Here is a 989,082-nt window from a genome sequence, read left to right on the forward strand (position 1 = left end):
TATTCCTGGATGCCATGCCAAGAAATTCTGACTTAATGATACTGGGGTGGGCTTATGTATCCAAATTTTTAGCAACCCTCACCCCCAGATGATATTTTAATGCATTTCTTTTTTTCTAAATCCATGGCATGGTGGTAAGTTAAAACATTTAATACTAGATCAAGTAATTTATTGTCTAATGATTTCAGTCACGTAAGGCTGGTCTGCTTTGACCAGTATGAAAACGGCATAACAGCCAACACTTTATGTTTTTTACTTTTACAAAAATTATCCTGCAGTGGAGATTGGGAGGGGGCATGAGGAAACTTTCTGGAGTGACAGAAATATTAGGTGTGTAAGTTTACACTGGTGTATGCATTTGTCAAAATGCATTGAATTATAACACTAAGATCGGTGCATTTCATAGTATCTAAATTATACCTTAATTGAATTAAATTTGAGAAGAAAAACAGCAAAAACGCCAACTCAAAATTCCCCTACATACAGATAACACAAAGGGATTCAGCCTGAATAAGAAATGCTTCATTTGAGGGACGCTGTCAGCGACATTAGAAAAGGCTCTGTCACTAACAACTTGTTTCTGAAGTCTTTCCCACCCTTCCTGCCAAGGGGGAAGGCAAAGCCAATTGTAGATTCAGCAAGTGGAGTGGGACAGGCGGAGATGCTGGAAAGTGTTGGGGCAGCTGGCCTGGAGAAGCTGTGTCTGCCCTGTTTGAGTGCAGCCTGTGCTAGAAAAGCCTGAGGCTTAAACTTGTGGTCCGTAAACAAGCTGCCCATAGCACCTTTCCCCTCCGCCCTTCCCTCCACTCTCACTGGGAAGAAGCTGTGAAGACTGCTTGTCTTCATTCCAGACATTTCCCTAAGCCTGCTTCCATAAATTAAAATGTGCACTCATTCATTCCACATTAATTAAGCATCTCTGTAGCAGGCACTGGAATGGCTGAGATGAGTGACCTGCCATGTCTGTCCTCAGACCCTCACAGTCCAATGAGGGGCCAGCTAAATCAATGTACAATCTCAGGACAGAATGTGAACCATCTCTCCCAGGTCCAGTGAGTCTGTGACCCCGGAGGAGGGACACATCTCTCACTGCAGAGTGTGGGAGTATCTGAGATACCAAGAAGAGGCAGTTGATGGGAAAGGGGAGCGTTCTAGAATAGAAGAGGGAGTGGCATTGTTTTATTTGGGGAAGTGGTGAAAAGAGAGGCTTAGAAAAGGGCTAGACCAGGAATTATATTACATATTGAGGAGTTTGGACTTTATCCTGGAATAAAAAGTCCTGTTTTATTTATTTGTTTATTTAATACAGGAGTGACAAGCTTTGTATTTTGTTTTCCTCTCTTTTTCTTGACCTAAGGAAGGGCATGGCAATTTCTGCCATCCCTGTTCCCACCCTACAATGGTCCCAAGTCTAGGGCTGGACATTCCTGGGTGCTACCTCCTTCTCCACTCCTTCTCCAGCAATGGGGAAGCTGGAAGCTCTGCCTATGGACCCCAGGTTCTTCAGGTATCGGCTGAGTATCCGAGTCCTTATCTTCCCAAATATACCTGGAACTCTTAAACTTCTCACCACTTCTAATGACTTCCATGCAGCCTTGTAAAATAATAGGTTCCGCCTATTACCAGCTGCAATGCACAGTAGCTTCACACCCATCCTGAGGTGGTTTGTCTGGCAACCTCAACTGTACCAAAGAGAGCTGAGAATAAGAACATTCCCAGATGCATAGAGCCAATGTTGTTAAATCCGCACACTAAACAGTTGTGAGATATTCAGTTACTCAACCCTTTACTTGAAGGCTCAGTAAAACTCATGTGAAACACAATTTGAACAAGCCTGGTATTTTCCATTTTCAGCCCATTCAGGCAGATTAGAAGTGACAGCTGAAAGTGAGGGAAAGACCCACTCCAAGTGAGCAGGCAAGGGAATTCAGAAGGCACATCACCTGCAGCCGCTGAGGGCAGAGACAAAGGTCCCAGTACATCCCTTTTGCCCTGGGGGCATTTCTCCCCAGTGGAGCAAAAGTTGTCTTGTTCCAATGAAATAATCATTTTAATAGTCATCATGTAAAGACTACACATATTTGGTTCTCCAGTTAATAAGGGAGGAAACTGCAATACTGCTTAGAAAAGCAGATATCAAAATGATAAAATATCAAAACGATTATAGTGCTTTGGGGAGTATGTGGCAGTTGTCTGGAAATTTTATTTTCAATGAACAAAACGTATTTGTTTGTAGATTATGCTGTCTGAAGTGACGTAGCCAAAATGGCCCTTCCAGCTAGCTACTTAGGATAACCAAAGGCAATTCTAAACCTTTCCATTCCTAGAATATCAGCCGCCCTCCATGGATAGCAAAGTGTTTAGAGACAGCTCCTTTTTAAACCCTTTGGACACTAAGGGTGAGTGACACTCAGTGAGGTTGAGACTCACAGGTCTCTCCCAAGATCTGGAAGAAGACACTCATTTCCTCTCTGCCCCTTGGGACTGCATTAGGAATGGTTGTGCCTCTGGATTAGATGTCCAGCAACTACTCTTAAACCAAGGGGATATGACAGATGAATCCTATGTGCATTTGCATCCAGGGAAGTGAGACAGCCAGCTATTTCTGATGGAAATTCCTGTGCAGATTGTTGCAATCAGTCCCGTTATGTAAAAGATGTACGGTTGGTCACAGTTCTCGCTGGTGTGCAAATTTGTAGGGCTAACACATTTCCAGGGGAAGAGAACAAGACCGCGGGAATGTCTGTGATATGAATGCAATGTTCCTGGCATGCACAGCCGCAGCGGTCTGCGAACTGGGGTGGATGCTTTGCTTTGCCCTATTTGCCGTTCACCTGCTTTGCTAACCTCCCAGCCAGCTGGCATTTCCACAGCCTCCCCGTTGTCAACTGGAACTAGGGATGTGTTTGGCTTATTGCTGATTGTAGCTAATCATTAACTCTGCAGGGTAGATTATGGTTTTATGTTAATAGCATTGCAGGGGGGCTTTGAGATACCACAGCTTGGTCGGAACTTTTGAGGCTCCCAGGAATGCAAGACCTGCACAGTGGCCCCAGACTGGGACTGTCCTGATTTCCTGAGCAAAGGCCTTTGCCATGGAGGGGAGGGAGGGCACCCTGCCCTCAGTCTGGCTTCCTGATCTAACACCAGGAACCTCAAGCAGCCAAAATCCTTTAGGTGACAAAGGTCAGGTTTCACGTAGCTGTCCCGTTTAGTGCAAATAAACAGCCCTTTCCTGCCTATTTTGGAGCACGCCTCTGGAATGCCTGGGGGCAACTGCTACCTGTTGCACAACCTGCTTGTTGTGGAGAATTAGGAAAGAACAATTCTAGAAAGTTGTCCAAAGCCAGTTAGTTGAGACTGGATATTGAGAGTCCCTTTGGGATGCACTCCACATAGTCTCTGGGAGGTAGGGAGAAGGTCGGGAGAGGTGTAGGGGAGGGTCTAAAGTGAGACAGCTGCTTGCTCTTTGCCCTTGAACAGCAAGTATTCCAGCAAAAGGGGACAGTATCCAGGCCCATGACACCTCTCTAGAGGTCTAAGGGACGTGCTTCATCCTGAGCTGTTGCTATCAGAAACAGCCTGAGTGAGGGAAGCAGGATTGAACTCTTTCCTAGGAAGCTTGATGCCCTTGAGTGCACATGCCACTTGAGGCATGCAGCAAAGATCACTGTCTAGGAATTCTCTACGTGTTCAAAATTTCTATGCATCCCATGTTAATTAATATGAAAGGCACCAGACTGGCGGTAAGCATCACTGTGAAACTGGTGCACCTTTCAACAGCCTCAGCCCCACGTTTTATCCAGCCATCTACCCTCCTGGCCACCTCTCCATCCCCTCTCTCTGTTGCTCAGGGTTGCTTCTTTATCTCTTCCGCAATCTCCCATCCCCAATCAGAGCAAAGCCTGCCCATGAGAAAAAGCCTAAGCTAAATCCACTTGTACTAATAAAGCCAGTATGTTATACCTTCCAATAACATGGGCATGATGATTACATTCATCAAGGGGAAAAATGTGTTTTGTTGTTTGAAACAGGGTCTCACTCTATTACCCAAACTGGAGTGCAGTGGCGCCATCCCAGCTCCTGAAGCTTCAGCCTCTCAAGCCCAAGTGATCCTCCTGCCTCAGTCTCCAGAGTAGCTGGGACCATGCCCAGCTAATTTTTAAATTTATTGTATAGAGACCAGATCCCATTATGTTGGCCAGGCTGATCTCCAACTCCTGGATTCAAGCAATCCTTCTGCCTCGGCTTCCCAAAGTGCTGGGATCACATGAGTGAGTCACCACTCCCAGCTGGAAAGAAGTTTTAAGTCAATGTTATGAGGGAAGTGAAACACTGATTGAGCACCTATTATGTCCCAGGTATCATGCTGAGCACATAATCCAATTTAATCTTCAAAACAACTCTACAAGGAAGCAGTTTTATATTCATCTTACCAAGGAGGAAAATGAGAGTAACTTCTCTTGAGGTACGTGATGGCTTCAGCCTGAAATGGCTTCTGGACTAGACGGGAGGCCCTATGGGTCACCAGAATCCAGAATTATATGGAGGTATCTCAGAGCTAGTACCAGGAAACCGGGCATGCTGAGCAAGTGAGATTTGATAAAGAATCCAGGCATTTTCCCCCAGCTTTGGCCAGAGCAGGGCTGCTTGTATACATTTTCAACATTGGATTCCAGGAAAGCTTCTGTATTAAGAGTTCAACTTGGCTGGGCATGGTGGTGCATGACTATAATCCCAGCCCTTTGAGAGGCTGAGGCAGGGGGATCACTTTAGCCCAGGAGTTTGAGACCAGCCTGGGCAACATAGGGAAACTCCCCCTCTCTAATATTATTATTATTATTATTATTATTATTATTATTATTATTTTCAAGTCCAGCTTAAACAAATAAAAATATCTTGTTTCAAAATAGTTTCCTTGGCAAACAGGATCTTTGGAAGGGAGTTAAGCAGTGCGTAACATGTCATATTCACTTTTTGAAATATCGCCCACAGACTGCATAGAAAATAGATTGAGCTTGAAAATGATTCTCCAGAGGAGAGTCGTAGAGGACCTGAAGTAGGCAGTAGCAGAGGTATGGAGACAAGAGGACAGCTGTGAGATATGCCAAAGAGGATGGCCTTCTAGACCCCAGTGACTCCAAGCATGGTCTCTGGGCCAACAGCCTCAGTATCACTTGGGAGATTGTGAGAAATGCAAATTTTCAGGCCCCAACCCAGATATACCAAATAAAAATCTGTGTTTGGACAAGATCCCCAAGGGATCCATATGCCCCTTAAACTTTAGAAACATTGCTTTCAGACCACTTGGCTGGGAGAGGGATAGAGGAAGGAATGTAGGATGACTCTGAGCCTGTGTTCAAGCATCATAAATGGATGAGCCCTTCTAGAACAACACGCATGAGACGTTTCTTTGAGAAGAGTGCTTTCCCTTCAGCAGCTCAGTGAGTATGGCGAGGGCATTCTGGTGCCATGACTTCTCCCTAAACAGCTGGCAATCATGGCATAGTTTGTTGGTAAAGTGCCATTTGCTTTCTCTCATTATACAGCAGGTCCTCAAATAATGTTACAATGTTGATGAGTAAAAATAAAATATATATATATATTGATTCCTGGCCAAGGCCACTATCTGTGTGGAGTTTGCAAGCTCTCTCCACATCGGGTGGGTTTTCTCCAGGTGTTCCAGCTTCCTTCCACTTTCCAAAGCTGTGCCTGTTAGGTGAATTGGCATGTCCACACTGCCCCAGTGTGAGTGAGTGTGGGGGCGTGTGTGAGCTGTGAGTGTGCCCTGTGATGGGATGGTATCTTATCAGGGGCTGGTTCCTGCCTTTTGCCATGAGCTCATAGGGCAGGCTCAGCCACCTACAACCCTGAACTGGAAGAAGCAGGTAAATAATTGTCTTACTTAATTTTATTAATCTTTCATTATTGTATGTGTAGCCCACACTTATTTTCATGTTTAATATAAAAAGTGTGTTGTTCTAAACATAACTCTCTTTTACATCAATTATCCTAAGTCCACATTGGTTTCATTGCACTTTCTATGTCATTTCACTTAGTCACAGTTTCTGAGAACCTATCAGTAGGGAGGACTTACCGTAGTCTTCTTTTCTCTGTTGGGGTGAATTTCTTCAATGATCCAGGACTACCTTCCCCACTTTTGACTGTCCTACTGAACTGGCCCGTTGTAAACATTTTACGCCTGGACTATTCTTGACTTTCTTTTTCTCTCCCCTAACACTTTCTTGTCTAATGTTTTATTCTTTTTGGGTTTGCTAATTTAAGCTGAAATACTGGTGGCTAATAAGGCTCATATATTTTATCTCTTCAAAGAAAGATTTTAGTATTAAAAAAGACTGTTCCTAGGCCAGGTGCAGTGGCTCATGCCTGTAATCCCAGCACTTTGGGAGGCCAAGGTGGGGGGATCATTTGAGGTCAGGAGTTCAAGACCAGCCTGGCCAACATGGTAAAACCCCATCTCGACTAAAAATACAAAAATTAGCTGGACGTGGTGGTATGTGCCTGTAACCCCAGCTACTCAGGAAGCTAAGGCAGGAGAATGCTTGAACCTGAGAGGCAGAGGTTGCAGTGAGCCAAGATTACACCACTGTACTCCAGCCTGGGCAACAGAAAAAGGCTCCATCTCAAAAAAAAGAAAAAGAAAAAAAAAAGACTGTTTCTTATCTCAAGGAGGACATCAGAGATGGGATTATTTTAAGCATCCAGTCAATGAAGAAACATTCAAAGGCACAGGGTCTTTAAGATCCCCTCAACAAGATGACATTTTCTCTTGTTGTTGTTCTGCATATAACTGTTTTGATTTCAAGAAATGATGTTCACTCCTATCTGCCTTGCCTTGCCTTTCCCTTCCCTTCCTTTCCTTTGTTTTCCTTTCCTTTCCCCTTTCCTTTCCCTGTTAGGGCCTCACTTTGTTGCCCAGGCTGGAGTGCAATGGTGCAATCTAAGCTCACTGCAACCTCTGCTTCCATGGGCTCAAGTGATCCTCCTGCCTTAGTCTCCTGAGTAGCTCAGACTACAGACATGTGACACCAAGCTCAGCTAATTTGTTTTCGTTGTTGTTGTAGAGAAAGGTTCTCACTGTGTTGCTCAGGCTGGTCTAGAACTCCCGGGCTCAGGCGATCAGCCGGGCTTGGCTCCCCAACATGTTGGCATTATAGGTGTGACCCACAGCCCTGCTTGTGTTTTTGCCTCTGGTGCTCTCTCTCTGCCCGGAATGCAATTTCCCAGTTCCCCTGCCACCTCAGGCTGAGTTAGGTACCCCACCTTTGTGGTTTCCTTGGGCATCCCCCACTCATAGCCTGTTATCATGCTTCACTCTAATTGTTGGTTTACATGCCCCTCCTACACTTGGTTCTTTTCATCTTTATACCTTCAAAGCATATCAGAGTGCCTTGCTCATACCAAAGGCACAATAAATATTTGTTACATGAGTCAATGAAAGATTGTGTGGCTGTGGATGAGGCTGGCTTTGAGCATAGGCTGGCATGGGGGAGTTAGAATACTAGTGTCTGTAGCAGTAAGAGGGGAATTAGAACTCACGATCATCTAGACACATAATGAGGTTAGACACATAACTCTGCATTCTGCATGGGTTTTTGCATATCTCTGAATTACTTATAATACACTACTGGGCCCTTCTGATGAAGTGTAAACTAAAGAATTCCTCCACACCTTAACTTTATGGGCAAGCATTGAAACCCGTCCAGTGTTATTCTCACTGCAAAGCTCATACAGCAGTGATCGTAAAGTGGGTTTGGTCACTTATTTTTACTTTTATGAGTGTTTTATTTTCAGTTGTAAAGGTAGTCTTAGTAAGCTTTTACTTTGTACACTAAGAGCCCAAGGAACAATAGACTTGCCGTTAGCCTAAGTCCACTCCCCGACCTCTGTTTGCTGAGGGATTCCCAGCCTTAAGAAAGGATGCACTCCTACGCAGTCTACCTACCCCGCAACAAATGCCAAGACAATATGAGAGATGTCAAAAATACCCATGTGAGAAAATGCTGCTATTGTAGCTTCAAGTTTAGAGGGTACATTCCTCCCTACCTTAATTAAATACTCTTTCTACAGAAGCGAGAAACAAGGACAGATCCCTGCAAACCAAGAGAAGAGAGAATGTGTGTACATGAATGGACACAAGGGCACGTTTTGTTGTTTCTCAGCGATGCTTTGTTGTTGCAAAGAGAGACTATATATGATCCTGATTGGCAAGAGGGTCTCGTGATTTATCTTTTCATTCTCTTCCACTAACAATCCTCTGAACCTAGTGTGCTCATCACATTTCCTTGCCCTTCGCTCTTTGTAAAAAGACCTTTGAAATTTAGTTCATTTTAGTTCATGTATAGAAAGGTCATTTCTATATATTTTTCTGAGAAGCCTATACTTGTATCTGATAGTTATGAAGTTGTACATAATTATACATTTACCTTTTCTGGTCATTACCACATATATACCATATAAGAACATTGAGAGTAGCCACTCTGAAAATGAACCCCAAATTTATTTCTATGCCATGGAAACCAATGCTTCCAGAAATCATAAGTCAGTCTCCCATATGGATCAAGATCATGTTTCTTGCTCCCCAGCAGAAGGACCATAGCTGGCCCCAATTTCATGCTATAATCATCAGAATTTGATAGGATGCACATGGCTAACACAGACAGTCTGAAGATGCATGGAGATCTTGGAAATGATGCTTGCTAAAAGAAGGGAGGCATCTAGACATGCTTTGCCTTGTTCACAACATTTCTTTTCTAAAAATTAATATTTTAACTTTTAGGTTCAGAGGTAGGTACATGTGCACGTTTGTTATACGGGTAAACTTGTGACTCGGAGATTTTGTATACAGATTATTTGGTCACCTGGGTACTAAGCATAGTACCTAGGAGTTTTTTTTCCCCCCTGAACCTCTCCTTCCTCTCAACCTCCTCCCACGAGCAGGCCCCAGTGTCTGTTGTTCACCTCATTCTGTCCATGTGTATTCGTTCATTCTCACATTGCTATAAAAAAAAACTACCTGAAACTCGGCAATTTATAAAGAAAAGAGGTTTATTTGGCTCATGGTTCAGCAGGCTGTACAGGAAGCATGGCTGTGGGGGTCTCAGGAAACTTACAATCATGGTGGAAGGTGAAGGGGAAGCAGGTACATCTTACATGGCTGGAGCAGGAGGAAGAGAGTGAAGGGGGAGGTGCCACACACTTTCAAACAACAAGATCTCGTGAGAACTCACTCACTATCATGAAAACATCAAGGGGGACATCTTCTCCCATGATTCAGTTACCTCCCACCAGGCCCCTCCTCCAACACTGGGGAATACACTTTGACATGAGATTTGGGGGGAGACAAAAATCCAGAGCATATCATTCTGCCACTGGCCCCTCCCATATCTCCTTTTCTTCTCACATTGCAAAATACAACTATCCCTTCTCAACAGTCCTCCAAGTCTTAACTCATTCTAGCATTAACTCCAAAGTCCATAGTCCAAGGTCTCATCTGAAATGAGGCAAGTTTCTTCTGCCCATGAACCTGTACAATCAAAAGAAAGTTACTATCAAGAGACAATGATGGTAAATATACTAATTCCAAGAGGGAGAAATCAGGTAAAACAAAAGGGCTACAGTCCCTATGTAATTCTGAAACCCAGCAGGGCAGTCATGGCAGTCATTAATCTTAAAACTCCAAGATAATCTCCTTTGAGTCCATGTCTCACATCCAGGCAACTCTGATGTAAGGGGAGGGCTCTCAAGGCCTTGGGCATCTTTGCTCCTGTGGCTCTGAAGGTTACCGCCTCCTTGGCTGCTTTCACAGGCTGGTGTTGTGTGGCTGTGGCTTTTCCAGGTACACAGTGCAAGACTGATGGTGGATGTTCCATTTCAGGGTCTGGAGGATGGTGACTTTCTTGTCACAGTTCCACTAGTCAGTGCACTGAGGGCATTCTGTGTGGGGGCTCCAACCCACATTTCCCCTCCACAGCACTCTAGAAGAGGTTCTCCATGAGAATTATTCCCCTGCAGCAGATGTCTGCCTGGATATCCAGGCATTTTCATACATCCTTTGAAATCTAGGCAGAGGCTGCAGGCTTAACACCATGTGGAAGCTGCCAAGGCTTATGGCTTACATCCTCTGGAGCAGCAGCGTGAGACATCTGGGGCTTTTTAAGCCATGGTTGGAGCTAGAGTGGCTGGGACACAGGAAACAGTGTTGAGGTTATGCAGGGCATTAGGGCCCTGGACCCAGCCTGCAAAACCATTCTTTCCTCCTAGGCCTCCAGGCCTGTGATAGGAGGAACTGCTGGGAAGGTTTTTGAAATGCCTTCAAGGCATTTTCCCCATTGTCTTGGCTATTAACATTTGGCTTCTCTTTACTTATGTAAATTTCTGCAGTTGGCTTGAATTCCTCCCCAGAAAATGGGTTTTTCTTTTCTACCACATGGATGGGCTGCAAATTTATCAAACTTCCCTTTTAAATGTAAGTTCCAGTTTCAGATCATCTCTTTTTTGCTCACAAATATAAGCATATGCTGTTAGAATCAGCCAGGCCATATCTTGAGGGCCACATCTTGAATGCTTTGCTACTGAGAAATTTCTTCTATCAGATACCCTAAATCATCATTCTGAAGTTCAAAGTCCTACAGATCTCTAGGGCAGAGGCACAATGCCTCTGGTCTCTGTTAATGAATAGCAAGAGTGACACTTACTCCAGTTCCCAATAAGATCCTCATCTCCACCTGAGAACATCTCAGCCTGGATTTCATGGCCCTTATCACTATCAGCATTTTGGTCACAATAATTTATTGAGTGTCTAGGAATTCCAAACTTTCCCTCATCTTCTTGTCTTTTTCTGAGCCCCTCAAACTGTTCCAACCTCTGCTCACTACCCAGTTCTGCAGCTGCTTCTACGTTTTCAGGTATCTTTATGGCAATGTCCTACTCCCAGTACCAATTTTCTGCACTAGTCAATTTTCTCATTGCTATAAAGAACTACAAGAGACTGCATAATTTATAAAGAAAATAGGTTTAATTGGCTCATGTTTCTGCAGACTTTACAGGAAGGATGGCTAGGGAGGCCTCAGGAAACTTACAATCATGGTATATGGTGAAGGGGAAGCCAGCATGTTCTACATGCCTAGAGCAGGAGTAAGAGAGTAAAGGAGGAGGTGCTACACACTTTTAAATGACCAGATCTTGTTAGAACTCACTGACTGTCATGAAAACAGCAAGGGAGAAATTCACCCCCACAGTCTAATCACCTCTCATCAGGCCCCTCCTCCAATACTGGGAATTAAAATTCAACATTAGATTTGGGTGGGGACACAAATCCAAAGCATAGCACCATGTGTTCTCATTATTTAGCTCCCATTTATAAGCGAGAATAGTCAGTATTTGGTTTTCAAGTCCTGTGTTAGATTGCTAAGGATAATGGCCTCCAGCTCCATCAATGTTCCTGCAAAGGACACAATTTTGTTCTTTTTTGTGGTTGCATAGTATTTCATGGTGTATATGTACCACACTTTTGTTATCCAGTCTACAATTGATAGTTAGGTTGACTCCCTGTCTTTGCTATTGTAAATAGTACTGAGATGAACACAAGCATGCATGTGTCTTTATGGTAGAAAGATCTATATTCCTTTGGGTATATACCCAGTAAGGGGATTGCTAGTTTGAAGGGTAGTTTTTTGTTTCTTTGTTTGTTTTTTTTAATGGTTTTTGAGGAATTGACACACTGTTTTCCATAACATTGAACTAATTTACACTCCCACCAGCAGTGTATAAATGTTCCCTTTTCTCTGCAACCTTGCCAGTTATCTGTTATTTTTTGACTTTTTAGTATTAGCCATTCTGATTGGTGTTAGATGGCATTTCATTGTGGTTTTCTATTTCCATTTTTCTAATTATTAGTGATATTGAACATTTTTCCATATGCTTGTTGGCTGCATGTATGTCTTCTTTTGAAAAGTGTCTGTTCACATCCTTTGTCCACTTTTTTGTTGGTTTGTTTTTGTTGTTGTTGTTTTGGTCTCACTGTGATGCCCAGGTTGGAGTACAATGGTGCTATCTTAGCTCACTGTAACGTCTGCCTCTCAGGTTGAAGCAATTCTCCTGCCTCAGCCTCTGGAGTAGCTGGGATTACAGGCGTGCACCACATGCCTGGCTAATATTTTGTATTTTTAGCAGAGATGGGGTTTTACCATGTTGGCCAGGCTGGTCTCAAATTCCTGGCCTAATGTGATCCACCTACCTTGGCCTCCCAAGGTACTGGGAGTACAGGTGTGAGCCATCGTGCCTGGCCCTTTGCCCACTTTTTAGTGTGGTTATGTAACATTTCTTAGGGCTGGTTCCAACTTCAGTTATGCAGCCATTGACTTAAGAACCTTCACAGGATTTCCTTTGGTGTTTGCTATATTTTTGCCAATTCTCACAATATTGTTTGAACTGTAACAGTTTTTTGCTTTCTCTCTTTTTTTTTAATCAACTGAAATCTAAGATGGTCTTACAGAAGCAAAGTATGTCTGAAACCATCAATATTTCCCTAAGTCTCTGTGCATCAAGATTTGTAACCTATTGTGAACTTGTGTAACTACCATTTAATCAGTGTAATTGATTAAAGCATCTTTCCACACAGAAGTGGGTGCCTGACTATAATGTAATCATGAAAAAGCAACAACTCTGAATTTCATTATATTATGTTTATGTGCTCCATTTATTATGGTGTTGCCCTCCAAAATTAAATGCCATACCCGAATTAAAAATGCACTAATCATATTTTAGTGATAAGAAAATATTTTTCTTTTTTAATATCTGCAGAATGGGCACAAATATATTACATTGGAAATATTTCATTTCATTTTTTAAAAAATCATAGAGGTAACACTATGCATTTAGTCCTATTGCAAAGAACATTATTACTTGCTCTATTTTGATGACTTTTTATTTTCCTTTCCTGTTAAAAGAATATGTGTGTGTATGTGTTGCTTTACTGTCTGGAAGATGACAAATTGCAAACTTTCATGACATAAATTACCTGAACAATTTATTGCAAATGCTTCTGGCAGAAAAGGCCACATCACTCCTGTATTTCCTTCTTTGCTGCTGTGAGAACACTATGTTCCCTGGAGACCCTGGTTAGTCCTGGCTGGGCTGAATTATTTTCACATGCATTGTCCACTGCTTGAATCTGGCCCAGGGATCACTCCAGATTTTACTTTTGTTTTTTTACATGCTGCTCACCCAAGAACTCATTCACTCTCATGATTTCAACTGTCCTCTCTTAGGGGAATGACTTTCAAGACTGCTTCTAGTCCTGGCAGCCCTTCCCAAGAGCTAATCTTCCTTCTTTAATCATCTTTTAAATAACATTATTCAAAGGATCCTCTGCTTCCTACCAGAATTCACAAACTCCTGCCTCATATACTAGCTCCTCAAAATCTTCATTTTGGCAAATGGTGCTATCTTTCTTCCAGGCAGCCAGGCTCAAAACCCTTGAGGCATCTTGCTCTCTTGTCTTGGTTGACTTCTGTGACAAATTAATGGCCTGTCAATTATTAATTTCTCTAAAACCTTGCTCTCATTTTCCTTTTATTTCAACTTTCACTGTGTGACCAAATTCTGACCCTTATCACATCTGGTCAGTACTATTGTAGTGACCTCTTTGCTGATCCTACTGTCTACAGCTCTTTTTAGACAACACTGCTGAACTGCTCTTGAACGTTGTCATACTGTCCCTTCAGCTGAATTGTGAACACAGTAAAGCTTTAAACCAAATGGACACATTTTAGATATTCAACAAATATTTGTTCATCCACTTATTCATTCATCCAAGCAATATTTATAGAGCTGCCCACTGTTTGACAAGCTCTGTTAGGTGCTGGAGTATATGTGTGAATAAAATGTGGTCCATGAGCGTAAATGTTCTTATGTCTTCCTTGCTGAATAAATGAACATAAGGAGAAGGTAAAACAAGTATTCAGGGATATGGTACTATTTGAGCAGTGTTGGGAAAGCATGAGTTTTGCATGCTTTCCCAACACCATGAGATGTTAGTTTGAATCTAAGAATCATATTGTACCATTTCCATGACTGCAATCTATCAACCAAGAATGTTTATTAGTTGGAGTTCTTTAAGAAGCAGAAGCCAAAATAAAACATACAGACTTATTGGAAGAAACACCCATGAAGGCTAAAGGAAGAAGGAGGAGTAGGTAGGGAACCTCTTAGGCCATGATGTCAGTCTGATCCCTATGAAGGAGAGACAAGTAAGAAGGGTTGGCTAGGGGCACTCTTAGATTCCAGAGCAGTTGCAGGAAAGTTTTGGCCAGGTGGATGGGAGTCCTCCAGCCAAAGTGGCAAGAAGACCTGCATCTCACAGGAATGACATCTGTGCTCAGCCACGGGGTAAGAGCAGTTTGCAGGAAGTATGGTTCTGAGAAAGAGGTTGGAGATCCAGAGGTTAGCACCTGGGCCAGCATTCAGGGAATCTCCCTGCAGCAGGACACCTGAGCAGCACATCATACTTTTGACTGATACCAACAGAGAATTCAGCTGTCACTTGCCACAGAGTTAACAAACTTTCTCTGGAAAGGGGCAGATAGTAAATCTTTTAAGCTTTGTGGGCCATATGACTGTTGCATCACAGGAGCTGCCATTGACATTATGTAAGTGAATGAATCTTGGCCTGACTGTATTCCAATAAAACTTTATTTACAAAACCAGGCAGCAGACCAGAGTTTGCCTGTGGGCATAGTTTGCTGATACCTAGTTTAAGCAAATAAGGTGCATTTTCCTTACACAGTGGGATATCTGGAGGTAAGAGAGCATGGGTGAAACTTCAGTGGCTCAATATGACATAAGACTTCCTTCTATCCTTTTGCTCATTTATTCTCAGCCTTTTTAAAGACAGGAATGACTCCTCTGATGACTGTCCCTTATTTAAGAAACCAAATGATTTCCCTCAAATCCCCTAGCATTAAAGAACTAATTAATCAATTAGTGAAATATTTATTGAGAAGTTATTACAGGCCAGGTATTGTTCTAAGTGCTCTGGCAGTTAACAAAACAAAGTCTTGGTTGAAATGAAGATGACACTCTAGTGGAAAGGGGGAGAAAGACAGTAAACAAGATAAATTGTGAAATATGTAGCAGTAGATGATGATAGATGCCATAGACAAAATAAATCCAGGAAGAAGGGAGGCTGTTCTAGGTGGTGGTGGTGAGGAGAGGTTGCATTTTTAATGGAATGGGTTTGAAAAGCTGTTACTGAGAAGGCGGCATTGGAATAAGGACAAGAAGGTATTAAGAGTAAGCCATGCAAGCAAATTGGGCAAATATTTTTCTGGCAGGAGATTAGTGTATCAGATGTAAGGGTCTGATGCGAGGAGATTAGCCTAGCTGAAGCAGAGGGAGCAGGGGGCATTGGGGAGGAGAAGGTGAGAGCATGAGGCGGGCAGGTCCTATAGAGCGTTCTAAACTTCTGAATGACTTTGGCTCCTACTTTGAGTGAGATGAGAAGCCATGAGACCATTGTGAGCAGAAGCGGAACACCACCTGATTTACATTTAACAGATTCATACTGCATACAGTGTTGAGACCATGTGGAAGGGAATGGCAGGATGGAAGCATGGAGACCCATTAGGAGGCTTCTAAGCTGGAGATGCTGGTGACTTGGCCCAGGATGGCAGCCATAGAGCTAGCAGAGTGCAAGAATTGATTGATGATGTAGAACAAGCTTGTCTAACAGCAGCCCATAGGCTGCATGTGGCCCAGGATGGCTTTGAATGCAGCCCAACACAAATTCATTAACTTTCTTAAAATACTAAGAGATGTTCTTGTAATCTGTAAAATCTCATCAGCCGTTGTTAGTGTATGTTATGAGTGGCCGGAGACAATGCTTCTTCCAATGTGGCTCAGGGAAACCAAAAGATTGGATACTCTTGATATAGAGTGTGAGAGAAAGAAGGGCAAGGGAGGCTGAGTTTGCAGTCCTGTGCACCTGGAACAATGAGTTGTCCTTTACTTGCATGACAAGGACCAACAGAGGCAGTTATAGCCAGGAAGTACAGGAGAACAGAGGTGGATATGTTAGGCTGAGATTCTTAGTAGCTACCCAAATAGGGATGTTGAGTAGGCAATTGGGTAGTTAAGTCCTGATATAGACTAGCAGTCCAGGCTGTAGATGTAAATGTGGGAGTCTTCTGCATACGTGTATATGTCGTTAGCTAGAACTTTGTCATGTAGCCAGGCCATCTCTAGCTGCAAAGAAGGCAGAGAAGGTGGATATGTGCCATCTCCAACTTCCATGGAGAAAGGCAGCAGAGAGAAAAGGATGGGAATGTCTGTTGGGTTATTCAACCAACAATGTCTGAATCACCTAACTTCTTACCTCTTCTTGCACAAAATAAGGATAATGAAGTCTACTTTACATGATTATGGTGAAAATTACATGAGATAAGCTATAGAAATAGTCTGGGTGCCATGGCTCATCCCTGTAATCCCAGAAGGCAGATCACCTAAGGTCAGGAGTTCGAGACTTGACCAATATGGTGAAACTCCTTCTGGGGATGGTGGCACATGCGTGTTATTTCAGCTACTGCAGAGGCTGAGGCAGGAGAATTGCTTGAACCCAGGAGGTAGAGGTTGTGAACCGAGATCACGCATTGCACTCCAGCCTGGGCAATAAGAGCGAAAGTACATATCAAAAAAGAAAGAAAGAAGGAAAGAATGAAAGAAAGAAAGAAAAAGAAAAGAAAGGAAGAAAGGAGAAAAGATCCTGGCATACTAGGTCCTTTAAATACAGAAGTTCTCCTTGCTTTCCTTTCTGACCTGAGATGTCATGGCAAGTCCCTCGTAGCTCACCCCCAGTACTTATTTTTGGAATTCCTCATTGAATAAAATGGTGACAATATTATTTTTACAATCACTACTCTGGCAAAAACCAGAAACTTTTTCTTGTCCCCCAAAACCACATCTTTTCCAGAGCCTCGCTGGTCAAACTGGGCTCTTGTCTCTCAGTGCCACTTTCTTCTTATCTCAGGGGTTTTGTTTTTAATTTGACATTTCAGTTTCTGTGCATAATCGTGGTAGAAGGATTTCCAGATTTTGGTAATCATTAACCAACCCAAGACAGGTGTAGCCCTGCTCCGCCTCCCGCTCAGCCGAAACCTCACTGGAGAATGTCTGGGAAGGGCATTCGCAGAGCCCACAGACGTCCAAAGCCACGTGGAGGGTGCCTGGTGAAAGGCCAAGTGGGGGCCGAGTGTGGCCACCCCATGGGACAGGGTTGAAGAGAGCCTAATGCCATCTGAGGAGAAAGAACTCTGAAAATGCTGTTCTCGGGAAAACAGAACGCTCTGCATCCAGCCGAGCACTGTGTGGCAGCCTCCTTAGGCTCTTTCCCACCCTCATCAGTTGGCCTGATATTTACTTTACCATCCTTTCTCCCTCTGCAAGGAGAAGGCCAAGACGTTTCTAGACGTTTATGCCCATAGAGGTGGCCATAAAATCTTGACTCTTAGATAATACTGTTTTATCATTCTTTGTAGTGGGGAAACAATAAGTATTTTAAATGTGTTTGTGTTTCCAGACTTAGTGGCCAACTGTGTGTGTGAAAGAGAGAGAGAGAGAGAGTCTGCTAGGCTTACCATAACAAAATACCAGACTGTGTGTCCTAAATAACAGAAATTTATCTTACAGTTCTGGAGGCTGGAAGTTCAAGATCAAGGTGTTGGCAGGTCTGGTTTCTCCTGGGGCCTCCTTGGCTTGTAGATGCCATCTTCTCCTGTGTCCTTCTCTCAGACACACACAGGGTCTTCTCTCTGTGTGTGTCTGTGTCTTAATCTCCTGTTCTTATAAGGAGACCAGTTGTGGATTTGGGCCCACACATACAGCCTCATTTTACCTTAACTACCTCTTTACAGGTTTTCTCTCCAAATACAGTCACATCTGAGGTACTGAGCACTAGGACTTCAATATATGAATTTTAGAGGGACATAGTTTAGCCCACAACAGAGTGTGTGTGTGTGTGTGTGTGTGTGTGTGTGTGTGTATAACAGTATATATGCACACACATATATATACACATATATGACATATATACAGACACATGTATACAGACACACAGTTATGTGTGTATATATATACTCTTACATATAGTATGTAAAAATATATGTAATAAACATATATCATATATATATAATACTATATGTAACAGTATATATAATATACTGTATATATATAACACATTATATACATTATATAATATGTATACTTCTTATACACACACATCCACACAATTCTGAGATTGTGTGCTTGAAACCTCCTGTCTGTAGAAATACTAAGCCCCTTCCTGCCTTGGATAGCTTCCTCCGTAAAGTAGACCTCACTTTCTCTGCTCTGCCAGAGGCTTGTTGTCTGCATTAATTAATCTTTGCAAAATTCTCTGAAGGGCAGGCTCCCTCCGCCTTCTAACCTCGCCATACCTGTTAAGTAGGAAGGGAATGGAGGTGCTCTGCTCCGGGAAACTTCACCTGTGGAGCCTATAGGTGGAATCTCAAAGCAAAAATGCCTCCTGGGTCGGCGGCTGGGAGGGGTGAGTGAGCTCCCTGCTTTTGTTTCCCTGGAATTCCTTTAGCAGCAAGCAGGAAAAGTGCCCGCAGCAGGGGACTCTCACAGGGTAGACTTCTGCTTAAGCGGAGGAAGTGGGGATCCAGCCAAAGACCAGGAAAACACTATGCTTCTGGATTAAAGATAAACCAAGAAGGTATTTTAAGAGCTAGCTGCTGGTCCAGTGGGAACAATAGATAAGTTAAAGGCCTGGGGAATTACGCCAATTTCATCTCTGACTACTTTTGTTAGAAACTACAAATGACATGAAAATTGGCAACAGTTGTTCACTTGAAAAGTTTTTCCAGACAATTTTAACTTTTCCCATGGTTTATGGTCAAAATGGACAGAGACAGCCTATCTTTCTCAACAATCCACACTTCACTTATTTGAGGTGACTTTTCTACTTGCCATTCACAACTTGGTCAACAAGTGTGCGCGCGTGCGTGCGTGTGTGTGTGTGTGTGTGTGTGTCTTGAGATGGAGTCTCATTCTTGTCACCCAGGCTAAAGTGCAGTGGCAAGATCTTGACTCACTGCAACCTCTATCTTCCAGGCTTGAGAGATCCTCCTGCCCCAGCCTCTCAAGTAGCTGGGACCACAGCCACGTGACACCACACCCTGCTATTTTTGTATTTTTGGTAAAGACAGGGTTTCACCATGTTGCCCAGGTTGGCCTTAAACTCCTGAGCTCAAATGATCCATCCGCCTTGGCCTCCCCAAGTGCTGGGATTACAGGCATGAGCCACTCACTGTACCCGTCCTATTTTTTTAATCAGATGTGGGTACTAATTTGTCTGAGTCCTTGCTACTCAAGATAGCAAGCATGAACCTCTGGCAGAAGCATCTCCTGAGAGTTTCTGACAAATGCAGAATCTCAGGTCCCACCCAGACCTAATCTGCATTTTACCAAGATCCTTAGTTGACCCTTATTTTTATTAAACATTGAGAATCAGTGATGTAAAGCCCTAATACCGCAATAGCAACTCTTCTGGAAAGAGGAGACCACCTCCAAAAGTGCAATACTCTTACTATATGGGATTGTTTTCATATAGTACTCAATGTTGAGTGCATGATAAACAAATAAATGCATTTGATAATTGATAGGTCCGCTTTCTTCCTGCTTTTTAGTCTCTACATTTGCAGTTTTAGTATTTATCTAATTACATTATTTTTATGCTGTGTTATGGTGGGTCACTTACTTGAGCTTCTGTGGTTCAATTTTGTCTTCTGTCAAATGGAATTTAAAATAGTATTTGACTCGGCCGGGCGCGGTGGCTCAAGCCTGTAATCCCAGCACTTTGGGAGGCCGAGGCGGGTGGATCACGAGGTCAAGAGATCGAGACCAGCCTGGTCAACATGGTGAAACCCCGTCTCTACTAAAAATACAAAAAATTAGCTGGGCATGGTGGCGTGTGCCTGTAATCCCAGCTATTCAGGAGGCTGAGGCAGGAGAATTGCCTGAACCCAGGAGGCGGAGGTTGCGGTGAGCCAAGATCGTGCCATTGCACTCCAGCCTGGGTTAACAAGAGCGAAACTCTGTCTCAAAAAAAAAAAAAAAAAAAATAGTATTTGACTCATAATATTCTCAGAGGCGGTGAATGAGTTAATACCTGTGAGCGCGTTGTGTCCTGTCTGGCATACTATAAGAGCTCCATAAATGTTAGCTAAAAGCACACAACAGGACCTCCATAAATGCTTATGCTATAACACGCTTTTCAGCCGCGGATTGCTATGTTTTCCTTGAATGTGTTATCTTGTTCGTCCCCACCCATTTGCATGCTACCTTCCTTATTGCTGTTTAGTTTTCTTGAAGAAAGAGTGAAAGGCAACCACTGTTTCCCCATTATATTGCATAACACAATGCTTAACATGGAGCAGAGTCTTAGTCAGTATTGTGGAATTATCTTTGTTCATGCACACATCTGCTTTGATAGTGAAGACTGATTTTCCTTGTTGGATATTTTTCCACTGCTGCAATGACTAAATTGGCTATACTCCTTCATTCACTCATTGGACAAATTTTGAGGCGTGTTCTACATGACCAATTCTGTTCTAGGTGCTATAAATATGGGAAGAACAAGCCAAAACCTCTGCTCTGAAAGAGATAATATTCTAATGAAGGGAGGCAGGTAGTAAGGAAGTACGTATGATATATAACATGATCACATGTGCTACAGGTATAAACTCAAGCATGATAAAGGGGAAAGGAGATGCTGGGTGGAAACTGGTATTTTACAAAGGAAGATTTTGCTGATCAGGAAACACTTGAGAAGACACCACCAGGCAAAAGGTAGCAAACTGCTTAGCTAACAACAGGGTAAAGGGGAGAGTTTTTAGACCGGCAGACAAACAAGCAAGTGCAAATGCCCTGAGTTAGGAGCTTGCTTGGCATGTCTAGGAGTCGCCAGGAGGCCACTGTGGCTGGAGCAGAGTGAGAAAGTAGATGCATGATGGGCAGAGGGTGGGCTGCACAGGTGCGTGGTGGGGCATGGCTGGTAAGGCTGTGTGGGAACTTGTTGGTCATTAAAAGGCTCTGGCCACTAGAAGATTTTAAGCAGAGGAGGGACATATACTTTAAAATGATTACTCTAACAATCCTATGGAGAAATAAGGGGGCAAATATTGAAGCAGGTAGGTCACATTGGATGTGACTAAAATAATCAAGGAGAGAGATACTGATAACTTGACATAGGACAGCAGAGCTAAAGTACCAATAAATCATCAGATTTGTTCAGAATATATTTTAAAGATAGAGCCCATGAAATTTACCGCATAATTAAATGTTATGAGATTGGAGAATAAGGGAAAGAGAGGAGCCAAAGACGATTCTGAGGTCTTTGGCCCAAGCCAGTGAAAAATTGAGTTGTTGTTTAAGGAGACTGGGGGAAAGAGCAGATTTGATAAGGAAATTGAGGCATCTGGACTTGGATACAGTAAGTTCAATTGGCTCAGTTGACATCTAATTAGATATGTCAAGTAAGGAGAAGGATGTACAGGGTAAAGTTCAGAGAAGATGGTTAAAGCCATGAAATTGGATGAGGTCACCTACTGGGTGAGGGTAGGTGGAGAGAGAAGAGTTAGGGGTACTTCAAAATTGAAAGTTAGAGCTGATGAAGAAGCAGCAAAGCTACTGCGAAGTTCTTTAGAAGCTAAGAGAAGACCTAAGAGCCCAATAAACCAAATAGGTTTTGATGCTTTTACTAGTTTATATAAGATGAAAATCAAGAATTGATCATTAGATTTAATGATGAAGAAGTCTCTTGTAACCTTGATAAAAATTATTAATATAGAGTGGTGGGGACAAACACCAAATTAGATTTGGGTCACAAAAGAATAAGGAAGAAAAGTAGAGATAAGGAGAATAGACACATCTTTTGAAAGTCCTCTGAAAAGTTCTGCTCTCAAGAGAAGCAGGGAAGTTAGTTGGTCACGGAGAGAGATGGGGAGGACAAAGGAGGATTAAAAAGATGGGGGGGCTTTATAACATGTTGACATATTGACGGGAATCCTCTAATAGGGAGGGGAGATGATGATGACGCAGGAGAGTGGGCTCACTCCTCGAGATGATAGGAGGGGGTGGGATCTAACGCCTAAGTATCATTGTTGCTGTTGGTTAGCAGTAATGACAGCGTGCCTGTGGCAAAACAGAGACAAAGCAGAATGTATGGATTGGCACAGATACCAGGTAGCGGTGATGGTGGCAGAATGGGGGGTTTCTCTTTAATTTCTACTTTAAAAAATGAAATAGGAAGTTGAGGAAGAGAGAGGAATTTTAGAAGAAAGAAGGTGGAAAATAAACATCAAAGATGGTGGGAGAGAGTGGGGTTTGGACACACGGAATCTCTGGTGGGCAGTATTCAGTGGTCATGAGTTTAATGTGGAACCAGGCAGCATCTTAGTGTGTTTTTCTTTGGTCTCTTGCCGCAGTCCAGGTGCAGGTGTGGAACTGATCAAGAGTTGTACCTTACATAGCTGTACTCACAGATGGGCACCACGGGCACACAGCCATTGCAGGGACTACATTGCCAGCTCTTTAGGAAATCTGCAGAAGAAGTACACTAAATACAAGTTACTGAGGAAAATCATTTACTCCCAAAGAATATGCTGTTTCCTTGATATTCAATTATTCAGTTCACATTGAATTCTGACAGTCTCATTTTTAAAGACATGTGAGAAAGTGATATACATTTATGTACTCTTCAGCCCATGTAATTCTTCAATTCCGCTTAGGCACATTTAGCCAAGCTATCTTCATGACCCTTAAGACATGGTAACTTTATTTAGTGCCTGTGCCTTAGAATGGGCAGCTTCCAGCTAGAAAGCTGTTCATTCTGCTAAGTCAGTAGTGTGTTGAAAAGCCAGAAAGGATAGATGCAGCTAATTTGGGAGTTCATAGTATCTCCCCCATACCAGGATATTGTTTATTTTATTATTAAAAATCAAAATCTTTGGTTTCTCCCACAAGGTTGGGGAACCCCTTAGACACTGATTTGTGTCCTCCAAATTTCCCTTCTTGCCCCTTCCTCCAGTCTCAATTTACATTATTACCCAACTTGCATGACTCTTCCTTACCTAGTATAGCCGTATTTGGAAGAGGTCTTAAAAGCTGAGGGCCTTAGCAAGGAGGAAATGAATGAGCCTTATTCTCCTAAAAATCTTTTGCAACCTCCTGTGGTGAGTGCAGGGGTTGCTCTGAGTTTCTCAGTTCTCCTCAGGCCACTCTTGGGCAATGGGAAGCTGACTGTGCCCGTGGTCACTTAATGGTCCTTGACACGGGGTTTGCGTTGCACTCTCCAATGTATGCACGCACTGTTGGCTATTACTGCTTGCAACGCACAGGTGCAGGAAATACCCAGGGGGCTTCCCCACAGATCTGTGCTATGCACATCTTCCACTCCATCACACCCTGTACTCTTCCACACCGCCCCTCCCTCAAGTCTTCCTCGATAATACCAGGGCAGGGACATTCTGTTCTGAGCTCATTAGTCAAGAATGTTACCAGACTGTCCTGAAGAGGGTTTTTTTTTTTTTTTTTTTTTTTTTTTTTTTTTTTTTTTTTTTTGGTGTGGGCTCTCTGTCATTGAGAAAGAAAATCTGAAAATTATGCTGTCTTTCCATGAGTCCAGCTCAGGGTTGCATTTTCTCACCTGTGTCTAGCCACTAGCCAGATTCCCTTACAACTCCACGGAATTCACAAAAATGCCCAAATTAGTGGCTCCCTGACAGACAGAAGAGTTTAATTGGTCCCTGGAATAGTGATCCTTGAATTCGTTTCTCTGAATGGTTCATGATTTCGCTTTATTTTTCTAGGAAACGTAGCCCTTTCAGGGCATTCGTTGGGAGGAGGGTAACATTTGTGCCTGCTTACAGCCTGTTTGCGAAAATCTCTGGGAAAGCTATAGAGTCAAGCGTTTGATTCACAAATTTCCAGTAAGCGATTCTCAAATTTTGCTGCATTTTAGAATCCCTTGGGAGCTTAACAAAAATCCCGATGTCCAAGTTACAGTCCATACCAAATAAGCTTCTGGGGATGGGACCCAGGCATCAGGATTTCTTGATGCTCTCCGGGTGATTTCAATGTGCTCTCATGGTTGGAACCTATGCTTTTTGACAGTGCGCCTCAACTTCAATATGAAAACAGGTTACCTGGGATCTGTGGGGCTTAGGATTCTGCACTTCTCTAAAGCTGCTGCTGCTGCTGCTGCTGTGCAGACTGTATTTTGATTAACAAGCAATAAATTTCCTACATTCCCAACTTTCCTGTCTCAGAGCCTCCGCACATGCTGTTCCTTTTTCCCTGGAACGACCTCCCTGGAACTCCCAGCCAAGATGCTCCTCCATCCTTTGACACTCCAGGTTTACCTCTCCACCCAATATAATCTCCACCTTCTTTCTCTGTAATTCTGTATCACTGCACTCTGTTTGCTTACTTGCTAGAATTATCACAGCTCATAATTATTTATTCATTTTCTTGTTCTTACTTTCTCTATGACCTCTCTCACTAGTGCATGTGCCAAGAAGCTAGGAACCGTGTTTACTTTCTTCTTTACAAGTTCAGCTCAGTACCTAATTCAGTGTCTAATACAGAGCAGGAATTTGACAGATGCCTGTTGAAGGAATGACAATAGGGGATTTAGGACAGTTGGATTAATTTTTCCATTTCAAGTAGGAAAGTAATAAAAGTGACAGAAGAGAGAATCTTTGAGCATGTCTTACTTGGCCCTTTTTCTGAAATGAATGTTAACAGAAGTATGGTATAGCTCAAGAAACTCAGACCCCTTTCTAAAAACAGAGCTTCAAGAAGAACACTAGTAAAATCTACTGCATTGCCTAGGGAAGGTGCCCTATTCTTACGAAAGTTCGAATCATCAGTTTCCCAGTGTTATCTTTTCAGGTCATTGCAGCTTGCTAAAATAGCACCCAAGGTCAATAATCAACCGAGAAGTACCATAAATGTTTCAGCAATTGAGTTAACCTTGGAGCTGCGTCTTTACTAACCTGATACCATATCTGAGGCCTTAACTCCCAAGGGCAGCATCTTATCCTTTGCCAAATCTGGGACTTAGATGGCAAGCACACCAAGAATCTCATTTAGCACCTCATTTTAAATTTAATTGGTGAAAATACACATGCACAAAAAGTCATATTGATTTTCCATGGTTGGTATAGAGGTCAGATATGATAGTCTAAGGCTTTGTGTGTTATTGGCCAGGGACCACGACAAATCTAATGGAAGTAATCTAGAGGGATTAATAGAAGAGATACAACATTTGTCGTCTCACAAAAGCCCAGAATGGGGGCCAAGGTGCTATTAATGTGTGTCTTACTCTCAAAAAAGCACAGGCACAGAAGGACTGACTCATTGCCTAGAGTCACCCAGTGAGTTCAGGCTTGGAAGGTGGGAAGAAGAATGGCACCAGAGCATCTCTGTCCCCATCAGAGGCTTCAAGTCAGTCAGCATACAGTTTCCCTCTTCCTAAATTCAGCAAGGGATTTATGTACTATATTGTTTTTAATTTTTCTAAATGAGGTGTGACAGAATTACAGGTCTGTTTCAAGCATGGACATTCTGAAGATAATGTTTGTGTTTGCCTTGTATATTTATTTAGTTTTCATTTAGAAAAATACGTTGTTACCATTGACCTTCTCCTTGGTGCTGAGATGCCCACGGGCTGTGTGTGTGTGTTAGTCACGTCTCCCATTGCACCTCATGGAACAGTAAACAGAAAAATGGCCAGAAGGCATTGGGGTGGTATTTAGGGACAGGACACATGTTATCTATGTGTTTGGTGATGCCATTCATATCAGTGCTACAGCATTACTTAATCTGATTCACACACGTACAAGGAAACTTTTGGTGAGATTATCCCTCTCTCGCTCACATTTCCAGGGTCTGGAAGTCTCTATAATGTCTAGGGCGTAGACATTCTGTGTGGTTAGAAATCTCTAAGCAAAAATATAAATTAGTAAGAGTAGATGACTTCTGGGGAAAGTTTCACTTTGGCCAATCAGTTCTAACCCTAAGAAATGGGGATAAAATCCATTCTGTTGTGGAATGGATTCCAGAAGAATCTATGAGGAACAGGAGTTTGATCAGGGTATAATATCCCACAGTGCTGGCAAAACTGAAGAAGCTGCCCTGAGACATCACGGAAGTCATAGGATCTCAGCTTTGGGTACTACCTGGGGTTCTTCTCACCTAATGTAGGTATTTTTGGAGAGCAATTCCTAGAGCACTGTGATTGAGGGAGAGGTCAGATCTCTGGGAAGACTTGTCCTTTGTTGGCTCTAATTTTAAAATAGGTCTTCCTTAATTTGAGCCTATGTCAAGATCACTGTAACTTCTGCACATTTGCCTTAGTTCTCACCTCTAAAGCACTGTAATATATTATGTATATGTGTGTTAGACCAACTCTTCTGGCCATTGCATGTCCCTTACAGCATTAGACTTGAATTAATAAGTATCAAAAGAAAAGGTTCCCTCTTCTCAATAACAGTCCTCTGGAAGCTTGGACATAGATATTAAGGATGAATTTTTTTAGCGTTCACTCCTACACTTGGAATATGAACATGATTGCTTGTTTCCTGTATGACGCGGTTCTAGATCCCTCATGCTAGCTGCCCTTCATTCATTCACTTATTCAACAAGCATTCACTGATTCACACAAAGCTCTGTGGATTTTCTGAAATATACAGAACACAGGAAGACTGATACCTCCCTTGTGCCATCAACAAAGCAGGCTTATTGTGTGTTAGCTTCTTTTTTAATAGAGTCATCACACAGTCCTGATCTGCTTCTTGCTGAGCCCACCTTTTGCTGGCTGTGAGCAGGAAGACATCTGCCAAAAGGTTCATCATAGATATCTCTAAATATAGTTTAAGACTGTCTTGAAAGAGAGTGGCAGTAGATCCAAGAGTAGCTGCTGTAAAGAAGCAGATTAACTCCGAGGAAACAGGCAAGGTGCTAGAGTTTGGAACAGGCAGGGGATTGTGCTGTGGGCTAGCAGGTTTCCCATCACTGGAATGTTTTAGATGTAGTTGAGGGTCTTTCCCTCACTGGCAGCATGAACTACAAGATTTGATTCAATTCTTAAGCTTTTGTGATTTTAGTGGTCCTTCTGTCTTTAGACATGTACATTTTTTTTCCCCTGATAATTTAGTCTTGTTTTCATGAGGTGTAGGGAATAAACTCTTCTATCTGCTGCACTTCTAGGTAAAGTAAGCAGCCCATCCTTTGCCCCATGAAGCCATCCATGTATGACTGAGGCAGGGATTTTGCTTAGTTCCAGGCTCGAAGAGCTTCACATGCCTTTAGTCTTGCTGTTCTTCTAAGAGTTTTAGAGCTTTGTGTCTTCCATTTATTTATTTGTTTAGAGATAAGATCTCACTCTTTCGCCCAGACTGGAGTGCAGTGGCATGATGGTGGCTCTCTGCAGCATCAACTTCCTGAGCTCAAGAAATCTTCTCACCTCAGCCTCCTGAGTAGCTGGGACTATAGATGCACTACACCTGACTAATTTTTGTATGTTTTGTGGAGATGGGGTCCCATTGTGTTGCCTAGGCTGGTCTCAAACTCCTAGGCTCAAGGGATCCTCTCACCTTGACCTTCCAAAGTGCTGGGATTACAGGCATGAATCACTATATGCAGCCTATCTCTTGCATTTAGGGCTTTGATGCATTTGAGTTAATTTTTGCATGTGGTATAAGGTAAGGGTCCTACTTCATTCTTTTGCATGTGAATATCCAGTTTTTCTGATATTAATTGCTAAAGAGACTATCCTTTACTGCATGGTCTTGGCATCCTTGTCAAAAATCATTCAACCCAATCTGCAAAGGTTTATTTCTGGGCCCTCTATTCTATTCCATTGGTCTATACCTCTAGCTTTATGCCAGTAACACACTGTTTTCATTACTGTAGCTTGGTGGTAAAATTCGAAATCAGGAAGTATGAGATTGCCAATATTGTTTTTTTTTAACATTGTTTTGGCTACTCAAATTCCCTTGAGATTCCATAAGAATGTTAGAATGATTTTTTTCTAATTTTGCAAAAAAAAAAAAAAAAAAAGCTATTGGGATTTTGTTAGGGTTTACACTGAATCTATAGATTGCTTTGGGTGGTATGGAGACTGTAACAATGTTAAATCTTCCAATCCATGAATACCAATATCTTTCCAACCCATTTGTATCTTTAATTTCAGCTTTAAAAAATTATTTTTATGTTTTGTAAAGATGGGGTCTCACTATGTTGCCTAGGCTGGTCTTGAATTCCTGACCTCAATCTTCCCACCTTGGCCTCCCAAAGTGCTAGGATCACAGGCATGAGCTACTGTGCCCAGACATCAGCAATATTTTGAAGAGTTCAGTGTACCGGTCTTTCATCTCCCTGGTTAAGTTTATTCCCACTTTATTTATTTATTGTAATTAATTAATTAATTTTATTTTTGAGATGGAGTTTTGCTCTTGTTCTCAGGGTGGACTGCAATGGTGGGATCTTGGCTCACCGCAACCTCCACCTCCCAGGTTCAAGCGATTCTTCTGCCTCAGCCTCCCGAGTAGCTGGGATTACAGGCATGTGCCACCGGGCCTGGCTAATATTTTTTTGTATTTTTAGTAGAGATGGGGTTTCTCCATGTTGGTCAGGTTGATCTCGAACTTCTGACCTCGGGTGATCCACCCGTCTCAGACTCCCAAAGTGCTGGGAATATAGGTATGAGCCACTGTGCCCAGCCCTATTTTATTATTTTTGATGCTATTGTAATTAGAATTTTTTTTTCTAATATTGCTATTAATCTTTTACTTTATGGATGAGCATACTAAGGCACAGAGACATTAAGTAACTGCCCTCATTAGTAGTGACAATGATGTTGCCACCAAACTGTAAAGCCAGGATTTGAACTCAGGCATGTGACCCCACAGTTGTGTTGAGTGCTCCAGTGCAACATCACTACGGGAAGTGGACCAGATTCTCATGGCCCTTCATGATGATGAAGAATTCTATATGATTTACAGTGGGAAATCAGGATTACTGTGGTTACTGTCTGCTCTTCCCTGTTCTTCCTTCACCTTTCCAAACCACCTTTTTTCCAACAGTTCATTACAAAAGGGAGACAAATTGTAAATGACAGACCTTCAGTTCTCAAATGCTAGGACCTTGACAAAGATTTATAGCCCATTCTCTTTAGAGTGCCCCTTTTCCTTCCTTCCTTAACTGGACTATGAATGGCTCTTATCTACTTTTGCTCTTTTATTTATTTTTTTTTCACATTTTACTCCAATTTCCTAGAATAATTTCATAAATAATTGGAAACTGGTTTGGAGACACAGCAATAAATTTTTTTAAGTGATGCTTTGTAGTAGCGACTTAGGCATTTTCCTTATTATGGATATGTCTGGACTGTACAAGGATCCCTTTGTATAACCAACCTCAATAAACTGATGGATGGAACAGAGGCTTCACTTGTTTCTGACACAGTGGCACTAACCTGCTTCAGAATTTTGACATGAATGTTTAGACATTAAGTAACTTGCTTTTTTCTCATGAACCCAGTCATCAAAGACTTGAAAAGGGACATGAAAATACCCTAATGTTTCCGCTGTTTTATTACAGGGTATTAAGAACTTAGAGATCCCCCAAATGGGAGTACTGAAAAAAATATCTATAGTGTCACACCCTCTGTGCAACCAGAAGAAGAAATAATGGAGGAAAAAAACCAATGTTGTTTCATTTCCCTCTCTTTCTCCATTCATCCACCCATCATCTGAATAATGACTAAACTCCACTTGTAATTATTCCCACATGTCCCTACAATACATTCACTTTTCATCTCCACTGCACTGCCTCCCTTCATACGTCATTATCATTTGTCTACTTTGCTACTGCAGTCTCCCAACTGGACCATCTTCCTCCAGTCTTTCCCTTTCTATACCATTCAGCACACTGCTGCTAGAGTCATCCTCCTGAAAACATTCTCATCAATGGATGTCATCACCTGAAAACACTTGATTTTGAATCATTCTGCTTCCCCTTTCTCTTACCTCCTTCTGCCGCATTTCCTCTAGGTAGACTTACTTTTAGGACATGCTATTTCCCCTTCTTGGGGTACTAGTCCTTTTTGTCTGGTGTATTAGTCTGCTCAAGTTTACTCTAGCAAATGGAAACGACTGTAGTTTCAGACAGAAAAAAGTTAATACAGGGGAACTGATCACATAGATGATAGAAAAGCTGAGAAAGCAAGCAAGGGAACTGATGTGACTCAAAGACTGCCAAGAACAATAAATCATTGCTACCCTTAGTCCTGGAGGGATGTAGGGAGGAGATGATGTTATGTGATCCCAGGAACCAGATAGATGCTAATATCAGAGCAGGAGCCATGGACCAGGGAGAAAGGGGCTATCTTGTGAGTTCTGGAGCCATGGGGAAGATTCAACCATTGCTTGGGATCCTTCTGAGACAAAAAGGAGTGAGGTGAAATACTCAGCTTTTCTCCACCCCTTACTAGCCACTCTCCCACAGTGATTTCCTTTGGCTGAATTGCATTGAAACTGGAGGACAATGGGCCGGTGAAATGCAGTCCCCTCTGATACATAGCAGGACAGAGAAAGGTAGGAAAGTGATCTGCATAACCAGCTAATTCCCTTTTTTCAGGATTCAGCTTAAAAGATAGTTCTGGAAAGTTTTTCCTGATGTTGCCATAGTATCCAGTAACAGCATTCACTTTAAATGTGTCACCTTTTATCATAGATGCTCATTGAATTTCTGTATTCTCAGCTCGCCTGTAAGGTTTCACAGAACATCATGGCCTCTATCATATAGTGACATGATAATAAATATTTGTTGAATGGGAAACTGATCTTGGTAATTGTTCCTTATAGAAGTTGTATCAGTTTACACTTGCTGAAGCAATACAAGTTCTTATTTCCCAACATTGTCATCGCTGTTTATAAGTAAACTGCTTAATCCTTGTGAATCTGATAGTTCCAATTGGCATCTCAGGGAAATTTTAATTTGCATTTCTTTTATTGTGAGTGAGGATATATGTCTTCTCATATGTTTAAGAATCTGCAGTGACTAATTATATCTTTTGTCCATTTTTTTCCATTTGGTTGTTGATCTTGGTCATATTGATTTATAGGAATTTGTTGTATATCAAGAAAATAAACTCTTTGCCAGGCATGAGTTCTACATATTTTTCTTAATTTGCTGTTCATTTTGAGACTTAGATTGTCATGCTTTACCATGAAAAATTTGTCAGATTTGTCAATATTTTCTTTTATGATGTCTAATTCAGTATGGGCTTTGATTTATAGTTTGCACTTGTCACTCTAGTGATTGTATATATAAAAATTTTTCTGGTTTCTTTTGGGTATTTTGTGGTTTTCTTTTTCTTGTTTAGATCTGTATCAATCAAGAATTTATTTTGGGCCGGGCGCGGTGGCTCACGCCTATAATCCCAGCACTTTGGGAGGCCGAGGCGGGTGGATCACGAGGTCAAGAGATCGAGACCATCTTGGTCAGCAAGGTGAAACCCCGTCTCTACTAAAAATATAAAAATTAGCCGGGCATGGTGGTGCACGCCTGTAGTCCCAGCTACTCGGGAGGCTGAGGCAGGAGAATTGCTTGAACCCAGGAGGCGGAGGTTGCGGTGAGCCGAGATTGTGCCATTGCACTCCAGCCTGGGTAACAAGAGCGAAACTCTGTCTCAAAAAAAAAAAAAAAAAAAAAAAAAAAAAAAAAAAGAATTTATTTTGGTAACAAGGAAAAAGGCATGGACAATCCTTTTTTTTTTTTTTTTTTTTGAGACCAGTTTTGTTCTTGTCACCCAGGCTAGAATGCAATGGCATGATCTTGGCTCACTGCAACATTCACCTCCCAGGTTCAAGTGATTCTCCTGCCCCTGCCTCCTAAGTAGCTGGGATTACAGGTTCCCACTACCATGCCCAGCTAATTTTTGTATTTTTTAATAGAGATGGGGTTTTACCATGTTGTCCAGGCTGGTCTTGAACTCCTGACCACAGGTGATCCATCCCCTCTTGGCCTCCTAAAGTGCTGGGATTACAGGTGTGAGCCACTGTGCCCTGCTGGGCAATACTTTTTTGCTTCCTCAAAGAGCTCCTCAGTTCTCCTAGTATAACTTATTTAATATGCATATTTTTTCCTACAAATTAAAAATGCTAATTTTATTATGTACTAAATGTGAATATCTCTTTGAGTTTATTTCTGGAATTCTATTATGTTCCACTGATTTGCTACTTGATGCAGCAGTTCCTTAATGATTTAATGCTTATAATGATAAATTTTGATTGCAGTGTTCAGATTTTTGGTTTAATGCCTATTGAAAATAGATGACAAATGATAAATTAGAAATAATAGCAGTAACAAAGTTTCATATTAGTGACTTCAAACTAAACCATGAAAACATCTATAAAATTAAGTAAGATTGCTGCTTCCAGGCTGCATATGGTAGGTTGCTATAGGTTGATACTTTCACCAAAACAAAAATCTGGGTAAATCATAAAAACCGTGGTTTTTAAAGTACCAGGGATTGTGTAAGCTAGAATTGAAAGTACTACTTTCCAGTGAAGAGAGGGGAAATGTTTCTGAGAGCCACTTATAATGTCCAGCCAATTTTCTGTTTTATCCTAGGGACATTTTGTTAATTCTGGGCATAGATTGAAGATTGAGCTTAGATAGGCAGAGAGACTCTACTGAGAGAAAGAAAACCAGCAGAACTGTAGCAACCATGCAGAGCTGGTGTGACAGGCTGGAAATCACAAGGACATGGATGCACCACTAGATTTCTCCCATGGAGCTTTAGCTGGGTTCTGCTGCTACATGGAAGACTGATGAACTAAGATGAAAGATTCTGAAAGGCAGAGTAAAATCTCTCACAGGCTTGTGCTTGGGAAACAAAGCGAGCAACTGACCTTACTACAAAGCCACTTTTCTCAAGATCTCTGTCAGATTTTGAAGACATGGGATGGAAAGCTAGAGATCTAGGATGGAATCTGTATGGGGCAGAGCTAGTCTCAAAAGTTTTGGTGCCAAGGACATGGAGACTCTTCAGGCTTTCAGTCAAAAAGCCAGAGGTCAATATTCTAGGGGCACAGGCAAACCAGAGAGGAACTGGTTCTCACTACACCACAACTCATCAGCAATCCAGCTCAATTTCTGACTAAACTGAATTGATCAAAACCTTGCTTTGTCTTCCTAATAGAACAGGAGGAAGCCTCTGTTGGAAGGTAACATCTTCTAGAGTGACTACTTAGTACACACTACCTGGAAAACATTTTTTAAATTATTGGTTATGTAAGGAAGCAATAATGACTAATAACAGAAAAATCATACAGTAGATGCTGACCCACAGACGATCAATAGGGTGGTGTTACCAAACCAGGGCTTTAGTAAAACTATGATTATTCTGCTCATGTAAATATAACAAGAAGGACAAAGTAGATGAAAGCATGGATAACTTTAATAGACAATTCAGATATATAAAAAGAAATTAGGTGGCTATTTTGAAATGGAAAAATATAGCAAATCTCAAACAGAATAAACACAAAGAGGCAAATTATAGTCAAATTGCTTAAAATCAAAACCTCAAAATCTTTAAAGCAGCTGGTGGCTGGGGGAACATCTATTACTTTAAAAAAAAAAACAGTGGTCACACTGAGAGGTATATCTCATCTGAAGTGGCAAAAGCTAAAAGGCAATTGAATAATATTTTTCAATGGTTAAAAGAAAACAACCAATCTGATATTGTATATCCAGTAAAATATCCTTTAAAAATGGAGAAACATGCATGTTTTTAAACAAAGGCAGAGTGAAAGAATTAATCAAAAACAAACTACACAAAGGAAAAGCTAAAGAACATTAAGTCCAATCCTTCAGACCTAAGGAAAATGATTCCAGATGGAAACATGGAAATGTTGAAGGAAAAAAGAATAGTTTAATAAGAAAATATATGGAAATTTTAACAAATGCTAACTGGACAAAACAATAATTTTAATGTGTGGTAGAGTTTAAATTGTATGCAGAACTGAAAATATATGACAATAATAATGCAGCTGTGACTGTGAGTAAATGGAATGCAAAGATTCCCGGCAGTGTAAGTAAAGTGGTAAAAACAATCATTTATATTAGTCCTGTGGGAAGTCAAGAATGCTGATTATAATTACTAATGGAACAATAAAACAATGAAAACTAACAGTAGAAGAAAAAATTAAATTAAATATTGATTACTTCCAAAAAAGATAAGAAAAAAGGAGAACCATAGCAGATCAAATGGAAAACAAACAAAAAGGTAGTCAATATTAATTCAAACTTATCCATAATTATATAAAATATAAATGAACTAAATACTCTTAGTTTATTTTCTGCTTCTATAACAAAATACCACTGATTGGCTAATTTATGAAGAAAAAAAAATTACCTCTCACAGTTCTAGAGGCTGGGAATTCCAAGAGCATGGCTCTGGCACCTGGCAGGGGCTTTAATGCTCCATCATGACATGGTAGAAGGGTAAGCCAGCACATGCCAGATAGAGAGAGGAAATCAGGCCAAACTCTCATTTTGTTTATGTAATCAGAAACCCACTCCCATGGCAATGGCTTTCATCCATTCATAAATACAGAGTTCTCATGATCTAATCATCTCTTAAAAATCCAGCTCTCATTACCATTACATTGGTAGTTAAATTTCAACATCAGTTTTGGTGGGAACATTCAAACCATATCATACTTGCAATAAATCAATACTGTTGTCAGACTGAATAAGAAAATCAAAGTATATGATACTTACTTACAAGAGCATAAATTTTCAACATAAAAGGATAGGAAAACATATACGGTGCAAACATCAATCAAAAGGAAGCTGCGGGCTAGTTCCAGTGGCTCACATCTGTAATCCCAGTACTTTAGGAGGCTGAGGCAGGTGGGTCACTTGAGGTCAGGAGTTCAAGACCAGCCTGCCCAACATGGAGAAACCCTGTCTCTATTAAAAATACAACAACAACAAAAATTAGCCAGATGTGGTGGCACATGCCTGTAATCCCAGCTACTAGGGAGGCTGAGGCAGGAGAATTGCTTGAACCAAGGAGAAAAAGGCTGCAGTGAGCCGAGATTGCACCACTGCACTCCAGCTTGGGAAACACAGCGAGACTTCATTTCAAACAAACAAAAAACAGAAGCTGGAGAGTCTGTACTAATATCAGAAAAATTATTAACTAGAAAAACATTTCGCCATGACAAAGTAGTAAATCTAGCAAGAAGAATTACAACTCTGAATATTTATGTGTACCAAAAATGTAACTTAAAGAAAAAAGTAAATGGTGAAATAGACAAATCCAAAATTATCATAAAGACACTAACACTTCTTAATACTTTTGGTATCATTATGCTAATTAGGCCTCTTGGGCAGGAAGTAGCAAGAGCAGGAAGTTTATGAGGCAGGTTTATGGCACATATTGCAAGCTGTCCTGACATTTGGGTCTTATGTCCTGCCAGATCCAATAGTATTCGGAATATCTGTGGTTCTTAAAAGTTTCTGGAAAACCATAAGAGGATATTCACAGACAAGTTCTAGATTTTAGAATAAAGATATGTCCTTGTTAGCCAACAATTCCTTATTTTAAAAGTAGATTATGTCTGACTGTGGGATGCTAAATGACTCTACATCCCCAACTTCTCTTTAACGGGGTATTGTCTGATCCACTGAATCATAGCATTTCATTGTAAAACAAAAATGAATATAAAAAACTAGACCTGAGGAGGTAAAGAGGCACAAGTATACTGCAAAAGCCAGTATCTCAGACTCCCAGGGTACCTGCTCCTACGGCTTTGTAACTTCTGCCTGGACCCATACCCATGACTATGTGGCAGTTCCTTAAAACCGTACAACGGATGGGGAAACCATGTGAGCTAGGTTTATAGATGAAGCTGCCTGTTGTCTGCATAGAATTTGCCTCATGGTCCCATGTGGGGTGATCCCTGAATGATAATAATGAAGGAAAAATCTCCCAGAGGGTCTAACTTCATACACTGTATGTAGTTGCCCATGTCATGTGGAAAGAGTGATGATTACAATTATGGATCTACATTAACTCATGGGAGGTAGCTGATGAGTTGGCCTGCTAGATAAGGACTTGGAAAGTTGCAAGAAGTTCTGGAGGAAATAGTAGATAGGCAACTTTTGGAATGAGCAAAGAATATATAGATATTTGTATCCCCTATAAATGCCCGGACAGTATTGACATCAGAGAATCTGCTTAATAATCCAGTCATTAGGATAAGTCACTCTGTGGATCAGTCAGCCTCCTTCTTTCACCACCCTGTATTACTACACAATGGGGCATGAAGGACCGTGCTTAGAACTTAGCATATCCCTAGAATATCTCTGAGTACTTCTCTTTTGCCCAACAATTCCGGTAAAAGAACTGTGGCAACCCAATAATCACAGGATGACTAAGCCCTCAAATCCCACAAAAACGAAGGTTTAGTTACACCCTCAGAGAAAACACAGGCCAAGCTGAATGTCAGGGAACATGGGATGAGCAAAAGAAGGCAGGTATGATGATCAACTTGACCAGCTATGAAGGTGGAGCTGTTTTATATTAGTTGTTTCTTTCTCCCCTGCTACCTTATGGCTTATAGGAAGAACACTGACAATAATGTTTTAAGTTTTCAATGGGAATATAACTGAATTATCCTGAGTAGATACAACTGAAAGGGTTTTGTGTGTCTCTTGTGTGGAAATCACAATAGTTTTATCTAAACAACTGTAGATGCAGAGAGGCAATAGAGGAGGACTGAATCTTTTATTTTGCTCATTGAATCCACTCTCCATGTTTTCCCATCTCATTCTGTGCCTGAAGTGGCTTATATTTATGGACTGTATTAAGGTGTCACTCTCCTTCTGTCTTCTCATTGGGTTGGACTAATGGGAGGCCCAGGTGGGAGTCAGGAAGGCATGAAGAGTGATGTTAGGGTATTTATCCCCCTAAACACCCCACTAGAGGTTGGCGGTGTTATTCTTCCAGTGAGGACTCGATCTCCTTCAGGCCCAAAAATGGTAACGGCCCCGTGCTGTTGCCCTGGAGTAATGAACTATGCCTTGCTGGTTTCCCTCAACTCTGCACCACCTTTTTAATGACGCTCTCCACTAAATCCCCCTTAATTACTCATTCCAGTGCTCAACTAAGAGATGGGTCTCAAATTAAGAGTTCTTAATACAATAAAATAATTGGAGGTGATCATTGTTCAGAAAGAGGAATGTAAGACTCAACTTTGCCGCTAACATGCTGGAAAAGTCACTACTTTGCAAAGCAGGTTGCTAGCATTCAGCACAGCAGCGTGGTCACCCTGACCAAATGAATGAGGTGACATTGTAAGCCTGTGATCAGTGATTTCTGTCCTCACATTTTCAGTTGCCGCTTCTCAGGCAGGCTTTTGCATAGGACACATAAACTACTTGCTGAGTTACATTTCCAAAATGGGAAGCTGATGTCATTGTTCTCCTCTTGCCATATCAGCTAATCTCGCTGTTCTTCCCCCTGCCCAACCAAAAGCAACTTGACATCTCTTTCATCAGTATTTCCCCTCTGTATTTACCATGGAATCCTGTAAAAGAGGTGGGTCTGGCACCATGGACTCCGTTCTCTTCTCAGATACTTGTCTTCTCTAGGACTAACATACAGAGTATTTTCAGTTTCTCTTTAATTTGCTATAGTACCTAAAAACAGACTTTAAAGGAACTGTTCGGATCGTTTATAAGCTGCCACAATGTGGTATCTGCACAGGACATGAAGAATTTAAGTGTTGAAACGTGCAAACCTTCCTCGCTCTCTGAGGGGTCTTCATGAGTGTTTTTACTCCGTCCAGTGAGAAGACACAAAGAAGTCTATGTGTAAAGCGTGCCCAGCCTTCCACACATCTGGACTGCCTCGATGATCTGTTTGCACAGGCAGCTGGAGGAGATCCGATGTACCCTGGCTCTGCACGCTCCCATCACGGCATGTTGCAGGGACTTCCCCAGCAGAAGTGCTGCGCTAACCAGGCCTGTGGCTGCAGCTACAGGACTGAGGCATCCTTCTCCTCGGGCTGCTCACCAGGCTGTGAACTGTGCAGGTGGCACCTGGGTCATCCTGGGAGTTAAGGCTCTAGTTAGAGCAGTGGCTATCCACGCAGTCTCCAGTTACCTTTCTATCCCCAGTTTCCATGTCCAGATTTAGCAGCCAAATGGCCAGTCTGAATTATGTCATCTTCCTGGTCATCAGTGTCGCCCTCCTGCCTGACAGTTGCCTTGCGGGCTCCTTTTACCAGTTTATTCGTATCAGAGTCATTTCTCAGGTGTTGAGCTAAAATAAGCAGCCTAATTAGGAAATCTCTGCACTTTCACAAAAGGCCTTCAATCAATCATACCTTCTCCTGAAGAAGAGTGGTGCCTGGGATAAGACTTGTAATGCTGTTCATTATAAGGTATCTTCAGCAGATACACAGCAGTTTTGGTTTGGATGGTCTAGGCTATTTCTCTTGGGGGTGTTATCACATGTGATCTGTACCGCTACAAACCACTCTTTACTTAACCAGATAGCATGCTGCATGGCATGACCATTTCTAGTGTAGCAGCGCGTTCAACTTCCCAGAAGGTTGAGGATGGGTTGAGTGTTTTCTATTTTTCTTTTCTTTTTTTTTTTTTTGAGATGGAGTTTTGCTCTTGTTACCCAGGCTGGAGTGCAATGGCGCGATCTCGGCTCACCGCAACCTCCGCCTCCTGGGTTCAGGCAATTCTCCTGCCTCAGCCTCCTGAGTAGCTGGGATTACAGGCACGCACCACCATGCCCAGCTAATGTTTTGTATTTTTAGTAGAGATGGGGTTTCACCATGTTGACCAGGATGGTCTCGATCTCTTGACCTCGTGATCCACCCGCCTCGGCCTCCCAAAGTGCTGGGATTACAGGCTTGAGCCACCGCGCCCAGCTTGTTTTCTATTTTTCTTATCTGTTTGTTCTTTATAGGATCACCTTATGCATTTATTACTTTCATAAGATTAATGGCAACCTCAAAAAAAAAAAATTAACCCAATGGAGGCTTGTTGTCTCCAATTCCCATGGATTATTTGGTCATTACACCAAGACCCACAACTTATTTGGGCTTTTGTAATTAAGTAGCCTCTGTCTTCATCAATCAGCACTTGGTCTTGGTGGAGGTTGTTCATGAGCACTACATGTAAGAGCACTGCTTTTAGGGAATGGCCTTACCTGGACACTCGAGCACTAATCACCCATTCACCCATTCACCCCTACATAAAGTGTTTTTATCATTACGGATGTCTCTCTATTTTTAGCAAAATTCAAGTTTAACAAAAACAAGTCATGTTTATGCTATAATTTCAGCTAAAACCTTCATTAGTATTTTTTTTTAAATGTTATAATTTCTTAGGAAAATGTCTGCTAATCTTCTCTTGGATGTTCTTTTCTGATCAAGAGATTACATCAGCATCTATATTAAGTGAACATGCACCCCAACTTTTTTTTTTTCCATGACTGGAATTTTCATTTCTGACAACTACAGGATTTGTTTTCCTAGCCCATATTTGTGCTTTACTTCAAAAACTCTGAGCCATTTCTTCTTTCTGCCAAAACATCAGTAGCTACCATTGTTAAGGGTGATAAACCAATACCATTATAAACAGAGCTGATATGATTTACTAATAAGTATTAACTGTTGATCTTCAGACTTCTGAAATATTTTTCAGTGGCTTTACATTATTAATATGAGTATGAATTAAGAATTCTTTAGAAAGGCCAGTGTGAAAGCACTATGATATATTATTTTACTGAATATCAGAAAAACAAGATTTAAGAGGCATGTGGGTTAAAAATACGCAATGACTATTTCTTCTTGAAGTTTTCTTCGGTGAGTTAATTTTCTGTGTAACAAAAACTTTTCTGCTTTCTAGATGTCCATTTTCCTCTTGGACATAGTTGTTTTTCATGGGCAGAATTTAGTTGTCCAAAATGATGACATATATTGAATTTTTTGGTTGTTCTTTTCTTTCTTCTCTGATATGGTAAATTTAATAGTATAGCAGCCACAAGGCAAATTTATGCAATTTCCTATTCCTTAAAATACTTTCTTTTAATTATTAAGACATTTATCTTGGATGTCTACGTAGAATAGTATTAGAACAAGTTGTATATTATATTGTAACCTATAATATAATAGCTAGTATTTATATAGCATTGTGGTAGATAAAACAATCATTTCTCAAAAGATGTCCATGTCCTAATCCCTGAAACTTGTAAGTATGTTACCTTATATGGTGAAAAGAACTTTGCGTATGTGACTAAGCAAAGGGTCTTGATGGGAAGATTATCCTGGATTACCCTACTGGGCTCACAAGAGTCCTTACTCCTCTAAGAGTGACTACCATTAAAAAGCCAAAAAACAATAGGAGTTGGTGTGGATGTGGTGAAAATCACTTTTATACTGCTGGTCCTTTTAAAAAACAATAGAAGTTGGTGTGGATGTGGTGAAAAGGGAACACTTTTATACTGCTGGTCCTTTTAAAGAGCCAACTGAATGTTTCAGTTACAGGGCTTAAAAGAGGAGTGGTATTTTAGAGGTCTGCCTTGACAATTAGGATAGACAGTTTAGTAAGCACAGTAGAAGATCTTGTGTGTGCTCAGCAGACACAGTCTTAGACTTCCAAAGTTCCTAACTCATTTTGTCTGCTTCATTCACTCTCTAGGGCTGCCCTTACTTAGCTTTGAATAGAATCTGATTTGCCATATTTGGAAATTTGCTCCTTATCTTGGCTGCTCCCTTTTATTTTTTAATGTTTTATTTTTTTGAGATAAGGTCTTGTTCTGTCACCTAGGCTGGAGTGCAGTGGAATGCTCCTGGCTCACTGTAGCCTCGACCTCCTGGGTTCAAGTGATCCTCCCACCTCAGCCTCCCAAGTAGCTGGACCCCAGGTGCATGCCACCAAGCCTAGCTAATTTGTGCATTTTTTTTTTTTTTTAGCAGAAGGGCTTTTGCCATGTTGCCCAGGCTGGCCTCAAACTATTAGGCTCAAGTGATCCATCCACCTTGGCCTCTCAAAGTGCTGGCGTTTATAGGTGCAAGCTGCAGCCCCAGGCCTGGGTTGCTCCCGTTTAATTACCAGCTCTCTGTATGCCCCAAAGGGTTAATATGGTACATACACTGGAAGCACATTATCCTCTATTACTCTTAATTATTCTAAGAGGTATATACTGTTATGATTTCCTTTCTACTGTTGAGGAAATTAAGGATTAGAGAGGTTAGCTTGGCAGCAGTCTCAGGGTTAGTGAATAGGTTTGATTTTATGTCCATTGGACCTAGGGGTCATTCTTCCAATCACTAATCTACGTGCTGAAAACCCAAAGTGGACTGTAGGGGCTATCTGTCCTCATAAAATTTAAATTCGTAAAGGAAAGAAGAGCCACTTACCTGTTTATTAAGTTTGTCCACTAGCCTATCTTCCAGAATAAGCACAGCAACCTCCCTAACAGAATATCTTTATTCTAGAAGTTTCCTGAAGCACAATAGCCTGAGGTGCAATGGGATCATGATAAATAACAGCAGTAAATCCCAAGATCCCAGTGAACCTTCCTTGTGGAGGGGTTTCCATGTCTTTCCACCTCTCAAGATGGTACTCTTCTTCTTCCACTTCCAGGAGGGGTCTGGATCTTCTGCTTTGCCCAGCACTCCCCGCCAACTTCCACCCCCTAAGTGGGCATTCCTGCTCACTTTCCATACTTGTGATGACGTCACTGTGGTCCTAGCTGTCTTTCTGTTCTGCTTACCAAAGGGGATGGATAATACCCTCATGCTTTTGTTCCTAGGTCATTGAGCTAAGTTCAGTTCTTGGTTTCTCTGCATTTTATTTTCCAATTCTTTATGGTATCCTAGTTCCCATTCACCAGGTTTATTCTTCTTAGGACATTCTTAAAGATAACTCCATGCCCTGCCTCACAATGAACGTAGAGCCCCAAGGAAGCTCACTCATCCTTGCCTCTCTCCCCATTAGGAGGCAGCTGCCTATCTTTCATAATGTTTCTTCCTGTGTTTTCCCTTCAACAATCATCTGTCAGATCTTCTTAATGCTCTGAAAAATCTTGCCTTCACCCATCCAGCTCTCAACAAACATGGTACCCTTATTTTTCTCTCTTTCATGATTGAAGAACAGAGTTTAATTGGTAGAAGATAAAGAACTTTTGCAGAATTCCAATCAGAGTCATCACCAAACATTACAGAAATTTCTCACACTGAAGGGAATTGATGGCACAGGTCTTTTCCTCTCTTATGAATCTAACTAATTCTGACCTAAAGTTCATGGGGGAAATAAAAACTCATGAAGACGATGGTGGCTCTAAGTTATTTTATCTATTCCATTAGTAACACCCTGTTACCAGCAGGGCAGGGCCTTCAGAAAAGGGGTCATGCACCAATTATCATCTGCTGCACACATGACTCGAATGACATTCCTGATGTTCCACATTTCCAGGATACAACCGAGATACTGAAAAAATAAACGGGTTACTTTCCCTCTGCCATAAGAAGACCCCTGCACAGCATCTTACTCTTCAGTAGCTCCTATAGAAAATCAAGTTATTAACTAAATAGTTGAAGCACTTTTTATGGTTTCTGCTTTTCTCAGGTATAGAGAATAGTTATAGGATATACAATCTTTATTTTGATAGCATTGTTGGACTGACAGAAATTCAGCTGTTATGATATGCATGTATTTAATTATTTTATAAAAAATTCTTAAATGTAATGATACCTTCATAATTCTGATGTAAGAGTCCTTTAAATTTTGTGTTAATGGAGAAGTATGACTGCCTTTGATGGTAATCAATCCATAATCAGTTGTTGTATATTGAAATTCGTTATGTGAAAAGCGTTTTCTTGCTAATTTTAAGATCCTAAGGTAAGAACTATGTGTAATTTCTCTTTCTTCTTTTACAATTTTATGTTTCTACATGATAGATATTCAGTAAATGTTTCTTGAATGATAGAATCAATTATAAATGAAAGATTGAATTAGAAATTAACATTAGTAGGAATTCAGTAACTGGAAAAGATGCTAGGATATTACTCACAGGTACTCCTAGCAATAGAAGAAAAAAACCTAGAGACGAGGAACATTAGCTGTGTTTTTGGGATAGCAAGAGATCAGTTTAGCAGAAGAAGAAAAATAAAGAACATGGATGAGAAATAAGAGTGGAAGAATAGACTGGAATCAGACTGAGAAGTTTGCAATGCCAAAGGAGTCTGGACTTTACCCTATAGGCAAGGTTGAACTGTATACAATGACAGAATTCATTCCATCATCAATAGATACTTGTGAATTCCGGCAAGATGCTAGAGACACAAGTTAAGGACATACATAGACACAGTCCGTGACATGGAAGAGACAGGTGCAGTGAATGTGTGATGAGGGCGTGGTGGTTGAATCTATCTATGTTGACTTAGCACACAGGGCTGCTGGGACCAAGCCCTACCTTTTGCTTTGGACATTTTCCACTGTGCCCAGATAAAGAAAATGATGGCAGCATGTAGAAAAATCCCACATGCTCAGTTCCAGGGGCCACCTCCAGGCAATTATCTCACTTTAACTACCCACATTTTCCCCATTGCAGCTGAACTTCTACCAGAAAAGCTTAGTAATGATAATTATTAGTGTTTATGAAGGCTTCTAAATCTATCATAAAACATGTAGGAAATTTTAAAATAATTTTCAAGTTCCTTAAAAATCACAGGGAAAAGTTACCATACTCCTTAATACTTGACACATAGGATGTGAATATTGTCTCTCTTTCAATCAAAACCTATGATAGAAAATAATTAAGATTTCTTCATATTTTAGGACTGTTAAAATGAAAATGAAAGTTTAACTGTTAAAATGAAAACACATATAGAATTTCATTATTTTAGCCCATTTACGGCATAACAAGAGCCAAAAAGTAACTAATTTCATTTTTGGCATCGTAGAGAATTGTCACGGTATTTTAGTGTACGTGCTGCTGAGACTAGCACTATTAGAATATTTTAAATACACATAAAGACATAGGCTTCTTCATAAGTATATGACCACAGTCTTTTAAGTAAGAGGAGACTCAATTCTGCCATGTTTGCAGAGGAGGTACCTTGGCCCTCACTAGAAATTTAACTTGCTTGAACCATGAACTTTAAGAAAATGAATCTATTCAGAATTTTAATTTGGGTATGGGGAGCTTTGCTGTTGTAAGAGAGTTTGATAGTCTTTCCCTGTTGAGCTCCTCAGTCTCCCAGGCTCTGTGGAGCTGGTGGATGTCAAGTACTTGGACAGAAGCCACCGTGGAAAAATCTAAGCAGGCATAACTTGGTGTGAATGACTTTGGTAGCTTAGAGAAATAAAAACCGAGGAGCCGGTCCTCACGGGAGGCCTCCGGGGGCGAGGTGGTTTTCCTCTTTGCAGTCAGATTTGCTGTTTGTAAGTATGCTCAAAGTTAGATTCTTGGCCCTGCTCCAACTGGTTCAGGCTGAAAATTCTGAAATGCCTCCCTTCCTGTCCTAATCAAAGGCCCACAACCTCTGTTTGTGATAGGTTGTCTAAGGATCAGGTTTCCATCATCATTTTCTGCTTGCAGGTAGTTTTAACCTGACTTTTTTTCTTAGCTTTCCAGCATTTCCCCTGCCTGGACCTCAGACACCTATAACTGACCTCCTTGAATCCCTGGTTTCTCCCTTACTCTGACCTCTGCTAAATCCATATGCTGCAGCTCTTTTACCTGGACCACCTGATGGCTGGTTGGTTCGGTTCATGCTTGCCTCAGCCAGGAATGCAGACTCATACAGTCGCAGATTTGCTAGTCGTGACCTAGACTTTGATTTCCTTGCTGAGCTGCTATCCACAGACACCATGCAGCTGTAAGACTTTATTCAGAAGGTTATGGAGTCACTTCCTTGGGAAGTTTTCATAGGAAAGGCTGAACAAACTTGCTTAGATAGTATGAGTCTAGCCTTAAACGTAACAGCAGCCTTATACTTTTATGACCCTTACTAACATTCTTACTACAAACCATAACCTGACACTCTACAAACAATTTCTGTGATTTGCAGAAATTTCTGACAACCTTATCTCAGGTTCAATTTCAGGTCTCCCTCACATGAGGTGTGTCATGTATGGATGGATATAGGTCTCATAAACACTAAAAGAAATGTCAATTTAGGCTAATATATAGAAGCAAAGCAAAAGCCACAAAAGAAATGAAGGACTTTTATTCATCTCTGTCAAATATTTCGAGTAAGAAATCCCAATTGACAACCCTTATCATTCACTTTACCTTTGGAGAGATTTCTGAGTACTTCCAGTCACTTTCATTTAGATTATTTGGGCTTGCTTTTTGTTTAAGTGATAGAAAAGAAAGTCTGGATGTTCTGAATTAAGCTTTCCCACACACCTCTGTGTGAAGGAGGTGGGTATCAAACCTTCCATAGGTGACCCTGTGGCAAGAAAGCTTCAAGAGGGGAGCAGGCCTTGAAAACACAGACAAGATGAATCAGTATCAGACATCAGAGACCAGGAGGCTCCTGCTCTTGAGCCCCAAGGCACCCCATGGTGGTATATGCAGAAGCCCTCCCAGGTGAGGTGAGGCAGGTAGTAAAATTTGGCTGAAGGAAGCCTTTCTCTGTCTCCTGGTATGCTGACTCAGGGTACAGGGTTGCTGGGCCCAAGCCCTACCTTTCATACTGGACATTTTCCATTGTGCCCAGATAGAGAAAACAAAACAATGACAGCATGAAGAGGGGCCATCTCCAGGTAATTCATCTCACTTCCAACTGTTCAGGGTTCTCCTATCAGAGCTGAAATCCTACCCAGCAGACTGACCACCAGACAGCCGGAGCTGGGCATTTCCTTCAGCAGTGCTAATTCCTAGTGTCTTTACAGGAATCCTGACCCGGAAAGTCACCTCAATAGGTAAGAGGTTAAAAAAGCACAAACAAACAGGGGAAATAAACTGGGTGATAAAAATTCTTGAGCCCTGGGGAACTCAGAAAGGGTATTTGGAACACAATTCACGCTTGGGCCAGCCAGCTCTGTTCATGCTGATAAGTCGTTTTTTGAGAAAAACAAATGAATTCATATCTGATAAACCAGCACATTGATAATACCGAATTCCTTTTGCCTTTCTAAGCCTCTGTCAGGGAGGAGGGATAGATTAGTTTTTGCTGTGCAGGGGCAGAGGGCGGTAAGATTTACTGTAGATGCTACACAATGAAATATTTTTTGGTTTAATCAGTGTTTCGGGGATTGTACTGATGAATGCCCCTTGTTACCACATATCTTCATGTCCCCATATGACTATTAGAATGACAGTTGATAAAATCTGTTTTAAAGTATTCATTGTTCCTGTCACAAGTAAGAGCAGCTTAGTTGACCCCAGAGAGTTTTGATTGATACATTTTTATGTTTTTGAGGGAGTAGACCAGGTGCTGTTCCTCTTAAATGGTCTTTTCTTTTGTATACACATGAATGTAAAAGTTATTCTCCACGTCACCATCCTCAGACACCTAGCAGTCAGTGACCTTCTCTCAAAGAAAAATGGAGCAAATAAATTAGCCTTAGGCTGCCTTCTGAATGGTAGCTCTCTAGGTTCTAGAACAACTTCTTCTGAAATCTGCATCTAGACTTAGCACCCACTTACACCCATCACTACTTTGCTACATTTGTTGAAAGGTAGAACACAAGTCAAAAACTCCTGAATAATTTAGTGGCCGTAAGCAGGACAGATGGAGTAGAAAGAGAGCCCAGTAATGTTTTATTCTTTCAAGGTAATTTGAAAATTAGTTTCTACAAAAGGTGATGTTTAAACTGGGTCTTAAAAAGTGGATATAAGGCCAGGCGCAGTGGCTCATGCCTGTAATCCCAGCACTTTGGGAAGCCGAGGTGGTAGGATCACGAGGTCAGAAGATTGAGACCATCCTGGCCGACATGGTGAAACCCCATCTCTACTAAAAATACAATAATTCACTGGGCATGGGTAGCACGTGCCTGTAATCGCAGCTACTCAGGAGGATGAGGTAGTGGAATACCTGGAACCAGGGAGTTGGAGCTTGCAGTGAGCTGATATCGTGCCACCGCACTCCAGCTGGGTGACAGAGCGAGATTTCTCAAAGTGGATAGGAAATAGGTAAGTGGAAGTACCTTTCCAAATATACCTAGCACAATATAGGCATTCTCAATTATTTAATCCGGCATTTATTCAGTTACTCATTCATTCACCAGAAAAGTTTACTACACACTGAAGATAGAATTCTTAGGCAGGTAGACTTGATTGTTTTCAGCACACAAGATGAGGTAGTCACTTGAGGGCTACAGAGAGGTAAACAGACAATTCTAATACAGCAATCAATATGATAGAAGACAAGGAAAGAGGGGCAGGTGCTTCAGCAGCAGAGAGGAGGAGGACAAAGAAAAGGTAGGCTATGTCTTCCACTCTGCCCCTCTTTCAGCCCTTCCTCTCCAAAACACAGATTAGTGTTCTCTTGTCATTGTTTTTACAGCCACATATTAACTTATTCCTTGGAGACCCTTAGGAGAGTATCTGATAAAATTTTGGCCAAAATATTCAGAGTCAAGCGTATATTAATCTACCTATTTTGTTTCCTTGAGTCTAATCTAAAGGGTCTTTCTTAAAATATGAATTCGATTTTGTTTCTACCACGGAATCCAGGCCCCAGCATAGGCCCTGCTCAGTCCTCATTGCTCTGAGCTGTGGGTTAATGACAGTTTTCAAAGTCCTACATAGAGGCCTGCTGGTTTGTCTTGGGATGTAGATGTCACCCCTCTCTCACCTGCTGCCAGTCCACAAAGAACTGAGGGGTCAGATGCCTCTCCGTGCTTCAGTTTCCATTAATTTTAAATAAGACACTCAGATTAAAGGAACTCTAAGGTCCCTTTCAATTCTTTACATTCAAAATTTTCCCTTTTGTTCATTTATTAAGAGATTAATCTTTGAAATCAATGGTGCTTTTGCATCATTAGAGGGCAGACTTCCCTTGGAGTAGGAAATAAAGGAGAGTTTTGAGAAATTAAAATATTTGATATGAAGCATTGGCTTCCTCTCCTGATGGACGAGCACCAGAGCAGGGAGGATTAGAGGAGTGAATGAAGATGATGAAGGAATTACTTGCTGACCCTAGAGCAAATGTCCTCTACTAATCCAATTCTTATAGTATAATGTGTTGAGCTACAAGTACCATTGGAAAGTCATGAAATCAGCATTTAAAAATGAAAGAAATTAAACAGAATACAAACTAGGCTACATTCTATATAAGAAGAAGAGATATTGTTTCATGAAATTCTGTTTCTTATCCACTATATGTGTGTGGGGGGGTGTTTACTCAATCACGCTATAAAATTTATTTTTAACTGTATGTAGAGGTAATACGCTTTAAAAATCTTGAGGTAAGAAATCAAATTTACTTGGCTGGGCGCGGTGGCTCAAGCCTGTAATCCCAGCACTTTGGGAGGCCGAGGCGGGTGGATCACAAGGTCGAGAGATCGAGACCAACCTGGTCAACATGGTGAAACCCCGTCTCTACTAAAAATACAAAAAAATTAGCTGGGCATGGTGGCGCGTGCCTGTAATCCCAGCTACTCAGGAGGCTGAGGCAGGAGAATTGCCTGAACCCAGGAGGCGGAGGTTGCGGTGAGCCGAGATCGCGCCATTGCACTCCAGCCTGGGTAACAAGAGTGAAACTCCGTCTCAAAAAAAAAAAAAAAAAAAGAAATCAAATTTACTTTTAGGGTTAAATGTTCCAAATATTTATATGTTAATAGGGAAATGGGAATTTTTGGTCTTCTTGAAGCAAGGCAAGAATGCATAGATAAACCAGAGTTATAAGTATTGAAAACCTAGCAATCTTGGATGAATAAAACACATTCTGTTTCATTTCAGACACCAACATCTACCAGGGAACTCCTAGTGCTTTTCTTTAAAGTCCTTTCTTTAAAAAAATAATAATCTCATTAAACTGAATATTGGCTTTGAAGTCAGACAAGCCTACATTGCAATCCCAATTTCACCATTCCCTAAACTTTTGACTTTGGGAAAATTACTTCACCTCTTTCTACACCTATCAGTTGCTTTATCGTTAAAATTATGGTAATCAGATTGGGCGCAGTGGCGCACACCTGTAATCCCAGCACTTTGGGAGGCTGAGGCAGGTGGATCAAGAGGTCAGTTGTTCAAGATCAGCCTGGCCAACATGGTGAAACCCTGTCTCTACTAAAAATACAAAAATTAGCCAGGTGTGGTGGGTGCATGCCTGTAGTCCCACCTACTCAGGAGGCTGAGGCAGGAGAATCACTTGAACCTGGGAGGCGGAGGTTGCATTGAGCTGAGATCGTGCCATTGCACTTCAGCCTGGGCAATAGAGTGAGACTCCATCTCAAAAAAAAAAAAAAAAAAAAAAAATTATGGTAATCATACTTTGCACACAGAGTTTTTTGGTTTTGTTTTTGTTTTTTTTTTTTTTTAAAAATGCTTCATGACATTGGTCTGACCAAGGATTTTTTTTTGGATAAGAACTGAAGAGCTCAGACAACAAAAGCAAAAACAGACAAACAGGTTTATGTCAAACTAAAAAGCTGCGCAGCAAAGAAAATAATCAACGAAGTAAAGAGACAACCTATAGAATGGGAGAAAATATTTGCAAATTATGCATCTGACAAAGGTTAACATCCAGAATATATAACAAACTCAACTCAATAGAAAAAATATTCAGTTTAAAAATTGGCAATAGATCTGAACAGACATTTCTTGAAAGAAGACGTATGAATTACTTACAGGTATATATGAAAAAAATCTTAAACACCTCTAATCCTCAGGGAAATGTCAATCAAAACCTCAATGAGATATTGCCTTACCCCAATCAGAATAGTTGTCCCAAAAAGACAAAAATAAATTCTGGTGAAGATGCAGAGAAAATGGAACTCTTAAACACTGTTGTAGGGATGCAAATTAGTACAGCAAATATGGACAACAGTATGGAAGTTCCTCAAAAAATTAAACATAGAGCTACCATGTGAGCCAACAATCTCACTGTTGAGTATATAGCCAGAGGAAATAAAATCAGTAGGTTGAAGAGACATCTACACTCCCATGTTTATTGCAGCTATATACACAATAGCCAAGATATGGAATCAATCCAAGTGTCCATCTATAGATGAATGAATTTATAAATGTAGTACATACACACAATGAAATATTATTCACCATCAAGAACACTGAAATCCTATCATTTTCAACAACATGGATGAACCTAGAGGGATGTTATGTTAAGTGAAATAAGCCAAGCACAGAAGGATAGGTATCTAAAAAAGTTGATCTCAAAAAACTGGAGAGTAGAATACTGGTTACCAGAGGCTGGGGAAGGGTAAGAAAGAGGGAGAAATGAAGAGAGGTTGGTCGATGGATTCAAAGTTACAGTTAGAAGGAAGAATAAGTTCTGGCGTTGTGTATCACAGGAGAGTCACTGTAGTTAACAACAATGTATTGTATATTTCAAAATAGCTAGAGGAGAAGATTTTGAATGTCCTCACCACAAAGAAATGGCAAGTGTTTTGAGGTGGTGGATATACTAATTAAACAGCTTTTTCCTCTCCTAACTTAGGAAACCCAAGTGCAAGACATGCCATGTGACAGCAGACAAAACAATGCAGAGCTCACCTCTGAGCAGGCTGCATCTCTGCGTTCACCTGCCCCTGAGAAATGATGATGTATCAGGAGAGAATAATAAATTAGCACAGTTAGCAGACAATAAAACTCTGTATAGATTGTATATTCCTTCAAACTGCCTCTTCAATCTCTTTTAAGAGACTATAACATTTATGGACTACGTTCTAGTTGAAAAACCAAAGAACGGGCTGTCTCTGTTCAGGGTGGGTAAGTGAACTGCTGACTTGGGACAGTTTACTGCCCTGAATGGGATCCTGCTTTTCTCCTCTGTTTCAGGTAATGATGCTGAGACTAGCATAAAATATCATGTTTACATGCAGTAGCTTTTAGAGGGTCCCATGACAGAGGAGCAACACATAGGTTATGCAGTTGTTTTTAAAATGATGAGTGTCCAATAGTGACAAAGCTGAGAATCAAATAACTCAACACCTTTTATAATAGCTGCAAAAACAAACCAACCAACAAAAAAACCTTAGGAATACCTAACCAAGGAGGTGAAAGAACTCTACATGTAAAACTACAAAACACTGCTGAAAGAAATCACAGATGTCACAAACAAATGGAAACACTTCCCATGCTCATGGATGAGCAGACTCACTACTGAGAAAATGACCATAGTGCTAAAAGCAATCTACAAATGCAATGCAATTTCCATCAAAATACCGCCATCATTATTCACAGAACTAGAAAAAAAAATCCTAAAATTCACATGGAACCAGAAAAGGGCCCGTATAGCCAAAGCAAGACTAAAAAAAAAAAAAAAATCTGGAGGCATCACATTACTTTATTTCAAGCTATACTATAAGGCCATAGTCACCAAAACAGCATTGTACTGACATAAAAATAGGCACACAGACCGATGGAACAGAGTAGAGAACCCAGAGGTAAACCCAAATACTTACAGCCAATTGATCTTCAACAAAGCAAACAAAAACATAAAGTGGAGAAAGGACACCCTATTCAACAAATGGTGCTGGGATAATTAGCAAGCCACATGTAGGAGAATGAAACAGAATCCTCATCTCTCACCTTATAGAAAAATCAACTCAAGATGGATCAAGGACTTAAATTTAAGATCTGGAAACTATAAAAATTCTAGAAGATAACATTGGAAAACCATTCTAGACATTGGCTTAGGCAAGGATTTCATGACCAAGAACCCAAAAACAAATGCAATAAAAACAAAGAATAAATAGCTGGGACTTAATTAAACTGAAAAGAGCTTTTGCATGGCAAAAGGAACAGTCAGCAAAGTAAATAGACAACCCACAGAGAGTGGGAGAAAATCTTCACAATCTATGCATCTGACAAGGGACTAATATCCAGAATCTACAACAAACATGAATGACAGTTCTCGAAAGATATACAAATGTCCAACAAACATATGAAAAAATGTTCAACATCACTAATGATCAGGGAAATGCAAATCACAGCCACAATGTGAAACCTCCTTACTCCTGCAAGAATGGCCATAATCAAAAAATAAAAAAAATAATAGATGTTGGCATGGATATGGTGACCAGGGAACACTTTTGCCCTTCTGGTGGAAATGCAAACTAGTACAACCACTATGGAGAACAGTGTGGAGATTCCTTAAATAACTAAAAGTGGAACTACCATTTGATCCAGTAATCCGACTACTGGTTATCTACGCAAAAGAAAAGAAGTCATTATACAAAAAAGATACTTGCACATGCATGTTTATAGTAGCCCAATTAAAAATAGCAAAAATCTGGAACCAACCCAAATGCCCATCAGTCAATGAGTGGATAAAGAAACTGTGGTAGATATATGATAGAATACTACTCTGCCATAAAAAGGAATGAATTAATGGCATTCACAGCAACGCACATGAGATTGGAGACTATTCTAAGTGAAGTAACTCAGGAATGGAAAACCAAACATCATATGTTCTCACTCGTAAATGGGAGCTAAGCGATGAGGATGCAAAGGCGTAAGAATGACACGATGGACTTTGGGGACTCAGGAGAAAGCATGGGAAGGGGGTGAGGGATAAAAGACTACAAACTGAGTAGAGTGTATACTGCTTAGGTGATGGGTGTACCAAAATCTCACAAATCACCACTAAAGAACTTACATAACCAAACACCATCACCAGTTGCCCAATTACTATGGAAATAAAAAATAAACATAAAATGGGCATCTAAAAGTCTTTGATTGTTTGTGAATACTGCCAATTCGAAGTGATTAAATTCATGTGACATCATGAAACATAGAACACCTCTTTACTGGAAGTTCATTTTGAGCCTTATGGCCAACAAATCTCAGAGGACCTAGACTTGAAACTTTGCAGAGATCAACCATCCAGTCTATAAATTTACATGTGCAGATGGGTAGATCAATGGCTTATCTGAAACACAAAAAAATCAAATAATTTTGTTAGTTCTAAGATGTTATAGGGATCATCTATAACAAATCCTTCATTTACAGACGAGGAAATAAATCCAGAGGTATTAGGCTGCCCAGTTTTGTCACATGGATAGTATGTGGCTCAGGACTTGAACTCAGACATTCTGTCTCCAAGCCCAGTACTCTTCCCCTGTATTTTAGATTCTCAACAATGGGTATGAAGTAAAGGCAGTTCGTATAGTTCAAGGTCATGGCAGGACTATTTGGAGTCGCCTTCACATAAAAAGCCAGCCAATTCTCACTTAGCCTGGACATAGGACAGACTTTCCAAGAGAGGCAGGAAACTGGGCTTTCTGCCACCTAACATCCCATTTTTCTCTTGAAAATGCAAAAAGAGATTGATTTCATTTCTGAAGGGCATTTGATTATATGATTCAAAAGCCCAGTAAATATTTTTGACCTTCAACCCAAATGATTCCACTCCTAGAAATTAATCATTTAAAAAAGAGAATCTGGATGAGAGGAAAGATTTAGCTTCAAGAATGGCATAAAGTTGTTTTTATAATGACAAGAGCCTGTACCCAAGAGAATTGTTTAAATAAGCTCTGGTATATTTATTTCATAGTTTATTTTATTTTACAGCTACAATATGATATTTCAAGAAAATAACATCCAATAACCTGGGGAAATGTTCCTGATATGTTGCACAGGAAAGCGTCTTATAAAACAACATGTGCAAAATGATTCTAATTTTGTGATAAAAATCTATATTTATGCCTATATTTGTTTAAAAGAAGGACTCAGATAAAATATCCCAATGTATCAAGAGTCAGCAATAAAATGATTGGTCATTAATATTTTTGCCATTAGGGTCTTGTTGTATTTTCCAAAGTTTTGAACATGAACATGCATTATTTTTATAATGATACTAAAAATATTATTTAAAGCTAAAATCTTATTTCTTCCCTCAGTAGGCCTCTGGAGCAGTCCACTAAGCTGAGAATGTCGGGTAGCACTTCAGGCCTTTGGCGGTGGTGACAATGATGGAGACAGAGACAGGGCTATAGTCTGAAGATTTATCACATGTAGTATTTTGAATCCCTTGGGCTACTGTATCATTGAGCACAATATTTTTTCTTAATGATAACTTCTATAGTACTTTAATATTATAGGTCTCAAATGTTTTTTAGACAAAGGCCAAGTTAAGCAGGAAAAACAGTCCACGACCTACTCAGTCTGTCTATTCACACTTTCCACTAGGAAAATGAACACCTTGGGCCTATGAAATTGGAAAGAAACAAGATGAAACACATTGCAGTGAATTTATTGGCAACACATAAGAATCACTAATCAATTTATGTGAAAAGCATCTGAGTTTATACACATGATTTCAGGTTATGATGCTGTGTCATGTAAACTAGAAACTAACCCAGTAGTGTTTTTATATTTATCTTGTTAGTTTGCTGAAGATTACTTAAATGCAACACATACCTAGATGGCAGACATCACCTGGATGTGCTATAAGTACACGTTGAGAGCTTATACCTGTGTTAGCACAAGAGTGTGGGTGATTCATATTTGAACCATAACACACACATATCTTACTTTAGTGGTTGGGAAATTATAGGCCAAAAGTAAACTTCATGGAAAAATGCATCACTACATACTATGGGGCCAACTAAATTGCTAATAAATAAAACTACGCTAAGAATAATTTGTCATTGAAATGCAAGAATAACAGCCATCGAAAACTGCCCAATCAAGACAAAAGTGCTGAAGCACTAATCTGAAAGTCACTTTCTCAAAAATTTCAGTATTCCAAGTATTGATGCCTCTGTCTGTGACATAGGTGCTGGGCAGTGCCTCCAAGAAGCTCAAGATTTTGCTGAGCATGGAATTAGAATCCTCAGTAAAACTCAACACGAGGCTATTCTCGGTTCATGAGTAGAACGTTTGTGTAACTCATAATACTTTACTTAGCAGGTTAGTACTAAGTGGTCCTGTGTAAAATCAATAGTTGCACCATCATCTATCTGTAAGAATTTAGGAAGGAACTCTCATTTTAGTATCAGTGCTCTCTGGGGGCCACCAGTATCCCAGGTTCACCCTTTAAATCACTGTGAGTTCAGGGGATTCTTGATCAACGTGAAGTCAGGACGTGAGCAAGAGCCTAATTCATTGGCGCACCCCACACCTCTGAACTTGGGCTGCAGGGTCAGAGGGCAGGTTAAGAAGGGGCTGTTTCAGAAGAAATATGCAAAACTCAAGGACATTTTCCCCCGTTTCCTTTTGCTCTTTCATCTTTTTCCTTCTCCCACTTCCTGCTCAAAGTCCAAGTCATGACAGAAATAGAAGATTGGTGGCGGATGGCACGGTCCAGTGCTTGTTTTTTTTTTTTTTTTTTTGCTGCTGATTTTTCATTTTCTTGTTGCTTTAACAAGCCATCTCTCATCTCTGAGAAGTAACTTTCCTTTCAGCTCCCTACACGTCTGTATTTCACAGAAATAAAAGGGAAGCTTTAGGATTTTGCCAATAAAGAGATCATGTTGGAACCTCTTTAATAGCCTCCATCTTCAGCGGATTCGTGACTGTGGAAAAATTCCTAACTAGGCCCAAGGAGAAAACCTAGGAATTCTAACCACCAGACAGACACCGTGATGCCCAAGTCTTTGGAGTGTTTAAGAATTAGCTAGGATTTATGTAATGGGGCAGAGGATACAAATTCCAGCATCTGAAAGGGCTTTGTATAACCTCCTCCCTTTAAAAATGGTTTGGCATGTCAGATGTCATCTGGCCCTGACAATTTACATGTCACATGTCTCCTTCCAGAGACAGAGAAAATGACAGTAGTAGCAGTAGTCTGGGGGCCTCATGGTCTTAGGGACACTGAGAGGACAATGGGCCAATGGGCCAAGGTGCCAGCTGTGTGGTGGCTGGGCCAGGCTCTGAGGCTAATTAGGGCTGCCAGACTTGAGGGCGCCCCTGTTGCTCTTGCCCTCTGCAGGGCCCCTGCGGCTGCTGAAACTGCCTGTAGAGTGAGTCAGGCCTTGGCACCCTTCGACATTTGTTGAGTTTGGTCTTCTGGCCCCCTCCCTCCTTCTGTCTTCTCCAGATTTTTTTGATGCTCCTCCTGGCCAAACTTGCTCTCAGTAAAGGTATTGATCTTCACCTGACATTTGAGGATAAACTTAGGTTGACTACTATCTTTCGAAATGGGAGGACCATTCATGTTTTCCTCAAATGATGCAGAGATAGTCATGTCCCCTAGAGGGGTTAGAGTGAATACTTTGGGGATCAGAAAGATTTCTCAGATTCCCTGAAATCACAGGATTGCTCCTTCCTTAAAGATGATTGACTCCAGGGGGAATTGCTGCAAGGTGTCAATTCAAACCAGAAACCATCACCACCTACCTCCAGCTGTCAGTAAAAGAGCTTCCTACAAGTAACTCTGATTTTTCTTTTTCCAGGGAAGAAGCTGGGCCAATCCAGAAGTGCTTCTATCATGCCTTTATCTACATTCTCCTAGAAAAGTACCTAGGCACGTTACCTAAACCCACTGTGCCTCAGTTTTCCTCATTCATAAAATAGGTATGATCATAATAGTACCATCTTATAGTAGGGTTAAATCTCATAGTATATGTATAAAATCTTTGATGAGGGCTGAATACACAGAAATCACTGTTGGGCCTAGTTACTGCTTACTTCTGAGGCTTGAGGAATAATGAATTGGGACCTAACTTTAGAATAGTGCTATAGGATGAGGCTTTTTGTTTTTTATTGTTTTAAAATCAAAAGGACAAAAATTAAGCAGCCAGCCATGTTTTCTCACTTTGGACATTTTGGGGCCCACATTGTGGGAACCTATCTCTAGGAACCCCTTTGGCCTTGAAGAGGTTCTCCTACTCTGGCAGAGTACATGGGGACATAGTCACATTTAATTTTCTGGATTGATTTGTCATGTACGTTTGTATCTTAATTCTAGTTTGTATCATTTCAACCACTGTTCCAAAACAAGAAGGAAATTTTCTCTCAGCATACAATACTTATAAAGATAAAAGAAGAAAGGTAAAGGAAAAGGAAGAAAGAGAAAGGATGAATTTTGAAGACATGTAAAAATGCTATTGCTATGTTAATCCACAAAATCCTAACAAATCCTAATAAATCCCATGTTTTAGCCACTGCTGCTTCTGCTAAAGGATGTCTGCTTTAGTCCATTGCGTGTTGCTATAAAGGAATCCTACAGACTGGGTAATTGATTTTTTAAGAAGGTTTATTTGGCTCATGTTGGCGATGACTGAGAGGTTCAGGATTGGGCATATGCATTTGGTGAGGGTTCAAGCTGCTTCCACTCATGGTAAAAGGCAAAGGGGAGCCTGTGTGTGCAGAAATCACATGGTGAGAGAGGAAGCAAGAAGTAGCGGGGAAATGTCAGGCTCTTTTTAACAACAGCTCTTTTGGTAACTAATAGAATGAGAACTCACTGAACATCAATGGAGAGCCTTAATCTACCTGTAAGGGATTTGCCCCCATGACCTAAACATCTCCCATTAGAAGATGAAATTTCATTATGAGGATTCAGAGGGGAAAAGCATCCAAACTATAGCAGTGTCCTAGTGCAGATACCACTTTAATATTGCAATGACATGTTTATGTGTCTGTCAATCCTGCTAGACTTAGCTTTCTGAAATCTCCTGTATCCTCTCTGTATCCTTTAAAGCCAGCACAGAAGGTATAACAGGTATGTGTGAACATCTCAGCTAGTTATTGACTTACCTTTCAGTTAATGAGAATAGTTGGAAGGGCTGAGGTGAGGGTTTATTCTAGGGATATACAGTCTAATAGGAGAGAGAGGATAACATGGTATTCAAGAAGAGAGGCCAGGTATGTCGGTGCCTTCTGGAGCCCAGGATGGTGTTGCTACCAGATTGATGGATATTCACTCTGATTTGTCCCTGATGCAGCTCATTACTCTAATGTTCCTCTCTCTCTCTCTCTCTCTCTCTCTCTCTCAAAGCAGAGACTGACAAATGCAACACTTCATTTTGGATGTGGAGTCCTGGAGGCTTGACTGCTCTATATTCTCCTACAAACGAACCCTATTTGGAAGTTCTAGCAGAGTCTACTTGTACACCTGTGAACAAAGAACGGTACTCCTCTATCAGGGAAGATCATCTTCTTTGACCAAGCACACAGCTTCAGGAAGAATGAACATGGAGCTGTGTAGAAGGAAGGGGCCACCTAGCCAGCCAGATCAGCCACAACAGCACTCACTGACAGAGTCCCAATGGAACCTTTTTTCTGCTTGCCTATGCCACTGGATTAAACATCATCAGAGTCAGAATTTGAGACAAGGTTGTTTTTATATTCACTCCAGTGGCAAACTTTCAACAGATATAACAATGCCTGGAAACCATGCCTGGGACATGAAAGTCACATCTCAAAAGAGCCAGCCAATATTCCAAATTCTAAGGGCTGTCCCACTCCATCTACAGCCATAATCATGTCTCTTATCCCCAGTAAATCTCCAAGCAACCACACTATTACTAGCAAGAAAAGGAAAGAAATGTACACTTCAGGAGAAAGGGTATCTTTAAGGCACTAACCAGAGCTGGTTTGAGTCACCTGGATAGAGTGTTTTGTGTATTTTTGTGGTTTTATTTTTTTCTCAACCTTTTAAATTCAGGGTTATTTCGAGATGGGGAGTTAAGAAAGCAACAAGTAACCACAAGGAAGGAGATCTAAAAGGAAGGAGAAAAGTTGTGAGCAAAGGACAGTGAACAACTGATTCTAAGGATGATGAGGATCAAGAGTGGAAATGCTGTTTTAATAAAACATTTGCCATGTATCCTATTAGAATCGTTGTCCTCCTTGCCCTTAACCCTGCCTCTTAGGGATGGAGAAAGGGAGGCGCCATCAGCACAGGAAGTCAACCCCTCTGTGCGGCTCTCCTGCCCAGAGCTTGGCCACTCCCCTCGCCCCCAGGGAAATCTGTTATCACAGTACTTGCCACACTGCATTGAAACTGATTTTCTCATGCAAACACATCAGTCCTCTCAAGCACAGGACCAACTTATTCATCTTGATACCTTCAGAGCCCAGGATGTTAAAGAAACATTGTTTGAAAAGAGTTGTAAAATTTCCTCCATAAAACACAGTAAAAAGGTAATTTCCATTTGCCTAACTGCTTAAAATTTTTAAATTGGAAGCCATGTATAACTTCCTTTCTTCCTAATCCTGTGACCGCTAAGAGTAAGTGGCAGTTCTTAATGCAGATACAGCAAGAAAGGTTGAAGTGCACGCCAGTACCTGTGGTGGCAATAAGGTACACCAAAGTGCATGATGATTGTGGCTTGGCATGTTTCTCCCTTGCTAGGATGAAGTTTGGAGTTGGCTGACAGGTCAATGCTTCCTGAAAACCCCCAGCAAAGCCAAGCCCAGCATTAGGAGCACAAATGAGCCACTAGGGACCCAATCACTCAGCGTCAGAACAAAAGGAGAAGATGGGTCCTCTGATATCAAAACCAAAATTCATCCTGATGTGAGAATTCTTTATTCTTTCTGGGCTCCTTTCTTCCCCTTCTATATTTTTCCACAAGTTGTCACAAATCAGTTGTGGTTGTTACAAGTGTTCCTGGAAGCTGATTGTTAGCCATAATATTAACAGCAACAATAGAATCTCTCAGGGTGGGCCATTGTCTTTAGCACTACATATCTAAAGTAGATCTTATTTGAAATGGTTTAAAATGGATAGAGGACATGAGATGGGCACAAACTGCCTAACATCTTTATCACTGTCTGTGCATTTTGTCCTGACGCCCACACCTCTGCATCACCTTCCTCCTGGGTACCCTCCCATTGTGCATTCCTGTATGCTTCTTCCTAGTATTTGGTCGTCTCTGTTCTGCTGAGAATGGCATGCGAAACAACTGCTCGTGGAACTGCTCTCCATTGTTACGGAGACAATAAAAGGATGTCTGATAAGTATCTTACGACAGATTTTTCTACAGCTGAAGCATATTGGCGGCATAATTTTCCAAATTTGCATTCTACCTGTGGCTCCAAGGAGCTAACCTAGACTCCTTGCCAAGGGAGAACATTGTTCCTCCATTTCTAGAGGCTGCAGGCACTTACTGGATTATTATTGATATTGTCTTAGAGCTGGTTCATTCTCACACTACTAACTGGTAGCTATAAATCTCTGGCTGCTCAAAAGACTCTTGCACTGTCTCAATGTTTCAGGAAAACCTCTTTGAAAGGCACATGAGCAGGTATAATGTAGTCTGTGTTTTCAAATATATATATTTATATTTAAATAAACATGTAGAAAATCCAGATAATTTTTCGAAAGGTAGGTTGAAAACAGTGGCTTGCTCTGTAGAAGAGTCACAAAAAGACAACAGAAAATTTTCAGAGTCTGATGTAATAGCTATGTTTACTCTGCTGGAGGTTTTCAACAGAGGCTCAACTCTCGTTTTCAAGAACGTTCTAGAAGGGTATGTTTATGTGAGTTGGAAACTACACTGGAAATTTTTTTTAATGCTTGTTCTATGATGCAATTTTTCTCCAACTCCTTTAAATAAAGGCATCCCTATATATTTAAAATATAATTAAATTAAAGAAATTTCAACATAGATGCTATTCTGTAGGAATGCCTGTTGGCTGAAACAAAACTGTTATTTATAACCCTTTGACCAACTCTATTTATTATGTGTGTGCAATGTGTAAGGCATGATACAAGTATTTTGGATATCAAGAAGGTAAAGACACCTCACTTCAATCTGAAATAGCTATTGAGGAGACAAGTCATAGGTCGATAGATAATTACTTTTTAAAAACCAAATGGTTGCTTAAAACTCTTTGCAGGTGATTTGTGAGTTCTGATTAAGGAGAGAACATTCCAGGATACAATATTAAAAGCTTTCATTGAAGAAGTGGAATTTAAACTGTCCTCTCTGAAGAATTTTTTTACTTATGTATTTCTGCTGCATCTGTTTAATCATATATTCCTGGTTAATAAATTAGCCTAGAATAATAATTTATTTTATCACTTTCTGTGTCTCTCAGAAAATCACAAAAGTAAACAGAAAAATAAAAGTAGGTTTTCAGGACAGTTAGAATTTCAGAAGGTAAACACATGGGGAGAGGTTATTATTTATTGACAACCCATGTTTTTAAGAGTCTTCGTAATTATTTAGCATCTTGATTTCATTCCTTCAGTTTAACCTTGTTTTCAGCATAATCATGGTCAAAATAAGAACAAACAGCAGGAGGCAAATTAATGCCTCCGAAACCCTAGGTCAGGATCATCAAAGGGACAATGATTGCAAGATTTTAAAATTGTTAAAAATAGCCAGTGTGGTTCCTTCTAATACAATGTGAATAATGAGGAAGAATTTCAGGGATTAGACTGAATTTCTGCATTTTATAACATTTGGTAAACATAAAGTTCTTCCATTTTCTGTTCACCATATGTGCCATATTTTCTATTAGCATAAAATTCCTGTGTAAATAATTCAGATTCAGTGACATAATTATTATTCTGTTAAAGTTAAATAGATGAACAAAGCTATAGTCTTTTTACTCGGAAAGTAAAACAGCTTCTCTGGGCCACTCATATATAGAGATGTCCCTTTCTTGCAAATATTTTTAATAATAGTAAATCTTGTTTAGAAATCAAATGTCTGTTATGAACTGGCTTCATGATAGAATAATAGTTCCCTTGACCTGCTAATTATTTTAAACTTTTAAATAGAATTGATAAGATGTGCTTCCCACTTACTTCATCTGTTCCCCAATCAACTGGGTTTCGGTCACTTTTTTCGTCTTGATTTTTTCGGTGAAGCAGAAGAAAGCAAAATCAATATACAAGAAGCACCCAACTTCATCCACCTGGGAAGAATGAAACTGTTTACAGGCCTTTGTAGGACATGTACTCAGCCTGATGCTAATGACTCCTTTGTATATAAAGAAGTGAGCCTTGGTTCAGACCCTCAAAGAGCTTCCCTTCTTGCTAGGAAAACAAGGCTCCTTGAAGTGATCTAATTAGCCAGTAAGATTGTACTTGAGTGAGTCAGACTAACAATATTAGGAGTAAGAGACACACAATTGGGAATCAGAGAAATTGGGGAGATGCTCAGGAGAAAGTAGGACCAGAACCGATCTTTGAAATAAACCTCATTCTGGACAACCATGAAATCAGTAAGCACTAGACAGAGGCCATTATGTTCACAGGCTGGTATAAAACAGTCAAACAAACAGAAACAACATTAAAAACAAATAAACAAAAGAATCCTTCCTGACTGGAGCAGTGGCGCCCTTGGGGAATAGTGGATGTAGGTCAGTCAGTAGCTAAAGGTGGTCAGGTAATGGTCGGCTCTGAAATTTAAGCAGAAGAGCCACACGACATGGTGGTCCCTGAACTCCCATAAACTCTTGTAGGGAAACCTAGAGAACCCAAGGCTGGAGAAAGTATCACACAACAGTATCAAATAATCTGTGTGTTTTCTCAATTTATCATAGAAGTAGTTAGGAGGTAAGTTAGGAATAAGTTATCTCATTGTAAGTGGTGTTAGGATTTTTGTTTTTAATCAATACTATTTCTTGAACTTTTGATAACTGTTGCTGATTGGCTTCTAGCTTAATTCTGAAAGACATTAGGCGTGAAAGAGGCAAACAATCATTTGGAATTTGACAGCTTGATTTTTGCTTTGTTTTTAAGGAAGACTGGAGCTTGAGGCTCTAGTATTGTATTACATCTATCACATATTTATTACAGTCAGACATGGTGGCTGTTCAGGGTAATGACTAACAACACAGACCTTAGAGTCAGAGGCAGATTGGGATTGAATCCCAGTCTACTTCCCAAAGGCATATGATAGGAGATTGGTTAGGGCAGTGGGAAAAATTATAGGAAAGACAAACCTTCTTGGAAGGTTGGGAAATTTTGCAAAACCTTCGGGAAAGGGTTATGGCTAAAGGCATACAAAAAATACAGAATTTATTACGATAGTCAGTTGATAGAAAGTACTGATAAATTTCATAATGAGTTCAAACAGATATTTAAACAATGGCAAAGAAAATTCATGGTTTCTAATGTTAGACAATATATAATGTTTCTTTTAAAATATAATCAGATAAGCAAGCATCACTAGACATTTAATGAAAACCAACACCGCGAAAATAAATATTTATAAAAACAAATAGTACAAATGATATGCTGTACAGATAATAGAAAAAAGAAATAATAGCAAATGGTTTTGCTTTTTGCACTTTACTTTCAAAGTAACGGGGATGATACTACATTCTTAAAATACAAACATAGTGCTGTGACCAAAAGGGGCACTCAGAAAACAAAAGTATTGAAAAATAAAATACAATGATCAAATTTTTTAAAATCAAGAGAAGGACTGGAAAAAATAGGAACATAGAGACATACAAAATTTTTAAAATGATGAGAATTGAAAGATGAATTCAGTAAATCCAACATCTATTTAGTAAACATTTCAAAAGTGAGGAGAGAGAAACTGAGGGGGATAAATAATCTAAGAAGTAGAAGTTGTAATATTATCAGAGTCTTCCGAGTAAATGCTGAGTTGGATAAATGAAAAAGAAAAGCTGAATGCTGACAAATCAACTTTACTTAGAAGTATGTCAATAAATAACAGATCTAAACACAAAAGGTCAAAAATAGTTATCCCTTGGGAGTGGGACTGGGGATCAGAGAAACTGATGGAAGACTTCCTTTTTCCTTAGAGACACTCTAAAATGTTTGACATTTTAAAAAATGAAGAAGAATTCTGGAGAAAAGTTTTACAGAGATGTAATACTTAAGTTGCAGTTTAATGGATAGTTAGGCTTTTTCCCCCTTGGGCATAAAAAAAAGGGTAGTTATTCTAAGCAGAAGGATTGGGAAGAGACATGGGCATAGGGCATGGCCTGTTTTAGAAATGACAAAGCATTCTGTAGATTGTAGCATCCACATAAAGGAGTAGGAAAGAAATGAGACATCTGAGTGAAGTAGGAGCCTGAGCGTAAAGGGTCTTGGAAGCTCTGGAGTTTTCGTTTTTGTTTTTTTTCTGAGATAGAGTCTCATTCTGTCGCCCAGGCTGGAGTGCAGTGGCACAATCTTAGCTCACGGCAACCTCCGCCTCCCAGGTTCACGCAATTCTTCTGCCTCAGCCTCCTGAGTAGCTGGGATTATGGGTGCCCACTACCACGCCTGGCTAATTTTTTGTATTTTTAGTAGAGGCCCTGGCTTAACTATATTGGCCAGACTGGTCTCGAACTCCTGACCTCATGATCCATCTGCCTTGGCCTCCCAAAGTGCTGGGATCACAGGCATGAGCCACCAAGACTGGCCCCAGCTCTGAAGTTTTTGTACAAGGTTTTTCATTTTAGAGCTTGGGAGATGCATCTGTATGACCTGAAACAGGGGATACTGGAGGCAAAGTAATGCCAAGAGGACACAATGAAAAAGCAATTCTTCAAATATTTAGCAAGCAGAGTCTATAAAGTGCATGAAGAAGTTCCTGACTTCTTCAGTATGCAGCATACTGAATATATGACTATTACATGTGGTAGAGGAACTCAGGAAATATTTGTCGATTACTTTGGCACACCAGTACCTTGAAAAGATTCAGTAAGATGATTTGCCTGAAAACCCCCACTTGTACCATGCCTTCTAAAGAAAAGAGCTCATACAAATTTCAGGTCTCAGTGTGTATTATAAAACATTGCCCTCATTCTCATTCAGCCCGGACCATCATTCTTGGCATTCTCAAAAATATATACAGGTCATTTTAACCTTGTATGTGATGGATAAACATTCACATCACAGCAGCCAAAAATAATATCCATTTTAATCATTGTAAATTCTGGGCCAGCTGATGAGCCCTTCAGACTACAAACAACTTTAGATCTTCTCTCTTCTCTGGAAGGGGAACAAGAGGTGGGCTTGTGTATTTAACCACTCCCTCACCTTTAAGTAAGATCTGAGTTTACAGAATGGTTTCCTTTATATGAAAGCGACTAGGTTTGCTGAGTTCTGCAGTGTGGAAGGAAAGGTCACAATATAAAAAGATATTAGCAATATGTGCTAATTTTTTATGTTTTAAAAGGATAAGAGGCAGAAATATGAATCATTTTCTTGCTTTGTAATGAAAGTAGATTCATGGTTCTACTTTCTCATCTAAATAACTGAGGGGTGAAAGGCTAATAAGCAGAGATGCCCAGTATTCCAAGTAAGGCAAAATGCTGGCCTAGTTCCACTACAACTGCTAATACCACACTCTTACCAAGGGAACTAGAAGTCTTTTGATAGCTGGGCTAGCTGCCACTCAGATTCACACAGAATGAGAGGCATCTGAGGACATCTCTGGACACACGTCTATTATCACACCTTTTCAACGACTCAAGATCTACAAGCATATCTTGTATCATATATCTTTTCTTTCCTTATGGGTTGAATTATATACTCTCACTGCTCCCCGCTACCCCGAATAAAGATATGTTGAAGTCTTAAGCCCTAGTACCTCAGAATGTGACCTTCTATTAGGGTCATTGCTGATGTAATTAGTTAAAAAAGTCAAACTGGAGTAGGTTGGGCTCTTGATTCAGTATGACTGGTGCTCTTTTAAGACAGCCATATGAAGACACAGAACCGTGGGGAGAAGGCCACGTGAAGACGGAGGCAGAGCCTGGATGACGCTGTGAGAAGCCAAGGAATGCCAGAGGCTTAAAGGAGCTGGAAGAGACAAAGAAGGATCTTCCCCTCGAGGCTTCAGAGAGAGGATATCTGAGCACGCAAATTGATTTCAGACTTCTAGCCTCTGGAACTGTGAGAGAACAGGTTTCTATGGTTTTAAACCACCCAGTTTATGGTACTTTGTTACAACAACCCTAGGAAGCTAATACACCTTTCTTAATCCCTAAATATAGATAAATGGGAATATAGAATTAACCTTTTGGTTAAATTCAGCAATCTCATTATAGATTATAATAATTCTCAATATTTTCAATATTTTTATCAATTTTTTGTAGATGTTATACTTAAAGGTTACATAACTCTTGCTTTATGGACACAGTAATTTATTTTAGAATCCCCTGTTCGATATTTAACTTGCTCACATTTCATTCTTTTTTCTTTTTCTGTTCTTGAATTCTAAATACAATTACACTGAATATCTTGATATGTTAATATTTGTCTACTTCCTTGACTAGTATTTTAGAATAAGTAAATAGAAATGGAGTTACTGGCTCAAAGGACATGATATTTAAAAAGGTTCCTAGTATATGTTATCAAATTGCTTCCCATGGATGTTGTAGCAATTTGTCACTTGAGCTGACATATTAAAAAGGGTCTTTTCGAGAACTGTATCCTAGCAATAGGGTAGATCTTAAGTATTCTCACACCACACACACAAATGGTGACTGAGATGAAAAAATATGTTAATTTGCTTGATTGTAATGGTAGTCATCTCACAATGCATATGCATATAGAAACATCACATCTTATACCTTAAGTATACACCATTTTTATTTGTTAATTATGCTTCAGTAAAGCTGGGAAGGAGAAAGCATTTTCTGCTAATTTGACTAGTATGAGATTTATTGCTTTAATTCCTTGAATACTAATGTGAAACCTTTTTCCCCCAAAACGTTTATTAATGCTTAGAATATATTCTATGGCACTTCTGCCATTGTCCTTCATTATTATTTCTTAAATAGAGTCTTTGCATGAAATCTATTTTTTCTTTTCATACACAGTATATTAACATTTTTTGGTGTCCTCGTTTGTAATATGAAGGTAGTAAGAATAAGCATTTTCTGAGATTGCAGTAAGAACTACATGTGCTGAATATACTGTGTACCAGGCACCAAATAGGTTCTTAATAGTGGGACCAATTCATTATAATTTTCATATGGGGCTAAAATCAAATGGCCTGCATATACTGTCACTTGCCTGCTTTCAGGTTAGGTAGCACAGCTGCTTTGACTTTTCAAATGAATCTCATTTTCATTTGTGTAGTCATCTTAGCCTTTTTCATTTTCACTCTGTATACTTTGTTCAGGTTGAACTGTGATGGAGGAGTTAGCTGGGCTGGAGGCTCAGCATATAGAAATGCACAGAGACATAGGAGCAAGTGTATTTTGGGGTAAAGGTTCAAATATTAACTCCATGTACTGCTAAGTGGGTGTCTTAGACAAGTCAACTCATTTTTATGCCTCAGTTTCCTCTTTTATAAAAGAGGAAATTAATAATGTTAAGTATCTCTTAGGTTGTTGTGAGGAATGAAATAAACTCTATTCATGATCTATTGCTGCATACCACATTATCTAAAATCTGCCAGCTGCTTAAAATAATAATAATCACATATTACCTCACATAGTGTCTGTGGGTAAGAGATTCTGGAGAGGTTTAGCTAGGTGGTTCTAGTCTGAGGTTTCAGGAGGTTATGGTAAAGTGGTCATCTGTGGCTACAGTGATCTAAGGTTTGGCTGAGATAGAAAGAGCCACTTCCAAAATGAGGGCTCATGTTACTGGTACGTGAGCACTAGCTCCTGGCAGAAGGTTTAAGTTCTTTGCCATGTGAATCTGTTTCTAGAGCTACTTGAGCATCCTACCAACATGGCAGCTGGTCTTAGCGTGACCTAAGACAGAAAGCAAGGAGGAAGTTGAAATGCCTTTTTGAAATTTCAAAAGTCTCATACCATCACTTCTGCCACTTTGTAATCATTAGAAGCAAGTCACTATTGTGACCTAGACTCAAGGGAAAGAGAATTAGGCCCCACCTTTTGAGAGAGGAGTGTCAAATCATTTGTGGACTGATTTTCAAACAACCACATGACCTAATGCATGTTATACACTTGTCTACTTTTTTGACTAGCATTTTAGAATAAATATATAGAAATGGAGTTACTGGTTCAAAGAACATGCCATTTAAAACATACATCTTGTATATGAGATAGCTTTTAGGAAGAATTCAAAAGATGCTATCTATTGTGTCCTCATACTTCATAGCACTATCATTATCCATAGCACCATCATTTTAAGGCACTGTAAGTTGTGCTGTAGTGGTGGCTTTGGATACATTTGAGGTATGATAGAAAAAGAGTCTTTAAGATAAACAGGAGCTAAATTAAAAAGGGCCCAGCACGTCATGACACGATGCTTGCCTTTTTTTTTTTTTTTTTTTTCAGTAAGTCCTTACTTTTCGAACTGGGTTACTCCCAAGGCACATAGGTACACAAAACAAGTGCTGCTTGAAGCAAAAGAATAAACATACATCATCTCTAGTAAAGTGCTCTTTGGAAAAAAAAAAAGTAGATGTATTAAAAAATAGATTATAAAGTTGCTTGTTTTATAAAGAGGAAACATTAGGTATTATCTTGGTCTTCAGGTGGCCTGCTTTGGACTGTATCTCTTGATCCTGGGTAAATAATTTACTTTTCTTTACATTTGGGGTACCTTAGTAGAGAAGTTAAGTGACTCAGTTAGTTGATGAGGAGATACTGAAGGATTTCAGGCAGGTTTAGAATCTGATATTTTTAAAAGGTATCTCCATCAAGAATATTGACAACACTTCTGGAAAAAAAAGAATGATAAATATTTGAAGTTACACAGCAGATATCAAAACTCTCATAATTAAGCATTTAAAAAAACACTAAGAGAAAGATAAAGAAGCAATGAAAGTAGTTACACCAGAAGTAGATGACAGGATATGCCTACAAATCTAATATATAACTAAGAAGTCCTAACTAATCAATGAGGGAAGGAATGGATTCAATACATGTCGGGGGTAAAATTGGCTCTCTGGGGAAAAAGGGATCCATCTCTAGTCCTACCTTACATTACTTAGTAAGATAAACTCCAGATAAACGTGATGAGTGTAGAAACAAAATCGTAAAAAACTCGAAGACAATTAGATGTGTACTTACTTGCTCTCTGGGTAGGAAAAAATTTCTAAATAGAAAAGAAGGATTCTCTAGTGAAAGCAAATCAATAGCTGCATCTGAGTAAGTATTATATTTTTGTATAATACATTTAACATTTAAAATAAACCACAAATACTGATGGATGGCATTCATCGTGTACCAACTATGTGCCAAACACCACACTTGGAGCTTCGCCTTTATGACTTACCCTTAATCCTTACACACACAAAAACCCACCACAGGCTCAGTCATTACTGCCTCCACTTAACAAATGAGAAAACTGAGACAGCGAGAGATTACATCAGTAATTTGCAATGCTGGCTGCACACTGAATCATGTAGAGAGCTTTACAAAGGCCCATGCCTAGGCCTCATCCCAGAGCAGTTTAATCAGACTTGCTGGGAATGGCACCTGGGTATAAAATGCTTTGTCCAAAGTCACACAGCTGGTGACTGCAGAGAGAGAGGCTTTTCTGTGTCCTCAACACCTGGACTTTTCCTATACCACGTGGAAATTTTCTTGAGGATATAAACAGCCACTTGGTTTTCAAAGGTGGTAAAAACCTGAACGTAGGCTTAACTTAAAGCAGAAGTGATGTGAGATATGAGAATCTATTTGTTGACCCATCTATAGCAGAGACTCCATAGTCTGTGTTTCTGGAGTATCAGTGAAAAAAGCCACAGGGCTGAAATAGAAGGATAGCATTTTGATGGTCTAATAATTTTGAAACAATTGGTGATGCTTAGACGACTTGAAAGGTATTTGCATGAATCTAATTTCTTAGGCTTATTATCACCATTATAACATCTTCTCCACCAATTGAGACATAACAATATAGACAAGTGACTTTATTGCATAGTTTTTAGGAGCACAGACTTTGGAGACAAACTATCTGATTTTGATTCCAAGTGTATTCTTTATAGCTGTGTAACCTTCATTTACTTAACTCTCCATGGCTTAGTTTAAGAAGCTTAAAGACAATACTGATGACCCTTGCCCTCATGTCCCAGAGATTCTGATAGAGTTGAAAAATAGGAATAATAATAGGAATAGGAATAATAATAGTATTGTATTAATGTAACAAATCACTGGTAAAAAATCACCTGAAACCCTAGTGGCTTAAGATCACTCCTGGTTTCTCTGGGTAGGAATTCAGGAACATCTCAGCCAGGCAGTTTCAGCTCAGGGTTGCTCTGAGCTGGGGCTACTGTCATCTGATGGCTTACCTAGGGGCTGGAGGATCCACTTCCAAGGTTCACTCACATAAATGACACAGCATTGCTTATTGTTGGCAGAAGGCTTAAGTTTCTCCCTGCAAAGGCCTATAGAGATAGGTCTGCTTGAGAGTCCACCTTGCATGCCATCTGGCTTCCCCCAGAACAAGTGACCCAAGAGAGGTGGCAACTGTAACGCATTTTGTGGCTTAACCTTGAGGTCACACATCATCACTTCTGCAGTATTTCATTGGTCTGACTGATCAACTCTGATGCAGCGTGGGAGCTGAATATACCCTCGCACCAGAAAGCAAGGATCATTGGCAGCCATTTCGGAAGTGGTTATCACAAGTACCTAGTTTATCAGCTTGTTGCAAAGATACGTACAGTTGACCCTTGAACAACACAAGCTTGACCTGCATGGGTCCACTTTTATATTTTTTTCAGCCAAGTGTGTATTGAAAATATAATATTCGAGGGATGTGAAACTTTTATATACAGAGGGCAGTCTTCTTGTATACTAGGATTCCTCAGGACTGATGTGGGGAAGCTCAGCATACATGGATCTTGGTATATGCAGGGGTCCTGGAAGCAGTCTTCTCCATATACCAGGCATGACTGCATTAATACATATCTCTCTGTATGTGGATATATATGAAGCTATATATACATACATCTCACACTTAGAATACTGGAACAGAGCTTACACCATAATTAATAATGATGTAACTAAATCAAAAATTCTGGGAGTGGGAACTGAGCATTGGTATTAATATTTTAAAAATCACTGTATGTGATTAATATGCGGCCAATTTTGAATATCCTATTTCTATCTCATTACTTAGCTTCATTGTGATCATAAGCCCTGGAACCCTGGCTGAGAGGTTTCCAGCCTTGGTTGCATAGTAGAATCATCTGGATAGCTTTTAAAAAGCCAGCTGTTCAGGATACACTCCAGACCAACTCTGTCAGAATCTCTGGGGCATGAGGGCAAGGGTCATCAGTATTGTCTCTAAGCTTCTTAGACAATCCCACTGCAGTCAAGTTTGAGACCCACTACTCTAGTTATTTAACATAGATGACTGTATTACAATCCCCTCATTTCCTCAGTGAGCTGAATTCTACTCAGCATTTAGATCCTAGGGACTTAACGTCACTTGTTGAAAACAAAAGGAAGACCTTTGACTCGTCTTAATGTTCGAGGAAGGCTGAAGATGGGTAGGAATGTGCAGCATGGCGCCAGTTGCTCTCTGTCTGTGCTGTGTGTCTGGAGGATTCAAGCCTCCAGCATGTCAGCCAGGCTCCTTTGGCCAGAATGCGCCTTCGTGCAAGAGTAGAAACCTCCTAGGCATGTGATTGCTGGGCCAGGAAAATGTCACCCATTGCCAGAGAAAAACCAGCTTTCCACGCAACTAGTGAGTGGCACATGAAACCAATTTAGCCAGCGTGGTTGGAGAGGCATCAGAAGCATCACAAGATGGCCGTTCTGGAAGCAATGTCTGAAGGGTGCACCTGGTAATGCCCACAGGTGCTGTGCAGGCACAGAACATGCCTCAAATTTAAGGACATGGAGCTGTCTGTCTGCTGCTCTGAGTCTGCTTTCGTAAAGGAATGTTAGCTTGCTGCAGAGAACAATTGGCTATATTTCGGGAAAGACAAGCAAAAATGGCAGCTGTATTTAAACCAGAAAAATAGTGGATGAACAATTTCTGGTGACTTATACCATCAAATTAGACTTAGAAAACTTGTGTTGGGGAAAAAAATCTCAATCCCTTTTGCAAATATTTGGGATTGAGGGAAGCTCTTAACAGACTTTTCCCATCGCTTTCTGTCCACAATTTTAAACCTATGTTTGTTTTAAGTAAAGCTTAATCCATGTGTTTCTGATTCCTTTAAGCATAACTCATCGAAGCCTTTATTTTGGAAAAAAAAATCCATTTAACATCTAAGATGCCTTTGATTTTTAGCCTTTTAAAGCATTTTCCCCTGTTTGAAAAGGGGCTCAAAATAGCACATTTGCCAAGTTTAGAGCCCATTCAGTTGTGAATGCAGAATTTCGACCACTGCACAGGATTTAAACTTCTTCGCACTAGCCAAAAATGTGACTTCTTGTTTGTCTTTAATACCTAAATCCTTTTTACAATTGAATTTGGAACTCTCAATGAACCCTGAATGCAGCAGGTCTGTCCATCCTTCGACTTGTTTTCTCGCCACTATGGAGTTTGTTAATGCATTTATAGTATAAGTCTATCTAGCTCTTTGGAACAATTTCTATTTGTGTTGCTTAGTAACAAAGAAAAATATTTTGAGCATGTGATAGCACCTTTTATCAAAGTCCTAGAAGCTGGCTTCCAAACATGAGCAGAGAACCATGACAACATGAGTCTTAGATGCCCCATGATGAACACGGAACTTAATTTGGAGGAATTAGAAAATGAGAAGAATGTAAAAGGAGAATGTCTGAACTGAAAGCAGGCCAAATGGGTCTTTAGGACCCCAATAACTGTTTTCTCATAAATTTCTTAAGAAAACTAGTTAGATATCTCTGTTTCCTCTGTATTTGAACAAGAAGAAAAGGGAACTGGACATGTTAATGGGCTGAGTTAAGGTTGTATTGAAGTAATGCAAGATCCCCTAATAAAAACTTAAGAAATATTAGTCATACATGTCTGTCTGCCTAATGCCATATTAACTGATATTTGGAATACCTTTCTTGATTTTTATTAAATTTTTAATTCTAGATACACCATTCATATAATCACAAAGGGGAAAACTTAAGCTCAAGAAGTTTTCATCAATCATCTTCAACAAGCTGAAATGAATAATATTTTCATGGATGCTGAAAACAGATATAGAATTTGACCCCTGGATGAGTAATTTGGTCAACACTATCTTTTGTTGTTGATTGCTATTTGATGATGTGGGGCATTTACACAGGAAATGAAAGTCATTGTTCTTGACCTTGAAGAACTTACAATTAGGAGAGCGTGTAAAGTTCCACTACCAAATATAAAACAGAAACGAGATATTCATCCATAAAAAATGACGGATGTTCAAAGAATTCAGTATTTGTGGGGTTAAGGAGGAAGAATATTAGCAGAGAAATTGAGAGGCCAGAGCCGGGACAACCTAATAAACAGTAGGTATGCTTTTTCACACAATAAAGATTCGCTTTTAGAAAAACAAGATAGAATCTAAATCCTTTAATTTTGTGCAAATAGTCCCACATTTGACATTTAAAGAAAAAACCTAATTGAATATTGCAGTGGAGAAAGACACACTAAAAAAATTACTATTGGTAGCTTGAGTCTATTTTCTTTTTTTTTTTAAGACGGAGTTTCACTCTTGTTACCCAGGCTGGAGTGCAATGGCGCAATCTCGGCTCACCGCAACCTCCGCCTCCTGGGTTCAAACAATTCTCCTGCCTCAGCCTCCTGAGTAGCTGGGATTACAGGCACCCGCCACCATGCCCAACTAATTTTTTGTATTTTTAGTAGAGACGGGGTTTCACCATGTTGACCAGGATGGTCTCGATCTCTTGACCTCGTGATTCACCCACCTTGGCCTCCCAAAGTGCTGGGATTACAGGCATGAGCCACAGCGCCTGGCCCTGAGTCTGTTTTCTGTAATAAGATTCAACATCAACTATATTTACTTAAATGGGACCAAAACATTTGTGTTATACTGATCAATTTTTAAGTGAATGTTACAGAAGGCCATTTCTTAGAATGGTCTTTTATTTGATACAATGTATAAGTACATTTCCTTATTTTATTTTATTCTGTTTTATTTGAACAGACAATTTATCTCATGGCTGGGCCCTTAAAATGTCAATGATTAATACAAACCACAATTACCTCTTAAAGCATATGCAGCCACTTTATTAATGAGGAAGAAAATCAAGTATTTTTAAGGGCAGATTCTGAATATTCTTCTCCAGTGGCTAATCTTAATTCAGTTTGCCTTTCAGTTTCCTTTTCTACATACTAGGACAGTCACTTACCAGAAAAGACATGTGGGAAGGATGAATGCTTGAAAAAGAGATTTGAACTCCGTAGTTATCAGAATCATTATTCCAAGGAATTGGTTGTCATTTAAATTCTGCATTGCCTGGCACTACCAGGCAAGCGGATGCATCTGGCTTAACACAATGAGTGGTAACCAACATCATAGAAGAGGCACATAGCTTTCCTAGGCCATTATGCATGTTCCTACCACAGTCGTTTATGGCACCAGCCACATCTTAAATGAGAGCCACTATGTAATTACAGCATGACCAGGGTCTATGTGTTGAGATGGGGCACTGTGTTCTTACACCCACCATCTTAGATACAGAGGGATTCCAGCCTGAATGTACATATTCCAGAAGAAAAAAAAACGTTCAGCTGATGACTATAAAGTAATACCACAAGTAAAAACCCAGCATTGGTGAGTTAGAAATAGATTCTACATATAATGAAACTTGTCAATTCAATTTAGACATAGAGTAAAGAAATAACTTGACTTAGAATCTATCCTATGAACTCTGTCTGCTTCAAGTGTGGTCTCTGGACCAGCAGTATCAATATTACCTTGGAGTTCAGCAAGAAAAGAAAGGTAGCGTGTTACATTTGGGTTTTGCTTTGCGTCTATTCAAGTGATTAACAAATTTGTATTCCGCACTTACCACATACCAAGCACCAACCTAGGTGGAGCAAGTACATTGGAGGGCAAAGTTTCAGACTAGATAAAACGAAATGATTTACTTAGGATTTCTTTAATGAAATATATGTTGGAGGAATATTGAACCATGCCGAAGTCTTAAAAATAATGGCTAAACCCAGTATATTTCTATTACTCTATTTCTTGCAGATATTTAAACACAATAATAAAGACATGTGTTACAAAGCACTCTCATAAATTACAAGTTAAAAGTAAAGCCATATTTTGACCCAGGCCATGTAGTATCAACTTGCTGTAGTCAAAAAAGACCAAGTTCTATTTCTAGCTCTATTCAGTGCATTTAGGTGAGTCACTCAACATCATGGAGTCTTCATTCAGAGTAAAATGCAAATAATTGCTGCCCATCAGCAGCAGACAGTGTTGATTTATCACTTGCTCTCACTCCCTTTTTCTCATAGCCCCAAGCCTGGCTGGGAAATGCATGGTTAGCTTTGAAAGACACTATAATAGAGATAGGCCAGGCTTGCAGCTAGAGGTGACAATGCCATGTAGCAAATAGACATAAATAGCGAGTAGGTACCCACTGAGATATCAGATATAAGTAGGTGTCTGCTTATATCCTGAAGGGTGGAGAATTCCAGAAAACACTTACTTTCCTGATAAAAGGTGACACACACACACCTTGTGCTCATCCCCATTTTCTCCTTCTCTCTTCCTTGAATGCAGCTATTATATGGAAAATGTGACAACCATGTTGTGACCATGAGATGACAAGCAGAGGACGAAATCCATGTGCTAAAGACAGCCAAATGAATCTGGGAAGACATTACTGAGCAACTGAGTTGACCCCAGCAATGACTAATTCTCCCCTCCCGATTTCCTGGTATGTGAGAAAAACACCACCCACTCATTTAGGTGCCTGTTAGTCTGGGACTCTCTTTATTACAGCCAAACGGACTGCTATGGGGTGACTCTCCCTGAGCTTGTTTTAAGGACTGCGCACAGAAATGACATCAAGTGTGTATTTCACATTATTGATTTCATATTCTCATTTTGCATATGAAGAAGCTTGGGCTCAAAGAGGATTAAGTGACAGAGTAGTGTATTCCAGGTCAACCTGGGATATGTCTCACAATCATGCTTTATGACTTGCTCTCTTTTGAAGCATCCATAATATGTCAACGCTCTTAGAATAATTCTAAACATCTACCCAGTCCTTTAAAGTGTTCAATACATTTTCAAAAATATCATCAAGTTTGATTTTCAGAGCAACCCAGTGAGGTAGATATTATTAATAAATATTCCTGTTACATACGATCATTTCCTTTCACTTCTTTCTCAGCCACTGCAGCCACTTGGTGTAGCAATCCTGCCATAACAATTGATCAGTTCCCACTTACTCTTCTTTTTTGATGAGCTCAAGCTCTTTCTTTGCTTCATGTTTCTGCCTCAGCCCGTCTCTACTCACCCCTTATAAAATTCTGTTTTAATTCAGTTGGGTGCATAACCACAACATCAGAGCACATTTTGGCTGGCTGAAGCCAAGGAGCTCTGGAAATCTCAATAGAGAGGCTGTCTACATTGCCAAAGAAACTTAAGAAAGAAAAAAATGCTTATAGTATTAGGCATGAAATGTGATTAGAGTGGTCTTGGCCAGAAACAACCTTCACAAAGGCAGTGCCACAGATTCTGGAAGAACTGCAGCTGGCCTTTTTTTTTTTTTCTATCAAACATGCTTACTTAGAGTAAATCTCTTTGCCTCATTTGAGCTAACTCAGTTAAATCTTCCACTTGCACACGGAAACATACATTCACTCAAGCTGATGACTGTAAAGTAATGCCACATGTTAAAAACCAGCACCGGTTAGTTAGAAATAGATTCTCCATATAGTGAGACTTGTCAATTCACTTTAGATACAGAGCAAAGAAGTAACTTGACTTAGAATCTATTCTACGAATTCTTACTACTTCAAGTGTGGTCTCTGGACCAGCAGCATCGCTGTTACCTTGGAGTTTGTTGGAAATGCAGAATCTCAGGCCCCACTCCAGAACTACAGAAGAAAAATGTGAATTTCAACAAGAGTCCTGGGGATGTGTATGCATGTAGAAATTTGAGAAGAGTCACGTATCACATAGTTGCATTTGTTATGAGTGCCTCACAACCCAGTCTTTGCTAGAGCGTGTATCCTTGCCATCTTTTCTATACCTTGTCTGTGGCATCTGAGGAATTCCTATCACAAAAATGCCCTCCTTTCATCCTACATTATTATTCATAAGTGTTAATTGGTATGCCATTACTTGCTTGACAGTCAATAAGTTTGAATGCATCCACTTGAAACCCTGGTGGATGATTCACTGTATTATTTGTCTTCCACTCTTAGATTTGGATTGAAATTTGTAACAGAATTTCTGAGATCATTGATTTCAAGCACCACTCCCAACTCGTACAGTCAATTTACAACATCATGTGAAAGTGTGCAGTATGGTGCTTACAACATAGCAATATGTGGCGTTGCAAGTATTTTTGTCTGTCAAATTTATTGATGTTATTGTTTGCACTATTAAATCTATATTTAAGGAATGGTGGTGGGTGGGGAGGGAGAAAGATGGACTATGGCAAATTTGCCTAATAATTTCTTATTAAATTAATTAATTAATTTTTTTGAGACAGAGTCTTGCTCTGTCACCCAGGCTGGAGTGCAGTGGCTCTATCTTGGCTCACTGTAATCTCTGCCTCCCAGGTTCAAGTGATTTTCCTGCCTCAGCCTCCTGAGTAGCTGGGATTAGAGGTGCCTGCCACTATGCCTGGCTAATTTTTTTTTTTTTTTTTTGGTATTTTTAGGAGAGATGGGGTTTCACCATGTTGGCCAGGCTGGTCTCAAACTCCTGACCCCAAGTGATCCTCCTACCTTGGCCTCCCTAAGTTCTGGGATTACAGGTGTGAGCCAGCACACCTGGCCATAATTTCTTTCTTATTTTAACAGCTATATACAGGTTATCTACTAAGTTCCCGAAGTGACTACAGGATGAGCATATAAGGAGACACAGTACTTGGAGTTCTGGTAGCACAGTGAAAGGACACCTAATTTGTATTGAGTGAAGTACGAGTGTGTGTATGTATAAAGTGTGTTTGTGCATGTGTGCATGAAGTGTGTGGGTATGGTATGGGATATATGTATGTATGATACATGAGGCATGTGCATACACTTTGGGTGTGTGTGTGTGTGTGTGTGTATGAAGAGGGGGCGTATGATACGGTATATAACATATGTGTGTCTGGATTTATGGGTTATGTTTACATTCTTTTGTATGTATGTATGTGCATAAAGTGTGGTATGGCATAAAATATGGTATGTGCATATGTATGTGGTATGTGCATAAAATATGGTATGGCAAATATGTGTGCCTGAATCTATGAAGTACATGCACACCCTTCTGTGTGCCTGTGTGTGTGTGTGTGTGTGTGTGTGTATGTGTGTATGCATGAAGTGTGTGGCTATGGTATGGTAAATATGTGTGTCTGAATATGTAAAATGTGTGCACACCCTTGTGTGTGTGTGCATGTGTGTGTGTTGGAGAGAGGATTGGAGCTTTTGGCTACAGGCAAAGTTTCTGGAAGTAGTGATGCCTGAGCTCTTTTTATTGTGTTCCAGTCAGACGTTCGTCCCTGTGTCCTAAAACAATTACACTTGCCAAGTTCCCAGAGTCCTTGCCATTGTCACACCGGATGGCTGATACTTAGTCTTCACCAGATTCACTCACTGAGTTCCCGTCTCGGGAAATAGTAGCTGCTTCACTCATTTGCTCAGACTGCTAACCTAGGACTTACTCTCGATGTTCTTTCTCTCCCACTCCCCAGCCAAATCCATCCACAGGTCCTGCCAGTTCCCTCTTCAGTGCATGTCCAGACCTGACCACCTCTCACAGCCTAAACTTCTACCACTGCCAGCAGTTGTCTGTTGTCTGCCTTGACACAATCACAACAATCTCGCAGCTATTCTCCTGCTCTGTCCTTGCCTTCCTTGAATGTATTTTACACTTATGCCCCAGTGCGGCCCCTTTAAAATATAAATTTAATCATGTAATTCATCTCATCAGTATATTCCAGTGGCTTCCTTTTATTGAATAAAATTCAAATTCCTTGCCTGTTTTCATCTAGGAGAAATCATTGTGTGAAACACAGCCTTACCTTTGATTTTTCCTTTCTCTCTGTTGTTTAGCCAACAGGCCACTCAACTCCATAGATTCTTCTTTTGTAATGCTGCTTGCATCCATATTCATTTTTCTGTGTTCACTGCTATTACTTTGACCCAGGCCTTTAATACCTCATCCCTGGTTTGTATCACATTGAGGTTGAGAACCCAGGTTCTGAAGCTGGACCACCTGCAACATTGAATCCAAACTTTAGTCTTTATTATGTGATAGTGAACATGTTATATAATCTCTCAGAGCCTCAGTTTTCTCATCTGTCAAATGGATATAATAATGACCTCTATCTCATGGAGTTGTTGGAGGATTAAATGAATTAATGTATGTAAAACACTTGGAATAGTCTTGCCATACTGTAAGCACTATTATTGGCAATGGGTATTATTTGTCTTTGCATAGCTTGCTATTGGTTCTGTCTGTCACCCAACTATTCCTTACAGCCTTTGACTTATGTCTCCACCATCTTCCTAAAAATACTCTCATCACCTTATCGTCTTGCCAAAGGTCGATATGCATGCCATTTCCTATCGTTTATACGAAAACTGCTCTACCTGCCTTTAGGGCCATCTGTAACTTGGTGCCATCCTGGGTGGTCACTCATTTCTCACCACTCACAAATGTCATCAATGCTTTAGTTTCTATTCCAAGCACAGTATAATGGAAAGAATTGTAAAAATAAAAAGAAACAATGAAAAAGGAAGCATATCTTAACTGTCACAGATCCAGTTAACTTCAGATAGATCTGGATTTCAATTCCAGTTCTGTGGGGACTGGAGCAAGTGACTTGAAAATCTTTTCAAGCCTCAATTTCTTCATCTGTAGAAACTTGAGAATAATAATTCTGTACAGTGTTGTGATGAGTATGAAATAAACTAATATATGTTAGCTGCTTCTAATCCTTTTTGCAATGAGTCAGAATGTAAATAAAATACATTAAGTAGGTAAAGTATGAATGGAATGTCAAAAATGAGTTTGACAAGTGTGCAAATAAATGGAATGTATACACAGGTACCTGGGATGTATGCGAATACCTGGGATGTATGCAAAGCACCTGAAAGGCATGCAAGTTTATGAAATGTGCGTAAAGAGTTGACATAAACTAGGCTAGCTCATTCCCAACACTTTGCCTTAGTGAAAATGCTCCTTGCTTCTGGACATTCCTCTCAACACTGCCTTCACATCTTAACGGTCCAACTCTGGTTTTGACATTTGAGGGTTGCTTTTTTCAACTGAGAGTTCTTTTTTTTTTTTTTTTTTTTGTAATATCTACAACACGTATTGTCTAGACTGCTAGTTTGGGATTTATGATGAACTGCCCTGCATTGTCAGTTACATTTTTTGTTTGCATGCTTAGTTTACTTAACTGAACTTGTGTGCTTCATGAGCACAGTAACTATGCCTTCATGTTCCCTCAGCATAGACACCAGAACTGTGCAAATAGCAACCCCCAGGTTTATGTTTCAAATTTAATGTGCTATAGAAAAAAAGAACCTTTACCATGCTGAATTGTTCCGTTAAGTGAATGACATGAACTCTTGGGCATCTCTGCTCCTCTTTATAAGAAGTGTTACGCAACTCTGGACTGGACTTCGGGGCCTCTTGAAGCCATACTGCAAGTTCACCACCCAAGCCACTCCCAGCACTGGGCTCCTCTGAGTAAGACTGGTGTACAATGTGGAGCATGTAAAGCCTGATTGTTCTAGGCACAAATTATAACTGCTTCCTCTTCAATGAGAGAAATTGGAGTGGGCTTACAAGAAAATAAGATCCAGCAAGAGTACGTCTCTCTATGAATAATAGATAAAACATTTTTTCAATAATCCCCAGAAACTGCCTGCTTTTTCCTCACCTGGCAACTTCGATTTAGGTTTATATAGATTTTATTAGTTTAAAATGAGACGCATACATAGAGCCCTAACTTGCCTTGTTATTTATTTCAAAGTGCCAACCACATAGATTTTGATACATCATAAGTAATCCTATTATAATGTTTAGGTGGCCTGAGCTAACTTGGGCGTTCTGTCCAAACACATTACACAAACAGCCCCTTCCTCAACAAATCCTTAAATGCAGACAACAATGCCCAGGGCCAGACTCTCTGCCTAGCCCTTTGGGAGTAACAGAAGCTATTCTTGACATGCCTTGGAAATTTATTCTATAACAATATTCAATAGTTATTTCAAAAAGTCCAGAGCCATGTGAGGGAATTTTGATATACAGACTAAGGAACTTGAGCAAAAGGAGTTTTTAAATGCAGGAAATGCATTTGATTATGTTCCGTTTCCCTGGTGCTTTGCTATAACTTCTTATATAAGTTATTACTACGTAGGTGACATGAAAATTCATGTGTGTGTGTTTGCCTTTAAGGGTGTCTGCTAGGGTGCCTTTAAGAGTGCCCACATGTTATTTCATTAGAAAATACCAGTTCATTCTACTTTTCCATATCATGATGAAATGACCAGATAACTTTTATCTGGATGTTTGCCACGTCAAAACACTTTGAATCATTCAGCATAACATGCAAATTCTGATATTTTATCCCCAGTGACCTTAACACTTCATAAAATAGATATGGTGCTTCCTATTTCTGTAAATGAAGGTGAGAGATAACAAAACAGAAGGAAGTTTGGATTTGCAAATGACTTGGAACCACGACCACATTCTGAATACTATTTTTCACCACGTGTTCTTTTCAAAACAGCCATAAAAATGTGATATTTTCCTTTCTTTAATTGCCAGATATAGGAATATGATGGCATTTCATTTCTGACAAAACATCCCAGTATTACTTATTCCCTTCCCTGTTGCAAAATAGTGCCTTTGCCTTCGTTAAATCCAGCCAATGTTTTCTTAAAGTTTGCCCCTTAATTTAAATTCTATAAATGTATCTCTATGTATATGTATTTATTCACATGCAACATATAAACTATACTCTTTATTCATTTATCTCTAAGTTATATATGCCTTGAATAGATGTTTCTGTGTTGTATCCTAAGGTGCCCAAGTGTCTTGTCAAGATACCTTGGTAAGTGCTGACCTTTGAACCCAGGAATTATGTTTTACCAGCATTCAGCTGCGGAAGGGCCAAAGTTCAGCTTTAAACTTTTGCAAGTGCTGCTTGATTTAAATTTGAAACTTGGAACCCTGTGTCCTCCCGTGCCTGGTTATTATTCTTGGAATGCAAAAAGGTACATGTTTTTGTAATTCTCTGAGGAGCTCCTCTATAGCTTTTCCAGAACCTAACTCGTATTTGGTTCCAAGGGTGAAAATTCATTTTTTTTTAGCAGTTTTCAGACAGATGGGTGCTATTTTTGAAATCCATACAGTCTTTCCTGCTTGCTAGGGGCTATTGAATGGTCTGTGTTATGACCACAGAAATAAGCTTACTGCCTTTGTCCTTCCCTTGCAGCTTAGAGGTTTCTAATTTCCATCCAAAACACTGAAGCAGCCCCAAAGAGGAAAGAGAGAGCTAATTCATTTGCAGGTAAACCGTAGTCAACGGTTCTGAATATCCACAGATTCCATGTCGACATTTGTTTGGAATATCGGGCATGATGAATAGTGGGAGTATGACACTTGCAACTACCTATGCAACCTAGGAAAAAGAAATAAAAGTTGAAATATATGCATATGCTATGATATTTACAGCTGTTATGTTCTTGAAAGAGTATGGATAGGTTAAGGTTTGGGAAATTAAATTATACTTTAAGTGCTACCAGAAAGCATCTCAGAAATACACCCCTGTGAAGTAAGAAACACCTTCTTTATTTAAAGGACCACTTGGTCTATATTTTGGAATTCATTGTTTTTAGAACTATAACTTTAGCTATCTGAAACTCAGCTATTCTATAACTCTTAGAACATAACCTAGAGACACAAAATAAGCAAAAGGTATTGCTGCAGGCTAAAAGCAATATCACAATGTTTGAGCACTAAAGCCCAGGAACTTGCCTTCGAGGCCAGCCCGTATCAAAATCTATTCATTAGTAGTTCACACACATTTCCAAAAACTAGCTGTCTTCATCTGTGGTTTGTATTAGTTTTCTCAGGGTGTTCTAACAAATACTATAGATTGGGTGAATTAAACAATATAAATTAATTTCTTCCCAGTTGTGGAGGCTAGAGACCCAAGATCGGGGTGTCTGCAGGGTTGGTTCCATGCTGAGGCCATTTTTCTTGACAACAGCCTTCTTCCTGTGCATTCATATGTTATTTCTTCTATGCATGTGCATGTCTGTGTGTACATTTCCTCTTCTTATTAAGGACACAAGTCATGTTGGATGAGGGCCCGCTCTAAAGATCTCATTAAAGACCTCATTTTAATTTAATCATCTCTTTAATGACCTTGTTTCCAAATATGTCCATGTGCTGATGAACTAGGGGTAGAACGTCAACATATAAGTTTAGGAGGAAGGATACAATTCAGACCCTGATATTGTTCATAGCAGCTTTGAAGAAGAAAACAGAAACAGTGACTGAAGAAAGATAGGGTATTAGTCAGGTATGCTAGTAACAGCAATAAGCAATTGTCCAAAGGAAAAAAAAGAGGTAGTAAATTTATTTTAAAAGCTCATAGGAATATATTGAAAAGCACAAAAGCTGGTGTTAAATGTTCTTGCACCTCTCCAGCAGGTCCTAAGCTCATCTCTCTATAACTGCAGAATCAAAACTAAGGCATTAAGTAAAAGAAAACTGTTCAGCATATAGAAATAGCAAGTTCTCATAGAATGACAGATAAGAGCTTAAGCCCCAACACTCTCACTTGGATGTCACATAAATTGTTTCCTCATTCCACCTTGAGAATAAAAATATCTGTGCAAATACCAGAGATAAAGAAGTCACATATGGGTACATCATAAACATAAGCATTCTACAGAGAATAAAGTCTTAGATCCAAGAAGGCATGAAAATATATATATTATGATTAAATAAAATTTAGATTTGCATATCAAATTATCAAAAAGAAGAAGTTTTCATTTTTAATGACTCATATTCTCAATTATTTGGAAAACTGATTTTTTAAAATAAGCTGAGTCAATATCTAAGATTTTCCTAAACTAAGAACTTATTGCAAAAAATTTTTTTAAGGCAAAGCATAATTGCTTGTTACCATAATCAAATTAGGTCCTTCTGACTATATCATCCTGTCCACATCCAGTAAATAGAAGATGCAGGAAGTAATATATAGTTAAAAGAGTTATTTTCTGTAAATCAATGGAATTGGATTCTGATTGGAACATTGCAACTACTGTTCATTTTGTTTTTCTGGGTCTGTTTTCATGCCTTTAAAATAAAGCTATAGAACTAGATGGTTTCATGGCATCTTCTAATAGTAAAATTTTATGAAAAGTCATTTGTAGTTTCTTTGTTCTCACTTTATAGAATTAGGGAAGATCTAAAAAAGACATCACCTCTGTTCACTTATCACTTCCAGTTACCCTTCAGCAGTTTGTGGAGAATGTGGAATACAAGGAAGCCTGTTCTCCACTTATTCAGCCACCTGTCATGTTATGGCAACCTTGACTCTATGAATTGAGTCTTAGGTATCTATCTGGTCCTTGGGTAGGGACTTCCAGGAAAACACATGATTGTCATATCTAAATCCGATAATGAGTAGGTTGCCATCTTAAGTTGTTAAGTCCTCCTGAGCAAGGCATCAGAAGTTACCTTCTGTCAGAGGCCTGTTAATCTCTGATATTCAGAAACAACCAGATGATCTGACAAGTCACTGCATGCATATGGATTATGTCAAGAAAACCATGTCTTTAAATGCTGTCTGCAGTTTAGTAACCACAGAAGCCCAGTATCCTCAGTCATTTTCTTTGTGTGAAGTCCTGGGAAGAAAGTCCTTGTCCTAGATGGAGGCACACCTACAAGTTTCTCTTTGCTTGAAGACAATAAGTCTTTTTTGTTAGAAAATAAGTTGTTCAATCCCTCGGCCTAATGTATGTATAGATTTGAGGGTGGTGACTGAAATGGTTAGCAAGTATTTTCTCAGGATCTAAAGGACACCAGATCTCAACTTTCACAGAGGTTTCAACCTAAGAGCGAAAGAATAGCTTTAATTGATTTAAGCTGATACTGGGGATTCAGGAAATAGGGCCAATAGTACAGACTGTTAAGTTTTTACTTGGCACATTGTAATTAATGTATATATTGATGGGGTACAATATGATGTTTTGATACATATCTAGGTTTTAAATTAATCAACTCAGGGTAGTGTATTCATCACCTCATGTATTTATCATTTCTTTGTGGTAGAACATCCAAATGCCTCTCTTCTATTTTGTAAAATACCATGCCTGACTGTTAACCATAGTCACCCTGCTATGCAATAGAGCACCAGAACTTATTCCTCGGAGATAATCCCAACCTCCGGAGTACAAATTGAACTCCCAAAGGCAATTCAAATTTAACATATCAGCAAACAAACTCATTATTCACAACCTCCTGAAAAGAGTTTCTCTTGTTAATCACCCATGGCAAAATGTAAACCTCTTCCATGCAATCAGTAACTAGGATGGACCCACTGATTTCATCTCCTACGCATTTCTGAAGTCCACGCCTTTCTCCTGTTTTCATTATTGTCATTCCTAGTTAACAGCTTCGGTTTGCCTCTAGTCTTACCAACCTCTAAATTATTCTTTACACAATCAACAGAGCATCTAAATAAAATGCAAATTTAACCATATCACTCCTCTGCCTAAAACTCCTCAATAGCCCCACATTTTCTGCAATAAAAACTCAAGCACCACAGAAGGGCATAGAAAGCTGCCCATTACCTGACCCCTTACATATGGCCACTCCACCTACTTCCTTCCCATTTTCCATTTCCAATCTCCCATTCTGGCTTTTTGACATATCGATACCAGTCCATTTGTTTTTCTTTACACATTACTTTAACATGCTTCATCTTAGAAGTGCAACATAATTTTTATAGCTTAAGTTTCTTACAGTAATTCCATTTATTTTTAGGAACAAATAAGTTCTGATGAGCTTAAATGGTAAAAGTCATTTTTTTCACTGGATCATTATTTATAAAGCTAAATATTTAGGTTTTAGGATTGTACAAAGAAGATAGAACCCTAGATTAAAGAAAGGTAACCATAATCTTTATAAGCCAGCAAACTGTTTTTTACTACTATAATCTTTTTTCACCATACCAAGCAAAGTGACATTGAGTAAGATGAATTGATTTATAGAGCACATGTTTAGAAAAAGGAGATGAACAATGTAACAGTCTTTAATAAGCCTACTTTAGTGTCGTGCATTTTTCTCCATAGGCATAAGCATCACCAATATTGGGGTGAAATGGGGGAGGTGGTGGAAGGAATGTGAGCCACTGTCCGTGGTCCTGATAAAAAATACCCACAATGACATAGCTGTTCTCTGTGAGCCATGTGCCTCCTTCCCTGTTTCTGTCATCCTTCAGCACCCAAGAGCTATATCAATACTGCCAGCTGTAGTTTGTTGAGTGAGTCAGTGGTTTAAATGAGTTGTGTTATGGATTGAATCATGTCTCCCAAAAAGATACTATGAAGTTCTGAACTCTAGAACCTATAAAGATGACCTTCTATGGAAACAGACTTTGCAGATGTAATCAGAAATACAGTGAGATCATCTTGGATGATGTTGGCCCTGATTCAGTGACTGGCATTATTATGGGAGGAGGAGAATTTGGACACAGATATGCAGGGAAGGCCATGAGAATTAGAAGAGATCAGAGTAATGCATCTACAAGCCAAGGAGCACCAAGGATTGCTGGCAGGACCAGAAACTAGAGGAGAGAAGGGATTCCTTCCCTAGAGCTGCCAGAGAAAAGATGTCTTTGCCAACACCTTGATTTGAGATTTTTCTCCTCCAGAACTATAAGAAACTAGGCTGCTAGCATTCTAAGCAACCCAGCCTGTGGTAGTTTATTAGGGCAGCCCTAAGAAACTAACAGAAGAACACTATAAATACCCCTTTGAATTTTTTATTTTGGTGTCATTTTATAGCCCCAAATCTTAGCTAATTATCTTTCATCAAAATTTATGTTTTAGTGTATTTATTATTATGTATAAAGGAAAAAACTGCTCAGAACTGAAATATGAAAATGCCTACCAGCAAAGGACCTAAGTCAGCCTTCGGGTTTGACTTGCATGAGACTTCTCTATATCTGCTTTGGTTTAGGCATAACATCACATACATCTTTAGTTTAATGCAATAAAATAGGCAGCCCTGAATGATTCAAAATTAGTAGAGATTTATGGGCCATTTACAGGATTTTGCTTTTCTGCTTTTCTTTCTGGAATCCTCACTGCTTAAGCATTTCTGTAACAATTAGCAGCGGTTAATATGTCTACTTACTATTGTGTAACATTGTTAGATAAATAAATAATAAGAATTACCTCTCAGTTATCTTTCAGGTCCCTCTTGTGCTAGGGGAGAGACTGGTAAAATAGTTGCCAGAGAGAAAGGATGGGATGGTGGATGCACCCTACTTTGCAAATTGTTAAGGTCTCTAATGACTTGGTTCCTTCTGATTGCGGTGATAACAGACTAGTATCTCCCTCATGCACGCATTCAGAGACCAAGAAAGCTAGCTTTCTTATTCATCTGCATGTGTGTGCATTTTGTTACTGATGAGAACCTAGAAGAACTTTGGTCTTCTCATCTGGGGTGTGTATGTGACCAAGAGGCGTGTGCCCAACGCCCTGCTTACTGATGTTATCATGACATCCTATAGAGGATACTGTTGAAGAGTTTCCTGTTCATTTAGAATAGAATAGCCAGATTGAGTTTTCAGACAATGTACTTGTGGGAGGTGACGCTGACAGGCAGCACGTTAACTCAGAAAGAGTCATTTGCATGATTGACTACAGGGTATTTAATTCTTAGATGGTTTTTATTCCTTTTTATTTTTTTAAGGGAGTGGTCTTTTTTCCCCTTGCAATTTTCCCATGCATTTTAAAAAGCATTGTCTTACCCAGTGTAAATACAGAAGATGACTCCAGGGAACAACTTCCCGAGATGAATTTTCTATGTGAATTGTGGAACTGTCATCTATGTCCATTATGTAGATGAATTGACTTCAGAGGAGCTGCTGACAGGTTGGGGGGCTAGCTTACTAGAATTTGAACTCCCATAAGAATTACATATTTTATGTCCATCATTTGCAAACATACACAGTGAAATCATGATATTTATTCAAGATTATTTTCGCTGAGGCTCATTGGAATAGGTAGTGTTTAAAGATGATTGGCTCTGACGTATGAGATGTCACTCCAGAATCTTGCTCTTTTCCTTAAGTTTCAGTGGATAAGTAAAATAATTATAATAATAATATGTTTTTTTTTTGCCAAAAATGTTTGCTGGGTGAACAAATGACTTGTTTAATAGACGTGTTTCTGTTTCTCTTGTGTGAGTATGGTGTACTCTTTCGATGTTTGTAGGATTGAGGCTTTTAGATCAAGGCAAAAGATCATAATACATAAGAGCAATAAATTCTGTTTCTATTGGTCATTTTTCTATGTTAAAGAACTCACCATAGTATTCTTTTGCTCAAAAGCCTTTGAATTATTGACTTGGCTACTGAAATGCTCTGCCACTGTACATCTGCCTTTGTTTGATCTTTCTCATCTATTTAATCAGCAGCAGGATGTATGCTGTCCCTTACATTAGAAAGTGACTCTCCACAAGGAGAAAATGATTTGTGTATAATGACACAGCACATGCTCTGGGATAAGACAAGTAAGAAAATCAGTCTTGCCTGATTGCTAGTAAGGGATATTTTGAAAAACATTTATATGCTGTTTAATCATGATAGAGCTAATAAGCTTAGTGTGGGGTGAATACCTAGAAGATTCTAAAATGACTTGACTATTGAGTTTCAGCAAGGCATGTTGACAAACTTGTATAATATGCTTGTAGACAAGATAGAGTGACTATCATACATACTGATTTACATGTAGTCTGTATTAAAAGAAGTATAATCCTCATAACAAGGTACATATTTGTCATTTCCAGATCTGCCTTCATCAGAACATTTTTGGGGTTGTGGTGGTGCCATGCTTTACAAAGAAACTGAGTACTTGGAATGTGTCCAGAGAAGAGAAACTAGAATGATAAGAACATTCAAACTTGAGTCATTGAAAGAAATGCTAAGTAAATTCAGAATATTTTTCATGGGTGAGAGTAGACATGGTAAGAAGGTAAAATGCTGAACAGTATGGTGAGCCAATATATTGAAGAAAGGTTAATAGTCTATGTGGCTTTTTTTGATTTAAAAAGGCAGCCGGGGGCTGGGCACAGTGGCTAACGCCTGCAATCCCAGCACTTTGGGAGGCCGAGGCAGACAGATCATGAGGTCAGGAGATCAAGACCATCCTGGCTAACATGGTGAAACCCCATCTCTACTAAAAATACAAAAAATTAGCCTGGCATGGTGGCACATGCCTATAATTCTAGCTACTCAGGAGGCTGAGGCAGGAGAATAGTTTGAACCTGGGAGACAGAGGTTGCAGTGAGCCAAGATAGTGCCACTGCACTTCAGCTAGGGTGACAGAGTGAGACTCTGTCTCAAAAAAAATAAAAATAAAAATAAAAATAAAAAGGCAGAAGGGGACAGAAGGAAAAAATAAAAGCCTAGAAGTCAGAACTGGGTTTAGTGTTATACCACCACTTTCTAGCCATGTGGGGCTGAACAAATTATTTAACCTGTCTGAATTTTAATTTCATGATCTATAAAGGGAGAATAATTATGTCTACCTTGAGAAGATTAAAAGACAGATACTAAAACGTGTAGTAGGTACTATTATTTCAAAGAATTAGAATTAATATCTAGAAGGTCCTGGGAAGTAATTTTGCTCCACTATAAAGAAGAGCTTTCCTATTTTCAAGCGATTCCAACAATAGTAGGGGAGTGTTCAGAGTCTGGTGAGTAATCTGGCTGCTCTGTGTAATTTTTCTGCCCACCTTTCTGTATTGTGTCCACCTTTACTGTCTCCTAGAGAATAGAGGTACAAATAAGAGAGAAGCATTTAGTTTAAAGAAAAGCATCCCTAATTCTGACCTTCTTTAATGGTTTCCAATTCAATCTTGTCGAAAGAACTTTTTCATTTATTCATAATTTGGATTTGTTAGTTTAGTTTAGCTGGTTATGCCTGCAAATATATTTCTTTTAATACAACATCAGTTCTTCTCATGCAATCAAATGACTATAGACTAAGAAGAGTGTTCTTTTCTTCTAAACTTAGAACTCAGAAATCAACTTAATTGCTCCAAACCAAATGTACACTGTTTTCTTGATGGGAAATTATTGTCTCTTAAGAAAATAAAACTAACTGTAGGAATACATCATTTTTTATTTTCAGAGACAAAATGAAAATTCAACTCTATATTACCTTAAAAGAAGTGTATAAATGATTCTCTCTGAAGTACAGAGAGTCCCAGCAGAACACTGAATCTAAGTTATTACACCATCAAGACATGCAAGTGTAATTTATGTGCCACTAAGGATAGTTATATGAATTTCATTAATATTAAAAAGTAAATTGTTGCTGACTCTATGAGGATAAACTATCTTTCTTTAGTGACTTTAAAAAACCATCTTGGGTGCATAATGAGAACTATTGAGAGAATCGAGAGTCTACGTATACAAATTAATGTATGTAGTCATCCACCATTGGCTGCTCATATTATTGTCCAAGCAAACAGATATTAATAAATTAAGGTAGTATGTATATAACTAATACACTGCAGAGAGGCAACATAGTGGGTTTTTTAAAAGATTCTAAGGATTTTGTTAAATATGATACAAAGGGTAATTCTAAAACATGGTCAAAGTTAGAAATCATTCAACTCTAAAGGATTGGACATTTAAAATTTCTTTCTTCACAGTGAATTCATTCTCCCAAAATTATGTGCATTTTAAAAGCTTTAGGAAAAATACCCAGAAATCAAAACAATTTCATCAGTGCGTTTTCCTTTAAATAATGTAAGATGAAACAAATTAGATGAATTTTCCCTGTAGCAGGAAAAGTCATCATATTTTCTCCCCTCAAACAGAAATTGACTGAAAAATTGTTTAAGACGTCCCCTTGGCCGACAAGCTGGTCTTTCCAAAGAAATACTTGAAATTCTTCGAGATTAGGTGAGCCCCATTTCTCAAGTGCCTCAGGTAAGGAGAATCACTCTTAAGTATGAACAGATAAATCAATCTCTGCATTAACCTGTTCTGTGTATTGTGCAAATGTGTCAATCATTCCCTTAGAAAGCAAACATTTGAAAATAGGAACAAAATTCTTGTGAGCATTACATAACATCTATAGAGATAGGTAGATAGATAGATAGATAGACAGACAGACAGACAGATGGCTCATCAGTTTCCTTACACATTAAGAAATGTTATTTTAATCAAAGCAAAAGAGAAATTTGTTCTCACTTTTCATAGATTCTTCAGGGAGCTGTAAAGGACTCATTTTGAGGTTTGTGAATATGTGTGCAATACTTCTTCAAATTCAAATATGATTTTGAGTTTAGAGAAGTTAAATAATGTTCCCAAGCATACAACAAAGGTGCTAGGTGGTAGAGCTAGAGTTCAAACCCAAGTGGGATCATCTAGACACCCTCTCTTTAGTTTTTCTCAGGAAAGCATGCTCTCTCCTCTAAAAACTTTTCCAGCCCCTTTTATGGCCGCATTTCCTCTGTTTCACTTCTAAATATCAAGTTCCTTGGGGCTCTGGACTGGACCTAAGAAGGTCCAGTCTAGGTCTTGTCTAGATATGCTCCTTACCTGGGCAACCTCATCTCCTCCCACATGAGTAAATACCACCATTCCCAATTTTCATCTCTACTTCACACACCTCTTTTGAGTTACAGACTTACACATTCAAATGTCTTCCAGTCACCTCATACTTAAAATTTCATAAGTTTGACTTCTCCACACACCAAAATGCACCATCTCCAATTTTTTCATCTCAATACATGGCACTGCCACCCACACAATGCTCATGACATGAGCCAAGAAGCTATCACTGATTTGTTTGTGTTGCCACATTCAACCCACCGCTATGTTCTGTTTAAATATTTCGTAAAGAGCTCCTTGAGTCCATCCACTTCTCTCCATCTGCAGGTGAGGAGTACCAGAAAAGTAGCTGCTGAATCAGAAAGATGCAATGGTTCTACTGTTTATTTCTATCAAGAATTTGCCTTCCCTGCTTTGAAAAATTTAGAACTGTCTTCAGTTTTATGAAGGAAATAATAATGTAAGATTTTTTTCTTCCTCCTAATGCCTCTTATTCCTTTCCCTCTGCAGGATTTTCTGTGCCTTCTAGAAGCCCTTTCAAATTCTTGCTGGGGCTTTTCTTCTCAAGGGCTTCTCTGTCTAGGCAGTTCTCAAATTCGGGTTCCCTGGGGACTGCATTTTTAAATTATCGTTGTTTAGATATGAATGAATTATATATAATCAGCATGTGAAAACATTTTATTTAATAGGGGTTTTAGTTTCAAAATATCATAAAGCGATATTCTTCCACTAGGGAAAGGAGAGGGCAAAAAAGCTATATTAGCATCTTTAAGTCTCAAGGTTTTGCCTCAGGAGAAAAACACTATAATCAAGTTTTTTAAAATATCAGACAAGCTTTCTTGATTCCCCAGTAATATTCACCTCCTCAGTTGGCCTTTCATACATGGAGATGGCAGTACATTTGGCAAATGAATATTACACACTCCCGATAGTAGCTAGGTTTTCTCTCTGAAAGGCATGGCCTGTAGAGAGGAGAACCAAAATAGATGTTGGTCTAGATGCTGATCTGAGCCTTGACAGAAAGAGCTAGTGCTTTTTGTTTCCATCAAACACCAGTCTTCATTCTGCTTTAGCTGGGCTGATTTCCTGAGCAGTCTTGCAATACCTGTGACACTTGATTTTATTGATTGATTGATTGATTGATTGATTTTTGAGATGGAGTCTCACTCTGTAGCCCAGGCTAGAGTGCAGTGATGCGATCTCAACTCACTGCTGCCTCCACCTCCCAGGTTCAAACTATTCTCCTGCCTAAGCCTCCTGAGTAGCTGGGGTTACAGGCATGTGCCAACATGCCTGGCTAATATTTTTGGTATTTTTAGTAGAGACATGATTTTGCCATGTTGCCAGGCTGGTTTCAAACTCCTAACCTCAGATGATCTGCCTGCCTCAGCTTCCCAAAGTCTTGAGATTACAGGCATGAGCCACTGCTCCTGGTCCCTGTGACACTTTAGAAAAATATATTTTTTTTAATTATTACAATCCCATTTTAAGGATGATGAGGTTTTTTAGCTTCAAAAAATAAACATCAATGGGCGAGGTTCTGAGAATGAAATTTGAAGCTTAACATGGATTTGTATCAAGGTCTTCAGGCATCCTCTTGCAGCCCTGGAAATTGACAGGAATCGCAAAGTGAAAAGTACGTTTTTGTAGATGTTTTATATGCAACAGTATCTCTAACAGAGCTCTCATTAAGCCTACCTCTTATTTTCTCATTAAATAGTGTCCTACATTATTACATGACAATGTTTGTGCTCAGTATAAGGCAGGAGGAATTTTTTTTTCTTTTAAAGGAAAAGTTATGACATTTGAGAATCAAAATTTTAGAACCAGACCAAGGAAGGCAAACAGAGCTCATGGGTTTGGAACGTAAGGTCACATTTTGCCACTTAACTAGTTGTAGGCACTTGAGCAAATCACTTGAACCTCATCTTTTAAATGAGGACTTATTTGTCATTCAAAAATTTCACTGAGTATCTATTATGTGCCAGAAATTGTGGTGGATTGGGGTGAGAGTGGTGATGGAGGTATGGCACTAAACGCAACAGACAGGAAGACAAATGTGTTTCCTGTGTTTAGAAACTTAGTGTAGTGACGGAAGATACTGAACAAATAAACAAGAAATTACATACTACAGTCATGCTTAGAACTATAAATGAACAGAACAGACTATTTTAAGCACCTGTTACAAGGGTTAACCTGATACAATCAATAGAATCTCTGCTAGGATCAATAATGACCCCCCCCACCATACACACACACTAAAGGTGTCTATGCTCTAATCATTGGGACAAATGAGGGTTATTTTATATGGCAAAGACTTTGCAGACATGACTGAGTTAAATATCTTCAGACGGGCCTAAATGCAATCACAAACATTCTTATCAAACAGAGGCAGAAGATGACAGGCAGAAGAGGAGGAGACAATGTAATTGTGGAGGCGGAGATTGGAGTGATGGGATCACAGCCAAGGAACGCTGGAGCCACCAGATATGCGAGGAGGCAGAGAATGCATTCTCCCCCAGAACCTCTGCAGATGCTTGATTTGAGCCTAGTAAAACTAGTGCTGTCCTCCTAGCCTCCAGAACTGAGATGGTGAGTCTCTGTTTCAAGCACCAAGTTTGTGATCATCTGTTCCAGCAGCCCTAGGAAACTCACGCAGTCTCCATGCAAGAATGAAAGTTGAGGATTAACATGGATTTGTATCAAGGCCTCCAGGCATCTTCTTGCACCCCTGGGGATTGACAGGAATCACTAAGGGAAAAATGAGTTTTTATAGATGTTTTGTAGGTAACAGTATCTGTAACAGAGTTCTCATTCAGCCTATCTCTTATCATTACATGGTTAAATGATTCCCTGCATTATTACTTGACAATATTTGGGTTCAGTATAAGGCAGGAGGAAATTTGTGGGTTTTTTTCTTTTAAAGGAAAAGTTATGAGAGTTGAGAATTAAATATTGGGGCATGCCAAGAATAGGCACAGGGCCCAAGACACAGAAAGTACTCAATTTTTATTTGTTGCCATTTTAATCTAAATCATCCAAATCAATGGAAATCTATCTACTGATAATGATCTCCACAGACAGAAGAGTTTCTTCAGAAGAAAAGGAGGAGAGTTTGACAAGCCCTTCTACTTACTAGTCATAACAGTCATCTAGATATTTTTGTGTGCAAAATGTTATGGATAGATTTAGTTCAGCATCCTCACATGGAGGAAATACTCTTTTATTGCATCATTTTTGCTCTTGCAGCATTTAACTGTAGCCTTCACTACATCACTTATTTTATATTGATAGTTACTGAAGTTTACCTGTCTGAACTCCTAAGGGTATGAGCCCTCAGTGATTTAGCTTTATATTCTCAGCACAGAGCAGAGCATTTAGTGCATAGGAGGCACTGCATTTAAATGATTAATTGATGAACTCACTGAATGAACAGATTCAGACTTTCCACTTCCAGACAGATATAACAAGTCTTGGAGGGAGCACTGAATTGCAAAGGGAAAGGCCGAAACATCACTGCACAGCCTGGGAAAGGCATTGAACTCACCATTTATATTTTCTCATCTTTTAAAAAACATGAAGGGGAACTGCAGTGGATTAGTTTATTCATACAAAGGCTACTTACTGAGTACTCTTGGCCAGGCAGTATTGTAGGATCTAGGAATATAGCAAGGAACAAGACAACAGGAGATTTTATCTCATGCAACTTAAAATACGTTAAAAGAAGACAGAAGATAAATAAGAACTTCTTAGCTGGTTCTAGTGATTCGACAATGATTAAAGCAGGCTGACACAACTGAGAGACTGTTAAGTGAAATCAGAATAATAAGGAGACAGCCATGCAATAATCTGGGGAAAATCATGCTGGGTAGAGGGTAAGTCAGTGCACAGGACTTAGAATAGGAAAAGCTTTGAGTTTTGCTGAATAGAAATGGGGCAAGTATGGCTGGAGAGAACAGGGCAGAGCGGAATGTGGCACAAGATGACAACAGTTTCTAAGGAGCTAGGTAGACTCTTAAAGCACAGTGTAGAGAGGTTGAACTGGAGGCTTTCAGCAGGGATGGGATCACACCTGGACTATTTATTTTTCAGAATCACCTTCTGTAAGGGCAGGTTGCAGTGAAAGCAGAAACACCAGTTGGTTCACAGTGGCAGGAGTCCAGATAGGAGATGATACTGACCGTTCCCCATAAGGTGGAAGCAGTCAGGATGGAAGGAGATGGACACATCTGGAATCTCTTTGGGAAGTGAAGTTGATAAGAGTTGCTTATGTGTTTATTGGATACAGAATAAAAGAAAGAGAGAATCAAGAATGACTCTTAAGTTATCATCAGTATGGGGTATTTACTAATAAGAGAAAATCAGAAAGAAATCTGGTTGCGGAATGGAAATCATGATTTCTGCTTTGAGATTCCAAATAGAAATTTAAAGATATACCAAGTGGATAATCAGATATGCAATATAGAGTTAAGACTTGGTCGGGGCTGGATATAACATCTTAGAATTAATAGTATATAGATTGTGTACTGGTTTTTAGGTCTACAATAATGAAGTACCCCAAACAACAGAAACTTATTATCTCACAGTTCTGGAATCTGGAAGTCTAAAATCAAGATGTTAGCAGGACAATGCTTTCTCAAGGCTCTAAAAGGGAATCTGTTCTGTGCTTTTCTCTTAGCTTCCTTGGCATTTTTTTGACCAATTTTTACCTCCAGTTTCCAACTGGCATTTTGTGACCAATTTCCACCTCTATTTTCTCCCTTCCTATGTCTGTGTTCAAATTCCCTCTTCTTGTAAAAAAAGACCAGGTTTTGAATAAGGGTTCACTCTAATGACCTTATCTTAACTTGATTACATCGACAAATACCCTATTTCCAAATAAGGTCACATTCACAGGTATTACAGTTTACAACATCAAAATGCTTAGAGGAAACGCAATTTAATCTATAGCTAATGGTATTTAAAGCCATGAAACTGAATGTGGTCCCCTGGGAGATTAGGTAAAGAAAAGGCTAAAAGACCTGGCCCTGGGGTCCTCCCACTTTTAGAGGTTCAACAAGAGGGAGGCTGAAAAGGAGCCAGAGGCAAAACAGGAGAGTCTGGTCTCCTAGAAGACAAGAGAAGAGTGTTTTGATGAGTAGTGGTTAAAGCCTATTTTTAAAAATAAAGAATGCTAGCTCATGGGTTTCTTTGTTGGAAGAAGTTGATTTTACAGCAGAAAAATTTCAAGTGCAGGAACTACTCCCTCAAGAAGGTTGGAAGGGATGGGGTCTAGGGAAGCTGCCCGTTGACTGGAGCAGGAGCCTACATCCTCTGCAGCACACCCCTTCACACATCTCTCTCTTGGATGGGGGGTGAAGGTAGACTTGCTGGAGGCACAGGCAGAGAGTTTGAGATGCGATGATGAGAGGGAGTGACAGCTCTCTTCTGAGTCCTTCAGTGTGCTCCGTAATGTGTGAGGCAAAGTTGTTCATTGAGTGTGAGGCAGGAAGAGGGGAGGTGGGTGGTATGAAGAGAGAGGTGAAGGTGTGAGAGGCATTTGGAAGACTGGGAAAGGAAAAACACCAAGGACATAGGTTAGGATTAATCACTGAGATTGCTTCCAGTCCGGAGTCCATGATTCCAGCTAATAATATGTTCTTATATGATAGATAGATAGATAGATAGATAGATAGATAGATAGATACACACATACATACATACATACATACATACATACATACATACAGAGGTAGGTACAGAGATACAGAGATAGGTACATAGATACATAGATGGATAGATACATAGGTACATAGAAAGATACACAGATATATAGATACTTAGATGATAGATACATATCTACATAGATGCATAGATGATAGATAGATGATAGGGAGAAAGAGAGACAGAGAGAGAGAGAGAGAGCGAGCGAGCGCTAGGATCTGAGTGTTTGTATCTTCCCAATTTCCAAATTCATATGTCAAAATATCAGCCTTCAAGCTGATGGTATTAGGAGGCGAGCACTTTGTCAGATGATGAGGACAGGATTAGTGCCTTTATAAAAGAGAACCTGGAGAACTTGTTTACCCCTTTTACCATGAGGACACGGTGAAAAGATACCGTCCATGAGGAGGTGGGCCCTCACCAGACACTGAATCGGCTGAAACCAAGATCTTGGATCAGTATCTTGAATTTTCCAGCCTCCAGAACTGTGGAAAATAAATTTGTTTTTTATAAGCCACCCAGTTTATGGTATTTTGTTATAGCATCCCAAATGGCCTAGGACAGGTAGGTAGGTAGGTAGATAGATAGATAGATCGATCGATCTAAGATTAATCTGTCTCTCCATCTATCCATGTACTTTCACAGTTACTTATTAAAAACTGATTTGTAAGTGTCCTTTATGTGTTAAGGGTATTGCTATTGGCTAATTTTCATGTTGCTACACTTTTTTAAGTCTACTCTTTGCTTATTAATTTTCTTATGATACATTCTGGGTTAATTTTTTCATGTAGTCAAATCTCACACTTTCTTGTGACTTTTGTCAGTAGTTTTATACATAGAAAATCCTTCCTTTAGAAGACCATTATAGTTTTCTTTTCAGGTTTACCTGCCACCAATTCTAGGACTCTTGGTTTATAATTCTCTCATCTACAATTACGTTCTTCTTGGTCCTAACCCTTGTCCCCATCTGCACCTGAGTGTGGAGCAGCTGATGCTGGCACAGCCCTGGCTTCTACACCTAAAGAGTGTGGAAAAGACACACACTTGCCAGATCCAAATTAATAGCCAAGTTATTTCATGCTTCTTATTTTCCTATAATTGAATATTCAGCTTTCTCATATGAATTGCTCAATTTTTCAACTTAGAGTCAGGAGTTGGAAAAAAAAGTAAAACAAGTAGAAAGAAGGAACATCTGGTGAACAAGTAGACAAATAGAGCTTTGTCTGTTTTCACCACAGGAGCTGACTGTCAGATGCCTAGAGCACAGAGAGAAACTCTTGGAGAAGCTTCGAGGTCAAGAGGAAAGCTCTCCCTCGTGGTGTCAGTGGATGAACCAGGGATGGGAAAGGTTTTTGCCTTCAAGATTTGAGGGGCTCTCTTTCAGGGTCTTTTCTGAGACTTGAATAAGTAACATTTCACTTCATCTAACATGAGCTCTGTCACTTTTTTTTTTTTTTTTGAGAGAAAGTCTTGCTCTGTCACCAGGCTAGAGTGCAGTGGTTCAATCTCAGTTCACTCCAACCTCCACATCGTGGGTTCAAACAATTCTCCTGCCTTAGCCTCCCAAGCAGCTGAGATTGCAGGCATGCACCATCATGCCTGGCTTATTTTTTTATTTTTAAAAGACAGGGATTTACCATGTTGGTCAGGCTGGTCTCGAACTCCTGCCCTTGTGATCTGCCTGCCTGGGCCTCCCAAAGTGCCAGGATTACAGATGTGAGCCACTGCGCCTGCACAGCTCTGTCACTCTTACTTGAGAAGAGCAAGTCCGCCCTTGGGCTGAGTTCAAGTTTGCTTCTAAAGAAAGAGTGTGGAAGCGATTAAGCTGGAAGCACGTTGCCTGAGCATGGGCATTTTTGTCTGGTCACAGCAACTTAGGCTGACACCTCCCTCCAGTGCAGGAATCATGGAATACCAAATATTTATTGAGCATTTACTCCTTACCAGGCATTGTTTCAGAAATGGGAAACCTTACTCATGTATTGAGTTTGCCAGAATTAGACACTCCATTCAAAAGAAGAATTAACTGCCCTGTAGTTTGCAGACTAAGGATACCCTAATTCCTTCAGCATTTCACTTGCCTCATCTGATATAATGACACTTAGTGTCTCACAATTATATTTCTTCAATGTCCAGCCATTAATCTCTGTTTGGATATTAATAACAATTATTACAATGTTATTACTATTATTAGAATTAACTCCTGAAATAGCAAGATGATATAAAGATCATTCGTGACAATACATCATCTACAATGTCACCAGAATTGTTTCTACTTCTGGGTCGGTGTCTTTGCTCTATCTTCTCTCTCCCTGCCATCTCTCCACCCTCCTCTTTCTGTTCCTGTCCCTCCTCTGTCTCCCTCCTCCTCCTCCTCTCCCTCCTCCCTCCTCTCATCCTCCTCCCTCATCCTCATCCTTCTCCCTCCTCTTCTCCCTCCTCCTCCCTCCTCCTCTTCCTCCTCTTCCTCCTCCCTCATCCTCCTCTTCCTCCTCCTCCTCCTCCTGCTCCCTCCTCTTCCTCCTTCTTCTTCCTTCTCTTCCTCTTTCTCTTCTTTTTCTTCCTTCTATTCTCTCTCTCTCACACACACAGCAACACACAGCACCCTTGGATTTCAAACAGTGGGGTGAACTTTCCCACATTACCCATACAGCACACAACTCCAGCCCTCTCTTTTCACAGATTTAGCTGCTGTATAGTGTTCATGTATACTGTCACGTACAGTTTTCTTTCTTTTGTGGAGTAATTGAAATAGAGTCATGACTCAACCCTTACTGAAACACCACATTGTGAGGCTGACAGATTTGGAAAATACTGCAACTCCTACCCTAACTAAAGCTGTCTTTCTGGTCCCTATTCTATTATTCCTCCCATCAGTTTCTGTCCATGCTTGGAGACTCTTTTCCCTACTTAATTTAGTTGCATGACTAGAAGTAATGAGGAGTCTAAGTGAATTGTAGATTGGGACTGAAAAAAGAGTGCCCTATCTTCAGAATAAATTAGTTAAAAAGTAAGGCCATGCTTACATCAGGATCTGTCCACATGAAACACTGGAAGAAGTCAGAGTTCCAGGGAATGAAACGACTTTGGACTCCTTGAATCATAACTGATCAGTGTATGTGTGATCCATTTTAAGTGGTTCCAGCTAAGTTCAATCCTGCTTATAGAGGTTGTACATTTAAATTTTTCCCTTGATTAAATCCCATTGCCATGCAAACCTCATTATTTCCCTGGACCATCCTTCCATTGCTCATTTGCTGTAAAGAAGAAATTGAGATCCTTGAGAAGGTAAGCATTTAGTGTGGCTTTATGCCAGAGTGAGATATGGACTTTGATTTGAGAGCGTCTCATCTGTAGAACTGAAAATTTCAGCACAAAGGTAGAACCTGCTCAGTCTCTAATGCCATCAGCTGCCTAGCCAGGTGGAATTGCTATAGCAGTCTCTCAGTGGGCATCATGCTTTGTCTGCCCAATTGTCAATGAGGTCCTTGATTCAAGTATTTTTGGTCCTTACAATGCAGAATTTCTATCCATTTATTGACGTAGATAATGCCAGATAATTACTTGTGACATATATCCACGTGTTCTTCCTTGTTACTCCTCTCTTCCTCCACCCCATTTGCTTCCTACTTCCCTGCTCATCTCTCCTCACTAAGGAATGGCATCATTCTTGCCATGGCACTAAGATATGAAGCCCCTGGCCTGCTTCTTTGATGCCATTGCCTTGACTGTGCCTTGCCCTCTTCTCAGGTACTTCTCCAGTTCTTATTACGTTGATGTTGAGCCCTCTGGCCCCTTCAAATATGCTCACAATCTGATATTTTCAACATAATTGTGTGTCTCCCAACTTTAAAAGTGCTGGGCTAAGGCCTACATTGAGTGGCGGCTTTTTCAGGCCCTGTGTTGCCCTGTGCCAGTCCTGAGTCTACCGGGCACCACCCTTCTCTTGGATGGAAGACTGCTCCTTTGCTTTGCTACTTTTGGCCTCTAAGGGATTCAGCCCTGAGCTATAGAGCCAAAGACCCTACTTGTCACATTCCTAATTCTCTCCGGGTCCATCCCGATTGTTTTCAGGTTTTCTTCTGACTCCTGGCCCTGTGGAGAAGCCCCTGGCTCTGCAGTCTGTGTGCCCAGAGTCCATACAGAGCAGCATGGCCTCAGGACCACGGCAGCCACACAACTCTCAGATTTCTGTGGTCTTTGAGCAGCTCCATTGACTCCTCTCAATGGATGGGAACTGAAGGGAAATTAGGTTTATCTTGGACCATTCATCTTGTCCTGTGGTGCTGAGCAGAAAGAAATAGTTTCATGGTAATCAGGCAGCATGGAGACTAGCTCTCCAGTGTAGCACTGATTCTTGTTTCGTAGACATTTCCTGCTCCTAATTTCAAATGCTCCTTCCACGACAGACATTCAGTCTCCACTATGGAACCCAGTCTGTAGCTGGGACTGGAGCAGAAAACATTAGCTCTGTCTCACCTGCCACATGGGCAACATTCACACATAGATGCTAATTTTGATAAGTTTTAATTCAGTCTAACTTGAAAGGCCATTATAATGGGAACAAACAACATCTTCTCATAGGATAAAACATGTCCCAGATCCTAGAGCAAGCATATATATGATCTTAACTTTTAAGTACATAAATATTCTAATGAACATGTACAGTAACACAACACACACGCAGAGTATGTACCACCATCTAGATCGACCACACACTTCACAACACTCATCAATGCCTACACCAATGTGACTAGAGCAGGCAATATTAGAATTATTCCAAAAACAGCCATTTTGAAATCAACCAAGTTTCTTCATTGAAAACTGAGCATTAAGTTGTAATACTGCCCTGTCACGCTTTCTCCAAACCCCTGCACAGACCAGTTCGTCTTGGGTGTCCCTAAGGTATATGTGATTCTCAGTAATTTACTCTGTGAATACACTGACCCCTTTCTTTTGCCATGCAATTTCAGCCCACACTTGTTCACCAGAGAAACCTCAATTACAAGTTCAGGCCCACTGAGCTATTCAATTTCCCTTAAGTTCCCATCCAAAACTTGTGGTTCTGCTCCTCTTGTCCCATGATCATGCAGCACTTTGTGTATTGTCTTCTGTGGTACTTTGATACAGGATGGTGGCTATTTGTGTACACAACTGTCTTTACGTTATTCTGTGAGCTTCCTAAGAGAAGGGGCTCTTCTTAGCCATCTCTGCAGTCCTGACACTGTAGCATAGTGCCTGAAATGTGGTAGCTCCTCCCTTAATCCATTTCCACTGAATGACTGCTAGATGAATGATTGATTGCCAGTTGATTTGTCACTTCAGTCATGCATTCATACATGAAACTGTGTGGATCAAAACCCCAAGTTATCCAGAGTAGCGTAATACAAACCCAGCCTAAGAATTTCCTTGGTAACATCCTAGCGGGAGGATTGGTCGCATTCCTCAATGTGTAATTGTGCTCTTCCCAACACTGCTGCTTGATCATGCTGATGTATTCCTGGGTGCCTGTAGATTTGATCGATTGGTCTCTGTTCTCTTCAGTTTCCCATTAAGTTGCATGTGAGTGTGCTTAGTGGACTAGTACTTATTTTTCTTTCCTTCAGCAGTTGGTGGGGAATTTTTCTTTGAATAGGGAAATCTAAGGCCTTGTCTGTCAGTGTGGCAGTTCTGGTGAGGTGACTGTTTTGTGAGACAAGGATTAAGAATATTTAGTCATTGGCACCTAAACTACATTCTCTTCTGTCATGTCAGGGTGGAAGTCAGTGAAGACATCTTAGTCTTCTTAATAAGTTACAGATAAGCTGTCTCTGAGTGCATGCTTTCTGCTTCTAGCTTGGAGCCAAATGTTGCTCACACTGAAAAGAATAATGTCTGTTTGTTTGTTTGGATATTAACTCTATTTTGATCTATAGCACAATTTTGTAATTCAGCTTGTCACCCTGCACTTTATACCACATGTGCACATTCTTTCCTCCCAGTCATTGCTGCAATTATCTTGTCTGTTCTTTGTGCGATATGTTCTATGTGGGCCTCTGCATTGAATTCCATTTCTTGGACAATTATATAAATTCCAGTTTGGCTGCCGTTTAACTTTGCATTCTCTATGTCTTCATACAAATGTCATCTCTCAGTGACATTTAATAGACCATTCTGTTTAATACCTCACACGCTTCCCAGCCCATGCTCGGCACTCCGATTCCTCCCTAAAATGATCTGCTTCTTCCTTTCCCCATAGCACCTTTGACAAATTCAATGTACTTTACTTATTAATTATGCTTATTGTATATTGTTTGCCTCCACCTATTAGAATATAGGCTTCTTAAGGGCAGGAATGTTGTCTGTGTTGCTCAGTAATTACTGCAAATGCCTGGAACAGTACCTACGCATAGTAGGCACTTAATAGCTCTTTTCTGAATACATGAATGAATGAATGAACTGGAAACTAATGGAATCTGATTCAAGAACAGGTTAGAGTTCTTCAACCTCTTCTGTGAAGAAATGACAGAATCTATCACCAACCAATCTCTTATGCTATTCCAAGGGACAAGCGTGAGCTTTCCAAACAAAAGTTTAACTTATCAATTGTAATAGAAAATGTATGTTATAAATCAAAACAAGCATTATCCCTAGAAATTGACTTTTTAAAAAAAGCTGGACAACTGTGTATGCATAATATTTACATAGAAAATGAATCAACATTTGAATTAAAATCTTGTTTATAAAAAGTAGTAAACTGAGGGTCAGAATCTTGTTAAAAATTCCTTGTTTTCCAGGCCAGGTGCAGTGGCTCATGCCTGTAATCCCAGCAGTTTGGGAGGCCGATGAGGACGGATCATGAGTTCAGGAGTTCAAGACCAGCTTGGCCAATGTGGTGAAACCCCATTTCTACTAAAAACATAAAAAAATTAGCCAGCTGTGGGTGGTGCGTGCCTGTAGTTCCAGCTGCTCAGGAGGCTAAGGCAGGAGAATTGCTTGAACCCAGGAGGTGGAGGTTGCAGTGAGCTGAGCTTGCATCCCCGACTCCAGCCTGGGTGGCAGAGCAAGACTCTGTCTCAAAAAAAAAAAAAAAAATTCTTGTTTCCAAAGTATGTTTTATAGAATTCCAAGCCTAGTGAAATAAGTGTGCTTAGGTAGAATAAAATGCTAAATTGACTCTGTGGGCTGCTAGAGTTGGTTCCCACTGGCTCACCAGAACAAATCTACTGTGTTACAAGTATTTACACCATGGAAATAGGCACACGGCAACCAGCAAACGCTATGAGTCAGGGGTTGTTATTTCTGATATATTCAAATAAGATTTAAATAAGACAGTCAGTTGCTTAACATTTATTAGCACACAGAAGCTGCATGTGCATATTGAAATCTTAGAGATGGCGGGTCGCAGAGATTTCACTTTGTCTTTACTAAATGTGCGTAACTGTGCAAACTTTTTTTAAGGTATACAGTGGAACACATGTTAATAGCCTAATAAAATATACTACTTTATAAAACGCTATGATAGTGGAAATTGCATAAACCTTTTGAGTCTAAAAATTGTAGGCTATCAAGTGTGTCATCTTAGGAGAAATATTCCTTCCTGTGAAATGAGAAAAATATCTTGCAAAATTTTTGAGAGGCTTAAAATGAAACAAAGTATGTGGCAGTTCCTGACACAATTAGTCACTTAGTAAATGTCCATCTTTCTCTTTATGTTTTATGGAAAACATAGAATGAATCAGAGACTTTCTATTGCCAGAGTGGGAACTGTCATTTGAAATCTTGTTTCTCATCACACAATCTGATATACAAATACATGATCAAGAATAAGAAATTTTTGACCAATATTTTATTTGTCTTAACACCTTAAAAGATACTTATTCTAAGCTTAGATTTACATTTTGATTTATCATAAAATAATTTGAATAATTATTTTAAAAACTAAATCAAGCCATGAAATTTCAGAGGTTTTTTTTTTTTTTTTTGGCATATTCTCAAGTGTAATTTTTTTTTTCCCCTGGTGATTTTCCTTATACCCAAGCATAAAAACATCTTTGAATTCTATTTCCTCGAAACACTCTAGTTTATCCAACTTACAAATTAGGGCTTTGGATCTGAAAAGCTCCTGTTATGTGTGAATTATTGTTAAGTCTGGATACTATCTCTTCCTAGTAAAGTAGCTGTTCTCCATGCACTGAGTGTGTATTTCATAAGGAACTGTAAAATCTTACTAGGTAAAATAAGTTGGTCACTCTTATTTATTATGAAAACCATGTGGTCAATTGTAGAAGTTTCTAGGAAACACTTCCCAAACAGCCCCAATTCTAACTCAAGAAGCTGTTGTTTGCCAAAGTCAACTTGCCTTGTGGTAAATAGGATTGATCAAAACATCTCTCATCAGAATAATAAAGATATTCCAAGTGATGTTTCAAAACCACTGTAAAAAAATCCTTTGCATGTGTGATTTGGAGGCACAGCAGTTTATGCAAGGAAAGGTATTTTTTTCTGAAACGGTATTTCCTGTGGGATTCTTGGTCAGGACGGCCTCATTTGGGACATGCCATGTGATTTTTCTATCAGTATCACTCTCCAGACTCAGGGGAGCCTAAGTGAGCAGGGGAGTAGAAAAAACCCTTGGTGCTATTCACAGAGACATGAGATTGGGATACAGATGTGTAGACAGTCCTAACCATCCACAGCAATCTAAAGGAATATCCTTATTTGGTCTCCCTGATTGCAATAGGAAATAATCATCTTCGGAAATGCAGAGTTGTCAGCTCTTAGCCATTTTGTGGGTTGCAAAGACTTTTCTTTCCTGTTATCTCCGGGAATGTTATCTCCAGGAAAGAAGGAATAAGCACAGAGATGAGGAGTCATCAGCAAAAGGCCTTCTAGAGCTCCAGGTGTACTTTATTACATTGTGCTGATTTTGCTACAGCCAGCATTCTTGTGGACTAAAACCGTCACTTTGAATTCCATTTAATCTAAAAGCCAAAGCCTCTGCCAAGAAGAGATTTTGCTGGAACACAGGCATTAATAAGGCACATAACTGCAATAGCAACAGAAGTTAAACTGTTCTTACTTCTAGGCATCCTTGCTAGTATTTGTCAAATATTAACATTTAAACACTCCTAATTTTGTAGGAGAAAAAAATATATTTTAATTCCTTCTTTGGTTGTGAGTGAGATTGAATGGTTTTCTACGTTTCTAATCTAGTTATTATGTTCATGATCAAGTTATATGTCACAAACCAAATGCGTGCCCCATTCCCTTTAAATTTTTGTTAATACCCTTTGCATATTTTTAGTTGAATGTTCATTTATATTTCCTTTTTCTGCATATTTGTTCAATGTACATTTATTTTTTTATATTTTAAAATTGACAAGTAAGTATCATATATATTTATAGTATACAATATGATGTTTTGATATTTGTATACATTGTGGAATGCCTAAATCATATGCATTGCATCACATACCTTAGCATGTTTTTGTAGTATGAACATTTAAACTCTACTCTTAACAATTTTCAACTACACAAGATACTCTTATTAACTATACTCACCACGATATATTATAGATCTCTTGATGTTACTCCTCATAACTTAAATTTTGTGTTCTTTGACCAATATCTTCCCATGCCCCTGTTCTCCAACCTTTAGTGAACACCATTTTACTCTCTGTTTTTATGACTTTGACTTGTTTAGATTCCACATATAAGTGAGATCATGCAGTATCTGTCTTTATGTGTCTGGCTTATTTCACTTAATGTCCTCCAGGGTCATCCATGTTGTCACTGATGGCAGTATTTCCTTATTTTCATGACTAAACGTTATCCCATTGTGTATATATATACCACATTTTCTTTTCTTTCTTTTTTTTTTATTGTACTTTAGGTTCTAGGGTACATGTGCAGATCATGCAGGATTGTTGCATAGGTACATACCTGGCAAGGTGGTTTGCTGCCTCCATCCCCCCATCACTTATATCTGGCATTTCTCCCCATGTTATCCCTCTCTACCCTTCACTGTCCCCCCTCTAGATCCCCCCCAACAGACCCGTGTGTGATGCTGCCCTCCCTGTGTCTATGTGTTCTCATTGTTCAACACCCATCTATGAGTGAGAACATGTGGTGTTTGATTTTCTGTTCTTGTGTTAGTTTGCTGAGAATGATGGTTTCCAGATTCATCCATGTCCCTATAAAGGACACGAATTCATCATTTTTTACGGCTGCATAGTATTCCATGGTGTATATGTGCCACCTTTTCATTGTTCAGTCTATCATTGATGGGCATTTGGGTTGGTTCTATGTCTTTGCTATTGTAAACAGTGCCACAATGAACATATGAGTGCATGTGTCTTTATAATAGAATGATTTATAATCCTTTGGGTATATACCCAGTAATGGGATTGCTGGGTCAAATGGAATTTCCATTTCTAGACCCTTGAGGAATCACCACACTGTCTTCCACAACAGTTGAATTTATACCACATTTTCTTTATCCATTTATCTATTAATTGATACTTAGGTTGATTCTATCTCTTGGCTATTGTAAATAGTGCTGCAAAAAACATCAAAGTACAGATGTCTCTTTGAGACACTAATTTTCTTTCCTTTGGATAAATGTCCGCTAGTAGGATTGCTGGATCATATAGTAGTTGTATTTTTAATTCTTTGAGAAACTCCATAATGTTTTTCATAATTTCTGTGTTAATCTAAATTCCTACCAACAACGTACATTTCTCTCTTTTCTCCATTTCTCAATCCTCAACAATATTGGTATCTTTGGTCTTTTTGATGATAGCTATTCTAACAGATATGAGGTCATATCTCTTTGTGGTTTTAATTTGCATTTCCCTGATGATTAGTGACATGATCATTTTTTCCCTTTCTTACATATTTTCCTTATAAACGTATGCATGTTCCTTATAAAATAAACTGTAGTGGGTGCGGTGGCTCATGCCTGTAATCCCAGCACTTTGGGAGGCCACGGCAGATGGATCACCTGAGGTCAGGAGTTTGAGACCAGCCTGGCCAACATGGTGAAACCCTGTCTCTAGTAAAAATACAAAAAAAAAAAAATCAGGCATGGTCGTGGCTGGCACCTGTAATCCCAGCTGCTTAGGAGGCTGAGGCATGTGAATCACTTGAACCCGGGTGGCAGAGGTTGCAGTGAGCCGAGATGGTGCCACTGCACTCCAGCCTGGGACACAGAGTGAAACTCCAGCTCAAAAAATAATAATTAAAAATAAATAAACTGATCCTCTAATAGGTATCTGAATTTGTACAAAGAGAAGTTTAGAATTTTAGCATAGCCATCCCTTGGTTTCCAAAGAGGATTGATTCTAAGACCCGCTGGATACCAAAATTCAAGATGCTCAGGTCCCTGATATAACATGAAGTAGTATTTACATACAATCTATGCCTCTCCTCTCATATGCTTTCAATAATCTCTAGCTTATTTGTAATACCTAATACAATGTAAATGTTACGTAAGTAGTTGTTAAAGTATATTTCTTATTTATATTATTTTTATGTTTACATTTTATTTTAAATTTTTTTGAATATTTTCAGTTGTTGGTTGGTTGAAGCCATGAATGTAAACCCATGGGTCCAGAGTGTGAAATGTACTTAGGTTGATCACACTCTTTCTTTCTAATTATTTTCTATCACATCTATTCTTAGTGCATTTCCTGCCTTACAATTTGCTAATCATACACTCCTATTTTCTCCTAGCTTATATTTAATTTCTTTTCTTTTCTTTTTCTTTTTTCTTTTTTTTTGAGATGGAGTTTCGCTCTTGTTGCCCAGGCTGGAGTGCAATGATCTCAGCTCACCAAAACCTCTGCCTCCCAGATTCAAGCCATTCTCCTGCCTCAGCCTCCCGAGCAGCTAGAATTAACAGGCGTGTGCCACCATGCCTGGCTAATTTTGTATTTTTAGTAGAGATGGGGTTTCTCCATGTTGGTCAGGCTGGTCTCGAACTCCTGACCTCAGGTGATCCACCTGACTTGGCCTCTCAACGTGCTGGGATTATAGATGTGAGCCACCATGCCCGGCCTTATATTTAATTTCTTAATACATGTGGAATTCATTCTAGTTCCCTGTGTGAGTTAAGTTCTAAATTGAATTAAATTGTCTCAGTTATTTACCAAATATGCCTTTTTTCCTCATTTATCTATGATCTTAGCAAGATGAATTTCATAAGACAAGAGCATGCCTGAGAACTACACAGGCCTACCTCCTGCTGTCAGCTCCTTATGATCCGAGTGATCCTGAGCAAACTCCTTTAACCTGGAGGCTCTCAGTTTACCCCTTTGTGAAGTAGAGGTAATGACAGCCAATAGCTATGGTCACTGTGAGAATGAAGTGAGAAAATGCAGGCAGATCCATGTTCCCGGTAGGTCATTAGCGCATTTGGTGGTGTTATTAGTAATAGTAATCAGCCTCCCTTGCTGTAGGAGATAGTAATGAACGCTCTGACACTGGTGTGCAGGTCCTGGCCTTCACTGTCTCTCGCTGTTTCTTCCCAGCCCATTCCATCTCTGACCTCATCCCCTACTGTCAGCCTACCCCATTCCCTCCTCTCCAGTTTCCAGTCTGCCTCTGCACCAGCCAGGCTCCTCCTGCCACAGGCCTTCACTCTTCTCTTCCCAGTCCCTGGATGTTTCCCCAGTTCACAACTGGCTTGCTCCCTCACCTCCAGAGAATCTCTGCCCAGCTGAAACCTTTGGACTGTAGCCTTTCCTGAGCCCCCCACTTAAATATGGACCTCCCTCAGTGTCTTCTCTCATCCTTCCTTGTTCGTTTTTCTCTACAGCAGTTACCACCTCCATATATTTTGCTTCTTTGCTTATTATCTGTCTTCCCCCACAATAGAAATCTCCCCAAGGTCAGGGCTTTTATCTGTGTTGTTCATTAGTGTATTCCAAGGCCTGTAATAGAGCCTGAAATGCAGCACGTGTTCCATGCATTACTGTTGAATGAATGAATTGTTGAACGTTTTACATTGTATTGTTGTCACCTAACAATCTATGGGTGTGGGGGTATTATCAAACCAGAGAGTAGAGGGATTGAGATAAGAGATGTGACAGAAGGGAAGGCAGCTTCATTGGAAGGGAAGGCTTCATTGGAAGCAACCTTCTGGAAGCCCCAGCTATAGAAAGTGTCTGTGCAGACTTGCTTATGTGCCTGCCCTCTGGGAAGGGGACTGGTGAGAATCAAATGGCTAGCCTTGGTTTGATGAGAGGCAGGAAAGGAGAAGCAATGGTCCTTCAGTGTGTGGGCATTGCATCCAAGTGGGGCCTGTTGCCTATTAGAGCCGTTAAATAACCTGCATGCTGAGTTATGGACTTTAGAGATAAAACATTCGTCCTAGTTTGTCAAATGCCTTAAACCAGAAAAGTCTGTAACTTAATACCCAGCAATTCTACGTAGCATGATTCTTAATGATTTCTATAAGCAAACCTGATTCTTAGGTATTACCTATTTTTCTGCACATTGTGGAACTCCGAAGTGTTTGAAAACTGCAGGTTGCACTAAATCTTTTGGCATCATCTTCATTCTGTGACATTCTTCTCTAAGTGACTACTGGGAAACTTAGATTTGCTCTTAGCTTCCTGTTTACACACTCTCCTGGGGGCTTAAGAGATGTCTTCATGCTTTGTTTTAAGATTCTTTTTGTTTTACTGTGTTTACTTAACAAAAGTGAAGTGCTCTCCTGCAGGAACTATATTACTAAAAACCTTTCAAAGGAATTCTTATCACTCCCATGAATGCATGGACATGGGTTCCCAAAGACTCAGAGCTAGGGGAGTACTCTATGTCTTTGTTCTATCTCTTTCCAAATCTATGCAACCTTCAGTATGTCTTGTTTTTACTTCTCCCGTTTCCAGACGATTCAAAGCAGAACTCTGAAACATTTTCCCTCAGATTTCTATCTTCTTGGATAACTAGAAAAGTTTTAACAGTGAAAAAATAAAAATAAAAGAAAGAGGGAGAGGAATGACCTCACTCTCTAAGCTGCAGGTCTTTCATAAGCCCTCTTCGACTTGAGGCAGAGCAGATGAGCCAGAGAGACCATTGGCTGTTGCCTTAGCAACTTCCTGACTCACTAACTACTCACCCTGCCCAGAAGCCCTAAAGTAGCTGAAACCATGTAACCTCCATCGGAATGGCCTCTTTGGCTCATGTTTGCTGTTGAGCACCCAAGGAAGATGTGGTTTTGAGGAATGAGAGACAGCCAGTGATTGCCTGCCTATACATGAAGAGGCAGGTATTTCAAAACCAGGATGCCTTGCCTGATACAAGCACAGATGAGTCACATGAGTTGTGTTTGGGGACCAAAACTTGTTGAGATCATACAAGCCAGTTGGCAGCACAGTCCCCAAGTCACTGACTAAGCAGGTTCTCTGTGTCATATTGACTAATTCAGGTTCGTTGTGTTCTCTAGAAATGGTCAAACAACCCAAAGAAGTTCTTGTTCGCTCAGCATGTGGGCACTTACATTTCTGTTAAGTTAGGTCTTGCCTTGAGGTTCAATTCCTGATTGTTCACAGCAGGAGAGGCAGTGGTTAGTATAGATAACCAGATAACAGGCATTTACTTACTAGGTCTCATGTTGTTTGACTTCTATTCTCAGTTCTGTGATTATTGTGAAAAATACAAAAGAATTATAAAATACAGTCTCAGGTTTGAGGGAGGCTGAACTTAGATTAACATCAGAATAATAAACAGGTGGTGGAGAAACAGCCCCAAGATTTATTTGCATATCAATTTGCATGGCAGAGAAGGGCCTTTGAGGAAGAGGTTTGCATAAAGAGGTGTGGAGTTAAAGGGCAGGAAAAGGTAGACTTGGAGAAGCTGTGCCTGTCTCCCAGTGTGGCCCATGGACTGGGTAAGAGCGTTCTCAAAAGAGAACGTGAACAAAAATAGGAAGAGGAGACTTTAAGATCTAGAGAGGCTGGTGCAGAGCTGCTTGGAGACCTCAATAACAAAGAACAGGACATACAGGGACAGGGAGGGAATAAGGAAAGGGACATTCCCTCATGTACACTTGGGGCACAAATAGCACAGTTTGGGTGCCCCCAGGTCTGCAGCTGGGAAATCCTATAAGCTCAGAGCTCTGACAGCGGATCCAGGTGCTGACGGGTACAGGTGGGCAACAGTGGGCATCACATGCTCCACTGTGGAGGCGCAGGGAGGCTGCTGGTGAGCACATGGGAGAACCACCAAGGGAATCCCACAAATACCTGGGAGAGATTTGGGGTGGCGGGCAAGGTCCTCGTTGTGTAAGTAGGCGTGGTGAGCCAGTAAATTTTACCTTATTACTCAGTGTTACCTTATTTGCACCCACATGTTGGAGCTGATATGTCTGACCTGATTTTTGGAGTTTCTCCAACATTATGAATAAAATAGTGGTGAGGCAGTTCTTTCCAGGACACGGCTAGTCAGAGAAGGGGCATGCTGGGTAGAGAGAGAGGAGAGGCTTGGAGTCTGCGTCAGTCCTGAACAAGTGAAGTGAATAAACTGAACATCATTTTTCATTTCTATGCTCTTTGCCCTCCTTAGAAGAGTTTGGTTACTAAAACGACTTAAGATGGTTATAAATTCCCAGACTGAAAGAGGATAGGAACAGAAGGAAATATTCTGATGGAGGTTAGATAACATTGGTTAAATGGACTATTGCTCTCACATGAAGTACCATATTTATTTAAAAGAGAACTCGGCCAGGTATGGTGGGTCACACCTGTGATCCCAGTGCTTTGGGAAGCCAAGATGGGTGATCACTTGAGTCCAGGAGTTCAAGACCAACCTGCTCAACATAGCAAGACCCCATCTCTACAAAAGAATTTTAAAAATTAGCCAGACATGATGGCATACACCTGTAATCCCAAATGCTTGAGAAGCTGAGGCAGAAGCATGGCTTGAGCCCAGAAGTTGAAGGCTGCATTGAGCTGTGATTTCACCATTGCATTCCAGCCTGGGTGAGACCAGCCTCTAAAAAAAATTAAAAATAAAGGGGAACTTTCCAAGTGATCTCATACACTATGCTGATTATGGCCACCCTCTCGCTGGCCGAGTAAGGCAGAAGTTAAGAGGTTGATTGCAGTGTGAGCAAGGCAGGTTATAAAGTAGAGATTCCGTTAATACAGGCCACTCTTAATCATTAACAGCTGCACATAAAAGTATGCATCTTCTAATCAAAAGATCAGGCAGCTCACACCTGTAATCCCAGCATTTTGGGAGACCGAGGCCAGCCGATCACCTGAGGTCAGGAATTTGAGACCATTCTGGCCAATATAGTGAAACCCCGTCTTGACTAAAAATACAAAATATTGTCCAGGCATGGTGGTGTGTGCCTGTAGTTCCAGCTACTCAGGAGGCTAAGGCAGGAGAATTGCTTGAACCTGGGAGGCAGAGTTGCAGTGAGCTGAGATTGTGCCTTTGCACTCCAGCCTGGGCAACAAGAGTGAAACTCTATCTCAAAAAAAAAAAATTAAAAAGTCACCATATGAGGAAAGATTTCACCTGTTTAAATAAGTCCCTCAAACTCCACCTTTGTTTTTCTCTTTCATCATCTGACATTTGATCGTAATCATACTTACGTTAATACATAGGCCAGAAACCTGGAAAAAGATGGGCAGCTAGGCTTCTCCTGTTTCTTGCAACTTCCAGAAACTTAAAGGTGTCTGGAATTATCTATGGCTGATAGGTCACTTGCTTTTGGAAAGTCTACTATAAGAATATTAAAGCCAATATGTATGAAAGAACTATTGTAAGTTATCCTCTGCTTTTGTCTGGTACCTCCAGAAATAACTGTGTTTTCAGGGATATTACACCACTAAGCTTTTGGGATGAAAAGTCAGTGCTAAATTGACATTCATTCTTCTCTGAAATATGATTTGAGATCAAATAGTAGATTGCATCTATAAATAAGATCTCAGAGAAAACATTTTATGTTTGGTTCATTATTAAGAGCACCCATTCAAAATGTTATTATTTTATGTCTTCCATGTGTCAAAAACTGTGAAGTAGAGTGTAAAGTTTCACCCGTCAGACTAACAAGCCTGCTACAGTTTCATAGATGCTGTCTGTGTTAGTCCATTTTGTGTTGCTATAAATACCTGAAGCTGGGTAATTTACAAAGAGAAAAGGTTTATTTGGCTCACAATTCTTACAGTTGGAAAGTTCAAGATTGGGCATCTGCACCTGGTGAGAGCTCAGGCTGCTTCCACTCATGGTGGAAGATGAAGCAGGGCCAGCATGTGCAGAAATCACTTGTTGAAAGAGGAAGCAAAGGGTGGGGAGGTATCAGGTTGTTTTTAACAATCAGCTCTCAAGGAAACAAAAAGATGAGAATTCATTCAGCTTCTCTCTCCCAGGGTCCTTCCTGTTTATTTGTCAATTCATCTAGGACCCACCACCATGACTGAAACGCCTCCCATTAGGTCCCACCTCCAATGTTGGGTATTAAATTTCAACATGAGGTTTGGAGGGGACAAACATCTAAATCATAGACTGGCAGAAGACACAAGACACCTGGTTCAGAGACAAAGAACTTTCTGACTAACAGCAAAAACAGTAGGCAGAGTATCAGAATTCTCCCGTACCAGATCCAAAAGTCCTAATTGCCACAGTGCAATGCAAAGAGAGCTAACTGACAACTGTACACACAGTGGGTCGCATTACAAGAAAGTAAACCAGAATAGATAACCAGAATCTTCTATAATGAGCAGTAGACATGTCTGCTCTTTGCTCTGGAAAGAGGCACTATCTCTGTCTTCAAGGACCATTTGTTATAAAACACTGATGAAAAAATTGTCCCAAAGGCAGTCAATACCTCTGTTCAAAAAATGTGCAGAACATGAGATCTGCATTATGAGTAGTTCTCATTCACACATATTTTTATTAGGCAAATATCCGTGTCTTGTCAAATTATGTAAGTTAAATTCAATAGGTCCCTACAAAGTAACATTAGAATATGAATTTGACTTTCAAATACATAATCTTAATTCACATGATTAAGAGTCCTGTCCCAGTTAATATTTTTATAAATGTAATCAGACAATGATAATAATAGTATAAATAAAATACACTATTATATAAATAATATAAAGAAATGTTCCTTTTTTCTAAAGTGACCAATTAATATTTGAATTGAGGTTATTAGTTCATTAGAAATCAAGCAGAAAACCAGCTGGAGGCCATTGCAAAATGCATTCAATTACAAGGTTTAGAAGAAAAATAGATAACATTTCTCTTTTTAAAGTGTTGATTTAAAAGGAGAGATACCAGAATAAGTGAATAATCAAGAAGGAAGGTTTTTTTGTTCTCCTTTGTTGAGAAAGAAGGTCTTGAGCTGAGCAGTAGCCAATTGTGAGACACAGCTGGTTGGTAGGAGGTTGTCTGTGAAGCCAACTGATATTAATACCCCAGAAATGTGGGATGCAAAGAAAAGGAATTGGTTCAATGAAGGTTTTTTTCAGTGATAGACAAATACCAATTGACTAGTATCTTGTCACTGTTGTTTTCCTCTTTTTACAGCTAGAAACATTTGGTTACTAAAATGCATGTTCTTATCTCTTTCATTTTTCTTATTCATGATTTCCAAATCCCATGCTAGGAAAGATACTAATCCTATAAATCTCAGATACCCAAAATTTATTCAGACAGCAAAAGCTTCAGTGGGTTATGATTCAACCTATATAGCATTAATAGAACTTTAAAACCTAGCCTGTTGAAAGTAAACTGAGTTTATTCTGTTCTACTTATTTACTGAGATCAGTATGTATCTATTTGGCTTTTGAAACTTTTTAGATGCTAAAACAATATGTTTTCATAATCCATCCTTATGCTAATATTGACCTGTGTATTCTTATATGCTATAACTTGAATGTACTAGAAAGCCACGCCTTATACTTTTCTCCCAACCTAGTGACCACATATAAATAAGTGAATAAACGAATCAATAAAATTACATTTTGGCATCAAAGTGCATGAAGGTTTGTAAACAGGATGTTTTTCCTGGCAATGGATAAAAGCATTGATTCTGCAGACAAACTGTTAGGTCCAAATCATCCTTTTAACTTATCAGCAGTGTGATCATGGGCAGCTTACTTCACTTGCCTATGCCTCAGTTTCCCCAACCATAAAGTGGAGTTAATAATAATTTTTATCCTAGAGGGCTGCTATGTGGACTACATGAGTTCATATGTATAACAGATTTGAAAACAGTACCTGCTACATAGGAAGCACTCTGCAAGTGTTTGCTATTTCTGTCTCAAAAATGGCATTTTTTCCCTTTTTGTTTCAGATCAGAGTGAAGACTAGGCCTTGGTAAACATAAAAATGTTTACATCATGACCGAACATGGTGGCTCACACCTGTAATCCCAACACTTTGGGAGGCCAAGGGGGGCAGGTCATTTGATGTTGGGAGTTCAAAATCAGCCTGGCCAACATGGTGAAACCCTGGCTCTACTAAAAATACAAAAATTAGCCAGGTGTGGTGGTGGGCACCTATAATCCCAGCTACTTGGGAGGCTGAGGCAAGACAATTGCCTGAGCCCTGGAGGCAAAGGTTGCAGTAAGCAGAGATCACACCGTTGCACTCCAGCCTGGGCAACAGTGCAAGACTTCATCTCAAAAAACTAAAAATAATAATAATAAATAAAAACATTTGCATTAACACAAATTCTGTGAGCACAGGTTAGGCACATGGTAAATATTCCATAATTATATATTTGTTGAATGAATAGCGAGATTAAATGAATATATAGATGGATGATGTCCATACTTTCATCTTTTATTATCACTTTACCAGAAATTCAATATTTTGCTTGAAAATTAAGTGAAAGGACTTGGAGAATAAGCCTGAGGGTGAGCCAGTGCCCATGGGATTCTGTCACGCCCCTGTGGTTTACTTTTTTGTCAGCCCCAATTTCCTTCCTCTTTTAGACAACCTGATGTACAGCTCCCTCTGTTTCTATCTTTTGATACTTAGCTGTCACACAGTCCAACTGGATAGAGAAAGACAGATCCATGCCCTTAGTTGTAACGGATAATTAAGGTGAAAAGGGAAGTATATCAGTCATACATGTCTTTTGAGATTTGAGATTATATGGGATGAAAAATAAAAGTATATGCAGTCCCACTGCCTGTTATTCAAACTCAGAGAGCCGTGGCATTTCATCCAGGTCTTGGAGCAGAGAGCTCACCCCCATCACCTGTGGGTGAAGCCTATTTGTAGTGCAATTTGGTTGGAAAGCTCTTGAGTTGGAAAGACTGTCTCTGGGGTGGGGTGCGTTTCCATTTAATTGCTCAAGATGTTCTGTTTCCCTGCCTGATTGAGTGGAGACTGAAGTAACCCAACAGACATTTTCTGACATGTCTTTGCAATTGCCAGACATCCCACCAAAGGTTTAGCCCTGAACAATACCCCATGTGACTTCGTTCCATTTTGGGGTCCACTCTGTGCTGAGAATTGTAGCAGCACAGCTCCTAGGCATCAAAGATTATATAAAAAGAGTGGGTGGAATCTCAGTAGACATTAAAATGTCAGTGAACATTTCAAAGCTATAACAGTACTGCTATTTCTAATAGGATCTGAAGAATCCGTTATTGTCTTAAGAAAACCTAACCCATTGGGGAAAGTTGGCTTTTGACATTGAATTGACTTGGGGCACAATATGTGTAGTTTACATTTATTTTAATAGCTCCAGAACACCTCCACCATAGAGTAAAGGGAAGAAAAATAAATTTAAAGGAGACTGTTATGGGTGGAATTGCCACCCCACCACCACCAAAGTCCTATGTCGAGGCTCTAATGTGACCATATTTGGTGACAGGATCTTTATGGAAGTAATTAAGTTACATGAGGTCATGAGGGTGGGCCCTAGTCCAGGACGAATGTTGTCCTTATAAGAAGAGGAGATTAGGACACAGACACACACAAAGAAAAGACCTTGTGAGGACACAGGGAGAAGGCGGCATCCACAAGAGACCCCAGAGACCTCAGAAGAAAACAGCCCCACTCACACCTGAATCTCAAAACTCGAGCCAGAAATGTGAGGAAATAAAGTTTTGTTGTGTAAGTCACCCAATCTGTGGTACTTTGTCCCAGCAGCCATAACAACTAATACAGAGACAGAAGAACAAAGATATTTCGAGGCGGAAAAGCAGTGGCTCAGAGTTCCAAGGTTAAAATTGTTGCAAGGGTCATAAGGAAGGCAGAAAGTTTTAATAAAAACACATAGTGCCACATTTTCACGCTCAGGTCTCTCCCACGGAGAGAATGGATATGAAAACAAGATGGCAGCAGACGTGTTCCAGATTAAAGCAAAGGTTAAGAGGTAGACAATGCAGTATGTGTTTTAAGGACAATCAGAGAAGCAGCTTGCAAATGTGAATCCCTTTGCACATAGCAGAGAACACCTTTTGGTGTCAGGGCTGTAGATTAATTCTTTATAGGTAATTTCACTGGTTGTTGGAGGCAGAAGAAACTTGTCCAGCCATTAAAATCAATCTGGGCTATTATGAATTTGAAAATGGCAACCAGTAGAAAACACTTGTTTGTCCTCTTTCTGACCTGGATAATGAAACCTTACTATTCTACTCCACCCCACTGACACTTGTGATTATTTAGAAAGTGGTTGTCTTTGCAATTACCTTTGCTCCATCTAGGAAGAAAAGATTTGCCAAAGAAGTGAACAGAATAAACAAGCTATCAAAATAAATACTTCCAGAGCTTTAAAATGCCAAGGTTCATTCTAACTAATATTCCAATCGTGAATCCCTTTCATCTTTTAAAATATTTATTTATTTATTTAAGACAGAGTCTCACTCCGTCACCCAGGCTGAAGTACAATAGCATGATCATGGATCACGCAGCCTTGAACTCCTGGGCTCAGGTGATCTTCCTATCTCAACCTCCCAAGTACCTTTTGATATTTTCACCAAAATAGAAATCCTAAGGATTGCCATTTGACATTGTCCCGTAGGCCTATGTAATCCATTTTATATGTCCTTGAAAGCAGTGGCAGTATTTTACAATTTAAGCTTCTAATTCAGATTGACCTTTAACCTCATTATCCAAATGATGAGATACTGCACTTTCAATTTTCTATGAATTATGTCAAAAGATAGTTATTTAGCTTCTATCAGGCATAGAATTAGCTTTAGGGAAGAAATAATCATAAAATAATTGATGATGATGTACATATTTCCTATTAAAGCCATGGAGGTTTCAAAACCCTGGCAGCTGGGAAAAAATAAAAAGGTCACTCAAATTGTGAGAAGGAGTGAACAGGGTGGGATTTTGAAGATGGTTAAAGAGAACAAGTCATAGATTTATTGAGGATGATGTGACATGCAGAAAGCTGACAGCTGCATCTTACCAGTGAGGGGTGGAGAGAGAGAGTGAGGCAAACAAAGCTCTAATTAGTGACCTTTTTTTATTTCTTACTAGCAACTTGGACCAGAGCTTCATGAGTGAGGCTGTTGAAGAAAGCTTTATTGGAAAAAAAAAAAAAAGCACAGGGACAGCAAGGAAAACAAGTACTGAGAAGAAGGAAGAGACCAGCTCATAATCTAAAACTTAGCTTTCATCTTAAGTGTGATGGAGGGTTATTGGGATCCTTGCAGCTGGCATCTAATAAAATGTGAATTATATTTGATGAAAATTATTTTAGCAGCTTTCTAGAGAATGCATTTCCAAGAGGGAAGCAGAAAGTCAGGCTAGGTGAGATTGTGATCATCTGAGTGTGAGCTGATTATATACTGCTGTTTGGAACGACAGTGGGGATGGGGAAGAAAACAAGAATCCTGAAGACGTTGGCATGAAGACTGAACAGAACAACAAAACATGAGGGAAAGTGAAATGAAGAGACACAGATGATTCTGAATGCCCAGGCTCAGAGGGGCCTACTTTATGACAAGCTGTTTCAAAGGTTTCTTAGGATAACTTCTAAGAAGAGGGAATAGGAAACAGTATCAGCCACTGTCTTATAATTTATTCTCTCCTGTCTTACAATGGTGGCAGAAGGTTAAATGTTCGTATGGCAAGTGGATAAATTACTCAGCACCCGAAGTACCTGATTTCTTGCCCACCTATGAGAAGAGATGTTAATGAGCTACTGAAGTTTTAATTTGCTAATGAAATACTATTCGGCATAGTTATTGCTTTAGCTTTCATGGTGTTTAAAATCTGGATCTCCTTACATGTCTCACCTTCACATGTGTAAAATGGGGCACTTCCTTGGTATTCATGAGAGCTCACACTACTCACAGTGCATTGTTTACCTTCATTGCACCAGAGTATGGACCAAATGAAGAGCTGTTTTTAAAAGTAATAATAATAAAGAAAAATCAATACATGCTCAAAGGAGAATATACTAACTTGGGAGTCTGTTCTCTCAACCTTTTGTAGACAGACAAGAATTATGAAAATTTCTCTTCTCTGAAAGTGTTAGGTTCCACTAGCTAACAATCTATGCAGTAAAAAGAGGAACAAATTAGCTACAGATGACCTGGTTTACTCTCTAAGTTTTGCCATTTTTCAAGATCCAAGGCCTTAGGAGAGCCACACAAATATCTGAACAACACTTTCCACTGCTGTAAAATAAGATTTTGCTTGTAAAGTTTGTAGGAAATTTCTTCCTCTGGTCTAAGTACCAAGTGGCAGCTATTATTACTGTTACTGTTTTTATTGTTATTCTTCTTGTGTCATTGGGCTATGCGACATTTTTTGGAAGGGGCCAGAGTCTGAGGTCTCAAGTCTCGCCTATCCCCTACTCTAACTTCATGTCACTTCATTTTTATGGAAGGTTAAGAAAGGAACAGATTTATTTTGGTGAAAGTGCTTTATAAACTATAAAATGCTTCAAATGACAGCAGTCTTTTAATGGGACATTTTTGTTAGATGTGAAGAATTTCAGATACAAAAGCAATAGATGGGATTGCATAGCAGTTAGGACTACAGTTGATGATCGATAATGACAGAATGGGATAAGATCATATTCAAGAATCTTATTTGTTTTATGGCTTTGGACTGAAATCAAGAAGCTTCTTCCTCTGAAAAGAGCATCCCATGTGGGTTCTTGGTCTCTTTTTTTTTTTTTTTTTGAGATGCAGTCTTACTCTGTCACCCAGGGTATAGTGCAGTGGCACAATCTCGGCTCATTGCAACCTCTGCTGCCCAGGTTCAAGCAATTCTCCTGTATCAGCCTCCCGAGTAGCTGGGATTACAGGCTCCTGCCACCATGCTGGCTAATTTTTGTAGTTTCAGTAGAGACGAGAAACAAGGTTTCACCTGGCCAGGCTGGTCTTGAACTCCTGATCTCTTGATCCACACTCCTCGGCTTCCCAAAGTGCTGGGATTATATGTGTAAGCCACTACGCCTGACCCTTTTTCTTAAAGTAGCAGTTCCGCTTTCTAGTTTGGTCCTCAAGCCATATGTCACCTATGGGCAGCAGGTTTCATTTCAGATAAGCAGCCTACAAGCTGATGTTTTTGGCAGAAAACCACCTTCTGGGTAATAGGTTTGGAATCTGAGGGATTCCTGTATCTGCTGTCATTCACTGACCTCATCTGTCTTCTGTGACTAAGTCTACATTCACCGCTGAAGTGCATGCTTCTTGAGAAGAAGTTGTGGGTATACTTCCGGTTCCCTCTGTGACTTTGTGACTTAAGCAGCAGAAGCATTTTGTACCTCGGGTACATGTTCCTTCCCATTACCTCCCTACTGACAGGTGCTGTCACAGTTAGAAAGTTCTGGAAGCTCCTCAAAACATAGACTTAAAATAATAATTATAATTAATAATAGTAATTAACTTCCATCACAGGTGAGTCATCTATAAGAGATTCCATGGTAAGTTTCTTTTAGTTACCTCTTAACATTTCCTTACTTACTCAGCCTCACTCATCTTAAAAACCCAAGTTGCACTTAAAAGAAAATATTCTTAACTTTTGATAAGAGCAGAGAGTTTTCCTGTCTTATATTTAATGCAGGTAGATGGTTGTTATCACAAAGTTAATTTTTTTTTTAAGCCACAAAGAAAAAAAGTGGTACAGTGTTTTCTAAAGTAGACGGGTATCTGTAATTGTGTCAATACTGATATTTTTGCTTTTAAATTCCTTCAATATTCAAACAGTAGCTTATCTCTATGAAATGTTTCCTTTTTCCCTGTCCAATAACACATGGGTGGGAAGTTCAAACCTTTGTACTTTTTCTTTGAAGCAATTACCCTAAGCCGGGAAAAGCTGTTTCATTAGCAAGAATTTTGAGCATTTTCTCTTTTCCTCTGATCAAATAAGATGTATACTCATAAACAAGACATACAACTGTCAATAATCATCTTTTCAGCAAACAGAGCCAAAGTTAATTTATTAACACAGCCAGCTGCTCTCCTAGTTTTTCCCCTGTGACATACTGCCCAATTATTTCGCATTCTTGTAATGTAAAATAAACACATTAAGTCTGTTGAGATACTGCTGTGGTTACTTATTTTTCAAAATTTAATAAGAAGGAGGAAGATGACCTTCCCTCTTAGGACAGGAAAGAAAATCAGACCTGACAGTGATACATGATCAATTTTCACAACCATGAAAATATTCCAGGAAACAAGCAGTTTTCCGTGCACTCAGGCGACTGCAAGCTGGCCAGTGAAACCCTTTTAGATGTGAATTAGCTGCCCACTTACTTGAAAGGTCTTGTTTGCTGTAATTTTGAAAACCATGCATAATTATATCAACTTTCTTTCCTCATCGAATTCCACTACGAATCCCAGGCCTAAAGGGTCACATGAGTCTGTTCTTGAAGCAGAAAAAAAAGAACTTGAGGAGTCTGAAAACAGGTTTAGCTGAGGGATGTGCCATGGTAAATTTGCTCTGTGAAACTGAGCCAAATCAGTTTCTTTTTCTACATCTGCATTTCTCATAAAGTCGCAGGCAACGTAAACAGGTTCTCTCACCCAACATTGTAATAACGATGGACACGCATGATAAAGTTAAAGATGACATTGGCATATATATACCAAACAAACAGACAAAAAATCGATCAGCAATCCTGGGGGAAACACAAGGCTTTCGGTTTCTTCTTTCCTATTTCTCTGCTTGCATTCTTGGCTTTGGCGTAAGAAGAGCTCTCATAGCCAGAGGCAGAACTCTGTTGTGTCCACTGGTGTGGGTCAGTCAAGGGCAGCAATGTTTGAAGATTCAGATGCGTAACAATATTTATAATTGAAAATTCTAGATTTCATACAGACATTGCAACTTCTGTGGCAAAAGGGAGAAAGTAGTTAAACAAGCAGAGAGACAACCTACAGCTCTCCTCTGAGAGGTGAAAGAAAAAAATATTTTTTTAGTATCAATCCTCAATAACCTCCAGTTTTCATCTTTACACATTGCTAGCTTGAATCATAGGTGTTGTTTAAGGAAGATGGATGTGGGGAGAGGAACAGTTAGATTTCCAGATTTTTAAAAATGCAATGCAGGGAGAATTCTGACGAGGGAAGCATGATGTGTGGATTCACTATTTTCTCCTCTCTGGGTGGTCGCTTGATGATGAGAAGATACCGCTTTGTCATTGTCACTTTCTTTTTTTTTTTTTTGAGACGGAGTTTCGCTCTTGTTACCCAGGCTGGAGTGCAATGGCGTGATCTCGGCTCACCGCAACCTCCGCCTCCTGGGTTCAAGCAATTCTCCTGCCTCAGCCTCCTGAGTAGCTGGGATTACAGGCACGTGCCACCATGCCCAGCTAATTTTTTGTATTTTTAGTAGAGACAGGGTTTCACCTTGTTGACCAGGATGGTCTCGATCTCTCGACCTCGTGATCCACCCACCTCGGCCTCCCAAAGGGCTGGGATTACAGGCTTGAGCCACCGCGCCCGGCCCATTGTCACTTTCTTTTTTTAGGAGCTGCAGCAGAAAGCAATCTTCTCATTGGAAGCAAGCTTCATGAAAATTAGTGGGGAAGAAAGACGATTGGCAAGATATTGGCTATACTGTTGAAATTGAACCCTGGGAAACAAAGATATGTACATACGAAAGTCAAACTATGATTAGGAAGGTTTGGTTTGTCAAGGCTCATGTGTGAGATTTCAATCTTGGTCCTATTTACTTAGGATGCAATTCAGGTTAAAGTTAGACCTGGGAGATCCAATGAAAAATATACCTGAGCCCAATTAATCCAGATCTAAAATTATTAATTCATTACTATTATGGATGTATATGTTAGTAATTATTAGCAGCAGAGTCAGTATGATGTTTTAAGAAGTATGCTTTCATGCTTTTAAATTCTAGATAATGTATATCCTAATATTCATTTAAAACACTCTTTGCAATACTGTTAACAATTCTACTTTTTTTTTTTTTCATTTTTATCTTTCTAACCTCTCCTTATCATGACATTGTTGGCCAGATCCTAAATAATTTTAGATATAAGCAAAAGTTTCCTTTTATGAACAAATAGAATGCTAGGTCTCTTTGGAAGTATATGTATACATTTCACTGTAAAGTTTATTTTTGGTTGTGTGCTTGTGTTTGTGCTTTAGATTTCAGGATTATGGGTGCTTTCTTACCCAAGCAAAGATTTTTCCCTTTGCTGTAACAGCCAATACCCTTCTTTAAAAAATTTCAGTAAATAGATTTTTACACATAGCTAACATGAATAAACAACTTTCCTTCTACCTCGAAGTTTGTCACTTCATCTGTCAGTCACTGAAAATTACCATATGTTGGGGGTTGACACCAAGATAAAATATTCAAACTGTTAAGCTCTATGGTTCACCTTTTCCTATGGGGTATTTTTTGTTTGTTTCTCTCCTTATTGTCTTTTTTTTTTTTTTTAATCTTGGACAAAGCATTCAAGAAATCCTTGATGTGGGAATAAATTTTATTGTGGTTAAGACCTACTCTTTCCAAGGATGAAACAGCCAGTAAAGATCCACCAGAACGCTTTCAGGCAGGCAGCAACAATGGCTTCCAGCTCCCAAGCAGGCAGATCATCTGTGGTCTATGCCCTCCTCTCTGTTTACTGAGACTACAGTCAGTGGGAAAAGCACTGCTCCAGATTTCAATTCTGTTAGAACAGGGTCTTTTCTCCCATGATGGCTTCTTGGCCTTCTGAGAGAAATGTCCAATAAGCTGGTTTGGCACATTTCGGTGGAGGATTTGGTACTTTGAGAGAAGAGAATAGCTCAGCTGTCAGTTCTTAGTGAAATATAAATAATTCCAGAGAGGAGAAGAAGAAAAAATTAGCAGTCCATTCTCAGTCTTTGTCATGAAGGTTCCACAGGCCAACTTTTTAACATATCCTCTGAGATACTGGCCTAGCAAGGCCCTCCTTCCTAGTTAAACCAGATGCCAGCAGAGATGGAAAGGGTCCCTGGAAAGAGAGCTGTTTTCTTTCCACTTCATTTCTCACTCTCTTTCCTGATGGAATTTCAAGGAGGTTAGTATGCTGAAGATGCAGACAGAAGCAAGCTGGTCAAGAATGCTCCAGGAGATCCCAGGAATCTCAGACTGACCGTCCTAAGGCAAGAAGGCCCTCAAAGGGAAGGCTCTCATATCAAATACTGTACATTTCTGGAGACTTCGGTTGCAAATGACAGAAACCTAAACCAACCCAGATTAAGCCAAAACTACACAAGCAAACAGAGAAAGAATGTTTTGTGACGTCCACATGTGATTGGATCCTGGGATTTGGAGGCTGTCTTTGGCAGTGTATGCCCTTACTCTCCTGTATTCACAGGCAGACCCTCAGCAGCCCTGAGCCGACATAGATCTCTGAACCTGTGATCTCAAAGAAAGAAGGACCATCTCTTTCAGTAGCTCTGTCAAGGGTCAAGAGAGGACCCTGATTAGGCTGGTTTGAATCATATGCCCATATCTAAATCATTCTTAGTGGCCAGCAAGCTAGGTGGCCGGAATTGAGTCAAATGTCTATTCCTAAGGCTAGTGGGGTACTGGACGAAGATGGGGACTTAGGGATCACTTGAATCACTTGGAATGAAAAGTATCATTGAAGATTCAGGGAGGGAGTTTGTTTTCTGAGGCAATATCTATCAGACACAGGAAAAAAAACATATGTCCTCTGCATATGTGGAAACACCTTGATGGGATATTCGTTGGAAGATACCCAAAGTGTCTTGGTGCTCCAGGAAGTAGAACATCCCACAGGAAACTTGCATAAATCTTAATGTCAATTGGAAAGCAGAGCTGTGGATTGGATTTTGAACACACTGTATATGAAGAAATTTCATTGTACTTTTACTAGGTGATCTGGTCCTGAGTGAGACTGTAGACTCAGTTATATATGGGTTTGGGGTTTTCATCTCTTGTTACTTTGGCCCTGCTTTCTTTCCCTTTCTAATATTATCCATCAGAGCACTTACACTTCCCAAGCCATTTGACCCCAATGTCCCACATCTAGGCAATGACATGAATATTTTACCGCTCATTCTCTCTCAAAATGACCTGCCTTATGCTTTAAGTGTTAAAGGCCTTCAGGGAAATTGATGACAAATATCAACTAAAATGCACATTATTTGTAACCAGGTAAGATACTATGGACATTTTAAGAAGAATCAGACCTTAATCTTGTGGCTTCTGAACTTTGGGAGAGAGAAAGAAAGGGCTGGGGGCAGGAAGAGAGAGAGAGAGAGAGTGTGAAAGAAGAGAGAAAGAAGAAAAGAGAAGGAGAAGGAGGAGGAGGAAGAAGAAAAGGAGGAGGAGGAGGATCAGGGAAGCAGCACAGGCTTCAGAGATGTTGAGGAAGAAAATAGGAGAGGAGGAAGAAGAAAGGAGGGAGGAGAAAGGAAAAAAAATTAAGGACTAGTTTGGGGTTTTTAACAGTTTTATTTTGCCAAGCTAAGGACCTTAAAAAGCTACAACAAAGCTACTATTAATACCATGAACATGTTATAAAAGAGAAGATATTTTAACACCAAAATATTTGGAAAGAGTTTAGTTTCATATTACAAGAAACTCTCTTAAATTAAAAAAATTACATTGTTTTTGAAAACTCACTGAAATGTCATGTATTAGCCAGAGATCATTTAATGCTTTATCCAAAGCAGCCCTTGCTAAAGTGAGTATTTGAGTATCACAGCCTTACCCCAAAGAGTCTAATGGTGGAAGTTGTGGGGCCGTGGCTCATCAGTGGGATAATTTTATGCCACTGTGCCCTTGTACCTGAAGATACAGATTCCTCTATCTATAAAGGCCTGACCTGGGTACTAGGCCACAGATTCTGGTAGAATTTACACACATCATCATCATCCCTAATGGAGACCTTTCAGCACTCAGCACAGCCTGCATTTTACATAGAAAGGAAAACCAAGACTCAAGAGGTGAAGAAATTTAGCTAATGTCACATTCTGCATGTAAATAGCATAGCCAAGACAGAACTTTCACAAATTAGGACCCGGTTGGCACTCAGAGTGCACTCAGAGAGTCTGCCTCTGAAGACTGAACAGGCCCCTGGGTAAGCCCAAGTGGCAGGTGGGCAGAGACGGCTATAGGTGATGGAAAGGAGTCCCAACTGGCTAGCAGTACACTTCTGCAAAAGGAAACGATGTTGTGGGAGAGCCTTCCTGCCTGGCCATTAGGGTGTTGTGCTTGAGACGTGCGTCCGTGAAAAGGACCCAGACCCATATTGCAGACTTCGCAGTGCTGAGGCAGTTTTAATGAGCTCAAGAGAAGACCCTTTTCCCAGAAACACTGTGTTACTGAGCCAGTTATCAAGACAGGGCTTCCCTGGAAGAAAGTCAGGCCCCAAGATTCTAGAAATGAGGGGTAAGATAAGCAAGAGCAAGAGGGACTTTACTTCAGAACGTCAGCACCAGTGGACAGGACAAGCTAATTGTACTATGAAAATTAGAATGTTAGCAGTGGAAGGAATGTTCCACATTGTAAACACGAGAACTGAAGGGAAGAAAAGTGTAGGGTTTTTTTCCCCCAGTGAAATGGCTGTTGTCTTTCATGTTTTCTCCTTCCTTGAGCTGCATTGCTGACACATATTAACCACGGTGTTAGGAAAGTCACGGTTGGAAGCAAACGTGTCCATGGAAGCAATGTAAAAAGTAAAAGAAATGTTGGTGAAGTCATGGAGAAAGACAGAGACTGGCTCTCAGGAGAACTGGAAATTAGTTGAATGGAGAGGAGCAGGGCTTTGTTGAAACACTCATCAAAGAAATCTCAGCATTAAGCCTGGGCAGAGGAAGAAGAGTAATTGGAACTGAGGAAGCTCGAAATCCAGACTGTGTCAGTCAGGATGGAGGTTTAACCTTTGCAGCTACTCGACAGATTTGAAATCTAGTAGAACCATGAAACCCTGCCAAGTCAACTAAGAGACACTAAGAACAAATTAGGCCTAAAACATTACACGGGGCCTGAGGCTTGGATCAGGATTAAGAGGACTCTTAGAGACTCAAGAGACTGAAAGAGAAACTCAGACTGAGTCCCAAGGAAATCACAGAATGACCCAGAGGGCATAATCCCCACTAAGATGAAAAACAGCAGGAAAGACTACAAGTCCTCAGTGTTTAAGACTGTCAGAAGTTTATACCTCAGGATTAACTTCCCATTGCAATAAAATTTAGTTATGTCATTTCTAAACTGATTAATTTCAGCTTGGAGTGAGTGGGATCAGAAACTGTGGCTCTGCCCACCTACTTCCCCTGTAACATAGCAGCCCCCTGGATATGGGAAATCTTCGGTGAAAGTCTCAGCAATTGAAACAAATGAAATATCTCTGTGACATTAATCACTAAACGTTCGTATCTGTTATGACAAAAACAATACTGAGCATGGGCATTACTGGAAATTCATGAAATGAACCCTCTTTTTTGGGTCAGTGTTTACTACAGTCCTGATTGTTTCAGAAAGAAAACTTTATGATAGGAAATCAAGAGCGTTTCTCCAACTCCACGAGCACTGCAATAACAGGAAACAAAACTTCTATTTCTGTAGTTTTCCTGATAAGAACTGAATAGTGGATTTTTTTTGAAGGCGTGTGGCAAATACTGTTTAAGACATATAAATTAATGTCTATTGCACAGGCTTGGCTGGGTGACTCACATTGCAGCTTCTATTTCTGGTGGAGGAGACTCAGATACATTTGTCATGCCTCCAGTAAATGGTAAAAAATGACAAATTGACAGAAAAGACGTGGTTGCTAACAATGTGGCCATTTCAGGCTTGGTCACTCACTGGGGCCACTCTGTTCCAGGAACATTTTAGGCTGAATGTGAGGCACAGCGAAGCCTAACTTACTAAGCAGTTGGACCCAATTTCTAGTGGCCTCCTAAGACTATTGCAGTTCAGATGGTCTCCAAGAGCAGACAAAACGATAGAAAGATGTGCCAGAGTGTGCAAAGAATGAGTAAATGTGGTCTGGTCTGCACTTCCTTGTTCATGCTTTCTGTTCGCTGGAAGCACAAGATGGAAGCAGAGATATTGGTGAAGAATGATGGGGCATTCCAATATCGAGACAATGCTGTGAATGAATGTTCATAATAAAGGTCAGATGCTTGGAAGTCAAAGCAAAATCAGTTGAAGAGTTGCCAGTGACTGTTTACAGTCTTGAGAACTTCATACCTCCAGCGTGAGAGCTCATGAGATCTCCAGGCTCCCCTCAACCAGATGATCCATGGAAATTAACACCCCATGGCCTTAAATGGGATCTTTCTTTGAACATGTAAAGAAGTGGTTTACTCAGTTAGTTCAGAACATATTTGCTAATTACAAATTATACAATTCATGTACAATAGCTAGCTGGTCTGTTACAATATACTTCCCCAATTTTTCACAAGTCATGTTGTAATAGCAAACATAATTAGGGAGGTATGTGTGTGTCATTTTAAAGTTTATCCTCTTCAGCAGCTTTGAAAAGAACAGGAAAGTGAGGTCAGAAAGCCAGCAGGCCATTTAAGACACAAATCTCTCAAAACACACCATCTGAGCATATGTTGATATGGAAATAAGGACATTGAGAGATTCTTTAGCTTATAATGCAAAAGTCCTTTTTTGATCATGATTTTCAGCTTTTTAATCACAACTGATTACTGGCTTCCTTGTTTGCTAAGATAATATTGATGTCATTCCTTGTTGACATGGCTCAGAGAAAAGAATTTTTAATATTTGGTTAGGTCAATAATTGTGAAATATTACTGAGACTATCCAAGTAGAAGAGAACAAGATGAGTACCTTTGCTGAATGTCTTATTGCTACAATCAGTAAATAACTGTAAAGATGCAAAAATCACGTATCTCCACACTCAGCTTCAGTCACTGCTAACATTTTGCTATATTTTGTTATGTATTTTATTTTTGCCTGTTCTAGACCACATTTATCCACATTTTTGCATTCTGCTTTTATTACACTTAATACCATAAGCAGGTTACTAGGTTATTAAAATTCTATGTAAAGATCACTTTTATAAAGGAAAGATACTCTCATACTGTGTAGATATACCTGATTGACACATAAAGATTGTTTGCAGTGATTTCTTTCTTTCTTTCTTTCTTTCTTTCTTTCTTTCTTTCTTTCTTTCTTTTTTCTTTCTGAGTAGGAGTTTTGCTCTTGTTTGCCAGGTAGGAGTGCAATGGCTGCAACCTCTGCCTCCTGGGTTAAAGCGATTCTCTTGCTTCAGCCTCCCGAGTAGCTGGGATTACAGGTGCTTGCCACCACACCCAGGTAATTTTTTTTTTTTATTTTTAGTAGAGATGAGGTTTCACCATGTTGGCTGGGCTGGTCTCAAACTCCTGACCTCAGGTGATCCACCTGCCTCGGCCTCCCTAGTGTTTCTTCTTATAAATAATTTCGTGTAAAACATCATTGCAAATAAACCTCTTTTCTTATTACTTACAATTTCATTGAGATTCTTAGGAGTGATATCATTAGGTCAAATGTGTAACTCTTTGGAGCTATTGATACTTATTGCCAAATTGCTAAATAGAAAGGTTTTTACCAGTCTATGCCCCAACAAAAATTGATGAAGTTGCAAAAGGGAATACCTTTAGGCTTCGTTAATTTAGTCATGGTCCTGTGAGAATTTACGCTTATAGTAAACAGAGCATTGGTTAAAGATAAATGATTAAAATATTTTTGTTTAAGATAAAACGAAGGCAGAAGACATCTTTAAAATGCTAATAAATGCTGGGAATTTAAAAAGATCTGCTAGGAGTGTGCCAGTCTTCCTGATGTCCCAGTCCCTCAGTGGGGGATGTTCCTCCCACATAGAAGCAGCCAGGAGGAACATCTCTCATTAAGAGACGGGACATCGGTGAGACTGGCACAATCCTAGCAGAGCTTCAGAGGGAAGGCTTTGAGAATGGTTGGAGGGAAGACACAGAAGCTGAGCTGGAGAGGGAGGAAGCTGAGAACTCCACATGGAGCTAATATACCCTGGCACTGTTCCTAACCACCAACAACTCCTGCAGAGGGGGTGAGTTCACTGGCAAGGGGCAACCAGCTTTCACCATGGGCCTCTGGACTGGAGGAGACCCCTTGACCACCACAGATTCTTGAGTTGTCAGGGAAAGCTGCTTAGAGAAGTAGGGGCAAAACTCCAGCCAGGGTGGAGCCCACAGTATTTGGTAGTGGAGGACGTCCACAGATGCCCTCCTCTATAGGCTTGACTTGCTCCTATAGGAGACTTTAGCCCTAGGGAAACTGTCTAGTCTGTGTGCTGCAGGACGAGCTTGCCCATGAGAAGGAGCCAGTCTGATCTGAGCACCCCCGAGTCTGCTGTTCTCACCTAGAGCCCCAGCCTGGCCATGTCTGCTTGCAATGCAGCCCCCAGATACCTCCTGGAAGCCTGCATCATAGTTCCTGTGCTGGTGGACTGTGTGCCTGACTAGCAGAGTGATCCAGTAGAGTGGCCCCTGTGGACAGGCACTAGCCGCTTGCACCCTGCCCCCATTGCAGCCTCCTGCATACCACCTTGCCTGTAGACACTAACTCAAGGCCACCCCCTACATTACTTTGCCAGCACGTGTGTGTGGGTGCATGTGCACCATGCCAAGCCACTGCTGTGAGTGTGAATGCACCCTGCCCTCCTTCCTCCTACCACACTGCCATTGTCATGGGCGCATTCACAGGCATGGAGCCTGCCAGCCCCACTGCTGCCAGCACCTCACTCTGGTGAGGGGCTCCTGGTCGGAAGCAAGGCATGGAGAACAGTGGACCTGCCCCAAGCCTAGAATGGCCACTATGAGCCATGTGAATGAGCACAAAGGGTACATACAGTCCTGCACCCACCAGCACGCTGTCCCTATGTTAACATCACCACTGCACTGATGTGAATGTGTGCAGAGTTGCCGGTGGGGTCCCTGCTCCCCATGAGACCTACTGCCACCACCACCATTGGGAAGGCCCACATGGAAGCCAGCACCCTGGCACCGGGTAGCCCTCAGCTGCAGCCAACAAGCATGCACCCTGGGACACTGCCACAGCCACAGCTGCTGGCACATATAAACAAGAATGGATCCTGCTGCCTTGCCCTACAAAGTGCTTTAGCTGCCACCACTCATCAGAATGTTGTGACCAGCAGTCCAAGAACACCTTGGACCCTCCAGCACAGCAGGTTCCTAAACTTGAGGAGGCAGAGATCAAATCCAGGGCCTAATACCAGGCTCCCAGAGGTAGAGCATGCAGTACAGGAGTCCTGAGCTGAGCCTTGGTCCTCTAATATCTCCCAGTAAGGAAGTCAGTCAACTGAACCCACCTTATACCAGAGTTATACCCACAAGGTCATCAAATAAGATTGATTAAAAAAAAAAAAAAAAGGAAAACCCATCCAGGGTACAGCAGCTTTAAAGACTAAACAAATATCAGCCCATAAAGATGAGAAAGAACCAGTGCTAGAACTCTGACAACTTAAAAAGGCACCATATCTTTTTTTCCTCCAAACAACTGCACTAGTTCTTCAGCAAGTGTTTTTAACTGGGCCGAGATGGCTGAAATGACAGGAACAGAACTCAGATTATAGACAGGAATAAAGATCATTGAGATTCAGGAGAATGTTAAAAGTCAATCCAAGGATGTTAAGAATCACAGTAAACCGGCCGGGCGCAGTGGCTCAAGCCTGTAATCCCAGCACTTTGGGAGGCCGAGGCGGGTGGATCACGAGGTCAAGAGATCAAGACCATCCTGGTCAACATGGTGAAACCCCGTCTCTACTAAAAATACAAAAAATCAGCTGGGCATGGTGGCGCGTGCCTGTAATCCCAGCTACTCAGGAGGCTGAGGCAGGAGAATTGCCTGAACCCAGGAGGCGGAGGTTGCGGTGAGCCGAGATCGCGCCATTGCACTCCAGCCTGGGTAACAAGAGCGAAACTCCGTCTCAAAAAAAGAATCACAGTAAACCATACAAGAGCTAACAGACAAAATAGCCAGTATAGACAAAGTAGAACTGACCTTAAAGAGCTGAAAAACACTCTATAAAAATTTCATAATGAAGTTGCAAATACGAACAGCAGAATAGACCAAGCTGAGGAAAGAATCTCAGAGCTTAAAGATTGGCTTTCTGAAATAAGACAGTGAGACAAGAATTTTCAAATAAAGAATGAAAAAGAATGAACAATATCTTCAAGGATTTCAAGAATTGTGGAATTATGTAAAGAGACTGAATCTATGCCTACTGATGTCTCTGAAAGAGATGAGGAGAATCATCTTGATGAGGAGAAGCAACTTGGAAAACATATTTCAGGATATCTTCCAGGAGAACTTCTGCAACCTAGCTACAGAGACCAAAATCCAAATTCAAGAAATGCAGACAAACCAAGCAAAGTACTTCACAAGAAGATCACCCCCAAGACACATAATCATAAGATTCTCCAAGGTCTAAATGAAAGAAATAAAATGTTAAAAGCAGCTAGAGAGAAAGAACAGGTCACCTAAAAAGGGAAGCTCACTAGTCGAATAGCAGACCTCTCAGCAGAAACTCTGCAGGCCAAGAGAGATTAGGGGCCTATATCTAACATTCTTTAAAAACAGAAATTCCAACCAAGCATTTTGTATCCAGACAAACTAAGCTTCATAAGCAATTAATAATAAGAAGAAGAAGAAGAAGAAGAAGAAGAGGAAGGAAGATCCTTTTCAGAAAAGCAAATGCTGAGGGAATCTGTTACCACCAGACTTGCCTGACAAGAACTCCTGAAAGAAGCACAACATATAGAAAGGAAAGACCATTACCAGCCACTACAAAAACACACTTAAGTCCACAGACTAGTGACACTATAGAGCAACCACACAAGCAAGTCAGCATAATAAACAGTGAAAGTCACAATGACAGAAATATCAATACTAACCTTGAATGTAAATATGTTAAATGCCCCAATTAAAAGGCGCAGTGTAGCGAGCTGGATAAAGAATAAAAACCCAATGGCATACTGTCTTCAAGGGATCCATCTCACACACAATGAGGCCTATAGACTCAAAATGAAGGGATGGAGAAAAATCCAAATGGAAAACTGAAAAAGCAGGTGTTTCAATGCTAATTTCAGACAAACAGACTTAAATCAACAAATAACAAAACAGATAAAGAAGGGCATTACACATGGTAAAGAGTTCATTTCAACAAGAAGACCTAGTTATCCTAAATATATATGCATCCAACACAGGAGCACCCATATTCATAAAGTAAGTTCCTAGAGACCTTCAAAGAGACCTAAACTCCCACACAATAACAGTGTGTACCTTCAACACTCCACTGATAGTATTAGATAGATTACTGAGGCAGAAGATTAACAAAGATTTTCAGAACAGGAACTCAACACTGGACCAGAGGGATCTGCTATCTGGAGAGATCTACAGAACTCTCTACCCCAAAACAACAGAATATACATTATGCCATCTACACGCTTGGACTACAGCACAGTAAAAATAGAACTCCATATGAAGAACATTGTTAAAAACCATGCATTTACATGGAAATTAAATATCCTGATCCTGTATGTAAACAACATACCAGAATCTCTGGAACACAGCTAAGGCAGTGTTGGGAGGAAAATTTACAGCACTAAATGTCCATATTAAAAAGTAAGATATAAAATTAATAATCAAACATCACAACTAAAAACTAGAGAAAACAGAGCAAATCACCCAAAGGTAGAGGAATACAAGAAATAATCAAAATGAGAGCTGAACTGAAGGAGATTGAGACATAAAATACCATTCAAAAGATCAACGAAGCCAGTAGCTGGCCTTTTGAAAAAACTTAATAAGATAAATAGGCTGCTAGCTGGATTAATACAGAAGAAAAGAGAAATTAAAAAAAAAAAAAAAAGCCGGGCGCGGTGGCTCAAGCCTGTAATCCCAGCACTTTGGGAGGCCGAGGCGGGTGGATCACGAGGTCGAGAGATCAAGACCATCCTGGTCAAAATGGTGAAACCCCATCTCTACTAAAAACACAAAAAATTAGCTGGGCATGGTGGTGCGTGCCTGTAATCCCAGCTACTCAGGAGGCTGAGGCAGGAGAACTGCCTGAACCCAGGAGGCGGAGGTTGCGGTGAGCCGAGATCGCGCCATTGCACTCCAGCCTGGGTAACAAGAGCGAAACTCCGTCTCAAAAAAAAAAAAAAAAAAAAAATTAGAAACAGCAAAGAAGATATTAACACTGACCTCACAGAAACACAAACAACACAACAGAGGCTATTATGAACACCTATATGCACATAAACTACAAAATCTAGAAGAAGTGGATAAATTCCTGGACACATACACCCCTTCCCAAGATTAAACAAAGAAGAAATTGAACACCCTGAACAGACCAATAATGAGCTCTGAAATTGAATTTATAAATAAATAGCCTTATCAACCAAAAGAAGCCTTGGACCAGAGAGAGTCACAGCTGAATTCTACCAGATGAATGAAGAAGAGCTAGTTCTGAAAAGTTTCCTACTGAAACTATTAAAACAAAATAATGAGGAAGGACTCTTCCCCAACTCGTTATGTGAGGCTAGCATCATACTGATATCAAAACCTGGCAGGGACACAACAACAAAAACTTCAGGCCAATATCCTTGATTAATATAGTTGCAAAAACAAAAACAAAAACAAAAACAAAAAAACCTAGCAAACTGAATGCAATGGCACATTAAAAATCTAATCCACCACAATCAAGTGGAATTTATCCCTGGGATGCAAGTTTGGTTCAACATATGCAAATCAATAATGTGATTCATCATATATACAGAACTAAAGAAAAAAACCACATGATCACCTCACTAGACGTAGAATAGGTTTTTGGCAAAATTTATCATTCTTTCATGTTAAAAACCCTCAACCAACTAGGCATTGAAGGAACATAGCTCAAAATAATATGAGGCATCTATGACAAATCCACAGCCAACATCATACTGAATGGCAAAAACTGGAAGCATTCCCCTTGAAAACCAGTACAAGAGGAGGTTGCCCTCTCTCACCACTCTCACTCAACATAGTATTGGAAGTCCTGGCCAGAGCAATCAGATAAGAGAAGAAATAAAGGGCATTCAAGTAGGATGAAAGGAAGTCAAACTATTCCTGTTTGCAGATGACCTGGTTCTATATTGAGAAAATCCCATTGTCTCTTCTCAAAAGATCCTGCATCTGATAACAACTTTAACAAAGTTTCAGGATACAAAATTAACGTACAAAAATTACTAGCATTCCTATACATCAACAACAGCTAAGGGGAGAGCCAAATCAGGAAGGCAATCTCATTCACAATAGCCACAAAAAGTATAAAATACTTAGGAATATGGCTAACTAGGGAGGTAAAAGATTTCTACAATGAGAATTATAAGACACTGCTCAAGGAAATCAGATGTGACACAAACAAATGGAAAAACATGCTATGCTCATGAATAGGAAGAATCAATATTGCTGAAATAACCATACTGCTCAAAGCAATTTATAAATTCAGTGCTATTACTATCAAAGTACAAATGACATCTCTCACAGAACTAGAAAAAACTATTCTAAAATTCATATGGAACCAAAACAAAACAAAAAAAAGCATGAATAGCCAAGGGAATCCTAAGCAAAAACAACAAAGCAGGAGGCATCACACTACCTGACTTCAAACTATACTACAGGGCTACAGTAACCAAAACAGCATGGTACTGGTATAAAAAGGGACACATAGACCAATGGAACAGAATGTTCCAGAAATAAGTCCATTGATAAAAAAGAAATGGGGAAAGGACTTGCTATTCAATACATGGTGTGAGGATAACTGACAAGCTATATGCAGAAGATTGAAACTGAGCCCTTCCCTGCACCACACAGAAAAATCAAGTCAATATGGATTAAAAACTTAAATATAAAACTATAAAAAACCCTGGAAGACAACCTAGGCAATACAATTTTGGACATAGGAACTGGCAAAGATTTCATGATGAAGATATCAAAAGCAATTGCAACAAAAGCAAAATTGACAAATGGGATCAAATTAAACTAAAGAGCTTCCATAGAGAAAGAGAAACTATCAACAGAGTAACAGACAACCTACAGAATGGGAGAAAAGTGTCACAAGCTATGCATATGACAAAGGTCTAGTAACCAGAATCTATAAAGAACTTCAACAATGCAACAAGCAAAAAACAATCCCATTAAAAAGTAGGCAAAGGACGTGAACAAACACGTCTTAAAAGAACATAACAAGCAGCCAACAAACATATGAATAAATGCTCAGTATCACTAATCATCAGAGAAATGCAAATTAAAACTATGATGAGATACCATCTTACACCAGTCAGAATACCTATTATTAAAAAGCCCCAACGCAACAGATGCTTGTTAGGCTATGGAGAAAAGAGAATGTTTATACACTCTGGTGGGAATGTAAATTAATTCAGCCAGAGTGGAAAGTGGTTTGGAAATTTCCCAAGGAACTTAAAACAGTTTCACCATTCAACCTAGAAATCCCATTACTGGGGATACACTCAAAGGAAAATAGATTTTTTTTTTTTTTTTTTTTTTTTGAGACGGAGTTTCGCTCTTGTTACCCAGGCTGGAGTGCAATGGCGCGATCTCCGCTCACTGCAACCTCCGCCTCCTGGGCGCAGGCAATTCTCCTGCCTCAGCCTCCTGAGTAGCTGGGATTACAGGCACGTGCCACCACGCCCAGCTAGTTTTTTGTATTTTTAGTAGAGACGGGGTTTCACCATGTTGACCAGGATGGTCTCGATCTCTCGACCTCGTGATCCACCCGCCTCGGCCTCCCAAAGTGCTGGGATTACAGGCTTGAGCCACCGCGCCCGGCCGGAAAATAGATTATTATAACAAAAAGACAGATGCACATGTATGCTCATTGCCATATTATTCACAATATCAAAGACATGGAATTGACTTAGGTGCCCATTAAAGGTGGATTGCACAAAGAAAATATGGTACATACACACCATGGAAAAATATGCAGCCATAAAAAAAGAATGAAATTGTGTCCTTTACAGAAACACGGATGAAGCTGGAGGCCAGAATCCTAAGCAAATTAACATAGGAACAGAAAACCAAATATATCATGTATTCTCATTTATAAGTAGGAGCTTAACATCGGTTACTCACGGACATAAAGATGGGAACAATAAATACTAGGACAAATAGATGGAGGCCAGAGAGGAGGGCATGGGATGAGAAACTACCTATTGGGTACTATGTTGACTACCTGGGTGCAATGTACCCATGTAACAAATCTTCACATGTATTCACTGCATCAAAAATAGAAGTTGAATTAAAAAAAAAAAAAAAGGAAAAAAAGAGAGCCTGATGCAGTTCCCTGAAGACACCAGGCACATCCCTACCTTGGGATTTTTCCACTTGCTGTTTCTTTAGCCTTGAACATTTTGCCCAGATGCCATCCTGGATCCATCATTTACTCTCTTCCTCCAGGTCTTTGCTCAGAGGGCACCATCTCAGCCAGGCATCCTGGCATAACCTTATGTAGAAGTGCAGCCACCAACCTCTTCCCACTACCAAAGTCACTCTCTTTCCCTTTTCCTGCTTTATTTTTCTGCATTGCACTTATTACCAGGACTTTTGTTTGTTTGTTTTACTTAGTTACTTTTCTCTGTTTTCTCACAGGAGAGCATGTGCTCCATGAGAGCAAGGGTTTTTGTCTGCTTTATTCACTGTCTTATTTCAGTTACTTAGAACAGTGACTGGTACACAATAAGGTTTTACTTACTATGTCTTTGTTGAAGGGAAGAATGACACATTCTTCTCAGCACCACATCACACCTACTTTAAAATTGACCACATAATAGGAAGTAAATCACTCTTCAGCAAATGCAAAAGAATGGAAATCATAACAGTCTCTCAGACCACAGTGCAATCAAGTTAGAACTCAGAATTCCAAAACTAACTCAGAACAACACAACTTCATGGAAACTGAACTGGCTCTTGAACGTTGACTGGATAAACAATGAAATGAAGGCAGAAATAAAAATGTTCTTCGAAATCAGGAAGAATGAAGACAACATACCAGAATCTCTGGGACACATTCAAAGCAGTGTCTAGAGGAAAATATATAGCAATAAATGCCCACATGAGAAGCAAGGAAAGATCTAAAATTGACACCCTGTCATCAAAATTGAAAGAGCTAGAGGAGCAAGATAAAAAAAAAACCCAAAACCTAGCAGAAGACAAGAAATAACTAAGATGAGAGCAGAACTGAAGGAGATAGAGACACAAAAAACCCTTCAAAAAAGTCAATAAATCCAGAAGCTGATTTTTTTAAAAGATCAACAAAATAGACAGACCACTAGCCAGATTAATAAAAAAGAAAAGAGAGAATAATCAAATAGATGCAATAAAAAACGATAAAGGGGATATCACCACAGATTCCACAGAAATACAAACCACCATCAGAGATTATTACAAACAACTCTATGCACATAAACTAGCAAACCTGGAAGAAATGGATAAATTCCTGGACACTTGCATCCTCTCAAGCCTAAACCAGGAAGAAGTCGAAACCCTGAATAGACCAATAACAAGGGCTGAAGTTGAGGCAGCAAATAAGAGCCTACCACCCAAAAAAAACCCAGGTCCAGATGGGTTCATAGCCAAATTCTACCAGACCTAAAAAGAAGAGCTGGTATCATTCCTTCTGAAACTATTCCAAACAATCCAAAAGGAGGGAATCCTCCCCAAATCATTTTATGAGACCAACATCATCCTGATACCAAAACCTGGCAGAGACTCAACAAGAAAAGAAAAGAAAACTTCAGGCCAATATCTGTGATGAACATAGATGCAAAAATCTTCAATAAAATACTGGCAAACCGATTGCAACAGCACATCAAAAAGCTTATCCACCGTAATCAAGTAGGATTCATCCTGGGGATGCAAGGCTGGTTCAACATACGCAAGTCTATAAACATAATTCACCACATAAACAGAACCAGAGACAAAAACCACACGATTATCTCAACAGATGCAGAGAAGGCCTGCCTTGTTTCAGGGCTGCCCTGCCCAGCGAGGAGGCAGCCTGGTCACTGTCCGCCTGCAGAGGCTTTGCTGAGCTGCTGTGGACTCCGCGGTCTGAACTTCCCTGCAGGCCTGTTTATGGGGGTATAGTTAGAACTGCCTCGGCACTGGTGGCCCACCTCTGTCATGGCGGACTCTCTCTTGGCAATGGCTGGCTGCCTCGGCAATGGCGGACTACCTCAGTAGTGGTGGGCTGCCTCGGTAATGGCGGACGCCCCTCCCCCACAGAGCTGGACCCAGGGTTCAGCTGTGCTTGCCGTGAAACTCTCAATCCAGAGCGTTTCAGGTTTTTGTGGAGGTGGGATTGGCTGAGCCTGATCACCTGGCTCCCTGCCTCAGACCTGTTTTTTTTTGGTTGGTTGGTTGGTTGGTTGGTTTTCAGTTGAATGGGCAGCTGTGTCTCCCAGGCGTCCCGTCACCAGTTGAAACGGTGCCCGGATTTGTGTGATTTCTCGTGTGTAGTCCCGCTGCACCAGCTGACACAGCCGCTAGAGACCCGTGGCGCTTTTTCACCGGGGAATCTCCTGGCCTAGCTCCCTGTTTCAGCCCCCTTTTTTTCAGGGGAATGGGTTACTCTGTCTCCCAGGCGTTCCAGCGGCCAGTTGAAAAGGCACCGGGATTTGTGTGAGATTTTGTGCAGAGACCCGCTGCACCGGCTGTTGGGGGCTCCTGGCGCTTTTTTACCTGGGAATCTCCTGGCCTGGCTCCTTGTTCCAGTCAGTTTTTTTTTTTTTTTTTTTTTTTTTTTTTTGAGACGGAGTTTCGCTCTTGTTACCCAGGCTGGAGTGCAATGGCGCGATCTCGGCTCACCGCAACCTCCGCCTCCTGGGTTCAGGCAATTCTCCTGCCTCAGCCTCCTGAGTAGCTGGGATTACAGGCATGTGCCACCATGCCCAGCTAATTTATTTTATTTTATTTTTTTTTGTATTTTTAGTAGAGACGGGGTTTCACCATTTCGACCAGGATGGTCTCAATCTCTTGACCTCGTGATCCACCCGCCTCGGCCTCCCAAAGTGCTGGGACTACAGGCGGGAGCCGTCGCGCCCGGCCCTCCAGTCAGCTTTTTATCAGCTGAATGGGCGACTCGTCTCCCAGGCGTTCCAGTCGCCTCTGGAAAAGGCGCCCAAAGCTGTGCGATTTCCTGAGCGGCGACCCACCGCTCCCGCTGAAACAGCTGCTCAGAGATTCCTGGCGCTTTTTTACCCGAGAATCTCCTGGCCTAGCTCCCTGTTCCAGTCAGCTTTTTATCAGCTGAATGGGAGACTCTGCCTCCCAGGCGTTTCAGTCACCTGTTGAAAAGGCGATTTCCCCTGTGGCAACCCACTGCGCCAGCAGCCCCCCAGAGGGTCGGGATGCTTTTTTGCCCGGGAATCTCCTGGCCTGGCTCCCTGTTTCAAGTCAGCTTTTTATCAGTTGAACAGGTGACCCTGTCTCCCAGGAGCGCCAATTGCCGGCTAACATGGCACCTGGACCCGTGTATTTTGTGTGGAGAGCCTCTGCCCCGGCCAAAAAAAGCCACCCTGGCGACCCGTGGGGCCCCTCCGCCCGGGAATCTCCTGGTCTGTGGGCAATGAAAATCCGTCTGGAAATGCGGCGTCCACTCACCCTCAGCGCTCTTGCTGGGAGCTGCAATCCTCAGCTGCTCCTTATCGGCCATCTTGGATCAAGACTCCAATCTCTGTTACTTCTTTCTAAGGTAAGATCAGGTGAAGCAGTGGCAGAAGCGGAAATGGGTTTTTATGCCTATTATCACTATGCATATTCATACGTATGGAAAATTCTTATTGGCCATTGCCAAAAGGCTTTTCTAAAACACTTTGTAGTGCATGGTTGCTTGGAAACATTGAGATCTCAAAATAAATAGTTCTGCCTTGTCCAAATGTGTACAAATTGCACTAAACATAGATACACAGACTCCTCCAAACCTGTAAGGTTGACATCGTAAGGCCTGCCTCAAATGCATTTTTAGCAAAACCAAAGTCTTTAATTATCTTAAAAAGAGTAACATGTTAGAAATGTGCATGCGATTATCCCTTCAAAACCCCGTAAGAATATAAAGACGGCCTTCCTCCTGTCAGTACTCGGGAACCGCTCATCTGAGTATTAGGAAGTCTACAAGAATTTGCTGTTAGTAACAGGTATAAATCACTCTCCAAGCACTTGTGTCTCATTCTTTCCATCCTTGGATTTGACCAACAGTATAGAGCAAAATGTTATGTTCTTTCTAGTAATCTGTGTCCGTGTTGCCACTGATAATAACCTGAATGGTAATTTGGCCATTGTACCATTGCACAAAGGCACGCTCAGGATGCCCTGCTTAGATCTATCATGTCCGCTGTCTTAAGAAGCAGATGAAATAATCAAGTACACATGGAAGGTCTCAAGAGATGTCCGTGTGGATCAGTCCGGGGCTGACAGAAGAACCTGGGTATGCTTATCATGGTTCAGACAAAAGAAAATGACAGTTTGAGTATTTCTACCAAGACTTCTTTTGGTACCGTTTTTAAGGAACACTGACATAGTATTGTAAAACAAACTGAGCTAGATCAATACATGGTATGATTTTTAAGACACCCTTTCTAGTCTTACTTATCTCATATAGTATGCTAGATAAAAGGCAGATAAACTGTTTCCCACTTACCTAAATTGAGATGATTTGTCTTGGCACCAAATACAATTTGCAATTGGGATGTTGCTGTGGCATCTCGTCTCATCTGGGTTGTCTGTCACTTTTGTCCATCCCTACTTGGAAATACTTGGAAATTCTTAATGGAAGTTGAAAATAAAGGGCTCTTTCTTTCCTTTGCTTCCAATCGAACTTCTGAGTTTCTCTCTATCTGTGAATCTCATGGCCTCAGACTTTAAAAATGGACGTAATTTGAATTTAGGGCTGACTCAGAAACCAAGTAAGCATTGTCTCCAAACATAAAGCCATGTTTCTTTGCAAGCAAAGCTGGCTGTTTAGCTGGAATCTCTTTCTATGAAGATCACCCCTGGGTAACTAACGACTGAGACCTATCACATTTTTGAAGAACAATTTTTATTTTCTCATTCCATGTATTGACATTTTCAGATGTTCTCTTTCAAAAATAGCTTCAGGACTGGACAAGGAAAATGTGGCACATACACACTGTAGAATACTATGCAGCCATAAAAAATGATGTGTTCATGTCCTTTGTAGGGACATGGATGAATCTGGAAACCATCATTCTCAGTAAACTGCCATAAGAACAGAATATCAGACACTGCATGTTCTCACTCATAGGAGGGTGTTGAACAATGAGAACACATGGACGCAGGGAGGGGAGCATCCCACACAGGGGTCTTTGTGTGGGGGGGTTAGGGAAGGGACAGTGGGGAGTGGGGAGCTGGGGAGAGATAACATGGGGAGAAATGCCAGATATAGGTGATGGGGAGGAAGGCAGCAAACGACACTGCCATGTGTGTACCTATGCAACAATCTTACATGTTCTTCTCATGTACCCCCAAACCTGAAACGCAATTAAAAAAAAAAAAGAAAGAAGTAACAGAGATTGAGCTGCATGTGAAGGCTTGTTGCAGATAGTATCTTAAGAGAGCCAACTATTTTTTTCTTTTTTGACATGTGAAGTGATTACACATGATATAAACTGCAAAGGCAATGCTGTAGTTTGTCTCAAGGAGGTATATTTGGAAGTTTATTTTTATCAGGCAGTTAACCTTCTGGGGAAAGTGCCCTGTAGGCTAAACATTTTCTGCTCTTTCTCTAATTCTTTAAGCAAATAAAATTGCCTATTTGAGAATATCTATCAAATTCCATAATGGTAGGGATAGGTGGGGAAAGAGGCCATAGGGTGTGAAATCGATGATTATTATTTATTAGTATATGTACTTGGTACTTGAAGGTGGTATTTCTAGAACTTGCCCATCTGGCTGTCAGAGAAATTCAGTTGGACAATATTGTTTCTCCATTACAGGACTCATGACACTTGATGCTCTAATATTTGTTGTTAGGGCAACTTCCAGTGAACTGGCAGGACCTCCCATTTGGGGTTAACTTCTGGTTTGTCAGTACTTCATAGAATTGGTTATATTAGAACTTTTTCCCCTGTCTGATCATGAACATTTTGAAAACTTTTATTTGCACAGGGATCATCATTAAGTTGGAATCACGTGTTGTCGACATTCTATGTGTTATACTAACCAGAAAACAATTGCTCAGTTAACTATAATTCAAGTTTTACGCCTCAGCAAGTCTTCCAGGGAGGCTTACGAATAAATACAGTATATCATTTAATGCTGAAATCCTTGCAAAGTTCGGATACTCCCTAGAGAGAGCTTGATGTATTTTAACACTCTGTTCATCTGACTTCTTGTGTTCTGAGTCTAAACAGATTCTGATTGTCATTAGTCACTAATGATGCCAGCATGAGTAATTGTTTTATGGCAGTTCTATTTCTCACTGCAGCATAGTACTTTGGATGCATATGAATGATATTCTACATTGGTTAGTGCCAGTCTGCCTGGTGGTCTCTTTGAATTAACAAGATCTGGTTTCGGAGTCCACAAAGCTGAAAGCCAGACTCTGGTGCATGGTAGGTAATTTCTCCATGGCCTTTGTGGGTGGTCAGATCGCTGGTCTTCTCCACAGGGGAAATTCTTAGGCATCACCATGTGGAGACCACTCTAATTCCTACAATGTTCTTTGTATTTCTATTGTAAGGAGGTTTGTATTCTTTTGCTGTATGAGCAAAAGAATTGTGAAATTGGGGATGAAGGTTGGGGAAATTGAGGGGATAATGGTGTTGGGGGATCACTGGCTTTGAAGGGTGGGAGCACTAAGTCAGGCAAAGAGAGATCCCGCATCCTTCTATAGGGAGTCTGCCACATTGCTGGCATACCAGAGTGAGGGGAAAAAGAAGCCTTCCACAGAAGGGAATGTTTATCCAATGATAACCAACTTTTGGAGGATGAGGAAAATAACAGTTCCCTATCTATATTAACTTGAATTTGTCTCTATGTGCTATTATTACGGCTCAATTTCTGTGCGTTAGGGAAGCTTATCAAAGGGCCTGGCACTTCCTAGCTACCTGTGGAATTTATCTGTGTTAAATGAGTCCACTCAGGGATGTCACACACATTATAGTTTCTGCCCCAACAGGATAATGAAATATTAGAAAATATTCACATAAATTTAGAAGGAAAAAAGAGAAAGCTTCTAAAATTCAATTTCTTCCTTTGAGTCTGTCCTGATCTTCTACCCCAGAAGACTTAAATGGACACAAATTACACATAGTAATAAACATCAGCAGAGCTTGGTTATATTTTAAACTTGAAGAGTTCACAAGATAGTTTTCAATATACAGGTTGTGATTATGCAGGGATATCTCTTTTTAAGAAAGAGTAACATGAAAGGTCATAAATGATAAGTTGGAAACATCAGGAAAAGCTGCTTCCTTGGGGGAAAATCTGCCTAAATGGCTTGTAGTCTAAGGAAAACATTCACATATGGTCATACAGATACAAAAAGCCATTTTATTATGTTATTTAAATAGCAAATTATTGCTGCCTATGGACACTTGATTGCTATAGCCAAGGAAGAAGGCCACCTCAAGAACACTGTAACTGAGTTATAAAAGACTGTAAAATTCAGAAAACTTGTTATAGAACTAATTGTTCCAGTTAAGGATCATCCACTAAGTTCATTGAACTACACTGTATTTTAATTAAATTATGTTTTGAGTAACAGAGGTGATGTGGTTAGGCTCTGTGTCCCCACCCAAATCTTATCCTCAATTGTAATCCCCATAATACCCAGGTGTCAAGGAAGAGATTAGGTGGAGGTAACTGACTCATGGGGATAGTTTCCTCCATGTTGTTCTCACAATAGTGATTTCTCACACATCTGATGGCTTCCCCCTGCGCTCACCACTTCTCCTTCCTGCTCCCATGCCAAGAAGGACATATTTGCTTCCCCTTTGCCTTCCACCATTATTGTAAGTTTCCTGAGACCTCCTCAGCCATGCTGAACTGTGAGTCAAGTAAACCTCTTTCCTTTATAAATTACCCAGTCCGTCCGGGGAGAAATAGGGGAGGAACAGCAGGGGGTGTGGAGTTGGGGAGAGATAGCATGGGGAGAAATGCCAGATATAGGTGATGGTGAGGAAGGCAGCAAATCACACTGCCATGTTTGTACCTATGCAACAATCTTGCATGTTCTTCACATGTACCCCAAAACCTAAAATGCAATTAAAAAGAAAAAGAAAAAGAGAGAAAAAAACTCAAAACTCCTGTATGTGTATCTCTCTCTCTCTCTCTCTTTCTCTCTCTCTCTCTCTCTCTCTGTGTGTATGTGTGTGTGTGTGTGTCTGTGTGTGTAAAATAAATAAATAAATAAATTACCCAGTGTTGGGCAGTTCTTTATAGTGTAAACAGGGACTGATATAAAGAGTGAAAATCAAATGGTTTACAAATAGTAGCAGCATTACTTAAAGAATATCCAAGAACCCTGTTACTTGTCTTTGCTAAACTCTGTCCTATTTACATTAACATCTATGGCATTCAGAGCCTAGACAGTTTTAGTCACTTTCCATTGTTACTGTGGGAGGGCAGGTGGAAGGATTAGGTAACAGCACATCTTGCTAAAGAATAACACACCCAGTCTTCCTTTATAGCCTATAGAAGAGTTCCACATGTTAAATCACCACTATACAACTTTCAGATTTAGTTTCTCAAATATGCTAAGATAAGACTTTCTGGAGGTAATGTGGGATACAAAGTAACTAAATTAATGGAGGTAGCTAAATCTTACAAATTTTTAGGGGCTACAGTGATTTAATCAGTGTTTCTGGACAGATCTTCTTCCTACCTCCTCCTCACCTCAAGCCTTCATTTCTAAACTTTTCACAAAAAGCACACGTGTGTGTGTGTGTGTGTGTGTGTGTGTGTGTATTAAAATCGACTTGATCAGAATTAGAAGTTCCCTTAATAAATGTTCTCCTGATAACTAAGATGCTAAAATATTCTTTGGTATAAGATATATTGCGAACAACTTTGCTAGGATGCTAAAAAGGATGACTTTTGTGTCATTTTCTTTTTTCTTTTTAAGCTTTTGTTTTAGGTTCAGAGGTCCATGTGCAGGTTTTTTATATAGGTAAATTCATGTCATGGAGGTTTGTTGTAAAGATTATTTCATTACCTAGGTATTAAGCCTAGTACACAATAGTTGTTTTCCTGATCCTCTCCCTCCTACCAATCTCCACCCTCACACTAGGCCCCATAGTCTGATGTTCCCCTCTTTGTCTCCAAGTGTTCTCATCATTTAGTTTCCACTTATAAGTGAGAACATGCAGTATTTTGTTTTCTGTTCCTGTGTTAGTTTGCTAAGGATAATGGCCTCTGGCTCCATCTGTGTTGCTGCAAAGGGCATGATCTTGTTCTTTTTTATGGGTGCATAGTATTCCATGGTGCATATGTACCACACTTTCTTTATGCAGTCTACAATTGATAAGCATTTAGGCTAATTCCATGTCTTTGCTGTTGTGCACAGTGCTGCAATGAACATATATGTGCATGTGTCTTTATAATAGAATGATTTATATTCCTCTGGGTATATACCCAGTTATGGGATTGCTGGGTTGAATAGCAGTTCTGCTTTTAGCTCTTTGAAGAATCATGGAAGTGTAAATTAGTCAAACTATTGTTCTCATTTTCAAGTTCTGCAGACCTAGGACTGAATAAAAGCTCTTCTACTCATAGCTAGGTAACCTTGAAGATGTTATTTCCATTCTCTGAGTTTTTGTTTCTTCATATATACAAATGAAGTTGTTGATTCCTAGTATCCAAGGTTGTCATGAGGATTTAACTGGATAAATTATACAAATTCTTTGGTGCCTGGATTATAATAGGGGCCCCTAGGCCGGGCGCGGTGGCTCACGCCTGTAATCCCAGCACTTTGGGAGGCCGAGGCAGGTGGATCACGAGGTCAAGAGATCGAGACCATCCTGGTCAACATGGTGAAACCCCGTCTCTACTAAAAATACAAAAAATTAGCTGGGCATGGTGGCCCGTGCCTGTAATCCCAGCTACTCAAGAGGCTGAGGCAGGAGAATTGCCTGAACCCAGGAGGCGGAGGTTGCGGTGAGTGGAGATCACGCCATTGCACTCCAGCCTGGGTAACAAAAGCGAAACTCCATCTCAAAAAAAAAAAAATAGGGGCCCCTAAAATCCATTCAATCCCAACTATATATCCTGCTTCCTTGCTACTGTGTTAACAAGGTTTATTCATTCTTAGTGGATTTAATCAGCAAAAGATGGTGTGCAAATTGTCTATGATAGTGTTATAGCCATTATCAAAGGCAATAGGTGAAATATACTTTAATATTATTTTTCCAACCAGAGAGCACTCAATTAACCCTTCCTCAAATCCTAATATACATAAAACAGCATGGCACTGGCATAAAAACAACATATCAACCAATAGAACAGAATAGAAAGTTCATAAATGAACCCACACAGTATGGCCAATTGATTGTTGACGAAGATGCCAAAAATGCACAGTGGAGGCCGGGCGCTGTGGCTCAAGCCTGTAATCCCAGCACTTTGGGAGGCCGAGGTGGGTGGATCACAAGGTCGAGAGATCGAGACCAACCTGGTCAACATGGTGAAACCCTGTCTCTACTAAAAATACAAAAAATTAGCTGGGCGTGGTGGCACGTGCCTGTAATCCCAGCTCCTCAGGAGGCTGAGGCAGGAGAATTGCCTGAACCCAGGAGGCGGAGGTTGTGGTGAGCTGAGATCGTGCCATTGCACTCCAGCCTGGGTAACAAGAGCGAAACTCCTTCTCAAAAAAAAAAAAAAAAAATGCACAGTGGAAAAAAAAAAAAAACAGCCTCTTCAATAAACAATGTTGGGAAATCTGCGTATCTACATGCAGAAGAATAAAATTGGATACATCTCATAGCATATTAAAAAAAACCCAAAATGGATTAAAAGATTTAAATGTAAAATTTGAAACTGTTAGAAGAAAACATAGGGCAAAGATGACCCAGTATTTTTCTGTACAATAATTTTTTTGAACTTGACCACAAAAACACATGCAACAAAAGCAAAAATAGACAAATAGGATTACATCAAACTAAAAAGCTTCTGCACAGCAAAAGGAACGATTAACAAACCAAAAACATGACCTACAGATTAGGGAAAAGATATTTTTAAGCCATATGTTTAATTAGGGACTAATATCCAAAATATATAAGGAACTCAAGAACTCAATAACAAGAAGCTCTATATGAAATAACTTAATTTAAAAGGCCAGGCACGGTGGCTCACGCCTGTAATCCCAGCACTTTGGGAGGCCAAGGCGGGAGGATCACAAGGTCAAGAGATGGAGACCATACTGGTCAACATGGTGAAACCCCGTCTCTACTAAAAATACAAAAAATTAGCTGGGCATGGTGGTGCGTGCCTGTAATCCCAGCTACTCAGGAGGCTGAGGCAGGAGAATTGCTTGAACCAGGAGGCGGAGGTTGCGGTCAGCCGAGATCGTGCCATTGCACTCCAGCCTGGGTAACAAGAGTGTAACTCCATCTCAAAAAAAAAAAAAAAAAAAAAATATGGGAAAGGAACCTGAAAAGAGACATCTGAAAATAAAACATATAAATGGATAACAGATTTGTGAAAAAACACTCATCATCACTGGTCACTTAGGGAAATGCAAATTAAAACCACAATGAGATATCACCTCACGATAGGCAAAATGGCTATTTTCAAAAAAACTAAAGATAACAAGTATTGGTAAAGATACAGAGAAAAGGAAACGTTTGAACACTATTGATAGGAATGTCAGTATAGCCATTATGGAAAATTATACGGAAGTTCCTCAAAAAACTAAAAATAGAATTATCACACAATGCAGCAGTTTCACTTTTGGGTATTTACCCAGAACATTTGAGATCAGTTTGTGGAAGAACGTTTTTACACTCTCAAGTTCATTGCAACATTATTCACAATAGCCAAGTAATGGAATTAACCTAAAGCTTCATCAGCACATAAATGGATAGAGAAAATGTGGTATATATACACATTGAAATATTATTCAGCCTTTAAAAAGAAGAAAATTCTGTCATTTGTGACAACACAGATTAAATTGAACAACATTATGCAAGTGAAATAAGCCAGGCACAGAAAGGCAAATGCCTCTTACTGTTGCTTACATGTGGAATCTGAAACAATCCCTCTTAAACGCAGAGAGGAGTATGGTGATTACAGAGACTGAGGTGAGGAGAATACAAAGATGATGGTCAAAGGGTACAAAGTCTCAGTTAGATGGGGGTATAAATTTGTTTTAGATTTATTGCACAGCATCGCTTCTCGGCCTTTTGGCTAAGATCAAGTGTAGATATATTGCACAGCATGGTCAATATAGCTGATAATAGCATATTGTACATTTCAAAATATCTTAGAGAATAAAGTTAAAATGTTCTCACAAAAATAGGCAAGTATTTGAGGTGATGAATATGTTAAGTTGCTTGACTTAATGGCTCCACATGTATTTATGAGTCCTAACGTCACTTGGTGTTCCATAAATATATACAATTCTAATTTACCAATTTACAGTGAAATAAAAAACTCTAATATGCACATTAATTCCACTGGCAGGAAGATTTTATAACAGAACATGACATGTCAGGAGAATAATATATCTTAGCCACAGCTCATATGGCTACTTTACCTCTCAATCAGCATGCTTTTATTTTTTACCCCTTACATGATACATAGGCACTTTTTCTCAATTTACCTGTGTCATGGTGGTGGCATCAGGTTGTAGCTTCTCAGGGTTTCAGAATTTTGTATTGTGCCACTTATTCAAACTTAAATTCCATGTTCTAACTGTTCATTTCTTTCTTTTTTCCTCTCTCTCACATATCCACATAAATTCCTCACATACATCTCTTTACTCTTGCTGATATTCCTTCTCTTCCCCAGAATTTTGCCTAAATCCTACCAATGGCTCAAGACTCAGATCAAGTACTGTTTCCTCTGACCATTCTTCAGCTGCTGTCTTATTAAGCAAGTAAAGGGGCCCGTAGATGCAGGGCACCATGTTATGGAGACAAAGAAGACAACATGTGAATCCTTCCACAAGTCTAAATTCAAGAGCCAGGAATATGAAAAAGCAGATGTAGTAAACTATCACAGAATCTAGACTAAAGGGATTAGGAAACCGTAGACTGGACCAAATGGTCAATTCAGCTTGGTCAAGGTGATATGGTGCAGAAAACACTTCATGGATATGGGACCATGAAACTGACTCTGTATACACAAGTATCCCTTATACTCAAGCTGATGTCCATCAAGTGGAATGGATATAAATGACAGTGGATAGGGATTTTCCTCAAAGAGGAATGTCACATGTGAAAACACATGAGCTTGAAGCATCCTGTCTTGTTTGGACCTGCAAGAAGTTGCATGAGATAGACACAGAGGGGTGAGGCAAGAGATAATTTAGGGAAAGTTAAGAGATGCTAAATCCTGATGATTTTCTGTTCATCTAACAGAAGTTAGACATTGTCCTCAAGAAACTACAGAGCCCCTGAAAGTTTTTAAACAACAAGAGCAAATGAGAAGATATATGTTTTAGAAAAATCTTTGGAAGAAGCATGGAGGGTAGAGGAAGGTGAGGTTGGAGACAAACTACAGGTTGAAGATTGTATCAGCTCTCAGCATAGAACACAGTTCCCATTTTCTACTTAAAAGTTTCATTGTGCTGATAGTCAGAACTTTTATTTTGCCACTTAGTTTTTCTCTTTTTATCACATTCATCAGATTGTCCTCTCTACAACAATATTGAAAACTATTCCTGCCCTGACACATCTTATGGTGTTTTTGGTACCTCTATCTGCTAAGCTTCTGCAACAGCCACACACACGCGCGTGCACACACACACACACACACACACACGCCAACACACATCTCCTAGGAAAAAGATACAACTAAAGAAGATGGGCAGAAAATGCTTTCAATTGACAAATTCTACAGGCCTCAAGAGGGATTAATAGTACATACCAGTATGAGTGAGTTCAGCAGCAGTGAATGTCACATACACGTATAAGCTCTTAAAAGATATTTGAAGGCTAAAGAAACAAACTAGAGAGTTGTAGTGTGTCTGCTTTGTGATTTTTTCATCCTTTGGCTATTTAGTCTTTATAACCTAATTTAATTTGAACACTGCATATAAAAATGTCTGGCCACCATCAACTAATATTCTATCTTTGACTTTACTAAGTTCATGATATAACTTTTACCCTGAACACGTTACCCTCCGTTTTTCCAAGAGAGTGTTTTTTGGAAACGAATCAAACAGAATTTACCATAAAAGGTATCTATTTTCTAACTTGCAAAGCTGACTTTTTCATCAGACTTCTTATCTGCAAGCACAAATTGGCCTTTGCTGAACACATCATCTTAATTGAGAAAAGATTGTAATATAGGTGTCTAAAAAAAGATACATGCTGTTAAGGTATAATAAAATTTTGTGGATAAATGGGAGGTTAAAGTAAGGGAAAACTCCCTGTAAGGTGTCCTATTCTTGATTTTAAAATTCACGGGGCTGGGCACAGTGGCTCATGCCTATAATCCCAGCACTTTGGGAGGCCAAAGAAGGTGGATCACTTGAACCCAAGAGTTCGAGACCAGACTGCACAATAGAATGAAAGTCTGACTCTACAAAATACAAAAATTAGTTGGGCATGATGGTGTATACCTGTGGTCCCAGAACCTTGGGAGGCGAAGGAAGGAGGATCGCTTGAGCCTTGGAGGTCAAGGCTACAGTGAGCCGTGATCATGCCACTGCACTCCAGCCTGGATGACAGAGTAAGACCCTGTCTCAAAAAGTAAAATTAAATAAAATTTACATAACTAAATAACTGTGTGTACTAAGACAAGGCTATGGGCTTCTGCTTTGAAATCAGTATTTCCTTAAAGCCAACAACATTTTTTTCCATTGGCCTTCAAGACACGTTGCAAAACGCTTAAAAAAGTGTCTGTGTTGTGGTAGTAATAAGCGGAGATCTAAACATTTAAGGTCTTTAAATTTACTTGGATATATATGTCTAGATGCTAGAAATTTTAGATGATTCTGTAATAAACCAGCCATTCTATAAGGCTATCTGAATTCTCTGGAAAAGGTGCATGTCTTTTTTCATGAATCTTTGACAGTCTGCCAAACTATAGTTGGAAGAGTGTATGAGTCAGTGTAGGAGAGAAAGGAACAAGGTGGAACAGGTGAAGAAGAAGACAGGGAAGAAAAGAAAGAAATGAAATAAATGATTTTCTAAAGTGGAAGAGGTGGACAGTAGCCCCAGTGCCGCAGAAAGGTAAATATCAGAGGCAGAGGCAGCAACAGAAAATACAAACTGCAGCCTGCCTGGGAATCCACCAAATGGCCAATTCCCTTCATCTCTGTCCCTGCCCTCTTCTGCTGTGACCTCTTGTACTGCAAAGTTAGAAAATGAAAACTACCTCTCCCAAACTCCCTTGCAGCTGGGGTTTATGGACATGGTCTAGGTTCTATTGATCAGCATCACTCTTCAAAGACTTGAATTTAGAACCAGACCAAGTGGAGGGCCATGCAGAGGCAGGTCAGGCATGCATTTTTCAGGTAAAAATATCACAGGGGATACCTGGTTCTGGAGCCAGTCAGTCTAATGGTGTCTCCCTTGTCCCCAGATAGCAGCTCAGGCTAAGTGATCCTGGAGTCAAACATAGCAATGACAATCTGAGCCTTGGACTACAGGGAAGTTTAGGAGAATGACTTCCTGATTCCAATGCCTTTTCAGTGTGATAGAGATAAGGCTTGCTTCCTAGGATCTGATTCTCTGTTTTGAATCTCTTACTGCTTCTGTTATCCCTTACTTACAGGTGATTGATACATGCCATTGTTACCTAATGGCCCTAAAGAATCCATGGTGGGGGCGAGGTGGTGGGGGGAAATCTGGGCAGTAACTACCTTACAGAATAAAACTTTACCTTGTGATTATCAGTGTACAGTAAGCATGAAGATTATACATGCTACATCAGTACTGGTAAATATAGTCAACTCCACTATTCAAAGGTCAACCCCTCTTTATCATTAACTTTCCTGTCTAGAGCTTGTAATAGGGGATTAAGAAAAAGCAAAACTTTTGAACCAAGCAACTGATAATGTTCAAAGGTCCTCATCTGATGAGCATTCAGGGTATCGCTGACTGCTAGTGAACATAAATTTGAGCAAATTTACTTTTATAATTTTTTATTATATTGATCAGAAACTGGATGATCCAGCATATGGTACGTACGGAAAGACTGACAAACACAAGTGCAAAAGAAGTAGAAAACTAATATATCACAAAAGAGACAGGGAAACAATCCCAAAAGTATAATTGAAAAATAATACAGACATAAAAATAGATCATACACAAACACAAAATATAAATATTGATATTATTTTGGAGTTTAAAGGCTTACAGTGCAAAGGCTTACAATGCAATGGATGAAAACAACTTATTCCATAAATAATGTCAGATAAATTAAGTGTAGTCATTTCCTCAAAATAGATAAAGGAAATATATAAGAAATGCAAACAACTCCACGGACAAAGAAATCTAATAATCCAATCAAAAAAAGGGCAAAAGATTTAAATAGACATCTCTCAAAAGAAAACATACAACTGGCAAACAGCCATATGAAGAGGTGGTCAACATTATTGATTATCAGAGAAATGCAAGTCAAACCTACAATGATATGTCATCTCACCCCAATTAAAATGGCTTATGGCCAAAAGCCAGGTAATAACAAACGCTAGCAAGGATGTGGAGAAAAGGGAACCGTCACACACTGTTGGTGTGATGTAAATGGGTACAACTACTGTGGATAACAGTTTGGAGGTTCCTCAAAAAGCTAAAAATTGAGCTACCATATGATCCAGCATTCCCACTGCTGGATATATACCGAAAAGAAAGGAAATAAGTATATCACGGAGATGTCTGCACTCCTGTGTTTGCTGCAGCAGTGTTCACAGTAGATAAGATTTGGAAGCAACTTGTGTTCCTCAACAGATGAACAGATAAGGAAAATGTGGTACATATATACAATGGAGTATCATTCAGTCATAAATATGAACGAGATCCAGTCACTTGCAACAACATGGATGGAACTGGAAATCATTAAGTGAAACAAGCCAGACACAGAAAAACAAACATCACATGTGCTCACCTATTTGTGGAATCTAAAAACCAAAACAATTGAACTTATGGACATAGAGAGTGGAAGGATTGATACCAGAGGCTGGGAAGGGCAGTGAGGGGCTAGGGTGTCGGGGAGGTGAAGATGGTTAATCAGAAGGAATGAATAAGTCTTATTTGATAGTGCAGCAGGGTGACTGTAGTCAACACTAACTTAATTGTACATTTTAAAATAAAGAGTGTAATTGCATTGTTTGTAACTCAAAGAATAAATGCTTGAGGGAATAGATACCCCATTCTCCATAATGTGCTTATTTTACATTACATGCCTGTATTGAAACATATCATGTACCCCATAAATATATATACCTACTATGTACCCACAAAAATGACAAAAAGTAAAATGTAAGCAAATAAACACTTGTAGATAGAATCAAATGTGAGTTCTCCCACCATGTGTAACTCATCAAGAGAAGTTGGACTAACACAAAAAGACCTTGAGAAATAATTCTCTAATTGAGTAAATAGGAAATAATGAAAATCCTTCTGGAGTTAGCTTAGAAGATTGTGTGTCATAGGCACATATTTGTTGAGTGTACTTTTTCTGGTCATGTGGCAATAAATTATAAGCCACATTAAAATGTTCCCACCACTTTTTCACATAGGCTACTCAACATACTTACTAAATCAAATTTGTGAGGTTTAACCACTTTGCCTTTCCTGGCTTTATGGCAGGGTCCGAGAACACAGCCCTTGCATGAATCCATGATATCAATTATTGAATAGGTTGTCTTTTTTTATGCTCTTTTCTCTGAATTCAAAGAGAAGCATATGTCAGGCATGATGGCTCAGGCATGTAATCCGAGCACTTTGGGCATCGGAGGCAGGGGGATCACTTGAGCCCAGGAGTTCAAGACCAGCCTGGGCAAGATGGCAATATCTCCCTTTCAATAAAAAAATTAACAATTAGCCAGGTGTGGTGGCATGAGCCTGTAGTCTCTGCCATTCAGGAGTCTGAGGCAGGAGGATCCCTTGAGCCCAGGAGTTCAAGGATGCAGTGAGCTATGGTCAGCCCACTCCACTCCAGCCTGGGTAGCAAAGCAAGACCTGTTTCTAAAAGAAAGAGAAAGACAGACAGAGAGAGAAAGAGAAGCACAGATAGATAGATAGATGGATAGATAGATAGATAGATAGATAGACAGAAGAAAAAAGAAACAAAGGAAGGGAAAGAAAGAAAGAGTTCTCCGAGGCATCTTATTAAATGAAAAATCAGTTTGCAAAATAATTCATAGGGTATAATCCCCATGTGTTAAAATGCATCAAAAGTAGAGTGAAAGACTACAAGGATGCATAATGAATGTTTAATAGCAGTGCTCCTGGGAAGCAAATTTAGGATGGAGAGTGTATGAAACGAGGCGATGAAGCAGCGAGGAAGTGCCAGAAAGCTGGAATCATTTTTGACTTCCAGTCCACCCAGTTCTAAACCAATCACTGAGTCCTTTCAGTATCGCCTTCCTCCTAACTTTTGAATTTGTCTATTTTGAGAAGTGATCATCCTCACGTAACTTTCCCTAGTCTGGGCAACGGAAGATTATGCAGCAGCATTTCACAGAATTGGAGAAATGACAAACTATGCAATAAAAGAGCTTTGACCATTGCCTATGAATTTGATATAAAAAAGGAACCTCCGACTTCACATCATAAACAGCATACACATCTGTGACTTCAGCTTCTAAGTGATCTCATTGCTTCTACTTCTGTTCACCTGCACATCCCAGTGCGACCTCAAATCCATGCTAATGCCTGAGCCATAATTCTTTTTCAATTTTTAACTTCTACAATTATGTATTATTCAATTATATATTATGCATAACCCAATCTTCAGTGTAGAATATTCAGAAGATGTTGAATTATTCAACTATTTCCTTTATGGACCTCCCACATCACATCCTCACACATTCTCCCTCCTAAATTCCATTCTCCTCCCTAAGGGTTCTGTAAATGTTTTATTGTGCAACTCTCATCTCTTTTCTGTGCTTCTGCTGCTTTTTTTTTCCTTCAAGATGGAGTCTTGCTCTGTCGTCAGACTGGAGAGCAATGGCGAGATCTTAGCTCACTGCAACCACCGCCTCCCGGGTTCCAGCAATTCTCCTGCCTCGGCATCTCGAGTAGCTGGGATTACAGGCTTGTGTCAGCACACATGGCTAATTTTTGTATTTTTAGTAGAGACCAGGTTTCACCATGTTGGTCAGGCTGGTCTCAAACATCTGACCTCAAGTGATCTGCTCATCTCGGCCTCCAAAAGTGCTGGGATTACAAGTGTTAGCCACTGCTCCCAGGAAGCTTTTCATTTCTTAGTAGTGTCTTTCAAAGAGCAGCCTTTAAAATTTTGATTCAGTTCAATTTAGTACTTTGTTCATGTATGATTAATGCTTTTTCTCATACTAATTTTTGAGGACACTGATCTATATTCTCTCTTCTTCTCAAAGCTCCTAGCTGAACCATACTGTGAACTAGCACACCTCTCCCATTTTCATTCCTACTCATTCTGTGACATCATTGTTCTCAAAGCTCTCTGAAAGATAACTTCCAAAAAAGTGAACTCAATAGGCACTTTTAAATTAAAAAGCCCCTGTGCACTCTGCCAGTGTTTGGTAATTATCGTGTTTAGAGAACAGCACAGTCTGTCTTTGTTTCCTGTTGTTCATATTCTTCAGAGACACACACTTCTTGCTACCTTAAAAAAATTCCCAACAGTGCCAAGCTCAAAGCCATGATTTAATGTCTTCATAATTATGAAATTCCTGTGAAGAGGGAAGGGAAAGATTGGGATGATCCTCTTGAACTCCTTAGGTTTTCTCTCTTTTTTTCCCCAATGGTCTGCATTTAGGAACAAACATCTGCAGATCTTACAACATTTGACAGAAAGGCATGAAGGCCATTATCTTCCATGAGAAAATGCAGACACAAGACTAAGGCACCTTGCCTAAGGCCACTGAGGAGAGCTTGGAACAGAAGCCAATCCCCTATCAGGAGATCCCAGTTGCCTCTGAAATTCCACGATCAGAACAGGCAGAACACAAAGAGAAACCCACTGAGGAGAGGAAATGTTTTCCCACAAAAGCAATTTCCTCCAATTTGTATTTCAGCAACAAATTTGTTTCCAGTTTCAGATGCCACTATTCAAAAGTGACCTGTTGCCTTTGACTATAATAGAACCTCTCTCATTCTTCAATGATTTGCTTGTAAATATTTATCAATACGGCTTGGCCCTTCGCCCCCTTTCTCTGACTTTATTATGGTGAGCCCCCAGCACTGCCAACATTTCTCAAGCCTTTGTTACTGTTATGTCTTTCACGTGGCTCTGTGTGTTTTCTCCTCTGGTCGATGAGGTGCTATAAACATTTACAACTGAACTGTCAACATGTATAAATAAAGAACTGTAAATTTTTACAGTTCAGTGCCCTTTATTACGCTTTTATGCTCTTGCATGGATTCAGAAGATTTGCTTTATCTCCAGAAACTGAAGCAATAGATTAGATTACTTTAAATGTGTTACTTAGTGCCAGTTGCACAAACGTCCTGAAATGGACCCATTCCTATAGTTAGATGTGTTTTTCTCTTCAGTTAGAATCTGGTTTATTACTGACAGAAACAAAGAGTTTCTTAAAATTTCAGTCATCTTGTCATTGCCAACTCTAGTTGTCTAAGGCGGTAGTTCCAAAACTTATAGTAGGTTTCAGAATTTCCACCACCAGTGTTTCTGGCTTACAAAGTATGCGGTCCAGCTGGAAATCTGCATTTCTAACAACATTCCTGGCGATGCTGACTTTGCTCATCCAGGAACCTAAAGCATTGATTTGGTGCTTCTCCTTGAAGAATGAAGGATATTTCTTTTTAGTTTGGATTTCCAGCAAATGATCACCTTATTCCTCTATGCTGAGCTATGCAGAATCTTCAGGTTTTGTCTTCACGGCATGCAGGGTTTGCCTCCACGGCAGGCAGGGCTTGCCTCAGGCAAAATTTGGAGAATAAGCAACCTCACACATGGACAAAGACACGCCTCAAGGCAGCAGGGGTCCCAGTAGGCAGCTTGCCCAGTCTCAGTGGCTCCCAGTAGTGTTGGGCCTCTGCTCTTTGGAGGAGGCCTCAGGAGAACATTCTCATTTGTTCTTTGCTTCATCCACATCACCACCTCTTCCTAGCCAGCTACTTTTGTAACTTTCCCTGCAGGGATATATGAATCAAGAAGAATGACTTCTCACTCTCGTTCACCCTCCTCAGCCTCACCTGTTAAACAGACCTCCAGATTTACCCACACTGCAAGACTCGGCTCAGATCTTGCCCTTTCACCCCCCTTACACCCTGGAATTTTCAGCTGTTCTTTATGGTCTGGGCACATCTGATGACATATCTCACTTAGCACGTTGTCCTGTGATTTTCTGGCTAAAGATTCATCTCTTTAAAATGCAGGGCTCTTCTAAACAGACCAGCACCCTATTTAAGTCTATCACTCTGGGAGGTTACAGTCAATTGATTAAGGAAAGAGGGCAAGATGGAAAGGAGGAGGAAGAGGAAAGAAAGTTGTGCTTTCAGAAAATGTTATGCATTCTTTGAGGAGGGGGATAATATGGTCTTCGGGTGTAAAGGTAATGGGGGTACTGTGACAATCTAAAAGGTTGACCCTCACAGCATCGGCAATGGAATAAGCCCTGGGAGCACTGTTGCCTTAGGTCAAGGACCTGGATCCTGCCCAACCAGAGAGGAAGATTGATAGAGTAAGAATGCAGAAGTGTCCTTGTGCCTCTTATGGCTCTCTGGCACAGATGATGTTAGACCATGACAGTGGCTAGGGACTCTTTAGGGGACTTTTATTGGAGGCTGAAGGGCTTTGAGACTCAGGAAGGACGTGGGATAAGATAAAAACCAAGGCAGAAACAAAATTAGCAAATAAAGTTAAAAAAATACTCATGATTGGCTCATGCTGTGCCAGGCACTGTTCCAGGAGTTAGGTGTACAATGGTATTGCTTGGTTAAATTGAGGGTTATATAATAAAATAATATTTATTTATCTCTTCATCATATATGAATAGTATTAGGCTTTTCCTCAACATGAGCACAAAAATTAGAGGTTATTACCTCATTTATCTTTAATAGTATGCAATACATAAATACTGAATTCATAAAGTGCAATATATGTTTTTTTACTGCTTCCAAAAATATTTAAAAATATTTCTCTCATACAAGCACTTAAGAAGACAGTTTGGCAGTTATTCTAAAACTAAACATAGTCTTTCCATACAACCCAACAATCATACGCTTAAGTATTTACCAAAATGAGTTGAAAATATATGTCCCCATAAAAACCTGCACACAAATGTTCATAGAAGATTTATTCGCAATTGCTAAATTGGTAAATGAACAAAATGACATCCATACAACGAAATGTTATTCAGTGCTTTTTAAAAATGAGCTATCAAGCCACAAAAAGACGTGGACGAATCTTAAATGAAAATTGGGAAGTGAGAGAAGACAGCTTGAAAGGCTGCCTATGGTAATGATTCTAATTATGTGACATACTGGAAGAGGCAAAACTATTGAGACAGTAAAAAGATCAGTGTTGTCAGGAGTACAGGGGAGAGAGGAATGAATAGGTGTGGTAGAGAAGATTTTTGGAATAGTGAAACTATTCTGTCTGATAACGTAATTGTGGACACCTGTCATTATGCGATTGACAAACCCCATGGTATATAAACACGAAGAGTGAACCCTAATGTAAATTGCAGACTTCAGTTAATAATGGCTTATCAATATTGGCTTGTTAACTTGGCAAACGTACTATAATAATCCAAACTGTTAATAATAGAGGAGCTGTATGGGAACTTTCTGTACTTTGTGTTCAATTTTTCTTAAAATTTCTCTAAAAAATAAAATATAAAATATGTCTCAGGACAAAAAATATCCCTAATTTTGTGCCATTACATTGTCAAAACATCTAGAGACCCATATTTTTCCCAGTTGCCAATGCCTTGTTTTTTTTAAAAAAAAACTGCCTTTTTATTGTGTAACTATCTATTGGCAGAATATATTTCATTTCCCTTCCCCTAAGTGAAAGGAGATAATATTTAATGCTGATTTCATGAAGACTTATGAAGAAGTCAATTCTATGAAATAAAACTCATTCTGAATGAATTTATTACAAACTGAGAGGAGAATGGGTTGGAAATTCACACTGGATAACATTCTTAGAGAATTTGGTCTATATAAATTCAGTCTTGGCTGGTAGCCATTAGGGGCTTTTGAACTAGCATATATTGAGAAATGTTCTAACTTCTTTGGTGGCATAAAGATGGAAGAAAAACATAATAGAATGAATTTTTCTTTAACAAATTTTCATGTAAAAGGGTTTAGAAAGTCTAGTTTCAAGATGATTGAGGAGATACACTTGTAAGACTGCTACTTAGCTTTTTGTTTTGTAGTAAAGGTTTTGTAAAATGTCAAATTGACAGTCAGTTACAAGAAAGCCTCTATTTATAATAATAAAGCCCATTTTTATAGCACTTTTAACTTGCAAAGGTACTTTTCATATATAATTTAATGTGACATTCACAATCACCTCAGGAAAATTGTAGATTTTTTATTTTTATTTTTTGAGACAGAGTTTTGCTGTATCACCCAGACTGGAGTGCAGTGGCATGATCTCAGCTCACTGTAACCTCCACCTCCCAGGTTCAAGCGATCCTCCCACTTCAGCCTCCCAAGTAGCTGGGATAACACGCATGCACCACCAAAACCAGCTAATTTTTTTTGTATTTTTAGTACAGACAGGGTTTTACTATGTTACCCAGACTGGTCTCGAACTCCTGGCCTCAAGTGATCCACCCTCCTTGGCTTCCCAAATTGCTGAGATTACAAACATGAGCCACCATGTTTTGCCAAGTTTTTTTTTTTTTAGACAGGGACTTGCTTTGATGCCCAGGACCACAGGTGTACACCACCATGCTCAGCTAATTTTTTAAAACATGTTTTTGTAGAGATAGGGTCGCTCTCTGTTGGGCAGGCTGGACTGAAATTCCTGGCCTCAAGGGATCCTCCCACCTCGGCCTCCCAAAGCATTGGGATTACAAGTGTGCAGCCCTGCACCCAGCCTCTTCTAGCTTCTTTCTCATAATCCTGATTTCGGTAGATGGTTCTGCTACCCTCCAAAACCAAACTTAGGTAGATGGTCATGTCTTTTCCTAAAGCCACCAAAAATGAACCCTCTGCTAACTCTCAGTCCAAGATTATTACGAAGATTTCTTACAATAAATGCATACTATTTTTTCCCTTACTTTCTGTCTCTGGCAAAAAATCATATCTGCATATCAAATGCTTGAATAAAAAAAGAAAAAACCTTGTTTCTCATATTTTATAACCAGAGATGAACATAATGTTCAGTGAAAGTAAATATAATCAATCAGAAACATGCATCTCTCAAAACAAAACGTAAACTCTTTGGTCAGACACTGTTTCTCCCATTGCGCTGTTATGTGTTTTGAAAGTGAGTATAAATGTGTGTACTCCTGTGTGTTTCCATATGTACACATGTTCTCCACTTTAGGGGTGTCTCTCCTTGAGTCAGTGGCTCAGGAAAAGATACAAACGCAACATTGGTCAAACTGATAGGATGTTGAAGAGTCCACACATTGAGCTCATTTCTGGGAGCTTTATTGGACAATATATTTTCTGCACTGGTTACAACGTGGAGTTCCCATCAAATTCTATGGACACAATTGATACCTTTTAGAGGCCAGAAGTCCAAATCCATGAGATTCGTTTTTAAAGTGATGGCAAATCCTCTCATCCTTTTGGATTTGGTCATTCTCCAGGGGATGAAATTTAACCTATCTCTTTCAGTATGAAACTTTCTCAGCTTACAATTGTTAGGCCTTAGACTACCTGGAAATGGAGCAGAATCACTCTGATTCCAATCTTGCAGACCTGTCTGAGCTTTCTCTTTTTCACTCAATGTTAGGGAGGGTGTTTATCCTTAAAGTTTCTACCTTTTAGTTCATAGTTGTACATACACATTAGAAATCCACATGTTTTTTTAATACAAAAATATTTGCAATTAAGAATGTCATGTTATATAAAGATCAGTTTTACATTTTTTCCTCCGACTTATTTCACATGGAGGGAAAACAAAATGTTGACTCATTCCTGTCTCTTTCTAGGCATGTCACATTCCATATAATCATTCATGAGTAAAAATATTAAAATACCACCAAGTCCATTACAGCTTAATTTTTTTGATAATAAAGCAAAATTATCTGTGGTGTACTAAAATCATGAAAATGCTTTGTATTAGCCTGATCAGTTCCATTACTTCAATGAGCATCTCTCTTTAAAACCTCAGGGGCATTCTGTCCCTCCTCCCTTCCAGAAAAGCTGATCTGGAAGGCCATTCCAGGCCTGCAGCGCTGGGTGGGTGCCTTCTGTCATTGAGGTTCCTGGAATTCACTACCCTAGAGGTTCCTGGAATCCACTACCAGTTTTAGAGAAAGTTGGTCTTTGAAAGAAAATTCTTCTAAGCTAGCAACTGAGCCCGAGTGTATGAGAGGCTGGGAAATTGCTGGGGGATGCAAACAAGCAATTAACACAGAGTTTTACTCTTAAGATACTGACAGGCCAGTGAAAGAGAAACACACACTTCCCACTAACTCCAGTACAAGAGGGGGAATCACCACTTCTAAAAATGATGTCAACATACACAGAAGAGATGATTATTTTTGACCCAGGTGGGATGGAGTGGAGGTGACATTTTTGTCTGGCAAGATTTGCATTTTCCCTTCTTGGCAAGTGAGATTGGTGCTAGAGGTATCAGCACATTCTTGCAGTCAAAAAGAAGCAAGAACACAGATCTCCACTTATAATTCCCTAATGACTAATACTGAGAAGCTTTTCTTCGACAAGGGAAAAAAACACTCTCCAAAATAAAGAAAGAAAATCTCATGCTACATGGTTGTATAGATTCCAATCACCCTTTTTAAAAAAAATTATGTCTGCAGCAGCATTTACATCCAGTGGAAAAGTCTTCTTTCTCGAGGACTTCCTGAAGGTGATGGAAGCCTTGCACCTGTCTCTTGGTGCCATGGGGAGCTTCTGTCTAGAGCCTGTGTATTTCCAGAGGCCCTTCTGACAGCTCTCCCTGGATCCTTCTCACAGGCCTTACCCAGGATTGAGTTGCCACTGCGGAAAATCACAAGAGTAAATTCTTGTTACTGTTGTTGCTGTTACATTTAGTCTTAACTGATACCAGTACTGATTATTCTCTTGCATCAGCGTGGTATTGAATTGCAGTTTGGGAGTCTACCACTCTCTGAGGTTATTCAGCCCAATTTCTGAAAAGACTGAGCAGGCCTCATTCCAGGGTGATTCCTCCCAAACTGCAGGAAGCAGCATGCAGACCTTTGGGACATGGGGTGGTGGTTGTCTCTTTACATCATTATAAAACAAAGAATAATTTAGCTTGTCTCCATTGTCCTAATCTGAGGGACAGAATTGGCTCCAATAACACTAGCTATCATTTCTAAAAATTGAGGCAAGTATATATTTATACCAACTTCTTCTAGAATTAGCCCTGTCTAGTCTTTATTAAAAACTGCTATAAAAATTATAATACAAAGGGAAGAGAAGGAGTAAAATTCACAATATCTGTCTTTAAATTAAAAATCTTCACTGAAAGAGAGAGCAGTTATTCTGCACAACTCTTCAGACAGCCAAACTTCAATGCAAGGAAGACCCTCTAAAAATTAAAGCTGCTAAAAATGGAAGTGGACTCCCTACCACTGCAGGCATCATGCTGCAAATTACATGTCTATCCAGAATAATGGATGGTAGAGGGCATGCATACTTTAGTTAAATAAGAATATTTGAGAAGACAGTACCTAAGGTTGCTTTCAATTTTGGTATTCTGTGATGCAATAGAAAAGTAACCACAGGTATAATGTAGATTAAATAGAATAAATTAAAATCAACATGATAAATTCCTCTCTAAACCCAAGACTAGGGGTTAGAGAAGGCAAGCAGAGCATATTGAACAAGTGTGATTTTAAGTAGTGGTCTTTGCCCGATAAGGAGCAGATTGAGTAGGAAGAATTAAGGAGTGGTGTTTTATTGACATTTATTCCTTCTCTAGAAATTGTATTACATAGGTGAAAGTAAGACACTGAACACTGCAGAATCTTCCCTCCCATCAGTTTTTTTAAAAGTACGATCTACATATAAATGCCTCTGTGCATACATATATAGAAAATGACTAATGGCAGGAGTCGTACTAATGGGTTGGCCCATTTAATGGTTAATTTGTTTTTGGAAACTTCCATAAGAACCCTCTAAAAACACTCTAGAAATAGTAGAACAACAACACTTGGGATAAGGGCATTTAAACTGTGTAATTATTTCTTCCATGTCTAGAAAATATTATAAATCTCTTTCTCCCCGTTAGAGGGAAGCTGCAGGAAGATTTTGCAACCATACCCGGATAAAATCCCCTCTATAGTCACTTATGTGCACTTCTCTATAACATTGGAGGGAATTCAGTTTTATGTCTGCAGAGCTGCTGTTGCCAGGGAAACAGAGGTCCTCATCGGAATGCAACTGATTTAAGTCCCAGTGTGCCAGTTACTGGGTCTTTTCACTTGTCTACAACATACATGAATCTCTTTATAGTTAAGCAATTTATTTTCCTCATCTGCATCCATTGCACACACAGCTTTGTCAGCAAGGTCCAGACAGAAGACGGAGCCTACTTACCTAGTTAGGACTGTGGGTGACAAGAGAGAAAGCAAAGAGAGAGAGCAGACCATCCCACTGTCGCCAAGAGCAGATGGTTTGAATGGGCCATTTCCACTGAGTGCCTTCTGATAAGGAGTTTTCCAGAGGCAAAGGAGCTTCACTGTTGTTCCTCATAGGTATGCATTTCATCTTCTAGGAAGGCATTACCCTTTCTCATGACTCAGGTGAATTCAACATGGGCCACTTTGCAACTAGAATTGATACAAGCTGCGGCCATTCGTCTGAACTCTCCCAGAAGCAACCTAAATTCTTATTGTAATTTCAGGTTTGTTCCAACTCCAACAAGTTACCTGAGTGATTTCTAGAGAGTATGTGAGCTGTTGCAGAGTGGATTTAAGCTGTTTTAAGTTTGACCAAAGTCCTAGTGAGATAAGTGCCCCATTTGTACAATCCTGAGTTCGTATATATCAATAACCCAGCAGACCAATATTTGTGTGTAGATTAGTGCCTTTCAAGGAGCCAGTTCTATCCAATTTTTGTTTTATTGGTTGTAAGCCTACCCGACATTTTTAGTCCCAATAAACAGGATGATGCAGAAAATATGCTAATGTAGTCACTCAAGAAAAATCGGGAACGTGGTAATTTCCAAAGTGTTTTATTTAGTAAGACAGAAAAGAATGTGGTGAGTGCATATTTATGGAGGCTCATTTATGCACTATTTAGTTTTTGAGTAAAGATCTTAAAGCTTAACTCTCCAGAAAGCTTCATGCCCTTTCTCTTCTCTATTATTATATCTCTACTCTGCATGATATTAATATTTCCAGATTTTTAACTCTGCTTAGCCTTTATCTAAGATATATCTTCTGCCTTATATAATACTTGTGAACTAGTCTCTTGAGGGTTCTTCTTTTCACTCATTATTCTGATTACCTTTACATTGCATTTGCAAAAGATATTTCAGGACACATTTTCGGCATTTCCTTGCTAATGTCTTGCTTGAAAATAGCATATTCTCAAATGAAACCTGTTCTACTTCATGAAGAGTAGAGGAGTTATTTACCTATTCTGATAGGCTAATTCAGGTTTGGTTGTGTTAAAGTGGCTCATGCCATCAAGGATTTACATATGCTGATTTACTCTGAGTGCTGATCCCTTATTCTTAAAGCTAAGGCTGTTTGCCCAAGTGATTTAAGAACTCCAAAATGATTGTTTAAAGCTAGACTATGTGCTTATGTGATGGTGTGTGCAAAGTCCTAACCTAGAAGATTGACACTTAAGACTTGACAGAAACATTCCTTTTACAGCAAAACAGTTTTTTCTTCTCCTGGATAAGGTAGAGCCCCCCCTTTTTTTTTTTTTAATTAATCCATATCATTTGTTTTCTTGCATAGGAAACCACTAAAGACAACAATTTTCCAGATATCTTTCTCCAAGTTTTCATTATCAATAAATGCTTGTAATATCAGCTGAGATTTTTTAGCCCACACATCCGGCTTGTATCTTAATTGCAATAACTTCTTGTCACAAACAGCCAATGTAGTGATGTATGGAAAAACTGGATTTTTTCCTCCTCACTGGAGTCTGCCCCTGCCCCCACCTCCAGCCCCCTCTGCCTTTCCCCCATTCCCAACCTCACTGAGCCAGGAAAGTCTTTCAGCATTCCTGGAAAGTTACATAAGACACCAGAAGTAGATAACATTGTATGTTTCCAGTTTAAAATGCAGAATGTTTATGCCTGTAAGGAGAGAAGAATGAAAGAATGTCCCTTTCGGAAATCATATCTGAAATGACTGGGGGGCTGACAAGTGCTTCCCTTACAGTAAAAATAATGTTTAAGGACTTGAAGTGTTCTTTACTACCTGGTAAACAGCAAGTTCTTTGTTCCTTAAGTATAAATTCTAAGCACCTAAAAGCCCATAGTACAGCCGGTTAGGCTGAGCATTCCAAGTTCTTATTTGAGGCAAGGCAATAGAAGTGAAATTTTATTTTTTATTTTATTCTATGAATTTATTTATTTATTCATTTATTTATTTAGAGATGGGGATCTCACTCTGTTGCCCAGGGTGGTCTTCAGTGGTGAGATCATAGCTCACTGTAACTTTGAACTCCTGGCCTCAATTGATCCTACCACCTCAGCCTCCTGAGTGGCTGGGACTACAGGCATATGCCAAAACACCTGGCTAATTTTTTTTTTTTTGAGACGGAGTCCTGCTCTGTTGCCTGGGCTGGAGTGCAATGGCACGATCTCAGCTCACTGCAACCTCCTGGGTTCAAGCAATTCTCCTGCCTCAGCCTCCTGAGTAGCTGGGATTACTGGCATGAGCCACCATGCCCATCTAATTTTTGTATTTTTTACTAGAGGTGGGGTTTCACCATGTTGGCCAAGCTGGTCTCGAACTCTTGACTTCTAGTCTTGAACTCTTGATCCACCTGCCTCAGCCTCCTAAAGTGCTGGAATTACAGGCGTGAGCCACTGCACCCAGGCCCCCCACTTTTTTTTTTTTTTTGTGAGACAGGGTCTCACTGTTGCCCAGGTTGGTCTCAAACTCCTGGCATCAAGTGATTCTCCCACTTTGGCCTCACACAGGATTACAGGTGTGAGCCACCGCCCCAGACCCAGTCTTCTTTTAAGGTATGGAGGGGCAAATTTGAGGGGTCTTGACATGGCATGAAAGAAAGGCAAGCCAGGTTCCACTGCTAGCTTCTGATTACCCCGAAGTGCCCAACTCATTGCTATGGAGTTTGGTCTCCCCAAATCCAGTCTCAATCACATGGACCTCTTCTGCTTGGTGTGGGACAAGCCTTCTGAGAACAGAAGCAACTGTATTTCAATTTGGAAGAGGAGAGCATTTACTTAGAAAATGGAAGCACTAAAAACAGAAGTTTGATGGATAAACATATTTGCCCAAATCAACATACCACACAGAATTGGCTCTTCCGTGGCCTCCTGACCTTGCCCTTCCCTTCGGTGAGGTCAGCAGCAGAGACACGCAGCCCCGTGGCTGGTTCCAACACACTGTAGCAGTCTCCAAGGCAACACTGGCTGAAGGTCATTTCAGTGCTGCCCAATTTCCAGGAAGCTGCTTTTCTCTGTGGTCTGGCATCAGGGTGGAAAGTTTAACATGAGCACAGGGGAAGAAGCTGGTTGGTTTCTGCAGACTCTGCATTCTTTTCTCTGGTGGGTCAGGTTTATGAGCAAGGATTGGCTCCCACCTAGAAAGTAAATATTTTTGAAAGGTTTGTAGAGTGTAGACATGACCTTTGCCCAATGGACTTACCACCCATCTAGAAAAGTAGCAACCAAAGGAAGATGTTCAACCATCTCTGCTCCTTTCTTCAGAAGGGGAAGCAACTTAAGAAATGGAATGAACTAAGTAGGAATGAAAAAAACAAAAGGGTTTAGGGCAGTTTCTTCCCCCTGTCCCTATTAGCTCCTTATCATTTCTTTGTGGTATTGTTGATTCTATTTTACTTTTTGAAACGGAATTATGCTACATGAGGGGTCCAGGTCTGCTGACTACAACTGAAATAAAATGCAGCATTTAATAATGATTCTCCTCACAGCAATGACTCCTTTTTAAATATTGTCCCGGCTAGTTCTTTCTTGTACAAGTCCTTTTACTTAATGTCATTGATGATATTTATTCTAATGGGCATTCATCAAAAGTTGATGGAATCCCTACTAAGCACCAGGCACTGTGCTAAGACCTGAAACAAGAAAACAAGCAATTACACTACAGCATGTAAGTGCTATGGGGGTCAGGAGGAAGTAAAGTGACCCAGTCTGAGGGACAGCCCAGTGTGATAGCCTTCAAGGGATGATCTTGAGCACCAGGTAACCTGGAAGGATCCTTAATCTGGCACAACCCTTCATCTCTCTCCCTCTCTCTCTCTCATTTTTTCTTTCCAAGCACTTTATGAATTGCTTCCTGGCTAAAAGTGACTGCATAAGTCACTTTTATGTGTTTTATGTCTAGATAAACCCAAGGGTAAAAAGGGCAAAATATAGCATCACTTTACAAACAAGACCCTGTGTCCTATGGCTTCCATGCCTCAACACAGTGGCATACACGAAGGAAGATTCCCACATGAGGACTTCAGTTGTAGTTGTTTATTGTCCTAATGAACCAAATAACCAAAGCCATTTAAACTCTTCTTAAGAAATAATCACTCACTGTAAGAAACTTCCACAGGAAACCCAAACATTTTTATTATACCCAGAAGATCAAGGTAGAGTAGACCTGGGGAGTGGAAAGCTAGTGGTGATGTCTCTCATCCTAGTAATTTACAACAATCCCCACATATGTGGCATCCAAATGACAGAAGCTAGAAAGACTCTCTGGAGACTATGTCACACTTAACATTGACAGTGAAGAGCCCCAAATCCAAGGAAACCAGCTGACCTACATAAAATCAGCCCTCAACAAACAATAGCTCATAGCCCTTCACAACCACTTTTGGATAGGTGTTATCCCGTTTTATGGATAAGAAAATTAAGGTTTAAAGAGATAAAGCTGCTTGAACAAGGTCATCCCAAATCACATTTTACTGGTTGTAAAGCCTGACAACAGACACTGCCATACTTTTTCATATCTGGAGTTTATTTATGTCAGATGCACAGCTTCGAAAATGGAATGACACCTAAGGCTACCCAAGGCTCTAACCCTTAACCATAATGTAATATTGTATAAAATTAAGGAATTTCTTGACATAAATTATCTTCTATAGAAGTGTTTGGCAAACTACTGCTCACAGTCCAAATCCAGTCCTCTGCCTGTGTTTTCAAATAAAATTTCATTGAACATGCTCATTTATTTATGTATTATCTGTGGTTACTTTCAAGCTGCAATGGCAAGGTTAAATAGCTGCAGCAGAGAGCACAGGTCTTGAAAAGCTGAAATTATCCACTACCTGGCCCTTTACAGAATAGTATAAAAGTATTACTATAAAATGAATTTATCAGTCTATATATTATACTCACTCAATAATTTCCAATGCTTCACACATTAACCCTGAGGCTACTTGAAACTTCCAAATGTATCATCTAAATGATAAAAGACTCAAGTCTACTTCATGCGCTTTTAGGGATAAGTATATTTTATATCATTCAAATCTACTTTAGGTGAACTTAGCACAATTCTCTTAGCTAAAACATTCTGTTCTCTAAACATCCTGGATAATAAAAATCTTAATGTGACGGTACTCTTCAATCTTTAGTATTTAACTCAAATTGTTACAGTTAAAAGCTCCATACTGGTTATGAAATTTACAATTTGCTCGAATTTAAACATGGTTTAGGTTTTAATTTTGTTTTCTAATCTCCCACCTATGCAATTTCATTTTTTTTGCTTGCTGTGGTTCTACAGTAAGTACTGTATCTCTTCTTCTTTTTGTTCTTTTTTAGTTTTTTTGATACGGAGTCTCACTCTGTCACCCAGGCTAGAGTGCAGTGGAGTGATCTCGGCTCACTGCAACCTCTACCTCCCAGGTTCAAGCGATTCTCCTGCCTCAGGCTCCTAAGTAGCTGGGATTATAGGTGCCCACCACTACACCCAGCTAATTTTTGTATTTTTAGTAGAGATGGGGTTGCACCATGTTGGCTAGGCTGGTCTTGAACTCCTGACCTCATAATCCACCTGCCTCAGCCTCCCAAAGTGCTGGGATTACGGCCACCACACCCAGCTGTAGTACTTTCAGCACAGTAGCCATCTTTTATCAATATATTATCTACCTACTATCCTTATTTAAGATATGTAAGAAGCCATAGTCCATCTTTATTTCTCCTAAAAAACAAACCAAAACAAAAACAGGATACATGTGTAGAATGTGCAGGTTTGTCACATAAGGTACACGTGTGCCATGGTGGTTTGCTGCACCTATTGACCCATCCTCTAAGTTCCCTCCACTCAACCCACGCCCCCCAACAGGTCCTGGTGTATGTTGTTCTGCTCTCTATTTCATGTTTTCTCAATGCTCGACTCCCACTTACGAGTGAGAACATGCAGTGTTTGGTTTTCTGTTCTTGCATTAGTTTGCTATGATGACTTCCAGCCTCCCCCATGTCCCAGCAAAGGACATGATCACATACTTTTTATAGCTGCATAGTATTCCATGGTGTATATATACCAAATTTTCTTTATCCAGTCTATCATTGATGGTCATTTGGGTTATCTCCATGTCTTTGCTATCATAAATAGTGCTGCAGTAAACATAAGTGTGTATGTGTCCTTATAGTAGAATGATTTAGATTGTTTCGGGTATAACCCAGTAATGTGATTGCTGGGCCAAATGTTATTTCTGTTTCTAGATCCTTGAGGAATCGCCATACTGTCTTCCACAATGATTGAACTCATTTATGTTCCCACCAACAGTGTAAAAGCATTCCTGTTTCTCCACAGCCCCACCAGCATCTATTGTTCCCTGACTTTTTAATAATTGCCAGTATGACTGGTGTGAGATGGTATCTCATTGTGGTTTTGATTTGCATTTCTCTGATTTTCAGTGCTGTTAAATTTTTTTCACGTTTGCTGGCTACATCAATGTCTTCTTTCAGGATGTGTCTGTTCATATCCTTTGCCCACTTTTTGATGGGGTTGTTTGTCTTTTTCTTATAAATATGTTTAAGTTCCTTGTAAATTCTGGGTATTAGACCTTTGCCAGATGGGTAGATTGCAAAAATTTTTTCCCCTTCTGTAGGTTGCCTCTTCACTCTGATGATAGTTTCTTTTGCTGTGCAGAAACTTTTTAATTTAATTATAACCCATTTGTCAATTTTGGCTTTTGTTGCAATTACTTTTTGGCATTTTTGTTATGAAGTCTTTGCCTATGCCTATGTCCTGAATAGTATTGCTTAAGTGTTCTTTTAGGGGTTTTATGGTTTTGGATTTTACATATAAGTCTTTAATCCATCTTGAGTTAATTTTTGTATAAGGTATAAGGAAGGGATCCAGTTTCAGTTTTTTGCCTATGGCTCACTATTCTACTGAAAATGCTATCCATCCATGTTTGAGAAAGTTACAAATTTGGGTAAGTCACTTATTTGAAACCATGACCTGACATTTTCCTTCTTTACTTAATGTTAGAAGTTTTGAGAAGACCTTGAGAATGTATCAGTCATGGATTTGGTGATAGATATAGTCATATTACTAAAGCCCTCTCAGAAGAAAGTCAAGGATTAGAATGACATGTTAACTAGAGAGGCATTCCTTTTGGCCAGATAACATGTAGCATATTTGTTAGATAGTCCTTCTGAACCACTTTGAACCCTTTTAAACAGAGGATGCACTCCTTGTGTGTACCCAACAATACTTTGGAATTGAATTGAGTTGAATAGAAAACCAACAAAGAAACAAAAGGCCTGCTAAATTTTAACTGAGCTGCATTTGATTTAAGAAGCATTTTTGGGCCGGACACGGGGGCTCACGCCTGTAATCCCAGCACTTTGGGAGGCCGAGGAGGGTGGATCATGAGGTCAAGAGATGGAGACCATCTTGGCCAACATGGTGAAACCCCGTCTCTACTAAAAATGCAAAAAAATTAGCCGGGCATGGTGGCACATGCCTGTAATCCCAGCTACTTGGGAGGCTGAGACAGGAGAATTGCTTGAGCCCAAGAGGCGGAGATTGCAGTGAGCCTAGAATGCGCCATTGCACTCCAGCCTGGGTAACAAGAGCGAAACTCCATCTAAAAAAAAAAGAAGCATTTTTACTTGGCGTATTCTTCCCAAATCAAAACACTGTCTTTGGCAAGTAGAAATTAAGAATCTAGACCAGGTGTCCCCACATTTTTTACACAGGGGGCCAGTTCCCTGTCCCTCAGACCGTTGGAGGGCCACCACATACGGTGCTCCTGTCACTGACCACCAATGAAAGAGGTGTCCCTTCCTGAAGTGCGGCGGAGGGCCGGATAAATGGCCTCAGGGGGCTGCATGCGGCCGCGGGCCGTAGTTTGGGGATGCCTGATCTAGACTCTCAAGGTTATTCGGGACAATCCTGGTGAAAACCGAAAGTGATTGATCTTACTCAACATCTGCACGTTTTATGAGGAGAAAGGCACGTACCACGAGAGGCCTGTGAACATTGTGTGAGAGCTCTGGGAGCGTGATGTGCAGGGCTTCCTCTGGGTGCATGACATGCCACCGAGACAAATGTCATCTGAGCCACTCACTTGGCTGAAGTCTAAGATTATTAATGAATTTCCGTCCTGTTCTTTCTTTATGGGCTTTAATGACCCAGTGAGATTTCACTGTTTAATATTTAAACAAATGTTTTTATCCTGAGACAATGAGCCTCTGTTGAGATGGATAGAACTGTTAATATTCTCCAGCATGGCTGACTGCTATCCCTGCTGGAGAAAAATGGCATAACCTGATTTCTAGAAATGTTTGAAAATAAAAGCTCACCTTTTGGTTATGTGTGAATGGAATGCTTTAGTGGCACACACAGCAGAAGAGGTGTGTGTGGTCTGCTCCTCAGGGTAAGTTCCTCTATTGTTCCAGCTCTTCTAGCAGAACACAATGATTTGGTTGGCACAGCTGGTGTTGGCCAATCAGACAGGCTTGATTCCATGTGCTACTGCTTCTTGGCATTGACCCATATCAATTTATCGACAGTGGCTTTTAACAAACCCCTTCTTAAGTATCCATGATCAAAGGCAGTTGGGTAATGCGCTTACCATTTGAGGTCCAGTGTAACTCACTGGTAAAGTGGGCTTTGGTGAACTCTAGAGGCAAACTTATTTAGAATGAGAGCATGTTTTCAGATGAGATAGGACATTTCTCAAAGTTCACTTGGACCTAGTTAAGTAGTAGTTACACATTCATTTCCCTCAAACTTGGGTATTCTGTTTAGATTAGTCACTAATCGAAAAGACTAACTTTATGGGATATTCATGGTTTTTTATGTGCCTAAAAAGTTTGTGATGAACTCCTTTGAAAGAGATCTTTGACTCCACCTCTATGGAAATATTATCCTATATGGGATAGTGTGTGGATAGGCCGTGCTGCACATTGGCATCACTAGCCAGGTAGATTCTTAGGCTCCCCACCCTGAAAAACATGGAGGTATTAAATTCTTCTTGTCCTCAACACGTTTTGACTAGTTTCTTTCCTGAGAGATAGTGTCCAGCATAGAGGTCAGCAATTGGAAAGGACAAGGTAAAACATCAAAAGGTGGATGACAGCAACAACGAAGGGACCAATATAAATTTTAAGGAAAGCATTTTATTGATTTTTATTGTTTTAGTTTCCTTTTTTTTTTTTTTTTGATGGAGTCTCACTCTGTCACCCAGACTGGAGTGCAGTGGTGTAATCTCAGCTCATTGCAACCTCCATCTGCTGGGTTCAAGCGATTCTCCTGCCTCAGCCTCCCGAGTAGCTGGGATTACATGCTAATCTTCTTTAATAATGATTTATATGCATATGAAATGCAAAAAGTAAAACTCTTTGTAAGATTATCATGTATAAATTCTAAAGCTTTCATAACACACTGTCCAATAAGTAAAAAAGATGATTCCTCCTCCCCTAAAACTGTAGGATATACATTAGAGAACATATTTTCTGGGAAAGGTGTGAACTGGTATGGATTCATCCATGTTCTCTCACCCAGCTCCCTGAGAATTAAGATTTCAGTATGGCTGCCTGGGAGGATATATTTCTTCTTAAAGCTGTCAGATCAGAAGGACTACTGTGGGCCTCAGTGAAAAACATAACTTCCAAGCATTCTCACCCTCCTACCTTCACCAATGAGATTGACTCATTCGATACAAGTTGGAACACAGAAACCCAGAACTATAAATTATTAATAAAATGATTATATCAGGATATAGTGTGAAATACTTCTCTGGGATATAGAATTCTAAAATCATGACCTCATCAACTGAAAAAGATATACCAGTTTTATGGCTTAATTCATTTACAAGAAATGAATAAGCGAAATAGAGAAAAGCTAAGATGTTAAAAGCATCTATAAAGGATAATATGTAGTAGAAGAAAAGATAGAGACAGTTAAGTTTGGCAGTATAATGTCAGCAGTAAGTGGTAACTGGAAACTTAACATATGTGAAGAGAGAGAGAGAGAGAGAGGAGAGACCCAGAAACCTTGGTTTGCATTCTTGTATCTGCTTTGAAGAAGTTCGGGGCTTATGACCAAGATCAAGGTCTCCCATACTTATTACAGTGCCTTACCAGATAGCTCCTATGTCTTTTATATATGTAGTATTAGCTCTCTAGAAGCTAATTAGCAATGCTTGGGGTTTCATTTTTACGTATTTGTTTAAAAGCGGAAATCATTAAGAAAAATAAGTAGTAGGAGGAAATGTGTTAATGTAGTAGCTACCATTCATTGAGCATTCAGCTATGCACCTCTCATTGTCCACGTATTATTTCTTTATTGATGTTCACAACAACTCTCTGTGATAGGTTTTATTATTATACTTTTATTGATAAGAAAACAGAAACTCAGAGAAGTGGCTTATCTAAGTTCCAATTGCCTACAGGTGACAGCTGCAATTTAACTCCAGCTGTGTCTCTTTCTAGTACACTCTGTGTAAGTGAGATGTTGAGCCATGGCTCATGAAGTGTGCAGCTGAATTCTCTTCCTCAGTTGTCTGATGACTCATTGTGTGGCATTAGACCAGTGTTTAGATTTCTTCATGCCTTTGTTGCCGTATCTTCCAGTCTGCAGACAACCTGTCTGTTAACTGGTTTTGACCACCCCCCAATATAACATCAGTTGAGGTAAATATGGGACTTCTATTTGAGTTCTACATCTGGTGTGAAAATGAGAGGAACGTTTCAGGAATCTTTTAGTTGCTGTCAAATGGCAGCAGTCATTTACAGGTTAGGAAGCCCATTAAAATAGTCAAGAGAACCATCTGCCTAACTGGGAACTGTCTGATAAGTTACTACTGCTTTGTGACTCTGTCTTATGCTTGTCAGCTTGCTAAACACTGACAAAAGCGGCAGAGTGGACCTACCATCTAAAACAAAACATTCTGTTCCAACTGGCAAAAGTGTCTCCTAGACACTTGCCTAGAAGTAACCAGCTCTTTAATGAGTTGCTGTTTTTATTAAATATTTTGTGGAGTTGATTCATCCTCTTGGATTTAAGAGACACAAACATAACACAATGTGCTTTTCCTATGCAGAAGCTGTCTGCATGCTATGTAATAAGTCCCCAGTGAGTCTCAGCAAATCAGTGATATTTGTACAGATTTGAAGAGGTTTCACAAATCTTTGAAAGAATTAAAAATAAGCACATTCAGCCAGGCTCTCTGGTGTCAAGGCGTGTCCTCTGCAAGAGGGAGCTGGGGAATATGAAAAAGAACATGAAATTAATGTTAAGAAAACAGATGTCCATAGCCGAAGAGACTAGCAATGTAATTCCTGAGCAAGAAAGCTATGAAGTGCAAATAAGTCCAGAAAGAAATGTGATAACATTGGGAAGTGATATCTTTGGGTAGGTCCTAGGTCTGTAGGGGTTTCATTTTTTCAGCAGCAAGTCAGTGATGGCACCAAGACCGTATATGAGTTCATTATGTTAATGGATGACCCCAGGTTGACACAGAGAAAATTAAAATTCAGAATGATTTTATTCAGTGTGGGGAGAAACTTAGTGAAGATTTTAAGGACATGTTCCAGGCAGCACACACAAAAAGTAACATGGCAGGAGAAAATCATTTGGAATTTACAACAAAATTCACGCTCCCCTAGGTCACCCATGCTTAGCTATGTTACTGTTTCCAGACAGTGCACATGTGTGATGTACAGTGTTTAACTGGAGAGAAGCGTATGGTGGGCTCCTTTTTCTTTAGTCAGTAAAACAAATGGAAGAAAGAGAAAATCAAAGGGAATTACAGAACTAGAGACTGGGTCAAGCAAGAGGATGAGATTTATGATATTAAGAATGTGGGCTGGGCATGGTAGCTCACGCCTGTAATCCTAGCACTTTGGGAAGCCAAGGTGGGTGGATTGCCTGAGCTCAGGAGTTCAAGACCAGCTTGGGAAACACAGTGAAACTCTGTCTCTACTAAAAAAAAATAACTACGAAAAATTAGCTGAGTGTGGTGGCATGTGCCTGTAGTCCCAGCTGTTTGGGAGGCTGAGGCAGGAGAATTGCTAGAACCTGAGAGGAGGTGGTTGCAGTGAGTCTAGCTGGCACCATTGCATTCCAGCCTGGGCAACAAGAGTAAAACACTGCCTCAAAAAAAAAATTGTTGAACATCAAAAATGTATGGTTAGAAATGTAATGATTATTTCTGAAGGTCTTCGAAATTCAGAAATGTTTTGTCCTCGTAGAGTAGCTAGGATGCCATTGTAGCTTCCAAGTTTAGATAATTCTTAAGGGTACCTGTAGCCTAAGGTTTCTGTGCGCTCTGGGAGAGGAGAGACGGTGCCGTGTTTGAAAGCTCCTTAGGCCTTCTGCTCTCCTCCTGGACCCAGGCAACAATCAGGATGACACAGGTTCAGGTTGCACTGGCTTTTCATCTCTCTATGGTAACTGACTCTGAAGCTGGGAGAGGCCACTGTTTCTTCTCTTTCTAGCCCCCAAAGAGGAACTCAGTGAGTTTATTTTTCTCCTTCTCTGAACTAATTCTAGCTTACCAGACTGAGATGAAGACACAAAGAAAAGAAGAAAGAGAGAAGCAAAAGCAGAGGCAATGCCGAGGAGGTGGCTGGAGACTTGAGCCTCAGTCTGCTCTCTGCTGCCACACCCTCTTAAGTGGCGCTCAACCTCAACTGAACACTATCTCAGCTGTGGAAATATAGAGTTAAGACAAATTCTGCAGAGCCCAAACCTGTTTCAATCAGTTTGCTACCCTAAAACTCTAGAAACTCTGGACCTGTCATTTCTTTCACACCATCAAAGAAGTACTCATTCCCTGATTACAGAATTGAAAGCAGCCTGAGCTGGAAGAGATTTTAGAGTTAGTGCATTCAGTCTAACAACTTTATTTTACAAATGGGCAACCAAGGTCAGGTGTGGTGGCTCACATCTGTAATCCCAACATTTTGGGAGGCCAAGGCAGGTGAGTCACTTGAGGATAGGAGTTCAAGACCAGCCTGGCCAACAGAGTGAAACCCCATCTCTACTAAAAATGCAAAAATCAGCCAGGGGTTGTGTGCACCTGTAGTTCTAGCTATTTGGGAGGATGAGGCGGAGAATATCTTGAACCTGGGAGCCAAGATCACGCTATTAAACTCCAACCTGGGTGACAACGTGAGACTCCATCTCAATAAATAAAAAAATAAAAAAAAAAAAAAGGCAATGGAGGGCCAGAGCAGATCAATGACTAGACCAAAACTTCTGTGCTCCATGACAACAGAGCAAAGTTTACCATTAAGAATACTGAGTTTATTGGACAAGCCATGTGCCCATTTTTTTCCTATCATGTCTCCAGGATTTAGCATGATGCCAGGCACATAGTAGGTACTCAGTAAATATTTGTTGAATGAACAAATAATCCATGGTTCCTGACATCTGTTCCACTGCTCCTCCTGCTCCAGTACATGTTTTAGCTCTCCAAAAACAACAGCAACAGTAATCGGAGGACGAATTTAGCTCACTTCACTCAACCTCAAGCCCTGAAGTGACCTAATATTTTATCTTGGAATGTTCCACTGTGTTTCCAAAAATTCCTAATATGCAGCGGTGTGGTTTGACTTAACTCTGTTTTCACAAAATGGGCTTGGCTGCAAGAGTCCTTCACAAAAGAATATTGACCCCCTGACTCAACTTTTGCCAATGAAGAAGCATCATCTTGTATTCCTAATTTTGAGGTTTTTCATTCCCAGGTTTTCCTTCTAATCCATCTTAAAAATTTCCCCCATCTCAGTAAGGGAACTCTTTTACCTTGGTTGATAGTATAAGTAGGTTATGAATACTGTGGGCCATATGTGGGTAAATTGTACTGTGTATAAATTCTCATATCAGGGAATATGATTTCAAAACATAAATTGCAAATGAGGCCAATTCCTTGTAGTACTAAAGAATTCATCATAAGATTCCTTTAAATATTGGCCTAGGATATACATGTGGTTCACTTTACATGCAACTTTTTAGGAACATAACTATTGTGCAATTGGGATAACACTTCCGAGACAGCCATGAAGTATGCACAAAAGCCAACTGGTAAGGCATGCTTTAGGAGTTTCTCAGGGGTCCAGAGCCTGATTTCCAAAGCCTTCTCAAGTATGTAGGCTCTTTCAAGCCCTGGAGGTCAGGGAAAACCTAAAAATTATTCCTGCTTATAATTTCTTTACTTCATGTTCCATAGCCAGTTAAATCCAGAGATGGGAATGAACTGGAAATTCATGGTGTAAAAATAGGGGAAAAAAACCATTTTATTTCATACTGGAATGTCAAATGCCCTCATCCTAGGCAGATTTGCAGACACATAACAAACAATAACATTTTGATACTAAGATAATCATATTCTTTATATTTTTAATTGAATAACATAACAATACACATAAAAACAATGAGAAAACATATAGAGATATAACACCAAAAAGAGGGGCTAATAGAACAAGGTATATCATAATATATGCTGTTATAGGAGACATTGAGGTGGCCCCTAGCTTTCTGGCAGTCAATGAGAAAAAGGAAAATCTGACTAGTTACCTGATATACTGCCTTCCTCAGGCTTTTTATTTGTTTATTTTTTTAATGCTCAAGAAAATGTACCGGAAAGAAATGTGTCTCCTAAGTCCTCATAAAGATGGTACCAGGAAAGTAATAAGTAATGACCCTAAGACATCCTTACTATAGACCAGTGATATCATTTGGCTATATGTCCCTGCCAAATCTCATGTTGAATTATAATCTCCAGTGTTGGAGGTGGGGCTTGGTAGAAGGTGATTGGCTCATGAGGGCCAATTTATCATGAATGGTTTAGCACCATTCCCTTGGTGCGGTCTTTGAGATTGTTAGTGAGTTTTCGTGAGATCTGGTTGCTTGAAGGTATGTAGCACCTCCCCCCATTTCTCTCTCTTGCTCCTCCCTTCACCATGTGATGTGCTTTCTCCCTCTTCACCTTCCACCATGATTGTAGGTTTCCTGAGGCCTCCCTAGAAGCCGAGCAGATACCTGTACCACGCTTCCTGTAAAGCCTGCAGAACTGTAAGCCAATGGAATCTATTTTCTTTATGAATTACTCAGTCCCAGGTATTTCTTTACAGCAATGCAAGAATGGCCTGATACAATCAGTGTTTCTCAAACTTTAGCATGCATTGGGATCAACTAGAATCTTACTAAAACACAGATTGCCAATGCCACCCCAAAAGTTTCTGGTGCAGTAAGTTTGGGGTGGAGCCTTAGTATTTGTATTTTTAACATGCTCCCAGGACCAATATGGTCCCTGCTCCGCTCCAGGGACCACACTTCAACAACCGTAGCTGTAGAGCCAGGGTCCACTTTCTCAGGCCCTCTTCTTAGAGCATCCTTTCATATTGACCGATAACAATGTAGCAATGGCAACAGAAGAGTTCCATGGAATTAGATTCAGCTCACAGTGGGAGGTACCCTGTGGAGAGGTATGGCCCACCATTTCTCATTCAGTATATTCACTATATCGTTCCTAAATGCAGTCCAGCCCCATTGGCTTATTCATTGTGTTTCCCAACACACTTACAGATTTCTTCCTCATGCATCCAATTCCTCTGTGGCCCAGTCCAGAAGGAACTCTACCTATTAAAGCCCAACTATCCCTCATCAGCAATGGCAAAAACAACCTTTTCTCATTAATGACTGTCTTTTAAATGTCAACAGAATTCTGCACCTATATTACTTGTTACTTAAATGTTCTCCTTTTATTATTCACCTATTATTTACCTCTTTAAAAGTAGAATATTTTATATTTCCAGCCACAGTTCAAAGTCCATATGCCATGCATAATATATTCTCGTGTCTCCAAAGCACACAATATAGTGCTTTGAATAAAATGAACACTCAATTATTTGGGAGCTAAACAAACACTTAAGAAAAAAGCTGTAAAAAATTAATGAAATGGCAACTCATATCAACAGAAGAGATTAGCTTATCATCATCATAAAATGTCTGCTTTCCCATAAAGATTGGCTGTTTTAAAATAACTGCTATGCCATAAAGTTGGGCTGTTTTAGGTTAACTCCATGTTATTGAGGGAAAAGCTGTATACAAAAAAATGTGGTTTTATTAGCTATCTAAATGTCTTATATAGTTATTCTCTTTGAATTCAATTTTTTCCATATTTTAAAGCTGAATTCATTCAGATTCAATGAATATTTACTGAGAATTTACTATATGTAAAGTAATTGTAAAGCAAAGAGTACATTCTTAAGGAGCTCACACCACAGTTGAGAGGACAGACACATAAACCCACATAAATGCAACCCATGCAAGACTAAAGATACGTGAAAGCCATGCTGGGAAAACATAGAAAAGAGTGGTCAGGTTAGAGGTGGCAGGAGAGGGGCTTAGAGGCTTATCTATTTAAGGTGGCAGAACACATATTAGCGGTGGTGGTGTTTGAAAAACAGGTCTCATACTGCTAGGAATTGGTATGCCTTGTACTGTAACAGGTGAAAACAAGCAAACTAATTCATTAATCATCAGCCTGCTGTGAGCAAGGGAAGCATGAAGAATTGGAGGACTGAGCTGACACACACAGTGATATGTTTTAAAAAGAGCCAGAAAGGATTTCTGGCTGGAGATCCCACCACCAATTGCTATGGTCCTGACATTTCACCATTAATAAGTCATTCCTAGACATCTTAAAGGCTTTCTGGTATTCAAAGGACCAGGTAAAATGCCTTTTCTCCTTAGACAGAGTCTCTTAACCTTGCCAGCATGATTGATTTTTTGTATTGGATAACTTTTGGTCGTGGGAACTGTCTCATGTGTTCCAGGATTTAGCAGCATCCCTGGCCTCTACCAACTAGATGCCAGTAGCAGCCCACCCCAAAGTCATGATAACCAAAAATGTCTCCAGACATTTTCAAATGTCTTCTGGGAGGCAAAATTGCCCCCTGCTGACAACATTTTCCTAGGAGATACTACACCTTAGACATGTCAGCTGTGTTTCTGTTTGTGATCAAAGAATAGCTCAACTCTCTCTAGAGAGACAGTCCCTCCCTTACCCCCTGTGCAGCTAAAGGAAGAGTGACATGGCACTGAAGAATCAGGGTGACGATTGCCCAGCCAGTCTTATTTGCTATACCAGGTCGGGCTCTCAGTGAAGTGACATGTGTCATGGAAAGGTGACTAGCACCTCCAACTGAAATTTAGGAATCAATCTATCTGAGCACAGGGGAGATTTGGGAGGGGGCATGGAGGTGAATAAGAGTATTTCAAATAAAAACTACCCAATTTTACACAAACATGGGGAAGAGGAGCTAAATTAAATCTTTTTACTTTAGGTATGTCATGCAGTAGAAAGGGACTTAATTCATGATTTACTGATTGACTAAGCATCTACAAAGCACATAGATACTTTGATATGTTCTTATAAAAATAACAATGTCCTTTACTCATATATAATACTTAGTAGCTCTTAAAATCCTTTCACATAGTGCCTTTTAAAAAATTGGCAATATATTCCCATATTTCAAAAATCAAAACAATCCCAAAAGTGAAATAGTGAAGGGTCTTATTCTCACTCTCACTGCAATCTTCCCCTCCCCATTACGGATGAATATTTTAGTTTCTTCAGCATCCTTTCAGAATTTATTTATGAAAATATAAGAATATACAAATACGCATTCACGTTTTCTTATTTCTTACACAAGAGATATTATGTTGCCCTTGCATTGTTTCCAGTCATTTACTATCACAAGAAAGGCTGCAATAATTAGCATTGGCCATGTATCATGTCATATGTGTACTCACTATCTTATGTATGTATGTATGTGTGTATGTATGTATGTATTTATTTATTTTTAGAGACAAGGTTTCACTTTGTCACCCAGGCTGGAGTGTAGTAGCACAATCATGGCTCACAGTAGCAGGGTCATGGCCCACAGCTGCAGCCTCAGATTCCTGGGCTCAAAAGACCCTCTTCCCTTAGCCTCATGAATAACTGAGATAACTGTCATGTGCTACCATGCCCAGACTCACTACCTTATCTAATCCTCACATCACATCAATACTATGAGATAAGCAGGAAAAAGGATCATTCCTGCTTTTACAATTATTTTGTTTCTGTGTGTCAACAAAAGCACATATATACCATATTAACCATTTCTAAGTGTACAGTTCAGTACTGTTAAGTATACTTTCACTGGAGAGATACCAGGGAAAATGGCAGATAGGAGGCAGCACTAACTTGTAGCTCTCACTCAGATGGACAGAACAGTACATGGAGGCTCACTTCGTGAACTTTTGCTCCAAGAACTGCTGCAGGAACATATCAAAGAGGAAAACCAAAAGAGTTCACAGACTCTGTGAAAGAAGCAGAAACAAATTCTGTGAGACAGCCAAGAAACTGTGAGTGCCCAGAGTGTGTGGGCGATACTCACCTTCAAACAAACATCCTCACTGGGGAACCTGAAAATCCAGATCATGAGAGAAGGACTTAACCTTACCTAGAGTTGAATATACCTAACCAAGGAGGTGAAAGACCTCTATGATGAAAACTATGAAATGCTGCTGAAAGAAATCACAGATAACACAAACAAGTGGAAATATATTTCATGTTCATGAATGGGTAGAATCCATATCATAAAAATAACCATACTGCCAAAAGCAATCTACAAATTCAGTGCAATTTTCATTATACCATCATCATTCTTCATGGAAGTAGAAAATACAATTCTAAAACTTACATGGAACCAAAAAATAGCCCACATACCTAAAGCAAGACTAAGCAAAAAGAACAAATCTGGTGGTATTACATTACCCGACTTCAAATTATACTACAAGACTATAGTCGCCAAAACAGCATAGTATTTGTATAAAAAATAGGCATATAGACCAATGGAACAGAATAAAGAACCCAGAACAAAGCCAAATACTTACAGCCAACTGATATTTAACAAAGCAAACAAAAGCATAAAGTGGGAATAGGACATCCTATTCAACAAATGATGCTGGAATAATGGGCAAGCCGCATATAGAAGAATGAAACTGGATTTTCATCTCTCACGTTACACAAAAACCAACTTAAGATGGAACAAATAATTAAATCTAAGACCTGAAACTATAAACATTCTAGAAGATGACATTGGAAAACCTCTTCTAAATTGGCTTAGGCAAAGAGTTGATGACAAAGAACCCAAAAGCAAATGCAACAGAAACAAAGATAAATAGATGGGACTTAATTAAATGAAAAAGCTTCTGCATAGCAAAAGAAATAATCAGCAGAGTAAACAGACAACCCATAGAGAGGAAGAAAATTTTCACAAACCATGCATCTAACAAAGGACTAGTATCCAGAATCTACAAGAAATTCAAACAGATCAGCAAGAAAAAAAAACAAATAATCCCATCAGAAAGTGCGATAAGGACATGAATAGAAAATACTCAAAAGAAGATATGCAAATGTCCAACAAACATATTTTTTAAAAGTTCAACATCACTATCATGGAAATGCAAATTAAAACCTCAGTGTAATGCTGCCTTACTCCTGCAAGAGTGACCATAATTTAAAAATAAAAAAATTATAGATGTTGGCAAGGATGTAGTGAAAAGGGAACACTTTTACACTGCTGGTAGGAATGTAAACTAGGACAACCACTGTGAAAAACACTACAGAGATTCCTTAAAGAACTAAAAGTACATCTACCATTTGATCCAGCAATCCCATTAGCGGGTATCTACTGAGAGGAAAAGAAGTCATTGTATAAAAAGGACACTTGCACACATACGTTTATAGCAGCACAATTCAAAAATATGGAACCAGCCCAAATGCCCATAAATCAGGAAGTGGACATATATATGCCATGGAATACTACTCAGCCATAAAAAAAAAAGAAGATATAATGGCATTTGCAGCAACCTGGATGGAGTTGGAGACCATTATTCTAAGTGAAGTAACTCAGATATGGAAAACCAAACATTATGTTCTCACTTATGAGTGGGAATCAAACTATGAGAATACAAAGGCATAAGAATAATACAGTGAGCTTTGGGGACTCAGAGGGAACAGTGGGAGAGGAGTGAGAGATAAAATCTACACATTGGGTGCAGTGTACAATGCTTAGGTGATGGGTGCACCGAAATCTCAGAAATAACAAGTGGAGAACTTATCAGTATAACCAAACACCACCTATTCCCCCAAAACTAGTGAAATGTTTAAATATTTCCATCATTGTAAAACAGATTTTTGAAACTTTTTCCTCTTGCAGAACTGAAACTTTACACCAGTTGAACAGCAAACTCCCATTTCTCCCTCTAGCAACCTCTGGTAACCTTCTATTTTCTATTTGTTTGAATTTCATGACTTTACCTCACGTAAGTGGGATCCGAGAGAAATTTTCTTTTTGTGTCTGTCTTATTTCACCTAGCATAATGTCCTGAAGATTCTTCTATATTATAGCATGTGACAGGATTTTCTTCTTTTTAAGGCTGAATAGTATTGCACTGTACATATGCACCATATTTTGTTTATTCTTTCATTTGTCCATAAACATTTGGCTTCCTTCTGCCTCTTCCTGGCTATTGTGAATAATGCTGCTATGAACATAGATGTGTAAATATATCTTTGTTGCTCTGCTTTCAATTCTTTTGGTTATAGTATACCCAGAAGTGGAATTGCCAGATCATATAATAATAATTCTATCTTTAATTTTTGAAGGACCTGCCATACTATTTTCCATAGCACTTGTACCATTTTACCTTTGCATCAACATTGTGTAAAGGGTCAAACTTGATTCTTAAACACCATGAAGTTGGCAATATTATATATGCAGATATTAAGACGTATGCTGCAGCCTTACAGATAATACAAGATAGAATTGAAATGTGCCCCAGGTCTTAACACAATTTAGTGCTTTGAATTTTTCTACTTACTGCAGCAAAATACTCAGTGGTGTAAATGATACAAATGCTATTTTCTGTCATGATGAAGTGTGATTATCTCTGTCAGAGTCTCTGTGAGAAGTTCAGTGAATGGATTTGTCTACATTTTGAGAGTTTAAATCCTTCCCCTTCTTTCTCAATTCTGCTACTGTTCACTTCCAGCACCACCACCCTGTCTTACATTCTAAAAATATAGATGATTGGTACACTAGCTGATTGGTTGTTACCCATGCCAAGTTACAGTCCCCCTCCACTATTCATAAATTAACAGCAGTCTTGAACTGGAAACAGAATGATGCCCCATTGGCTTAGCACTGGAGAGAGTCCTGAGTGGCTAACACAGTAACTTGGCTACATGTGTTTGCTAACCCTACAAGCTGTTATCTCTGGGCCAGGTGCATGGAGCCAGAGGAATAACTAACTCTTGGCTGTATTGCTGGATTTTTCCACCAAAGAATTATTGCAGGAAGACAGGTCACAAAGTCAAGGCATATATTACCAAGCAGGGAATACCATCTGAGGCAAAAACAAATACCAGCAGGAAAAAAGGAAAGCCTGACCCACTCTCCCTCACGCATCTCATCTCAAAGATGTTAGTACTTAGAACCTGTTTCAATAATGATACTCAAACTGATGACAATGCTCTCCAAAACCATCCATGCAATCCTGTTATTTTACATTTCCTTGGACAGGCAGCCAACGAAGAAAAGGAAGGTCATCACCATGGGGAAGGATGTGACTGAATGTTGTCCTGCAGAGCTAATACCTTCCTCATCTACACACGGCTCGGATCAGCTTTCTAAGGTTTTTGTGTTCTAAATTGTCAAGGGACCTACTGTTAAATGTAAAATAATATCTCTGACACTGGTGTGCACATTTCAACATTTAAAGAAATGATGCTTTTTAAACATGGATGAAATAGCTAATAATCTGCTAAAAAGTACTTGAAACTGACATATCAAGACAAACTAGAAATGCACTCACCTATAGAAGACGACATTGAGGAAGTTTGCCTGTCTTGAACATGGCATTGGATGGAAGGGAGAAAACATCTCCCTGAAGAATTTATAATTGCATTCTGGCACCTATGTGGGTTCGCTTCCCAATTTTGCACTTCCACTTTGGTACAAAGAAAACTGAATTCAACCCAAGGCCTTGGGAAATAACTCTTGACCCCTCTAAGTCATTCTTCTTTACGTTGATCAAAGCCTGAATCTTATAATAAATTATTGAATCCTTTATCTTAACATTACACTTTCTTATAGATTATAAAAACTTACGGAAATTAATAACACATGAAGATATTGTTAGCCAGGTATCTACTGTGACTCCATTTATAACTATTAATATAGCTAAAGCAATGAATTCTTCTGAGTCTCAGAATTCATCAGTTCCCCAAAACTGAAACACATTAACGAATGGAAGGTAATTGGAATGACATTTTGAATCAAGTGTCTATTAAAATGATTTCTTACTTAATTTAATAAAATTCCTAATGTGCATGTTATCATTATTATTACCATTGCCAACTGAAGCATAGTAATGAAGTAACTCATCTAAAGTCAGAATAAGTAAACCCAAACTATGTTTCTAGTATGTTATACACATTGCCTCGCTAAGCTTCTTTCTACACATTCTGTTGTTACGGCAAAATTTAAAAATCAGAACTTGTTTGCTGCCCTAAAGTTAATAATCTGTCCTTTATTATATATTATAATACATATTATAGTAACTACATTTGTTGTATTTAATCTCCTCCCCAATAAAAGGAAGTTTGATGTAATAATTTATCCTCATTTAAAGATTAATGTCTCAATGTGAATAAAGCATCTGAATGAGACCAGGCACCATGGCTCATGCCTGTAATTCCAGCAATTTGGGAGGTGGAGGCAGGCAGTTCACCTGAGGTCAGCAGTTTGAGACCAGCCAGGCCAACATAGTGAAACCCCATCTCTACTAAAACTACAAAAATTAGCTAGGTATGGCGGTGGGTCCCTGTAATCCCAGCTACTCAGCAGGCTGAGGTAAGAGAATCACTTGAAGCCAGGAGGCAGAAGTTGCAGTGAGCCAAGATCCCACCATTGCACTCCAGCTTGGGTGACAAAAGTGAAACTCCATCTGAAAAAAAAAAAAAAAAAATCATCTGAAAGTAATTGTGACTGGCTCATGAAGGAAAGGAGAACAATTGTTCATCATTCCTGTATACCTTAGAGGACGTCCTGGGTTCTGCAGCTTATGCATGTATCCGTGAGCAAGGCAGATGAGAAAACTACTCTTAAGCAGCTCACATTTTAATAGAGAAAGACATAAACTAAACAAATAAAAGGATTAATAATAGCATTTAAGAAAATGGTAATGGCTACAAAAAAAATAGAATGTGAGTACTCAAAAGAATGATTCTATATCAAAAACGTATCATTACATGAGATGCTGAAAAATCAGTGCTTAGAGGGATAGAGCTGAAATCTTTACATTAGAAAATTTTTAAAGCTAAAATTAAATAGCAACCAAATTAGGAAGTTAAAAAAGAACACCAAGAAAAAAATGGAGAAGAATAAAATGATAATGCTGAATTTGAAATTACTAAAATAGAAGGCAAAAATGAATTAGGGAAATTATCAGAGCCATTATTAATCTCTATAAATGCTAATAAAATTGACAGCATCATGGCAGAACTCATCAAAACAAAAAGACACATTTTTAAAAAACCATATTATCAAAATTGACTCCAGAAAACATGTAATAGAAAACTAGCCTTTTAAGACAGTAAATCATTAATTTAAAATTTTTTTAAAAAAGGGAAAAATATACTAGGCACATCAGTGTAGCTACTGTAAATCAGTCTAATTTACAAGCAGAAGGATTTGGTGTAGGGTATTCATCTTTATGAAATTTCTGCTAGGGTTGAAGAGCAGACTCAAGGCCAGGAGTTGGCAAACATTTTCTGTGAAGGAAAAAATGATAAATTTTTTAAGCTTTATGGGTCATATACAATCCCTGTCCTGTATTATTCTACTTTTGTTTGTTTTTATTTTTGTTTTTGATTTTAACAACCCCTTAAAAATATAAAAATCGTTTTTAACTCAAGGGTTATATAAAAACATGGCGTGAATTAGTGCTGCAAGCTGCAGTTTGCCAAGTCTTGCTCTAGGCTGAACATTCTGGAAGGATTCCCAGAAATTCATTAAAGGATCTTTCAAAGGAGTACAGCAGGAAAGAGGAAAATGCGGGATCCAGGTAATGGGCAATCTAACACATGAGAGAATTGAAAGACATTCTCTAGTGGAAGAGAAGAAATGCTTGCTCCAAGAGGACATCGTGCAGCAGGACTGGAGGGCAATCAATTCATGTGAGAGCAGGAGGAGGAAGGTTCTGGAATAACTGACTTCAGGAAAAAGATGAAACTGATAGGTTCAACTGATATATTTGACTACATGAAAGAGAGTTTTACTGATTATTGGTGAGTCTGAGGATGAATTTGTGTTCGCTGCATAGAAAACCAAGCAAACTAAAAAGCAGAGCAATAATTGACTCCAGGAAAAATGATCAGCTATACAAAAAGGGAAATGAAATCATAGTACCCTACATGGTTCAATGATTAATAATTAGGGTAAAAATGAAGAAGCATATAAGAATGTTAAACACTCATTTTTTAAGCAAAATGTCAATAAATAATTAGCAACTTTAAAATTGACAAATGCTGGGCATGGTGGCACATGCCTGTAATTCCAGCACTTTCGGAGGTCAAGATGGAAGAATCATTTAAGGCCAGGAGTTAGAGACTAGCCTGGGCAACACAGTAAGAGCACTCTCTTTAAAAAAAAAAAAAAAAAAAAAATTAGCCTAGAATGGTGGCATGTGCCTGTAATCCCAGCTACTCCAGTGGCTGAGGTGGGAGGATGGCTTGAGCCCAGGAGGTCAAGGCTGCAATGAGCTCAGATTACACCACTGCACCCTAGCCTGGGCAACGGAGAGAGAGCCTTATAATAAAACAAAATATAAAAAAATAAAAATTAAATTAAAAATAAATGAACTTCTAGAAATTGTCATATAAGCACATACTTATTTAAAACATGATACTAAATATGAGAAGGTAGCCAATATTTTAATTAAAAGTTCCTACCTTCCAGTCCTATATCATCTGCCTCTTAATAATGGCAAAACAGATCTGATTTTCAAGGAGGTAATAATTCTGAGGCTCTCAAAGATCTATTATTAGTTCTCTGCCCATGATGTATAAAACTGATTTATATTATTGGATACGTACATTTTTAGCTTTATGTAAATGCTATTACTCTCTTAGTATTATAATATTTAAATGCTCCAAATGTCTCTTCATGAGCAGTACTATGTTCCAGAGGCTATGCTTAGTGCTAAGCTATCATCTGTCATTCCCGATAAGGGATTCCCTTTCAAAACTCAGTAGCCTGACGTATACATGAAACATAATAGCAATAATAGCAACCCACACATTTTTGTCTCCTGTTCATTCAGGACCTAGCCCTGTCAATATCTTCTGAAATGTCTTTTAATTTCCTAAAACAAACAAACAAAAAACATAATTATTAAAACCTGAGAAGAATGGAAGAGAGTGGTTTTGTTACCCACAATTACGTGGGTCACTGCTAAATCTTCGCTTTACTTCTTGTTCTTTACAATTAAAAGCACTTTATTTTCTACCCTCAGGAAAAGCTAATTAGGGAAATAAAATGTCCTCAAAATTCTTATGGCTTTTGTGCTACTGTGTTCAACAGGAACTAAAGTTAAATGATTCGTTCCTTTCCTATAGTTCAAATAATTTTTATGTCCTTCTTTTCCCCAAATGTGTGTGTTTGTTTATTTTGTGTATTAATATACATGTTTAAAACAGACTATAAAAGCTATGTCTGTGCATCTATGTAGACAATATATGTCTCAACCACTGTATATTATCATGATATATTTTTTGCAATTATAAAAATATATAAAATATTATTGATTTATGTCACTCTATTTTCCCATAGCTGTCCATTTCATTTGAGCTTTCTATGGCCGTTGGTTTCTGATAATTGCATGTATTTATTTATTTATTTATTTATTTATTTGAGGCGGAGTTTCACTCTTGTTACCCAGGCTGGAGTGCAATGGCGCGATCTCGGCTCACCGCAACCTCCGCCTCCTGGGTTCAGGCAATTCTCCTGCCTCAGCCTCCTGAGTAGCTGGGATTACAGGCACGCGCCACCATGCCCAGCTAATTTTTTGTATTTTTAGTAGAGACGGGGTTTCACCATGTTGACCAGGCTGGTCTCGATCTCTTGACCTCGTGATCCACCCGCCTCGGCCTCCCAAAGTGCTGGGATTACAGGCTTGAGCCACCGCGCCCGGCCAATTGCATGTGTTTATTGATATACTTATCACTTCCTTATTGTACTACCTACAGTGTCATTTGTAGTAACAACTACAAATACATTTTGAAAACAATGAGGTACAAATAAATTCAATAAATAAAATATGAATCATAAAACAGTGTCGAAAAGATATTTAAGGCATATAGTTAGGAGGCTTTACTGTGTTCAGGAGTTGATACAGACTACTGAAACCACAGTTGATAATATTTAATTGAAATGAGATACTTGGATTATGATCAGTGAACCGTATGCTTACATACACCAATGGCTTTTAGTTTAATCACTTTTGTCTAGACCTGTCATGTCTTAAATATGTGTTGATGCCATGGTAGTTCTTGGATATCTATAATTTTCAGCCCAATGAGAAAAAATGCCATTTAATATTTTTATACATTTTTATAAATGTTAAAAATGTGCATGAAGAGCTATCAAAATGGAGTTGCTAGTCAAAGTCTACAATCTTTCAGTGCCCCCTAGCCCATCTCTTTAGTACACATTCTTACTGGCGTATTTCCAAAGAGTTGCAAGTTTGTGTTGAAAGCCTACGGCACATCCCTGTGACTGCAAAGCCATGGCACAGTGGACAAAGTCCCTGAGGTAGAAAAGACATTAAACGGCTTTCTTTCCTTGAGTTCTTAGCTGGAGAGCAAACAAAACAATCCGTTCATTGCCCTCTGCAGAAATTTGAATCTAATCAAGGGCAAAAAATTAATCATGTTTTTACAGGAAGAACGACACCAGGAAGTTTTTCTAGCTAGGGGGGAAAAATGAGGGTGGAAATAAAGCAGTGCACTTCAGAAATGTGAGAGTTCTGAAAATGACTCATCAAGCAATCACGTCAGGAATGCCTGGCTGTTAGCAGATGGCTGGTTGGGGTGTCAGACTGGCTTCTTGAGATCCAAGTTGAGGGACAGTGTCTCTCCTTTAGACCAGAGGTTGGTGTAAACTTGCTGAGATCTAGTCCAATCTGAGGATGGAGACTTGATCTTCCAAGGGTGCTTGGAGGGTGTCTTGCTCTCAGCTGTTAGTTGAATTTGGAAGAAGCAGATTTGTCGCAACACTCCTGTCTGTATCCTGAAACAATAGAAGCAGCCCTGCCTACTGTGTTGGTGGGGCTCCAAGTTGATGTAGCACATTTCTGGAAGTGCATATTTCTGAGAGTGTGGGTAGTAATTTATTCATACAAATATATTCACTTAGATATGACAAATACCACCTTGTCTATTACCTTTTAATCTCAGTTAATCATGCATCATGATTAATTACGATGCTTCATATTTACTTTGTAATACAATGTTGCTTTTCTATCATTTAATTTTTCATTTAATTCTCTTACCTACCTAAGCCAACTGTTAAGCTCATTAAGATCAGGAATTGTGTTTTTTACTCTTTTGTGATCCCCCATCGCATCTTATTGTCATCTTTTCAATCAAAACATTGTCATTAAGAGTCTCTTAAGTCCATGGACTCTTACTCAGAAGTGATAATTGTTAAAAAATAAACAACAGACTGTCACAACATAACACCAAACTTGGGTATCACTGTGGCGTGAGAATATGGTTTGTAGTATACTTATTTGGAAATAAGCCTTAAGATTGAGTTATTTAAGTAGGGTACCTACTAATTTAACTATTCACAAGACACAAGAATCACGGCAGTAAAAACCAGGGAGGCATTATTGAGTTTAACAAAGCATTGTTTGCCAAACTGCCCCCTTGGTGCGCCAGTTACAGCCTAAATCAGTAAATGTTGAATGCATACAGTGTTTGAATGATTAAGTTTGGGAAATGGTGCCTATTATATCACTCATAAGAAAAAATTCTCAATCCATGTAATTATAGTAATGATTCTGTCAAGTCCTGTTAGGAAATCTGCTTAGGCCGGGCGCGGTGGTTCACACCTGTAATCTCAGCACTTTGGGAGGCTGAGGCAGGTGGATGACGAGGTCAAGAGATCAAGACCATCCTGGTCAACATGGTGAAACCCCATCTCTACTAAAAATACAAAAAAATTAGCTAGGCATGGTGGCGCATGCCTGTAGTCCCAGCTACTAGGGAGGCTGAGGCAGGAGAATTGCTTGAACCCAGGAGGCGAAGGTTGCAGTGAGCTGAGATCGCGCCATTGCACTCTAGCCTGGGTAATAAGAGCGAAACTTCGTCTCAAAAAAAAAAAAAAAAAAAAGAAAGAAATCTGCTTAACTTTGTTTCACTCCGTGTTTTCTTGCAGACCACCCCCATTTAATTTTTGATAACTTATGACTATTTCAAAGGGTACTTGTGTTCCAAGGAGCACAATTTGGAAAAGGTTCCCCAAGGAGTTTATTGTTTAAATCAGTTCTTTTTGATGACAACAAAGGGATTTATTGAGGAAAACCACAGCTGTTCTCTGTAACGAGATCGACATGCAGTTTACTCTGCCTGTGGTACATTGCCTCTCCTTCCTGAGAAGCAGACACAAAACTATAACCAGCAGTATAAGGGAATAGTTTCTAAGCTGCCTAATTTTTATCTTTTCTCCTTCTCACCCACACTTACTGGTCTTGCCTATCCTTTTTTGTAGTGGATTACTTATTTTCAGCTTCTCATCCCATATTACTAAATGTCAAAAAAATTATTAATATTTCCTTTAGTAACCACAGGAATGACTTATTGTTTATTGCTGAATTTCTTAATCTTCTCAACTTGTCTATGTTCTTTCTGCAAGATCAATATTCTGTGATGTTGGAGAACGAGAGAAATATAATACCTGCTCTCTTGAAAGTATTTTTTTCTTTATCCCCTAGAATATTTTATGATGATTAATAACCCATGTCTTCAATTTCTTCCCACAACTAGCTTCATTGCCTTTCCCCATAAACATGTTCAAGTCTCCTTTGTGCTAAATCAAACTCTCTTGACTCTGCTTGGTTATAGCATTGTTTTTCTCATTCTATTTTCAGCCAAATTTCTAGGAAAAGGTTATTTTTACTCTTTCTTCTGAAATCTTCAATTAACTCTTCAGTCCCCTACAATCTAGTGTATACCACATGCTTCCCCAGTCCACTCTACTGGTATTGTTCGACAAACACCAATAACCATGTCACTGTCATCATCCTGCTTGATTTTCCTGCCACTGCCAACCTATTAGCCGAGTCTTTGTGAATTCTATACTCTCGTGGTTTTGTTTATACCACAGTTTCTCGGTTATTCTCATTCTTGGTCACTTCATGGGATTCTCTCTGTCCATCCAACCCTAACTTTGGTGCTTCCTGGTGTCTGTTCTTGTTCACACTTATTGCTCACCTTGTTTTTCCTGGAGAACTTATACCATTCTAAGATATTTAGCCTCCTTTTGTTTGCTGACGACCAGCAATTGTCAGTCTTTAGCATGGGCACCTCCCTTGTATCTCAGACTCATGGAATCAAATGTCTTCCCAACACCTTTATCCGGGTGCATCACATGAACTCACACTCAACATACTCAAAATAGAATTCTTTATTCCTTCTTTATATCTCACAAAGATTTACTCTTCCAAAGGGTAATCCTTACCACAGTTGATGTCAACATCATAGTCTTTGTCATCCTCTACAGGAACATGAGTTCTACTTCCACTCTGTCAGCTTTTTTTTTTTTTCTGTCAACTTCAACATTAACGGGTCACTTAACTCTTTCGATTCCACTACCTCGACATACAGAATATCCTCTGAATGGTGGTCTTGCTCATGCAAATTAATTGACCTGTTAGAATAATCTACCGACAATATAAATCTTGCCAGAAACTGGTGCAAGATTCTGGTAGGCTACTGTCTACAACAGCAGTGCCCCTTCAGGTAGTCTACAGATTCTTCATTTTTTCAACTACTTATCTCTGTGAGACTGGATTTTTTGCAGACATTTCAAGGAAATCAACATAACACAGCAGATTAAATGCAGAAACAGATTTGAGAACCCAGCTGTCTTCTGTTAAGCCAGACATTAAAGAGACTTGCAAAAATATAAAGTGATGCCACTCTTCTCACTAAATTTGTTTCTTGTTTTGAAAAATATAGTTTTTTAAAAATAAAATATGTTACTTATGTTAACATATAATGGAATTGCTTATTGTTATTTTTAAATGAATGATTAAATATATTTAATGTCTCAGTTGTCATGTCTAACACAGTAAATATAGATTGATGCAACTCATGTCATCCAAAATTCTTTGGGATCTCAATAGTTTTTAACAGTGCAAAATGGCCTTGAAACCAAAAAGTGAAAACTTTGTATCTAAAAGATACAGTGCAAGCTCCCTAGCATGTAGGTGTTCATTCACCTGTTTAATGCATTTATTCATTTATGATTTATTAAACAAGTAATAACGTTACACTTGATCTATACCTGACCCAATTAATTCTGGAGTCACCTCCTTGAGAAAGGAATTCTCAAACTACCTACACTAGGTTGTTGTTTATTGTGCTTCAATTGTACTGCATAACATGTTTTTGTATATCTCTACTAAAGGAATATCAACATCTGAATAAAGTACTGTATTAAAAAATATATTTAATTATCAGTCCCTAGCTCAGTGCTTCAAGATAACCAATAACTTACAAAAATTAGCCTACTGTGGTGGCATGTTCCTTTAGTCCCAGCTACTTGGGAGTCTTGAGACAGGATCATTGCTTGAAACACAAAGGTGGGAGGATGTTGGTCAAAGTGTACAGAGTTGCAGTTACCTAGAATGAAGATCTAGAGATCTAATATAGAGCATGATGACTATAGTTAATAATAATTATATTGTATACTGAAAGTTAACTAAGAAAGTAGATCTTGGGTCTTAACAAAAAAGGTAACTGCATGAGGACATGGACTTATTATTTATATATTTATTCACCCATTTATTCAACAAACATTTATTGAGGACTATGTCTCAGGCACTGAGCTAGGCACGACATTTACAGTGGGGAAACAAAATGGACATGTTCTCTTCACATATGGAGCCAATTGTCTGTTAGAAAAACTCTGCATTGCATCAATAAATACACAAATACATGTATATTTCATATGGGTTGCTAGAAAAATGAACACAGTAGTAATCATTTTACTACTGTGTAAAAATATATCAAAACATCATGTTGTAGACCTTAAATATTTAAAAAAATATTTAAAATAATACTTATAAAACTCAAATGAAATAAAATGAAATGTATCCTAGTGCCCCTTTTCCATTTATATAATCTGACATAATCTTCATCCCCTGTCTCCCATAAAAAACAGCTTATATTTTTGATACAAAAAGAGGTTAGAAATTGACTTTTAACTTTAAATTTTGGAAATCTTGCTATCTCTTGTTCTTGGGCAACGTCAATGAATGACTATATTGAATTCTTTAAAAGACTGAATTTTTAGCTTTTTCTGGGTAGAACTTGTACTAAACAGTTATTGTATTCTTTAGAGATCACTTCTGGAAAAATTAAATTACTTTGCAAGTCTAAGAGTGAGGTCAGTTATTCTTTACATTAACCTCATGGGGAAAGTGTTTATAAGGTTAGGAATCTATTTGGTTTGTGAAACATCATGCCCTGATATTTTCTTTGTGAAGTTTGGATTTGGTATACCAAGTTTACTGGAACAGACAAGACCTAAATTTTGTTTTTAAAGCTGATATAGTTATTCTCTTTATGGCAAAAAGCCTGCCAGCCTATATAAGTCAAAGTCACTTTATTAATTATGGGTGGGTCCCTTTTCACATTTAGACTTCAAGCTAAAACTGAAATGCTTAGGTCATTAATCTTTGTACTGCAATGTTCATGTAAGAACTCATGCCTGTGGAATTCTCTAATGAATTAGCAATTTCAAGAATTTTGGAGAATATTCTACTAAATCTCCCAAAGGCTTTACCTTTCCAATTGGTACTTGCAACACATAAATAAAAAAAAATCAGCATGATTTGCTAACAAGGACATTATACTGATAAACTTTTACTACTAAATGAGAATGGAAGGCATGTGTGCTCCGAAAAACATGTCTGGTTACGTAGTTTATAGTTTACAGAGTTATTAGCTTCCAGTTACGATGCATAGGGATCTGAAAATAATGACATATTACAAAACTTTTCCTCTACCCCTTGAAGATTTTGATAAGAAGAACAATATCATGATTCTGGTTAATATGCATGTATGTACATAGCTATGCATGTGTACAGGTATGTACTGGTATGTGTATATGTATGGGTATGAGTGTGTATGTGTGTACATGTATGGCTGTGTATCTCTGTATGTGTACATGGATGGGTATGCATATGCATTTATGTATGTCTGTGGCTATATGTGTATGTGTATGGCTGTAAGTATATGTATATGTATGGGTATGGGTATGTGTGTGTCTGTATATGTGTACGTGTGCAGCTACAGTTATGTGTATATGTACAGGTTTGGCTATGTGTCTGTGTATGTGTATCGCTATAGGTATGCAGTGATATCTGGGTGAACAAATCTCATGGGATTGGCATGGAAATGGGTTTTATTCCTGACAAAAAAATGTTCTGTTATCCCTTCGTCTCTTTCTGCTCATTACCCTAGTTCCTTCTTTCTCTTTTCCCTCTCCTGCTTTTCTGTCTTATTCTTCCTCTAGGTCCAGCAGCTCCCAGTCTTCGCTTTCAGAGGCTGTCTGCCCCAGGGCATGTGTGGTTTTTGGGAAAAGGAGCTTACTGACACCCTTCATGGTCAGCGGGCCTGCCTTCCAGGCACTGCTGCTCAGAATGACGCAGAACCCTAGTGGTGGGGGATGGCCTGCGGCTCCCAGGGATGCGCTAGAACAATCAGATTCAATCTGACAGGCAGCTTCAGTGATTAGAAGGAATTCACAAAGAGCATTTTGCCCCTCCTGGGTGATTTGAGTTGTCTTTGAAAATGCCATTCTCCTAACTACTCCTCAACCAAGGGCAAGTTGCAGACCCTAACCCACGCTCTTTTTCTATTTTTTTTTGAGACCAAATCTCGCTCTGTCCCCCAGGCTGGAGTGCAGTGGTGTGATGTCAACTCACTGCAACCTCCGCTTCCCAGGTCCAAGTGATTCTCCTTGCCTCAGCCTCCGGAGTAGCTGGGACTACAGGCAAACGCCACCACCCCTGGCTAATTTTTGTAATTTTAGTAGGGATAAGGGTTTCACCCTGTTGACCAGGCTGGTCTTCAACTCCTGACCTTAAGTGATCCACTCCCCCTCAGCCTCCCAAAGTGCTGGGATACAGGCGTGAGCCACTGCACACGGCCCAGCCCACACTCTTTAGACAAAAGTAGGGCTGTTTATTTGCCTGAGACACAGGCCTTGAAATGCCTTAAAATTGTCCCTGACCATGTGGCATTCAGTTAACCTTCTCCCAAGTCCCACATTCCCATCCCCAGAAAAAGGAAAGAAGAGGAGAAAGAGGAAGGGGAGGGGAAGCAGATAGCACTGTAATGTCTTTAAGGTAACAACATATTATCCATTTCATAGTGATAATAGGCACTGAATGATATTGGCTGTTGAGTCTTCTTGCATTTCGGGAGTTGGTTTTTATTGCTTCTGTGGAGGAAATTGATTAGAGAAACAAATGAAATCCTACTCCTTTCTATTTTAGTGTACAATGTGCCCAGAATATTGGGTTGATAAACCACTGAGATGTACCATTTCTTTAAGGCAAACCTCCTGTAGAACACTTGTAAAGTGAATCATTCTCTGAGTTTACTTGCCTCATATGAGTAATTTCATCCTAAGTTGCTGACGAGTATGAAATTGACTTTTTGGAATTAAATTTTGTATTTCATATGTTTCATGTTAAGGACTGGCTGCTAAAAAAAAATGACATTTGACTCATTAAAATTTCCTAAATGTGCATGTGCAAGATTCCAAAGGTATAGATCAGGTATTTCAAGTATAACTTAAGCCATATACCACAAACGTCTAAGACTTCCATTGAACAAAGATGACAAAATTATTACAAATAAATAAATGAAGTCAAGAAAATTTACATTTATTATCTTAACTATACTTTGGATTTCGAGCCCAATACTTTATCCTAGGGCAATTATCTCTCTCTCTAACAAAGAGCCAGAGAATCACTTGTCAGCTTGAGAAAACCCACCCAGAAATATTCACCCATTTGCATTTCCCAATAGGAGAACTGGCACTGTTCAGGAACACAAAGACCCCTCCTATCTTTAGGTGCATGTCTGGGCATTTAGCAATTTGCTCATCCCCTGGGCAACCCAGAGCATAATATTTTCTTGCACTATGTCCTTTAATGGCTTTGGGTTTGCACTACACCAGCATAGCATAGCACCCTAGCACTGCCGATTTTCAATGACTCAACAGGTTCAGACTCATAGACAAGAATTTTAGAGCCATCGCCCAGGCCTGAATCAGCCAGGACTAAATCCAATTCATCACTTTGCAGTGATATTTGTTTATTCTTGTTCCAAATGTGGTTCAAAGAAAAACAAAACCCAAGGAATCTGGGTACAATTTGTCAGCTTGCAAATAGCAATTATTTTAATGACACTGTATAGAATAGACTTGATCACCCTGCCATTACTAGGATTCTTTTGACTTCTTTTACTTGAAATGACCAAGAGAGTCAGAAACAAGTCACCAATATTATTTATTGTTCTTAAAGAAAAAAAAATGAATAATATACCTTTCAGAAAAAAAGGTGGCACACCATAATATTCATAATCTTTTCTTTGTCCCCAGTTTTAGTTACTTAATTCCTATTTTGTTTATGGGTACTCTTTGGAGCCCCATTTGTTTTTATTGACAGGAATTATCTCAGGGAACATCTATTTCATATAAATCTCCATTGAGTGTTTTGGACTTTGGTTGAAATGGCACTAATCATATTGATAAATTACCACATATATCATTCAACTGCAACTCTCTTCTGGGAGCAGTAAATCCTGAAACTCTGGAAGTGGTCCCATTGACAAATTGGGTTTTGGGGTCTCACCAGTAACTCCTCGCAATTTTTTTTTTTGAGATAGGATCTCGCTCTGTCACTGAGGCTGGAGTGCAGTGGTGCAATCACTGCTCACTGCAGCCTTAACCTCCCAGGCTCAAGCAATCTTCCCATCTCCGCCTCCAGAATAGCTGGGATCACAGGCACCACCATGGTTGGCTAATTTTTTAAAATTTTTTATTAAAGTGGGGTCTCCTTATATGGCCCAGCTAGTCTCAAACTCCTGGCCTCAAGCAATCCTCCAGTCTTGGCCTCCCAAAGTGCTTGGAATATAGGGATGAGCCACAGGGCCTGGTCAGTCTTTCCAAATTCTAACATCTTTTAGTTAATGCCATTTTATTCATTGACTTTATAAGATGATTCTTCCCACCATGGATGGAATAAAATCCCTAAAAAGGGTAGATGGGTGTGGGGGGGTGGGAGACGGTGAGGAGACAGACTCTTCCCCAACCACAACCAAAACTCTTACTTCCCTTGACTATTTCGCAGTATAACAAGGACAACCTAAACAACCTGTGATTTTCAAAGGGTGCTGTATCTTTGCTTTAAAGACAAATTTAAAAATAATCTTTTCAATCTCTTGGAAAGAATTAATGATAGGCAGAAAAATCTGTTAGAAAGCGCCACAGCTTGGAAACAGTGGAAAGTTTCGGTTTTTGTGTGATTTGAGTTGGTCAATGTTGTGGAGAAACCTGATAATTCTTCTCCCCTACCTGTATTAGGAGAAATATCCCTGAGCTTCTTTCAAGAGGGCAGGGTCTGCCTCTGAGCTTAAATCAACTACCTTAAGACACTGGGTGATGCTCTCACTTTTTATAGAGACAGTTGGAAACAAGTCTTGCAAGGTATTTGAATAGAATTGATGGTTGTGGGTTGAGACCACAGCTATACAAATTGTCCTTTAAAAACTATGACATCGATGTGGTATTTCTGAGTGTTAGAGTGAGATATTTTGTCTTATGACCTTTTGTGGGACAATGTATTTGCCAGCCATGAAAACTCTCACACAGCTTGTCCAAACACACTTTGCCTGTGACATGCAATCCATCTTCCTTCATCTGAGGTAAACATTTCTCAGAAGTCTTTAAGAAATTCCAAATAAGGCCGGACGTGGTGGCTCAGGCCTGTAATCCCAGCACTTTGGAAGGCCAAGGCAGGTAGATGGCTTGAGATCAGGAATTGGAGATCAACCTGGCCAAAAGGGTGAAACCTTCATCCTTACTAAAAATACAAAAATCAGCCAACTGTGGTGGCATGTTCCTGTAGTCCCAGCTACTTGGGAGTCTGAGACAGGAGCATTGCTTGAACCACAAAGATGGAGGATGCGGTGAGCAGAGATCACGCCACTGCACTTCAGCCTGAGGGACAGAGCAAGATTCTGCCTCAAAAAAAAAAAAAAAGCTCCAAATGCCAGTCATGAATAAAGAGATAAACTATGCTTAAACTGAAGTTTGGTTGTTTCCATTAGCAGGTAGGTTACCAAAGTGAGCACCTCAGAGATCCATACAAAGCATGGATCAACAAACAGAGCCGCTTATAAATTAAACATTCTGGTACCTGACCATACAATGTTCTGTTCTACGTGTGATGGCATGAGTTAACTTTCAAGTCTATTAATATTCAAATAAGGACTCCCTTAGCCATTTATCCATATCTGCCTTTGGGGATTTATCTTTCTCCGTCTGTGTCCCAGTCATATATGGGTTCCTACTCTAACTCTAACCAGACAATCTCTAATATGGATATGACTCGTTGGAGACAGTAATACCCATGTTGGCTGGATACAGGTCTGAATTACTTTTCTTTACTCAATATTACTCTAGTGAGCAGCAGTGTATATGTTTGGTAAATGAATTGTTAATGAGTATAAGTAGATTCTGTCTGAAGAATATTTCCTTTCTTTAAACAGAAAGACATATTTATGCAGAGAGACATATATTGATGACAACATTCTTAGGACTGAGAAAGTTTTTGTTCCTATTCCCCGGTAAATGATAATATTTATTTTGGAGAAAAATTTATATTATTGGTTTTCAAAACTTTCGAGAAGCAGGAGAGACACAGAGTCAGACTGGTTGATTTTTGGAAGCAGTTTGATGTTTCTCTGATATTGGCCTTAACTTCCAATTGGTGTTTAAGCTTATTTTCTTTTAAAAGAGAAGCTAGCCAGGCACAATGGCTCATGCCTGTAATCCCAGCACTTTGGGAGGCTGAGGTGGGAGGATCACCTGAGGTTGGGAGTTTGAGACCAGCCTGACCAACATGGAGAAACCCTATCTTTACTAAAAATACAAAATTAGCTGGGCATGGTGGCGCAGGCCTGTAATCCCAGCTACACAGGAGGCTGAGGCAGGAGAATTGCTTGAACCTGTTAGGCAGAGGGTGCGGTGAGCTGAGATTGTGCCATTGCACTCCAGCCTAGGAAACAAGAGCAAAACTCCCTCTCAAAAAAAAAAGAGAGAGAGAGAAGTCAGTTATTGCCTCGCTTAGAAAAGAAAAACAAAACTCTTAAGAAACCTATCAAAATATAGAAATACTATATATAATTAATTATGAGTTAATAGTTAATTATAGTTAATAATTAACATTGTAAATCTTAGATATATTCAGTGATCCTCAGAAAACTTAAGCTTAAATTTTACTTCTTTATTGGATTGCTCTCTATTATACCAGGCTCAGTCTAATTGTCAAAAGAAAAGTAAAATAAACTATAATTGATTAAACATTATGGACAGAATTAAAACCAATAATAATTTTTTTTTTTACCCTGCAACACCTAAAGAAAAATGCCTTCAAAATGCTGCAAGCACAATTTATTTAAATCGCCTGACTTCCAGGTCTATTGAATCCAACAGATGGACAAGGCTTTTTGCCCTATCCAGACAGCCAACAAGTTTAAAAACATTTTAAAAAGCTCAAGCACCTTTTTGATCTAACTTTAAAAAGCATTGTCAATGTCAAGAACAGGGTGACTGTGGGTTGTTTATTATGCTAGGAGGAGTCTTCTATGTTTTATTGTTTGTGTAGTATGAAGCGACATTGTATGCCTGCTGTCCCTCTGGGACCCTCTTGAAAAGGAGGTATTTTATGTCCCTGCCCGTGCCAGTAAATGAATTGCCCCCTAAAGTAAATACAACATATAAAGCCAAGTCTGGCTCCAAAGTCATGCTCTGTGTCCCCCTCTGGCTATGGAGGAAGTTACTCATGCTTATCAGAAGGTCAAATTTGGTCTAGCATTATTAGGTTGCAGGCATTATGGTAATGGGACCCAGAGAAGTGTTTTTTTTTGTTGTTGTTGTTTGTTTGTTTGTTTGTTTTTGTAATCAGAGTAACAGAGTTTTGCTCTTGTGCCCAGGCTGGACTGCAATGGCACAATCTCGGCTCACTGCAACCTCCATCTCCCAGGTTCAAGCAATTCTCCTGCCTTAGCCCGCAGAGCAGCTGGGATTACAGGCATGCACCACCACGCCTGGCTAATTTGTATATTTAGTAGAGACAGGGTTTCTCCATGTTGGTCAGGCAGGTCTTCAACTCCTGACCTCAGGTGATTCACCTGCCTCGGCCTCCCAAAGTACTGAGGTTACAGGCGTAAGCCACCACACCCGGCCAAGAAATGGTTTCAACCAATGGAGTGTGCCTCTGAATTGGCTGGCTGCCAGGGAAGTGTATCTTACCCTACACTTGAGCTTGGGGAACTTATATAAATGAAAAGAGAAGTCAGATCCTTTGAGAATTGGTATCGTATCACTAGTTCATGCAGGGGAAGTGGCTAAATACATCAATGTGAAAATACATTTTCACTTCTATGGAAATGGAAAAAAATACTTTTTCACTTCTATGGAAGTTGGAAAAACTAGAATTTATTTTATTGCTCTGGATCAACCAGGAATTACTAAGCTCCCATGAGGAAACCAAAGATGCAGGAAGTTAGCCACTTCACATGACTGCAGCCACATTACAAGCTAGACAATGAGACAGGACAGCAGAGGAGTCAGGTTCAAATTATATGGCTTCATAGTTGAACCATGCCATTTATTTCCTCTTCTTGATGCCAGCTTCTGCTCATAGGCCATCAGCTCTATCCAGTTCTTTTCTATTTCTCCAGATTCTTCAGAATATTCGTGTCTGATGACAGTTGTTAGTACAATTGCCTTGTTAGAGTTAAATAACTTTGCTTTGAAGCCATGAACATCTGGATTAAAATGCAGACTCTGCTGCTTGTGGGCTGTGTGGCTTTACGCGGCCTTTCTGAGCCCTGCTTCCTTTATGAAAACATCATACAATCTATATTAAAAAGTTAGATGGGCCCAGCATGGTGGCTCACACATGTAATTCCAACACTTTGGGGGGGCCGAGGCGGGAAGATCACGAGGTCAGGAATTCAAGACTGTCCTGGCCAACATGATGAAATCCCATCTCTATAAAAATACAAAAATTAGCCAGGTGTGGTGGTGCATGCCTATAGTCCCAGCTACTTGGGAGGTTGAGGCAGCAAAATCGCTTGAACCTGGGAGGCAGAGGTTGCATTGAGCCTAGATCACGCCACTGCATTCCAGCCTGTGGTGACAGAATAGAGCAAGACAATGTCTCAAACAAACAAACAAACAAAAAACCTTAGATGACATCTGAATTACAGAGTAGTAGTTTCATGGAAGGTGAAGATTTGAAAGCAGATCATCATTCTAAGATATGTCATGAGAAAAGCAACTCATCGTAAATACTTTTGCTAATTGTTGTAAGAGAAAGGATTAAACTGAGATGTATTTTGTTAATTACTATCCCAAACTTTTAGTGCTTACCATGTGTAATGTGTTAGCATAATAGAAGACATAATTTTTCCCAAAGGTGTCAAACTGGTCCTTGATACTCATGTGAAAATATTGGTCAGATGCTACTATTTTAATTTAAAATTCAGGAAATATGCCAATCACTGTGGCTAACAGCTATAATCTCAGCACTTTGGGAGGCAAGGCAGGAAGGTCACTTAAGCTTGGAAGATTGAGGCTGAAGTGATCCATGCTTGCACCACTGCACTCCAGTCCGAGATAGAGAGACCACATCTCAAAAAATTAAACACAAGTCCATATAAAAACATAAATAATAATGTCTTTTTCTATTTCTTTTATTATGATTATTTTAAAAGATGATGTTTTACCATGTTGGCCAGGATGGTCTTGATCTCCTGACCTCAGGATCTGCCCACCTCGGCCTCCCAAAGTGCTGGGATTACAGGCATGAGCCACCACACCCAGCCTAAAAACATAAACAATAGTCTCATACACTCTTCTTTTCTTTCTCTCCCAAGGATGTCTTTCTCAGCTTAAAACACTTTTGTTGACACTTTGCCCAATATCCACCACATTTTACATCTGCTAAGAATTTTGACTTATATCATCAGTTCAACCAACATTTCAATCATATACAAGGTGAAAGAATCAGGATTAATTCAGTCAGTTCAAACTTCATATACTGAGGCATTTGCATCAAATTTAGTAAATATCTTTGGATTTTCCAGAAACTTAAAGCAGTCTATTTGTATGTGTCTCACTCTTTTTTTTTTTTTTTTTTTTTGAGTTGGGGTCTCACTCTGTTGCCCAGGCTGGAGTGCAGTGGTGCAATCATAGTTCACAGCAGCCTCCACCTCCTGAAATCAGGTGATCCTCCCGCCTCAGCCTCCTGAGTAGCTGGGACCACATGTTTCACTGTGTCATCTCAAAGCTGAATAAGAACCTGTCAAGCCCCAAATAAAGTTGGAATAGGATGAGTGGTGTCAAACTTCTGAAGAGTAAGTTCAAACAGAATATTCTGATAAATAACTGGTGTTTTCTCTTCCTCTTGCTGATTGGAGAAACTGAAGGACAGAGCAATTAAAATTTCCCAATGCCATTCAGTGGAAGAGGAAACATGCTGTGGAAAGAATTGCTAGCAATTGTAGTCAGTGTCCATCTCTATGGATTTGGTGTGGAAATTTACATTACAACAAATGAAAAACAACTCACAGTACCCTCAGCACAATGGGCATCAATTCTCCTTCCTTTGGTGATTTAAAAACAAATCTGGATCTGGATATATGTGCTTTAGAAACTGCAATTTGTCAACTTGGTTGTTGCTATATGGCATTTGCAGAGCTTGACTTGAGCTTGTCTTAAAAAAAAAAAAAGCTGCTTAAAACTGTATGCCTTTATCAGAAGTCGCCCCTTGGCTATTTACAAGTGCCATGGTTACAGACCTGCTAGACTGATGATATTCACATGCAGGAAACAATGCAAGGAAAACAGGATTTGCACGGCTCCGACTGCACTGGCCCAAGAATTCCAGGAAGTGATTGTACTTTATGAAACCGTCTGTGCTCCGTTAGATTGTCTATAGCTTTTAAGGTCAAGTCCTATCACAGCGAGTTTGCAATGCCCTTTGTAACAAGGCAGAGTGTTTATGAAGCTGAGTACATGCTGTATTGTTTATTAGCCCAGGCAGTTGAAAGGTGCGATAGTATTCCAATCTTGTGGTTCAGGATGGCACTGGGAATCGATCACAGGCTCTTCTGACACAGGCTTGGGATGAATTCAAAGAGTCCCTGGCAACAGTGACCATGCAACAATCCAGCACATGGAGAAAGTCACGAAGCCCACAGTCCCTGACAGGAGAGATGGGTTCGTGTGGAAAATCAACGTGGGGAGCACTGTGAGTTTATGTTTTAAGATCCCCGTGCTTCCTGCTGTGGCTGAGCAGTCTCCTTGGAGAGTGAAAGGTGCTAGTGTACAGTAACTGCTGATTCTGAGAGTACAGAGAGTGAGACAACAATGGAATTTATTTCTTTGTAAGACAGCTGGGAGGCAGCCAGGCATTCCAGGGCCTTGCTCTCGAATTCTTTGATTTCTTTACAGTGCTTAATGACTAGAGACTCCTGGTGCCTCTGGACTCGGGGATACTGGAGCCGGACCATGGACGCCCAAACTGCTCACATTACTCCACAGCCCTGCCTAATCTCTTTGGAGGCGCCAGACTAGACGTGACTGGCCAGACCCCTGCTTGCTGCCTCTCCATGAATGATGTCGGTCCCTGAAGCTAGGTTAAACAAGCAATAGTCCATAGTTATTGTTAAGGACGCTGTCGTGATGGAATCAGCTGGGCATGCCTCCTTTCCACTAGGAGTGATGGCTGCTAGCCAGGCATCTGTGAACTTTCTGGAGACACTTAGGTGTTGTGGACCAAAGTCATGGCACCTGAGAGGCAAGCATGACAGCCCCTGTGTTTTCAGATGCATGGACTGAATGAACCTCAGTGTGTGATTGCTGATGTCAAGTCAATCAATATAGATTTAATGAAGTCTGTTAGTTTTTAAGTCAAGTGACTTGCAATTAGGGACTGTTTCCTCAAGGGTGCCAAAAGGACAACAATGAAATACTTTTTATCCAGGTGCCGCATTGTGTGCTCCATACTGGCTTTTGAAGGTCTGGTTTTGCAATGTAGGGTTGTATTTTATTGACTGAATTTCATTTTATTTCTAAATTCAGAGGAATCTTGAGGTTTATCATTTAATAGTTACTCTGTGGACTAACATCACATAGTTATCATCAAACCTTATAATAAAACTGTTATATTTTTCTATGAGACTCATAGAGGACTATTGTTGGATGTCTTATGGGCATAACTACCTCATAAATGTCTGCTAAATGCTGACCAAAACACTTAACTAAATGAAAATTAAAAGTGCCACTCATCAGGTAAGAAGAGTCCTGAGACCCCTGTTCTGGTCTTGACTCTACCATTAACTCCTAGGAAATTTTACCTCTACCAGTGACAGACATTGGGATAATCATTCCCTGGAACTTTTTTCTCCTCTGCAAAAGGAGGTGCTTTAAATATGTAATTGATTTCTAGGGGCTTTTCCATCTATAAAGATTAAATCTCTAACACTTGGCCTCTAAATCAGAAGACTCAGAGTTGTTTGAACCAGAGCAACTCCATCTTGAATAGGTGCTGGGTTAAAAAAAAAGGCTGAGACTTGCTGGGCTGCATTTCCAGTAAGTTAGGCATTCTAAGTCATAGGATGAGAGAGGAGGTCAGCATAAGAAACAGATCATAAAGACATTGCTGAGAAAACAGGTGGCAGTAAAAAAAAAAAGGCCAAAACCCACCCAATCAAGAGGGTGACAAGAGTGAGCTCTGGTTGTCCGCACTGCTACACTCCCACCAGCACCATGATAGTTTACAAATGCCATGGCAACATCGGGAAGTTACCCTATCTGGTCTAAAAAGGGGAGGAGGCATGAATAATCCACCCCTTGTTTAGCATATCATCAAGCTAGAGCCATAGAAGACAACCAGCAGCTCTCAGAGCTGTTCTGCTTATGGACTCGCCATTCTTTCATTCCTTTACTTTCTTAATAAATTTGCTTTCATTTTACTCTATGGACTTGCCTTAAATTCTTTCTTGTGGGAGGTCCAAGAACTCTCCCTTGGATCTGGATCAGGACCCCTTTCCAGCAACATTTAGAGAGGGAAAGTGAAAGCTTCCTAGAGAAAGTAGGAAAGTAGAAAAACAAATGAGAAAAAAAAAAAAAACAAGGCTTAAAAATTTGAGGAGAAATGCCACCATAGGGAGAAAAATAATAATTATTTACTTTGTAAAGTATTATTTTTAATGATTTTTCATATTTACTAAATCCTTAGAAAAATTCTAGGAATTTGATGTTATGATTTTTAATGAACAAATAAGGAAACTGAAGTTTGTAAAGTCCTTAAATAACTTGCCAAAGATACATGTTGATTAAGAGGTTGAGTCTAAAACAAACCAAGATCTTGGGATCAAAAACTAGACCCCCTAAAAGGATCCACCTGCAAGGGAGGAAGTGTCTAATTGGAAAGAGGATGAACCAAAAGCACATTCAGCCTTGGTTTTTCTAGCTATTTATATGATGTTCAGTCTTCTCTATGTTTTAGGTAGCATAAATACAAAAGACCATGGGCCCTGCATAAGAACATTTTCTGATTTTAAATGTACTAATTTTATTTTTTATCCTGTTAAGGCATGTACACATGAAAGGGAAAGGAAATTGTGGAGTTATTTATTTGAGGTATATCTAAGTTTGTTTTTTTTTAAGTACATTCAAAATTATGAAAACTGAATTCTGTGCCCCAGTGCTCTCAACACATTATCAAATTATGTAAATAAATACCTGGGTAAATTGCTTTATTTATTCGATGTTTATGCAGTTAGAGTTTTTTTAAAATGCTATTTTTAGGCTTGGCATGGTGGTGCATGCCTGCGATACCAGCTACTCAGCTGGCTACGATGGGAAGATCGCTTGAGCCCACAGGTTCATGACCAGCCTGGGCAAAATAGCAAGACCCTATCTGTCTCACTTTTTTTAAAAAAAGCTATATTTTAAAATTATAGAAGGCAACAAAAGCAGTTATCAGAGAGAAAAAACTATTGTTTATAATTCTTACGTTGGAAAAGAGTAAAGGCTTAAAATCGAGTGAACTAGGTACCCAACCTAAAAAAATCTGAAGAAGAACAGCACAATAAACGCAAAGAAAAAAGATAATAGAAATAAGTACAAAATCAAATTAAACCAAAAGTAAAATTTCAAAAAGCTAAAAGTTGTTCCTTAAAGAGATAAATGTCTGGTGCTATTTATGCCCCAAAAAGGAAAGAATATGAAAACAAATAGCATTAGGCATAAAAGAGAGAAGGTATTTATTCTTTCCATAGATATCAAAAAGGAAAAAAAGGATATTATGAACAATTTTAGACCAACAAGTTATGAACAGATGAAATATATGTGTTTGTAGAAAATATTACACAAAAATAACTTACGAAGAAATAGAAATCCCCTATATAGTAAAATCTAATTCAATGTGTAGTTAAAAATCTTGTTACACAGGAAATATTGTGCCAGAAGAGTTTACTCATGCTACCACACAATTCTTACATAAATTCAAGAACAGAAAAAAGGAACACTTCCCAGCATATTTTATGAGAGTTGCATAACCTTGATATAAACACTAGCCAAGGACAGAACAAAACAGGAAAACTACGGATCAGAATTATTGTAATTCACTACTTTGACAAGTTAAAAGAGATTAAACCATATAATTACATCCATATTGCAAAAAAGATGTTCAATAAAATCAACAAACATTCATGATAAAACCTTCATAAAAGTAGAAAGAGAATGAGGAAAAAGACTTAGAAAGGAAATGTCTTTAACTTTATAAAGAAGACCTACAAAACTCTAGGGCAAATATGACATATAATAGTAAAAGTTTCAAGTATTCTTTTTAAGATCATGAACAAGACAAGGATGACCACTCTTACAACTTCTTTTGCACACTGCAGTAGAAGTCTTAACTATCAAGACAAAATAAGAAAAAGGCAAGGAAAGAAATCAACTTCTTCTTCTTCCTCCTCCTCCTCTTCCTCTTCCTCTTTCTCTTCTTCTTCCTCCTCCTCCTCCTCCTCCTCTTCTTCTTCTTCTTCTTCTTCTTCTTATTCTTATTCTTATTCTTATTCTTATTCTTATTCTTATTCTTATACTTGTTCTTGTTCTTAGAGACAAGATCTCACTCTGGGGCCCAGGCTGTAGTGGAGTGGTGTCATCGTAGCTCACTGCAGCCTTGCTCCTGGGCTCAAGCAATTCTCCTGCTTTAGTCTCCCAAGTAGCTGGGACCACAGGCATACACCACCACACATGGCTACTGTTTCCTCATTTTTGTAAGGAAGGGGATCTCCCTATGTTACCCAGGCTGGTCTCTAACTCCCAGACTCAAGCAATTCTTCCACTTTGGCCTCTCAAAGTGCTGGGGTTACACGCATGAGCCACCACACCCAACTGGATGTCTCATTATTAACAGGTGATACTGTCTAAACAGATAAACATTAGCAAATAAATTATTAAAATTAAGAAGATTGACAAATTCATGAATAAACAAAGGCAATTTATATATATATATATAAAAATTCAGATACAAAATGTAATTTAAAATATATTTTACAGAAGTAATAAATTATATAAAGTACATAAACACATAGGAATAACTCTAAGAAAAACATGCAAGACATCTATAGAGAAGGAGAGAGTTTTTGAAGTTCAGTAAAGAACTCAATTATGGAAAAATATGCCATGTTCTTGGATAAAACAATTCATATCATAAAGCTATCAATTCTCTTCTAATGGACATAAATGTAAATGTAATTATGATAACAACTCAACAGTTTTTTTTCATAGAACATGGCAAGTTGATTTTGAAATTTCTATGAAAGGGTAAAAGATGGCCAACGTGTTCCTAAGAAAGAAAATACAAAGAGTTTGTCCCATTACATATTGAAACATTGCAAAACTGTAGTGATTAGCTTATTAACAATGTGATGTGCATTAGAAAAGAATTGACAATTTTATGATATGAATAGCTTTATCCAAGAACATGCCATATTTTTCCATAATTGAGTTATTTACTGAATTTCAAAAGCTCGCTCCGTCTCTATAGGTGCCTTGCATGTTTTCTCTTAGGTTTATTTTTGTGTGGTTATATATTTTATATTATTTATTACTTTGTGAAAGATATTTTAAATTACATTTTCTATCTGAATTTACATTAATAAACATTAGTAAATATTAATAAGCAAATAGACCAAAGCAACAGAATGGGACATTTAGAAACAAATTCACAGATATATGAAAATTTGATTTATGGCAGAGGTAGTATTTGAGATTAATGAGAAAATAAACTGTTCAACAAATACACAAACACCAAATTCAAAGAGGATTAAGACATAAGTATAAAAGCCAAAACCATATCCTCCCCAAAAAAGAATGTAGAATGTATCTATAAACAAAATTTAAAATGCACAACTCTATAGAAGAAAATTAAAGAATTCAATGACTTTAAAAACTCTTCTTTGTTAAAAGAATGAAATAATTAACTATGGAGGAGCAAATATAAGCAAATTGAATATATAAAAGTAAATAAAATTTAGTTAATATTTTTGCCTATCCCTATTCCTAATTTGACTATTTAAACAGCTCCAACCAACCAATTATTAAGAAAAAGAGAAACAACCCTGTAGAAAAATGGGCAAAAAGCCCAAAAAAGGAGTTCTAAAGAAAAGGAAACAAATATGGCCCATAAACACATGCAAAGAAACTCAGCTTCATCATTCATCAGAGAAGTACAAATACAAATCACAATGAGGTTTTATGATATTGCAATTCACAGCCACCAGATTGGGAGTAAAACCAGACAATAGCACATGTGAAGAGGATGTTGAGCAATGAAAATACTCATCTCCATCTGGTGAGAATTTAAATATGCACTACAACTGGCCAAGTGCAGTGGCTCATGCCTGTAATCCTAGCATTTTCGGAGGCCGAGCCCACTGGAGCATTTGAGGCCAAGAGTTCAAGACCAGCCTGGTCAACATGGTGAAAACTCATCTCTACTAAAAATTAGTTGGGCATGGTGGTACGCATCTATAATCCCAACTACCCAGGAGGCTGAGGCAGGAGAATCTCTTGAACCTGGGAGGTGGAGGTTACAGTGAGCTGAGATCACGTCATTGCATCCACCCTAAGTGACACAGCTAGATGCCATCTCAAAAAATAAAAGTACTACAACTTTGGAAAACATTTTGGCATTACCTAGAAACTTAATTGTTATACTTTCTGTCTCAGCAATTTCACTTTTAGGTTTATACTCTAAGAATCTCATATATATGCACCAGAAGAAAAATACCTGAAAATTCATAACCAGGCCGTCTGCAGTAGTCCCAATGCAGAAAAACATCAAATGTTTATTCAAAGCAGAGTGGGCAAATTCAGATGTCTATCAAAAGCAGAATAAAAGTTCATACAGAGCAATATAATAAACTGTAGAGACGGCGTGGTGGAGGTTGGGAGAGGAATGAGGGATAAAAGACAATCAATATGTTGGGTACAGTGTCCAGTGCTTGGGTAATGGATGCACTAAAATCTCAGGAATCACCACTAAAGAACTCATCCATGTAATCCGAAACCACCTATACCCCAATAACTATTGAAATTTAAAAAAACAAAAACAAAAAACAGGCTGGGTAGGGTGGCTCATGCCTGTAGTCCCAACAAGAGTGTGGGAAGCTGTGGAAGGCAGATCCCTAGAGCCCAGGAGTTTGAGACCAGCCTGGGCAACATGGCAAAAACCCATACCTACAAAAAATACAAAAATTAGCCAGGTGTGATAAGGTGCACCTGTAATCCCAGCTACTGGGGAGGCCTAGGTGGGAGGATGGCTTGAGCCCACAAAGTCAAGGCTGCAGTGAGCCATGAGAGCACTGCTGCCCTCTAGCCCAGTGACAAGCGAGACCCTGTCTCAAAGACAAAAAATGAGAATAAATGAATTCATGTGAAGGAATGCTGTGCAACAGTGAAAATTTAGTGAGCTACAGGCACAGGCATCAACAGGACGACTTCCCAAAACATAATTTTGAGCAAGAGGAACAAGTCCCAGGAAAACATAAATACAAAATTTCAATTTATATAAATTCCCCCCAAAGAAAAAAACTAAATTATATTTTGTTTCAGGTTATATACCTGTGTGTCAAAACCATAAAGAAAAGCAGGGATTGATGAACTCAAAATTAAGGACAGCGGTTAGTTCTGCTGAGGGGCGGGAGAAACAATCTTTGAGGTTTACTGGGAAGATTTAAGCTGTGGCATATATTCCATTTCTAAAGCTGGGTGCTGGGCATATTCATTCCATCACTATTCTTTAGAGTACATATGTATTTTAGATTCTTCTGTGTGTGTGATATACTCCACAACAAAATTAAATCTGTGCTTACCATGGCCTACTCATGTCCAGAAATCCCTCAAAATACTCTCATCTGTTGCCATTGGACCATTTGGGTGGAAAATGTTTAGAAATCCCTGTCTTAAGCTTCATCAGTGTGAAGGATTTGTTTTAAGATTTGAATTAACAAGATGACAGAAAATGAGAGAGCCCACTGGCTGCCCAGGTGGGCGCATAGGCTCAGAGGAGAGGAATTTAGTGAACACCACTGTCAACATGCTTCACATAGTTGGCAGTTTTGCCTAACGTGGTCTCTGCCTGCAGAATTGCCACAAGTTGGAAATCCCACATCAGTCACCACTTCCTCAGGGACATTAGTTGTTCATGCAAATTCCGAACAACGGAAAGCTGGCTTTTACTCCGTTCGGAAATGGAGCACAAAGACAGAGCCCTAGAAGTGGAGTGTGAGTGCTGAGGTTTTTCCCCAAGTCTATTCTCTTCCACATGTGCTGATGTTCTCCTTGGCTAAGTGTTTGGAAAGCACATCAGGTTATTTGTTTTTCCCTGAAAAGAACAATTTGCTCCTAGAAAAATGACAGTATTTTTCCCTTATTACATGAAAGCACCCTCTGAACCCCTAAAAAGCAGAGATCTTTTGTAGGGATACACACAAGAATGAAAAACTGAAAATCAGAGCTGGTAATAAATGGACAGAAAATTAAAAAGAGCTATCACTGCTGGCAAGGGGAAGGAGGAGGACATGATCATGGAGACTGACCAGAAGAGGAAGGTGATTCTGAAATACTGGCAATATTCTAGGGCCTAAGTGTTTATTCTTTAAATGGCACATAACAGTTTTATCGTCTCCTTTGTATGTATTATTTATTTCACAATACATTTTTATTTGTTTTATTTTACCTGAAGTTCTATCTAGTTGCCAAAAAAAAAAAAAAAAAAAAAAAAGCAGAAGTAAACAAAGCGTTTCCAAAGAACCAGGATCAGAACGAAGTAGACCAGTTGGAGAGAGATTTTTTTCTTTTTATAATTTTTAATTGCTATTTTTTTGTGGTTACATAGTAGCTGTCTATATTTATAGGTTCCATGAGATGTTTTGATACAGGCATGCAATGTGACATAAGCACATCGTGGAGAATGGGGTATCGTCTCCTCAAGCATTTATCCGGAGAGAGATTTTTCATATACACCTGTACTCTTTTCAGGTTTCAGCCTTTTCAATACATAACTGTCACAAGAGATGTTTTGTATGTTCTCCCTTGACCTTGAGAAAGAAAAGCATTTGCTGGGATGCTACATATTGAGGAGGGGGAGGGGAATCCTAGAGGAGAAGCCACTGAGTTTGCAACCCAGCTGACACACAAGAAGCCACTTGAGAAGGACTCCAAAAGCAGCAAGTCAGTAAGTGGAAACCAGCATTGAATCAGCTGAATGGGTACCTGGAAGTGGGGTAAATGTAAGTTACCAGTTTGCCTGCGATCACCCCCGACTATGTATTCCTGTCCCAGAGTAGTTATTAACACACTCCTGTTAGTGGCAGCAAATTGGTTCGAGTCTGCAGCAACCTCAATTCTTGCCTCCTCAGAAGAAAGCATTCGACTGAGGGGCATCAGGCAGAGTGAGAGACCGAGGCAAGTTTGAGAGCAGGAGTGAAAGTTTCTTAAACAGCTTCAGAACAGGAACAAAAGGAAGCAAAATACACTTGGAAGAGGGCCAGGTGGGCAACTTGAGAGATGAAGTGCACTGTTTGACTTTTGACTTGGGGTTTTATACGTTGGCACGTTTCCCAGGGGTTGTATCTCTCCTCCCTGATTCTTTCCCTAGGGCAGGCTGTCTGCATGTGCAGTGGCCTGCCAGTTCTTGAGAGGGGTCACATGTGCAGGGTGTTCGCTGGATTTGTGTGCGTGCTCACTTGAAGCATTCTTCCCTTATCAGTCGAGTGTTTCTGTAAGGTCATATCCAGTTAAACTCTTCCATTGCTTCCTAGTTTGCAGGTGCGAACTTACTCGCCTGAGATCTTCCTGGGCAGCTGCTGATCACAAGTTTCAGGTGTTTCCATTGGGAGACTGCCTTTCCCTGGCATGGGTTGCAATCAATTATTGCTTTAGAGAGACAATTAACAACTACCTGACCATCATCTGATAGTCATCTTACTTTCTCATGTGGGGCAGTGGGGAAGCCTCTCTTGCTCTGCTCATGTGTGCCTGACTACCTACTGTGACACTTCCTTTCACTTTCCAAAGTGTCCCAATCTGACCATAAATGATGTGGTCAACCTCTACATGAAGGAAGAAATGTAATGTGCTATGGGAGGAGAACAGCTTATCCAGGAAGACCTCTTGAAAACGGACCGGCTAGGGCTTAGATGCTGTGGCTCTAATTAGCAAAAAAGCGTGGTAAAACTTTAAAAAGAAAAAACTCAGCTAGAGAGAGAGAGCAAAGAAGAAGGGGAGAAGGAGGAGGACTATTATTTTTGTGTTTGTTTAGATCTATCCAAAAAGAAAAACACAATGGAAGTAGTTATTTCTTTGACCAACTTTCCTTCTGCTTTGAGCTTCTGAAGAGCATGCCTGGGCTTGCTTTCCCCTCAATTTTGTTTTCATCTGAGATGAGTGAAATATCTATGGGAACTGGCATTCTCTAAATTAATTTAGATATCAGTGAGTTTTTTCCATCTTGCCTGTGGAGGAAAGGTTGGAAGCTTCCTACTCTTTCACATCACAGAGGTTGTGACCTGTAATTTTTGCTATTTCTCCATCTGCATTCTTGTGGCTTTGTTCATTAATAGAATGCTGTAATTTATGAGCATTCCTCTTTCAACTCCTCCAGAGAACTTTATCAGCATTCTCTAATTTTATTACAAAAGAAACTATTTTTAGGGACGATGATCAAATAAGGTTGAACCCGGATCATCTCGAGCAGATGTTGTGGTTCTGCAAAGTGGTCCCATTAGGCAGTTGCTCCAACACGTGGTCTCAGCTCAGAAGTCATTGTTTTTGCAAACCCTGTCCTTAAAGGAGGAACAAGGTACAGAACTTTTGTTTCTCTTTTCCTTTCTTTTGAAATACCAATTTGCATGTAACCATATGGTAAATAATAGCCTATAGGAAAAAGGGGGAAGGGATGGAGACTTAAACAGAGGAAGCAGTAAACAGAAAAAGTAACAGGTCACACAGAAACCAAGTTGTAATGGTGGTGATTCCCTTTTCTCCCTGTGTCTGCTCTTTCGAAACAGTGGCTATATTGGGATGGGTAAGACCTAATTGGGATTCCTCCAGATGCAACTCTTTGTGAATTTGTGGATGGGACCAGATAAGAACCTCATGGAGGAAGGAGGTTCAAAATAGCAGATTTCAGTATCCTTCAGGCAAACCCAGCCTTGAATATTTCTCAGCCTTCAGATATCCCAGGAAAAACATAAATGATGGAGATAAACAATGTAATTTGACTCAAGAGAGTAGGTAGAAAATCAGACACCCCTAGGAGAAAAAACCAACCTGCTAATTGTGAATTTATTCATGGTGGTCAAGATAAATAACAACAATCAAATTACAGTTTAGTTACATGGAAGAAAATTTTATTTACTACTCCCAGACATGCTAACCTCTGCATACCAATTTCCTGGGTGCAGGAGGATCACCTAGAATGATTAAGTTCCCTCACATCCAAGAGAGATATTTGTCAGCAAAAAGACTCACACAACAAGTTTAAACTGATGAATGCCAAGTGTGATGACTCAGTAAATATGATCAATGATACCTTAATTTTTCTTCGTTTTAAGGGTGACTTTCTTCTATATGGGCGCTTCAATTCTCCCTTTTAGCTGCTTTATACAAGAGTAATCAATTCATATGTTAGACTTTCACAGGACATTCCATGGCAAAAGGAATATTGAGCCAGTATTGACACTAATAATATGCATAAAGGAGAACAGCAAGGAAACCTGCAAAAATGTCTCCATATCAACACAGACTCCAGTAAAAGTTATAGTAAAGTGAAACATTTACAGATACGTGAAAGGTATTGACAGAGTTTAGCATGGAGCAGGGAAGAGAGACATACATACAATTTGTGTTTTAGAGCATAGCTGTTCCTCATATACATGCATGTTAATTTTTATTAAGGCAGTGTACCAAGTGTTTACTTTTTCCCACTCCTCCAAATAATGAGCAAAGCCATCTCTTTCCAAGAATGGAAAAGGTGGTAATGGCAGCTTCCTCCTTGAGAAACTAGTTGAGCCTAATATCAGGGAAACCACCCAGAGGGAAGGCTTCCACATGTCAGGATGGACTCTTTCTCTTTAATATTTGAGCTCATTTGCTTCCCTGGACAAATCATAATATGTCTCTTTTTTAAAACGAATACACTTCGGAGGAGTCTTATTTTAAGTGTTGTTGACTTTTGGATTAATTGCTGAAGTGGTGTTTAAGACGAATTAGAATATAGTCAGCTGAGAGCAAAGATGACTCGAGGGGTAGGCAACTATTGGTGGGTATGGGAGGTAGAGCTGAAGAGAGATGGCAGAGACATCAAGAGAAAGAAAATGATGGAAGAGAAGAAAAGTGGAAAGAAGATGAAGATAAATTTTATGGATTTAAAATTTTCATCTAAATTAATTCTGGCCATTCTTCTGGGAATGAGCTCATGCTCTTCCATGCAATGCATGTTCCCGCGGCAGACATTTATTGACCACCTGCAATGTTCCCGGCACTTGACAGAAACATAGCGATTCAAAAGTGAGTAAGTTATAGGGATGGCTTCTATCGCAGATAGCATGCTAGAGGAAATGACACCTAACTCTAGCTGAGAAGGGTTAAATAAGCATTCAAAAAGGAGGCAGTAGCATGGAGCAGGACAGGGCCATTTGCGATTCCCAACTCAAATGGACACTCAAACATTGCTTGCAGTTTTTTCAACTCTTCTTCAGAGTCACTGACTCTACACTTTGTATTGTTGAGGCTTCAGTACTGCCCTATGTCTATTTACTGTCAGGATATGAACTAATTTTCTGTTTCTCAAAAAAAGAGGGACCATTGTTCATGAAAATCTTCCATTTCTTTTTGTCATCACCTATCTGTCCATATCTCCCCTCACCCCATCACCTGGTCTAGTAGGAAAATGTATTCCCTCTTCCTCCTTGACAAAACCAAGCCTTTCTTCAAGTTACTGAGACGTAGACCTTTCATATCTCCCCTGGAAACTATGAAATCATCATCTCCATTATCTTTGCATCTTTATTATCTTCCTAGGTTCAGCATGAACAAAAGCTCAGCTCCTCTCCATTTCAAAAAGCAAACATATGTGCACACATGCACACACACAGAGAACCTCTTATTAAAATAATTCCAATATGTTTTTCCCCTACCTGTACTTAGTTTTATTAATTTCCTCATTGAAAAATCAATGAACTCATCTTAATTCTCATTTCCAGTGGACCTTTCTGCACTATTAGATATTGCTGATCTTTTCTGCCTTCTTAGAATGCTCTCCTTTCTAAGGAAGGTACTCATGGAATGCTATCTTTTCTGAAATGTTGAATCATTCCCAGTTCCTTTCCTTTTAGCTATCTTCTCTTGACTTATTTTTTATCCCTTAAATGTTTGTTGTCTCCAGGATTTAGATCTTGACCCAATTCTCACTCTATTACCTTTCCCAAGCACTTTTATTCACTTTTAGGGCTTACTCTCTCTGACTTCTCACACTAAGCCGACAGCAATCTTTGTTAGATCTTCCTTCCTAACATTCATCAATTCTAACCTCCTATCTATATCCCATCTACTGTCATTACTCAGCTTTGCCCATGTTCATCTCCCAACTGGTGTAGAATAAAAGCTTCATAATGCATCCCTCTGCCTCTTCTGGCTACCTTTCAATTTTTTCAAGCTGTGCAAGAATGATGTTTCTAAGTGATAAATCTTATCTCTCTGCTATCTTTCTTAAAACACTTGAGAGGTTCCTCATTGCTTTCAGAATAAAGTGCATATCTTTATCAAAATTCTCATTGTGATGCAGCAAATCATTTAAGCTTTTCACGCTATGCTTTTCTAATGTCTCTTCCCCTTCTCTACCAACCAAGCATACACTTGAAAAGGTTTTTCATCATCTTTCAATCATGCCATGATTTTCAAACCTCATGCTTTTACTTCTGCTTAAAGTTGAGCCTGAAATACCTTAAATTTACATATTTGAAGAAATTGCATTTATTCTTCAAAATACAAATAAAAAACTGCCTCTCTGAAGCATTTCTTGATATTACTTCTTACTCTTTCCACTGTGCAAATATATTATCTCCCAACCAAAGTTAGTTATGGTTTCCTTTAACCCCCTATCATATTTAATTCCTTCCGCTATTTATCACCCATACCAGATAGTTTTGTGGCTCTGTGATAGCTGTGTTCCTCCTGGGAAATTAAAGACTTAATTCAGCATGGCATGGACAGTTAATGTCACAACCAGCACAACCATGATCTAGAGTGCATAAGCCAGTTAGCCATCTCTTAGGCCATGCTGTGTGGTTGATATCATCTTGCCGGAAGGGAAAGACGTAGATCTGATAACCTCTGTAAGTCTCTGTCTGCTACCACCGTGATTCCGTGAATAACCTCCTTAAACGTTGCTTCACCGCAGAATCTACATAGCCGATGCCTTCATTTCCTAAAGGCTGCCCTGGGAACAGCAGCAGGAAAAACAGCATCTCTCTCACCACATCATTGTCATCATTAGTGAAGGTGATATCTTGGTGGCGTTCAGACTTGCCATCATTCCCAGAAGCCTGGATAAACAGAATGGCATTTTTAGGACTGCCCCATAAACTGAATCATTTTGAAAAGTGCCCCAGTGACCCAAGTGGTTGGGCTTTCTGAGTGGTGACTTACTGTGTCTTACGGGGTAGTTGAAATGAATTGTGTTTAATTGAGTTATTAGTTCAAATGATCTTTCGGAAGATCAGTCCAGTATGAAAGTCCTTCTGAAGTCTAAAGAACTTTTTATTTTCTAAAATGGGAATTGGGATGAAGATGTGGTTACAAATCTAGTGAGCTTGTATGTTTTAATCTAATTGCAGATACTCGAAAACCCAGTTGTAGGTAAACCATAAAAAGACACATTTACCTGTGCAAATAGAACTGTTTGTAAAGAATTTAAGTCTCTTGGATAAATACTTATTTTAAGCAAGTCTTATAATATGGAATGGAAGTTCTAGGCATCGGGAAAAAGATATGGGCCGGGCACGGTGGCTCAAGCCTGTAATCCCAGCACTTTGGGAGGCCGAGGCGGGTGGATCACGAGGTCAAGAGATCGAGACCATCCTGGTCAACATGGTGAAACCCCGTCTCTACTAAAGGTGCAAAAAATTAGCTGGGCATGGCGGCGTGTGCCTGTAATCCCAGCTACTCAGGAGGCTGAGGCAGGAGAATTGCCTGAACCCAGGAGGCGGAGGTTGCGGTGAGCTGAGATAGCGCCATTGCACTCCAGCCTGGGTAACAAGAGCGAAACTCCGTCTCAAAAAAAAAAAAAAAAAAAAAAAAGAATAAAAATAAAAATAAAAAAAAGATATGATCCACAAAACATGATAGCACTTCAGCTTTGCAAATTTACTCTGCTCTTATGAGGAGCTGAGGGAGTGAAGGATGTGAAAATTGGGGTCCAAAAGCTGGAAGGAGCTTAGGTTGATCGTGAAGTTCCTCTTTGACTGCTTTTATTACTTAAAGGAAGACAGCCACCTGGCACGTCGTTTTGCCCCAGTAAAATGTGGGTTAAAAACACCTACCTTACAAAAAGACTATGAATTAAGTACACTAAGTGAAATGGAAGTTTCCTGGGTTCTTAGGAGAAGCCACACATTCTAAGGCTGAGGTATCTAGGTCTCTACTGTATCACTTACTCATTCAGCAAACAGTCGAGCACCTCCTATATGTCAATCACTATTCTAAGCTCTGGAGATGAACAGACAACAAAAGAGACAAAAATTCTTGGGACTCTCAGAGGAAAGAGAAGAGGAGGGAGGCAAAAGTTGAGAAACTACCTACTAGGTACTATACTCACTACCTTGGAGACAAGATCATTCATATCCCAAACCTGAGCATCGTGCAATGTACCCACATAACAAATGTACCTTTGAATCTAAAATAAAAGTGGCAATTATAATTTTAAAAAGAGTTATTTAATGGGGGAAGAGAAAAGCAACCAACAAACAAAGAACTAAGTAAAGTATGCGTTAGAAGATGGGAAGATGGGAGATGGTGTGGAGAACAATACAACAGGAAGTGGGGCAGCCAATCCTGCGCATTGTGGTGGATTTCAATTTTAAACGTAATGCTGAGAAAGGACCTCACTGACAGAGTGACTTTTCAGAAGCACATGAGCAGGTGAGTGAGAGGTGGTGAGAACATTAAGATATTGGAGGAAGAGCATCCCAGGCAGAGAGAACAGAGGCATGGGAGACTTGAGATGCGACTGTGACTGCGTGGTTCAGGAATCAATCAAAGGCCAGCATGGCTGCATGGGGAAAAGAGTGAGTTAACAGGGGATGAGACATATAAGCCTTGTGGTCTGTTGAAGAGATTTGCTTCTCTGAGAAAGATGAGAGCCATCGGAGCATTTGAAGCAGAGGAGGAGCGTGGTCTAACTTGCATCTTGAAGGTATCCCTCTGGTTGCTGTTTTGAGAATAGATTCGTGGGGAGATGTCCAGGTGGAAGCCGTTACGAGGCGGTTGCAGCAGTGCAGTTAATACCCAGGACCAGGGAGGTAGCAATGGAAACCATTGTGGTCAGACTCTGGATATAGGTATGTCACAAACAGAAAACACACAGGACTTCCTATTGGAATGAATTGGGAGCATAAGAGAAAGAAAGAAGTCAAGATTGACAGCAAGGCGTTTGTCCTGGCAAGTGACCATTACAACTCCATTGGTGCCACTAGTCCAATTTGGGTGGAACTTAAAGCAAATCATTTAGCATCACCTCTTTATCTGCCTTTGTATGTACCTTTCTAAATCATAAAATGGGAATACTCAACTGAGAAATTTTTAAGTCTTTAATTGAAAGATGCTATCTAATAAATTTTTTTCTTACATCTATTAAAAGGCTTATTTGGTTCTAATAAAATATCTATGTTGTAAAATGTGTTTATAAGAAAGAAACGATAGAATATTATTACTCAGGTTTTATAAGTGAGGAAACTGAGGTCCTGAGAAATTGGCAGGCACTAAGATGCAGTTCTTTTGATGTCTTCTTCAGAGAACTTTCCAGCATAACCATTACCTCTCTGACAACAGTAAGCCCCATCCCTGGTACTTTTTATAATGTAATGATTTTTCTTCAGAAAAGCTCTTGGTTTTAACAGCTAATGAACCCGTCAACTAGAGAATATTGATTATTATGTAGGACACAATATATTACCAAGTTTTCTCTTTCTTTTCCTTTAAATTCTGTTTTCCTACCTTTCAAGTGGAAAAGAATCTTTAACATATGACTTTTATTGTTCTTTATATATAAGGTAAAATGTGAAAATTGACTTGAAATCCAAATGCTATTTTAACATCTTTCCGGCAAATACTATTTCTTGTACTAATGCTAGAGAGTGTGAGATAAATAAATTGGAGTTTGATATTTCCTCCTTCTCAACTCTGTCTGTTTGCCATTTTAGAATATCGTGAAAGGCAGCAAGCTATGCTAGAAGATAAAACTTATAACAATTTTTATTTCCTCTGTTGTGCCCACCCCCCGCCCCAAAAAAATCTTAACTGTTGGTTTTATAGACTTCTCTGCTCTCAAGGGATTTGAGGTATGCAAAGCTTTGGCTGAGATTAGAAAGAAACAGCTCAGAGGTGGGGACTGCTGCTTAAAATGTTCCTTTGTTTCATTTTTTTCCTGTTATTGTATATGAAGCTTTGAAACTATCCTGACTTTCCATTCCAAAGGCACAGGCCAGGACAGGTGCCAATGGCAGTGGCCGTTTGGTGGAGGAGCATATACATGATGATTGGTTTGGATGGGGGTTCAGAGTGAAAGCAGAGGGGATTCTCCAAAGGTTTCATTATGAGATTAAGACGTTGGCCTTGTTAGGGTAAACAGTAATCCTCTGTCACCTTTTGGTGAGGGGGATCCTGTGAGAACATTTTACAAGGGAGATCTTCAGGTTTAATACCAATTAGCACAGTGCTGAGTCCTAGCAGAATTGAGTGGAAACTCCAGGACCAGGGATTCTAAACTCCATCTGTGTTGACTTGCTTTGTAACCTGAGGCTAGTGTCTTTAAATTCCCTCAGCCTCCACTTCTTCATCTAAGTCAGGCTTGCCAGAGGCACAGGTATTATGTAAATACATAGATACCATCATTCCTTGGTGGATGGGGGTGGTGGGGGGGAATACTTTGTTTAACCTGCAGGTCTCTCTACTGCTAAAAGCAGGGTATGAATCAGAGCTCCTGGGTCTCTAACCAAATTGTTGAAGATATTTTGAGATGCTGTAGAAAAGGTGCTTTCATGGCTTTAGACAGTGCACAACCGCTGCTTAGATTCAGTACACAACAGCGTATCTGTTTAATGGCAGGGTTGGGAAGGTGTGTTTTATTTTTCTTTTGGATAAGTCACTTGGAAGTGATGGACTTATGGGTCTGCTGGCCTGGCTATTTGACTATGTTGAACAGTAATCTGCCTTTAACTTGTTCAACTCATTTTCCATACTCCCTTCTATTCTCTCTCCCCTCCCAAATACACACACACACACACACAGACACACACACACTCATCTCTGCATTTGCCTAACCTGTAGAGTATGATTTGAGGGATGCCAAAGTGCTTCTTGTTGCCACATATATGCATCCCTAAACTTTTCTCCTGTTGCATCATTTAAATATGTTGTTTAAATAGAAGATAAGTCAAACAGATCCCATTGTTGTTAATAGAATCCGATTTGTGTTTACAAGTGTGTGCTCTGCGTTTGAATCTCAGCCCTGTCACTCAGCTCTGTGAATTCTCTGAGCCTCAATTTTATCTTCTGTAAAATGGTAGCAGTAGTGGTACAGCCATCATAGGATTGCTGTATAAAGTGAAAATGGTAATGATGCAAAATCCTTAGAATATTGCCTGATGCATAATAAACACAAAGTAGACACAGCTGCTGAGGTTATTACTGAAACGGTACAGAGGAAAGAATTGGTATAGAGGAGGGTAAATCAGGACAGTGAAAGGGGACAGAGCAAACCATAGACTTGTACTGACCATGTATGAACATGTAAGTTAACTTTTATTCTGCTTCTGCTGATGGCGAATTGGGAGGGCTTGCAAGAGCTGCCTTGTCCTATAAGACAAAGACTAGGCTAACCAGTCTGTTGCTAATAACTGGAGTGACCTCTAGTGGTTCTGATTTTTTTCATAGTTGAAAACACAAAATGAACCAGACTCACCCAAACTATACACTATTTTGCTTGTACAACCAAAATTCAGAAGCTGATTAAATGGAAACGAGTCCAGTGTTTAATTGATTGACTGATTTATTAATAGAAACCTTGTTTCTACTGGATAGTTTCAAGAATCCCTTCTGAGTATGACCACACTCTCACTTCCATTTGGCCTTCTGTCCATTATTACCAAGTTGGGGGAGTAATTTATTAGCATTCAATTAAAATATATAGATGTATTTACAATGTACATGATGCTTCCCATGGGCAAGACACTGTACTAGGCAGAAAAGGACACATCAAGATGAAATATGGACAGATCCTTTGAAAATACTAAAAAAGTATCTATTTTTAAAATGTACTAAAATAGATGTCGATACGAAGAATTACTACCATCTTATGCCTTATGACTTTGTGGGCATCTTTGCTTTTTGTGCTATAGGAAGAAACAGATCCCCTCAGAATTAAGCAAAATAAAGCTATATCCATTGATACACAAAAGAATTCATATTCATGGGCTGGAGTTTGGCCAAGAGTAGAGTCAGGTAGCAAAAGAAAAATGTACCCTGCTATGGTTTAAAAATAATTAACATTAAATAAAGCAAAATTAAAAATTCAAAAATTATTTAAAGAAGTCATTTTTAATTTGTTTATTCAGCAACCATACCTCATTTATGTTCTAGGTAACTCTACTTTCAAATAAATATAGTCCTTTTTACAAGAGTAATGCATTAAATATGCAAGTGATAATGGAAACTTTTTATGCCTTTATATGATTTTTATATAAGTAAGTCCACAAGTTATTTGTATTGCCAAATTATATTATACCTTGTAGAATATTAGTAATGTACATATGGTCTTTGTATAAAAGTAAGAGTCCCAAAGAGAATATCAATGTCCTGATATAAGGCCCATACTCTGATTTTTTTTTTTGTACTTGATGGGTATTTAAGACTGAAAAATACTTTTAGCTATTCATGCAAAGTGCAATTGTCTCTTATTTTTCCACTTGTACTTCATGAAGACCTTTGGTGATATCTAGTTGACAGGCTAATAGCCTTACTACAAAGAGCTATTTAGACTTGGCAGAAATTTAGAAATTCCTGAAGCCTAAATCAATTTAAAAGCCTAAAAACAAATTCACAAATCTTCAAATTCTGCCCTGGCACAACTTTATTTGGTAATAGTGTGTAGGGGGATTCATTCCAAACACAATGTCTTCTAACACTGGAATTTTCCTGAAGCACCAGGTTTCGTCATTGGGAATTCTGTTCCATTTCTTTTTAGGGTTTCTATTTAGTGTCATTTATGTTCCTCTTACACCCTGGGAGTACAGAAATAGCCAGTTGAGAGTATATAAAATGTTCTGTTTTTAAAACTTATTTTTAAAATTTGTTTTTATTCTTTTAAAATTATTTATTTGCTTTCTTATTCTTCTTTATTTTTATTATTTATGATTTATCTTATTTATTTTTAGCTGGTCATCACTTTAAATAAACCTTAAAATGTTCCACTCCTAAAGATGTTGACTTCTCCAAGGTGGGGCTAGGTCTGATTAGGAGTTAAAACTGAGTGGAAAAAACGATTCACACAGAAATATCACAGGAAGCATTTATAGGAAAAACTTGAAAGTTAGAATGTCATCTGTATCAATACAGTAGGATGGTCTTTGAATTCTCACTGTCAAATCTTATTTGGTTCTATTTTTAATATTTAAAACTATATTGACAATCTATTAGTCTTTCATAAGAAATTAATACTCTTAGCAAACATTGAGTGGTACATTGTACACAGTTAAACATCTTATACTTTTTTCAGCATTTTTACTTAACTGTTGGGCTGATTGTATTAATAAATATGGGTTTTAGTTATTTGAACTTAACTATTACCCCTTAAAACAACTATAAACACGTTTAAAACAACAAAAAAGAGAGATTGTTTGACAATACAGATTTGGAGTTAACCCTTCACGATAAATGAGAGACGCTATGATATCTGGTGTCCACCTTTGACTCCAGAGAACTAACAAAATTGGATATGATGTTAGGGCCACTGGGTGATAACTGCTCCCGAGACGTATTAAAGAAAGTAAAATTAGTTTCAAGCAGCTTCACACCATTTTGGGGGATGCACTAGTTATTCATGCCTTTGAAATTTTGCAAATGCGTGTTTTGTTTCATTCCATTCAGTTTTATCCGCCGGTCGTTTTCATCTCCCTTTTGAGTATTGGAGAACAGGTTTGAGCCCCTTGGTCCCTTGGCTCATGGTTTATCTCAGCAGTCTGCTGCCACCTAGTGTCTAGGAGAGAGTGTCATCTACTAACTCACGGTGACTGAAGGAAGAACTCCACCTGCTCACAAGAAAGTACATGCTACAGAGGCAAGCACACATGGGTGATATGATCATGGTTCCCAGATTGATCCAATGATGTCATCACATAATAGTCAGTTCTCATTCACACATGTGTTACAATAGGAATGGCAGGACATGGATGGGTAGGAGGGGGTGGGGGCAACAGTTTCAGATTCACATTAAATTAACAAGCCACCTTATAGATTTTTCAAGCATCCGAGTCTCAAACCCCATTAAGTTAATGACGAGCATCCTCATAGCTCCAGCCTTACCTGATGAGTTTCACTAATGCAACCATGAAAGCTTTGGTAGAATTTCACAGGGATTTACATTGAATTAGGTCTACCATTTTCAGAGGTACTTTTGGCTACTTGGTCTTAGCATAAGAGAAATTTATCTTTATTTTGCCAACAAAATTATGGATCCCTTTCACTTAAATCTTCCATTTATATCCAGCTACAGTGGGATCATATGTTACTTATGAAAGTCTACTTGTTACTAGACTATGACAAACAGTATCTGACATCCAGTCTTCTTTCCGAGCCTGTTCCACTTATAGCTGTTCTGAAGAATGTATTTCATTTCGGGAGCCAAACACAGTGCTGTTACATAAAGTCTGATTGATAGGAGTTAAGGTGGGCAGAAGTTATCAAATCTGAAAATCAAGTGTTCCAAGGAGAAGGAATGCATTATCATTAGAGCAGTGGGAAGACAGAATTGCCTGTGCTAACTAGATGATTGGTGGGGAGCATCAGCCTCCACTGTGGATCCCGAGAACTGAGCCAGCCTAGATTCCTGAGAACGGCTGACCTCAGAATGCAGGAACAATGTTGCCAGACGAGGTCCCCTTCAGCATTCGATGGGCTCACACTGAAGTCTAAGTCTTGTTTGCTCATCTCCCTGTATGTCTCACTAGACTAGAATACTAGAACTCATGCAGGAATGGCCTCAGCAACTTGCAGCCAAAATGAGCACAGAGAATAAGAAAGAGAAATTAAAAATACCAGCCTCACTGTGACAGTCACTCTAACATCTCCCTCCCTGCTCCTGTCTCCCTTCCATCCCTACTGATTATCTCAAAATTCTTACACTTCCCTTTTCTCTCTCCCTGTCATACACAGACACATGCACTCACATACTTATCTCTCCTCTTTCTTTTCTGCCAGAAAGACATTCCACAGAATCACTCTTCTGGTAGTAAACAACCATTGAGTTTGGTTAAAGTCCACAGTGTAAAGTTTACCCATCCTCATTCAGTTTCCCAGTTGACTGCCAATCTTCCTCATCATTTCCTACATGGATATGGGCTTTAAATGCTACAGCATCATACACAGGATCAGTAAATAGAGCAAACATAACATTTATCTTTACTTTTACAATTCTGAATATTTTCATTTAAACAGTCTCATTGATTAAGTTTAACCTCTAGCAAAGGCAAAACTCTTTTTCTCTTCTGATCATTAAATACTTGGCTACCAGAAGGAAAACTGGATTTTGGATGAAGAATTTATTCTGAGTGTGTTAGCTCTGCTGTGTCCCTTTATGTTCAATGATATACTTAATGAAGATGGCCCACTAAACCTATGTCATTGATGAGAAAAAGTTTCTAGATGATAAATAGCAATGCAAATTGCATTCAGGTAGGAGTATATATGTGTATATGCATATGTATACACACTCACAGAGAGAGAGAGAAAAAATATGTTAACATACTACACAGATACTGAAGCCAGGAACAAGAATCTTGACTTAAATATTAGACAAAGAAAAGCTTCTTTTGTGAGAAAGCCATCCTAAAATATAAATTTTCAGTAGAGTAGTACCAATCACTAGTGTTCATAGTAAGTCTGATGATAAAATGTTTTTGTTTTTTTTTTGGAGACGGAGTTTCGCTCTTGTTACCCAGGATGGAGTGCAATGGCGCGATCTCGGCTCACCGCAACCTCCGCCTCCTGGGTTCAGGCAATTCTCCTGCCTCAGCGTCCTGAGTAGCTGGGATTACAGGCACACGCCACCATGCCCAGCTAATTTTTTATGTTTTTAGTAGAGACAAGGTTTCACCATGTTGACCAGGATGGTCTCGATCTCTTGACCTCGTGATCCACCCGCCTCGGCCTCCCAAAGTGCTAGGATTACAGGCGTGAGCCACGGCGCCCGACCTGTTTTTTGTTTTTTTTTTTTTTCAAACAGTGTCTTGCTCTGCCACCGAGGCTGGAGTGCAGTGACACATCATAGCTCACAGTAACCTCAAACTCGTGGGCTCAAGCTTTCTGCCTCAGCCTCTCAAGCAGCGTGGATCACAGGCTTGCGACACACACCAGCTGATTTTTTACTTTTTACTTTTTTTTTTTTTCCATAGAGACAAGTTTCATTATGTTGCTCAGGCTGTTCTTGAACTCCTGGCATCAAACTATCCTGCTTTGGCCTCCTAAAACACTTGGATTACAGGCGTGAGTCACCGCACCTGGCCAATAAAATGTCTATTCTTGTTTTAAAAAAAAAAAAAAAAAAAAAACAAAAAAAAAAACTCTGTCTGTTGACACTTCTTGTATTATGTAAAGAAGGCTGAGAATCCTTTTGCACATTGTTTTATGAATATAATAGATGATACCCATCAGTTGTGATGGTGACTATACTGATGTGCTCTTGGGTAAGGTGCTAAGAACAATCCTTTCTGTAAAAGGATGAAAAACCAAAACACTTGAGCCATGGAAGATGGCACATTCCACAAATGTTAGCTAATTTCCTGCCATAGAGCATAATGAAAGTGCATGTGGACAGGGTGTGCATTATCTACAAAAAGAGAAACAAAAGGAAACAAAGGCATCATCATATCTTTTGGTATCCAGAAATAAAGTCCTCTTAGTTAAATGGTAATTATGAGCAACTTTGAAAAGATTGTCAAAACAGAATGCTATTTTTAAACAACAAAAGTTTCTCTTCATACCTCCAGCAGTCTTAGGTTTTAATGAAACAGGCTCAAAATAGCACATATTTCTAGGTTTTGATCATGAAAATTCTTCATCTGTGGACTGCTAGCCATAAATAATCAACTGGAGAAAATAAACCAGACTTGATGGCTTTCTTGTATCTTCTTACCATTTCTAGATCTTTGAATCTTCCCTTCCACTTTCTCAACCAGAGATAGCCTAAACAAAGAAAGCCAGCTGTTTGCCCAATCTTTCCAATTGACCTGCATAAACCAAACTAGAGGTGACCTTATTCCTTGTTTCACTGAAAGGGGACTTAGTGACATAGCTAAACCTTTTACTGGAGAAGAGAAATGGGGTTGGCCAGAAAGACAAATTATAAACCTGTCAGTCAAGGTTTACCATAAAGAAACAACAGTAAATTGTCTATGAAGCTGTTTACAGATAGTCAAGATGACCAATGGAAGACCACATGTATGACTTCTTGACAGTAGCTTAAATTCTGGAATTTTCTTCCACTGTAGTAAGTTTTATGATGCCCTAGAACCAGGGAAGCAGTGTGCTGTGTGTGGTGGGCAGTTGAGGGACAGTGGTGGAGGACAGGCTTTGCCGATAGATAAACCTAGGTTTGAATCCTCCAAAGTCTACTTACCAGCTGGATAGCTTCTACAATTTTTTAATGAGTCTGAACGTCTTCATTGTCAAATGAGTATAAAGTCTAGACCTAATTGTATTGTGTGAGGAACTAGAGATAATATGCAGAAAAGTACCTAGAGCACATCTTTAAACACTGTAAAGGGCATTCTGGGAGTGGAGCTTTGCTAAGTCTTTGTGAAGATAGAGTTGTCCTAAATTGAAGTCACTCTACCACAGTATGTCTCATCTCAGATATGTTTTTGAATGGCCCTTTCAAAGAGGCTCTGTAAAAAGTAGTGCTAATGGGGAAAGTCTTATTCTGAAATCACCCTGCTTGAAATCAACTTTCTGAACTGCCATGCAGTCTTGGCAAAGACTAATTTCCATCACCCCTTTGCTATGTGCCAAGTTGGAATATTGAGAATGTTGTCTATTATTCAATCTAAGTAAGTACATTACTTTTAATTGGACGTTGTTTCACTACCATTTGAATTAGGAGACTAATCATTCATCAGAAATGCAATTAAGGTCTTTCGTGTTAATTTCGAATTATTGCCATTGATCCAAAAGTGTTATCTTTTAAGCAAGAGCTGAAGTGAATTCCTCCCATATGCTTTGGCAGAATCGGTGCGACTGTAGGATTCAGCACTAGGCCTTCCATGCCTTGGCATAGCAGCTTCACAGATCAGTGCTCCGGGGCTTGTTCCAAGCACAGCACCACACAGATTTGCAGCAATAAATCAGAAATTTCAAATCTACTGAACAAACTTTGCTACCGGATCTGTAAGTTGATTTACTTTCACAAACATCTATTAAGTATCTTTTCACATAGGTCACTGTATCAATACTATGTAACTTTTCAGAGATCTTGCCCAGAGCCCAAAAAGGCTGCAGAAAATGTCTTATTTTACCTCAAAAAGCATTTTGTGCTGGAAAAACAGAACACATACAAAATTTCCAAGCTTCAAAGAAGGAAAAAATATTTCAGAAACCTACCGATATTTACTATGGTTTGATTAGAAGTAAATCTTAAATAGGCAAAGATTTCTTCAACCACACAGTAAAAACACTCCCAAAAAGAAAAAAAAAATTAGACTTTATTAAAACTAAAAACGTCTGATTATCAGAAGACTCCGTTAAGAAAATAAATAGACATATCACAGAATCAGAGAAAATGTTTGCAAGACATATTTGAAGATGGACACATATCCAAACATATTTAAAAATTGCTACAAGTCACTAATTTTAAAGGTGCATACATATTAGCATAAGTTTTGAATAGACGCATTCCACAAGGAGATATACAAGTAGCCAATAAACACATGAAAGAGTTTTCAACATCACTAGTCACCCACAGAATACAACTTATTTATTTATTGAGACAGGGCCTTGCTCTGTCTCCTAGGCTGGGCACTGAAACCTTGACCTCCCTGGCTCAAGCCATCTTCCCACCTCAGCCTCCTGAGTACCTGGGACTGCAGGTGCACACCACCATGCCCAGTTAATTTTTGTATTTTTTGCAGAGACTGGATTTTGCCATGTTACCCAGGCTGGTCTCAAACTCCTTGGCTCAAGCAATTCACCCACCTCAGCCTCCCAAAGTGCTGGGATTACAGGCATGAGCCAGTGTGGCTGGCCAGTAAAATGCAATTTAAAACAAATAAAATACCATTTATACTCACTAAGATGGCTAAAATTTAAAGCAATGACAACACCAAGTGTCAGCAAGGACATGGAGCATCTGGAGCTCTCTGACCTTGCTGGTGGTAATGTCACATAGTAAACCACTTTGGAGAACTATTTGACTTCTGGTAATTCCTCTCCTACCTATTTATGAAAGAGGAATGATAATCCATGTCCACAAAAGAAACTGACTTGTATAAGTATATTCATAGCAGTTTTATTTATAATAGACCCAAACTGAAAATAGCTCCAGTGTCCTTTAACAGGAAAATAGTACACACATTGTGGTATTTTCCTGTAAGGGAACACTCTTTAGTAATAAAAAGAAAAGCACTGCGGACACACATGACCACCTGGATGCATCTCAAAAGCATCATGCTGAATGGGAGAAGCTGGGTTCAAAAGGCTGTAGAGAGTACAACTCCACTTCTGTGAAATCCAAATTCAGATGAAACGAATTTATTGTTCTAAAAATCAGCTAGTGGTGAAAGGAGAACGTGGCTGAAAAGAAGCACAGAGACATTTTTAGTTGGATTGGAGAGGCTCTCATCTTGCTTTGGATGTAGGTTACAAGGGTGTATCCAAATGTCAAGTCTCAATGACTGAAAGGGCTCCACTTCTGCTCATAGTCAAGTAGCTCCTACAGATCATTCTATCCTCTAATAATAACTATAAACTCTGGGGAAAATGTTTAAAAAACAAACTATCTGAAGCTCCAGGAGAGTGACGAAATCAGACAAATACTGGAAGGCGAGTATTGTTTGGATAGAGAGAACAAGTGAGAGAATTTGGTATTCGTATGGCTTTAGCCTAAGGGCTTACCACAGTCTATACCATGCAGAGCAGCTAAAACTCAGAAATGTCTTATTAGCTTGTAAACACAATATCAGAAGTTGGGTTGACTTCTACATCTAGAAATGAGGAAATCATCCACCAAAAAGGAGAAAAAGAGGGAGCCTCAAGTACTGTGTGTACATTCTACCCAAACCATCTCTTGGCCGCCAGACCACACGGGGCAGACTTCCAGCCATCCACAGCTGAGCCCAAAGAAAACAGCTGAACGTTTAGCTGCCTGTAACTGCAGTGCACATAGTTTACAGTTTGAGTCTAGATATCTGCCTGCTAGCATGTCTCTACAACATATCATTTGTCCAGAATGTAATACAAAATTATTTAACAAAGAAAGAGGAAAGCATTACCCACACTCAAGAGAAAAGGCAATCAATGGAGACCGACCCTGAGGTGTTCCAAATGTTGGAATTAGCAGGCAAGAAATTTAAAACAGCCATTACAACTATGCTATAGGATGTAAAGGAAAGTGGTCAGAATGAAGAAAAAGATAATAAATGCAGTCAAGAAATCAACACTAGATTAAAACAACTAAGTGGAAATTCTGTATCTAAAAAATCAAATACCTGAAATAAAAATTCAATGGATGAGCTTAACAGTAAATTGGAAATTTTGAAAGAAAAGTGTTATTGACCTTTAAAACAGAAAAACAGTAATTATTTTATATGTAAAAAAAAAAAGAGTGGAAAAAATTTTGCAAATAATGAATAAAATCTCAGAGACCAGCAGGGCAATATTAAAAGGTCTAACATACACAGGATCTTTAGAGTCCAAGAACAAGAGGAAAGAGGGAATGAGAATCCCAACAATGAGAAAAATACTTGAAGAAATAATGGCTGAAAGTTTTCAAATTTGGTGAAACACAAAATTTGTAGATTCAAGAATCTCACCCAACCCTGAATCTAGGTGATCAGATATGAATGCTCACTGTACAAATCTTTCCAATTTTTTTCTGTCAAAAACTTTTCATAATAAAAATGTTTACAAATCATAAAAACTCACCAAAACAAACACCTAAGATCTGCGTATTTTGTATGTTAATTATATCTCAGTTTTTTTAAGTAACTAATCTAATTATGGAATGCATTAGGTGGATATTCAAGCATCAGGAATTAACTGGAAGGTAGAATATTTATCACCTTTTTGATTCCTGCTTAATGTAGGTAAAGTATTACCCATGGGAGTGGGGTGGGTGATTGGCATTGTCTGAGATGAGTTTGCTCCCAAATCCTCTGCCCACTCATCAATTCTCCTGTCATTCAGTAAAAGCTCTTGATTTTGTCTCATGGATAAATATACACATCTAACCAAGAGGTTTTAAAAAACCAAGGAAAGAAAGATGAGTGACAACACGATGGCATGCACAACTTCCTCCCACTGGGCTGTTGGTGACCTGCATGTGCGTAAAAACGATAAATTGGAAAGCCCACCCTTTCAACTCTGTATGTAGGTATATGATGACAAAGAATACAATTCAGAGGGTTAGTGTCCTACCTTTGTAATTAACTACTTACGTGACTATTACGTGACTGCAAGTAAACCCCTAGATTTACTCGGAACTCCATTTCTTCTCTACAATATGTATAGAAGAAAAGAATTGCTCCCTCATTCCCCTTTCATGTCTAATACTTGTCATCACTGGGCTCTTGAGAAAAGGGTAAGAATAATTCTGCAATTCTGGGAAATCAACTGTGATGCAGGGTGAACCAAGTTAGTTTGAGACAATCACTGGCCAAAGTCAAGAATGCAGTTTCAGTTGACCCCATTTGAACGCAGCAGATTTGAACATTTTCAGATAAGCATCCCAAACTATTAACAATTGTTCTTTTTACAAAAAGGGGAATTGACAATAACAATCAGGTGGGTTTTTAAAGATACAAAAATCCCCAAGAAAAAGTCATGTGCTAGGATTCAGTTCGTACAGAACTGACATCATGTAGGGGGAGAGGGAAAAAAACCACCTACAATAAAATGTTATGCCTGTCCCTGTTTTCAACGTCCTCCCACGCATCTACTGCTTCTGTTGAAACTTGTTATTGCTAAAGTACTTTTTTTTATTATAAAAAGAGCTACAGTTCCAAGAGAGATTATTGGCACCCAAATTCAGCTGCAGTCTTAGGGGCAATTACAGTGTGTTTGGTCATTTCTTTCCTGGGCATTCCATATTACTGTTGCCAAGGTGCCCAGAAAAGGGCTGCTTTCTATTACTCATAAATACAGAAATATTATTACAAGTCTTATCATTAGAAATATTGAAAATCAGAATTATTGCACTAATCTTTGACTATTTCTTTTTGAAGGCAAAAGATTATATCAGGCAATATTGGAAAAAGTAAAAACAAAGACCTAGCTACTGATAAAAATAGATATATGTTCAATTGCTAATCAAAACATACAAGTAATTCCAAAGGGCTCATCCATTAATTCAGGGTGCTTTATATTCAGAAGATTATTTCCAGAGTAAATCTAAAACATAATCAAAATTTGTTTAAACAATAAGCCCTCAACTCTGCAAGACCACAACATGGTGAGACCATGAGGTTACAGTTCTGGGGCGCATCCACAGCCCGTGAGCCCGTGAGACTGAAGACCATGCAAAAGTGGGACAAGGCAGTAATGAGATACTGAGACCACAAGACGGCAACACAGCAAGTCTCACGATTGCAAAATGTCCATGTGAGATTGTGAGACCTCCGAGTTTGTGATGGAATGCACAGTTTCCATTCCTTTTCTGCGACATCTAACTTACTGTTCTACCAAGCAGTTAAGTTAGCAAAAAGAACTTAAAGGCTAGGCATAGTGGCTCCCGCCTGCAATTCCAACACTTTGGGAGGCTAAGGCAGGTGGATCACTTGAGGTCAGGAGTTTGAGACCAGCCTGGGCAACATGGTGAAACCCTGTCTCTACTAAAAATATAAAAATTACCCTGGCATGGTGGTGCATGCCTGTAGTCCCAGCTATTCGGGAGGCTGAGGCATGAGAATCACTTGAACCCGGGCAGTGGAGGCTGCAGTGAGCCAAGATCATGCCATTGCACTCCAACCTGTCTCAAAAAATACAATAAAATGAAATAAAATAAAATAAAGTAAAACTTAAAGAATTCTCTTAATTTATTTGGAAATAACTCACCTTGGATCTCTTTGTCTTTTTAAAGTAATTCTTTGGGTAGTTAGTTTAGATTCATTGAAATTATAGGAGACTTCTGGCTTTAGGATAGTCAAGCAGAGACATTTCTTCATGTGTTTCCTCTTGACAACCACCCCATACCATATTAACCAGAACAAGAAACACAAACTCCTGTTCTGATGAAATTTTCAACCCCCAACCACAAAGTAGGAAGAGAGAAAACAGTTGGTGGGTTAGTATAACTTCGCAGGACAGTGAAAGGTCAAACTAAATTTTTCAGAAGTGATGCCGACAAGCAGCAAGCCGATTTGCTTTGCAGACCCAGGGAAAGGCTGAGGAATTGGAGGCATTGGATACCTTGACAGGCGAAGGTCAGGGAGAGGAGCTAAACACAGTGGTTTTATTGGATATCTGTTTCAAAAGCAGTTAGATACCAGTGTTTCATCCTTTCTAGAAAAGCAGGCCACTTTTATTCCACTTCTGCTACTGTGTGTAAGAGGTAATTTATTTAGAATAAGAAAATCAAAGAGGCTCGATATTCAGAAACACCAAGCACAGAGAAAGGCAGCAGTAAATCACTACACTGCGATCAGAAGAAAACTCTGTATACTACATTCCTACCTCTGTCAATTCCCAACAAACAGAATGCCAGTAGTCAGGCTTATACATCCTTCCAGACAAGAGATGAGAGTATACATCTCTGGAGAAAGTGAATCAAGCCAGAAAATAAACCCAGATACTGACATTTTGAGGCTCACTCAGCATATCAGAGATGGTTAACTGCAATAACAAATAGGCCCCCCAAAAGCCGGATGGTACAAACACATCCATATTTAATTCTTGCTGTGTAAGAGCCATGCCATCATCCAGGCACCTAAGCTGACAGAATCTCTGCCATCTTCGACATAATGATTTTTTTTTTTCGTGGAGACAGAGTCTGACTCTGTTGCCCAGGCTGGAGTGCAGTGGCATGATCTTGGCTCACTGCAACCTCCACCTCCCAGCCTCCAGAGTAGCTGGAATTACAGGCATATGCCACCACTCTCAGTTATTTATTTATTTATTTATTTATTTTGTATTTTTAGTAGAGACTAGGTTTTGCCATGTTGGCAGGCTAGTCTCGAACTCCTGACTTCAGGTCATCCACCCGCCTCAGCCTCCCAAAGTGCTGGGATTAGAGATGTGACCCACCATGCCAGGCCCATAAAGGCATTCTTAACTATAAGGCGGCTGGGAACGGGTTTTAATGAGCAGATAGAAGTTTTTGCCACACTCATCCAAACAGCATCAGATCTGTGACTGATGACTTGACACAGCCGTTCACTCAGGAAGCCCTGTCTCTGCAGAGAGGCTTTTAGTGTTCATGCCTGGTCAACTGTAAGCAAGCATCCATGAAACAAGAGTAGGACACAATACAAACAGCATAACTAGAAACGATTTGGGGAAAGTAAAAGTGTTAGAGCCAAAATAAAACAATCCATTGAAATGTTGAAAAATAAAACTAAAGAAATCTCCCAGAAGTGGTAACAAACAGAGATGAGAGGAATAAAAAGAAAGGAAAGGAAAATTTATATGAAGAGATGTAAAGACCATTTCAACACGAAGTTGGAAGCAAGAGATCAGTATTCTCAGAACTCTGAGTCAAACTATCCACCCAGCCAAATGATTAACTGAGGGTGAGGACAAAATAAAGAAAAGGTCAGACATGCAAAGCTTCGAAACATCGATCTTCTATCAGTCCTTACTCAGGAAGCCAATAACAAAGAGAAGAAACAAAAACAAGCAAAACAAGAGGAGAAGCTAAGAAGGAGGTAAACACAGGATTCAAGAAATGGGGCACCCAAACAGGAAGAAGGAGGTGCAGAAAAGTCATAGAAGAGTGGCAAAGAGATGACTCAATATGAGTGTTATGTAGCAGGCCCGTGGAAAAACAAATACACATTGAGAAATTGAACGGAAGTTAACAGGAAAGGTTGTCTTGAGAGAAAAGGAAAGTGGAACTGATTAGCAAAATAGATTTTACCATATGAAAAAATTTTATTGAGAAGTGTTTAACATAGTGGGTAATAGGGCAAAAAGTGGCAAATATGACAAGGTCATAGAAAACTAAGCAGGGAGGTGAAGGATAACAGAGTACACTGCTCAGGGGATGGGTGCACTGAAATCTCAGAACTCACTATTAAGGAACTCATCCATGTGACGAAAAACCACCTGTTCTCCAAAAATCATTGAAATTAAAAAGGAAAACTAAGCAAGTGAAAAAATAAAATTATTAATTCCAGAAAGAAAAGTTATACAAGAAGAAATGTAATCACAGCATACAAAAAGATAGAGTAAACAATATTTACACAGTTTATTAGTTACTCTAATTTGGTTCCTAATGAAACTGGAGCATGATTTAATGGGATCTTAAGCTTCACAGTTTCTCATAGGCTGCAGTCAAGATGGCCAGTAGCCCAGATACTATAGTTTCATCTAAAGAATTGATCAGAGTTGGAAACGCTTCCACATTCACTCAATAGCTGTTGGCAGCATTTGGTTTCTCAGAGGCATTACAAAGGGCCCCTAGTCCCTCAATGGATGTTGGTCAGAGGCCACCTTCAAATCCTAGCCACGAGGGCCTCTCCAATACGGCAGTGTGATTCACCAAAGCCAAGAAAGCAATATAGCGAGTCAGCTAGAAAGCCAGAAGATACAATCTTATGTAACATAATCACAGGTGCATTCTTTCAAATGTTGCCATCTTTTATTTTTTTTATTTTTATTGCATTTTAGGTTTTGGGGTACATGTGATGAACATGCAAGATTGTTGCATAGGTACACACATGGCAGTGTGGTTTGCTGCCTTCCATCCCCTCACCTGTATCTGTCATTTCTCCCCATGCTATCTCTTCCCACATCCCCAACCCCCCGCCCCTCCCCCATTTCCCCCCAACGGACCCCAGTGTGTAGTGCTCCCCTCCCTGTGTCCGTGTGTTCTCATTGTTCAACACCCGCCTATGAGTGAGAATATACGGTGTTTGATTTTCTGCTCTTGTGTCAGTTTGCTGAGAATGATGGTTTCCAGGTTCATCCATGTCCCCACGAAGGACGTGAACTCATGGTTTTTGATGGCTGCGTAATATTCCATGGTGTATATGTACCACATTTTCCCTATCCAGTCTATCATCGTTGGGCATTTGGGTTGGTTCCAGGTCTTTGCTATTGTAAACAGTGCTGCAATGAACATTCGTGTGCACGTGTCCTTGTAGTAGAATGATTTATAATCCTTTGGATATATACCCAGTAATGGGATTGCTGGGTCAAATGGGATTTCTATTTTTAGGTCCTTGAGGAATGGCCACACTGTCTTCCACAATGGTTGAATTAATTTACATTCCCACCAACAGTGTAAAAGTGTTCCTATTTCTCCACATCCTCTCCAGCATCTGTTGTTTCCCGATTTTTTAATGATCGCCATTCTAACTGGTGTGAGATGGTATCTCAATGTGGTTTTGATTTGCATTTCTCTGATGACCAGTGATGATGAGCATTTTTTCATATGTTTGTTGGCCTCCTGTATGTCTTCTTTTGTAAAGTATCTGTTCATATCCTTCGCCCATTTTTGAATGGGTTTGTTTGTTTTTTTCTTGTAGATCTGCTTTAGTTCTTTGTAAATTCTGGATATCAGCCCCTTGTCAGATGGGTAGGCTGCAAAAATTATTTCCCATTCTGTTGGTTGCCGATTCACTCTACTGACTGTTTCTTTTGCCGTGCAGAAGCTGTGGAGTTTGATTAGGCCCCATTTGTCTATTTTGGCTTTTGTTGCCATTGCTTTTGGCATTTTGGTCATGAAGTCCTTGCCTACACCTATGTCCTGAATGGTTTTGCCTAGATTTTCTTCTAAGGTTTTTATGGTATTAGGTCTGATGTTTAAGTCTTTAATCCATCTGGAGTTAATTTTGGTGTAAGGTGTCAGGAAGGGGTCCTGTTTCTGCTTTCTGCACATGGCTAGCCAGTTTTCCCAACACCATTTATTAAACAGGGAGTCCTTTCCCCATTGCTTGTTTTTGTCAGGTTTGTCGAAGATCAGATGGTTGTGGGTATGTTGTATTTCCTCTGAGGCCTCTGTTCTGTTCCATTGGTCTATATCCCTGTTTTGGTACCAGTACCATGCTGTTTTGATTACTGTAGCCTTGTAGTATAGTTTGAAGTCCGGTAGTGTGATGCCTCCTGCTTTGTTCTTTTTGCTTAGAATTGACTTGGCTATGCGAGCTCTCTTTTGGTTCCATATGAAGTTTAAGGTGTTTTTTTCCAGTTCTGTGAAGCTTGGTAGCTTGATGGGAATAGCGTTGAATCTGTAAATTACTTTGGGCAGTATGGCCATTTTCACGATGTTGATTCTTCCTAACCATGAACATGGAATGTTTCTCCATCTGTTTGTATCCTCTCTTATTTCGTTGAGCATTGGCTTGTAGTTCTCCTTGAAGAGGTCCTTTACGTTCCTTGTTAGTTGTATTCCTAGGTACTTTATTCTCTTTGTAGCAATTGTGAATGGCAGTTCGTTCTTGATTTGGCTCTCTTGAAGTCTATTACTGGTGTATAGGAATGCTTGTGATTTTTGCAAGTTGATTTTGTATCCTGAGACTTTGCTGAAGTTGTTTATCAGTTTCAGGAGATTTTGGGCTGAGATGATGGGGTCTTCCAGATATACAATCATGTCATCTACAAATAGAGACAATTTGATTTCCTCCTTTCCAATTTGGATACCCTTTATTTCTTTTTCTTGCCTGATTGCTCTGGCTAGAACTTCCAGTACTATATTGAATAGGAGTGGTGAGAGAGGGCATCCTTGTCTAGTGCCAGATTTCAAAGGGAATGCTTCCAGTTTTTGCCCATTCAGTATGATATTGGCTGTTGGTTTGTCGTAAATAGCTTTTATTGTTTTGAGATACGTTCCGTCAATACCTAGTTTATTGAGGGTTTTTAGCATAAAGGGATGTTGAATTTTGTCAAAAGCCTTCTCTGCATCAATTGAGATAATCATGTGGTTTTTGTCTTTGGTTCTGTTTATGTGGTGAATTACGTTTATGGACTTGCGTATGTTGAACCAGCCTTGCATCCCCGGGATGAATCCTACTTGATCATGGTGGATGAGCTTTTTGATATGCTGTTGCAATCGGTTTGCCAGTATTTTATTGAAGATTTTTGCATCTATGTTCATCATGGATATTGGCCTGAAATTTTCTTTTCTTGTTGAGTCTCTGCCGGGTTTTGGTATCAGGATGATGTTTGTCTCGTAAAATGATTTGGGAAGGATTCCCTCTTTTTGGATTGTCTGGAATAGTTTCAGAAGGAATGGTATCAGCTCCTCTTTGTATGTCTGGTAGAATTCAGCTGTGAACCCATCTGGACCTGGGCTTTTTTTGTGTGGTAGGCTCTTTATTGCTGCCTCGACTTTAGACCATGTTATTGGTCTATTCAGGGTTTCGGCTTCTTCCAGGTTTAGGCTTGGGAGGATGCAGGTGTCCAGGAATTTATCCATTTCTTCCAGGTTTACTAGTTTATGTGCATATAGTGGTTTGTAATAATCTCTGATGATGGTTTGGATTTCTGTGGAATCTGTGGTGATATCCCCTTTATTGTTTTTTATTGCATCAATTTGGTTATTCTCTCTTTTCTTTTTTATTAATCTGGCTAGTGGTCTATTTTGTTGATCTTTTAAAAAAAACCAGCTCCTGGATTTATTGACTTTTTGAAGAGTTTTTTGTGTCTCTATTTCCTTCAGTTCTGCTCTGATCTTAGTTATTTCCTGTCTTCTGCTAGGTTTTGAGTTTTTTTGATCTTGCTCCTCTAGCTCTTTCAATTTTGATGATAGGGTGTCAATTTTAGATCTCTCCTTTCTTCTCATTGCTATATATTTTCCTCTAGAGACTGCTTTAAATGTGTCCCAGAGATTCTGGTATGTTGTGTCTTCGTTCTCATTGGTTTCGAAGAACATCTTTATTTCTGCCTTCATTTCATTGTTTATCCAGTCAACATTCAAGAGCAAGTTGTTCAGTTTCCATGAAGCTGTGTGGTTCTGAGTTAGTTTCTGCATTCTGAGTTCTAACTCGATTACACTGTGGTTCTGAGAGACTGTTTGTTATGATTTCTGTTCTTTTGCATTTGCTGAGGAGTGATTCATTGCCAATTATGTGGTCAATTTTAGAGTAGGTGTGATGTGGTGCTGAGAAGAATGTATATTCTGTGGATTTGGGGTGGAGAGTTCTGTAAATGTCTATTAGGTTTGCTTGTTCCAGGTCTGTATTCAGGTCCTGGATATACTTGTTGATTTTCTGTCTGGATGATCTGTCTAATATTGACAATGGGGTGTTAAAGTCTCCCACTATTATTGTGTGGGAGTCTAAGTCTCTTTGTAGGTCATTAAGAACTTGCCTTATGTATCTGGGTGCTCCTGTATTGGGTGCATATATATTTAGGATCGTTAGCTCTTCTTGTTGCAGTGATCCTTTTACCATTATGTAATGTCCTTCTTTGTCTCTTTTGATCTTTGTTGCTTTAAAGTCTATTTTATCAGAGATGAGAATTGCAACTCCTGCCTTTTTTTGCTCTCCATTTGCTTGGTAGATCTTCCTCCATCCCTTTATTTTGAGCCTTTGTGTATCCTTGCATCTAAGATGGGTTTCCTGGATACAGCACACTGATGGGTTTTGGCTTTTTATCCAATTTGCCAGTCTGTCTTTTGATTGGGGCATTTAGTCCATTGACATTTAGGGATAGTATTGTTATGTGTGAATTTGATACTGTCATTTTGATGCTACCTGGCTGTTTTGTTGGTTAGTTGATGCAGCTTCTTGATTGTGTTGATGCTCTTTTACCATTTGGTGTGTTTTTGGAGTGGCTGGTACTGGTTGTTCCTTTATATGTGTAGAGCCTCTTTCAGGAGTTCTTGTAGAGCAGGTTTGGTGGTGATGAAATCTCTGAGTGCTTGCTTGTTCACAAAGGATTTTATTTTTCCTTCACTTATGAAGCTGAGTTTGGCTGGATGGGAGATTCTGGGTTGAAAGTTCTTTTTTTTAAGGATGTTGAATATTGGCCCCCAATCTCTTCTGGCTTGTAGGGTTTCTGCTGAGAGATCTGCTGTGAGTCTAATGGGCTTCCCTTTGTGGGTAACCCGACCTTTCTCTCTGGCTGCCCTTAGCATTTTCTCTTTCATTTCAACCCTGGCGCATCTGACGATTATGTGCCTTGGGGTTGTTCTTCTTGAGGAATATCTTTGTGGTGTTCTCTGTATTTCCTGGATTTGAATATTGGTCTGCCTTGCTAGGTTGGGGAAGTTTTCCTGGATAATATCCTGAAGAGTATTTTCCAGCTTGGATTCATTCTCTTCATCACATTCAGGTACACCTATCAGACGTAGATTAGGTCTTTTCATATAGTCCCACATTTCTTGAAGATTTTGTTCATTCCTTTTTGCGTTTTTTTCTCTGTTCTTGCCTTCTCTTTTTATTTCATTGAGTTGATCTTCGACCTCTGATATCCTTTCTTCTGCTTGGTCAATTTGGCTGTTGAAGCTTGTGCATGCTTCACGAAGTTCTCGTGTTGCGTTTTTCAGCTCCATCAATTCACTTATACTCCTCTCTGTGCTGTCCATTCTCGTCAGCAGTTCGTCCAATCTTTTTTCAAGGTTCCTATTTTCTTTGTATTCGGTTAGAACATGTTCTTTTAGCTCACTGTAGTTTCTTACTACCCACCTTCTGAAGTCTGATTCTGTCATTTCATCACCCTCCTTCTCCATCCAGTCTAGTTCCCTTGCTGGTGAGGAGTTGTGATCCCTTTTAGGAGGAGAGGTGTTCTGGTTTTGGGAGTTTTCATCCTTTTTGCGCTGGTTTCTTCCCATTTTTGTGGGTTTATCCACCTGTTGTCTGTCTCTGTCCCAGGGAGTTGGAGCTTTATGAGTTTCCGTTGCACTACTGCCTTTTTTGATTTTTCTTTCAGGTCTGACCCGCCCAGCTAGCAGCACACCTAGCCACTGCCTGCCCGCAGGGGCTTTGCTGAGCTGCTGTGGGCTCCGCCCAGCTGCCCTGAGCTCTTCCCTGTAGTCCTTTTTATATGGGCGTAGTTAGAACTGTCTCGGCAATGGTGGCCCCGCCTCTGTTATGGCGGACTCTCTCTGTTGTGGCAGGTTGCCTCGGCAACGGCGGGTTGCCTCGGCAACAGCAGCCTGCCTCCTTAGTGGTGGAGAGTCTCAGTAATGGTGGAAGCCCCTCCCCCACGGAGCCGGACTGTCCGGGTTCAGCTGTGCTTGGTTTGAAGGGCTCAACCCAGAGGGTTTCCAATTATTGTTTTTGTTTTCGTTGTTGTTGGGGGTGGAGGGGTGGGACCAACCGAACCTGATCACCTGGCTCCCTGACTCAGAGTCTTTTCTTTTAAGTTGAAGGACCCCGCATTCCGTTCCGGTCGCTTGTTGAAAAGGCGCCGGAATCTCCCGTGCTGCGTGCGACTCACGGAGTCGGCTCGAACTGCGGCACCGGCTCCTGGCGGATTTCTTGCCTAGGAATCTCCTGGCCTGACTCACTATTTCAGATGAATGGGCAACTCTGCCATCTCAGGGCTCTGATCGCCAGCTAAGAGGGCTCCCAGACCAGTGGCTTTTGTATGGAGAACCGCAGCAACAGAGAGTGGTCACAGCAGCCGCGCGGGCGGAATCAGCCCCGCGGGGGCCAAAACAGCCGCACCCGCACCGGCTGGGACTGCGACGCTGGCGACCCCTCTGCCTGGGTATCTCCTGGTCTGTGGGCAATAAGAGTTCGTCTGGAAATGCGGTGTCCACTCACCCTCTGCACTTTCACTGGGAGCTGAAGTCCTGAGCTGTTCTTAGGTGGCCATCTTCCCAGCATTCTCCCCAAATGTTGCCATCTTTTATTGATTAGAAGCAAATCTTTCCAGGAGATGAGATTACACAAGGCCATGAATACCAGGAGGTGAAACATAATTGGGGCCATCCTAGAAGCTGCCTAACATACACAGTTAAAATAATTTTTCAATTTTTGTGGGTTGAATTCAATGTTACAGATTAAACTAAAAATCAGAGAAGATGCTATTGAGAGGATGGAGGGAGAGGAAAGGAAAGACAAGAAAGTTAAAAGTTCTCATCTACCATGCAGGAAATCCATAGGCAGTGTCTTACAGAGCTTAACCAAATGATAGCATAAAAAGAGCATTTAGGAATATGAAGGTAAATGCCAAAACAAATCTCAAAGAAATTGACAATTATCATCTCTGAGGAGAGGATAGCGTAGATGACTGCTTTTCTGTTACTTTGCACTGTTTTAGCATGTATTATCTAAGAAAATAATCATTATACCTTCTAGTAGTTAGATTAAGAAAACCATAATAAATATGCAACTTTCCCAGCCGGGCATGCTGGCAGGTGCCTATAATCCCAGCTTCTCTGGAAACTGAGGCAGGAGAATCACTTGAACTTGGGAGGCAGAGGTTGCAATGAGCTGAGATCACACCATTGCACTCAAGCCTGGGTGGAAGAGTGGGATTCTGTCTCAAATATATATATATATATATATATATATATATATACATATATATATATATGTATATATATATGTATATATACACACACATATATATACACACACATATATATATACACACACATATATATATACACATATATATATACACACATACATATATATATATATATATATATATATATATATATATACACACACATATATATATGCAACTTTCCTTTGAGCACCGGCTAATAAAATCATGAGGAAATATAAATTAATACCAGGAATCCAGGGAAGGACTTTTTTTTTTTTTCCTAAATAACATTAACTAAGGAAAGAGTTGACATTTCTCAACTGAATCTCAATGAACTGGATTTTGATTGTTAAAGGAAAATCTTTCACGTTGATCACATTAATTGGATTTTAGAATTTTTTAAAGCCTTTTATTACTTTATGTTATGATTTTTTAATGTCATTCGCATTGATTTTTACCTCTTAACATGTAAAAAAATACTGCCAGATAGTCATTGTTATTTTTATTTTTTTATTTAGTAGATGCAACAGGCTTTGCTAAATTCTCCGTGTGTGTGTGTGTGTGTGTGTGTGTGTGTGTGTGTGTGTGTGTGTTTACAAATACAAAAGATAAATTGCAAAGGACATTTAAAATTTTTTACATTTTCTCATGAAAATATGAGAACTTTCTTGAATAGATTTCCCTTTTAGAAATAGTACTGCGTCGTTAACTATTTTCATAAAATATTCCTTTTCTTCATAGAAATTAATAAAAGCTTTTCCTGAGATTATGAAAAGGTAGGTTTGCAACTCCAATTTCTCTTTGCATTTCTTAGAAAGTATAAAAGAGTCTACCTAATAAGCCTGTGTTCTTTTTTATGCATAGACGTTGATGTAAGGATGACAAAAATACACATTTTATTTCTGGTACAACTTTTAATTATTCCTAAAGGCAACTGAGTATTATTTTTATTTGTTATTGTAATCTTCAGTATTTTTTTTAAACTGGATTTTGTGTCAGTTTCCTTGACCTAATGGATATGCTACTTTTGGATTTTGGCTTACATTTTAACTAAAACTAACTCTGACTCACTATATTATATCAAATTCTTAGAATGCTGTTGCATGCTGACCTTTGAGTGAGGGGTCAAACTCACTATGTACAAGAAGGCAGAGGTGAAGCCCCTTGCTCAAGGCGACATGTTTTGTTAGTACCAGAATTGAGAGGATGCCCTGTGCCCGGGTGTTCCTACAGACTCATATTCAATGTTTTTTCCACTAAGTTTAAAATTCTCCCACCATTTCTTCTGGTAAGCAAAGGTATTTGAGGGATATGTATTTATTTAAAAATAGGCACCACTAGTCCTAGGTGAGAAATTAAACATCAATCCACACAAAACGTATACACAGATCTTTAAAGCACCACTATTCATAAAAGCCAAAAAGTGGAAACAACTCAAATGTTCATGCATTGATGGATAAATAGCATGTGTATCTATATACAATGGATTATTATTCAGCAATAAAAAGGAACAAAGTATTGATACATGCTACCACATGAATAAATCTTGAAAATGTGTGTTAAGTGAAAGAAGCTAGGCACACAAGTCCATAGATTGTATGATTTCATTTATATGAGATGTCCAGAATAGGCAATGCTAAGAGGCAGAAAGCAGATTCATAGATGCCTATGGCTGGGGGAAATGGGCAGGATGGAGGGAGGAGGTGCTGGGGAAATGATGGCTAAAAGGTGTATGATTTCTTTTTGGGCGGAGGAAAATATTTTACAATTCATTATGGCAATATATACAAATGCTATAAATATACTAAAAGCCATTGTAAGTGGGTGAACTTTATGGTGTATTACATTTATCTCAATAAAACTGTTAAAACATCCCTTTGTTGGTACTCAGTGTAAAGAAAATTTAGAGTTAATTCATCAATTACTATGATGAGATGAAACAACTATCAGTAGTCTAGATAAATGGCCAAAAAAATAGCAAGGTGGCTCAGAAGTAGAATAAATTGAATCTATTTTTTATTTCCTGCTCTTTATCTTATTTACTAGATCATCGTTGTAAACTGTGCTAGGAAATAATTTGAACGTCAGTTTAGCACTGGGATAGGCTCACTCCATCTGCAAACATTATGGACCACCTACTTGATGATGAAAATTGCACTGGCCACTAGAGGTAAAATGATAAACCAAAACATAAAGTTCACTCAGGGAGTTTATGGCAAAAATTTCCAGTTTTTAGAAGACAATTGCATTCGTTAATTTTCACATTGCTATAAAGAAATACCTGAGACTAATTTATAAATGAAAGAAGTTTAATTGACTCAGAGTTCCAAATGGGTGGGAGGCCTCAGGAAACTTACAATCATGGCAGAAGGCAAAAGGGAAGCAAGCACCTTCTTCACAAGGCAACAGGAGAGAGAAGAGAAAAGGAGGAACTTCCAAACACTTATAGAACCATCAGATCTCATGAGAACTCACTCACTATCATGAGAAAAGCATAGAGGAAAATCCCTCTCATGACCCAATCACCTCCCACCCTCAACACATGGGGATTGCAGGTCTCTCCCTTGACACATGGGGATTATGAGAGATGAGATTTGGGTGGGGATACAAAGACAAACCATATCAAAAATGAAGGAGATAACATATGTTGAACACATTTTTTGTGCCAGACACTGTGCCAGGTATTGTGTGTAGCTTTTAAGTTGTAACAATAGTCAACTGAAAAACTTTTCATCACACTGCATTTAACATTAGTTGGCTACAAGAAAATCGAAATCATTAAATGGTTCAGTTAACTTTCATGTATTTCACAAATAAACTCATTCATTTCTTTTTCATTACTGCAATTCAAGAACCTCCTCCACTAAAAATGATCAAAATATAGTAGACATGATAAACATCTGTTGAACTCTCAAAGGCAATTAATGATTTAGCAATATGATTACCTGGTGACTGTATAGTTCATTAAAATCCAAAGTGCCACCAAACAGTTGTCTTATTGATTCTTTTAATCTCCAGTTCAAGAAAGCAGAAAAAGAAAAAGATTTGCAAAGGCAGCATATGGAAAGTTCTGAGCATTGTTTGTAAGCCTGAGTAAGGCCAATGCCAGGGTCTGGGCTATCATGGATATTGTGGTCTGATGATTTTTCCATTGATTTACAAGACCAACCACTGCTTTCTGCTTTAGTTCACCTAGCTTCCAAGACTCCCTCAAGCACAGGATTGCTTTATTCTTTTGTACTCAAGCTTGAAAAGCGAATTTCTTTTTATTACAAATGCATTTTGTATACAACATCTGAAGGCAGAAGCTTAGCTAGGGATAACATTTGCCTCTTGTGCAGTCAGGTGGATGATACCAACCCTTCTAAGTCCAACATTTCTTCTGAGAACAAAGTGCTTTACAAATATTACCTGACTGATCTCAGAACTCCAGCAGAGAAGCTTGGAGATAGAGACCAGTATTAAATTATTTCACACCTGGGTGAATCAAATAAAGAGAAACTTTTCAACAAAGATTTGAGAACATTTTAACCTCTTAATCACTAGAGGCAAATTGTCCAAGAAATAATTTGAGGATGAGTTTGCCTCCTACATACAGACAATGGCTAACATAGCCCACAGTGCTTGAGTGTATTTTGCTGAAATGGTAACCATCTAATCCTGGAAATTGCCTGACAGTGCCTTAAACTTAGTGGGCTCTTGATAAATGAGTGTTAAATTGATTTTGGAAACTGTGATAGTGATTCTTGGCATAAAAAGTAGAACAACTGCTGCTATAAGCATGATACATAGGACAGTGTCTACAATAATTGCCACTGTGAACTTAACAAGGAGATATAGACACACACCATGAAGTCACTTGCTATGAATTTAGATTGCATCCTCCCATAGCAGAACTTGGGAGGTATGTATATACAGGTGTTATATACACCTATATATGTATGTTAACATATACATGTGTGCATGTATGTGCACATGTGTATATGTAAACTAGCACTTATATACATAGTATATGTGTATATATGCTTAAGTAAATATATATATAATGAATGAAAAGTACAACCAACCTATTAGAGTTTGAATTAAAAGAATTCTTTGTCCATTGATCTCTGTGACTGAACATTTTTACTAAGCTATTCATTGGAATGGTAACAAATTAGTAAGCAACCCACCCTCTAACTCTGTGAACTTGGCCAAGTTACTGGATCTCCCTATGCCTCAGTTTCCTCATCCAAAAAATGAGGTTAATATTAGCATTTACGTCATTAGGTTATGTAAGAATTAAATGAGTTAATAATGACAAGTACATATTCCAGTGCCCAGTAAAGCCTGTGATGGAAGTGCTGGTTATCTCTGTTATTGTTGTTGTGGTTGTTGCTAGGTGTTCATCATAAGAGAGTGGAAATGAAAACATGGCTTGTATATATAAACATACAAACACACACACATATATACACACACACATATACACACACATATATACACACATACACACATATATGCACATATATACACACACATATATATACACACACACACATACACACACACACAAATATATACACACACACATACACACACACACAATGGGATATTATTCAGCCTTTAAAAAAGAAGGAAATCCTCCATTTGTGACAACATGGATGAACCTGGAGGACATTGTGCTGAGTGAAATAAGCCAGGCACAGAAAGAAAATACTGCATGATCTTACTTATATATGGAATTGAAAAACACTGAACTCAGTAAATCAGAGAGTAGAAGAGTGATTACCAGGGACTGGGGGGTTGGGGAAAAGAGGAGATGTTGGTCAAAGGGCACAAGCTTTCAGCTATAAGAGAAATCAGTTCTGGAGACTTAATGTACAGCATGGTGACTATAGTAATAATAATGTATTGCATACTTAAAATTTGCTAAGAGAGTAGATTTTAAGTATTCACACACAAAAAAACAGTAACAATGCGAGGCGATGGGTATGCTAATTAGCTTGACTGATTAACATATGGAAATCATTTTGCAGTGAATATGTATATCAAAACGTCTGTTATGTAGAAGCAAAGAGTAGAACAGTGGTTACCAAAGTCTGGGGTGTAGGGGCAGGAAGAGAAGACAGAGTTTGGTCAATGGGTACAAAATTAAAATTACCCCAAAGGAATAAATTCTGGTGTTCTAATGCACAGGAGGATGACTATGGTTAATGGTAAAGTATTGTATATTACAAAATAGCTAAAAGAGAGACTTTTGTTTATTCTCACCACAAAGAAATGATAAATGGATAAAGTAATAGATAACACTACCCTGATTTGATCAATATACAACATAGATATGTATCAAAACATCAAACTACATCCCATATATATGTTCAATTGCAATGTGTCAGTTAAAGATCATATTGTACACCTGGCATATATACCATTCTTATTTGTCAATTTCACCTCAATAAAACTTAAAAAAGAAGGAAAGATAATGTTGTGTTATTCTAATCCTGGAGTACCAACAAGTGAAATAAAACCCCCAAATTCATTGTAACAAAGTTTTCTCTAGGCTTCTAAGTGATACTGAGATTGTAATTTTAAAAACAGCTTTTACTGTTATTTAAAAGACAAAGATAAGAGATGTTGGTGAGGTTGCGGAGAAAAGGGGACGCTTATATGTTGTTGGTGGGAGCGTCAATTAGTCCAGCTACTGTGGAAAGCAGTCTGGAGAGTTCTCAAAGAACTTAACCACCATTCAACCCAGCCATCCTGTTACTGGGTATATACCCAAAGGAAAATAAGTTGTTCTACCAAAAAGAGATGCCCATCAACAGTGGTTGGAATAAAACAAATGTGGTACATATACACTATGGAAACCATACACACAGTCGTAACAAAGAATGAAATCATGTCCTTTGGAGGGTCATGGATGGAGCTGGAGGCCATTATCCTAAGCAAACTAATGCAAGAACAGAAAATCAAATACCCCATGTTCTCACTTGTAAGTAGGAGCTAAACACTGAGTACACATGGACATAAAGACGGGAATAACAGATACTGGGGACTGCTGGAAGAGTAAGACAAGGGGACAGGGTTGATAAACTACCTGTTGGGTATTCTACTCATTACCTGGGCGACAGGATCATTCATGCCCCAAACCTCAGCATCACAGAAATATTTATGTAACCAACCTGCACATGTACCCCTTGAATCTAAAAGTTGAAATTTCAACAATAAAAAACAAAGTAGCCTTTTATATGGTAGAATTATAAATAGCCTGATGTTTTATTTGTTTGTTTTTGCTATAATGATTATTTCAAACAGGTAACCAATGACCAGTCCAAGTCGGGAATATTTACAGTATAAATAATGAAATGCTTGCAAGTCTGGCCTCACATATCTGTAACTACAGCTAGTACAGCACATTGTTTCTATATGTCTTGAATTAGAAGAATTAATTCAAGTTTCTAATTCAAGACATATAGAAACAACGTACTGTAATAGCTGTAGTATATATTTTTTAATGCTTGAGGATATGATTTTATTTTTTCATTTTTATAAACTTACCAATCAAACAATTTTTACCTTAGTCAAGGTGTTTTAAGTATCTGTTTCTTGAGTCATGCTTACCAAGGACAGAGACTCAGGATTGGCTTTAGATAAAATTGTAAAAAGGCAGCATTTGGTTTTATGCCCCCCGTTTACCCAATCTGTTTAGTTTCCCACTTGTTGTCCAGGCTGGAGTGCAATGGCGCGATCTCGGTTCACCGCAACCTCTGCCTTCCAGATTCAAGTGATTTTCCTGCCTCAGCCTCCCCAGTAGATGGTATTACAGGCATGTGCCACTGTACAGGGCTAATTTTGTATTTTCAGTAGAGACAGGGTTTCTCCATGTTGGCCAGGCTGGTCTCGAACTCCTAACCTCAGGTAATCTGCCCACCTCAGCCTCCCAAAGTGCTGGGATTACAGGTGTGAGCCACCGCACCTGGCCAAACCCATGTAACTCTTCTAACAGGTTTTCCCCCTTGCTGTATCTTTATTTCAGTCTTTTGCCAGAAAGACTATTTTTTTTCTCCCTCTCATCTTTTCCTCTTTCTACAGCCTTTTTGTGTTTCATTATTAATCACATTTTCTTCTTCTTCTTCTTGCCTTTTTTTTTGAGATGGAAACTCACTCTGTCTCCCAAGTGGAGTGTGGCAGTGCAATCATGGGTCACTGCAGCCGCAACCTCCTGGGCTCAAGCCATCCTCCCACCTCAGCCTCCCAAGTAGCTGGGATTATAGGCTTGTGCCACTATACCAGGCTAATTTTCTATTTTTATTTTTTGTAGAGACGGGGATCTCACTATATTGCTCAGACTGGGCTCAAACTCCTGGACTCAAGCAATCCTCCTGCCTTGGCCTCTCAAAGAGCTGGGATTACAGGCATGAGTCCTCACAACTGGCCCACATTTTCCTTTATACTTAAACTTTTTTCTCTACTTTTTAATGTCAACTGAAAAGAATTATCTTTCAATTCCTCTTGCATAAGATGAAAAATGTAGCATTACCTTTTATTCTTTTCTCAGCTTGATCTAACCTGGAATTTTAGATCAGAATTACGATTGTGTGATTATTATTTAATTAGCTAATTATTTGTGTTTTAATATTATATAAAGCTTCTCTGTCAAGACCTTCTGATATTTTTATCATGTTGTAGGTGCATATTTATGCAAATTGGGTGCCTGTCTCATATTAAATTAGTTTCAATGCTCCTGTTCTTTGCTGTTTCTTTTGTTACTAACCCACACATTTTCCAGTTGTCTATTTTGATTTCTTGTTCAGTTACATGGCCCAACTGGTGGAGACCCAAGTTTATGTTCTATCATCTCTGTGCATGACATACAGGTATGTGGCATCACTCTCTTTTTCTCAGCACCTGGGGTGCCCTTTTCATCTAGAATCTGGTGTTTAGGAAAACATTCTTCCTTTCATCATGGCCCTGAGTCCATCAGAAACACTCTTCTGGAAGTCATAAACAAGAACTCTTCATTATGTTCTGTGTGGCTCAGGATTCTTTTCTTCCTTCATTTTTATCCTATGTTTTCTGCCTTAATCTCAAAAATTTCATTTTTTTGGTGTTAGATCTACTATGCATACATCATGATTTTTTTATTTGAATACTTGTGTCTTTAATCTCTTTATATACAACTCTGATTTTAGAACTTCATGGCTCCTTATTTTGGATTCATGTATGCAAGTTCTTTTAAGCCATATTGATAACATAGTCAAAGCCATTAAACTTTTTTCCTACTGTTTCTCGAGGTAAATCTGTTTCAGAGGGAAGCTCTTGCTTTAATTCTTCACAGCAGTTCTTACATTAGATTGAACCATACAAAGTTGCCAGAATCTCAACAAGTTTTTACTTACAAGTGTGGCAATTTTACAAGATTTAATCTAAAAGTAATGCTTTATCTTTCCTAAGATGTGTGACTTACTCATCCTTTTAGAAAAAGTCTCTGCTGCCCAGGTTGGCTTATAGGCAAATTGAAGTTAAGATGAGTTTGTGGGACTTGTTTGTGGTTTTGTTGTTAATTCTTCAAGTCCAGGTGCATAAAGAGAAGTGCTTTTCTTTTCCTTTTTGTAATTCTTTCCAAAAAAAAAAAAAAAGGATACATGTGCAGTACATGCAGGTTTGTAGCATAGGTACACATGAGCCATGGTGGTTTGCTGCACCTGTTGATCCGTCCTCTAAGTTCCCTCCTCTCACCCACCATCCCCCAACAGGCTCTGATGTATGTTGTTCCCCTCTCTGTGTCCATGTGTTCTCATTGTTCAACTCCCACTTTTGAGTGAGAACATACAGTATTTGGTTGTCTGTTCTTATGTTAGCTTGCTAAGGATGATGACTTCCAGCTTCATCCATGACCTTGCAAAAGACATGATCTCATTCCTCTTTATGGCTGGATAGTATTCCATGGTGCACGTGTACCACATTTTCTTTATCCAGTTTACCATTGTTGGGCATTTGGGTTGGTTCCAAGTCTTTGCTATTGTAAGTAGTGCTGCAATAAACCTATGTGTGCATGTGTCTTTATAGCAGAATGATTTATATTGCTTTGAGTTTTTTATATATAATGGAATATAAGTATTCCATTATATATAAAATAATAATGGAATTGCTAGGTCAAATGGTATTTCCAGTTCTAGATCCTTGAGGAATCGCCATTCTCTCTTTCACAGTGGTTGAACTAATTTACATTCCCACCAACAGTGTAAAAGCATTCCTATTTCTTGACAGCCTCACCAGCATCTATTGTTTCCTGACTTTTTAATAATTGCCATTCTGATTGTGTGAGATGGTATCTCACTGTAGTTTTGATTTGCCTTTCTCTAATGACCAGTGATGATGAGCTTTTTTTCATATACTTTTTGGCCACATAAATGCCTTCTTTTGAGAAGTGTCTGTTCATATCATTTGCCCACTTTTTGATGGGGCTCTTTTTTTCTTGTAAATTTGTTTGAGTTCCTTGCAAATTCTGGATATTAGACCTTTGTCAAATGGATAGATTGCAAAATTTTTCCCCATTCTCTAGGTTTCCTGTTCACTCTGATGATAGTTTCTTTTTGCTGTGCGGAAGCTCTTTAGTTTAATTAGATCCCATTTGTCAATTTTGGCTTTTGCTGCACTTGCTTTTGGCATTTTTGTCATGAAGTCTTTGCCCATGCTTATGCCCTGAATGGTATTGCCTAGATTTTCTTCTAGGGTTTTTATGATTTTGGGTTTGACATTTAAGTCTTTAATCCATCTTGAGTTAATTTTTGTATATGGTGTAAGGAAGGGGCCCAGTTTTAGTTTTCTGCATATAGCTAGCCAGTTTTCCCAGCATCATTGAATGACTAGGAGATCCTTTCCCCATTGCTTGTTTTTGTCCGGTTTGTTGAAGATCAGGTATTTGTAGATGTGTTATTTATGAGGCCTCTGTTTTAGTCCATTGCTGTATATGTCTGCCTTGGTACCAGTGCCAAGCATGTAGTATAGCCTTGTAGTATAGTTTGAAGTCAGGTAGCATGATGCCTCTGGCTTTGTTCTTTTTACTTAGGATTATCTTGGCTATGCAGGGTCTTTAATTGTATGTGAAATTTATTTTTTTTCTAATTCTGTGAATTTCACATGCAATTGTGGATGCTGGACAGTAGAATTGACTCCATGTCTCCTTGGGACTGTGGAGTTGGCATTTCTCTTTTCAGTAATCATGGCAGACAAAGTCAATAGTCAGCATGTTTTTCACTGCTACACATGATTGCCAAATTTGATAAATAAAAATACAAGATACCAAGTTAAACTTGAATAATCAACAAATAGGTTTTAGCATGTCCTGTGTAATTCTCGGGACATAACATGTACTTTAAAAAGTATGTGTTGTTTATCTGAAATTGAAATTTGTCTGGGCATTCTGTATTTTATCTGGCAACCCTACTGCTCAGCTCAGTCACAGTATTAAATTCTTCTCAACATAAGCATGCAGTCAGTATAAATCAACTGCTGTTGACATGTGAGTTGATGTCTATTTGACATTCCACATTCCATAATAGAGCTTAGCTGGTGGGGTCCAAATCTTACAACACAGGCCTTGCTTATCTCTAACTCTTGCTTGATTAGTTTTGGATGTTAGCCTGGGTCTGGCAGAATCTTCTCCCCTCCTCTCCAGGAGCACGGCTTTTGTACAGGAAGGGTGGTGTGAGTCACTCCAGAACTTTCACCAATCTGGGTTTATCTCACCACCTCTCTAATAAATTCTCCAAATGTAGTGCAAATTCAATAGTGCCCTTCCTACCTTCCAATAGCCATGTGGGTTTTCTCTTTCTTAGGAATTTGGGGGAAAAGAGCATTAGATGACTGTGTTGTAGTCATCTTGCCATCTAATCTGAAAAATCAAGGTAATTTTCTTGATCTGAAACAAAATAAATCTTTGCACATGGTCAAATGTACATGTTCCACCATGAACCCTAATACTCATATAAGCCCAACAGTGAAACTTATACATAGGTTGGTCAATATTTTTATGACTGAATTGTTCTGGGTTTAACAACACAAAGATTTTAGAAAGTGCCATTCTGAAAAAAATTGCCCCCTTCTATCTATTTTGAGTATGGGCAATATGCAGACACTAAGATTTGCAAACAAGAATCATGAAATAGAGCCTGTAGAGAAACTCAAATGGAACTTCGGAAATGTCACATTAAGGTAATTTCTTATATCAGTATACATTGACATCAAACTTCAAATAAGAATCAATTAAAAATAAAAATTAGATAATTTAGGTAGCACCTCAAAAACTGTCATATATGGTTTCATTCCTTCTCTTCCTTTATCTTTTCCTCTACATGGGTGATATATGACAAAAGAGGAGTATTCTGTAGCATTAAATCAGATCTCATACTCATTACTACGATTATATGCACATCAATAGTGCATGCCCTACTTTTGCTTAAATCATGGAGATTATGAGAAAAGCATTCCTTTGGAGAATTCAGTTTGTTTTCCAGCTTTTATAGATATTTCATGAGAGAAAAATTGGAGCTCTATCTGTATATTCAGGTTTCATGCTTTCATCTGTAAATTTCAGTAACTACTAACATCACCTGGTCAAACAGATCATGAAGCTATAATGTTATCTGAAATTTCAAATTCCATTCATTTTCAGTTCAAAAAGTATGTTGTTAATGATGCCCTACTGTTCCTGCAGTAAGAAGACTACTTTTCTTTTTTTTTTTTTGTATAGGAAATAGCTTTGATTATTTTAAGTTTTATATGTCCTGAATATTTAAAGTATAAATTCAAATATATAAAATGGTATAAAGAAAATATTTAAAAATTAACTTTAGTTACAACACTGTGAGATAAATAGCCTCATTGTGTTGATATATTCTTTACTTTTGTTCCTGGACAGAAATGTAAGTGGGAATATATTATATGGGCACAAAAATACCATTAAAAGAATTGACTTTTTTTAGGTGTAGTGAGCTTTAGCCCTTTATTTGCATTCTTTTTCATATTTAAAGCCACCTCATAAAGTAGATGCTATTATCATTTCCTATTTAGAGATTTAAAAAATTAAGGACAGAAAAGGTCAGCTTACTCAAAGTCATGTGCTAGCAAGTGAAGAAGCCAGAATTTGAAACAGATTGACTCCAGAGCTCATGATACACTAAATGCTGTTTAATGACATGTATTTTTTCACCTAATGATATACCATGATTACCTTGCTATATTGATATATATCAAAATACATACATCCTTTTTATGACTACATAGTATTCCATTAGGTGGTCATACCATAGTTTACATAAACAATCTCTTCGTAATGGGAAGTGCTTTTTTTTTGCCACTATAATAACACTTTGGGGGAAAAAAAAGACTCCTTGCAGTTATCTTCGCTATTTTTTTTACTACTTGTTTAGGATAAATTCCTAAAAGTGGGATTTGGGAGTTCAATTTAATTTTTTGATACACATTGCCAGAATACACTTCTTGATGTTAAACCAACCTATGCTCCTACAAACAGTACATGAGAATAACTTTTCCACACTCGCTCTCTTTAGAAAGATAATTCTTAAAGTTTCACATTCCAAGACACTTTGAAAGCAAAAAATCTCTTTCCCTAGTGAGTCATCACTGTAATTTCCATATAGCCAAACTTCTTTAAAGACTATGGTACCCTGTCTAGGCACCAATGCTTCTCTGTAAAACAGCTTCCCAGGGTCATTTTTTCCTATGGTAGCCAGCAGGCGGTGCTCACACACAGATTAGAAAGATGTCTGTGGTCACTTTGATTCTCTAATGCAAAAGGCTTCTTTCATATTACTTCAAACCTTAGACAACACAACGTGGCCTGTGAAAACCACCCGATTGCTCAAACCTTATATTATGGTTTATTCAATAATCTCTGAAATTCAGGTTCTTATTCTTATACCAATATCTTAGGAAGAGTCATGAGAGCAATGTCCAAATATTCTTGACTATGAGTGAGGTCCATGTATACATACTACCAATAGCTCCCTAGGATCCAGACAAGTTTTTAATATACTTAAAATACTTAAGTTTTTAAGTATTCAATTTCAAATATGTATCACAACCTTAACCACCAACTCCATATCTATACTCCTTGCCTGTAAGAAGTGGCATATGCCAAAACGCCACCTAATGATCTCTTTTCCGTATTTTATTTTTCTTTAACTATTACATATTTCTTATTTTAAAAGTAGATAATTTATTTGTTATTTATGCAGTCTATTTTTCTTTTCTGGTTTCATATATGGAGTAATCATACTGCCTTGTGCTTAACACAGAAAACTTTTGGATTCCTGTTATAGTTTGGTTGCTAATACCTTTAAAAGTAGAATTCAAATTAAAAATTGACTACGCAAAAATAGAAGTTTTGAGTATTTTAATTTTTAAATTCGGTCTGAACAACCAAAATACCAGGAAAAAAACTGAGAAAAATGTTTAAAACCAATATGACCCACAAAAAGTCATGTCCTTAAAAGATAAGGGAGCTCATATATCTATTAAAAATACAATACTGGATCAGGCCTGGTGGTTCATGCCTGTAATCCCAGCACTTTGGGAGGCAAAAATGGGAGGATCTCTTGAACCCAGAAGGTCAAGGCACAGTGTGTCATGATTGTGCCATTGCACTCCAGCTTGGGTGACAGAGCCAGACCCTGTCTCAAAATAAGTAAAATATTCTAATGGAAAAAAAAAAATGGACATGGTGCCTGAATAGAATTTACAGAAACATGGGTAACTATAAACATATTTTAAGAAAAAAATGTAATTTAACTATTTATAGAAGAAATTAAAATGACCTTTGTTCAAATTAGCAAAGACTAATTCAGTAATTAGCAATTATGCTTAGGGTATGGCAAAGATCAAAGTCGCACTTTACACATACTTAGTGAAAACAGATCATCATTCTAGGAATTTCTTAGCAAGGCGATTAAAAATTTTAATACTCTTTGACTAGCAATATGCCTTTGGAAATTATCGGAAATTTAGTCAAAGAATATATACGAAGGGCCGGGCGCGGTGGCTCAAGCCTGTAATCCCAGCACTTTGGGAGGCCGAGGCGGGTGGATCACGAGGTCAAGAGATCGAGACCATCCTGGTCAACATGGTGAAACCCCGTCTCTACTAAAAATACAAAAAATTAGCTGGGCATAGTGGTGCGTGCCTGTAATCCCAGCTACTCAGGAGGCTGAGGCAGGAGAATTGCCTGAACCCAGGAGGCAGAGGTTGCGGTGAGCCGAGATCGGGCCATTGCACTCCAGCCTGGGTAACAAGAGCGAAACTCCGTCTCAAAAAAAAAAAAAAAAAAAAAAAAGAATATATACGAAAAGTTTATTCTGGTATTCTTTATTCTAACAATAAATTATACACCATAAACTATCCAATAATGCAGCATAATCTTTAACGTACATATATATCAAAATGAAAATGTATCCTCTCTTTCATACTTGTTTTTCTCTGGGTATTGTGTCACAGTTTTTGTTTTTAATTTTACATGCTGTTTCTCATACTTTGTAAAAAAAAATTGTATTGCTTTTACAATCAGAAAAAAAACAGACTTCAGAAATCAACTTGAGTCATAATTACCATACAACAAAATGTATACATTCTAAGTATAGAATTCAGCGACTTTTGACAAACGATATCCCAATGTAACAATCGTGTGACATCCCCCATAATTGAGACATAGAATAATTGCAGTCAAATCTCACCACTTCAATTCCCATCAACACATGGGCAACATTCTGTCACTATAGACCAGTTTAGATTTTCCTAAAATTTAATGTACATGAAATTATACAATATATAATCGTTTTTTGCTTATCTTCTTTCCCTCAGCATAATGGTTTTGAGATTTAAACAGGATGATGCATAAGTTAATAGTTTGTTCCTTTTTATTGTTGAGAATTGTTGATTTTTAACATAAGTAACAATCTGTTTATCTAATTAACTGATGATGGACATTTGGGTTGTTTCCTGTATAAATAAAGCTTCTAATTACATTTGTGTAAAATTCTTCCTGTGAACTTATGCTTTAGTTTGTCTTAGGCATATACAGTGGACTAAAATTTCTGGGTACCACTGTAAGACAATATTTAAATTTATAACAAAGCATCAAATTGTGTTCCAATGGAATTATGCCAATCTACCTTACCAACAGCAATGCCTGAGAGATTTAGAAGTTCCACATTCTCATCAACACTTGGTATCATCAGTCTTTTTAATTTTAGCTACCCTAGTGGTGAGAAATGGGATCTTTTAATTTTTATTTCCCTGATGACTAATGATATTGAGCATCTTTTCATGTGCTTATTGACCATTTGTATATACTTTTTTTTGGCCCAAAGTCTGCCCAAATCTTTTCTCTGTGTGTACCTGGTATGTTCAAAAACTTATTATTAAGTTGTAAAAGTACAGCATAAGTTCTAAAGTCCTTTCTCAGATATGCATATTGTAAATTTTTCCTAGTCTATGACTTGACTTCTCATTTTCTTAACAGTATCTTTTGAAGAGCATTTTTAGGTTTTAATGTCATGTAATTTGTGAATTTTTTTCTTTTATAATTTATGTTTTTGGTGTCATATTTAAGAAATGTCTTTCTCCTACAATGAAAGAAAATATACTCCTATGTTTTTTAAAAAGATATCAGACTTTTAGCTTTTATGTTTATGTGAATGTCTATTTCTGTTTATTTTTATTTATGTTGTGAGGTAATTTGAAGATTCATTTTTTTCATGTGGCTATTCAACTGTTCTGGCACCATTTGTTGAAAAGACAAGTTTTTCACCAGTTAATTATCCTGAAATGGTTTGATAAAAAATCACCCACCCCTAAATGTAACAGTCCACTTCTTGACTGGCCATTTCATTGCATCGACCTATATGTCTATCCTTACACCAGGAATCATCGACTTTAATGAACTTCAATTTTGGACTATCATATTGGAAAAGTGTACACATTACTTACTCCAGATGAAACTATTAGAATCAAGCAGACAATATCATTGAGGGAAGAGACAGATTGTTGTAATGCACATTCATCCGTTGACTGTATGTATGGAGTAGTCCTCTCCTTATAGCAGTGAGCTCCCATCACTGGAAGTGTTCAAGCCAATCTCAATGATGTTCCATAAAAGAGTCATTGTCTCTGTTTGCAGAGGACATGTCTCAGCCCAAAATCTCCTTAAGCTGATAAGCAAATTCAGCAAAGTCTCAGGATACAAAATCAATGTGCAGAAATCACAAGCATGTCTATACACCAGTAATAGACAAACAGAGAGCCAAATCATGAGTGAACTTCCATTTACAATTGCTACAAAGAGAATAAAATACATGTCTTTTTACTCTAGGGATACAAGTTACAAGGGATGTAAAGGACCTCTTCAAGGAGAACTACACACTACTGCTCAGGAAATAAGAGGGGAAACAAACAAATGATAAAACATTCCATGCTCATGGATAGGAAGAATCAATATCATGAATATGGCTATACTGCTCAAAGTTATTTATAGATTCCATGCTACTCCCATCAAGTTACCATTTACTTTCTTTGCAGAATTACAAAAAAAAAAAAAAAAAAAAACTACTTTAAATTTAATATGGAAACACAAGGATCCTGTATGGCCAAGACAATTCTAAGTAAAAAGAGCAAAGTTGGAGGCATCACGCTACCTGACTTCAAACTATCCTACAAGGCTACAGTAACCAAAACAGCATGGTACTGATTCCAAAACAGATATAGACCGATGGAACAGAACAGAGGCATCATAATAACACCACACAATTACAACCATCTGATCTTTGACAAACCTGACAAAAACAAGCAATGGGAAAAGGATTCCCTACTTAATAAATGGTGTTGGGAAAACTGGCTAGCCATGTGCAGAAAACTAAAACTGGACCCCTTCCTTACACTTTATACAAAAATTAACTTAAGATGGATTAAAGATGTAAAAGTAAGACCTAAAACCATAAAAACCCTAGAAGAAAACCAAGGCAATAACATTCAGGACATAGGCATGGGCAAAGACTTCATGACTAAAACACCAAAAGCAATGGCAACAAAGGCCAAAATTGACAAATGGGATCTAATTAAACTAAAAAGCTTCTGCACAGAAAAAGAAACTATCATCAGAGTGAACAGGCAACGTACAGAATCGGAGAAAAATTTCGCAATCTATTCATCTGACAAATGGCTAATATCCAGAATCTGCAAGGAACTTAAACAAATTTACAAGAAAAAAAATCCCCATCAAAAAGTGAGCAAAAGATGTGAATGGACGTTTCTCAAAAGAAGACATTTATGCACCTAACAAACATGAAAAAAAGCTAATCATCACCGGTCATGAGAGAAATGCAAATCAAAACCACATTGAAATACCGTCTCATGCCAATTAGAACGGCAATCATTAAAAAGTCAGAAAACAACAGATGTTGGAGAGAATGTGGAGAAATAGGAATGGTTTTACACTGTTGGTGGGAGTGTAAATTAGTTCAACCATTGTGGAAGATGGTGTGGCAATTCCTCATGGATCTAGAACCAGAAATACCATTTGACCCACAATTCCATTATTTGAGTATATACTCAAAGCAATATAAATCATTCTACTACAAAAACACATGCACACATATGTTTATTGCAGCACTATTCATAATAGCAAAGACTTGAAACCAACCCAAATGCCCATCAATGATAGACTGGATAAAGAAAACCTAGGCAATACCATTCAGGACATATGTATGGGCAAAGACTTCACATACACCACAGAATACTATGCAGTCATAAAAAAGGATGAGTTCATGGCCTTTGCAGGGACATGGATCAAGCTGAAAACAATCATTCTCAGCAAACTAACACAGGAACAGAAAACCAAAACACCACATGTTCTCACTAACAAGTGGGAGGTTAACAATGAGAACAGATGGACACAGGGAGAGGAACATCACAAACCAGGGCCTGTCAGGGGGTGTGGACTAAGTGAGTCATAGCATTAGGAGAAATACCTATCGTAGATGATGGGTTGATGGGTGCAGCAACCCACCATGGCACGTACATATCTATGTAATAAACCTGCACATTCTGCACATGTTTCCTAGAATTAAAGTATCATTTTAAAAAAAGATTCCTGCAATGGGTAATTTATCTAGAGGGGCTGCAAAATCCCTTCTAGCTCTGCAAGTTCGTGATTCTGTAGAAAGCTTAGAAGAACTCAGTAGAACACTTGAAAATTTACATCACAAAAAATTTCACAGCTTCTTTAGCCAAAATAGCCTATGAATAGATCACGAATTCAAATACCAAAATAAAAGGAAAATCAAAGTTTATTTTTTTTTGTCATCTCTGTAAGTGAAAAAAAAAAGCAGTCTTCCAACTCCAGTGGCACTAAGTGCCTTGCTCCAGAATAATACAAATAAAAAGATAAAATAGCTTGAAGAAAACACATGCATGTTTTGTCCTGCAAACAAAATTAACTAGATCCCACAGGTCCAAGGCTGGAGGGAGATTAGGCCATGATATAGAAATCAGACTACAAATAGAAACTTTAAAATACAGAGAAACTATAGCATCACTGTATTTGTTACTTTCTAGCCTGATGCATATTAATTAGCATCAAATTCATGCATTATACACACACTCCTCACAGTGAAGCTCCTCATATCATGTTTTCTCACTGTATTTTGAAATACAATATCAATACAACACAAAATATTAAATAATAATTTATTATACCATGTTGTATGCATCAAGGAGCTTTATAAGTGATTATCAGAGTTTCTAATTGGCTTGAGAAGTTAAATTGATAGAATTCCTCCTAGTTCATATCTTACTTTATAACTAAGAACAATACAATTAATTGCACTATGACCCCAATTCTTTACCTCTCCTTGAATCCACACATTCTGTCAAGTGACTTTGGAGCTGCTCCTGTAAAGATAGAGTATTTTTCCATCCTATGTGCCTTGCTTTGACCTTTGGAATAAGGGGGCATGGCAGTGGACTGGTTCTATGCCTGGTACTGCAAGGGCTTTGCAAGTGGCTGCTTCCTGTCTCTTGTGTCGCTGTCATCACCATAAGAACATGCCCCCCAATATGGTTTAGCTTTGTGTCCACAGCAAATTTCATGTAGAATTGTGATTCCCTAGTGGTGGAGGTGGGGCCAGGTGGGAGGTGATCAGATCTTAGGGGTAGTTTCTGATTGTTTAACAGCATCCTCCAGTGCTATCTCCTACTATCTCACAAGATCTGTTTTCTTGAAAGTGTGGAGCACCTCTCACTTAGCTTTCTCTCTTTCTCCAGCTCCTGCCACATAAGGTGTCCTTGCTTCCCTTTTGCTTTCAGCCATGATTGTAAGTTTCCTGAGGCCTCCCAAGCCATGCTACCAGTAGACATGACAGCCTGCAGAACTGCCAGTCAGTTAAACCTCTTGTCTTTATAAATTACTCATCTCAGATAGTTCTTTATAGCAATACAATAATGGACTAATACACCCATGCTAGTCCCCTGAAAGATAAAGAGACCTATCTACCACACCTGAGTTGCCCTTTATCTCAGTCATCGCCAGCCTAGACCAACCAACTCCCAATGCATGAGTGAGCTCAGACAAGATGAGGGAGACTCCTGGTTAACCCTAAGGCTGACGCCATATTTCTACGAAATAACAGAGCTAGAATGGTTGTTTGTTGTGATGTGTCTGTTTGACAATAAGTAACTGATTCAATTTTCTTGTGAGCTTTCCTGAAGATGATGTAATATACCCATCACACTTTTTAAATACACTGAAAATACTCCCTGAACTACTTTTGTTTCCCTGCATATCATTAGAATCTTGGGCACCCTAGCTTGCAAACAGACTTCTTCTGTATGTGTGATCACAACCATTGTTACAAATAGACTGCACAATCTGTCACGTGTGTGTCTATAAAACACAAAACAGACGTGACTGCCTTCAAATGCTGTCAGGTTTATTTTTAGAGTCTCCAAAATCAATTTCTAAGTGAAATCCATTCATCCAATAAACCTGGATTCACTAACATAGATGTGTGTAGGTACATGTACATATGTGTGTGTACATGCTCTTGAAATATTTTTTAAAAGGAAAATGCATCAGTCTGCAAAGAAAATGGATCAATAAATTCTAAGAAATTAAATTTCACAGGCTATTTTCTCCAATCTTATACATTAACTTCAGAAATACGTAAAACAGTTAAACCAAAACATCAAATTACTTTAAAACTCTCTTTTAAAATATTTTTATGTCAAACAGAAAATAATTCTCAACAACTCTTAGTTAACTAGTCCTAATGGTATATTTCATAAATGAAGCATTTTTAGTCTGAAACCAGAAGCCACATCATACTTAATGAGGAAATACTTGTTCTGTCACACTTAGATCAGAAATAAGCAAAATGTATAATGATAGCACCGTTATTTATCAATATTATAGAAGTGAGAAATCATGTGGTAAACAAAAGAAGAAAGATATCAGACAAATATGTTTATCACTATTTGAAAATAATAAATTTTTCAATGTAAGGTATTCAAGAATATCAAGAAAATCATTCAAAGTTGTAAAAAGTTATGTAAGTTAGCTGATTAAAGCACAGACAAAAATCACTTGACATTGAACATCCAGCACAACATTCCTGTAATTAGGAATTGATTCAAATGATCTGGAAAAAACATACATTTTCCCAGCTGATACTTTGGTATTCAAAATATGAAGAAATAATATTTAGGAGATAAATATGTAAGGACTTGAAAATAAGGCAATACCGTTTTTATTGGGTGATAATTTGGGAGAATTGCTACTTAATATTTGAAGATATATAATATATATAAATTTATATATATAATACATATAATAAAAACATATATTTATTTTACATATTTATATATACCAGATTATAGATATTTATACAACTTAAAGCAACCATATTCCTATACATGTAATATAAAAAAGACTGTTTATCTGTTTATCAGAATGAATAATGAATGACTGACAGATGGACAGATATATAAATATGGATGTGAATATAGATTGTTTTAATAACTAGAATTAATTTTTTATAACAGGGAACCACTGTTGAGAGAATGTTGAAAATAAGTTTGGAGAAAACCTTGGAATAAATTAAGACTTGATTGAAGGCTGTTTTTTTATTTTTATTTTTATTTTTTTAGACAGTCTCACTCTGTCTCCCAGGCTGGAGTGCAGTGGTGCTATCACGGCTCAGTGCAGTCTCAACCTCCTCAGCTCAAGTGATCCTCCCACCTCAGCCTCCCAAGTAACTGGGAGTACAGGTGCATGTCACTACACCCTGCTAGGTTTTTTTTTTTTTTTTTTCCCAGTAGAGACAAGATCTCACTGTTTCCCAGGATGCTCTCAAATTGCTGAGTTCAAACGATCCCTCTGCTTTAACCTCCCAAAATGCTGGGATTACAGACGTGAGCCACTGTGCCCAGCCCGAAGGCTGGTCTTACTGTTGGTTAGTGCTAAGAAGACTAGCAGAATTTAGGCAGGGCACAGAACAAGCACTATGAAGTAAAAAGTTGGATTTTACATTGTAACTTAGTATTATGCATAATATGTCATGCATATCGTCAACTAATTGACAAAAACCAAAAAACTGTAAATATATAACAGTTATCAACATTACAATTTATACTGATTGCAAAGTAAGTTGTCTCAGTGATAATTGTACAAATCTTATATAACTATTTCAAATAGTTAGTGATACTAGAAAATACCACAATAAAACACTAAAGTGATTTTAAACATGCCTGTAGGTATGGCAAACACACTTGTACGCACTCTTTGTTTACTTTGCAGAGGAATGTTATTTTACTTGTGGTCTGTATTCTCTTCCCATAAGATTTATTCTTGGGTTGCATAAAAATGATTTCTCAGTGAAAAACAATTCTACTTTACACTATGAAATCAACAATGCTCTAGCAATATATACGAGGGAGGTAAGATTCGTGCGTCAAAACCACAGATGGATGGCTAGGAGTTCATCTTCTCTTCCTTCTTCAACCTACTGTCTGGTAGAGGTGTTAATGAACAGTGAAATGACCATATGCTTAGTGCAGTCAGAAATACAAAAAGAGAAAAGAAACCAAGATTGGCTCTTTCTAAAAACTCAGTTGTTTGCTAGACCCTAAAGGCAAGCAGGTAGAAAGTAAATAACAGAATCAATTATTAAATCACAAACAAAAATAGCATAAGTATATGAGAAGCAGATCAACCTCACCTATGACGAAAAATGAAAAATAAAGCAGGATATGTATAATATTTATTTCCACTAGATTGGAAAAATTGAAAAGAAAAAGAATGATAACATTCAATTATCAAAGAGTTATTGCTGATAACTTTTTTATTCAGTGTCAGCAATAGTGTGGGAAAATGAGAATTTTTTTTTTTGGTGGGGGACAGAGTTTCGCTCTTCTTGCCCAGTCTAGAGTTCAATGGCATGATTGGCTCACTGCAACCTCTGCCTCCCAAGTTCATGCAATTTTCCTGCCTCAGCCTCCCAAATATCTGGGATTAACAGGCACCTGCCACCATGCCCAGCTAATTTTTTGTATTTTTATTAGAGACGAGGTTTCACCATGTTGGCCAGGATAATCGCCAACTCCTGACCTCAAGTGATCCTCTTGCCTCAGTCTCCCAGAGTGTTGGGATTACAGGCGTGAACCACTGAACCCGGTGGAACATTCTCTTAACATTCTGGTAGGTCGGTTAATTGGCACAACCTTGTAGAAGATAGCTTCGTCTGCATGTAACAGAAATACCCAACTAATAACGAATTAAAGAAATGATGTGGGTTTTTTTTTTAAACACATAAAGTCTGGGAGGATGGAAGCTGTTGGCCTTGGATCAGCTTCCCAATTTGACAGCACTAACACCTTGGAGTTTAGGCTTTTTGTTTCCATGTTTATCATCCCATGCTGGAGCTATAGACTGCTACATCAAAATACTAAGCAGGAAGAAAAGGCCGGGAGACAACAGACCCTGGTTTCTGAGGTTCTGTCTTGTCATCTAGGAGAAAGGCCATTCAGTAGACTTCCCTGGGAGTCTCATTGAGTAGAACTGAGACTCCTGTTCACTTCCAGATTAAAAACAATTGAAGAACCGATAAAGATACACATGGCCTATCTTTTTGATGGAAAATAACTCTTGATTAGGATGTAAATTTGGGTTAGTCACAGATTTTAATGTGATATTTTGGTAGTATCTGCCAAAACTTAAATGTAAAAGTCTAACACAGCATAATATTTCCTCTAAGAATTTAGGCCATAAAATACTTCGGGAAATATCATGCAAAGATATTCCTGTCTATGTAAGTACTGATGAAAGTATTTCTATGTGTGCACATGTAAGTGCATTTGTATATCTTGGCACACTACTCTGGAAATACAGATATTCATACCAGTATTATTAATAAAAACTTAGAAGTAACTTTTAACTTAAATAACTATAGATACTTGCTGAAGTGAATAGTGCTAAGTATAGTAAATGTTAAATTAATATGTAGTGTTGTTTTGTTATTGGTGCAATTTTTTTTTGTTCTTATTTATTTTATCTCCCTCAATAGAAGAATTGTTCAATCAACTGTGAACACTGATACACTGAAACACGCTGCAGCAATCAAAAAGAACAACCTAGGTTTGCATTTGCTGACATTGAAAGATATTTTTCCAAAAAGAAATTGCAAGTTTCTTAATGGTATGTGTAGTATCATCTTAATTTTCTTTTAAAGATCAAGGAAAAATAAAGATGAGGAACATACTTGGAAAAGAGATTTTGCATTTCAATATTGCCACCTTTTTTAAACAAGTAAGAATTACTTTTTTGTTCTCTGATTGATTTTACATTTCCTGTTTGTTTTCCATAGCTTTACTATGAAAGGCCTAGGTATGATGTGCTTTGTGTTTCATCTACTCAGAGGTATTAGCACTTCTTGAATATATGTCTTGACGTCTTTCTTCAATTATGGAAAATTCTCAATGACTACCTCTTCAACTATCATCCCTGTCTCTTTCTTTCTCCTCTGTCACAGTGATTACACATGTTTTAGACCTTTTCACCATATCCCATATGTCTTACTCTTTTCTGTGTTTTCTATTCTTTTGGTTTTTTGTGCTTTGGTCTGGATATTTTCTTCTGACTAATCTTCAAGTTTACTAATTCCATCTGTAGCTATTTTTAATCTTTAAACCAACCATTGAGTTTGTAGTTTCAGATGTTGTATTTTCAGTCCTAGCATCTTCATTTGACTCTTTTTTAATAGTTTTCTTTCAGAATCCTCATTTATTAATTTTAATGCCTTGAACATATATTACATATTTTGAAGTCCCTGATAACCCTTTTATCTGTATCTGAATAACTATTTTCTGGCTTTTCTTATTTTTTACATGCCCGATTGTTTTTCATTGAGAGTTATATATTCTATATGAAAACCCGCAGAGGTATTTTGAGATTCTATTTAATATTATCTTTCTCCAGTGAAGTTTAATTTTGTTTCTCAATTCACTTTTCCAATGAGGAATTGGGATTATCTGAAACTGGGCTTGATTCTTTATAAGGAATTGTCTTTTTTTAGTCCCTTTTTCTTTTACCTTTGAGGGTCCCAAGCAAATAGCTGGGATGTTTGTGAGATCCTTGCCACATTGGTGGACCTTGAACTCCAATCTTTTCACCTTCATACCCATGACAGCCTTGTGAGTCTGTTGAAGAACCTTACTCAGCTTCTAAATTTTTCAGCATTGCTTTGGAAATTAGCAAATGCTTTGAAGGATCAGCTCTCTGGGCTTGGCTTGTTTTTATGGTCTTAGGCACACAAATCCTTACTCTCCAGCTTTCTTGTTTTTAGGTCAAGGATTCATGAAAAACAAACTAATATACCATCAACCAAGTATAAATCATAAGTGATAGGATTTTTAATTAAAAAAGAAACATAAAATTTTATTAGAGTCAATCATGTTTTGAGTTAATATCTGCAATTTATACCAAAACAAGAATGAGAAAAAAATTTTCAGGGAAATCTAGACTTAGAGATTATGTTCAAGGGATTGGCAACTCTATAAGATGTGAGGGGAGCTGTTAAGTGCATAAGATGATAAAATTAGAAATCTGGTTGTTGTCAGGCTAGTTTTTATTTTAATATTAATTCATCGGAGACTCAGAACTATTAAAAAGTATCAAAATGACAAAGCAGTAGGAAAGAGAATGAAATTTGTAGGTTAAAATGTCAACATGAAGCCAGATCATAATCTCTTTTTATTACCACTGTTAATACATGATATTGAATAAATTGCATTATTTTTTCTTAACAATATAGCTTAAAAATATCTATCAATGTTAGCAAATATAAGCAATCCTAAAAATTAAGGCAAAATAATGATCAACAGCAACCAAGCAAAGAAAAGGCAAATAAACTTCCCAAAAATCTGGCAACCAAGAAGCTGAAAATTCTTTTGTGACTTCACATCTCCTGATCTCACATACTAGTGAATAAAATGTTACCAAATCCTGAAATTCTCACTAATATTCACTTCCCAATTTAGGTAAGCCCAGACTCACAGTAAATAAGCAAGTGAAAAATATTCAAGGAAAAAAATCATAAATGAAACTATCTAAGATAACAGGATCTCTACAAAGACAAGGAAAATTATCATCACTTACTTGTTGGTGCTAAATGCTTACTGAAGTATCCCAGAGAACCTACAAAGATAACTGAGTACATCTCCCACATTGAAGGAGTAAACTCTGAAATAGGACACTTGAGACAATCTTAGAAGTGAGAAGAGAGTCACCGGGCGCGGTGGCTCAAGCCTGTAATCCCAGCACTCTGGGAGGCCAAGGCGGGTAGATCACCAGGTCGAGAGATCAAGACCATCTTGGTCAACATGGTGAAACCCTGTCTCTACTAAAAATACAAAAAATTAGCTGGGCATGGTGGCACGTGCCTGTAATCTCAGCTACTCAGGAGGCTGAGGCAGGAGAATTGCTTGAACCCAGGAGGCGGAGGTTGCAGTGAGCCGAGATTGCACTATTGCGCTCCAGCCTGGGTAATAAGAGTGAAACTCTGTCTCAAAAAAAAAAAAAAAAAAAGAAGTGAAAAGAGAGTCTTTGCCCTTTAATAAAGTCTGTAGTAGAAGTCTCTCCATCACTTCCAATGTTTGTCCCCCATCTAGTGTCCACAAACTTAGAAAAGCAAATCAAACCAAAATCCTACTACTCCAAAGTGCAAATCAAGGGGAAGACACATTCTTACATCACTGTCAGACAAATTGGAAGTATTATTAGTGAGTGTTAATTCATAGTGTATTAGAAAAATTCAGTTCTACACAGAATGACCCACCTTAACATGAACAACAGAAAAGAAAAGATACAACAATAAAAGAAGGCATAAACCAAAGAACAGACAAAAATTCCCAGTGGATGCCTCATGTCATAGAAAAGTTTCAGAAGAATATGAATTTAGTATGTTAAGTACTCAGAGTTAAAATAATAACACCATATAATTAGAGGAAATGTGAATGCCATTTCCAGCCTGTGTGAATTCACTCAGGGTCGTGGCAAAAATATTAAGGGAAAAATATTAGAGAAAGTTATAGAATACAGTCTTAAACCCTTTTGGAAGGCCTAAGGGTTTTTTTCTATAGTTCTTGGCTGAAGGCAGTCAGAGTCTCTTTGCAGGAACCAGAGAGATTAGGGCACAAATACAAAGGAATGTGAGTAAATTAGCTAGCTAGCTTGTTTACTCATGTGACCTTGAAACTAACATTTGAGCTGGATGGCCCTCTTGGGGGAAGGTCAACCAGGGAGATCACCCTCTAATGGTGTTTGCTTTGGGCATCAAAATCTGGCCTTTAATCTTTCTCTACAAGTGTGTTGACTTAAAGCCTCTGTTATTAAATCTATACTGAATAAATGTAGAGAGGGCAAACTAGTCAGTGTTCTATAGCTGCAATCTGTCTCTGTGAGCGGCTCATGATCCCTTGGCCAACTCAATCACTGGAAATTTGTGTCTGAGAGCATTTATTCATTCTTCATGAATGGGATTTGTGGAACAGACTCTGGTGATGGACCCTGTCACCAGCTAATAAAACAAACTAAGAGCCAAAAAGTTCACCCTTAACTTAACTTAATAAATAAGTTAGAAATCTTAAGGAATAGATTAAGCATGACTGCAGATTAAATTATTGACAAAGGGGAAAGCCTTTGTACATAATCAATGCTAAGGAAACAGGCAAACAGATAAGGCAATTAGAAAAATGATAAGATATAAGATAGGCAAACACAATCCATCGTCAAGATAGTTCCTATCCCTAGGTAGAAAACAATAAAATAAAACAAAAATATATTCAAAGGTATTATAGGTTAGAATCATGCTCTGAATAATGTAATTTTTAATCCTATTGTCCCACTATAATCACAGAATCATAACAACTATTATTATTATTCAGTAATAATAATACTATGCCAGAGAAATCAAAGATGAGAAAACTGAAACAAAATTTCAGAAGCTGAAAAGCAAATGGATCAATGGTAACTAATTTTGCAAGTACCAGAAATACAGACCTCAAGGCTGCAGTGGGGAGAGTTGAATTTCAACACGGTTTACCTCACAGAATTCCCACAAGGTACATGAACTGGCAGCCTCACAGCCCTCTAGAATTGCAGGCAAAACATAAGAGATGCCAAAATCAAGAGGGCGACTGACAGAGTTATTTGCAAAGAAGATATACAAATGGTCAACAATCACAAGAAAAGAGACTCAACATTAGCAGCTGTCAGGGAAATGCAAATCAAAACCGCAATTAGATACCACTTCACACCACTTAGATGTATATAGTCAAAAAGACAGACAATACCAGGCATTCAAGAGGATATAAAGAAATTGGAACCCTTATACATTGTTGACGGTAATGTAAAATAGTACAGCTGCTTTGGAAAACAGTCTGGCAGTTCATCAAAAGTTAAACATAGTCATCTTGTGACCCAGCAATTCTACTCCTAGGTATACACCCAATAAAATTGAAAGTATATGTCCACATAAAACTTGTATACAAATAATACATTATTTACAACACTAAAAATGCGGAAACCCAATGTCCATCAACTGATAAATGGATAAGCAAAATATGTTAAGGGCAATAAAAAGGAATAAAGCATCGGTACATGCTATAACATGGATAAATCTTGAAGGTGTCATGCTTGTGAATGAAGCCAGTCACAAAAGGTTACATATTGTATGATCCCATTTATATAAAGTGGCCAGGAGAGACAAATCCATAGGAGCAGAAAGTAAATTAGTGGGATTTTAGGGTTGGAGGTGGTGGGGGTTGGGGTTGGGAAAATAAGAACATAGTGCTAATAGGTATGAGTTTTCTTTTTGTGGTCACAAAAATATTCCAAATTTCATAGTGGCGACAGTTTCACAACTGTTTGAATGTACTGAAAATTATTTCATTGTACTTTAAGTAAGTTGTATAGCATGTGAATTATATTTCATTTAAGTTGTTCGTTTTTAAAAAATGACTTGAGTTTCCAGCATGACAGATGATTTCCCCATTTCAAAATACCAAAGGCAAAGACAAGATTTTGTAGACTTCCAAAAGGAGAAAATTAGGTTCAACACCTGTTTTGAATCAGAAATCTGAATGGCATCAGAATTCCCAACAGCAATTATAAGCATGAAGAAAATACTGCAATTTCCTCAATAACCTGAAGAAAAATATCCTTAATCTAGAGTTCTATTATTAGCCAAACTGTAAATCCAGTATGAGAGTAAGATGAAGACATTTCAGGCATGTTTAATGTCTCAAAAAATTAACTTTCTGCACCCTTCGACAAGAAGCTGCTGTAGGATGTGCTCCTTGAAATGAGTGCATAAACTAAGAAAGAGGAAGACACAGGGATATGGAAAATAGATCATCTAATGCAGGAGAGAGACAAAGAGAATTCCCAGGGAATTCCAAGGAAGAGGGAAAATCTCAGAATGATATTATGCTCTAGATTAGAAAGCAACAGTCTAGTCCAAAGTAGTATGTCTCAAAAAACAAATACAAAGAAAGTTTTCTTCACCAAGAGCTCTACAACCATCAACCCAGAATGCCTGGGTGAGCCCGCTCTGCTTCTGTGCCTCGGATTGTTTCCCCACATGCTGCATAAATTCCTGCTCTCTCCTCCATGCTCAATGCTGGGTCATGTTTTGACACATCTCAAGACATTCAAACCACAAAAGGGAACTTCATTCACCTTTACCTGGGAGCTAAAAGTAGGCCATGATGAGATGTTTTCATCAGAGTATCCGTGGTTGTGCTGTGTAACAAATTAACTCCAAACCTCATTGACGTTTCACACTTATATCCCACATCCAGAGTCTCTGAGGCACCCAGGCTGATGAGCATGCTAATATTAATTCTCCTTCTCCTTCTCTTTCTTCTTCTTTGCAACATGGCAAAGCAACGGGTTCTTGCTCTGTCGCCCAGGTTGGAGTGCATGGCTGGCTAATTTATTGTATCTTTTTGTAGAGACAGGGTCTTGCCATGTTGCCCAGGCTGGTCTCAAACTCCTGAACTCAAGCAATCTGCCAGCCTCAGCCTCTCAAAGTGCTGGGAATACAGAAGTCAGCTACCACACCAGGCCAAAATTGCTTATTCTTGATGTATTATTTCCACAATTGCTGTGGCAGTTTAGGAGAGTTAGCTGGCAGGCTGGTCATGGTGCCTCAGGCCTGTAATCCCAGCACTTTGGAGGCTGAGGCAGGTGGATTGCCTGTGATGAGGACTGCAAGACCAACCTGGGCAACATGGCAAAGCAACATGGCAAAACACCATCTCTATTAAAAATAATAATATGAAAAATAGCTGGGCATGATGGTGTAGCTGCAGTTCCAGCTACTTGTAGTGGGGCTGAGGTGGGAGGATTGCTTGAGCCCAGAAGGTTGAGGTTGCAGTGAGCCATGATCACGCAACTGCACTCCAACCTGGGAGACAGAGCAAGACCTTGTCCCCCCACAAAGACAGAGAGAGAGAGAGAGAGAGAGAGAGAGAGAGAGAGAGAGAGAGAGAGTTAGACTAGCCTAGCAGCAGCTTGTGATCTCTTACTCAGAAGTGACAATCCATCTCTTGCACTCCCAGCACATCAGCAAGAACCAGAAACATGGCCCCAACTAACTGCAAGGGCTCTAGGAAATGTGGCAGACCACATGAACAGATGGTGAGCAATCTATATCTTGGCTGCAGAAACTGAGAAGCAGAAAATACCGAGCAGTCCAATCTCTCATATTTTTGTCAGATACCCAGAATGTGGCCCACAGTTCATCTCTGCCAGACGCCCCACCTTGGCAAGCCCTGTGTTTCTCAGGACTCAGTCATGATCTCGCCCACTTACTTCCTCAGAGGAGGCTGCTGTTAATTCCAAGGGAAGCTGAAGCCAGAATATGACCCAGAGAATCTTCAGCTTATGTTTCCTTCATGCAATGTGGCTTGCCCTTTCCTAATATAACTGGGTTTGTACTTGCTACTTAGATTTTTTTAAACTAAGGGCAGATAGATAGGAGACAGAGAAAAAAAAAGGAGAGAGAGAAACTGGAAATTCATACGTGGATTTTAAAAATCTGTTTTTAAAGACAAAGAAAGGCTAACACAAAAGTCAGAGCAGTTGTTACCTCTGGTGGAGAGGGGAAATGATACAAACGGGAAAAGTACTGGTAATAGATTCTTTTTCCTAACCTGGGTGGTAGGAAATGGATTAGCGGTGTTTGTTCTACTATCATTCTGAAATCTATCTGTCTGTGATCTATACCTATCTACTTACCTTTCTCTCTACCTACCTACCTGTCTATCCACTTATCTATCATCTATCTATCTACCTACCTCTCAATCATTTGTCTATCTACTTATTTACCTACCTATCATCTATCTACTTATGATCTGCCTTTCTATTTGTCTACCTACCTACCTATTATCTACCTATCTACCTATCATCTAGCTAGCTAGCTACCTACCTATCCACCAATTTATCTAATCTACATGTGTTTTTTATGCAGTTTCCTGTTGTGCTTTTTACTAACCTTGCCCCTAAAATGGCCTGGCCCTGGGTCAGCTCCTGAGAGGTAATCTTTAATCCCTTAAAACATACTCTAATCCTGCCTGGTTAAGAGTATGTTTCTTTTCCCACACCTAGGGCCACACCAGGCAGTCCATGGTAACAATGTGATTTATGGTGGGAGCCCAGGGCTAGAGATGGCAGTTTGACCTCTGGAGGAGCCGGAGCAGAAGGTCAGCCATGTGGACAGTTGGCCGTGCCTGTGTATGTGTCTGGACACAAGCACATAAATCCTGGGCAGCAGAGCCTGGTTCAACTGCCTGTTTAGCAATACCCATGCACGTTGATACAAGTTATTGTTGGGATGGGTAAGCCCTGTCTGCACAGCTCCCATGGAGGAAGACAACTGGAAGCTCACCCCTGATGTTTGGAATGCTACCTCACATGCCCCTTTCTTTTGCTGAATTTAGTCTGTATCCTTTTGCCATAATAAACTGTAATTGTGAGTTTAACAGCTTTATTGAGTTCTGTGAGTCCTTCCAGTGAATCACTGAACCTGAGGGTGGCCTTTGGAGACCCCCAAATGGCAGCTGTATATATCTTTCATAATTAATTTTTGAAAAGATCCAACAGAAGAAAATGTAGCTAAATATAGGTAGCACTAAATCTACAGAACACAAGGACATTTTGTATTCTGTGGAAGATTTCTTTTAATAGAATATCTACATGAAGACGTGTCACAAAGAGGTTACTGAGCATTAAATGTAATGAGAGAAAAGAAATCTTTACTTATCCAAGGGATATGCAGTTCACTTACAAAAAGGAAAAATAACTGCCATGAAATTCCAGGAAATAACACAAAAACATTTATAAACAATCTGTGGAAAAGTATTACTGAAGAATATTATACTCAGCTTAAATTATTGCTCAAGTACTAAACTAACGAACATTGTTGGTCAGCAAACAATCAGAGGAGAGTGTACTCATGAGCCTTTGATGAATGCAGTGACTCCAAAGTGAAATCCATGTGAAATCAATCAAAAGATGAATCAAAATAAAGGTCTCAGAAAGATGGACACTGAACTCCAGCAGTGAATACTGAGTATTGCATTCATTTAAATGTAAAATCATGATGAAACGACTATCAGAATTATAGGCAGAGAGCAGAATGCAGATGTTAATATTCTTAGTTAAGTAAAAATAATAAAATAGAAGTCAGGATGTGGTTGGGAAGGAAGTAGGAGGGAGGGACAGAAAGCATGATAAATTTCTCCACCTTTCATAGCAGAAAACCAAATAAAACTAAATTTTTTTCAGAAATGGACTCAACTCAAAAACATGATTCCTACCTTTGTTGTTTTCATAATTCATTTTCTTTAAAATGAATCTATATAATTGAACTAATATAAAAATAAATAGCATTCATGAATCATTATATTCCAGATGCTATTCTCAATGTTCTACATTACATCTTTGCACTCCTTACAACATCCCATGATTTAGGTGCATTAAATCCCGTTTTACAGATCAGAATTCCAAAGCACAGAAATGTAAAGTAATTTGCTCAAGTTCTCACAGAAAGTTTAAGTGATGGATCCTGGAGGCAGTACTTTTTCTTGTACAGAAACAATTCTACAAAATTTGACTTTATTTCCCCCCATTATGTTCAATTATAATTAAATTGGAACATTTTACTTAATGCATATGGCCAAATTTTGTTTTCATAAAAATGATTTCTTTTATCTAGTTACTTTTCTAACTGTATATATGCATAGGAAAATGTCGGGAATGTGGCTCAGCTAACATTAAAATGTACTTCTGAGTGTTAAAATTGGGGTGACGTTTTTCTCTCTGCTCTGCAATTATCTATGCTGCTTTAACTTTTATAATTGTATAGTATATAAAATTAATAAAATATTAAAGGCATATCTTCAAATTTTTAGGAATAAAAAGTGGTGCTCTTGCACCAATGCCATGAAATTTTAAGCAGTTATTTAAAGTAATATCGTTGGTAAGATTTATTGATGGGTACACTTATTTTTGTAAGAACAGCCACTATGATACAATATAAGTAGTGCATTTTAATTATGTAAAATTAAATATGTTTTATGTGTGTGTATGTTTAGAGACAGGCAGATATTGAAGTATGCTTTCTATAAACATTGGCAGTGGTTATATCGGCATGCTGGGATTTTAGATAATTTTTACTCTAAGGCTTTTAGTGCTGATGCAATTATTAACAATAAGCCCTTTATTAACTTAATTAGAATTGTTATATTCAGTTGGGGAATAGTAAAAGTAAAAGATGCATGTTTACTTGTCCCTCGGAGAGACACCCTGATTACTCCACTCGTGATGTTAGGCAGATGCGTGGGTGTTTGGGTTTTTTCCACTATATTTTTTTCTTTGCTGATGATTGCTAAAACCTGGCTTTGATTACTCACTTTGAGATTTAAGACAGCAGGAGCCTTACAGCATTGAGTCATTTTGCCTGAGAGGGAAAAATAATGCTCTAGGGCAAGTTAAACCACAAGAAAGGAATTGATTATATTTTGACCTGTTGTTGCTCAATTAGATGAATTTGACCAGCTGTGGCAAGATTGTCTTCACGGGCTAGTCTGTTTAGGGAACACGTCATTCTTGATCTTTCTCTAAAGATCTTGCTACTCAAAGTGGATTTGGAGAACAGCAGCGTCAGTCTCACCAGAAAGCTTATTAGAAATGTAGAAGCTTGAATCCCACATCAGCCTTACTTTCCTCAGCATCCTAGGTGATTCTCAGGTGCATGAAAGCATGAGAATCACTGACTTGAGAACATCATAAGCCTATTTCTCTATGCTCTGCTGGTTAGTCAAATGGGAACCGCATCAAGATTAGAGAATCACGCATGTTCCATGGAAAAGACCCCAGCTGCCACAGAGGAGTGCCCTGGGCTGAGAAGTAAAGAGACTCAAAGGAAGAACTCACCCACGCTCTTCGCCACAAACCATACTATGGACAAATAAATGCTCCAGAACCTACAACACCAAAATTCAGAGATGGAAACTGACTTCTCTAAAGTCACATCTAAAGGCAGTAACATTTACACACCAAATTTGGAAACCAAACACCATGTGATTTAAATGTTCTGTATTGCCGCTTCAGGGTACTGATTTCCAACCTCATTTTCAAACCGACTTTTATCCGAAATGTTTCGTGTGCTTTAGACTTAGAGTAATTTAGCTGGGTTGAAATTTCTTTGGTTCACAATAATAAGCTGTCCTTTTTTTTTTTTTTTTTTTTTTTTTGCAGTGGTTTAGGAACGAATTTTAAAATGGCCTGCCATGAGTATGTGAAGAAAAGGCCTCAATGTTCTTTTATTTTATTCTTAAATGCTTATTTAATAAATAACAAAGATGAAATAAATAAAATGTATTTGAATTAGGGTGGACAGAAAATAAGCGTATTATTATTTAAATATCACTATTGTAAAGAATGTTTTGACATGCTTTGTTAGAACAAGAATTTAAATGTCCTTAATGAGAAAGGTGGAACTATAGCACACTGAGCCAATTACGTAATTACACCAAATTTTCCAGGAAATAAAGCTCATAATGTTTATTTAGAAAAACATGTGATTGCCAAGGCTGCACCTTCAATGTGCCATTAATAATTCAATTTGCCTAATCGCTACTTCTGAGGAAAATATTTTACTTTGGTAGAAGCTTTAACTTCTTCTTTTTCTCACCTACAACATGCTGGAGATGAGTCCAAGTTTGGTATCTCCATTTTACAGATGAAGAACTGAGCCCTGCAGATCAACTCTCACTCAAAGTGGTGCTGTATTTGAGGACTGATGATTCTTCATGAACTGTGGGCTCTGATTTGTTTGACCAGAAAGCAAAATACCCATTAGATAGATTACTTAAAAAATTAAAAGGATTATGTAAATTTCCAACTATTTCAAAATCATATAAGCATTCGGGAGGTTATTAGTAGTGTTTAAATTTGAGTTTTAGATCTACGGTGGATGACAATCTAAACTCTTTGTCTTTGAGAGGAAGGGATGGGGATTGGCTGAGAAAGGCATGAGGGGGGCTTGTACAAGAATAGTAATTTCTACATGGTTAGGGGGTGGATACCTAGGTAATAAAGTGAGTATAGGAAAATGTTAGTGGTAGAATCTTGGTGTGTATTCAGTGTTTGCTCTAAAATTCTTTCAACTTTTCTGTATGTTATAATATCGAATATGCTATACTAAATAATAATGTTGTAAAAAAATACATTCTTTGAGATGTTTTTACCCAGCATATTAGAAAACCCTTAACTAAGCACATAAATCATCTGTATCTGCCTAATAAACACAATGTGAATGCATGCACATAAAAATTATACTCAGGAGAAGCACTTAGAACCTCATTGTATTTTTCTTAGAAAATTTTTTTATTTATCCAAATGGTACTCTAATTTTACTAAAATGAAAACTGAGAGTATTTGCTCTTTTGTTTGGATATTCGAGAAGCATATTTCTGTTCAGAGCAACGGATAGTTAATGAATTTCCTTACCATCCTTAATATCATAATTAAATACACGTTTCTAAATAATTTTATTTTCAAAAAATTATAGATATTTATTCTTTCGTTTTCTTTTCAAAAGATCTCACTATTCTTATGACAATCTTAAAGCAAGGCAAACACATTTCTTTTTTTTTCTTTTTTTTTTTTTTCTTTTTTTTTTGAGACACTCTAGCTCTGTCACCCAGGCTGAAGTGCAATGGCACAATCTTGGCTCACTGCAACCTCTGCCTCCCTGGCTCCAGAGATTTTCCTGCCTCAGTCTCCAGAATGGCTAGGATTACAGGCACCCACCACCATGCCAAGCTAATTTTCTGTATTTTTAGTAGTGATGGGGTTTTATCATGTTGCCCTGACTGGTCTCAAACTCCTGACTTCAGGCAATCTGCCCAACTTGGCCTTTCAAAGTGCTGGGATTACAGGCACCCACCATTATGCTAGACTAGTTTTTGTATTTTTGTAGCGACAGGGTTTCACCATGTTGACCAGGATGGTCTTGAACTCCTGACCTCAGGTGATCTGCCTGCCTTGGCCTCCTGAAGTGATGGGATTACAGGCGTGAGCTACCACACCTGAGCAACATTTCCTTTTATAGTAATGTAGCAGAATCTTGCCATCTAGCTTGCTTACATTGCTTTTTTTTCTGGTGCAGTGGAAAACAAGTGCTTCCTCTTTCAAGAGCTCCAGTAACTGACAGCTGTCTTGGATTTCTCCATTCCACTTGTCTGTTGATTTCAGAGCTCAAGGAGAGAATGTAAACACACAAAAAAAAACAGCCTTAAATAAGCCAAGAGTAATTCTCAAAGAAGACCATTTGGGACAACCTTTTTAAAACAATAGGTAACGGGCCGGGCACAGTGGCTTGTGCCTGTAATCTCAACACTTTGGGAGTTCAAGACCAGCTTGGCCAACATAGTGAAACCCCTCTCCACTAAAAATACAAAAATTAGCCAGGCATGATGATGTGCACCTGTAGTCCCAGCAACTCGGGAGGCTGAGGCAGGAGAATTGCTTGAACCCAGGAGGTGAAGATTGCAGTTAGCCAAGATGGCACCACTGCATTCCAGCCTGGAAGACAGAGCAAGACTCCATCTCAAAAACAAAAAACAAAAAACAGAAAACAAAAAAACGGAATAGGCAATAATCTTTTTCAAATTACCTTATTACCTTGGTAATGCAACAGTTTCATTTTTCTAAAAGTGGATTGAGGAAAGACATATGTTTTCTCTCTTTGACTGGCATGAACACACATATACAAGCTTCATTAAGGCATATAGACCTGTACTTCATTCTTCCTGAAACTCTGGGCTGCCAGAAAATTTGCCTTTGTTGTGTTTTTCCTGCTACAGATGATGTGAGGTTGGCTTGCTTGTGTGCTAGAGATATTAAAGCTCACTAGCAATACTTTATTAACATTTATGTTCCACTTGAGGATTTTTCTGACGTTTTAAAGGCTTCACCAGGTTATCTGCCTTCATGTCACTTCATGGTGGGATCTAACCCCTGTTTTAAGGACCCCTTTATATATCAATTCTCTTCAGATGGTTTTATTGAAGTTTTAAGCAACCCAACCTTATTTGTGAGATCCTTTACTCAACCACTGAATAGCAACTGTGGTTGCATGCATTGTGACAGAGCTGATTTTTCCTGGGGGGATGTCCAGGATATTGGCATCTTTAAATCATACAAATATTAAAGGCAAGAGCTAATAAAAGCTGCTGGCTCCTTCCCATGTGCCCAAAGATGTAGATGCCACAGGACAGCAGAAGCTGATAGATCCTAGCACCTAACAAAGAACCAATGGAAATCCCCACAGAGAGAGAAGTTGTTGAGTCTTTGTTGTGGTGCATGTGTTGGAGATGGCAGTGAGGACTCAGGAGAGGAAGGAGAATGAGAGCGAGGTGAGTAGCATATGTTAGCCATGTTCTTTTCTCTCCTTTTTTGCGGGGGGATGCAGCTGTATCACTCCAGTTCCTCCCTCCATCTTCACAAGGCCTCATTCCCCCTGTGTTTATGGGCCTCCAAATCTCCCCTGCCTGATAAGGACAATAGGCACTGGATTTATCACCCACCCTAATCCAGCGAGACTTCTTAACTTGAATGCATTTGCAAAAACCTGGTTTCCAATGAAGGTCATATTCACAGGTAGTGGGGTTTAGGACTTCACCATATGCAACCTACGATAGTGATGTACGCTAAAATGTTTTTTTTTAAAATATAGTGGAAGTATACGTCTAAAAGAATGGAGACCTCTACTGTGAATCTCTAGAATGAATACAATAGCAGACACAAGTGTACATCAGATATGGTGTTAATGTGCCAGCAGCCCATGAGAGATATCACAGGTTTATTAACTACCACAATATACTCTGAAGAGAAATGTCCCAAGAGGAGTTTTGACAATGGTGTAAAGCAGATCAAAGCAAAGCAAAGGGTTTCATAACCAAGTGTGAGGATCGCGAAAGGTTTAGCTAAGGTGTTGATGTCTGTATTGAGCACTAAGTATGGCTTTTTTTTTTTTTTAAGACAGGACTCTTGCTCTGACACCCAGGCTGGAGTACAGTGGCATGATTTCAGCTTGCTGCAACCTCTGCCTCCCAGGTTCAAGCAATTCTCCTGCCTCAGCTTCTCAAGTAGCTGGGATTAGAGGCGTGCACCACCATGTCCAGCTAATTTTCTTGTATTTTTAGTAGAGACAGGGGTTTCACCATATTGGCTAGGCTGGTCTCAAACTCCAGACCTTGTGAACCACCTGCCTTGGCCTCCTAAAGTGCTGGGATTACAGGCATGAGCCACTGCAATTGGCCTGAGTTTTATCAGGAGAAATGAATAATCTATAAAGCTCATTCTCAGCACAGATACTGTGCCCAGGGGAAGGGCAGGAATACTGAATACATTTTGCTTTAGTAGAGTAATGGGTTGAAAAATAAGATTGAGATCATGTTGCAGAATCCCTTTGGAAACAAAGGAAGATCTTTTTCCTTCTTCTGTACTTGGTGGCAATTGAGAGGACTGAATGGGTTTGAGGAGAATATTATTCTAGCAGCAGTGTGCGTACAATGGCTGGGAAGATGAGTAGACAAGAGGTGCAGTAGAAGCCTGTTTTAATATGTGAGCCAAGGAAAACTAAGAGCTAAAGCAACACAACGTGTGTGGGAATAGAAAGCAGGGATATTATGAAAGTAGAATAAAATAACCTGGCATGGGATTGCCTGGAGGGACAAGTTGGAAGAATTCAGAGGGCAGTTAGGTCTTGAGACTGGGCAATCAAGGGACCAATGAAATCAGCCAGGAAAGTAGAGGCCTCAAGAGGAAAATGGAAGCTGTTCTGGTGGGAGTTTGAGGTTGGGATTTCAGCATACTGAGATTTAAGAACACCAAATGAGGAGGTCAGACAAACGGGTAGAGAAGGTGTGGAGTGCACCTGTGACTCCAGGGTCAGGAGTCATTGGGCCAGACAGAGGTGACATTGGAGGCTCTGGGGATTTATTTGCCTTTAAGGAAAAAAGAAAAGAAAAAGATGAGGTGGTACGGTGCCAGGAGTCTTTGTTTATTAATAACTAGTTCCTCTTTGACCATATACTTATTTTTTTATTCTTTGACTATTAGTTTAGCTCATTTCAAGCTCATTGAAGTGGATGTCCACAGAGAATTCTGGAGTAGGTCTGAATTTGAATAAATCTTTTGAGGGAACATACACACGTGCGCGCGCACGCACACACACACACACACACACACACACACACACACACACACATTCTAGGCTGGGATACATGGGGAACCTGAGCTTGAAGGATCCTCCAGTTTAGTGAAGGAGTTTTCAATCCCGTAGGGGACAAAGGGTAAAAGCAAAATTGAAGGTGTGTGAGGGATGAATGAGCAGCAAGGCCTTTCTATTTAGACAACTGGAAATTTTTCTTTTAATGAGCTTGGTGGTGATGCCCAGTGGGGAAATGTAGTAGCTTACAGGTTTAGCAGGAGCAGACACAAATCTATTGTTTTTGATGATGGAGAGGATGCAGGCATGATTATTCAGAGGAAAGGCGCCCATAAGAAGCCAAGGCAGGTCAGGTGAGAGAGAGGATGATGGAAAGCTCAGCCCAAGAACAGGCGCAAGTGATGGGGCCGGAGCACCGGTCCCAGGCTGTCCTTCACTCTTCTTCCTGGAGAGGAGAAGAAAACAGGAAGTTAACTTGAGGATGGAGAAATAAAATTGAAACAGCAGACATTAGGTAGTATGTTAGTTAATACAACTGGACTTCAAAGATAAATCATTGAACTTGCAAGTAAAAATATCAAGGGAAAAAGATCCAGACTGGCCCCAGACTCTGCATAATGTTAGAACCAGGTGGAGTTCTGCAGAACAGAGGCCTCAGAGGAAATACAACATACCCACAACCATCTGATCTTCGACAAACCTGACAAAAACAAGCAATGGGGAAAGGACTCCCTGTTTAATAAATGATGTTGGGAAAACTGGCTAGCCATGTGCAAAAAGCAGAAACAGGACCCCTTCCTGACACCTTACACCAAAATTAACTCCAGATGGATTAAAGACTTAAACATCAGATCTAACACCATAAAAACCCTAGAAGAAAATCTAGGCAAAACCATTCAGGACATAGGCGTAGGTAAGGACTTCATGACCAAAACGCCAAAAGCAACGGCAACAAAAGCCAAAATAGACAAATGGGACCTAATCAAACTCCACAGCTTCTGCACGGCAAAAGAAACAGTCAGTAGAGTGAATCGGCAACCAATAGAATGGGAAAAAATTTTTGCAGCCTACCCATCTGACAAGGGGCTGATATCCAGAATTTACAAAGAACTAAAACAGATCTACAAGAAAAAAACAAACAAGCCCATTAAAAAATGGGCGAAGGATATGAACAGATACTTTACAAAAGAAGACATACAGGAGGCCAACAAACATATGAAAAAATGCTCATTATCACTGGTCATTAGAGAAATGCAAATCAAAACCACATTGAGATACCATCTCACTCCAGTTAGAATGGCAATCATTAAAAAATCGGGAAACAACAGATGCTGGAGAGGATGTGGAGAAATAGGAACACTTTTACACTGTTGGTGGGAATGTAAATTAATTCAACCATTGTGGAAGACAGTGTGGCCATTCCTCAAGGACCTAAAAATAGAAATCCCATTTGACCCAGCAATCCCATTACTGGGTATATATCCAAAGGATTATAAATCATTCTACTATAAGGACACGTGCACACGAATGTTCATTGCAGCACTGTTTACAATAGCAAAGACCTGGAACCAACCCAAATGCCCAACGATGATAGACTGGATAGGGAAAATGTGGTACATATACACCATGGAATATTACGCAGCCATCAAAAACGATGAGTTCACGTCCTTTGTAGGGACATGGATGAACCTGGAAACCATCATTCTCAGCAAACTGACACAAGAGCAGAAAATCAAACACCGCATATTCTCACTCATAGGAGGGTGTTGAACAATGAGAACACATGGACACAGGGAGGGGAACACTACACACTGGGGTCCGTTGGGGGGAAATAGGGGAGGGACGGGGGGTGGGGAGGTGGGAAGAGATAGCATGGGGAGAAATGACAGATATAGGCGAGAGAACAGAAGGCAGCAAACCACACTGCCATGTGTGTACCTATGCAACAATCTTGCATGTTCTTCACATGTACCCCAAAACCTAAAATGCAATAAAAAAAAAGAACCAGGTGGAGTTCTGTTCCAAAGTCCTCAAAGAAAGAGCATGACCTATGAATGACATACATATCCATTCAAACTGTCTGTCATGTATAACGGCAGCAGGCAGATATTTTGGAACATGCAAAAAGACCCAGTGACTATAGCCCCTGCTATACTGCATAAAAAAGAATTAAGAAGCAATTGCAAAACAGAAGAGAGATGAAACTGTGTTTGAAAGCAATTAATACATATGTAAATATCCCTTCCTTTTTCTCTTATACTTCAAATAACATTTGGAGTTAAATAAAGTGTCATGGCCAAGAAAACAAACTACATGTGAAATATTTCATTCATTTGAAAAAAACCAGTTTCAAACCAATGTTTAAGGAGGATTTGTGAAACAAATTTATTCAAAGGTTGAAAATTACCTTTTACTGTAAAAATCAAAAAGAGTCTTTACTGAGTTATTATGTAATTGATAACAGTGTGTTACTTCAATTTCGAACATTATTCTTAGGATAGAATAATGTTTGGAATGAATGATTGATCACAACTTTAATAGTCTGACTTAAATGACTATATTCAGGAATTTGTCCTTTTTAAAATTTTTTATTTTATTTTAATTTTAGCTGTCTTGTACCTTCTATGTTTGGAAAAATTTCCAACCGACGAGTTTTGCTGAGAGACAGTCACTAACCAAATGCTTATTTGCCAGGCTGCCTTGAAGACAGCTTGGGGACCTAACTGAGGTTTGGCACTTCAATTGTACCAAGTCAAGACTGATTTAGGAGTTCATAGTGAAAAGAAGAAATCTACAGGGAAGCTTTGGTGGTTGTGGGCAACCTCAATAGCAGCAGGTGCATTGAATTTCCAGGGACCACAGTGGCAAAAGGACAGAGGAGGCCCCACAGCCGGTGCTGGGCAGTGGTGACCCAACCTGTGGCATCGATTATTTAGTGGTGACATTTTCAGCGTCCTCTCCTAACAATTGCAGTGTGATTGCAGCAGTGATTCTCATGCTGGCTTCCAGCCCAGCCACTCCTTTATCTACTACTGTGGTCTCTGGAAATTCACAGACAAGTCTGCAGAATATATGCATATATACGTATTCACATAGCACAGAAGGAAACGTCTAGAACTCAAACATCATGCCATTTCATTTAATGTAGTTTTTCAGTTGTATCTTGCAATTTTACTATACTCTACATCTTAGATAACTTGAATCTTGCATTTTTTCACTTTCGAGTTCCTGATATTCCTGTTACTCTTGCCTGGGATAAAATCTCCCTTTCTCTCCATTGACTTCTGCTTTTCAGAAACTTACCCTCATTTGACAAATAAGCCAAAGGTGCTGGTTGCCCCCAAGTCCTTGGACCCTAAAAGGACTGCACAGGTGGGTCTGGAGAGAAATGTATTTGTGTTGTTGATGAGTGACAGCTCCCTGCTGATTCCTAGGTAGCAGAGCACTGATCGTCTACCCAGAGAGCAAGGTAGGCTGGCTCATGGCTTGAACTGAGTGAATTTCCTCTCTACCTAACAATGAAAGGGAGAAGGCATCTTGCCATTCAATAGTGCCAGTCTCCTCCTAGATACTTTCTTACCACTTTTCTCTTTCTCCTCATGGCGATTGTCTCTCCCAAGTGCTATCCCTAAATAAGAGGCTTGTACTTTATTGGCTGATGCACCATCCCTGCTGGAATGGGAAAAGGAGTTAGATTTTCCCCCCAGTATATTTGTTACTGCTGTTTCTTTTGTTACACCTAAAAAGGATCCCTAATTAGATGGTGCTCCAGAGCCCATTTTTACTAGCCAGACCTCTTGCTGTACCCCTCAACCTCCCATTTACCCCCTCAGTGTATTTTCTGATCCTTGTCCTGCTCATTTCTCATCCCCTACTGCATGCGATCTCTTCTTTTCTTTCCAATTCCACATCCATCAGTGTTTCTCTTAAAGTATTTGCATTTAAAATTAGGTGTAACAATTACAAACGATGTGTATTCCTTTCATAGAGACCTTATACTTTACCCCTTCTTGTACTTTAATTTACCAAAGAAAACAAAGAACCAGACATGTTCACAGACTCAGCCAGTCATTCAACAATCACTAGCTGAGTGCTCACTTGGTCAAGAATTGTGCTTGGATTTGAACACATAATGATGAGGGGGTCAGTCTTTGACTTCAAGGAATTCAAAGCCTAGTGGGAGAGAAAGGCATTAACATTGCAATGCATTATTATAAGTTCAGGCAAGGATAAATGTTCAAGTTACGGGATTACAGGAGATCCCATAATCCACCAGGGTAGGTTTGGGGAGTGAGTAGGATGGAACTGTAAAGACTTCCTTAAAGTCATTTTTAAAAGATGCACAGAAAAAAAGTCAAAGTGTATGGATGGTGGAAGAGGCCTTCCCAGTAGAGAAATGTCATGAGCAAAGGCAGGGAGGTAAACAATGGTCTATGCTCAGTGTTTAGTGTTGTTAGAGTATAGAATACAAAAGATGAAATTTGAGGGAAGGCGGAGGCCAGGTCAGAGTCAGAGATATATACACTAGGTCAAAGAGCTCGGGATTTGTTCTGCAGGTCCTGGAAAGCCAGTGAAGGATGTTAAGCCATTTTTCACAATTTGCTTTGTGAAAAACGGGTGTGATAGGAAAAAGATCAAAGGAAGGTAAAATAATTAGGGACTGATAATATCCTAGAAGCAGGGATATCTGTTCTAGAATAGCAGAAGGTGAGAGAGGCAGTGATGGCTTGAATAAATAATTATCAAGATAATTATAAAGTAAACATTGATTGCTTTTGGAGATGTATTTTTGTGAGTCAGTAAGAAGGAGTAAACGTTCACAGATGCTTTCACATTTTGTTGACTGGGCTATAGAATCAACCTAGAGTAAATACAGAGCCAATGATGATACCATCAGCATGGATCTGCTGAGTTTAGCTGAAGTGGAGTTTGTGCCTAGATGGAGATTGAGTCATTAGGTTTAGCAGGAATTAGGTAAACAATTTGAATTTCAGGAGAGAATTCTGTGATGGACATATGTGAGACTCATCAGTATCTAGGATGTGGTTGTGCACATGAGAATGGGCATGTGGTGCAGAGATTATGAGATGAGGGAAAACCACTGGGCTGAAGGTAACACAGGGATACCAGTGGCAATGGGGCAAACAAAGGGACCACACAGGACATGGAGCTAAAATGCTCAGAGATGTATGAGGAGAACCAAAAAAGTAGAGATGTCAAGTAAGGAAGTGAACTGTCATGTCAAATCTGATAAGAACTGAGGAGCATCTGCTAAATATGGCCACACGTCCATGTGGTGAGGGCTAAAACCAAACCCTAGGGTGCTGAGTAGTCTGTGTGAAGTGAGGCAGTGAGAAACCATGTGAAATCAATTCTTTCGAGAAGCTTAGTTGATGAGGGATCGAGGGCAAATGGATGGTGGAAGATGACTGGGGGTTCGTATGAATCAGCTCTGCATAGTTTGAACTGCCATGTGTGCCAATCGCCCATAGCAGCACCTGACCACAATGCTCAGAGCCATACATTGACCCTGGACATCCGACTGTCACTCACATAATGGGATGCAGCCCGTAGCAGGTTCTCTGAAGGTGGATCAAACAGGCGAATAGATGTGGATGGTTAGGCAACTGTCTAGCAAAGATGATTAAAATGGATAGGCAAGCCATGTGTGCATTTGCAGTTTTCTCCAGTCAGCATTGCTGTCAAGCTGAATCGTTAGGCCTTGGTTCTGTAGTCAGGCATTTCCCACAGACACATTTTGCCATAAAAACCAGGCAAAAAGAGGCAATTAAAGAAAAGACCAGCCCTATAAAAAGGCTTTTTGATTCATATCCTAGCCTGTGCCATTTTTGCTGCCTTCTAACTCCCTCCCCGTCCTGGACTCACATTGCTGTCATCACCATGGTCCTATTTCAAGATACATTTACAGGTGCTCTCACACCAGCTGATGTCCAATGGTAAAAGTCATCTTCTCTGTTTTCTTCCAGCTTTTTCTGATAAGCATTTATAATGAACTTTGGGATCTCTTTCAATATTGAAAAGACAGAGAGAAATTCTAAATGTTAGCCTGAAGAAATCAGTCCTAGGGAACTGATACCTTTTTGCTTTTAATTGCCAGATTTGAAACACTTTTGGGTCACTAGGACTATATTTCATCAACTTTGTGATATGGTTTGGCCGTGTCCCCACCCAAATCTCACCTTGAATTGTAACTCCCACAATTCCCATGTGTCGTGGAAGGAACCTGGTGGGAGGTGATTGAATCATGGGGGCAGGTCTTTCCCGTGTTGTTCTCGTGATCATGAATTAGTCTCATGGGATCTGATGGCTTTTATCAGGGGTTTCCGTTTTTGGTTCTTCCTCATTCTCTCTTTGTCTGATGCCGTCCAGGTAAGACGGGACTTGATCTGCCTTGCCTTCCACCATGATTGTGAGGCTTCCCCAAGCACATGGAACTTTAAGTCCAATTAAATCTTTTTCTTTTGTAAATTGCCCAGCTCAGGTATATCTTTATCAGCAGCATGAAAACGGACTAATACACTTTAAAATGCAGAACTTCAAAGCCCTGAAAAGAAGGCTGAGATTCTTTTTAATTCTTTCCTCCCTTCCCTGCCTCCCTCCTTCCCTCCCTCCCTCCCTCCCTCCCTTTCTTCCTTCCTACAGGGTCTCACTGTCAACCAGGCTGGAGTGCAGTGGCATAATCATGGCTCACTGCAGCCTTAACATCCTGGGCTCAAGTGATCCTCCCTCCTAAGCCTCCCGAGTAGCTAGGACTATAGATGTGTACCACCACACATGACTATGTTTTACTTTTTATTTTTTGTAGAGATGAGGTCTCACTATGTTGCCCAGGCTGGTCCTGGTCTTGAACTCCTAGCCTCAAGCGATCCTCCTGCCTTGGCCTCACGTCTTCTGGGATTACAGGCATAAGACTCTGTACTCAGCCTAGGTTGAGATTCTACATGAGGAACTAGGTGGGACTAAAAGTCCACTCTAACTTAAGCAAGAACAGTCTCTTCTCTTTCACTACTCTGAATGCTGGCCTGCCTAGATGTGAATTCTGAGGACTCCATTGTACTGTCCAGCATAGATACCACTTGGTTGCTCCCAGGGGGCCTGCAAAAGAACCAGTATGAGGCATAATGGGAGGGGGAAGGCTGTTCTCTTCTGGAAGCCTGGTCATTTCCTCAGAGTCCTTTGCGTCTGTCTCTTAAGTTACCTTCTCCATGCTCAACCTACCCTCCTATTTCAGGAATGCAGTCTCCATGTATCCATTTGGTTTGTAGGCTCACCTTTCTCACCTGTCAGGAATTGGCAGATATTCACTGACTTCTCAGTTGCCTACCTCACATCACTGCAGGGATCTCCGACTGGGCAAGTGGTAACTGTAGATGATCATGATGTGTTACCTGATTGGGACATACAGAAAATGTTACCTGTAAAACTCACAGACCTTGTGCACCGAGAGAGGACACTTTGAAATTTGTTGATTTCTTTTTTCCTCCCTTGGATCAGGTCCTTGCATGTTTAAGAAGAAATGTCAACCCCTCTGGTTTTCTTTGCTGGAGCAGCAAAGAGCAGCAAGGTGCCCAGCAGGAGCTCCAGGCACAACAAGCTCTTGCTGTGGAGAGACTCCTCACCAGGCAATCAACAGAGTCAATCCTGCACTGACTGATGTGTTCAAGACAGAGACTAAATTGTGACTGTTCCCCCGCAACACACAAACACCCCTTACACAGCAAACCCAAGCTGTCTTCCAACAACTGGCAGCCCAGGTTGGATTGTGTGTGCAAAGAGTTAGTTTCAACCCACGATACCAGCAGTAACAGATTCCTGGCCCCCAGAGTCCAGTTTAGGAAAGGCGGAAAGTTCTCCTGCTCAACAATGAATTCTGGTATAGCTCCAAAAGACCAGAACTGGCTTAAGAAAGATTGTAAACATACTGTTCAGAAGGAAGTCCATTAAGGAAAGTCTAATGGCATATAATTCTACATACGCTTAAGAGGATGAGTATAATTTCTTCTTTCTTTGCAAAACTGGAAAAAGCAGCCCTACTTTGAAGACCGTTTTCCTTACCTGGCACACAAGCATGAGAGGGCAGCAGGAATGCTGAAGAGTAAGGGTCAGGCATAATGAGGCCTTCATGTCAGTATCCATAGAGGAAACAATACAGCCACCATAGTAATAAACGATGCAGCCGCCATAGGAAATGCACCCAGAGCCCAGCCAGGTACAGTGGCTCACTCCTGTAATCCCAGCACATTGGGAAGCTGATGTCGGCGGATCACCTGAGGCCAGGAGTTTGAGACCAGCCTGGCCAACATGGTGAGACCCTGCCTCTACCAAAAATGCAAAAATTAGCCAGGCCTGTTACTTGCCTATAATTTCAGCTACTCAGGAGGCTGAGTCAGGAGAATCACTTGAACCATGGAGGTAGTGACTCTATCATGCCACTGCACTCCAGCCTGGGCAACAGAGAGAGACTCTGTCTTAAAAAAAGAAAAGAAAAGAAAAAAACGAAGAAAAGAAAAAGAAAATGATGCATCCAGAAATGGAGTGAAAAGATGAGAGTGAAAACTGACCAGACAGTGGTCAAGTGACAAATACGACTTCCACCGAGAAGCCATTGAGGATGGCTTCAAAGGAATACCACAGAAAGGAGAGGATACAAACTGGGATTGGGAAGGGATTGGAGATGGCAAGAAGAAAGGGACAGCCAGGTGCAATGAAAACAAGGACAGGAAAAAAGAGGGAGCAAAAGACAAGAAAGGTGTGTGTGGAAGGGCAGGCATGGAGAAAGTGCAAAGCTTGGAAGGAAACAGTTTCGGTTCTGCTTGCCTGTAATCCCGGCTATTTGGGAGGCTGAGGCAGGGGGATTGGATCGCTTGAGCCCAAGAGTTCAAGAATAGCCAGGGCCACATAGTGTGACCCAGTCTCCGTAGAAAGGAGTTGGAAAGAAACGCATGAGACATATGATAGTCAAATCACATAACTTGGTTAATAAGTTTCTGATGGGTAATAGTTAACTCATTGTAATACTATCTTTTAAAAAAAATGTAAAGCAGAGTGACTGGCAGAAAAAAATGTGAATTGCAATCACTGAAAGTGATCAGATAAAAGTCAGTCGTGGTAAATATACTACTATCTTATCTTGCTCCAAGCTCTTGTTCCTCAAATGTCAACCAGCTCCTCAGGTAAACTGCCATTGCTCTATTTCTATCAGTCATCAGTTTAAGACTTGAACAGATTTAATTCTATGTCATAAGAAGCAACTAGGCCATTATATAACAGAGCCAATTTGTATTTTTTTCTCCTCCACAGTTTCTGAACACAGAATTTTTTTTCTTTTCTTTTTTTTTTTTGAGAAAGGTTCTCCTCTGTTACCCAGGCTAGAATGCAGTGACACATCACAGTTTGCTGCAGCCTCAACCTACTGGGCTCTGTCAATCTTCCTGCCTCAGCCTCCTGTTTGCCAGGACTACAGGGGCACACTGTCATGTCCAGCTAATTCATTCATTCATTCATTCATTTACATATGTATTTATTTTTGTAGAGATGGTGTCTTTCTCTGTTGCTCAGGCTAGTCTAAACTGCTGGCCTCCAGAGATCCTCCCACCTCAGCCTCGCAAAGTGCTGGAATGACAGGCATGAGGGACCGCACCCAGACTGAGATTTTTTGAGCTGGACCGATTTGTCTAATTCAGCCTAGATGTGGCACGTGGGTGACATCATCCCACAGGACCCCAGATCCACCTGCTTGCTGCACATCTTTCAACCTTCCATCTTGTCCTGGATCCCAGAAGGCAAGAGTAAGAGGGAGAAAGTGGGGAAACAGGAGGGAATGCTTTTATATTACCCATCGCAATTCCAATGCATGTTGCTAGGAGGCAGTTCTGGAACCCAGAATATCACCTGGGAAAATATTGTGGTATTCCAGGATGGAACAGAGACAAAGTGACAAATCTGGAAACTACTTAGAAGGTAACAATGAGTTCTGAATTTCCCTTGTCAGTATGCAGAGAATGAGCTTTTGGGCTCTTTTTAAACTAAGGCATAAAATTTGTTTTACCTGCAAATTGTTTGTAAAATCGTTTGCCTTAGTCATTGCTCAAATTTAAAACCTATTTGTGGAAAGATGAAATCCTACAACAAACGGTGAAATATTCAGGTTATAAACCTGGTCTCTGTAAGTGCATAACAGCAGTACTTTCATGGCTTTCTATCACAGTGCCCCAAAGAGACCAATAGCCAAGATAGATACAATGCACTTTAGTTGAAAAGTGGACTTGTCTTCCTTCTGATCGCTCAAAATTTTCACCATTACCTCTTTTCAGCTTGTTATAGCAATGATTTGATCAACTGCAAGATGCGCTATAAAGACTTAAAAATAAATACAAATATGACCACCAGAGACATCTTTATCCTTATAAGGGCAAGACTGTTCAAATACAAAGTTCAAATATACTGTTGTTCTCTATACATGGGAAAAGATAATGTCATCAGATATTAAAAAAAAAGACAGTGTCTACCCATTTAAATAAATCAAAAACCTATTCCTTTAATGTTAGAAGTTTGAAAATTTATTAACTGGATATTTCTAGATCCTGTTCCTTAAAAAATTTTACTGAAACAGATGGGTAGATCACCTCAGATACTATAAGAGAACAAGGTTTTTGGCCAGGCACAGTGGCTCACGCCTGTAATCCCAGCATTTTCTGAGGCAGAGGCAGGTGGATCATGAGGTCAAGAGATTGAGACCAGCCTGACCACCACGGTGAAACCCCGTCTCTACTAAAAATACAAAAATTAGCTGAGTGTGGTGGCACACACCTGTAGTCCCAGCTACTCTGGAGGTTGAGGCAGGAGAATCACTTGAACCCGGTAGGCAGAGGTTACAGTAAGCCGAGATTGCATCACAGCACTCCAATTAGCGACAGTGTGAGACAAAAAAAAAAAAAAAAAAGAGGTTCGTACAAGTTCTTTCCAGGCTAGGGTCAAGACTAACATTTTCAAAATCACTTATTTGGTGGGTCTTTCTGAGGAGAAACAAAATAATCATCACCCTATTGTTCAAAGAATTACTATGACATATGTCTTTGAAATAATCCTTTTGGGAGAAATAAATTTATGGAGAAGAACTATGTGTGTGTCCTCTCTCAGCCATGAACTAAACAATTAGATAATATAGAGAAGCTATCAATTTGCAAAGCACAGTTTTGTAAGGTTACTCCTAGAATTTACAAGTAAAAAACTCACAGCAGCTTATGCTAATTTTTCAGACAAAAAGACATCATTTATTCACTAGTTACCCAAAATAATTTTTTTACTGTTTACCTGACATCTAAGGTAAAATACAGAATAAAATACTTCTCACCAATAGTTCATTTGTTTTCTCCTGTTGTCTCTGAGTACTCTTTAAAAGATTTTTAATAACTTGATTTTATGGCTTAAAATATCTTAAGATGTATTGGACCAGAATGGCTAACTCTCTCATTACCTCGCCCTTCAAGGAGAGCTTTTTAAAGCTCACGATGAGGAGATGAACACGAGAGGAGGCTTAGTGAACCCCAGAAAGGGGTGGGCTACATCCATCCATTGGACGTTCATTATGTGATGCTATACCTGCAAATACTAAGGCTGGGTGCAGTGGCTCATGCCTGTAATCCCAGCACTTTGGGAGGCTGAGGCGGCAAATCATGAGGTCAGGAGTTTGAGACCAACCTGGCCAACATGGTGAAACCCCGTCTCTAATAAAAATACAGAAAATTAGCTGGGGGTGGTGGCGGGAGACTGTAATTCCAGCTACTCAGGAGGCTGAGGCAGGAGAATTGCTTGAATCCGGGAGGTGGAGGTTGCAGTGAGCCCAGATCATGCTACTATACTCCAGCCTGGTGACAGAGCTAGATTTTATCTCAAAAATAAAATTCTTTTTGTGAGTCACATGGAGAATGAGACTCCATCTCAAAAATATATATATATATTGCTTTACAGTAAACTATATATAAATAACATGTAACTCTGTCACTGCAGCATGGCTGTTTTCCTTTATGTATATATTCTTCTTCATGCAAATATATTTTTCATATGGTCATCATAACAGCACATGCATCATATTTTTCAATAACTTTTCTGTTCGTGTAAGTCATATTAGGACAGAGGAATCTAGAAATCCTGGCTTGGGAGGCCATCCATGAGTCCCTCTTATTTTCAGTACTTTGACGAGATTACTCAGAAAGTTGGACACGTGACATTGACTGCTAGAAGGAGCACTGGCCCAAATAGCTGGACCTTGGGCTCTCCAAAGACGGTGCAGGCACCAGGCTGAGGAGGGAAAGCTGTGTATGCATTGTTGCGTACAATGCTGGTGGAGAGATGGGGAAGGAAACACAAAGCACAGGAAAATCTGCATCAAGATCTAGGACAAACGAATTTATATTTGATATAGGGCTGAATGGAAATGGGTTTATGAATGGCTGTGGAAACTATTAAGACAGTCACTGGAAAAAGAGAAAGAGAAGCATAGAATAGAGATTTCCATTTATTAAAGTCACTTCTATTAGCCACTTATGTTTCTCATATAGTTATAATAACATTCTATGCCCTGATATTTTTCCATTTTTTTCTGCTTGTATAAGTTGTATTAAGACAAAGGAATCTAGGAATCCTGGCTTGGGTGGCATTCCTTGAGTCCCATTCTGTTAGTCACTTAGTAGCCACTTACTAATTGGATTCTAATTTTAAATGTTTCTACGTGTTAATGAGTCATTTGTATTTCTACTGGTTTCATGCCCTTTGCCAATTCTTCTATTGAATTACAATTGTTCTTATATAGAAGGGATGTTGATCCTTACTGGCCCACTCTGATTTTTTCTAATACAGAAGTTTTTGTTTTTTTATGTAGACCCAAACATTCTAGCATTGTTATTAGTTATTACTCGTTGTTTTGATGTATCAAAACTTTTCCCCACCTACAGATTTATTGTCTCATAAAATTTTCTGCTGTTTTTGGTGGTTTCGTTGTTTTTATGTTCATTTTTCTTTTTTTAATTTTTAATTTTGTTTTTTTTTTTAAACTGTGCTTTAAGTTCTGGGATACATGTGGAGAATGCACAGATTTGCTAAGTCCATGCAGAGTTTTTATAAAATAAAGATGTAGCCAGGCACAGTGGCTCACCCCTGTAATCCCAACACTTTGAGGCAGATCATAAGGTCAGGAGATTGAGACCATCCTGGCCAACATGGTGAAACCCTGTCTTTATTGAAAATACAAAAATTAGCCAGGCATGGTGTCACACGCCTGCAGTTCCAGCTACTCGGGAGGCTGAGGCAGGGGAATCCCTTGAAATTGGGAGGTGAAGGTTGCAGTGAGCTGAGATTACGCCACTGCATTCCAGCCTGGGTGACAGAATGAGACTCCATCTCAAAAAAAAAAAAAAAAAGTGGGGGAGGGGAGGTAGAGAAAGGGTACATCATCGGCCTCTTATTATAAATAATAAAAGACCATGAGCATATTTTTGCTACTGCTGATAGGTTACTTCTGATAAATTATTTTTTCTTTTTTTTTTTCAATAGCAACATTTTATTAACGTTGTATAAGAAGTGATAACATGATGAAAGATAGAGGTTACAATTTGGGTGAATAGGCAGATAATGAACTTGTAAAAATTCTTTTTGTGAGTAGCCTTTGTACTTCATCATTGTCTCAATTTGAGAAATATTTAACTGGTGCAAATTCCACCACAACTTGTATAGTTCTTGACCTCTTGAGCAAATTTCTCCTTTTTCCAGTATGATCCTCTGTAAACTGACAGCTTTCTGTGAGATAATAAAATAATAGTTTTATTTATAAAATAAAAAATGTGACAAGTCATATTTAGCTGCTATATTTTTTGCATACTGTATACAGCTTCAGAGACAGTTACTTCCAAAGCACCTTGAATCAGGTGTTAATACTGCTGCTTGTTTATGCTGCTTGTTAAATGTTGGCATTTTGGACCACCTGAAATCAGTGAAAGGGGAATGAGTACTTAAGATTTGTCTGTGAAGGTGCTTAAAGTTAGTAACACAAATATTTTAAAAAAGAAAAAAACTATGTAAAAGTTAATAAAGGCAAGCACTGACAACAAGAAAAATGTTTTGTTTATTTAAAATGTAAATTTCTCTGGGTAAAAATGAAGAATGCTTTTTATTTAAAGCTCATAAGATGAGCATTATGAGGTAATATTTATATCTTAAGGTAATTAAAAAACAAAATTTTTATTCATCAGAAGTGTATCCTGTTCTAAAGTTTCGTTTAATATATTAACAATTTTTTTTTTTTTTACTGTAGTTGTGTATAACAAACTGTAAGTTTGGCAAATATATAGGAAAACCTTGCAGGAGTGTATTCACATAAAACCTAAAGTTCATGTTAATTCAGAGTCTTTTTCTTATGTAAAATGATACAGTCATTCAGCCAGCTCTCACAATGACGCACAAAACAGTAGTTTCAATTAAATTAGAAATGGAGTAAACTTGGAGCTAAATGAATCATAAACCAATAAATACCTCAGCCTGCTGTCTCATGGTTTATTGATTCACAAGCTGTTTATCCCACACTCACTGTGCTTGAGTGCAATTATAATTTAATTACATTTTCTGTATGTAACAAATTGTATTTTACATGTCTTCCTAGACCAAATGATTTCAAGCTTATATCTACTCACTAGCCATAAAGTTTTGTTTATCATTTCTTGTTCAGTATGCTCATCTTGATTTCTGCTTGTACACAAGACACATCTCAGAATAGGACCTCATTAAAGCATATTTAACAAACTGTCCCTACTTATAATCATGTTTATTATTCTAATTTTTTAAATGATACTTTAAGTTCTGGGATACATGTGCAGAACGTGCAGGTTTGTTACATAGGTATGTGCATGCCATGGTGGTTTGCTGCACCCATCAACCCTTCATCTACATTAGGTATTTCTCCTAATGTTATCCCTCCCCTACCCTCCTACCCCACAACAGGCATTGATATGTGATGTTCCCCTCCCTGTGTCCATGTGTTCTCCTTGTTCAACCCCATTTATGAATAAGAACATGTGGTGTTTGGTTTTCTGTTCCTATGTCAGTTTGCTGAGAATGATGGTTTCCCACTCCATCCATGTCCCTGCAAAGGACATGAACTCATCCTTTTTTATGGCTACATATTATTCTACGGTGTATATGTGCCACATTTTCTTTATCCAGTCTATCACTGATAGGCATTTGGGTTGGTTCCAAGTCTTTGCTATTGTGAATAGTGCTGCAATAAACATACATGGGAATGTGCCTTTTTAGTAGAATGATTTATATTGTTTTGAGTATATACCCAGTAATGGGATTGTTGGGTCAAATGGTATTTCTGGTTCTGGGTCCTTAAGAAATCACCACACTGTCTTCCACAATGGTTTAACTAATTTACACTCCCACAAACAGTGTAAAAGCATTCCTATTTCTCCCCTTCCTCTCCAGCATCTATTGTTTCCTCACTTTTTTATGATCACCATTCTAACTAGTGTGAAATGGTATCTCATTGTGGTTTTGATTTGCATTTCTGTAATGACCAGTGATGATGATCTTTTTTTCATATGTCTGTAGCCTGCATAAATGTCTTTGTTTGAGAAATGTCTGTTCATATCCTTTGCCCACTTTTTGGTGGGGTTGTTTCTTTCTTGTAAATTTGTTTAAATTTCTTGTAGATTCTTGATATTAGCCCTTTGTTAGATGGATAGATTGCAAAAATTTTCTCCCATTCTGTAGGTTGCCTGTTCACTCTGATGATAGTTTCTTTTTCTGCGCAGAAGCTCTTTAGTTTAATTAGATGCCATTTATCAATTTTGGTTTTTGTTGCCATTGCTTTTGGTGTTTTAGTCATGAAATCTTTGCCCACGCCCATGTCCTGAATGGTATTGCCTAGGTTTTATTCTAGGGTTTTTATGGTTTTAGGTCTTGCAGAAAAGCCTTTAATCCATCTTGAATTAATTTTGTATAAGGTGTAAGGGAGGGGTCCAATTTCAGTTTTCTGTATATGGTTAGCCAGTTTTCCTGTGACCATTTATTAAATAGGGAATCCTTCCCCCATTGTTTGTTTTTGTCAGGTTTATCAAAGATCAGATGGTTGTAGATGTTTGGTGTTATTTCTGAGGCCTCTGTTCTGTTCCATTGGTCTATATATCTGTTTTGGTACCAGTACTATGCTGTTTTGATTACTGTAGCTTGCAATATAAAGTCAGGTAGTGTGATGCCTCCAGCTTTGCTTTTTTTTTTTTTTTTTTTGCTTAAGATTGTCTTGGCTATATGGGCTCTTTTTTGTTCCATATGAAACTTAAAGTAGTTTTTTTTGTAATTCTGCAAAGAAGGTCAAAGGTAGTTTGATTGGGATAGCATGGAATCTATAAATAACTTTGGGCAGTATGGCCATTTTCATGATATTGATTCTTTCTATCCATAAGCACAAAATGTTTTTCCATTTGTTTGTGTCCTCCTCTATTTCCTTGATCAGTGGTTTGTAGTTCTTCTTTAAGAGGTTCTTTATATCCCTTGTAAGTTGTATTCCTAGGTATTTCATTCTCTTTGTAGCAATTGTGAATGGGAGTTGACTCATGATTTGGCTCTCTGATTGTCTATTATTGGTGTGTAGGAATGCTTGCGATTTTTCAACATTGACTTTTGTATCCTGCGACTTTGCTGAAGTTGCATATCAGCTTAAGGAGACTTTCGGCTGAGATGATGGGGTTTTCTAAATATACAATCATGTCATCTGCAAACAGAGATGATTTGACTTCCTATTTGGATACCCTTTATTTCTTTCTCTTGCCTGATTGCCTTGGCCAGAACTTCCAATACTATGTTTAATAGGAGTGGTGAAAGAGGGCATCCTTGTGTTGTGCCGGTTTTCAAAGGGAGATAAATTCTTAGTATCACTAGTCTTTGGCTCTTAACTGTATTTTCCAAAAGAATTATATTAACTGAAATGTAGTTAGTAATGAATGTTGTTGGCAGGTAGTTCTGTAAGGCTTTGCTTTGTATACCTTTTCACTCCCTATTCTGAGATATGTTATGAGAGATGGATATAATTTTATTCATGGGAACAAAGACTGTTTTCATAGGGTCATAATGTTATATGAAATAAAAGCCAAGTTCCTAATGGGAGCCACCCAAAACTAACAGAAAACTTAAAAACTCACTTCTCTGGGAACTCTACAAATGCTACATGTCTAAATTTTGTGATCAGAACAATGGTAAGTTAAATAAAACTGTAACTAGTAAAATGAACTTAATAATACAGAAAATACTAATAGAAACTAGAAAAGAAGAATGCTATGTTCACTGAGCTATATACATATATATACATATATAAAAGTAGCAAGGTAATGAGGGCTACTGGGTAGGACAGCTCTAGTGGACACAATTCACATTGAGTTCTATTTAAATGGTGCACCCTGGTGATTTACAAAACTGTGGATTTGCAGGTAATATATTCATCACTGAAATTCAAAACATTGCTTTTGGATGATAGAACTGTCTTTTTTTTTTAACTTTCAATCTTTTGTATTTAAACTACATTTGAAAATAAAGTTCTGGTGCTTTAAAAACATATTTGAATGTAATTTTATAATCTCAGATAATGTGTGAACAGAGAACATTTGAATTGGAAAAGAAATCTAAGCTACCTATTGTGTTTGATAATTAAGTCTGGATTTAAACCAGTGAATAGATAACCAAATTTAGCCGTTGGATTATGAATTTTTCAATTTAATTATTCACCTAACATTTATTGAATGCCTGTATGTCAGGAACTGTCCCAGAGGGGCAAAGGCAAAAACACTTACAAATAACTATAATATAATATCATATAAGAAGGTGTCATACAACATGTAATCAGAACACAATTGATTTTAGAATTGGTCCTGTCACATAGTAAGTGCCCAATAAATATGTATGAGTGAATGATGGATGATGAATAAATGGATATTATACCAACTCAGATGTCAAAGCAAAAGTGACATTTGGAGTTCATATACAGTTCATTTTATCCACAGGGCTCGATGAAAGGTGGAGGAGAGAAGGTTTACTCAAATGCTGAAATCAAGCACAAATTGCACACGACAGACACAAAATAATGTGTCAGACATGGGTAGATTTATGACAATTATAACCGGACCATCTTAAAGCCAGCCATACATTTAGACAGTTCTTAGTAGGAGCCATCTGACTAAATGTCAAATACCTGGCAGGTACGGTGATGCTTTACTCATTCATTCTATAGATAGAATTGTTCACTTACTATGAACCACCTAAAAGTCAACCATCAAACACTATGATGCTTTATTCATTCTATCTATAGACAGTATTATGTTGAAGGCCCTGTGTTACAAACTGGGGATAAGGAAAAGAAGCTCATAGCCTAGAAGGAAATGCTGATTATCATCATCATGATTACAACACAGTGGATACATACAGTGGAAGCATGGACCGGGCATTATGGGAGTGCTAGGGAAAGAAGCATAACAAAGCTATCAACTCAGTCTTTAGGTGTTGGTGTGAGAATATTGAAGGACAAAAGAGACTTAACACAGGGAAAGAAGAACACACTGGGCAGAAAGAAGAGCATGCATAAGGATGAGGAGGTGACAGAAAGCAAAATGCCATTAGAAGCCAGCAAGTGTGTGACTAGAGGGGGTAATACTTGTGGAAATGGGATGATGGAGGGCAATTGCCAAATGGGAAAAATGTGGGGCCCCTGAATGTCATGCTAAGGAAACTGAACTGCATCAAAGAGAAATAAGAAATCACCGAAGACCACTGTTGCTAGGCAGAGCAAGCATTTGCCTGTTTTGAAGGTTTTAGACTGATTTTTAAAAATTTAGGACTGTTTGAAATAGAAGATTCTAAAAGGAAATACATTTTAAATGACCTAAGTTTTTACATTGACAAGTTTTATGTAAAAGACAGTCAGCTTGACCCAGGAAAATGACTTGCAGAATTTTAGTGTGCAAAATATTTATCTCAACCACTTGCTGAAAAGCTTCCTCTCTTCCTTGAAATTGTTGGCATAATTATCCCTTTCCAGATTACTAAACAATTTATCTTTTTTCTGTTGATGTATTAACTGCCATTTTTCTGTAATAGTCCCTTTCAAGATCAAATCCAAGTTGTCCATCCCTCTTCAGGTACCAGGGGATAAGTTCCCAGGTAAGGTGGTGCACAGAGGCTCTTGCAGTTTGAAACAATGCCAGTAAGCAGTGCGAAAACTGATACCTCTCCCTGTAAGACACCTAAGCCATAGAAAGAGACTGATCCATTTCAGTTATATATGAATCTCTCTCCTTCTCCATTGTGGTAGCACCAACAATGTTTGAAGTTTGGTTTTGTCTTTGGTTTGCAATTCCAGATTACATCTTCCTCAGCAACCAAAAAATTATACTAGTATATATACAGGAAACTGTTAGTAATAACAGTTTCTACCCTAACAATTTTGCAAAGCTTCTCTTCTGGGCGTTCTGTGTATTCACTAATTGGCAATTCTTTAGCTCCCCAAAAGAATCATTCTACCCAATTTAATTTCATATACTTGACATTTTTAAGTGTATCAAATAATCATTGCATTTCTCAGTTTTTCAGATGAAAATGCTTCTTTACAGAGATGGGAAAAACCATTCTAGTCTGAAAAAGAGTGTAAGCTATGACTCTCAGAAATGAGAGTGTACGGAATATTCCAGAAAGCCACCATGGCCACAATGTCCAGTACGTCCGAAAGGTATGCCTCCTGCAGGAGGTGGTCTGGTACACCACAGAAAGACGGGAGAGAGGGGTGGACTTCCTGGAGGCAGATGGGTGTGAGTGAAGGACTTCAGGGTAAGTCAATGACGTGCTCAATTTGAACCTTAAGGATTCATTCTTGTATTATTGAAGAGGATGGATTGAAGAGAGCATGACTTGGATCCCAGAGACCATGATAAGCCTATTCAAATATCTGGAACAAAAAAATAATGAGGCTGTGGGAATCGACGCTATAGACGAAACTTAAGGGGAGGAAATATTGGCTAGACTTAATTATTGGTTGGATCTTGCAGAATGGAGAAAATTTAGAAATTTGGGATGACTCCAAGCTTCCGTCATTGTATCCTCTGGATAATGAAGTGTCATCTACAAAAAAGAATACAGGAGTAATAACAGTTTTGAAATCTATAGTGATAACAGCTAAAATTTATTGAGTGCTTATTGATCTTTCACTGTGCTAAACACTTGGTATTCTCTTATGCCCAAAACGAGTTCAATTTGGGGCATGATGAGTTTGGGAGGTTTACAACTATCCAGGTCAACATCCTCACCATCAGCACGTGGGATGTATGAGCCTGCAGCTTAGAAGAACTGGTTGGTTTAGCATCAAACTTTAAGAGTCCTGAAGATAAGAATAGCTAACATGTATTGAGTGCTTACCACATGCCTGGCACTGTTCTAAGCACTTATGTAATTTACCCATTTAATTCTCACAACACCCATAGGAGGTAGGAATGAACTCATTATGAATCATGCATTTTTTAAATAAAATAAGAAAAAGAGGTTCAATAATGAATGTTAGCTGGCTTGCCAAGGTCACAGAGCTAATACACAGCTGAGCCAAAATCGGAATTAGGGACCATATTCTTAATTCCTCAGCCTTGAGGTTGAAGACTCAAAGAAAGTAGCCAAAGTAAGAACCCTGGACCACACTGGGCTCCTTTAAGAGTACATTCACTCTATGGCATTTTCAATTGTGTTCTGATATTCTACAACCCAGGGAGCAAATGCCATGTCCTGCAGGGAATTTAGTTTTAAAAACTGGTTTTGAGATTTTCCTTTGTGTGATTTTAGACAAGTAAATTTATCTTTGTGAGCTTCCATTTTTCCCCGTCATCTGTCGAAGTTGCATAGTATCACCCAAAAGAACTTTTCAAGAATGAAATAAAATAAATTTATTTGAAAGTGCAGCACATAGTGAGCACTTTCCAAAAGAATATCATAAATTCAACTATCCTCAGTCTCCAAGAGCCTATTCACTTCTGAAAGTAACCACCATCACAAAATACAGAGAAGAGAAAGTGGGGGAAAGATGGGATTGCAAACTACTCTCCCTTTATGTCTTTTTTTTTTTTTTTTCAAAATTAACATGTTAAGACAGCAAGGCAAGATTATTTTTATTCACCCTATGTCAAGCACTGGAGTGAGGAGTTGATTATGTCTCTATCTTAGAGAAAAGAGAATTACGAAGTGTTACTTCTCTGTGTACTACAGCTACATAATATAGTCATCCCTCAGTATCTACCAGGATTTGTCCCAGGACCTCTGCAGTTACCAAAATCCAGGATGCTCCAGTCCTTAACACAAAATGGTATAGTATTTGTGTATAACCTACATACATTCTCCCTTATATTTTGAATCATCTCTAGATTGCTTATAATACCTATTGCAATGCTATGGAAGTAGCTGTTATACTGTATTGACATTTTATTTGTATCATTTTTTATTGTTGTATTATTACTTTTTTGTTTTCTTTTCAAATATTTTTGATCTTCAGTCAGTTGAATCTACTAATTCAGAACCCCTGGATATGGAGAGCTAAGTATAATTTCCTTTAAAATGTTGTATATTAAAACATCTGCAGCTATTTTGCATTCTCATATCATCAAGAGCATTATTGCTGTCATTTAATTTTTAAAACCTCGAGCTTTAAAATCTTGAGTTTTTCTCAATTTAAGTGCAGTTTTATTGTATCTTGAAAATAAAATATTTTCCCTAAATACACAATTCTCTAATTGTTTTTACTGAGCAAATGTTTAAGTCTCTCAAGTACAGAGAGAATATCTTGCAATTATTTAATAACATCCTTAGCTATCCAGGACAGTTTGGAAAACTTACCAAGTAGTTAATTGAATACAAAAATACATTCTATACACATTTTATAAAGAATCATTATGCTAGAAGGTCACTTTTGGGATCACTGCAGTAGTTTAATTGCAGCATGATTTGGACATTTGAGAAAACTTGCCAGTGAATAAGCTTTATACTTGAGAAATTTTGCAGAACTACTTTTAAATGCATGATTTCAGTCTTTCTCCATTCTTGAAACTGGTATTATTCACCCATTTAAACTATAATAAGTAGTATATATGTTGATTCTTGAACAAGAGTTTAAATTTCTAGGGTCCATTTATGTATGGAGTTTCTTCTGCATCTGTCACTCTTGAGACAGCAAGATCAATCCCTCCTCTTTCCCCTCCTCGTCAGCCACTCAGTGTGAAGATGATGAGGATGAAGACCTATATAATGATCCATTTCCACTTAATGAAGAGTAAATATGTTTTCTCTTCCTTAAGATTTTTAAAATCACATTTTATTTCTCCAGCTTACTTTATTGTAAGAATACAGTACATAATACATATAAATTAGAAAATATGTATTAACTGATTGTTTATGTTATTGGTAAGGCTTCTGGTCAACAGTAGGCTATTAGCAATTATGTTTGGGGGGATTCAAAGTTATACACAGATTTTCAATGTCTCAGGGGGTTGGCACCCCTAACCCCCACATTCCTCAAGGGTCAACTGTCCTTCAGAATCAGTCAATATTTCCTTCTTTCCCACTTTCCAAGTCAGAGGCATACAATTCCCCTTTCATACTCTGTAATTTAGGTATTAATCTTTGACACATCCCTGACATTCTGTGCACACCTACACAAAGACTTTCAGTCTTGCAAAATGCTGCGGTTTCAGGGTTTAGCAAATTTAGGCATACAGATCTTTCCCGCGAGGAGAAAAGTATCTCTTCCTCTCCCAGCTGCTGGCTCCCTCCACTCCCTCAAACTACTTTAACATAAGACAAGTTTTTATTCTGGTACTGTCTCTACTAATTTTTAAAAATTGTTGTTTTAAGTGTTTTCAGCTAATTCTCATAAGCGCTAAGAACTTGAATGTAAAGAATATGCCATCGTTCATGTCATCATTGAGATCTTCAGAAATTGCCTTCACACCATCCTGCTGCACAGTAACTGAGGCTCCAATCATGAATACACTGCTATCACTATGCTCTCATTATATTAAAACATTTCTATGACATTTGAATTAAATTTAGATTTCTGCTTCTCTTTAGGACTTCTTCGTATAATGAATTCTTTTTTTCCCTAGCTATATAATAGAATCATTTGGGGGAGCTTTAAAAATACTAATGCCCATTCCTTACCTCTGAACAAATAAATCAGAATCTCTAGGGTAAACTCAGAATTTCAGTATATTGTTAAAGGTCTGAAGGTCCGTTAGTGGTGCAGCTAGGGTTTAAACTACTGTTTTAGCAATTTACAGGGTACTTAAGTTGAGTCTAGCTAGGTCTGCCCAATTATCTTCGGGGCAGTACAAAGGCAAGACTTTGGTCAACTATAACATATAATGCACAACTTTCAACTTTGTTTAAATCTCACACCAGCCTAGGTAACATAGGCAGACATCAACTTTACAAAAAATGTTTTTAAAAAATTAGCCAAGAATAGTGGCACACAACTGTAGTCCCAGCTACTCCAGAGGCTGAGGCAGGAGGACTGCCTGAACCCATGAATTTGAGGCTCCGGTGAGCCATGATTGCTCCATTGCACTCCAGGCTGGGCAACAGAACAAGACCCTGTTCCTTAAAAAAAAAAAAAAAAAAAAAAAAAGTTAATAATTATAAGAGAAAAATTTTAATTTCATTAAAATGCAGATTCAGATTTGGTAGGTCTGGGTGGTACCTGGGATTCTGCATATCTAACAAGCTGCAAGTGGATGGTACAAATTATGCTCTGTGGATCACTTTGAGTACCAAGGATATAAGGCATTCGAATATTTCACTTAGTGGTTCGTAACTCCTTCTGTATTCTGAGATCCTAAAAAATAATGATGATTGCGCCTAACCCCTGTGCAAATTTAACTGGACTGATTAGTCAGAATCAGAATCTCTGGGGCAGGGCATATAGGCTCAAAAGTCTCCTTAGCTGAGTCCAAAAGACAGTGACTGAAACCAGAATGTTCTAGCCTACTTTATGTAACCCATCTTGGGTAAACTAATTGCCTTTTCTACTACAAAATACTCAATTGCTAGAATTTAAAGGCTTAGACTGTGGCATTGAGGCTAATTGAGTGAGTTCCCCTAAGATTTCATTTCAGATCAAAAAAATGGGAGAAATTCAGGGAAAAGACATTGAAGAATGCTTCACTACCGGCATTAAAAAAATAATCATCATCAAAGTATTTTTACACAGTGGCATAAACCTAGCTACTAATGCAGTCATACCAAAACCAGAACCCTGTCAAGAGATTTTGAATTTGGCAGGCAGAGACGGACCAAGTTGATTTGTCTCTGGCTCCTCTGATCATCTGTGAACCTTTAATTGCCCAATGCAATAAAAAATTCTCAGTAGATCTGTGACATCTTCCATTCTCCTCTTTCACTCCTCCTTGGTTTCTGGAGCAACCCACCTCCTTCTCCTTGTTCCTCTCAATTGATGTTAAAGTCTCATCTTTCCTCCTTTAGTGTTTGGTTCCTTCATGGGTCATTTGGTAAACTATTACAGAAGAGATCATACTCATTCTCAGGTCTTCAACTTCCAAATATCCTGATTGAGAATCCAGATCTCTAGGTGTGACCTCTCCCTTTACACCCACATTTCCTACTGTCTTTAAAACATCTACTCTAGAATGTTTCTGAGACACTTGAAATTCAAAGTGATTCAAATTGGATTTCACTGTCTTAAGTCAAATCCTCATATTATGCCTGGACTCTGTCAATTACCTCTTAACAAGATTACATGCCTCAGTCTTGACACTAGAGAAGGAGGCCAGACTATATCCTTCACAACGTGGTTCCTGCTTACCTTTTCTTCCTCCTCTGCCAATATCTAAACCTCTCATATACAAGAATCTGTACAACTTCTTATTCCTCCTGAGATAAGCTGGACTCTCCCTAGCTTCCACAACTGTTCTCAGGATGCCCCACTTGTCAAAGATTCTCTTTCCCACTTTATCTTCCTGTTAAACTCAGTTCCTCAAAATTTAAGTCAAACTCTCTGAAGCCCAAGATGGGTGGGTCAAATTCCCTCTTCCTGGCCTCTGTTAAAAATAGCACTTTAAACTTTGAATTGCAAGTATTTGTTTTACAAGTCCCTCCTTTGACAAACCTAAAGCCCTTCTCTCCACCTCCCATAGAAGAGAAACTCTGTTATTTCTTATTTTGTTTTGATTGTTAGCACAATTAGAGGAACTGCAGAATGAATGGCTTCCACCAAATGGTTCCTAATGTTACCATCTTTGACTCTCTATAAGAATTCAGCTTGTTCAATAAACATTTATTTGTTTAAGCTCAAATTGATTCCTTAGCTGCCCTAGAGAGCAACAGAATTAAGAGATGTCAATTTAGCAAATCAAAAAAACAAATAGTCATTTATTAGAATGAATTCAAATGTATAAGTGGTAGTTTTTATTAGGTAATGTGGTAGCTGCTTCATTCCACAATTTAGCCCCAGAAAAATAGCATCGTGTTCACCATTACAAAACCAACTCAAGATTTGTCTTAAAAAGGTGAGGCAGTTTCAGGGGTATTTTTATTGTATCGTGTTTTGCATGGCTTTGCAGCCATTGAAGTTTGAACAATGCCAAATTTCCAAGCTAAATGCTGTAAGTGGAAATTGGAGGCTATAGTTAAGTGAACAGAAATAGAACTGACAACCTAAATGCGTCAACATCCATGGAAAGTGACATCAGAAGTTTTGGTGTGCTATTACATTTTTTTTTTAAAGGTGAGTGGGTGTTTTAAAACTTTTAAATGTTTAGAAAGTGGTTCAGCTTGGTTTTTTTTAATATAATGTTTTTAACATGAAAGAAGTTCTCTACAAGGATTAAAAGCCATGTGTGTGCCAATGAATTTAAAATGTGTTTATGGCTAAAAGCAGGGATATCAAGAAAGATGGTAGCTATTTCCCAAAAGATCTTATAATTTGGGGATTATTATAATAATGCCAAGTATATAGAAGAGGCCCCTGGAGTGTTGATCTCTTCATGACTATCAACAAAATGGACTGCCAAGGAACTGAACCACTACTCAGTTCTGCATGAATCATTTGACGACAGTCTCCTTGCTGATATCCAAAAAACCTCCAAATGGATTTGTTAAGAGGACAGAAGAACAGATCAATTTAAATTTTTTTGAGCACAAAAGCTGAAAACATTCCCAGACAATTATCCTCTATCATTCTACATATGGTTGTTGATGTTATTATGTTCAGAATGAATTTGTGAGTCCAGAAAAGAACATGTAGATTATTCTACTGAAATACTTTAACACTACTAGTGAGTACTAGTAAAATTTCTGCTGTAGCAAAGTTAGTTCTTTCACTTTCCCTGCTTCGATACACACACCTCTCTTATAGAATACTAATGTTTATCAGATTTTGAGTCTGTTTGCTTAAGTAGACTGAGTTCTTTGAATTCAGGACTTTTATTTTTTAATTATATTTTAACGTTTTAGCACTTCACTAGTGCCTGGTGCTTTTGTAGGCCCAAAGTGATTTAATATGAGGGATTTCATATTGTTTAATCTGATAACTATTCAATATTTAATAAACAATGCTCAATCAAAACTTCATTTCATTCATCAGAGTTGAACTTTTCGAGATGAAAGCCAGCATTTATTCCATGATTTTCATGTTTTATGATGTTTGTGAATTGATAACAAATGTCAATTAGTCAATTACTGGCTTGATACTATAGCAACTGGCCAGTTTTTATGGCATAAACAATTCAGTTCTCATAGACATCAAATAAGAACTCTGTGCTTCATTTTGTCTGATAAAAAAATTAAATTTGTATCTCTCTTTTGAATATGAAAATATTTGCTCCTAAGAACAGTTTTTCATTGTGTGTTCATGTTTGTGAGTTAGATATACATACATAGCTGTTGGCTTTTCTCAATAGTTCTTAAAGATAAACAAGAAACTGAAGTGGAAAGACATGTCATTCTGCTGACCTCTAGGAGATGTGAGATTTTCTTCTATGCTTGAGTGAGCTTTGGGGAAGATGCCTCCTTCTGAAGAGTTCAGAGAAGTTCAGACCAGCCAGTAAGATAAAGGATACTGGAGTCAAAATCAAATTGGACAGAGTTTTATTTTGTAATTGTATTGCTCAGGTGATCACATGAGAAATTCTCACTGCCATTCAACATCTTGTTTCAACAATAGCTCATTCTGTGACACAAGATAACCCTATTGCCATTCCAAAGACCCATTTTTCCTTTTTGATGTATACTGCTATATCATTCCAATAACATTTGGCTTTGAAACCACTATAATTTAGTCTAAAATCTCAAAAATATACTTTCCTTGTTATAGTTTCCTCTCTCTGAGAAATACCTTATTTCAGTTTGCTTAATGCTAAGCCACTCAGAGAGGTACTATTTGACTTCCACTGCTACACTAAAACCAGTTTACGTCTAGCATAAGTGGTCAAGATGGCTTGCAGCTATGAAAAAAAAAATAACTACAGCAAGAATTGTTGCATGTCTAATGCAGAAGCTTTACAATCTTTTGTACATGTTTAAAAATAAATATATGGTATAAAACCACTTTCTGAATGGAGAAAATACTTTAAGACTTAATTAAATCTTCAGAAATCACCTTTTCAATCTTTCAGAACACCAACTAAAGCAAATAAAATCGAAAAATGGACATTAAGATCAATTATGGGGCAGTTCCAGCAGAGCAATCAAGCAAAAGAAAGAAATAAAAGGCATCCAAATAGGAAAAGAAGAAGTCTAATTTTCTTTGCAAACAACATGATTCTATACTTAGAGGACTCTAAAGACTTTGCCAAAAAGCCTCCTGGAATTGATAAATGACTTCAGAGAATTTTCAGGATACAATATCAATGTATCTATTTCTATACACTAATAATATTCAAGCTGAGAGTCAAATCAAGAATGCAATCCCATTTACAATAACTGCAAAAAATAAAATAAAATACTTGGGAATACATTTAACCAAAGCAGTAAAATCTCTACAAGGAAAACAACAAAGCGCTGCTGAAAGAAATCATAGGTGACCCAAACAATGAACCCATGCACACAGGTTGAAAAAATCAGTATCATTAAAATGGCCATACTGCCCAAAGAAATCTAGTTTCAATGCTATTCTTATCAAACTTCCAATGTCATTTTTCACAGAACTAGAAAAAGCTATTCTAAAATTCATAAGGAATCAAAAAGGAGCCCAAATAGCCAAAGCAATCATAAGCAAAAAGCGCAAAAATGGAGACATCTCATTACTAGACTTAAAACTATACTACAAGGCTGCAATAACCAAAAGGGCATGGTACCAGTACAAAAACAGACACATAGACCAATAAAACAGAACAGAGAACCCAGAAATAAAGCCACACATCTACAGCCATCGTATCCCCGATAAAGCTGACAAAAATAAGCAACAGGGAATGTACTCCATATTCAATAAATGGTGCTGGAATAGATGGCTAGTCATATGCAGAAGAATGAAACTGGATTCCTCCCTTTCACTATATACAAAAATTAACTCCAGATGGATTAAAGATTTAAATGTAAGACTTCAAACTATAAGAATCATTGAAGGAAACCTAGGAAACATCATTCTGGATATCAGCCTTGGGAAATAATTTAGGACCAAGTCCTCAAAAGCAATTGCAACAAAAACAAAAATTGACAAACTGGACACATGTACTCATGTGTTCATTGCAGCACTACTCACAATAGCAAAGACATGGAATCAACCAAGCTGGTCATCAGTGGTGGACTGGATAAAGAAAATGTGATACATGTATACCATGGAATACTATGCAGCCATAAACTGTGGCTGCATCTAACATGGATGCTGCTGGAGGCCATTATCCTGAACCAACTAACACAAAGGAACAAAACCAAATACTATATGTTCTTACTTATGAGTGGGAGCTAAACGTTGGAAACATATGGACAAAAAGATAGCAACAATAGACACTGGGGACACATAGGTGGAGGAAGCAGAAAACTAACTATTGGATACTACGCTCAGTACCTGGGCAACAGGGTCAATCATACCCTAAACCTCAACATCATGCAATATATCCTTGTAACAAACCTGCACATGTACCTCCTGAATCTAAAATAAAAGTTGAAATAATAAAAAAGAAAATATCAATTATGGTATTACAGTTTCCTTCCATTCTTAAAAATAACTTTATGTAAGCAAAACTGACATACAACAAATGCTATATGTTTAAAGTGTGCAAGATGGTTAATTCACTCTTGAACAACATACACTGCTGAGATCATCACCACAATCAAGATCATGAACACACCCATTATCCCCACAAATTTTCTTATGCCCTTTATAATCTCATGTTCTATCCAACTTCATTCTCAGGCAGCCACTAATCTTCTATCAGTATGTGTTAGTTTGCATTTTCTAAATTTTATATAAATTAAATCACATAGTATACACTCTTTTTTGGTTTTTTGGTCTGGCTTCTTTCAATAAGCAAAATGTTTCTGAGATTCATCCGTGTTGTTGCAGGTATCAGTGGTCCATTTTCTATTATTGTTGAGTAGTATCTCATTGTATGAATATACCACAATTATTTTATCATTCACCTGTTGGGGGACATTTGGCTTATTTACAGCTTGGAACTGTTAAAAATAAAGCTGTTATGAACAATCTTTTACAGACTTGTGCCTTCATTTCTCTTGGGTACTCTCTAGGAGAGAATGTCTAAAGCAAAAAAGGGTGATCATAATAGGTGCTGGTAAGGATGTGGAGCAACTGGAATTCTTACATTGCTTTTGGCAAGGTAAAATGTTTACAAGTATGTTGGAAACGTTTTGATAGTTTCTTGAATAGATGTTCACCTACCATGTGATCGAGCCTAAATCCACCTTGGCCCCAACATCTAATAGCCTATTGTGTGACTATAGGCAAGTTACCTAATCTCTATGAGTTTAGGTTTTCTCGGCTGTTAGATGGGGAAAATGATCACTATTAACCTCACCAGGGATAGGGGGAAAGCAAGTCAAGGTGCTTGAAACAATTGACCTAGCTGCCAACAAATTTAGAGAAATATAGCCTCTGTAAGAACTCGCTGTTAGTGGTTTTAATATTTTAATATGCCTAAGCATTTCCTGAAGATCTTACTAAAATGCAGATTCTGGACTGGGTGCAGTGGCTCATCCCTGTAATCCCCAGCACTCTGGAAGGAGGATGTGGGTGGATCACAAGGTCAGGAGTTTGAGACCAGCCTGGCCAAAATGGTGAAACCTCATCTCTACTAAAAATACAAAAATTAGCTGAGCATGGTGGCGGGCACCTGTAGTCCCAGCCATTTGGGAGGCTGAGGCAGGAGAATTGCTTGAACCCTGGAGATGGAGGTTGCAGTGAGCTGAGATGGCACCACTGCAGTCCAGCCTGGGTGACAGAGACTCTGTAAAAAAAAAAAATGCAGATTCTGAAACAGGAGGTCTGGACTAGGGCTCAAGTTTCTGTAGTTCCCACGTTCCCAAGTCCCCAGGTCCTAGTGATGCTCCAGGAGAGCATAAAGTCACTGGAGTCCTCCTTGAAGTGCAGGCAGTAATGGTGGCAGCCAACCCCCACCACCCACGAGACAGTGGCTCAGAGAGGGTATTTCTCCATAAGCATGAGTAACCACTCCAGCTTCCTGGGAATGTGTGATAAATGTTCCCATGGCTGTGCTGCGACCCAGTGGGTGCTGTTGGCTCTGTCTCACTACATATGTTATCTTCATGGTAGCTGCTCCCAAAAAGGGTTGTAACTCAAGGGAATCTCTTCACAGATTTGTGTCTGGCTTTAAAACAAGGAGCTCTCAAACATGTCAAATCAGGGAAGCAGACGGTGTCTCTATTTTGGGGTGCTTTTTCCCTTTGGGTTTGTAAAGGTTTCCTCTGGGAGGACTCTTCCCTTTTAACATTCATGGGCTTGATTGCTTGCATGTTGCAAACCAATTCTGCATTAGAACCTTTTCCCAGGTATACAGTTTAGTGAGGTTCAGGTTGATCCAGAGGGAGGGAGGCAGCAGAAAGTGGGGGAGGAACACAGCGCTTAATGGACACAGCATGTAACATTAGTTGAATACTTCTTTGGTTGCCATAGGAATGAGAAGACTTTTGATTTTAAATCATAGCTCCTCCAGAGCTATGTTAAAAATGTGATGGTAGATTCTTGCTATTTACCACTACCAGCTTTTTAAATCAAGGGCTCTTTTAAAAAATGCAGCCCAAATGTTTACCCTGCCAGAGGAGGTTATACTCACCTGAAAAATGTTACTCCCAAGGCTCTAAGGGCAAAAGAACAAGAACTTCTCCCAAATACCTTGGGTCCCACAATTACCAGGTTAGTGAAATAAAATGCAGTTTTGTTATTTTTTCCTCCCAGGAGAGATCTGTGAAATACACAAAAGAGCCTGTGATGGATGGTAACTCACTCAAGGCAATTATCATTATAGTGCTGTGAAAGCACATTTAAAAATCAATTGGTTTAAAACCAATAGGTCTTGAAACCATTTTTAAAGATTACTTGTTTAAAACATGGTGGTACACATTTTGTTTTGTTTTCATCAGTCAGCCCTCCAATCCTTTTTGTTGCTATTCAAAGTTTGAACATGAGAGTGCCACTCCACAATTTCAGCATTAAACACGGTACCAGCTTCGAGTGTCTACTCCTTCCTCCCCGACCACCAACTAAGTACTGTATTCTCATCTACTCTGAAAAGCCAAGGAGAAATTAAACACATTAAATGTTGAACACTGTACGCAAAGCTTCCCAGCCAGCATACCTGGCTGCTCTCGGTTGTTGGTGGCTGAGACCCTAGAGTTGACTGCTTCTAGACACTTCTGCTCATTTACAGATAAGTTTGTTTTCATTATATGCCTTCAACATGAAAAAAAAAGAAGTTAAAAATATCAAAGTTCGGGGCAAATTGTAATCTCCCAAAGAAGGAATCAAACTAGCTTATTATTGCATTCCCAGCAACCACTTACAGTGTCTGGCACATATTGAGTGATAAACTATCATCTGCCAATGAAACAATGATAAATAAATGAATAATAGCTAAACATTTACAGTGGGCAAGATCTGTGGACCAAACCCTGGAAGAATAGAAACTTCAGTTGTTTTGTTTGCTTGTTTGTTCGTTTTGAGACATGGTCTTACTCTGTCGCCCGGGCTAAGGAGTACAGTGTGGCGATCACAGCTCACTATAACTACAACCTCCTGGGATCAATCAATCCTCTTACCTCAGCCTCCCAAAGTGCTGGGAATATATATATGAGCCACCACACCCCGCCAGAACGTCAGTGGTTAAGCAATTACCCAATGTATAAAGTTCCCACTCTGTGCCAAGCAGCTACATATATCGTGTCATTTAATTTGGCTGAAGGAAGAGAAGATGAACTCATGAAAATTATGCTCTAGTTTGTCATTCACTGTTGCAAACTTCTCTCAGGAAAACAGGGTAGTATAAAGAATAACAGATGTCCTTTTGGTGAAGATGTCTTGGCATCAATCCTCAATGCTTCTGAACTTTACATGGCCCACCAGAAAAAAAAAGGTGGGGGGTACTTGAAGCACTCTCTGTGAAGAAAAATAATGATAATATCTAACACTCCTTGGGCGTGTACTATGAGCCAGGCAGTTCTCCAGATGCTTCACACATATTAACTCATTTAATCTTCATGTATACATACATACTTAACTATAACATACGGTAGATATATAGACAAAATACTACCAAATTTCAGAGGTCTAAGAGTTTATTTGCAATTGGAGTGATGGAGGCCATGTTTCAACATATTAGGTGGATATAGTTGGGGTGTCTAGGAAGGGGTGCCCTATTCCCTCAACTCCTTGCATACATGTAAGCTGTTCAAAAAATATTTTTAAATAATACCTAACCTATATGTTTCCTGTGTTCAGGCTCGGTATTGTCTCATGTGGCCCTGATTTGTATTCCTCTGCTAGATATGGAAACTGAGACCCAAGAAGGTTAGCTTTCTCAGTTCCGCAACAGAAGTAGGATCCCCTAGATGATATTTTTAACCACTTCACTGCATTGTCTCCTGAATGATTAGCTAACATTTCTTTGGTGCTCATTATACCTCAATTGAGGCTAAATATGACAGATTATTTTTCTTTCATTTACTACTAATGTTTATGATATATTAGAATGCCTTGAATGCCAACAAGGTTCTCTTTATTTTAGAAAAGACAAATAAAGGCATTCCTTTTATGAGGGAGGAGTTGAGTCTTCTGCTACCTTTAATCAACTAGGAGCAGAGAATTATTATTTGGAAACTTAATGCCTGTGATACGATACTTTTCAATGCCTTCAGGTGACAGATCCTAAAAGCATTTACTTCTGAACAACAAATTAAACTATGGACTCTGTCATGAATAATAATAACTGTTTGTTATACAAACATATGCATTAAATGTTCTTGCACATACACCTACATAAGAAAAACATTAAGTATTAATATGTAAGCATACAGACTTTGCTGTAGAATGTGTCCATGTATTTTAAAGCTAAAAGGGATGAGTCATCTAAGTTCTTTACTATTTAGATACAACCCACACTCCCTCCCTCCCTGTGGGCTCTCACGACTATATTCAGTCCTATTTGTTCAATGTACTTGGGAGGCTCAAGGGCCATATCATCTATGTAGGGTCCATTTAACTTGTGGCTCTTAGAGATTATTGTTCTTTCTTGAATATGTCTTTGGATATTTTCAGGTTGCTATCTGGATTTTTAGGGGGACTAGGAAAGGGCTACTTCTCCCACCAGCAAACTTGTGATTAATTTGTCAGCCTTCTCCAGGAGAGTCAAAAATAAATCTCAATCTCTCTCTCTCTCTCTCTCTCTCTCTCTCTCTCACACACACACACACACACACATACACACACACACACACACAGAGAGAGAGAGAGAGAGAGAGAGAGAGAGAGAGAGGAAAGGGAGAATGAAAGAATTGAGGGCAATGTGATTTTGTTGCCAGAAGGAATAAGTCAAATATCATAATTATGCATCCTAAAATTCATGTTAAAAAAGTTACTATTGTCCAGGTCTTTGCTATTGTAAGCAGTGCTGCAATGAACATTCGTGTACACGTGTCCTTGTAGTAGAATGATTTATAATCCTTTGGATATATACCCAGTAATGGGATTGCTGGGTCAAATGGGATTTGATAGACTGGATAGGGAAAATGTGGTACATATACACCATGGAATATTACACAGCCATCAAAAACGATGAGTTCACATCCTTTGTAGGGACATGGATGAACCTGGAAACCATCATTCTCAGCAATCTGACACAAGAGCAGAAAATCAAACACCGTATATTCTCACTCATAGGCAGGTGTTGAACAATGAGAACACATGGACACAGGGAGGGGAGCACTACACACTGGGGTCCGTTGGGGGGAAATGGGGGAGGGACGGGGGGGTGGGGAGGTGGGAAGAGATAGCATGGGGAGAAATGACAGATACAGGTGAGGGGACGGAAGACAGCAAACCACACTGCCTTGTGTGTACCTATGCAACAATCTTGCATGTTCTTCACATGTACCCCAAAACCTAAAATGCAATAAAAAAATAATTTAAAAAAAGTTACTATTGTCAACATACTTCTCCATCATTGGGTGGTAGTTCTAGTGTCTTCCTATTTAGGTATTTGAAAGTTGCTTGACTCTCTACTTACTCTAGTAAGTTCTCTAGTAAGTAGAGAGTTACTAGAGAACTTTTTGTCTCTTTACTCAACTTTCCCCCATTCCCCTATCTCCAGATGAATGACCTGGGCACTGCGATGGAGACTGAGTCTGACTATTCTTTCTTCCAAACTAAAAAATTTCCATATTATAAGCAAGATCAACTTACTAGAATCCAGTTGGCAGAAAGGTAAGATGACATTTGGACTCTTGTTCTTTACTCTTTCAATTGACTTATCTACTAAGTACTAACAGAGGGGAAAGGATATTTTCAGAAGTGGACAGTGAGTAGAGCCAAATGATGTCCTCTGTCTGACTCTGGCCCCTCTGTATTGTCCAGTGCGTGCCACGTCCAGTGTGGTTCTCTCCAGGGCAGTTTCAAGAGCAGAGGGCTTTGTGGTTTTGGTGTGAAGATTTTTCCTGCTAACTGAGGATGGCCCAAGGGGAAACTCCTTTGGCATAATGTTATTGAGCAGAATTAATGAATCCACCTCTGTATGTGTAAGGCAGCTTCAGGCCCTTGTTCAAATGGAGATGCTAACAAATGTAATGCTCTTTTCTGCCAGTAGAATACCAGGTATGTTAAACTTAAGGAAGCCCTCAAAATATGACTGTAGGCTTACATGGAATGGAATTAAGCTCCTCTTCCCTGAGACTTCTTTCTCCACACACCTCCCCAATCCTCCCAGAATTCTTTAGCTTTCTAACTATCATCAAAACTTATTTACAAGAAAGAATTGGAAGTTCAATTACCCTCAAGTAAAAAGTGATGGCTTAACATGTTTTCTCTACCAGCAAGATTTCAATATGAATAAAACCTTAGATAAAATGTTTGCAGTACCTTTATCAATTAATGACAAGCCTTTTAAAAAAAGGAAAGGAGGACATGCCTGTAATCCCAGCACTCTGGGAGGCTGAGATAGGAGGATCAATTGAGGCCAGGAGTTCTAGACCAGCCTGGGCAACATAGCAAGACGCCATCACTGTAAATTTTTTTTAACAAAAGAAAAAAAAGGAAAGAAATTTTTTTGAGGGAGGGATTAGGAGATAAAGTGACTTATCAGGCAGAGGGAGCCACCACTATTGAAACATTCTGGGGTCAGGTCTTTGCAAACATGAATGAATATTGTTTTCTGTGATTGTCTAGCAAGCTAGCACTTCACAGAAGATTATCAATCTACGTACCACACCAACAGATCCAAAATATCATCACAACTTAGGAAAGCCTCTAGGTTGCAGTGAGCTGAGGCCACTGCACTCCAGCCTGGGGAACAGATCAAGACTCCATCTCAAAAGAAAAAACCTCTAATATTTTAAAGTTAAAGTTAGTTGGGTTTATTAGCAAAAAAAGAATCTTCTCCAGGATTTCATTTAGGTAGAAGGCCAAACCTCAAATAGTCCAACCAAATATAAAACATAGTTTTCTAGATAGCTCTGGAATATAAGGCAATTAAGGAAAATTCATTGTAAAATCATAAGCAAGAAGAACTGTTTTATCTCTTAGCAAAGAGGATAAACCCAGACTGGCTCCAATCAAAGTCAACAGCATAATATAAAATGAGCAAGTTAACTACTTACAAATAATATGATCTCTCCCAGAATGTTTGGGTCTTTTGCCATCCAATAGGATAAAGAAGAACAACCCAAAAATATATACAAGCTGATATCTTTACTTGCCTCTAGATTCCATCATGAAATATACCTCCATTTTGAATTAATTGAATACACCTGTTAGTGTATAGAATACTCATATACATATCCTCTTCCAATCAAACTGAATATAGAAAAGTATACATCTCTCTGCTATCTTATGTATTTTTAATAATTCTAGATTATTTGTTTCAATCTTACAGTTCTACACTTTCATATTTTAATGGTATTCATGTAAAAGATATGGCTCTATTTTGGAATTTTTCAAAATAATCTTTTATTTCTAGGTCATAGAGATATGTTAACACTTAGTTAAGTTTTGCAGAGCTGAAATCTTGAGAATGTTTTGGGTTGAATTGTTTAGTGCTAAATACATGTTAATTTGAATACTTGATCTAACCTTGCCTTCCTCTCTGATTTTATTATTTCTCAGAACAATAGATCATCATAAGTGTTGCTTTGGAGCAGTTTAAAGTTACAAAACAGAATTGAGCTGATCAAGTTTTGACATTGGCTTTTGAACATTGTTTGCTTCACCATCTTTAAAAATAATTTTCTAACACACACACCTATATGTAATCTATAGCTATGTTCCACAGAGTGAGATCATTTTTTGAAAATCTATTTCAGAAGTTGATCATATGACGCTAAAGAACACAGTAATTAATTATTTAGTAAAAGTAAGTCCCTGTTTGCAAATGAATAATCATCCCCTTCCCAAATACATTTCTTTTTTCTTGTTACTTTCTTTCTTTTTTCTGAGATAGAATCTTGCTCTGTCACCTGGCTGGAGGGCAGTAGCATGATCTCGGCTCACTGCAACTTCCATCTCCTGGATTCAAATGATTCTCCTGCTCAGCCTCCCAAGTAGCTGGGATTACAGGCACCCACCACAACTCTCGGCTAACTTTTTGTATTTTTAGTAGAGACGGGATTTCACTATGTTGGCCAGGCTTCTCTCAAACTCCTGGTCTCAGGTGATCCACCCACCTTGGCCTCCCATAGGGCTGGGATTATAGATGTGAGCCTCCATGCCTGGCCCCAAACACATTTCTTTAAATTCAAATTTTCCCTTCTGAGTTTTCTTAAATCATGACCCTTTCATATTATGTGTTCACTTTGTGAAGTATTTTAAATTTCCCTTTCTTGGTCAACTCTCCAGAAATGACTGACTTCCAAATCTACCACCTACCCCTGGGAATCAACTCTGTTTTTCACATTTCCAGTTTAGTATCTCTTTCTTCAATCACACGTTCATTTGCACTCACCTAAAGGCTTGGTCAGCAGCATAGACTTATTCTCTCTCTTTCTCTCTCTCTCTCTCTCTCTCTCTCTCTCTCTCCCCCCCGTCTCTGTCTCTCTCTCTCTCTCACCTATGAGTCATTACAATTTCAACAGAATTACAATAATGAGTTCAGAACCTGTCGCCCACACCTCACAGTAAGTAAAAGGAACCAGAAGACAGCTTTCTCCTCTTATAAATGTCAAGTGTTCAGCATGTCTCCAGTGGGTGCTGAATAGAAAAGTAACCTTAAAGAAGTCAGCCCTTGGGTTGGAGCAAAGCTTTGAGAATTCAGAGTCCATGGTTGACTTTCCCACAAGGGCATGCAATTGGTAGTTTCAGCTGCTTCTTCCATGAGGCTTAACTATCCGCAGCACCAGCTTGGTGTCTGAGTTGTTTTGATCAGGTGGGAAAGGGAGAGCCCACAAGACAAACAGCAAAGGATTTTCAGGTTTGTTTCAATGGCAGACAGCTAAGCTGTGTACAGGGAGTGGGGCAGCGCGGGGGGAGGGTGGCGGGGGGTGTTGATGGTCTTCCTCCTGAGGCTTCTCAAATGTAAACTCTTTTTTCTTAACAAGCTGACACACTGCACACCACACCTTACTAATGACCAATTCTTTGGTCAACAAAGGGTGCAAGAGGATTGTGGAAAATCCACAGTAGGGTTTACATTTGGCTGTCACTATGCCTTTCATGAAGATCTTAAAGTATTGTGCCTAAAAGTCCTTACTGAGGTTTGATAGGAAGGATATTGAACTAGAATAACTTGAGATACTAGCCAAAGTTTATTTTTGTTATCGGGATTCTTTTGTTACATTTGAACAGGGAGAAATGCATTTAGGCAGATTGGCATGATTTGTGCTGGAGATTTGAGGAGGCAATTGGAAGCAAGTAAAGGAAGAAAGCCAGGCAAGAGGGAAGGGGTGACATCAAACGTGCCCTCTGTATTTCGCCCCAGAAAACAGCTCCCAATTATAACTACCTGCCTTGTTGTGCAGCTCAGGATAAAAGTGGTGTTGCAACAAACCCTACTGGAGCAGCCTTTGTGATTAGAAAGTACTCCACACCTTGGAGAGCCGAGGAGACATGAGAATAATTTTAAATGCAAATTAAATTGAGGGGGTAGCAGAGAAGAACACATAAAAGACAGTAAAACAAAACCTTTCAATTTTCTTAAATTAGCAGTCTAATGTGTTCTAAAGAGCAGCTCCACTCAGATCTCTTCTTAGGGGTTGCATTTCATCACAGTATAAATGGGCAAATCCATCACTTCCCTCTGCTCAGTGTTCTTGAAACAAGATTGAAGGGAAAATTAGAAGCTGTTCATTTGGGTTTGTGGGCTCAGAAGCGTCACACTGCTTTGTTCTATACTCTATCGTGTCCTGTTGAAAGAGGTCAACAAGTGCCGGTGAGTATCTGCTAATTTCTACTCTTCCTTTCATATATCTTTTTGGCTAGTTTTCCTTTGCAGGAGATGGGGGGATCTCTCACAAGATCTATGCTATAATGTGTCTTTCAGAATCTGGGAAATTTCAGACAGCTTTTTAAGCTTCTTCCAGTGACTGATTCGCAGAAGGGAAGAGTTATTTTCAGCCTGGATGCCGGTGGCTGTTCTGTGTATTAATTATAACAGGGGAATGTTTAACATATGCTAAGCTAAAATGGCCTTTCAGTAAACTCCCCCCAAATTCCCTGCCACTCTTAGGCCAGCATTAGGGTGAGAACCGGTGCCCCCACAACAGTTTCTATACAACTTTTCTATATATTAAAATTTTAATCATTTCCTTACCTGTTCTTTTGTGGCTGCAAATCAAACTAAGACTTGGGATTATAAAAATAAACTATGAAGACATAAATATGTGTTTTTAATGACTATGACACTTCTGTGCATAAGAGATGGGGGGCCGGGGAATAGCCCTGCGTGATGTACACATGTGGATTTGATGATTTTCTGCCAAAGTTTTACATGGGAAACTGGTAATTTTCTTCCTTCTCAGGGGAGGGTGCAGAGGCTGAGGCTGGCGTCACCTTCCGTTGCTAAGGTAACGTGCTCTGGCCATTTTATCTGATAAAGGAAGTCCAGTGGACTGTATGCATTATTCATCACTGTTCTAATCAAACAATCAAAATCGTTTATTTTCGCTGGGAATATTTAGCAAGATCAAAGACACTCTGGCTGGAACGGCTCTTGTTTTACCGCTGACAATTAGCCGTGGGTTTTTATTTTTTGCAGTAAGTATATTGGCTATTGGGGTACCTTTGGGTATTTGTAAAAGTTTTGTCTTACCGGACTTGGTTTCTTAAATTAAAATATATACTGTTAGAGAAACCGATTGGATAAGCCTTCTGAGCTTGGTTTTAATGACTTTGTCTTGTTAATTCTTTCCAAAAAAATATTCTGCAGAAATAGAGATAATTCAGTTGTGCAAGTATCAGGGAAAGGCTACATAGGCTTGAAAAAATAACCCAACAGGCTGAATGTTTTCTGGGGAAGTATATTAGCTTTGTGACAGGCTAGAATATGATAATGTCATAGGGATTATTGCAATGCTGTAATCATTGTTACTGCTCTACCAACCACAATTATTTCTCAAAAGCAGCCCCTGCCAGGCACAGGCAGGTGACAATCCTGTGGCACTTTATAAAATGTGCTGAAGGGAATCGCCCGGAAGGAAGGAATTCAAAGCATTTGTACAGCAAATATGTCAGTGTGTGTCATAAACGCAAGGCATCTATGAGTGGAGGCTTAGATTCCCAGGCGATTTTCCCTGCTCCGGGGGAATCCGAAAGTCTCAGGATCAGTTGAGGATCAACACTCACAACGCCTAACACTTAATGATGCTATTTATCAGATAGACCTTTTGAAAACCGATAGCATGTGAAATTAACAGTATATGTTCCAGCGAATATAAAGCAAGGAAAGACTGGTATGTTATTTCTCTTTAGATCGGATCATCTGTTTTTCCTGGGTAGAATATATTACTTTTAATGAATGTTCACTAAATGCTGCATTTTCTCATACGGTAGGGAAGCTATGCTGAGGGGTGGCTTTAGAATTGGAAATGTCAGTCAAATAATAGAATATTATAATGGGATATTCTTATTCAAACATTGTAAAGTACATCTATATAGACACTTATACTTGACATCTAAAATTTTGTGGGTTTTTTTTTCCTCTTTATAGGTATTCAAGTGAATATTTTCTCTCAGAGCTCCGTGTTTGGAACATCAAGCATGGATTATCCCAAAATGGATTATTTTCTGGATGTGGAGTCTGCTCATAGACTCTTGGATGTTGAGTCAGCTCAAAGATTCTTCTACAGTCAAGGAGCTCAAGGTAATAAAATAAGAAAAAGAAATTCCTCTCATTTGCACGTCGGTTTTATATGAACAGCCGTGTCGGGTGTAGTTGCTAGAGCTTTGCTCTGAAATTTTAATAACTGGTATTTCTAAATTGATAACCTCTACCAAACTGCTGCTGGAATTGAGGCAGGCATATAATAGAATAAATAAATCCACACTTCTTGGATGTGGTTTAAAAAATATCCAACTTTTGATGCAAGTGCCCCTCAGAAAGCTATGTCAGAAATGATTTCCCACTGCCTTGAGTCCAGTATTTACGTCCAAAGAGTCAGGGATGCTTTTCCCCTTGGAGAATTCCCAGTTTGCAGCCACTGTACTTGGAATCTTAGGGCATCGTGACCTAGTGGACTGGAATCCGGCAGGATTAGGGGCTCCTGAGAGAAGCCTTGAGCTTCTCAATAGCTGCCTTCACTATTTTAGCTGAATTCAGTTACTGCCTCAGAGAATTACCAGTGTCCATTCAGGGAGAAAGCCTGCTGGGAAGTATGGTGATGTGTCTGTTTTTATTACATGTTTCAAGGTGGTCATTTAGGCTCCAGTTTTCTTGCCCTTCTGTTGGGGCATTTAGAATGTTTTTCCACCACATTAAAGAAAGAAGCTGGAGTGTTAATATGAGATCTCATGACAAGGAGATTTCTTTTTACATATTTTATGTTTTCCATGGAATATTTAAGGTGTTCAGTCAAAGCAACCTGACAATGGGCATGTCCCAAATGGTGCAGGTGATGCATTTAGAAGGAGGACAAAGTCCCTATTTTAAAATAGAAAAGCAATTGAATTTTTAGAAGAAGTCACAAAGCAGAGCTGAGAAGAAAATGCAGTCAGTTTTTATAATTCTGGCATCTTTCACTTTAGATGGTGATGGGAACTTCACTCAGCCACTGATAATATCCTGCCTGGGCTTTCCCAAGTGGTCTTCTGAATTGCTTTTACCTCCCTCTCAAGCCAATTTATCGTGGTAACCTCAGGGGGCCTTGCAAGCCGTCTCCTTCTCTGCTTCCATTTCCCAGGGCATGTCCCAGTCTTCTTAAAGTCAAGAGGGGTTGGAAATGATCTGGTTGATTTGCTGAGGTCTGTGTGCCCATCAGCAGAGCTGAAATCAGCAAAAGTGATATAATAGCTAATTCTCCTCAAACTTCTGGGTGTATGGAGTCAACATGGCTATTCTGAGCCACTTAAAGAGACATAAAAGTGTGAGTGAGAAGAAAAGAATGAGAAATTGGCCAGGACCTCCAACCTCTTCTGGGTCTGCAAGTAAGAAGACGCTGGAAGTAGATATAGAATGGAGGAGGCTGGAAGTGGGTGGGGAATGAGGTTAGGCTCAATCCCTTCTCCAGCGCCAAGGTCACACATTGCGCCATCATTGGTCCATTCAACTGGAATGAGACAATAATTCTCTGTGGCGAGGTCTTTCCCCTGAACTGCATAGCCATCTGCAACAGAAACGGAGGGGGAGGCAGTTAATTATAGAGAATAAAGATGTCCACTTGGTCTTGCAGTGGGGATGGTATAAGCCTTTAAGAAGACTGTGGGCTCCAAGCTCTTACGGAAGGAAAGCAGGCAGGGTGTGGGAGGCTCGGAGGACTCAAGGCAGCCTTCTGGTTGTCAGCAGATGGAGCTGGGGGTGGAGTGGTCAGAATCGTCACCATCAGTGACTGTGGTTTAGACATCAGAGCTGGAAGGACTAGAAAATGCATAGGAGGTGGTAGCATAAGCTACTGCTGCTCCCTGGAGTCATGTTCGTATTAATCAGATGATGTTCAATCAAGGATTCCTGAATTTGCGAGAGGGGAGGGGGTTCCCCACACATTGTCTAGGTCAGTGTTTCAAAACCCCAGTCTTCCTGAATCAAACATCCAGGTGTAAGGCCTGTGAATTTGCATTTTAAGCAAGAACTCCAGGGATGGCTACCTAGCCAGTTCATCAGTCTAGGGGAAGCATTTACGAACCAGTCTACCTAATCCCATTTTCTCTTCTTCCACCCTGGAACAGGAACACTGCCCTCAGCACTAGAGGCAGGATAATATAGTGGTTGCAGGCTCCTCTGCAAAATGAAAACAGTAATAGTTCCTAATTCATAGGTTGTTAAGAGCATTAATGAAGTAAGGTTTTAAAGTGCTTAAAACAGTATCTGTCACATAAGAAATGCTATACAGAGCAAATCAATAAAGTAAAAATCCCTGGCAAAAGGCCATCCTCTTCTGTATAAAACTTGATAATGGACCAGGCAAGTGGCTCTTGCCTGTAATCAAGAGCACTTTGGGAGGTCGAGGCTGGTGGATCACTGGAGGTCAGGAGTTCCAGACTAGCCTGATCAATGTAGTGAAACCACGTCTCTTCTTAAAATACAAAAATTAGCCAGGCACAATGACACGCACCTGTAATCCCAGCTACTTGGGAGGCTGCGGTAGGAGAATCGCTTGAACCCAGGAGGCGGAGGTTGCAGTCAGCGGGGGATGCACCATTGCACTCCAGCCTGGGCAACAGAGTGAGATTCTGTCTCAAAAAAAAAAAAAAAAAAAAAAAAAAAAAAAAAAAAAAAGAGCTTCATAATGAAGCTGCCTTGCAAGCAAGAACTGTGATCTGATAAAAGTTAAACCTATTTCTAGCAACAAAAAACAAAAAAATAGAAATTTTAAATACATATAAAAATGCAGTGATTCATTTCTTGTCCTGTCAAAATCCAACTCAGGGCAAAACTGAAAAATAGCTCATCTTGCTGCTCCCCATCTGTCTTGTCCTTCATTTCATTTTAAAGATGAGAGCCTCTCTCCCTCCAACTCCTTCCTCAGATTCCCAGCACACAGGATCTATCACCTTGGGAGGCTCCTTCCTCAAGTTCTGCTTTTACCATTTCTTGGCACTTGGCACTGCATTGCATGGGTTCCTCCACTGTAACTTCCTCCCCTTTGCACAGACTCCACAGTCTGTCCTGGAAAACCAGTACCCCTTAGGCCTTATAAAGGAACAGTGAATGGGTGAAAGCCTGAGTATACCATGGCCTGCACCCTTCGCATCCAAACCAGATGCACACACTGCCATGACTCAAACTTGCATCTCACCAATGGCAAGGCTCCAAGGACCAGTGAAGGAGGGCAATTTGGTGGCCAGCTCTTGAGAAACACGTTTGAGACAATTACTGTCTTACACTGTTGCTGAATCACTCCATGTGGCAGCTCTCTATTCAGCCAGTCCAGCCAGTGCAGAGGATATTAGTAAGGTCAAGTGGCCCCAATTTGATAACGTCTTCTAAAAAGAAGGCCCACTTGAAAGTACAGTATGGGGTTAAGTATCTAAAACTTGGGTGACCTAAGGCTTGGTTGGCTAAACTGTTGTGTGATTATTGCATTTTTGAGTGGTCTCTTCTCACTATCATGCAGTTATTTCTATAGACTGATCAAGTGTGCTTACAGATGTCAAATGTTTCTAAAGGGGAAAGCAAGAAAATCTGAGTTTCTCTCGTTTCCCACATGACAGCCTCATATCAATTTATTTACAAACTCATAAAGTTCCAGGAAGATAACACCATCTATATTAATCATGTGCAAAATATTTATCCCAGGCCACAATGCCAGAATTATTTTCTTAATCCCCACAGAGTTGTTTTCTTAGATTTTTCTTGGAAAGTGGCAATAGCCTTCTCCTGAGTAGAGGATGATTTAGCTAGTTAAAGCAAGAGGAATCCAGGACAGCAAGAAGAAGACAAAAAACGGAAAAAAGCAATTTATCTTGAGACAAATTCTTTTGGAAGTCCCTGAGACTTTCAAAGGTGCCTGATCTGTTCTTCTGAACAAACAACCTGTTATCTTCTCCCACCTCTATTTTCCCTTGGTTTGACCTCAAGGTGGGGGAGGTCAGCTGCCTTTCTCATGATTCTGCTTTAGAAGGTATGATGTGTTGCAGAGAACAGAAAATATCCAGGGTCATCCTGTTTGTCTCCTGTTGGTGAAGGAGGCTCTCTTGATTAACTAGTGAGTCATTTGCCAATAGTAAATCCTAACAGGAAGGGAGTTCTGTGAAAGTCCCCTTTAACTGAAAAGAACCCCAGAGGTTGGAGATACATCTGGCTTCAAGTATCAACATGTCTTGACATCACATAATGTGAGCTCATCCGTCTTTCAGGTTTCTGACAGTGCTTCCCCACACTCTCAACTTCAGACTCAGTAGTTTTGTAGAGAACAATTAAACTGGAAGAGAAGACATTATAAAAACACAAAATTAACATCATGAGATTTTTTAGGCTAAAATGGACACCATGACTCCCTTAGGTTTCTTCCTAAACCAAGAAAAACAAACCCCGGGAGGGCCAGCCCCAGGCTTTGGTGCTATATTTTCAACAAGCCCATGGGTTTTTAGGATGAATACTGGAGTTTGAGAATGACCATCACAGATCATCAGTCACCTGCTACTCAGAGTGTGGTCCCAGACTGACAGCACCAGCTTCACTCATCTGGAGCTTGTTAGGAATGTAGAATCTCAGGCCCTACCCCAGACCTAGAGAAGCAATCTGCACTTTAACAAAATCTCCAGGTAATTTTCTATGTTAGTGTTTGAGAAGCAATGATAGAATTTGGTGCACATTACAAACACCACTTGGAAGCTTTGTTTTGGTTTTTTTCTTTTTTCTATTTTTTTTTTTTTTTTTTTTTTTTGAGAGAGAGAGAGAGGAGGGTCTGGCTCTGTCATCTCAGGCTGAAGTACAGTGACAGGATCATTGCAGCCTCGAACTCCTGAGCTCAAGTAATCCTCCAGCCCCAGTCTCCCAAGGTATCTGGGGGCTACAGGCACATGCCACCATGTCTTGCTAATTTCTTACTTTTTCATACAGACAGAATCTTGCTGTCTCCCAGGCTGGTCTTAAACTCCTGACCTCAAGCAGTCCTCTCACCTCAGCGTCCCAAAGTGCTGGGATTATAAGCATGAGCCACCGTGCAAGGCTACACCTGAGAGCTTTTACAACCTAAAGGCTAGAGTCCACTATAGACCAATTAAATCAGAATCTCTGGGGATAAGCCCCACACACGAGAATCTTTTAAATTGCCCCTACGAGATTCAAATGTGCAGCCAGGGTTGAGAAGCACTGACCTTCATTTCATAGTAAAAGATTTTAGCATCATGCAGGTACTCTTGCCTAAATAATTTTCTCTCAGTCTTCTCCTTTAAATGAATTCAAACCATGGGGAAGCTGCAAATAGACTTTTAAAAAGCACTATGGGCTGTTGTGCTGGCTCATGCCTGTAATTTCAGCACTTTGGGAGGCCGAGGCAGGCAAATCACCTGAGGTCAAGAGTTAAAGACCAGCCTGGCCAACACGGTGAAACCTCCATCTCTACTCAAAATACAAAAATTCACTGGGCATGGTGGTGGGTGCCTGTAATCCTAGCTACTTGGGAGGCTGAGGCTGGAGAATCGCTTGAACTCGGGAGGTGGAGGTTGCAGTGAACCAAGATCATGTCACTGCACTCCAGTCTGGGCCACAGAGTGAGTCTCCATCTCAAAAATAAATAAATAAAAATCAAAATAAAAAGGACTGTGTATCAAGGGCTGCCCCTTTTATATTCATTGTTATCTGTTAATCCTCAAAGGAACTTTGGGAAGTGGGAATTCTATGCTCATGTCGCAGAGTAAAAAACTAAAGACGGATGAGGTGAACTATCTTGAAAGAGCTGTACATTTAGACAGCAGCAGAGTCAGGGTTTGGATTCATACATATCCAACTCCAAAGCCCAAGTGATTTTGTTTATCTCATGCTGCTTGCCAGGAAGAGGCACCCTCTCATCTAGTCAGGTTCATCAAATCAACCTTGCAGATCAGCGAAGGTAACTTCCCTGACCAAACCACACTTCCAGAAATGGTTAAGCTGTGGCCTAGAGTCATTCTGCTGGGAGCTCAAATCACACAGCTTAAAAGAAGACAGCAGAGACAGAACCAGATCTCATCTTACCACATCCGTGCACTGTCCACTGTGTGATATTTCTTTTCTCAAAAACCTTGGAAATTTAAATTACCTTCTAAAACGAACATACATTAAAAGGCAGCCAATTGATAAAAGTCACTAGGCAATCCTAGTGACTCCTGCTAATGATTTCTCCTCTTTCATCATTGAAATAACACTTGGCATTAGAACCAGGCACAGTAGTCACTGTTACTTGTCATAATGCACCTTTTCTGTCATCTACATTGTCTTGTTCAACAAAGGAAAATGCCAGTTTTGACAAATGATGAATGCCACAGTGAGCAGCTAAGAGTCTCTTTAAGTTGTTTTTGGAAGTAGAGAGGTATTCATCTAAACCCCCTCTGCCCCCTTACACCTCCACCCACCTCCACGCTTTGCCCACTCTGTAAAATCAGTCAGAACAGCTGGTATTTGAATCTTTAGCTTTGAGTTAAATATACTCTAAACCTGAACTCTGAATCTCTGGGACTTCTGAACATGGCCCCAAGATAGAAAGACATTTGGTAGCTCTCCATTAGTTCCAAATCAGGAACAGTAGTCACCGACACAGAATGTGCTCATACTATTTCCTTTGCTGTGCTTATAGGGAGACCCAGCCCCATTATCACCTCCTCCATGAAGTTTTGCTTGACTTTCCCAGGCCTTCCTCCCATAGCCTATACTGCAGCTGTGCACGCCTACACGACAGCCATTGCCATCATCTATGATTCTGCCTCCACCACCTGTTAAGATGCATGAGCTCACATAAATGGCTTCAATTCTTGAAACCTCAGATTCCTCATCAAAATAGACATAATGCTAGCTCTGAATTCATAGGAGACTTTGGGAATTAAATGAAGTACAGCTACAAAGTATCTAGTACCTTGTCCGTTGTTACTGATTAGTTAGTTACTGATACTCTTGTTTTATGATTACTTAACTATCTGTGACTTACCTCAATTACAGTGATCTCCTTAAATAGCATCTTCTTGGTGCCTAGCATTATCCTTCTTATACAGTAGAATCATTAACATTTGTTAACTCTCTATTGAATTGATGGAGTAAGAATGCTTAAATCTACACTATAAAAGGAATTTTTTTTAACAAAACTTTTTTTAAAAAACATTTTTGTGAGTACATAACATAAAGATACATTTTGGACCCCAGGAAATTGTGCGATGATTCAAGATTTAGAAAATAGAACCTCCTAAGACTTTTAAAGAATTAAAATCTTTGTTGAAAATGGAACCTGCATAAGACTGAAGGTAAGGACATGCAAAGATAATATTCAAATACATAGAGATGTAGGCAGTGGAAGCAAGTCATCAACTCTGCTGCATCTCATATAAGACCGAAGAAATTAAAAGTAAGATTATACAGCAGGGGAATTTAGGTCTATTATTGAAAAAATCAATCTTTTAAAATAGATTTCCAGGGATCCCTGAGTAGTATTTTTCTGAAAAGGGGCTTTTTGATATAGAATAGTCTGGGATGATGAAGTTTTCATTCTGCCTAAAAGCAGAGTTATGGAATAGGCAACCGCTCAACTTTCACTGCAGGGAGCTTAATTGAGTTCAGTTCAAAAGCTGCGCTGAACATGTCCCGCAAATCAGCTCTGAGCTGCACTGTGAGATCCCCTTTTTAGACTTTTACTGCCTAGTCCAGTTTTTATACTTTTTGGCTGATTAATCCTCAAACCAGATATCACCCCACTCACACTTCTAACCAGACTTAAAGGAAGGCGAGTGTAGACACTCACCTAAACCACATGCTGGAAACACACACATTGAGAACCACTCACTGGAAGCCTGGCCATGGTGTTTTAGGAGTCTTGCATCGTGGAAGTCAGGTTGTCTTCTTCCTCCATGCCTGTCCCCTGAGCCCTTCATGTCATGACCTTCCATATGGTTCACATCTGGACCTGCAGGTTTGATTTGCTTCAGAGGGACTGGGGCAGGAACAGTGCTTGCAAGACAACCCAATCCCCATCTGGACACAATTAGTCAACTGGGTTATAACCATTTCCATTCACCCATGTAATGTCCTCCCACCTGCCCCTCAGAGTCCTGCTAGATAATATCCCATATTTCTGTTGGTTCACTGTCCAAATACTTGATATGTAATCATACTATTTCCCAGAACTTTGTCTCTGAGAAGTACTTCAGATGAGAATTTATTTTTTATGTTTCCAGTCTTGGTGCTTGAGCCATCACCCTCAACAAATACTTGTTGTTTTATTTTGATTTTTTGTTTTCCTTCATCACTCTAGTCAGGAAGCAGTATATGGCACTTCACTCACAGCTGACAAACTAACTACCACGCCTACCCTCCTACCCGCCCACTCATTCCATTTCGGACCTCTAATTGCTCACACCCAGGCTTTCCAAACCTGTGTTTAATACAGGGAAGACGATGTGTGAAAAAGACAGTGAAGGCAGATCAAGAGGAAAAAACATCGTGGAGCCAGGCAGCCTGCCAACTCCATAGATATATAGATGACCATCGAATCCAACCCTCCTGTTCTGGAGTGTGCCCTGGGAACAGGACGATTCTCTGTACACAAAGTCCCGTTCTTGGTGCCCACAATTTACTGCACACAGCCTTTTGGTGCTCTTTGTGCCTTTGCCCCCAGCAAGGATCTGCTTTGCCATGTATTGTGATCCAGAACTCATACATGAAGTAGGGCATGGGGATGAGAGGAAGAGGGAGAGAAAATGAGAGAATGAGAGCCAGAGAGGAAGAAAATTATGTGAAAATACAATGAACTAATTTCAATCAACTAATCATTCCTGCTCTCACATACCACACATGAGAGGCAGCCCACACTCACCCAGCACCAGCCATGACCCAATTAGCATAAACAATTCACTAGGTGCTTGGGAAATCATTCTCACTCCTCATTTGCCCAAACAAATCTGTTTTCTCAAAAATTTTGGGACCATCCTTTGTGCCTGTGCTAGGCAAGGATAGGGAGCCTAACACTTCAAAATCAGCCCATGTCAATATCATTTTTTTAATATTTTAAAGAATTTCTCAGTAAGCAATAGACACTTATACAAAATCATGGAATGAATATTTATGTTAAATTGGACTTCTAAATACCAGGACTAAACAGAGTTATCTTCAAGATCTATACATCCTTTTTCAATCATAAAAGCAAAGCAAGGGAAGTGTTAATGCCTTTGGCTAAAAGGGGAGAAAAAAAGGAGAGGCCCAGGATCAGTGGCCCACACCTGTAATTCCAGCACTTTGGGAGGCTGAGGCTGTTGGATGGCTTGAGGCCAGGAGTTAGAGACCAGCCTGGGCAAAATAACAAGATGCCATCTCTATGAAACATTTTTTTAAAATTAGCCAGGCATGGTAATGCACACCTGTAGTCCCAGCTACTCAGGAGGCTGAGGCAGGTGTATTGCTTGAACCCTGGACCTCCAGGTTATAGTGAGCTGTCATCATGCCACTGCACTCCAGCCTGGGCAATGGAGCAAGATTCCGTTTTTTTTTTTTTTTTTTTAAAAAAAAGAAGAAGAATAAGAATAAAATTAACCCTGCACAACTATTTAAACTTTTTGTCTTTACTTTTAATTTCTTTTACCTACCTTTGGAATATTACAAGGTTTTATTTATGACACATACAAAACTGGGGGTATGAATAAAATAGTTTCCCATATTAGCTTAAGAATGTCATAGTGTTTAGGACTTGAGTTTTAGAATTGCACAGCTCTGAGTTCAAAGGATGATTTTCACTTCCTAGCTTGTGACTTTAGGCAGGTTATTTAATCTCCCTCTCTTACTTTTCCTTTTTGAATACAAGTGACAGTAATAAGAATTCTTAACCCAACAGGTTATTTTGAGGATTAAATGAACTTTAGTTTCACAAACTATGGTATGATATATAATTTTCAGGTAATACATGAACTCTTTCATAATAATCATGTATTAACTTTATTGTGCTTTAGAAAAATGTAAATAGAAAAACTGTTTAAAATATAAAAATATATAGCCAGCACTGCACATTCACAGATGATGGCTTAGAAAAAGCAGTGCAAGAAAAAGTAAGCTGATTAAGTCCACTTAAGTAATAACATTAGGTAAATGAAAGGCTAGATGGCAATTAGGTACAGCAAAATACATAAAAAGTCATATAGGAATGACTAAAATTTGGAAACAGACAAATATAAAGCACTAAGCCAGACATCAAGCACCTGATACATGTTTAATAAATGTCAGCTCTTATGTTAATTATGCTTTAATTTTCTCAAGCCTTAGAGAAAAATGACAGGGCATCTGCTTCCCAAGAGAGACCCCCCACCTGCCCCACCACTTCTTTTCTCTGATGCCATTTTTTTCCAATTCAAATTTCTAAGACCTTTGGAGACATGAAACAGTCTTAAAACACAAGAACAAGAACAAGAAACACAACTTTGATTTTAAAATAAAATTACTAACAAATTCCAACAGTATCCTCTGTATCATACCACCTGTGGGTAACATTAGCTAAACTGTATTGATTTCCTCTGAAATCAGAGCAAACTCTATATTATGATCAGTGCAGCTATGTTTCTAAGTTGGCATTCAAGGTAAGATGGCAATTCGCTTGCATGTGAGTTAAATTTAGGGAGGATAAAAAAGAACACTCTGGGCGGTGTGAAGTGGCCTGTGATGAGGCATGAACAGGCATGGGAAGAGGGTGATCCGTCAGGAAAACTGCATGTGAGACTCTCCCCTAAGCTGACAGGTTACATGGTAGAGATGGAGAATGGTAAGAGAGAAGACAAGAACAGCAGGCAGGAGTCATGGCATGTGAGGCTGTGCAATGCCAGTCTAAGGAATCCCAAAGCTGATACTGAATCCACGAAAGCACCAAATGTGGAGGAGATGTTATCAGGTCTGCTTTTTTTTTTTTTTTTTTCTTTTTTTGAGGTGGAGTTTCGCTCTTGTTACCCAGGCTGGAGTGCAATGGCGCGATCTTGGCTCACCGCAACCTCCGCCTCCTGGGTTCAAGCAATTCTCCTGCCTCAGCCTCCTGAGTAGCTGGGATTACAGGCACATGCCACCATGCCCAGCTAATTTTTGTATATTTAGTAGAGACGGGGTTTCATCATGTTGACCAGGATGGTTTTGATCTCTTGACCTCGTGATCCACCTTCCTCGGCCTCCCAAAGTGCTGGGTTTATAGGCGTGAGCCACCGCGCTCGGCCCTCAGGTCTGCTTTTATAGAGGTGATTAATACAGAGGACAGACTGGGGAGGAAGATCAGAGGCAAGGAGAGGCATCAGGAGGCTACTGCAGTGATGCAAACAAGAAAAAAGCCTAAAGAGGGAACTGATTGGTAGAATTCAAAAGTGGAGAGGATTCTAGAAATATTAAGAATTTTTTTCCTGATTATGTGGCGAGAATGTGAGTAGACAGAAAGGGAAAAACAGGTTCTTTGAATTCTCCCTACATATTATCTTTGGGCCTACTAGGTGAATGATGCAGCCCTTCCCTAAGAAGAAGAATACAGGAAAATGACCAAGATGAAGGTTGGAAAAAGAAATTCCACTTAAAGCACATTGAGTTTGGAGATCCTATGGAATAGCCCAGCACAGATTACCAGGATGGACTAAGTTCCATGAAATAAGCTTAGGATGGAGATCTTGGAAAACCATCTGAGATATTCTATATTCCTCAGTAATTCCTAAAATAATTTCACTGACATGTTTTACATTGAACTCTAAATATGTGGTTCTGCTGGGCCTTTAATTTTCCTTTCATACTATTTTAAGAAGATTGGGAGATTGTTTAAAGAAAACATATTTTCTAAATAAAAATTTTTTTCTGTAAATACAATATTTTCTTCCTAGCCCCAGTACTTACAATTAATAGTCTATTTGAAATATTTACATGAGCCAAATGTTTGAAGTCACTAAGATTATTGCAAATTCTGGTTTGTATTTTTATAATAAGCAAAAATCTTAGTTAACACTTACAAGGTCATTAAAAAAACACGTTTTTTTTTGTTTTTGTTTTTTTTTTAATCTCAATGCAGCTCAATCATAGTATAGAACTATAGCTTGTTCCAAAATGCTGCAAAGGAAGAGAAAAAAGAGATTCACCTAGAGCTAGTTAAAAATAGACCTTCCTTTTTTAAAACATTTATTTTAAGTTCAGGGGTACATGTGCATGTTTGTTACACAGGCAAACTTGTCTCATGGGGATTTGTTGTATAGATTATTTCGCCTCCCAGGTGTTAAGCCTAGTGCCCATTAGTTATTACCTGATCCTCTCCCTCCTCCCACCCTCCACTCTCCAACAGGCCCCAGTGTGTGTTGTTCCCCTTTATGTGTCTGTGTGTTCTCATCGTTTAGCTCCCACTTATAAGTGAGAACATGTAGTATTTGGTTTTCTGTTGCTGTATTAGTTTGCTAGGGATAATGGCCTCTAGCTCCATCTATGTCCCTGAAAAGGTCGTGATCTTGTTCTTTCTTATGGCTGTGGTACAAAAACACCATGAAATACCATGCAGAGTATTACCTTTTTTATTTACTTATTTTTTGAGACAGAGTCTTGCTCTGTTGCTCAGGCTGGAGTGCAGTGGTGCAATCTCGGCTCACTGCAACCTCCACCTCCTGGGTTCAAGCAATTCTCCTGCCTCAGCCTCCCGAGCAGCTGGGACTACAAGCACCCACCACCACACCTGGCTAATTTCTTGTGTTTTTAGTAGAGAGGGGGTTTCACCATGTTGGCCAGGCTGGTCTCGAACTCCTGACCTCATGATCCACCCATCTCGGCCTCCCAAAGTGCTGGTATTATAGGCATGAGCCATTGCACCCAGCCATATTACCCTTTTTAAACCCATGCAGCAATATATTCTCTTTTATTTAGCTGATTGTGTACTGTTTGGTGACTAAATTTGATATGTGACAGGCAGAGAAGAAACTACTTGGCTTGGCCCAATTTATTTCTTGTCTCTGAAAAGCAAGACCACACTCCAAACATCATACTGCAGGAGATATTTTTACATTAGCCTTATATCTAATGCTAGCTTAATAATCTGGATATGCACACTGACATCGCAAAAGAAGAGTAAGAAGAAGACTTAGACTATGTGCCAAGGGCTTTGTATTTATTATCCCATTTCATCTATAAAAAGGAAATTTATTGGGCACACGACACTGATGTGCCATTTTACAGATGAAGTGATCCATGTTTCTAATAATCGAGTGACTTCCCAAGGTCACAGCTATTAGTAATGGAGCCAGAATTATAATTCTGAGCTTTTGGATTCTCCCCACTACAACTAGTGATCCTATGTTATATTAGTGACAATGGCAATATTAGCAAAGACATCCATATACACCCATCCCCATGTGGGGATGGACAGATGTTCATGTGTTTCCACACATTCAAAGACAGAATGTCTCCATGTTGTGTGATACAAATGCATCAATGGAGCCATTTTATGTCATTATACTCAGGTTGAACTTCGTAAAGGAATGTTTTACCTTTTTGCGTGGTGGGTGGAAACTATCAAAATGGGATGGTGGGGCCTCTGACCCTTAAACTGGGTTGCAGAATATATGATTTGCTTGCAATTCCTGGAAATTAGGGGAGGAGGGCAATCTGCCTGAGTCTCCATGGAGCTTCTTATGATACACATAACTTGTATTTTCCTCTCACTACCAATGTAACGTTAGTAATTATAGAAAAAATTTAAAATATTGGCAAACAGAAAAAGACAAAACAAAAAACAAAACTCAAGTAGCCTCATCATCTAAAAGTAGGTATTTTTTACTACCTGGTAAATATTCTTATATTCTTTTTATATACATGGGCATACATAGATTTTTCTTTTGGTGCTGTTTAAGATATTTTTATTATTTATTTATTTTTCCTTATTTCTCCTAAAAAATGGGATACATGTGCAGAATGTGCAGGTTTGTTACAAAGGTATATGTGTGCCATGGTGGTCTGCTGCACTTATTACTTAGAAAGTTCCCTCCTCTCACCCCTTACCCCAAAACAGGCCCTGGTGTGTGTTGTTCCCCTGTCTCGGTCCATGTGCTCTCGTTGTTCAGCTCCCACTTATTAGTGAGAACATGCAGTGTTTGGTTTTCTGTTTCTGAGTTAGTTTGCTGAGGATGATGACTTTCAGCTTCATCCATGTCCCTGCAAAGGACATGATCTCATTCCTTTTTATGGCTGCATAGTATTTCATGGCATACACAGATTTTTTTAACCTAAACCAAGCCGCTCAGATTTATTGCTTTTAATTTTTCTGTCTTAATGTAAACAATAAATTAATTCCTTTTATTAAAGAATTAGCTTATTGAAGTAGCTTATTCTAGAATAAGCTACCTTGAAGCAGCTTATTATAACTGAATTATGAAATAATCAGACACAGGTTGGGCTATGATGGAAAGGTCAACATGCTTTGCTTTCTCCCAAAGGGTGACTTTGTCAGCTGGGTTGGTGTTCTGTTCTGGATCTGTTCTGCCATTTATTTACTAGGCAGAGTCTCTGACTAATACCCTGTGATCTAATCACTGTCATCAGCCCATCTGTAGATAAAACAGAATGCAAATAAAATATCTATGTAATCCACATTGGGTGGTTATTCCCTCTTAGACTCATACATTTAGACATTTTTATGTTTTCTCCCCTCCACAGGCAGAATATGTCTTCCTCTTATTATAGACAGACGCATTTTATTATGTATGACAAGCAAATGCCAGATATTTCTAATACTTCATTTAACAGTAGAATTACTACCATAATGGACATCAGAGCTGGAAGGGACTTAATTCAATCAGCTCATTTTACAGGTGGTAAAACTGAGGCTTAGGGAAGACAGGAAAAGGAACACTGTTTATGAAAGACCTAACATATACCAGGATCTATGCATACTTGTTTCATTCGAAACTACAAACCTATAAGTTAGATATTATTGTCCCCAATTTATAAGAAATTAAACCTCAGAAGGATAAAAAACTGACCCAATACTGCACAGCTAAGAAGAGGTGAAGCCAGGATTCAAGCATGAGTCTTTCCAGCTTCACAGCTTTTCCCTACAACATCCTTCCTTTCTGGAGAGAAATAGATGAACCAGATGGTGGTAGATGGTGGCAGAGCAGGAGCCAGAACTCAGTTTCTCAGTGCCTCATCTGTGCCCATATCTCTGCATCCTGCTGTCTTGTGTATATGGGTTCAAATAGGATTAAAGCCCCCACAGCCTTTGCCACTGAACTTATTTTGCAAGTAACCAAGCCCAGGAGTTTGCCACACAAAGATATGTCCAAGTATATATCACTTGTGTGTACATTGAATATGAATTAGAAATATTATAACTTTTAGATTTCAAATGATGTCATGAATTACAGCAACTATACTGAAAATCAGCTACATGGAAGATATAAAATCAAAATATATGAGCCTTAATGTTACCTGTGCTATCGAATAAGATTGGAAAAGTGACTTGTATATCTAAATGAGGAATGCTCAACATTTAAATAATAGAAAGCTGTTTGGGTCTCTGCCCAACTCAGTTCAACATACAAAGCCTGAAGCACATTTTCTTTTTCTGCATCTAGCATGATTTAGCAGCCAGCCCCCAGCCCCTCTGCACAGTGTCTACTTTAAGAAACTGGGAGGAAAGGAAGCAATGAACATTTGTTGCCCGCCTACCATTTGTCAGGCTCTATGTTAGGTGTTTTGCATTTATTATGTAATGTTTTATCCTCCCAAGGCCCAGTGAGAGAGTTTATTTCATTTCTAGCTTGCATATAAGGAAACCAAAGCTTAAAGAGCTCACTAACTTTTTTACAAGGTCTAATAAGCTTGGGAATTATGCCAAGGTTCAATTTCTCAGCCACAGCCTTGCTTGGAGCTGGCTAATAATAATAGTCTTAATATAATAAATGTTTATCGGGAATTCCCTTTGCCAAAGACTACATGAATTATATATCTGAATCCTTGTAATGACCCTAAGTTGTAGGTACCATGTTAGTCCCATCTTATACATGTATAAGAGGTAAATGACCTTCATGAAATCACACAACTATTAAGTACATTTGGATACAAACTCAGGAAGGCTAACCCTAAAGACTGTGCTGGTAAACATTACTTCCTATTGTCTGGAAGAAAAGTAATAACCACATTATTTTGATAATATATTTATACAAAGTGAAAATTATAAAGTGCCACAAGGTGAGGAAAGACAAAGGCAGAGAAAGCTACTATAGTCTCATAGTGGTACTGGAGACAGGGACAAAAACATTTCAGCCACAGAGGATGGGCAGAGTTTAGCTATGTTAAGATGGGGAGAAGGAAAAGAAAGGGTTTCCACTGCAAAGATTCATACTGTCATTTAGTTTTTGTTTGCTGTATTAAAATTTGCTAATAGTTCAATCAAACCGGTTAAGATTTGCATTTTCTGATAGATACAGATAGTATTGGGCATTAACAATTGATGTTCTGCGTCCACTGTGAACCCAGTTATTACTTTTCTATTGCTATGTATGGAATTACCCCAAAACTTAGTGATTTAAAACAACAAACACACTATCTGACAGTTTCTGTGGGTCAGGAATTAAGGAGGGCCTTAGCTGGGCTGTTCTGGTTTAGGGTCTGAGGTGACAGTCGGGAGGTTGGCTGGGGCTGTAGTTGCCTGAACATTCAACTGATGTCTTCAAGGTGGCTCATGCCCATGACACCTGGAAGGACACTTTGATGCTTCACTATACAAGCTTCTCTATAGATCGCTGGTGTGTCTCATCATGTTGCAACTGATATTCCTCAAAGCAAGACCCCAAAAAGGAAGCAAGGAAGAAGCTAGAAGACATTTTATGACCCAACCTCAGAAGTGTTATACCATCACTTATAGCATATTTTTGTGGTCACAGAGACCAACCCTAATTCAATGTGGGAAGGGACTATAAAAGGGCATGAGTGCCAAGAGTGGGGGTTCATCAAGGGCCATTTTGGAAGCTGGCTATCACAACACAATTGCCTTTACAGGAGCAGGACAATTTCAAAAGAAAGAGGGAACATAGCTCATACACTTAAACAGGTATTTTGTTAATATTTCACACATGATCAAGTGGTTTCAAAATTAGGCACAATACTGCATAATTATATAGGATCTCTGGGAGAGAAGTCACCATACCAATGTTAAGGTAGCTATTGAATTGTCTTGTATTAATCTATGTACAAGCAACAAGAAAAGCTAGGTATTCACACCTTAAAGAAGAGTTAGAGCAAAGTCAGTATTAGGCTCATATTGTTACAGGAAACAGGGTTGGCTTCCACCTCTTTGGGAGCTACATCCTTCAAGGTAGGACTGCATAAATTGTGGACTTTACTCTTTCACAAGTCTATTCACATAGACTATGAAGTGGATGATGTATCTCTGAAGTTCTGCAACATTAAAGACCTAAGTTGGGGCCCAGAGGAACACAGTAGAGCTAGATTCCTGAGCTGCAATAGTAAAAACAAGGTAGCCACCTCCTCTCCCTTGTGTATCCCATAGCATCAGCCAGATGTAAAAGGGAACAAATATCAGAACTTCGTAGAGTGGACAGCTCCTTTAATAACAAGTTTAGGCAGAGAACTGAGATGTACCTATAACATTTCCTCAGATTTTTTGTTTTCTAGAAAAGTATACATATGCATAGAAACAAAAAATATTTCTGAATCTATGTACTAAATTTAGTTGTAATAAAAAGTCTAAAAAGCTTTTTGGCATATTTTTGTGAAACCTATGTAAGATTAGTAAGTTATTACTGAAAGTTGGGTTATTATAGTTAAAGATATTCATCCCCATCATTTACATTTTGTATCTTTTCATGAATGATTTTCAGTATTGCCACTGTAATCAGTGATAGTGTACTGGGTTTAATTGTGAGGTGTAAAGGTTCTTATATTTCTAACTTACGTTAGATGTGCAAAATGGTGAACTATATTTCATCCATATAGCCCAGGTTCTAAATCTGCATGACTATAATATACCAGAATCAATACAAAAATTGAAAGACTGCCAGTAAGTCCAGGACATATTACCTGTAATATCAATACTGTGTTTGTCCACAGCCTGTGGGACTATCTGACAATGATAATCTTTCAGAAAAATTTAAATGTAAGGATGGGGTATCATCTCTAACCTTTAGAACCTCTCCTAAATAGAAAAAAAAATGTGTTTTTTAACAACCACTTTTTAACTTAAAAAATAATAATGACACAAGAGCAGAAAATCAAACACCGTATATTCTCACTCATAGTGGGGTGTTGAACAATGAGAACACATGGACACAGGGAGGGGAGCACTACACACTGGGGTCCGTTGGGGGGAAATGGGGGAGGGACGGGGGGGTGGGGAGGTGGGAAGAGATAGCATGGGGAGAAATGACAGATACAGGTGAGGGGATGGAAGGCAGCAAACCACACTGCCATGTGTGTACCTATGCAACAATCTTGCATGTTCATCACATGTACCCCAAAACCTAAAATGCAATAAAAAAAAGAAAAAAGAGCATATTTTCTTTTATGCTCAATAGAAAAAAAATAATAATAATTAAAAAATACAGAAATTTGCAAAAATGATATAGTACAAAGAATAGATATGTACTCTTCTCAGATTCACCTAGTTAAAAATCACTTCTCAGCCTTTTGGCCAAGAGCAAATGTAGATTAATCTGTTAATAGTGTTTTACTCCATTTGCTCTTGCTTGTCTCTACTGATCTATTCTTCTAGAAAGGAGTGTAAAAAACGTGTGTGTGTATATATATATACACAAAAAAAATATACGCATGTACACGTTTTTACACTCCTCTCTCTCTCTCTCTCTCTCTCTCTCTATATATATATATATATATATATTCCTCTCTATACACATATAATACATAGATACATACACAGTCATGTGATGCTTAACAATGGGGACATATTCTGAAAAATATGTCATTAGGCAATTCTGTCATTGTATGAACATCACAGTGTACTTACATAAACCTAGATGATATAGACTACTACACACCTAGGCTATATGGTACAGCCTATTCCTCAAGGCTACAAACCTGCACAGCATGTTTTTGTATTGAATACTGTAGACAACTGCAGCACAATGGTATTTGTGTATCTAAACATAGAAAAGGTACTGTAAAACTGTGGAATCATAATCTTATAGAACCACCATTGTATATATGATCCACCATTGACCAAAATGCCATTATGTGGCACACAACTGTATATATACAGAGGAGATACTGTAGTACACATGCGCATGCACACACACACACACACACACACACACACACTTATCAAGAAAGAGATGAGGGAGGAAATATATATGTATGATTGTATATGTGTGTACTTTTACATGTGATTCTATATTCCTTCCTTCCTTCCTTCCTTCCTTCCTTCCTTCCTTCCTTCCTTCCTTCCTTCCTTCCTTCTTTTTTAAGAGATAGGGTCTCTCTCTGTCACTCAGGCTGGAGTGCAGTGTGTGATAATGATGGCTCACTGCAGCCTCAAAGTTCTGGGCTCAAGTGATCCTCTTGCCTCAGTTTCCTAAGTAGCTGAAACTACAGGTGTGTGCCACCAAGCTAATTTTAAAATTTTTTTATAGAAACAAAGTTTCACTATGTTGCACAGGCTGATCTCAAGCTACTGGCCTCAAGTGATCCTCCCAACTGGACCTCTCAAAATGCTGAGATTATAGGCATGAGCCACCATGCCTGGCCCATTTCTTAAGACTAGGAATAGTGTCTTCCATAACCACAGCACATCTATCACCTGAAATAAGTTTACCATTGATATTTTAATTTAACCTGCTTCTTGCATTTCAATTTTGTCAGTTGACTCAGTAATGTCCTTTCAAGCATTTTCCTCCTCCAGGACAGGAACTAGTCTAGGGTCAGTTCAGTCTAAGGTTAAAATCCAGGACTGGGATGGGGCAGTCCTCTTTTACGATCTTTAATCTGGAACACTTCCACACACTTAATTTGTCTTTAAAAACATTGGCATTTGTAAAAAATAGAGTTCCCTTTCCCTTTAATTTTGTCTAACATTTTCTCATAATTAGATGTAGTTTATGCATTCTAGTGTGGGATGCTCCAAAGGTGGTTATATATATATATCTAGGCATCATTTCAGGGGGCGTCCAATGTCCATCTGTCCCTCACTAGTGATGATAATTTTAATTGCTCAGTGAAGGTGCCGTCCGGTTTCTAGTTTAAAACTAATAAGTGTAAGGGGGCAAACTTTAAGGCTATAAAAATATTCTGCCCATCATTAAAAATTTTCCCCTGAAGTTAGTATCCCTTATTGGTTTTTGCTTGATCTTTACTGTGATGGCTGCAAAATGATGATTTTTCAACTTCCAGAACTTTGTCCACATTGATGAGCCAGCTCTCAACATTCTACTATAAGCAATTGTCAGGCTGGGCACGGTGGTTCACGCCTGTAATCCCAGGACTTTGGGAGGCTTAGGAGGGCTAATCACTTGAGGTCAGGAATTTGAGACCAGCCTGACCAATATGGTGACATCCTGTCTCTACCAAAAATACAAAAATTAGCCAGGTGTGGTGGTGTGCATCTGTAGTCCTAGCTACTCAGGCAGGCTGAGGCAGGAGAATCACTTGAACCCGGGAGGCGGAGGGTACAGTGAGCTGAGGTCATGCCACTGCATGGGCAACAAGAGTGAAACTCCATCTCAAAACAAAACAAAACAAAACAAAACAAAACAAAACAAATAAACAAAGAACTTTCCCCTTCCCTGAATTTATATTATTTATCTTTTTTAAAACCAGTTTTAATCTATCTATTTATTATCAGGACCAGAGTACCCATTTTTGATGGTTTAATATTCACTAGTGGACTTCATTGTTTTTGTGTTCAAATCATCCCAGGATTGGCAAATGCAAGCCCATTCAAGCTGACTGCTATGTTCTTGTGACATGTTCTCTGCATTTTCAAAAATGCTGCTTTAACAAGGCATACCAAGGCTTGTCCACAGAAAGAAGCCCACTGTCATCATTCTTTTCTTATGTCTTACATATACTTCCAATTCAGTTATCTGTTGTTCTGTAGTTATCTTAATGCAGCTCAGAATGCCGGGAGCAGAATCTTTAAAAGGTCATGGTTATCAGAAGTAGATATGATGATAACCTAAAAATAAGGGTGAGACACACCAAAAAAAGACAGAATTTTGCAATAGTGAAATGTTGATATTTATAAAGATAGCCCAAGTAATCAATACATTATTTTAATTAATTAAATTTAATATGTATTAATACTGTAGTTTTCTAAGTAGTAGTACTTACCTTAAATGCAATAATTCTCAAATTGATTTCTGCATCTTAATGAGCTGGAATCTTTTTAAAAATAAATGTATATATTTATTTATTTTTGAGACAGGGTCTCATTCTGTTGCCCAGGCTGGTGTGCAGTGGCATGAACATGGCTCACTGCAGACTCAGCCTCTTGGCATAAGCAATCCTCCTGTCTCGGCCTCATGAGTAGCTGGGACCACAGGCACATACCACCATGCCCAGCTAATGTTTAAATTTTGTAGAGACGGAGTGTTGCAATATTGCCCAAGCTGGTCTTGAACTCCTGGGCTCAAGCTGTCATCCTGCCATAGCCTCCCAAAGTAAATCCAAAGGGATTACAGGCATGGGCCACTTCACTAGGCCTTATTTGTTCGTAGTATATAACATGAGTAGAGCAACATGCACAAATATAAAATGTGTGACTTGAACTTTTACAAAAGTTATCACCTTTCCTAAAAAGTACAACCACGACCCAAATCAACACACAATTTCCTACATCCCAAAAGATTTCTTTGTGCCCCTTCCAAAACATCTCTCTCATCAATCTTCTATTATGGTATGTGAGCTTGGCTTATTCTTGAACTTCATGTAAATGGAATCATATGATATGTAGTTTTTCAGGTCTGGCTTCTTTTGTTTGACATCATATCTATGAGATTCATCCAAGTTGCTGCCTGTAGCAGTACTTGGTTCTCTTATGTATGACACTGTATAAAGACATTACAATTATGTTTATACATATTCTTATTGATAGATTCTTCCCAGTTTGGAGTCATTATGAATAAATCTGCTGTGGACATGCTGGTTCATGTCATGGATATAGAATGTTTACCCATGTTGATGTACACAGTCTTCCAAAGTGATCTTTACAAGTTAAGTTCCCATCAGCATTGCATGGATGCTCCAGTTCCTCCTTATTCTCACTAATACTGGAATTAAGTTATTTTAAATTTTTAGCCATACTGTAGCCACATTGAGGCTATAATTTGAATCTACATCTAAGTAATGATGTTGAGCATCTTTCCATATGATTATTTAGACATTTGAAAATCATTGTTTTGTATGAAGTGTCTGTTCAAGTCTTTGGTCGATTCAAAAAAAAATTGAGTTGAGCTATCTTTTTGTTGCTGTTTAAGGAGCTCTTATATATATTCTGGTTATAAGTTCTTTGTCAAATATGTATTGAAAATAAATTCTCCTGGTCTGTGGCTTGCTTTTGCAATCTCCTAATGGTGTCTCTCTCAGGTTTTTTTCTTTTTTTAAGTGGACATGTAGTTTATTTTTACCACATTATTGAATATACAAACAGAAAGTTGCTTGTAGTATTCTCTTATATCCTTTTAATAGTTTTAGGATCCAAAGTGATATCTCCTATTTAATTCCTAATTTTGGTGATTTGTGTCTTCTTTTTATCTTTAAAAGTCTTGCTGGAGCTTAATTAATTATTGATTTTTTGGGGGACAAATGATGTTTTTGTTTCATTTATTTTTCAACTCCTAAAATTTTTAATTTCCTTGACCTTATTGTATCTTTATTAACTCCTTCCTCCTATTTGCTTTAGATTTTTCTTCTTTTAAGTTCTTAAGATAGAAACTTACATTATTGATTTAAAATATTTTCTCTTATCTAAATAAACATTTAGTACAATAAATGTCCCAACTAGCAATGTTTATTTCACATATTTTAATATGTCACATTTTTAATGATGTATTATGATGAAAGAAGTTCTTAATTTTAATGGCATCAGCATGTCCATCAATTCTTTTATGACTAGTGATATTTATGCCCTGATTAAAAATTTTTCCAAGGTCATAAAAATATTCTCTTATAAACAGTTTTTCTCTTAGTTATTTTATTATTAGCCTTTGATATTTAAGTACATGATCCATTTGGAATTAAATTTTGTGTGAGGCAGGGATCGAGGTTTAATTTCTTCCAACATAAATATATACTTGTGTAACCACAAAATATTTATTGACAAGTCCATCCTTTCTCCACTATCTTGTAGTGGGACTCTTGTCATAGTCAAGTGACTGCTCATATCTAGGTCTGTTTTTAGATTCTGTATGCTTTTCTGTTAATCTATTTATCTTACTTTGTTTTTGTATTCTATGTCTTTATAATAAGTCTTGATATCTTCTACTGTAATCCTCCAACTTTATTACTATTTCTCAAGATCGTGGTGGTCTTCTCCCTCAGCATCTTCATATACATGTTAGAATTTGCTTGTCAAATTCCAAAAAAAAAAAAAAAACCCCACTGAGATTTCAATGGGAATCACATTGACTCCATAGTTCAATTTGACAAGATTGATGCCTTGATAGTATTGTGTCTTTCAATCCATGAGCATGATTATTGCATATTACCCCACTTTGCACTTACTTAGGTCTTCTTAATTTTTTTTTCAGTAATGTTTATAGTTTTTCATGCAGAGGACTTGCTCATCTTTTTTAAAAAATTTGTTGGGGCCGGGCATGGTGGCTCAAGCCTGTAATCCCAGCACTTTGGGAGGCCAAGGCGGGTGGATCACGAGGTCAAGAGATCGAGACCATCCTGGTCAACATGGTGAAACCCCGTCTCTACTAAAAATGCAAAAAATTAGCAGGGCATGGTGGCGCGTGCCTGTAATCCCAGCTACTCAGGAGGCTGAGGCAGGAGAATTGCCTGAGGCCAGAAGGTGGAAGTTGCAGTGAGCCAAGAGTGCGCCATTGCACTCCAGCCTGGGTAACAAGAGCGAAACTCCATCTCAAAAAAAAAAAAAAAAAAAAAAAAATGTTGATATTTGATGGTTTTGATGTTATTGTAAATGGTACTTAAATTTTTTCATTTTCTAATGTTGCTAATACATAGAGAAAATGATTTTTGTTTTTTTTGTCTGTTTGTTTTTATAAAGTGAAAGCAAGTTTGTTAAGAAAGCAAAGGAATGAAAGAATGGCTACTCCATTGGTAGAGGCATGGGCTGCTCAGCTGCTTATACTTATTGTTACTTCTTGATTGCATGCTAAACAAAGGGTGGATTATTCATGAGTTTTCCCAGAAAGTGGTAGGCAATTCCCAGAACTTAGAGTTCCTCCCCTTTTTAGACCATATAGGGTGACTTTCAGATCTTGCTATGGCACCTGGAAACTGTCATGACTCTGGTGGGAGTGTCTTTTGCATGCTAATTTATTATAATTAGCATATAATGAGCAGTGAGGATGACCAGAGGTCACTCTGGTTGCCAACTTGGTTTTGGTGGGTTCTGGTTGACTTCTTTACCTCAACTTGTTGTATCAGCAAGGTCTTTGTGACTTGTATCTTGTGCCAGCCTCCTATCTCGTCGTGTGACTTAGATTGCCTAACTTTCTGGGAATGCAGCCTGGTAGGTCTCAGACTTATTTTACCCAGCCCTTATTCAAGATGGATTCACTCTGGTTCAAACACCTCTGACATTCCCCCCTCCCTTTTTAAAAAGGAACCCTTAAGTTGTAGAGGGACAAAATACAGTTTCTGTAACTTCTTCGGGTTGAATAGGGGCAATTATATTCCTATTAGGATCTCTTGTACTCAGAGTAGAGAGGAACTCAGAAAGCGTACATATGGCAAAGGCCATTCATAACTCTGAGAGCTGACAAAAGGTGATATTTGGAAGAACAGTAAGTGTTCAATTTAAGAAAATATTCAGTAAACTTATCCCGCATTCCTATACAAACAGTACAACAGCAAATATGTTCCACAACAGTAAAGCAAAATAAGCAAAATTATTCCAAGTAAATTAAATAAGAAGGCTTTCCATGAACTGGGCAATTGTTGGAACCAACTTGATATGGGATCACTAGCTTATTTCAATATGTGACCAGAATTAGAGTATTGATCCAGATTGTTACATTACCCATCCCCTTTGTTTCTTCTGAGCAGCAGCCAGAGATCACTGGTTGGTTCACAGGAATAAGCAGGGTTAGTCTAAATTGCAGGAAAAAAAGGTTAAGGACAACTGATGAGACTAGAGTCAGGTAAACTGTAGTTCCTAAAATATAATTTTTCTCTCTCTGGTCTCCCACTTTCGCTAAAGACAAATCATAATAGAACCAATTTGTTTGTAAAAATAAACTTTAGTCTTATACTTGGTCTGATTATTTGTATAAAGTGCAGCAAGAATAATTATTTTTCACATAGGCTTTTAAGTTGGCTTTTATGGAACTTTGTTTCATAAAGAAACTCAGATAAGAGTTTTTTAAGGCTGAGCCTAGCCATGGTTTTGTACCATTAAATATTTATACGATTCCTCTCCTCTTGAGGTCCCTAGATAACCTGCAGCTCCTGGCCCTCTCAAGAACCCTATATAGGTACTGTGTAGACAAGGTATAAGGCCAAGGTATACAGGTCAAGAACCCTATACAGGTACTGTGTAGACAAGGTATAAGGCCAGTTTTCTCAAGGGGCTTTTATTGGCTCTTTAAGTCAAATTTGCTTCCTCAAAGGAAACCATGCCATTCTTATCAAGGCCTTATTAAAATAACCAGTTGTAGTTGTTCTAATTGTGTCCTGTTGTAAAAGAAAACAGATTCTTTTTTTTTTTTTTTTTTTTTTTTTGAGACGGAGTTTCGCTCTTGTTACCCAGGCTGGAGTGCAATGGCGCGATCTCGGCTCACCACAACCTCCGCCTCCTGGGTTCAGGCAATTCTCCTGCCTCAGCCTCCTGAGTAGCTGGGATTACAGGCACGCACCACCATGCCCAGCTAATTTTTTGTATTTTTAGTAGAGACGGGGTTTCACCATGTTGACCAGGTTGGTCTCGATCTCTCGACCTCGTGATCCACCCGCCTCGGCCTCCCAAAGTGCTGGGATTACAGGCTTGAGCCACCGCGCCCGGACGAAAACAGATTCTTATTGCATGTACGCAAACAACTATATTGCCATAAGTTAAGAATATTCACAAATAGTTTAAATTTTGGAGAAATCAGGTAGAGAGAAACTAATATTCTCCAAATTCTGTTCACAGTATATTTTACTTAATTGTTAAAAGCTGTCAACAAAAAGAAAAGTTTCCTTGACTCCAAAGTAGTGCTCCAATCAGTGCTGTGGTCTATTTCTTTTGGGCCTGGGGTCTCCTCAATATCATCCTTTTGTGGTTCATCAGGAAGATGTTACCAGAAAGGGGTCCCGATCTAGACTCCAAGAGAGGGTTCTTGGATTTCACTCAAGAAAGAATGTAAGGCAAATTCATAAGGCAAAGTAAAAGCAAGTTTATTAAGAAAGCAAAGGAATAATCAATATCTACCCCATAGGCAGAGCAGCAAGGAAAAAAAAAGATGTTTTGTACTGATATTATATCCAGTGACACTGAGAAAATTACTTATTTCTAATAGTCTGTGGATTCTTATGAATTCCATAGCTATATAATCATAACATATACCACTAATAGCAATTTTATTCTTGCTTTCCAATCATACCTTTAAAAATTTTTTCTTGTCTTACTTCCCTGGCCAGGACCTCCAGTATAATATTAAATGGAAGAGGTGAGTGTGGCTAGAGTCGAGAGTCTTTTGAAAATCCAGGTACACAGGTCCTATCCCCTCAATTCTGATTCAGTAAGTTCAGATTGTGGACCTGCAAAATAGATATTTTAACAAGTATTCCAAGTGATTCTGATATAGGGGTGTCCTAGAAACACACTTTGAGTAAAATTTTTAAAGGGTAAGCTTTACTCACTTGAAAAATTTTCTTAACGGGGATGGAATATCACATCCTTATTTATTCCTCCCGTTCTCACCTCCATCCTCTTCTGTAGCAGATGGATGTATGAAGGATAATTTTCCTGAGCACTCTATTGAGCTACTTCTTTTTCTTTGGCTATACTTCTGGATATAACGTACATTTAAGAGTCTACAGTGTTAAAATGTTGACTGGCTTTAGGAAAAGAAAAAGAGAAACTGCCTTCTTCCCAAGTCAGGAGTCATATTTAGAAAGAAGCAATTATAGGTGATGCGGCAGTGGGGGGCATAAAAAATACATTTGGAAGTCATTGAAGTCATAGTTGAATTCAATCCTTTTGTACAGACACCTGCATCCACACAGACACACATATAAACAATCATGTGGGTGTTATCACATGATAGAAACAGCATGAGGGGGAAAATATATTCTAAAGGATGCAGAGTTATATAAAATAGACTTAAAAATAGGAAATTACCTGGTAGAAGTATGGATATCATGTAGTTTTCTAAATATAATTCATTACAAATCAAAGGACCAATGTATTTTCTTAGATTTAAGAGACAAAACATACCACGGATATTTATGGAAAGCAGAGATACAAGAATAGCTAAAAATAACACTAGAGTATTAGACTTATGCAGAGACTTTAAGATCATATCTGACACTTGCATTTTTACAGTGGAGGTGAATGATGGTAGAGCGACTTGCCCAGTGTCACTTGGGTGAGGTAGTAGTACTACTGGGAGCAGCACCCACCATCCCGATGCCTACCCCCAAGGCTCTTCTGCTGATGTCATGCAGCCAGAGGTTTTATGATAAGGGGTCATGAATATGAAAGGAGTCCCAGAGATTAAAGAATGTGGAAATATTGGGACAAGCCCATAAAACTGAGTCCTTTGTATAGGATAGGAGGGGATGCATATAAAGGGACTGATTCTGTGTGGAACTGTTACAAAGACTAAGGAAGGTTGTGAGAAAAGAGAGGCAAAGTAAAAAGAGAACAGAAAAAAACAGATGAAGGACAATAAGCAAATCACACATATCAAGAAAATGGAAGATAACAATTAGAAATAAAAATGTGATAAAAGAATTCAAGGCTGGGCACAATGGCTCAGGACTGTAATGCAACACTTTGGGAGGCTGAAGTGGGCGGGTTGCTTGAAACCAGGAGTTTGAGACCAGCCAGGTCAATGTGGCAAAACTCCATCTCTACAAAAAATACAAAACTCACAAAGGCTTGGTTATGGTATGTACCTGTGGTCCCAGCTACTTAGGAGGTTAAGGTGGAAGGATTGTTTGAGCCTGGGACGTGGAGGTTACAGTGAACTGAGATTGCATCCACCAGCCTAGGTGACAAAGTGAGAGCCTGTCTCAAAAAGAATTATTTCAATAATAAAATAGCCTGTAATGAAATAATATGAAAGTGCATTTAAACTCCTTTAAAGAAGGATAAACCTAAAGCGGTAGCATTATTAAGTTCCTAAACCTCTGAAATGTTAAATGAATGATAAACAGAAATTTAGGATGTATGTCTCTGAATTGCGAGAGCTAAGTGCAGTTATTCTTCCAGATGACTTTATCATTTTTCCAGAAACAAAGCTGATGAATGAGAATACAAAGGAATGGGGAATCTCAAATTCTAAACAATCAAATAGACTGCACTAATTCACAGAAGGCACCATTTATACAGTATTTAGAATTGTTTATTTCCTTATATTCTACACTTCCTTAAGAACGTGAACCTAAATGTTGTAACCAATATATTGGTTTATAGCCTATTTGTCCTTTAAAAGTATTAACTTTCATAATCAATTTGATGAGCCATAGGACTCTGTTGCACCTCTTGGAAGAGGAGGCCTTCACTTTAAAACCATGTTTAACAGTAATAAATGGGACATAACAATGAGGCATAAGTCATAGAAAAGTGAATCTGAAAGGTGGCTAATCAACCAAATATATATATACTTAGCAAATCCATTCACAAGTTAAGGCATAGGATTTGAAATCAGGCAGATATGGATTTGGTCCGCAGTGCAGTCACTCATTAGTTATGAGTACTCACAATCCTCCTTCACTTCTTTTCTTTTTTTCCTTCTCTCCGCCCCCCCCTTTCTTTATTCAGAAATATCTGTTGGCCAGGTATGTTGGCTAATGCTTGTATTCCCAGCACTTCAAGAGACCCGAGAAGGAGGATCCTTTGAGGTCAAGAATTTGAGATCAGCCAGAGCAACATATTGAGACCTCATCTCTCAAAAACAAACAAACAAACAAACAAACAAACAAAAAACAACCAACCAAACAAAAAACGTTGGGCTTGGTGGTGCATGCCTGTAATCCTAGTTACTCAGGAGGCTTGGGTGGGAGGACTGCTTGAGCCCAGGAGGTCAGGGCTGCAGTGAGTAAAGGTCATGCCAATGCACTTCAGCCTAGGTGATAGAGAGAGACCTTGTCTCAAAACAAACAAATAAAAATCCTGCTGAACATTTACTATATGCTGGGTTCATGCCATAAACTAATGAGCTTAGTCACTTCACATTTCTGACGGAGAACAGGAAATGTTTATAGATAAGAAATTTGTGGTGCGCCACTTAAGTAAAGGTGCAGATGCAAAAGTGAGCCAGATTTGTTGGGATGACTCCAAGCCAACTGGAGGTAAATAATGGGAGATGAGGATGGGAAAGAAAGGTTGTGAAGGGCCCTGAATTCCAGAATAAGCAGGTTCAGATTAACGCAGAGGACTGATTGACAATTAGAAATCAGGAGATTAGGGAGATAACCTAGCAAAGGATGGGATTATTTCAAGAACGACGGGTTACTAAGTATTTCAGAGAAGCCAAGGAACAATTAGCTTTGACTATTTGAAGGATATTGATGGAGGCTTTTAAAATAACCTTGGTTGAGTGGTGAGGATAGAAACCAGTGATGGGGATAAAAGGACATGATTGGAGTGTAAAAACAGAGACTGATGGCCAGGAGTTCCACGGGAAGGTTAAACAGAATGGGAAGGAAACAGTATGGTACAGATAGAGGGAGCAGCAAGGCCAAAGGCAGGCGTATTTTTCCTAAAATGAGTAGCTACTATACATGTGTGAAGGTAAAACAAAGACCAATGAAAAAAGAAGACGATTCTAGAATGAGAAAAGACAAGGGGAGAGTTAGAACTGACAGCTGAAGTGGAGAGGGAGGGCTTGCACAGTCAGAACAGCACTTCTCCTGAGTCCACACTGAGATGCTTTTTGTAGCAGGGAGGGAACCAAGGCAAGATTTATCCATGTGCTCCAGGTGAGCACTTATTAGATAGAAGAGTGGCAGCTCCGGCCACAAAAAGACTAAGTGCCTACAGCTGCAGAAAGACAAGCATTAAAGGGTTTATCCCATCAATAGGTTCAGCAGGAGCATCAAACAATTCTGATTCACACCCTAGAAACCTTTCTGGTTCTTCTGCTGTGTTACAGGGAGGGTTGCAGGTGGCAGTGCAGACGTTCAAAGAAATGTAAAGTCCCCTCGATCACCTCTCCTGCAGAAACAATGACGCCAGGTTGTAGAGACTGCAAGTCCAATCCAAACACTATTATTTGTGTTCTAAGTGACCAAATAAAGAGAAATTCAGTTAAAATGAATGGATATTTATATAGACACATCCCAGAAGTTAGTAGTTAGAAAAGGCCACTCAATTCCGCATGCATATGCTTAGGCTACATTCAAAATACCAACTCTAGAAACCTTAATACAAAACTACTCCCAAACTTGTAGCCCTTTTTTTTCTCTACTCCCCACCTGTAAGTTGTAAGGGGGCAGATGAGAAAACTTCTAAGGATTTCAGATGTGCTTCTATCTCTATTTGAGCTCTAGGCTGGGAGCAAGGGAGTAGAGGGCTGGGCTGGGCACAATGCCCTCCCCCATGACCAGCGGGACCAGGGCTTGCACCCCAGGAATGGTAACTCCACGCAGGGAGCTGGGAGCGCTGGCCCGGCACGCTAACATAGAGCAGCCTGTGGGCGAAGGAAACTGTAGTGTGCACTTGGGCAGAGTAAGCGCGTTTGGCGGGAGAGGGCACAGTGCTGACTGGGCATCTCTGCATTGGAGTCGTCCCTTTCGCATGAGCCTATCTGTGCCAAGGGCTGGAAACTGGGGCTGCAGGAGGGAGGCGGGGTGTCAGCCGGGAGCACTGGCCCCTCGGCCCTGTGGCTGGGAGAGGAGTCAGGGGGAGCCCGGAGAGCCAGCCAGGGATAGCCTGTTTTCTGCTCCAGTCCACAGATCCTTAACGGATTTTCTTTCTCTCCCTTCACCCCTTTCTCTCCTTTGCTCTCTTTCTTTCTTCCTTCCTCTTCTTTTTCCTTTTTCCCTCTCTTTCCCCCTCCCTCCTCACCCCTTCCCTTCCTCTCCCCTCCCCTTTCCCCTCCCCCTCCCCCGTGTGCGAGCCTCTTCCTCTCCCCTCCTCCCCCTTCCGCCTCTCTCCCTCTTCCTCCGTCTCCTTCTCCCTCTCAGCTCGCCGGGCGACCCTGCTCCTGCCTCCCACATTAATGGCGGCATCCTCGGAGGATGATATAGACCGGCGGCCCATCCGGAGAGTGCGCTCCAAGAGCGACACGCCGTACCTCGCAGAGGCCAGGATCTCCTTTAACCTGGGGGCAGGTAAGGACGCCCCTGGCGCCGCACCCCCGCCCTGCTCCTCCCTCCCCGGCTGCTGCGCCCCCGCCCCTCCGCGGCCCCCTCCCCGGCCCTCCCCGCCGCCCCCCGCAGCCGGGCGCTCCGCAGTCGCGCTCTTTGTGTCTCCGGTGCGCAGAGGGCGTGTGTGCTAGCTGCGGAGTGGGGGAGGGCGGCGCGTGCGGCTCCGCATCCGCCCGAGTCCCACGCGGGCTTCCCCGGCACGGGGAGGAGGAAGTGCTGTCAGTGACCACAGTGACCCCGGGAAGAACCCGGAGCCCAGGCGCGCGCCCGTGCGCAGGCTGCGCCAGCGGGGTCTGGCGAGGCTCCCCGGGCGAGGTTGGCTGGCGCGGCTACTACGGGGTGGAACTTGTTGGTGACATTCAGACTCTGTTGGCTTTGACGGGTAGACGCCGCCGCTGCGGTGTTGGAGTGGAGAGAGGGGGCGGGGCTGACCGCCGGGAACGGAACCTTTTCCTCGCAGCCAGCAGCTGGGAAGCTACCATGCTGGTCCGAATAGCATGGTCTGGGGGATGTAGTTAGGTGACTTGATGCTGTCCCTGGAACTGGTGCCCAAAGTGGCCCAGATCGAATTAAGTGAAAAAGGTAGCTGAGGTACAGGAGGGTGGGAAGGAAGGAAGATAGGGAGAAAAGGAATGAAACAGGGAGGGAAGGGGTGGGGTACGAGGGAAGAAATGAAGGAAGGAAGAAAAGAAAGGAGGGGGAAAGAGGGAAGGAAGGGAGGGGAGAGTGGAGAAGGAAAGCAACAGAAGAAGGACTGAGGGATTCAGAGTCAGAAAATGCCTTGGTTGAGTCCACTCAGGGTTGCTCAATGAGAAAAGCCCACAATCCACTGTTCCCCTCTGCTGCAGCTGCTCCCAACTGGCCTCTAGAGTGCCTTACTCGTGGGTGGTCACTATCACTGGGAAGAAGTTGTTCACGACTAACTTCATAGCTCTGCCTTTTCTGAATGATTCCTAAGCTTCCATCCTAGTTTGTTTTCCTCTCCAAGGTCCCTTGCTATTCTAGCAACTACGGTAAAAGTGAGGGCATTTTCCTGAAGACTACCTTTAAAAATAAGTTTAAAAAGCAGATGATACGCGTGGCTTTAGGAAACTAAACTCTTGGAAATGGGACCAAATCAAACAAAATGTATGTGTGTGTGTGCGCGCGCGCGTATGCCCATGTGTTGGAGCAAAGAGAACCTTCAAGTGATGGGTATTTTATGCTCTGTTGTGAAGTTTGGACAAAAGAGAAAACTCTGTAGAAAAACAAGATACACTGACTAAGCAACCATACCCTTATGGCTGGAAGGATGGTAACTGAATGTGCCAGAGTGACCAACTGCCTTGGAATATAATTTTCCTGTCTTGATGATTTGTTGTTTTAATCATATGTATCTTGTCCTTCTCAAATGTGTGCCTCTGGCTTTGGGGCTGAAGACAAGTTCATTTAGGAAGCTTTGGCATTTTCTGTGGCATGCTGTAGTAGTCCATGGTGTCCACTGTGGAATTGTGAATCCCCTACTTCTATGTTTTAGATTGAGCATATGGTTGTAACGGGTCTTACAAAGGAGTCATTAAAGTTTCTTTTAGGAGAAAGATTGTTTTCCCAACCTAGTGTTATTGGGAATTATTCTGCTGACCCTTTGCTAGCTGACTCAGCTGTATTCTCTTAGTGTCTTTGGCTTAGCCCAGGAGGAACAGAGCCAAAGCAGCAGTTCATAAAGGTTGTTTACCTTCTACTAGTACTTTTATAACAAAACAATAAAATATAGTGCTAAACAAGAGTTTCAGGTTTCAGCTACTACTCAATTACATTGAGCCACTTTGTCACCAGATTAAACCTGATGACTTGCAATCTTATTCTGGTTACATTGCTCTGGAGTCCAATTAAAAGATTGGCTCAGACAGGACTTATCTCTGTTTCCTCTGGAAATAAATAAGCCAGACAAGCACTCAGCTCCTTCTATATGTCCCTTAAAATATTCCTAATGCAAAGTGGCAAGAAAGACACCAGTAAGAGAAATGCGAAGAGGGTATTGTGAAGGGTGGAAGGGCATTAGCAGCCTGCTTTGTACTGCAGCCAGGGGAGCTGTTCTCCCTTTGTGGTGCTGAAGTGAGGCAGAGAAGTGACTGTAAGGTGGGCAGTGAAGGGACTTGTACTCTTTCCCTCCTGTGATGGAACCCCAAAGAAAATGCAGAAGATCTGGCTACCAAAAACTTTTCCATCCCTCTCCACCTATATTTACTGCCTGTTTACTATGCATCACGCCTACTCCTCTACTGCTCAAATCGAGCATTTTTGCTCTAATTTTGCGCCAACTGCTCACTCCTGGGGCTTTATTTTCCAGCTGGTTTCTGGTTGCTTCCCTAACAAAGTAAGATCCACTCACAGATGTTCCTTTCCCCTGCATTTAAGAGTAATTGTAACCCCTTGGTTTAAAAGGCAAACAGCCTTGTTTATCTCCTTGAGCTGCAAGTTGTAATTAAACTATTTGTGTCGTTATCAGCATTGCTGAACAGAGAAGCATGCTCCCAATATATTACATAATCTGGGCATAGGGATAATTTTGTTTCTGTCTTAACAACAATTTATAAACACTTAAGGAAGCAGTCCTGTGCCCTTTCTTTCCACTCCTCTCCTGCCCCCAAACAATTACTTGTTGTTTATTCTTTCCAGAGAATTTTTTTATTGGCTTAAACTGTTTAACTTCGATATTTGCTTTCCCACAGCACTAATTATACATAAACCTATGGTTGATATTTTAGAGGTTTAGCAGTGTTTCAAGGAAATAATATACATATATTCATTTTACTTGACTATCATGAAATCATTAATCTGTCCAGTTACCAAATAAAGTGGACTGGACATTTTGAATATTAATTAAACACTTAAGCATTTTCCAGCTACACCCCATCTTCAGCAGTACTTAATAACATCATTTCAAAAATAACTCACAGCCTGAGTGAAGGATATACTTCTTCACCTACAGTGGCAGGTCAAAGAGTAGCACTAAAATGTGGGTCTTTCATCAGTTTATAAAGATGCTAATTTCAAGTTTCAGCTAAAATTGAAAGAAGAGAGGAAAAATTTTCTGAACTCTGACTTGTTTTTCTAAGAGTCCGTTTTCTAGGTTTTTAATTTCTGTTCAGCATTTAGCAGACACAAACATTGATAGATAATTGTTTGAAGATGGTATAAATGCAAAAGAAAATTAAGTCAATATACTTGTTGAAGGTTACCCAGACACATCAAAGATTAAAACATTCAAAAGGGGATTTTTTCCCCTAAGGAATTCAAATGTGTTAAAAGGACATCCTGGAACAGAATAGTCTGTTCACACTATTAGTAACAAGTGTGTCTAATTGTGTTCTCACTTAGAATGAACATCACTGCCATTTATCTTGTAAGAGTGTAGCCTGCCTTATGAAGTCATTCATTCACTGCATTGCAGTCAGTGCAAGGAAGAATTGCAGCTCATCTGCCAGGTACCTTCCCATGGGCTAGCGTATTCCATTATCTTTATATTGACAATATATAGATTACCTGATACATAGAAGTTGTTGAAACTGAAAAATTCTCTATAATTACACACTAAAGTGAATGAAAGTGTTAAGTAGAAAAATTAAGCACATCTTATATTTCTTATAGGGTTGTCAAAAGAAGGAAAGCAAGTCATCCTGATGATTTATGGTAGTTTAAAACCCGAAAGTAATATGAGGCGCTATTGAGAAAAATGTGTACTTTTCTAATCATAAAGAGATTTAACTTCTGTTGATACATCAGAATTACTTTGTCTGGGGGAGATTTTAGATTAACAGTATGGTCAACACCAGCATACTTATTCTCTTTGGAAAGCTGAGATCTGGTTTGTTTCTGGATGTCCACCAAGGATAGCTGTTTCTGTCCTTCACTGATTTCTTTCACCCTTTCAGGCCCAGAGGATAACGGCAGTCAGAACTGGCTTGCTCTTGTAAACTATATGGATGGATGGGTCTACCAAATGAAATTATAAACTAGGTCCAAGTGTACCTTTTTTTCCACCCTTATCCCTTAGCTAAATAATGGAGGCCCATGATGTTGAGAAGTGGCAGCTCAGAATGTGCCATCGTCACTTAGCAATGAGAACTGCCCCTATGCAAATTGTAAATATTATTGCCGTTCTGATCTCAGATTACTTCACCAACCTAAAGGTTTTGATAGGCATCCTCCTTCAGTCTTTTACTGAAGAATGCCAGTGTGTTCCTCACTATATTTTTTGTTACTTCAATTGCAGATTGAAGGCGGACCATGTGGGTTTGGCTTTTATTTGGTGGCCCAAACTCTTCTTTGAGTTTGAGCCACCAAACATTCAATACAAGTATTGTTTCCTGTATTTGGTAGGCAGAATTCAAATGGTGGATCTCACAGCTCACCGGGAGCCTCTAGTGTGGAAGTTTTCCCTCCTTCTGTGCTGTTAAAGCTAGCTAATCTCATTATGTCATGCATTAAGATGGTACCAATGAAGATCACCCCAGATAATGTAACGAACAATTAAAAGGTACAGGAAAGTAAGTGCAGTTGGCCTTCAGCATTCATGGGCTCCATATCTGGGATTTCAACCAATCAGGGATGGGATATACTTTTAAAAAATGAATGGCTGCATCTGTACTGAACATGTAAAGAATTATGTCATTATTTCCTAAATAATACAATATAACAATTTATATTGCATTTACACTGTATTAGGTATTATACGTAATCTAGAGATAATTTAAAGTATACAGAAGGATGTGCATAGGTTATATGCAAATACACCATTTTATATAAGGGACTTGAGTATCTATGGATTTTGGTATTCACAGGGGATCTTGGAACCAATCTCTCATGGATACTAAGGGATGGCTGTAGTTAACACTATGAGTAAATGGGAAGCCCTTTTCCATAAACATGTCATTTATGAAACAACTAGAACACAGAATCTACGTTGGGTAATTAAATTGTCTTAGAATCTTTGGTCTGAGCGTTATTATTTTAAAACACATAAGTACGGTATTTATAATTATCTTATGGCTATATAGTAAATTACTTTTTTGGTTTGTCTGCATATGTCTATATAATTTAATTCTATAAAATCCTACAGAGGCATATTTTACAGGAAAAATGTGAGGCAAGAGTCAGAATTTGATTCTAATGCATCAATCTCCTAAGGCCATGGGCAAGTCATTTAACCTTTTGGGGTTTGATTCACTCAGCTCTAAGATGAGGGATTTAGATTTAAAGTCTCTGAAGTCCCATTCAGTCTAAAAATGAGGAATACTTCTAACTCTAGCTGTATTACTGAATACATACTGTACCAGTGATTTTATAGATAGTCTTCTTTGTTGTATAAAACATATAAAATAGCATTACAACAATAAGAATGAACATATTTGATCACAGCAAAGTTATGGAAATTTTTGAGTTAGAATGAGTCTCTTATATAGACACATTTATATATATTAGTTAAATATTTTAATTCAAATATTCAGGGATTAGAGTCTTAATACAGTTGATGCTCTCTAGATATCTGTTGTATAATAGAATAAGATATTGAAGAAATTTTAGCAATAAATACAGAGTGAGGAAATTAAATGCTAATTCAGCTCCTAATTGGCATTTCAAGTCTTTTCATCTGTTTTCCTTTATAACTAAAATTAAACGGGTATGTAAGATCTATATTTTGCCTTTACCCTTTTAGATTACTAGGGAGGGTAAACATGTAGGCGGACCAGCTAAATGGCAGAATACTATAAAGCAGCAAAGTATCTCTTTGGAATTCACAGAAAGAAGAATCCTAATCTCTAAGCACTGACCTGGCCATGAACTACAAAGAAACTTCTTTCCCTTTTTATTCATGGGCAAATAAACTGACAGGTTCACCAACTACTGGTCAGAATCAGTGCAACAGATGCACATCAGTACATTTGCATACATAGGTTTTAACACTAAAGCAAAAAATTGTAAAGTTATTTATGGAGTTGCTTTTTAACACATGAATTCATGATCATTATTTAGTGTACAAGAATTAAAATTCAGGTGGGAACAGAAGACAATTTGTAGAGCTGACTTTTTTCCTCCAGTTCCTGGGGTGAAAAGGGGGACATACATTGCAGCTAGTGTCTTGTGTTACGTAAACGAAAGAGCCTGAAAGAACAGTTGATAGAACATTTTCTTCATTGTATGGTACAAGGGAAACTCTAGTATTTCATGTTTTGTTCCTCACTTTCCTTTCCCACTTTGTTAGGTGCTAAAGTGATGTGATTTCAGGGTGGGGGAGTGGGCAATGTGGACATTTTAATTGCTTTAATTTACAAGTCTTCTGTATAATGGAGGATAGTTAAATAAAAGACAAAATCAATTTTATGGCCTTGTTGAATGATGACAGATTAGCATGACTTTCTACACAGTTACTGAAGGACAACAGGAATAATATCACACTAGTAGTTGTTTAACATTTGTGAATGTAAGTGCGGTGTAAAAGCCTGCAGGCCTTGATCCTTTTTGCCACATTTGTATACACTAAACTAGCAATTCAGCTGCAGAATCTTTGATAGCAAATACTTGGGTGGTAACTGTTGATGAGACTTTAACATACATCTTAGTTTTGAGATAATTCTGAACTTTATCAGCATGTTCATTTGCCATTTATAGACATGGAAAGGCCATTATTGCCAGACATCTATCAACCAAACCACAAAGTGGTCGAATATTAAATCATGGTTTAATCAAAGATACAGAAAAACCTGTATTATTTGTGAGTTTCTCTCTTATTTCACCTGAGCCCTTTATGCATTTTTTTTGGTGGGAGGGAGTTGAAAACAAAAAGTAATATTTATAACAGTGTTCATTCGTTCAACAAATATTAATTGAGCAGTTAGCTATGTAACAGACCATTTTTTGGACACTTCGGATACATCAGTTATCAAAACAAATAGCATCTTACTTTCATGAATTTTACTACCAAAAGTGGATTATGAGCAGAAAACATTAGAATATATCAGTAAATTGTATGTTATAAGTTAATGTGTTAAGACAAAAATGAATAAGGCAGGCTAAGAGGGTATGACATATGGGAGCAGGAAGAAGAGAGGATTTCAAGATAGGCAACATGGAGGAGAAGGGATTTGAACATGGTTCTTCAATGCAGGTAAAAGAATGAACAATGCCAATATGGGGTGGGGAGCAGAGTGGGAGAGAGCTGAAGACAAGCAAGTGGAAAGGCCCTAAACCAGAGTGTTCCTGGCATGGGAAGGAGCCCCGTGTGACCAGGGGAGTGAGGACGGGAGATTAAGAGGGGGGATTAAGAGGGAATAGGGATCAGACAAAATTTCGTGGACCTTGCAAAGACTTTGACTTTATTCTCAGTGAAGTGTGGAGCACTGAAGCCATCTGCATAAAGGAGTAACACCGTCTGACAGATTTTTTCTTAAAGGATCACTGGGGCTGTTGAGTTCAGAACAGACTAGAGTGGGACCCTGGGGAAGCAGAGAAACCAGTTTGGAGGCTATGATGGCGAGCCAGAGAAACAGTGGTGGCTCATTCGTGTGGTACAGCAGAAGCAGTGAAAAGTGGTCAGGGTCCTTGTGTATTTGAAGGTGTAGCCAGCAGGTGTTCATGATGGATTAAATCGAGGTTTTGAGAGAAGGTGAGCCATGAGTAATTTGCAGGTTTCACTTGAGCAAAAGGAAAAATGGAAGGGTCATTTGGGGACACAGAAAGATGGTCAGGAGCTCAGAGACAGACATGTCAATGTGAAACCTCTACCAGACATCCAAGTGGAGACATTAAAAAAGCAGTTATGGCCGGGTCCAGTGGCTTACGCCTGTAATCCTAGCACTTTGGGAGGCTGAGGCAGGCAGATCACCTGAGGTGTGGAGTTCGAGACGAGCCTGGACAATATGGTGAAACCCCATCTCTACTAAAATACAAAAAATCAGCTGGGTGTGATGGTGTGCATCTGTAGTCCCAGCTCTTCAGGAGGCTGGGGCAGAGGAATTGCTTGAACCTGGGAGGCAGAGGTTGCAGTGAGCCGAGATCATGTCACTGCATTCCAGCCTGGGTGACAAAAAAAATATAAAAATAAATAAATATAAATATAAATATAAATATAAATATATATATATATATTTATATATATATACACACACACACACACATATATATATAGCAGTTATGCAAGTCTCAGGTTAAAAATGAGGTCTGGGTCAGTGGCTCAGGCCTGTAATCCAAGCACTTTGGGAGGCTGATGCGGGTGGATCACAAAGTCAGGAGTTCAAGACCACCCCCGCCAACATAGTGAAACACCATCTACTAAAAATACAAAAATTAGCCGGGTGTGGTGGCATGCACCTATGATCCCAGCTATTCAGGAGGCTGAGGCGGGAGAATCACTTGAACCCAGGAGTTGGAGGTTGCAATGAGCAGAGGACATGCCATTGCACTCCAGCCTGGGTGACAGAGTGAGACTCCATCTCAAAAAGAAAAAAAAAAAATGAGGTCTGGTCCAGAAAAAAATATTTAAGTTGATATTATAAGCACCTGCTCATTTATTTCTCACAATGACCCCATGAGATTGGCATTATTATTACTATCCTAATTTTATCCACGTGGAAATAAGTCATAGAGAAGTTATGTGATGTAGAGAAGGTACTACAGCTAATAAGAGAAAGAACTGGAATTTGGATTCTGTTTCATATGACTTCAAAACCTATCAAACCTTAATGGTCATGATTTACCACAAGACAGCAAGCTTATGTTACCAGCTTATCTATGAGGACACATTTAAAGCTGTACATTGCTAAAGGAAAGAAGAGTTGGAACTGGGAATGTATCCTACCATGTATTCCAAAATATTTTTTGGGGCCAGGTGCAGTGGCTCATGCCTGTAATCCCAGAATTTTAAGAGGCCAAGGTGGGTGGATCACTTGAGGTCAGGAGTTCGAGACCAGCCTGGCTGTCTCGACTAAGAATAAAAAATTTAGATAAAAATTTATCTAAATAAGAAACCCTGTCTCTACTAAAAATACAAAAATTAGTCAGGCATGGTGGCACATGCCTGTAGTCCCAGCTACTGGGGAGGTTCAGGCAGGAGAATCACTTGAACCTGGGAGGCAGAGGTTGCAGTGAGCCGAGATCACATCATTGCACTCCAGCCTGGGCAAAGAAGTGAGACTCCATCTCAAAAAAAAAAAAAAAAAAAAAAATCGGCTGGGACTCACTGTGGGAAATGTACTTTATGGCATCCCACATAACACACATACATATTTATTATAATTAAAATATTCCCCAAAATACCCTTAAGGTGTAAATTACTTTGGTGTTTTCTATGTTATCCTATCCCACTCCTTGCCCCTCTATTCCACTCTAATATATTTTTATTATAAAAATGCTAATTAGGACCCTCCTAAATGATTTTACAACCTACAATTTGAAAAACATTTTTACTTAATTGGTGGATTTCTAGGGGCTACTTCTAAACTCAGAAAAAGCATTTGCAGGAAAAAAACCCACTTGGGTACTGAATGGCTGAGAGTGTGGTAAATTTATTCTCTTACCTGGACATGAGTCAAGGTGAAAAAGAAAAATTCCAAAGAGGAAGTACTGACCTAGTCCTTGGGCACAGGGGGTGTGGGGCCTCACTGATAAGTTTAGGGACCAAGAAAAATGTTTTAATTTCTGTTACGGTCAGAAGACAAAAAATGAATATAATCCAACCCGTGGATTCTATTTGTCTTTTTATCCACACAGTCATAAAATATAGTTTTTGATATTTTGTATGGTGAAAGGGGCTCACAAAGGCAAAAGGACCTAAGACCACAGAAGTCATAATGGGTGCTACAAAGAGGGAAGAGGAGCAGTGACAAAGACCGTTCTTTTCCAAGGTAGCACAGTGGTTATGAAGATATACCCTAAAGCCAGACTTCCTAGGTTCTGATCCCCACTCTGCCATTTACTGGCTGTATGGCCTTGATCAAGGCATTTAACCGCTTCCTGCCTCAGTTTCCACACACGTAAAATAGGACTGAAAGTGATCATATTAGTGAGTTGTTTTGAAGAGCAAATTAATAAGTGTAAAGCACTTAGAATAATGTGCCTGAGACATAGTGAGTGTTAGCACAAAGTGAAGAGTGAGGTCCACTATGTTTCTCTTTCTGCTTCATCCTTGTCCTGTTCTTCCAGGATTCTAACGAAAATTTAAAAGCTGATGCTTTTCTGATGACCATATCTTACTCTTTGGAGCAGACCAAATGAGTTACAAATTCAGGCACAGTCACAGATTGAGAAAATTTCTTGCTGTCAAATTTTACCCCTATTCAATCCCTCTTGCTTAGACAACAAATGAGAAAGGACATCACCCCTAGACTCTGAAAGTTAGGAAAATTTACATTAAGAATAGGTCATCCTCTGGGTAAAGTCAGATGGATCAACCTTGAAATCTCTCTTGCAAATGACCACATGGAAATGAGAAAGACCTACTGGAAATTTCATGAGTGTGGGGGAGGGAAACAGAAGAGGAGAGAAAGAGATACAAGGAGAAGAGAAGAGGGAGGCAAAGAGGAAGGGAAGGAGAAAGAGAGTGCAACTTTTCAGTTTGGGAGCCCATACGTATTGGTCAGAAGATCACATCAAAAACCACAGAGGCCAGGGGCAGTGGCTTACGCCTGTAATCCCAGCACTTTGGGAAGCTGAGGTGAGTGGATCATCTGAGGTCAGGTGTTCGAGAGCAGCCTGGTCAACATGATGAAACTCCATCTCCGCTGCAAATACAAAAATTAGCTGGGCATGGTGGTGCATGCCTGTAATCCCAGCTACTCAGGAGGCTGAGGCAGGAGAATCACTTGAATCCGGGAGGGGGAAGTTGCAGTGAGCCAAGATGGCGCCACTGGACTCCATCCTGGGCAACAAGAGCGAAACTCTTTCTCAAACAACCCAGAATCTTGGCTTTCTAAAGTCCAGTGGAACATCTTCGCTTCTCTGAATAATGGACAAAAGTGTTCTGTGATGGGTTTGGAGATATGCTAGTTCCAAAACCCAAGTCTGCCACTTGTGAGCTGAATCATCTCTCTGAACCTCTGAAACTTGCAACATGTGGATAACACTTTCTGCCTAATTTTCATTGCACTTTGAAAACCAAATATGAAAATGCTTTGCCAGCAGCCAAGTGCTATACAAAGGCAAGAAACAGATGTGGTCTGGGTGAATGGGACAGCTTTAGATGTCTGGCTCTGGCAAAACTAAGACACTAAAATGAAAAATGTGAAACACAGACTGATTTCCCCTAAAGTGTTGCCTTTGCCAAGGCCAAAAACTCAATACAGCCTAATAGACCAGAAACACTGACCCCTGCATTTAACAATTTGTACATTTAAGCCTCTTCCAGGCTTCTACACTCACTCTCATCATTATATGAAATATGGTCTCAGAATATTATGTTCCATTAGTAAGAGACAGAGTGCTTGAATTTTACAAGTGTTTTTGAGTCACAGACATTTCTAACTTCTTAGTGTGGTCCTGGCCTCACTTCATCTTTTCACTTGATAACAGTCATCAAAAAGGCACCTTGCATGCTGAAGCAAGAAGCAATTGTACTTCAGACTAAGACCATGTGATTTGCCACATAGGCTGCTAGTCTAGCTTAGCCCAAGGCAGACACTCGGCCAAATAACCAGGGAGCATCTTTCTTTTACAGTCACCTCTTCCCTTTTCTCCATCCTCTCCCTCTTTGCCCTAATTATTTGTTTTGACCTTGCAAAAACACAACCCAAAGTTCAAGGTAAAACCTTCCCTTCTGAAGTGGGGAGACTGAAAGATCCTCTGTGGATCTGCAGAAGTCTAGAGCTGTTCACTACCTCCCACTCCAACCATAGAATGACACAGTTTGCACAACTGTGAAGCCAGCTGCCCTGCGTTTCTTCCAGACCTCACGCCACACTGCCTCCCAGCAATATCCTTGCTCTATCTGCTCATGACCCTGGCTGTAATCAGCTAAGATGCAACTGTTTCAATAACAAAAATGATTACTCCCAACAGTTTTGGTGGGAAACCCCTAAGTGTCTTCTGTGTGTAAGGAGACTCAGTTCTAGAAACAGTTTCTCCAGGTTAAAGTTATTTAATCGGAATAGAACAGCCAGAAGCAAATGTATGACTGAATGGGTTTTTACTTATTTATTTATTTTGTCTTTGAGTTTTACAGTTTAGAAGACCCTCCTAAACTATGAATTGTATTCATTAAAAAAGCAAAATGTTTCAGCCAATTAGGGCTGGAGATGTAACAGATAATGCAGAACACACCAAATTTTGGATAGTCACTGCTTCTCTGTTATCCATGATTTGTGATTCCACATGGTTTTCGTGGGTGTATTTTACTGCATTTGAAAATAAATAACACCTGGTTAATAGGCTTTGAGCAAATTCGATGCCTGATACATTATTACAATTGTGCAAAATTTCATGACTAAAAATTTTTTCAAGCTGTAAAATGACTGAGGTAGTTTTCTTTTAACCCCTCATGTAAGAAGTTCATTTCTAATCATTAGTGTGGTTTCTGAAATCTTAGCCAAAGATGGTCCCTACACTTTAGATACCATTCTATCCTCACCTCAAAAATTCTCCCTCTGCTATGAAGCCTTGACAACCAGAGAGCCTTGCCAACAATCACTGTAAGTGATGCTTGGTTTGCTGTCTAGTGGGTTAGAAAATTCTTCTTTGTTTTTCAAAGTTGATTTATATGTTTGCATCTATAGGTCAGGTCAGGTATTCTTTCAGTTATCTTAAGAACATTTAAATTCCTAGAAATAAAAGATTTGCCCTTGTTTTTCTTGATTGCCAACATGAGTCAAACCATGTCACCACTTGGTTCATAGAACAGCAGCCAAATAAATGGCAACATGTGTTAAGTCTAAGACCAACTGAAACTATCCACAAAAATAATACCAGGTCGACACAAAGTAAGCTCAAATCAGCCTTAAACTCACTTCATTGGCCTCTGGGTTACAGCTCATGTAACATGACCTGTATGAACAATTTCTGTTGTAAAGCTACCTCATAGAGAAATATATCATCTATGGAGTCCTTTCATAAACCCAATTATAGGAACAATTCAGCAGAGTTATAGCTACTGGGATCTGTGTTCTATCTCCTCTGTGGTTCTGCTAATTAAAGACAGTGAAGTGAAACTATTGAGGTGGGCAAGAAACAATGACTGAATTTAGCCAACACAAAAAAGGCTGGCATAATTACTCAATAGGCATAACTTTAGTTCCCTCCTATTGCTGTGTTGCCAGATTCATTTATTATAGATGTTTTATCCTAAGTAAAGGCTATAAGCAGCCCCTTTATACACAAATATGAATGTCATGTCAATATATCACCAATTTATTTGCACCAAATTGTACATGATTCATTAAAAAAATCATCTGGTTATTTAGTTTAAATTTAATCATCATAGTAATTTGTTAGCTAAGATCTTTGGTGGCAAGGGGCAGAAGGAAAATAAGAATAGTGATTAATAAAACATTGCTAATTAATAATTAATAAAAATACATTGTTTGGGGAAAAAGTCCAACTGAAAAAGATGTGATTTCTTTTAACCTTATACCAAAGCTCAAAGTAGTTTTTCATACCAAATTTGTTATTCCACACAGAGTTGAAATGGTAACACTACTTTTTAAAAGAAACCACACATGGCATAATAAAAAGGCATAGAAGGGGACCAAGTAGAGAAATAGATGTTAATGTACAAATGAAAGCTTTTCTGCAGCCAAGACCATTCAGAACTAGAAGAAAATGAGAATCTTGCTATGGATACGAGTGCATTGATTCAAGTTTTTAGTGCCTTTGCTGCACACAAAGTATTGTGAAGTAAATGTGTATTAAAGCTAGTATTAATGTGTAGTAAGGCTAGTGCAATTTTATTTCTCGCTGCTGGTTGCCATAGGTCTTTGTTTTCTGTCAATCTCTGAAAAACTCAAATAGAGAAAGTCACAATGAATCTTGAGCACAGTCTGTGTGTCTTTTCTAAATTATAACTAGTTTCATTTCTCTTGTGGTTTGTCTTGGTGACTTAAGAAAAAATAATGACGTTATTTATGTGGATTCATAAAATATCATTATTTTTTCCATGAAGTTCTCAGTTTCTGTAAATCTCTTGCTGGGGTTCAATTATTTTACTCCCCTGAGTGGGAGAACAAGATTTCAAGACTTGGGGTCTCAACTTCTTTCATTACTTTCCTGGTCCTGCCTAGGATTTGGATAAAATTCCTATGTGAAGCTTTAGAGGCTGTATAGTCAGGAGCAGATGAAAACAGTGATATGGAAAGTAAAAGGTAGAGCTCTAGCCTTCCTTGGGTCCTGGGCCTCCCAACGATTTGCAATCTCTCATCATGCATAGAAGGAGAAAACGTCTAGAGCTCATGGATTCACATGGGAGGTGCTCTGGTCAGGTAAAGGTGAAACAATGGTCTGAGCACTCTTGATGGTGCTGGGAAGCTTTGCAGTATCAGAAGAAGGTAAGTGTTGATTTGAGTCAAAGTCATGAGTTTGTACTCTGACTCTGTTGTGTAATTTTAGAGCAAGTTTATTATCTTTTTGAATTTTAGCTTGCTTACCTATAAAATGGAAATACTCTATAGCTTGCAGAACTGTAAGCCAAATAAACCTCTTTTCTTTATAAATTAGTTTAAAAAAATGGAAATACTCATATCTGAGAGTTCTGAGAATTGAGCTAAAGAGAGATAGGAAGTGAAGTACCTGGCATAGTCAGTGCTTTATAAGCACCTTTCAAACAACTCAGGCAAAAAGGAGGCTGTTTCTTTTATCAACATAAAACCTTGATGTGGTATCACAGTGACAAGGAAAGATGACTTGTTATCTTTTATTTTGACTTATTGCATGAAATATTAATCTAACAAATGTTCATCAGAAGCTTGCTATATACACAATACAAGTTAACAGTTTCATCAACAACTAAATCTCTCAGTAGAAATATCAACATCCATCAGAGATTTCCTTTCTGAGGCAAGGGACAATGTCTGCCTGTTTCACTCATAAATCCTCAGTGGCTAGCAGAGGGCATGGCCTGTAATAGATGCTCAAAGAGTATTGGTTGAATGAAGGAATGCATGAGAGTAATGACCACTTTCTCCATCAGTACATCATTAGACCAAACTTATTGGATTCCTTCTTCATTATCTAGTAACATCTACAGACATCTTCATATATCTGGTCCTTGATTTCTTCTGGCCATTTCTGTATACGAAGTTCTAGAGCAAGGAGACAAACCTTCCCCTCAGAGCTGTCTAAAGCCTGTCAGGCCTCTTAGCATTACTGTTGCCACTCTTTGAGCCCCTGGGATAGTCTAGAGACCTGATGTTCTGTAGAGTTTGTGTTTCGGTCACATGGAAAGAAAGGGTGATTTTTACTCATGTTATATTATGGTCACAATATCACTTGCAATGATACCATTAGCTTTTCCTCATCAATATTCAGCTCGTGGTCTCCTCCCAAGTGACTTCCTAGACATGAAGAAATATTTTAAATGCAATTCTTGCAAAGAACACTAGATGTTACTTCCCCTACACTTCACAAATAGGGATGCCTTTGATTTTGCCAATTTTGAAAATGTGGAAGTGGAAATGAAACGGGTATAGCCTGACCATAGTGTGTTTCTCCTCATTGACCCAGAATTTTTTTTTCTTTTTGACCTAAATGCTAGGAACTGTCATCATTGTGACAGAAATCATGGGTGCCTCCCATGTGGTATATTTCTGAAAACAATACTTGAACTTTTAAAAATTAAATTTTGCTGAGATGGAAATGATGTGCTTTACCTCAGAGACGATCCTTCATCTCCAAGTCCTGAGAATATAAACTTGGATGAAACAGAATTTTTCTTTCATTCTGTTGTCATGCTCAGGTTGCCTTAAAATTTAGAGAAGGAAAATTATTATTAAGATATTTAAAGAATTGAGCAGAAAGAAATCTGAGAGATTACCTACGCCAGTGAACACATCTTGCTAATGAGGAAACTGTGGCCTATAGAACTCTGATGTCCATAAGAAGAGAAAAAGAAAATAAAATGAAAAGGGAAAATCCCCAGAATGTAGAAATGTCATAGTAACTTAGTTCCAGGAGTATGCTGGGTCAACTCTGTAAATTCACCAGAGCTGACTATGCATATTTCTTTCCAACTTCAAGCTTAGTGACATCATATTGGTAGCTTGAAATTGGTCATGGAGGCAACACATACACCATGGAAGTCAGCAAAAAGAATGATAAATTAGAGAGTTGGTTGTTAAAATTTACCAGCACGCCAGTGCTCAGTTCACAGAGCTGAGTATGATATTTAATAGGCACACTGTTAGCACTAAGTACACATACAAATAGTTTAGGCATGTTTCATTTGCTGCTAAAAATATTGAAAAAAAGTATCAGAATGGTTTTGCTCAACCAATTTAATATGGAAACTTAATGTTCAAATATTATTTGTTTCTTTTTTTAATAATATTTCAAAGGATCTAGAAGTATGTTGAGAGGTAACATTATCTTTGCTTTACTGCTATTTTAATATGGAAAATCAGTATGGCTAAGGTGAAACACTGTAATAAGCATGTCTATTCAAAATAGGCTTCCATCTTTATAATACATATAAATCTGAATGATATAGGCATATTAAACAATTTCTCATAGAAGATATTTTATCCCCTCACGTCGTATTTTGGTCATGTATGAAGCAGAAAGTGGATTGTCTTTTGCAGTCCACTCAATAATAAGTCAGGTGGGTCAGCATCTCAACATATTACACAGCATTTCCACATTTACCAGCTAATGCAACTGTAATACATAACTCTGTTTGCAGTCCAGTTTCAATCAAATAAATGGGCAGTCATTTGCAGTGTTCCCACACAAGGCTTGCCAGCTGGCAAGGTGCATCTGGAAGCAAGAAGTCAACAATGTTCAGAATTCCCCCAGCCTCACTCTCCTCAGCACCATTACTTGACTAGATCATAACTTTAAGAAAGTCTTTATATGTAGGCCTTCTAAAGGAAGCCTCTATCAATCATGTTTCAGTTTCTGCAAGACATATGCGTTTTTTAAGTAATGGAGAGAAACATTTTATTCATTCATTTGTTTTCTAAATAGTTGCTAACTTAGAGTCAATGCAGCTGCAGATGAAATGCGGGTTCCAGGTGAGCACCTGACTTGCTGCAAGGAGACATGAGCGACCAACCTCCTTTATACTCTTCTTTTAAAAAAAAAATGTGACTCAATGATAACCATAAAGGACCACCTGTGCATACACCAAGAAACCAGATTAGAATTTTACATTATGCACAAAGATGGTGTAGGGTAATACATGAGAATATTTGCCCTCTTGGTGTGTTTTAAAGCTTGCCAAGGCATTTTCAGGCATCCTGACATTTAAAGAGATACAAAGTGCAAGATCATTGATGAAGAAAATGGCAAAGGATGGAGAATTCCAGAAAAAATGACAAGTCAAACATAAAAGACGTTGATAAATATTGTTTAAATTACTTTAGCTTATTCTACCTGAACAAATGAATCAAGCAAAAATTTTTAGTGGTACTTAGCTTAAATATTACTGCATAATGGGCTTGGCATTTTTCCTTGATGTAGGAAGTGAGACCTGGTGCATTAGGACAATTAGATTTGTCAACTGGGAACTGGAATTACCTGATTTTGACAAGTTTGACATAACTAGGTACAACAGTATCTCTCTCTATGGGGCCAGTCTCTTAGGACACTATCAAACCATTTTTCTTTTTTTCTTTTTTCTTTTTTTTTTGTATGTATCTTTTTTTTTTTAATTGCATTTTAGGTTTTGGGATACATGTTAAGAACATGCAAGATTGTTGCATAGGTACACACATGGCAGTGTGGTTTGCTGCCTTCCGTCCCCTCACCTGTATCTGTCATTTCTCCCCATGCTATCTCTTCCCACCTCCCCACCCCCCAGTCCCTCCCCAGTTTCCCCTCAACGGACCCCAGTGTGTAGTGCTCCCCTCCCTGTGTCCATGTGTTCTCATTGTTCAACACCCTCCTATGAGTGAGAATATGCAGTGTTTGATTTTCTGCTCTTGTGTCAGTTTGCTGAGAATGATGGTTTCCAGGTTCATCCATGTCCCTACAAAGGACGTGAACTCATCGTTTTTGATGGCTGTGTAATATTCCATGGTGTATATGTACCACATTTTCTTTATCCAGTCTATCATCGTTGGGGATTTGGGTTGGTTCCAGGTCTTTGCTATTGTAAACAGTGCTGCAATGAACATTCGTGTGCACGTGTCCTTATAGTAGAATGATTTATAATCCTTTGGATATATATCCAGTAATGGGATTGCTGGGTCAAATGGGATTTCTATTTTTAGGTCCTTGAGGAATCGCCATACTGTCTTCCACAATGGTTGAATTAATTTACATTCCCACCAACAGTGTAAAAGTGTTCCTATTTCTCCACATCCTCTCCAGCATCTGTTGTTTCCAGATTTTTAAATGATTGCCATTCTAACTGGAGTGAGATGGTATCTCAATGTGGTTTTGCTTTGCATTTCTCTAATGACCAGTGATGATGAGCATTTTTTCATATGTTTGTTGGCCTCCTGTATGTCTTCTTTTGTAAAGTATCTGTTCATATCCTTCGCCCATTTTTTTAATGGGCTTGTTTGTTTTTTTTCTTGTAGATCTGTTTTAGTTCTTTGTAAATTCTGGATATCAGCCCCTTGTCAGATGGGTAGATTGCAAAAATTTTTTCCCATTCTATTGGTTGCCGATTCACTCTACTGACTGTTTCTTTTTTAAGGAACAAATTCTGGAAGAAACAGTTATCACCATCAACCCCCTGTGGTACAACAGAATAGTCCCCTGAAATAGTCCCCTGGGAAGAGAGACCTTTAGAAAGGAGATTGGATTTTACTTTCTTTAGGGGTTTGGTTGGGTGAATTAGTATGAAAGTGCAACCTTTTATTTTTTCATCTGTAGCTGGGCATTTTGGTTAACTCCGTATCTTAGCTATTATGACAACCACTGTAGTAAACATGAGGGTGCAGATACCTCTTTCACATATTGATTTCATTTCTTTGGTATATACCCAGAAGGGGAATGCTGGATCATATAGTAGTTATATTTTTTAATTTTTTAAGGAACCTCCATACTGTCCTCCATCATGGAACGGCCCTCTACAGATGAGTGGATAAAGAAAATGTGCTATCTCCACACACATACACACACACAATGGATAACTATTGAACCATAAAACAGAATGAAATCCTGCCATTTGCAGCAAGATGGGCAAACTCAGAGGACATTATGTTGAGTGAAATAAACCAGGCACAGAGAGACAAATATCACGTGATCTCACTCATATGTAGAGTCTTAAAAAGTTGATTTCATATTAGCGGGGAGTGGAATGGTGGTTACCAGAGACTGAGGAGCGTGGAGGAGACAAGAATTGTGATTGAGGAGGACTGGGAGAGGTGGGTCAATTGGTACAAAGTTACGGTCAAACAGGAAGATATAAACAGTAGGGTGGCTATGGCAAATAACAATGTGTTGTGCATTTTAAGACAGCTAAAAGAGAAGATTTTGAATGTTGTCACCGCAAAAACAATGGTAAGTGTTTAAAGTGGTGGATATGGTAGTTGCCCTGATTTGGTCATTTATGCTGTGTATACACGCATTGAAACATCACAGCTCATAGATATGCACAATTATTATGTGTTGACTATAAATTTAAAAATCAAATTAAAAAATTTTCACCTTCTTTCTCTTTTTGAGAAAGGAATGAATTCCAATTTTGATTTGGGTTGGGGTCTGTGGGTTTTGCAGAGTCTAGCCCACTGAGTTTGAATCCCACCTGCAGCCTCACTATGTATGGGACCTGAGTTAATTGATGAACCCTCTGTGTCTTACTTCTTCTGGGATAAACTGGGGATTGTATTATAATAGCATCTATTTCACAGTTATGAGGATTATAAGGCAATATGAATAAAGGTCTTAGAATGGTTGTGGGGACAGAGAGAGCACTGAGGAAATGTTCACTGTCCCAGTCAGCCCCCGATACTATTAAGCTTCAGAGACTCTGCACCTGCTGGGAGAAGAGTCACAGACGGACTCGGGCTGAGCAGAGCCAGCTGGCTCAGCTGTAAGATCCCTCTGTGAGACGATGTTTTTGTGTTGCTTCTCCTTCTGTACAGATCTGTTTAGAGGCACAGAGGAAAATCTCTTTAACCCCCCAAGTCGAGCCTTGGCTGAAGCAACCTGTCTTATGCCATCATTCAGACTGCGGCTGGGAAGTCTTGAGTCAACTTAGGGGGTAAATTGTTTAACTCAGGAGGCAGGTAAAAGATGTGATATACCAGTGTTTAGTCACTTATATTTCTAACTGCTTGGGATGCTGATGCGATTTGAAATGTCACAGGATGTGGGAAGCAGGGTATGAGTCAGGGGAGACTTCGGGTCCTCTTGTCCTTTCCTTTGGAAAACCTTGCTGTGCCCTCCCATTGTGGGGACTCTCAGACTGATTTTACAATTGTTCCAGAGTAGGGATAGTGGGACTAGCATTCCAGGTATCAATACACCTGTTTTCACTACAGTCATCTATTTAGCATCTCCTATGCCCAGACCTTGTGTAGACACTATGGGCACAATGATAGGCAACCAAGCTCTTCATTTTTGGGGAACATGAGTCTGGCTGGGTAGAGGAATTGCAAACAGATGGTGACATAGTTGAGACACAGACAAAACATCCCTGGACATAGGAAGTGAAGAGACTGGCCCTGGCTGAGAGAGGGATCTTTACAGAGGAAGGCACTGAGGTTGGTCCTCAAAGGACGAGTAGGATATTTCCCAAGAATGAAGCCTTGTGTGGAGGGACATGGAGGAGGGGCTTCAAGAATTGAAGAGTGTTTTAATCAGAGATGGTCTGCACAAAACTCATTTGGGATTTAAGTCCCCCTGGTTTATAAGATTGCATATGTATTCCTTCAGAAACATTCCTAGGTGGTCTGCAGTGCACCAAACTAGCCGTGGCATGACAAAGACATCTCTGCTGTCAAGGAGCACATGCAAGAGGAAAGACAAGTGTGGACGGTGAATGTGATGTGGCATAAGAGCCCAAGTAGCCTCTGTACTGGGGGTTTAGAGGGAGCGGCAGAAAATGGGAAGCCTGCTCAGTAGAGCCTGGGGACCCAGTGTGGCTTTTCGGTGAAGACTGTTCTTGAGCAGGGCTCAGGAAAGATCAGTTTCCCCCACAAAGGCAGAGGAGAGAGTGTGTGTCAAGGCATGAGTGCAAATCGCACCCACACATTGCAAAGAACAAGAAAACTGGTCGGGCTGGATCCTGTTGTGGGACCAAGGATGTGCAGAGAATGATACTAGAGAGGGAGCTGGACAAGGCAGGGCCCTAGAGGTTTTTGCTCCAAAAAGCTCATGATAGTAACATGAGAAAAGTGGATCAGAGCAGCCCAAAACTAGAGACAGGGAGAGGGAGGTACTGGGTTGATCATAAACATTTGACAAGACATGATAAAGGCTTGAGTTAGAGCAGTAATAGGAATGGAAAATTAATTTAGGATCAAGACATTTTTAAGAGGTGAATTACCCAGGACCTAGTAAACAATGACTATGAAGGATTAGGGAGAGGGGTAGCTGACCTCTATATTTCCGCCTTAGGTAGACTAATGGTTGTACTTACCAGTTCAGAAATCAGAGAAGGGGCAGATGCTCACAGGACTGGTTAATGAACTCATACTTACACAGCAGAGTCTTGGGGTGACATCGTTGTGAAGGATTCAAACAGACAGTGAATACACAGATTGGGGACTCAGGAGAAATGTTCAACTAAAATCATAAGCAGATAAGATCTGGGTCAAAGATTCCTGCTTGGTATATCACCAGTGGGTTGAATTATGCCAAAGTGTGGATCCCTTCAAAGTATGGATCCGGGATGATCCAGTAGGACCAGGTCACTTTCCCAGACCAGGGTCCACCATATGCAATCAGGCTATCGCTTTAGCCTACTGTACCTTAAAAATAAAACACCCTTTCCTATATTTGCTGTGACATGGCAAAAGGTTAAGGAAGCTCTGTGCTAGGGAAGCCATGGGGAGAGATGGAAGGGAATTAGGATCAGACTCCCATAGAACGTCAGTTTTAAAGGACTGCAGAAAAATAGGAGCCAGTACAACTGCTGGGGTGGGACAGAGGGACCAGAGTGTGGACAAGGGCAAGGCTGGGGGAAGCAGCATTCTGGGGAAATGGAAGAAACTGCAGGTTCACATGCAGCAGAGAGACCAGGGAGACCATGTCCCTGTTATTTGGCAGAGAGAAATGGTCTAGTGACTCAATCAAATACTCTTTCAGCCAAGTCATAGAAGCCCCATTTCAGTAGGCAGGATAATCAAGAGAAGTGAGAAAGTAGAGGCGCTAAAAGTTCATTTCTCATTCCAGGACATTGGCTGTGAGTGAAAGGTGAAAACAAGTGCCCTAGTTAGAGTGAGACAGACATCAAGAGAGGTTTGGTTTTGTTTTCCAGTGATACACAGAGGTGTGGCTAATCTGATTTCCCCAGTTAGGTTACATGCTCTCCAAGGAAGAGATCCTGTTTTCTAAGGTTCCGGGTGTATTCAGATACTAATTCAGGACGTGCAGGTTCACATATTGATTTCTGTCACAGAATTATTCAAACACTATTAATTATGTGTGCATCAATTCAAAATGTAACTTCTTGATACATTTATCCATATGTTACACATACACATTTCATAAAGGGAGAGCACGGATTTGACGATTTTAGGTAGCAATAAGGAATGTATTAAAAAAATATTGGGATTCAATGGTCAATTATCTTCTTTCTGTGGAGATTTTCTTTTACCTAGATTTATTTTAAAGATATTTTGTGCCTACTTTTCTCTGCACAGTGGCCTTTCTCCGACATTCATCTGTTAAGTAACATTTTCTCTCCCATAGTACTCAGACCATATGTTCCCCTTCTGTAGTGTTTTGATTTTTTTTTTTTTTGGTGGAATAAATGGTACTTGAGGGTGGGTCTCATCATTCTCAAATACTGAGCAAATATACTAATTGAGCTTACATGTAAGATCAGCTCTTTCAACAAGTTATTGATCAAAAATACCACCCTTATACCATTACACTTCAATGGAAAGGTCTATGTTAATTTATACTGTGTAAAGCATGCCAAACAAAACATGATCGTCCATATTAAGGTTTCTGTTTGCACTAGGATGTGTTGTTGAATCGCAGAAAAGTGTTAGAAGTGATTACAGATTATAACACATGGATTCTGTTTTCAACTCCCATTTTTAATTTAAGCTTCTAGCAAATCCAGAAGGATTTCCAGACATTTATATGAAGATACAATATGGATGTGATAATAACGAGACCTTTAAATAAGAAAATATGCCCTTTAAAATAATGAAAGGAATGAAATAATTCTGGTGAATTGACAGAGCACACAGTAGAAGTCTCTCTTTTGTAGAAGTGGCAAGCAGTCATTGGTGTTCAGTGATTTCTCTTTGCATTTTTATGAAATAAAATTTTGTGCAGACTTTTTAAGAAAAAGTTTATATCTCTAGATAGAAAGACTGGTAATTTCAGCTCAATTCTGTTTGATGCCAGGATTTCTTAATGGACATGCAACAACTGAAGTTCCACGTTTGAGAGTTGCCTCTTGTGTGAATGTGAGCCAAGGGATGTTCACACCCTGCATCAACTCAATTTTTTGTTTTGTTTTGTTTTGTTTTGTTTTGTTTTGAGACGAAGTCTTGCTCTGTCGCCTGGGCTAGAGTGCAGTGGCACGATCTTGGCTCACTGCAACCTCCACCTCCTGGGTTCAAGCAATTCTCCTGCCTCAGCCTCCCAAGTAGCTGATATTATAGGCACTCGCCACCATGTCCAGCTAATTTTTGTGTTTTTGGTAGATATGGAGTTTCACTGTATTGGCCAGGCTGGTCTCGAACTCCTGATTTCATGAGTCGCCCACCTCGGCCTCCCAAAGTGCTGGGATTACAAGCGTGAGCCACTACTCCCGGCCAACTCAATATTTTAACAATAATGTGACAAATGGTATATTTTCCCCAATTTTCCAGTTACTATAACTTACATCATCTGGCCTCACCTGATTTGCTAGTGTATTTTTCAGAGTTTAAATAATTTATCACTTTCCTGAAGGTATAAGAAATGTAATTTTACTTATTCTATTACTTAGTTTTAATTCAGACGTTTGAAAACACCACCCTTTGACCTATCCCTAAGAATCATATGTAATGGAACCAGAAGGCTGTCAGTTAATGTCATGTCTCAATTCTCATATAAAACCTAAGATTTCAAAGACCTCATAATATCTGAGATGTTAATATTTCTTCAGGCATCAACTTGGCATTTAAAAAAAAATCTTTAAAACACATGGACATTTTACTTTGCCAGAATATCTACTTCTCATATGATGCTTAAAAATACCAAACTTAGACAAAAATACCTATTTTTTTTCCCATTCTACAAGTCAGAAATCACTTCTTGTTTGGTGCGCTCATCTTTTTCTTTTATTTCTGTGCTAGAACATACTTGTCACTCACTTTGCATTGATTGGCTAATCAATTAGGTAATTAAACTTACTGTCCAGAAAGTATATTCTAAACTCCAGCAACAGTTTCCTCTTAGGATTTGTGCTTGAGGCTTTCACTCTGGGAATCTAAAGAGTACATCTGAAAAAAAAGGACGAGAGAAAGATGGCTAAAAATAAAGGTGTTCAATTGGATGGTGAAAGAGTTAATAAAATTTAAAATATTGATAGTAATGTTTTGTCCAGATGAGACAGATGCATAGTTTGTATTGGAAATATTCTTTACTTTAGCCGTTCATGTATTTTTGATATTATTAGCTATCTTTGTAGACACTATTCATGATTAATGTTAGCTTAACACTCTACAGTTTGTAAAGTGCTCTCAGATCTTGTCTTCCCAATGGCAGAGTAAACTCCTTGAAACCTAGCAGCATGTATTTTATTTCTCCAATACTTCAAAGGAAATATATTCAAACCAATAATTTGAACATATTTGTGGGACTTTTTTTGTTTGTTTTGTTTTTATTGAGACGGCATTTCATCCTTGTTGCCCAGGTTAGAGTGCAGTGGCATGATCTTGGCTCACTGTACCCCGCGCCTCCATGGTTCAAGCAATTCTCCTGCCTCAGCCTCCCAAGTAGCTGGGATTACAGGCGCCCGCCACCAGGCCTGGCTAATTTTTTTGTATTTTTGGTAGAGACAGATTTTACCATGTTGGCCAGGCTGGTCTCGAACTCCTGACCTCAGGTGATCCACCTGTCTTGTTTTCCCAAAATACTGGTAGTACAGGTATGAGCCACCACGCCTGGCCAATATTTGAATATATTCAAACCAATAATTTGTTGAAGCTTTAAGTATCTGTAGGATGTTTAAATGCAGTATCACATCCATAGACACAGACACATTACTTCTGATAGTCAATTTTCAGAAAAAGGTATAAAAGCCACAGGTGCAGGCCTTGGTGTCAGATCCAGTTAAGTTTTTAAAAGGCAAAGACATTTCCAAATAAAGTGAAGGAAGATGTTTCTATGAAGTTGCTGGACACTTCTAAAACATGGCTAGAACTGAGGGACCTGAAACCTTCTATTGCCTTTCCAAGGAGACATCCCACTTGTGAAGAGTCCAAGGGATGAGGGTATCAGGCAGGAGACTCTCAGGGCCTCACTAGCAGAAGCAGCCTGTGAGAGTGAGAGGGGAAGTTTTCAGTGCTCTCAGTGTACCCTCCTTCCAGGATGAGCCTAGTCTTCCTGCATCTTTTTGACACAATTATCACTCAGGGATACACACGCTGTACCACATTTTATTCACTTTTTCAAGTAAAGAGGTCCTTAATACTTATAACCCTATGGTAAATCAGTGTTCTGCTCTCAAAAAATACTCCTGATGAAATAACACTTCCTTTTAAAAGTTGAAATAAGTATCTTGTTTTTAAAAAACATGTATTTAGAAGAAGTTGAATCTGGCCACCTGTTGCCACATAGTTAACTAGTAATGTAGTAAATACAATATGAGAACATACATCTGTTTCCCTTCACTGAACTCGTTAATCATGTGGCATAATGTGACTACACAGTGTCACTCACATATTAAATTTGTACCATGGCGGTAAAGGCTAATCCTGGGATATTTCATTTATTTTTGACTGCCAAGCAACAAATTAAAACAAAATTTAATATTGTGTTTTTTTAAAACCCATTGTGGTGGAGAAAATATTGTGTGTGTGTGTGTGTGTGTGTTTTTAATCCATTGTGATGAAGAAAATATGCAAATTCATATGAGAGACAAAATGAGACGAAATGCAATTGATACATATGGGAATCTCAGAGCAGGTGGTCTTCTTTTGCTCTAACTCTAGTATATATTTTAGAAGCTTGGTATTCGAGGATCTCACATTCCAAGATTCTCTCCTGCCAATAGTTTTGCCTGGAACATAGTGTATAACCAAGCTTACCTACCTCCAGATCTGATGGGAGACAAATTATCACCCATTTTCATTGATTTTATGGATGAGAAGCCATTCATTCACTATATACATAAATTAATAAAATATTTACTTAGTAATGATTTATTAAATGCTTACTTTATACCAGGCATTGTGCCAGGAAATGTGAAGATAATGTTGGACAATGTAGTGATTGTAGTGATGTTCTTTGTTCTAAGAGATCTTCGTTTTAAGAGTCCCGAGTCTAAATGCTTAAGTAACATTTGAAAATTTAAACAGATAAACAAACTATTGTCTAAAGATGTTTTCTCTTTAAAATGCATATAATATTTAAGCAAACGAGTTTATTTCTATATCTTTTGGCTTTAATTGGTATTTTTAAAAAATATATACAAATCCACATCAGCATAGAAAGTGCTGATTATGTAGCCAACACTGTCTTTATTTTCCTTTTCCTTATTGATAGAAGAAAAACGTGAGAATTTTTTTCTGTTGTCTTAACACACTCCTCATTACCATTTACAAATTTAATTTGGTCCAAAGTAAGAAAATAATCTTTCTACTTCCACTGAAAAAGCTTGCTCTGGAGAGTTGGAATCGGGACTTTCAACAGCCTCTGGTAAATCAAAAACTTCATCACTCACAGCAGCTGACAATCCTGTCCCTGGTGATATGAATATCACCATACTGCAAAGGCTTCCACTTGGTTTTGCAGAACATTCCACAGCCATTGCCATTGGGCAGATGTGAGCTCAGCTTCTGAGAGGAACTCAGTATTATTTTGAAGTTTGTTTTTATCTTCATTAATCATTTATACTTATCTTCCCTAACTTAAGAATATAAGAAACCTCAAGTACTAGTTATGTAACCAAAGGGATTCTTACTTTCTTCTTACTGCTCACTCATAGATTGAGGAAATAAGATGTTCAACGATAGAATAATATGAAAGAGTCTTAAATTCTTTAGAAAGGTAGAAAACTAGTTAGGACTCTTTACATGATATAGCTTGTAACAAAATACCACCTTTAATAGAATCCTTTTCCCGTTGAGTCAGAATCATAGCCATCGACAAGGCTCCAACAGCAGTAATTTTCATTCATTTTAAAATACAAACACTCACGTTCAAGGTTAGAAATTTTCAAGTGTCTCACTAAGATGTGTGTGGTGTGCTCATAGCATCTATGTTCAATAGCCATTGATTGCTGGAAGTGATAAAGAATTGGGTAATGCACAAATATTTTGTACTTTATTCGATATACCAACACTTGTATACTTAAGAATGATAGTGTAGACACATTTGAGGTTTATTTAGACTATAGTTATATATATATTTTTAACTTATATTTTAGGTCCAGGGGTACATGTGCAGGTTTGTTATACAGGTACATTGTGTGTCACAGGGGTTTGGTGTACAGATTATTTCATCACCCAGGTAATAAGTATAGTATCCAACAGGTAGTTTTTCAATCCTCACTCTCTTTTCAACCTCTGGCCTCAAGTAGGCCCAGGTGTCCTTCTTTGTGTCCATGTGTAGTCAGTGTTTAGCTTCTACTTGTAAGTGAGAACATGTGGTATTTGGTTTTCTGTTCCTGGGTTAGTTTGCTGGGGATAATGGGCTTCATCTTAATCCATGTTGCTGCAAAGGACATGATCTCATTCTTTTTTACAGATGCATAGTATTCCATGGTGTGTGTGTGTGTGTGTGTGTGTGTGTGTGTGTGTGTATGTGTATATATATATACCACCTTTTCTTCCTTTTTTTCTCTTTTTTTTCTTTCTTTTTTTTTGGAGACAGAATCTCACTCTGTCACCCAGGCTGGAGTACACTGGTGCGATCTTTGTTCACTACAACCTCTGCCTCCCAAGGTCAAGCCATTCTCCTGCCTCAGCCCCTCCCAAGTAGCTGGGATTACAGGAACCTTGGCACCATGCCTGGTATTTTTAGTAAAGATGGGGTTTCTCTATGTTGGTCAAGCTGGTCTCAAACTCCTGATCTCAGGTGATCCACCCACCTTGGCCTCCCAAAGTCTGGAATCACAGGCATGAGCCACCACACCCAGCCCCGCCTTTTATTTATTTAGACTATGGTTATTAACTGATATGGGCAAGTGAATGAGATGACTTCTCTCAGTGATTCTGTTGGCCCCACAGCAGGTCATAAGCTGTGGGTGTGGTGCGGGAGGTATAAGGGGGATTTTCAAGGTTGAGTCAGGGGTGGAACCGTTTTAAAGAAAAAAAAAACAAATTTATTGGATCTCTGGCATTGACTTAGATTATTTTTGTTGCTTATGTGACATAACAAAGATGTTAAACATGTACATGTACAAACCTGGTTATAAACTCCTTATTCGAGAGCCCTTGTGAAACCATAAAATCAAAACACATTAACAATCAAATACAGGCTACAAAATCACTTAAAATCAAGTTAACGAAACTAATTTAATGTAGCAGAAGATATTGTTTGGCTGAAATTAAATTACTGCTTAAAAGGTGAATATGGTACTGACTGCTGTGGCAACAGTGCTTTTGAGCTCAGCATGCCTATATATTTCAAGTTTTGGGTGATAGTTTTCTGGAAGAACACAGTAAAGCCTTCATTTATCTTTAGATTTACTTGGTGCAAATAAATCATTTATTTAGTCCACTTTTAAATTGTTGCTTGTACTACTTCTTGCTATTACACACAAAAAGATGGTTTAGTTTATCATCAAAATAAAAGCATAAAGGTATCATAAATCAAATCCCATAGAAAATGTGCAGAATCTTAAAAAGTCCAAGCACTTCCTCTCTCCTATTTCTGATGCCCATGGACACCAGTTTGAAAACAATGCCTTGGAAGACAGTAAAACTTAACATGAACCTGTGCTGTATGAAAGAGTAGTCTCTGCCTAATAGCACAAATTTTTGAAATTCAGTGACATGAAACACTTAAATACATAGTTTGATTTTCCTATATAGTATATTACAGGGTCACTGCTAACCTACATTGTGCCTTTGTGCAAATTAGAAAAGGGTACCCCTCTCTGCAGACACAGCCCCAAGCCAGGGCTCGTGGCTTTAGCCACATGGCACAGGCAGGATGTTAGCTCTACTTGCCCCTGGCGCCAAGTGCTAGTGGTGTGGCATCCTGCATTACTGTACATGGCAAACCCATTATATTAAAAAGTGGGAGAAGCGGCCAGGTGCAGTGGCTCACACCTGTAATTCCAGCACTTTGGGAGGCTGAGGAGGGTAGATCACCTGAGGTTGGGAGTTCAAGACCAGCCTGACCAACATGGATAAACTAAAAACAGAAAATTAGCTAGGTGTGGTTGGTGGCAGTGTGCATCTATAGTCCCAGCTCTTCAGGAGGCTGAGGCAGGAGAATCCCTTGAACCTGGGAGGCGGAGGTTGTGGTGAGCCAAAATTGCACCATTGCACTCCAGCCTGGGCAACAAAAGTGAAACTCCGTCTCAAAACAAAACAAAATTCGGAGAATAAGTGTCCTCTCTTTTCATTTAATTTTACAAAAAAAAAAAAAAAATTGACTCATTAAGTTAAACTTTTTTGTAATGTCATATTTACTTCTGTTAATTAAGGCAAAAGCATTGGAAGATGTTTCCCTTGGAAAATTATTCCTGGTGACCTCTTCTTAAATTAAAAAAGCTTCACTTTCTAACTGATTAGTTCCATTTCCACTACTTCCCTAATTTCATTGCATTCTTCCCATTTTAACCCATTTGGTATAATTGACCAAATAGTCAAACCCCGATTTCAAGTTTCCTGACCCCTTCTTGATCAGTTTTTGTTTACTGTAAAGGCTGTTTTCTTGTTATGTCATAGAGTCTAGAAAGAAATATTTTAGTATTATCTATGGCAGGGTTGCCCAGCAGCAATGTAGACATATATACTCACATTCTATACATATATATATATGTAGCTTAGTTTAAGCAAAGCCCTTTCCATATAGATGGAGCATTTCAAGTAGGGATACATGATGGTGAATTATGTAACGCGGTTTTCATGAATATTGCTCACTGAACTTTAAATGCTATTTAGAGGTTATTTCTAAATATGCAAGTCCTTGACGAAGTCCATGTGTGTGCCCACCCTGCTGTAGCCCAGAGAAAAGGAGAGAGGAGATAAACATATTAAGAACCTGTGGCAGGAAACTGGATGATGCTGGAGATGGAAACGAGGAAGTTTGGGAGAATTCAGGGTCTCAAGAACCTGACTGTATTTTAGTATTATTGTTGTTTAAAATTTAAACTCTTTGGCAGGTATGTGCTTAATAAAAGCCCAATATCTAGAAGATAGAGTGATGGAAACATTCCTCTGTGTGTGTTTGTGTGTGTGTGTGTGTGTGTGTGTGCGCGCGCGTGTGCGTGTGCATGTGTGTGTGCGCGCGAGCGCGCGCATGTACATACCTAAAGATTCTGAAGACGCAGCTTCATATATAAGCATTAGGGCCTGACATACAGAAACAGGTAATTGCTGTTATGCAATTATGAGCTTAAGTTGTAAATCCACTCTCCTCTAAACTTCATACCCAGCAAAATTATGCAGAGGCAATTTTGCTTAGTGGATTAAAGCCATTTATCACAGAGTAAATCTTTGCCAAATTCCTGTGAAAGGAATAGAGCACTAGGAGCTGCTTTCTACCTAAAGAATTAAAGCCTTGTGCACATCCCTAATACCTCTCTGCATGCATAATGATCTCCTCTGAGCATAAACAGCGACATACTCAAAGCACGTGCTTTTGTAAGCTGCCTGCCCTGTATTTGAGGGTATCCATTCAAGATGCCTGGGTCAGCTGAAGAGGGCATCCAGGTACTGTTTTAGAATGTGATCTCCAAACTCTAAAAACATATGCAAAGCTTAAATGGACAATTTCTGAAATAGTAGAGTACAAACTGACCTCATGCTTCATCTCTGTCAGCCCCTCTATGCTAGATGGCTTTGGAGGACAGATGAAAGGGGGAAGGACTGGGGAAAGAAGACATATCAGTGCTTCCGCCTCAGCTCTCCTTTTCCCCCTCAGCTACCAGAAGAGGCTGCTGAAGGACCTTTTGCACAATTTGGCGGTCACACTATTCTCAGGCAAATTGTTAGTAGTCATTTGTGAAAAACTAAAATTCTTCTTCTCAACTCAGGATGCAGAGCCTGCCCATTTCTTGTCACTCTCCACTGTGGTCCTATGGAACTTGAAGAATGAAAATTAATGAGTTCTTCAAATAGTTTTGAGTCCCTACTGTGTTCCGTGCACAGACTTAGAGGCATCCACTGCTGAGCTTCTCCCTTCGCCCACATGCTGGATCTGGGATGATTCTGGCTGCACTCTTGAGTCCCATGTTCTGCAATAACGTTACAGAATCCAGACCACTGGTGCACCTGCTGTCAGTGATAAAGTCTGTGATTGCTCCTTCATTCCTAAATACTCATTCCACACAGGATGTGAGTCTCTAGTGCTGAAACCATTTTTAAATCAATGCCTATGGTCTTAAGCAGGTGTCCCCAAACTACGGCCCCGCGGGCTGCGTGTGGCCCCCTGAGGCCATTTATCCGGCCCCCCGCCGCACTTCAGGAAGGGGCACCTCTTTCATTGGTGGTCAGTGAGAGGAGCACAGTATGTGGCGGCCCTCCAACGGTCTGAGGGACAGTGAACTGGCCCCCTGTGTAAAAAGTCTGGGGACACCTGGTCTTAAGGAAGTGTTTGCTGTCCTCAAATGCTTAGCAAACTATTTTCCAAACAGGCCTACGTGGGATCTAGGGTTTTCGACTTTGAAAGAATATTTTCATCAAGCGTGTCTGCTGTTAAAGAGAATTTCCACTGGGAAGGAACAGAGGCTCAGTGTCGTCCTAATCCACAGGGGCTTGATGAAAAGCCTAGCCACAGGGAGGGAGACGACACATGGCAGAGATCAGCCACTGTCTACACACCCGCCACGGGGGCTCCAGGACCCGTCACATCACCATATTAGTGGCAAGAGTGTTCCTGAATCTTCTTTGGTGCTCTGATTCTGGCTGTCTCAACCTCTTCCTGGAGGGAGGGAGGGTGGTAAATTGGTACTCTTCTCCCACTACCAACTGACTGCTTATTTTTAAATTTTCCTTTCAAAATCTCAAGTAAAAGAATGCATTTAACTACACCATGACACAGTGATGGAGAAGAGGTAGGGAACGTGATGTGGCAAGGATCTCTGTCACTCAAATGATGGCCTGTCTGGCCACGTCACCTGTTTGGCTCTCAATCCTGAATGCCCATGGCAGTGGCATTGTGCTGTCTCCTGCCTGGGCTCTGGCCTCTGCCCTGTCCTCCTTGCTCTATCTACCATGTTTCTGAGGGGCCTAGATGCTTCTTGGTCTGGCTCAATGTTTTCAACAAAGAGCATTTACCAGTCCATCAGGGATAAACTTAAAAAAAAAAAAAATTGAGGCTGAGCTTTTGTACCAAGGCATCTCATAGGTTTCTGGTCAACCCAAGGGTTAGCACTCAGATGCTGCTTCTGGATCAAGTTCATTAGATCTAGAGGTTTAAAACATGACACAGGCTGGATATGGTAGCTCACGCCTGTAATCCCAGCACTTTGGGAGGTGGAGGCAGGAGAATCATGAGGTCGGGAGATAGAGCCCATCCTGGTCAAATGGTAAAGTCCTGTCTCTACTAAAATACAAAAAAAATAGCTGGGTGTGGTGGCACGTGCTTATAGTCCTAGTTACTCAGGAGGCTGAGGCAGGAGAAGCACTTGAATCCAGAAAGCAGAGGTTGCAGTGAACTGAGATAGTGTCACTGCCTGAGCAACAGAGCAAGACTCTGTCTAAAAAACCAAAACCAAACTAATAAAAAGCAAACATGACACAGACAGAACATGACCCTTTACACTGCATACTAGCTCTGGCTACTTTCTTCAGCAGAGCATGCAGGTTGGATCAGTGTCTGGAAAGGACACATTCGATTAGTCAGTTACCTTAACTGACCCTTGCAGTATAATGTCAGGCCATAAGAAGGCTGTGTTCACAGGGACAAGCTGTAATTAGCTTGTATTTTTCATGTTTGCATATAGATCTGCAATACAGGGGAGATGATTAATGTTTTCCATAGAAATGTTGACTGGAAAATGTAAATTTTCCCACCTAAGTCTTTAAATCTATTATTTTATATTTTATCAGCTTGGATTGTGGTGGCACATGGGATAATTATAGGAAAAGAACTAATAACAACTTAGAAGAAATAAAACAAGATGTGTTTAGCCTTTAGGGAATATTAGACGAAGCTGGATAGTGGCCAGCCATAGAATTAAAAAAGAGGACTACTATTAATTAGACAGGCAAAGTAACACAGAAATGGAAAATATAGGTTCTAGATGACACCCTTATTATAGGAAACGAGGGGCCATGTAGCTATCAAAAAGAATTATTCAAGTAGACACAGTAATTACCTTATTGCCTATTCCATTATGAAATATATAGCCACTGGAAACTCAGTTGGGAAATTTAGAGGGATGAAAAAAGATAAATAATTGTGTTCAACCTATGTCATACCTGGAGTCAAACACTTACCATGTTCAGTTATGAATCTTCTTTGTGAACTATGGCCCCGTATGTTTAGTTTGATCATGATTTAAGCAAGACAAATGAAACACTTTCCGTTTACATGAGTTAGAACATCTGAGCTGTTGACAGAAAATGAAAGGCTGTCAACAGCCTGTTGCTTTGCTTGTGTATTACTTGTTTAATGTCAGAACCCTATTTTCAAGTCACAAGTCATCACGTTATATTGTCACCTCCCTGCATCTATTGCCCAGGTAGGCTGCACCGAAGGCACATACTCCATTTGTTGTACAAAGGCACATACTCTTTCTGCTGTGCATCCTAGCAGATATAGAGAAATACACTGATCAGAATCTGTATGAGGGTCAAATGCCTTTCATTAAAAAAATTGAATTAGTGTTGGTTCAAAGTATAACAACTACATTTAATAACACTCATTTATTAATTTGCTCTTTTAAACACACATTTCTTTGCTCTTTTGTGCATAGCAATACATGGGGTTCAATGTCAGCTGAGGTGCAATGGTTAGCTGACAAGGGCACAAGTTTTTATTTATTTATTTTTAATTGTACTTTGGACTCTGGGGTACATGGGCACATCCTGCATCCTGCAGGATAGTTGCATAGGTACATACATGTCGTGGTGGTTTGCTGTCTCCATTCGCCCCACCCCACGCCCTCTCACCTACGTCAGGCATTTCTCCCAGTGTTATCCCTCCCCATCCTCCCTGCCCCCCACTGTCCCTCCCCTCACCCAGTGAGTGTTGCTCCCTTCCCTGTGCCCATGTGTTCTCATCGTTCATCACCCCCCTATGAGTGAAAACATGCAGTGTTTGGTTTTCTGTTCTTGTGTCAGTTTGCTGAGAATGATGGTTTCTAGATTCATCCATGTCTCTACAAAGGACATGAACTCATAGTTTTTTATGGCTGCATAGTATTCCATAGTGTATATATGCCACATTTTCTTTGTCCGGTCTATCATTGATGGGCATTGGGTTTGTTCTAGGTCTTTGCTATCGTAAACAGTGCCACAATGAACATATGTGTGCGTGTGTCCTTAAAATAGAATGATTTCTAATCCTTTGGGTATATACCCAGTAATGGGATTGCTGGGTCAAATGGAATTTATATTTCTAGATCCTTGAGGAATCGCCACACTGTCTTCCACAATGGTTGAACTAATTTACACTCCCACCAACAGTGTAAAAGTGTTCCTTTTTCTCCACACCCTCTGCAGCATCTGTTGTCTCCAGCTTTTTAATAATTGCCATTCTAACTGGCGTGAGATGGTATCTCAATGTGGTTTTGATTTGCATTTCCCTTTCTCTGATGACCAGTGATGATGAGCATTTTTTCATTGTTGGCTACATATATGTCTTCTTTTGAAAAGTGTCCATTCATATCCTTTGCCCACTTTTGAATGAGTTTGTTTCTTTCTTTTAAATCTGCTTTAGTTCTTTGTAGATTCTAGATATTAGTCCTTTGCCAGATGGGTAGCTTGCAAAAATTTTTTCCCATTCTGTTGGTTGCTGGCTCACTCTAACAATTGTTTCTTTTGCTGTACAGAAGCCCTTGAGTTTAATTAGATCCCATTTGTCTATTTTGGCCTTTATTGCCATTGCTCTTGGTGTTTTAGTCATGATGTCCTTGCCTGTGCCTATGTCCTTGCCTGAAGCCTGTGGTGTTGCCTAGGTTTTCTTCCAGGGTTTTTATGATGTTAGTTATTATGTTTAAATCTTTAATCCATCTGGAGTTAATTTTTGTATAAAGTGTAAGGAAGGGGTCCAGTTTCAGCTTCCTGTGTATGGCTAGCCAGTTTTCCCAACACTGTTTATTAACCAGGGAATCCTTTCCCCATTGCTTGTTGTTGTCTGGTTTGTCAAAGATCCGATGGTTGCAGATGTGTGGCATTGCTTATGAGGCCTCTGTTCTGTTCCATTGGTCTATACCTCTGTTTTGGTACCAATACCATGCTGTTTTGATTACTCTAGCCTTGTAGTATAGTTTGAAGTCAGGTAGCATGATGCCTCCAGCTTTGTTCTTTTTGTTTAGGATTGTCTTAACTATGCAGGCTCTCTTTTGATTCCATATGAAGTTTAAAGTGTTTTTTTTCCAGTTCTGTCCATTGTAGCTTGATGAGGGTAGTATTGAATCTATAAATTACTTTGGGCAGTATGGCCATTTTCACAATATTGATTCTTCCTAACCATGAGCATGGAATATTTTTCCATCTGTTTGTGTCCTCTCTTATTTCCTTGAGCAGTGGTTTGTAGTTCTCCTTGAAGAGATCTTTTACATCCTTTGTTAGTTGTATTCCTAGGTATTTTATTCTCTTTGTAGCAATTGTGAATGGGAGGTCGCTCATGATTTGGCTCTCTGTTTGTCTCTTGTTAATGTATAGGAATGCTTGTGATTTCTGAACACAAGCATTCCTATAGGTATTGATGGAACGTATCTCAAAATAATAGAAGCTATTTACTACAGACCCACAGCCAATATCATACTGAGTGGGCAAAAACTCGAAGCACTCTCTTTAAAAACTGGCACTAAATTAAGGGTGCCCTCTCTCACCAATAGACAAGGATGTCCTCTCACCACTCCTATTCAATATAGTATTAGAAGTTCTAGCCAGAGCAATTAGTCAAGAAAAAGAAATAAAGGGCATTCAATTCGGAAAAGAAGTCAAATTGTTCCTATTTGCAGATGACGTGATTGTATATTTAGAAGACCACATCATCTCAGCCCAAAACCTCCTTAAGCTGATAAGCAACTTCAGCAGAGTCCCAGGATGCTTTACATATATTTCTAAGCATTACAGAAAAATCTTGGGAATTTTTACCTCCTTTTCACAAAGCAGGATATTAAGGGTTAGCAGGCTTAGGTAACTAGTACAAGACAGCACTCGAATTTAGGTAACTGACTTCAAATCCACATTTTTCTACCCTATCATGTTAAATAAGTAAAATAGTGAAATAATAAATATCAGCACTGTGGGTAATTGCTGTAGAAAATCAGAGAAAGGGAAGATCAGCACAAGAGGCCAATTAGTTTTATGCTTGCTTGGTGGCACACACAGTCACATGTATACATGATGATATATACGTAGACACACACATATATGTCTATACACATACACACATATATATGATATATGCATATGCGTATACATATATGTATACGCATATGCATATATACATGATTATATATACACATACACATATGTATCTATACACATACATGATGAATATACATATACACACATATATACATATATATCTATATATACAGGTCCATGATGTATACATATACACATGCACATATATACACACAGATACATGATATATACATATACACACATATATCTATACCCATATACATAATCTATACATATACACATATACATGATAATATATACATATATACACACATATATGTCTATGCATGCACATACATGTATATATGTATACACGTACATAATAAACACACATATACATGATATATACATATACATACATATATGCATGCACACATATACATGATGATAAACATGTATATACATAATGATATATATATATGCATAATGATATATAGATACACATCCATGCTGTATGTATATATATACATATATCTATATACATACACACATATACATATGCTTACATATTAATATACATACATACACATATATATTACAGCAAAAGAGAAAAGGAAGATTAAACTCCCCACAGGTGTTTGTAGTCTAAGAAGATATGCAGAACATACCCATGTGAAAAATGCAGTTTATCACAGCTGACATTTAGACAAATGTTGAACCTCACCAACAATAACTGTCATTATAGTTTTCATTTTGTCTTGTCATAGAAAAGGTGGCTGTATCCACCACCAGTCCGATTTCTATTCCATAGCAGAGCTGTGATGGAAGATAATAAATGGAGGTGCATGTATTAGGTCACATATGGATAGGCAGAGCTTTTTTCTGTTTTGTTCGTGAAGGAAACCTTAGACATAGTTATGTCTTATGCCTGGATGTTGCAAAGCAACGTACAGAAGTAGTACAAAGGTTGACTAATCACCACAAACCTGCCAGGCTAGTCACTGAAGGAAGCAGAAAACCAGAAGGAAAATTCAGTTTTCTTCTCTTGTGTTGAAGCAAAGTAGTTTTGCAATGTGTTGGATCAAGGCTCTCTTGCATTCCAAAACTAATTAAAGGTTTCATAGAAACTGGACATCATAGAAAATAGATCCTTAAGGCAGGCCTGATCTCTCAGGTAAAAGGTGCCCTCTAACACATTTTGTCAGAATAAATGTGGTTTATTCATTTGTTTATGTCATATATACCATATATGCTATGTATTACATTATTCACATTATATTCATTATATTATTCACTCATCATAGCCTTATTTATTATTTAGTTGGGTGTGTCCACTGAATGTACTCACCCGATTGCTGAGATTGATTCTGACATTTCTGAAGGGAATTCTTATTTATTTATTTATTTATTTATTTATTTTTATTGCATTTTAGGTTTTGAGCCAACCTGTCAAATGTCAAGGGTTGTATTGTGCTAATAACACCATAGTCATTTTGAGGTGGAAAATAAAAACTTCTTTTCAGCGCATTTTCTCCCTCTGCCCTTGGGTACTCAATAATATCAACATAGTGATTAGAAAGACTGCATATTCTTCCCCAGTGAATGGGACCTTTGTAGTAATGGTCGGGCTAGAGAGCTTTTGTGTCTTTAAATATAATACAATATTCAGTTATAAAGGAATGTCATTGGGTTTCTCATGCTACTCATGAACTGATGGCAACCCCACACGAGGAGCTTCTTTTACCTTGTGTTTCTTGCACGTTCCGGCATATGTGTTTATACATCCAGCATTACAAATTCATAGCTTCCTAACGTGACTCTTACATAGGAAAATAATTCTTAGTATAAATTCTTATCTTTTGTTAACAATGAATTTCAAAGCATCAAATGTGCAGATTAATACAGTCCAGAGGGGACTGTCTGCCTCAGATTCAGAAACCAGTACTCAAGTAAGAGGAAGGAGAAGGGGAAAAACTGAACTCTCTGAGTTTCTGGAAAGCGCAAATTGTTCATGGTTGTGCATATGTGCTTCAGGTTTCTTGTAATCGGAATTAACTGACATGTCGTTCCCACACTCTTTGGAGAATTTAAGTATCACTGAAGCTAGAGATCTGGAAATTACCGTTCTGAAGTTGAGTTCAAAATGACAGCTGGTTCAGGAGCACAAGAGCAAAGCTCTTCAATGCCCACCATCATCAGCCTTGGTAAAAGCAGTCATTTTGTTTGTCTCTTCTACTTTAAAACCACTTAGCTGAGCCCTTGTGGCAGAACAAGGCATGTTTGAAGCCATAGTCATACATAAAAATATTCCATCCATAAAATGACATGTTTCATAACTCCTGGTTAAATCACAGACAGTAGTAAGTTTTGGGAATCAGAGAGCACAAGGACACTCTGCCCTACCTTCTATTACTGAGGGAAAATTGTAAGTCTTGTATAAATTCAGAGAGGCTAGAAAATACACTGTTAAGGCGGGAGCAAAATACCGCCAAGAAAAATACTTCAATCAGTGAAGCAATGGAAAGTCAGGACCATGTTCTAACTGACTGAAAAAGATATTATTTGAATGGATGGTTCTTATAAAATATTAGAATCGAAGGGAGCTTAGAGAGCACTCTGTCCTTAAATAGCTGGAGAAATTATGACAGGACAATGTATGAATGAGGCTGAATCAGGGTTTGCTGCTAACCTTTGATGCCAGTTTCTTTCTAGCAATAAGGTTGCCATTTTAAAGTTAGAACTTATTAGTATTATTTCAGGTTAGAGCCAAATAGGTATGAGATTAAAAGCAACTGTAAAGCATAGGAATTTTGGATATTTACTTTAATGCTACACAGTTAAACTTTATCCATAGAAAAATAGTTCCTTAGGAAAAGACAACAATATCTTCCCATGACTTGAGTGTGAAAGGCAGAAGACTCTTTTTGTAGCAAATCTTCTATCTTCAAGGCCAAGATTGGAAAAGTTCTGATGTGTCCTGAGCTAATGGTTTCCCAGGATGCTGATCAAAAGAACAGTCAGAGATAGATTCTAGGAGTTTCTTCCAGCTTGTCTTTTGACAAAAGTTAGGGAGAGGGGAAAGCTCAGAGTGGCTCTAATTTGCAGTCCAGCTCCTGATCTTGGAGTGATTCCGGAAGGCCAAAGCTGGTGTGCTGAACTCACAGGTTCCCAGGGCCTTTCTTCAATGTGCTACCTGCCCAGAGTAACCCTCCTAGATTCTGCACCAGCTTCTCAGGGTGAGTATGGTGGCAAATTATAGAGACCATGGCAGCAACTTCTGCCCCAACTCAAGCTCTGGGATTCAAGAGGGCACTTGGAGGTCATGCCCAAAAGCCTCAGGCAAGCTCAACAAAGGAGGCCAGACATGGTGGCTCATTTCTATAATCTCAGTACTTTGGGAGGACGAAACAGATGGATCACCTGAGATCAGGAGTTCAAGCCCAGGCTGGCCAACATGGTGAAACCCTGTCTCTAGAAAAAATAGAAAAATTGGCCAGGTGTTTGGGCAATCACCTGTAATCCTAGCTACTTGGGAGGCTGAGGCAGGAGGATAGCTTGAGCCTGGGTGTCGGAGGATGCGATGAGCCGAGATCATGCCACTACACTCCAGGCTGGGTGACAGAGTGAGACTTCATCTCAAATTAAAACAAAACAAAACCTCAACAAAGGAAACTGAACACCACAGATTCACACTCACCTCCCCAAGTTCCCTACCTCATCAACTGATGTAACTAGTGGTGATAGTTCCAATTTGTACCACTTAGTGAGTTGAGGGCTTTGCTTTACACAAGCAAAAATCTAGAGGCTGTGGATGGGAGAGACATATTATCTCGTCAGAGTTATTTCTAAGGATTTTGAATGACTTCATGATGATACAGAAAATCACTTATTTTTAACGAGGACCTCAAAGGTGATGGAGAGGAAGGAAATACAATAAATGAGAATAAATTAATCAGGACACAGAATGTATTGGAATGTAAAATTTTATTTTACCTTGATTCACTGTTCTGATTTTTAGATGGAAAAAGATTCCAACATTAATTTTGCAGTCATTGTTATTATTCTTACCAATCAAAATATTAATAAAGTGAGAAATTAGTTAATTTATTCAAGAATATCAATAAATCTGACAGGGAAAAGTGGCCAAGGCCTTGTCTGGGTGTCCATTTTGTCTGTGATATTCTAGTGATCATTTCTAAGAACACAAAAGAAATCTAAATCATTTCCTCTGCCTTCTGGAGCTAATAATTCTGGAGGGAGATAAGACATATAATAGAACGGTAGAGGAACAATAGGAGGCAGAATTTGATTAAATGCTGCATCAGAGACATGAAGGCATAGGAAATAAATGCCAACGCAAACATTGCAAGATGAGCGGAATCATGTGAGTTAGACTCTGAAAGGAAGGTAGGACCTGAAGTAGCAAGAGTATTTGAAGAAGAAAGGAAGAAATCATTCAAGAAAAAAATGAACAGCTATATGGCATTTGCATCAGCTGAGGTCGTCTGGATGATACAACCACCATTTCTTTGTTCTTCTTTTGTATATCGGTTTTCCACACTGTTCCCAATGCCTCTGCTCTCATTTCCTCTTGAATCACCCACTTCTAGGTTTTTGTCTTCCCACTTCTCTGACACTGCTTTTGCTGAGATCACTAATGACTTACTTCCGTGCCATTAAATCTAGAGGGAAATTATCATACACCTCATCTTACATAAAGGGTCAGCAACATTTGGCAGTACAGACCTCCCTCTACCCCCTGGTAAACCTTCCTCATGTGCTTGGTTTCCAGGACAGTACTCTCTGTTAGTTTCTCTCAAAGCCATTGATTACTTATTCCAATTCCCTTCTCACAGTCCTCATCCTATCCCTGATTTTTTTTTTTTAATATTGGAGCATCTCAAGGCCGGGTCCTTGGCTCTCTCATCTCCTCCATCCACACCAACTATCTTGGTGATCTCAACTGCTATTATGATTTTAAATATTATGTATGAAGAGACAACTCAAAATTTGTATCTTGAGCCCAGAGCACTCTTCCAGACTCTATACTCACACATCTGACTCCTCACTCAAGTATCCAGCGTTCATCCAAACTTGGACTCTTCATTCCCACTAAAATTGCCTTACCCTCAGGTTTCCCATCCCAGTGAATGACTACTCTGCCTTTCTGGGTGCTTGGACTACAACCTTGGAATATTTCCCTGCTCTTCTTTTTCTTTCACTGCCTACATCTGGAAATTCTGTTGGCTATCCCTTGAGAATATTTCCAGTATCTGACCACCTCCATTGCCACTAACCTGTTTTACTCTGATAACCTTTGAATAAGTCCCTGTTTCTACTTTTTCCATTCCATTTTTTCTTAACATCTATTCTCAAAACAGAAACCAAAGCAATCCTTTTTAAATGAAAGGCAGATCATATCACTTCTCTGTGCGAAACCCCTCTGTCAATTCCCACATTCTCTTAGAGTAAAAGCCAAAATCCTGACATGACCTCAAGACCCTTCATAATCTAGAAGCTTATTAGCCTCCCTGATAGCTTTCCTTAGAACTGCCCTGCTTGCTCACCCCGATAGGCCATCGTGACCTGTTTTCTTTTCTTGAGCACATTAGGAACACTGGTGCTTTAGAGTTTCTCACTTTTGTTCCCTTTGCCTGGAATGCCCTTCTCCAGGTATTGTGTAGCTCACTCCTTCTCCTCCCTCAAGTTCTTGCTCAAGTCAGGCCTCCTCTTACCATACTATTTAAAATTGCAAGCCACTGACCCATTCCCAGCCCTCTTGCTTTTGCGCTGTTCCTTGCCTGTCTCCCTAATAAAACATAAGCTCCTTAAGACTAGTGATCCTTGTCTGTTTTATTCAGTAACCAAGACCACATAGTGTGTGCTCAGTAAATATTTGCTGAGTGAATGGACAGAGACTGACCATGGCCAATTTAAGGGAAAGATAATATTATTGAAAGTACGTAGGGGGCCGGGCGTGGTGGCTCAAGCCTGTAATCCCAGCACTTTGGGAGGCCAAGGCGGGTGGATCACGAGGTCGAGAGATCGAGACCATCCTGGTCAACATGGTGAAACCCCATCTCTACTAAAAGTACAAAAAATTAGCTGGGCATGGTGGCATGTGCCTGTAATCCCAGCTACTCAGGAGGCTGAGGCAGGAGAATTGCCTGAACCCAGGAAGCGGAGGTTGCAGTGAGCCGAGATCGTGCCATTGCACTCCAGCCTGGGTAACAAGAGCGAAACTCCGTCTCAAAAAGAAAAAAAAAAAAAGAAAGAAAGTACGTAGGATGGGTCAGAGAATCTAAAGGAAAGTGAAGAACTAGGTTTGGGAAAGTACTAGAATTCATCTCTGTGGGTCCCTGCCATCATGCTAAATCAGGAGGTTTATCCAGCTCAGTGTTGAAATTCCAGGAAGAGAGCCCTGATAGGCTAGCTTGGTCACCTGCCTGATCCTTGGCCATGGGTGGGTGGGAACTTGATTGACAGTTCTGCCAAGATTGGATCAAGTGGGGAAAGACTAATTCTGTCCTTTAAAATCAGCATGCTGCTATTAAAAGAAGGCAGAATGCACAAGGGGAAGGCAAACACAATAGACATCCTATTCAGTAATCAGGCAACCCGCATTCATTGAGCACTACTCATATGTCATACATTGGGATACACAGAGGAGGTGGCAGGGTAAGGATGGATGTATAAGCAATTATGTATAATAGAAAAGACAAATGTCCCAGATATTTATACAAAGTGCTAGGGGAACACAGAAAAGTGAATGATTGCTTCCATCTATAGCAGGAGAAGGAAACAGGTGGAAGTTTTTAGAGGATATGGAGATGTTTTTTGAATGAGGATCTTAGCAATTTCATCCTTCAGCCTTCTCAGCTGTAGTTGCTAAGGAGCCCATCTGAGGTCCTTGCTCCTATTTCCTGTCCTGGGTTGGAGGAATATTCTAGAGGAACTAGATCAGCCCAGTTGTTCAGAGATGAATGATACCCCAGGAACTTGTCACTGATCCTACACCACAATGAAGCGAGCAGAGCAAAGCCTTACAGCAGGCATCCCCAGACTTTTTACACAGGGGGCCAGTTCACTGTTCCTCAGACCGTTGGAGGGCTGCCACATGCTGTGCTCCTCTCACTGACCAAACAATGAAAGAGGTGCCCCTTCCTGAAGTGCGGCAGGGGGCTGGATAAATGGCCTCAGGGGGCCGCATGTGGCCCGCAGGCCGTAGTTTGGGGACGCCTGCCTTACAGTGAAGTATGAGCACAGTGTCTTCAGAGTGAAGAAGCCAGTCCCTGAGCAAAAGGAGATACACTCAATAACCCTAGCAAAGGATAGAGAAATGAGGCAGAAGCGTTGCATGGTGAAATGCACTGGCAGGCTGGCTTTGAAGCCTCTGGCCTGAGAGAGTTTCTTCACTGCTCTACAACTCACCTCTAAAAGTGATATAACAATGCACCAATTTTTATTCAGAAAATTACACAAGACCATGAATGACTGTGTAGAACAAAAAACACAATTTCACCACAAAATAAACAGCTGTTAAGTGTTTATTCTTTCAATGAATGCTTGTTGACCACCTCCGTGTCCAGATTCTAAGTGTAGCAATGAACAAGATGGAAAATAATCTCTCTTTGCCACTATGGGGAAATAATCTCTCTTTTCCCCATAGTGGGGAAAGCAGACAGTAAATACATAATGTGTTTCATAATATGCAGGTGGTAGTAAGAGTCATGGAGGAAAATAAAGCAAAGCAAGGTGGATAGAAAGTAATGGGTAGTATCTCAAAAATTAGCTGGATGTGGTGGTGCATGCCTGTAATCCCAGCTACTCGGGAGGCTGAGGCAGGAGAATAGCTTGAACCCAAGAGGTGGAGGTGGCAGTGAGCCAAGATCATGCCACTGCACTTCAGCCTGGGAGACAGAGCGAGACTCCATCTCAAAAAAATTAAAAAGTAATGGGTAATATCTAATAAAGGCTGTCAAGAAAGGCAGCTTCGATAATGTGACATTTGAAGAGATCCAAAGGAGGTGTTAATATGCATGCATGCATATATGTATGGATATGAAAGTAGATACAGGCGTGTATGTGTGTGTGTGTGTGTGTGTGTGTGTGTGTATGCTTTCATATGCATGTGATTATATATCAATTCAATTGCACCATAAGTTGTGGTTAGAAACAAGAAAATGAAGAGTTCTGACATTATCCTGAAAAAATAAAAATATATAGACTGCTTTTATTGCTAAGAAAACTCAAATGCAGTGCCATAGACCTCACAATCATGCCCATGCATTTCATGCTGCCCAGGGTTGAGAAAATTTCAGTGCTGTTTATGACTTAGAAACTACTCCATTGTGATCATGATCTTCCAATTTCTGTTCAAAATCCTGAAAATTTAACTTGGCCTAGTATGTCTCTTGGACTCTAAGGCTTTTTAGATTTCATTAAAATGGAATTCAAGATGAAGTGATATTAAACAGAGCTGTAGATTCTCCAAGCTTGATGTTTCCCACTATGTTTGTGCTTTAAAGAGAAGCCTTTTTTGGAATAATCATCAAAGGAATTCTGAAGCATTTCTATCTTGACTACACCTACAGGCTTGCTATTTTCAGCAAGCTCCCTCCTAGTCAGAGCCATTGCTTAGATTTTACATTTTGCTTGCTCCCAGTCAAGTTCATGAGGTTTGCCATTTTAATTTTATCTTCAAAGCTGTACTTTCCCCCTAAAGTCATGATCAAACCTCATCCCCTGTTAGAATTAAAGGGCAATTATTAGTAGTATTCACATTGATGTTTTTATTCATTGCTGTGGTATTTCTCAAGTGTTCTGAATGGGAAGTTATTAAGTCAGTATTTTATGAGTGTTTCAGAATCAAAGTTGAGCAAATGTCGAGTATTTCCCTTATGTGAGAGTTGGCAACCACTCCCACTAGTATCGATACTTGAGTTTTATTGGGTTATAAAATCTTGTTAACTGCAAAGCTTTGCATATGATTTTTTCTTTATTCAGATGTTATTTTTTTCCCAAGTGGCATTTTTTGAAGGACACTATTTGGCAAGGAACAAGTCTTAACTGAATGGGATATTGCAAGATTTCTGTCTTAGTGTCTTTTTCTCCATCTTTTTGTAGATCAAGTGAACAAAAGGAAAATTTAATAAATGATGTCATTCTTTATGCTTCAAGATTTGAAAGGAAATGCAAAATCACAGAGAAAATAAACTGTTTATGAAACTCTGAATTGGAAGATACTGAGTACCATAAGCTCTGATTATATTGAGTAAGAAACCAAACTCAGAAAAGCAGAATAACTTTTAAAAGTTAGTGGTAGAATTTAGTGATAGAATGCACATCAGAATCCAGGATTTAGGATTCTCGAATTAGTGGTGTTTCAACCATAGCACTCTGTTTTCCAAAGGCTATAGATAAATGTATGGTCTGAGTCAGCTTTTTGCAATAGACTCATGTTTCTGTTTTCTTTAATGAGTCATCAAATTTCCAATGTAATCAATATCACTTTCCCAAAGCTTCCTCCCAAACTACCCAATGACAGCTAGTAATCTGAGTGAGCACATCATGTGAATTCATGTGTACTAGAAAGAAATTTAATCCAAGAAGCATTTATTGTACACCAAGAAAATGCCAGGCACTCTGCTAAGTCCTGAAGCTATAAAGAGAAATCAAATGCAATTGGTGCAGAGTTTGAAGTCAGAGAGCTTTCAGCTGAAATCCTGGTTCAGTCACTTAGGAGCTGTGTGACCTTAGAAAAATAAGTTAATCCTTCTGAGTCTCAACCCACTTGGCCCACTTATGAGAACAAAATGGAACATAATCCACTGTGAAAGTCTTAGCACTTGGCACACATGGTGGACCCTCAAATATGAGACCCCCTTCTTCCTTTAAGCCATAGGTTAATTAACCTGGGAAGAGAGACCAAACTATGAACAGGTGACTATGATACCATTTTATAAAAATACAGTAGAGTTACTGCTGAAGTGTTAATGGTATCCTTGCTTTCTCCTGAAGGGAGGTACCAGGAAAGACAGAGGAAGTACTTGGATGGGGAAGAAATTTGCCAGGCAGACAGGGTAAGGAGGATAATTCCAAACCAAGGGAACTGCCCAAGCAGATCACAAGTCTGAATGTGCTAGACATAGAACAGCCCTATGCAATAGAAATTCATGAATCTTTACATTTTCGGTTAGCCACATTAGAAAAAGTAAAAGGGAATAGTTGGAATTAATTTTAATACTACATTTTACTTACCTGTTAGATAACTAAAATAGTATCATTTCAACATGTTGTTGGCATTAAAAACTTCAAGAGGTATTTTACATTCTTTTCCCCATACTAAGTCTTTGAAATCCGACGTGCACCTTCTACCTGCAGCATGTCTCAGTTCATGCTAACCCCATTTCAAGTGCTCAGCAGACACATGTGGTGTCTGCTGTTTATCTGGTGGCTGCCATATTGGACAGCACAGGTAGAGTAAGTGGTGTGAGTGCGAGCAGCACAGGGATTGGTGGGGGGAACATAGAGAGGAGGCAGGGACCAGATGACAGAGGGTCTTGTAGGAGGAGTTATGGAAATGACTTTTAAGTAGGGGAATTATATGACCAGATCCATATTTGACAGAGATCACTCTAGGGGGCCGTGGAGAGAGAACAGGGCCATCACTTAGGAGGTTGTCACAAATGACCTAGACAGACTCCTGCTTCTTCTTAAACTTTACTGTACACATCACTCATCTGAGGATCTTATTAAAATGCAGGTTCTGATGTTCTAGGCCCAGGGTGGACCCAGAGGTTCTATATTTCTAACAAGCTCCTGGGTGATGCTCATGCCACTAGTCCATGGACCACACTTAGAGTAGCAAGGATCTAGAATTAAAAACCAAGAAATCATTTACAGGATGATATTTCCTAGAGAGAGAAGAGAGAAATTCTGGCTAATAATCCCACTGAAAACAAATAACATGCATACTTTACAGTCTAGAGGTAAACTACTCTTGGCACTGAGCCCCACATTGAAGTTGCCCTTCTCGGGTAACCAACTGTGTCAATTAAGGATGTGAATGTTAACCATCATCTTGCATTTTAATTTTTTAACCTTTCTAGGAAACTCATTAATTTATGTTAAAAGGATAAAGACATTTTGAGCACAAAGTGCCTGTGATTTAATGCTCCCAGGGAAGAACATTTTGATTCACAAATGAGTTGGGAACCACACGACTGTAACAAAATTGCCCATCTGAAGGTTGGATGTACCATTAATAGGTTCTAGTGTTTTGAGTCAGGTAACATGCAACCAAGCAATGTGGGAAGAGGAGGGGGTGAGAAGAGACTGGAAATAGAATCAGTGAATTTTTTTATTGTGCCCATATACATTAAACAATTTGATATAGGTCAGCTGATCTACATAAGGAATAACATCTTGGTTTTTGAGGGTTTTTTTTTTTTTAATTCTTTCACTTTTTAAATACTTAGGTAACTTAGCCAAATATATTAACCATTTCTTTGGAACAGAGTGAAAATTTTCCTCAGTGGAATTCTTGGTAGAATACTGTCTCCTTTTAGCCAGACCTTACATTAAAAAAAAAAAAAAGAATCAATTCCTTTTCTTAAAATTTATTAAAACTCCCAAATGATATTCTTGGCCATTCAGTAAATTTAAGTAAATAAAAAATTAATATTCTAAGTGAGAAAATTTTCAACATATACATCTGTGTTCTTTTAGAATCCACATTTTAACTCCGTAGCATACTGAAACTTTGCCAAGACCAATGAAGTTGATTTTTTCCCCCTAGATTAAGTTGAAAAGACTTGGGAAAAAAGGAGAAAGAACATTTGGGGGTATATATGGTATTGAGATTTAATTGCTGTCATTTCTAAATATGTATTTTCCTTTACATATTTGAGTGCCCTCTGACTTAAATAAGCATGAGCATGCTATTTGTTTTATAGCAATTATGTATAATGCTCAATTTGAATTAAAATAATTTGAGAAATCAAATATAATATTTTTTCCCAGGGCATGCTACTTGGAAGATTGCTTGATGCTTCAGACTGTCTGTTGTGTTGCTGTGTATCTCATGGGACCTTGTTTCCAGCACAGACCAGAAACAGAAGCAGTATTTATCCTGTTAACTGAGTATCAGAACTGTTTTCTAATAGTAATGCTATGCACAGCAGGATGGATCTTTCAGACGCCTCTGCAAAATGAACCCTTGAGTTTGGATGGCTAGATTTTTTTACCTGAGGTCTTTAATCACCAATTTGACTTCTGATCTTTGATTTCAAGGTCGTATTCCCCACATATCTGCTAGGCATTAGTGTATAGAGTCTCTGCAGACACTTAAGGAGAAAAGTAAGGTGGAAGAGGTAGTTTGGGGTAAATGAAGGTAGCAACACACACGGACCACACGGCAGATGAACAATGGGGGCATTCCAAAGCTAGAATCCATAGCAATGGATAGGCAGATACACAAAGTGGCAACTAGCATCTATCTTTGTCCATTAATTACCAGAGGCCGTGCTGGATACTTTTGGAAAATTCTCAGGTTCTCTGTGTGCTGACACTGAGGAGCAGTTACTGTCACGCCCATTTTACAGAAGAGAAAATTGAGACTCAGAAATGTGCTAACAGACTTGCTCAAGGACACAAAGTTTGTCAGTGGAACAGCCAGACATTAGGCCCAGGGTGTCCAACTCCAAAGCCTAGGACTGTGTGTGTGTGTGTGTGTGTGTGTGTGTGTGTGTGTGAGAGAGAGAGAGAGAGAGAGAGAGAGAGAGAGAGAGAGAGAGAGAGGTAGTGTGAGCAATACAGGACTTCAGTTGGAAAGAAAGGTAATAGATCCTGCAAAACTTGAGTCCTTCCAGGAATAATGGAGATGCCTAGTCTAGGTGTGCACAATAGATGAAGCAGGACAGATTGATACCATGAAAACCCTACTGCAAATTCTGTAGCAGTCTACTTGCAAGAAGCTAAAGAGCAGCCAAGCACTTCCAGTGGCCCCAGGGAAAAGATTCTATAACAAAGATCAACAGCCAGAAAACATACATTCCTGGGCTGCATATTGTGTAGTGATTCAAAGGCAAGTACTTCCACCGAGTTTTCAATCTGGAAATCAGTACATTTGTCACAGACTGGCCCTGCGGAGTTTGATCACTGCAGTGGCTCTACCTATGGGACATGCAAGTAAAGGTAACTCATCCATTACTTCTTTCCACCAGTCATGCCTGTGCACCTTCTCCATAGTATTTTGGAGCTTACAGACTAGGAGGAAAAGGAAATACATAATGCAGGAGGGTAACTGCTTTGATGGAGGAGGTAGCCAGTGCAATGGGAACAGAAGGGAAAGCACGTATAAGTCACATTCTCCCATGGCTGGTGGAGACTCTGGCTGCCTCATCCACCTGCCACACCAACTTATTCTTGGACCCTTCTCTTCCTCATCACACTCCAGCCGCACTGTCCTTTTTGTCTGTTGATGCATCAAGCTCATCCTTCCTTGGGGATTTTGTGCCACTGTTCCCTCTACCTAGAGCACTCCTTCCTTGGATGATGGTCACAAGAGTTGGAGTTGCGTCTTTCTGTAATTTAGGTCTCATCTCAAATGTCACTCCATCAAAGTGGCCATTTCAAGCCACCATATTGAAAGTAGCCTCCCTCTATTCTCAGTCTGCATTGCATATTTATGAAACCTACCACTGTTTAACATAAACTCATTTCTTTATATTTCTATGGTTATTTTCTTGGACTGTCAATCCCTCATCTTTTTCTAGACACACACACACACACACACACACACACACACACACACACACACACACACCCCTCTACATAACCTCAGTAAGGAGAGGGACTTTGGTTAATTACTGTGTCTTCAGTGCCTGGTACCATACTGTGCTTAGCAGAGTCACCATCAATAAATATTCACTGAATGAATGAGGGAAGGAGAAAGGAAAAGAGGAAGGAAGGGAGGGAAGGAAGAAAGAAAATGAAAGGAAGCTTTCACTCCAGAAAGCTGGAGGTTTAAGTGGGTATTTAATTACATGAGCACAAGGGGAGAGCTGTTCAATATAATGGATAACAGCAATAGAATAGTGTAGGTGAGATTGAACTTGAGGAGTAGAGATTACAACTGTTTGAGATGGTAGGAGAAACCTAAGGAAAGAGATGGGAAGTGAGTTAAGATTTCAAGGGATTAATGATTCAGAAAGGTAGTGGATATTGGAAAGGCATTTCAGACTCAAGGAACAGCCTAGATAGCACTACTTAATTCTTAAGGAAATAAAGCCTGATAGAACAACTGATTTTGAGTAACAAATGACCAATTTAAAGTCAGTGCTTAGCCGACACCAGCAGCTGCTTACTTCTGAAGGTCATAAAGAGTGCACATCCTGCTTTCTAAGTGGGGCTGTGGTGACTTGTCCTGTATGATTTGGATGGCCACTGCAGAGGTCAGGGTATTACAAAGGAAGCTGTTTTTCATGCTGAATTATCTTTCAGAGCATGGCTTTCTATTGGCTCTTAATTGTTGATGCATAATCAGCGTGCATACCATGACATAGTGTTTAGAACAAGTTCATATGGTTTCAAACTGCAAACAGCTTATGGCTGTGGTAGGTTTCCTGAATCTACATAGTGGCAGGGAACATTTTCTCTGTTCTTTTATTATATAGTTGGTTGTTTTTCTCCAAGGACCAAATTCCACCAGTTGCACCCACGAGTATATTCAGATTCTTTCTGCTCTGAAGTTGTTCTCTTGCCTTTCCTTTGTGAAGATCTCTAGGTAGCAAATGAAAGCATTTCACTGACTTAAGACTATGTCAAATAGTGAAAAGGCTGAGTGACAACTTCTAAATGTCATATTCTACCACAGTCACTTTTGGGAAAAGGAATATCTATTTTTTAATTTGACCTTTCTGTGGAGCATGTGTGGTACCTGTGATTCAAATCAGTTTTGCTCAAGTCATAAGATTTATAAAAAGATCTATACCCATCTAATATGTCATCATCATCTATGGATAGGATGAAGTCAAGGTGAGGTCATACTTCAAGCTGGGTCACAATAGGTGGTCAGAAACCAGCTGGGCTCATGCTCACTTGGGGAGAATTCACCTTTGCATCTTTTTATATTTAATACCTGTGTAATGCCACCAGAATCAGATGTATATGTCAATGAGACATTGTTAGCTTTCAAAGGTAGAGCCAGTTACTAGGTCTTCAAAATGTTAAATTTTTCTCAAATTACTTTTGAAAAAGAACTATATTGTCTTCCTGCTAAAATTAAAAAAAAATTCACAATACTAGGTCTTCTGATACTTACCAACATTCAAAGTAATTTCACAGGAAATGAAAAACGAATTACGTTTCTTTTGGGTTGGACAAGAGACCAGTGAGAAGGGTACCTGCCTCGCCTAACTCAAACGCCATTGCTAGAAACTGACATATTACAAATTTCTGATATGTCAATAACCTTGGTAGTCTGGCCAAGCTGTTCAGCCATGTGGTTTGACTTTATAATAATCTAGTGTCAGCAGTGTTTTTCATCATGCATTAACCTGAATTTAGTATGACCTTGAATATAATGAAACAATGGTGGATTCTTACAGAATTTTCCTAGGCAAACTGTTACAGATATATTCACAACTATGAATAGACATAGAAAAAAGGTGGTGAAAGATGATGCTGGTGTAACAGTAATAGTAACCCAGAACTCAGAACTCACTGTGCACTAATGCTATAGCATGTTACCCTCTTTTGCAATTGCAAAAAATATTGACAGATATTATTTTTTTGAGAGACTTTATTTTTTCTGTCAACACTGTGTGATAGCTTTTCATTTTTCTTATTATTCCCATTTTACTGCTGAAAACGTTGAAACCAAAATAAATAAATAACAGACACAGCAAACCCAGGTCTTCTTATTTCAAACTCCATGTGTATTTCATTACTCCATGGAGAAATGAAATAAAACAGTCATAGAAGCAAGAAGCAGTAGCAAAGGAAAATCTCAAATTCAACCATTTTCTAAGCTGAATGTTTAGTCTTTTCTTTGGTTAGAATGAGTTTCAAAAGGATGTAAATCCCTGGAGTTCATTTTTAAAATATAAAGATTATCATTTCATATGTGTAAGAGAAAAATTTCGAAGTCTGGGCATTTCACCAAAACATTATAGCCCAAGAAGACGAAAAGTGAGTGGGCAACACATGCAGGGAGACTAACTTTATTTTTTCAGTATTTTCTCCCTATTACAGACTTTTTCTCAGACTCCAGTTAAATGAATTGATTTTATGTCTCATTGTATGCCATTGTTTTTTCTCTTAAAGTTAGCAGAGTGACTCCTGATTTTAATATGTGTAGAGTTCATTAGGGAAATCATAGTGAAGAGAGTGAGTTGTTCGATCTAGAAGATACTGAGTTAAGAAAGGTTAAAAGTCAAAGCCAGGTGCTGTGGCTTATACCTGTAATCCCAGTACTCTAGGAGGTCAGAGAGGACAGACAGATTGCTTGAGGCCAGGAGTTCAAGATCAGCTTGGGAAACATAGTGAAACCCCGGCTCTACAAAAGTAAAGTAAAATTTAGCACAGCATGGTAGCATGTGCCTGTGGTCCCAGCTCTTTGGGACGCTGAGGTGGGAGAATCACCTGAACCCTGGAGGTCTAAGGCTAAGATCAGACCACTGCACTCCAACCTGGGTGTCACAGTGAGACCCTGTCTCAAAAAAAAAAAAAAAAAAAAAAAAGGAAGTTTATAAGCCAATTTGATTGGTTCATTTTCTAAATGGCAAATTGTGCCAATAAAATTTTGAGTTTAATAATTTCTTAAATAACATGAAGTTATTAGGAAAACAGTACAATATATGATAATTATTTACTGGTATTCTTTAGGGCCTTTGATTTTTGTTCTCAAGATACTAACACTGAAAATAGATGTAATGATGTGCCTTCAATGAATCATTTGTATTGGTAAGGTAACTTAGACAAATTTAGAGCACGTTAATACATTTTGATGATAATGTAGAAGAGGAAATGTCTTATGTAAAAGGCTGTAAAGGTCAATGCAAATGAGTCATAGAAGAACACAGTCTAACTTCCTGATAAAGCCTCATCGTGCATGTTAAGTTAGTGAGATGGTCAGCAGGAGCCACGTGCCTCCTAGTCTACCCAGCAACGTTGTTGCCACATACTCTCTTGAGCAAGATGTTGTCAGTATTTTACTACCCAAATACGTGTGGCTTGGCCATCTCATTATCAAAAGAACGTAGGCAGGCTAGAACGAGTTCAGAAGGGGCCATGAAGAAAGTGATGATAAGGGTTCACACATAAGAATAAAAATAAAAAAGAACAGAATATTCTCACTGCTTGGCTGATAGCTCTGACGGGGTATGGATGGCAGAAGGGGGAGGAATTAATTGCAGAGAAGGAGCTAAGAAGTCTGTAGAAGTTTAGGAAGGAAGCATTTAGCAGAATCTTGGAATGTTAAAGCTAGCTATAAGGCATCTTAGAGATCATCTGGAGATTTGATTGGAATTAATGAGGCTAAATTAAGCTGAGAAAACTTGACATAAAAAGCAAGAAAAACTGTCTGCAAACGAGAATTATTTAATATAGCTTTATTGAGCAAAGAAGGAACTCTGCCTCAGTTCTTCTCCAATATATTAGATTCCTAGAATTTGAGGTCCTTATGCAACATTTCAGCTAAAACCTTTTCTTATATGAATCAGGAATTAGGCTTCTGAGGAGTGACTAAATAAATTGTCAGACACTGTCTTTTGATGACCTTGTTTACCATTACTTATATTGGTATCCTCATCCAATTCAAATTTAGAGAATTGCATAGGTTCAGTGTGACAATTAAACCTTACAGAATCCTTTGAATTTATATGCCCCTTAAGTCACAGGAAAATTAAGCTACATATTATATAAAATAATTTTATTTTCTATAATAAATATATTTTATTATATAAAAGAATATGTACCTCCATTTTCCTATGACTTAAGGAGCATATATATATATAACTGGCATTAATAGTCAGTTGATGCCAAAGGTGACGAGTAGATCTGACTTCCACCTGTGACTTTCTTTTTCCAACTTAAAAACTTATTGAAAAATCACTTATTTCTTAGTTCTCATAAGTTCATAGTCCTCATTTGCAACTTACCATTGTGTAAAAGAAAAAGGAACACTCTTAGGAGCAAAAAGCTACAAACAAAATTAGTCATTTTTGGGTACAGGCAAATGGAATATATAATTAGTCTAAAATAAAAGCAGAACAGGAACAATTAAAACAAGAAAAATTATATATATACAAGTATCAGAAAAGGAGCAATTAGAGATGACCTGCCAGATCAGAGTGATTCTAATAAATGTGGAATGCATTTTCTTTATTGCACAGAATCTAAAATGCCATCAACTGTTAGATGTACCATTATTTTCTCTGCCACCAAAAAAGAGAAAACCAATTAAACTATGGCACAATGCTTTTTTATGCCATCAAGTACAAGATACATTCTGATTTCTTAAATGCTAAAATGTTTTTGCAACTGTGAATTTGGAATCTAAAATATATATATATATACATATATATATATGTATATATATATATATTTTTGAAACAGAGTCTTGGTCTTTTGCCAGGCACCACACTGGAGTGCAGGGGCGCAATCTCGGCTCACTGCAACCTCCGCCTGCCGGGGTCAAGCAATTCTCCTGCCTCAGCCTCCCAAGTAGCTGGGACTACAGGTGCGAGCCACCACACCCAGCTAATTTTTGTATTTTTTTAGTAGAGACGGGGTTTCACCATGTTGGCCAGTATGGTTTTGATCTCTTGACCTCATGATCTGCCCACCTCAGCCTCCCAAAGTGCTGGGATTACAGGCATGAGCCACTGCACTGGACTTAAAATATAAAATTTTAAGCTTAACTTCATAGGAATGGATTACCTCTCTAAACTCAGTGTTTATAATTACCCCAGTGGAAAGCCCCTTGACACCCAAGATTCTCATCTCTATCATTTTAGTCCAAGAGAAGGCATTTTAAAAGTGACCACAAGTTTTGAGTTTGGTTTTCTATTTTAAAAGAAAATCAGTTCAATGTATTCCTTAATCTTGAACGACAAAAGTGACTAGGTAAAAACCCTATGTGAAGATAGATTATGTATGTGGCTTTGTAGAGGAGTCACGTTCCATGATATGATGAAGGTGAACATGTGTGTTAAAATACCAGGCTGCTGTAACTTTTTCCCTTTCAAAGCTTGTGTCTTAAACTGTGATCGGCTGACAAGCCACACTGTCTTACCTGTGCACTGTGTAAGCCTACTTCTACTTGGTCCTATATTTTTGTTGCTTCTCTACATGATCTCTTGTTTGAAAGTTCTGTGTTTCAACCCCGCTGCACTTAATAATGTACAGATCCCTGGCACCCTTGAGCCAAAAGCTGAGAGGAGGCTATGGCAGGACTGATATTGGTGGTCTGCCTTTTTCACTTCTTCCTCTCTCATCTTTGTATCTGCACCGTTCCTCTGACTGGGTCCACAGCGCCTCACAGAGAAGGAGGAGGAGACACAGTAGGGAAGGCAAGGAAGACTAAATGCTCTACAGCAGGTTGGACCTCCCTAAAGGAAGAGGAAGAAATTAAGCGTCACAAAAATGTGCCCAAACCATGCAACTTGCAGGCAGCTTCACCTCGCACTATACTTCTTGCACTCTTAGAGTGTAAATGTGTTTGAATAAATAGGACAAAGAAATAGCCCTGTTTATTCATACCAAACAATACCACACGTATCAGGAATGCAATCATTTCTTTTTTGTAACTTTCTCTGAACTATGCTGTAATCTAGAGTTTCTCCACTTTGGAACTATTGACATTTCGGGCAGGATAATTATTTGATGAAGGAGTGGAGCTGTCTGGTACCTTGCAGGTTATTTAGCAGCATCTCTGGCCACTACACATCACATACCAGTAACAGGGCTTTCACAGTTGTGACAAACAAAGAAATTTCTTTCAACGTTGACAAGTGTCCCTGGGAGACAAAATTGCCCCTCAACTCCATTCCATTTGAGAACCTTTGCTCTAATCTCTTCAGAAAGAAAATCTCCAGGGAAAGGAACACAATTCCAAATATTAACAAATTATCACTTGGTCCTCTGCGAAGGGCTAAAGAGGATTCGTTTTTGTAGAATTTTCCAATGCCATTCATAGAGAGAAAACATTGGCTTAGAGGGTTTTTTTTTTTTTTTTTTTTAATTGAGACGGAGTTTCGCTCTTGTTACCCAGGCTTGAGTGCAATGGCACGATCTCGGCTCACTGCAACCTCCACCTCCTGGGTTCAGGCAATTCTCCTGCCTAAGCCTCCTGAGTAGCTGGGATTACAGGCATGCGCCACGATGCCCAGCTAATTTTTTGCACTTTTAGTAGAGACGGGGTTTCACCATGTTGACCAGGATGGTCTCGATCTTTTGACCTCGTGATCCACCCGCCTCGGCCTCCCAAAGTGCTGGGATTACAGGCTTGAGCCACCGCGCCTGGCTTAGAGGGGTTTTATACTATTTATCTGACCTTAGCATGGCTAAATTCACTCTATTTCAGAGAAGGTCAACAGCACTACAAAACATTATCTGGTACCATCTTGTGGCTCTTAGACTTCTTTTGCCTTTTTAGTTTAAAACCAAATGCCCGTGGAATTATCTGCTCATTGAATTATCTAATCATCTGTATGTTTGGATGGAAGACAACGACTCTGCCTCTTATACAGTGACTTATGGGAGGCTCTTTTCACTGTTGATTTATGTTAGATGGCTTTTGTCCCATACTTTTTTCTGATTTCTTCTCATATGTTCTTTCTTACATAGAAGGGCCCAGCAGGTGATAGCCTAAGAGTGTTTGGGCTTAATGATCTAAAAGGGAACAATTCACTGAAAGAAGATGGCTGGTCCCATGAGAGAATGATTATTTGATATATAAAATAATTTCTCATAGGAATTTTATTAAATATTATTTTATCAGGCTTGGCTCAATGGCTTATACCTGTAACCTCAGCACTTTGGGAGGCGGGTGGATCACTTGAGCTGGAAGTACGAGACAAGCTTGGGCAACATGGCAAAATCCTGTCTCTACAAAAAGTACAAAAATAAGCCAGATGTGGTGGTATGTGCCTGTAGTCTCAGCTACTTGGGAGGCCAAGGTGGAAGGATTGCATGAGCTTTGGATATCGAGGTTGCAGTGAGCTGAAATCATGCCTGAAATATTTCAGAGTGATACCCTGATTCAGAATAAATAGATCAATATTTTATCAAATCATTTTGTCAAACTTTGAGTAGACCTCAATTGAGCATACTAATAACTTACATGTGTAAAAGTAAATACTCCAAAAATGGACAAGAATTAATCTATAGATATGTATTAAAAAAAATTGTATCCTAATGGTTACCACTACAAAATTATACAAAACAGAAATCACTACTTCATATGCTATTCAGAATTTTACTCTTCTTTTATCCTCAATATATATGTTGCAAAGGAATTTGCCTTTTTGGTTATACGTGGGTTGCTGGGATTTGGCTTTTTAACATTTGGTGAAGTTTGGTGCTAAAACCTATCCAGTTATCTTGTTAGTTGAGCTAGAAATTCTTATCACGAACGAAATGACTCATCTGTGCTTTGAAAATATCACACTTGAAATTCATCAATTAACACATTGTATGGAGTTTATTTAACAATACATTTTTAGGTGCCAAACTCTTTAACTTCTCCTTAAAATAAATGTCTTCTAAAATAATCTGGTTTATTTGAGGTCATAATTCTTCAAGTAACTGTCAGTCCCCTAGCTTGCTTTTCTAGAAATGTGACACATTTGTGTAGCTTTAAATTCCATCTCATTTCTCCTAGTCTCAAACAATCCTCGTTAACACTCAGCAGCCTCCACTTACTTAGTCGCCTCCTTTTCATTATAATTTCATCTCTGACATCTACCCCACAGTACTCCTGCAATCACTATTCTCTGAAAGACACCAATGACCTACTAATTGTCAACTCAAATGAATTGCCTGTTATTTCCTTTTTTTTTTTTTTGAGATGGGGTTTTGCTCTGCTGCCCTGGCTGGAGTGCAACGGTACAATCTCGGCTCACTGCAACCTCCACCTTCCAGGCTCAAGTGATTCTCCTGCCTCAGCTTCCCGAGTAGCTGGTATTACAGGTGCCTGCCACCACTCCCGGCCAATTTTTGTATTTTTAGTAGGAAGGGGGTTTCAGCATGTTGGCCAGGCTGGTCTCAAACTCCTGACTTCAGGTGATCTGCCCACCTCGGCCTTCCAAAGTGCTGGGATTACAGGCATGAGCCACCACGCCCTGGCCTATTTTCTGATTCTCAAATTGTTAGTAGCATTTGCCAATGTTGACTACAACTTCCATCATGAAGCTTTCATTCCTTGGTGTCATCATTCTGCATTCTTCTCATTCTGCCACTTTCCAAATCCCAATTTCACACTCTCCTATCACTTCTTCCCAAATATAGCTCAGTAGTCTATGTATTTGATCCAGTTCTCTTTCTATACTCGCTTTTGCAGAAATCCTCTCCTGTCTCAAGGCTTTAATACCTGCCTCCAAAATCGACACCTTCTGAGATCCTCATCTGCATTTCATAACCTAGATGGGACTCCATTTTCAACCACAGAGTCAGTCAGTCTGCCATCCTCTCACTTAAATATATTTATTTTCCCTCTATTCTGGTCTCATGATATCAGCACCATCTTCGTCATTACACAGACTTTAAATCTGGAAGAAAGCCTTCATTTCTCTTTTTCTCCCCTACTGTACTGTGCATTGTGTTAGTTGCTAATCACATATGAGACACTTTGGTAAAGACTCTGTTTTCACTTCCCTTCCATTTTAGTCACAGAATCCTAATTCAGGCCCTTATTCCTTCTCTTATGAACTAAGCACCTCCCTAATTTTCTCTTTTATGATCTGTTAGAGACGGGGTCTTTCTGTGTTGACCAGGCTGGCCTCGAAATCCTGGGATCAAGTGACCTTCTGCCTCTGTCTCCCTCCCAGCTGGGATTATGGGCTGAGCCATGCCACCTCACCGAGCTGTAATCAAATGTTTTCAATTCTTTTTTAAAGAGTATAACTTCTGCCATTTCTAGCATGTTTTAATACTAGAGAATTATCTTTTATATGCTATTATTTAGTGAAGCAATAATTTTTTTATAAAACAGATCTGCATTATACATTTTTGCCAGTAACAGCTATATATTTCAGTCTTTAGGATAATTAAAATACTTTACATCAAAATCCCTGGGCAAAATGGCTGTCCTTAAAAAACACAGCCAGGAGGACATATATTTTCAGAATTTTGAATTTGTTTGCATGATAGCTGCAATTACAAATGCAGAGTTTTTAATCTAGCAATCAGATGACAAGTTGAGCAATTACCATTTCATGCATAACTATTTTTATGATGACTTTTTTTCAAAGCAGCTGTTGTGGTTAAAAACACAAAGATTCTTATTTTTTCTTTCCATGCTACAGTATTTTGGCAAACAAATCTCTGTTTCCCAAAACATAAAGAGCCTGATTCTGAAAGATGATGTTGTAACACATGTGTGCTTTCACAGATTTTTCAGTGCTTAATTATCTCATAGAGATGGGCTTTAAAAAAAAAATCTCACACAGTACTTAGCACAGAGTGGGTACCAATGAGTAGTTCATAAAATGGATGTGGGAATGAATATTATTTGGATTATTTAATCATATCTTTCTAAAAAGGATTTTTTTGTACGAACATGATAGCAACTGGAAAAGAAAAAATAAAATATTTAATCGTTTCATTTCCTTTTATTCCCCAACAGGCTGATGGCATTGAAGACGTAGATAGTGCTACTTTGGAGAATTTTACACCAAGAGAGATGCTAGTGTACATCGGAGAGTTGATTCTCCATGTTAATTATTGTGCCAACCCCAGGAAATACAAGGACCTGAGAAAGATAGGGCTGCTGATCACTGCTGATTTCAGATATTTTAGTCTGTCGGCAGACTGTTTTGTTTAGAACAGAAGCATGTGAAATTCTTATAAAGGGCAGATAAGAACTCTGATGAAAACTTTCGTCCCACCCAGTCTGCCCAATGAACCCATTTTAAATTGTTCTTCCTTTATAAACCCTCGCTAAGCATCACGGGCACAGCTTGTTGCTTCCTCTTTTGCCTAGACCTTGAGCTTCTTTACATCTATTCTAGCATTTTTTACCTTGATCTCCCAATAGCTTTAAAGGCTGAAATCACATTTCAGTATTCGTGTCACTGTGTCTGGTGTGGTGTCATTGCCCAATAAAGTTTGTTGAATTTGCTTTGAGGAGTGTAAAGATTTAGATACACCTCAGCTTTGGTTGTTTTAGGCAGATTTACAGTCAACAAGGGTAACCTAGAGGTTGGATTTTCCACTTAGTGCGCTGGACCTAATGAGTCAAGATACTCATGACAAACTGGTAACTTTTCCATTATATCTTAATGTTTAAAAAAATATTTTGTCACCTGCATACTTCCCAATATGACATTAATATGATTCATTGTAATCACATGAACCGAAACCAGTTTTTGGAGCACTGATTGCTAATCTATGCAACAGGATTCTTTATCAGTCTCTTAAATCTTATCCAGTCTTTAGGCACTGTTTTTCAGTCTTCGGTAGATTTAAAAGTATGTATTTTAACTTTTAAAAAGTTAGTGGAGAACAAATTTTTGAAACATTTCAGGAGGGCTATTTATCAATATCAAAAGTAATTTCCATTCACTTTGTTCCAACAAATCCACCCATAAAAATGTATCCCAATTTAATAATTTTGCCAAAAAATGGCTGCAGATATTTTATGGAATTGGGGAAATTAAAAGACTGAAAATTAGAAATCATCATAAGGTACAAGAATAGTGTTAAAGCTACATAAAACTTGTACAAAGGAATACAAGGAAGGTATTTTAAGTGACATAGAAAGATTTTCCTAAGATGAAGGTTAAAAAATCAGGTTATAAAACTAGATGAATATTTTACCTTTAGGAAATAATAATTCAATGAGAAAAGAGAATACCTGTCTCTTTTGTTGCCACATCTCTAGGTGATAAAATGGTAGTAATTTTTAGTGTCCTCCCTTTCTCTCTCTCTCTCTCTCTCTCTCTTTTTCTCTCTCTTGAGACAGGGCCTCACTCTCACTTTGTTGCCCAGGCTGGAGTGCAATGGTGCAATCTCGACTCACTGCAGCCTTCACCTCCTGGGCTCAAGTGATCCTCCCACTTCAGCCTCCTGAATAGCTGGGACTACAGGCATGTGCCACTACTCCCAGCTAATTTTTTTGTGTGTATATTTTTTATAGAGATGGAGTTATGCCGTGTTGCCCACGCTGGTCTCAAACTCCAGGGCTGAAGTGGTCCTCCCGCCTCAGCATCCCAAAGGGCTGATGTTACAGGAGTAAGCCACCATGCCCAGCCATCTACTATCTTATTTTTAAGTTATCTGTATTTTCTGATTTTCTGTGGCAACAGTTATGACTCTGGTAATGAGGAAAATAAAAGCTATTGTTGATATTTACATAGGTGCTTTTACTATGGCATTGAAAAAGTCTATCACCTTAGTGCAGGAATTTAGCTATTCCAACCCAACCACACCCCTGTGCCCACAGCAGATATCACCCTTCAGTCCCAGTATTGTGCCCTGAGAGGCCCCAGTGAAACCTCAATTATTCACAGCATTGCTCTTGGCAGCCATTATCCATTTGTCGAAATTGGCCTGAGAGATGAAACCTATTTATCAACTCTATCAGATAAAACAAAACAAAACAAAACAAAACTCTGTTTCTAGGAATTTAGATTTAAGGATCTTGTTTCATTCAGCTTTTCCTCTAACAAGTGTTTTAGTTTCTCCACTTATAAAAACTTCTATTTACTTCCAGGAAATATTATAGTCATTAATAAAATAGTAGATGTGAGCACAGGTGTCTTTCTTGGAGAAAATAAAATGATGCTTTAAGTAGCTTTATAGTTAATTGTCCCTACAAGATCAGATACATATGGAAGGCCTATGTATCTTTTTCTCCATCCAAAACAATAAAAAATAAATTGTATCAAAAATTATCTTTTTTTGGATAGCAAAAGGTATGATTCTGTTATTCTTCTAACAATGGCTAAAACAATACATACATTTAAAAATAATTCTTATCATCTTGTTATTAAAGTCTAAGACGTCATACTCAGAAGGAAGGTGTCCAGGACTCTAATACTAGGACATGAAACTATGGAATAAATGAACCAAATTTTCTTAAAATCTGTGTCTAGACAGCCTACCTCCACTGCCTAGATAGTTATATTTGCTTCTCAACAAATCTTTTGAGTCTTATTCACATTCAGTTTTGGTGGTTATGAAATTAATCAAATGAAATCTATGTAGGTTTAAAATGAAATGTCCCCTTCAGATTATTTTTCTCTTCATGAAATACACACATTTCAAAGTTAGGTATTTTTCAACTCATTTTTTTCTCACTGATAATAAGAAACAAAGGGGCCAAAATTGCTCCTGGCTTCATGCCAAAGTAATCTTGTTCCTGCATTTCAGTTTGTTTATTTGTTGTTTGTTCGTTTTTTCCTAAGATAATTCATACTGCTCTTCCTCCCTTCCACATCCCCTGGAGTCTAGAAAAATGATCTCTTTGAATTATATATAAGGCAGAATTTGTGTGAAGCTCTTCAGATTTCCAGATGCAGAAATGCACTATGGTTCTCCCTCAGTGGATGAGGTTTCTGGGACCCCAACATGAGACCCCATCCTGAGACCTCATACCTGGGAGGTCTCAGCAGCTGCAAGACGGAAGACTGTTCCGTCTTCCAGGAGGTGACAACAGAGGCTTGTGTTCTGACATCCTCCCCATAGTGACCAAGTAGTGACGGCCATGGTGTGCCCTGCTCACAGCTGGGGTGGTTGACTATGCTTTTCTCACAACTCATGCATCTTCCTTCTCCTCTCTCACCAACCACTTCCACGTATCTCCTTTCATTTTTGGCTCCTTTCTGCTTACTTCCTTTTCTCTCTGTGCTTCTTTGCTCCTGCACTATGCTGTTGTATGTCTTCTCCCTATGCCTGTCACATTCTAACTCAAGAAAGAGCCTGCTAGGTTACCCAGTCACCTGTGAGTTTCAGGAAGGGCACACTTGGGGAGCAGTCTGTTCCCTCATTGGTGGACTTTGTGTCAGCTGTCCGTCCTCACTCCTCTTAGATGTTTCTTTGCCTCATGTGTAGATTCAGCAGGTGCTCTGAGGATTTCTTCCACAGCTTGTCCAGTACAAGATTGATTTTTTTTTTAATTTTTTTTTTTGAGATGGAATCTCACTCTGTGGCCCAGGCTGGAGTGCAGTAGTACCATCTCGGCTCGTTGCAGCCTCCACCTCCTGGGTTCAAGTGATTCTCCTGCCTCAGCCTCCCGAGTAGCAGGGACTACAGGTGTATGCCACTGCCCGGCTAATTTTTTTGTATTTTTAGGAGAGATGGGGTTTTACCATGTTAGCCAGGATGGTCTCAACCTTCTAACCTCATGATCCACCTGCCTCAGCCTCCCAAAGTGCTGAGATTACAGGCGTGAGCCACTGCACCCGGCCACAAGATTGATTTCTTAGGTTATTTTGTGGACTTTAAAGTGACATGGGATTTAGTATGATAGAGGAAGATGCTCCCTTAGCTTGTTTTATTATCAGTCATAGATTGCATAAGGGAGTTCCAGACATCATAGGAGGAAGGAGGTGTGGTAGTTTGAAGACAACGTTGAATAATGTAGTAGATTACAATTTGCCTGTTCACATAAACCTCCTAAATAAATGCAATTGAGACTAGGTAAGATGTAGCACTGGGTTTATTTAAATCCATTACATAAATTGAATCCTGGATTATATAAGGTTACACCAGAGAATATAGTTTCAGTGCTGAAATTAACTTGTAGGTTTTAGTAATCTGACTTGTTGAATGTATACATGTTTTCTTACTGGACCTGATGGTGGTTACCAGGGCATATTCAAATGTAAAACCATTGAATTGTGCACTTAAGCTTAGTGTACTTGATGTATTTTATTTTATGTTTGCTGTCTTTCAGTTTGGAAAGATATGGCATGATTTTTTTCTTACTTTCTATTCTAATCTTGACCAAATCTTCTCCAGTTTGAGGCTGTTAGCCCAAATACATCCCACACCGGGTGTTTTTTGCCTTTTAATTCTGCCCTGCATGGATCACTCTTTCTGAAGCAGCTCTGGTCTGGGCCTGTCTTCCTCAGGTACCACTGAATAAATAACTTGTGTTCTGCCTCTGACTGCCTACTTAGTAGTAGACTTTCTGAAGGTGGGCACCATAGTCAGTTTCTTGTATGTCCGTGGCAGATGGCACAAGACTCAGCTCAAGGTAAGACTTCATTAAGAATGTCAAAGAGATTCATGGTCTTTTGCTTTTTTCTGAAAGAGGAAGTTGATCCACAGGGTGTCTGGGATAGAGACAAGCAAGAGCTCCTTTTTTTTTTTTTTAAAGAGGCAAATGCACATAACATAAAGTTAACTATTTTAAACTCTGCAATTCAATAGCGTTTTGCATTTTGCCAATTCATAATGTTGTGCAGACACCATCTCTATCTAGTTCCAAAATGTTTCCATTACCCCAAAAGAAAACCACGTATCTGTTGAGCAGTCACTCCCTGTTGCTCCCCACCCGAGTCCCTCGCAACTACCAATCCCCTTTCTGTCTCTGCAGATTACCTGTTCTGGATATTTTATATAAATGGAATCATATGGTTCTTGACTATCCTGCATGAATTCGCTCACTTTGTGTAATGTTTCCTAGGTTTATTTACACTGTAGCATGTTCTCAATGCTTCATTTCTTTTTGTGGCTAACATACTAACATTTTTTTAAAACATGAACAAAGCACCAGGTTTTATATCTTAGGTGTGTAATTATATGGAGTCCTTGTAACAGCTCTAAGATAAAGAAATCATGAGCCCTATTTTACTGATCTGAAAACTAAGGTTAAAAGAAACAAAGTGTCTAGCCTAAGTTTATAAAGCAAATAAACCATCCAACAAGGTCTAGGATCCAAATACCTGACCCCAAGCCCAGTGTTCCTGCACTAACACTGGGTTGTCTCTTTTGGAAAGCTCGTGAATGTCCCCAGCTTATTCAGCCCTGCTGTCTGCAGGCTGCTTAGTTCACATCCTCCTGCCTCTCTCCATTCCCTGCTCATATAGTGATTTGAGCTCAACATTTCAGAGTAAGCGAAGTAGACCCTTGCTCCTGGTTTCCTGTGTTTGTAATTGCATGTTTGTTAGAACTCAAAAGAGAGATTTAAAACATGACAGAAATTCCCATTGCACTTCAGCAGTGTGTAATTGGACTTTCCTCAAATTGAAGCCCATAAGCAATTTTCTCTCGTGGCCTGGCAATCCTCAGAGAAGAAGGCCTCCTCATCTGTGTTTAAACCATTGAGGAGAGGGAGTACCCTGAATAGGCATGAGCATGACCAAGGCGGCAGCAGCGGAAGCGGATTTTAATAATCAATTTATTAGGCCAATTTACTTCTCTAATTGCTTGTGAAGCTTTGTCAACTAGGAGATAGTAAAAACAATTACAAATTCAAATTATTTTTTACAACTTGGTGGAGCTTAGGTGTTAAGGGTGCACAGAGAGAGGGAAAAAACAGACTGGAGTCCCCAGTCATCTCTTCAATAAGTGTTTAAATATTTACAAATTGCACTTCACGGAAGCTCATTTTTATGTTTGTAAATGTTGTCTAAATGTTCACGAGGATATTCTTTTCACACACAAGTTCTGAAAGCCCTTTTAGAGTTGAAGGGCCTTGTGCTTAACCTCAGCTTCATGAACCAGCTTCAGGGGGTCTATGCAGACCTTGAAATTATCTGGAAAAATGTTACATATGTGTGCACTTTTCTAGGGTAGGTGGGCAGAGCTTTTGCCAGATTCTCATGGTTTAAGAATGACTACTCTACCTCATTCTTTCCAGTTCCCTGAGTCAATGGCCGACAATCGTCTAACAGCTTAGAGACACCAAGTCCCTCTGCAATTAGAGAAGGTTGCATCTAGAGTGTGAGCCTGCTTCTGCTATCCTAAACCCCTAATAACCACCTAAGCCCCTTACCAGGGGCTCAGAGCCCTTCTTTAGATAATAGCCTTGGAAAGGTCACTCTGTAGTTTCTACCTATCCCTCTCTTACTAGTAAACTGAACTCTATAATCAGGCCAGAGACTGCAGCAAAAACTAAGAGCAGCTAGATAAAGGCCAACACTAGGCGCAAGTCACCACTGGAACTAGTGCTCTAGAGGTTCAGAAGAAGAAAATTACCAGAGCCTTGCCACTCCGAGTGTGGCCCACAGGCCAGCAGCATCAGCATGGCCTGGGTGTTTGCTAGGAACACAGGATCTCAGGCCCTCACCCCAGACCTACTGAATCAGAATCTGCATTTTGACAAGCTGCCCAGGGGGGTTCATAAACACCTTAGAGTTTAAGAAGCACTGGTTTAGTGGATGCCCAGTTCTAAGCACCGCGATTCACTCTCAGTCTAGCTCCTTCTATTCCATCTCCCGTGTGAAGACACATCCCTCCTTTAACTTCATCCTGATTTTAGCTCCTGGGTGTCAGGTGGAATTTCTGTTCTCTCGTGTCTCCTAAGGAAGCAGCAATTTCTAGTGCATGTTTCCTGTTACAGCCCCATGATCTGAGCTCCAGCCCATTTCTGGAGTACAAAGTCTTCTTGCTGCACTATGTTGATGACATTGTGATGAAAGAGGAAGGAATCGGAAGATCAGAGTTCTCCAGTCACTTCCTCACAAGCCATATAGTCATGAGCAAGTTACCGCTTCCTGTGCCTCAATGTCCTGATCTTCATAAGCTTGTAGCAAGGATTCAACAAAGATGTTTATGAAAAACACTTTGTGCCTGGCACAGAATAGAGGTTCCAAAAATGTCTCTTCGCTGTTATAGTCATTTGGCAAAGACCACAGATACTCTCTGGTAAGGGCACTGAATTTGGAGCTAGCCAGTCTGCTCTTGTTGCACCTGATCAGGCTTTGCCTAGTTTTGTGTGAACTCAAGTGATTCCCTTGCTCCTCCATTTCCCAACCTGTAAAATGAGGCTTTGACCACAGGACTTGCTAAGATCCTGGATTATGCCTCTGTGACATTATGTATTCCCTCTCAGAGAAAGCCATCACCCACCAGATGTTCTACAAATGGAGGGGGAAAAGCTATACTTGATAGAATTAGTCTAACACTTGAAGGATATCCCTTGAGACAAATATTTTTTAATTGTTTCACTTCTGTGAACATTAATCCCCCAAGGTTAGTGATTCTGAGTTGCTCAGACTGCTTCATACAACCAGGAGATTGAATCCTTAGTCCTTTGTGAGAGATCCTCCATTAAGTCTGCCTCAAAACACAACATGCTTCAAGTGAGTTGAGCACAGTTGCAAACTCCTCTGTGACAAAATGAAGATTAATTTTGAGCTTCACTACTTTGTGTTTATCCATCATGGTGCCAACTGTCATTGTAATGATACAGTCTCCCATGCAGACAATTAATAATCATGCTCAAAGAACCTGTTCTAATTGCTTTGCTTCGAATTACAGTTCAATGTAGAAACACCCTCTATGCCATAAGGAGGGCCAGCACACTTTGTTTGCAGTTTTGGAAAAATTTGAACAATGTAGATACTGTTTTTTCACTCTGAAACATCTCAAGAAGCCTCTTAAAACTGAAGCAATGCAAATAATTTTGATAGTGGCTGCATTTCTTTGCCCTCTATTTCTAGACCCCAGAATGCCCCTCCCCAGCACCAGACTTGCTTCCCAAGATTCCCGTCTCTGTTGGGAACCTCATTCTCTGAAATTTTCTCCACTTGCCTCTCCCTATACCAAACTTACCTGTTTAGATCATTCCCTCTGAAGCCAGATCACTGCTACTAAACAGAAAAGGTGACAAATTAATCTGTTCCCGTGTACTCAGTGGTTGCTAATGAAGCTTACTCTTACTTTGTGCTTTAGAAGGGTGAAAGGAAGTAAATAATCATCCTCTCATTTTTATTGAATGTGGGTTTGCAGTGTGTGATGCTACTTAACTCCTTCACCTTCTCCCAAATTAAGTCACATTTGTGAAACTCCAGCTCACATCCAACATGGGTAAAATACAGTAATCTGGGAAAGCAGTAAAGGATGGCTCTATTTCCTTGTCCTTCAGTTATTTCCTTCTATGTAAACCCCTTGTCCTTTTCCCCAATCCAGCTTACTTTTATTACTTAACCGAATACCAAATAGTAGATAGTGCCTTTCCACAGGAAACTAAAGGATTTGATGAAAAAAAAAAAGTCCTTTTTCTTCTCCCACTGTATATCCATCTTCTAGGGGAGCAAGGCAGGTTACTGTGGGCTTATGCACCATTTCCAAGTGAAATAATCAGTATTTCCTGGGCCTAGACTCACCTTCCAAAGAGAAAGATCCCTCCAATATGGGTAAGGCAACAGAAAGTTAACTCAGCACACCTCTTCACCCCTGCAGGTGGATCAACAGTTGCACATTAATATTACCAGATTTTGGAACTTTCCACCAATGCTACCTTAAATGGCTAACTCTGAATTGGAACTGCATAAAAGGTTCTTATCTAGAGATTCATGAACATGGGCGTTGATATAAAGAAGCTGTTAATGTGTCTCCTCAATGTACTTGATGATACCTGATACATGCAAAAGAGCTGTGAACCACTTACCCTCTTACAGGAAGCCCCATGCTTTTTGAGTTTCAAAGAATGATGTCATCTCTTAAACATTTTATCCCTCTCTTCATCTGAAGTTCTCTCTAAGGTAAATTCAGTTATTCCCCTTAGTCTTTTAGTCTTCTGTAATTAAACTCTGTGGGTGTGTATCTAGGGTTTCATGTCAGGGAGAGATAAAGCCTGATTAGGTTTGTTCCCCAGGGAGAGGAATCATTATTCTAAGACATGGTACACTTTGTTCTTGAGGGCCGTGCATTACACTGCATGATGGTTGGGAGACATTTGTCTGTGTATCGTTGTCCAGTGAAATCACAGTTTATGTCTTTCTTCTATTCTCACAACATTAGGGTATCATACAGTTTTTCAGAAGCAATTTATCTTGGTTTTGTCTGTAAAAATGGCAGTAGACACAGCCTATAAGACAGGCTTTGATTTTGTTTTTTCTGTTGTTTTTAAAAATCTTTCCTACCCCAGTAACAAGCTAGAGGGGGTCAGAAAGATGTGTTGACAAGTGTCAAACGAATTTAGGAGTCCCATTTTGAGGAAGATGACCAAATTATCAGGACAATATTTAGGATTACAGAAGAATGTGCAGTAGAATTATGGCTTGTCTTTGCTGTGAGCATCCCCACTGGGTTTAGCCACAAAGAGAGGAAGGAAAAAAAAAAAACAAAAAATACTTTGCCAACCCAGAAGGACACTCACAATTTTTACTGCAGAAGTGAGAGAAAGAAGACAGAGGGTTCTGTGAGTGTCTGGGTGCACGTGTGTGCCTGTCTGTGTGTGAATCTATTAAATACATTTGCGTGCATGTAGCAACAGGATTTTTATGGTGGTAATATGGCTTCTTTGATTGTCAGGAAGGTAGGATTAGGATCATACTTATGAAGTTGCCTAAAGATGATGTTAATTTATAAACCTTGACTGCCTTTCTTATTTTTAGTGAATTATGGGAGAGTGGACTTTTTTTCAAAGAGGACTTTAACCAAGGAAAGTGATAGAAGGTAAAATTATGAAGCAGGTGAAATTTATCATCACAGCCTATGTATCCCTTTTCTGGAAACTTTTACTCCTTTCTATACCTTTTCCAGACCTTTCTACCCATCAAAACCAAGGAAAGTTATAAGCTTATTCATAGCAATAATAAATGACTTAGGAAACCATAAGTTAAAGTGGTTGAGAGTCAGAAAGATCTGAGATCGAATGTGGGTTCTGCCATATACTGTGGGACCTTGGACAAGTTTATCCTTCTGATCCTCAGTTTTTTAGACTGGAACATGGGAAGAATGAAACCATCTTAGTGCTAGTACTATAGTTGAGTGAATTAATGCATGTAAAACACTAAACACAGTAGCTGGGATGGAGTAACTGCACACACATATATGTATATATATGAGATAGTGTTTATTACTGAAGTATCTTCCTGAAATGAGAGAAGAGAGTGCAAATCTTTGGGCTTTTTCTAACAGTGAGGTGGAAGATGTGGGTTATATTTTCAGGGAAGATGAGTACCGAATTCGTTCCACGCTCCATTAGTAAGATAGACTATATATTGTGGAAGATCACCAGTTAACGATAAACAAATGTTTACTTTTAAATTGTATTTTCTTAGGGGAGCCAGGTGTGTATCAGTTAGTGTTTGCTATGTAACACACCACTGCAGAAGTTAGCTTAAAACAGTGTTCATTATTTCTCAGGATTTTGTGACTTGGCTGGGTGGTTCTTCTGGTCTGAGACAGTCCTTTTGGGGCTTGATGGTCAAGGATGGCCTCACTCACATGTCTGGGGACTCTGCTGGGTCAGCTGAGATGTCTGGGCTAGCTTAGGCCTGTATCTAGGTAGTATTTCACCTTCCAGGAGGCCAGCCTTATCTCATTCATATGATGGCAAAGGAGTTCCAGCAGCCACAGAGGGCAAACTCCAACAGGTAAATACATTTCAAGCCTTGGCTTGCTAATCAGACAAAGTCAGTCACATGATCAACCCAGATACAAGGAGTGGGAAGTAGATTCCACGTGACGGGAGTTGCTGCAAAGAACGTGTGGCCACTCAGATTCGACAATATGAGGATTTAACACTAGCCAGTACTCCTCATGTTCATACAGAGCTATGAAAAGAATCCTTTAGAGTATTCTCTAATGAGTTGACAGCTCTGTTCCAATAAAAAAATCAAAACCTTTAGGAAAAAGTGTATCACTTCTTAGAATACAGAGTCATTATCTGCATCCGATTCTGGACCTCTCGACCATACCAACACAGGGATAAAATTTCCAAGGTAATTGTAGACAAAACAGATTGGTTCAGAACTCTCCATACAAGTTAGCTTCCTTTTCCTATTTGGAAATCTGTTGGGAAGTAGAGCCCTTCTGCATTTCTATCTGTATTCAAGAAAATGCAGGCATAGGAAATACCAGCAATGTCTTTGCAGGAGATACGAGCTGAAAAGAAAGCACAGAGTTTGGAAAACATTTGAAGCAAACAAAACAACACTACAGCTGCACCTTTTGCAACTTCTCAGTCAAAACATTGACTCCTGGTGACTTAAAAACCATGAACACTGGACATTCCACCACAAAAGCCTTGGCATCTTCCAACAGATCAGTGTGTCTCATCTGCCACTCTATTTCCATACCATAGTGCTTTTCTTTTGTTGAACTTTACGGATTTGTATAGGTCTTTTGAAGCTCCTCATTTAATATCCTAGAGTAATCACGAGAGAATGGTCATTATGTAATTGTGAAAGGAAAATTCTCTGCAGTTACAATTTATTGCTTTATCTTCTGCAAACAAAATATTCCATGGAGTTACTCAGTTTGTTCTTTTGTTCTATGGTAGTTCTTGTGGTGAACGCTAGAACAGCTCAAACAGCTGGTCTCTGAGTCTCTCATATATTTCAACCACACCTGTTTATTTGATACAGGTGATACCATCACACTTATGCAGTAAGGTAGGAGTTAGGAAAAACTGTGGATTTCTCTTCTCAATGCACCCTTTATTAGTTGTGAATTTGGGTAAAAAAAGAACTTCAATGTGTCTCTATTTCTTCTTCCATAAAATGGAACTATAAATTGTTATCTATCCCAAGAAGCGTTGTTCTGGTGACCAGATGAAATCATGTTTGGGAAAGTGATTTGTAATTTAAAAAATCTGCATAAAGATGATATTATTATTTTTAGCCTCAAAAAGACCATGTCTATAATCACTCAAAGCAGTGAGGGTTACAATGATTTGAGTTTAGGATAAGGAATTATTCTAACATTAAATGGGGAGCAGGAAAGCCACTTCTATAGGTCAAGGCATCCTCAGTTCCAGTTCAGTAACCATCCGTATTCTTGCATATTCTTGGGACTATCAAGGTACCAGAGTTTACAGTTATTTAGAGACTAAGCACCCCAGGCATGGATTACTTCTTTTCTGCTATTGCCTAAACATGTAGCAACTCATTTCCTAGGGAACAACTCTACACGCTAGCAGCATTTGATTCAAGCATGGGAGAGAAAGTAAAAACTGAAAACTTAACTATCTGGGGGAATGCAATGCAGTGAGGGTGATTATTGCATACAAGCGTAAATAATTTATTACCTCCCTAAGCTCTTTGGCATAAATATTGAGTATTCACTCATCAGCAAATAAGTATTTTTAGTGGTCTAAGTACAATGAAAACTTGTTTTGGAGCAAAGAGATGCTTTATATAGCACCCCTCTCCTCCATTCCCTTCTCTGCTTTCTCCTCTCATCCTCTCTTACCTTTGAGTGCCTTGTATACTTTGAGTATCTTTCCATAAGGGTTACTCAACTGGGAGATTTACAAATGCACAGGTTCCCCTTTGGGAAGAGAAAATGGAAAGTAATTTGAAATCAAAGCATGAGACATTTAAAACTTGAATTTGATACTTTTTAAACGTAACATACTCCAGTATACCTCTTCTGATTAAGAAAAGAAACTGAGATGCTAAGATATGAGAACTGTCCATATAAACTCTTTTTTTTAAATTGCATTTTAGGTTTTGGGGTACATGTGAAGAACATGCAAGATTGTTGCATAGGTACACACATGGCAGTGTGGTTTGCTGCCTTCCTCCCCTTCACCTATATCTGGCATTTCTCCCCATGCTATCTCTCCCCAACTCCCACCCCCCACTGTCCCTCCCCTATTTCCCCCCAACAGACCCCAGTGTGTGATGCTCCCCTCCCTGTGTCCATGTGTTCTCATTGTTCAACACCCGCCTATGAGTGAGAACATGCAGTGTTTGATTTTCTGCTCTTGTGTCAGTTTGCTGAGAATGATGGTTTCCAGATTCATCTATGTCCCTACAAAGGACACGAACTCATCCTAGCAATCCCATTACTGGGTATATATCCAAAGGATTATAAATCATTCTACTATAAGGACACATGCACACGAATGTTCATTGCAGCACAGTTTACAATAGCAAGGGCCTGGAACCAACCCAAATGCCCATCAGTGATAGACTGGACAGGGAAAATGTGGCACATATACACCATGGAATATTATAAATTCTTTATAAAAAATTATCATTACCATCACCAAAACTGAGCCCCCCAAGAAAGGAAAAAATAAACAAAGAGAAGCCTGCGCTCTGTGCTGTTGAGAAATGAGAACAATGCCTTTACTTTTGTTCGTCACTTTCACCTTTTCAAACTACTTCCAAATATTTTCTTACTGAAGAACCTGGTAGGAAGATCTCAGATTTTCAGGAAGGACCTTTCGTTTATTTTTGTTTGTGTAGGCTAGACACAAAATCTTTCTGAGTTCTACAAATGTGGTTATTCGATGTGTTTGTGTCTTGGATACTCAAATATAAAGGAGAAGTTGAGCATCAGCCAGGTGCGGTGGCTCATGCCTGTAATCCCAGCACTTTGGGAGGTCAAGGTGGGCAGATCATGAGGTCAGGAGTTCAAGACCAGCCTGGCCAACATGATGAAACCCTGTCTCTACTAAAAATACAAAAATTATTGTATTTTTGGGTGTAGTGGTGCATGCCTGTAATTGTAGCTACTCAGGAGGCTGAGGCAGGAGAGGTTGTAATGAGCTGAGATCACTCCTCTGCACTCCAGCCTGGGGGACAGAGTGAGACTCTGTCTCAGAAAAGAGAGAGAGAGAGAGAGAGAGAGAGAGAGAGAGAGAGAGAGAGAGACAGAAGTTGAACATCAATGAATGTGGCTCAGCTTCTAAACCACAGGCTGAAACCCCAGGAGACTTCATGCCTCTACCATCCTACACTCCAATGTGTAGTCAGTCATTGAGTCTTTCAGAGTCTCTGTATGAATGGAAGGGACTCACAGGATATTTTGCAGGGGAAAAAAATAAGGTTTTTAAAAATGATAATGTTTGTTATCTGTCGACTGCCTACTCTGGGCCAGGATATTGGGTTAAAGGCTTTATAAATGTTTCTGTCATCTTCTAAAACATCTCTAGATATTATTAGCACATTGGATATAGAAGTAAGAAGGGAGGCTGAATAAGTTGCCAATGGTCACACAAGCTGGTCCAGATTCCAGCCCAGATCTGTGAGCAAGTGACTTTGGGTGGCGGGCTTCACTGCATCTTTGTAAATATTGTTCAGTATTCTGAAAACATCTTGAAAGGAAACTTTGGGGAAAATCATCTTAATTGTAAGCCCCATGAGGAGACCATAGTTCAAACACATCCCTTCAGCCTGGAGCCAAGTAAGAGAAGCTTTAAGAACCCCCAGGGGAGTTTATTATGTAGCCTGTAGTGTTGGTAGAACACTCTGGGCTGCTGGAGGACACAGGACTGAAATATAGGGGACAAGGACCTGGCTGTGGCAACACAGCAGAGGTTTTGGAGTCACTGGACTCCTGTAGACTCAAGGTCAAAGGCATGTGTTTTGAGTGGAGGAGATGTGGGCAGAAATAGAAACTGGCCGGGAGTTGTTCTGCGTGGTCTTTGCTAGGGAGAACCACCTGGAGGGACAGAGTCCCCAGCAGGGAGAACCTGTGTGACCATGAACTTCTAAGAGCCAGAGACCTAAGGGGAGGCCACAAGGAGCCAGCCAGACATTCTAGTCAGGGAGCGATACCATATGAATGAGGGCTGGGAGCCAGCCAGGTGCTAGGGGATGCCTGATAATCCACAGAGCCCTCCATGAGACAGAGTTGACTACAAGTATCTGCAGCATGCTGTGGTCAGAAGAAACCACAGCTGGCTCCTAAGAGTTTTTGTTTTGTTTTGTTTTGTTTTGAGACAGAGTGCAGTGGCATGATCTCAGTTCTCTGCAACATACGCCTCCTGGGCTCAAGTGATTCTCCTGCCTCAGCCTTCCAAGTAGTTGGAGTTATAGGCACACACTACCATGCCCTGCTACTTTTTGTATTTGTAGCAGAGACAGGGTTTCATCATGTTGCCCAGGATGGTCTCAATCTCTTGACCTTGTGATCTGCCTCCTCAGCCTCCTAAAGTGCTGGGATAGCAGGCGTGAGCCACCATGCCCAGCCAGACTCCTAAGAATTCTAAGCACCTAAGATGTTCCTTGCCCCAGACCTCCTCTCCCTTCCCTGCTCTTCCAAGTGTTAGAGGCGCCGGGGCCTCTGTGAGGGTATGGCTGGAACTGGAGGGCAAGGGCAGGACCGAGGGGCAGAAGCCCATCAGGAAAGAAAAGAACTAGACCTGCTGTCTTTCCCAGAACAGGGTTGTAGCCAGCAGCAGCCCAAACCTACAGCTTTAACATATTTAACATGCCACATGTGACTAATAACCCAGACTGGACATGTTAATTATGCAATGGAGACTGAGGTCAGAAGTGAGAGAAGGAGTTTTGTTTTGTTATGTTACCTCTGAGGAGGTCGATGAGCTGTAAGGCCGCAGAGAAGGTTGGCAAGAGAGGTTAGGGCAGCAGAAAATGCCTTTTGATTTTACTCTTCAAGTTCTCCTTTAACAATAACATCTGGGTCAGAGATACGAGTGGGCTTAGCAGTAACCACAGATAAACCCCATGGCGCCTCGTTAATAGATTTGCTGAATAATATTGTGGCAATGGGCATCTTGGCTTCTGATTAGAAAAGGATTATAGATCGAGGCAAAATTGCAAAACCTAATTATCTGCAGACGTCACCAAATTATGGGGCCTCTGTCACCTACCCGCCACGTAATCAGGGGCAAGTTACTTACATTCTGTGTGCTTAGATTTATTTCCACATCTGCAAAATGGGAGGAATAAGTCCCTTTGTCATAAGATTTTGGGAAGGAAGCAAATAAGTCAATATATTTTAAGTGTTTAGAGGAAGAAATGACACAGGTGAGTGCTTAATTTGATATTTTAAATGAGCCGTATTAAAATCAACACACAGTGAATTCGAGCAGTTAATTTGAAAGCACCCATCCATTAAGTGAACAGTGAATTTTAAAACAATAAAATATAATAAATGTTCCACTAGTTCAAAAACCAGTAAGACTAGTGGAATTTTTTGAGTGAAGTGAAAAAAATTAAAGGTTAACTGTATATTCTTGGTTACTATATACACAGCAAGCCCATCTCTGCACTTGGACGGATCTGTCTGGTGACTTTCATAGCAATCAGAGATCCGTATGGAATGTGAAAGTCCTGGAAACAACTGACCCTCTTACAGTTTCAGAACACAGTTTTGTATTGAATTATGCTAACTAATTTTTACAAAATCCCTTTATCAGTTGAAGCTTCAGGTTCATTCTACACTTTGATTCTGTCTATTGGTCTGTTTTTATAATGGAGCAGAAGTAATTTGCTGTCATTTTAGAAGCTTTTACTTAGTGTTCATTCATCACATTCATTTCCTTTATTCTGCAAACAAATATAACCTCAAGTTCATTAGCTACTGGGGTCATTCATGCTTCATTGGGGTGTGACCACATATTGATTTGATACATTCCTGAATTACCTTTTTTCCTTTCTTTAGAAGGAAAATTCTGTTGCCTATCTCCCTAACCCTCAAGCCATGGACTGGTACTAGTCTGTGATGTGTTAGGAACTGGGCCGCACAGTAGGAGGTGAGTGGTGGCCAAGGTGGGCAAGCCAGCACAACTTCATCTGTGTTTACAGCCCCTACCCACCGCTTGCATTACTGCCTGAGCTCCGTCTCCTGTCAGATGAGTGGCGGCATTAGATTTTCAACAGAGCGAGAATCCTATTGTGAACGGTGTGTGGGGAATCTAGGTTGCCTGCTCCTGAGACTCTAATGCCTGATGATCTGTCACTGTCTCCTGTCACCCCCAGATGGGACCATCTAGTTTCAGTAAAGCAAGCTCAGAGCTCCCACTGATTCTACATTATGGTGAGCTGTGTAATGATTTCATTGTATATTACAATATAATAATAATAAAATTAAAATGCACAGTAAATATAATGCACTTGAATCATTGCAAAATCATCCCCCCACCCCGGTCCATGGAAACATTGTCTTCTATGAAACCTGTCTCTGGTGCCAAAAAGGTTGGGGACTGCTGACCTACCTAATATTCCTAATGAGATTATAAATCTGCATACTATTAAACAAAAGAGAAGCCATCTAAACACTTTTCAGTTTACCTTTCTGAAAGAAGATGAATTAAGGATGGAATTCAAAAAGTTTAGAAGGGATAGTGAAGAAGGGCATGGAGGCTAGAAAGGAAGTAGATAATGTTGTTCTTTTCCCAGCTCTATTTTCATTGCACATTTTATTTCTTCTCAATCATGTAATAATGGGATCTATTACTATGTTAATACTTGAGGCCCAATATTTCAGGAAATTAACTATAATATCTGTTGTTCTGTCCATGTGTGTTTCAGTCTAACACAGTGTAGTGGTGAAGAGCAAAGATTCTGCAACCAAAGTACCTGGGCCTGAAAGGGGCTCTATTCTCGCTCACCATCATAGTGACCTTGGGCAGGTGACTTGTGCTTTCTGTGCTGGGGTTTCCACATCTGTAAAATCAATGGAAAACGGATCAAGTTCATACATTTAAAGTGCTTAGAAAAGGGCCAGGAGCAGTAGCTCATGCTTGTAATCTCAGCACTTTGAGGGGCCAAGGCAGAAGGATCAGAAGTTCAAGACCAGCCTGGGCAACATAAACATAGCAAGACCCCCATCTACACACACACACACACACACACATAAACACACATTAAATTTAATTTAAAAATTGGCTGAGTGTAGTGGTGGGCACCTGTAGTCTTAGCTACTCAGGAGGCTGAAGCAGGAGAATTGTTTGAGGCTACAGGGAGCTATGAGTGTGCCTTTGCAATCCAGCCTGGGCAACAGAACAAGACCCTGTCTCAAAAAAAAAAAAATGTTTAGAAGAGTACGGGACACATGGTGGCACTTAATAAATCTTACCTCTTATTTCTCTGCTCATTTCTGAATGAATGGACAGGTTCTTATATAGTGCTGTTTCTCCATGTTATTTGGAGACATACCAGCATATTACAAATGAACAGAATAAGTTAATTTTAAAACCTAAGTTTGTGTTAATACAGACAATTTGTGTTTTGAAGGCTAAGTGCTGCTTGTGATGATAAATTTCATCATTCTTATTTTTATGCTTGGATTGTGGACGTTGTACCCAAAGCAGCAGTGAATCTCAAAGTTCTGTTTCCGGCCCTTTTCCTTTCCCAGTCATTTCCCTCCACCACATTCTCCTTCGCAATTTCTTTCTAGAGTGTCCTTCTGTCTCCATTTTTGCTCTTTCCCTCACCATCAGTTTCTCTGCGTGTTTGGTTGTCTCATTCTCATCTGCTAGGATACTGCCTTTCCTATCCTCGTCTCATTATGAAACTCAAGTTTCTCAAACTCACCTTTACTCTTGATAAACTCTCCACTCAAAAGGAGATAAGCATTACAAGTAACAGAAAAGAAAAGAAAAGAAACATTTAGGAGGAGATTTTTCACAACTGCATGTGTTTTCCCTAGATTACAGTTTGGGTTGTATTTTAAGTAATCATTTTAATAGATTGGGAGTGTTTCTCAATATGATTCTGTGGATGCGCTAGATTATGAGGTTCTGTAACGTAGAAACTGAAAGTAATTTTTCCCCATGGCTGACTCCAAAAATGCAGACATTTTACTGAGTGACTTAGGACCAAGAAAGCCAATAGAGCATATATTTATTACAGTGTTCCCATTCAGGTACTTACCACTTTTTTTCTTCTGGAAAGGAGTTGAGAACGTACAAGGATATATACTCCCCGATAAGATAATGTGAACTTAAACTGTCTCCCCACACAAAAAAGTAAAAATAAAGTATTGGGCAAAGTAGAGCCAGAGAGACTAAACATTTATATCATGATGACCCAAATGTCTTTTTTAGATGCAATTACATAATTGGCTAGAAAAACAAAAACTTGATCAAATTTAGCAACATTTCCCAATGTTTTTCCTACTTCAACTTATAGAACAGATGACTTTTACCTGTGAGATTATCTTCTCCATGAGGAAATAGCAGTAGCTAGTTTGCCTCTTGTTATTCTATTTTTCTGCCTCTCAGGAAGAAAGCATATAGGAGTTCAAATTACTATGGCATTTTATAGGCTGTCCTTGAATCTTTTCTAATTTATGTCTTCAGTATGTAATTTACAAACTTCATTACTTTAATAGTAATAATAAAATCCCTTGCAGTGCATCTTAAATATACTGTGCTAAAGAACTTCTAGGTTTGCACAATTCACAATGTCCATAAATCAATATAAAGGAAATAATAACTCAGGGTAAGGACAATTAATCTTGAAATGAAGATCAAGCAGGGATTTCTCCTGGGACTCATTATGGACATGCTTTATTCAATGAATCACTTTTTCTACGACACCCTGACTGACTGTAGTAGGACCAGCAAGTTCCATTGGACTAATTATTTTAACAGTCTTAAACGTTGAATGCCAAGAACATCCTAATAACCACCTAAATAAAGGCAATTCTGTGGAATACCCACTTTCCCTCACTTGTCATCCTTCCTGATTGTTTCTGTGAATAAAGCTAATAGTCATTATGCTATTGATTATTTTTAAGAAAACAACCCATCTTGAAATAATGTTATGGACTAACATTCCTGGAGTTTTCTCAAAAGGACTTTTTCTCTTTTACTTAATTACTTTAGAGATAAGGACTATCCAAATAGCTGCTACAACTTTACCACATAGATAAGAAAGCAAATTTGCTCAATTGTATTTAATGTAGAGCAAGTATTCTTAGACATTTTAGGGTCACAAATTCATTGAGGAAATGATGAAAGCTATAGACCTCAAACCAAGAAAAATACACTGATTCATAACATTACATTTTATGTACCATTTCAAGGATTTTGTAGACCTCTTTTCGCTTACACAAAGGCCTTCTAACCCAAAGATGCCATTCATTCCAACTTAAGTAATACAACTCTGCTTATTTTAAGATATAGCCATGTGAATGAAAGCCTGTGTATGGAGAATCTACCTCTGGAAGATCATTTGAAATGACCACCACATCAGTGTAATAGAGTCAAGAGAGGGATTTCATTGATGAAGAAGGCAACGTAAATCCTCCCACAGATGCAGATCCAATTTACTAGGATTGGCAGAACCTGATGTTTGCACAGATATTCTTAGAGCTGACAAAATCTAATATTTTTGTGGAAGCACATACCAGCTTCAAATTGTCCACTTTTCCTGAAAAGACTGGCCCTTGGCAAGCATACTGATGATATAAAGAAAGCGGAAGTGAATTTAAATGCAAGTTTTCTTCAACCACATTACAAGATAATATGAAAATGACAAGAAGAGCTTTTTTTTCTGTCTTATGTCAGGGGGCAGGGCTTGCAAAAAATATTTGGAGAAATTACGATTTGTTAGTTGGGCTTTTTTGATACTCATTGGTCACTTTGGTTTTCAGCAATTGTTTAACATCCCTCTTTTTCAGTAAAAAACTTAATTTTGGAATGTGATTGTCAGGTTAATCAGAGCTAGAATTATCTATACAAAGAAGTAGCTGTGGGCTTTGATTACCTACCTAACCACAACCAATCCCAGTTGGCTGAGTGGGTAGGCAATAGAGTTGTCATTCTGATTTTGCTGCATATGATGCCAATGCGTCAAAAGGATTTATTTATAGAAGATCATAAAATTCTCAGCTTAAAGTGGGACATTTTGCTTCTCTATTCTTCCCACTAATTAAGAATTGTCACTGACTTTTGCAGTTACCTACTTAAATAGCATTGATTCTTACACAGTGCATTTCCTATAGCATGTTTATACATATTCAGTACAAAAAACTACACACGAAAACCCAGAGATTAAAGTAAATTCCGATTGTATAAAAGGATGTAAAATGATGTTGATGTGTTCTTTTTATAAGAAAATAACCATCAGAAGTAAATCTCAAGTACACTCTATGGCGGAATTTCTATTCTTTTTATTTCTTTTATTTGTAGTATTGGCTGACTTAGTAGTATTTTAACTCCACATTAGAGACCTTTGTAGGGTATAATATTCTTGCAAAAAGAGAAGGAGTTACATGAGAATTTGACTGTAGCTGTCTTTGAAGGAGTAGGATTATGTTTGATTTCAGTTTCCCTCTGTCTTTTTGTGGAATGAAAATGTGTTGATTTGTAATAACCAAAAATTGACTAAAAAAATTATTTTGGGGGAAAAATGATGCTTCATTGTAAAAAAAAATACACACAAACTCTTTTAGAAAGCAATTTGTATGATTTTTAGAAGCTAGGAAGTGGGGTAGTGTGGATAAGGAGAAATTGTTTCATGAATACAAAATTACAGCTGGATAGAAGTAAGTTCTAGTGTTGTGTAGCACTGCAGAGTGAATATAGCTAACGATAATTTATTGTGTATCTTCAAAAATCTAGAAGAGAGGATTTTGAAAGAAATAAATGTCTGAGGTGATGGATATCCTAATTACTCTGATTTGTTCATTATATATTATATGCATATATTGAAATACCACTCTGTCCCCCATAAATGTGTACCATTATTATACGTCAACTAAAAATGAAGGAAATAATGAAACCAAACCAAACCAAAACAACAACAAAAAAGCAATTTGGAATAGAAGCAAGACATACATTGTAGCACTTGTACCAGGGGAGTTATTATCATAGCAAGGCAATGCCTGATCACAGTGTACACGAGTGGGATTTCTCAAAGGAAAAAGAAATGAAAACAACAGCATAGAGGCTAAGGAAAAAGCTGTTTCTAGTAGCAGAAACAACTGTTTACATGAAGGTGTATCTCAGCCTAGTGTAGCCTTGAGGAACTCTTAGGTTTCATAGAGGAGCAGTCTGGGACCAAATTGTTGCCTCAAGTATAAGATGAAGGAGTTTTGTGCTTGATTTAGGAGGTGATGAAAATTTGTTTGAAAGCATTTGGGTAGGTGAGTGATCAGATTACTGCTATGCTTTAGAAACATTGACTGGCAACCTGGATTAGTGGCTGGGAGTATGGAATCACAGCAGAAAGAGTTTAGTAGTTGAACGTGCCTGTAATCCCAGCTACTCAGGAGGCTGAGGCAGGAGAATTGCCTGAACCCAGGAGGCAGAGGTTGCGGTGAGCCGAGATCTCGCCACTGCACTCCAGCCTGGGTAACAAGAGCGAAACTCCGTCTCAAAAAAAAAAAAAAAAAAAAAGAAAGAGGATAGCCAAGGTGAGACCTTAAATTAGGCTCCAATTTTATGAGTGGTTTGGGTAAGATGAATAAAAGATAATAAAAGAGAATGAGGCCAGGCCTGGTGGCTCATGCCTGTGATCCCAGCACTTTGACAGGCTGAGGTGAGAGGATCACCTGAGGCCTGGAGTTCAAGACTAGCCTGGCCAACCTGGTGAAATCCCATCTCTACTAAAAATATTATATCTTATAAATATATAGATCTATATCTTGATGTGGTGGCAGGCACCTATAATCCCAGCTCTTGGGAAGGCAGAGGCAGGAGAATCACTTGAACCCAGGAGGCAGAGATTGCAGTGAGCCAAGATCATGCTATTGCACTCCAGCCTGGGTAACAGAGTGTGACTCTGCCTCAAAAAAAAAAAAAAAAAAAAAAAAAAAGAGAGAGAGAGAGAAAGAGAGAGAAAGAGAAAAACATCCATCTTCCCTTTACTTAAGACACTTCATGTATTTAATTAAGACACGAATTGAAGGCTGAACACTGAAAATGAACTAAAAACTCCAATCAAGTCTGACACACAGTACACCTGAGTTCCCAGACTCTTACTCTATTTGCTTAGTGGATTGCCCTTAAGATGAGATTCAAAGGTTTTAGAAAAAAAAAAGAATATCTGTGAAAAAGGCATTAATGGTAAGGTACTTGTTTCTTTTCATTTCTGCTTTATGGAATCCATATATTTAAGCTCACCTTGATAAATTCTATATTGAACATGTTAATAGAAATGGTGATTAGTGAGAGAAGAGGAGGGAAACTGAAGAACCTTCCCACCAGTCTGTTATCACCTAGGGGCAGAATGTGCTAACTGAAGACTTATATCTTCTGAGTAATACATATTTTTAATTAAAAAATAAATTTTTTTTGAGATGGAATTTTGTTCTTGTCGCAGAGGCTGATGTGCAATGGCGCGACCTCAGCTCACTGCAACCTCTGCCTCCCGAGTTCAAGCGATTCTCCTGAGTAGCTTCCTGAATAGCTGGGATTATACCATGCCAGGTTAATTTTTTGTATTTTTAGTAGAGACGGGGTTTCATCATGTTGGCCAGGCTGGTCTTGAACTCCCGACTTCAGGTGATCCACCTGCCTCGGTCTCCCAAAGTGCTGGGATTACAGGTGTGAGCCACCATGCCCGGCCTCAAAATTTTTTTTTTTGTTTTGAGAAAAACTTGATGTATTTAGGGGTTATATGTGTAGTTTTGTTACATATATTGTACAGTGGTGAAGTCTCGGCTTTTAGTGTAACTATCAACTGAATTGTGTGCATAACATTTTAAAAATTTGAATTCCACAAACCTAAAACATATAGTTATCCAAGAACTATTGTATTTAAGTTTATTCTAGAAAAAGAAACTGAAGTTGAACTATTTCTCCATGCTTTCTTATTAAAATTCATTGCTTTGTGCATAGTCAATACTCAAGAAATATCCATTGGTTAACTGGCTACATGAACAAATAAATGAATGAGCACTGAAATTACGATGCATTTTTAAAAATCTTTGTGAATACTGGGGTCTATAGTTTTTTCACTTGACAGACATTAGATTTGTCAGAAAATAGAAAGGATCATGGCACTCAAATGAAGAAAATCATTCAGACAAGAACCCATCACTCAGAACTTCAGGTACATATTGATTACGGTTTGTACTTCAATGACGTAAGAGCAAGGGATGGGTCCTTAGAGTAGAAAAAATGTCATCTATTATTTCATAACTCAGTAGCTAAAATGCAGGCCCTACTTGGATAGAAAGACCTGCAGCCTGAGTCAGAAGTCTACCCCCTTGTTTAAATTCATTATTATGCTATTGCACACTCCAGGTATGGCTTCCCTTGAAATGTTCCTTACCTCTTAGGAGGCCTTGGCCAGTCTGAAATTGTTCTATGTTTCATCAGATTTCTTGACAGACAAAAGAATGAGAGCCGTGATGTGATTAGGAACCACCTATGATTGTTAATGCTCAGGCAGTCATGACTTCTCTTCCTCTTGGCTGTTTGGAGATATAAGGAAAGAGAAGATTAAATCTAAGGGTTGGAAAATACACTTCTCATTAATATGGTGCTGGCCTTTCCAGACATATACAATTTTTATTGAGTTCTTAAAATAGTTACTGTGTATTTTGACTTGGCTGAAGGAAGAAGGGTATCTTACACTGTGTCATCTGAACACCCCCCTCATTTTACGAAGGAGGAAACAAAAAAAAAACAAAATTCTAGCCAGGCATGGAGGCACATCCATCTGTAGCCACAGTGACTCAGGAGGCAGAGGTGGAAGCATCACTTGAGTCCAAGAGTTTAAGGCTACAGGGAGCCATGATTGTGCCAATACACTCCAGGCTGGATGACAGAGCAAGACCCGGGCTCTTAAAAATTATGAGAAGTAGACACTGAAAAGGTTTAATGAGTGTGCCACTAAGGTGATGCCCATCTCCGTCAGATCCATGGTGAAACCTGGGAGTTCTCTCCCACATTCTCAAGAAAGCAGTCTGAAATTCCAGGGTACAACATTTATGATAAGGATAACACTTGGAAAGAACATCTTATGTTAGCTAAGAGGCTGAAATAAAATTCATTTCATATATGCTAAAACTGAGCTGAACATTCTGATACATTTAGTTGTAGACTGCCAGTCTCCTTGCTTGGCCAGCATATTTGTTACACTCTAGCATGAAAATAAAAAACAAAAAATAAGCCACCCTAGAACTGTAAGCACTACAAAATAATTTATGGCTTGACATGTCTCAAATAATCAGACCATTCATCTTTTGTCAACAGGAAGCACTTCTGGGTTTTTTTCAACCTGACCTTGGTCACTGGGATGCAAATACTAAGTTCTTTAGGGAGTCAAGAGCTTCTCCTATGAACGCCAATGAGCTCTCAAAGCAAGCAAAATTGGAAGCTTTTATGAAATGTAATGCTCAAGATTTCACTTACCCCATTGCTTGTTTCAAAGTCCTCTGCCTCAATAAATAATCAGTTTCTGACCTTTAAGCTGTTATTTGGAAGAAAACAGCCCCCTCCCTCCCCCACCCCACACCCTGCAAACCATCTTTTATTCCTCTTACGTTGTCAGGCACATAGAAATACCAGTAATACACACAAGGACGTGGAATGATATGCTAAATACATTTGACTTCTTTTCCATCACAATCAAAATCTTAGGACACATAAGGCAAGCAACCTGCAGCTTTAGACTACCAACTGTAATGTGATTGAAAGAATAAATTCCAAATTAGCAATGGTCCCAAATATGGTGAGATAGACAGAATATGAGGAGGCAGTCTCAATTGTGGAGCCAATTGATTGTGTGTCCATGAGGAAGTCACTTCAATGAGGCTCACTGTCTTTCCCACTCTGAAATGCCTTCTACCTCTGGAATGCTATGATGTAAAGGAACTATCTGTGTGCTACTTGGGTTTTGGCTTCCTTTTTGTGTTAAATCTGGGCACATCTAAGGAATCTTGATATATTGGATAATCTCTGCTCCACAAACCTCCAATTTCTCTTTTCCCTTCTCTCTTCTCTCTTCTCTCTCTCTCTCTCTCTCTCTCTCTCTCTCTCTCTCTCGACAGAGTCCCACTCTGTTGCCCAGGTTCAAGTGATTCTAGTCATTGGAATGCTCTTTCATGATTATCCTGTAGCTGGGTCATTTTTTTGTCTCAGCCTCCTGAGTAGCTGGACTTATAAGTGTGTGCCACCACAACTGGCTAATTTTTGTATTTTTAGTAGAGACAGGGTTTCCTCATGTTGGCCAGGCTTGTCTTGAACTCCTGACCTCAGGTGATCCATCCACCTTGGCTTCCCAAAGTGCTGGGATTACAGCCAAAATTGGGCTGTAATTGGGCCACTGCGCTCAGCCAAAACCCCAATTCTTGAATGACATCTGAACATTTACTTCTGTCCATGTTCACCACCATGTTCATCGTATTTGAAAACACCACCTTTCTCATCCCAGTTAATTACTGGTCTCCTGCTTCTGCTCTTGCACATACACACATACACATGCACATGTGTGTGCACACAGCTTATTCTTCGTAAGGTAGCCAGGGTGAATACTTTTAAGTATAAATCCTCTAATGTCCTCCTACTACATTGGAATAAAATCCCATCCCCTAGCCTGCCGTGGACAGTGCAGGTCCAGCCTCCTTCTCCTTCTACTCCGGCCCCTACATACCACACTTGGGCCCTCTGATGTTTGCATCAATACCTCCCTCCAGCTGAAATGGTCTTCCCTGATTATCCTGTAGCTGGGTCATTTTTGTCACTCAAGGTCTCAGTTTGGGGCTGCCCCCTTAGAGAGACCTTCATGAACCCCATCCTGACAGTAGGCTATGGTCACTCACTCTTGGCTCTGATCGGCTGTAGTTTTGTGGTAGCACTTACTGTTTTCCTACTTGTATACTGCTTTTATTCCCATCTATCCCCAGAAAATATTTGACAAGACTTTGCTTATTCTTTCCATTGATGTATCAGTAGAACAATGTCTAGCATGTAGGTACTCAGTAACTATTTTTCAAAAGACTCTAGAAGATAATAAAAATATGTTCCCTTTGGCTGAAGTAATTGAGTTTTGTCAACCCTGGGACCTGATTGGCATAATACATCTATAGATATGAGTAGAAATGTCTCAACCTTCTTCCCTAGGGAGTTTGAGCTTGTGAAGTCTGATTCTCTAGGTTGACATTTCTGCAGATTGGGTAGAGTTAAGTAGGTTTAAATTGATGAAATGAAATGGCAGTGTTATCCAATAAGTTAAAATAGAAAGTGCAGGGTATCAGCACATACGTTACATTTTTAAATTACACAAGGGTATACACAAAATGTACAACCATGAATAAAATTTATATAGATGTAGCTATGGCCAGGTGCACACACAAGTTCAGATAACTGTAGCAGTGGGTAGAAACAAAAGCTTGAGTAACACAAGCAAGATATAATACCAAAAATAGTTTACCCTATTTTAGAGATACAGTAGTCAGAGTCATAAGGTAATGAGATTATAAAAACAAAAGTCAGAGTGCATACATCCAAATAAATATCTTAATATTATCTTGAGAACTTCATACAATGTATTCTACTTGAATGACCATATGGATTGAGTCAAGCTCCTGATAGTGACTTGTTTTTGACAAGTTGTTAGAACAACTTAAAACATTCTAGAACCTCCTAGAAGAGCATGATTACTATCAGTGGTGGAAGCATCTGTACATCTTCGAAATAACCTCTTGAAGGTATGCTTGAATCCCAGAAAGGTGAAATGATTTATTGTTGCTTCACAACCAATTAGCAATTAAGATAATTCAGAAAAAGGGAGCAATGAACTTTGGATGAAAAGCTAGAGAAGAGACGAGAGTTGGCCAGGATGGGATGTGAAGAGCTGGCAGGGCAAGGGCAGCCATCCCAAATGGAGAGAACCTGAAGTGAGCGTAGACCTCTTGTGGAATGCAGAACTGAGTGTAGACGAGCCTGGCGTAAGAGGTGAGAAGTCAGCTGGGGAACCTTGGGCTTGGTCACATTAGAAAGACGTTTCTTCCTTTCCAGCAGTCAGAAGTGGGTAGAGGAAAATGAGGTATTTCTGGGGACACCAGAGTGTGAGGTTTGGGGAGCAGGCACCAATGGGACAGAAGAGGGTTGGACTGCTCCCTCACCTAACCCTTAATCAAAGAGGTGATGGCTGCAGTGTGACGAGTGTGACAAGCCTGAAGGATCTGAGCTGTAGAAGAAAGGCCAGTTGAGGAAATATTTTTAAACACTTATTTATTGGCTTTAATTTTATTTAGTTAATTTTTAATAGACAGTACATTATCATTCAAAATTCAAGAGTTTTAAAAGGGTATTCAGGAGAAATAAATCTCCCTCCAACCAAGTAATGTCATACATTTTTTGGATACCCATTTTAAGAGATATTTTAGAGAAAAAAGTGTAAATAGGGACAGATTAAATATTAATAATGTGCTATGCTTTATATAGTAGTTTATTCTTCACCATAGTTTTATGTTATCAACACCCTTTAAGGTAGATAGGACGGATGTTTTATGTCTATTTTGCTGACAAGGAAAGAGGTTCAGAAAAGTTAAGTAACATAAAAAGTAACTTTTAAGTGGAAATATCAAAATTAAGACTTGGGTTTTTGGGACACACACACAAAAGAAAATAGTTAAAGATAACTGCAAATCAAATTTCACATATACTAATTTCATCCTGTTTTTGAATAGCTACAAAGCACAAAGTTTTAAAGTCTTTTTGAAATAAAAATAAAAAAATTTAAATCCTCATTGTGCCCACATTGTTTCCTTATAAAATCTTGTAAAACATAATGGCCTTTTATTTAAAACCACAAAAGCAACAATAATAATAGTTGCAATGCTTTTGAATTAAGTACCGAGGCCTTTGTTTCAGCTTGAATTACTTTCTGAAACCTGTAAGGAACCCATTAGCCTACTTGACTTCTAAAGGCATCAGAAAGTACACCCACAGAGCCTGAAAATATGAAATATCAGCCTGGTACTGAGCTTCAACTGCTGTCTCCCTCTCCACTCTCCTGCCAACTCTTGTTTCTTTTTTCAGTTTCGATTTCAGGATAAATGATGGAACAGAGTTTTCTTTTTCCATTGGACAAGTAATTTACCTGAATTCTTTGGTTGGTACAGTTTGGTGAAACGGAATAAATCAAAGTCAAAAACTTGGATTGTTTTGAGTATTCCTTATCAGGATTATTCCCTTGTGGTATCCTTTTATTGGATGTCAATAGCGCAAAGGATACTAGGCTGAATAGAAGAATGGAACATCTCTAGCAATATTTGGAGAATTGGAAAGTGAAGAGGCATCTTCAAGTACTAATCAGGCTATCACTGAAACTGTCCCTGTAAGCTTTATTAAATGAATCGGGGGAAAAGAGAGGAAGGAAAATAAAAATAATCCAAGCCTACAGTACATTCAGCATTAATCCCTAGGTCAGCTGCTCTCTGACCCGCTTCCTCACAGTTGTTTGGTCCCTGTTGTCCAGAGTCATGTAGACTCAGCTACAAAATTATGGTTTCCCTTAACTACTCTATAGATAACAACCTGAACATCACAAAATGTTAAGTTTTCCCTTTGAGATGTTCTTTCAACTCCCGCATGCCAGTAAAACTACTGACGTCAGGTAGTTTAAAGGACCCCACCAGAAACTGGCTCGTGAAGAAATGCTGTTTCCACATCCTGATGATTTCGTCTCTCTTACTCCCACCAATCAATGATGTCAATTTTCCAGGCGCCCCCCACCCCGACTATGTTCCTCTTTAAAACACCAGCCCAGAACTCCTCAAGGAAATGGATTTGAGAGCCTCCTCCCATCTCTTTGCTCAGTGTCCTGTAATCTTTAAAGTCTTTCTCTGCTGCAAACACTGCTGTCTCAGTATAATTGATCTGTTACAGTGTAGTAGGCACACAAACCTGTTGGTTCTATAATAGTGTCTTTGCAGATTTTCCAGAACCAATATAGTAAATAATGATATTTTTAAAAATTACAAATCCCTGAGAGGGACTCATTTAGCTTTAAGGTCCATTTCTAGATGTGATAGTTGAAATACTATCTGTATAATATTGCTAGAGATATAAATTATATACTTTTAAAATTACTGTCTTTTGGTTACAAAGAAGAAAGAATTGCACTAAGAAAGCAAGTGCCTCCTCAGTAATTCACTTTATAATTTAAATCTTCAAAATTATTTCAAATATTAACTGCATTAACAAGCCTTTCTCCAGTAAGCCAGGAGTTTCTTAAAGGCATTGCCTCATCAGTGCTATTAGTTCTAGTCCCAATGTAATGAAAAAAATGAAGCAGATATTTAGCATCTTCTCCATTGTACTTCTAAAAAATAAAGATAAGGAAGACACATCATTTGTCCAACTTAACACAGTTTACCAAAATGAGACAAACCACGAAAATCTTTTTCTCTATGAATCTCTGCCCTACCCCAAAGTAGCTATGTGGCCCTGGGCAAGTTTTAACATCCTAAACAGCAGCATTCTCTATAATATGTGGATAAAACCTTCACAGAATTATTGGGAGTACTACAGAGATATATATGTTAAAGTGACAAGCAGTGACTGACAGTAAAAGATGTGTGTATTAGTTTTCCAGTGCTGCACGGCAATGTGGCCTCAAACTTAGTGGCTTAAAACAACACATATTTATTGACTCACAGGCTTAGCTGTGTCCTCTGCTTCAGTGTCTCACAAAGCTGCAAAGGTGTTGGCCAGGGCTACATTCTCATCTGAAGGCCCAACTGGGGAAGGAGCCATTTCTGAGCTCATGTCATTGTCAGCAGAATTCAGTTCCTTACAGAATTCTATTCAGTCGGACTGAGGGACTTGGTTTCTTACCTGCTGTCAGCTGGAGGACCCTCAGTTGCAAGAGGCCACCCTCAATTCTTCACCAAGTAGGCCACCCCAACATGGCTACTAGCTGCATTAACCACAAGTGAAAGTTTCTCCCTATCTTGTGTAATTACAGGAGAGATAGCCCTTGCCCCTGGCTGTATCGTACTGAGTAAAAACTAGTCACAGTTCCTGCTCACACACAAGAGAAAAAGGTCACAGGAGGATGTGAAAATCAAAAGTCAGGGATCACAGCAGCCGCCCTGGAGCCTGGTTTTGTCTGATGCCTGGTTCCTCCAGGTGCTGTGTCTGTGTCTGATTCCTCCTTTCCGATCACGCTACCATACCTTGCTTTGATTCCTAGATTGGAAGGACATAACCCCTGCTGTCCAGCAAAATCTTGTCTACTCAGCAGAGGCTAACTTTAGAATTTCATAGAAATAGAATAGGATAAGGCAATCCATGCTGGAAAATATTAAAAATAGTAGTTTATAACAAGTTGTCTTTAGTAAAATAAGCAAAATTTTGTAAACTGGGAGGTTCTCGTGTTCTCATTTGTGCTTTTGATGTTGTTTTGTTGGATGTGTTTGGAAAATGACTGTAACTCTAAATCAATGAGTATAAAAACACTCATGAAATATGGGCACTGCAAAATAATTGTACTCAGTAGTCTCAAAATGGTTGTGGATTTCCATTCCCCTAACTATGGCTAAAAATAACCACAACCCCCACATGAAGTGGAATGGCAATAATTCAGGTGTCAGTCATCCTGGGCGGTTTGGTCATGTTTGATAAGCCTTATCTGCATCTCAGGTCTCGGGTCTCCGGAGTCTCTGGGGTCTTCAGAAAATGTTAGGGTCTTTACATTATAAGACTGCTGCTGCTGCTGATGCTGCTGCTGCCAACAATGATGGTGGTAGCTAATATTTACTGTGTACTTACTGCATATCATTTACTCTAAATGGTTCATATATTTAATTTAATACAGTCCTGCAAGAAAGGAAATGTTATTATTTCTATTTCACAAATGTAGAAACTGAGCCTTAGAGAGAATTAGGTCACATGGCTAGCAAGTAGCAGGGCCTGGATTCTAACCACAGAAAAGTTCAACCTCAGAACCTCAGAACTTGCTTTGAGGAACAGGGAACTTGAAGATGCAAAGAAGAAGACTAATGGTGGGTCTAAATACTCTCTTCAAAATGTCACAGGATTGCATGTTGAAGATGCATATGTTGTACCTGTGACAAGGGAATAGTGTCAGCCCTTGCCCCTGTACTTACACATCCTTGCTGCTGTTAATGCTATCCAGGCATCAAGCAAGCTATCATTTCTTCCCACCAAGTCAGTCTGCAGGAATAATCAGGATATTTTCACCCCCTACAGCAAGTCCTTCATGGGAGTCAGTAAAGTCAGGTTATGCCATGCCAGAAAGCAGAGTAGTCAGGCTACTTCTGAGGTAGGTTAGCCCTTCTCAGTATATCATGGACCCTGTGGACTGGGTTCCTTCTACCTGGTCCCATTGACCCCTTGTATGGGTACCAGGATTATCTTAGTCTCCTCAAGCCTTAGTCTCCCAGCTTGATTCCAAAGTCTGATGTGGTTAGCAGAAACAGAATACTGGTCACCAATAGATCAAGATGTGTGCACGAAACGGTGAGTTCACCCTTACGCATGACACACATTTCATTAAATTATAGTGAATGAAGTAAGATCAACTGTCTGTGGCATGCTGATTCTGAGTAACATTTCACACCTTGGTCAGATGTGGTAAAGACAGGCTGTGCAGAAAGAGAAGACAGTGCCTGTAACTAGAAGACCAGGATGTAGGGGGAACACAGCCACAAAGCAAGAATAGGGGATCATTGACTTACACTTTTTAAAATTTATTCAAAGAGTACTCCCACACCAATGTAAGGGGAATTAGATACTGACAAGAAATCACAGGAAGAGTTTTTATGTAGGTGTCATGTAGGAGACTTCAGGCAATCTGATTACAGATTGTTGACTTGAAAAATTGTTTTAAAAAATATAAACCAGCCGGGCGTGGTGGCTCAAGCCTGTAATCCCAGCACTTTGGGAGGCTGAGGCGGGTGGATCACGAGGTCAAGAGATCGAGAGCATCCTGGTCAACATGATGAAACCCCGTCTCTACTAAAAATACAAAAAAAATTAGCTGGGCATGGTGGCGTGTGCCTGTAATCCCAGCTACTCAGGAGGCTGAGGCAGGAGAATTGCCTGAACCCAGGAGGCGGAGGTTGCGGTGAGCCGAGATCGCGCCATTGCACTCCAGCCTGGGTAACAAGAGCGAAACTCCGTCTCAGAAAAAAAAAATAAATAAATAAAAATAAACCATTTGTATTTTGTACTTTTGTGATGCTAATTTGTTTAAGAATGCATGGTATGGATCTTTATAGGAATTTATCTAAAAATGCAGAGCAATGGCTTTAGTCAAGCCACTATCCTGGCATATCTACTTTATTGTCTTTAAATCCTGCCTGTTTGTTCCATTAACTTGCTTTGTCATGCTCTCAACTTAAACATTAAAGAAAAGAAACTTGTGTCCATGAGAAAGGGGTTAGTGGAGCCTGTGTCCAGGGATTGACTTGTAGAAGAAGACTCCAGACAGGAGAACCTGCCAGGAGCTCTTTTCTCTGCTGCTGCTGGGACCCACTCTCTCATCCATGAAGAGCAGCAGCAATGTTTCATAGTAGTGGAACTTTCTGGGGCTGCCTTATGATACAGCTCTGAGTAAGATCCTAGGTAGAAATGGGAAATTTAGACATAGGTTTTCTATACCCACACACCAGCACAATTCTCATGATCTCTACCAAAAAGAAAGTACATAGGTCTACACCTCCACCTCCAAATTTATGTCTATTCAAAGGTAGTGACTATTTTCTCTCATTCCTTTTCTTCAAATTTCCAAGGATAATATCACGGCTTTAAAGGAGAGTGATTTGCATGAAAGAAGCATTTAATCAATGCTTGTTGCATTGAGCTGATAAGGACATACTGCTGCAGAGTCAGCAGTTGAGTTGACTTTGTGGATGGCAGTTACTCTCTCAGCCATGCTGACACGCGACCTTAAATAGGAGTCTAAGTAGGAACATGGAACTCACAAAAGTGGGACTCTACAGGGCAGGGTCTCCTGGCTGCATTAAAGTGGGTTACAGTGAGAAATATGAGAACTAACTTTGGGTTTTTACTGTTATTGCATAGTAGGCATGGCATTAAGCTCTTTGGATAGTTACTTTATTTAATCCTCACAGCAATTCCTTAAAGTATGAGATAAGAAAACTGAGATTTGGAGAAATTTAATGACACATCCAAGGTCACACATTTAATAAGTTGTCAGATGGAGCCCTGACCCTAAGACCCTGTTCCTTCCATTAGACCAATGTGTTGCTTCCTCCTTTTTGTTGTTTGCTGTGCAGAATTGCATCATTTTACTTAAAGAGTGTGCCTCCTGCTTACAATTGCAAAGACTTGGAACGAACCCAAATGCCCATCAATGATAGACTGGATAAAGAAAATGTGGCACATAGACACCATGGAATACTATGCAGCCATAAAAAAGAATGAGTTCATGTCCCTTGCAGGGATGTGGATAAAGCTGGAAACCATCATTTTCAGCAAACTGACACAAGAACAAAAAACCAAACACGGCATGTTCTCACTCATAAGTGGGTGTTGAACAATGAGAACACATGGACACAGGGAGCGGAACATCACACACTGGGGTCTCTCGGGGGGTGGGGTGACTAAGAGAGGGATAGCAGCGGGTGGGAGGGATTGGGGAGGGATAACATTAGGAGAAACACCTAATGTAGGTGACGAGGTGGGGTAATAGATGCAGCAAACCACCATGCACATGTATACCTATGTAACAATCCTGCAAGATCTGCACATGTACCCCAGAACTTAAAGTATAATAAAAAAAAGATAAACAAAAATAAATTTAAAAAAAGAAATGATAAAAAAAGTGTGCCTGCCTCTACCATAGTTGCACTAGGGTGATTTGAGAGGCCACCAGCTTGAACCTGCTAAATTCTAGGAAACTCTCATTAAGATTAAAATGAGTGGGGCTTCACAATATCTCAGCTCCATACACTTTGAATGGAGTGGAGAAGAGCATTCTACAAATGAATTGAGCAGCAGATATCAGGATTTTCTTTTTTGTTACCTCACTAGGAAAATAAGAATTATTTTTAAAATTCTGACGATTAAATGGAAAATCAAATTTCCAGCATGTTCAGGAAGAAATATTAGTTCAACAGAATAATTCAACATTTCAGTGTTTACTGTAGCTATCTAGCTATCAAAAAGGGAGACTAGAAATGATAGTTTTAAAAATCAGTGTTCTATTTAAAGAATTAAAGGAGTTAGCCAAGAATAAGTACAGCAGACATTTCAAGTTTATACCAAAAATCATTCTGATAATTATCCTGCTTTATCTGGTGTATCTCCTGTGAGAATCTTAACCCCTGACAATGTTCTTTTCTATGATATTATCATTTAATTAAGCAGCTTCTTTCAGATCCCCAAGGGCTTCTTACACCTTTATTTTATTTTTTTGAAATTAAATAATGCCCTTTAGAATCTTTTGATATCATCTTAAATCTATTCAGGTTTCTGGCATCACTCACAACAGTCATATTATTTTTATGTCACTAGTAATAAGGAGATTCATTGTAAGACAACAGCTTTTCTACCTTTTAATACAAGGCATATATGAATAAAATAAAAATAAATCTGTAAAATAACATTGGGGAAAAAAATGTGTATTTAATGAGAACAAATGATGCCTGTTTTATATTCTACCCTTAAAAATTCTGTTGAAAAATTTCTGCAAACATCCCGGTGAGTAATTGGCATTATTCAGGTATAGTTAACTTGATCATTTAAAGCATAATTTTATGACTTATGAGTATCACATCTCTCAGTATGATACACAACATAGAGTCTTCAGCTTTGCCAATGTTATTGAGGAAAACACGATGTTAAGGGTGTCAGATTTTCCTGATGGAAATTACTGAAGGACAGTGTTGGAAGTAGGAGGCTGTGTCATCTTGCCCAGTGATTCAATGTTGTCAATTACTGATGAATGGTTGAACGGATATAATTTATCATTTTTGAAATTCTTTCAAATAGTAAAACACATCTTAATAAGTGCATTTAAACAGAAAGGGTTTTTTAATTAATTAATTTTTTTTTAAATTTTGAGACAGGGTCTCACTCTGTCACCCAGGCTGGAGTGCAGTGGTGTGATCTAGGCTCACCACAGCCTCTGCCTCCTGGGTCCAGGTGCTCCTCCCACCTCAGCCTCCCAGGTAGCTGAGACTGTAGGCACATGCCATCATACCCAGCTGATTTTTTTTTGTTGTTGTTGTTGTTAGAGACAGGGTCTCACTCTGTTGCCAAGGCTGGTCTCAAACTCCTGGCCTCAAGCAATTCCCATGCCTCAGACTTCTGAAGTGCTGGGATTACAGGTGTGAGCTACCACACCTGGCCTAAAGGTGTTTTTCTCTAAATCTTGCAAAATCAACATTAATGTAATGTACTTACTGATTATTTGAAGAATTTCATTGTAACCATTAGGTGGACATTCAGCATATAATTATAATTGTTTTGGGGTTCACAATTTGACTTATCTGCCCTTTATATGCTAGCTACATTAAACATTTTTTTAACAGTTTATTTTTGTTATTGGAATGTAGGAAGACTTAGAGTTGATGTTTTGATGGTCCAAGTGTCTTAATATGGGAACTAGGACTCCTTTCTCTTGTTAAAATTCCCTATAGTAAGGACAATATTTAAAACTTTTGCTAGTTAAGAGCAATAATGACTTTGAGTTGATCTTTGAAAACATGAAAATAGAAGTTATTTCTGTAGCTCCAGTAAGGACTTTAGCTCCAGAAGCTTGGACAGCAGGCGCCTGAACTGTCTAGTCTTCTGGTTCACTTTCTTTTCATTGCTTCCCATTTCAGTGACAATTTTATGACAGCCTAAAAGGTAAAAAGGAGACACAAATGAAGAGGCCTGGAATCTGGTATAGAAGCTTGAAAGTTGGGAGTGGCAGGTGGGAAGAGCAGAGCCCAGAGAGAGGAAAATAGCAGTTATGCACGTGTGTGAGTATAGACAGATAAGTAGATAAACAGATAGAAAGATTGATTTACCTAGAAATACCTATTTCTTTTGAAGCTGATGAGCAAACTGGTTGCTTGGAAACCACTGATTCCTCATAAATAATGTGATAAACCATGCATCATAAATTGACAACTTCTTTTCAATGCCAATGGGAATAAGATGAAGGATTTCAGACCCACATGGGCAACTTGAGCTTTGCAGATACTCAAAGATGGTTAACTTTGAATATTCAAAGATGATAAACTGACATCAAATGAAAGAGATAGTATGAGTAACAGACTTCATAGTGGGTATGACATGTGGTAGGCTATCACTTAATGAAGTTCCCTTTGCTCTTCACTGAAAACAGGTCAAGTCGATATTAATATTTGTATGAAATGTTTTAGCTGGCCATAAAAGTCATTTGTTTCTTTGCATCGATGGAGTGTAGTGGAAACAAAATAAGTTTTAAAGTCAAACAGAAACAGGTGTGAATTTCACCTCTCTCCTCATTTGCTCTGTAACCTTGTGCAAATTAGTTGGTGTCTCTGAATCCCAGGTTCCTCTTACATGAAATGAGATTTAAAATTTAACAAGAATCAGGCCAAGCACAGTGGCTCACACCTGTAATTCCAACACATTGAGAGGCTGAGGCAGGATGATCACTTGAGGCCAGGAGTTACAGATCAGCCTGGGTAACACAGAAAGATCACATCTTTACAAAAACTTTTATAAAGTTAGCCAGGTGTAGTAGCACCTGTAGTCCCAGCTACTTGGGAGGCTGAGGTAGGAGGATCCCCTTGAGTCCAGGAATTTGAGGCTGCAGTGAGCTGTGATCATACCACTGAACTCCAGCCTGAGTGACAGAGCAAGACCCTGTCCCTAAAAAAAAAAAAAAAAAAATTAACAAGAAGGAACTATCCTGCTGTGAGGCTCAGAGAAAACGTATGTAAGTCACACAGGTCCTGGTGCCTTTTATGATGTAGTGGGCAAAGTTCTATGCATATGAGACACTGAGGTAAAGCACACAGACCAGTTCCTTGCTCTAGGGAGTTTATATTTTGGTAGGCAAGTGTTCAATAACTGATAGAGTTTATTACTACATGCAAACACTGCACTATAAAGCACAGAGAAATACTATATGGAACATCTGCCTTCTGGAGCCTGCAGTGTTTCAAGAAATATTTAAGGTAGGAAGGAAAGGATTAAAGGCGAAAGAAAAAAAAAAAGTAGAAGAAGGTACCACTAAAGAAAGGGGGAAGTGGCTTGGGGAGGAAATTGGGCCACTGTTAAGGCAATCCGTGGGCCTAGAAGGAAAACCTGTCCCCTCTGCTTCGCCCTCTAGTGGTGGGAACAAATGACAACATCAATACTTGAGCAGCAGCAGACAACCACAAATTAACTGGTTACAGAAAGGCCACCTATTATGTTTCCATTCTCCACTGGTATAAGATTTTGAAGAAGAAAAAAATGACATAAGACCATATGGTATACATGTAACATGTGTGTGTTTGTGTGTATATTTATGCACATCTGCATCTGAGTGTTGGATTGACATTTTTCAAAACTCTGGGTGTTTAAAAAATTTACAGTGTGATTATGTGTTTGGGCTGCTTATCCACTGATGCATGATTTTTAAGAGGGAAAGTGGAGAAGTGCCCTCAGTTATTTCGGTTTCTTTTCTTCTTTACCAGGTCTCTTGATGCATAGGTGACCCATTGTATAGGCCAGCAGATCTTTTGTAAATCCTGCCCAACTCTCTCCTTTGCATTTCAGTTGCCACTGCCAGGTGCTTGCTCATTCTTTTGCAGAGAGAAAGGAGAAGAGTGCAAAGATGTCATTGTGAAAAATCCCCCTCCATGCTGGGCAGTCTTTTTGCTGCTTTGCAGCATCAGATGGCAGCATTAGCATCCACAGCACAGCAGATATTTCCCCTCGGGGATTACTATTTCTGTTCAGCACTGAGACAGTCTAATGTGCTGAGATTATTATCATATATAAGGCTTTCATGTACTGTTTACCAAAAAATACCTCCAAAAGGAAGACAGACTGAGGTTAATGCATCTCTTTTGAGTGCTCTCTGCACATCCAAGTGCCAGAATTCTGTGCTTTATTAAGTTCTTGTGTGGGCTCTGATATGGAATTGTGCACATGTGTCCCTGCAACGTACATTATCTTATTCCTTTTAAAAGTGATTTGTCTCACCAGAAGGCAGCATTCTCTTAGGCTCTGCCAGAATAACTTTGACTTGTTTGTTTAAAATAGGTCCTTTATTGTCCTTAACATTTCACCTGACAAAGTAAGCAATTTAATTGGGTGCAGATTTCATGCACCTGCTGAAAGTATGTGTCTCTTCCCTGCCAATTCCTAAACCAAGCTGGCAAGGTGAATAGTTTAAATGTAATTTGATTGCAGAGGGCAAAACTGTGGAGAGGAGGGAACTGATACCCATACTGAAGCCATTTCTTTAAAAACAAACAAGCAAACTGAGATCCAAACACATAACATGAAAACTTCCACTCTCCACTTGGAAGAATGATTTTAGCCACATGTTGATATTTAAACACTGGTCACTGTGGCCAGTGGACTGCTTGGCACATAATCAGAGCTTGATAAATATGTGCATTCATCAATATTTATCAATGAATGGATTAATAAATGTTGATGGCTGATATAGAGAATGTAATCTTATCTGCTCTGGAAATGGAAAATTTTAAGTTGGTACCAACACATATCAGATATTTTTCTTGAGATAATACTGCAAATTTCCTTCAAAATAGTGACAGTTTAAAGGGTCTCTGTGTTCTAATAAGCCCAATTTCCTTTTAGCATCTTAAGGATTCTTACTGTTAGGTAATAAACCTTGCAGGTAGATGTTTCCAAACAAACCTAGGTAGAACATGACTCTAAGATTCAGAGCCACAAGGCATGCCCTGATGTTACTTACAAACCCCAAGCAGATTTCTTATGTATAAAGTGTGACAGGAACATCTAGTTCTTTATTGAGCTTTTTAGTCATAAATTTGCTGTTAAGTTTTGAAGTAATATTAGTCTTACAGAAATTTTGGAAATACCTAAATGTATAACATCATCACCTTAACTCAATGCCTCGTTCATCCTTTTTTTTTTTGGTAGCCTTAGAGAGTGTGTGATAATTGCAACTACACTTTATATACCCATTGGTTTATTTTATTTATTTGTTTTTGAAACAGAGTCTTGCTCTGTCACCTGGACTGGAGTGCAGTGGTGCGCTCTTGGCACACCTCAACCTCCACCTCCCAGGTTCAAGCAATTCTTCTGCCTCAGCCTTCTGAGTAGCTGGGATTACAAGCATGTGCCACCATGTCCAGCTAATTTTGTATTTTAAGAGAGATGAGGTTTCTCCATGTTGGTCAGACTGGTCTTGAACACCTGACCTCAGGTGATCCACCGGCTTCATCCTCCCAAAGTGGTGGGATTACAGGTGTTAGCCACTGCATCTGGTCTTTTTTTTTTTTTTCTGATGGAGGCTCGCTCTGTTGCTCAGGCTAGAGTACAGTGGCCCAGTCTCAGCTCAGGGTCTTACTCTGCCACCCAGGCTGGAGTGCGGTGGCCCAATCTCAGCTCACTGCAGCTTCTGCCTCCCAAGCTCAAGCAATCTTCCCACTTCAGCCTTCCTAGTAGCTAGGACATATTCCACCAAACCCAGCTAATTTTTTCTGTGTATTTTTTGTACAGACGTGTTTCACCGTGTTGCCCAGGCTGGTCTCGAACTCTTGAGCTAAAGGGATCTGCCTGTGTCAGCCTCTCAAAGTGCTGAGATTATAGACATGAGCCACCCCACCCAGCAGCAACTTGCTTTTTTTTTCTTTGTTTTTTTTTTCAAAGATAATGTTCTTTCATAAGCATTTTACATTGCTGCATGGTCTTCAGAGTTGTAGGTAATTCCACCACACCTGGTATAATCACATTCACAGATGTGATTTTTAACATCAGCATTATATACATACATATATATATTATATACATACATACACACATATATATATACACACACACAGAGATATAGATAGGTAGGTAGGCAGATAGATATGGAGAAATAATAGCCACTCACTGTTTGTAAACCAAAGATTCAGCAGTCTCATCTAAGACAAAAGAGATGAGTCAAAAACCAAGAAACAAACCCAAAAGGTCTTTGAATACTCAAATTATATGACACAAAGCTTATTAATCTTAAACACAGTACTTCCCAATACTCATTGAGAATCTATGAATGTTACTTTATATGTAAATATAACACATGTGGTTATTAGTATTGATTTTAGCATTAGTATTAATATTTGTAGTGGCTTGACACTGTTAGCCCAAAGAAAACAAACAAACAAACAAAAACTATGAAAACAAGCATGCATCCTCAATAAGAACAGCAGCTTACAGCCATCTAGTATAAGAGAAAAATTACTGAATACATCCCAAGGTGCTTCAGTGGCACAGTATCCTAATTAAGATTCATAGTAATAAACTATTTAAAAAGTGCTACTTTATATTCAAGATGCTGTGTTTCCAAAGGCAGGAAACAGCTAATCTATCTTGAGATGTCTCCATCCAAAATCAATTTTTAAAAAATTAAAGCTAAGGCTTAAAGGAACAAAACAAAACTCCTCAAAATTTGCCTCTTTGAAACAATTTCTATCTTGCTGATTTAACTGAGGTTTTAAAAATATTCACTGTTTCCTATGTATTATATTTTATTTGAACCTTAATATGGCTCACCATCTCGATGTGGTTAGAAGAACAGCATTCCCTGAGACAACAGCTGATCGTTGGGCGATGCTAGAATTAAACATGATAAAGGAGAAAAGGATAATAAATGATCCATGACAACAAATATTATCCTTGATGCAATGCACTGAGATTTTCATTGCTCTATTCATAACTTTAGGCTGGATCAATAGCACATATCACTTATAAACAGAGTAACTAAACAACCCACACAGGAAATCAGACCTGTCTGCTAGCATTTTTATCCTAACCATCAGAAATGATCACTCGCTAATGGAAGATCAAGATATGTCCATTTTCTCTGAAATACTCTTACCAATATGCATACATGTGCACATACGTATGTTAAAATACAAGATTTTCTATAAACACGAATATACATAAGGGTGCTTGCTCGTTTTTCTTTTCTCCTACTATCATTTTTTTTCCAAGCTTCTTTAGGCTCCATTAGACTGAATCAAGGCGCCAATCTCATTTCTATTAAAAAACTAATGTAACTGATAGAGACTTTTATTTGGAAATTTAATAGCACTTCACTTAAAAAGTGGGGGAGGGGTATTTGATAAAAGGTTTCTCAAAACATGGGTTTGCAACATGCGTGAAAATTATCTCACTTTAAATGACATTTAATAGGTTTTTCTTTTAGGTCCTGATAAACATTTCAGTCTTATTGATCACTTTGAAAATAAGACATGGGAACTTGAGCAAAAATGAGGAAAATGGCTAGGTTTCTGGTTCTGAATGTTTTTTCAAATGGCTTTCTGCTGCCAGAGAACATGAAATGAACTCCCCTGAGAAAGAAATCTACCTCAATTTAAAGGAAGCAAATCTTTCTTTTTTTCTTTGCTTAAAAAAGGTCTGTAAATTCTTGGGTTAATGGCTGAGAATCAAAGGACATTCATTAGAACCACTAAAATGCCAAGGAAATGAGACTTTTTTTTCCCCCCGCATTTCTCAAAGCACATTTAATCTGATTGCCTCCCAGTATCAATGATGGTTCTATCTAGAATTTCATGGACAGGCACTATTCTTCTTAAATAGAAGTCAAATGACTTTGCAGATGGCTCCTGATTCATCTCACAATGCAAGTCCTCTAAAGGTGACATGGATGCCCCCGCTCCCAGCAGGAATTCTCCAGTGGGGCATGAGGAGACTGTTTCGAGTTAGACGCTGCAGTTTTCCCAACATAAGAGCAATGACAGAAGCTCCCTAGGAGAGTGTGAAAGAATGAGCCAATTAGGAAGGCTTCCCCACATCGCCAGTAGTTCTGGAAGACTTAGCAGCAGAGCCCGCACAATTAACAATAAAGCGCTTGGGGTTCAGTGTGGTGAGGTCCCATGTCTGTGATTCGGTCAGCCAGACCTACAGGCATTTCCTTGTATGAACACATATACTTGCCAGGAAGAGAAGGTACCCTATGTCAGAGAATGAGAGGATGCTGAGTGGTCTGCAGCCTCCTGTGGAAAGGAGCGTCAGCAGAATTCTTTGGAGACATGGATGATGGGTCTGATTGGAAGAGAAAAAATAGACCACACAGCATGCGGTAATGGTAGTGGACAGACTGTGAGCATGTAGGTCAGACAGGCTGGGACTGTCACAGAGTCCATATGGGCAGGAAGTGCAAGAGCTAGTACATTTTGAGATTTTGCTGATGTTGTGATTTCATTGCTTTGCAGAACTGATGAGACCTGGCATAATTCGGGTCCTACCAACTATGATGTCATAAACCATCATCTGTCCAGCATTTAGTAGTTTTCCCATCCCCCAGATAATGAAATAATGAGAGAAATGTCTTTCCTCTTTCCCCCCGGAATTCCTAGGAATATTTGAAATATAAAAATAAAAATACACAATTCACACCCCCAGGAATTATATTAAACAATTAATTATTGATTAAACCTTAAGTTAGGGAGTTTAAGTTTCCAGAAAATAAATGAAGCCAGTCTATTCAAAGTGAGGTGAGTCAGAGACTGCTTGATCACTGAGATTTCCTGGGTGACTTCATGCTACAAAAATCAGTGCCTGCTTCTGTCTCCTGCTCTGGCTTTGAGATCTTAGGGGATTTCTTATCTTCTGTATCCTTTCTCCTGTCATGTCCTGGTATTTGACTGCAAGGACTGAAACTTGGAACAGTCATGAATTCTTTCTTCCCTCTTGGCCTCAGTCAAATTTTACCTCTTCATCTCCATTCCCTATTTTTTTTTTTAAGATGAAGTTTCACTTTCATGTCCTAGGCTGGAGTGCAATGGCACAATCTTGGCTCTCGGCAACCTCTGCCTCCCAGGATCAAATGATTCTCCTGCCTCAGCCCCCCTAGTAGCTGGGATTATAGGCACTCACCACCACACCCAGCTAATTTTGTAGTTTTAGTACAGACGGGGTTTCTCCGCATTGGTCAGGCTTGTCTCAAACTCCCGACCTCAGGTGATCCACCTGCCTGGGCCTCCCTCCGCTCCCTATTCTTATCCCCAAGCCTATGCCAGAAATGGGATCTCCTTCCTTTTTCACAACTTCCAAGAAGCCATTAGAATAACATTGGCTACTGCTGCCCTAGCCTATGGTCTAACTTCTCCCGCATTTACTTTCACTGCAGATCCTGCTTGCTGATCAATGTGCCCCTGCACTCTTGCCCATCAGGCCATGTGCAGATGCAGAGCCTTCCTTCACTTTTGCTCCAGGGAGCCACTGCTAATTAATCAATTTTGCACACAGGATGAAACTTTTTGCCATCCCTTCTGTATGACATCGCCTGGGAAGGGGAAACTTTACTTCTTCATCATTTGTTCTCACTTTAGCAGACAATCACTCTTTCCCAATTGGGTCTCCAGTCGCTTTTGGCCTCATTCAGTCTTGGTGTTTGTTTCCCGGGGCTGCTGTAAGAAAATATCAAAATCTGAGTAGTTTAAAAATAGTAGGAGTGTGCTGTCTCACAGTCTGAACCCAAGGTGTCAGCAGGGACGTGCTCTATCTAATGGCTCTAGAGGGGGAGCCTTCCTTTCCTCTTCCAGCTTCTGGCGTTTAGCAATCCTTGGATTTCTTGACCTGTAAATGCATCATCCCAGTTACGTGGCTGTCTTTCCCCATGTGTCTTCACACCCTCTTCCTGCATGTGCCCCTGTGTCTTCTCTCCTTATAAGAATACCAGTTGTATTGGATTAGTTCCCACCCTCATGAACTTAACCCCCTTAAGTCTACCAAGACCCTGTTTCCAAATAAAATCACATTCCAAGGTAGTAGAATTTAGGACTTCAGTATGTCTTCTTGTTGTAGGGGAGGGAGCACAATTAAACCCGTAACTATATTCCAATGTTTTCACACACCTATATAGTATATCTTAATCTTCCCGATTTTAAGAGAGTTCATGTGTTCACACATCTGAAAGATTCTGTCTCACTCTGATTCCACAAACTGGACATAATCATTCCAAACTCATACAAAGGCAGTAGATTCAGTAAATTGGACATGCCCTTGGTCAGATTGATGAACAAGAATGGTACCAGGGAAGCGGGTGCTGAGCAAGGGATGCAACAAGTGTGAAGTGAGGCTTTGAGCTTTAAATAGCCTAGTTCAAGGGAGGCTTGGGAAACAATGCACAAATGAATATTTAAATAACAATCTAGGACATTAATAAGGAAATCCAGTGCTGTTGAGAATAGCAGTGGGTTTTGATGGCATTAGAAGAAGTTACCACAGGGGAATCCAACAATACTCAGATTTTGCCTTTCAATCAGCCAATAGCCTACAAATTTCCTGAGGAAAACATACATGAGTAATAACAGTCTAATGCAATAAAAGGTTCTATTTTATCCTTAATTACACAAGCACCCAATAACTCATCATGCACAGCAATAGGAAAGCTGGGTTGGAATACAGAGTCCCTTATATGTAATTACACAGACTTCACGTGTCTCTACTTTGATTTCCTAAATCCTTAGTAATCTAATAGATTCTACATATTCTAAAGCAATTGGAAGTTTAAACTCTGATTTTTCCCTTAAAAAGTAAAAATCTTAGGCCAGCCACGGTGGCTCACACCTATAATCCAAGCACTTTGGGAGGCTGAGGTGGACAGATCATGAGGTCAGGAGTTCAAGACCAGCCTGACCATCATGGTGAAACCCCATCTTTACTAAAAATACAAAAATTGGCCAGGCATGGTGATGGGCACCTGTAATACCAGCTACTCAGGAGACTGAGGTAGGAAAATTGCTTGAACCCAGGAGGCAGAGGTTCCAGTGAGCCACGATTGAGCCACTGTACTCCAGTCTGGGAGACAGAGTGAGACTCTGTCTCAAAAAATATATAATAAAATAAAATATAAAAATATTAAACAATTAGGCATCGCTCTACCAAATGTTTTTCTCTCTTATCATGTATTCTGTGATTTTTGGTACTACCAATGAAAAACAGTATTTTTATTTTTATTTTATTTTATTTATTATTATTATTTTGAGACAGAGTCTCATTCTGTTACCCAGGTTGGAGGTCAGTGGTGCAATTTTGGCTCGTTGCAAACTTCACCTCCTGGGGTCAAGCGATTCTCCTATGTCAGCATCCTGAGTAGCTGAGATTACAGGTGCACACCCCCATGCCCAGCTAACCTTTCTATTTTTAGTAGAGATGGTGTTTTACCATGTTGGCCAGGCTGGTCTCAAACTCTTGACCTCGAGTGATTTACCCACCTCGGCTTCCCAGAGTGCTGGGATAACATGCATAAGCCACCATGCCTGGCTGAAAAACAACATTTTTCTTATTTTTAGTATGTTGTAAGAGGTACTGAGTTCCTAAGAGAAATTATTGTGAAGCCAATTTGAAGTATCAGTAAATTGATGAGGGCCAAGCAATGGCCCAGAACTGGGTGACCCATGCCTTTCTCCTTTTCTTCCTCCCTATCCTATAAAAACAAACACATCTAACAACAGAAAACAACAAAAATCTTACCAAGGAAAGTCATAATCTCAATCTGAAGATCCCAACTTAAGAAATGATAATACCAGACATAGAAATATGGAGGAATGCAGAATAGGATGGCATAGCAGAAGGTGGGAACAAGATTCTGAATCTGCCACTACCCAGAATGGCAGAATTGAGCAAGACAGCTCACTTTCCTTGGAATCCATTTCTTTCACCTCTCAAACAACAGTCAGACCAGATGATTTCTGAAATCTCTTTAGAATTCTCTTTACTGATATATTTCTAGGAAGCCTACAAAAATCCTGAAAAGCCCTCTAGTTCTGTGGCCTAAAGCCTTCCAATATTCTGGAGAGCTTTCTGTGGTAGATTCTTCTCAGTGGGTCACAAAAGTATAAAATTATTGCTGGTAGGAAATGAAAAAGGTAAACATTGTTCAGAAAGTATTCAAAGAGGGCACTGATATGACAAAAAAAATCATTCCTCTCTCTGATAGTTTATGATAGCAAAGCTTGTAGAACTTGCTTTTATGATACCAACTCCTTATCCAATCATTCTGAAATCATGGCAATCTCTGGAAGTCACTGACTCTTGGGTCTGATGAGTATGCAAATTCATCACCTTGCTTTGTCAGTACTGGTCATAATGCATCCTACGTGAAGAAATTGTAACTTATGTCCTAAAATCTCTAGGTGCCTTCACTGCTGTAGAACCTTTGCTATATTATTGCAACCTGAAGCATCAATAATCCAGCCTTCTAACCTAAATCTCCAGCACTGCCTATTTCAACTCAATTTATTCAAAAGGCATGGATTAAGTGCCTACTGTCAAGCAACAAACATTATAAAATGTATAAAATTGAATTTTTATATCCTGGGCTCAAAAATTGTAATCTCTTGCAGAAATAGAAAACCTACCTCATGTGTGCTGCCATCGCCTTGCTCCAGTGTCCCTTGCAGACTGTTTTTTGTTCCTGTTGATGGATACAGCTTCAGAATCTTCAATAAAACACCTAGACAGGCAAAAGAAGCTGATCAGATTTGGCACAGGAGATAATATCTATTTGTTAACTCTGGTTGGCATGTCACATCATGAGTCAAGACAATTTTTTAAAATGCTAAGTTGGGATACAAATAATGTGCTAAGAGAGGGAAAATGAAGGAGAATTTATTCTGAATGAAAGGAGCAGAGAGGGTTTATTAGTCCGTTCTCACACTGCTAAAAAGAACATACCTGAGGCTGGGTAATTTATAAAGGAAAGAGGTTTGACTGACTCACAGTTCCTCATTGCTGGGGAAGCCTCAGGAAACTTACAATCATGGTGGAAGGCACCTCTTCATAGGGTGGCAGGAGGGAGAATGAATAGGCAGTGAAGGGGGAAGCCGCTTATAAAACCATCAGATCTTGTGAAAGCTAACTAACTCTCATGAGAACAGGATGGGCGAAACTGCCCCCATAATTCAATTATCACTACCTGGTCCCTCCCATGACACATGGGGATTATGGGAACTGTATAGCATTCAAGATGAGATTTGGGTGGGGACACAACCAAATCATATCAGAGGGCTTCATGGATGAGAAGATACTTACAAGATACTTTACAAAATTAATATGATGTTGGTAGATAGACATCATATTTAGAGCATGCATGAATTCATGTTTAGGACATGAATATTCCTGACTGTGATAACAGCAGGAACAAAGACATATAGGAGTTGTCAATATTTATAGGTGGAACAACATGCATTGACAACCCCTGGTGACGGGGTTATGTGTGTATATAAGGCTATAGTGGGAACCAAAACATAACTAAGAGTTATGCCATGAAAAACCTTCAATGTATTAGGAAATTTAACTTTTTATTCTGAGATGATGGAAATGCTTTTGAGGGAAAGTAATAATGTACTACTTTAATCAGTTCATTTAAAATGGAACAATAAACGCTAAAGTACCCATTTCTCCAAAGAGCTACAAAGCACAAGGTTTCTCTAAAAATCTGCGTAAAGCTTTGTCATGGAAATGTGTATGTTTCTTTTTTATTTCATTCCCTCAGATGTAGGGTAGTAGGCCAGGCTAATAGGATATATTTTTGGTTGAACAACTTGTCTCAGAGGATGTCTGTACCTTGTTAGCATTTTCCCTCCTTTCTATCAAAACTGGATAGACTGTTTTGTTGTGTAGCTAACGAAATACCACTGTAAGATGGGTGAATTTTTGTCGAGGGACTTCCTGAATACCTAATTTTTAAAACATTTTGCTCAGTTTCTGCACAGCAAAATAAACTCAACAGAATAAACAGACAACCTACAGAATGGGAGAACATATTTGCAAACTATGAATCCAACAAAGGTCTGATACCCAGAATCTATCAGGAACATAAACTAATCAACAGGAAAAAACAAGCCCATTAAAATGTGGACAAAGGATGGGAACAAACACTTCTCAAAAGACATACAAGAGGCTAAGAAACATAGGAAAAAATGCTCAACATTTTGACTTGCATCAGAGAGATGCAAGCCAAAAATTACAATGGGATAGTATCTTACACCATTCAGAATGGCTACTATGAAAAAGTCAAAAATATCAGGTGTTGGCAAGGTTGTAGAGAAAATGGAATACTTTTATGTTGGTGGGAATGCAAATTAGTTCAGCCCCTGTGGAAAGCAGTTTAGAGTTTTCTCAAAGAACTAAAAATATATAGCACTACCATTCTACCCAGTAATCCCATTACTGGGTATATACTCAAAGGAATATAATTATTCTACCAAAAAGACACAGGTACTCATGTTTGTCACAACATTATTCACAATAGTAAAGATGTAATCAACCTAGGTGCCCATCAGTGGTGGACTAGATAAGAAAAATATGGTATACATAAACCATGGAATACTATACAGACATAAAAAAAAAAATTGACCGAGTGCCATGATCCACATCTGTAATCCCAGCATGCTGGGAGTCCTAAGCAGGAGGATGGCTTGATGCCAGGAGTTTGAGATTAGCTGGGTGTAGTGGTGCATGTCTGTAGTTCCAGCTTTTCAGGAGGCTGGAGCCAGAGGATCTCTTGACTCCAGAAGTTTGAGGCTGCAGTGAGTTATGATTGTACCAATGCACCCTATCCTGGGAGACAGGACCAGACCCTGTCTCTATAAAACAAAAAACAAACCCTAAAATTAGGTCTTTTGCAGCAACATTGATGCAGCTGGAGGCTGTTATCCTAAGCAAATTAACACAGAAACAAAAAATATTGTGTGTTCTCATTTATAAGTGGGAGCTCAATTTTGGTTTCACAGGGTCATAAAGATGGGAACAACAGACACTGGGAACACCAAAATGAGGGAGGGAGGGAGAAGGTAGGAAGGGAATGGCTGAAAAGCTTTCTATTGGATACTATGTTCGCTATCTGGGTAATGGAATCAATAGAAGCCCAAATGTCAGCAAATACAATATGCCCTTGTAACAAGCCTGCACATGTACCCCCAAATTTAAAATAAAATGGAAATTTAAAACAAATTAAAATATAAAAATTGGCTCAGAATCTGAAATGTCATAAGAACAGTATTACATGAGAATAAAAATATAAATTAAAGATTTCTTACTTTGGTTACTTCCTGGCAAAATGGCTTAGAGTGAATCCTGGTTCATATATATATATATAAAACGTTTTAGGTTTTGGGGTACATGTGAAGAACATGCAAGACTGTTGCATAGGTAAATACATGGCGATGTGGTTTGCTGCCTTCCTCCTCATCACCTATATCTGGCATTTCTCCCATGTTATCCCTCCCCAATTCCCCACCCCTCTGCTGTCCCTCCCCTAGTTCCCCCCAGCAGACCCCATTGTGTGATGCTCCTCTCCCTGTGTCCATGTGTTCTCATTGTTCAACATCCACCTATGAGTGAGAACATGCAGTGTTTGATTTTCTGTTCTTGTGTCAGTTTGCTGAGAATGATGGTTTCCAGGTTTATCCATGTCCCTACAAAGGACACGAACTCATCATTTTTTATGGCTGCATAGTATTCCACGGTGTATATGTGCCACATTTTCCCTGTCCAGTTCTGGTTCTCTTAATTCCAGAACCTTATAGCCCAGGGCATGTAAACTTCAATAGTCACAAACAAAAGCTGTTAACTGGAAGAAGATTGTGACTAAAGGTAACATATATCCTTAATGATGATAGTTTTAAGAGAGGCAAGCAATGGAAAAGCTCAGTGAATCTAAATTCAACTACAGCCCTATCCTCTTGGGACCCTAGGGGAATAGAATGGTTTGGTCCATTCAACTCCTTAAGTCACTGTCTACTTAAGCTTAATTCTAAATGTCCCCCTTTCTTAAATTATCTGAAAAATAATTGTAGGACCAAACGCAAATCTATGATCAACCAAGTATACAGGTGTCGTGTGATTACAGAGAATTCCACTTCCTGTTGGGTTTTTGTTATACCATCACCAGCACTAAGGCTTTCAAGATCCTATGTTCCCTGATTTGCTGTTCACTTCAGCAAGTTCTCAGAGGCTGTGTGAAAGAACAGTGATATTGACCAATCTAAACAAAATGCTGGTATTTATTTGAGTGGCCGGAAGTGCCCAGAGGATTGTTATCTTCCCTAATGACCAGCGTCAGAAACCTTATTTTCCTGAGCAATGTGCCTGCAGAATAGGAATGAAATCTCAGAATCCTTCTCAACCTATGAAAATCGAGGCCTCGGTCATTTTCATTCTCTTTTGAAACAGAGGATTATTCTGTTTAAGGAATATTGTGTTTCAGATAGACCCAAGCAACCTTTAAAAAAGTATGACTCCTGAACACAGTACCTGGAAAAAACACTTTCCTCTTCGCAATAAGGACCTCTGTGTGTGTAGCAGATCGAATGCTCGTTTTCTTCGCAGGATTGTTTGTCTCTATTTTTCCTATAAGCTATTTTCTGCCTGTGGGCCACACTGTGATGGGAATTCATTGCTTAGATAAAAATTAGGTCAAATGTTATTCTAAGAAAAGGATCTAAAATTTACACTTAAAGTAAGATTAATATAGTTGCATGCTCATTAAAAAAAAAAAAAAGTCAACATTCTCCCAGGCAGAAATAGCACTCACTGGTGGTGAAGACCATCTTGCTGAATGACCTAACAATATAAATTTGGGTTCTTTTGTTGTTGCTGCTGTTGTTACTGTTTCTATCACCAAAGGCTTGGACTGCAGTTTTCAGCACTTCAGCAGGATTAATGTCTCTCAGGACTAGTAATGATTCTCCCACCCTCAGGTAAAGAAACGAGACTCATTCACCTTGCTTCAACCAAAGTTTACAGAAACAAAATAAGGGATTTGTAGTCACAACATCTGGGTTTAAAGTCTGGAATCTACCACTTATTCACAGTCATCTTAGTGAGGTCATTTCAGCTGTTCAGCAGTTATGTATTGAATGCTTCATCCATGCCAGATACTGTTCCAGGCATTTGGGAGTAAAGATTAACAGATATAGCCTGTTCTCAATAAAGTTTACAGTACAGCCGAGAAACAGATATGCAACCTCCATCTCCCTGCAGTATGAAAGTTAAAATAATGTAAATTGCAGAAGTTGAGTGGAAGGCACACAATGAGTTTGGCAGAAGGCTGGGAAGCCCTTTTAAAGGGACTTCATGAGATGACATTTATATTGACAAGGTCTTCAGCAGTCTGTATCTGATCATTATTGTTAGAGGCTCAGAAATTATTTTTGGTCAGGATGCCAGTGCACATCAGGTTTGTGGAGGCTGACACATGCTGATTTTACTCTCAGAAGGCTGAAGTATACAAATCATGAAACCAGTTTGTTAATTTAGAGGTAAATACATAACTGTCCAGTGCCCTAGTTATTTACACTTTCGGCTTTATTTTTCATCTGTCAACAAAGCAATAATGATAATGATGGCACATTTGCTGTATATTTCATAAGAATGTGGCTAAGTTTGGAGATAAAGTCTAGCTGTAGGCTGAAGTGCAGTGGCTCACACCTGTAATCCCAGCACTTTGGAAGGCATAGATGGGAGGATTGCTTGAGGTCAGGAGTTCAAGACCAGCCTGGGTAACATAGTGAGAACCCCCATTTCTACAAAAAATATTTAAAAATTAGTAGGACATGGTGGTGTGTGCCTATAGCCCCAGCTACTTGGTAGGCTGAGGTAGGAGGATCTGTTCTGCCCAAGAGTTTCAGTACACAGTAAGTTATGATCATGCCACTACACTCAACTGCTTTTATTTTTCTTTAAAAAAAAAAGCCCACACACACACACACACACACAAAGTGTAACTATCAAGATATCAACTATTCATTGTTTAATTTGCATTTTTTTGTATTAAGATGTTCAATGTTCTTCATGTTAAGATGTAGATATTATGATGTCAGTTTCATTAGGGAGAAAACTAAAGCTTGGAGAATTTAAATAGCTTAATCAAGATCACACAATTAAGGTTAACATCCAAGATTTGAACCTGTCTGCTGTGTTCCAAAACCTGTGGTGTTGGACCCTAAATAGACAATTACTCTTGAAATGACAAAAATAAATCAGAAAGAACTTTAGAAACTGCAGAGACCTTTACAAACATGACTTAATAGGATGTGGCAAGAAACAAGGTTAAGTTAGTGAAAATAATGGCTGGTTTTAAACACTACTATCACAAGTTACTGGTTGTTCTTTTTTAATACCCTACACATACTTTTTTGCCTAATGACATGTACATCACTTAGGATATAACCATAAACGAGCTGGCCAACCATGATCCACATCAGTGAATGATATTTACAGCTAATGTGTGTATTATAAATACAACATATGTACACTATGTATATATAGCAATTTATAGTTTTTCCTTCCTATTCGTATTGGTAGTTTTCACCATGGCTTGAATGTTTCAAGTATATTTCGTAACTGAATATTGTACCAGCGATGCTATGCTAAGAGATATCTAAATTTGATACTTATGATGGGTTTTATGCAGGTAAAAGTCCAGAGGCAATGAGAAAAGATAGCAGTTGAGGATTTTAAGAGTTTTTTAAACAGCAGCAGCAAACACATGTCAAGAACCATGTGTGCAAGGTTGAGTCTTTGAGAGCAGAGCTATGAACTAGGCCATCACCAAGTAGCCTGCCTGTCCTTCAAATGCTCACTGAACTCTCTTCTTGGTGAGGGATGATACCTCATCTTTGTACTCTTTCCCAAAACCAGTGCGTTCAACATCATTAACTAACAGGTGCTCTAATACATAGGGACAACAGATATTAATTCCAAATGCATGAGAAATTCTCCAGACAAAACCTGTAAAAAGTTACTGATATTCTGCAGAGGGTTTTTAGAGCTAGGTAGCATCAATGCCACTAAGGTACCATTGCACTTCCTGTAAAAATTCTTAACTAGTGGCTTAAGAAGGATATTATTAACTAATGGCTTAAGAAGGATTTTATTATTATTATACTTTAAGTTCTGGGACACGTGCAGATCATGCAGGTTTGTTACACAGGTATACATGTGCCATGGTGGTTTGCGGCATCCATCACCCCATAATCTACCATTAGGTAGTTCTCCTAATGTTATACCTCCCCTTACCCCCTACCCCTGACAGGCCCCAGTGTGTGATGTTCCTGTCTCTGTGCCCATATGTTCTCATTGTTCTACTCCCACTTATGAGTGAGGACATGCAGTGTTTTGTTTTATGTTCCTGTGTTAGTTTACTGAGAATGATGGTTTCCAGCTTCATCCATGTCTCTGAAAAGGACATGAACTCATCCTTTTTATGGCTGCATACTATTCCATGGTGTATATGCCACATTTTCTTTATTCAATTTATCATTGATGGGCATTTGGGTTGGTTCCAAGTCTTTGCTATTGTGAACAGTGCTGCAATAAACATGTGTTTACTTGTGTCTTTATAGTAGTGCAACCTCCCTTTTGCCTCTGAACAGTAGTATACTGTTTTGGGTGTACACCCGGTAATGGGATTGCTGGGTCAAATGGTATTTCTGTCTCTAGATCCTTGAGGAATCGCCACACTGTCTTCCACAATGGTTGAACTAATTTATACTCCCACCAGCAATGTAAAAGCATTCCTGTTTCTCTACATCCTCTCCAGCATCTGTTGTTTCCTGACTTTTTAATGATCGCCTTCTGACTGGCATGAGATGGTATCCCATTGTGGTTGTGATTTGCATTTCTCTAATGACCAGTGATGACGATCTTTTTTTCATGTGTTTTTTTGCCACATAAATGTCTACTTTTGAAGAATGTCTGTTCATATAAGAAGGATATCTTAAGCGTACTGTTCTTCCAAGGTTATGAATATAGGGATTGCTTGACAATTACAAAATTAATTGCTGATGTATTATACAAACTCTATTATTATTATTATTTTTTAGATGGGGTCTTGCTCTGTCACCAGGCTGCAGTGCCATGGCATGATCTTGACTCACTGCAACCTCTACCTCTTGGATTCAGCAATTCTCCTGCCTCAGCCTCCCAAGTAGCTGGGACTACAGGCACGAGTCACCGTGCCTGGCTAATTTTTGTATTTTAGTAGAGACAGGATTTCACCATGTTGGCCAGGATGGTCTCAATCTCTTGACCTTGTGATCTGCCCACCTCTGCCTCCCAAAGTGCTGGGATTACAAGTGTGAGCCACTGCACCTGGCCCAACTCTACTAATTTTTATGGACAAGTGAGGCAACACTATAAATTGGCTTTATAATTTCAGACCATTCTCAAAATGTCATTGCACTGGACATGTGGTCCACAGATAGTGCCATGATAGTGGCCATGCCTTTCTTCCCAAAACACTCACATACAACTTTTGATGTTTTATTGACTGATCACTATTTCCTAAATGGATCAGTAAAGAATTACCAAAATGTAAACATTTTTGGTTGTGTTGACATTTAATACAGAACACACTTTGTTTGTTCAGGGACTATCTCTTGAGCTTCAGGGACTTGCCTGTTAGGCAGTTGTGATGGTTCTAATTTCTTAAAAGGAAGGTTCCATAAAAAGGCTCAGCAAGTCATCCAACATAGCTGTTTAGAAGACAAAAGGGAGATTGCACTGTGTGATTTGTCAATCTGGACATTCTTTAGACTATACATAGGTCCTATTAAACAAACAACAAAAACAATAAGAATGCTAACTCGCTAACTCCATAGCCTTTGTTAGACTGGGACATCCTGTGTGTAAACCTCAAGCTGAAACAGGCATTTTAGCCATGTGTTGTAATGAAATAGATACTGAATTGAAAAGAGGAAACAGAGAAGCTAAACTCCTTTACCAATGACTTCCCATCACTATATTGTTCTTCTGCTATTAGAAGAATAGCTCATTGAAACAGGATAGGGGCTCTGTGCTGTAAGTAAAGGAGGAGCAGTGGTTTTATTTGTTTTATGAAAGTCAGTTATGAACATGTAATTTACAAAAATCTGTCTTTTCAGTTCTTTTCTTTAGACTGCAGTTAATCACACTCTCTGATATATAAATAATATATAGGACATCCAACGTTACCATTTCTGGCAAGAAATGCACATTCTGACCAGAACCAAAAACTTGGCTCTACACCAGAATAGTTAATTTCAATCAGTTCATTTTTTAAAAAAATTAACCTTTGAAATAAATACATATATGTACATAACTCATATATGTAAATACATATGAATGTGTGTGGGCATATAAGTATGTGTAAAGTACTATGTATGTATTACAAAGTGTGTGTGTGTGTGTGTGTGTATGATACAACTCTGATTACTATGTGTAAGGTACTATGCCGATAATTTATATGTTAGTGGAAGTAAAGGTGAGGGATCTACAGATAAATACTATCTGTGCTTTTAAAGAAACTTATATTCTAGGAATAGAGACCCAACATGAATTCTTTTATAATATAAAAGTGTGAAAGGAGAGAGCAGATGGAAGGAGCAAGACTTGTGTGTGGACCTGCCTATAAAGCAGCCAACCTCAATATTTCAGATGGAAACAGCAGTATTGGGGTACAGGCAGGGAGAACACTTGTAAATTCGGTACAAGTGGCATGGTTGGCCAATGTTGGTGAGTCCTGTGGCGATCTGGAGCCAGAATGGCCTGACCTTGAGCACAAGGTGTCCTACTGAGACATCAGAAAAAAACAATGCCCCCGGAGTCACAGCTGGAAAGGACTAGATTTGGGAGACCATGAGGAAGGAGGAAACGCATCTCTACTGTCCGTCTCAGGGTTACCAGTGTACACTGAGGGATGACTCTTATCACAGGGATGTTTACTTTTTAGGCCCACATCTCCCTCTCTTTCAAGCCTGAGACAAGAGGAGAATGATCAGTGGTAAGTTATTTCTCAGGCAGCCATTAAAAAGTCTAACAGAGGGAGGCCGAGGCGGGTGAATCACGAGGTCGAGAGATCGAGACCATCCTGGTCAACGTGGTGAAACCCCGTCTCTACTAAAAGTGCAAAAAATTAGCTGGGCATGGTGGCACGTGCCTGTAATCCCAGCTACTCAGGAGGCTGAGGCAGGAGAATTGCCTGAGCCCAGGAGGCGGAGGTTGCGTTGAGCCGAGATCGCGCCATTGCACTCCAGCCTGGGTAACAAGAGCGAAACTCTGTCTCAAAAAAAAAAAAAAGTCTAACAGAGTTTCGGCGAACACTTCTGCTTTTTCATACACCATGAGGATCATGATCCACCATGCTACTTGTGGCCAGCAGGGTATAGGACAAGGAAGAAAGGAAACTGAAAAAAAAAAACCAAACACATCTTCTCTGATGTGTATGTACAACTGAGAAACTTTTGGGACCAAAAATATATCTCCATGCATCTTCTACTACTAATTAATTAGAGCAGCCTACAATATAGTCTTGTACTAGACTCTATGTAAGAGCCTAGAAGTGGCCAGGAAGATCTCTGTGCAACTGAAGCCACTGTGTTGCAGTGGACAGAACAGTGACCTCTGCTTTGGAAGACGTGGGTTCCACTCCAGAGCTACCCCTCACCACCTGTGACCTTGAGCAAATCATTTATACTCTCAGAACCCTAGTTTTTCACCTTTAAATGGGGACTTTGATAGGTACATCACAATAATCCATGAAAGGGCTTTATGAACTCTCTAGCTTATAATTGTCAGCAGCATTTGCTACCATACACAGTAGGTAGAGAAGTTATGAAGTTGGAGTCTGTATGTATTAGTCTGCTCAGGCTGCCGTCACAAAGTACCACAGACTAGGTAACTTCTCACAGTTCTGAAGGCTGGATGTCCAAGATCAAGGTGCCAGCCCCCTTGAGGGCCCTCTGCAGGCAGCTGCCTTCTCATTATATCCTCATGGTGGAGACTGAGTAAGCTCTGTTCTCTCTTCCTCTTTCTGTAAGGTATTAATCCCATTAGAGGAACTCCGTGTTCATGACCCCCCATAAACCTGGTTTCCTCCCAAAGGCCCCACCTCTACATACTGTCATATGGGGGTTAGGACTTTCAAGGGAAACGTAAACGTTCAGTCCATAATACTGTAATATCTATATGACCATTGTTTTTATTAAGCCAGTGGAAAACAGATAAAGAGTTGAGATTATGAAATGCCCTGAATGAGTTTTTCCCATTCAGAGGCCAAGAGCCCCACACAGGATCTGATCACAGAAGTACAGTCCTAGGAGGACATTCTTAGGAAATATATGTGTTTTTAAAATAATGTTAAGAAAATCAGGTTTGGGTAATTACAATTTCATGCTACAGTATTGGATGAAAATTGATTAGCTGCTTATCTTCTTCATAAAATGTATTTGTTATATTTTCCCAGCTTCTCAAGTAATAAAACATCTTTGAAAATAAAATAAGAAGGCCCAGGTGATTTTTGATTTTTTTTTGTAGAGCTACAGGAACAACAGTTGCTGAGGATCAGTTCAGTGAAAGTAAATTCTGTAGCAATTCATGATCCATGAGATTTAGGTATAGGCAGACATAGGAAAGGTAAATGAGCAGTAGAGGATACCATTGTTTGAGTTTCAGGCACTGACACTAAGGTGTTGTGAATGTGGTACCGTGTGAAATTGTTATCATAACTGATGGTATTCAAGATCTTTAATTGCCTGATCTGACATAGAATGATAATATAAAAGCTAAACTCAACACCCGATTTATTGGGCTGTCTTACTCATCCGCTGAGTGTCAATCACAAGTAAGGAGGCCAGGATATGGGTACACACATTCATTGGTTCTCAAACTTTCACTGCCTGTATGTGAACTGCCTGGAGCAGTTGTACAAACAGATTTCTGGGCCCCATCCCCACAGCGTTGGATTCAGTTGATTGACATGGTGCCTGGGAATTTCCATTTTTTAGCATGTTCCCAGGTGACATTGATGGTGCTGGTTCAAATGTGTGTTGCTGTTTGCAAACTCCATGTAATTAAGAGGGAAATCACACCCCCACACTGTCTTGCATTCTAAGAAATAGTTCCTTCAGTTAATTTGTCCTTCTGAACAGATTAGATGAAAATTCATGAGATAAACAAGGAGACCTCCATAGGCTGGCACATAGGACTTAGTTTCTGGTATGGATTTCTTCAGTAGCTTAAAGGATTTCATGGTTGATTTATACAGCCTGGCATTTATAATCCACTTCATTCTCTGTTCTTGATTTTCTTGTTTGTGGCCCTAATAGACTGTTCTTCATCTCTGTCTACACAACTAAGTGTGGTGTGTTAGTGCCACTGTGTTAGCACTGGTTAGCGCTAGCCAAGGGCAAGAAGTGGAGGGTTGGGGAGAAAAGGCAGGAGAAAGGGTGACCAACCCTTCTTAGTTTTCCTGGTACTATCCCAACTTTTAAAACGGAAAGTTCCTCATCTCAGAAAAACCCCCAGTCCCCGGCAAATACGATGGGTAGCCACCATAGCCGAAGCTTGCCAGTGATCTGTGGGTACTGGGAGGACTAGGCAGAGGGAGGAAGGATAAAGGCTACTGATAATGTTATTTATACTGACATCCTGACATCACCACGTCAGAGTAGCGAAATGCCTTGACAATGATGGTATCACGGGAGCAGAAAAATATCCTTCAATACTGATGCACTAATTTGACAAATATCAGCAAGGTCATACTTGCTGCCTTCGGTCTAGATTCCAATATGAGGCTATTGCTGAGATACCGCATAATTGTATAAAGGTTGTGTGTGTGTGTGTGTGTGTGTGTGTGTGTGTGCACGTGCATGTGTGTGTAGATGATCTCTCCTCCCCAAGCTCTTTTAATCTTCAATTCTCTGGTCTTTTCACTCTCTTTAATGGGCACCTTTGTACACTATTCCTATAGACAGGAACGTGCTCAGTAGTCTGAAGCTGTAACAAAGCTTCACCATTGTGAAAGTTCTCTCATCCTCTGCTTATTAGAACTATTCAAATGTACTAGTTTACAAAGCTGTAAAATGGTAGCTTTGAACTTCTTGACATTCCAGGGCAGTCCCGCTTCTAGACAGCCTCCTACGTTGTTCCCACAAATGCCCTTGATCTTGTTGGATTTAGGGGATTCGTTTCTGGCATAGGGAGTTTGGTATGTTTTCCTCCAGCTATAAAACCGAATGATTCTATTCCCCTAGGGAATGCAGGTGGCTCAGTGATGAAGTGCAGTGGGAAAGCACTGTTTTGGCCCTAGGTTCCATCCTTTGCTTTTTGTCCCTTCCGTCCTCCCTCCCCACCCTAAGAAAGGCACCCACCTCCAACAGGAGCAGCTGAGGGAGCCTCAGAGATACCCACTTCCTACCGGAGAGAGTGATTCTAGAGGGAGATTTACAACTCTTTCAGTTACGTTTTCTGTCATCTGGGGATAAGCATGGTACTCGGCAAATTTCAGCCCAAGCAACAGTTTTGGGGAAGAACCATAATGATAGTAATGCCAGAATTTATTATTTCCCTGTGCCTAAGTAATTCAAGCTGATGGAGGTGTTCGTGGTTACAGACTGAAAGACTTTCACTTCCTCTCATCCAGAACAAATTACAGTATATCAAGCAAGCAGATTGCACATATTATAGGACCTGAGCTTTTCCTGGTAAAGGAAAAGAGTGAGAAAAATATTAGGGTTTCATTTTTAACTTCACTTATGGGCTATTTTAACCTCTTCCTCTCTCCCCACCCTTCCACCCCCGCGTCTCTGGTAGAGGACTGGCTCCATGCAACTCTGAAATTCTCCCATCAGTTCTCCTCCCCACCCCCCAAAAAAGAATGGAAAAGTTTCAAGAATTTCCCCCCTGCACCCTAGGACTGCTGTTTTTCTTTTTAATATCAGAAAGAATTGGTACCTACAAGGCTCTGCCCACTCAGTCTTCTTTTTCTCCCGCACACATGCCATGTCTTTGTAGGCTGATATGGAGTAATTGAGAAGTCCTATTCAGAATGTACCATTTATGTTCACAATGGTTAAGGAGGCTCTGCAGGCTGCCCAACTTCCCTCTGCAAATAAAATGTTATGCAAGTTGCCGTGCTGAGAAGAGACTCTGTGCTTTGGTGATAGAAAAGAAATACCAACAATAGATGGGAAGTGTTTCCAGCAGGATCATATGCTAGGAAATCAAGTGACCTGTAGGTGCTAAACTAGCTTTGTGTTTCTCACTGCTGTTGCACTGAATCAAAGCTTTCAAAGGAAATACGTGGTACCTTATGGGTTACGGGGCCGTAATGCCATTTTGCAAAATGCTTTTTAATCCTCCTCTCTCTCTCCCTGCAGTTGCCTGTTGTGTTTGCTAAGCTTTAAGCTTAGCTAATAGTTTGGAACCTGTAGTGATGACGGGGGGTGGGGGGGGAGGGAGAGAGAGAGAGAGAGAAAGAGAGAGAGAGATGAAAGAAGAAATAGAGATACAGAGAGAGAGCTATGGAGAGACAGACAGAGATATAAAGAAGAGAGGGAGACATAGAGATACAGGAAGAATGAAGAAAGAAATAACTAGGGAAACAGAGAAAAAGAATAGACAGAGGGAACGTGAGCAATGTAGGAGATAATGATACAGAAATATAGAAGTAGAGGTGAGAGAGGGATAGAGATGAGATAGAGAGGTAGAGGTAAAGATAGGGAGGTCGGGGAGAACTGGACATGAGTTCCTTCTGTCCTGGGGTTGAGGGTGGACCTCTATGGGAACAGTCCTCTAGGGAGAGTAGGCAGGAAGTCAACCAGGAGGCACTGAACCTGACTTATGTAAATACAAGACTAAAGAACCACAGAATTTAAAGGTCAGTAGTGCAGTTTAACACCAGCTTTTAAGCTGAAATGAGAAGAGATCTTGGAGAGATTTCATGGTTTATCTGGAGTCACACAGCTAATTGAGATACTAGGGTTCGCCAGGCTACAAGCTGCATCAGGCACTGATGACAGGAAAAAATTCAGGTCTCCAATAAATAGAGGGATTGCAGCATACTTAGGCAAAGCCTCAATTTTGGACCTCCAGCCTGGGTATTTGTACAGTGTCTTCAGTTCAGAGGTCAAGACTAAAACCCAGGTCAGGAGATCCTCATCCTAGCACTCTAGCCTTCACAGGAGGCATCTGTCTATCTTTTGCATCTTCTGCTCTGGCTGCTTCTAGGAGGCAAAGGGGCCTTGAACCTTACTAGGCTTATTGCAAACCAGAAATAACAATACCTAAATAATCAGGGTTTTCCAACAATTGAATTACCTAATATACAAGTTATTTCTATTTGTCATGCTCTTTTCTAAATTCTTAACATGTACCAATTCCTTTATTCGTAACCATAATGATTTCCAGCTCAGTTATTATCCCCACTTCATTGAAGGTACAGAGAGAGCAACTGACTTGCCCCAGAGGTGAATTAATTCAATGTTTGACAAGGTACTGATGAATGGAGGAATTAGAATTTTAACACTAGCATTCTTGCTGGAGAAACCCAGTCCATTATCACAGCTCTCTCTCAATGCCTAATACCCAGCAGCACTTCACAAAAGACAAATTCGCTGTCACTATCAGTATTAAGACTTTTAAAGTCATGGTGACCACATTGCAAGATGGTAAAATATCAATAGGTTATTTGTTGGGGTTTTTTCCTCCTTTTGTTTCTTGCATGATTTAAGTAGATTATCAGAGGAATGAAGCAAAGGGAAGGGAGGAAGTGGCCCATTGTCTGTGTGTGGGTAGACACATAAGACAGTCTGTATGACTAGGCCCCTCTGTTTTTAGACTAACATTGCCACAGTTCCACACCAATCCATATATATATTTGTTGGGAATAAGAAGTTCAGGTGATAAGGCTGGGCACAGTGGCTCACACCTATAATCCCAGCAATTGGGAGGCTGAGGTGTGGGCAGATCACGAGGTCAGGAGATTAAGACCATCCTGGCTAACATGGTGAAACCCCATCTCAACTAAAAAGACAAAACTTAGCCAGGCTTGATGGAGTATGCCTGTAATCCCTGCTACTCGGCAGGCTGAAGCAGGAGAATCACCTGAACCAGGGAGTCGAGGTTGCAGTGAGCTGAGATCACACCACTGCACTCCAGCCTGGTGACAGAGTGAGACTCCATCTCAAAAAAAAAAAAAAGAAGTTCAGGTGATCATTTCAAAAGCCAACTCTTCTAACCCTTCCATATTTTTTGAAGTTCCTTAAGAAATGATAACCGTCTTTTTTTTCTTGTTGTTCATGATGAGATGGTATGCATTTCTAAAGATGCATTTGATATGAAAAGACATATTCTAGAGTTGTCAATCCCAGTAGAGAAGAAGGAGAGGACACATGAAGCCAGGAGTGGGTGGGAGATGTCCACAGTCTTTCAAGACAAGTGGATCAAGACCCTTTCATCAATTTCACCAAAATAGCACCTGGGGAAGAAGAAGATACTGCAGAGAAACACAGAATGGCAGACAGAGAAAGAAGGGGGCAGTGGGAAAGGGTGAGGGGAGGGGAAAGAGAAGAAAGTTGTCAAATTCTTTCTTACTGCCCTGAAAATTGCAGAAGGCATATGTCCTGGCCTTTCCCAGGGGATCATAGAGAGAGTGTAGCAACAGTTTATGAAAACTTAAGGACAGTTTAAAACATGGCCAGGACATAGACGCCAGGCAGGCATTCTATTCATGTAGAACAAAAAGAAATTAATATCTTCTAGTCGTCTTTTCACCAAAAGCCAGGAAAATATAGGAATCTCAATTATGCTTGGAGTCTCCACTTTGGAGAACCCCTTTTCGGTGAGAAACACCCTAAAACTTGCCCAGTAGTCAGTTCCAGGTCTTGAGTAGCATGTCCTTGTGAATTCTGCTTTACAATCAATAGCAAAGTTCAACATACTCTTCTCTTCATCCAAGCCCCTTTCTACTGCCACCCACATCCTCCTCCTAATCTGCATGCCCCTTAGAGCCAACTGTGCTTCAGGTAGAACAGCCCTGGGCCATGAGAGACTCACAGGACATTGATATATTCCCAGCCGGTGGCTGATGCAGTTCCCCAAAGCATACAGAATGAGGGAAAAATGTAGTAGAGCATGCAGATTCCTCTATCACCCACCTCCACCTCATAGCCCAACCCTACTTCCCACCCCTAGCACCACCTGCCTACGAATTCAGTCTTGTCTCACATTCCCTGCACCTCTGCCTGATTCCAGCCCCATCCCAACTTCTTGCACCTCCTCCTGATGATCTAGTCCTAGCCTCAGCCACCTGTGTCTCTTCCTAATAGTCCATCTTCGGCACCTCCACCTTCGTGTCTAGCACTAGCCCCTAATTTGTACCACAATATGGGTCCTCCTGCAGCTCTCCCTGATGGTCCAGCCCTATCTACCATGCCCTGCATCTTCCCCCGATGATCCAGCCCTATGCTTGACACTCCAACTAAACTGGACTCTTTACTGCATAGCAAACTCGTCCTCCTCCTTCCTGCTGACCATAGTGCTTCTGTTCATCACGTTCGCTCTGCCTGAATGTCCTTTACAGTCTCTATTCTTGAAATCTCCCCACCTACATGAGATTCTTTTAGATTCTCGGTCTGTGGCTCTTTTTAGCCACCTCCCTTTGAGTACTTAGCACATTCTATTTTGTAGTTCTGTACATTGGAGTGCATCGTTCACACATACAAGAGTGTAAAGTCATGAACTTGAGTACATTTGCCTCAGATCTTTTTTAGCAATAGTTCCTGAGCTCTTCCTCTGTGTCAGGCATTGTCCCTGGTGCTAGGGTTATAAGGTAACTAAACCATGACCTTAGATGACCTTATGTGATAGTCTGGTTGTTTATATTCCCCTGCAACACCTGGCTAGGTGCCTGTAACACATTCTCATACATTTTATTAGATCAAATGAAAGAGGAGAAGCAAATTAGCTGGCTGAATGATCACTGTGGCTGAATAAGGGCATGGAAAAAAAAAAAAAAAACTCCAATGCTTTCCCTGTATCAACAACATCTCTAATTAGCTCGAGGCAAACATGCACATTTTCTTCAATAAGATGTCAGAGAATGCAGCAGTACCTGTAGGTGTAATAACACAGTGCTCTGTCAATTCATAGAGATTCTTTGACACTCTCATTTCAGGCAAAGAAATGTGTATCTTGCTTAGAATGGGCTTTTCTCTTTTTTTCTTCTTTTTTAAAGACCAGTGCTATGTAATCAAATTCAATCTTTTTAAACGGAAGATTCATTAATGTTTGATTACATGTTTCATCAAGGAGATTTTATCAACTCCCCATTTGGAGAGGGATTTGGTAGAATGATTTTTATTAGAAAATGTCAGCCTGTGAAATGTTTAAAATTACAAGCATCTAGAAAACGTGGTGGAGCCTGATTCCTTGGAAATTTCATTTGAAGGGTCTGTGTCTCTACATCAGGCACATCTATAATTGCACATATACAGATACACAGGTCACCCACCCACGTGTATTTTTCTCTTTCTCCACCTTTGCATGCTGAAGTACGTTAAGTCTCTCTTCCTGGGTACATCATAACCTCTTAAGCCCATCCTCATACTTCCATTTCCAGCTAGGAGTCAACAGCCACATACACTCAGTGACAGGATTGCCTTGGACTGGTCAGAGTTGGGAAACTGACCTTTATCAGCTTCTAAAAGGCTTCACCAAAGCAGCTTTGTTTTTGTTTTTTTAAAAAACTAACTCTACAAAAACAAGAGCTAATAATTCCCCGGAGAAAGTAGTTAATCCTCATACTCAGAAAATAAAATGACTGTCTTGGGGCTAAGACTTGAGTAATCATCTGTAATCAATGAATTTCGGCTTGTATAGAAGTAATCTAAGAGACTCCTAGCAAATGTGTGGCTGGAACTTTACAGAAAGACCCAAATCTAATCTATCTAGGATCGGATGACAGGGATATGATAGCATCTAAGAAAGTTGAAAACTAATAAAGAAGAAAGACTTCCTAGCAGAAAATGGATGTCATAGACCCAAGGAAAAGGGGACAGATGAAAAGAATGTGTTGGTAATTTGCTCACCACTCTGTGCTACTGGACTTTGGGACATCAGCGTGGATCACACATCTGATTCACTAGACATTTACATGTCCCAGCACTACCCTAAAAAATGTATCAAAACTCTGCCCTGTGTCCAAATGTTCTAATAATCTTACAAATGCTTTTTACAGTTATAATCTTACAAATGCTTTTTACAGTTAGTTTGTCATAATCATAATCCTAAAAGAGATGCTCACATGGTGTCTGACTTGTAAGCCTTTTAAGTCTCAATGTATCAGAGTTCACCCTTTGACTACGTGGTTTATTATGGAAATGATTGGATCCTTTCATCTGCAGCATTTCCTGCTTTCTAGATTTAGCTTATTTCACCCCCATAGTGTCATTTACCATGTTTCTCTACACCCGATATTTTCTGAAAACTGGCCTGTTAAGATTCAAGTTCAGTTCTTTGCCAAGAATATTTCATGGTTAGTCATCTGAGATCTGATTGACCCCTGTTGAGTGATGTAAAGGTTGATGAATGGGCTGAGTTAGGTATTGTCAGCCAGATCTGTCCATTCTGAAGTTCCTCACCAATCTTTTACCTAAACATTTCACAACTGTTGATGACTGTCACCTAGATTCACTATTTTATTACAGGTTAAAAATGGTTATTTTAGAATTCTCCCATTTCTTTTGCATTGTTTAACTGGTATTGTTCTACAAAGAAAATCATCCCCTCATCAAACATTTGGTTACCTTGAAGTAGTTTGTGAAATAGTTTGTGAAAGAGAGGTTGTCTGATCGATGTTTTCCTTTTATTTACCAATTTTCAGAATGAGTTAGTGACCAATGAGTTTCGTACCATTCCAAACATGAGTTTTATTTATTTGTTTAGTTATTTATTTTGAGATAGAATGTCACTCTGCTGCCCATAATCTAGATGCTAAGGTTTCTAACTGCTACTGGATTTCCATTGCATTTAAGCTTTATCAGCTGGGTCTGAGTTAGAAATACATAAGGGTATTGTGGCTACATTAAAAGAAGATGTTTTTATCTGTTAATGGTTCATACTGCAATAACTATTAGTGATATGTGGCCCAAGAGCTTGGATTTGTTTTTAAATACCCTAACTAAAACTAGAAGTAGGAGAATGGAAAAAAATAAACTTGGAAAATGTTAGAGATGGATGATGCATGTGTGGGAGTTTATTATACTATTAACTCTTACTGGATGGTTGAAAGTCTCCATGGTAAAAAGCTTAAGAAGGGGATAATATCTCACAAATACACAGATACTCACACACATATACATGCAAATATACCCCTGCCTTTTCACTTCTCTGCTCTTTGATTTTATGTACATATGTACATAACCACTTAATTACTCAACTCTCCATGTATGTTGATACAAGAAAGAATATAGGGGATATAGGATGTGACTATTTTAGTTTCAAAAAGGAAAAATCCCTATTATACATCAATCATGAGCCTGGTTCCTTTCAGTTATGTAGTTTGTAGATCAACTTCTTTCCCCCATGGCATCAAAATGCCCCCTGAAGTTCCTCATCATTCGTGTTCTTCACCACAGCCCTTTAGACATACTGCATCCAGGTACATCCTCCTCAAGGGGGCAGGGCCCAAGTCTTTGTGCTGTCAACAGCTGGCATTCCTGTGGTTGGTTGTACAGCTCTTCCAGGCCCATTTTTCTCTTTAATTCTAAATATATTTCTTAGTTCCTTCCTTTCATCAATTTCTTCTCTCTCTTTATCTTTTCTTTTCTTCCTTCCTTCCTCTCTCTTTCCTTCATTCCTCTCTCTTTCCTTTCCCCTTTCCTTTCCTCAGGGTCTTGCTCTGTTGCCCAGGCTGGAGTACAATGTGGCATGGTCATGGCTCACTGCAGCCTCAAACTCCTGGGCTCAAGTGATCATCTCACCTCAGCCTACCAAGTAGCTGGGACTATATAGGTGGCACATCACCACACCCAGCTAACTTTAAAAAATTATTTTGTAGAGATAGGATCTTTCCACGTTGCCCAGGCTGATCTTGAACTCCTAGGCTCCAATGATCTTCCCATATTAGCCTCCCAAAGTGCTGGGATTACAGGTGTGAGCCATGTTGCCTGGCCTAATACATTTCTTAAGGTAAAACCAGTCTGGATCAGATATGAAAAAAGCAATAAACATTTATTCAAAATATACTATGTCACTGTGCTGGCCACTAGATATGCAAACATAAATAAAACTCAATGCCTGCTCTCAAGGGCACTGTGTTTTAGTGGGAGAGAAAGCTATAAACACCTAAGTGCCTTACCAAGACTTTAGGTCCTTCAGAAGTTAGTGGAAAAGAATAAAAGGTTTCAGTACAAGTAAGTACAAGTTTTACATTGGATGTTCAGATTTTGAGCCACATAAAAGAGATCAAGTGATGCTAGGGAAACCCAGAAGAGGAAGCCTAGAGAGAAGAGGTAGCATGTCAATTCCCCAGACAATGAAGGGGCCTGGAGTCAAGGGAGGAGGGAGGAGATATTTAGGGACAAGAAAGTAGATGTCCAAAGGCCAACGAATATGAATTGGCAGAGAAGGATGTAAGGGAGAGGACTTGGTTTTCTGCTTTGTACATTTAACAACATATGCCTGTAACACCAGGCCCTGCAGGCCAAATGTAGCCTCTATTTGGTTTTTGTAAATAACACTTACTGGAACACTGCCATGCCTGTGGGTGTGCAGATTGTACCTGGCTGCTTTTGCACTAAAAGGCAGAATTGAGTAGTTGCAACAGAGACCTTTTGGTCTTACAAGGCTGATATATGTACTATCTAGCACTTTACAGAAAATGTTTGCCAACTCTCTCTACAGCAATAGTTCTCAAACTTTAATGTGCATATAAATCACTTAGGAATCTTGTTTAAATGTGGATTGTGACTCAGTAGGACTGGATGGGCCTAAAGTTCTGATGTGCTAAGAAGCTCTCAGGTGATGCCAGTGTTGTTAGATGGCTTGACACGCTTTCCGTAGCAAGGATCTAGAGAAACTCTGCATCCTCAGGGCTTATGTCTCCAGAATAGCAATCCACTAAGGAGCATCTGAAAATTGAGAATAAGGTGAGAGCTGAACTCATGACTAGACACAACTTGGCTTACTAAAGTTCAGAGAGGAAAAGCCTCATTTCAGTAATTGCAGTTTAGCTTATTAGAACAGCTGTATAAATACCAAGTGGCTATTCATCATGTCTTTCTTCTTCCTCAAAACAAGGCTTATACCATAGACACCCTAGGACTTTGTGTCTCCATTTCTATTCCTTTTAGCTAAAGATCTAATTGGTAGGCTACATAAGGCTCCCACAAGTTCCTGATTCCCATTGAACCACCTCCGATTTACACCTCCCCTTCCCAAATCCTTGTAACACTGCAGGAAAATAAGAAAACTCACTTGAATGACTGACTTAAGGTTTGCTTTGCTTATATCAGCTTGCCATTTTGAAGGTCAGAGTTGGGAATGTCCCCATCCTTCCTTTTATTTATTATTTAGAGGATTAGAACTAATTCATCTGGCAGACAATGAGTTTGAGAGAAAATTTTGAGTCATCTGGTATTCGAATGTGTTTATCCTTGGCAAACAAGAATTTCCTGATTTTGCACCAAATAAATAAGGCTTATGTAAAAAGAGCCAAACTTACAAGGCACATTGGACATCAGATAGCTCTCAGAAGAATAGCATTTATGTGAGTTAATGCCAAATGACTCAGAAACATAAGGATTGAATTCCCACAGAAACTTTACACATGGCCATTTAACTTAGTGTATTCAATAGAGTACATGTTACAATATATCTGGAAAAGTCATTTATTCCTGATCGTGACTTCATAGGGTTCTTAATTCTCCACGAGCCCTGGACCAGGAGTCAAGACTGAAAGTCCCTGCTCTACTACTCACTTGGCGATGTTTGTCAAGTTGCTGAAACTCACCACCTCAATATTTGCATTGTCCCCACTAAGGCCCATGCTAGCTCTGAAAACCAGAATCAGGTGGATTTGCCCAAGGTCACCCAGAGCCCTGCAGAACCAAGAGTCAGCCTTAGCCTTTTGATACCAAGTGAAGGCCTTTTTGCAATTTTTTGAGCTGCCCCTATAAGTACAAACCATGTCTTTATTATCTTGTTCTTGAAAGACCAGAAAAAAACAAACAAACCAATACCCAATTCAATTTGACCTAAACATATAACCTCAAACATCCTTCAGTTGCTATGCTGTTTTCTGAGCTTATATTTGGAAATCACTTGGAGATTTGCGTGGGCTCCTAGGCAACGCTGAAGATGAGTTCCTTCGAGTTAATGGAGAATTTGCTAGATACACTTGGCTTGTGTCGTCAGTATGTTTTGAGCTTTTCTGAGAGGGACTGCAAAAACTAAATGTGACCATGTGACAACACATGCCTTCTGTGTTGCTTATGAATCTCTACCATGTTGTTTACAAGTGCACGAAGAGGGGGGTCAGGGCGCTGCATGGGAAAACCAAGAAGGCCTGCTCCAGCATTCTTGGCCCAGTGTGATAATAAAGCTAGGGAGATTAGGAACGTGAACGGGAAGACAGGGACACTATAATCAGCCTAATGAAGTTTTGACAATTATTTCTCAATTAACTCGAAAGAGAACAAAAGGGTGTGAGCAGGTAAGGGCAGTTTTGTCTCCTTTAAAAGGGCCACTGCAGAGCTTAGTGAACAAAGCATAGGCTGGATTTCAGTCGCACCTTCTGCAGAACCTCCTGATACAAGGAACAACTATTTAAACCCTGCTTACAATGTGCCTGAGACTGAGTGTAAGCATATATATATATAATTATGTAATCTTCATAATGATCCAATAACCTGATTATTATATACACTAGTAACAACACTCAGATTAATATTATTATGATTCCCAGCTTACAGTAGAAGAAGCTGAGACAAGAAGCAGATAAGAGACTTATCCAAGGTCACACAGCTAGTAAACTGCAGTTAGAAATCTGCTCTAATGCGAAAATCATCTTCTAAACTTCAGCTTGCTCCTGCCTTGGGAGCATTAAAAACACATCACTGTCTTTTCAGGGAGGACTTCTCCTGCAAGGCCAAGCATGCAGATATTGAATTTGTATTGTCCGACTTAAAAGACTGTACGCAGACTAAGAAGCATTGATTCCAAAATTTATGTCAACAACAAAAAAATTTCCTAAACTTGCATCATCCTTAGGCAAGTGTATTAGTCAAAGTTTTCCAGAGAAACAGAACCAATAGGATGAATATAGATTAAATATAGGTGGGTTTATTATGAGGAATTGGCTCATAGGATTATGGAAGCTGAGAAGTCCCACAATCTGCTATCTATAAGCTGGAGACACAGGAAAGCTGGTGGTGTAATTTGGTCTGAGCCCAAAGCCTGAGAACCAGGGGTGCTGCTGGATGGTATAAATCCCAGGACAAAGTCAGGAGGAGATGAGGTGAGATGTTTCTAGCAGTTGTGCAGGGAATAAAGAGGGGGTACAAATTTCTCCTTCCTTCACCTTTTGTTCTTCTCAGGCCCCAAACGGATTGGAAGATGCTCTTCCACATTGAGAAATGAAATCTCCAGAGTTCACTCAAATGCTGATCTAGTCCTGATGCACCCTCACAGACACACCTAGAAACAACGTTTAATCTGGGCATCATGTGGCCCAATCAAGTTGACACGTAGAATTAGCCATCACAATAAGGTTCACAACAAAGCAAAGCCATTGGGGTGACCACTGAAAGGGTTACAGTAGAATGACTTGTACATATATTTGTTGTGTGATTGTCACACCTGTAATATGGACGCTTCAGGGTATACAAAGCCATTGCCTTCTGAAGGTCAGTATATGATCAACAAAGGCTCTGATGGCCATCTGGGATGACAGTAGAGTAGTTTTTGCAATAATGCATTTCCTGGAAGAAAGTGCTGATAAACAAAATGTCACTGCATTGGATACACACCATCCAGCCCTGATCAGCTGAGAATAGAGACTGCCTACCATACACTGGAACATCCAGCACACAGAGCTGAAAGGTACCCAATCCCAGCCCTCTGTTTACTCCTAAGCCTGTTCCACCTCCATCATCCCGCCCCTGCCTATAGAACTCTTGGAGGGTTCCTGGGTGTGCCCCAGGGTTCCCCATTTGTGTGGCTCTGCATTTGCTCCCACCTCTTCCTGGAATGATCTTCTTGATTGTCCATCTGGCGAACTACTCCTCCTTTATCAAAGGACTCATGTCCCCGCCCTGTGCTGCATTCTCTAATTCCCTCAAGACCTTCCTTCCAGCATAAATTCTCAACTGTAAGGTGTGCTCACCTTCATCACAGCAATTTAGGCTTCATGTCCACAGTTCAGGCTATGGAGTTTCCTGGAATTTTCTCCCTCCTGGGCTCCTTGACCCTCTGGCATCAGCTGACTCCTCCACAGTTGGAGATGATCAGAGTGCCTCTCTCACAGTGGAGAAAGATCAAAAGATACACTCACTGAAAAGCTCAGAAAGACTCCAATATGCGTTTCCCACTTGTGTCATGCTGGATTGCAGTTGCCAGCTAAGCGTTCCTTGCTCTTTGAGGTCAAAATCATATTTCCCCCCATAGATTCCAGTGCACTTAGCAAAGTACCTGATTAACAGAAACCTTCAGTGAATATGTATTAAACAAAGGAATGAATAAACATTAGCACAGCCATGAACCTTAGAGGGGTTCTTAGCTGATGTTTCACCATGAGTACAAGGACCCATTTCAAAAATCTAACTTGATGGTTCCCACAAAATCATAGCTATTTGTAATAACTGTGGATTGAGAAAATAACAAGCTGCTACGGATTTGATAAACTTTTGAAAAAAAAAATGTCTGCTGCCCACCAGGGGCTTGCAGTCCCCAGCCTGGAGCCACACATCTAATTCAACTCCTGTACTTTAAAGATAGAATGAAGTCAACATTGAAATTGAGTATTTCCTAAGTCATAAAACCAAGTGATAGCAGAGTTGGCACAAGAAAGTAAGTTTCTTGAAGCCCTCACCCTCCCTCTCAGGGAACTTATCATCTTACAGGGAAACCCCAACTAGCTCACGTTATCAGGCACTGAAAGAAACGTAAAGCTTCTCTATTACCAAGAGCTGAGTGGTGAGCCAAAAATGGGCAAATGAAGTTGGAGCTCAGCTTGGTAATATAGCAGTTGCTCTGAGGATTTTTGAGTGGGCTTCTGACAAACATTCAAAAGTGAGCATTTCACTTTTAAAATATTTAGAGCACTGGTGAGATGCTCGGTGTCACTAATTGCCTTGTCTCCCTTTAAACTTCTGTGGGTCCCGAAAGTGTTTTATATTATACCTTGAAACTGTTGTCTAAAATGGGAGGAGTAGATAAAGAAGCGTGAGACAGATTTAGATGCATTGTTTTCAGTGGACTCTTTTGGAATTTATGGCTCCATGCAATCAATCTTTCACCCATTTAAAATTTCACCTGTGCCTCTGCTTTTATCAACAGCACTGAAATGGCATATGGAGGAGCAGGGGGTTGCTAATAGTCAGGAGACGTAGTGTGGTGGCTCACAGCTTCAGTATGTTAATATGGTTCTTGCTTACAGTCATGTTTCTCAAGCAGGTTGGTTTTGTTCATGTAGAGTGGATTACTGAGGCTGGTTGTGGAGGCAGTGAACATTTTAGGAGACTGTGCCAATCATTTGAGCAGGAAATTTGAACCTCAAGTGTGAACCAAGGCAGAGACAATGACACAGATGGGGAGGGGATACACCTGAGAGAAGATTAAGCTCTCTGAAGAAGGAACATGGGTCTGTCTTGCCCAGTTGAACGTGGAAATTGAGAATGAGGGTGGAATAAAAAGTAATGCCATTGCCTAGGACCACTCAACCAATTTAAATATCACCCTAAGCAGGGCAGCCTATGAGTCAGGCAACTGGGGGACCCTGGGAGACCCCTTGGCTTTTCTGTATCTACACTCACCTTCCCCAGGTACCCAGTATTTTCTAGGAGCCTCTAAATGTAGCAAGTCTTGTCTTCCTATTCTTTTTTTCTCTGACTTTCTTAGACCTGACCTATGACCTTATTCTCAGGACCTCTGTGTCCCTGTCAGAGATGTGATACAGGGCTAGGTCAACACTAACTTGTGATAATATCAATTGCCAAAACATATTGAGTATTAAGTATTTTCCATTTATTTTCCTATTTGGTTCTTACAAGGACTCTCTGAAACAGATGTTATTCCCATTTTGTTCAGATGGTAAAACCAGCAACACAGAAATGAAGTGTCAGGATTTGAACCCAGGCAGTTTGACTTCATAACTTTTACTTCTATACCTCACCTATTCCACAAACAACAGGGGATGAATCAGATCCACAACGACCATTCTTCTACTTTCATATAGGTACTTTCCTCTATCCTTGTAGTATCTAGGACACTGTTATACACATATCTAATTATCTGAATAGGTCAATAATAAAAGGATACTCATTAAGGCCACATTATTCCCAAAATGTGAGATGCAAAGAGCTAACATTTATTGAGTGTTTATTATGCTCCAGGCTCACCACATGCTTATGTGCACTCACCTAAACTTCACAGCAACCCTTTGAGGTAGGTACTATGTTCATCAACTCCATTTCATAAATTAGGAAGTCGAACTCCAGCGATTACATGCCAGTTCAAGGACAGATTTGGGGATCCATAATCAGATTGTCTCCAGAACTCATACTTTTTTTTTTTTTTTGAGACAGGATCTCACTCTGTCACCCAGGCTGGAGTGTGGAGGTGCGATCTCAGCTTACTATACCCTAGCAGTCCTCCCACTTCAGCCTCCTGAGTAGCTATAACTGCAGGACCTTTGCGTCCCTGCCAGAGACTGGATACAGGTACACGCCACCTGGCTAATTATTGTATCTTTTTGTAGAGAAAGGGTTTCGCCATGTTGCCCAGGCTCATCTGGAACTCTTCAGCTCAAGTGATCTGCCCACCTTGGCATCCCAAAGTGCTGGGATTACAGGTGTGAGCCACTGCACCTGGCCTAGAATTCATACTTTTAACCACCATTCTCTGCTGCAATACAAGTGTGTTCACAAAGAGCTCATAGTTGTATAAAGGAAATTTACACAGAAATAAGAGCCCCAAAATGGATCCCAGAATATACAGTGTGGGTTTTTATGACCTAAGCAAATGTGGAATTGTAATGCAAATATCAGGCAAGATTTGAACAAAGAAAAAGGAAAAAAAAAAGAAAAGCACTCCAGGTATGGAGGTCAGCACGAGAAAAGACAAGAGTAAAAGCAAATCAATTTATTGATTGGTGGGGTCAGAGGATTCATGTTGGAGGAACAGGTGAGCTGTGGCCCAAAAGGAAATTTGGGGCTTTTGATTATCAGACTAGGAAATGTGATTTTTTTAATATAGATTTTTAAAAAGAAATGGCATAATGAAGGTAATTATCTAAAATGGATATTGAGCCTCAGTTTCTTCATCTATAAATGGAGCTATTAAGAGGACCTTACAGGGCTGGGTGCAGTGACTCACACCTGCAATCCCAGCGCTTTGGGAGGCTGAGGCAGGCAGATCAGGAGGTCAGGAGATCAAGACCATCATGGTGAAACCCCATCTCTACTAAAAATACAAAAATTATTGGGCATGGTGGCGCATGCCTATAATCTCAGCTACTCAGAGGCTGGGGCAGGAGAATTGCTTGTATCCGGGAGGCGGAGATTGCAGTGAGCCAAGATCCTGCCATTGCATTCCAGCCTGGGCAACAGAACGAGACTCCGTCTCAAAAACAAAAAGAGTACCTTACAGGTAGTCTGGGCCAAGGTGTATAAAGTGTCAAGCACAGCGTCAGGTACAGTGTAAGTTTGCAATAAATGATAGTTACCTGACTGTGGATTAAGAGGTGAATTGTGTACGGGAGAACTTGACGACAGGGAGCTCTGTGAAAGGCAGCAGATATAGGAAAGGGAGGACAGTGGAGGCTCTTATTGCCACAGTGAGTATAAAGGAAGAGGGCAATGCTATATGCGGAGTGACTCTTAAGTTTGCCAGCCTAAATGGCATTCACAGAAGAGGTGGAGAATTCAAGATAGAGTGTGCCCATTCTTAGGGAAGGGTTGCATTTGGTTGCAGATGCACTGAACCTGCAGGGACAGTGGTGACAGCTAGGAGGTGAGTGGAGATAAGAACAGCTCTTTAAAATGCACAATGTGTGATCCTGAGTTTGGATTCATCCACATAGGTGTTCTGTACCTCCTTGCTCCACTCCCTGGAATACTTTTCCCCCAGACATGCCCATGACTGGGTCTTATCGTTCAGGGTTTACCTCTAATGTCACCTCTTAAGAGGAGCCTTCCCTGACCATCCTAAGAAAAGGGAACAACCCTCTTCCCTCTCCATTTCATCACCCTGATTTGAAGCATCATCACAGGAGAGTGTGAGTGGCAAGCAGGCAGGAGTTTGGTCCTGCTCCCCAGTGAATCTCTACGGCCCAGAAAAGCCTCTGGGATGCAGTAGGACTCGCGATATCCTAGTAAATGGTACTAAGCACTATTAAACTCAGTAAATAGAAATACACTTGAAACAGGAAAAGTAAAGCTATGATGTCACATGTGGGCAAAGAGTGAGAAAGAAGGGCAGAAGGTCAGGATCCAACTCGTTGGAAATCTCCATGATGCAGGATGCTGGAATGGGATAAAGGAAGAGTAAAAGTGAAGTCAGAGAAGTGGGGAATGAACCAGGGTACAGAAGTGTCCTGAAGACCAAGGGAAGGAGTTATGTTAAAGACAGATTCAGTATGGTCAAATGTTGCAGGGGAATTTCAGAGAATGAAAGATAAGAACAGAGCATTTGACTGGGGGCCTGGGCTTCGCTGACTGTGAGGATGCACCGAGGGGGATGGTGGGAAGCAGATGCTGCTACCCACCTGTTGCCCATCGTTAGGAGTCTTTGGTGGGAAACAAGGTGAAAAATACAACAGTAGCTTAAGGAAAGAAGAATGAAGGTGAAAGTGGCTCCTCGATTGGAGAGAACTTGGCCTGAGAAGGGAGAGACTGGAGATGATTAAGAAATAGGGATGATGGGCTGGGTGTAGTGGCCGATGCCTGTAATCCTAGCACTTTCGGAGGCCGAGGTGGGTGGATCAGAATGTCATGAGTTCGAGATCAGCCTGGCCAATATGGTGAAACCCTGTCTCTACTGAAAATACAAAAATTAGTCAGGTATGATGGCAGGTGGCTATAGTCTCAGCAACTAGGGAGGCTGAGGCAGGAGAATCTCTTGAACCGGAGAGGCAGAGGTTGCAGTGAGGCAAGATTGCACCACTGCACTCCAGCCTGGCAACAGAGTGAGACTCGAAAGAGAGAGAGAGAGAGAGAGAGAGAGAGAGAGACAGACAGACAGAGAGAGAGAGAAAGAAGAGAAGAGAAGAGAAGAGAAAAGGGAGGGAAAATGATAATAAGAGGACTTTGCCCCCAAGAATAGGGAAGATGGATTGAGCAGATCCATGAAATTGACTCCCAAATCCACATAGTGACTTTTTATGACTTGTGGCAATGTATCTCATTACCATACAGTCACAACCTCAAACCTATAAAAAGAAATACAAAAAAATAAATAAATAAATAAATAAAAGAATGCTAACTAATGCGTTTGCAGTGTGGAAAGAAATGTTTTCATCTGCTTAAAATCAAATTGGGACAAAATAAGAGCATCTGAGGCGGAATGTGAAAATAATCAGAGAAAGATGAAAACGGTTAAAATTAAAAAAGAAAAGAAAATCAATGTATGAGGACTCTTGTCACCATAGAGACTAGCTCCCAGGTTGGAGCCAACCCCGTCACCCTTCTAGAAAGGTGGCTGTCTACTCCGGAAAATTGGATGGTTTCCTGCCATCTTCCTTGTGAGGTTTTTGTGTGGGTTCAATAGAAAAAATAATACTCTGTAAAGCACTTAGAAGTATGTTATAAATGAGTGTGAGCTGGTGTAGTAATGCTTAAAAGTGATTTCATTATCCCAGATAAAACATGACAGCTTTGCCTGCACCCAGGGAGAAGTGATTAATGGGACCCCAGCACCCTCCTGCAAAGGTCTTTAAAAGCACCTGTTTGGAGGAGGTGTTAGGCCAGCAGGAAGCCTAACGTTTCTAGTGACTCTGCTGCCCTGGGGGAAGTAATCAGACACTGCCAGCAGCCGGGTCCCCACAGGTAGGCTGAGATAAGTCAGAGTTATGGAGTGGGAGCTTGACAGGAGGACCCCAACACAGCACCCCAGCCCTTGCCTGAGGGAGAGCCAGCTGGATTCCAGCATTTTCAGGTATGTCAAAGCAAGAATGTCAAGTTTTTTTTTTGTTTTTTTTTTTTTTTTTTTTTTTTTGAGACAGAGTTTCCTTCTGTCACCCAGGCTGGAGTGCAGTGGCTCACTACAATCTCCGCCTCCCGGGTCCAAGCCATTCTCCTGCCTCAGCCTCCCAAGTAGCTGGGATTACAGATACCCACTACCACGCCCAGCTAATTTTTGTATTTGTAGCAGAGATGGGATTTTGCCATATAGGCCAGGCTGGGCTCGAGCTCCTGACTTCAGGTGATCTGTCCATCTTGGCCTCTCAAAGTACTAGGATTACAGGTGTGAGCCACCGCGCCCAGCCTAGCTTTTTTTTTTTTTTTTTTTTTAAGGTAGAAAGTCTGAAAAAATAACACCACACAGAAGAGAAAAAGAAATGCCCCAACTCCAGGCCCCAGGAGACCTGAGTCCTGAGTCCTGTGCTGTCCGGGAATGGCTCAGGTCCTGTGGTCTTCTTCTCCCTGTGGGCCTGAGAGCTGGAACAGGTTGATAAGGTCAGCTTTAGGACTAATGGATACTGGCATCTTGATGGTGCGCGCATCCCCTTCTTTATCTTCTCCTACTCTTTTTCCTTTCCTCCTGCAGATGTATCATAATTCTCTTTTCACTAGTGCAAGTCCTTTGGCCTTACTAGGTATTGTCTTATAAGGTTCCAGTATGTGTATATCTTCATCTGCTCATTCACATGCACACATATGCAGGCACATACACACACATACAAATACATGCAGTCACATGTACCTTCACACACACATATACACACATAACCACACACCCACATACACACATGCACACACACATATACACACAGTCACATGTACCCACATACACACACACACATATACACACATAACCACACACATACAAATACACACAGTCACATGTACCCACATACACACACATAACCACACACCCACATACACACATGCACACACATACATATACGCACAGTCACATGTACCCCCCCACACACATATACACACATGACCACACACCCACATACATGCATACACATACATATACTCAGTCACATGTACCCACATACACACACATACACACATATACACAAATAACCACACACTTACCCACATACACACATGCACACACATACATATACACAGTCACATGTATCCACATACACATGTACACACATATACACACATAACCACACACCCACATACATGCGCACACATACATGTACACACAGTCACGTGTACCCACATATACACACACATATACACACATAACCACACACCCACATACACAAATGCACACACATACCCATGCACACACACACCCATGCGCACACACATACATACATGTTTTCCAGCATATCATAAGCACTTAAGGGCAGGGACCTGATCCATACACTTTTTTATTTCACCATATCTGTCCCACTGCTATGCTTAGGCAGTATTTATGGTTTTTATTTCACTTTTCATGTCTCTCTGTACATTTGCAACTTGGCACAAACTTTGGATAAAGGGATCACATACTCATAGAGATGAGCATCGTGGTTCAGTTCAGAAATGTACAGAATTGATTTGCTGAATTTTTGGAATTTTTTATACCTCAGAATCATCACAGGCATCAATGTATCATGCATTCATTCATTCATTTATTCATTCATTAAACACCACTGAATACCTGGTACTGCGTATGCTACACACACACACACACACACACACACACACACGCACATAAACCCTTGCTCTCTAGTAACTCAATTTTTTAAAAGACTAATCATAAATAAATAATTACAAGATGGCTTACTTTAATAGGAGAGCTGAATAAAGGAGAGGAGCCACTGGGGCTGTCCTGATACTTTAGCAATCTGCTAAATTATTGGAGTTGAGTCCTAGAGGATGAACAGAACTGTCTACCTTGTGAAAAGCCTTCTTTGTGCCTGGTAATGCTAAGACCATCCCTCTTCAACCCACTCAGAGACAGTGCAGAGCTGAGGGCACCACTGATGCCTGCTTCTGCCTACAGCCTGAAGTGAGGTTGCCACACATCCCTGAGGAATGCAGGGAAGGCCCCGAGGAATCTCCTTGCGATAGACCCAGTCAGCCCCGTGGTAAAGAAATGCTTTAATCCAGCTCCGGAGTGGCCTTTCCATATGCATCTGGTACTGTTTGAGAAAACTTCTAGGGGAAGGTTGCCCTCAAGCATCTGTCCAAATCCCTTGCAGGCTCTCAGAATACTGATTAATTTATTAACATGGGTGTTCCTCTAGGCAATTATCATGTGACCCATTTAAAGGGATATGCCTGCATGCCTTTGATCAAAGAATTTCTATTATCTGGAAAATTGGTTTTCTAGTAAGCTGGGATAGAGGATGTTGGAGGCTTTGGCTATTTTTTCCCCCTTTGAAGTTGGAAATTGCAGTCTGGCTTTAGAAATAGCAAAGATCCACTTTCTTTCTGTCTCTGTGGCCCTCCCCTTACAGGGTTTGTTTAATGAACCATTTTACCGGAAGGATTATAGTTTGAAAGTTTCCCTCACAATGACACAGCCACTTGCATGAAGCTTTATTCCTAGAAAAGATACTGTTCTTTATTTACACCCTTATAAACATGGAAATCAAGGGGGCAGTTCTCATCTGATGCTAGTGATGGCAGGCACAGAGAATAAGATCTGGGAACACAACTGGCCACTTAAAACCCTGTCCAAGAGGCCAGGCACAGTGGCTCACGCCTGTAATCCCAGCACTTTGGGAGGCTGAGGCAGGTGGATCACCTGAGGTCAGGAGTTCGAGACCAGCCTGGCCAACATGGTGAAACCCTGTCTCTACTAAAAATACAAAAATTAGCCAGGTATGGTGGCAGGCACCTGTTGAGTCATGAGAATGGCTTGAACCAGCAAGGTGGAGGTTGCAGTGAGTTAAATCATGCCATTGCACTCCAGCCTGGGTGACAGGGTGAGATTCCATCTCAAACATCCTGTCCAAGGAAGCTTCATCAGTGATTCTACCTTGACCTCAACGTATTAGCTCATTGTTGCCTTGTTATGAAGCAAACCACAAGTGCATATAATCCTCCTGTTAAAGTTTTTGTCTGACTGTTAAAAAAGCAACTGAAGAAAAAACATTCAAATGTCACAGACTTACACCTTCCTGAAAAGGAAGGAAAACTTTTCAAAGTTAAAAGGTCATTCTCAATGAGAGCAATTCCCATATCAGAGAAAAGTATTTCATCATACTTCTTATCATTATGCACATTCTTATTTCCACTAACCACTTTCAACATTTTTTTCATATTAAATGTTCAAAACAACTCTTTGGAGTCATATTTTATGCCCATTTTACAGAAGCGTTACTTGAAACAAGTAGAGAGATTAGGTAAGTTTCCCAAGGACATGCACCCAAAGGATCAGCTGAACTTGAACTCTCAGATGTTACTTCTGCTGTTCACACATTGGTGCATGGCTGGGAGAGAAAAGGAAACACAACAACCCAACAACCCAGGACCGCACAGAGAACCCGCCGAAGGAAACCCGTTCACAGCTCATGGAGACGCCTAATGCTGAAAGGAGAGAAGATGGGGAGAAGGGCTCTTTCATTTCTTGTGTCTGGCACTTTTTTCTGCAGGAACTCTCAAGATTAGGAGGCAGGTGGAATCTTAAGGAATGCATATCCAAAAAAAAAAAAAAAGCCTCAGCTGTCACTTTGAAAACAGTAGCAGGAGGGATAGGAGGTGTGGATCATGAAGCAAAAAAAGTTTTGATTCCAAGCCTGGGATTCCAACAGAAGGTGGTGGTGGGTTTCAAAGCAGCATGCAGCTCCAATGTGATAAAATGGCTCCTCCTCCCCCTCTTCCCCTTGTCCTCCGCCCCCTCCTCCTCCTCTTCTTTTTAATGAGCTGGAGACTTTCCCAGCCAGCCATGTGCTGTTCCACTCAGTTGGCCAGCACCAAGGGGCCTCCTTTTACTTTACTTCAGCCAGTCCCTCCCAAGTTTGGGAGAATCAAGACCCCTTCCTGTGCTCCTCAGGTTCCAGTCCGACTGTTCTTCTCCTCTTGGAATCCTCTGCTACTTTCAACATGCACCAAAAGGAAGAATGGAGGGACTACCATGCTAAAATGCCGGGTGCCCGAAGATAGCAAAGGGAGGCTTAACCTTATAACAGGCTTAATATGTTACAGCTTTCTGCTTAGTCCTTATAAGCATGGAATGCAGTTCACATGCCCCTGTTCTTCGTTCCCCCAGATCTTCTTGGCACACTGAAAACCTGCCAGCTAAGCGAAGCACTCATAGCCTCCTTCCCCCAGCCTGTCTCTGACCCTTGTCATCTAGCAGTGTCTATGCATGGAATGTCACCTTCTCAGTCAGAAAAGCTGGAAACCCCCAACACTGAGAGCATGATATTGACTCTTTGTTGTTCTCTTACTCATGCCCTCATTTGCCAGATGCTTTCAACAAACATTTGTAGAGCCCACTATGTGCCAGGCATTGTTCTAGGTGCTCAGGATGCATAGACGGGTACAATGCTATCTCTGATCTCAAGAAGCATATTGCTATGGTCTGAATGTCTCCTGGAGTTACGGGTTAAAACTTAATCTCTGTCATGGTAGTATTCAGAGGTGGGGTCTTTGGGGAAGTGATTAAGTCATGAGGGCTCTGCTCCCATAAATGGATTAGTGCCTTAGAATGGGGCTGCAGGGAACCAGCTGAGGCAGTTTTTGCTCTTCTGCTCTTCTGCCATGTGGGATACAGCATACGTCCCTTTTGCCCTTTTGTTACTTCTACAATGTGTGCCTGCCTAGATGGTGCCATCTATTAAGAATGGGCCCTCACCAGACACCAAACCTGTAGGTGCCTTGATCTTGGATTTCCCAGCCTCTAGAACACTGTGAAATATATTTCTGTTTTTTATAAATTACCCAGTTTCAGGTATTTTGTTACAGCACCACAAACAGACTAAGACACGTATTATTTAACAGAAAAGTTTTGAATGGAAATCTAAATGTTAATAAATAATGCCTATGTTAGCATTTATAATTAATCATAATTTTTTAAAACCTTGTCATGAAAAATTAGTTTTATTTAGCTCTTTTAAATGCCTATTAATTAAATGACATATTTTGGATTTTCTAAATAGAATACGTGGTTTCTAAAAATGTTTTGCATGCTAAGAAAGAAACCATTCAGCTATCTAGAGAATGCACCCATCCAAAATGACTTCATATTAGTCAGTTTTGCTGCAGTACAAACAACTCCAAAATCTCAGTAACTTGCAACATGGATTTCCCTCTGATGTTACATGTGGGCTTGGTGGTCATCTGTGGCTCAGTCCTGAGTCTTCTGATTTCAGCACTGCTACCAAAGGTATCTGAGAGGGAAAGAATAAGAAAACTGATGGAAATGTACAATGCCTCTTGAAGTTTCCTCTTTGATGAGACGTATGTCATACCCAATCAGTTTCATTGCCCAAAGCAGTTAACAACATCTAGGGCAAAGTTAATGGGTGAGGCCAGGCACAGTAGCTCATACCTGTAATTCCAGCACTTTGGGAGGCCAAGGTAGAAGGATAACTTGAGCTCAGGAGTTCAAAACCAGTCCGGGCAACGTAATGAGACCCTGTCTCTACAAAAAATCAAAATAATTAGCCAGGCATGGTGGCTCAAGCTTTGGGAGGCTAAGGTGGGAGGCTGAGGCAGGAGGATAGTTTCGGCCAGGAGATCAAAGCTGCAATGAGCTGTGTTTAGGCCACTGCACTCCAGCTGGGGCCACAGAGTGAGACCCAATCTCAAAAACAAACAAATAAAATTAGTGGGGTGGAGTACACTCTTCCCACAGACAAGGGGTGCAAGAGGAAAGCAAATGTTTACCTCAGTAAGATAAATGAGGCTCTATCTCCACCAATCTCAAAGACATAGAATGATTCAATATGTACTAATCAATACGTGCTGGGAGAATTATAAATGTAAATAAAACATGAAATTTGGGAATGTATGCCCATTTGACACCAGGGTTCTAGCTCTCTTCCATCTTGTACTTTGGAGGCTTGGAAAGGAATTAAAGTGATTTTGTCAGCCTTCTCTCAAATTTCAGTGACATTTGGGAGTCGTTTGGCAGCAAGAAAGATCTACCAATGAGCTAAGAAATCTTTCTTTAGCTAGTGTTTTAGAGGTTTTTTTTTTTTTTTTTTTTTTTTTTTCATTTTGGTACATGTCACGTTTTTATGTTCATAGATTGATTCATTTAACAAATGATATTATGGAAAGATGGACTTGAAATTTGATTAGAGCAAAACTTCTCCAAAGTTCAATTTTCTTTTTCTTTTTCTTTTTTGTTTTTGTTTTAACTGCTTCCAAACTGGCAGAAATAGATTGCAGTCAAGCTACCTGAGGGCTTGGGAACAGAGCCCCACCTGGGAAATCACATCCTGCCAGCTTGCCTTCACTGCTACTAACTTGGTCCAAGACACCCTCAGATCACCTGTGTTCTGCCATGATCCCCTAACACAGGGGTTCCCCACCCCCGGGTTGTGGACTGGTACTGGGTCATGGCCTGTTAGGAACCGGGCGCCCAGTTAGGAACTGGGTGGCGGGAGGTTAGGGCCCACTGCGCTAACAGGCCTTCTGCTCTGCGTTCACTCCCTGCAGTCCCCAGTACTGCTGCCAGAGGGAGCCTTTTCAGGTGCAAGGCAGATGATGAGCCTCCTAGGTTCAAAAGACCAAAGCCAACCCTCGCCCATCGTGTGCAGGTCATACCTGTTCTGGGCCCTGATTCCTCATATTTCTCCTTCGTCCACCCCTGACTCACTGGATCCAGCCTCTTGGGCCACCTCGTTCCTGAACACAAACATATCAAACACATTCCCTTCTTAGGGCCTTTGCTCTAGGCGTTTGGTTTCCCTTTGCCTGGACTGAGGGAAACCTGCAGATATCTGCTTAGTTAAATCCCTCAACTTCATTTAAGTGTTTACTCAAATATCCCTTTCTCAGGGAGATACATAGGGATCCCCTTTCTAAAAAATGAACGCTGCTCCTCCACACGTCTGGTCTTTCCAACTCTGTTCTACTTGTTCTTTTTCAGTAGCTCTATATTACCTTTTAACCTTCCTAATAATTTGCCTATCATATTTACTGTGTGGTATCTATCTTTCCCTCCCCAATGTAAGTTTGACCAGACCAGATATCTTTGTCTATTTTGTTCACTGATGTATCCCAATTGCTGACAATAATGCTTGGGGCAAAGTCATGCTCCATAATCATTCCTTAAATGGCCAGTTCATTCCGTGAAAGGCAAACTTGTAAAAGAAAATTTTGTAGATCACTAGACTACTTCCTTTATCATTTTACTTGCATATCAAATGAAAGTTATTTTTTTTTTCTCATCCATCATGTTTGAGGAGGTAGTAATTTGCAAAGTAGTATCAATTTTTCTTGGGGGGAAATACTATCATTCTTAATATGATCATGTAACATTTGGGTGATCAATTGTGAAAAGCTAGTCAGTACTCGTCCCATGTATTACAAATTATGCTAGTGTGCTAAAATCGGGAACATGATCTTGTAGTTTAATCCACATCTTCTCCCTGATATTTTTAACTGCCCCCTTTCCAAGTGAGTGATTCGAATGTGAGTTGAAAGTCAGATATACAAAGGAGACCTCCCTAAATCCTCTGACTTAGTTCTAAATATGGTGCTGTCATTACTTAGATTGAGACATGTTTGCATTTTATCGTGAGGAAACAAAGAAATGAAGTGTGAAGATGTTACTGAATCAAAGCCTCAAGATGGATAAACCTTACCAATGGCTACTCCAGATCACTCCTGGTTTTCATGAGCTCACTTATGCTCCTGTCAAAAAGCCTTTGTGATCCCCCTCCTTCTCTGACCAAGTTCCACAATGCTTGGCGCTTCCATAGAGCATTTGTGCCTGGTGCAGCATTTTTCAGAGTCTGCATTTTATGAACATGTAACTTATCCTTGTTTACATTGTGAACAGAAAACCAGAACTCAGTTTTACTAACAGACTTACAAGGTTTTGTACATGATAGCAGTCTACTGTGAGATTAAACCAGCCTTGGATTCAATTCACCTATATGCTGTGTAACCCTCAGCAAGTCATTTATATTCCCAAGCTTCAGTTTCCTTATCTGTAGGATGGGGATAATAATAGCGCCACCATAGAGAGTGCTCAGGATGATCGAATGAGGTAACACTTGTAAGGCTGCTGTTAGCAATTCCATCATTCATTCCCAAGTAGAATGTTCTACATTAAAGAGACATGCTTTCCCTATGAAGCTACTAGCTCATGCTAAAAATCCATATTTAATACATTAGTGATATTGTGCTCCTCACGAACCCTCAACCTTTCCAAATATACTAAAAACTTTCAGCCCCTCTTGTCTTGAGAGAACCAGTGATGTGAGACAGCAACCAGTTTCACTCAGTTTGAGTTTTCTTGTCAAAATTAATAGTCTTTGCCAAAGGAGGACATTAAAGAAAATTATCCTCTTTGTAAAAACTGAAAGACCTGGGGCAGTGTCCAGCTCATTCATCATACAATGCATTTAGTGAAGAAGGGTTTCACTTTATGTAAATAATAAGCTATACATGCATAACTTCTTTTGCTTAGATAGTGGCTCTTCAGACCTGGATTTAATTAATACAGAGCTGCATCTGGGTCTGTCAGAGAGAAGTGATGAAACGTACACTCCTATGTGGATTTATAGTTAGAGTTTTTGCAGACTCGACTGCAAAATCTTCAAGTGTAGGGAGGACCTAGTTTGGTTGTTGATATAATAATATGGTCTTTTCAAAATGTTTTGTTTTCTTTGACTATAACATGAGTTAATAGTCAAGCAGAACAAAAACATTGGCAGTTACTGTTTCAGACACATTTATAGACACCTTTTTTATTTCCACATGGAACAAAAAGAACAGGACAGTGTGTGTAACTGGAGTTCATTCTTCCATTTATTCAGAGATGTAAAGACATGTAAGACATTGTCATAGCTCATGCTCCAGGAACACACAGTGTGGAGGAAAGGAGGGTGGCAGACATGGAAACTATCATCTCTGATTAAGCAGCACCAGTTCCACAAGAATATCATACTGATAAGCAGGATAGACTTCATTAGAATGCTCTTGGGCACTGGGGCAGTGGGGCTCTGAGGAACACCTTTACTTGGACCAGACCCTGAATAATACTGGGATTTCCAGGGCAAAGAGGAAGATGGAGACCTCTAGAGAAGGAAGAGAGATAGAGAAAGCACACAGTCTTGGCAGTATAGAGTGTCCAGGCAACCCTCGAAAGTAAAGTGGCTGAAGATAAGATTGGAAAGAAAGAAAAATCATTTTATTTGAAACTCTTCTGTGTGCTGGGCCGTGTCAGGCATTTTACGAACTGATTCTCTGACTCCTGCTGTAAGCCATATCTTACAGGCATGAAAACCAGGGCTCTAAGAGGTCAAAAGGGTCACAGAGACAGAATCGGGTAAAGCTGAAGCCACTGTGGCTCCAGAGCCATCATGCACACATGCGAGGTAGGCTGGGGCACAGAAATCCAAACAGAGGGAAGTTAACAAGAGCAAGATTTTTATATTTATATCTTTTAATAAGACTTAATACATCAACATTTTTTTTTTCTAATGTTTTAAGGCTCAGTTGCTTTCATTCATAAACTGGAAAGTGAATTCCTGGACAGGTTTTAGATACATGCAAGATGATCTTGTGATTCCTCCATTATTATATACTATATGATTTGTTTACAACTTGTATTTTGGGGGGCCCCTGCTTCCTCCTCCCTTGTAACCTGCTGTACCCCCAGCCTCTGAAACCTTCAGCATGATCATAGTACTAATATCTTTCAACCAGTCTGTCAGCCACTCTTTTCCAGCCCTCAGACTGATTAAAGGCAAAAAAAAAAAAAAAGAAAAAAAATACAGTTTGGTTTTCTTTTTTCTTCTTCCACCATGACTGCAGAAGCTGCTTCTCCCTCAGAGACAAACAGCTCTCCATACAGGCAGTTCATTCAAGGCTGGAGCCCTTTGCTAAGTCAAGTGTCACATGGGCCTCCATATTTAGCAAAGCAGCCCTGTTCCTGCAGGGAAAGAAGATTCCAGAACCCCTCTATTTAACTGATGTCAGCTGTACTCTCTGCTGATCACGGGCAAAGGAGAGAAGATACCTTAGGCTGACGATTACGTGTCTGTGAATGAGCTCACATTAATAGCAATTTGCAAGGGAACGCATCACCCACCGGCCGGTTGTGAGATTTTTATTCATCTCTTTACTTTTTAAGCGTTCCCGCCATCTCGTGGCTACTTTCAATACTGCATCCGAATGATTCGGCACGGGTTCAACCACCTTGCAAATCATTAACTCATCTATTCAATGAATACTTTTTGAGACTGTGATATCTCAAGTACTCACACAGAAAAACAAGCAAATACAAGCAAATAATAAGAAAAGCCTGGGAGAATGAATGTAATTCTTTTTCATCACACTTTAAACCTAGTAATCAGGCTTGTCGTTGCCAGGTTTCTAGAGGCATCAAAAGTTTTCATTTGGGCGGGGCACAGTGGCTCATACCTGTAACCCCAGCACTTTGGGAGGCCAAGGCAGGCAGATCACTTGAGGTCAGGAGTTCGAGACCAGCCTGACCAACATGGCAATAACCCATCTCTCCTAAAAATACAAAAATTAGCCGGGTGTGATGGTGCACACCTATAATCCCATCTACTTGGGAGGCTGAGGCACAAGAATCATTTGAACTCGGGAGGCAGATGTTGCAGTGAACCACGGTCACACTGCTGCACTCCAGCCTGAACGACAGAGTGAGACTCCTTCTCAAAAAAGAAACAAAAAAACTTGTCACCGACTTTTCTGCCCAGCCACGCTCTCACCTCTAACCACATGCTAGTGTTAGACGGGTCCTGCTATGTGATAAGTCACTTAACTGTGTTTTCATTAGGGCTAAAAGACATCTGAGAAATGGAATCAAATATCTGTCTTCTGTACCTAGAATTACATGAGGAATAAATGCTCAGCCTAGAAAAACATATCCAAAAAGGAAAAAACTTAAATCATTTAAAATTCATCACACAAACTATCTTGATTAATATTTTTAAATGTAGAGCCTCCATATTTTTGTGCTTATATGTTATAAAATAATATGCATGCTGTTTTTAAACCTTCTCCTTAAACAATGTGAACATCTCTTTCTTGTTCACTACTTTATGCCTACAGCCTAGATTACTGTTTGGCACGCCAGGGTTTCTCTATAAATACTTGTTAAATGAATGAATGTAAATAAACCAATCTGCAGAATTGCTTTTAATATCTGTATAATCTCCTACTCTTACAATATTCTATATATATTTAACTAATCTACTCTTGTCTGATATTATGATTCTTTCTTTCTTTTTTTTTATTTTTTTATTTTTATTTTTTTTGAGACGGAGTTTCTCTATTGTTGCCCAGGCTGGAATGCAGTGGTGTGATCTCAGCTTACTGCAAACTCTGCCTCCCAGATCCAAGTGATTCTCCTGCCTCAGCCTCCTGAGGAACTGGGACCACAGGTGCTCACCATCATGCCCAGCTAATTTTTGTATTTTTAGTAGAGACGGGGTTTTACCATGTTGGCCAGGCTGGTCTCGAACTCCTGACCTCAGGTGATCCGCCCACGTTGGCCTCCCAAAGTGCTGGGATTACAGGTATGAGACAACGTGTCTGGCTGATTCTTTCTGTTTTTACTGTTAACAAAACTATAATAAGCAAAGGTAGGGAACTTTAATGAATTTTACTAGATAGTAACATGGTAAAGGGTTCCCTCAGTCAACCCTGTGACTATGAGACCAGGTGCAGCAACAGTGGTAACTGCTTTCTAAACAGAATACAAGCTCTGCTATAGAGGACTGCATGCTCTTGCACATTTTATGCATCAAAATGAAACCAAAGTGATATCATCTTCATCAGAACTCTAAATATCAACTCTCAAGCCTAGCTGCAAATTAGCATTGCCTGAGGAATTTCAGAATTAGGGATGCCTGGGTCTTATGCTCCAGAGATTCTGACTTAATTAGTCTGGGTGGATCTCACTCGAAAGGATTTTCCAGAACTCCTGGGTAGTTCTAATGTACAGCCAGGACTGAGAAACTCAGCTTTCAGTAGAATTTGCCCACAGAGATCATGTCAGGGAGACCGCACTAAAATACTTGCTTCTAGTGAAAAGTCCCTCTGAGTGTGTGCAGCTCCAGATAAACACACAATGCCATGTGTATTGCAGCTCCTCAGATACAGTGCTGCGGGTTCTGCATGCTAATCCTAACTGGAACCCTTCAAACCTACTTTAGGGAATTAACAACAGAATTAATGCAAATGGAGCAAATGCCTAGTAGATAGCATGCCAATACCACGTGACTTTATATATGTCAGGCATAACCCTTGTGTACATAAAAGCATAAACTGTACATTGCTATTGTAATACAGTAAACCCATTAACAGGCATTACCCTTGCAACTCAACATGAATATCAGAAGAGGCTTCAATTGTAGGGCAGAAGAAATTAACTTGGGAACTACATACATATGCTGTAATCGATTTAGCACCATTTGATAGCTTTGTTAGAGCGTTTCTTCTCTCTGTTTCTTCAGAAACAGAGAGCACATATTCCTCTGATAGTTTCCTTCGCCTGCTAACTCTCAGCTCTCATTTTATGTTTACCAGACTTCTGAGCTAGCCTCTCTGAACTGAGCATGCCCAGATCATGAAGTCTCAGCCCCACCCTAAGGTACAATTAAGTGTTTCACAGAGGGTGGAAATGCCAGACAGTCCCATGGGACGGAAAACACCATAGGACATTGGATGGAATCCCTGCTCCCTGGGAGACTCTAGTTAATAATAAAAGTAAACAGCAGAGAAACATTCTCCCATGCTGAAAGCAGTATTAAACATATTTCTTTAGGGAATAAAGTGTCTCCTTTAGAAAACTGCAGTGAACTGACTGTATATGTCCATTATATGTTTTTCTTCCCACACAATTGGTTTTGATCTGTGTGGTTCTTTCTTGCCTTTTAACTTTCCTTCTTGTTTTTTTGGAGGGTCGGTGGGTCTCTCTAGAGAATTAGAAAGGTCAGTTATCTCCAATGTGCTAAGGGTAGAATTCAAAGTAAGGTAGGTGGAAATTCTATTGATGCCTTCTTAATAGCAAAGTTTAAGCTCCCAGTATGCTTTCTTGAGCAGTTCACTGTCACGAAGAGTTCCACCTAAATCCATCACCTGGATCCCTGGCACGTATGGAAAAGTTGGACCAAAATAAAAGTTATCTAGTAAGGCCAGGCGCAGTGGCTCACACCTGTGATCCCAACACTTTGGGAGGCTGAAGCAGGTAGATCGCAAGGTCAGGTGTTCGAGACCAGCCTGGCCAACATGGTGAAACCCCGTCTCTACTAAAAATACCAAAAAAATAACTGGATGTATTGGTGCATGCCTGTAGTCCCAGCTACTCGGGAGGCCAAACCAGGAGAATTGCCTCAGCGATTGAACCCAGGAGGCAGATGTTGTGGTGAGCAGAGATCATGCCACTGCATTCCAGCCTGGGTGAAAAAGCAAGACTCCGTCTCAAAAAAAAAAAAAAAAAAAAAGTTATCTAGTAGAGATGATCACATACATTCTTTTTAAAGAGGCCATTTCTGAAAACAACACGTAATTAAACTGCATAATAATGAGAATCCTCGCTAGCCTTGGTTTCTGTGTTCCTTTGTTGTGTAGTGGACATGGAAAATATGTCATAACCTTGTCTCTTACTTTCACTTCATCTCCGTGTGAAGAGGAGAGTTAGTGGTGTCAATGTCGTTAAGGCAAATGATCCCATAGAAAATACTCATTCTTGCAGTGCAAGAGATTCATCCTCCCGCTGTAAGCCCATCCCACCACTCTGGCCACAGACTACCCATCCTGCCTCTTCTGGGGATGTCCTCTATCATCCCTCTGCTTCTGCTAGTGTTTTCCATTGAAATTAAGCATGCCCAGTCTTTCCCATGCCACAAAATAAAGCCTCCACCAATCGTGCATCCTCTCATTATTGCTGGAGACTATCACCCTAACTCCCCCTACTGTGACACACACAGACCTCACCTAAATTATTGCATCCACTTCCCCTCTTTTATTTATATCCTCAGTTTGGCTGTAGCCTCTCCCATTCCACTACGCTCCTTCCAGCCAAGATGACTTATTGTGTCTTTGTTCTAACATGTAGCAGGCACTTTGTAATCTTTATTCTACTCAACCTTGGGGGCAGCATTTAGCACTGTGGACCACTCTCTCCTTGAATCACTAATTTTATTTGACCTCAGGCTGCTGCATTCTCTTAGGGTTTCTTTTTCCTACTTCTCTGTCCATTTTTGCCATGTCTCCTTGCCTTTGTTCTCCGAAACTTGACAGTTACACGCTGTCCTGCCCTCTCCCATTTTCCCTTCTCCCTAAAGCTTCCCTGCCTGAGGGATCCATCCACTCCCTCATCTCCAGATGCCAACTGGGAGCTGATGACTGAAAGCTCCACTTCATTCGAGATTGCCCTCCTGAGTCCTAAAACCATGTGTCCAACAGACCCCACATCCCAACATGTCCCTGGCTCAGCCTCCACTCCCCGTCAGCCCACTTCTATAGTTCCTGTCTCCATCAGTGGCAATGCCAAGAGACTATTTACCAAGCCAGAAACATGGCAATCCTCCTTCGTGACCACATGGCTGACTCCTAGATGTCTTAGACATATCTGCCTTCTTCCATCTTGGTCGCTACTACATTTTTTTTTTTTTTTCCGAGATGGAGTTTCACTTCTGTTGCCCAGGCTGGAGTGTAGTAGCGTCATCTCGGCTCACCACAACCTCCACCTCCCAGGTTCAAGCGATTCTCCTGCCTCAGCCTCCCTAGTAGCTGGGACTACAGGCGTGCACCACCACACCTGGCTAATTTTGTATTTTTAGTAGAGATGGGGTTTCTTCATGTTGGCCAGGCTGGTTTTGAACTCCTGACCTCAGGTGGTCTGCTCACCTCAGCCTCCCAAAGTGCTGGGATTGCAGGTGTGAGCCACCACACTCAGCCGGCTGCTGCTACTTTTAATTCAGGCTACTGACATTGACTCCCACTGGGACCACCTTGGCCAGCTCCTGGCAGGGCACACTGCATTCTTCCAGATCCAGTCTTGTGCTGCAGCCAGAACACTCTGTCTCTCTCTCAACTGCAATCTGTCCTCGTTGTCAGGACATCCCCATCAATGTCAGAATGTAAATCCCTTAGCTTATCCTCCGTGAGGTTCTCTGTAATGAATACCTTCTTGCCTTCCAGGCTTCTATGTGTTGGTCAGCTCCCCTGCACTGCACTGCAGCCGTGCACCCAGTATTTGCAGTTCCTTCAACTTGCCTCCCTGTATCTCACCCTGTTCCCTTTGCACGTGCTGTTCCCCCGGGGCCTGCCTCAAATGTGCTTCCACCAGCAAAGCTACCCCACTCCACATCCGGCCTATGCCTCCTCATACGCAGCCTCCCTGGTAAAGCCTCCCTTGGTCCCCAATATCTGTGACAGTGGACCCCTGCATTCTCCCAGAGCACCTGTGCATGCCTCCCTCACATCACTTCTTACATTGGACTGAAATTGCTGCTTGTCTGTGGTTTCCCCACTAGTAGGGCTGTACCTTCCTTACAGTAGGGGCAGAATCTTATTCATGATTTGCCCACACCTGTCACATACCTGACATATCGTAAGAGATCAAGAAATATTAATTGCAGCAAGGTTTTTTACTTTCCTAATGCAGGGTTGTTATGGGGAATCGTAATGGAAATCATCATTTTAAAGGCATTAAAGTAACAAAAGCACCCCAGAGAAAGATAATAGATCAGGCTTTTACCTGTTAATATAATTTTTAGACATGTCTGTATCCTACAAAATGTTAAAATAGCCCAGCTAATATGGTTCATTTAATTTGTCCATGTGAATGAATAAAATTATAATTAAAGGATCAGGCACTGTAGCTCACGCCTGTAATCCCAGCATAGGAGGCCGAGATGGGCAAATCACGAGATCAGGAGTTCAAGACCACCCTGGCCAACATGGTGAAACCCCGGCTCTACTAAAAATACAAAAATCAAGCAGGCGTGGTGGATTACACCTGTAATTCCAGCTCCTCTGGAGGCTGAGGCAGGAGAATCTCTTGAAACTGGAGGAGGTTGTAATGACCCAAGATCCCACCACTGCATTTCAGCCTGGACAAAAAGAGTGAAACTCTGTCTTGGAAAACAAAACTATAATAAAAAAAAGGTGTGTCTCTATGTAGATACTTGCAAGTGTTCATAAAAATCAGACACTAAAGCAATAAAGCAGCCAGCAACAAAAGGGGCAGAATAGTTCCAGGTACTGGCATCTCCGTGTGTTTGCCTGCGCCCTCTTCTGGGTCGACTGAGAATAGCTTAAGTGTTTAAAAGACTCCATAAGGAGGTCATGCAGAGGATAAACCCAGTAGTGGGGTTCCACATTCAGATAACCCCATCTTTCTAAATGAGAATGAAGAGTTGAAAATCTGGGGAAGAAAGCATATGACGTTATGATTGATCAGGAAACTGCTGTTTTCAAGCATGGCATGAGCTCACTGCGCAGGAGACGGCACGCCCGGTCTGTGCTGTGTGGTGCCTCCCTACATCTATCCACTGAGAGGGATGGGCTCCATGGTGGTCACTCGGGGCCATCATTACTGGGGACACAGCTTGCCCCCTTATGCCACCAGTGGCCCCTGCCTTGGCAGCCAGAAAACCAAGCCAGGGGGCCTCCTCTGCCTAGCAGATACTCTCTGAAGCACATTGGCCAGATTTAGCAAATACGTAACAAATATTTTACCTGGCAGCCTTAACTCTGACATACCTCACTGCACCGTATCACCTTCTGGTCTCCTTGCTTCACTTCTTCAGATCCCTTGTTCTTCCTCTGAAAGGTTAGCCTCTTAAATTACTTGAACTTAACATTTTTTTCTTTACTATTTTTACTTGTCTGAATACCTCCCTCACCCTCATTCTTTGTTTTACTGTCTGTTGTTTTTAAATGACTTCCATTTAGCTCATCATTTTTTCCTAAGCAAATACCTTTATCCTGTAATTTATTATTACTTTTGTCTTACTTTAACTCCCCTCATCTTGTGCTGAGAGGCTTTCAAGCTTTACGTTTCCTGGTCTCTTAAATTGTCTGTTCTTTTGCATTGTCTTGGCTTATTTTAATATTTTATCATGGGAGGAGGCTGAGGTGGGTGGATGCTTGAGTCCAGGAGTTTGAGACCAGCCTGGGCAACACGGTGAAACCCTGTCTCTGCGAAAAATACAAATATAGCCAGGCGTAGTGGCACATGCCTATAGTCTCAGCTACTTAGGAGGCTGAGGTGGGAGGATTCCCTGAGGTAGAGGCTGCAGTGAGCAGAGATTGTGCCATCGTACTCCAGCCTGGGCAACACAGTGAGACCCTGTTTCAAAAAATACACACATCAATTTTTATATTAAAGTCCACGTTCAGTGTTTGACTTGTATATGAATTATTCTTTGCCTTATTTATTTTTACTTTATCTACTTTGCACCAATCTTTCCTAACTCGTCTGTGTGTTTTTTCATTTTCACTTGACGTCTTGCTGGATGTGTAAGCCTCTTTTGCTTGGTTTTTCTTTCATTGCTCAGGTAAGTGTTACCTTCCACTTTTATGTTTAAATGTTATCGTTTTCTTTTTTTACAAAGGGTAATTGAGGAAGCAGGTTGATAAAGGGACAATCTGAAGGTGCATCTGCACTTGGGAGGAATGTGCTTTTTCTTGCTGAGGGTACTCCCAGGGCACAGGGTTGGGGAACAGGAACCTATTCCAGGTGCGTTCCTTCACTTGGTTTCTTTGTAAGTAAAGAAATAAGGAGCCCTAAGTCAGGAACTGAGGCAAACCATGGGCTGATGGAGGCCCTGTTGGGCTACTGGTGAATAAGGATTCTGTTTTCTGCTTCTAAGAGTTACTTCGCAGCAGTAGCTACACACCAGTTCCAGCAACAATGCTACAGTCTATGTCTACACAGACAGCTGCTTCTTGGCCTTCATTGTAAGTGAAGAAAGTTGAGGAGACCTAAGAACAAGAGGTTTCTCTTATCATCCTCCCTGAAGATGGTAATGTGATCCAAAAGCTAATGCAAAGGAAGAAAGCAGGGAGAAAGGAAGAAAGAGAAAGGAAGGAAACAAGGAAAGGCTGGAGGAAAGGAGGAAAGAGAGAGGGAGAGAGGGCAGAGAAAATAAATGGACTTCAAGCATTTTTTGTTTGTTTTTGAAATGGAGTCTTGCTCTGTCACCCAGGCTGGAATGCAATAGTGTAATCTCAGCTCACTGCAACCTCCACCTCCTGGGTTCAATCAATTCTCCTGCCTCAGCCTCCCGAGTGGCTGGGATTACAGGCACCCACCACCATGCCCGGCTAAATTTTATATTTTTTAGTAGAAACAGCGTTTCACCATGTTGGTCAGGCTTGTCTCGAACTCCTGACCTCAGGTAATCCATGTGCCTCAGCCTCCCAAAGTGCTGGGATTACAGGAGCAAGCCACCATGGCCAGCCCAAGCATTTTTATATCAGCTTTCTTATAGTACAGACTAAGACAGAAAAAAGAATCAACCACATTAGACAGGCTCGAATCCCTGAAAAATAAACCCCAGTGTCTATGCCTGATGGTAGTTCTCAACATAGGAAGTGGCAGGAATTTTGCTCTCCAAGGGACATTTGGCAATGTCTGGGACATTTCTGGTTGTCATCACTTGGGAGGGGCTGGAGAATGCTACTGGCATCTAATGGTGAAGCCAGGGAGTTGCTAAGCCCCCTGCAATGCACAGGGACAGCCCCTCACAGAAAATCAAATGATTCAGCCCTCAAAGTCAGTAGAGCTGAGGTTAAGAACCTGCTATAGGCCGGGCGGTGTGGGTCACTCCTGTAATTCCAACACTTTGGGAGGCCAAGACAGGCAGATCACCTGATGTCAGGAGTTCGACACCAGCCTGGCCAAAATGGCAAAACCCCCTCTCTATTAAAAATACAAAAAGTAGCCAGGCATGGTGTCTGCACCTGTAATCCCAGCTACTCAAGAGGCTGAGGTGGGAGGATCACTTGAAGCTGGGAGGCAGAAGTTGCAGTGACCCAAGATCACACCACTGCACTCCAGCCTGGGCAACAGAGCAAGACCCTGTCTCAAAAAAAAAAAAAAAAGAGAGAAAAAAGAAGAACCTGCTATAATGAGTTTTCCCAACAGTCTTCTTACTTTCCAACACTTCTAGTCTTCTCCATTGGATGAACATACAACATCTCCTCAGGTGAACACAGTGTCAACATCATCTCTGTTCCAGTTCATCTCTGTGGTATCCCCTTTCTCCACAGCTTTCCTAGGCCGAAGGGCAGAGACCTGGATTTTTCTCTTCCCAGCATTTATTTTTTTTCTCCTGAATGTTCAATCACTCAATTGATCAATGACATGAAGAATTCATAACTGGCCTGGGGAATGTGCGGATTCTCTCACTAGTCTCTCAAAGCAGGATGAACTATCCGTGTTTTGACAGAGCTGAACAAACCCACACTGCTCACGTCCACAGGCCACTTCAACCCAGCAGCCCAGTCCCCAGAAGACACTCAGCTTCCTTAGGGCAGTGACACCATTTGTCCAGACCCTGTGACTGTCTTCCTCCATGAGTTCTAAACAACCCTGGTGACTTTTCCAACTTACAGATTTGAGGTGAAGGAAGAAGAGAAGCAGATGTCTTCATAGGAGGCAACAAAGCGTGGTGGTGACGAATGAAGGTCCTGTAGCCAGACACCTACATCCGGCTCCCAGCTCTACCATGCATTACCTGGGAGACCTGACCACCTTCCTTAACCGCTCTGTGCCTCAGTTTTCTTATTTATAAGGTGGAAATACTATCAACGGTACCTGAGAGGATCAAATGAATAAGGATAAGGAAAGCACTTAGAACAGTATAAAGCTCAAAGCAACTGAGTGGTAAAGGGTGGATATTATTCAAGGGAGTCGTGTCTCGAAGTAGGAGCCAAAAAGTGAATGTTCCCATCACTAATAGCAACCTAAAATAGCATTAGGCCAAACGGATCATGCACATGGTCAGCACAGCCAAAGGTTGCCTCACTCTAGGGTTAAAGAAAAAGCCAAACAAATTCTACTTCCTTTCAAGGGTAGCAGGACTGGACTCCATCCTGCTCCACCTTGGCTGTTTCCTCCTCCCTGTTTAAGAATAAGCACGTAGGGTGCAGTTCTCCAAGGCTCCCCATTGGTTTATTCGTCCCTCCTGGCTTTTGCCCTGAGAAAAATTGATAGCCTTCCTCCTAATAACTCAGTACATAATCATTATGAAGCACAAGTAAAATGGGATTTTAATTACTTTATTAAAGGTAAGAAATATGTCCATGCCCTTGAGGTCATATAAAACAAAATAGTTTGAAAATCATTGAGCATAGTTATATTTTTCCCCAAGCTGAGTTTTAAAATATGTATAAAGTCTGTGGTAAGTTAAGAGAGATTTCAGCCTACTAATATTCCTAAACCATTTTATATGGGTCAGGAATGGAACTGGAATATCTATGGCTTTTTGATTTCTTCTTATTTCCTGATAATGCCATATGTTTTATAATTTAGCATCTTATTAAGGAGCCAAGAGCTTGAAAACTTTTAAAGTCGAGTCCTGTTTTTAGTTTTTAAAAGTAATTTTTAGTGGAGAGTTTGCTTATTATTTTGACAGAATGCCTACATCCATTTTAAGATTTAGGGGATTATTGAGCTATTCTTTTTCATATCTCCAGCATATTAGGCAGCATCTGGAACAGAGAAGACATTTCATTTATGTTTATTAAATAACTAAAACATACATACGAATTAACAAATAAACTATATACAGAGGCAATAGTTAGGGCTTTCTTTTAGCATTTTCCTTTGTCTTTAAGCTAGCTTCTTTTATAGACACTACTCTTTTTTTTTTTTTATTGCATTTTAGGTTTTGGGGTACATGTGATGAACATGCAAGATTGTTGCATAGGTACACACATGGCAGTGTGCTTTGCTTCCTTCCGTCCCCTCACCTGTATCTGTCATTTCTCCCCATGCTATCTTTTCCCACCTCCCCACCCCCCGCCCCTCCCCCATTTCCCCCCACCGGACCCCAGTGTGTGATGCTCCCCTCCCTGTGTCCATGTGTTCTCATTGTTCAACACCCACCTATGAGCGAGAATATACGGTGTTTGATTTTCTGCTCTTGTTATAGACACTACTCTTTACAATAATTTACCTGCCACAGAAATCACATTGAACATTAAACCTTTCCATCTTCACTTTCCTAACACTTCCTTGACTTGGGGAAGGATAAATGACTCTTTGCCTGCAGGGTGAACCAGCTACTTACCCCGAGGCACTGACCAGGGCTGGGTCCAGAATAATCTGAACCCCATCCAACCAGCCTGATATGTCGTGTAAGGGGCATGGTCTGGTTTCTGAGGGAGATGGATCCCAGTCTCATCACTGCTGCTTCTTAACCCTTTTGAGCCTCAATTTCTTTTTGTATAAAAGGGAACAATACTGATTTTGTTGAGATGAGGTATGCAGAGTGCCTGGCATGCAGTGAGCACTCAGCAGTAAGTGCTATTTATTGGGCCAGGACTCCAACTACTTTCATAAAAATAGCAGGAAAGTCAAATGGAAAGTCAACCTGATGGTAGGAGAGGCTTCTACCCACCACCTCATTCTGTGTTTCTCAACCCTGCATTGAATGTTAAAATCACCTGGGGAACTTTTGAAAAATTATCATGTCTGGTACCAATCCCATGGAGCCTGGTTTAAATAGAGACAAGATATCTACATGTTTTTAAAGTCTCTCCAGGGGATTCTAATAACCACCCAGGGTGGAAAAGCATGGTGCTACCTTGTTTGCAGGACCGGTGTCCTCAAAGGAAGTCAGAATTTTGGTGGTAAACAACCACGGAAGCACATTTTCAAGGTGAGATCCATTGGAATGTCTATTCCTGTCCTAAAACTCAATCTAGTTTAAAGTGATGGATATATTTTAATAAGACCCTCGATGCTGGTTGTAGAGCCACCTGTTCCTATACTGTGTTTCTAATCAGCAGCTATGTATTCATTTAAGCACAAAATTTATCAAATGCCTCCTATATGCCAGGAACTGTACTATTCTTCTGAGGTCCAGAACTGAGGGTAACACAGTCTTTGCCTCAAGTCACTTCTGGTCTAGTGAAGGAGACAGAGGAGAGTAACAGTTCTATGTGACAGACAGCAGGAGAAGGGTCACTTCTCAGTGACTAAAACAGTCTCAGGAGGGAGAGGGCGGGACTGCACATCCAGAGAAGGTGATGACGAGAATGGTTCGGAATTAACCAGGCAGAGAAGAGAGGTCCAAAGGAAGGATTTTAGTGGCATGAGTGAGAAGGAGTGTTTGTCAGTTTCTTTCTTCCTTTCTTTCTTTTTCTTTCTTTTTTCTTTCTTTCTTTCTTTTTCTTTCTTTCTTTCTTTTTTTCTTTTTCTTTTCTTTTTCTTTCTCTTTCTCTTCTTTCTTTTTCTTTCTTTCTTTCCTTCCTTCCTTCTTTCCTTCCTTTTCCTTCTTTCTTTCTTTCTCTTTCTTTTTCTTTCTTTCTTTCTTTTCTGAGATGGAGTCTCTCTCTGTTGCCCAGGCTGGAGTGCAATGGCATGATCTCAGCTGACTACAACCTCTACTTCCCAGGTTCAAGCAATTCTTTTACCTCAGCCTCCCAAGTAGTTGTGATTATAGACACCCACCACCACACCCGGAGATAATTTTTGTATTTTTAGTACAGACGGGGTTTCACCATGTTGGTCAGGCTGGTCTCAAACTCCTGACCTCTGGTGATCTGTCGCCTTAGCCTCCCAGAGTGCTGGGATCACAGGCGTGACCCACCATGCCTGGCCACTAGTTTCATATACCAACTATAAGTTAATATTGCTTTATATTTAAATTATCAGTTTAAGTCAGTGGGTACCTTTTCTACATTTAAGATGATATTGGGATAATAGGGGCTTAGCATATTTCTGCATGGCAACATCTCATTAATTAAATTTTCCTGGATGTATGTGTGACAATGTCCTCATATAATATATTACAAGGGTTGAATGAATAACATTTAGTATTGCTTCTAACCATTTTAAAGTTTCAGAACAGAAGTGGAATGGTTTTGCAAGTTGCCTTTCTCTCACTTTATTTCTGCTTTTCTATTTATATAATAGACTAATTAAGGCACATTTTGTGTGTCTGTCATTGTCTATATATGAGATAGTCAGATTCATGGAAATGTCACTTGTGGTCCGAGTATAAAATTAATTCTCTGGTAGTTGGCCTATTGACAGCTCTGGTTTTAACCAGTTAGACAGAATGACTTAAAAATGTATTACTTCATATGCTCAGTGGCATTCAACTATAGAATTATTGCAATCTAGGGATTCGGGAGGAACATCAAAACACTGCAGAATTGATAATTGGCTTACAATACAGACAAATTATGTGTTTCTATTTTCTCATTTCCTATGGTCATAGAGCTAGAGTGCTCAAGGAGTCAGCCTTTTCTCCTTCCAAAAACCTCATGTTTAAAGATGCTTTCATATCTTTCAATGAAAAGTGCTCTTGATAATAAACTAAAATCTTTTCTTCTCTCAGATCATCTGTATGTTTTTAGCTTTGAGAACTAAAAAGCACTATTCAATGCAGGGTACAAACTCAGTATCCTTTCCTTTAAAATCCCAAATTAACCAAAAGTAAATAAATACATAAAAGTGGAATTTTTTGGCTCTAGGGATAGTGCTAGCTCAGGAAAGGATGAACACAGACCCTCAAATGGCATCATGGCCCTTTCCTTGTGTCTCCATCTCTTGGTTCTGTTTTCTTCTTTTCTAGCAGGATCTTTCTAAACAAAGGAAACTAAATACATTTCATGACCTTTAAAAAGGAAACCCACTCTCAGTGAAGCTTTCCAGTCCCCAAAAGAACTCTGATTGGCTCTGGTTGGGTCACGTGCCCACTCTGGACCAATCACTATGTTCAGAGAAATGAGGCTTTCTGATTGATTCTTGGCTCCACCACTGTGGTTGGACAACACACTTGAAGGATGGAACCACCAGAACCACATGGAGAGGCATAAAAAAGTTCCCTGAGAAAAGAATTGCAAATAGCAAATAAACTAAGAGTTGACCAATACTGATAATCATGTTATTATAGTGTTTCTCTATTTCCTCCTTCAAATTTTAATATTCCCACTAGACAAAAATGAATATCTAATTGAAAAAAAAAAGCTAGATTTTATAGTTGACATTTCCTCTCTTTAAAGCCCTTTCAGCTGCTGACACGTTTCCCTCCAATGAACAATTGGCTTTTTCTATTACATTACAAAATTCTCTTTGGCTTTTCAACTGTCTGAAACAACTCTTAGAAGCTCATATTACTAGTGCATCAGAAAAAGAATTATAGTTTTATAAAGTAGAAATAAGTTAAACAAACCTTACCAGCTTGAGTTTATTTCTCCAGAAAAGCAGATAGGGGAAGAAGGAGAGAAGTTTGGAAATTATGAGCAACTTCCCTTTTGTGCTCTCCACTATGTAAGACTTCTATGAATAGTTGCTAGTGTCTTATATTTCTGTGTGATTATTGCAAGTTGAAAGCATTCATTTCCACTCAAGGAGCCTCTAACAAGGTAGAACTATTTGTGGAGGTCATTTTGATCTAAGGTTGGTCCTCAGATTTTAAGATCTAGAAATTTGATTAATTTTTCACCTGTACATTCAAACATGATCACTCTCTGCACATCTGCCTGGTACCAAACTCATAGAAGGAACCTGGACGTCTTTCTTGAAGAAGAAGGGCGTATTCATTCAGGATATTAGAAAAGTAGAGCCATAGTCTAGGTTGGAGACTGTGAGGGCCTCTATACAGCAGAGGCAAAAGGGTTAAATAAGAGAGGACTTGAATGGAAGGAGTTAAGAAGATGGAATTGGGAGGGCTTTGTCACTATTAAAGTATATGAGAGGGAGCTTTCAAGACAGATATCCAGGTTCCTTCTATGAGCTTAGTTCTACCTTGTTAGAGGCTCCTTGAGGCCTTTCTTTACAATGCAGAGAGGTAGTGGAATGGAACATAAATGTTGTGTTTTAATTATTATTTCACAATATAAAAAGACAACCTGTGTGCCCATCTATGTGATACTTGAATAACTCCCATAAAATCTCCATCTTAGCCTATGTAGTTATTGGACATTCACTAACTAACTCACGAGACAGCTGATTCTTTTTTTGAACAGTTGATATTTGGGATGTTCTTTATATTGATCCAATATCTGTTTCACCATGCCTTCCATCCATCGACCAAGAATCGCACCTGGGCCAGGTAGAACAAGCCCAAATCCTTTCCCATAAGATATCCTATCAAATTCTTCAGGATAGCTATTGAGTTTCCCTTCATCTTTGCTTCTCCAGACCAAACTTTTTCTGTTTTACTTTGAGTTCATGTAAAGAAAATAAACCAAAATTAAAAATAGAATTGGACAATAATATAGAGACTGCCTATTATAGATGAAGCAGTGAGCTCAGTTCCAGGGATAAATAGGACAGAAAGCTTAGTGGCTGTCTTTAACGCATTCACAGTCTAGTGAAGAAGCCAATATATAAGCGGAAAGAATAATGAAATATTCTAAGCACAGTTACAGAGATTTTTTAAAAAGGCTGCTGTGTGGCAAATACGATGGAGGAGATGATTCTGCCTGCAGCAGTCAAGGCATGCCTGGCAAAGGAGATGAAATGTGAGCTGAATCCCAAAAGGCAGATAAGAATGCAGCAGGTGACTATGGCATGGAGCTGGGTGAGGAAGTGGGGCCAGCCTCTGTATGGTGCTCCACAAAGAGGAAACACAGGTACATGCAAAGGTTAAGAAGACTATGCTTGGCCGGGCGCGGTGGCTCACACCTCTCATCCCAGCATTTTGGGAGGCCGAGGCGGGTGGATCACTTGAGGTAAGGCGTTCGAGACCAGCCTGACCAACATGGTGAAACCCCATCCCTACTAAAAATACAAAAATTAGCCAGGCGTGGTGGCACAAGCCTGTAATCCCAGCTACTCTGGAGGCTGAGGCAGAAGAATCGCTTGAACCTGGCAGGCGGAGGTTACAGTGAGCCAAGATTGTGCCACTGTGCTCCAGCTTGGTAACAGAGTCAGACTCTGTCTCTTAAAAAAAAAAAAAAAAGAAAGAAAGAACAGCGAGCTGACAGAACTGCAGGTCAGCGAGATGCTGGATACCCAAGTGGTAGGAGGAATAGGAGGAAGGAGGTAACCCATGGCACGCGGGAAGCTGCTCATGTGCTTGTAGGTCCCTATAGGTTTGCTTGACAACATGAGAACTGCTATCCTGCCAGCCACAAAGACCCACTGGATGACTTTAAGCCTAGAAATGACACCATCAAGTTTCAATTTAGTAAAATGTATCCGGTGGCTACACAGCGAGAAGAAGATGGCAGGAGGGGACAAGGGGAAAAGCGGAAATGGTCAGTGCATAGCAGTACTTCAGCAACAGAGGTGCAGAGGCAAGGCAAGGACACACATTGTCACACAGGGAAAGTCTCCAAGACTCCTCAGTACTCGAATGGATGGCAGTGAAACATATGGTCAGGAAGATTTAAAAAAAAAATTGTTTTCTTAATGACTCCAACTTTTTCCATCATTTCATGTCATACTCTTACCCATCTCCTCACCGTTTGGTTACATATTGATGGAACCTAGTGACCTTTCTCCCACAATTTCACTGCAACCCTATTCTTCCTTGTAGTATCGTGATCTTGCCATAATAACAATGTCACTATTTGTCACTATTTACATTGTGGTGCCATCTTAAGCTGCAATTAATTCACAGTTCCAGGCTATTAGGAACTATTGTCATAACAGCTATGGTTTCCTTTATCTGCAAAGGCTGAGTTGTGAGAGGTATAATTATATGCAGGAGTAATTAGTTTTAAATTTATTTTTGTAATTATACTAATTGAACATGGATGTGAATTAAAAAATATGAAGGGCATGGCATCGAGCCTGGTGCAATGTCTTCATGAGAAGTAAATGAAAGAAATGATTGTTATGAGTAGGGGAAAATGAACGTTGCTCATTTGTAAAAGTGCAGTGTAAATACGATGACCCATGTATCCCCTCCAGCTTGAATGCCAGTGTAGTGTAGTTGCCATGTGAAGAGATCATGAGAATTCATTTGAAACTGGGCCAATGCCCAAATCAAAGGGCGAGCATCCTGGCTGCTGCTGTGACTTAAGATCGGCAGCATTCCCTTGGACCTCCCCCATGAATACTTGAAATTTCCCTAGAAGACATGCTCAGTAGCATCTAAGCTCTCCACTCGGCATACCCAGGGCCTAGGCTTCCCACCATTCTCCACCTACTAGCAAACAACTACTACTGATCTCTCCAAGCCCCACATCCTAAGATCCCAGTTGCCCTCAGTATCCATCCAGCCCTGCCCTGGCAAACTCTGCAGCCTTCTCCTGGTGGTGGCAGTGAGTTCTGGAGAACAGAGCTGCTTAATCTCCCTTGGCTCAGCTCCTTTATATGAGCCCATCTGCTCTTCAATTCTGTGTAGGTCAGAGCCAAGTCCAGCCCTTGTATAAAACACTTGGGGTCCCAGACCAGCAAAGAGGGAGGAGTAGGCAGGCTTTCTGCTGCATGTCTTTCTAGATGAGCGCTACTGTATAAGCTGATAGACCAAGGATTATAGCAGGCCCTTTACTGTGTCCATCAGCAGCAATGTTCCATAACCATGGAAGCTCTAACAGAGGCCCTCCAGGATGCATTTGTCTTATACTTGCCAGTTCATGTCTTATAAAACCTTAGGTGTCCGGTGATAGGTGCCTAAACATAAACACAGGGGGATACCAGGCCAATGAGTATTGACAGACTCATGCACTAACAAAATGAGTATGGTACTTGTTTTGAAAAATAGGGAAAGAAAATCTGCTTGAACAAATTCCTTTTTCTCTCTAAGAAAAATATGTTGCTTTATGTATTGCTAAGAAAAAGAAACAGCCTTTACCATGTGAAAATAAACACCTTCAGCTTATTCCTCTTTAATTAGGAAACAATAACCAAGAATCCAGTTTCCGCTTTGTTCGTTAGCACCGTAAGCACGTGCATATTGTTACTGACAGAAGTCCCCTGTTGTCAATAATGATACCCACCATCTGCTGGATGCCCACTATGAGCAGGCCATTCTCTAATCTTCCACATAGTCATGAAGATGGGCATTTTCCCATTTTGCAGACGAGAAAACTAAGGTGTGAAGACAGGGAAAGTGACAAAGCCCGGATCTCAATGAGGTCTGGCTGGCTCAGCTGCACTAAACTGCACTATGGCAGTTCAGCAAGTGAGTCACTGGGAACCTCAGAGATGGGAAGATGAGACCTGTGCTTAAAGAGCTGTGGTACGTGGTGCCATGTGGCAGGCATCCCAAAGGGGGCAACGTGGCACAGGAGCTCAGAGGGAAACACCCTTTCTGACTAGCATGAAAGCTCAGTTTGGCTGGCAAAGGGGCTGGCTGCATGGGGATGGAGAGGACCAATCCCCAAGGCATCCAATCACAGCCTCACAAAGAGTTTGCAAGCCGAAATACCCCACAACACTTAACAAAACTGTGCATAGCTGGTGCTCGGGAAATGCTTGTTGACTTAGAAGCCTCCTTACCTTTCACTACCCAACTTCCCCTGTTGTGGACTCTGCCTAGCCAGAGATCTCATGGCCATATGTGATTTCCAGGCTCTTTGTAGGTTCATTTTAATTTTCTGTGTTTCTTCTAATCTCTGCAGAAATCAACACTGGGGGCTTTGTGTCTCAGCAATCAACACTGGGGCTTTGTGTCTTCAACAAATAAAGAAAGAAAAAGAATTAGAATATATATCACATCATATCTTTCTTTGGAAAAGACTCCCCAGAGGAAAATACACCTTTAAAAACATTGCATAGCCTTATCTTAGTTGGTGGGAAAGTCTAGCCTTTCCGTGAACTTGCCAGAGAGCTGGTAAGGAAAAACAATTTCCGAACACAATGCTTGCAATACTGAAGTGTCTGCTAGAGGGCAACATATGTTAAATAATCATGTGGCTGTTTTTCTGCAGGATGGCACAAAGTTTATTTAGTTCAAAAGCAAAGTACAGAGCCTATGATACTCAAATGATTCTTTAAAAAAAAAAAAAAAAAATCCAGGGTGACCACTGTCATCTCAGCTGAAAACCAGCAGCCTTTGCGGTTTTGCTGTTATTCAAGGAGTTTATTTTTTTATTTTTTATTTTTCCATTTTATTTATTTATTTTTTAATTAATTAATTATTTTTTTAATTGCATTTTAGGTTTTGGGGTACATGTGAAGAACTTGCAAGATTGTTGCATAGGTTCACACCTTTATAAGTGCCTTTGTACCTTTTCCAAACAGCTTTACAAAATAATCTCATCATCATTTAAAGTAGCTAAGTCTTCTCTACCACCAACTGTGATATCCTCTCCAGAAAGCTCTATTAACTTCACTACCTGAAAACAAATTGATCAAAGAGGAAGGTGAAAAGAAAATACATCGTGGAGGACAGAGAGACATGTAATGAGTGTTGTACTTCACAACAGCATATTTATTTATTTTAGAGATGGAGTCTCACTCTGTCACCCAGGCTAGAGTGCAGTGGTGAGATCTCAGCTCACTATAACCTCTGCCTCCCGAGTTCAAGCGAATCTCCTGCCTCAGCCTCCCGAGTAGTTGGAATTACAGGTGTGCGCCACCACATCCAGCTAATGTTTTTGTATTTTTAGTAGAGACAGGATTTTGCCATGTTGGTCAGGGTGGTCTTGAACTCCTGACTTCAGGTGATCCACCTGCCGTGGCCTCCCAAAGTGCTGGGATTATAGATGTGAGCCACTGTGCTTGGCCCAAGGCAGCATTTAATCTCAGCGGTGGACAAGCGTAGGCTCCCAGGGGATCCCGTTTGTAACACTAATCAGAGGGCTTATGTTGGTGATTTTTTTCCATTATCTGTGGTGCACACATCGTGTTATCCAAAGAGAGACTCTGTTGTCCAGTTTTGAAAAGGTTCTGGCTGGTAATTTTGGTGCGTATCTCTAAAGTTAGTAAAGCCTGGTATAAAAGTGAACATGCAAGGGATTCAGATGTTGCTCACACTGGGCCTGTCTCCCCCATGCCTTCCGTTCCCCAACCCTGATAGCATGCCTTCATTAAGGAATAGGTTTGTTTCATCCGCATTTATCTAAGAAATGAAGGTTCTAAAAAGTGCTTTTAGGTTCGATGCAGTGGCTCACGCCTGTAATCCTATCACTTTGGGAGGCTGAGGCTGGCAGATTGCTTGAGTCCAGGAGTTCGAAACCAGCCCAGGCAATGTGGCAAAACCCCATCTCTACTAAAAATACAAAAAATTACCCAGGCAGGGTGGTGCATGTCTGTAGCTACTCAGGAGGCTGAGGTGGGAGGATCACCTGAGCCCAGGAGGTCAAGGCTGAGTGAGCTGAGATTATGCCACTGCACTCCAGCCTGGGCAATTGGAAAGAGATCCTGTCTCAGAAACAAACAAACGAACAAACAAAGAAAAAACCTGGCTTTTTTTCTTTTTCTTTTTTTTTTTTTTTTTGAGACAGAATTTTGCTCTTGTTACCCAGGCTGGAGTGCAATGGCGCGATCTCGGCTTACCGCAACCTCCACCTCCTGGGTTCAGGCAATTCTCCTGCCTCAGCCTCCTGAGTAGCTGGGATTACAGGCACGTGCCACCATGCCCAGCTAATTTTTTGTATTTTTAGTAGAGATGGGGTTTCACCATGTTGACCAGGATGGTCTCGATCTTTTGACCTTGTGATACACCCGCCTCAGCTTCCCAAAGTGCTGGGATTACAGGTGTGAGCCACTGCACCCTGCCACACCTGGCTTTTAAAGCCATCATAAATATGTTTTGTAGGAGCGATCTGCCATGCCTGAAAAAGCTTCATACTTGCTCCCCTATCCCCCAGCAATGCATAGCTTAGCAATATCAGATTCGAAACCAAGTTTCCTACAGGAAAACCCAAGGTAGACATACAACCAAAACATTTTAAATTGTTCCCATCTGATAAAAGCACAAAGGATGATGTCTCCTTGGAAAGAGATCATGCAGAATACGGAACAGCACTGGCTCCAGAGGTCATGAAGTGACTAGCCTGCGAGGCTAGGCTGTCAGGCAAATTGGCTGTGAGTTCTCACTGTGTCCCAAGAGCACTTAAAATGTCAAAACCTTCACTCAAATTTTTAGCACACAAAGTTCCACAACCCCCTTGCTGCAAATCCAAAGAGCCATATAGCAGTTAGGCACTGGGCAACCTTGAACTTGGTAGGACTGATTAAACACTAACAGCTTCCATCTGAGACCATGACTCCCCAGGAAATGTCTAAATGGATAAAACTGTTCTTAAATCATTTCAAGGGCTCCCAACTGACTCCAGAGACTGACCCTGTAAGCCCTTAAGTACAAGAGAACTCCTAAGAGGTGGGATGATTTTTCTGGTATCCTTTCAAACCCCAGCTCTGAAGTAGCAAAAGGCATCGCACATTTATCGCAGCCCCTCTCAAAGTCAAAGAGGATCTCAGGGACTCAAATCCTGAGCGCTCTGATGATTTTTGTGGCCCAGAATCACCAGCAACTGAGCTGCAAACCTTTGGGCAAATTTTATGACGAAGAAGAGGAAGTGACATCCCAGGTATTCCTGAATAACATGTCACTCTTCGCAAACAGGAGGTGTTCACAGAGGTGACCTGTTGACACCCTACTCATTTTTGGCACTTTTGAAGATGTTGTTTCTGGGAACATCCTAAAGCAGACTCTGAAGATACTGAATTCTCCTGAGTGTTCTGAGACAACTTATCTCCTTCCAGCTTCTGTGATGTCTCCTCCTATCTCAGGACGCCGCCTCCTCACCTCTCTTGCTTGCTCCTTCACTCTGCCTAGTCCTTAAATGTGGGGAATCCTAAGGATTCCATTCTTGACCTTGCTTAGCTCTGAAACTCTGTATGTCCTCCCTGTGGGCTCTTCACTTCAACTACTACAGATGCACTCAAAACATCTGTATACCTAACCCGAGTTCTAGATTCTTGCTCCAATCACTTGATTTCTCACCTGGAGGTCCCACACAAACTTTAAAGTGTAGCAATTGCAAATCCGATTTCATTCTCTTTACCACCAAAAGGTTTTCCTCCTTCTCTGTGTCAGTAAGGACCACCATGCATTCAGTTGCCCTCTCAGTGGGGGCAATCAGGACACAGAAATCACACAGTCAATTGGGAAAAAAAGGAACAATATTAAAAAATCATTAAACTGTGAGAGTGGAGTAACTATAAAGAGGACTTTCAGGGGCAGCCTAAAGCTAAGGAAGAGTACACAAGGAAGGACAGATTTGGAGCTGAATCCCCTCCTAAGGGCTGAGGTTCAGGTCTGCTGGAGAAAGTGTACCTGCACTCTACTGGGTGATGGAGAATTTGGCTGGGTTGTCTACACCAGAGCTGATCAACAGTCACTCAGCAGCAGGAACTGACCCTCTGTGGTGCAAGTGAGCCCAGGCTGAAGGGAAGTTCACAAGGGAGTTGGAGCTCAAGGCCTGGAGTGTGTTTTGTCTGCATACGGAGGGCTTCAGCAATGTGGTGCCAGGCCAAGCCAGAGCAGCGAGGTGACCAAGGAACTGCATATTCTGGGTGTGCATCTGGGGCAGGGAGCCTTTGTATGTCTGCACATACACACACACACACATATGCACCACCAGAGAAAGAGCAAGAAAATGCAAAACTCAGCATCAAAACCAGAAGGAGCCAGGGGCAGTGGCTCACGCCTGTAATCCCAACACTTTGGGAGTTCAAGGCGAGCTGATCACTTTGAGCTCAGGAGTTCGAGACCAGCCTGGGCAACATGGCAAAACTCTTGTCTCTACTAAAAATACAAAAATCAGTCGGGGTACATGACATGTACCTGTAAGCTGAGATAGTTGGGAGGCTGAGGCAGGAGAATCGCTTGAACCTGGGAGGCGGAGGTTGCAGTGAGCCAAGATCATGCCACTGCACTCCATCTTGGGCAATAGAGTGAGACTCTGTCTCAAAACAAAACAAACCAAGAGGAGAAGTGTCCTTCTTCCTGCCATGTCTCTCCGGTATCCTCCATGGACATCGTAGAAGAGAGTCTATTATCACAGAGAAGGTACTGAAAGGTGAATTTGGAGCTGAGCTATAATAAATCTGACTGGCACAGTTGCCCAAACTAAACTCCTTCCTACTCACTCCTTGCAGCCAGTTGCCAAATCTTGCTAACCACTTAGCAGATGACTGTCTCTGAATTAAACCCATCTGCTTCATCACCCCTACCACCTGAGTTAGTTCATCCTCTTCTTCACTGTCACATGGACTTTGACCGCAGCCTCATGACTAGTCATTCTGCCACCAGTACATTCTCACTCCAGCCCCATCCCTGCGTGACTACCAGGTAACTTCCTAAAATAACAAAATTATCTTTATGATGCCCTTGATTAAAACCCTCTGGTGGCTGATCAGCTAACGTGAGCTGTTAATACCAGGAAAAACTGTGCGTGGGGAAAAGGGTAATATGTGGGTATCTCTGTACCGCCTGCCCAGTTTTCTGTAAGCCTAAAATATCTCCAAAAAGTAGTTTATTAACTTAAAATGAAACACAACCAAACTCCCTCTATGAGTTCCCTTTTCCAACCTCCCCATCATGGCAGCAGGTTACCCCCAATCTTCATGTCTGTGCAGCCTCATCTTTCATGTCCCATCAGGTTGAATTTCACATATGAAACCCTGAATTTCCACAGCTCTACTTCAAGCCACATCACCCTCCTTGTGTGAAATACCCTTCCTTGATTTTCTCCTGTGGAAAACTACTCATCCTTCAAGTTCCAGCTCAGATGTCAATTCTCATTAAAATCTTTCCAGCCGGCCAGTTATTTTTCTCTCTCCGCTCTCATTTTATGTCTTAACATGCAATATTTTAAATGCCTTGTTTACATATCAGGCTTTGTCATTTGCTTATACACAGAGGGCATGGATTGTTTCTTTTTTGGCAATTTATCCCCAGCACCATTACAGAGTAGGCACTCTGTGCACGTTTGTTGAATGATGAATGGATGAAGGATGAGAAGAGCACAAGCAGCCCATATGACAAATTTATTGCCATGTCTCTGCAGTTGGGAGAGCAATATTTAGATGGCCAAGATACCTATTTTGTGGGAAAGAAAAATAGATCAAAATTAAAATGCTAGATCTTCCAATATACACACCCTTAATATAAAGCATAATGTTGACACTCACCAAATTTTCAACTGTTAAAATGATTAATAACTAATAAATCTCAGGAGAATTGGATATTCCTCAGCCTGGGCTCTTGAGTAGAATACATTGTCAAAGTGATGAATGACTAATGTTTTTACTTTCAACGTATCAGCATTCAAGGATGCCTTAGTGCTTCAGTCATGCTAATTCAGAAATCCAAACAACTTCCAGTTGAAGGCTACCATTACCTTTTTAAGGTTGGTTGTAGCAGAGGTGAGCTGTGAGTATAATTGTGGCTTCCATTAGTAAGCAAGTATGCCAGGCTCCAAGTTTAGTGCTGCATTTGGATTCTTAATCTTCATATTGGCTTAATCAGTTATTTTTTCCATGTCTGGGGACAGTTTTTTAAGTAGTACACCAGTTTATGTGTTTCAGATCAGCCTCTCTATTAGTGAAGGTGCTAATAAGTCTTGTTGAGTGAAGTTGTCACAAGGCTTGTAGTATAGCCTGGATTTTCCTCTAGCCAGTCAACATCTCAGGATGGCCTTGCCTGGGATGGGTTGGAGCCTAGCTCCAGGCCTTCAGTTTAGGTTGACCCTCGGGAGGGATCATGCCCTTCCAGCAGCATTCATGTTCATGTTGTGCTTGCTCCCTTTGGTCAACCCTAAGGAGAGTCATAAATGACAGGCAGGCAGATGGCTCACACCTGTAATCCCAGTGCTTTGGGAGTCTGAGGTGGGAGGATTACTTGAAGCCAGGAGTTTGAGACCAGACTGGGCAACAAAGGGAGGCTCTGTCTGTAAACAAATTAAAAGTAAAAATTAGTCAGGTGGCATCATGAGCCTATAGTCCCAGCCATTCAGACGACAGAGGTGGGAGGATCGCTTGAGCCTAGGAATTTGAGATTACAGTGAATTACGATTGTGCCACTACACTCCAGCCTGGGAAGCAGCAAGACCCCATCCATAACTAAATAAAAATGAATGAATGAACAAACAAAAGGAAAGCAGCTCAAACCAAGAGGTAAATATCGCCCCTCATGTCAATACTGATCCTCACTGAGCTGTACTCAAGAACTCAGAACTCAGGAATTTAGGGTGACTGGCAATTCAGTCACCGCTATTCTGATGGTGCACTAGACACAGAATGTAGTTCGTGTTCAATGGTGACTAAAAAGAACCACAAAAACACTATCCTGGCTTCTATGGTGTGGAGCTTTGGCACCATTCATAGTGATATGAAACATACAAGGACAACAGGAAGAGCATGTCACTCTTAGCTTTCATCCTGTGCTCTGCCATGCCATGTTATTCCCAGGCAGACAAAAGCATTGCACCATGGATCACTTTTATAAATCATTCCAGGTAACCATCCCTGTAAAAAGCCGCAAACGTATTTCCACTAGACAGGACTTGTCCTAGGTTGAGGGCTGGCCATTTGGCCCATTTGCAAATCTCCTTGATGCTTTCCTCCCCATTGGGAACCATCAGAGAGTTCTGGGGAAACACTAGGCTGATGTTTTCAAATTCCCGTTACTCTTTTTGAATAGCCTAGAGTTAATTTTTATGCTGTTGCCATTGTAATCACACAGACATATCCGTACTTCAAACAGCAAACAAAATTTTGCTTTAGACATAATTGCATCTCTACTTAGTGAAAGGACTTAAGCACAAATTTTGGCAGTGCATTTATAATTGTGTTTGTTGGCGTTACTTCTGTTATCGTACATAAAATTAACCATGTGTTGTGAGAGATGCCATAGTTATCGTGGTTTCATTAGCATAGAGAGGTTGTCTGGTTGTCTTTTTTAAACCTTCATTAATTTGATGTGATGTCATTCTGAGCATAAAACAATGTGTTACATGTCATAGGTGATTAAGCTCCCTAAATCTTGCCTCATCACATACAATCACTAGCCAATGCCTAAAACCATTGCCACACATTATAAATCTAAAGATAGAAGCCAAAAGCACAATCCCAGCCAGCCCCCCAGAAGTGGACCAGGTGTCTGTTGGTAAAAGAGACAATTTGAATATAATTTGCATGCAGGGTAGAAACACCCATTCGTTCAGATCACCTGAGCTTTAACTTTTACCTTTCAGTGTTATTCCAGGAATAAGAAAGAGTTGTGAAATTTCTTTGATTTTTTAAAGTGCCATTGTTTTATAAGGCTCACCACTGGCTTTGTAAAGACTTTAAAAAAAAAAAACTTTTTTTTTTTTTTGAAATAGGAATTGGGTTTCGCCTTGTTGCCCAGGCTGGTCTTAAACTCCTGACCTCAAGTGATCCACCTGCCTCAGCCTCCCAAAGTGCTGGGATTACAGGCGTGAGCCACCACACCTGGCTTGTAAAGACTTTCAAGGAAAAAAACACAATGATGTTGGCTGTGCACACTGGTACTAAAACCATCCCTACAGTCTAGAAGTCATGTTTTAGAATCAAGGAAATATGATCAATACTCGAGTGGTTTCCCAAACTTACAACTAACTTTCTCATGCAAAACCTTCTGGAGAGTTTTTTCATTGTGATGCTTCCCATGACTTTGGGCTGTGATGCACTTGGCATTCCTCACTGCAATCTAATTTCAAAGTCAAGTTAAGCCATTATTTTATGTGTAGAAAGGAAGGAAGGAAGTAGAGGGAGGGAGGGAGAGTAAGAAGGAGGAAGGATGGAAGGAGGGAAGAAAGGAAGGAAGGAAATGGAGGGAAGGAAAGAGGAAGGAAGGAAAGAGGAAGAAAGGAAGGAAGGAAAGGGAGGGAAGGAAAGAGGAAGGAAGGAAGGAAGGAAAGGGAGGGAAGGAAAGAGGAAGGAAGGAAGGAAGGAAATGGAGGGAAGGAAAGAGGAAGGAAGGAAGGAAATGGAGGGAAGGAAAGAGGAAGGATGGAAGGAAGTATGAAGGGAAGAAGGAAGGAGAGGGAGGGAAAGAGGAAGGAAGGAATGAAGGAAAGGAAGAAAAAGGGAAGGGAAGGAGGAGGAAAGAAGGAAGGGAGGGAGGGAGGGATGGAGGGAGAAGAAGGAAGGAAGGGTGGCAAGGGGAGGGAAGGAAAGGAAGGAAAGGAAAGAGGAAGCAAGGAGGGAAGGAAGGAAAGGGAGGGAGGAAGAAGGAAGGAAGGAAGGAAAAATGGAAGGGAAGGAAAGGAGGAGGAAAGAAGGAAGGGAGGGAGGGAGGAAAGGGAGAGGGAAAGAAGGAAGGAAGGAAAGAAGGGAGGGAGAAGAAGGAAGGAAGGAAAGGGAGGGAAGAAAAGAGGAAAAAAGGAAGGAAGGAGGGAGGGAAGGAGAGAGGGAAGGAAGGAAAGGAAAGGAAGGAGGAGGAAGGAGGGACCTGCTGGATCCTGATCTTAAGGAGAGAGCCCTACGTCTTTTGAATGTGCCTGGGACTATGGAAATCCTGGGGTACAATGGAAGGAGCAATGGAGGGGCCTACATTCTGTTCACACACATCACTGTCTGGGTGACATTGACAAAATCACTTTCTGCCATCAGTCTACATGAGTTTTCCCATCTCCATAGTGTTGTAATATCTACCTTGAAGAATCATTATCAAAAAGAGACAGAGAAACTAACATGTAAATCTTTTGCCTGAAACACATTATTTGCTCAAGAAATACTGGTATTATTATTGCTGTTGTTATGGTTAGCAGATAGTTGTCTGCTCAAGTTTGCTGAAAGTTTCCAAATAAACTTAATGGGTGATGAACAAACGAGGAGAGATTAACAGAATAACTAGACTTTCTTTCGTCCTGCCTCCAATTTACCTGGCAATGAGTACACTGGAGCCGAAAGCACTGTATACTCACGAACCTGTAAAAATTTCCCATCAGTTGTGGAAGGCTCAAAACCCACATGGAGGGAATATTTCGTACCATTGCCATTGTGAAACTTAAGCTGCTTCTTTCTTCCCCAGTGTGAATCGCTTATCAGTTTAACAGAGCAGATTAAGAACTTAAAAATCTGTCATCTGAAATAACCTGTCAAGGAGTCAGAATTCACAGTGATGTTAATGAATGTTTTTCATTATCTCTTCATTAATGGTAATCCATTCATTATCACGTTGTTGCTTCTCTTCCTCTTCCTATTTTCCCTGCCAGGCACTGTAAGGAGTGAGACAGAACGCAATATTGAAATAAATTTTTATCTATGTCATAATAAGTTGCAGAATTACGGTGAATGTAAAAGTGCTGTCTTTATCAAAGTGCCCCTTTGAACAAGGCCAAGGCCAGGCCAAGATGAAGTAGGAGCAAAATAAACAAAAGAAAGGAAGTAGCTATGGCCGGGCGCAGTGGCTCACGCCTGTAATCCCAATACTTTGGGAGGCCGAGGTGGATGGATCATGCGGTCAAGAGATCGAGTCCATCCTGGTTAACATGGTGAAACCCCATCTCTAGTAAAAATACAAAAATTAGCTGGGCGTGGTAGCACACGCCTATAGTCCTAGCTACTCGGGAGGCTGAGGCAGGAGAATTGCTAGAACCCAGGAGGCAGAGGTTGTGGTGAGCCGAAATCACACCACTGCACTCCAGCCTGGGTAACAAGAGTGAAACTCTGTCTCAAAAAAAAAAAAAAAAAAAAAGAAAGAAAGAAAGAAAAGAAAAGAAAGAAAGGAAACAGCTGTAAGTAGGTGTGCATTTCCATGTCAAGCAGCTTTTGGGGATGGGTGGGATTATGCTGTTAAATCCAAGGAACTGGAAAATCGAACCTCTAATAATAACTGCTTCAATTTTTTAGTGATTAATCATTTTTCAAACACTGTACAAAACATCTCATTTAGCTATGAGTCCGCCTTTTGAGTTGGATACTGAGTTTGGCATTTGAATTTTGTACTAGTGTCCTTGCTTCATACATGAAGTTCAGAGAAATTAAGGCACTTGTCCCCAGTTCAGAGCCAAGACAAGGGTGAGACAGATGAGACACTTAGGGTGCAGACTCTCAGGATGTGCCATTCTCAAGTTGGTGTAGTGCACTGGGGGATTGGCACCTCCTTAAAACAAGTACCCTAAGCTTGTCACTTGCTTCACTCTATCCCTACCCTTCACTCTATCCTCTATCCCTTTCTAGTTGTGATCACACAACTAGAAAGAAAATAGTCAAGTCATTTTTTAGATCAGGTCCAAAGTTCACGTTCTTGACCACTTTGTTAGGTACCAGGCACTCTTATTCAGCTTTCTGGAGAATACATTTGATAAGAATGAGTATCTGCCAGTGCCGGGCACAGGGTTTCTGCAGGGCACACAGAAATGAAGAAGACAGTCCTTGTTTCAAGTCTAAAATGCTAGTGCATTGTGAATCACTGACATCCTATAACGGAAGGGAGGGAGGGAGGGAGGGATGAAGGGAAGGAAGGAAGGGAGGGAGGGAAGGAGACAGGCAAGCAGGCTGGTCCATGCATTGCTGTGCATTGCATCTCAGTGTTATCTGGCTCTAGTGCCAGCAGGTCTTGTGAAAAAAGCCCTTACCCTCTCTGAGATTCACTCTCCACATCTGCAAATAAGGATGATGGTACCTGTGCTATCCACATCATAAAATCACAGTAAAAACAAGTTTCTAAAGAAGATGGTACATTTTGCTTTGTGGTTCTATAAAGCAGAGAACATATGTGAGCTACTTTTATAAGAAATGCCCTGTGTCATCTGCAGAACATTGAATGGGGAGTTGGGATCCCTGGGTTCTAATTTCTGAGTTGCCTTTTATTGGCGGTATGACCTCACAAAGTACTCTTCTCCTTGTTAGATCTTGCTTCCTCATTCATTACATGAGAAAAAAATTTTTAAATATATTTTCTATTGTACTTTAGATTCTGAGGTACATGTGCAGATCATGCAGGAGTGTTGCATAGGTGCGTACATGGCAATGTGGTTTGCTGCCTCCATCCCCCTGTCACCTATATCTGGCATTTCTCTGCATGTTATCCCTCCCCAACATCCCTAACCCCCACTGTCCCTCCCCTAGTCCCCCCCAACAGACCCCAGTATGTGATGCTCCCCTCCCTGTGTCCATTATTGTTCAACACCCACCTATGAGTGAGAACATGCAGTGTTTGATTTTCTGTTCTTGTGTCAGTTTGCTGAGAATGATGGTTTCCAGATTCATCCATGTCCCTATGAAGGACATGAACTCATCATTTGTTATGGCTGCGTAGTATTCCATGGTGTATATGTGCCACATTTTCCTTGTCCAGTCTGTCATCAATGGGCGTTTGAGTTGGAGAAAACTGAAATCAAAAATGACTCTAAGACTTCATAATTGTGACTAAAGTATTGAGGGTAATGTTTAGTAAAAGCGTGTAAAATTCATAGTTCTGTCTCATTTGACATAGATTGATACACAATAAGACTGGCTTTAGAAACCTGCATGCATATATATATATAAATATATATATATATATGTAATATATATATGATTTTATATATGTATATATAATTTTTTTCAGACACTGTGTCACTGTCACCCAGGCTGAAGTGCAGTGGTGCAATCTCAATTCACTGTAACTTTGAACTTCTGAGCTCAAGCAATCCTCTGGTATCTGTCTCCCAAATATCTAGTACTACAGGCATAGGCATGTAACAAATCTCAGCTAATTCTAAACTTTTGTTCGGTAGAGATGGGGTCTTGGTATGTTGCCCAGGCTGGTTTCAAACTCCTGGCCTCAAGCAATCTTCCTGCCTTCGCCTCCCAGAGTGCTGGGATTACAGGCATAAGCTACCATACCCGGCTGGTAAATGTATATTAATGATGCTATTTAGGGAAATAAATTACAATACCAGAAGGTCAATTTTGGCTAAGCATAAGAAATAACACTATAGCAATTCATTTATTCAAGAAATATTTGTGGTACATTGTGATATGATAAGAGCTAAACTGGTATCTTTCAAGCCTAAGCTCCTTTGTTCTTTCTACTTCTGCTGGATTGTCTCAAAAGGTAGTAAGTGACAGAATGGTGCTGTGGAAGAACCATGAGGCTTTAGAGACAGTTGACCTAGATACAAGAATGGTAGGAGGACTTTCCCACTTGCTGGTTCTATGGCAGCTGCTGGGTATGTAACCTCTCTGGATCCCTATAGACGTGGATTTAAAGGTACCTCAGAGGACTTTCTTGAGGATTACATTCTTTGGTGCTTATTGAGATAGTAGCTAGCTAGTATTAATTTAAAATAGTGCCAGAGGTGGAGTCTGTGATAAGAGCTAGCAACCACATCCTGGAGAATTTCTGTGGATGGACAGATTTGCAGCTTCTGTTTTTCTTCATCTCAACCATACCCTCTTGCAGGGTCTGCCAGGCAGGACAAACCTCAGATCAAATCAGTCTCATGTAGATGCTTTCCTCATGTAAAAGGAGAGGGTATCTATACAATGCTAGATTCCTCGTCACGTTTCTTGATGTGTCTCCTGCTAATATGTCAAGCCTCCTTTTGAACCGCACTAATTTGCCCTCTACAACTCAACCAGGCAGTAAGTGTAATGCGTTAGGAAGAGTTTTATACTTGGAATCCAAAAACTAGAAACTGAACCATATAACCTCTTTGAGCTTTTGTTTTTCTGTCTTTTAAATGAAATTCATTGTATCCATTTGACTTACTTTAAAAAATTTTGGCAATTGAGTTAGAAAACTGCTTTTAAAACACTTAGAAGATTACAGTCTTGAACAAACATAAAGACATATTGCAGTATACGGTGCTGGATGGAGCCCAGGGAAAATGAAGCAAGGGCAGGTGAGTTACCTTGTGCAGAGCCATCAGCATCTTTAAAGGAATAAAGCAAAGTTCACATGCTAACCTAAAAAGAGGGTCTGAATATGCATGGAACAGCTATACAGTGCTTAGAAGCCACATCCATAAACACAGAGATGGAAACAAGAAGATATATCTCCTAGCTGATTCTCCATACATGGACTTCAACTTTGTCATTTCACTCCTCCTACTGTCCTTTACCCATTCCATTTTCAATAATGTGCATTCCTAGTCAGTGGGTGGTAAAAGGGAGTATGGAAGTAAATACCTTTTGAGTAGATCTGATGGACTTACTAGTTGCTTACTAATTCACTAATTCTATGAAGAAATTATCTGCAGCTGTGACAAGGAATACATTATCCACGGAGACCTTTGTCTATTGAAACTGGCATTGCCTTTTGAGTCAGGCCTACACGAATTAAAAGGAATAGCACCTCTTTCTCCCACAACCCACCCGATTGCTAGAACTCTGCATCAGACCCTGGAGTACATTTAAATAACTATATTCCTTTAGCAAATACTTACTGAATGTTTTCTACAAGACACTATGTCAGGAGATATGTAATCTGCCATAATTCTGATTACAAAAATCCCCCATGCAATGTTGATTACAAAAATAGAATCAGAAACAGAGCCTTCCTCCATAAATCTATTACCTGTGCAGCTGGGAATAGTTACAAAGACTTCCGGTAACTCAAAAGTTAATGCAAAGGAGACTAAGAATGTGCCCAAACTAGAAGACATTAGAGGAGACAGTCCCCATCAAAGGCCATGGAAATGAATCTACTCCAAAGGACCTATACTTTAATAATAAATAGTAAAAAAGATGTATGATTGAGAATTTGCTTTGAAAAATGAAGCTGTGTAAGCTTATCTCATCCTATATTTAATGAAACTTAGGATAAAATATTACTATACTGTAATTCATAGAACACAAATAATATTCACTTAAAATAATTTTGCGACAAATGTACAGCACAATGCAACATTCTTGGCATCACGTATGACTTCTGCAGCACTGTCCAAAAGAGAATCACATTCACAAAATTTTATACAAACCCCCTCCATTTTCTTAATACCAATACTTTGATATTAAAATTATTTCTATTGACATATCTGTCTTAGCATCATCCTTGCCAATTCTTTTTTCCTTTTCAGTTACAAAGTGATCTCTTTCAGAAGCTCATGGTTCACTAGTTTTGCAGCTCTCCTCCACCATTTTCACTAACTTCGAGAAAGTGTTCATTCTTCACCAAATTTACCCTTTCTCTTTGCAAATGATTTTCATCGTGTTGTCAGATAACATCAGACATGAACAAGAAGCTGATTTTCAAAGGCAGGATAGGCCTGAAGAGGCAGTAGTGTAAGGAAGTAAGATAGATGAGGACTAATCTTATAAGCGGTAGGTTCCGGTTTCACGTGTTGATATTACAATGATTGCTTGCTTCTCTAAACACCACTATAAAGGTGGAGGTTTGGATAATGAAGAGCTTATGTTCATGGTAATAAGGTAGCATTCTAAAGTAAACTCTGAACGTCAAACACTTTAATTTACTAATTCAATCTTGAAAGACATGATCTCAAATACTTCAGTGTTATATTGGGGTAAGTTTGTGGGGTGGTATATAAAATATTTGCCCTTGAGGCTAAATTGACCTACTTTACAAACTGCTGAGACTATGTGTTTCTAGATAATACATGTATATGTACATAAATACATATATATGTAAATATAATTACATATAGGTATAGATAAATGTGTGTGTCCACACATATGCCAATATGCGTTAATTTATCATTATATTTAAGTTAAAGTATATGCAAACAACAATTCAAGCTTTATTATTGGTTTTATGTGTGTTTCTGCAAGAGACAACACCAAACTGGTTAAATTTTCTATTGACACGGATTTGCCAATCTTTTGGCAATGCACTAATTTCCCTGAATTCTTAATGAGATAGAGATACAATGAGATTTAAAATGTTAAACTATAGTAAGTAATCATGTCTGACAGTTGCTTACACTCATTTGGACCCACCTTTAAATTGAAAAAGTGTTTTTTCTTAGGTTTGTATTACAAGTTGATGATCATAATGGAAATAGACATATTTTCAAGTCATTTCATTAGCATTAACCCTCAATACATACCATTTATGATAGAAATCATCTGTGAGAGGCTCATTATGCCAGCATGGATTGTTTTTCTGGTTTTGATTCACATTCAGATCCATTACCTAAGTTTCTTATTTATCCTGGCATATGCTTTCCTGGCAGTAGCTGCTAAAACACACACACAGCAGATGTCATTTGTATTTTATATGCAATCAAATATCTCATAGGAAATGTGCCATGCAGACTTCAAGTACAAACATATCCCAGCAACTTCATCACCTTTTTGTTGAGGGCTCAACTAACTTGTTGATTCAACATGGTTATGTAATGATATTAGCTATAGGTTCAAAGTAAAACAACCCTGTTCATCATCTCATTAAACCTATGAACACTCTTTCAAATGACATGCACACAAAAAGTTGGATAAAATTTTAATCACCTCATGCCTTTCTAAGGTGAGAAACTGTTCTAAGAGAATACTTTCTATATCATATAGCAATTGTGAAAATTATATTAGATGATGTACATAAAACTTCTAGCCCATAGAGTGGGATTTACCATAAATATTGGCACATTTTCCCCATTTCTTTTGTTATTAGGCATTCATATTTTATTTCAGAGGTCCTGGATTTGCCTGGTGATGCAATGCAATTCTACTAGTAAAATTTAAAAATAGTTTCCCATCTTGCAATTTACACTGATATTACAGAAACCTCAGAATTCAACTCCAAAGGTGAATAACATGAAGTATCAAAGAACAAAATGGCCTGGAGCTCCCATTTCTCTTCTCCCCCCAAAAGAGTCTGCCAGTTCCCTGCAACCCAAAGCAGAAATAGGAAAAACAAACAAACAAACAAACAAACAAAAACACTTACAGGGCCTCTCTCTCATGTGTATTCAAAGTCCATCACTTCATTGTCCACCCTAATATGAACCCTACCTGGCCCTCAAGTCATTATCACATATCTCTTCTCCTTTCTTCACTAATATCATTGAAAATCGTCTCTATTCCTTCTTCTACATTCTTCCTTTACATTCACGTGCCATCCGCTCTGCAGTGTGACTTTTGCCTTTACCTCACTACTGAAGCTTCTTTGGTTATGTTCCCTCTGAACTCCCGAACTCCTAAATGCTGCCTCTCGGACATCTTACTACTAGCTAGAACTCTGTGCAGCTAATGGCTCAATGCCCCGACTTCCTCCTCTTCTAGAATTATGACTACCCTTGATGACTTCATTCCTTCCAGTCTCTCTCTTGGATCTTCTCCACCGTCTGGGTCTTAGATTTTTTTCCCATTGACTCTTGTCTTTTCTGTCAGCCCTGTGTTTAGGTCTCCAAGATTTTGTCTTAGCTCCTCTTCTCTTCTGGTTCCATACCCTCTCTCAGGAATCTTGTCAATTCCCATTGCTTCAGTCCTACCCTGTAAATGACTTCCAAATCTATAACTTGATTCCTCACATGAATTCTAGATCCCTATCTATGTTTGGACGCCCCACAGGTACTTCGAATTCCTTATTTTCCCCAACTTGTGTTACTTGTCCAAAGTCCAGGCTGCACCTGCTCCACCCTGTCTCAACATCAACATTCACCAAGCCTGACTCATATCTTTGTCCCCATAGAAAGCTGGCCATCAATTCCTGAAGATTCTGACTTTTTAGCGTTTCTGGTTTTGGCAGCTTCTCCATCACAATCTGGTATGGATCCTCATTTCTCCCATCAGGATTTATAGAGTGACCTTTTCTTTCAATTCTCTGTTTACATGTCCATCTTACAAATATCTAGCAGACGCTGTGCTCAAGCAGAGTTGATCATGAGCTCACAGTACTTACAGACAAAAGACCAGCCTCTTTTGTGCAGCATTTAAGTCCCTACATGTGCTGGTCCCTCCTGACTTCCTCGTCTTTGAAGTCACCAACTCTTTTCATGCCTCTGTGTCTTTGTTTAGCTTTCATTTCTGCCAGCAAGCCTTGATAAATCTAGTCAATTGCTTAAGATCCAGCTCAGATGTCACCTTCTCTGTAAAGGTTTATTTCACTTTTCCACAAGCAATACAGTAATCACAACTTGTTAATGCTGCTGGCATAGCACGTATCACATAGCACATAGCACATATCACAAGGATGCCTAGCCTAGAGGGCAAGGGTCTAAAATTCAGTCCAGTGGCAGAAGGGAGCATCTATTTTTTCTAATAATGGTGTAATATAGAGTATGATGACCCAGTGCTAAAAGGGACTTCAGTTTAGCGCTCCCTGAGGACATCTGCTTCTCTAGACTATAAACTCTTTGGGACTAGGTCTTCTTTCTCTTTATATCTTCAATGTCTAGTATACTTTCTTGCATAGGCTTGCAAAGATGATCATTTTTGGAAGATTAACAACTACAATACAGTACAATACAATACAGTAATACTGTATAAACATTTAAAAATCTCATATTGTAGGAACATTATCTCAGTTGCCACATTAAGCCTATGAAGAAGGTACTATTTTTATTTCTATTTTGTGGATTATAAAACTGGAGCTTGAAAAAAATTCAGTTAATTTGCTTAAAGTCACACAGCCAGGATTTGAATCTAAGCCTGTCTAATTCCTGAATCTGGACCCTTAAACATTATAGCAAAAAGCATAGGTACTATGCATGCATACACCAAAAAAGAATTCACATGCCTGTGATGGCAATGCCTGGGGCTCAGGACCATTTGAGAATCTAAAGTGTTTTATAGAATGCAGTCTGGTGTAGAGCAAAATCCATAGGCATCCTGATGTCCACCTATAAAAAGAAAGGTTATGTCTATAACCTTTCTGCACAGGAACAAGATGAGCTCAGCCCCTGCCGTCTTGTGAAAGTCTAAGAGGAATTATCCTCCCAGGAGGTTAGCGCTGCACAGTTAAGAGGGATGCACCTCCGACTGCTGCCCATGGGTGTCTCTTCCTTTGCCACCAGCATCATTTCTCTCTCACCTGTTTTGAAAACGGCAGCCAAGTTGTCGGCTCACATTCTATTTCCAGCATAGCCACTCTGAATAAACCATGGAGCCCCTCTGTCAGGCTCAGAATAGGAGGGGCAGCACGGCTATCCATCATCCCAGAGTGATCATGCCAGTCCCCACATGCCCTTTGATTTCACCCAGGGCTCATTAACACATAGAACAGGAGATACGGCAGACACCTCCTGAGAGAAAGGCCTGCTGAAGGTTAAGCAATCATCTACAGACCATGGGAGAAAGGCAAGATCTCTTTCCAAAGCTGTTTTCACTATGTGTATTAGAAACCATAGTTGGTCCTTATGGCAGGATGCTGAACAAAACCCCTCAAAATGCCTGGTGCATCCAACATTCATCTCACTACCTACTAACAGGACTGACTTGAAATTAACCCCCAGGGTTCTAGGTAGTCCTAGAAACTAGGGCATGACAGGGATTTGTCTTTCTTTTATCTTCAAAATCCTGGCTTAATTTCTACCTTTTCCTCAAAGCTGACTCCAGCCCTGAAGGATTGCTTCCTCTTTTGGGCTCACAGAGTATTTGCATCTGTGCAACTTACTTAAAAATTGCTATTCGTTCCATCCATCCATCCATCCATCCATTCATCCATCCACCTACCCACCCACCCACCTACCCATCCATCCATCCATCCATCCATCCATCCATTCAACCATCCATCCATCCATCCATCCATCCATCCATCCATCCATCCATATAATGAGCCCTGAAGTTGTCCTATGTGGCAGGCATTGTGGTAGGAGGCAGGACAGAGAGAAAATTAAAGCTCAACTCATATACTCAAAAGGAGATCCCAGCCCCCTGGGCAAGGCAGATGGGTGGACAGAAAAAATCAATAGAGTTTGATCAATTCTGTATCAAAGACAGGCAAAGGTGCTATGTTTATCCCCCAAGGACAGTGAGGAAGGATACATGAGTCTTGAAGGAGAAGAGAGGGAAGTTAGGTGGTTCAGGCAAAAAGCTCCTTAAATCGGGATGTCTGGGAATAGAAGCAAGGTGTTGGTGTTTTTTTCAAAGATACCCAGGCAACTCCATTGTGCAGCAGAGTTTGATAAGCACTGCTTTAGAGAACTCCGCTAAGCAAAGCAGGATCAACCCTATTTGGGAGTTCATTTTCCACCCTTTACCTCCCATCCCCCTCACCCAAGATGGCTCACAGCCAATGCATGATCAGCTGGCACAGAGGAACAAAAGGAGGGACCCCTTGCCTAGAGCTGGGACCAACTTTGAGAGGCAATTAGTGCTTCAGAGCTTCTCCACGTGGTTAGGCTGAAGCTAGAATCCAGCTGAGACCTCATCCTTGGTGTAGCCCCTTCTCCTGCCCTGATCTACTCCTACCAACTCCCTTCCTCCAAGAGCATTTGTCTAGTAAGTCGCATGCACCCGAATCTCTGTCTGTGCTCTGCTTTGGAACACCTGACTCCAGAGACCCCGGTCCTTCAAACCATTCATTACAGAAATTTGATGTGGATTTATTGGCAGTGATGGTGATAAAATTTCCGAGAGAGAGGAGCTATAAGCTCTCAAATGTTATCCTCAGATGATGCATTGGCCCTTTATTGGAAGAGCTTGAAGGACCATGGTTTAATCCAAGGAATATGAGACAACAAGGTGACTCTCAGACTTGAAACAGACAAATGTGAAGAACAAATGACTCATTGTTCCTCAGTCACACCACTTCAATAGCTGCCAATCTCACCTCTTTTGAGGACTATTTATTCACCGCCAAAGCCTGGAACTTCTTCATTGTGTTATCTTGGTTTAGAAAAATACACCCAGCACCCCGAGATGATATTCTGAAATAGTTTCTAACTGATTGACCTCTACTAAGATTGCTCCTTCATTCAAGCTTGTCAGAAATAATCATTTTAATTTTCTATAAATGCCTTTATGGCACTTCCTGCTTGAGTAACCATTGTTTTAAGATGTTATTGCAAATGACAGTCTTTTGAGACACCATCATGGCTATTGTCTACTCAATTTTTTTTGCACCACGCTAAAAAAAATAAAATATTTTATCCTTTATCCTCCAAATACTGCAGTATCTTAATCTCCAAACACTGCCTTTGAACAGAAAGAGCTTTTTTCTCTCTCTCTTTTTAGACAAGGATCTTGGATCTTGCTCTTTCACCCAGGCTGGAGTGCAGTGATGCAATCATGGCACACTGCAGCCTTGACTTCCTTGACTCAAACAATCCTCCAACCCAGGCCTTCTGAGTAGCTGGGACTACAGGTGCATGCCCCAACACCCAGCTAATTTGGGGTGATTATTGTGGAGATGGGGTCTTGCTCTATTACCCAGGCTGGTCTTGAACTCCTGGGCTCAAGCAGTTCTCTTACCTTGGCCTCCCAAAGTGCTGAGATTAGAGGCGTGAGCCACTGTGCTGGCCAAGAAAACTATCTTGGGTGTGTGGACGACTCTTTGGGGATATCTGGAAAGAAAGAGAAGTTCCAAAGAGCTGAGGCTAGGTCATTAAGCAATAATACCAGGACTTGGATAGTCATTTTCTTTGCTCTGTTATAACAGATTTGTATACAGCATTGCCAGCCACATCTGCCACCAGGGTTAACTTGTTCCCCAGAAAGTTATCCCATCTTATTCTAGGTTGTAAGTCACTGCAGAGAAGAGCACAGGAGCCTGTATGTAAGACTCTATAACTTGTTGGAAAGGGTGGAAATAAATATCAATTCAAGGCCAGTTGGCAAGTAATTCAGTAGGAGATGGTACCAAAAATCTAGAAGGGTGTTATGAGTACCATGAATCTAGAAGTTAAGCTGAATATTGAGTCCACAAAGGTAACAGATGGGCCAGACGTGGTGGCTCACACCTGTAATTCCAACACTTTGGGAGGCCAAGGTGGGCAGATCATCTGAGGTTAGGAGTTCGAGACCAGCCTGACCAATGTGGTGAAACCCCATCTCTACTAAAAATACAAAAATTAACTGGGTATGGTGTCACACGCCTGTAATACCAGCTACTTGGGTGGCTAAGGCAGGAGAATTGCTTGAACCTGGGAGGTGGAGGTTGCAATGAGCCAAGATTGTGCCATTGCACTCCAGTCTGGGCAACAAGAGCGAAACTCTCTCTCAAAAAAAAAAAGAAGAAAGAAAGAGAAAAGAAAGGTGGCAAATGCACAGGACAACCTTGTAGGCACTTTTAGTGATCAAGGTAAAGGCTAAGCTTCTATAACAAAGAGGCCCCAAAATATAATGGCCTAAGATAGAAATTTGCTTTTCTGTTGCATAATAGCCTGGAAGGGAGTGGTCCAGTGCTGTCCTCAACAAGTGACTTCAGTATTTCTCCAGCTATTATAACTTTTCAGAGAGTGAGAAGGAGGTCAAGGAATTTTGGGGAAGCACCTTTCTCCTTTAAGAAGATAACCCAAAAGTTACTCACATTATTTTGGTTCTTCTCCTTTAGCCTAAGTTTGGTCTCATGGTCATACCTACCTGCAGGGAAAGTTGGCAACTGTAGTTATAAGCACAATAGCTATGTGTCCAGCTAAATTCAGGGGGCTACAAAGAAAGAGGTCAGCTGTTGCTACCATGGCAAGTTAATATTAATGCCCAGAGACCCAAAATAATCCAGGAGCAAATTGGAGGGGCAGTCTAACTAAGCTCATACCGTGGGGCATTGCACATGTACATAGCAAATACATTTTAAAAGTCTGGATTGATGGGTGAATGAGTAGATGATGAATAGGATGACTGCTCACATCAGCATCCAGGGACTTTAATTAAATAGCAGTGATAGTCGCAAAGCAGAATCACACAAAGAGATTCACATAAGCACAAAAGGAGGGGAATGTATACCCTGAACTGCCCTCGTATTCTTCTTTTAGTGCAGGCAAGTAGAGGATGGTAAATGTGTGCTCAGGAAAGGGCTTAACATGCATTTCTATTGTGGTCTCAGCATCTCAGAAGTTCATCTGGGAGGTTCAGCCAGCTGAGACCCAGGCCAATGCCTTGGCATTCAGATTTCACTCAGATAATAAGACTCTTCCACTCTCAGCATCTCTTCCTCTATAGATCAGTGGTTCTCAGAGTATGGTTCCAGACCAGCTGTATCAGCATCATCTCGTAATGTATTAGAAAAGCAGATTCTCAGGCCTACCCCATACCTACTCAATCAGAAACTCTGGAGGTAGGACCCGAAATCTGTGTTAAATAAGCCTTCCAGATTATTCTGATGCATATACAGTTCTGAGGACCACAACTCTAGACAGCGACTTTGCTTCAATAACCTGTTTGTCCTGCCTGTTACTGAGGTCATTAGGACTTTATATCTTTGGAAACAGTGAAGCCCATGAATGTAGCTTGGTTTTGCCTGAATCTCACAAGAAGAGACTGACAGATCCACTCCTAGAATCCTAGTCTAGGAAGGAATTTGGAAAAATCTCTCATTCATCAGCTTGTCTCTATGGTAGTAAATACATAAGCCCTCTAAGATGGCAAGTATGGCCAATGCTATTCCCAAATATCTCCAAGGATAAAAATCATTAAATGTTCCTTGTTATCTACTTCCAATGTCTAGTCAATATATAAGCCTTTTAAAAAAATAACCAGACTCCTCATTATAATGTAAGCCTACTTATTCTTGAATAATCTTGTCAAGAAATCCCTAATCTTAGATCATTCTGGTTATTGTTTGGATACACAAAGACACATTAAATCATTGTCTATGCTCTCTTAAGCTAAACAATTCTGACTCCTTAAACAATATCCTTCTTTTATTTCTGAATGGTCCCAGTGGTTTCCTAAGCTTTTGTCTGCATTATCTCATTAATTGATAGAGTAACCCTATGAAGTAGATGCTGCTACTTTATCCCGTTTTATACATGAAGAAACTGAACTTCAGTAAGTTAGACAACTGGCCTAGGTTATGGAGCTTAGAAATGACTGGGCCAGGCCGGACACAGTGGCTCATACCTGTTATCCCAGCACTTTGGGAGGCTGAGGCAGGCAGATCATTTGAGGTCAGGAGTTCAAGGCTAGCCTGGCCATCATGATGAAACCCTGTCTCTACTAAAAATACAAAAATTAGCCAGATATGGTTGTGTGCACCTGTAATCCCAGCTATTTGGGAGGCTGAGGCAGGAGAATTGCTTGAGCCTATGAGGTGGAGGTTGTGGTGAGCCAAGATCACAGGACTGCACTCCAGTCTGGGCAACAGAGTGAGACCCTGTTCCAAAAATAAATAAATAAATAAACAACTCCAATTAGTAGTACCAGCTGAGCACCTTGTACATGTTTATACTGCATTATCTGGGGTTACTCAAGAGGCACAAGACCCTATCTCTATTTTCAATCCCAGATCTATCCCTCACCAGGTCATGTACCATCAACTCTCTGTGCCTCACTTTCTCTATCTTTAAAGTGGGGATAGCTGTGGGACTTTCCTCACATGGTTGCTATGAAGATTAAATGAGGTAATAGACACTGTAGGGGCCATTGCAAAGCTCAATAAATGTTGCCAAGTGCTATTACGATATTCTAAGAGCCTACAATTTAATGTCTGAACCAAACACATCAATGGTTTGAACAAAAAGGAGCCAAAAGTATGATTTAACTGATGTTATTTTTTAAAATATTTATTTTTTTAAGACTGAGTCTCGCTCTGTCACCCAGGCTGGAGTGCAGTGGCGCAATCTCAGCTTACTTCAACCTCCGCCTCTCAGGTTCAAGCAATTCTCCTGCCTCAGCCTCCTGAGTAGCTGGGATTACAGGTGCCCACCATCACATCCAGGTACTTTTTTTATTTTTAGTAGAGACGGGGTTTCACCATGTTGGCCAGGCTGGTCTCGAACTCCTGACCTCAAGTGATCCACCTGCCTTGACCTCCCAAAGTGCTGGGATTACAGGCGTGAGCCATTGCACCCAGCCTACGCAGATGTTATAACAAAGAAGTTCAGACAAAGAAAAGAGCATCTCAGACAATGACATACTAGGTTATTTATGGTATGCGTGTGTGTGTGTGTGTGTGTGTGTGTGTGTGTGTGTGTGTAAACATATGTTTTGGGGTTTTGGGATAGTGTGGTAGGGAAGCTGTAACCTGGAGGAAGGGATTCTTTCCTGAGGCTGAAGAAGAACCTAGGGCTCTTTCTTTCTTATTTTATTTCCATCTAACCACATGGTTTTTTCAAAGACCCAAGGACAAGCTCAGTTCTGCATTTGGGCCTGCATTCATGGTAGCTGTGAGCCTGTGTGAATTGCATGCATAGGCTCCTGAAAAATCTGTTAGTCCTGTGCATTGAACCGGGAGGTCCTCTATGGCTGGGAGGTAAGTTTTCTCACATTTTCTGAAACCTCATGTTCTCACAACCTACCAAAACTCCCTGCTCTCCAAGAGCCTTTGATCAAAGTCACTGCCTAATGATTTCAGCTTGAGTCTCATTAAAAAAAAAAAAAAAAAGATAATCTTGTTGCCCTCTTAATGATATACACATATTTACAATAAACAATGAGTGTTGATATAACACCCAAATAAATGAAATCCATCCAAATCCCTCATGTTACTTTAGGATTTTAGAAGGAGTCTCATTTTTCACTTCAAAGTAGTCTAAAAGAATTTTCCACAGCTAGGCTTTTTTATTCAGAATCAAACATGGATGTAGAGCTATGCTAGCCACCTATCCACTTGTATCTATACCGGTACAAGAATAATTATAATGTTAATTGATTAATCTAGCCTAAGGCACTGAAGTGTCTGCACACAAAATCAGAATGTAATTGCAACAATAGAGATCAAATGAGATAATTAAAACATAAAAGATGACAAATGCTAACTCAGGAAGTCTTTTGTATGCACTGAAACATCACTTATTTATATGGCATTGTTTGCAGATTGCTAAGGAGAAAGTTCAAAGTAGAAAAATTTAAGTGATCTGTTTACATCTGAGGGTGTTACACTCACATGAGGATTGATTGCAGTATAATTTTAGGTCCAAGCACATGTTCCATAGACTATTGTTTTGATGCATCAGTGCACTTTTCGAATTTTTCCTAAAGCAATAAACTCGAGAAATAGCATCTATAGGAAATGGGGTGGCAGGTGGACAAGGCAGGTGACTGGAAGCAAGTCAAGAATTAGCTGCTTTGAGACTTAGGCATGTAATTTGCTTTCACAAAATTAAAAAGAAAGAAAAAGGCAGCTGTGGTGAGTCTGGAGTAACCCAAAGAACAAATTGGCTGAAGTTTCAAGGACCACTAGAGGCGTGGGATGACTTTTTGCCCTGGACTTAACTTCCTTTCAGCCTTTTTTCTTACTGACTTTTTTTTTTTTAAAGGGTCTGAGGATGAGTCACATCAGAGCCATAATGTTTCCTAGTTTCCAAAACTCAAGATTTTTGTTCTTTCTTTATCATTAAGGAACGGTCTCAGGCCCTAATCTTATTTTTTCAAATATCTTATTCAGCCTATGCAGTCTCTTACTCCCACAGAGCCAGGAATAAAATGAGATTAGGACTTCACTGATCTAACTGATTTCAGGCTTTTTTTCTGCCCAGCTTCCTCTCTGTGTGAGGCTAGCTGCATGGAATCCTAGGGGGTGCATAAACCTGTGCACACCGTTAGCGATGGTCCCACGCAAAGACAATAAAAAAAACGGCCACTAGCACACTGCCACCATCTCAAAGGAAGGCCCTTGAAGATAATGTAGCCATTCCTTTATTCAACATTCAACACATACGAATTGAGTGAATTTTATATTTCAGTGAACCAAACAAAGTCCCTAGCCTCAGAGAGCTTATGTTCCAGTGAAGGGATACAGAGAGTAAACAAATAAACAAGCAAATATATAGTATGTCAGGTGGTCAGAAGTGTTCTGAAGAAAGATAAAACAGGAGGAAGCTCTAAAGAGTGACTAGGAAAGGGAACCAGAACAAACGCTCCCAGTCAGGGTGCTAAGTGGCAATCTGGAAACCTGTATGAATTGCCTCACTTTAATATTCTTTTTTTTTTTTTTTTTTTTTTTTTTTTTTGAGACAGAGTTTCGCTCTTGTTACCCAGGCTGGAGTGCAATGGCGCGATCTCGGCTCACTGCAACCTCCACCTCCTGGGTTCAGGCAATTCTCCTGCCTCAGCCTCCTGAGTAGCTGGGATTACAGGCACGTGCCACCATGCCCAGCTAATTTTTTGTATTTATAGTAGAGACGGGGTTTCACCATGTTGACCAGGATGGTCTCGATCTCTTGACCTTGTGATCCACCCGCCTCGGCCTCCCAAAGTGCTGGGATTACAAGCTTGAGCCACCGCGCCCGGCCTAATATTCTTTAAATAGACTGATGAACTTAAATTTTATAAAAACAAAATGCAATGCAAAAGATAAAACAGAATCCTGGCTGGGTGCAGTGGCTCACACCTGTAATCCCAGCACTTTGGGAGGCCAAGGAGTGTGGTCAGGAGTTCAAGACCAGCCTGGCCAATTTGGTGAAACCCCATCTCTACCAAAAGTACAAAAAGTAGTCTGGCGTGGTAGCACACACCTGTAATCCCAGCTACTCTGGAAGCTGAGTCATGAGAATTGCTTGAACCCAGGAGGTAGAGGTTGCAGTGAGCAGAGGTCACGCCACTGCACTCCAGCCTGGGCAACAGAGTAAAACTCAGTCTACAAAAAGAAAAAAAACAGACTCATTTCTCAGTGTTCCAGGAAAATAATAATAAAAGTTTTTATTAAGTACTTAACAAACATTAACTTATTTCATCCTCAAGGCAACTTTCATGAGGTAGGAATTGTTATTTCCCACATCCCTCTTTTTCAGATGATGTTTATAACTCACCAAAGGTTACACAGTTAGTGGGTAGTGAAACCCACAAAGCCAGGAATCAAATGAGATTAGGACTTCACTGATCTAACTGATTCCAGGTCTTCTTTCTGCCTAGCCACCTCTCTATGTTAGGCTAGTTCCATGAAATCATAGGAGAGCATAAATGCATGCATAGCATCAGCAACAGCACAACACGATGACAATAATAATGACGACAATAACACTGCATGGCCCCATCTGGTTTTTCAATGCCAGGCCCCATCTGGTTTTTCTGTTTTTTATTTTTTGGAACAGCTAAAATAAAGTATAATTGGTATACAATAAACTGCACATATTTCAGGTATACAATTTCAAAACTTTTGGCATGCAGATATACCATTGAAACCATCACCGCAATCAAGACAATGAACATATCCCTCACTCCCAAAAGCTTCCTCCTGCTTCTTTTTCATCCCTTCCGCCCACCCCCTTCAGACTCCCATCTCCAAGCAACAAGGATCTGCATTCTGTTGCTATAGATTAACCTACATTTTCTACAATTTTATGTAAATGGAACGCTACAGGATGAACTCTTCCTTTGTTGTTTGGCTTCTGTCACTTGGAATCATTACTTTCTGATTTATTCATGTTGTCACAGATCTCAACAGTTCATGCATTTTTAATCACTGAGTAACATTTCGTTGTATGGATATACCACAATTTGTCCATTTACCTGTTAATGAACAGTGGGATTATTTCCAGTTTTTGAATGTTAAAAATTAAGCTGCTATGAACAGTCATATACAAATCTTGGTATCAAGCCCATACTCCTAAGTATTATATAATACAACTTTTCTGAACAAAGATAAATCTAGGACATGTAGATGCTACATTGTGTGGCAAAATCATGCTGAACCAGAACTAAGACTACTGGATTCCAGATGCTGTTCCCTAGTCTAAGGATAATGAGTAGCCATTGTAAAATACAGTAGTAAAGCCTTTAATTCAGGTGTCACTTAGTCTCTTTGTAACCTAAGGAGAGATCACCTCAGGTAACCTAGCATCAATTAATTCAGTACACTTGCTTGATCTAAAACTTGAACAATCAACAAGAAGCAGTTTGGCATAGGAGGAAAAGTTCTGGACTGGATGTCAGAAAACCTGGATTTGAGCCCACCTAGTATAGAAATCCCTGGTTTGCACTCTCTCTCCCACATTTACCAACAATGTAACTGTTAATCAGTCACTTGTCCTCTCTAGAACTCCTTCCTCATCAGTCAAAATCCCAGCCAAGTCTAAGGCTGACTCATGGCTCATACGATTTGGAGAAAAGCAGTAGATTATACAAGTAGCTGTATATTCATGATATTCACACCATTCCACTCTTCTTAATTGCCATGGAACTCTACATCTCAGAGTTGCAAGCAACCAGAGAGCCTAAAAAAAGAACTGGAGACCCAGGGAGCTAGGGGGCGCCAGAGGTACCCCACTGGTCACTGGCAGAGGTGGGCTCAAATCCAGTTTTCCGACATCCAGTCCAGAACTTTCCCTCCAATGCCAAACTGTTTTTTGTTAATTGTTCAAGTTTTCTATCCAGCAAATATATTGAATTAATTGAGTGCATTTTTCCACTTTATAATGAATTTGGGTGGCAGTCATCTGTCTCAGAATGTTTACTATACAATTTGTGATCAAATCCCAGATGCTTCAATCCTCAGGACCCAGAGTAATACCTCGCTGGCTAGGTAAATGCAGCAAGAAAGGAAATACTTTTGGGGAGAGAAGCTGTAATAAGAGAGAAATAAATGATTCATTTCCCCCCTGCTGTTAGTTTAAGTTATAATTACCCAAACTTTAAAAATAAAACCTGAACAGCATTACAGTCTCTGCGGCACAATGGCAAAAGCATACCCCCTTGCATCAGCACCAATCACACATTTAACAACTGCTGTTTTAGGTTTAAGCTAATTAGGGAATGATTTTTGGTACACGTATTCTATCACAATTAAATAACTCAAGGTGTGGGATGGCATTGTGAAGGCTTCTTAAAACTGCTTTTCCATTTTTGGTGTTAAAAGATTTTATATATCACACGGTTGTAAGGGGTTTGTGTTTTAACTCATGAGAGCCTGCATATGTTGGTTTAGAGTTACTTTTCATTAGGGCACCTTCAGTAATAGGATAACAGGCTGGAAGGATTTCTATTTAGAATGGTGAAATATTCAGTGGAGATAAAATTGCTTTATGATGTTTGCCCAGAAATCAGTTGAAAATTCATAATAGATGAAAAGCCTTGAATATATGGAGGTGGAAGTCCTCATGGAGCTTTTGCTAGGACGTTGCTAAGAAGTGATGGAATTATACCTTCTTCCCTCCACGTGTCATATCCTACATACATTTCTTCCTGGCATTGACATGTGTAAAGCAAGCAGGTTGGAGATTTTGATGTTGACCTTTGTGTTTAATGACTCTCTGAGTGCTATGCTGCTCATCTGTGCCATCTAAGTTTCTCAGCCTCCCATTAACGGGACTATTCTAATGTTTGAACATACTTGTCCCTTAACTTGTATCATTTGGACAGAGACACTCACTATCTGCTCATGACAGATGCTAAGACAGAAAAACTGGAACAGACGGAAATGATTCTTACTACCATCACCCCAAGTAGCAATGGCTTCAAAATGTCTGTATAGATTGTCCTTAGTAATTATTAGAAGGGGAGCTTGGGGGCTTGGCCTTAAAGAGGTGCTTGCATAGTAAGCATATGATTTTCACGTAGACATTATGTTTACTGGGCTCTTTATGGCACCAATCTCATATAAGCAGTCATTTCCTACCTACCAGTGAGGTTCAGGGTCAAGGCTACTCACCCTTGTAGTTCATTTACAGAAACCTTTGGGTCCCAATACATTTGGGTAAACTTTATTTGGGTGGTGAAAGGCTAAACCAGGCCAGCAGTAAAGCCTTCTTTAAGACGTATCCTCAGAGTAGTAGCAAATTACTGACAGGTACTTGATATTTAACCTACATCACATATTCTGTGTCACTTCTGGTGCTTGGCCCACTACAGTTATGGCACTCTTCATGGCCATTTGTAATGGCATAAATCACCTCTGTAAAATGATGAAGGGTCTTTCTTGCAAGTCACAACTGTGAAGAGAAGCAAGCAGAAAACCATGGTAGTGCCAGACAGACTGCAAGGAAAGAAGAGGTAGAGGGGTCTCATCACTCAGCACTTTGCTCTAAAACCTTTCCTCAGCAGGGAGAGTTCATGACTGGATGTCATTACCTCTCACTCGCCACTTCCTGCCCCTCCACTTGAATCTGCTCCTGCCTTCAGTGACTAGGAGCCAAATGTCCTTGAAATGTAGCATTGGGGTTCTGGGAAGCTGCAGAGTCGTGAATTATGGGCGTACATCAGGACAGGCGAGCCTCGAAGCAGCATGAGTCAGGGATACAGCATAGTCAGAGCCCAGGGCAGTCTCAGCCAGAAGGAATTATACCAGCAAAAGGATATGCAACCTGATGTTTGTAACGCTCAAAAATAGAAAAATATGTAAAGTGGCATAGAAAAATATATAAACTCAAAGGTCGGTATGTGGGGCTTGCAATCAAGACATCATGAGTGGATCTGAATTAACTAAAATGCATTTTCAAATATAGACAGAGTTCTTTGATATTTCCTTTTAGAGAAGCTCTTCCCCGAGATATGGAAAACTGAGCAGGAAACAAATGGCTCATCAATTTCCCCATCCTGCCAGCAACTGACCTCAACCAGAGAGGGATTAAAGGAAAGGTACCCACGAGAAAATCTCTGCCTACATTCATTGACATTGACTTTCCAATGCCACATCCCATCTCTTGCTCACTCTTCAGAAAACAGAATATTCCAACAGACATGCAACAACAAAGAAAAAACTGATAATCCTCAAAATGACCTAAGTCATTTCCCATTAAACGTGTCATTATTTCTATATGATTAAGTGCCTTTTATTGTGCCTAACACTGTGCTACTTAAACACCGCAGGGGTATCAAGTAGTAGAAACACAATCCAAGCAAATACTTTTTGAGTATTTATTGCCAAGTGATATACTACACTTTGGAAATACCCTGCCGTGTTTAAAGTAACCACAACTTCCTGTTGTAGTTAGAGCTAGTTTTCTCATTTACAAGTGATGAAACTAAGCCTTAGAAATCAAAGAGGTCGAACAACTAGTTTAAGGTCACACAGTGGCCAGGCGCGGTGGCTCATACCTGTAATCCCAGCACTTGGGAGGCTGAGGTGGGTAGATCACTTGAGGTCAGGAGTTCAAGACCAGCCTGGGCAACATGATGAAACCCCATCTCTACTAAAAATACAAAAAAAAAATTAGTTGACTTTGGTGGCACACACCTGTAATCCCAGTCACTCGGGAGGCTGAGGCAGGAGAATCGCTTGAACTGAGGAGGCGGAGGTTACAGTGAGCCAAGATTATACTACTGTACTCCAGCCTGGGTGACAGAGTGAGACTCTGTCATGAATGAATGAATGAGTGAATGAATGAAAGAAAATAAGGTCACATACTGATACATGGCAGCCTGGGATTGGAATTCATGCAGTCCAACTCCAATGCCTGAGTGTTTGGCAACAGAGCTTGACTGAAGAAAGTAGCTTATGAGCTAGTGGATAAATGAATCATCCAAATAGATCTTCCCGACTCGTGCTGATACAAGCACACATATCTCAAAGCTCCATAGCTCTTTAATCCAGGCATTTCAGCAGGTGTAGATCGGCCCTACCAACCACATTCAATCTTTGCAGAATCATGGTAATATCCAATAAAAAAGTAATATTTATTTCTCAATAAGTTAATCATAGAATTACCATATGACCCAGCAATTCCATTCCTAGACAGATATCCAAAAGAATTAGAAACAGATGTTCAAACAAAAACTTGTACAGGAATGTTTATAACAGCATTACGATAGCCAAAACGTAGAAACACCCACATGCTCATCAACAAACAAGATATGAACAAACAATATGTGACATATCCAAACTGGTTGAAATATTATTCACCATAGAAAGAAAGAAAGTATCGATACATGTACTTGATGGATGAACCTTGAAAATACTGTGCTAAGAGAAAGAAGCCAAATATGTCTGATTCTATTTATATGAAATGTCCAGGATAGGCAAATTCACAGAGACAGAAGGCAGGTTGACTTTACCAGGAGCTAAGGAAAATGGGAAAGTGAGGTATGATTGTTTCTTGGCTACAGGGTTTCCTTTTGGGTTGATGAAAATATATTACACCACTACATAGTGGTGATGGCTGCATAACACTGTGAATGTACTAAATGACACTGAATTATACACCTTAAAATGGTTACAATGGCGAATTTTACATATTCGTATTTTGCTGCAATGAAAAGAAAAGGCTCTTATGGATCTGAAATAGTATGTTCCATGTAGCATTTTTAGGGGTTCATAGATGTGTAAGACACATTCTCTATCCTCAAATAATTTAGAAATACCCCAATCATGAAATTAAAATGCAAATGTCCTTCTTTCTTTTATATGAATGTGAAGGTGTCATTGCTTTGGTGACAAATGGTATATCCAAGTAAATAATTGCTTCACTGTGGTTGAATTGATGCCTGTCAACATGTAATGTTATATAAAGGTTGTAAAACATTTAGAAATTCATAAGATCTGACTGGCACGGGTAAATTTATTTTATATTTGAGATAATACTTAAGAATTCATGATATTGTAAGTCTGTAGGCCTTGCATCTAGTCTTGGAATTTTCTTGCTTTTGCTCGAACAATGCAAAAATGACTGATAAAAGATGACTGTTCTGCATATTTAGGTCTCAGGTCATTTTATGGATTATTAACTTTGCCAAGCTTCGTGTGGGATTAATTGGAAACAATTGCAATGTTCTCACTACATTGCACCACTTCCTTTTGTTAATGAAGAGACATAACCCTCTGTTCTACTGATAACAAAAGGGACAACTCTTTTATTACCAGACAGCAGCCACGGAAGGAAAGGCAAGAGTCACAGTGTGTCTGAGAATTAAGGCAATGATCGAGGGCATGTATCTCAGTCTGGTGGCTACTGAGAGAGATGCTGAGTCCAACTCCTGAGCTAAGTAGGCTTAATTCTAAGCTTCTAGTTCAGTCTGCCCAATTACAGTTTGCTTGTCTGTTTGCTTGTTGACACAAGCAAGCTGCCTAAAAATGCCAAACATGCTAAGGAGGATAAAAATAACAAGGAGTTGATTAAGAAAATCCCGCAGCATCCACAGTCGCATACCTATATTAATCCTTTCTTTGAAAAAATACATTAGAAATAAAATTAATGCAACTTCTGTAAGTGCCCCTTAACAATAAACCTTTTAAATAATAAACTTCCTCATTCTGACTTTATTGAAACTGTTGGGAAGGGGGTAGGTGTGTAGCTCTGCACTTCAAAAGATCGTTATCTGTCCCCCTAAAATAATTGTTTGATCAGATCACTGTAATGCCCAGGCATGTTCTGAACATCCACTTAGCAAGTTGGATAAGGTAGAGGAGACAGAGGAAGTTCCCGCAAATGGGGATGAAAGGAACAGTAAAGACATCATCACCTTTGAGCTAAGATTTCTTTTAGTCCCTCAGACATGCCGTGCTCTCTGGTTTCAGCAATTTCATACAAGCAGTTGCCCCTGACTACACTCTTTCCCTTTTGCCCCCCTTATTTCCATCTAACCAATTCCTACTTTTCTTTTAGGTCCCTATGTAAAAACCACTTCCTCCAGGAAGCCCTCCCTAACCACTCCCCCGTATTCATTGTCCTTCTGCTATGCATTGCCACAACTGTCTGATTCCTCTATGATAACTCTGATCACATTTTGTGGCATTGCATGTTTACTTATTCACTGTTCAGTCAAAAATGTAAGTTTCATGAAAGCAGGAATTACGTTCCTCTTGCCTTCAAGAGAGTATTTTCTCAGTCCCTTCTCTAGTGCCTGCCTGGCATGGTGCTAAATAAATACTTTCCAATTCAATGAATAAGGACAGACAAAATGAAATACAAATGAATGAAGAAGATTTGAATAGATCAGTGTTTCACAAAGTGTGCTGATTAAATGCTAGTTCTTAAGGGTTTCCAGAGAAAGAGGAATCTGGTGTTCAGGAAACACTGGGTAACAAAGTTAACCTGATTTACTTGCTGCAGGACTTCTCAGAGCATATTAAATGCTAAAGTTCAGCCAGGTTCGGTGGCTCATGACTGTAATCCCAGCACTTTGAGAGGCTGGGGCGAGCAGATCACCTGAGGTCAGGAGTTCAAGACCAGCCAGGCCAACATGGCAAAACCCTGACTCTACTAAAAATACAAAAATTAACTGGGCATGGTGGTACACACCTGTAATCCCAGCCAGTCGGGAGGCTGAGGCAGGAGAGTTGCTTGAACTCAAGAGGCAGAGGTTGCAGTGACCCAAGATCTTGTCACTGCACTCCAGCCTAGGTGACAGAGCAAGACTCTAATAAATAAATGCTAAAGTTCATAAAATCTCCAAGGTGGGGGTGGAAGTGGATCTAGTATACAGTATTACACCAAATTACCAGATTCCTTTTCTTCAGTAGAACATCTCAAAAGACCAGTATTCTGAGAACCATATATTGAGAAATGCCACAAATGATAAAGAATGAAGAAATGCATCACCCAATGAGAAGGTAGGTAGGGAAAGATGAAACTTGTGTAGAATATTAAGTAGATTGTGATAGCAGAAATTGTGGTATCAAGGAGGGATGGAATGAAAAATGAACAGGAATATAATGAAGGATCTTGGATGCCATGCTAAACAACTTGAACATTAAGCAGTAAGGGAGTGACGGTAACCCTTGAGAAAGGATATCAGGTACTAGCCTGGTTTTAGGAAGCCAATGCTGGTGGCAGTGTGAAAAACAAAGCTCAGAGACGTGAGCAATTTGCAAATGGGAAACTAGTTAGATTACTGCAGTAGACCTAGTAAGAGAGGGTAAGGATGTGAATTAGGAAAATTGCAAGTGGTGTAGACGAGAAGGCTCTAGAAAAATGATTAAGAGATCAGAAATGAGATCATCTAGGGAGGAGTAAGGTCAAAATCATGGCTTGAGAGAAAACTCAACATGTAAGAAGTAGATAAATGGAGAAAAGACAAAGGAATAAGAAGTACAGTTTAAGTAAACAAACAAAAAAGTAGCTTAGAGTAAGTGGCACTGCAGAAAGCAAGAAAAGAATTGCAGTGTGGTATCCAGTATGGTGGAGGGCTCAGAGTCTCAAAAAGCATTATGCATACAATGCAATGATGGTGCTGGATTTTTAGTGGAGGTCCCCTAGACCATTAATATAATTTAGCAACATTTCAAATTCTAGATCAAAAAAAGGAATACCCATAAATTACCACGTGGCAAGCTAAGCTCTTTCTGCTGGATGCTGACTACACCTCTTTCTACTGCCCTGTTGAGATAGGATGGTCTGCATAACCCAGCACTTTATCTGGCTTCCCAAGTATAACCTGAAGAAACCTAACTATTCTGTTGTTGTTGTTGTTGTTGTTTTTCCCTAATGACACTACTTGCCTCATGATTTTCATATTGGTTAATGTAGAGGGGAGTGGCTTACTACAGAGGGTTCAATGAGAAATAAAGAAGACATGGGAAAAACATATGAAAAAACAAAGTTCTTATTTTTGAGTGGATGATGAATGATGAATTAATGACTTGGAAAGAAAAACTAAATCAAAAGTAGTGAGACTTAAAATAAATCATTAGAAAATTTATTTGAAAGTATTAATGTGGGAACCAGATGCTCCTGGGTTTGTGTCCTAACTCTAGTGGCTATAAATTATATGACCTTTGCGGAAAGAAATGGTAGACATTGCCAGGGGCTGTGGTGAGCAGTAGACTTCTGTGAATTCATTTAATCCTCACAATCACCCTAAGGAAAAATGAGGCTCAGAAAGGTCTAAGCAATTTAAATACGTAGTAAGTGACAGAGTCCATTCAAACCCAGGGTCATTGGATGACAAAGCAGTTATTTTCCACCAATCTGAAAGCTTTATGAGGCAGAAATCACTTCTGTTTTCATGTCTGTACATTCTACAAATCCATAGCAGGATTTGTTTAATAACTATTTGCTGAGTGGATGAATTAATATATAAACAAATAAGTGAATGAACAACGAATCTATAATGTTATTTCCAGTAGATTTTATCTTTTTCAACCCTAATGTTCTCCTCTGTTAGCTCATTGTAAGTGCACCATGAACCTTTCCACATCCCTAAAGTAAAGGCTGAGCTGACTGGCACCAGACTTAGGAGCTAGGTGGTTCTGCATCATTAGTCAAAACAGACTTCCTGCCTAGAATAATCTGGGCAGTAGGTGATGATGACCGAGACACCTGAGAACACCTTGTGTCAAGTCATGGCTGGGTGTTAGTAAGCTGTACAAAGCAGCTGAGATTATTTGGATTGTTTGAAACAATCATGATTGCAACATTAACACAGAAGCTGAGAAATAGAGTGGTGTTGAAGGGAAAATGTCTCAGTGGAAGGAAAGGTGATTAACTAAAGAAAGGGGTATATCCCACCCAGCTCTGAGGCCTTAAGAGCAATACCTGTCATGGTGACTAAGGGTTGTTGGTGGTGGACATGGTGGTGATAGTGATGATGACAGTAAACTATATCCAAGATGTATGCCTTCTCTGTGCCAGAGATAATGATAAGTACTTAACACAAACCACCACATTTATCTTGACAATAATCCTATGATCTAAGCTTTATTTTTATCCCCCTTCAAGACTTGTGGCCTTGTCAAAGGTCACACAGTTAAAGTAATAATGGTCAAGATTTAAACCCTGACCCTGCCTGATTCCAGTGCCAAAGCTTTGATCCCTGTGTTATTTTCCTCTAGGAAGAGGTCACTGAGGCCATATTTATCTTTCAATTAGGTTTTATTATGTGTTCATTATCTACATTTCATTCACATGCCCTTACTCAAAGTTGCTCTCACATTCTGAAATATTTAAATATTTGACAATTTAGTAATATATTAAATTTTACTTCCAAGCAATTTATAGCTGTTTTTCCTTGTTTGTGTGGAAAGTCTTAAAAGCATTTCAAAATAAATTTATTATAACAGACCTCCCTGAAGGTCAGGTACAAGGAATCTTTGTGATAATGGGGTACAAAGAAAGAGAAAAATGGTCCACATTTTCCAGGATGTTTCACCACAGTAGAGATACAACCTGTATCAGTGAAACACCTAGGAAAGCCCAGCAAACAGTAACCCAAAAGCAACATCATCCAGCACAGACACCAGTCTCTTAGCATAAGTGTTCATTGGGAAGGAAGACCAAGTAAATGACTCACATCCACTGTGGTTGTTTGGGGAGCTTCCTGGAGGAGGTAAGCCTCTGGAGGCAAATATGGTATAGACATACATTGGCCAAAAAGGCATGGGAGTTTGAGAGGATATTCCAACCAGGAAGGGGGTCTGAATATACTGCTATGGTGGTTTTATTTAAAATAAATTTTAAAAATATATAAACCCTGATGTAAAACACTTTGAAAACTGTTTAGTATTAACATCCTTTTAAACCAAAAATGGTTTGGTAACTTTAAGATTTAGTATGAAAGTAAACGGCTTCTGTGGTATGGAAAAATAATCATGAATCAATCTTGATCAATGGTGGTATTTTCTCATACCACTGCATGCACACAAATGCACAGTGCTCTGAGGAAGAGAAGGATTAGATTGCTGCTTGAAAATGGGGTTGCCCATCCCCATGGCTGATAGAAGGACTGAGGCCAAGTCTGTATACACTCCTGCTGTCTCACACCGAATGCTCCAATCTTGAGCTGCTTAGGATTTTTATTAAATATCTCCTGGACTGTCCCAAGTATCTTTCACTGCATAACAAATCACCCCAACACCTCGCTGTTTAAAACAGTAATCATTTTGATAATTTCTCATGTTTCTGTGAACCAGGATTCAGGAGGACTCGGCTGAGTGCTTCTGGTTTCAGTCTCTCGTAGGTTACGGTTCAGGTAGCAACTGTTGAGGGTTGGGGCTGGAGCATCTGGGAACTCTCTGGTCTCTCCATGCAGGCTAAGTTGAGCTTCCTCATAGCATGGTGGCCTCAAAGCAGTTAACTGGTTACTTATCATCTGAAGGCTTCAAAAGCAAGATCCCAACTAATTTGAAGGAAGTTACACTGCCTTTTAGGATGGCACCTCTGCAGTCCTACAGAATTACTTCTACCATACGGTGTGTAAGCAAGTTCCAAGCCTACTCAAATTCAGAAAGAGAGAGAGGAATTAGATTCCATCACTTGAAGGGGAAGTGGTAGGATTCTAGAAGAGCATGTGGGATGGGAGATGTGGTTGTGTTCATCTTTGGAAAATACAATCTGCAACTTGTAGGTTTTCCAGAAGGAAGGAGAAGAGGCACACACACGTGGTACTCACCATTTGCTGGAAGGCTCATTTAATTTTCACCAAAGAACTCTACAAAAAGGGCATTGTAGTCTCTCTCAATTTTATACATGAAAAAAGGAGGCTAAGAAACCAACCTGGCTAGGATCATTCAGCACCTGCTTGGCCCCTGACAGGTTCTTTACAACATCACCTTCCCCCCAGTTTACAAAACAGAAACTAACTCACCTGCCCCCACTGACCAATTGACAGAGCTAGAATTCATCCCTGGGCCTCTTCCTACTGCAGTTGCTACCTTGTAACACCTCATTCATTTGTGCCATTACATGGGCCACTGAGTTCTTGTATCTTCTCTGGGTCTTGGTCCTATTTGGTCACAAGTCATGACAAAAATTCCACATGGTACTTTGGAGAGAATTAGAGGGACCAACAAAAGTACCTGATCCTGCAGGAAACTGCCTTTTTCCGTTGCTCTCCCAAAGTAAAGCTGTCATATAGATTTTGTGCTGAGCTGGCCAAAAAGCAATTTGAAAGATGACTTCTGAGATTGGCAGTGGCATTGACTTGGCAGGGAGAAAGGTAATAACTGCTCTGTTATAGATTATGCCGGAGGCCTCCCATCTTGTTCCTGTCAGGCCCTGCCCTCATTCTGGGAAGCTCTGTGTGAAACTGTCCCCTTTGCTCAGAGCAAGAATCCTTTGACCTCATACCTTTCTTGTTTATGGTATCGCAGAGTTTCCAAGGGAGAGCAGAAACAGGCTAGTCTAAGTTTAGCAACCTGGTGAGCTTAATATGGCCTTGGCAAGAAGATCTCCATACAAACAGCCTTAGTTAGTTGGCCAAGAATAGCAAAGCAACAAAATAAACTCATTTTTAAGATAATAAAAGAAAAGGGGGGAGTTAAAAAAGAGAGAGAGAGGAAGAGGAAAATGAAGAGGGGAGAAAGAGGTAGAAGGAAGAAAGTGGGAAAGAAGAAAGACAGATTGTGAAGTGAATAAATCCACCATCTTTAATATGTGCCAACAGCAACTGGGATAGAGAGAAGTGGGGTGGGGGAGGTGAGATAGGAGGAGTGCACACACTAATTCCATCTCCAACACTTGATTATGATCATGAAATATCTCCTAATATTTAACGTTGAGAATAAGCAGTTTCCATTCATTGACACATTAGCCACTCACTCTGCCAAGCACTTTACAGACATGATCTCATGCAATGTCTGCAGTAATCTGCAATATCCTCAACCCCTTTTTACAGATGAGGAAACTGAGGCTCTCAGAGGTTAAAGTACTTTGCCCAGCAGAGACAGCTCTGCTCTGTACAATGTATTGTAAAGCCAGGCAGTGGTGGCCAAGGGCTGACCCCTGGAGCACACAGAGCACAAAGCCTCTTCATAGATAAAGTCCCTAAGGCAGTTAGGCTTTTCCAGAACTCAGCTTCTCCTCTAGCCCCCAGTCAGGCCTCCTAGCACCATGCCCTATGCAAGTCTGAGGCTATCCCAGGCTCCAGAGCCTCCATAATCCTCATTGGTAATAGTTTTCTGTTGACATCAAGGCTATGATACTGTTTAAGTAGGTGAAAATATGTATTTCTTATGTGAAGCATCAAGTGTATTATCTCTTTATTTCATTTTAACAGGAGTTTGTTAAACCTTTAGTACATGCACTGCCATTTATGTAGAGGCATTGTGGAAACAAAGGGCAGAAAGCAATGAATACTCCTGAGCAACTGACAACCTAGTGAACAATTAGTGCCTTGTACTTGAGCCAGTGAGCGCAACCCTGGGTGCCTGTGAGCAAGACATTCTCTGGTCCCTTCATGTTTTAAAAAACAGATAGATGCTTTAGAGCAGTTTTAAGCTCACAGCAAAGTTGAGAGGAAGGAACAGAGATTTCTCATATACTTTCTGCCCTACAAGTGCACAGCCTCCCTATTAACAGCCCCCAGTGGAGTGGTCCTTTTGTTACAGTCGATGAACCTACATCATCATCACCCAGAGTCTACAGCCTGCATTAGAGTTCACTCTTGGTGCTGTACGTTCTGTGGGTTTGTATAAGTGTTTAATGACATGTTGCCACCACTATAGTATCATGTGAGCCGAGTAGTTTCCTGCCCTAAAAATACTCTATGCTCCGCCATTCATCCCTCCCTCCCCCATTCATCCCTCCCTCCCCCATTCATCCCTCCCTTCCCCATTCATTCCTCCCTACCCCCATTCATCCCTCCCTCCCCCATTCATCCCTCCCTTCCCCATTCATTCCTCCCTACCCCCATTCATCCCTCCCTCCCCCATTCATCCCTCCCTTCCCCATTCATTCCTCCCTACCCCCATTCATCCCTCCCTCCCCTCAGACATCCCTCCCTCCCCGCAACCCCGATCTTTTCATTGTCTCCATAGTGTTTACCTTTTCCAAAATATGTAGTCAAACTCAAAGAGTGTGTAGCCTTTCCAGATTGCCTTTTTTCCATGGAGGCATTAGATTTCTTCCATGTCTTTTCATGGCTTGAGAGCTCGTTTGCTTTTGATGCTAAGTAATGCTCTATTGTCTGGATGTACCACAGTTTATTTATCCATACACCTCATGAAGGACATCTTGATTGCTTCCAACTTTTGGTAATTATGCATAAAGCTGCTATCCGTGTGCAGATTTTTGTATGGATATGAAGCTTTCAGTCCTTTGTATAGATACTAAGGAACAGGATGTCCAGGTCATATGGTAAGAATGTTTAGTTTTATAAGAAATTTCCAAATTGTCTTCCAAAGTATCTGTAGAGTTTTGAGTCCCCACCAGCAATGAGTAAGAGTTCCTTCCTTGCCAGCATTGGATGTTTGCTCTGTCCATTTTTTAAAGCACCAATAAACTGAATTATGGTAGAAACTACTAGAGAGCCAGAAATAGTGCCAAAAGTGACCCTGAGAAAAAAGCTGAATGACACGTCCTGAGACATCCACAGGGCAGTGCCCTTTGGGCCCTTACTCAAAACTACAATATACTTGCCAGGTGCAGTGGCTCTTGCCTGTAATCCCAGCACTTTGGGAGGCTGAGGCAGGTGGATCACCTGAGGTCAGGAGTTCAAGACTAGCCTGGCCAACATGGTGGAATCCTGTCTCTACTAAAAACATAAAAATTAGCCAGACATGGTGGTGGGCACCTGTAATCCCAACTACTTGGGAGGCTGAGGCAGGAGAATCTCAAACCCAGGAGGTGAAGGTTGCAGTGAGTCAAGATTGTGCCACTGCACTCCAGCCTGGGCAACAGAGTAAGACTCCATCATTCATAAAAAAAAATGAATATAAAATAAAAATAAAAACAAAGCTATAATATTCTCATTCTATGCAAAATGCTAGTAAGCTAGTTTTCTATTTTCTCAGCCCATTAAAATTCAGAAGCTTTAAAGAGTCAGAGACACTAAAAATATGAAACAAAAACACATGCCTTAGCCTGTTTACAAATAAGTTAACAAGTATGTAACACTGTGCACTTTGGAGGCATAACTACACATCAACTTGTCTAAACTGGTGTTTATAAGAATGACCTAAAAACACTGGCTGAAAGAATGAAACTGTATTCAAGATGTCACAGCTATTAAAAATTGGGGATATTTTAAGTCCCTGCCTTATAGATTTGTTAGAACTAAATGAAACCTGTGTAAAATGCTTAGCACAGTATTAGATATCTAGTAACGGCTGATAAATATTGGCTGCTGTGTAATGATGAGAATGATGATGGTGGTAACCATGATACAACAAGGGGTTAGGGAATCAGGAGAAGTAGAAAGGAAGAGTATGGGAATTCCTCAGACATTTATTGAAATACTCTTATGTCCCAAGGTGAATTCACAGGTAAATGACACATGATTCCTATTCTTGGACAGGTTGAATAGCATATTATATGATTATAGTTGACTGTGATCAATGTTATAATACATTGACTTATAAAAGTGGGTGACGACATAGGTGAGGAGGATGTTACTTTTGACCACAAGATTAGGAAAAACTACAGGAAATAGTTGATCTAGTCTTGAAAGATTTTGCTGTTTGGTAAGGGGTAGGGATTTCAAGGAAGGACATTCCAGGCAGACGAAACAGACTTTAAACAAAGGCAGGGAGACAGAGAAATCATGCCACTGTCAGGCATCGAGGCTAGGGTAAATTCAAAGAATATATAGCAAACAAATGAGCTGGGAATGCTCCCAGGGCCAGTTTATGATTGCCTAGCATATCACTGCAAGGAATGTGGATTCCACTTGAAAGGTGGTAGGTGGCTATTGAAAGCTTTAAGCTGAGAAGCTAGATGATTAAATGTTTGCTTTGACACATGCTCACATTGAAGGCAGGGTAGAAAACGAACTCTGGGCAGAAAGTGGAGTCAGGAAGACCAGGCAGGGATTCTTGTGATGAGTTTGGGTACCTGGTGAGGCCCTGCCATTTGAGAAGAGCTGATAGGTGGACTTGATAAGATTGAGGGGTCTACCAGAAGGGATAGGGGAAACAGGCAGAGAGAGAGGATGTGTAGAAAGTAGAGTCAAGATAAGACTTTGCTGACCTGAGCTTGGGCAATTGGGGCAACTTAAAGAAGGAACTTTTTACAAACCCGAGATTTATGTTTTAATCTTCATGATCCTCTAGTGGCAAGAAAGAAGTTGGATCTTTAATATTATTTCAATTCCAGGCTTATTTGATGTTTTCTCGTTCCACCCAAGAGATTACCACTTGAATTATGCCACAGGGCTAGAACCAAATTAATGCCATTTATTTTTCTAAAATGTTCAAGTAGGGATAGACAAATTTGTTCCCCCAAAATAAATTCTAAACTCAAAATGACCATATATAATTCAGGGCTTGGCCATCTAATGTGACAACCACTAACCAGTGTGGCTTCTGGGCACTTGAAATGTGGCTAGTCTTCTTAGAGATGTAATGAGGGTATAAAACACTTACCAATGTTCAGATATTCAGTATGAAAAGAATATATGATATTTCATTAATGTTTATATTGATTACATGTTGAAATAATATTTTGGCTATAAAAGATTAAATAAACTATATTGCAAAAAATTTCCCTTAAAAAAAGTTTTAATGTTACTACTAGAAAATTTAAAATTACATCTATGACTCACATTACATATGTATGTGTATATATATATATATATATATATATTTTTTTTTTTTTTTTTTAAGAGAGAGCGAGCTAGGGTATCACTCTGTTGCTCAGGCTGGAGTGCAGTGGTACAGTCATGGCTTACTGCAGCTTTGACTTCCTGGGCTCAAGGGATCCTTCCACCTCAACCTCCCCAGTAGCTGGAAATACAGGTGCACACAGCCAGCTAATTTTTTAATTTTTTAAAAAATTTTTGTGGCAATGTGGTCTTGCTGCATTACCCAGACTGCTTTCAAACTCCTGTTCTCACCTGGCCTCCCAAAGTGATGGGATTACAGAATAGAGCCACTGTGCCCAGTCCCATATTATATTTATATTGAACAGTGCTGGTCTAAGAAATTTGAGTTTTTGCAGTGCCAGTATTTAATGACAATGCACAGACAAAGGGTATATTTTTTATTACTGCATCCTCTTCCCATTACTGAGGAATGTCTAACCTCCAGATGTTTTCTGACACCTCCCTATGTGTCTTCATTCTTATTAAGAAAGTAGTTACCATGGTAACTGCCGCAATACTTTGTATTTACTATTACTGGAGGGAGAGACATAAACAGACATCAGTCTGTCATTCAGGTTTTCAGGTTTACTCATTTATATTTTTCTCATGTCTATCAGCGTTTTCCTTTGCAACCAAGAATAGGAGACCCTGTCCTCTTTTTTTTTTTTTTTTTTTTTTTTTGAGACAGGGTTTTGCTCTTGTCTCCCAGGCTAGAGTGCAATGGCATGGTCTTAACTCACTGCAATCTCCGCCTTCCAGGCTCAAGTGATTCTCCTGCCTCAGCCTCTTGAGTAGCTGGAATCACCTGCACCTGCCACTGCACCTGGCTAATTTTTGTATTTTTAGTAGAGACAAGGTTTTGCCACATTGGCCAGGCTGGTCTCAAACTCCTGACCTCAGATGATCCACCTGCCCCAGCCTCCCAAAGTGCTGGGATTACAGGTGTAAGCCACGGTGCTGGGCCAAGACCTGTCTTCTAACTCCCATCTATGTCACTGGTTTCTCTGGGTCTGCATAAGAGCAGTCAGTAACCATGCTGACCTCAGGGTGGATCTGTGGATACATAGTTACAAAGTATTTTGAAAGTGATTCTTAGGGTACAGTATCTGTCTAATGTCACATATTTTAACATGAAAATAGTATCTAACATTACTTACAATAATGAAGGAAGGCAGGAGAGAGAAAGTAGTTTGCTCTAGTGATTATGGGTTGGGAAGATGTAGGAGAGAGAAAAGGAGTGAGACTAGAAAAACCCATGGAAGGCTGACCAACATTAGCATTTGTTCTCATCAGCATAAATAATTCTTTTCCTGTATTCAGCAACAAGGCTCCACTGGCTGAGAAGTTTGGGAGCCCAAGCTATGCAGATAGTTGATCTTGGCTTTGACGTGGGAAAAGCAAACAGGTTGGAGTGCTTTTTTTTTTTTTTAAATTTGATCATCATACTGTGTGATGCTTTAGGTGTTACACTCATTTATTGCCATGTAAGTTCCATTCATGAGTGGATTCTGTTTGAACATGCTTGTTCCTTAGTGAGTCTCATCTGGACAGAGACAACAGATGCTAAGACAGGGACTGTGGGACAGAGAGGAATTATTAGTATTACCTTCACCTAGGACAGGTGTGGCTTCAAAATGTCTATATAGAGTGGCCTTAGGGGTTACAATATGGTTGAAAGTGGAGGCTGGGTGCTTGCCCTTTCAGAAGTGTTTGCCTAGCAAAGCAAGCTGTTGTCACTTGGGCCTTGTGCTTATCTGAGGTGGCTGGGAGAGGGTTTATGAGAATCGAGGTCAGGGCAGGGGTTTTGGCTCAAGATCCCTCAACCCAAGCTACGCCTTCGCCATTTCACAGAAATGTGGCAAAAATAATAAAAGATTCTCGATTTTAGGTTTTATTTGCACATGCTTTATAAATCTACTGGAAGCCTTCCAACTGATGATGCACTTGACCATTTGAAAATCCATTCAGTGACTTATCCCACGTACAGAGAACCATCCTTAAAAAAAAAAAAAAAAAAAAAAGCGAGAAAGCTGCTCCCATCCCACCTTGAGACATTCCCACTCACTCTTCTTTGGTATTTGGGAGGTCCTCTACTCAAGAATTGAACCGAAGGGAAATATGAATGCATGGCAGAAATGCAGTCCTGCTAGGGAAGGTTCAAGGAAAGTTAATTGTCATTGTTTTACGTTTTGAGGTCTCCCTCCCTCTTCCCTTCCTAGGGGGCAGGGCAAGGTGGATGATGCTGGGGGTGGGAGTGGGGGTGGGGGAAAGGGGAGACAAGTGTGGTTTTCCCATCGGAGCTCAAATAGCAGTTAGAATTACATAATGGAGCTGCCCTGAGTCAGGTGACGGGATCACTGAGTAATTCCCTGCAGAAGGAGACAAACGGCATGTTAAAAAGCTCAACAAATACTCTTAGAAAAAAAAAGGGGGAAAAAAAAAAAAAAAAAGCCCAGGCTGTGAGTTCCAGACTTCCAAGCTGCAGTTTCCTCTGAATCCTCTCCAGGCTGAAGCAGCTGCCCGGGCTTGCTGAGTCAGAAGACTTCCAGAGGTTGGGGATGGCCGAGGCAGGTCGGGGGTCTGGTTTGGATCCCCGGGTTACTTTCTGTTTCATTTTGAAATGTTCCCTGTTTCTGAAACCGGTTGCCTCCGATGTGAAGTGAAACACAGGACGCCAGCTGGGCTTTTAAGGACTGGGGCTCTGTGAAGGTAAGAGGCAGTCTGTGCCCCACCGGCCGAAGTCTGCCACTTTAGAGAGGTCTGAGTACTCGCAGGTCACACCGGGAGGGGTTGGTGTCCCTGCCAACTGTTCTGGGCTCTGAATGAGGTGGCGACACCATCGTGGAGGCGGTTTATGGTTAGAAAAGGGATAAAATGGACCCTCCCTGCCAGATGGGTGGCCACCTAGTCCACGGTGAGTTGAATTCATCTTCCAACTTTGGTTGACACCCTCCCTTCTCCATTCCATCCCACGTGGGAGCTGGTCATCGGCCAGGGAATTGGCACAGCTGGGAAGGAAGGCGAAGGGGCTGCCTGGCACCGAGAGGGCTGCATGGGCGTGTGTAGCATGTGTATTTTCAGAGCCCGACACTTGAGGAGACTGTTGCTCAATTTAAGAAAGCACAGCTATTGGAAAGCCAGGAAACAGACCCAGAGAGGCGGATGCATGTGGGAGCAGAGCTTTGGGCCGTCTTTAAGGTAGGCTTTGGTATCGAAAGTCATGTTACTGCCGTTTGTTTATTTGTTAGGTGGATTTTGTATTGGTTTAATGCTTTGTTCGGTTTAGAGAATTCTCCTTTGATGGAGCTGCCAATATGAATAGATTTGGTTTTGAAACCTTCAGACCAGGTTCATAGGATGTCCTGGAGCCCACGGTGTTAGTGTAGATGCCTCAAAGTCAGAGTGGATACAAAACAGGTGATGATTTTCAAAGGAGATTCACTTGCAAATCTCACTGCAATGGAGACTTGCGGGGAGTCGTGGTGCCTGCTGAGGCAGGCAGCTCTTAGGAACCTCAGGAAGTTTCTGACTTAAAGAGACAGGAAAGGAAAAATCAAATCCGCAGCTGTTATTTTGGGGAAAGTGGGTTCAGGGAGAATTTGTGGATGAAGAAAAAGGAAAGAGTACTTGGAAAACAAATGGATAAGTAAGGAATAGGCTTGGTGGGATCTCAGCTTGGGGCCGTGGTATTTGAGGTTTGCTGCATGAAGATAAAAATCAATATGGGAACTGGTAACAGCTCACTCAGCATGAACAAGAGATGCTACATGGATTCTTTTAACACGGACTGCTAAAGAGCCTAAGAAATAGGCAAGGTGTTAGTTTGGAAGAGTTTATTTCTAAGGGTTATTTATTTTTTTATTTTTTGGTCCCATGAGCTGCTCTGAACAAAATATGGTGATGTTAGAACCGAAAGGAAAGTATCCTTAGAATGGTATCTATAAAGAGGTATTCAAGTTTTCACTGCCTTTCATGCTTTTTCTGCTTTGCTGTCAGTTTTGGGCAGATTATATGAGTTGAATGTATCTGATAGAAACAACTCTTTAGAAAGGGGCCGGGCACGGTGGCTCACGCCTGTAATCCCAGCACTGAGGGAGGCGGAGGCAGGTGAATCACTTGAGGTCAGGAGTTCAAGACCAGCCTGGCCAACACGGCAAAACTCTTGTCTCTGTTAAAAATACAAAAATTAACTGGGCGTGGTGGTGCACGCCTGTAGTCCCAGCCACTGGGGAGGCTGTGGTACGAGAATCGATTAAACCCAGGAGGCGGTTGCAGTGAGCCCAGATCTCACCACTGCACTCTAGCCTGGGTGACAAAGTGAGACTCTATCTCAAAAAGTAAAAGAAGAGAAACAACTCTTTAAAGTGGTACCGTTATCCTTTAAGAGGATATTTGAATATCAGAGTTGAAAAATGATCTTAATCTGAGGTTCTTAAATCTTCAAAACCATGGATCACACTTGGGAAGCAAAAAGACTGTGGATCATGAATTTCTAGTCTTTACTATAGCTCTCTTACCCCCATCTCTTTTGATGCTCAACAAACAAAACTGAACAACAAAACTAAAAAGCAAAACTAGGTTTTTCACTAAAGCCCATACTTGAAATGTAGATGCTATAGTATGATAAATATTCAGAATATAAAAGAAAAGCTCATAGAACCCCTTTTTAAGGCCATGGAAGTCCTCTGAGAAAGCATTGCTTAAATAATTAATATCAGCAGAGTGAGTTCTTTTATCTGGATTTCCATCTGTTGAAACTTGCTAGAAACCTACTTTTCTGTACTTGAATAATATCATGAAGACTGAGATTCATAAGGATGACCTCCAGATACTACAAGGCTCATTCATCAGTGACTCCCAAATCACAGAAGATAACATGATGCTCAAAATAGTTTTGGTTTTGAGTGTGTTGCCTTGCACCCTAATTTTTTAAAATTTGCTCATCCTCATAGATCATGGTGCCCACATTTTCCATACCAAGGACCGGGACTTGTGATCTTACAGAGGACTTTTATGTTGCTTTCAGCATGAGAGACAGTTTGAGAAATGCAGCTTGGATACCAGGTTTTATTCATTTCTAGGATAGTCCAATAGTTTATGAGACAACTGGTAAAATAGGACAGATTTTGAAATTTCAGTCCTTCTGGAAATCAAGGTGCTTTGATTAAAAGCATAGGTTTTTGAGTCAGCTTGACTGGGGTTTCCATTCCGATTCTGCTACCTTTTCAGTGAGTGGCACTGAGCAAGTTTATTGACCTTTCTAAGGCTCGATTTCCTTATCTGTAAAATTGGAGAGTAATAGCACTTTACCTCACTGGCTGTATGGGAAGTAAATTATATAGGACATTTCATAGCACTGTTCTGGCACACTTAGTGCCTTTAAAAGTACCTGCTATTATTGTTGTTATCATTTATGGTATGTAGTGACCACAAAGTACTTGAAAAATGAAGTCACTTTTTCCCTTGAATGTGCCAGTGAATAAAAAGTATATGTGAAACTCTAGCTCATATTTGTGATCCTGCAAATATTTTGGAATTAATTCAATAACACTTGTATTCTGCTACATGAGAAGGCATGTTTGTCCCCGTGTTTTGGACAGAAGGATAAATTTAACTGGTTTAAGCTAGAGAGGGCAGCAGCAGTAGCACCAGATAAGCAACATTTGTCTGCACTCTACCACTGGGTCAGAGCGACCCCACACTGGGGAGGGTTCAATAAGGACAAAGTAGCCCTTATCTCTGGACAGCCCCAGACACCTTCTAATGGATGTAGTTTGGTGTGGCAGGTTTGATTTTCCTGCCTCAGCCATACTATAAGTTGTGATTCTGCCCTTTTCTCATCCTGAATCTGATGGGCTTAGGGCTCCTGTAGGTTTCTACCCCACTTGGAAAATTTCTGCAGATGGGCTGGAGTGGTCCATGACTGTACACTTCCAAGCCTCCACTAGGGACAACACAGAATCTACCACCCTTATATGGCCCCTTAATGACTGTGTTTTTGTTTTCTTTTTGCAGTCTTCTAACATAGGGATTTAATGCCTCCCATAAAGCAAGCTCCTGATCATATACTGTAAAGTCCAAAGACAGTAGCATAATTACTTTAAGGGGTTAAGATGCCAAAGGCCGTTACTTTGGCATTCCATGGGTATTCGGCTTCCTACACAGTTCAGGATTCACAGTTGTAGGGAAAGGATTTCATGAAAGTTCTCTAGGTGTAGCTTGAGCTTCTCTAGGAAACTAACTGGATAAAAAATCTCTCCTGGAACTTGTCCTAAAGAAGGCAGAGTGAAAAATAGTGTAGGGTGTTTTCTTCTAAGAAATCCATCACAAAGATAACACGAATGTCTAAAATTAAGAGAAACAGAAAAAATAATCCAACAGAATACAGAAAGATGAGACATACATTTCAAAAACAGTTGAGATGGAAAAACACCCAAACCTGGATATATTGTAATGCTAGTGGGAAAGAAGAAGGTGTGGAATGTTGGAGAAATAGCAGGAAAGTGGTATTGAAAGACTTGGTTATAAATTCATCTGCCCTGGGTGAATCATTCAGTTGAGTCAGTTTCTTCACTTACAAAATAGTAAAAATAATTCCTACCCTACTGTCAGGGTGTCAAAGAGGAACATACGATATCCTATGTCCAAACTGAAAGGAAGACAAGAACCTACAGTACAAACTTGTGTTAACAACTATTTGGGATTTAAGAAATTGATCTCCCAAAAAAGGAGTATGTGTGTTACTGAAAACCAGGATTTTCTTGTAGATAGTAATGGAGAAAATCACCTTAGGTAGTCCAGAGCTAATGTGTTAGTTTGCTAAGGATGCCATGACAAAATACGACTAGATGGCTTAAACAATAGCCATTTATTTTCTCACAGTTTTGGAGGCTGGTAAAGTCGGTTTCTCCTGGTCTCACTCCTTGGCTTGTAGATGGCCACATTCTCGCCTTGTCTTCTCATATGGTTGCCCCTTAGTCTGTGCGTGTGTGTGTGTGTGTGTGTGTGTGTGTGTGTGTGTGTGTGTGCCCTAATCTCCTCTTTTTTTTTCTTTTTTTTTTTTGCTGTTTTTTGTTTTTGTGTTGAGGCAGAGTCTGTCTCTGTCACCCAGGCTGGAGTGCAGTGGTGTGATCTCAGCTCTCTGTGGCCTCGGTCTCCTGGGCTCAAGTGATCCTCCCACCTCAGCCTTCTGTGTAGCTGGACCACAGGGGTGTGCCACCACCCCAGCTAATTTCTTTATTTTTAAATTTTTTTTTGTAGTGACAGAGTCTTGCTATGTTGTCCAGGCTGGTCTTGAACTTCTGGGCTCAAGTGATCTCTCTTCTTGGCCTCCCAAAATGCTGGGGAAGCCACTGTACCTGGCCCTAATATCTCCTATAAAGACACCAGTCATATTGGATTAGGCCCCACCCTTAAGATCCCATTTAACCTTAATCAAGTCTTTAAAGGCCGTATCTCCAAATATGGTGTCATTCTGAGATACTAGGGCTCAGGGCCTCAACATATGAATTTGGAAGGGAGCACAATTTAACCCAAAATAGCTATCAAGTTAATTAAGAAAACTAATTAAAAGATGCATTCTTCTTGTTTTAGGAATTGATCAGATCTGTTAGGGAACATGGTACCTCTGTAGAAGAAAATGGTATCTCCAGACTGCTGTGAGGAGACTCTGTGAAAGGCAGCCTGGTAGACCTGGCCCAAGCTTCCAGAGAAGCCTGGCTTCCTAGAGTATTTGAACCATGAGACAAAGGGAGGACCTTGCTTTATTGACTTCCACTTGGGCATTCCGTCAAAGCACTGGCAGATTATACCTAACAAGTTTGCAGCTCTGTGGTGACAGCTGTTCTTGGAGGATGGATTTAACATAGTTTTGAATTCGATGTTCCTTTAAGGTCAAGAGGATTATGACATGTCTCTTTTTCCCCACTTCCTTTCACTATTCCATCACTTAAAGGAAGATTAATCCTATCATCCAGGTTCCTGCCGTGTTCTGCAGAATCTTGCATGCTCTTCTCTGTTTCTTCATTCAGTCCTCAGTTCTCCCTGTCCCCATTCAGCATGAACAGTGATATTCAACGACATGGTTACTTGAAATACACACACCTAAGCACATGCATGCACACACATACACACTGATTTATATATTTTTGAAACAGGATTGGTCAGTAGAGAGGAAGATGATTTACAAGTGGTATTTACAAGTGACTTCCTTTCTAAATGTTGGATCTCAGAATTCAGAGAAAGAGATAGGAAGTCCAGCTCATAGCTGAGGTATTCTCATAAATACGGGAAGTGCAGGGGAACTGACGCCTATTCCAAATGAACAGACATGAAAAGGCATGGACAAGAAAGTAATAACAAGAGTGGAGCAGGCGATTTGCAGGTACACACAGATGAGGGTGAGCCTGTTCACTGCTTCCTCTTCCCTCCACAGCTGTACCATTAGCGGGACCATTTGCACGCTCTGTAAGGCATAGACCAGTTTCCTGGTAGCAGCCTACATGCTCCATTCAAACAGGAAAATGCAACATAAAGGGGGAATCATACAGGCAAGATGTGTACTTTGATTTTCTTTTCAAAAAACAACTGATGATGGTGAAAAATTATATTCACAGGAACAAAGCAGCACACATTTAGTAACTTGTAAAACACCCTGTCACGTCTTTCTTCATTAAAAATACGGTATGCCTCCAATGCCCAAGAAGGAAGTATTCGTTCCCTGGGGGGCATTATGATCTCACCTCCTGATTCTCACAAACAAGAATGCACTCAGTTATGAGTAGACAGACTTACCCTTAGATCACGCTCCATTTCAGAGGCAGAGAAGTAATAGGTTATTGTATAAAATTAGTTTGCCCAAGCTTCAAGCTATTTAGCTGCAGTGGTCTCACCAAATGTGAAGTGCTCTTGTCATTGTTATTAGAATGAGGCTGTTGAAAGACCCTGTGATGTAATTCTGAGTATGTTGGCACCTGTATTATTTAGCTCTGATTTCATGACTTGCCCAAAAAAGGACCTAGAGGCTGAAAATGTTAAGGACAAACATTCAGGAATAAGTCACCAAACTTTAAGAAAATGGGTTAGTATTGGCTCCCTTTGGCTTTCATATAAACTAGGAACTCTTTTAAAATTTAAAGTTGGTTTGTTCATATGTAGAATTTCTCGAGTAAAAAAATATGTTTTTATAAATATCATGTCTTTTTCAGTCAGGCAAAACCAACTACCTTGTGAGTATTTTTATTATTGTATTTAATCAGTAAGCATTTATTATCTGCTGTACTAAGGACAAGGTATTGTGCAAACAGTTTCACAGTATATGAGAAAAGGAATCAGACCTACTCATACCTATTCAAGGGAATAAAAAATGTACATAAAAGTTTTAACAGAATATAGAAAATGACAGCTTCCATGAGAACAGAAAAAAAAGATTATTGAGGATGATAAGAGGGAGATGTTTATTCTGGCTAGAAAAGGCTTTAGAGATGTTTTTAATCTAAGAGTCTTGAGAGCTGAATAGATATATTTTAATATAAGAAAATGGGGAAGGAAGGAGGGTGGCAGGAGGTATTTTCAAGAAAGGAAGGAGGGGAGGTGGAATGCCAATTCATAGGGAAGGGCGTGCCTGGAGTGTACCTGAGGCATGGCGGCCAGGCCAGTTTTGTCGGAGGAGAGGGCAGAGAGAAAGGGATCTAAGGTAGATGCGTTGAAAAGAATTTGAATACCAAGCCCAGAAGCGACGTGGTCAGAGCTGAAGTCTATGTGTAAGGCAGAGTGAACGGAGAGGGAGATGGGGGCACCATCAGTTACAAATGCAACTGCAATGGTGGGGAACATAATGGTAATAAATAATAATGATAATAAATAATAGTAACAGCTCTCACTTGTTGAGTGCCTAGTAGTTACTTCTTAGATTGTGTCCTTTAATCTGCACAGCAAGCCTGTATGGTAGGTAGAAATACAGCCAGTGCTCATTTTTCCAAGGTCTGTTAGGTACAAACACAGTCTGCCCTCGATATCCGTAGGGAATTGGCTCCTGGATGCTTCCACTCTCTCCTGCAATCCCCCAAACCCTGCCATGCTCAAGTTCCTAACATAAAATATCAGGAAATATATATTCCCATATAATCAATGCACATCCTTACACATAGTTTAAATCATCTCTAGCTTACTTATAATACCTAATAGAATGTAACTGCTATGTAAATAGTTGTTATACCATATTGTTTATCAAATTTGTGTTATTTTTATCACCATATAGTTATTTGTTATTTTTGTCTGACGTTTTCAGACCCCCCACGGATTGAACAGAGGGCTGACTGTACAGCCAATCTTCATTTTTCTTGGATTCTGCTTTTGCAAAATTTGCCTACTCACTAGAATGTATTTGTAACCCCAACATCAATCCTTGTGGTGCTTTCACAGCCCTTCACAGACATGTGCAGAGCAGCAAAAATTTGAGCTGAGATGGAACAAAGCGAGGCTCTGCCTCCTTGTTTGAGGTCTCATCCTGTAAATATGTCCTTTTTGCAGTCTATTTTGTACTACCTTTTTTTTTCCTTTTTCTCTTTTTTTTTTTTTTTTTTTTTTTTTTTTGCATTTTGGTACTTTTTTTGGTAGTTTTGCTGTTTAGAATGGCCCCAATCATGCTGAAGTGCCATGCAGTGCTCCTAACTTCGGGGAGGCTGTGACTTTATGGAAAACATACAGTGAGCACGGCTCAGGCGTGAGTGATAGTGCTGTTGGGCATGTGACTTCAGTGTTAATGAATCAACAGTATATGTTAAATCTGGTGTGGCTCAACAGAAACAAACAGAAAACCAAAGGTGTGTACAGGTGGGCTGGAAAAAACATGCTCACAGAGACTTCGTCTTGCATTTCCCCCAGTAGCAATGGTTCAGCATTTGCTAATTCAGTGCTCACAGTGACTTTATGAGACAAAACGGCCATAAATGGTGAGAATCCATTAGTTATTTACTTCCCACAGAGAAGGAAACTGAGGCTTGGAAAAATGAGAAACTTGTTGGAGGCTGCACAGCTAGCATGAACTGACACTGATATGTCATAAATGGCACACATTTCAAAAGACGTTAATGGGCCTGGACATGGTGATGGCAAGGAATGGAAGACAGGAGGCAAAGTGTAAATGATTGAGGGAGTAGAATCAATAGGCTTTGGTCACTGACTGCACATGGGGAGGGCTAAGAGGAGGAAGGGGTCCAGGAGGACCCTGGAGTCAGGTGGAGGTGATGGAAGGTCGAGTCTGGAGGGCCTGAGGGTCAAGGTTCCAGGGAGGATAGGCAGCAGCTCCAGCAGCAACTAAGGACTGAGGCTGGTGGGGCAGATGGGCCAGCTGTTACTTCCTGAGCACTCACTATGTTCTAGATGCCCCTGAAAGGCTCTAGCAAAATGATCTCATTAAATCTTCATGACTCTATGAGAGAGAGGGACTATTATACCCATGTTACAGATGAGGACAGTGAAGCTCAAAGACATAAAGTAACTTGTCCCTGGACATCCTGCTGATGTCCACAGAACAGGGAACGAAAACACAGGCAAAGGGATCCTGGCTAGTTGTGACCACAGTGAGACACTTTGGAGTTTCAGATCTTGGAGGAAGAGAAACATTGCTATTATGATACCTGACCTTGTTCTCTAGTTTCTTGTTTTTAATTTTACTTTTTCCATTATTCTCCTTATACCACATATTTTTCTACCTTCATGTTTCTGTTCAAATTCTTTTCTCCCACAGGAAGATTCTTCTCTCCTAGCCTTTAGGTTTTCTTTCTTTGTTTTGTTGATATTGCAAAAGGGTGATTAAAATTATTTGGTAGCTGAAAAAATTGGACATTTTAGTTGTGTTATGTTATATTGTGCTGTTGAGTGAAAATATGCGAGCATTTCAGTGTTTCCTAGAGTATAACATATATTACTAAGAAGTCACTCTTGCATTTCACATTAATGGAGCTACAGGTGACTTACAGATGTGCTCATTAACAAAGGAGAAGCACAGCTATGCTGTTTTTCTACTAGATTTGTATAACCTGGAACAGAAAGATATGGTTTGCATTTTACATTTCATCTCTGATATAAATTATCCCTGAACCTTTTTAAAGACCTGAAGTCTCTTTTTACATTTCCCGAATTTGTATTGCTGAGTATTATTTGCCCATGTTCCTGAGCTATTACGAAATTAAATAATTCTCAATACTTAGATATTAAGGGACATTCCCACAGCCCTCTTAGTAGTACTGTTCTTATGGATAAAAGTGTTTCCAAATACAACAAATGTTTCATCTTCATTATATTAAAAATTGTGAGTAATACGTAATAGGGAAAAACTCTTTCTTGTTTCTAAAATGGCCCTCCAAAATGTACAAGGAGGTGAGCATTCTTTCTGACCACATGGAAGGTGCTCTCTCCCGAGCTGTGGAGCTCCATTAAAACACCTATGCCCACAGAGTTCAAATGCTGAGGATTGCAAGAAGAAAAGTAAGCTTGAATCTTTGTAGATAAGTGGAAAGGAGTTCTCTTACAGGGGAGTTTCTATTCTTTGAAATAACCCAAGTCTGAAACCCTTCATTTATAAATTAAAGAATAAACCTGCTGAACTATGCTGAAACCGGGAGACAAAAGTGGTGTTGCTGGCAACCGTGCTATGTACTCAGTCAGCTGTCACTCTTAGGTGAGTAAATTCTGCATGTGTGTAGAGACCTGGTAGTTTAACAAAGGCTAGACCAAGAAACCTTAAGAAATCTTTGTCCTCTTCCTTAACTTCCATACTCTATAAATGGAACTAGGAAAAGTCAAGCCACGTTTGATTTCACAAACACTTGAAACCATCTTTCAAGTTTCCTAGACAGAATCAAGTCCAAAGTGGGCTTTGCCAAACCCAGGGGAAATTCACTCCATATGTTTCTGATTCATTTATAGTTTAATCATCAAAATAATGTTTTGCAAGTACTAGTTTTGTCCAAGAAAGCTTTTATGAGCCATTTTGAAACACTATCTTGAAAACAGATAAGTTCTGTTTGGCCAAGAGCTAACAGACACCTGAGCACAGGCTCTGGAATTGGTTGCTGGGGCAGAAGCTCTGGATATCGAGGTTTCCAGCACGGCAGAGCTGGCTTCATCATTCCCTCAGGGAGTCTGTGTTGTGTACCCTCTGTACTCACCAGAATTATAAAACTCTTTCAGGGAAAAGAACCCAAGGGAAAAGTGACCACTGGCTTTCATGATGTCTGCTCAGACTCATCACCCTTCGTGGAATCTCATGCCCCCTTCCCCACATTCCATTTGCTAAATGATGGCTCAGAGATAACTTCTCTGCTGAAATCATCATGTTAGAATCGCAGCTCTTAAAAGGCTAAGGTAAAATTTCACAGAGGAGCCTGGAAAACAGCAGCTTCAAAGGAGTGGCTGACTCCCGGAAAAGGAAAAGAAAAATTCCCTTTCTTTCTGAATTTCTTTAAATTCGTTTTTCATAGCAAAATACACATAACATGAAATTTAGCATCTTGGCTATATTTAAGTCTTCAGGCTTGTGGTATAAAGTACGTTCACAGTCCTGTGCAACCATCACCATCATCCACTCCTCACCAGAACTCTTCATTTGCAAGAGTAAAACACTGTGCCCATTAAACAGTTACTTTTCATTTCCCCCTCCCTCCAGCCCCTTGCAAACATCATTCTACTTTCTCTTTGAATTAAGGAGTAACTAAATTCATCTGGTGACATGAGCTTTTTTGTCACTAAAATACGAAAGGACTCTTGTTGTGTGGATTCTTATACAAGGGATATTGGAGATATAGTAGGAAAATGTCTTTGATGAGAATTGTATAATTGACACAAATGGACTCTACTGATCCCCAGGCAAATCATGAAACTAGAGTTCAGTGAAGGCATTTCACCAGGGAGTTCTGCTGCTGTGTTGCTCTTTTGATGATCTGATAGTAAAAATGTATAGAACCTTCTTTTTAAAAAAAAAAAAAAAAAAAAAAAAGTGGTTGTCAAACTTTAAAATGCGTTAGAATCTCCCAGGGATCTTGTTAATCTGCAGATTCTGATTCAGCAGGTCTGAAGTGGGGTGTGAGATATTACATTTCTAACAACCTCCCAGGTGATAGTAATGCTGCTAGTCCAGGCACCACACTTGGAGAAACAAGGTTCTAGAAGAGTGGTTCATGACCTTTGGCAGCCTTTTAAAAATTCTAACTCAAATATTCTGGGTGGGATTTGGGCCTAGGTAATTTTAAAGTACTTCAAGTAATCCTAAAGTACAGCTAGCATTGAGAACCTCTGACCTGGGGAAATTGAGTTAATATTTTTAGTCTGCCTCTCTTAAAATCAGATATCTCATCTGAGTCATTGAGTATTAGATTGCAGGGAATTCATACTTGACTTCTCTAGTAAGAGCCTTAAGTGGCTATTTCTGTGTTCCTGATAAAAGAAAGAGCCGAATGCTTTAGATTCCAGATATGCTAACTACAGAGCTGACATTCAGCTATGAAAACCTAGCAACCTGTCTTGTATTTTCACCCCTGCAGAGGGTATTCCTAGGCCGGATATGGTGACTCATGCTTGTAATCCCAGCACTTCAGCAGGCTGAGGTGGGAGGGTCACTTGAGCCCAGGAGTTTGAGACTGGCCCAGGCAATGTGGTGAAACCCCATCTCTACCAAAAATATATATGCTCAGATACTTAAACACATAATTGAGAACTCAGAATCTTGCGCTAAAAAAAATCAAGAGAAAATGTTGTCTGAAAAATGTTAAGAACAGGCCAGGTGTGGTTCATGCCTATAATCCCAGCACTTTGGGAAGCCCAGACAGGTGGATCACCTGAGGTCAGGAGTTTAAGACCAGCCTGGCCAACATGGTGAAACCCCATCTCTACTACAAGCACAAAAAATTTGCCAGGTGAGGTGGTGCACGCCTACAATCCCAGCTCTAAGGATGCTGAGGCAGGAGCGTCACTTGAACCCAGGTGGTAGAGATTGCAGTGAGCCGAGATCACGCCACTACACTCCAGCCTGGGCAATAGAGTAAGACTCCGTCTCAAAAAAAAAACAACAAAAAACAAAAAACTCACAAATGTTAAGCACAAATGTTACAATCCACTTGTCTCCAGCATTTGTTTATTAAAATAAATGTAATATTACTTCTGCGGAACATCCGATTCTGATTTTAGGTGCATCCTGATGGATCTTCTTGGATGGGTCATTTGCAAAGTGCACCTCTTAGAAGCTGAACGTGCTGTCTGTGGTTGAGGTAATCAAATACTGTGGACTTAAACATTAGAGAATTCCTGCCAAAGACAATTATTTCAGTTTAGTTTAATTGAGATGAAACTTCTCTTCCTCACAATAATTAGCCAACAGGAGCAGTTATTTTTTAAGGCCACTTCTAATTTCTGATAATAAAACTGTGGCAACATAAAAAAGAACATATCCCTGTTTATTCTGGAAGATGGATGCAGACCCAATTTAGCTAATAAACACATCAACTTATTGAAATATTAAACCCAAAAGAAGAATTAAGTGCACAGCAGTATTTTAGAACTTAAATTTAATTTGCCAAAAAGCCATTCTTATTCACCCCATCTCTTTGCCAATAGTATTAAAATGGCAGGCTTTAATTAAAAATTAAAATTAATTAAAAATTAGAATGAAAGACGTTGATGCCATATAAACATTTCCCATTTTATGCTGTGGGTAGCTCATGTACATGAGCCGAAGACTGACCAAAACCAATCATCATTGCAAACGTCTTCTTAGATGTTTTCTCCGTAAGCTAAAACTGTGTAGTAGTGATCAGTATTAGACTGGTAGTTAATAGAATAGACATGAACAGGACAGACTTGAAGAGGTATTTCCTGTTTTTCACTGTAATACCTGTTTTGAGATCTTGTGTGCTCTGTCCTGGTCCTTTGAGCTAACGTAACCCACTCATGTTCTAGGACTGAGCAGCACAAAGCAGCCAGAGCTGGAAGAAACAAATCAGGGTCCCTCTTGCTTGTTTCCTCTCTGAATCCATTTCCACCCAACACTAGCCCTAGGACCCAGGCCATCTTTCTTGGCCTTTTTTGAACATCATACTTGTCTGTGTTCTTTTTAGTACTTAGAATTCAGCTTTTCTCATAGATTTAGGGTTTTCCACCCTTAAAAGGGGCTTAAAATATCCCCTACTGCCTCCTCAGCTGGGAACTTCCTGTCCCTGCCCCTTAGCCCCAGGAAACCCATTCCCAGTATAACAACAGTAGCCAGGCCAGGCCAGCAACAATTACAATAAATGATCAACAAACCTGGGGTAAATGAAACTAAATGAATCTGGCCTCCAGGTTACTGAAGACACCTATGTGGGGCTAAAAGATGGGAAAGAAGAGAGGCCAGTGGGATGCAGGTGCCCTTGTGTGCCTGAGGGAACCGATGGCCCCCCCGAATTTGGGTTCAGGCATATTCTTCACTAGAACACCTGGCCGCTTCTCATCACTGGGACTAGAGTTTTGAAGTTGAGGTTTGGGAAGGTGGCATGAGGAGGGAGACCTTTAATTTGTATATTCTTGGCCAGGCACAGTGGCTCACGCCTGAAATCCCAGTACTTTGAGAGGCTGAGGTGGGTGGATTGCCTAAGGTCAGGATTTCGAGACCAGCTTGGCTGACATGGTGAAACCCTGTCTCTAATAAAAGGCGTGGTGGTGGGTGTCGGTAGTCCGAGCTACTTGGGAGGCTGAAGCAGCAAAAATTCCTTGAACCTGGGAGGTGGAGGTTGCAGTAAGCCGACACCATGCCACAGCACTCCACCTGAGCAACAGAGTGAGACTCCATCTCAAAAAAAAAAAAATGTATATTCTTTTAAAATCATGATTTGAAAAGGCACACTTTAAATTTAAGTTCCCTGTAATACTAGAAGCTCTGATGAATATAATCTAGTTCCCTTGAGGGTAACTTTCAGGTGCACCCAGTTTTTACTTTTGAAGGGAAAAAGGGTGATGTGAAATTTTGAAGAGCTGGCCAATAACCTCATCAATTTGCTTAGATAGTGCAGTTTTCTTCTTGAAGCAAGTGTGAACCACATTTGGATCCTATCTTAAAAAAAGAAAAAAGAAAACAATGCCTAAGATTGTATCCACCGCAGTTGCTGGGAGAGACCCCGTAATTCTCAGAGCCAGAGATTCTGTTCAGTTTTTGATGTTTGATCGGATTTTTAAAGTGGCTGCATTTTCACTAAGGAGGTAGGCTAAAACAAGGGAGTAGAAAACTGCTAATAAAAACGAATTTTGTAATAACAAAGGATGGGCAGGTTCACAGCCAGGCAGAAATAATAGCAAGAATGAAGGCAAGAAAGGTGGTGAGAAATGTAGAAAATAAGAAGCAGAAGGTCATCCCCAGAGCCTAAAGGGGACGGTCAGGAGCCCAAAAACAAGTGCAAGAAGACAGGAATTACAAAAGCCTAACCAATTCCCTGCAATAGAAAGAAGCAAGCCAAAACTGATTAAGAGAACCAGTAATAAGACAAAAACTAAGGAGCCACGGCCAGCTCTCGAGCCATTCTTGTTTGAATAGCCTGGGAACAGTTTCGAAACACTGATTATAGGCTTCATCCTAGGCCAGGTGAATCAAAATGTCTAGATGTCAAACATGAGGATCAGAACTTCCTTTAAATATCTCCCAGGTAATTCAAATGCACATCAAGAGCTGAGAATCCAGGACTGGCCTAACCAGGAAGCCTGTGTTGTACTCTCTGTTAGGACAATAGTTTTGAAGATGGACATTCTATAGCTGGCTTCACTGTCCAGCTGCCACCCACTGGCCACATGTGGCCAAAGAGAACTTGAAATATGCCTTGTCCAAATTGCCATGCACTGTGTTAAGTATACACTGGATCTTGAAGACGTAGTATGAGAAAACAAATAAGAAACATCTCAATAAATTTCATATTAGCTATATGTCAAAATAATATTTTGGATATATTGGGTTAAATAAAATATTTCAAAAATTAATTTAATCAGTTTCTTTTTACTATTTTAATGTGTCCACTAGAATACTTTAAATTACCTATGTAACTTACGCTATATTTCTATAGGACTGTGCTGTTCGAGAGCCCACAGGTAAGACCACAAAGCAAGAGGAGACCATAGGAAAAGCATTTTTTTGATACTGATTTATTGTTTAGTTTTTGTATTCAAAGATATTGTTTAAGGCCCAGCGTGGGGGCTCACACCTGTAATCCCAGCACTTTAGAGGCTGAGGTGGGTGGATCATCTGAGGCCAGGAGTTTGAGAGCAGCCTGGTCAACATGGTGAAACCCCATCTCCACTAAAAATACAAAAATTAGTCAGGTGTAGTAGTGGTACCTATAATCCTAGCACTTTAGGAGGTGGAGGCGGGCAGATTACCTGAGGTCAAGAGTTCAAGGCCAGCCTGGCCAACAAGGTGAAACCCTGTCTCTACTAAAAATACAAAAATTAGCCTGATGTGGTGGGCACCTGTAATCCCAGCTAGTTAGCAGGCTAAGGCAGGAAAATCGCTTGAACCCAGGAGGTAGACATTGCAGTGAGCTGAGATCATGCCACTGCACTCCAGCCTGGGAGTGTGTTGTTTTTTAAAGGATCTGTGATATCTATTTTGCTCTAGGGTTGTTCGCTTACTGCCAGAGCTGTAAATTGTCAATGTCAAGGCACCAACGGAAGATGAACAAAACCAGAGGCCACGAGACAGGCTTGACTGTTCTGACCAAAGCCATGGTGCAAAGAAAGGAGATTATTTATTGTTATTCAAGAGCCCTGGGTTCTAATGGGTTGTTTTTTCAAAGGTGGGAGAACTAACCATCTTTAAAAAATAAAAAAACAAACAAACATGTATCTTGGGGGTTGAAGAGGCTGGGATTTTTTAAAGCTCCTTTTCAGGGTCTTCCTATATTTTCTCATCTCTTCTTGACCAGTGCAAACAATACCATTCTTTGTAACTCCAGTCACTTTCACATACTATATCATCCTCTTAATCTTTTGTACTCTTATTACACTCAGCATATTACTGTGGATTTTTTCTATCCTTCAATTCATATCTCATGACAGTCTTCTGCTAGAAGCAGTATTTTAGTTCACAAATGTCCCAGACTGTTAACCAGATTTGTCTCTCTCACAGAGTAAAATCTTGGGGGACTCAGGATGTCGTTCTCTGGTATTAACTATTCATGTGACCTTGAGGTCAGTTTGTCTAGATCTCAGTTTTTCCAAATAAAAATCAAATTCACCAACATTGTCTAATTGGGTGGCAATTCAGTTGAGGTGCCTTTCAATTCCAGTCTCATATACTCGGAACATTTGGTGGATACAGGAAGTATGTGCTGGGTCTTGGGATTTGGGGTTTCCAAAAAGCTGACCCAGAGATAAGATTTTAAATGCAAGCAATGTTTTGGGAGGTACACACAGAAAATACCAGCAGGGATTTGGGAAAGTTTGACAAAAAAGAGAAGAAAGTAAAGAATGTTATTTTCAAGCTAGAGACCACTGTGTGAAACATAGGTGCAAGTTATTCCAATTTAAGTGTGTGGAAATTGGGGCACTGACTTACTTCCTCTCCATCATTGGTTGATCACTGCTTCATTGAGCATTGTCTCCCATACTCCCATGGTCAGGGGGAAAACAATCCTCTGCATAGTTGTAGATGTTCCTAATGATATTCTAATTAGGGAAGTAAGCGCCATTGGGTTATGGATTGAAGGAGTGTTGATTCTGTCTATTACAATGAGTGTGTGAAGTATGGGGGAAGTCTGGGAAATGAATAATAAACTGGGAAATAGTAAAGCTGGTGGCTTGGTGTTTTGCATTCTTTTAAACTTGCTGTGACATTTCTAGAGATCACAAGGCATTGTTCTGCAATGCTTAGCAGCATAAACATGCTACCTCCACGATGGACATGGACCAGAAAATTAATTTGCAGCTACACATTACAAAAGAGTTTACAAAGATCCTGACCAGAGTGAAAAGGGTGGTATGTTAATAAATTATGGGTGTTCTATATTATTTATATGAAAATACTCTTAAAACTTCAGTCTGCAAAAATCTGCAATGAAATTTTTTCTCTGTATCCATTATTCAGAAATGGCATTAAAATGTTATAGCACTATGACATTTTAACTAACAAGAAGCTCATTTTTAATTGCTTGGTATAGAAGGTTCAGTTTGGCCAAAAGCCTTTCTTTATGTATTTTGAGTCTTTCTTTTCTTTTTTGAGACAGGATCTCACTCTGCCACCCAGGCTGGAGTGCAGTGGTGTGATAACTGCTCACTGTAGCCTACGCCAACCAGATTCAAGCAACCCTCCCACCCCAGCCTCCCGAGTAGCTGGGACTACAGGAACACACCAACAAGCTTGGCTATTTGTAAACTGTTTTGTAGAGACAGAAGCTCACTAAATGTTGTTGCCCAGGTTGGTCTAATTTCTGGTCTCAAGTAATCCTCCTGCCTTAGCCTCCCAGAGTGCTGGGACTACAGGCAGGAGCTACCATGGCAGGCCAAATCTTTCTTTAAATGCACAGTCAGTGCTATAGGTAAAATGGGCCAATTGGTCTTATGATCATCCGTTGAAAAGTTTTGGCATTTAGATGTGCTTCTAGAAATATATGGGGTGGGAGGAATGGGATAATTCAATTCCTTTTCCCCCTTGTGAACTTTATTTCTGAGAATTCAACTTGCCAACATCTATGAAAAATAGAAGAGACCTAGCAATCAATCACTGGGGAAGGGGGTGATGGAAGGGGAAGGAGACAGCTGGCCAAGGAATTCTAAGCTTCAATCATTCTGTAGTTCAGAGCAAGAGAGCAGGATTGCTGGCTTTTCGATTTCCTTTGAGAGGTAGTGTGTGAATAGCATATGGAATATTCTAATAAAGTCAAGTATAGGTTTAACTCCTTTAGGAAACAATCAAGCAGGTAAAACATGAAAGTCCTAGGGTGAATTTAGAATAAAAAGGGACCTTGTAGAGCATCTGATTCAACCGTTTCATTCAACTCAAGAAGAAACCAAGACCTTGAAAGTTTCAGAGATTTGCCCACCAGTACTCCAGAACTTGTGGACTGAAGTGTTCTCATACATGTCCAGTGCTCTTTCCACCCCACCCGACTGCTACGATCTTCCCCCCTCATCAGCAATGTTACTTTCTGTGATTTTAATTACTCATAGCCAACCACAATCTGAAAATGTTAAATGGGAAATTCCAGAAATGAACAATTCATAACTTTTATCCGTTTACTCTATCCTGCCTGGGTCATGGATCATTCCTTCATCTGGTGTCTCTCCCTGAAGGTGCTTCCCACCTGTGAGCCACTAAGTAGCTGTCTCAGTGATCAGATCAACTGTCCAGCTGTCACAGTGCTTGTGTTCACATAACTGATTTTACTTAATTATTCTATTTTATTATAAGTAATAACTGCTAATCTTTTACTGTATATAATTTATAAGTTGAATTTTATAGATATATACGTATAGGAAAAAAGGTATATTTAGGGTTTGCTATGATCTGTGGTTGGTTTGTTTTTGAGACAGAGTCTCACTCTGTTGCCCAGGCTGCAGGGCAACAGTGCGACCTCAGCTCACTGAAACCTCCGCCTCCTGTGTTCAAGCAATTCTCCTGCCTCAGCCTCCCGAGTAGCTGGGATTACAGGTGCCTGCCACCACACCCAGGTAATTTTGTATTTTAGTAGAGATGAGGTTTCACCATGTTGGCCAGGCTGGTCTTGAACTCCTCACTTCAGGTGATCCACCGGCCCCGGCCTCCCAAGGTGCTGGGATTACAAGCATGAGCCACCATGCCTAGCCAAAGATGATCTGCAGCTTTAGGCATCCATTGAGGGTCTTGGAATGTACTTCCCTGCAGATAAGGAGAAGGGTGCTCCTATATATTGCTGCTGTTCCTGTTCCTCTTCCTCCTCTTCCTCTCTTTCTCTCTCTCTCTCTCTCTCTCTCACTTTTTCTCTCTCTCTCTTTCTCTTTCTCTCTCACACACACATACATACAAAACTCATTTAAACAGGCATTTGACTTGAAAGGAAAACTATCTAGAACCCATTTCTTTTAGCTTATCCCTATATGTAACTGCTTCACACACACTCCCCCAAAAAGTTATAAAGTTATCCTTGGCTTTACAAGGATGGGAGTAAAACACTGGGATCCTCCACTCAAACAAGGTCTGCAAGGATTTGTGTAACTCATTTGTTTAACATTGAGAGCCCAGTAATTAGGATAATGTAAGGATTGAAGTTAAATGAGCATGCCGCTAATGGAGAAAGGTGATTTTTCATGGAGTCTTTTTCTAGAACTTTTTCTAGATCTCCACCTTGAGAAGCACTGCAGGCCATTTAGCTTTAAGAAGGGAGGGAGCACCCTTCCTGTGTGGCTCTGTGCTGCTTCCCTCAGCTTCGCTTTGCCTTGTCTGTTCCAACGTCTTTGTCATTTAACATCTCTGAACCTCAGTCTCCTCTGTTGAGAAAACATTTCTTGGCTGGGTAGATCCTGTTTTGGAGGATGTTTTCCTAAGGAAAAATATGGAAATACCTGATTTTGAAAATGTAGGAAAAACATGTGAACACATTGCTAGGTCCTCTCCCAAGGCTTCAGAAAAGGGCCCGGGCCTAATTCCAGCTCCCGTATCTTCAAGGTAAATCTGCCTGTGCGTTTCAGCATCCTGCACGATATTTCCTTCCATCTCTAGGAAGCCAATCGCATTCTGCCCAGCCTGGGTTGGAGCAGCGCCCTTGTCTAGGAGCGCTGAGTCCTATCCACGCCACTGCTCCATCTCCAACTGGCTGCCGGAGTCAGTGTTCAAAATCTGAATCTCATCATGGCACCCCCTTGTGCAAATCCTCCCTCCCTGATTTTCCACCATCTTAAGGATAATCACTAATTCCTTAGAAAGCCATCCAAGGCCGTCTGGGAGGGTCCAGTCCTTATCCTTCCAATACTCACTCTTGCCAGGCTGTCAGGAGCACGTCCACACCCCAGCCACCCATGCTGTCTGCCATTCCACGCAATCAGGGCTCTCCTGCCTCCATGCCTGCTGTCCTGCTCTGCCTCCTCACACTCTCTGTCTGTCTTTTGTTGTACTCTAGGTTCTGGGGTACATGTGCAGATTATGCAGGATCGTTGCATAGGTACATACATGGCAATGTAGTTTGCTGCCTCCATCCCCCCCATCACCTATATCTGGCATTTCTCCCCATATTACCCCTCCCCAACCTCCCCACCCCCGACTATTACTCCCCAGCCCTAACCAAGAGACCCCAGGGTGTGATGCTCCCCTTCCTCTGTCCATGTGTTCTCATTGTTCAACTGCCTATGAGTGAAAATATGCAGTGTTTGATTTTCTGTTCTTGTGTCAGTTTGCTGAGAATGATGGTTTCCAGACTCATCCATGTTCCTACAAAGGACACAAACTCATTGTTTTTGATGGCTGCATAGTATTCCATGGTGTATATGTGCCACATTTTCCCTGTCCAGTCGATCATCAGTGGGCATTTAGGTTGGTTCCAGGTCTTTGCTATTGTAAACAGTGCCACGATGAACATACGTGTTCATGTGTCTTTATAACAGAATGATTTATAATCCTTTGGATGTATACCCAGTAATGGGATTGCTGAGTCAAGTGGAATTTCTATTTCTAGGTCCTTGAGGAGTTGCCACTCTATCTTCCGAAATGGTTGAACTAATTTACACTCCCACTAACAGTGTAAAAGGCGTATCTCTTTTTTAAGACTTTGTTCCCAAGTCACCGAATAGCAATGCGTCTCTGTGCTCCCCAATAAAAATAAGCATTCCTTCCCTCACCACACACTGCGTCTTAACATCTGGAATACGTTATTGCTCTCATGAGCTTCTCCCGCTACAAAACTTGACAATAGTCACATATGTCTTCTTTGTATTTGCAGTGCCTGCTGGGACAGTGCTGGCTCATAGCTGATGACACGTGTTTGTTGCATGGGGTCAGCTTCGTATTAACTCCTTACTTACCATGGCAGTATCAAGTCTCAAGGGAGAGAGTGTTTTCCAACTTTTCAGAATGAAATTGAGTGCTAACAAGATATGAAACTCAGAATGCCTCCATCTGCTGTTTGACCACCAGGATCATTATAGATTTTAACTGGAATACTCCTATTGATCACTGGGCTTGGTCTTCTGTGTTTGTAGACCTTCACAGCAGGAATAATAAGGCCAGCTGGTAAAAGAGGAGGGAGATGCTCCTAGCACTGTCTTGTCCTTAATATGCTAAAAATGATTGCTGATTTTAAGGTCCTTTCTTTAGAGGAAGCTGAAGAAGAGAGTGGCCAGGAGACCACTCCCCTCCTGCCTCCAACCCAGCCACTGAGTGTATTGTCCCTGGTGGGCCAGGGGCTGTGTTCGGCAGAGACTGTTGCATTTATCTTTTTTCAGGTGCAGGAGTGAGAGAGTGAATTCTGCTCTCTTTTTGCTGCTTGAAAATTTCACCTGGCCCCTTGTTCTTCACTTTCAGCGGATTGCCTCTAATCATTATTATAATCATTAAGCATGTCTCTGCATTCATTAGGTCGATCTTTGAACATGGCAGTGCTGCACCAGGCATTGAACAAAGGATGCGAGTCAGCCAGCAGATTCTACTTTCAGGAGTTCACAGTGCACATGTGGCTATGAGAGAACAGTTGGTGCAGTCCAGAGACCCTGCCTGAGCTCTGTTTTGCAGTTGGCAGTGGGTCTCTAGTGGTCTGACATTCTGGAGAGACTCTACTCTCATCCACAGAACAGTAGAATACCCGATTTGAATGCACCTGCAGGTTTTCATTGCTTACATTGTGTTGTTTTGTGATGGCATATGCAATTCGGATGCACCTGCACATTTTCATTGCTTGCATTGTGTGATTTTTGTGTAACTTTGTAGCATTGTGAGCCTCACACACAGGCATTATTGTTTAGAGAAACATTTCTTTTCTATGTTTATATGAGGAGGAGATCCAATGCAGTGAGTTTTCCTTTAAAGAAAATGACCCCCCCCCAAAAAAAAAAACCACACAACAAATGTTACAGTGTATTTGGGGAATACTGTAATCCACCATGATTCTTTCTAGAACAAAATCAAATGCTAAAGGTTATCTCATCCTTTAGTTGTTGAAAACCTGGTAAATAACACAGTTTATTTGGAATGACTGATTTAAGAAGACCTGCTTTTCATCCAGAATATGGCTCTCTGAAATGTTCATTTTTGTTTACATAAGAATGAAATTACTCTCACAATTAGCACGCTTTGTTGTTAGCCACAAGTGGAGATAGTTCTCTTCACAGTATATAGAAATGTTCAATCTACTGATGGGAAAGCTGATGACTAATTATGAGATCCTGGACAAATTATTGAGTTGTTTTGTGTCATAGCAAAAGGAGGGTGGCGTAAGTTCTCGAGTAACAATTTTTATGTAGTAGTGAAAACTTGTTATTCTAAGTGCATACAGAAAAAAAGCATGGAGAGAGAGAAAGAGAGAGAGAGAGAGTGTGTGTGTGTGTACCCACACACGTACACACATGCGTGTGACAAATGATACATGCTGAAAGGCTTATTATTTGGCCTGTTCCTTCCTTTTTGCTCTTACACATTCAGCTTCCCAGTGGCCTTCAAGTGACCAGGGTGAGAGAAGGATTCACTGTCTCCCCTCATCACCCTCCCAGACCTGGACTCAGGGCACCAGGGTCTGGAGTGTCAAGTGTGTCCCGCACAGGTGAGATGATATGTTCCCGGAGGCCAAATGTGTTTTGCCAAATAGCACAGTGACTTGCACTTACCCAGTATTGCCCAACAGACATTGAAATGAATGCATAGGAGAGTCAGGGGTTAAAATTGCTGTTAGTTTACATTCACTATTTTTAAGTCACAAACAGAATGACTTCCGTGTGTGATTGTGGCAAGAAGGATAGGATGAAGTGGGCAGTTTGAAAAAAAAAATTGTCTATGAAAGCTAGTTGAGACTCCCATGTCCCAACTCTTAGATAAATTATTTTTACTCCATTCTAGAGACACCGGTGCAGACCAAAGACAAAGACAGCCCGGAAGGGAGATATCCTTGCTGTTATTTATATATTTTTATGAAGTCTCTCCTTAGTCATATTTTCATTTTTCAGAAATTCCGAAGTAGGGCTGAATCTGCCTACACGATTTCTTTAAAATTAAACTTGTGCATCAGTATTCATAGCTCCACCTACTCTTCCTCCCATTTTTGAGGTGTATGCAGGTTATACAGATGTCTGGGGGTACTTCCATTCTTCTTGACATAAACCTGGCCAGCTTCCCTCAAGATAACTGGTGGGATTGCTCACCAGACAGGGTTACAAATCAGAAGTCTTCGGCTACGCAGCCTGTAGCAGTCGACTTATTCCTGCACCATTGCATTTAATTTATCTTCTTGCGTGAGTGCTGCATTGAGGAAACTGGCCTTTTGAATAGGTGAGTGTGACTAGAATTGCTAGGAACTTCGTAATTTTTTTAGAGCTGATTTCATAAATATAATAGTATAAAATACTGGTGAAAAAAGTAATCCTAAAAAGGATGCTAAAGACAATAGCATAAAAACTCTTCCCCATCCCTGCCTCCAATGCAAAGCAAGCTAATGGGAACTGGCCAGCCGAATGTCTTACTACTGATATTATTGTGTGCTTTGGCATTTTATGATTACTATCGTGAATAGAAAGAAACCTTTACGTTAAATGAAATAGACGATAATTCCCTTCTTTCTCCTCTTAGAATGTGAACAGTCTGAGAAAATCTCACATTGGAAAGATTTTTATCATGCTTACCTAGGAAAAATTCCACAAAGCATCCCCAAATGTATACACTTTTCTTTACCTATTATTTGAATTTCCAAATCTTTTTTCCAAGTTAAGAAACTTGAAGTTTTCCCACTCAGAATTTTACCACTGGATCACTGTCTTGATCCATATTCATTTCCCATCCTCAGTCAGGCACAACATGACCAGTGAACTGATTGAACCAGGAAGTCTCTGAATTAAAAGGAAAGCAAACTTCTGGGTACTAACTATATATAAGTGGGCAGTTTGTAGTAGGTAGCTTAAATGTATGCCTCAGTGCATCTTGGCATATATATTTTTACATGTAGTTTCAGTATTTTCTGCTTTATTCCCAGGGCCTAGATCAGGTTCAGATGAGTTGGCAGTTACTTGAACCCCATCAAATTGTTTGTGTCTCCCAAATCCACTGGGGCTTGCTAAGTGCCTCTCTGTGACCAGTTTGTTTGTTTTTCTTTTTGAGATAGAGTCTTGCTCTGTCACTCAAGCTGGAGTGTAGTGGCATGATCTCGGCTCACTGCAACCTCCATCTCCCGGGTTCAAGAGGTTGTCCTACCTCAGCCTCCAGAGTAGCTAGGACTACAGGCATGCACCACCACACCTGGCTGATTTTTGTATTTTTAGCAGAGAAGGGATTTCACCATGTTAGCCAGGCTGATCTCAAACTCCTGACCTGAGGCAATCTGTCCACCTCGACCTCGCAAAGTGCTGGCATTACAGGCGTGAGCCGCTGTGCCCTGCCTGATTTCTTGTTAGACTTTTCTGCATCTTTTTTGCTTACTCTCTTCCTTCCCAAATCCCAGTGAGCCTCTTTAACTAATGATCTTTAGAGGAGATTGGATGTTTCCATATTGACCTGAAATTCCAGAACTGAAACAGGTAAACTGTAAAGTTGCTTTTCACCTAATCGGGGGGTCTTAACATCCCCATTCTTAGGTTTTCCTCATGTGACTTCCCCCAAGTTAGCTGGCCCCACCTGGAGGCTCTCCACAGGTCCTGACAACCCCTAATACTCCTCTACCTAGAGTTGCACAGGTTCTAGTCCCCAAAGCAACTTTTTCCAGCTACTGCTTAAAACCCGGTTTAGTCCCTTCCTCTGAGACATGAACGACTTTTCTACTGCTTGTCAGTTGTTTACTCATTGCTAAAATTAACCTATCTAAAGTTCCCTTTCCAGGCTTGCTCTCAAGAGTCACTTTACGTTCCTAAAATCACTAGACTTGAAATTGACCAACTGGGGCCAAACTCCTGTTCCTATTACTTTTAAAGCCTGTTTTCTCATCCGTCCGGTGGATCAGTTCCTGACTCTCAAAAAAGGCTCTTCTTTTCTAGCTATAATTGATGAGATGTATATCCACAAAAACTATGCAATTAGAGATGTCACATCCGGTGTAAATGAGAGAATTTTTTGAATTTCTTCTTTGATCATTAAGGCTAAGACCCCTAAAGATATGAAGACCAATTTATTGATTTTTACATATGAAGAAAGTGTTCCTACATCCCATCATCACTGAGTTAGTAGAAAAGCTGAGAACAAAACCCATGCCTGAGATTTCCAGTCCCTTGGTTTATTTTTCCTGTATAACATGTTGAATTTGCAAACTCAAGTAAATACAAATGAATTTAGTGCTCACTGCAAGGGACTGTGGATAGCACTGAAAATACAAAAAGAAAGCCTAGTTTCTATGCTCAAAAAGAATATGAACAAGTAGAGGATAAAAATATGTCACTAATTAATACAAGGCAGAGTGAGGTCAATCCTAAATAAAGGCAAAATCTGATTATAATCTATCTAATTCAAAGAGGAGGTGGCATTTAACCTGGGCCTTGAGAGTTATGAAAGATTTGAATACATGGGAGAAGTAGAGGGCAGGAAGAGCACTCCAGACAAAAATAATTACAAAAGTCAAACTGAAGAGTCTTCAAAGTGCAAGGTGGGGACTTGGAACATAGAAGAGGCTAATGTTAAGTAGAGGATAGGAATTCTAAGGAGATATATTTAGAATTTACATTAAAACGTAACTAGTCTGGGGCCATATCGTCAAGTTTGGCCTTTTTTTTTTTTTTTTTTTTTTTTTTTTTTTTTTTTTTTGGTAAATTGATAGGTTGTATTGTAGGTATTTGAGGAGGCAGGGGTTATGAGGTAATTCAGTCTTTCAACAAAGTAGCTCCTTCTAGAACTGACGTTTGGATCGACTGAAGAGCCAGAAGGGCATAGACAGTGGGAACAGAAAGAAGGGCTTGTTCTAGAAACGTACCGTGTCAGGACTGGATTTATATCGACAATTCTAACCTTAGGAACTTATATCATTGTTCATTTCTAAGTTATCCCCTCTGGTGTTCCAGGAAAGAGTTCCTTTTAATATGGTCACTGCTTTTGGTTTTGTCATTCCGTGAGCACTAACCAGGTTACTCCTTTCATTTATAGGATATTAGCTAACACTAGTTACTAAATAATTTTGGGATCATTACTGGGGAGGGGATGGGTCATGCTGTCTACACCTCCTCTGACTGAGCAGTTTACTTCATAAGGAAAAATGATGAATCTATAATACTGGAGTATTCATCAGTCATAGTTTCAGAACATACAGTTAATAAACAGGAAACCCATGAGATTTTTATAGCACATTCATGGAAATGTAAGAACAAAATTGGAGCAAGACCAAATGACTAAAATAGCTATTTTGAGTTTGAAACTTCTCACTTACAAGTTTTGGAACTGGTTCTATACTTGGCAAAAGCCGGGTTGTCCCTTAAGTTAAAATCATCTAAATCACAGTATTCCATGAGTATATATAGTGACAATTCATCCAACTGAAACCAACTAAAATTGATGTTTTATTAATAGAATATGAGGTTCATATGCATTATCATCATTATATGTTGATTCTTTAAGAAGCACTTTGAAAAATACTGTTTATAATTTCTCTATTTCACAACTTATCTCCATAAATTATCTCAATAATTCAAATTTTCTATGGTTCAATTTCCTTGAACCATAGGAAAAATATAAGCCTAAGGTCTTACTCCAGTTGAGAAATTAACCTGTAGAGACCAGTTTTGCATGGGCTCAAGTAGCAGACATAGGTTTAAAACTGACTGAAGGTAGATGCAGTTGGATCTCCTGTATTCTAGTTAAGTGCCTCCTGTAATTTTCTTCCCAATGAAAAACCAAGTTTCTTTGTACTTGAATGTATTTAAATGTGTCTACTGTTTATGTTGACCATGCTGCATCATCAGAAGTTTGTAAAGTACTACTAATTAAATTATATATGTATACATATATATATATATATATCTATACACAAAGTTATGCACACACATATACAAACACAAACATGAAAGTTAATATTATTTTTTATAAAAGCTAAAACCTGGAAACGACTCAATGTTCATTAAGAACAGAATGGAGGCCGGGTGTGGTGGCTCATGCCTGTAATCTCAGAACTTTGGGAGGCCAAGGCGGGCAGATCACGAGGTCAAAAGATCGAGACCATCCTGGCCAACATGGTGAAACCCCATCTCTACTAAAAATACAAAAAAATTAGCTGGGCGTCATGGCACATGCCTGTAGTCCCAGCTACTGGGGAGGCTGAGGCAGGAGAATTGTTTGAACCCAGGAGGTGGAGGTTGCAGTGAGTGAAGGTCACTCCACTGCACTCCAGCCTGGTGCCTGGTGATGGAATGAGAGTCTGTCTCAAAAAAAAAAAAAAAAAAAAAAAAAAAAGAACAGAATGGATGAATTCATTATGATATAATCATGCAATGGTATAATTCACAGAAATAGAGGTAACAAAATCACAACTATATAGATGAATATCGTAAACATAGTATTAAGGTAAAGAAAGTAGAATACATACTGTATAATTCAATTTATATTAAGTTTAAAAACATGCTTTTTTTTTTTTTTTTTTTTTTTTTTTTTTTTTTTGAGACAGTTTCACTCTTGTCACCCAGGCTGGGGTGTAATAGCACAATCTCGACTCACTGCAACCTTCACCTTCTGGGTTCAAGTGATTCTCCTGTCTCAGCCTCCCAAGTAGCTGGGATTACAGGCGCCTGCCACCATGCCAAGCTAATTTTTGTATTTTTAGTAGAGTCAGAGTTTCACCATGTTGGCCAGGCTGATCTTGAACTCCTGACCTCAGGTGATCCACCCACCTCAGCCTCCCAAAGTGCTGGGATTATAGGTGGGAGCTGCCACGCCCAGCCTAAAAACATGTTAAACTAAACTATAATGTTAGAAACAACTTGCCCTGAGCTTTCAGGAGAAGGGGTGGGTAAAGTTTGGAATGAGGCATTAGTGGGGGCTTCAGATAGGCTGGCAAAGTTTGTTTTCTTGATCTAGATGATGTCCGCATGGGCATCCCAGGACCTTGCACTGGTGACACACATAGTTGTGTATTTTGGAGCTGAAAAAGTATTGCCTAGAGTCTTTTCAGACCTTTCATTCCTAAATGGGCAACAGTTCTAACATAAAAGATCTGATGTGCTAGAAACACAGCAGATAAAATTGACAAGTATTCACGGAGTGCCATGTGCCTACTACTGCATGGTTTTGGTCTTCAGTTCACTAGTTGAAAAGCCTTATGTAATGCTCTTGTGTTCATTATTCCCATTCCTTCAGTGGTTGTTTGATGCCAGCTCTATGCTAGGCAGCATGCTAAAGAAATGGATGGATGAAACACACTTTGCCATTAGAGAGCTCCCAGTCTCGTTGGGATGACAGATATGTGTGTGTGCCAGATAGATGTGCACATGCATGCCAGACCCCACGATGCCAGCATAGAAGACACCTATGGAGGATTGGTGGGGAGGGGGATCCATCTTACCTGTGAGGACGGATGTATGGGGAGCTTCAAAGGGGAGGTGGTATTTGAGCAGTTCGTGATCCATCAGTATGCTTATCAGAGAGGACTCAGAGGGTAATATAGTTCAGAGAGAATGAGGTAAGCAAAGGCTTAAAAAAGTGATAGCTTATGGTTTGGTAAGAAACGCATCTGAAAGACACCTAGATGCTAATAGGAGCTGCCTCAGAGTGGTTGATTTGTAAATGTTTCCTACTTTATATAAGACTGTCATTTATGCATTTTTTTACAATAGGAATGTGCTGTATTCACAATCAGATTATATATATATATATATATATATATATATATATACACACACACACACACACACACACACATATATATGTGTATATGATTTTAAAAGAAATGTAATATGGAATGTTATGATTATAGCCAATAATCTATTGTGACTGGGCTGAGAAAGATCCAGACTCTTAAGGATTTTTATTTTATTCTGTAGGTGAGTGGGAGATAAGAAAGGCCTTTTTACATCAGAATGACTTTATCCATTGAAACACTTAGAGAACAGCACAAAACAGTATCCAATTCAGCTCCAAAATACATTGCATTAGTATATACAACCAGTCAGAAAAGAAAATACTATTGCAGACCAGAACGTTAATGAAAGGCTCTGTAGAAAGACATGATCAGAGCTCACCTTGGAACAATTTGTAATCGTTAGATAGGAGAAGGCATTTTAGCTGAAGCAAAGCATGAGCAGAAGCAAAGTGCTGAAGACGAATGTCTCTGTTTGGAAGTGAAGAGATCTGGGGAGGCACAGGTGACACCATGGCAGATTAAGGCAGCTTCTAGTTCCAGAAGGATGGCTTTGGACTTGATTGTGTACACCAGCAGAGATCTTCAAGCAGAATGATGGGTTAAAGATAGTTCTTGAGCAAATAAAGCTCATTCAGCAGCGGTGTTTAGGGAAGTCCAGCAGGAGAGGCGCTTGTCTGTTTGTGGGGTGCTGACAGTGGAAGCAGTAGGAATACAGCAGCAGAGGTCGCCCATTTTAAAATTTCAAAATCAATAGAAGGGTGAAGATTTGCTAGAATAAGAGGGAAAGGTTAATGGTGTTTCTACTGCAGAGCAGAAGTGTAAAGTCCTGATGCTAACTATAAATTGCCAGAGAATCTCACTTACATGAAAACGGCAGCATCAGTCCCCGCCATGACTATATGGATGCTGTGGATTTTACAGTGCTTGTCCTAGATTGGACTAGCCACTTGCACTCTCCTGCTGAGGCCCCTGGCAGCCACTGGTGTGCATTTCTAAGAGGGTTGACCTGCCTGTGGACATGGGAACGAGTCAACTTATCTCACAGGGGCGGGCCTTCAACTCTAATCTTATACATATCATGTGGCAGCCAACTAAGGTCATCCATGTGAACTAGTATTGGAAATTGAATATCTTGAGATCCATTTGCAGTATATATTGGGAGGCAAATGACGTAGAGAAATGAGTACCGTTTCCTTCAGAGCTTCTTAAAAGATGGGAGAATTGTCATAAGCAATTATAAATTAAATAGTCTTCATCCAGGCTGATTGCTGGAGCTGACCTAGAAATCCTCTCGAAGTATTATGTAGCATGAAGCCATATCACACTGATCACCAATTACCACGGACAGGTAGCAGAAGGGTGTGAAAACTGCATGGATGCCATGTTAAGTATTCATAATGAAGTATTGAACCAGAGGCTCCCCTTTGATCCTTGGCTACAAAGTTGTCAGCGATGCTAATAGAGGCGATGCATTGTGAATGAAGATATGCCCATCAGGCAATCATGGAAAACCATCAAGATGCAAAAGGATGATGTTTGCAAAGTACCTCAGCATCCTTTAAATTTCTTGATCTTACCTCCTGCTGTGTAGGGGATATTATTCCTCTTTTCAGATAAGAAACCTGAAGCTAAGAGGTTAAACAATTTGGCCAGCATCATAGTGGTAAATGGATGGTGGCAAAAACACTGGTTGGCCAAGATAGTCATGTTCGAATTTCAGCACCACCCTGATATGTGGGGCCAGAAATGCATTACTTAACCAGTCCGCCTTGCTGTCTCTTGCTGTAAAGTGATGATCACAGTAAGAGTCTATTCATCTCACAGGGGTTATGAGAGGATCAAAGAGATAACAGATGTGAAAGCAGGATTTAGGTGCAAGATACCACCAGTGTGACTAGACCGTAAAGCTCCTATACATTTTTGAACTTGGCAGAGTCCTCTAAGAAATACAGATCTCCTAGAACAATGTGTATCTTGCTTCACCTGTTGCTGCAACAAAGGTTCAAAAAGGAAATTACTGTATTTAACTACTCAGGATGAATATTTACTCTGGCATCATAATGCCTATCTCAGAACTTTGCCTCCTATACATGGTTATTAGTAATCTGCCTATGAAATGCTAATACAAAAGGTGACTTTCAGGCAGGCAAACCATTTATTCATTAATTTTCCAAGCATCACTGCTATTCAAGTGTTCAGGAACTAAAGGCAGAAATATAAAGATATAATTGCTTTCCACAGAATCTTAAAGTCTACAGGGGGAGACAGAGATAGAAACACATATTCACAAAGCCAAGTGAGAGATGAGCCATGAAGAACATGCTGCAGGGGCACCAAGGGAAGAGTGAATAACTGCCTCGGTAGTCAAGAAAGTTTCATCCAGGAGGTGCTATCTGAGTAGCAGGTTATAGCAACATACAGTCTGGCAGGACAGCAAGATAGATGTTGGGTTTTTTGCTCATTCCAACACCAACCTCAGAGTGTCTGACCCAGGCCCTATATCCACTCATCACCTCATCCCTGGAACTCCCACTTTGGAGAGTTTATCTTGATGTTTCCTAAGGCCTTATGAGATGCCTGGATGGCAAAGCAGTAGTTCTCATAGCCAGGAGACCTTGGCCCAGACCAGCCCTGTGCCACCCTTAGACCCCAGACCCCTGTTTCTTCTTTTTGGGATACTCTTCAACCTTCCAACTCCATTGCACCCCACCCCCCAGCCTTGGGAGTTGATCAGATGTCCCAAGGAGCTCAGCACTCCTACCTGTGGTTGGCCTTGGGCCCTATTGACACTGGAGAGTACCACTGACCCTTTTGGCGGTGGGAAGTGGAGTGCACCAGCCCTGGGTCCAGCTGGCCACTTCAGTACCAGCAGGGATGAATTTCACTCACTCAAACCCGCTAGGCTCAATCCCTCAAGGGAGGGATCATGCAGGAGAATGGATGCTAGGGCTGGTGAGAGCACTTTTGGGCTCCAGCCCCATGGCAGTATTCTGGGGATGTGCTACAATTTTAGCTACAATTTTAGCTTTGCTGTCTATGGATGGCTAAGTGTTGACAGCTCAGTGGTAGGTCAGGGTGACAGCCTCTGCACCTGCCTGTTTGACACCCAAGTTCTTGTTTGTGATCCAGGAAGAATCAGGTTACACAAATGGTTTGAAAGATGATGAATGCAGAGGATTCTATTAAGCACTGGAAGTGGCTCTCAGCGGAAAGAGAGCTGGAAAGGGGGTGGTGCCGGATGAAGCTGATGTCTCTTTCCCAGAGACAGCTGGGTCCTCTCTGCAGTCATGCCATCTGAAGTTTAGCCATGTCCATCTGTAGTCTCCAGTGCTCAGTTGCTTCTTCTTCTCTTGATGTTTAGCCACTTGTCTCTTTGCCAGCTGTGGTCTAGGGTTTATATGGGCATAGCATAGGGTCGTGAGGCAGGCCAAAAAGGCAACATCTGGGCAGGAAAACAGGGATAACTTTTTTCATTTAGGGCCACAGTTTCCAGGCTTGAGGGTGGGGCCTTTGCCAGGGAACCGCCCTCTTCTACCCAGTATTTCCCTGCCTCCTGTCCGTATCGCTATGCCCTGTCCCTTGTTCCAGGAGGGTAGCCTGCCAGGCAGACTACCGTGATGACCAGGATGCTATTTCTTCTGTAAATCAGGTGAGATAGGTGCTAACACACTGACCCAGGGTGACACAAATTGCTTCTATAGACAAGGACCCTGACACCCAAGAGGTGGCCCTGGTTTGCAGGGCTGTAGATGGGTATGTTTAGCTTGTATCTCCACAGGACTACCCCATGCTGGAAAATTTTCCCCTTACAGAGCTGATCAATACATCAGTGCCTAGTGATTGCAACAGCTCATTCCATTACACCACAAATACCTGCCCAACTGAATACTTTCTAAAGAAGCCAATGATACAGAAAAGCAGGAAATTATTTAATTTAAACAATGTTCAAACAGTGAGGTCTTCTGCAGTTTCTCTGATGTCATTAAAAATATTCCCCTCTACTTTTTGGTTTATTCTTCTCTTACAAAGTCCTGTGCTACATCATTTTCTTCTAAAAAAAAAAAAAAAAAAACCTATAGCTGAACTGAAACTTCCTCATCAGCATTTTGTTGGTGTGTGGAGAAATAAGCTGGATGATGAGGACCATTATTGAGAGAGGCCAGCACTCTTAAGGCGGGCACCAAAGAAGAAATGGAAGTAGTTTAATTAGATAAAACCACAATGATTTTGTGGTTGTGAAGGGGGAGATCACATGCACAATACTTTCTAAACACACTTTATTTAAAGCTTGCTTAAGACATGAAATAATGAAAATGTCAAGTATTCAATGTGATAAGCCTTGCAAATTTCCAATCAGAATACACAGCCTTACTCAATTATGGCACTGGCATAAGTATGTTTCTGTGTCTTTTTTTTTTCTATTATGAAAGGTCTTTCAAAATCCTAATTAGCATCTGCTGTTTTCTTACACGCCAAATCCACTGATAACACACACATTGTTATTTTACCACGTCCCAAAGTTAAACCACTGACTTAAAGGAAGCTGCAAAGAAGGATGAGCTTTAGCTGAATAGAAAATAAGGCCTTTCTTCCTTCCTCCTCCCTCCTCCAATCCCCTACCCAAATCCCTCCGTGATAAATGTTGAAGGAGAAATCAGAGTTCCCTCCTCTTGAGCTGTAAATAAATTGAAAGTGAAGCCCCTTCTATTTTTAAGAAATTGAAAATCTAGAAAGATGTTAATTAAATTGTCAAGAAGCTTCTTGCCTCATTTCAGTGCATGGCATAACCAGGTAGCCAGAAGCTAAATATAGCCTCTGAGTGCTATTCTTGGGTCTTAATATACTGTTAATTAGTTAATTTAAACAATGTTCAAACAGTGAGGAAGAAAACCAGTTGAAGAAGAGGTCAGAACAATCAGGTTCCACAGACATCTCCCAATTATTGCTCTCCAACCCTCTTTATTCTCTGACATATCTCTTATCTGTGTCTTGGATATAGTCTACGTTATGTTGCAAGTGACAAGTTGTACAGAACTTTTCAGTATATGTCAAATTCACCTAAATTACTTCACTCATTTACTAAATGTTGAAGTGGTGGCATTTTTTATTGCCTTACACCAAGGAAATTGAGGACACAGATGCATGCAAGGAATGAGTTTAAGAGCAGATGTTTAATAGGCAAAAGAAGGAAAAGAGAAAAGCTCTCTCTCCTGCAGAGAGAGGGGCTCCCAAGTGGGTCTTCTGGTTCTGTGTTGATATGCACGGGGGTTTTATAGATGAGCTTGAGAAGGCAGCATCTGATTTACATAGGGCCCAAAAGATTGGTCAGACCAGGTGTGTGTCATTTACATAAAGCGGGAAGGAGCTGGCCACCAACTTTAATCTTTTATAAGGCAAATGGTTCTCTACCTGGCTGGGGCCAAGTTGCCTGCTTCTTTGGTTGTTGTCTAGAGGGAGCTTCACTCTTATTGCCCAGGTTGCATTGCTATGGCTGAATCTGGGCTTACTGCAACCTCCGCCTCCCACCTCCGAGGTTCAAGCTATACTTCTGTCTCAGCCTCCTGAGTAGCTGGGATTACAGGCACCCGCCCTTACATCTGGCTAATTTTTGGTATTTTTATTAGAGATGGGGTTCCACCATGTTGGCCAGGCTTGTCTCGAACTCCTGACCTCAGGTGATCCGTTCACCTTGGCCTCCCAAAGTGCTGGGATAACAGGCATGAGCCACCACACCAGGCCCATGTTGCCTGCTTCTTTACTGCATACGTGGTTGACAAAGGAAAAAGATAGAGCCTCCATGTTGAACATGCCTAGCCCCCACTGTAGCCTTTAACTATTGGCACAGCTGCCAGCTTGTTTTCAAGCTGCTTTTTGTTAGAAAAGAAATGATTTGGGGGCTGCTTTTTATGAAAAGGAAATCTTACTGAGGACTCTCTTACCCTTACTATCTGCCTAAATAATTTATTTGTAGCTCTTATATCAATGTTTACTCTCTGCCAGGTTTTATGCTAGGAGCTAGGATAGTAGAGCAGAAAGAAATAATGATGAATAAGTTGGTTCTTGCCTTTGAGATGCTCACTCATTAGTTGAGAGAGACAGACATGTAAATAAATAATCAGAAGAACTTTCAACAGCATAGTAGACTGAACTGACTTTACTGTGGGGTGTCTGACCTGAGACACTACGGGCTGGAGTTTCAATTCTCAATTTAAGGACAGAGATATAACAGGCTTGCATGTGCTTAAAGCCATTAGCTAAGAATCTGATTAAGTGAAGCCTCCTCTGAGCTCTGCCCATAGATAAACCTGGAAACAGGAAAAGAAGACAAAACAAAAACTTTATAAGGTCAGGAAAATAGCAAGGAGCTATAAGCCCAGAAGATCTTGGTAGAGGCAGGAAAGTCCCTATGAGAAATTGAAACTGAAAGCCTGTGGGCTCCAGATTTTTAGTACCCAGAGGATTTGGGAATCCTGGAGCTTAAAGTGAACATATTTTTTCCTCTCTAGGCCATTAGAGTCATTGGGATATTGATGGAAGCAAATAAAAAATCCTCTATAAGGAGTGGAAAATCATCCTGTTAAGTTTAAACTCACAATGAAAGAATTCCAAATCACAGGAAGAAACAGACTACAATAAAGTGAGCAGCTTCATTTGTCATCAATACATATTCTTACAATAAGAAAATAAATAAAAGCGTAAATAGAAGCCATAGTGAAAAAGAAGCCATCATGAAAAACAACAGCAAAAAAAGACAGACTAGAAAAGAAATAAATATAATATCTAGAAATGAAAAATATAGTATTTGAAATTAAACACTGACTAAATAGCAGAATGGACACTGTCAAAGAAACAATTAACAAACTGGAAGATCAAAGAAAATCAGTCATAATGAAGCCCTGAGAAATGAGATGAAAAATGATGTGATAGTAACAGGGGATGGTATAAAGCAACTTCTATATCACTCCCTCAAGAGATAGGATTTTTCCCCCTTGGAGAAGTTAAATCCAAAAGCATCTGGATTTAGGCACATAATTGTAGCTCCAAAATGAGGCACCCTGTCTGAAAGATTTGGCTGACTGGGGTGTTGTTATACTGAGAAGCTGTTGAGGGTGTGGAAAAAATTAGAGATCAGTTCAAAGAAGACTCAGGTAAAAAATTTAAGTGATTATTAACTCCAGGAAAATGAAAAGTTGTTTAAAATAGGAAATGTAATCATAGAATTCCAAAGAACCATTTTTAACAAAAATCGAAATATGTAAAAATGGAATATTTAACAAAATATGATATTAAATGGAGGAGGAAAGGGGGATAGGAAGGTTTAAGAGAGCTCAGTCTTCTATAATATATAGCTAATAAATAGTTTTATAAATTAATGAATTAAGAATATATTATACTATTTAGAAACTTGGAGCTAAATACCATAAAGAATAGGTCAGAAAGAAAAAATGGTTGGAAATTGTTATCTTTGGGGAAGTGAGGGACAGGAGACTACTACTTTTAGCACTATTTAAATTTTTAACTACTTACATACATTTATTAGATAATAATTAAAATATATAAAGATTCATGCTAGTAAACTCAGGGTCTGAGTTTGTTAATCATAGACCCTCACTAAATGAACAAATCACCTGTTATTCAGAAAGAAGAAAACTGAACCAATAAAGAAGGAGTGAGATTAAAGAAGCAGAGGTGAAATTGATAAATATGTTCGTAAAACAACATAAAACAATGATGGAATGTTTTTTAAAGGGGTGGGGTTACAAACAAGGTAGACCTAAGTAACAAAGAGGAGTAATCAGATTTGAGGATCTGGGCCTGTTCAGGATATATTGGCCAGATACATAAGACACAAGAATATGCTAAAGTTTTAATGACAACTACTAAAAAAAAAAAAAAAAGAAAAAGAAAGAAACAAAATATGTAACTTCCAAATTAGAAGAAGTGAAAAGAAAGAATAAAGAAAACTCCATCAGTCAGAGACCAAGAGGTGCAAAGACAAATAGAAAACCAAAATAATATGATACAAAGGTGTCACAACAACTATAAATAGATTGAACCTCTGCTAAAAGAGAAAAAACTTGGTGCACCAATGATAAAACAGGCAAATATTAACCAAAAGTAAATCAAACTAGCATACCAATATTACTATTAAATAAAATAGATTTTAAAGCTAACAACATTATTAAAGTTAAGGAAAATTATTATTTAATGATACTCATTAATACTTAATTACATATTAATACTTAATGGTAAATGATTATAGATAAATAATTATGTATCATTGCTTAATACTTAATGGTAAATGATTAGTACTTAATGATTTTATTAATACTTAATGATAAATGGAATATTTCTTAGGAAGATGTAAAAATTAAAAAAAATAATCTTCAAATACAAAATGTATGATTATTAGAATTACAAGGGAAAACTAATTCAAAATTACAAATGAAGATTTTTTTAAAACACAGTTAACTGATAGGTTAGCTTAGAATAACTTAAGTAACGTGTTTTCTTTATTGTACACATTAACAATTGAAGACTACATATTCTTTGAAATAATGTATGGACCATTAAGAAAATGAATTACAAGCTAGATTATTAAAAAGTATATTCCAAACTATTAATATATAAAGTATTTTCTCTAAAATATAATGAAACTATATATATATATATATATATATATATATATATATATGTCACAGATATTGCTCAAAACGTATGTTTGGAATTAGATGAATACCTCAGAATTTTGTACATCAAAAGTAATTTTTTTTTTTTTTGAGATGGAGTCTGACTCTGTCACCAGACTGGAGTGCAGTGATGTGATCTCGGCTCACTGCAACCTCTGCTCCTGGATTCAAGTGATTCTCCTGCCTCAGCCTCCAGAGTAGCTGGGACCACACCCAGCTACTTTTTGTGTTTATAATAGAGACGGGATTTCACCATGTTGGCCAGGATGGTCTCGATTGCCTGACCTTGTGATCTGTCTGCCTAGGCCTTCCAAAGTGCTGGGATTACGGGCGTGAGCTACTGCACCCAACCGAAAGTAAATCATTTCTAAATATGAAATATTTAGAACTGAGCAATAATTTAAAACCACTTACAAAATACATGAGATTTGCAAGTAGTGCTTTGAGGGAAATCTGTAGCCTTGAATACATATGTTAGAAAACAAGTAATATTTAAAGTGAATTAGCCACACAGTCAACTCAATAAATAAGAAAAGATACAGCAGCACTATCCCAAAGACTGAAGAAACAAATTATAGAAATAAGAGATGAAATTAATGGAAAGGAAATCTAAGATACAATTGACACTCAAAAATCAGAGAAAATAAAAACTTTCTTCTTTTGAAAATGTGAACAGCATAGGCAAATCTCTGACAAGAGCCATCAAAAACAAAACAGAAGAAGTTACAAACAGACTATTAGAGGAGCACAGTTAACAGATCGTTTTAAAATAGCTAAAGGAAATATTATGACCAACTTCATGCAAGCAAATTGGAAAACGTAAATAAAATGGCGAATTTTCTGGATAAACTATAAACTACCAATATTGGCTGAGGAAGCAATAGAAAACAAATCACTACAATCATTGAAGAAATCAAACCTACAGTAAAACAAACAAACAAACAAAAAAAAAACAAAAAAAAACCTCTGCCAATCAAAAATCAATGGGGCTAATAAGTTTTAAAAAACATTTAAGAAGGGTTAGTCTTAATCATATAAGCTATTCCAGAGACTAAATATGTGACCTCTATTTTATAGAAACTTTTCAAGACAATGGAAGGAGAAGGAATGTTTAACAAATCTTTTTATTTAGAGTAATACAACGCTTGATTTTAAAACTGGAGAAGGACCATATAAGAGAGAAAACAAGCAGATCAATGTAATTTATGAACATAAATTAAATGCAGAAATTCTAAATATAATATTTTAGCCCAAGCCAGAAAGCTATTTAATAAATCTTTAAATTTATAAATGTATGGCTGGGTGCAGTGGCTCACACCTGTAGTCCAGCACTTTGGGAGGCCCAGATGGGTGGATCACCTGAGGTTGGGAGTTTGAGACCAGCCTGACCAACATGGAAAAACCCTGCCTCTACTAAAAATACAAAATTAGCCAGGCATGGGGTGGCTCATACCTGTAATCCCAGCTACTCGGGAGGCTCAGGCAGGATAATCGCTTAAACCCAGGAGGCAGAGTTTGCAGTGAGCTGAGATCTTGCCATTGCACTCCAGCCTGGGCAACAAGAGCAAAACTCCGTCTCAAAAAAAAATTATAAATGTATTATAAATTTATAATATATTTATATATGATTTATTATATAATAAATATATAATACATTTATATATAAGTAAATATATAATATATAAGTAAGTGTATATTATATATTAGTATATAAGTAAATCTATATTATATATTTATATATTATATGTTTATATATAAGTAAATATATATTTAAAGTAAATATATATTATATACATATTTATATATAAATATATGGGGGATGGGGAAAAGAGAGTTTTTTATTCAATTTCTTCTGCCTGCTATTTTTTCAAGTTTTATTTTGTTTTTAATTGACACATAGTAATTGCCTATATTTATGGGATGTGAGATGTTTCAATACACTTATACATTACATGATGATTAAATCAGGATAATTAGCATGTCTATCACCTCAAACATTTATTATTTCTTTGTGGCAAGAATACTCAAAATCCTCCCTTCTAGCAATTTTGACATATGCAACACATTATTATTAACTATAGTTACCCTAGTTTGCAAATAACACCAGAACTTATGCATAAAAATATATTTAAAATATTCAGTATAACTCTGTACATTGGTATATCACAAAAGTAGCTTTATAAATCAATACAGAAAAAATAATCTATGCAATAAGCAGTACTCAGGAAAAAAATTATTCTCTGTATTATAAAAAATAAATTTGCTTTCTGGCTCACATCATATATAAAAACAAATTCCAGACAGGTTAACAACCTAAGTAAGCAAAGCATTGAAACTTTAAAAGAGAATATAGGTGAAGATTGTATAACCTCATCACAGAAAGTAATTTATTTAAAATTCCAAAAACAGAATGGGCACAGTGGCTCATGCCTATAATCCCAGCACTTTGGGAGGCTGAGGCAGAAGGATCACTTGACCTCAGTAGTTAGAGACCAGCCTGGACAACATAGTGAGACCTCATCTCTACTTAAAGAAAGATGAGCCAGGCGTGGTAGCGTATACCTGTGGTCCCACCTTACTGGAGAGTTTGAGGCAAGAGGATTGCCTGTACCCTGGAGTGCAAGGCTCTATGAGCTATGATCTTGCCACTGCATTCTAGCCTTGGTGACAGAGTGAGATCTGGTCTTGAAAAGAAAAAGTCCCCAAACAGTACAAAACATCAAGTAAACAATTGGTAAGTTTGACCTTAAAAAAATCTTTATGTGACGAAGGGCTCCCAAACAAAACTATGACTGAAAGACTGGCACTACGCATAAAGCTCAAAAACAATGGTTATACCAGAAGAAAAAGGAGTCTATATGAATCCGTGAGAAAAAAGAAAATTTAATAAACAAGTGGGCAAAATATGAGCAAGTAATTTGTAGACAGAGAAACCTGAATACCTAACAGGTAGTCAATATATAGCAGTTAAATCACCCAGCATTCCGAAAACTCAAATGAAAATAATGGAAATGCCAAGTAACGATGAGGTGGAAAGGGAAACTTTCATACACTGTGGATGAGATGGTAATCTCTTTAAGAACTAACTGTCAATATCTAGTTAAGCTAAAGTTGTGCATACCCCATGACACAGCTATTTCAATTCTACTTACATTCTTTAGAGAAACCTTTGCACAAGGGTACAAAAGAGAATTGATTAGGATGCTCACTGGAGGATTGTTTGTGATTGCCAAAAATTTACATAACAACTAACTAACCCTCTGTAAGGGTTGAAGAATCTTGTGATATAATCATGTATTAGAATACTAATGCAGCAGGAAATACGAATGAACTAGATTTACATGAACCAACATGGAATAATCTTAAAACATAATTTTGAATTAAATGTAGAATGTTACAAATGATTCTTAAAGTGTGATACCGCCTATGGACATTGCAAGCCTATGAAGCAAAATTTTATATTAATGCCTGCAAATGCATATCTACTTGTTAAAAGTACCACGGGATACACAAACATCAACGTCAGGGTCGTAGTCACCTTCAGGAAAAGGTGTGGGGAAAGGGAGCATCGATGATGTTTGGCTATATCTGTAATTTGTATTCCTTTACATTATTTTTAAAACACTAAAGCAGCTAGGACACAATGTTAACATTTCTAAACCTAAATAATATGCAGTGGAGATCATTATATTCATCATTTTTGTCTTGTATTTGAAATCTTTCATAAAGAAAGACTTAAATACTTACAAGATGTTACCATAAATGTTCAGTTAGCAGTAAGTTCCAAGGTGGCACAGAGGACTGAGCAGGGAACTCTTGTCAGTCAGGGTGTGCTGCAGGTGTCTTGCAAAATGGCACTCAGACTGCTATGATAAGAAGAAGAAAAAGGCTCCAGAAAGAAATAAGGAGAGGGCATGTGGGAAGCCATGACAAGGCATGGTGCTGTTGGGGAGCTGTAAGTCATCTGGAGTAGATAAGCATGAAGTGGTAGCATGTATCCAAGGTAGCAGATGGCCTTGTGCTGTGGCTCACACCTGGAATCCCAGCATTTTGGGAGGACGAGGCCAGAGGATGGATCACTTGAGCCCAGGAGTTCAAGACCAGCCTGGGCAACATGGTGAGACCCCATCTCCATAAAAAATTTAAAACTTAGCCAGGTGTGGTGGTGCACATCTGTGGTCCCAGCTATTAGGGAGGCTGAGGTGGGAGGATCTTTTGAGCTCAGGAGGTTCAGGCTGCAGTGAGCCATGATTGCACCACCGTACTCCAGCCTCAGTGACAGTCTCCAAAAAAAGTGGAGGGGGAGAGAGAGAGAAAGATAGAGGGGGAGGGGGAGAGAGGGAAAGAAGGAAAGGGCAGGGCAGGGCAGAACAGGGTAAGGCAGGGCAGGGCAGGGCAGGGCAAAGGGAAGGGAAGGGAAGGGGGAAGGGGGAGGGGGGAAGGGGGAAGAGAGGAGGGAGGGAGGAAGGGAGGGAGGGAAGAAGGGAGGGAAGAAGGGAGGGAGGGAAGAAGGAAAGAAAGGGGAATTGGGGGAGGGAATCGAGAGAGGGAGAGGGAGAGTGAGAGGGAGAGAGAAAAACAAAGCTGACAGAAGATGTAGCTACAGAGAAAGATTAAGCCTGTCTTGGCTGCAGGTCAAGATTTAATATCTTAGAAAGGTAAATGCTCATGGCAAGCTCTCACTTCAATCCAATGTGTCATTTTTCCTCTTCTATGTTATCTTTCTTCTGCAGAATAATCTTCCAGCTACAATTTAGCATCTGTTAGGAAAGGCCCTCATTTTACCAACGAAAGAATGTATTGATCACTTTGAGGATTGACCGCTCTGAAAGATTTTGTCTTTGTAATCCAAGCTAACTTAGTTGGCTTTGTGGAATAATCAATTCCTAGGAAAGGTTTATGATGGAATCAGGGGATAGACTGTATCAGAAGTGGTTCCACTGGTAGAAAATTTCATGCAAGTAACACTGTGATAAACAAAGACAGATGCTTAATAAATTACAAATGCTGTTGATGGATTTTTGGTTGTGAAAATCGTTAATGAAAGAGGTTGTTACTTTAATTCATTTTTTAAAGAAGGAAATGAGGATGCCATCTCATCCCACCTCTCAACTTTGGTGTATTTTTTCATCGTAAATGTGAGAAGAATTGGTAAGAAAAATTAATAAGGCTTGGCACTGTGTACAGAAGGAATGAGCAAAGATAGTGCAGAGGGTTCAAGTCCACCTGACTGAGAAGAAAGGGTGACCTTGAAAAGAGGATGCCTTCCACAAGAGGACAAGGAGAATGGTTTGGGGCTGGACTTGAAATGCAACATATGACTACACATTCCAAATCTAGTCTGTTCATTGCTCTCTCTCCACTATGACCTGCAGTAGCTGAGAAGTCTTTCTCAAGGTTTCTCTGTAGCATTCTGAAAGTCAGTTTCTCCCGTAAAAGTTCAGCCTCTCCCTTTTCCTGATTCAGTGCCACCTCTCAACAGAAACCTGGCAGCCTAGAAATTGACATCCAATAAATAGTGTGCCCCCCGCTTTGGGGAAGTACTGTCTTGCTTCTGGTCTTCTCTCCTCCTTCTCACTTTGGTTTGAAACCTTTGTGTTTCCTAATCCTCCTGATCATGCTTGAGTCATAGATAGATTATCATAGAATATCCATGAAGAATCTCCTTAATTTCTAAGACTGCTGTCACCGAAGGTTTCATTCTGGGTGACTGACAAGTGATTAACTGACAAGGGGGTAGCAACATGGATTGTAGTATTAATCTGGATTCAGATTGATTTAGATTTGAACTGCGAAGATTTTATTGACTCATTCATTCCTCCACCCATACTTAGGACATCTCTTTATGTCATCAAGCATATGCTGGTATTTACAATTAACACTGAACTATGCACTTATAGCTAATGAGCCCTTGCCTTCCTGAGTCACCTGCCTTTTCCCTCTTTTATACAGTTTAAGCTAAGTTCCTTTTGGAGAGCACAGTGGCACATTGCTCATTTCTTTCAGCAAACAACACTGTTTTTCAGGTAAAGGCAAAAATACCTTCTCCATTAGCTCAGCTACCCTGTTTCTTTCATGACTTGGTAAAATGCCAGCATATACTATAAACCATTATATACATGTCCACTTTTTTTTTGGTTAACAGTTACAAATATTTATTCACAAGAAAATGTCTCAGCTCCCTTTTTTTATTTCAGTACTCTGTGTGGAAAGACCTCTCTCTCATTATTTACTTGTGAACAAAACCTAGGAAAAATTTTAGGAGAAAGCATTTCCTATGATCATCATGTGTCTTTGTATTATCCTCAGGCTTAAAAGCACCATGAGAAAAAGGCCAAACTCTTTCTCTGTTGGAAAATATACATAAGATCAAAGCAGTGTGATCTATTGGTTGATCATGTGCAACTGTCAAAAACCAAACTTGGAGGCTGGGCGCAGTGGCTCACGCCTGTAATCCCAGCACTTTGGGAGGCCGAGGCGGGTGGATCACGAGGTCAAGAGGTCGAGACCATCCTGATCAACATGTTGAAACCCCGTCTCTACTAAAAATACAAAAAAATTAGCTGGGCATGGTGGCACGTGCCTGTAGTCCCAGCTACTTGGGAGGCTGAGGCAGGAGAATTGCTTGAACCCAGGAGACGGAGGTTGCGGTGAGCCGAGATCGCGCCATTGCACCCCAGCCTGGGTAACAAGAGCGAAACTCCGTCTCAAAAAAAAAAAAAAAACAAAAACAAAAAACAAACTTGGTTGTGCTGATGCCTGCCGGGAGAGTCAATTCTAAATGAATGTAATGATGGGTAATAGTTCCCAAATTGTGTATAAAATGTTATAAACAGTTCCCAGTTGTCTTAATATGCACCGTTTAAGTAAAACTAGCTGATCCAATATGCAAAATGATAATATGCCCTCTATGGGCTCATGAATGTATTAGCAGAGAAGCCTGAGGAGTTATGCTTGTAAATCATATGCATTAACATCCTGAAATAGATCTGAGAACTAAAACTTTTGAACATCAGGATTTAGTAATGGATCCGTGCCTATACATTTACCTTGCATGCAAAACAAGTGTGTTTCATTTTTAAGGTTAAGTTGAGATTGGGATTTAGTTAAGTAGAAATGGTAGAGCTTCTTTGCCTTTAAGAAATGGACAGATTTGAAGGTTTGTCTTCATGAAATCAGAGGATTTTAACCTGAGACCTCCAGGTCTCCCTGACATATTGCCAGTTTGGGAAAAGAAAGAGAAAGAGAACTAACAAAAGAGAAACTGGAAGGACCTCACATAGTTAAAATTTTTGCAAGATTCCTTTAAATTATTTATGTGCATTAGATTTTTTATCATAACTCAGACTTTGTCTAAGGATTGATCCTTTTTGTCAAAGTTTAATAATTCTGTTTTCATCACCTGCTGACTGCCAAGAAAAATAGCATGTTTTTAAAAATAAATTACAAGATTTGTGAAAGAGTATTTGTTTCAATACTTTAAAAATAATCTATAAACTGAAAAGATAGGTTTACTGTCAGTATAAATAGATAAATAGATGGATAGATAGATCGATCCTTAAAAAGATATTTTTGTCAAAAGACTTCTCTGCATCAATTGAGATAATTATGTGGTTTTTGTCTTTGGTTCTGTTTATGTGGTGAATTACGTTTATGGACTTGCGTATGTTGAACCAGCCTTGCATCCCCGGGATGAATCCTACTTGATCATGGTGGATGAGCTTTTTGATATGTGGGAATGTAAATTAATTCAACCATTGTGGAAGACAGTGTGGCGATTCCTCAAGGACCTAAAAATAGAAATCCCATTTGACCCAGCAATCCCATTACTGGGTATATATCCAAAGGATTATAAATCATTCTACTACAAGGACACGTGCACACGAATGTTCATTGCAGCACTGTTTACAATAGCAAAGACCTGGAACCAACCCAAATGCCCAACGATGATAGACTGGATAGGGAAAATGTGGTACATATACACCATGGAATATTACGCAGCCATCAAAAACGATGAGTTCACGTCCTTTGTAGGGACATGGATGAACCTGGAAACCATCATTCTCAGCAAACTGACACAAGAGCAGAAAATCAAACACCGTATATTCTCACTCATAGGTGGGTGTTGAACAATGAGAACACATGGACACAGGGAGGGGAGCACTACACACTGGGGTCCGTTGGGGGGAAATGGGGGAGGGGCGGGGGGGTGGGGAGGTGGGAAGAGATAGCATGGGGAGAAATGACAGATACAGGTGAGGGGACGGAAGGCAGCAAACCACACTGCCAAGTGTGTACCTATGCAACAATCTTGCATGTTCATCACATGTACCCCCAAACCTAAAATGCAATTAAAAAAAAGAAAAAAAAAAGATATTTTTGCCTTCATTGTAGCTTCTTTAAAAAAATTTAAACAAATTTAGGAATTACAAGTGTCATTTTTTATTACATGGGCATATTATGGACAGGTGAAGCCTGGACTTTGAATGTAGCCATCACCCTAACAGTAATTGTACCCAATAAATAACTTCTCATTTCTCATTCCCACATCCTCCCACCCTTCTGAGTCTCCAGTGTCTATTTTCCCACTTTCTATGTCCCTGCACCACTGTTGTGCTCCTGTTTATAAGTGAGAACATGTGGTATTTGACTTTCTGTCTCTGAGTTATTTCACTTTAGATAGTGGCCTGCAGTTCCATCCAGGTTGCTGCAAAAGACATGATTTCATTCTTTTTTTATGACTCAGTAGTATTCCTTTGTGTGTGTACATATACCACATTTTCTTTATCTAGTTGTCTGTTGATGATGAACATTTAGGTTGATTCCATAGCTTTGCTATTGTGAATAATGCTGTAATAAACATAGGGATGCAGGTATCTTTTTAATACAATGATTTATTTTCCTTTGTGTATATACCCAGTAGTGGTATTGCTGGATTGAATGGTAGATCTATTTTTAGTTATTTAAGACATCTCCATCTGTTTTCCATAGAGGTTGTATTAATTTACATTCCCATCAACAGTGTATGAGTACTCCCTTTTCTCTGCAGCATCACCAACATCTGTTCATTTTTTGACTTTTTAATATTAATAGTAGCCATTGAGACTGATGTGAGATGGTATCTCATTGTGATTTTAGTTAGCATTTCTCTGATTAGTGATGTTGAGCATTTTTCACATGTTTTTTGGCCCTTTGTATGTTTTATTTTGCAAAATATCTGTTTGTGGTTTTTGCCCAATTTTTAATGGGGTTGTTTGTTTGTTGTTGTTGTTGTTACTGTTGAGTTATTTGAGTTCTTTGTGGATTTTGAATATTAGTCCTTTGTCGATATAGCCTCTTTTTTTATGTAGCTTTTTAAAATTTTACTTTAAGTTCTGAGATACATGTGCGGAACATGCGGGTTTGTTACAGAGGTACACATGGGCCATGGTGGTTTGCTGCACCCATCAACCCCTTATCTAGGTTTTAAGCTCCACATGCATTAGCTATTTGTCCTAATGCTCTCCCTCCTCTTGCCTCTCCCTTATGTGCAGAGTTCTGGACAGTAGCATGACATGGTGGAGAGTGGCTACGTCTGACCTGCATTCATTTCAGATCTGGGTTTTGCCACGTCTGTGCAATATAGCTTTGTGCAACTTCCTTTCTCCAGATTTTTCCCATATGAGGGAAACACCTCAAATCTTGTAACCATTGTAAGCATTAAGCGATAAAATTCACAGTTAAAAGTATAAAATCTATGTAAAATATACAATACTATGCAACATTTGCTTGTAATATATATTAATATATTTTTATTAAATATATTTTACAAATGAATATCTTTACATTTTTTATTAATAAAAAGCCCAGCAATTTATCAGATACACCAGATGCTCACTAAATGATACATCCTTCACCTTCTTCTCCCCTAGTGGTGGTCTTTCCCTGCAAACTCATTGCTGCGAACCTGAATGGATTTTTAAAATCTCTCTCTCTCTCTCTCTCTTTTTAGACAGGGTCTCATTGTTGCCTAGGCTGATCTTGAACTTAGAATATATCTCTGTGGAGTATGGAGTATATAGAGTATATACATATACTCTCTCTTTACATATGGTATATAGCTCTATATATCCATGTACATCTATACAACATACATGAAATGTATTGCTCTCCTACCCTTAAGTTCCAACAACACAATCTAATATGAGCTCTGTTTACACTCCTCTTAGCTTTTTGATTTACCCTGCGATTCTTGCAGACGACAATGCTTTTACATGTAAAATGGCTACAAGCTGTTAATATTAATTTGCTTAGATATAATATGTATCACAGAGGAATAGCTCTATTGAAATATAGTGTATAAATATAAATATTGTTCCTCTTCAGCATGGCTTCTGTACTGTGAAAAATTGTTTTGGAAACTCAGGGATCACAGGAGTGTTGGGATCAAGATACAACCTGGCTTGTTAAAGCAGAGATGTTCCTTTGATCATTCACTTCACAAGTCTTAGAGCATATTCCATTGTTTTCCTTAGTGAATTAGACATCGTATTTTCCATGGAAGAAAACTGCGTGTCACACTTTAGTACACCAGTGACACCTAGAGCTGGCTACCTACAAATCCCTGCCCTACCCCACCCCCAGAAATTATGTTGCATGTGTAACTAAAGTTCTCACACTTGGCAAAAGGGCCACTCCACTCTCCATTTCTTGTCAATATTACATTATCCTATTGCCTTGTTCCTGCACCTGCTCAGTACAGACAGTTGGGATTCTATTCTAAAGGCCAATTATCATTAGCTGATGGTGAGCTTTTTTGAAGCAGCCCTGAGGGGCTCAACACAGTGTATATACAAATCCCAGCCCTAAAAGGGTCACATCAGCCAGTACACAACTGCAGTCTGTTTTAAAGATTAAAAGAGCGGGGATCTGCCAATACAGATGATAGATAAGAACCTATGCATCCTATTTTTATCCCTGTTCTCTTTACCACCAGCAGCGATGCTCTGCATGGCAGCGAAGGTTTCTGTGTCCTGTGCTTGTAGTCTGATAACCTTTCCTGGTTGTGTTTTATGATGCCATATGCTCTGTCCTAAAATAGTGCTGAGGGTCCTCTGAAGAAAACTACCTATCCGCTTTCTGAATGTCAGTGGAATGTTTGGAGACAGAAAGGTACGCTTTGCTGTAAAGCCCATTTTGGCTCAGAGTTCTACTTGGCCAAATGCTGATTATGTGACCTGAGAAATTCATTTAACCTCACTGAACTTCTGTTTTATAAAGTGTAAATTGAAAATCCTACTTCCATCTTATGATGTTGGTGTGATGGTTAAATAAGGTGATACATACACACTTTATATTAAATAAGGTGATATATACACAAATAAGGTGATATATGATACACACACACACACACACACACACACACCTTCTCATTGTTTTATTAGTCTTGATAGGCTAGATTGTGTTGCGTAAAAAGAACTTCCAAATTTCAGCAGCATGACACAACACAAGTGTGTGTCTCACACTACAGGACAGTTGTGTGTCATTAGGTAGTCTGGACTCATCAGTGCCTCACTTCAGAACTCAAAGGAAATCAGTAGCTGCTGTCTTGAACTTCAGCTATCATTAATAGTTTGGATGGCCACACTCACAAAGGGTTCTGGCTGTGCCAACTGTAATCCTACCATGTACCTGAAGACAGCAGGGCAGAAACATTTGGAGGACACTTGTAATGTCTAGAACATTTGTTTCACAAAAATGAGATCATATCATGGTCAGTTCTGTGAACTTCAGTTTTCTCATTTAACAATAAATGGTGGAAATCCTTGCAGGTCAAATTGTTTAGGTCTAACTCATTCTTTTTAGTGACATCATGCTATAAATATACCATAATTTATGCAGTCATTCCTTTATTGCTAAACTTCCAGCTGCTTTATTTTATAATCATACTTAATAATACCTTTATGTTCTGGAGCTCTTATTTCTATAAGACAAATATCTAGAAGTGTCTAAATCTGCCTCCAAAAAAGAATGATTTAAAAAAGAAAACATAAGGCTATGTTTATCAGTCTATAAATCTCATTTAGAATGGGATTTATAGTTCGAAGCAAAATGTAAAGAAACTGAATACTTTGGAACAACTAGAAGTCTCACTAGTCTCTGATAATTTTCATCCTCTACCTAATCTGTCCCCTATTTTTTCCCCAGACATGAGCAGCAATATCTGATCCTAAATTTTTTAACTTAGAATGAGAGTCTTCCTTGGATATTAGCAATACAGGCTTTAAAGATGCTCCATGTTACAAGACCTTGCAGAAAAATCTTCACCAGACCAGATCTTTTTTCTGTAATGGCCACAACAATGATATTCATTCTGAAAACATGGCCTGTTTTAGAGAAGATCCCCCCCACCCACTTTTTTTTGTTTTAACTTAAGAGCTAGACTACCCCAGCCCTCTTCTCATCAATGGTTATGCAGAAGAGAAAGCAGTCTTCCGACATAATGCTGCAATCAAAAAACTACAGGAATCATACTTTGGATAGTTCTCCCTCAGTCACCTCTTTCTCCACCTGTTTTATCTAAAATGATTCCAATCTCCCTTCTCATCATGTTGCTATCTGCTAAGTGTTCACGGAATAATTTTCACAAAGGAATCCTCTTAGTAAGCATAATTATCACAAGCCCAGAAGTAAAATTGCTTTCTATTCAAAGTTTTAGGGCAACAACCCCCAGCTAAAATAAACAAATAAAAAATAAAAAACAAACCCCCCCAACAAAAAAAAAAAAAAAAAACTGCTCACACATTTAGATGTTTCAACCAGATTGTTAAGAATGCATGCTCTAAAAACAGAGGCATGAAATCGTTTCTCTAAAACCCCTGTCCACTAACCTTTCCCTGGACGTTATACCAAAAGTCTGCCAGATTAGATCCAGATATAATAAAGGAAAAGCTAAAGCCAAAGGAACTTTTACTTTCAGCTTCAAAACACATTTGGCAGAAAAACACTGTGGTGGAAAAGCCTCACTTGCCAGGCAATAAAAGTTTGTCAATCAGGGGTGACATTCAAAATAATAACTAGATGTGCAAGAGTCAGAAAGAATATTCAATCTATTAGAACAGATGACAGCCACAAACAATTCATACACCTGGGCCAGTGCTCAGGCCCCGAATATGACCTCCACTTACATATCCCTAAACTTCCTAAAGAATTTTCACTAGCCTTTCCCAGCAAGCTCTGATCACATCTCCTTGCTCGGAATATAAATGTATTATATCAAATATGAGATAGTCTGGAAGCTACATCTCTTCTTAATCACAGTCTCCTTTTCCATTCCCTTCCATAATTCCAGTTTAGCATCTGCAAAAAACAAACTCAAACCAAAAAATACTCAAAAACAACAACAACTCACACATATGCATGCGCGCGTACACATGCACCCAGCAGCAGTGGTGCACCATTCTGTGTCTATGAATCATTTGGAAGTAACTTTTAACGTTGTTTTTAATCTGCACTTTGTAGATGAACTTGCAGTTCTGGTTTTAACATACTGCACATTTAGAGCAAACCTGGAAAAATGAGATGTTATCCTTGTAATAAGAATATCACATATTGTTAACGTTTAGGGAGTGTATTGTTTCCTAGGGATGGTGTAACAAATTATCACGAAGTTAGTGGCTCAAAACAACAGATATTTATTCTGTCTCAAGACCAGAAATTCAGAAGGTGGGCCAAGATCCGTCTTTGCCTTCCTCTAGTTTCTGGTGACTATTGGCATTCCTGTGGCAATGGTGTCACTCCTGTCTCTAAGTCCATCTTCACACTGTCTTCTCCTCCTCTGTCTGTGTGTCTCTCCTCTGTGTGCCTTTTATAAAAAGCACTTGCTGTTGGATTTAGAACCCATGTAGATAATCTAGGATCTCCTCATCTCAAGATCTTTAACTTTAAATTATAATTGCGAAGACACTTTTTCCAAATAAGGTCACACTCACATGTCCCAGGGATTTGACAGAGACATATCTCTGGGAGAGGAGGACACCATTCAACTCACTGCAGGGCAGATAGGGACTAGAAAGGAGACACAGAAGCAGGGCAGAAATGGAATGAATAGCTTGACTTCAAATCAAAGAAAAAATACTGAGGAAGGAAAAGAAGATTTTTATAAAAATATTTTCTTACATTAAATACCTGTAGTAATTTCTGAGTATTCTTCCATTGCTTTGCCCTGTGTTGACCTTAATATTTTGTATTTCTACTGTCTTTTTCCATAAGAGTTAAAGCACTTTTGTGAGCATTTCTAAATTTCTGCCCTTAATTTTGATTGTTTCTTTAAAACCTCATGACAGCTGTGCATTAAAAATAAGGAGGAGCAGAGGCAAGCAGAAAGCAGAACAAAGCCTCAGTTCACAGATCACACACGGCTTCTCACATTCAAGGTTGGGAAATTTCAAGGTCTGCTGTTGCCCTCACATCTGCCTCATGGTGAGGTCTTCTCAGAAACTCAATTGACTGAATGTAACAGGTCCTGCCAGGACAGTGACTGCCCATCTTTGACCTCCCCACTCCATGAACTCCTGGTCTGCGAGCTTGCATTCTCCCTACACTGCCACCACCACCCTCTGCCCCCTACTGCTTCAGATCAACTTTCCCAGGGGATGCCTTCTGCATACACGCCATCTCTTCCACAATAATCACTGGAGAACTCCCTTTACAAATGGCCCACCCCACACCCCTGATAATAAATGCATAGATCTCTGTGGCAACTCCTGGTTACAAATTTGCACACATGTTTTCAGCTGGGTGTCCTCTGTTATTCTTATATGTCCTTGTATTGAGTGCACTCTCTTTCCCTTTAATTTTTTTTTTACTTGAGATGGAGTTTTGCTCTTGTTTCCCAGGCTGTAGTGCAATGCTGAGATCTTGATTCACTGCAACCTCTGCCTCCCATGTTCAAGCAATTTTCCTGCCTCAGCCTCCTGAGTAGCTGGGATTACAGGTGCACATCACCACGCCTGGCTAATTTTTTTTTAATTTTTAGTAGAGCTGGAGTTTCACCATGTTGGCCAGGCTGGTCTCAAACTCCTGACCTCAGGTGATCCACCTGCCTCAGCTTCCCACAGTGCTGAGATTACAAGTGTAAATCTGCATCACCGCACCTGGTCCTTCCCATTAAGTTTCAAGCTCCATGAGATCAAGAGTCCTATCCATGACTTACTTTGGAATGAAAATATGTGATCCTCTGGTAGGCTGATTTCTAGAGGATGCATCTGAAACCTCAGTGTGCATCCAGATCACCTGGAGGTCTTGTTAAAAAACAGATTCTAGGCTAGAGCTTGAAGTGCTGTGATTCTAACAAGCTGTCAGTTACCTGGGATCTGCTGGTTCTTGGGGTCATATTTTGGGTGGTGAGGTCTTAGGGCACCAAACAAGTTTCAAGGAGGGGATCTGCAAGTTAAGTGTATCCTAAATAAGGGACAGGAAAGAGACTGTCATACAGTTAAGTGACACTGAGCGTAATCACAGGATTTAAGATATGGTAAGATTTCTCTTCTAACAGCCTGCCCAACCTTTTATCCTTTAATTCCCAGTACTCACCCCCGCTTTCTTCTCCTTTTTTTCTTTCTGACTTTACTATGTAACCAAGTTCTGCTCTAGTTACTTGGCAGAGTGTCTAGTAAAAGCCTGCCACAATACTGCTATACATCTGCTTGGGGATGGCTAAGGGGAGACTGATGGGTAAGCTTTTGGAAGAACTTAAGTTATTTGCATCTTTTTATGTCTTTGAGGAATGCTAAGTTTTCTTGTCCTGAGAAATATGGGTTAAACTTGACATTGGGAGGCAGAGACTGAATGGCTTCTGAGGGCTGACTTGCAGGGTGTTCAACTTCTGGGAACAGCGGAGAGAGACCTTGGCATGATTTATTATCTTACCAGGCATCCCCATACTTTTTACACAGGGGGCCAGTTCACTGTCCCTCAGACCATTGGAGGGCTGCCACATACTGTGCTCCTCTCACTGACCACCAAAGAAAGAGGTGCTCCTTCCTGAAGTGCGGCGGGGGGCTGGATAAATGGCCTCAGGGGGCTGTAGTTTGGGGATGCCTGTCTTAGACTATGGGATTTTGGAAAAGCGCTATTATACAGCTTATGCCTGGTTGACGGAGAGACTAAGTGGAAAGGGCAATTTGGGCTTCTGGCCTACTGTGCTCACAAGGGTAACAGCCGCTTTTGTTCAGGACGGAATAGTAAATCTATTTTAGCTAGGCATTTGTATTTTGGTATCTTGTCTAAATGCAAAGATTTGTTTTAGATCATTTACTTTTACAATGGACATTTTAGTCTTATCATCAGGTACAGGAATAACAGGTATCTGGTTTAAAGCTGAAACTATTGGGGGTGGGAGTGGAGGAGGAGGAGGAATAATGTGTATGTTAAAAATACTTATAGGAGCTTTCTTATTTACAGTGGGCTTTATACCATAGAAGTCCCTGAGGGCCGGCCTAGGGTCAGTGGAGGCAGAGGTAGTACTAGAAATCAAGATAGGGTTGCATTGGTGAGACTGGCAATCAGGGGGAGCAGTTCTTTTGCTAAAATGGAGGAGGGGCTTTCGATTGATGCAAACTCTTCTTGCAGAGGTTTAATTTTGGTATTGGGTGGTCTAAAGGACATAGCCTTAATTACTACAAGGTTGCTAAGCTGTGGGAGTAAATGAACGGTGTCTTGGTTGTTGATGATTACAATGGTGAGAGCTAGGGTTACTTGTCTGTGGAGATTAGAGGGCTAGGGCGGAGATACCTATCTGAAGAAGCTAGTTGTCTTTGGTCTTTTAAATTTTTACAAGGTCTAATAAGATAGGCAACAAAAACAATGGTCTGAGGTGAATCAGACCTAGTTATACTAATAACAAAGTAGGTGGCAACAGAGTGAGGAAAGAGCGATAAACAATATAAAAGATATAGAAGAATTAAGCTTTTTTTTTTAGCTTTAATTTGGTACGGCTTGACTTTGGAACAATGGCTTATGATTCAGAAGGTAGTAGTGGTGTTTTTTTGGCACAGGTGTAGTGAGTCTCTTTCTGCTCTTCGGACTGAAGTCTCAGTAATTAGGAGCACAGATCAGGTTTTTCTTGAGCTGGTTTGAGCATTGTTTCTACTTTTTGGTAAGGACGCGACCTTTAGGTTGATGCTGATGTTCTGGGAACTCTAGGGGTAGCACGTGTGCTAGGAGACTTGGTTTTGAGAGAAGAGAAAGTAGAAGATAGACTAAGTGTATAGTTTTTAAGGAATTGATCTTTGGTTTCAAATGTAGGGACATTAGTAGTAGAATGTAAATAAGGCAGCTTATATAGCATCTCATAAGGGGATAAACATCTTTTTGAGGGGTGGTTTTAATTTTTAACAAGGCAATAAGGACACATTTAGTCTAGGGTTTCAGGACTAATTTGGTTAGGTGACTCTTTAGAGTTTGATTTATTCTTTTTACTTTTCTTGAAGATGATGGATACTAAGGGTTATGGTATTCTTATTTTCCTTCTAGGACTTGGGCTAATTTTCTAATAACATTTGCTGTGAAATGGGTTCTTTTGTCTGAATTAATATTTTCTACTAGCCCAAACTTTGGTATGATGTTTTTAATTAATGCTTTAATTACATTACTAGTGGTTGCACTTGAGAAGGGGATAGCCTCTACCCAGAGAGGAAAGTGATTTACTGTTGCTAGCAAATACTTCAGGCAATGATTGGAGGCATTTCATTGTAATCAATTTGAACACTTTGGAATGTCTTAGCCTCATTTAGATCATCTAGGTAAAAAGTCTACGCAAGCTACACAGACCTAGTGTTGGAAATCCCTGTTATAAGTAATTGCTCAGGCTTATCCTTCTCTTCAATATTTTCTCTCCTTTTAAGAGTAAAAGAAAATCCCACATTATTTCCCCAAGAATGCTGTAGGATGACCATTTTCTTCCATTATTAGTGCAGAGAGATGATTACCAACAGCAGCAATCGAACTGACCCATACTTATAAGGATCGTAATTGGCCAGGTGCGGTGGCTCACACCTGTAATCCCAACACTTTGGGAGGCCAAGGCAGGTGGATCATAAGTTCAGGAGTTCAAGACTTGCCTGGCCAACATGGTGAACCCTCATCTCTACTAAAAATACAAAAATTACCTGGGAGTGGTGGGGCATGCCTGCAATCTTAGCTACTCGGGAGGCTGAGGCAAGAGAATTGCTTTAACTCAGTAGGCAGAGGTTGTGGTGAGCCAAGATCACACCACTGCACTCCAGCCTGGGAGACAGCAAGACTCCATCACAAACAACAACAACAACAACAAAAACCTTATTTTTGGGGCTAAGGCAAATACATACTCTGTAAAGGATGTGGCTTGTCATGGAATGCTAAAAGGTCATAATAATAATGGACTCCAGTAGAAGTCTTCATTGAGGCAGCATTCAGGGTACAGAGCAGGGTCAAGAGGAAGTGCGGGACAGTGTGCACATCAGCACCTGCTGAGGCAAGGAGGTGGTGCTGGAAGCTGTCAGAGTCAGCTACCACCTTCCAAACTGCTGCCTGCACTAAGCTATAATCCATCCTAGGCCCTTCTTCACACACCTTCAGTTGTAATAATAGGAGATGGGACTTCTTAGCTTCTGAAACTTCAACTAATGATTATTGAGTTCAGCCTGAGGCACTAAAATGCCCACATCTGCTAAGAACAGCATGGTCTCACACAACTTTCAATAATGATGGAAATGTTCTTTAATCGGCCCTACCCAATGCAGTAGCCACTAGCCGCATGCAGCCATTGAGCATATGAATTGTGGCTAGTACAACTGAGGAAATGAATTTGAATTTTATTGAATTTTAATTAATTTAAATGTAAACAGCCACATGCTGCTAGTGGATACTATATTGGATAGCACCTTTAGAGGTTGCAAACTCAGGGAGGACAGTTTAGAAACATGGATCCTTGGCTGGGCACAGTGGTTCATGCCTGTAATCCCAGCACTTGGGAGGCCAAGGCAGGTGGATCATGAGGTCAAGAGTTCAAGACCAGCCTGGCCAATATGTTAAAATCCTGTCTCTACTAAAAATACAAAAATAAAAATAAAAAATAGCTGGGCATAGTGGCGGGTGCCTGTAGTTTCAGCTATTCAGGAGGCTGAGGCAGAGAATTGCTTGAACCCGGGAGGCAGAGGTTGCAGTGAGCAGAGATCACGCCACTGCACTCCAGCCTGGGCGACAGAGCAAGAGTCCATCTTTAAAAAATAAAAGAAAAAAGAAAAAGAAAGATGGATCCTCAAACAAGGAAACTCCTTGTTTACTTCTCCCAGGTAAACTTCATGCCTTTTATACTCTTAACTTGAACAAAAGACCCCTACAGCCCAGGGCACATCCTTTAATATTTGAGGCTAAGCTGGCAGCTGTGTCAGTGTTTTGTATGATATAATCACAATGCCAGTTGGCCAATTAAGATAGAAACACACAGAGTCCCTTAGTATTCTGCAAGGGAATAAAAGATTGCTTCAGTCTTAGTTCCTTTAATAAGGTCAGATGGGGTTTCTGCAGGTCCACTGTTCTAACCTGCGAGGCAGAGAGTAAGGCAGAAAAGTCATGCAATTTAAAACACATTTAAGGAAAGATGTAATTTGCCGGTAAATACACAACCTCCTCTTTTTAGAAGGGAGTTAAGGGGTGATAGTTTGGGGGAGGGGCCCAAGGATTAGAAAAAGAGAATAACAAATGTTTGCTCAGAGCACAATGCAGTAAATTCCTTGGTGCACTCAGCCAGTGTAACAAACAGGTCCTTTGTCATCTCTAAAATAAGGCTTATAATTAGCCAGGGAGCCAGTGATGTGACTCTGACATGAGCAGACATAGTGGATTCACCTGTGGTTGGCCTGGCTGGTAATCCAGTGAAAGGGGGGCAGTTGCCGAGGCCCTCAATGGGCACCAAGAGGGATCGAGATCTAATTACAGAGACCTGCATTCTGTGTTCCCCCTCTAGGGGAGGCGATGGCTGCTGGACACCTGACTTCCCTTACTAAAGAATGAAGATGAAGCTGTCTCTTATCATGCTGATATGGGCAGAATGTTTTACAGATGAGAAGTAGCAAAGATGATAGAGGGGTAGAACTCGAGTGATCAGAAGCCCATTGTAAGACAGTAATCTAATATCCTCAGCTGATCCTTGACCCTGTTACCTGTGAGGCAACTGTACGTGTAGAATTTGCCCAGTTGAAGGAGAGACTAGCAAGACCAGCCTTTTATGGGAGAGGGAGTCACGGGGAATTGTGAAATTAGTTTTGAGGAAGTTCCTAGAAACAATGATAATGACAGTGCATTCTTTAACTGACACTATTCTGGTAGGCTGGAAAAGAGGACAAGGGTGTGACTGAGCAGGGTGGAAAGAACACAGGCTTGGGGGCAGACGCACCTGGCTGTAAACACCTGTACACCTTTATCTCCATGTATGCTTTGCATCAAAGTCACCTAGGGAGCTTGTTAAAGGTACAGATTCCATTAAAGGTACAGATTCGTGGACCCTGCACTGACCTACTAAACCAGAATATCAGGCTTTGGGGCTCTGTAATCTCTATTTTTAAAATAAGCACAGAAGGTAGGTGATTGTGATATGGGGCTTCTCTAAGCCTTAGTTCTCTAAAAGGTGATAGAGGATTGGCAATATCTGAGTCTTAGGATTGTTGTGTGAATGGTGGTTTATTGGAAATAGCGTGATTTTAATAAGGCAAATCCATGGCCGAAGAATAATAATTACAAGTTATTAAGCCTTGATTCGTTCTGCATGATTTGTTAAAGACACTATTCACCCTGCAATCCCAGCTACTCAGGAAACTCCGGCAGGAGCATCGCTTGAGCCCGAGTTCGAGGCTACATTGAATTGTGATTGTGCCACAGCACTCTAGCCTGGGCGACAGAGTGAGAGCCCATCTCTAAAAACAATTTAAAAGAAAAAGAAAAAAGAAAAAACACTGTTTTCCTTTTGGAAATCCTGGTGGATGACACTTGCTTTGTTAAGCCTTAATCACTGTGCTAAAACAGCTGGAGAGTATTTGGCCAAATTAGGCGAGAATCCCAAACTCGCAAATTGTTGTTTCTGAGTCTTGATAAAATCAGCATTTCTTTTTCTTTAATGACCCTGGCGTTAAATCTCCTTTTGGGTCGGAGCATTTCTATGGGAGGTGAAAATATCAATTATGTTGTAACAGGTTGTCTGCTCCAGTGAAAGTCAAGGGCTAAGGGTTGGACCCACCGGAGAAGGGTAATTTCCCGTGGCCCCAGAGGGGCGCTTGCACCCGAGGGCTCCCAGCGCAGCGCTTTCCCTGCGAAACATTTTGCTTTCATTCGGCAGCTTTAGGCGTGAAGAAAAGGGGGAGGGGGTTGGCGTTCCGCCCTGGAGCTCTTGAGAGTGAAGGTAGCTGCAAATCCAGCTGGTTCTCAGTAGCTGGTGCTGAGATTTCCGGAGGGGTGGGGCGGCCAGAGGATGATGTGCACGTGAGGCCCGGGGAGAGGTGGGAGTGGGGCGTCTCAGGTGGGATCGAGGAGCGCCCTTCGCACCCGCTTCTCCGGCCTCGGGATTCGGATTGGCTCTGGCAGCGAGGTCCGCGAGGTCAAGACCCTTTCGGCGCCCTCCCCGACCCGCCCCGCCGCGGCGGCGTAAATGTAGAGCAGCTGGCGCAGGCGGGGCGGGGGCATGCTGGCGAGGCCGAGGGGCGCGAGTGGCAGCGCGCGGGGGTCGGCGCAGCGCCCGACCCCGGGCGCCCGGGGGCTGGATGGCGGAGCCCACGCGCGCCGCGAAACCTGGGAGGTTTGCGCTCCGCTCGCCGCGCTGCAGGGAGGGCGCGGTGCCAGGCGCGAGCGCCGAGAAACCCAAAAAGAAAGCTTTTTATTTGCTGAGGATGAAGCCCCTGAAGGAGCCCGCCCCCAACAACAACAACAACGTGTCCTTTGTGATCCACTGTCAACTAGGCAAGGAGATTAAACACATTTGCAGCAACTGCAGTCGCGGGGAGGACGCCCGGGACGGTGAGTGCCGGAGCCCGTCGAGGCGGCGGTAGCGGCGGGCGCGGGCGGCGGGGAGGTGGCTCTGGCTGTCTCAGTTTGGGGGCCCCGCCGGCGTCTGCCGCCTGGAGAACTGAGGGGACACCCGCCCTCTGGGCACCTTGCAGAGTGCCACCCACAGCCCAACCCGGGCTCGCGCCCTGCACATCCCATTGACGTATGTGGTCCCCAAAATGAGGGTTTTGATACACTTAGGAGAGCAAGTCTGGGATTTTTCACTTGGGAAGCTGAGGCTTAGGGGATTTGTCGAGGGCAAAGGATCTTACTCCTTTTTCTTTCCATGAGCTTCTTAGCTGTTGCCCCATGCTGGTCGATGGGATACAGGGTTTACTGGGCTGCGTGACGGACGTGGGCTTCCTTTAGGTGACATCAGTTTGGAGAGGCGGCTTGGCGGCGGCGCCCAGCACCCTAGAGACTTGTGGAGTTGTTGAATGATGCCTGTTTAGAGTAAAACATGGCTGTGATTTTTGGAGTGCGGCTGCTGGTCCCTGCTGGAATGAAGCCCAAAGGCTAAAATGGGGAGAAGTGGGGGAAGGGGCGCGCAGCGGCATTTTCCAGGTGAGCCTGGGCGTGTGCGAGCCAGAGCTCCCGCAATCCAATCTGAAGCAGGACAGTGAAGGGGTGCCCGGCTGCCAGCGACTCTGGGCGGGGGGAACCCAGAGCGTGGGACCGCCGGCGCGGACCAGGCAGAAGCCTCTACAGCTGTGGACGCACCTGTGTGGCAGAGCATTCGCGCGAGCCTCCAGGCGGTTCCCGAGCAGCTCACAGAACAGGCTCTTCAGGGCCGCTGGAGGTCATGGAAAAGTTTTAGGCAGCAGATTTTGCATTGTAAGCCTTAGGTACTGGCCAGCCTGATGCTTATCTCCATGCCTCACCCGCACACCTGCTTGGGCAGGCAGGTTTCGCTGTTCCTTTTGGAAGAACAAACGTTACCTAGGATCCTTCCCTTTCTTAGTCTGCCTCTGAAGTGCAGAGTAATGAAATGACTGTGGCATGGCTAATGTCTTTTCAAAATTAGAGTCCTGCTAGCGTCATTATCGTTTTCTTTGATTAAACTGCAAGAGAGGCTGTGCAGGACAGCACCAGGTATCCAAGAGGAAAACTGGGACGGCACTGGAGGAAGGTGCCCACACAAAACACAAGAACGCCGCTGCTGCTAGGGGGGCGGGGCGGGGCAGGGTGGGGTGGAGATACACGTTTCTGAGAAGCACATACTGACAGGTGTTTCGATTTTTGTGATTACTACAGCTGATAACATCAATACCTATGGAATACAAATGGGTTAATCAAATGACCCAAAGCCAGACCTTTCCCATGTAATGAAATAGAGCTTGAGATGCAGGCTAAAATGGTTATTAAATGTCAGTTGCTCTCTTGACTGAATTGCTGCCCAAATGGGCTGCTTCCACAACCTTGGGAGTTTATTTAAATTAGTATCTGTAAATGCTGCTACAGTAAGGAAAGGTAAATGTCCAAACTCAAAAACGCGTTTACAAATGTCATTATGAGTGCTGTCACGGGTCAAGGCGGTATACCCTATCAATGGAGGAAGGTAGGTATTTTAACCTATATCACATAGTTCTTCTGGAAACATGCATCCTTTCCATGGCCTCACACACTTTGGAATGCCCTAAGTAGCTATGTATGTATGGATGCTCACATATCACCTGATAGGATTATTTCCCCTCAAAGCATTCTTAAATAGGGGAGACTGAATGTTATAGTGCCTAATTTTTGCCTGATTTTATGCTGCTAATCCTGCCAATCTAATGTGCGGTGCACTCATTTAATCACGAAAATTGAATGAGGTCAGGAGTCTAACCCTTCTTTTGTTGCCAGAAACCACAGCAGCACTGCCCACTGTGGAAGTTCCAATAAATTTCACTTCTGGCAAGGATTGACCTCCCATGATAGTCTGTAAGGAGTGGATGTTCTTTTAGATAAATTCTCTAGAAGCAATTGGCAATTTGAATCATATTTTCTACATGCCGGGAGCACCAGCTATTCTAAAACATTTGTATGCTCAAGATCATAGTGAGGCAAACAGATTTCCCCAATGTCCAATTTGGTTAGGCTCTGTAGAAGACGCTGCTTCTTAAGGTGGATCACACCTGTAATTATGTGACGTACTGTAAGTGTGTCTGGTTCCTCATTCACCACTAAGGAGGCCACTTGCTGGTACCCACAGAAAATTCTGATACAGCTTGAAAGCCCTTACTAGAAATTTACACAGATGAAATTTTTAAAAGGTACTGTTCAGTTTCTTTCATACTTAATTTCTTTGCATATGAAATAGTTATTTAAAGCATGTTTTAATAACTTGCAGTTTAAAGACAATCTGTAATAAAAAATACACTTTAAAGTAAAATATTTCTGGCTATCGAGCAGTATATAAAAGGTGAAATTACATTTTAGCAATTATCTTTTTACTCAAGAGTTCCCCGACACCGTGTATCTACTAAGTAGTATTAAAGATGTTTTGCTAAGTTTATTTTAAATAATTCTCTATTGTTAAGAAACCATAGAACACAATTCATTAATGGCCAAAGATAATTTGTGTTTCCTTCCATCTTGGCTGTTCTGGTTCAATACTAAAGCTATTTTCAGATGAGGAAACAAGCTTACATAGGAAAGCCACAGAGTAAATACAGGGTGGAACAAAGACTCACACCCTCATCTGTTTGACTTTAAAACCAAGATGTGGCTTGGCATGGTGGCTCATACCTGTAATCCTAGCACTTTGGGAGGCCAAGTCGGGTGGATTACTTGAGGTAAGGAGTTCAAGACCAGCCTGGCCAACAGGGTGAAACCCCATCTCTACTAAAAATACAAAAATTAGCCAGGCATGGTGGCACATGCCTGTAATCTCAGCTACTGGGGAGGCTGAGACAGGAAAATCGCTTGAACCCGAGAGGCTGACATTGCAGTTAGCCAGAACTGCGCCAGGGCACTTCAACCTGGGCAAAGAAGCAAGACTCCATCTCGAACAACACACACACACACACACACACACACACACACACACATGCGCACTCACACACAAATGCGCGCACACAAAAAAACAGCCAAGACACTTAACTGTACCATCAGGTTACTTTTTTAATGGCATTTATCTCTGCCACCTACACTGAATGTGGAACATTAGGTATTGTATCTGTTTATACCTGTATGCGTGTGTGATGTATACATGTGCAGTCTCAATAAGCTAGGTTTATTATAAAAAATTAGAAGGAATTGCAGAATTTTCTGCTGCAGCGTGTGTGTGTGTGTGTGTGTGTGTGTGTGTACCCACCTTACCTACTTGATAGGCTGACTTTATGGAGATAGAGGGAGAGGAATTTACAACTAGGTAGGTTGGAAGTTATGGACATCATAAAGCCATAAGAAACATAGCTAAGTCATCACTGAACTTGGATTAGAAGTTAATGGGAGAATATGATTTAATTTACAAATAGTTAAAAATCAAATTTAGGGAGAAATCTATTGTAGAGAGTCGAGTACTTGTGTATTTAATTTCAAACACATTTCTATTTTCATTGGAATTTTTTTGAGTCCATTAATAGGAATAATTTTAGGAATTATAATATCTTTAATAATTATGTATTAACATGTAATTTCAATAGAAATTTTTTTTATTCCTGTCTTTTTTTTTAATTTTATTTTTTTATTGCATTTTAGGTTTGGGGGTACATGTGATGAACATGCAAGATTCATCAATAGAAATATTTTAACAGTTTTATAAAAAATCTTGAATCCTCAGTCTTATTTTACAATGACACTTAAAAAGTAATAAAATGACGGATTTAGAAACAAGACATACTGACTGCAACTCCTACTCAGTACCTTTCACATGTAACTCATCAGTAGATCATGACTGTCTTCATTTTACTACATATGATTTCTATTCTTTAAACACTTATAAAGAAATTTACTAATCTATGGACTTGTTAGATGCCTTCCCAAGTTTTGTTTTAGGGGTTAGAAGTATTAAGTGTGTTTTCTAATAGATTCCAATGTGAACTTTAGGAATGACAGTTTGTCATACAATTACTCGGCTGTGGTAAGAGTTGATTCATCAAGACAGAAGACAGCCTTTTAGGAGAGGATGCCCTGTGAGTTTCTCTGGGTCACCTCATTTTGCAGGTGAGAAAATGAAGATGCATAAGGATTAAGTGAGCAGTCTACCAAGGTCAAACCACCATTTGGTGACAGGGCTGCTAACAGAACCTGTCCTTGAAGAGGGAAGCAATTTGCAACAGGGGTCCACAGCTGGACCCTGGAAATGCACTGCCTGTTTCCAGTGTCTCCTCTGCTTGCTGGCTGGGTGATTTGGGGATATTACCATATTAGTTGTGGGGATTAAATGAGGTATTTGGTACAAAGCATTTAGCATGGTGCCTTGCAAGAGAAAGTGCTTGGGAAATATTAGCTGTGATTGCTATCATTTGTATTGGGCATTTTCCCCTGCTATACTGTGTTACTTTGTCTCTTCTGTAATTAAACTTCATTGGATTGAGTCCAAGATGAGAGTATCCAATTCTTCTCTATATTTAAACATATATTTCTAATAAGACAAATGAAGTAAGGGTCAGATTGAGGACAGAGTGGTAGGTTCCACCTTGGGCAAGAGACGGAAGGTCAGGAAAAGCATCATGCAGTTTCAGAAGGAGTTCAGATTGCAAGTACCAAAGATGGCACAGAGGTTTTAAGCAGATGCAATGTGATCGAATCATCTGTTTACTTATTTATTTGCGATAGGGTCTCTCTCTTGCCCAGGCTGGAGTGCAGAGGCACAATCATGGTTCAGGCTATCCTCCCACCTCAGCCTCTATAGTAGCTGGGACTATAGATGTGCACCACCACATCTGCCTAATTTGTGTGTGTGTGTGTAACACACACACACACACAGTAGAGACAGGATTTCCCCACATTTCCCAGGCTGATCTTGAACTCCTGGGCTCAAGCAATCCACCTGCGTCAGCCTCCCAAAGTGCTGGGATTGCAGGCATGAGCCGTAGTGCCTGGCCCAAGTTGCCTTTTTAAAAATTTATTATGAAAAATTGTACACATAGATAGAAGTAGACATAATAGGATAATTAATCCCCATAGACATATCACTCAGATTCCCCTATTCTTGTATTATGTTAAAGCAAATTTGAGTGAGTTTTTACAATGGCGTTGCTGGTAGTGCCTAGGCAAGGACCAGACAGTGGACCGAGCTCTGTACCACTCATAGCTCGACAAGGGGTGTTTCAAAACAAGGGGTGTTTCAAGACCAAGATTCTGCAATATTTGTTCCAGGCTCAGAATGTGTCCGTAATACACTTTCAATCACAATGCAAACTCAGCTTGCCTTATTTTTAGCAAAACTTTGAGCTTGTATATAATTTTACGAATAAGTTCCCCTTCTGTTCTAATATTGTTCTGACACTTTATAGACATCTGTAAATCACTCAGTTTAGGAGAAATATTTAAACAATTCATGAAATCTATAGCTTAAAATATCCTCATTTGTCTAAAGGAGATAAAAACAATCACATTGAAAGGGTAATAGATAAAATATATCCATTAACCTTTAATGGAGGGTGAGTGGAAAGAATCGGTACTTGTTCACTAGCCCTAAACTTCAATTTCTGTGGTTCACTAACTTATATATGAATGGCAAGAACTTTTTGGACTTGACTAGGTTTTGGGGGGGTTCGAGAAGTACCTAAAAGCCTGAAGGGTGGGGGCTTATTGAGCCAGTTAGGAGCCACCATTGATAATATTTCAGTGTGATACTGCTGGTGGACAGGCTGCTTGTACCAGGCAGACAGCTGAACTGAAAGCCAAGATATAAAAGCGAGTTTGCTGAAGGTCAGATAGCCAGAGACAGGGGCAGAGGTGACCTTACTTCAACCCACGGGTTGTAAGGGAGAAAAGGTAAGTCAAAGGAGGGAAAAGTTGCAATGGAAGCAGGAGCTAAACAAGAATCCAGTTGTTGGTTTGGGAAAGAAGAAATTAATCATGGAGATTTTCATCTCTGGGGAAAAAGTTACCCAGAAGGTTAGCAGTAGAGCGTGCGAGAGGTCATATAATGATTGTTTTAGTGTTGCATTGTTTCTATACCCAAAGCCAGAGGAAGAATAGCGCATAGTCATTTCTTTATTCGTGTATCAGGTATTGACGCCTATGGCGAACTTATGTGTGAGTAGAGAGGTAAAGAATGAGTTCTTGCCCTGAGAGAAACAGTCCAGTGAGGGACGTTGCTGTGACAGGCAGACTCAGCTTGTCATGGACACACAGGTGGGGAACCCGTCTCCTCCCTTGGGGAGAAGGCCAGCATGTTGTGTAGGAGGAGATGCCCCTTGAGCTGAATTGAGTTGGATGAATAGGGTTGGGCTGGCAAAGATACCTAAAGCGAAGAGTGACTGGAAGCAGGACACAGAGCAAGGGTAGAGAAAGGTCAAGAGGCAAAAGGAGGGCATGAATGGTGACTCTTCCAGCAAGGGTCTGTCTTCTCATCACTGCTATGTTTCTAGGGCTGAGAACAGTACATAGATATTATCCACTTAAGATACGTTCAATACATGAATGCATATGTTTATGATTGATCTAGTTGACGAATGTATGTCCCTTTATTACAGTGGCGGTAAGGACAGTGGTGTGATGTGGCTGGGTGTGGTGAGAAGGGCACCTGGGGAGATGGACAGAGGCCACACACCAAGGGCCTGGGATACCATGCTAAGGAGCTGGGACTTGTTCCATGACGTGTTGTAGGATTTCCTGGAGGATTTTTTAAACAGCATTTTTGAGATATGATTATCACACCATAGAGTTCACTAATTTAAGGTATGTAATTTAATAGCGTTTAAGTCATCAAATTGTCATCCATCACTAAAATCAATTTTAGAACATTTTCTTTCCACCTGAAAATAAACAGTTCACCTTAATCTATCCATTCATTATTCCACTCCCTATACCCCATCCCCAAATCCCAGGCAGCCACTCATCTTTAGGTTTCCCTATTCTGGACATTTCACATAAATGGAACCATGCAATATATGGGCTTCTTAGTACAGTGTTTTCAAAATGTATTTGTGCTGTACCATGTATCAGAATTTCATTGCTTTTAATGGCTGAATAATATTTCATTGTATGGATATACCACATTTATTCACCCATTCATCTGTTGATAGACATTTGGGTTGTTTCCACGTTTTGGCTATGCTGAATATGCCGCTATAAACATTCACGTGCAAGCTTTAGCATGGACACAGGCTTTCATGTCTCTCATGTATATACCTACAAGTAGAATTGCTAGATCACATTGTAAATCCATGTTTAACCATTTGAGGGTCTGCCAGACTCTTTTCCAAACTGGCTGCACCGTTTTACTCCCCTGCTCCCCCAACCACCCAGCAATGAATAATATATAAAAGTTCTGTTTCTCTACAATTTTTCTGACACTTGTTACTATCTGTTACGGTAGCCACCCTGCAGGATTTTTAAGAAAGAAAGTTAGAAAGTTCTGAGTTGGTGGTTAAGAAAAAGAGTTAATTCAGTCCACTTAAGAAGACTAGTGGTTGGCCAGGTGTCGTGGCTCATGCCTGTAATCCCAGCGCTTTGGGAGGCCAAGGCGGGTGGATCATGGGGTCAGGAGTTCGAGACCAGCCTGACCAACATGGTGAAACCCTGTCTCTACTAAAAATACAAAAATGAGCTGGGTGTGGTGGCACACACCTGGAATCCCAGCTACTCAGGAGGCTGAGGCAGGAGAATTGCCTGAACCTGGGAGGCAGTGAGCCGAGATCATGCCACTGCACTCCAGCCTGGGTGACAGAGTGAGACTTCGTATCAAAAAAAGAAAAAAGAAAAAAGAAAACTAATGATTTTAGACACCTTACAGAAATATATTTATATCATACTTTATCACTTATGTATCTTATTTCCTTGTAGTCATCAGAACAACATTTTACAGTTGGAATTACTCTTGTGACCATTTATGAGAAGAGGGTCAGAGAGTCAGAGTGGCCAGTAGCTTCCTCACGTCACCTGCCCATGCTTCTGCAGCTGGGCTCTCTGGCTCTGGCTCCCATCTTCGGGTGATCAAGCCACTTTTAGCTGCCTAGAGACTCGCACTTAACTGAACCTCTAAGGAGGGACTGTTTATTTTGGCCAATCAAGTTTAACTTCTTAAAGTGATTAATTAAATGTGAATATGATCATTCAGGGAAATCTGGGCAAAGATGAGTACCCAAAGCAAACCATCAGTTCATTAAAAAGTTGAAGTGGAAATCATCTGATGAAGAGGGTGTTTGGTTAGAATTAGGATGCCGAGGGAACCTCCAATGCCTCTACCTGCTTTTGAGTTTCTTCCACCTGTAAAATGAAGTTACTTCCATTCCACTGAACCTACCTAGATCAGGGGTTAGTACACGATGGTCCATCCTCTGCCTGTGTTTGTTGAGAATGATGTTTGTGATTTTAAATGGCTGGAGAAAAATCAAAAGAAGAATAATTTGACACAATATTTATATGAAATTCAGATGTTAGTGTCTGTAAATGCAGTCTTATTGGGAAACAGCCACGCACAATTGTTTGTACAGTCCATGGCACCTTTCAAGTTACAACTGCAGACTTGAGTTGTTGCCACAGACTCGCAAAGGTCTTTTACAAAAACAAAAACAAACAAACAAAAAAAAAAACTCTGGTCTTTTACAAAAAAAAAAAAAGTTTACCAACCCCTGTTGACATCAAAATTGCTGTAATTAGAAAGTCTCTCTTCCAGCTAGGTGCCGTGGCTCACACCTGTAATCCCAGCAGAGCATGAGGTGGGTAGACTGCTTGAGCCCAGAAGTTTGAGACCAGCCTGGACAACATGGTGAAAACCCATCTCTACAAAAAATACTAAAATTGGCCAGGCGTGGTTGTGCATGCCCCTGTAACCCCAGCTACTTGGGAGGCTGAGGTGGGAGGATCACCTGAGCCTGAGAGGCAAAAGTTGCAATGAGCTGAGATCATACCACTGCACTCCAGCCTGGGCCACAGAGGGAGATCCTGTCTCAAAAAAAAAAGTACCACTCCTAACCATTTTAGCATCATAGTCTGATTTTAGAATTGAAAAGGACCCTGTAGATTATCCATTGTCCAATTACATATCTGTGTCATTCACTTGAATTGCAGCTTTGGTCTTTTTCAAAAGCTGTTTGATGTCGTGGTGTACTCAGAGGGACAGGTTTAAAATGAAAATCAACCTACAAAGAATCGGTCTGAATTCAGTTTGTGGAGTATCTTTAGTGTTCGCACTCCCACCCTGACCTTGATGTGGGCTTCAGGCTGGCACATTTTACAAAGAGGGATGCCTTTTCTAATCTCCACCTAAGAGTTGACCATCTTGACTCTGTTATTGTTTCGATGTGAACTTTAGAACAATTGCCTCTGCTATTTTGGCACATGGAGATTTGCCTCCACAGTAATTATTTTGCAACCCACAAAAGTAATTATAAAATCAAATAATTATCTTCTAAACAAGCTGTAACCCCAGCAGAGCCTCTTGGGGGGAAAAGTTCCCGTTCTTTCATTGTCATTTTTAGGGCTGTAACATTCTGCTTCCCTTGTCCCCTTACCTCAGTTCTGAGGTTATTTCAAGTACAATAGCAATCTTTAGTGAAGTGCCAGCTGCTTTTGAAGCAACCTCCTCAAAACAGTCGCACTGCTCCACGTCTGAGTGGAAAGAGTGAGGAATAAGTAACAGAAGGGGAAAGCAAAAGTGAATGGAATTCTCTGGGCCATGGAAAGTAAAAGAAAAAAAATGGGGCCGGGCATTGTGGTTCATGCCTGTAATCCCAACACATTGGGAGGCCGAGGTGGGCAGATTACTTGAGGCCAGGAGTTCGAGACCAGCCTGGCCAACGTGGCAAAACCCTGTCTGTACTAAAAATACAAAAATTAGCCAGGCATGGTGGTATGTGCCTGTAATGCCAGCTACTTGGGAGGCTGAGGCTGGAGAATCACTTGAACTCAGGAGGTGGAGGTTGCAGTGAACTGAGATCGAGGTGACAAACCTAGACTCTGTCTCAAAGAAAAAAAAGGGAGTAACAGCCTGCCAGACTCGATTCCTTATTAGTTTGAATTATTGAGAGATGCATTACAGGAAGATGTTGCTGATTCTGAAGGTGTTCTCAGTAAGAGTTGGCACCAGTATGTCCTGGCACAATTCGAAGGCTGAAATCTGCTTCACAGTTAGGGACCATCCCTCTCTAACAGGCTGGGCATCTACCAGAATTAGGTTATCTCTTGAGAGACTTGAAGTCTGTTTATGGGCAAGTGTTTGACATATCCAGTGGAAACTATAGATTGTGTGTATTTGTATGTTTGGAAACTGTCACTGGTCTGATGAGCCGACCTGATCCACGTGATGCAAGAATGCACAGAGAAGCAGATCTTGGCAGCAGGAACGTTGCTGATGTGCTACATTTTCAAGAATTGCCTCTGCAAATTTCAGTAACTCACTGACTTAGCATCTCTTTACCAACCCCCTGAAAAGTCAAACAGGCCACCAGACAGGAGCTCATCATCCCCAAAATGAACACACAGTGAACTTTTTGGCTGGCCCAAAGCCTTAATGTCCCCATATCCAGAACAAATAGTATGTGGCTGTTTTCTACTATTCATGATAGGAATTATTCATGCACTGTTAAAAAGCCTGTGGTCAGAACATCACTACCCAAAGTAAAACTGAATACAAAAGAAGAGGCTTTAATATCTGTGGCTGAAAATGCCCTTTGCCATGGGAGTGGAAATGATGGGCTACTGGACCCTCCCATCCTTGTCCCAGGTCTTCAGGGTTGAATCTGTGAATATCAATGTAGATTCCTTGTGGGTAAGACACTAGAAATGGCTTGGAATACCTGGAAAGTGTAGTAGTCATTGGGATGCATGCCTGGGTTAATTTTTTTAGTTTTTCTAGAAGGCAAAAGGAGAACGTATGCAAAAAGGGGCATCAGGTCGGGCCTAAGCTGGTGGATCACTTGAGCCCAGGAGTTAAAAACAGCCTGAGCAATATAGTGAAGCCCCATCACTACAAAAATGCAAAAATTAGCCGGGCATGGTGGTGCATGCCTATGGTCCCAACTACCTGGGAGGCTGAGGTAGGAGGATTGCTTGAGCTGGGGAGGTTGAGGCTGCAGTGAGCCAAGATTGTGTCACTATACTCTACCCTGGGTGGCAGAGCAGCACTCCATCTCAAAAACAAAACAAAAAGCAAAGTATCTATAGTCAAGAAATAAGAAGTAAAGAAATAGAATAGAAGAGTTATTCTTTGGAAAAAGAAAACCAGCATCTTGGAAGACCTCCATATATAAACCAGATAAAAGGGAGATTGCTCTGGTTTAGGCCAGATTGAAGGGCCTGCCTTGATAAAGTGCTATACAGTCCTGGAGTTTTCCAGAACTATAGTTTAAAAGTTATTCCCAACTGTCTGTCAGTACAGTGTATTCATACAATACAGATACACTGTATTGAAGGGTGACAATTGTATCTCTAGAATATAAACATCACCTCATAACAGTGGACATTATATCCCAAATTTAATTCCAGGAAGACAACATCTAATAGAATGGCCTGTGACATAAGTCAGGTATAACCAGATAAGTCATATGTTTGTTCGTGTGTGTGTGTGTGTGTGTGTGTGTGTGTGTGTGTATGATATGTCCTGGGGCAGAGTTAGATTTGGAAACGTATATATTGGCTAAAGAATTACATCATACAGAAATTGGGAGAAATATAACATTTTTAGATTCAAATTATTTCCAGGGGAATGTTTAATCTCATGCCGACATGAATAATCACCTCTTTAAAAAAAGCAACTGCTCAGAATGAGGTTGGAGCAGCTGGATAGTCCCTTGTGCTCTCCTCTTAACATTGTTTTCGGTTCCAAAATGCTCCACTGGTTTTATAAACAAGAGTTGAGGACCAGACAGGAATGACATTTAGCTTTTAAGCCATAATTATGACAGATGGGTTAGTGTGCATTGCTAACTCCAAATACATAATTAGCCATAATAAAATGGTACAAATTTACTTGGAAAATATCATAGCCTAAATCACAGTTCAGATTTAGCTGGGAGAATTTCCACCATGATTTTAGAAAGCTAGCATGGCTTATTTTTATTGCAGAAACCTAAGAGTGCAATTCCTGGCAGTATTTACCAGAGAAAAGGAATTAGCAGCCTCTCCGGGAGGGTTAAGAAAACAGAGCACCCCTGGGAATCAAGCTCTTAAGTTTCAGTTCCAGCAGCCTCCGAAGCAACTGGGCTCAGACAGGTCTTTCGGTTTCCCTGTCTCTGTTTTCATTCTTGCAACCGGGACCCAGGTATAGGAGGATCAGCCTTGTGTCTAGAGGGTCTTGAAAATATGTAGGAGGTATCTGGAGACTTTGCAAAAACAAAAAACACAAGGTGTCTTGGGCTAAATTATATCCATGGTGCTGGCTTGTACAGAGGGAGGAAGGAGATGGATTTCTCTTTTTGTTCAATCTTCTCCTCTCCATTCTTGGTGGTAGTGGGGAGAGCGGAGGGCCAAACAGGCATGTCTGTGTGAGGCACAGGGCGGGAGCCTGATAGCCCTTTCATCTCAAGGTGAAGGCGCAGAGGGAGCCCCAGGGCTAAAGCAACAACAGATGGCAACGCTGTTGCTGCTACATTGCCTCTAGCTGTGTGTGTCCTCACCCCGTGCCCAGCCAAGCCTCTTCAGACTGTGTGGGTCACAGAGTAATGGCCAGCTCTAAAGATCAATGTCCTGAAGGCTGCTCTAGACACCAGAGTACCTTGCTGTGGCCAGTCCCCTGCCAAAAAGGAAAAATAGAAAACAGAGACTGTGCAGTCTTAAGCAAGGCTGATTGGGCTGAGGTCTTCTAGGAAGTGAAGATCCTCTTCAGAATTGAGTCCTCTGCAATTCAGCTAAATCCATAGATATCACAGAATTTTTTTAAATGAACAAATGGGTCTGTGACTTAGGGATATAAGGGATTAGAGAGGATTTGGGATTGGTTGGGAAGTGGGTGGGGAGAAACAGGGTACCGGGTACCTTTTCCTTTGGTCTTTTGCAGATGCTCTTACTTTGCTTGCTTATGGATATTCAGAGTCACTATTTGTTGTTTGGGTTTTTTTTGTGTATGTTTTGTGTTGGGTTTTTTTTTTTTCTCTCCTGCAAAAGTTTGAATTGGCCTTATTGCTTGTGGGAAAATAATAATTTCCTGCCTAGCGTTTAAATATATTGAGGTCAGTACTGCTGTATCCAGTCCAAGATGATAAGGCAGAAAAGACAAGTTCCTTCATCTGTCTTTTCTGCCAACGGGAAATAGGGTCTGGCTAGTCCTCGAGTCTGTGTTACTGCAACAGAAACCAGCAGAAGCAGTGCTCTTCCTGCCAACGCTCCTGAAGTTAAGGGGGCTGTGTTGTGCTGCTTTGCTATTTAGTGTCCCAAAGCAGCTCTGATTAGTGAGAAACTATAATTCAAGTTTTATGATTCAATGTTGAGGTTTTTGTCAACTTCGGTGCGGTGTTTTACAAAATGTGTTCCACCTAACGCTTGCTGCATGGGATGGTAATGATACGTGGAATGAATTTTTTTTTTTTTTTGAGACAAAGTTGACAACATAAACAGGGGTAACCAACTTGCCTCTGCATTCCATTACTCGATAGTAGTAGAGTCACATCTGGAATTTGAACCAGCTTGTCCAACTACAGAGCCAGCCTAGTCTTTTTAAAAGTATGTGTTGTTTTGTTGTTGTTGTTGTTGTTGTTGTTGTTGTTGTTGTTTAAGATGGAGTCTTACTTTATTGCCCAGGCTGGAGTGCAGTGGCACAGTCTAGGCTCACTGCAACCTCCGCCTCCTGGGTTCAAGCAATTCTCCTGCCTCAGTCTCCCAAGTAGCTAGGATTACAGATGCCCGCCACCATGCCCAGCTAATTTTTGTATTTTTAGTAGAGATGGAGTTTCATCATGTTGGCCAGGCTGCTCTCGAATTCCTGACCTCAGATGATCCACATGTCTTGGCCTCCCAAAGTGCTGGGATTGCAGGTGTGAGCCACTGCACCTGGCCTGATATGTGGAAAATTTCAAGATCACACTAGGGTGGAAAACTGAGTGGAAGAAAGTTAAACAGATGTTTTCATCTCAGAGCCCCTGATATGACGATGTGCATGGTAAATCTCTCAGAACAGGATGTAGATGCTTCTTCAACCAAATGTATTTTATCACATGTACTTCTTGTTTGTTTGGTTTTGGTTGTTTTTTGTTTTTGTGGAGTGTCACAGGTGACTAATGTCCTAGAGGAAAATTAATGTGCTGCATTAGAATCTTCCCATAGAAAGTGCTGCATTGAGTGTCTACCTTCCCACCTGAGAGAGAGAAACACACAGAACAATGAGATTCCTTTGTGATTTGTTCTTTTCTACCAGAAGCTATTAGCTCGAAACTGTAGCATAGTAATTGAGAAGAAATGTTTCCACTGTTCCTGGACATATTTATTCAGTGATTTTTAGTTAACAGAGATAGAAGTGCAAATTAAAATATGGTAGCAATCATACTTTTGCTTCAGTCAATCCAGGAATCAGGAACTTTCTCTTTTCCATGGCAGGCAGTATGACAGCATGATAGGGCATGGTTGGGGCCTCTGGAGACCTTGTGATTGCAATGCATGGAACATTTCGGGTCAGGGTTTTTCAGGCTGAAGACTGTTGACATTTTATGCTGGGTAATTCCTTACTATTGGAGAGTGTCAGGTGCATCCTATACATTGTAGGATGTTTAGCAGCATCCCTGGACTCTATCCACTAGATGCCAGTGGCACCCAACTCCCATTTGTGGCAACCAAAAGTGTCTCCAGACATTGCCAAATGTCACCTTGGAGGCGAGAGAGCTCCTGAGTGGATAGCCACTGATTAAGGGCCAATGTGGATACTGCTGACCACGAGTGAGTTCACCAAAGCAAGAGATCAGTGTAGACTGGTATCTAGGAGGCAGCTTTGTGTGAAGAGGCTGATTTGGATTAGTAGAGTGAGGAAGGGAGAAATGCTGAGTGGAGGAAATAACATGAACACTGGCAGAGGAAAGGAAGGAAGAGTAAGTGTACTGACTTTTTGCATATTAGCAGTAATAACATTACTTATTCACTTATTATGTGTCAATTATGAGAATTAATCTAATCTTCCCAGGATAGATACTATTTATCTCAATTTGGTAGAAAAGGCAAATGAGGCTCAGTGGAACTAGACAGTATGCCTGAGTGTCACTGGTGGTAAGTGTTGGGGTTGCAGTTTGAAATCAGATTTCCTTTAATTACAAGGCTGTATTAAAATACGTATTTGGAAAAAGAATGTTAAATTACAAACAAATGTCTGGACTTCAGGGGATCCACTGTATAAAATAATGGCAGAGTCTTCAACAGAGGAATGGTTTGGTGAAAAGGACACATTGGATTCATCTCGCGGCATCAGCTGTGCAGAAGGGATGGGAGATTGATTGAAAGTGGGCTGAGGTGATGTGGAGCTGCGCAAGCTTCCGTACAGTTGTGGAGGAGTGAGGCTTGACCATGGCCAGTGATGGCAGAACTTAATGAGCTTCACTTGTATAGTATTGCCACCATTAAGGTAAAGTAAAAAGAAAAGTTAATTACTAGCTCTCAAGATGGCTACAAAAATAGATGGAGGAGCATGCTGAAATGAAGCTACATAGCTAGCAGTACGGTGTTAAGTTGACATTACGTATTATTGAAGAGTTTCGACAGATGTTGGCAAACTTTCTGTAAAGGGCTAGATAGCAAATATTTTAGGCTTTCACCATATAGTCTCTGTTGCAACTGTGCTCTGCCGTTCTAGTGCAAACGCAGTCAGAAGCAGTGCATACGTGAATAAGAATGGCTGTGTTCCAGTAAAACTTTATTTATAAGGAGAGGCAGCAGGCCAGATTTGAAGTCAGATTGGTGCACCCCTGGTGGAATCTCAAGAGTGACAGACAAAACAAGGCACAAACTCCAGATGTGCCATTTGTTAGCTGTATTACCTTCTCAGACTAAGTCTCAGTTTCTGCATCTGTAAAACAATGAATCTGATAGCATCTACATTTAGAGTTGGTGGTAGGATTAAGTGAGATAATATGAAGTGCTTGGCACTGACCCTAGCATATAGTAAGTGCTGAGTAAATGATGGCTTTTATTGTTGTGGTTACAAGTGTTATTTTTATATTCCTGGCCTTTTTTCCTTCTTGCTTTTCATTGTATTAAATGAATTCACATCAAATTCATGCTTGTGAGTGCAACAGGTGTTTTATTTGTGCTTGTTATCTCTAGATTTGAGTTTGAAGAATAGTAAGGAAAATATCTGTAGTTCCAACGAGGATTGTTATAAATAGAAAATTCATTTGAATAAACTTACACAGTGTTCCTGTCACACAGCACTCAATATATTACAGCTAACGGGGAAAACGAAGATGTTGAAAAATAAAGTTTTTTAAATGCAGAACATAAAAGAATTACCTAGAATCTTGCGGAATTTCAATTAAACAGGAAATCTGATGGGGAAGATTTTTAGCATTCAGTGTACATAAACAGCTTACTTTTTCATGTTTGGCATCAAATAATTGCTTGGCTTTGTTAATTAGGGATTCCCTGAAGTAGAATCCATTGCTCATAAACTAGGAATGTTAAAGCCAGTCAAGGCATTTGCTTTTCAAAATGATCTGTTTATATTATAGCTGAAATAAGGTAAATCATACATGTGAAACAGCTGTCTGTTGGTAGTGAAGAATAGTTTGTTCTACAACAGAGAATTCTCATTACAGTCATTCGTGTGCTGAGGTAATCGTCGTTCGGTAATGTGAAGAAGAGGTAAAAGCAGAACTCACTCAACTAGGTCTGGTTTGTTTGGGATCATGTGTTCAAAGGGTACAGAGAGCAGGATTTATTATTCTGAGCACTATTGACATTTTGGGCCAGATCATTCTTTATTATGGAAGACTCTGTGGTGCACTGCAGGATATTCAGCAGGATCCTGGCCTCCACCCACTAGCTGCCAGTCGTAGATGTCCCCCACCCCACCCCAGTGGTGAGAATCAAAAATATTTCCAGATATTTGGCAAAATGTCTCATGCGAGGCAAGATTACCCCTGGTCCAGAACCACTGATGTAGATTAATGATTCAACAGTGCCTGGAGACATTATGTCCCAACATACCCAAGCAATAATAATTTATTCCTTATTCATGTTGAAATACATGCCTGATTTCTCAGGATAGTCTTAATGTCAGCTATCCTGCCCCACCTAACATAATTCGAAGCCCATATATTCTTTTTTTTTTAAATAAGATCAATTTAATATTTTTGGTGTAATAAAACAGCTATGTCTTCAGAGCTATCACTATTGAATATAAAACAAACATAAATTTCTATTCTGCTTGAGTTCTAGTCACATAAGCTAACATGTTTACTATATACTTAAAAATTATAATTGTGTTTTAGATTTTGGGGTACATGTGAAGAACATGCGAGATAGTTGCATAGGTACACACATGGCAGTGTCATTTGCTGCCTTCCTCCCCTTCACCCATATCTGGCATTTCCCCCCATGCTGTCTCTCCCCAGCTTCCCACCCCCCACTGTCCCTCCCCTATTTCCCCTCAACAGACCCCAGTGTGTGATGCTCCCCTCCCTGTGTCCATGTGTTCTCATTGTTCAACACCCACCTATGTGGTGTTTGATTTTCTGTTCTTGTGTCAGTTTGCTGAGAATGATGGTTTCCAGGTTCATCCATGTCCCTACAAAGAACACCGACTCATTTTTGATGGCTGCATAATATTCCATGGTGTATATGTGCCCCATTTTCCTTGTCCAGTCTATCATCGATGGGCATTTGGGTTGGTTCCAGGTCTTTGGTATTGTAAACAGTGCTGCAATGAACATTCGTGTGCATATGTCCTTATAGTAGAACGATTTATAATCCTTTGGCTATATACCCTGTAATGGGATTGCTGGGTCAAATGGAATTTCTGTTTCTAGGTCATAGAGGAATCGCCACACTGTCTTCCACAATGGTTGAACTAATTTACACTCCCACCAGCAGTGTAAAAGTGTTCCTATTTCTCCACATCCTCTCCAGCATCTGTTGTCTCCAGATTTTTTAATGATCACCATTGTACCTGACGTGAGATAGTATCTCAATGTGGTTTTGATTTGCATTTCTCTAATGACCAGTGATGAGCATTTTTTCATGTTTGTTGGCCTCACGTATGTCTTCTTTTGTAAAGTGTCCATTCATATCCTTCGGAAGCCCATATATTGTGATATTTTTTCAATTTGAAAGTAGTGACCATCCTATGCAGTGTTTGTCTTTTTTTGGACTTAGTTGGAATATGTTTATTGTGCCACCATTCACTTTTAGACTTTGTGACTTTTGCTTAGACAAATAGTTGATGTACTTTTTACTGGTTAGCAGCATTGAATGTGGTTGTATCCCAAGAGTGATATAAGTCTATCACTAGTTTAATTGAATTCTATTAAAACTTTAATATGCAGGCTGCTACAATTTTTTGGTTTAATTCTTCTCATATTAAAGCATGGTCACTGATTGTTTTTAGTAATATGCCAGATTACATGTGGCTGGGAAGGGAGGACTTTTTAGGTGTATGAGGGGGTTACTGTTCTACCTACCTACCAGGACACCATTCCAGGTGAATTCTGGCACATTGGCTATATTCCCTGAAACAAGTTCATTTATTTTTAGGATGCAGTTCATTTGTAAATTAAGGTTGATATTGCTCGTGTCTTTAAAACAAGCATTAAAAAGTACAGCTTTTCTTTTTGACTCACCTTTGCCCAAGGAGTACAGTGATAGTAAGAAAAACAAAATCGAAGTTTGCGTTTCTTACTAGATTGACACCAAGTGCTAAATAGAAATATCTGTTTAATTTGTAATAAGATGGTCACAGAGGACATGGAGAAAGATGTCAGCATTTAAATTATCTTCAAAATATTTACAGTAAGAACATAGACAGTTTTCTGCATCACTATTCTGACCCTTAAGGAATTTACTAATATAATGAAACACCAAATTTCAGCATCAGGAAAAGCAGTTCTAGAATAGAATATTTTACCTAATGCTGTAGAATAATTACCCATGGAGATATATTTCAGATATAGCCTGTGAATAATTTTGCCAGCTCCTTCCTTAGTCTATTCTGTATTTACTATTTATTAAAAAGATACATTACATACTGAACATCAGTATCTTGAAAAAATAGTTGTGGCTCATAGTATATTAAATGTTCGCTAACTTAAAACATTAAGTTCAGCTTATTTTATTCCGAATCTCTTTATATGTAATAATTTGCTTTCATTATCCTCTCCATTTTATTTTACACCGTTTTACTGTAGCAGAGGACCTATATAAACAAATGACAAAGCATCTGTTAGTTTTGAGCTCTTAGTCCTTGTGAGGTCATGATTATGTAGTAGAATAAATCCCATTGTTGCTGTGTTTACAGCAGTGTTTTCTGGATTCTTTTTATTTGTGTATACAGAATATCCCTGTGATAGCTATGTTTATGTGATATTTACTTTGTCATAACATTTTATTGTTTGAGAATATAGAAGATGATATGAAAGATTTTTTTTTGTTATTGTTGAGACAGGGTCTAGCTCTGTTGCCCAGGCTGGAATGCAGTGACATGAACATGACTCACTGCAGCCTTGAACTCTGGGCTTACGTGATCCTCCCACCTCAGCCTTGCGAGGACTACACCACCATGCCCTGTCTAATTTTTATTTTTTCTCGAGACAGCATCTCACCATGTTACTCACATTTGTCTTAACACAGAATCTGCTCGCCATGGCCTCCCAAAATGCTGGGTTACAGGTATGAGCTACTGTGCGCCACAATAGGAGAGATGTTTTGTTATTCTTTTATGTTGTTATTTTCAGTTTTGGTCAAAGTTTCCCATTAGAGGAAGTCTCAAATTTGTGAAAAATTTTAAAAAGTTCTCCTAAGTCTGAAAGCCTAGATTCTAGTTCATATAACTGAACCTGACTTCTTTTCCCACTCTTCATTGTTTTCCCAGAGTGCTAAGGCATTCATCCTGACTTGTAATTACATATATAAGGAGGAAAATATGTGAAGAATACCCCAGCCAGACCCCCAAAAATCAGGAATTAGGCAAAATTCCCTTTAAACTCTCTTATTTAAATTTTAGATTTTTAATGTCAACAAAATTCTCCTCACTGCTTATTGGCGGGGCCATGATTTGGAAAAATGAAATGAGACTATTTTCCCCTGTGTACCTGTTTCCAGCCCTGACTGAACCGTAGAAATGCAACTGTTTGAAGTGACTTTTCATTTTCACTGTGCAATGACTGCCTACATTTGACATATTCTAGTTACTGGGTTATCATACTATTATACATGAGAGTATTACTGCCTGTTTTATGGACAAGTTGTGTTATATGGACATGCTCTGTTAAAATGCACCATTACATCATGGTGTAAACAGTAAACAGTAAACAGCCATACTTCAGTAAACAGCCATACTTAGCAGGTATTGGCAATTAGATTTTAAAAATGTGAGGCAACTGTATAATGCTGTTTATTTCTAGCCGTGGATCTTAGTTGGTCAGCCTGAGAACCAGAAAGGAAAATGCTATATACAGGATTGATTCAATCTGTCAGAATTTTGAAACTTAATTCATGCAAACATGGCTACTGTCAGAAAAGTTGTTTCAACTTTTATAGTGTGAATTATTCTAGAAAAGAACTTTCTTGGTGCTATAAAGATAGAACTGACTTTCTTTCTGTCTCACAGAGTACCCTAAACAAAGAGCTAGTTTATGACTTTTAATAAAATTGTTCATACTTTATACCATATATAATAAAGAAAAATGGTCCCAAGAAATCTTTTAAAATCTCTGTATGAACTTACCTTCAAGAAAATCTGAAATTGTCTTGTCTAAGCCAATAGATGAGTGTGTGTGTGTCCCCCAGTATCGTGAGTACTTCTGAAGGACAGGGACTTTTCTTTGTCTAATCCACAAAGCCGCACCCAGAGCAGATGCTCAATAAATGGTTGTTGAATTAAATTCATGAAAGGCAGTTTGTTGGAGAAACCAACTTTTCTTAAAGTACTTAATATAGATTTTTCCCCTCCAAACCACTTCCTTTCATATTTTATCTTGGAGGTTCAGTTATTACTCTCTTGGTGAGCTGAGAAAGAGCTCAAGATGAAAAGCTAGTGTTTCTCTCCCAGTGGACGTGTGGCTGAGTTCTGCAGATAATTAAAAGAAAAATTCCTGTTGTTGGTGTTAGGGTTGAGGCTGGATTGTTATCTGTTATAGAGATGACTTTGTCAGACTTAAATTTTCTGACCGTGGCGTCTCTATTTGCAAATAAAGATTTCCTTAGCCTGGCTTGTCCTCCTGAATTGAATCTTCCTTGCACCAGCTCAGTCCTGTAAGTGCAACTAATTTTTATAAGTATCAAAGGGAACAATTGCATTTGCTTGAGGCAGTATAAATGGCACTCAAAAAAAGTCCTTTTCTGGTAGTGAAAAGCCAGGAGATAGATAAATTACTTTCAATGTTTCTTGAAGGATAGTTCAACAAATATCAAATGCTGTTGGAAGAACTATGAAAATATTGACTTCATGTTGTCTAATTTCTTTCTGCTTAGTGGTTCTACACCAGATCTCAGGCAATTTCTATTTAAATAAATGCCCTAAAGCCTTCAAAGTATTCATAGAGTATTTGCTTTGTGCCTTGCATTATAACATTGTGAATGTATTTGAGTTACTCTTGGCTTTGTTAGTCAATTTAGCTATAAGATTAAAACCCAAATTATTTTCCCAAGACAAAAATTAATCATAGATATGTCTTATTACACCAGCTAATGGGCTCTGTTGTTATTAATCTATAAATACTTCCATTTTCATTAGCGTGCCATTTTCACACAAATCCTAACAGATAAAAATGAATTTGGCATCCAATTAAACCTGAACTTATTTTATTCTATACCCTCCCTCTCAGGATCTCCTTATTCCCCCTCTGACTTTTTGGATAGGAGTTTATCTTTTCAAAATATAAATATTCTGGAAAAGTTCTATGTGATTATTTTTTTAAACCTAACACCCATTTTACTGCTTTGTTCTAGTTCTGTTTAATCCCTACAACCTTATTTTAAAATGCAAGCAATTCACTAGGTAAAAATATAACTAGTGCAATGTCAAGGCAAAATTTATTTAAAGTGTAATTTTATGATGAATTTATAATACTAATATTCATTGGGCTCTTAACTATGACCATGAACTATGTTCATTATTTAAGTACATTATCTTTTGCAATACAATACCCATATGAAGAAACTATTATTCTCATTGCAAAGTGATGAAATTTGCCTTAGGTCATGGGTCTCATGACTCTCCATGCCAAAGCCGTGCTTTGACATGCTGCATTGCACAAACCTCAGTGATAGCCTTGGGGAGGAAAGGTCACATTCAAAGTCATCAGTTGTTCTTTATGCCCCGCATGTTCAACCACAACTTCCACTAAGTACCATTGTAGACTTGTTAGGCTTAAATGCAAATGTAATATTTATATTACAATGATAGATACTTTTCATATAGCTAATATTTATTAGTACTTACCACATGCTAAATCCATTACTAAATGTTGACATGTATTTATTCCTCATAGCAATTTAAGAAATGGGTTCTCACATTTTCCCTATTATACAAAGATGGCTACTGAGGCTTAACATATGGCTAGTGGTTGGCAGTGATAGGATTAAATCCACCCACTGATTCCAAAAAAAAAAAAAAAAAAAAAAAAAACTGAATAAAAAAAATTGTGGAGAATCTTAAAATTGTATAACTTTATCACCCAAATAGAACAACTATCAGCTGAGTGTCTGCTTCCAAATCCTATCCCTATGCATAAATAGATATGAAGTTAGGCAAGTAAGTCATTCTTGTAGAAAAATAGAATTATACATAATATTTGGCAAAATTAAGCAACAAACCATGGCAATTTTTATGTCAATGAGAGCCATTTATAATTTCTAATGGCCACATAGACCCACATTAAATAGTTGTTCCTTAATTTAATCTGTCATGGCTGGACATTGGGGTCATTATCTTTTTACAGTATTAAATACAAATGGAGCTTAATTTGTGATGTCACTCTTCAATAATATGTCAAACTTGACCAAAATTAGCAAATCCATGTGGCATATGGGACAAACTCATGTGAAAAGCCAATGGTCACGTTGAAACAACAGTCTAGGTTCGGACTTGAGATAATACTTACAACCAAGACAAGTTTCTAAGGAAACATGGCAGTCTCTAATCTTACCCTGTCATTGGAGAAAATTCTCCACATGTCATTTCTTACCTGTGATTTGGAGGTAGAGGCTGTCTTGTATTCCATAGCCCCACCTCCAGCCATGGCTCTGCCTGGAAGGAAATAAAGCAGTTTGTCCTAACCATGACAATGGATAATGAAAGGATAGGCTCTGGTTTATTATACATACTGAAACCAGAGCCTATCCTTTCTCTGAGAAACATTTATTCTTTTATCCATTCGAAAAATCATCACTGACTGCTTCCTATGTGTCATAAACAGTCCTTGCCCTCCACAGCAAGCATGGTGGGTAGAGTCATGTCAATTAAGATGCTTTTGGCTGCAGTCATGGAAGTTCTCGTGCAACTTGGCCCAAAAAGTAAGGTCACTTTATCATCTTAAGTAGCAAATGTGTTAATCAGGCAGGCTCCAGGCCTGATTACCCCATGATTCTCTGCTCTGCCCACCTTTGCTCACCTAAGGATTCTATCCTTAGGCCAGCTGCAAAGTGGCTATAATAGTTCAGGCTTCACATCCTGATGCCATAGTGTTCAGAGGCAGAAGTAGGACTTAGAGATACAGAATAGGTGTCTCTCTCTAAGTATGAGGAAGCCATTCCTAGAGAAGCCATTCACTACCTACAGGCACACCACCCCATTAACCTATCCATTAACCAATTCCTAATTGATTAGGAGAGCCACCTTCTAGAGCTTGGGTGGGACCAGCCTCTAGGAAGCGTGTGGTCTGGTGAAGAAGCTAAACATCAGAGCACAGTCTGGGTTCTACTAAAAAGGAAGATGTGTACAGATAAGGGTGCAGCATTGTCTTACAGAGGAAACTGGCAGGCAGCAGTGACACAAATAATTAGCCAGGCAGACAGAACAGCCTGTATAAAGGCCTTGAGGCAGAAATGATGGGTTTCTTATATTTGAAGACTAGAATGAGGAGTAGAATTGGAGCCAGCGAGTGGAGATAGGACAGATTACGTCCTTCTGAGCTGATGTGAAGACTCCAGGGCCTTAAGAGAAAGGAGGACCCACTCGGGGTCATTGAAGAGCCCATGGCATGCTTTGATTCATCTTTAGAAGAGATGTTCCTGGCTGCTGTGTGGAAGACTTGAGAGCAAGTAACAAAAGTCACAACACAGAAACTAATGATTACGCATAACTGGTCTACAAGAAGAGAGAAGTGGGGAGAGTTGGCAAATAGTTGAGAGTTACCTTTGACGAGTTTTGTTGATGAGTTAGAGGTGGCAGCCATAAGGGAAAAGGTGGCATCAAGGATAACTCTGGGTTTCTTTCTGAGCAATTAGGTCACTGGCATTGCCATTACTGATGAATGATCCAGTTAAGGGTTAGGATAATTCACTTTAGATAAAGTGGAGATGAGGTGCCTGTGAAATGTTATTTGGAGATGAAGAGTCATGATGAAACTAGTAGTAATTCTGATATTTTTCCAAATACTATTTTGTATGAAATAACATATTCTCACAATAACCTATGAAGCAGATGCTGTTATTATACCCATATCCCACTGATACCTAAAGAAGTTAAAAGGTTGACCAGTGTTACACAGCTAGTAAGAACTGTGTCAATGATAAGAGTCTTCTAGGCTGGAAATATAAATTTAAAAATATTAAAATTATCAGTGGTAATTAGAGCCATGGGTGTAAGTGAAATGGTCTAGGGAGAACTGAATCATGGGAAATTCCATAATTTAACTCAAAGCCTGAGAGGTACAAAAGTACTCTAGGGGAAAGGGAGGACGCCCCCCTGGGGATCAGCTGCTTTTGCATGAATGTTCAAGCATTAAAAAAAAAAAAAAAGAAAAAAGGAAGGACTTGGCTCCTTTACAAATTAAAAAGCAGCTTATAAAAGATTCTGAAATTCTGCCAGAGAGAGTGTGAAATACGGACATGTATGTTAGCACTTGATGTTCTGCCACTTAGAAACTATAGAGTTTGTATAAACTTGGGCAAGTTACTTCTTTGCATTAGGATTAGGTTCAGCTGCATAAAACCAACTCAAAATAGTAATAACTAAAACAAGATAGAGATGTATTTTCCTGCCATATAAAAGAAGCATGGAGGCGGTCAGCTTAAGGCTGCTATGTATGATGGCTCCACAAAGTTCTTGAAGACCAAGATGCCTCCTGGTTTACAATTTCATTATTACTATAAGGTGACCATTGTCCTCACAGTGGCTGCCATGTTCCAGCCATCACTTCTCTGATCTAGAAAACTGGATGAAGGGAAAAGCAAACCAAAGAAATGGCACATCTCTTATCTTTAAGCAGACTTCCCAGAAGTCACTTGGAGCACTTTAGGTTCATATCTCATAGGTAAAAGCTTTATAATATGGCCACACCTACCCTCAGAGGAGGCTGGGAAACACTCCCAGTGGGGCAAAAAATCAAGATGTATTCACTAAAGAAAAGAATGGATTTGGCTGGTGGCCAGTTGTCTCTGCCATTGTCAATTTGCTCTTTTGCAAAATAGGATTTAAAATACTCACTTTACCTTTCTTACTGGTTTGTTGTAGGGATCAAATAATATAGTAAGTAGGCAAGCGCTTGATAAATGATAAAACACTATTCAAGTAGTTGCTATGAGGATGGCCAGTTACTCCTCTTGCACACAGTGAGCACTTAAGTATGTTTTCAGTGAGAAAACCTTAAATTATATTTGTAGTGTCTAAAGCAGGAAATGTGAATTAGAAGCGAAAATATTTTCTGCAAATCTTGCATTTCCAGGACAAAGCCTTTATTTGCCTTCAGAGTTAATTTCAGGATAGCCAAGATTGATATTTGATTAGCTCTGCAGTAAAGTTCCCATCAATATTGCCTACTCTCTGCTGAACTCAGACACTCTCATGAGTTTTTCTGGTAGATAAAGTAGAAGAGTTATTTGTGGTGATTGCAGCTCATGTCATTAACCCATCTGGTCCTCACAATTCTGACTTACTAGCAACATAACAAGGATTCCAGACCAAGGTCCCTATGGTAACTGTATTTAAGGGAATGGCTATTTAATTCAAAAACCAGTTGAAATGATCGTTAAGAAACAGAATGCAAAGATAGCAGGGCATTCAAGAAACTGTAGCTACTTATTGTGCTTAGAGATTCCCAGGCATGGATAAAATTAAATGAAGTTTCTTTTCCTTTTAAAATTTGGGGTAGTCAGGAATTATCTGAACACTGATCATCTTTTTAACTTTTGAGCTGGGCCTCAGAAACATGATCCTTTTGCATTAAAGTATGACCTTTAAGATTATTTCACCACATGGGGCAGTTTCTATTATCTTTCATTATATACATGCTTTATAGGTTAATTCCTCTGAAAATCAAATGTTGTTTGCTTTTGTATAGTACTTTTCATTTTAGGGTTTTAAAGAGTAGAAATGTCCTCTTCTGTCTTCAAAATCCCTACCCTCATAATTTGAGTTGTACAGTAAATGCTCAACAAATATTTGCCACAACAATGCATCATAACCTTGTGCACTCATGGGCTTTAGTGCTTCCCAGAAGTGCCTGAAGGCACAGGTCTGAGCAGGACCCTGGACATCAGCCTATTTCCCTATTTCTTGTGACCACCCTTTTTTCTTTCCTTGACCTGTTGCCTTATTTAATGCTTAAATTTTGAAAAGGGGAAAAGGGACAAGCACAAATAGAACTAATTTAGTTAAGATGAGTTTCATTATATGGCCTGAAGGAAAACTGAAAAGATGCTATATATTTTCAAATACCAGATCGCAAGTAATGCAGGAAAACATGTTTGACAGATTGTAAGCCCAAATTCTAGCTAACAATTCAACTTGGGGAAAGTTCCCATTCAGATCTGGTGTGGCTTGGCTGGTTTCACTGATAGGAGTCTTATTGGAAAGTCATTAGTTGCTGTTTGTCATATCCTCCAGCTGAGACACAGGACCCTGCCCACCAGCTGCCACCATCCTGTAAGATTCAAGTAAACCCAAGAGTGTATACAGACTGAAACGGTCATAAGTGATAAACACTCGAAATTTGAAGTCAGGAAATCTTTAATGAGCACCCAGTAAATGCCACTTATTACACTAGAGTTTCCATGTGTTAATATAATGGTTATATATGCAATCAGAGAGGTAGATATTGCTATTCCCATTTCGTAGTTAAGAAAATGTAGTTTTGAGAGGCTGATTAACTTGGTTATGGTTAACAGAGCAAGTGATGATTAAATACGCTTGAACCTGATGTTCAGAGTCTCAATTCTAGGCTCTAAGGTCAATATATCCAGACGTTTGGAGAAAACAATTTCAAAATAAGGAAAATAATAATTTAAAAATCAACACTAAATCAAGTGTGAATTCAGAATGTCCTATGGGGCAAAATTAACCAGTGACTTTCTCTGTTGAGATCTCTTTAAAATTTTAATATCTTTCATGCAGAAGAATTAAAAAAACGCCCCAAAGGAATTAACAGGACAAAATGAATACAACATTTACTTCTGAAAAAAGACTAATGGAAGTCTATTTCTGTGTTCTGAGACAAGGGACATTAAGAATTCCTTGTGAAAGTCTTGACAAAGATATGAGCAGGGTTCCTTACTTTCTGAGTAATAAACAAGACAAGTCAAGTTAGAACAACTAGTGGTAATTAAAATACATAAACACACACAGAAAAGAGAAGAATAAAACAATGTTTTAGCAAGGATCAACACCTTTGCAAAAATATTCATTTCAGAAGTACTATTTGGATTTCACCTAGTCACTACGAAAATAACAAATCGCACTGGAAAACTCATCTGGGAGGTAATAGGAGCTACATAAGGAAACAGATAATGTCATCAGAGAGAGAAAGCGAGAGATCTGAGCTTAAAAGGAAGTGGACTAAAGAAATGATTCTCAAATGGAATGTGAAGTTTCATCAGTTTCTCTACAAAACTTTATAGGTAACAGTGGCTATTACCAGGAGATTTTGGAATGAGTTTAAGAGAAAATATGTCCAGGAGTGTATTAACCTTGACAGTATTTTTTTTTTTTTTTTGAGACTGAGTTTCGCTCTTGTTACCCAGGCTGGGGTGCAATGGCATGATCTCGGCTCACCGCAACCTCCACCTCCTGGGTTCAGGCAATTCTCCTGCCTCAGCCTCCTGAGTAGCTGGGATTACAGGCCCGCACCACCATGCCCAGCTAATTTTTTGTATTTTTAGTAGAGACGGGGTTTCACCATGTTGAGCAGGATGGTCTCGATCTCTCGACCTCGTGATCCACCCGCCTCGGCCTCCCAAAGTGCTGGGATTACAGGCTTGAGCCACTGCGCCCGGCCAACCTTGACAGTATTAATGGAGGGAAAGACTTTGCAAAGGTTGAATCAAAAAGCCTCCACTGCCTGGTATTGAGCATCCTCAAACCATCCACAAGAAAAAAATGTGTGAATGACAAGTCTCTAGACCCAATCCTGGACCACAGTAACACTGTGGGAGTTGGCACATTCTATGCAAATCCCTTGACTCCTCTGTGTCTGAGTTCCTTTAACTATAGAATGGTACAAAAAGACACTCAACATTTGGTAAATTGTGTTTCGTGGAACACAAATCTGAGACCTTAATGGTGTGTGTGTGTGTGTCTCTCTCTCTCTCTCTCTCTCTCCCCCCCCGCCTCTCCTCTCCCTCCCTCTCTCTCTTTCTCTCTCTCTCTCTCTCTCTCACACACACACACACACACACACACACAATCACCAGCTAACCCTATTTGTGATTAACTTTGGAAAATAATGGGTTCAACAGAGTTTAAAAGATTTATTGCAGACTTTCTCAGAGCCATTAAAAGTCTAAACTGTAATTCAATTCTTGGAAAAGAGAAAATAGTACCATAGTCATATATAGGGAGACAAATGAAATGTTATACCCCTCTATGTAATGGGGGTGTTGTGAAGATCTAATGAGATAATACCACTTACAATAAGGTACTATATAAACATTAGGCATTTAAAGATAATTCTCAGTGATTTCAGGTTTTAGAGACTGGCATACACCTCTGAAGTTTGAATTTTCTACACTTAGGATCCTTCTTCCTAGCCAACCACCTGAAGGCAATGGAGGTAGTTGGGAAGGAGGGAGTAGGATCCTAGGCTTCCCTAGGAATGCTGCAGGTCTCAGAGTGATTCACAGAACACTGCCATCCAAATTACCTGTGCTGCATATTTATGCATTCACATTCCTAGTTCAGTAAGTCTGAGATGGGATTACAATTCTTAACAATACTTCAGTTGATGCTTATGTGCACTAAATGTTGAGATCCACTGGTCTGAAGAGACAGCACAGTTGAGAGCCTCCAAAACTTGTTAAATTCATGTAAGTCCTTAAGGGACATCCTGGTGGTGATGTGGTAATGAACTTCACACCTAGAGGAATGCTTATTGGCCAGGTGGTCTGGCTGATACCAGAGGAGACTTTTCACTTTTAGATAACTTTAGTTGAGCCCATGTTCTGTGCTCCAAAAGAATGTTTTTAGTATATGCCTATTAATCTTTATAAGTCCGTATTATTCCCATTTTACAGAGAGGAGGCTGATGGAACTTGCCTAAGGTCACACAGTGAGTTGGTTAGAACTCTTTTAACTGCAAGTAAAAGAGAACCCCACTCAACCTGGTGTAAGTAGAAAAGAGAATTTATTTCTTCATGTAAGGAAAATATTTAGGGTTATAACGGTTTCAGGCAGGGCTGGATCCAAAAGCCCAAGTGATAAAATGAGGTTTCAGTTTCATTGAGTTATCCTCTCTTCTCTTTGTCTCTATTGTGGCTCAATTCTCAGGCAGCCCCTGCCATTAAAGTGACTGAAGGGTCTGGGTGTGGTGGTTCATGCCTGTAATCCCAGCACTTTGAGAGGCCAAGGCAGGTGGATCACTTGAAGTCAGGGGTTCAAGACCAGCCTGGCCAACATCGTAAAACCCCATCTCTATTAAAAATACAAAAATTAGCTGGTGTGGTGGCATGTACCTGTAATCCAAGCTACTTGAGAGGTGGAAGCTTGAGAATTGCTTGAACCCAGGAGGTGGAGGTTGCAGTGAGCCGAGATTGAGCCACTGCACTCCAGTTGGGGCAATGGAGTGAGATTCCTCCTCAAAACAAGGGGCGGGGTTGCTGAAAGGTTACCCTCAGCTCTAGGCTATAGGACAAGGATTGACAAACTATGGCCATGTAGAGGCCTGGGCTCAGTGGCTCACACCCATTTTCCCAGCACCTTGTTTTGCCAGGTGGTCACTAAAGGGCAGCTCTGCCTGTTCACAGTGCAGGAGGCAGCAGCACACCTATGATGAAAGCATCCCTAAGGACTTGCTCCCAGCAGTGAGGGGAGCTTCCTTTACCAGGCAGAACTCTGTAGAAGCCAGAGACAAAGGAATTTGGCTGAGCACCTGAGCACTCTGCTGAGAAGTTTGGGTCCAGGTATATGTAGCTTCTCTCTCTTCTCCCACCACCTCCCAGCCCACAGGACTCTTGTCACATGGACATGCACACATTATTGGTTCTTCCCCCATGAGGAATTCCATTCTTGTAAGCAATAAGATTGATCAGCAACTCTCTTCAATGCAAACATTGACCTCTCCCTCCAGAGCTGTAGTGAGGAAGACTGCCAAATGTCATGATGTGGCATGATTGTTGTGTCTGGGATGTGAGTGGTGTTTTGTGTGGAATATAAGTGGCATTTTCTCTGAGGGTTCCCAAGTAGAAAAGATACCCGCCTGTGTGTCCAAGAAGCTGAGTAGCACCAGAGCTCCCTCCTCCTCCCCATCCCCACTGGGGCTTGCGTTACTCAAGTCATCCAGTCTTTGGATTAAGACAGATAAACCCTTAGTTAAATGTTGCTGTCTCATTACCATATGCTCAGCCAGTATCAGTGTCCACAGCTTGGTGCTGATACATAGATTGGATCCCTCTTTGACTGGAAGCTGAGGGATGGGGAGGAGGAAGGTGGTGCACTCATGTGCAGAAGAGCCTGAAAGGAGGAGGTAAGGGCAATGAAGGGCAGTGATCCTTACACTCACCAATGTTAAAATGAGTGCCCTCTCAGGCATTGTGTCTGTGTTTTCTTTGTTTTGTTTTGTTTTTGAGATGGAGTCTCGCTCTGTCACCCAGGCTGGAGTGCAGTGTCATGATCTTGGCTCACTGCAATTCTGCCTCCCCGGTTCAAGTAATTCCCTGCCTCAGTCTCCCAGGTAGCTGGGATTACAGGTGCCTGCCACCATGCCTGGCTAATTTTTGTATTTTTAGTAGAGACGGGGTTTCACCGTCTTGGCCAAACTGGTCTTGAACTCTTGACCTCTTGATTCCCCTGCCCCAACCTCCCAAAGTGCTGGAATTACAGGTGTGAGCCACCATGCCCTGCCCATGTCTGTGTTTCATAGCTCTTGGGCAACACGGCCTTGTTATCTCCCGGCTCCTTCATGGTGTATATTTTTGCTTTAACCAGACAACCTCTCTGGGCTAAAAGAGCCTCTCTTTTCCCATCATTTTCCCTCTCTAATACCCAATCCTTGTTCCATCCACTCCCCACTTTACATATTGCTCTTTTTTAAAAAACAAAAACAAAAACAAAACATATCTTCTAGTTAATTCTAGGTTATCAGAAACTCTTCCAAGGGACCCAGCCTCTATAAGAATATGATATGACTTATTCTAGAGTAAAAAGAAAAAATAGTGTCCTCATATGCCTGATAATTCATATCAACCCTTCATCTTTTTATGATAGCTCTGAAAGTGACAGTACATTTATAAAAGGGACGTTTCTGAATGGCTGGGCACCTGTGTGGCATCACTTTGCAGCTACAGGAAGAGGCAGTGCAGGCTGGGTGCAGTGGCTCACACCTGTAGTTCCAGCATTTTGGGAGGCTGAGGCGGGCAGATCACATGAGGCCAGGAGTTCAAGACCAGCATGGACAACATGATGAAACCTTGTCTCTACTAAAAATACAAAAATTAGCTGAGTGTGGTGATGCGTGCCTATAGTCCTGGCTACTCAGGAGGCTGAGGCATCAGAATGACTTGAACCCAGGAGGTAGAGGTTGCAGTGAACCGAGATCACACCACTGCCCTCCAGCCTGGGTGACAGAGCAAATTCTGTCTCAAAAACAAAACAAAAAAGAAAAGGCAGTACTGCTTCAGCATAGTGAAGCTTATAGCCAACCTTGCCTCCACTCTGATCTTTGGCTCCCATTCCTAGGGCTGTGAAATAAGAGGAATACATAACCCCTTCTAATTAGAAGCCAAAGTGAAGGCTTTCAGATCCTGTAACATAAACGTTCTGTTATTGAGTTCACTTAGAGTTAAGAAACAAGAATCCAATCTATGAGAATCTTAGGTCCTCCAAAAGCCCTAGGAGCACTTAGCACATGGAGAGATCTCCACTGGGGATCCCACATAGCCTGCCCTACTGCCTCTGGTGCTGACTCTGACTAGACATCAGATGGCACAGAAACCATGCTTCCTTCATTCCAGGTTGCTCCCTGGGATACTGTATGGACTAGCAATTTGCAGACCAGTAGAAAGCCAAGGTGGTGCCATCCTTGCACATGCCTTTTGAAAGCCAAACTACCATGAGAAATAATGTGTACCTGAGGAGTGGCCCTGGCCCACCCCCTCCCACTGCATGCCCTAGAAGCACACCAAGAGTAATCCCAGGCTGCCAAAAGGGGTGGGGTTCAGAGCACCATCAGGCCTAGGTACTTTGGTTCTTATTCATCAAAATCGTGCATATATCAAATAGTTTCTTTCTGGCCTTTCTAAGGAGAAAGAAAAATCATCTCCCAATCATTTCCACCCTCTGGATAAAACAAAACCCAGTTTTGTCATAAATGGGAGCCCAAACTGTGTGACCCTATAAAGAGTGTTCTCTTGGATAGTAGAGCAGGAAAGACCCCAGGAATTTGCTTGCTCACTGCTCACTCCCAACTTCAGCCTTCTGAAGGAGCTCAGTTGCCCAACTACTCACTTTTTTTTTTTTTTTTTTGAGACAGAGTCTCCCTTTGTCACCAGGCTGGAGTGCAGTGGCATGACCTTAGCTCACTGCAATCTCCGCCTCCCAGATTCAAGCCATTCTCCTACCTCAGCCTCCCGAGTAGTTGGGACTACAGGTGCATGCCACCATGCCTGGCTAATTTTTGTACTTGTAGTGGAGATGGAGTGTCATTATGTTGGCCAGCTGGTCTTGAACTCCTGACCTCAAGTGATCCACCTGCCTTGGCCTCCCGAAGTGCTGGGATTACAGGCATGAGCCACCGTGCCTTGCCTTCCCTTCCTTTTCAAACTATCTTCACAAGTGGGCACACTCGAGCCTTCCTCACATTTAAGCCTTCCAATATCATTATCTAATGGTGAAGCTAGCCTCCATCATCAAATGAATTGGGGGAAAGTGTAATAGGGGTGATTAAAATATAAATCAGCTAAATCTATTGTGATCCAGTCTGCTCAATAATCTATTGAACTAAAGAGCTAAACATGAATTTCATACTTACTAAGGATTTATTTAACTGTTGAGTTATAATTACACCTTTATAATACCCTCTGTTCCTTGCCACTCTGGGTTTTTCAAAGGCACTTCTAATTTCATATCATTATTTTAATGGGGCAATTTCAGAATAATTTGTATCCATTTCTGAAAGATGTGATTGTGGAACAGCCTTTTGGTTCTTGTGGCACTTTTTTTTTAAAATAAATACAAATAGTGATACTTATTTTCATGCTTCTAAAGATGTGAGTGAATGAACTGAATCAAATGCAATTATCCAGTTATCTATTTAATAAGTCAGTATTGAGTGCCAACTATGAGAAGCAAACTTAGTATCAACCCTGAATAATTCCTATCTCGATTTTTTTTTTAAAAAAACGATTCTGTACATAATCTCTTTAACCTTTAGCAGATGTTTTAAGTTGACTCAACTCAGAGAATCCTCAAACTGAATACTTTAAAAACTTCACCTTTAGGTTGTTTTGAGAATCAAAGAATGATAGGAAATCTTCCAACCACATGCAGGTACCCGTCCCCTTGAAGCCCTCTGGGATCCAGAGATCCCACGGTGAGCCTGCTTCTACAGGCAGTATTTCATTTTAGCTACAACACATACAGAAGTACTGAAAGATTATTCTGAGCAGCTTGCTCGGGTTGAGAATAATAACTCGGGTTGTTTTAATATAAAAATAGGTTATTTCATGGAGGAAAAACCTTGCATATGTGATTCTTGGCCTTGTCTGAAGGACAAGACAGGAAATCAGAGCTTCCTACTTTTTGATGTGGGGAGCCACTGGCAGTTCCTACAAGGAACAGGCTTCTAGTAAAAGTATCCGATACAGGTTTGAAGGCAGGAGACCAAGACTGGGAATATAGGCTTGTAAAATCCAGACAAGCAACAAGAAGACTGTATACCAATGTAAGAAATAGGGGGAAAGTCATGAGTAAGAAACAGAAAGTGACCTTGTGAGAATCAAACCTCTGATCTATGGTGACTTTGCTTCCCTCCTGGACTCAACAACTCTTTGCTGTGGTTTCCCACAATTACAACTACCTGTGTGGCTCTGCTGACATTGTTGAAGGCGTGCCAACTGGAGCAGCTGATGCCATCTAAAAAGGGGAATGCTCAAATTCACTGTTGCTCCTCAGGCCATTTACTTTCCTGATCTGATTTCTTTTTATTCCTTGTCATACCGGTGTTGTTACCACTCTCCTCAGCCATTCTACAACCCGTACTTAAAACCTTCTGAATCTTTGGTCTTCCTCCTTCAGCCTCCAATAATCTGTTATTTTACCTATTGCTGCTAGATTAGTCTGCCTGAGGCCCACATCTGATCTATGCCGTTTGCGATTGGAGCCCTCAGTTCAAACATTCAATCACTCAGCATAAAATTTTCTGATCACTTATACTTCTGGGCACTTAGATCCCACTTCATCTTCTTCCTAAGAACCCTGTTTCATACATTTCTCAAACTTTTTCTGACATCTTCCATCTTTCACTTTCTCCTGGCTCTGGCAGCTCAGCCTACTGACCCCCGGATGAAGTTTCTTCTTCCCACCTCAGCAAATTTCCTCTCAATAGTTCTTCATTACCTCAGGAAATAAAGTCCTAACCCCTCAAAAGCCTTTGCAAAAAGACTGCATTATCTGGCTGCAAAGTTCTTGTCCTTATTGAATTGCCATCCTATTCTGCTTCTTCCTTAATCTTCAAATTCTTTTTTTTTTTTTTTTTTTTGAGATGGAGTTTTGCTCCTGTTGAGTAGGCTGGGGTGCAGTGATGTCATCTTGGCTCACCACAACCTCCGCTTCCCGGGTTCAAGCGATTCACCTGCCTCAGCCTCCTGAGTAGCTGGGATTACAGGCATGCACCACCACACTGAACTAATTTTGTATTTTTTTTTTTAGTAAAGACAGGATTTCTCCATGTTGGTGAGTCAGGCTGCTCTTGAACTCCCAAACTCAGGTTATCTGCCTGCCTAAGCCTCCCAAAGTGCTGGGATTACAGGCGTGAGCCACCATGCGCAGCCTAAATTATTTAAAACATGTAAAAATCATCACATTGACCTAGTCGTGTAAACTAAAAATATTAGCCATTCTTGCTTCCTGGTACTTTCTCCTGTCTATCCGGAAAGTTACTAAATCTGCTGAATCTCCCACTTGGCTGAATCCCATCTTTTCTCCCTATCCTTCTGTCATGTCCCTGCTTGGATCCTAGTTACTATGACTGCAGTGGCCTTCTGATTGTTCTCACTGTCAAGGATTTCCCCACACTCCGAGTCCGGCTACCTTTGCTGCTGCAATGATAATCCTAGGAAACAAATCTAATTGCATTCTGATCATGTACCTTCTCAAGCCACCCCCTTCCCCCTCCATTCTACCCCAGGTATTCTTGATCTCCTTTACCGGATTCCACTCATTTTTTTTTTCCCCAAAGCAAGTATCTTCTGACATACTCTATAATTTATTTGGTTTTAGTGTTGTCTGCCCTTCACCCTACCTCCACGTGTGAGTTGGTATTTTTATGTGTTTTGTTTACCATCATAGCCTAAGCATCTGGCACAGTGAACATATAATACATTTTGGCTGAATGTAATACGTAATACCAGTTTCCCATTTTCAAATTCTCCTTGTCCCTCTGCTTAGAAGATGAAATGCAGATGCCTAATAAAACCTTTCAAGAGCTTTCATGATCTAATTCTAGACCCTCCAACCCCTGTCTCTCTCCACTAGCGCCTCATCTCACCTGACGTCACTCAGGCTCACAATTGGCTGAGTTCCTTGACGTCCCTAGATCTGCCATGCTTTCGGCCCTCTCTGTTCCTGTTGGGTCTGTTTCTTCTCCCAAGGATCCACTTCTCCCTATTCTCTCAGCATGGAGAACAGTCCCTTCTCTTTCAAAACTTAGCCCAAAGTGACCTCCCTCTAGGTCTTCTCCAACGCTGTGAAGCAGAATTAGTTGCTCTCTCCTCTTCACCTCCATTGAGTTTCACATTGTAGTTGTGTTGTGGCATGTTCTTATGCATTGATCCCTCTATAGCCTCCTTGGGACTCTGTGCTCAAGACCAGCTTTCCTGTGTGTCTTCCCCAGAAATGATCATAGTGTCTGGCCAAGATTTAAGTGGACACTTAATTAAATGACTGAAAAGAGGAGCTCCCAGTGCATTGAACCAGGTACTAAAAGGCTTAAGTGCCCTCTTCTTTGCAGTATGCCCAAGTCATCACTGTCCTCACCCCCAAACCTGTGCCCTCCCTTCCCTGTCTTCCTTATCTCTATGAATGAAGGGTGCCACTCTGCTGACCTGAATCTGGGAATTGCCAATGATCTGTCTCCCGTCCTTGAGGTCACTCAGTCAGTCACTAAGTTCTTTTGACTTTGCTTCCAACATGTGTCTTCTTTCTTTCCATCTTCTTTCTTTCAGTGCTGCTGTGGGGAGCTCTTACCAGCGTATCACATCTGTCACCAATACAACTGCCACAGCACATGCTCAATATTCCATATGTATTTGTTGAATGAATGGATCTCCTGAGTTAAGACTATGTTCAGACTACATCAGGCAGACTATCATTTTTATATGGTCATTGGCAAGCTGAACTTGCAATGAATGTATAGGTTGCAGAAGTCTGGATGATTTTTTGAGGGAGGATGGTCAAGGCCAAACAGAGTGGTTTGGGATTTGCCATGGCTTCAGCTATCATTTTGCTTTCTGGGAAGTTGAATTCCTTCCATGCCCTCAATTTTGCCAAAGAGCTTATTTTCTCTGATTATTCCTTTCTTAAAAATTCAAGTTAGGGTATTGGACTCCATAAATATGGTAAAGAGTTTGTTTTATTCCATGTGGTAAAAAGAGATTGGGATGATTGTGACTTTTAAGGAAAGGTCCACTAGGCATTATGAGATTGAAAGTCTGAATATCCTCAAGTGTTCTGTTGTTGGGATTAGCATAGATGTTCCCTAAAGATATTCCCAGCTCTCAATTTCTAAGAATTTTTCTTTTTTTTTTTTTTAAGCAAGACTCCAGGAAAAGAAAAACTAGTGAAATTAAGACAATTGTAAAATCTAATGGAACTGTGAGTGAGTCTAAAACAGATCAGTAATCCTAAGGTAGAGTCACTTACTTAACAGATTACAGTGCTGCTGAAGGTCTAGGTAATAAAGCCAGGTAGTGGGAAGTAGAGGGCAGTGGGTGGTGGAGACATTGGCTTTGGAATAGACAGTTGATAAATGTTTTCCCCCTTCTTTTTTCTCAGCAGACATGCTGTAGTGATTGCATCTGCCAAGTCTTATTTGGGAAATTGCCGGACCCGTAGTTACACTGACTCTCATTTGAGTCTTCTGGTAGCCTCTCCCTGTTTTGGGCGGGAGTCCCTGACTTGTCCAGAGAGCTCTCCTCCTCTTTACTTTTCTCCTCCAGCCTAAGTAGAAGCTGAGCAAATTTGGTTGGGGTGGTTGGAATCTCTATGTGTTGGCCAACTGCCCTCAGCCTTCAGAACACGCTGGCATAACTTCCATTCCAAAAGGCAAAGAGAAACTCTAGTCATGTGGTTTCTGTTATCTGTAACCATGGAAAACGTTGGCCATCTGTGAGGCTCGTATTTTAACACTTTTTTCCTCTTTATTTTCATCTCTTTCTTGGAAATAACAAGCTGAGGAAGTGGAGAGGCTGGCGGCGATGCGTTCTGACTCCCTGGTCCCAGGCACCCACACCCCACCCATCCGCAGGAGAAGTAAGTTTGCCAATCTGGGAAGGATTTTCAAGCCTTGGAAATGGAGGAAGAAGAAAAGTGAAAAGTTCAAACACACATCAGCAGGTAAGATGATTTGTTTTTTTCCATTTCTCATTGGGTGTTAGTTGGCTTCAACTCTATTATTTTAATTATTAGAATTTAATTGCAGTAAGCTGTTTGAATCAAAGAGAAAAATAATATCAAGGCTTGAAATTGCCCTTGTCTTTAAAAATTCTTCAATATGATCAAGAATGACATTTATATTCTGTGTTTTCTCCTGTCTCATGAGTTTTTTTTGTTTTGTTTTTGGTTAAAGAACCATTCTTTTTATTTGATCTAGGAATAATCTGAGTTTAGAACTTTACCTTTTCTATAATTGAATGCTTTCATTCTGGTATTGAAGATCCATTTATTATATTCATTGTTGCTTTCATTATTCCAGTAAAAGTGAACACACAGTGGAAAACAAGTTCTGTGGTTATTGGCAGATAAGAATAGGTTATTTCATGGAGGAAAAACCTTGAATAAGTGATTCTTGGACATAGCATGAAAACAAAGAATACAAATGAGTCATTGTAGCAGCAAAGATAACTGTACAGTTTGTGGCTCAATGGGCAGTAAATAAATGTGGGGGAAGTCAGCACAGCTGAAGGGTTAAGAGCACAGATCCTGGAGCCAGACTTCCTTGGTTTGAATCTCAAATTTGACACTTGCTGATTACACGATCTTGCTCGTTTAGTTTATTAATGCTATGCCTCCGTTTCCTAACTACAAAATAGAAGTAAGAATAATATCTTACATGAGTTAACATTTGTGGAGCGTTTGTGTGGCATCTTAGGTGGATGTTTTTTAAATAAGTGTATGCAGAGGGAAATATGCGACAGGCAAAGACACAGAGTTTGGACTTCATGCTGTTGGGTTTGCGATTGGATGGTGGAAGAGCTATACAGATTATCGTTGGTTTTGGTCTATTTGGACTGCCATAACAAAATACTATAGACTCGGAGGCTTAAACAACAGAAATGCATTTCTCACAGTTCTGGAGGTTGGAAGTCCAAGGTCAAGTTGCTAGCAAGGTAGGTTTCTCCTTCTGAGGCCTCTTCCCTTGGCTCCTACGTGGCAGCCATCTTGCCGTACACTCACATCCCCTCTTCCTTTTTTGTGTGCATAGAGACAGCACATGCGTGAGCGAGGGTGGGCAAGCTGTCGAGAGTCTCTCCTTATAAAGACGCTGATTCCATCATGAGTGTCCTACCTGCATGACCTCATCTAATCCTAATCACCTCCCAAAGTCCCCTTTCTCCAATTATCAGCACACAAGGAGTGAGGATTTCAACATGTGAATTTGGGAAGGACACAGCTAAGTCCGTGGCACTTTGTTTTGATTTTTCTAATCACATGCCCAGTCATTGCCAGAGCTACCCCAAGGCTTTCATTTCCTTCTTCCCTCTACAGCCTCAAAAATTCAACCTGCCTGCTCTCATGCTCAGAATCATCACCTCTTCCATTTCTTGGGTTTCTTTCCTCTTTGCCTCGCCCCCAAACTAACCTTGAAATAGGAGACGTACTTCTTGTACCTGAATGTCAATCCACAGATCCGAGAATCTTAATGCTAATCACTTTTGGGAAAGAAAGAGAATAACATAGAAAAGTTGCAGAGAATTTTGGAATCTTAATTCTCACGATAGACATGTTTTCTGACTAGCTCATGTTTCCTGACTGTTTCTTAGATGGAAGCCCCGCCATCCTGTTGTTATATTTGTTAATTCCTGAGATAAGAATGAACCTCTGAATTTCATAAATTTCTAAATCATTACCCATTATAAACCCTGCCACTATGACTGTGTTCTTCACTCTCTCAGTTATTGTACAGGTTTTTTAAGGTGTTGCAAAACCTGTAGGTCATTTTTGCATCCCTAAAAACAACAGTGATTTGCAAGTGAGCAAAACTCCAAATGGGTATCCTCCAAGGAGTGAGACAGAAAAGGGCACTTAGATCATTGTCTCAGAGAGAAGAAATCTAAATGAAATATATTCTTTAGACAAAGAAAATGTAAGACACCAGCACCAAGAAAGAAAATGGGAGTGTTTTATATCTCTTCCTGACTTTGCTAAGTAAAATGGTTTGTAATAATACACACATTTTGGTAACTGCCGTTTGTCAGCATGAATCCCTGAACGATGGAGTGGTAGATGCCTTTCCTCCTGACAAGTCAAGTGCTTTGTTTAGCACATTGGACAAGGCTACAAGGCAAGGCCCCAAGGCTTCTCATACAATCCATTATGCCAACTTCTTTGAGACATTGGAAAACATACCACCTGATAGATGCAAATACAATGGCATCAGATGACTCATGAATTATTAAACATCTTCAAAAATTTTGTTGTAAGAAAGAATAAAAACATGTGACAAGCAGAGTTACTAACCTTAAATCATTCTTACCATTAATGATCATAGCAAGTTTTTATGATCTCCATGGTCAGACTGATTAACTTGGCAGTTGAATGTAATATTTGTATGCAGTTTGTTTTGTTTTCTCAGAGACATTCTGCTCCTGAGTTAGAGAAAGTAGAGAGCACACTACATAATATCTTTATATCACGATAGATGGATGGGTACATGATATAAATGAAGATATACTAGTATTTAAAAAGTTGGCCAGGCACAGTAGCTCATTCCTGCAATTTCAACATTTTGGGCAGCCCCAGGTGAGAGGATCCCTGAGCCCAGGAGTTAAAGACCAGCCTGGGTAACATAGTGAGACCTTGTCTCCATAAAACATAAAATTAGCACCCAGGAATTCAAGGCTGCAGTGAGCTGTGATCATGCAACTGTACTCCAGCTTGGATGACCAGTTGATACCCTATCTTACACATACAGAAAGCAAACTTTACCATGTGTGTGTAAGAGTCACATCTAAATAAATATACATGAGAATTGATTGAGGGAATGTTCGTTGGTAGGCCAATTTTAGTTAGTATACACATATTTGTCTTGTATGTATGTGTTTTTAAAAAGTTATTCATTGACACTTGTTGCAGATAAGGCAGTCTTTATTCAAGACCACTGAGAAGTATGGGGACCACTGGAATAGGGTCTTGCAGTGGGAGAAATGGTTAGGACTCAACTCTGATACAGCATGGGCAAGTAGAAATTTACAACCGAAGAGCAGAATGAGGGTCCCTGCATGGAAAATTACTGAAAGGAAACATCAGGAGTAAGGGGGATTCTCACTAAGCTAATGTAACAAGATTCTTGCTAAAGAGAGGACAGGGTGATCAGATATCACCTGGGAGATGGTGAAGACTGAGGAACCTAATGATTAGATAATAAGAATGATCCAATATTGAAGATGGGATTCTGGTTAAACTGAAATACTATGATCCTGGCTAAAATTGAACAACAGAAAGAACATCAAAGGCCAAAGTCAGGCTCAGTTGAAAAGGAGTTCAGGGTGGGGGAAGGGAGAATGAAGAGAATTTGGTTAATGAGTACAAAACTACCGTTAGATGGAAGGAATAAATTATGTATGATAGTAGAATAGACTATAGTCAACAATTTATTATACATTTCAAATAGCTACACGAGAAGAATTGGAATGTTCCAACAAAGAAAAGATAACTGAGATGATGGATATTCCCAGTTACCCCAATTTGATCCCTACACATTGTATACATGCATCAAAATATCACATGTACCCCCAAAACGTATATAACTATTGTGTCTTAACTTTAAAGAAAAAGGAGGCCAGGTACAGTGGCTCACGCCTCTAATCCCAGTACTTTGGGAGACTGAGGTGGGTGGATCGCCTGAGGTCAGGAGTTCCAGACTAGCCTGGCCAACATGGTGAAACCCCATCTCTACTAAAATATAAAACTTAGCCAGGCATGGTGGCAGGTGTCTGTAATCCTAGCTACTCTGGAGGCTGAAGCACAAGAATCGGAAGGTGGAGGCTGAAGCACAAGAATCGGAAGGTGGAGGTTACGGTGAGCCGAGATTGTGCCATTGCACTCCAGCCTGAGAGACAGAGCGAGACTCTGTATCAAAAAAAAAAAAAAAAAAAAAAAGAAAACAAGTTCAAGGGAGGCTGAGTAGAGCTTGGTTAATGAGAAAATCTTTCTCAGTGTATATAATATCCTTTCATATGTACAATAAGGTTCACAATTTTAAATACAAAGAATAAGTCCATCTATTTCTATTGTATTTAAAATTATATCCTTCTTTGAACACACAAAGTACAATGTTTACTTAGCTTATTATTGTTTACAGACCAAGTTACGTTTATAATTTGCCGTGATTAGGTATACTGTGGTTTAACTGTAACTCATTACAGGGGTTTATGTGTTTCTTCGTAATTAAATTTCTAGGTGTACCCTAATACAAGGAATAAATTACAATATTTGATAGTAGATAGTATATCTTATACAAAGGGACACCCAGAAATTGTATTTACAAGTTGTATAGCAATAAGAAAACTACACTGGAAAATTATGATTTCAACGTTTCCCTCAATTTTGACATCACTATTACATAAATGTTTTGAACACAGACCTCCCCTTCAGGTGCTTCTCTTACATCCTTCCTATTCTAAGCTGAAGGCTGCCATCCTTAAAAAGCCCTGAGCATTAAGACCCAGGGGCTGAGCTCCAGATGGTGGTAAAAGTCCTATTAAGACGAGGATTTGTTCTCAGCAGCAGCCCTGCATCACAGGATGGCAGAAGGAAAACAGAAATGGATAGAACATTAAATAATGGGTCCTCAGGAAGACGATCCCTGAGTGCCTTTCAGTCCACCCTCCGCAGCCCTGCCTAGGGCCTGTGAAGCTGTGAGCCTGACACATTCAGCTTCTTATGTGAATCTGCAGTGGTGTCCACAGTGCATCTCTACACCTGCCCCAGGGATGAAGACAGATAACATCCCCTCTGAAATAGAACAGGCAGTGCCTCCCCAAAATAGTCAACTGCAGCGATCTTATCCACATTCCTTCAAAATGAGGACTGTATTTATAGAAAAGTAAAACTGGCAGGCAGAAACTGTGAAGACACCACTGAGTTATGCTTTTATTTCCTCTTGACAGAAAATCATCAGCCACAGGGGTTGGCCCTGGAAATCTACAATGTGTCAGAATTCCCTTTGTGCTTCTAAGATTTTCTGCACACCTAGGGTCTTGGGTGTTGGCAGGTAGAGAAAAACATGAAAAACTTTTACTGAGTGTCTACCACATGCTGGAATGTCACCTGACTCTGAATATATAACTGTGAGCCAAACCAGACATAATTGGTGACCTCCTGGCATACACGATATAGTGGAAAGGTAGCTGGTCAAATGTTAAAATTACAAAAATAATTGTAAAGTCACACATGTGATAAGGGCATTGAAGGAAAGGTACTTGGGAGAATGAAAGCGGGGGACTTCACTTAGTCTTGAGGGGGTCAGGGAAACTTTCCTAAGGAAGAGAGGTTTGGGGTAGAGTCCGAGGAAAGTGTAGAAATGGAGAAAATGAGAAGCAGAAAGAGCTTGTGCAAAGGCTCTGTGGTAGAAGAAGAACTGAGCAATCTAGGAGAGCAAGAAAGACCAATGGCTGGAGAATGGAGAGCTGAGCATGGTGCAGACTGAGGCTGGAGAGGTAACCAAAGACCAGCTCCTCACTGGTTCTGCCTCACTTAGAACAAATTCAGGAGTGTAAGTGGCTGCAGACAAACCCATGGGAGGCATAATGCAGATGATAGTAGCCTGAACTAATGTCTGGTGCTAGAAAGGGATGGATTTGGGATATTTTATGAGAAACAAATGACTTAATAACAGATCAAACATGGGAAGGAGAGATAGAAGCAGTGTCGCCTTTGGAATGGAATGTTTCATTTTGACATTTGGTTGCAATATTATTTAGTCTTAAAGAAAATCCTACCATTTGTGACAAAATGGGTGAACCTGGAGGGCGCCATTCCAAGTGAAATATACCAGGTACAGACAAACAGATGCAGCATGAGCCCCGTTCTAAGAGTCAACTCACAGCAGCAGGGAGTAGAATGGTGGTTGCTGGTAGTGGGGGGAGTTATTTCTCAATGGCCATAAAAGCTCAGGTATGCAAGATGAATAAGTTCTAGAGATCTACTACTGTACAATACAGTGCCTCTAATTGACAGTCCAGTATCGTGTATTTAAAAATTTAAGATGGTAGATTTTGTTAAATGTTCTTTTTTTTTTTTTTTTTTTCTTTTTTTTTTTATTGCATTTTAGGTTTTGGGGTACATGTGATGAACATGCAAGATTGTTGCATAGGTACACACATGGCAGTGTGCTTTGCTGCCTTCCGTCCCCTCACCTGTATCTGTCATTTCTCCCCATGCTATCTCTTCCCACCTCCCCACCCCCCGCCCCTCCCCCATTTCCCCCCAACAGACCCCAGTGTGTAGTGCTCCCCTCCCTGTGTCCATGTCTTCTCATTGTTCAACACCCGCCTATGAGCGAGAATATACGGTGTTTGATTTTCTGCTCTTGTGTCAGTTTGCTGAGAATGATGGTTTCCAGGTTCATCCATGTCCCTATAAAGGACGTGAACTCATCGTTTTTGATGGCTGCATAATATTCCATGGTGTATATGTACCACATTTTCCCTATCCAGTCTATCATCGTTGGGCATTTGGGTTGGTTCCAGGTCTTTGCTATTGTAAACAGTGCTGCAATGAACATTCGTGTGCACGTGTCCTTGTAGTAGAATGATTTATAATCCTTTGGATATATACCCAGTAATGGGATTACTGGGTCAAATGGGATTTCTATTTTTAGGTCCTTGAGGAATCGCCACACTGTCTTCCACAATGGTTGAATTAATTTACATTCCCACCAACAGTGTAAAAGTGTTCCTATTTCTCCACATCCTCTCCAGCATCTGTTGTTTCCCGATTTTTTAATGATCGCCATTCTAACTGGTGTGAGATGGTATCTCAATGTGGTTTTGATTTGCATTTCTCTGATGACCAGTGATGATGAGCATTTTTTCATATGTTTGTTGGCCTCCTGTATGTCTTCTTTTGTAAAGTATCTGTTCATATCCTTTGCCCATTTTTGAATGGGCTTGTTTGTTTTTTTCTTGTAGATCTGCTTTAGTTCTTTGTAAATTCTGGATATCAGCCCCTTGTCAGATGGGTAGACTGCAAAAATTTTTTCCCATTCTGTTGGTTGCCGATTCACTCTACTGACTGTTTCTTTTGCCGTGCAGAAGCTGTGGAGTTTGATTAGGTCCCATTTGTCTATTTTGGCTTTTGTTGCCATTGCTTTTGGCGTTTTGGTCATGAAGTCCTTGCCTACACCTATGTCCTGAATGGTTTTGCCTAGATTTTCTTCTAAGGTTTTTATGGTATTAGGTCTGATGTTTAAGTCTTTAATCCATCTGGAGTTAATTTTGGTGTAAGGTGTCAGGAAGGGGTCCTGTTTCTGCTTTCTGCACATGGCTAGCCAGTTTTCCCAACACCATTTATTAAACAGGGAGTCCTTTCCCCATTGCTTGTTTTTGTCAGGTTTGTCGAAGATCAGATGGTTGTGGGTATGTTGTATTTCCTCTGAGGCCTCTGTTCTGTTCCATTGGTCTATATCTCTGTTTTGGTACCAGTACCATGCTGTTTTGATTACTGTAGCCTTGTAGTATAGTTTGAAGTCCGGTAGTGTGATGCCTCCTGCTTTGTTCTTTTTGCTTAGAATTGACTTGGCTATGCGGGCTCTCTTTTGGTTCCATATGAAGTTTAAGGTGTTTTTTTCCAGTTCTGTTGAAGAAGGTCATTGGTAGCTTGATGGGAATAGCATTGAATCTGTAAATTACTTTGGGCAGTATGGCCATTTTCACGATGTTGATTCTTCCTAACCATGAACATGGAATGTTTCTCCATCTGTTTGTATCCTCTCTTATTTCGTTGAGCAATGGCTTGTAGTTCTCCTTGAAGAGGTCCTTTACGTTCCTTGTTAGTTGTATTCCTAGGTACTTTATTCTCTTTGTAGCAATTGTGAATGGCAGTTCGTTCTTGATTTGGCTCTCTTGAAGTCTATTACTGGTGTATAGGAATGCTTGTGATTTTTGCACGTTGATTTTGTATCCTGAGACTTTGCTGAAGTTGTTTATCAGTTTCAGGAGATTTTGGGCTGAGATGATGGGGTCTTCCAGATATACAATCATGTCATCTGCAAATAGAGACAATTTGATTTCCTCCTTTCCAATTTGGATACCCTTTATTTCTTTTTCTTGCCTGATTGCTCTGGCTAGAACTTCCAGTACTATATTGAATAGGAGTGGTGAGAGAGGGCATCCTTGTCTAGTGCCAGATTTCAAAGGGAATGCTTCCAGTTTTTGCCCATTCAGTATGATATTGGCTGTTGGTTTGTCGTAAATAGCTTTTATTGTTTTGAGATACGTTCCGTCAATACCTAGTTTATTGAGGGTTTTTAGCATAAAGGGTTGTTGAATTTTGTCAAAAGCCTTCTCTGCATCAATCGAGATAATCATGTGGTTTTTGTCTTTGGTTCTGTTTATGTGGTGAATTACGTTTATGGACTTGCGTATGTTGAACCAGCCTTGCATCCCCGGGATGAATCCTACTTGATCATGGTGGATGAGCTTTTTGATATGCTGTTGCAATCGGTTTGCCAGTATTTTATTGAAGATTTTTGCATCTATGTTCATCATGGATATTGGCCTGAAATTTTCTTTTCTTGTTGAGTCTCTGCCGGGTTTTGGTATCAGGATGATGTTTGTCTCGTAAAATGATTTGGGAAGGATTCCCTCTTTTTGGATTGTCTGGAATAGTTTCAGAAGGAATGGTATCAGCTCCTCCTTGTATGTCTGGTAGAATTCAGCTGTGAACCCATCTGGACCTGGGCTTTTTTTGGGTGGTAGGCTCTTTATTGCTGCCTCGACTTCAGACCATGTTATTGGTCTATTCAGGGTTTCGGCTTCTTCCAGGTTTAGGCTTGGGAGGTTGCAGGTGTCCAGGAATTTATCCATTTCTTCCAGGTTTACTAGTTTATGTGCATAGAGTTGTTTGTAATAATCTCTGATGATGGTTTGGATTTCTGTGGAATCTGTGGTGATATCCCCTTTATTGTTTTTTATTGCATCAATTTGGTTATTCTCTCTTTTCTTTTTTATTAATCTGGCTAGTGGTCTATTTTGTTGATCTTTTCAAAAAACCAGCTCCTGGATTTATTGATTTTTTGAAGAGTTTTTTGTGTCTCTATTTCCTTCAGTTCTGCTCTGATCTTAGTTATTTCCTGTCTTCTGCTAGGTTTTGAGTTTTTTTGATCTTGCTCCTCTAGCTCTTTCAATTTTGATGATAGGGTGTCAATTTTCGATCTCTCCTTTCTTCTCATGTGGGCACTCATTGCTATATATTTTCCTCTAGAGACTGCTTTAAATGTGTCCCAGAGATTCTGGTATGTTGTGTCTTCGTTCTCATTGGTTTCGAAGAACATCTTTATTTCTGCCTTCATTTCATTGTTTATCCAGTCAACATTCAAGAGCCAGTTGTTCAGTTTCCATGAAGCTGTGCGGTTCTGAGTTAGTTTCTGCATTCTGAGTTCTAACTCGATTGCACTGTGGTCTGAGAGACTGTTTGTTATGATTTCTGTTCTTTTGCATTTGCTGAGGAGTGATTTATTGCCAATTATGTGGTCAATTTTAGAGTAGGTGTGATGTGGTGCTGAGAAGAATGTATATTCTGTGGATTTGGGGTGGAGAGTTCTGTAAATGTCTATTAGGTTTGCTCGTTCCAGGTCTGTGTTCAGGTCCTGGATATCCTTGTTGATTTTCTGTCTGGTTGATCTGTCTAATATTGACAATGGGGTGTTAAAGTCTCCCACTATTATTGTGTGGGAGTCTAAGTCTCTTTGTAAGTCATTAAGAACTTGCCTTATGTATCTGGGTGCTCCTGTATTGGGTGCATATATATTTAGGATCGTTAGCTCTTCTTGTTGCAGTGATCCTTTTACCATTATGTAATGTCCTTCTTTGTCTCTTTTGATCTTTGTTGCTTTAAAGTCTATTTTATCAGAGATGAGAATTGCAACTCCTGCCTTTTTTTGCTCTCCATTTGCTTGGTAGATCTTCCTCCATCCCTTTATTTTGAGCCTTTGTGTATCCTTGCATGTAAGATGGGTTTCCTGGATACAGCACACTGATGGGTTTTGGCTTTTTATCCAATTTGCCAGTCTGTGTCTTTTGATTGGGGCATTTAGTCCATTGACATTTAGGGATAGTATTGTTATGTGTGAATTTGATGCTGTCATTTTGATGCTACCTGGCTGTTTTGTTGGTTAGTTGATGCAGATTCTTGATTGTGTTGCTGCTTTTTTACCGTTTGGTGTGTTTTTGGAGTGGCTGGTACTGGTTGTTCCTTTATATGTGTAGAGCCTCTTTCAGGAGTTCTTGTAGAGCAGGTTTGGTGGTGATGAAATCTCTGAGTGCTTGCTTGTTCACAAAGGATTTTATTTTTCCTTCACTTATGAAGCTGAGTTTGGCTGGATAGGAGATTCTGGGTTGAAAGTTCTTTTCTTTAAGGATGTTGAATATTGGCCCCCAGTCTCTTCTGGCTTGTAGGGTTTCTGCTGAGAGATCTGCTGTGAGTCTAATGGGCTTCCCTTTGTGGGTAACCCGACCTTTCTCTCTGGCTGCCCTTAGCATTTTCTCTTTCATTTCAACCCTGGTGAATCTGACGATTATGTGCCTTGGGGTTGCTCTTCTTGAGGAATATCTCTGTGGTGTTCCCTGTATTTCCTGGATTTGAATATTGGTCTGCCTTGCTAGGTTGGGGAAGTTTTCCTGGATAATATCCTGAAGAGTATTTTCCAGCTTGGATTCATTCTCTTCATCACATTCAGGTACACCTATCAGACGTAGATTAGGTCTTTTCACATAGTCCCACATTTCTTGAAGATTTTGTTCATTCCTTTTTGTGCTTTTTTCTCTGTTCTTGCCTTCTCTTTTTATTTCATTGAGTTGGTCTTCGACCTCTGATATCCTTTCTTCTGCTTGGTCAATTCGGCTGTTGAAGCTTGTGCATGCTTCACGAAGTTCTCGTGTTGCGTTTTTCAGCTCCATCAATTCACTTATTCTCCTCTCTATGCTGTCCATTCTCGTCAGCAGTTCGCCCAATCTTTTTTCAAGGTTCCTATTTTCTTTGCGATGGGTTAGAACATGTTCTTTTAGCTCATTGTAGTTTCTTACTACCCATCTTCTGAAGTCTGATTCTGTCATTTCATCACCCTCCTTCTCCATCCGGTCTGGTTCCCTTGCTGGTGAGGAGTTGTGATCACTTTTAGGAGGAGAGGTGTTCTGGTTTCGGGAGTTTTCATCCTTTTTACGCTGGTTTCTACCCATTTTTGTGGGTTTATCCACCTGTTGTCTGTCTCTGTCCCAGGGAGTTGGAGCTTTATGAGTTTCCGTTGCACTACTGCCTTTTTTGATTTTTTTCTTTCAGGTCTGACCCGCTCAGCTAGCAGCACGCCTAGCCTCTGCCTGCCCGCAGGGGCTTTGCTGAGCTGCTGTGGGCTCCGCCCAGCTGCCTTGAGCTCTTCCCTGTAGTCCTTTTTATATGGGCATAGTTAGAACTGTCTGGGCAATGGTGGCCCCGCCTCTGTTATGGCGGACTCTCTCTGTTGTGGCAGGTTGCCTCTGCAAGGGCGGGTTGCCTCGGCAACGGCAGCCTGCCTCTGTAGCGGTGGAGAGTCTCAGTAATGGCGGAAGCCCCTCCCCCACGGAGCCGGACCGTCCCGGTTCAGCTGTGCTTGGTTTGAAGGGCTCAACCCAGAGGGTTTCCAATTACTGTTTTTGTTTTCGTTGTTGTTGGGGGTGGAGGGGTGGGACCAACCGAGCCTGATCACCTGGCTCCCTGACTCAGAGTCTTTTCTTTTAAGTTGAACGACCCCGTGTTCTGGTCGCTTGTTGAAAAGGCGCCGGGATCTCCCGTGCTGCGACTCACGGAGTCGGCTCGAACCGCGGCGCCGGCTCCTGGCAGATTTTTTGCCTAGGAATCTCCTGGCCTGGCTCGCTATTTCAGATGAATGGGCTATTCTGCCGTCTCAAGGCTCTGCTCGCCAGCTAAGAGGGCTCCCAGACCAGTGGTTTTTGTACGGAGAACCGCAGCAACAGGGAGTGGTCACAGCAGCCGCGCGGGCGGAATCAGCCCCGCGGGGGCCAAAACAGCCGCACCGGCTGGGACTGCGACGCTGGCGACCCCTCTGCCTGGGTATCTCCTGGTCTGTGGGCAATAAGAGTTCGTCTGGAAATGCGGCGTCCACTCACCCTCTGCACTTTCACTGGGAGCTGAAGTCCTGAGCTGTTCTTAGGCGGCCATCTTGAAAGTCCCCTGCCAGATTTTGTTAAATGTTCTTACCCGCCCCCCACCACCACCACACACACCCACATGAACACAAGGAAACTTGAAGGTAATAGATGTATTTATTACCTCGATTTTGGTGATGCTATCATGGTTCTATGCATATGTCCAAACTCATCTACTTGTGTATTTAAGCATGCAGTTTGTACACAATTATGCCTCAATAAAGTTGGCCATTTTTTAAATTAAAAAATGGTTTTCAAGTTTCAAGTCTGACACCCTAATGTTGGCTTGTAGTGGTGGCTGTACCTGAGATGAGTATTTCTGAAGAGTGACAGTTTTAGGGGTTGTGATTCCAATTTTAGATGTGTAGATGTGTGTTTAAGTTAACTTTGTGGTATCCAGAGTTGGCAGTTGAATGTATGGAACGAAAAAGAGAGATCTGGGCTGGCTATGTACATTTCAGGTTATTTGCTTATATATAATAGAGTGATGACCACATATAAGATTGCCTAGGAAACAAGAACAGAATGAAAAGAAAAGGGGGCCACGGACTGTCTTAGAGACTAGGGAAGAATATTGATCTAAGACTAGATGGAGGAGGAGGAACCTGTAAAGGAGATGGAGAGGCAGTGGCCAGAGAGGTAGGAGGAAAACCAGAAGCCTAAGATGTGGTGGAGACCAAGAACAGAAGGCATCCAGGAGGCTGCGGTTAACTGTGTTAAATACCATGAAGTCAAGTGGAAGACGTACAGAAAAATGTCCATTGACACCAGTGGCTCCACTTAACTAGAGCTCACTGGCGACTTAGCAAGAGCTGCTTAGGTGGATTGTTTGGGGCAGATGTCAGATTAGTGTAGAGTGAGAACTAAATGGGAACTGGGGGGAAACAAGGTTAAATTTTTGAGAAGTTTGGCAGTTAAGTGGGTAAGAGATAGGACAAGATGCATGATGGAGGAAATCTGTGTGTGTCTATAGGGGTTATATGTGAGCCTTCTGATTTGTCACCATTGTTTTATGATGGAAGAGACACTGACATGAAAAGCCAATGTGAAAGAGCCAGTAGAAGGAAGAAATATGAGACCGAGATAGGTTAAGGATGCTGAGAAGTGACGAGTAGGTTACAAGGCACAGAAAGAAGGGCTAGTATCGGGGGAAAAAGATCAACTCCACTGCACCCAGAGGGAAGCTGCAGGAGTAGACAGAATGATACATTTGGTGACCTCATCCAAAGGCGGCTGAGTTTGTCTAGGTAATAAGTGAGGTCATCTCCTAAGAGGAAAAGGAGGAGGAGAACCTGCAAAGTGAAGCCCATTTCAAATTGACGATGATGATTCCGTGTGTTACTGGTGACTTTTTTCATTGGATTTTGGCTGTCCTGGTACAGCTAATAGTTGGGTCCAACCAGAACCAGAGTTTTGCCAGATCAGTAGAAAGAAAAGGAGGGCAAGGGAGATTGCGTTATTTGTATTAGTTTCCTAAGCTGCTATAACAAATTACCATAAACTTGGTGGCTTAAAACAACAGAGCTTCTCTTGAAGTTCCAGAAATCTGAAGTCAAGGTGTTGGCAGGGTGTGTTTCTTCTGGAGACTCTGAGGGAGAAATCTGTTCATGCCTCCCTCCTCCCTGCTGATGGCCACTGGCAATCTTTGGTGTTCCTTGGCTGGTAGCTGCATGATTGAATCTCGGCTACCATCTTCACATGGTGTCTCTCTGTGTCTCAAGTCTCTCTCTCCTTTTCTAAGGCCACCAGACATTGGATTTAGGGATCACCTATATATCCAGGATAATCTCATTCAGATACCCTTGAATTTTATTATATTTGCAAAGACCTTTCCAAATAGTATCACATTCATGGGCACCAACATTAGGACTTGGTTATATCTTTTGGGGGGACACAATTTGGCAGGAGACCCACTGCAGTACTGAATTTTCAACAGGAAAGACCCAGGGGGGTTTCAAGGAATTAGAAAAATCAACAAATATTAAGTTCCAAAGAGCTTTAAAAAGTTTAAATTGGTCAGTGGAAATAATGGCAGAAGCAATACAGAAGATCATGAGCTTATGGGTAAACAGCTGCATTCTTGGATTAGTGGTTTTTAAGGTGGTACAGTTACAGAGACAAAATGCAAACTCAAACCATGGCTTATTGGAAACATGGTAAATGAATCTACTTACTAATAGACTAGCAGCTGTGTATCTTATTTGTTGAATTTTGTGCTGACTTGTCATTTTCAATCAAAAAACAAAATTGGCTTTTGAATGTTTCACTCCAGCTATTAGCAGACCTACCTAACATAGGTAAAGAAGTATGATCATGAGGCAGCAGCTTCATTTACAAGTAACTGATTGCTTGTTCATCTTCCATGCAGTTGGGAACCTGTGAAACACAGCCTTAGTCTGCTTGTGTCAGCTTCACCCAAATGATGGCAATAATGAAGGGCTGGGCTGGAAATACGTTGGATATTCTTCTGATGCTCATGACAGCGTCCAGAAACAGTCTCCTTGCTTTTGCCCATGATTTTCTTTGCAATACAAGACTGACATAAGAGTATGTATGCACAGGAAAGTCTTAGGTACTCATGTGAGCCTAGAGCTCCAGCCCTCTCCCTAAGCCCCTTCTACCTAATTGTCATTCTGCTGTAGGTTCTGCTTATTCTGAAATCCCCCAATCAAACGAGAACCACCCCTTAACCCTTCCTGTTAGCCAATGACTTTGCCTAGTGTCCTGGCTTCCCCCTTCCCACAGGGTTAGACTCAGCTTCCTTTATTTCTTCCAACAATTCACCCAGAGTTGCTTATGACTTTAACAACCGCTATGTCCCAGGAATCCCTTCCATCAAAGCCCATGTATCTAGAATTATTCTTCTTTAAATAAAACTCCTTGGATAGTCAAGGCAGTGTATGTTGGATTCTGGCTTTGGACCTGATGGTGGTAGGCTTCTGGGCTGTTCTGGAAGAGTCTGTTTCTGGTTTCCAAGATGGTTGCCCTCCATGCTAACCCCAGATTTCTCATTTCTCTATCAGGAAATCCTAGCATGCCATGTCATTGACAGGGTACAGTTGTAATTCTTGGAGTAGAGAAACAAACCCTTAGTTATGTCAAGTTTTGTCTTGACATCCTTTTGTAGTATGAGATGGAAGATCACTGTTAGGAAAGGGAAGCATGGCCTCTTATCCAGCATAAGACTAGCTATGTCCACCATGAAGATTCTATGGCCTATCACTGGCATACCTCTTGATCTGGAAGCTTAAAGAGACAAAATTGATAGGTTGAAAAAAACAGATGATTATGAATAGGCTCTTACGTGCTTGAAAGATGGAGGGTTACAGGTTTTGCACTCTAACTTAAGTGCTCCCTTGCTCTTCCTGTTTCTCATTCTAACATTGTAGTAGTCTACTTATTCAAAGGCTAGGCTATTGGACTTCTATAAGCTATAGGAAGTTCATAAATGATACCAGCTTAGCATATTGAATTTACATGCCAGATGCTACCATTGCCCATATGAAACCCATACCATTGCAACAGTGAGGATGGACATGGCTCCTACCTCCCAAAGGTTATGGTCTTATAGGGAAAACAGATAATAAAGCCAGCAATTACAATAAAGTAGGAATGAAGTGAAAAGAGATGCACAGGGGCTTCGAGAACTTGAAGGAAATAAGCCCAGCTGAGTGGCAAGTTACTGGGAAAGGTTTGCTAGAGAAAGGGATGTTTAACCAAGGGGTCAGCAATACATGTGAGGAAATCTTCTTTCCTGGTGGGCAGAACAGAATGTAAGAGGGCCAGGGAAGAGAGGAAAGATTAGCAATCTACAGCTTAAAGAAATTATGGCCAGGTGTGGTGACTCATGCCTGTAATCCCAGCAATTTGGGAGGCCGAAGCAAGAGAATTAATTGAACCCAGCACTTTGAGACCAGCCTTGGCAACATGGCAAGACCCTATCACTACAAAAAAAAATTAAAAATAAGCTGAGTGTGATAGCACATTCCTGTAGTCCCAGCTACTGGGGAGGCTAAGGTGGGAGGATCACATGAGCCCAGGAGATTGAGGCTGCAGTGAATGATGTTTGCACTACTGCACTCCAGCCTGGGCAATGGAGTGAGACCCTGTCTCCAAAAAAATAAATTATGACTTGAAAAGGATTGTTGGAAAAAGAGACATAGAGTAGTGAGAGATGAGGCTGAAGAGATGGACAAGAATTTGCTCATGAAGGGTCTTAATAAGGTGTGTTAAGGAGTCTGGTGTTTACCCAATTCAATAGAAAACTATGAGAGGACTTGCATTTTAGAAAGATTATTCTCTATAGAGAATATGGGAAAAGCTTGGAGTGGCACCAAGTGGTGTTTATAAGTTTATAATATAACAACTTCTGTAAATGTTGTGTTGGTGATGAGAGAACCTTTACTCAGGATAAAATTAAGATGATACCTCATTCCTATCACATCAAATGGGATATTGTGTCCTTATTGATTCTGGTAACAAGGAGACTGGTTAGCAGGTGGTTGATTATAATGTTGGGGAGAGAGGGAGATAGCCTAGATTAAAATAGTGACATTAGGAACTGAAGACTGTGAACAGATCCAAGAGTTATTTAGGAGACTGAATGAGCAAGACTTGATTACAGATTGGATGTGGAAGTGAGGAGAATTAAAAAAAAAATTCTTGGGTTTCTCACTGAGCAATTAAATGGATGAAGGTATGTTCTGTTCAGGAGATGCATGAGGGGAGAAGAAAAGACACACATACAATACATTTAAGGGTAAATAAGCTTTATTCCACATAAATGGCAATGCAGATATAATCAAATGGTATAATAAACAAAGTAATAAGCAAATTGCAATGGGAAGGGGAGAAGGGAAAAAATGTTGTGTGTGTGTGTGTATATATATGTGTGTGTGTGTGTATATATATGTGTGTATATATATGTGTGTGTGTGTGTGTGTGTGTATATATATATATATATATATATATATATATATATATATATATTTTTACACTCACCAGACTTTAGAGGATTCACCACCAGACCAGGAAGCCAGAGCCTGGGCTCCAGAGTGGGCCACTCATCCATGCACAGATGAGAAGAGGTCTCATGGTTTTGGAGCAGTCTGGGACCCTAGCTTTTTTTGTAATGAGTTGTTTGGCATGAGGCCCAGTCATGACTCGGTTCAAAGAACACAAAAAGATCAATGTGTTTTTTACAATTGTCTATTGTTTTTCAATAACTAATGTATAGGAATAGATTGAGGTAGAGATTTCTCCAAAACAGCACTGGATGAATACCTCAAAGAGCTCACACAACCTGTTCCAGGACTTGGTGACCATTGCTTGTGTCCATGTTCAGTTCAGTGCAAATTTAATATTTAATTTTTTCCTCCACATTGTACCATTGACCAAGTCGGGACAGTGAAGAGGAGCAGATTTGTGAGGAGAAAAGATGAGTTTATTTGGGGGCATGCTAGCTTTCATGTGCTTCTGAGACATTCAGATGGAGGGGACCTTGAGTATTGAGAACTGGGGTCAGGAGAAGTCTAAGAAATGTACATTGGAAGTCATCGGCACTTGGGTGATCATAGAAGCCCTGGGATGAAAACTCCAAAGAGAGAAAGTAAAGTGGGAAGCAAAGTCAAAGGTACAGTAACACCCTGAGGGCCACCAGCCTGTGAGTTCTGAACAGAGGCATCAGAGCCTACAGAAAAGGCAGACATAGCCCACTAGAGTTTGGAGGAAAACCAGGAAGGACTGGTGGTCTAGGTGAACCAGAAAAGAGAGTTTCAGAAAGAAGGGTCCACTCTGGCAGATCTTGACCAGAGGGTAAGGACTGAGATGTGTCTGATGGACTTAGACAACTCACCATTGGTGTCCTTTGGGATAATGACTTTAGAGAAGCCATGTGGCTGGGATTTAGGTAGCATATGGTTGAGGAGTAAATGAGAGGAGAGGAAGTAGTCATCTTCTTTTAAGAAGTGTAGTTGAGAGGGAAAATGAGAAATGTATAGTAAACATCAAAAGGGGATGTGAGCTTGAGGGAGATGTCTTTTAAGATTATTTAGATTGTGTCAAGCTTTGAAATTTGTCTTAACATGGCTGTGGCATTTCCAGGGAAATTGAAAGATCAGCAAAGTGACTATTAAGTCAGATAAATATATTTGCACACATTTTTCAGCAATGACAGTTCTCATGACTAGGAAAAACAAACATGCAAATAATCAGAGCACTACTTAGCATCTGATTTTAATAAGAAACTATCAAACCAAGTTGAATAGCCTTCAGCATCTGGCTGGATCACATATTCCCTTCGGGTGAGTGGAGCATTTCATTTCTTAAATCAAAAAAAAGATCCAGCATAGTTAAGCAGGGAATATTCTTAGTTGTGTATTCATCATAACCCACAAAGGGAGCATCTAGTGGGTAGAAAGCAAAGCAGACTTCATGGTCCTGTTTTTTGTTGTTGTTGTTGTTGTTTTAATCCCTAATAGGTACAGACTAAAGACTATGGAAATCTATATCTTCTAGGGCTGGGTTGTAAAAGATGTAATTGTTTCTTCTGAAAGTGAACTTTATCCAGCACTCTTTGCTTGTAAGTCCAGGCTATAAATCCTTAATAGCATTGACTGTTGATATCCTTTTGTTTTCTAGTGTTTAGTAGAGCACCTGGTACGGAATAGGTACCTGATAAGTACATATTGCGCTGAAAGTCAGATGGCCAGCCAGCTATTAATGTTTCTCTGTTTACTAAGATCTGAAAGAGGAGAGAAGGTAGAGTACTTATGGATGCATCAGATGGAGGGTGCCAGACTTTGAAGAATTTGTCATCATTCATGATTGTTTTTCAGTTTTGCGTAATTGTGTACAGGTTAGGCTAAATGACAGCATGTATTAAAAGCTCAGGTTGTGTGGACAGCATTATTGTTCGTGTTATCTATTGCTGTGTTATAAAACCCCCTAAAACATAATGGCTTAAAACACCAACTTCTGTGTTATCTTGTATGGCCTGGGGATTGACTGGGCTCAGTGAGATGGTTCTTCTGCTGGTCTCTCTCGGGGTCTCTCATTCATTTTCAGGTAGATTGCACCAGAGTCATCTGGAGGCTCACTAAGGTGCTAGGAAAGCTGGGACCCTTTCCCTCTTTAGTCTCAGGGTTTTTCCATGTGATCTCTTCCTATGGTCTCTCTAGCAGGGAGCTGAGAGCCCCTTAAAACATAAAAGAAGAAGCTTCCAGGCCTTTTAAAGGCTTAGGTACAGCATTGGCTTAGTACTACAGTCACATTATTCTAAAGGTTAAAGCATCCCATGGGACCAGCCCAGATCCATTGTTGGGTGGACTAAACAAGTGTGTGGATGCCAGAACAAGGTTCAGTGGGGCCTATCTTTGGAAGCCAGCTACTACCATTGTTCAAGGTGTAGCAAGACAACAGCTGCTCCTTGTTTCCTTCTTCCCAGGTAGAATGTGCTTCAACAATGTTATATCAATGATAACAGCAGGAGCAATCTTCTGTTGTGCTCTGCTCATATTACTATGTAATATGAAATATACTTGACCCTTTACTTGCCTTATGCACTTGAATCTTGCAGCAGACCTATGTAGTATTACTAACTTCACTTGACAAGTGAGGAAAATGAAGCTTAGGGAGACTACATAATTGCCAGTTCGAAATAACAAAGCTGGAATTCGAATTTAGCCTGTAGTCTTCTCTGTTGCATTTCAGATCCATGTGGGTGGAAATTCATAATTCAGATGCTTTAAAACATAATTCTTCTGCACATAACAGTGATATTACAAGATGCTTTCCTTGTTTCACATATCTCTATAAAGAAATGTGAAAGAAGAGAAGCTCATCAATAAAAACTGACACTGGAAGCCATGATGTGAGACTTTATTGAAAGCCTTTAAAGGGAAAGTCAAGGAGTAGCCTACTCCTCTTTGTATGAACCCCATAGTATCTAGTTCAATGCCATGTACTTGGAAGATGCACTCTGTTTGTTGAATGGCTAAGAAAGAGTAAATTGATACTGGCATGAAAAAAACCTTCAAAATCATTGCATTTATGTCTTCAATGTAAGTTTCTCTCTTTCTGCTCTATGATATATAGGAACAAAATATGCATAGATTAAGTAATCACTAATCACATAGGCCTCAGAGTGGTTGCTAGATTGGGGCTAGATAGGCACAGAAATATTTCTCTAAAAAGAGACAAACCTTTTATTGTGAGATGTATGTGTGGCTACTTCTATGATACGGAGTTTTATGGGAGAGGTGGTATAGACTAATGGTTAGGGGTCCAACTCTGGAGCCTGACTGCTGAGTTACCTTGGGCAAGTTTTTTGTATTCTCTCTGCTTCAGTTCCTTCATCTTTAAAATAGGGATAAAACTGGCACCTTAGGCCAGATATGGTGGCTCATGCCTGTAATCCTAGCACTTTGGGAGCCCAAGGCAGGTGGATCACCTGAGGTCAGGAGTTCGAGACCAGCCTAGCCAACATTGTGAAACCACAGCTCTACTAAAACTACAAAAATTAGCTGGGCATAGTGTCATGCACCTGTAGTCCCACATACTTTGAAGGCTGAGGCATGTGAATTGCTTGAACCTGGGGGGCAGAGGCTGTAGTAAGCCGAAATGGCATCACTGCACTCCAACTTGGGTGACAGAGTAAGACTCTGCCTCAGAAACAAAAACAAAAACTGGCAGGATTCAAAAAGAAGTTAATTGATGGAAAGCTCTTAGAATAGTACCTTGCACATAAGTTTTATGTACCATTATTTTTGCTTCTACACATGCATTTGAAAAAGACGACATGTAAGAGTAAGGAAAGATTTCCTATTTTCAGTCTGTGGATGGTGTATGGATAACTCAATGATTCTGATAAGCTTCTCTTAGAGCTAGGCCGTGTTCATTTCAGTGCTGAGTTTAAGAGCTTGCCTTGAGTCACACTGTATGATGATTCCACAAAGCTGGAGTTTTGTTGCTTATTTTCCTAGGTACCAGCAAGTTTCTTCGCTAAAATATTTCCTTTTCTCTGTAAATTTACAATTAAGTGAACAAACACAAAGGCCACTGAGGAATGGTTCATCCTGTTTCTCCTTTGCTATGTCACAAGAAGAAATATGCACATTAGAGGAAGAGGTGGTCTTAGGAGGGAAGGTGAGCACAGTATCCTTCTGAAAAGCAGAGATCAGTGACCAGTCAGAATGCTCAAATATAGAAGGTACTTAAATGGAGTGACCTTATACTTTATGATCCAAACCTGGGCGTTTCAAAGAGTGAAATGGGGCACTATAACTACTTAGGCTGGACAGTAAGTCTAAACCAGGCCTGCACTCAGCAAAGCAGGGAGAATCTGGTCACCCGATACAAAACCACAGACAGAAGTACAGGCCCTGAGGCCAGTTCTCTTTTACAAACAGAAAAGAAGTGTCTGTTAACTTTCAAAAGAAAACAGAAGGGATCACGGGACTCCAGACGCAGAACATTAACATGGCCCTCCACTGTCCACCATTTCAGTGAAATTAGTTACCGGTGGTCGAGCACCTTTGCTTCTGTATAGAATTGAATTTCATCGTCGCAGCCCTCTCACTGTTTCTGCCACCTCTCTTGCACCTCTTCTGCTGAACGTCTCGTCTGGAAATTCTGTCCCAATGCAGTTTCTTTCACCAATAATTTACTCTCTATTCCTTTAACACTTCTTTTTTTTCCTCCAAAGTTCTGATGGCTCCTGTCATCAGCTCCCATGCCACTGGGTATAGTGCCTTTGCCCCACGTCCCAGCCCTCTAGCCAGGCCTGGTCCCAGGAGAGGCAGCGGTGAGATGCGTGTGTCGTGTTCTCTTCATGTTCAGTATATTGTTCTTTCTTTCTTCCTCTTCCTCTGCTCTAGTTTTCTTTCCATTCTCTCCCTTTCCTTTTCTTGGTCATTTATTTCACCTAATGCTTAGATGTCTCCTAAGTCCCTTCTTTCCTTCTTCCCAGGTAGAATGTGCTTCAGTCATGTCATAGTGATTGACTGTAGCAGGAGCAATCCTCTGTTGTGGTCTGCTCATGTTACTATGTATTAATACTATGAATATATGTGACCCTTTCCATGCCTTATGGACTTGAATCTTGCAACAGACCTATATAGTATTATTAACTTCATTTGACAGGTAAAGAAACAAGCTTAGGGAGACTAAATAATTGCCAGTTAGAAATGACCAAGCTGGAATTTGAACTTAGCCAAGTCTAAGATTGCAGTGCTGATTTCCGACTCCGTGGCCACACTGGATTGAGATCTCTGTTGACAGGTCCAACTTCTGCCCTGAGACCAGCCCTCTGCAGAACCTCCAATAAGTATGTGTACACCAAATGCCTCATTTTCACACCAGCAGGCTTCCCCTCCAGTAGTACCCTGACTCTGAAATGATTATCATTGCCTTTGAGGACACTTCTGAATCAAGTCTCAATTTCATTTCCATATCCTGTCCAGTTACAGATGTGTACTTCATTTCTCCACTGTCACGTTAATCTGGATATTCATCGGGGTCTTTCGGGTTTCCCCAGAATTCTTTGACCTTTTCCCTTTGACTTTTGTTCACTAAAAGCTTAATTATGTTATTAATATGCATTAGCACTACCAGTAACGATGGTAATAGCTCACAACTGAGTGCCCACCTGACAGGTGCTGCACTAGCAGCAGTGTGGCTTGCAGAGCCCCAGCAGTCCTCTGACGAAGTTGCTCAGTTACTCCTAACACCTGTTGGATAATGCGGGTAATGAGGCTTAGGAGGGGCCCATAACTTGTTCACGGTCATGGGGCTGGTTAACGAGAAAGCCTGAGAGGACTGGAATTGCAAGGCTATCTCACCTCAACGTCTTCTGGGCTTTGCTTGGAAATATCACAGTTACCTATGACTTGAAAACAGAGTAAAAAGGTTAAGATGTCTGTATATCTGGGTAGATAAGTTTTAAACATACTTGAATTCAGAAATCTAATCTCATTAAGAAATCAGAAAATATTAGGAATATGACTTGGCGATTTTGGTGACTAGTTCTGGATTCTCAAGGCAGAGAAAGATGCCTATATGATATATATGAACTTGTCTGCTTAAAAATAAGGTTGGTTGGTTTTGTTGGTGGTAATTTCCTTGTTAAGTTGTAGGAGATAGATAAATAACATTAGGCAGTGAATTAACTTGGAACTTGTTTGACTAAAACAAATATTAAGTAATCTTTAAAAAAAAATGTGAATCAACTAGTTCTGGAAGATCAGGTTTAAAGGTCTTTCTTTTTGTTACCCTGAAGAAGAGTTGGGTGAGGGTAACTTGTGAATATGAAACATGTAGAATATTAATGACATCACATTAATGAAAGAAAGTTGTGCCAGGCACAGTGGCTCACACCTGTAATCCCAGCACTTTGGGAGGCCAAAGTGGGCAGATCACCTGAGGTCAGGAGTTCAAGACCAGCCTGGTCAACATGGTGAAACCCCATCTCTACTAAAAGTACAAAAATTGGTTGGGCATGGTGGCATGCACCTGAAATTTCAGCTACTCATGAGGCTGAGGCAGGAGAATTGCTTAAACCCAGGAGGCAGAGGCTACAATGAGCAGAGATCGCAGTACTGTACTTCAGCCTGGGCAACAGGGTAGGACTCATCTCAAAAAAAAAAAAAAAAATTTGTATACCAAGAACCTGCCTTTCCTGAGCAGGGGTAGGAGGATGGGGTGATAACCTCAAATGCCTCCGAGGACTTTTCCTGTCGAATCAAATTAGCACATAGCTGGGAGAGGTCTGTGTGGAGTAGAAGTCAGAGTGCTAATGATGTTCAGATGCAGATGTAATTTTGGCATAGACTATTGTAATGTTCAGTCTATTTTGGTCCTCAAATTAACCAAATGGGAGTTTCTAAAATAAAAAATCTCTTCTATGGCATAGTGCATTTTTAGGTCCTCTAAATAGTGGTTTTGTTCCATATTGCTGGGGTTTACCTTCTCTGGCATCCTGAGGGACATGAAAAGCTCTGTTAAAATGTAGGAAGCTGCCTGCTAACTGTCTGTCATTGTCGGGGGAAAAGGGGCTTCTAAATGCTTACCAGCATACAGGAAGGGGTTGTTTAATGCTGTAGTTTGAGCATCATGTTAATTATATTTCCAGATGTTTCTATGAAGATTATATGAAGCAACTATGAACTGTAATTCAGCAGCATCATTCTATAATATGTTTATATGAAAAAAGGTTATAGTTTGTCCATTGTAGCACAAAACTATTTCATACACAGACCAATGAGGAGATTCATTAGAAAATCTGCTGTTACAACGAGGATGATCTTTGTCTTCCTGATGAATGGCTGAAACATCATGTGATAGAACTGCCTCAGATATTTACATAGATAACAGTAATAATGTGCCATTCCCCAATGCCCATCATCATGTCAATTTCCAGTAGTTCTGAAAAGACTGGTGAGCTCTTGTAATATTGAATCCTTATCATGGATACAGTCATTAGACACCTTTAAGTCATTTAACTTGTTTGTCACCAATAGCATGCCTATGGAAGGTCTGTGCTGTCATAATTTGGCATGTAGACTAAAAGAAAACTTGAGATTTTTAAAAAGCTATATAAATGATAGACATTAAAGTTTGAAAGCAGAGACAAAAATGTACCCTTAATTCTAACAGTCTTATACATTATGATCATTTTGTACGTAACTTGCTTTCATATTTTCATAATAATTCCACATAGTCAAAATAAAAATATAGATCTAATTTCACCTCTTTCTTTTTTGTTGTTTTTCAAAGCTAACTTCATATCATAGTACAAACTCTAGCTCATCAAGTAGTCACCCTCCTAATTCTAAAGCATTCCCTTGGCTGTGTGCTATTATAAATAACCTTGCCACAAACTTTGTTTTATTTTTTTCTTTATGTATTTCTCCTTTATTTGTACATTTTTTCTTTCAGATAGAGATGTGGTTCTGGGGTGCATTGGGTGTGAATAGTTTTATGGTTTTATGGGGCCTTGCTTTCCAAAATGTTTGTCACAATTTACACCTCCTGTAATATGGAGAATAATGGCTTCACACTCAGCAGGGCCGAAAGATAGAGAGATATAATGTTGTGAAGTGAAGGTGGTTAGTGAGAAATCAAGTAGGGAAGTAGTATGTTCCAGCATTAGACAGTCTGTCTAGAGTGGCCTCTGGGAAGCCGTGATCATTGGCCTTTATTTGGACTGATTTTTTTTTTTTTTTTTTTGTAGTTTGTTATACTCCTGCTGTGAATGGTTGCAAAGGACCAATCCCCGTAGTCTAACATTTTCCCCATCAGAATAACTGAAGTTTAGTACATGAGAAATTTAGTAAGAGCCAGCTGGAAGATCTCTGGATCATAAACAAGGTCACACAGCTCTTAAAGAGCAAATCCAGGATTTCAACTCTAGTAGCCTGGCACTCCAGCCCACTGTAGCTTCCCTCAGTGATTTTCATTTGCCACCATCAAAACAGGAAGCTGATTCCTTGAGTAAAGTCTTCATAATGACCCTTGTACTGTTACTTGTCACTAATTGGAGGTTCTTTCAGTTCAGTCAGTGAAAAGTTGTATTTAGTAAGGGGTTAAAGTTGGTTCTGGCACCTGCTCCAACAGATGCCTCTTTTCTCCATGCAGAAATTGCTCAGCTTTCATCTGAAGACAGTGCGTTCAATACATAAAGGCCACAGGTGCCCCCTGCAGCCCTTCTCAGCCCTGGTTTTGCTTTCTGAAAGGAAAATCCATAGAGGATTTATCCCTTCCAGGCATGCTGAGAGCCCAGCAGTTGGCCAGGATATGTTCAAGTCTTCTAGACTCCCAGCCTGGGCTCCCTGAATACCCCTTAGCAGAGTGCTTTATAGCTCAAGGTCATATGCCAAGGGATCTTTCTGCCCTCGGACTCCCTGCTCAAGCTTGGAAAACAAAATACTGTAAGTCAAGCTACATCCAAGACCGGGATAACTAGATTAATACAGCTAAGAATTTTTCTCTTTTCAGAGTTGTGTCATGGAAACAACAATAGGATTTGATCAGAGATACCTTCTTAGCAATGAATTATTTGGAAAAAAAATGCAAGGGGGCATCTGGCATTTTTTTTTCCTTATTGGTTGATGTTACTTAATGGCTCATAATGCCCCATTGTTTGGCTCCATTTTCTCCTGCAAATTCCTTTGTTCAACAAACACTTACCTAAGATCTCCTTAATGCCAGGTACAAAAAATAGCTAAATAAGACAGAATCGCCCACACTGAGTACACACTAATGGAAGAAATAGAACTGGCAACCAATAATTACAAGGCTGCAAGATAAGTGATTATGAAGCAGAGACAAAGTGCTCTGGAAGCACAAAGTAAGTAATCCTTTAATTGTCTTAATTTAGTCCCAATTGATAATTATTTCCCAGGGAAATGACCTCAGTCTCTCCACTGGGAGATACGAATGCCTTGAGTTATCTCAACCCTTTACCTGTTCATACATGCATGCAAAAAACACGGAACACCTAGCAGCACTGGTCCTGGTGGCTGCAAAGAGAAAAATGTGATAGTTATGTTCATTGGGTTATTCACACTGACATTTGGTCTTCCGTATGTTTTGCAAGCATTCATTTTGTACCTACTAAGTGCTAAGCCCTGAATTAGGCTGTTGGTTACAAAGAAGAAACAATGCAATTCCTTTCTCTGAGAGACTTGAGTGTGACCCAGTTGGAGCTGGAGGGGAGATGGCAACAGAGCACTGAGAAGCGAAGAAGGTAGAATGAGGTTCCCTGGGGATTTTGAAGCTGGTATTGAAGGTTGGAAAGAGAGGAGGGACATTCCAGATGCAGGAACAAATGCTGCAAAGTCAGAGTTAAGGAGAAGCATGTCCAAAAGGAATGACAGAAGGAACTCAAGTTCTATACGAGCAGATTAGTTGGAATACTCTGAGAGGTCAGGGCAGAAGGTCATTGCCTTCAATAATAATAGTTGAAAGTGATTGCATGCTTATGTGTCTAAGTGTGGTTTATGCATTCACTAGTTTAATTCTCACTATAGCCCAGTATTACTTACTCCTGCCTGGCATTTGTGGAAGCTGAAACACAGGGAAGTCTGATAAATTGCCAAGTTCATATCTCAGTAAGTTGATCTGGTTCATTGCACTCCAGGGCCTGCTAACTGGCACCACCACAGCTACTGTCCTTGCAAAATGGCCAGGATTTTGAATAGCAGAATTAGGGGAGAGGATATTCAAACAGCCAATGGGATAAACAAAGGCCCAGATCAGAAGTGTGTTTTGGAAGTTTGACTCAGTTGGATCAGGAGTTGTAACAGGCAACTACTGGGAGATATAAGTTGGGTTTAGATCATGGAAAGCAGTGAGAGAGTTGGGATTTCATTTCCTCTGGAGTAACAGCTACAGAGTTGGGCTTTCATTCTGCTGGAGGCTTTTGAGCAAGGAAGTGACATGATCACAGCTGGCCTTTGGGTGACTTACTGGCAGTTAGAGATACAACCAACTGAACAGTGGGAGCCTGGCCGGGGAGACTAGTTAGGAGGCTGTCGTAACAGTCTAGGCAAGAGATATTGGAGCCAGTGTGAGATAGTGACATCCTGAATGAATGAAAGCCAAGAAATAGAGACACAGAGGACGAAGAAATATCAAGACTTGGGAGACAAAATGTGGGGGTGAGAGAGAAGGAGAAATCAAAGATTGTCCAGGGGTTCTGACCCTGGGTGACTGATGATTGGTAGTGCTTTTTTAACAGCCATGGGTAAGAGTTGAATTAAGAAGAGAAGAGGAATCTGGTTATGACAAGGAAGTGTCATGGCCAAAGAGGGTCCCAGGGGTCTCATCACACAGTGAAGAAGCCATATACTGGGAGTACAGGATACCAAGGCTGGATCCCACTGTGTTTCAGAAAGGAAGGGAACACTCTTAATCCTATGGGGCAACAGTATCAGTTTCCTAGAGCTACTTTTTTTTTTTTTTTTTTTAGGACGATGAGGGAGAATCTGTTCCATGCATCTCCCCTAGCTTCTGGTGGTTTGCTGACCACCTTGGTCATTCCTAGGCTTGTAGAAGCATCACCCTGACCTCTGCCTTTGGCTTCACATGGCATTCTCCCTGTATGCCTGTCTCCAAATTTCCCTTTTTTTTGGTAAAGACAACATTCATATTGGATTAGGGACTTACACTATACCAACATGACCTTATCCTAATCTAACTGGTGACATCGTCAACAGCCCTATTCCAAATAAGGTTGCTTTCTAAATGCTAGAGATTAAAACATCAACATTTTAATTTCGGAGGAACACAGTTCTAACCACAACAGCAGTGAATGAGATAAAGGCCTGTTGCTCTCAAAAAAATAACCAGGTTTCTATTTTCCTTAGGCATTTTCTGGAGGTCTGTAAGCAATTCATTATTATCTTAACAATATTATCAAGAGCTGTGGTCTATTGGCAACTCATTACCAGACTGGAAGATACTGTTAATCAGCAAAAGAATTGTTCTTATGATTAGCATTCTTCTGGTTTCCCAGCTCTAGAGCTCTTCTGAGCAACAGTAATCCTTCCCCCAGAGTTCATATTCCAGAAGATTTGAATAGCCAGGAGTACATGCCCAATGACTAGCGAACTCTTCTTTGGGAAAGAAGCTGCTTGAGAGAAAGAACAAGTAAAGGCAAAAACCTGAGCTGTGGGTAACCAGGGCATTCAAGTGCAAATAAAGTCCCACATTCAGTTCCTGTTAGGAACAGATATGTGCCTATTTTGCTGTTTGGGAGGGTCTAGGTTTGTCAGTAAAACAGCTGACAGTCTTCAACTGAAACTCAATTCTTTTCTTCCTGGAAAATGAAATTAATCACCTTGTTGAAAAAAAGTTTCCAAGAGCTAACTTTTGGAAGGTATTTGATTTTTCTAGACTCACCTTTATCCTTATAAGGCATATAGGCTGTTGTGCCCCAGCAGGATCAGAGAAAAACACATTTGAATCATGATCACGGTCCTTCCTCAGGAAGAGGCAATGCCAGCTCAAGGAGACATAGGCCTTACTGCTTGCATCCAATGGCTGGAGGTTTGGGCAGAGATGGACAGATACCCATGAGTGGTATCTCATGGGTATCAGCACACAAGGAGCTCTGTCCTGGTATTTATAATTCAGATCCAGCCCTTCCCTAAATAGCTCTTGGGTTGTATTCCATTTCCATGTGAGCATATTTACGTTTACACCCCATTTATGTGATTTGCCAGAGCTTGAGGCTGATAGCTTAAACCCTTTCCCTTCCCTTCCAGTTTTCGTTGCCCTCCCAATCTCTACAGCCTTGAAAATGAGCTTTTCTGAGCTTCTCATTAATTTTTCACTCCTCTTGCTGCAGGAGACTCATAGATAGACAGCACTAGGATTGCAGGCCAGAGAATGCTTGGCAAGCCACTGCTGTATCCAGCAATAACTTTCAGAAACATACCTCAAGGGATTTTGACAAGTAAAATGCCCAGTACCTGCTTGCATTCTAATTAGGGGGTTCCCATGAGACTCTGAGAAGGTTTCATTATGTACCAATCTCAGGGTGTGCAGTGATTTGCTCATTCTTTTTTAATTGGATGTTAAATTAGAAGTAGCAGTGTGATATAGTAGCAAGATCACCACTCTGGCTGTAACTAGCCATATGACCTTGAACAAGTGAGTTCACCTCTCTGAACCTGCTCACTTCATCATCAAAATATGTATCCCAGGCTAGACCATCTCTAAGATTTCATCACATCTAACCTCTTGTTTGGACAGCCACCAAATATTCTTTTCTACAAACATAGAGGAATAGCATGTAACCAGTATCCCTTGGTGTCTCTCTAGCCATGAACAAGATTTGTGTGTTGCAAGGCTCAAAAATATACTCACACCCAGTTTTGTGTAAGAAACATGCTACATAGGACATGTGTCTTCCACTTAGGGCAACCCTGTCATCCAATGTTGTGACATCAGATGCTGTCTCTTACCTTCACTGCCCCTTCTTTCCACCTGACACACCCACCCCCACCTGACACAACTGTCCTGATTCAGAAGATTTGAATGTATTTCTTTAGGGGCCTTTAAAGTCATTTCAAGGTCTGGAGTTTAGGGTTTTGTAGGATAAGGTTATCTAGAGAACTCTGTAATGAGCCTAGAGTCTTGGTGAGCATGAACTTATTCAGCTGGCAAAATTAACCCTATTGAAATTTTTAGCCAGCTGGTTTAATTGGAACTGGGGTGTGTAAGGGTCAAAATGGATAAGATTTTTTCATTGATTAGTTCATTAACCAACTAAACCAACGGTGCATGTGATTTGCTTCTGCAGTCTTCTAAAATGAGATAACCTTCTGAATGTATAGATGGTCTTCCAAGAACTAATAATTCAAATAATCAGTGAACAAAATAGGATAAAAGCTGGGTTTTGTCACCTTCCATGGCCTGTATTTGCTGTCTAGAAGTAATTATCTTAGGAATGAACTGATTTGACCAGCAGCCAGGAATGCTGTCTGTGACAAATAAATTCCAATACATTGTCCTTGAGGATAATAAACGATGTCACAAGAAGGAAAATATAAAAAGAAAACCTGGTAGAAAAGAAAATAAACATGTGTTAGGAATTAAGTACTACTGTAATGATACAGCTTTCTCCACCTAAATTTTATGTCATCCTAGGAAAAAACTTTTTGTAAAGGGAAAAAAAAAGTTTTTAATGGCTTGCTTCCATGACTAATAGAAAACCAGAGGAATTTTCAGGCTAAGCTAAAAATGAGAATATTTTTGGAAAAATACAGCAAGCACTTGGAGTACAGACAATTTGTTACATCAACATTAAATCAGAACATGTTGAATAACCAATGGATTATTTTCTTCATAAGAATAGAGAGTAGTACAGAACACAGTATTTAAAACACCAGGCATGAAAACCCTAAGAGTGTCAGTCTTTTCCTGTACCCCAAAAGTTGAAAAATAGTGAGTTATTGTAATAATTACTTTGAGGAGAGCTCTGCCAGTATTTGTAGTTCTTGGCATAACTCCATTTTACTTTCTGAACTGGGTTCTACTAGAAGATCAACTCCCTAGACCTGTTTCCTCCTGCCTGAAGTGATGGATTTAGAATAGATGGTCTCTGAAGCTCCTAGAAACCCTAATATTCTCAAGTTTTAAAACAACAGATTTAGGGAAAACCTGTCAAATTTTATGTTTTGAGTTGCATTTAAATATAGTAGCAACAGAAATGATAGATGCAACACGTATCTGTTAGCAAAATACCTCTTTGCACAGTGCCCTTTCCAACCACTGCTCCTGGTTACAGTTATTTGAAAGCACTGTATGATGTTATCTAAAAGTTTACTTAAGAAGCCAGGCTGAGTTCATGCCTGTAATCCCAGCACTTTGGGAGGCCAGAGCAGGAGGATCACTTTAGGCCAGAAGTTCAAGACTAGCCTGGGCAACATAGTGAGACCTTATCCCTAAAAAAAAAAAAAAAAATTTAATCAGCCAGGTGTGCAGACATGCACCTGTAATCCCAGCCAGTTGGGAGGCCAAAGCAGGAGGATCACTTCAGCCCAGGAGTTTGAGGCTGTAGTAGGCTATGACTGTACCCCTGTGCTTCAGCCTAGGTGATGGAGTGTACCCTGTCTCTAAAATAATAAAAATAACAAGTCAAAGGGAAGTGTGGTTTGCCCTGTTTAAAAAAAATGCTAAAGCAATAGACTTCATTTACAGGAGTTTAGGAATACTAAACAAGTGATGTCTCTTTCATCATTGCTGTTTCTTTCCTGGTTAATTCACAAAGAATTGCAGGTAAGAGCAATCTTGCCACAGTTCCTTTTGAGCAAGAATAGATGTTAATACTCAAAGAAAAGAACAATTAGGAGTCTAGGCGGGATCATCAGTTCTAGGTGCAGACTTTGGGGACACCACTGATGGCCCTCTCTCTCTCACTCCATGTTACTGTACCGCCTACTTCCACTCATTGTGATGCCTTCATCCTTTTTTTCTTCCAGCCTTAGGGTGTATGCTGCTCTCTGTATGTTTTCCTTCTCCTCCACTGACTCACCAATAGCTCCAATGGGTATCAATTTGCTCAAAGTCAACACACTGGAGATGGCTGGCCATGAATATTATATCTTCAGTGTGCTGAGGGCAAATACTATCAGCCAACAGTTTTGTGCTTAGGTAAACCAGCATTCAGGTGAAATAAAGATGTGTTAGTCATAGGAATCAAAGAGCTGACCATGAAGAGATAGTCCCCAAAAGAAATGTGGAAGAAACAGTTCAGGAAGAAGAAAAATGAACCCATAGTAAAAGACTAGAATGCAAGAAGCAGTAATGAGCAAAAAATTGGTAACATTCTTTTATCAATGTAAATAAGTGCTCCTTGTTTAGAAATAGTGAAAATAATTATTATGAGAAAATTTAAAAGGAAGAACCAGTATCCTACATAACAATGTATAAGAAGAGAAGGTGGTATGAGTAATGACATTCTAAGCTCACTATATTATTCTGGAGGAAGTAGGTGATAAGGATTCATTCTGAATTTGCTGGGTCAAGTAAGCGTATAAAACATTTAGGGGTAACTACTAGAAAATGGAAGTAGAGCGTGAACTTAAACCAGTTAAGGGGGAACAAGATAAAGAAAACTTGATCATTCTAACAGAAGGTAATGAAAACTCTAAGAAAATTATGGCAATTAGCATAGAACAAAAGGGTAGAAATATTAATAAATCCAAATGTATCAGCAATGACAATACATGTAGGTGTTCAGTATATACCAATTAAAAGATGGAGGCCAAAAAGTATACAACAAAATTCAAATATACTCTGTTTATACAACATACTTAAACATAAGAACATAGGAAAGTTTAGAAGGCATAAAAGGATATACTAACCAATATTTTTTAAAGAATGCTAATTTATCGACATAAATATTAATCAAATACATTTTCAGGCTAAAAGCATCTATAAAGTTGATAAAAGGAACAGTTTATTAGGAAGATACAATTCAAAATATGTATGTATCTAACTTTATAGTCTTAAAGTATATACACCATAAGTTGGCAGAATACAAGGATAGATGAACAAATCTATTAACTTACACCTCTCAAGAATTGGCAGATCAGGCAGACCAAAAAAAAGTAAGGCTATAGAAAGCTAAAAATGCATGATTAACAAAATGTAAGACAGCCAAAACTTATCATAGGTTTAGAAATCTTAAAATTTGAACACCAAAATGTTTTATGGATTAGAGAATAAATTACTCAACATTAAACAAATATTTAAAACAAATTGAAAATAAATATATTATGTGCCAAACACATGTGAGATAGAGGGTAAAGCAGTATGTAGAGGTAAACCTATAACCTTAAATGCATACCTTAGAAAAGAAAAAGATTGAAAAGATCCAAAATTAATGAATCAAAAATAATACAATAAATAAAATGTATAAAGCCTAAAAGCAGTTACTTGAAAACATTTCTAAATTGTATCAAAATCTAGGTAAAGCAATAGCTTAAAAATAAAGAAGGTACACATTTCTAAGATTAAAAAAAAAACTGGAAGAAAGAGCATAGTTACAGATAGAGTTCAGAGTTTTTAATCAAAAGGAAAAACTGATAATTTTATGCCAAAATGGGAAAACCTAAGTTTAGGGGTTTTTTTTGTAAAATAATATAAATTGCCTCAATGCATACTAGTAGAAATAGAAAAGGCAACAAAATTCCAGCCAGTGTGCAATTAAATTAGTAGTTTAAAGGTCTTCCTTTTCTTCTAAAACATTTTTTATTGAGATGTAATTTAGATGCATCAAAATCAACACATTTTAATGTGCAGTTTTAGGAGTTTGGCAGATATATGCATATACAGACATCTAACCCCTTCAACAATCAAGATACAGACCAGTTTTATTGCCCTAAAAAATTCCTTCATTCCCCTCTATAGACAACTTTTCTGCACCCCTAGGCCCCAGTAACCAGTGCTCTGTTTTCTGCCGCTATGAGTTTCTGCTTTCCACAATGGGGTAAGAATGGAATTACACAGTATGTGACATTTGGAGAATGCATTTCAGATTCAACTGTGTTATAGTGTATATTCTTTCATTTATTCCTTTTTCTTACTGGATAGTGTTTCATTGCATGGATATCCTGTAGTTTACCCATTTGACCAGTTGAAAGACTTTTGGGTTTTTCTAGGTTTAGGCTATTACGTACATACATGTTTTTATTTCACCTAGGTAAATAGAAGTAAGATTTCTGGGTTATGTGGTAAGGATATGTCTAACTATAAGAAATTGTCAAACTGTGTTTGTTACGTTTTTCATTCTCATCAACAAGGTGATAGAGTTCCAGTGGCTCTGTATTCTTGCTAACACTTGATATTGTCCATTCATTTATTTTAGCCATTCTAATAGTTAGCAGACTCACTGTAATTCAAATTTACACTTTGATAATGACTAATGAGCATCTTTTCATGTGCTTATTTGCCATTTTTATATCTTCGTTCAAATATTTTGACCATTTTTTAAACTGGGTTGTTCATTTTCTTATTACTGAGTTTTCAGACTATTATATATATGTATATAAAATGTATGAGTTTATTTTAGATATCTAAAATATATTTTTACATATACTCTGGGTAAAAATTACAGTAGCTTAAAATCATACTTCTTTAAAAAAAAATAAAGTAAGCCTTAGGTGGTGGTGATTTAACCATTCTACCAAACCATTGAGGAAAAACTACAAATTATTCTAGAAAATGAAATAAAGCTCCTCAATCATTTTATTGTATAACCATGATACCAAAGCACATAGTATGAGAAGGGTAAACTAGTAGAGCAATTTTACTTGCAACGTAGATAAATCATTATCAAACTAAATTCACGTTCAAGTGACTTTTTTTGCATCCAATGATGGGTTAATGTTAGGCAATTTATTAATATAACTTACCACATGACCATACTAAGAAGAAAATCATACAATTATCTCAAAAGAAGAAAAAGCATTTGAGGATATCTAATATTTACAATTTAAAGAAAGAAACAATATTAACAAATTACAAATAAAAGCAGACTTTTTTTTTAAACAGGGTCTCACCACGTTGCAGAGGCTGATGTGCAGTGGGGTGATCACAGCTCACTGCAGCTTTGACATCCTAGGCTCAGGTGATTCTCCCACCTCAGCTTCCCTAAGAGCTGGGAGTATAGATACATGCCACTATGCCTGGCTCATACCTTATATTTTTTGTAGAGATGGGTTTTCACCATGCTGCCCAGGCTAATCTCGAAGTCTTGGGCTCAAGTAATCCTCCCACCTTGGCCTCCCAAAGTTGCTGGGATTACAGGCGTGAACCACTGCACCCAGCCAAAAGCAGACATCTTTAATGCATCCCTACAAAAAGCACCATATTGAAGGGTAAAACACTACAAACCTTCTCTTTGATGACAGGTAGAAGAGAAAAGTGTTCATTCTTACCACCTCTATTGAAGATAGTTCTTGAGGTCCTACCTAGAAGGATGAGACACAATTCCTGTACAGAGAGTGCAAGAGAATATAAACAAACTTAGAACTAATATGTAGGGCTTGGCAACCTTGCTGTGAATACAAGATTATAGATTTAAAAACAATTGAATTCATATGTAACAACTACAGTAATAATAAAACATAGTATTTTTTAAAAGATTCTATTCTTGATGGTCCTATCCCTCCGCCCCCGCAAAAAAAACCCTCAGTACTCAGAGCTGCGCTTCTGGTTTCTGCAGTTGATTGTCCATTTCACCCTGAACCTGCCTCTTAATCTTGCCACCTGGGAGAAGTCCGATTCTCTGTATACCTTCTGACTTCAAATATTTACCTAGGTGGTTCTGTACTCTGAATGTTTATTGATCCATTTAATTTTATTCCCAAACCTTTATTGAGTAATGACTATATTTCAGGCATTTTCTTTTGTCCAGCATCTATTTAGCAAGTTTCCTTTTTTAGATCTGGAAAAATTGCTCCCAACAGCTGCTCTCCAGAGCCCCCTAAACACGGCTCAGATAGGCTTTGTTTTGACCCTAGTTTCTGTATAAGATTTTCCTTTCTCCTTATCCTTGCTCACCTTTGATTCTCAGTCTTTTGGATATCACAAAGTTGTCCCCATAGTCACCCTGAAGAGCCCATCTAAGGTCAGCTTGGACATTTAAATGACTCTTGTCTGCAGGAAAACAGGGATACAATGCAGTGCACATGAAACTATTTCCTCATGGGCTCTCAAGAGCAGGGACATTCTGCTGTTCAGCTTTGTGTCCTCTGAGCCTAATAGTCTTGCAAAAAGAGAGTTCCGTTAAATTTTGAAATGGATTACGCAAAACTTCAAATGTCCAGAAAACAGCAATTTATTTTAGATTTGCCAAGAGACAATAGTGAGGGAACTGCCTCATTTCCTCTGTCTCCTTTACCTTGTCTGTCACTGTGCAATCATATGGAGACCTCCTGTAGGTCCTCCACTTAGAAGAGGACAAACTGGACAAGATTACAGTCGCAGTCTCCTCCCCACCCAACTCTTGGCTTACCCACTTCTCTTCCTGCCCTGGGCCCATTCCTCCACCACAAGAAGCCTCTGAGGCACAGGTGGGGACACTTACCAGTACATCTGGTCAAGCTCTGTCCCTTGGAAGCTCTTGGCCATCTGGGCAGAGAATCCAGGGGGCCCGAGTACACACAGTGGGGTTTCTGAGAGGGTAACTCCTCTCCAGAGAGCACACTTCTCCACTGGCCCAGGCATCTCACTTTGTATGAAAGGGCAGATCTGGGGAGAGGTCATCTTAGGTGCCTGGCTCAGGGCAGGCTTTCTCGGGTCTCTGTGTTGCCAGGAAAGTGACAGCTTGTTTCCTGAAGAATTCTGACTCAATATGCTATCATCATTTTTTAGGTAGAGTAGTAGCACTTGAGAGCTTGAAGAGACCCTAGAAATCACCTCATCCAAAGTGCTCATTAAATGGGGAAACCAAGGCCAGAACAAAATGAACTCATTAATGATCATGTGACAGGGTCAGCATTAGACAATTAATAGAAAACCAGGTTTCTGGAGCCCGGATAATGCTTTTGGTTCATGTCCTACTAGCTATATATTCACAGCACCTATCACTGGAGTTCCTGAATGGGTTGACAAATTTATGTTGCCAATTTTGTTGCTAGTGAATAAAACCGACAAACAGTAACCATAGTAGAACAAACTGGTGAGAGAAGGCCAGAGGAAAATACAACCACATGCCCCCCAGCATCTGTATCACTTGGATTTGTCCTCCCTGAGACATAATAATTTTCCTGAAATGAATAGGAAATGTCATTTAGAATCAGAAGCAGACAACAGTGGGCTATCAGGTAGGCTGAAATGCCAGAAGCCAAGTAATACAATAGAATGGAGCAACAGCACTATGTTGTGGTGGTGGTGGTGGTTTTGGGTTTGTTTTTTGTTTTATCTTGTTTTTTGAGACCGCATTTCATTCTTGTTGCCCAGGCTAGAGTACAATGGTGCCATCTTGGCTCATTGCAGCCTCCACTTCCTGGGTTCAAGCAGTTCTCCTGCCTCAGCCTCCTGAGTAACTGGGATTACAGGTGTGCACCACCATACCTGGCTAATTTTTGTATTTTTAGTAGAGATGGAGTTTTACCATGTTGCCCAGGCTGGTCTTGAACCCTTGACCTCAGGTGATCCACCTGCCTCAGCTTCCCAAAGTGCTGGGATTACAGGCGTGAGCCATCTTGACTGGCCAGCACTGCATTGCTGATGTCTACTAAAGTTGTTTATTTTTAGCCCTGCAAGGTTCCCTTCAGAGTGACATCCCTGAGATGACTATATTGGTCCAAACCTGGCCTCTTCGATCAGCCAGCAATTGGCCTTGAATACTACAGCTGTGGTTCACTGCGTTTGTTCTTTAGTGAAGTGAGGCAAGAATGAGAATGTAGCCTAGGGCAGTGGTCCCCAACTTTTTTGGCACCAGGGGCCAGTTGTTTGGAAGACAATTTCTCTGCCGACTGGGGGAAGCAGAGACTGGTTTTAGGATGATGTAAGCACATTACATTTATCGTACACTTTATTATTATTACATTGTAATATATAATGAAATAATTATACAACTCACCGTAATGTAGAATCAGTGGAAGCCCTGAGCTTGTTTTCTACAACTAGTCAGTCCCATCTGGTGGTGATAGGAGACAGTAACAGATCATCAGGAATTAGATTCTCATAAGAAGTGGGCAACCTAGATCCCATGCATTCTTAGTTCACAATAGGGTTCATGCTTCTATGAGATTCTGATGCTGCTGATCTGAGAGAAGGCGTGGAGCTCAGGTGGCAATGCACGTGATGGGGGGGGTGGCTGTAAATATAGATGGTGCTTCGCTTGCTCAACTGCCACTCACTTCCCCACTGTGTGGCACAGTTCCTAACAGCCCCTAGACCAGTCCTGGGGCCTAGGGACTGGGGACCCCTGGCTTAGGGCCTCTCAATTTTCATTCTTTTGCATACAATTTGTTCTTTTAACATGTATTTATTGAACAGTTGCAATTTACTAAGCCTTGTGCTGGGTACTAAGAATATAGAGGTGAACAAGACAGGTGTCATTCCTGCTCTTAAGTAGCTTCTGGTCTAATGGGAAAGAATCATTTGAGATCTTTAAGATTTGAATATCAGAAGCGAGACAATTTTTCTGTGGACTGGGGACAGCAGATGGCTTTAGGATGATTTAATCACATTACATTTATTGTACATTTTATTTATTATTACATTGTAACATACAATGAAGTAATTACACAACTCGCCATAATGTGGAATCAGTGGGAGACATGAGCTTGTTTTTCTACAACTAGTCAGTCCCCTTTGGCAGTGATGGGAGACAGTGAGGAATGGAAACATGGAAAAGAGCTAAACCAAGAATGTAGGAAGCCCCTGATGGGGCATAAAGCAGAAAGGAACTCTACCCATTAGCACTCTGTGGCAGAGATGCCAAAATACATGCTTTGCTATAGAACATGGATGAAAACTGATGCTTTTGCCTTCAACTGAGAACAAAGCACACTCCAGCCTGAGGGATTCGAGGAAGGAAAGCAACGTTTCTGTATTTTAAAAGGTTTTAGGAAAGAAAATAGGCATCTAGAGGAGATCATGGAATATTGTCTTTTGATCATAATAGACCCACAAGCCTAGGGTGGTCTAGCCATGATCTTGTTTGTGTCTGTGAGTGACAAATTGGGGAACTTGTCAGGGTCAGTCCATGCATGATTTGCATTCATATGGTTGACAGAATTCTTAGTGATCTTGGGTCATATGTATCTACTTTGAAACAGATATTACAATATTTGCAACTGATAATAAGTTTTAAGAACTATGGGCAAGATACAAGTAAGTCAAATTTTATCGAATTTAGTTTTCAAGGCATTAGTATGAATTATAAAAAGGCATCTCCCGAGCCAGCCATGTAGTTTTGTGCATATATATAAATATAGTGACAACTTAAAAATACGTTAGCATTCAGCTGTATTTAGCCAGAAGAATACCAAATGTATACAAGTCCATAAATTGAGAGTTGAGCCAAATGTTCTGTAAGAAAGAGCATTACGATTAGTAGAAACAATCAGCATCCCACTGCCATTATCATTCTCCTTAGCACAGTTGCTACTGTTCCATCCAGGATGCCACTCTGACTGTGTCAGAAAAATTGCAGTTGTATTACACATTTCAGGCAAATTTACTTAGTGATTACACCCTCTGCACTAACATAGACAACTTAGTACAAATAAGGCATTCAGGAGACTGATAACTGGACCTCCTTGCCTCAAGGGAATTCCTTGTAGGTTTTGAATAAAATGTGTTCTAGTCCTTATCTCCTATATTAGGTTTTAGTTCAGTTCTCTATTAATATTATATTATTCACTTCTATTCAGCAAAGACAAAAAATACTAAGAATGGACTAAAAACTAGGAGTGAAAGTTAAAGTAGTCCAGTAAGTAGATAGCCTTGAATGCTGGACAGAATCTAATTTCAATTTTGAAGAACCATTCTTTCACAAGGCTCAGATATATATATATGTGTGTGTGTGTGTGTGTGTGTGTGTGTGTGTGTGTGTGTGTGTGTATAGATACATATGTGTATGTGTGTGTGTGTATATATATGTATATATAGATACATATGTGTATATGTGTGTGTGTGTGTGTATATATATATATATATATATATATTTTGAGACAGGGTTTTGCTCTGTCACCCAGGCTAGGGTGCAATGGTGCAATCATAACTCACTGAAGCCTTGAACTCCCAGGTTCAAGTGATTCTCCCTCCTCAGCCACCCGAGTAGCTGGGGCCTCAAATGCATGCCACCACACCTGGCTCATTTATTTTTGTTTTTGAAGAGATAGGGTCTCACTATGTTGCCAAGGCTGGTCTCAAACTCCTAGACTCAAGGGCTCAAGTAGTCCTCCCACCTCAGCCTCCCAAAGTGCTGGGATTACAGATGTGAACTACACATGTGGCCAGATATTTTTTTATTTTAGGTTAAAGTTAGCTAAAAAAAAAAAAAAAATTATTTTAAGATAAAAAAGTATTGCCTCTATTATACTTTCTTTTTTTCAAGACAAAGTCTTGCTTTGTCATCCAGGCTGAAGTGCAGTGCCTCGATCTCGGCTCACTGCAACCTCCAACTTCTGGGTTCAAGCTGTTCTGCCTTAGCCTCCCAAATAGCTGAGATTACAGGTGCCCACCACCATGCCTGGCTAATTTTTGTATTTTTAGTGGAGATGAGATTTCACCGTATTGGCCAGGCAGGTCTTGAGCTCCTGACAAGTGATCTGCCCCACTCAGCCTCCCAAACTTCTGAGATTATAGGTGTGAGCCACCACACTTAGTGATAAAGTAACTTTATGGTTAAGAGAAAGAAGCAGGAGATAGCTAAGGAGCCCAGGAAGGAGGCTGAAGGCGACAGAGATGGGAGGGTAAAGTTGATAGTGTGTTTGAAGCACAAATATACTACAATGTTTTGATGCAGATAAGAGCATAAGATTATGTACATTTGATTATTACCTATATATAATACACTAATATGATACAAAATTTGAAGAAAAAAATATGCAGCATTATTTCATCACTCAACCCTTCTTTCTCCCTGTTATGAACTGAATGTTTGTCTTCCTGCAAATTCATACATGGAAGCCCTTACCACCAGTGTGGCTGTATTTGGAAATGGTACCTCTAAGAAGTCATTAAGGCTAAATGAGGTCAAAGCAGGGCCCTGATGTGGAAGGATTAGATAAGAAGAGACACCAGAGATCTTGCTAACCTAGTGTCTCTCTCTCTCTTAATGAAGAGGTCATGTGAACACACAGCACGGGGGCTGCCACCTGCAAGCCAAGAATAGAGGCCTCAGAATGAAACCTATCTTGCTTGCAACTTGATCTTGGAATCCCCAGCCTCTGGAACTGTGAGAAATAAATTTCTGTTGCTTAAGCTGCCTATTCTCTGGTGTTTTGTTAAAGCAGCTTGAGCAGACTGATGTGCTCTCTAGTTCCAACGTCACTCCTAAGAGAGGAAGCCCAGTAGAAGATGTGGCACTGTTAATGGCCTATTAATTTATCAAATAAGCAGAGAACAGAGCGTATTTCTTTTCAGTGTGAGTGATTTAAATTTTGTGTCAATGGCAGCCTGCATCACCATCCTCAGCACTCACTTTGGTTCACTTTTGGGTGATGCTTTACCGGGTCTGCAGGATGCAAGTAAAAGAGACGTACTCTCTGCCTTGCAGAGTATTCTGTTGATTTCATTCTAGGTTTGATAGTTTCCATTTTAACCAGAAATAAAAAGTGTGTTGTGGGATCCTCACGCTATCTTTACTTTACTGTGGCATAACTAAATAGGACTAGACAGACTCAAAACATAAATCTGTCCACAGCTGGAAGGTCATACAAAAATTGAAGTGAATTGGAGGATGAAGGCAAAGAGCGAAGGAAAGACATGACCTTGAACTTTAGAGATATAATTGATTTTAAACTTTAAAGTGAATTATTTTGAATGTTTTTTGTTGTTGTTTGGTTAGACCAAGCTTATAAAACTTACTGGGTAACCTGTCAAGAGGAAGAACTCGGTTTTGACCTATTGGCCTATCACATCTCACGTTTTAATGTGTTAAGTCATGTAAGTACAAGGAAACAAGTGGATAGGACCAATTGCAGGTTCTGAAAACCAAAAGGTAGCAGGGTGGTCCTTTTGATCTGTGTGCCATTTCTTTTAACTGTGTGCTTTCCAGTAGTTAGAGTCTGAAATAAACACAACTGGGAATAACCTCCTCCCCTGAGCTCGCTCTTTTTTTTAACCACATCCCCACAAATGTTAACTTTTGAGATTTAAGTCAGTCTACAGCGTGTAGACAGCCTACAGAGATTAAAATGAGAATCTTTACAACCACAATTCCCCGCACCTCTCTTTTTAAACAACAGGCTTTTCTGGATAGAAATCAAATTGATAACTAAAGGAAATAAATTTGATCATTTCTTTTCCACCCGCTGGTGTTAGTTCTGGTATCCTAGGAGCCAAACAAGTGATTGGCTCATTCACAAACCTCTCTAAAGGCACAAGAGAAATTCCTTCTCTGATTAGAGATTAAACCAGTGCTTCAGATCTTTCAAATGCACATGCTAATTAGAAATGGTTGGGCAGCCATAAAGGGCAAAGCTTCTTACATTTGTGTCGTCTTTTCTACTCTTTAAACTTGGGGAAATCATACTTGGGAAGCTTCTCAGGAAAGCAAATCAAGTGTTGGTGACACTGTGGGTGCAGATTGATATTCGTAATTACACTTGTGAGGCTGTGGACACTTGAAAAAGATGTCATTGTGTCCTGTAGGGACACTTGTTAGTGCAGACACTGAGGATGTGATGAGACTCAGGGAACTGAAACTTGTGAAGAAACTCCAGTGGTCTTCCTTTTCTGTTTGTCTTCAAAGCATTCTGATTTAGAAATGTCAGCATAGTGACAAATTTGTTTATTAAGCATAGCATTTGCAAGTGTTATTTTTAAGGAAAGTCTCTAGAGATGCCAGGAAAAATAACAAGTAAAGATTGGATCTCTTCTATGAATAGTTTCAAGAGGCGGGTAGCTTCTCCCTCCTGTCATGCGTGACTTCTGGGATATACAAAGAGCCTTTAATTGCATCTGTGTGTGAGAAGAAAAAACAAAGGTGACATAGAAGGGCAGCATAATATAAGTTTTTAAATGTATAGTGAATAATTAATCTGATATTTAAAAAGAAGCAGACTCTAGCTTTGTTACTGTAAACATTAATAAGGTAGAGGAGAAATAATTAGAAACATAAATGCAGATTTTGACAAGTCTGGCTTACACTCTTGCTCCAGAAGAAAATTAACTCCTTCTAACCCACACAGTTATAGACAGGGTCAGTTCAAATTCCCTTGAGGCTCTGCTGACATTCTAGCTAAGGAATACTATTTCTAGACCTCCAAATGGTCTCCTGGTTTTATGTTTTCTATGGAAAATGGAAAGCATTGTGTTTACTTAAGGTGGATTTCTTTCTTTAAAAACATTATTCTTGGGGATGCAAATCAATCCATGCCTTGGCCTCCTGCCCCCACCCCTCTCCACATCCTGCCCCTACTTCCACCTCCACCAGCAGTAGTATAAAGGAATGCTTGTATTTGAAAATCATTGATTGTGGTAATTTACTGTTGTTGTTACACTGAATGTGAGTGATTTATAGTAGTATTCTAACATTTCTTTTGATTGTAAGAGCCAAGGAAAAGTTACTTTACTTTTGAGCCTTACAAAGCCATTTAACTTCATGCAAGGAAACTAAAGCCAAAGAATGCCCCTCTTGCCCTGGCTAACCATCTAGCCTGGCACTGAGTAGTTAATAACCAGATTCCCATTCAACCATGGCACATTGCCCTGTTGCAAACTTGGCAGCCTCAATGGGGCCTCCATACCACTTCAGCCATCCTACTATGTTTCTCTAGAACGTTCACTTTCCCTTTGTTCCCAGAGGCTTATTCCTCCTCTAGTATCCCAAAGTATCCTCTCTTTCCCTCTTCAATTTCCTCCTCCCATCCCCACTATATGATTTTTGCCTTAGGATCCTAAGATAGAAAACAGCAGCCATCAGACAGGAATGCCCCCAACTTCCCACTGTCTAATCGGCCTTTCCTCTGTGTCTCTCCTCCTGCTGCAACAGAAGAAATGTCCCTCTACTTTCGAAAGAGCAGCATGGGCACTGTTCTCCCACCTACCCAGAAGCCCACTTCCTCTCCTCTCTCTCCCAGATGCCATTTTTCATGTATTACTGGATCCCTCCTATAATCATACTGGAGCACCTCCCATTGTAGAAGGCACTCCTTTGACTTTATATTTTCTTCTGACTCCTAGTAGTTTCATCTCTCACCACGGAACTTCCCAAGTTTCTCCCTGCTTTACTGAAACTGCTCTTAAAAAGCCTCCACCCTCCATGCTGCTGCTGGAAAGATTTCCTCTTACTTAGCATCCCAGTTGTACAGTCTCTCTTATTTAAAGCCTTCTTCTCTTGGCTTCTGTTTCACTCTGCCTTCCTGCTTTTCCTTCTTTCTTCCTAGCTACTCCTCTGCCTCTCCCCAATGTCTACCTGTTAGATCCCTGTGGGCTTCATTCTGAGGCCTTTCCTTCAGGACTCCCTCTTTTGAGGATTTTCATCACACACTAAGCTTCAGGTATCATCTACCTGGTGATACAACCCAAGTTTATATTTCCAACTGGATTTCCTTCCAAGCACCAAATTCCTACTTGATATCCCCAGACTGTGTTGTGAGGACCTCAGATTGAATATGGCCAAAACTAAACTCAATATTCACTTCCCAGACCTGATCCACCTTCTGTGTCTCCTTTCTCCATAAATAGCTTGACACCCACTCTTTCACTCAGGATGAAAACAGTGATTCTGAACACCTCCCTGTCTACCACCTCTCACCTCCAGTCAGCCTCTAAATCCTGCTGTTCTTAGCTCTCAATTACTTCTGGGATGTGTTCACTTTTTTCTAGTTCTACTGACGTTTTCCTAGGCTATCCACTAAGGTCTCTTGCCTGGGCACTCACAATAGCCTCTTATCATCTTCCTACATCCACTTGGGCAACCTGCAATCAAGTCTCTGCCCTGTAGCCATGGTAATGTTATAAAAGCAAAAACATGGTAGTATCATTTCCTCTTAAATACTCTTCTGTAACTGACAACACGAAGTCCAGAGTCCTTGATGTGGCCTACGAGGCCCTGCCTGCATGCCTTCACTAGCCCCTGCCTGCTTCCCTGGCTTGGCCACACAGCCACCCCGATGCTCTGCCTTTCCAGCTCTGTGGCCTCTGCTTGTGACCTCCCAGTCTTCACCTGAATAAAATCTTAGTTATCTCTTCCATCTCTGTCTTAACGTTAGTTGCTCAGACATCCTCTGAATTAAATCAGGCACCATTACCACAGTTATTCATCATGCCTTTCAGTTTTCCTCAAACTTTTCTCAATTCACCGTCATATGTCTCCTCTTCTGATAATCTAACATTTGTCACCTCCAATAGACTGCAAGTGTGGGCTGTCTATTCAGTCTTAGATATTCCTGGAATGTGGCAGATGCTCACTGATAGTATTCAAGTGAATCCGGGAGTGAGTGATGAATAGGAACATCTTCTGGAATGGACTCAATTCTCTGGTCACTCAGACTGGGTCTTTTAGAGCCACTGGTGATGGGACAGGCTCCCCTTCCCATGGGGTACAGCTTGCTTGTGAGCTAGAGTGTTTCTCAAAAATCACTCCTAGTGGAGATACTCTGTGCATATAGGTATGGGTGTATACCCTTTTACCTCTGAAGAGTGTTTAATCTTGAACGCTGAATGAACACGAAAGAAAACTTAGGTAAAATCCAAACATAACTACGTTGACCCAATAAAATGGCATTAACTTGGAATGTTTCAATGAGAGATATTAACACATAAACACAGTTTTCAGCTTTCTCTTTGTCAAAATTGTTGATAGTTTGTTTGCTTGGTTTTTAAATTGAGAAACAAACAAGACACATTTAAAAATTAGTACCTGCCTTGGTCAAAGTCTTCTGTAATTTCTAAGCCTTACGGATGATGGTAAATCAGGCACGGTTGCTGATTTAATGTCACAACAAGGGCTAGTTTTAGTCTGCTTGATGGCATAATAATCAGCAATATTCAAACAAGCAACTATTGAGTGTGTTATGAAACCCTGATGGTGAAGGAAAGAATAACAATAAAACTAGAAAAGGAAGCTAAATACTGTAGGAGAGGAAAATACCTAGTCCTCAGCCATAACTAGGTTTATGGCTGTCCTCAGCCATAACTAGGTTTATGGCTGAAGCCCCTATATCAAGCAAAAGATAGATTAGCAACAAAAAGAACATACATATTTATTTAATGTAAGTTTAATATAAGCTTTCAGGGATGAAGACCTCAAGAAACAGGTAAACTTGTGTATTTTTTATGCTTAGGTTTGATGAAGAAGTGGATAGTTACAGGGAAATATGATTGGAGACAAAAGGGTCTGCAGTGATTTTTTTTCTAGTACTTGCAAAAGAGAACTATTTATACATGTGTATAAATGCCAACCCTTTAACTTAATAAATTATCCACCTGTAGTAGGTATGTCACAAAACTATAAAGACACACCCTTCAGTAAAGAACCGGAGAAAAAATCCTTTTTTAAACTCTCCACTCACTCACCTCCAAAATTCTGTCTCCACACCTGAGTACCACACTGCTGCACATTATATTTATTCAGTTATTCCTTTCTTACCTTGCAATGAAAGTCTTACTATTTCCATCTGTTGGCTTCTTAAATTCACTAATTGTGAGCTGACTGGATGGTTGTGTTTTAGCATGATTGCCCTCATCAAATTGTGTGATTATTAACTTTAGGAAATCCTCTGTGGAGTTGAATTAATCAACAAGCATTCATTTAACCATGAATTAGAGGAAGGATTCTGCAAAATGTAAGACAATTGATGCTTATGCCCTGTTTATACCTCCTCGGTTATTTAAGGAGGCTGAGATAATGCTGATAATAAGGAAAGGGTAAAGAAAAGAGGTGAGCAGGTGTTCCAGATTTCAATTTCAATGACTAGCTTGTTTAGGCTAGTTCCCAGATAGTAGTTGAGAATGCATTAGAATTTCTTAAAGATTTTGTTAAAACTGATGTTTCTGGGCTCAACTCCCCTAACCCTCCAGAGATCCTGATTTAGTAAATCTTGAATAGGCCCATAAACTTTCCTTTTTATAAGTGTCTTAGTCCATTTTATGTTTCTGTAACAGAATACCAGAATACCACAGACCACAAATAATTTATAATGAACAAAAAATGGATTTGGCTCATGGTTCTGGAGGCTGGGAATTTTAAGAGCATGGTGCTGGCATCTGCTGAGGGTCTTCATGCTGTGTCAACTCATGGTGAAAGGCCAAAGGGCAAGTAAGGGCAAGAACAAGAGAGGGTAGAGCTCACTTCTGTAACAGTTCACTCTCACAATAACCACATCAGTCCATTTATAAGAGCAGAGTCCTCATGACCTAATCACTGCTTATTAACTCCACTTCCCAGGACCATTGCAATAGGGATTAAGTTTCCAACACATGAACTTTGGGGAACACATTTAGACCATAACAATATGCTTCCAGGTGATATGGCTATTGCTGGTCTGACTGCACCCTGAGCAGACTTGCTTTAGTCCAGCCGCAACAGGAGCAGCTGACTCACATGATTTCCCTCTACCACTTTTGCAATAAACCTGTGTTATAAGAGAGGAAAGAATAGCTGAAGAAATATAGAAGAAACTTTAGTTATGTAACTCAGAGTGATGTGGTCAGAACATGGTGGATAAGGTACTCAAAACAGTATATTGAGTGGTAGTCAGTGTTTCACCATTGGTACAAGCAGCATGTGGGCTGACCAGATGCAGAAAGTATGTTGCCAGAATCTGAGTAAGTAGGAAAGGACAAGACATTTCTGAAAATCTAAAAGGGAGCTTAACTTTTGCAATAAGAATGCCGATCACAAACTCAATGGTACGTCTCAGTGGTGCTGCTCATAATCAGAGAAAAGCTCTTAACTCAGGGGAGACCCACCTATCCATGGATCCATGGACAGAGCCTCCTTGGGTAAATCCAGATGCATAGAATACTGGGTTTCCGTAGAGCATGCTTGCTGCTCAAGGGTTAAGACTACTAGGTCTCAAAGAGGTCTTGCCGGACATCCATTCTCTAGATTACCCCCAAAATTCTCTGAAAAGGCTTTCCCCGCTAGCCAGAGGATGCTTGTCAAAATTTGGCTAAGAAACACTTGCACTGCTTACTGACCCAGAGTTTCACCTCTGTAATTAGAATAGCACTTTTCTTTCTTTTCCCTGAGGGCAAAGTAGTTGCCAAGTATTTAGCAATCAGCATCTAACAAGCCCCATGGAAGGAACTATTGATTGGGCTGGAGGAAAAACAAGTACAATTAAGTTTCAGACTAATCATCCGAATTCAACATTGATCAAGTTGTCCTGGAGACTAATTAAAATCCCTGTCTTTGGCTCGGAGTAAGGGAGTTTCTGGGTTTTTGGAGAAGGTCATCAGCCTTGTGAAAAACCATGGTTCTGAAATTTGAAATATTTTCTTACTCTCAAAGGACCAAAAACACAATGAATAAAAATTGTGAATCCCCACAGTAGGTTTTGTAATTATAAATGAAAAGCAGGAAGAATTTTAGCATTTAACATCATAGCCGATTCATTCACAGCAATTGCACTATGAATTATGCATATTTTTGTGTCAATTTTGGTGTGGTTTCTTTTGGCTTAGGAACGTTATAGAGCAACCAAGGCTGTTGCCACGTCTGTTTTAGGTACCTAGGTAGACTGTGTGGGACCTCAAGAATGCACAAAATCACCTTGGGAGAAAAAAAATGTTGCCATTGTTCCCGTTTCTGAATGTCTACATTTAGCAGTGGAAACTGTTCTTATTTTGAGAAGCTCACAAAACATCCTGATGTGATAGCAGTGTATACTATTTTGAAAATATAGTTGATGTTGTAGTATGCTATTCATATGCAAATCATGCCTTTAAAAATAATCTCTAAAGTGACAGACAGACCCCCATTGCTTCCTTTATGGCCAGCCAACCTTGGGCCAAGAAGCCAGCTTGTAAAAGGAGCTCACAACCTTTGCTTCATTATTTGTAGTGTAAGGCAGCCCAAACCGTGCTGTTTTCTTTCTTTCTGGAACTTAAGAGGCTCCGTTTGCCTCAGCTTGAATGTAATTGGAATTCATTTTTATGATACCATCAAAACAAAACAGAAATTTTTCTACTCATTTCCACCTATTAAGGTTTGTCACCCATGTGTCTTGGAAACATTCTAAATAAATTACTTTGTCCTGTTGGAAAAAACACCATGCTGTTAATTGTATTGCTTTTTTGGCAAGCATATTAGTGTTGAGCAGTAGATATAATTGGAGGCATATTATAAATTAGAGATGAGATAACCACTCGTAAGAGTGAGATCTCTAATAGCTTTGGATATAGAATGCTATCTGAATTCTTTTCCACAGAGAACCAGGGGAGACGCTAAAAAATGCTGACTGTGGTTTGTTATTGTTGTGAGAATTTGCACATACTTTCAGTGGTGTTTGAATGGTGATTATGCTACTTTTGTAAGAAGAAATTATTCTTGAAATAACAGGTGTCAAAATTTTCAGGACTACTGTAATTTCATTTATTTCCTAGTACATGCAGTACATTCTTGAGATGAGCTTTTCTCTTTCCAAAACAAAAAACACATATATAATTGTTAATATGGTATAGAAGTGTTTCTTTGTTCTGAACTTTTAATTTTGAATTAATTTTAAATTTACAGAAAAGTTGTGAAAATATCACATAGCATTCTTATACCCTATACCTTGTGACCCCACTGTTGGCATTTGACAAAACCATAGTAAAGTGATCAAGAGCAGGATATTAACATTGGTGCCATATTATCAACTACAGCATTCATTAAAATGTCACCTATTTTGGCCAGGTGCAGTGGCTCATGCCTGTAATACCAGTACTTTGGGAAGCCAAGGTGGGCAGATCACTTGAGGTCAGGAATTCGAAACCAGCCTGGCCAACATGGTGAAACCCCATCTCTACTAAAACCACAAAAAATTAGCTGGGCATGGTGGCAGACGGCTATAGTCCCAGCTGCTCAGGTGGCTGAGGCAGGAGAATGGCTTGAACCCGGCAGGTGAAGGTTGCAGTGAGCTGAGATTGCACTACTGTACCCCAGCCTGGGTGACAAAGCAAGACTCCATCTAAAAAAAAATTTAAAAATTTTTTTGAAAAGAATTTCATCTATTTTTTTTCCATTAAAGTTTGTTTTCTTTTCTGGATTCTATCCAGGACTTCAAATTGAATTTAGTTTATATTTCTCTTTCTCTTTAGTCTCCTTTAGTCTGTAACAATTTCAGTCTTTCTCTTTCATAAAAATATTTCCTTTAGGACCAAAGGAAAGGTAAAAAAGAAAAAAAAATTCTTAAACGTTTTATGTATCTGGTGAAATATAAATGCAAGATCATACCTGTGTGTGTGTTGAGGGGCACATATAGCGATTGAACAGGAAATATTTGAACTCCTTGTTTGCTTTAAGAGAAATATGACAGGGACCTTGCCAATATGTTAATGATATATGACATCTTAGTCTAATTTATCAAATTTTACTAATTCAGATTACTTGAAAAAAGTCACTAAAAACTAGTTTTTTTTGCAAGAGTCTGAATTTATTTTAAACTACATTTTGCAAATAGATCAAGTTTTATTCAGTTAACTTAATAAAACTCTTAATTGATAGTCTTTCATTCTCATTGTTGCCTAGGAGATCCCACTGAATTTATAAGGCCAATTTAGAATTATCATGAGTATTAGTTATATGTGGTAATGTCCACTTCAAAAAGTAATTTTGGTCCTTAAATAGTCTCCCTAAGAAGGATCTTAATGCTTTTTTAATTTCACTATAAAAAAGTATTGGCTGCTGGGTGCAGTGGCTCATGCCTATAATCCCAGCACTTGAGGTCAGTAGTTCAAAACCATCCTGGCCAACATGGTGAAACCCATCTCAGCTAAAAATACACACAAAAAATTTAGCCAGGTATGGTGGCATGTGACTATAGTCCAAGCTACTCGGGAGGCTTAGGCAGAAGAATTGCTTGAACCCAGGAGGCAGAGGTTGCAGTGAGCTGAGATCACGCCACTGCACTCCAACCTGGGCAACAGAGTGAGACTCCATCTCAAAAAAAAAAAAAAAAAAATACTGGCTATGCAAAGATAAACCAAAGACCAAAGCCTAAATCTTACCTATAGTCTATAAATTTCAAATTAATACTATTCAAATTAACAGATTTTTATTGTATGAGAATCTTAAAGTTTTGTTACTTTAAAAATATGATTTTGGAGAGCACTTGAACTATTTATAAACTAATCTCCTCTTAGTACATTAGTCCTCTGTCCTTGTTCCAACACCACAGTCATGTGTATGCAAGAGGACTGTGAGCATGGTCTGGTAGGTAAATGTGGCAGGAATTCTCAACACTTCACCTCTCCTTAAGAATGTCTATTGAGCCAACGTGGTGGCTGACACCTGTGATTCAACCATTTTGAGAGGCCAAGGAGGGAAGATTGCTTGAGCCCAGTAGTTTGAGACCAGCCTGGGCAACATAGGGAGACATTGTCTCTACAAAAAAAATTCTAAAAATTAGCTGAGCATGGTGGTACACATCTGTAGTCCCAGCTACTCTGGAGGCTGAGATGGGGGGATCACTTGGGCCGAGGGGGTTGAGGCTGCAGTGAGCCATGGTCATGCCACTGCACTCCACCCTGGGTGACAGAGTGAGACATTGTCTCTGGTGTGTGTCTAGGGAGGGAGTGGGGGGAAGTATGCCTATTAAATGGAGATACACATGCCCCAATTCCAAAAAGTTTTTTTTTTCTTTACCCCTTCAATTCTGTCTCAACACTTCTGGCACTGAGTATATGGCAGTTGAGTTCTGACACTAACGATCCAGTTAACACAAACCTCACAAGTTGTAGGGCATAGTTATGGTTCCTAACAATACTGCCCTTACTAAACATGCCGGCCACAGGTGGGGTTGCCAGACCACCCATGCTTCTGACTGACTGCGTACAAATCTAAGGCTTCCTACCTTTAGCTTGGTAATTCTCCAGAAAGACCCACAGAACTCAGGGAAGCACTTATGCCCAATTAGAGGAAAAAACTGAGACAAAATTAATGTAAGTAGAGAGTTTATTTGGGCCAACCTTGAGGATTGCAACAAGGAGCATAGATTCAAGTTGCTCTGTGTATAGACTCCATTAGCAGCAGTTACAAGTGAATTTTTAAAGAATAAAAAGGGGAATGGAGAGTGGGCTGATATCAAGTTGTCAGGAATTCTCATTGATTTATAGAAATAACATTGATTAGTGATTGGCTATCTGTTGTTAAGCTATAGGGTGTGAGTTATAGTATCTGGTGCAGCATTATTAGGTTAATTTATAACTACTTGTGGCAATAGCCAACAGTTTTAGGGATGAATATATAGTTCAAGGAGGAAGTAGGATATGATTGCTGTGTTTCTATGGACCTGATGATTTAAAAGGTCTCAGTTTCCTCAGATAAAAGTCCTTTTCTTTTCTCACTGACATTGTTTTCAGAATATTCTGTATAAACAATCGTGTTGCCTGCAAATAAAGACTTCTTCCCTTCCAATCTGGATTCCTTTTATTTATTTATTTTTATCTTGCTTGATTGTGCTGGTTACCTAGGATAATTTTAAGGGCATTTTATAATACAGCACAATGTTAAATAGAAGTAGTGAGTGAGGACATCCTTGCCCTGTTCCTGATCTTAGAGGAGAGTCATTCAGTCTTTCATAATTAACAATGAAGTTAGCTACAGGTTATTTGTAGGTGCCCGTATTCATTTTTTATTCTTTTATGTTTTAAAAATCAAGGTCTTGCTCTGTCATCCAGTCTGGAGTGCAATGATGAAGTCATAGCTCATTGCAGCCTTGACCTCTAGGCTCAAGCAGTCCTGCCACCTCAGCCTCCTGAATAGCTGGGACCACAGACATGTGCCACTATGCCTAGCTAATTATTTTCTTTCTTTTTTGTAGAGATGGGGTCTCACTTTGTTGCCCAGACTACCTTTATTAAGTTAAGGAATTTTTTTCAACTCTAGTTTTCTTTAAAAGCCATGAATATTTTGAATATTGTCCAATTTTTTTTTTCATCTTTTCGGATGATCACATGATTTTTCTCCTTTTTTATATCAAAAAGACAAATTGCAATTGAGTGCCTTTTGAATGTTGGGCCAACCTTGCATTCCTGAGATAAATGTGAGTCAGTTTACATATTTTGGTTTATACTGTATTGCACTTTCTTTATGTATTACTGGATTGAATTTGATAATATTTTGTTAAGGATTTTCATGTTTATGTTCATAAGAGATACCGGTCTTGTTTCCTTGTAATGTCTTTGTTAGGTTTTGTTAACAGAGGAAAGTTGACATTATAAAATGAGTTAGGAAATCAATCAATCCTCTCTCTCTCTCTCTCATTCTCTCTCTCTCTCCCCCCCTCCCCCCCCCACCCCCCACAACCCACAGACAGTCTTGCTCTGTTGCCCAGGCTGGAGTGCAGTAGTATAGCCACAGCTCACTGCAGCCTTGACCTCTGAGGCTCAAGCAATCCTCCACCTCAGTCTTCTGATTAGCTGGGATTATGGGCATGTGCAACCATGCCTGGCTAATTTTTAAAGTGGTAGAGATAGGGTCTCACTATGTTGCAAGGGCTCAGCTCAAACACTAGGGATCAAGGGAGCCTCTCACCTTGGCCTCCCAAAGTGCTGGGATTATAGGTGTGAGCCACCATGCTTGGTCTCTCTCTCTTTTTATGTAAATAAGTATGTGTAAATTTATTATTTATTATTTAATATAGAATTCAGCAAAGAAACCATCTGGTCCTGGAGTTTTCTTTGTAGGAACAGTTTCAATTTCAAAGTCACTATCTTTAATAGATATAAAACTATTTCCTCTCTTTCTTCTTATGTTACTTTTGATAATTTGTCTTTTAAAGAGTCTATTCATCTCATGTTGTCGAATTTATTAACCAAAGCCTGTTCACAATATTCCGTTACTATCTTTTTAATGTCTGTAGTGTCTGTAGTGATGTCTCTTAGCTTGTCTTCCATTCCTGATACTCATAATTTTTAAAATTATCTTCTATTCATAATCAGTTTTTCTAGAGATCATCACTTTTTCTCATCTTTCCAAAGAACCAGCCTTTAGTTTCATTTATTTTTATTTCTCATTTCTTTTATTTCCTTTCCCATTGATTTCCAGTCTTTATTATTTCCTTTTCCTCTATTTGAATTCAGTGTGGTTTTGCTTCTTCAGCTTCTTTAAAGTGGGAGGTTTGCATCACTGATTTTCTTTATTATATAAGGATTTAAGGTTTTCAGATTTTCACTTAAAGTACTGCTTCAGCTGCATCTCAAAAATTTACTAGTTTACATTTTCATTTTTATCTACTTCTAAATATTTTCTAGTAGCTTTTATGATTTCTTCTTGGACTCATTGGTTATGTATGCTAGTGTTATTTAATTTTGTAACATACAGCTATTTTTCAAATATTTTTGGTTTTTGATTTCTAATTTAGTTGTCATAGAACATGTTTCTTGTGATTGCAGCCATTTTAAATTTAACTTGGTGAATGTTTTATGCATCCTTGAAAAGAAGGTGTATGTTGCAGTTAGGGGTAAAGTTTCTGATAAATGACAGTTAGATCAAGCTGGTTTAAAGTGTTCTTCAGGTTTACCACGTCATTACTGTGTTTTTGTCTACTTTTCTAGAAAATACTGAAAATGTATCAGTATAATATGGACTTTGTTTTTTCCTCCTGTCATACTGTTAGTTTTTGATGAATGTATTTTCAAATTCTGTTGTTTAGGATTATTATATATGTTGTCTTTAAAAATTAACTCATATCATTCCAGCTTCTTCCTGTTAGTGTCTAAATAGTATATCTTTATTCCATTCTTTCACTTTTTACCAATCTGTGTCTTTACATTTAAATTATGTTTGGTTTGTAGTAGATAGCATTTAGTCATCATGATTTTATTTTTGTGCAATTACCAATATGGTTGGATTTAATCTACCATTCTGCTACTTATTTTCCATTTGTCTCATCCGTTCTTTGTTCCTTTTCTCCCCACCTTTTGCCATGTTTTGATTTGAGTTTTATTTTTAGGGTTTTTTTTTTAACATTTTATGTACTGTATTTGCTTAGTAGCTCTATTTCTTTATTTTATTGCTTGCTCTGGGATTTACTATATTCATCTTAATTTTATCACAGCCTGCCTTCAGATAATATTAGACTACTATGTGTGTAATATCAGTGACTTAAGATGGTAAACCTCCATTTTCCTCCTTAGTCCTTGTGCTATTCTGGAAATATACTTTATTTCAACATATAAACCTCACAATGCATTATTACTTTTTTATACAGCTGATTTTTATTTTTATGTAAATCTCAGTTTCATTTGATATTATTTTCTTCAGCCCTAAAAAACTTTCTCTAATATGTCTTACAGTGCACATCTACTAATGATAAATTATGACTTTTATCTGAAAAGTTTTTGATTTTACCTTTTGTGGGATATTTTCTCTGAATATAGAATTATAGGTGATATGTGTTATTTTTCTATAAATATAAAGTTGCTTATTCATTGCCTTCTGGATTACATTATTTCTAGTAAGTCAAAGATAATTCTTAACTTTTTTCACCTGTATCCTAATATTTTTTCTCTCTCACTATGCTTAAAATTTTCTTCTTATCACTAAATTGGAATAGTTTGATTAAGGTATACAATGGTGTCATTTTATTTATATTTATCCTGCTTTAAGTTTGTTATGCTTTTTGGATATTTAGATTTATACATATGTAGCTTTTATCAAATTTTAAAATTTTTAACCATTAATTTTGCAAAAGTTTTCTGCTCCTCTTGGCCTTTCCTTTTCTTTTGGAATGAAAATTGTGTGTATGTTATGACTTTTTATAATGTTTCAAAGATAACTTAACCTCTGTTCAATTTTTTCAGCAAGAGAGAGAAGAGGGAGAGAGTGAGAGAGTGAGAGAGAGAGAGAGAGAGAGAGTGTGTGTGTGTGTGTGTGTGTGTGTGTGTCAGTTTGGATAGTTTGTATTCCTGTGTCTTCAAGTTCACTGATCTTTTCATTCATATTATCTAATCTGTTAATCTCATCCAGGGAAACTTTTAATTTTGATATAGTATTTTTCGGTTTTATATGTCTTTATTGATTTTTTTTTAATATCTGAAACTTCTCTCCATTTCTCTTATGTTGATATTTTACATCCTTGGGCATACATAAAACAGCCTTTCAAAGTCCTCATTTACAGATTTCATGATCTGTTATTTCTGCATCTGTTTCTATGGACTGATTTTTTTTTCCTGGTTATGGTTCACATTTTCTTGTTTTTCTGGGTATCCAGTAGTTTTTTATTAAATACCAAGAATTTATTTTAGTTCTGTATAAAGTATTAAGTTTTACTGTGGCTAGCAGTAATTTGCATGATCCCTCCAAGGCTTGTTCTTGCTTTGGATGGATGTAGGGTAGTTTTTTCCTCTATGCATAGTTTAGCTCTTCTATGAAGGCATTCTGGGGTTTGTGCAGAATGCTGCAGGTGATCACTGAATTTTCTTCACTTTTTATGGTCAGAATTTGAATGACTTCAGCTTTCTGATACTTTTTCTTTCCCCAGCAGTTGTGATGTGCTCAACAGTTTTGAATCTCAGCTAAAAACGCAGGAGGATTTCTGCAGTTCTGCTCTGTGCAGCACTCTCCTCTCTAGTACTCTGCTTCTCATTCCAGTTACCTTAGTCTCCTTGTGAACTACAACCTCCATCACTTCAGCTCAGTAGGACTGCTAAGCTCTTTGGTATTCCCATTCCAGTACCACAGACTGGAAAGTATCTCCAGACAGAAACTGGGGAGATCATAGGGCTCACTTCCTTTGTTTTCTTTTCTCAAGTATCACAGAACTGCTCTGCATGTCTGAACTGTCTGAAAATAGTCAGCTTTTAAGTTTTGTCCAGATTCCTACTTTTTTTACAGTTGAAGGTCAGATCTAGCTACTGTATCATGGCTGGAAGCTGAAATTCTGTTCTTCCTGCAGAGTTTTGTGTCTTGGGTTGGTTTGTGGTTTTTTTTTTCTTCTTCTTCTTCTTTCTCTTTTTAAATTTTAAGTATTTTCCATAATCTTCTGGAATCCTCATTTTAATGACTGGAAAATAGTCCTTTGAATGGATATACCACAGTTTACATAAGAATCCCCCACAATTCAAATAAGAACATAGACCCTCAGGTACAGTGCATTAGTATTAATGTAAATTTTTGTTATATCCATAGGACAAAATGAAATTACTGTGTCAAAGGAAGTAGATATTTGATTAGCTCTTTGTACCAATTACCATATTGTCATCAACATAGATTATTTTAAACTCAAAGTGTCACTATATGACAGTGTGCATAACACCATGATCTCGTTAGTACTGGATATTCAAATTTTTTACATTTCCAATTTAAGTAAAAATGGGTATCTTGTCATTGTTGGAAGTGTATTTGGAACTCCATTTATTTTCTTATTGCTATGTTTGAATTTGCATAGTGTCTTCTGGTTACTTGCATTTGTTAATTTAAATCCTGTCAAGTTAAAATATGTATGTGTTTCATAATATCAAATAGCAGAAAAAAAATCTTATGTTGAAAACAGCCATTCCCTATCCCACACCTCATTATTTCAGTCCTATTGCTCAAAGGAAACTTTTTTTTAGATTTCTATCTTATAATGCTACAACCTCAGTTATTAATTTGAGATGTTTACTTCCTACTCTTTTAGGTTAGACTTACTCCAACTCTGTATTTCTTTCCCCATCCTTTCAATATAGGTATATAGTTAAGTCAATGAGTGTTCACATTAATGTGCCTGTGTAATGATAGTCTCTACAGAGCTAATAATCATCTCCTTACAGGTCTCTTCTCACATGTTTTTTTCCTTCCAGAAGTGTTTGTTTTTGTTTTCTTCCTGTAATATTTTCCTATGATTTTCTTTTTTAGCTCTAGGACATTTACTCAATGCCTTCATTTTATTTTAACTGTTAAGTTCTGGGTATATGTACAGGTTTGTTATGTAGGTAAACTTGTGTCATGGGTGTTCTTCGTACAGATTATTTCATCACCCAGGTATTAAGCCTAGTACTTGTAAGTTATTTTTCCTGATCCTCTTCCCCCTTCCAATCCTCCACCTTCCAATAGGCCCCAGTGTGTGTTGCTCCCCTCTACGCGTCCATATATTATCATCATTTAGCTCCTACTTATTAGTAAGAACATGCAGTATTTGGTTTTCAGTTCCTGCATTAGTTTATTAAGGATAATGGCCTCCACTTCCATCCATGTTCCTGCAAAGGACATGATCTCATTCTTTTTTATGGCCACATCATATTCCATGATATATATGTACCACATGTTTTTTTATCTAGTCTGTCATTGATGAGCATTTAAGTTTATTCAATGTCTTTGCTACTGTGAATAGTACTGTGATGAACATACATGTACATGTGTCTTAAAATGATTTAAATTCTTTTAGGTATACACCCACTGATGGGATTGCTAGGTCAAATCGTAGTTCTGATTTTAGATCTTCGAGTAATTGCCACACTGTCTCCCACAATGGTTGAGCTATTAAATAATTTACATTCCCACCAGCAGTGTATATGTTTCATTTTCTCTGCAACTTCACCAGCATCTGTTATTTTTTGACTTTTTAATGATAGTCTGACTGGTGTGAGATGGCATCTCATTATGGTTTTGATTTTTCTAATGATCAATGATGTTGAGCTTTTTTCATATGAAAAGTATGTTGGCCACTTGTCTTTTTTTTTTGAATTGTCTTTTCATGCTCTTTGTCCACTTTTTAATGTTTTTTTTTTTCTTGTAAATTTAAGTTTCTTACAGATACTGGATATTAGATTTTTGTAAGATGCATAGTAGCATAAATTTTCTCCCATTCTGTAGGTTGTCTGTTTACTCTGTTGATAGTTTCTTTTGCTGCGTAGAAGCTCTTAAGTATAATTAGATCATTACAGTGTAAAAGCCCAGGAGTTCAAGACCAGCCTAGCCAATATAACGAGAACCCCATCTCAACAAAAAAATGAGAAAAAATTAGCTGGGCATTGTGCCATGTGTAATCCCAGCTACTGAGGAGGCTAAAGTGTAAGAATCACCTGAGCCCAAGAATTTGAGGCTGCAGTGAACTATGATTGTGTCACTACACTCCAGCCTGGGTGGCAGAGCAAAATCCTGTCTCAAAACAAAACAAAAAAACTTAGATGAAATAAATTTTTAGTAAAAGATAACTGGTCAAAACTGATCCAAGAAATAGGAACCTGAGTAAGTCTGTAACCATTAAATAAATTGAATCATTAGGTAGAATTATTTCAAGGGAGAATACATCAAAGGTTTTAAAATAAGTTTTACCAGACTTCCAAGAAACAGATCATTACAGTTTTAACCAGCCTGTTGCAGAGAAGGAAAAGCAAGGGATGCGCCCTACCTGATTCCATTAGACTCAATTAATAATTCACATTAACAAAAGAGAACCTAGTAGATTGTGGTAGGAGACACAGAAAAAACATATTACAGAATTTAACACTTGCTCATGATCAACAACCAATACAGCAGAAGTTGAAAGGAAGATTCCTTATTTTAATAAAAGGTTCTGATAACAATAAAAACAAAACCAGATACCACACAAAATGGGAGCAAGCATCATTTTTAGTACTTTTCAGCATTAAAACAAGACAAGGCTGCCATCTCATCAGGCTTCTGTCTCACCAATGTACCAGTGGCTCTGGCCAGTGTAATAAGTCAAGAAAACTATTTTTAAATGATGGGGACTGGAAAGGAAGGAACAAACTACTCTTATTTTCAGACTGTTGATAGTTCTAAGACTGAAGTTGTAAGGCCAGTTATTAGAAATATTGAATGTATTAAGCAAGGTAACTTGCAAGTATCAAAAAACAGGTTCCAACTGGAGAAAAAGCAATAAAACTATGTTAATTTTGGAAACATAAAATACTAAGAAAATCCAAAAAGAAAATATAAAGGTCTGCAAAAATACTTCACTAACAGCCATGCACAGGGCAGACTGCTGAGCCTATAAAAGTAGCTGAATGAATGAATGAATGAATGAATGAATGAAGCAAGCTGGTGCTGCTTCATTTGTAGCTTCCCTGCTCCCCAGTTCCCAGACTCCCAGAAGCAGAGTCGCTCTGATGGCTTTACTTTGCCCCTCTCTCCACTGCCAAGGCCTGCTCCAGCTGCTCTCGCTAGTTGGCTCAAGATCAGAGAAGAATACAGTTTTTTCTTTCTTTCTAAAAACTCCATGTTCCCTTGAGCCTTCTTAGGGTTTCAGTCTCTGGAGTGGAAAGAGAAGTCATCTGGTTTGAGTTAATCCCTAGAACTCATATTCTTGGTACATCTCCAGGAGTAATGGATCCTTTCTCCACGTTCAAGGTGATCCTGTCTGCCTTGACCTGCCCAAATGAGTTAAACCTCCTTTCCCCCAGGGAAATGTTCTTCATTAGAGGATGAGAGCTTCAACATAGCATAAATGTAAGGTAACAAATACACATATATACCATGTAGTAAGTTAAATTTCAAAACAATCAGGACTCAAAAGATTTAGAGTTAAAATGTAATTCCTCTAGCTCAGCAGTTCTTAATCCAGGGCATCTTTGCCACCTACTCCCCAGCCCCATCAGACATTTGGCAGTGTCTGGAGGTCCTACTTGTTGTCACTACTTGCAGGGGATGTGCTACTGGCAAATAGTAGATAGAAGCCAGGAGTACTGCTCAACAGCCTACAGTACACGGGAGAGACCTGACCCCCAACAACAGAGGAATATCTAGCCCTAAATGTCAGTAGTACTGAGACTGAGTAGCCCTGCTTTAAATGTTATAAATCTAAACCATCATCACAATAATAATGCACATTTATTGACACAGTGCTAAGTAAACTGCATACATATTCTCACAAAGCTATTCTTACACTTATTTTACATATAAGAAAACAGCTTTAAGGAGGCTTAAAAAATTATTAAGATCACTTAGTGACTGATGCATGAAGCTGGAATTCAAACTGGCCTGTGTGACGTCAGGGCCAGAAATTTTAACTAGGCTAAACTGCCTCCCAAGTTTGGGCCAGTGCCCTCATTTTATAGATAAGAGAATGGTATGAGATCTTAATGTAGGGTTGTTTCTCTTTCTGTCCTTACAGTTATATGCTGTAATGACTTGGGACAGGCTAGCCCAGAATTGTTTTTACACTTCCAGAGAACTGTTTTGTTGAGGACTTGTATATCTCTTATTTTACTGCAATCCAACACAACTTAAAATGACCAACCTACAGCTACACAGTACCTTCAGGAAGAACTGAGAAAAAACCCTTCCCTCAGACCTTCAACACACACACATACACACACACACACACACTCTCTCTCTCTCTCTCTCTCTCTCTCTCTCTCTCTCTCTCTCTCTCTCTCTCTTTCTCTCCCCTCCCCACCCTCCCCAGCCCAGTTATCAGTCTTCATTGCACTTGATTCTGCCTCCCAAAGAGATTCCTTTTGAAACTACACCTTCTTCTGTTTTCTACCCATGCCTTACTTGTATTGGCCTGAAAGCAGAGCCTGAGATGGGGTTTGTAGTTTATTTGGTAGGTGGTCTCAGGAAACAGGCATGAGGCAAAGTCAGGGAGGAAGAAAAGCCACTATCAAGATGTGTTAAGTTACTAAGGTTGACACTGTCGAAGCTCCCGTCTTCATGGCTTTAAACCTATGCATTTCCAGGCTCCACTTAGGCTGTGTCAAGGGCTTGGGGCAGATAATTAAAAGATACATGTGAGCACTGCAAGCTTGAGAAGGGGTGCTTTCGGTGAGGTTGTGTCTACACTCACACAGAACTGTCCACCGCAGCTCCAACTGAATTCAGAGTTAAATCCAAGGGATGAGAACCCATTTCTTCCAAAAGGTTCACCAAGCCCAATGACAGAACAGCAGGTGCGTAGGAATTTCTCAGGTAAGCTGTCCATCTTCTGCTTCATATGAATAGAGGGAGATGAGCTGGTATGACACGGATCTGCCATGGTATGTGACCAGGTGGCCATGGTGACTGTGCTGCAGACTGACTCCTGACACACTAGATCTCCACTTTTTTTCTTCCAAAATTGTACTACCACTATCTGGTTTTTCTCTAACAGTTCTAGATGAATTCAGTCAGAAGATGTAATCATTATGGCTCCAGTCCTCATGGACACTATTGAGGAAGCCAACAATAGGCAGTTAACTGAACCGAAATTGAAGGAACATGCGTTCGATTAGCAAACGCTGGAGTTACGAATCCAGCATGGTGTGAAATCCCACAGCCGCGTGCAGAGTGATAAATCCAAACTGCTTATGCCCTGAGACAGGCTAAAAGTGAGATGCATTGCATATTAATGCAATTATGAGCTGAGGGTAATGTTAAATGAGGAGAGGGTAAACTGAGTGTACCTCTTGTTGTCTTTTTTAAAAAGTAGCCAACATTTGTTGAGCACTTACCATGCCCATGCATTAAGCCTGCCTTGAAAAAATATTAAAGTATTTTAGAAGACAGAACAGTGTTTACCTTTAGGGAGGATGGAGGAAATTGGTGGGGAGGGGCTGTGTGAGGTTCTTCTGGGGAATTGGCAGGGTTATATTTCTTTTCTTTTCTTTTTTTTGAGAAAGTCTTGCTCTGTTGCCCAGGCTGGAGTACAGTGGTGTGATCTCAGCTCACTGCGACCTCTGCCTCCTGGGTTCAGGCATTTCTCCTGCCTCAGCCTCCCAAGTAGCTAGGATTACAGGTGCCTGCCACCATGCCCAGCTAATTTTTTGTATTTTTAGTAGAGAAAAGAGGTTTCACCTTGTTAGCTAGGATGTTCTCAATCCCCTGACCTTGTGATCCGCCTGCCTCGGTCTCCCAAAGTGCTGTGATTATGGGCGTGAGCCACTGCACCCGGCCTCTTTTGTATTTCCAGGTGATGGCTACAGAGGTGTGCCCTTTTAAATAAACATGCATTCACTTGCTGTATAATTTTTTGTAAGTGTGTAATATTTTGCAATTTAAAGTATTAAGTTTAATGACTAAATGGAAAATAAATGCTGAAGAGAGAATAATAATGGTGAGAAATGTTTGAGCCTTCTATTTGAGTGATCTCATTTCATCTTCACAATAACCTGTGAAGTATATGACGGTATGATTATCCTCATTGTCGGATGAGGAAATTGAGGCATATGGATTAAATTACTTGTCCCAGGTGACCCTGCTAGTAGGTGGTAAGGCTAGACATGTAGACATGATATTTTCACTTTTTGAAGTGTCAGAGCTTTCCTGTTGAAGTGAGGTGCTCAATAGCATCTTGGTTTATTCAAAACCCGAGTGAGGTCTGAGCCGGCTTAGTCACTCACACTGAGCCTTAGATCTGCAGAACCTTGAAGCCCAGAAATGCCAAGGACCAGGTGCCCCATGGGAAGAATTCAGCCACCATGTTGTTTCAGAGCTGCTGACACTTTTCTGTGGAAATTTGCCTCTTTTCCCCAGTCTCTTGGATTTCCCTTTAAATTAAGTGTGGTTATTTGTAGCAGCAAAGACAAGAGACCCCTTGTTTTAGTTTCTACAGACTTGACCTAGGCAAGATGCCATGTTTAGTGAGTTTCTGGTTTGGGTTTCAGTTGATATCCTTTTCATTGTATGTCATATGTGGACATTTTTTGACACTTGGGTGCTTTTTCAGTGTTGATGTCATGTGAATTTGTTTGGGAAATGGATATCTGAATAATCTCAGAAATATTAATAAAGGGCATGAAATAGCAAAATACATCCCCAGCTTGTAAAGGGCTAAAATTCAAATAATTCCTATCACCATCTGACCTGCTTAATTCAGTCAAACATTTTTTTTTTTATTTCGCACCTATTGTATAACCAGTTAGTACACACTGTAAGTTTCAAAAAAAAATGTGGTCTTTGGTCAAGGAGCTGGGATATATGTGAATCTGTACATATTTTAAATCCCACTTAGAGACAGGCTTTTAAAATGGCATGTAACATAATTTGCAGTAATTCACCTTATGATTTTAGCCCACACAGATCAGATCACTCTCTCTCCATTATGCTCACGAGTGATAGTAGCACCATATCCATCTGTCATCCCCTGGTGATTGTAATCTCCTTCCTTAGCCATCTCCTTTGCTATACTTTTATCCCACCTAACACAAAGCTCTGTATGTGCTAAGCACTCAACAGATGTCTCAAATAAATTAATGCAACCATAGCCTCTCCACTCAACTCTTGATTTTTACAAGCCCGAGGATAATTTTAAATATTTGTATTGCACACAGAATCTCATATGACTCTCCCCCTTAAACCAATATTTAGTGCTCAATGCTGGTCCTAGAAGCTAGATGGAATGAAATGAGAAATTCAACATTCGGTCTGTTTCTACCAATGAATGAAAGCTTCAGAGAAATATTTTAAATTTTTCTAAAATGGTAAAGGAAAGTGAGCTGAATGTGTTGATAGGGTCCTCTACTTCGTCTGTCATTCCTGCCCAGAAGCACCTAAGCTTTGTGGATGTATGTGAAGAGCAGCCCTTGTTCCCCAGTGATGCTTGGGCTCCAGTCACATCCTGCAGAAAGGATGGAACTGCACCGGCCTTAGGGAAGCAAGGAATCAAGAAACTGCTTGCCTGGGAGTTTTACCCAAGTTCCCGGCAGCTTATCAGATAACAACTTTGTGAAGCTCTTCCGTGAGTTCATTGCTCTGAAGCTTGCCCAACCGCGGCCCGTTCTAAGAAGGGCGCAGTATGGCGCAGTGGAAAGAGCCCAGGCACTGCAGCTAGAACTACCTGGGTTTGTAACTCTACTTAGCCACATACTAGTTTCACTTTTGGATGATTCTTGCAGTGCTCTGAGCCTCAGTTGCCTTATCTGTAAAATGGAATGATAGTACTTCTAATGCTAGGTGCTAGTGAGAGTTCCTATGAGTCAAAAAGCACATAATAGACCTTGAACAAAGGTTTCATCTCACCTTATTAGAGGCTTTATGGAAAAACCTCCTCTCCTTGTCTTCCTTTTTCAGCCTTTCTCGCTTTTTCAATCTCGTAAAAATGTAGAGCAAGTTTTTTAAACTTCATTTCTGTTTCTCCCCAAGCACATTTCTCCCATGGTGGAAGATACCAAATTAGGCCTTGTGTGTGGTCAGAAAAGCTTCTCTTCCAGAGAAACATCCAGAGAGAGACCAGTGTCATGTAATACGCTTCGGAAAACCCGTTGGGATTAATTTAAACTTCCAACACTTGTTGGAAAACAGCATTTAGCTTCAGAATTGACTTGAGATTTTTCATTTATAAAGTTTACCAATTTCATGATAATTTGGTCACTTTTCTCATAACGTCGGAAGGCTACCATGTAGTCCTACACATACTGACTTCGTTAGTGGGAAAATGAATTTTCTCCACATTAGAGGATGGTGAGGCTCTGTGATATATAGGGAGGGCTGAGGGTATTCCCTAGGAAGGCCTCTCAGGGCTGAACTAGCCCAGAGCGGATGCTGGGGCAAGAGGCCCCCAGAGCTGCCCCTGCAGCTGTAACTCACATCCCAGGATTTGTTGCTTTTGCATCTCTGCTTTCTACTGAGGAGTAGATTCAGAGCATGTGCTCTAGCAGGTCATCCCTGAAGTGCAGGGCCTCAGAGAGGCTAGGCAAGCAAAACGTTTCTGCTAAAACTTTAGAGCCTTGGATCTCAACAGCTCACCTTTAGCTCCAGGAACACTTCCAACAGAACAGATGTTTCCATGAGAAGCTGACGGGTGCTCTTTTTTCCACTTACCCTCCCCTGTGTCATTTCTCAGGAATCCAAACCCATAGAGAGAAAGTCCAAGTGGTAAGAGAGTGTGCCACAGTTTTTTTCCTGGCATAGAAACATTTAAGTCAAACCTACCTTTATTTGTTAGGGAGTTTCTTCCCAGAGATGCACCCTGCCTGTCACATCAAGTCAACCTGCTGGATGAAATATGTGGTGAAGGGACCCGTGGACACAGGGGCCACCAGAAGTGCCTCTCCTGGTACCTCCTCTTCTCTGCAGAGAACAGTTTCCCTTGCCAGTGTCTCAAGAGTTTACAAATATTTTATTTATTCTTGCCACATATGAAGGTCTACAATATATGGTCTGTTATCTAGCTTTGCAAACTAACTACCTTTCCTCCTCCTTCCTTCCGTCTCCCTCCCTACTCTTCCCTCTCTCCTCTTCCTCCTCTACTTTTTTTTTTTTTCCTCCTGGAGAAAAACATTCCATTTAAATGAAGTAGGAAAATGGAAGACCCAGTAAAATTGAATCACAGGGGCCCCCACTGTGACATCCTAAACCCACACTGCTAAGATAGGACTTCTTGGCATGGAGAGTTAATAGGAAAATGATCTTAAATGAGTTAGGGATAGAGTCCAGGAAGGCTGACCGTGGAAGCACGCTGCTGGCCGCATCTGTCTTCACAGGGTGGTGCAGAGAAAGTGTGGAGTGGTTTAGGATGGTAGCAATTTGGCGAAGGCCCAAGGTGGGAACAGCTGATTTTCTCTTTTCTTCTTACTAGTCATTGAGCATGGGGCCTCTTGCTTCCTCGACACTGCTGGACTCATCTCTCTTATGTAATCCTGCAAGCCAGGATGGCTGTGGCTGCAGAGGGCACGCTGCCCTTCCTGTCTTCTCTTCCCTGCCCCCATTTGTAGGAAAAGCAGGGGGTGTGGGAAAAGGCAGGGCATCATCTGAGAGGACTCCATGCAGTCCTCGTTACTGTTGTCATTTTAAAGCATATGTCTGCCTCTTGTAGAGAAAACTTTCACCCAGCATTGCAGTGTGCAATCCCTCTGCATTTCTTCACATTCGTGTCATTAAATTCAGTGACGGGGTGATTGAGAGCTCTGTGCCAGCCCCCAGGTGATAAAGAGCAAGCCTAGCACCCTAGCCTAAAGAACATGAGGTCTGCAGGGCATTCAGACAGGTGCCGCTGACAGCTGGCTACACAAGACAGAACCACATAAGGGTGTAAAGGAGGCATGGGCATCCGCCACGTGGAGGGAGTGATGTTAATGTATGTCTTGGGCGTTCTGCAGAAAGAATTTTCACTAGCTCGAGATGGGTGTATTTTCTAGGTAAGGGAAACGAAGCCAGGAACGAAGCACAGGGTGTCTGGAGGGAATCACTGCAATGTGGATGGGTTGGGGAAGGAGGCACCTAGACAGGAGGTCTAGCGGGGACAGTAGCACAGAGTGGCTAGGGGCACAGACTCCAGAGCCAGACTGCCTGGGTCCAACTCCCAATCCTGCCACTTAATAGCTAGGTGGCTTTGGGAAGTTACCCAATCACTTTCTGCCTCAGTTTCTCCCTCTGTAAAATGGTAATATAGTACTTCCTTCAGAGAGGTCATGTCTTCTCATGATATTGACCACATATATTAATTATATAACGATAATATGTAAGTTTATAATTACTAAACAGGAGTTCACTATTATACTCTACTATGTAGGATATTTTCATAGCTATTATTTGAGACATTGCGTGGGGTCTCACGTGCTAGTTTGAATTTTTAAGCAGCAGAGAGACATGAAAGGGACTGAAGGTATGTTTTGTATGATCTGACATGGTTTCTAGCAAATAGATCTGGCAGCTGTATGAAGACTAGGCGGGAATGGATAAGACTGGCTGCAGGAAGACATATTAGATGTCTCTGTCAATCTAGACAGGGCCTTCCCCAGCGCTGCAGCAATCTTTATGGAAAGCAGGCTGTGCATGAAATGATGGTGATCACATGAGCGAGGCTTCACAGTGAATTAGTGTGAGTGTGGGAATCTGAGGAAGAGGGTCTTACCGAGTCTAGAATGTGTATCATGCAATGCGAAGTTCAGGACTGCATGGGCTTTAAATACATGCATGTGTATGCATATATATGTATGTGTGTATAAACATGCATACAGTCTTGTAAGAAATATTACAGGCAGTATTATGACATGCCACAAATTTATGATGTGACTCCCTTTGCATCTGTGTGATACGGAGGCAGTCTGTTTCTGAGCCTGACAGCCACCACTCCTTAATAAAGACTCATCGTCCCTGATAGAATACTTGCAAGCAGTTTCCAAATGGCAGGCAATCCAATGAAGATTGTATAAGGACTTTTAGGCTGACTGACGGCACCACGGATGCTGTGGTGACCCCCATGAGCCACACATACACCTCTGGAGGACCTTCCAGAATTAGAAAACCTGAAGTAACTGGAAGACGATGATGAAAAGCTAAAGAACGATCAACCCCTGTGGTGCCTAACTAACTTGAGACATTCTTCTGTTGTTTCATATTCCTGCCCCAGTTGACAAGGCCATTAGACTTTGTAACCAACCTTGGTCAACCTCATAACTCCAGACTATGACCCCCTCCCAGCTTGCAAAACACTCCCTAAACTGTAACTTCTGTAACTTTCCACTGCTTATGCCAAACCTATAAAGCCAACTTTTATCCCACAGCCCTCCACTGACTCTTTTCGGACTCAGCCCACCTGCACCCGGGTAAATAAACAGTCATGTTGCTCACACAAAGCCTGTCTGGGGGTTGTCTTCCTTAGGGCACGTGTTTTAACAGATTGAAGTAAGTGTTTTTTTTAAAAAAAAAAAAAAAAAAAAAACATTTTTAAGAGTTTAAGTATGTAAAGACTTTATGTTTTACATCTAGGTATCTTGTATTTTCAAAGGTTATTTTTAATTAGTGTTGCATAACCTGCTACTGATTAATTCCCCAAATTCATATTCAGTTTATGTCTGTGATTAGGTGAAGTCGAACCCTCCCAAAGGAAGAGATGTGGTATGCTTCCTCCACACCTGATCTCAGAAGAGCTTCATAATTGCCAGAAGTAAAGCTTTAAAAATGTGTGTACATCAGCAAGGTGCTTATAGGTTAATGTGTCCTGACAATGTCAAGCTATTGATATATTGTCTTACCCCATACAGGACTTTTCCTGCTAGAATAAGGCTAATTTGTTTGTCAAACTTGTAAGAATTTTGGTGACAGTTGTCGAAACGGGGGATGAGTAGATAGGGGTTCATTGTTACTGATCTCTCTACTTTTAAATACTTAAAATCTTTTGTATATGTACTATTTTATTTTCTTTTACATTTATTTATGAGATGGAGTCCCACTCTGTCACCAGGCTGAAGTGCAGTGGCAGGATCTTGGCTCATGGCAACCTCCGATTCCCAGGTTCAGGTAGTTCTCCTGCCTGTAGCTGGGATTATAGGCATGTGCCACCACACCCAGCTAATTTTTGTATTTTTAGTAAAGATGGGGTTTCACCATATTAGTCAGGCTGGTCTCAAACTCCTGACCTCGTGATCCACCCGTCTTGGCCTCCCAAAATGCTGGGAATACAGGCGTGAGCCACCAGGCCTGGACTAAACTTTTTTATTTTTAAGGAGAATTTAACTTTTAGAAATTGGAAGATACTGTTAAGAACCATTCCCTAGCGAGTACCTGGTATGATTTTAGGGCCATTGGAAAGACCACTTATCAAATCTAGCCTGATGCGCTCAGCATGAGATTGACTCCATTAGTTAAAGTCACTGTCTTTAGTCCTTTTAAAAACAAGCAAGAGTTACTACCTATGAGCTTGCACAGTGCCATACAAATATTCATTCAATGGCAGCACATACTGAGCATTTTTTGTTTCTTTCCTTTTGTTTAATTACCTAGCTTCTTAGAAACTGGGGAGGAAATGTCTCAGGAAATGCTCACAAGATGAATTTGGAAGTAACATAAAAAAATCCCGAATGTAGCAAAATTCCCAGAGTGTGGCCCTCAGAACTTGGGAAGAGAAAAGGGCCCCTCCACCAAAAAGTGAAAGAATAAATAGTTTGGATATGAAGACAAAGATTTCTTATTTAACTTCACCTAAAGCCAGCTCAGCCTGTATCCATCTCCTGGTTGTGGGTAATGACTTAGGAGAGAACCCCATTGTTTTTCTCCCCTCTGCATGGGGAGAGTCCAGCTGAGCTCCCCAGGGATCAGATTTAGTAGTGGGAACATTGTAAAGATTTTAAGGGAATCCCCAAATCTGTATATTCTTACAGTGGGAGCAGAGTTAGCATTGAATGGGACTGTCATAGAAATATAAATGAAGGACAAGAAGGAGAGCAAGCAGCTTAACAGCTTGTCTCTTTCTCTCACCCAGGTGTAAGGCATTAAACATTTAAAGGCTTATAATGGGTGTGTATCTTAAAATGGGTACCGGAAGGCCACTTAAGTTTAGATCCTACAGCCAGCTCTGATTAGGGAAAAAATGGAAGTCATTAATATCCTCCATCAAATTAGCAGCTATCCTTTATTCTTGCTGATTTGAGGGTGAAGAGATATATTTGGGGTGTTTTGTTGTGAATCCTTGAGATTTTGACAGAGTGCCAATGTGCATACCCCTTCTTCTGAAACAGATTAAAAAAACAGCAAGTTGAAATCAAAATCATGATGAATTATATTTGTATATGCGGCCACTCACACACATTAGAGGCTCCCGTCACGTTCCTTCTGTTACCTGTGTCCAGCCAGGTAGGAGTTGCATACTTTCAGGCTTTACAGTAGTGTGTGGTCTGAGGCAGGGCTGCAGACACAAGCAGTCCTGAGGGCCAGTGTTTCAAATGGCTGGTTTGAAGATGAAGAACCCTGCACCTGCGGTGAGACAGCCCAGGTCTCAGAGGAGCCAGGGAGCTGCTATCTTAGCCAGAGGTGGGAACCGGGGCACAGGTCCTCCCATGTACAGATGATCCAAGGAGACAGAATGCCCCCACTATCCAAAAGGCTGAGCTAAGTTCCTCATCAAAAGAATGCAAGGGACGTGGAAGTATTGAACTGCAGAAAGCTGGGTTATGAGCAGTGCTCCAAAATCTAAGCAGGTCTCCCTCCCACAGCATTTTAACCAGAAGCTACCACTGGAACCTCTTGTTGATGCTGGGAGAGGGATGCATCCCACCCAACTTGGAGGAGCCACAGAGCACAACTTCCCACACCATGGAGTTCCCAATAAATTGTGTTCTTGGGGTTCATGTGACTGAAGGGTATAATATCTATTTGCATTTATTTTCTGAAATGAGTCAATAAAACAGCTACGTATGTTTCCTGTAATGCACAAACATCCAAGAGCATTTAGGTATGCACATGTAGTAGTTGGTGTTCAGTGAACAGGCTCACATGACTCAGTCACTTGGTCACTTTATTTTTCAGTGGTACGCCCCTCACCTGTGGTCATTTTGGCCACTAAGTTCAAATTGCCTTTATTCTTAGACAAATATTGTTTCATTCATATCTCTAAAGGCCTTTTAATTAAAGACAAACCCATATTGGTTATCTTGGGCTGCCATAACAAAATACCACAGTCTAGGTGGCTTAAACAACAGAAATGTATTTCTTACAGTTTTAGAGGCTGGAATTCTCAGATAAGGGTGCCTGTGTGGTGGAGTTCTGGTGAGGGCTCTCTCTTTGACTTGCAAATGGCCACCTTCTTACTGTATGCTCACATGGTGGAGAGAGCCAGCAAGCTCTCTGGTGTCTCTTCTTATAAGTATCTCTATGTCTCTTGTGTCTTTTCTTATCATCCCATTGGAGGTTTGATCTTACACATAGGAATTTTAGAGTACACAAATGGCCAGTCCTTAATATAACCCAAATCTTGAAATTCAAGCTAAGGATGTCCACGTAGCATGTTGAACACAGAACTTTGTCTCCATTTCCTCCCAAAGCACCAGTAAAATGATAAAGGGGTTTAGAGGCATGAATCCACAGGACAGTCCAAGGGGCATGGGAGTTTTGTGGAAGAGACAGAAGCAAAGAGAAACTTCTACAAATGTTCATGGCTGGAAAGCAGGTGAATTGACTGAGCAAACCAGAGAAAGTTGGAAACCAACTGCTTAGGACTGGAGAAGCCAGGTACAGATCAAGAGTGATGAGAATCAACTATAATAATTTCCTGCTATACTGGCAGTCTTAAGTGATTTTAGAAGGGATTTTTCCTGAAATTCTCAAGTATCTGCTCCGCTCTAATTTGTATTTGTATTCTGATTTGTAAACACAATGGTAGACTTTCTATTGCACTATTTTTTTGTTTTTTTGTTTTTTGTTTTTTCTGGTAGCTTGATTTTATCTGTTTTTAAGACCAGCAGCTTTTTGAAGTTGTTCTCATTTACCTTTTAGTCATTTTTTATGCTAGCTTCAATGGAAGAAACTTAATGAAAAGTAATTTATAATTGCTACTCCTATGACTTTATCTGCTGTCACCCTCCAGCAAAGGAAGAAATATGTCACTCCTAAAAGTTCATAAAAATTTAAAGAATTTAAATTAAAAATCTCCAATATCTAGTGGTACATTTCTTGCACTTTGAAAAAAATATTATGTTGCTGGGTATAGTGGCTCATGCCTGTAATCCTAGCACTTTGGAAGGCCAATGCAGGCAAATCACTTGAGCCCAGGAGTTTGGGACCAACCTGGTCAACATGGCAAGACCTGATCTCTAAAAATACAAAAAAAATTAGCCAGGCTTACTGGTGCACTTATAGTCCCAGATACTTGGGAGACTGATGTGGGAGGATTGCCTGAGCCCAGGAAGTTAAGGCTGCAGTGAGCCATGATCGCACCACTGTGCTCCAGCCTGGGCAACAGGAGTGGGACCCTATCTCAAAAAATAATTGTTAAACATAGTCCAAATTAAATAAATGCCATTTGTATGAAGATACTTCCAAATGGAAGATTTCCAGATTCCAGATTGTGCATCTGTGCTTGGTTAACATTTGAAATTAAGAATTTAATAATATTTAAAAACATTTATCTTACTCAAGTAAGATTTCCTTCTTGGGACTCAGACCAAATAACCATGCAATCAGAAAGAAAAATGGTTCACATGGTACAACTGAATTGGCTGTGTGTGAATGTGTGTGAATTAGAATTTATGTCAGTGTGTCTGGAACCTCGTAAGTGCCAAATAAATGTCTGGAGGGGACGGGAGAAAGAAGGGGAGGAAGGGAAGGAAGAAGGAATTTCGCTATTTACTTCTTAAAATATGCAAGAAAGATAAGCCTAGATGCCCATAAAATATTACTTGGTATTGGAAGTGTACTGAATGCTAAATAAATCTCTGCAAGTTAGCAGAATGGAGAGCTGGTTTGCATCAAGAGACCAAATCCTTCCTACTAAAGAATGGCCTTGAACAGGCCTCTTATCCCTAGAACCAAAAAGGTGACCCACCGTGGTATCCAAGCTAAATATCCACCATGTGTTAAATGCATAGCTGGGCTCATTTAAACAACACCAACCACCTGGTGTGATAAATACTTCTCTACTCTACAAACAAACTGAAATGCAAAGAGGTTCAGTAACTTGCTCAGGACCACACAGTTAGTAAATGGTAGATAAGGAATTTGTGCTCAGAAATCTGGACTCCAGAAGTCTGTGCTTCTAACGAGTTGTCAAAACTTTGCTATGTACATTGTAGGATAGGCAGATTTTTTTTTTCATTTTTTTTATTGCATTTTAGGTTTTGGGGTACATGTGATGAACATGCAAGATTGTTGCATAGGTACACACATGGCAGTGTGGTTTGCTGCCTTCCGTCCCCTCACCTGTATCTGTCATTTCTCCCCATGCTATCTCTTCCCACCTCCCCACCCCCCTGTCCCTCCCCCATTTCCCCCCAACGGACCCCAGTGTGTAGTGCTCCCCTCCCTGTGTCCATGTGTTCTCATTGTTCAACACCCGCCTATGAGCGAGAATATACAGTGTTTGATTTTCTGCTCTTGTGTCAGTTTGCTGAGAATGATGGTTTCCAGGTTCATCCATGTCCCTACAAAGGACGTGAACTCATCGTTTTTGATGGCTGCATAATATCCCATGGTGTATATGTACCACATTTTCCCTATCCAGTCTATCATCGTTGGGCATTTGGGTTGGTTCCAGGTCTTTGCTATTGTAAACAGTGCTGCAATGAACATTTGTGTGCACGTGTCCTTGTAGTAGAATGATTTATAATCCTTTGGATATATACCCAGTAATGGGATTGCTGGGTCAAATGGGATTTCTATTTTTAGGTCCTTGAGGAATCGCCACACTGTCTTCCACAATGGTTGAATTAATTTGCATTCCCACCAACAGTGTAAAAGTGTTCCTGTTTCTCCACATCCTCTCCAGCATCTGTTGTTTCCCGATTTTTTAATGATTGCCATTCTAACTGGTGTGAGATGGTATCTCAATGTGGTTTTGATTTGCATTTCTCTGATGACCAGTGATGATGAGCATTTTTTCATATGTTTGTTGGCCTCTTGTATGTCTTCTTTTGTAAAGTATCTGTTCATATCCTTCGCGCATTTTTTAATGGGCTTGTTTGTTTTTTTCTTGTAGATCTGCTTTAGTTCTTTGTAAATTCTGGATATCAGCCCCTTGTCAGATGGGTAGACTGCAAAAATTTTTTCCCATTCTGTTGGTTGCCGATTCACTCTACTGACTGTTTCTTTTGCCGTGCAGAAGCTGTGGAGTTTGATTAGGTCCCATTTGTCTATTTTGGCTTTTGTTGCCATTGCTTTTGGCGTTTTGGTCATGAAGTCCTTGCCTACACCTATGTCCTGAATGGTTTTGCCTAGATTTTCTTCTAAGGTTTTTATGGTATTAGGTCTGATGTTTAAGTCTTTAATCCATCTGGAGTTAATTTTGGTGTAAGGTGTCAGGAAGGGGTCCTGTTTCTGCTTTCTGCACATGGCTAGCCACTTTTCCCAACACCATTTATGAAACAGGGAATCCTTTCCCCATTGCTTGTTTTTGTCAGGTTTGTCGAAGATCAGATGGTTGTGGGTATGTTGTATTTCCTCTGAGGCCTCTGTTCTGTTCCATTGGTCTATATCTCTGTTTTGGTACCAGTACCATGCTGTTTTGATTACTGTAGCCTTGTAGTATAGTTTGATGTCCGGTAGTGTGATGCCTCCTGCTTTGTTCTTTTTGCTTAGAATTGACTTGGCTATGCGGGCTCTCTTTTGGTTCCATATGAAGTTTAAGGTGTTTTTTCCCAGTTCTGTGAAGAAGGTCATTGGTAGCTTGATGGGAATAGCGTTCAATCTGTAAATTACTTTGGGCAGTATGGCCATTTTCATGATGTTGATTCTTCCTAACCATGAACATGGAATGTTTCTCCATCTGTTTGTATCCTCTCTTATTTCGTTGAGCAATGGCTTGTAGTTCTCCTTGAAGAGGTCCTTTACGTTCCTTGTTAGTTGTATTCCTAGGTACTTTATTCTCTTTGTAGCAATTGTGAATGGCAGTTCGTTCTTGATTTGGCTCTCTTGAAGTCTATTACTGGTGTAAAGGAATGCTTGTGATTTTTGCACGTTGATTTTGTATCCTGAGACTTTGCTGAAGTTGTTTATCAGTTTCAGGAGATTTTGGGCTGAGATGATGGGGTCTTCCAGATATACAATCATGTCATCTGCAAATAGAGACAATTTGATTTCCTCCTTTCCAATTTGGATACCCTTTATTTCTTTTTCTTGCCTGATTGCTCTGGCTAGAACTTCCAGTACTATATTGAATAGGAGTGGTGAGAGAGGGCATCCTTGTCTAGTGCCAGATTTCAAAGGGAATGCTTCCAGTTTTTGCCCATTCAGTATGATATTGGCTGTTGGTTTGTCATAAATAGCTTTTATTGTTTTGAGATACGTTCCGTCAATACCTAGTTTCTTGAGGGTTTTTAGCATAAAGGGATGTTGAATTTTGTCAAAAGCCTTCTCTGCATCAGTCAAGATAATCATGTGGTTTTTGTCTTTGGTTCTGTTTATGTGGTGAATTACGTTTATGGACTTGCATATGTTGAACCAGCCTTGCGTCCCCGGGATGAATCCTACTTGATCATGGTGGATGAACTTTTTGATATGCTGTTGCAATTGGTTTGCCAGTATTTTATTGAAGATTTTTGCATCTATGTTCATCATGGATATTGGCCTGAAATTTTCTTTTCTTGTTGAGTCTCTGCCGGGTTTTGGTATCCGGATGATGATTGTCTCGTAAAATGATTTGGGAAGGATTCCCTCTTTTTGGATTGTCTGGAATAGTTTCAGAAGGAATGGTATCAGCTCCTCCTTGTATGTCTGGTAGAATTCAGCTGTGAACCCATCTGGACCTGGGCTTTTTTTGTGTGGTAGGCTCTTTATTGCTGCCTCGACTTCAGTCCATGTTATTGGTCTATTCAGGGTTTCGGCTTCTTCCAGGTTTAGGCTTGGGAGGATGCAGGTGTCCAGGAATTTATCCATTTCTTCCAGGTTTACTAGTTTATGTGCATAGAGTTGTTTGTAATAATCTCTGATGATGGTTTGGATTTCTGTGGAATCTGTGGTGATATCCCCTTTATCGTTTTTTATTGCATCAATTTGGTTATTCTCTCTTTTCTTTTTTATTAATCTGGCTAGTGGTCTGTCTATTTTGTTGATCTTTTCAAAAAACCAGCTTCTGGATTTATTGATTTTTTGAAGAGTTTTTTGTGTCTCTATTTCCTTCAGTTCTGCTCTGATCTTAGTTATTTCCTGTCTTCTGCTAGGTTTTGAGTTTTTTTGATCTTGCTCCTCTAGCTCTTTCAATTTTGATGATAGGGTGTCAATTTTCGATCTCTCCTTTCTTCTCATGTGGGCACTCATTGCTATATATTTTCCTCTAGAGACTGCTTTAAATGTGTCCCAGAGATTCTGGTATGTTGTGTCTTCGTTCTCATTGGTTTCGAAGAACATCTTTATTTCTGCCTTCATTTCATTGTTTATCCAGTCAACATTCAAGAGCAAGTTGTTCAGTTTCCATGAAGCTGTATGGTTCTGAGTTAGTTTCTGCATTCTGAGTTCTAACTCGATTGCACTGTGGTCTGAGAGACTGTTTGTTATGATTTCTGTTCTTTTGCATTTGCTGAGGAGTGATTTACTGCCAATTATGTGGTCAATTTTAGAGTAGGTGTGATGTGGTGCTGAGAAGAATGTATATTCTGTGGATTTGGGGTGGAGAGTTCTGTAAATGTCTATTAGGTTTGCTTGTTCCAGGTCTGTATTCAGGTCCTGGATATCCTTGTTGATTTTCTGTCTGGTTGATCTGTCTAATATTGACAATGGGGTGTTAAAGTCTCCCACTATTATTGTGTGGGAGTCTAAGTCTCTTTGTAAGTCATTAAGAACTTGCCTTATGTATCTGGGTGCTCCTGTATTGGGTGCATAGATATTTAGGATCGTTAGCTCTTCTTGTTGCAGTGATCCTTTTACCATTATGTAATGTCCTTCTTTGTCTCTTTTGATCTTTATTGCTTTAAAGTCTATTTTATCAGAGGTGAGAATTGCAACTCCTGCCTTTTTTTGCTCTCCATTTGCTTGGTAGATCTTCCTCCATCCCTTTATTTTGAGCCTTTGTGTATCCTTGCATGTAAGATGGGTTTCCTGGATACAGCACACTGATGGGTTTTGGCTTTTTATCCAATTTGCCAGTCTGTGTCTTTTGATTGGGGCATTTAGTCCATTGACATTTAGGGATAGTATTGTTATGTGTGAATTTGATGCTGTCATTTTGATGCTACCTGGCTGTTTTGTTGGTTAGTTGATGCAGATTCTTGATTGTGTTGATGCTCTTTTACCATTTGGTGTGTTTTTGGAGTGGCTGGTACTGGTTGTTCCTTTATACGTGTAGAGCCTCTTTCAGGAGTTCTTGTAGAGCAGGTTTGGTGGTGATGAAATCTCTGAGTGCTTGCTTGTTCACAAAGGATTTTATTTTTCCTTCACTTATGAAGCTGAGTTTGGCTGGATAGGAGATTCTGGGTTGAAAGTTCTTTTCTTTAAGGATGTTGAATATTGGCCCCCAATCTCTTCTGGCTTGTAGGGTTTCTGCTGAGAGATCTGCTGTGAGTCTAATGGGCTTCCCTTTGTGGGTAACCCGACCTTTCTCTCTGGCTGCCCTTAGCATTTTCTCTTTCATTTCAACCCTGGTGAATCTGACGATTATGTGCCTTGGGGTTGCTCTTCTTGAGGAATATCTTTGTGGTGTTCCCTGTATTTCCTGGATTTGAATATTGGTCTGCCTTGCTAGGTTGGGGAAGTTTTCCTGGATAATATCCTGAAGAGTATTTTCCAGCTTGGATTCATTCTCTTCATCACATTCAGGTACACCTATCAGACGTAGATTAGGTCTTTTCACATAGTCCCACATTTCTTGAAGATTTTGTTCATTCCTTTTTGCGTTTTTTTCTCTGTTCTTGCCTTCTCTTTTTATTTCATTGAGTTGATCTTCGACCTCTGATATCCTTTCTTCTGCTTTGTCAATTCGGCTGTTGAAGCTTGTGCATGCTTCACGAAGTTCTCGTGTTGCGTTTTTCAGCTCCATCAATTCACTTATACTCCTCTCTGTGCTGTCCTTTCTCGTCAGCAGTTCGTCCAATCTTTTTTCAAGGTTCCTATTTTCTTTGCGTTGGGTTAGAACATGTTCTTTTAGCTCATTGTAGTTTCTTACTACCCACCTTCTGAAGTCTGATTCTGTCATTTCATCACCCTCCTTCTCCATCCGGTCTGGTTCCCTTGCTGGTGAGGAGTTGTGATCCCTTTTAGGAGGAGAGGTGTTCTGGTTTCGGGAGTTTTCATCCTTTTTGCACTGGTTTCTTCCCATTTTTGTGGGTTTATCCACCTGTTGTCTGTCTCTGTCCCAGGGAGTTGGAGCTTTATGACTTTCCGTTGCACTACTGCCTCTTTTGATTTTTCTTTCAGGTCGGACCCGCCCAGCTAGCAGCACGCCTAGCCTCTGCCTGCCCGCAGGGGCTTTGCTGAGCTGCTGTGGGCTCTGCCCAGCTGCCCTGAGCTCTTCCCTGTAGTCCTTTTTATATGGGCGTAGTTAGAACTGTCTCGGCAATGGTGGCCCCGCCTCTGTTATGGCGGACTCTCTCTGTTGTGGCAGGTTGCCTCGGCAATGGCGGGTTGCCTCGGCAATGGCAGCCTGCCTCGGTAGCTGTGGAGAGTCTCAGTGATGGCGGAAGCCCCTCCCCCACCGAGCCGGACCATCCCGGTTCAGCTGTGCTTGGTTTGAAGGGCTTAACCCAGAGGGTTTCCAATTACTGTTGTTGTTTTCGTTGTTGTTGGGGGTGGAGGGGTGGGACCAACCGAGCCTGATCACCTGGCTCCCTGACTCATAGTCTTTTCTTTTAAGTTGAACGACCCCGCGTTCTGGTCGCTTGTTGAAAAGGCGCCGGGATCTCCCGTGCTGCGACTCACAGAGTCGGCTCCAATTGCGGCGCCGGCTCCTGGCGGATTTTTTGCCTAGGAATCTCCTGGCCTGACTCGCTATTTCAGATGAATGGGCAACTCTGCCGTCTCAGGGCTCTGCTCGCCAGCTAAGAGGGCTCCCAGACCAGTGGCTTTTGTAGGGAGAACCGCAGCAACAGGGCGTGGTCACAGCAGCCGTGCGGGCGGAATCAGCCCCGCGGGGGCCGAAACAGCCGCACCGGCTGGGACTGCGACGCTGACGACCCCTCTGCCTGGGTATCTCCTGGTCTGTGGGCAATAAGAGTTCGTCTGGAAATGCGGTGTCCACTCACCCTCTGCACTTTCACTGGGAACTGAAGTCCTGAGCTGTTCTTAGGCGGCCATCTTCCCAGCCGATAGGCAGATTTTTACCTCTATTCTTTTCAAGTGTTTTGGCTGGGCTTGAAAGTTACATTGATATAAGACAGATCAACAGGAGAAAAGCATGCAAATTTATTTAATGCAAGTTTTACATGGCATGTGAGCCTTCATGAAGAAATGAAAATTAAGATGCAGATATGAACACTTATATGCTGAATTGGACAGAGCAGTACATTATGAGAATATGACAAGGTAAAGCAATTGGGCCTAGGGTAGTTAGTTGGGTGGAGAAGTGGCTAGAAAGATAAGGGGTTTAACAAGTTTGGTTTAAATAGATTTTTCTGGGCCTCAGCCTCCTATGCTTGATGATAAGAATACTTTCCTTCTGCTGTAAAAAGGACATCTTCCACATGAAAATTATCACCTGCTTTTAAGAAACAGAAAGAAGCAGCCAAGAATGGTAGCTCATGCCTGTAATCCCAACATTTTGGGAGACTGACTGGGGAGAATTGCTTGAGGTCAGGACTTGATACCAGCCTGGGCAACAGCAAGAGATCCCATCTCTACCAAAAACAAAACATTAGCTGAGTGTGGTGGCACACGCCTGTAGTCTCAGCTACTCAGGAGGCTGAGGTAGGAGGATCACTTGAGCCCAGGAGGTTGAGGTTGCAGTGAGCTCTGGTCATGCCACTGCACTCTGGGCTGCATGACAGAGTGAGACCCTATAAAAAAGAAAGACAGGAAAATGGAGGGTCACCGGTGGTCTTTGTGTACCTGCTGGTTTTTAAGTGCATTGAACTCTGTATGTCAGTGTGGCATATTTTGGGGGTGACATGTTCTTAACCTCTTCAGCACCCACACATTTTTCTGGATGCCCATTTGATTCACAGTACTTCAGTATTCTTATTTTCCCTTTCTATAGTAGGAGCTGTAGTTGGCAGTGTAGGATAATGTATTTTTTCAGTTTTTCATCCACATGCAATGTATTAGTCCATTCTCACCCAGCTATAAGGTACTGCCCAAGACCGGGTAATTTGTAAAGGAAAAAAGTTTAATTGACCCAGTTCTGCATGGCTGGGGAGACCTCAGCAAACTTACAAACATGGAGAAGGGGAAGCAAACACATCCTTCTTCACATGGCAGCAGGAAGGAGAAGTATGAGCCAAAGGAGGGAAAGCCCCTTACTAAATTATCAATCTCGTGAAAAGTCATTCACTATCATGGGAACAGAAGCATGGAATAACCACTCCCATGATTCAACTACCTCCTATCAGGTCCCTCCTCTGACAGGTGGGGATTTTGGGAACTATGATTTAGGATGAGATTTGGGTCGGGACACAGCCAACCCATATCAAGAAAACAACTGACACTGTTTCTAACGAATCATATGGAAGTTGGCTATAGAAGTAAAGCATCTGACTAGAGGTTTTTTAGGTTTTGGCAATACTGACTACCTGGAGAAATTTTTAACCATTAACTATGGAAAAGTTCCTTTTTCTTTTTCCATTTCTCCCACCTGACTCCTTGATGTACGGGCCATATGAAATGTCTATCAGTTTATTTTGAGATAATAAGATTCAAAGAATAAAAATGCAAAGTGAGAAAATTTTGTGTCCAGTATGTTAGTGTGCATCTGACATTGATGGGATTGATTCACAGTGTGGTTGCTGGAGTTTGGCTTTTGGTCTTAGTCATACACTTTGCTAAGTGTTAACCTTAAGCTCTCCCAGCCTCTGTGGCTCAGAAGGTTGGAATAGAAAGTCCTTGACTTCTCCCCTATTCAAAAAACATTTGATTTCATATCTCTTTGATATTTACCATATATTCTTATAGTATGAAGACATGTACTATATAATGTACAGAAAGAATTTTAAATGACTTTTTATATAAGAATATGAACATAGATGTATCTCTAATGCTGTATTGTGGGTAGGTGATATGTTCTGCTTGAAAGCCATGACATTTTTTTCTTTACTGGATTTTCCCCTGTCTTTGGGTGGTTTATACAAATTGTGGCTTGATTGGAGCCATATTTACATTCTCTCATGTTTGACCAAAGAAGATATGACTAAGAATTAAGAGACCATGTGGGACCCGCCAGAGTATCCTCTTCCTCTCTAAATAGTAGATTGCTCTAATGACAGCAGCCAGAAATTTTAGCCACTCACCTTTAGGAATCTAGATTTAAATGAAGTAGGTTTGAAGGACATAATATTGTAAAATTAAGAGAACTGTTTCTGGCCTCATCATTTTGAAGAAGTCATCATTGTGAACTTCAGAGAATATGTGTTAAAATTGTTGAAGTGCTTTAAAAATAGTAGCATCAATCTACCTTTATTAAATTGTTAATTTATTTGATGTCTTAATCAGGCACACAGTCTTACAGCTTTATGGATAATCACGTCTCTGTATGATTTGTGTCAGTTTACATCATTATGGAAATACAATGCTTCATTAAGCATTAGGAAATTAGATGTTCTGTTTTTACCAAAGGACTATTTCTTTTAAATGCATTAAAGAATTTTTCAATCTTCAATAGACATCTCTTTAAAATATGGACTTTCCCATTTCTCCTTAGTGTAAAGTAAACCTAGTTTTATATTTTCCTAATGCTTCAGGGTCTTTATTAAAATGTTTCTTACCATGCCATGCCCAGAATAATGATGCTCACTGGGGCTAATAAATGGTGTAGGAGGATTTCATCTTTTTTTCCTGTAAAAGCCCCTCACCCATCTTCATTTCTGCAGGCTGCTGCTTCTCCTTTCAGCCAGCCTCTTGCTTTCTAATTTGTGTTTCTAAGTGGATATGGGCTGGGAAACCAGATTACAAAGCCTATTTAAATTGCAACTAAAATTAAAGTAAACTAGCTAAGAGTGGGAGCTGGGGGAATGCTCAAAATGCTTTAACTGGGTGAGTTTTAATGCATGATTTGTGCTGCCAGCTCCTTTGCGTCTTGGCTACCTACTAGCTAGAAACGTGACTATATGATTAGACAAGTGAATGCTACAGTGACTTAAAACTCCTGAAAGCATTTTGAAGTTATTCCTGGGTTCACGGAGAGGAAGAAAATTTGTTAAATCCATTTCAAATTATTAATAACAGTGAAATCTCTCTAATTAAAAATATAACACTAGAAAGAAACAGTGTTAACTAAGTTTCAAAATCATTCTTGAAATTAATTGGATCACCTACTATTCCAGTGGTTTCTTTGAATTGGGAAAAATTGGACACAGTAGGGAAGACTTTTCCTTCCATTCGCATCAGCTCACATTCCAGAGTACTTTTTTTCTCTTGCATATTTTTGTTAAACAATTATAAGCTCAATATAAATTTTATAACCTTTGAGGCAAAATAAAATTTAACTGAACTTTCTCATAAACTAATAATATGAGGCTTGGAAATAGTTTAATGACTTCATTTAAAAACTCATCAAATCTGCAGTTTTGCACAGGTGCATTTTAAAATAACTTTTTAGGTGCATTCTAAATTAACAAAGACTGATATGCCTTAACATGAAGCCAGTTCTGTCAAATCCCCACATCAAGTTTATAGTCTGAGACTTAAAGTTTTTTAACCCCTTTTTCTTCTATAAATCTATTATCTTTGGAGTCTTGATGGTAGAAGAAAATTCTGTGTTTTCCCTATATCAGAATAAGTTTGTTGCAGGCAGTTTTCATAAATGGAGTCTCCATACATGTTTTGAATGTAAAAATTCCTTGTTTGGAAAATTAAAATTTCTTTTCTTAACTACACAAATTAGGAAATAACAGTAACTTTAAAATGAACATTTAAAAATATAAAAATTACACTTTTACTGGTGGTATAGAAAATCCCACTAAAAGTGTTAAAAATAGTTACACAACTCCTGTTAGTAGCATTCCTTACATATAATATTCTAACCTAAAGTATGTTAAAGCAACAGCTTTTTTCCCCTGTACCTTCTGCCAGATGTTTTTTGACCAGCCTCATCACTGTGGTTGTCTCTAAGGCTCAGTCGTTGCCCATTGGTTGTTTCTGATCTAATTTCTTTCTCTAGGAACCCAATTCCTTCCCCTGATTTTCTACTGAGCTCTGTTTGGTTGTCTCTTTTCTTCTGATTTGACATTTCTTCAAATATATTCCATTGACTATAAAAAGTTTTCATTTGAAAATCCCAATCCATCCAAAAAATATGACCTCCTCCATCTCACCTCCAGCCCAAAGCAGACCTCTTTTCAACCTCCCCATCATAGTTGGGATATCACTCAATGTCAGTGCAGTAAGGGATTAAAATAAAGAAAATTATGTGTTTACATGATTAAGGGAATGGAAAAATTATAGACAGTTGCCTGAATGCAAACAATCGGAGTATAATATAGGTGGGTGAGTAGTCGGGGTCAGGGAAATACCCAGCAGACTCAGCCATAGGCCTTTAGCTTCAAGTACATGATCGCATTCCCAAGCAAAATCCTTAAGGAAAAAAAAAACCCTGGGAAACATAGAAGAAATAGGATCTTAGTCCCTAAGAATAGGGAGTTAAAGAATGAAACTAAGAAAAAGACTGAGTTACTGAAACTGAGGTACCAGAATCAGAATACTTGAACAGAACAATATTAGCCCTGATTTGCTCTCTGTTTTAAATACCAGAATAGGTGTCTTATTCATCCCTCAATCTCCAGCACTAGGTCTGTGCTAGGACATGGAATGTGCTAAAAACAAGACAAAGTTTGTCAAAAGAATGAATGAAATTCAAAGACAACACATTCAAAATGTGCTCGGTGACTTCAAGCAGAGTGGAGAGTTGGTCTGGGTTGCCTTTCCTGGGTGATACGAAGTCCTGGAGCTAGGGCAGGATTAGCCTCCCATTTGGGCTGAATCTTACGGAAGTAAAGCACAGCTAGCGAGACCTGCCCCTGATATTCCTTTAAAATTAAGATAAGTCACAAGAGAAGAGACATAGGTACTACATTTCATTTGTGACTCTGAAGAGGGGGAAGATGGCAGATAGGAAACAGGGCTAACATGTAGCTCCCACGTGGATAGACCAGTGTGTGGAAACTCACACATGATCTTTTGCCCCAAGAACCCTTGCAGGAATGTACAAGGAAAACCACAATAATTCACAGATCCTTTGAAAGAAATAGCACAGCACAGTGCCAGGGGGACACTGTGGGAGCAAGACTGGCCTCGCCAACTGCATGAGAGCTGAGGGAGGCTTCTTGAGGTCTCTTGCTACCAGCTGTCCCCTATGACCCTGGCAAACTATATAACACAGCAAAGGTGGCCAAGATCCCCTCTGGAATATAACCCCACTGGCCTGAGAACCCCTCCCCTATCTCCCACAGTGGTCTTGGCAAGCCCTACCCTATAAGAGTCTGAGCCTAGACTCACCTAACCCTGCCCCCACCTACTGGTATTTCTCTACTTGCCCTGGTAGCTGAACACAAAACAAAAGCCTTGGGAGCTTTATGGCCCCACCCAGCACCTAAGAAACCAAAATACTTAACCCTGGCCATCTTAGGGCAAGCTTAGAGCCCCCTGCTACTATTGCAGTTGATAGTCTCTTGAAAGTGCCACCTCCTGAATAGAGGCCAACCAACTTAGGCCATTACAGCAACTCAGAACAGAATTACCCTGATTCCAGGAAAGAAAACATAGCATCTAATTCCACCTCCTGCAATATCCTGGCTAACAAGAGGTCCTAAGGGTATCCACTTGACAACTTCACCATTAGCATAACCAGCATTCAGGAAAGCCAGCACTCTAGACATATTTATAACCAAGGACTCTCACAGAGTCTACTTTGCTTCCTTGCCGTCTGCTACCACAGTAGGTGTTGGGATCCATGGCTGGGAGAACTGAAGACAAGTCACATCATGGAACTCTGCAGACATCCCCCAGCACCAGCCCAGACAGAGCCTAGTAGCCCTGCTGGGTGGTTAGACCCAGAAGAACAGTAACAATCACTGCAGTCTAGCTCTTAGGAAGCCCCATCACTGGGGGAAGGGGAAGAGCACAGCATCAAGCATTCACCCCTTGGGACACGAAAATCTGAATAGCAGGCCTTGAGTTTCAGACCTCTCCATGGAATTAGTCTACCCAAATGAGAAGGAGCAAGAAAAGTAATTCTGGTAATATGATAAAATAGGCTTCTATAATACCCCCGATCACACCAGCTCTCCAGCAATGATCCAAACAACAACAACAAAAAAAAAAACTGAATTGTCAGATAAAGAATTTGGAAGGTTAACTATTAATATTAAGCTACTCAAGGAGATATCAGAGAAAGGTAAAAACCAACTTAAAAATTTTTTAAAAATAAATATGGATGAAAAATGCCACAGAGAAACATAAAATAAATAATTTAAAAATCACAGCTTCTGAAAATGAGAGATATACTTAGGTACAAAATGCACTGGAAAGTTTCAACAATAGTCTCAAATAAGTAGAAGAAAGAACTTCAGAGCTTAAAGACAATGCTTTTGAATTAATCCAGTCAGACAAAGATAATGAAAACAAAAATTTAAATGAAGCCTCCAAGAACTTTGGAATTATGTTAAATCATCAAACCTAAGAATAATTGGCATTCCTGAGGAAGAAGAGAAATCTGAAAGTCTAGAAAACTTATTTGAGGGAATAATTGAGAAAAACTTCCCTGGCCTTGCTAGGGATCTAAACATTCAAATACAAGAAGCTCAAAGAACACCTGGGAAATTCACTGCAAAAAGATTATCACGTAGGCACATAGCCATCAAGTTATCTAAAGTCAAGACCAAGGGAAGAATCTTAAGAGCTGTGAGACAAAAGTATCAGGTAGCCTATAAGGGAAAACCCATCAGATTAATGGCAGATTTCTCAGAAACCTTACAAACCAGAAAAGATCAGGTCCCATCTTCAGCCTCCTGAAACAAAATAATTATCAGCCAAGGATGTTGTATCCAGTGAAACAAATATTCATAAATGAAGGGGAGATTAAAAGCTTTTTCAGACAAATGCTGAGAGAATTTGCCACTACTAAGCCAGCACTACAAGAAATGCTAAAAGGAGTTCTAAATTTTGAAACAAAATCTCAAAAGACAGCAAAATAGAACCTCCTTAAAGCACAAATATCACAGGGCCTATGAAACAATAACACAATGGAAGAAAAACACAAGGCATTAAGGCAGCAACTAACATTATAAATAGAACAGTACCTCACATCTTAATACCAACATTGAATGTAAATGGCCTAAATGCTCCACTTAAAATATAATGGCACAATGGATAAAAATCCACCAACCAAATATCTGCTGTCTTCAAGAGACTTTTCTAACACATAAAGACTTATGTAAACTTAAGGTAAAGAAGTGGAAAAACATATTCCATGCAAATGGAAATAAAAACTGATCGAGAGTAGCTGTTCTAAAGCAACAACAGTTTTAAAAAAAAAATAGGGACTTATATGATGATAAAAGGAATAGTCCAGCAGGAAAATATCACAATCCTAAATATATATGCACTTAACAGTGGAGTTGCCAAATTTATGAAACAATTGCTACTAGACCTAAGAAATGAGTTAGACAGCAACACAATAATAATGGGGGGCTTCAATACTCCACTGACAACAGTAGAGAGGTCATCAAGACAGAAAGTCAACAAAGAAACAATGGACTTAAATTATACCCTAAAGCAAGTGGACTTAATAGATATTTACAAAACATTGTACCCAACAACTATAGATTTTACATTCTTTTCTTTAGTACATGGCACATTCTCCAAGATAGACCATATTATAGGTCACAAAACAACTCTAAATAAATTTAAGAAAATTGAAATTATATCAACTATCCTCTTAAACCACAATGGAATAAACTGGAAATCAACTCCAGATGGAACCCCTAAAACTATATAAATACATGGAAATTAAATAATCCATGCTTAAATGCTCTTTGGGTCAACAATGAAGTCAAGATGGAAATTTAAAAATTCTTTGAGCTGAACAATAACAGTGACACAATTTACCAAAACCTCTGGGCTTCATCAAAAGTGGTACAAAGAGGAAAGGTCATAGCCTACATCAAAAAGTCTGAAAGAGTGCAAATAGGCAATCTAATGTCACACCACAGGGAACTAGAGAAATAAGAACAAATCAAACTCAAACCCAGCAGAAAGAACGAAAGAGCAGAACTAAATGAAATTGAAACAACAACCAAAATTGCAAAAGCTAAATGAAAGAAAAAATTGTTTTTTTGAAAAGATAAAGTTGATGGACCTCTAGTGAGATTAACCAAGAGAAGATCTAAGATCCAAATAGGCTCAATTAGAAGTGAAATGTGAGATATTATAACCAATATCATAGAAATGCAAAAGATCACTTAAAGCTGCTGTGAACATCTTTACACACAAAAACTAGAAAATTTAGAGGAGACTAGTAAATTCCTGGAAATATACAACCTTCCCTGATTAAATTAGGAAGAAATAAAAACCCTGAACAGACCAGTAACAAGCAGTGAGTTTGAAATAGTCATTTAAAAATTGCCAATAAAAAAAGTCCAAGACCAGATGGATTCACAGCTAAATTCTATCACAAAGAATAATTGATACAATCTTACTGAAACTATTCCAAAAGAATGGAGAAAGAGGGAATCCTCCCTAAGTCATTCTGTGAAGCCAGTATCACCCTAATTCCAAAACCTGGAAAGGACATAACAAAAAAAGGAAAACTACAGACCAATATTCCTGATGAATATAGATGTAAACATCCTTTAAAAAATACTAGCAAGGCCGGGCGCGGTGGCTCAAGCCTGTAATCCCAGCACTTTGGGAGGTCGAGGTGGGTGGATCACGAGGTCGAGAGATCGAGACCATCCTGGTCAACATGGTGAAACCCCATCTCTACTAAAAATACAAAAAATTAGCTGGGCATGGTGGCACGTGCCTGTAATCCCAGCTACTCAGGAGGCTGAGGCAGGAGAATTGCCTGAACCCAGGAGGCGGAGGTTGTGGTGAGCCGAGATCACGCCATTGCACTCCAGCCTGGGTAACAAGAGCGAAACTCCGTCTCAAAAAAAGAAAAAAAAAAAAAGATAATACACCATGATCAAGTGGATTTCATACCCAGGATGTTGGGAAGGTTTAACATATTCAAGTCAATAAATAAAAACAAAAATCATAACATCTCAACAGGTTCAGAAAAAAGCATTTGACAAAATCCAGCTTCCCTTTATGATTGAAACCCTCAGCAAAATTGACACACAACAGACATACCTCAAGGTAATAAAAGTCATCTATGATAAACCCACAGTCAGCATTGTACTGAACAGGAAAAAGTTAAAAGAATTCCCCCTGAGAACTGGAACAAGACAAGGATGCCCACTTTCACTACTTCTATTCACATGGTACTGGAAGTCCTAGCCAAAGCAATCAGACAAGACAAAGAAAGAACTGGCATCTACACAGGTAAAGAGAAAGTCAAACTGTCACTGTTCACTGATGACGTGATCATGTACCTAGAAAACGCTAAAGACTCATCCATAAAACTTCTAGATCTGATAAATGAATTCAGTAAAGTTTCAGGATACAAAATAATGTACACAAATTTGTAGCACTGCTATGCTCCAATAATGACCAGGCTGAGAAACAAATCAAGAACTCAATCTCTTTTACAATAGCTGCAAAAGGTAAAATAAAATAAAATACAGTATTTAGGAATATACCTAACCAAAGAGGTGAAAGGTCTCCACAGGGAAAACTACAAAACACTGCTAAAAGAAATCATAGATGACACAAACAAATGGAAACACATTCCATGCACATGGACGGGTAGAATCAATACAGTGAAAATGACCATACTGCCAAAAGCAATCTGCAGATTCAGTGTAATTCCCATCAAAGTACCATCAGCATCATTCACAGAAACAGAAAACACAATCCTAAAATTCATATGGAACCAAGACACTCCCCACATAGTCAAAGCAATACTAAGCAAAAAGAACAAATCTGGAGGCATCACATTACCTGACTTCAAACTAGACTACAAAGCCATAGTTACCAAAACAGCATGATACTGTTATTAAAAAAAAAAAAAGGCACATAGACCAATGGAACAGAACAGAGAACCAGAAAGAAACCCAAATACTTACAGCCAACTGATATTTGACGAAGCAAACAAAAGCATAGAGGAGAAAGGAAACACTCTTCAGCAAATGGTGCTGGGATAAGTGGCAAGCCACATGTAGAAGAATGAAACTGGATCCTCATTTCTCACCTTATAAAAAGATCAACTCAAGATGGATCAAAGACTTAAATGTAAGACCCGAAACCATAAAAATTCTAGAGGACAACATCGGTAAAACTCTTGACATTGGCTTATGCAAAGAGTTCATGTCCAAGAACCCAAGAGCAAAATGCAACAAAAACAAAAGATGAATAAATGGGACCTAATTAAACTAAAAAGCTTCTGCACAGCAAAAGAAATAATCATCAGAGTAAACAGACAACCCACAGAATGGGAGAAAATATTTGCAAACTATGCATCTAACAAAGGATTAATATGTGGAATTTACAGGGAACTAAAACAAATCAGCAAAAAAAAAAAAAAAAGTGGGCAAAGGACATGAACAGACAATTATCAAAAGAAGTTATACAAATGGCCAACAAAAATGAAAAAATGCTCAACATCACTGATTATCCAGGAAATGCAAATTTAAACCCCAAAGAGATACTATCTTACTCCTTCAAGAATGGCCATAATTTAAAAGTCATCAAATTAGAGATGTTGGTGTGGATGTGGTGAAAAGGGGACACTTTTATGCTAAATGGTGGGAATGTAAACTAGCACAACCACTACTGAAAACTGTGTGGAAATTCTTTAAAGAACTAAAAGTAGAACTACCATTTGACCCAGCAATCCCACTAGTGGATATCTACCCAGAGAAAAAGAAGTCATTATATGAAAAAGACACTTGCATATGCATGTTTATAGCAGCACCACTCACAACTGCAAAAACATGGAACCAGCCTAAATGCCCATCAACCAATTAGTGGATAAAGAAAATGTGTATACACACAACATGGAATACTACTCAGCCATAAAAAGGAATGAAATAATGGCATTCACAACTACCTGGATGGAATTGGATACCATTGTTCTAAGTGAAGTAACTCAGGAATGGAAAACCAAATATTGTATGTTCTCATTTATAAGTGGGAGCTAAGCTATGAGGATGCAAAGGCATAAGAATGATATAATGAACTGTGGGGACATGAGGTGAAAGAGGGGAATGAGGGATAAAAGACCACACACTGAATACAGTGTACACTGCTCAGGTGAATGGTGCACCAAAATCTCAATAATTATCACTAAAGAACTTATCCATGTGACCAAAAGCCACCTGTTCCCCAAAAACAATAGAAATAAAAAAATTTCTCTAACTCTCAATAAGTTAAGAGCATTGTTTATTTTTAAATTTCTTCTGTTCAAAATCCCGTTCAAATTTTTGAGAGATTTTATCTTCATTTAATTTGATAACATGTGGCATTCTGCTTTGAAAATGGTTAAAATATTTTTAAAGCTTGCTTGGAATGGTTGGGTAGACCTGTTAAATATTTTAGAGGATGCATTTCAATAATTTGACTGTACCTCAAACACAAGCATAAGCTCCCTTAATCCTTTCAAGCTATTTTATTAATGTAGAAAGGGAATTCACAAAGCTGGAAGTTTAGAAAAAAGCTGGAACTCAGCTGTCATTCAAAATCTGACCTTCATATTTCCTCGTCTCCTTTTTTTCCAGCATCCTTTCCAAGAACCACTGTAAGTGAAACAGTGCACTAGACCTACGTGAATTTGAAGAAATTCGAATAGTCACTCACTCCATGACTGTAAACAATTGACTTTAATCTCGCATCAGATTAATCTATTACAGTGGAGGTTTCAGTACTAACCCACTCGAAAAAACTTTTCAGAATTAATAACTCAGGAGTTACAATAACTCGGTGGGAGAACTGGTTGAGGTCTTTGTTCTAGTTCTGATCAACTAGTGGAACTTCCTGGCTCAGATCATCATGGAGCCAAACACTTTCCCTTCCAGTCCTACCGCAAGTCTCAACCGCTGGCAATCACCTGTGGGGACTGCTCCCTCTTCTAAGCCCATAGCAGCCCCTAGTCTCACTCCTCATCACATGGCCCTCAGCTTATCAGCTTTCTTTAGAGACCTGTGCCCCAGTTAGACTGTATGTTCTGCAGACACCCGTGCCCTCCCACTGTCCTCCATGTCTTGCCCATACAGATGCTTAGCAAGTATCTATTCATGATGTCGTGATTTGTGACATAGCGGCGATGATTACTATTTTTAGAGAGACCACTGACATGATGTAGGTTTGGTTCCAGACCACTGAAATAAAGTGAATATTGGAATAAAACAACGTACACTATTTTTGGGATTTCCCAGTGCATATAACAGTTATGTTTATACTATAGCTATTAAGCATTATGTCTTAAAAAATGTGCATGGCTTAATTTTAAAATACTGTATTTCTAAAAAAAAAAATGCTAATGATCTTAAGAGCCTTCAGCAAGTCATAATCTTCTTGCTGATGGAGGATCTTCCTTCTACGTTGATGGCTATTGACTGATCAGGGTTGCCAAAGGTTGGGGTGGTTGTGGCAATTTCTCAAAATAAGACAACAGTGGAGTTTGTAGCATTGATTTGACTCCTCCTTTCATGAAAGATTTTTTGGCGCACCATGTGATGCTGTTGGATAGCATTTTACCCACAGTAGAACTTCTTTCAAAATTGGAGTCAGTCCTCTTAAACCCTGTTCGCAACTGAGTTTATATCATATTCTCAAGGCTTTTTTTTTTTTTTTTGTCATTTTAAGAATGTTCACAGCATCTTTATCAGAAGTAGACTCCCATCTCAAGAAGCTGCTTTCTTTGCCCCCCGTAAGAAATCCTAGATGGCATTTTCCAATGGAAGGTTATTTTGTCTCTCTTGAGCATCTATTTGTTGTAACCACCTCAATGCTCTTAGCTAGGTCTTCTGAGTAACTTGCTGCAACTTCTCCATCAGCTCTCACTGCTTCACCTTGCGTTTTTATGTTCCAGAGACGGCTGTAACCTCATGAACCAAACTCTGCTGGTTTTAGACTTTTCTTCTGCAGTTTCCTCACCTTTCTCAGCCTTCACAGAATTGAAGAGAGTTAGGCCTATCTCTGGATTAGTGTTTTGCTTAAGGGAATATTGTGGCTGGGTTTGATCTTCTATCCAAACTATTTAGACTTTCTCCATATCAGCAAAACATGTGTTTGTTTGTTTGTTTGTTTGTTTTTTAATCATTCATATATTCACTGAAGTAGCACTGGCCAGTTAGCCAACTGGTGAAAGAGGCTCTGGCTTTTGGCCTATCTCAGCTTTCAGTATGCCTTCCTCACTAAGCTTAATCATTTCTAGCTTTTGATTTAATGGGAAAGGTAGGTGACCCCTTTTACTTGAGCATTTAGAGATCACTGTAGGGCTAATTGGCCCAATTTCAATATTGTTGTGTCTCAGGAGATAGGGAAGCTTAGGAGAGGGAAGAGAGATGGGGAATGGCTGTTCCATGGGACAGTCAGAACACATACTTCATTTATCAGTTAGGTTCACTGTCTTATATGGCTGTGATTTGTGGCATCCCAAAACAATGACAATAGTAATGTCAAAATTCAGATTACCATAACAAATCTAATGATGATGAAAAATGGCAAGACTTAACAAAATGTGACACAGAGACCCAAAGTAAGCACATACTATCGGACAAACAGTGCCAATAGACTTGCTGTCACCAGCTTTCAATTTGTATAAAATGCTATGTCTTCTAAGACAAGGTATGCTTGTGTTTTGTTATAGGGGAAAGCTATGTTTGGAAAGCCTTAGGGGCAAATTGGTCACTAAGGTAACTGAATTCATCAATGGACAGTCTTTTTTTTTCCCCAGAATATGCAAGGTTCATTTCAAAGCCTAGAAATAGGAGGCATTAGATTTTGGTTTGGTGTGGTTCTGCTCTGTTTTTCTTTTTATGAAGCATAAAAAGTAATTTTTCAAGATGTACCTAAGCATTGAGTTAATGGAATGTGCCTACTCCCTAAAGCTATTCCAATGTCTTAACTATGAAGAAACTCAGTATGTGGTGATGGAATATATGAATGACTAGACTGATTTTGGAAATGTCAGCTTAATTCAGAAATTCTACATTAAAAATAGAATTTGTGAAAATTAAACTATTTGGATTAATTCATCTATGTACCGTTTTCTGCCCTCTGTTGTTTAAAAGATTGAAGAACATTCAAGTTTCTGTGTTTAGCAGTTCCTGTTGTTTGAATCCCATGCAATTGTTTTAATGCTAAGATGTAGTTATGCTGCACAGGTGACGCATGTATTTGTACACTAGGAATGGGAATAGTTGAGGCCATTGCTGGCATCATTCACTAGGGAGAGAGTCCTGTTTCTCCAGAAACCCAAAACTGAAAGGGCAAGCTCTCAGTAGAAGAGAAAAAAATAGGTCTGTTGGGCTCACCTGTAAAACCTCATTCAGAAAGTCTGCTTGGGCCTCCTGGAATAGGAATGGTGCTATATCGCAAGATACGCCAAGGAAAATAAGGGGAGAGAATTCTAATCCTCTTGTGTCCTGAACATTAAAGATAGAGCAGTTTTCCCTGAAGGCAGCATGGAGCAGCAACCACTGTCAAAGAGATAGAAAGCCAGATGCTAATTAAAGGCAGTGAGATGGATTTTTCTCCAGTACTACTGCAGTAGGAGAGAGACCCCAGTGAACCCAGTGAGCTCAACTCCATGGAAACTAAAATGTAGGAGTCCTCATAAGCACTGGGAGCTACTAAAGGAAACATACTAAAGGGCATTACGGGATGTGATAAGGCCATTTATGTGTACTAATTTGTGCTTATTGAAGTTAGGCTTCTACCCTCCCCTAGAGACTGTAAGATGAGGGCTTTATACTTCTCAATGATTACCTATGGCGCCCAAGTCTCTGGCAAAGACATTCCTGGGTTGTAGAAGATACATGTACAGCTCAAAGGGACAGAGAAAGGATTTACAGTTGTAAGCTTTCTAAAGTAAATGCTCCAAGAAAAGGGAATTTAGGGGTTTATTTTCAAGTGTTGGTTAGAACAAAGAGCAAATATTTTTGGTGGTGTTGAACCTTCTCAGGCAGGCATTTTAAGGTTACTGGGATTCCTCGGGGCATGGCTTTGACCTGCTAGAAACTGTAGTAGTGTTTCTTCAAGTCTCTTAGTGTTGAAAAGTGCATGAAATTAGTTGTACTGAAAGTTGTAGCTCTTACAGGCCAATGTTGAAGCCTAGCTGGAAACGGACCTCAGGAACTGACTCAAGTTTGGTCAAGGAGAGAATCTGTCACCACCTTGGGAGAAACTCAAAGGGGAAAATGAGATGGTTGTCAGAGGCAACAGCCACCCACTAAGGAGGTGCATGTCCTTCCAGTGGTGACCTTGGAGCCAATTGTATGTTGATGAGGAAAATGTCATTTCCTTATATGCCAACAGTCATTTGTTGAGTGACTTCTGTTTAAAGATGCACTTCCTGGCTGTCCCCTGACATTTTCTTCTTTGTCAAGTTAAATATTATCTTGTGAGGAAGAGTTAGGAATTCAGGGTTTCACATCTAAGCTTATGTTGATTTTCATCCATCGTGAGCTTCTTTGGATCAAGAATCAGAAGCTTGAACATGACATGGAGACATGAAATAGTTTTTTTTTTTTTTTATGATCAAGTATTTATTTCCTTTCTCTTATGGTAGAAGCAATTATGTGAATTTTAAATAATCAGCAAATTGTTGAATTAACAATAGGAGAAACATAATCTCATGTATTGTATAAATTATTTTTTGCCATTGCTCTTATTTATTGCTTCAGCCTTCTAGTTGCACTGATATTTCGAGCACTTCAATTAACAATGACCACTTCTTCCCCATGGTATTATTTTTTTAATATTTTACTGCATTTTAGGTTTTGGGGTATGTGTGAAGAACATGCAGGATTGTTGCATAGGTACATACATGGCAATGTGGTTTGCTGCCTTCCTCCCCATCACCTATATCTGGCATTTTTCCCCATGTTATCCCTCCCCAACTCCCCACCCCGCCCCACTGTCCCTCCCCTGGTCCCCCCCCACCGCCCACAGACCCCAGTGTGTGATGCTCCCCTCACCGTGTCCATGTGTTCTCATTGTTCAACACCCACCTATGAGTAAGAACATGCGGTGTTTGATTTTCTGTTCTTGTCAGTTTGCTGAGAATTATAGTTTCCAGGTTCATCCATGTCCCTACAAAGGACACAAACGCATTGTTTTTTATGGCTGCATAGTATTCAATGGTGTATATGTGCTACATTTTCCCTGTCCAGTCTATCATCAATGGGCATTTGGGTTGGTTCCAAGTCTTTGCTATTGTAAACAGTGCTGCTATGAACATTCGTGTGCATGTGTCCTTATAATAGAATGATTTATAATCCTTTGGATGTATACCCAGTAATAGGATTGCTGGGTCAAATGGTATTTCTATTTCTAGGTCCTTGAGGAATTGCCACACCGTCTTCTACAATGGTGGAACTAATTTACACTCCCATCAACAGTGTAAAAGTGTTCCTATTTCTCCACATCCTCTCCAGCATCTGTTGTCTCCAGATGTTTTAATGTCACCATTTTACCTGGCGTGAGATGGTATCTCAGTGTGGTTTTGATTTGCATTTCTCTAATGACCAGTGATGATAAGCATTTTTTCATGTTTGTTGGCCTCATATATGTCTTCTTTTGAAAAGTATCTGTTCATATACTTTGTCCGCTTGTGAATGGGTTTTTTTTTTGTTGTTGTAAATCTGCTTTAGTTCTTTGTAGATTCTGGATATTAGCCCTTTGTCAGATGGGTAGATTGCAAAACGTTTTCCCATTCTGTTGGTTGCCGGTTCACTCTGATGATTGTATCTTTTGCTGTACAGAAGCTCTGGAGCTTAATTAGATCCCATTTGTCTATTTTGCCTTTTGTTGGCAATGCTTTTGGTGTTTTAGTCATGAAGTCCTTGCCTATGCCTATGTCCTAAATGGTTCTACCAAGGTTTTCTTCTAGGATTTCTATGGTGTTAGGTCTTATGTTGAAGTCTTTAATCCATCTGGAGTTAATTTTAGTAATTTTTTATATGAAAGCCACAGTTTTATTTATTTATTTTTATTGTACTTTAGGTTATGGGTACATGTGCCAATGCAGGGTTGTTGCATAGGTACACATGTGGCAATGTGGTTTGCTGCCTCCATCCCCCTGTCACCTACATCTGGCATTTCTCCCCATGTTATCTCTCCCTGACCTCCCCATGCCCCTCCACTGTTCCTCCCTTGGCCCCCCTCAACAGACTCCTGTGTGTGATGCTCCCCTCCCTGTGTCCCTGTGTTCTTATTGTTCAAAACCCACTTATGTGTGAGAACACATGGAGAAATCATATCAAGGGGGTTTATTTTGCCATTTGCCCTTTTTTTTTTTTTGCCAAAGAGTTCGAAAGCTTGTTCCTCTTCCTTCTACTTATGAAAGGACTGCAATTTTCAAAGTTCTTTCCTTTGGGTCTTCCATAACAGGGGTTAACAAACTATGTATGACCCATGGGCCAAATCTATCCCACTGCCTGCTTTTGTCAATAAAGTTTTATTGGAACACAGCCACATACATTCATTTTCATACTGTCTGCAGCTGCTACAGATGAATTGAGTCATTTCCACAGAGACAGTGTGACCTACAAAGCCTTAAGTATCAGCTATTTGGTCCTTTTCATGAAAAGTTTACCAACACTGGCTCTATGTATTGACAGACAAATTGTTTTTTTCCATTATATTTTCTATTTGAATCTACTTGAACTAGAAGGCGTACAGAACCCATATTGCTACCTTTATATTCCCAAAAAACTTTCATTTGAGGCACTGAACTTGAAATAACAGCATTGTTTCAAGCCCCAGTGAAGCTTCAAAGACAGAGATCAAGTACATACCAAGCTAAGCTAAGCAGGTTTCCTCATAAACTAGAAACTTTGACTGGCTCACATGATTAAAGACTTTCATCACACACAACAGAGGAAGATATAAATAATCTCAGTAAAGTGACTGTTCTTCATTAATTATAAAGAAATGTGTAACTAAGTCTCTATTTTGAAAATAAAAATAAAACCACAATAATAAAAACCTTTCTTTCTTCTTCTGCAAAACAAATGTAATCCTTCCTCCTAACTTACTCATGCTTTTGACAAAATCCGTCTCCTCTTTTACTCTGCAGAGAATTCAAAAGTCTTATAGTCCAAAAGGGTCAAAGGAGGACTTTAGTTTGTAATATTACTGTTTCTGTGCTCTGAGGTAAAGAAAGGGCAACTTTTAAACGTTTTTAAGATCACAGACAAAAGGAACCCTAGATGCTCATGTTCTCCCTCTGTCTGAATTTTGACATGTTAAAATGAAGCTGATCACTTCATAACCCTAGGATAGTTAAAAACACAGAAAATAACAAGTAGTGATGAGGACATGGAGAAATTTGAACCCTTGTGCACTGTGGATAATCAACATAAAATGGTGCAGCTGCTGTGGAAAGCAGCGTGGCATTTCCTCCAAGAATTAAAAATAGAGTTTTCCTATATCCCAGCATTTCCAGTTCTGGGTATATATCCAAAATAATTGAAAACTGGATTTTGGAGAGAGAGTTGCATATCCATGTACATAGCAGTATTGTTCACAAAACCTGGGAGGTGGATGCAACCCAAGTGTCTATTGACAGATGAATGGATTTTTTTTAGAAGTAGTCCATACATGCAATGGAGTATTCTTTCATTGTTAGAAGGAAATTCTGACACATGATATAGCATGGATGAACCTCGAGGACATTGTATTAAATGAAATAAGGCAGTCACAAAAAAAAAAAATACTGTATGATTCCACTTAATAAGCTACCTAGCAGAGCCAAGCTCGTAGAGACAGGAAGTAGAATGGTAGTTGCCAGGGACTGACTGGGTTGCAGGGGAATGAGGAGTGACTGGTGAATACGTTTCCGTTTGACAAGTTGAAAAGTTGTGGCGTTGGTTCCACAATGATGTGAATATATTTAACACTGCTGAACTATACACTTATAAATGGTTAAGATGATAAATTTTGTTACTTATAATCTACCAAAATGTTGGTTAAAAAAATGAAGCTGTCAGTACCACGGACAGACAAACTTTCTATTTAGCCTCTACATGGTTTCACAGAAATTAATCTATTTAGCTCTATCAGGTGACAGGATGTTTTAATGAGGGGAGAACTCAAATCAAGTTGATTGATCTGTTTTCATCACTTGTTCCTGTAATAGTGTGTAGAATGTAACCTCAGGCAAGATTTTCTATTAACCCAATGATGAGGACCAGCAGAGTCCCTTTCATGAGTTTGCCAGTAACTTTAAAAAAAAAAAAAAAAATGGGTTTGATGGTTTGCATTTGTCTTTGAACACCATAGAGATCAGCGGGTTCCCATCAGCCCCATGGCCAAATCTTTTATCCACTCACTAACTCCAGCCAAGATTATACTAAGAAGCAGGATTTGAATTATAAATAGCTGCATTGGCCCAGACCTTTAGTCATATCAACCCAACTCAAACCAACTGGGGGTCAGTCTCTAGAACTAAGAAACTGCTGGACAATATTATGGAACAAAGCTCCATTCATGATGTCATAAGAAACCTGTCTCAAGCAAATAAAAATGATGTCTGCTATTTTTGTTTGTGAATTAAGGATTGCCTGTTCGTCAGCTTCCACTGTGTGTGCTACATTTATTTCCAAATAAGTGTAAAAATAGTCGTCAAAAAACAAAACTCAAAAGTTGCACTCACAAAAGACAAGTGGAGAAGTCTGGGTGCTCAATTAGGGGAGCAGGGTGCTTCCTGGTCTGTCTCGCTGCCTTGTCATTACCATGAGGATGATGGTGTTCTGTAACACCAAGAACGCCTCAGCGAGAGCTTTGAGTAGCACTGTGCTTTTAGTTCTTTTATATGGAAACCACAGTTTTATACTTAGATAAATCATATCAAGAGGGTTTATGGGTCTTTTCTTCTCTATTGCATACATTTTTAGATGTCTTTTTCTTTCTTTTTATGCTTGTTTTTCAGTTTCTTTCAACTGCAGTTCAGATAAATGTTTGATTCTCAAACCTCCCATTTAAATATTCTGGGATTGTTTTTTTCTGTGATAGTATGTCATTACTAAAGGTTGATTTTTCCCTAATACAGGTAGAAGACTAATTCGTTTTCCCTATTTGAAGATAATGGATATTTTCCCTACTATTTTTATCATTAGCTGACAAATGCTTGGGTGCAATCCAGCCAAACCCAGATCCTGCTTCTGGTTGAAACCTCTTGCCGTGCAAGGGGAGAATGCTGAGATTGAACAAAACACAATATGCTAAGCGTGCAGAATGGGAAAGCACATTTCTAAATTCCTTGGACATTGTCTTAGATTTGGAAGCTTTCATTATTCAATTAAAATGAAAGCAATTTAATGAAATTTAAGAAAACAAAAGAAATTGAAAATGTAACTACTACACCTATTGAACAAATTAATTAAAAACCTTGCCAAAAGAAAACTCTAGACCCAGATTGCTTCATGAAGTTTCCCAAATATTTAATAAATAATATTAGCTTTACACAAACTGACTCTAGATAATATAGAAAGAGGAAAGTTCCACCCAAGGAAAGAAACTTCACATGTTCTCACTTATTTTGGGGAGCTAAACATTAAAACAATTGAACTCAAAGAGATAGCTAATAGAGTGATGGTTACCAGAGGCTGGGAAGGTTGGTTAGGAAAGGAAGGAAGTGTGGAGATGCTTAATGGATATAAAAAAAATACTTGAAAATGAATAAGATCTGCTATTTGCTAGCACAACAGGTGACTATAGTCAATAATATAATTTCATCATACATTTTAAAATAACTAAAAGTGCATTGGAGGGTTTGTAACTCAAAGGATAAATGCTTGAGGTGATACTGATTTACTCTGATGTGATCATTACACATTGCGTGTCTATGACAAAACATCCCACATACCCCATAAATATACCTACTGTATATCCACAAAAATGTAAAATTTAAAAAGATGTATGCATCCTTTGCTTTTCAAACTGGGTGCAGTATCTCCTGGGGATCTTGTTGAAACACAGATACTGATTCAGTAGTTCTGGGCTGGGTCCCGAGATTCTCCATTTAAAAAAAATTGTTTTTACATTTTCAGTTGTAGAAATTTGCATTTTAAAATAAACCAGTACGTGATATTGATACCCCTGGTGTTCAAACATTTGACAGATAAAAATACATATAAATTAATTCTAGCACTTTGGGAGGCTGAAGCAAGTGGATCATGAGGTCAAGAGATTGAGACCATCCTGGCCAACATGGTGAAACCCTATCTCTACTAAAAATACAAAAAAAAAAAAAAATTAGCTGGGTGTGGTGGCACATGCCAGTAGTCCCAGCTAATCATGAGGCTGAGACAGGAGAACTGCTTGAGCCCTGGAGGCAGAGGTTGCAGTGAGCCAAGACCATGCCACTGTCCTCCAGCCTGGGTGACAGAGCAAGACTTTGTCTCAAAATAAATAAATAAATAAATATCAAAAAACAAAATGAGGAAAGACTAGCCTAAGTTGAATTCCATAACATGGTAATGATACCCTAAGACAGAAAAATTATAGGCCAATACTCTCATATAAACAAAAACATTATGTAAAATATTAGGAAATTGAATCTGGTGATGTATTTAAAAGGATAAAGTATCACAATTAAAGTTGGATTGGTCCTGTGAATGCATAGTTTAATATTCAAAATCAACCAATATTAATTATACAATTAGCAGAATAAAGGGGAAAATCTTACAATCAATTTATAGGTGCAGATAAAATTTAATAAAATTTTACATCCATTTATTCTTAAAACTTTAAGCAAAGTAGAAATAGGGAACTTCTAAGCTCTGATATAAGGTACTTAGAAAAACTAAAATGAAAACTCACAGCAGATAACAAACTTAATTGTGAAATAGTGAAAGATATTCTCCTGAAATTAGAGTAAGAAAAGATGGACTGTTTTCACCTCTTCTGTTCGGCATGACACTAGAGGACCTAGCTAGAGCGATAAAAGAAGAGAAGGTAATAAAGGTTTGAAGATTGAAAAGCAATAAATAAAATCATTATTTGTGAATGACATAATTATGCACCTACAAGATAGAGTAACATCTGCCCATAAACTATTAAAACTAAGTGAATTTAGCAAGATCTCTGGATACAAGGGCAATATAAAAAAAAATAAATCGTACTGCTTTATACCAGCAACACGCATTGAAAATAACTTTTAAATCCTATTTTTAGCCACATAAAAACAAAATGAAGAGAGGTAGCATATTCATGGACTAGAAGACTCAATATTGCAAAGATGCCAGTTCTCCCCAAATTGGTCTCAAGATTCAATGTAATTCTAATAAAAAACCCAGTAGGTTTCTTTATGGAAATTGACAAACTGATTCTAAAGTATGTGTGAATTAGCCAAATGAGGTGGCACATGCCTGTGGTCCCAGCTGCTCGGGAGGCTAAGGTGGAAAGATTACTTGAGCCCAGAAAGTAGAGGCTTCAGTGAGCCATGATCATGCCACTGCACTCCAACCTGTGCAGCAGAGTGAGACCCTGTCTCAAAAAACAAAGTATGTGTGGAAACTCAAAGGACCAAGAATAGTCAGAGCAATTGGAGAACCAAGTTAAAGGATGTATCCTACTAGATGTCCAGTCTATTGATGACTTTCAAAAAACAAAGTATGTGTGGAAATTCAAAGGACCAAGAATAGAGCAATTGGAGAACCAAGTTAAAGGATGTATACTACTAGATGTCCAGTCTAATGATGAGGCTACAGTGATTAAAACAATGTAGTACAGATGCAGGATAGGCAAAGACACCAGAGTGGAAAATAAGAAAGTGCCTAGATTTAGATTCAAACATCTATAACCGTCTAATTCCAGGCAAAATTATGATTGCAGCGAAATAGGCTCTGTAAAATAAATGATGTTTAATCAATTGGTTGTTTTTTAAAAGCAGTTATTATGCATATTCTCCACGAGCATATCTATTCTGCTTTGGTTTAAAAGTCTTGATATAGCTCAGTATTTCAAGGATAGGGATGAGAATCGACAGAAAATCTACATATTTCTGCCCTAAAATGACTCTTGGGAAGTAACTGAGCAACTATTTGCCTTTCTAAATATGGGTATTACCTTATCATACATATACACAAGAAGAAAGTTAAATGATAAATGTGTGACTTATTTCCTCTGAATAGTTTAATGTTTTTCCTAAAGTAGGAAAGTGCTAATAATAACAGTCACAGCTGATTGAGTTTTGTGTTTAAGGCAATGTGCTTGGTCTTCATATGTGAATTCTCATTCCATGACAATTCACTGCTAAACTTAATAAAAATGATTTAAGAAGTGATCACAGTTTGTAAGTGTTAGACTAAGTGTTTGTGCCCACCTCACCACCAGGTTCATATGTCGAAGCCCTAACTCACATGTGGCTGCATTTGATGTAAGGGAGTAACTAAAGTTAAATGAGGTTATAAATGTGGATCCCTGGTCTGATAGAATCAATGTCTTTGCTAGAAGAGACACCAGAGAGCTCTCTTTCTCTGAGCACATGAACCAAGGAGAGGCCTGTGAGCACACAGCAAAAAGCACACAGCTGTCTGCAAGCCAGGAGGTGAGCCCTCATTAGAAGCCAAAAAGGTCAAGGTCTTAATCTTGGACTTTTGGTCTTTAAAATGTGAGAAAATAAATTTCTGTTCTTTAAGCCACTCTGTGGTATTTTGTTATGGCAGCCCTAGCAGACTAATATATCAAGCCAAAATTCTGCCTAGGAGAGAGCAAAATATTGTATCTTTAGTTCTTCTGTATATACATAGATGAAAGCCTATCTGTACGAGTTTGTTCATGTACAGATCAGCTTGGCAAACTGATGTAGCTTGTGAGGCTTAAAAAGGCAGTGATAGTGTCATGCTTAAGTGTTCTCACACTGGAATCCCATAGCTTGGGTTTAAGTGCAACCGTGCCCCTTGGGCAGGTCATGTAACATCTTTATCTGCCAAGTGGAGATAATAGTGCCAACCTGTCAGAGTTGTTCTGAGACTTACATAAAGTACTATGTGGAGAGCACAGAGTGCATAGTTCCTAATACATAATAAATGTTACCATGGTGATGATGGGAAGAAATCAAGTCTTCACACAGAATGTCCTGTTCAGGCAAAATATTTGTCTAGATTGACATCTGACATAGCTATGCATAGTTAGGATTTTTTAAATTTAGTTCAAAATTATTAGCTAACTTTCATTCTAACCATAGATGATAATAACAACTAAAAACCCTCAATCTAACACTGCTCTTTCTCGGTCTGATAAAAAGTCAAAGCAGTAAGAATGTAAAACCTAACTATCTTAACCTTGTCTTTTGATGACTTCATCTTAGCAGAGTTGATCCAACTGTGGGTAGAGAAGCAAGCCGCCAAGCAGGCAAGCTTATTTCCATTAACTTGGCACCACAAAACATGTTGAACAAGGGCACTATTATCTTTTAGATAACAGGTGGTAGCTGGGGTATTAAGCTGATCTGGGCAGGATTTCAGATTTCCATTCTTCACTGCTTTGGGCAATACACTTGTATCATAAAGCGATCAATAATAATTAGGTGTCTGGAATGAAATACAGTACACCATTATGCTTCCTACATCTGGAAGGAGAAATCCACTTAACTAGCTTTAAATCAATGAATTTTCTTTTTATTCCTGGGGGAAGTGTTAAAGGCAGCAGAGAACAGGGTGGAAATGTGAATTGTGGATCTGAGCGCAATCACAAAAAAATTAGATGTTATGATACACCCTCTTAGAAGTAATAGAAGCAAGCCCCAGAGCATCGAGTGTGTATCTAACATCAACATGTTCATGGAATGGCATTTTCTTTCACCACAGGGTCACCTGTTTCACATTTAATGAAAAAAATCTGTCCTAATATGTGATATATAGGTGAAAGGACAAAGTGAAGGTTGTACGTGGGTTTAACATAGTTTATTTTTCAGATCTTAGTTTAAGCAAGTCACATTTTACCATATTCCCTTAACAGGGGACCAATAAATGGAGAAGGAATTATTTCTTTTGCACTTCATCGTTCTCAGAAAAGACAACTGATATTTATTCTGTTCAACTTTGATTTGAAGTTCCCGGTGCAGATTGGTGCAGAGAGATAGAAAATGGAATCTGTAAGTTGTAACATAAATTCTCCTCGGTGCACTCCCAAGAATGTGCAGCCTGGTCCTTGCAAAACTATCTTTCCTCATTTGCTTCTCACTTGTCACTTTTAGGATGGTCTTCAAGGATAGTCAATCCTATTTTCCAAATTCAGTAATCCTTCATTCTGTAAAATTATTTACCTCTGAAGCTTCCTGCTGGCTTTCTTCCCCCAATACTTAGTTTCCATCTTACTCTCTGGAGACTTGGAGACAGATTAAGCAAGTGTTAAGAGCAACCCTTCTACTCTCTTGTCTGACCTATTTGAAGAAATGACCAGGAAAAGACTTATTGTGGCATTTATTGCTCATAACCACCGTTTCTTTCATTAACGGCAGTTTACTGGCCAGCTGCATGATTTTATTATGTGATGGCTGAGTGTTTTATTCCCTCAGAAACTATTGCAACAGTACAAAGAAGCAGAGTTAGTAAGAATGTTGTTCAAATTTTTTTTTATTTGGGAAATAAAACCTAAATTGAGAAAATGGGTTAAGCACCAATACGCAGTTTAACAGTTGTTTATAAAGTGAACACCATGTAACCACTACCCAAGTCAAAAACATAAAATATTGCCGGCACCTGGATGCATCTTAATGTGCTTTTCTAATTTCCCCTCCCCAGCGGAGGTAGCCACTGTCCTGATATTGTAATCATAGCCTTCCTTTTCTTTGTAGTTCTTAAGCTTAGAGATACATTTCTCTAAACTATATATTGAGCTTTTCCAGTTTTTGAACTTTATATAAATGGAATAATAGTATATGTGTTCTTTTGCCGTGTTTTTTTTTTCCACTCAGCATGACTTGTAAGAATCATTCATGTGTTTACCGGTTTCTTTTGAAAATTTGCAAAGGTAAGAGAAGTTGAGAGAATTGTATAATAACTATATATTCTATAATTGCACAGCCATCACATAACTAAGATCCACCTATATCTATTGCTTTTTCTTTCTGAAGTGTTTTAATGTAAATTACAGACATCTGTAATCACACATCTCCAAAAATACGGAAATTGTTCTGTATAATCCAAGACCATTATCATATGTAGCAAAACTAATTAAAATTCCCTTATATGATCTAATACCCAGTTTATAATATTTATCTAGCTGACCCCAAAATGCTTCAATAGCTGGTTTGTTCAAACCAAGATCCAATCAAAATTCATGAAGAATGCACTTTTGACAGTATGCTGAAAATGAGGCTGTTTCCCTTCCTTTTTCACATATACCTACTCAGTTAACAGAGCTTCCATAGGACCTGGCTGCAGGTACTTCTCCCATAGTCAAGAGGAAAACAAGTAGCCTCCTCTTTGTTAATGGCATGGCCTGCCTCATGCTCTATCACTCCAGAAGAAAGTATGCTGTCTGAATTACTGTCAGAAGACAAGCCTAATATAAATGAAATCAAAACCAACGTTGTCATCTTGGGGAGATACTCTGTAGGGCTGGGTTGCTTGAGGTTCAGCAAGTCTATAGTTTTCATTATTTGGGGAATGCACATGAGGGCCAGCCCAGCCAAGGGAGCTCGTTAGAACACAGGTCTCTACTGACGGCAGTTTCTACAAAGACCACAGGAGTGCAGGGAGATAGATGGTTGGTCATTCTGCCCCGTTAGGATTCTCCAGGTCAGTCATGTCTTCCCTGCTTGATGTTGCTGGACTTAAGTTTTTGGCTGTGTTTGTTTCAAATGTTTACTAGAAAGCTCTTGATGAAAGAGCATGGCCCCTGCTGAGTGAGCTGACCTCCCTGGTGCCTTTTTACAAAAGAACACCTCATTTGCTTTCTGCCATCTGATATTTAGATCAGCATCTCCCAGATGCTTTTGCTCAGAGTACTAGTCCCGTGGTACTCCATAAAAGGGTCATATTGTCCAACGAACTGGGGAGAAACACTGGGTTAAACCGAGTTACACTGCTTTCTTTATTCCAAATCTTCTTGGGGCCTTCAGTGTGCTAATGAACATAGTGATTCTCTAGCGGTACATGGCATTTCCCAAAATTATTTGTGCTCAGAACCCTTTGCTGAGAGCATCTCTGTGGGTTACTATTCTGCAAAAACAGACTCTAGAAGAGTGCTGATGTGGATGACTTAGATATAATTGCAAATCATAGTAAATAAACATTCTCATCTCCTACCTCATGGGCCATGAAGAGTTTATCTAAGCTCTTTATAGCTTTACGTAAGTACAGTGGTTGGAAATGAGGAATTTTGTTCACATGGACTCAGCTAAAGTTCCTACTATGATCATGGGGGAGGGGCTAACATAAGAGCAGCGATCAGGACCTATGCTTATTATCTTACAACAAAGACAGTGAGCCCTCAGACTTCAAGCTTGTCCAACCCGCAGCCTCTAGGCCACAAGCAGCCCAGCACAGCTTTGAATGCAGCCCAACACAAATTCGTAAACTTTCTTAAAACATTGTGAGTTGTTTTTTTGTGTGTGAGTGATTTTTGTTTGGCTCATCAAGTATTTTTAGTATTAGTATATTTTATGTATGGCTCAAGACAATACTTCTAATGTGGCCCAGAGAAGGCAAAAGATTGGACATCCCTGATTTAGATGGACGTTCCGTATGGTTTGGATTTTTAGAGGGGAAAAAGTTCTAAAGTGTACCGCTTCTCTCTGCTTTTGAGGATCACTTGGCCTTTGTTGACAAATATAAAAAGAATTTTCTGGCTGGGCACAGTGGCTCACACCTGTAATCCCAACAGTTTGGAAGGCCGGCACAGGAGGATGGTTTGAGCCCAGGAGTTCAAGACCAGCCTGGGCAACACGGCGAAACCTCGTCTCTACAAAAAATACAAAAGTTAGCTGGGTGTGGTGCCGCACTCCTGTAGTCCCAGCTACTTGGGGGGCTGAGGTGGTAGGATCGCTTAAGCCTGGCAGGTGGAGTTTGTGGTGAGCCAGGATTGCACCTTCGCCCTCCAACCTTGGCAACAGAGTGAGACTGTCTCAGAAAAAAAGGAATTAAAAATTTTCTTTCTTTATGAATTAGTGATTTGAAAAGCTTTCCTTGGATTACCGAGTAATTGAAAACCTTCTTATCTAGTAATAACTAGGTTACTGGCAATATATTTAGGTATTCTTGGTACCTAAATATAGGTAAGAGCACCAATATATAGTGCTCTACAAATTGCCTATAGATTAATGTGACTTCTCCTTGAATATGTTTACCATATCATGTTTTCTAAAATTAGGCATTCAAAGTTGGATTCTTTTTTCTTTTTTACATTCCTTTCCATTTTCAACATATCATTCAATTGACAGCCTTATTTATTTTCTCATTAACTTCCTTATGAAATAAAAGATCAACTGATATTTGCCACCTGGTCTTTTGAAATGGAAGACCACTAGGTTTTTCTCATTGCTCCACTTTCTCCTCTTTGATATATTGTTTATGTAAACTTAATTTTGAAACATCTTTTTATCTTAAATAAAAAGCATTTTCTCTTGAGATAGCATAAATGTGGGTTGTTTCATTTGGAATTGTTCTATTGTTGCATCGTACTAATATGTGGGTTGATTGTTCTGAGTCATTCTAGGCTGCAGGTATTATATCATATGAATAATTCTCATTAGACATGAAACCAGATGGGAAGGGAAGGCATGTTCTAGGTTCTGGAGGCTCATTTCATTTGTCATTTGTAGATTTCTAGCCTAGGAAGTTCCTTTCACTGGAGTTGTAAGATCTACAAAAGATAAAAGCTATAGATTTTACTTGCAAGTAAACTACTCAGCAGTAAGCTACCGCAAATTTCATCATTTCTCAATTGCGTTTCCCCCTTCAACTTTCTATTCCCTCAGAATGTAATTTAAAGGCAGTTGAGCAGAGAATTCAACAGAGATAGATTATCCTGGAGACAAATCTAAATCAGCCTTTGCTCTGGTCATCTGAGCAGGACCAAATGACTTGTTTCAACATCAATATTGCTTTTTCTCCAACTTCCTCATCTTTTTTTTTTTTTAATAAAAAAGCAATACTTAAAAGTTATGAAACATAAGAGTTTCTTTCTTCCATCAGTACTGGGAGCATGTATAAAATACTCGGCCCCGAAATTGTCTAGCTATATATTCTAGAAAAATTCTTATGCATGTATACATGGGTGCCTGAACAAGTATGATCACAGTAGCGATGTTCGTATGCCACATTGTGGGAACAATTTAACTTGCCTTCAGCTACAGGCTGGTTAAATAAATCACAATATGTACATCCTATGAATGTGGCATGCAATACTGAAAAAAAATGAGGTGAGAAGAGCTCTGGAAACACTTGATAATTTAGAGGAAGAAAAGAACTTGTAGAAGAATATGCATAGAATGATTCATTTATGTTTTTAAAATGGTATTTGTATATAGTGTGGGAAGATGTGAGTGTTGTAGGGGAGAGGCAGGGAAAAAATGGAGGCAGTAGTGGATTTGATGAGTTGTGCTATGGAGGGAGAGATAGTGAAAAGGACTGTTTTCTCTTTAATCTTTAATTTTTATGGTGAAATATTTTCATGTATTTTTATAAATAGGGGTGTGTGTGTGTGTGTGTGTGTGTGTGTGTGTGTCTGTGTAAAAGAAATTTTTTAATGCCCTATTTTTAACAAATTCATCTAAGCTAAGTATTCCACCAAGGAGAATGAGCCCGTTCAAGATGCTTATTTTACATTCATCAGTGTCACGCTGGGCACAATGGTTCACACCTGTAATCCCAACACTCTGGGAGGCAGAGGTGGGTGGATCACCTAGGTCAGGAGTTCAAGACCAGCCTGGCCAACATGGTGAAACCCCGTCCCTGCTAAAAATACAAAAGATTAGCCAGGCGTGCTGGTGGGCCCCGTAGTCCCAGTTACTTGGGAGGCTGAGGCAGGAGAAATGCTTAAACCCAGGAGGGAGAGGTGGCAATGAGTCAAAATCGAGCCATTGCACTCCAGCCTGATCAACAGAGCAAGACTCCATCTCAAAAAAGATTAAAAAAAAAAAAAAAAGATTCATCAGTGTCAGTGTCAATGAGGCGTAGGATTCCCTGGTTCATCACAAATTCATGTGGAGATGGAGACTGGGAAAATACATTAAGGAGGTATCACAGCTTTCAGTAAATACAGCGTAGACTGACATGGTGGCTCAGACGAAGAGTTTACAAAAATGACTAAACTAGAACTACTGTCACTATTCGTAGAGGTGGTCTTTGGTCTTTTATCTGCAGACTCCTCATTTCTAAAGTACTGGTTCACATGCGGACAGATTTCAGAACAACAGAGTGGAACAGAAAGCCGGGAGAATTTTCCTAGTTTTCCTGTTTTTCCCTTCCTTTACAAATCAGTGCAAAGATCAGTGTGTTTTAAACTGGAGATTTGATTATTTTTCAGGTATGGTGAGTCCAGCAGATACGAAGGCAACTGCTATTGCAAAGATTGTTTTGCTCTCAAATCCCAGGAGCAAGCGGCATGCCACCCAAGCAGGGCCACATAGGGGAGATATGGGAGGAAAACATGGGCATGAGCCTTTTTTGTGGTTTCCATGGAAAAGAACAGGCAAGACAGAATAACCAGTCTTAGGATGGGCTAGTGGGAATACTTTCGGTGGGCTCTGTCACATAGGGGCAGTCTCTAGTCGTCTAGTGCCTGGCCCTGGGGTGCTGAGGACAGGTGCACAGTGGCTGGGAGCGTAGTAGCTCATTAAAGGAGCTGGTCAGGACTGTGGGCTCTGAATTGATTAACTGGGATATGACAGGCACGTTCAAAATATTCCATTCATTATCTCTGGGAATCAGCCAGCCATAAAAGAGGCAGTCCATCCAGGGTCAGCAAGGCCCCGAGATGTCAAAGCATCAGTAATATAGAATAAAAGTGCATGGGAAATACACAGTGGTAAAGATGCAGGAATAGCCATGCCTTTTGAGGTTACAAGCCTACTTTGTATATTAAGGCAGAGTTTGAAGGCAAGTTTAGAGAGCCTTCCTTGGACATACCAACCTTTGAATACAGTTTCTTGGGACCATATTTGGCTATGTTTGGCATTGCCATTGAGAAATCATTCTCCCACTAATATTTCAGGCAAGAGGGATATGTAAAACTTTTTTTTTTTTTTTTGATACGTGTTTGGGTCTTTTCAGCTAACTTTGTTGGTCCATAAAAGCCAAACACAATGTGCTTTTTTCCTTTCTCTCTTCAGGCTCTCTCATATGTTGGTTCTGAATTGCGGACTAGATGTTTCTGGAAGAGTCTTTGCACCTTTGCTGGTTTATGTGGTTTGGTTTTGGTGTTTCAGTTGCCAGCATGACATGGTAAAGCCTCTGATGTTTTTCTGCGTTTACTGCAGGCTGGAACTTTGGTTATTTTCTAAAGATCAGGGAGTTGCATTGGCCACTTTCTGAGCTGCATATTTATTTAGGGGAGAACCAGATTCCTGATTTTTCTATTTTGGTTCTACTGATCGATTAGGTGTCAGAGGTTTAAAATATTGCTGAAAAGAAATTTACCTTTATATGCTATATTTCTAATTTTTAAATTTTAATATTGGCTTCCTAGCTTTCTGTGGCCTAAACTTTATTAATTTCTTAATTGTCTGCTTAGATTTACTATCTTCATTTTTTTAACTAATGCTTTTGCTATTACAGGTATTTTTCCTTAACAACTTGATTGAGGTATAATTTATGTACCAGAAAATGAACCCATTGTAAGTGTACAACTCAGTGATTTCAATACATTTAAAGAGTTGTGCAGCCATCACCGTAATCCAGTTTTATAACCAAACATTTTACACCAAAGCATCCCCTTGTATGGACACTTGGCTTTTATACTGCTCTGTCTTTTATTTTATTTTATTTTTTATTTTGTTTTATTTTTTGAGGTGGATTCTCACTCTGTTGCCTAGGCTGGTGTGCAGTGTTGCAATCTCAGCTCACTGCAACCTCCACCTCCTGGGTTCAAGCAGTTCTCCTGCCTCAGCCTCCTGAGTAACTGGGATTACAGGCAACCACGCCTGGCTAATTTTTATATTTTTAGTAGAGACGGGGTTTCACCATGCTGGCCAGGCTGGTCTTGAACTCCTGACCTCAAGTGCGGCCCACTTTGGCCTCCCGAAGTGCTAAGATTACAGGTATGAGCCACCACGCCTGGTTTGCCCTGTATTTTAATAACTATATAATATTAGAGTGATGCTTGGCTTTTAGAATAGGTTTTCTTGTTTTCAAATAAGTCCTTCTGACTTTATTCTTCTTTCATATAAAAATATCTGCTCTCATGCTTTTCCCGCACCTCTGGCAATACAGGTTTTTGCCTAAAGGGATGGATTGCTTTGTTCTGTTCACTTTGATTTTCTGCCTCCCAGACACCAAACACTCCCAGGCAGTCAGCTTCCCCTCACACCTCGGTTCGTGTTAGCTGATTTATCTTATCCCTCCCATCCGTCGGGCTGGTGCTCTACACATCACACCTTCTCTCTTTCCCAGTGCCTCCCTCCTCCTCTTCTAAATTATTTAACTTTTCATGATTTCTTCCTTTTTCTTCTTTTTTCATGTTTTTTCTACCCAAAGTCAAAATTATCGAGGAAGGAGGGTGAGACCATACCCCTGGTTAGTGAAAAGGAAATCGTTGTATTTTATTCTTTCCCCCTATTAACCCCATTTTCCCCGGTTTTATGGGTCAGTCATATACCAGGTCCGGTGGTTGTCCCTTATGCACCAGACAGCCTCCAGTATTTTACTTCCTGGAGCAGTGGCAAGCTTGTCCCAGTGTAGAAGTTAAAGCAACTCCATCTTGGATGCTAATCCAGCATGCTGGCTTCTGATTAACCCCAGGTCTTAGAAGCCCTCTGAGATTTCCAGTGTATCTGCTGTTCTTTGTTTAAGAGCATGTACTTACCATAAGTGCTGCCCTTAGGTTAAAGCAGCCTTGATATTACCAGGCTTCGGTTGTCCCTTTTCAGTCACGTAGACCCTTTCCGTATGGTATATAAGCCCTGGGTCTGAAGGAAGAATGGCCTGGGTATCCACTATCTCATCTCACCACTGCCCAAGACAGTCATGGCTACTGTTCATGAGTCCCTACTATAAATTTAGAAGCTGAATTGGTCAGCCTCTCTTTGTCCTCTTGGCTTCCTCAGACGTCAGGGGAAGGTTTGCGTATGCCTGCCTGCTGCAGACCACTTTGACCTCACTTAAACTTAGCTCTGACTTTGGAAGAGCTGCTGAAAGTAAGACCAGAAGAGAGGCATTGTGCATGCCTTGTTAAGAGAGATGGTAAGAAGCGAAGAGTTTCTTACAAGGAAGAAGCTCCTGAGAATGAAGTGGAATTATGTCACTTTACCTTGACTTTCAACCCCAGGTAAACTAACAATCAGATTGCCTTCGGTGTTTAGAGCCTTGCTGTTTTCATATACATTATAATCATTCTCACAACAATATGGCATCATGGAGAAAAAGGGAGGAGTATTACAATCTCTTTCTGCCCTTCCACTTACTGCTGTGAGTGTGGGACTCTGAGCAAGTTCATTTTGCTGGGCCTCAGGTACCTCATTGTGAAATGGGAATGACTGTGGGGAAGATTAAGTGAAGTAACATAATTTTTCACCCTTCTTAAAATCCGTGCATTTGCCGTGGGCTCAGGGTTCTATAACAGGAATGGACAAAGCCGTAGAAGAAATAAGCCAGCTCTTTCCAGCATGTCACTTTAACTTGGAAATCGATGGTGATGGAGTGGGAGTGTTTTCTTAGGTGAATTAAAGCAGATATATTATATGATTTCTACATTTCCTTTTAAAGAAAACTTAGTACATTAAAGAAATGGCATGCTTGGCATGGGCAATTTTGAGTCCTATCCTTGGAGCCCCTAGTATTCTCCTATTGCCGTAAGGAATGTTTCCATGGAAAAGTTTGAGAAGCACTGGTATGTGAAAGCATCTGGCATCGTCTGTGCCACGTAACATGTTCTCATTTAATTTCTCATGTCTGTTTATAAAGTATCCAACCGCATTTCCCCAGCACATGCTTAGTAACATCTCCTCTTGGATGTGGCTAGCATTGAACTCAACATGCATCCTCCACCCACCCCTCCTGCCCCCGATTCTCATCCCGTATTCCCTGCCTTAGTCATGGACAGCACTGTCCATGAGTTACGCAGATCAGGAACCAGGGCATCCTCCCTGGCCTGTGTCTTTTCTGCATATCCCTGTCCAACCTTTAACATGTAGTTGTGCCTACATTGCCACCTTCACATGTCTTGGGTGCATGTTTTGTCACTGTCGCCAGCATCTTAGTCTCAGCTGCCATCATCCCCTAGTCATTGGCCTCTTTCCAATCTATTCTCTATACTAACGTGAATGTTCCTCTTTCATATCCTCAGAGCTGACCATTTCTTCCCATTGCTCTTAGAATAACATGGTCCATGAGGCCTTTCATGGCCCAGCCTCCTACCCCATCTCAAACGTTCTCCACGTGATGCTCGCAGCTGCAGCCACACCAGCTTCCTACCTGTTCCTTCCTGGCACCATGATTTCTCCATCTGGAGCACACTGCTCTATCTGGAGCATTTCCCTCGGCCCCTACCCAGCCACCCTCACCTCAAAGATCTCTTCTTCAGAGAAGCTTTTTCCAACACCTTACTCAGGGACAGTATTTATCATATTCTCTGATAGGAACTTGTCCCTTTCCTTAAGGAGGACTTATCTCAGTTTGTGATCACACATTAAGTCATATCATTTGATGATGGTCTGAATGTCACATGAGTCTATAAACTGACAGCAACGGCTGTCTCTTTGGTCACTATTATCTCCAGCCCCAGTCAGTGCCTTTGACCGTGGACAGCGGGTTCACAGTTGTTGATTGACAGCTGATGTCCAGATGGCTGAGTGCTTAGCCTGAGAACATCCACAGGGCTCCTAATAGCTGGGGGCCTTGGACCTCCAAGAACAGGGTTCTGCTCACCTCATTGCACATCTTCCTTACAGTGCTGTAGACCAGGTCTGTCCGCTTTCGTCTGTGGTTTAGAAAAGCACCTGGGAAACTCATTTTGTTTAGGAGAAATCTGCTTTATTTATGTGGTTAAGTATAGAAGGGGAAAGCATCTCTTTACATTCAGGTGGCTTTATGTCACCAAAATATCTATAACCCCATACTTAAAAACCCCCTGCTTCACCTTACCTATCCAGTTTTCTCCCACTGTGCTACTTAACAGATCTTTTCATTTCTCTTTTTCTTTTTTCTTTCTTTCTTTTTTTTATTGAGTCAGAGTCTCACTGGGTCACCCAGGCTGAAGTGCAATGGTGTGATCTCACTAACTGCAACCTCCACCTCCCAGGTTCAAGCGATTCTCCTTCCTGTCTCAGCCTCCAGAATAGCTGGGACGACAGGCATGTCCCACCACACCCGACTAATTTTTGTATTTTGTGTAGCGACGGGGTTTCACCATGTTGACCAGGCTGGTCTCGAACTCTTGACCTCAAATGATCTGCCTGCCTCAGCCTCCCGAAGTGCTGGGATGACAGGAGTGAGCCACCGCGTCCAGCTGCTTAGCAGATCTTTTCAAATCAGGCAGAACTTTCTAACCTAACGGCATGCCCTATTCCTTCCCCAGCCCTTCGCCAAGTTCTATTCTGCTAAGAGGACATCTTTCTGCCTTCCTGCCACCATATCATGTCATCTGGTATGGCTCATAAAATTCCTGAACCCCCAAACAAACGGTTTCTATGTTTCCTACACCCAGCTTTCCCCTTTGTCCTTCTATCCAGTCCTCCTACCCTCACTTCTGGCTACAGAGTTATGTCTCTCTTTTAGGATTAATATGTTCTCCTGATACTCAGCTCTATGTGAGCACATCCTAACCTAACATTTATTTTTCTCCCTCATACCACTTAATTCATTATCATTTAAGAGAGGGAGCTAGAACATAACATTTTTAAAATAGTAAGTTCCAAAATATATAATTAGTGATTCTCAGCCAAGCCATGCCTGAGAATAACCCAGAGAGCTTTTTTTTTTTTTTTTTTTTTTTTTTTAAAAATCACAATGGAGATGTCCTAGTCCCACCCTGGACCTATGACATTGGAATGGCTGGGCTGAGTCATCAGTGTTTTCCCGGTGTGGCAAAGTGACTTGCCTAAGGTTACTCGACTCGTGTCCCATAGCCAGAGGGTGACAGTTCCTAGTTCTTATTCATATTCTTTGGACTACATTCTGTTGAGGGCAGTGTGTGTTTAATCTCTCTCTGAATTTGTCTGCATAAAATAGTTTCCTTATTTTATAGCTAGTGATTTCCCCCTGAATATGTTTCCAAAGACTCTGGAGGTTGAGTCAGTGTGTACCAGAGACTGCATCAGCTGTTGGAATAGCCTTCATTCCTTCCCTCCTTCCCACCGTGTCCCTCCTTCAAGCCACAGACCTGCCTCTTATGCAGCCCCTCCCTTGCCCACTCCTGGGCTGTTTCTACTTGATTTGTCCCCCAGCGTGCCCACCGTTCCCTCTTTCCTCCTCCAGCCCCACCACCGCCTTCCCAAGCACTTGACCTAGGTGCGTGGCTGGGCCATGGCAGAGACACGCTGGGTAACTGAAGAGTTCCGTCTCCACTTGGCTGCTCCAGCCTGGAGCCCAAGAGAAAAAGACAGTAGACGGCCGTGCCACGGAAGCCACCTACCCTTAGACAGTATCGCCCCCAGACACTGGGAGGCCACACCAGAGAGCTTCTCTGAAGATATTTTCACATCGCCTTTTTTTTTTTTGCCAGTTTTATTTTATTTGGATGTTTATTTACAGCACAGGAATGCCTCTCCATTGGCCAGAATCTGTTATTGGCCAAAGGAAATGTCATTTAGTGAGTACTACTCCATACAATAGTGGACACTTTACTCATATTATTTAAACTAGTTGTCACCATAACACAGTGATGTAGATCACATCGCTTTTAAAAAATAGTTGGGAAGCAGCGAAATCATCAGTGAGGCGTGACATCCATGAACTGGATCATGGAAACAGCAGTTCCTCCTTGGAGGAAGTACCATGCTCAAAAAAGTGCAGTAAGACTTTCATCCGAGGTGGCTTTTCTGGCTCTTAATCCCAGTTCCTTTACTCAGTAGTCATGTGCCTCTGACAAGTTGTTGAGCTGTCCTGTGCTACCGGTTCAACCATAAATTGGGGTTCAATTAATTAAGAAATGCCTACCTCTCATAGGTGGTAATTGGAAGATTATTTGGAAGCTTAAATGATATAATCTGATTACAAGGCTTATTATGATAGTATCAAAACATATTAACTGTTATGCCTCATTAGCTCACATTAGCACAGTTTACCTTGTGCTTTACACAGCGTATGTTACATTGTGTGATATAACATTGCCTGTACATTGCATTGCCATATGTATTAACACGGGATCCTTTAGACGACAGCTTCTTGACCTACTCACATCTGCCTCTCTGTCTTTTGTTTGTAGCCCTGGAAAGGAAAATATCTATGAGGCAAAGCAGAGAAGAGCTAATAAAGCGAGGAGTCTTGAAGGAAATCTACGATAAAGGTAAGAAGGGTTGGTCTGCCCTCTCTAGGCCACACAGTCACATGTGGAATCTGCGTGCTTATTGCTTGGAGTTGCATTTCATTTTGTGCCCCACCATATATCAGGATTTAAACCACTGAAACTCCAGAAGGTTCTGGAGAGAGAAGAGAATGCCGCAGACAGTGCTGGAGCTGTCAGGATTGTATAAGATGAGGGAAACAAAACTCCCCTTTTCTCAGCATCAAAATGAAACCACAGGAGGCTAAGCAAAATGCTGAGGCTGCAGGAATGATGCAGGCATGGGCTGTGAGTCTCCAAGTGTGCAGATACACCCGGCCTGGGTGGAGCCGACTGTTGAGGCCTTTTCAGCCACTAGGGATTCCCAAGACAAATGGGAGCAATCCATACTCACCTAGGATTTCCTTAACACGGTTTTTTTTTTGGTGGTCCATCTCCCCACAGTAGAATAAATTGAAGGAGATAAATTTGTGATACGTAACTATACATTTAAGATATTTTAAATGATGATTTTACAGCGCTTCAAATGCTCTATGACATTCCACAGATAATACCGTCTGTCCTTTGCTTATCGGATTATTGTCTTTAAATATGAATGTATGCAGTAGTCTACATGGCATATCAAGTATCCTTCACTCTTCTAAGAGCTTTGCAGTATTTCATTTTATTTTACATGTATGTGTGTGTGTGTATATATATACATATATATACATATATACACATATATATACATATATACATATATACATAAAACAGAGCAAGACCCTGTCTCAAAAAATATATATAAACATATATTTTTAATATATACATATTTTTAATACATATGTTTATATATATATTTTTGAGACAGGGTCTTGCTCTGTTGCCCAGGCTGGAGTGCAGTGGTGTGAACACGGCTCACTACAGCCTTGACCTCCCAGACTCAAAGGATCCTCTCGCCTTGGCCTCCTGAGTAGCTGAGACCACAGGTGTACATCACCACACCTAGCTAATTTTTGTATTTTTGTACAAAAAGGGTCTCACTACATTGCCCAGGCTGGTCTCAAACTCCTGGGCTCAAGTGATCTTCCCATCTCAGCCTCCCAAGGTGCTGGGATGGCAGGCGTGAGCCACCATGCCTGGCCTTTGCTATTTTAAATGGAACTTACATGTATGGCATTCTCTTCTTCCCCCCTCCTCCCTCTCTCCTCTCTCAGTCTGAAGACCACTCTCCCGCTGTTAGTGCTTTAAGTGAAATAACAGACTGTCACTTCCGATCTTGCTACGCTTATCAACAGTGATTGTCTATGTCAGGTTATCTTATTGATTCAGGCAGGTGTTACCTAGTAGGCCAGATGATTAAATCACGTAATATTCTACGTTAAGGATCCATCCTGATAGTCAAAAGTGCTCCTGTAATCTGCCGATCAGTCCATTTACCGTGTTTCTACAGGGCTTCTACGTGCCACATGTGTGTTCTTCTACAAGGCAGGTTGTATTTCTGGGTTCTAGCACATCTTTCAGATTTCACTGTTTTGTAGGTTGCTTCTTACTCCTCTGGTGCATCTGACTTTCTCCATTCCTGTCATGGGCCTTCCCCATGGTACTTTTGAAGTATCTTCTCTTAGTGCAAATTACTAGCCTGAAATGCAAGCACAAAGTGGCCTAGCTCTTGTGCTGCCCTGATGGCAAGGTGTAATGGAGGCAGAATGTGAAGGTGCACAATTCCAATCTACGTTCTGTCAGTATCAGAGCTTCCTGGGGCCAAGCAAGCCCGATGGTAAGCCAGCTTTATCCATCGACTTCCGTGTACGTCCATACCAAAATACCACTTTTTTGGTGCATTAAGGTCTCCAGGAGAAAAGAATCCCCTTTTGTCGCTTTTCTTCAATGTCTTGCTTCCTGTATGAGTCCCCAACCCTCCCTTGTTTTTTGTTTTTGTTTTTTGTTTGTTTTTGAGATGGAGCCTCCGTCGCCCCAGCTGGAGTGCAGTGATGCAATCTCGCTTTACTGCAACTTCCACCTCCCGGGTTCAAGTGATTCTCCTGCCCCAACCTCCTGAGTAGTTGGGACCACAGGTGTGCGCCATCACTCCTGGCTACTTTTTGATTTGTTTTGTTTTCCAGTAGACACGGGGTTTCACCTTGTTGGCCAGGCTGGTCTCAAACTCCTGACCTCAAGTGATCCACCTGCCTCAGCCTCCCAAAGTCCTGAGATTACAGGTGTGAACCATTGTACCCAGCCCATCCCTTGTTCTGACTTTAAGTCTTCATGCTTTATCATAAGCTCCTTTCACCATATTCACCCCACAGGAGAGATGGAAAATGTCTAACTAAAAATATATAACAAGCACCCAAGTGATTAAATAACTATTATTGTTACAGCTAAAACTTGTTCAGATCCAGTTAAACAGTCCCTCTTCTCCCTCAGGAATATTCCGAAGTAGAGAATACATCTACTGTAGCATTTATTATTTCCATTACATCTAATAACTGGGTTAAGAGTTGCCTAAGTGACTTCCTGACTTAATAAAAAGAAGTCACAGACTGTTGGAGCAAAAGCCTCATTTTATAGGGAAAGAAACAGAGGGTCCCTGAGGCCGGAAGGTCCCTGAGCCTGCTCTCAAGGAACTCCTGACTGCTGGCACCCCAAGGCCACACCAACAGTCTGCAGTTTCCCGAGAGCAGGCGACGGGCCTCCGTCACACTAGCGTCTTTCTCCATCAGCAGACATGGAGCTAACACAGGACTTGCACTCAATAAGTGGCTTACGCCTGTAATCTCAACACTTTGGGAGGCCAAGATGGGTGGATCACTTGAGGTCAGGAGTTCGAGACCAGCCTGGCCAACATGGTGACACTCCATCTCTACTAAAAATACAAAAATTAGTCAGGCATGGTGGCTGTAGCCCCAGCTACTCGGGAGCCTGAGGCAGGAGAATCACTTGAACCTAGGAGGTGGAGGTTGCAGTGAGCCAAGATGGCACATTGTACTCTGGCCTGGGCAACAGAGCAAGACTCTGTCTCAAAAAAGGAAATAAATAAATAAAGGCCAGGCACAATGGCTCATGCTGTAATCCCAGCACTTCGCGAGGCTGAGGTGGGGGTGGATCACTTGAGGTTGAGAGTTCGAAACCAGCCTGACCAACATGAAGAAACCAGGTCTCTACTAAAAATACAAAATTAGCTGGGCATGGTGGCACATGCCTATAATCCCAGCTACTTGGGAGGCTGAGGCAAGAGACTCACTTGAACCCTGGAGACGGAGGTTGCAGTGAGCCAAGATCACACCATTGCACTCCATCCTGGGCAACAAGAGTGAAACTCCATCTCAAAAAATAAAAATAGATAGATAGATAGTTGCAGAGCGAAGGAGCAGTCTAGTCCCCACCTCTCACCTGTCACCACAACCTCCTGTTTTACTTTGATTCTTGAACTTACTGCTGTCTCCTCTTTCTGTTGTTTGTTGACTGACTTTCCTCAGTAGCCCATAAACTATAGGAGAGCAGAGGCTTCAGAGGCTGGGATTCCCCAAACCCCAAATCATGTCTGATGTAGTTGAGATGCAAAAAAATGTTTACTGTTTGGATGATGGGAAGAGGAGAAGAGATGGGCTAAAATGAAAACTTGGTTGCACATAGTAGTGTATAGATTTGTGTATTCTGTGGGATTTTCTGACAAAAGCATTCATTTTATATCACTGTGGATATTAATCTCATTGCCTCATATTATAGTCTATCTACAGTCAGGAGCATGAGCCCTGGAATCAGATTCAATTCTAGTCCCGCTGTTGACTAGCTGTGCAACTTTAGTCACGTTGCTTAACTTCTCTGTGCTGCTTTTTCTTTATCTGAAAGTGTGGGTGATGTTGTGATGCAGTACAGCAGATAGCACCTATGAAATAGAACAGTGACTTTTCTTGTAACTGTGACTTTATAGCAACCTATAAATTCTCTCAATCAGGGTTAACGTGCTGTGATTATTATTAGTCTCATCATCATCGTCGTTGTCCTTTATATTTTTTTCAAGCTCTTTATGTGCCTTACCCTGGGTGACCTTGTCAACAGGCCCAAGAATTCAGAAGGGTGAACATCACTGTTCCCTGTTGTCTGAGGATTAAAAAGGCACAAAGATCCGTGACCTCCTCAGAATGGCCTTACTGTCGGTGCCCACCCAGACCCCAGCCTTCTGTAGCCAAATTCAGTTCCACCTGCCTTTCCTCTGAGCCTCTAAGCAAGTCTTTTCCTGTCATTTGTTCTTTCCTTTCTGTAACATCATTCTTCTTGCAGTATCTGAGATTCTGGTAGGTAAACGAAATAAAATGTTATTGTTGCAACGTGATGAACAGCAAATGGCAAAGAGACTTTTTCAGGTTGTTCGTTTCAAGGGTAAATCTCATAGGTTTGGAGCAATCGTTCCCTGTTGCCTGGCTGGTAATTCCTCAATCGTTCCCTATTGCCTGGCTGGTAATTCCTCATTTTGCACCACTTCCTTGCGTTAGCGCATTTGACTCTAGTGAGTTACCGGCAGCAAAATCGTTTCCATCAGAGACGCATGGATCCTGACAGCTGCCGAGTTGATTTGTAATGACTATGTCAGCCTGTCCCCCTGCGTGCAGCCTCCAGGCCCCGCCTCTGTTTGTACTGCCATTATGCTGTGTGTGTGCACGATACTACTAATGTGGTGGAAAACAATTTGTTCTCTTTCGTAGGTAAGATTTTTCTCTTCCAGTGCTTTTTACATTATTGATTTTGTTTGATAATGCCCCACTTGTTCATATAAACCATGAAAATCAACTGTAGTGATTTGAGAGTCATAATTATTTGGGCAGGGTACATATAGAATTAATGAGGCTTTATTACTCTAACGGTTCTCAGAATTCTTTCCATTTTTTTTTTTGTTGTTGTTGTTGTTGTTGTTGGGTTAATATCCCAAACTGGACAATGAATTTAATTCAGGCAAAATGAGAGCTTGCGTCTAAGAGAAATAATCTCAAATGTCTATTGAACTAGCACAGAGATTCCTCATTGAACAGAGTGTGAAAGACAAGAAGAGCCTAGTTATTCACCAGCTTTTTTATAGGGGTGGGGGTTGCCTTCCATATTGAGAGACATAATTTTACAGTCTAGAGATTTAGATAAACATTTTAAAATCAGAGGAAATTGTTTGATCTCAAGATATGTTGAGGCCAGGTAAGAATGCAGCACACTTTGAAAAACACGTAACAGGAAATTTTAAATTACGTTAGTTGTGATGGTAGCAGGGACATAAAATTGTAGGTTCTTTTTTTCCTGTTTTCCCCATTTTCTACAATATGACTATGATTGTTTTGTAAAGAACACAACTTAAATGTTAAGATGAACCACCAACACTCTAAATAGTAAAAAGGTTCAACTAATTAATGGTGTAAAATAATCTGTCATTCGACAGTTTATTTGTATTTATTCCTCAATCTTGTAACTTATTTGCTTAAATTTGAACTTAATTTAAACAAACTAAACAGTTTCATTAAAGTTCTCCCTGGCTCCTTGAATGTATTTCTTCATTCAACAAATTGGCACCAGGTGCTCCCTCTGTGCCAAGGAGCTGTCTAGGTGTGGAGCTGCGGTGATAGCCAATTGCAAAATCTTACCATTTCAGAGTTTGCGTTCTACTAACAGAAATAGGGAATAATACATATAGTATTTATTGCCAAGGAGTGATGAGTACTCTGAAGAAAAATGAAGCAGCAGGGTAAGGAAATAAAGTTGGGTGAAGGGGGTTGTGATTTTAGGTAAATGCAATCATGGAAGACCTGTTGCGGAAGGTGATGTTTTCACAGAGATCTAAGTGAAGTGACCGGGGTGGCTCAAACAAGGGCATGGGCACCCAGATTCTGAAACTTTGCAACTTTAAAGCTACTTGTCACTTCATTCATGAGCCCTTAAGTTCTTCAGATTGCCCCGGTATGTTTCTTTTCAATGAAGGCCTTTCTGTGGCATTGGCTTCTCTCTCATTACTCTGTCAATCTGAGCATGGCACTCCCTGTTGAAAGCCTGCGGAGGCTCCGCGTTTTGCTCAGAGAAATTCCAGGTTCCTACAACAGCCTAAAGCCCTGCATAATCTGCCCTCCAACCCCTAACATTTGCTTTCACTCCCTTCATCCCTCCTACAAATTCTCTTTCCCTGGTCCCACTTCATCCCTGCTTCCTAGCCCTTGAGGTTTGCATTGGCTGCACACTCATCCAGAAGCCTCTTCCCACAGATACCCAGATGGCTGGCTCCTCTTCCCAGCCTTGGCTGAGGGGTCCCCTCTCCGTGAAGCTTACTCTGCAACCACCAAGTTTAAAATTGCTGCCGCCTTCTCTAAGTTCTTAGAGTTCTTAGACCCCTTGCCCTTCTTCCTTTTTTCTTCTATCTCTTATCACCTTCCACCTTCAAACGCCTCTACATTGTGTATTTATCATGTTAATTTTTTCTTACCTGTCTCTCCTCACTTCACTTCATAAGCTCCACCCAGCAGGGCAGGAGTCTTCACCTAATTTGTTCCCTGTTGTAGCCCAAGTGTCTATAGCAGTGCCTGGGACAAAATTGATGTTCAGCAAATGCTAGTAGGAAGCAATGAATGCAAGCCTGAGGCAATTTCTGCATGTTCACGTGACTTGGTTTATTCACCTGCACTGGTGAAATCCAGGATACTAAGAACACTGGTCCCCTTTTGTTTATTCAGCTTATGGTCCATAAAACTATTGCCGGTTATTTAAATAGGCAGTGTTATGTATATATTTGTATACATGGATGCCAAATGTTCTACTTTCAGATAGCGTCTTTAAGTGTTACAGGAAAAGCATAGCAGAGTCAGTCTATTATAGTCATCCAAGGCATATGCAAGGGACTGGTTCCAGGACTGCCTCCCATACCAAAATTCACACATACTCCCATCCCATCATCAGCCCTGTGAAACCCACGTGTACGAAACATCAGGCCTCCAAACACAGGCTTTTCAATCTGTATTTGGTTGAAAAACATTCACAAACAAATGGACCCATGCAGTTCAAACCCATGTCATTAGAATCAACTGTATATTGTTTGGCCATTAGTAAAATAATGATTATATTTCTCAGACTTAGCAAGAATCTCAAGAAGTCACCTGGCTAGCTACTGATTATTCCTACGTAAACACGAAGCAGCTGAAGCCCAGAAAGGTTGCTGATGTAACCTAAGTCACAGCCAGTGAGTGTGCACTCTTAAAACCCCTGCTGAGATCATGGGTCCTTCATTTGGGATTTACAGGAGCACAGGAAAGCTCTGCACATTGATTGTCAGAGACTCTCAATAAATATTGCTCTTAGTGGCTGTTGCAGATAATCTCTACGAAAAAACCTGATGCTGTATTTGTAGAATGTTAGGGATAGCAGTGGTGATTGTGCTATTTCTATCACGGAACTTCTCTAGGAAGCCTCAATTCTATCACCATGTCACTCGCTTTGTATAGTTTGGGTATGTTTAATTCACATGGATGTATCCTTTGTTGAGAGGATGGGGAGGGAAAAGAAGACCTCTTCTCTACCATTGAATGAAATGAAGTTATCCCTGCATGTTAGACAGTCCCACACCCTGCATGTGGCAGCCTGCAGTGAGATCATTGAGGCTGCTGCAGCCCACCTAGTAGTTGCCACTGCAGTCCTACCTAACCTGGGGGAAGAGGTCATCCTACAGGGAGGGGAAAAGAGATCAGGAGGGCATGTATCCTTCAAGGAAAGAATAAAAATGACAGCGTGCCAGGGAGCAACTTTGCTTTCTGTTGTGTGCTGGGAATTAGAGATAACACAGCACAGCAAGTAATAAAGTGCATCGAGGGACGTTTCTTCCCTTAATCAGGTTGGAGCAGCATTTCGGAAGGTGTTATTTTTAATTATAAACACAAACAGAAGCTTCCTGAAATGGCCAAGTCTTTCAAACAGGGGTTGCATTTTTCCTCTTCTGACATTCAAGATGAAAAAGCCCCATATTTAAATTAAAAGGTCATCATATTTAAAAAAGAAAAAGAAAATTTCTCCTCTGTATTAGAGGAGACAAACGTAGACTCGAGCCTTCTTAAATCCCACAGTTTATCTGGTATTCCAGGTGCATAGACTTTTAAATTCTTGAGGTTTATAGGAAATGCTTTTCACAGCCTTTACCAGGCACTGTTGTTTGTCCCATTTTTAGCTGTTTCTGATGTCTCACCTAGAAACGGCATTTTCTGAAAGCTGTGATTTGGAGTAACCATGTGAAAATGAAAAGAGTGTTTACTTTCAGCATCAACAACCTATAATCATTTGTGTAGCACCTAAGCACTCCATACAATAGGTTTACTTGGACTTGCTTTTTAAATAAAATCCACCTCTAAAAATGTAAAGGTGTTAAGACAGATGAAAAGTGGTTTAAACAGTAAGAGGAAAGAGCAATTGTGATAAACATTCTCTTAAGCAACATTGTTCTCTCAGAAAACCACTATCCCAAGCCTAAATTAATGAAATAATAATTATTATTGTAATGGTAAGCATTCCCCATAAATGTATTCATTCATTATATATCTGTGAGTACCTGTTGTGTTTCAGGCACCATTCTGGGCACCAGGAATACTAGGAAGGCCAAGCCAGGCATCTCTGGCCAATAGAATTTACAGTCTTGGTGATGGGTTTAGGCTGCTTGGCAGTTACAATGGAGAAAGGATAGAACCTTCAGGTGTACGTGGAAGCATAACCCACGCAGGTCTGGAGACTTAGGGGAGGCATCTTGGAAGGAGAGCAGTACCTTAGAGGGAACCCTGCAGGGTAAGAAAGAATTATGCAAGAGAAGTTAGGAGGGGTAGTGGAATGTTACAAAGCCAAAGGACCAGTACAGTGGGAGGCACAGAGTCAAGAATAAACAAAGGGAAGGCACGAGAGTGCCCAGCGTGGCTGTAAGGTAAGGGCGAGTCATGCAGGCTGGAAAATTATGTTCATTGTTTAGTATTCATCTTGACAACAGCGAGGTGCTTTGGGAGGGTTTTCCACACGATCAGATTTGCAGCCTCATCACACTGCCTGCAGGGAGACTGCCTTGCAGGAAGAGCAAGACACGAGTCAGGGAGAGCAGCTAGCCGACTGTTGCTGCAATTCAGATGATATGATGGTGGGGAGTGGGGAAAAGGGTAGTAAATGTGGGGAGAAAGAGAGGACAGACTGGAGAGTTACAGGAGCTGAGGTCAGAAGGGTCCTGTGACCACTTAGATCTGCGGAAGTGAGAAAAGGGGGTAGGCAGGGCTGAGACAGGATTTGGGCTTGGGCAACTGAATAGACCATTCCCTGAGCTGGGATCCCAAGAGAAGTGGGTTTAGACATAAAACGTGATGATCTGTCCCCATTGAGTCTGAGATATCCAAATATCTAAGTAGACCACTAAATATACAGACATGAAACTCGAGGGAGATCTGTGCTGGGCTTGATGGAGATGGTTTAGACTGGTCAGTGTATACATTATTGTAAAGTTATGTAAATTGATAGTATTTTTCAGAGAATGTAAAGTAGGAAAATAATGTGGCCCTGATAGAAAATTCCATGAAACCCCAACATTTAATGTTTGGAGAGTTAAAAAAAATGACCAAGGAGTAAGAAGTACCCTCAAAAACCAAGAATTGGTCAAAAAATAGGAGGTCAACCAGAAATGTGTAGCATTATGGAAGCCAAGGCAAGCTGACTGTTGCTCAGCTGGGGGCAAAGTGGCCCACACTGTCAAATGCAGATATATCAAATAAGACGAGGAATGAGAACAAGAGCAGGAATAAGAAGTGCCCTTTTGGTTACTTTTATGCTGTTACATAGATTCTTCAGTTACCTGTGAAGCCAATATGCAGTCAGCAGGGAGTAAGTTGAGATGCTATGGTTGCAGATAATAAAAAAGTTAAAGAGGCTGAAACAGTAACCAAATTTAGAAAGTCTGCAGGTTAATCATCTTTGTCTTTGACCTCTAAGGTATCCCAAATGCTTTAAACAATCTTAGAGTTTGTTGGTGCTCATTTCGTATTTATTGTGTGAAAGAATGAAACTCTCATAGTGAAGTCCAATTGTAGGGTAGCTCTAGGGATGGTTCATTCATCAGCTATACGCTATGGCTAATGGATGCCATCCTCGGGCCATAACTCTTCATGGTGACAAGGTGGCTGCAGTAATTCCAGCATCGCATGCTCTCAATATAGTGTACAGGGAACAAACGAAGGCTGTGTCTTCTTGGTATCTTGATGAGAGCAAGAAAATTGTTCACCAAAGGTTTTTCGAACTTACCCTCATGTCTCATAGATGAAAATTTTAGGGAGATAACGACCAGATGTTTTCCCCGTAATTCTGACAAATGTTGCCATAAGTTTAAGTATTGCAAGTACAGTCGACTCCCTGAGTGCTGCTGCATAATGTAAATTCATTGGAATATCCCCCATGAAATCACCCTTTCCAACTGCTTACCTGGACCCCTCCTTTGAACTCAGGGAAGGGCAGGGTGCATGGAGCATGGTGGGCATCACTGCCTCATCCATGTACCCCCAGCCTTACAATGCTCTTCTACTCCCCAGCCACTGACATGCATTAACCTTCATAACTAGAAAGCCAGCCAAACTTTCGTAGGCTAGTAGCTGGTGAAAGAAAAGCTGGAAATAGCTTAGAAAAATGTTCCAGATTTCATACTTTTGCCCAAGACTTGTGTGAAGTTAGACAAGTCAATGGGGCACGCCACTCCAATAATAATGGGTGAAAGAACAGTATTCTTATGGGAGTCCCGAACCAGGGGTTCTGGTCCTGGCTCCCTCATGTTCTGTCTGTGGAAGATACAGGGCATCTTTTCATCTCTGTAGACTCTGCTTTCTGATTGAATATGACCCAGGGAGGCTAGACTGCTGCTGCCAGCAAGGCCATGCTTTCCTTTGATCGCCTTTCGCTATTCCCAGGCCCCAGCCTGCTGGACTGAAGGCAGTCTGTTACCAACCAGGTGATCCTCCTGGAGTCTCTGGGCATCACTCCATCCTCCCATGGAATGATGAACTCTTCCACTCCATCGTGGCCATTGCCTGTCATCTCATAAAGGACATAATCCCATTTGGGCTTAAAGGACATAATCCAATGTGGGGAGTTAGGTCATCACCTGCTGAGAGCAGATACCCGATAAATGTTGAGCTGTGGTCTCCGCCAGCCACCTGCCCTCCCTGCTCTTGTGCTCTCCTTTCATGCTTTTCTCAAGTCCTCTTCACTGTCCCCACCCCACTCCACTTCCGCCTGGGTAGAGCTGAGATCCGCTGAAGGCTCAGGACTCCTCCAAGGGCTGTGTCGACCTCTGTAGTTCTGTCCTCCTGCTCCCAGGGCTCCCACTGCCCATGTGTACCCTGGAGCTCATCCCCCATCCCAGCACTCCTGGTTTCCCACAACTGCAGCTTCTCTAACAGGACCACAGTACACTGAGCCAGCCGCTCATTATGGTGGAGATGAGTGTAGCAGCATCATTTTAACCTTTCTGTTCCAGAAATGGATTGACTTTTGCATACATGTAAGGCCCATTGTTGTGATTTTCAAGTCCACCTTGAGCAGTGCTTTCCTGCAGAACTTTCAACAGTAACAGAAATGTTGTTATCTATGTTGACCAATGCAGTAGCCTCTAGCTGCATGTGGTTGTGGAGCATGTAAAACATGGTTACTCTGACTGAGGAACTGCTTTGTGAATTTTATTCCATTTTAATGAACTTGAATACTACTACATACGTCTAGTGAATGCCCTATTTGAGAACCCAGCTAGAGAAACAGAGCTGTGTGAATTTTGAAATGGCCATCCCCTGTAACTTCCCCCCAACCCCAACTCTAGGCATTTTAAAAAATTTATTTATTTTACTTTAGGTGCATACTCTATCTGGCATTTCTCCCCACCCTCACCTCCTGCTGTCTCTCCCCTCACCCCCACAACTGCCCCCAGTGTATGATGTTCCTCTCCCTGAGTCCACATGTTCTCGTTGTTCAACACCCACCTATGAGTGAGAACATACGGTGTTTGGCTTTGTGTTCTTGTGTCAGTTTGCTGAGAATGATGGTTTCCAGATTCATCCAAGTCCCTACAAAGGACATAAACTCATCGTTCTTTATGGCTGTGTAGTATTCCATGGTGTATATGTACCACATTTTCTTTGTCCAGTCTATCATTGATGGGCATTTGGGTTGGTTCCAGGTCTTTGCTATTATACACGGGGCTGCAATGAACATAGTGTGCATGTGTCTTTATATTAGAATGATTTATAGTTCTTTGGGTATACCCAGTATTCAAATGGAATTTCTATTTCTAGATCCTTGAGAAATCGCCACACTGTCTTCCGCAATGGTTGAACTAATTTACCCTCCCACCAACTGTGTAAGAGTGTTCCTATTTTTCCACATCCTCTCCAACATCTGTTGTCTCCAGATTTTTTAATGATCGCCATTCTAACTGGCATGAGATGGTATCTTAATGTGGTTTCGATTAACTCCAGCCTTTCCTAAAATCTTGAATGCTAGGCTCTGCCAGGGTACTCTATTAATGATGAAAGAGGCCCCGTGCACCATGGTTGATTCTGTGAGATTCAGACTATCATATTGCATAGGAGGGAAACTGTGACATTCTGTTCATTTGATAGTCAATATCTGCCCCAGTTGCATTTTTTATATCAAAATGCCTAGGAATAGCAAGATGGTAACTCCTCTTGCAGCTACAAACCTTGGAGCCAGAGTTATGGTTTAGAAATAGTGGTCAGAGCCCTTATAGTTCATGAGGATATATCATCTAAGAATCAATGCACTGGTGTGCAGACTGCTGAGGAGGCGTAACCATACCCAGGGAGACAGGCACCACACGATTCCATGCAATGAGGTGCTCAGGTTACCAGAAGGCTGAAGGCAGGGGAAGCAGCCCAGATTCCACATGAGCCATGCTTTATTGACCATGAGGTGCAGTCAGAGGCAGCAAATACTAATAAATTGAGCAGGAAATAGCTCCAGGGAAGTGCAGCTGAAACAAGCTACCCAGGGTCAATGTCTTTGCCACTCTTATGATAGAAAGTCATTGCATCTCATCTATTTAATGTTTTAGGCAAAGGCTTCTCGGCAAGAAGGAAAAGCCTATTAAAATCAAAATAGAATATTAAACTCAGAACAAAAACCACAATAACAAAAAGCAAGATGATTTTTGAGCACAAAAGCATGTACCATTTCATTCCATGTGTGAAAATATCCACTCCAAGTAACACAGAATCAATTAAATTCTGAGAATGAAAATAAATTTTGTACAGATTTTCAAGGTAATTGGATTTAGAAGGATTTTGTGAGTCACAAAGATGCCTGCATGAGACAGAAAAGAACGTCATGGCTCTTGCAAGATTGTTCTTGCATATATACTGGTCAGAATAATCCAAAGACTTTTGGCTGCAGGTAGGGGTAAAAACTGGAAGTCTCTGACTTGTGGATTCTGAAAATATAGGTTCCCTGGCCCTATGGACCCTGGCAATGTCTGCCACAAATCCTAAAAGTACACAGAGACTTTTAAACACACACACAAAGGAAATGATTTTTCCTCACTTGGAAAATGTGCCAAGGAACTAATGTATTTGGTTGGTGCAAATGTAATTGCAGCTTTAAAAGTAATGACAAAAATCACAATTCCTTTTGTACCACCTTAGTTTGTTGTTTTTTTTTTTTTTCCCCAAGACTATCAAGTCTTTAAAGCCCAAGCATCAAATGATAGTAATACTCATTAGTAAATAGGCAACATTTAATAAGGATATTGCTTTTGGCCGGGTGTGGTGGTTCATCCCTGTAATCTCAGCACTTTGAGAGGCCAAGGTGGGTGGATCACCTGAGGTCAGGAGTTCGAGACAAGCCTGACCAACATGAAGAAACCATATCTCTACTAAAAATACAAAATTATATGGGTGTGGTGGCACATGACTGTAATCCTAGCTACCGGGGAGGCCAAGGCAGGAGAATCTCTTGAACACGGGAGGCAAAAGTTGCAGTGAGCCGATATTATGCCATTGCCCTCCAGCCTGAGCAACAAGAACAAAACTCTATCTCAAAAAAAAAAAAAAAAAAAAAAAAGGAATATATTGCTTTCTATGCTCTATGTTTAAAGTCTTAGGCAAACTGGAGAAAATATCTCCAACAGAGATACATGCCACAGAAACATTTCCAGCTTCTTAGGCTTTGAGCTTTTAATCCATCAATGAAATCCTTAGATAAATTATGACTTAGTTAACTGTTACACAGCACATCATTTTACTATGAGGGCAACTAGTAGCTTCGATTGCAGTGATTTAAAAGGTTGTTGGGATTAACAGAAGCTTTTTCAAAGCTCTACATCTTGTTGCCAAAACGACACCTCTCTGGGATACAAAGGATGGCTGTGCCCCATTAATGAGTGGATTTTTTTTTTCTATTCATATAGAAAACATATATCAGTGTCAAAAAAATGCCTAAGATGAAGTCTTTATTTCAGCCTCACTAATGTTAGAAACACTCCCACCAGAATGACACTTGTGTGGGAAGCACCTTAGTCTCTGTTTGAGATGCACAAAGGGCATGCCTGGGAAGCTAAAATGGGAACACAGAACATGCAGAATAGCAGCTCCTGTCTCAGAGGGAAAAGGCAATTAGCAAATGCTTGCATTAGGCTCCTTTTCTGTGTCTTCACAAGGATAATTATTTGCTTTAACATAGGGTGGCTCAACTTTTTTATGTTGCTTTATCATCATTGGTGATCATTAGTAAATTAAAATACGTTTGAATTTTTGCAAGCATGCATGTGTAAATTCAACACATTTGCATTACCAATAAAGATGCAGGGTAGCCAATTCTTCTTATCATTTTTAGTCTAAAATTGTTGCATGGCACTTTACTTACGTAATTTTTCTTTACAATGGAAGCACAGATGTAGCTGTGATTTCATGATGTTCATTATTCTCTGCTACAAGGACTAATAATTAAGAGAGTTTGAGTTTTGTCAATGACAACTACGTGTCTTATAAAGGATTCTATATTGTTCTTGCAATCGTTAAGGAATTGAAATTTCCAAATAAGTCATTTTAAATGAGATCACATTTTAAATTTCATTTAAAATCACACACGCTCACTAGCTCTTTCTGTCTCTGTCTCTCTCTCTCTCTCTCTCTCCCCCCCCCGCCCCCCCCCCCCCCCCCCCCCCCCCGCTCTGCACCATGTAGTACTAGCTCTGCATCTGCTGTGCTAGGGACTTAACACAAGTTATTTAACTTTCTAATGTTTGCTTTTCTCTCGACAATGAGGGTAATTTTGGTACCAACTTCATAGGATGGATGGATGCAATGAACACAGCCTAGCACATAGTAAACTCTCTGAAATACTGTTTCAGAGGTCATTATTACTATCACATATAAAAAGTCCAACATAATGCTGGACACTAAAGATGCTCGAGAAATGTTTCTCCTTTTATTTCTTCCTCCCTCTCTACTGTGCAAGGAGGCTTTTTGTGCAGAACACGAATTTCTAGATCAATATGAAAACTTTACTTACAAGATTTTTTAAAAAAATAGAATATAAAACTTTAGCCAAGAATAGCAGAAATTTATTCATTTACTTTCTAGGTCTAAATAGTAAGTCAGACAAGAAAAAGAAAACCTGAATATAAAATGTTTTGCTGTGTTAGCTCATCTGATATTTCAGGATTATTTGCAAGTTTGGGTGGAGGCACTTTTTCTCATCTCTTCCAGCCCTCATGCAGAGAATACTTTGATCTGCAAGGAAGTCAGGCATCATCTAACAGTCCTTTTCTTTTCAAGGGACAGACACTAAGGTCCCCAGAAGTTAAATGGCTTGTTGCGAGCTAGTGATGGCAAGGATGATAAAACAGGGCTCACCCTCTGCTCGGAGTCAGGGCTTCTCTCCACTGCAGCTGTGTTTTAGCCTACTGTCTCTCTGAGAATAAATTAGAGGTGCTCACCGGCACACCTCTGTTAACTGAGACGCAGGCCTCTCAGGAGAGCGTGATTTCTAACAGCATCCTTTCCATCACCTGTCAATGCCTCCTTCGATTTTTACGTGAGGTGGAAAAAGCATTCTCTTTCCTTGAGTCTCCAGATTAAGGATTTGAGGGGTCCTCTATTAGCACTCTTCTTCTGTCTCCGAGTTTCTAAACCATGTGAGAAATAAGATAAATGGGAGATCAAAGTAGGGGATCTCCTTGATTACTGGCAAAAGCTGGGCTGGAGGAAGTCATTGAGGGGCCTCATCATTTTCTACCCCCAGCTTTGACCTTGAATCAGCCCAACAAGTGGGAAGGTCTGAGTCTGGAGTCAACACAGGTCCAGGGCAGGGGGAAAAGGGTGGATGGGCTCCCCCAGTAGAGACACAAGGGCCAGTGCTTGTACCCCAGCAATGAGGTAGCAGTGGAGAGGGGCAAGAGGGTCAGCAAGCATCAGGAGCCCTGGGGAAAATGTCTCCACGTAGAAACCAGAGGAGTGAGGATTGGGTTTCCCCTCTAACCAAACCTTTATTGTTTTGATGTAACATGACAACATGCAATTTTTTTTGCATTTTTCTTTTTCTTTTTCTTTTTTTTTTTTTTTTTTTTTTTTTTTTTTTTTTTTTTTTTTTGAGACAGAGTTTTGCCCTTGTTGCCCAGACTGGAGTACAGTGGTGTGATCTCAGCTCACTGCAACCTCCGCCTCCCAGGTTCTGGAGATTCTCCTGCCTCAGCCTCCCAAGTAACTGGGATTACAGGTGCCTGCCACCACACCCAACTAACTTGTGTATTTTTAGTAGAGACGGGTTTCACCATATTGGCCAGGCTGGTCTTGAACTCCTGACCTCAGGTGATCCACCCACCTTAGCCTCCCAAAGTGCTGGGATTACAGGTGTAAGCCACCACTCACAGCCTTTCATATTTTTTTAAATAAATGTAAGCATCTTGCAGGGGGAAAAAAAGTAAACGATCATTAAGTTCTGTGTCATGCTGGATTCACTTCAGAGCTTTGCCAGCCTGCATGCATATTTGATTTGAATGTCATTGCAGTCTGCATGTACATACTGTCCTCCGTTCTGGCTTTTGTACTTGAAATTATTTCAAACACATTTCATGCCTCCACATCACTCGTGTTGTCATTTCAGTTGCATTTCTCTAATTCCTAGCAAGGTTATGCATTTTACAAGTGTCACCTGGGACTTGATTTTTTTATTTACCAGAACAAATACTCTTCCTCCTTGGAAGAGTTTGTTTTTTATTAGTTCTGTGCAGCACATGTGTTCCCGTTGTGCTGCTTTTGTTATTCTATTTGGTGTACAGCATTTCCTTTTGCAAATTAAAAATCAGAAAGTTTTATGAGGAAGTCAGAACTATCCATCTGGTTTCCCTCCTGAATGACCTGAATAAATAAATATTTGTTTCTACTATTCTATTTTTCCTACTTTTTAATTCTAATTTTAAAGTTTTGTTTTTAAATTTTGGATCTGCATGAAATGTATTGCCATATTCATTCAATATATAGATATAAAGCAAATATTAGTCAATGGTTATTTATTAAATGAGGATTTCTTATCCCACTAGAGATGTATTTTAAACATGGTCTTTTGTTTGTTTTTGTTTTTGTTTTTGAGATGGAGTGTCACTCTGTCGCCCAGGCTGGAGTCCAGTGGCACCATCTCGGCTCACTGCAACCCCCACCTCCCAGGCTCAAGCAGTTCTTCTGCCTCAGCCTTTTGAGTAGCTAGGACTACAGGCACGCGCCACCATACCTGGCTAATTTTTGTATTTTTAGTAGAGACAGGGTTTCACCATATTGGTCAGGTTCGTCTCAAACTCCTGACCTCAGGCAATCCATCTGCCTCGGCCTCCAAAAACCGTAATTCATATCATAGAAAATCTGATTCAGTAGTGAGATTACATTTATTAATGTACTTTGTGTTTCAGAATTAGAGTTGACACTTCTAAAAATCTTAAACTCCAGAGGGTCCTGAACCTTGAGCCTTTTCAGAACAAAATGTTCTTCCTTCATACAATACTTTATCAGGTATGGTGGCTCATGCCTGTGATTTCAGCACTTTGGGAGGCCAAGGCAGGAGGATCACGTGAGCAGATGAGTTCAAGACCAGCCTTAGCAACATAGCAAGACTCCATCTCTACAAAGAAAATAGCCAGACATGGTAGTGTGCACCTGTAGTCCCAACCACTTGGGAAGCTGAAGTAGGAGGATCACTTGAACCTAGGAGGTCAAGTCTGCACTCCAGCCTGGGTGACAGAGCGAGACCCTGAGAGCGAGACCCTTTCCGTGTGTGTGCGTGTGTGTGTGTGCGTGTGTGTGTGTGCGTGTGTGTGCACGCACGTGCATGCGCATGCATGGGTATAGAAAGGGGGGATCACTTGTAGTAATAAAAATGGTCTTCATGGTCATATTCAATGATTATTTAATGAGGATTTCTTATCCCACTAGAGATACATTTTAAACATGGTGTTTTGTTTTTGTGTTTGTGTTTGTTTTTGTTTGTTTTGTTTTTGAGACAGAGTGTCGTTCTGTTGCCCAGGCATGATCTTGGCTCACTGCAACCTCCACCTCCCAGGTTCAAGCAATTCTTCTGCCTCAGCCTTTTGAGCAGCTGAGACACTTGTAGTAATTACACTTGTAGTAATGGCTGTATGCAGCCCATTACATTAATGTTTTGCATGTGTGCATGTGTGTGTGTTTGAACACATAATAAATTTAAAATATTATTTAAAAGTGGCAGTATTATTCTATGCTTATATGAATCCAAGTCGAATAGTTTTTACTTTTGTTGCTACCCATCTTGGTCATAAATGATATTAATAATGAATTCATACTTATCAGATGGTTTTCATTTCTTTCCACTAGATATGTATATACATATATAGATGGATGGATGGTTGCTAGATAGGTAGGTATAGACAGACAGACAGACAAAACATGGTTATCGATATTAATGTTGAAGAAATTGCCAAAAGCTAAGATATGTGTATGGTCTATCTTTCTTCTAATTGTGTAAATTGGAAAACCCTTTAATAAAACAATTTCACAAGATCCATATATGTGTGACTAGACTTTGGAATATTAAAACATGAAAATTTCATTACTGGGATTTATCCTAAAGGGGGAGAATTCTAATTGCAGAAAAATTGTATGCAGGATGATGGTCCTCTTTGCATTTTTTTCATAATAGCATAAAACTGTCCCTTTATGACCAACCAAATGAGAGATAGCCTAGTAAATATTGATATATAGTTATCCAGTATAATCATTAAGATGACAGTTATGCAAATTACAATGCTTATAATAGTATGGGGGAAGCAAGACACAAAATTTGGCACACAGTAGGATTACAATCTTGGAAAATATGTGCCAAAAGAGGAAATTGCTTCTGTTAGGTTAGGGTGGTGATATGATCAGTGTTTTATAGCTTTTTCTTCTGTTTTTACTTTTTCCAAGGCAATGTATATTTAGCAATTATAACAGTGGAATTCCCAAGATTATTTCCTCTTCAAAGTGGTTTTGGCCTTTGTGATTTAGCAATGTTACTTTTAATCTATAGAGAGCTCAATTTTTCAAGAGTTAATATGTCCCAAAAGGAGTGAGCAATATTGCTTCTCTGTTACCAGCAAAGCCCAGAATTCATGGAGAGAGTCTAGAGTAATCCAACTGCAGTTGCGTCTCTTTTTTCTAATGTTGCTTCTATGGTACTTTTAACTGTTAAAATGTATGGCAATCTTTCGATCGCATCCTTCCCCCAAAGAAGCAGAATTTGGCAAGAACCCTGAGACCTCCATCCCCTCTGGGTATCTCGTCTAGGAATTTTATTGTACTTGGAACATCAAGAATCAAAGTGGTTTCCTAGAGATGCATTAGACTGAATGGCAGCTGCATCATTATTCCACCAACTGGGAAACTGAAGCAGAGATACTTCCCACGGCATCCGTTTGAACATGCTAAATAAAGGCATGTTAAAGAGGACTGGGGAGCATCCATGTTGGGATGGTGATGTACTGACACTCAGCCCTTCCCAAAGACTCCCCATTCATCTGTGTGATTTCCATTGCATGGGCTTACAGTCTGCACTGCTTTTGCTTTCTTATTAATAAATAATCAATCATCATATTGTTGATTATCATAACTTTTACTACCATTTTGGGCATATAAAAAAGCTGAATTTTAAAAAAAAGCAACACACTTCAAATGCTGGTGCTTTTCACTGTCTGCTTCAGAGGAATTTTTTTTTTTTTTGCATGCATTATATTTTTTCTGTGCTTATAGAAGATTCAGGTCAAACACCATATGCCCTTGAATCATATGCTATTTCAGGCCTGTTGGTTTGTTGATTACTCTGTTGAACAGATATTCACTGGACCGACTCTAATAGGAGGTGGGTCATGGAGGGATTCTGTGCCACCATACATTACTGATATATAAAATTAAACTAGAGGTGGAACATAGCAAAAGGAAAGGATTATTTATCCAAGAATCACCTTGGAGTCACTTCCCTGTTTCTTTTCTGCAAGTCATCATCTTGCTTCTGGTTTTAAGTCAGGTAATTGCTCTGCTGGTTTCTGTGTTTCTGACTCGGCAGAACTTCGTCTTTCATCTGATGTTTATTCATCTCGCTGGAACAGCTTTCAGTCCTCTTTAAAAATTAATTTGACTTTAATGTCTAGTTATCTAAGACTCCCCTGAGCTAGGATGAAATCACACTGGGGGAATTTTGATTTGACAAATGGCCATTGTATGGGAGCCTTTGATCCTGCACCGTTGGCCTTGTTTTGCTGCGCTTTAAGCAACATCAAAGTCTACAGGACGCAATATGATTGGTGGTCGGCACTGGGAGAATTCTGGCACTTCCCAGCATCCCTGGGTGGCTGCAGCCTATTAGGTGCAGATGAGAGCCGTCCTAATCCTTTATCCAAGTAGAGAAATTGGCTGAGGGTGGAGGCAAACAGAAGATGGGATGAGTTTTTCCTAGGACCTTGTTGCCTGTTGAGTGACATGAAGCCCTTTGCTCCGTAAAGTAGGAATTCCTGATCCTGGTCTTCCAATCTCTGAGGCCTGCTGAGTGTTTTTTTCCAAGTTTTTAGAAATTATGAGACAAAAATAATTTTAATTTGATTTTTATTTTTAAAAATACATAGAAAATGTGATGGATTGGATTAGAAAGACAGAGAAAACAGGCAAAATGCTGACAATCATTGGAAACTGTTGCCCTGATGAGTAGACAATGTATCTCTAAAGATCAAATAAATGTCTTAAAAAGAACAGATGTTGGTTTTAGAGACTGACCTTGATAAAGGTTGTTCAGCAGCAGCTAGGCGCAGTTAGCAAGCAGTCAGTGCCTCTTTCTTGGAAGGCAGACATTGTCTAACTCTGCACTCTCCTTTTCTCTCTTGACAGATGGGGAACTGTCCATATCCAATGAAGAGGACTCCCTAGAAAATGGGCAGTCCCTGAGCTCCAGCCAGCTGTCTCTGCCTGCCCTGTCCGAGATGGAGCCAGTCCCAATGCCCAGGGATCCCTGCTCGTATGAGGTGCTCCAACCTTCAGACATCATGGATGGGCCAGGTAATGCCCCTGGCAGGATTTTAGGGCAAGTCTCAGACGGTGGCACCAGGGATCTTTGACCTGGCTGGACTTGGAGTTCTATTTTGGACTATCCTGAGGATAAGGAGCTGGACACTTAGATAAAACAGATTAGTTTTTAGTACATACTGAGTACTTTTAAAAGTGGAAAATATTGACACTGATGATTCTACAGTGTTTAAGAAACTCTCGATTACCTTAATCTCTTTAAAGAAGATATGGCTTATTGTTGTAACATTACTGATTTAAAATATCATTATTTTATTTTTCAACACTCATCTCTGTTAAGGTAAAGCTGAGGAATCCTAAATTTCTATATGACACCTAGCTAATTTGTCTGTTTAAAAGGCCCTTTAGTCTTAGCCCCAATATACCAGTTAATGGTTGTTTCAATTTATTTGATACAGTCAATTTAATTGTCAATTAAATTGTATACAGTTTACTGATTGAATTGTATCCTGCTGGTAGCTGATTTCTGATGCCATCTGACTGTCATCTCCTTCTTTGGTCCAAAAGTGGCTGAGTGGCCAATACTCATTCTCTCAGAAGGTTTGAAGAGTGGTCCTAATTTGCTCCAAAATGGGTCCCTCCTGACAGCTAGTGAGCAGTGGTACTTGTTGCCAGATGAGTCTGGGAGAAGGAACCTCTTGCGATATGCAGGATATAGGTAGAGAGGCCTTTCTCCCCATCATGTGCAAAATCCACATCTGCAGGTGGTCACGTAGGAGGTTTGGGGGGATGGGGTTTCACAGGGTTAATTCCCATACTTCGCTCCGGGACCTGGTGAGTCATTGCTCTGTTACTGTGTCCCACACTGCTCATAATAGCGTCCCTGAGACAGGAGAATGTAGTGCTCATGAGGATTCTCTGCAGGGCTTTGGTGCTGCACAGAACACTTGATCAGGGAGGAAGAAGGTGTGGGGCTTGGTGAGGAGAGGAGTCACTTAGAGGCTTTCTTACTGGAGCAGTGGCAGGAGGTTAGAGGAGACATGGTGAAGTTACACCCTCCCACCCCAGGGAGCATTTCCCAATGAAAGCAGTGCATTTTGTAAAAGAAGCCAGCCTTCCTTATGACATTGAAGTCAGCTAGATTTGATTGTTATAGTAAAACTCTGTCATTCCAGCAGAATCACAGATTTTCACTCTGTCATCAGCCAAGCAACTGGCATGGTAGGAAAGTGTGTGCCACAGCCCAATGACAGCGCTTCATGAAAGCCAGCCAGGGGGTTCCCCCATGAAGGAAAGGAAGAGGTGGGTCCAATACAGTGCAAAGAGAAATGGAGAAATTGACACAAGAAAACTATAGTTGTGGTGAGCAAGAAGAGAGAGGCGAGGGGAAGATTGAAAGGCTAACTTAAAGCACCCTTTGCCTCGTCAAGGTTTACAGGAGCTGGCAGGGGCAGGACGCTGTTGCTGAAATCACAGAGTTTGGGCTGGGAGGCCGCTGCTCAGCACCAGGCACTCCGGAACCTGGAGAAGCAGCTGTGCAGGGCCCCAGGATGCAGCCTGTGCAGTGTCAGCATTCCCACCTGTCATCTGTACCCGGTGTCACAGATCTGAGAGCAGAGACAGAGCGGACCCAGTGGACAAAACTGAGCCCCTCTGTTCTTTTGAATCCACTCCCTTTTGCCCCTCATCAGAGGGCAAGCAGGCCCCAGCGTGGGTGCTGGCATTTGGTTCCTGTTTGGTTTAGAGGAGCTCTGCACCCTGACCTGCACCGGCCACCCTGGTGATTCCTGCTGCGCCCCATCAGTCACATCTGAGAGCATGCGTAGGGTTTGTATGACCAGTGCTGAGTCTGAAATGGTCACGTTTTTGATGGTTTGGAGAAAACGCCCTCCTCCTCTTTCTCCCTGTTGCTCTTCCCGCCTCCACCCTCTCTATTCCTCTGCCTCCTCTCTCTGTCCCTCCTGCTTCGCTGGATTTCTGGTGTCCTCGCTGTAACTCTCCACACATGCGTGGTGGCCTGAAGCATCGGTGCTCCGCTGTGTTGCTAGCCCGAGTCCCTGTCCTGTGTTCCCTGCTGGCCTTGCCTGCACTGCGTTTGTGTAATGTCTCCTGTGTATCATGTGGTTGTCCCCTCAGTGTCTGAAGAGAGTCCCTCTGCCAGTGAGTCTGGAGTCCTCCTGTCCCAAGATCCTTCAGCCAAACCAGTCCTGCTCCTGCCCCCAAAAAAACCTGCTGCTTTCCCTGGAGACCATGAAGAGACCCCAGTGAAGCAGCTGCCCCTTCTCAAGCAGCCCCCGGCCCTGCCTCCCAAACCCACTACCAGGATTGCCAACCACTTAACAGGTGAGTGCAGACATCTTCTGGGGCAAGCAGTCCCTCCTTCCCTTCAAGGGATTTTCTTTTTCTCTTGTTCTTTTATCTGAGACCTGAATGCAGCTCTCTGGGGAGGTTGCCCTGTGGGCTGTTCGGGTGTTTCTGTGTGTGTCTTGATATCTGCAGTCATGACCAGGGTTTGTGTTTTCGTGTCAAGCCGCGTTTGATACCCACCTAGCAGCCATATGCCAAGAGTGCTCAGTCATGTGTATCTGTAAATATTTACATTATATTTAAGTGACTCATTCAAGATTGTTGGCTCACCTGGTGAAGGAGATTCAATGTCAGCATTTTTGCAAAGATAAAGAACAGTGCCTTCTTCATGAGTTTGTCAAGGCTTTAAATTTTTTGTCTTTAAGTTATTGATCTGAAGCCTGGTATATTTCTCCTATTAAAATTCATGCCAGTGCTGTCTGTTCTCTTAGGAAAAACAAAAAAGACAATCTGCAAATTCTGTGGTAAATACTTTTAAAAGAAGAGTAAACTTAGCAATGTTGTCCTAAAATGACTGCGCACCTACTCTGCAGCGTTCTTGAAGTTACTTAATGAATGTATCCGCAGGTATTCAATTTCACTCAGTGAAATTGTACTTCACTGCCCTTTGGCCCATGAAGTAGACACCACTTTGTGATTCAAGGCTGTGGTGTAATCAGAGCTTAAAAGATTTCAGAGAGTCGTTTCTCCAACTTTGATAACAGTTTCACCTGATGCTGATCAACGGCATTTTTAAAAAGTGTTCAGTATTTTGACAAATAATACTTAAGTCATCACTCTAACAGTTTGTAACATGTAATGGTGGTGGAATTTGGGGAAAATATTTGCCTATCTTATAGGAGAAACACTGAGTTTCAAGAAAAATAAGTGACTTCCAGGGCTGACAGGAATTCTGTAATAGAGGCACAATCGATGCTGTGTTTCTCAACTCCAAGTTCAGCTAATGTTTCCATAGCAGGCTGTCTTTCACATGTTACCAAGTTCTAGTGGAGTCCCTCTTAGGCATGAGCTCATGTCAAACTGCTCTATTAATGTATATGTCCATCCAAGTCAGATGTGTATGGTTTGAAAGAGCAAGTTCCCATCTAACAGAACCATTTAACACATTAATAACACTTGAGTTCGGTGTCCAAAAATCGAAATTCACAGAAAACCACCAAGGAGAAAAAGCCCCATAAGGCCTCTCCTAGGTGATCGCCATTGTCCATCTGTCTGTCTATTGAATAAAAATTGAATGTTGCTGTACATATTGTTTTACCACCTGCTTTTTGCATTTGGTGATATGTCGTAAACTGATTCTCATGTTAGTATTCCAAGACATGATTTTATTAGCTGCTTGACATGGATCAAGGTTTACTTAACTGACCCCTTAAGGTTTTTTTCCAGCTTTCTTTTTTCTTTTTTTTTTTTTTTTTTTTGAGATGGAGTTTCACTCTTGTTACCCAGGCTGGAGTGCAATGGCGTGATCTCGGCTCACCGCAACCTCCGCCTCCTGGGTTCAGGCAATTCTTCTGCCTCAGCCTCCTGAGTAGCTGGGATTACAGGCACGCACTGCCATGCCAGCTAATTTTTTGTATTTTTAGTAGAGACAGGGTTTCACCATGTTGACCAGGATGGTCTCGATCTCTTGACCTCATGATCCACCCACCTCAGCCTCCCAAAGTGCTGAGATTACAGGCTTGAGCCACTGCGCCTGGCACCAGCTTTCTTATTGTTAAATCACCACAGCAAACAACTGCAACAGCCTGCATATATATTCATAAGCATCTCTGAGTTTTCTCTAATTGATTTCTAAAATTAGAACTGTTGAGTCAAAGATTATGCACCCTAAAGGCTTTGATGTCAAATTTCCCTTAAGAAGGATTCAACATTATACAAAATAAACCCTTACATGTAATACATATTTATTCAACACATCTACAATAGGCAGAATACTGTACTAAGTATCAAAGTAGATAGGAATATGTAAGAGTTTCATGCAGCTGTCCCCAACCTTTTTGCCACCAAGGACCAGTTTTGTGGAAGACCATTTTTCCGTGGACTGGCGGTGGGGCAGGGGAGATGATTTGGGGATGATTCAAGTGCATTACATTTATTGTGCACTTGATTTCTATTATCATGACATTGTAATACATAATGAACTCATTATGCAACTCACCATAATGTAGAATCCGTGGGAGCCCTGAGCTTGTTTTCCTGTGACTGGACAGCCCCATTTAAGGGTGATGGGAGACAGTGACAGATCATCAGGCTGTAGATTTTCATAAGGAGCATGCAACCAGGATCCCTCGCAGGCACATTTCACATTAGGGTTCCTGCTCCTCTGAGAATCAAATGCTCCTGCTGATCTGACAGAAGGTGGAGCTTAGGTGGTAACGTGAATGGTGGGGAGCTGCTGTAAATACAAATGAAGCTTCACCCACCACTCACCTCCTGCTGTGCAGCCCAGTTCCTAATAGGACATGGACCAGTACAAGTTCATGGCCCCGGGGGTTGGGGACCCCTGGTTTAATGAACACATATATATAGAGAGAGAGACAGAGAAAGTACTAATGTAACTGCTGTTAGCAGTAACACTGAAAGTTCAGTGAAGCCTGATAAAGAGGTTATAGGAGAAGGCTGAAGCTTGAACTGACTTTTCAAGCATGAAGGACATTTACAGAGGAAGGAAGAGTATTCCAGGAAAGAAGACCCTAGACAAAACCTCAGAGGACTCACTAGGTAAAGGCATGGAAAGTTTTAGATTTTATTCCCTAGGTGGTGAAAAGGCTTTGGAGGTTTTTGAGCAGAGGAGTGATGTGATAAAAACTAGCCTTTAAGAGATCACCATGTAGAATGAGCAGAAAGAGGAGCAGGTTGAAGGCCTATCGGAGAAGCCACCACCGAGGCCAGCTCCAGGCCACATACTCCAAAGTCAGATCAGTTAAATGGACTGATCTGAGCCAGGGAGACCATTGAAGAGGCTTCTCCAGTCATTGAAATATGAGCTAACAAGCATCTGACTGATATCAGTGGGAAGAAAGAGAGCAGACCAGTGGAGATGACACTGGAAAAAGAAGAGTCAACAGAATTTTTTTTTTTTTTTTTTTGAGACAGTCTCACTCTGTTGCCCAGGCTAGAGTGCAGTGATGCAATCTCAGCTCACTGCAACCTCTGCCTCCCGGGTTCAAGCAATTCTCCTGCCTCAGCCTTCCAAGTAGCTGGGACTACAGGCACCCACCACCATGCCCGGCTAATTTTTTTTGTATTTTTAGTAGAGATGGGGTTTTATCACATTAGCCAGGCTAGTCTTGAACTCCTGAATTTGTGATCAGCCTGCCTCAACCTCCCAAAGTGCTGGGATTGCAGGCATGAGCCACCATGCCAGGCCAGAATTTCTTAACTAATGATACCCTCTGATTTATCTAGTTTTCTAATTAATGGAGGCAAACTTGAGTTTCATCTGTGAGCCCAGGAGTTCAGGTGGCCTGGTATCCACAGGATTCTTTACATATAAGAAACCAAAGATATCTCAACTGGCCCCATCTCTCTGGCTTCCCTGGTCCTTTCCTGATAGAGTACACTCTATTATCTGTATGCCTGACCCCTATACAGCTAGGATCAAATGAATAAAAATACACAAAAAGCTAATATCCTTACTATGTAGTACGTGGTAACCTCTTAAACATGATAAAACAAGACAGAGAAGTCTGTGGACTGTAAATCTAGTACTATCCTTTTGGGCTTAAACTCAATTAGACTTGCTTAATTTTTATAAGTGAGCAATCAGTCATAATGAATCTGCTTCACCACGAGGTAGCTACATTAACCCTGTTCTGTTACTAATTGCTCTGAAGACATCTGGGCCATGTCAGAAGGAATTAATAAACTAAGAATTCTAGTACTTTAAATTGAGGCTCATGAGTTTTCATCTGTTCTCAGTGTCTGCTGCTCTGCTTACATGTTTGAAAGGAAACACAGGACAGTTGAAAGACACCAAGCGTGATTAATGGGAAGTGACAGTGGTTAATGGGCTGGTAGAATGCTGGAGGAAACGTGAGCCTGAATTGGAGTTACTTCCAAGTTCATGGTCAGGGAAAGTCATGCAGAAATACCTCTACTTGGGCATTTGCTTCCATTTTTTCAGGAAAACATAATTAATTTGGAGAGCATTTGCCTTACAAATTTTTTCTGTTCATCAGCCAGGCGGAGAAAAGTTCTCTCACTCTCCCTGTCTGTCTTGCTGCTTTTCTTGTTAACATCTCCTTCCATCTAACCTCCTCCCCAGCATCAGCCATTCAGTGGCATGTGATACAGGGCCAGGAATTGTTGGACATCAGTTTCCTTTGCTTCCAGAAGTACAGTGTCCGACAGAGCTTGTTGTGTAATGAATGTGATCTGAAGTGAAATGCATCCTTCTTAGAATCCTTGGAGTGATAGATGACCCCGAAAGGATAATGAAGGCAAAAGCCACTGTCTCCTACCTCTCCAAGTCGTCATCAATCACTTCTCATGGCATCTGTCTACAGAAGTCAGATGTTCAACACTGCATGAATAACCTATGTCTTCTGCATAAGGTACCTGTGGCAGGTGCCCCCAACGTGCCAGTTGAATGAGGGATAATCAGTGTAGCTGGACTTAACAGTTAGATGTTCACACTTGGGTAATGATAATTGCAGTTAGCCTTTGTTGAGAACTTTACCACATACCCTTTGATACTCTTATCATTATTACCTCTTTTTCAAAGATGAATATGAAATTTGGAGAAATTAAAGGATTTGGTCATAGTTACTTAACTAGTAAGTAACAGATAAGAAGAAACCTATTTTCTTTGACTCCAGAATCCTCATTTATAAGCATTCGTTTATACCATCTCCACAAAGATTCCCTTTTTTTTGAGACAGGGTCTCACCATGTCTTCCAGGTTAGAGTACATTGGTGCAATCACAGCTCACTGCAGCCTCCACCTCCCAAGTGCAAGTGATCCTCCCACCTCAGCTTCCTGAGTAGCTGGAACTACAAGCACATGCCACCACACCTGGCTAATTTTTGTATTTTTTGTAGAGATGGAATTTCACCATGTTGCTCAGGCTGGTCTGGAACTCCTGGGCTCAACTGATCTGCCCACCTCTACCTCCAAAGTGCTGGGATTACAGGAATGAGCCACCTTGCCCGGCCTATTCCCAAATAGTAAAACACCATCAGCTTTCTTTGTTCTTTTAGCTCTGTATGTTTTAATCTGTTTAAGAAGTTAGCAAATCTGCTTCTTTGTTTTTATACGTTGTATTATTCTGCTTGGGCTGCCACAACAAAAGAACACTGGGTAGCTTACACAACAGAAATGTAGTTCTCATAGTTCTAGAGGCTGGAAAGTCCAAGATCAAGGTCTGTCGGGTTCAGTTTCCAGTGACATCTCTCTTGCTGGCCTGTAGACAGCTACCTTCTTGCTATGTTCTCACATAACAGGGAGAGAGAAAGAGATCTCTGATGTCCTTTTTTTTTTTTTTTTTTTTTTTTTTTTTTTTTTTTGGATACAGTTTCCACTCTGTAACCCAGTCTGGAGTACAGTGGCACAATCTCAGCTCACTGTAACCTCCGCCTCCTGGGTTCAAGTGGTTCTCTTGCCTCAGCCTCCTGAGCACTGGGATTATAGGCTTGTGCCACCATTCCTAGCCAACTTTTGTTTTTTTGTTTTTTTTTTTTTTTTTAGTAGAGACAGGGTTTCACCGTGTTGGCCAGACTGGTCTTGAACTCCTGGCTTCAAGTGATCCACCTGTCTTGGCCTCCCAAAGTGCTGGGACTATCAGCATGAGTCACTGTGTGTGGCCCAATGTCTCTTCTTATAGGGACATTAAATTTATCACATTAGGGTTCCATCTTTGTGACATCATTTGACCTTGATTATTTTCTTACTCCACATACAATCATATTATGGGTGAGTGTTTAAAGCAATTAATTTTAGGGGGTAGGGGAACACAATTCAGTCCACAGCATGACTCAAATTTATCTAGTTTTTCAAAAATTAGTCATATACTCAAGGCTCTCAGTTATAAAGAGGAGGACCTGAGTTCAGTTGGATTGGGTTTCAAAGAACAGACCCAAAAGAGACAGTTGTCGAAGAGTCAGGAGCAGGGGCGGATCACATAGGAAACATCTGACCACAGTTAGAGATTATTGACATTTCAGCAAAGAAAGGAAACTGTTGCTTATCCTTAAAAACAAGTCCTACTGATAATACCCACCTACCCAGGACTTATTTGCAGTGTTTAGAATTCACAATACAAGGAAACTTCATACATTCTCAGAACTTAGTTGACTTCTGGTTTCAATGTTACCAAAGTATTTGCTACTACAACTTTGCCTGACAAATGGTACCCATGCCCTGTGGTATTTTCAGTCCCAGCAGGTGTACCTGTGTAATGAGAATCCTCTATCCACGCTTGACCAGCGTTCCTGTTTGTAGCTGTCTCTAGTTTCGTGGACATTTTCTCTGTTCTGCAGTTGCATGCTGCTATGTAATTTCATTACATGTCTCTGTTGTTCTCAGATACTTTCTCTCCCCCATGACCCCCGCATTCCCCAACCCTCCACGTCCTCCGCTCCAGCCCTCCAGACACCTGGCTACTTCTGCCTCTAGTCCCTGCCTTCCCTCCCCGTATTCCCAGTGCAAGAAAACCAAAGATTCAACCACTGTGAACTTGGACTTCGTGTCTTTAAATGGAAAAAAATGAATATTCACATAGAAGTCTCAGAGGTTTAAGGTTTGCATTCTCTTGGTAACTGATACTTTGAAGGTGTTCTGTCTTCTTTGTGAGACAGTCAAGTGCAGCCATAAGGTTCATATACTCACAGACCCTAGAGACGGGAGGCAGGGCTCACCACACAGGGCACATGGGAAGCCTTAGTGTGGTCAGGAGGCGGAAAGCCGAGACCGGAGTCTTTATTGGGGTTTCTGCAGAAAGGCAAGGCAGGGTAGACTGAACACTTCAGGACTGGCTAGTTTGCATGATTTCAACAGCTCTAAGCTATACAAGTGTTCTATAGTTGCCTGGTACCTGGCCAGGGGGTGATTAAGGCAGAGGAATAATGCATTCTGGGGTGAACAGGCCTGATAGAGGAAGTCTAGCTCTGGACTGGTTTGTTTGCAGATCAAAGGGCTGAGCCCTTGCTAACTCAGAATTGCCCAGCCCCAGGAGGGACAACCTCCCCAGGCAGAAAGGTTTTTAAGATGTCAAAATTCATACAGAAAATAAAAAAATGGAAACAACACCAAAAGAATGGGGGAGTTACCTGAATTTACTTTTGTACTCACTTTTCCACCCATTTCTCCATGATTTTCCAGTCTTGTTTCTGTTCTCAAAATGCAAAAGTTTTTTTCTGTAGGGCATACAAGGACTGTCTGTTGATTAAAACACGTTTTAAAGGATGCTTTCTGCTCCGATTTCTATAACCAGGGGAAAGACCGTAGCAGAATACCTGTCTTTTTTGTAGCACTGTTAGGTCGGAAATGTAATTCACTCAGCACTTACATTTTGAGTGCCTGCTATATGCAAGGTGCTCTGCCAGCCCTCAACAATGTACAAAAATTAAGGCCATCAGCGGGCAGAGCTGCAGACTGTGATAAGCTACAGAAACTGTTTAATAGGAGGAGATATAAACATGGCTCTAAAGAAATTCAAGTATAAGAGGTCAAATCCCTTTGGAGGAATCAAGAAAAAGAATCGAGGGACCAAGAAAAATTATGGAGGAGGATTTATTTAAGATGAGTAGGATTTTAACAGGTAGGATTGGAGGAAGAGGTTGTTCTTAAACAAGACACAAAGGACACACAGGCACGTGAGTACAAGGCTGATGACGTTCATGAAATAGCGAACAGTCCAGTCAGCAGGAATGTAGGATTCTTGTAGTATAGTAAGGAAAATTGGGGCTGAAAAGTGGATTGTGGTGAAACTGTAAAGAACCTTGAAGGCCACAAGGAAGGATTTAACTTTGTTGAAGGAGATTGAGCATCTTTTGTCGATTTTTTTTAGCAACAATTGCTTGATTTCAGCCAAACATGTCTCCTCAGTGTTCCTATGGATAAGATGGGCAGTAATGCTGTTGGAGGGATTTATAACCGGATGTTCTTGGGCTCAAGTGATGATCTCACCTCAGCCTCCCAAGTAGCTGGAACTGCAGGCATGCACCATTACTCCTGGCTAATTTTTTAAAGTTTTTAGAGACAAGGTTCTGCTATGTTGCTCAGGCTGATCTCCAACTCCTGGGCTCAAGCAGTCCTCCTGCCTCAGCCTCCCAATTAACTGGGGCATGTCCCACATCAACATGAAATTGCAAAGGGTACCGAGCTTCCTTCCTCTTTGATTTTTCTAAACATCACAGGGGTAAGTTTCATGGGTGCAGGGATTTAATCTGATGTGTCCCCTGCTGAGTGCTTGGCTAATGCTGAACTTCTAGGAGGCTTTGCAAGGAGAGAAGCCCCTGTTGCTGAAGGAGTTTGATGGTCTTTTGCCTGTATGTTCATAGCAGGAGACTTACATCTTTAGGGAAGCTAGCAAAACGTTCTCCACTTCTGCATTCTGCCATAAAGGAAACCTGATTCTCCTGTATTCTGTAGTGTTTGAAGGAAACATAACCTAGATGTAAAAGCAACCCTTTCTAAGAGTAGCCGTTAGAACGTGACAGTCACCCATATTGGTCAGACTCATGATCCAGCCCTCGGTCTCGAGCCGTGCACTAAGAATTTTGAGGGGAAACAGGCATGCTCTTACACCAGCTACAGACAGTTAGACCAGCCACTAACATCACTATAAATCCAAACATGAGTGTGCCCTCCAACAGTGAATACATAGCATCCTGCATCCAAGAGATGCAAGGTGAGAGATGAGCTGTAGCCGTCCTTGTTTTTCCTTTAAAACATTTATGGATCTAGCTTGAACTTACACTGTCACTGTGAATATTCTACCTCTTAATAGCTCTGTGTATGCATATAGTTTTGGGGAGTATTTGTTGAGATGCGGTCTCACTATGTTGCCCAGCTTAGAGTGTGGTGGCATGATCATAGCTCCCTGTATCCTCAAATCCCTGGATTCAAGTGATCATCCCACCTAAGCCTCCCAAGTAGCTGGGACTATAGGCACGCACCACTACTCCTGGCTAATATTTAAAAATTCTTTTAGAGACAAGGTCTCGCTATGTTGCCCAGGCTGATTTCCAACTCCTGGGCCCAAGCAATCCTCCTGCCTCAGCCTCCCAAGTAACTGGGACTACAGGTGAGATCCACTGCACCCAGCTCAGTATTTTCTTTTATATAATCTTAATTTTATAAGATAAGTATATCCCATTTTGCATGTTCTGAGAGCGGATGAGCATGTTGATGCTCACTCTGATGATGTGGTGACTTTGACTCGATTCCCTCTCTGCTTGGATGAATGAGTACTCCTTTCATCTCTCCATCTCTGCACCTCTCCCTCTTCTTTATACCAGTCCTGTAAAAGGCTCAGGTTCAACAGCACAGTGATCATATGAAGGGCACTCTTCTCTCCCGGTCTCCCTAGGAGCAGCAGCACTAGCTCATGGCTGCAGACATAGGACATCTGCCATTTTGACTCTTTGAGAGTCAATGAATAATGTGTAATTTGATTGAAGAAAAAAAAAAACTAACAATGACATGCCTGCAAGGATGACGTGCTTAAGTGACTCAGTTAGTTAGAGAGTGACTCTCATCTCCAGTCCTTCTCTACCCATGGCCATCTTGCTAGGGTACCTTGAAAAATGCATTGTATATTTCAGTTGCTAGGACAAAAGATTTTAAATGTTTTCACCACCCAAAAATGATAAGTATGTATGGTGATGGATTTGTTAATTAGCCTGATTTAATCATCCCATATTACAAATATATATCAAAATGTCATCCCATGAATATATACACTTATTATTTGTCTACTAAAAATAAAACAAAAAGAAGTGTTAGTTTCTTTGTGGAAAGTGGCTCTGAAACTAAGTCAGTGGCAGATGCCAGCGTTGTGTATGTTATCATGGCCCTTGAGGTTAGGATTCCAGATCTCAAGACGGTCCTCATGGAGGCCAGGTGTCTCCTGTGGTTTTCACATTCTGACCTAGCTTCTAAGGGAAAGCCAGGTTTGGGGCATTTCACAAAAGGTGGGTGGATCACAAGGTCAGGAGTTCAAGACCAGTCTGGTCAACATAGTGAAACCTTGTCTCTACTAAAAATACAAAAAATTAGCCAGGCGTGGTGGTGGTTGCCTCTGATTCCAGCTGCTCAGGAGGCTGTGGCAGGAGAATCGCATGAACCCGGGAGGTGGAGGTTGCAATGAGCCAAGACCACACCATTGCATTCCCCACCGGGCAACAGTGCGAGACTCCATCTCAAAAAAAAAAATAAATAACATTTTTTCGTTACTTTTGCTTCCCTCAACATCAGTCTCTCACCACAAGGGGTCAGTCAGCACATTTTGCCTTTAACCAAGGCAAAACACCAGGTGATGTGATCATCCCTAGGCGGGCCTGGTGTTCCTAAGGAACTGATGAAGCTCCTGTGAGCTCTTTCTTGCAGCCAAGGGGAACTTGATTCCATAGATTAGTGAGGCTGGCCTCTCATTTCTGTTCCAAATATACTGCTAATAGGCCCTTTATTTCTTCAGGTGGAGTACCTATAGCTATGAAAGGAGATCAGAAATTCCAGCTCACTGCAACCAGTTGGCAAATGACGGAGAAAATCTTGCAACACCTTTGTTCATTAGGCACTAAATGCTGTGCTCATTGACAAGCAACTGCCAATACAGCAGCAGTTACAAATGGCCCTCTACAGCAGGTGCTGATTAAAAAGTTCGTTTGTGGTCCAGCGTGGTAGCTCAAGCCTGTAATCCCACCACTTTGGGAGGCCGAGGTGGTTGAATCACTTGAGGTCAGGAGTTTGAGACCAGCCTAGCCAACATGGTAAAACCCCATCTTTACTAAAAATACAAAAATTAGCTGGGCGTGGTGGCAAGCACCTGTAATCCCATCTACTCCAGAGGCTGAAGCAGGAAAATCGCTTGAACCTGGGAGGCAGAGGTTGCAGTGAGCCGAGATCATGCCACTGCACTCCAGCCTGGGCGAGAGAGAGAGACACCATCTCAAAAAATAACAAGTTCATTTGTGGTAGTGAGAAGAGAGGCTGGAGGTGTCTTTATTTAGCCCCCACTTATTTCATGTGTAAGCTGCAGCCCTACGGCATGAGGACTGACTTTAGAAGTCATCTTTGCTTTTTCTTTCCTTGTCTGAAGTCATAAGCCAGGGCTGTGCTCTGTTTCGAAATACAGCCCTCTTGGGTTTTATGGCTGTGTGACATTCACGGTTTGGGTTTATTTCCCTTGTTCTCTGGAATTGGTTGTTTTTGCTTCTTCCACTCCATCAACAGAGACTGTTTTATGAATACATTGCATCTCAATCAGTCTGGCTGCAGAAATAAGTCAGCAAACAGAGAGCTCTGTGTGTGTCCTGGCAGGAGCAGCCACCATCATCATTAGAAATGTAAGAAGTAGCGGGTGTCCTCCAACAATTAATAAATAGCATACATCAGATAGATGCAAAACCATTTATTCAGTGAGGTGCTATCAAGGGAAAGGAGGCATTTTTATCCCCGGATATTTAGAGGTAAAGAGACTGAATCCCAGAAAGGTTAGATACCTTCCTCAGGTAGTTATGAGCAAAGCACGCAGGTTTTCAGACTCCCAGATCATCCATTAGTTTTCAATACTGATTTAATGCAGTGTGCATCAGAACAACACACTGAAACCTAGAAACCTCTCCTGCAGCGCTTTGTGGTGGTGTCTTGTTGCAAGCATGGAGAACCACCGTGATGGCCTTTGCAAGCCTCTCTGCTCTGCTACTTGATTCTCTTTCCAATCACCTCTGCTTTTTTTTCCAGTGCTTACTTATGATGGTACCACCACATAGTAAACACTCTCTCTTGTTTTTTTGGCTTCTACCTTCCCACCCCAGGCTGGAAAGCCTCAGAATAGGTCGATTTTCAGAAGTGTGGTGAAAGTCCTCTTAGCAACACTGCAGATCTGTAAGGTACTTTGCAATTTACAAAGCATGTTCACGTGATCCTGTCTCACCCTCCAAGCAACCTGTGGCAGAGGCAGGGAATCTATTCTGATGTTTGTCTCAGAATCAGGACTATATCTGTTGGACTCCTGTGATACATCAAGGACTGTACTGGGGGTCTTTTATAGTCAGGCCTTTGGCTAACCTATATGGAGACTTCGTAAAATTAGAAAAAGTGCCCTGTAGAGGATGCCCCTTCCTCTAGAGTAATTCAGCCCCATGCCAGGGCAGGCCTCAGGCTAGATTTCAACCCTTTCATACCCTCAGCACCTTGCATGGAGGCTGTGTAGATATTAATCTATTTACTTATCATTTCAGATCTATACTGTGGACAATACCCCCTTTCTACAGATGAGAAAACTGAGACTTAGGAAGGCTAAATGGCTTAGGAAGAGTAACAAAGTTTCCTGGTCTTGGAGCTGGACTTAAACCCCAGCTCTTCTGAATTCTAAGCCATCAGGACATTCTACCCTCGGCCCACAGCAGAAGCCTCTGCAGCTCCTTCTCAGCTCTCCCAGAGCAGTGCTAGGATGAATCTCCTCCTCCAGAAGGCTCTGGGAATTTGCCTCTTTAGAAAGAAATGCCGCTTTCAGGGGTGCTTCTCAGACTTGATAGATCAGTGTCCCCTAGGGATCTTGTCGGAGGGCCTGGGCTGAGCCCTGAGCATCTGCATTTCAAGGTCCCAGGCCATGTGGCTCCTGCTAGTCCATGGACCACACTTTGATTAGCAGACCCTTAATAGAGCAGAAACCAGTCATGGAGTGCTACCTTTTCCCATTGCCCTGAAGACACAATGAAAACGTAAACAAACGTGTATTGAGCATCTACTATGCACTAGGCTCAGTTCCTTCTAGCAGATAAAATGGGTGGATGTAGCCACACTCAGTGTAATTTAATGATTACTACATCACTTCTACCCCTTGCAAGGAAAAAATCACAAGAAAAATGAAAGGGATTGAATTGACTCAATGGGGAATCCATGACAGAGCGAAGCATGAGATCTTGGGGGTCACATAGGCAGGCACCTCAGCCAGCTTGGGAGGATGGGCTTCCTGAAGGACACACTGAGTATGGTGGTAGCATCAAGAATGATGGTTACTCTCTGTGGAATAACTGTCTGAAGTGTCTGGAGTGCCAGATGCTATGCCATACAGTTTATGTACTTTCTATTATTTAATTTTACAATACTTTGATAACACAGGGATGTCCAATCTTTTGGCTTCCCTGGACCACATTGGAAGAAGAAGAACTGTTGGGCCACATGTAAAATACACAAACACTAACGATACCTGATGAACAAAAAGGAAAAGATTTGCGCATAAATCTCATAATGGTTTCAGAAAGTTCATGAATTTGTGCTGGGCCCCATTCAAAGCCATTCTGGGTTGCATGCAGGCCGCTGGTTGGACAAGCTTGCTATAACACATTATTTCACAGAGATTAAGCAATTTGCTGAAGCCAACAGAACTGAGTCAGTATATGATTTTATAGTTTATATCTTATACTGTTTAGCCCAACAAATTTTGGTAGTGATTTTGTGCCTCTTTGCCCAGTAAGAACTTAGAGCACCGAGCATCATTTCCATCCAGGTAGACCTGATTGATCGGGGAGATTGTTTATAAAGCAGATTCCTGGGCACCATTGTGGACTTACTGAATCTGAACTCTGAAGGCAAGGCCCGGGAATCTGCCTCTCCCAAGCTTCCCTAATGAGGCTGATGAACACTGCTTTAAGAAGCTGGCATCTTGGAAAGAAAAGTGGGTGCCATGCAATAGAATCCTGACCTGCCCAACTCCCTTTATCATCTTCACTATAAAAATGTAATAGCCTCGAGGCTGGGTGCAGTGGCTCACACCTGTAATTCCAGCACTTTGGGAGGCCAAGGTGGGTGGATCAGTTGAGGTCAGGAGTTCAAGACCAGCCTGGCCAACATGGTGAAACTCCATCCATACTTAAAAAAAATACAAAATTAGCTGGGTGTGGTGGTGGATGCCAGTAATCCCAGCTACTTGGGAGGCTGAGGCAGGAGAATTGTTTGAACCTGGGAGGCAGAAGTTGCAGTGAGCCAAGATTGCATCATTGCACTCCAGCCTGGGCAATAAGAGTGAAACTCTGTCTAAAAAAAAAAAAAGTCATAGACTCATTAAACAGAAATGGATATTAAGTATATATTTCTTTGTTTAGCAAATGTACAAAATACAGAGACTAGATAAAAAATCAGCAAGAAGGCAGAAGAATCTAAACGTATTTAATCAACTCTGTAGGAAAAGCTAATCACTTGATGAATTACTGCTTGACAAAATTTTGAAGAAAGGCTCTTCATGCAAACTTCTCTAAAATGTCCTTAAAGTTTAGACAAGATATAGATAAAAATAGAATGGAATAAAATATTTTATTTCTATAGATAGAAATAAAATAGAAAAATTCACCCACAGGGATATAAGACATCTTATTTATAAAAGACTCAATGACGAATGATTTTTATAAAACTCAATTGGAAATGCCATTAGAAAAATTGGTTTAAGAAGTATCCTTTAATTGCACATTCTAAATGTAGACAAGGTAATTATTAGATGAATAGATTTTAGGCAAATTAGCTTTTAGTAAATTGGTTTAGGGAAAATTGGTCTTTTGCTTTTTACATGTTGGGGACATAGAAATAGAACCTGGAAATTATCCCAGTGGCTCCTCAGGATGGACATTGGTGCAGATGCTGGATGGAATTGATGCATCCTGGCCTCAGGCAGCATCATACACCAATCAATTTAGCGCCCTGAGCCAGTGATCCTCAGCATCTTATACATGCTGAGGATTTTGGGAAGCTTTTTTTTTTTTTTTTTTTTTTTTCCTTTGGAGTTGGAGTCTTGCTCTGTTGCCAGGCTGGAATGCAGTGGCACAATCTCGGCTCACTGCAACCTCCTACTCTCTGGTTCAAGTGATTCTCCTGCCTTAGCCTCCTGAGATGCTGGGATTACAGGCAGCTGCCACCATACCTGGCTAACTTTTGTATTTTCAGTAGAGGCAAGGTTTTACCACATTGGGCAGGATGGTATCAATCTCCTGAACTCATGATCCGCCCACCTCGGCCTCCCACAGTGCTGGGATTACAGATGTGAGCCACTATGCCTGGCTGGGAAGCATCTTAAATCCCAAATGTCTGTGGAAGTGACAAGAAGTGGTGGAATGTTACAGAATGTTACAGAATGTAACAGAATCTCTGCCCAGAGATTCTGGTTCTGCAGGTCCAAAGTAAGGTCCAGGAGCACAAACTTGCATCAGGCGGCTTTTGCAGGTAGATGTTCCAAAGCACCCTACTCTGAGAAATGGTGCCCTTTTGTTCAGAGAAAAGGACAGAAGTTAGAGGTCAAGAGTTATTTTTGACTGGCTTTTTAGAAATGCAATGCTGGGCAGGGCACAGTGGCTCACGCCTGTAATCCCAACACATTGGGAGGCCAAGGCGGGTGGATCACTTGAGAGGTCAGGAGTTCAAGACCAGCCTGACCAACATGGTAAAACCCCATCTCAACTAAAAATACAAAATTAGCCAGGTGTGGTGGCAGGCACCTGTAATTCCAGCTACTTGGGAAGCTGAGGCAGGAGAATTACTTAAACCCGGGAGGTGAAGTTTGCAGCGAGCTGAGATTGTGACATTGCATTCAGCCTGGGCAATGAGCAAAACTGTCTCAAAAAAAGAAAAAAAAAAAAAGACACTTCAGTGCAAACCTAGCAAATGGGATACATCCTGAAGTGTTAAGGATTTTGTTCCAGGGACCCTTAACACATAGTCCTTCATTTGAAGACTCTGGTTCTCTAAAGCAGGTGCTCATTTGTTTGGTCAGGAGAAAGAACCAGGAGAGCAGAGTGGAATTCTCTGCCTAGAAAGTAGCAGTGATTATATTGAGTTCTGCCCATCTTGTTAATCAATAGCTTATTGTAACATTCCACCACTTCTTGTCACTTCCATAGCCACCGTGCCTGGCTGCACTAAGGCTTCTAAGAGCCGTGGAAGCGGACCCTTCAATAAGAGGAAATGAACAATGGTGTTGAGCTTTTCTTTGTCTCAGCACTTTGGAACTAGCCAGCACTGCCTGTTAAGTTCCTGAATGTGATAACGTTGCAGCATGTCCATGAGAAATGGTAATGAACAGGATAAGCCCTTGGAAACAAACACGCGGAAGCCTTGTGGTTATGATTGGTTCGCATTTTGGCGTTAGGGAAACAGTCTCTTCAGGTCCCATGAAATTATTAGAATTTTCTATGTCTTAGCTCTAGGATCAGAAGTTTAGTGTCCGTATGCCACAACTGTGGGGCCCTGAAATTGTCATCCATTTCAGGCTCACATCTCCCTCCTAGAGTATCTATTTCCAGGTAAGGTGTGAATTCATCCCACAGCAGATCATCGTAACTTTGGCTCATTTGGTAAACACGATTTGTGTCTCTTGTGATGTGAGCTGGGCACTGAACAAGATGCTGAGGTTTGAGATACAATAGTAAATCACACACTGTCACTATTCTCCAGGAGAGGAGACAGTTATGTAAACAGGAAGTGCAGCATAGTGTCTTCAGAGATCCTGTTTTGTCATCTGCAAGCATGAGACAGTCATGGCCTCTACCTCAGACTTGTAAGGATGAAACTGGTTAGAATAAAAAGAGCACGAATAGTATCTGGCACATAGCATGATAGAAGTCTTGACTGGCATGACTGTCATCATTCCTGCTATCATCAACACAGACGTCACATTCATCCACATTCCCACTCTCTTTCCACAGAGTGGGAAGAGGGATGTAATGATTAAGGAAGGCTTTTCGGGGGAGATTGTGAGCTGGATCTGAAGGGCGACTAGCAATTGACCAAGAAGACAAAACAGAGGAGAATATTCCAAACTGGGAGAAAGTGACATGCAGAGGTTTGGGGTTATGGAAACATCAGGCAGTTTAGGAAACTCAGCAGCTCAGGAGTGAAGGTAGATGGTGTGGGTAATGGTGAAAAGTGGGCTGGAACTAAAGGGGAGGTGGGGAAGCAGGGAGTGCTGGTCTCCAGCTCCTTAGTGCAATAGGGAGAGGCATCTGGAAGGTGAGGAGGCTGAGGAAGACTGCAGCAGCTCTTGGGACAATGGCCAAGGCTGCCTGGTCAATTTTGTTGAGGGTGGAGACCCTGAATCCATGAGCCACCAAATAAGTAGGATCCACAGGAGAAAAGCAATCTGGAAAGATTGTGCTCTGGCTTTTCAGGTGCCGTAGGTAAGGTTAATTCCAACAGAAGTAACCAGAGCAGACTTCACAGAACACAATGTGGACACAGAGATGAACCAAGCCGCAGCCAGCCTGTGGAAGGCCTTGAATGATGTATCAGGAGGGTTTAGTCCACAGATGGGTTTTAAACTGAGGAGCAACATGATCACATTTGTGCTCTAGGAATGGCATTTCAGGAGGACTGTGAGTTAAACTGGAGGAAGGCCATGTTCTAGGCAGATAGATCATTGGAGAAGGATCTATGGCCTCTGAGATGGAGAGTCAGAATTGTGTGGTGCCCCCAGACAGGGTGTGCCAGTGTGCCGTTGAGACTCCCCACTCCTCCCTGCTGTGCTGTTCCAGACCATGCTTCTCCCAGGCAAGCCTGCAACCTACAAGAAATTCAGCCGGGTCCCCCTCCAATGCTAAATGATTTCCAGAAACATGGGGTACAGCAGCAGACTACAACATCTCCCCAAAAATGCCCTGGGGACTAGTCTGACCCTGAGCTCAAATGTGGAGCATCTCTAGGAAGCTTCAGTGGCGTTGTCATGGAACCCAGAAGTTGGTTCTAGGTAGGATCCAACAGCCTGGAGTGCCCTGGGTGGGGGGGCCTCCTTACTGTTTCAGCAGCCCATGCTTGCGTGTCCCCACCCGGCCAGCAGTCACTTTCATCCTGCCCCACTCAGGCACCCAAGCCAGGATCTGCAAAAACTAATCTTCACAAAGCATTCTGTCACGGCAGGATTGTTGTCCCTAGGTGACAGATGGGGGAATTAAGGTTGGCAGCAGAGTGACATGCTGTTGGTGGACTTGACCCTGGGCCTGGCTTTAAATCCCATGCCTGTTGGGAAGTGCCAGCTTTGAAAGGATCTATTCACATCATAATGGCAAAATTTTAGGCATATATTATAGACTGGCATGTCTTAGTCTTGTTTTCTGTTGCTGTTGCAATACCTGAAGCTGGGTAATTTATGAAGAAAAGATATTTATTTAGCTCACATCTCTGCAGACTGGGAAGTATGAGAAATGTGCTGCTGCTGTTGAAGACCTCCGGCTGCTTCCAGAGGAAAGCGAAAGGGGAGCTGGTGTGTGCAGAGAGCACATGGCAAGAGAGGAAGCAAAGGAGAGAAACTGAAAAGCCCGGATTTTTTTAAACAACCCACTCTCCTTTGGGAACTAATCTGTTCCCGGGAGAGCTAGAATTCACACCCACCACTAATCTATTCATGAGGGATCCACACCCATGACCCAATTGCCTCTCACCAGGCCCCACCTGTTAAAGGTTCCACCTCCTGACATCCTTACGTTGACAATTAAATTTCACCATGAGTTTTTGCAGGGACACACTGCATCCAGACCATAGTTTTGCATATCCTAGCAAAGGTTTACTTGATGGCCCAAGGGTTTCCGTAAGCAGAAATGTTCATCACATGCCTCCTTCCCCCTGCCTTACTATCTGGGCTGCTTTCAGGTCTCCATCTGACATACTGTGCATTGGACACCACCGATGTCTGGGTTCCTGAAGGCCCGATGGCCAGGGCACTTGGAGTAGGAAACAAGAGTCAATGGATGCTTCTTGCTGAGTAGCGTTCATCATGCTGGTATCTCCGATCAACGTATTTTACCTGAAAGGCCCACCTCAATGGCCTCAGTCTCCAGATGAGTGCATCTGGTGTTCCGGGTTTCTTCTGATGCCCCCAAACTCACATCTGCCTCTCACCCTCTTTCTGCCACAGATCCTGGCGCCCCTGTGAAATTGCCTTGTCTGCCAGTGAAACTATCGCCTCCGCTACCTCCAAAGAAAGTCATGATCTGTATGCCTGTGGGGGGGCCAGACCTCTCACTGGTGTCCTACACAGCCCAGAAGAGCAGCCAGCAGGGTGTGGCCCAGCACCACCACACCGTCCTGCCGTCCCAGATCCAGCACCAGCTGCAGTACGGCAGCCACGGCCAGCACCTCCCCTCCAGCACCGGCTCCCTCCCCATGCATCCCTCTGGCTGCAGGATGATAGACGAGCTCAACAAAACACTGGCCATGACCATGCAGAGGCTGGAAAGGTAAAGGCGGGCACCGGGAGGGAAGACAGGCGGATAGGGGCTGGCTGGGGAGCGGGGCTTAGGGATTTGGACCATGACTTAGGAATGTGAATAAGGGCTCATCCCCACTAGAGGGAAAAGTCTGAAAGTAAAACAAGACGAAAAACTGAAGGTCAAAGCATGGAAGAAAATAAATGCTGCCAACTGAAAAGCTCTAGGATAATCACATTTAGCAGAAAGAAAAACGTTCATACATACACAGACACACACACACACACACACACACACGCTTTTATATATATATACATATATATATACATGCTTGTGTATATATGTATGAGTATATGAATGTTGGTATACACAGACACACGTGCGCGTGCATATATGCTTGTATATATACACAGTCCTCAATAGGTTCATGAAAATGGCAGCCTTTGGCCAGTCATGGTGGCTCACACCTGTAATCCAAGTACTTTGGAGGCCAAGGGGGGCAGATCACCTGAGGTCGGGAGTTCAAGACCAGCCTGACCAACATGGTGAAACCCCGTCTTAAAAAAAATAAAATAAAGGTAATTTTAAAAAAATTAAAAAATTTTTTTAGAAATTGCAATCTCCATGAAATAAAATGTAACAAAACCAACTTCACCATAGGTTCACGGATATAAACAAGACTTAAGTTCTATGCCATATTTCTGGTCACAAAAATATCACCAAACTTCTAAATGAAGACCAGAACACTTCTAATATTAAACATTGAGATAAATATGAGCTGTACATACATTTAAGAAAGATTGATAAAAGCAACGAATTGGGTGACTACCGAATTATTCCAGTTCAGAGTGGTGGCTAGCCAGAGCCTGTCCCAACAGCTTAGGGCACAAGGCAAGATCTGGCTCTGGTCAGACATCATCCCCTAGCAGGGTGCAATCACACCCACACCCACACTCACTCAGACCTAGGACAGTGTAGACACACCATGTCACCTGGCGTGTACATCTCAGGGATGTGAGAGGAAACCTGAGTAGATGGAGAAAACCCATGCAGTCATGAGGAGAATGTGCAAACTCCACATAGAGGATGGCTCCAGCTGGGAGTCAGCTTTTTTTTCTCATCAGTGTTATGGCAAAATGGCATTGAATGAAATGACCTTATTCAAGGACCTGCTGTATATCCATCTTTGTATATGTGTGGATGTACACGGATACATACACATGTACATACCCACGCACATGTAAGCATTAACATTTTGTAAAAGAATATATATATATAGGTCAGGCACAGTGGCTCATGCCTGTAATCCCAGTACTTTGGGAGGCCGAGGCAGGTGGATCACCTGAGGTCAGGAGTTCAAGACCAACCTAATCCATATGGTGAAAAACTGTCTCTACTAAAAATTAAAAAATGAGCCTAGTGTGGTACCGTGCACCTGTAGTCCCAGCTACTTGGGAAGCTGATAGGAGAATTGCTTGAACCCATGAGGCGGAGGTTGCAGTGAGTGGAGATCGTGCCACTGCACTCCAGCCTGAGTGACAGAGCAAGACTCCATCTCAATAAAAAGAAAAAAAAGAATGTGTATACAGTCAATAATAGCATTTACCCCTGGGGTGGGGAAGTGGGGAGAAAATACTTTTATATTTCATCGCTTTCTATACTGCCTTATGTTACTTTTATGATACTCAAAAGAATTCAAACGTAAAAGAAGATAAGGGGTGGCAGGTATTGGAAGGACACAGGAGGGCTGGGAAAGGTGGAAATATATTCCCTGTTCTTGCTGATGGAAGAAGCAGAGTCCCAGGGTCTGATTATATGTGCATGTGCTACCAATACTTGGCCACTACCAGGACAGCTCCCTCTTTCACTGGAATCTGCCTCCAGCTGCTCTTCAGGGGGATCTGCAAAGATGGCCCCACAGGCAAGCCTGCAGCAATGCCCCTAACTCCTCACCACCTAGGGAGCTCTCTCAAACTGGTTCTGAATTACTCTTGATTATGTGTGCACACATGATCGTGTGTGTGTGTGTGTGTGTGTGTGTGTATTGAAACACCACCACCCACCTCAGATCCAACAAGGAACTGGGATTCCCATTGTGGCTCTAGGGCACTTTGCTTGACTTAGTGCCCTGGTGTGACAGGAGAAAGTGTGTGTATCAGGTTGAAAGGGTGTGTCTGACTGGGAGCTGAATGCTTGTCCTGTAGTTGTGGCTGCTGGTCATTGGGTCCTATGCATGGAAAATTGCAGTCTGGAGGTACCAGCAAATCACCAGAAAGCCAAAACTGAGATGCACAGGCAGGAGCTTCTGGGTCTGCTTTCCTGACTCTCTGTGGCTTTCTCTGCTCCTGCCTCTTAGCTGAGTATTCTGCGTTTGGGAAATGAGTGATTCGCTGGGAGGTCGCTGTGTCTGGGAATTCTGACTTGATTACTTGTGGTTAACACTGCCCTTGCTGCAAAAGGAAAAAAAAAACTTAATTTGGCCCCTTGCTATCATTTGCAACTACTCTTGTTATTAATTAGAATAATAATAATTTTAAATGTGATTGGTACCTTTTAATCTATTACACATACACATTGTCATCACTGTCATCGTCATCTTATTTAATCCTCACATCACCTATGGACACTGAGTATTTGGAGAAACTAAACGAGGAGGTTCGCTAAGTTCCCTAAAGCCACCTTCTCAAAGAGGAGCCCACAAATGGCTTATCTGACATCTGCAACCACGTAAATGCAGACATCGAGAACAAGCTTTTAGATACTCTCATAGCAATTGGACAGAATAATTCCATGTCTGTTGAATCTTGACATTAAAAAGGGCTTCATTATTTTTTTATTTGTGTTATATTTTACAAAAGCATCAGTTTTTGGTGAATTAAAGATTTAAAGAACTGAACAAGAACTGTTTCTTCCCTGTAGATGTTTGGAAAACATTGCCCTAGGTGGCAAGTTGAGAGGCCAACCCTCCAGCCTGGGTCTCCCCTCTCCAAGCCTAGAGCTCTTTGTACTAACACACAGCTGCTTCCTAAAGACAAGCAGCAGTCAACATCATTGCCCACCCCATGTCTACGTGCACACAGTAGGTTTTTGTATTTCTCATGAGCTTTGGTTATTAGAAAAGATACTTGTGAAATTAATAGGATATTGCTAAATATGCTTCCGATTTTAAAAACCATATTAAAAGGTTCAGTTAAAGATGCTAACTAACAAGTTTTGTTATACAGGTGGATATTTGTGGAATATTTCAGTTTAATTTAGATCAATGGGTAGATCTAGTGAGATTTTGGGTGGAGGGGTGTTGGGACATGCAGCAGAGCCAAGGCAGTCTCTGTGCTTTGTCCCAACCCAGATTCATTTCCTCCTCCTTTCTCCCTCACTTCCCACTCGAGGTCAAAGTGTAGGGTTGCCCTAACAGACCAACCAGGATGCAGAGATTAATACATGCATCACTTTGACAAGATCACCACCCTAAAGAAAGAGAAGCTTTCTTCCCGAAGACGACCCCAGAGGCCTTCTTTCCAAATACAAATTGGAGAGATTTTTTCTGAGTGTCCCCATCAACTCCAGGAAGAATCTGAGAGTAGGCCAAGGTCACAGGCCACACTGCTCAGTGTAGAGAGGGAATCACCAGCTGTTTTGGATAATTTCCCCCGGATTGTTGCTACTTAAAAATGCTCCCTGTTGCCTGTCAACATGATTTCATTCTTGTTTTAACAAAGTTTTATGCAGAAAGAAAGAGTCATTTCTTTGTCCTCCTGGCAATTTCCAGTGACCCCAAAAAACTCTGCAAGAAGGGAGAGACATTACCAGACACTCGGGTATCCTGCTTACAAAGTTCCTTGGATCGACCCCCTTGTTCGTGACATTGCTGCCCCCCGAAATCTCAGAGAATGTCACCGTAGCACATCAGTCCAGACGGACAGTCTGATCCTGATGAAATAGGAATGTAAAAACTTGAATGGTGAAGTAAACAGATCAATGCTGTTTGGACCATACATTTGTACAAATCATCTTATCATTGAAAGGGGCCTTGAAGACCATCCAGGCCACCAAGCCCTTGCCCACAGCAGTGATCCTGACCATTGATCCTCTGGTCTCTGTTCCAGCAGGACCTTTTCCAGGTCCCAAGATAGCCTGCTCCATTGTCAGAAAGGTCCAACTGTTACAAAGTTCCCTCTCTATTAAAAGTTTTACTGATTGAAATTTATATCTGCCCCTTCCCCGATCTTATTTCTAATCTTCCTTTCCTATAAAAGGCTTTTAAATCTTTGAAGATAGCTACCATTCTCTTCATCTAAGGACTTCTCTAGATCTTATACCATCTTGTTCATTTTCCCCTGAGATGATACCAAATCTCCTCTGTTTTATGTGGAGAAGTTATTTGTTATTTATATTTTTTTATTTTTGAGACAGCAGCTCACTCTGTTGCCCAGGCTACAGTGTAGTGGCATGATCATGGCTCTCTGTAGCCTCAACCTTCCAGGCTTAAGCAATTCCCTCACCTCAGCCTCCTGAGTAGCTGGGACCACAGGTGCGTGCCACCACACTCAGTTACTTTTTTTTTTTAATATTTTTTGTAGAGATGGGGTATTGCCTTGTTGCCCAGACTGGCATCAAACTCATGGTCTAAAGTGATCCTCCTGCCTCAGCCTCCCAAAGTTCTGGAATTATGAGTGTGAGCCACGACACCCAGCATAGAAGTTCTTAGACATTACCCTGCCTAAGCCTGCTTGATGGCACTAAACAGTGACTTGCTTATTTATAGCTTTGTCTCACAAGATTTGGGGGAAGGAGCTAGAGTCCACTTGAAGCAAATTTAAAGGGTCATATTTATTCAAAATTGCAGGGCTGCCCTGGGCAGTGGGGGCTGAGCTGGAGGCAGTAATCACCCCCACTTCAGTTAGTTCCAGAATCAACTGCCAGAGTTTGAATCTTAAACACACCACATATTAGCTGTGTGATCCTTAGTGTGTGGCTCAACCTCTGCTTGATTTTCATGCCTTATCTGTAAAGTAAAGATAATCATAAATGCCAGTAGCCTCATTAGGGTCATTTATGAGGATCAAATTATTTAATGAATCCAAATCAATGGAGTGATTGCATGGCACATAGTAAGCAGCTAACAAATGGTATTGAGCATGAGCTAGCACATACCATTTGTCTTCAGTGACCCTAGGGTAGTTTTGATCCAATCTTGTTGGAGACTTTTGTTCATTTGGGTATGCTTCCTCAAGTTGATTGTCTTCATTCCCCTCACGCTGGGGAGCCAAATCTTTTTGAAGGTGATGTTTTAACATTTCAAATATTTTTTTTTACATTTAGATTTCCCCTCAACTTTCCATTCTAATTAATACCTCTGCATTTTTTTTCATTTTTATATTCTTTGCTTGTCTTTACTCTCGTTTTTAAGGAGCAAGCTTTTTAAAAAAATCATTAGAGAGCTAGAATTCATGGTTATCTAGTGACTCCATTATAGGAAGACCTTTTTTAAAATCTATTTTTATGTCAATCATTTTTGGGGAACAGGTGGTTTTGATTACATGGATAAGTTCTTTAGTGGTAATTAGTGAGATTTTGGTGCACCTGTCACCTGAGCAGTGTGCACTCTACCCAGTGTGTAGTCTTTTATCCCTCACTGTCCTCCCACCCTTCCCCCTGAGTCCCCGAAGTCTATTATATCATTCTTATGCCTTTGTTATCATTTCAAAGATGATGCAGTGTTTTTATTTTTAATATCTCCAGCAAGCTCTGTGGTCTCATTGGCATTGATCCTAGAAGTCGGATGTAAAGTCCTAATCGGGACTCCTTTTCTTTCTGATCTTACTTCGGTTGATTGGTTCTCTGTGTTCTAGTGTCCTCTTAGTAAAATGAAAGTGGAATGTAGACCCATGTTGACCCTGAAGGAATTTTAGGAAGATTCTTAAGGGACTGCACTTTCAAGAAGTCTTTCTCTTCTCCATTAAAGGCTACTTCATATCTTCAGTCGCTCATGCAAAAAACCTGGGGTCACCCTTGACCCGTTCCTTTCTCTGGTCCCCTACATTTGACTGCAAATACTATCTGGTCCACACTGTGAATAGTCAGGGATAGGATCGGCCATTTCCCATGTGCTCCTGCTCCCCTGGCCTGAGCCTCCATCGGCCCGAGCCTCAGTCAGCCTTGCCTGGCTCGCTGCAGCTCCTCCCACCTGGTGTCCTGCATCCACACCTGTTCTGCAGCGCATCCCCACCACAGCAGGCAAGGAGACAGGGTTTCAGGAAAGTCAGATCATGACTGTCTTTGTCTGCCAGGCTGCCATAAAAAAGTAACACAGAATGGGTGATTTAGATGACAGGAATTTATTGCCTTCAGTTCTGGAGGCTGAAAGTCTGAGATCAAGGTGCTGACAGGGGTGGCTTCTCCCAGGGCCTCTCTCCTTGGCTTGCAGGTGGTGTCTTCTCCTTGTGTTCTCTCGTGGTCTTCCCTCTGTGTTTGGCTATTCCTCATCTCCTCTGCTTATAAGGACACCAGTCATGGTGGATTAGGGCCCACACCACTGACATCATTGTAACTTCCTCACCTCTTTAAAGGCCCTACTTCCAAATACAGTCACATTCTGAGGTCCTGGGGCTTAGGATTTCAACATATGGATGTATCTGGGGACACAGTTCAGCGCTTAACAGTGGCTGTGCCCAAAATGCTCCTGCTGCTGTCCAGCTCACTAACAGTAGAAAAGCAAAGTCCTCGCCATGGCCCAAGGCCCACTTCCACTTTAGATTTTGCCGAGAAAAATCTACTTATTCTTCAAGACGTTATTAAAATACTAAGTCCCTGTGACCCCTTCTCAGATTCTCATACAGAGCTCTGCCTGTTGCACACTTGCATTGGGTTATGTGTTTATACATTGTGTTTTTAATGTGGACAGGAACCATCCTTGTCTCTTCACCTGCTATGGTTTGAGTGTCTGTCCTCCAAAATTCATGTGTTGAAACCTGTCCTGCCCCTGTGGCCTCCCTCGCTTCATCAACCGCCCTCTGTGTTGCTCCCTCCTCCCTCAGCCAGCAGCCTTCCCGCCATTCTCACACATTCTTGGACATGCTGGACGCCTCCTGACAGGGGCTTGGCACTGGCTGTTCCCCTAGATGGACTGCTTTTCCCTCAGATATCCTCAGGGCTCCTGCACTCACCTGCCTCAGGTCTCTACCCAAATGTCACGTTTTCAACAAGGTCCTTCCTGGTCAAAATTGCAACCCCCCTCGCAACACATCCTGTTCCCCAGCTCCTTTTATTCTTGTGAAAGCATTTTTCACCATCTAACATTTTGTGTCCTTTGCCTTTCATTTGGTTTGTTGCTCTTCTCGCCTAATGGAACATACAGTCTACAAGGGCAAGAGCTGTTTTGTTCATGGGTGCATCCAGAGTGCCTACAACAGGGCCTGGCTTACAGGTGTGAGTGAGGGAATAACTGAATGAATGGAGAGCCTCTCACAGCTGCAGTGATACTCTTTTGCTTATTAATCTGCTTCCTATTGATGGCTTGAGTTCTCACAAGGCATATGCTCTATAAATATTAAGCAGTATTGGTGGTTTGTAACCTTTTAAATTTTCTTTGTTCTAACAATTTGAACTGTTCCCTCTGTTCAGAATGCACTGTCTTCCATCCTGTCCTCTATCACCCATGCCAGCTTCTTTTGCAAGGAAAAATTCTTGTTCTTCAAGGCGTTATTAAAATACCAGGTCCTCTGTGATCCCTTTTCAGATTCCCACACAGAGCTCTGCCCTCTTGCACACAGTCCTTTTGCATACTTGCATCGGGTTGTGTTTATGGATTCTCTCTTTAATGTGGATGGGAGCCATCCTTGTCTCCCATTTGTTATGGTTTGAGTGTGTCTCCTCCAAAATTCAGGAGTTGAAACTTCATGGCCAATGAGATAGTATTAATAGGTGGGGCCTTTAAAAGATGGTTAGGCCATGAGGGTGTCTCCTGCATGAACTTCATTAAGACCCTTATGAAAGGGACTTCACACAGCAACATAAAGCTCTCTCGGCCTTCTACCATGTGAGGGTGCTCCATTTCTCCCAGAGAGAAGATGGAGCCCCACCAGACAGCCAAACCTGTCAGCGCCTTGATCTTGGACTTTCCAGCCCCCAGAACTGTGGGAAAATAAATTTCCCTTCTTTTTAAATTACCCAGTCTCGGGTATTTTATTATAGCAGCACAAATGGGCCACAATAGCACTTGACCCTTAATCTGCCATAGTACCTGCCATGTAGGGAGTGTTCTGAAAATATTTTTTGAGTGGTTTTCATTAAAAGTTACTCTAATCTTTGAAATAGATTAAGTATCTTACTATTGCAATCAATGTTTGGTTACAAACTTTCCTAATTATAGAAACAGGCTTTTGCATACTTACCTGGCAGTGAAGATACCATGATCACGAAGATGGTTTTCCCAGGGTGAGGCTTATCCATTGCACTCAGGATATGCTGACCCCTGCTATTTGTCCAAATGTGGAAAACTTGAAGTAGGGGAATATGTTCATGCTTTTCAAGAAAGAAAGAAAAAGAGAAAAGAAAAGAAAGACAAAGGAAAGAAAGAAAAGAAAAGAAGGGAAAAAAGAAAAGAGAAGGGAGGGAGGAACAAACAAACAGGTTTTTGCTGTGGATCTGCTCCTGCGTTCCCTGTCGGGCCATTCCTGTTGTGTTGTGTTTGATGTTAGAAGCAACGTATGAAGTTTCTCCCTGAAAGTTAAACCTAGGTCTTTGCTTGTCAGGTCGGGCAATATCAAACTAGAGCTCCAGATATTATAATTTTGATTATGAACCTTAGCCATCATTGAAGTACACCATTCCTTCTTTTAATTCTCTTGGAGCAAATCCTTCATGAATGACAAAGTGGGGGAGGGGTCATCATCTTTAGCTAAGGTAGGGATGCTAAGATTGCTAAGGTGTAGGGAATTGTATTTGATGGCCCAGCTCTATCCAGTGTCCTCAGACTAAACCTGAAAGTTAACTTCCAGAATTTTATGCTGAGACCTGAAAAATAGCAATCACGTAAGGAGGAGAAAGGCAACGTGGGTACATCCTAGGCAGATTAGAGGAAAGAGTGTATTGGTCGACCAGATAAGTTCACATGGGAAGAATAATTGAAATCTCTGAGTTTGAATTAAAAAGGCAAAATATGAATGAGTGTTTTGCATCAATTGATGCAAAATATCAATAGATTTTTTGGGTTTTGGTTTTTGGTTTTTGTTTTTGAGATGGAGTCTTGCTCTGTCACCCAACCTGGAGTGCAGTGGCATGATCTCGGCTCACTGCAACCTCCACCTCCCGAGTTCAAGCAATTATCCTGCCTCAGCGTCCTGAGTAACTGGGATTACAGGCATGTGACACCACTCAGCTAATTTTGTATTTTTGGTAGAGACAGGTTTTCACCATGTTGGTCAGGCTGATCTCGAACTCCGGACCTCGTGATCCGCCCACCTCAGCCTCCCAAAGTGCTGGGATTACAGGCATGAGCCACCATGCCTGGCTAATAGATATTTTCAATGATGCTTTATTTATACCCAATGTGTTTTAGTTTAGGAAAATTTTAAGTACCATACATTTAGTTCTGATGGAAATTGTCACCTATGGGCCTTAAAAATGAACAAATAAATACATTTCTAATAAATTCATTCTTTATTTACCTCTCCCTGTCCTAAAGTCCCTGAGCAGGTAGATGAAGAAATCTCTGACATTTGCCAGGAAAAAATTTCAGGTAATTACTGGCTTGTAAACCTTGAATGAAAACAGACCCTGCAAAAAGAAGGGATGATGCCTGTGTTTGCTTAGCAACCAGAAAATCCATCAGTTCTTTGCTGAGTGAATTTTCTAGACCAGGCTCTGGCTTGGCCCTGGGGATGTAACAGAGAACAAAATACAGAAGATACCCTCAATGCAGCTTAGAACCTGCTGGGAGTATAACCTAGACAGATCAGTGCCCATGAGAGTGCAGGGAGGGAGGAGGAGAATGTGCAACAGGAATGTCAACTGGTCCATAAAATTCAGAGTGGTCTTCTCTGAAGAGCTGCATTTATACAAAAAGCTAAAAGAGAGGAATAGGCCAGGCACAGTGGCTCACACCTGCAATCCCAGCACTTTGGAAGGCCGAGGCAGGTGGATCATGAGGTCAAGAGATTGAGACCATCCTGGCCAACATGCTGAAACCCCATCTCTACTAAAAACACCAAAATTAGCTGGGCATGGTGGCACATACCTGTGGTCCCAGCTACTCGGGAGGCTGAGGCAGGAGAATCATTTGAATCTGGGAGGTGGAGATTGTAGTGAGCCGAGATTGCACCATTGCACTCCAGCCTGGCGACAGAGCAAGGGTCCATCTCAAAAAAAAAAAGAAAAGGAGAGAGAGGAATAACCAGATGGAGAGGAGAAAGGAAATGAGAGAACATTTAGGCAGATTAAAGGAAGAGCTGATATACTATCTCCAGAAAATCAATGAGATTTTTAATAAGAAAAGGAAGTTGGCATTTATTCTCCAAGTTTTTAGAAGACATAGCATAGAGAATGAGATTGATGACAAAACATTGTAATCAGACATAAGGAAGAACCCAAGTGCCAACAGAGAGGGCACTGAAGATTTTTGAGTAAAATCAGGCCAACAGCAGTCCCAAGTGGTTTACTCATGTACTTATGTAAAGAAAAACCATATACAGGTCGAATCATCTGCTAAGGGCAAATCCAGCTCTGTAACTGCAGATTTGATACATTGAAGTAGTTTAACTGTAATGTGAAATACTGGAGAAGTATAATGGCTTTGCCACTGCTGGCGTAGTCGACGTACATCTGTGTTAACATTGGATAAGCTAGGCAATCTGGATGGTCAACTAGATGCAAGAAAGTTCCAGAATCATCTTGAACTCTTAGCAACACCCATTGATCTCTGCATGCCAACCATTGTGATAGGCACACAATAATAAAGCAATCTTTCCTTTAAAATAATAACATTGATAAGTTTATACAAATAGTTCATTATTTGCTTATAATGTCCCCTTTTCATATTTGCATATTAGCTAGAGAGGAATTTGTCAAGAATATGGAAAAAGGAATTGTTTTTACATTGGACAGAAGAAATTGAAATCATTAGAACCCCGAAATCCCTCCAATCTCTAAAATTCTATCTCATGATTATTTTTAGATCTTTCAAGAGCACCATACAATTTACAATCCTTGGATAAATACATTTCATGGTGACAATTACTTTTCTTCATGTTGCCTCAAGGGTCACAGGAAATTCTAAAGAATAATTCTTGCTCCTAAACAAGAGGATCCCTAGGGTTTCTTTTAGCCTTAAAAGTCTAACGTAATTATTGTATTGGCTTATATCTGTAATGTTTCACCTACTAATGAGGGTGTTCCCTAATAATACATAGATGTGAATCAGTGCCTCAGCAAGAATGAAACTGAATGCCTAGGTGTTATTTGCTTGTGAAGTGGTGTTGATTTGAAGTGCAGTGTTTTTCATGACATAACAAATGGCTTACAGCGTTAAATGAAATACGTTTCCAGGGAAAGATTCTTACGATGATGATGATCATCTCTTCAAAAGTCTCACGCAATTCCAGTTATACATTTGTCCTTGCCCCTTGGAAGCCAGCACTGTCAGCCTCTTACTGTAGGTCAGTTCTTTGATTTTAAAGCCTATGTTTATCATCTTTAAGTGGCTACATGTACATGTCATTTTTCAGCTTGAACTGCTATTCCAAGGGACATGATGTGGTTTTAGTGCAAAGTAATGTCACTGTGAGCAAGACCCATCCTTGCCAATTGTCTAACCAATTTCCTTGCCAATTGTCTAACCAATTTTCTAATTGTTTAACTTTAAGGACAGTTAAAATTAGACTGTACAAACTAATAACACCTTTTTAAAGCTTATGAGGCTAAAAAAGGAAGTGTATTTTTTTTTCTTGAGACTGAGTCTTGCTCTGTCACCCAGGCTGGAGTACAATGGTGTGATCTCGGCTCACTGCAACCTCCGCCTCCTGGGTTCAAGCGATTCTCCTGCCTCAGCCACCCGAGTAGCTGGGATTACAGGCACACACCACCACACCCAGCTAATTTTTTTTGTATTTTTAGTAGAGACAGGGTTTCACCATGTTGGCCAAGCTGGTCTCCAACTCCTGACCTTGTGATCCGCCTGCCTCAGCCTCCTAAGTGAGGAATTACAGGCATGAGCCATCTTGCCCAGCCCAGGAAGTATATTTTCAAAAGAAAGAGAATCTGCTTTTGATTTTTTTGTTTGCTTCAGTAGAAATCCTGCCCTTTTCCAATGCCCGAATATTGATTCTTTGATCTTGGGAAACCATCGCCCAGAAAGTTTTGCTGATCAAAAATATTAAAACACGAAAGGAAATATTTTAATAAATTAGTCGATAATATCCATAATAACTAATTTATGATAAATTGTTGGTGCTGATGTACACTCCTAGTTAAAACAGCAGCTCTCAGTGTTGATGTCCGGGAAGCACACTGCACCAGCGTTGCCTTCTAATTTTACAGCTGCCTGTGAGGTAGGCACCTAGATTTCTCCATTTAACTGATGAGGAGTCAAAGACCAAGAGGCCAGGTTAGCGAATGGCCCAGCTGGGACTTGCACAGTCCTGCTGAGTCTGTCCTGCCTTTTTAGTACCCATGCTCAGCCAAGCATGCTAGAACACTCACCAGCATCTAGGGACAAATTCAAGTAGAAAAGCCACCACTGGTTTCTCCATCAGAAAGAGACAGTGCTGGTAGGGATGGGCTGTTGGTCAGACTCTGTGTGTCTTCTAGTTTTGTTCATCACATCTCAGTCCCAGACAGTATTTCAGAAATGTGGGTCATAGGTCCCTGAAAGGACAGAGGCTATGAACAAATTATTAATTTAAATCCATTACCACTGGTGAAAAAAAAAAAACTCAAACATTTTCTGTTCAAGAAGGCTCAGTACCCTCATCTATATATAGAACAGCATAGTTTCCTGCTGACTGAAGTTCAACAAAAAACAAAAGCTTCAATGTTATATGTCTTATCTTAGAAGGCTAATCCTAGGCCATGATAAACCAGACAATGTATACCTGCTTTCTTAAAAAGAAGCTAATTAACTGTTTTCTTGGGCTACGGTGGTTATTTCTGCTATTTTTCAGTCTCAGGCACTGCAGTTTGCAGCATAATTTCTCGCACATTTTTGGTCTCCAAGAGGAAAGCGGCTGATTGTTCACTCTCGCTTCTGAAAACTCCTTTCATAACTGTGCAGACTAAATTACAAAAGCTGTTCCTGTTGAAGTTTAATTTGGTTTTCAGTGTCATATTTGTAGATAATAAATTTTCTGTCCTTTGAGGAAATTACTGTCTTTTTTTAACAATGGATGTATTTAAAACCAGATACCAGAAAACAATATTCCCTTTATTACATGTTTTTCTTTAGAAATGTTGGTAAAATGGATCCTACCTATTTTAAAGAAAGATTAAGGATGTAAAAGAGACAGTGATTTTCAATTTTATGACCTGCCCTTGATTCCCTACAAGAGTTTCAAAGGTATTTGCCAGCCACTAACTCCCCTCCATGGATGGGTTGCAGTGATTTTTTTTCTACTCATCAGCCTGTACCATGTGATGGTGATAAAGTGATGAATATAAAGATCTCTTGAGAAGGAAGTGACTCTTTTAATGGCCTGGACTCACTGTAGATGTCTTGGCATTCATTCCTTTATGAATGACTAAAAGTAAGGTCTGTGCCTAACCCTTATTCAGTAATGAACATGAAATAAGCCAGTTTCTTCATTTTTGAAGTCTAGAGATTCCTTAAAACCATTCAGCCATTGCAATGGTAGGTAAAGGCCAGGCACAGTGGCTCACTCCAGTAATCCTAACAACTTTGGGAGCCTAGGAGTTTGAGATCAGTCTGGGCAACATAGAGAGGTCCCATCTCTACAAAAAAAAATTAACAAATTAGCCAGGTGCAATGACACACACCTGTTAGTGCCAGCTGCTCAGGAGGCTGAGGTGGGAAGATTGCCTGAGTCCAAAGGTTCGAGGCTGCAATAAATTATTTTTTAGAAAAAAAAAAGAAAAAAAAGAAAAAAAAAGAACTGGCAGAAAAGGGAAGGGAGGCAGAAATGATTCTCTGCCCAGGCTCTCAACCTATGCATCTCCTACTTAGTTTAACAGAGTCAAAGGGAAGAGTTAAGTTTTCCAAAAGGAAGGCTTGGTAAAGGTCATTCTTGATGGGAACAAGACTGAGGGAAGAGAATACAGCTTTTCATCCTGCAAAGCATCCTGTGAATGTGAAGAGAGGAAGACAGTTTTAAATGTGTTCCTTCTATTGACTCGGGACGGCCATTTTCCTCTCAAGCTTTCCAAATACTTCTCTTTTCAGTGTGTGTTGTGTAAAGAGCAAGCCTTCTGTTTTAGGAATACTTCTATTCATTCTTTCCTGTTCATTGAAGCTGTTCCATCCTCTAGGGGAAAGAGAAGATGAAACAAAGTCCTTATCCTTGTGAGCTTATTTGTTAGTGGGAGAGACAGGTGATAGGGCTGTGAATGTGTAATATGATGTCAGGTGGGGACGGGGCACTGAAGAACCGTCAGGCAGGGTCATGAGAGAAGTGTGGTGGTGATGCCTGTCTAGCCTTAAGGGGAGGTGTCATCAAAGTGGCCACAATAGACACGAAACCCACTGCATGCCCCCTTTTTATTAGCAGCACCCCACTGTGCATGGCTGGATGATCCAGCTTGCTAATTATTCTGTCCTCCCTCTCGTCACCTATTCTCTCTGCACACCTACTCACCCCCAGCCATGTGCTACTCACACAAAACTTGTATCCCCAAGTCTAGAATTCAGCCCCGCTCCCTATGTGTTCCACAATAGCCCTCATCATGGGACTCTTCACAGCAAAATTCACAGCAAGAGAGTAGATTGTGTGAACATCTGTTATCCTTGTTTTTTGTTATAAAAATATTATATTCCATGGTTTTTAAAATTTGTGGTATAAATTGCATTTCATAGTCAGCAGATACATCTACGGAAAAAGTGATGGGCTTTGCTGATTCTCTAGGCGAAGGCAACATGGTGCATGGAAAGAACACAGGCCCTGGGTGGGAAGACCTGAGTTCACATCATGCTGTGATCGCTGCCGAGTGATTACTTGTGTTCTCAGAGACTTCATGTCCCTATTCATAAAAGTCAAGATAATAACAACACCCTTCTTAACTCTGCAAGTTTTTGTGGTGATTAAATGAGGTAATGAACATGTACAACACACTTTCATAGGGTACTAAAGGACCATCCGTGGTAGCCATGTGGTTGTTGGAAGATGCTCCTCCTCCTTCATCTTGAGTTGTGGAACCTACTGGTATATTTAGGACGTTGTATGGTAATATTCCAGAATGTTGCAGCTGTCCAACATCTTGTGAACATTATGGAATGCTCTTCAGTTTCTGCTTATTCATCCCTCTTATATTTGTCAAGAAAATGACATTATTTGGAGCTGCCTAGATGTTAGGGAGCAGAAATTCATCTGTTTTTCCCCTGGAACATAGGCCTTTAGTCTTTGTTTAAATTCATTATAGAATGTTAGTATAAGAGGAAAGCATATAGATCTTCATCAATCTCAATGACCTCACCCTACAAAGCAGCCTAGCTTTGGGAGTCTGAACTGAAGGGGGCTGATAACCTGTGAGTATAGACTTGGAAACTGGAATACCATAAGCTCTCTCTGATACCTCGTCTGTGCACACACAGTCCTGGAATGAAGGGCATATGATACCAACATGCTCTTGCTTGCATAGATCTCTATCTCTTAGCTCCTCGAGTTGTCTTCTTAGGAAAGAGAACTCTAGAGCACTATTTCCAAAAGTCCTAATGCTCCTTTCACAAGATAATTTCCCTACAGCAGCAAGACGCTATCTAAGGATCAGGGACCCTAATTTTAGTGAATTAAGTAATTGGAAATGTAATGTGGTATACTCTGATTGCATGAGACTTCAAATATGTGATCAACTCATCCATCAGTTCCAGACACATGTGCAATGATCAGGTTGGAGCAGGAAGATCATCAGCCTCTGTCTTGGAGAGGCTCAACATTAATGAGGGGTGGGGGTAAATGCTTAACTTGTAATTATAACATAATGTGGCAGATGCTGTAACAAAACTGGGAACAGAGGCTGTAGATGTGCAGAGAAGAGACTGATTTCCATTGGAAAAATCAGAAAAGGATGCTCAAATGAAATGAGATTTGAACCATGATAGGTGGGATACTCTCTCTAGGCCAAAATCTGAAGGGTGATTTCTGGGGCAGAGCAACCGCAGGAGCAGAGGGAGGATGCAGGAAAGTCCACAGTGTACCTGGGCAGTGGCAAGTGGTCTGATGTGGCTGGAACACCGGGGAGACAGTAAGGAATAATAACGAATGAGATTGAAAGGGGCTGGGGAGTCAGATGGTGAGGCACCTCTTAGTCCGTGCCATAGAGGGGTGGAGTTAATCCAGTTTACAGTGAGGCCTTTCCTGGATCTTTTGATTGGGAGAATTAAATGATGAGACCGGTTTGACAGCAGAATAGGGTGGAGGTGGAGGTGGAGGTTCTGGAAGAAGAGTAAGGTTTGGAGCCATTGGGGGACCACTGCTTCTACATAGGCAGTGGTATAGTGACATCAGTAGATCAGGTCCTGTCGTCTGAAGGCCCAAATTCAATGTCTGCACCCCTCTGGTTGTATGACCTTGGCCACTTGCCTTTATGTTTTCCTGTCTAAAATGGGAAGATCACAGAAATACTTATCTCTTAGGATCCTTATGACGCTCAAGTGAATCAATACATGGGACAGTGTGAGCATTTAGAAATGTTAACTTCCATCATCATCTGCAATAATCCAGTAAGAATGAACAAAGCCTCCATCTGGGAGATTAGGATGAGATTCCTCACGTTTACCTACGGTTTGAGAAGCTAGTTAGCCATTAGGAAGAGAGAGGGTGAACACAACCCATGTGCAATGAAATCCATTTGAATTCGAAGCCAGCTAAATGCTTAGTGCCAAAGAATTTTGACATGAATGGTCTGGAATTGATTTTATTACATGAGTCAGCAATTCCTCAGGGAGGTTGACAGATACTCTGGAAGATGAGACTCTTGCAGGCCACTGAGTGTCATTCAGTAAATCACTGATCTGGGCAACGGAATGAGAAAAGCTGTTTCAGTCAAGCATCAGCCCGGAACTCTTGCATTCATGGGGTAACAGCTCAGAAACTGAAAGCAGGAGGGCAAGTAGCTGACTAGACCCCAAGAGCATCAGTGTGTTGTGTGGTGGTACGGCCCCCAGAATTGCCAGCCTCAGACCTGACAAGTCAGGCACTCACATGAGAGGATCTGGACAGTTCTTCCTTCAGTGAATGCTACAGATTCCTGATAATTAATATGTAAGTGGCTTTTGAAGAGACTCACGTGGTACCGTGCTGAGAATGCAGCAAGTAGCAAAGCCGCTGTGGGTGCTCTAGGCCAGTGGCTCCTAATCTGGGATTATTTTTGTCCCCCCAGAGGACATTTGGCAATGTCTAAAGATTGTTTTGGTTGTCACAGTTGGAGGAAGTGCACTGGCATCTGGTGGGTAGAAGCCAGGGGTGCTGCTAAACAGCCCTCAAAGCGATGAATTGTCTGGCCCAAAATGTCAGTCATGCCTGTGTTGAAAAAGCCTGGTCTAGAGCAACATTTCACCAGAATGTGATATTTGCATTACCAGTGGTACAGAAAATGAATTTAGGACAACCTTTCATTAGTTGTAATATTTTACTGGATATTGTATGTACTTATATCAATATTGAAAATACACGTATTATAAATATGAAAATATATCTTAGCATGTTGTAAACCTGTATGATTTACATATAAAACCTGTTATTTCAAAGATATTTGCTTAGGATGAAGTTATAATAACGTTTAAAATTTTTTTTAAAGTACCGTACTGACTTTAAAAATTACAGAGTAGATAATAGTGTAAATGGACTTCAAAGATGCCATATACAAAAATTGAAGGAGGTGAGAGTATAATCAAAGTTTAGGAAATATTGGTTCAGATCAGGGCTCAGAAAACTTTTTCTGTAAAGAACCAGATACATGGTAAATATTTTCAGCTGTGTTGCAACTACTCCACTCTGCTATTTTGGTACAAAGGCAGCCAAGATGATTGGTGAATGAATGGGTTCTCCCCCTTCCCCCCGCAACCGAACACCCTGAGTGTTAAGCTTAGTGCCCCAGGTGTGGCCTGGTCAAGGTAGGGTAGAACATGATTACCTACCCCAGTTAGTAAGACTTAAAATAGTTATAAAGTAACGATGCCCATTTTTGTTTTCTTTTTTGAGATGGAGTCTCACTCTCTTGCCAGGTCTAGAGTATAGTGGCATGATCTTAGCTCACTGCAACCTGCACCTCCTGGGTTCAAGCAACTCTCCTGCCTCAGCTTTCTAAGTAGCTGGGATTACAGGCACCCACCACTATGCCCAGTTATTTTTTCTTATTTTTAATAGAGATGGGGTTTCACCATGTTGGCCAGGCTGGCCTTGAACTCCTGACCTTGTGATTCACCTGCCTTGGCCTCCCAAAGTGCTGAGATCACAGGCGTGAGCCACCTGGCCCAGCCAATGACCATTTTTCACACACGTAGTTTACAAAACACGATCTTTCCTCCATCTTGCATGGGTACATTTAGTGGGGTTTGGGTTTTATCAAAGGACACAGTATCTTAAGTATCATAGCTCAACTTTTGCATACAGAGTTTGTCATAAAGTGGGTTCAAATCTGAAGTCCTTCCTTTACCAGCTGTGTCCTTGTGGGCCTATTCATTTCCTTCTCAGAGCTTCAATTTCCTGCTTCATAAAATGGAGAGAATAGCACCTGTCCTGTGCAGTTGTTGGAAAGGTGAAATGCAACACTGTGTGAAAATTATGCATTTAGTAAATGTTCTCTCTATTCATTCTCCCCTCTTTCCTTCTGTCCTTCAATTCTTCTGCTTATTCAATGAGGATGCCCTTTTTGTCATTGCCATTGATAAAGATGCCAGCCAAGTCTAGGGCACCATGTCCCTGCAGCACACCACTAGATGCTTCCCTGCACATTAAAAAATAATCCGTTGGCCGGGCGCGGTGGCTCACGCCTGTAATCCCAGCACTTTGGGAGGCCGAGGCGGGTGGATCACGAGGTCAAGAGCTCGAGACCATCCTGGTCAACATGGTGAAACCCCGTTTCTACTAAACATACAAAAAATTAGCCGAGCATGGTGGCGCATGCCTGTAATCCCAGCTACTCGGGAGGCTGAGGCAAGAGAATTGCCTGAACCCGGGAGGCAGAGGTTGTGGTGAACCGAGATCACTCCAATGCACTCCAGCCTGGGTAAAAAGAGGGAAACTCTGTCTCAAAAAAAACAACAACGACAACAACAATCCGTTAGTTAATACCTTTCGAACATGTTTTGTCGACTGCTTACAAACATCTAAACATCAGTCATTGCAACCTGTATTTTTTTTCATTCGGCTAAAGCAATAGACGATTACTGAGGATCTACTTTGCGTCAGGCACGATACCAGGCACTAAGCATGGTAATAGGCACCAGATACAAGCAGAAGACATGGCTTCTGCCCCACAAGGAGCCTCCACCCTTGGATGGTGAAGGGAAGATCGTAAGCAAATAGATGATTATGGCTTTCACACTTGAGGACTCTCCTGTACACATAGGCAAGGCATGGACTGAGACAAGTATTGAGAGAGGAATAGGAATGAATGAGGTGAAGATGGTTTAGGAACACGTTCCAGGCCAAGGGCATTGAATGCACAGTTGCAAGTGATCAAGGGGTCAGTTGTTTGGAGAGGGAAGGAAGGAAGGGGGAATGAGTCTGCCTTAATAATTTGGGCCAAATGATGTAGGCTGTGGCAAGCACATGACACTATGTTTAAGCTACTGTTTTCAGGCTAATGGTTTTCACCTTTCTTTTGGAATGAGGGCCTGTATTTAGAGCAGATCTTCTAGGTGATAACTATATTATATAAAATTCATGCTACAGACACCGATGTTCTGCTGGGTGTCTGTCACCAGCGGGACAGAGGCCATGTTTCTTAAGATGCTACATTTGAGTTGATTTGGTTGTTTGCCTTAAATAGCATAGTTCATGATGGGTTAACTGAATTTTCATTTGCATCACTCCTAGAGCAGCGGTTTTGTAGACTTGAGGGGCATTCAGAATTCTCATGGGTGAGGCTCTGAGATCTGAGTTTTAGAAAGTCGCTCCGAGAACTGTGGAGACTGGACTGAAACCGCCTGCTGTGAAACCACTTGGAAGGCTATGTCTGTCAATAACCAGTGAGGGTCTCGTTTGAGGCCATGTCAACAGGCCACTTCACATGCACCAGCCCTACAAAAAAGGCATGATTTACCCAGTTTTGCAGTTGAGGGAGCCAAGACTCGGAGGTTAAGCAATTTGGCTGAGGTCAAGAAGAGAGTAAGTGGCAAAACATGGACTCAGATCTGTCTTGACTCCTCAAAGCGAGGCCCCAAATTAACCTTCCCTGACTGCTTCTTAGCTAACTCCTATACTGTTCCTCCCTTTCTTGCTCTCCTGAGGTTCTCCATAGTTACAAAAGGGGTGGGTTTCTTGGGGTATTTTTCTTCTCAGGACTCTTCCTGATATATAATTAGCATTCCGTGGATATTTATTAATAGAATATTTTAAAATCCTTTTGGTGGATTCACCTAGCTTCCTGGAAAATACCTCCTTCACTCTTAAGGAAAATTAGGCTTTCAAGCACATGCTAGGGTTCACATGTCAGGAAGATGAGCTGATTAGCCCCAGAGATCTTTATCAGTTTCTCTAGTGCCCCAACAGGCAGTCACTGGCCACACAACCAATCCCTATTTGACAAACTCAGTAGCATAGTACCTGGTACCTTTCAAAGTAGCCGGCTGTCCTCCATGTAATCCCATCCTATGCAAGAAGATTTCATGCTGCCCATATATCTTTGAGGGAGAGGAAACCACAGCCTCTTGCTGATCACACACCACCTATGAGGTGGCGTTTCTTATCTCCCTGTGCATTTTTCTCTCCTCTGTCGTCTTGAATGAACTTGGAGCCTTCTACCTTAAGGAACTCATGCTGTCTAGTTCCAACTCTTTTCCCTTAAAAGATTTTTCCCACCAAACAAGCATATCTATTGTCTACTTTCATCCCCAGCTCCCGGCTGCCAAATCCCCAGCTCTGCGCCTTTATAGGAAACATGCTACTTAAACTAGAAAGCAGAGAGAGGAAAAGGCAGGATTGGGACAAAACATGAGCCATGGAATGACATGTTTTGCCCCTTCCATCCTTACTTTCTGTAATACCCAATGTGGAAATCCAAGCGCAGTTGGAATGGAGTAGCTGTTACTGATGAAAGAGCTGCTTTGCACGGTGTGCAGCCAGTCCCCAGCCCCCATTCCGTCACCCTTCACCACCCTGGAGACCATCTATCACGTACTTCACCCTCCTCCCATTGTCATCTGTATTAAATTAGGTGGGAAATGGACCGACTTAAGCCACTAATGTCTAATAAGATGCTGCATTTTTGTAAATATGTGGTTTAATCCTATTCAGAGGTTGGCTTTTTTTAAGTTAAATTAGCTCATTGCCTTGAACATCATAGCTCATAATATGTTAACTAGGTTTTTCCATTTGTGTCACTGAAGAGTTATATGAAAAATACAAAGAGAAAAACAGCTCTTTGGAAACAATGGAAGAAAGGAAGTTAATTGAATTTACATTAGGCATAGCAATAATTTAAAGCATAATTGCAAGTTTCAAAGAAGGGGCATACATTCATATGTCATAAGTTAGGCTTCTTTTAGATAAAATATTCAAATGTGGAACTTACTGATATGTAATACAAGCTCATGCTCCATTTCCTTATGCACGTCAAACACTTTTGGATAGTAAAATGCATTGAGTTTCCTGTGTTTGGAAATTTCTTGAATGAAGGAAATTTATAAATTTCACTTCCAATTAATCTGAAAAAGAATTACAAAATTTAACTGTGGCTTCAGGTTACATATTCTTATGATTCTTTCTAGATTTCATGCAAAGCCTGTCATAAAAAGGGTTCTAAGTTACTACATAATCCTCAGCCAGAGGATTAAGAAAATAACTATTTTCTTTGTTTTTGATGACAGGCATTTTCTAACTTTGCAACAACAAACCTCTACAGGTTGTTTGTTTGTTTGTTTGTTTGTTTGTTTATGGAGTCTCACTCTTTCACCAGACTGGAGTGCTGTGACATGATCTCAGCTCACTGCAACCTCTGCCTCCCAAGTTCAAGTGATTCTCCTGCCTCAGCTTCTTGAGTAGCTGAGATTACAGGCGCGTGTCACCACGCCCAGCTAATTTTTGTATTTTTAGTAGAGATGGTGTTTTACCATGTTGGCCAGAATGGTCTCGATCTCTTGATCTCATGGTCCACCTGCCTCAGCCTCCCAAAGTGCTGGGATTACAGGTGTGAGCCACCATACCCAGCCGTATAGCTTTTTTAATTAAAAAATACGTTTGATCCAAGTTGGTTCAACTTGAGATAGAACCAAAAACATCATCCTTGTTGCTTCTTAGAAAATTGGCCTGTAAAATATCCAGACTGGTATTACCTGTGGCTCCCTGTGGGAGAGGACTGTCTCTAGGTCATCTCTGACAATGTCATGCATGGGTCTCCAGCCTTTGGTCCATCCCCATCTTCCCTTTCTTGGCATCTCCAGCCACAGCATTTCAAATAGTCTATCACAATTGGATAAAGAAAATGTGGCACATTATACACCATGGAATACTATGCAGCCATAAAAAAGGATGTGTTCATGCCCTTTGCAGGGACATGGATGAAACTGGAAACCATCATTCTCAGCAAACTGACACAAGAACAGAAAACCAAATACCACGTGTTCTCACTCATAAGTGGGTATTGAACAATGGGAACACACGGACACAGGGAGAGGAACATCTCACACCAGGGCCTGAGGGGTGGGAGGCAAGGAGGGGAATAGCAGGGGATGAGGGGAATGGGGAGGGATAGCATTAGGAGAAATACCTAATGTAGATAAGGAGGCGATGGATACAGCAAACCACCACCGTGGCACGTGTATACCTATGTAACAAACCTGCACAATCTGCACATGTTCCCCAAACTTAAAGTATAATAAATTAAAAATTGTCACACACAGTCACCCTCTGTAGCTTTAGAAAACTAGAACGTCAATTATTATTTTTCTCTCCTGAATAACTTCACTATCAAATTAATCCTTTGCCCTTATTTTTAATTTCTTTAAATTATGGTAAATACAGATAACATAAAATTTACCATCTTAACCATTCTAAAGCGTTCGGTTCAATGGCATTAAATACGTTCACATTGTTGTGCAGCCATCACCACCACCCACAAGGAGTTGAAATTATTTTCTAGCCCATGCCGCTGTTCCCATCAGGAAACCGTGCCATCTTAAAATGATTCCCCGTAAGATGAGCAATGAGACTTTACTTGCCCAATAGACCCTTTGTCTCTTAGGGTCTACTGAGCAAGTTATTAACTATTAAAATTAACTGGGCACAGTGGCATGCACCTGTAGTCCCAGCTATTTGGGAGGCTAAGGTAGGAGGACCCCTTGAGCCCAGGAGGTTGAGGCTGCAGTGAGCTATAATTTTTCTGCTGCACTCCAGTCTGAGCAACAGAATGAGATCCTTAAAGAAAAATGAGATAGGCAAAAATATGTATTTGTGGACTGAATTCAGCCCAATGACTCCATATCTGTCCTGGGCCACCTGTTTTAAATTTTGGACCTGGATGGTGTAGTTTATCCTATTTATAGTGTATTCATGAAGTCTGTGTGCATGTCCTGCACATGCCAACTGTGTTTTAAAATGATTTAAAACCGAGGGCAACTGGGTTTTAAAATGGTTTTGATGCATTTATATAGCATGTTAGCCAAAATGAATTTCCTCTTTCCTCCTTGTCTTTAAACAGCTCTGAGCAGCGGGTCCCCTGTTCCACTTCTTACCACAGCTCTGGGTTGCACTCGGGTGACGGGGTCACCAAAGCAGGACCTATGGGCCTTCCAGAAATAAGACAAGTGCCAACTGTTGTGATTGAATGTGATGACAATAAAGAAAATGTGCCTCACGAGTCAGACTACGAAGACTCTTCTTGCCTGTACACAAGAGAAGAGGAAGAGGAGGAGGACGAAGACGATGACAGCTCATTATACACCAGTGCGTTCATCTTAACCCTTCACCAGGGGTGGGGAAGCATGCTCTTGTGGAAAGACAGCAGAGAGCAGACCCAGCACCCCAGCAGTTTGGGTTCTAATCCCTGCTCTGGTATTGACTGGTCCTGGGTCATAGTCTACCTCTTGGGGCCTCAGTTCCTACATCAGTAAGAGGAGGTGGTAAATATCCTCTAAATGCCCTCCTAGCTCTAAAAATTACAGGTGCAGGGATTTGTAAAATGCCACCTCTTATCTCTTTAGATGGCTCTTTCTTTATTGCTTCCCTTGGGATGCAACTTCCCCAATAAGAAAAAAAAAAAAAAGTTTTAAAAGCTTAAACATCTGTTCCCGTCAGGCAAACACTCAAATACTACCCACTGTGTATGCAACAGATTCACTTTTTAAGCATCACCAACTTTAGAAGGCCTCAATTTAAATTTCTTATTGATGACCTTTAAAGGCGCTAAGAGACAAGAGAAGAAATGAAGAAAGCAAAGTTCAAAACCTATCACTCTGGCTGTGAACAGTAAATAAAATTTAGTTACGTGAGTGCAGCCTGATATTTGGCCAACTTTTTAATAAATGTACTTGTGAGAATAGCAGCCATGTATCGAACATGTACTGCATGCCCGACAATGGGTCAGGATCTTAATCTCTCACCTACGTCTTGCAGCAACCCTGAGGCATGAACATGATTGCCTCCGTTTTACAGATAAGGGCAGAAAATGGAGAAGCAAGGTGCCGCCAGCCCAGGGCCTCCCCTCTGCTAAGGGGCAACTCTGGGGTGTGATGCTGGCTGTGTCACATTCCACAGTTGATGTTCTAAAACCAGCGGAGGAAGAAAGAAGAAAAGCACTACTCAATAGAATCCAAAGGCACCCCCAGGCTTCTTGCCCGCTGGTGTTTTCTCTTGCTCCCTACTTAACAGGCTTCAAATAGCTGGTTCCATGTGAGACCTGGTGAGCGATTGAAGGGATCCAGGTGATCTCGAGGAAAGAACCACACAGGGCAGCAAATACTTCAGTGACCCATGAGTGGAAGGAGCACCTGCTCAGCCCGTTTGCTGTTTAGCATCCAGAGAATTGAATGTTTCATACCGGGGTTTCTCAACCTCGCCACTCCCAGCATTTGGGAGCAGATAACTTTTAGTGTGGAGCTGTCCTGGGCACGGTGATGTCTACAGGCATCCCTGGTCTCTGTCTGCTAGATGCCAGTAACACCCTCTGCCTACCACCTTCGTTTTGACAACCAGAAATGCCTTGAGATTTTGCCAGGTGTCCCCTGGGGAGCAAAATCACCGCTGGTTGAGAAGCACAGATTTATACCAGATGTAGGGAAGCCCTGCCTCTGCTGCTCAGAAACGCTGGGGTTAAGAAGAAGAAAAAAAAATCCCAGGATATTGCCTGTTTCAAAGCCCTCACCTCCACTCCCACCCCCAACCAGCCCCACTTTGTCCGACTACCTTTTTTTCTCCTCCACATCCCCCCAGCTCCAGTGTAGTTGATCTCTTCTGTTTCTTGAGATTTTTGGTGTAGCCTTCACCACTTCACTTTTGCAGACACAGATGCCCGCCCACCTGCTGCCTGTTGGACTCTTATCTCTGCATCAGGTGTCAGCCCCTCCTCCTTGTGAAACCCCCCCTAGTTGCTAAAGGCCTCTGTCCTGTCTCCCCCTCTGCAATCTGCTGCAACCAATGGCCAGTCCTTCTCTCCTTTGTGATGTTGTCTGCATGCTGGGTGTTCCTGGAGAGCAGGGACCCAATCACAGGCTCCCTGTGGGCTCTCCATGTGTCCCACACAGTACTAGGGGTAGAGCGTGTGGCAATGGCAGGAACTCTAGGAACTGAGGCCTTAACCACTCCTCAGGTGTTAAAGCCTTGATGACTTCCTTCCTGCCGTGTATCTTATAGTCCAGGTTGGCCCTGTGTGTGTGTCAGGCAGGCAGATGTTTGTCAGCCCTAAGGGACTCATTTCTCTCTCTTGCAGGCTCCCTGGCCATGAAGGTCTGCAGGAAGGACTCCTTAGCCATCAAACTCAGCAACAGGCCCTCCAAGCGAGAGCTGGAAGAAAAGAACATCCTTCCCAGACAGACGGATGAGGAGCGGCTGGAGCTGAGGCAACAGATTGGCACCAAGCTCACCAGGTAGGACAGCAGCACCCTCTGCCTCCTTGGCAATGGGCCTTTAGCTCTCCAGATTCTAGCAAAAGAATTCAGTCTCAGCTGGGTGCAGTGGTTCATGCCAGTATTCCCAGCACTTTGGGAGGCCAAGGCAGATGGATCACCTGAGGTCAGGAGTTCAAGACCATCCTAGCCAACATGGCAAAACCCCATCTCTACTAAAAATACAAAAATTAGCTGGGTGTGGTGCTGGGCACCTGCAATCCCAGCTACTCAGGTGGTGGGCACCTGTAATCCCAGCTACTCAGGAGGCTGAGGCAGGGAGAATCGCTTGAACCAGGAGGCACAGGTTGCAATGAGCAGAGATCATGCCATTGTACTCTAGCCTGGACAGTAGAGCAAGACTCTGTCTCAAAAAAGAAAGAAGGAAGACACAATGGAAAATATCCCATGTTGTCTCCAAGGTTGTTTCTATAGTGCCCTCTCCTTCATTTAGCCCAATCTTGGAAAACTTACTTGACTCAAGGTTCAGGGAGAAACTGAGAGGTAGGTTTCCAGGGAGAACAGTCATCTGTAGAAAAGCCTCCATCATCTGGCCAGGCATGGTGGCTCACACCTGTAGTCCTAACACATTGGGTGGCCGAGGCAGGAGATTGTTTCAGCCCAGGAGTTCGAGACCAGCCTCAGTAACAAAGTAAGACCTTGTCTCTACACAAAATCAAAAATTAGCTAGATATGGTGGCACATGCCTGTGGTCCCAGCTACATGGGAGGTTGAGGCAGGAGGATGGCTTGAGCCCAGGAGGTCAAGACTGCAGTGAGCCATCATTGTGCCACCACACTCCAGCCCAGGTAACAGAGTGAGACCCTATCTCAAAAAATGAATGAGATTCAGGTGCCCATCATGTAATAGAATTGAGGGCCTATGGAAAGATAAGGTATAGTTTGATTAAGCACAAAGCAATAAGATAAACACACTCTCTGCTATATGGTTAAGTGGTTGGTAGTGATGCCTCATTACTCCACTGGGACTCTTTTTGAGTGATTGCCCTTTACATATGGATATTACAGACAGAGGCATAGCTTTATGTTATATTAAGATATTATCCATCTAGGTATCTAATGGTAATCATGGGCATGTTTATTTGACAATAGGTAACCTTTGTTGAGTACTTATTATTTGCCACCATTCTCTGAACATTTTACACGTATTAAATCATTTCTCTTTGAGCCTCTCTGTAAGATACACATTTGTATACCCATTTTACAGATGAGAACACCAGGCATAGAGAACTTTGATTATCTTGCATAATATCACACAGTACAGCTCTAGAATTCTCTCTTGAGCCCTTTGCACCAGACACTAGTGGTGTCTGGTGAGTGTCTAGACATAATGCATAGAAGTCTACCAGGGTTTAATTCTGACTCTCCCTCTTCCTAGCTGTATGACTTTAAGTCAATCACTTACTATCCTTACCTGTGTTTCTATGTATGTAAAACAGTGAGTTGTGAAAATTAAGCAAGTTAATAGATCTGGCCCATAGCAAGCAATCAGTTACCTGCTGTTACTATCACCTTTGCATTGTACAAGTGAGGAAGGTGGTGAATAGAGGTTGTGTAGACACAGGCCTCATCCAGCAGTATGCCAGTATTCTTCCCTCCCACCTGATTTATTTTGTTATTTACAAACAGTTTTTTTTTTTTTTTTTGAGATGGAGTTTCTCTCTTGTGGCCCACTCTGGAGTGCAATGGTGCAATCTTGGCTCACTGCAACCTCCACCACCCAGGTTCAAATGATTCTCCTGCCAAGTAGCTGGGATTACAGGCACACGCCACCAAGCCTGGCTAATTTTTTTGTTTTTTTTGTTTTTTTGGGGTTTTTTTGTAGTAGAAACGGGGTTTCACCATGTTGGCAAGGCTGGTCTCAAACTCCTGACCTCAGGTGATCCACCTGCCTTGGCCTCCCAAAGTGCTGGGATTACAGGTGTGAGCCACCGCACCTGGCCAGGACAGCTTCTTTTTCAAAATTAACTTGGTTTCCTCTTGGAGGATGTTGTCGTGGTACAGGGCTTTTGTAAAATCATCAACACTGATGGATGACTGGACCTAGTGTTATGCAGTCTTTAGAGTCCTAGAAAATGTCCAACTACCTGCCACACACACATACATACTTTCTCTCATTGACTGAAGTAACGTGGCCTTCTCTTTTAAATACCTCGGTGATAGTTACAGCTCTTGAGAGAGCCTGTCCCATTGTTGGAGAGCCTTATTGTTAAACATTCTTCTAATATCGGACTGAAATCTGTCCATGCCATTCCCAGTCACTGGTCTTACTCTGTTTTTTTTTCTGCACCCTCATGCCCCATAACATGGCATGCTTTGGCATACTTGAAGACAATGATTCTAGCCTCCCCCATCTCTCTCAGGTTACATAGAACCATTTCTCAGTTCTGAGGGTGGTTAGGGTGGGTGGGTGTGGTTCTGGACTACTCCTGACCCAGCTTGTTCAAGTTCACGTATTATCCTTCAGGGGATTAGGAAAAGAGAAGGAGCAGATCTTTTGTCATAAGTCCTTCCCTTTACTTCCCATTCTTCTAGCTCTGCTACAGTGCAAGCAGAGCCCCAGGCATGTGAGGGGCAAATGATGATTTCTCTACAGATGGGAGTGATATGCCAGAGCATCTGGCTGCCTGGGTGACCTCTTCTGTGGCAAGTATGAGAGCAAGATGGGAAGCGTAGGAAGTCGGCCTGTGAGGCTGGCTGCCTGCTTGTTCACTGTGAGGTCCTTGCACCTGGTTTAGGCTAACATAGTAAAAAAGGGCACCATTGTCCCAAAGCATACTCCTAGAAATAGAATCTCAGTCTCTCCTGCCTGAATACATATCCACAAGCCACCACCATGACTGGCTGGCAAAAGCAGCCACAAAACCCAGAGGTGGGAAGAGACAAACCATCCGTGCCCTGAAAGAAATTTTGCATTTGATATCTTATCCAGGTAAACCATCCCTTTCCCAAATCTTCCTCTTAAAAGGATGCTTAAATACTGCTTGGAATTTGTAGCATCTACTGAAGGTTTACCACGGTATACATTGTTCCCAGCCCTCTTTCATTACAGCTGATGGCAGATGTATTATTCAGTTCACTGCAAGGAAGAAATATCTGAGACTAGGTAATTTATAAAGAAAAGAGGTTTAATTGACTCACAGTTTCGCATATCTGGTGGAGGGGGTCTCAGGAAACTTACAATCATGCAGGAGGCACTTCACAGGGTGGCAGGAGAGAGAATGAGTGCAAGCAGAGGAAATACCGGACGCTTATACAACCATCAGATCTTGTGAGACCCACTTATTATCTCGAGAACAGCATGAGGGAAACTGCCCCCATGATTCAGTTACCTCCACCTGGTCCCGCCCTTGACACATGGGGATTGTGGAGATGACAATTCAAGGTGAGATTTGGGTGGGGACACAGAACCAAACCTTAGCAGGAGAAGACACATCAACTAGGGACAGAACAAGTAGAGAAGGCAGCATATTCAAGGCATTGAGATGGTCTGCGTCCTTCCTCTGAACCCACTTTGTCCTTTTCTTTCAACTAGGGAGTTTCTTTCTTTGTGGTAAAACCCTTGGAAGCTCTAGCCAGATTGCAGGGACTGTACCTAAAGGAGAGACAGGAATGCATAGCAAATTGGCAAAGTTGTACAGAGCTCAGCACATCAGGCCAATAGGCCATATCGATACCTCAGGTTCATCCTTAAGGGAGCATAACCACTGATGCATACCCAAAGAGTTTTGGGGACTATTCCCTTTAGAACTGAGAGCTCAACTCTGTGCTTCCAGCCACCCATTCATCCTGAAGCCAGGGAGAATGAAAGGGATATCTGAGAACCAGAAAGCGATTGTGGTAGAGAGCGAACCCAGGAGTTTGGGTTCTAGTTTTGATTCTGTCATTTCCTAAACAGTCATTTTCCCTAGTGGCATGAGACTAGGTCATCTGATTACTGTGTGCAAAATGTGTGCTTTATGATCACAAAAAGTAACTAAAAGAATGTAGAAGTGTGCTGTAGAGTTGGTATTTCGGAAGCTACAGGGCTGCACCATTCTCTGGTTATTAATGTACTGGAAACCTTAAGCTCTTTGAAAAGCATGTGGCCAAGTCTGTGGTTCTCATAGAGTAAGCAAGATAGAAAACATAATTTTAGCCTGACAGTTCCAGTAACATAAGAGGGGGAAAAAAGACCACAGTGTGCTGCATTCCAAGAATAATCAGTGGGAGACAGAAACACCAAGTAAAATGATGTCAACTTCTGCAGAACCTCCCAGCATTAAGGTGGAGTTTCTACATAAAAATGCCAAAATTACTGTGTTTCCAAAAATGTTTACTTGTTGAGGCTATTGGGCAGACTCATACTAAGTCTCAGCAAATCAGCTGGATTTTCTTTTCTTTGTTTTTTGAGACAGAGTCTCACTCTGTTGTTGCCCAGGCTGGAGTGCAGTGGTGCAGTCTCAGCTCACTGCAACCTCCATCTTTTGGGTTCAAGTGATTCTCCTCTCTCAGCCTCCCAAGTATCTGGAATTACAGGTGCCTGCCACCATACCCAGCTAATTTTTGTATTTTTAGTAGAGACAGAGTTTCACCATGTTGGTCAGGCTGACCTCATGATCCACCCGCCTCAGCCTTTCAAAGTGCTGGGATTACAGGTGTGAGCCACTGCACCCGGTCACCTGGACTTTTTAATAAATAATTCTTTCAGTCAACTGCCATTTGAGATGTGTGGACTGTGCTAGGGACATGAACGTTGGTCAACAGGGTTCATGTGACTCCTCCTCCTTATGTATATAGACTTCAGACTTCAGGATGGCACGGAGGACCAAGGGGTGGTGAATGGTGCCATCCACTGGGGTGACTGGTGAAAACAGTGGAGTTTCTATTTACATTCATTTCATGTCATCCTTTTTAACATGGTTATTTGTGCCTGGATTGTAATGTGCATGGTGTATCATAGCAGGAGTATGTTTATATTACACATAAAGAAATGGTATGTATGGGGACATGTGCTTAGATTCATGTTAATGAAGTTCTCCTAGAGTCCCCTGGTCTGAGGGTCCCTTCTCAGTGCTACGTGAGCAGCACTTTGCACCTCCAGTGGACACACACACACACTTCAGGGCAGCCCCTTGCCGCACCTACCCCACCTTGAGAAACTATTCTGCATTCTCTCTAGATCTTCTCTTGGGGTTCCACATCCTGAACCCTAGGAGGTGGCCTGACTATGGAATCTTAGCCATCAGATCCACTGCTAGTTCTGTTCATTTACCAAGCTTTTTATTCCCACGAGAGTGATGTTTTCTCACAGCTCCATTTTGTTTATTTGAAACAGAATTGAACATACTACCCCCAAAATGTCAGTATTAAAAATATTAGACACAGAGCCATGCTTCTCAAAGTTTATAGTTAGGGTTCTGTGCCAGGGCGACCTCATGATCAGCCAGAGCCAGCACGTTCTGGCCCTTCTCCACGTTCCAGCCTGTGGCACTGACTGACTGGTGAGATGAAACCCCTAGGGGTTGGAGCTTAGGATCACTAGGAATGGGGTGTTCTGGAACTAAAGAGAAACCTGATGCCTAACAAACCATGCTTTTGATTCTGAAACATCCTATAAAAAGTGAGTCATTCAGTAAGTTGCTAGGGCTACTCATTTTTAAAGGAAGGACTAAGACTCCAAAACATGACCTGTCTGTGGTCAGTCAACAGTCAGTGTACTTGGGACCTCACCTAGGGAACAGCCAGCTCTTCAGACCCAACAAAGAGCATCGGCTGGCCCAGTCCTCTCCTACTGAGGTCCTCTGTCCTTACCAGTACCCTGTCTGTTGTTTGGATCAGATGAGAGAAAAATCCTGCAAAAAAAAAAAATGGAAAATGCCTCACCATATACACAGGAGTTAATCATCTAAAGTGAGCTCAGGAGTAAATGAGGATTTGAGCCATCTACCTCCCTGACATACTCCTTCCCCTAAAATATCCCTTCACCCTTCAAATAGCACCTTCCTACTTAGGAACGAACTACAAGCATTTTATTTTTGCCGTCAGAGTTGACCAGAATTTTTTCATCACCTGTGCTGGACCCAGCAGACCCCCCACTTCTAGTGGATGCATCTCTATGTAGAAGCTCTTGAAAGCCTGGCCGCTTGGTTTGGGAAAGAGCATTTCTCCTTGTGACGTCCTTTTCCTAAGCTAGACATAGCCGATAATGCAGACCACTCACCTATGATTCTTCCCAATGATCAAAGGAAGATACTTAATTTCAACTACTTGGTGTATTCATTTGCTGGGGCTGCCATAACAGAGTGCCATAAATCAAGTGGTGTACACAACAGAAATGCATTGTCTCAGAGTTCTAGAGGCTGGAAGTCAGATCTAGGTGTCAGCAGAGTTGGTTCCTTCTGAGGGCTGCAAGGGAGCATCTGTTCTGGGCGTCTCTCCCAGCCTCTGGGATTTGCTGGGAGTCTTTGACCTTCCTTGGCTGTGGTTGCATCACCTCAGTCTCTGCCTTCATCTCTGCATGATTCTCTCCCTATATGTGTATCTCTGTGTTCAGATTTCCCCTTTCTGTAAGGACACCTGTTACGCTGGATTAGGGCCCACCACCCCACCCTAATGACCTCATTTTAACATGATTATCCCTATAAAGACCCTGTCTCAATAAGGGGACAGTCTGAGGTGCTGGGGTTAGGATTTCAACCTAGAAGTTTTAGGAAGACAGAATTCAATCCATCACACTTGGAGAAGAGTCAAGTGGGTTGACCTAGAGAAGGGACCATGACCCCAAATGCATGTGGGGACAGACAGATACTGCACCGAAGTGAAGCTGACAGTGAGATGAGTAGGGAGTGTTGGGGACAGGGTCAGGATGAAAAGTCCACCCTTGCGTCAGGAGGCCATCACCGTTCAACTTCAACCCCCTGTTGTTTTGTGAAAAAGGAAGGACTAGTTGGTTAGCTCTTCTGAAAAAAAGAATCTGGATTTTTAAAATGAGTTTCCATTTTTGAGACCTTATAGGACTGGCACAGTGGCTCACACCTATAATCCCAGAAATTTGGGAGGCCAGAGTGGAAGGATCACTTAAGCCCAGGTGTCTGAGCCCAGCCTGGGCAACACAGACCCCAGGTTGACAAAACAAATTCTTAAAAATTGAGGTTAGGTGCGGCAGCTCCCACCTATAATCCCAGCACTTTGGGAGGCCAAGGCAGGCGGATCACAAGGTCAAGAGATCCTGGCCAACATGGTGAAACCCTGTCTCTACTAAAAATACAAAAATTAGCTGAGTGTGGTGGTGCACGCCTGTAGTCCTAGCTACTTGGGAAACTCAGGCTGGAGACTCACTTGAACCTGGAAGGCAGAGGTTTCAGTGAGCTGAGATCATGCCACTGCACTCCAGCCTGTCAACAGAGTGAGATTCTGTCTCAAAAAAAAAAAAAAATATTTGGCACAGTGGCATGTACCTGTAGTCCCAGCTACTTGGGAGGCTAAGGTAGGAAGATCCCTTGAGCCCCGGAGGTCAAGGCTGCAGTGAGCTATAATTGTGCCACTGCACTCCAGCCTGAGCAATAGAATGAGACCCTTTAAAAAAATGAGATAGACAAAAATATGTATTTGTGGACTGAATTCAGCCCAATGACTCCATCTGAGTCCTGGGCCACCTGTTTTATATCTTGGACCTGGATGGTGTTTATCCTATTTATAGTATATTCATGAAGCCTGTGTGCATGTCCTGCACATGCCAATGAGACGGGAATAGCAGGTGTGTTGTAAACATAAACGTTAGCACATGCACATGTAGATCAGTAGCAATTTAAAACTAGCATCTGTAGAATCCAAATTAGCTTGAAGGTACAGTCATACATTGCTTAACAATGGGATTACATTCTGAGAAATATGTCAGCCGATTTTGTCATTGTGTGACCATCATGATGCGTACTCACACAAACCTAGATGGTAGAGCCTATTGCTCCCTGACTACAAACCTGTACGGTATGTTACCATTACTGAATACTGCAGCAGTTGTAACACAGTGGCATTTGCGTAGAAAAGGAAGAATAAAAATATGGTATTATAAGCTTATAGAACCACAGTTTCATATGCAGTCCATCATTAACCAAGAGGTTGTTATGAGGTGTGTGACTTATTTGTGTGGATTAATTGTTCATCAGTATGCCATATTCTTAAAAATGAACACTTGTTCCAGATCTCTCAGTTTTAGGAATTTAGTTAGGTTGCTGCAGAATGTCTACAAGTGACTCCTGGAGAGCACATTAACTTGCATAAAGCTGGTGAAGTAGCTTCACTGCTTTCATTTCCTTAACATCCACAGCCAGGGAATCGGAAGAGTTTAAGGTTAAAGCACCTAGTAGGCCAGGTGCGGTGGCTCACGCCTGTAATCCCAACACTTTGCGAGGCCAAGGTGGGCAGATCACCTGAGGTCAGGATTTGGAGACCAGCCTGACCAACATGGTGAAACTCCATCTCTACTAAAAATATAAAAAATTAGGGCCAGGCGCGGTGGCTCAAGCCTGTAATCCCAGCACTTTGGGAGGCCGAGGCGGGTGGATCACGAGGTCAAGAGATCGAGACCATCCTGGTCATCATAGTGAAACCCCGTCTCTACTAAAAATACTAAAAATTAGCTGGGCATGGTGGCGTGTGCCTGTAATCCCAGCCACTCAGGAGGCTGAGGCAGGAGAATTGCCTGAACCCAGGAGGCGGAGGTTGTGGTGAGCCGAGATCACGCCATTGCACTCCAGCCTGGGTAACAAGAGCGAAACTCTGTCTCAAAAGAAAAAAAAAAAAAAAAAAATAGCCAGGCATGGTGGGGCATGCTTGTAATCCCAGCTACTTGGGAGGCTGAGGCAGGAGAATTGCTTGAACCCGGGAGGCAGAGGCTGCGGTGAGCCATGATTGCACCCCTGCACTCCAGCCTGGGCAACAAGAGCAAAACTCCATCACAAAAAATAGCTTAAATCTACACTTAAGGCATAGAAACTGCCACTGAGCCCCATGTGGTAGATCAGATGTAGTTTTCTCCTTTGAAAGTGACCAAAATTCTTCCTGTTCTCTCTCCTCCTCTCTATTTTATCATTACCATGACTTAAAAAGCTGGCAAGCACTGACAGTGAGTGAGATAATAGTCTGATCATCTCCATGAAACCTAGTATGTTACTCTTCTTTCTTATTTAGAATTTCATAATATGCTAGAAAAAGTATCCTAAATCTGTATTTTATACTCCTAAATAGTCTATACCATTGTCACCACAAGTGGAATATGAAATAATATGTACCAAGGATTATGTGCTGCTTTAAATCATGATACAGTGTTCAAGACAGAAAACTGAAATCCATTGTTTTATGCTTGTAGCATAGGCAATAAAATACAGTAATCTCGACTTCTAAATGCAGCTTGCATAGTGTTTATGGTTGGGGAAAATTGGTGTGGTGAGTCTGACACACCGACACCCAGTTCCAAAGTGGCAAACAGCATCTCCCTGGGAATCCAAGGACTAATGCTGAGTGTCAGCAGGCATCTCCCCAGGCTAGGTAATTTCTTCTGCTGCAGAAACACTTTCTAAAAATAGGAATAACAATCAAAGACTCTATGAATTCCATTCAACTTGGACTTACTGAGTGTCCCTGGATACATGTCACTGTGAATTAGCACTCCAAAGAAAAAAGGAAGGAAAATAGACTGGAGTGAAGTTTTGGAGGCCACCCTTGTAGGCCTGGCTCTTGTGGTTGTGTGACATCATCATCATCATCCTCATCTCGGCTGTGGAGGAGCAGGAAGTGGGGCATAGCTTAGAGAGCACCGGAGAGACATGGAAAGAGGGCCCTGATAGTTGCTGATCTTCAGATGCACAAAGCCTGGGTGGGAGGGGCTCAGGCCAGGGAGACTTCCGTTAAAACTGGGAGGATTCTGAGAACGCTCATAAAACTGAAGGAAGACACCAGTCACCAAACTGAAATTGTGTGACGGGAACAAGTCAGGCCAGGATGAGCATGACTTGAGTGTATTTATTGAGTCCTACAACATTTGTGCCACACATGCACGGACTCTTCGAGTAGCTAAGCTTCTTTCAGCACATCTGACACCTTTTATGAACTCACTGCACACAATACAAAATCCTTTTGAGAGCCCTTCAGGAATGCTGACATCTTCTGAAAGATGCTCAGATGAGACCAGGCTGTAGTACTACCTGTTTGATGCAAAGTTAAAAAAAAAACCACATGTTCACTGGGGCTTTTTTTTTTTTTTTTTTTTTTAATCAATGGAAGGTGAGAATGCTGTCTGGATAAGAAGATTTGAGCATGGTGCACTGGAAGTAGATAGAGTAAAAGTTCAAAACCACAGATGTAGAGGTTCTGGCATTCAGCCATCACAGGGCTCTACAGCCATTGAACATGTCCCAGAGCCCTTGCAGGGACATGCACAGCTTCTTGCCCTCTCACCCCAGCCTCCAGCTGTTAATAACTGCAGCAAAGACTGAACTCTTGATGTGCTGTTGCCAGAACAGTTTCTGAGCCTTGACTCTGGTGTGTATGTGCGTGCCTATGTGTCAGGAGGAGAGGAGGCCCGGTCTGCAAACCCAGTACTGCCTACTGAGGAGCAGAGCCACATCTTGGGGAGCACCCCTTGTTCTCTGCATCTGTGACTCGAGGCTGCCCCAGCAGCTTGTACATTTTTGAGTGATATAGTAAGTGTGGTGGACAAAGAGCTGCCTTTTACCCAGTGGGAACAGAATTGATCTGTTTAAACTTGCAAAGGATTTTTTTTTTAACTTGCAAAGGTTTTTGTTGTTGTTGTTGTTGTTGTTGTTTTAAAAAAAAAAAAAAAGCCATTCTTGGAGGCCATGAGTCTTACTTTGTTTTATATTTCATAGCTTTTTTAAATGACTGATTATTCCAGCAGCATTTCAAATTTTGGGTGCAGGGCATGGGGAGAGCACAGCTATACTCAACTACAGACTAAGCAGGAAATTGATGAATTTTCTGGGCTGCATGGTCACATTTTAAGAGGCTCTTCTTAGGGTAGATGAATAGGAAGCTTCAAAGACTGAGCTGTTTATTACTCACAGCCCCTTTTTGTTCTCAGGTAATTTTCCCTTAATCTGTAATGATTGTTCTTGTTTGTGGTTAATCTAACCAGATGGTAGAAAGCAAGGCTGTGTTCATTAGGGTATTGATTGATTGACTGAGATGGAATCTCACTCTGTTGCCTAGGCTGGAGTGCAGTGGCATGATTTTGGCTCACTGCAACCTCCTGGTTTCAAGTGGTTTTCATGCCTCAGCCTCCCGAGTAGCTGGGACTACAGGCAAGCACCACCACACCCAGCTAAGTTTTGTATTTTTAGTAGAGATGGTGTTTCAACACGTTTGTTAGGCTGTTCTCAAACTCCTGGCCTCAAGTGATCCACCCACTTCAGCCTCCCAAACTGCTGGGATTACAGGTGCAAGCCACCATACCTGGCCAGGTGAAAGAAGAATTAGCCTATCTACATTTATAAGTGAAAAGAAGAATTAGTCCATCTACATTTATAAGACCTCTTATGGTGAAGATCCCTGATAGACGCCATATATAACTCTAAAGCCTGTTGCTGTAGATGAAGTGTTTCCCCATCACCAACTCATCTGGGTGGCTGCTAGCGGGAATCCCATTCTGTAGATGAGGAAACTGAACCAATGATCTTAGAGATAATAAAGGGCACAGAGAAGCACATCTTCTAAATCTAGGGTTTTCCTATTTCTGGCAAACCCACTGCAAAAAAAAAAAAATAGTTTAGTTTGGTTTAGTTTTTATGTCGAACAGAACTTTTCTCCCAGGGACCTGTGGTTTGGTAGGTATCCTGGTGGAATGCAGAGTTGTAGACCAGTGGGTCAAGCTTATATGTGCAAATGTCCTCCAGGGCAAGATAAGGCATGGAATGAACAAGAGGAAGGAGATGTTCTTCTGTCTTGGGCTTAACTGGGCTTTTTATTGCATTTCAGTAATACCTGTGCCTCTTGCAATGTGGGGATCAGAGGTCCAATGCAGTGGTTCTCCTGGTATGGTCCTTGGGCCAGTGGCATAAGCATCCCCTAGGAATTTGTTGGAAATGCATGTTCTGAGGCCCCACCCAGACCTAGAATCAGAAATTCTTGCAGGGGGACAGTGGGTGGTGTGCAGGAATCTGCATTTTTAACCAGCATGATTCTGATGCACACTAATGTTTGAGAAGCAACGGGCTAGTAAGAACAATCAAAGACTTTGGAGCTGGACCTGAGCTTGAAAGCTCTTCACCATTTACCAGCTGGGCCCCTGTCAAGCCTTAGTTTCCACAGCTGTAAGGTGGACCTTCCACACAAGGTCATCCAGAGCCCCAAATGAGTAAGTCTCCCTATTGTAGTAGATAATGAATGCTAGTTCTTTCCCTCTCCTGTTAAGTATGAATACTGCATCATTCTAAACTTTTATTAGAATAAGTAGTCCTTGCCAGGTGCAGTGGCTCACACCTGTAATCCTAGCATTTTGGGAGGCCGAGGCAGGTGGATCACTTGAGGTCAGGAGTTCAAGACCAGTCTGGCCAATAAGGTGAAACCACATCTCTACTAAAAATGCCAATAAACTAGCCAGATGTGGTGGCACAGGCCTGTAATCTTAGCTACTTGGGAGGCTAAGGCAAGAGAATCACTTGAACCTGGGAGGTGGCAGTTGCAGTGAGCTGAGATTGCACAACTGCCCTATTCCAGTGTGGGCAACAGAGTGAGATTCTGTCTCAAAAAAAAAAAAAAGGATAAGTATTGCTAGTTGCCCTAATAGGCAAATCCACAATCCCAGTCACCTAAAGCAGCAAAGGTTTATTTTTCACTGGAGTTAACCCTAATGTGGATCTGGTAACCTTGATCCATTAAGTAGCCATTGCACACTTCTAGAACACATAGCTCTAATCTCAATAGCAAGGGAAAAGCTGGTATAGGAGGCACACACATCACTTCTGTTCACAGTCCATTCATCGGAACCCAATCTCACTTCAAGGTAGTATGGAAAACACAGAGAAGCACATGCCATGTTTGATGAGCATGAAAGTCCTTTTCCACAATTCCGCTGAGCCTACGGTTGCCATTGGTCTCTAGGTAATGGTTCTTGCAGTCATGTAAGAGAGACTGTAACAGCTATAAGAGACTTGATTGAAAGACTTTTCTATTAGCAGTTAGAATTCAGGGGCAGGCAGTACATCTGAATGGCGCATATCACGTGGATTCCCGGAGGACTCTGTCATGGAGCCCAGTATGAGGTCACTCATGCTCATGGTCTCTGTCACTGAATTTGCACCTGAGGTTAAGTTGAGTAAAGCAACTTACAGAAATCAAAATGATATCAATTAGAGAAAACAGACCCAAAAATCAACATTGCTTTTGCTTAAAGGAAAAACTAGCTTAAGTACAACTGAGAAATCCCAAAAAGGAACAGTGGACTTTGAGGCTGAATGAGTTTGTTTTACGTGAGTTTAAGGTTAAATTCTCATGGAAACAAGTTACTAAGGGAGACCATGGGAACTTCAGCTTCAACCAATTGATTCAACTGGAAACTATTGATTAAGCACCAACTGTGAGCATAGCGTTGTAGTGGGTGTTATTTAAAAGATAGCTAGATAATTATGCTTCTAAGGTTTAGATGAGTGAGTCACAGTATGCTTACTTTTCTCTGGTTTCATCTGGAAAAGATGCAGCAAGTTCCATGGGGAAGTTGCAGTCCTTTCTGTAGCAAATTCTTTTATGGGTGTGAATGTATTTTAGATTATTTCTATTGCCATTGTTTTTTTTTTTTCCTTTAAAATGTTCCCAAAAGAATGGGAATGAGCCCAGGCACAGTGATTCACACCTGTAATCCCAGCACTCTGGGAAGCCAAGACAGGAGGATCACTTGAGGTCAGGAGCTCGAGACCAGCCTGACCAATATGGTGAAACCTCGTCTCTACTAAAAATATAAAATTGAGCCAGGCATGGTGGCACACACCTGTAATCCCAGCACTTTGGGAGGCCGAGGCAGGTGGATCACCTGATATCAGGAGTTTGAGACCAGCCTAACCAACGTGGAGAAACCCATCTCTCCTAAAAATACAAAATTATCCAGATGTGGTGGCACACACTTGTAATCCTAGCTACTTGGGAGGCTGAGGCAGGAGAATCACTTGAATCCAGGAGGCACAGGTTGCAGTGAGCCAAGAATGTGCCATTCCACTCCAGCCTGGGCTAGAGGAGCAACACTCACTCTCAAAAATAAAAGGAAAAAAAAATGGGAATGAGTCAGGGCTCTGATAATATAAACAATGAATAATCTAAACATCTGATTCTGAGGTTTCTTTTCTCTTAAACCTGTGCGTTAATGTGAACAACTTCAAATTGAGTTGTCAGATCACTTTTTTGCAAGATGTTCTTTTTATTTTTCTACAAACTTTTAACCACTTACAAGCTTAAAACAACCACAGAGATGTGTCATTTCTCTCATAATTTTACTATGAAAGGACCTCTCAGTGACTCGTGAACTTGCCAGGAGGCAATGAATAAACTCTGATTTAAATCATTTTATAAAGCATCTAAATAATAGCCCAAACCTTGGTTAAAAGGCAAATTTACTGCATGGAATGTTCAAATATCTGGTCTAGGGCTTTGAGACTGGCTCAGAGATTTTTGTCACTGTGTGGACTTTGGGCCTGTGACTTGTTGGAGACTCTTTGATGAGTTTATTTTAAAAGGAAAAAAAGAACTTAGGTTCAGGGATACATATGCAGATTTATGATAGAGGTAAATTGCATATAGCAGGGGTTTGGTGTACAGATTATTTTGTCACCAAGATAATAAACATAATACTTGATAGGTAGTTTGGTAGTTTTTTGATCCTCAACCTGCTCCCACCCTCCACCCTCAGTAGGCCCCGGTGTCTGTTGTTTTCTTCTTTGTGTCTATGTGTACTCAATTTTTAGCTCCCACTTACAAGTGAGAACACATGGTATTTGGTTTTCTGTTCCTGCGTTAGTTTGCTTAGGATAATGGCCTCCAGCTCCATCCATGTTACTGCAGAGGACATGATCTCATTCTTTTTTATGGCTGCATAGTATTCTATGGTGTATATGTGCCACCACTTTTTTTTTAATCGAGTCTGCCATTGGTGGGTATTTAGGTTGATTCCATGTCTTCACTGTGTGCAGTGAATGGTGCTGTGATGAACATACATGTGCATGTGTCTTTATAGTAGAATGATTTCTATTCCTTTGGGTGTATATCCAGTAATGGGATTGCAAGGTTGATGGGTAATTCTGTTTTAAGTTCTTTAAGGAATAGCAACTGCTTTCCACAATGGCTGAACTAATTTACAGTCCCACCAGCATAGTATAAGCATTCTCTGTTCTCCACAACCTCGCCAGCATCTATAATAGTTTGACTCTTTAATAATAGCCATTCCAACTGGTGTGAGATGGTATGCAGTTTTGATTTGTGTTTCTCTAATGATTGATGATGTTGAGCATTTTTTCTTGTTGCTTGGCCACATGTATGTCTGTTTTTGAAAAGTGTCTGTTCATGTCCTTTTTAATAAGGTTGGTTTTTGCTTTTAAATTTAAGTTCCTTACTGATGATGGATATTAGACTTTTGTTGGATGTATCATTTGCAAATATCTTCTCCCATTCTGTAGATTTGTCTGTGTACTCCAGGCGGCCCCAAACTAAGGCCCACAGGCCGCATGCGGCCCCCTGAGGCCATTTATCTGGCCCCCCCGCCGCACTTCAGGAAGGGGCACCTCTTTCATTGGTGGTCATTTAGAGGAGCACAGTATGTGGCGGCCCTCCAACAGTCTGAGGGACAGTGAACTGGTCCGCTGTGTAAAAAGTTTGGGAACACCTGGTGTACTCTGTTGACAGTTTCTTTTGCTGTACAGAAGCTCGTTGGTTTAATTAGGTGCCAATTGTCAGTTCTTGTTTTCATTGCAATTGCTTCTGGCATCTTTGTGAAATCTTTACCAGGTCTTGTGTTGACAGTGCCATTTCCTAGGTTATCTTCCAGGTTTTTATAGATTTAGGTTTTACTTTTAAGTCTTTTAATCTATCTTGAGTTGATTTTTGTATATGTTGTGAGGAGGGGGTCCAGTTTCAATCTCCTGCATATAGCTAGCCAACTATCCCAACTCTTTGGTGACTTTCTTCACCCATAGCTGTATGATTAGGATCCGAGAGTGTAATAGAATTAGAACATTTTAGAACTTAAATGGACATTTACTATCACTGAGTCTAGCCTTAATTTCACAAGAAAACAGCTGATAGAGGCTATACTACTAGCCAAGTTCACATAGTAACTTACGACAAACTAGGATTTGAAATAAAGTCCTCTGACTAGACAGTGCTTAAAATGAATATCTCTCAAAGACAGGGAAAAACACATCACTTTTTACTGGAAGAAACAGGTCAGTTGTTTGTTAGCAAATGATATATCCTAGTTGATTTTCTCAAAAGAAAAATAAGTAAATAAATAATGTAGAGGTTTTGATAAATAAAATAGGTTTTTTTTAAAAAAACATACTCAGTTATCCAAAGGCCAATGTAAAAGGAATCCTTGAATTCTCCCATAGATACATTCTCTCATGTGTACCATTATCTTCCTTGATTTCACTTAGCCAAAAGAACACTGAAATTAAATGTGCAAGTGAAAGATGTTTCCCTGTATGGATAGCTGATGGTTCATTACAGCTGAGCACAGTCTCATCTGGAAAACTAGGAAGGAACTCTGGAAAACTCTATTGCTGGTACCTTAAGTCAGAGTTGGCCTATTCTTGTGATTCTGTCTTTCGATTGATAAGTGAAACTCTAATCATCTATACTTAATAAAAATTATCTGTTCTTTGCTTCAGTGGTGAAGTTGGCATTCCTAGTCTGTAGAGTCATTTCCATTGTATCTAGTGCTCCTTTTCCCTCACCCGCCAAATTTGGCTTCAGGCTTGATGGGATGTGATTTTTCTGTAGCCCCTATGCAGAGCTTGTACATGGACCTGAATATTTAAATAGCAGAATGAGATTACAACTGAGAAATCTGCAGTACAGCTGTTCTTCATGTGCCCCCATGTATCTTTGTTTACTGGCCAAACACCTCAAATCTCATGCAAAATGCTAATAGGAGTAAGTCATTTTACTTATCTCCATTATGTTTATTTCACTCCTCTTGGGATGCCAAGATTTTTATAATGGCCTCAAAAATTGCATACATGCCTGACTAAATAGTAATTTTGAGGCAGAATGTAAACAGAAAAGCATCTGAAGATACAACCCTGGAAAATCACTTTCCCTCTGATTCTAAAAGCAATTCCTTTGAAATATAAGTGAATACACTTCTATTTTAGGAAGTGCGATCATGAAAATTTGATTTTCTATGCCCTTCAACTTATTAAAACAATAGTTATCCAAAATGGGCAGCCTTATTAGTTCCTTTAAAAATAAATAGGTAGACAGATAAACAGTGGGTGCAGACAGGTCATCAGTGTGTTGAAACCTTTTCTGCAAATCCAACCCTTCTTTTGACTGTTAGGATTTTCCTTGTTTTGCTCATCTTCGTATTGTAACTTATCAAGTTCCCTCTTTTGTTTTTGAGACCAAGTTTTGCTCTTGTTGCCCAGGCTGGAGTGCAGTGGTACAATCTCAGCTCACTGCAACCTTGGCCTCCAAGGTTCAAGAGAGTCTCCTGCCTCAGCCTCCCAAGTAGGTGGGATTACAGGCACATGCCACCATGCCCGGCTAATTTTTGTATTTTTAGTAGAGACAGGGTTTCATCACGTTGGCCAGACTGATCTTGAACTCCTGACCTCAGGTGATCCACCTGCCTCAGCCTCCCAAAGTGCTGGAATTACAGGCATGAGCCATTATGCCCAGCCCAAGTTCCCTCTTAAAAGATGCCAAGACAGGTAATTGCATCTTCCTATGCATTAACCTAACATTGTGGAAGCTAGGCTTCCACTACCACACCTGTAGTCCCAGCTGCTCAGGAGGCTGAGCCTAGAGAATCACTTGAGGCCAGGACTTGGAGGTTGTAGTGTGTGATGATCACACCTGTGAATAGCCACAGCACTCCAGCCTGGGCAACATAGTGAGACCCTGCCTCTTTAAAAAAATAAATAAATAACAAATTTTTAAACTTACATTATGAAGGAGCTACCTTCTACAAATTCCATTCAACCAATGAATCTGCCACCTGCCCGTTCTACCCAAAGAAGCCTGGTTAATGTGGCATTTCAGATGAAGCCCTCAGCACACCCTCCTTCAGTTACTCAGCACTGCCTTTGTATTCATGGAACTGTGAGTGGGCAGCTTCTCCCTGAAGCCTGCCTTATCTGTACAGCACATCCTTGAAGCATCTCTGCTGACCAGTCTTGGTCCTCACTCTGTGGTGGTTCTCTGTCAAGTTTCCCTCTCTCTTCACAGTTCTTAATGAACAGAGCCATCTGGGGCCACAGCCTGTGAAATCTGATTCTCATCACACAGTCAGCAAACAGAACCACTGGGATATGCTCAGGCATTTCCCAGGAGGAAACTGTAAATGCGTATAGCCTTGTCTCGGCAAAAATAAAATGAGCTCATTCATTCAAAACAAAATAATGAAAAACACCATATAATGTCAGCTGTGGGCAACCTAAGAAATTAGTTAAAATGTATCATAAATGTACATCATATATTAAGTGATCTCTATGCACTAATTTATTTATAATATAGCATCGAGGTATTTGTAAAATTATATGGAATGTGCTTTGAACATGAAAACTCATCATTTCCATAAAATCTGTCAAACTGCCTGTTTGGCAAATAAACTTGATTTATGGGGAGATTCTGGTCTCTTGTGTGTGATCACGTTTATCCTCATGTTGAGGTGATCACAAAGCCCTGAAGTGAGGGACCCTGTTAGAGGAGATAAATCATCACTGTAAGGCCAATTAGTAGATAGGACAATAACTCATACTGGGAGAAGCGTATCTTTAGCTGCCATAAGTGGAGGAGCTCTCAGCTGCAGCCACACCCCTGCAGCTCTGATCTGACTGCAAAGCCACCAAAAATCTAATCTGCATGTGTGGGCTAAAACACAAGCAAGGGGCAAAAGACTGGACGCCACAGCAGAGGGAAAGATGGCATAAAAAGCACTCTGTAAACATGAAAATCAGTGCCAACTAAGCAAAGCTGATGCATAAGCTATAACCCCCTCTAGATATTTTATTCGGGATGATGAGGATGATGAAGAATAAGAGGAGGAGAAGTTAGATCTTCCGTCCTCCCTTGTCACCCGCAGTTTCTAACTCAGACTGTATCATTTTTAAAGGTATGATTCACTGATGGTGGTCTATCAGTATTACTCTTCATAGCCTTTTGGCCATGCTCAGGCAGGGGTACCCAACCCCCGGGCTGTGGACTGGTATCAGTCTGTAGCCTGTTAGGAACCAGGCCCCCGAACAGGAGGTGAGTGGTGGGAGCAAGCATTGCTGCCTGAGCTCTGCCTTCTGTCAGATCAGGGCTGGCATTAGATTCTCATGGGAGCATGACCCGATTGTGAACTGTGCATGAAAGGGATCTAGGTTGCATGTTCCTTATGAGACTCTAATGCCTGATCTGAGGTGGAATCACCCCCACCCCCAAAACCACCTTCCCCCTATGCCCCTATCCATGGAAAAACATGGAAAAATTGTCTTCCATGAAACTAGTCCTTGGTGCAAAAAAGATTGGGGATGGCTGGTCTAGTGTGTTAAAGGCCCTAGCAGATTACATCTTTCTGGTCAGGGTTATGAACTACAGTAAAATGTATGGTGACTAAGCTGGGCACAGTGGCTCACGCCTGTAATCCCAGCACTTTGGGTGGCCAAAGTAGGTGGATCACCTGAGGTCAGGAGTTTGAGACCAGCATGGCCAACATGGTGAAACCCTGTCTCTATAAAAATGCCAAAAAAAAAAAAAAATTAGCTGGGTGTGGTGGCAGGCACCTGTAATCCCAGCTACCTGGGAGGCTGAGGTGGAATTGCTTGAACCTGGGAGACGGAGGTTGCAGTGAGCCAAGATTGCACTGCTGCACTCCAGCCTGGGCAACAGAACAAAACCCTGTCTCAAAAAAAAAAAAAAAAAAAAAAAAAAAAAAAAAAAAAAAAAAAAAGCATGCTGACTAAAGAATCACCCATTCTGTTTTTCATTAAGGAAACAAAATGATTTTCATCTTCTAAGTTATGACCATTTGTGTGGTTCTGCTCCACTGGCTGATGCTTCAAGAACACAGGTTTCAGGCACTGGGGACACTCCATGGTAGGGGCCCACCAGTTGTGGGCCGCAGACTAAACCCACTCCACCGCCTGTCTTTGTCAATAAAGCTTTATTGGAACACAGTCACAGTCATTCATTGACCTACTCTCTGTGGCTGCTTACACACCACAATGGCAGAGGGGAGTAGCTGCAACAGAAACTGTATGACCCACAAAGCCCAAAGTATTTACTATCTGACCCTTTGAAGAAGAAAGAGATGACACATTTAAGGACCTAGACTGATGACATTAGAGAATGTTGCCTTGCTGTCAGAGTGTTGATCCTAGATCTATTGAGAAAGTGCATGTGCCTAAAATATCTCCATTAGAGAAAGAAGCTATATTCATCCTCACATGCATAGAGTTTTTCTTTGTGCTCATTACTCTTATCAGAATCATCCCATTTACCTTTACTTCTTAGTCCAGATCTGTCTGTGAAGCATCGTATAGTGTATGGATTATGGTCCAGTATTTCAAACTTGATTTATTACCTGAGCAATTAGAAAAGCTACTTTCGGGCTGGGCGCGGTGGCTCAAGCCTATAATCCCAGCACTTTGGGAGGCTGAGGCGGGTGGATCACGAGGTCGAGAGATCGAGACCATCCTGGTCAACATGGTGAAATCCCGTCTCTACTAAAAATACAAAAAAAAAAAATTAGCTGGGCATGGTGGCACATGCCTGTAATCCCAGCTACTCGGGACGCTGAGGCAGGAGAATTGCTTGAACCCAGGAGGCGGAGGTTGTGGTGAGCCGAGATTGCACCATTGCACTCCAGCCTGGGTAACAAAAGCGAAACTCCGTCTCAAAAAAAAAGGAAAAAAGCTACTTTCAGGTATCACTGAAAGCAGCTCAGCTCAGCGTAGCTGCTGGCCAGCTAAGAAGGGGATGGCTGTGCAGACAGACTGAGAGAGGGAATCAGTGTAAGCAGAAAATGTGTGTTGTCCTTAAGAAAGAAAGGCCACAACCACACCAGGCAGGTTTAGCTTGAAAATAAATACCAGCAGGTGTGAAGAGTATGTTCCTGTTTCTGCAGCTGAAGCTAGATTCCAGGTCCTGCAGGAAAAGGTGGGGGCTGGAAGGGAGAGTCGCCAGTGAATAAGAGCCAGATGCTAAAACATGACTCCTTGGGCACAAGAAAGGCCTAGCCTCAAGACAGGTGGTTTACAAATGAAGTGCCACACAGATAGGAAGAGATGTGGCAAGAGCTCTGGCGAATTGCAGAACCGTAGAAGATGCTTGGGAGGTGTGTGACGCTGTGGTAAAGACAGGCTGACAAATTCTCTACACGACACTTATTGTATGAAGAAAACGTATTTATTTTACACACACACACACACACACACACACACACACACACAATCTTCTGATCAGTGAAAGGAGTTACTGATAGTGGTCCCTGTTTGTTGTCCACATGCCTCTCCCTTGAGTGGCAGCTGGCTGAGAAGGGCAGCTTTCAGGCCCCTGAGTGGCCATGAGTCCCTGTCTGCTGTGTGTAGGATTCTGCCTGCCAGGCACGCCTGGCCTCCTAGTGACCTCTTGTTAGAGACACATCAGGTGGGATGCTGACCATAGGTGGGCACTCTCCTGGAAGGAGGAGATGGCTTCTCTGACGGAGGGGAGTGTTACGCCATCAGCCATCTCCCTCCAGGTGGAGGTGGGTGTTTCTTTTCACTGCAGGAGTTGGTTTGGCTGGTGTTCCCTGAGAGGGACATTACAGTCACGGGTGCAGGGCTGCAAATGGAATCTGCCCAGGTTCTCCCTGGCCTCCAGCTGGGGCATTTCAGCGTCAAGAAACTGCCTGCCCATGTGCTGGGGGTGCTGCGGTGTCTTGTCTGTCTGGGCTTGTGTGGGGAGGGTGGAAATGTATATATGGTGCACGTGTGTGCTGAGTGTATTTGATGTGAACAGAATGTGAGAAAATAAAACAAAAAAACCCTAAGTAAGGGAAGAGAACATGGACGAATGTGTTCCAGGCTGAGATCTAACAGTCCTGTAGCAGATAGGAGCTCTAAATTCAGACTCTCCTTGAGTTTCCTATCTGAAAGCAGTTCTCCCCACTTCAAAGGGATTGCTCAAGCCATTGAGTAGATTGGCTGAAGAATTAGTGAAGATGTTTTTAAATTTATATATAAAATCAGGGGATTGGGAGGCTGAAGCAGGAGCTTTGCTTGAGGCCAGGAGTTCAAGACCAGCCTGAGCAAAATAGCAAGACCCCCATCGCTACAAAAATTTAAAAATTAGCTAGGCATAGTGGCACACACCTATAGTCCCATCTACTTGGGAGGCTGAAGTGGGAGGATCACTTGAGCTCAGAAGTTTGAGGCTGCAGTGAGCTGTGATTGCACTACTGCACTCCAGCCTGAACAACAGAGCAAGACCCTGTCTCTAAAAAAAAAAAAAAGAAAAAGAAAAGCCCAGGGACGGTGAATTATATTATATGCCTATAATCCCGGCACTTCAGGCAGCTAAGGTGGGGGAGTTTGATTGCCAGAGTCCAGGAGTTTGAGACCAGCCTGAGCAACATGGCAATAACCCTGTCTTTACAAAAAATAGAGGAAAAAAAATTAGCCAGGCACTTGGGAGGCAGCGGTTGCAGTGAGCCAAGATTGTGCCACTGCACTCCAGCCTGGGCAACAGAGCGAGATCCTTTCTCAAAAAAAAAAAAAAAAAAAAAGTCTAAAAAAGAAAAGGATAAAGTCTATTTGAAACTTTCATTTACTCTCCAGTTCCCCTTCTTTTCCTTATTTCCATTTCCCATATAAATAGATTATTTCCCAGATAAATAACTCATTCCATTATTTTCATCATTAAAATTCCATCTATCCTGATTTCATTATAATTAACCAATTTTCAAAGAATGCAAAAATACAAATCTAGACTGGTTAGACATTCGTCAAATCTGCTTTTTTCCTGTAAAAACAAAAAGTCTTGGAGGGGATGAGAGGGGTCTCTTTGTTGTTGCATTACATCTACAGGAAAATCTATTTTGTGAAAGAGTTTTGGGCTACAGGAAAACACTTAGAGATTAATGAGAGTGTCTATATTTATACCATTCCTTTGGGCTACAAGGCTATTGGCTTAAAACTGAAGCTTTATGTTTAAATTTATGGACATGGGTCAGGAAAGAGTAGGTAAAATAATACTTTATTAAAGGAGAATTATAGAAAACTTAGCAAAATAAGGCATCCAAAACCTCACTTCATTTGAGCATCTGAGAATCCTTGGGGCTTTTGTTTCCAGATTTCTAAATAGCTTGAGATCTCATCTGAACTTGAGTTGTTATTGTTTCCAGAAATAGAAGCTCAGAAGAGACTTGGGAAGACAGCTGTAAGGAAAATAGCTGTAGCCCCATTGAATGAGGAGGGAAAGGATGGGGATTCCTGCCACCTGTCTTCTAGCTTCTTCCCCACCCTCTACCCTCACCCATCTCCTTAGGAAGTGTGATGGCCCCAACATGAGAGATTGGCCCTTTGGGGTGACATTCAAGGGTGGTGGCTCACGCCTGTAATCCCAGTACTTTGGGAGGTTGAGGCAGGCAGATCATGAGGTCAGGAGTTTGAGACCATCCTGGCCAACATGGTGAAACCCCATCTCTACTAAAAATACAAAAATTAGCTTGGCGTGGTGGTGCACACCTGTAGTCCCAGCTACTTAGGAGGCTGAGGCAGGAGAATTGCTTGAACCCAGGAGATGGAGGTTGCAGTGAGCCGAGATCATACCACTGCACTCCAGCCTGGCAACAGAGTGAGACTTTGTCTCAAAAAACAAAAACAAACAAAAAGCTGCACGTATTATTCAGCTCCCAGGAGGAATTCAGCAGGTGTTGTAGTCAGAGAAAGACATGGAAGGAGGCACGTTGTTGCCTAGTTTTACCTTTTCATCCCTTGCCCTCAGCCTGGGCAACAGAGCAAGACTCCAACTTAAAAATAGATTAAAATTTTTTAAAAAAAAACTGAGGTATCACAGAAATAGTTGGGGTAATTTGCAAACATTAGAGGTTATGTGTTTTTGTGACATGGAAAATTGTCATTTGTAAGTCATCTGAATTTTTTTGACTTAGTTCTCTTAGTTGGAGTATTGGGCCCAGTGTAACTCTCTACCCTTAAAGAGAAATGGTGCAAAGATAATCTAATCTGATTGCCATATCTGTCACTGTGCATCACCAAGATTGATATGGTTATGTGACTATCAAAGCATGTGTCTCCCTCTTTGGATAGCCTCAGTGTCTCAAATCTGAATACCTTCATCAAAAAGGAAAATTTTCTCTATCATGATCTTCCTGTCAAGGTTCCACCAGGAAACAGATGGTTCCTAATTATGATGATCTGAGGAGGGTTTATTTACAACAGAACTAATTGTAAAGGTGTGGGCAAGCTTCAGAATCCTTCTCAACACAGAGCTCCAGGCTGCCTTTAGCAACCAACCAGAGTTGACAAACGAACTGTATCTGTTTTTCAGTGTGACTCATGGAGATTACTGTTTGTTGCATCTTCCATAAGAACCAAGAAAGCAATAGACTACTTATCTATTTTTATATGAAGAAATTATAGTCAAGAAATTCTCATATGCAACAGGTTAAGAGAAGACATAAATTCTGAACTGAGAAAGACCCACCTCTTAGCTCCCCAAGGCAGGAAACCAGCACATCACTGTATTAGTCCATTCTTGCACTGCTGTAAAGAAATACCTGAGACTGGGTAATTTATAAAGAAAAGAGGTTTAATTGGCTTCTGATTCTGCAGGCTGTACAGGAAGCATAGTGGCTTCTGCTTCTGAGGAGGCCTCAGAAAGCTTCTAATCATGGCAGAAAAAGTGGATGCAGGATGTCATAAATGCCAGGAGCAGGAGCAAGAGGCAGTCAAGGGGAGATGCTACATACTTTTAAACAACCAGATCTCATGAGAACTCATTCACTGTTAAGGAGAACAGCATCAAGGGGATGGTGCTAACCCATTCATGAGAAACTGCTTCCATCATCCAATTACCTCCCACCAGGTCCCACCTCCAACACTGGGTATTACAATCGAACATGAGATTTGGGTAGGGACACAGATCCAAACCATATCATTCTGCCCCCAGCCCCTCCCAAATCTCATGTCTTTCTCATATGGAAAAATAAAATCATGCCTTCCAATCAATCCCCAGTCTTCACTCATTCGAACATTAACTCAAAAGTTTCATCTGAGACAAGCCTAATCCCTTCTGCCTATAAGCCTATAAAATCAAAAACAAGTTAGTTATTTCTAAGATACAATGAGGACATAGGCGTTGGGTAGATACTCCCATTTCAAAAGGGAGACATCAGCCAAAAGAAAGGGGCTCCAGGCCCTGCGTATGTCCTAAACCCAGTAGGGCAATCATTAAATCTTAATGTTCCAGTATAATCTCTTGACTCCATGTCCCACATCCCAGCCACGCTGGTATGAACAGTGGGCTCTCAACGCCTTGGGCAATGCTGCCTCTGTGGCTCTGCAGGCTTTAGCCCCAAGAGCTGCTTTCACGGACTGGCATTGAGTGCCTGCAGCTTTTCTAGGCAGAGAGTGCAAGCTGCCAGTGGATATTCTAGGGCCTAGAGGACGGTGGCCCTCTTCTCACAGCTCCACTAGGCAGTGCCCCAGTGAGGACTCTGAGTGGGGGTTCCAACCCCACATTTTCCCTCTGCGCTGCCCAAGTAGAGGTTCTCCATGAGGGTTCAGCCCCTGCAGAAGGATTCTGACAGGACATCCAGAGTTTTCCATACATCCTTTAAAGCAGGCGTCCCCAAACTATGGCCCGCGGGGCGCATGCGGCCCCCTGAGGCCATTTATCCAGCCCCTCGACACACTTCAGGAAGGGGCACCTCTTTCATTGGTGGTCAGTGAGAGGAGCACAGTATGTGGCGGCCCTCCAACGGTCTGAGGGACAGTGAACTGGCCCCCTGTGTAAGAAGTTTGGGGACGCTTGCTTTAAAGTCTAGGCCTTAACTCTTTTTTTTTTTTTTAATTTATTTATTTTCACTTTAGGTGCATACTGTATCTGGCATTTCTCCCCATGTTATCCCTCCCCACCCTCCCCACTCCCCGCTGTCCCTCCTCTACACCCCCCAACTGCCCCAGTGTGTGATGCTCCTCTCCCTGAGTTCTCGTTGCTCAACACCCACCTATGAGTGAGAACATATGGTGTTTGGCTTTGTGTTCTTGTGTCAGTTTGCTGAGAATGATGGTTTCCAGATTCATCCAAGTCCCTGTACAGGACAGGAACTCATTGTTCTTTATGGCTATGAAGTATTCCATGGTATATATGTACCACATTTTCTTTGTCCAGTCTGCCATTGATGGACATTTGGGTTGGTTACAGGTCTTTGCTATTGTACACAGGGCTACAATGAACATATGTGTGCATGTATCCTTATAGTAGAATGATTTATAGTTCTTTGGGTATATACCCAGTAATGGGATTGCTGGGTCAAATGGAATTTCTATTTCTAGATCCTTGAGAAATGACCACACTGTCTTCCAGAACGGTTGAACTAATTTACTCTCTCACCAACTGTGTAAGAGTGTTCCTATTTCTCCACAGCCTCTCCAGCATCTGTTGTCTCCAGATTTTTCAATGATCACCATTCTAACTGGTGTAAGATGATATCTCAGTGTGGTTTTGATTTGCATTTCTCTAATGACCAGTGATGATGAGCATTTTTTCAGGTTTGTTGGCCTCATATATATCTTCTTTTGAAAACTGTCTGTTTATATCCTTCGCCCACTTTTGAATGGGGTTTTTTTTTTGTTTTGTTTTTTGTTTTTTGTTTTTTCTTGTGTATCTGTTTTAGTTCTTTGTAGATTCTGGATATTAGCCCTTTGTCAGATGAGTAGACTGCAGAAATTTTTCCCATTCTGTTGGTTGTCGATTGACTCTAATGATGGTTTCTTTTGCTGTACAGAAGCTCTGAATTTTAATTAGATCCCATTTGTCTATCTTGGCTTTTATTGCCATTGCTTTTATTGTTTTAGTCATGAAGTCCTTGCCTATGCCTATGTTCTGGATGGTTTTCCTCACATTTTCTTCTGATGTTTTTATGGTGTTAAGTTTTAGGTTTGAATCTTTAATCCATCTGGAATGTAAGGTGACAGGTAGGGGTCCAGTTTCTGCTTTCTGCACTTTGATAGCCAGTTTTCCCAACACCATTTATTATACATAGAGTGCTTTCCCCATTGCTTGTTTTTGCTGGGTTTGTCAAAGATCAGATGGTTACAGATGTGTGGTGCTGCTTCTGGGGTCTGTGTTCTGTTCCACTGCTCTGTGTCTCTGCTTTGGTACCAGTACCATGCTATTTTGATTACTGTAGCTTTGTAGTATAGTTTGAAGTCTGGCCGTGTGATGCCTCCAGCTTTGTTCTTTTTGCTTAGGATTGTCTTGGCTATGTGGGCTCTCCTGTGATTCCATATGAAATTTAAAGTGGTTTTTTCCAGTTCTGTGAAGAAGGTCATTGGTAGTTTGATGGGGATAGCATTGAATCTATAGATTACTTTGGGCAGTATGGCCATTTTCACGATATTAATTCTTCCTAACCATGAGCATGGAATGATTTTCCATCTGTTTGTGTCCTCTCTTATTGTGTTGAGCAGTGGTTTGTAGTTCTTCTTGAAGAGGTCCTTTACATCCTTTGTTAGTTGCATTCCTAGGTATTTTATTCTCTTTGTAGCAATTGTGAATGGGAATTTGCTCTTGATTTTGCTCTCTGTTTGTCTCTTATTGGTATATAGGAATGCTTGTGATTTCTGCACACTGATTTTGTATCCTGAGACTTTGCTGAAGTTGCTTATCAGTTTGAGAAGATTTTGGACTGAGATGATGGGGTCTTCTAGGTATACGGTCATGTCATCTGCAAATAGAGACAGTTTGACTTCCTCCTTTCCTAAGTGAATACACTTTTTTTTTTTTCTTGCCTGATTGCTCTGGCTAGAACTTCCAATACTATATTGAATACGAGTGGCGAGAGAGGGCATCCTTGTCTAGTGCCTGATTTCAAAGGCAATTCTTCCAGCTTTTGCCCATTCACTATGATATTGGCTGTAGGTTTGTCATATATAGCTTTTTATCATTGTATGATACATTCCGCCAATACCTAGTTTGTTTAGAGTTTTTAGCATGAAGGGCTGTTGAATTTTATTGAAGGCCTTCTCTGCATCTATTGAGATAATTATGTGGTTTTTGTCTTTGGTTCCGTTTATGTGGTGATTTACATTCATGGATTTGCATATGTTGAACCAGCCTTGCATCCCCGGGATGAAGCCTCCTTGGTCATGATGAATAAGCTTCTCGATGTGCTGTTGCAATCTGTTTGCCAGTTTTTTATTAGGATTTTTGTGTCAATGTTCATCATGGATATTGGCCTGAAGTTTTCTTTTTTAGTTGAGTCTCTGCCTGGTTTTGGTATCAGGATGATGTTGGTCTCATAAAATGAATTAGGGAGGATTCCCTCATTTTGTATTGTTTGATACAGTTTCAGAAGGAATAGACCCAGCTCCTCTTTGTACATCTGGTAGAATTCGACTGTGAACCCATCTGGACCTGGACAGTTTTGGTTGATAGGCTATTGATTGCTGCCTCTACTTCAGCCCTTGTAATTGGTCTATTCAGGGTTTCAGCTTCTTCCTGGTTTCATCTTGGTAGAGTACAAGTGTCTAGGAATTTATCCATTTCTTTCTGGTTTATGGGAATAGAGCTGTTTGTAGTAATCTCTGTATTTCTGTGGGATCAGTAGTGATATCCCCTTTATCTTTTTTTATTGCATCTATTTGATACTTCTCCCTTTACTTTTTTATTAATCTGGCTAACTGTCTATTTGGTTGATCTTTTCCGAAAACCAGCTCCTGGATTTATTGATTTTTTTGAAGGGTTTTTTGCAGCTCTCTCCTTCAGTTCTGCTCTGATCTTAGTTATTTCTTGTCTTCTGCTAGGTTTTGAGTTTTTTTGATTTTCCTCCTCTAGCTCTTTCATTTTTTATGATAGGGTGTCGATTTTAGATCTTTCCTCTCTTCTCTGGTGGGCATTTATTGCTATAAATTTCCCTCTCGACACTGCCTTAAAGGTGTCCCAGAGATTCTGGTAAGTTGTGTTTTCATTCTGATTGGTTTCAAAGAACATCTATATTTTTGCCTTTATTTCATTGTTTATCCAGTCAACACTCAGAAGCCAAGTTGTTCAGTTTCCAAGTGGTTGTGCAGGTTTGAGTGTGTTTCTTGATGCTGAGTTCTAGTCTGATTGTGCTGTGGTCTGATAGACTGTTTGTTATGATTTCCGTTCTTTTGCCTTTGCTGAGGAGTGATTTGCTTCCAATGATGTGGTCAATTTTAGAGTAAGTGCAATGTGGTGCTTAGAAAAATGTGTATTCTGTGTATTTGGGGTGGAGTGTTCTGCATATGTCTATTAAGTCCGCTTGGTCCAGCTCTGCATTCAAGTCCTGGATATCCTTGTTAATTTTCTCTCTCATTGATCTGTCTAATATTGACAGTGGAGTGTTGAAGTCTCCCACTATTACTGTGTGGGAGTCTAAATCTCATTTTAGGTCATTAAGAACTTGCTTTATGTATCTGGGTGCTCCTGTGTTGGGGGCATATATATTTAGGATAGTTAGCTTTTCTTGCTGGATTGATCCTTTTACCATTATGTAGTGTCCCTCTTTGTCTCTTCTGATCTTTGTTGGTTTGAAGTCCATTTTATCAGAGACTAGGATTGCAACCCCTGCTTTTTTTGTTCTTCATTTAATTGGTAAATCTTCTTCCATCCCTTTATTTTGAGTCAATGTGTGTCTTTGTATGTGAGATGGATTTGCTGAATACAGCACATAGATGGATTTTGACTTTTTATCCAGTTTGCCAATCTGTGTCTTTTCATTGGGGTGTTTAGGCTGTCTACATTCAATGTTCATATTGTTATATGTGAATTGAATCCTGCCATTTTGTTACTGGCTGGTTTTCTTTCCCGTTAGTTGACTCATTTTCTTCATTGCATTTTTGGTCTTTGCCAATTTGTTTGCTTTTGCAGTGGCTGGTACTTGTTCCTTTCAGTGCTTAGTGTTTGTTTCAGGAGCTCTCCTAGGGCAGGTCTGGTGGTGACAAAATCTCTTAGTAATTGCTTGTCCATAAAGGATTTTATTTCTCCTTCACTTAGGAAGCTTAATTTGGCTGGATATGAGATTCTGGGTTGAAAGTTCTTTAAGGATGTTGAATATTGGCCCCCACTCTCTTCTGGTTGTAGGGTTTCTGCGGAGAGATCTGCTGAGTCTGACTGGCTTCCCTCTGTGGGAGACCTGACCTTTCTCTCTGGCTGTGCTTAGCCTTTTTTCCTTCATTTCAACCCTGGTGAATCTAACGATTATGTGCCTTGGAGTTGCTCTTCTTGAGGAATATCTTTGTGGAGTTCTCTGTATTTCTTGAATTTGAAATTTGGACAGCCTTGCTAGGCTTGGGAAGTTCTCTTGGATGATATCCTGGAGTGTGTTTTCCAGCTTGGATTCATTCTCCTCATCAAATTTGGATACACCAATCAAGCATAGAGTAGGTCTTTTCACAAAATCCCATATTTCTTGGAGGATTTGTTCATTTCTTTTCCCTTTTTTCTCTTGTCTTGCCTTCTCATTTTGTTTCATTGAGTTGTTCAATCTCTGATATGCTTCTGCTTGATTGATTCTGCCATTAAAACTTGTGTTTGCTTCATGTAGTTCTCGTGCTATGTTTTTCAACTCCATCAAGTTGTTTATGTTCTTCTCTAAGCTGTTTATTCTAGTTAGCATTTCGTCTAACCTTTTTTCAAGGTTTTTGGTTTCTTTGCATTGAGTTAGAACATGTTCCTTTAGCTCAGAAAAGTTTGTTGTTATCCACCTTCTGAAGCCTGTTTCTGTCAAATTGTCTCACTCCTTCTTGGTCCTGTTGTGATCCTGTGTTGTTGCGGAGTTGTGATCCCTTGAAGGAGAAGAGGTGAGCTGCTCTTTGATGGTTTCATCTTTTTTGTGCTGTTTTTTTTTTTTCCCATCTTTGTGGATTGACCTGGCTGTGGTGTCAGGGAGCTGCTTGATGAGGTCGCTTGTCTGCCTGTGGAGGCGCTGTTGGGTTTCTAGGGACTCCTTCAGGTTACTAGGGAAGCTTCCTGTGTCTTTTTTGTTTATGCTGGGAGATTAGGCTCACCTCTTCTGCTGACCTGTAGGTGCTGCTGGGTAGTCAAGAATGCTGTCCCGTTGCTATGTAGGCTTCCTGTGTTTTTTGTTAAAACATGTAGCCCAGTCCCACCCCTCTAGTGGTGGGTTGTGCCCTTCATGGTTCAGCTCTGACTGTGGCACTGGCTGCGCAACCCACTAGAGTCAGAGCTTCAGCCCTCTGGGGTTTGTGGGGGAGAGTAGGGACCCGCCCAGCCACACCCCGCCATCTCCCTCTTTCAGCTTCCTCTCTCTCCAGTCAGGGGGAAGGGGCCTGCCCACGTGCTCCTGCTTACAGCTCCCTCTCTTCCCATGTCGGGGTAGGGGGCAATAGCTCAGTCAGCATGCTCTCCCGACTGCCTTTTGTCTTATGTAGATGGAGGCTGACACTTTGCCCATGCTATTTCTTTCCTTATTGCTCAGTGACTTCCTTCTTTTCAGAGTTAATAATGACAACCCCTTTCAGGATATGCAGGCTGTCTCCAAATCTTCACATCTCCCTATCCTTACCTGCTTGCATGTCCACCCACCTATTGAAGCAGCCTCCTTCAACCTTTTATGATAGCATCCAGAGCTGCTGTTCTCAAACTTTAGCATGCTCTTGCATCTCCTGGAGAGAGCTTGCAAAAACAGCACAGATGGCTGTACCCCACTCCCAGACCTTCTGATTCAATAGCTCTGGAGCCCAGTAGTTTGCAGGTTAAAGAGCACCCAGGTGATGCTGATGCTGGGGACCACACTGTGAGAGGCACATACTTGGGATTCTTTACAATCGTCAGTGCAGGTTTGAATTATCTGGGAAGCTTCAAAAAGACAGAGCAGTGCTTAAGCTCTACTTTCATACATTCTGATTTTAATTGGTGAAGAATGTGGCCCAGGTTTAAGGTAACACAGGTTATTCTAATGTGCTACACGACTGAGAACCACTGACATAGAAACCATGGGAAACAGTAGAGATCAGGAAGATCGACACAATGCTGTAGGAAGAGGACCAACGACGGGCTTGAAGTGGTGACTTCGGTGTGGTTTTTTGTTCCCACTCGTCTACGAAGCGTGATGATCAGCAGTGGTGTCAGTGCAGCAGCTGTGCCTCAATCTCAGTCTTTTCCTTGATCAGATTATATTCACCTACTGAAGATTCTGACGGAGAGTCATTTAAAAAACATTTTGTGTTCCTAGAAGGACTGTTAGTTTTTTACCAAAGGTACCCAGGAGAGCTCTTTATTGGAAAGGAGCAGGGAAAAGGAAAGGCTAAATTTTAGTTTTTAAGGTGTGAGGAGAGGCTAATAGCAAAAGATAAAGCATAGTATATATTTGATGGCAGAATTTTTTAAATCATCTGTGCCTGGTCACTCTTGCTGATGTTGTTTTTATATATAGCTCTAACGGAAGGCCTAGCCCAATTTCTGGCATATAGTACATGCTTGGATGGTTGGATGAGGTGAGCTAAAGGTGACCAGATCTCCTCACTCACTGTAAAGTGGTCGAGTATTGGACATGTATCTTTCCTTCTGTATTCCTGAGCTTTCCGGCATCCCATTGTTTTGGCACTCGTTTTGATTGATTGTTCAAGTAAGAAATAGCCTTGTTGAAATGAGTATGTTCATTGGTTAACTTCATTAACTATCTTAATTTCTGTTACAGCAACTCAGATACTCTTTCAAAGTAAAATCATCCTGACGTGGGGTTCATGTCCAGTAATCCTCATAATACTGCAAGTGTTCACTATGCAGGCTCTCGACTGTCTTACTGTTTTGTTTTTTAATGGATTTGATGCCTAGTAATACAGTCCCATCATTACTCCAAAAGTGATTCCCACTCAACATGACCAGCAATATTACAATACTTTCTCAGGTTATTATTTCACAGTGTCTCATCTTAGCCACAGGCCACCGCACTGGGGCCATAGCCTCCAGAGAATAAAGACAAAAATATTCTCTTAAGCGTAACCAGTTTATCTATTTCAGGTAAGGGACCTTTTCCAAGTTACCAAAAATAGTATTTCATGCTTTGTACTTGTTTTTAAAAGGGACTTTCACATCTAATTCTCCTTTTACACCCCTGATAGTCCTACATGGCAGGCAGACTAGATGTCATTATGACCATTTGTCATATAGTGAACCTGGGCGTGAAGGGGTAAGGGGGTGTCATGTGCTCAAGGGACCTTCTGGTGAGTGCCACAGGCAGGCCAGGATGTAGGGCTCAGGGTCCTGATCCATCTTCCCCTCTCTGCTCTCTCCTCTAGCCAGGCTAACTGTTCATAGCTTAGGAATGACAGAAATTTGAAAATCATTGACAGAAATTCCTGGAAAGAGCCAGGTGTGCGGATCAATAGTATTAAGAGTTGTTCTGCTCAGTTTGCAGAGAGAAAAGGTCATAGTACTGAGGAATAAAATCAAAACTTCTATTCAGCCCTCCCAGCAGTCCCTCTTTTGTGGCAGGAATGCCTTCGTATAAGCCCCAGCCTTCTCATTTATCCCATGAGCACAACTCCAGGGGTGAGAGCTTATTAATTTCTTTAACATAAAAAAATGGAATGAGCCCCTATTACGTGCCAGCTGCTATACTAAGTACTGGGGACACAGAGATAAATAAGATGTAATTTGTGTTTTTGAAGCATTCGTAGCCCAAGTGAGAAGATCTTGATGTATACAGGTATCATCAATGTAATGGATAAGGCCATAGTCAAGTTTTGTAGACAGAACTACCACCTCTGCCTGGTAGAATCAGAGGAGGCATCTCATCTTCCCTACACGGTGAATGTGCTGCTGGGTTGTCCTACTGTGCATAAGGGAGGGAAGGTCAGTGAGGCATTGCAGCCATGTTGCACTGACTTGCAAGATGTGGTGTGGAGTGAGTTCAAGTGTTATTCTTCATGCAACATCAGGCCACAGAAGCCTGTTAACAGAGGAGTAAAACAACCTAGCTATGTCCTCTCCACCTCCCAATTTCTCTTCTGCCTCTTCTTAGCACTAAAATACTAGGAAGTTTGACCAGGACTGGCCGTTAAAGGATTGTCTTTGCTCCATCATACAGAGACAAAAAGGCTGATGCTTAGAGAGGAGTGCCAGCTCATTCAAGATCTCACACTTGCTCAACAGAACGCTGACCCAGGCTGGTCCCTGGCATGCATCATACTGCCCAAAGCCACTCTGAAGGAAAGGGCACCCCTGGGCTTTTATCACACCTGAGATCTGCTAAGGAGCAGGAACTAGGAAATATGAAGAGAAAAATATGAGACTCTTAGTCAAAGGTATCATATAATAGAGAAAGGTTTAGTAAAATGAGGGCTCTAAAAGGTCACTGGATTAGACAATTAAATCACCAACTTAAAGGGTCCTGAATGAATTAATTCATCTTCCATCAGACCTTATCAAGAACTGATTCAGTAGAGCAGGGTTTCTCAACCTCAGCCCTGTTGATGCTTTGGATTGGATGATCTTTGTGGTGGGGGCTGTCCCGTGCATTTGAGGATGTTTTGCAGCACCCTGGCCTCTACCTACTAGATGTCAATAGCACCCTCTCAAGTGCAACAACCAAAAATAACTTCAGACACTACCAAATGCACCCTAGGAGGCAAAATCACCCCTGCTAAGAACCAGCCCATAGAGCTGTGTGAACAGAAGCCAGACTGGAGGATTATTGAGGCCTCTAGCCTGGACCACCCTTTCAAGAGGTCTGGCAGCCAAAAGCAGACCAGTGAGAGGGGTGAGCTGGAGGAAGAGGCTAGCAAAGGACAGCTTTGTTGTTTTTTGTTGTTTTAATGAGTTTTATTTCTAATGGAGAATACATTTGTTTGCCCTAAGAAAAGAACCAAGAAAGTGGTCAAGGTCACAGGTAAGGGAAAGTCACGGAGTAGCATCCATTGAATTATTTCACAAACTTTAAGTGTCTGTAGTTACCACACTCTGTGCCAAGCTCTGCAGATGTCATGGTGAACAAGTGAGAGGTTCCTTGTTCAAAAAAATATAGAAAAGTTTGAAATGGCAACAGAGCATTAAACCCCAAACACAAAGCCCTTCCATGCAGGATTGGGGTGTGGAGGTGTTCTGTGCACCTGCTGAGATCTTAGGCGCAGGAAGCCATTCCTAGTTGTAAGTGAGGGAGAGGTGGCCCCGGCCTCACAGAGTGTAAGCCTTGGAGTCTTGTGAACAGGACAGGCAATAAAAGGAAGTATAACAAGCACCAGGGTATGGGACATGCAGGAATATTGTTGCACACTGTAACACACCTAACCCAAGAGATTAGCAGACAGAGGAAGTGATACTGAAGCTTTAAGCTATAATGTGAAGGATAGGATGGGGAGATTCTTGACAGGTAGCCAGATAATGGTTTAGATTTTGGAATCATCTGTATATCGAAGTCATGAGTGTTGATGAGATTATCATCACTGTCAGCCAGCCAAAGAGGAAGAGAAAGAATGGTAAAGCTGTGAGGAAAGGCATGCAAATCTGAAAGGAACCAAGAAGAGATGGTTCTGTGTGAAGGATAGGATGGGGAGATTCTTGACAGGTAGCCAGATAATGAAGAATCTTCCAGAACGTGGAGTGTTTTGACTCTGTCTGTGAGCACAGTAATGGCTTACTTTTCAAGCAGAGAGTGGTGTGATCAGATCAGTCTTTTAGAAAGATCATTCTCTCTGGGCTAGAGGAGGACCAGAGTGGGATAGGCTGGCAGCAACTGGGAGAGATGCTGATGGACTGCTTTCCCCAGGTGGTGGTGTGTGGAATGAGAGACGGCGTGGGTGTAGGACTCTTGGCAGTTGATTGGCCGTCAAGAGTGAAGTTTAGACAGGATGATTCCCAGTTTCACAGCCTCGGCATCTCACTGGGACCCCCTGCAAGACTACTTGGAGAGGAAGATGTATGAGGGAAGAAGATGAATTAATTCATTCGGGACCCTTTAAGTCTCATAACCCACAGGAGTATAAGACAGAAGTTAGAAAGGTGATCAGGAACTCAAAAACATGACTGGAGGTTTAGATTTTGGAATCATCCGTATATTGATGCTATTGGAAGTCATGAGTGTTGATGAGATTATCCAAGGAGCATGTGTGGCATCTGAACTGGTGGGATCTGGGTTAGTTGCTAAATGAGCATCTAACATGCTCTCTATGCTCTCTTAGAAACTGGGGGTATAGTAACAACCAAGGCCAGACAGAAATGCCCCAATCCTTATGGAACTCACAGGTTCTCGGGAGGAACTTTCCAAAGGATGTGCAGGGGGTAGAATTCAGCGCTTCTCCCTTTCCCCTGGTCCCACCATGCCCATCTACGCTTGTTCAGTCTCCCATCTAGGATGCCTGTTAGAAAACCCCATCTCCTCCTCCTTTTGGAGAGAGGACCTGATTTTCCGTCATTTTCCACGAGGTCTTTTGCATTTTCTCTTTCCATCTGTCTGAAAATGCAGTTACCTCCCTCTGGTGCTGAGATGCAGAAAACCCAAGTTAAATTCTGTTTTATCCTTGTCCTGAAATGCAGATACAGCTTCAGAGATCCAGACTTTAGAATCAGGGCCCTCAAAATAATAAGCAGTTGTAAATGCTAATGAAAGCTGTGACCTTGGTGTTCTGGAACCGGCAGAAAGCCCATTAGCTCTGTGCAGCAGAACTAATCTCTGTGGGCCTCAACAAGTCAGACCAGCAAAACCTACAAGGGTTTTGTCACTTCTCTAGGGAAATGCTGTAATGTGCAAAGACAATGCTGCCTGCTTTGCATACATTTAAGGCATCTTGCTGCTACATTCTCTACCAGTCATCTTTTTCCAAGGTTAAAACTGGTGTCCTTTGTTTTGGACTTTTCTTGTTTTTGTCAATCTGTCTATGCAAAAAGAAAGCTTCCATTTATTTGATTATTTCTTATAGTCAGCATTGTTCAGACTGAAAAAGAGGCAAGATCCAATCTTAAATTTTTAAAGAAAATAGAAAACTCACATATGGCAATTGATGGCATGTGGCATTTAAACAGAAACCCAGAGACTTTTCAGTTCACCATAAATGGAGAATTATTTAGCCATAGTGCATGGGAAAGAAAAAATTATTTGAGGCATGGAAACCATTTCACTGCTCAGAGATATTTTATAAACCAGGGTCACATGTATATTAACAAAGTTACTTAACATCACTTGAAAGTACATTAAACATTTAATTTTGGATGATTCATTTTATATAAAAATTTATCTCCAAAAAATCATTGCCTTTGACACCTAGCTAAGTGATTACGTATAGATATGTAGTCAGGATTTTTTTTTTAATTTACTGTCAGTTTTAATCAGATACAAGGAGTTAAATCTACTGGCAAGGTGGGAGCAAGGGAGATGCAGTCTATTCAGAAGGCATCTTTGCTGGAGTTGCTTACACTGAGCGTGCTACTGCAACACATCTTAACTTTGATTCTTGGAGTTATCAGCTCCTTGGGATGATTCATACAAGTGACCATGTCACTGTGCTCTGCTGCTCAGCTTTCTCTTAACCAATACTTAATAGATGCACCAGGTAGATCGATCATAAAATGAGCTGAGCAGATGGCTACTTTGTTGGTGAAGATGGCAAGATGCCCTGGGTGTCCCCCATAAACTCTGATGACTAGAATTCCAAAGCTGGAGCTTTATGCCTTGGGTTTATGAATTTGTCTCTGTTCAAGGACAGATCTCCCAATGAAAGGTAATATTTTAAGCTAAAATAACTCATCTTCAGTATAGTTCAACTTGAAAGAATAAGCAAAAGCTACCAATTGGTAACTCCTTTATAATTCCAGTACTGAACATTGCACATCTACAGGCAATCCACTCTGTCCTGCTTCCCCATTGTCCCAGGAAAGAGCTGTTCCTCTTCCACTCAAAAATAAAGCCACCTCCATCCCTTGGATCCCAAGCCCTCCTGCCTTCTCAAGATGTGGTGAGTGTCATGTTGGGGTCACCACCTGTGACCTCAATCATGTCAGGGTCACCACCTGAGACACTAGTTACCACCTGCAGAGGTCTGGCCTGCGGACCCTGACTCAACAATGTATGAATAAATGCACTCTCATGCCCATTTCAGTGATAAAAGTGGGTTAGGGATGCTTGTTGGCTGCTTTCAGAGGGCTCGTGCAGCCAGTCAACCAAGACCCCCTGTCCCATCCTCACATTTATTCAGTAAAGATTTCATAACAGAGGTTCTAAGTCAACACACTTGTGGATAATTAAGATGATTAAAAGAATGCTTTTACAAATGATAAAAGCTTTAGGTTCCAGGGCCCAGAATAAACACCGTTAATGGGTAATTCCCCTTTGATCTCCCCCTGAGAGGACCATCCTGCACAAAGTTGACATGAGTAAACAGTTAGAGACAAAGGAATGTGGGGTAAACAGACTTAACTGGGTAAGCCTCTTACCATCTCTATCTTCTTCCTATGCTGAGGTAATTGAACTCACTCCCCACCACCTAATCTGGATTCTTTTCCATTCAGCATGCCCCATTTTCTTCCATTAAAAAATAAAATTTGGGCCAGGCACAGTGACTCATGCTGTAATTCCAGCACTTTGGGAGGCCAGGGGTGGGCAGATCACCTGAGGTCAGGAGTTCAAGACCAGCCTGACCACTATGGCAAAACCCCATCTCTACTAAAAATACAAAAATTAGCTGGGTATGGTGGCACATGCCTGTAATCCCAGCTACTCAAGAGGCTGAGGCAGGAAAATCACTTGAACTTGGGAGGTGGAGGTTGCAGTGAGCTGAGATTGCACCACTGCATTCCAGCCCGGGTGACAGAGTGAGCCCTTGTCTGAGAAAAAAAAAATACAATACAATAAAATAAAATGTGTCCAGGTGTGGTAGCTCACAGCCATAATCCCAGCACTTTGAGAGGCCAAGGTGGGAGGACAGCTTGAACCAAGGAGTTTGAGACTGGCCTGGGCAACACAGAAATACCTCAACTCTATCAAAAATTAAAAATTAGCTAGGCATGGTGAGGCATGCGTATAATCTCAGCTCCTGAAGAGGCTGAGGTGAGAGGATCATTTGCGCCCAGGGAGTTGAGGCTGTAGTGAGCCAAGGTGGTGCCACTGCACTCCAGCTTGGGTGACCAGAGTGAGGCCCCATCTCTGAAAAAAATAAGTAAAATCGAATTCTACCACAGCCTCCTTCACTTCCACTTCTCTCACCTCCTTCAAAGCCAGGCTTCATGGCTGAGTCCTCCATCCTCCTTGCATCCATTTTCACACCTCTGACCCCAGCCCTCTCCAATCTGGCTTCTCTTCCTGCCACCCCACTGAAGGGGCTCTAGGTATTGTCAGTAATAGCTTCCATGGTGCTAAACCTAGTGGGCATTTTTTCAGGCCTCATCTAACCTTACAGTAGCACTCAGTAATTTTTTTTTTCTTTTGGGAGACGGAGTCTCGCTCTGTCACCCAGGCTGCAGTGCAGTGGTGTTATTTCAGCTCACTGCAACCTCCACCTCCCAGACTCAAGCAATTCTCCTGCCTCAGCCTCCTGAGTAGCTGAAACTACAGGTGCATACCTCCATACCTGGCCAGCTTTTTTTGTATTTTTAGTAGAGACAAGGTTTCACCATGCTGCCCAGGCTGGTCTCGAACTCCTGATCTTAGGCAGTCCGCCTACCTCAGCCTCCCTAGGTGCTAGGATTACAGGTGTGGGCCACCGTGCCCGGCCAGCACTCAGCACTCTGTTGGCCATACCTATTGTCTTACTGTTAACGAAAAGATTGACATAGAGGTCAAAGCAGATAGCACTTATTTGGGAAGCAAAGAATGGCAGTTGGGGTACACCAAATCAGGGAAGCCCTGAAGAGTGCCCAATAACACAGGTTGCAGGTGAGATTTGGTTTTTTTAAATGGAGGATTGTCACGAAACACTTTTAAGTGATCTTCAGAAGTAGTTCATTAGCCAGGCAGAAATCCTAAATCACAAACCTGCTGTGATTGGTTAGTTAATGACAGTACTCTCAGCTAAGGTGTTGAAGGCCAGCAGAGGCTCACTTCAGTTGCTTAACTGAGTCTGTTGGAACATCCCTTGGTTTGACCTTCAGCAGGTGTGAGTGTGATCCTCTTGCAACCTTTGACTCCACTTCAGAAAGCCTTAGCATTAGTTACTGTATTTTCTTTCCCATTACTTTGCTTCCATGATATGACATTTTAGTCCTTATCCTACCTCCAAGAACTGCCCCTCCTCAGAATCCACAGCAGGGTCATCTTCTAGTCCATGCATTCAATACTGGAATTCTGCAGGGTTCCGTCCTAAGCCCTCTCCAATTCCCATTCTCTACTCTCTCCACACTCATGACTTCAAATATTGTTTCTATTGCAGACTCTCTCACTGGCCTAGACCTCTCCTCCCCACAGAGCTAAATGTACCCTGCTGTCTACATGACAGCTTCATTCATGTGTCTCAGGAGGATTCTGACAACAGAGAAACAGATCCAAACTCAAATTCATGGTTTTCTTCCTTCACAGACACACTGGTCCTCTTGCAATGCCCCTGCCTCAGTGAACAGCATTCCCATCCATCTAGTTGCATGAGTTAGAAAACCTAAGGAGATCTTCTGCACACCTGCTTCTTCCTGTCCACTCATATGCTGCGTCTACATGACTTTCTAAGAGTTTGCACATCGCCGCACAGCCTCACCCAAGCCTCCATCGTCTCTTACTAGCTGTGCCAAGCTTCCCGAAGCCTCTCCTCAGGTTACCTCTGGCCTCCCCCAATCCCTTCTCCGTATAACAACCAGCGTGATCTTTTTCCATTGTAAGTCTGATCATTTCATTCATGCCTCTCCTCTCACACCCTGAAACTTAAATTCTTCAGTGGCTTCACATTGCTCCTAGAAAAAGAAGATCAAAATCCTGGAAGCAGCTATATTAGGCCATTCTGCACTGCTGTGAAGCAATACCTGAGGCTGGGGAGTTTATAAAGAAAAGAGGTTTAATTGGCTCACTGTTCTGCAGGCTGTACAGGAAGCGTGATGCTGGCATCTGCTTCTGAGGAGGCCTCAGGAAGCTTCTAATCATGGTGGAAAACGAAGGGGAAGCAAGGGGTCTCACATAGGGGGAGCAGCAGCAAGACGGAAGTGTGCTACATACTTTTAAACAACCAGATCTCACGAGAATGCACTCACTCTCACTAGAAAAGCACCAAGGGGTTGGTGCTAAACTGTTCATGAGAAACCACCTCCATGATCCAGTCACCTCCCACCAGGCTCCACCTGCAACACTGGGGATTACAGTTTGACATGTGATTTGGGTGGGGACACAGATCCAAATCATACCCACAGCATCTGGCCCCTGCCCTCCTTCCCACCATCCTTCTCCCTTTACTCTCTGCCCAGAGGGAGCATCCTTCTTCCATCCCTGCGCTCTGGGCACAGTGTCACTTCCTCCTGGAAGCCTGTTTGGTCAGATCCAGGGATCCCTGCACCAAGCACCTCACCATGGAGGCCCTTACTCCAGCTACATTTTACACTTACTTCTGTGGCTCTTTGATTAATGGTGACCCGCCCCTCCCCCCATCCTCTTCCAATCTTCTCTATTCCAGAAGAGCAGAACTGGTTTTGCTCATCACTGTACTCCCCTGGTACCTAATATAGAACCTGACACAGAGCTGGCACTAATAAGTAACTTGCTAAATGAAGAATGAGTTTACATTTGAATGCAGCTAACTCTCTGGCACCAATTTCTAAAACAAGTCTTGACAGGATGAGATAGAGCAAGAGTAATGACATAATTCTAAGAACTCGAGAGGAGAAGACTCCAGGGACCAGAGTCAAGGCAGAACCACAGGCACTTTATCCCCTTCACAGTTTTGCCTTGTGCCCAGCCAGCCCCACTTCCATGCCACCGCTGAATGGATTTGTTTGACTCAGCTCTTGATGTCCAGCTGAGATGCTGCAAGAATGTACAGTCCCTTCTACATGGGCAGTGAAAGTCTAAGTCATGCCCAACTTGCTTATTGTTTTGAGGATATTTTATTACATTCCAGTCCTTGAAAACTGCCGATCCAGTTTTACCATGCACATTGTAATCACAGATGTACACCTCCAGTCTGTGAGCCCCTTAAGAACGTGCCTGGCCTACTATGTGGCCCCTAGTTCATGTTGGGTAGATTGGCAGATGAAAGACTTAGGAAAACGAAAATTGGAATTCTTATCACTTGATGATCTCATCCAGAGGTCTCAAACGCAGAGTCCCTTGGGGGCCAGGAATTATCTGGAAAAAAAAAAAAAAAAAGGCAAGATAGATGTGAGTGTGCTCACTTGTATTATCTAAGTGAGGCCTGGGGACTGGGCTAATTGAACACACACTCTGTCTAAAGGCATTCAGGCTAAAAAAAAAAAAAAAAAAAAAAAAGTGTAACCGGCCAGGTTCAGTGTCTCATGCCTGCAATTCCAGCACTTTGGGAGGCTGAGGCGGGTGGATCACCTGAGGTCAGGAGTTTGAGACCAGCCTGGCCAACATGGCAAAACCCCATGTCTACTAAAAATACAAAAATTAGCTTGGCATGGTGGCAGGTGCCTGTAATCCCAGCTACTTAGGAGGCTGAGGCAAGAGAATCACTTGAACCCAGCAGGTAGAGGTTGCAGTGTGCCAAGATGGTACCACTGCATTCCAGCATGGGTGACAGAGTGAGACCCCCATCTCAAAAAAAAAAAAAAAAAGTGTAAGCTCTGAACATGCCAAAGAGAACTGACAGAGTCAAATCCAGTGCACCAGGTGTCAGTTTGCAACTTCTGACTAGTAAAGTATCGTGATTATGGCGGACAAAATACCACCCTTGCACAAGATGTCCACATCCTAATCCCCAAATCTACAAATATGTAACTTCCCAGAGCAAAGGAGACTTTATAATTGGATCAGTTAAACATCTTGACATAAAGATTAAATGAATTGAAATACGCACAGTGCTTGGAACAATACCCTTACATTATAGGCATTAAATCAGCTTTAGCTTATTAGTATTTATTATTTGCAGAGAAAAGAAGACAGGCCTGGCAGGATCTGATACCCTGTGTGAGCTACATAGGTTCAGAGCAGCGCTAGGACTAGACCCCAAACCTCCTAGCTCCTGAGCTACTTAGTGCTTTGTCATTACAATGCCACCATATCATTTTTCTCTCAAATCTCATTTTCAAGGTCAAAACAACTAACTATAGCACATGCCATTCTGGAGGGCTCAGCTGCATTTTATAGCTATGATTAGTCTTGATGTTCTCAGTCCCTTTCCAGAGAAATGAAACACAGACAGAGGACCTCTTTGAAATTAGCTGTGTTTGACTATAAAGCAGCCTACTTAATAACAATTTTCTCTGATCAGAGTCTAGTCACTCAGTTTTGCCTCCTCAAAATATGACCACCCATTAAAACACACACACACACACCACAGAGCCAGTTGTCATGTTCAGTAATGAAAACAATGGCTGGCACAGCCTGAGCTGATGAGGGAACATTGTAGTCTACAGACACTTTGCATAAGACTCCAAAACACTGGCCTAACCTCCAAGATGCAGGCGCCACCCACATTTACAAGGCTTTCTCAAAACATAGTGCCCCCAAAGCTTAGCTTCATTGAAAGCCTGGGTATTGCCAAACCAGTCCATAAAAGTGGCTGTGCATCCCTTATAAAAGAAGCAAGTATTTTTAGGGAAAATTAACTGGCAGGTGAGAAAGAGCTGTTAAGATCTTTCAAAGTGTAGTTGATGAGCTGCATTCCAGACCTCTGACACTAGCTCACTCAGTTGTATAATCATCACTTTCCTCCCGCAGCGTGAGAATGCTATTTTAGAAAGGACTCAAAGATGACCGCGTCCAAATTTAGACCCTCTAATGTTGTGAATTTCCAAACATCCAGCTGGCCCTTGTCAATGGGGATCAAAAATGTCTTAATGGGATCCCAAAGAAAAAAAAAAAAAAACTTTGGCTGGGCTTGGTGGCTCATGCCTGTAATCCCAGCACTTTGGGAGCCTGAGGCAGGTGGATCACCTGAGGTCAGGAGTTCAAGACCAGCCTGGCCAACATGGTGAAAGGATGTCTCTACTAAAAACACAAAAAATTAGCTGGGCATGGTAAAAATTAGCTACTTAGGTTGAGGCAGGAGAATCGCTTGAACCTAGGTGGCGGAGGTGGCAGTGAGCTGAGATCATACCACTGCACTCCAGCCTAGGCAACAAAAGCTAAACTCCTTCTCAAAAAAAAAAAAAGAAACTTTTTTCACTCTACTCTCACACTTAACATGACATACTTCTGTGACCCCACACGCTTCTGTGTGAGGCAGTTCCCCACACACCAAGCAATACTTCAGCAGACACCAACTGGGCGTCCTGTAATTCAATTTGATTCTGACCCTTTCTACTGGGATAGCATCAGATCATACAGGTTAAGGACTCAGTCCCACAGAACTGTCCCCCATTTCAGATGCCAATACCAAGTCATAGGTTGTCACCTGTGACCCACGAGCTATAAATTGAGGTTCTCACAACTCCCTCCTTGTGTTCAAGTAATTTGCTAAGGCAGCTCACAGGACTCAGGGAAACACTTATTTTACCAGTTTCTTACAGAGGAAACAGATGAACAGCCAGATGAAGAGATGGGCAGGGCAAGGTACTGGGGGAGAGAGGCAGAGCTTCTGTGCACCATCTGGGTGCCACCCTTCCTGCAGTGCCCCCCAGCCCCGTGGTCAGCAACCTGGAAGCTCATCTAATCTTGTGGTTTAAGAGTTTCCATAGAACTTCACCTCTAGCCCCTACCCTCCCGCTTCCCAGCTGAAAGTCCAGGCTTCTAACCATGTGATCCTTCTGGTGGCCAGCCCCATCCTGTCACCAAATTAGCACAAACTCTAGTGTGATCCCAAGGGACTCAATTCCAAGTAACACAATATACTTCTGAGACTCCAGAAATTCCAAGGGTTTTGGGTGTTCTGTGATAGGAACTGGGTCAAAGACAATTATGTTTTGATTATACCACAGGGATATTTTGAAAAGGAATAATAGGAAAATGTTTTTGTACTCTTAAGAATACTTTGGAATGCAATTTCCCACACTTTCAGGGTGCTATAGGTTTGACAGGCAGGTAATGTGACCAAAACTCCTTTCTCTGGCACTGTATGAAGCCATCCTTGCATTAATATAAAGAAATACCTGGGACTGGGTAATATATAAAGAAAAGAGGTTTACTTGGCTCCTGGTTCTGCAGGCTGTATAGGCAGCATGGTCCTGGCATCTGCTTGACTTCTAGGGAGGCCTCAGGAAGCTTCCAATCATGAAGGAAGGTGAAGGAGGAGAAGAAGGCATATCACATGGCAGGGAGGTGCCACACACACTTTTTTTTTTTCTTTTTCTTTTGAGACAGTCTCACTTTATTGCCCAGGCTAGAGTGCAGTGGCACAATCTTGGCTCACTGCAACCTCTACCTCCCAGGTTCAAGTGATACTCCTGCTTCAGCCTCCCAAGTGGCTGGGATTACAGGCATGCACCACCATGCCCAGCTAATTTTTGTATTTTTAGTAGAGATGAGGTTTCGGCACGTAGTTTTAAATAACCAGATCTCTCAAGAACTCACTGTCAAGAAGACAGAACCAAGCCATGAGGGAGCCCCATCCGAGCACCTTGCACCAGGCCTCACCCCCAGCAATGGGGATTACCATTCAACTTGATATTTGGGCAGGGACAAATATCCAAACTATGTAAGATGTTGAAACCCATTCCCTATATACAATGTGTGGTGGTAACACTGGAATGTCACAGAAGCAATTCATTCTGGCACAGTGCAATAAAGAGAAATACAAAGGACAACAAGCTTTGAATTAAATATATAGTCTTTTCTGGGAGATTGACTCCAGGACTCCCTTGGATACCAAAATCCAAGGATCCTCAAGTACCTTATATAAAATGGCATAGTATTTGCAAAAAACTATGCATAGCCTCCCATATCCTTTAAATCATCTCTAAATTATAATATCTAATTTATAAAGAAGTTTAACTGGCTCATTGTTCTGCAGGCTATACAGCCTTGTATCTAATACAAGATAAATGCTGTATCAATAATCATTAGACTGTTGCTTTTTTGTGTGTGTCGTTGTTTTCTTAATATTTTCCATCTGCACTTGGCAGAACCCAAGGATGTGGAACTCATGGATACAGAGAACCAACTGTAGTTATATTTGGAGACTTCATTCACTTGATATTTTCATTGTAGGGTCTCTCTTCAGATTTCGGGATGTGAATATTTTGCCAGTTTCTAATTCCCAAGGAGGGACTGCAACTTCCACAACTGAGAGAGCATCCTCACTACCCCTTAGATCCCAGCTGAGGTCTCTGAGAAGCCTAAAATTCTCTCCACAATGATTTAGTCTCCGACACACTTCATCCCAATGAGTGAAGTGGAATGTCGGATAGTTGCAGGGTTGTTAAATAATTACCAAGAGCTTCAAAGGTACAGCTGTCTGTTCCTGCTTAGGCCCCCTGAGTCCATGTCAGTCATTCCTGGGACCTAATACAGACATTCTCCCCTCAGATGCCATGCCCGTTCCTTGGCTACTTCTGTCACAACATGCCACCCGCTGCCTGTCCCTGCCTCCACCCATGGCGTCATCGCAGGCTCATGCCCTGGCTATGATGTATCACTTACGGTGGCTAAATTTCATGCCTGGCCACAGGAGTGTCATTTCTGTTCCTCTGTCACTCACGTCTTCTAAGGCTCCGGAATAGAAGAGCAGGACCAGAAGAAGAGCAGCTATTGTTCTTTGCAGACAGACACACTCTCTCACATGTCCCCATGGCCACAGGCCTCTTTATGTTCCGACTGGGTCTGCACAGAAGAGGCAGAAGACAGGTTTTAGCCTCAAGGGAGAGAGAGGCAAGAGGCCATGGTCCCCAAGTTAGGAGGCCACAAGGAAAGAAAGGGACTTCTGTGAAGGAAAGAGTCACGTCTAAGTTGCAGTCCACATGCCTGGGGGCACTGGAGGAGCCAGGGCTGGGGAGGGGCCGCTGGAGGGAGGAGGGCGGGGGTCAGCGGCTGTGACATGACGCACATACCTCTCCTGGGCTTGAAATTGAGGAACTGAGGAGGCGGTGGTGGGGAGAGTCAGTCTTTCAGAACACAGGATGGAACAAGAACTCCAGCCACTGACTCTGTTTTGTGTATCTGCAAGGGCCGAGGAGATTAATGACCCAAGGAGGCTATGATATGGTCCAAAAACTTTTCCTGGATTTTTTCCGTAGGCGGCTGAGCCAGAGGCCAACTGCAGAGGAACTGGAACAGAGGAACATTTTGAAACGTAAGTGACTAAGCCCATGGCGATCACTGGTGTTTTGTGGCAGCTTTTGTTATTATTTAATGGTAGGCCACAAGGTTTCTAACTTGCGCCTGTGCGGAAACGACTGAAAACCTTTCTAATGGTTGAGGCTTCATCCGTGCGTTGTTAGAACACCAAAGACGACCTCCCCAAAGAGAAGGCAAATTTTATTCCACTTTGTTCTTTAGAAGCTCACAGACTGCCGGCAGAACCTTCCCTTTAGGGAGTTGTAGAGTCAGAGAGAAGCTGAAAAATTAGAGTGAGACCACTTACTATTTAATGATTTTTGAGGGTAGGGTCACCTTTAAACCAGAATTGGCTTTAAAACGGAGACTGTCATACAGGCGGCTAAAATAAGGGAAATGCCGTTTGAACTGAGCCTAGAAAGCATGACTTTGCATTGCAGCTGGCTGCTTTTGACAAAAATCCCTCGTTCCATTGAACTTTAAATGTCAAGACTCAGAAAGCATTTCCAAGTGAAGTGCTTCATGTCTGTCTCTCAGGATTCCCACAGCTGGTCCCAGGCATGCCTGTCTGATGTACTCATTCGAGGAAAAGTGCTTTTCACCAACACCGCAGACAGAAAAAAATAAATGAGCCCCTTGTTTGGTTTAGGACACAGAGATATTTGAGTATGTACACAGGATCCAGTTGGTGCTTAAAAAAAAAAAAAGAAAGAAAAAAAGAAATACTAAAAGAGATCAAGCATTTGATGGACACCAGTATGCATGAGTTTAGTGGTGGATTTGAAATAATTTAAAAATCAAACCATTCTATTCAGTTAGTACTGCCATTCTCACCAACACTCAAGATAGTCAACAGATATTTCTGGCTTAATTCATGACCCTGTTCCCCCTACCCCACAACACGCTTCTAATTTCTGTCCAGAAAAGAAAGATATATACTATGCAGAGTTTTCTAGAAATGCTGTGTTGTACAGACGCATACCGCCCCCCCACTCCCCCGCCCAGTCAGTCACATGCAACCACAGTGTGAGTTTCCAGGGTATTTCCACTGTAACCACACTAACAGTCTTCACTTTACCATCCTGCTATGCTCACTGTAGCCTTGTGACTTGGTTGGCATTTCGCGGTCTGCTAAGGGTAGGTGCTGGGTTCTGGTCTGATTAGGGGGGCCCTGTTGCCTGCAGCACCCACCCCCACCCCCGACGTCCCCACATGTCCATTTATGTCAAGTTTGCCTTTATCAACATCCTGCCTCCCGGCCCCACGCCAACTGCCACTTCCTCAGCTCTCAGTGGAACTTGTTTTGGGGATTGGCCTTTGTCAGTCCTAGGTGTGCCCTACGCACTTCCTAGGTCTCTAGGAATGGATGTTTACTTTTTTCTGCCCAAGGGGTACCCCTTAAAAGTTTCCAAGCTTAATATTCTCTATAATGAATTTAGAGCTTTTACAAAGGATTTCCAAAGTCAGAGAAGCAACTGGCCTGTACGATGTCTTTTTTTATGCCCCAATCTGGTACTTGAGGCATTATAAACTTTCCATTTTTGGAGAGAAAGATAAACAGCCAGGTGAACCTGTGCAACTTACTCACTGCCCCCTGCTGTGTTTGTGGCCTCTGACCTGAGGCCTAAACTCAAAGAAGCTAAAAACCTCTGGGGGATTATTTAGGTTTCAGAAAATAGTGCTTATCACACCAGGAGTTCGGTTTCTGGAAAGAGATCTAAAATCCCCCAGCTCAGTTCTGGATTCTCTCAAAGGCATCAGTTCCCGCCTGTGGTTTGCCCAGATCCCTGGGACACCACAAGTCTGTTGAGCTTGGGTTTTTACCGCCATCTAAGCAGGGAACTTAAATTCAGGGGACTAAAAAGAGTTGTGGAAGATTGTTCCCATGGTTCTCTTTTATCCTCTTCCCTAATCCCTCTTGTCCTGGCCACACAGTTGCAAATTAAAGAACTACTTGACCAATTCAAACAGGTTGATCATTTAATAGTTTTGAAACTTTACAGAAATCAACTTGTTTTCCCATAAGTTCTTATTTTTCCCTGTATTCTGGAACTGTGTGCTCCTATTTTTTTTAATGTAATATATTGCAATTGTTAAACAAGAAATTTCTAGTGGTATAAGACGACATCCTCCAACAGCTTGTTCTAAATCTGATTTTCTGAGCTTTCAGTCATTGAGGAACTGCTCGGTGTTGGGTGGTGGGGAACAGGGCACAGAGACGTCATGGCTCAGCCCTGGAGCTGGGAGAGCCTTGGGTTAGTTTGCAGCCCCACCCAGCCTGGCCCTGGGAACAGCCCTTGTTCTGTCCAGCAGCCAGAGAGGCCCTGTGCACCTCTGAGCACATAATGAACCCTCTGATGGTGGCAGCTGTAATGATGACATTGTGGGCCTTTCCTGGCCTGTCTTCCCAGTTGCCTAATGGGGTTGTCTTGGTACCTTCTGCCTGAGAGTTCATGAACCTGGGTTTGTCAATGGCTTTGAGCTAAAGGTATCGATTCTGTAGGTGGTAGCTTGTGGCCCCACCCCTCAGAGTAACCTAAGAAGCACACATAGGAGATGAAAGTTCCATGCTCGGTCAGCTGCATCACAGAATGCCCCCTCCACAGCTCTGAAGGGGCCTGTAGGGTCAGAAGTCTGAGGCTAGTAATGAGGAGAGCCAGCCCCATGCAAAACATGACCACAGGAAAAATCCTATCGGTGTAACCACTGAGCCAGTAAGGGGGTGACTAGCCTCTTAACACCCCTGAGCCTTCAGATCCTCAATTACAAACCAGGAGTGGTAGACTGGGTGGTCACTAGGCCCTTCATGGCCCTAGTATTCTGTGCCTCTGAAATTTTCACCACGTGCCCTGTAGCTGCTCCCAGCGACTCAGCATCCAGACCACCTTTCCTTCCGTTTGTCCTCCCACCTGAGACAGCTCCGAATGGGAGCTCCCTCCTCCTGGTTCTTGCTGTCTGCCTCCCCATTTATCTCTGCTAGAATAATTCAAGATATTAACGGCTGGCTAGTTTCATAGGTCGTATCCCACTGAAATTTGCATTTGTACAAATGTCACTGTGTGGGGGCTCCCTGCTTCCGGGTTTTGCTGTCTGCTCCCCAGTTTATCTCTGCTAGATTAATACTGAGCTATTAATGGCTGACTAGTTTAATGGGCTTTTATTCAAGAGAAATTTGCATTTAAAAGAAAAACAACTCCAGGAGGGAGATAAGATCTCTAAATCCAAAGGAAAGTTTCGCTCATGGTGACGGTTTCAGGCAGTGTAGGGTAGGCTGGAGCAGGGACCTCTGATGACCTCAGCCCACAGCAAGATGTGGCTGTTTCTTGTGCTGCTTTTCTGCAGAGCCTGCTGCCCACAGGTAGTCGGGGGCCCAAATCATGTCCATAGGGGTGGCCCTCGGGGGTCTGAGTTCTGCTCTGAACTCACACCACTTGTGCCAGTGGGAGGTATAGTCACCTTTAGCATGAAGGTGACTCAGTTATCAGACGGTCCCCACCCCTTTCTAGGCACAGCGGTGTCCTTCTTTAAAGACCTGTCCCACACTGAGACAGTCAGCAACCATACCTGAATTTCATGTGTGCACCAATACAACAAACTAATGAAGTTACCGAAATATAATTCAACAACTGTGATTTTTCAGAATGAGCAAACAAGTGTCCCAGGCAGTTGTGATGCACGCTCTGCCAAAATCAACATGTTTCCTTTTACTAACGCCATTTGAAATGTAATGGCTGAGGATCACAGGCCTTCGATACAAGCTGACTTCCACAGTTTTGTTCAAGTCCAACAATGCTATGCTGCTATCTGTGCTTCTATAGATATCAAGGAATTCTTCCAAGGTCCGGAAGGGAAATGATCTACCCCAAGTCATCCAGTTAGCTTAAAAGGAGAAATAAGCCCAGATTCTCTGCCCCTCAACTATCTGCTCCCTTCCCCACACTCTGTAATCCACAGCTCTTTAAAAATCTGATGAGTAAATCACCCATATATTAAGCCAAAAGCTTATAGGCTCTGCAGTCTACTCTTCTGAGCCACTCCTAAAAAGTCTAAATGCGGGCAATTGTATCCCACACTCTGGCCTCACCCGTGCTCTGTGGACTTCTCAGAAGATTCAAAGAATCGATGGGATCAGGGCTTGTAAAAGGTGAGCATTTTGAAAATCCCCCGGCCTTGTCTTGTTCCTGCAGCAGGCTGAGGCTGGTCTTCTGCTCTCCCTACCCCCACAGGGCACCAGACACAAGGACCACATCACAATGAGCCCTCTTCAGTGTCTGGGAGCTCAATAGAGAATGAGTGAGCCCTAGTCTTATCCAAAGAAAGGAGCCTCATATCTCCCCAAATGCCCATGTGTCCCTGTGTCAACATTCTCACCCACCTCCTTGGGCTGTGCAGTGGCTCGCACCTGTAATCCCAGCACTTTGAGAGGCCAAGGCAGGATGATCGCTTGATGCCAGGAGTTCAAAACCAGCCTGAACAACATAATGAGACCCCCCCAACCTCTCAACAAAAAATTTTAAAAATTAGCCAGGTGTGGTGGTGTGCATGTATACTTCTAGCTACTTGGGAGGCTGAGGTAGGGGAATCACTTGAGCCCAGGAGTTTGATGCTACAGTGAGCTACGATTGCACCACTGCACTTTAGCTTGGGAGAGAGAATGAGTGTCTAAAAAATAAAATAAAAACCTACCTTCCTCCCTTGTAGCCCCATTTCTCAACCCAGTATCTCTGCCTGGAGACCTGAGACTCCATGTGATGTAAAGAAAGCAAAATGACAAAGTCAACCTGCTCAGGAGCAATTTGAAACAACCCAGGTAGTTTGGAAAACAGTCCCCATAAAGAGAAGGGCAGCTTGGGGAGGGGACAGGAGCGCCCTCTTCCCTTTGTCAAACTGAGATGCTTAGCCTAGAGCCTGCCAAGGTCCAAAGGATGCCCCTGTACACACAGCACTGTTAACTGAAATAAAAAACATCTTAAATATTTCTTTCAGCTCGGAATGAACAAGAGGAACAGGAGGAGAAGAGAGAGATCAAGAGAAGGCTAACCCGAAAGGTGAGCTAGTTCTCCATGCCAAGAGCTGGCACAGGAGAGGGTGGTCTGCCCACCATGCCTCTGCCCTCTGCTGGCCTCCGTGGCCTCGTTGCTGCCTGGTTTCTCTCCTCCTGGGTTAGAGGGCACCACTCTCTTGTCTCTAAGACCTCTCCACTCAGTTTCATGACCCTCAGTCCTTTTGCTTGGTGACATTCAATGTTGTTTGATTTTGTGACACCCACCTACTCCCAAACAACTTGATGGCTATTGTGTTATATTTTTGATTACGCTAAATATTTTGTTTTAAAAAATTCACTATAATGCCATTAAGCAATGGGAAATTCATAATCAGAATCAGTAGTTCAAAAGCCAGGTGCAATGGTTCATGCCTATAAACCCAACACTTTGGGAAGCCAAGGTGGGTGGATAGCTTAAAGCCAGGAGTTCAAGACCAGCCTGGGCAACATGGTAAAATGCTGTCTCTGCTAAAATAAATGTACAAAAACTAGCTGGGCATGGTGATGTGCACCTGTAGTCCCAGGTACATGTGAGTCTGAGGTGAGAGAATTGCTTGAGTCGAGCAGTGAGCTGAGATCGCACCACTGCACTCTAGCCTGGGCGACAGAGCAAGACTCTGTCTCCCCTGCCCCCTAAAAAAATTACTAGTTCAAATATTACACAACTATTTGCTAAGACCCCGGGAAAGTATGAACTTTTTTTTTCCCCCAACCCTGATACTATTCTTTCCCTAGGAATTAAGAACTATGCGACTTTATTAGGCTAAATTGTGAAAGTACTGACAAATTCAAAGACGTTTGAGAAGGACATAGATAAAAGTCATAAAACTGGAATTTTAATATATTCTTAACCCCAAAAATAGATGGTTTGGCAGTGTGCTGGAGCCCCTCATGCATTCATTCCACGCCAAGTGTCCTCTTTCATAATAAACTCATCGTTAAGGCTATTCCTGGATGATGTTGAAAAGTTTAATTAATTGATTACATGCAAGATATAATACTATCTTCTGTCTGACCAAAAAAAAAGTCAAAGTGTTTTTAATCAGCCTCCTACAGTGACCATCTTGAGAGAAAGATACTCATATCTTAGCGACAGTTAACAGGCCCATTAACATTAATTTTAAAAGGGTTTATTAGTGGATTTTTCTCTCCAGAAATATCACACAAAGAAAGAGATTCAGAGATCCTGAAATATCATACCAATTATTAAGGTGATGGTTTATATTTCTCAACACTTTCTCTCCCTGAGAGCATCCCAAATACCTGGTGACAAGCCAAATGCCAACCCAATTAGCAAGAGCAGGATAAACAAGTGCCTGAATGGCCAGAGGACTGGCTGGCATCAGCCTGGTGGAGACTAGAGCAAAAGCTAAGTGACCTCACCAACCAGTTGCTGTCCCACCTGTTAAGGCTGGACCCTTTACATCCTTAAGCCCACCCACTCTTTGGACTCGGGGTACAGTTTATACTGAGATTAAGTAGTGAGAAGAGCAGGGGAGATGCATTAGCTTTTTTTGGTGTCCTTGAAATGACAGGGATTTGAAAAAGACACTGTGATAAACCTTCATTTCTGATACAGAAAGATCTAGACACTTGGGGGAAAAATTGTTTAAATCAGATTTCCATCAAATTATTCAGGATTGGTTGCTGGACCTCCAAAATTCCTCAGATTTTAAGGTTGCTTACTAAAAGATGGTCACAGAGAAATAAGACATTTATTTAATTCCTGTCTCTTAACAAGGTTGATATGATTTTATGGAGAACCTGACTAATTGCATGATGCGGCAACAGGCAAAGAAAGAGTCTTCCTTTCCGTACCCATCTCCCTAGGGTGGGTAACACTAGGGATGGGGACCCCAAATAGTTGGTAATTTTTGCAGGTCTCCACAATCATGTGATTGCCTCTTTCGCCTCACCTCTCCTTTCTTCTCTGTGGGAAATGGCCTTGGAATTTTATCATTTGCCCTTCTCTGGGACTGGCTGGGGGAATTAGAAATACTGAGCTTGAGAGAAGGGGATAACTGCTTCTGAGAGAGAGGCTGGAAGGACAGAGCAGCAGCTTCCGCATCTGCTTTTTCGGGCAGAGATGTGACGCCTGCCAGCAGGTAGGGAACCTACATCATCACTTCCTGGCCCTGTGCAGGTTCTTGTCCTCTTGGACCCTTATTACACCGAGACCAGATGCCAGTGATGGTGGCTCCTTTTCAGTGACTTGCCCTCAGCCCAAGGATTTCTTCGATAAAGTTCTATTTCACTGTAATACACTAGTAAGAAAAATTAAAAATCAAACTTGGTAACTGAGGCTGATAGCAACAGACCAGTCATTTTCTTCAACCAAATTGGGACTAATATAAAAATTAGGTGCTTTGCCTTTTAAAAAAACATGCCTGTGGCCAGGCACAGTGGCTCATGCCTATAATCCCAGGACTTTGGGAGGCCAAGGCAAGTGGATCACGAGGTCAGGAGCTCGAGACCAGCCTAGCCAACAAGCTTAAACGCCGCCTCTATAAAAAAATTAGCTAGGTGTGGTGGCGGATGCCTGTAATCCCAGCTACTCGGGAAGCTGAGGCAGGAGAATCACTTGATCCTGGGAGGCGGAGGTTGCAGTGAGCCAAGTTTGCACCGCTGCACTCCAGCCTAGACAACAGAGTGAGGCTCTGTCTCAAAAACAAAAGAAAAACAAAGAAAAAACAACATGCCTGCCTGCCTTCCCCTTCAAAAAAAAAAAAAAAAAAAAGATGCTAGCTAGTGGATGAATGGATGGATACATGCCTGGGAAGGAGGAGGAAGGAAAAAAATACATTTGGTTTTAAGTTGTATTCAAAGTAGAATTTGGGCCAGGCACAGTGGCTCTCTCCTGTAATCCCACCACTTTGGTAGGCTGAGGCAGGCAGATCATAAGGGTCAGGAGTTCGAAACCAGCCTCTCCAATATGGTGAAAACCCATCTCTACTAAAAAACACAAAAATTAGGTAGGCATGGTGGTACACGCTTGTAGTTCCAGCTACTCGGGAGGCTGAGACAGGAGAATCACTTGAACACCAGAGGTGGAGATTGCATTGAGCTGCGATCATGTCACTGCACTCCAGAGTGGGTGACAGAGTAAAGAAAATAGAATTTGGGTCTTAATGAAGTTACTTCCCCCACCCCCACCCCTTTTTTTTAAATTGGTTGCACATATTATTGCTGCAATACACAATACAAATGCTACCACTCACTGCCCCCTACTCCTCCTACCAGCCCATTATTCCCAGAAAACCTGACTTTGGCTGCAAAGACTATTTTTGCAGCATTCAAGGAAGGGGCTCAGGTGCCAGATGCCCCAAGGGCTACAGCCAGCCCCAGGCCAAAGTTGCATCTTCTGAGCCCTTTGTGGTCAGCGGCATGAGCCCACGCACACAGAGGGGCATCCTGGTGGCCGTTAGTTGGTGCTGGGGTCTGGGCACCAACTGTAACTGTCAGGGGCAGCAGCCAGCTGATCCTCACTCATTCCTTCTGAGCACTTGGGCACAGTGCGGTCTTCAATTGGAAAGGCGGTATCTAAGGCCCCACAATGTTCAGACACAATAAACAATCACTGACCTGCAGTGTTTATGCTTACTTTGCAGTTCATCTAGACTCTGTCATAGATAGTAAAATCCAGGTCACAATTTCCAGGAAGAGAAATTTGGAAGTCAGGGCTTAACAACTTTTCTTACATCATAGGGCACTTAGAAAATAACACCTTGGGCTGGGCACGGTGGCTTACGCCTGTAATCCCAGCACTTTGGGAGGCCAGGAATGGTGGATCAATTGAGATCAGGAGTTCAAGACCAGCCTGGCAATATGGCAAAACACCTCTACTAAAAATACAAAATTTAGCTGGGCATGGTGGTGCACACCTGTAATGCCAGCTACTCAGGAGGCTGAGGCAGGAGAATTACTTGAACCCAAGAGGTGGAAGTTGCAGTAAGCCAAGATCATTGCACCACTGAACTCCAGCCTGGGCAACAGAGTGAGATTCCATCTAAAAAAAAAGAAAAATGGAAAAAAGAAAAGAATACTTTGTCCAGCCTCTTGGGGTAAACTCAGCAAGTCCTGTGGAGCACAGACAGGATGCTGAGTAGGAGTCTGTTTATCCAAAGTAAATATGGCAAACGTTGCATGTTTTTACGTATTTTAATTATAGCACAAAATCTCCCTGCACTCACATTGCAGAGAACACATTTTGGAGTCAGGATGACCGCTATTTTTTGTTTACGATGACCACAGCCATAGCAGCCTGGGAAGCCTATGGGTTCCCGCAACAGGCCCGCACTGGTGCCAGAATGTTGTCCGGCCCAACAAAGCCACGGGAGGGCTACATGCAGTTAGGCAAGGGGTAGCCAGAGCCTGCTGAAACCCTGATCCCCAGAGCTTCCTGCCCTTGGCCAAGAGGGAGCTGCAGGCCTGCCCAGGCCCTGTCCAGGGTGTGATAGTATCTGCCACTCTGCTATCCTCCAGCCATCTTCTAATTGTGGTCTGCCAGCATGGGAGCAAGCTGGAACATTCTCACATCAGCCAAGGGTGTCTGGCAGCTGTCTGATGCGGAGTCGGAACCCCCAGCGTGGTTTGGACTCCCTTGTGTTTGTTTTGTGGGCCTGAGTTGCAAGATTCTATCAGATTGTATCTTCTAGTAATAGAATTACACATAGTCTAGGGCTCGGAGGGAAAATGGCTTTTAAATAACATTGGTGGAACATCAATTGGCAGCATCCTAAAGAGAGCAACTGTGTTGCTCCAGGAGGCATAAACCTGGTGACAGGAAGATATAATAGAAATGTCAGCCTTATGTTACTGAAGTATTGGAAGGGTATTCATGGATAATATCGGGAGATGGTAAAATACATTATCCATCTTGCTTTTACTTGTTTCATTCCACATTCCTGCAGCCCTTCATCATGAGCCATCTGAAGGGCTGCTCCATAAATGTGCCTTTTTCTGTACTTACTCAGCTCCACCTTTGTTGACTGACCTTCCCCTTGAACTTCTTGCAGAGGGCTGTCAGTAACGTTTGAGCTGACCTCTTCAGCCATCAGATTCCCATCCCTGCATACCCCCGAGTTTGCATACCATTTGCACGTATACTTTTTTGTATCTAAAACACAAGTGCAAACCCATCTTGCAGAAAGGACTCAATGTGACACACAGATGTGGACTCACATCCAAAATAAGACAGAATCGTTGTAGAATGTCCCTGTCACCTGGTGGGAGTAGGACAGATAAGAAAAAATCCACAACAGGTGCCCACAGCCAAACAGAAAGACAAACTTATGGTAAAGACCGGGACTCAGCAATGTTATGAAGACAGAGACTGCTTATTATTATCGATTTTTATAGGTGTATAAACAGTATTGTGAATATGTTTTAAAGTCCTAATCTTCACATATTCTGTACTGAAATATACACAGATAAAATGATATGATGCCTGTGACTTGTTTCAAAGAAATCCACGTGTGGATGTAGTTGAGAGTTGACAATTGAAGTTGGGGATAATACACCAAATTCATTATATTAACCTCCTTCCTTCTGTTGAAAATTTACATAACAAAAGGTTTTTGGTTTTTTTTAAGTTTCTTAAAAAATTAGAGCTTGGCCTAGAGGGTATGTAAGGGATAACAAAGCTCTCTCTTAGGACCTAGAAAGGTCCCAGTTCCAAGTCAGGAGACTTGGGTCCCCCCCACCCACCACCCGCCCCCGCCCCTCACTCACTGTGTGTCCCATCCATTGCCTTGCCTTATTTTCCACACCTGCAAGTTCACAGACAAGACCAAGTGCCATGGTCGACCCCTCTGGCTGACTGGGTCCATCTCTCTCCCTCCCTGCAGCTCAGTCAAAGGCCCACGGTGGAAGAGCTTCGGGAAAGGAAGATCCTCATCCGCTTCAGTGACTATGTGGAGGTGGCTGACGCTCAGGACTATGACCGCAGGGCAGATAAGCCGTGGACCCGCCTCACCGCTGCCGACAAAGTAAGCCGAGGGGCAAGCTGGAGAGTGGGTGGCAGGGCCATCTGCTGGGTGTCTCGCTGGGCTCACCACTGGGGACCCTACAGGGAGACCTGGAGCCAGGCCTCAGCCGCTGTCCCGTAACAGAGTGCTGGGACCCCAATACCTTTCCCCAGAGGCCACAGATAATCTGTGGAGAGGCCACTGAGTTGGAGAAGACACAAGCCACATAATACTGTGCCCACTTTACAGGAGGAGCAGCAGCAGCCTAGGAGGCTGTGCCCAAGAGAGAATAGCACTGGATAGGCATAGACAGGTGAAGGCACGAGGCTTCAGGCTCATCACAGACCTTCCATATAGGGGACAGTGCTGCTAGCACCCAACAGGGGATTCACCAAACCAAAAGACAAAGCAGCCGCATAACCTCAGGAGAGCAATAGTGCACAAATCAAAAAGATATGACAGGCTGGGCACAGTGGCACACACCTGTAATCCCAGCAGTTTGGGAGGCCGAGGCAGGCTGATCATGAGGTCAGGAGTTCGAGAATAGCCTGACCAACATAGTGAAACCCCATCTCTACTAAAAAAAAAAAATAGCTAAGCATGGTGGCAGGCACCTGTAATCTGAGCTACTCAGGAGGCTGAGGCAGGAGAATTGCTTGAACCCAGGAGATGGAGGTTGCAGTGAGCCAAGATCATGCTACTGCACTCCAGCCTGGGCAACAGTATGAGTCTATCTCAAAAAAAAAAAAAAAAAAGATGTCACAAAACATATCTCACTGCCCTAAACTGCCAATTTAGAAAACAAGAATAATCTGAGGTTGAGTTTTTTGTTTAAGAAAAGCAGTGATGAGGCCGGGCGCGGTGGCTCAAGCCTGTAATCCCAGCACTTTGGGAGGCCGAGGCGGGTGGATCACGAGGTCAAGAGATCGAGACCATCCTGGTCAACATGGTGAAACCCCGTCTCTACTGAAAATACAAAAAGTTAGCTGGGCATGGTGGTGTGTGCCTGTAATCCCAGCTACTCAGGAGGCTGAGACAGGAGAATTGCCTGAACCCAGCAGGCGGAGGTTGCAGTGAGCCGAGATCGTGCCATTGCACTCCAGCCTGGGTACCAAGAGTGAAACTCCGTCTCAAAAAAAAAAAGAAAGAAAAGAAAAGCAGTGATGCCAATCAGAAATCATTTTCTCTGTCTGCTAGATGAGGTGTCAGAATGCAGCTCTGTTTGGTAATCCTCTTGATTCTACTCTGGTCGCCATGAGGAACTGGAGGGTTAAGGGCCTTTTTAAAAATGTAGCCTGGGCCAGGCGCAGTGGCTCACACCTATAATCTCAGCACTTTGGGAGGCCGAGGTGGGTGGATCACTTGAGGTCAGGACTTACGAGATCAGCCTGACCAACATAGTGAAACCCCGTCTCTATTAAAAATACAAAATAAGCCAGGCGTGGTGGTGCAGGCCTGTAATCCCAGTTACTTGGGAGGCTGAGGCAGCAGAATTGCTTGAACCTGGGCGGTCGAGCTTGCAGTGATCCGAGATCACACCATTGCACTCCAGCCTGGGTGACAAGAGCGAGACTCTGTCTCAAAAAAAAAAAAAAAAAAAAAAAAAAGTAGTCTGGAATAATGATTCTGCCCATTGCGTAGGTGACGATAGAAACTATGGAGTGTGTTGGGGCCTTCTGCTCAACAGTCCGGCCTTCACTCTGTCCATTTCAGGGACCAGAGTTTTCTTGTACCATACAGCAGCAAGTCATCTACAGCCCAGGCTGGCTGCATTTTCATCAACCCTTGGTCCAGGAATTGTGAGAAACATGTACGCAGGCACATTGCTGCACTCTGATGGGACTGGGTGGGAATGAAGTGGCCAGAAGCAGATAGCCTTCTCCCAGACACGATCTCAGGTGGGTCAACCCATAGACGTGATGTGTGGAAGACCATGCCCTCCTCTGTAAACACAGCATTCACATCTTCCCTGCAAGGGAATTTGTGGGAGCAGCCCAAGAACTGGCACCGCCATGTCCCAGACAGACAAACCCAGCTCCCCGGGAGTGTCTTCTAAATATGAACAGAGGAAGGGGCTTTCACTGTTGTCCTGTTTGTCCTCTCCAGACCACACTCTCACTACGGTATGCTTGCCAGGATAAGGGTATCAGCAAGTGTGCAAGGAAGCCACAGGCGTCTCTACTTGCAGCCTCGTAGAATTCTGAGTAGCTCTCGGGTGGAAAACATATCCAGTTTCTCAATGGCTGCTGGGGACAGAAGACAGAAAGCATGGGGTGCTCTCCCTGCCCCCATCGCCCCAGCACCCAAAGCAGCTACCCAGGCACTTAAACCTAAGCGAGCCTTCTTTTCCTGGGGAAGGCCATTCTGATCCTACATGAAGGCTTTTCTATCCTCAAACTCCTGAGGCCTTGATATTCCCATCAAACCAAGTATCAGCCATAGACAGAGCTATGCAAGAAGACACGTGTTTGCAATTTCCATCCCCGAGGAAGGAGTGAGGTTGTCTGCTGCCTTCTCTATCAGCCTCTCCTCCTCCCCTGCTCCCTCGTGACCTCTCTTTGCTGACTGATTCCAACTGCCACCCTGGACAGTATTGTAAGGATGGGGTGATTCAGGATCATCTCCGAACATGCAAGGTTATTGAAAACATATCTCCCGTGGTGAAATACATCACTGAAGAGTCAGAGAAGTTGTAAAAGAGCAAAAGCAAAGGGTTAGTAGGGAGCTGGCCATCACCTGTACCCCCAGTTTTTGGTTGGAGAATTTGATCCACGCCTTCTGAAAGTCTCCACCCTGAGGCATCACTCTGCCCGTGCTGAGCTTTGTTTATTTAGAGTAGATGAGAAGTTGACATTTACTGTGTTCTTGGGCCCCCAGGAGTGTGGGGTAGGTGTATACCACCACTGATCCCTCAATGCCACAGCTCTGTGAAAAGAAGAAGAAAAATACACTTGGGCAATAGTCTGTCATCATTTCCAATTTAGATTTAGGGAAGGAGGTGAATCTTTGTTCTAAAGGACATCTCAGGTGATTTTTCTTCCTCCCATTAAGGAATTCATCTTAAACTTGTTTGTCTTTGTGCAAGAAGAAAATTATGCTGTTAGGAATGAAATGAAAGGGGAGTTCCTTTCTGTCTCTCCCCCATGCACACTGATGGGCCTCTCTTGATTCCAGGCTGCCATCCGAAAGGAGCTCAATGAATTCAAAAGCACTGAGATGGAAGTTCATGAATTGAGTAGACACTTAACAAGGTTAGTACTGAGGGTTTTCTTTTTCCTTTTTTTCCTCTCAAATTGTAATATTTATATCCAAATGAAGCTCTCCCACTTGCGGGTCATGAGTGGGTTGGTGGGTGCCGTGAGAGGGAAGATAATAGGAAGGCAGGCACGCGGTTCCACTTGGTTACTGAAACGAGGAAGAGGAACACAGATGGCCCAAGCTAAAAGCAGCTTTCTGGAAAGAGTTTCACTCATTTAAACTAAAGGTCTGATAAGCACCAGACTACTAATGACCCCAAGGTGGGTTTTCATGAAAACTTAGGTCAAGGAGGATAGATTGTTGCCAATTTGCAAACAGGCAGCAGAAACCTGAACAAAACACGACCCACATGGGACTTCTGAAGTGGACTGCTTCTATTATTCCCTGACAGTCCACAATGATGAAAATATTTGGGGAAGCTGAGGCACAGAGTAATTAAGAGGCTTGTATAAGGTCACATGGCTAGTTAGCAACAGAGCCATTGACTTAATTCTGACTTTCTTTTGAGGGGAATATTTAGAAAAACAAGGTGTAACGAGTATTTAGTCTAGACTCAGAGACACGGATTGGGTTCTGCACCTTGCTGCTGGATCCAGGCTGATGGCAGGGGCTGGAGGCCACCAGGGCTGCCCCAGATGAAGCTATTTCAAAACCACGTGCATGTTCAGTGGCACTCCTGTGGGATGATGGTGGGAAGCTCGCACCTCCCTCTCAGTCAGGAACCTCCCTGAGGATGGAGATTGGACTGTTGAATCCCACACCTTTGGCAGCCTCTTGGTCTTGATTTAATTATTTGTTTCCTTAGGTTTCACAGACCTTAACAGTCAAATTCCTCTTGAGTGCTATGCTGTCTTCAAAACATAAATTTATAAGAACCGTAAGTGCTGGTATTTATTCACTTCCCCATTACGATGTAAATCTTCTGAACTGCCTTTTTTTAAAAAGAAGAAGAAAAATCAAGGAAACACAATCAGGATTTTATGTGTGAAAATGCGAAAGTGATGGCTCGGGGGTCCGAGCTGCTGGTCTCACTTCTGACACCAAAATGCATCCCAACCCCCGGCAGTGCCAAGGGCATTGGCATGGCCCTGACTGAAGACTTTCCGGCAGGTGGAACAGTCCTTGTCCTCTCCAACCAGGCCCAGCAGGCACTGCCTTCATGAAGTCTCCAGCAAACCTCTTCCTCACAAGTGTCTGTCACCTGAGTCCAAAGAAAGCTGAAAGGGTGGGTTTGTTTTATGGTGGCGGGGGGTTGGGGGGTACTGTGCAAAGCTAATGATCTGGTTGGACTTCTACACTTGGCCAAATGTACTGGCTCCAGACATGACATCTGGCTTGGGGGCCCTTTGGAGGTGACACCAAGAGGGAGGGGGCACTTCTCAGTTGCCCCTGGCTTTTCCCTCCAGCCACCACCCACACAGTGAACAAAAGGGAAGGGCCCATTTCTGGGGAAGCCTGGCTGCCTCCTGGCAACGAAGGCTGGCACTGAGCATCTATCCTGCCCCCCTGCCTGAGCTGAGCTGCCTTTCAGGAAGCTCTGGTTTAGATGGGGAAAGTTGTCATCTGCTCAGTTCAAATAATCAACTCATCGGTATTCAGAGTCCAATGTCATGAGTGGTCCACGCGCACACACACACAGCCATTGCTAAGGTACTCCTGTGCCTGTTTATAAGTCTAAGTGGGAGGACCCTGTTGAACCCTGTGGGATCAGAAACTGCTTGGCTGACACTGATTTTCTTTGTGTGCCTCAGAGCCAGTGAGTATGTGGCTTGGGAGTTCATAGCTTCTGTGTATAGGACCAGTGCATGCAGGCCAGAAACCATTCCTGTAGGACTGGCTTTCCAGCCACCGAGGGACTGGCACTCCAGAACCACTCCATGGCCTTTTTTTTTTTTTTGAGGGGGTGGGCCCTGAAGAGTTTCTGTGAAGGAGCCCCAGAGTTGGGCATGTGCCAGAATCAGGCCAACACCAGCCACACCTGCCCACAGTGCCCTTTTCTGCTCCAGTTGGACCAGAGAGCTCCTCCCTCTCTTCATGATACTATCGAGCATGACTGCAGGTGTGTCTCTGACTGGGACATCCAGGGTTGGGTGTGCAATGAGGCCAGGACCCTCCTAGACCCCAACAAGCATCCTAACGAGGCCCACTGCAGCTTTCATTTTTCTTCCTAACAGAGCTCGCAGGCCCTGAGTCACAGAGCGCTCTCGCCTTCTGGGGTGACTCCATAGTTACCCCAGTCTTTCTAGGTGGTGGCACGCTCTCCACCCAACATGTCCAGGATTTAAAAAGATGCCACCTTGGCCTTTCTAAAAAGTTAACCAGTCTTCCCACCACAAACCCTGTGGGAGCAGGTTACTCTTAGGATGCACACCCGTCAATGAGGCCATTGCATTTTTTGCAGGCATGAACGGCTCCCATGTAGGCACTAACCCAGGAGCCGGACAGCTGCTGGAAGAGTTCCAGACAGCTCTTTGGGCAGTGCCTCCAGCTGCAGCTTTGCCTTGCCACCTGGAGCCAGTATGCCTCTGCCCGACCCAAGGAGGATGCCATCACTAGATCTCTTATTTTTCTTTTTTTTTTTTTTTTTTTACTGTTGAATCTGAATAGTTCCTGCCATGGGGAGAGGTATTGTTCAGGGAAAATGTGATCGGGATTTTATTGTGACTGTAAACACAGTCTTCCCGAAAGACTTACTGACGTTTGAATGTGCAAATGGTATGACGAAAGATGTAGGGCTCTTTCGTTGAATTTCTCTACGGCGGGCAGGTAGGCACGTGTTCCAGGTGGAGGTGCCTGCCCGCCACGCTTTGAGTCTGAACTTCCTCTAACTGCAGCTGGGCTCCCCGGCATGACTGTCCTCCCTGGCCAGGAGCGAGTCCTAAGGAAACTCATTCCACTGACTGGACTCCTCCCATGATAGGCCCGGCCCGTGGCTTCTCCACTGGCCTTGGTTCTTGGCCCTTCAGATTCCCTGGGGATACAAGGCCCAAGTGGCTCTCCCTGCGGCCAGCCAGCAAGCAGCCTAGGGTTTCTGCCCAAAGTGCCCTCATGTTGCGGTCCCCTTTGTGCATGGAAGAAATTGAACACAATTTCCACTGTTCTTCCTGCAGGGCCTGTTTTCCAGAAGTCACTTGCTCAGACTGAGGGGTGTACCTCCCCCGCCATTTCAAGCCCATTGTAAGTGGCTCTTACACAGGCTCAGCAACCTCTGGGGCCTGCAGGATGGGCCCTCTGCTATCTCTTTCCTTACTTAAAACCTTAAGGTCTTTCTAGGGACCTATTCAAATTTCTTTTTATTTTCTACAATGTCATGACAACTGCAGCAATTTGTGTTACTCTCCAAGAGGACAATTTCACATTAATTAAGGGAAAAATTTAAAAGGCGCGCTAGATGACTTCAAATGCATCTCTTTTTTGAAAAAGCTGCAGTTGGCAAGTCAAAGTTTATTTTGTGTGTATAAATTCCCAGTTGAGCATTTTTTTTCATGTGGATTAGACATTGCTCGACCCTGCCCCCAATCAATGACTGAAGAGACCACCATCAGCCTACTAGCTTTTTTTAAATGGCTAATATATTCATCTCCAAAGTCCCTCAAAGCCCTGTAGAACTTCTAAAACTTAAGCCTTTATGTCAGATTAGAGAAACCAAACAATGTGACGGTAAATGTGATGAAAAGCTGAGTTTATTTTTCTCCCGTTTCTGAACATGTATTTATTTTTATTTGCCAAATGAAAATCGTGGTGTGTTGCTTCGATGAATGGAATTGCAGGTTCTCCCTGTGCACAGCCGGTGGGCAAAGGTCACCTTAAATGACTTTTTCTCCCTATTTGTCTGTTAATCCCCAGACCAGTTGCATTTTCCAGTTGCTTCCTGGGTGTCTGTACATAGTTTGTCTTTGTATAGGAGTGAGTGTGGTGACCGTCAATCCCCTGATCTCCCAGGTTCTAATTTAACAGATGACGACTGTATGAGGAAAATGATGTAAATAGAGAATACAAATTAAACTGGATCTCTGTGGCCTAGGTTTTGTACATACAGAAACTGCATGGTATTTAAATTATTGTTTGTCTGATGATGTATGCAGTTTCTTTAAAAACAAACCAAAAAAAGTCTAAAAAAAAAAAAAAAAAAACACAAAAACCCTTGACTCTGTGTGTTTTATCAACCAGCAGCAGAAACCACCACCAATGCTTTGACTGGGAAAGGAAGGTTGGGGGAATGGGAGAGGTCAGCTTGTCTGTAAAATCTATAGAAAGAGTGAGTGGACACACAGGGTAACCGCATGTCTCTGGTATTATTGGGGGAAGGAAGTATTGTAGCACATACATTAACTTTCTAGAAGACTTTTGTGTACTTTTTTTCTCAACCTTTTTATAAGAATATCTAAAATGTCAACTGTCCTTTGAACGATCTGGGAATAATGAACATAAATTTAACTTGTTGTGAAATCACTCAGGGTCATCTCTGTAGTATCAGTGATCAGATAGCCTTATAGCAGCAATGCCTTGGTAGGCCTTTAGGACTGTCACTGCCCCTAAGCAAAAGCCCCAGGTGACTTTGTGAGTGCTTATCTCTATTCTATCGCCTTTTTTTTTTTTTTTTGAGACAGAGTCTCACTCTGTCACCCAGGCTAGGGTGCAGTGGTATGATCTCTGCTCACTACAACCTCCACCACCTCCTGAGTTCAAGAGATTCTCCTGCCTCAAACAGGATTTCATAATGCGGGCCAGGCTGGTCGCAAACTCCTGACCTCAGGTGACCCACCCGCCTCAGCCTCCCAAAGTGCTGAGATTACAAGTATGAGCCCCAGTGCCCACCCTCCATCTCCGTTCTTGAGAAGCCTGAGTATTTGATCTATAAAGCAAAGAACCTCATTGCATAACATTCGTTACTAACTTGTTGCTTTGAAGGCTTTCAGCAGAAGCAGAGGGGCTGCATTTCAGGTGGGTGAGGTTGCTGGGTAGCATGTCCTTGGTCCAACAGTGCAGAAAAGCTGTTCTGGTTGAAAAATAGTTCAGGTCCAGACGAATTCACAGCTGAATTCTACCAGATGTACAAAGAGGAACTGGTTCCATTCCTTCCGAATCTGTATCAAACAATATAAAAAGAGGGAATCCTCCCTAATTCATTTTATGAGACCAACATCATCCTGATACCAAAACAAGGCAGAGACTCAACTAAAAACACTTCAGGCCAATATCCATGATGAACATTGACGCAAAAATCTTCAATAAAATACTGGCAAACTGAATGCAACAGCACATCAAAAAGCTTATTCATCACGAAAGTGGGCTTCATCCCAGGGATGCAAGGCTGGTTCAACATACGCAAGTCTATAAACATAATCCATCACATGAACGAAACCAAAGACAAAAACCACATGATTATCTCAATAGATGCAGAGAAGGCCTTTGACGGAATTCAACAGCCCTTCATCCTAAAAATTCTCAATAAACTAGGTACTGGCAGAACATATCATAAAAGAATAAAAGCTATTTATGACAAACCTACAGCCAATATCATACTGAATGGGCAAAAGCTGGAAGAATTGCCTTTGAGATCAGGCACTAGACAAGGATGCCCTCTCTCACCACTCCTATTCAATATAGTATTGGAAGTTTTAGCCAGAGCAATCAGGCAAGAAAAAAAAAAAAAAGCCTATTCAATTAGGAAAGGAGGATGTCAAACTGTCTCTACTTGCAGATGACATGATTGTATATTTAGAAGACCCCATCATCTCAGCCCAAAATCTTCTCAAACTGATAAGCAACTTCAGCAAAGTCTCAGTATACAAAATCAATATGCAGAAATCAAAAGCATTCCTATACACCAATAACAGCCAAATCAAGAGGGAACTCCCATTCACAATTGCTACAAAGAGAATAAAATACCTAGGAATACAACTAACAAAGGATGTAAAGGACCTCTTTCAAGGAGAACTACAAACCACTGCTCAACAAAATAAGAGAGGACACAAACAGATGGAAAAACATACCATGCTCATTGTTACAAAGAATAAATATTGTGAAAATGGCCCTACTGCCCTAAGTAATTTATAGATTCAGTGCTATCCCCATCAACCTACCAATGACCTTCTTCACAGAACTGGAAAAAAACACTTTAAACTTCATATGGAATCACAAGAGAGCCCACATAGCCAAGACAATCCTAAGCAAAAAGAACAAAGCCAGAGGCATCACACAGCTGGACTTCAAACCATACTACAAGGCTACAGTAATCAAAACAGCATGGTACTGGTACCAAAGCAGAGACACAGACCAATGGAACAGAACAGAGGCCCCTAGAAGCAATACCACACATCTACAACCATATGATCTTTGACAAACCTGACAAAAACAAGGAATGGGGAAAGGACTCCATGTTTAATAAATGGTGTTGGGAAAACTGGCTAGCAATGTGCAGAAAGCTGAAACTGGACCCCTACCTGTCACCTTAAATAAAATTAACTCCAGATGGATTAAACATAAAACCTAACATAAAAACACTAGAAGAAAACAGGCAAAACCATCCAGGGCATAGGCATAGGCAAGGACTTCATGACTAAAACACCAAAAGCAATGGCAACAAAAGCCAACATAGACAAATGGTACCTAATTAAACTCCAGAGCTTCTGTACAGCAAAAGAAACCATCTTTAGAGCGAACCAGCAACCAATAGAATGGGAAAAAATTTTTGCAGTCTACCCATCTGACAAAGGACTAATATCCAGAATCTACAGCGAACTAAAACAGATATACAAAAAATCCCCATTCAAAAGTGGGCGAAGGATATGGACACTTTTCAAAAGAAGACATATATGAGGCCAAGAAACATGAAAAAATGCTCATCGTCGCTGGTCATTAGAGAAATGCAAATCAAAACCACACTGAGATACCATCTCACACCAGGTAGAATGGTGATCATTTAAAAAAATCTGGAGACAACAGATGCTGGAGAGGCTGTGGAGAAATAGGAACACTCTTACACAGTTGGTGGGAGGGTAAATTAGTTTAACCATTGTGGAAGACAGTGTGCCGATTTCTCAAGGATCTAGAAATGGAAATTCTATTTGACCCAGCGATCCCATTACTGGGTATATACCCAAAGAACTATAAATCATTCTACTATAAAGACACATGCACACATATGTTCATTGCAGCCCCGTGTACAATAGCAAAGACCTGTAATGAACCCAAATGTCCATCAATGATAGACTGGACAAAGAAAATGTGGTACATATACATCATGGAATACTATGCAGCCATAAAAAACGATGAGTTTGTGTTCTTTGTAGGGACGTGGATGAATCTGAAAACCATCATTCTCAGCAAACTGACACAAGAACGGAAAACCAAACACCACATGTTCTCACTCATAGGCAGGTGTTGAACAGTGAGAACACATGGACTCAGGGAAAGGAGCATCACACACTGGGGGTAATTGCAGGGGGGCTAGGGGAGGGATAACTTGGGGAGAAATGCCAGATATAATCAAAGGGGGAACAGAGGCAGCAAACCACCTGGTTACGTATGCACCTATGCAACAAACCTGCATGACCTGCACATGTACCCCAGAACCTAAATTAAAAAAAAAAAAAGGGTGTTGTGGGATAGGGCAACTTCGCACCATGCTGCTCAAACTGCACCTTGTCTAGGAATCCCCTGGGGGTCTTGTTAACATGCAGGTGCTGACTCAGCAGGTCTGGATGTGGCCTAGGAGTCTGCATTTCTAACAAGCTCTCAGTACCTGCTGATGCTGCCAGTCCAGGAATCCCACTTCTGAGTCGCAAGGGCTGGGAAAAGAATCCCCAAAGGGAGCCATCACTCCTTTGCCTGAGCTGTCTGAGCGCCCCCATGAAATGCTCATTTCTTTGCTGGGAAGCAGCAGGGAAGCCCGCTGGATGCTCAGGTCTGGCAGTATTTGCATCGGAATGTCTGAGCCCAGAGCTCTCAGCAGCAGTGGCTATGACAGAAGGGGCAAGTAATTTACAAACAGGTTTTCATATTTCAAAAATCCAACAGTTTCTCCTTCATTCTGTCCTTGCCTCCCTTCCAGAGCTCTCTGACTTTTGATAAATTAATCTGAGAACTTGATTGTAAGTTTTAGGGCATTGAAACAACTAGTAAAAAAAAGTCTCGATAAAGCTCCTAGCAGACTGCCTGGCAAGAGGGAAGGAAACTGGCCATAATCCTTTATGGAGGGAGCCCTTTCCCAAGGAAACAAAGGTTGTGGCTACACATTCTCCGCAGGAATAGGCAGCCTGGTGTGTCTACTGCATCTGTTTATCTGGGCCTCAATTTCCTCTTCTGGAAACAGACATTGAAGTAGATATTCTTAATGTCCTTTGGAGTATCAGCTGCCCATGATTTGGGAATACTGGAATTTTTAAAACTTTCAACTCAGTTGTTAGCAAAGAGTTAGCTTTAAAGCAAGTCCTGCTGAGGCCTGTCTCTGAACAGTTTAGATTCATCTCCTTCAGGTCACCGTAAATCTGCCAACCCTCCCCACCACACATTGCCCTCCTAGAGAGCTGGATGTCCCCTGGGACCTGCCCTCCCAGTGCCTTCATGGGGCCTCATCCTAAAGCTGCCATCAATCAGGTTATCTGACATCCTTCTGCCTCCCCCTGCCTTTGAGCAAAACACCCTGGAGGGCTCTTGGGACTTGATGAATGATGCCTGTGACACAGTGTTGTCCCCTACAGCAACACAGGTTTGAGGGGGTTCCATCAATGTGGCTACTTAACCTGTTAATCCAAAGGACAAGTTTGATGCAGGAAACGCTCCCTGGCTCACTCTCCACAGGTCCTAAGCGATCTTCAGATAACTCCCTGTCTATGGCTGTAGCTCAGATCTGTCCTGAGCCCCTGACCCAGGTTTTCTAATGTCACAAAGCAGCAGGGTATCACAGAATACTCTGCAACTTGGATGGAGCTGGAGGCCATTATTCGAAATGAAGCAACACAAGAGTGGAGAAGCAAGCATCGTATGTTCACCCATAATTGGGAGCTAAGCTATGAAGACGCAAAGGTGTAAAAATGATACAATGGATTTTGGGGACCAAGGGGGAGGGTGGGAAGAGGACGGATCAAAAAAAAATACACATTAGGTACAATGTATACTACTCGGGAATGGGAGCACTAAAATCTCAGAATTCACTGCTATGTAATGTATCCATCTAACAAAAAAGTCACTTAGGGGGCCAGGCACAGTGGCTCACGCCTGTAATCCCAACACTTTGAGAGGTTGAGGCAGGTGGCTCACCTGAGGTCAGGAGTTCGAGACCAGCCTGGCCAACACGGTGAAACTCCATCTCTACTAAAAATACAAAAAAATTAGCCAGACATGGTGGCGGGCTCCTGTAATCCCAGCAATTGGGAGGGTGAGGCAAGACAATCACTTGAACCTAGGAGGCAGAAGTTGCAGTGAGCTGAGGTTGCACCACTGCACTCCAGCCTGGGCAACAAGGGCGAAACTCTGTCTCCAAAAAAAAAAAAAAGCCACTTGTACCACAAAAGCTATTGAAATATAAAAAATACAGGTATACTAATTTTTGAAAAAGGTTCTCACCCCACCTGGATGACGGCAGCCATGGTCTCCTTGCCTGTGGCCTCAGCCATCCAGTCCTGCCGCCAGAGTCATCTCTCCAACCTCAGATGGGCTCACCCCACCCTCCTGCAGCAGTCCCCACTGTCTTACCCATCAAGCCCCACTCTGCAGTCTGGCATCCTTGGTGACATGTGGCCCCTGCTCACTTCCGCCATCCTCACCTCGCGTCCCCTGCTACGTCACCCTGCTCAGGGCTCCCTGAGCAGAGCCTTCTGGTTGGTGTGGGCCAGAACTCCTGCGAGAGATGCTGTTGATCTGGCCGTGTCTTGTGGCAACCACCTCAGGGACAACCAGGGTTTGACAAGGGCCTTCGGGCACTGAGCAACTAAGCTTCCCTGAAAGGAGTCCGAGAGAGATTTCACACAGGCAACCTTGGAACTCAACGAGGAGCATACAAAAAAAAAAGTATGAACAAATAGCTGTCTTCCTCTAACACCTGGCAGGTGGCACCCCTGATTTCTAACTCTGGCTGGCTGGTCACTTGATTCCCACCAGTAGCTCCATTAGCAGATCCCACACAGTAAACACTTACCATATCCCAGGCACTGTGTTAGGCCATCTTCATGTACCATTTCCTTAACCCTTACGACACCTTGGTCACCGATAAGGAAACCCAAGTCCCCATATGTGGGCAAAGTCACACCGATGGCAAGTGGTGGAGGAGTTTCCAGGTCTGCCTGACTCAAAGGCAATGCCCTTAACCTCCCTGCTATGCCAATGTGTCGTGGCTTTTCCTCTATCTTCTTGAGTTCACACTCTCTCAACATCCACCCAGTTACCCCATTTGCCTGTCGTGTGTAATTACAGTCTTCCAACACCAAGGATCACAGACTGGGAAAGATAACCGACATTCAGCAGTTTAAAACATTCACCTTAGTCGTAAGGAAAGAGCCCCAGCTCCCAGCTCCTCCCTTTTGCACAACTTTGTCCTTGGTGAAGCTGAGTCTCCCCCTTCCCCACTCTGTGGGGAACCTCCCAAAAGTATCTGACAGTCAGCCAACATTTATGACTTCCTGGAAGGGAACTAGAAGTCATGAACAAGGCACTTGTACAGTGTAGGTCCCACCTGGAGCTGCTGCAAAGGCAGGAAGAGAAGGGCACGCTACCCAGTGGGAGGGAAGAACACCAGACACTTCATGGTGGATGAGCGTCCAGTCCCTTATGCAGAAGCTGTTTTCTGGGAGCAAAAAGGGTTCTGCTCTTAATCAAATAATGCTCTCCACATTTCATAATAAGGAGCCATGATCATCCACTATTTCCATAGTGGATGATTCCATAGGGTAACACTGCAGAGGAAGGCAAAAGGCCCTCATTAAATATACTCATGAATTCGCCTGCAGGAGACAGGAATAGTAAACCAGGGAAACGGAATTAACTAATTCTTCCATTAAGATGTATCTACTCTGAGCCGGAATTCTAGACTGGCTGCCCTTCCTCATCCATGATGAAGACGTTGCATCTTCTGTGGTTCACAAAGGTGTAGTGTTTCCTGTGTGGAGATACCATTGCTGTTCTGCCTTTAATTAAAAAAAAAAAAAAGAGAGAGAGAGAGAGAGAGACAGAAATGGCAGAAGGGAGGGAGGAAAATGCTGTCTGTTCCTTAATCACCAACCTGGAGTGGTCACTGACACCCTGTCCACTGTGGGGAGGAGGGTCACTGGGGTCTATGGTCCATTCAGAACCCCACCCAGAAGAGGACAAGTAAGTCTCCAGCTACACAGGTAAAAAATACTTCAGACATGGATTGAACTTCTTATCTCAGAAAAGTCCTGAGCATGGACAGAATCAGGGTAAGGGTTCTGGTCTGACACAGCAACCCTGTGGCCAGTCCCCGCAGCCTAGCAGGCAGGCCACTGTGCCTGCTGAGGCTGTAATGCCTGAAGCATGTCTGGGGCTTTATGGCTTAACACTTGGGCCTCCCAGAAGGCCTTGCCCACCATACTGAAGCCCCAGCATGCTGCTTCTGCAAGGCCCTGGGGTTAAAATAGCAAAAATGCCATCTGGCAAGAGGCCGGCTTTGTTCAGACTGTGTGCTGCCTTGTCACTGGGGTGGTGGGAACATTTTCCAAGCCACCATTAGCATGTGAGCTGTCACTTGGCCCAGCCCCCCAACCCATGCCCCCAGCCCACAGGTCAGTATCCATGCAGCCATGGCAAGAGCCCCTATGGCAGGTGAGCCGCCTTAGGTTTCCCTCAATTCCATCTCACTAACTTGGCAATGACAGCTTTAAAGCAGGCAGGACAAACCCCTTCTTTCTTCCTAGAAAACTACCTGCAACAAGGCCGGGCGTGGTGGCTCATGCCTGTAATCCCAACACTTTGGAAGGCCGAGGCAGGCGGATCACCTGAGGTCAGCAGTTTGAGACCAGCCTGAACAATATGGTGAAACTCCATCTCTACTAAAAATACAAAAATTAACTGGGTATGGTGGCAGGTGTCTGTAACCCAGCTACTCAGGAGACTGAGATGGGAGAACCCCTTGAACCCAGGAGGTGGAGTTTGCAGTGAGCGGAGATCACACAATTGCACTCCAGCCTGGGCAACAAAGTGAGATTCTATCTAAAAAAAAAAAAAAAAAGAAAGAAAGAAAGAAAACTACCTGCAATAACACACTCGTTTTTAGGCTCCCAGGAGTTGGTGCTGAGGAAGGATCCTTGGGGCTGGGACATGGAGGAGAGCCGCCGGTCACTGCAGACCCTCTTGTCCTGGTTGCTTTTCCCTCCTGTTAGCACATGTTCCTTTTCCATCAAAAAATTTAGTTACAGTTATTGGAAAAAAAAAAAAAACCTCAGAAAGAATATATAGGGCTGGCTGCTTTTATAGGACAAAACATGAACAGGAAAACTTAACTTGTGTGTAACATGCGTACCCAGACAGGCCTTATTTCAATCATATCCAATTTTTAAATCCAGGAACCAGCCACAGTAAGGAAATGCAGGCATCTTTCAGGCTGTCCAGCAGCTGGGCATAAAAACAGAGACCCGCTGGGCCACACAATGAGAGGCTCCAATAGAGCCATCCTAGTTCCACTATCCCCAGTGACCCCACTCTGTGCGGGGAGGTAAATGCGTCTCTTGATATTTTTGGTTGAATGTAAAGGCATGGCTTTGGACCTCCGAGAATCAGCTATCTATGCATGAGTGGAAATCCTGCAGGTGCTGAACATTAACTGATTGGGGTGGGGAGGAGGGGAAGGACAAAGAGTGATGGCTTTGGGTTTGGAGAGTGGTTGAGTGATATTAGAAGCAAAAGTATCTCGGATTTGGACAGCAGAGGTGTGCACGGTTCTGCTGTGATTTCAATCTTACTATATAGGCTCTCGTCAACAGGACAGAGCAAATGCTCTTTCTTGACCGGACATTCAGCCAGCTCAGAGCAAGCAGCTGTGGTAGAGCCACTTAGATTTGAGCAGCAAAGCTGTGAGGGGAGGTAAGATGTTACCTAGGCTGCCTCCCAGGCCTCAGCATCACGCTTAGCAGCAGGTGGAGGAAGACGCCAAGGCAGGTTTCTCGAACCCAAGGGAAAGCTTCTTGTGCTGCCCCAGCTCCTTCCCAACAAAACCAAAGACCATTCATGCTAAAATGAGAACTTAGTCCAACCCTTCTGGTTGCAACGGAGGAAGGTGCTCTGCTGCCCTCAGCACACCAAGAGGTGGCAGCCCTAAAGAAAGCACTGGAAAGTGGGGCATAGTGGCCCATGTCTGAAATACCAGCATTTTGGGAGGCGGAGGTGGGTGAATCTCTTGAGCCCAGGAGTTTGAGAGCAACTTGGGCAAGATGATGAAACTCCATTTCTACAAAAAAACTAGCATATTTCTTTCTTTTTAAGTAGCATTAAACCTTTCATCATTAGCTGAAATCTACATTCCCTGGGCCCTTGCTATTCAAACTATGGTCCCCCTGGACCAGCAGCATTAGATTATCACGTAACTTGTTAGAAATACAGAACCCCGAGACAAACACAGGAGGTGATCCAAGATGGCCTAATAGACACAACTCCAGCACACATCACCCAGTGAGAGAGACGCAGAAATCCAGAGATCTCCTAGCTCCAACCGAGGTACCTGGTACATTTCAACGGGTCTGGTGCAATGGTGAGCAAAGCCCACGCAAGGCGGACCGAGGTGGGGAGGGGTGCTGCTTCACCCAGAAAGTACATCTGACCAGCAAGTCAAAGGCTCCCCCTCTGGCACTCCGGTCCAGATACAGAGCTTCCCCCAAAGCCTCAGCAATACACAGAACAGGGGATCTTTGCCAGTCAAGGGCTGGGAATAAGCTCGGAGTTGAATAATCCAGTCCTGGATTGGCACACAGACCTAAACAGACGCATAAGCCCAAAAGGCAGCCGGGAGAGCCTGCTGACTGAGCTATTGCCCCCTCCCCACACCCAGACAGAGAGGGAGCTGTAAAGAGGAGAAGCTGGATGGGCCCCTACCCCATGACCAGAGAGAGGAACCTGAAAGAGGGAGATGGTGGGGTGCGGCTGGGCGGGTCCCTACCCTCCCCTACAAACCCCAGAGGGCTGAAGCTCTGACTCTAGTGGGTTGCGCAGCCAGTGCCACAGTCAGAGCTGAACCCTGAATCATCCAGCCCAGTGGAGGAAGGGCACAACCCACCATTAGAGGGGTGGGACTGGGCTACATGTTTTAACAAAAAACACAGGAAGCCTATGTAGCAACGGGACAGCATTCTTGACAACCCAGTAGCACCTACAGGTCAGCAGAAGAGGTGAGCCTAATCTCCCAGTATAAACAAAAAAGACAAACGAAGCTTCCCTAGTAACATGAAGGAGTCCTTAGAAACCCAACAGCGCCTCCACAGGCAGACAAGTGACCTCATCAAGCAACTCCCTAACACCACAGCCAGGTAAATCCACAAATATGGGGGAAAAAAAAACAGCACAAAAAAGATGAAACCAAAGACCAGCTCACCTCTTCTCCTTCAAGGGATCACAACTCCTCAACAACACAGGATCACAACAGGACCGAGAAGGAGTGTGACAATTTGACAGAAACAGGCTTCAGAAGGTGGATAATAACAAACTTTTCTGAGCTAAAGGAACACGTTCTAACTCAATGCAAAAAAAAAACCAAAAACCTTGAAAAAAGGTTAGACGAAATGCTAACTAGAATAACCAGCTTAGAGAAGAACATAAACAACTCGATGCAGTTGAAAAACACAGCACGAGAACTACATAAAGCAAACACAAGTTTTAACAGCCAAATCGATCAAGCAGAAGAAAGGATATCAGAGATTGAAGATCAACTCAATGAAATAAAAGGAGAAGGCAAGACAAGAAAAAAGAGTGAAAAGATATGAACAAAGCCTCCAAGAAATACAGGATTATGTGAAAACACCTAATCTACGCTTGATCGGTGTACCCAAATTTGATGGTGAGAAATGAATCCAAATTGGAAAACACGCTCCAGGATATTATCCAGGAGAACTTTCCAAGCCTAGCAAGGCTGTCCAAATTTCAAATTCAAGGAATACAGAGAACTCCACAAAGATATTCCTCAAGAAGAGCAACCCAAGGCACATAATCGTCAGATTCACCAGGGTTGACATGAAGGAAAAAATGCTAAGCGCAGGCAGAGAGAAAGGTCAGGTTACCCACAGAGGGAAGCCAGTCAGACTCACAGCAGATCTCTCAGCAGAAACCCTACAAGCCAGAAGAGAGTGGGGGCCAATATTCGACATCCTTAAAGAAGAGAACTTTCAACCCAGAATCTCATATCCAGCCAAACCAAGCTTCGTAAGTGAAGGAGAAATAAAATCCTTTACGGACAAGCAATTACTGAGAGATTTTGTCACCAGCAGACCTGCCCTACAAGAGCTCCTGAAAGAAGCACTAAGCATGGAAAGGAACAAGTACCAGACACTGCAAAAGCAAACCAACTGGCAAAGACCAAAAATGCAATGAAGAAAATGAGTCAACTAACGGGAAAGAAAACCAGCCAGTAACAAAATGGCAGGATCAAATTCACGTATAACAATATGAACATTGAATGTAGACAGCCTAAATGCCCCAATGAAAAGACACAGACTGGCAAACTGAATAAAAAGTCAAAACTCATCAGTGTGCTGTATTCAGGAAACCCATCTCACATACAAAGACATACATTGACTCAAAATAAAGGGATGGAAGGTTTACCAAGCAAATGGAGAACACAAAAAAGCAGGGGTTGCAATCCTAGTCTCTGATAAAATGGACTTCAAACCAACAAAGATCAGAGGAGACAAAGAAGGACACTACATAATGGTAAAAGGATCAATCCAACAGGAAGAGCTAACTATCCTAAATATATACGCCCCCAACACAGGAGCACCCAGATACATAAAGCAAGTTCTTAATGACCTAGAACGAGATTTAGACTCCCACACAGTAATAGTGGGAGACTTCAACACTCCACTGTCAATATTAGACAGATCAATGAGAGAGAAAATTAACAAGGATATCCAGGACTTGAATGCACAGATGGACCAAGTGGATCTAATAGATATATACAGAACATTCCACCCTAAATCCACAGAATATACATTTTTCTCAGCACCACATTGCACTTACTCTAAAATTGACCACATCATTGGAAGCAAATTACTCCTCAGCAAATGCAAAAGAACGGAAATCGTTAACAGTCTATCAGACCACAGCACAATCAGACTAGAACTCAGCCTCAAGAAACACACTCAAACCCGCACAACCACTTGGAAACTGAACAACTTGCTTCTGAGTGCTGACTGGATAAACAATGAAATGAAGGCAGATATAAAGACGTTCTTCGAAACCAATCAGAATGAAGACACAACTTACCAGAATTTCTGGGACACCTTTAAAGCAGTGTCGAGAGGGAAACTGATAGCAATAAATGCCCACATAAGAAACAAGGAAAAATCTAAAATTGACACCCTATCATCAAAATTGAAAGACCTAGAGGAGAATGATCAAAAAAATTTAAAACCTAGCAGAAGACAAGAAATAACTAAGATCAGAGCAGAACTGAAGGTGATAGAGACACAAAAAAAACCCTTTAAAAAAATCAATAAATCCAGGAGCTGGTTATTTTAAAAGACCAACAAAATAAACCGCTAGCCAGATTAATAAAAAAGAAAAGGGAGAAGAATCAAATAGATGCAATAAAAAAAGATAAAGGGGATATCACCACTGATCCCACAAAAACACAAAATACCATCAGAGATTACTACAAACAGCTCTATTCACATAAACCAGTAAACCAGGAAGAAATGGGTAATTCCTAGGCACTTGTACTCTACCAAGACTAAACCAGGAGGAATCTGAAACCCTGAATAGACCAATAACAAGGGCTCAGGTAGAAGCAGCAATTAATGGTCTACCAACCAAAAAAGGTCCAGGTCCAGAAGGGTTCACAGTTGAATTCTACCAGATGTACAAAGAGGAGCTGGGTCCATTCCTTCTGAAACTGTATCAAACAATACAAAAGGAGGGAATGCTCCCTAATTCATTTTATGAGACCAACATCATCCTGATACCAAAACCAGGCAGAGACTCAACTAAAAAGGAAAACATCAGGCCAATATCCATGACGAACATCGACGCAAAAATCTTCAATAAAATACTGGCAAACAGATTGCAACAGCACATCAAGAAGCTTATCCATCATGACCAAGGAGGCTTCATCCCGGGGATGCAAGGCTGGTTCAACATACGCAAATCCATAAATGTAATTCACCACATAAATGGAATCAAAGACAAAAACCACATGACTATATCAATAGATGCAGAGAAGGCCTTTGACAAAATTCAACAGTCCTTCATGCTAAAAAACTCTCAATAAACTAGGTATTGACAGAACATATCATAAAATAATAAAAAGCTATATATGACAAACCTACAGCCAATATCATACTGAACAGGCAAAAGCTGGAAGAATTCCCTTTGAAATCAGGCACTAGACAAGGATGCCTCTCTCACTACTCTAATTCAATATAGAATTGGAAGTTCTAGCCAGAGCAATCAGGCAAGAAAAAGAAATAAAGGATATTCACTTAGGAAAGGAGGATGTCAAACTGTCTCTACTTGCAGATGACATGATTGTATACCTAGAAGACCCCATTGTCTCAGCCCAAAATCTTCTCAAACTGATAAGCAACTTCAGCAAAGTCTCAGGGTAGAAAATCAATGTGCAGAAATCAAAAGCATTCCTATATATCAATAACAGACAAACAGCAAATCAAGAGCAAACTCCCATTCACAATTGCTACAAAGAGAATAAAAACGTAGGAATACAACTAACAAAGGATGTAAAGGACCTCTTCAAGGAGAACTACAAACCACTGCTCAACAAAATAAGAGAGGACACAAACAGATGGAAAAACATTCCACGCTCATGGTTAGGAAGAATTAATATCGTGAAAATGGCCACACTGCCCAAAGTAATCTACAGATTCAATACTATCCCTATCAAGCTACCAATGAGCTTCTTCACAGAACTGGAAAAAACCACTTTAAACTTCATATGGAATCACAAGAGAGCCCACATAGCCAAGACAATCCTAAGCAAAAAGAACAAAGCCAGAGGCATCACACAGCTGGACTTCAAACCATACTACAAGGCTACAGTAATCAAAATAGCATGGTACTGGTACCAAAGCAGAGACACAGACAGAACAGAGGCCCCTAGAAGCAACACCACACATCTACAACCATCTGATCTTTGACAAACCCGACAAAAGCAATGGGGAAAGGATTCCATGTTTGATAAATGGTGTTGGGAAAACTGGCTAGCAATGTGCAGAAAGCAGAAACTGGACCCCTACCTGTCACCTTAAACTAAAATTAACTCCAGATGGATTAAAGATTTAAACATAAAACCTAACATCATAAAAATGTTAGAATAAAACCCCGGGCAATACCATCCAGGACATAGGCATGGGCAAGGGCTTCATGACTAAAACACCAAAAGCAATGGCAATAAAAGCCAAGACAGACAAACAGGATCTAATTAAAATTCAGAGCTTCTGTACAGCAAAAGAAACCATCATTAGAGCAAATCAGCAACCAACAGAATGGGAAAAAATTTTTGCAATCTACCCATCTGACAAAGGGCTAATATCCAGAATCTACAGAGAACTAAAATAGATATACAGGAAAAAAACAAACAACCCCATTCAAAAGTGGGTGAAGAATATGAACAGACACTTTACAAAAGAAGACATACATGAGGCCAACAAACATGAAAAAATGTTCATCGTCACTGGTCATTAGAGAAATGCAAATCAAAACCACATTGAGATACCATCTCACACCAGTTAGAATGGTGATCATTAAAAAATCTGGAGACAACAGATGCTGGAGAGGATGTGGAGAAATAGGAACACTCTTACACAGTTGGTGGGAGTTTAAATTAGTTCAACCATTGTGCAAGACAGTGTGGTGATTTCTCAAGGACCTAGAAATAGAAATTCCATTTGACCAAGCAATCCCATTACTGGGTATATACCCAAAGAACTATAAATTGTTCTACTATAAAGACACATGCATACATATGTTCACTGCAGCCCTGTATACAATAGCAAAGACCTGTAACCAACCCAAATGTCCATCAATGATAGACTGGACAAAAAAAATGTGGTACATATACACCATGGAATACTATGCAGACATAAAAAAAACGATGAGTTTGTGTCCTTTGTAGTAGGGACTTGGATGAATCTGGAAACCATCATTCTCAGCAAACTGACACAAGAACAGAAAGCCAAATACCACATGTTCTCACTCATAGGTGGGTGTTGAACAATGAGAACACTTGGACTTAGGGAGAGGTGCATCACACACTGGGGGCAGTTAGGGGGGTAGGGGAGAGACAGCAGGGGGTGGGGAGGGAGGAGAGGATGGGGAAGGATAACATGGGGAGAAATGCCAGATATAGTATGCACCTAAAGTAAAATAAATTTAAAAAAAAAAAAGGAAAAGAAATGCAGAACCCAAGGCCCACCCTAGACCTATAGACAGAATCTGCAGTTCATCAAGATCACAGGGCTCCCAATGCACATTCAAGTTTGAGAAGCACTGTTCCAATGCAATGCCCTAAAGAGCCTGCAGTGGGCCTCCACTCCCCTAAAAACCTCTTCTTAGGAAGCAGTGTCCTCTAGGACTCTTAGTCTCTGGCAAGACTCTGTGTCACAGTGCTATTCTCTTGAGAAGAATGCACATTATTTAAACACTTACAGAACTATAATACCTAGTTCCACCCTCCTGGGTAGCCTGTAGTCCCAGCTACCAGCTACCCAGGAGGCTTAGATGGATCACCAGAGCCCAGGAGCTTGAGGCTGCAGTAAGCCATGATTGCACCATTGCATTCCAGCCTGAATGACACACTGAGAAACTATCTCAGAAAAAAAAATTGTTTTTAAGCAAGGACTAGAAGCTGTATTGCTGCCAGCACCCAAGCTTCACCCCACGAACTCCTTCCCTGCTGCATTAGCACTGGCCACTCTTCCACATCCCCACACCATCATCCTGAGATACCCCTACCCCAGCACCAGTGGAATGAGTTTCGTACCCTGGCACTGTGCTGGTCACTTTCATGTCTCATCCCCATTTTCCAGGTGAAAGGGCTGTGGCCAAATAAAAACAGCATCACACAGCTAGGAAATAGCAGAGCTGAGCAAAGAACTCTCAATCTGATTTCCTTGCGCCTAAACCACTAGTGAATTCCAAAAAGGGCAGTCAGAAGGATGATAGTTTTAGACATTGATTTAAACCTATATCTGCCTTGCTAAACCGCATCTGCTCTGGTGGTGTCAGTTAGCTTTAGGTCCAACAGTCTTCATGTAACCAAAAACTCAAATAATAGTGGCTGAAACAAATTGAGATTTTTAAAAATGTAAAGGCAGTCTGGAATTAAGCCAAAAAGAGCTTGTGTGGCAGTGACACCATCAATGTGTAGCTCTATTTTTCAGCCCACGATCCTTACCATGTGGCTTCCATCCCTGATGTTGCCTCACATTCCAAGATAGCTGCTGAAGCTCCAACCATTACATATGTGTGTTTCAGGCATAAAGTAAGAGGAAATGCCAGAAAGAGGAAATTCACCGGCCAGCTGAATAAATTCTCTTTAAAAACCTTTTCTGAAAGTCCTACCTAATGACTTTGCCTTCCATCTTACTGGCCATTCCTTTCAGCAAGAGGGACTGGGGTACAAGGTTATGTTAACACTCCTGCCTCAGATAAAATTGGGTCTCGTTAGTAAGAAAGAGGAGAGGCTGAAGAATGAGTAGGTGATTTTAAGGTAGCTGGTGGTTGGTGAGCTGCCACAGAGCTGTCCTTGGTGATGAGCTGATATGGGATAAGGTCAGAATGAAAACACTTCCTACCAGGGAGAGGGAACAATTTGTGAAAAACATTCACATTTCAGTACTGAGATTTTATTCCAGGTTTGATGAAGTGTTTTTCATACTTTAGCAACAGCTTAGAAATGAGGTCAGACTAATTTAAAAATGAGAAAAAGGCACGGGCAGGTGGCATATTTCTTTTGCAATCAGCGTTAAACCTTTCATCATTAGCTGAAATCTACATTCCCTGGGCCCTTGCTACTCAAACTGTGGTCCCCCTGGGCCAGCAGCATCAGCATCATCACAGAACTTGCTAGAAATGCAGAACCCAAAGCCCAGCCGAGACCTACAGACAGAATCTGCAGTTCACCAAGACCACAGGGGCTCCCAATGCACATTCAAATTTGGGAAGCCCTGTTCCAATGCAATGCCCTAAAGAGCCTGCAATGGGCCTCCATGCCCCTAGAAACCTCTTCGCAGGAAGCAGTGTGCTCTAGGACTCTTGGTCTTTAAGAAAACTCTGCATCACAGTGCCACTCTCTGAGGAGAATGCACATTAAAACACTTGTAGAACCTAATATCTACCAACTCCTGTGCCAGGCGCTGGTCTCAGGACTCCATGTGTGTTTCTGTAGCTCATCCTCCTAATCACTCTGTGAGGTGGGAGCTCTTATTCTCATCCCCTCCCCTGGTTTACAGGTAAGGACATGGTACCGAGTTACCCAGCCAGACAGCAACGGGTCCAGGCAGATGCTGCCTCTCTGGAATGTTTTGCCCAGATGGAGAGATTTTAAGGCTCAGAGAAAGATGGGGCAGTGTTCAGTGTTCAGTGTTTCTGAATGAGAGCGCAGCCTGGTGAAGTACACTCTGGACAGATAGCTGGGATGCCTGAGTTCCAGAGCTTGCTCAGTGATTGTAACTTTATATAAATAACCCACTAGACCACCTGGAACCTCACTTTTCTTATCTGTGTATGGGATGATTTGCAAGCTCTCCTCCAGCTCGGACATTCCTCAGGTCCAGACGTGCCTTCCGTATGATCTGAAAATCAGTCAGCCTTAGCAGCCACCTCCCCTAACTGGCTTTATTCAGGTTCACCCAACTGCTACCCCGACTGGCCACAGCCCAACTTGGTCTAGACACCCAGATGTTGGATACCCTGCGGGGAAACTACATACCCACCCGAGCAATCAGAGACAAATAAACACAGCTGCTGCCAGAGAAGCCCCCAACTTGACCCAGCTGGAGGGGAAGGAGCTGGGCAAAGATGACTTCCTGTAGACTTTCGGACTGAATTAGACTTGGCATGAAAGTTCACAAAGGGAGCATTTGGCCATGTGAGTCAGTTCACCAAGGCTGCAGGTGGGATATTCCCCCGCTGCCTGCCCACATCAGAAAGGGCTGGCTGTCTACCTACAGACTGGCTGGCAGAAATCAGAAAGAAGTGGTACAGGAAAAGCCACTGAGACTTAGTTGAGGCAGAGGCTTTTTGTTACCCCTCTCCCCTGGCACTTCTGCAGGGCACATATCTGGTCAACAGATCTAAATGGAGTGGAGAGCGTTTTAGAGTGTCACAGTGGACCCTCCGCCATGCCCCTTGCTCACCAGTCCCTGCACTGCAGTAGACACAAGGGAGGCTCCTGGTAGCCCTGCATCTGCTGTGGGATGCCTCCACCCACTTGGTTCCATGTGACTGGCCCATAGGCAGCCCCAAGCTCAGGCCAGACCACAGCCTCTTTCCCACGGATATAGGAATTGGGCCTCAAGACTCTGTCCGCAGAGGCCGGACCTGTAACGTATAAATTTAGTGTCTTAGGGTAGGACATCTATCAGAACAATCCAGACTGCAGAGACACAGGCTCCAGACACAGCCCCCAGACACAGCCCACATACCAGTGGATCATAGACAAGAGGACGAGAGGGTCCAGGGTCTCTTCAGTCCTGTCCGAGACTCCAAGCCCTCCCTCTTTAGGTTCTCAGCCTCACCCCTGCATCCTATAATAAAGTCTCCTTTAAGAAAGCTTGCTTCAGAACAACTCTACTACTTGTCAATGGCGGAGTCTTAATGCTGAACCAGGCACTCCCATATTCAACAAATATTCAAGCACTAGGAGATGGGCTTGACGCTGGGGGAATCAGAAAAACAGTAAGTCATTATCACTAACCTCAAAGAGGTCACATAAATCTGGGACAAAAACAGATCATTCTAAACCAGTGTATTGGTCTCAATGTTTGTCTTCCCCTAAAATTTGTGTGCTAAAATCCTAGCCCCCAGGGTGATGGTTTTTGGAGGTGGGGCCTTTAGAAGATGGTGAGATCATGAGGGTGGTTCCTCATGCATGGGATTAGGGCTCTTATAAGGGGCTGAACACCCAGAGTTCATTCCTTCCACCAGGACACAGCAGGAAGGCACCACCTATGAGCCACACAGAGGGTCCTCACCAGACGCTGAATCTGCCAATGCCTCGGGTGTGCTAAAGGCAGCCCCTGGCCTCAAGAATCCTGCATCTTAGAGGGAAACCACAGGAACACTTAATAAAAGTTCAAGACAACCAAACAAGAGGCTCCCAAATAATTATTGCTAAATGAGCAGTCCCTGAAATGTTACAGAAATTCAGAGGGAGGAAAATACACTTTGAGCTTGTCAGTTAACGAATTTTCAGAGCAGGTAGAGCTGAGTTAGGTCCATGGAGTAGATTCATGGAGTAGAGTGTGCCCAGCCACACTCTTGGAAATGATGCTTTTGAAAATTAAATATCCACAAGGTACAGTGACTCACGCCTGTAATCCCAGCAATTTGGGAGGCTGAGGCAGGTGGATCAAGAGGTCAGGAGATCAAGACCATCCTGGCCAACATGCTGAAACCACATCTCTGCTAAAAATACAAAAATTAGCTGGGTGTGGTGGTACGCACCTGTAATCCCAGCTACTCGGGAGGCTGAGGTAGGAAAATCACTTGAACCAGGAAGACGGAGGTTGCAATGAGCCAAGATCGAGCCACTGCACTCCAGCCTGGAGACAGAGCAAGACTCTGTCTCAAGGAAAAAAAAAAAAAGAAGAAGAAAAGAAAATATTAAATATATCCACAGAGTTCCATGTTTCAAAAAGTGTTTTCACAGCCAACTCGTGATGCTCATGAGCACGCTAGGGAGGAAGGGATGTAACAGAATCGCTGTTTGATGATAGGGAAACCAAGACACAGAATGAGTGATCGGCTTAGGTCACAAAACTGGTGAGTGGGGCAGATGCTCGTGCTCCCTCCCTGATCCAAGGCTCTTCCTATCACCTCTTCCATTAATTGGGGAAGAAGACATAGAATCATACATCTCAGAGGAATTCTATCCTTCCTCTGGAGCTTCTGGACAGACTCGGTCCACCTCCTCCCTGGTGTGGCAGCACAGGAGTTGAGAGTTTCTTTTAGAGATGTCTGGAACAAAACGTATACTTGTTAAATATGTCTCCCCCAAATGACTGTACACTCTGAGAGGGCAGATACCATGTCTTGTTCAGCGATTAAGTTCAGTACCTGGCCCATAATTAAGAGTGTATTCACATATATTACATGGTTGAATGAAAACAATTAAAAGGACAAATGAACCAAACAGATCCGATCAGAAGAGTAGATGCCTGACATTTAGAAGCAAATCTTCCAGACTAGGTGTGGTATGTCAGCCTATAATCCCAGCACTTTGGGAGACCGGGGTAGGTGGATCACGAGGTCAGTTCTAGACCGGCCTGGCCAATATGGTGAAACCCCATCTCTACTAAAATACAAAACTAGCTGGGCTTGGTGGCACATGCCTGCAGTCCCAGCTACTCCGGAGGCTGAGGCAGGAGAATTGCTTGAACCTGGGAGGCAGAGGTCGCAGTGAGTAGAGATCACGCCACTGCACTCCAGCCTGAGTGACAGAGCAAGACTCCATCTCAAAAAAAAAAAAAAAACAAGCGAATCTTCCAAAGCTTCTCCTCTTTGCTGCCCCCATCTCAAATCTTCTTAGTGTTATGTCCAGAGGGTAGGCAGAAGTGGGGAAAAGAGAAATGCTAAAATTACCAGCAAGCACCAGGCTGCTACTTATTAAGACTCTAGGGAAAGGATGATGAAGAAGAGCAGGAAGTGTCCAGCACTTAGCGTGAGCTCTGGTAGTCCCCAGTGCCTGCTGTGTTAGTTCTTGGTAACTGCAAAGGAAAACTTCGGTATTAGGTATGAGTTGGAGGTGTGAATGTTAAGTGCTTGCTACGAAATTCGATTTGGAGTTCTGCTTAGTCAGGACAAGCTTCTAAGATTCTTGTGTGTCCTTCTCTGATGACATTCTCCACATCCCTTTGTCATTGTCCTGGAGTAAAATCAGCCCCCAGGCATAAGGTGGGGAATTGTCACATCATCTAGCAACTGTCCACTCACTTTTAACCTCTCCAAGGCAAGGCTGACAGAGGAACCAAAGTAGAAAAGGCGACCAGTCAGGAAAGCCATGAAAGGTCAGCACCCCCACCGTGGTCCCCCAAAAATCACTACTACCCTCTGTTCTCCTCACCACCGTACTTCAACACCCCTCCCTCCTACTCAAACCAGTGCCAGCTCTGGAGGAACACCAGATGATCTAGAAGCCATAGCTTATGCCAAGAGCCACGGGCAGTTTCATTTGGCACAAAGTCTCAAAGAGAAATGCTCTTTGTTTTCACCACCAGAGGGAATGCCATCAACTCCTGCTCCCCAAATTCCCACACTCCTTTCCCTGTCAAGGGCAGAGGAAAGCACATTCTGGCCCTTCCAGACCCAAAACACCCAGCTAAAGACAAAAGCTGCTGACCCTATGTGATCCAGGCAGATTCACTGTCCACACCCCCACACCTCACCAGGCTCCCCAAAGGCTGTCTTGGCTGGAGAACTTGGGATGTCACTCTGCGGCTTATGGTCACAGAGCTCAGGCAAGCACTGTCACTTGGGCCATCTGGTCTTGGGCATCTAAGTTCTTTGCTTACCCTCCTTATACCCACTGGCTTCCCTCAGGTTCTTCAGTTTCAGAGAGAAACAAAAAAAACTTGATTCACCATGGGGAGGTGATGACCACATGACAGGGAACTTACGTAATTCAAGACCGTCATACCCAGAACTACAGTGCAAGAAGGTCCTCAGAGCTCCTTCAGCACGTCATGCGATTTGAATGTTGCTCCATAATTTTCAGGAAAACTTTCCATTAACAAGGAAAGTGCTTCATTTTCATGAACCCTGACCTCAGAAACCTGACCTCATTTCCTGAAACAGCCTGGACAACACAAGCCTGTGTGCACACAATCCATCCATTCAATTTGTCATCAGGCCAAAGCCACACCCCCAACACACACACACTCTCCAACCTTCCTTGGCCTTCCTTTCTGCTGGCTAAGAGGACTGAGACCTTCTCTCATCTGTTTAAGACAAATCTCCCAAAGGGAAAGAGCAGAAACTAAATTTGATCATGTTAAGTTCCAGCTTTCCAAGGGCAAGGAAGAATCCCACGTTTTAGCCGCAACAATTTTGTGACAGGAAGCGTGGGTTTTAATATATGAAGAAAAACTTCTGCAGTATCCTGACAAAATGTTTTGAGGAAAAGGCATATGGATGTATTTTTATCAGGAACTGCACTCCTCCCGCAAGACAGCAGGCACAAACATTTTCAAAACACTTAGGTCTCGGCAAAGTGAAATTCTGCTATGAAAACGAAATTGGATGCTCATCCTCTCCAGCACTTTCTCATGGTGGTCCTTAAAAAAATCACTCTGTCATTCAGTATTTTAATAAGGAAAAACTCTTGATGGTATCACATTGGCTAACTTCAAGAAAAAAACTGCTGCCCCACACCCTAGAGCCAGAAAGGTTTTACCAAACTGGGTTCGACAGAATATACTTGCAGAATATCTATTTTTAGAACCCTTAGCAGTACAGTAACAGTCTTCCATTTCAGATCAGCTGGCCTCCAGCCACATCAGTGAAGTAAGAGGAACTTCAGCCCCTAAGCCTTCCTGCTCCCCAAGAGCACCAGGGCTCCTACATAAATGGTTAGCAATAAGTCATGTTTTATTAAAGTTTTAACTCTAGGCAGCAATTTTGCTTTAAAAGGTTTCTCTTTGGAGTGCATTTTTGTTTTAAAAAATTAAATATTATTAGATGTGTTAGTATTCAGAAGCAGCAGATTTCAACAACTCACACTTCCTCTGAACTTTTTTTTCAACAGGTATTTCACACAATAGGGAGGGCCTGAATTCTCAGAATTGTACCTCTGTAAGTTCATCGCTGCCCTCCTCTTTTAGGGGGTGGGTGGAGAATCCCACTCACCACTCAAGCTCTGGAAGGTCTGAAGGCAGAACCAGTGTGAAACAAAAGGTCCGCTTTCACTCACCACTCCCAAAGCCGGGAAATATCCAGCGAAGAGTGGCCATGACGTGGCATGAGGTGGCCCAGGGGTCATGAGTGGTTCACCTTCACCGGCCATTTCTCTCACTTCTTTAGCGTGTGGCACAATGCTCCCTAACATCCCACCTTTATCAACCTGTCAAGAAAAAACATGAGTGCAGCAAAATATCAAACAAGTACTTGCTCCTAGGAGCAATTCAAACACACTTTGTTCAATAATGGTTTCATTCCAACTGGCCCAAAGAGAAAAAAAGAGTAAGGAATTTTTTAAAGCCTATTTAACAAGATGAAGCCTCAGAAGGCAGCTGGCTTAGATGCAAACACGTGCTGCACCAACAAAAGCCAAATCTGAGGTGTCGACAAAAGGAAGTCACTCTTAATCTAGAAATAGACCTTAAAAGTAGCTAGCTTGGGGCTAATGAGAGGCAGGGCAAACTTAGTTACGCACTGCTGGTTAACGTACCCACTCACCCTGATTAAACCGCTTGAAAATCGGGGAGCTATTTTCTAACAACCCTTTTGAAATGCTATTGAGAGATGAACTTTACATTTCTATGTAACTTCAAGATGCTGCTCCCAAACACAGCCACACCAGGTATTTCAATTAAATAATTTTATTGGGGAAAAAAAATCACTTTCAGCACCAAAGCAAGAAAACTATTACTCAATCAGTTTCCCAGATCACATGCAAAGAACACAAATGCTCAAGACGGTCCACAACCAGCGGCTGCATTCAGCTGGAATGGACCGGGGTCCCACAGTGTTTGTGCCACAAGTCAATGGCCTTGCTCACGATCGCGTCCGAGCTGTCCTGGGGAATCTGTGGACAAGCAAACCAGTCTTTGTGAAATTTCAGTGTTTACAGCTTGTGTGTCTTCCCTCATTTGCTGTGGCATAAAATTTACTTCTATGGGAGTTTTCACTGTTTTTCAGAAACTGACAGCATAAAAGGCTTGTGTCACATACTACCTGAGGACAGGAAAGAGCTCTAGTGTCAGCCTGACTGGGTTCAAATCCTGCACTGCTCACTAACTGTGCACCTTTGAGCAGGTTACTAAGCTACCTGGGTTTCAGATCCCATCTCTAAGACGGGGGACATGATAGCCTGCCTTTGCAGAGCTGTTAACAGTATGACATCAGACAACCCATCGAAAATACTTAGCACAGGCCTGGCACCATTAGCCACTTAAGGTTATAATGATGATGATTCATTTATTCAAGACATATTTACTGAGTACTTTATTATTATTTACCAGGCCATTGTTCAAATGTTAATACTATTTTTAAAATGAATAGATTTAGGATTCTGTGAAAATCATTCAGACATAAGCCCCTTTAATCCTACTTCCTGCCTGGTAAAGGTATTCCAAGATACATAGGGAGGGAAAAGTTAATTTCATTACCATTGCCTTTTTCAGCAACATACTAAGTGGCCGAGGGGTAATACGATATATTAATAAACCCAACTGGGATTACACTAGAAACAGTAACAGAAAAAATGGCTTACAAAATCCTTTGAAATACAGAATCCCTTCTGAACTGACAAAAATTACTTATTATAAAATGACAAATCTCATCTATTCCTTTTCCTGACATGCCTGCTGATAGTCATGTGGAGGATGAGATTCGGGTTCTAAACGGACATATTCACGAGATGATCTCAGATCATCATCTCCCAAAGACAGGATGCAAACTAATCCTCAGGCCAACTTTAAGCCAAACTTTTTCAAAGGAAAAATGTTTCTTATAATGTAAAAATATACTGTATTATTTTTCTGAAATAATCTAATATAACAGGAAAATCTGACTTGCTAAGGTGACTTCATTTTTAGATTCAAAATCAAATCTAATTATTTCTCTTAAAAAATTTCTCTAAAATAATCATTATAATTACCCTCTGAAATATTCTAAGGTATTATTTCTCTGAAATAATCTCATGTAACAGGAAAATCTGACTTGCTAAGGTGACTTCATTTCTAGATTCAAAATCAAATCTAATTATTTCTCTTAAAAAATTTCTCTAAAATAATCATTATAATTACCCTCTGAAATATTCTAAGGTATTATTTTTCTGAAATAATCTCATGTAACAGGAAAATCTGACTTGCTAAGGTGACTTCATTTCTAGATTCAAAATCAAATCAGAGCACACTTACATTTTCCAGAAACTTTGTTATCTTCTCTGTACTGTTCAGTGCCATAACTTTTATTTTAAAGGTTAATAAAATTTCAACAGCTACAAAAACTAGGATCTTACAGGATCCACTCACAACTTTATCCCAAACCCTATAAAAGTAAGGAGACAGACTCAAATTACAAAATAAAATCAAATTGCTCCAATTTTATGTAACATCTCCAAAGAAGAACTTTTGTGAAATAATCATCAAAACAACAATAAAAGAGAGAAGCCACTTGAAATCTATTCTAGATACAATCAGCACTAGAAGGAAAAAGCAAAGTTCACTAAAAATTGCTGCTCTCCACTAGGTATCTACCAAAATCACATTCCCTCATGTTGGGAATCTGACGTTTTTGAGGAAGAAAAAGAAAATCCTAAACTAATGTTTGTATTCTGCTAATATTCCATAATGCTAATATAATCATAGTATACTAAGGGACAACAAAAGATGTATATGAAATGAGATAAATTCTATTTCCTTGCCAGAGATTCTGGGGACAGACTCCTTAAACTTCTCTAAGGGCTTAGGAGCCACTTACTGATCTAAAACCACTCTAAGATAATTCTGATCATTCCTATAACTCCTAAAAGTTGGTATTCTACTTTATACACTTAGTCACATATTATCTTATAATGTTCTCTGTGTACTGCCTTTCTCCTCTACTACATCACAGAGTCTCCATGGGTGGCACCTGGACTCAGAAATAACTCGTAACACTTGTCTGAAACTGACTGGAAGAACTTAGTTTAAATCTCAAATCTTTGAACTGCCTTCAGCTTTTTTTCTTCTGAGACGGAGTCTTGCTCTGTCGCCCAGGCTGGAGTGCAGTGGCACAATCTTGGCTCAAAACAACCTCCACCTCATGGGTTCAAACAATTCTCTGCCTCAGCCTCCCAAGTAGCTGGGATTACAGGCACCTGCCACCACACCCGGCTAACTTTTGTATTTTTAGTAGAGACGGGGTTTCTCCATCTTGGCCAGGCTGGTCTGGAACTCCTGACCTCATGATCCACCCGTACCTTGGCCTCCCAAAGTGCTGGAATTCCAGGTGTGAGCCACTGTGCCCAGCCCAATTGCCTTCAGCTTCTTTAAAGCTATCATGATGAAACTAAGAAATAATAAGATTTCCGCTAGATGAGGATTTGTCACATTTCTGGAAAAGAGGAGCTGATGCTTATACAAACTCCAGGAGACCGCTAAAGGTGTGACTACTTCACAACATCTAACACAATGAGGGCCCTCAATTTTTCTAATTGTATATTCAAGAATAAGCAGAATCATGTGCTGTTATGGTAGCTGCTGAAGGATGGGGCTTCAAATTATTGTATTGTTCTAAAGCAAATTTATACTCTGATGGCTGACCACATGGAAAGCTAGAACTCTGCTCTAACTCTAAGCCTTCAATATGTCTTCAAAAGAAATACTTGCCTCTGTAAACTGGATTCTGGCAAACATCCTGCAAAGCACCTCTTGAACCAGAGATCATAAGGAAGTTTGGACACCGCAGAACACATCTTCAGATGAGTCAGCAGTCTGCTATCTTCCAGATTCAAGTATTGTTCTAAAGCTTTTGGCTGAAAATTAAGAAGAGATTATTCATTTCCTGTGTCACAACATCATCTGATATTACAGTCTCTGATGCAAAAAAAGTTACATGCTGAATGCAAGGAAGTATTAGAAAACAAAACTTCAGAATTACCCAAGTCACTTGTGACACAGCAATTTCCTAGGTCAGCACTAACTCAAGTAACAAACCATCCAGGACTGAGGGGTTTCCCAGGACACAGGGCCTTTTCAGTATTAAAACTGGGGCAGTCCCAGGCCAAACGGAATGGTCACTAATACTAACCTCACTAGCCAGATTCAACAGCGTAAGGCAAAAGTCCAAAGCAAAATTCAACTGTTCTGAGGAGCTAAAGAAGGCACATTATATTACTGGCTGGTCTAGAGTAGACGATTATATAGTAAGGAAAAGGGGGGCTAAGAGGAAGGGTAAAACCAAAGAAACCAGAGTGGGATTAGAGTGGGGACAGGGCATTAGGAAGAATGAGACAAAAAGAGATGGTGATGAGAAGGGGCTGACCAGTCACTGACCATATATCCACTGCCCTGGGTTGAGCACTACTGTGCACCAGTACCAAGGAGGCTCACACAACAGGGATGTCCAGAGGATGAACTCTGCACCCAATACAAATATGCATGAGAATTTCTTAGAACTCAAGGGATAACAACTCAGAGGGAACAAAGCACCTGGATTCTACTTGGTAGCTGATGCTTATATAAACTTCTGGAGACCTCTTATGAGGTCAGGTGACAGCCAACTCTGGAAGACTGGAGAGCTAATAAAGCCAGCTCCCCAAATCTGGCCAAATTCCCCTTGCATCGGCTGCTGTATTTAGGGTCCACTGGCTGAGAACAGGTTCTAAGACTCAAAACCTTAAGTCCACACTCACTATCTGCAGAAGTACAACCAGAGCCCACATTACTTAAGCAAATGTAAATGTTTATTTTAACTCAATATCTATAGCTCTCTGCTTCTGTCAAAGAGGAAATTCATCACCTTTACAATGTCCACTATAGTCAGAGACTGTGGTACATACAATGAATAAAGTGAAAGGTAAGAGAAAGTCCCTGCCTTCAAGGAGCTTACAGCTTGAGACATACAAGTAAAGAGGTAACTACAATACACTGTATTGCTGTGATGCTATGACGGGAATAAGCGCAAGATCTTCCAGGAGAAAATCCTAACCTGGGCTGTAGGAGGCAGAAGCAGTTTCTTAGGAGCGGTGACATTTGAGCTGACCTCTGAAGAATGGACAAGAGTCAGCCAGGCAAAGAGGGGCCCACATAATAATATCTAGTCCAGTTTCCCCCTCTCTTTTTCAGGATATCTCTAACTTTTTCCTGTTTATCCAACTCTCTAAACTACTCAACAGTTTCTAGAGCTTCTCAAGAACACTTCAGACTATTTCCCAAACAAGGAATTTTGGTTGGTTTTGCAAAGGGGATATTTGCACTTTTTTCACAGTGACATGGCTGAAAACACACACACAGTTATACATTATGTCTCACAGTAAGGAAATTTCATCCAGAAGTCAGTACAAATAATTAACAAGATGGAGATGAGTGAACATTTTAAACTATGTGTTGTCTTTTTCCTTTATCAAACAATAAGCTCACGAAGGGAGGGGACTGTATCTGTTTTGCTCACTGCTGGTTCTTCGGTACCTAGAACACCACTTGGCATGGTAAGCACTCAATATATAACTATTGAGCAAATCAATACTGTGAATTAATATAAAGTTTTGAATACAGCCATCAATATCTTAATATCACTTGATGTACATCTTTTTGCCACCAATATCTTATTAATTTTTTAAACATTTTTCCTGGTTTATTCTAGCCTATTATAAGAAATCTTGAAACTATAGTAAAGAATAAAGAGGAGCTAAACATCAAGTATCATCATACTCCCAAAGACAACTACTGGTAATACCTAGGTTATAGAGCATATATCCTGCATATATACAGACACACTTTTCTGTCTTTTACTAGCTGAATTCATACCGAACACACGCTTTAGTATTTTGCTGTTGCACTCAACAAATTGTGGATATTTTCCCAGGTTAATGAATAATCTTAAAGGGTTAATATCCATACCTAAACAGAGCTTTTTAAAATGAAAAAGAAAAAAAGCCAAGAATTCTATAGGAAAATGCACATACCTCTTACCCATATAAAAACATGTTCAACCTTGCTTACAACAAAATTAATGCAGCCTAAAATTACACTGAAGTATCATTTCCTACCTATCAGAATGGCCAAAATTCAAGACTAATGACATACCATGTCAGCAAGGCTGTAGGGAAACAGTCTATTGCTTGTGAGGATGCAAAAGAATATGAGCTCTATTAAGGGGAATTTGGCAATATTTAGCAAAGTAATATATGCATTTACCCTTTGATCCAGTCAATCTATTTTAGGGAATCCAACTCAAATATACTGGCAAACATATGAAAAGCTGCATGTATAAGTCTATCTGTAACACTGCATATAATAGCAAAAGACTAGAAACATCCCAAATAGCCAAAAATAAAATCCAGGTTGAATAAACTATATTCACAATAGAACAGTATGAATATGCTAACCTGAGAATACTGTGTAGGCTGGGCATGGTGGCTCATGCCTGTAATTCCAGCACCTTGGGAGGCTGAGGTGGGTGGATCACTTGAGGTCAGTAGTTCGAGACCAGCCTGGCCAACATGGTGAAACCCCATCTCTACTAAAAATAAAAAACTTAGCTGGGCGTGGTGGCGCATGCTGGTAATCCCAGCTACTGGGGAGGCTGAGGCAAGAGAATCACTTGAACCTGGGAGGCAGAGGTTGCAATGAGCCAAGATTGCACCACTACACTTCAGCATGGGAGACAGAGCAAGACTCTATCTCAAAAAAAAAAAAAAAAAAAAAAAAAAAATACACAGTACAGTAGTATAAACCCATGACAGGGAATAAAGAATATCTCTGTATACTAATACGGCATGATCTCCAGCATACAGCAGGTAAAAAGAGCAAGATGGGAAAAATGTGTACCATATGCTACTGCTTCATCTACGAAAGATGGTGAATTCAAATATATATATGTATATATATATTTGTATCTTTTTAATGGAGAGATTTATATTGTCTGACATTTTTCATACTTAGCAAATGATAGATACTACAGATGTGACTTATTATTACCATAATTATGTTTTACTCCTAAACATTTATTTTCAATATTTCCATTACCCTAAATTCTTACTTTATGAAGACAACAAACCATACATCATCAACAGAAGGCAAAATGTGACAAAAATAGGTACTTAATCACTCTGAGAAGAATAGATATTAAACTTAGGAAGAAGCTGCTAATAGTGCCTATAAAAAAACCTCTTTAGCATAGCTTTAAAAAAAACCACGTAGCAATAAAACAAAGCTCACTTACTTGAGTGATTAACACGATTAAGTTTGAGATGGTTTAAGAGAAACCTTCCATGCTACACAATTAAAGTTGGCCTCTATTCTCCTTGACAATGAGTGACCTTGTCAAAAAGCAGAATTTTGAAAAGCTTGTAAGGAGAGAGGCTATGATACAATCCTAGGAATCAGAACACTATGGCAGAATAAAAACATCACCACTCAAGAGTATAGTTATCTTCTTCTGAAGCCTATCATTGTCCATCACACACACATTTCCATAGAACTAAGCAGTAACCTAAACTTTGTGTTATAAGATAGACTAAACATGGTTTCACTAGAGAGAAAAGTTAAGCAAATCACTTGATGCCTAAATCAAACAGCAACACAAAGGAAATTTAGGTTCTTTTTACATTCTGTGAATGTTTTCTACAACGTTTTTGAAAACTTTTTAAAATAACTATTTAAAACTACATGCTAGGAACCATAATGAATACACTAAAAGAAGCACCATTTTTAAAGATGAGGAAACTAAGATTTAAGGGACATTAAGTAATCCTGCTGATTCTAAAATTCATTTCTGAAAAGAAATAGGCAAATTCAAGAATAGCCAAGGCACTTTTGAAAAAGAGCAACTTTCCTTCTCAGCTATCAAAATACACCAGAAAGTTGTATTAAACAAATCATGTGATATTGGCCCAGGAATAGACAAATAGCTCAATGGAATAAAAAGGAGCCCAGAAAGAGATATAAATATAAATAAATACACACACACGGAAATCCAGTATATGATAAAGGCAGCATTTCAAATCTGCGAAAAAAGGATGAACTAACAAATACATAGTGTAAGTAGTAGTTCTACTGCTTACTAACTGTGACCTTGGTCTTACTTAACTTCCCTGTGCTTCAGTTCCCTCATCTGTAAAAACAAAGACAATATTCTTGAATGAAGTAGCTCACTAACAATATAAATTTAGCATTGCCTGACATGAAGTACTTTCTCCGTAACACACAAACCAGAGGGGGAAGAGGAAGAGGAGGAAGAGTGATGTATTGATAGAAATGGTGGTGTTGCCGCAGTTAAGTGTGAGAGTGAAATCCAGTGTGTATCTGATGCCAGTCAGAAAGATAAATCCCTGACAAAGAGCTCCATTTAAAATGTTGAAGCATTTTAAAAAGTTAGGTGAAAAGAGGCCAAGGCACAGTGGCTCACGTCTGTGTTCCCAGCATTTTGGGAGGCTGAGGCAGGCGGATCACCTGAGGTCAGGAGTTCAAGACCAATCTGGCCAACATGGCAAAATCCCGTCTCTACTAAAAATACAAAAATTAGCCAGGCATGGTGCCACACCCATGCCTGCAGTCCCAGCTAACTCGAGAGGCTAATACAGAAAAATCCCTTGAACCCAGGAGGCAGAGGTTACAGTGAGCTGAGATCGCACCACTGCACTCCAGCCTGGGTAACAGAGCAAAACCTCAGGAAAAAAAAAAAAAGAAGAAAACAAAATATATATTTTTCAATCTTGGGGTTAGAAAGGGCTAATTAATCAGTAAGATGCAAAAAAAAAAAAAAAAAAGAAAGAAAAAAGAAAAATGCTGAGCTGACAAATCTCATATCAAAACCTAAAATTTTGTACAACAAAGTATTTTCAACATAAGAGATAAGGATAAAGATCTAGGGTACAGTTGGCCCTCGTATCCATGGACTCCACCAACCATAGACCAAAAATATTTGGGAAATAAAAAATGGATAATTGTGTCTATACGAACATACACAGATTGTTCTGGACATTATTCCCTAAATAATACAGTATAACAACTATTTACATATTATTTATATTGTATTATGTATTATAAGTAATCTAGATTTAAAGTATACAGGAAGAGATGTGTGGGTTATATGCAAATACTATGCCATTTTATATAAGGGTCTTGAACACCCATGAACTTTAGTATCTCAAGGAATCCTGGAACAAAACCCCTACAGATCCAAGAGTGGCTATATATTAATAACTCTTACAAAGAAAAAACTCAACAAAAGAGTAGCAATATGCAAACACGCTCAGCTTCACTAGAAACTGAGGATATGTAAATTAAAATGAGATACAATTTCACTAACAGATGGATAAAAATTTAAGGCACTAATACTATCAAGTATTGGCAATGGGGTGGAAAATGGGAAATCTCATAATGTTTGGTGGGAGCATGAACTGATATGGCCTTTGGTTGAGCAGCCAGGCAGTTTAAATTGTAAATATGTCAAAAATAAAAGAATAGATTTTAAATATGTCTCCCCTCTGCTTGAGCATTTGCTCGTAGGTACCAAGCCTAGAAAGATACACATACACACAAGGCACCCGTATTCAGGCATGCTTACTCTCAGTATGGATCTCTTATGCTTAAATATGGCAAATTCGTAACAGGAAACGCTAGGAGCAAATATTTTTTAAAAGGTGGTTCTAAATGAGTGGCTTTCAACCCTTAGGTACATTTCAGAATTGCCTGGAGCTTTTAAAAAATTAGAATTCCAGGGCCCTACCTTCAGAGAGTCACATTTCACTTGTCTAGGTAGAGGAAAGGTGATGGCAATTTTAAAAAGCTCCCAGGTGGTACCAATAAGAAGTCAGGACTGAAAACTAGTGATTTATCTATACTGACTTGGAAAGTTCTCCAAAGCAATAAGTTAAAAACAAAAATAGAACCATAGGACCATTTGTGCAGTATGATACTATTTAATGTGTCTTTTAAAAATCATATTATATATACATGCACGTAAGTGTCTTGAATCATATACACTAAGCTGATGACAATGTTTACTTCTTAAAAGAGAAAGTGAAGAATTTTGGGGGTGAGGGTGGTTAGTCCAGATCTAGGGAAACATGGACTCATCTGAATTGCTTGATTTCTTTAGAGAATGCATTCATTGCTTATGTTACCAAAACTAAAGGATGAATTTTTAAAGAAAAGCATAAGCTAACAAAATACTACTGACTTACTCAAATATTAAGCAAAGCTAATTCAAATCATGACATGGTATAACTGAGACCTCTTAATTTAATTAGGCAACTGACATATTTACTTAAGCTTCATTTCTATGTTTAAACAACAAAGTGGATCAAATTCCAAAATCCTAAAAATCGAATTTTACTTGCTTGAAATATATAACAACTGCTCTTGTAAGTGTTCTCAGAAACTGAAGGGTCTTGCACATTGTCTTATTAGTAATTTACTACAGTGATCCTCAATGCCCATCCCACCATCATCACTGCCCCGTATCTGATCCTGCACCCAGTACCACGGTCACCACTTTCAGTAGAATTTTACAAAGAAACAACCCAGTGATTTAAGAAAAAAAGATTTATTTTTATAAATGAGATAAGGGGAAAAAACTAGAAAAAAAGAAAATGGCAAAGGAAGACTAGCTTGTGTGATAAGCAAGGACCACCTACTTCTCTGCTTTCCCAAGCCACTGTATGACAGAAACAGCTCGCTGCCTGCCACACTCCCATGTGCCCCTCCTATGTCACTCACAGAGCCCCTGTTTTAGCAGGAGATCACAATGCACTAGGCTTTTAAAAATATACATATATATATACATTTCCCAGCCTCTACTGCAGGCAGGGCAGCCAAGTGACACGGTCCTGGTCACTAATGTATAGTTGACAGTTGAGCAACATGGGTTTGAATTGTAAAGGTCCCCTTAAACACAGATTTTCTTCCACCTCTGCCAACTCCTGAGATAGCAAGACCACCCTTCTCTCCCTCCTGCTCAGCCTATTCCATGTGAAGACAATGAGAATGAAGACTTTCTCATGATCCACTTCCACTTAATGAATAGAAAATATATTTTATTTTCCTTATCATTTTCTTTTCTCTAGCTTACTTTATTACAGGAATATAGTGAATACACATATAATAAAATATGTGGCCGGGTGTTGTGGCTCACGCCTGTGATCCCAGCAGTTTGGGAGGCCAAGGTGGGTGGATCACTTGAGGTCAGGAGTTCGAGACCAGCCTGGCCAACATTTGTAATAAAACCCTGTCTCTACTACAAAAAAAAAAAACACAAAAATTAGCCAAGTGTGGTGGCAGGCACCTGTAATTCCAGCTACTTGGGAGGCTAAGGCAGGAGAATCACTTGAACCCAGGAGGCAGACATTGCAGTGAGCCAAGATTGTGCCACTGCACTCCAGCCTGGGTGACAGCATAAGACTCCATCTCAAAAAAACAAAAACAGAAACAAAATATGCGTACAAAATATGTTATCAGTAAGGCTTCCAGTCAACAATAGTTTATTGATAGGGTTTGGGGGAGTCAAAAGTTATATGCAGAGTATCAACTACACTGGGTTTGGGTCAGTTCTCCTAACCCTACACTGCTCAGAGATCAACTGTATATGCAGAGGGATAGCCTAATGGGCCACAGACTTGGATGGCTTGTCCCTCTTACTCCTTTGCTTTTACCCTTGCCTTCCCTTTCCTCCTGCCCAGAACACAGATGTCATGGCCGCTGGTCCAAGAGGCACCTTGTGAGCACAAGTGGAAAGATCATGCCTGCAAAGGCTGGAGCCAAACGGCAGGAGTCTGCAGCCCTGTCCATAACATGGTTCTGCAGTACCAGCTCTGCACTGCCTAACTTCTTGGCTTCTGGTATTTGGGCTTCCCATTATACACAGTCAAATGAAAACCTTAACTTATACAGAGGAATTACTCCAGAGCAGTGGATTCTAGATCAGAATAAGGAAAAGAGAGGAATTACTCCAGAGCAGCAGATTCTAGACCAGAATAAGGAAAACAGAGGAATTACTCCAGAGCAGCGGATTCTAGACCAGAATAAGGAATACTATAGAGCAGGACTGGCCATCTATGGCCTGGAGCAGGGCAAATCCAGCCAGGAACATTCTTTTATGCATTGTCTAAGGTTGCTTTTGTGCAACAACAGCAGAGTTGAGTGGTTACAATAGAGACCATCTGGCCCACCAAGCTGGAAATATTTACAGATTATTCAACCTTTTACAGAAAACATTTGCTGAGTCCTACTACAAAGGGTTATCCATAATTATAATGGCACCAGGAGGTAAAATACTCCCTGAAGACTCCCACTACCATTGTTCACTCTTCAATAGCCCCCCCTCCCCCCAAAAAAAGCCCTCACCAGCTGGGGTAAAGAATCCCGGTACTTGGTATTTAATTGGTTCACAAAGCATCGGATGATCCAGTAACAGTCAACACTATCTTCCACCATTTCCTCCATGGCTTTAGCTATGGCAAGAAATGCTTCATCTTCTGGCTCCTGAAAGATGAATAATAAATCTCAAGAGGAAGGCAGTGAAAGAGAGGAATACATATTTCTTCAATAAAAAATGAAACCTTGCTCCCTAAATTTTGAAAAGGCTGCATTAATAAATCAAAGTGGGATCAAAAAGCCCAGAGTCCATCCCTGAAGAGGGGAGCAAGGGGGGAGACAAAGATGAGTAACCACAGGATCACTGCTGCTTATGAATGACCAGGTTTCTGTACAGACTCTCCAGCTTCGAATGTTAAGCCCATCACAGAGTCCACGTAAATCATAAGCAAGTCACTGGCTCTCTCCACCCAAAAATATTCTCAGTACGAGGTGAGAATGTATTTGAAAAGGGTGTAATAAATAGCACCAACAGTAACTGGAGACACTTTTCAGCACGGTAATTTGCAAATATTGAAGAACTCCAAAAAGACTTTTTAAAGCATTTGCTTTCAAAGCATTCATGCATACCTTTAGAATTTTGTTCTAGTTTAAGCAGCAAAAATTTTTAAATGTTCCTAGAATCAGAATTTTAGGAATCAAAAGAATGGCATTTCTCAAGCCTTGTGTCAGAATGTGAAAGTAAACTCTCAGGTAAATTTCAACAGAGAAATCTTAGAAAAACTGGAACCTTATTTGAAAGCCTCTTGTTTTCAAACACCATACCACATATAAAAAGCTTAATATTTTCATCTAGGATTTAACAGCTGAAGAATTTTAAAATTAAAAAGAAACTAAGAAGTATCATAGTTTCCCGTAGAAAGTACTGAGGAGTTAAATCATAAATCTTATTTTAATGTATTATTTCATTCTAAGCCCTTCTTTCAACTTGTTAATATTCTATAAAATGTCAAGAAAAACAGAATTACAATCATTGGAAATAAATTTTCTCTAAGCATCGTATTAATGTGTCAGAAGAGAATGGAAAACAAGCAGAAGAAAAGGGAAAGGAAACCTCCTTTCTTGGACTCCCCTTGCAGTCCTACTCACTGTGCTTGGCACCCCCAAAGGTGGCATGTCACTGACTGATCCTGACTACTGACAGGTCAAGGGAAGAGGACCAAGTCCTTCCTGGCCCTGTGCTGAGCACTGCCGCACACTCTTACTGACAGATTAAAAATGGAGGCAGAGTGGGCACTAAGTGGGTGCTATGGTTCAAATATCTGTCCCCTCCAAAACTTACATTAAAATTGAATCCCCAATGTGGCAGTACTGAGAAGTAGGGCCTTTATGAGGTGACTGGATCATGAGGGCTCTGCCCTCATCTTTGGGTCAATTCATAGATTAATGGGTTATCACAGGAATGGGACTGGTGGCTCCCTAAGGAGAGGAAGAGAGTCCTGGCTGAGCATGTTGGCACATTCAGCCCCCTTGCCATGTGACAACCTGTGCCATCTCAGGGCCCTGCAGAGAGTCCTCATCAGCAAGAAGGATGTCACCAGATATAGCCTCTGCATCCTGGACTTCCCAGCTTCCAGAATTGTAAGAAATAAATTCCTTTTCTTTATAGATTATCCCATTTCAGGTCCTCTGTTATAAGCAACCAAAAACAGACTAATACAATAGGGCTCATGACTGTGGAGATGTGGGGTGGCAGAGCCTAAAACACACACTCACAAGCATGCCTGCCTGAGGCCGCAGCCCAGGAGTCTCAGCTTGGAACACAGACAAGCTGAGGAGCGGTGAAGGGAAACCTATAACCTATCATCTCCATTCCTTGAACTAATAGATTATCTAATTTAATTTGATACGTAATTTAAGAACTTGTGTAGTACTATCAACTTCACTTTGCCAGTAAGTGAAATTTAAAGAAGACTGCTTAAATTATTCCAATTATTTTTTAGGGACCTTCTCTCTCTCGATAAATATAACATAACTGATCTTTGTTGGCTCTAAAGTTTGTCCATGGACACCCCATCATTAACTTCAAAAAAAAAAAAAGATCTGCAATAAAAATAAATTTTGTAAAACAGGAAAGTGTTCCAGCAAATCCATTTGAACAATTCACTGTTTTAGCCAAATAAATAACACTTTAATTTCATACTGATATAAAGAAATAAAGGAGAAGGGAAAACTCTTCCTTAGAGAAGAATGCCAACTAATACATGCAGAAAGAATGAGGGAGTTAGATCACCATTTGGCCACCAGCATAATAAAAACTGGTTCAGGCAAGAATCATTAGTGGATGGCTATTTACAAGTCTCAAAGTACCTCCCCACAGTTACTTATTCATTACAAGGTGGAAAATAGAAACCTTATAGTGGAGAAGCTTCACAGACACCATCTTACCCAAGTGATCAAAGTTAGCGGCAACAGTAATGAGTCCCATACTTCTGTGGTATTCCTGCCAGTAATGCATGACCAGAGTCTAATCATGGGGAAACATCAGACAGACCCAAATTGAGAAATGCGCTCCTGGCCAGTGCTTTTCAAATGTGTCAAGGTCATGAAAGACCAAGACGGAAGAACTGTTCCAGATCAATGACTAAGACATGGAAGCTAAATGTAATGTGTGATCTGGAACTGGATCTTGGATCAGAAGAAGAGCATCAGTGAGATACCAGCAAAATTCCAATGAGGTCTACAGAGTGGCTCCCAGTATTGTGATTCTCTGGTTTTGATCATTACTTTATTAGTAACATTCGAGGACACTGGTGAAGGTATTTGAGAACACTGTACTATTTTTGCAACTATTTTCTATACCCAACATTACTTAAAAATAAAAAGTTAAAAATTTTTTAGAAATCGTCAAATGAGAATACTTTGAACAGAGTTTAATAAGGAATAGGATATTTACATAGCAGTTTTAAAGTGCCTCCCCACAAAGAGAAATAGTAATTACAAAGGGAAATTTCCAGTGGAAAACTCCAGCAGACACCACCCTTGCCAAGTGATCCAAGTTAACACTACCTCTTAAGGGGCAAATCCGCACCATGTTCCTCCTGTAAGAGCCACTGAGAAGGACACAGCATCACCTACATCTGATGTCCCTACAAAAAATGAATAACCTGAATCTAATCAGGAGGAAGTACCAGACAAACCTAAATTGAGGGCTTTCTTCAAAGCTTCTGATTATGCCCTTCAAAAATGTCAAAGACATGAAAGATAAGAAAGGACAGAACTCTCTCAAGTCAAAGGAGACTAAAGCAATACAATAATAACCCAGTGCAACGCCTAGTCCAGGATCCAATCCTCACCCAGAACTTTGACTGTTTCCTTATTTTTGAAGGGCATTATTGGTCAAATTCAAATGGAGTTGGTAGACTAGATGTTAATATTGTATCTGTGTTAACATCTTCGTTTTGAGGACTGTACTACAGTTATCTACAGGGGAAGTGTACACTGAAGGAATCTGAGATGACAGGGAATCCTGTCTGCATCTTATTCTCAAATGATTTGGGAAAAAAATGTGCATACGTATATTTTTTAAATGACAAAGCAAAGCAGATGCACATAATGTTAATAACTGGAGAATCTGGGTAAAGGGTATATTTGAATTCTTGGTAATATTCTTGCAACTTTTCTAGAAGTTTGAAATTACTTCAAAATAAAATGTATTTAAAAAAAAGGAGGAGGAGGAGGTTGGGTCAGAATGCACATGGCCACAAATGCCAGGTAAAAACGTGTCACTTTTATTTTTTTTGAGACACAGTCTCACTCTGTCGTCAGGCTGGAGTGCAGTGGTGCGATCTTGGCTCACTGCAACTTCTGCCTCCCGGGTTCAAGTGATGCTCCTATCTCAGCCTCCCAAGTAGCTGGGACTACAGGTGCAGGCCACCACGCCCAGCTAGTCTTTGTATTTTTAGTAGAGATGGGGTTTCACCATGTTGGCCAGGATGGTCTTGATCTCTTGACCTCCTGATTTAGCCGCCTCGGCCTCCCAAAGTGCTGGGATTACAGGTGTGATCCACCATGCCCGGCTGTCACTTCTATTCTAATAACAATAGGGAGTCACTGAAAGTTTTTAAGGCAAAATATGATGGAATCAAAGGCTGGCAAGATGGGACAGTCTAGAGTTGAGCTCAGTGTCAGGCAAAAGTGACCACTAACCAGTGGAAAAGAGGAACTTCGAGGTAATTTCCCAGATTCCAGCTGATACATGCGGAGATAGACTTCAACCTGAGGTGTGGCATCACTGACAAAGCGAATGACTTTCAGGGCATGAAGGACATCAGAGTACTGCTCCTTACGATACGTCATCACCTTGGCATGGGACTCATGGTGTGGAGGCAGGATTCCTAGAGAGAACAGGAATAAAGAAAAAAGGGCAAAATACTGAGCCATCACTCCAAATCTCTCCTCTATCAAAGAGGATGCTGTGAGAAGCAACCCATCACAATAAGGCTAGAATTCACACAGATATTTAAGTACCATATAGAATCTTTTAGAAATTCTCACTATAAAACAATCTTAAATGTGAAATATTATCAATGTTTGAATGGTGATGCATCATGGACAGGACAGAGAAATCCCTTGAGTAAGTGTGCCACATACACTCAAGATTAGACAATGGTTTAACTTCACGCATAGCAGCTTCAGGCTGCCTTTAGCTCCTAGAGGTCTCACCCTAGTCTTTGTATTTGGCCCCTATATCTCGCACCACCAACAGCTCATTGAATCCTTCTCTTCCCCAATAGTTAAAATTGCTCACTTAGCATCCTATCCTCCAGGCCAAAAAGTCCTTAATCTTCATTGGTGAGGTCACCTTACATGACATTTCTGTGATATATTAAGCTCATTAACCCATTTAAACATGGTGTCATATCTTTTTTACAAACAAAATGGCTCTGAGAAAACCACTAGACAGCCCAGCCATCCTGGATTCTAGCCTCAGATTAAATAACACTAGGTCTCTCAAATGTCTTTGTCTTCCTGGGCACTTGTTTCCCCATCTGTCAAAGGCAGGAAATGGGATAGATAAGCATTTCACCGAATGCTTCTTCACAGAATGCTAGCCCCAAGAGATTAAAATGCCATCATCAAACAGATTGGGGAAATGATGACAATGAATTTTCATGGCTCTAAGTTTTGCCATAAAGAAAAACATTTTAGGCCAGGTGTGGTGGCTCATGCCTATAATCCTAGCACTTTGAGAGGCTGAAGCAGGCAGATCACTTGAGGCCAGGAGTTCAAGACCAGCCTGGGCAACATGGCGAAACCCTGTGGCCCATGCCTGTAGTCCCAGCTACGTGGGAGGCTGAGAGGGGAGAATCACCTGAGCCTGGGAAGTCAAGGCCACAGTGAGTTGTGATCATACCACTGCAGTCCAACCTGGGAAACGGAGTAAGACCATCTCAAAAAAAAAACACAAAACAAAACAAAACAACCATTTTATTAGTCTCATTAAACTTAACGAGGCTCTACAGAAGCACAGACTCTGGAACAAAGTTCCTGTTTTTAAATTCCAGCTCTACAATTAACCGGCTGGGTGGTGACCTTTAGCAATTACTTCATCTCCCTATGTCTTAGCTTCCCCATATGAAAAATGGGAATAATAATACCTAATCTCATACAGTTGTTCAGATGAATAAACAAATCAATATACACAAAACACTTAGAAGCGTACTTGGCAAACACTAAGCTACTGTAAGTGTTAGCCAGTACGTTTGACTATGAATCCCTCTTTGGTGCAAAACACCACCGGTTTAGTATTCTAGAGAACACCCTGGAAAACAAAAACAATAGTAGCTAACATGATACCACATTAATGTTAGAAATAAACTTGCTTAAATATTCTTTTCCCTGAAATAAAAATTATCATAGCTATGAGACTGTGTATCAAGCTTCCAGAAAAGTGTCTCCATCTCGGCTAATACAGGTTAAACAGCTGTAACCGAACCATCATCGTACTGCTAGAGGCAGCAAGTTAACTCTTAGACCTGGTTTCTAAGAGCTGGTCCTAAAAGATCCCCAAGTAATCAAAACTCTGTGCTAAGAAGAGTCAGGCTGTTTCCTACACAGCACAACAGCTCTAAGCCTCCAGGGCCTTTTCCTAAAAAAATAACTATGATTTACATAATAAAGAAAGGGAAGAAGAGTAGAAGTGATGAATAAGCCAGGCAGGCTGTAGCACAACACACAACTGTGTAACTCCCATTAATTCCACCAGAGTTATTAATAGACACATAGCACCTCCCAGCAGAAATGGGCACTGTTGACATTACTACTTAAAATGTACCCCAGAAGGTACTGGAAACAGTAAAATTTAAGGAAAAGTGTTCTAGGAAAAACTAAAATAGTTGTCACCACTTCTCCCATTGTAACTGCACACTGACCTACCAGACATAAAAGTGCACAGAGACAGCCAAGATGCACAACGACAAAGTAGTTACCTAGCACTTTGGGAGGCCGAGGCAGGCAGATCAGGAGGTCAATAGATCAAGACCATCCTGGCCAACATGGTGAAACCCCATCTGTACTAAAAATACAAAAATTAGCTGGGTGTGGTGGTGTGTGCCTGCAGTCCCAGCTACTCTAGTTCCAGCTACTTCCAGTCCCTAACTGGACTTCCCCTGGCAGTTTAAAAACCTAGTTGAGTACTGCTGCTCAGCCAGCCCAAGGACCAGTGAGGCAAGCAGAGAAAGAGAAAGCATTTGTAAGCTTTAGTAGCTACGTTAAAGAGTACCTTTGTGTCTGCTAGACCAGTTAGGAAGTCCAGTTAGGACTGGACCAGGAGGATGTGGGGGCGGGGGCGGGGAGCAGAATTGCTTGGACCCAGAAGGCGGAAGTTGCAGTGAGCCAAGATCGCACCACTGCACTCCAGCCTGATGACAGAGTGAGACTCCATCTCAAAAAAAAAAAAAAAAAAAGTCATTATGCAAGGCTTTCTAGCACCACTTATATTCCCTCACTACCTCCATATTACATAACCAGAGAGGGCTGCAGGTACCTCAAGCCCTGAAGATACATTTTGGAAAAAAAGTGAGGTCTACAACCTATCTTACCTTCAAATGAGTCCCACAAATGTAAGCTCAAATCCTAGCTCTGCCCCTACAGGCTATAATGCCTTAGGCAAGTTATTTAGCCTTGGAGAGTAATTTTCCCCACCTGTAAAATTACAATAGCAATACCGGCCTCACAGGGGAATTCTATTACTATGAATAATCTTTGTAAGCTACTCAGCCTACTGATAGGCACACAGGGATGCCCAATAAGGCACAGTCATAGTTTATATTCCTCAAGGAATTTAGTCCTCATGACTATCTTACAGTTAACAAACTTAAAAATATTTTTCTAAGAAAGACCAGGAGGATGGTAATGGATAGGAATTATATGCTCCAGCAGGCTCAGCAATGATAGGGGAAAGAAAATCTTGGGCTCAGAAGGGATATTGCCAGTTACTCATAGTGCTTAATTCACGTTTTCTTCCACAGAAACTCAGTAAGGTCAGGTTTCCTTCTCATTCAGCCACTCACACCACTGGAATTTAGTCAGTCACACTTCTAGGGAGTAATAAGTCTCCAATTCCTCTCTGACTCATTAGGAAGTTATACTGCTAAAGCTGAGAATCACAAAACCTTACAAATTTAGAGCTAAAACCTAGGAATTATTTAGCTCAAAAGCCTCATGTTACAGATGCAAAAAATGAGTCCCAGAGGGGTCATTTTCCTCCAGGTTCCCCAGCTGATAGCAAAGCCTAAACCAATCCTCCTTTCTCCTAATCTTGTCTCCTATTTTGTGAGACAAGACTATTTCTTGTCTCGGGAACATACACTATTTTCTCTTCTATAGTATCAGTAATAGAAGAGAAAATAGTAAGCAGTAACTGAATCTCCTGGGGAAAATTCAATATTCAGCAAACAGCCTAAACAAATTCTCCTTTCTCTGACTGGTAAGATAGCAAATGATCCCATTATTCACTATTTTTGAACATAAATCTTCCAACTCCTGGGTCTCATACCTAGAAGCACTTTCCATACCAATGCACGGTACATGGACGGGAGAGGGAACCTCTGACTAAAGGTACAAAGTTTTTCAATATCTAGAGGAAGAAGAAAACATAGTTAGAAGCTTTTCATGCTGATCACAGTATGTCAAAGCACATTTCATTTTTTAAAACTGAAAGAGCAGTTAAGACATTTCTTCAGAGGATGTCTACCATATGGTCAGTAAGTTTAGGAGAGGCAATACTAGCCTGATTTCTAGCCCGAGACTTCTACCAACTAAGTTATTTAAAAACAATTAGCAGCTGGGCATGGCGGCTCACACCTATAATCCCAACACTTTGAGAGGCTGAGGCAGGCAAATCACTAAAGGTCAGGAGTTTGGGACGAGCCTGCCCAACATGCTTAAACCCCATCTCTACTAAAAATACAAAAATTAGCCGGGTATGGTGGCACACACCTGTAGTCCCAGCTAGTCAGGAGGCTGAGGCAGAAGGATCGCCTGAACCCAGAAGACAGAGGTTGCAGTGAGCCAACATCATGCCACTGCACTCCAGCCTGGGCAACAGAGTGAGATTCTGTCTGAACAAAATAATAAAAATAAAAACAATTTGCATTTTGCAGCATTGGAGATGCATTTTGCATATATTACTACGTTTTCTTTAACATTATCGGTAGTTATTAATTACAGGGTTTATTTCATTTAATTCACACTACAAGCCTGTCAGGTAGTTATTGTTCTAAAAATGCAGAAACTGAAGCTCAAAGCAGTTAAATGATTTGATCAAACTAACACAGCTAGTAAATGGTACAGGCAGCCTTCAAATCCCTGCATTTTCCAATAACTTACAGTTACTTCCCTGACCCTCAATTCCTCTACTTATCAAAGGAGAATACCAGACACACTAAAGCCAATACTGTACAGTGAAGAACAAAGATAAGGTGAGAAATGTTTCACAAACTTTAAAAGTACTCTATGCAAATAAAGTACTATCTTTAACTATGGTTCAGTTTATTTTACTTTAGTCAACAAAAGATCTTATTAATACTGGCTTAAAATAAACTAAAATGTCAATATACAGTGCAGTCTTAGTATTTCCATAAAAGAAAATCATGGGCCAGGCGTGGTGGCTCATGCCTGTAATCCTAGCACTTTGGGAAGCCAAGGTGGGTAGATCACTTGAGGTCAGGAGTTTGAGAACATCCTGGCCAAAATGGTGAAACCCCGTATCTAATAAAACAAAAATAACAGCCAGGCATGGTGGTGTGTGCCTGTAATCCCAGCTACTTGGGAGGCTGAGGCAGGAGAATCACTTAAACCCAGAACGTGGAGGTTGCAGTAAGCCAAGATTGCGCCACTGCATTCCAACCTGAGTAACAGTCAAAAAAACAAACAAAAAAAACTAAAACCATGACCAGAGTTACTGCAAATTTACCCAGAAGCAAATTTACCAAGGTAATACAAGAAAACATATGGGTTCAATAAAAGAAAAAATATTACTGACTTTCTTGAGAAACATTTCAAAAACTTCTCTCAAATATAAATTTGAAAAATCTGTAACTTTTCTCAAAATACACCATTCTGCTTCACCACGTTACTAAAAAATACAGCAAGTAACCAATGCTTCTGTATGTCTTTTAAGATATTCACTTCAGAACATGTGGAATTGATTGAGAACCAATGAGCTTAATTAAACGTATAATACTCACCCAGACGGTCATCTTTTAGGAGAATTTCTAATGATTTCTTTTCTTCAACTCCACGAAACCCCACTTTCTCATAATATACCGAACGAAAGTTTCTCTGCGAGTCCTCAGTCATATTTCATTCTTGGAGGAGACAGACAAAGATAGAGGGAGACAGAGATTAAGGGGGAAGAGTGAGGTTAGAAACAAAGAGAATAATTTTCAATGATGTTCTCTACCTTTTCAATAAATCTTATGTGCCCTTGCATAGGACTCAATATTAAGTCTTTCCTGTTACTCAGTTCTAGAACCATCTCACCTATGCATCTTGGCCAAAAACTAAGATAAAAGTTAAAAGTTCTGAGCTGCTAAAATAGATAGCACAAGGTCTATGCACTAAGTTTCCCACTATACCTATGAGTGCCTATCACAATAAAACACTCTGTAGCCATTATAAATGGACAAAGAAAAAAATAAGTGAAATGGGAAGCCAGGCAAGATATGTCAAGCAAATTATACTTGAACAATATACACTATGATATCATTTTTTGTTTTTTACAAACATCGTGAATTTTAAAACTCTATTCCAAAATGTTAGCAGTAGTTATCTTTAAGTAGTAGGAGTCTAGATGATTTTAATTTTCTTTCTTTTGCTTAGCTATGTTTTTTTAATGGGCATTTTGTGAAACGAAAAATTAAGTTATATAAAAGGAAAAAGCCACGAGATTCTCCCTTATCTTTTACTTTAAACACAATTCTATCAAACGTTGCTATCAAAATTCAAAACCCACAACAGATAAATAACATTAAATTATAACCAGAAGAGGGTAAAGAATGTAGCCGGTTGACAGTGATCCCAAAGTCAGAGTTGAAGACAGAAAAACGATTTAAAATCTATCACACGAACTCAAAAAACTCGGTGGCCTCAGGTTCCTTCACACTAACCTCCACAATATTGGCGGTAACTCATCCAAAAAAGAAAAAAAAAAAAGACCAAGTTAGATTAGCTTTTCAAAAACAGAAGGGACGTGATGCATTTCCCAAAAAGCACTGCACTGCCTCACCCAAATGCTTCCAGCGTCTGTGCACAAAAGAGTAAATATTTAGGTTTAAAAATCCTGAGACATCCCCAGGGAGCAGGAGGTTTCCTTCCTTACTGAAAAGATATCCTCTGAATCGATTCCGTCACAGGAAACATTAGGATTCGTTTAGAAAACGAAAATTCTAAGGGTCCCTGAGCTTTCCGGAGCAGATGTCTTAAAAAAAAGTCAGAAGCAAAAAACGCGTAATGAGTGTGGGGATTTTTTTTAAAGCATCCAAAACAGTTGCATGACCATACGGTCGGTCCCTGTGTCTAAGGACACCCATTCTTAGATTGCACTACAATGACAAACGCCTCCTCTCGGAGGAAATCTTGCAAATGATATCTCCTGGCCATGAGCGTCCACCTAATGGGAAAAGTAAAAACACCTTGGTCCAAGACCCCAGGTTCCACTGATGGATGCTTCACCTCTAGTAGTGGAAACACACCCGGGTTGAGACTAAGCAGGCCGGGAGAAGCAGAGAACGCTGTGCCCCGTGCGCTGACCGACCGGCGGGCAGGCAAGCACCGTTGGGACCCCGGGCCAGGAGGGGTGGGTCCTGCGGGAAGGAAGGTGGCGGCGGGACACCAGGGACACCTGCGCGCGCCCCGCCGGCCCGAGAGGCAAAACTCAGCCCAGCTGTCGCCGCCGCCGCCGGACGTGACGTCACCTGCACGTCGAGGGGCGGGCGCTGGGCGGGCGCATGCGCAGAGGACGCGTGCAGGAAGCTCCACCCTCACTCCGGAAAGGTCGGGCTTAGTTCCTGAAACCCAACTGGATGAAGGACTAAACTCGCCTCCGAACTAGTGTACCTTTTCCCGCGCTGAGCACCCGGCCCCTTGCTACCCCGCAAAATCTCGTGACCATTTATACCGGCCGTCCAAAGGCGCGTGATTGGGTTGCGTTCCGGTCTCCAGCCCTCGAGGTTCCTGCCTAGGGGAGACCCGAGCCCTTGGGCCGTACCCGGGTTTTGCTTTTGCTGCTTTCCTACCCCCAACCCACCCCCCGGGTTTGTGGAAGTAAATGAAGACCATCCGAACAGGAAGAGCAAAGGCGTCAGCCACTGTCCCTTGTATTTGGGGAAGGGCGCAATGGCAGGCAGAGGAGTGGGGACGCTTTAGGGTGGACGAAAGGGAAGGTTGGGTGTGCGCTTACCGGAGGCTGGAGGCGGCTCCCTGGAAGTGGAACATCCTAGGGATTGGTTAGCGGGCATATTTGCCTTTCTCTGGTTGGTCGTAACTTGGAAGCAAGGACAAAAATTAAGAAAGCTCTCAGTTATTAAGTCCTGGCCGTTTGGGCCCGGTTATTAACAGAAGTTATTGTTCAGCTTCCTAGATTGTTGCTAGAGACGGCAATCTGGCTTCCTGCAAGTCTGATTTAGACCAGGCAGGCTCCCCGGCTTGGTTATTGTAGATAACGGACTGGTTTTCTGGATAGGTTACTGCAGGTTGTGGATTAGAAGTCTTCTTATATTGCGTTGGGCTATTGTGTTTGTATATTCCCCACACTCTCAGGTAAAATACTATAAAATAGGAGAAAAATGAAGTTTAAAAAAAATGCGAAATACCAGCTCCAATTTGTTAGTAGGTCTAGCGGACACAAAGGTACTCTTTAAAGTAGCTACTAAAGCTTACAAATGCTTTCTCTTTCTGTGCTTGCCTCACCGATCCTCGGGCTGGCTGAGCAGCAGTACTCAACTAGGTTTTTAAACCGCCAGGGGAAGTCCAGTTATAGTGCAGACAAATGTGTGGTATAATGGCTAGACAGAACTTAAAAATGAAGAAACGTGTGGTAGTTGAACTCAAACGCTGATGTTCCTCCCAACCCCTTATCACCACCATCTTTAGTTCCTCAGCACTGGGGTACTAAACCTTACTTGGGCAGTGTTCACATGAGTAAACACAGTTCTTCAAGTTACCTTACACAAGTTCCATCCACTTCGTCTAAACCCAGTTACTAACTTTTAGAGTCTCCTTTTCTTATCTTTAAATCATCATCAGGGCTGGGCGCAGTGGCTTACACCTGTAAGCCCAACACTTTGGGAGGCTAAGGTGGGGATATCACCTGAGATCAGTTCAAGACCAGCATGACCAACGTGGTGAAACCCCATCTCTACTAAAAACAGAATTAGTGTGATGGCGCACACCTGTAATCCCAGCTACTTCGGAGGCTGAGGCAGGATAATAGCTTGAACCTGGGAGGTCGAGGTGTGTGATGGCGCACACCTGTAATCCCAGCTACTGCTTAGGCGGAGGCAGGAGAATAGCTTGAACCTGGGAGGTGGAGCTTGCAGTGAGCTGAGATCGCACCATTGCATTACACCCTGGGCAACAAAAGCGAAACTCCGTCTCAAAAATAATAAAATCACCAATAGTGGTGATTATATAGAAGGTGGGAAGGGTTAAATGGGAAAGTATTGAAGTGCTTGGCACAGTGCCTGTCATGTGGCACGGAAGGGATATTTGTGGATTGGCTGTGTCAAGATCAAATAAAAATACAAAGATGAGTCTCTAAATCATTTTATTTGGGAAAACAGAATTGCAGTTCAGGGCATACACACAAACTGGGGTGATCTTCAGAAGAACAAAGAGATGGTTAGCGGTTTCATGAGAGAAATGGTATGTATTGCCTTGAAAGATAGTTCACTGACCCTGAGCAAAACTTTTAGGAGCAGGCAAGCTCTAATTTGTGAGAGAAGGTGTTAAGTAAAACTAGTCTTAGAGTTACAGCAGTTCATTTCAGCAGCTCCTATGTAAAACAGGTCTTCAACCACCTTGGAAGCTGGCTTTCAATGTAATTCCTGGGCAGGCACTTTGTGCCCCAACTGCTTTCTCTTCTCCCTCATCTCTGGACTCTAATTTAGCTAGATATGAGAAAATAACTCCAATTTATATAATCAGTTTTCGAGGCCGCTATTCGCTAAATGGAGACAGCAATATGGGTGCTTTCAGCTGCCCTTCATTCTGTTTTTTGATGAGCTGATAATAGAATACTTGAAAGCTTACCTAAGAGATAACACTCTGAGGCTTTTCTCAGCTCTGCAGCCAGAGTGACTCTAAAAATGTCCTTCCTCTGCACAGAATTCTTCAGTGACTCCCCGTCTCACTCAAAGTAAAAACTGAAGTGCTCACAACAGCTTACAGCACCTCTCATGATCTACCTCCTCTTACCTCAACTCAGCTGCTGTGAGTGACTCCCCTGCCTTGGGCCCTTCTCATGTTCCCTCTGCCTGCAAAACTAGCCTCTGCTAGCTGCAATGCCCACTTCCTCACCTCTGTCTCCATCAGACGTCCCCTCCCTGAGGCTACTCTCCCCACCCTACCTAAAATTGCAACGCTTCACCTGAATCCCAGTCCCTTGTATGCAGTTCTGCTTTTCCTTCTGCCACAGCACTGATCACTTATTGAGACAGAGTTTCACTCTTGTTGCCCAGGCTGAAATGCAATGGCCTGACCTTGGCTCACTGCAACCTTCGCCTCTTGGGTTCAAGCTGTTCTCCTGCCTCAGCCTCTGGAATAGCTGGGATTACAGGCACCCACTACCACGCCCGGCTAATTTTTTGTATTTTCAGTAGAGATGGGGATTTCACCATGTTGACCAGGCTGGTCTCGAATTCCTGACCTCAGGTGATCCACCTCCCTCAGCCTCCCAAAGTGCTGGGATTACAGGTGTGAGCCACTGTGCCCAGCCAGCACTGATGATTTTTTTAATCACACTGCATTATTGACTTATTTTAGTTTTTATTGGATCTGTTCTCCCACCAGAAGTCAGTTTCACAAGGTAAGGGATCTTTGCTTTGTTAAATGATGTATCCTGAGTCCGTAGAACAGTGTCTAGCACACTGTAAGTCCTTAATATAGACTTCTAAACAAATGAAAAGGGTTGTCACACAATGTGAATGGATGGCCATTCTTTCTTACAGTTGCATAGTTGAATTGTGAACTTTTAGCATTAGTAGTCACTGGACTCTTAGCATAACACAGATTATCGAATGGAGTTGGCAGGCAATAAAATATTTGTGGAATTTAATTGAAATAAGAATTGTAAAAGTCACCGGTGTACTTCACTGCGGCAGGTGTTGCTCCTTTCTGACTTGTAATATTTCTGCCCTCTAGTGGTTAACCTTCTTAAATTATTTAAAAATTATTTTTTAAAAAATTATTTTAAAAAATTATTTAAAAATTATAAAATTATTTTAAAATAATTAAATTATTTCTTAAAATTATTTAAATTATTTTAAAAATCATTTTTAAAATTATTTTTTAAAATTTTAAAACATTTAATTAAATTATTTTTAAAAATTATTTTAAAAATTATTTAATAAATTATTTTTTAAAAATTGTACCATACTGCTAGTCACAGAATCAAATCTCAAGGTTGAAAGAGACTTAAAAGTCAGCCAGTCCCATTAAATGTAGTGCAGAGAGCTAAGCTTCCAGGCATAAAAACAGCAGCATATCTTTAGAAGTGGCATCCTATCGTTCAGCTTCTAAATTTACTTTGGCAGAATAGTAATTGTCAAACACCGCTGGCCTCAATCCTTGTGCTTCTTTTTTTTTTTTTTTTTTTTTTTTTTTTTTTTTTTTTTTTTGAGATGGAGTTTCACTCGTTACCCAGGCTGGAGTGCAATGGCGCGATCTCGGCTCACCACAACCTCTGCCTCCTGGGTTCAGGCAGTTCTCCTGCCTCAGCCTCCTGAGTAGCTGGGATTACAGGCACGTGCCACCATGCCCAGATGATTTTTTTTTTGTATTTTTAGTAGAGACGGGGTTTCACCATGTTGACCAGGATGGTCTCGATCTATAGACCTCGTGATCCACCTGCCTCGGCCTCCCAAAGTGCTGGGATTACAGGCTTGAGCCACTGCTCTCGGCCGTGCCTCTTTTTCTGTAGGAAATGGAGACTCAGTGAGGTTATGGCTGTTAAGACAACTGTCTTCACGTTGAATCGCCATTAAAGTGAATGTAGGAAAAATCCCATCACAGCATAACTGGTGAACATATACATTCAGATAGTTTATCGGTCAAACCACATCTCCAAAACAGCTGAAGAGAGTCAAATCTGGATGGTCCTGGACGCTCATTTCCTCCTTCATTTTGGTTATTTGGCAGAAAACTGGCTCAGCAGGTCTGTGTTAACTCAGTCAAATAGGCAGAAACACCTCATCGCTATAAATATGTACAATATTAGGGGCATAGAGATCAGCCTTGACTGGAACGTTGGTCACGGTGCATGTAAACCTCTATACCTGGCCTAAGCTGTGGGATAATTCAATTCCAGGAATGGCATGCAAGGTACTACTTTCTGCTTGTATGGTTTTCCTGTAATAAACCCAAACTTACACTTGTATTACTTAACACAGTGGTATGTTTTCATGGCCCTTTATGAGCATGCATAACTGTACCCCAGAAATGCGCTGTTACAGAGAGAAAACATTGGTTCAGCTGCCAAAACTGGTGGCATATGTCTTGTGTAGATGTGATTTATAGACTACTGTCCTGGTGTATAGAAACCTCTGTTACAGCCATAGGTTGCCTAGTGTGTATGGGGTCATTTAATGAATAATGTTTCCATTGACCACAGATAATTGTCTAAACTTGGCCTTGTCTTATCTTTTGCGTGAATCTTTGATAGTTCTAGTGTCAAAACAGCAGTTACAATCAGTGGAGTGGAAAAGCAAACTCTATTTTCAGTGAAACTAGAAAAAAATATTTAAAGTAAGTGAAGAAGTTTCCAAAAGCAGTGGAAACCAAGCAGGGCACGTGTAGGAAAAAGGGGAGAGAAAGAGAGATGTCCAAAGCTGCAGATCTCAGAAATGCCCCCAAAACACACACTTCTTAAAGGTGAGGGGTTTACCTTGAGAAGCCGTATGTAAATCTGTCGTGTGCAGTCCTGGGAATAGACCAACCAGGCTGGTGATGAGGGCATCTCACAAGCAAGTTAGATTCTGTGATGCAAAAAACAGGCCACTCTTCTGAAGATAACAGTGATAAAATCTGGACGTAATTTAAAAAACAAGTACTTGTGGCTGTTTTAGTGTAACTGAGAGCAGGTGGATTCTTGTGGGGTGTTGAGTTCTGAGGGAATGGAACAGCACCAGGTAAGTTTCCCATTTTCAAAGCCACTGTGGGCTCACCCCTTGGCCCTGGGGGTGGGGTGGTTGTTTGCAGGGGCTGTGCCTGAAGCTTGGGCCTGAGGTCTGGGGTGTCTATACACATGCACAGGAACTCCCAGTCATGGAGCTGGAGGCAAGAGGAGAAGGAGGGCGATGGAACTGGTAGGAAGTGGATAGGTTCCAAGTGTCCTCTTCTGCATTGTGGAACGGTATGTATAGAATTGGTATTGTCTCTTCCTTGAATGTTTGGTAGAATACACCAATGAAACTATATGGGCCTAGAGTTTTCTTTGTGAGAAGGTTTTAAACTATACATGCAATTTCTTCAATAGATAGCAGGCTACTCAGGAGATCTAGTTCTTCTTTATTAAGATTTGGTAGTTTAGGTGGTGGCTTACACTTGTAATCCCAGCACTTTGGGAGGCCGAGGTGGGTGGATCACTTGAGGTCAGAAGTTCAAGACCAGCCTGGCCAATATGGTGAAACCTTGTCTATACTAAAAATACAAAAAAATTAGCCACGGTTGGTGGCAGGTGCCTGTAATCCCAGCTACTCAGGAGGCTGAGGTGGGAGAATCGCTTGAACCTGGGAGACGGAGGTTGTAATGAGCCAAGATCATGCCACGGCACTCCAGCCTGGGTGACAAAAGCAAAACTCAGTCTCAAAAAAAAAAAAAAAAAAAGATTTGGTAGTTTAGTTCTTTGAAGAATTTTTCTATTTTATTTAAGTTTTTAAATGTATTGCATTCAATTCAGGAACGTGATACAGTGTTTTTTAACTTTAGTCACCATTATGTACAATAGAACTCTTAAACTTATTCCTGCTGTCTAAAATGTTTTATCTACCCTTTGACCAACATCTCTCCAACACCTATCCACCCTAGCCCCTGATAACCTCCATTATGCTCACTGCTTCCATTTGTTCAATGTTTTAAGATTCCACATGTAAGTGAGATCATGCAGTATTTCTCCTTCTGGGCCTGGCTTATTTCACTCAGCATAATAAGTCCTCCAGGTTTATCCATGTTGCTGCAAATGGCAGGATTTCCTTCTTCTTAAAGGCTATATATAGATGTACCACATTTTCTTTATCCATGAATATACCCATGATTGGGATCTTTCTCACACTGTGAGCTTGGGAAAACATTCCTAAGGGGAGATTGGAATTCTACCTCTACCAACTGACAGCAGATGTTTATCTATTAATCTGTTGCTAGACACGTGAGTTGTTTCATACATTGGCTCTTATAATTAATGCTGCAATGGAGATAGGAGTGCAGACAGCTCTTCAACATACTGGTTTCACTCTCTGAGGATATATAGCCAGTAGTGGATTGCTGGGTCATATGATAGTAGAAAAAATTTTAAGAAGAATGTGCCCAAGTAACAATGCATTTGATAAGGGCAACCCAGGTGAGACATAAGAAATGTCATAGAAGTTAAGGTACTCCCTGGAGTGCTTAGAGAAGGCACTATGTAGGAAATAGCATTTGAGCTGAGGACTGAATAATTTTTTCAACAGCAAAAAAAGAGGAATCACTAAACTACAAAGGCAGGAAATGACAATATGTATGTGGATGATGGGAGCCGGCCTGGTAACTGTGTCGGGGTCATGAGGGATAAGGCTTGGAGCTGGCAGGGTCGGTTGCAGGAGGTCCAAGGAGCATGGGCCAACCGTGGGCTGTGGAGAGATGGTTCAGAGCAGAGAGAGCCTTTGAATGACGGATCTTCATGGCCTGTAAAAAGGAAGGGCTTGGAGGCAGGAGGCCCTCTCTGGAGGTGCTAAAAGCTCTTGCAGAGGGAGGGAAGGACTGATTTGAGCCACTGAGAGGATGTGAAAAAAGGAGGTCACAGCTTTTGGGGGACTTAAGTCTCTGGGATACGGAGGTACAGAAAACAAAAATGAGAAAGTGAGAGAAGAGTAGCTTTGAGAATCGGCCATGTTCAGAAGCCTGCTTGAGGTAACATAGTTTGATGTCCAGGCACAGTGGCTTATCCCAGCATGCTTTGGGAGGCCAAGGCAGGAGAATCACCTGAAGCCAGGAGTTTGAGATCAGCCTGAACACCAGAGTAAGACTCCATCTCTACAAAAAAATTAAAAATTTACCTGGGAGTAGTGGTTGCATGGCTATAGTTCCAGCTACTAGGGAGGCTGAGGCAGGAGGATTGCTTGAGCTCAGGAGTTCCAGGTTACAGTGAGCTATGATTGTGCCACTACACTTCAGCCTGGGTGACAAAGCAAGACTCTGTCTCTAAAGTAATAATAATATAATATTTTTAATAGAAAATAAAATATATTCTATGGAAATATCCAGAAACAGTTATAGATTATAAAAATGCAGTGCTATTATGTTAAAAACAAATTCTGGGATATTCAATGAAATCCTAAACAAAGTACATACAGGTCAAGCACCCCTAATCTGAAAATTGGAAATCTGAAATGCTGCAAAATCCAAAACTTTTTGAGCACTGACATGATGTCACAAGTAGAAAATATTACACCTGACCTCATGCAATGGCTTGCAGTCAAAACGTAGCCAAAACTTTGTTTCATGCACAAAATTATTTAAAATATAAAATTACCTTCAGGCTATGTGTACAAAGTGTATATGAAACATAAATGAATTTCATATTTAGACTTGGCTCCCATCCCCAAGATACCTCATTGTGTATGTGCAAATATTCCAAAATCTTTAAAAATCCAAAATCTAAAACACACCTTGTTGCAAGCATTCTTGATGAGGGATACTCAACTTGTACTGCTAATTCTCTCCCTATGAGGTTAGATTTTGCTGGTCTTGTGACAGAAACTCAGCTTGGTGTAATTCTCAATAGCAGCAGCAGAGGGAAGCAGCAATAAACGATTGGGATATTTCTCACACTGAGTTTAGGGTAGCTTCATTCCTTAGTGAGGATTGGGATTCTGCCTCCACCCACTGAGGGCAGATGTTTCCAGATGCTGGGGAAGAGACGACTGGCCCTGGCTTGCCAAGTAAACCGCAGATTCATCTACACCTTGCAAATGGAAATACTGAGCAAAGCAACAGGGATCTCCATTCCACCAAGCCAGAAGAATAATAATAGTTCAAGGTACTGAGTGCCTACTCTTCTGAGAGCTGCATGCATACTATGCCATTTAATTGTCTTAACAACTCTAAGAAGTTGGCATTTTTATTACCATCCACATTTTATTGTAAATGAGTTTCAATGGAAACAACTTATAAATGGTTGATAATATCTGGCTCCCAAGTCCATGTATTTAACCCTTAGACACTGTATTACCTGTCTACAAAGTAGTGTTGTTATTCAAGTGTGTATATGTGTGCACATGCTCCTTGGTGCACAGAGTTTTTGTTAGCTTATTTAGATTTGGGGGAAATGTGGAGAACTTATGGGTGTTTTCATCTCTTCTTATTTTTCTTTTCTTTTCTTTTGTTTTTTTTTTTGTGTGTGTGTGTGTTTTGTTTTTTTTGTTTGTTTGTTTTTTTGAGACAGAGTCTCGCTCTGTTGCCCAGGCTGGAGTGCAGTGGTGTGACCTCAGCTCCAGGTTCAATGGATTCTCCTGCCTCAGCCTCCTGAGTAGCTGGGATTACAGGTGCATGTCACAATACCCAGCTAATTTTTGTATTTTTAGTGGAGATGGGGTTTCACCATGTTGGCCAGGCTGGTCTCAAACTCCTGACCTCAAGTGATCTGTCTGCCTCAGCTTCCCAAAGTGTTGGGATTACAGGCATGAGCCACTGCACCCAGCCTAGTTTCCTTTTTCAAAATGTCTTATTTGAATTAAAAAAAATTTTTAAGCAATATATCCATTTCTATACTAGGATAGCTAAAGTTGGATCTTTAGGGAGGGACCTAAATTGAAAGTCAAGTATGGTAGCAACTGAGAACGTGGAAGTTTAGGTCAAAGTGGCTCACAGTGGGGAAACCTCTTGCGGATATAATAGTGTGATATGGTTTGGATCTGTTTCCCCACCCAAATCTCATATCAAATTGTAGCCCCCAGTGTTAGAAATGGGGCATGGTGGGAGGTGACTGGATCATGGGGGTGGTTTCTCCTGAATGGGTTACATCATCCCCTCAGCGCTATTCCCATGATAGTCAAGGAGTTATCATGAGATCTGGTTGTTTGAAAGTGTGTAGAACCTCCCACCTCCTTCCTCCTAACCCAGGCTGTGAAATGCCTTGCTCCCCCTTTGCCTTCCTCCATGAGTAAAAGCTTCCTGAGGTCTCCCTGGAAGCAGATACCCTTATGCCTCCTGTACAGCCTACAGAACCATGAGCCAAGGGGCATCTGCATGTCTAAAAATTTCTCTGTGGTCCTCAGAAACTTCCACATGGCATGATAGGACAACAGACCTGGGGTCTGGAATATACATAAATCTTGCCAATAGCAAGGGAAGGATCTGGAAAAGAGAATAAAAGGTATTCATCTTGATCAGAACACACTAATCCCCTGTGGATAAAAAGCATGACTGTCATTATTGACCAACTGCACGTGAGTCTCCCAAATTCAGGCTGGGAAAGGGACTAGAACTTACAGAGCCCAATGCCTGTTGAAACCCTTTCCTGCACCTATCCTTGAGAGAAGGGATGGGGGTTCCCTGATTACAGAAATGGAGTCCAGAGTGGGCAGAAGAATTGAAGTTGGGACACCAGCATGTGGCACACATCCCTGCCTCTCCATGGTGACCCCAACCATGGGAAGGCTTGGCTGTGTTCTCTAACCAAATTCATGGAGTCCTCGTATAGCTTTTTTCTCTCTCTCTCCAAAGACATTCCTAGAAATTACAGGTTTACTTGGCTTTTAACATAGTATTGAGGACACACTATCAGCTTGAAACAACTTCCCATCTTCTCTCAGCCTTCTAATCCCATTACTTCCTCTTGTGGGGGTATAGGAGGAAGGGGAATACCAAACTGTTTTGTTTTCAGGGAAGAAAGTGAATATAAAAAAAAAATTCTTTTAATTAAGCAACTAACTCAGGAAACACTTCACCTATTCACCTTCTCCTTTCTGAAACACTCAACTTGTTTTTCATAGGAGTCTTTATGTTAGTGGGATTGAATGGATGAGCTCCATGAAGATAATCACAGGCTGATTATTGTTGTTTTTTCAGGGCCAGAAAGAAAAGTGAAGAGAAGCTGGGCATGGTGGCTTACACCTGTAATCCCAGCACTATGGGAGGTTGAGGTGGGTGAATGGATCACTTGAGGTCAGGAGTTTGAGACCAGCCTGGCCAACATAGCAAAACCTCATCTCTACTAAAAATACAAAAATTAGCCGAGCATGGTGGTGGGCACCTGTCATCCCAGCCACTCAGGGGGCTGAGGCAGGAGAATTGTTTGAACCTAGGAAGCAGATGCTGCAGTGAGCCCAGATTGCACAACTGCACTCCTGCTTGGGAAATAGAGTAAGACTCCACCTCAAAAAAAAAAAAAAAAAACAAGTAAGTGAAGAGGAGTCCAGAGAAGGGTGGGTAGCTAAGTGGCAGTGAAAAGAAGAGGATGTTTGTGAACATGGAGGGTGGCAGTGGGGGGCACGCTAAGCCTGGAAGTCTCTTTCCTGAGCAGCTGCTGACGCCCATTGGAACATTCTAGGGCACAGAGCAGGAGTACAGACATACCACTGTCATAGCTTCCTTCTTGGCCTCTGTGTGCTGAGTGCCAGTCTCTTTTATTTTTAAATGCTGGAAAAAAAAAACACACAAAATGGACTGACTCACAATATTTTCTGCTCATCCTGAAGGATGACAACTCAATATTAGCCATTCTATGCAGAAGACCTTTCAGAAGTTCTTAGAACCAAAGATTTGGTTTTTTTCCTGGAAAAAACCTTAAGAGACTATCCAGTAATTATTAATATAATTCCTATTTTTTAGAGGAAGCCACTGAGGCCTAGAAAGATTAGATGATTTAGTTTTCCCAAAGGCTTGCAGCCAGTGAGGGGTCGAGTTGGGAATCCAAGTCTCTCCCCAAACCTGGCAAATGCTTTGTCCTGTGTCTTGTTACCTCTCTGGCTGATGAGTGATCATGATGAATTGCAAAAAATAAATTACTTCTATGCTGGGAGGAGGTTGTGAGGAACAAATGGGTGGTTACTCATAAGGCTGCCTAACTCTGCCAGGAGAACCTTGTGAGGAGTGGTGGGTTTTTTTTTTGGAGACAGGAGTTTTACTCTTGTAGCCCAGGCTGGAGTGTAATGGTGTGATCTCAGCTCACTGCAACCTCTGCCTCCTGGGTTCAAGTGATTCTCCTTCCTCAGACTCCTGAATAGCTGGGACTACAGGTGTGCACCAACACACCCAGCTAATTTTTGTATTTTTAGTAGAGATGGGGTTTCACTGTGTTGGCCAGGCTGGTCTTGAACTCCTGGACTCAGGTGATCCACCCACCTCAGCCTCCTGAAGTGCTGGGATTACAGGTGTGAACCACCCCGCTCAGCCATGAATAGTTCTTAAAGCCCTATCTGAACATTAGGATCACCCGAAGAGCTGTGATCCAGCAGGTGAATTCAATCAGAACCTCCAGGTGTGAGATCAGAGTATCCATACTTTATAAAACCTCCCCAGATGATCCTAAGATGCAGCTAGGGCTGATAGCACTGTTCTAAAACTGTGACTGGTTTTTTTTTTAATTAGAGATGGGGTCTCCATATGTTTGCCAGGCTGGTCTCAAACTCCTGGCCTCAAGTGATCTTCCCATCTCAGCCTCCCAAAGTGCCAGGATTACAGGCATGAGCCACCACACCCAGGCTAAAACTGTGATTCTTATAAGGCAGCAGTACCCAGCCTTTTGGGGATCAGGGACTGGTTTCACGAAGACATTTTTTTCATGGACCAGGGATCAGCGGGCATGGTTTCGGGATGATTCAAGTGCATTACACTTATTGTGTACTTTATTTCTATTATTATTACATTGTAATATATAATGAAATAATTCTACAACTCACCATAATGTAGAATCAGTGAGAGCCCTGAGCTTGTTTTCCTGCAACTAGGCGGTTCCATCTGGGGGTAATGGGAGACAATGACAGATCATCAGACATTAGATTCTCGTAAAAAGCACACACCCTAGATCCCTCACGTGCACAGTTCACAATAGGGTTTGTGCTCCTGTGGGAATCTAATGCCAGTACAGGTACATGGCCCAGAGGTTTTAGATCCCTGTGATAAGGGACAGCTGGAGGGCAAACAAAGCCTCACCTAGAGCCGTGGCCCCAGTGAGCATGCATTAGACTCACCTGGGGGACTTGCTGGAGCCAGCCCCAGATTCAACACACCTGGGATGGGACTGACTATTTGCATTTTAACAAGTTCCCTATGTGATGGTGATGCTGCTGAGTGGGGGTCATACTTTGAGAACTACTGACCTGGAGGTAACTTTCCACACCATACCTGTCCGGTCCCCATTCTTAAAGACTGCTGTATCACCCAGGTGGCCTTGGGGTGCAAAGGTGGGGAAGAGATTTAGTTCTGATTGAGAATCCAAGCAAAAACAATTACAGAGCACAGGACTCCAATGGTGGGGGGTGGGCCATCTCTCGGGAGTCTCGGGATAGGGAAAAGTTGCCAGCTAGCAACTTAGAGCATGAAAACCAGAATAAAAAGCTGATATTTGTTTCCTGTGCAGAAAGTAAAATCTCTTGAAATGCACAAAGGACCGGTTAATTTTTGGAGAACAGCTGTCCTATAAGAAGGCTATCAAGGGCTATTTGACACCATGGCAAGCCAGCAACCAGGAGCAAGACCTTTATCTTAGGAAACCCTGTTGCCAGGAGCTCAGGGGCCTGTTTTGACCTTCACAGGGCTTGTTCCCAACTCCCATACCTCACTATAGGGCAATTGTCAGGATTTCAGGCTCAGGATAGAGTCTGAGAACATCTGATCTCAGAGGGAAAGCAGCAGGAAAACGCGCTGAGAGTGGCGGCCCCAGTTCTCCAAATAGAACAGCCAGGTCTCACTCCCTGGGTTCCATTTTTTTAATTTTTTTGAGATGGAGTCTCGCACTGTAACCAGGCTGGAGTGCAGTGGCCTGATCTCGGCTCACTGCAGCCCACCTCCCAGGTTCAAGCAATTCTCCTGCCTCAGCCCCTTGAATAGCTGGGACTACAGGCATGCGCCACCAAGCCCAGCTAATTTTTGTATTTTTAGTAGAGATGGGGTTTCCCCATGTTGGCCAAGATGGTCTCAATCTCTTGACCTCGTGATCCGCCCACCTCAGCCTTCCAAAGTGCTGGGATTACAGGCGTGAGCCACCATGCCTGGCCAGGTTCCATTTTCTTTTTCTTTTCTTTTTTTTTTTTTTTTTTTTTTGAGACGGAGTTTCACTCTTGTTACCCAGGCTGGAGTGCAATGGCGCCATCTTGGCTCACTGCAACCTCCAACTCCTGGGTTCAATTCTCCTGCCTCAGCCTCCTGAGTAGCTGGGATTACAGGCTGTGCCACCATGCGCAACTAATTTTTGTATTTTTAGTAGACGGGGTTTCACCATGTTGACCAGCATCGTCTTGATCTCTTGACCTCGTGATCTGCCTGCCTCAGCCTCCCAAAGTGCTAGGAGTGTGAGCCACTGTGCCCGGCCCCATTTCTTAAAGATGAACCAGGCTTGCCAGGGAAGGCTGCCGTAGCTGAAAGGAATGGTATGTGAGCAGGCGAAAACCCAACCAAGGGGACAGTTTCTGAGCACGTGGACACCGTGTTGCCAGTGCAGTGGGTGGCAGTGGTGTACAGTGAGAAGATCCAGTGAAGTGACACTTAGTATAGTGGCTGCTGTGTAGGAAGGAGAAAATGGAAACAAATCTCGAATGAACCTATGAGATGAGG

General features: G+C 40.6%; 2 protein-coding genes, 3 long non-coding RNA genes and 1 pseudogene across 22 annotated transcripts; 4 read left to right on the forward strand and 2 right to left on the reverse strand.

Moving 5' to 3' along the window:
- The first annotated feature begins 20,841 nt into the window (after positions 1-20,841).
- LOC141584173 (uncharacterized) lies at positions 20,842-59,049 on the forward strand. Its single transcript, XR_012517111.1, has 3 exons — positions 20,842-20,907; positions 56,704-56,824; positions 58,254-59,049. It is a non-coding gene; the product is annotated as an uncharacterized LOC141584173 (long non-coding RNA).
- A 6,847-nt stretch (positions 59,050-65,896) lies between these two features.
- On the forward strand, positions 65,897-99,937 carry LOC120361154 (uncharacterized). Of its 6 annotated transcripts, none has more exons than XR_012517441.1 (6): positions 65,897-66,071; positions 75,772-75,928; positions 82,664-82,738; positions 91,303-92,501; positions 94,431-94,633; positions 98,983-99,937. It is a non-coding gene; the product is annotated as an uncharacterized LOC120361154 (long non-coding RNA). The 6 variants fall into 6 exon arrangements; XR_005577512.2 differs by lacking the exon at positions 82,664-82,738 and having other exon boundaries at positions 89,263-91,414; positions 92,369-92,501; XR_012517443.1 differs by lacking the exon at positions 82,664-82,738 and having other exon boundaries at positions 89,263-91,387; positions 92,369-92,501.
- A 227,063-nt stretch (positions 99,938-327,000) lies between these two features.
- PHACTR1 (phosphatase and actin regulator 1) lies at positions 327,001-927,452 on the forward strand. Of its 12 annotated transcripts, none has more exons than XM_074398444.1 (15): positions 327,001-327,314; positions 329,091-329,243; positions 360,696-360,842; positions 674,051-674,215; positions 792,029-792,109; positions 813,505-813,672; positions 815,776-815,982; positions 835,068-835,389; positions 859,381-859,625; positions 861,607-861,763; positions 909,454-909,509; positions 914,480-914,541; positions 920,384-920,524; positions 923,678-923,754; positions 924,567-927,452. In XM_074398444.1, the coding sequence occupies exons 2-15, from the start codon at positions 329,141-329,143 to the stop codon at positions 924,580-924,582; spliced, it is 1,947 nt and encodes a 648-aa protein (XP_074254545.1). In that variant the 5' UTR covers positions 327,001-327,314; positions 329,091-329,140; the 3' UTR covers positions 924,583-927,452. The 12 variants fall into 12 exon arrangements, with proteins under 12 accessions (XP_074254545.1, XP_074254548.1, XP_074254546.1 ...); XM_010338040.3 differs by lacking the exon at positions 327,001-327,314 and adding an exon at positions 327,964-328,138; XM_074398443.1 differs by lacking the exon at positions 327,001-327,314 and adding an exon at positions 328,511-328,833.
- On the forward strand, positions 843,745-843,889 carry LOC120361163 (U1 spliceosomal RNA; annotated as a pseudogene).
- On the reverse strand, positions 899,308-909,503 carry LOC104651268 (uncharacterized). 2 transcript variants are annotated; one of them, XR_744756.3, is made up of 3 exons: positions 909,268-909,503; positions 908,861-909,040; positions 899,308-904,447 (listed from the first exon to the last, which is right to left on the reverse strand). It is a non-coding gene; the product is annotated as an uncharacterized LOC104651268 (long non-coding RNA). The 2 variants fall into 2 exon arrangements; XR_012517444.1 differs by lacking the exon at positions 909,268-909,503 and having other exon boundaries at positions 908,861-909,179.
- Positions 927,453-927,841: 389 nt separating the features above from the next.
- Positions 927,842-974,803, reverse strand: TBC1D7 (TBC1 domain family member 7). Its single transcript, XM_039462635.2, has 8 exons — positions 974,532-974,803; positions 973,086-973,205; positions 971,393-971,473; positions 967,543-967,730; positions 963,364-963,501; positions 954,685-954,830; positions 953,233-953,362; positions 927,842-951,896 (listed from the first exon to the last, which is right to left on the reverse strand). The coding sequence occupies exons 2-8, from the start codon at positions 973,195-973,197 to the stop codon at positions 951,810-951,812; spliced, it is 882 nt and encodes a 293-aa protein (XP_039318569.1). The 5' UTR covers positions 973,198-973,205; positions 974,532-974,803; the 3' UTR covers positions 927,842-951,809.
- Positions 974,804-989,082: the final 14,279 nt, after the last annotated feature.

The sequence above is a fragment of the Saimiri boliviensis genome, chromosome 4 (genome assembly GCF_048565385.1).
Source record: "Saimiri boliviensis isolate mSaiBol1 chromosome 4, mSaiBol1.pri, whole genome shotgun sequence".
NCBI classification, from domain to species: domain Eukaryota; kingdom Metazoa; phylum Chordata; class Mammalia; order Primates; family Cebidae; genus Saimiri; species Saimiri boliviensis.

What these genes read in the sequence shown, in the direction of transcription:
- PHACTR1 (XM_074398442.1), top strand. Translation starts at nt 635,286, where the DNA reads ATGGCGGAGCCCACGCGCGCCGCGAAACCTGGGAGGTTTGCGCTCCGC. An exon ending in GTTCAAACACACATCAGCAG is followed by an intron (nt 674,216 to 792,028) that starts GTAAGATGATTT and finishes TTTTGTTTGTAG; the next exon opens with CCCTGGAAAGGAAAATATCT. An exon ending in ACAGAGGAACATTTTGAAAC is followed by an intron (nt 909,510 to 914,479) that starts GTAAGTGACTAA and finishes TATTTCTTTCAG; the next exon opens with CTCGGAATGAACAAGAGGAA.
- TBC1D7 (XM_039462635.2), bottom strand. Translation starts at nt 973,197, where the DNA reads ATGACTGAGGACTCGCAGAGAAACTTTCGTTCGGTATATTATGAGAAA. An exon ending in CCTAAAAGATGACCGTCTGG is followed by an intron (nt 971,474 to 973,085) that starts GTGAGTATTATA and finishes TTCTTCCTCTAG; the next exon opens with ATATTGAAAAACTTTGTACC. An exon ending in GGGATTCTTTACCCCAGCTG is followed by an intron (nt 954,831 to 963,363) that starts GTGAGGGCTTTT and finishes CTTAATTTTCAG; the next exon opens with CCAAAAGCTTTAGAACAATA.